This window comes from Triturus cristatus, chromosome 2_1, assembly GCF_964204655.1.
Source record: "Triturus cristatus chromosome 2_1, aTriCri1.1, whole genome shotgun sequence".
Taxonomy (NCBI): domain Eukaryota; kingdom Metazoa; phylum Chordata; class Amphibia; order Caudata; family Salamandridae; genus Triturus; species Triturus cristatus.
Window position 1 is genome coordinate 845,241,768 of NC_140581.1, and position 1,153,433 is coordinate 846,395,200.

General features: G+C 44.2%; 1 protein-coding gene across 2 annotated transcripts; it reads left to right on the forward strand.

The window, feature by feature from the left end:
• The first annotated feature begins 158,153 nt into the window (after positions 1-158,153).
• GLIS3 (GLIS family zinc finger 3) lies at positions 158,154-931,725 on the forward strand. 2 transcript variants are annotated; one of them, XM_085632942.1, is made up of 11 exons: positions 158,154-158,578; positions 197,645-198,121; positions 426,683-426,890; positions 435,180-436,329; positions 720,699-720,860; positions 732,042-732,152; positions 800,329-800,470; positions 845,847-846,015; positions 872,211-872,392; positions 915,384-915,566; positions 925,816-931,725. In XM_085632942.1, the coding sequence occupies exons 2-11, from the start codon at positions 197,749-197,751 to the stop codon at positions 925,950-925,952; spliced, it is 2,817 nt and encodes a 938-aa protein (XP_085489068.1). In that variant the 5' UTR covers positions 158,154-158,578; positions 197,645-197,748; the 3' UTR covers positions 925,953-931,725. The 2 variants fall into 2 exon arrangements, with proteins under 2 accessions (XP_085489068.1, XP_085489069.1); XM_085632943.1 differs by lacking the exons at positions 158,154-158,578; positions 197,645-198,121 and adding an exon at positions 418,339-418,512.
• The last annotated feature ends 221,708 nt before the right edge of the window (positions 931,726-1,153,433 follow it).

Sequence of the window (1,153,433 nt, forward strand, 5' to 3'; positions counted from 1 at the left end):
TGGTGTAAATCTGTTCAGTAGGTCCTGAGAAAATAGCATTTAAACAATATATATATCTGTAAGCGCGCTCCGTGCGCTTACCGTAAGCTTACCGTACGCGTACGGTGCCGTGCGCGAGCTCAATTCTGATTGGTGGTTACATGACTGTAAACATTCGAATCAGTCGAAATCAGGAAGTGTCGGCCGCCATTTTCTGTCTCTCGCACTGAGAAACAAAGGTGGGGAACGTGAAACGGGGGCAACGAAGAGAGTTGCAGACCCCCTAGTGTTTGTCAGGGGGTCCAAGAAGGACCCAAAAGTACGAAAAATAAATTTAATAATTTTAAAAAAAAAATCGCGGGGTACGCGTATGGTAAGCTTACCGTACGCGCACGGCAAAAAAAAAAAAAAAAAAAAAAAAGAAGTAACAATCACATTTATTAAATAAATAAAAGGACACACAAGGGAGAAAAAAACAAATGTTACTGCATAAAAAAAGGTGAGGCGCGCACGGCATGGACTGCGCAACGTGGGCTCTCGGTGCCCGAAGTGCACCGAGCGCCCACAGCGCGCGCACGGTGCACGAAGCGCACCGTGCGCGCCGGGTGTGCGCATAGTGAAAAACCAGAAAAAAAAACAAAACATAACTTAGCATTTAAAAAACCGTACAAATTCACTGAAAAAACCATAGGTTTCACACACGTTATAGTTAGGAATGATCATTTACAAAACCTTGCAAATTCACTTAAAAAACCATAGGTTTCACACATGTTATAGTTAGCTGTACATTTCACTCGTAAAAAAACAATGAAATTCCACGTTATAGTTAGATCAGGTAACTATAACTTGCGCGACCGCAATCCACAATGTGTAATTTCAGAATTCATCATTGATGTCATGAGTGATGTCACTGACCATGTCATGAGTGATGTACTATGTGACGTCATCAGCAGTTTATTGTGGGCGCGCAAGTTATAGTTACCTGATCTAACTATAAAGTGGAATTTCATTGGTTTTTTACGAGTGAAATGTACAGCTAATTTAAAAAACCATAGGTTTCACACATGTTATAGTTAGCTGAACCAACTGTAACAGCGGAATTTCTATGGTTTTGTACGAGTGAAATGTCCAACTAACTATAACGTCCCTGAAACCTATGGTTTTTTCAGTGAATATATATATATATATATATATATATAGGTATATATAGCATTATAATCAATGCTTTGTTCTAAAAAATTTCAACCATATATATATAGTTGCCAAGCCGGCGACTTAAATGGCCGCCTGGCTCTGAAGCTCCGACCAGCTTTACGGCTTCCCGACGTATTCCCAGGACCGGCGCCGACATCAGGCCACCAGCATGGTGTGAGAAACATCGGAGGATGAGCTGACCCCCCTGATGCAAAAACAAAGCTGCTAGGTGCCCGGGAACAGTTGATACACGGAAGGGCGGACCTCACAGTGTGGCCCGGCCTGCTGCGAGCTCCGTGCCCAGCCTCCTTCCTGGCGCGCGGGGTCTGTGCAGAGAGGGATCATTGCCCGAGATCGAGCCTGACGCCGCCGACTTGGTCTAGGAAGCGTGCTTTTTTTTTTTTAATGGTGTACATCCATTCAGTAGTTGCTGAGAAATTAAAAAAATACCGAGTTACCGAGTCACAAGAAAAAGGGTGAAAAAAAGATTAAAAACGAGAAAAGGGGGCAGGGTAGAAACACCCTGATTCCCTAGGCCTGCTCAGGGGGTCCCAAAAGGACCCCCAGGGCACAAAAAAGCATTTAAAAAAAAGAAATCGGTGAAATTCACACAGGGTGTGCGAATCCGGCCGGAACTTTTGTTTAAAAAAACAAAGCGCGGGCTTCCGTGTTTTGTCTTCTATAAGCCCCTGGGTAGGCCAGGTCCCGGGAGCAATACCTACTTATGCTGTGGGGGCCTGCGGGGACCCCGCAGACCCAGGGACTGCCACCTCCACTGGGCTTGAATGAAAAAATGTGTGGGGGGTTCCAACTGTTTGAGCTGAGGGGGCCTTGCGGGACCCCCAAGCCCAGCGACCACCACCTCCCTGGGGCTTCCGACTTTATTGAGGGGGGCCCACGAGCTCCCCCAAGCCCCGGGGACCACCACCTCCCCAGTGCTTTTTAATTAACGGGTGGGGCGTCGCGAGCCCCCCCAAGCCCTGGAGACCACCACTACCTCAGGGCTTTCTTCTATAATGAGGGAGGTTCGCGGGCCCCCCCAAGCCCCGGGGACCACCACCTCCCCGGGGCTTTATACTCATTGGGAGGGGGGCCATGCGGCCCCCCTCCTGGAGCCCTTGATGGCCCTGGGGACCACCACCCCCCAGGGCCGGGTTCTGCAATGTCCTGGGGTGCCCACCCCTGGGACATTGCTGTTTGCAATGACAGGGCAGGAGCTGTGTGCTCCCGCCCAGTCATTGCAAACACTGCTTTGCTTCTTGGCTTCCAACAAGCAAACCAGAATTGCTTTTGGGCAAGGGAAGCTGCATGTTAGCTGCTCCCCTTGTCCAAAAGCAATGCCGGCTCCCGCAGGAGGTGGGGAGCCAGCTGGGACCGTGGGCGCATTGGGTCTCCCCCCACGGTCCCCAACTTGAGGGCTGGCCCCGGCGGATGGTGGCCACTTGGCCCCCTCCCTTTGAATTTTCTTTTCATTTTAAACAGAAGGCCGGCCAGAAGTGGCCAAGGGAAGGGAGGCCATGCATCCCCCTCCCCTACTATTTTATTTTAAAAAAAATAACAGGCAATGCCCCGGGGGATGGGGTAACCGGGGCAATTATAGGCCTCAGGAGGGGGGCCACACGGCCTCCCTCCAAAATAACAAAAAAAAATGCTGGCCAGGACCAGGAGGATGGGGTCCCCTGTGCCAACAGCGGGCCAGGAAAGGGAGGTCACGCGGCCCCCTTTTTTTTAAAATGCTCAGGCCCTGGGGGAAAGGGTCCCCAGGGCCCAAAAATACTAAAATAAGAAGGTAGCACACAGCCCCCTTCTAAAAATATTTTTTAAAAAGAACAGCCAGCATCTCGCCAGAGGCCTCGCCCCCTCCCTGCACTACTCTGCAAACGCGTCCCCTGGTGCGTACTAAGTTGGGGGATTAAGTTCCCTTCTTTCCAGAGAGTCCCTGGGTGCCAACTAACCCACCACGTACCTCCAGTAAGCCCCACACAGTGGAATTGCTGAGAGGTAGTCCGAGGCCATGCCCCTTTTTACACCACTCTGCAAACGCACCTCTTGGCACACTGTTGGTGGTGCGATGAGGTCCTCTTGTGTCCAGAGGACCTCAGGACACAAGTGGACTTCATCCCTCGAGCACCAGGTGGCGCGTTTGCAGAGTGGTGTAAAAAGGGGGCATGGCCTTGGACCACTCTCAGCAATCCAGCTGTGTTGGGCTTACTGGAGGTACCTGGTGGGCTAGTTGGCCTCCAGGGACCCTCAGGAGGCAAGGGGACTTTAGCCCCCAACAAAGAGCGCACCAGGAGGTGAGTTTGCAGAGTGATGGAGAAAGGGGGCATGGCTTGTGTCCACCTTTCAGCAATCCCACTGTGTGGGGCTTACTGGAGGTACGAGGTGGGCTAGTTGGCCCCAAAAGACCCCTAGCAGCGAAGGTGACTTCAATGCCCATCCAAGAGCATGCCAGGGAGCACGTTTGCAGAGTGGTGGGCAAAGGGGGCGTGGCCTGCTATGAGAACTTAGCAGTCCTGCTGTGTGGGACTTACTGGAGGTAATAGCAGGGGTAGTTGGCCCCCAAGGAAGTCCTTGGCGGCCAACTACCCCTCTTGTTACCTCCAGTAAGTCCCACACAGTGAGATTGCTAAGACATCTTCGGAGGCCACGCTCCATTTCTCCACCACTCTGCAAACGAGCTTCCTGGCAGAATACAGGATGGGGAATGAAGTCCACTTTACTCCTGAGGGACTTTGAGGGCCAAGAAGCCCTCCAGGTACCTCCTGTTAGTCCTATGCAGCGGAATTCCTGAGCGCTGGTCGGAGGCCTAGCACCCTTTCTCCACCACTCTGCAAATGTGTCTACTAGTTGAAGAAGCATTTGCAATGTAATAGGTTTCGCATTTGCGAAAGTTAGAGCTATTGGTGTTGTAAATGTAAAAGTTTTTTTACTAATGTTATTTGGTGTATAGTGGATGTACGTTGTGTGTAGTGGAATTATGTGGTATGTCGTACAGTGAAATTATGTAAATAGAAATTATGTGGTATTTAGTGTAGACTGTGAGAAGGTGGCCTGGTATATGCTGTTGACTAATTAAAGTGGGCACCTTGTACCAGTCCACACGACCCCTATGATGTATGAGGTCAAAGATAACCTTTAGAAAGCTATCCTAGTGGTAGCTGTGGAGAGCAGCCTTCAGGCTTAATCTTGAAGGAATATAAACCAGCTTGTTTTACCAGAATATCACCTCCTAAATGACCAAATGAAAGGAGAACCTCACAGTGTTTATATAAAAATATGTATTTATTAATATAACACTCTCTACTAGTCACTATACGAGACTAGGGCACAAAGCACACAATACTTATTCAATAGAACATTCGTAAATAGCAAAATACACAGCAGACTCCAGGGGGAGACCGAACCATATACTAAAAAAATGGTATAACAACAATGACTTCAATAGACACAGTGCCTAGAACACGTAGAATCACTGGGACCCCAAGGAACAACCCAGAAGAGTGACACAGGGAGCCTACGGAGGACGGGTGCAGTGAAGAAACACAGACGCGTGCTCTGTACAACTCTATGGGAAAGTCGCGGTTGCAAATTTACAAGCTAAAGGTACTTCTAAGAGGACTTCGAGCAAACCCTTTGGAATTTAGGAGGTTCTAAGGCCAACCCACCAGTGAGTACCGAAGTACCTGTGTTACCTATCCCAGAGGAGCCGGGTGCATAGGGGTCAAGTGGTGTCGGAAACCTTTCTCGTTTTCAATGGAGAGCTGCAAAGATGTCCTGCTGCCAGGAGGGCGAAGAGTGTCCAGTGGAATCCAAGCCTGGATTCGAGGTGAGAAGAACCTGAAAGCAGAGGGGACAGAGTCTGTGTCACTTCAGTTGACCAGGGGCTTGGTAGTCGAATGCCCACCAATGTCGAGTGCTTCAGGAGTGAAGAAGGGTTGTTTGATTCTGCAGCCACGGGGACCAGGAGATGTCGAGGATGACCAGGATCCAGAGGTGAGCTGTCCCACAAAGGATGTCGAGTGCTGAGGGGTTGATGTCCAGCTGGAGCACCAACAAGCCTTGGCAAATGTAACCCACTCGTTCAGAGGAAACAGGTTACGGTGTGGACCAGCAAGGTCCAGAGGCTTCTCCAAGCACTGGAGAGTCAGGGCACATCTGGAACAACCAGGTAAGGCCAAGAACAAACAAGGTGACCCTCGCCAGGAACCACAGGCCAACAGACCAGGGATCGCAAGGAGACATCAAGCAAGTTTGCAAAGTACCAGCCCACAGGACAATCGAGGAGTGGAGGCCGGAAATCCTCAGTGCAAATACTGCTCGGGGTCAGGACTACATGAATTCCAATGCACAAGCTCGGGAATCATCACTAAGTATATGCAACTGAAAATGTACGCGGTGCACAGGGGATCGGGTTGCACGGTCCCCACAAGGGATACTGGTCTCAGAATTGCTGAGAGGGCAGATCAACCTTAGGGACCTTCAGGAACCCACCTCTTGTGTTGCTGAAATCTTCGGAGTCCTCAGGAGCTTGGTAGGAGCAAACTGGTCAGATGTGTTTAGGTACCTGCTTCTGCAGGGGAATAACTCCTTTACTCCAAGGGAGATTCTTCAGTCATCCAGCGTTGTTCAGGCAGTTGAAGTACGTGGTTTCTGCTTAGCAGAATCTTATCCAGGTAAAATCTAAAGTCCTATAGCCAGGTTACCCACTTTATACCCATGGGAAGGGGTTGGAAAGATTCTGTGGAGGGGTGGCTACACCCATGTCCTTTGTCCAGTTTTGCGCCAGAGCAGGAGCAAATGGCTCCCAGAACTGGTTTGAGGTGAACTATGCACAGGGACACCAAATGTGCCCCCAGTGCAAAATTTCTGGCACTCTCAGAGTGCACCCACCCAGCCCCAATACAGTAAAGCCTGTCTGGGAGGTGATCACACCTCCCTGTGACAGGATGACTATTGTCATGCCTTCCTCTGCTCGAGCTTGGCTCCACAGCAGGAGAGCAGAATTGTGTCTGTGGCTGGCAGCGTCCATTTTGTGCTGCCCAGGTCGAGAAAGCTGATACCGGGTAGACCAGTGACCCACGGATGTCTCTCTGGGAGGGTGGAATCATACCTCCCACACCAGTTACTGGTGTGGAGGTATGATTCCAAGGTGTTTGACGCCAAACACAACTTGTTTCCAAGCAGCCGTTTTAAAGTTAGCATTTACCGCAAGGTTATAATGCACTTAAACATATATGTCTGGCTGCATCAAAGACAACCCCAGAGAGTGGTCTCCAAAGTCTGCAGAGGGGCTCTGTTCATGCAGGGGCACCCTCTCACGTAAAACTCAGCACCCTGCATTCAGGATTGTTAAGACCTGCCATAGGGGTGACTGATAGGCATTTAAGTGTAGTGATTTAGATAGATTGGGTGAACCTGTACCTTAAGTAAGTGGTGCAAGCACCAGCTTACAAAGTCTGCTGTAGCAGGCTTGTCATGTCAATTTGAATGGCTTCTCAGGGGTGGCATAATACATGCTTCAGCCCATGGGAGGCCTCTGGGGTACCTATGCCCTGGGTACATGGTGTACCATATACAATCGATTGATAAGGGTACCCCAGTACCCAATCTGGAGTGTACCTAAAGTACATGCATAGCAATTTATGGGAGAAAGCAGATATACTGGGGTCCTGAATAGCAGGATCCCAGTCAGACTAGGCCATAAACAATGTGACATCAGCAAAAAGTGGGGGTAACCATAAGAAGCAGATACTACTTTCCTACATATAGGAATTATGTAGAGTGGGATTATGTGTTTTGGAGAGTAATTATGTAGTATTTTAGTCTGTGTTGTGGGGTGGTAATCCTAGGTTTAGTCTTCCTCGTTTCCATAGAAGCTAAACTATAAACTCAATGAGACACAAAAAAAGAAGGAACCACTGAGGAGCACTTCTGGACCTAGTCGGAGGTATGAGGAGGGCCACTGGAATTATGTGACTGTTTGGCTACACAAATTTTAACATAATTAAACATTTTCCGCATTTGCCAAATATTCCATCATCTGCTGCCTAATCTGCAGATTTGAACCAAAAAAAGCCTCCTTTTTTCTAACTCAAACGGTTCAAATGTTCCCAAAAATGCAGCGTCACGTGTTACAGCGTGGTGGAAGGCCCTTTGCAAAGCTGGAATGGTCACGTGGTACTTATTCCATAATGTGGGTATTAAACAGGTAGTAATGATGCACAAACCTCTCTTCTTTCTGTGACTCTCTGGCCTCTTTCTGCATTTCTCTTGCTTCTTTCTGCACCTTTCTTCCTCTTTCTGCACTTCACTGTCTTCTTTCTGCACTTCACTTGCCTCTTTCTGCACTTCTCTTGCCTTTCTGCACCTCACTTGCCTCTTTCTGCACTTCTCTTGCTTCTTTCTACACCTCTCTTGCCTCTTTCTGCTCCTCTCTTGCCTTTTTGTGCATTTCTCTTGCCTGTTTCTGCAGTTCCCTTGCCTCTTTCTCTACTCCCTTGCCTCTTTCTGCACCTCACCTGCCTCTTTCTGCACCTAACTCTCTTCCTTCTGCATCTCTCTTGCCTCTTTCGGCATTTCTCTTGCTTCTTTCTGCACCTTTCTTCCTCTTTCTGCACTTCACTGTCTTCTTTCTGCACTTCACTTGCCTCTTTCTGTACTTCTCTTGCCCCTTTCTGCACCCCACTTGCCTCTTTCAGCACCTCTGTTACTTTTTTCTGCAGATCTCTTGCCTCTTTATGCATCTCACTTTCCTCTTCCTGAACCTCACGTGCCTCTTTCTGTACTTCTCTTGCTTCTTTCTACACCGTTCTTGCCTCTTTCTGCTCCTCTCTTGCCTCTTTGTGCATTTCTCTTAGCTGTTTCTGCAGTTCCCTTGCCTCTTTGTGCACCTCAAGTGCCTCTTTCTGCACTTCTCTTGCCTCTTTCTACAATTATCCATCCTCTTTCTATACCTCTCTTGCCTCTTTCTGCACCTCACTTTCCACTTTCTGCTCTTCTCTTGCCTCTTTCTGAACCTCACTCTCTTCTTTCTGCACCCCTCTTGCCTCTTTCTTCACCTCACTTGCTTCTTTCTGCATCTCTCTTGCCTCTTGCTACACTTCTCTTGCCTATTTCTTCACCCTTCTTGTCTCTTTCAGCACCTCTGTCGCTTCGTTCTGCACTTCTCTTCCTTCTTTCTGCATCCCTCTTGCCTCTTTCTGTACCCCTCTTGCCTCTTTGTGTACCTCTCCTATCTATTTTTACACCCCTCTTTCCTCCTTCTGCACCTCTGTTGGTCGTGTCTGCACTGCTCTTACTTTCTACACCTCTTTTGCAAATTTCTGGATCCCACTTGCCTCTTTCTGTATCCGTCTTCCCTCTTTCTGCATCTCTCTTGCCTCTTGCTGCACTTCTCTTGCCTCTTTCTGCACCCTTCTTGTCTCTTTCAGCACCTCTCCTATCTCTTTCTGTGCTCCTCTTGCCTCTTTCAGCACCTCTGTTGCTTCTTTCTGCACTTCTCTTCCTTCTTTCCTACACCCCTCTTACCTCTTTCTGCACCCCTCTTGCCTCTTTCTGTATCCCTCTTGCCTCTTACTGCACCCCTCTTTCCTCTTTCTGCACCCCAGTTGCTTCTTTCTGCACTTCTATTGCATCGTTTTGCACCCCTCTTTTCGCTTTCAGCACCTCTCTTGCCTCTTTCTGCACCTGTATCCTCTTTCTGCACCTTTCCTGCCTGTTTATGCACCTCTCTTGCCTCTTTCTGTAACTCTGTTGCCTCTTTCTGCACTTCTCTTGCTCTTTCGGCACCCTTCGCTCCTCTTTCCGCACTTCTGTTACTTATTTCTGCACCTCTCTTCCTTCTTTCTGCACCCCTCTTGCCTCTTTCTGTACCTCTCTTGCCTCTTTGTGCACCCCTCCTACCTTTTTCTGCACTGCTCTTGCTTCTTTATGCACCTCACTTGCCTCTTTCTGCACTTCTTTTGCTTCTTTCTACACCTCTGTTGTTTTTTTCAGCAATTTTCTTGCCTCTTTCTGCACTTCTCTTTCTTCTTTCTGGACCCCTCCAGCCTCTTTCTGTATCTCTCATGCCTCTTTGTGCACCTCTCCTACCTCTTTCTGCACCCGTCTTGCCTCTTTTTCCACCTCTGTTGGTTCTTTCTGCACTGCTCTTGCTTCTTTCTGCACCTCACATGCCTCTTCCTGTACTTCTCTTGCTTCTTTCTACACCTCTATTTCTTCTTTCAGCAATTCTCTTGCCTCTTTCTGCACTTCTCTTGCTTGTTTCTGCATCTCTCTTGCGTCTTTCTGCACCTCTGTTGCCTCTTTCTGCACTTCACGTGCTTTTTTCTGCACCTCTTTTGCCTCTTTCTGCACTTCTCTTTCCTCTTTCTGCACCTCTGACTTAGAGGTCATTTTATTCCCCCTGCCCTATTATGTACTAGGGCCTTACAGGAGAGGTCATGCCAATCACAGGGGTACCCCAACCCATTGTGTACCCTAGTGTATGTAGGTGTTTTTCTTACTGTATTCTAAGTGTCTTTCAGGATAGTACTGGCTCCAGGCCTGGCTAGTCAGAGTCAGTTACCACCAGTACCAGTCAGCAAAATGTCGGGGGCACAGGATGACTTTGCAACAAGGCCTCTTTCTGCACCTCTGTTGGTTCTTTCTGCATATCTCTTGCCTCTTTCTGCACCTTTCTTCATCTTTCTGCATTTCTGTTGCCTCTTTCTGCATTTTTCTTCCTTCTTTCTGTGCTTTTCTTCCTCTTTCTGCACATGTCCTACCTCTCTAGCAATAGTTAGAAATTAGCATTTAAAAAAACCTTCAGGATTCACTGAAAAAACCATAGGTTTCAGGGATGTTATAGTTAGAAATTAGCATTTAAAAACCCTTTGAAATTCACTGAAAAAAACATAGGTTTCAGGGGCATTATAGTTAGAAATTAGCATTTAAAAAACCTTAGAAATTCACTGAAAAAAACACAGGTTTCAGGGACTTTATACTTAGTTGGACATTTCACTCGTAGAAAACCAGAGAAATTCGGCCGTTATAGTTAGTTGAGCTAACTATAACTCGCGCCCCCTCAATGCACTGCTGATGACGTCACATATTACATCATTCATGGCATGGCCAGTGACATCACTGATGACATTACTGATGACATCATCCATGTGATAATCTGATGTACCTCCTCATACCCTAATATAACCTTTGATACACACACTCTAAAATACAGACTACCATTTTCAGAACCATAGACACACCAATACTATTAGACTTGGCACCATTGGCGTGGGTCACTCTTCCATTTGTTTTTGCTGTTGCCTCCTATGTTTTTGCTGGTCTAGATGCTTTTGGGCACTTTGCCATTGCTGTTCAGTGCCAAAGTGCAAGTGCTCCCATTGTAAAGTTGTTGTTATAGATTAGTTCTTCCATGATTGGTTTATTTGATTCACTTGTCAGACCCAGTACAGTGCACTATGGGTGCCCGGGGCTTATGAATCAAATGCTGCTGGTGGGTTTGCAGGCTTGCAGCACGTATTGTGCAGCCCACAGAAGCAGCTTGTAAAACGAGGCTCAGGCCTGCCATCGCAGATCCTGTGTGCAGTCCTGGACTGCTGTGTCGACGTGGCAAGAGCACACGCTTGCCAGTCCCCAAACCTTCCCTTTTGTTGACATGTTAGTCACCCCTAAGGCCGGGTGCATTGTACATGAGAGGTAGGACATGCCTGATGTGCATGGGGTGTCCTGATAGTGAAATACCGCCTAGTTCCTGTTTCAACTATTGCAAGGCTATATGTTTCCATAGGCCAGGATGGGTAGATCAGTTATAACATCTTATAAACGTAACTGACTCGGGGAACAAGATAGAAAGGAAAGGTTTAGTATGCCTGAACTCAGAATGACAAAATGCATCTTTCTGTGAAGGTGGTTTTACTGTTCTGTGTTTGAAAATATCTCTTTTAGAAAGTAGGTATTTTTTTGCCTAACCATCCAGAGTGCCTCTGCTAGGGTTGTGTATTGCATGCCAGGCTTTTGAATGACAGGTGGCTGGAGAGGGCTGTGGCTCAGAAGTCTGATGGGTCCGGGATGAGCTGAATAGGCCGGGACGCATTTAGAGTAGGGGGAGGAGATTTCCTTCTCACCTGAAGGGCCCTGTCTGCCTTTCACAAAGCTGCCTCCACCTTCTGCCAGGAAGCTGCATCATTGAAGACAGAACTGGTTTTGGCTAGGTACAGACACTATCTGCCTTCAGAGAACAAAGACTTGTGTAGTATAAATATTGGGGTCCAGACCCCAGAACTTCGGATCACTTCTGGGAAATCAAGAGGAAACCTTTGCCAAGGAGCAGAGCCAGAGAAGCTGAGGAGGAATACTACCCCTGTGCTGTTTGCTGTCGGGGGTTGGCCTGCAGTGGCTGCTTGCTACCAAGGAAAGGAGAAGAAGGACTTTGCTCTTTTGTTTGTCACCTGCTTGAAGAAACAAGATCTCCAAGGGCTTGAAACTGAGCTTGCCTTCTGTTCTAAAGTCTCAGGAACACAAAGACCTCACCCCATCTGTCATCCGGCATCTAGAACAGCCGTTTCAGCTGCTACAGAAGGAACTGGCAATACCAACGCCGGCGATCAATGCCACAATTTGCTCGAAATTGTGAGCTCTGCTCTGACTTACAACGTGGGCCTGACGCCTGCTGCTGTGCCGCATCGACTCCAAAACCAACTTCACCATTGCGGAGCCGATCCTCCACGTGGGTGACCCGGAATCAATTGACATTGTGACATCGTAAGGAACAGTGGCTTCGGCGCCATCATGACATCACCTCCCCGATGCAGTAATGAACCGTCGTCTCACCTCCCCTGCGCTGCAATAAGGAACCGAGTCAACACCTCCCCTGGGGTCGTAAGGAACCAACTCCGCATAGCGCCTACGAAGCTGCACCTCCCCGATGCCATGAGCTGTTTTTGTTTTCATCGCTTTTCCAAAGTACTGTTCTGTGTGGGCCTGACACCGCGCTCCTCGCAGTCGGCACCGTACTTTGGGATTTTCACCGGTCATGACCTCGTTATAACTCCAAGTGGAGTTATTTGTTGCTAGAGACTTGGATTGAAGTGAATAACCTATTTTTGAGAATACCATGATAACTGTACTGTGGATTTTTGTCGTTTGGTCTTGTTTTGAATTTAGATAAAGAATACTTATTTTTCTAAACTGATGTGGTGTCCATTTGTCGTGCTTTCACTGTGTTACTGTATGTGTTCACAAATGCTTTACACACTGCCTCTGAGATAAGTCTGTCTGCTCGTGCCAAGCTACCAAGGGGGTGAGCAGGGGTTATTTTAGGAGTGGATTCCCCTTACCCTGACTAGAAGCAAGGGCCCCTATTTGGACAAAGGTATCTGCCTATGCCAACTAGACACCCCCATTTCTAACAAATACCAGTTACTGCATACCCACACACTGATTCCTAGGTCTACACACACATCCACTCATTCACCCATACAGTCACTCATACATGCAGTAACTCATCAATACAGCACTATCATATGCACTCATACACCTATACAGACACTCACATACCGCCACTCATCCATAGTTACTCACACACCTAATCACTCATGCAAAGAATCAATCACACTCCCATTTACTCACCTATACAGTTATACACACACCACCTCACTTATTCATACAGATACTAACACATACTTACTCTCTTATACAATCACTGATACAAGCACACACTTATGCATACAGCCACTCCCACAATCACTCACTCTCACATATAGTCATTTATATACTCCAACACTAACATATACTACCTTTCACATATGTAGTTACTCACACATGTACCACTGAGACATCTATTCACTCACCAACACACCTATTCACACAGTCACCTACCCATACAGCCCTTCACACATGCAGTCTTGAACCCATACACCCAGTGAATCACCCACTCACACATCTATGCTCAGAGTCACACACTACTCACCCACACAGACACTCAGGCACCCATACAGATACTCAGGCAACCAATCAATAACACATATAGACACTCATGTAGCTACTCACCAACCCTTGAAGCTGCTTACACACCAACTAACAGACGGATACAAACATTCACACAGTTTAGTCACTAACCCATGCATTCAGTAAGACATGTTTAATCACTCACTTATACACTCAGTCACGCACCTACTAAATCATCCATTCAGACACTCCTACACCCACTCATTCTTCAATACACCTTGGCATTTATATGTATAAAACATATTTAAATTTTACAGAAACACATAGACACTGGAAAATGTCATCAGTGATGCCATTTGAGATGTCATTAGTGATGTAATCAGTGATGTCACTAACCATGTCATGACTGATGTAATATGCAACGTCATTAGCAGTGCATTGCGGGGGCGCGAGTTATAGTTAGCTCAACTAACTATAACGGCCACATTTCTCTGGTTTTCGTCGAGGGAAATGTCCAACTAACTATAACGCCCCTGAAACCTGTGCTTTTTTCAGTGAATTTCCAAGGTTTTTTAAATGATAAAGGGCGCACTCGACGGAAAGCTCACCATCTGGTTCTTTACTTTTCTGCTCACTGCATCATTCAAACAAAAAATAATTCCAAAGTCTGACGCGTTTCGAAGCACACTGCCTCTTAGTCATAGGCTGCTTTTTAATGAATCACCACCAGGACGCTTTCCGCTTATATTGATTTCCGGCATGCTGTCGCTGAGTGCGTAACATTGTCCCAAGCATGCTAAGATTTGTAGTCCCTGGAAAACACAAAATCACACCCTCAGTAGGTTCCATGATGATTCACAGTTATTTTAAAAGCATTAAAATCCGTTCCTCAAGTGGGATTTGGAACAGCGTTGCGAGTCTCTTACTTTTGGCTTTCCGTGCTGCATGGGCATAGGACATGGTTCCCGCCCACAGCCTCTCGCCGTTAGAGATGGTGCGTCCTTCACGGCAGGGCGCCGTGTACATAGATTAATAAACAAATTGCCCAGGAACTCAAGGGCGCACTCGATGGAAAGCTCACCATCTGGTTCTTTACTTTTCTGCTCGCTGCATCATTCCAACAAAAAATTATTCCAAAGCCTGACGCATTTCCAAGCACACTGCCTCTTAGTCATAGGCTGCTTTTTAATGAATCACCACCAGGACGCTTTCAGCTTATATTGATTTCCGGCATGCTGTCGCTGAGTGTGTAACATTGTCCCAAGCATGCTAGGATTTGTAGTCCCTGGAAAACACAAAATCACACCCTCAGTAGGTTCCATGATGATTCACAGTTATTTTAAAAGCATTAAAATCCGTTCCTCAAGTGGTATTTGGAACAGCGTTGCAACTCTCTTACTTTTGGCTTTCCGTGCTGCACGGGCATAGGACATGGTTCCCGCCCACAGCCTCTCGCCGTTAGAGATGGTGCGTCCTTCACGGCAGGGCGCCGTGTACATAGATTAATAAATAGGCCTGGGCAAAATTTCCGTTCCGTTCGCGGAATTTGCGATAATTTGGCATTTCCGCGTTCCGCGGAGAGCGCGGAAATGTAAAAATTTCCGCATTCCGCAGCTTTGCGATAATTTGGTTCTTGCTCGCGCTGTAAAATAATACATTCTCGCGCGCGCGCGATCGCCTTACCTGAATCCCCGCGTTCGCCGACAAGTTTTCCCGATCCGGTCGCGTTCTCCATGAGATGTTGTATTGTTTTAGCCATTTGCGCTGTCTCGCGACAGTTCACGTCCGCAGTGACGTCATGCGTCGCGCGATCACGTCTTTTTTCTCGCGATCATGCACCGCGAGACAACTGAAAACAAGATGGCCGCGCCCGCGAGCAACCACAGGGGTAAGTTAGCGACCCGCAACCATGCAAAAAATATCGCGAACGGGCGGGAAAAAAACTTCCGCATCTTCGTGATATTTCCGCTTGTTTGCGGAGATTTTTAACATTTTCGCGATAATTTGCGAAAGTCGCTTTCGCAAATTCCGCCCACCCCTATTAATAAACAAATTCCCCAGGAGCTCAAGGGCGCACTCAACGGAAAGCTCACCATCTGGTTCTTTACTTTTCTGCTCGCTGCATCATTCCAACAAAAAATAATTCCAAAGCCTGACGCGTTTCGAAGCACACTGCCTCTTAGTCATAGGCTGCTTTTTATTGAATCACCACCAGGACACTTTCCGCTTATATTGATTTCCGGCATGCTGTCCCTGAGTGCGTAACATTGTCCCAAGCATGCTAGGATTTGTAGTCCCTGGAAAACACAAAATCACACCCTCAGTAGGTTCCATGATGATTCACAGTTATTTTGAAAGCATTAAAATCCGTTCCTCAAGTGGGATTTGGCTGATAGCGAAATGCGTTGGTTCTCTCCCGTGACCTTTGGGAGCTAATGGCTTAATAAAGAAGAATTGGAATACAAACGAAGGATCTGTGAGTGCGTTCCATTTAATTTTCTGAGAAGGAAATTGTTGGTGAAAAATTTGACGGCTTGGCTCTGCTGGGTTCCGCACTGGATATGGAATAGCCAGGGGTCCACAGAACGGAGCTGTTTTTGAGCGGATATATATATATATATATCTATATATATCCATCCATATCTATCTATCTATCTATCTATCTATCTATCTATCTATCTATCTATCTATCTATCTATCTATCTATCTATCTATCTATCTATCTATCTATCTATCTATCTATCTATCTATCTATCTATCTATCTATCTATCTATCTATCTATCTATCTATCTATCTATCTATCTATCTAACTATCTATCTATCTATCTATCTATCTATCTATCTATCTATCTATCTATCTATCTATCTATCTATCTATCTGTCTGTCTATCTATCACCCCAGTGGCAGTCACCACTGGGTAGTTATAGTTTAGGGTTTAGTTTGGATAGTTAGGAGAGTTTGGTTTTCTTATAGCTTTGGCACAGTTTTACGTATTTAAAAAAAAGTCTCATCCACATCAGCTCCTTCCTGGAAAGTTTGGGATCTGCCAAGCAGTGGCCAAAAAAAGGGGGAAGCCCAAAACACGTTTCCCTCATGGTACATCCAAGACGGCTGAACTGAATTACACCAAATTTGGTAGGAAGCAAGGTCCAGGAAGAATGCTTTATGTGATATGGTGAAAATCCATTTAGAAGTTTTTGAGAAATTTAGGTTGAAAAACATATAGATATTTCAAGCTTCCAGGATTTACGAAGCTCACAGATCTAGAGATAAGTTCTGATTAACTGCCATCACATCAACAAATATGTGATGGCAGCCATTTTGGGACTTGGGGACTCAGTACCCTGTCCTAAAAACGAGTTAAAAAGCATATATGGGGGCAGAATAGAGATACCACAGTAGTCCTGGTGGGCCAAAGACAAAACAAAGCGTGGTCTAGAATGCTTTAATAAAAAAAAAAACAATGGTGGGCCAGGGTCTGTGGGGGTTGTGAGGGTGGCGCAATGTATTTTAAGGGCATGCGGCCTCCCTTCTCAAGCCTTCTTGAGTCCCAGGGGACACCATTCCCCAGGGCTGATATGTTAAAGGAGAGGAGGTTGAGCCCCCCCAGCCTCCTTGAGACCCCCGATGACCCCATCCTCCAGGGCGAATTTTATAATTGGGTAAGCGTGGGTGTGGCCCCCTCCTCAACCGCCTTGAGGCTCCCTGGACCCTCATCCCTCAGGCCGATTTTGGCAGGGGTCATGCAGCCCCCACTCCCAGAACCTTCTGAAGACCCCGGGGACCCATTCCCTCAGCAAATGGAAACGTTATTGGGGTGGGGGAATGCAGCTCACCTCCTGAGCCAAGCCATGGCACAAGGACCACAACCCCCTGGGCTGGCTGTTTCACAGTACCCCCAGGAACCCATACCAGGGAACACCATCTTTTCCCTGCACACGAGAGCACAGGCAGGGAAGTGTCCTGCACTCTCACCTGGTGGGAGCAGAAAGGCTCCAATTGGGAGGGGTCACAAAAGTTTCTCCTTGCCTGCGCTCTTACAAGCAAGGAAACGTTGAATTGCTCCAGCCCAGTTGATGCTCCTACCAGGTGGGAGCAATATCAGCTCCCACCGCACCAGGGATGGGTGCAGGTAGGAGAGTCGGCAGGGTTGTAGGGGCTTATGGGCTCCCCCTGCTTCTCCCATGGTAAAACATGCTATGGGCAGCCCAGGTTTTGTTTTTACAAAAGCAAAAAAAGCATTAAAACATGTTGCTAGCTCCTGTGTGGCCCATGAGATAATTTGCAAGGAGCTAGATGCTTGTTATGTAGTTTGTTCTGATGTTGGTGATGCCCATAAAAGGGCAGGGATCCAACAAGCATTTTTTGTATGTTGTACAAGGCAGCAGCTGCTCAGAAACATTTTAAAAACAACAGTAAGTATCCCGGGTAATTAAATCCATGGCCCCAGACAGCTTACCATAATATTTAAAGCACTCTGAGCTGGAGTTCCATGCTCTTCAGCTGGAATGCTAGGCCCCATTATGGTTGGTTTTCTGGGTGTATCCTGTGACCTGAAAATTGATACAAGAAAGACTCAAAGACATATTGATTTTGTTTTATGAGACTTCATTTAAAACATTTATGACAATTACTTTAATTAAACATTGCAATCTGAGAATTAATGAAATGTACGTGATATGGTTGTTAGAATTACATGATAAAGGCAAACGCATAACACAAATAAGATGTGACCCCTAATAATCCACTAATAGTGAAAGAACTACATTTCCCAGAATCATAACAAGTCACATGATGCAACCACGTCACATGTATCAACACACACGCCTTGGGAACTGGACTCCACCCCCATTACAGGACACTCCATACGCGAGAATAAACATTCTTTAATATAGTGTGAATGAAACACTGCTATACCGGTGTAGTAGGAGACAACAAGCCTGCATATTTTAAAACCATGTTATTAGGACAGGCAACATAAAACTGATAATCTCTCTTGATGTTTGTTAGAGTTTGACAACAGTGAAGTGTCTTGCTTTCCTGCATAAGGTGTTAGTATACACCAGTTAGGGTAAAGACATAAGCTGACTACATACTTGCCTATATCATGTTATCATGTCTGCCCTGGCCTTTCACATTTGCAGTGGAGTGTATGTTTGGTTTGTGGTGCAATCCACATGACCACATACGATTGCCTTATGCATATGTCTCAGTATTGTCCTATTCATAATAAGAGGCCTCCATTTGAAGTGTTTTCTGCATTTAGAAGCATGCAATAGTATTTAAAGGAATGCAGCATGTGATATATGTGTATTGTGCATACCATTGACTGATGAAGAAATAACTGCTTCTCATGAACTCATATCCTTCAATTTGCTTCTGAATCACTAATGAGCATGATTATAACATACATTGATACATGTCCTTTTAATGGGAGACAGGTAAGTAGGCTTGCCTCTAGATCCTTGAAGTGTGTGTCCAATGCATGACATAGACCTTAGAACATAATGATGTGACAATTATGACAGTAGGAACATTTAATTAATATATATGTGGGATTGAAAGATCAGTCGTGATGAAAGCCTGGGAACCTTTATAGGCCGTTAAAAGGGGCTGAAACATTTCAACATGGAGCTAGGGTACAGGTTCAATAACCTCCCGATAGTTGAATTGTTGTTTTTTTATCATACCAAAGGCACCCCATTATAAAGGGACATCATGGTCCCCTTTAGGCACTTTTATCTTTAAAACCCCACCAAATGGAATATCCAAAGTGCTGCCTAGAAAACTGTTGAGCCCACCCTGATTTATAGGGACTAGGATGAAACCCGATGGTGAAGTTTGACACCAATAGAGTGTGTGAGGAGCCCTAAAAAAACTTTTTGGGTCTCTCAATCTAGAAGAAAAAAGTTTGAACTAAGCCAAGACTCAGTCAAGAGGGTGTTAGGATACCTTGGCGTTTTGTGGGATAACTAAATATATCAAAGCTGGTTGATAATAAGGAATTAACATTGCAAATTATAATGAGTGTCTGGAGAGTTATGGAAATAGTTGATGAAACCCTACTTTACATAGGGGCTAGCAGTCAATGGGAAGTGAAAATGTCTAAAACGTTCTATTGGTGTGGAATTCTTTTTTAGGTTTATTTAAACATGTGCAAGGGTAAAATGCTGTCACTCAAAGTGAAGGTCAAAGTGAAGGTCAATAAAGGGTTCTGGCCCATAATCAGCAAGGCTAGGCCAATATAACAGTATACATAACAACACAAAAGCCAATACTGATAATCATTCAACACCTGACTCTTCACAATCACTCGTGACACTCATAGTCACTTTGTTACATACAAAACCCACGGACAGGAACAAAGCCCTTCATTATACAAGTCACCATCCTCGCAGTCTACGTGACAATCTTCCTGTTGGGCAATTCCTCAGATTAAAACGCAATTGCTCAACAAAAAACGAATATATGATTCATGCAAACAATCTCTTTGAAAAATTGAAGTCGCTAGGTTATCCCAGAAAATTACTGAAATACGCCATGAGACAGGCATGATGGACACCGAGGGAAGTTTTGTTACAGAAAAAGAAAGATCCCACTGAGCATTTTGAATGTGTAACGACATACTGTTCTCGTACCAACTTTCTTAAAAAGGTGATTAACCAAAAGTGGCACCTAGTGCAAAAGGTACACACTTCTTGTAGTAAACCTTTGTTTGCCCTAAAAAAGACAGAAGTGTAGGCAATTCTATCATCCGTGCAGCTGTACAAAAACCACCAAATAGAAACACATTGAGGTCACAACTGAACCTACCTCCGATTATTGGACATCACAAATGTGGGACTTTTGTTTGTTGTAAACAAACAGTTGAAGGCGAACTCTTCTGCTTCAAGAATATTACGTGGAAACGAGCTGTTTACCAATTCCAAGACAAAAAATGTGGTATATGGCATTTTATGTCCATGTCCAAAATTGCACATTAGCTAAACTAATCACGAAGCACAGCAACGCATGATTCAGCATATGTCTAGAATTCGAAAGAATACTGTGAATGCACCCTTGGTGAACCATTGGACGCTGACAAACCACAAAGTGACCGATTAAGATGGACCATTCTATCAACAATTGAAAGGGACACACGAGGTGGTGACATTGAAAGGGCTTTATTGCAAAGACAAGCAATGTTAATAGTTAAATATAACACGGCCGTAGACGGATTAAACAAACTATCCGAAATTTATAACCTGTGATACCAACTAGGTCTCCCTTTTTCATCCATCTATTCACTTGCAAGGATCAATATAGCTTCGGACACCAGGCCAATTGAATCAAAATGATCGATATTGCTAAAACATCTGCCACACTTTGGACGCTAATCGGAATGATTATTGAATATGCCATATTGTGTCTTCCAATTAAACAAAAACTGGGTTTAGGCTTATATCAGTAAGGCCAAGCCTATAAACATAAATAACACCAAAAATACCAGTACTGATATTTATCTTTCTATTCGCATCTATTTGCGAAGCAACATATTGAATGAAAACAACATGAACCTATAGACCACTTTTTCCGTCTATTTAATCAATAAATTTCATCAATTCTTATTATATTTCACCACGCTCTTTTCATGGCTTTTTTTAGTAATTTTTTGGGGTAGCCTCTTCTCTTTAGGTTATCTTGCAGTTTAATTGCATGTAACATGTATTCATCTTTGAAAAAACAGTTCCGTCTAATCCTAAGGAATTGTCCATAGGGCAGATTTTCTATTAAATTCCTAGGGTGACTACTTGTGAAGTGTAATGCTTTATTGCGGTCGGTCGGCTTTTTAAAGAGAGTAGTGACCAATCGATTTTCTGCTGGGTACACCTCTACGTCTAAGAAAGGGATCTTTATCTTCGAATGGTTCAAACTGAATTTGATTTCTTCTGTTCGATTATTTAGCCAATGATGGAACTGCTCAAGATTTTCCTCAGTACTTTTTCAAATCATGAAAATGTCATCTATATAACGAGTCCATTTCCCATGTAGGATATGAAAGATTTGAAATGAATGAAGTGTGCAAAGAATGTGATTGTAGTCATTTTTATATGTTCACAGCTATATATTTGTGATATGTTTTTGAAGTTTTTCTTGAGAAGTCACTAAAATTATGGTGAAATATAATAAGAATTGATGAAATTTATTGATTAAATAGACGGAAAAAGTGGTCTATAGGCTCATGTTGTTTTCATTCAATATGTTGCTTCGCAAATAGATGCGAATAGAAAGATAAATATCAGTACTGGTATTTTTGGTGTTATTTATATTGTGTCTTCCTGCACGGGACACAATAAAGCTTGTGAGTCAAAAGAAAATACGTGGACAAAGCTGCTGCTGTCGTCATATAAACGCGCACATGCGCGGAAGTGAACGCTGCCAGCCACAGTGAGGATGGACGTTTGGATCGGATGTGAGTATAGAGATACTAGCCTGAAGGTGAGAATGGAATAGCTCTAATTGCTTTGAACAAATGCGTCCTGGCTCTCTGATCTTTGCTGTCGGTCCCTCTTTGTTCGTTCACAGATTACCACACACGCCTGAGTGCGGTTTTTCTCTTTTTTAAAAAAAAAAAACTGACTAATTCATGAGGCGCTCAGATACGTCCTCCTGAGGTAAGTAGAAGAGTGCTCGTGCTAGATCAACTTCATAGTAATCCGACGCTGCATGAGTCTTGTTCTAAAAATCTCCTGCATTTTCTCCTCTCCAAGACGTTAAACCATCCTCACGATTCGTTCTCCGAAAAAACTTCAAGGCAGGCATTCTCAAACTTTTAAAGTAAGTCACACCAAGTTGTAGACTATTCACTCAAAGTTGTTCCCGCTATGCTTTTAGGTTCATTACATTAAAACATTCTGTTCCCCTTTTTCTTTTTCGCCATAACAGTGGTAGTGATTACACCTTCGAGGGGGCACAGTCAGTGCCACCATAAAACCCTTAAACAAGGTAAAACCTAAATATTATTGGAGAATGTTTAGAGTGCCTGAAGAATGTTTGGATTAAATGGCAACACGCGCACCTTTTTCTTCTTTTTTGTTTTTGCACTTCAGCTCCCTGGTTCCAGGTCCTGATGATAACCCCAACCAAAATATTTTAGGGGTTTGAAACGCATCGACCTTCTGTGTACAACCAAACAAGTGATTTGAAACTTGAGTGTCAGGTCTATGTGGTTAAAATACCCTACAATGAAATCCCTCCAGGGGTTGTGCTGGATTTTAAGACTTTTTTCGAAACAAAAGCTTTTTTCACAACTTCAACCTATACCTTGGTGTTCTTCTTTTTTCCTCTTTTACTTTTCTATTTACTTCACTTCATTTCCTTTGGAACTTCAGCTTGTTTAATTCTTTTAAACGTTTGTAAATGTGATATGTAATATAATGTCATATTTTTGTTTGATAAGTAATTGTCTATATGTTTGTATAGTTGTTATGTGGTTCTAAAATTGTGAGAATGTCCATTGAAATAATAACATGAACTGATTCAATTTAGTATACAAAAAAATCAAAAAGACCAAATAAATGTATTGGTTTTTCAATCACTATGAGTGTCACAAGTGATTGTGAAGAGTCAGATGTTGAATGATTATCAGTATTGGCTTTTGTGTTGTTATGTATACTGTCACTAAAAGTGAAAGCATTGATCTATACTTTGTGCTGTGGCAGGAAGGAGCATAATTTGAGTGATATGTCAACAGACCAATGATAAAGAGTTTTTATTGGCAGACGCTTTATATGTATGTATTGTATATTTTTAGAAAACATGAGGCTGGGAAGATGGCTAAAGATGCCTTTTAGACCAGATGCAACAAGGAGCTGCAGCCAATTGATTGGAAGATAAATAAGAGGAACAGAATAGAAGGACAAGTACCAAAGCAAAAACAATGGACCCAAATCACAGAACTAACTGAAGACAAAATCCTAAACTTACTACCATTTACTCTTTTTGGTATTCACAGAAGGCACTTACTCATTTTGGTATTCACAGAAGGCACTTACTCATTGATGAGTAAGTGCCTTCTGTGAATACCAAAGTACCAAAATGAGTAAGTGCCTTCTGTGAATACCAAAATGAGTAAGTGCCTTCTGTGAATACCAAAATGGTAGTAAGTTTAGGATTTTGTCTTAAGTTAGTTCTGTGAATCGGGCCCAATGTGTGCAAACAGTATAGAAACAAAAAAATACCTAACTTGTCATCCTCTCAGACACCAGCCAGTACAAATGCTGCCAGTCTGATACGTAGCCACTGCTAGTGTGCAAACTAAACCAGACACCACACAGAATGACCTCGCTGTCCAGATGGCAGCACTAGAGCAGTAGATATCGACTGGATTTGCTTACCTAAAGTTTTGATAAACAAACTGTCTAATAAAGATTTGTTGAAGTTGTAAAATATTCATTGTTCTTGTTTCATTGCCAATATTGCTGTTCTCCCTGCTTTTTATATCTTCAAAATGCTCTGATGTAATACCTTTTCTGTGGGGGGTGGGAGGGAATATGTTTCTGTACTGTTAATATAATTTTACATTAGGTGAATATCATTAACAACAAAAATAATAAGTAATTAACAAGCTCCAGAAGTCTGTTTTCTCTCCTATTGTAACTGGTATCTTAATCAGTTTACACAACACAGGAGCGAACATTTCTTTGCCAAATGTTCAAGCTTTTCTTGGCATAGCACCTCACTGTGCGTGTAAATGGAAACTGGCAGACGCTCTTTGCGCTAAAAGTAGTTGTCTTTGGGCATCTGATCATGAACAACTTGAAATTGTGATTTTTGTTTTACTAGCTACCATCATTACTATCTTGCTGGCTGCCTCGAGGCATCTTTAAAAAAAAAATGTTGCTTCCACTGAGTGAACTTTAGCTGTGAACTGCAATAGAGCGGGGAAAGAGGGTTCGAAAATTAAAGTTAACTTTTCGAAAAGAACATCTGGAAGCACCCTATAAATTTCCTGCCTGTGAATCTAAAATGTGTGTTTATTTTTAAACCAGTAACGTTTTTAAATTCATATTACCACAGGAATCATGCAATCACTGGCGAACAAAATGCAACAAGCATTGGCATAGCCAATAGGTCTCGCCTTTGGGACCTTATAAGTGTTTAGCCATGCAACAGTTGCATAACTAAATACTTATAAGGTCCCAAAAGCGAGACCTATTGGCTCAGCCAAGCGGCCGTGCGGCCGCGAAAGTGAAAGTGATCGCGATCAAACATCAAAGCGGCCGTGCGGCCACGAAAGTGAATGTAATCGCGGTCAAGTGCGGCGCGCGTGCCCGCGCACATGACTGTAGCTCTAGGCTGGCCTGGTAGCACTTTTAGGAGCCCTCTCAATAAGTCTCGCCAGACCAGCGCATGTGCTGGGTCAGGCGAGACCTAAAAAAGAGAGCGACCCCTCAAAGCCAAGGGGACAGGGTCAACTTGGACCAAACAACAAAAGCAAGCTCCTCATGTTCATCTACTATTACAGGAAATTTGGAACATGTTTCAGAAAGAATGAGTGCTGTGAATACAATGTAAAATAGCAAGGTCTCATTTAATAACAAAATAGAGACATTAAAAAAAATAGATCATTTATTTCTTGTAGAATAATAATAGTAAAACCATTAAAACATGCACAAAGAAATCACCAGCAAATACATTTCGTAAGAACATCATCAATGTACTTTAAAATCCCAAGGATTTCTTTGCCTTTACTCTTATCTTCCTCCCCAGATTGCTTTTACTAGAGTAGATGGATACTCATCCACTCAGGTACTTTGATCCTTTCTACTACTTTCTCTGGGTTTCCTAGGTTGCCTCAAAGAGATAACTTGAAATGTGTTGTTTCAGTTGCAATTTCAGATCCTAAAACTTGTGCATGGCTCACAGTGATGGAGATTTTCCAGGCCAGGATGCTTAGATGTGTCATTGTTTCTGATTTGGTAGCAACCTTGGACAAATGCTTAGGCACTCATTTACAAGCACATTGCGCCGCAGGTGCATCACTTTTGTGAGCTACCAGCGGCGCAATGGGCTTGCCCATATTAATAAGGCGATATAAAGTCACCCTGCATGACTTTTCATGGCCTTGTAAATATGGGCCCCTTTCATGCATTAGTCTGCATAAAATGTGCGCTCCAAGGGTGTTGCTATGGGAGTTCCAATGCAACATCCATGGAACTTGACGCATTCACAGATTTACAACATTTGGTATATATGGGAATGCGTCAGAATCCTACTCCTCCCCAGGGGAGGAGTAATGAGGCGCAACGAGGAGAAATACTTTTATTTCTCCTCGTTTTTCCTCTGTCTATGTGTGCTGCATTTTGCAGCACACATAGGAAGAGGAAAATGCCATTAATGATTGTTTTTGTGCAGGAAGGTGACACTTCCTGCACCAAAACAATCCTATCCGCAGCTTAGGCACCCTTGCAAATGGTGCTTGGGTGCCTGCGTTGACGCATGGCGGCCAATTGTGCGCCAGCGCAGGGGAAAGCACAGGAATGTGTCGTATTCTTGTTAATATGACGCATCCTTGTGCTTTGAAAATTATGCGGCACAGCTAAATGGCATGAGGCGTAGCACTACTCATTTTCTTATAGATGAAGCCCTTAAAAACTGCTTTGAGGATAGTCTGGAAATTGAGTTTAAAGGTTGGGAGTTTCAGGTATGCTCCACTGTTTAGCACACAGTCACTAAAATAATGCTCTTCATTCACACAAACTAAGGCAAGGATTTGAGAGGTCTAGTTAAGGAATTTTTGCAAAACTCACTGTGTGCAGATCTTTTAAAAATCGCATCGAGCGGTTGCGAGGCAGTGCTTGGAAGTGTAACCACCTGTCTTGCTGCGCGGCCTAGCTAAGTACCGGGACACCAAGGTTGAAAACATAACCAGGAGACACCACTTCCGCTCGCATGAAGCAGGCTGTTGGCAGCCGAGCCAGGCTCCCTCTCGCCGGTTAAAGTGATTTTGACAATTTAGACTGAGGTTTTGTGGAGAAATTAAAACTAATGAAGTGGCTGTTAAACAGCACGCAGTGCAGTGCAATCAAAAGGCGTGCAGCAGAAAATCTCCCCGGAACAAGGGATACTCGCTGAGACCGGCATGGAGAGCAGAGATGTCGGGGCGGAGAGTTTCCGCGTGTTCGGGGGCTCGCGCGGGCTCAGCGCTCAGAGCATCTGATGTTAACCCTGTGACAGGGAGCAGGGCATTGACATTTGGCTGGAGCACTCCGCTTTGAGTGACAGGCCATGTGTTTGAGTGCCAGATTTAAAAAGCTCTGAGGGAAAACACATATTTTATCTCGCATATAAAACGTATCAGTCTTGGCCGGGACCCAGGAACAATTACAGCACATTTCTTCTGCCTTACCAGCGTTTCCATCAAAGAAACAGAGAATCATCACCGTCTAAAAGGGGGAAAGAAAAAAAGCTTCATACGTGTCATCAGGGGAATAAGTGATTGGTATAGCTAAACAAGCGTTGGCCGCGCGTGAGCGGCCGGAGACGCAAAATGTGGTGGGGGAGGGGGAGAAGCGGGAGTTGTGTGTGCGCGTGCGTCATCACGATCACTCTGAAAGCGAAAATGATCGCGATGACGCACACGAGTTTTCAAAGTGCTGCTGGCGGCCAGCTGCGCGCGTGCACGATCGCGTGAACGCAAGCGTTAGGCCAGCCAGCAGCACTTTGAAAATCCCACATACAAAATGTCTCTTCGAGCCAGCGCAAGCGCTGGGACTCAGCGAGACCTAAAAACAAAACCTACAGAAAGGATGCTTACTTTATGTGACAATAGCTGCCAAACAATTACACATGAAATCAATGTGCCATGCCCCTCCCTCGTCATGTCAACTTCAGAAGAAGCAAAAGAAGGGCTGATGAGCTTCCATAGATCCTGTGGACGCTGTTCTTCAGTCATATCTGTCTTGCACAGGAACGGCTTATTGGCAATGAGTATCATTATTACCATCTTGGTATTTGAAAGTGACTTGTTGGTGTGTCTGCCACTGCTGATGGTACCAGAAGCTCTGAGCAGTGACGCCCACGATGCTCGTGCCCAAGGACAGGAGATACATTTTTTGCAAGTGTCTTTCTTTTTGTCCGCTACTTAATTTTCCATGCTAGCAAAACACTGGCTCCTGACCAGGAGATGGTCCAGGCATTTCTAATAAATTTTCAGTAGAAAAGCATACTTATTCAAGGACAACAGGGTTGTGACTCATGTCCTGGAAAAAGCAAATCTTACGCCGGTAAACTGAGAAGCAAGTCATACCTAATTATGGAGCAAGACAAAACTATACATGCAGATGTTTTGTCAGTCAAAAAAGAGTAAGACACAGCTACTCAAAAAATCTTTGTAAATCTTGATCTCCGACTGAAACTGTGAGCAGCTCGTGAAGCCTAATGATTGGCAGTGTAACTTTGATAGGTGCCCTTATGAGAGTAATAGGGTACCCCAAAATTGAGACACCCCAAAATTTACCTCGATATAATTTTCCACATTTCACAGGATAGAAGACGACGTTAAAACCTCAATTTTACGAAGCAATGTGCCCCTGCATTAAGGCTTCTCCAATACATCACATATCTAAAATATAATTAATTGATTAAATGAGATTGATTAAGCAGACCCACTCAACAATTGAGTACAACACAACACACTTCCTCAACAATATAGCCACATCACAGAACTCACATGGACTGATCACTCCATCGACCACTTTGGCATCTCAAGCCCCTGCACTGCCACCCCCAAGATGACCAGTGCCCCGCACCTTAGTTGGACTAAATCACTGAGACTAGCTGGGCAGACGCCCTCAACACCTCCAACCCCACTACCACCACCAACCTCGAACACGGAGTGAAGGACTTCAACGCCTGGATCGGCAATTGTGCCAACAGTATCCTCCCCATCAACAGTAACATCCAGAGAAAATCCTCCAAAAAAGCTAGCTGGTACACCCAAGAACTCAGAACAGTGAAATGAGGCAGCAAACAGCTGAAGAGGAGATGGTGTCCCTGCAGGGAGACCTCTGACAGGGCAGCCTTCAAGACCTCCCTCAAACTCTCCCATTGCCTGCTGAGGGCAACAAAGAAGACAACCCTAGCCGCACACATCGAAACCAGTGCCAACAACACCAACAAACTTTTCAACATCGTAAAGGAATTCTCCAACTTGACTGCCAGCGAAAACAACATCACCCCCTCACAGGAGCTGTGCGACAACCTAGCCAACTTCTCCCATGACAAGTTCACAAACAAATACAGAAATTTTGAACCCCAACCCACATGTATGGACTTCCTCAGAAACGCTATCAAGACAACTGACACAAACTACAGACTGACCACCTGGAGCCTCCTCTTCAACCAGGACATCACCTCCACCATGAAATCCATCCAATCAGGAGCTCGCACAGACCCATGCCTGCACTACATCTTCAACCTCAGAGACCAAAGAATTGGCCAAGAACTTACCACCCTGCTCAACACCTCTATCAGCACCGAATCATTTCCAGATGCCTGGAAAGATGCCAAAGTCAGACCACTACTCAAAAAACCCTTTGCCGACCCTAGTGAACACAAAAACTAACAGAAAATCTCCATGCTGCCATTCCCAACAAAGGAACTGGAAAAGATCATCAACAAGCAATTCATGACACGCCTGGAGCAAAATCAACTACTCAACAACTTCCAATCCGGCTTCCACAGCAATCAAAGCAGCAAAACCGCCCTGATCGCAACCACCAAAGACATCAAAACCTTCCTCGACTGAGGAAAAACAACAGCTCTGATCCTTCAATATCGTATCTCACCACACACTGATCAAAAGACTCCACCACATCAGCATTTAAGGGGAGTCAATCAAACGGATCACCTCCTTCCTCATTGGAAGAACCCAGATGATCCACCTGCCACCTTTTACCTCCGAACTCATGGAGATCACCCTTGTGTCCCCCAGGGCTCATCCTTCAGCCTCACGCTGTTCAACAATATATGACCCCACTGGCTAACATCATTAGATACCACAGTCTCAAAAGAATTTCCTACGCAGATGACACCCAACTCATCCTCTCACTCACCGAAGCCACCACCAGAACCAACTTCCCCAAATGCATGACAAGCGTTGCCAGCTGGATGAAGAACAACTGCCTGCAGCTGAACACAGAGATCTTCAGCAAAGGCAGCAACATATAGAATGACTCCTTGCAGCCGTCAGACCTCGGACCCACACCCACTTCCTCTGACCACGCCAGAAACCATGGAATCATCATTGACAACAAGCTCGCCAATAAATCACAGATCAACACTGTCTCCTCCACCTGCTTCCTCACTCTGCGCATGCTAAATAAAATCTTTAAGTGGCTACCCCTGCACAAGAGACGCACCATCACAAAGGCCCTCATCACCCGCTAACTGGACTATAACAACGCCCTCTACATAGGAATTGCTGCACACCTCCTAAAGAGACTTAAGACCATACCAAACACCACAGTCAGACTCATCCTCAGCCTTCCCCGATGAACCTACATCACGGCCCACCGGAGGCACCTCCACTGGCTACCCGTACAAAAGAGATGCCAATTCAAGCTGCTGACCAACACTTACAAGGCTCTACACAATCAAGGAAACGCCTACATTAACCACCGCCTGAACGTCCACCAACCTCAGAGAACACTACGCTCCATCTACCTCTCACTTGCCCATATTACCCGTATTTACTGATGCAAACGTGGAGGTTGCTCCTTCTCCCACATCACAGCAAAGACCTAGAACAGCATCCTCACGAAACTCCGGGACATCACCTCACTTCCGGAATTACGAGTAGCCCTCAAGACCTGGCTGTTCAAATATGCTTCATGGACCTGCAAGCACTCGGATACCATATCGGGTGATTAGCCACACTTTATAAATCCTGATTGACTGATTGATTGAATAGGTCTCAGTGAACAAGTGGAAGTCTTTGCAACATGTTACAAGTTACAGTTGAAATGAAAAAGGCTTATCGTAAGCAGAACAACAATTCAGCGGAATATAACTTAATTCATTACAGCTTTACTGTGCACTGCAGAGCTTGTAGGAAGAGGATGTGTGCAGGGGGAGCACAAGATGAGTGACAGACATGACTTCCATCTTGGTCAAGATGGCGTATTACACAGAAATATGGCCTAGTTAACATACATTAGAAAAAAACGCTTTGACACAACATAGGACATTTGTTTCAAAACAATCACTTTATATCAGTCTGTAGATATAAAATTGTGTATTTAAATGCATAGTGCACATTGTTAATGATGCACACAAATACAAACCCATACAAATCTTTACACCTTCGTCATCCCTCTAACTCAAAGGCCCTCAAAGCAACCACAAAAAACTGACCAGGATAGGTCAGTACTGAGATAATGGGACTTTTGGCATTTGGCATCATTTGTTCACACTCTTATTTCACACCACAGTGGTCTCATCCTACCTTAGTATATTTAGCTCCAGAAGCCCATTTGTGACAAAGGGTAGCCACTCTTTTGACCTAAGGGCTGTGCTTTGTGCTTCTACTTCCAACTGTGCCTTTTCCTGCCTAGAACATACTCATAATGCTAAGACTGTTTTACAAAGATTTGTAAATTATTCAGTTAAAGTTCATTCACCTTGCCTTATATATTGATTGTGACCGGAGTGAAATGCGCACTATTATCGCTTGTGAATCTGAACGTTATTTTGACCAGTGTCCCAACCTCCACACAGATGTTATTCTGATCCACTTGAACCAAATCATGGCCCTAGATCTCTAGCCTACAAAAAGACTGATAGACATACCCCTAACTAAGCTTTTTATACAGTTTTTGATGATGATTATCTTTAATGGAACGTATAATAGATATTTCCCAAATATTGATCCTAACTATAACCCTATTGAAAAGTTAGCCTAATTTGCATTGTCATTGCCTCCATTTTCATCCCTGCCCTTTTAGTAATATTTTGCTAATACATTCTTACAATAACAATTCTTATGTTCACTTTAGTGTCTTAATCTGGCGTCTGTTTTGTATTGTGCTTCTAGGTTCTCTTGCAGCCTGCAAAAAACTCTTCTGTCTTTGTTGGCCCATCTGAACGGTGTTGACACCACAAATGGTTGCAGTATCTGACCAGACAAAGTATGAAAGAATCTCTCAAACTTTCAGATTGAAATATCTGCAATTCTACCATCAAAAACAATGGATTCATCACAGTCACTGGAATACCATTGGAAATGGCCATATATTTAAACATATCCTACCAATGTTTTATGCCATATATAAAAAAAGTTGTCACTGATCCTCTGGACCAACGTTTCTAGAAACACAGCACACAAAAGGAGCAATTGTGGCCAGCACAGCAAATTCACCCTCCAGATTTCCATCAGGTTGGACAGGCGGTCATTCACTCCGACCCTCAACACTGGGTTCTGTTAATTATCCTTCACCAAACCCTATGTGTGCACTCCATCTTCCAAAAATGGTCAATTCACCCTGTCAAACTGCTTCCCAGTGTCCAACCAGAGATGGACCATGTACTTTGTGTCCTTCAATGCCAGAGAGGTGCAGAATCTTTTAGTAGTGTCCCTGGTGTCGCTACCCCTCATAAACCCTGCCTGATCTGTGAAAATCAGTTTCAACATTAGCCTGTCCCACATAGTATTCAAACTTCTGGTACAATTGTGACACACTAATTGAATAAGGAAATATATCAGTAAGATTGTGCACAGGGTTGGATCTGTGCTGGGTTTGATTATTAGGATGTTCTCACCTCAGTAAAGGAGGGGAAGAGTGTCTGGGAGTGGATGATATCACTTATCAAATCTGTTAATATCGACAAGATGGCTGGGGCAAAAGTCCTGTCAATGCCTAACCCATTGGGTCTCGGTGCCCTTGCTGTCTTAAGATTGCAGATAGCATGTAGTACTGCCTCCTCAGATATTAGTTTGTTGTAAACCTCCCTATTCTCAGCCTGGAAGTAACTGCAGCTAGGAGTGTTGCTGACCCCCCTCCCGATTAAGTTCAGAAAAATATAATGTTTACTGAAACTGTTGAATACAACCCAAGTACTCCCACTCCCCATTCAGGATCTGTTCAGAATAGTTTGCCCACCATACTGTAGCCAGTTCTACCCTAAATGTACTGGTCAGGAACATTACTACTTTGTTTCCCCTTTAACATGATTTGCAAGGAGGTAGTTGGCCCATCCAGTATCTTGATGTGGCCCCTGAGATCAATCTTACTATGCCGTAGGGTTAGTTTATGCCTTGCCACCCCCTTCCACAGTGTAATAAGGCATTTGTTAATCTGTTGCCTGACATTCTTCAGCAAATAGGATCCTTCAGTAAACAATTGTTCTGCCTCCATGCTCTCCTTCTGCTTCTGTATGTATGCATTACCCTCTCATTTCAGGGTTCCTCTGATATTTGATATGGTTTCATGAGGTTTTTGACACTTGCTTGCATCAGCAATCACAAACAAGAGCCTCTTACCTACCAACAAATGCCCAATCTAGGATATGTTTGGTTGGCAGACGAAAAATAGGAATAATCAATTTGAAGAAGGCGTCATTGCCATAATGCATCTACCCCTCCTCTTCATCCCACTATTTTGCTGCTAATGAAATAGCTTCCCTGTGTCCAAACTTGAGCTATGACTTGTTCTGCTGATGACACATTACAAGATTCATATCCTCTTCCACTATCGGCAACCAAAGGCAAATTCTACTATTTTCTGTAGGGGAATCCATTAAATTCCTCCTGTCCCTAGTTAGAAACATAGCGTGCGGCCAGTGTTAAATGTATTCCTTGATGGCACCCATTCATCACAATCCATATCACCTACTTATCTTTCTTATAGTAATTCAAAACACACTGAAAACTATGTGCCAATAGGACACTTTACCATGCTACTATCCCGAACAAGATAACAGGAATAGATTAGGAAAGCCTGAGCCGAAGCTCATACTGTTCTGAATTCAGCAAATGTGTTTCTTGTTGGAAGCAATATTTTTTTTGATTATGTACAGCTCAAATCATAGTTTGATAGATGTAGGAAGCTGGCTCTGTACATACTATATCAAAGTGAGGTATAGTGTGCACAGAGTCCAGTGGAACCCCAAAGGTAGGCAGATGTAAAAGTAGATAGCACCTTACTCTTTATTTGAGTTAGGGTGGGCAAGCAGTAAGGCTTTATCAGAGGGTAGTGTTAAGCATTTGTTGTACACACTCAATCAGCAAATGATATCAAACACTCAAAGACTGAACTTCAGACCAATTGGTTTTGTATAAAAATATTCTTTTAGTTACTTTATTTCCTAGAACCAATCAAGCCTAGAACAGGTAGTGATAAGTACTTTGCAGTAATAATACAGTTTGTAAACAGTTTGAATTGCAATTCTATATATAATTTAGGTTTGATTACAGTAGAACTACTGGTAATGCAAGATTTTGAAATATTTTAATTATACTTGGTATTGGCTTTTCAATAGAATGTCAAGTAAATTACTTTACCGATTACTTTTCTTACACAATGCAGTATACCTGGATATTGCACTGGGACATTTCCCGTAAACATGTAAGCTAAAGCGTTTTGGTTATTTTGTTACAGTTTTAGAAACTTTTATAGATTTTTCAACTCAACACTTAAAATCTTTTTTCAGAAAAACAGTCAATGTTATCCTATTGAGGAAAATAGGGTTATTGGTTCAAAGGTAAGTATTCAGTTGTGGGAGTTGGTATTCTGGAAGTAGATTCAGTGGTACCCGGTGTCAAGAATGCACTCTTGTTACACCCTCAGCGGCACTAGGGTGGCCGCGTGCAGAGTGCTGAGGCCCAATTATATCCAGTGGGGGATAGGGGGCCTCCGGTTGGTGGCTGCTTACGAGCAGGCCACAAGGTTGTGGGAGCAAAGCTCCTGGACTTAAGTTCAGGGCAAATGGGGGTTCAAGATAGCACAAAAGGTGCACCCTCAGCGGTACTAGGGCAGTTGGGTGCAGGGTGCTGGTTTGTTGTTGGGTGCCCTGTTACTTTCAATAGGGAGTCTCCGGTTTGCAAACACACTGCAGGCTCGGGGACGAAGGTCTTCAGAGTGCGACCACCACTTGGAGAGGTAAGTTGGTTAGACACTGTCGGTTGGGCTGCCCAAGGCCGTGGGGCGTTGGGTGCAGGGGTGTCTTTTAGGGTTGGATCTTCTTACCAGCTACTGGTCACGGTTGTGGGGGCATTCCAGTTTGAGGCTGCAGGCGCCAGCTGGAGGCTTGAGGCAGGTCAGGCGTCACCGGATTTTGGGTCAGGATCACCAGGGAGACCTCCTTGTGCTGTTGGGCCCCTCGGGTGCAGAGTTGTGCAGTGTGCAGACTCGCAGACTTTGCCGGAGCTGTGGGTGAACAAATTCGGTTCAGACAAAGTTTTTTCTTTGGAAGGCAGGTCCTCTGGGTTCTTGAGGTTGCTGGCTGCAGGACACACCGGAGTTTCGCTTCTGCAGGTGTGAGGTGGGGACAGGCCAGTAGGGCTGAGGCGAAGTCAGTGAGCATCCTTCTCTTCTTAGCTTCTGCACGGCTGTTCAGTCCTTCTTCTTTTCTTCTTGTGGTTTCTTGTGTGGGTTCTTGGTTCAGGGCTGCCCCCTATATATGGTATTTAGGGGGAGTTTTAGGGGTCTTGAGGTCAGTGGCCAATGGGATACTGACCTTAGGGTGACTACACCCTTGGTGTGTCCGCCCCACGTGGGGGAGTGAGCACAATCCCTAATTTTGATTGGGGAGTGCCTGCCATCTGCAAGACGGCGGGAACCGAAGAGTGGTCTTCTCCTTGCCTCCCCACCTGAGGGGTGGGGTTGGCAGAGCTAGGCACACCTTCTGGGCTGGCTAATTTTCCCACCTGTCTTCCTGCCGAAAAGGAGGGGAGACAGGAAGGGGGCCTGCTCCTGATAGCAGGAGAGGCTGAGGTCGCATTACAAAGGAAGCAAGTCCTTTGAAGCTCCCCTGCCCCAGATGGCTCTTCCTGGCCTGGGGGAGGTGTGAACACCTCTGCCCAGGAAAGGCATTGTTTCTGGGCTCAGGGAGCAAAAACTCCCACCCCAGGGGTCCAGAAACATGTCTTGTGGTGGCAGGCTGGTGTTTACCAGTCAGGGAACTCACCAGAGGCTGGTCGTTTTCCAGGGGGCATCAGTGTGCTGAGAAGTTTGATAACAAACTTCCCATTTTTCATTAAAGCCATTATGGTGCTGTGGAGCTCGTAATGACAAACTCCCAGCAACATATACTCTTAATGGCATTACTGCACTTACAATGTCTAAGAATTGGCTTAGACACTGTAAGGGTACAAGGCTCATGCACCCGTACCCTCACCACTGGTATAGTGCACCTAGCTAGAGGGGTGGCTGACCTATGACAGGGCAATGGGTTGTAGGCATGGCACACAGGGATGTGTGCCAAGTCGACTCTTCACTTTGTTCTGCACCAAAACACGCAGCCTGCAATGGCAATGTGTATGTGTGTAAAGGTAAAAGTACAGGGCCTCTAAGGGTGGCACAATAAGTGCTGCAGCCCTTAGAGGCATTCCCTGGCCCCAGTGCCCTTGGTACCCATAGTACCTTTTACAAGGGACTGATATGTGGTCAGAGAGGTGCCAATTGGGGGTACAAGGTACAGTTTTTCGGATTTAACACAGGCCCTGGTAACCTGATTGACAGAGACCCAGGGCACATCAAGTCAAAGTGCATCAGTAGTCTGGCAAAAAGTGGGGGGTTACAGCAACAGAAACCCAGCTTCCTACACTAGATTACTCATGCCTTTTGCATTATATGTAGTCATGGCATTACTGACCATTGTGCTACTCTCATATTCTCCCAGTGGGTTGCAGGCTAGAAAGCTGCTTTCAGATCAACAAGGCCACCTTTCCCAACCAAATTCCCAGTCCACCATTCTTCTCGTGGCCTCCTGTAGTGTGGGATTGGTTTGCATATTTTTGCCAGGGCTGATTTTTCTTCCCAATTGGGGCATATATGAAGTGACCATGAACATGGCACATAGCTTTTGCATCCTGGTTCCGGCAAGCTATTTGGGCCTGTTCCATTATCTTCCTCTGTGCCCTATCCAAACTCCTACCTTATAAATGCACGGAACTCCAGAATAACAACAATTATCCTCCTGATTGACCCTCCTTCTCCAACAGTAAAATAAATGTATCCATAAAATTAAAATCACACATGAAACCTCTGTCTTTCCCATTGCAGAGAAGAAACTGAAATTCCACCCAGTTCCCTAGGGGGAAGTGGCAGTACAAACATATTAAGAGATGTGGTTGACGACCAAGTACACTCTTAATTCCCGAAGAGTTTTCCATCTTGGTCAGGGCAGCTTTCTAGTTCTCGATCGCAAGCCATTATTAACTACTTCTTTGCCCAGGGCCAGCTTTAGCACTGGTGGCGCTCAGTGCAACAATGTTTGTTGGCGTCCCCCCAATGACCACCTCCCCCAAGAAACCCCTCTCTACCACCCTCTAACAGTGCCCCTCAAGTCTCCATAACCGCTCTCTCTCTCAGATGCATTTAATTTGTTTTATAGCGCCGCCACCACTCATACCAGTATAGGGTGTCAGAGCACTTTACATCACACACACTACACAGGGGCAATCAATATTAGGTGGGTAAATCAGTGTATAAGATATGTTACATAAGACATCGAACTACAAGTTGTAGGAGTCATATGTCATCCATACTAGTGGGCAGGATAGTATAAGAGTGCTTGGTCTGGAGAAGCACAAACTAAGAATTTAGGACGTAACACCATGGTTGGGGGTTCTCTTTAATAATCAATATTAACCCTTTTTTCGACATTATGCTAACGAAAGACTGGGGGAAAAGTAATAGCGCTCTAATCTATACTTTGCAGTTAATAGCTCACTGTTTTATGTTAGGATTAGTACATATAAACTGCAAGTAACAAAGGATCCCTCAGGCAAAAGCAGCAACCCACTGACCTATTTACATTATATGCAATTTGTGATCTTAATGCTATGCGTTCTTTGCAGCAGGCATATTAACCCTCTGAGCTACCTTACCATGAGTCAAAACTTGCACTAGGCAGCCGCTGCAGGTAAGAGCGTTGGGGCGGTGGGGCCAGGTGAGGGGGGATTTCGAGAAATGACGCAGAGGGAAAATTAAATAAATAAATAATTTCCCTTGTGGTCGTCTCTCGAAATCCCCCCTCGCCTGGCCCCACCGCTCTTACCTGCAGCGGTCGCGGCTGCCACTAGGAAAACCTCCGATCTCTCTCTAGGAAGAGCACTAATCACCGGAGTTATCTTGATAATTTATTGTTGCCTGAAAATTGCTGGAAGCCAGAAAACCAGCAGCAGATGCTTTTAAGACCATAATATATGTCAAACACGACACCCCCACCTGAAGTCGGCGCCCGAGGCGGTCGCACCACCCTAGAGTCGGCCCTGCTTTGGCCCTCTCCATTCATAGTAACTGTCGGTGTCTTGAGAGCTTCCACTTTAATAGTTTCCCATTTTTAGCAGTAGCTATAGGTCTCCTCATTATGTTTTTCCTCCTGGAACCTTATTGCCAAAGCGGTCTTGTTTATGGCAGCAACCCAACAATGTCATTATTCACATCATTTTTACTATGACTTTGTCTTTGCGGTTATTCATTAAAGGATTATCAAACAGTTCCATTCAGCTAATTTGATAAAGATCTTCTCTAATAACCAATTAATGTTCTGAGTCTTGACCAGTTTAAGGCAGTCAACAATCACAGCTTGTGTCAAAGCAGCTTCTGTCCTGCACCACAGCGATAACCATGAAAGAGTAGGTGCCCACCTCAGTGTATCTCCAATATATTGGAGGCCTAGATCTTCATGTCCTGGATGGAACAGAGTTGGGGAGAGACAGTAGTCTGCATAGAAATGTATCTTCATAGGTTTTCAATTGGGAGTGATCAGTGTATCCCTACACCCGTGCACCGTAGGTGACAATAGGGACACATCTGGTTGTATATATTATAGTAGTAGCTTTTTGGGTCATCAACCCTAACCTAGCTTCAAATCTAAACAGGGATGCTGGGGCTTGTTTGTGTAAGATAGCTCTCAGACTCCTCAGATGCCAACAGGAGATCTTATTGTCAAACAGGATCCCCAAGTATGTAAATGCTGTCACACACTTAATTATGTTGCAGTTGACTTGAAAACAAGACAGCCTACTCTAGGGTCGTCTACAAACCATAGCATATGATTTGGATGCATTTGTTATAAGACCCAGGTGAGACATGAATTTTGAAAATGCATCTAGTGGCCAATTCATTGGTTAACGCCCTTACTTTCTAGCATATTCCACAGCCTTGATATTATAATGTTGTCGAATGCTGCTCTCAGGTCCATAAACACCAAGTACAGACATCTTTTCTTGGAAAGCACATATTTGCACATTATTAAAGGGAGGTTTAGGCATTGATCAACTGTAACTATCTATTTTTATGGGTTATTGTCTGTTTTTTAGAGAATGGCCCCAGGCAAATCATAAAGCAATTGTTTTCAGGCTGTCACATTCAGCTCCTTCAGTCACTCTTCAGATTTGCATGTTTTTTTCTCTTAGACCTTCTTCAAAAGTCGTCATGCTTATCTTGGCAGATGATGTTCTGCTCTGCTTGTATGAGTACGAGAGCCCGGAGTTAATATTTTGTTTGCACATCCATTGCTTGTTTTAAGGGAACTCAACATCTCCCTAAAGTCAGAGATTTTGCTTATCTCCTTGAGATCGTATTTTAGGTCCAACGTAACCAAGTTGATTTCTTCTTTTATTTCTCCTAAGAACTTTTCTCAAAACCTTAATATTACCATGTCCTCAGAGGGAGAGACAGAGAGAGAGAGAGAGAGAGAGAGAGAGAGAGAGAGAGATGAGTGTTGTGGACATCTTTCCTCTTGGCCCGTCATCTTGTTCCCGGCATGATTGAGGAAGAGATAAGTGTTTTGTTGCTCTCTTTGAAAATTATTCTTTATTGAAGTACATTTTCTGCCGTTGCATTGTGTGATGTTTGTTGCACTACCTTTGGGGTGCCAAAGCAAAAGAGAGCAGCTCATAGAAGGGGTCATCAATGTCTTATTAAAGGTCCTCCCAACAGGCGCTACATCTTTGTACTGGGTGTTAATGGAGCAGGCTGTAGGTACGGTCAAGTGGGGCTCTTGGATGAGCTCGGGTCTGAGTGAGTGCTCACAAGGAGAAAAAAGCCAGTGACTCTCTCAAGGCTCCAGTACACTGATCCTAATTGCAATTTGGCCCCCTCCTCCCTGCCTTTTTGGGGCACTGCCATCTCTCTTTCCCGTTGATGCCAGTCTCCATTGCATCAGAAAGCCTCTCTCTGATCCACCCTTGGTAGAAAAGTCCCTCAATTTAAACCACGGCTATACAATGTTCTCTCCACTTCCTCATGCACAAACTCTATAACCCAATAGCACCTTCCCATAGAAAAGTCATATGAGGTCTCCTCCTCTGCCATGTCTTTTGCAATAGCTATAAGTGAGATTCCTCAACTCAATCCACCAGAACCGAGTCACTATTTGAGGGGACCTCGGCAATAGGGGACTTCAGTGCTGCCCTGAGGTGAGGATCTGTCAACTCAGAACAGCACTGTCTTATGGTAGATGCTCTGCTGCTCAGTAAATAGAGTGCACCTGATGTCAGAGGAATCAATCCATCTTAACAATTCACAGCATATCCCACCACAGGAGTCTTTGTTTGAGCCTTCTCTCTCACCACTGGCCCCTGAATGTCCTCCAGTACAGCATTTTCTAGAGTGCATTCTAACAACTTTCCCATTGAGGTCGGGAGTGCGCCACCAGTGTGACCACGAGGGCCACCCAGGCAATACCAAGTGATACCAGTCATTGGGTTGCAGGAGGCCACTCCCAAGGAACAGGCTACAATACACACTCCTCCTCACTGGCTCTGTATGTCTGCAAATCCCAGGAAGCTATGACCATGTCGCTTTGTCCAGTGTCATTGCCTCCAGTGACAGTGTCCTATCTGCAGATACAAGAAAAAACCTAAGCCCACGTCTGAAGTGTATCACAAAGTTCAATGCGCAATGTTCGCATAAATATTAACACAGTATTGTGAGTTGTTGTTTCTTTTCTTTTATTCCTTAAGTTTCGCTTCAGCCAACACGTGTTTCGCCGCATGCAAGGGAAATCGTCCCGCAACTTTCTCAAGGCTCTACAATCTTTGGTATAATCCTTTCTGATGTATTGATAATTCCAACCCACACTGGGTAAAATATCTGTTCAACGTTAAAATCAGTTCTTCATTTACGGAAGGGTCCCCATCCAACCCCAAATCTCGAGCTCATTCATGAAACAAATCTATTCTCAACGAAGCCCAAGGTATGCCTCTCGAGTAAGAGGGTTCTATCTGCAGATACGACAATATGCATTTTCTGTTCTGTTTTCTCCATATCCCATCCTGTATCTGTATTTCTTAGTGCCAGACTTTTTGTCTAATTTAAGCATTATCCTGGCTGAATGATTTATACTCACTGTTCCATACCATTGTCTTCCACTCGTAAGGCTCGCGCCCACTAGTCCATGCCAGAATTGTCATATTGCAGTCTCCATGCCAAAAATCTGGCTCATGTGTGCCACTTTGAGCGCAGTTGCAAGTTTGTATGCCAGTACCTGTGGGTGATGGTGCCAATACTACAGTGAGGATGCCAGGCGGCCCCCAGCGCTAAAACACCTCTCCGGAAGTAGCTGTGTGCTTTACATATGCTGCTATTTCATTTATTTCAAGGAGCTAGAGCAGGGGTAAAGACCATTGGTGGGCCTGTTGGGAGACATACTTTGTGAAAGAACAAAACTTATACGACAATACATGCCTTGAAATTTTTACATACTTGTCGCTCAGAAGTGGGTCCTATGAACATTGGGTCACCGGTATCAAGATGTACCTGGCTGATAAGCCGCAACTAGAGCAAAACGGATTGCTTGCATTCTGGTTCAAGGAGGACCTGGCTTGGCAGTTCAGGATGGACTCTTCCCATTGGAGAAGGGTCAAGAGCGATGTGCATATAGCATTCATTAATCACCTCCACTCAGCAGCAAACAGCTCCGGCACCTTTGCTGCACTGTACACGATTGATTGATCGATAGCTGGGTCCAAACTGAGGTAGCATGGTGGTCCTTATTGGTGAGATGATGGAAACCTAAAGTAGAGTTCCACTGGTCCTTGGTAAGCAACGTGATTAATTCAATTGTCCTCTTCATATTCCAGGTGATCACTATTTCTGATCTGGGAGTTGGATGAAGGTTGCTTGAAGGTCTCTTAACTGCAAATTGTCACCTGATTAAATCCTCTGTTCTGTCCATTGGTTGTCTGAACATCATAATCCATCATAAGTTTTCCCGTTTACCTAGAGGTGTCTCCGGAATCCTCAGACCACAGCGTTTCTGAATATCACTGTCTGTGTCTTTGTTTCTCAGTTTGCATTAGAGATGTCCCTCACTATCCGCTCTTCCCAGGCAATGAATGCCATCATCTATATAGCAACCACAGTGTAAGGTTTTGTAAATTTGTATAATGGCTAACACAGTGTACTGGTCCGGGTGGGAAAACGTCAATAATTACCACCTTCTCTTGCTCTGTACTTTACAGAATCTTTTAAAAAACTTGAATTTCTAGTGCAAAGGTCAAACAGGGCATTGATAACCTAGAATGCAAAACATCATTGTTACTTCTTTTTCTGCCTTATTTTATAGCCAACATTTACAGTGAAAACATGATTAAAAAAGTCACTGGTACATGGTAAAATGTACTTAGGATACAAAAATAAAGTTTAAATGAAACTGCCAATCACATGGAGCTCACACCCTGAAGAATAATGTCACTCATCAAATATGCAGAGAGAGAATGAAAATGTGATACTCCAGAATGGTGAGTCATTAGTGAAGTAGTGTGTACTTATTATTCAACTGAATCAGTGGAAGGCTTTAAAAAATAACAATCACCCATTATATTATGGAATTGCTTCCTTTTTGCTCATGCAAGGAAGGTAGCTTTGCTGTGTTTTGAAAAGGCTAAAAATCCATTTGTTTCCGATAGGGGGCCATCTATAATTTATTTCCCCTTCCTCTTTTTCTGTTTCTACCCAGCGCCAGGACACCCTTTTCGCATTGCGCTGTATAAAGCCCCTCAACCAATCCAGTGGTCGAAGTGTATTAGCAAAAGTATGGAAACTGTGATGCTTCAAGCAATGAGGGCGAGTCAGTGAGCATGAGGGTGTGGTCAAAGGCGTGGCTAAAAAAACTAAATATTCTGTAACTTTTCTATCTTTCACCCTCAGGTAATTACATATAAAATAATGCAGAGCTTAAATAAAAATTAAATGCATTCTTGTTTTATTTATTAAATTCAGCTGTATTTTTCTAACCTGATTTGGGACCTTTTTGTGTGGTTACAAAAAATAGCAAAGAGGTTGAAGCAATGGAGAGTCGCACTTGCCAACAAAAGTAATGGGTAAAGTATAAATATTATCAATGGTGCTGCGAACCTAAAAGCACAACCCCTCTCTACTTCAAAATATGGAAGAAACATCCAAAACTATTTTCTTTCTTCAGTTGTTCTGTATTTGTTTTCTTCTTATAAAAGATCCATCAATGAATTGAATCGATATGTGTAAGCGAAAGATGTGGGATTAACTAAAGTTTTGCTCCACTATTACAACTTTCTCTTGATTTAAATTGTTTTTGATTTGTTTTGTTTGTACACATAGTAAATATTGGTTTATGTGTTGTGCTATGTGGACGAAATGTGTCGGCTACTGGGTTTTATCTTTCACACATTGATGTATCTTTTATAAGAAGAAAACTAATAAAGAACATACAGACATATATATTTTTTTTTTACAGCTTGCCAATGCATTGTGAATATTGTAATTACGAATGAGATACAAAAGGCTTATGTTGACCTGATATGTGCTTTACTCATTTACTCATTTTTGAGTGCCGAGCCACCATCTGTTAATTCCTTTTTATGTGGTGTTTTCACTGTTTTACTGTTTGAAGTGTTGCACAAATACTTTACATACTGCCTCTAAGTTAAGCGGCACTGCTCTGTGCCAAGCTAAAAGGGGGTTGAGCACAGGTTAATTTGTGGTTTGCTTGTCCCTTCCCCTGACACGGATTATGGTTGCTACTTGACCAGGGCTCACACCCCTGTAAACAACAACCCAATTTCTCACAGAGCACATCTTCTGCTACATTCTCATTCTCTGCAGAGGCGGCTGGTGACTTTTGAAAGTGGTGTGGCGTAAAATGAGTTATACTGCACGGTAGCGAGCGAGCGCAGCGAGCGAGCCTGAACAACCTAAGGAGGGTTCGGGGGGGGTTCCCCCCCCGAGAAAATTTTGAAAATAGAGTGGACAAATGGTGCATTTGCAAGCAAATCTGAGAAAGCAGAAAGGTTAATAAAGCAATTGTGAAAGTGCAGTTATTACCTTAATAAAGAGATGTCATATAACATAGGTAGCTGCTTATTCAGTATAACCACAGAGCTTCTTAACAGACTTCAGACATTTCTGAGTACCTCACAGATGTTTTTTATTTAACAAACAAGTAAACAGGTCGCAAAGTAGCAGCATTCAAATTATTGTTCACTTTTTATAGATAAAATCAGCACGTCGGTGGTAGCACTTTCCACAGAGACAGTATCTGTTTCACGTTTTTGTAACCTCTCATATAGTGCGTCAACATGAGGCATTATGTCAAAAAACAAAAACAGGAAAAACTGGAACTCCCAGTCTTGCAGTGTTCTAGCAAAGCCACGGGCCTCATTCCGACTTTTGAATTCAAAGTCTTCATCGGCTTCTATGGTGTCAAAACATTTCTCAAGGTCAACCCTGTATTGGTATATTAGGCTGACTGTACGTATGTGGAAATTCCAGCGAGTTGTGCCTCCCTTTGGAATCCTTCTGTTGACAATCGTATTAAGTACCTCCGTTCTTTTGGGGGAACGTGTGAAGAATGCTGCCATTCCTCCTATATCCATAAAGAATATCAGAGATCTTTCCTACTGCTTGTTGCATAATCAACCAGCCGTTATTATCCCTGAGCCAATTCATTGTCTTCAATCGAGCACTCAACATTCAAATCGATATTTAATACTGATTACACAGTGATATGCCTCAAATAAAATTGATGCTGATGTGACTGTAGACACCACCCACCATGTAGACAACATACATAGCCCTTAACTACAATGTAAAAAATATAGCATCAGTTTCCTTACCTTAAACGCTGGGTTTGTTGACTGTTGTAGAGGCGCAAGAGCAGCAAAGGAGGTTGGTGCCTCTTCCTGTTTGCCCAAAATTTAGGTATAGTTAAGCAGCCTGAGGCTTTACCAGATGCTGAAAAGCAAAATATAACAGTATTTAGTGTTGGTCTTTCCCAGTATTTACACAAAGCAAATTGCATTTATGTAGAGCTTACTTCCCCTGAGGAGGCATTGAAATAATTTATGTACACCATTATTTTTTCTTGTGTAGTCATACTTATTCAAATGGAGGGAGTCAGAGCGCTTTACATCAACACTTGCATATTACATGTACAATAAATTATATAAGTTTGTAATTGAATGTACAGGATGTGTTACATAAAACTGGGGGATTGCAAGGTGTAGAAGTCACATATCATCTTCCATAGCTCACTGTGCTATTAGCCTCGCAATGCGCTCAAACATACACAATAGACCTGCTAAACATATATGTGAGGGCTTTAGATCTGATGTCACTTCTTGTGATGCCACTTTCTGTAAAGTCGTGGCTTGTGATGCCACTTTCAATGATATCAATTCCTGTGATGCCATGTGTGATATCTTGCGCAGTGATGTCGCGCACCGTGATGTCACTTGCATACTGCCTAGCTAGGTTAGTCCCCCTACTTCTTTTTTTAGGACTTGTGCCCTGCTTGTTCCTCAGCACTTCATTCAATAGTGCAGAGATAGGTAGTGTGCCGGCAGCTGAGATCTGTGCGCAGTTCACAGGCACAAGCCCGGTGTGATCCTGGCCCCCTCTGCCTCGTGATCCCCCAGAGGCCTTATCTTCTCTGGCTGAGCTCTCCCCATAAATTGTCTGGCTCATCTACAAATAAAATGGAGTCTGACAACGTCAGGGCCAACGATCTCACTGCTTCAAAAGTGAGTGAAAAAGCTGTGACTCTTCAAGTTTAAAAGCAGACCTAGAACTAAAGGACATCCTATCAGGCTTAAGAGTGCTGGCAGCGAGATTAGAGGAGAGCTGTACAACTAGCCTGTAAACTGCATCGCAGCTGTGGTGGGAGAGACTAAAACAGGTGAGAATGCATGTTTGTCATGCGAGGCTTGGAGCCTCCCACACAGTCAGACAGCACCCAGGCTCGTAAAGGGGCCTCTTCAAAGCAGATGCCTCGAGTGAAATGACATGAGGCCTCAGCTTCCGGTATCCTTCGTGCTTAACCTCACAGTCTGCTGCTGTTCTTTGCTGATAAGGACACCCGAAGCTGAGGCCTCATTTCACAGTTAATGCTGCTTCTGTTTCAATACTGACTGAACCCCTAAAACTGCTGTGCTGATTATTAATCAGTGATTAATGCCCAATGCCACACCACACACTGCCCAGTACAGAGTTCTATACACTCGTTTGTAGGGGAATGACTCCTGATGGGTTAATCATAATAGCCGACCGTGATCTAAAGACGGACGGTAATTAGCCCGCATTTTCTCTCCACATTATCCGCCGTTGTCGGAGTCTGTGCCTTGGACAGCCTGGAGGTCAAGTCACGGCCCAGACACCACCACGTGCGCACACAAAGGCCCCGCTGTGCGAGGGAGGGGCATACTAATTAAATAAGCAATCGGACGGTTGATCGGAGGCCCTCCCATGCAAATAATACCAGCCACAGTCAGCATATATAAATATAATATAATATATATATAATATAATAAATATAATATAATATAAATATTAGATATATGAACTGTCTGCCACAAACAGTGCTAACTTACTTAGGTAACAAAAATGTGGATTGGATTTGGAGCACTGACTGAGTGAGTAGCACACACTACTAGTATCCGATCGAAGTTGCCGGCGGTGATTATGATGACTCGTGTCGTGTCACGGACCCATGTCTCACACAGTTAGTCTGAGTAATCTCTCCTCTCTCTCCCGTCTCCTTTAGACTACTCGTGCCCGGCGCACACTAGACTAGGGTCAAGGTCGGAGGATGACTTCTCCTGATTTGCCCAGCATTAATTGCAGAACGGCCAATCACTGCATGGCTTAACAATAAGCCATTACAGTTATTGGCCGTCCGTTGCTATGTTGGGCGGCCCTCCATCCCCCGCGGTGCCAACTGACTGGCTGTGTATGTAAACCGCGCTCTACACGAGCAGCGGCAGCCAATAGATGCTAGAGAGCGCTAGGATTGACGTGTGTGAGCAGGCAAACTCGCCGCTCATTTTGCGACTACTGGGGACGGCAATTTCGGCCCAGCCCCCTGTCACCGATATGTTTGTTATAGAAAGCATTGCTGGCGCATGTTAGATTCCTGGCAGCCGGTCAAAAAGTACATGCGCACTGCTGTCGTCCCACAGCCGCAATCACTCTGACAGTGTGCGCCGCTCGGCTCGTGTCACATGACGTGACGCCGCCGTGCGACTCTCGTGAGCAAAATAATTAATAAATAATCTCTGAATTTGGCAATATTTTCAACTTTCAAACTTTAAAAAAAATTATTTTAAAAAAAGTTTGAAAGTTGAAATGGTACCAATAATAGGTGGGGCAACGCCCCACCGCCCTAATGGTAAAACCGCCACTGATGGTGGAGTTCACTCTCCAATCCTACTCTAAAAACCTGCTTACACTAGCAAATGGCAGGAATAATTTTTTATATGCATCTACTTTTAGAAGCAACCTCATAATTGGATATGACTATCAACAAACTTCCACGCTTGTGGGTTAACTCTATTTTGCGAGGAAATCCCCTCCCACTGGCTCCAGAAACATCCACATTCTTCCCCTAACACAGCACCTTCAAATGTGACAAAATTGCCATCCTGGAGGAATTTTCACATTCGAAAGTATACTTTACGAATGCAAAATTAAGGCAGTACTCATTCTGCACATCAGGGTTAGCATTTTATGTTTGTGGATTTCTGTTTTCGTGCACCTTAATTTTATTTAGCTTTGCCAAAACATTTGTGAATTGGTAATTGATAATTGTTACACAGCACGATTAGACTCTTATGATAACCTCAATGGTAAGGCAAGCTGAGCCAGCAGGATACTTAACCCATGGCATTCACTCTGAGATTGCTGCAGTAGGCGATGGCCCCACTGAGATATCTACCCAAAATTCAACACTAAATTACCTTATAATTCGCTTATATATATGTCTGTTCCCATGAAAATGTATCTCCACTTCTCCTGCTGAAGTCAGCAGCACCAATCCCAAATTATATGAGTACTTCATGCTATAAAATAAAATATTATACAAGTATGCCTACTAATATTTAACGTAAGTTGTAATGGATTCCCTAAAATTCAACCGAGCGTTCTAAAAAGGCAAAAGTAGCAATTCAAGGTGACACAGACTTTCAGCAAACAGGTAGGCGTGGGCATGTGGGTGTATCTACAAGTTTTAAGGCAACAGTTGGGCTGTAAACTCCAGTAACAGCAAAAGACCACACCCAGAGGCGACTGTGGAAATAACACCTCCACTAACAGGTTTTCCAAATAAATCATCAAATCAAAGTATTGGCACATTTCTCTCTCTCTGAAAAGTCTTGCAGTTCTTCTGAACTAATGATATAATTATGTTTTGACAGTTCCTATGGCGCGGTCTCACATTTCTACTTGTCTGCATGAAACATGACTGATAGTCAACATCTTGCCATCACATTGCGTCTGAACCTACATGATGCATTAACAGTAATGCATACTGGGGACTATGGAAGTTTCTTTCAATCCTTCCACAAAAAGAACTCCCCGAAATGTCAAAAATAAAAAGATAGCCAGGTGTCCATGGGCGAGTAAGGTATGTGTACCGTACCCTGGGGTTTCAGCACTTTAGTCTGAAGTTGAACTTGAGGTTAAACCACTCAACGTCCTTCACATGAGCCCACGGGGAATTTAGTAAATGAGAATCGTTCCTTTGTGCTGAGGTAATTAGCCGCTTTTTCCTCACAAACCAGAAAAGTAGGTTTATTTCACGAGATACTAATCGCAGGTCAGTAGTACGCAGTACATTATACCTCGTTTGTTCATGGAACAACCCATAATTGCAAACATATTAACAAGAACTGGAAAAACCAATAGGTCTTGCTTAAATGTGCACGTGCCTTCACAAATTATGTTTAAACCTATTGCATGCACAATTGTTGTTTATCTGTTTATTGGTATGGCAAATGCTGGCAACAAAGTTGCAACAAGCATTTGCAATGCAATAGGTTTCGCATTGTTTTAGAGTTAGAGCTATTAGTGCTGTAATGGATTTTTTTTACTTATGTGAGAGAGAGTGCATGGGTGTGAAAGTGATAGGAAGTGAAAGAGAGATGGTATATAGAGAAACAGTTATTTCCATACATAAGTGAGAGGTAGAGTGAAGAGAGAAAGAATGAGGTAGAGTGAATGAGATTTACAGAAAGGTAGAGTTATAGAGAGAAGGTGTTTAGAGGTAGGTGAGGAGAAAGAGCTAGAGGGGAAAAGATGAGAGAGGGTGGAGAGGAAAGCAATGGGTTATAATGAGGAGGCTACACAAGCGAATAGAGTGGGATCAAAGTACTTAGAAAGGAAAAGTATTGGACCTTAAGATGAGTAACAACAGTGAAGCTGCCAGGAAGTGTCTGGAAGGATGTCTGCCAATCACCCTCAGGCTGTGCATCCATTTCTATGACTGTACGGCAGCTGGGGGGAGGGGTGTTATTGTCAGCCCGTTCTGTAGCGCTTGTGCAGCATGCATGCTGCGGAACATCCCAAAGAGCAAACACAGACTCCCTAATGACACACACAAAGTTTATTATGCATGCATAAAGTAGCTTTACATCACATGTCTGCGTGAGAGGGAAGGGAGAAGGGAAAACGGGAGAAAATGAGAGAATGTAGGGAAAACATTTTAGGCGGGGGAAGGTGTAGGTGATTGGAATGTAAGTGATTAAAATGATGCCAAGAGCATGGTATCGTGTTTTATGTTTGATAAAATACTGTGGCAACAAAAAATTAAAAGGAGTGTGAGAGAAATGTGAAGGGAAAGTAACAGTATGCGTAACAGTATGAGTGAGGGGGAGCCCATAGGTTGGAGCACCACCGGATCATGGTGCATCAGATCAGAGACTAGTGGTGATAAGAGAATAGTAACAGGTACGTGTCAAGTAGTGGAGATTGACAGGCCGGGGACTAATGCGGTCCGTGTCCCGGAATTTGTTGAATGGGTGCTGCGTCAAAGTGTTAGTCAATGGAGCAAAAAGTATCACTGTATAGAGTTTATCGTGGAGCGTTCGGCCAGTGCCACCTTGATAAGGGCCTGGTCCTGGAGCCTAAAGCAGAAAGATGCGAAATAGGTGATATATTAGTAGACGCGCAAAGGAAGTATATAAAATCATTCAGAATGAAGGTGCACTTTGGGGCGTAATACAATGGCGCATATGACATGAATTAGCCCTGGGTTAGACGGCTAGGCCGTTGTCATGATGCCAGCGCGGTGGCTATCTGCTAGAGGTGGGCCGCGTCTGGATAAAAAGGGAGTAAAAACGGAGGTTCGAGTCCAGCCCGAATGGCGGGATAATGATCATAAAAAATCATCCAAGTCTAGAAAAAGCTTGCGCAGGAACTAATATATATAAAAGTGCCGCGTGTGTGCGATGTGGATGCGTAGGAGTTTAACAGCTCAGTGGTGAGTGATGTGCTAGTGAAGCAAGCGGAGGACGTCCCCAATTTTGGCCTTGGGGATGGGAATGGGTATCACAGAGTAAGGATAACACGGTGACCACGGGGAAGCCCGAAAAATCAAGTGCTCATATTCTCAAAGACGGCGCCGTAAGTGCGTCCGAGCCGCGTATGGCATACTGGAGGAAGCAGACTCGGTGCGTCAAGATAAAATGTGACCATTCTTGGACATGCCTACCATTCCCCATCCAGTATAATACACGTATAAGGCATGCACTACAAGGTTAAGTTACATGCCTTCCAAAGCTCCTTCCGGGCAATTAAACGTATAAGGCATGCAGTACAAAGTTGGGTTACTAAAGATGCGGCCGAGATTTTCCGGGCTCGAGTTAAGAGTGTGACGGGACGAATAATGGAAAAGTGACGTTGTAAAATACCTCAGCACAAGTCCGTCTGGAAATAACCCGGGGTCCAAGATGCGATGCGTGTGAGGCGCGCAATGGGATCACTCACGCAGTAACATTAGCATGATCTTAAAACAAGTAGGCGCTTGTTAAAAAACAAAGTGGCGCGTCTGCCATTATTGTAATGGTAATTGAGAAAGCGTGCATATTAAACGTATGTGCATGGCTTCCGGTGAACCAGGTGCAATGGCAAAAGACAACAAAGTAGTCCCTACATTCAAAGATACCGCCCTGCAGCGTAACATAACTGAAGTTGGTCGATGCTGCTTCCTCCTAAAACGGAAGAAAACGGAAGTGACATATCGGACCACCAGCCAACGATGAGCGAGATAAAAAAAGCAATGCAAGATTTAACCAACGGCAAGCGACAAAACAAATAAAAACGCAATGGGTCGAGTTTCACCACTAATACTGATTACTGGATGCCTTGGAGAGGCAGTGCGCTACCTATGCGAGACCTAAAAAAGGATTACTTCCTGTCAGTGGAGGGTAGTAATTTGAGGGGGGGCAGGTGGTCGGAACAGGCACATCCATGCATTCACAAGCACAGATACACACACACCCATTCACAGCAAGCACTCATAAATACATATACATGTATACAAAAACACACCCACGCACCAAACATTATAAAACTTACCTGCTGCAGCATCTCAGGGAGGTAAGCCTTGGTGGTTTCAGAAGGGTTGGTAATGCTGCCTCCTCTCAGTGGCTGACCTAAGAGGAAGCGGCAGTCCCTCACTCGTCACAGAGTGGGATGGAGTCAGTGAGACTACTGACCCCACCACACTCTGTAGCGAGATGTCATTCATAGACACTCTGCCCTGCGGACTTCGGGGATTAAAACTGAAGTGCCCAGGTTCAGCCAGGCAAAGTTCATCTCAGGCAGCTAGGCGCCAGCGCATTAAGTGCATCTCTTGTTCCTGGCTGCCTGACCTGAACAAGAATAGTGTATGTCAGGCTGACCTTTGCTAAGCCTGACTGACACTCTTCACATCGAGAAATAGGTGTGGTGAGTGCCCCTCCACCCTTAAGGATGGGCGGCTGCTGCTTTCTTTATAAAATGCGTATAGGACATAGGAATTGAGCTGTAATTTTCAGATTTAAAGTTGTCCCTTAGGCATTCCAATAGAAGCACTTCCTGGAATGCGGGAAGATACACCAAATAGACAATAATAGCAGCAGGTGAGAGAGTAATATTCCTAAGGGTAAAGCCCAGCTTCACTAAATGTATAGAACTGTTAATAACAAGTACTGCATACACCAACACAGCCAAGCGAGAACTAAACATGGCATGGTTAACGGTATGCTGCTCACAGCTCTTAATGGCAAGGAATGTCTGGTGCGATGTTACTGTCAGCTTTGAAAAGACGAAACTGCATTATGCGTCACAGGCACCTGGGAAAGTATTCCCAAAGCATAATGAAAGCCGTTGCAGTCGTGAGTGACTTATGCAGCTCAAAGGACGGAGCTGCCAGTGCTCGGACTTTTGACTCAGCGAGGCCCTGAGTAATGTTCTTGCATCTTCATTTAAGTATTGCTCACACATCCATGCGCCGGTCAGCTGTTCCCACATCGTTAGCAAATTGCTGTATTTACAGAAAAAGCTTCTACTGGAGAAAACGAGCTGCAGAATCCATCGAAGGTAAATGTACTGCTGTGCTTGAGCACAGCGAGCGCGCTTCCGGTGAAATCATCGAAACGCATAAACTGGGACAACGCATGAACTGGGATAAAGAACAAGAACGATTTAATCCACTGTATCCATTCGATTCTGCTTAAATGCATCCCAGACTCTGAGTCAGGCAGAGTAGGAGATTAGGGGCCAGATGTACGACCATAGCAGTGTCTGAGACACTGTTTGCGATTCCCACTCCGGTCGCAAATTGCACGCCTCATGAATATTAATGAGGCTGCTGCAATTTGTGACCCCATTGGGAATGGCTAGCACTCCTAGGGATGGTGGCCTGCTGGGGTCAGCAGAACTCCATGTCTGGGACTGCTTTTAAATAAAGCAGTTTTTTTTAAATGTAGCCCATTTTCCTTAAAGGAAAACGGGATGCATTTAAAAAATAAAAATGAAACATTTCAGTTTCATATTTTAAGGGCCCTAGGACCACTGCCTGCCCTTTAAAAATAATTGCGTATGATGCATTCCTAAAGGGGAAGGGGTACCCTGGGGACCCCTTCCCATTTGGGAGTGCCGTACCACCCTTCTGAGAAGCGTGTTAAACTGCAAGTGTTTTGCGACTGCTGTTGTCATTGCAAAACATTCATACATAGGTTTTGGAGTTGCTATTTGGAAGGGACGCCCTCTTCCTAATAGTGAGTTGCCAACCCTTTTTTGCAAGTCGCTAATTGATAAGTGACTTGCAAAATAGGGTTGGTACATGGGCCACACATTTTATGCGGTCGCAATCGGGCCTAAAACCCCTTTGCGACTGCAAAAAACAGTCATACATCTAGCCCCAAGTGAGTAAAGTAGTCGCTGTTGAGAAATGCGTGACCCTGTACCTGCAAAGGCTGACAGAGCCTTCCATCCTTCGGAGGTCGGTTCACTGACAAATACTACCATGTGTTTGTTAGTCACAGCACTTACAAATGACAGAAGCGCAGCATAAAACGCTTCATAAAAAGTTCCCTACAAGAATCCTAGACATATTCCAACAAAACAGTCTGGTAAGGAAGCTTACACTGAACCTTGCAATAACAAGAGCAGAGGAATGAGAGGGGGAATCAGTGTGCACCTGCGATCTAAACAAATAGCACCGCTGAACAGAGATGTCTACTGCACACTGTTTACATTTTGAAATGTAGGCATTGCAAAGTTAGCACTGCTATTAAACGGTATTTGGTGATTCTAAGTCTGTCAATGTACGGTCAACACCAAGCAATTAGGTCTATTCCTCCCCCAAAAGAGAGTTTTATATCCTGCAGTAATGGGACATATATACCTGCCTAAAAATGTATAAAGCCTATTTCGTGTTATTAACCGGGTTCTTTCCACCAGGCAAATTTAAAAGAACAAGGTCGAATGGTGCAATTTACAACACAAGTTTCAAATACATTGGCTACAAATATAAAAGGTTCTTAATGAAATATTCCAATGTTATTGTGGTATGTCAGGCATGCCTGATATTCTTCAAGGGTATTTGGGCTCATCCTCTCCATGAAAATCTTTGAAACAATGGTAGCAAAGTAAAGGGGGTGAGGGAGGGTTTGCCACAATAACCATACTAATTTGAACAATGGGTATAATGCATTAAGTAACTTAATTTGTTATGCAAGGTCACGTGCCCATATTCTTAAAAACGCATATAACATATTTTCTTCCGTTGTCCATCCTACCTCTTCAGTATAGATTCTCAATCAGATGTTATGAATACATTTGTACTTGAATGGGGCAGGATGGGAAATAAAAACCAATACAAATTACACAATCACAAACCTACACAACAACAACAGGATAATTCTGCTGGATCATACACCAGTGCTATTGGACCAGACAGTTTACACCAATTGCTCATGCTGTGACCTCAGACAGTGATAGTAATAAATGAATAGATAGTTTTTCCAATATAGCTGATGAAATGTGTCTCACAAGTGATGAACTAACAACCAAGACAGTTAGTGCCCTCTTGTACCAACCAACCAAAATTAGCAATAAAACTCCTGAATTCAGCATGAACTATCTCTAAAATACCAGTTTATTTTTTAGTATTTACATATTGGTTTCAAAACAGCACTGTCTTGTGTTTATTACCAAGCATTCACATGTTTTATTGTCACTCAAGGAAAATGTTTGCATTTAATGAAAATGTATTAACATGAAATACCATGGATGCCCAAAACATGGCAGGAATGTTCACCACTGTTATGCCATCGATATCGGGAACTATGTCAAGAATACCTACAATAGGTCAAGGTTGGGTGACTAGGTCAGCAAAGTTGGCAGACCCACTCCTCGCTTGGGTCAGCACCAATTACACTCCTCAACGAAGTTTGCAATTTCTGGGTTACCTCAACTTTCCTTGGCCAAGTGGCTGGGATTCTCCGTCTTGACAGGTGTTTTCCACTCTCTCAACAGGCCACCAGTCTTAAAGTAAGCAATATTTCTTATGTCTGGCTTCAGGAGATGTATCCTCAACTCTGGGAGACAGAATGTACACCAATACTGGATTGCAGGATTTCTTTGAGAACTCTACGGAGTACACTCATCAACCACCGCCACTCCTTCACTGTGGTCAACAAAAAAATTGGAGAAAAATTGGAAAGTTTGGGTCCCACTTTTATAATCATCTTAAGGCAGGGGATGTGTATCCTACTGTCCTGCCCACAAAGATCTGGGACTGGGTTGGGGCATTTATTCTAATTTGTGTATTTCAATTAATTGCAGTAGACATAGTCTTTGTCTCTGGTGAGGCTCTTCTCAGCAGGTAGAGGTGAGGGAGGCCTTTAAATTTAGCACCCACAACAGCAGCACAATCAAGTGCTAAGTAGGAATAGTATTTGGGAGAAGAGAAAAGGGCAGGCCCTGCCTGAAGATTGCTTTACACCTGAAAATATTCTGCTGACTCTTCACCCTTCGCCTACGATCAGCTTTGATGGTCGTGCTTTGAGAGGGATAACCTGCATGCACTCCAACAAATGGTCACTGCTGTATTTCTAAAGCAAGCCTGGCTCCATCTTCTCTCATTTCATTCATCTTGGACTGTTCTCTCTAACCCAGGAATGCCAGCAATACACTTCCTTAACTGGGAAGAATATGCCACAATCTCTATTGTGTGCTATGTTGTACCCGGGATCATCAGAAATTGACCCAGTGGTTTGGTCAAGCACACATTCTCATTTAATATTGAGCCCAACTAACAGCACCAAATACACACAGTAACAGCACACATTCTCACCGGATGCCAAACTATGTCTAGTCACTTTCTTCACTCGAGTGGGCCCAGTAGGTACTACACTCTCACTCAACAGGAAAATAATCTTGTTTATGACTATCAATACAAAAGCATATAATACGCTGCCACCACATCTTAATGTATGTTCCCCGGACACAGACAGCAGTCTTGTGTCATCTCGAGGTAGGCTTGGTCAACCCTCCAGTCTCCAGACCAGGCTTTGAGTCATACAGCTTACACGATCGTCGAGACCACAGCTTACACGATCACCGAGACCACTGCTTACACGATCACAGAGACCATAGCTTACACGATCGCTGAGACCACAGCATACATGCATGATGGTCAGGTGAACTGGGCCAAAAGAAAAAATTAAGGGCATCGGATATCATGCAGATGGGTTACTTGGGATAGGAGTTGCATGTCTGTGTTACTATGCAGGAGAGATTCTCATCCCAACACAGCATGTTTTAAAGAATGCCCAAAGTATGCCAAGTATGGATGTTTTCATGCCAGGGATAACAGATAGGAAGAACACTGTCAATAATTCACAGGATATGTCAGTGAGTGGCTGCCACTATGTCAAGGATAGTTGTAATGCTGATGAGAATTGCCATAATATGTTATGAATCAATCACTATTATGCCAGGGATAGCCAGAATGTCATGAACTAAAGTCACAAGATGTCAAGGATGGGATCCTACTATGCCAGGCAAAGCTAGACCTCTGCCAAGAATTCAGCACTATGTCACGAATATGTTATCATTTTGCTATGGATAGCCAGAATGTTTCTAATAAAGCTCATACTAAGTCATGTTTGAGCCACTTGCAAGAGGAATTAACAGAATGTGGTCAACGAAGCCAATAATATGTCAAACATGGGCCACTGTGTCATGGATGGGCCACTCAACATAATTTACTTCAAATCCCACAAGCAACAACAGAAAGTAGGAGCTCACACACTCTCACTCACACCACTCAGACACACATGACAAGCACCTTTTCTCTCTAGAACACTCTTGCTTTTACTCTCTCTCTTGCCCACTCACATTGTCACTCTCACACCCTACTTCTCAGTCTCACTGTTCACTCTTACATCCTATCTCACACTAACTCACTGTCGCTCAGTTTTAATCTCGCTCACTCTTCCTCTCACTCACTCTTGATGTTTCACTTACACATTGACTCACTGACTCTTAATTATTCTCAGTCACTCACACATTCACTCACACTTACTCATTCTGATTCACTCTCACTCATCCACTCTACCTCACTCTCCATCACTTGCACACTTACTGTCCTTCTCTGATTCCCTTACTCTCTCTCCCACTCACTCACAGTTACCCATTCTCCGTTTCAATCTCACTGTCACCCTGATTCTCAATCAACCAACACCGAAACCACAAGCTTGCTCGCACCACACACCTCACCGCAGACATAGGCTTCTCCGGGGTTCCTCTTTTCTTTGGTGACAAGCTCCATAAGTCTGTGCTGCTCTGTGTGAGGTTCTTACTGATAGCCCGATCAGAAGTGAGTCTAGGGCCTGGGGCTGAATATTCTGCTGCTAGTACCACAGCGTTTTATTTCTCTCTCTCTATCGCTCTCTCGCCTTCTGATAGGCTAGGTGACAAACGTGAAAAACACATCAGCCCCTAATCAGGCTCCAATAGCTGTCATGCACGGCATGTTGACTAAGGATTGTGCCTGCACAGGAGGTGCAACACCTGAATACACCCCTAGTACATGCGTGATCCATGGCTCAGTATAGCCGTCCTGATCGTCCCTCCCTGTTGGAGAAATGTGCACTTTGCACTGTCATTAACCCTAGCCACAGAAACAAAAGCAACGTGAAAATATGTTACAGTCATTTATTTTAGTTTCTGCAGCTTGAAGCTGTGGAGAGCATCTTCTCATTGTATGCATGCTAATGATGTGGTACCATGTGCCAATTCAAAGCAGTAGTATGCTGGCATTTTTCCTCCATTGTTTAAAAGGCAAGTTAATTGTACAATTAATTTTCTGCAGGGGGCCGTTCTTATCTTCAAAGCATAAACACTGAATTCTGGCTCCTTTCAGGTGCAACTTATCTCAGTGCTGGTGTACCAGTCTAAAACTGCCCTGTGCAACACTTACAATGAAACGCTTACTTTTATTCGTTAATTATTAGTGGTCTATCGGTATTAACTAACAGGGGACAACGTCAACACTGGATATAATCAGTACAACTCGCATACAACAGATGGTGACTCAATGATAACACACTAAATTCATAATTACAAGTGGCAGAATGACGTATAAATGCACATTTAAGAATAAAACACAAAACTTTATTGTTGGGCTATATCTGACAGTGGAGCGATTCATAGAACAGTTTAACCAATATTAGGCCTTTAGAGTTATGGTGTCAGATAACAACTGTATTTTACTGTGGGAAATAGGGTTAGAGGCGTTGAAACCTTACTCAAGTAACAACTACAATCTCTAGAAGGGTGACAGAAAAGCAAAACCTAAATTAACCTGTGCTCAAACCTCTGGTAGCTTGGCACAAATGCAAAAAGGGTTAACTTAGAAGAAACATGTAAATAATTTATGCAGCACTTCAAAGAGTAATACAGTGAAAACACAACAGAAGAAAAATAAAACACAAATTTCGAAAATAGAATAAAGTGTAATAAATTCTTTGAGACCAAATCAACACAAATCTTATCAGTAGAACTGGAGATATGCAATTTGAAAGGTTTTAGTAAAAATAGTGCCTATAAGCACAAAACGCTAACTGTGGTTATCTGGTTGCGCCGGACTGGGACAAAGTCTCAAGTTCAGGCCAACTGCAATAGAGCGTGGGCCTGATACAAGTTAGGGCATGTGGAACAAAGTACTTTAAATCCTGGTTTGCAGAGCTTTGCGAGATCCTGCATGGAGGCTGCATCGAGCAGCAGCGGTTCTGAGGAAGTTGCGGGGATGTGATGAGAAGTTCTGAGTCATCGTCTAGGATGGCATCAACGATTGGCTTGCGATGCAAAGTCCAGAATTGAGGATCATAGCTTGGCAGGCAGAGCACCTTCAGGTCCACTTCCAAGAGTCCAGGACTGGGGTGGCACTACTTGGGGGTAGAGCTCACCAGAGTCGAGGTGCTGGGTTGAAGGTGGTTGAAGCCTTTTCTTTCCCAGAGGCTTTGATCTGGAGTCCAGCCTACTAGCCCTTGGAGTCACTCTGATTGTCCTGGGTTCAGGATGCAAATCCAGTACTTGTCACTTAAGCAGCAGGGCAACAAAGTAGCAGTCCTTCTTGCTGAGCTGCACAGTAGTGCTGAGTCTTCCACAGGTCCAGAGTTATGGTGAAGGGTTGGGTCTGAGTGTCTATTATTTTGTACCTGGTGCCCACTTGGAAGAAGGAGAATTTTCTAGAGGTTTCCACCCCCAGAGGTACTTGGAATTTTCTACCTCCCTGCCCTGGCTCCAGCTTGTCTGGGGTAACAAAAGGCTAGTGGCAAACCCTTTGTGAGTGTGCTCAGGCAGAGTCTTTGTGATGTGAAAATGCAGTCAGTAACAGCTCCTACCCCTAATCAAGTCCGAGAAAGACCCATCCTGCCATCACTAATTCCCCCTTTGTCTTACTGTGTGGGCTCAATACACAAAGACCAACTGCCATCTATACGTAGTCATGTGACCCAGGATACAGACTGCAGGCACCAAATGGTTAGGACAAGAAACTGCCAGCTTTCTAAAAGTGGCATTTTCAGGACTGTTGCTTCAAATTCAACTTTACCATTAAAGAGGGTTTTAAATTACCATTCTTTAGACACAAAACTCAATATTCCTACCTGTTCCCAACTGAAAGTTAGCACTTATTAAATGTAATAAGAAAACCTAATGTAATCCTATGGGAGAAGTTGGCCTTGAAATGCTGGAGAATTTTTTTTAAGAGTTTTTCACTACCAGGACATGTAAAAATTAAAAGTACATGCTCAAAGTTTTAGATACACTGCACCTTGCCCTCTGGACTGTGTTGCATTTACCGTTGTGGTAACTTATATGTATTAAAAAGTAAGGGTTAGGCTTGGTTAAACATTTATTTTGCCAGGCTGAAATGGCAATTTAAAATTGCACACACAGGCTGCAATTATAGGCCTGAGATGTGTTTAAAAGGCAAAAGTGGGTGGCACAATTAGTGCTGCAGGTCCACTACTAGCATTTAATGTACAGGTCCTGGTACATGTAGCACTACTTTACTAGGGCCTTACAAGTAAATTAAATGTGGCAATTGGGTGTAAACCAATTTCACCATGTTTAAAGGATAGAGACCACAAGAACTTTAGCATTGGTTAAGTGGAAAGTGTGCAGAGTCCTAAAGCCAGAAAAAACCAAGTCAGCATAAACAGGTCGATGGAAGGCAAAAAGGTGGTGGAAAAATACGCCAGGGATGTCAGGTCTAACAGATACTTAGAAAAAGGACTTATTTAGCCATGTGAGGATTTAGTAAAATGCAGTATCCACTGAACTTATGGTCTTGCAGTGTGTAGCATTGGACACAGAGCGGTGCCCATTAAACTGCAGTGCATATGAAAGGCTAGTGTCTATCACAGAGTAGTGCCCAGCAGCATGTAGAATTTGAATGTAGTGTAGGATATAGGTCCTGGGAATGTAAGGTCTGGTAGAAGCATTCACCAGACTGTAGGGTTTGACAGTGGTGTAGGGTATAAAATCTAGGAATATGGGGTCTGGTACAAAAATGCAACAGTCTATTCAGACAGAGTGTAACTATTTGGTTAGAATTTGGGAAACAAATAGTACAGGGGATTCTACAATTGCTTTAAAAAAGTTTTCGTGTTCTAGATCAGTGGTGTTTAACATCTGGTCAGGGGATCTCTAGGGGTCAGCGATGCCTACTCTTTGGGTCCACTGCTGCTTACACACTTAAACAATATTAACAGATTGATAACATGTATATAAATAAAGAAACAGTTGCAGAATTGAAATTTTTAAAGCATTCTGTAAATCTGAAGGTATTTGAACTTGGAGGCTAAAAATGTAATTGGTATCCTCAGATTGGTTTGTTGGAGCAGTGCAGGAGCATCAAACACAATATAGTATGGAAGACTGGTGGCCTCAATTGATTTTAGAAAAGTTCTAACCTTCGCATTAAAAGTTTGATTTTTTTCATATCTGTTTGTGAATTAAATAACATATTTCATTATATTTTTGAGGAATGCTTGTTTCTGTATTTTTGTGTATTGTTTTGGGGGTCAAGCCATTGAAATTGCTGATGCCGGGGTCCCCACATTCCAATAATGACTCAATGGAAGTCGCCGGATTACAATTATGACTCAAAATGGATCCTCAGATGCCACGAATTAGTGAGTGAGGGCCCCCGGATTCCAGTAATGATTAAGTGAAGGTTCCACAGAAGTCAAAGAAAAAAGAACCACTATTCTAGATTTGTGTCCTTTAATTAGGATTTTGGATATTTAACAAGAGATTTAACTTTTCTTGGCAAAGAGAGTGCTGGATCAGATCTAATACCTATCTCCCTATATTTTAGAATAAAATTCAGAACATTTAGAAATATTTTGCAACTTTCCTCATTCTGAGCCGGGCAGTTATCTTCACTGATTCACAAGTTTGATACCAATCTACATAATTGAGATACAGCGTTTTCAATTGCAGAGTCAATAGGCCTAATTATTTTAGTAGTGCTGGTGGGGAGTTATTCTAAGGCTGAATTTTTTTTATAAGAATAAGGGGCCGATTACAATGTCGGTTGGAATTGCCTCCGACTGACACTCTTCTCAGACTCTGGACTAACCGACCCCCGGACGCTGGTTCGGACCGCCTGATTACAATGCGACCGACCACTGTTCAGTCGGATTACCAGGGTTTTACAGGGGGGTACCCTAGGTACCCCCTCGGCCATCAATCATAGGCTGCGGGGGCACTCCCAGGCAGCCTTTCCATGCCGGAAAAGCTGGCATAGAAGGGTTGTCAGAATCCGACATTGTAATCCCAACTGCGGAAACATCGTCGATAGTGGTTTATGGTGCAGTTCTGACCGGCTGGAAGACTCCGAGACCTGGTCGGAAACCGGGTCGGAATGACAGGAAGGTTTATGTTCTGACCGGCGACATCATAATTCGGCGGTCCGACCACAACCGACCGTGTCATTCGGAAAGCCTACGGTCGGAAAATTCGAACTAGCGGTCGGAGGCTTTCCGACCGACATCGTTATCACCCCCAAAGTAAAGTGAATGTGTATAATAACTAGGGACATTGGCAATGAGTTGATAAATTATGGAGGTGCCTTGCAAAACACTTGATTGATTGTCCCAGGCGCTGGAGGTGGTATTACATAGACAATAGGCATCTCTTTATCGTTTCAATTACACAGTATCGTTGCACAGAATAGCGTTACTCAAAAATATCAGAAATGAAATATTGTTAATAAAAATATCGCCTTCTTAACTAAAAAACCACATATATCGAAAACAAAAATATTGCTGTAAAACATATGGGTTTTTCCCAATATCAAAAAAATATATTGCTAACAAAAATATAATTCCCTTTCATAAACATATAAATAGTCAAAAATGTCACCTCACACAATATTGAACACAATAATATAGCCAAAATAATTAAATTATCTTTACTAAACGTAAGAATAACTACTATCTAAATTAACAAAATATTCAAATAAATATTAAACCTATACAAGTTTTAACAATAAAATGAATTTATTACATTTTTATTTGTAATAAACATAAATCACCCGCCAAATAATTAACTCAATATGTAACAATATCAGTAAAATGAAATATGAACAATCACTATAAACATTTATACAACAATTATGCATAAAAATTATCTAAGCAAATATTAAACATTAAAAAAGACATAAATTAGCAAGTAGTTTAAATAAAAGTCTTACTTTGCAAGTGCAAGATATATATCTATATATATATATACAAGTCCCATAAGCCCATCCAGGGCGTGCATCCATGTATTTAAGGGGGTGGTGCCTTACGCGCTCTTCTTGAACTGCCAAAGCCTCTGAAGAGAAGTGGGGACACTTCGAAACGCGTCAGGCATCCAGGGCAGTTTGAACAGTGAAAGGAATCGTTGTGATGGAGGCGTGCTTACCTATGATTGGCTCCTTGTGTGCAGCTGAGGCCCGAGTGCTCCTCGTACGTTGGGTACTTGGTAGCTTTGATTTTTACGCGGCGACCCAGCCGCGGGAGGAGCACCACCCTAGAGAAGTGGGGGCCACGCGGCCTTATCATCGGGCCGATATCGTGGGGCAGCAGCCTACGGATCTTGCACGAACCATGCACAGCGAGGCCCATCTGTGGGCTCGAAGAAGTTGCCAGCTGAACATTTGCGCATTGTAAGGCACTACAAGTCCCATAAGCCCATCCAGGGCGTGCATCCATGTATTTAAGGGGGTGGTGCCTTACGCGCTCTTCTTGAACTGCCAAAGCCTCTGAAGAGAAGTGGGGACACTTCGAAACGCGTCAGGCATCCAGGGCAGTTTGAACAGTGAAAGGAATCGTTGTGATGGAGGCGTGCTTACCTATGATTGGCTCCTTGTGTGCAGCTGAGGCCCGAGTGCTCCTCGTACGTTGGGTACTTGGTAGCTTTGATATATATATATGTATGTATGTATATATATATATATATATATATCAAGTCAAGTCAAAAATAACTTTATTCCGTTAGAATTAACCATAAAAGTATAACATTCATCAAACACACATAAAAATTGCATAAGAGATACAATAAAATTATCTAGCTCACATATTTCAAGATTTTCAAACAGGTTTAAAAACGAACATCTAAAAAGAGAAGCCAAAATGTGATTACATTTCATATTGTTTCCTTATTGATAACGCCATCCTAATAAAACTTAAAACTGCCATGCAGATTGCTTCAGTAGACAAGTATCATAAATAGTTGAAACCCTCCTGAAAATTACATAGTCTAATGTCTTTTAAGAGTGGTGTAAGGAACCGAACTCTTGGGACCTTGTAGAGTTTACAAAAAATATATATATAACCATAGGAAAAGCATTTTTTGATTTGCCAATATCGTTGGCGCCGTAGGACGAATCTTCGCGAAATTTAACAAAACTGGTGGGGCGCTCTGGTTAGCTCCTGTCCTGAAAGTTTGGGGGTGATTCGTCAAGCGGGGGCTGAGAAAAAGGGGGGTACCAAGGCGGATTTTCCCCATGTTATTTCCATAGGAATATTTGGAACAGGCTACAGCCCAAACTGCTGAACAGAATTACACCAAACTTGGCAAAAAGGTAGCTCTTGGTTCAAAAAGCGCCCTTTTTTTAAATGCTGTAAATCCGTTCAGTAGTTCCTGAGAAATTAAAAAAATAAAAAATATCAATATCTGAGCACCGTGGAGGAATCGCGACTCCTCCCGAGCACAAGCTTCATTCTAATTGGCTGCCAACACTCCAAACCAGGAAGTGTTGGCAGCAATCTTGTGACTCCATAACCGAGTCACAAGAAAACAGTAAAACAAAGATGAAAAACAAGAAAAGGGGGCAGGGTAGAAACACCCCGACCACCTAGGCCTGCTCAGACGGTCCCACAAGCACCCCCAGGCCCCCGCCAATTTCTTTTTTAAAATGAACGTCGGAATTCGTGCTAGTCGGTCAGCGCAAAGAATCAATCACACTCCCATTTACTCACCTGCACAGTTATACACACACCACCTCACTTATTCATACAGATACTAACACATACTTAGTCACTTATACAATCACTGATACAAGCACACACTCATCCATACAGCCACTCTAACAATCACTCATTCTATCATATAGTCATTTATATACTCCAACACTCACATATACTGCCTTTCACATATGTAGTTACTCACACATGTACCACTGAGACATCCATTCACTCACCAACATACCCATACACATACTCACCCACCCATACAGCCCTTCCCAGATGTACTCTTGAAGCCATACACCCAGCGAATCACCCACTCACACATCTATGCACAGAGTCACACACCCCACACCCACCCACACAGGCACTCAGGCATCCATACAGATACTCAGACAACCAATCAATAACCCATATAGACACTCATGTAGCTACTCACCAACCCATGCAGGTGCTTACACACCAACTGACAGACTGATACAGACATTCACACAGTTTAGGCACTAACCCATGCATTCAGTAAGACATGTTTAATCACTCATTTATACAGTCAGTCATGCACCTACTAAATCATCCATTCAGACACTTCTACACCCACTCATTCTTCAATACACCTTGGCACATCTATATATATCAAACACATTTAAACTTTACAGAAACACACAGTCACTGGATGATTTCATCAGTGATGTCATTTGAGATGTCATCAGTGATGTCACTGGCAATGTCATGAATGATGTAATATGTGGTGTCATCAGCAGTGCATTGCGGGGCCGTGAGTTATAGTCAGCTTAACTAACTATAACAGCCGAATTTCTCTGGTTTTGTACGAGTGAAATGTCCAACTAACTATAAAGTCCCTGAAACCTGTGTTTTTTTTCATTGAAAATATATATGATAAAACAAAATAGTATCTGTGGGGCGAACAGGGCACTGCAGTCAGGTAAGGCGCCCAGCCCCAATGGTTTACTGATAGAATTATATAAAGTATGGGCAACATTGGTGGCCCCACATATGCTAGACATGTTCAACGAAACGCTAGAGCATGGCAGACTACCAGGAGACCAAAGACTAGCTACAATAGTGCTTATCCCGAAGCAGGGTAAACCGCTGAAAGAATGTTCCTCCTATCGACCAATTTCATTATTGAATGTGGAGGTTAAGATATTGGCCAAGGTTTTGGTGACTAGATTGATTAAAGTAATAACGGCCCTAATTCACCCTGATCAGTCAGGGTTTATGCCGCAGCGGAGCACCAGACTGAACCTACAGCGCTTGTACAGGGTCCTACAAGTGACCGAGACTGAATCAACAGAGAATGCAGTACTGCTCTCCCTTGATGCATGTATGGCATTCAACAGCATTAAATGGCATTATCTCTTTGTGGCACTGGAACGCTTCAGTCTCAATCCCAAGTTCTGCGTCTGGGTGCAGATGCTATATGCAGGTCCCCAGCCCCGAGTGAGGGTGAATGGTGTAGCATCCAGGAAAGTGGCATTGCACAAGGGTACGTGACAGGGAGGCCCACCCTCACCCATGCTCTTCGAGCTTGCAATTGAACCCTTAGCGGCTTGGGTCAGAAGAGACCCATTAATAAGAGGAATAACAGTGGGGGCAAATGGCAGGAAAAATCTCATTATATGTATACGACATACTATTATATGCTACAAAAACACGATCTACGATACACCTCATGCATCATATATTACAACTGTTTGGCAGCTACTCAGGCTACCAGATAAATCCCTCACGTTCATTTTAGCAGGGGATTCCCTAACTATGCCACCCAGCGGAACCATGATATTGATTAAGGACAAATTCAAATACTTGAGCATTGTAATATCATGAACTGAGGCAGATTTTTTATATGATAACTTATTCCCTCAGTTACATAGACTACAGAAAGATGTCCTACACTGGAGAAAGCTGCCACTTTGATTATTCGGAAGAGCAGCCCTCTTGAAAATGATGGCACTACCACGCCTACTATATGTCCAGCAAAACATGCCATATAGGATACCAGCCATTTTCTTTCGCAAAGTAGATTCTGAGATGAGGCAGCTACTATGGGACGGAGGACACTCCAGGATTGCACTACATAAACTATAGCAGGGAGTGTAGGAAACCGAATGGCAGTCCCTGACGCCCAAAAATACTATTGGGCCGAACAACTGGTCTCACTCCATGATTGGGTATTGGCAGGTTGAGAGGAACCGGCATACCGCTTAAATCATTATGTGATGGGACAGAAAGGATATCTGGATGCACTATATAGTAAAGAGCTCAAAAACAGTTTACAAAAACACACACACAAATAGCCATAAGAGTCTGGACGGAGGCGACTAAGTTTCTGGGCTGGGAAGGCAAACTAACTGAGCATACACCCTTATGTGATAGCGACGTCCTAAGTGAGGTAGGCAAATTGATACCATTAGGTATCAAATATCTGGGTGATGTCTGGAAGGTACAAAGAATGTTGGACTTTCAAGAAATACAATCAGACTATCAAATGACAGACACCGAACAATATCGATACATACAGCTACAACACGCCTTAAAGGCACACATCACGATGGGAGAACAAATACTCAAATACACGCCATTGAAGGACAGAGTGCTTTTAGATCCAATGGTGGAAAAGGCCACTTCCCTAATATATAAAAAGATCATGAATAGCACCCCCGACCAACTAAGGACACTACTGGATGCATGGGAGGGGGATAATGGCATCCTGGTGGACCATGATTGGGAGGAAGCCATACAGAGCACAAGAGAAGTAGCCATAAGAGTGAGATTCTGCCTCATACAGCTTTGGATCCTACATAGAACTTACATGACTCTGACAAGACTATTCCGCATGGGCAGAGGTGACTCTGACAAATGTGTGAGAGGATGTGGGGAAGAGGGTACCTTCTTTCCTATGCTGTGGAGTTGCCCGATTCTACAGAGATACTGGATCCAAGTTACACAAGTGAAGTCAGCAGTAACAGGACAGTTAATCGCCCTAGATGGGCGATGGCATATTTTATGCCTGACGGGGCAAATTAAATGGCCAAAATACACCAAGCAGTGACTGTCACTAGCAGCTGAATAGCCAAAAGGATCATAGCGAGGACCTGGGGGTCAACACTCCCCCCCAAGGTCACGGACTGGGAAAAAGACCTTGACAGGTGTAATGCTGCTGAGAAAGTGGTTTATCAAAGCCGGGGAGGCCATGCGAAGTGGGGAAAAGTATGGTCTAGGACAGTGGCACATAGAGGGATTTGAAAAAATGTAAAGTATGATGTACAAATGAGTGGGATATATAAGGGGACAGGAACAACCAGATGATGGACCGACTACCTGTGAGATCTGGAACAAATGAGAAATGCATAAATTGAAAGTTGATAGTAGATGGAACCTTAAAGACTACAAATGGTACTTTGATTGTCGTTCTTCTGTGATGCTTTGCTCTACATCTGTAAGATTAATAAAAAGATTTTTTTAAAAATAGAAAAGGCTCCTTTTTGTATAAATTATTATCATCACTAGAGGTGTTCCATAATGCCTCTCGTGAGAGACATATCTAGACCCTGAAGATCTGTGGCATCCATACATTTTCAAAAGAGGTGAAATCAAACTACATTTGCCCTCTACTAGCCAGAAGCGGGTACTAGGTTTAAAATGGTAAGTGCCAAAGCCCCTTGACCCTCCTGTGTTCCTTGATGGAGCAATACAGATCTAACTGTTGTGAAGGTGGTGTGAAGACCATAGCAGTGCTGATTATCACACAAATAATAACTATCAATATCCGATTAGTGTTATTACTTTAAAAAGAATAATGCTTGTGTTTGTTAACAACTACCTTAAAATGAAACTGCAGGTAAAATTAAAAAGTCTGTTCATGGACTATTAAAAAGAACGTCCATGGACTTAGGGCTTGTTTCCAGGTCCACTTCCTCGAAACAGCTCTGCCAGTCTAGGATGAGCCCAACAGAATTCAGCACCATGGATAGCTTGGGGTTTGTTGCCAGCACTGACAATATTTAACATGAGAGTCAGTCAGGTATCCTAGGAGTAAGGCAGTTCAGGTCCATGAAGAGGCAGATCTGGACAGGACATTCCCAGTTTTTTATGTGTGGGTTCCTGGGGTGTAGAACTTCTTTCATGCGTATTTTGTGAAATAAACCAGAGTCCATTTTAAATAACTTCTTCTTCTTCTTAAATCTTTATTTCGATTCAAAGAATCATAAAAGAAAACATACAAATGCATTTGAATAACACAAATTATCTTAAAAAGTGGAATCTTACAATAATAATATAATACAACTCTAAACTAGGGTGAATACAATTGCAAATATAGGAAAATTGCAGCATAATCCTAGCCACAGATAAGCAATTTTTCATTTTATTTCAGCAGGTAAATTCTTCTGATATACCATACTGCTGCTAGATACTTGCTAATAGCAAAAACAGTAGAAGAAGATAAATCACTTTTCAGCAGCCTATAGGCATCTAAATGTCGTATAATGCCCCAATTCCTACAAATAGGAGCAATCCACTTCTTCCTAGATTTAGTGTACATAGGACAAAAAAACATTAAATGAATATCGTCCTCCAGCTCACTAGAGCATACAGGGCAATTTTTTAAGGTAGCAGGGTGCCATTTACTGGTGAGTGCTCTAAGTGGGAGTGCGTTATATCGCCATTGTAGAAATAGTTTTCTCAAGACGACGGGATTTATATCGTTCAGGACGGTTTCCAATCTATAGTGATCCTTAATGGTTACAAAAGTAGTGGTCATTGATCCCAAATTCTCACTTGCAAGAGATGCCGAGAGATTAGAATTATGGTATAGTGCAACAAGTTCTTTACGAGATATAGTCGCACAGGCCTCTAGGGGTTTTGTCCAGTGGGTCCGTAGGCCCAGCCTAATAAATTCATTTTTAACATAGTTGAGCCATGGGATTTTGCCCAGAGCTGGATGAAAGTAGAGTTCCATAAGTTCAGAGCGATATGTGTGGGTTCCTGGGGTGTAGAACTTCTTTCATGCGTATTTTGTGAAATAAACCAGAGTCCATTTTAAATAACTGGATTACAGCGTGATTTATCCCAGCCTCCTTAGGACACATGGAAAATGTTATGGCCACTCAGGATTCATAGGTCACTTAGCAAGTTGTGTTTTGATCAGGGGACACCAGCGGCTATCAAGTCCAAATTCATGATCTAAAATAGCAGCCTAAACTTACTGTGCCTCTGGTATCTCGGGTATCCCACGGTTAAGGTAAGTATCTTCCAATATTTAAAATGACTGCATTTGTAAATTAAACAGTTGGTGGTAACCAATATGTTACAGTGCTTTTTGCCTATCAAAAGGCCTTGCTATCCTTTATATTCTGAGAGTGTCTGAACCCTGGGGCGCTGATATTTCAGGAACATTAAGTGAAAGTTTCATGGATCCAGTGTTTTAGGTGGTGGAATCTGAGGAGGATGGGGAAGGGTTATGGATCTCCCTAACTTCAAGAAGAAGGTTGCAATCCTGACATACGTGGGATAAGTCAAAGATGAATTTCACATCCACTCAACTCCATTGTTGAGATCTGGAGCTTAGCTTGCAGAAGCCTGCCGTTTGCTGAACGGTCTGCACAGCTACAGATGTTTGTTGGAGGGATTCTAAAGAGATTTATAAACGTTTTTGGAGCCCAAGGCAGGGATGATCTAACAACTCATGAATGCATGTTGGTTGGATGGTGTCAATGCAACAGGAGAGGTAAGTCCATGTTTGATTACAAAATACAAGCTTTCCATTGCTGCATTGGTTGGGGTCACCATAGAGAGTCGCTACTCCATAGCTTGATCACACACACATTTATCAATCAGCTATGTCCTGCAGTTGACTGGGGAGGATATGTGTGCAGAAAATGTGAGAGGGGCCTATGATGTCCTCCGCTTGTTATAAGAGGTACCACTGTCCTTAAACGAGCACCCTTGACAGGCAGGTAAACAGCACCACGAGTAGATCACCTCAAGTGTGGCACCCAGGTTTGGTACCCATCCTACATGAAAAAAACAACTCACTGTTTCAGCCACCAGGAATTGACAGCACAGGTTCATATGCTTCATTATTTAAAGAAAGAAGGCTTCCAGGTTCTGGGTATGGGGAGTCAGAATAAGAATATATTAGATTCCTGGAGGAGTCGAACATGGGTCAATTGCAATTAACAGCTGAGTACCCTTCAATGTTTTGTCGTGCAGTTGATCAGGAGAAAGCTGGTTCACACACTTTCTTCCCAGGCTGAACTTCTGAAAGTTGGATGTTGGTTCCAACTTCAAGACAAACCAAATAAATTACTTATATGAAGTTCCTTTCTGGACCAGCCCAATCTCAAACGTTTTGAAGACGGCTGGTTGAGTAGGAATTTCTATGGATTTTGTGACAGTAAAACTAGACAGGAAAGAATGAAAGGTAGGAGCTGCAGATAAGTATGATGAGGCAGTCATGTCCACAGTATTGGCTCTACTCACACTCACATCCACCCTGCAGACACACTCATTTAGCACATTTCCTACTGTACACCTGAGGTGTGGGTAGAGTGGGTCCATGTTAGAGGGATGCATTGACTTTTCATGTGTAGGATCAGTAGATCTTGCCCTTGGAGAAAACATAAAAATGGCCATCACTGACCAGGCAGACCCGAGTAACAGTTCTATGTGGTATACTCCTCTGAGGGCCTTTCTTATTGTGTTTCTTCCCCTATCTGCAGCCTAGAGTTCTCTTGGGAGCACTGAAGCTCATGTCGGGATTGTAATAAGGTAGTCCACACTGGTAAGATGTGGATTAAGTTGGTTTATTGAAGTAAATCATAACGTAGAGTAGATCCAATACAGCAGCCCCACCAGGAGCAGCCTGCTAGCTGCTAAGCCCATCCACCAACTGTCACCACTCACACCAGTCACCCAAGTATTCCACTCATGGCCCATACACCAACATTCCACACAGAACACTCACACTGGGCTGAGCAGCTAGGAACGAGATAACAGAGAACAGTATAACAACATGAAGTACATTATCTCCTTCCTATAAAATAGAAGAATAATGAAAACAAACTTTTAAAAACTATAGACAACAAAGTCAATAGTCCACAACCCAGGGATGAACAGTCAAAACCACATCACAAGAGGGAAAAGGACTACACAAGGAGGAAAGATACATACGAAATACCCATCCTCCTCCTTTAATAAAGAAAAAAATTACAAACACAATGTGTATACTCCCCATGTAGGAGAAAAAACATGTAAAAATGTGGGAAAAGGGACTGAGACCCAAATTCCTGCCCCTAAATAAGGGACCAAACCCAATAGACACTAGGAGGTAGTGGAAATACCCAATACAACAAACAAAACGTGAAGCACGCGGTAACTTACACACTTAGCATGACGAACGTGCAGCACATGGTGGCTTACGCACACAAGGAACAAAAAAACCTTGCAACAAGTGGAACAAAAATCCATTTTCTTTGCGTGAAAAGGGAAACAAAACCCTTAAGTCAACCCTCATGTAAGGGTACAGTGGCGTACAGTTAGGATATAGGACTAACACCCATTCCTTGCATGAAAGGAAAACAAAAAACCTTAAGCCAACCCTCATGTAAGGGTAAAGTGGCTTCCAGTATGGAAATGGGACTAAAACCCATTCCTACAGTGAAAGGGAAACAAAACCCTTATGTCAACCCTCATGTAAGGGTAAAGTGGCTTACAGTGTGAAAATGGGACTAAAACCCATTCCTCTCATGTAGAGAAACAACCCCTAAAGTGAGGGGATAAAATGTGGAAGGGTGACTGGGACCCCTTCCATCCCTTTAGAAAGGGACACAGACTTTGGAAAACAATGAGCCAAAAACACATGGAGAACAAAAGGACCACCCTCATGTAAGGGATGATAGAACAACCCAAAATATGGCAATGGGTTAAAAATGCTGGCATTAATCTTTAACCTGTCACTCTCAACAAATTTGTTTTTTCTTTTTAAAACAAAACGACATTCTAGGCAACAGACTCTTTTAACATCTCCCAAAAATGTATCAAATACATCACAGTAAAAACAATAACATCAATGCTACTGGCTTGTGACATGAGAGAGCTTCCAAAATATAAAGCTGTGTGCCAACTCCAAAAAGAAAATGAGTCACTGTCCATGTTGTAAAGGACTGATTCATACGGTGTTGGTCCAAGGCAGCTGCAACAATCAACAAGTTTACCAATTACAACAGTGTGCCGAATCGATACATGAGGAAAGGCATACCACAACATTGCCAAGAAGTTACTGGAATCCACGTCGGCAGAAGATTCTTGGAACAGGAGAGAACCTGAATGCTGCGGCTAGAGAGCAGCTAGATACCTCTGTGGCAGAGAAAGCGCTGCAGCCAGATACACAATCATAATACGCTGTTGAAGAGTTGGCACAAAGTCACTGCCGCTCCGATAGGGCTCTCAATCGTATTCTACCAATTTCGGTAGTGTTCGAGGGCCGCAGTAGGAAATGTCCACCATTAGTTCCACAAAAATAAAAAAAAATGGCAATGCCCAGGGTGGTTCAGTTTCACAACAAAGTTGTCAATTAGAATTTATCACACGTAGGGCTTTAAGTCAGCGGTTACACGATTCCACCCTCATACAATACCATAAGGTCCAACGCATTCCTCGTGGGCTACGATTGCCCATCAAACCATTGTTGTACAAGATTCAATTTAACAAAGCCTTCATGGAGAAATGGCAGGCCGTTTTAAACAAATGTTCACTTGACCTCATTTTGCTATTAATTGAAGAACTTTCCCGTACTATCAGGGAATTGGAAGAAGAAATTGAGTCCATTAAATCAGACCTGTCTACTCGGTGTGAGTCTGATTATTGGAAATTAACTCTAGATGATCTCAACAACAAGCTTGAAGTATACGGAAAGGAGTTACAAGAGCGTAAACTTCGTAAATTCCGTCGTGACACTATAGACTACAATCTTAACGAAGTATATACCTGGGCAGAGGTATACGCCCGTAGGCGTCCATATCAAAAACAAAATACTTCATCCCAAGAAACGGTAGTTTCTGATCATGACTTAGACCCCACATCCACACCACTCATACCACAAGACGAATCACCAGGTACAAGCACACAGCCATCAGATATAGATATAACAACGCAATCGAAATCTTTTTTAGTCAGCGGATCAACTGCAGGACCCAAAAAAATCAGGAGGAGCAAAAGAAAAAGACTTGGAAGCACGGAGTCTGAGGAGCAAGGGCAAGGTCTTGTAATTAATATTTCCTCAGTGGCCTTATCACCAGCTCAGCAACAAGTTCTCAATAAGGGCACTTCTTTTGTACCAGTTCACCATACCAATTATTTTGAGCTAGAAATCGCGGTGTTTAAGTTTATGAGACATTTGAGATTGAAACATTTCTTTTCTAACATAATACCTACACAAGAATCCACGGATTCAACAATGGATGATACTCAGTTAGAAATGCATGCTTTTAAACCTAAAAGCGTATTCATGCTTCCAGTTTCTCACAAACATTGATTCGCAATGATCCGGCCAAATTGAATTTTCATACACCAGCTCAATCAAATTTGAAAAAACATGAAGTTGCCATCATCAAACAACTTGCTAGGGATAACAGACTCACATTCCAACTTGCAGATAAGGGAGGAGCCCTGGTTATCATGGACAGAGTTTATTACGAAGTGTCTTTATACCTTCAAGACGACACTACTTACATTAAACTTGACCAAGATCCCACTTCAATGATACAAGAGACTCTTTCGCAAATATTGGAACATGCGGAAAACATGTCATGGATCACCTCTAAAATTCGCAGCTTTTTGTCTGTGTCTCATCCTAGGAGACCTAAATTATACATGCTTCCCAAGGTCCACAAAAGTCTACATGATCCTCCGTTCCGCCCTATTGTTTCTGGCTGCGATTCCATATTCATGCCAGTAGGTCAATTTGCAGATCACTTCTTACAGAAATTTGTACAAACATGGAGGAGCTACGTCAAAGATACCACCCATTTCCTCAATCTTCTTAACTATGCCAATGAACAATTTTCTGAATCATGGATACTTTGCAGCATCGATGTGACATCACTGTACACATCCATTCCATTAAAAGAGGGGATTGAGGCATGTGAATGGGCCTTATTGCAACTACCAGAGGTTGGTGTTAATAAAGTTCTTGTTTTGGAACTTCTTTCATTTTGTTTGCAACACAGTTATCTCCAATGGAAAGATGACTTTTACCTACAAACCAGTGGAACTTCGATGGGTTTTTCCGGTGCCCCATCTTATGCTAATACATTCATGTCAAAGTTCAAATATGACCACATCTTCTCTGACCATCTATGGAGTTCCAACCTGGCATTTTATGTCAGATTTTTATTGATGATATCTTCTTGATTTGGAAAAGCTCTAAAGAGCTATTGGTAACTCAAATCAATGAGCTGAATTCGAAAAACGCCCGCATCCAGTTCACACACAATATCAGTGCAGACAATTTACCATTTCTGGATGCACTCATTACTAAAAACAACAATCTTTTAGCAACTTCAGTGTATTCCAAACCCAAAGATAGGAACAACTTATTGTTGTTCTCGAGTTTCCATTCCCCATCATTGATCCGGAACCTTCCTTATTCTCAGTTGCTCAGGATAAAAAGAATAGTATCAGACATCAACCAGCTAGCAACAGCCCTAACAGACCAATGTGACAAATTTAAAAAGAGAGGATATCCTGACAGCGTGTTAGAGGCAGCCATAACGAAAACGCGTGCTAAGGAACGCACTGAGTTGTTATCCACTCAACCCAAAATTAGCCAAAACCGTCATGTTTTTGTTTCCACCTTCTCAACCAACTCAGCTAAAATAAGTAAAATTATTAAATCAAGATGGGAACTATTGAAACATGAACCTGACTTTAATGGTTTGTTTATACATGAACCTCTTTTTGCGTACACACGCAGCAAAAATATTAAAGACATGCTGTCATAGACCACTCCAGCAAACAAGGAACAATTCAAGGGCATGTGCAAGTGTTATAACTGCGTCAATTGCCACAATGTCATAATAGGCAATAGCATCAACCATCCTCACTCAGGGAAATCCATATCATTAAGATACAATGGTGATTGCAATAGCAATAATGTCATCTATACCATTAAATGCCCGTGTGGTTTATTGTATGTTGGTAAAACGTCCCGGAAAATCAAAGTGAGAATATCTGAACATAAGAGCTCTATTCGCACCAAAAGCCTGAAGTCACATTTAGTAACACGCTGGTTAGAACATCAACACACTATTGCCCAGTTAAGATTCATCATTCTCGAAATAATTTTGATCAGTCCTGAAATCAATACTGACAGGTTATTAGCTCAAAGAGAAGTGTGGTGGACCAAGTATCTTCAGACTTTACTGCCAGGCGGTTTGAATGATAAATTAGAAATGCAATGTTTTCTTTAACTGTCTCAGATTGTAAGGAGGCCTTTTCCCTAGCAATCATCTCAGCTTTCTCTATGGTTTATTCTACTCACCATCTTTTCCATAATGGCACAGCACACTTTTATTTTTATCAACTTGAGCAGCAACAGTTCACTACTACGTGTACTCACTCTTTTCATTTAGTAGTCATTTCTACACACTCATTTTTTGTTTAGTTTGTTTCTTCACTTCTCTCAAAAAAATGTTTTTACCACTCCTTTTATGTTGTTCACAGTTATTTATTTCACAATAAATATTAATCTAAAAAGTTTTTCATTTTTTCCATTTTTCATTTTTTGCTCGCGGGTGATTATCATTCACGTGCCCTTTTTTCTAACACACAGATCTCCAGTTCATTTCACATTTTTTCATTCCCATTCCAAGATGGCGCTCACACTTTTCATTGTTCAGTCCTTTTTTCATGTCATACTAGCCTCACGTCACATGCCGCAGCAACGTGGTTTTGTGTCTATTTATCGGCAAATAATCCCGATGCTCTTTTCACTTCTTCAGCACTGCACTGACCTGTGCTGAGGCACATGGGTTCACGGACTATTCTTTCTTAATCTCCGGTAAGCTCCATCACGTCATTTCAGGTCATTACAGAGTCTTGGTGAACGGTAATCCTTACCGCATACCATTCCCCTTTTTTTCGTTTTTTACTGAAGTTCGATTTGTTACAACACACGCCTGTCTCGCATATGCATCCGGTTACTTCCGTATATTTTGTCTGCGCAAGTTGCAAGTCGCATTCGCATTGACGAGCTGTTGAGTGTGTCCACGCGTTTCAGGTATCCCACCATCGTAACACGATTTTCACAGTATCCTCTAGTCACTTTTGGGCACCATTGACACTCCCTCTTTTCCCCAGCAGCGTCCTTTTCCATCGTTTCAAGCATTTATGTTCACAAGTCGATTCTCGCAGCTCATTCATCCGCAGTAAGTTTTTTCCACACTAACCGAAGTCTTTCATGCATTTTTTCTCCTCTCGCACACAACTCATAGCATTAATTCATTTCTGTTGACAGAGATTAAGCCAGTGCACCTGTTTCCCCACTGTTTACAGTTAACAGATACTATCCTAGCCCTTTTTTTCATCAGTAAGTACCTTCTAAGTTACTATTACAGTCTTCACTAGCAAGAGCGCTTCACACTAATCATGATATCTGGCATGCAGTCACTTGTCTTCATTCGTCAAGCATTTCTTTGGTTTTCACGTTTCTTTTATTCCAATTTGAGCACCAGTTCAACCTTTCTTTGGCACGATTCTTTTTAATTCCTGTTGATCATTGCTATGGGTTAAACGCGTACAGCATCCTTTACTCCTCTGGTCACGGACCTTGCACCTTGAGCATTGTCATTGTTTTTTTCACAATCTTATCTAATTTGGATGACATTTTACAATGATTGTTTAATTTGTTTTTTCATAGGCCCCTGAAGAAGGGATTTCCATCCCGAAATGCATTGGGCAGAATTCTGATATTTTGTGCATTACGTTTTCTGTTAACTGAAATGTTCAGATTTTTATTGTATTTCAACATGTTAATGTCATTGATTCTTCTATTGTAACATGTTTGCACAACCTTAACAGTGCTTTCAATTGAGGATTAACAATCATCTGTTGGACAAGAGTACAATTATTTTCAGATAAATACTGTCAATTGAAACTGTTTAAGTTTTTTCAATTTTTCAGATCAATCAGTTGATATATGAATACGTTACACCGTGCTGTGCATCCAGTATACTGGTGGCAGTCCACCAGATGATAGTTTTCTCTTTACAGGTTGGCTACCTTTTCCCTGGGTTGCACGCCATCTTTTTGTTTATCTACATGAGGAATGATTCTTAGTTGTTCAAGCGGAGTGCGCTATCTTCTTTTGATTCATAGCACGTGGAGGACACCACGCCGGATGGCTCCCGGCGTTGGTGTGTTGCAAAGCATCCAAAGCAGGGTTCCAGGTTGTCTAGCAACAAAGACCTCGGAAGGAAGAACTCGAGGGAATATCTCTGTGTGACTTAAGAATGCAGGTAAGTGTGCACGTGCCATATGCAACTCAAGACTGGATTTAAAATACTCCGTAACGGTTTAACTGACATTGCTTCAGGGTTGAAGGCTCTCATTTTACAATCAAATAAACTTTTGCATTAAACTGCAAATTGATGCTGGGTACGCGTAATTAGTAAACCATAACACAGCGCAGGGACCATGCACATGACGTTGCGTTTGTAAATCCAAACTTCACAAATTCACAGTTACAGACATTCTACTTACTTTAAACTGATGATGCCCCAAGCAGAAGTTACTTCTAGCTTCCATTCCACAAGATTAAGTGTCAATTGACTAATATCTGACCTTTTAAATCCGATGAATCCGCATTAAACTCAGAAACGCTGATGCTCTTCACCTGATGTGTCTTATATAAACACCAAAACACACCAGGGCTACGTGTAGATCTCGAAATGTCAGTTTTTGCTGATCTGCTGATATGGTCACTGTGAATGTTCAACAAATTGGTGCAGCATAACACTCCAACTACATGTCCTTGTGCAGCGATCAAATTAGAGATGACAGAAAGAAAGTCTAAAATGATGTTGCTTACTTTCCTTAAAGGCGCAGTTCTTGTAAATGTGTCCAGATGAAACAGAGTACAGCACGCTTGGGCTGGGGCTGTCCGATGTAATGGACATTGGACGTGCTGTTCCAGTTTCTTTTGTTTTCTTTGTGGCTCCTTAGATTTCAAAACATCCTCTTGAATGACAACTTGCGCTGTATGTATGGCCTCTTTTGACCCAGACTTGTTGGAATTTATCCCGTGTGTTGTCTGCACGTGTAGACTGTGAAGCTTCTTCATAACATGTTGACTATATGTAAATGTCATCTTCAGCCTTCTTCAGACCAACTGTAGAGTGTGAGCAAGTCTCCAGCTTGTCGCCAAAATAATGTAATAACGTAGTCCACACTGCTGAGATGTTGATTAAGTAGGTTTATTGAAATAAATCATAATGTAGAGTAGATCCAATACAGCAACCCCACCAGGAGCAACCTGCTTGCTGTTCAGCCCATCCACCAACTGTCACCACTGTCACCCAAGCATTCTACTCATGGCCCACACACCAACATTCCACACAGAACACTCACACTGGGCTAAGCAGCTAGGAACAAGATAATAGAGAACATTAAAACAACATGAAGATGCTTCATGGATGATGTCCGTATTCATAAAAAAGGAGTTTCTGTGGTATATGAAAAACACAGGATGGGAGAGTTGTGACTGACAGCTGTGGACATTCATCCCTACATCTTCTACACATACTATTACCCAGGACGAACATGTTGTAAATATTATAAGATTTGCTACCACTTTTTTGAAGTTTTCATACATCTTAAAAAAATTTCATGAACCCACTGTTTATGACATACTCCAGCAAAGTTAGAGTTTGCATTAATTCTTACATAAGAATAAATGGCCAGTACTTTCCATTTGAAATGTAATTGCCCCAAGGGCATTTGTGGCAGAGAGGAAATCAAGTTACGTTTATACCAAGCTTAGTTTATACTAAAGCCCATGTGTGCATCCTTGAATGGTTAATGAAGACATATGAGTTATGTTGGAAACCGGGCAACCGGGTTAGCAGTCACCAGGTTCCCAGCACAATGGTAGCTTGGCTCGAGCGGTTGGGGGTCAGGCACCGTGTTAAGCGTACGTCACACCCTCACAATAACCATGCGTTCATCCGTTCCAAAAACGACACTACACCGTAAAAATTATGGAAGACAAGATGAAAATATATATGTCTTTATCTCATTTTCTCTTAGTTGCAGGTTTCATAACATAAATACAATACAATAGGATTTTCCTTTAAAAGAGCAGGTCAAATAAACAATGCTACTTTGGGATTTCAATAAATAGGTTCAGGTCCTCATTAAGCAAAGAATGAATAGATGTGCAATAAATACAGACGGCAAATAAATACAGTCAGACAATAAATACAGTGCAAGAATAAATTAGTGGAAGACAATAAATAAAGCACCCTCAATAAATAAGGAAAAGCAATCAATGACAGTTACAGATCAGATCACTTTCATGAGGTAACTTGGTCTTACTTTGCCCATACACAGCTTATGGTCATTTGTATGGCATGGGGGTGTCCCACCTAGATTGGTCAAGGCTGGGGCCTAAGCTGAGGCAGAATCAGGATAACCTAATGGTCTGGCCCTCCAAACTACACAGCCCCTCACAGTTGTCACTGCACCAGTCCCAGTTCACCCCTGGCACTCCCAGGCTGGTTCTAACACCCCCCTAGCCCCTAGAATGGTCTTTTAGGGCTCCACGGGGCCTCAGACGCCCCCTCTACCACTTACTGCCCTTTTCACGATGATTGGCTCCGCTCGGCGCCGTGTCGATGTCGTGAGGCGGCTCCGGCTCGATGTCGCTGGGCGGCCTCGTCTCGATGTCGCTGGGCGGTCTTGACTCAATGTCGCTGGGCGGCCTCGTCTCGATGTCGCTGGGCGGTCTCGACTCGATGTCGCTGGGCGGTCTCGACTCGATGTCGCTGGGCGATCTCGACTCGATGTCGCCTTCTGGCGTCGCAGGGACACGGCCTCCCCGCTTCCGGGGGTCTCCGGAGTGCGATCTCCACTCCCGACCTCCGGCGCGCTTCACCTCAGTTTCCGGCGTCTCCGGTGGGCGGACTTCACTCCCCCGTCGACGCCTCACCTCGACCTCGGGTGAATCTCCACTCGACCTCCGGCGCCTCTCCATGACCTCCGTCGGTGCCCTCACCTCGACCTCGGGTGACTCCCTACTCGACCTCTGGTGCCTCTCCACGACCTCCGTCGGCGCCCTCACTCGACCTCTGGCGGCTCCGGGTACGACGTCTGCTTTCTGTCAGCGCCGCTTCCCTACCTCAGGCCCCAGGTCTCCAGGCTTCTCGACGTCAGGACTCCAGGAGGACACCACTGAACAGGTCAGGAACTTGCTGTTCTTCCTCTTTAAGGCCTGTTTCAAATGTTCAGTTCCTTAAGATGGTTCTTCTGGTCTTGGTCCCACACAGGGCTTTAGGCTGGGCTTGGTCAGTAGGGACTAGCATCAAGGGTGGGTTTCTGGACCCCACTCCAAGCACTGGTTTCCACCCCTGCTGCCTTACTCCGACCTCCTTCTATATCTGTCCTCTCTCTTCTCCAGTCAGTTGCCAACTGCCACCCTGAGATGGCCTCCCAACATTCTAAACTGCCTCCCACTGTCACAGGGGTCTAGAATGTTACAGAAGGTTCTAGAAACCTCCAGTGGGTTCTGGTGGTGTCACAGGTGACAATGGGTGGCCACCATTTTGTGTCTCAGGCCCTCAGACAGAAGTTCCAGGGGTAGGGAAAATGGCTCCCTGACCCTGCATCAACACTAAAAAGTCTGGTGGTTCCCAAAAAGGAAAAATTATAACAGGGTTTGAGGCAAAAGTGGGACAAAATAAATAATGATGAGGAGGGACCACCCAAAGGGCTGACAGGTCTAACAAGTTACAAAGTATTTAAACCAGTCCCAGGATGTAAAGGGACCTTCTGCCCCCAAATAATTGCTGTTTTTCCTGGCAAAAAAAGGGATCGGGAGGCCAGGCCAATTTCGCTGCACCTTCACTACACCATTGCTGTCCCTCTTACTGAGACACCTCATGTCTCACTCACAGTGCATGGCATGATTCAGAGCAACAAATTATTGCAAAACCCAAGTATTATTGTATGCTGAATTTTAAGTGTGTCTGCTCATCATATCACCAGTGATAGCGCAAAGTTGGGACAAAAGTTTATAAATATGGTTCAACCTTTCCTTACCATCACTTAGAGGGATGAGCTCCATTCCTGCGCTGGCTTCCAAGTATAACTTGCTTAAGAAAAAGACCCTATTCTAAAGAACAATACCAGAATTTTGTTACTAGAACTCATGAAGAGTTCAAACTCAAACTGAAACAGTGGAGTAAAAGGAGCCAAAAGCTCAAAATGTAATCAAAGCAGCAGAACTTCCATTTAAGAGTAGTTCATGAAACATAGCCCAGTCTCAATAATTCAAGCAAATAAGCATACAGTTGCAATTGCAATCTGTAAAAATCAGGCATCAATAATAAGGCAAAGGATGAATAGCAGTAGCAGCAGTGGTAGCCACAGCTGCCAGTCGTGCACAATGGAAATGGAATGGATGTCTGGGAATAGCTGTGTGGAATGAGTGTTGAGAGCCTACACTAGGCAAATACCTTAAAATAAAAGGCAAAAATAATGTTGCAAAATGTCTAGCAGTTCTCTCCTCTTCGGATCCAATCAGGCAGCAGCATTCATTTGAAAGTGAGTTCAGCTCTTCCTTTCCCACGAAATAACATGCAGTGTGTAAAGTTTTATCAGAAAGTTTGTAACAGACATCAATCATTAAATCAATCAATCAATGATTTATAAAATGTGGCAAATCACCTGTGAGGGTCTCAAGGTGCTGCAGTTGCTAGCTGCTTCGTGACTTGTTCATTCGAATAAAAAGGTCTTGAGTCCTTTCCTGATTTGCGGGAGAGATGAGGAAAAACTGTGTGTTTGTGAGACAACATAAAAGTCAGGATTGTGCCTGACTGATTCCATACACTCCCTCAGGTTATGTTGGCCTATCTCCTTGCTACCCCACACTGCGCCATCTGGACTCCTAGCCTTAAAGGGCACCAAATATGTGTGCAACCTCAGAACATGACAACCCTGATCCCCCAAGGATATTGTGATAACAGATCTAGAACGTTTTCGTTTGGCGTCCCATGCATACCTAAAAAACTACACAAGAAATACTCAGCACTGCTTTCCAATATTTATTGAAGCATGATTATCCTTGTGTAAAATACATGTGCAGTGATAACTAATAGAATTAAGTAGATACGCATAATTATCAGAAGAACAGTGAAAAGCATGAACATTTCCATCATTGTGCTAAGACACTAAATATATGCAGGCATACAAGGACTGTATATAGTTGTACTCCTATCTTGTGCTCCCTAAGCTTGTCTTCACTAGGGTGTGTGATCTGCCAAATCGCTGCCCAAGTGGTCTAACTCCCCATTACCTGTGAGTCAGTGTCATCAGGATGTCTGTCTTGGTGTAGTGCTGGACATCCCTTGTGTTTGTACACAGGATCGGCCGAGCTGGAATTCCTACATGGAGTGACCTTGTGGTGTCAGCTGAGTGCTCCTCTTCCCCAACAAGGAAGTGGTTGTGTATTTATAAAAATAGAACCCATGTGGCCAATGCTGCAACCCCTGACAGGCCACAATTGTTTATTTTATTTGGATAGTGTAGTTGCCTTTCAGACAATAACATGATAACATTTGCGCAGTGAACTTTACCCCATGTACTGAATGTTCAAGGTATGGTGATAGTGTGCCTACGAAGTGGAAATGTAAGCAAAGCAGATTCAAGGAATGTTATTCTTCATGGCCATGCACGCAAATGTATGTCAAACGTCACTATGTGTAAAAGGATAGGTAACTCAAGAAACCTGAGTGTGTAAAATGGTAGCATTTTTAACTGGGCCTATCCTGACCATATGACAATATGTTGCTTTTTAAATCATCCGTTTGCATTGTTGATCCAAATCAAGGGTTTTAAGTGGAAGGAACGGCTAATGTAATATCAAGTGGAGTAGCATCTTTGAGCCAGGTTTTAGTGGCAAGATGTTAAGACGGAATTCAAGATTAATGTCATATATATCTCTGTACTTGTTACATCTGTGGTAGGAACCATGTAGAATGTAGGGGAAGACATTGCGTTTATCGCATGGCCAGGTATGCAGCAAGACTTTGCACTCAGCATATAGCTGGCCACTTACAGCTTAGACCGTGCTGGAGTTCACTTGGTCTCCGTGAGGGGAGTGCCATAAATTGCAAGGAGTGTTGGATTGGAGGAGTAGTGGCAAGACTGTGGAATACGGCACTGAACAAAAAAAGTTGAACTTCGTCTTCTTTGTGTGCCTTGTTGGTATCATGTGTGAAAAAAAGAGGCATGGCTAAGACCTATAAATTGCCCTTTAGACAAGGCGGTCGATCAAGGGATTATTGTACAAGCTTCTCAATCAAATAGGAAGTTGCCTTCTTTCACATTTCTAAAGGAGGCATTAACAAGTGAAGGATTCATTGCAATGTATTTGTTCCATTATTTGTCATCTTGTACATCACTCACTTGCTGCTAATTTTGACCCTTGTCTTTGCACCATGCAGCCAAAATGTCTCTATGATCTTCCATTGGAGGTCCTTGTTCTGCTGCCCCGAGCAGGCCACCATCTCTGTGATCGCCGCGATTTCTAATGGGTCGCAAGTTGCAACCTACCTCATTAATATTCATGAGGTAGCTTGATTTGGGACGCACTAGGAGTCAGTATTTTGCAAACTGACCGGTTAGTACATAGGTCGGTTTGCAAAATACCACACTCGGTCGCAAAATGACCGGTTGCAAATTACCAACTATCAACAAAGACTGTCGCCTTTCAAAACCAGCCCTAAAGCCGGCCCTGTCCTTTCTCTTCCATGACATAGATGGTTCAAAGTATGCTGTTTTAAATTATTTTCTTCTTTTATACAATTTTAAATACTGGTTATTTTTTGGTGGCCAACTTAAATTGTGATTTATTTTCAATCTCCTTTTTATTTATAGTTGTTATAATGTGTTTAAGTGACATTATTTCTTTGTAGCTACCTGTAGTATGAGTGCTTGATTAGGTCATGAATTAATCCTGTCTTCCAACAAGGATGGCACTACTGAAAGGCTTTTAAGATAAAACATTACTAGTAAAACTGCCACATCAGTGAATATTTTTTACATTTTTGTTTTTATTGCAAGCATGTGGTGGCAACATTTAAGTGGGGGCATACTTACTTACTTATGCCAACTACTCCTCCTGGGGTACAGGCTATCAACCAGGACTCTCCAGGCACCTCTGTCCTGGGCTTTTCTTTCAATCTGACTCCAGGTGCACTCCATCTCCTTGCAGTTAGATTCAAGGCCTCGGCGCCAGGTGTTTCTTGGCCTTTCTCTTTCCTTTTCCATGGAGGGTTCCAGGTCCAGGCTTGTCTGGTGGTGTTTGATGCAGGCTTGCGGAGGGTGCGACTTATATAGCTGCAGCGTCTTTTCATGATTTTTTCAGGAGCATGGAGTTGGAAATTCTGATGCCATAGGCCGTTGTTGATGATGGTGTTTGGGCAGCAGATTTGGAGTATTGTCCTCAGGCAGGTATTGATGAAGATCTGGACTTTGTTGGTGGTGGTCACTGTTGTCCTCCAAGTTGCTGCTCCATATAGAAGGGCCAAATTTGCGTTGGTGTTTTCCAAGTTGCTGCTCCATACAGAAAGACCAATTTTACTTTGGTGTTAAAAAGCCTGATCTTGGATTGCAGGGTTAGTCCTTGGAGCTCCAGGTCATCTTTACCTGAATGAAGGCAGCCCTTGCTTGGACATCGACGCCTGTGCCGCCCTGCTTGTCTCTGACATTGCCCAGGTAGGTGAAAGCCTCAACCTCTTACAGTGAATTGCCTGCAAGAGTGACTCCAGTTGTGCTGGCAGTTTTAACCTTCTTTGATCTTGGTTTTTCCTCTGTGAATGACGAGGACAAGTTGTGCTGATGTGGCTGCCACCCTGCCAGTCTTCTCTTGCATCTGCAGATGGGTATGGGAGAATAGGGCCAAAGTTTGTCTCCAAAGTTCAGGTTGTCAAGCTGCATCCAAGGTGTCCACTGGATCCCATTTCTTCTCCTTGCTGTGGATATCTTCATGATCCAGTCTATGGTGTGCAGTCAGGGAAAATACAAGAGCAAACAACCCTGGAGGACTCCGATCCTCACTTGAAAGCTTCCATGAGTTGTCCTCCATGAATATCTTGCAGGTCATTCCCTCATAAGAGTTCCTGATGATTCTTCTGAGTTTATCTGGCATACCGTAGTGGCAGAGGAGTTTTCAAAGGGCCTCTGTCCATGCTGTCAAATGCCTTCTCGTAGTCAAGGAAGTTGGCGGGGGGTGCCATTCCATTAACTGCTCAATGATGATGCGCAATGTTGCAAACTGGTCTGCACAAGATCTATCTTTGTGGAAGCCATCTTGGTGATATTGCAACTGAGTTTTGACTTGTTTATTCATTCGTTCAGAATTACTTTGTTGAACACTTTGCCTGAGGTTGATAGAAGAGTTATTCCTCTGTAGTTTGAGCAGTCACTCAGGTCACATTTCTTGGGGATCTTGTTGAGATATCCCTCCTTCTAGTCCGATGGCACCTTTTCCTCTTCCCAGATCTTTCCAAACATGGGGTAGAGCATGTCTACTGATGTTTTAATGTTTGCCTTCACGGCCTCTGCAGGAATGCTGTTGGGTTCTGCGGCCTTCCCTTTTCTCAGAAGTTTGATGACTTGCCATATTTCTTCTTTGGTTGGCCTGCTGCTGTGGATTGGCAAGTCCATAGGATTTGTGGGATAGGTTTTCAATAATAAAATTAACATTTTACTACCTATCCATGGATAGACCTATTGGGTTTGTCAAAGCTTGTCACGGTTAGATGTGAGAACTGTTGTTGGGTAACCTATGAGGTGTGATTATTGGGCTGGGATTGGACCTGACCTAGGTGAATTGGTTGCTTACTGTTCACCCCATAAGGCCCCACAATTGTTGTTTGTGGAGCATAGGTCCCCATCTCTATAAGAGTTTGCAGTATTCTGCTAAGGCCTTGCTGCCCTACACATTAGAGTATGGTGACGGGCTATCCGATATGCTCCCTAACATGGCTGTTCTTGTCGGTTTGCCTGCCCAAGGACAAGGGTGCATTTGCACTGAGGTGGTTATTGTGCTCCCTTGGCCTTCTGTTGAGCTGTATCCCCTACTATCTGTTGGATCTGGTATTTTGAGGTTTGTTTCATGGTTTTCCTAATTTGTTTTTCATTTTTGTTTGGGTTCCACCACTTTGCAGCAGTGTGACTAGATGTGTTTTTCTTGTTATTTTTTTTTTTGGTTACCTTTCTGTGCTTGAGGATTTCAGGGATGGACCACATCACTACCCCTCTATTTTGCAGTTGCAGAGTCTAAATCCTCTTTTAGTTTTCCATTTCTTGTTCCTTCGAGGTCTTATATACATTTAGAATATCTTCACATCCTGTTGGACTTCTGAGTTGCTGGCTCTGCGTTCCTTTGTGCCACTCTATACCAGTTGTGTGTTCTTTGTGTCGTGAGGTAGTTTGATCTACCAAGGTTGCTGTATTGTTTCTTGTAGGAGGCTTGTGACTGTCTGTGTTTGCCTCCACCATAATGTTTTAGAATAGGGGGTAGGTGGAAGCTGTCTTGTGTGCTCCTTGTTGGGTCTGTGTCTTTTTTTAGGCAAGAGGCAATTGTCCTGTTGGGAGAACTCCCACTTGGTTGGCTGGCTCTGTGCTCCCCTTATGGTTTTCTGCAATGGGTTAGCCCTAACTGCATGGGATGATTAACTTTCTTGTGTGACCTTTTCTGCCCTTCAGTTACCTTTTTTGAGAGGGTCGTACATAGACTCCTCTGTTTGGATGTCTTTTTGTACCAGCTCAGGGCCATTCTTCAGGCTTTATGTTATTGGAGGCCTTTCCCTTCTCTTTTTGAGTTGTGGAATCTTCTTGATAGGGGCAGCTGGATGAGGGCTGCTTCATGTGTTGTGATTTGTGCCCTACGTTTGCACCCATTGCTCCTGCTATATGCTAGGAGTGGTCCTATCTATGGTTGTCCTTTCACTTTGCAATCTGCAATCCTTGTTAGCTGTTTGTTGCAGGAGATGACTTCCCAGTCTAGTCATGTAGGGCTCCATTGGATCCATCACAAGTGGACATTTGATGGTTCCTGTAGTGTGTACACATGATCATGTGGGTTTTTGTCCCCTCCACCTATGTTGGTATGGGTTGTTATTGTGAGTTCCTCATATACTACCTGCTTGGCCTGGGGCTTTAAAGTTCAGTTTGAGCTAAAGCGTTGGGGTTTGGTTAGCCCTGGGCATGTTGTGTGTCGATTTAGATACCATATATAGGTTTCCCGATTTATGTCCTTATATAGGCACAATTCACATTGCCCATATTTAGGCATAGAAATCCTACCCTCATTTAGGCATTATCCATGCTAACCAAATACAGGCATGGCCACCTACATCCGTTCGTCTACGTCACAATGAGTTCTTGGAAAACCAGACTCTTAAGCCTTTAGGACTTCCCCTTGCTTGGATATTGATTTCTCCAAGAACTCATTATTATGCATGAACATCTATTCCTTAGGGGTTCATTCATGACGTTCTTCTGCAATACGTCAATACTGGCATTCCTAAACACCTTCAAGGTATAAATATACCTTCACTTGCCATGGCAAACCACGGTTCGGCTGCCTACTTGCAGGACGCGGCTCGCCACGGCAAGTTCGAAAGGAAGTCAAGTACCCACCTGACGCACTGACCAGACACTGTCATCCTCCTCGCAGAGAATCCAGCTCCAGTGTGTCTTACTCCCCTTGCGGGGTGATAGAGATCGAGACTCAGAAAGAGATTCCAACCTCACTCATTCTAAGGTATGGAGAGAACTAGAACCTAGAGGGACTTTTGGCAAATCTTGGCAACTATAGTTAAACTAGATGCAAAAGGTGGCACAATCAAGCATAAAAACGCTTTGGGAACAAGTAGTTCAGTTGCGAAACGGACTACAAAACACTCACGAGATACACACGCTGAGTCATCAACATGATGGCGTTCACGTTCAAGGGAACTCATTGGCTGAAAAAGCTGCGAAAGGGGCTGTGCAAACGGCTTCCGTAGCTGCAATCACTCGTTCAAAAACAAAAATAGACAGTGAAATAATACTGGCTGTCAATGCTTCAAGCAAAGGCTGCGGTGCAGCGTTATCTAAAAGGTTTCCACTCAAATACTCATATATAATTGATGCGAACAATGTTCCATTTGCTCGAATCCCTGGAGTGGGGGATAGGGTAATACCAAGCATGGAGCATAGATTAGGACTAATCCTAGCAGCACATAAAGGGATCGCTTCTGCCCATGCAGGTGTTTCCGCCACAGTATTGTTATTAAAACAGAGATACTGGTGGCCAGGCATTAGGAAACAGACCAGGAATTATGTTTTGGACTGTGAAATATGCCAGAAGATGAAAGTCTCTACGTCCTGCGCAGACGCCCCTGTTAATTTCAGATAAACCATTAGCATATGTTTACATGGACCACTGCGGTCCCTTACAAAGAGATGGTAACTATAAATATATCATGGTCGCAGTGGATTTGTGTTCAAGGTTCCTATGGATGTGGCCTCAGCGCTCGGCTGACGCTCGAACTGTTATAAAAGATTTTCAAGTCTTTATTGGCACATACGCAATTGGCACACTACATTCTGATCAGGGTCCTGTGTTTAGCTCTCGAGCTTACAAAGAAGCCATGGCCAGTTTGGGCGCAGCATTGCGGTATTCTTCTTCATTCCATCCTGAGGGAAATTCTGTTGTGGAAAGAAAAAACCGGGACATAAAGCTGTCTATAACAGCTAGGGTATTAGGTTTAGGTGATGGGTGGGTCAAACACCTTTATGGGGTCCAACGCTCATTAAACAATTTGCCAAGAAGTTCTCTAGGGGGTGTCACTCCATATGAAGTCCTATTTGGAACTAGAATGTTGATTCCGGACCTTGACATGAAAGGCACAGTGGTGGAAAATAATAAGTTTGATATCAAAGATTGTTTGGCTGTTGTACAGGACCTAAATGAACGAAGATCGAAACAAAGCGACGTGTTCCTGAAGCCAACCACCACTGGGGAAAAACCAACTGTCCCAGCAAGGCCTGTCTGGATCCCAAAGCTTGGTGATCTAGTCAGAGAAAAGATCGCGGACAAGAAGGAATTTGGGCCTTCTTACAGACAACCAGTACCTGTCCTAGCGAACAACGGATCAAGAACAGTACTACTGCCGGCCCTTGCTGGTAAAAAGGAGAAAAGATTTGAGTCCATCGACCTAATCAAACCACACTATGTGGCCGATACTAAGCAGTAGGCCAAGTGGACTCCGACAATGTAGCAGGCGCACTCCACTAGCTACAATCCAAGAGGTTCAAACTGAGAGACTCATCACCTTTGAAGATTCTACAGTGCAGTGAGAAATGAAGGACTAAGCAACAAAGCTATGGAACTCGTCCCTCTTGAGACCCAAATAACAGTTCGTCCTGATATATATGTCTACAACAAAGTAACAAGCGATCAACTGGTTTCAGCAAATTCAACTAATCCTGATGCCATTCAAACCATTGACATAACTGCCTCTGGCTATTTCATTAACTTTGATACATTTTCTGAGGATCCCAGCAAACCTGAAACGATGCCAGCACAAAGAACTTTCAAAGAACAAGCAACAGACTTTTTTTTATCACCTGAAAAAGACTTATTTGCTTTCACCATGGATTGAACTATGAATTGTTTTGGGAATATTCTTCTTTCTACTTTGGTTAGCTCTGGTAATAACTCTGGATATGCTGATAAATGGAAGATATATTCAAATGGACACAGCAAGTAAAAGAGTAAACTTACTTCTCCAGCCACACAAATCATCCCATCGTGAAGCAAGAGACTTGTCAGCAGTGAACATCACAGCCGTTCCTATACCTGATGGTATAGTTTGGGACAGAACTGAATGTGACATTTTTGGCCTGTCGGAACATTTGAAGATTCCACACTTATTTAAAATTTCATTAAGTGACTTTATTACCTCTAGTACCTTTTCTGATGATTGGGACTTCGAGACTGTTAATAACATGATGTCTGATCTAGAAATGTCTGCAGTATTCACAAATCATGAATATTTAGAGGGTTCATCAGACTATGAAAAAATGTATTGTTATAACCACTATGGTCATCATTTTCCTGCATAAAACTGCATCACCTAGAAAAGTATTTATGTATAGCCAATGGGAACATTGTCCTACACCTCCAAAGGGTAGTTCAAATTTTTTTGCAATAAAGTTTCCATATTTTTCAGGGTTCAACTTGTCAAATCCAGAATCATTTTATTTTAAGAATGTGAATAAGACAGGAACGAAAAATATGTTAACCAATACAGAACAGATTTATTCTGCAGCCTTTATTGCCCAACTGTCTAGACAGGGTTTCAACTTTTGGAAAGACAACATTGAGACAAAATCGGTCTGGGGTACAAAAGATTGGCAAGTGCAGGGGGTAGAAGCTTTGTTTAGAGCCTGTATCATGCCTGAGCAAATTATGTTTTTGAATGACACTGTCCAACAAATGTCTTGCCTTGAATTAGCCAAGAACAAGACATGAACACACCGACCATACCTATACCTGCAAGTAATAGCACTACACGGGGGGAGGTCGACGTACATAATATTTTACATCACAACAGATCAGATCCAGAATGGAAAAAATGGTTGCTCTGGCCCACAGACACAAACAACTGTCAAGATTCCTGAACAAAACACAGGGTTTCACTATCAATAGGCCAGACCCACGGTATGTTCAAAGACAGCATCCAGGGGTAGTAACAACATACAGTGTAAGAAAACTCTGCCTTGATTGGCTACAGAAAGCTACACTGCAGGATGTAAAACAACACTTATCTTTACTTAAAGAAGGCGCAGACCTTAGGGAATTCTTGCTAAGACCAAGAAAACCGCGTCAAAAATGTTTCATATATGCCGGTATCTACGCTGCTTATAATGAAATATGGAAGATTGCCCAAGCAGAGACTGCAGAACGAATATGAGAAATTGATCGTATTAATTTGGAGAAATCTCTCTCTGTAGTAGACAATGGGTTAATGACTCTGTCGTTCAGGATATATTCAGTGGACAGCATTGTGTCTTCGGCCATAGACATCATGGAACAGGACTTGGTCATGTTGCAACATGGTCAGTCTCAACTGCGTTCTATCATGCTATTAGGCTGGACGCTACAAATCGCGCATGCAGGCTATGTGCCTTGGCGTTTAATCAACACTACGTCACTGTTTTCAGAATTCAATCTCACTGATAAACAGATCAAACTGGCACAAAGGGGAGCAGACTACACGGTGCTGAGCATTGAAAAATTGGAGAAATTACCATTCACGGTGGCAGAAAAAACAGCTACTGAGTGTATCATACATGGTAAATATGAAAGGTTGGGTAAAGAATACATCAAGACATCTTGGGATTTACCTTACACACGTAGATGTTGGAGTGGGGGGTGTGAAGTGTTTCTTAGCAGTACAAACTGTGAAAACGCACTAAGCGGTTCTCTCCTTTGTCAGGGTATTAATTTACACGGGGCCTGCAATGGTGTCACTACAAACGTATCCTGTCACCTGCAAGGCTCACCAGCTGCAGTGATTAATCCAATTTTTGGACTACTTTCGAATGGAAGTTACCTTATGTTGAATGATCACAGCTGCTGTGGCATGTTGCCAGGTATCCCATATCTAGTAACGGTTACATCCAGGGTCACTTGCTGTATGCAAGTCTTGTTTCCACAAATACAGACAGTCAGGGAGTCGCCTCTATGGCCTTCACTGAACATCTCTTCTATATGAATTGATACTCTAAGCAGAATGAAAGCCATTCTTTTACAACAAACTGTGCCACTGACCTCGGTCAAAGAAACCTATGATCTACAAGTCACAAGGACTTCTGCCGAGATACATGCCCTTTTGAATAAAAACTGCCCTATACATTTCTCAGAAATGTTAGAACGTATCTTAAACATGTCTGATACGAGCGGTATTGTACATGGATTTAAGACCGTGTGTTCAGGACTGTTAGCACCTTTTCAAGCAGTCCTCGGAATAATTCCCATCTTCGTGCACTCTGTGTTTGGCGGACTGCCACTACTTTTTGAACTCATTGCAGGGATCCTATTTTTGCTCCTACTTCTCCGATATGGCAAGCCAAATCACCAGCATCACTCCCGTCACCATAGAGAGAGCTCTATTGGAAATGAAGTGTCGTGAGCGCATCATCCGTCCACATTTTAGGTTTACCTCGTCTACGAGAATTAAATACCACATGGTTTCTGTCATTCAGACCAATCTGGCAACATTGCATCTTACCTGTTCTACGCTGCCTGCTTTGCGGTGAAGAATGCGTGCTAGACATCTGTCTAACACTCCCATCAGTCATGCCTACGGATATCGATACTCTGCTGGACCCGCTAACGGCCCATGCTCGGTGTTGTCCCCAGCGGCTACCAATCCTGATTACGGCATTCATTGAGATCTCACAGACGCAAATTGCTACTGCTGAGGTACGAGAGGAAACAACAGGCATGCAGGTAACATCCAATACGAACATTGCTGATGCGACCAATGCTGATGGCGATGCTTCTCATCTATGTGTGGTTAATCTTCTAAACGAGGTAATCCAACTTTCACCGACAACGGTAGATGACTTTTTGTCTACAGGGTTAGAAGATTTCATGTTTTCTCCATCCTCATACACTGACTTTTGATTCAGCACACAGTGTACCGGGAAGACTCTGAATTTGGCCTTCGTTTTTCAAAACAAAGACTAAAACTGGGAACTTTTTTCTCAGATTAATTTTTTCGCTCTCCAAATTTGAATTTTTCTTTTTATGGCACAGTAATCTGCTTATAGTAGAACTATTCATAGAGAACAGATTTATTTGAAACACTTTCAGAGACATTATGTCACCTTGTCAATACCAATTGATTTATGTGACTTGACATGAAATTGTTTCGACCTTTTTTATTCTGTATTTACGAGCCATTTCATAATGTATATACATATATGTATGTTCATTCATTTAGCATTCAATGTAAATATATGCTTAGAATGAAACATTGCTTTAATATGTACAGCACCAATGCATTTTTATGCATGGCGACAGTTTTTATGCATTCTTACAATGTATTTTTACACATGTTCTTAGCCATCCATGTGTAGCTATATTTTAGATATGTTTAGCATGTTTAGAATTTAGTAACGTCATTCATACGAAAGTGGAGTGGGTGTTGTGTGTCGATTTAGATACCGTATATAGGTTTCCCGATTTTTGTCCTTATATAGGCACAATTCGCATTGCCCATAATTAGGCAAAGAAATCCCACCCTTATTTAGGCATTATCCATGCTAACCAAATACAGGCATGGCCACCTACATCCGTTCATCTACGTCACAACGAGTTCTTGGAAAACCAGACTCTTAAGCCTTTAGGACCTCCCATTGCTTGGATATTGATTTCTCCAACAACTCATTATTATGCATGAACATCTATTCCTTAGGGGTTCATTCATGACGTTCTTCTGCCTGACTTTTACGTCAATACTGGCATTCCTAAACACCTTCAAGGTATAAATATACCTTCACTTGCCATGGCAAACCATGGTTCGGCTGCCTACTTGCACGACGTGGCTCACCACGGCAAGTTCGGAAGGTAGTCAAGTCCCCGCCTGACGCACTGACCAGACGCTGTCATCCTCCTCGCAGAGAATCCAGCTCTAGTGTTTCTGCCTCCCCTTGCGGGGTGTTAGAGATCGAGACTCGGAAAGAGATTCCAACCTCACTCATTCTTTTTGTTTTTTAAAAATTTTATTTTGCAAAGTCAAAAAAAAAAAGAAGATAGTGCAGAGGTATGACATTCAAGACGCCCACCCCCCACACTCTGTAAAACTACGGAATCAGTGGCACAGAAAGAAGGGTAAACATAAGTAAATGGCGCAATAAGAATCAGAAGAGAAAAGAAAGGATAATAATAAAGGAGAGGATACTGAGAAATAATCCAGGCGTCAAAAAAAAGAGGAAAGAATATAAGAACGTAAGGAAAAGAAAACAGGCAAGGGAGAGAACACAGGCCGGGTTAGCCCGGCATCTCTAGCCAAGATGTTAGCTTTCCCCAAACATCCAGGCCCTTCTTCCGACTTTTGTGCCCTTTCCTGGCGTAGACTGCTTTTTCTAGATGGTAAGTAGCGACTAGTCTGGCCAGCCACTGAGAGAATGGTGGGGGATCAGCATCCAGCCATGCGGAAGCAACACAGATCCTCCAGACTGCCATTGCAATGAATATTAAGCCCCCACTTTTGATCCTAATGGTTTCGGACTGAGTCCCCAACAGGATGACTGAGGGGGTTAGCACAATAGTCTGGGTGGTGACTTCCCCTAGAAATTCCTGTACCTTAAGGAGGACTGAGGCGAGTTTAGGACAGGTTGCAAATATGTGAATTGTGTCGACACCAAACTCAGAACACCGGGGGCATAGTGTCCCTTTGCCAACTCCCCACTTGGCGATCTTATTGGGGGTAATGTACAGAAAAAAGATGGTTTTAAAATGTTGTGCCTGTAGTTTGGCTGACAGCAATATATTTTGAGACAATTCTAAGGAGTTGAAAAATGTGCTGTGTGAAGATTCGAGTTTGGTGTGCCATTTATCGGCTATCTTTTGTAAGTCATCTGGGCTTTGTCTATTTAGTATGTTATACAAAAGACCTATCCGAGGGGCCGTGGTGTCACGTAGTTTGTTGAGAAGTTCCAATTCCGTGAACCCTGCATTGCCCCCAACCTTTCTGGAAAGAAAATTAGATATGGATAGATACTTCAAAACGTCTTGGTTTTTCAGACTGTATTTAAATTGCAGGTTTACGAATGATTTGACTCACTCGCTAGTAATGAGATCCCCCAGTTTCGTAATGCCTGCCCTGTGCCAATCTGAAAAGTAGGACCTGCCAAAAATAGCGGGAAGATTGCAATTTGTCATGATGGGAGAGTAATAGTTAAATCTTCCCAATCCGAATATTCTGCGGATATTACGGAAGACCATATATGAGTTCATTAAGGTCTTGAATTTCACACGTTTGTAGTATCCAAACGAGGTCTCTCGGAGAAGACAGCCCCAGTGCTCTTCACCCAGTAGAAGTTGGAAAGACGAGGAGAGGCCAGATGTAGGTGAGAGGGGGGATTCCCTCACCAGCTCAGAGCTGTATTGCATAACTGCGGCCCAGTAGTAAAGCATAATGTTAGGGAAAGCCCACCCACCCCGCTCTCTAGGAAGAGATAGTTGCCTTAGAGCCCTCCTTGGTTGTGAGTAGGCCCAAATAAACTGCGTGAATATTTGCTGGAATTTCTGCAAATTAGCTTTGCTGAATTCCAGGGAGACAGTGCGAAAGAAGTAAAGAAGTTTAGGAAAGTATGTCATTTTAATTACGTTAACGAGGGTCAGGTGTAGGTTATCAATTTGTTTAAGGGCCTTCTTGGTTTCTGCAGCGAGAGAAGCTAAGTTATCTGTTACGATTTCGTCAATATTGGCAGATATGAAAACCCCCAGATATTTAGCTTTTGGCACTACCCTGGCATCAATCCAGGTGATTTCCCTGTTTATGATTATTTGGGTTTTATTCTTGTTCAAGGCGTAGCCCGAGATTTTCCCAAATGTTTGTGCCTCTAGCTCCAATGCTGTTATGGCGTTCTCTGGATCAGGGGAAGTTATGGCCAGGTCGTCCGCATAAGCCATGATTTTAGTGTTAATCCCCTGGGTGCTAATTGCTAAGATGGCGGGATTCCTTTCAATTTGTTTAATGAATGGGTCTAGGTAAAGGGCAAATAACAGAGGGGAGCAAGGACAGCCCTGTCTAGTGCCCCGGGAAATGATAAATTGGTCAGTAAGTCGCCCATTAATGGAGACACAGGCTGTCGGTCTTAAATATAGAGCCTGTACCGCCTGCGTAAATTTAGTCCCAAAACCCATCCTGCCCATGACAGCCCACAAGAACCGCCAGGAGACCCGGTCAAATGCTTTTTCAGCATCTAATAATGTTAATGACATCGGGTCTCCTGCTACCTGCGCTGCGTCAAACAGGGTAATGGCCCGCCTGACGTGTTCCGTGGTGCCTTTTTTAGGAATAAAACCATGTTGCCATTCTGAAACTAAGGACTCGATCACAGAGGATATTCTGGATGGCAGTATTTTAGAGAAGACTTTGGAGTCGCAGTTGATAAGGGTGATGGGTCTGTATGAGCTCATCTCTAGTGGGGACTTACCCTTTTTGTGGAATATAGAAATTCGAGCATTGGACCAGCAAGCAGGGGGGGGGAAGCCCCATTAAAGATAGATGTTACCACGTCTGTGAGGATTGATTTAATTTCAGGGGCGAAGATCTTATAGAACTCTACAGGAATACCATCCATTCCTGCGGCTTTCCCGTCTGGTAGGCTGGATAGAGCTTCCATGATTTCATCCCAAGTTGGAATGAGTTCTAGCAGCTCGCTGTTATCAGAGTTAAGCTGTCTAAGATCTATCTCGCTTAGGTAGCTAGCTATCTCGCTTTCGAGTGGGCCAGCCGCACTGCGGTTCTCCTCAGTGTATAACTCGGTGTAAAATTCCTGAAATCCCTTCTGTATTGCATTAGGATCATTAGTCTCATTCCCTGTAGTTAATTTGATTGCATGTATTTCACAACTTGTGGACTGTTGCCTGGTTTTGACGGCTAGATGATGCCCAATGCAATCACTGCACTCGTAATTTTATTCCCGCAGTGTTGCACACTTAGCTGCAGTTTTTTCCGCAAATACTGCTCCTATTTCTGCTTTAGCAAGGACTACCTCTTTTTGGGCATTTTCAGTATCCTGTCCTGACTTAACCAATAAGACCAAGTTTGTTTCTGCTCTCCTTAGTTTCTCCTGCAGATCACTAATTAGCAACTTCTCCTTCCTGTTTTTCCTTACTGAGAACCTCAAAGTTTCGCCCCTGACCCCGCCTTTAGTGTGTCCCAGACAGTCATCGTTGAGGCAGTTCCGATGTTTATTTCCAGGAATTCCTGGATCCAGCCTTGCATATGTGCCCGATAGCCTGCGTTTTGTAAAAGGGCTTTCTCGAAACTCCATCTAGGTGCCTCCTTCCAATTCCCTAATCCCTTGATGTTTACTATAAGAGGGTTATGATCTGACATAAAGCGAGGTGCAGTGTCTATGGTACAATTACTAAGAAGTGAAGATGAAACAAAAAAGTAATCTAATCTAACAAGAGTGTTGTGTGGGGCCGAGAAAAAGGTGTAGCCAGGTTGCGTAGGATTTAAACTGGCCCAGATATCACTTATCCCGTGGATCTGAACTAGGTTAACTAGTGCTTGGAATACTCGGAGCTTTCTGCCTTTGTATCTCCATTTGCTGTCAATTTTCCAGTCGGAGGGCAAATGTATATTGAGGTCGCCACATAGGATGATAGGAGTGGGCCAGTGGGCCAGCTCCCCTGACACCATGTTAATAATCCCTGGGTCATCTACATTGCTACCATACAGTGAGCAGAGGGTAAAAGGTGGGTTAGAGGGAAGGTGGCATTCAGTTATTACCCATCGGCCCAGTGGATCTGATTTAACCCGGGGATTACTAAGAGAAAGTCTTCTATCTGCCATAATTCCTACCCCTTTTGTCTTGGCGCCCTGTGTGGTAGCCCTCACGACTTTGAACCCTAGTGTATCTAATAGATGTTTCTGTGAACCCTCTATGTGAGTCTCCTGGAGGCAGATTATATTGCCCCCTAGAGAGCGTAGACCTTGAGCAACATTTTGCCTTTTAGAGGTGTCATTCAAACCGCAAATATTGGCAGAGACAAGCCTAAGTGAATCTATCTTAGCCATCTAAATGTTGAGAGGAAACGTTTCACCTCGCACAATATCTTAACAAGTGAGTACGGAGATATGTACGTGCCAAAGAGTGCCCTTAATTCTTCTGTGCCATTTCTAGTGCCCGTCCCATCCCCCCCTGCCCCCCGCCCAGCCCACCCCCCTTCTTCTGAGCAATCAGGAATAACCTGAGTGATGATAGTCAGTCATGAGCCCCGGCTGTCAACCACGCCTAAAAGGAACCAAATTAAGCTTTCATTCGGCTAGTAGCCCCCTTGTTTATAAAAACTGAAGAAACAATCAAGAAAACAAAGGGCTGCCCACTATATCAATTTTAAGATTCACATAAAGCTGCCGTAGTACGACCATTGTCACGGCCCTTGGAGGCTTGCAAATTTATAGAAACTGTAGAACGAAAATAAGAGCAGAGAGGAAATAGCAGGGGCAAAAGAATGAGCTTTTCATCTAAGACTCTTCCTGGATTTCAGCTCGTTCAAGTATTCACCAGCTTTTACTTCAGATAGGAAGACTTTGGTGCCCCCGTTGAAGATTACTTTGAGTCTAGCAGGGTTCATTAAGTATACTTCGGCCACCAGCTGCTGAAACGGAGAGATCAGTTGTCTCAGGTGCCATCTCCGCTCTACTGTCTGATGGCAAATGTCAGGTTTAGCGAAAAATATTATACCATTGGCCCCTTTCTTGGAGTTAGGGCGAGCCTGATTGTAGATTAACTGTCTAAGAAGAAAGTTGCCAAAGTAAACCAGGAATACCCTTGCTGTCCCCAGTGGTGTTGCCGCGGTCATGTTGCCGTCTCTGGTTAAAGGGAAAGCGGTGCGCCCTCTGCACCTCGCGATCCCAATCCCAGCCCTGTTGGTCAGGAAATGAGTCCTGCAAAAGTTTCACAATGAAGCGTCTGGGATCGTCCCCTTCCTTCCCCTCCGGAATACCAAGCAGGCGGAGATTGTTCCTGCGCTGGCGGCTTTCCTGGTCCTCCATCTTAGACATTAGGTCTACCAGGCAGACAGTATTGGACTCGCTCTGTTGCTTGACTGCCACGGATTCGGTTTCCAAATGCTCGGTACGCGCTTCCACCATGGAGAAGCGGTCGCTAATGTCGGTGCAGGTTTTATTCAGCCTTCTTATGCCTCCCTGAAGTTTCTTAGCAGCACTTTTGGCTGCGCGATTGTTGGCCCGGACCTCCTCCTGAAACTCTTTGATGGAAGCTAGGATAGAGGCAAGGGAAGGCTCAGCTAGGTCTGCAGGTGGGTTTTTTGTAGACCCCCACTGTGTTGTGCTGGGATCATCCTCGTCCAGAGGATAAGACATTTGAGAGTCTGAGTAGTCCCATTTCAACTGGCTGCGCCGCTTGCTCTTACTTCTGAGTTTCTTTGGTCGCTGGACCGTGCCAGTGTCCTAATTTGAGGCTTCACTGTCTCCTTCACTTGTGTTGGACCCTCCCTCACCCGAAGAGGTAGGTGTGCTATCGGAGACGGAATAGAAATGCTCAGGCCCTGCTTCTGGGGTCCAAGGAGCTTGTGCGCCAGGGGGAGCCTCTAGGCGCTGGATAAAGTTGGCTGTACCCGATGTCTGCATCTCTGGCGCTCTGAGAGGGATGCCAAGGCTCACAACATTGGAGCCATTGCCAAGTTCCTGCGCTACAAAGGGCAAAGTTGATAAAGTTTGTTGCATGGTTGCCCCTTTTGGGGGATTAATAGGAGGTACACAGAGAGAGATACCTAAGTTTGTAGCAGGATCTGATAGCCCTACAGAGATGCCATTGGTGCTAGTGCCGGCGTCAGTGCGTGGCATTTCCCTGGGTCTGGTTTCTGCCAGGACAGTCTCTTGGTTAGCCGCTAAGCAAGCCTCTTGCTGCGGACCGGGTCCAGATACTGGTTCAGTCAGCATGGTTAGTGGGGCCGTGGCGACACTCTCAGTGGGGAGCGCAAGGGTCTTGGAAATAGCGCCTGAGGATCTGGCTCCCATAAACATTTTTGCTAGGGGGGGCTGCATAGATGTTGAATCTTTCGTGTCTTTTATGTCTTTAAGCGGCCTGCCCCCCCTGCTCTACCCAACAGTTTTTTGCTCCAACTAACCTCTTGCCTGGGTTTAACAGTCCCTTCTGTAGATGCAGCGTCCCTGGGTTCTCTGGGCTCGAGGATGGCTGCTGTCTTCGTTTTGCCACCTTTCCTGTCCCCCCGGGCGCTCATGTCGAGGCTGCAGAACTTGCTGATTGATGGAGCCAAAGGTGCTGTGAGCGGCGAGGTCCAGATCAAGGCCGCGATAAAGCACCGATCTGGCAGGGGCAGGGGATCCGATGGGTGGATGGAAATACAAAAAGTGGCCTTGATTCTTGCCTCGCAGGTAGTGCCACATCCGCGTAGTAATTGCCGAGATTCGTGACCTCCCAGTGGCAGCCTCAGCTTTCTCTGCGTTCTCAGAGCCGGCATCACATCGCAGGACGCAGGGCGGCTAGCCGATCATTCACGTGTCTGGCATGAGCAGCCGAGCAGCGCGAGCACTCACGCTGACTTCATCTTGCTCGACAGCGAGGTGTTAGAGATCGAGACTCAGAAAGAGATTCTAACCTCACTCATTCTAAGGTATGGAGGGGACTAGAACCTAGAGGGACTTTTGGCAAATCTTGGCAACTATAGCTAAACTAGACTATAGACAAACAGCACCTACTTCTTACCTCATGCTACATGTAGGTTAGGTACACTGGGGTAGAACTAGCTTGAAGCATCAGATGAGTATTAACATTTTAGCCTTTGTTATTTATGTATGTATTTTTATAAATATCGGTCATAGCTATAAACCATGCTATTGCAGTATTATTTTATCTTACTGCTAATGCTGTACATATTATACTTCGCATTCTGCCTTACGATTGTAGCAGTTCGGCAAGATGGCGGCCGCTGCTGTGGCTGTGTAAGCTGACTCGCCCTTACCTACGGATGCATAATCCCTCTCCTCAACTTTAAACCCCGGTAAAATCTTGATAAAGCCCCTCGGAAAAAACTCTGAACCGGATGATTTGGCAATCCTGGTTTCGAAACCGGTGGATATCGCCGTTTCTGCCGTTTCTGCTGGCGCCCTGGAAAACTCTCGGTACTGCAGCTTTATCTGCACGTACTGTGTATTTGCTTGGCGATATGCCGCCGAAGGTCCGAACGAGAGGATCAAAGAATCGCGGCCCTCCTCAGGGAATTCAGCTATTGCTGAACATCAACAATCCACTTCCAATTCAGCTGTGAAGACTAGTGTGGGAAAACGTGGCCCCGTAAGTACTCCAGCGGGGTATATCTCGGGGGCCGGGGGGCAAAGTAAGAGTAACGTTAAAACTGTCCCCGCTATATTCAAAATTCATGGTGAAAGCAACATGACGGAAAGGGGAAAGGTAATTCCGAAACGCCAACAAAAACGCCGGCTTTAACCTTACCTCAGGCGATGCCGCAGGAGCCTTCGATTTTGACAGTTCCGTTGGCAGCTGGTGGACTCCCGAGACACGGGGTGGATGAAATGACTGAGGTTGCTGTTAAGGGGATATTGGTGCCCGCTAGTGAAGTTTCTTTGGCTGATAGTAATTCTGTGGACATTTCTACACATCCAGTGAGTCAACCCAGTTGCATTATGGATCCTGTAGTTCTTTCTGAGCAGTGTTTGAGTAAGGACATTTCCGTACACGAAGTGCATCAACCCAGTTGCATTATGGACCTTGTAGTCCTCTCTGAGAACTGTCCGAGTAACTCTTTTTCTACTGATCCGATATGCTCAGCAAAACTCAGTGTTGATGTACCGGTGGCTTATAAAGATGAGGAAGTGGGTGATAAGTTTTACTACCTTTCTGACTACTCCTATTCTTCCGATGATGCGTCAGTTGTTGGCGCAGATAACAGTGATTGCAGTAGCTTACATGGGGATGAGGAGAGCGATAGAACATTGTTGGGTCAATAGCGCACCACTACCTTGTCTGATTCCAAGGCATCAGTGAATTTAAGTAAGGATGGAGCCGGTTTAATGACATGGGATCATTCTTTTTCTCCAGTTTTGAACAGTAATATGAATCCAGTAGAGGTTCTATCTGTTGATAATGGAAAGGCAATGGATCCTCACAAAGATGAAATTACGCTCCCAATTATATATCAAACTATCATGGCCCTCAGAGAAGAAACCAGATCTGAGAGTCTAAGAACACAGGGGGCCTATCGCAAACTTCAAAACTCCATCAGAAGAGTTGCCAAGTCATGTTCCGATTTTTCTACTAAAATGGGGGAGGCTGAAACTCGAATCTCTCAATTAGAAGATGAGCTAACTGTCCAAAAAACACTTACAGAAACCTTCAAATCCTTGAAGGACGATACGGTGTGGAAATTAACGGATTTAGAAAATCGCACTCGGCGGAACAATCTCCGCATTCTTGATATTCCTGAGGGGAAAGAAGGTGGTGATGTTCGTCAATTTGTGGTGGATCTTTTTACTGCAGCATTTCCAGAACTTCAACAATGGGATTGGAAAATACAAATTCAAAGAGCCCACCGCTTCCCCTTTAATATCCGCAAGAAAAGCGGTGCACTAACTGATCAGAGACCTCGTGCAATTCTTATTTCACTTAATAATTTTCTAGCTAGAGAAGCTATATATGACCTAACAAGACTGGATAAAAAGCGCAAGGCCATGGGTTGTGATTTTTTTGTACGACCTGACTTTTGCCAGGTTACTGTAGAGAAGCGATGGCTCTTGCGGCAATTGATCTCTGGCTTTCAAGCTAAAGGTGCTCAGGCTTTTCTTCTAAGTCCCGCAAAGTTAAAAGTAATTTTTCAAGGGCAAACTCATTTTTTTCTGTCCGAGATTTTGGCTCGTGAATTTTTGTCTACTATTTAATTCTATCCGGGGGTATCTATTATTAATTCTATAAATCTAGCATTGAGGAGTGGGGGGCATTTCGTAGGTGGAGGCTTGTGTTATGCTTGACATCACCAGGGACTGAGTTCCCTAAGCCTCGTGTTTTGGTGGGTGGGAAGGGGGATGGCCCCTTGGGTTGGGTGGGGTGTTTGGGTTGGGGGTGAGGGTGGGGGGGCACAAGGTTTGTTTGATTTACTAAATCTATTTAATTTGTCTGTACATCTCTATGTATACAAGGAAATAATTATCATAATGATTATTCTAGCAATGTTTACAATTTTTTCTGATCACTTAGTATCGGGTCAGCTGCATATTTTGTCTTTTCATGAGAATGGCTAGAGACAAGATGTCTATTTGCACCATCAATATTTCTGGGCTAAATGACCGCAAAAAAAGGAAACTTTTTGCTAAAATAATTAGGCAATTACATATTGAAATATTATGTGTACAGGAAACACATATTTCTTGGTGTAATCGAAATTGGCTCAGAGATCTGGGCCTTGATTTATTAGCCTGTACACATCAAGGCACAAACACCCGTGGAGTTGCGATTGTAGCAAAGTATGGGTCCATTGTCTGTCGACGAAAGAAAGAGGATCAATTAGGTCGTTGGGTCATGCTTCTAGCAGATATTTGTGGTTCTCTTTTCACAATTTGTTCTATATATGGGCCTAATTCTGACGATCCAGAAATTTTGAATAAACTTAATGTAGAATTAGCTACTTGGCCATCTCCGTTGGTTATTTGTGGAGATTTTAATATTCATTTAGAGCATAATTTTAATTTAACAGGTGGTATACCATATTCTGGCCGCAAGCATAAAACATTTAAGGCTTTACAGGGCCTGATTGTAGAATATGATCTGGTGGACATATGGTATAGACATAGATCTGGCTAGCCTGGATATACTTTTTTCTCTAATCCACACAAAAAACTAGTATGGCTTGATTATTTCTTCTGTTCACAACCATTAGCTGACAAGGTTATTATTAGTCTACATCCAAGACTTATCTCCGATCATATCCCACTAATGATTAAGATCCCATTATATAATCCTCCTAGGAATTCGAACACCTGGACATTTGATAAAAAACTTTTATTAGAAGTGACCTATTGTCAACACATAGTCAAATGGATTTCGGAATTTTTCAATATAAATAAAAGTACCGCTCCTGAAACTATGGTCTGGGACGCATTTAAAGCTGCCCTACGTGGGGAAACGCTTAGGGGCCGATTACGATCCTGGAAAAACCCGGTACAAACCGTGGGTCGGAGCTTTTTCTCCGTCCGACTCGTACCGGGTTGTAAAACTTTACAAACATGCAATTACGATTCGTACAGAAACACCATTTCCGTACGAATCGGAAAAAAGACCAACCGACAGAAAAATATATACAAATGTGATCCGGGACACCGCGGACGTGACGTCCGGACGGAGTTAGGCATGTTTTTACGTACCAGCAATTACGATTCGCACCGACTGCAGTCCGGATGGGAAAATTTTTACGGCACCTAAAAAGTGCCGGAAAAGCTAAGTACGCAGCGATGCGAGCTGATTAGGGGGCCTGTACGCGCCGTACCCCCCCCCGCCCCCCGTATGTACGGAGCGTACCCCCGTACCCCCCAGCCCCCCCGTATGTACGGAGCGTACCCCCGTACCCCCCAGCCCCCCGTATGTACGGAGCGTACCCCCCAGCCCCCACGTATGTACGGAGCGTACCCCCATACCCCTCAGCCCCCCATATGTACGGAGCGTACCCCCGTACCTCCCAGCCCCCCATATGTACGGAGCGTACCCCCGTACCCCCCAGCCCCCTGTATGTACGGAGCGTACCCCCCAGCCCCCCGTATGTACGGAGCGTACCCCCGTACCCCCCAGCCCCCCGTATGTACAGAGCGTACCCCCCAGCCCCCCAGCCCCCCAGCCCCCCGTATGTACAGAGCGTACCCCCGTACCCCCCAGCCCCCCCCAGTCCCCCAGTCCCCCGTATGTACGGAGCGTACCCCCGTACCCCCCAGCCCCCCGTATGTACGGAGCGTACCCCCGTACCCCCCAGCCCCCCGTATGTACGGAGCGTACCCCTCAGCCCCCGTATGTACGGAGCGTACCCCCGTACCCCCCAGCCCCCCATATGTACGGAGCGTACCCCTGTACCCCCCAGCCCCGTATGTACGGAGCGTACCCCCCAGCCCCCCGTATGTACGGAGCGTACCCCCACCCCCGTATGTACGGGGGGCTGGAGGTACGCTCCGTACATACGGGGGGCTGGGGGGTACGCTCCGTACATACGGGGGGCTGGGAGGCACGGGGGTACGCTCCGTACATACGGGGGGCTGGGGGGTACGCTCCATACATACAGGGGGCTGGGGGGTACGGGGGTACGCTCCGTACATACGGGGGCGGGGGGGGGTACAGCGCGTACCGGGCACTTGTTTGGACATCTCCATGGTTGCTATGGGAGTTCGCTCCGGACGGTCTTTTTTCCATACAGTTGTACAATCGGATGGATGGGACGGATCGTACTTGCACATTTGGACTTCAGTTATCCTATTTGTACGTAAAAATGTCCGGGGACATACGGGGGGCTGGGAGGTACGGGGGTACGCTCCGTACATACGGGGGGCTGGGGGGTACGCTCCATACATACAGGGGGCTGGGGGGTACGGGGGTACGCTCCGTACATACGGGGGCGGGGGGGGGGTACAGCGCGTACCGGGCACTTGTTTGGACATCTCCATGGTTGCTATGGGAGTTCGCTCCGGACGGTCTTTTTTCCATACAGTTGTACAATCGGACGGATGGGACGGATCGTACTTGCACATTTGGACTTCAGTTATCCTATTTGTACGTAAAAATGTCCGGGGACGTGTCGGAGACTTTTCCCGACCCGAGGACGTGTGGGGGAATTTTCCCAATGCGATTTGTATGGACTTTTTCCCATACGAATCGTACTTGGCAGTTTGCACGGCGCTTTTACCATTTGTACGGAAAAAAGTCCAGATTCAATTCGGTTGGGGAAATTTTTTCCAGGATCCTAATCGGCACCTTAGTTTCTCACTATATCTTCAAAAGGAGACTAAAGCTCTGATTAAATCCTGGATTGATGAACTGACAACCGCAGAAATTGAACTTATTAAAAAGATAAATACAGCTCAAAATATTGACGAAAGTTTAAATTTAATCTCTGCTATTAAGTCCAAAATACATTTACATTTTGCTGAAGAGATTGCATCAAATTATATTCAACATCGCTCAGATATTTTAAACTCGGTGAACAAACGGGGAAACTTCTGGCCAAGCGTATTAAACAAAGAGCTGTGGCGAATGATATTTGTAGGTTAAAGGATCAGCAGGACCAAATTGTTGATACCCCATCGGGCATATTAAATGTATTCCATAACTTTTATTGTCAACTTTATACGGCTGAAAAAGAAGCCTCTAATGAAAGTATAATGGGATATTTAAATGGTATAACCACAAGTAAAGTGACCACGGAACAAAATAAGATTCTTAGTTCTCCAATTACCTGGGATGAGATTGAGACTGCTATTCTATCTCTCGCATCTGGTAAAGCTGTTGGGTCAGATGGCATCCCCCTTGAGTTTTTTCGGAAATTTCGACAAACGTTGAAACCTTTTTAAATTTCATTATTTCAGCTTGCCCAACGTGGATTAACTCCTGAATCTTGGCATAAGATTATGATCATAGTGTTTAAGAAGAAGGGGAAATCCAGGTTCTTATCGACCGATCACACTTATCACGGCTGACAGTAAGATATATGCCAAAATAATTGCTACTAGGCTTTGTTCTGTTATTACTTCATTAGTATCTTCTAGACAACATGGGTTTATCCCTGGTAGAGATACCACTGACCATATACGGAGAACAATTGCCCTTTTTGATTGGGCACAAGTCACGGGATCTCCGCTAGGGATGATCCTATTAGACGCGGAGAAAGCGTTTGACCGGGTCTCTTGGCAATTCCTGTGGTCGGTTTTACAGTGGAAGGGATTTTCCTCTGAATTTATTCAATCTATTCAAGCCTTATATATATCACCTGCAGCAGTCATTCGTATATCCGGTCAAAATTCACAAACATTTAATATCACCAGAGGTACCCAACAGGGCTGTCCTTGTTCTCCATTATTGTTTTCTCTTTATATTGATCCTTTTTTAGAGAAACTTGAAAGGGAAATAAATGTAGAACCAGTAACTTTACATAACATTTCTTATAAAACATTGGCCTATGCCGATGACATTGCTATATTCACTAATAATTTACGGCAAGCTCTTCCTATTGTGAATATTTGTGCAAAACGATTTGGGGATCTCTCTGGCTACAAACTGAATCTGGACAAAACGCAATGTTTACATTCAGATAGATCCCGTCCCGTCGATCTCACAACTTCAGAGGCTACTTATTTGGGGGTCAAAATCACATCTGATGTAGAACGTATTCCTGATCTTAATATACTACCCGCTATTCAAAATATTAGCACTATTTTGGAAAGACTTAATCATCTGCATTTATCATTATATGGCCGCTGTAATGTTATTAAAATGACTATTTTTCCAAAATTTTTATATTTTTTCAGAACTATCCCATTCATTTTTTCGTCCTCTCTCTACGCCAAAATTGAACAGACTTGTTTCCGCTTCTTATGGAGCTATCGAAAACCTAAAAGGGCAAAAAAATGGATGATTCTCCCAAGATTAAGAGGTGGTTGGGGTATACCGAATTTTTTTCTTTATCATTTGGCTGTTTTATTTCAACATAAGGAGATACTTGTGACTGCAAAAACAGCTAGGTTAGATGTCAACAATCCTTCAATTTATGAGATGCTTTTAGTAGAACATACCCGACAAAGACTAGTCAAGACCCTGGAACCTAGCTATTATAAGAAAACTAGATTCAAAACACTCAAATCTGCATATTCTGTATGGCAGAGAATCCGGAAGCTTTTTAATATTCCTAATATCAACTTGTACACTCCTTTTTCAGCTTATGGCTTATTACCCTTAACATTCCAAGATAAGATTATGTTTAGATGGGCTGATATGGGTATTCAGGTTATTGGAGATATTTGGCAAAATGGTAGTTTGAAGTCATTTATACTCTTACAGAAGGAATTTGGCATCCCTAAATGTGACTTTTTTCAATTTTTACAAATTCGTAGTTTTCTTTGTGCTAAACTACAAATGGGCCAGGGGAATTTGGATCCAATTAATATAGTTGAAGTGCTTTCACGACAATTACGCATCGGGTCAATATATCAGATACTGTTGGCCGAATTATCTGATGATTTAATAATGCAAAGTGTCCGCTGGGAACGGAAATTAGATAAAACATGTACTAATTTGGTTAAAACATTAGAGTTGGCTAATTTTGTAGTTATGTCTGGTAGTCTGAAATCGCAACATTTCATGTCAGTCTTTGATCTGCCAAAATCTCGAAATGGACCCAATCTATGGGGAATTCCGGTCATTCGTGTAATCGCTGTGGATTGTATGGGGCTGACTCCATACATATGTGTTTTTTTATGTCCATGCTTAAACAATTTTTTTCAGGACATAATGGGCTTCCTAAATCTAATCTTATTAACTCCTGTTATATTTACTCCTGAGCTGGTTATTTTTGGTGTTGAAAGTGAAGATGAAACAATATCTCGGGAAAATGCTGAAATTAGTTTTCTTTTTATATCTATGTCTATTGTGGGACTATGTATAACCACTAACTGGATCAATCCTGATGCTCCTACCTTCTGTAATTGGAGATCAAGGTTACTCTCACTATATAATTCAGAATTATCTGTCTATAAAAAACGCGGCCCCAAGAACCAATGTTGGGGGCAAAAAATCTGGTCCCCGGTTACTAAGTGGCTAGATGCTATTGTATAGTTCAGCTTAGTATTTTTCATTTTTATATAATTGAAAACTCAACCTTCTTTTTTCTTCTTTTTTTTTTTTTTCATTTCTGATTTGTATGTGATGTACAAACTTTGTAATTTTATGTTGTGTGTAAAGTAAATCAATAAAACCCCCAAAAAAACAAAAAATAATAATTTTAAAAAAACGATTGTAGCAGTTCATATCTCATGCACGAGAAATAACACAGTTCAATAAGCCCTTTTTATTGAAACGCCCGTCTTTCTATTTCAGTGTAACTCTGTAGAAACTAAGCATGCACGATGACTGAGTGAAACTGTTATCTATGTTTCCACGATTCTGAGATTGTTCCGATTCTAAGGGAAACAAAGTTGTCATGTTTATGCGGTTGTCAGAAACTAATTCCTTCTTGCTTATTCGAGAAGTTTCTAGTGACCTCTGAGTTAGCTGGCACACACAAGTAATTAATTTTAATGTACTCGATAGAGACATACTGACCTTAGTCCTATGTCAAAACTATAGTGTATATTCTACCAATGCACAGAGCCTATCAGGAATATAGGAACTACACTACATCTGTTGATGTATGTCTTTCGTTGAGGCTTTCTGTGCCTTCACCCAATGCTCTTCTTTGGTGTAAGGTCTGCACCTCCCTGTACTCATTGTTGGGAATGGAGCTGGGGTTGGGCCAGCAGCTGATTTTGGCTTCCTGAGTTCTCCATTTGCCTCCTGGGGGCGGATTTTCCAGATATCAACTTCATTTTGGGGCATAATCCTCAAGACACACTGCTTGTTTATTCTATTGTTTAAGCTTCCTAAGCTTGTCGGTTTCCATTGTGTAGGGGCATGGGTCTATGTTGGACTTCAGGATTTAGTCCTTTCCCTTTCTAGTGGTTGATCTTTGCCTGTTGTAGTTTAATGCCTAGGTGGGCAATTGAGACTGGTTGTGCCAGATTTGGTACACCTTTGTGATCTAAAGAATGGCAATACTTACCAGCAATCTCATTACTCCAATTCTTCATTCTTGTCCACATCCTTTTCAACCTCTCAACTGTGAACCAGCCTTTTTTTGTGAGGTATAAAAAAATTTGAAAGATGGGTTGCTTGAATTAATTTCACCCACTGGTAATTACTTGAGTCCACATCCCGGTCCATCATTAGTTAGGATACCATGTCACATCAGTTTGGACTTAGCCATATGCAAATTAGCCTTGACCCTGCTCCAATTGGAACAGTCTGGCCCGAACTGCCAGGCCAGGTCCTCACTGAACTGGAATACAAGCAACCTAGGGCCGGTTTCGCTCTAGATAAGGCCAGTGATCCTTGTAGGGTACACACTTGCCCACACATGCACCCTCACTTTCCTGTCTGTCCAAACTCCATTCTGAAGCACGCACACTTCACACACTTTAGGGGGTGAAAATAAAAAAGATAAAGATCAGCATGCTAACCGTTAGTGCATCAGTGCACAGGCCCGTCTGTCACAGCCTTCTACAAGTTGATCACAGAAATGTTTGCCATCTAAATCATGCAGCAAACATCACCTAAATATGATAAAGTCTCTTCAGAAAGCACTCTCATTAACATGTGGAAGCTCTGCCATTAATATGTCACATTGAATCACTGCACTGAGAGGTGCGTAATAAAGTGAGAGTTTTAAACATTAACTTGGAACCATTCCTGCCTGCCCTTAACAATGCTGCTTGTGAACTAACAGGCAAGTAAACTGTCAATATCCAACCTGTAAAAGGCCCACATTCTTATAACTAGAGCAACATTATAGACTATTAAAGCAAACACAATATGTTTGTACACCTCTTATTCTGAACTCACGTATTTTTATATGCGATAATGAAGAAAACCGAGGATTGCAGAACTAAAATATTTGCCTATGGTCACACAATTTGTTTAAGCGGGGAAGCTGGGATTAGTCCCAGGTTGTCTGGTTTTACACTATACAAATCAGCCAGTAAATGGGTATCTATTTGTCTCTCCTTTTTATCTCAAACGTTAACACTTTGTTTTGAACTCTTTTTTCCTAATTCACACATTGCTTGTCAAGCACGCAAGAGACAGGCATGATGTCCCTTCCCTCTTGCCCTTGTGCCAACTAATTTATCCCAGTTTGTATTGACAGGTAACAGTTAAGGACCTCAATTTGTTAGCATTGTTTTTCATTTTGTCACTACCATTAGATTGCACAAGGCATTTACTTTGATACACAGCACCAGTGGCACAGCCAATGTGGCATGAGACCAAGTTCAAGCAAGAAAATTGGTTATTTGGCCACTGTTTAAACTGTGGAATACAGCAATAATCAGTGTTCAGTTGGCCCTTCAGGCCTCTGGGCCCCAGAGCCAGTATTTGGACTGCACCAATGGACTCTACAATCTACACAGCACTAATTGTAGCATTTTCTTTTAGAGGCACCAGCTCACTGTTTTCATGTACTGTCTATAAGCTGGTGATATTGTCAGGGGTGTAGACACCATTGGTGCAATTGATGCAGTGCGACCGGGGCCTATTGAACCATGTAAATTGCTGTATTTTAGAGTTCCAGCAGCAGTGAAAGGGGGCATTTCCTTGCTTGCAACAAAGCCCACGCTATTGTCTATTACCTCTCTAAATCCTAGTCTTTCCAAAATTATCCATAACCCTGAGCTGCGTGTCACTGCTTGAATTGATGGAGGATTATATTTCTGGGAAGGAAAGTGGATTTGCTCAGGACCTCGCACAGGTACCAATATCATTGTTACAAGTCACTGCAGCACCACTGTCTGAGCAGGAGTTATACCTTTTCCTACCTCTTCTTGGTTCATGCATGCTTCCTTTCTACCTAAAATAAGATTGTCCATTTCCTCATTTACACACACAGTTTACTTTTATAAATGTAGCAGTAATCATAGATTTTAGTGTATATTATTTTTAAATCACTCTACGGTACATACAGTTATAAATGCATGTGTTTTGGAATTAGACACTACCCTCACTCGAACTCCAACAGTATTTAAAATATTCTGGCCCTGTACCAAATATACTATAGTCTACATAATATTCAGGATTGTCCAGGATGGGGAGAGAACACTACTACAAAAAGAAGGGCCCAAGCTGTGTTACACTTCAAAAGAGATCGTAATACTAATTGGCACTGGCTTGCATCCTGTCCAAGTAGGGAGCCTTCTTTCTAGTCAGGGTAAGGGTATAACAGAGCTAAGATAACCCCTGCTCACCCCCTTGGTAGCTTAGCATGAGCATTAGGCCGACCTCAGAGGCAATGTTTAAAGTATTTGTACATAAACCCACAGTAACACAGTGAAAACACTACATATGGACACCACACCGGTTAAGGAAAAAACAATCTTTATCTAAACCAAATTAGACAAAACTCCAACATATAAAAGTAAAGATATCACTTTTAAAGGTTTAAAACAGTTCAGTCCATATAAAACTATGGCTGTGTCACTTTTAGTCCTATGAAGCGGAGCAGTCTAAGTCGTTGGTGGAAGGAGATGGGACTGTTCAGGTAGGTAGGACCTAAGTTGTGTAGTGTCTTGAATGTGTGTGTGAGGAGTTTGAAATTAGCTTGTTTGTGTATCGGCAGCCAGTAGAGCTCCCTGAAGTGTGGTGTGATGTGATATAATCTGGGTTCTGTGTGGGAGGCTGAAGATGAGCCTGGCTGCTGAATTCTGGATGGTTTGCAGTCTTCTAATGAGTTGCTTGGTGATAGCAGCATAGATGGTGTCCCGTTGTCAAACTTTCTAGTGACTAGGGCATGAGTCAGAGTTTTTCTAGAGTTGAATGAGTGTGGAAGAGGTACACAATTTTCAAAATATGATATTGCCAAAGGGAAGCAAAATGCAGTGCTTGAAGCAGGTGAGTGGGTGGGTGGTGCATGTGGGGACATTTTGAAGTAGAGGAGATACAGGAAAGTATCTGCAGGAGGTGTTAAAAACAATGTTGAAGTTGAAAGAAATGACGTGTGAGATATGCACATGGAGGATTTCAGAAATATATGGAGAAAGGGTGGCAGCATGTAAGAGTGAGAGACAGCAGAGAAAAGTGGTGTGAAGGGCAGACATTTTAGTCCACATTATCACTACAAAATCATTGTTACTCATTTATTTGATACAGCTAAAACGCATTGTCATAGCCAATAGGTTTGGCTTATTTTAGGCATAGGCCAATTGTTGTGTTATGTGTGGATGTTCTAACAGAAAACTTCCACATGCACCCAAATACTGATTAGATTTGTATGTTTTCTAAACTCCTTCACACAACCACATAGGGTCAGAGAGACAGTTCCAAATACTGATGGTGGGAAAGTACATTTGTGATACACAACATTCTCTATTGGTATGGTTGCAGGAACCTGGTGGGATTTCAGACTCTCAGGTTTCTAGATGCTTCAGTCAGAAGAATGGCACCTGGGGTTGCAATCTGATGCTGTGTCTTCGGTGTAATGTCAAAATTGGGTGTCAGATTTTAGGATTGTGGCAGTCTGCTACCCAATTCCTATGATGTCAAAGTATGTCATCCTCATTTTACAGTGCTATCATCTATGCTACTACAAATAAATTGAAATGTGAGTGTTAGAGAACTAACCTATTTTTGATAAGAAAGAGTCTTTATCATATTTTTTGCAGACCACTTGCTGTGTCATTATTTGTTGGATCTTCTAAAGGCTTGTATCTGGGTCAGTCCTCCCTATGAGTTTCCTAGCTCACCCAGATCTAAAGCTCTAAAACTCTGTAATGCCAGGTAAAAGCTGCATCACAGAAGGTGTATCACACAATGCAGGTTTATAAACCTGCAAAGTGTAACAAATGTTAAAAGACAACCATGTGAGAACATGCCTGGTTGGCCTAAACTGGAACCCCCAGTAACTACTGCAGGCATGGTCGATTTTTTGGTGCACATAGACTTGGCTGAAGTGCACAGAGACCTTACTCTGCTGCACACATAGGAAACCAAATAGAGGGAACATTGGTTAGGACTCATCAGCCAGGTATTGCTTGATTCCAGTGACACTCTGTGCACGGGACCCACACCTGGTATACCAGTCCCACTTAGAGTGACATACTAAAATATACAAAAAGTGATAGATAGAATGCTTGAATTAATCTCAGCCACTGGTAATTACTTGAGGCTGCATCCCAGCCACACCGTTATTTTTCACACCTTTTATTGTGGACTGCTGATTGGCTGCTTTGGCAGTCTATTTAGTAGGATTCTCAATATAGGGTTTCATGTTTTGAAAAATCCGAAGGGCGGAGGAGTTGAAACATTTTCTTTTATGTATGTAGGCAAACTGTGCTTGTTTCCACGGCATGGAAACAGCTTGTGATGTAAGCACTACGGGAAGGAAAAATACATCTGAGCAATGAGGTTACTTATAAGTAATCAAAGCATTCTTCATACATATTCACTTCATGTTCTGGCTAGCCATCAATGGGGCCTTGATTGCGGGTCTCGCCCTCATAAAGCATATGTCCCTGCAAATTGTACACCTTTTATTCTGTGACCAAGACTTGTCCCACTGAGTAGGGACGGTGGCTGCTTTTAGTGCCGGCAGGACCTCAAAAGTACCTCTAGGAAACAAAAAGTAATTTTCTTAAAGGCATAAACCTGCTCTGTTTGTGCAACAGTCAATCAATAAGGGCACTGTGAAACCCTGAAATACTGCAATGTGTGTTCTCTCCAAACTGCCTGTAAATTCTATGGGTTTTATACTAATAGATTTGAAATATTCTAGATTGACTCAATTTTTTAAAAAACTGTACTATTTATTTGTTTCACATTTTTAAATACAGTGATTCAACCTAGACTGACTGTCAGTGTGCTTTGGAAGTAAAACAACAATAGAGTCAGGAACCATCCTTTCAATGAAACTGGAGAAACACAAAAATATTTGGATACAAACAAAGTTGGCCTGAATGGAGTACAGTAGAACAATAGATGAGCAAAACAGAAGGGACTGATTTGAACAATGTGGAAAAGTTGAAAGGCAGGTTAAATAGGGAGCGGTTTGGGAGGTCGTCTGGGGATAGGGGGGAGTAAGCAGGAGAGCACAGAATCAATAGACAGGAGACAAACAGGAGAGGATAGAGCATAGGCCAACAATTAAGAGAACAGGTAGCAGGCACGGTGAGGGGTAAATATCAGTCTCTATGACTTGCCCCTTGTTACTGTATGTGGCTGACATTAAAGACATTTTCCGACCTGCTTCTCAGTCCAAACCTATCAACCATCCTAGAATCAAAATGATATCAAATGAGTTGAAATAGGAAATTAAGGTTTATCATACATTCCCGTGAAAAATGGCCTTCACAACATGTTTAGAAAGATCCAAATATGCTGTGTACCTTCACCTCCCGACAGGTGCAAATCAGTTAAAGGCATGCCCCTGTGGTTTCACATCCATATCAGCGCACTGTCTTATTTCACCTTGTGATTTGCTACTGGTGGTGTAAGTCTGATTCAGGTTGGAGTGGATCTTCATTGCCCAAATAAACAAAAAAATGGGCTGCAGAGCAGAGGGGGGAGGTGACCACGGTTTGGGATGGGCAGATTCCATGAGGAACAGAGTCAGTAGTAACTTGCATCAGGTGAGCCTCTGTCTAGGGTGGCACAGTAGGTGAAAAACAATGGTTTGAAATGTTATGCCGGGGGATTTCCACTGGTTAGACTTTTATCAAAAATGTATCCCATCACGTTTTGGGTGTTTGATTGACAGTAGTATGTCTGGAAACCTGAGACTGGTGCAGCTTTCCAAGTATACTACTGCCAATGTTTGTGAGTTCCAAAAAGTAGTACATTTGACCCATTCAAGGAGTGCAGCTATGGGCACAGATTTACTACTTTTTTGGTACACCAGTCCCTATATATATTTTCGAGTTTTTGCTCCATAAAATGAATACGTTAAAAGCTCTTAGTGAAGTGATGCAGAGATAGCAGACCTGACTCAAGGCCACCAGACCCAACTACCAAGCCAAGAGTGCACATGAGGGATTTCAAGCTCCAAATTGCCCCCTGAAGTTATGCTCCTGCCCATCCCACCTGGGCCTGGTAGTTCTCCCTGACAACTCGTGACTATGGCCACACACAACACAATGTACTTGAGTCACTGCTCTGTGATCACTCATTTTAAATGCACTTTCACTATATACAGTATTCTTCATCTCTGCTACAAGAAGCCTTGATGGTAAAGTTGTCAAATTGGTACATGTATTTAGGGGCTCCATGTTTCCAGTCTTTGACTTTTACAAATCTATTTATCAAATGACTGTTGGCCCGATGTCCTAAACCCAAGTTGCAAACAGAGGTGGGCATTTCAGCAAATGAATAGGCCAAGGCAAGCCAGAGCTGAGTGAAAGGTCTGGCTTGGGTCTAAGAGTCTGTGCATGAGCCAAGCCTTGAAAACATTTGGCATGTACCTTGGGAAAGAATCATGAAGTAAAAATATGACACAGTCTCTTCAAAATTCAAAAAAGTATATTTCTTTAATATGTGGAAGCATTTCACCTTAGTACATCAGATTATATTACTGCTTAGACAGACATTTATTAAAAGTGATAGTTTTTAAAGATGAACTTCAAAACATTAATGGCTCTCCCCTAATGGCAATACCATTATTGAACTAAGAGGCAAGTCAGTAGTCATGTAAACCCTCAATGTGGCCTAGAGCCAAATAATAGATGGAGTGACATTATAGTCTACTAAATCAAACATAAGAGATGTTTGTACAGCAGAAATCCTTAGCGTAAGTATTTAAAAGTGCTCTCTTGTGTAATAATAAAGAAAAAGGAGGCTCTGTAAAATACAATGTGTGCCTAGGATCACACAATTTGGACAAGCACGGACACCAGTATCGATTCCAGGTTACCTGGGTTCCCATTTTGAAATCCAGCCACACAATATATGCCTCTGTTGATCTCTCTCTCTCTCTCTCTCTCTCTCTCTCTCTCTCTCTCTCTCTCTCTCTCTCTCTCTCCCTTCCTCCCTCCTGTTTCACACCAAAGGTCATTGTTTTATTATTGGTGCACAATGAGAAAAATTGACAGGGACATAGAAGACCCAACTCAGGTCCTGCAGGTTCAACTGTCAAGCCAAGAATGCATTTATTGGGGCGGGTGGGTGCACACCAAACACTCCACTCAAGCTACGCCCCTGTTAGCCACACATCATTCAGCTCACTGCCCCCAAGCACTACCAGCTCCTTTCTGCCTGTGCATATCAATCCATCTGCTCCTCTGTCCACAGAGATTACCCTCCTCTAGTGATACCCACATCCATCAGTGTGCTCTAGATCCATCAGTAGACCATAGTTCCTCAAACTGACCACGATCCAGTCAGTGTACACCATCCTGAAGCTCCACTCTAACTATCTGCCTCTCTTCATCAACCCTCATCAGTGTGCACTACCCCCCATAACTTCTATCTTCTCCTCCTCCTAGGCCTCTGCCCTAACCTACCAATAATAATCTGCTTTCAATATAGAGCTTAATAATGCACCTGACTTCTGTCATTCTAGAACGTCATAAGTAACAATGCTACTATTCCACAAGTTAACGGCCCTCCAATTACCTACCTCAGAAGGTAATAGACAAGTCGCCCTTGCGGGAATTAAAACTTGTGAACCCCAAATTACCGCAGATGTCAATGGCCAGGGCGGGTATGAAATTAGCTGAGCCATCTTTCCTGCTCTCCCATCAATAAAACCCACAGCCCTGCCCCCCCAATGATGAATGATGACCGCTTCACCATCAGAGCCCCCCAGCCTTAACATCAGGTGCCAACTCACTGATGAGGTACTAAAACAGATCTTATTCCCAAGCAATCACAAGATGAAGTCACGTGCATTTTGTCTTCATAGTCCATTGCTTTTTGTTTTGTTTTACATACTATCTTTTTAAATCATCATAAATCATAATCATCAATCATCAATCCACTCCCATATTTTTCCCTAGCCATCACCATTCATCTAATCCACTCACCATCAGTGTGCGATAGCCCGCACAGCGTACACTACTAGCCAAGGGTACAACTAGACTCAAACTTCGGGGGAAGGGCTAACAAATGGAATAGTGGAGACAGAGGTATCATAAGTGCTGAATAAAAATTTCTTGTGGGGGCTCCCTTTGCTTTTCTAATGTAGTGTGTAAAACACTGAGTCATTCATTGAGACAACATGTGGCAAATAGTGCATTTTAAAGCACACAGGTTTCAGTTCATTATTCTCTGCATAACATGATTTTGGGGCTCTTGAGGAATTTTAGCATAGTGAATGACAAATGTTCTATTTTAATACACATTAGGCCAGTAAACCTGATGCAATGTGAAACACCAGATTCTATTTTACATCACAATCTCGGGCAAATCATACACTCCAAACACTCTGGGCCAATTGCATCAACCTAACGAGTCTTGAAAAAATATTTTCGAAGATATTTCACCATCTTTCCACCAAAGGAAGGTTTTGAAAATTGGAAGCAAATAATGCAGTTTATGCACATTTATTTAGTTACTGCTCTGTTCATGCTTCATTTACCTGCACCTTTATTTTCTGACTATGATGTTAGTATAGTAAACCGCTTTGCAGCTGTTTGGGGAAAGCTGCCACATATCCTAGCTCTATAGCACAAATAATGTTGAATATATATTATTTGGTACTTTATGACAACTCCCACCAAGTATTTTTGAATTTAAAATGCGTGGGTGGTCATTTAGCGAGAAACGCAACCCATGTTTGATAAGATTTGCTGTAATAACATACATTAAGGATAGAAACTGAGCACACAAGCTTGATTATAGATGATACCCCCACATCACAGATGGGTGTCAATCTGGGATTACCAAGGGTAAGAGATGTTGACCTAGTTTTCCATTTGGAACTCATCACACTGCACTCAGTACCCCCTGTCTAAGTGAAATGATCCCAATATAAACAGAGCTTCAAAAATCTAATGTCTTATGTACTTTTTACATTCCAGTCCCTCTAACTAGCCACTGGGCAGCAAATAAGTAGCTGCTGTGTAGCTAAGTATGGGTAAAGGGATCAACCGTTGATGCCACTAAAACTATTGCTGCCATTTTAGTGAATAAATGTCATGGCAGCTCAGGGCTGACATTCAAACCTGCAATGTACCCCTGAACACAAATAGGAGCTGATTATTAAATAGCAATAACATTCATTAAAATAATTTGCAATAGTGCTCGAAGAATGAGAATCTATTTACTGATACCATTGTTTGCAGATTTCTATTGAATTCTTGTGTGAAGCAAATGACGTATGAAATAAGACTTGGAGTGGTGGAAGCTTAGTAGCAGGATGACGAAGTAATTCCAGAAAGAACTTTGGATGCATGACTCTGTCATCTAATAAGAATGATGGGGCTAAATTAGAACAATTGCATAACATTTTGGAGTAACCATAGTGTAAGAAAAAGACTGGACTGCTGACAAGCTAGTCTCTGCTTTGTTGTGGCAGGCAGGAAATTAGGCACAATCGCTAGGCCCTGCAAACCTAATTCCCAACCTCATTTGAGCTAACATATTGGCTCAATGGAGCAGGAAGCAATTACTGCAGAGACAGAAAATACCTTCACGGAGTGTTTTCCATTTTAAGCGCTGCCCCTCCAGCTAACTTAGACTTCTGCCCTATAAACTATTGCAGAAGACAAGACAACCATGCAAGCCACAGTCCCCAAAGACGTAATCTCTCCCTTCCACATTTCCTCCTGCTGTTTCTTCAGCTAAATGTAACTATTATAGCAGGAATCATGAGAGGTCTGCCTTGAGGCCATATGTAGAAGGTGGCCAGCTCCTGCTTCCAAGGCGCTCTTCTTGGCTTGCACTTGTATCTCCTGCTCTCAAAATACTTGGTCAGATGTTCCTCTTTCAAATCACTCTTCATTACCAACAAGGGAATCTAAACAAGGCTTCCCTGATGCACACAGACTAGAACTCTGGCCTCAAAATTGGCATCCCAGCCCTCATTCATTTCCTTCAGGAAGATACACACTGATGGAACTTCCTTCTCTGTCCACAAAAACAACATTTTAAAACGCACGCCATGCAAAGATAAGAAACATCTAAAACCACCTCAGATTCAGGAATGCAGTAAAGACCTGGCTATTCCGTACAAGGTGACACCCCTACTGCACAGCAATCCCAAATCCTAGCAACCAGAGAAAGTTGAGTTAGTCACCTATGTACTGGTAGTAGGTATGTGCATCTCTCACTCCTCTTGGCTCCATTCCAAGCTTAAGTGTATCTAACAATATTGCATGCATATATATTTTCCCAAAACCCCATTGAAAATTATGCTCATTAGGACTGCACAATTTGTACTGTGAACTACGTAATTCTACTTAGGCCCGGATTACAAATGCCTTGGAGGAGAGTGTGATATCTGTTGCACATGTTTTTTTATTTTTCTTTAATCTTTATTCAAGTTTTAAAGAAATGTTAACAGTAGTGCAAGCAGTTTGTATACGTTACAATGACATCTGTACCCACATTATGTCCATGCCAACCGGCGCACCCAAACAAGCTGTTATGTTAACCTTATTACCAACTCATATGATTTTAGTTTGATGGCATCACCTACAACATTTCATGCTCCCCTTACTGTGTCCTGCATGCATCATTAGGCAACTTTGATAGTGTAAGTGTTGTTTCAGCCGACACCCACTCTGTCTTGCTCTTTCTGTGTGGTGACCGCAGCAGCTTTCTTCAACAAGTACGCCTGATATGGCCCCCATACGTCTTTAGGTTGACACTTAACAGGCATTAATGCATTGCAATTATCTGATTGTGGAGAACAAAAGGCCAGGTCTGTGTGCCAATCTGCCAATTTGAGTAAGGGATCCCGCATCCATCTCATCGCAATCCTACGCTTCGCTATTAATAAGCCGATAGCGGCCAGCCTGCTACCAGATTTGTGTATATCCTTATCACATCCTAGGAGTGCAACTAGCTGTGTTTATCTCAATGCCAACTACAACATTTATGTTACTGCAGTGAACGCTTCGCTCCAAAAAACAAGGACCCCCGGGCAGACCCACGCCAAGTGAGTGAAATCAGCACCTGCCGCTTTGCATCTCATGCACCTATCGTCTGCCCTCAACCCATATTTATATAGATGTGCCGGAGTATAATATACTCTATGGATATATTTATAGTGGATTAATCTATGCCGGCCATTCTGCGAGATGGACTTTGTGTTATTAAAGCAGTGAGTCCACTATGCCTCAGTAATTTCTATGCCTAACTCTTCTTCGCATTCCTGTTGAAATGTGCTTTGTATCTAAGTAGTAGGCCCTTTTAAGAGGGAGTAAAGTATTGTGATATCTTGTTGCGGGGATTGGGACTGCAGCAGGAATGTCAGCGACTCCATTTCTTGTGGTTCTAACATGTCAGCCCCCAATGTTGCGTGCAGCACCTGCCACACCCTGTAGTACTGGTAAGCATCTAGTATTGTCACCCCTGGTGCCTGTATGGATGCTTGTTCCTACGTTTCCATTGTTCCATCCAGATATAGGTCCCCCATCTGCGCTATCTGTAATTTAGGTAGTGTTTGTAATGTTGCCCTGTCACTACAGAGCGGGAACCAGTCACACCACGCTATTGGGAGTTTGGGAGAGTATACTGACCCAAGCTGTTGGGTCACTGCTATTTTCTTTATTTGAGACCCTGTACACCCTACCGGGTCTATGAGTCGGGGCTTACCCACCCAACCGCCAAGAAGCAATTTCGGTAGTGGGGTGGGGGTGGCCATGTAACGTTCAATATATAGCGGCGGCAGGTTGTGCAGACCGTGTATCCAGTAGTGCGCATGCAGTATTTGTGCAGCCCTGTAGTATCTCTCTAAATCGTCAAGATGCCCCATTTAATGCGGGACTGAATTCCGGCCCAGGTGAGCCGCATTAAAAGTGTCCATAGGTTGTGGAAAAAAGACCTAGGCAAAATAATGGGGATGTTTGCAAAGAGGAAAAGGAATCGTGGAAGTAAAGAAATAAAAACCTTTCTAGGGGTTCACTGATACACCTGGTCCTTTAAACCAACAAAGAAGAGATTGGCACGGAAGCTGTAATCTCAAAAATAAGTATTTATTAACCTCAAATGAGGGAGACTGCGTCATAAATTACCCTCAGGCCACTGTAGGAGACAGTCTAAGGAGTGCAGAGAACAGGGGCCTTTTATACCCACACAGGGGCTCAAAAGGAGGCGGTACAAGTACACATGAGAAGAGTTACACACATAGATGGTCATACAGAAAATGCACAGTCAACATGTAGAAAGAGTAATGAGTTGCTGACATCAGTTAGAACAGCCTGACAGTTACAGTCTAAGTCAGGTGCATGAGCAGCTACAGACTCTTCTGAGCACGTGCAAGGCTCTGGCTCAGTGCTGAAAGAGTTAACTATATCACATGACACAAGCAGAATACAAGGGCAGTCAACAGTGAAGAGAGAGAAAGCACATGGCGAGCACAAAGCTAACTAAAATGGCTGCCACAAACAAAATGGCTTCAGCAGATTCTAACAGCTATTGCAGGTAGTTTTCCACAGATGTCCGTTTTAGCATCAGCTGAAGACATCCGTTATGATCTAGAAGGAATATAGGAAATATTTTGCACATTTATTCTCATAAATTCATTAATATTCTGATCCATTGCTAGGTGGGCATTTTCATTCCTAAACATTTCATTTAGCGGGTATATATAAGGTATAAGCAGGAATACAAAGGGAACAGAACATTGGGTCATAATTAACACACAGGTATCAGGAGAACACATATCTAATAAACAACATTTTCAATAGACGTTTCCAATGTTCTTTTTATGAGGGCTAGAGTATCACTTAATATACTTAGGAAGAGGGCAATGAAGAATTTATTGATTGTTTTGCAAAATGTTTCTCTTGCAGAATAAACATTACTAATGCAAATATTAAGGAAAATACAAGGATCATTACAAAAACAATCTTTGCTTGAGGGGACCAGGAGGACCAAATGGGGCCATAGGAATTAGGACAAGAAGCCGCAAAGGGCTGCTCCTTTTAAAAAATGGGACGACCAAAGGGGCACATTGCTAACAAAAAGAAGTCCTTGGGAAATGGAAGCCGCTGTACAACCAGCCAGAGGGGAATCTTCTCCCTGTGTCCGTTTGAGACTCACAGGCATCCTCCTATTGTTCATCCAACGGTGGAGCTGCACAACCTGCAACTCAAAAGAAAATTCATGGCCCAGTTTCAAGGGAAAAGTTTCTTCTTTCAGGATAGGGCAATCACCTTCTGGGGCAAATGCCCTCAGCGATCCTGTCCAGTTTCTCAGGCAGTGCACCAGTTTTCTTCACTTTAATCTAACAGGCACCAAAAGCACAGCACCTGTACCCTGAACTCAAGTCCTTCCCTAACTCCTGTATTGCTCCTCTGGCACACTGCTCTTTCATTGGGGGCCACAGATTGTACCCAGTATGCTCAGGTATATCTTGATCAACAAACAAAGGTGTAAACTTTCATTTACTTTACGGCCAGGATTCAGGGTCTCCTTGCCGTCCTTGTCGGTCTGTGACTCTCTCAGCAGGGCACCAAAAACTGGATACACACAGGATCAATTCTCCATTCTGATTTGTGACCCCCGTCTTTCGCCCAAGACAGTGGCAGGGGTACTCACTTTAAGTTCCAGTGCTTCCGGCCTTCAACCTTCACTGAGGTCCTAGTTGCCAGCAACGCCTGTGCTGGTTACCTTCACCTTGGCTTCAAGCTGGACTGGTGCTCACTCCTCAGGCTGGATCTGATGTTTGGGCTCCTCTGGCAATGGTTGTAAGGCAGCAAATATCTATTGGTGGACAGAACAAAAGGTCTTTAGACAAGGCATACAATTAATCTATCAACAGAGAGGATAATCTCAGAATACCTTCTCAGTCTTGAGGCACCCCATACATTAGCAAGGCACCCAAGAACCACTTCATCTATCTAACATTATACGCTGAGTACCATGCTCTCATCTTATAGGCGCAGCAGGAAAATCTAAAACTGCTATTTTAACAGGGATTCTTTTTACATAAAGAACTAAAAAACTCAACATAGTGGGTACATAGATTTTTCCAGCAGAACATGTTGTAACAAACTCCTATAAAACAATATTTTCCTTCAAAAATGTTTGCTGAGGATCACATGGGCGTCTTCCCTGACATTATAAACCTTATGCATTCTACTTTTCACAATGGTGACTATGCAACATAATTTTCAAAGAAAAACCCTATTCACCAGCTCTAATAAGGGCTGTCAGCTTATTTACACAGACTAACTAATAAAATACTAGCAATGCCACTGCAAAACTGTATGTAGCATGAGAATAACATATAGTTTCCCCTTAAAGTTTCAAATAAGGGAACAGTAATCTAGACTACTCATCCTTTCATAATTTCATCAGACAGGATGGGCAGTAACATGACGTATTTTTTTATTCATTTTAATAATTCTAACAATTTTAAAACAGTATTACTGAATAGCCAATTAAATGTCTCATGGCCGTTTCATAGACAGCTTAGACAGGCTCAAAAGAGAGTGAGAAAAAGAGAAAGCAACATAAATTTGCTTACCCTTAATTTGCCCAGGAGCTAACCTCCTTTCCCCCATTTCGACAGTAGGAAACCTGAAACAGGTGAACTTCTGTCGACACTATCTACCCCTATGTTTGGCAGCTGGGCACAAACAAACTTGTAGGAGTTAAATAGCACATTGAGCTAGCCAGAAAACATTAATAATCAACTACCAATTCCTTTAGCAATTGTACTAGTGTAACATGAGGGCGCATGAATGCAAACTGAATTTCAGTGCCTCCTTATAGTAGCCCTTGCACAGTAATCTTTAAACTAAAAGCATTAGTGCTATATACATGGCAGATCTATTCTCTGCATATGACCTACAAACGCTGCTATCCCTTGATAATGTTATTCAATAGGATAAACCCCACCTGCATATCTCCTACACTTGTATTATGTCTCAAGCAAACAGTGATATCCTCATGTGCTCCTAACAGAATATGCAATATTTCTTGTAGCTAATGTTACCAAAAATAGATCTGTAGTGCTTTACCCTACAATGTGAGAATCAGGACTGTCACAGTGGCTCCTTGTGTGGAAATTTCACGTTCAGTAGGGCTGGCCAGTTCTAAAAACAGACCTTGGCCTTTGACCCTTAAACCTGTTGTCCCCTGTCAGTAAGGCTATTCCATGCGGTCTTTCCAATTCAAAGCAACTCTGAAGAATCACAGCTGAAAGGCAGTCCTGTTCCGTACCTGTGGTCTAATAATTTTAAAGGTAGGATAATAACTTCTGCTGGTTTCTTTATACTTATTTTCATTTGTGTGGGGTGCGCTTTCTAGCAGTTTAGAGGTCAGCTGCTTGTTCTATACTTGCATGTGTGCATTACTGAAGCCTGAGATCAGTTTGAAAACTGCCTTGAGTGGCAGAACTGCTTTTAAAAAGAACATTTTGCCCAAATTCGACTTTGGTGGTAGGGGCACTTAAAAAATTGATAACCTCCAATGTTTTAGCATATTAGGGACCCCAGGGTCTTCCCTAGATATCCCAGGGGTGGGGGATCAGAAATGTATATGGTACAGCCTTAAAAAATGAGTTTTTATACGCCTGGGTAATTTGAAATTTCACTCCCTAAAATTGTTGTTAAGTGCTACTTAAATTCAACTTTGATGCTAGGAGCTAATATTTTTCACAGTATGATTATTAGACATTACAAAGATCAAAAACCGATTTTAGTGCAATTATTTTTAATAATTTTTTTCATATAGTCAAATTTCTTTTTTTTTCATAATTATCACCAACCCTTTTGATGTTTCCACATATGAAAAGCAAGCCTCATTCCTTGCCTTTTGCCTTTAAATGCATTTATTTATAACACTAAGCACAGAAGCTTTACTTTAACCTGAAATAGCTTGCGCCACTTTTTAAAGAGCAGTGATTATTTTACCATCAGATCCACAGATGTACTTATGTAAAAAGTAACAAGAAAGAAAATCCCTACTTTTAATCCTTTCACTGTTATCCAAAATAATGAAACTGTCTTTTGTAAACTTTTAAAAATCAGTAGTTGTTAACGCACGTGCCTTCATACAATGCTTCCCATGGCTTAATCTGTAACTTAGTTGCAAGAAATAGCCATGTGTTAATTACTCAGCTGTGCTCTGACCAGCAGGCGTCAATTTCTACGCCTTTCTCAGGAAAAAAAACCTTTGCTGTATTGAAATGTCCTGAAAAAGTTTAATCTCCTTTTGGTGTGTCAGACAGCTTCTTCTCAGTGAGACAGCTTAAACACAGCTGTTCGAAAGCTCTTTTCCTGCTGCAGGAAATTTAAGCACGGTTCAATCTATTTAAAAGTCAGGCTTTGCAAGCCAGTCAAAATCTATCGTTCTGAATGTTTGTACAAAAGAGGAGCTTTTATTTAACCAGCAACTAATTACTCAGATAATGTGAATTCCTTTTAATATCTAATACAATGAATCTAAGGAGAATGCTGTAACATTTTATATTGAGTCCTAGGTGTGTAAAGCACACAATTTCGTTTTTTCTTCGTTTCTATGAGGCCTATTTTATTCCTATTGATTGTGAATTCTAATTTATCTTTACCATTGCGGCAATTTGCACATCCAGACTTTGTTACTATTTTACTTCCAATATGCTATTTAGCATATGTTACATCATTAATTTCTTGAATTTTAAAATGTAATTCTTTCAATGACATTTGCATAACAGAATGACAACAAAAACCCAATTGAGCTTATTCCAAACATTTTCAACAAGGGGGTCATACACTCAGAATACATAACACTGCTTGTTTAACCCCTTCGCCGCGGCAGGAATTCTGCCGCGGCGCTGGGGGGGGTTTAGGGGCAGCGCGGTGGCGCTGTGCTCATGACGGAACCGCTCCGTCACGAGCCACGGTTGAGCTGTGCTCATGACGGAGTGCTTCCGTCACGTCTCCGCCCACTGCGCTAATCGCCCGCACAGGTGGGGAATTAGCGCCGCGTGGGCGGAGCGGCGGCCAACGGCCGCAGCATGACGGAACCACTCCGACATGAGCACAGCGCAACCGTGGCTCGTGACGGAGTGGTTCCGTCATGAGCGGGGAAGGGGTTAAAGCAAGCCATTCTCAATCAATCAATCAATCATGGAATTTATATTGCGCACTACTCACCCGGAAGGGTCTCAAGGCGCTTGGGGGAGGGGGTCTGCTACTGCTCGAACAGCCAGGTCTAGAGCTGTTTCCTGAAGGCAAAGTGGTCCTGGGTCAGCCGCAGGTGGACGGGCAGGGAGTTCCATGTCTTGGCCGCTAGGTAGGAGAAGGATCTTCCTCCAGCGGTGGCTCTCTGGATGCGAGGGACGACGGCGAGGGCGAGGTTCGCGGATCGTAGCTGTCGGGTGGGCGTGTAGAAGGTCAGGCGGTCGTTGAGGTACCTTGGGCCCAGGTCGTGGAGGGATTTGTGTGCGTGGGTGAGGAGTCTGAACATGATCCTCTTGTTGACAGGGAGCCAGTGCAGGTCTCTCAGGTGGCTCGAGATGTGGCTGCGTCGGGGGGCGTCCAGGATGAGACGGGCGGAGGCGTTCTGGATACACTGAAGTCTTTTCAGAAGCTTGGCTGTTGTACCGGCGTAGAGGGTGTTTCCGTAGTCTAGTCTGCTGGTGACGAGGGCCTGGGTGACAGTCTTCCTGGTCTCGGTCGGGATCCATCTGAAGATCTTGCGGAGCATGCGGAGGTTGTGGAAGCAAGATGAGGAGACAGCGTTGACTTGTCTGGTCATCGATAGGGAGGAGTCCAGGATGACGCCCAGGTTGCGTGCGTGGTCCGTTGGCTTGGGTGCGGTGCCCAGGGCCGGGGGCCACCATGAGTCGTCCCATGCGGAGGGCGACGGTCCCAGGATGAGGACTTCTGTCTTGTCCGTGTTCAACTTCAGGCGGCTGATGTTCACCCATTCGGCGACATCTTTCATCCCTTCGTGTAGGTCGGCTTTGGCGGTGTCGGGGTCTCTGGTGAGGGAGAGAATCAGCTGGGTGTCATCGGCGTAGGAAATGATGTTGAGGTTGTGTTGGCGTGCGATGGCAGCGAGGGGTTTCATGTAGATGTTGAAGAGAGTGGGGCTGAGCGACGATCCTTGCGGGACGCCGCAGATGACTTCGGTGGCCTCAGAGCGGTTCGGAGGGAGGCGTACTCTCTGTGTTCTGCCGGAGAGGAATGAGATGATCCATTCCAGAGCAATCCCCTGGATGCCGGTGTCGTTGAGGCGTTGGACTAGGGTGCGGTGGCAGACAGTGTCAAATGCTGCGGAGAGGTCAAGGAGGATGAGTGCCGCTGTTTCACCTTTGTCGAGCAGGGCTCGGATGTCGTCGGTGGCTGCGATGAGGGCGGTCTCGGTGCTGTGGTTGGCTCTGAATCCGGATTGCGATGGGTCGAGGGATCCGTTCGTCTCGAGGAAGGCGGCCAGCTGCTTGTTGACGACCTTCTCGATGACTTTGGCGGGGAATGGAAGGAGCGAGATTGGGCGGAAGTTCTTGAGGTAGGTCGGGTCCGCTGTTGGTTTTTTCAGTAGTGCGCTGAGCTCGGCGTGCTTCCAGCTCTCCGGGAAGGTGGCTGTGTCGAAGGAGGCGTTGATGATGTCTCGGAGGTGAGGTGCGATGGTAGAGGCAGCCTTGTTGAAGACATGGTGGGGGCATGGGTCGGTCGGAGATCCGGAGTGGATGGTATTCATCATGCGTGTCGTGTCTTCGGGGGTCACTTTGGTCCATGTCTGGAGGATAGCGGCGAGGTGTGTAGGTTCAGGCGATGGGTGCGGGGGTGGAGCGCCGAAACTGTTGTGGATGTCGGTGATCTTGCGGTGGAAGTACGAGGCGAGGGAGTCGCAGAGGTCCTGCGAGGGAGTGATGTCGTTGTTGCCGGTGCTGGGGTTGGAGAACTCCTTAACGATGTTGAAGAGCTCCTTGCTGTCATGGGCGTTCTTGTCCAGTCGTTCCTTCAAAGATTTCTTCTTGGTGGTGCGGATGAGCTGATGATGTCTGCGGGTGGCGAGTTTGAGGGCGGTCATGTTGTCGGTGCTCTTGTCGAGGCGCCAGGCCTTCTCGAGGGTGCGGCAGGCCTTCTTGGAGTCCTTGAGTTCGTCGGTGAACCAGGGGGCCTTCTTGCTTCTGGGCCTGGTGAGTGGGTTCTTCAGTGGGGCGAGGTCGTTGGCACAGGAGGTCAGCCATTGCGTGAGGTCGAGGGCTGCTGTGTTAGGGTCCGTTGTCCTGACCGGTGGGTTCTGGCTGAGGGAGGTGGTGAGCTGGTCGACGGTGATCTTGCTCCAGTTTCTGTGGGGAACCTGCTTCGGGTGGTGGTGGACCGTGTTCTTCTTGAAGCTGAAGTGGACGCAGCTGTGGTCAGTCCAGTGGAGTCCGGTGCAGTGGCTGAAGGTGACGTGCTTGCTGGATGAGAAGAGACAAAAAACAGAGTCTGCTTACTGAAACAAGTACTTTCAAGCATGTCAGTCCACAACCACATACAACAACAAAAATTAACCCACAAATCAACACTTAGGACAAAGCAAGAGACAGCCCACTGACTGTACTCGAACCGGACCATTTGTAAATACTAATTGTAAGTCATATTTACAAAAAGAGCTCCAAAAAAAAAGGTACAGAAATTACACCAAGAGAAATAGACAGCCAAAAGACTGCCATATTAAAAACCCAGGCGTCATCAGTGATGTCATCCGTGATGTCATTTGAGATGTCATCAGTGATGTCACTGACCATGTCATGAATGATGTAATATGTGACATCATCAGCAGTGCATTGCGGGCACGCGAGTTATAGTTAGCAGAACTAACTATAACGGAGGAATTTCTATGGTTTTGTACGAGTGAAATGTCCAACTAACTGCAACACCCCTGAAACCCATGGTTTTTTCTGTGAATTTCTAAGGTTTTTTAAATTTAAATGCTAATTTCTAACTATAACGTCTCTGGAACCTATTGTTTTTTCAGTGAATTTCAAAGATTTTTAAATGCTAATTTCTAACTATAACGTCTCTGAAACCTATGGTTTTTTCTGTGAATTTAAAAGGTTTTTTAAATGCAAATTTTTAAGTGTAATAGTAGTTATACCTATTTTTTTCCTATTTTCTACCGTTTTTAACTGTTTATTTATAAATATTTCATTCATTAAATATCATTATATATTTTTCTGAAAATTGCACAAAAAAATGTAAAAAATGTAAACTGAAATATTGTTTCATTTTTTGTTTTATTTTTGTATTTTAATATATTTATATTATTTTCTTTTTGTAAAAAAATGTTCCCAAAAATTTTCGGGGTTGTGCACTTAAAGCGTACACATCACGGTGGGTGCGCGGATTCTAGCCGCCATTTTAGAAACATCGTGAAGGATCCACGTACGGTGTGCGACGGCTGCGTGTTTTTCAGTTACATCATGTACATTTAATATTATGTGATGTGCGTGATTGGTATGCGACCAGTTCCGCGACTCCTGCTCTCGAGCATTCACGACACATGTGCATTACGGTACGTGACGCTTGCGCGGTGGCGGGCCGCGTGACGTCATATGTGTGCTGGGGCGCGCTGGGTGCACGACTCCCGTGAAATGTTTTTATGTTCTAAAATGATATGTATGTGTGTTTAATATACATATTAGGGCAAGAGACTATCTGAGATATTCATAAAAATAATATATTCGTACTTATAATAAACTTATATTATTTTTAAATATATTTTCGCGAAGTCGCGTCGGGTGTTTGCTTTATGAGCGCAGAGTGCGCGGATCCCATGTGACCTAAAAAAAAAAGATTTCATTGGTTCATAACATTTCCCACTGTAACTATTGAAGGACCCCACCCATTTTAATCATTCTTGTTGGAGCATCTTTAGAGAGACATCTCTTTTCCTACAAGAACCCTTTTTGCTTGTTTTTTTGGTGTTTTCAAAAAATATCAAACAAAATGGCATCTGGACAGCAGCAGGAGGAAGTATCTTCTGAAGAATTCTTGCAGTAGGCACCAAATCCACAGAGGCCGGAATCTGTCGTGTGGAAATTCTTCACTTTTCCACCTGTAGAGGAGAAAGTAAATGCGAGAAAGGTGACGTGCAAAATGTGCGACCGAGTCCTGTCAAGAGGCAGTGAAAAAAAATACTCTTGTGGCACTGCTTCTATGTACAAGCATCTCCGGACCACACATCCTCTCAATCTTGCTCGGAAGGAAATGAGGCGAGCTGCTTTGAACCCCTCACCTGCTGTGGCAAGTACATCTGGAGCATCCTAAGGAACACCTGCAATGGACATTAGGCCAGAATTCGCCTTCCTCGAGAAACACTACGTGAAGTGTAAGAAACTTATATGCTTCGGTGAGCAGTCAGTGGATGCAGTTTGTGCTGCGCAACACAACCATCGTTGTTAATTTTTTTGTTTTTGGAATGATAAGTAATTCCAAATGTTTCCTGTTATATTCGTTCTTTTTTTTGAAAAAACACAAAAAAACACAAAAATGTTCGAAAAAATAAAAAAGAATACAAAAGAAAAAAGAAGAAAAAATAAGTTCTCATCAGAACTACCTTATCTGGTTAAAGAAAGAACTATAATTGCAAGGTAATGTGTGAAAGTGTGGTTGAATATATGTATACAGCATGATTGACTGAAAGAATGCATTAGTAGTGTATGGTGAATTTATAGGTGAAGATTTATGAAGAAGTACTGCAGCGTGACACTGAAAGCTCTTTAGCTGCACTGCACTGTGGCACTTCCGAAGCACAGGGATGTGACATATGTACATGAATATGTTTCAACTCTGTGCTTCCCTCTGCACTGCTGCACAAACTGCAGCCATGAGGTGACACAGGCACCCTTGCACCATGGTGCAAGGATGTCTGTGTCGTGTGGAGATTGTTTTTGCGCAGGAAGGGACACCTTCCCGCACAAAAAACAATCAGTAAAGGCATTTTCCGCTTTTAATGTATGCTGTGGAATGCAGTATGCATTGAAAGAGAAAAAATGAGGAGAAATTAAAACAATTCTCCTCGTTGCACCTTGCTACAGCAACTGCAGCATTCACACACATCTCCAGATTTACGATTTCTCATAAATCTGGAGATGTGTTTTGTTCTATGGGTGTTGCGTGGCAACACCCACAGCAACACCTATGGGACGCCCCTTCAACGCAAAGTTCTGTGTATGAAGGGGTCGTATTTACAAGGAGAGGAAAAACCACGCAGTGTGGCTTTTCCTCTCCTTGTAAATATGAAGGAGTGCCTGGCGCCATCACTACGTTACAAAAAGTGACATACTGGTGGTGCAGGGTGCTTGGTAATCTGCCCCATAAGTGCTTAGGTATTGGCAGACTGATACAATAAGAACATAGTGCTGCATGGGTGATTGAAGAATTGCATGAGACTGACAGGAGGTATCCTACGCTGCATGGGTACTACTTCAGTATTTAATGGAGTATACCAATAGTATGTATCTGCTTAGAGATTTGTAGGGATTATGCACAGAATATTTTATGTGTACTTGTGTTGGTGCCTAGGTCATTTTATAAGAATACCACTAGTAACTGGAATGATGACAGTGCTGCAAACAGAGTGAACACTTAATTTATAAGTGCTTACGTATTGGTGAACTGACAGGATAAGTAGATAGTGATAGATAAGTGATTAAAGAAGTGCATGGGACAGACTGGACGATTCCTACACTGCATGAGTACTAACTGGGTATTTAGAAGAGTGTATCAATAGTATGTAGCTAGTTAGAGGTCTGCTTGGATAGTGCACAAAATATTATAGATGTACTTGTATTAGTAGCTAGGCCATTCCATAAGTTCATGACTAGTAACTAGAATAATTACAGTATTACAAACAGGGTGTATAGTGAATTTATAAGTGCTTAGGTATTGGTGGTGTAATAGGATAAGTAGATAGTGCTGGATGGGTGATTGGAGAAATGCATGGGACAGACAGGAGGATTCCTACACTGCATAGGTACTAACTGGGTATTTAGAAGAGCATATCAATAGTTTGTAGCTGGTTAGAGGTGTGCATGCATAGTGTACAAAATATTGCACCTGCACTTGTGTTTTTGACTACGCCATTCCTTAAGTATACGACTAATAACTGGAGTAATTTCAGTGTTGCAAAGAAAGTGCGTGCTGAATTTATAAGTGCTTAGGTATTGGTGGAGTGATAGGATACGTAGATAGTGCTGAATGGGTGAATGGAGAAGTGCTTGGGACAGACAGATGGATTCCTAGACTGCATAGGTACTAACTGGGTATTTAGAAGAGCGTATCAATAGTATGTAGCTGGTTAGAGGTGTGCATGCATAGTGTACAAAATATTGTACCTGCACTTGTGTTTTTGACTACGCCATTCCTTAAGTATACGACTAATAACTGGAGTAATTTCAGTGTTGCAAAGAGAGTGCATGCTAAATTTATTAGTGCTTAGGTATTGGCAGAGTGATAGGATACGTAGATAGTGCTGGATGGTTGAATGGAGAAGTGCATGGGACAGACAGAAGGATTCCTAGACCACATAGTTACTAACTGAGTATTTAAAAGACTGTATCAAAGCTATGTAGTTGATTAGAGGTCTGCATGCATAGTGCACAGAATATTGTAGCTGTACTAGTATTGGTGCGTCTATGGTTTCGAGAATGGTAGTCTGTATTTTAGAGTGTGAGGAGGTGCATCAGATGATCACGTAGATGATGTCATCAATGATGTCATTTGAGATTTGAGATGTCATGAGTGATGTAATATGTTACGTCATCAGCAGTGCATTACTTTAATCCAAAAAGCTGGCGGCCATATTGGCCTGGTCACGATGTGAAAATTCAGGAACTGATACAATAAAGTAAAGAAAACAAGAGTTAATATGCACACAATGTCATTTCAGCATATCTTGCACCGTGACCGCCATACCTGTATGTTCGTCAACGTGACCTATTCATAATAAACATACTTAGAATTGCAAACATCAACATAAACAATGGACTACACATTACTTTAAAGTGAAAGGCTATCGGCCATATTAATCTGGGCACGTTGCGTATTATAATGGTTCTTACACGAAAGAAAAGGAAAAAAAGGGGTGTTACTATACACACACTATCCCTAAATAAAGTTCTAGCTCATTACAGATGTCATGAGTGATGTAACTGACCATGTCATGAATTATGTCATGTCTGAGGTCATTAGCAGTACATTGCGGGGGCGTAAGTTATAGTTAGCTCAGGTAACTATAACTCTGAATTTCACTGGTTGTGTATGAGTGAAATCTGAGTCTAATTATACCGCCCCTGTAATCTTTGTTTCTTTCAGCAAATTTCTATTTTTTTATTTTTTTTAACGTTAAGTAAGATGCATATCACAATGCATGGTGGGGGGTTGGAAGCAGGGCCTGGCATTGTGCTGCCCCCACCCAAGCTTGCTGCTCCTGCCTTCCCTCCTCCTAGCCATCCATGGTCCAAGTCCATGTACCTGCTCCCTTATTACAGCCCTGTGTGGCCGTTGTTCTGCCACTGGCCTTCCCACCTTCTCTGAACAGTTAGCTTACTGCCCCATCCACCTCCTACCTATCCTATGTTGTCTGAATCCATGGACTAGCCTCCTCCCTCCTGCCATGCATGGTCTGATGTGCTGCCACTGCCCTCCATTTAGCATGATGTACCAGTTCACTCCTCCTGCCCTCCATTGCCCAATTCTATGCCCCATCATTGACCTCCTGCTTAGCCTCTGTACTTAGCTTGCTGCCCCTATTCTCCTTCCCCCTGCCCTCCGATGTCTTTGTGCATGCCCCTGCTCCATCTTTTTTGCCCACCATGTTCTATGGACCTGCCACTCCTATCAACTCTGAGTGTTCTGTTGAGCTGCCACTCCCCTCCCACCTGCCTAGCATTGTCAGATGACTGTAACCTGTCCCTGCCACCTCCACCATGCCTGTCCACTTTCCATGCCCCTATCCCCTTCCTCCTGTCCTCCATGGTCCATTTTACTGCTACACCCTTCTGCCCTCCCTGGTCTGTTGTGCTGCAACTGCTCCTCCTGCCTGCCCCATGTGGTCTGTTGTGAGGCCCCTTCCCCTGAACTCTGTCTGTGCCCAGGTCCTGACCCTCCCTTCTATCCTCCATGGTCCTTTGTGCATGCCCCTACACTCTCCTTCTTGCCAATCATAGCCATTGTGCTGCCACTAACCCTCCCGCTTGCCATGCATGGTCTTCTGTGCTGCCACGGCCCCTCCCACCTTCCCTGTGTGGTCAGCTAGCTGCCCCTGACCCCATCCCACCTTCCCTCCATGGTCTGTGTGTATGCCATCATAGTCTCACTGTTGCTCTCCATGGTGTGCCTTGCTTCTAGTGCCCATCCTGCCTGACCTCCATGGTCATCTTGCTGCTCCTGCCCTGCCCCCTTGCCCCCAGCCCTCTGTTTCCATGTGCAGACCCCTATTCCCTCCCTCCTGGCTTGTCTGTTCCATTGTAATGCCCCTCATCCGTCCCTCCTGCCCTTTATGGTCTGTTGTGCTGCAGCTTTCTCTCCCGTCTGTCCATTATGGTCAGCTAGCTACCATTGCCTCTTTCCCCTCTGTTCTCTGTTGTCCATGTGCATGGTCCTGTCCCCTCCCTATTGCTTTCGATGGATTGTTGTGCTGCACTCCCGTCCCGCATGCCCTGTGTGGTGTATTGTGCTGCTGCAAACCCTGATGCCTGCCCTGTAGGGTCAGTTTGGAGCAACTCTCCATGTCCCTCCTGTCCTCTGTTATCTGAGTCCATGTCCCTACCCCAATTCCTCCTGCCTTCCATGATCCAATGTACCATACTTGCGAACATTTTGAACTTGGTAAGAGGGAGATTTTGAAAAAAAACTGGGGTATTGATTTTCCCCTTTGAGTTACATTGAAAAAGAGGAGATTGTAGACAGGAGACAGATCAAATAAAGCCCATTTGAGCTTAAAAACATTGGACATTTCCTGGCTGAATTGGGTCTGTTGGCATGTATGGTTGTACTATCACTGCCTCTTCCTTCTGCCCACAATGGTCTATTATATTGCCACAGCCTCTCTTGCCAGTCCTGTATTGTTGGTTTGTTGCCCCTGCCCCCCTTTCCCCTGCCCTCCATAGTCTGTGGTGCTGCCACCGCCCTTCCTGCCTGCCCAGTGTGGTCAAATTGTTGCCTCTGCACCCTCCTACCTGCCTTCAATTTTCAGAGTCCGTGCCCCTGGCCTCTGCCTCTCAACAGTATCCTAATGAACAACTAGATTGCTAACATTCTATATTTATTACAAAAGTGTGGAACGCCTGACGTCATCTTGATGTAATCAAAGCTGTAATACCTGGAGCATTTCCTTTAGAAATTACATATATGAGAGGGTCTTATTTGGATCAAAATTATGGTTAGTGCTCTAAAAAACTAAAATGAGGACATATTTTCTGAGGATTCAAATAGCGACAAAGCACTTTTAAATTATTTGTTATCTTTATGTTTTTTTATCCAGTTGACCACTTGATTAAATGTTGCACTTATGGGAGAGGATGTGGTGTTACTTCCAGAGCTGCAGACTTTGCAACTGGGGAACCAGGTTGGAGTTTCTGCTTCAGCTCGACATTCTGTGATTCTGGTCAAATCACTTAATCTCCCCATGTCTACAACCAAAATGAATTTGTTCTTGTGTGATGTAACAAATGCTCATGTAAAGCACTCCAATACCTGAGAAGTCTACCCTATATAAAACTGCAAAAACACAAAACATAAAAAGTGTTTTGCACACTTCTGTCATTGGGCTACATGTGGGCTACATCTGGGTGATATTTGTGCTGCATTTGGGCTCTTTTGTCTCTGGTGGCCATCTTGGGAGATTTATTTGTTATGAAGTTTCCTCATTTACTGCAGTCTCCTTAGTAGGAAATGCTTTCAGTTTTTTACTTCGATTCCATCAAGAAGGTATTCAGATATGTCACACATTTGCCATAAATTCTGAATGTTAGCACTCTAGTTGCTCATTAGAGCACTGTAGTAAAGCTACTGCTCACCACGGAAGTCTGCTGCTGGTATTATAAGTGCATGTTTCAGTCTGCATGTCAGAATTTTTAATGAAATAGAAGAGGATTTGAGAAGTCACTCAAAATGTGCCTTAATTTTTCTTTCCTCAGGACTAATCATAATTTATATGGCAAAATGAACCCCCTCATTGTGTTCCTTTTTAAATTAAATGTTGTACGTGTTACCAGTTTATTCCAATCAAGATGGCTTCAGGTGTGCCATACTTTTGTCATAAGTAAGACTGTTAGCGCTCTAGTTGTTCGTTAGAACACTCTGGGACATTCTGTCATTGGGCTATACTTGGGCTACATCTGGGTGATATTTGTGCCACATTTGGGCTCTTTTGTCTCTGGTGGCCATCTTGGGAGACTTATTTGTTATGAAGTTTCCTAATTTCCTCATTCACTGCAGTCTCCTCAGTAGGAAATACTTTTAGTATTTTACTTTGGTTCCATCAAGAAGGCATTCAGATGTGTCACACATATGCCATACATTTTGAATGTTAGCACTCTAGTTGCTCATTAGATCACTGTAGTAAAGCTACTGCTCACCAAGGAAAGTCTGCTGCTGGTATTGAAAGTGCATGTTTTAGTCTGCATGTCAGAATGTTTTAATGAAATAGAAGAGGATTTGAGAAGTCACTCAAAATGTGCCCTAATTTTTCTTTCTGCAGCACTAATCATACTTTCTATGGCAAAATGAACCCCCTCATTGTGTTCCTTTTTAAATTAAATGTTTTAAGAGTTACCACTTTATTCCAATCAAGATGGCTTTAGGTGTGCAATACGTTTGTCATAAGTAGGACTGTTAGCGCTCTAGTTGTTCTTCAGAACACTCTGGGAAGCTGCAGTAGAACACAAAGGAATCAACTGCCAGTCTCTGCCCTTGTTGGATGTACATGTTTTACTGAGAATGTCAGACTTCATTCTCACATGACTGAGAAAGATAATGTAAATTTACAGAAAATATGCTCTCAGTTTAGCCCTATAGATCACCTTCCAAACCTCTGTGGGAAAAGAATGAGAAAATAGTTTTCTCTCAAACATGATTCATGATATTCCAGCAGAAGGCTTTTTCACATGGTAAAATCACCTTAGAACACACCACAATTCCTAAAATGAGTATGGTACCATCAACAAATGATTTATAATGTAACTAAAGTCTCAAAACCTTCTATTAACTGCAATGCTTTTTAATGAGGTGCAATCATGTATATTGGTCCCAAGATGGCTGCCAACCCTTCTTGGATGAAGTGCTGACAGCCAATCAGATGTCACGATGAGATGTGTGGTTAGGCTCAGCCCAGATATATATGTGATTTTACCTTTGATTTTCTCAGGAACTACTGAACGGATTTACACCATTTAACCAAAAGGCACGACTCTAAACCAAGGGCTACATTTTTGCCAAATTTGGTGTAATTCAGTCCAGCAGTTCGGGCTGTAGCTGCGACTAAAGGTTCCTATGGAAAATTGCATGGGGAAAACACGTTTTGGTACCACCTTTTTTCTCGCCCCCCCCCCTTGACGAATCACCCTGAGACTTTCAGGATAGGAGCGGACTGGAGCTAGCCAAAAGTTTTGAAAATTTCGCGAAGATTCGTCAACCGGTGCCAAAGTTATTGGGAATAGAATGTTGCAGATTTTCTATGGAAAATAGGTACTAACTATAACTACCTACTGGCGGCCGCCAGTAGGTAATATATTTGGTTCCGTGGTGTACTGGTCACCAGGGAAGAAATACAATTTTTTTAATATACCTAAACCTATTTAGGTATCCCTCTGGGGGAGTCAGCTGAGTACTTTCAAGATTCACATTGGTACCTCTAAGAAAGCAGCACATTCTACAAAGTGCGCTTGAAACAGGCATGCCAAGAATATTGTAAGATATACAATATTAAACATAAAGTGGCACTTAGCTCAAAGTGTGCTGTTCAAGTTTTCACTGTTTCTCATTACCTGCCTATACAAATTGCAATTTGCGTATTTCCAAACAAGTCAAAATTTTGGCCAAACAAGCAAACAAATGTCGACGACCTTACCAAGCACAAATCTCCAACCTCTCACTGCCAAGTTCTGAGTGACCTAACGGTAGTTTTAGAATACTCACGCCAAAGAAGGTCTCAGTCGGGAGCGGCTCACACCTGGAGGACCAGAGCAGGGAAACACATGGGTCTGCAAGGACAAAAAATCTCCGTGCGCAGGGTACCTCCTCAGTAGATTCCTGTCCTGTCCTCCTCAGTAGATTACTGTCTCCTGTCAAGACCACTCCCTTGGATAGCCGCTTCTCTGACGAGGTCCACGTTCGGGCGCCATTTGAAGAAATAAAAACCTTTCTAGGGGTTCACTGATACACCTGGTCCTTTAAACCAACATAGAAGAAATTGGCACGGAAACTGTAATATCAAAAAGAAGTATTTATTAACCTCACATGAGGGAGACTGTGTCATACAGTACCCTCAGGCCACTGTAGGAGACAGTCTAAGGAGTGCAGAGAACAGGGGCCTTTTATACCCACACAGGGGCTCAAAAGGAGGCGGTACAAGTACACATGAGAAGAGTTACACACATAGATGGTCATACAGAAAATGCACAGTCAACAAGTAGGAGGAGTAATGAGTTGCTGACATCATTTAGAACAGCCTGACAGTTACAGTCTAAGGCAGGTGCATGAGCAGCTACAGACTCTTCTGAGCATGTGCAAGGCTCTGGCTCAGTGCTGAAAGAGTTAACTATATCACATGACACAAGCAGAATACAAGGGCAGTCAACAGTGAAGAGGGAGAAAGCACATGGCGAGCACATAGCTAACTAAAATGGCTGCCACAAACAAAATGGCTTCAGCAGATGCTAACAGCTATTGCAGCTAGTTTTCCACAGAAATACCATCATTTTTATTAATGCAATGTGGCCTACAAGAGACAATGGGAGTTTGATCCACCTGTCAATTGACTCTATCTTTTGTACCACGCACCCGTAATTTTCAGACATTACTACCTCAGGGTCAGTGTGTATCTTTCTGCCCAGATATCTTACTGAATCAGAGGTCCATTCGATAGGGTACTCGTTGTGAATAGGGGAAGTAGCTGTTGTGAGGGGGAAAATTGTCGACTTGTGCCAGTTAATAAGTAAACCTGAGTGTTGTCCAAATCTCTCTATCTCCTGTAACATGGGTTTAAGATTGTACTACGGATTGCATATATAAAGTACTGTGTGAAGTACTGTGTGTCACCTGAGTATACTGAGATAGTCAGGTTGTAGTGTGAGGAAAGTATACCTCTGTGTGCATGATATTCCCGCATAGCACACGCCAGCGATTCCGCCACAAGGGCATATAAAGGGGGGGAAGGGGGCAACCTTGTCTTGTGCCTCTGGCTATGGCCACTGGCCATGACAATGTACCATTAACCCGCACGCGTGCCTCAGGTTTGGCGTATAAGACCGCTACCAGTTTTAAGAAAACCTTCCAAACACCCACCCTTCTTAAAACTACATACAGAAAACTCCACTCCACCGAGTCGAAATGCCTTCTCGATGTCTATAAATAGTGCAGCGGCTTTAACATTCCGGTCAATTCTTGCTATGGTGTCGAAAAGAGATCTCAGATTGCATGTTAAGGATCGCCCCAGCACAAACCCAGTCTGTTCCAGCCCCACCAACTTGGGTAGTAAAGGCGCCAGCCTATTCGCCAAGATCTTAGCAAACAGTTTGGCATTCGTATTAAGTTGGAATAAGGGTCTGTAGGAGGAACAGTGGTCTGGAGGCTTTCCTGGTTTTAATAGAGTAATCAGAGTGGCCTCTCGCATCAATGGTGGCATTATCCCCTCTTTTGCCATCTCTTCAAAGAGATTCACTAGATGTGGAAGCAGTTTGTCTCAATGTGCTTTATAAAGGGCCACCGTTAGGCCATCTGAACCCGGGGCCTTCTTTTTAGGCATGGTCTTTAATGCTGCCAAAATTTCAGTTGCCCGAAGAGGAGCTATAAGCCTTTCCCTATCTGTATTTTCCAACCATTTCATCGCGATGTGAGCAAAATACTCTTCATCTGACTCTAAAGCGGTGGGTTCCCATGAGGTGTATAATTTAGTGTAGTAGTTACCAAAGTCCTCCACTATCTTGGGTGTGCTGCTTACCAATTCACCCTGCTCATTGTTTATTTGTGATATATCACTGTCATACCTGTTGGGTCTTATTAGCGCAGCCAGCGAGGCACTGGGTCTATCACCCTTGGCGTATACCCTGGCAGTGGTATATTTCCCTAAGTGTTTAACTTTGCTGTCTGCCAAATCATAATATTCATTTATTTGCACCCTGATTTGCGGGAGTAACTGGGGATCCCCACTCGCCTGAAGTCACCTCTCCAAATTTTTAAGCGTTGTCTCTACTTTCTGTAATTGAGTGCGGATCGATTTAATGACTCTAGAGTGTTTAGAAATCACCATACCCCTTATGTAGAGTTTAAATGTCTCCCAAATGGAACACATAGAGGGTACACTACCCAAATTTGTGGCGAAGAATTCATCAATTGCATTGCCTAGTTCGACCCCAAAGACAGTGTCGAGCAATGAGTATTGTGGGAATCTCCATGTATGCTCTCTGCGGTGCATGTTGTTGAGTGAAATACTTATCATGACTGGCGAGTGATCAGATAACGTGTGCGCCAAATGTACACAATCCTTTATAAAGGGGAGCAGCTCGTGTGATGCAAACCAGTAGTCTATTCTAGTGTGTATATTGTGTACCGAGGAATAGTGAGTGTATTCTCTACCCAGGGGAGAGTGGTTGCGCCAGACGTCTGAGAGTCGCTTTGCCTCCGCAATACTGGCTATGGCACTAGCAGCACAAGATGGCCGTCTTGGGCACCTTTCGATCGGTCTAAGTGTGGGTTCTGTGTAAAGTTTAAGTTACCCCCCCAAAGTATTGGTATATGTGAGTGCCTCATAATCTTGTCTTGTAGTGCAATGTGAAATTGCGGGTCATCATGATTCAGCCTTTAAGCACCCACCAGCAGCACATGAGAACTGTCTTTGCGACATCTGGCTAACACGTACCTGCCCCCTGTATCCACCTCTACCTCTTGTAACTGTAGACCTGAATTTTTGGGTTCCCAAATCAGCACTCCTCTAGCATGGGAGGAGAAACCGGCAGACACACATACACCTTTCATTCTTTTAGGGGTTAACAGCCCGGAGCGTGGAGTTAGATGAGTTTCTTGGAGTATGGTCAGATCTGTGTTATGTCTATGCAAAAAGACTACTACTTTGCAAATTTTTCTGTGGTTGTTAAGGGCCCGTACGTTCGACGACAAGAACCTGATGTGGGCATTAGCGTTGGTAGCCTGCATCATGAGCATAGTTTTCATGTGTATAACGACACATGTTATTGGGAGTGTGAGACCCTGTAACGTGTCGTGCACAGGTCGTTAAAATGGGACAATCGCTGCTTGCTAACTGCTGAACTAAAGTAACCCCCCCACCCACACCATATTCAAACAATACGACATGGCACACTTAGAACATAAAAACTAACCCGCCCACCCTCTATTAAACAGCCACACCCTCCCCAAAAAGAACTACCCCAGAAATTCTGCTCAGGTGTATTACACTCAGACAGTGGTTACCAGAACTGAGGTGTTCTCTGATGGCCTATGATAGCCCATGCAGTGAGTTTCTGTCCAGGCTTGTGAATACTGGATCACTATATGAATGCAGTGTTTATACACTTTATTAGTCCTTGAGGAGAGTCTGCCGCTCTGCGGCCATAGATCGAGTGGGAACCTGTTTAGTTAATTGTCCTTTGTGGCTATAATGCAAGCTTGTGACATGTCCTACGCTCAGGACGTTGAGGTGCCTGGTTCTAATCCGATCTCCTGCTCTGTAGACTCTAGCGTATCGTCGCTTGCTGATGCTGGCGTCTGTGCAGGTTTCTGTAGCTTATCTTTACTGAGCTTTTTAAGATCCTGCTGCAGCTGTTTGGGGTCGCTGTATATTTTGGTCTTGCCGAAAGTTCGCCCTGAGTCTGGCTGGGTACAGCATCACGTATTCCAACTGCAGCTCTCTTAGTTTGCGCTTCATGGACCCAAATTATTTGCGCGCTTCCTGTACCTGTGGGGTGAAGTCCGGAAAAAGAGCTAGCTCTGATCCCTCATTTTTAAGCACTTTTAACTCTCTGGTGGGCCTTAATGCAGCATCCCTGTAGTTTAATATTCTCGCAATCAGAGGTCAAGGGGGTGCCCCGGGAGGTGGTCTGGGGCCCACAGTCGGTGAGCGCGCTCAACGACAAACGTCAGAGAGTATGTCTCACATCCCAGCAGGGTCACAAGTAGTTGTTCTGCAAATATTTCCATATTACCAGTGACTGTGGTTTCGGGTAGGCCCACAATTCGCACGTTGTTGCACCTAGAGTGTGCTTCCAAGTCTTCGGATTTGTCATGCAATGCTGCCATTAGTTTAGCTATTTGTTTCTGCGCTCCCCCATCTCAACCTGCCCGTCTTCTGCTTCCGATATCCTACGCTCAGCCATATCGAGCCTTTCAGCATGTTTATCCACACGCTCGGTCATACGGTCTAATCAGTAAGACAGGGAGTCAATCTTACCATCGATTGAGGTCAGGCTCTGCTGCATTGCTGCTAGGATGTGGCGTATGTCGTCTCCTGAAGTAGCGGACTCGCTCCCCTGCTCTGAGGGCAAAGGGCCCAGGTCCTTTTCTCTGATTCTGGCCAACTTGCATTGGTAAAAGTGGATCTTGGGTTGTGACTTGTCGACCTTCCCCATGGCATCCACACTGTTGAGCGCTGGACCCCCTGTAGTAGCCCTGTATGTAATCTGTCCAATGCTGGAACTGCCAAATGCCACCGTCCAGCGACGAGACGACGGCCTTACTTGTACCCCGTCACCGAGGTATGCTGCCGTTATATGGAGGGACCAACACTTTTTCGAACTTAGCCAGCACAGGGCCTCCTCTGCGAAACACCCCGCAGCATGCACACATGCACGCACAGTTATGGGTACTGCCAATGTGCCCTGCCACACTTGCTTGATCTTGTGACATCACGCTTAAGCTTCTGATCCACTCGCCAGCCCCGACAGGCCGCACCGGGAGGTTCTAGATGGAAAGCAGTTTGAGTCTGCCGCCGCCCACAGTATGATCACTGGGCCAATATCTTCCACTGCCTGGGCCCTCTGCCCGATGCACTCCGCAGCGGGCCCACCGGTGCACCACAGCAATGTACCCCGGGAGCTCCACGAGCCGTGCCACCAACAGCCGCTACAACACCACCCTGCTCCGCTGCAATGCCCAATGGGGTCAGGCAGGCAGAGCCCACTACCACGCACCTTGGGGCAGTATGCCGGGAACCAGACCACGAGATGCCGCTGCTACGCCACCACTGCGTAGTTTGCCTCCAAGGCCCAAAGATAGGCCGCTGTTTTACACCTCGATGGCACCAAGTGCGGGGTTCACGCTAGACCACCAAACTTGCAGGATTTGCACTCTCCACACTACAGCCCCTACGGAACTGCTTGATGCATGCTTTTTAGCCCGGAAACAGCCAATTCTTGCAGGATATTAGGGACGGTCGCCGAAGCTTACTCAGGCTGCAGCCATCTTGGTGTCAGGCAAGCTCCGCCCCCCTGCACATGTAAAGTTAGATACTAAGAGCGGGTCTCAATTTAACCAGTGTGGTAAGTAGCATCAATTGTGAGTTTTGTCTGAAAATGGGAGATAAGATACAGATTTTAGTGTTCTCTGCACCAAACACCGTATTCTCTGTTATTTACAAGGCACTTATCCCCCAGCAAATTTTTTCCCAGGTAAAATTTGGCAAGGGAACCCTGTTGAAATTTACCTGGGAAAAATGTTGTGGTTGTGGGGCTTGTGATGTGGAAATGTGCTGTACCAGGAGCTACCATACATTTTTAAATTAACTAGGCCAAACATAATCGGTGGCTTTAACCACTTAAGTTCCGATAACACAAAGTTTTAAACATGGGACAAAAGTGGGCACTACAAACTACAACAAATAAAAAATATATCTCAAACATTTTTGCAAAGCATCATTGTTGGTGCTTTTAAAGCTGTACCTAATTCTGTATGACTAACCATTACTCCTTGGCACACAACATAATTAGGATATCTGCAAGTGCTGTGATTTAAAAAAAGCAACATAACTGATGCCCTTATGTACTTTTGAGACTTTTATTTACAGGGGTTCTAGTATATGACACATTGTAAACTTAGCATTGCTTGAAAACTGTTTCAGTTAAATATACACATTTGTGTTCTACATTACACATGCTATTTTAAAGTTTTGCAGGATTGGGTTAGCTCGTTTATCGATCCCAGAAGGACGAAAAGGTAAGATGCCTTTGTTGGAATTTAAATTCAAATCCATGTCCGGTGGGCTTTAGAGCTGGTTGAGTGACTGAAGGTTCAAGCCAGGCTCGAGACAGATTCCTTGCTCTGGCTCACCTTGAGGTCCTCTTAGACCCATAAGACCAAAAAGTGCCAAGTTTACTTGAGGCTTTTCACTGCCACTCACACTCTAACCTTATGCAACAAGAATTAAAAACAAAGTATTGACCTGTGATGTAAAACACGAGAAAGTAATAGCCATCTAGTGTCTGAAATTCACATGAGAAACCAGAAAAACTGAGTTCAATCCCAGCTTCATTGCTTGACTAAAAGATGTGATCCTAGGCAACATTTAATTTCAACATACCTTGTTTTATTATTGTACATGGCAGCACCTTGAAATACATGAGCACTGTATAAAACGTCTTGCATTTGATTTAATAGTCTATAATGCTTCTACATGTATAATAAGACTCTAGGCCACAATTAGGGTGCACATGACAACTGTCTTGTCTTAGTGGCTTATTTATGGGATTTGGGGATAGGGCAGAGGAAAACGACACTTTGCTGTGCTGGCCTATGCCAAAGTGAAAGGGCAGGAATGCATCATATTTTTGCAATATGGTGCATTATATGCATTCCTGTACTTTCACCCTGCGCTGGTGCCGTTTCTGCAGCCTAGCTCCAATGCAGGCACCCTTGCAACATTGTCCAAGGGTGCCTCCATTCATGCAGGATTATTTTTGTGCAGGAAGGGGCACCTTCCTGCACAAAAACAATGCTAATAGTTGTGTTCCTTTTTCTATGTCTGCTGCAGAATGCAGCACACATAGAAAAGGCAAACAATGAGGAGAAATGAACATATTTCTCCTTGCTATGTGTCATCTTATGAAGCGTACGGATTTGGCGCTTCCCCAGGTTTACATGACTTTGTAAATCTGGGGAAGTGTCAAATTCCATTGGTGTTGCATGGGAAAACCCACTACAACGCCCATAGAACGCCTCTGGGGTGCAGAGTAAGGCAACGCAGCGATTTGCGCTTCATCGCCTTAGTCATGATTTATGAGGCCACTCAAAGCTATGCAAGGAGGCTTTGCTTGGCATCTAAACTGAAATGAGAGCTATTCATCCGAAGTATGTAAGGCAGGGTGTCGAAGAGCGTTACATCACACATATTACATAGAGAAAATGAATCATAAATGTGAAAGTCAATGTAAAAGAAATGTTACTTAAGACATTGAGGGCTACAAGGTGTAAGCGTCAGGTGTCATCCATACTGGTAGGCAGTGGTGTAGCGTGGGTGGGGCCACAGGGGTGGTTGCCCCGTGTGCAATATTCTTAGGGGTGCAAAATCTTAAAAGAAAAAAAACATTTGTGGTGGAAGGGAATCGAGTCACGTTGGTGCTGTTGTCTGCGAGTGCAGGTTATGTTGTCATGCCCGCCTTTCCCCGCAGAAGTTTTGGTGCTCCGTCCATCATGTCCTTGTGTTTGCTTTGCCAAGTTGGCATGGTATGCCCAGACGTGGGTCCCTTGCTCACTTTGCCACTGGATTCAAGCTAGCCTGGCTGATGAGGGCTGTTAGCCCGAAACTGGTCCAAGGATGCTTGTTTCCGGTCCAGGGAGACATGGCTTGGCAGTTCGGGCTGGACTGTTCCCATGAGGCACAGGGTCAAGACTGATTTGCATATAGCTGTGTCTGAACTGGAGTGGCAAAGTGAGCTAAAGAACGATGATGGATTCAACCCAGATCTGTGAATGGGGGTGCGTGTCTGAGAAGTTTCTGCGCTCTGTCCATCATCTCCTTGTGTTTGCTTTCCCTGCAGAAGGGCTACACAGAGCTGTGCCTTCATGCATCTCTCATGGCCTTGGGGCAGGTGGGAGCTGCTCCCGCTGTTTCCCGGTGGCATGAGAGCAGCGCCGCCCAGTGGCACAACAGTGGAATGTCTCTTGTGATACCACGACGCCGTACAAGGAATTTGTTTCTGCTTTTTGGCAGGCAGAAGAAGCATTTCAAGCCTGGGTTCCACGCTTGCTGCCTGAACTCATGTGTCGGTTTGGGGTGGTGGGTTGAGTCACCCAGGGGTGTGGCATACATTTATTCTTTCATCCATTATTCAGTCGTTCACCATTCAGTCTGTCCTTCCATCTGTGTGCCCATCCATATCCAAACCTTTACAACCATTTCCAAACCTATCCATCATCTATTCTTCCATTCATCATTTCACTTATCCATCCCACCATCCACCCTTTCACTCATTCATCCATCATCCATCCTTTCACCCATCCATTCATTCATACATCCAACCCTTTACCCTCTCACCCATCCAGTCATCCTTTCGTGTACTTATCCATCCATCCACCCAGTCACTCATCAGTCCATTTGTCCATTCATTCACCATCTCACTCATCCATCCATCCTTTCTTCTAGCTCTTTACCCTCCCTCTCACTCATCTATGCATTTTTTCACTCATCCATCCTTACATGCTTCTTTTCACTCATCCATACACCCATTCACCAATCTATCCTGTCAATTATCCATCCATCCATACTTTCACTCATCCATCCTCCCTTTCTCTCTCCGTCCCCCTTTCCCTTAGCCATCCTTTCACCCACCCATCCGCCCAACAATCCATCCACTCACCCACTCATGAATCCATCCATTGACTCCATCACTCACCCATCCATCCATCCATCCATCTATCCTTTCTTTCATCCATCCACACTTTCACTCATCCATCCATCCTTTTGCCCATCTACCCTCCCGTTCACTCACTCATCCATCCTTACATCCACCCTCTCTCTCATTCATCCAGTCACACTTTCACTTATCAACTCATCAATCCATCCATCCATCATTTCACTCATCCATCCACCCATTCACTTGCCCATCATCCAGCCTTTCACTCATCTATCCATCCTTTCACTCACCCATCTACCCTTTTACCCATCCATCCATTCTTTTATCCATCTATTCACCCTTTTGCCCATCCATCCACCCTTGTACCCATACATCCACCATTCCACCCATACATCTATTTATTTACCCTTTCTCTCATTCATCCTTCCAACCACTCATCCATCCATCCTTTCTCTCATTATCCATCCATTCACCCTTTTACTCATCCATTCATCCCTTCGCTAATCCAGCCAGCCATTCACCCATTCCTTCACTTACTTACTCACCCACCTTTTTACATTAATTATGAGCTGAGCCTTTGTATGCAAAGTTGCAGAAAGAAGAGGCCCATCAATAACTTCACCCTTTCTGTGTTTCTCAATGCAAGGCTAGGGCGGGGGAGGGATCACTATGCCCCTGTACATAAGCAATCTGAAACCTTGGAAGTCATGAATGATGCATGATGCATGATGCACAGTGCCAGGACGTGAGGCAACTGTGACATGGTGTTGTTTCCACGGCTTTAAGTGGGCTGAAAAACGTGGGGGTCTCTCCAAATGGCGTGTCTGATGTAATTAAGAGCGTGGCTTAACACACTGTAGCTAAAAATCTGTGCATAGCATAGTGTGCTGACCGACTGGTATTCTGCAACTCCTGTTATTGCATCCAGATATATTATACATCACACCTACAACAAGCCAGGACTATTGGCTTTGTCAATGGTTATTAGTTGAAAATATATAAAAAAGCTGCAACTATGGCTTCGTTGTATATAATATTGAAAATGCTTCAGTTCTAAAATGATGAGACTGTGAAAGACCCTTAACCCCTTCTTTTTAATTTCTTTCGCTGGCTTCTTTACATGAATTGGATTCTGTACATTTCTTTCATTTCGTGAGTGTTGAAAGTGAGTGGTATAGTTGTTGGAGTGGGCGGAGTCAGGAGGGCACGGGAAGAGGAGGGGAGACGACAGGAAAGGGCAGATAGTGTAGGGACAAGTACCGAGTCAGAAGCATGGAATAAATCTCATCATAAAATCATATTGAGTGTCTGGTATTCTTGACCCTGGACACAACAACTGGCGACGATGATGGGATGTTGCAGCCCAGCGCCCCTGAAGCATCAATGGAATTGTCCCTGTCCCTACGGTGCAACCGAAGGAATGCACGTTTGAATTAGAGCGCTGGTTCGCGCCGAATTGAGAGTCGCCCCGGAGGCGTGCCCCGGAGGCGTGCAAGCGAGTGACGAGGCGAGAGCGGGAGCCCACCCCGACTCTGCTGGCTGCGCTGATGATCGAGCGGTGCCTGAGGTCGTACTGAAGCCTCTTGGAAGAGTTTGGCAGAAGGAGCGCCGTTGCGCGTTAAAATGAAACCTCACCCCCGATGCGTGAGAAACGGCACGCGCGCGAAGGAAAATGTCGGGAGCCCACTCCGAGCCTTCCTTGCCAGGTGAAATACCCAGAATTGTGCGCGAAGCACGGTTAGTGTGCTGGCACATGTAGAAGTGACTGCGGGAGTGCTGAGTGAAGCGTGGCGAGCCTGAAAAGAATTGCAGCAAAGACCTCGTGGGAGTGAGAGGCCCTGTGTAGCGGCCATCTTAGAGTCAGGCGGCTCCTGGAAGACATCCCTATGAAGTCCATAGGGCGGCCATCTTGAAGTCAGGCAAGAAACAAACAAGCATTGACGAACAAAAGAAAAAAAACTTTAATTAAATTAATTAAACAAACACCAGTTCAGGCAAACAAGAAACAAACAAGCACGTGCACAGACAAGACGAAATCAGGAGTGTGCTGCCGAGATGTCGAACTATAATTCTCTGCAAAGAAATGAAGTCAAACCAATTATGACGGGAGTGTCGCATTTGCGCCCACCAGAACCGTTAGCGCTTACGACTGGAGGGAGCATGAGTCCCAGATGGCAGGAATGGCTCGAGGACTTTGAGGATTACATCAAGGGATCAAAAGTGACAGAGGATGAAGACAAAGTGATCGCGCTGCGCAACCTGGTGGGGAAAGAAATTAGCAAGCTAATCAAAGAACTGCCAAGGGCAGACACAGGAACATATGATGAAGTGAGAGATGCTCTAAACAAGAAGTTTCTACATAAAAGAAATGTGGACTATGAACGATATGCTTTTCACCAAGCCCGTCAAGGGAAAGAGGAAGTGATGAGCACCTTCATAACGAGACTACGTCGGTTGTCCAGGTATTGTGAATTTGATGCGTTTTCAACGGATGATGCCATCAGATCACAAATAATTGATGGCTGTCAGTCCGAGACACTGAGAAGGAGACTATTAAGGAAGAGTCACAACCTGGAGGAGATAGAGGAAATGACCCGAGTCTATGATCAAGCCGAGGAGCAAGCTAAGAGCATGAAGACCGGGCGCCCGGAGAGACGAGAGCAAGTATGTCGAGTGCAAGACAGTCATAGTCGTAGATATTCGAAGGAGCGACGGCGCCCATCCCGACCATTCTCTCGCCAGCAACACACGGAGCGCAGGAGGCATGAGTCAAGCAGAAGAGACAAGAAACAAGACAGGGGACGGAAATGCTATCGGTGCGGGTATGACTTCCCGCACAGAGAGGCCTGTCCAGCCATGGGTCAGCAATGTCAAAAATGTGGACGAACAAATCATTTTGAAGCAATGTGTGGAGAATATCGCAGGGAAAGAAAGAACGAAGAAACGAGGCCAACTCGCTCTGACACCAGACGACACCATGTGAAAGCCGTACAAGATCGGCCTTCACATTCTAGCAGAGATTAAAGGAGGTCTCAATGGGTGAGGAGGTCGCCGTCCAGGGACTCTCGATCAGGGTCCTGTGAATCAGAATACACCATTGAATACGCCAGTATGGTCGCCGATCCGGACCAACTCAAAAAATACCCGAGACTGAACATAAGAGTAGGAAATCACGCCACGCAGTTTGTTCTGGACAGTGGAGCATCACTGAATTACATCCCGGTAACGGAATACAAAAAAATGAAGCCACCGCCGCCTCTGTGCCCCGCGTATGTCAGGGTATTTACCTGGATGTCAAAGAAGCCACTTCCCTGTCTAGGGAAGTTCGCAACCACTCTCAGACACCAGAATATGTCTGTGTCAGCATTCATACATGTAATCGATGGCCCGGAACCTGATTGTCTTCTCAGCTTACCAACGGCGGAGCGACTTCGTTTGGTTGAGATTCTATACCGGGTCAGTGGTGACCACGACATTTTAAATAAATTCCCCAAGCTGTTCACCAGGCTGGGAAAGATGAACAAATGTCAAGTTCAACTTCACATTAACGATCAGATAAGACCTGTAGCACAACATCCCAGGCGAGTGCCTTTCCACCTTCAGCAAGCGGTGGAGGATGAACTTCAAGAACTATTAGCATCCAACATCATTGAGCGGACCGACGGCCCCACCCCGTGGGTGTCACCTGTAGTCATTGTGCCAAAGAAAGGCACCTCTTGGAAGGTGCGGCTATGTGTTGACATGCGGCTTCCTAACACTGCGATTGAAAGGGAACGTCATCCCGGGCCTCACTTGAGTGACATGATCTCTGCATTAAATGGTGCCCGGGTATTCTCGAAACTAGACTTAAACAAGGGATACCATCAGTTGGAGTTGCATGAAAAATCGAGGTAAATAACAACATTTGCAACTCACCTGGGTTTGTTTTGATACAAGCGGTTGAGTTTTGGCATTTCCTCGGCTGCGGAGATCTTTCAAGAGGCCCTACGTCAGACCATACAACACATACCCAACACACTGAACTATAGCGATGATATTCTTGTGTATGGGTCAAATGTTCAAGAACATGATAAGGCCCTCGATCGGGTATGTCATGCCCTCCTGGAAGCTAATCTAACTCTAAACAAAGATAAGTGTGAATTCCATCAATCCACTCTCAAATTCTTTGGACATGTGTTCTCCGGAGCGGGAATGAAGCCTGACCCTGAAAAAGTGATGGCCCTAAACGACACCAAGAGTCCCCAAGATGTCAGTGACATTCGTTCATTTCTGGGTATGGCCAGTTATTGTGCCAGATACATCAAGGACTATGCCACAATTAGCCATCCCCTCAGAACTCTCACAAAGCAAGGACAACCTTTTGACTGGACCCCTCAGTGTGAGCTGGCATTCCAAGACATCAAACGTGCTGTTGAGTCGGCCGACAATTTAGCGTATTTCAACCCAAAACGGAAGACAGAAATAACTGTAGATGCTAGCCCGGTGGGCCTGGGTGCAATTTTGGCTCAGTACGATAATGACGGTGATCAGCGTCACATTGTAGCGTATGCGAGTCGCAGCTTGTCAGACACCGAGAAGGCTTATTCTCAACCAGAGAAAGAGAGTCTGGCGGTTGTCTGGGCCTGCGAACATTTCCATGTCTTCATCTATGGCAAGCATTTTACAATGGTGACTGATCATCAGGCGCTTGTCACCATATTCGGAAAACCCAGGTCGAAGATGCCACCTCGGCGATGGCGTTTGCGGTTACAGGAATATACTTACACGATACTGCACAAGCCGGGAAAATCAGCAAATCCGGCTGACTACATGTCACGCCACCCGCAATCAGCGACGGCGTCACGAGTGTCAATGGCTAAGGAATATATCCACTTTGTTGTGGGCCACGCTCGACCACCAGCGGTTCCCCTGGACGCCATTCGAGAGGCCACTGCGCAGGATGTCATTCTGCAGAAAGTACTCCGCCGACTGCAGACCAATAGGTGGAGACACGACAGTGAGGAGGAAGGGAAGGATCCCGCAATTAGACAAGAACTGCAAGCTTTCCGACATGTGAGTGAGGAGCTCTCTGCCACCTCGGAAGGTCTTCTGCTGAGGGACCAAAGGATTGTCATTCCGACGCAACTACGGCAGGGCATCATTAATCTCGCTCATGAAGGTCATCGAGGAGTGGTTGCAACTAAGAGAGCTCTTAGAGAGCGAGTGTGGTTCCCACTGTTGGGTCAGATGGTGGAACTCACCCTCAAAGACTGTCCCCAATGCCAACTCGTCAGTCAAGGAGTTCCCCCAGCAAATGACAAAACTGCCCAGTGGCATGTGGCAAGAACTTGCCATGGACTTTTACGGACCTCTTCAATCAGGAAAGTACGTCCTGGCAATTATGGACGAATATTCAAGGTTTCCAATAGCCCAATTCGTATCGTCCACCAGTGCATCAAGCACCATTGCGGTGTTGGATGAAGTGTTTGCGGCGTGGGGTATTCCCACAGAACTCAAGACAGACAATGGCCCGCCTTTTAATGGACATGAGTGTGGTGAATTTGCGAGACATCTGAATTTCACGCATCGTAAAGTCACGCCCCTATGGCCGCAGGCCAATAGTACCACTGAAAGATTCATGGCCACTCTAAAGAAGACATTTCAACAAGCGACAGTCGAGAAAAAGGATCTTCAAGTGGCTCTCAATGAAGTCTTAAGGGCTTATAGAACAACCCCGCATGCCACCACAGGAAAATGCCCTGCCACCTTAATGCTAGGTCGACCAATCAGGACCCGGATACCTACCTGGGAAGGCGCTCTGAGAGCGGTCTCACCTGCTCGTATTCATCAAGAGGTCATGTCAGCTGACCGTAGTGGAAAGGACAAAATGAAATCATATGTGGACGCCCGAAGGAGAGCGAGATCACCATCCATACATGAAGGGGACTGTGTCATAGTCAAACAGGAACAGCAAAGGAAAACGGACTGTAAGTTCAGAGCCGAGCCTCTGACGATCACTCAGAAGAAGGGTACCATGGTGACCGCAGAGTCAGACAGCCGGAGAGTTACCAGAAACGTATCACATTTTCAGAAATGCACTCCAGTCATGAGAGAGTCGCTCCAGAAGATGGTGGGGCACCAAGGGAGAGAAGGAAGAGAACAACCTGCAGTGGCTGTCGAGGGTCAGTGTCCTGATACTCACGGAGAACTTGAGTTGGAAGCAGGAACAGTGTCACTCCGACCGCGATGGGACATCCGCAGGCCGAAACGACTAATTGAAGAACTATAAACAAGTCAGTCATTTCATTTTGTTAAAAAAGGGGAAGATGTCGAAAGTGAGTGGTATAGTTGTTGGAGTGGGCGGAGTCAGGAGGGCACGGGAAGAGGAGGGGAGACGACAGGAAAGGGCAGATAGTGTAGGGACAGGGACCGAGTCAGAAGCATGGAATAAAGCTCATCATAAAATCATATTGAGTGTCTGTTATTCTTGACCCTGGACACAACAGTGAGGTGCAACATTTTTTTATGTACTGTTAAAACAGAATGCTGTGCCCTAGACCAAGGCAGGAGGAGGCCCACCACAAGCTTTAACAGCCCAGACTGGCCCATTGTCATTCTGTATGTGACAATCAGCTAGCATACAGAATGACAATGGGCGGGTGGGCCTGCTCTTGTGCTCAGAGTGTGAGGTGGCCCCATCAGGGAGTTGCGGCTTCTTCCAGGGGAACAGTGCTGTTCCAAATGCCCAAAATTACGGACAAAAGGCGTCCGTAAAAGGGATCATTACGGACAACGGATGTGAGATCTACATCAGGGACGGTCCATGAGATTTACAGACTGTTGTTCACCCTACTTGAAGGTCAGGCTGGCAGGCACAAACTCCAGCCCCGTCACTCCAGCTGACGACAGCTTCCGAGCGGAGCTGAAGCCCGTTCTGCCCAATGGGTGTTGCGCGCCTGCTACTAGCCACTCATCCACTTCCAACCCCTGATCTGCAGGCAGTGGTATGCGCCCCATCCACACAATCTGCATCTTCCTGCTACTAGCCACTCATCCACTTCCACCCCCTGATCTGCAGGCAGTGGTATGCGCCCCATCCACACAATCTGCATCTTCCTAACATCAGTGGCCGCCCTGCGTGTCCCCATCACCCTTCTCCAAATACCTCTGACCACCTTTCAGCATGTGCGCACACCAGGTCTCCATCTGTGACCCCAACTACTCACCTCCACTCGTGCACACTGCTCTCCACCCTCCATAACCACCCACCCTCACTGCTTTTGCACACTCCCCTCACTCGTCCCCACCCAGTCTGTTATGAGCCACATTCTTCCCTACATGTGCACATTATCCATGCACACTCACAATCATGTGCACGCTCATCTCCCCTTCGTGTAACCATCCACTATCTCCAATCAGCACACTGTCAACCCCAAGCGTTCCCCATCGGTGCACCTCATTTCCCATCTAATCACGCATCTATTCTCCCTCCATCCACCCCCAGTCTGTCCTCTAGCCACAGCCCTACTCCATCAGAGAACCCCACTAGCCACCCGCCAGAGCACGTGCCGACGCACCACCTACCATTCGCTGCACACCAGGTATGTCACCAGAGGCGAGATTTTTAAAATACCGAGGGTAGGAAATGCGGGCCGCCCTGACATTCCAACACTTGTCGATGATTAAACTGCAAGCTCACCTCTGGCGCGGCCTTCGGAGCTCTGATGACGACAGCCATGTTTAGCAAGGCCCGGAGAAACTGGACATTCTGGCGGACATGAATGCCTTCCTCTGCCCATGAGCGGCCACGGGGACGTTACTTTACCTTTCAGTCAGAGCGGGCTCTGACGTAATGGCGCTGAGCTTTGTCAATCAGAGTTCTGGTGTAACTCCCGAGCCGGTCGCACTGTTTATCACTTAAACCCGTCTCCTGCATTGTGAAATGTCCACATCTCGGTATGACAGCAGATACCGCTCAACTCGCCCTCGGGTGGAGCCACCCAACCTTAGGCTCATCTCCACCCACATAGGCCCGAAAGGATCAGCCACCTGTTAACCCGTGCTCCTTTATAAACCGGTCACCACCATTCAATAAAGCGGGCTCGCCCTATGAAACATCGGACCTTGAGACGTAGTGAGAAAAAAGAGAGGGTGGACATCTAACTCCGGGTCATTACCGACACCCCCTTCAGGCTTGAACTTGTCTTCTACAAATTATTATTTTCGGGTGTATTAGTCTAATTAGGTCAATCCAATTAAAAGAAGACCACAATACCCAGAATGCATTACTTGGCCATATGTAATTCCAGAACTGGAAAGTGTCCACAATGACCTGACAGGAGATGGTTACCCAAAAAACAGTACCGTTTAGGGCGGAGAACAGTAAAACAAATCAAAATATTAGTGGCAAGACTTTGACATTTTCCAAATAAAATAGTGAAATTGGTAACAGGCACGGTTTGACATTTAACTTGGAGTTCCCTTTGTTGCAATAATATACAATTATGCAATTTGCCAGTTTAATTACATGAAATATTGGAACAGGTATGTGAAATGACATGTAGTTAGTTATATTCAATGGAACATTCGCATTTCACACTAAACAAAGCACATAAAAAACACACGTTTTCGAGTTATTTATGTGTTTGTGCTAAAGTTTTACCACTAATGGCGCTTAATTATGCTTCTTAGTGAGGTAGCGTAATGTTATGAATTTAGCATAACCAGTGTAACGTTAAATTACGCGAGGTTACCCCAGCGTATCAGCAGTTTAATCATGTCAGGTACGAAAGTCGTCCCCCGCATTCTTGTGAAGTCGATAGCTGAGCATCGAGCTCGGTGATATTAACACTTTACCTGCGCCTATACATAATTCATTCTGTTGTGTGCGCTTTATGAGTGTGCTTCACTAGCAAGGACACCAGGAGGATGAACGGCTGAGCGGGTCTGCCGGAACTGGAGGCAATGACCACTCGCCAACGCAGGGGAGTCACTTCTAGGAAGTGATTTCTGTTTTCCATTATTAGAGCGAGAGCGCGCTGTCTGAGAGGAGTCCTTCATTCAAGCTCTCCAGTGTTCCGGGTTTCCCCTCGTTTCGTGGATACGTTTAGACAAATGAATCATGAAATCACACACTCAGCAGTGAAGTGTCAGACGGTGTGTCACCAACCCTCCGATTCTTACTTTTTTCTGTGTCTGAGTTTGGAGGGGTGGCGGGGAGGGCATGGGAACAGGGCACGCGGGCATCGAAGGAGGGATGAGACCCCTGCAGCCGCCACCAGCAGGGCTGCCTCCGGCTGGAAGTTCCCAATTACACTGCAGACTGCGCGATGCATCCAGTGGGAAGCGGAGCTTCCGTTATATAAATAAAAAGCAATTAGCGCGTAAAGGGGGGCGCTTATAGTGGGTTAAAAGGGAGTTTGCCCCGAAACTAGATGTCAACTCGCCCTACTACTGGTCCCATAGGCAGACATCCTCTTCATGTTAAACAAGGTACTTTTCTGATGTGTCTGCTCTGGCACAATGGAAAAGTCTATGTACTGTGACTAAATGCACAGTCCTGCCACTTCAGAAAACTCCAAAAGTGCAGGATCAGAAAGAGGCGCTTTCCTAGCTTATTTGACATGCGAGAGAGAGCGTCGCATTTTCAAAGAAGGACAACGCGAACGTCCAGGGACAGCAGAGAACACCAATCTGAAAGTGGTCCCCATTTTCTGCTAAAAGGAAACAAATGCTGAGGTAGATGGAACTATCCGACCAAGATCACACTGCTGGGTAGGAAAGCCGGGATTATGAAAACAGAGGCCCCTCGGTTTAGACAGCGCAGGTTGGCCAATAAACCACTCAACCTCCGAGTATACACCATGAATGTCTGTGGGACGGCAGGAGCAAGGGCAGGTATGGTGTCCCCTTCTGTGCCGGGCAGCCACGGACGGAGCGCACCCCTCCCTCCCCCGTCCTCCTCCCCGCCCGCCCTCCCCATCCCAGTCCAGCAGCAGCATCTCAGCTGCAGGCACACAGAGCCCCAGCGGAGAGCGCCTGTAACTGCTAGTGGCGGAGCCCTGCACTCTGCCGGACAACCCCCCACAGCCCACTGCTCCCTCTGTCCGGAGCACGTAGCCTGTCAGCGGGGTCCTCCTGCCGGAACCCGAAGAGGGGACCCCGCCGCAGCAGCAGGGGCTCAGCCCCACGCGCGCAGATGAGCCCTCCGCCCGCAGACAGGGCACTGGCATGGGCGCAGAGGTCATGACAGCCGGGCAGCCTCTGCACAGAGGACCCCAGTGCGGGCGTGTGGCTGCCAGCCCCGGGATGGCTGAGGGCTGCGCATTCAGAAAGCACCACTTTACGGCGTGCTGAGGATGCGCGGGCCAAAGTTGCACCATTCCTTCTTTTTCGTTTTTGCATGAACCCTGCCTGTGCCCACTGCGGTGGCCGCTGCGTGCTCCAGCCGGCCGGCGGCCGTGGAAGGAGGAAGCAGGCTGCGCTTTGTTGTGGAGCCCTGGTTACCTGGTAAGTGGACGCGACACAGAGAGACGTTGCTCTGGCAGGAGAGGGGAAAGAAAGGTGTTCTGCAAACACTTTCTGAAACAGATACACAAACATAGCAAAATAACGTTTTTGGCTTCAACTTAAAAAAAAAAAAAGGTGCTGAAGGTTTTGTAATTGCACTTAACTCCGGGTGGACGCGCGTGCTCATGCGACAGAAAACCGATCAAAACTTCAGGGGTCTTTCTAGACATGCCCATAAATCAAAACAAGGCAGTAGGTGAGAAGTAGATGAGAGTGAGACAGTGGCATCACAGTGACAGCTACCACAGGCAATACTCGAGAACTTAAAGTGACTCTATACAAGTTGAAAAGTAGTTTTGCATGTTTTATAGTAAGCCTTTCATTTGCCAGTAGGGTACAAACGAGTGCCAAGCACTTTTCTGTGAAGGCTCGCTTCTCAGGGGGCCTGTGTTGTCGCGCGCCCCTTAAGGGAACACTTCACGTGCAGTCTTTTTTGGAAGAGGTCTGGAAAGGATGAGTGGATGGACTGTCTGAGGCTTGGCTAGTAGCAACTTGGCGGTTCTTAACTCAAACTTACTCACTTCATGGACACTGCCCCCCTGGAGTCGCTTCGCTCATTATTCCTGGAAACGGTGTACCACCACTTAGAAATATGACACAGGAGAGAAAACCGAGGTAGCCAAAGGAAACATTCGGTCAACAATACATACCATATTCTCAGATTTCCAAGAGGAAATAAAACCACAAAGCCACCCCTCTTTAGAGCGCCTTAAAAGATTACACAAAAATGGATATTCAGCGAACTTATTATTATCGGTTAATGCCTTCTGTATTAATGCAACAAAGGCACAGAGCAAACATGGAATTTCCGATACTTTGTCCAAATTATAAAATTCCAAGCCTCAGATTGTTTCCTCCTGTCTTGACAAAAGTTGTTTTTCACACTGAACACGGTTTCTCGTTTAGTTTGGGAAGATGGTACCCGAATATGAAATAACATCAGGTGCCAGGCTACAGATTAAGGTGTCCTCAAACTCCGTTTCTTCCCTGGCGATCACAAGACGTACCCAAGTGCATTTTGGTCTTGGTAGTTCATTTCTTCCAGTCTTGATTTACATGCTTTCTTTTTAAATCATCATTCTAGACCCCCCCCCCCCCCCATCCCTAATTTGCAAGTGTAGAGCTCATTAAAATGTAGTTTCACCTGGGGAACAATGCGGGCCGGGACCTACACTTATCGTTGGCTGTAGGTTTTGACATATTGAAAACATCTCACTCATTCTTTCGCCCGCCTCACACACCCAGGGTGCGCGACAAAATATCAATGGAGTGTCACCAATTCAGACCAATAGGGACCCCAAAAACTTATAATTATGTATCTAAACAGCCATCAAATTTGAATCATTTCAATACAAGGGAAGTGGAACTGTAGGGGAAATGCAAATATATATGTGCCCGTATTTAATATAAGAATAGCAGAACCCTTCAATGATACATTTGATTTATACGTGAAAATTGTTTTTGTTGAGTGCATGCTATGCACCTGTTTTATTGCTTTCTGCAGTTACGTACTCTATTCCATTAATTAACTTAACCTTAAAACAGTGGCGTAGTAAGTGTGCCATGGTCGCAATGGAAGCAAGAACACATGGTCTCACATCCCTTGGTTAGGTAGTTTAAAAAAATCCATAACTGGGGAGAAATGGGGCCCTCACCCCGGGGCCCCAGTACTACTGCACCTGCAAAACTACTGATAGCTAACTCTGTGCCTAAAACAGACTCCCCGTCATTAATGATTAAACTCAGATATCAGCACAGTTGGGATACAGCTTGACGGCGCTGTTAGTAAAATTTGTTTTCAGCTGCAATAAGAATTGCAGATAGATGTCTGGGCTCAACTCTGGGGCTGCAGATGTGAAGTTTCAGGTTGGGATATGAAGAGGGCCACAGAAATTATGCGAATGTGCAGTCACTACGTTTTTTGCATAATTAAATATTTCCTGCATTTGCCACATAATCCCTCATCTGCTGCATAATCTGCAGATTTTTACAAAAAAGACTTGTTTCTAGCGCAAGCGGTTCAAAAGTTACTAAAAACACAGTGACACGTGTTGCTGCATAGCGGAAGGCCCTTTGCATAGGTTGGCTGGCCTTCTTTTTATTGCTTATTGCTATATTTGGGTGTTAGACTGCTGCTAATGAGGTGCAACCAATGTCCAGACTGTGTTAACAAGTGTAAAAATGACAAAATAATAAAGTAATACTATAAAAAAATGCTGCACTAGGCCCCATAATTTGCCTTTTCTTGCAGCATAACATAATCAACCCACCACATAATTTGTCCCTCCTTGCGGCATAATTCCAGTGGCCCTTGATATAGAGGAGTTTCTGGGCCCTGCTCCCACGCTCAGTCACACCCATGGCACTCAGTCTAAGCTCAGGGAACAACCTGTGCTAGGAGTCGGAGCTAGAGATCCCGGGCCCTGCCAGAGATTGGGCACTTAGTCTGAACTCAGTGGACACACCTGTAGTAGGGACACTCGGTTCGAGCCCAGTGGACACATCTGTGCTAGAGATTCTAGCCAGAGAGAGAGCCTTTAAACACAAGAAGGAGCAGAGGGTGGCATGTGGACCCCTAGAATTCTGCCACATAAGCACCCCCCACTTCTGAAAACTTGGAAGTAAATGGAAAGTAAAACGTACAATCATGGTGAAAGCAACAAAGCAAGCATTACAACAACGTTTACATTTTACTTCCTTGGCCAGGGGTAGTGTTTCCCTAGGAGGGCAGGTTGTAGAGTGTTGGTATCAGACAGGTGGTGATGACTGAGAGCCAGACTGGGCACGGATACCAGTAGTAGCAAAAATAGATCAAATCAGTGCCACATTGGACCATGCAAGAGAGTGTAGCGACCAAACCTGACCCCCTCGATTGGTGTATTACAACACAATTTTTCAGACACAGCTCTTTGAAGGCTGTCATCATGGCAGCCCATCTAGTCCGGTAAACAGCCCCATAGTTTACAGCCCAATGGAGAAATGTCAGGATGCCCAAAGAGCCATCCGTCCCTGGTAGTAAACAAGTCCTGTTCTTTTGCATGGCCAAAAGGGAGCCTCTGTATCTGCTTGGGTTGGGCCTTGCCTTACAGGGAATGCTCTACGGTTAATATGTTAGGAAGTGTCAAGAGGGCCATTCAAGATACTTCACACCTTTGGCCCTACAAACGACCGTCAGTCACTCTCGTGGAATCCAGTTTGGTCTGCGTGGGACACATTGCTGTTTGGCTTGCTCTGCCTGATATTGAGATGACCACAAAGTGAAAGGGTTTAATCGCTTTTTCTGGAGGTGAGTTTTGAGATACAGTTGTCACAACAATGGCACACAATTATAAAGTTTCACAAGGTGAACACTGGGGCTATCAGAGTGCAGTTCTCACAGTTGAAACTAGAGATCCTGGATGTGACCCATTTCTTCTCCACCCCTCCCCCCCCCCCCACACTGGTTGATGGCAGTCTTTGCTGGACACACACACACACACACCAGTCTTTGCTGCTTTACATTTAGAAAGCTTAGAATTCTGATTCTGGCACCCCTTGTCTGAAACTGTTTCCCTGCACATGGCTCATTAACTGGAGAGTAGTATGCTTCAAAGTTGGCATATTTAATATCTCACGATAAGGAAACTCAAAAAATGTTATTTGCTTTCTACAAGCTATGGCCCGACAGAGTATCCCTTGTAGAGAGGGAAACACGATTGGGCAGTGCAGTCTGTGGACTTGTCAGAGTCAACTGGGGCATGTGAGGGTGGTTTGAAACTTAGGTCTGCCCTCGTCGTCCCATAGTGCTGTCAGTGCAAGCCCCTTCTCAGAATTGCGTGTAGTGACTGTTGCTTCACTGCGCTTTGTATGGGCTTCCTTATGACCACGCTGCAAACAGAAGATTTTTATTACACTTTGGCTAACTCAGGATTCGGCCTGGTGATTCTGTTACTGTGGCATTTTCCAAGCGGGATGTATACCACGGGACTGCTTTCAGAGCAGGACAGGTTGCCATCACCCAACTAAGCCACCAAGGACCCATTCTAGTTATTTCCCCCAGCAGGATCGGGCTGGTTTGAACATTTTTGCCAGGGCTGATTTTGGTTTCGAGTCTCGGCCTGGTTACCTGGACTCGTAGCATGCTCCCTTCCATTGCCTGAGAATTTGCATATAACCCAATGTCGACAGACACAAGGCAGTGGCAAGTGAAGAGGCCGAAGGTCCAAACAAAATACATGTCAACAACATATATTCTAATTTAAGACGTGGCAATTTATCTTTTTTAAATGTCTTTGAACGAGTTCCTATTGGAGGAAAATCAAATGTTTGTAAATCCCTTTAGATATGAGAACAATTTAGAGAAATTATGATACACATTTCATTTGCTAGAAGTGCGATTTTGGTACGTTTGATACATGAAAAGCTTACATTTGTTGTATGGTGGAGTTGTAGTGCTCGTTTTATTGTTGTTGGGGTGTTTTGGACAAATAAGACAAGTTACAAGCAGGGAAAATGTTTTCTGGAGGGGGGTGTTATGAAAGTTAATTTCCGAGTAATTTAGTAGGCTACGCGTTCACTTGTAAGTACAGATGAACATGCAGGGCTCATAGATAGCTTCTGAAACGTGCCAGCTTCTAAAGTGCAGGTTATTAGTGCCAGTGACTCTTAAGGAATGTATACACGGACTTAAACTATCCTCCCAAGCAGACACGTGTTGTATACTCTACGGTCTGTTTCTACTTTGTTTGCTTTTTGGACTATTTGCGTGAAGCTCACGTTTCTGTATGTTTAGCACGTAAATAAATAACATGAATTTTATATATGAGTTATGATGTATGGAAATCTGGGATATGTTGGTGTGATTCGTCAGTCCAGCAAGCAGACCCCCAAGTTTCAACGCGAGGAATGAAACATTTAACAAAAATACATTTAACGTGTGCACATATGTCATCCAAAAATGACCGTGTGGCAGATGCAATCTGTCTCCGCTACCTGTTGTTTACAAACTTTCACTCTTACCGCACCTTCCTGAGTTCAACAGCAATCTCACCGGGACCTATGAACTGCCGCTTCCGGTGCACGTGAGGTCACCCTTAGGCCAGCTCCCCTCAGCGTGGCACTGAGCGTGACCTCTGGGGGCACGTGCGCTGCTTAAGGTACGTCAGGGCAGAGACGCCACAGGCAACCCACCATCCCGTAGGAAACACTTTCTTCACCCGGTGCGTTATTTGGTGCACATTACCTCGATAATACGCTGCCTTCTGAAAGGGGGTTGTGGCAGCGTGGGGCTACCCCGGCGTCTTTTTTTTACACGGCAGTGAGAATATCCACAACTTCGTAATGAGACCGCGTACAGGCGCGCGCTTGAATCCAGTGGCGAAGCACGGCCTGCAATCAAGAGAGGCATCCGAGCTTCCACTACAGATGCGACTGCCACAACCTCTTCTCTTTTAAGGATGCCGTCATCTTTGAAACAACGGCTAATTGAAGGACATGGTGACTTCGGTGCAACTGAGGCCCAGAGCTGCGAGTGGCCGTTTCACCCCGGTTTATTACCAAGGACTAGTTCAATTTTCTGCAAAACTGTCATATTAAGGAGACGTGGTGTATATAAAACTAGAGATGGTAATTTCGAGTAGACACATTTAACAATACTGCAAAACTTAGCCTAGTTCTCACTAACACGCGCTGGTAGGAGGACGTTCTAATATTTAGTATAAGGCAGAGTAATCAGTAATGACAAACTGCACTGTCAGTCTCTCGCTGCAGTCAGTCACGTATGAAGACCCCAGTTCTTCCCTTTCGAAACTACATTTGCAAATGATTACTTTTCTAAAGTAGTGGCTACTGCGTTCAAAACTAAAATTGAGTCCACCAATTAAAACTATCCAAATTCTTTTAAAACATTTTTTGCTGGGGACTATCCGATTTCTTCTTAAATGTTTAGTGGTGGGGACTGTCAGTTGAAACTGCATTGTACCGCTTCCCTCTCCATATGACATTTCAGAAATGAAAAACGACATGCCTTCTCTATGCTATCACTACAATAGTTATTTTAAACAGCAAAGTAACAACAGCTGTGTACCCATAAGCGGGGGAAATAAAAATCCCACTGAACTGTGAAATTAACCTATGTCACGTTATACTACTATTATTCAAATTGATTTTATTAAATACAATACACAAGTATTTATGGGTGCATCTTTCAGCAAGAAATGGCCTTAGAAATATGGCATTTAAATATTTAATTGTCGAATATGCAATGTTAATTAATAATACTGTCATGATGCCACAAAATTACATACTTCTTTAATAAATGAACTATGCTAAGGTGAAGGAGCTTGCAGAATATTTGTTGCCTCTGTCGATTACAGACTAAATTGAACTTCTGTCTTTTATATAACAAGACCTGATGGCAATTCTCGTGGATGTAATTTACCTGGTTTACAACACTTACATTGAAAATTAAGAAAAATCCAAACTTGAATTTTGTGTTATATAAAACTTTCCATCTATAGCATATTTATTTTAGCAATCTAAACTAAAAAATGTACTATGTAATCTAATATGCGATGAAATTTAATATAACAAATTATATTAGTTGCTCTATTCTGTTGAAATGGCGAGGTAATACCCCTTCTGATGCTATCTGTTCTGCATGTAGAGGAAGCCCCAAATCCCCAGTCCACTTGTTATTCTTTTGTCCATATTATGAGAACTTGAGGGTCAAGTGGATTATTCTCTTGTGTAGGCTTATTGGTGCTGGCCACTACCTATACATTTTCAGAATTCTTAGTACTGATACAAGCAGAATTGTGGTATTTGGCACAGTATTTACTGGGAATTAAATTTGACCTAAAATGATAGGGTCTGTTTATGAAAGTGTTTTATGCAATATACCCTAATGTTTAGCATTCACTAATTTATTATTTGGATATTAAAGACATGATCCGCTTTTATGGCTTTTATCTAGACATGGGTTTTCAAATTGTATTCCTATAGAATGAAGTTCCTTTATTGTTGATCGATTCTTTGTTTCATTTGTTTTTAACAAGACCAATTTCTATCATCTTCTATTTCTGTGTTTGTAATATATGTAATTTTTAAGATCTTGCTGATCGACAATAAAGTTATGATGATGAATAGTTGCTCTGGGTTTCATGTTGCTCAATTGCTTTTTGAAATGTTTTATGTGATAATCTATCTTTGAGGACGATTAGTACATTTTTTATTAACACATTTAATTCTAATTTAATACGTTAATTGAGTATCTCTTTATCAAAATCCTTCTTTCAGTGGCAGATGCAATAATCAACAAATGGCTGGGTATTAGATTGATCCTGTTGTAATGGTGTGGACTGATCTCCTTTCTTTAAGGGTGTACTATAGCTTATTCTCACAGAGGCATTAAGTGGGAGTCCTTCCCCAATTCAGGGTTTTGTCTCAATAATGTAATATTTTTCTATATGAGGTCGAATAGTTAAATTAGATTTCGGACCACTTAGATAAAAAATGTATTTTAAAAACTCAAATCAAACTGTTATGTGTTATATTATACTCTAATGCTTTAGTTACAGAAGTTGTGCTCATGGCAAATAAACCCAGAAAATGTCATTTTTGATAGAGTATTATATTTTGTATTTATACAAATGAAATAAATAAAATAAATCTATTTTAACACTCCATCTTTGGCTGAATTCTTGTCCAGCTATCCAATACTTGTCCAAATTCTAAGTTAGGGTTGGTTTACCTCTGCTGGCTTCCCAGTGCTTTCCCTTAAGATGAGACATGTGAGCATAGTGAACTCTAGTGATTCAGATGATATAATGGGTTAAGATTGACAGGTGCGTGCACCCTCCCAAATCACCACAATAAATGCCTCAAATAATAGCTCGTCACTCAGCAAAGCTTCTACTCTCATTGTGGCCATCGGGGACCTCCAATACATATGAACAGTTGTCAGATGAAGACACGTTGGAAAAAACCTTAAGGGCATCTTCACTTAACCCACTCAAAAAATTACAGCTGCTAGGTTCTGACTAGGAGAGGTCTTTAATACTTTCAGCGTTTTTATTTGCATCAACTTTGTCTGTCAAAACTTCGAATACCTTAGAATGAGGAGGGAATCAAAGTGTGCCAAAATATCAAAGTAAGAAAAATTGTTAATGTCTGAGCCCCTTCACCTGAAATTTCACACACAACAATGAGTTGAAAGGCCCAGGGCCAACTCAAAGACGCTGCACCCTCCATCCGCTTGACCCTGTAGCTGCATCACATATACACTGTCAGGAAAAGCTCCACTTACCATACCTGGGTGTAGGGCTTGCATGTTTTTTTTATGGATTTGCAGTTGCTGAACTTGATGACAGGTTACATCAAATGTCAATGTTTCATATTTCTGAAGACTCTAATTCTGATTCTAATTAAATGCTGTAGTCTATTGCCAATCTAAATACCTCTTTCAATGGCGAAAGCAACAGTCATCAAATATCTGGGTAGTAAATAGAGCCATGATTATGGAATGGACTTGCCTCCTTGCCTTAAGGGTGTACCAAAGCTTGTTCAAGGAGAATTGTTGAATTGTGGCAAAAGTTTTTCAAGAAGATTTATGAGCTCTAGAGCACAACCTAAACACAAGAGCACATTTACTGCATTGTATCTTTGGATTTTTTAAAATGTTGTTGCTCCTTGGTATGGTTTATCAAAAAAATATGACTCATTCCTAGCCAACACTGTTATTGGGCCTTAGTACTCAATACATACCATAACCTCTAGAATGGTACATTTATCATAGAAGTATCTGTCAGTGGTAATGTTGAAGAGAATTGGGCTATGTCAGAACTTCCCATTTGTTTGCATGGGTGTTTAAAGAGGCTGTTTGGCCCATTCATTGTTTGCCTGTATAATTTGCGCTCTTTATTGAGATGCCCACGTGTACCCACAAAAATTGGTCAGATTTAGACCAGCAAATGACTGGACATGTAATATTGCACAGGATGCTGTTTGGGAGCCATTTGAAAATCTTCCTCAGCTTTCAGAGTATGGAAGCATGAGGCAGTGATGGCAATGACTTGTGTGGTCATGTTGACTTTGCTGTTGATTCCCAGGTTCTTAGCATGAATGCTGGTTGTCAGTCCTAGATCTATTAGCCACAAGGTAGAGCCCCACTGTGAAATGGTGTTCCCAAAGATCACGATTTCCGTCTTCTTGTTGTTCAGCTTCCGACAGTTGGACTTCATACAAAGCGTGATTTCGGTCCTGCAGGTACTGAACTTGAACTGAGTACTGGGCGTCTTGTCCAAGAGTGAGAGAATGAGTTGTGTGTCATTGGTGTAGGAGAGGGTGTTGATGTCATGAGAGTGGATGATGCAGGCTAGAGTACCCATTAAAGAGAATCAGTTTGTCGGAGGATACTTGAGGCACTCCGCAGATGAGCTCGTGGCCGTCCAAGGTAAACATTGTCCGTAACCCTCAACTCATTCTGTCTTCGGTTAGATCCTTTTTTAAGCTGCAGAAAGATGGCATTTGAGTTTTGACCGTTTTCTGATGTTTGTCTGTGAGATTAAAACAAGATAACGTACGGATCAGAACACATGTGGCCGGAGCCTGCAAATCATATGTTTAAATCCCAGTGTGGCATCTAGTTGAGTAGGTACAGTACCAATTCAAACTGAAGCACCAGGACCCACCACAACTGCAATATGAGTCTGCACCACATCTCTCCACCACACAGTCACTTAGCCGTTTCACTGCCACCCCACACCTTAAACTTTCTCATCTACTTCGCTGCCGCATATCATAGCTAAATTTGCCGTCAATATACCGCAGTAGTCCCTCTCCACAATATTCAATCACTAAAATCGCATTACTCCTTTAAAATGGCTCTATTATTCCTTTCGCCAGGGACCCTTTCCTGGCTTGATATTCAAACAGATAGCTGTAAACTCTCTGGACTTTGGAGTGCTTCTGTCATACACTACAGGAATAAGTAGCTTACACAGGATAAGCAAGTACACAAACAGAAACTATTAACATGGGTCTCTTGAGGAATTTCAGCGTTTTCAATTTTTGGTTCCTTTTGGAAATATAATTGCCCTGCTCTCCTGTCTTTGTTTCAAGCTCCCCATAGAAGCGTTGGACTTTAGTGTTGGGTGTAAAGTGTCCAAGAACTGTTCTTTACTTACTCTGGTGTCTGTGTCTCCTGCACATAACATGAACGAGGCATCCTAAAAGCCCCTCTTCTCGGCAAACTGAAGGATTGTGGTAAGCAGCTGATTATTTGGTTCTGTAATACCTTTCGGAGTGCATGCTTTAGTTTGATTGGAGGAAGTTTGCCAGGCTACTGTCGAACCAGTTTCCCCCAGAATGTTTCTTTTGGTCCATTTCCCGCTTTTCATAGATTGGCGTGAGCTCCAACTTCTCATTCAGTCCTAATATCTCGGGTTTTCTTCCAGTCATCTTTCATTTCATTGTTTAATGCAGAGTCGAAGTGTTTTTGACACGTTCTTGTTCCTTTTGCTATGAGCAAAGTGAATGTTTACTTTACACTCTTTGCAAACCTTCTCATCCCTTTAGGAAACGCTCGCATATGATTTAATTTTTACCAACCACTGGGCTTGGTTAGACATTAAAGTATCTGCCAGCCTTACACATTCTGGCATATTTGACTAATCGCCTATGAAGCATCTCAAGGTACATACAGTAATAATCTAATTTGTCTGCAGAAACTCTTTTAAAGTTAAGACAAGGTTTCCTGGCACTAAAGTATTAGAAAGGCTGAGAAACAAATTAAGTTGCAGGGAGGGCTGACTAAATTATACAGCAAAGAAAGAGGGCACATTTTGTTGCAGTCATGTGGCACCTCTTGCCAATAAACCAGTTCTGCATTGTAACATATCTTATTCATTAGGTGTTTGTCACGCTGGGGGTACTTTAGTGTTCGAGAAGAAATGCTACATATTTATACTTCTTCTTACGTCTGAAAACCCCGTTGACTTAACTGCAGCTTTGAGAGATTAATGACAGCATAAAAATGTTAGAAGAAATATATTATTGTATTCACCCTATCTGAATTACATTCAAGTGCTTATGTTTTTCGGTTAATGCTGCAGGCAAAATCCCTCCTCGTCCGTCAAATTGAGATGTTTACACTATCTGCACAACAGTGTTGCACTGTCATACCACACCCATGAACTACCACCTCAACAGACACCATGCCGGGGGTCCTACCTAAGGGAGACTAATTCGAGTTGGCTGATCTGGACCGGTATATGGTGACGCAGCTCGAAGGGTTCTGCCAGGAGAGAGGGGTGCTTGACAGGGGAAGTGCCACAAAGGCAGAGCTTCAGAAAGTCATGCAAGCATGGGCAGAGGCCTGCCCGAAAAGTGTCAGTGAATGGTGGGGGAGATCCTGAGTGTGGGGAGGGAGTAGAGCTGACACAGGGGTTCAGGGTGTGGAATTTAGTAAAATATCTACTTGTCCACGGGGCAGGTTGCTTCATAAATCTACTTGTCCTGTAACAAAATCCACTTGTCCCTTTGGTGCCATGTAGTGCGGCAAAAGATTATGGCAGCAATCTCATTATATAAGAGCTCTGATATAGCCTCTCTGATTATGCCAGGGTTAATGCCATAGTAGTGTTTGAATACTTGCAATCCCCTTATGTTGCCACGTTTCCGCAGATCTACATACTGGGGCTGAAGGTAGTGGTAAGCATTAGTTCCAGGGTTAGAATGCCCTTTTGAGTCTGTGCAAACCTACAAACTTGCATGTTTTAAGAGTTTTCAACAACTCATCTCTAGTCTTTTCCCATACTGAGAAATGTTGGAAATTTACTCTTGATAATGGCAGACGTAAACCTCCTTCAAGAGTTGGGAAAAAAGTGTCTGGAGGGAAAGTGAAATTGCAAACACTTAGATTTTCGCATTTCAAATCTACACATGCACATTTGCTCATGCTAAAATGCAGTTCACAAATATTTTCTAGGAGTACTATTTCTTGTCCTACTTCTGTAAATTCTTGGGAATTCACGAAAGCCATGTAGCTTCACTTAATGCAATGACACATACCATGGGTGCACTGTTTAGACTTTCTTTAATAATTGGGCCCCTGATTTTTGTCGGGCGTTGACCGTGACCTTTTTTGTTTATTAAAATTCTCTCTCTCTCTCTGTATCGGCTGGCTTCACTGTGAGTGATAGCATTCTGCTCTTTCACAAGGAGCATATTGGCACACAAAGTAGTTTTGTTCAGTGCCAGTAACTACTGTGGCAGTGTGTACTTTTTGAGACCAAAAACAATTTTTGCTTTTACCAATGTTTGTTATAATGGCGAGGGCCCGGCAGCTCCCACACCAATAAGGTTTTACAAAAACCATGCCAAAACAAATCACACATTGACAAAACTAAAAAGCTGACTACCAATTTCAGACCTACTGGCCTTGCCAATGCTTGTTTTTTTTGTTTCCCATAATCTTATTGAAACTGGTTACACTGATTTTCCATTAGGAATATTTTTGGGAAATACTTGCATGCATCAACACATGTTACTAACTGATGCTGCAAAGAAATTGTACCTGAAATGTTACAGTAGTTTAGCAAAATGTTTTTTTACTGCTTTCATTTTTTTAATGAACATTTTATTTTGAAAGCAAAGAATCATCAAAATTGCTTTCAAGCTTCTGCAAATATTTGCATCAAACCAGAGAGCATTCTGGGAGCATTATACATAGCCTTATAAGGCTAAACTTTGAAAATGTGTGTACACATTTTCATACTGGAACCACTGTCAGTAGTGCAGTCAGAGCTTACAACATTGACTTAGAGTGCTTACCCTAACAATAAAGGCTTTCAATTAATGAACCATAAATACAAGTTTGAACAGCAACACAAAAAGAGGGTAGAGGCTGTTTAATTCCACACCCAACAGATGATCCGTGTCTGTGATCTGTGAAATAGCGCAACGAACCAAGGAGTACTCCCCTCTATACTCCTTATTTAGGAACAAGTCCTACATAAACGTATGATGCACAATGGTTAAAGTTTGAACAGCATTAACATATGGGCAAAAATATTACCTTAGCTGCAGACAGTGCCATTCCGTGATCCATAATGTGGTACTGCAACCTGGCAGCCAAAGGGTTTGTGATGCAGGGTTTGGACCTAATTGTCCCAAGGACAAAATACACATAACAACTTGTTGTCCTTGACCCCCAAACAATATGTCATGGGCATCCACTGATAGCAATTCATCCCTGGGGGATGGGGATGTCTTCTTGTCCACAGGTAGATGTATGTTCTCCAGGGGCATGTCCTCTGAAAAGCTGGAGGGCAGGATGGAAGAAAGGATGTTGAAGTTAGAGCTTGCCAGACAGGACAAGGAGCAGACCCTAGCCCTTGCTAAATTAGAAAAAGAGCAGGCCTTTGCCAGATTGGAAACAGAGCAAGCCCTGGCTGAAAAGAGACTAGCCATGGAAGATAAAAAGGTGGCCCCTGACCTTAGCCTCATAGAGTTTTGGACATTAGAGTCGTACAAATAGGGTCCAACAACAGTAATGGTGGCAGTGCACCTCCTGCGTCTCACAGTGTGAGTAGAGGTCACATCCCAAAGGATATGGTACCCATAGGGGAGACATCTGTGACTCAAAGGGAAAACCTGTGAACCACACCCAACTTCAAAGTCACACTACAGTATAACTACTGGTGCCATAATTCAGCAGGGTTGAAATACACTTGTGGAGATGTGGGACCGGGCATCCTGGAACTGGGTGAAGCTCACTGCCAGAGGAATCTGTTGTGCACAAGGAGGAGTACTGCAATTGGAAGGAACTGTGCACCCTTCCTGAATAGTGGCTGGCCTGGGCTGACTACCTACTGCTGGGTGGCACCCTGAACTGTGCTCTCCAAGGGCTTGTTGGCTTGCCCCCTGTTCTCCTGTGGATGTCTCAGGGACCCACACCATCTACTTGTGAGACCTGTAAAGCGGAGCCAACTTAAGTGACCACTTAGTCTGCTAGATCTCATCTGGTAGTGCGGCATGAGCGTGGAACTAAGCATTGTGCCTGGAGACCAGATTGCCTTGTGTGGAGCCCTAAAAGTAATGCCCGCATCAAAGGAGTGTGGCCCCTGCATTGTGTGGGGCCTAAACACGCAAAATCGTCTTGTTAGTGGTGAGTGTATTCACTGGTTGCGGGATCCAGCTTGGCCTGCTTCGTCAATTGTGTCACATCTTTCTCGTGCGACATGCCGACTGCATGCTCATTGCATGGGGTGTCCTATTCACAGGTTGTGACCCTCAGAGGGAAGGCATGCCTATAGTAGGGCCTCATTGTACCTCATGCAGTACTGCTAAAGTTGCACCTGTGTGTGTGATCAGATCTGTCTTGTGCGACACGTATCAAAACGCACCAGGCATTGTGCCTCCTTACCAGGGAGATATGGAATTTACCACTCTTCATAGTGTGTGACCGGAACTGTCTGGTGAAACTCGGATCAAAACGCACCAGACTTTGTGCCTCATTTCCAGGGTGGTACTGAGTTTGCGACTCTTCACTGTGTGTGACCGAAATTGTCTGGTGTGTCTCGTATCAATGCGCACCAAATGTTGTGCCTCATTTCCAGGGAGTTGTGGAGGAGCAGATTCGTTTTCCGAGGTGCCTCGGATTGCCTGGGTGCTGCTTTGATCTATGTGTGTCTGACAGGTGCCTCCTTCTTCCAAAAGGCTCCTCTGTTTCATTTTCCATTCACCGACAGTCCCTTTTCGTCCCCTAAGTGCGGCGGACCAACTGCCTTCTCCTCACTTTGCCCTACAATTTTGTGTTGCCCGTATCGGGCCGGGTGATGAGAGTGATTGACTGGGCTGAGGAACGCTTCCAGGAGCGACCGAAAGCAGGTCAAGAGACTGCGTGACCCCCTCCCCGTGCTGCGCATAACTGGGCTGGTGCCGGTAGGCACATTGTGGAATAGTTTGATTGAACGACTATCGCCCTCAGCCTGCTTCTGCTCTGCATCCCGTGGCTGAACTTCCTGAGTGGTGGCCAAACCCCATTTGTTGACTGCCGCCTAATTAGCCCTGCTACCTACCCCCGCCCTGTTCCCTGAGACCATGACTAAGTGTGACTCTGGCCGCAATCGGCCTAGTATCAGGGAGAGGGTGGTTTATCTCCAAACCGTGGGCGCAGGGTAGTCTGGGTTAGCTGAAAGGTGAAGGAGGGTTTGGGCCACGCAGACTGCATTTGTATTATCAACTGACCTGCAGGATATCAGTGGCATCGCATCATGGTGCTGTGTGCGTGCGTGTGTGCAAATGTGCTCCATGCAGACTTGCCTGATAGCTTTTGCACCACGTATTGGTGCTTAGTGAGTATGTGGGAGCAACTGCACGAGGAATTCCTGTTATTGAGAACACCAAATGGCGGTGTTGCTTTATATGTTGATTCCATGCCAAAAGAGTACTATGTTTGACATTGGTTTTTACCGTGCAGCTTTAGCCCACAGTGCTGTTTAACAGTGTTGTAATTAGCAGTGTGTACACATTTTTGATATTGTTGTGATCTGGGGTGCACCCTATAACAGTGTGGTATTGAGTTATAATAATGGTCAGGGTGGGCCTAGTTCTGACAACGTTTTGCACCGCATTAGGGTGCTGGGCGGTAAAGTAAGATCTTTTCCAAGAGTGCCTACTACTTATGTCATTTTAACACTGTTAGGTCTAGTACTGCTAATAATATTTCCAAATGTGATTTATGCCCAGAAATACATGATGTTCATGTTGTATTAATTGATGTATTGAATGCAAACTTTATTTACATACACCATGTCTGAAGTCTCTTTTGTGACGCTCAGTGTGCTTATTGTGTGAGATTGCTGTGCCAATGCTTCACACATTGCCTCTGTGATAAGCCTGACTGCTCAGTGTCAAGCTACCCGAGGGTGAGCGCAGGTTATACAGTGAGCGTAATCACCCAGCCCTGACGGGAGTGGTAGATTCTGCCTCACTAGGACACCGCCTCAGCCAACCAGAAAGTGCCAGTTCCAACAATGAGTTACTGCGCTTTTTATGAAGTTGTGCGCTAGTGAGAATATTGAAAAAATATGTTTTTGATTCATTCAAATTAGTACTTGTTTTTTGTTTTTGTTGAATTCTCAGGAACATCGGCCTAAAATGTCACAAACTGGTAAAAAAATGTGCTAAGCACATCTGCACTATACTCAATAGAAGGCACAGGCTTATCAAAAGCATTGTGCGTGCGCTTACGGTCCAGGATGTGCACTGCATGTGTGTGGAATTTGGGGTTTTGATCAGAATTGCATGTCTAGGTGTGCAAGTGTGTTTGTGCTACTGTGCATGAAGGTGAGGAGATATTGCTTGGTAGGTGTCTGGGTTGGGGGCCTGAGCACATATTTTCAGTGGTAATCTGCACACAGGCGACTACCTTCATGGCGTAAGTGGTATTTCCCTCACAAAACTGTACATGTTTGTGTACTAATCAGAAGAACCAGCTGTTGCTTGATGTAACAGAAAGTTTTAATCAATATTGTCCTAAATGTCCAAATAATATTTGGGTTATTTATACAAACATATTAAACACAATATAGTAAAACACTGCAGTGGACTATGGAGCTTTGCTATTGCAATGAAATAATATTTTTCCTTGAATCATTTAGTGGGAGTGAAGAGTTTTTGTTTCACTGTGGTGCCATTAAAAGAGAAGACCATGATTTAGTTTTATTTTGGACTTACATCATCCCCGTCTGGTGACATCACCAGCTATGTTTTCAGTCCTCAGAGTAGGTAAAATGAAACACTTTTGTTGCATTCTTGTTAAAGGGATGTCTGAGGCAGAACCTTTCAGCATGCCTTTCCCAGGCACATACAGATGTAAAAGAACCGAGACAGCCCAAGAGCCTCTTAAAGTGTGTGAAAACAACTCCCTTAACAAAATCAGGGAGGGTGCGTGTGGCACAATGGTGTGTGGCACCTAAGGGGAGGGCAGTTATCTTTGCTACGTTTGTCCTTTCATAGAGTCTGCAAGCAGCTAGCACAGTGATCCTGCCAAGGAGGTTGCACGTCAGTGGAGCTGAGCCAGCTTTGCTGGTGGTGGGACGGTTGTGTGCCACATCATCGAATGCAAAATAATTATCGACCAACAAAGCAGAGTGCACGATACCGACTTGCACAGTATTTTTAGGTGAACATAGTTAGGGGAGTGTAGATTTACTATTCTAACTCAAAGCGTATTTGCCGTGATAGTACTATGCAAGTCAATACCTTGCAGTCAATATCGATGCAGCTCGATAGTCCAAAGTTGATATTGTGGCATTAAAATCGCTGGACTACGTAGCATGAGAAGGTATTCTGGGCCAGCGCAATGAGGCTAAGTTTAGGCACTTTATGCATTGTTTGGGGAAGTAATTCAAATCGAGGCTTGCAGAGGGAGCTCATTGCTGGCCAAGTGACACGGAATAATGGGCTTTCAGTGTATTCATTTTTTTGAGGTTTAGAGTACTAGCCTCAAAGCAATGAAATGTCTTGTCAAGAAGTAAAAGTGATATGGGTAGTTTAGCGGTCGGGGGGTGGGACCCGGGGTTTGGGGGGGCAGTTCAGATTTCGCGGGGCTATAGTTGGTTTGAAATGCCCTGCATTATTTTCAATATACAAAAATTTCAAGACATTGTGATGTGATAATGATTGGGCAGTGCTCTCTGGGTTACAGGGACCTGCATAATATGTGTTCTTGATAAATAAAATATGTTTAAAAAAAAAAAAGAAGTAAAAGTGATGCTCAGGGTCAACATAGGGGCGAACAAGAGTGATAAAAAGATTCTTTCAAGAACTTGAGGTCACTTGTACAAAGCAGTTTCTTGGGCTGCAAACTCTCAGATTCACAGCTTGTGATCGAAAAACCGCTTGCAGCAATATACTAAACGCATTTTAGTAACTTTTTACCAAATCCTAAAATTGATTTGGAAATGGAGAAGGAATGAGTAGGCGTTCCTTCTAAATAGTGATTACTATACTTATGTTAAGACTGAAATAGTGGTTGTAAACCATTGAAAAGTTTCACAAGCCCAAGTTGGGGTGATAATCAGCCGCAGCCCGTGCAGGTAAGAGTGGTGTGGGGGTGGAGCCGGGTGGTGAGAGATTTCGACAGACGAGAAGGAGGGAAATTGTATTATTTATTTAATTTTCCCTTTTCATCGTCTGTCGAAATCCCCTCAAATCCGGCCCCACCACTCTTACCTGCACGAGCCGCAGCTGGTGGTAATCCATTTGCAAATGGGAAAGGGACCCTTGTGGCCCACTTCTTCTTGGTGGATGTTAAAAAAAAGTTTGTTTGGGGGTAGTCAGTGGTCCATGGGACCACTGCAAACTCTAAAAAAAATACAAAATATGTAAACTTGGGTTTTTTAAATGCAGCCTAATTTCCTTTAGGGAAACCGGGCTGCAAGAAAAAAAAGTTTACTTTATTGAAATGCGATCACAGATATGGTGGTCTGCTGACCCCAGCAGGCCACCGTTACTGTGGTGGCTCCCAGTCATTATGAGTCACAATTTGCGACTTAATCTCATTAATATTTATGAGGCAGGTCGGATCCCGACCCTCTAGAATTCATATTTTTAGGAGCCAACCTTTTAGTACATAGTTCGGTTCTTAAAAATCTTTACTGGTCACAAAAACCTTGGTCATAGCTTGTGCCCAGTATCTTGCAGCCAGATATTTGTTCTTCAGGCCCAGAGTTTGCTTCTGCTAGGGCTAGATCACTAAAAGTGAATTAAATGAAAGGAGTCTGAAACAGTTGAATGAAGAGCTGCACTGTAAAGCGAGGGCTGTTCACTATCAAGTGTTCCAGTTCCAGTTCAGGAATCGTGAACTTCCAATGTTTAATATTTCTCTTTTAAAAACAAAACCTAATTCCATAATAATCTCAGATTGGTGAATACATCTTTATTAAATCTTTTTGTAGCTTATATCTGACATACGTTTCACTCTAACAACCCTGCCTAAGAGCCTCTTCATGGCTAATCGAATAGCAGTTCTTGTTATGGTATAGTATCATGCCAAAACACGCAGTTCATTTCTCCTATTGTGTCACGTTGAAACATGAAACGTGACACAGTAGAAGGAAGGGGCGGCTACTGGTGCCAAGTACAGCAATGCATCAGTGATGTCATTGGCTTGACTTGAAGACATTCTGAACATGTGTTTGTGGCTAAGCCGGACTTTAAATTCTAGTGTGAATTTAAGCTGCAAAAGCATATGCTTGACCAATGACACCTAAATCTGGTGCTGGTAGGAGGAAGGGAGCAGGGGTAAATTCAACTCCCAAACCACATCATTGATCAGCGCCACCTGATGACTAATGCTACTGAGGATTGGAATGGCTTTTTCTTCGGAATTAGAAGGTGACCCTAAGCCTTAGTACTATCTTGATTCTCATTTTCCATTTCATGTCCATCTAACAGCAGGCATTCCGACAGCAGTTGTAAGTATGGGGTAGGAAGTGAACAAAGTGCATACAGTCAGGCCAGGCAGGCACTGAAAATGGAGCACTGCCCTGTCAGGCTCTTAGGGCTACATGTATCAAAATTGTATATTGCGAATACCTAATTGCGAATTTCTGAGAATCGCAATTAGGTTATTGCAATTTTCAAAGAGTTTCATATAGCGATTCCTAGGGGGGGTCACAAATCGCTCTACCTCATTAATAATAATGAGGTAGATCGCAATTTGCGACCCCCCTAGGAATCGCTAAAATCATGGGGATGGGGGCCTGCTGGGGTCAGCAGCCCACCTTGTCCGTGATTTCTTTTTTAAATAAAGCAATCTTTTTTTTGGAAATGCATCCCGTTTTCCTTTAAAGGAAAATGGGATGCATTTCAAAATCAAAAATGAAAAGTTTTCTTTTCTATTTTTAAAGAGTAGGCAGTGGTCTGTGGGACCACTGTCTGCTCTTAAAAATGCTGTAACAAACATTCACAAAGGGAAGCGGTACCTTGGGGACCCCTTCCCATTTGCATGTGGATTACCACCTACTTGAAGTAGGTGGTAAAATGTTAATGTTTTGCGACCGCATTTCGGTCACAAAACATTCCTACATACTGATGCGATTGGGTATTAGGAAGGGACGCCCTAAACACACCCCTTCCTAATAGCAAATCGCAAACCCATTTTGCGATTCAGTAACAGGCTACCAAATCGCAAAATGGGTTTTGATATGTAAAAAAAACTTTTTTGCGTTCGCGAACTGCCCGATACTGTAAATCTGCCCATTGCGAACGCAAAATAGCTTGTTATATGTAGCCCTTAATTACCTACCAGGAAGCAACGAGGAAGGGTGCATTTTTAAATGATTTTGAAACAGAGGCTCTATTGAAAGCGCCTTTTTGTTTGTGGTTTGTTGGGAGAAGAGCGATAGAAAACGAATTATCCCTGTTTCACCCCACAAATAGCATGGATCTCTAAAGCTGGTAAGAATGTATGTGATGTTTCAGGAAAGCCACATTGATTGGTGAGCCGTGGAGGTGACAAAAGCTTTTAATGAACTCACGCTCAAGGCAGTTGCTGCCGGCATGACTCGTGGGTGGGTAGGTCGTACGGGGGTTCACGTGGGGGGAGGGAGTTAATAATATTTTTTTAAACGTACCTTCCCGGGTCTCGCGTCATCTTAGGTCCTGGCCGGGCCCCACATTTTCCTGGAACAGGAGTCAAGCAGCCTCCTTCCCCTCCCCTAAGACAATCACAATGCTGCAATGGCAGCATTGTGATTGGTGGTGACGCCGACCAGCCAGGCGTCTATTGCGAGGCCATTTTCTCCATGTAGGCTGCATGCAGCCTACATGGAGAAAAGGTAGAGTGTGCATGACTGGTTTGGTTGTCCTCAGAGGGCTGAACAAACAGTCAGGGCCCGCAGCATTGGGCAAGCCACTCCTCCACTGCCCTTGAGCAGAGCCGCCCTCCCACCAAACCCGCCCCCAACCAAACCCTTCTGCTTTCTCTCAGTGCGAGAAGCAGAAACATAAAAAGGTAGTTTTACCATTTTATGTTTCTGCTTCTCGCACCGCGAGAAAGCAGTGGGGTGATGTTCCTCGCCCTAATGGAGGGCCCCCCTGGCTCAAGGGCTGATATGCAAGAGCGGGGGGGTGGGATTATCAGATGAATCCACGGGGGTCAGCTGGTAGTGCATCTTTAGCTGGCCTTACTCATGCTATTGTATTGTAGCTGTAGTATCCATCATGTGTCCCCATTCCTGGTATGTCTGCACACTTGACTGGGCATTCGTGACTACATGTCCTGTGTGCATAAGTGTTGCAAGACGTCATTGGTTTAGTGTGCAGACATAGTGGTAGTGCAACACACCAACATTGTATTACATCATTTCAGTAGCGGTTCGTGGAGGGAGTGCCGCGGGGTGGTGGGGCGGGGCGGGTCAGGTAGAAGCAGGTTGGGGGGTAGTAAACTCCGGCTCACGGCCGACCGGAGTAATGTTCGTAAATAAATAAATAAAACAAATTTCATTGCACGCACTGAAACGCATTTGGTGTTTCCGCGCGGGCAATGAAATTCTTTTTTATTTATTTATTTACTTACATTACTCCAGTCGGCCGTGAGCCGGAGTTTACTACCCCCCACCCTGCCCCTCCCCTGCCCCACCACCCTGCAGCACTCCCTCCATGAGCTGCTACTGCATCATTTACTCTCAGCATTCGAGACCTCACAAGCTCAGACATACAGAGGAAGAGAACATGAAGCACAAATACAGCAGTCATACAGTATCTGCCTATAAAGATTTCCTCCAGATTTATTTTAAATCCCTTTTCAAAAGAAAGTTTGAAGTTAGTCAAGCAGTGCTCCACGTGTCTCATTGCTACATACATCACAGTTTATAATCCGGAGTAGTGCTTAATATGAGCAGGTGCTTTCTGATGCTCTGCACCATTACCTATTTGTCCACACCTGCGCTCGTGACAGTCTGCCACAAGGTGGCGCTGTCTGGCTAATTTAGAGAGGACCACAACAACAGGTAATTATTAATTCAATTTCATTAGAATGGTTATTACCTTCTGCCAAAGCCATTATTATAGCTTTGGAGTCTGGAAATAGTCGGAATTGTCAGGCTTAATGGTTAGTAGTTGTGTTGTTACTATCATTATCAGCGCTGGCAGTGACAATGTGTGATGTAAGCTGCAGTGGCCTCCTGGCGAGAGCCCTGGCACTTATTGTTTTACATACTAAGCGCTACTCCGAAGCACTGCGCTGGTTTCAAGTTTCAGCTGATGAGCGGATTTCAGAAAAGTGTTCTTAGGAAACGATTCCAACCGTCTTGACTTTTACTTCGCCAGGGTTTGATTTCCCTAGAACACAGCTCGTGTGCCAGTTCAAACGTAACCCTCAAGAGACAGCTAGATATTTAAACTGGAGCGCGGGTTATTTCTGTAATTTGTGTTTAGTGCAGTGCGTGCTATGTGAGGTAAAAGTGACACCGGGCGAGGAGCCCAGACAGGGCTACCACAGCTGTCCCTTGAGGAGTTCGAGGGCAGACTTTCGGGCTGGTGCTCGCCCCTGAGGCAGAGGCCTGGCTCATTTCTGGAATTAAAACACAAAAGATGGATGTTACATCTTCTGCTTGTGAAGCCTCATGGAATGCAATGGGAAGATTCTGGTTCCATCGAATGTGGAATGAATGGTAAAATTCTGATTCCATAGAATGTGGAGTTTGATTGGCAAGGAAGGTTGCTGTCAGCTCCCTCGCTCCCTGCAACATCATTTCAATAAATAAACTCCTTACCCTATTCCATGGTACTGTCTCCAAGGGAGATCATTTCAGTGTAGGGACCGCCTTCACGCTGAGTTGGCCTGGGTATATAAATCGGATTTTCGTGTAGGGATAAACCTTTTTTCCGGTGGTCCATGTGGATCGATCCCGCTATACGCAGACTGTGTTTTATAAGATCAGAAGACAGCAACACCTGGGCAGAAAGGGATTAATCAAACAACTCCCTCTCTCCAGAGCCACGCAGCAAAATATTACTTTAGACCCAATAAAGAATGTCACCATGTGTGCTCGGTTCGAAAATAGGATGCCTGGTGGTAAGGATCCTGGTGGACACAGGGGGACTCAGAGGTGGTCTTTTGGAGCGATAGGACATCTAAACATATTAATTGCAGGACACAACTTCATACACCCACTGCTGCAAAATACAGTGAAGCAGTACTGGGGCAAGATGATGCACTCCACATATAAGCCCAATCTGCTGTGCGATGGGCAGAGGACGGATGCTCAATGTTGCTGTTCCCAGATTGAGAAATGTCTTGAAATTCACTCTGTTATTTAATAAATGGTGGCTGGAATGGGACATTTTTATATGTGTGGCTCTCCAAAATTACCTCTCCTAGATTCACATAGATATTGTCTGAAGATCACCACTGGCATTCCTAACCTTGACTTTAAAGAAATATAGTTTTTTTTAATTATGGTCCATTCATGGTCCTGTCGCTTCTTCTCTCTGTATTTACTTCTAGCTTTACTGCAGACTGTGATTAAAAGGAAACGTGCGCGGTAACATTAAAAAGAACAAAACACATTTAAAATGCATTAGCGAACACATCAGGATTCAAGGCTTGCCTGATTGACATTGGTGCGTGCATTCACGGCTATGATACTATTTAATTTGCTGTTAGTTCACCCCTGCAGTCTAGAAAATAAGTGCTTACCACTCTGCCTCTTATTGTGCTATTGTTCAGGCTGTCAGGTGGCCATGGCGGTAAAACTAAGCTGTTTGTGCTTCAAAATTGCAGAAAATTATATCTTATATTTCAGCAGACACCCTCACAGCACCCTTTCGAATTTAAAATTAACAGTGTGAAAACAAAATATTGTTTTATGGAAACACGTCATCCATCTTTCTGAATCAAGGATTCAAAACTACACATCAGGCAAGAATCACAGAGTTAATTTCCAGGACATCTTAAATGTCTGTTGAATGGATGGTTTCCATACTTACTGTAGGCATTATTCCAGCCCGAGGAGGCGAGGGCATTTCATGGCTCTTACAGTGGAGATCGGAATGGAGGATGGCATGTTAAAGAGCTTTTCTGCCATAAAAAAGCAAAGTATGTGATGGTTTTCTAAAGGTCAGGTGGTCTTCAGGTCTTCAGTGGTTCTTGTACAAAATGCAAGGGCATTCCAGAGGAAGTATACCCGGACAGAGAAATTCGTGCCGTCAACCAATGAAGGGTCAACTTTCACCAGCTCTGAGTATTGAAATGTATATATATAATGAGGCAGTGTATTGTTTATGAAGAGGGACCTTGTCAACAAAAGGTACATTTGCCATCCACAAGGTCATGAATTGTTGAACCATAGGAAGTTAATGTACAGAACAGAGGCTCTCGGAAGTGCAGCAACTTTATGTGACTTCAAAAGCAGTCGAGGAACAGTCTCTTTTGATTCTCTGTAGTCTGCTAAGATGTATTCTGATTTACCTAGTCACATTTTCATATTTTAAAGGGGCAATCAAGTAGATGATCTCACAATCGGTTTCAAAACCTCACATCATCAAACATTGGGGTGAATTGTGTGGATAGGGAGTTAGAGTGTTTGGATGGGGCTAAAGGACATAGGTAGTGGTGAAAGAGTGATTCATTCATGAAGGATTGTTGCTAGGGTGAGAAAACGTATGAGGCTAGACCTGCTAGGAAGAATGAGGGGGCAGGAGGAAGTGAGAGATTCTGCTAATTGGGACGGGCCTTGATCATTAAGCTGCAGTCCACAAAATTGAGCGGATCAGACAGTACAGAACACAGCGGAAGTGAGTATTGAAGTCAATGTTTTTGGGATTATACCAAATCATTTTGATTTGATTTTTGTAACTAAGATATACTTACAATAGAGTGGCTTTTAAACAGCTATCCTAATAAATTTTTTTGGGGGGCGGAACTCTTTTTTAGTTGAGGTTATTCATTGGGACTGCGGACCCCCTCTACTTAATGTAACTGGAACAAACTTTGACGATATATGTCGGGACAGTTAGGCAAAAACTACATTGCAACACATTTTATGGTGGTACTGTTCATGGGTAAGAAAGTTATGGTTGGTGTGCCTCAGGCCCCCATGCTGAGCAATGAGGTGTGCGAGCCTCAAAGTGATAAGGGTGGTAGAAAAGAAGGAAAAGAAAAGAAAAATTGCTAGGAGGGGGCAACTAAGCATTAGCATGAGCAACAACTGAGAAGGTGACCATGTGTGGGTGTTGGGTCTCCTGGTACAATGACGCCTATGGCCCCTGCATTAATTGTCAGATCCCCCGTGTTAGACCTGGCTTTATCAGCAGGTTTATCCCTAGACTTTTAGCTTTTTGGCCTCCTGTTTTTGACCCTGTTTTTGTTGGTTTTAGAACTCTGGGCACTTTACCTCTGCTGATCAGTGCTAAATCTCTGTGTAAATTTTTATTATGGATTTGTGTTCCTGTGATTGGCTTGTTTGATTTACTGCTAAGTCCCTAGTACAGTGCACTGTGTGTACCCAGGGCCTGTAAGTCAAATGCTGCTAGTAGGCCTGCAGCACTGATTGTGCCACCCACACAATCAGCCTTGCAAAATGTTCTCAGACCTGCCATAGCAGTGTCTGTGCGCAGTCAGCTACTGCCATGTCGACCTGGCAAGTGCACCCATTTGCCAGGCCCTAACCTTCCCTTTTCTTACATGTGAGTCACCCCTAAGGTATGCCCAAGGTACCCCTGTGGGCAGGGTGCAGTGTATGTGAAAGGTAGGACATATCCTGATGTGTGTTACGTGTCCTGATAGTGAACTACAGTGAATTCCGTTTTTCTCTATTGAAAGGCTATCTGTGCCATAGGATAGAATGGAAATTTATCTATAATGAAAGGTAGGACATATCCTGATGTGTGTTACATGTCCTGATAGTGAACTACAGTGAATTACGTTTTTCTCTATTGAAAGGCTATCTGTCCCATAGGATATAATGGAAGTTTATTTATAACATCTTATAAATATAACTTCCATTGGGACAAGATAGGAAGGTGGAGTTTAGTATGCCTGAACTCAGAATATAAAGATGCATCTTTTAGTAAGGATGATTTTTACATTCTGTGTTTGAAACTACCACTTTTAGAAAGTAGGTATTTTCTTGCTTAGCCATCTGTGTGCCTCTGCCGGTTTGTGGATTGACTGTCTGGCTTTGGAATGACAGGGGCTGAGGATGCGCATTCACTGTAGACAGCCTCTGGGTGCCTGTTGCTGTGTTGGGCCTCTGGACATTGTTCCTGCTGTTGGGAGCAAGAAAAGAGACGCAACGAAGAGAATCGGGATGCATCCGCACCCGTTTCTGATGCATAGCAGCTGTGCTACTGAAGAAACCGATGAAGCACCTGCCCGCGGCTGGAGAAATCGGCACACGCCAAATCCTGTGCACTGATCTCCAAGTCCAAGACCACCGCACCGATTCCGACTCAAGCCCTGCTGTGCGGCTGCAAGAACCCATGCATCGTGGGACTGCAGCTGGAGAGACCAAAGCTGCGCCATTTCTGCTGCATCCAGAACAAATGCATCCCCGATCCCCAAGCATCGCATTGGGGAGCCAAGTCTACAAGAACACTGGGGCCGCAGTTAGAAACCTACGCATCACCTCCCCTTCAGTAAGGAACCGACGCATCACCTCCCCTGCGTGGTAGTAAGGAACCAACACATAACCTTCCCTGGAGTAAGTAACCGGCGCATCACCTTCCCTGGGCGTAAGGAACCGACGCATCACCTTCCCTGTGGCCATTTTTGTTTTTGATTGTGACGCATCCAAGGTACTTTGTGTTGAAAGTGTCGCATCTATAGTTCACTATGGACAGAACTGTTTTTACCTTCTAAGGATTACATTTTTTTGTAATCTTTTTGTTTTTAGGTCTCGGCTCGAAGGCTGCGCTTGCGCAGTCTCGATCCGAGATTTAATGACTTGGAGAAGAGGGGCTTGAACCCGCCTCTCTTCTCCCCTGTTCTCCATTGGCTGGCCTCTTGAATGCTCGCCAGCCATTGGAGAAGAGGTCAGTCACTCCGAACAGGCCCCGTCCTTTTCGGATTCGGGGGCGTGTTTTTTGCAACAAATCTAATTATCTTCTCCAGCCAATGGCTAGAGGAGAGAAAAGCAAAACACGCCCCCGAATCCGAAAACGACGCTGCCTTTCTCCGAGGCATTTCTGGCTGACCTCGGAGAAAGGCAGTGGTGTGCTTGTTCCCTCTTGTCTTGGTTTCCTCTTCAAACCCCCCAGAAGTTGGCCGCATCGTTGTTAAAGTGCTTTCTTGTCCAGCAAAATGCGACCTTACCGGCGTAATATCGTCTTTTATCAGCTTCGCCGGCGTCCATCCCCAAAACCTGAAGATATTAATCCTCTGCACTCTACAGACGCCAGAAATTCAAGGGCCACTTCCGTACAAGACGTGACACCTACCACACGTAGTACAAAGAGGGTAAGAGGACAATGCGTTCAAGAGGAAGTTTGCAGGGCGTGGTTTCAATATTTTTAATCGGCATTTTAAATAGGAATAATCATACATACGTGTATAGGCTAACGTTCATAAATAGTGATAGCAACCTCGCACTTTTAAGAAATAGGTGAAAATAGATATGTTTACACCGACATGTGCTTGCTTTTTCCCAGAACATTTAAATTATGTATAATTGTAGAAAGCAATACAGTTTGACACATTCTGTTATATATTTTGCCTGTTTTTCGAAATTCTGAAGAATTCATTACTACGTCATTTTGTGGGGGAATAGCTTTATGTTAATCGAACGTTCTATTTCTTGGGTTTAATGTGTCCACTTTAATTTTAGAATGGCGTCCGGGCGAGTTAAGCGTCGGCCTAGAGTGTAAATAGGGGATAGTCTTTCCTCTCTTTTCATTCTTAGTGGGTTCAACAGTCCGTCTCTGTTTACGTGCAGCAACCCACGTACTACACGGGAGTGGGACTGATAACGCCCAATGATAAGAGAGTGCATGTCATCGAATCAAATGTAACAATAACACAGAAGTTTTAATACACGGAGACATGGCTTTTGCCACGCCACACCAGAGTTAGTCAGTGAACTGGTTCTGTTGTGCCTGAGTTTAAAATGGCCTCGTCCGCGTGCGCAATAAAAACTTGGTTACCCTGCGCGAATGGACACGGTCGCCATGGTTACCACGGTGTGTGCATATGGTGACCACTTCACTGCGTTTGGGAGTACACAAGATCGTGCGACTATGCCATGCCTTTGGAATGAAGTGATGTTGCAGCGAGAGCTCTTTTCAAGACGTATGCGATTCAGTCTCCTCTGAAATAACCATGCAGGAGCAGGGCCAGTACAAACAACAACCATGGTGAGTTCCCCGACGAATGCCCGCAGAGACCGGTGCACGAATTTTCTGGAGGGTGAACTTTTAAAAAGTCTATAATCATTATGACTACATAGCTTCATCACCTCCTGAACAAAGACTTTTAAATGCTTAATTTTTAGTGATAAATGCAAAGATCTAGAAACAACGGTGCCACTTCTGCTTTGGCTCCCAAGATCAATGTGTATGTGTCTAGATGTATGTGTGTGTGTGTGGTTCTGTATGTGTGTGTAGTTCTGTATGTGTGTGTGTGTGGCTCTGTGTGTGTGGCTTTGTGTGTGTGGCTCTGTGTGTGTGGCTCTGTAAGCGTGTGTGTGTGGCTCTGTGTGTGTGGCTTTGTGTGTGTGGCTCTGTGTGTGTGGCTCTGTAAGTGTGGGTGGCTCTGTGTGTGTGTGTGTGTGTGGGAGGCTCTATGTGTGTGTGTGTATATGTGTGTGCCTCTGTGTGTGTGTGGCTCTGTGTGGGTGGCTTTTTTTGTAGGTGGCTCTATGCGTGGGTGGCTCTGTCTGTGTGTGGGTAACAGTGTGTGTGTAGGTGGCTCTGTGTGGGTGGCTCTATTTGTGTGTGGGTTGCTCTATGTGAATAGTTCTGTGTAGGTGGCTCTGTGTGGGTGGCTCTGTGTGTGTGGGTGGCTTTGTGTGTGTGGCTCTGTGTGGGTGCAAATGCAATCGGTCTCGGCATTGTTAAAATTAGAGCTATTGGCATTGCTCATGACAATGACGTTTCTTTAAATGTTTTAAAAACATAAACAAAAATAATGTCATGAGCAATGCCAATAGCTCTAACTTTACCAATGCCGAGACCATTGCATTGTAAATGCTTGTTGTTTTTTCTCTGAGCCTGACTCTCTTCAACATCTACATGGCCCCCATCTCCGCAATCGTCAGGCAACACGGGCTCAGCATCGTGTCCTACGCTGAGGACACCCAGCTCATCCTCTCCCTCACCAGCAACCCAGAAGACACTAGACTCAGCTTCCAGGAAGGAATGAAAAACGTGGCCACCTGGATGAAGGACAGCTGCCTCAAACTCAACTCCGAAAAGACCGAGGTTCTCATCTTCGGACCCCGCCCCTCCGCCTGGAGGGACTCCTGGTGGCCTCCCGCCCTGGGACCCCCACCCACCCTGACAGACCACGCTCGGAACCTCGGCATAATCCTCGACTCCTCCCTCTCCATGAACCGCCAAATCAACGCTATCTCCTCCACTAGTTTCAACTGCCTCCGGATTCTACGTAAGACCTTCAAGTGGATCCCCCCAGACTGCAGAAAGACTGTCACCCACGCACTCATCACCAGCAGGCTCGACTACGGCAACGCCCTCTACGCCGGAATCAACAAATCCCTACTACGCAAACTCCAAACCACCCAAAACGCGGCCGCCAGGCTCATCCTAAGGACACCGCGCCACGAACACATGACTCCACACCTGCGAGAACTCCACTGGTTTCCCGTCAAGAAGAGGGTCACCTGCAAACTACTCACGCATGCCTACAAATCCCTCAACAACATCGGACCCCAATACCTCAACAACATCGAATGAGCTTCCACGCACCCAAGCGGAACCTCCGGTCAGCCGACCTTGCGCTAGCAGAGGTCCCACACATCCACTGGAGCAGAGCTGGAGTGAGAGCTTTCTCATACACCGCAGCCACAGCTTGGAACACTCTCCCAGTATAAATAAGACGCTCGCCAACCCTGCACACCTTCAGACGGGCTCTCAAGACCTGGCTTTTCGACTGACCGGAGCAGCCCTACCTTTCCCTCCCCCAGCGCCTTGAGACACTCACGAGTGAGTGGCGCGCTTTACCAACCCCTGATTGATTGATTGATCAATTTTGATTATTGTATGTTGGATTTTTGTCATTTTGGGCTTGTTTGGTTTAGATAAATATGACATTTTTCTAAACTGGTGTGTTGTCCATTTGTAGTGTTTTCACTGTATTACTGTATGTGTGCACAAATGCTTTAAACACTGCCTCTGAGATAAGCCTGTCTGCTCATGCCAAGCTACCAAGGGGGTGAGCATGGGTTATTTTAGAAGTGTATCCCACTTACCCTGACTAGGAAGAAGAGTCCCAACTTGGACAAAGGAGCAAACCATTGCCAACTAGAGACCCCCATTTGTAACAACCCTTTTGTGAGAAAGCCTATGACATTGAAGCACAGCACATGGTGGGTGCACCAGTGAGGTAGCAGGCCTAGTATATAACAAAATATTTGTGAAGCCATGGGGCTCATGAGGGAGGGGTGTCCTTGTGTATCATTTCACGAAGCAGAGTAAGCATGGTGTCCCATACCGAAGCTAAGGTTTGTTTACGGAGATGACGGGCTTCCTCCCAAAGTAGGGCGGTGCTCTCTGCTTCCCCCATCGGAGAAGAGCCCTGTGCCATTGTGAGACTGATGGGAGTTGGGTAGCCCACCAGTGCAGTGAGGCAGTCTGCTTGGCTAGGCGCAAGGCTAGGTTTGCGAATCGTGCTAACACTTTATGGTACCTCCCTCACTTGCTAATTCCCTGGACAGTTGCTTCCCATGTGTTCAGTGTTGCAAGCTTAGTAATGACACCCAGGGCATCATGCACTGCACTCCAATAGTGAGTTATGGTGGGGCATGACCATAGCATATTTTGGAGATCGGCTGCTGGGGACTGACATCTAGGACACGCAAGGTGCGCTTCAGTCAGGATGGTGTGAGGTAGGCCCTGTGAAGTACAATGTATTGAATATTTTTAATGTGTGCGTTACAAGAGAAACAATGTGGGGTCTCTATGGCCATGTTCCATTTGGAATCATGCATGAGGCGCTCAATGCCATTCTCCCACATTTGACGAAGATGTGTCAAGTAGATCCCCACGTAATCTCTGGTAGCTTTTTAAAGCCATGTTATAAGATGGTGCCCAGTGCCCATGGTGTAAGGGTATGTATAATGGTGTTGGTGGGGGGCTCTTCATATATTGTGCACTACATGAGCCAGCATGCTGCTCACAGTTGCCAGTGAAGAAGGACTTGGCCTGGGGGGATGATATAGTCTTGACACAACTGTTCAAATTTTAGTAGCTGGCTGTCTGAGAATAAACTGGTCACAGTCTCTATAGACATAGCATGCCAGGGAGAAAGGCCTTCAGACATGAAGGATCCGGGTAATCTCTGTAGCCCTTGCCAGTGAATCGTGGGAGCATAAATTTGCACGTGGCGTGTCAGTTGAAAGATCTGGATGAGGCTCTTAACAGGCCACCCATGCATATAAGGACCAAGAATGATGTAGTTTATCAAAGGGTAGTAGGATGCTAGTGGAGGATGTCAGGAGTCAGCAGGCCGGCCCCAGGGCTGGTTTTGAGTAAAATCTTAACCACAGGCCAGTGGAATACACATTGGAGTTAGGCCGCAAGGTAGTATGATTCGAATGACAGAGTGCCTCGTCTGCCATGGCCCACAGGCAGTTGTAGTTTGCTTAGGACTATCTGTCGCCATTTGTCATGCCAGATCAGTTCCCTGAGCTTTGAATCCATTGTCTGGGCAGATAGACTGGCACATTGACTATATAGCCTGTAAAGAGCAAGAGGCCCCCTGCTAATAGAATGAGTGTTCCTTAAGGCAGAGATCAATGAATAAGTGCAAAGGTTTAAGGCAACTAACCAATTATTAAACAACACAATAATTGCATTATAAACTGAAAGAACCAAAAATACAAAACATAATTTTATTGTTACAAATTAATACACTATACAGTAAATACTCACTAAAACTACCTCACCCATGTCCACATGCACTCACCACATCCAAAAAGTTTATTTTTAAAACACAATAATTACAAAATAATCCAAAGATAGCTGATGTATTTTTTACAGGAGCTTATCAATTTTGCTCCAACGATAATTAGATTACTTCATACAAATGTCAGACAAAGATTACAAAATCAAAAGATATTGGATTAGGACTGGAAAAACAAACAGTGTGGCACAGACTCACATGGCATTGATGGTTTTAAAGCAGTTTCAGTTTATAATGCAATTGTTGTGTTGTTTAATAAGTGGTTAGTTGCCTTAAGATATTGACTAAATAGTACAATATTATGGGAACGACTACCATTTTAAAGAGATCTATTTTGCCTGTGAGGGCAAGGGGTATGCACTTCCAGAACTGAGTTTGGGACTTTTGAGCTGTGAGTGCTCGCTTCAGGTTGCCCTCAAACAGATCTTGCTGCGAGTGGTATAAGCAGATGCCTAAGTAACCAACCGTTGTATCTGCCCATGTCAGTTGTACACCTCTGAGCCGGATCTCTTGAGGGGGCACGTTATGGCACAGGGGAGAGACGCACAATTTTGCCAGTTTACCAGCAGGCCTGCTGCCGCCTTGAACCTTCAGAGGACCATGTGTATCGCTTCGACTTCTGGAGTGGCGTCCCAGAGATAGAGCAACAGATCGTCTGCAAACAGTGACACCACATGTGTGGTGTCATCCAAGGGGATACCCCAATGAACAACCTCCGATCTGAGGCAAAGAGGCAAGGGCTCCATGGTAATGGTGAATAGTATAGGGGATAGAGGGAAGCCTTGACAGGTACTGCTGCCTAGAGGGGATGAAGCAGAGATTGAACAGTAGATCCATACACATGAGAACGGTTGGCATACAGCAGTCTCATATAGGCTTGAAGATGCCTCCCATTTCCACTCGCAGTAAGCACCTCAAAGAGGTAGTCCCAGGATAGCATATCAAATGCATTCTCCAGATGGAGTATCAAACATGCCGCCTGGGGATATCACAACGAGGCCTGACTGATCATGTAGAATAGCCTCCTGAGGTTGTTCGACGTACTGTTGCCCAGTGCAAACCCGTTTTGAATGGGATGTATAATGTTAAGTAGGAGTTGGACATAACGGTCTGCAAGAATCTTCCCCAGTATTTTATAATTAGAACCCAGGATAGCAATGGGTTGATAAGAGGACAGGCGGGTGGATCCCTATCTGGTTTGAGTAAGTAGATTATGAGGAACTCCCGAAGGGTTGGCAGTATTACTCCATTAACGAGTGCCTCATTGTACACAACAGCCAGTTTGGGGACCAGGTGGGCGGTGAAATGGTCATAGTACTTCAAAGGTAGAGCGTTCAGTCCTGGTGCTTTGTTGCCCCCAGGTCAAGGATCACCTTTTTTACGTCAACCATTGTAATCAAGTTGTTGAGTTCTTCGTGCTCAATGGCGCTGATGCTGGGTAACGGCAGGGAGGTTAAGATAAGAACTCCATTACCACAATGGGAGATGGGGCAGGTGGTGCTCGAAATAGCACAGAGTAGTAGTTGTAGAAGGCTTGCAGAATGGCTTGTTGCGATCGCAGAGGGGTGTGGGCTTATGTCAGAGCCTATTTCAGTAATTGGGTGATGCTGGTCTCCTGGTGGGCTAGCCACACTAGGAGGTAGCCTGTCTCCAGTGGAGTGTATCTGGGTTGTATATGCCACAAAGTTATAACAACGGAGAAGCTGTATGAGAGCAGAATGGCCCTCCTTGGCCTCCGCCAGTGCCCTTCGCGTGGGGTCAATCGAGATGTGCTAGAGACTCCTCAGTTTCCTTGAGGTCCCTGTCCACCTCTCGGCCGACACCCACTATGTTTTGATACATATGCCCCTGGTTACTACCTTAAAGAGTCCAATTCAACAACACGCAGCAAAATAGTGACTTACCTGTGTGAGTTGGGTGTCTCGGAAGACTGGATAATGCAGGACTTCTTGGAGGAGGTGCCAATTAGGAACAGGAGGAGGGGAAGCACTCCAGTCCATGTCTATTAGTTAGATGGCATGGTCAGAGATGGTCGACCAAGATAGTCTGAATGTTTCAGCCTCAGCAGTATGGAAGTAGAGCAAAGGAATCGGTGTAGGTGGACATATTTGTCATGGGGAGCTGAGCAGTGTGAGTATTGCCTGATATGTGGATTGTGTGCTCTCCAGGTATCTGATAAGGACCAGTGTTGGATACAGCAGGTGAAGTGTGATGAGTGTTGGCATGCAGGTGCTTGCGGGAGCAGTGGGTGGGATCTGTCTAGGTGAATATCAAGGACGCTATTATAATACTCACCCAGTACCCACATGATGTCCACCTATTGGGTTAGAACCGCGGACAGGGAGACCCAGAAATTGAATTGATCTGAATTTGGGGCATAAATACATCCCAGTAGCACCTGTACGGGGTCCAAGCAGCCATCTACAAAGACATATCTGCCCTCCTTATCAGCGACTGCATTAAGAGTTTGAAAGGGCATGCCTGGTAGAAACCAGAGTATTAACCCGTGCATAGTCAGAATATGTTGTGCCATGTATTGTGCACCTCCAATGTTGGAGCTCACCACTAGTGAGATGAGTCTCCTTAAGGAAACTAATGTAGGGGACCCACTGTGGACAGAAGATGTGCAGCCCCCAGCGATCAAGAAGGGAACCTATCAGGGTGGCACCCCTCTGGGAAAACTGCCTCATCAACAGGCAGTCCACCTGGGCAGGAAGGGTATCAGATCAAGTAATCAACTGTCTGTGGGGTGACCAATGGCTGGTAAATGACCCTCAGTGGTCAGATGGTCTGGAGCCATCATCGTACTCAGTGACGGTGGAGTCTGCTTCAGAGTCTGGTGGTGGTGAATGTTGGTGGATCAGAAGTGCTGACTGCTGCTCCCATCTTAGTTCCTGCTGCGGGGGCACCCTGGTGCCCCTAGGGGACCCGGCTGACCGGGCAACCACCATGCCACCATCTCCATCTGCATAGAGACGTACTCCCCTGTCAGTGTCGGCATCTATCTAGTCCCAAGCCGAAGCGGACTCCGTGAAGAGGTATGTGTGCTGGTCATAGATGACTTTCAGTTTTGCCAGATAGAGTAGCGAGTATTGTGTGTGTAGGTCCCGGAGTCAGCGCTTCACACCGAGGAAGGAGGAGCCCTGCATCTGTACCATCATTGTGTAGTCAGGGAACACTGAGCCCTTACAGTTTCCAAATTCGAGTGGAGCCTTTTGTTGGGATGCCTGCAGAATGGAATCTTTGCCCTTGTAATGAAGAAGTCGTGCAACAATTGGGCAAGGTGGCAAACTCAGGCCAGTCAGTCGGTGAGCACACAGTGCGCCAACTTCTGGGAGAAGTACGAGGACAGCACCTGAGCTTGAGTAAAAGATTTCAGGAATGCACTCATCGTGTGGGTGTTCTCAGCCCCTTCTGGGAGTCCCACTACTCGTATGTCATTGCACCAAGTGTGCCCCCTCAGCAACCTCTGTCTGGCTCTCCAGGTGCTGGGCCCTCTCGACAAGGGCCCGAGCACATTCCCCCTTGTCTACCAGCTGAGCTTTGATATCTGAAATAGAGCGCTCTGCATCTGACACCCAGGAAGCCAGTTTCTGCTGGTCGTTTTGCAGTAAGCCAAATTTTGTGCAGAATTCTTCTATCTTGGTTTCTACTGAGGACCGAGAGGACTCTATTGCATGCCATCCAACACCTTCCATTCAAGATGCTCCGGTATCAGAATTATTCTAAGGCTATTCATTGAGTGGGCTCTCTCCTTCACTGCAAAGCCTGCATAATCTAGGTTACATTATGCAGCTGCCAACCTTGTAAGAGGCATTTGTGTCTGAGGTCTTCCACAAAAGTGTTCCTAGTGACATCCTTAAGAAAAAAAACAGAGTGAAGTGCAGCTTTTTATGTCTAGATTATCACTGGTACCATGGTAAACAAACATTGGCAAAGCCAATTGGTCTCACCTATCTAATGAGTGTAGAGATGTTTGCTTCCCCAATGTCTGTCTATAAAGTATTCCTTAAAAAAGTAAGAGAAAAAACATTTCAAAATACTGGTGAATAACAAAACATTTGTCTGATGGTATCTCAAAACTTTACATGAAATTCAATGTTTCATTCTTTATAAATGTCATAGTTTATTTTTCAAATGCTTTTCATTAGGGAAAAGCAGACAAGAATTCAAAAAGAATAAGGTTCTGTCAGAATGTAAAGTGAGACGCCTGCCAAGTATTAATGTCTTTTCCACAGAATTCAGCCATTTGGTTTTCAGCAGTAGCCCAGGCAGCAGGTTTATGGGACACCAGCAGGAGTGTCATGCTAAGTACACCTTTTGCCTGTGAGACCAGTTAAGTGAATGCAGCAGATGGCCCTTCCCTCAATACCATAGAAGCCTTTGTATGTCAAAGCATGTGCTTTCATGCAAACTGTAGAATGCAGGGGATAAAGCAAAAACAACCCTGTCTGATCTTCAGCTGTTCCCCAGGACAAATAACCCTCTGTGAGAGTTTGAGGAAGGAAGCAGCAAAGAGGAAGAAATTTAGAAGGCACATGCACCTTCCTGGAGTGCGGAATGAAAAGGAATAAAGTAGTTCCCAAGAATGTAGCTATTCTGTAAGGGGCCTGACTCTTGTATTTCCTTTTCACAGGTGAATGTCCTTTGAGGGCCCCTTTGTTGGGAGGTGTAGATCAATCCAGGGCTAAGCAGGGGACAGGCTAACCCTTGCTTTTTATGTCATGCTTTGGTTCCCTGCCTTCCTCTGCTCACCCCTCATTTTCCAGTTAATATATTTTCCCCACTCTCAAGCTTCGGTTGCGATTGCTGTTTGAACTGCACCCCTGAACAAACTAGGGTTTGAACTGAGATCACGATTGCATGTGGTGGAATTAACTTCTTACCCTCTGGATTTGCCCCCTCTAAGTGCCGCTGGTCAAACCTGCCAAAATGTAATTCAGGAAAAAGGGCCAGTAAACACCAGGGCATGTGGATTTTAGAGCCGAAAGCACCAACATCCACATCATGTCCAATTATTGTGGAGAAAGTCGTAACTGGGGCTATTTATTGCATCTGGTGATTTCCTAACCCTAAAGTATCAGATTTCACTGGGTGCAATAAACAGCACCAAATCCCACTCTGCACCTACAATCGAGGCCTTAGAGTGCTGGGAAACAAAATGTATTGACAGTGTTTTGCGTTTGAATACCTGCTAGACATCTTTGCTTTTTTGGGGTCTTGTGACCCCACTAGGGTGTACATGGCTGGTGCTGGGCCAGTGTCTTACTTCCCCTGCGCTAGAGGGAGCTCGATGAGGCAGCCAGCGTCCTGCTACGAACAAGCTTTAGGGCCGAAGGGTCTGCATTATTTCACCGATAGGAGTAGTGCGCAAGAGTGTAAACTAACATCTGCTCCATGGCTGATCTATCCAAGATCAAAGACTCTGCAGATGACTAGCCAGCGTGTTTGTCTGTAAGCCTTTTGACTTTGTGATCTGTTCATGCAGTAACTGATGGCAAAGGATGCACGTGGCATTGACGTCATTGGTTGTTATGGTTTTTAGTATTGCTAGAACCTAGCTGCAAAGAGCAATGGAGTACTTTATAAAGACCTCTTTTTATTGCCTTAGGAGCATCTCAAACATGAGATGCTGTACACAGACTGGTATTGTGCTTGTGTGGAAACAAACTGAATCCTGATTGAAGAAACCAAGATATTAAAGAAATGTGTAACTCTGGGAGTACTGTGAATAGTTCTTTTTTATTACACATATTTACGGTACAGTGTAACAAGTAAAATCAAGTGACATCCCCGAATCACACATTGGTTGGTCAAGTGCTTTGATTGGTTCACAGGTATACTCTCTCCATCACTTGCAAATGACAAACTGGACCACATCTCCTAATTACATCACTTGAGCAACAACCCAAACTACTTAAGATGAAAACGGTTCTTCGAGATTTGTATGAAATGCCTTTTCCTCGTGTAGACCTAGATTCAGAGTGCAGGTTACCAAATGTCCTATGCAGTGCTGACTATGCTATACTGCCATTACTAATAATGCCATTAGTCCACATTAGGAACATGTCTTGATATGGCCAATTAAAAGCCGGAGGTTCTTTTAAATAATAATATGCATGTCCTATCTTAAAACTATTGCACTAATGTGAACAAAGCACTGTGTTGCAGCAGTAGCAGACGTGGGCGTGTTCTTCTCAGCCTCTCAGTGTAGGCCATTCTTTGTATATGTTTTGAAGGCCTACAATGGTTCCCAGTTTATGCACCACAGTGTGAGATCTTTTTTGAAATCTACATGCATGCATTATTGATTATAAGTCATTAGAGACATGACACACTATGAATCATGATACAGCAGGCTAAATACGAGAATGCAGTTGCTTCTTACAAGGTTACCATCAAGGTCAGGAAATAAAGCTAGAGCATAAATGCCCTTGTATGCAAAGCACAGAGCTCTTGCATTGCTGAGTCCAGCGCTACCTACATTAGTATAGGGCCTGTTTTGGCTAGTGTTGTGGTGTGTGAGAACACGTCTTTCTTGTACTAAGTGCTTACTGCGAGTATTGAGCAATAAGAGGCGCATAATATTTGGTCATGCCTAACTAATGAGAATTTCTGACCTGATTTGGAGTTTGGGCCAATGGGGACACCTGGTATAGAGCAGTGGATATCCCTCCTGTTCACTGTATTTAGAGTGCATAGACACCTATACCCTAAATAGGGTGGCCAGGACATCTGCCACTTTTTGGTAGATATGCCGCATCCACTAAACTCTAAATCAGACCCTTAGTCATTATTCAAATGTGATTCTTCTTAGTACGCAGAATATCCAATGCCCCTACTAATGTATTCTGTTGTTCATATGTTCCTATCCTCAGGCCTAAAGCTCACACAATGAGTGTCTTGCTGGACTGCATCTGACTGGAGCTACACCTAAAGCGTTGTCCCTGCAACATAGTTTAATACCGATATCAGACGTACAATGAATGGGAGGTCATGCAACATGAACCACCGGACTTCAGGCACTCCTCAGGGTCCTGGTATGATCAACGGGCAGCAGATTCCCCCCATCAGAGTCCATGCCGGGACCCCTTGCCCATCATCCAACAGCAGCACACCCAGCCCAGCCACTGGAAACCTGTATCTAAAGATGCCGATGGTGGGCGGCGTCACCCCTCAGAGCACTTCAGCAGATGGCTCCTTCCACTTTCCCGCCCTCAGCCCCTGGAGGCAAGTTTTAACCAATGGGAAGCCAGTGTTTCAAGTACCACAGCCATTTGGACATCCAACACAGCCATGTTCAAAACCAAAGCAGCAGGGGTTTGGAAATACCCTCCCAGTGAGCAGCCTAAAAGGTAAGATCTCGCTATCACTTAATTTTGTGGTTATTGTGATTTAAGTCTGTAACACACACCTTATTGGCTGAAGAATAGAAATTAGCATATATTTAATTGGCAAGGTATCCGAATGCACAGGGGGATGGTGGTTGCCATGACATTTTCTTTCCACTTACATTGAGTGAAAAAAAATGGACAAGAACAATTCTTGGAATCAATCACAGCCAAGTAAGGTGTTTTGTTATGAAGTACCATTTTCATCATTCGACCAGATGGCAATTAACTCATTCATTTTCTAAAGAAGTATATCCTTTGATCTGTGTTTAATAAACAAATGTACCAAAGGAAATGCTGTACTGTACAGCAGTAACTGCCCAGTAAAGTAAACCTGAAAGCGTCGCAGGTCAACCACATGTAAAAGAGGGTGAGGGGGATGGAAATTATGGCTGGACCTGGGCAACGTGTGTGGAATCCTGGGAGAGACTAAATGAGCTTTGGTTTAGGAGTTGGCCCTCAGAATTTCTTGATACAACAAACACTCACTAGTGCCAAAGAAAAGCCACTTTGACTATGCAGAAAACTCGAGTTAAGCTGTTGCAGCAACGTGCTAGGTGAGTGACGGGCCTGACTGTGGCACCTGTAAAGGTAAATAGATTTAGAGTGTAATTGACATCAGAAGCCTTGTTGGTCCCTTATGATGGGTTACTTCGACTTTTGTATAACTTAAAGCCCTCATACTGTAGAACAGAACCTCACACATGCACCAGAAAAGCTCAGCTATGCCTTAAACAGATAACTGTCATCATGGCGCATAAGATATCTTACACACTTCCAACATGGTTCAGATATACTATTTACTTGCATAAAAGTGTGCTCACAAAGTTCACCCATACAGCATACGAACCTTTATACAATACTACAGGTCTCAACAGAATGCACACATCCCAACATACACTTTCCAGATAAGACAGCAAACCTATTTCAAGCGGCCACAGCAACACATAATATACTTTAGTAAATTCACACATACAATCCCATCAGGCAGTGCCGAAGCCAAATAACCCAGCTGCCATATACACATTTTGAAAGACCTTTGACAATACCCAGCCAGCTGGCAAGGCGTCTAACTATGACCCAGAGACATCATGCCACTGCCTACCACTTACTACATCTCACAAACATACTCTGGTCTGCAATGAAATCCTCAAAACCTGGGCGAGAAGCTACAGAACTGAGTAGCCTTGTAAAAGCCTTTCCAATGGCTTAATTCATGCGAGATATATATGGGTGTATTATAACATACCGTATAATTAATGAAAGCATATGAAAGCAATAAACCAGATTTGTTAGTTTTATCTCACAGCCCATTTATACCAGGGCTTTCTCAGTAATACAAATCTGCTGAAAATGTGGCTTACAAAAGAAACACCATATCATTTTGAAAATATTGGCACATTAATGCTTTTGAGACATAACATATATCTCACTCGGACCACAGCTTGAGTCGTAAAACTGGCAGTAACTTAGCCGTTATAAAGGGCTCAAAAGAAACGACAAGCTCCCAAGACACTTTACTTAGATGTGCATCTCGTTAAGGGATCCTTGTAAATAACCCTTCCAGCATCTGGTATTTATTTATTGTATAGCCTTGAAAATAAACAGCAAATATTATATTGATTCCATATCCCATTGGCATTTCACCCAATTTATTTCATTCTCTACTCACTTTGGAGGCCACATGCTGAATGCAGCTATCAGGAAAATGTGGTCTCCTGCTTATGAAGCCACGGGGACCCTTAGCTTCGACTGGCTGATGCCGGCACTGGCCTCCCAGAAAATAAACTAATGTCTTCAGCAAAAACAAACAAGAAGAGGGTCTTTAGAGACAGCCTGACACATGAGGAAAAAACATGATCTGCATTCAGGCTATAGTGCTGTTGGCGCCCAGTGCTGTTAAATGGTAGCGGCAGTTTCAGTTGATAATCTTTCAAGTATTTGCCCGGCGGTAATCGCCTCTCATACCACTCGATAATTTACCAATAAAAGAGGCAGGCGCCGGAGACTGGAAGGCAGGAAACAAAGTTTTATTCCGTCGGAGCAGAACACATCAGATCAGACAGCAAGGTATCGTCACGAGGTGCTCTAACTGCATCTCTGAGACCTGGTCTCTTATACACTGGTTTATTGCTTTATTACATATAGTACATTCTTGAGATTCCCTTGATGCCTGAAAGAACATCCCCTGAAGCCCCGGCTCAGATCCGATCCCACACATAGATACAGTAGAAGTTCCCACCCTACCCGCAGTGGGAGATGGCTATCGCGCAGCAGGGAATTCCGCTAATTCCCGGGGGTGTGTGCAACTGGCCGGGTCTCAGGGGGTAGGGGCTTTGATCTACTGTAATCCCTTTGAAGTGGGGTGTTTCCCTTACAGTAGGGGCAGTAAACTGCATCCGCAGGGCTAGGTGATGGCCTGGGACCAGTTCAGACAATGGGGCGTAGAGGAAGGGGGTTATCAAAGGAGAGGCATGACCATGTATGGGTTGTCGGTTGGAAGTGGTTCCGTAGCAGGGTCGCGCAGAAGGAGAGGGTTTATGGCCTGTATGAGAGAGCGGGGGTGGCCGGCGCGCGGGGGGGGATGCTTGCAGCGCCAGGGGAAAGCGCTGGCGGTCGAGAGTGAGCGGGGAGAGAGTGGGGTGCCTAAAATGGCGGCTGTGCATTCGCTGCGCGTGGTGCTGGGGAGGGGCAAGATGGCGCAGATAATGTTCAGTTTGCGAGCTAAATTTCCACAGTCCTCCCTTTTAACATATCTCGCCAGCTTGTCCGGCCAATATTCGCCTTTGTTAGCCTTTCAGTTACAGTATCGTCAATGTTCGTCACACATTTAAAGATACAGAGTCTTTAGGGTAGGCAGGAGTAATCTGACACATTTGTACATTGTCTCATACAGTTTGATGAAGCAGGCGAGGAGGAAGTACATTCAAAGTTACAGTATAGTTGTGTACATGGCTGGTGTTGTATGAATGTTACTATACAAAGTTACATTTTCTTAACTTCTCAGTGTACAGTCGGAAGTGATTGATGCAACATCATGAAAACTTGATAAGAAGATAGTTAATATAATAAGGTGGTTGGGAGAGGATTTTCAACTTTGACATGGGTTCTTCTTTCCAGTGTCCTTGTTTATAAAGAGCTATCACTGGTAAGCTCTCATTGTTGTTCTTCTTTCGTTGGCACTGTTGAGCACCGGCGGTGGAACTAAGGTCCAGCTCAAATCCGATTTCTTCACGTGGCAGGGTGTGACCACTCACTGTTCTTTGATCACAGTCCTGTTCCTTAACACAGTTCACCACAGGTACTTTTGAGACAGGGTGCCGGCCTTTTGTTCCTCGGTAGTAGGTCAAAGTCATAGTCCAAATGAAAGAGGAAGAGAGAATGGGGTGGCATGGGATCAGATCAAAAATGCGGACCAAGGAGAGCAGAATCTTTTCAGCACTGGGCCCATCAATCGGGCCCGACGGGTTAAGACTTCAGGCACGCTGGTCAGTGAGCAGGGGCCTCGATGTAGCCCTTCGCGCTCATCGTTCTGATAATGGTGCCTCGTCTCACACTCTTGTTGCTTCGTCGCTTCCCCCTTGGTCGATGTCATAGATGTTTTATGATCCGCAGCCAGACTGTGCGTCACATCCGACCCCTCTCTTCCGATGGCTGCAGGTTATCCTTGAATAGGTTATAAGAAACGAAAGTCTTAGAGATCTTGGCAGGGAAGACATTTACATACTTCATTCTCTCTCCCAACCACTGAGTAGTTGCGGAAATGCTCTTATCTGTTACTATATGATTGGTGTCTATTAACTCTGATGTTAATGTGCGTGTTACTAATCTATTAATTACTGCTGTGGTGCAGGGTTCTGTGGGTGTCCCTGTCCATCGTCTGGCCTTCTAGGTGTCAGTTTCTGTGCCCTATAATGCAAGGTTTGGTAATACCCGTAAGTGCGAGGTGCTATGGTCATGCGTTCACGAGTATCCTTTTCATACAGTAGGTGACCCTTTATCAGTTTAAAACAGGGGCCATCAGCTGTTTTGTTCGGGATACTCTGAGACGGCTAGTATAGGGCTGGAGTTATCTTTGGGAGAACAGGGTGCTTTAGACATTTTATTTCGGGCCAATTGGTCAGGGGTAATTCTGGGTGGTGGAGATGGTGTCTTTTAAGAACAAAAACCACTGACATATAGTCCCCGTGTTGTGGGTCAGATTGGGAGACATCAGTCGTCTTACCTGTCCTTTCCTTCTCAGCCGATTAGGCTTAATGTTTGTAAAAAGGAGAGGTAGTAACGTGGTAAAGTATGGTCGTTTTTGTTTCTATCAATTTGTTCGAACACCACTGTGTTCAGGCCAATTATACACTTACCAAAGAGGTGTATGTCGTTAATTTATTCAAGAAGAAAGAGGGCAAGAAAGAGCCTTTTGCGAGGGAGGGGGAGAGAGAGAGAGAGAGAGAGAGAGAGAGAGAGAGAGAGAGAGAGAGAGAGAGAGAGAGAGAGAGAGAGAGAGAGAGAGAGAGAGAGAGAGAGAGAGAGAGAGAGAGAGAGAGAGAGAGAGAGAGAGAGAGAGAGAGAGAGAGAGAGAGAGAGAGAGAGAGAGAGAGAGAGAGAGAGAGAGAGAGAGAGAGAGAGAGAGAGAGAGAGAGAGAGAGAGAGAGAGAGAGAGAGAGAGAGAGAGACACGTGTGCATCAAGTAGGCTATTCTGGCGTACATACGACACAAAACGAGAGAGAGAGAGATGGGTAAGATAATAGGTCACTTGGTGCACACACAACATGGAGTAGCATGGGTCTGTTCCATGTAAGAAAACACAAGCGGGGAAAAGACATAAATTCGGTGATCACGTACACACAAATGCCGGATAGGGTGTGTCAGTACATGCGTCAAGACGGAGACTCAGGGCTGCGTCGAGCACGGGGACCTCTCCTTTCCTGTCCTCTATTCCTATGCATGCTGCGTACCTTCAGTATTTTGTAGTTCATCTTATGGGTTGTCTGACCCTTTATTCTCCTCCCTTTGATCGGTGGACGCACACTTCAATCATACAATGACGCTCTCTTCAAGTGATCCGAACATGAAATGCATACACATTCATATCGTATAATCGTAGTACACACGCACAATCATATCATACAGTTTTTCATGTTCTCAATGGTGGTCTGTAATTTTACACACTATCTCACAACGTTTGTCTATGTTTTCCCTGATGTTGAACTTGGTGCGGTCCATGTCCACTCCACTCTTCAGTCGGAACTTCGTCGTGACCTATAGAGGGGAAATAAGAGGGGAGGGGAGGTGCAGTATTCAAAATACCCCAGCGCGCGCAGACACGAAAGGTTCTACCTACCATGTACCAGGCTAGCCGCAGGGTTGGGTAATACCACGGACCCATTATTCTTTAGTTTGAGGCAAAGATGCTCTAGTTCATTCATCTCCTAAATTCGCGTTCCCTGGTCGTGCATGTATTTCTCAATTGGTCGTGTATTATGGTGCAGGATACCATACCTTGCATGCGACATATACCTTAAGTTATAGTTCATTATTGATTTGACAATTCTTGGAAAAAGGGCAGGCGTGATGGGTACAAATTCCGTTAAACAAAAAGATTTTTAGGCAAATTGTGTCTGTATTATCTGTGTGTTTTCGCTTAGGAGTAACAATCATTTATTCAAAAAGAAAAACCTTCAACAACCTAGATGATTAGTCATGACACTGAGTTCGTAATTCCTTTTTAAGAAGCCCTTTATTTAAAACAATGTCAGTATGGAAATACGGGCCTACAGCCGCCACAGACCGGCCACGGTGTGAGAGGCGTCGAGCAACATGAGCAACACTGGATTAACATAAAAATCGGTCCCCCCCTCTCCCCCACCGCCATGTGTGAAAGCATCGCATACATGTATATATATCTCTTTTTAACACGAATGTCACGTGACTGGAACGCCACAAGGAGTTGTAGGCCACCCCTACATCAGCGCCATCTTAGGGCGGGGTCGGGCCAGTGCACAGTCTAAGTCTTTTCCATGAATTAGCAGTTGAACCAGAATCCCTTTCGGTAGTTCGAGAACTTTCGTTAGCGTCAACTTTGCGTCACTGCAACCTTGTAGCAATGCCACGGTTTGTTCTTAGGGCGGGGCAGCAGGCGGGTTCTTCCGCCGACGCTTTACTGTCTCACTGTATCAAGCGGAGGCAAGGTGGCTGCCGCCCGGGGGCAAAAAGAGCAATGGTGGTGGTTTTGTCCTTACCGGAAGTCCGCAGGAGTCGAACGTCAAATGACTCCAACCAATTCTGCAAGGCTGAGGGGAGCGTTCTGTCAAGGGTGGGGCCCATGCCCTAGCAAACAAGCTTTCGAGTCCAGAATTGTCTCACGGTGGGCCAGGCCTGGAACCGGAGGGGTCGACCGCCGGAGTTCAAGGGCAGCAGTAGCAGCAGCTCTTCAGTACAGTCACCGGAGAGGAGCCAGCAGCAGTAACAGCAGCAGTTCGGGTGGTGCTGCCACCGGGGTGATTCCAGTAGCAGTGACGACAGCAGTTTGGATGGTATCACCACCGGGGTGGGTCCCCGATTACCTTGCTGCGGGGGCCCACTCCTCACGTCGGGCGCTAGCGGCAGTCCTGGTGAACCCGGTGCTTGGGTGGTTGCCTGGCGGCCGCGTGCAGGGGTGCCGGCTCAGCCGAACGGCGAATGAAGTGGCAGGGCGCAACTCAGCTGGCCGACGTGTGAAAGGTGTGGTTTGGGGTGCCCTCATCTGCTGGCGAGCCTCCACCTGGGGAGGTGGGGGAGGTCCGTCCGCGTCGCCTCCCCCCGCCAGGGCACCCTCCGTTATTGAAGGAAGAAGTGACTGGGAAGACCCGCACAGCGTGCCAGGGTGAAATTCAGCAGGCCGATGAAAAAGATGGCTGGGTGCAGCTTAGCTGGCCGGTGAGTGAAAGACGGTTGGGTGCAGCTTAGCTGGCCGGAGAGTTAAAGGCGGTTGGGGTGCAGCTTAGCTGGCCGGCGAGTCAAAGGCGGTTGGGGTGCCTGGCAAGCCTCCACCTGGGGAGGTGGGGGAGGTCCGTCCGCGTCGCCTCCCCCCGCCAGGGCAGCAGCCATAATTGAAGAAAGAAGAAAGAAAACGGGAAGGTCCGCACAGCGTGGCGGGCTCCGCCTTGGTGTTGCCAGAGCTTCGGCGCTTCGTATAGCCTCCGGCCTATTCGCACAATCGCTCGCCACTGATGTCAATGGATTTTTGCATGGTTTTTATAGCCCAAAGTCAACTAAGAGGGACCGCCCAAAACAGGCCAATGTTGCAATTTCGAGGAAGGAGAGGCGAGGACGGTGTCACGTGGACGTTAAGGCTTTGGGATGGAGGTTGCAGCAGACCGTCATGTAAATAGTTGTTTTAAAACGTGTTTTAACCTGTTTACCCTGTTGGTGTGTTTGTTATATCCTATAAGTTATTAAAATGTTATAACTACATTACTTCGTTGGAGTGTTTGTACATATTTGTAGTCAGATGACGAGCACCAGGAGGTGACTGTGCAATCGGAAAAATAACATAGCCCAATTGTGCGCGAGCTAGCCCTAGTTCGGTGACGTCGATGGTGGGTGTCAGCAGGCTTCCGTTTGTGCGGGATTTTGTCATGCTTATTGGGCGGGGTGGGCAGTAGGGCAGACATGTTTAGGTAGCGAGAGTAATGGAGTCGGGCTACCTCGTGGTCGTCTCGACCGTGAGCTTGACTCCTTCCCTTGGTTTCATATGTCCCACAAAAGGGCTAACTCCTAGCGTTATTTTAGTTTTTGTAAGGTCAAAAAGGATCCTACCAGTGCCTTTACTATCTTGTCGATTCCTGTTCGTTCATCCTTAGCTAATCGATTCATTCTGGTGGACTCTTTCTTTCCTATCTCATGGTCGTCTAGCGTTGTAGTCGACGTTGGGTTCGGCACAAGAGGCTCAGCCGGCGCGGAGGCCGTGAGGGCCGAGGCCCTTGTACTGCTTTCGCTCGTGTTCGGGGGTTGTGGGTGTTGTACTATTGATTGGGAGGGTGCATACGGAGGGGGCATGTAAATGATCGGGGGACCTAACAGTAATTCGTCATTCGTTTGCTGCTTGGAGGACAATACAGGGTAGAGCAAAGAAGGGGTCCTAACAGCGTACTGGCCTGAGGTTTCGGGCTCCTGTCTTAGTTTAGTTTCCCTTCTCTCTTTTATGTCTTCTTCTAACTTTTTAGCGGCAAGGTGAGCTGCCTTTCGTAATTCCTTTTCTGCTTTTACTTCTTCCCTCTTTTTCCGTTGCGTTGCTTCTTTGCGCCACATGCCGATACTGTCAAGCATAGTAGGCGTCGTCTTATTGCTACGCAGAGCTATTTCTAGCGCTTCTATCTTATGGTCGTCGAAGGATCCCATCAGTGGCCACTGACTTTCGGGGTCCTTCTTGGTATATTTATGCCACAGCTTGCTATAAGCTACGGCGACTAGTCCATATTTAGTGAACATGTCCTTATTAGGGGTGCCTTCCAGTGGAGCCGGATGGTTCACCTCTAATAAGCGGTCCGGGCAGAACCAACTACCAATCAGTGGGGAGAAGATAGGCATGACGGGTTTCAACGGGGACAAAAGTCAGCACTACCTATCTTTTCACTGCTTGCAAAGACTAGACAGAATATCTCTATTCTTCGTTATTTGTAAGCAGAGAATACCTCCAAAGAACCAATATCGAACAACTAGTGTTCGGACAATCAATCAATCAATCAATGGGGAGATAAAGATAGGCACGACGGGTTTCAACGGGGACAAAAGTCTGCGTTACCTACCCTTCACTATTTGCAAAGACTAGACAGAATATTCCTATTCTACGTTATTTGCAAACAGAGAATATCTCAAAAAGTACTATTCTTCAAAACAATCAATGTTCGGACAATCAATCAATGGGGAGATAAAGATAGGCACGACGGGTTTCAACGGGGACAAAAGTCTGCGTTACCTACCCTTCACCATCTGCAAAGGGAGAGAGAGAGAGTATTTCTACTCCTCCCCGTTTGTAGACAGCGAATATCTCAAAGAGAACAATCAATGAGCATAATCAATGAGCAATACTAGTATTCAAACAATCAATCAATTATTTCGCACTTTTGTCGTATTTCACGACCTTACCCGGACCGCGTGGACAGTTTCTCGTCTTCCGCCTCCAGCGCCCGATCGTCCTCTATTCTCCGTATTTGCCGCGGCACTCCTGATGGTTCCCAGTCAGGACCGTAGATCACTCGAGAGAGGTCTGCTCGGAACCAGTGAAGTTCGGATGATCGGCTGCCAGACGAGGGTCTATTGGGCAGGAGCTCTCCCGATCGTTGCAGTCGTTCACTCTGTCGTCGGGACCTCTCCCACTGGATCCACGTGTCGCTGATGGGCCCCACGTTGGGCGCCAATTGTTAAATGGTAGCGGCAGTTTCAGTTGATAATCTTTCAAGTATTTGCCCGGCGGTAATCGCCTCTCATACCACTCGATAATTTACCAATAAAAGAGGCAGGCGCCGGAGACTGGAAGGCAGGAAACAAAGTTTTATTCCGTCGGAGCAGAACACATCAGATCAGACAGCAAGGTATCGTCACGAGGTGCTCTAACTGCATCTCTGAGACCTGGTCTCTTATACACTGGTTTATTGCTTTATTACATATAGTACATTCTTGAGATTCCCTTGATGCCTGAAAGAACATCCCCTGAAGCCCCGGCTCAGATCCGATCCCACACATAGATACAGTAGAAGTTCCCACCCTACCCGCAGTGGGAGATGGCTATCGCGCAGCAGGGAATTCCGCTAATTCCCGGGGGTGTGTGCAACTGGCCGGGTCTCAGGGGGTAGGGGCTTTGATCTACTGTAATCCCTTTGAAGTGGGGTGTTTCCCTTACAGTAGGGGCAGTAAACTGCATCCGCAGGGCTAGGTGATGGCCTGGGACCAGTTCAGACAATGGGGCGTAGAGGAAGGGGGTTATCAAAGGAGAGGCATGACCATGTATGGGTTGTCGGTTGGAAGTGGTTCCGTAGCAGGGTCGCGCAGAAGGAGAGGGTTTATGGCCTGTATGAGAGAGCGGGGGTGGCCGGCGCGCGGGGGGGGATGCTTGCAGCGCCAGGGGAAAGCGCTGGTAAATTTCCACAGTGCGACAATAAGTTTTGGTGCCCCCACACCCCATAACATCTTCCTCGGATTCTCTCACTACCACAGGGCATAAGTGTCCCTTATACCTCCAATCAGAAGTCATTGCTAAGCACAGGGCTCATCCCTGAGGTCGGCGCCCCTCACAGGTCAGCGCCCAGTGCGGCTGCACCAGTCGCACTGCCCTAAAGCCGGCCCTGTCTGCATTTTGCCTGCCTGGTAAATGCAAAATAAGGGAGTTTCTGTACAGAAATGCAGTGACCAAATTGCTCCAGGACCATATTTCATAAATAGACGCACTAGGCCCTCGGGCATACAGGACAAATAAAGGTCAGATTGAGGCCAGGTGGTGGAAAATATAGGGAGACTGGGAACATCTAAAATATGTCACAATGCAGTTGAAAATGCTAAATTCACCTCTCGAGAAAACAATGTCGTCTATGCCACCAACCCCTTGAGAGCTACATTTGCAATGGTAACTTTACTGCTCCACCCATCCAGGCACGATGATTACAATGTGATCTTAGTCCTTATGCTATTATATAGCTTTTTCAAGGGATCTATGGCTTCCACCTTAAGAGATAACTTTTCACTAATTGATAAACCCGTGCCATTTGTGCACAAAAAAAGAGTAGTGAGTCACTATGTACACGACTACTGGAAGCCCATTGAACTTTGGGGGGTGAGGCACGATGTTACAACACAGAGCAATACAACACAGCCATACATTTTAACAGTTGTGCCAACCACCCCGATGCTACAGCAAGCTTGCGGCCTACTTTTGTTTTCAGTTCCACTGCATAATTGTGTACACTTTTAAGGGAGATTACGCACATGGAATGCCCTTTATACAGGTTGTACCCTGTCAGCCTTCAAATACATTCTTGAGCCAAACATCGCAAATGTGACCAATAAAGAAGGGATTACTTCCAGGTCACCTCCACAACACCATTAAATACCTCTATTAAAAATATATATAGATCCATTACAGGCCAGAATCTATTGACTTACCATAGAACTCCCAATATTGAGGAAGTGGGTGAAGAGGGTAGTTGTGAGTTAAATAGTTGCTCACCTGAAACACCACACCCTGTTAGATGTCCACCAATAGAGATGTGTGCACCCGTGGAGGACTGAAATCATTCTCCTAGACATCATGGACAATATCAGGCATTATGTGAACAGTGGTCAGATCACCACTTACAATCACTTAGATTTATCATCTGACTTTGATAATATTAACTACATTGTCCTCTTTGACTGAGTGATCTCCCTAGAACAGCTACTGAGAACTCCCTAAATGGTTCCAATGTGTTCTGGAAAACTATAGTACAATGGTGAGGCTGGATCCATTTGCTGTGTTACTTACAATTCTCTGTGGTGGGGTACCTATCATTCTAGGTTCCAGCCTGAACGTTCCAAGGTGAGCAGATGATACCCAAGTACTAATGGAGCTAAACGAAACAGTGGCATAAGATTTCACAAGCTTCATTCATTATGACTATGTAAATGATTTAAAGAACTTATGGCCTAATGTACAAAAAAATGCATTCAATAAAAGTGGTCACAATTTGCACACCGGCTTTCACCAAATGCATTGGTATTTTGCAAACTGATCTAATTAACAACAGCTCAGTTCACACAATACCAAAATGTGGTGGGACACAATTCGACCTACTTTATGAATATGAATGAGTAGGTTCAAAGTAGCAACCCACTATGATTTGCTGCCATCACAGGAATGGTGGCATGCTGTGGCCAGTAGACCGCCATGTCTGTGATTGCTTTTAAATACCCCATTTTTTTTTTCTAAATGCATCCAGTTTTCCGTAAAGGAAAACAGGTTGCATTTTTAAAAGTTGTACAAACTTTTATTAAGACTAGGCTGTATATATATATGCAAAACAAATCTTGTCTCATTCCGAGCAGATCAAGGGACACAGCGGGGCTTCAGCAACTTTTATTGAAAGATTTAGGCGTTACGCATTTCGGCAGACTGCCTTCATCAGATGCCACCACCTTTGCTCAAGGTTCCCATTTTCATGTCTTTAAATAGGCACCTCCTTCCATGGTGGTGAGGCGCACACCTGGACCGTGTTTCATTGCAGCAGACTACAGCAGTTCATGTTCGAGAACTGCTGGTACCATAATGCAGCGTGTTAGTAGCAAAATGCTCTGGTGAATGTGAGATCTTTCACGCGGCCTAGGGAGAAGTCTTGGCAGGTAATAAAAATAAAAGTCTTGTTGTCCCCTATATATATATACATGGTTCTTGTCCTGATCGCTCTTCTCTATTTCACCACCCTGTACCAGTGCTGCAAGCCCAGACTCAGAAAAACATCATGTTGGTTGTAGTTTGGGAAAGCGGGGTGGAGAGTGATCCAGGGAGCCAAATCCTTATGGATCCAATGTTTGACAAGCTATCCTCAGCTTTAGCTGGGGACTGTTTTACCTGGCTTGGTTTACTCATTGTAGTCTGGTGAGAGCAGGCCACTGACGGCCCTCGAAGATCCCAGAAGGTCATGTTCTGCATGCATTCGGTCACCAGACTTCAAAAATGGGTGTCTGTTCACACAGAGGCCACAAATGATCATACAAGAATGAGGGTGTCCCAAACTGGCTGTCATGAAGATGCAGGTGTAGACCAGGAACTCTTACAAATGGTGAGAGCTAGAAGCACTCCAGTGAGCCCTGATATTCATTATTTCCCAGGCTGCAAAGACAGATGGATCTGATCGAAAGGGCAAGGGAGGGGGCCTTTTATCAAGCATCAGAGAAAACACACAATCATCGTCTAGCCGATCTCACACATATAACTAAGAGTAAAAAACAGTTGAAATGCAGTGCACAAATCTATCTGCTTTTTCCTGGGAAGATGATAGCCTTGCAGACAGGTTGGTCAGTTTGTCTGCACCATTAGCCTCTCTTTCTGTCCATCCCCAGTATTTTCCAACACACTATCAGGAAGTTCTGTTATTTTTGGACCTCATTGAATCCAAATCATCTTACATTAGATTCCTTCTCAAACGGCCCATCTACCCAGGCTTTTTGAAGCAATTCCTCATCCCTCCACATCATTTGTACACTGTCAAAATCTTTAGAATATTTTATACACTGCATAAACTCTTTTTTCCCCTCATTTACAACACAAATGAGGACTCTATTACGACAACAAAGGTTTGTACAATCTCTGCATGATTTCCAGTGAGGCCAATAAAGGATCACAAATGATTGAGACTGAAGCTCATCCTATGGCAAGGAGCAGGTCTTCTTTTGGCCTGAACTCTTTCCCTGGATCTTTGCAGCCTAAATACTGCAATTTCTTTATAGTTCATTTATATTTTCCCTTAGGCATAGTATATTCTGCCTGCCTGACAATCATTAACCCCTTGCATACAACTTCAGATGTTCACTTTCTGTTCAGCCTACATGAAAATGTCATCCTGAAAGAAAAAAAACACAAGGGCTGGTTTTGAATAAAAAAGTTACTTGTAGTTGAGGTCAGTGTTAAAGGTGTCTTTGAGAAACTGTAAATCCCCTTCATAGTTATGAAGAATTTCAGCACTTTGGTCAGCATTTTAGAGCATGGATGTGGCCATGCCAATTTTAGGTCAAGCTTTGAGAAATCTTCATCCCACTGATTAGGAGCATTGTTTATGTTGGACAACAGGCAATTGCTCTACCACAACGCAACATTCAATCAAGTCAACACAGAATCTTAAACGCTCATCTGCCTTAAACGTGAGGATCGTAGAGGAAAGCTTTATGCAGTCTGATCCGGTAACAGCACAGTGATCCTTCAAAAAGGAATTGTAATCCATGGTTTACTCACTCTAAGGACTGTAAAACCAAATATTGTGCTTCCATGCCCCATCTGGGGTGTTGGTTTCTCTGCCAACATTAAAAAATTCTCGATCTGCTTAAATGTTTCTTCTTTGGGGAGAACATAACTGATTTGAGAAATAAGAAATTCCCACCTTATTGTGCAAAATTAGCCAACGTTTAGACATTTAGATTATTATTGCTTTCCACTCTCAAATTATTGCATTGTGTTCAATTTATGCAGATTTTGTGGTAAGGTAGTAGAAAACAGCACATCTCTTTGCTACTTGTTCATCTTTAGCTCAACAGCACATACCTATTATAATATGTATTTAATGAGCATACTTTAAGAGTAATTAAAGAGATGATTTCTCTGTATGGATGGAAATGATAACTGCAGTTGTGAATGCGTGGTCAAATTTACCCACGCCTCTGATCTAATGTTGGCTCCATATGAGCTCACTTGAGGCTATAATTTTGTCTAATTTAAATTCCATGTTTCCTGTACTAGTGCTATCTTGCGTGATTAACTTGTATTTATTTTTCTGTTTGCCTCACGAAGCACAGTTTTACTCCATTGTTTTATATTTGTTTTAACTAACCGAATAAATTACATTTAAAGGGACCAGATAATATGGTAAGCTAACTGTGTTACCCATACCAGTTGATGATTCCTTCTAAGTATGGAACACCAAGAAAATATGGTGTGATGATGAAATTCAGTTAAGTTTGGCATTCCCCTCCAATGGCGGCACAAGGTTATTAAAAGTATCTAGAGGTTGTGTAGCGGTGTATAGTGAAACTACAGAGACAGCCAACGATGAAAGTATTTCTAGACATAAGCCCTCATTAGGATATCGGGCGGAAAGCCTCCGATCGCTGCTCAGAGGCTTTCTGCCGGACATGGTAGGTTTAAACCGGTGGGGGAATCAGACACAGTTCCGATGGGCTCAAGGAGCCCGTCAGTCAGTCGGAAAAGCACCATAATCCCTTAAGGACGGCGTTTGCGCCGTCAGGATTATAATGTTGATTTCCGATAACCAATCCATGTCGGCCATTCCAACTTGAATTGGCTGTTGGAAAATGACTTTGGGGGCCCCTAGCAGGGCCTCCTTCCCCCTGGCCCTCCGCATTTTGGCCTGGGGGATACCTATGGTGCTTCCTCAGCATCCCTGCACCATGAGGCAGCTGCACGGTGCCTGCCGCAGAGTGCAGTGGTGTTTACAAACTTCTGTTTTTCAGTGGGAGCATGTGCTGCAGGTGTTTTCATCCCGCTGCACAAGTTCCTATTGAAAAATGTGCGTTTCTGACTGCACTACGTGTGGTCGCATCCTAATTGAGAATGCAGAACTACCAACCTATGGTCGATTCCTTTGCCGCAACGTTGAGGTTAATTAAGTTAGATATAGTATTTTAGCTTCCATGTTGTTGACGACTATAATAGAGCAAACATGTCCAGATGGGAAACAATGCCTTGTAATGGACGATCCTGGATGCAAGAGAGTCGAATGCTGTAGGAAGCATCCCTAGTCTGGTTCTTTTGCAGATTTGCTGAGACTTGTCTCTGATGATCAGATGTAGGCAGCAGTTCACACCATTCGTGGTGCGGCAAATGGCGGGTGGATGCTGCACAAGCAGGTGTGCAGCTGCCCACCCATTACCATAGTAAATTAGGTAATGTTACTCAGTGAATGTTGCAGCATTGGGTGAAAGCATTTCCACCGTACCTTATGCACAGTAAGATTTTGATCTAATGGGGTCTTTCTGTCAACACTTACAATCATAATGACCCATTTGGGCCACATTGCAAAGTGACATTTTGAAGAGTGCAACAAAGTCAAATTAACTGCTGTGTTCATAAATTTAATGTGTGATCTGTCCTATAACCTCCGAAATGTACTAGCAAACCTAAAGAGCTCTCCTGCAGTGCACATTACCGCCTGAACTAAAATTAACCATCTGAGCGAGCATTCTACAACGTTTCAATAAACCATTTTAGGCACATTAAAGTAAAAACGTCTTTCAGCTCACTCTGCATATTGCATATGAAAAATTTAGAGGTCAATGTCATGCTATATTTGGTAAAGCACAGATGTAGTTCCAACGAGTAGCAGAGGGCCTTTATGGTGCGAGCAATTTGAACATCTGATGGTGTACGTAGGATGGAATGGTTTCGCGGCCGGTCGACTTGTACCATGATGTGATGATGTGCTTGTATGGACATTTATTAGGACAGCACTGGACAGCTCACTTTACAGTTGTGGTTTTGCATTTTAGATTTGATTTTGATTTGATTTGCTTCTTATACTTTGTAACTATCGCTGCATTGGCTTGTTTCCGATAAGAAGAACCACAGAATTAACATAGGAAGCAAAAGCAACAAAGTTAACAAAAAAAGGAAAGTCTTATGGACCTTTCTGAGTTGGAGAACTGGTTTGAGCTGTCTCAGTCTAAGAGGTAATTGATTCCACAATTTGGCACCTAAATTTCTAAAAGAGCGACCACTCACTGAGCTCTGTTATGCTGTACGTATTTGTACTTTCAGGCAAAAAGAGATGGATCAATTTGTTTACAATTACATAATTTTTTGGACATGTGAACTTTTTGCTACTCGACCATATGTCCATAATTACGTCATATTAAAAAAAACATATTCGACGGGTCGCATTGCAACCGCTCTAGAGATCTTCTGGAAAGGTGACAGTAGAATATTTACTATGTTTCGTAACAACACAAAAGAACCAGTTGAATAGATTTGCTGCATGTGTGCTATAGTGCTTCTAGTCAATAGAAATACCTGGCAATCTGCAATGTATATGTTATTGATAAACATGCTCTGAGCCATGCACTCGGAAGTGAGGTGGGCTTGGGTTCATTCACATCAGGAGTGGTTGGCTCAGTAGACTGTAGTATCATTTTTGCACAGTCATGAACCTGGCTGGATCCCAAACATGACCTTCTTACTTCTAGTCACTGAAAGCAGCCCTTGGCGTCACACCAGGGCACAGGCGAGGCCGTCCTTGGTCAGGTGTTACCCCAGCCCTGAATAGACAAACCGAATCCTTAAATTAACCGTGTGGTGCCGTCCACTCTGTGAGCAGTGTACAGAAGGGGAAGGAGGACACCACATCAGGCCATCAGGAAGTTTCTGTGACTGCAGTAATAATCAGCGAGCCCCACGGGCAAAGCCGTAACTCATTGTTTCCTCTCTTGCATCGTCATAGACATGATTTATTCCTTCTTTCAACTTTCTTTCACTCCCATCTCCCATTCCAGCTGGCTCAGACCTGCTTCAAGAAGCAGAATGTACAGGTTTTCCAGTTCTCTCCTTTTAATAAATCCTCCAATGACTGCTCAGTTTGACCTCCCTCTGGCCCTCGCCTTTGGGTATTCGGTTTCCACATTTGTTTAAGAAACATAAAATATCTGAATGTCAAGGTGTGGCAATTATGATGATGAAAGTGCACACTTTGCAGTTTAGACTTGGCGACTTCTAACTTGTGACAGTAGCATACATTTTAGAACAAAATGTCACACAAATTGCTCCTTTTTCAGGTATGACAGGTTGATTGCTCAAAGACCTAGGGCCAGAATTTCTATTTTACACCAGTAACCTGCCTGGGTGTGTTGGCATGCGTGGGTCTGAGTGTGCGGCCTGTGACCTATGTCTCCTTCACGTCAAAGAGTGAAGATCAGATGGTCTCGATGGCACTTGGATGTGGCTAGAACGCTGTTTGTGTGCATCAGACTTCAACAGTTTGTAGCCACATACTTTCAGTGTGCAGCACAAACTTTTATGCTAGTTTATAGGTTATACTTTTTGCACATTCGAGTTTAATCTTTATACCGTAAACCAGGAATTGTCGCATTGATTCTCATGGACAAGAGATCAGCTATTCTGAAAAGTAGGGCTGCTAAACATTCAATTACATTTTCGAAGAGATAAACCAATTGTCTTAAAACAACATTACAAAACATGGCATAGTCGTTTTTTTCTAATCTGTCCTCAAAATGCAAAGCAGTGAAAGTTTCTTAATATGCAATTAGGCTGTCTTTATTGAAAACAGTAACATGTTGATCACCAGAAAAGCGCTCCAACAACCATCAGGGGTAACAAGCGCTATATAAATACAAACCTTTTTTTCCTCTTATATCCTTCTGCTATCCTTCCGAATCCAAATAACTGACTAACCTATCCACCACTTAAAATGTACTTGCATGTTTCACTATACTAATTCAACACTAATCTAGCGTGCTACTCGCCGAAAAAGCGCTTCGACGCCTCGTCAGGGGTAGTAAGCACTATATAAATGCAATTACAATACCATACAAAAATACAATGTGGTCTGTGTGATAAATGGGGTGTGCAATATTGCAAAGACCAGTATCTTGCAACTTTGTATAACTGTTTTAAACGCCCCTGCTGTGTGGTGTGCAACACTGAAGTTGAAAACATATGCTCAAATACTTATCCAGGAAGCTGACCCAGCACCGAACTGCTCCCCGTGCACCACACAATGTCCCTGAGCTTGATTCACTGGTGAACAGAATGTCAGGGAAGATTCTCAGCACAGAGCCCTGTTCATTTGAGTCACAGTTGTATATGGTCATTGCTTCCACATGGTGGCTACTATAGGACTCTAATATTCTCTTGCCAACATATTCCTGAAAATGACTCACGTTTTATGATTCACTTTTTGTGTGCTGCTTTGTAGTTGTTGGCGTGCAGTCTGATTTGTGGGTTGGTGATTTCAATTTTCTTAGTAGTCGTTTTAAAATCCCTTTTTATTGCCATTTGTCATGTGTGGTGTTCCAGTCCAACGACTGATTCACTGAATGAGGCGCATGGCTTCCTTTTGTTAGGTGTGACTTTGTCAGCCTGGGATCGTTGATGTCAAACCTATTCTCAGAGAAAAGAAAGCTCGCAGGGGTCTTTCATGGCTGGAAATGGAATCCGAGTGTTCTTTGGTTCTCATTGGTCTATTGCACCATGATTTCTGGTTGGTGAGAATTGATGTACGTGTGAATTCTCCTCACAAAAAAGGTCAGCGACTGTTTTTGAGGCGACTTTGCTACTCAAAAGGGTGTAAACAAAATTATGGATTCTACAACTGATTTTAAGTCCATTTTTGTATGCCATTGTATGTTTTATTGCTTTATCGGATCATTCACGGTCACACAATTATTTAGTTGTCAACCCTTTTTGCTAGATATTTTCCCACTCCAATATTAGCAATAATAATAGGAAGACTAAAAAGAATTTAAATAAGAAAACGAAGTGCAATAATTACAATAATATATTTAGTATTCAATACTTATTTTATAGAGATAACAGAAATTAAGCTTCACCCAAACACGCACTTCTCCATGATGGATTCAATAATCTTCTGGGGAAATCTGTCTTATTACTGATTTGGAATCAATTTGATACAGTTTTATTGGTAATTCAGCTAAGCCTTTTTGCATTTCGTATCTACTCAAAGTACATTCACTTTAGGTAAAAATATTTTATGCTAACATCTTGCTTAAATTGTGCTGGCATTTGCCCCTGCAGGACATGGACACTCATTCTTGAGGGCAAAAGACACTTTCTGTCACCATGGATTGCACTTGCAAATGTGACTTCTCACCAGGGCAGCCATCTTGTCAATTTCATTTTTGCTTATGTAGTCGGGCGGCGGCTGCCCTATGACTCATCACTTACTGTGTCCACACCCAAGGGAGAGGGATTGTGCTGCAGCTCTTGCCTGCCCTGTTGTGCCTGGACCACTTCTCATAAGCGAATGTAGGCTCAGTTAAATGGGTATAGCTAATGTAGGCCGTTTCATGTGCCACAGGCACCGGCCCGGACTGCAGTAGCCGGCACCGGGTGCTTCCCCGGTGGCCTGTCAGGGCGGGGGCGATTTTGGACCCCTGGGAGGCCGTTTTTATTACCGGGAGAGCCCGGTTTGAAGCAATTGCCAGGGCCGGTTTGCTTTCCCAGTCCGGCCCTGCACAGGCATACTTTGTTGGTTATCCAGCATGCTACCATTCATCACGGTGTAGCCTTCCCACCCATGCAGAGGTGTAGCTTCAGGGAAGGGGGTTTGAGGTGTGACAACCTCTCAAAGTAATGCATACTTTGCTTGGTAGTTGGGTCTGAGGGCCCAGAATCGGGTCTGCTATGCCTGTGTTGGTTTTTCCCACTTGTTTAGTTGGAAAATGTGAAATTCACACCTCCTGAATCTCACGACTAAGCTGCGCCCCTGCACCCGTGTGACCCTTAGAGCAGGCAAGCAGCCAGGTGCAAGTTCACCAGAGTAGGCTCCTGTTCCCTCATCTGGCATTAATATGTAGTGCCACAGATGACAGCCTCAAGGGCGTGCGCTGTGGACCATGCTGTGCACCTGCACTGCTGCGGACCAGTGATGTGCGCTGCATGCAGTGATTGAGTGACTTCCTGATCTTTGCGTGGCTTTGTTGCTATGCAGGCCCTTTATGGCATGGCACTGCAGCTCCATCTGACCATGGTGCATACATTCTAGATGGACATCTGCATGGCCCAAGACCAGCCCCCAGCGCATGAAGAAGACCCCTCCTTGTAATCCTGCTTGCACTACCAGCCACGTAGAATAAGAAACATCAACTTCTGCAACATGTTTTTGGTCAAATTGTATTCAGTGGAAATTCCTTTGGTTTTTGTAACGTATGAAGAACCCAAATAAAGATATATATATTTTTCCAGTACATGGCATACTCAATGCTGCGACCTTTTCCTTATTTATATGAGTGACATTTCAATATTTGCAGTGTGTCTATGTGTGACATTCCAAGGCTCAAGTGTGATATTTTGAGTTAACAAGTTATCACAAACAAAAAGCTGTTGCAATGCTGCAATTGCCATTACCTTTTTTTATTTTCATGCAGATAGTTTTGTATTCATAATGAAAATGTCAAGACTACAAGTGCCAGAATGCAACAGAAAAAAGTTATCACAAGAAGCACTGCTTACAACATGGGATTAATGTAAAAGTTAAGTTAAGGACTCATACGGTGTCCCATCTGATGTAACAGACCCTGTTCATTTTTTGTTTTTATATCATATTTCTTTTGACCAGCAAAAAATGTGTTTTCAAGAAAAACAGTACCTCTCATTTTTTACAGCATATGCATCGAGATCTGAAATTGATACAGGAGTGTGTAGCTCCTTCAGGTTCGTTTGGTCGCGTATTTGTTTTGCTTTTCCTCATTAGAAATACAGAACTACAAGTATCAGATTAGAATGTAAACCAAGACATTATCACCTGTTTACACATGTCTGGGAATAACTTGAGTTCTCCATTTTGTATGGACTGATTTCTGCTCATATTTGCAAACCATGTTAATGTGGAAACCCAGTTAAGCTACATTTGTCATTTTATTGCATCATGGCTGCACTGCCAAAGGCCATTTATCAAGTCACCTTCTCAATCATCTATGAACATTTAAGTTACATCATTTAACCTTTTGTATTAAACTATGTCATACTTTCAAATATGTTTGATGGAGACTTTCTGACTTTCACAGCCAGTGTTCAAATTTTTGAGCAAAGTAGACTCCAGTGCATGGTGGAAAGGCAAAACCCCGGGTCTTTATTTATCAGCCCTATCACAGCAAACCAATATAAGTAGTGATAACATTTCAAACGATACTGGCTCTGTCAAAACAATATTTGAATAATTGGGAAGTAAGCAATTGACATCTTTTGAAATGCTTGGGAGCAGAAACCCAGTTTGTTAAATTTCCAAGCCTGTTGACGGAGCCGGCTTTAGCGCTGGTGGTGTCCAATGGAACAATGTTTGTTGGCGCCCCCAAATGACCACCTCCACCACGGCTTCCTTCACCACCACCCTTTAAAAGTGCCTCTTAAGTCTCCATAACCACTCTCCTTCAGATGCATTCAATATGTTTTATAGTACTACTCGTACCAGTGCAGGGTGTCAGAGCACTTTGCATCACACACACATATGACACAGAGACAATCAATCATACATGTGTGTATCTGTATATACGAAATGTTACATAAGACAGAGGACTACACGGTGTAGGAGTCACATGTCATCCATACTGGTAGGCAGTATAATTTAAGAGTGCTTGGTCTAGAGAAGCACAAACTCAGAATTTAAAACGTAATAACATGGTTGGGGGTACTCTTTAGTATTAAGAATTGATTTCTACCCAGATGAACCCTTTTTGTAACATTAGGATAATGAAAGACTGTGGAAAAAAATCATAATGCTCTAGTCTATTCCTTGCAGTTTACATGCAGCCTGTTGAGGACAGTTAATAGCTCACTGTTCTATGTTAGGATTTTGACTTATACATTGCAAGTAACAAAAGGATGTCTCTTTAAAAAGCAGTAACACACTGACCGATTTACATGATATGCACTTTGCCGGTATATGCTCTTTACAGCACGCACATTAACCCTCTATGCTACCTTATGATGAGTCAAAATTTCTACTAGACAAAACTCCTGATCTCTCTCCAGGAAGAATATTAATCACCGGAGTTATCTTGACATTTATTGTTGCCTGAAAATTGCTGGATGTTGTCATAGATAGGGGAACCCAAAGGTGTGTCAGGGACCATGGTTGTGGTTATTTATAGAGGAACAAAAGGTCCCTTCAGAAGGAATATTTACAACAATGTACATAGAATGACACAATTTCTATAACAACTTTAAATAAAATCAAGTTATGCATGGATTTAATACATTTTGGGAAAAAGCAAAACATGAGGAGTGGGAAACAAACAGGACAACAAACTATTAGCTTAACAGAACTCAGACATTTACAGAGTAGCTCCACACATACTAATCAGTTAGTGGCACTTCTTTTTTTATAAGATACCAATGCTATTCTTGTCAAAATAAAGAACATTTGCAATAGTCCTGGTACTCTGTGTCCACGAAGTTTCAACCTCGCAGTCCTGAAATAGCGCACCACCCACTTCAGGTACACAGCAGGGCATCTTCCAAGGTTACAAGAGCAGTTTTCTCACCTTCATAGTCTTTGGATGCACGCTATTCTTCCACGCACATGCGTGGCATGAGAGGCCACTGTTTGTCATTGTAAATAATAATTATTTTACTCTTGATTCTCATTTTGATTTTTATCTCTCATCCCCACCCTCTTTTTTCACTCCTCTTGTTTTCCTCTTTTTTTCTCTCGTGAATTTCCTTATGAACAGGCACTTCTCCTTTCAGGGATATATTCTAAGTCCTGATGATGGTCCCCATATTCTAATGAGGGATCGTTGTCCTGTTTGTTTCCCACTCTTCATGTTTTCTTTTCTTCAACATTTATTACATTCATGCATTACTTGATTCTATTTAAAGTTGTTATAGAAATGATTTAATTTCAATGTACATTGTTGTAAATATTCCTTCGGAAGGGACCTTTTGTTCCTCTATAAATGAACATTTATGGAGGCAAGGAACGTGGCAGCAGGTGCTTTTAAAACCAGAAAATACTTTCAAACTTGGTGCCCCACCTGAAGCCAGCGCCCGGTGCGGTAGCAACGGTGGCACCGCCCTAGAGCCTGCCCTGCCTGTTGACTAGTAAGTGTTAAGATGACATGGGTATAACTAGCTCAAGGCCGTGCTTTGTATATATGAAAGCCCCTAAAAAGTGAAGTTTTGAATATATTTGAAAGACAAGATAGAAGCACACTGTGAGAAAGGGCAGCTTAGCAACTTTAATCAACAGCACAAACACACTGTTTGCTGTAGATGTATTAGTTCAACAACATTTCAGAGATGGCACATGCCCAGACAATACAGAAGGTGTCATTTAGGTTTGGCAGATGCTCCACCCGTGTGACTAGCCAAGTCGGGAGAAGCTATGGCCTCCAATCCCCTTATGGAGGACCACTCACCAGATTTAGAGATCTCAGCTTGTCTGGTGGGGGTCTCTGTGCTGTAAGCGGAGCTGCTGCATTACCGATCCATTGAAAGCGCCAACCATTTGCCTAGAGGGCACCATGCTTGGTCTGGCCACAAAGCAAAGTTTTTGTTTTTCAATAACGAAACATTGAAAACGGAAGACTGTTATTGAAAAATGAATCATCGGTGGCCCTGGCACGCTGCATGAGAGTCATTTTTTGTGGTATACTATCAGGGATCACCAGGACTTCCCTTGCGATTCCAAACAGGAAACAAAGTGGGTAACAATAAGAGCCTGGCCATCCTATTGGACACTGACTGAGGTCCTTTTCAGATGGGCCTTCAGTCAAAGAGTTTCAGCTGTAGTCAGGTGAAGCTCTGTTGGGAGAAACTGGATAATTCGTCCAACTCTTACTGGGCAGGTGAACCACAGGTGCGGCTGATTAAACAACCACCGCTTTTTGGCAGATGCTCAACATGCAACAAACTCTAAATGGCCATCAGAATTGCTATAAGAACCTACAAAATGTTCATGATGATACAACTACTCTCTCTGTATAATCTTTTTTGTTTTATTAATGCCACACGTGATATCTGACCCTTAGCAGGCCTGCGCATTCTGCAAATGAAATTGTCTGTTGGTGATTTATTGTAATTATTGTTAACTAACTTCCCAAAAAAACGTATGGTCCTGTCAGCTAGTAGCCATTTTTTCACAAATTAAGAACTGTCTTGAAAAAAACAACAGTGCGTCTTCTAATCTGAGTTAAATACTGCTCTTTTTTCTCCTAATATACATTTAGTTTCATTTACAACAACCATTGGCAATGCCAATTAATCTGGAGTTGGCTGACAGCAGTTTGGCTTTGTTAATGCTTGTTTTGTTTTGCTTTCGTTTTTTTTATAAAACATTATTGTGCGGGTTGTGGGGCTCTCACCAATATAAAAAAATGGAAAAAAGCTAACTTTTTGTTGTTCTCCAAAAGCACACATTGCACATATACTACTGGCGTGCATTGAAGAAAACTAATTTGTGTGCAGATGTGCTCCTTTTGAAAAATCAGAGTGGTATCACACACAGTGACATTAGCCTATGTCTGAAGTAGGCTGGTCCATTGCCTCATGTGCTATGCTGTAGTGGGTGGATGGAAAATGTTGACTACACAAGTAGAGACCAGTGGGCAGTGGCATAGCTGGGTTGCTATGGGCCCTAGTCCAAGCACAGTAACTGGGCCCCCTCATTTGGGTGACCTTTCCGTTTGTTAAATGCCTCCAACACTCCTCAACCTCCTTCAGCAGATCTGCCATATCTAAACTCACTACCACTATCATGCACATACTGTTGTTCACTTACTGGAATGTATTTCAGCAATTCAAAAAGTATTACCAAAGCCAATAGGTTTGGCGCTTGTAAAGTGCATGGACACTAAGACATAACATGCAGGGTCCCCACACTCACACTGCTGTCCTCTCATAAGCACATCCCTCACACTGCTATCACACTCACTATGCTCTCGCACAGGCACAACGTTCAACCTGTACCCTGCATATGCCTCACTCTGCAAGCACAGAGGCACCATTTTCAAGCTGTAGACCACCTACCCTGCACTTACAAAAGACAATGGTAATCTTGCATTTTCATATTACTCACAATGCACTCACAAAATATGGTGACTACACTGTACTCATTCAATCACACTGCTTGCACATAGGTACACTGCTCGCTAGGGAGGAGCAGAGTTTGGACAGGTGGTGGCATTAGTATCTGGAGCATCGGTCCACTTTTATCTGGTGCAGTCTGTGTATCTGGTGCATCATCCACTAGTCTATTTCAAAGCTCTTGAAGTAAGCTACACAGAAGTCTCTATATCAAATGAGGTGATTTAATTACACATAAGCAACACTTTGACCAGCACTGCAGACAATGTGAGTCTGATCTTTGTGGACTTTTGCAGGGAAGAGTCATGACATCCAAAGAAGATTCCACTTTGCTTATAAAAAGCAAGGCGGTGGTTGTCTTTTTAGTAAAAGCATATGCTAAAATAAATAATGAAACAAATAAATAAAAACACAAGAATAATATGCCAACTAAATATGAGGGCATGTGCTTCAATAGCAAGTTTAAAAGAGTGAATCTTTGCACTGGTCTGCCATTATGGAACAGTAAAGAATGATAGCGGAGATGGGAGCACACTGCTACCTCCCAGCACAGTTCACCCCTTTGCATCCTGGTACATGCAGTTCAATTTAAATGCTTACTTGAAATTTTGCAGAGTGTCTCACCAAAGTTGGTGCAGGTTAGTGCTGTTAACCTCTAGACACATGTCTTTCTGGATTTCATCCTTCTTCAGTAGAGATAAAACGAAATTCTTCTGGGGTTTGCTGAGAAAGCTGCCACAATCCTCTCAGGTCTCTGTACCTCTCCCTGGCGCACAGGTGCCTCCCATGAGCTCGTCAGCCCAGTGGCTCAAGGGAGCCTTTTTGAAACAGAATGGGGATGGTAGCACACTACTACCTCCCAGCACAGTTCGCCCCTTTGCATCCTGGTACATGCAGTTCAATTTAAATGCTTACTTGAAATTTTGCAGAGTGTCTCATCAAAGTTGGTGCAGGTTAGTGCTGTTAATCTCTAGACACATGTGTTTCTGGATTTTATCCTTCTTCAGTAGAGATAAAACGACATGGAACAAGTGTAGTATTGCAAGGTCACTGCAAGCTTCCATCAAAGAATTGAAAAGAATGGCACTGAGCTGCACCATAGCAACTCTCCTAGACACAAGAAACAAGCACCATTTAAAATTTGGTACAAGTGTAAGGAACAGCACTGGGGTGTATGAGCGCAAGCTTGACTCAACGCAAGATTTCTACACAGAAAACAGGTACAGCACCTGTACACATTTCTCTCACACCCATAAAACGCCTACTGATCTGATCAGCAATAATACAAGCTTCCCTCGGATGCACAAAACATGGACAGCATCTGCAGCAGCAGTCCAACCCTGTGGAGACACACACACACACAATGTGCAGCATTTAGCACCAGTGTAAGCTCACCTCACACACCTCACAGATACAAGATGGTCATCAAAAGTTGAAGCTAAGATATCCTCACATACAAAATGAAAATCATACTAGCAGCAGCATCTAAGTGCATGTCATGCAAGGGATACCCAAGGTAAAATATAGAGGTCAATGCACCATGAAAGGCTCAAGCCAGATGCCAGGCTCTGATTTGGCTCGAGGTCCTCTTGAGTCCTCAAACTCAACATGAGATGAGTTTTCTTGTGGCTTCTGCCTGCTTCTCACTCTCGAATCTCATGCACCAATAATGAAAGACAAAGCATTAAAATTTGATGACAAACAGGAGCAAAAATGTGATACCAATCTAGTGGCTGAATTGCACAATGTGAGATCTAAAAACCTGGGATCAATTCCGACTTGGCCATTTGACCAAATTGTGTAATCCTAGGCAATTATTTTATTTTATAGTGCCTTATATATTTTCATTACCGCCTTTGAGAAACCCTTGAAGTATGTGAGAATGTGTGCTGTACATAAATCTCTTTTGTGTTTCACTTAACGGAAAATGTTGCTCCATGTAAAATAAGAATGTAGTCCACATATAGGGTGCACATGATAACTGATTTGCCTCTAAGCTCACTAAAGATATTGTTGTCTAAATGCAGTGATATAATCTAATCTACTAAGGTGAAACGCTTGTCAAAGAAACATACTTTTTGAACTTTGAAGACACTTTCACATATTTTTACACAATATTTGTTGCACGATTTCCATACCAACTGTTCCTATGGCTCAGTTCATGCCTGGGCTCTCATGGCCGAGATGGACTCTTAGAGTCAAGAAAGATCCTTAATTTGGCTCTCCCTGTTAATTTGTTAGCTCGCCCACCTCTACTGCAGTACTGTGTTTGACAGTTACTCGAGTTCCCTCTCTCTTAATTTCATGCTCTGGAGAGCAACATCTTGCTTTCTGAGATTCTGGTCGGTTTCCACGGTCTCAGAAGGACATCTATTACCACTTCTCGTTTCAGTAAGGAAGAAATGAGCATTAGTGACTCCAAGAAGTTGTATAAAGTTACCTGTGCATTATTTAGCATACAACGAAACAAACAACCCTCATATCATTCATTCTTCCAGTTTCAGCCCTCTGTTGTAAGTAAGCAATATTCTGTTACTAAATGCAATTGTCTGGTGTCCACCGTAAGGCTGAATGCAGTGATTACTGTGAGTGTATTGTCTGTAGAAGCCATGAAGCAGCATATGCATAAACTTCTTCTTTGACCTCTGATGGCAGCTGGCAGCCAAGGCTGAATGGCACACTCTGCATTTACCAAAGTGAACATGTGCACTGCTCGGCTATTCAGTGTGCACTGCTCAGCCATTCAGTGTGCACACAATCAGACCTTTGCAGTGCCCCAGCCGGTGCCTCAGTAAATTTCCCTGCTTGGAGTATGACTCCTGCAGCTGAGGGTATCCCGCAGATCTAACAGCAAGCTCCCAGTGCTGTAATAGCGTCTGTGAACTAAATTGGCAATGGTGTTGGAATAAGTTTCTGACTTGTGGGGCTGCAATCAATGTTACATCGCATAACTCACATGGATTTGAAAAAATCCAAGCATCACACCAAGAACAAATGTCGTAAATGAGCCATCCTTATTCAGCAGGAGAGGGTATGAGTTTAGTATTTAGCTGGTGCATTAAAAAATATTACAAAAGCCATAGTCATTTACAGACAGCAGGTTTTCCATTGTAACGACCACTAAAGTTGCACAGTCATACAGTTTTACTGCTAAAACTATATAGCACACAAATGATAATGTGTGAAAAATTGAGTTTCAGCGAAAATGTGCCATTTGCACATCACCAAATAAAGATTCCTAATTTGTTTTGATGCAATGACATTTTTTGTTTCCATCAGGCTTCGGAATTAGGAAAAAACTCTTCATTTGTGCGTTTCTGTTTATCTATTTTGTAATATTTGTACAGTTCATTTACAGGTAATTAAATCTAGTTTGATGTAGAAGAAAAATACATCCTACAGCCTTTCTTTTCAGACCAGCAGGTTTTTACATAGTTCATGTTACAAAATCCTCAAACTTTGCAGTAAGGGAAATAAAAGTAAACACTAGTCTTCATTTTAAAAGAATAAGCCACACTTTGTCAGAAGACTAGACTGACATTTGACCTCTGTCTTTGAACACACAGCACGTGCCAGGAATACATCAACTGTAAAGCCCTCTTTAATGCTCCTTCACGTTGGAACTTCAGCATGGTTATTTAGCTCTAGAGGCTGTTGTTGTATAATCTCGGTGCATTGCATGTGCTGCACCATTGATAGCTGTGTCCCCGCCAGTGGATGGACAGGACTGGCTAAAAACCATTGTACATTAAGTATATTTCACATGCAGTTTTACTAAAATCAAGAGGTCTTGGATGCACTTTTTATTCTGGTCACCACAGAAGTCTATCAAACTCTGCTTCGACTAAAAGCACTGCTGTGTTAAAACCTCAGGTTGCTAGTATACCGCCTACGTAGTCTTCTATTTTTTGCACTTTATGCCGTTTGTGCGGGGAAAACTTGTCAGTCTTTCCCTTGCGTTTACTGTATGTTAAACGAGGAAGTTTTATGTACTTTACTCTGTCCAACCCGTTATTTTTTGCATATCTGCATGCCTCATCTTCTCGTGTCGCTTAATTAGTTTAAGATTGTGTTGTCTTGTGCAAGTGTGTCTCTTACACCTCCCTCTCTGTGACTTTGGCAGTTTGAGCTGTGATCCCTGCCCTCATGTCCATCTCCATTCTTCTGTGCGCTCTACACCGGGATGTTTTTCACTCATTGTCCACTTGTTCGGTGATTGCTACATCAAGCTGCTTCAGTGCCCTTGCATCACTTTAACCACTAATGGGCACCTACTGGCTGCAGTCCACTTCTGCGCTTCCGCTTGTGAGAAGAAATGATGCACCTTCAATGAGGCACTCTCCCAGCACTTCAGAGCAGGGCTGATCTATGATTATTGAGATATCACCCTTCTCGACAAGTCTCCATTGCTTTCATGAATGGAGTCCCTCCTGCATGTGTGCTGCACCTTTAAATGGACAGTACACACTTATTTAAAGGGCTGCTATATTTGTAACAAGTCACTAGGAGTACTTTCTAGAAGAGTGACTGTACTTTTGTTGTGACAGTGCCAGTACTTGTCAGAATAATTGCTTTGCTTTCATTGAAACAGGTCAGCACTTCTTGGAACTAACACTTTACATCAGGGCAGTATCAACTGCTTTATGGCTATTGAGACATGCAGTACAGCAGCGTCAAAAAAACGATATCACCAGAACCTCTCAGGAGGGCTGATACACCTTCAACAGAACAGTGCCAAAGCTGCTGTACTTTTTAATGAGACAGTGCTATAACCTTTTGGTATATTTGCTTTACTTTCAGTGGATCAGTATGAGCAGTTTAGAAATGTAAAGCAATGCTGTCAGATATATATATATCTTGCTGTGTACATCATAATTCAATAAAATCACCAGCATGTAACCGGTGTCCATGTCCCATCTTCATCTTGACGTGCTGTGAGAATTTCTGCAAAAATATTTATATATTACCTACTGGCGGTCGCCAGTAGGTAGTTATAGTTAGAACCTAGTTTCCATAGGAAAAGCGTTTTTTGATTTGCCAATAACTTTGGCGCCGTTTGATGAATCTTCGCGAAATTTTCAAAACTAATTGTTCACTCAGGTCAGCTCCAGTCTTGAAAGTTTCGGGATGATTTGTGAAGGGGGGGCCGAGAAAAAAGGGGGGTCACAAAACATGTTTTCTCAATGTTAATTTCCTTAGGGAACTTTAGACACGGCTACAGCCTGAACTGCTAAACGGAATTACACCAAATTTGGCAGAGAGATAGCTCTTGGTCCAGAAAGCACGCTTTGTTTTGAATGGTGTAAATTCGTTCAGTAGTTTTTGAGATATTTAAAAATTTACAGATATCGATATTTGAGAATTGTGAGATCTGATTGGCTGAGCCCTCCCGAGCACGAGCTTGTCTCTGATTGGCTGTCAACACTTCAAACCAGGAAGTGTTGGCAGCCATCTTGTGCCTCGGACTGAGGGAGAGGGAAAAAGGTGACAGAAACATAAAAAAACTAAAAAGGGGCAGGGTAGGAACACCCTGACCCGCCAGGCCTGTTAAGGGGTCCCACATGGATTCCCCCAGGACCAAAAGAAGCATTTTTTGTTTTTACATTTTTCGGCCGGGTCGCGCTGGGTGCATGAACCCCGTCAAAAATGAAAAAAAACAAAGCGCAGACTCCAGCGCTTCGTTTTTTAAAGCCCTTCGGTGGGCCAGGTAGTGGGGGCAATCCTCAATTCTGTAGTAGGGGCCTGTGGGAGCCCCAAACAGCCCTGGGGACCGCCACCTCCCAGGGGCTTTAGAATTTATGCACGGGGCACGCAACACGCAATAAGCCCCGGGGACCACCACCGGCCTGGGGCTAAAATAAATAATGTGTGTGGGGGGTTTAAGCCCCCTCACACTGCCCCAGGGACCACCATCTCCCTGGGGCTATTGACATGTTGGAGGGGGAGCCCTTGATTGCCCTGGGGACAGCCACCCCCCAGGGTCGGCTCCTGCAATGTCCCAGGGTGCCCACCCCCAGGACATTGCTGTTTCGTATGGTAGGGCAGGAGCACCGCTCCCGCCCTGTCATAGCAAACTCTGCTTTGGTTTTTGGACGCGAGAGCAGGAAACCTGCTCTCGCTTCCAAAAACCAAAGCAGATTGCCTTTGCACAAGGGGAGCTGCGTGTCAGCAGTTCCCCTTGTGCAAAAGCAATGCCGGCTCCCGCAGGAGGCGAGGAGCCAGCTGGGACTGTGGGGGCATTGGGGCTCCCCCCACGGTCCCCAACGGTGAGACGAGGCCCCGGGGGATGGGGTCCCTGGGGCCAAAAGTGGCCACGAGCGGGGCCACGTGGCCCCTCTCCCCATTAGCTTAAATACAATTAAAATTTTAAACGGAAAGGCTGGCCCCGGGAGATGGGGTCTCCGGGGCCATAATTGGCCTGAGGAGGGAGGCCATGCGCCCCCCCTCCAAATATAAATAAATAAATTAAAAAACAAGCCTGGCCATGTGACCTCAGGACACAAGTGGACTTCATCCTCCGAACAGCAGTGCGCCAGGAGCCGTGTGTGGGACTTACTGGAGGTAATAGGAGGGGTAGTTGTCCCTCAGTTCATGTTGGGGGCTAACTACCCCTCCTGTTACCTCCAGTAAATCCCACATAGTGGGATTGCTAAGAGGTGTTCGGAGGCCACACTCACCTTTCTCCACCACTCTGCAAACGGGACTGCTATGTTATAGTTAGAAATTAGCATTTAAACAACCTTGGAAATTCACTGAAAAAACCATAGGTTTTAGGGACGTTATAGTTAGAAATTAGCATTTAAAAAACCTTAGAAATTCACTGAAAAAACTATAGGTTTCAGGGACGTTATAGTTAGTTGGACATTTCACTTGTATAAAACCAGAGAAATTCAGCTGTTATAGTTAGTAGAGCTAACTATAACTCACGCCCCTGCAATGCACTGCTGATGATGTCACATATTACATCACTCATGACATGTTCAGTGACATCACTCATGACATCACTGATGACATCTCAAACAACATCACTGATGACATCATCCACATGATCATCTGATGCACCTCCTCACACCCTAATAAAACCTTTCATACACCCACTCTAAAATACAGACTACCAATATCGAATCCATAGACATATCAATAGCAGTTAGTATACCTGCTCAGTGATTCATACGTCTACAAACACATCCACCCACTTGCCCATACAGTCACTCATACACGCAGTCATTCATCAATACAGCCACTGATATATCCACTCAAACACCCATATAGACACTCACACACTGCCACTCACCCAAAGAGTTACTCAAAAACCTAGTCAGTTACCCAAAGAATTAATTACGCTGCCATTTACTCACCTATACAGTTATACACACACCACGTCACTTATTCATACAGATACATACTGGCTTCAACAATTACTGACATAAGCACACACTTATCCATGCAGCCACTGTCACAATCACTCACTGTCACATACACTCACTTATATACTCCAACACTCACAAATACTGCCTTTCACATATGTAGTTACTTACACATATACAACTAACACATCCATTCATTCACCAACACAGCTATACGTATACTCACTCACTCATACACTCCCTAACACACGCACTCATAAACGCATTCACCCAGTGAATTACCCACTCACGCATCCATGCAGGGTGTCACACCCCCCACCCACACAGACACTCAGGCACCCATACAGGTTCTAAGACAACCAAGCACTCTTCAATATACCTTGGCATATATAGATATAGCAGTCTTGAAATTTTTAGGAACACTCAGTCACTGGATGATGTTATCAGTGATGTCATCAATTATGTCATTTGAGATGTCATCAGTGATGTCATCAGTGATGTCACTGAGCATGTCATGAGTGATGTAATATGTGACATCATCAGCAGTGCATTGAGGCAGCGCAAGTTATAGTTAGCTCTACTAACTATAACGGCTGAATTTCTCTGGTTTTATAACAGTGAAATGCCCAACTAACTATAACGTCCCTGAAACCTATGGTTTTTTCAGTGACTCTATATATATATATGTATATAGTCACTAAAAAAAACAAAGGTTACTGGGACGTTATAGTTAGGCATTTCACTCATACAAAACCAGAGAAATTCAGCAGTTATAGTTAGCTGAGCTAACTAGAACTCACACCCCAGCAATTCACTACCATGACCTCACATATTACATCATTCATTACATGGTCAGTGAAATCACTGATGACATCTCAAATTACATTACTGATGACATCATCCAGTGACTGTGAGTGTTATTACAATGTTTATCAGTGTTAAATATATATACCAAGGTGTATTGATGAATAAAAGGGTGTATGAGTGCCTGTATCAATGATTCAGTGGGTGCGTGACTGACTGTACAAGTGAGTGATCAGGTGTCTCAGTAAATGTATGGGTCACTGACTAGGTTGTCTGAATGTCTGTATCAGTCTGTCAGATGGTGTCTAAGTGGCTGTATGGGTTGGTGAGTAGGTACATAAGTTGCTATATGGTGATTGATTGGTTGTCTGAGTACCTGTATGAGTGTCTTTGTGGTTGGTGAGGGTGTGTGTGACTGCCTGCATGGATGAGTGAATGGTTGAGTCAATGGCTGTATTGGTTAGTGAGTATGTAAGTGAAGGGCTGTATAAGTGACAGTGTGTATGTATAGGCTATGTCAGTGAGTGAATGGATGTGTTAGTGGTATATGGGTGAGTAACTGGATATGTGAAAGTCTGTATAGCTGAGCGTTGGAGTATATGAGTGACTGTATGTGTGAGTGAGGGATTGTGATAGTGGCTGTATGGGTTAGTGAGTGTGTATGTGAGGGGCTGTATGGGTGAGTGAGTATGTGTTAGTAGCTGTATGAATACATGAGTGGGTGTGTTTATAACTACATAGGTGATGAAATGGCTGTATGATTGACTAGATAGGTGAATGAGTAGATGTGTGATTTGCTCTATGAGTGACTGACAGTGTGTGAGTCCCATTACTTCTCAACTGGAAAGCCAATTACATGGGCACCTCTATTTCCAGCCCAAGCGGGGAGGGAATAGGGACAAAGCCTAGCAGAGGGCAGGGGCTGGAGCAAGGTGTAAATAAGGCTCTTGCAAGCAGCCAGCCCATTAAAATGCTTCATGAGGCAAGGGGGACTGCTGGTGACCTCATGAAGTGTGGGGCAGTATTCCACAACAGTGGCTGTCTAACTGAGAATGATAATGTAAAGCTGGGGAAAACCAGGCAACTGTTGACTTGGGAACAGAATGATGTAACACGCTTTCAGTATAGTTAGACTTTTCATTTACGGAACTTATAATCATAATAATAATATATAGAACAATGTGGAGCCACCCTTTTGTTAAGACTCCAATCATTTGTGTAAACACTAATGCAGTTACAAATATGCAACCCATACACCAGCAGACATGGAAAAGTGGACTGCTGAGTAATAACTGAAGGGTGGGGCATTGGTCCATAACAAGCACACCAGCACATCAGTGCTCAGGGCTACTGTGTACTTGTTTCAGGACCACAAACTACCTAGTGTATTACATGGTTTCAGCAATGGTGACAGAATCAATGTTGGTCTGCTGCAGATATCTTCTTCTAAGACGGATTAGGGCAACATTTATTTACTCCATTCCAGCTCAATCAGCAAACTAGTGTAAAATGTCTGCCAATATTTTTTACAATTGAGAAAAATAGATATAATGCTGCCCCATGTTTCTGGTGAATTTAAATTGTGAAGGATTGAAATTTGGTAAAATGTATCTGTAGTGCAAGAAGTTATGAAAGTCCTGATGAATTTTTAGTCTGTGCACTTTGGCCAACATTGATATTGCATTTCTATACTCATAGTAAAAACTATTATCAGATGGTTGGCAGCTTTAACAGATAGTATTGATATCCGATGCGGACTTCAAAATAAAATAATTCGCTGCACATAATACATGTATGATCGCTAATTTTTTTACTGTAGTTCAATGCAATCCATACATCCTGGCTAAAACTCAATAACTTTAGTTGCCTGCGCATGTTAATGCATAGATTTACATTTCCACCTGATTTTATGAGCGCTTGAGTGCGAAGAGAAAACAATGCAACAATGTCCTTGCAGGACCCTTTGTTTGTTTAGGGAAGAGGAGACCAGAAAGGTACTAGGCGAATATTCCAGCACTGGAAACGGCCCTGCACACCCGCACCTGTTTAAATCACTTCCAATGATTTGTTTGGATCACTCATTGTATCTAAAATTCTCTTATCAACATTATTGTTAGACCTGGTATCTTTTGGCATGATTTCCCATTTTCGCTTGTGACCTATTTTTTACTGTGTGCTGCATTTCGTTTTGGTTGTTTCAGGACTCAGGGCAGTGCTAAAGTGCAAGTGGTGTAATCTAGAGAGGGTTTTTTCAGCAATGAGCTGATTTTCTCATGCTTCCAGGAAACAGGAATTTTTCACAGTCCAGCTAAAGGTTGTACAAGCTGTTTAGAACTGGTAATATATTATCTTTGCTTCTCAGCATAATATCTATAGGTGCAGGGTCCAGGAAGGAGCTGGATTTGATTGTATTTGCTGTTTCCCAGATTGTATTGCAGCATAGTTGAGGGAGGGCAGATAGATCAGGACGGGTTTTATTGTCAGGTGATCCCTCATTGACAGCAAAGATTGACTTGGGGTCCAAACCAGAAAATCATAGATGAGACTGACCTTGCTAAGAAAAAACTTGGCCTGCTCTTCGCAACATTCCTTAGAGGGGGCGGGGGGGCTGTCCCCAAAACATTTGGCTTTAGGGAGGAGGTCACAAATGCGTACATTTCTTTGGAAGCAGGTGGGGACTGGGAGATTCTGTCAGCAAAGTCTGCTACAGTGGCTTTTCTGTTAACATACTGATATTTCTTCAGCACCTTTCTGTGAATGACCTTCCTTTCCTCATCGTAATGTGCCCTCCATTTCATTTCCACTCTTTTGCATTTTTTTCTAGCTCCCTAATTTCAGGTGTGAACCGTTAATGGTCATATTAGGGCAGGAGGACATCTGCAGTCTGCAGTGATGGAAAGTTTATTCCTCCAACGCCCTCTGACCAACTCCTTGGGGCAGGCAGGGTTGGCAAGACTGTAAATGAGCAGGGTGTCATCGACATGTATATAAGCCCCCACTGATGGAGCAGTTTAGCTAAAGGGAGCATGTGTATGTTAAACAAAATGAGTGCCAAAACGGAACGTTGGGGAACACCTCAAATGAAGATCATAGAATTGACTTGGACAGGTGAAAGAGCTACACTTTTTTTAAATCTTCCAAAAAAGACTTAACCTATTTTAAGATTATTTCTGAGATATCCACATTTGAAGGACTGGAGAAAAGTGTGGTCAATGATGCTGGGTGAGCTGGCAGTTCGAGAAAAATCAGTGCTCCAACACCACCTTTATTCACTGTTCTATATAAGCCAGTGGAGACCACAACCAGTTATATGTTTCTTCTTGAATGAAAACTCACTTGAAAGCTGTTGAAGACATAACTGCTCTCAACATGATTCGGCAGTTGAGATAAGACAAGTTTCTCCAACATTTTGCCCTTTAATGGGAGTAGTGAAATGGGTCTTTCATTACTCAAGCCTTCTGGATTTAAAATGTAATGTTTTAGAAATGGGTTAACAACAGATGTTTTCCACACAGCTGGCATAATTCCAACTTCAAGAGAGCTGATCGAAATGATTGTCAGGATGTCCACCAATGAGTCCATCATACCTTTCATCCATTCAGCTTGTCAGATATTGCCTGGGGGGCCAGAAGGATGCACAGAATTCAAGTTGTTAATAAGAGATTCTGATGGAATTGGTTGTAATTTTTTGAGAACTGCATGGTAATGAATGAACAATGTTCTACATTCAAGGATGTTAAGTTAAGGTTTATGTTCAATTGGGATTTCAGCACAGATCTTTTGAATTCTGTCTTCCAAGAAGGTGGCTCCTTAGACTCCAATACCTCACAGATATCCATAAGCTTTAGACTCAATGGGGGACCTCTGAATGAAGGGTTCCCTCTTAGCCACAGGGCCTACAGTGCCCTGTGTTACTGCCCCTGGGTCTACCATAGATGAATATGGCTAGCTGAATGATTCACATCCAATGGGAGTCTGGTGTGGGCAGGCCATAGCCACAGTTGAGCGCACTCGTAATCATTCACATGGCAGCCCGCCATGTGAAACACATGTTAGTAATTCAGTCAAAGTTGATTCTAAAATAAAATGATGAATAATTGCCTTCAGGGTACTTCAAACCACTCCCCCCCCCCCCCAATACTGAAAAATATCTTACTCTTGAGAAATGAGTGCCAGTGATAGAACCTGGCAAATACCAGGGCGAATTAGGCACCGTTTGGCACTCTTTTCCAGAGAGTATTGTTTTCTCCAATCTATTTCAGTGTAAAAGATGACACCCAGAATTCTAAAGCATGGATGTTGAGAAGAAGATAACATAACACAATGGTAATATGCGTGTTTGTTACAGAAGCACTGACCAATGTTTACCAAAGGAGACAGAGAAAGACTAGAGGGAAACAGGGAGACAAGAAGTTAATGCTTATTTTTAAAGCGCACCTACATCCTAGGGTTTCATGATTCCTGACAGAAGTGGAGAAATTAGCCTCCAGAGGCAGATTTAAATAACCATCTCCTCTTTTCTAAAATGGAGATTGTCTTCTGGCGGACATGCGTAAGCACCGTCCAGGACAGTATTTAACTAGCTTCTTTGGAATAACATGGAAGTCATGTCATTTGTGGCTGTGAAGGTGGGGCAAAGTGTCTTAATTTATATCCTTTTGGTAATGGGGAACCAGTGGATCTACCTTAGCAGGGGTTGAACCTCAGACAGTTCAGGCGCTTTCAGAATTTTGAGCCACTTGCAGCCTTCTCCGCAGATATTGTGACAGAACAAGAGAGATTTTCAAGCAATGTAGTCCAGATAAAATGCTCACTTACAGCACAGCCTTTTGACCCCCCTGAGTGAGAAAGGGAAGCAATTTGCAAAGAACTCTGAGGATGTAGAACAAAGTGGATACCACAGCTGAGACCTGATTATTAAGAGACAGATCTGAATCAAGTCTTAACCAATAGCGATGGAACAGGGCAGGGTCCTAGTGTACACGGCCAATAAGAAGAATGCCAGATGTATGGTTTGCCATTTACTCAACCTTGCCCACATTCAACTTAAGACATCTGGAACCCATCTACCCTCTAATGAAGGATATGGCTTCATGAAAAGTCAACTGGAAGGTTGTGTCTTTGCCGAGTCTCAAAAGGATGCGCGTATCTTCTGCACACATGAACAGTCAAAGCCCAATGCTAGCCATTTCCATTTCCAAATGGGCCATAAGTTAAATAAGTGGGATGTATGCAACTATCCCTGAATGACTTCCGCGCCAACAGTGGAAAACTTTGATGAAAATTTGCCTAATCTCATGATCCGATTATGACCAGTAGTCCACTATTCCAAACGCAGCGGGCAGTTTTAGGAGGCTCCAAATGCAGGGCATCACATACAGCCAGTAACACAGATTCTGTATTGTGGGTTGTCCTGAAGCCTGCCAGTAAACCACGAAGAAAACCAGATGGTTGAATGTGATTGGTAAGTCATTCAGCAACGTACTATTTCCACACCGTTGCTCAAAAGGCAATCAGGGAAATAGCACAAACACAATGAGAAATGACTGCCCTCACTACTAGGCTTGATCTCTGGTCCTAGTAAGTTCAAGTGGGAACTCTTTTCGATTAAGGACAAAGTTCCTCACCCACCCAATAGGTGTCATACTTCATCATTGGGCCCCTCTTATCAGCTCTCCTCATAAGTAGATGTAAGCTTTTATTTTCACTATAGGGGAGCCTGGGGGAGTAATGTATGATGAAAAAGGCTATGAAACCTATCTACTCTGGGGTGGTGTAATGGTGTGCAGAGGTGAAAACTGAGTGTCAAAAATGTAGTGTATAAAATTACCTACCAGGTGGAGAAATGCAGTTTGTTAACATCCCCAGTGGTAGATTAAAAAGAGTTGGGAATTATTCTACCCACGTAATCAGGTCGACATGTTCTGTATCGACTCCATCAACAGGTGTCAATAGCATTCATCAGGACTCAATATGCCGTCTCTGCTGAAGCTAACTTGAATAAGGTGTTATGAAAAGATACTACCCACACCTCTAAGAGTTACCAGACGTCAGGCATCCGCCTCCTTTATAATAATCGCAGGCCTGTAACCAAAAGAATAACTCTCAACATCATAGATATGTTTAGGTAACAATATGCTGTCCTGTTTTACATCACCTACCATTGTTAACTGTTGAACATTGTGCTAGTGACTGTGAGCTTATGTGCATTGTATCCCATTTAATAATAAACAGTCTCGGGGAGGAGCCTAGCGCGCAACCAAGATGGCCGCGTAGGTGCGAGGCTCCCGAGGACCTCCGCGACCTCCTGAATTAATCCTGGCGATATCCTGTCCTTGTTGAGGGGACTGTGTTGGGGAACCGGAGCTGAGGCGCCACCCGTTTTTTGGGCTCGAATCGGACCCCGAACGCCGGTGGGAGCATCGATCGAAGGTTGCGGCCTTCTCCTCGCCGGCCCCCCGGATTGGAGTAGTGGGGCGATCCGGGCACAAAGTGAATAACAGCGGCGAGCGGGGCTGGGCGACTGGCGTACCCCGCACTTTCACTTTCGCTTTTGCGCCCTCCTAGCTCTCAAGCGGGGTCGGGCTGCGGAGCGGGGTGCGGTGGTGTGGCCTTGTCCAGGAGCCCGGCTGACCCGCGGTGGGTTGACCCGCGGTGCGGTGATCGCCCCTGCCCCCCCCCCTGGCACCCGTGACTTGGTATAGCGGCCCGTTTGGGGAGCTTGGCACGACGGTGGAAGAGCCAGCATGTCCACCAAACAAGATGGCGACCGGGCGAAGGTGAAGACGACCCGCCGTGGCACGGCGCACCAGGCCAACAGTATGGACCGCTACACGCTCCAGAAGGGTTCTCCGGAGACATCGCGTGCATCCCCGGTGGGCCCGACGGAGGCATCTGCTCATCCGGTGGATCTGACCCTCCGGGACGTCATGGGCGCCATCGCAGAGATGAAGGCCTCGGTGGACCAGCGTTTTGACACCTTAGCGCAAAAAATAGACTCGGTCCTGGTGGATGTGAGCCTTGTGAGGGCAGACTTGTCCAAAACAAACGACCGAGTCGACTCCCTGGCCCACACCACAACGAGCCTCACGACAGACGTGGTGGCCCTCCAGAAGGAGGTGCGCCGGCTTGGCCAGGCGAGCGCCCTGATGGACCGGCGATTGGAGGACTCCGAGGGTCGGGCCCGGAGGAATAATGTCCGTATTGTGGGGGTGCCGGAGGGACGAGAGGCGGAGGCGGCGGATCTTTTCGTGGAAGAGTTGATCCTGACCCATCTCCAGCCCCGGGGGCTGAGTAAGCTTTTTGCGGTGGAGCGTGCTCACCGGGTCCCCGGGGGCAGACCTAAGACTGGTGCCCCGCCGCGGCCTCTCATTGCCCGGATTTTTAATTTTCGGGACAGAGATGCTATCCTCCAGACCTCCAGGCAACAGGGACCGGTCAAGCTTGACAACATGGAGGTACATTTCTACCCAGACTTTACTCCGGCGGTCCAGAAGCAGCGACAGAGCTTTCTTGGTGTTAAACGTCGCCTAAGGGACCTGAACCTCGAGTACTCTATGCTCTTTCCAGCTAAGCTGAGGGTAGAGGTGGATGGTCGCACGCACTTCTTCGACCGGCCCGAGGCGGCTGGGGACTGGCTGGACACCCTGCCTGGAGATCGGGGCCGGGGGGGCGGGGGGGGCGCGGCTGGCGAGGAGGGCCCGCCGGATCAAAATTGAGGGGTGACTGAATAGGCCTTGCTCTGGACGTTGTTCCTTCACCATTTATTGATTGCGTATGTTCCCCTCCTATGGAGGTCGTGCGGGGTCTGTTGGGGGCTTCCCTCCTCCTCTGGGGGACTAGTTAGTATTTTAGCTACGGGGCGACAGGCACACTGCACTTTGGGGGGGCTGTCTGGGCTCATGCAGGGGTGCAGGGAGGGGGGAGTTCTGTTGGGACCGGGGGGTGGGGGGGGTGTGTTGTTTGTTAGTACCGCAGGGCAAACCCGCTACTATGTTGTTGATTTTAGGATGCTCGATGGGGGACAACCGATTGTTTTGACGTATGATGGGGGGTAGGGATCTGACTGTCTTGTCATGGAATGTTAACGGCCTGGGGGATAGGATTAAGCGTGGTGTGGTCCTGCAGTACTTAAAACGTATTTCACCAGATGTTGTCTTCCTGCAGGAGACGCACCTTATAGGTAACTCCTTTCATGCAATGAATCGGCGGGGATATCGTTTGGCGGCCCATTCCGGCTTCACCTCGGGCTCGCGGGGGGTGGGTATTATGATCAAGAACTCGCTCCCATTGGAGATTGATGAGGTGCGCCATGATGAGAGGGGACGCTACACGGTTCTGGTGGGAAGAATGGAGGGTAGAGTGTTTATCTTTATATCAGTGTACGTCCCGCCTGGGCTACAAGCCACCACATTCACGGACCTGGGGCGCCTCCTTCTGGACCTTCCGAGTGGCCTGCTGGTGGTTGGAGGGGACTTTAATGCGGTAGCCTCTGGGTCTATGGATCGCCATCCCCCTAGGGACCTCCCCCGGGCACAGGCGTGGCTGCCCGGCCTTCTGGACACGCTGGGCCTGGTGGATTGCTGGCGATTAAAGCATCCCGCATTGCGACAGTACACCTTCCACTCGGGTGCCCATGGTAGCCTCTCGCGGCTTGATTACATCCTTGTCCCGGCGGCCCATGCGGGGAGGGTGGGGGAGGTGCGCCATCTGGCGCGGGGTATCTCAGACCACTCCCCATTGTTGTTGCATTTCGATGTCTTCCCGAGGGGGGATGGCAGGGTGGCCCCAATCAATGCATGGTATTTGCGCGACCCCACCATTCGTGCCGATTTGATCAAATCCTTACAGCGATATTTCGACGAGAATGTGGGGTCGGTCTCTTCGGCCCTCTCCCTGTGGGAGGCTTTCAAGGTAGTCCTTAGAGGGGAGGCCCTCTCCTTTATCTCCCATGCCCGGCGGCGCGAGCGGGAGGAGGTGACCCGGGTAGAGGCCGAGATTGCGGAGCTGGAGGGTGACCTGGGGAGTGGGGTAACAGACGCCAAGTTGCATGTTCTACACCTAAAGCAGGCGGCCTATCGGGCCCTCGTCACGGAGGCGGCCAGGGGCCTCAGTAGAGAGCAGCAGGGGCGATTGTATGATGTGGGTGATAAGGCTGGCAAATTGATTGCGTGGTTGGATAGGAGGGAGAGAGCGAGCCGCGTAGTGCCTTTGATTGAGAGTGTTGATGGTGCGTGTGTCACTGAGCCGGAAGCCATTGTCTCCTGCTTCGCGGATTATTTCCGCGGAGTCTACTCCCCGGTTTCCCCCTGCTCGGAGGAAGATTCTCGTGCCCTGCTTCGGGACATCGCACTGCCCTCCCTAACGGTGGAGGACAGGGATTCGCTGGACGCCCCTCCCACCTCGGACGAAATTGCCTTAGCTATTCGTTCGGTTGCATCCGGCAAGGCCATGGGCCCCAATGGTATTCCCATCGAGCTCTACAAGCTACGCCCGGATGTGTTGGCGCCCCACCTGCGCGCGATGTTCCTGGCGGCCCACTCGCAGGGTTCCCTCCCGCCGGACCAGCGTCTGGCCACAATTGTGGTGATCCACAAGGAGGGGAAGCCCCGTGAACGGGTCACATCCTATAGGCCGATTTCGCTTTTGAACGCGGAGCCCAAAATCCTCGCCAAGGTGTTGGCCAACCGGTTGGTTGGCGTGGTGGGCGATTTGGTCCACCAAGACCAATCAGGCTTTATACCGCACCGCAACACGGCGCTCAATCTGCGGCGCTTGCACGGGGTGCTCGCGCGTGTCCCATTTGTGCGGGAGCCGGCCATCTTGGCGTCCTTGGACGCCACCATGGCGTTTGATACGCTTGAATGGCCATACATCTGGGCGATGCTGGCGAAATTCGGGTTCGGCCCGGGTTTCATTAGCTGGGTCAAATTGCTATATTCGGGCCCATTGGCGCAGGTGGTAGTGAATGGGCGAGTCTCGGCCCCGTTCGCGCTGGGGAGGGGTACGCGACAGGGTTGCCCCCTGTCGCCTCTCCTGTTTGCCCTGGCCCTGGAGCCCCTGGCGGAGTGGCTGCGGTGGCACCCCTCTATCCGTGGTCTCCGCTGGACCCCCGAGCATGAGGACCGTGTGTCCCTCTATGCTGACGATATCCTTCTGTATCTCGCCTCCCCGCGTAAATCACTGATCGTCCTGGTTGATGTTTTGCGCTCATTTGGTCGCAACTCAGGCCTGGTCATCAACTGGGCGAAATCCTGTGTCTATGTGCTTTCCGGGGAGGCTCCGGCCCTACCACGGGACTGTCCGATCCAGATTGCCTCCCAAGGTTTTCGATACCTGGGTATCTATATCACACTTGACCCGGAGGCCCGCTATGAGCGGAATCTGCTACCCCCCCTCCAGCGCTTGAGGGAGGACGTGGTGCGCTGGCGGCGTCTGCCGCTCTCGCCGCTCGGCCGGGCGGCCTTGTTTAAAATGATGTCCCTGCCGCGCTTCCTCTACGCCCTCCAGAATACTATGGACTTGGTCCCGGCACGCTACTTCCGTGAGGTGGAGGGCCTCCAGCGGCGCCTGTTCTGGGACGGGAGGCCGCGCATTGCTCTGGCTAAATTGACGCTCCCGTGGTACGATGGAGGGGTCGCCCTCCCGGACATTAAACGGTATTACTGGGCCTCCCAACTAGCTGCAATTAATCATGGCCTCTACGGGCCCGCCCTGAACCCGGCGTTTGAGATGGACAAGATGCTCCTGCCCGGAGGCGATTACAATCGAGTTCTCTACTCTGGCGCGCCCGACTCCCGTCTGACGGGACCGACGCGTGTCATGGTGCGTGTCTGGCACGCGGCCAATGCAGCTATGGGGTGGAAGGACCGTTTGACCCGGGCGTCACCGCTGTATGCGTCTGAGAGGTTGGGCTCTCTGTGGACGTCGAAGGGCTTCGAGAAGTGGGACACGATCGGCATCAGCACGGTGGGAGATCTCTGGACGAGGGGGGGATTCAAAACTTTTGAGACGCTGCAGGCGGAGTTTCAGCTGCAGGGCAAGGAGTACTTTCGGTACCTACAAGTCCGCCATGCGCTGGGCTCCGTCTTCCCGGATGTCGCATCCATTCCGGAGTCTTCCCCCCTAGAGGACAGAGTGCTGGACGGCCATGTACCGGACAGCACGATCTCCCTCATATACAAAAAACTGATCAACGATAGATCGTGCCTGCTGACTAGTCTCCGCGAGGCCTGGGTTGCCGACGGGCTGGAACTGGACGACGAGGATTGGATTTCCGCGGTGGCCTCTCCGAAAGAGGTGGCCATCCCGGCTCGCCTTCGTTTCGTCCAGCTCAAGATCCTTCACCGGGTTTACGTGACGGGGCCAAGGCTTCTGCGTATGGGTTTTGCTTGTGACGGAATGTGTAAGCGTGGCTGTGGTGCGTTGGCGACTTTTATGCATATACTGTGGGAGTGCCCGAAGGTGGAGCGATTCTGGCGTGGTGTGCATGAGGTCCTGCGTGTGGTTACGCGTGTCGCGCTGCTGCCTGAAGCGAGGAGATGCTTGCTGAATGTATGGGAACCGAATGACTATTCGGTCCCGCAGACGCGGTGGGTGACTCTGGGATACATGATAGCTAAGCGTGACATTGCTCAATTGTGGGGATCCCAGAGGCCCCCTGCGGTGTCGGCCTGGAAAGAGCATATGGATTGGTGTATGTTTCGTGCAAAGGTGGTGTATGTGGCGAGGGGTAAGCCTGGGGCGTGGGTGAAACTCTGGGGCCCCTGGAACGCCTACCGCGGGGGTATTTGTGAGCCACCACTGCTACCGGCTGCCTCGCCTGCGCCGTCTCCCTAGATGGCCCCCCTCCCTCGGCCGCGGGCGCGCGGTCCCCCAGTCCCTGATCTACTCCCACTCCCCTCCTCAGAGTTCTGCTGCTGGTTTGGATCCCCCACTTATGGAGCACGTGCTGTCACTTGGATCGCGGGTTGCCTTGCGGGTGTGGTTTTTTGGTGTTGTTTTGTTTTAAGAAAAAGAAACCGAACTGTGGGCTTGGAGCTGTGTGGCCTGCACCATTGATTACTCCTGTTTCACTGCTCTGCACTGCCGAGAGACTTTTACTGTATGTATGCAATATGCTTTTGTCATTCTAGCGGCCGGCCGGGTGGTTGTAGGCCCATACCTGTAACTTTTACAAACTGCAATAAACGGTTTCAAAAAAAAAAAAAAAATAAAAAAAAAAAATAATAAACAGTCTCATCTTTTTCTCACCAATGTTTCTTTTTAATCTTACTTTATGCTTGATGCTGGAGATTAATCTGGCTCAGACCTAAGTTATATATAATATAGTATGGTCCCGAAAGTCAGTTCTGGAAGAATGTCATCCAACTCCTATTATCACATTGTTGATAAAATCGCATTCCAACCGTGATCTTCTACATGTTCTAAATATATCAGAAATAGGCATTTTACCCTCGTTAGAAATGGGGCCTCTACTTGGCAGAGGTTTTCACCCTGTCCAAATAGGGACCACCACTCTTGTCAAGGTAAGTCAGATACACACCCTAAATCAACCTGTGCTCAGCCTCTAGTAGCTTCTCACAGAGCAATCAGGCTTAATTAACTTAAGAGACAATGTGTAAAGTATTTGTGCAACACTTAAATTACAGTATCTCTATGAAAAGACTACAAAAGACTCCACACAGGTTTCGGAAAAGAGAGAATATTTATCTAAGTTAAACAAAACTAAAATAGACAAAAAATCCAATCAGCAGAAGTCGAGATATGAATTTCTAAAAAGAATAAATGCAAAAATAGTGCTTAGTAGCCAATCGCTCTAAAGGTTACTTGAGGTTGCACTAGACTGGGGTAAATCTGAAAAGACATTTTGACCATGATGGAGCGTGGGTCGAATACAGTATCAAACACGTCCCGCTGAAGTTTAACCTTCTCAAGAGGAGCCAAGAGCACCATATACGGGTAAGAGGTTTGCCGGGAGCAAAGTGAGTATCACTGGCGATGGTCTGCAATATTCAGAGAGCCGCCGGTGATCGCAGACAGACAGGCGGGGGCCTCGCAGTCGCGGGTAGTGATGCTGATATGTGAAGAAAGGAAGTTGTGCCCGTTCATACTAATCTTTCGCGCGAGAGTTGCAGTTCCGAAGCGAACGTGTCTGTTCGAGATTGTGGATAGCCCAAAAGCTTGATTTTAACAGAGTAAGATACCCCAGTATATTCATATATTCACTGCAGGCATCAGCTTCAGTTTCTTTTGGGTTTAGGTTCCTGGTAAATATAACACTGAATGGTGGTTAACTTTATTTACTTTGTGTATTATACAAGTGCTTTTACTCACTCGCTAACACGCCCCTTCCCACCTAACGCATTCACTCTCACACGCCCCCTCCCAAAGTTCAAAGTAAAACAGATTGCGAAAAACATGGACAGCATTGCAGTCAGTAGAAAAGAAGTCTACGTGCATACAAGTGAGCCTTGTTTATTCTGCGAGTCCCTCTTAGGTTCTAAAACTTGTTGTTAGTGTCATCTTTACTGTGTGCTCACACTACAGGTCCTCTCCAAGCATTTCCTTTCATTATCAAACAGTCATGCAGAACAGTATAGTGCATTTCAGATCTATTATGTGTGTGTATCAATAGAAGGTATGTAAGGATTCAAGCCATCCGACCTTAAAAAGAGATGCAGCGTGTTTGTGATTCTTCATGAGTGTGATCACCCTTCTGAAATAACTGCAGCAAAACATTACTTTATGTAAATAAAAGAAAACTTGGCAATGAAAGAATTTTTCTATCAACCCTCTCTGAATTGCATTTCAGCATTTAGGGCCTCATGTACTACAATTTGATGCCGGGCAGCGCTGCACGTCTGCCCTGCGTCAAAAGAAAACGGCAGGAATGTAAATTATCTATGAGATAGAGGCGCATTTCTGTCCTCTTACACTGCGCTGGCGCACAAATTGCTGCCTAGTACCAACGCAGGCACCCCTTGTGCGAGTGTGTCTGTGTTGAAATCAGGTTGTTTTTGTGGAGCAAGGGACACCTTCCTTCACAAAAACAACCCTTATGCTACCCCGGGGGAGACGCAGGGTTATGACGTATTCCCAGATTTACGCTTTATTGTAAATCTAGGAATGTGTACAAACCAGGGGTGTTGAGGGGGAACACCCATCGCAACGCCCATGGCACGCCTCCCCAGGGCAGGTAACGCAGTGACTTGGGCTACGTTGCCTTACACCGGTTTTACGAGGCCATGAAAAGCCACGCAGTGGCTTTCCGTGGCCTCGCAGATATGATTGAGTGGCCTGCGCCACCAGAACATCATTAAAAGTGATGCTCCGGCAGCCCACGCCTCTTGTAAATGAGGCCCTGAATGCACCTGTATCCTGCTGCAGACAAAAGCTCATCTAGCAGCCTGTTGTTTGGTTCTAGAATGTGTAGACTCTTGGAATAAAATGTAAACCTCTTCAAGTGCCTTGAGATTGTCATATTAACTGTCTAATTTTATGCTTTATTTTTATGAGTGCTGCTTACAACTATAGAGGGTAAATCTACTTGTTCATTATGGAAGTGCTGATTGCGTGTTATTAGGGGTGTGATGAGAAAAGTGAGTATTTCAGCATGAGCCTACTACTTTATCATCGAGCATGCAAGGAACATATTGGATAAAGTGGAAACATTTTAATATTTGTATTACTCAATTTTTGTACATCCTGGTCAATGTCACAGCTTCTAAGCAGATTTAGATTACTATTGATCTAAATATGTAGCCATAAAGAATTAACACAACAGAACCTTATCACTGAGCTCTCCATTATTTTTCTTCCCCTAATCCACAGTTACACTGTGGTTCACAAAGCAGTGCTGTCAACGTCAGAAATCGACTCCAATCAATTTGATCCTGGGTTTGCATTAGAATTCGGATTTTTGGAGAGTCACAGCAATCCCAAGAAAGCTTTTGGGAATCTGCTACAGTCAGAATCTTCAAGGAATACTCCTACATTGCAAATGTGGTCATGTGGATTTACTAGGCTGAACAACTGCAGGAGTAAATCATAAGGAAAAGTGAATGTGAACCATAGAAATCCCACAGGAAAATATTTTTCTTTGAGCAGAAACCCACTCCCCAATGATGCCATGAGAGTGTTCATGTTCCCCTTCACATCCTAGAAAGGTACTTACTTACTCTTACCATTCATTGGAATAGTTTTATGAAAGATACTGAATGAAAAATTCCACAAATCCTGATTCTGGGAAGCAGCGTATGTAATTAAACATTGGAATACATTTTGTACACGTGAATGTTGGAGGATTAAACACTTGCCCTGCATGTAATTCTGATTACATTTCCAAACGTTAACACATATGTCACCTTGCAGAAAGTGCCGGGTACATGTGGTAATTCTCATTCTTCATTTCTTTTCGTTTTGTTTTCCTGGTTAATTACTAACTTTATTTTGAGCGCGATGGAAGTGTGTCAAAGGTTTTCCCCGGACACTTTATATTTTTTTTAAGGGAAGGAGCAGCTCTCACGCCACTAAGCTGTGTGAGAACTCTGATCTCGGGCAGCATGGATCATTTGTCTCCCGCTGAAAACAAAGGCTTGTTTTACTATGAACAATATCTGCAGGTTTGTGAAGAGTGTGATATGCAAAAGCGTTAATCAGTAAGCGGCTTGAGCCACACTCGAAGCCCCTTTGCAGGGCCATTTTGCTCCCCGCGGGCTTTGTTGTCTATGTGTCACTTGGCACAAGCCGGACTGGAGGGTGATTAGTATGCAGAAGAGCCTCTCCCAGCCTTGGTTGTCATCTCTGTCTTTAATCAGTCTCCACTGGCGTGTAGTGGTGACTCTGTTTAAACACTGTGAGGGGATTAAACGAGTATGTTGTTCTCTTCGAGTCAGGCAGCCTACCAAAGCACACGCTGACAGGAGCGGGAAACAAGAACGGATGGCGCCATTTTGCACAGACGACTGAAGTGAGTTGCAGTCATGTTGTAGAAGGCTGTCCTTGTATTTAGTTTCAAAGAATACACAAAGCAAACCACATTTGTTGGGCCGGGCTCTGTATGCAGGGTCACCTCAGATTTGTGCCTTCATTTGCTGACCTTTTTTTTGTTGGCATTAGAACCAAGATGCAGCTTTTGCCTACTTATCAGTTATAAAGGGTTGATGCTCTCGCTTTTAAACATGGTAAAATTTGCCTAAACCCGACCGGTACATGTAATTTACTTAAAAGTCCATAGTATATGGCACTGCATGCACCCTGGGCCTGTAAATGAAATGCCACTAGTGTGCTGCAGAACTCAGTGTGCCACCCTCTAACGTAGCCCAGTAAAACACTTCTCAAGCCTGCCACTGCAGCCTATAGTTTAATTTTAATCTTCAATTTTGACCTGGCAAAATAAACCTTTTGCCAGGTCTAATAGTCCTGGGGGGTGGTACTCAGCCTTTCTGAGCATCAAACAGTAGCCTCTGGTCTATGTCCATGTGTGGTATCTTCCTCTTCTCTCTTTCTAGTCCCTTCTCTGTGTTTTGTACTCTGCAACTCAGCTAGTCTCAGTGATGTCATGGAATGTTCTCTTTGTGTATCTTTGAGTGTAATTGTCAGTTGATGTGTGTAGGCTGAGCAGCGGGGATACTGCTCCAGGTGGGGCTTATTCATCTTATTTACTTGATTCTACATGTGTTCCTGTCTTGACTGAACTTTGGAATAAAATTACCATCAAGATAATACCACTTCTCTGGGCTTCATGGTGGCCAAGCGAAATATCACACGATTATGGAGGGCGCCAACATCACCAAGCATTGCTGACTGGGCTAGAGACCTGGATTGGTGTATGGTGACCGAGATACCTATTTATGTCTCCAGGGGATGCCCGAAGAAGTGGTCTCAGATTTGGGGGCCTTAAAATACTTTCCGGGGGGAGATATGTGAGCCGCCGGGGGGCGGGGGAGATGGGATCAACGATATTGGATGATGTGACGTTCCCGAATACATTCATGTTGCACTGTGGTGGAGGGATCATTGATGCTCTATCGCTCTGTGTGCCACTAAATGCATGTGAAATACTGTGTCTTTACTGTTTAACATGCCAATTTTTCAATAAAAAGAGTTAAAAAAAAAAGATAATACCACTTCTCAGTCACAATTTCACACCACCCCTCCCAGGCTTCTAAGGGCTGCCTGCGCTGCCACTGACAAATGCAGCTCCCACCTAGGCCTTCCTGCCCTTTGTTACCATCGACAGTTTGGAGCCAAACTCAGGAAACGGGGATGGTTAGACAAATGGGGCATTCCCCACCCACAGGCTGGCACCTCTCATCAGAACACTCCTGGACCTGTGGAAGATTCCGAAGAAGGACTGCTCTGCTCTCGGAAGAAGCAAGACTGGACCTGCTTGCCTTGAACCCAGGATCCTAAGAAGTGACTCCAACGGTCAGTGGCTGACCTTCTGTGAGCTACAGGGACACAACAAGCTTCCAGAGGCCCCCTTGCAACTGCACAGCCGACCTGCCTGGACCGGCCTTAGCCCCGCTGCTGGCCTCTGCTGGACTGAGTGCTGATCTTCAAGAGGTGCCCCCTGGATCATTGGCTGGCATCAGAGTGCGCTCCTCCTGAACTCCAGGTGATGTTTTGGGCTCCTCTTGACCGTGAGCGGACTCTTCATTCCGTGAAAGGACCACAGCCTCTCCTGCCAACGTGAAGTTCCTGCCAACGTGAAGTTCCAGCAACGACCTGCTGCTCATGCCAAAAAGTGACTCTCCACGTTGACCACAAATGCAAAGCTTCAGTGGTGACCTGCTCCTTGCGCTGACAATGAGATCATCGCTGCTTCCTCCAACTCAAAGCTCCTGCTGCGGCTCCTCACAAGGACTTGGACTCTTAGAAGGGAAATCCTCCACTTGGGCAAATCTGGTCCCTGTATCCGATCCACACTCTATTGCTGTCAGCCTGAACTTGCGACTTTAAACAGGTCCAGTGAGACCCAGATACCCATCAGCGGCGCTTTTTGGTGCAATTTTCACCTAAAACTTTAAAAAGTCATAACTCTAGCTCTACTGATTGAATTTGTGTCTTTTTGGTGTCATTGTATCTTTTACATTTTACTCTATTTCTATGGTTTGGAGGTTTTTTCGTGTTATGCTTTAACTTTATTACTGTTGACAATATCGGGCGGCATTGCTCGCTGGTGGGGGGTAGGCGCGCAAAGGGTCGTAGAGGAAATTTGCGGGGGGTGTCACAGGGAGTCATTGCAGGGGATGTCACAGGCAAATATACAAATAAAATTATTAAATTAAACGTACCTTTCTGCCGGGTCCCGTGTCTTCTCTGCCTGCTCTCCTGCCTCCAACAGGAACACAAAGCAGGCAGCCAAGCTCCCTCCTAAGCCAATCACACAGGGGCACAGACATGTTGGGGTAGTGGGTTGCCTCGTTTAGCAGTCAGTAATAAAGGATTTAAAAGCACCTGCGGCAGAGTTCCTTGTGTGTCCAGCTTTCAGGCAGCAATAAAAATGTCTTGATAAGTCTTGTGGCTAATGTTCCTGCAAAGAGAGAGAGAGAGATTGGAGTTTTGTCTAGTGGCAGTTTTGGCATGCCATAAAGTAGCACAGAGGATTAATATGCCTGCTGCAAAGAACAGATCTGTATTTGTTATGCATAGCAGAGTGGGTTAGTAAAGCCAGCCTTTACCAGCGATTTAAAACAGTGAAATGCATTTGAGAGAGGGGCTATAGAGAGATGAGGGGCACTTTTTCAGAAGCTTAGTGAGGATATTCGAGAAGGAGGTCATGGGGGAGAGGAGGATCTTTGCTTTCCAGGCCGGTGGACCTTTTAAAGGGGACATACAACCACAGATGCTTGCTAAAGCATAAATCTCGGCTGAATCTTGTCTGTCTAGTCCAGAATCAAGTTTCAAAGGTCAAGGAGCAGAATACAACGCTTTCAGCTTCTAAGTCACCCAGGAAAAATGGCTAATCTATTCCAAAAGGAAAAAAAAAGTCTTCTTTTTCTGGCTGAGGTGATGAGTCAGATATGTCCACGAGACCCCGTTTGCAGCCTTTCCTAGCCATCTGGCAATCTGTGGACTGAACCTTTTGAGTTAAAACGAATCGGGCAGTGGGAAAATCTTTACTGTTTTCCCACGAGTTGTGGGATGTCTTGCAGCATGAAATGAAAGGTGTGTTGAAACTGCACCTTTGTGTGTTTCATTTTGAATCAATACCCTCGAGACGGGCTTGACCCCGATCTTCTGTCATTGATCATGATGCACTATTTAAACTCTGACCTTACTGGTCAGGCCTTCATTGCAGATGACAACGAGTTTTCGTTTTGTCCTCCTAATGAGAAAGCAGGTGGTATGTTGAAGAAGTCATAGGCCACCCTGGATTTGGAGCCCTAGGCAGGAACATATGGGTGGAATGGGCAGTTCATGCTGTGAACATTGTTTCAATTTCTCCAAGAAGCTGTGTGTTCTAGAATGAGATTTATAGTGCCCAAGCGCTATGGCGGTATTAAAGCACTTTACAAAAACAGGTGATCCGATACAGATAGCTGAACTAGTGGTAAAGCGAGGCACTCAAATATGGGGTACTGCTGAGCTTTGAGGTCCAAAGATAGAGTTCCAGTAGGCAACCCTGAGAAGGACTGATATTGTGCATGAGAAGTTTGAACCTCAGTGTTTCTAGCTAGAATGATTTGTTTGCTCGCAAGATCGCTCAAACCGCTCAAGGTGGTGAGTTGGATGAGCATGCTGGGTGGTTTATTTTGGGTAATAGCTTTATTTCCAAAGGAGCAATACTGAGTTTGATTCTTGCTTTTAGTGAGCACTGCTGTAGGTTGCTTAGATTCTGGCAAGTGTATGTTTATGAGTTTAATGTTTCTCCTTAATATTTCTTAATCAATATTCAATTATTCGATTTTTAACATTAAATTAATATCTCATGGTTTGTGCTATGCTGATATTATGTTTACTAGAGAACAACAGCTTCCTTCTGCTGGTTCTTCTGAATCCTTGTGCATCAATACTAAAAGTGATGTCTTTGGTGTTATTTGCAGGTAGGGCCGCCATTGCAGTACTAACACTGCACATCAGATTGATTTCAGTTGTTAGCATGGCAGCAGGCAGGCGGTGCATAGCAGTGCTCAAATCTGGGGACAGAGTTTTCAAAGTCCTGTCGGGGTCACAGGCCAATGACCCTTCTGCTACCTCAGTTAATGGACTTCGTGCTTCACTACTTCAGCTGCAAATTTCTTCCACAGGTACCAGAATGTACTGAAGCACCAGAGGTTCATGAATAAACACATTATTGGAGACTATTGAAAAACTCAAAGTTTTCTTTGGTCAACACGGATGTGGCATTGCATATTGATAGACTATTGCCTGTTCGCTCCTGCAAGAGAACCGCATTACCAGTCACATCGATGGGTTATTGTACCAATTGTCACCATTCCTGGTGACACACGGAATATGACAGAATAAAAGTGGCACTTTCATGATGTAAAATTGTATATCGTGGGAGAAATTGAGAATGTCATCAGGAACTTGCAGCAGGCCAGGAACAACATTTTACTAATATATAAATGTGCATGAAGTAATAAAGGGTTGACCTAAACTGCATGTAAACATCTTTTAAGGTTTATTACAGTGAAGGAGAGAGGATGACATCATAACCTTGTATTAAGTCTGGGATGCGTTGATTTGCTGGGAGTATGATATATGTTAGTAACTGGGAGACTGTATGTGTTCCTTACACTTGAGGATGCATATTTCCCTGTAGCCATCTCTATCATATTAGAAGTTCCCAATAGCAACCCTAAGCCACTATTTTCAGCCACAACAATAGCCATTGCCCAGTTGGTAAAAAGAAAGTAGTTACTACATTATCAGGCACAAGTTGAGGTGCATCGCATTTAAAAGTGAGACATGTAGAAAGTTAAGGTTGCCATCTTCCTACAGTGACAAGTCCCCCCAAAGCTATTGTCACTGTGCAAGGCTTTGGCTGTCCTATGAAGAAAACTGGAGGGCAGATTAATATTTTGATTTTGCTATGTCGGGTTTGGGACAAGCTAGACTAATGGTTCAACCACTAATATTAATATTTGTTTTAAATCCAATGCAGTGATGAAGTTAGGTTTTTGATAAATATTTATGAAAAATAATTATTTTAAAGTTACTTTTTCCTTGTCTGGCATCCCTTGAGTCTAATTTGCAATAGCCTGCCAGTAGCTGCCCCACCAGCGCTTGACCTTAATGAAGTGTGAAAACGCCCTCCAAAACAGGTACACCTGCTTAAGGACTGGTGACAGGATGGGCTGGGTGTGGATCTTGTGATACCTATCAGATCAGGAAGGGCACCCGGAGAGGTTCCAGGAACATCATTATCTTGAAAGAGACACAGGTGAGGCTTGACCATTCATAGTCTAGTGTAAGGAGAGATCTGGGAAGGTAAGGGAATCTTTTTCCTCTTGTGGCACACTGTAGGAGGTGTGACACCAGCCCAGGAGGAAGATGGCTGGTTTTTGGACCAGTTTGGTGTAGCTTATGAAGAGGGGACTGCTCATTTTCCTAGCCCCATCCATGGGTGGGCTCTGGCTCTATTGCCCTGGAAAAGGGGGTCTGACATCTTGGATTCACCTTGGAATACTGTAGTCTGGGCCAGTTTACAATCAAACAAGATGTGCTGCAAAAGTGAGCGGGGTTGGCCCTGGGAACTTTTTCATTGGTTAGGGAGTGTCCAGACTTCTCTGCCATCCACTCGCTACTGAACTGTACAAAAGTGAACCTCGTTGCCACCCCTTTGGACACTTTCTGGACCTGTGGAAGAACAGAACAAGAACTGTCCCTTCTGTTTGTAGCCTTTGAAGAACCTTGAAGGGGTGGATCCCCCCCTTGTACCCAGGATGATGATTAGAGCTGCAATGGTCAGTTGGCTGACCTGTCTGGCTACAGGGAAATCACAAGCTGCAAAAAGTATTTTTCGGCAAAAACCCTTTGGTCAGTTACAACTGGACCTGAATTGAAAGATGCTGATGGCTCATGACAGAGTAGGTCCTGACTCCTAAATTATATCTGTGAGGTCCTGGGACACTTGGCTGTGTCCGGCTGGATTTCTAAAACAAATACTGAAAAGTAATGATTTAGAACATTTTCGGACTTCCATGACCTCTGGAGCATCAGCGCGACCCAGCAGCTAAGATGTGTGATTTCAATGTGGCTTTATGGGACGCAAGTTCAGTTTTGCCCTGCTGAAGGATTTTGAACTCCATAAAAAAGACTACGGGTCTGATTTATATGTTGGTGGTAAGCTGTTGCAACAGAGTATGCTTACCACCAACACAATGGTCTGCCCGCCGAATTAAGATGCGGGCAGACCATAGTTTGGCAACAGCAGATACTCCTCCATCTCTGCCATGGCCAAACTTCTCAGACAGCCTGACAGAGTAAGGGCCATCAGAGAAATGGCTATATGTCCATCACCTTGACATGGGAGATGACTCCTATGGCGTGGGTGGCATTTCTTTTTTTTTCAAAGACAAAAACCCACTTTGGAGTTTTGTTTTTGAAAATAAAAACACTTTTAAAACTTTGCCATGTGGCTCCGTCACGTTTGATGGAACCATACCATCTTGACAGTGAGTTGTGTCAATGGTTGAAATGTACGTCAGGCTGATGGGCATTTCAAAATTTGGCAGGCTGTTCCTCAGTCAGGGCGATAGAGTAAACTACTCCATTGCTCTGACGGAGTAAAAAACGTCTGTCAAAATATAAATCAGTCCGATAGTCCAAAGGTATAATTCTTGAGCAGCCGAAGGTATAGAAATAGTCCACCCATTGCACAGTCTACGGTGGACACAAACTTTGAATTTGTCCCATTCAACACTTCTCTTGAGAAGATCAATGGCTGTAGCAGGGCCCTGTCAAGTGGCTGTCTGACTTTGAGAGGACTTTTGCGGATATAGCCTGCAGCCTTGCGCTGCTGGAGGATTTCCATTTAAAGGACTAAGTCAGAAGGTAAAATCTTTTAGCCTGGACAAACCTGCTTGGCATGTCTGATCCATACTCCATTAATGTCAACCTGAAATAGCAAATAAGCCCCCTTCACACCCCAACACAACTGCTCATTGGCGCGTTACTTTTTCAAGGTACTTTTTTTCCTAAATTAAAAAAAATTAAAATAACTGGTTCCCTATTTTTGGATTCCTGTCATTTTGATTTCAATTTGATTACTAAACTGTACTCTAGTTTCAGAAATTGAAGTGGAATCTTTATGGCATTCTGTTTTGGGTATTATAACGGTTTTGTTACTTCCAAATGCTTACTCATTTTCTTTAAGTTAAGTTTGTCTTCCGTGAGCGGAGCTCAGATTCAAATAATTGAAACCTGTACTTGGACCTAACAGGTTAGGTATTTTATTTATTGTGGTGGACTGCCATCCACCCCCATTTAATTATTCATTTTATTAGAGTTAGCAGTTAAACATGTAATGCTGAGTATTTTACTATAAATGCTGTAAATACCAAAGCATATAACTTACTAAGTTAATCTTCCCTCTTTAGAGTTGAGCACTGGTCACCCTGTAAATTTTAACAGGCAATGCAAGGAGTGTCATATATGTGTTCTTCAACCCAGCTATGACAGTAGATTGAGTGATCCCTGAATTTTGTTCTTTGAAAGAATGAGTTTTTTTACACTGTTGAGTTTGGGAAATGTGTTGTGCTATGACATGTCACTGTATTTCATATTGATGAATGCACATGCTTTCCACAGGTCCTTTGTCTTTTGTACGTTAAAAACCTGTTGTTGGGTTGATCCAAAAGGAGAGTGCATCTGAGAGCGATTAGGCATCATAAATCTTAACCTTAAAATGCCTGCTTGTGTGTTCTTTCTCCAACTCTAAATATGCTGCCCAATCCTTAGCATTATTACCACTTATTTCAGTTTATTATTTCTTGCTTATGTTATTAGTAGATCCTTAGAAGGAGTTGCTTTCTTGCTCATGTTTTTTATGTGCTCCCTGACAACTACATTCTAGCAGTGGTGGCTGCTGTCAAATAAAAATGGTGGGGCAGGGCTGGGGTGAATAATAAAAAAAACAAAAGAGTACTTACCTGCCGGCCGCCCCCTCTGTGCTCTTCTGCTCCTGTCCTGGCAGTCCATGGGCTGGTGCACAGGCTCTCAGACTCTCCCACGCCAATTCAGATGATGCTCTAGTGCTGGTTGTACTATTACTCAGTATGAGAGAAGCGCAGGGATTGGTCTAGGCAGGCTGGTTTGGCTCTCACTCAGGGACTGTTCTCCACCCAGCTATGTAACACAGCTCTGGTTGGAGAGAGTGTGTATGCCGATTTGGCCATCCTAAGACAGCCGACCACACCGACATGCGCATTTGCTGTGTCCACCACTCCTCCTCCCTGCTGAAGCCCGTTAGGATAGCTCCGCCCCACCCGAAGACTCAGCTTAGTCAGCTCAGCTGGCAGCCAGCAGGATGAAAAATAAAATGATAGTAAATATGTTTTAATATCAATGTTATTTTTCATGTTTGAATCTGCAGGCTCTCAGCAGTGGGGCGACACTCCTCTGCCCTGACGGTGGAGCTGCCGCTGCATTCTAGTTGATAGAGATCGTCAGAGAATCTTTTTTTGGAGGGCTGACACTGGTGATAGTGTTCTCTTTAGAAAAATTGACCGGAGGCATCTTTCTATGTCCTATTCGCGGCCCTAGTGTTGGTGTGTTTTCAGAAATCTGTACAGGATCTTTAGAGATAGGCAGCACCTTCCTGCTCCCTCTCTCAAATAGATACATTTATCTACGGAGCCCAGAGTTGTGGAGAGAAGTGGAAGAGGAAAGGTTAATAGATAAAGACAACTGATGGTCTTTCAATTAATTCTGTCAGATTCCAATCCCATTATAAGCAGGACAGTAAGATTCATCTCAGTGCCAGACACAGCAGTGTAAACCACAATGGCCTACGGATGTCACGATGTTTTGTGGGAATACTCATGTAAATTATCATAGACTATATTTACATATAATTTTGCACCAACTTCCTTAGTCGTTTAATTTTAAAACAATTAATATCAGGGCATTGTTGCTGTTATTTTTTTGCACAATCTAGTTTTATATGGCACTGATGTTTCCTTGCCTTGTCGGACATTACAAACGCTTTTACAACTACTTGATTCCTGTTCCTCATTTTGAAGTACGTTTATTGAGTAGATATTATATGAGAAGGTATCCAATGAATGCAAAACTACAAAACACAAATAATGGAACCTATAAAAATGCGTAAATGCTTATCAAAATCTCATTGTTAAAAATAATCAAAATGTGCCTATTGATAAAGAAATATTGTTCATAAATTATTAACCACAGGATTATGTCTGCTACAGTATTACCACCACTCCTAAATATGCATGACTGTACTGAAGAAATCTTTGCCCAACCTTGCTATCCTGATAAAACCCACAAAGTTTTCCACTTTCAGCTACAACCACTGTACGGGAAACATCATTTACAACGCGGGCATTACATCGCGATGCCATTACATCGCGGTCTTTACAACGCAAGTCGTTACAACGACTTGCGCTAGATGGCGCTCTAGGACAAGGAATAGTATAATTTACTATCCAACACCTTCCCTACTGTACGTAGACTGGAGTTGGAATAGTAAATTATACTACTCCTAAGTCCTATTCCTTGTCCTAGAGCGCCACCTAGCGCAAGTCGTTGTAACGACTTGCGTTGTAAAAACCGCGATGTAATGTACCGCGATGTAAATGTATGCGTTGTAACGTCATACATCCCCACTGTACTCTAGTTTTCTTCTTAGGCCCTCAGAGAATGGGGTGGACCAAATGGACAATGGGCTGGAAAGAGGAGCAGGGGAGCACTGCATCACTCCTCCATCCTGGTCCTATGTTCCTCCTGTCCTGTCCATTAGAGACATGACTCAATTCGTTTTCTTCAAACCAGGAGGTTGGGTTATGGGCCCAGAGGACGCAGGATATATAGAATTGCCCCCTCCCATCCCCCTCCTTTCTTTTTGACTCATTGTTGATCCTTATTTGTCGTATTCGTTCTAGGTTATGTGTGTCTCCTAGTTTGCCAAGGCAATATCATACACCGAGAACCTGGCAGCCTTGCCAGTGCGTGAAAGGTGGCAGAGAAGAGGAACTAAGTATGACTTTGAGCTGAAGTTACCAGCCCATCTGCTACTAAGAGTTTGAGCCAGTGACTGGATGGTTGCACCGCCAGAGCTGTCTCCTCAGCAGCTGGGGGGGGGGGGGGGCATGTGCCCATTCTTCAGGAAGACCCGCAATCTGGGGCTGTGAAGAAAGCCAGCACTGCCTGTCCAACATGGCTTCTGATGTGTGCAAAGACATTTATTTACTTAACTTTAATTGTTCTCTCTTGAACAGTTAGATAGATGCATATTTAAATGCAGTTCATCAACATGTATGGGTGCTATTAAGATTGCAATATCCGACTAAAGAAATTGAGAGCACTGAAGACACCCGCGACCGCCTCAATCCACTGGGAGGTAGGAGACATAAAAAAAATATACGCGCCTTTTCTGAAGTAGACTTTTGCCTCAGAAGGCCTGCTGAAATATTTAGTTTGCTCTTTCATTCTTTAAAGAAACGCAGGATTAAGATCTTTTTGAAGTCAGATCACACCCCTGAGCTCATTGTCTGTTGCTGCCCTTGAGGCTTCAGCGTTTTGTGAAGTTTAATACCCATGACTCGGCTTTGAGCACATGATTTGCTTGTGAAAGAAGCTAAATGTGGCCACTACTGCTGCACTTGACTTCAATGAGATATTTCCTTCCTTTGTAGTAGGGTATTTTCCTGGTTTCTAGTAGTCTTTATATAGTCACAGTTGTCAGTAGTGCTTTAAACACAGTCTTCAGATACCAACAATTCACGTTAGAGTGCACTGCCTGAAATCTGCAGGGGTTTGCTGGTGCTGTAGCCACAGAGATAAACAGGGAAATAGACCCACCAATTCCCCATATATTCCATATAATAACCTTGTTACCAATCATAGAGTTTGCGTTTGTTTGTTGCAGGAGGTTTTAGGATGTATCACAGCAGGAAGTTCGCTGATGCTGCAGGGCTTAATTTGTACAATAATAAGGAGCACCGCGTTTCTCCTAGGCAGGGGCAGGGTTTGCAATATAGCAAGGCCTTCAAGTTTTAATTCAATCTCCTGTTTCTTTGGGCCAACACGCTACAAGTCAAGTCTCTTTATCACACTCTTAAGGATTCTTTTTAGTCCCTATTTCTCCTTGTGCCAGTGTTTTCCTATTATTCTCTTGCTCTTCCTTTCTTCCTTTTTTGTCTTTCTTGAAAAATGAGACCTTGTCCCCGGCATGAATGCAGGTGTCCACAACTTTTACTACCTCTACATATTAGGCATCGGATGCATGAAGCATGGCAGAGACATTCCCCATGGTGAGATCCCCGTCTAAAGTTTTGGTTGCAAAATGACATATCAGAAATCCCTGGTTGTAATCTTACTGGTAAAGTTAGTAGTCAAGTTTTGATTGGCTTCCAGAGCTCCCCTCCAAGGTCCTGCTCAAAACCTTCTTCTTGCCTTTTATTCTTATTTTAATGGGCATGATCCTCAATATTGCTGCTTTACTCCAATGTTTTTTTGAACAGGCCAGTCCCCATACCCTCGCCACACTTTTTACGTGTTGTTTCTTTTAACGTAGGAGGAAGTATGAAGGAAGCCAGCAGTCAGGTAGCATAAAAACACATAGCATTTTGGGTCTCTTACGGACTTATAATGGTTTGCAGCTTGCTAGATGAGCTTATATCCTTTAGCCAAGTCATAAAATTCATGGAGTAGTGGTTTTTGGTATGGACAAGGCCGGCCCCTTTTTTAACATAAAGGAAGGGGGGCCACGTGGCCCTCCTTCCCTGGGCCAATATTTGCCCTGGGGACCCCATACCCGGGGCCAGCCATTCATTTTTAATTCTTTTTTAATGGGCGGGGGGCCATGCAGACTCCCTCCTAAAGCCAATTTCGGGCCCTTAGTTATCTTTTCTTTTTTTAAAAGGGAGGTGGCCGCATGACCCCCCCCCCTCCCCAGGCCTATTTCAGCCCCAGGGCCCCCTCCCCCGGGGCCAGGCCCTAATTGTTTTTTAAATGGGGAGGGGGGCCAGCAACCCCCTTCCCTCCCCGGAACGATATAGCCCTGGGGACCCTATCCCCCGGGCAATGGCCACAATGTTGGGGACCGTGGGGGAGCCTCAGGGCTTCCGCGGTCCCTGCCAGCTCCCCGCCTCCTGCAGGAGCCGGCATTGCTTTTGGACCCAGACACTTGTAATTTGTGTGATGTTTGGATCTTTCAGAATATCTATACGTTCAGTGATGCAGCATTGATAGCAGCACCTCACGTCCGAATATTGTTCCAGCACTACTATCTGCTAGGGCCACAGGAGCTCTTACAGCACTGGGAGCTTGCTGTTAGCTCTGTCTGATTCCCTCAGCTGCAGGACTCAGACTCTGAGCAGCAGAATCCACTGAAACACCTGTGATGGCACTGCAAATGTCTCATTGTGTGTGCTTGGAATTGCCAAGCAGTGTACATACTCACTTTTGCAAATGCAGAGTGCGTCAGTCGACCCTGGCTGACTACCGCCAGCAGAGGACACAAAAGAAGTAATGTCCGTGCTGCTGCATGGCATCTGGAGACAAGATAGTCACAGTAATCACTATGTTCAGCCAGACAGGGAGAGGGCAGACAATGGCAGTTAGTAAAAGAATACAGACATTTTTAGGAGAGAGTGCTGGAACTGGGAAAATGAATTATTTGAGCATTATTTATTTAATGTTATGCCAATAAATGCATCAGTAACTTTAAAACAACTTCTTAGGGTCACTAATTCACAATTCCTTAATAAAATAAGAAATAGGAATAGCTATCCTTCTGAGACCCGTGGAAACTGCTCCGAGTTTCGTAAAAGAAGATGTTGCTCCCCAGAATGAGACACAGTGAGAGGGGAAACTTGAGCCACTGTAGTAGAGGTGGGCAAGACAACACATTTACAACACATTTAAGAGCCTATCTTGGTTCTAAGAGCCCAGGCAAAAGCTGAGCTATGGGAATATTTGGATTGGAAATCGTGCAACAAATATTATGTAATAATATGATATTGAGTTTTCAAAATTCAAAAAATTATATTTCTTTAACAAATGTTTCACCTTAGTGCATCAGAATGTATCCCTGCATTGAGGAGGCATTTATTAAAAGTGTTAGTTTTTAAACATGAACTTAGAAACATTCATGACCCTAAACTGATGACAATACCATTAGTGAAATAAGGCAAGTTAGTTGGTATGTGCACCCAATATGCGGGCTGTATTGCTATTTTACTCGGAGCAGCATTACAGTCCATTAAGTTAAAAGCAAGAGAGATTTTTGTACAGCAAACATCCTCACGCATATTATCTTTTTTTTGTATGTAATAATAAAACATAGGAGGCACAATAAAATAGAATACTTGCCTAGATCACACAATTTGGTCAAATGGCCTAGCCAGAATAGATCCCAAGTATTCTTGTTTCGAACTGTATAATTCAGCCACTAGAGTGGTATCCCTTTTTCACTTCTGTTTGACATCAAAGTTTAATGCTTTGCCTCTCATTCTTGGCGCATGATTTTACAGTGTGGGTACCAGGCAGAAGTCAATTGACAGCTCAGTTCATTTGGGCTCAAGGGTTCAAGAATGCCTTGAGCTGAACCAGAGTTTGGCACCTGGCCTGAGCCTTCAGAGGCTCAGATGCCTTTATACTGCAATGCAGGGGTCTCCACCCTTTGTGAATTGGGCCCTTAGTTGCCATATGTGTTTCTTATGGTTAACTTTGGCCTTTTTAGCATATTCTTGCCCTACAAAGAAAACCATTAACCATTGTTTATTAGATTGCAACTAGGATTTGTTTTGATGCCAAGACTCACCCACAAAAGTCTACATAGATCAGAATTGCATAGTCTGCAGTGCTGATCCAAGTGTGGCTGTTGGAAGAACAAATAACCTCAGTGTACTTTCAGGCTTCAACACACAGAGTAAGCAGGCAAAATACTGTTACCTCAATGGCTTTGAATTAGACTAGTAGACCAATGCACCAGAGAAAAAGCCTGTTTCGCCTATGCCACTATCTGTCCAAACTCTGCTCCTTTTTAATGAGTGGTGCATCGGTGTGTGAGCGGTGTGCTTGTGAGAATGCAGGATCGCCATCATGTTTTGTGGTAGCATTGTGATGGGCAAGCCCGTGTGAATGCAGGACTAACATTGTCTTTTTTTATTGCAGGGCAAGTGATGTAAAGGTTGAAAGTTGTGCTTGTGTGAGTGCAGAAAGAGGCATTTGTCAGTGTGAGTGCAGCATGAGGGGTGGGCCTATATGAGGGCAGTGGTGTGCGTGTGAGTCAGTCCATTCATGTTATGTCCTTGTGTGCATGCACTTTACAAGAGTGAACCCTATTGGTTTTAGTGATGCGTTTTAGGGTTATGGCATTGACTTTCAGAAATGCAGTGCAGGGAGTGAAAATACAAGGGTGGTTTTATAGGAATGGTAGCGAGTTTTGATATGGCAGCTGCAGACTATGGTAGTGAGCTTTGATATCGCAGCTGAAGACTGTCTCGAAGGAGGTTGCAGGGTATCGGGGGCAGGTGGCAGACTAAGATGTCATCCTAGTTAAGGGACCCAGGTGTTTTGCTTGCACTCAGGCCCTTTGAAAGTTAGCTACACTACTGGTCACCAGAGCCTAAGCTGGCCTTGAAGGAGAGTGGGGAGCATCAGGGAGCTCATGGCTTTGTAGAGCACTCCAGGCACATGCTGAATGTAGATGGCTTTAGCCCCATGCAGCAGACACCAGTGCTTTATGCACCCTAGTATAGAAGTACGACAGGAGTTTAACCCATAAACCAAACTGAGATCTGGGGATAGCACACGCCCGTGGCATCCCTGCTCTCCGTGAAACTGTGGATTCATTCCAGTCTCCTGAAATAGATTGATCGTTTTTGACTCGCCGATTAGGCTCGGTCCTGCAGCTTCAAATCACGAGCAAGTTGTACTCCCCGCTCCCGCCCCGATTCAAATTCTCCAAACGACATTGCGGTGGATTCTATCCTGACATACAGACCGCACGCCGATCATATCGACATCGCTTCTTTCCCTACGCCAGCGCTTGATTCTACGCGCATCAGAGCACTCCACGAACAGGCGACCCAGGTCCTGAAGATGATCCTAATCTAATAGGATCGAAACGCCGTCGACCTTTTCCCACCAGCTCAAACGCCTTAGGCGCATTTGACCCTTGGTTCATTAACATAATGGAAATCACTAATTGTATTATTGAACAAGTTGATGTATGAACCTTTCAATCTGTATATATATTGCATATTCTCTTGCGCCGTATGCTGTGGTGTTTTTCACGTTGTCACTTGCGCCGTTACCTCACTGTCACGAGCACATTGTACACATTCCACTAGGGTTGCCTGGGTATTTTTACCCAACAGTGCTTTAACAACTGTTTTGTACATTTATTGATCTTCTTATAATATATGACGCCTATGGGCGCATGAATTGAATTACTTGAAGCCTCCTCTCTTTTGTTCGCCTATTGTAATGTCTTGTACATACAAGTTTAAGTAATTGCAATAACTCCTGCTGAGATATTATTACGCACCCTAGTAACACAGTGCCACCAGTATCATCTGTGCTCCAGCCAGTCACCTCCTCCTTGAGCTTCGGCTGGACTTGAGTTCAGCTGATAAAAAGAAGAGGGAACTCCCTTGAATCTATGACAATGGTCTCTCTGGGCCTAGGCGACGTCCCTATTTGTTTAAAAGGACTCTCATCCACTAGGGATAGCAGTGGCATGCTTTATCATTAAGTACTCACCCACATCTTTTGTATCAGGGGTGGGCTCAACCTTGGTAGTCAAGGGAGCACTTATTATTCTATAGTGGAATCGGAGAATAAAATTGCCAAAAGGTATCCCTTTTATTTGAGGATTTGTTCTGGGATTCCTTGGCAAGATTAAAAACAAAGGGTGATGTTCTCGGACTATTTAATAAACTCCAGTGTCTGCATGTCTACATGTTTCAGCTACATATTACTGCTTTAATGGTCAAATGGCTTTCTTCAGGACCATACTTTAATTGTGTACATTATTTTGGCATTTATAACATTCACTGTTACAATTCCAGAACTATACTTATAGATCCTTTGAGGTACCGCAGTTCAGTCCCTATGTCTATAGGTCATACACTATTTGTGCCATTATTGGGCTATGTAATTCGCATACCTTCCAGCATCATTCATCCCAGTATGCCATGCACACAAGCCGTACTGATTACTTTCTTCACTTGAGAATGTTTTCAGTTGCTTGCATTAGGGCCTATAGAGAATTAAAGGGAGGCAAATCTTATTGTCACACTTTCATCAAAGGTGCTAACCTGGTAGAGATCTCTGCGACATATCTAATCTCTGCAGGTGAGGTTCCTGCTGATGGGTGCCCAAGACTCCCTGAACTGTAGAAGAGCCTACATGAGTCTTCTCGGTTTTGCTGGTTATGACTCACTACAGATTTCTTTGAGATTGCTACAGGTACTCATGCAAATCCTCAGCTCACAACCTGTGAAAGATGTTCTGCTAGTCCTCTGACATTGCCATAGCAGCCGTGCGGCCCCGTACCAAGTGGGAAATCTTTCCACCATACCTAACTTTTTAGCCAGCAATGGTTGTGTTCTGTCTCTTGTTTTGCTTTTTCAGTTCAACTTATGACCTGACAGATCCCAGAGAGTCACACGCACTTTCCTTTAAAATTCCAGGACTATTTGACTGCGTCACTCGTACTATGGATTCACTTTACAGCTATGCTTTGCAACGTTGGACCACTTTCTTCTTTCTCTTCCTATGTATATTGTGGAAGTACGACTTTGGAGAACCACAATATGGAACTGGCAGTATTTTTTCTAACCTAAAAATAGGGCTGAGTGTGGGCTTGAGTCGCCAAATGGCGCCTTCTTATTCTCTTCCTGGAAACGTGAAGCCAGACGGCAATGGCGTTGCACATTTGCTTAAAACATAAGACAAGATAAAATATTGTAAATGAAAAAGTCACAATGGGAGTAATACAGTGAATACACAGATATATATATATGTGTGTGTGTAACAGAACAGTCCTGTTGCCCCTACTACCGAGAGGGGCATCCACAATACAGGTACGGACCACAACAGCACTCTGCAAGATGATTCGCATAATTTTTATTTCTTCATTATTTCATCATGACACCACAAAGTGTATCGGACCAGTGTCCGCCCAGGCGCATTTCGATCGCTAACAGCTCACACATATATATATTTCCTGAAGTCAACCTTTTAGACTTGAACTGTTTTATACTGAAATTATTAACGTCAAATTTGAGAACCTGTAGAGATATGTAGGCATCAGGGTCTTTCACTACTTTCACAATGGTGTAGTCTTTACGGGGTGCCTTTTATGAGATATGTAGATTAATGAGTTAGAATGCCCCCCCAGCCCTTGTGTAATGCTTGCACTGGCATAATGGTTGTAATTCATGCCATTCATATAACATATGCAGTAGAACTGTCTGAGGCTCTGTATAACTGGTGTAATCAGCCTGCATCCATACAGGTCTTCACCCATACACAATCACTTAGTCAACCATTCATCCATGCAGTCACACAAACATCAATACATGCACTCACCCACCGAATAATTAACCATGTGCAGTGTCTCATTCAATTCCAATTCCAATTCCAAAGACTTTATTCGGATAACAGCGTATCCATAAAAGTAAACATATAAAGATAAAAACACATTAGTAGCAATTTCTCATTCATTAAGGTCTTCACTCTGAAGCGAAAGACACCTTCACCCCTCCACATATAAAAGTGCCAACCAGTGAAGAAGCATTTTCACTTCTAACACAGTCAGACCTATTAGTTTTGCCAATGATTTTTTGCTTACCTTTGCAGCACTCAGTGGTCCTCCTCCCCACTCACTCTCCTCCTTACCCACTGTTCTTTATCTTTCACGCTAAGTCTCTCCTCCCATCATGGCCAGCAGTGGGGTGACTTGCCCATCTGCCATCTTTCAACTGTGTTGTCACCCACCTCCAGTGGTGTCTGGTTCTGTCTAAGATGGCGTCAGCTCTTGTGACATGGTGGTAGAGCCCACTTTCTCCTGGCTCTGTTCTACATATGCACTAAGCCCATGTACACCTCCGCTCTGCTTCCTTTTGATACTTACAGGCTGCCAAACATGTTCTCTGAGGGGCTGCTCTTCTTATCCATGCTGAGCCGTCTGCTGTCCTTCTCCAGTTACAGCAGTGTAACCTGCAAGCAGCATCCTCCCTTGATGTTTGAGCAGGGCACAAGTCTGGGGGGGCATGGGTGGACATAGTCCTCCAACTATTTTAGAAAGGGGACTACGTTCCTCTTAGACCGAAGCTGAGAGGTGTTACTGAGTGTCCCAGCCTGTGCTTAATTTGAGCCTGTGGTTTCCAGTGCTCAACACCGGCACATGATCATGAACACCAATGCTTTTCATGAGCCCCAGTTAAGGACACATCCATTTATGGTAGGCACAGGGAGATTAAGTGATTTGCCCAGTATCACAGGATGTTGAGCTGGTGATGAGACTTGAACCTGGTTCTCCTGGTCCAAAGTCTGCAGCTGCGGCCATTTCGCCACATCCTCTCCCCACTATCATGCTTAGTAGTTGTTTCTGTTTTAGGTGCCGCTAACAGGAGAAATGGGCTGGTGCAAACTGCCTCCTGAAGAGAGCCCCAACACTTATTTTTATATAAAATAACAACTGGCCCCAGCACTGCAGCTGCTTGCATTAGCAAACACTGTAAGCGTTTAACCTGTCCTCAGTATGTCTGTAAGCCTCCATCCAGGGCCAGACTGGCAAAAATCCTCCAACCAGCTCTATTCCCTTCATCTCATGCAATTTCTCTCTTTTCATCCATCCACCCATTCTCTCTCTCTCCTCTCACCTCCCTCCCTGATTGATTTCTTTCTACCTTCCCCTCCCTCTTTCTCTCTCTCTTGAAGCCCACCAGTTACTGCTGCAGTTAACCTCGGGGAGCAGGAGAAAGTGAAAAGGGCCCCAGCGGCAGCCCCTGCCCTCAAAACCGCCCTCAGGGGGCTCCAGCTCACAAGGGAAAAGCCCGGTGGATTAAAGAGCCTGCCCAGCCTTTCCTTCATCCCACTGGCAACATCCCCTTTAGTTGTATGAAAGGCACAGGAGGGGGTGATGTTTCCATGCCTTATCTGAGGAATAGACACTGTTAACACTTCTATTGCTTTAGGAACTGCACATGTGAAGCACGTTTGTGCTTTTGAGCTGGGTAAATAACACCACCAGGAAACAAAACATGCATTAATTATAAGATGGCCTCCCATAAATTTAAGAAGGCTGTCCGAAAGGCAAAAAAACAATTTTTTGCTGCGTCCATTGAACAGGCAGAACATTCCAGCAAGGAAGTCTTCAAGGTGGTTCAGTCCTTCTTCAGGCCTAGATGCATTGAAAGGGAGATTCCGCCTTCGGTCACTATCTGTAATAAAATCTCGGATTTTTTTTTGACCAGAAGATTAAGAGTGTCTATGATTCATTTGGCCCAGTGGTAGCTACTGAGAAAACAGAAGAATCGGCTAAACTGCTGATAAGCGGTCCGCTGACCTGTTTTCAACCTGTAACTCTGCCCGCGGTTTTACATGAATTAAGGTGCTGCAAGTCAGGCTCGCCGGAAGACCCCTGCCCTCCCAAATTGTGGCGCACAATGGCGGATTTTGTGGCCCCGCCCTTACAACAGATCTGGAATACATCCATTACATCGGGGGTCTTCCCAGACAAATGGAAACATGCTACCCTCCTCCCTTTAAAGAAAAAACCTAATGGAGATCCTATGGATCTCACCAACCTACGCCCTATCTCCCTTCTGGCTGCCCCGGGCAAGATGCTGGAGAAAGTTGTCCAGCGGCAACTCAGTAAATACATAGAGGACAACAAGATTCTGCACGAGACCCAGTCTGGTTTTAGACCAGGTTTTAGCACCGAGACAGCTCTGATCGAGGTGGCAGAATCAATAAGATGGTCGTTAGATTCGGGAGACTCAGCTTTGCTGGTGCTCCTGGATCTTTCGGCGGCTTTTGACACCGTTGATCACGCAAGGTTGTTGATGAGACTGTCGGAAGTGGGCATACAGGATCAAGCGCTGGCCTGGCTACACTCCTACCTGTCCCAGCGAACCCAGAAGGTCGCTTTGGGGACTGTTTCTTCTACACCTAAGCAGTTAGGTTGCGGCGTACCTCAGGGCTCGGCGCTTAGCCCACTTCTATTTAATATCTATATGGCGCCTCTCTTCACTCTGATCGCCAATTGGGAGGTCAAGGTAGTATCTTATGCTGATGATACTCAGCTCGTGTATCCATATGCAGAGGGGTCTGAGGCTGCCTTGTCAAATTTTAAAGGCTGCCTCCAGGATGTGGCGCGCTGGATGAACACTAATAAATTGAAGCTTAATGTGGACAAAACAGAAATGCTGCATTTTGGCAAAGGCGCCCCGCCCCCCTCTGAGCTGTGGTGGCCGGCAGCAATGGGCTCCCCCCCTTCTCCCAGCACTTCTGCAAAAAATCTGGGAGTGCGCTGGGACAACAATCTATCCTTTGTTTCCCATACCCAACAGCTGATGGGCTGTTGCTTGGGTAAACTCAGGAATCTTCGCAAAATCCTGCAACTTTTGCCGACACATTGCAGGAAAATGGTAATCCATGCGACAGTCACATCTAGATTGGATTACGCGAATGGCCTGTTTTTGGGACTGCCCAAATACTTAATTCAACGCTTGCAAGTGGTCCAGAATGCGGCTGCGAGACTGTTAATGCATATTCCATTTAAGCATTCTGTCTCTCCGCATCTTCGATCACTTCACTGGCTACCTGTGGCACACAGGATTAAATTCAAGGCTCTCACGCTAGCTTTTAGATCCTTGTTTGGCTCATGCCCCACTTACCTGAGGGCCCGACTACCAAGATATACGCAGGCCCGTTCTCTTCGCTCCAACCTCCGGACCCAGCTTGTAGTCCCGCGAATAAGAAGGGCCCGGCTGGGTGGCAGAACGTTTTCTGCCAATGTAGCAAGTCTTTGGAACTCACTCCCTCCGGAGCTCCAGCAGGCCCCCTCTGAATCGTGCTTTAAATCAATGCTGAAAACCTGGCTCTTCTCCCAACCTCGTTAATCTACTGTTCTGCACTGCGGTAGCTGCTTTTTCTGCTTGCGTCCAGCGCCGGGACACCTCCTGGAGAGGTAACTGTTCGCGCTTTATAAAATTCTGTATTATTATTATTATTATTATTATTATTATTAACAGCAAGTTTCATGTTTAAGAAATACACCCAGCACAATTAGCTTTCTTGCTAAAAGCTGCTGAAAAATAAAATTATTAAGCCTCTCTTTAAAAACATCGTCACTCTTCGCCACTTTGAGCTTAGTTTTACATTAATATATGGAATAAATGCATCTGGTGTATAAAAAATGATAACCAAAAATGATCTTTGTGATTGCAACTTCGGTCTTTTTGTAAAAGATATTAAGTGAGGGCGACTATAAGGGCATGCCATTACTCCATGTGACGTCACTTCCTGTAATATCTTCCTGTATTGATTATGATAATTAGTCGCCCCCTATTTTCCTTGGAGCTTGTGTCCTGTGGTTGAGCCTCTACGCACCCGGGGGTGTCTCACTACTGTGTGGCCACAGGGGGCGGCAAAGGCTGCGTTGGGTGTAATGCTGCGCATACACAACAGCACTGATTGTTTTTAAATGGAAATGAAATGCTGCCAAATGATGTAGGTTTGAGAAAGGGTTTATGCTGTAGTTGAAGTACGGTCAAATTCGACAGTGATTGTGCAACTAGAGTACACAGATGAACGCATGGAGGGGTTCATGTATGAATTCACGGTGTTCTGCTTTGTGCATGCGCATCATTGTTGGCACGCATGATGCTAGCATGTGGGTGAGTACATCATAAGGACATTATGTTGATGAAGCTATTGTCATGCTTGTCTCCCTGTGTGTTGTTGGTGGTGAAACAGTTGCCCCGGGGCCCCACGAGCATAGAAGTCTCATGAAGAATTTAACACAAATTTCAGTTAAACATTTTTATTCCTGTGAGTTGTTGTGTAGGCAGGGCCCAGTGCACTGCTTTGCCTGGGGGCCTATAATGCTGTTAAGAAGGCCCTGGGTGCAGCACATGCTGGTGTATCTGCCTGCAGCTCATACAGACACTTAGTCGCACAGGCACTTAGACTGAATCAACAGTGAGGTTTGTGCATGCTAACAGACATATCACCGCCAAAGGCGCCTGCTCTCACTGAAGAGGATGAATGCTTCGTGTATGTTCCATGTCTTGATGTCATCCAGTTCGGTAAAGGTGGGGCAGAGTCAGTCACAAACAAGACACACCCCTGAATGGCCTAGAGAGCCATAGAAGAGTTGGTCAAATGACAGGTTCCCTTTTGACAGATAAAAAGTGCAGAAGAAGAGAAAGTACCACGCTAGTCACATCTCTGAGACTGATAGGGAAGGGGCAGAATCACCTTCATGTCAGGTACACGCTTACACACTGGACGACGCGGGATAGAGTCAGCCACATGTCAGATGCACCTGTGGAAGATCAGCAGTACCTGGGTGGAGTCAGGCATGCCATGTGCACTGCAGGCACGCCAGAAGAGTGGGGAAATGTCACTCATACCAGGCACACTTCTGTCAGGAAGAGGTTGGTAAGTTACTTGGAGGATCTGAAAACTCACCCCTTCTCACAAGACCCACTTCACAAAGTTTATTTTCCTGTGAGTCGATGTAACTTACTCCTGGATTCCAGAGGAGTAGGACCCACTCAATTGTGATAAAAAGGTTTGTGAATTTGGCCCAGGGCCGGACTGACTACCGGGCATTTCGGAATGCTGCTGAGCTGGGGGCTGATTTTGTTGATGGGGACCTGCGTGTAATGAACGAAATTCGTTTTGTTTTAGTTATTTTGAAGTACACGCAGGTCTCCATGAACAAAATCAGCCCCCACCGCAGTGAAATCGGCCCCCTGCTCGGCAGAAATCCAAAACGCCCGGTAGTCAGTCCGGCCCTGATTTGGCCCTTAATTTACTCTGTGAATGTTCTGGAGCAAGCAGGCGATAGCTTACACAGCAACCAGAGTGGCACAATCATTTGTAAGAAGAACAGCAGGTGGCGGATGAAGCAATCAAATAATATCAGCCAATGGTAGCACACTTCACTGCTTTGCTCAATGTGTCATTTTTGACCGGAACTAAACATATGCAAATTAGGACCTGCTCCAATAGGAACAATCAGGATGGTTTTACGGGGAGAGGATGTGGCCTAAAGGCTAGGGTAGTCGATCTCAAATCTGGGGAACCGGGTTCAAGTTTTGGCAATGACGTTCAACATCCTGTAATTCTGGGCAAATCACTTAATCTCCCTGTGCCTAACAAAAGTGAATGTGTCCTTCTGTAATGCAATTGGTGCTCATGTAAAGCGCTCTGATACCTAATAACTTCGGGTCAAGTTCACGCTATATAAAACACCGAAAACAAACAAACCACTTGTGTCTCTACCACGCAGCCCAACCACGAATGTGCCTTAACCACACATTCCTTTACCACGCATGCCTTTACCATGAACGTTTGTGGTACAGGCATGAATTGTAAAGGGGTATGTGTCACTAAGGTTGCCACTACACCGACCACTCCCCCACCCCTGCCCCCGCACCATCTCTTAAACTTCCCCAATCCCTTCCACTGCCTTAAAACCTACCTAACCCCGCCCTAAAAATGAACCCAATTTCCCTTTCCCCTTCCACTGCCCTAAGGCCTAAAACCCTACACTACCCCGCCCCGTGCTGTCCCTTAAACTACCCCAACCCCTTCCTCTGCCCTACAACCTACCCCGACCCCCGGCCTAAAAACTGACCCAACTACCCATTGCCCTCCCACTGCCCTAAGGCCTAATACCCTGCACCCTAACTTACACTACCCGCCCCCCCCCCGCCCCTCCTGCATTGTCCCGTAAATTACTCCAACCCCTTCTGCTGCCCTAAAACCAAGCCCCACCTCCTCCCAGGCCTACAAAAAATACCCCAACTACCCATTCCCCACCCACTGCCCTAAGGCCTAAAACCCTACACTACCCAACCCCCCCAAACTCACTGCACTATCCCTTAAAGTACCCCAACCCCTTCCACTGCCCTAAAACCTACCCTGAACCCCTCCCAGCCCTTAAATAAACTCATACCTCACCGCAGCGTCTTCCTGCTTCTGTCCTCTAGCAGCTAGACCATGCACTGCCTTAACCACGCATATGCGTGGTTACGGCATATGCGTGGTTAAGGCAAGCATGGTAGAGCTTGCGTAGTCGGAACACGTGTGGTTCAGACCGCTGTGTTCTGACTGTTTCCCCTGAACTGCCAGGTTACATTCACCACCGGCAACAATAGCAACCCTGAGGCATTTTCAACCTTGAGAGCCTCATCTATGAGGTGCAGCATAAGACCTGTTCGAGAGTGAGCATGGGACTCACACCTTCCACACCTCACTGACAAAAACAAAAGAAGTGATGCATGGAATGTTTGAGTTAAGGTCAGCCGCTGGTAATTGCTTCGGATCGCATTCCAGTCCATTGTTGTTTACTTACTGTAAACTACAGAGAGGGACCAATCATATGCAAATCAACTTTAGACCCTCTATGAGGGTAAAGGTCAACCCAAACTACCACAAGCGTTTCCAGACATATGTCAGCCTTGCTTGGCCTCACTAGTGAGGTGCAGTGACAGTCCTGTGGCAAGTGACCTCACATTGGCCTGCGAATATATGACATCCATCTCCTGAAAGAGAAGCTGTGAAATATAATGGCTCCCCTGGACCTGTGAATTGCTGTCAAAAAATAAACATGTTTGCAGAACAAAATGTTAACACGGACGACTTTCTCTTGAAATAAACCTGGCACAAAGAGCGCCTCCTAAAAAATGACACTTTGGCACGCTGGTTTTGGAAAGGGTCACATGACGAATAGAACTGCAGCGCAAGAAGCTACAGCCTGTGATTAAAGTACATTTTCTGTGACCGTGTGGAAAATGGAATGCCAGCGTGCACTCACGATTTGACATATTAATAACCTTGAAACAGAATATGGGTCGATTTAGCCACTGCCTTTATTCCCATAGAGAGAAACACACATTTCTAAGCCGCGTGAAAAGATGATCAGAGAGGAGAATGTCCTTCCGGAGCCATTACACAGCTCATGATAGGTTCTGCGGCTCAACCCCTCCTCGGGAGCTGCAGTGTGCGCTGGAGCGGAGCCAATAATCTGGACAATTAGGACTTTAGTAAATCCATCACAAATTGCACCTGTGAGTGCCTTCCTTCTCTTTGCAACCAGTGTCTGGCCAGAGGCTGTGGTTGCGAGCAGCGTAGAGCCTGGGATAGTCCCTCCATGGCTGGCCAGCGTGGGTCCGTGAAGTGGGGTGATGCGTTGGGCAGTCATTTCCCTCTAGGCAGTAGCAGCTCCTCTGTTACGGCAGAAGAGCGTCACTCCACTGCTTTTCAGCAGTAAAAAATGATTGAAATGATCAAAGGTTATTATAATTCTATTTTTTCTCACTCAGTTCCTGCGGCCAAGCCAGGGTGGGCGGGGCCATCCTTTCTGGCACAGCTGAGGTAAGGAGTGATGGCACTGTTTCAAGAGCGCATGACAATTTTGCCGGCTGTCTAAGGCCGGCCAAACCGTCATGGGCACTTCGATCTCTCCACCTGAGCTGTGCTGTACAGCTGGGTGGTGAGCAAGCACAGGGTCGTAGTCCCTTAGTGAACACCTAATTAGGGCGCTCACACCAATCACGTTGCGACTCTCATGCTGGGTAATACCAGCATGAGACCAGCATCTGGATTGGCATAGGGGAGCCTGTGGCATACCAGAAGTCGAGGAGCAGAGGCCAGAAGAGCACCAACACTGCAGACGGCAGGTAAGCATTTTTTAAATTCTTTTCCCTGCACTGTCCCCCCTGCACTGCCTTCCCTGCGTTGCCCGACCACTTTATACCCCAGTAGCCGCCACTGCCTCTGGGTCATTAAGGACATTGTTTCCAGTCCTGAACATTTGTGTGATAGCCCAATGCCTGTTGTGTTGTAGTCTTGCTTTACTTTCATTGAACTAATTTAACTATCAAACCTGAAATTAATGGTTTGTAAGTAAAAAAATGTCAGGACTGAAGACAGTGCCCATAAAGCCCTGGCTTGAGGTGGTGACTCTGGCTATGTGATCAGGAAAACAGTTAAAGGTAGCTAGCCCTCCTCTTTGGTGCTCCTGTTCAAAGGGGTTATGAAGACAGAGCACTGTTTACTTCTCTAGTTTCCACCTTGTGTCGGTCTCCTACCCCCTTAGCAGCAAATTGGAGGGTCTTTAGGGCCCCTGGCAGGACTAGAGGCAAACCCTGTGGGATGGCATCAGGAGTCAAAGGTTATATAGCAACACTTCCGCTAGGTTTGGTATTTTGGTAACTTCACATCCATGCGAAGTGGCATTTCAATATACCACAAATGTAATGTTTTATCTCATCACGTAGGTAAATAGACAATTGCCATATTTTTAATATGCCTGGAATGGTTACTCTGTTCCATAGACAGTGAGAGGACCAGTTTAGTGTCATCAGATTAGGAGACCAGGGTAACACTGAAAGATTGAACAATAGCGGCTAAAGGGTGAACATAGATATTAAAAAGCTCTGGGCTTAAAGGACACCGCCGCGGCACCCCACAAAAGGAGTTAGAGCTGGAAGGAATTAGAATCGAAAGGTTTCTCTTAAACTTGAGAGCAGTGGTCCTTCATGCATGAAGCAACCCAAGGCTCTTCATTGGAGGTGTGGGGTCTGTGAAACAGCCAATTTATGAGCTGATCCATTGCAATGTGGATTGCTGTACTGCGCGCTCTGCGTACTTGCATTGTATAGTTTACTGTAAAAAAATCAATAGAGATATGTAAAAAATGTAGATGCATAGGATCTGTGCTTTTGAACTCATCAAGAAAGAAAGTCAATCAAAGGCAGACTGTATACCTGATATGGTATCAGCATCCTGACAAATGTATGCAAAAATGAATCAAGAAATGTAAGCAGGGACTGCAGCGGAATGCTCAACATTGCTGTGGTGGCCAAAAATTCAAATAATGTTATACTCTAATGAAATGATATATGCACGTGCTGAAGAGCAATGTCCAGAGGAAAAACAGTCGTTTTTGTTGGTATTCTGTATTACGTAGTCGACGTACCATACCAGAAACTGAGCCAGGACTAGAATCTCTTTTGCAGCCCTGCGTAGTTTATGTGTCGGTGGTCCTGGGTCTGTATGGCTTTTACGACAATCTTCCAAATCAAGGATCTGGCCACCAGGGTCCTGTATCTCTTCAGTTTATTCAGCAGCGGTATAGACGCAAGCAGCGACATTTCTAAAGGTGATACACAGCACCAGTACCCACCCAACTGAAACTAATATTAATGCCATCTTTGTTGAGCATTGGAATAATTTGTCCGTGCTGAGAGGAGGAGTGGATGTGTCCTCTCTCTGGTGTGCTACTCCTTTTGTAGTCTTCATCTCACTGGAAAATAGAAATAATATTAGAGGGTTTCTGCTCTGTCTTCGGTGACCCACCCTTACATAGTTTTTTGAAGGTAAATCTCCTCCATGTACCTGAGATTTACAAACGCGGATTCCTTTTATCATTTGGTTAAATGAATGTTTATTGCAACATGTAAAGGGGTGTTCAGGCCATGAAGAGGACATTACCTGGCAGTGAAACCCTACTTTTCACCAACTTGAGTCATGTGATGTAATGATGTCCCAGCATCAATTCCAATATGGTTTAGCTTGAGCTGGAGCTGCTGATCCAGCCACTAGGGAATAATGTGAGGGCAATTACCATGTTTGCAAATAACACTCCTAACAAGTGGATTAGGGCAGGCAAACATTTTCTGTTATTGTTTTAGGTCTTCCCCACAGACAGTTGTAGCTGTCCGTTGTTGAAGAACTGCTGCATTTAATGCATTCAAATATAGAGCGCTTTTGGTCAGCCCCTTCGGCTTGATTGGATGGTGTTCTTGTCAATTTCATTTTCCTGCTTCCTTGGCGATTTCTTTCTTCCTTATTCTGCATTTGACCCGCATCCAGCGCAGATCTTCTTCACTTTTTTCTGTTCTAATTGAATAAATTGCGATACCCTTTATCATTTCACTGCATGCATTCAAACAACAATTTTCTTATTTTCTTGGAGCACTTCGTGATTACTGCATGTGTTTTTTTTTCTCTCTCCTCGCACATTGCTTCTCTCCTCATTTCTCCTAACTGTCCCTGTTGCTCCCCCACAGATACTCCATTGCTTTCTCTGCGGGCCCCAGCTCATCCGTTGCTCCTCGCATACCCCACAATCCCCCAAACCCTTCCTGGGCCGCTAGGCGTTTTTAGTTATTTCCCACACTGGGCTTCTCCGTTGCTCTCCCACCCCTCCTTGTCTCTCTTTATTGACATTGATGCCCCTGCTTTTCTGTTGATCTTCTGCCCCATGTATCTACAGTTCTTTACATTTTTTATTTTAATTAAGCCTGGCAGTGGTAATATTCTGTCTGGCTGCCCCTTTCCTTGAATGCACATCCGCATGATTGCTTTGATTTAGGGCTCCAAGAACAGAATCAAACATCTTGGAGCATTAAATATCAAATGAAAGAACAAAATGGCTGCTGAATCCTGATGAATGCAAGCACGTGTGGTGATGCTTGCGCACATGCATACGCCATCAGGCTGGTGGCATCTTTAGAGTTGTCACAGATATGCGCACATGTGTGGTGACTCATTTGTATATATCATAGTGCTGGATTTTTACATTTTGGTCAGTGCTCATCAGCTTCAGCAATAACTGTTTTGTTTTCTTTTTGCCATGCTCAACAGGGGCAGCTCCTCCATGTGGGCGGAGGAGCGTCGCCCCACTGCTTTCTCGCAGTGCGAGAAGCAGAAACATAAAATGGTATTATAAATACCATTTTATGTTTCTACTTCTCGCACTGCGAGTAAGCAGAAGGGTTTGGTTGGGGGTGGGCGGTGGATGAGTCTGCTCTAGGGCAGGGGAGGAGTGGATTGTTCACTGCTGAGGGCGCTGACTGTTTGGTCAGCCTTCTGGGGCCGACCAAACCAGTCATGCGCACTCTGCCTTTTCTCCATGTAGGCTGCATGCAGACGCTGGACCAGGCCGGCGAAGGTAAGTTAACTTTTTTTTATTTGTATTAAACCTTCCCCACCTGCGAGTTATGCCTGCCACAACTGATGCTCAAAGGCAATAGCTAAAAGCACTGGCAAAACCTAAAGGCTAGACTGATTGGCTTTGCCAATACTTGTTTAAACTATAAACCTGAGAAGTATTCAAAACCCTAGCTGCTTCCAGCAAGCTTGTTCAAATAACATTAATGAGCATTCTAAAGGGCATTATCATTAAGATAATTGACATTCACCCACTTCATGCGCCCTTGCCTTCCAGGGAGGCAGCATAACTTGGGTGGTTGGCAATTACCTTGTAATAATGCCCTCTAGTATATTCATTAGCAATATAAAGATAATCAGCGCGCAAGAACCTTGGGTTCACTCTAGTGCTGCAAGTCTAATAGATGTGATTTAACCATCACAAACGTGACTATGGTTGGTTACACTGTAATGCCTCACTCTGCGACTGTGGTATTTTCACATAATTGAGACTTGGCATTTAAAAGAGGCTTAGCTATGATTGGGATGTCAAGGCAATCATTTTGTTATTTAATTCCTTTTAAACAGATAATCTGGAAACGTCTGATGCGAATTTGTGATTAACATGTTCAATCATGCTAGTGCCCTAGCTAGTTTCCCGCTATTTCAATTTTTCATCTTTCATTGGTGAAATAATTTTTTTAAAGAAACAATCGAAAAATGTATTGTTTCATTTATCTGATAACGTCAATGCTTGAGCAAATCCAGTGATAATAAATGTACATCAGTATAAATATATATATAACTGTCCACACTATCACCTAATTTTGTTAAAATAACTTTCTTTCCTAAACTAATGCACATATAAACAGCATGACATAATATATATATATATATATATATATACATATACATACATACATTTATAGAGAGAGAGAAAGAGAGAGAGAGAGAGAGAGAGAGAGAGAGCAAGAGTAGAAATTAAAATAAATGCTACCTAATAACATTTTATTTTGAGAAACGGTGTTAACAATTGCACATTCACATATTTAATACAATAGTGCAAAGGCCCAATTGAAGTTTACCACCACGCTATAGGTACATTTAAGTAAGAAAAACATTGTATACGGTCCCACAGATTTTATGTAACAATTACTTGACCCCAATTGAAGTTTACCACCACGCTATAGGTGCATTTAAGTAAGAAAAACATTGTATACAGTCCCACAGATTTTATGTAGCAATTACTTGACAAACGGAACAGCTCTCTAAATAGTCACAAGGCTTCCTCAATGTGATTTTACAAAGTATCACCTTGAATCCTAGTTTGGATAAATACCTATTGTCAAAACAGCTACCCATAAAATGCCATGGTATTAATGTATTAACCATATATGCAGATACACAGAGTATTATATGCAATTTATTGCCATATATAAACATAAAGGATAACCATGTAAAAGGGGCCATGAGGGGCTCTATTGGTATCATAAACCAAGAGGAAGAGATGTCCATATAGGACTATGTTACCAGTGTTACCTATTATGTATTTTTGACATTACATTTTTTTATGTGATATGTTTAATTTGGGGCAGTTATCTCGAAAAGGGCCATTTTCTTCAAATACTAGCTAGCAATGGACAATTTTAATATTTAGGTTAACCCATCATTAATACATTGTTGATAAAACAATGCACAATGGGGAGGGCCAGGGAATTTATGTGATTCTGTTGCTACAACATTTTCCACATAAATATGGATTTACTGATTTACTACAATTACCACATAATTTGCAGCATAATTTGTTATTTCCCACCCCCAAGCACCTAAACATACAATATATATACACATATGTATATGTGTGTATACCATGTACCAATTGTGTGTGAGTGAATATATATATATTTATTATTATAAATCTATATTTTATATATGTATTTAACTAAAAAAGGTTAAAGTAGCGTTATAGTTAGGTGTGATAAAAAGAGCTTAAAGAAAAAAACCTTTGAAATTCACTGAAAAAAACAAAGGTTAAAGTAACGTTATAGTTAGGTGAATATGTCCGTGGCAACATTAAAATTTTGGACTAAAACAAAAAAACACAGAAATTTACCAGTTATAGTTAGCAGAGCAGATTGGTACAGATTCCTGAACAAGACTTTGGACAGCATTCCCCCAAAATGACTTGTTGTTCTCTACTGATTAAGAAATTAATCCAGAATCACGTATCTGGGGTTCACAGCACAGGCTGCAACTACAAGGGTGAAAACAATTAAAATCTATTGCTGAAGTAAGCATTATCACGCACTGCATTTACCATGATACACTGGGGCAAATTTAGTGCTGGGATGTGAGGCAGTGTTCTCCACCCTTCTTCTGTTTGAAAAGGCTCCCTTGAGCTACTGAGCTGGCGAGCTTGTGTTGATGCACCTGCGCCCAGTGGGTGGTACAGAGACCTGAGAAGACTTTGGCAGCATTTCCAATAACCCTAAAATTACTTGTTGCTCTCTACTGATGAAAGAATGAATCTAGAAACAAGTGTTTAGAGTTACAAAGCACAGGCTGCACTAACAAAGATGAAACATTAAAGACTACTTCTGAAGTAAATTATATCATGCACTGCATTTACCATGATGCATTGGGGCAAATTGAGTGCTGGAATAGGAGGCAGTGTGCTCCCACCCTACTTCATACTGAACACACAGCATATTTATCGACTGATTTCAGAGTTTTTTAATCATTAGACCTTATCTCAATTTAACACATAATAATAACATCACTTCAACCTTTGTTTCTTTCAGTGAATTCCTGAGGTTCTTTGATAACATTGAGCTTTCACCTACAGCCAGGCCCTACACCCAACCCAAAATGGTGTAGCATGTGGTTGGCATTTGGCTGTGTGCAACATGGGGTTGACCGGAAGGTCTGGCCCTCTGGCCAGACTGTGTGTCCAACTCCGCTGCAGCCAGCCAATCACAGCATAGCTAAAGGCTGTGTCCATCTGGACTTTGCCCCTCTGCGGCAGGTCCTTTGCTCTAATTCCTGATTGCATCCAGCCACCCATAGGTACCCAATCTACATTTAAAAGAATGATTGTATAGGGACCATGGTACTCCTCTGTCACCCATCATGCATGCTTCCACCCACAGTACTGCCATGCCATCCACCCTTACTCTGGAAAGCTTGTACAGTACCATGTGGTGAAATTCGAACCGGTTCCCACAGGAGTACCACAGTACCTCACAGGAGGGCTGCTCTGGCTCCCATGAGAGTACCTTTGGCCACCCTGACAAATGCCTCAGAACAAGGTTGTACTGTAGCTACCCTGCCCTCTTATACTATCTTTAAACATCGTTTTGAGGACACAAGGACCAAGTCCCTGAGTCCTGTAATCGCAGCTGCAATATTTCCTTCTAATTTACGGCTGGACAATAGGATAGTTTGGTCCTGTGGGACCATGACTAGTTCTGCAGTACCAAAATTTTTGATAGGAGAAAAAGCTCCATCAGTCAATCAGATTGATCTATTATTTGAAGTTGTGTGCCTGTCAGACTCCTGTGGGACTCCTGTAGACTCTACAGTCAAGATATCTATACATTTTGAAACTTAATTTCTCAAAAACTACTAAACAGATCTACAATAACAAATAGCACACTTTCTGATAAAGATCTACCTTGCTGCCAAATTTAGTGTAATTCTGTTCAGCCGGTTTGGTTGCAGCTCTGTTAAAAAATCCCTATTGAAATTGCATGCAGAAATTGTGTTTTGGAACTCCCTCTTTTGATTAGCCAAAGAATCCAGGAATAATGCTGCTAAGCCAACTGGAGGGTGAGAATGCCTACAAAAAAGCACACTCAAGGGCGATTGTGTGTGTTGTGATGTACAGTGCTTGACCATAAATATCAGAATGCATTAAGGAAGCAAGGAGGGCTAAAGAAGAGAAACATGGATTTCCAAGAAGTCTGCCGAACTTGGAATTAATTGCCAACAATAAGTTACACATGGGGAGGTATCATAAGTTATAAACAAGCTTTGAAATCACAATGTTCAATCTCTCATTAAGCAATTTTATCAAGATTGTGTTGTGGACATACAGCAAGTAAAAGTGGATTTAAAAACAGCATTTCTGTGAGCAAGGTCCAGGTAGACTGAAACGTGTCAGGGACCCATTGAAAAAGGAATCACTGGAATACACCTGAAGTAGGAGTGCTACTCTTTCTGTTTTTGTGGAGATGGAGTTGTGGTACACATATATATATATATTTATATATATATATATATATATATATATATATATATATATATATATATATATATATATATATATATATATATATATATATATACAATTTCACTGAAAAAAAGGGGCGTCAGGGACCTTATGTTTAGGCTCAGATTTCACTTGTACACAACCAGTGAAATAATGCAGTTATAGTTACCTGAGCTAACTATAACTTATGGCACCGCAATGCACTGATTATGACCTGACATATTACATCACTCATGACATGGTCAGTGACATCACTGATGACATCTCAAGTTACATCACTCATGACATCATCCAGTGATTGTGAGTGTTTTTTAAAAGCTTCTGAGTGTAGATACTACAAATATTAAATTTGTAAACTTTTGTACTACTAAACAGTGATACTATTTGTAACATAATATGTTGACTGTGTGACTGTGTGGATCCATGTGTGGGTAGGTAAATGGATCTATGGGTGTGTGAGTGGTTGTATGAGTGAGTGAGTGGCTATATTGATGTGTGAGGGGGTGTTTGAGTGGCTGTACGGGTAAGTGAGTCACTGTGTGTGTGGCTGTGTGGGTGAGTGAGTGGGTGTGCCAGTTGTGCATGGGTGAGTGAGTGGGTATGTGAGAGGCTACATAGGTGAGTGATGGGTGTGTAAGCAGCTATATGAGTGAGTGAGTGAGTGTGTGCATAAGTGTTGTATGGGTGAGTGAGTGGGTGTGTGAGTGAGTGACTGTATGGGTGAGTGAGTAAATTTGAAAGTGGCTGTACAGGTGAGTGCATACGTGCATTAGTGATTGTATAGGTGAGTAAGTACACATGTTAGTATATGTATGAGAAAGTGAGTGGATGTGTGGGTAACTGTATAAGTGAGTGAGTGGCTATGCGGTGACTGTATGGTTGAGTGAGTGTTTGTATAAGTAGCTGTATGACTGTGTGTATGTGTCAGTGGCTCTATGGATCAGTGATCAGTGATTGGGTGTGTGAGTGCTTGTATGGGTCCGTGAATGGGTTTGTGAGTTGTGTGGGAGTGGGTGTAAGAGACATTCTTCGGGGTGTGAGTGGGTGTGTGAGTGGTTCAGTGGATGATGTCATCAGTGATGGCATTTGAGATGGCATCAGTGATGTCACTGACCATGTCATGAGTGATGTAATATGTGAGGTCATAAGCAGTACATTGTAGGGTCGTAGGTTATAGTTAGCTCAGGTAACTATGGCGGCAGAATTTCACTTTTTTATTATGAGTAAAATCTCAGCTTAACTATAATGTCCCTGTAACTTTTGTTTTTTTCAGTGAATTTCTATGTTTTTTTAAATCCTATTTTCTAACTATAATGCCCAGTAACCTTTGGTTTTTCTTTGAATTTGTAAGTTTTTTAAATTCTATTTCCTAACTCTAATGTCCCTGTAACCTTTGTTTTTTTTGTGAATTTCTAAGGTTTTTCAAATTGTATTTCTAAAATATTATGTCCTTCCAATGTTTACTATTTTAGTTAATTTGTAGTGTTCCTTTCTAATAGTAGGTGCATTACAAATTACTATGGTTTTAAACATTTGTATTAATAATGTTTTTTAATACTGTAGATAGTCTTTTTTAGAAATAAATATTTTATATGTTTAAAAATATTAAAATCACATATTTACTCAATGTAAATTAAAATGAGTTTTTTAATGTAATAAAAAAAATTAAATATATTTTTGAGGTACCGCGGTACCTTCACGGGCCTGGAAATATAGAGGGGCTGATACTCTGTGGTTTTTACACCCAATCACATGATCGGAACAGCTCCGCAAGTCCGTATGTGAGGATTTGGCAAATATTTTACAAAGTGCTGCATATATGTACGCCCTTCCATTGTCTTTAATAGCATCAGTGTGAACATATTTACTCGTATATATGAACCACCTTATATCTGTTTTGCACAAAATTTCCCATTTTACCAGTTTTGGGGATTCGCAAACTTGCTGTCCAGATTCGCAAATTCACTCGAACACACACCCAAACCTTGCCTCCCTGATTGGATACAGTAAGACACACAGAAGCAGTTAATTCTCCAATGAGTCTCTAGAAGGAGGATTAAGAAGCAGGAGTGCTGTGGATTTAGACAATGGCTGAAGTTACATCGTCCGTCCAAGATGAGAATCTGCAATCTCTTTAGGTTGAAGAAGAAGACACAAAACCTTGTAGAAAAGAATACAATGTGTGGAAGCATTTTACTATACCTTCTAGGGAAAATAAGATATTAGCGCGCGCTGCATCGCATTTTGCGATGCCGCGCGCGCAACGAAATTCGTTTGACTTATTTAAATGTGTACTTACCTCCATTCATCCATATTCCGGTGTTTACATTTCACCACCCTGCCCCTCCCCCGCCCGCCTCATCGTCACTCCCTCCACGGACCGCTACTGTTACTCACTGTGCGAAATGCCACATGCTTGTCACTGTAAAAATGTCTTCTGTGGGTTCATTCTTGGATACAGAGTTTTTTTTTTTTTGCATTTAAAGACTACAAAATGTTTGTTGAAGAGTGAAGCCAGTTGTGTTTTTGCATTTCCCCTCCTTTACCCTTTTTACCACCTTTTTTACTTTTTGTTTGAAAAAATTAACCAACAATTTGTAAAAAAAAAAAAAAAAGAACTGTTCAAAAAATCTTCTAGGAAAAAGCGGTTCTTGTTAGAACCACCATCTGCTCAAACAAAGAGCTAACTATGTGTTTTTAATTTATCACTGACTGTATCAGTGTGAGGTAGGGGTAACAGTGTGTGCATGAGTGTATACCTAGGTTTGTTAATGTATGCCTTACTGAGTGCCTGTGTGTGTTAGTGTATGCATCAGTATGTGCCTCCATGTGTTAGCATATGCATCAGTGTGTGCCTGGGTGTGTCTCTGAATGCATTACTGTTTGGGTGGATGTGTCAGTGGCTGTATCAGTGCGTAGTTGGCTGTGTCAGTGACTGTATCGATGTGTGTCTAGATGTGTCAGTGACTCTATCAGTGTGGCCTATGTCTGTTGGCACCTCTGTCTGTGTGTGGCTGGGCATGTGAACTGCCATACTGATGTGTGCCTTAGTGTGTTAGTAACTGTATCAATCTGCCCTTGGGTGTGCATCCTCAAAATCTAAAGTTATTGAACACCACTGCAAGAACTAATTACTTAAGTACATTACCCAAATATCTGCATAAAAAGAAAACAACTGAAATATGTATTAGTTTCACAATTAATAGAATTACAAAAGTAACTTAAAATGTCAACAATTAATACAGACATAATTCTAAGATAAAGACTAGACATTTCTGATACTCTAAAGATATAAATTAATATAAATAGGCATTTCCTTTTCCCTTTTTTACTGTTCTCAGCTTCTTTACACATATACCAAAAACAATATACTTTTTGAGGAGACATCGTAGAACAGTGGGGAAAAAACCATCATAAAGAGTTTAGAAAAAAAAACAAATCTGCAAACTAACTCATTGCAATTTAGGAACACTGTGGATTTCAGTCACTACAAATAAACATACACAACCTATTTAACTATTATCAACCATTTTTAACTGTTTACAAATATAGTTTTCTACACAATCCTTTCAAACACACACAGATATACCTCTACAACAGCACAAAAGGGAGTGATGTTTGGAATCACTTTACTATACCTTCTGGGGAAAAGAAATATGGTGTAATATTTGCGCCATACAGTTATCGAGCAGCACTGCCAAGAAGTATTCATATGGGGCAAGTTCCAATTGGAAGTACTTAAAAGCAATTCATGAAAGGGTGTACAACTGAATGATGCACGATTATCAAAATACCAGCAACCTGTGAATATCTGAGTGAGATGATTACTCACTGTGTGAAACGCCACATGATTGCCACTGTGAAAATGTCTTATGTGGCTCCATTTTCCTTACTTCTGTACGTATGAATGGCTGTATAGGTGTGTGAGTCCATGCATGAATATCTGTATGGATATGTTTGTAACCCTTACATTAACTTAATATTGAATATATTCATAACTTTACAAGTATATATTTTTAGATATTACAATACAAATGAAACCAAACAATTAACAAACATAACATAACTTATTTAACTATTTACAACTACAGAAACATACAAAAACGTGAGCTTTTATAACAAAAAGTAGCGCCATAGGAAAAGAATGCATGATTCCTAGAAATACAAGAAGAAATAGATGAAGAGGTACAAGGGAAGTGAAGACATGCTCCTGTGTCTAAATAGTATTAGTATTAGTTGCAGGATTTACCAGGATTAAAGTAATACAGCAGGACCCCACCCATTGTACTTTTGTCTATTTACTTCACCTCTACAAATATTGGGACAAATGAGTATTGATACCATCGTCATGTTGACCTTAAGTAAATTTAGGGACACTAACTTGGTTTCTAACCCTGAGTTCTGCAGAATATACACTGAATCACGTACATTACTTTTTCAGAGAAGCAAACTCTAACATTAAAGGTATCATCCACTGAGCTCCTGAAAGAGCTTAACAGTATAGTTGTGTATTTTCCTTTAGATGTGAAACACTGTATTGAAACTGAGGGTGTAGAGTCAGATTTGAAGGAACACTTGTTATTCTAGTGAATGGTGTGCCCATGAAAAACTACAAAATCTGTCTGGAACTAGTGGATGTAAATAAGGTGATAAAAATTACATTATTTCTAAAGTGTACAATAAAGATGTAGATGTTCTCTAACATGGAAGTAGCATGATGGAAGAAATTTTGCCTACAAGTGGACAGTTAAAAAAAGTGGATGGAAGTAGATCTGAAAAAATATATGCGCTTTACATCTACTACATTCAAAAGAGATTATGGGGATGCCATTGAACTGTATTAGTTAAACTAGCTAAAAAAACTCCAATTAGTGTCTGTAGAGAACGTACCTCAAGTTACTTCTTCTCAGTCCTATTTGAAAAAAAAGTATGAAACTATTAGAAACCTCCTTAAAAAACAACAGCACTTTTAACAAACATTTGAAAACTACCCCCACAAAATCCTCCCAGTAGTAGTCTCACAGTTTCTGACTAACACTGAATTTCAACTTTCACTCCTCTGGGATTAATTCATACTTACTGACAAGGCCCTCGTTTATAGTGGGATACCTCAACCTTTCCCTTCTCTAAAGCAAGCATATTGTCCATCCTATCACGACGAATATGACTTCAGAGGCTTCTCTACAATCCTCCTAAGATATTCTCTGTACCTCTACAGCTTCTTCTTATGCCACAAATAACCTGTCAATATCAGACCCCTCCTTAAAGTCAGGCACAAAGTCTCAGAATATATGAAGTCTTTCTTCTGCACTGGACACTGTAGTGGTGCTCACACCTTTGTTTGCTAGACTCTAACAGCTATTTTGCATTTACGTGCACCTCCCTAACACTCCAGTCAACAAGAACCTTTTCTTCTATAAAGTTCTCTTAGCCTTACCTTTTCTCTCCTTTGCACCCAGCTGAGCTCCAGCTGCGGCCTCAGGTCCCACTCAGCCTGTCTATCCTCGAGGTCCACAGAGGACTGGGTGTGGGAGAAGACATTACTTCCTGCACTATATCCAATAGAGAATCTCTCTCTAGGGGATTTCCTCTCTCCTCTGGAGACTTTACCCACTCTTTTCTCCACTCCTCTTCCTCCTTCTGAAACCCACTGCCCTTTGAGGCTCTGAGTCTGAAGTCAACTACAATGAGGGTTCTCCTTTTTCAAGAGTGCTGAAGTAGTCCTCTTCTAATGCTTCTTGTGGTGCAGATTGCATTCTGTGCATGTCCTCCCAGGCTCTAAGGATGAGGTGGTACTCACACCTGAAAGTATAGGTGAGTAAAGGGGTGTGTGAATGGCTTTAATAGTGTGTGACTAATGTTGCAGTTAATTTCTGGCTATATGAGTGGTGGGTTCATAAGTGCTTTTGTAGGAGTGCAACTGGATATGTAATTGCCTGCCTGACTGTGTGAGCATGTGCAAATTACATTTTATTAAAATACACACTATAAGCAAACACCCACATCTAATTTCAAACACAATAATTCATACTGGTTTAATAAAATTACTATACTTTCAGTTAACCAATTTATTTTTCTCCTTTTCTGGTCACTTTATTTTCAGTTAAAGTTCTCATCTAATCTCCCTTCTATTTTTCCTTTTAGTATAGTGTCTGCAAGGTACACATTTTCTTTCAGCTTACATATATTCACAATGTTTTATCTAAATATATTTTTACATACTACAACCTAATTAACATACCTATAAAAGCTCTTTGCTGTTCTCCCAGTTTTATTTCTTTGGTAACATCTGTTTTCATTCCAACTCACAAGTCAGAACTCCTGCAAACCACCTCCTCTCTGAGTAGTAAAGCAGGTAAAATGGCTACTCCTCACCATGTGCTCTTATTTATGCTGCTCTAGTTAAGAAATCACAGCATTCCTTTAATGTTTCTCTCTTGTTACACCACTTCTAAATGGTCAGTATTTCTTTAACCCTTTCCATGCTTCCTGCAAAGAAGCCCAATTTGATTGGGGTTTTCCACCAATCCTCTGTGAAAGTCAGCGCGGCCCCTGTGTAGCTTCGGGGGTGCGGTTCTCAGATTTACACTGGGCCATGCTGAGCCCTGCGACGGCACCACAGATTTCGCAAGTGACCAATAAAAACATTTTTGGGCATTTTACTGCCCACTGAACATGCTTTCACCTCATTTTTGACACCCATAGGGTTAGGGCACCTATACCTTGAACTGTTCATCTGTTTAACATGCATCTTTTCAGCCTCAGGGGCCATTTCCCAACACATAAAATGGTGACCCTAACTTTTCTCACAGGTTACGGCCAGCCAATCGACCCTGCTGTGTCCCTTGAAGCCGCGAATCCATGCAAGTCAATCCACGGAGGGTCCATGCCCCAAGATATACAAATTTAGATTTTGGTTAATATCTCTAAAATTACTGAACAGATTTACACCAAATCACAAAAAGGCCTCTTCCTAGACAAAGAGCTACCTTTCTGCCAAATTTGGTGAAGTCCCATTCAGTACTTCGGGTGTTCAAAATCCCTATGAACTAACATGGGGAAATGGATTTTGTGACCCCCCCCTTTTTCTGAGCCCCTGCTTGACGGATCACCCCGAAACTTTTCAGGAAGCAGCTAAAGTGGTGAGCTGTGTGCTAATTTAGAAAATTTTGAAAAGATGTTGCAAATGATTAACGTGCATCATGTGAATTTAAATATGTAGTTTTACGGGGGATCAACCTTTACCGATACAAGGCGTAATATTATGAAAATATTTATCATGTGGATGAAATGAGATGAAATATTTGGATCTATTAACATGATTTTGAAAACATTGTTTTATGATAATCGCGCATTTGAGCTAGAATCATCATACAATTTGTAAGTAAAAACAGGCTAAAATGGCACTCCCCGTGTAAACTGGAAAGTTTTCCTTTGTTAATGATGTTGTCTAATGAAATTCTTCTTTTTAAAAAGACTGCTTCCGGTGTGACAACTAACACCAACGAAGGCGCAAGCCAAAACGCGTCTGTTGCATTGCTATTAAATTTGAAGCAACTGCCCCCGTGAGTGCTGTTTTTCTTTCAGAAATAAGGAAAAAGGAGCTTTGATATATATATATATATATAGCTCCTTTTTATAAATTATATATATATATATATATGATATATATATATTACCTACTGGCGGTCGCCAGTAGGTAGTTATAGTTAGGACCACGTTTCCATAGGAAATCCGCAACATTCTATTTTGAATAACTTTGGCGCCGGTCGACGAATCCTCGCGAATATTTCAAAATAGGTGGGGCGCTACGCCCCGCTCCTACCCTGAAAGTCTCGGGGGGATTCGTCAAGCGGGGGCTGAGATAAAAGGGGGGTCCCAAAACGCGTTTTTCCCATGCATTTTTCCATAGGACCTTTAGACACAGCTACAGCCCGAACGGCTGAACAGAATTACTTGAAATTTGGCAGAGAGGTAGTCCTCAGGTCAAGGAAGTGCCTTTTGTAGGTTTGGTGTAAATCGGTTCAGTAGATTCTGAGAAAATAGCCTTTAAATCAATATATATATCTGAGCCAGCTTACCGTGCGCTTACGGTGCGCTTACCGTACGCGTACGGTGGCGTGCGCGAGCGCGATTCTGATTGGCTCTTAGATCTTAGTAAACATTCGAATCGGTCGAAACCAGGAAGCGGCGGCAGACATTTCGTGTGTTTCACTCAGAAAAAAAAGGGTGATATCTGGAAAAGGGGGCAAGGGAGAGAGTTACAGACCCCCTAACATTTGTAAGGGGGTCAAAGAAGGACAGAAAAGTACAAAGAAAACATTTATTGATTTTAAAAAAAATCGCGGGGTACACGTACGGTAAGCTCAACGTACGCGTACGGTAGAAAAAAAAGAAAAAAAAAGAAATGAAATGCAGATTTAAGAGTTTAGATATTAGGGGGCTCTAAAAAGAGCCGTTGTGTTTATGAAGTGATTTTTTAGTGGTACCTACAAGTAAGTACCGATGCAGAGTCTAAGGTTCAAGAGGAAGACTCTGTTCCCTTCATCATTGAAGTGCACACCATCTCCTCTATAAATGTCTTGCATGTCGTAACGCAAGTTGTTGTGGTAAATGGAACCCATACCATAGTCACGGAGGAAAGCAGAAACAGATTTGTTGACGTGCTTTCTTGCTTTGTCAATCTGCGGACAGAAATGATTGGACCAGTTCCATTTTTGCCTTTGGCATATGTTAGAAAACACAAAGGCAGTTTTAGGGAAAAGTGAAAACAGTTGTGCAAAGGTGTCCTTCATAAGCATTTCCAGACCTACCCCAGTCAAAGTGCCTAGGTCATTGCCACCACAGTGCACTATTATGAGGTCAGGGTGTTGGATTTGCATGAAGGATTTCACCAATGGCATCAATTGGTGCCACTTTAACCCTCTCTGACCAATCCATTTAATGTCTACATTTGGCAAAGCAAGGTCTCTCACCATATCTGTTTTCTCTGCATACTTTTCACTCCAGAAGACATAGCTGTGTCCTACAATCCACACTGTGAACATCTTCAAAGGAGAACTGGATGCACTCAGGAGGTGTAATTCAGTAGAATGGTAAAAAGAAATGAAAGACAGTTTGGAAATGGAGGCATACATATTTTTTTTATAAAAAAAAGAACTGATTGGCTGTTTCATACCATTCTAGAATAAAAACTAGGCTGTATGTGTAAATTAATAGAAGCATGTTTTGTATTGGTACAGAAAAATGTGTTACCAAAGAACAGTACTATGGATTTGCTGTTAGGTTTGAAAAGTCAAGCACTCTTGCTCTGTGGAATTGAAACATTGTTTGGTGAACTTCTGACCTAACTCCACACAGCAGTGTTCCATGAGCTGTTGCTATGGTAGCAGGCAGAAGTCAAGTTGGGGGAAGGGTACTAGGCAGAAGTCAAGTTGGGGGAAGGGTACTTTTGGAAAAGGGTTGGTTTTCAACCAATAGAAATGTGTGATTACATTTGAAAAAAAGGGGGAAGCACTGAGATTTGAAATTAACATGTATATGTGTGGAAAAAGAGAGGGAAAGTTTGCCATTATCTGGTACTGCTGAGAGGAGAGAAGTGTAAAGAACAGAGATCCTGGCTCTGGTAATCTGCTGTTTGAGTGCCACATTTCTTTCACAACTAACTAATTTTAAAGGTGAGTTTAGAGTTTGAGAGGGGATGTATATGGTAAATTAAGAAATGAATAATAGAAATGGAATTCCTTTTGTTGAAGTTGTGTTTATTATTTTCTGTTTTGGGAGAAATTTAAATGTGAGGAACATGTAAAATAATATGGACTATGTTTTCACGAAACATTAAGGTGTACTGGTAAAAATAAGGAATACTTTAAGGGTTTGAGGTTGCACTCAGTAATGCAAATACATACAGCATCAGTAAGGCTGGTTGCCCTTGCTGGAGTGTAGGCAGTCACCCAGGTTACAAATGGTGCTGGTTTGAAAAAGCAGTTTGGACATGTGCTGTTTTCAGAATCTGAAAAGTGGATTCAAGATGTGTCAGTCTGTAAAAGTGTTTATCACTTGCCAAAAAAAAGAAAAGTAAGTGTGCTTTCAAATTGGAAAAGAAATTTCGTTTTGTGGCTAATGTGAAAACATGACTCTGTGTGCAAATAGGAATTACAGGCAGAGATTTATTGCGTATTGCTGTGGTGATTTCACATTTGCATTAGATGGAAAGGGGGAGCCATTTTTGTGTGCAGAAGCAGACTCTTAGCACACACCCAGCTGCTTATCCTGTGGAATCATGCACAGTATTCACAACCGAGTGGGGTTTGAGGTTTCAGTCAGTAATGCAAATACATTCAGCGTCACTAAGGCTGGTTGCCCTTGCTGGAGTGTAGTCAGTCACCCAGGTTACACATGGTGCTGGTCTGAAAAAGCAGTTTGGACATGTGCTTTTTTAAGAATCTGAAAAGTGGATTCAAAATGTGTCAGTCTGTAAAAGTACTTATCACTTGCCAAAAAAAAGAGTAGTAAGTGTGCTTTCAAATTGGCAAAGAAATTTCGTTTTGTGACTAATGTGAAAACATGACTCTGTGTGCAAATAGGAATTACAGGCAGAGATTTATTGCGTATTGTTCTGGTGATTTTACATTTGCATTAGATGGAAAGGGGGAGCCATTTTTTTGTGCAGAAGCAGACTCTTAGCACACACCCAGCTGCTTATCCTGTGGAATCATGCACAGTATTCACAACCGAGTGGGGTTTGAGGTTTCAGTCAGTAATGCAAATACATTCAGCATCACTAAGGCTGGTTGCTCTTGCTGGAGTGTAATCAGTCACCCAGGTTACACATGGTGCTGGTCTGAAAAAGCAGTTTGGACATGTGCTTTTTTAAGAATCTGAAAAGTGGATTCAAAATGTGTCAGTCTGTAAAAGTGTTTATCACTTGCCAAAAAAAAGAGTAGTAAGTGTGCTTTCAAATTGGCAAAGAAATTTCGTTTTGTGACTAATGTGAAAACATGACTCTGTGTGCAAATAGGAATTACAGGCAGAGATTTATTGCGTATTGCTCTGGAGATTTCACATTTGCAGTAGATGGAAAGGGGAGCCATTTTTTTGTGCAGAAGCAGACTCTTAGCACACACCCAGCTGCTTATCCTGTGGAATCATGCACAATATTCACAACCGAGTGGGGTTTGAGGTTTCAGTCAGTAATACAAATACATTCAGCATCACTAAGGCTGGTTGCCCTTGCTGGAGTGTAGTCAGTCACCCAGGTTACACATGGTGCTGGTCTGAAAAAGCAGTTTGGACATGTGCTTTTTTAAGAATCTAAAAAGTGGATTCAAAATGTGTCAGTCTGTAAAAGTGTTTATCACTTGCCAAAAAAAAGAAAAGTAAGTGTGCTTTCAAATTGGCAAAGAAATTTGTAACTGAGAAATTAGAAGGTCTCTTTCTTCCACTTTATCTCAAAAAGATTTTTAGTATTTAGTTAATAATTCCTCAAGGATCTTGAGATGTGGTAATTGATTTTTAGTGTTTTAAAAAAAATAAAAAAAAAATACGCTTACCGTACGCGTACGGTAAAAAAAAAAAAAAAAAAGTTTTAAAGAAAAAATAAAAAAAAGTTGAGAGGTAAGGTTGGCTCTTAAAAGAGCCGTTGTGTTCATGCAGGGACAGAGGAAAGGAAGTATGGGAACATTAGCTGGTTGGACATTTGTGCTGATCTATTCTGTTGTTAATGAGGGAAACACTGGTCTCCCTGTGAACAATTAGATCATGGCAAAATGAACACCGCATAGTAACCCTACCAAACCGAGGGTTCATTTCCAGAGGTTCAGAAAAAGGTGAATGTGACCCCACAGATGAAGGGCTCTGCTGAGCTTCCGAAGAAGGACTCGGCTGAGCTGCTGTGGATGTGCTTGGTTGACTTACTCTAGAGTTGCCCCTAGTATGTCTAGCATGTGTCCTAGGGTGTACGTCGTGAAGGTGTCTCAACATAGTGTGATTCCCAAAGGAATACTTCTTGTTGGGATTACCTCGCGAAAGTACACGCTGGCACAGCTTGCAAGTCACCAGTGCAGCATTGACTTTTTTCTCACCCTCTGGAAAACTGAAATACTCCCATATGAAAGAGCCCTTCTGTTTCCTCCTTCTCTGCCTGATGGTGGTGCTGCTAGCCTCACTCTCAGCAGAAGAGTGCTGGTCTGCCATCGTATCCCAAAGACAACTCAGCTCCTTCTCCTAAGGGATCACAAGCAGAAATGAGGGGAATGGTGTAGGAGAGTTCTAGAACTGAAAGTAGTTTCAACCAATCAAAAGTTGTGTTTCATGATCACATGACCCACCGTACGCGTACGTTCCGCTTATGGTGCGCTTACGGTAAAAGTGCGCATGCGCGTAAAAAAGACTCGCGCTCGCGCGCATGCGCAAAACAGTCACTCTACAACACTTCCGCGTAACGTACGCGTGTAGCGTGCACGCCTACGCGCCCCACGCGCAGTACGCGCGGCTACGCAAATTGCGTAACTATACGCAAACAGAGTAGATAAATTACAAACATTGCGTAAACCGTAAGCTTACCGTACGCTTACCGTACGCGCACTAAAAAAAAAAAATATATATATATATATATTTTCTATGTTATACTAATATATGTTACCTGTTTGGTAAAAAAAAAGAGAAAACTTGATATATTGCATAGTTTTTATTAAAAAAACATAGTGTTTTAAGAGAATAAAAAGTTTTAAAAAAAAATGTTTTTAAAAAAAAAAAAAACATTTAAGATAAGAATTTATAATACAAAAATCATACAAAATCAAAAAAAAAAAATATGGGAATCACATATGTTTTAGGTAAGAATTAGCATTTAAAAAACCATACAAATTCACTGAAAAAACCATGGGTTTCACACACGTTATAGTTAGGAATTAGCATTTAAAAAACCTTGCAAATTCACTGAAAAAACCATAGGTTTCACACACGTTATAGTTAGCTGGACATTTCACTTGTAAAAAACCAATGAAATTTTCCCGTTATAGTTAGTTAAGCTAACTATAACTCGCGCGCCCGCAATGCACTGCTGATGACGTCACATATTACATCACTCATGACATGGTCAGTGACATCACTCATGACATCACTGATGACATCTCAAATGACATCACTGATGACATCACTGATGACATCATCCATGTGATGGAGTGGCAGATCTCCTCTCACCCTAATATAACCTTTGATACACACATTCAAAAAGAGAGACTGAAATTTTCAAAAAAATGGACATACCAATACCAATTACAACAACCTCTTCAATAATTCTAAGAACCACATAAACATCCACTCATTCACCAACAGTCCTGTACAGTCACTCATTCGTGTACTCACACATCATATGTACACATACACCAATACATCCTGTTTCACACTGCCACTCATCCACAGAGTTACTGACACACATAGTCACTCATGAAAAAAAGAAAGAAACATACATTTACTTGCATATACAGTTATACACACACCACCACACTTACTTCTACAGAAACTTACACATACTTAGTCTTTTAAACAATCACTTATAGAAACACATACTTATTCATACGGGAACTCTTTCAATCTCTCACTCTCACACATACTCACTTATATACACCAATAGTCACATATACTAGTTTAAAACATATGTAGTTACTCATAAAGACACTATTGAGACAGCCATTCACTCACTAACACACCCATACACACACTCATCCACCCATACAGTCCTGCACATATGCTGTCTTCAACACATACAAACAGTGAGTCACTCATTCATGCACCTATGCACTATGTAATACCCCCCACCGAACCATATAGACACTGATACTCAAAAAACCAACTAATAACCTATATAGACACTCATGTAGCTACTCACCAACCCATGCAGCCACTTATACACAAAGTGAGAGACTGATACAGATATTTACATATTTAAACATTTCTCACTAAGCCATGTATTCACTATGATACACTTAATCAGTCAGTTACACAATCAATTTTTCAAAAACAAATCATCCATTTAGACACTTATATACCCATTTATTCTTCCATCGACCTTGAGATATACATATATAAAACATATTTAATTTTCAGAAAAACACACATTCACTGGATGATGTCATCAGTGATGTCATCAGTGATGTCATTTGAGATGTCATCAGTGATGTCATGAGTGATGTCACTGACCATGTCATGAGTGATGTAATATGTGACGTCATCAGCAGTGCATTGCGGGCGCGCGAGTTATAGTTAGCTTAACTAACTATAACGGGAAAATTTCATTGGTTTTTTACGAGTGAAATGTCCAGCTAACTATAACGTGTGTGAAACCTATGGTTTTTTCAGTGAATATATATATATATATATGAAACCACAAAAATGCCCGTGAGCATTAAGGAAGCACTCGGCATCACCTCACGCCATCCGGCATACATTACAGCTCGGCAAGAATTCTCCAGTTTTTTTATCTTGCCCGACGCGTTTCAAGGCCAACAGGCCCCTTCCTCATGGGCAGCTTACAATCAGCACTGACGCTTGTAATTACAACATTTCCGGTTTTTATTGCCAACATGACCCTTGGTGCAGCAACTCCCTCTATCACGTGTTGCTGCAATGCCTGATGGGGCATGTAGTCCCATATTAGAAGTTAATTATATCCTTTGAGTAAGTTCAGTGTCTGTGTGTCAATTACCAGCATAAAATCTCCTTCAGTAGGATTTAGGATCATCGTGACGAGCTGCACAATTATAAGTGAGGTGGTGTGCTGCACAGAGACGAACAGTTCCTCTCTCAGCCTCTCCAATTATGAGATACTGAAGGAGGTGGAGAGCAACTCTTTTATATGGAACACACTACAAGACCAACATCACTCAAAGTCTGTTCATATCAAATGTCTGTTTTACTAGCAGAGTTTTTAAGCATAGGATTAGGACATTGCCATCAATGCCATGCTAGAAAGTGACAAAGCCTTTTGCCATTTATAAAGCAAAGTGTTTAAACATAGGATTAGCAAGGGCCATCCATAATGAGATTGAAAATGTCAAACACCTTTTACCATTCCAGGCGTAGTATTACAGCTTTGAATTGGTAAAATGCGACCCAAACCAACCTGGAATGAATAAAAGCAACCCCTAACACGTGTTTCACTCTTATTAGAGCTGGTCAGAGAGATGTAGGTTTTTCCAGACACAAGGGAGCCACTAGTATGAGTAAAAACAATGCCCTTCAGTCTTAGATTGCTGCATAAGTAATGTTAAGAGCAGGGAACCCTGGGTAGTTGTCAGGTTTTAGGTGGAGAGCAGTTCAATGACTCTACTATGCCATCGACACTCCAAATCTAAGTGTTTATTTGGCAGATACAATTTTGTGGGCAGGGGGAACTCCTAAAATCTTACAACCAAAAGACACCTCAATAGTACTCCCATGAGTGGATGGATCAGGGACGGTGTTACACCCCAATTTCATGATGCAATGTGCCCCAAAATAAGGTACAATACAGCATATAAAAATACAGGCAATTAAGTACGGGCAGACTCAATAAGTGAGGGCAGCATTATAAAACCTAGAAAGATTTATTATAAGTGTAAAGGGTACAACATGGAAGTTGTAAAGTGCAGATGCATGAAATCATTGCAATGAAGGCTCTCAGTAATAAGGTGTGCATAATCATGGGCAACATTAAATATTCTAAGTCCCAATGAGCAGCAAAATCAGTAAGAAATTGAACAGCATCCCTAGTAGCATCAGAAAGCTATATAGCTCACCATCAAATTTGAGGGTTTATGTAGGAAATCTTCTCATAGAATAGCATGAAAACTGGAGAATCATTATGGTTCAGCAAAATAATTACAATTTCAGCAAGTCAGAGCACAGAAGATTGGAGCATCGTACTACCCTACCACCTAAGTACTAACCCTCTACATAAATACTGTTTTAGCCCACTCTATGCTAATGTCATCCGGAGATGGCAGATCCAACTAGTTACAAAACAACAGTAAACATTTTATGAACAAATGCAATATAGCAAGCAGACGAAAGAAACCTTTAGAAAGATAAAATACTGAGCCCATATTAGAGAGTTTTCTTCAAGAACTGTCATTCAGAAATAAACAAAAGTGATTTTGCTTGACTGCATGCAGCAGAAATAATAAACAGTGAACGTGCAGGGCCACACATACATTTTTAACAATATGACCTTAAGGCCTAATTGAGGCCTAGTAGCATAAGTCATGAAAGTGCACTTTAACAGGCCATAGCAAAATTGCTTCAAAGGCAATAGCATCATATAGGTGTGTGCATGGATGTCAAGTGTAGATCCACATTATGCATATTGTCAATAGTAAACAGTTTCATAAATGCACAAAAACGCCTACAATACCATCACAATGCATTTCCACTTACAAGAAGCCTTTTTTCCACTGACAACACTGTAAAAGATTGCAAATTTCCCTTGTCTGTTTGTCTATTTGAATGATGGATGTCAAACATAGGTTTTTAGGGGGCCTTTTAAATTAAGAATTATAGAAGGACCCTCTATGCAAATGTTTTTAATTTAGAATTATTGTTTAAATATATTCGTGGAACACATGACACGGATCCTGGGTTGGGCCTGACTTTGACACAATATAGATGTACCTGTCTGACACTTTTCGGATTTTTGTTTTATTTGTGGCAGTTTTCATCATTGTAATATGGGCTTCACAGGATTAAAGGCTTGATTTGTCTTCTAGTTTTAAGGTGATGATAAAAGAGTAGCTATGTTTTAGTATTTGCAAATTCTATTAGTAGTTATTCAAGATGACTATGTTGTTTAAGTGGTAAAGAAGTGCTACAGAAATCTTCCTGAAAATGTTTGGTTTGGTTCTGTGCTCCTTTCCATCCCTCGTTTGAGATTTGTGACTGCCCTATTATTTGTCCTTAAAGTATAAACACTGCATATATTTTATTCTGCCCATGTCCTTGTGCTGCAATGATTGTGGCTTTCAGGGCCTCTCTTTGTGGACCTAAGTGGATGTACACTCCCAAATGATAACACATATGAGCAGAATGTTGTATGTACATTGTATGTGTTTATGCAGGTATTTACCTATCATGCTTTCCCAATGGGTTTTAATTTATTTTATTGTTTTTGTAAAGCACTCATACTACTTCAAAAGTGGTTTTGAGCAATGTAAGAGAAGTGAGATAGAGCAGAGCGTGGGGGACAAGGTAGTCTCTAGTCCGAATGTCTGTCTATCTTTAAAGAAATCTCTACAGCTCTTTTCTATATTTACTAAAATCTTACTCTAAGGGACAGACAAACAGCAATGGGTTCCAAATGAATGAGGGCACCAGACTGTCTGTCACAAGCAGCAACAAAAAGTGTTCAAGGCTGACTTTGTATGATATTGCCCAAAAATATTAAGTGGTTTTGGATGGCAAAAGTAGGAGGTAAGCGAAATGTGCCCTTATGCTGTAAAAATGGATGTTTTCTCTTCCTGAACTTTATGAATATTAGTAAGCACTGACAAAGCCAATAGGTCTGGCTTTAATGTGCTAACGCCCACTACCTAGACATCTACAGATCTATTGGCTTTGTCAGTGCTTGCTTGAAAATTTCTTATTAAGAAATGAGCTGGGTGGGATTGAAAGGCTCCATTTATAAGTATATTTGAGGTTTTTTAAACATGTGAGCTGGAAACGCACAAATTCAATCACATTTAAATTTTTCATGAAATGTGATTTGCTGAACAAGGGCTTGCATTATTGTTTTCACCCGTTTGAAATTCAAGGCGTACAGAAAAATTCTTGAAGATAAAGAGATACCCAATGGCCATTTCTAGGCTGCTTGGTGGAACAGATTGTTAATCAAAGACATAAAAATGCACCAAACCATACATGAGAGAATCCATTTACTGTTTGGTAAACTCACAAATTCCAAGGAATTGGAGAGCATGCAGCCACCATTTTGTATTCCTAAACAGGCACCATTTTCCTGAGCTCTTGAACTGCAGTGAATTTGAAAAGTTTCATGTATAATAGAAAAGTAGTGAACATTCATGTAAGCTATGACTGTCAGCAACATTGAAGTAGAGAGTGGAGGTGGATGAAGCAAGGCACAAATCAGCCAATAAAGTACATTAAAACACTGCAAAAAGCACAAGCTCGTAAATAAATACAAATGTACAAACTTGAAAACTAAAGATTAAGGCTGGATGGCTCATCCTCCAAACTTGTAGTCCCTCAGCCGATTTATTTATGATTGGAGACAGTGCCTTGTTTTTGATGGTAGAGCCTCCTCTTGCTCCATTGGTGGAAACTTCTAACCAACAGCACGTTTGCCGTAAGGCCTTCGTCATTGTAAATCCGCCGTCTTCTCTATTTAGGACGAATGGACAGATGTTCAAATCTAATTTTTTTTCTTTTGATGACAACCACGGAAAGCCTGGTGGTCTCTAACACAAAACTAAGGACATGATCCTCAGGTTTAGGGAAAAAATCCTAATGCATTTGGCCCATTTTTTCTTTTGTTTTTGAATAAGAAACGCCCACTCCACATAGCTTCAGGGGTGCTGCTGCTTTGGTGGCGGCTTCACTGAAGACACAGAGATTCCTTCCTGCCTAAGCACAGCAGGTGGATTTCCCCAGGGGTGCCGGGGACATTCCCCCTTTTCCTGTCAAATCTGGAAAATATTTCACATGTCCCTGTAAAATATAGGCTCGAGCATCGTAATGACAGCCCTAAGCCATTCCTTAGAACTTTACCATTGTCTTTAATTAAAATAAGTTCCTGAAAAGTAATCAAAATCTGAGCCTTCTAATTCTAATAGTGCCCATTGTTACCTACAGAGAACAGGTTCACAAATCTCTCCCTTCTAGAGAAGGAACTTAAAAAAACACACTAGATGATTTTTCTACAATTCTACATTTGTCCCTGCATATTTAAGTACTGTTCTCTCTACAGACAACTAAACGGTACAATCTAGTACATGTTTCCAAAAATCATGGCCCTATTTGAGAAAAATACCCTTTTAAAACTAACGGTCCCTACATAAAAAATAATGCAAAAAGAGGTAACTAGAGTAATATGTTTTCTGTAGCCATCTTCAGGTTCCAATGAGATTTCCAAACCATTTGGCCTTTGGCCTCATGATTTATGATGTTGCTGGAACCCCTTTTGACTCCTGGACTTAGTTTAGCCACTGTGGTGTGTGAGGTGAGCAGGTGCTGAGTAGCATTTTTGATCACAAATAGGTTGAATTGTTTACAGATTTGTTTGAGGACTTAGTACAAATAGGAAGGGGCAGGAGCTGTAATTGCTATACAACTAAGTATGCAGGTGTATGTGGGGTTTGGTGCACAGGTGGATTTTTAGAGCTGTAACCTCATATTCCTGCCTTGATGCACATTGTGAGGCATTGCCCGAAGGGGCTATGGTTGTGGTTTAGTATGAGGGGCATTCAAGCTCGGACTGGTGGCTAATGCAGATGTCTGATATCAGTGATGCCCTATATCGTTTTAATTTTTTTTGTATATATCAATCGTTTACTGCAAAAAGGGTTGACCAGGAGTAACTGTTGCTGCCAATGGTTTGCCCTTTAGTAACCCGGGGAGTGCCCTAGTTACCCCTGGTCTCGGGGTCTGAAAACAAGTCCAGGGGCTGCATTGTAGAGTGTGCCTGTTGTATTCTAATGTTCTTCCTATGTATTCTAATGTTCTTCCTATGTATTCTCCGGTCGTGGGCTGGTTTCTCGGTGTGTCCTCGCTTCCGGGTTCCTTGGCGATGATGACACACCTCTCGTTCTCCACACCACAGTTAATAAGGCCCTCTTCCTCACTCTCCTGGTGTTCCATAGGAGCATGTGACAAGGTCACATGGGTCAGGCCGCTTCCACGAGACGGAGTGAAATTAAAGGGGACGGGATGATCGTCTTCAACCAGTTCCCACGGCGACTGTAAATAAAGGATGGGAGAAACATAAGGGGGAAAATAGCCAATGGAGTCCTCCTCCTCCTGGTCCTGGTCATTCATACTGTAACACCATATTGCACATCCGTTATTATTCCATGGGTCTCTGCCCACTCTTCCATCCTATTCAATTCCACTCGGCCCAGGACCTTTGCTGTCACATCAATAAGGGATATTTGGTGATAGCAGTGTGGACTATCACTGTCCCCTTTCTTGAATATCGGGACAATAGTGGCCGTGGACCATATAAAAGGCATTTCTGTTGTAACTGCAACATTTAGTACCCTCACAAAAATCGGTGCCCATACCTCTGGGTTACTTCGGAATAGGTCTGGTGGAATCCCGTCTGGTCCCGGGGCTTTATTCCGTGCAAGGCAATCTATTCCGAGTCTCACCTCTTCTAAAGTAAAAGAGATAGCGTCCATACTCTGGGCAATAGTCGGTGTCTGCGGCTCGTCCACTCTCAAGGGCTTATACAGTCCCTCAATATGAGCCTGCGACTGATCGGGTAAAATGCTATGGGCCAGGCTCGGGTTATTGGAATCTTCTAAACATGGGCTGTTGCTCAACCGCCTCTTCTAAATCCTTCCATGCCTTCAATTTGAGTTGACGCTTCCGTGTCCTAACTGCTTGTTTGTACATTTTGCGGCAGGTCGCTATCCATCCCCTATCTCATGCTGATTGTTTAAGGGCCCTCTTTAGAGCTTTAAGGGCCTGAGAACATTGCCCATCAAACCATCTTGGCACATCCCTAACACGTGGATGTGCAGGTACTTTTAAATGGCTATCCACTAATTGCGCAATAGGTGTAAATGTCTTAACTAGTTCACAACCCTGTATTTCTGGGTCCAAACAATTCTGTATCTCCTGCTTGCCTCTGTTAAAAAAAGGGAATTATTAAAAGCAACAGTATCAACCTGCGCCCAATGCAGCCGCCTGCCTTGATCAGTTGCAGAGATCAGTCCTCCCGTCACACTATGCGATACCGGGTGATATCGGGGGGCAACAAGTGATATAGTTACGGGATTATGATCACTGAATATACTATGACAAATATTAAAACAGGTAATAAACCTCCTGACTATGTGAGAAACAAAGATAAAATCAATAAATGACGCACAGCCTCTACCCTTATAAGTGGGGGGCACAGTTCTATCTGGGTGGTGGGCAATCAGGTCCATTGTGTGGGTTAGACCAAAAGTATTTAAAAGCACACTCAACTCCCGTCCTGACAGGGTGTGTTCCATGTATGGCTCCTTTTTTAGTGTACCGGCCTGCCAGTCACAATCCGTCACCCTCAGATTGGGACACAGGTGGCAATTAAAATCTCCAGCTAATATTAAATGTGACTGGGTTCGGCTTTCAAATTGCAATTTCTCTAATTGGGTGCCTAATTCATCCAGGCATTTTGATCCCTGTGAGTTTGACTGTGTATTGTAAAAATTAATAAATGCCAAACGATAAATATTGCTTAAAAATGTTAAACCCTGTACTACATCCGACTCCTATGGCATGGGCTTCCACCTCCCCTGAATCCTTAAATCTACAAACATTATTAGGCCCCCCCTAGCTCTCCCTGCAGACCTTAGTGCTGGACAGAAGAAAGTTTTATACCCTTCTAAAAAGAAGGTATTTACTGGCTCCCATGTTTCCTGAATGGAGATTATATCGAAGTTTCTGATGTAACGGAGCCACTGCTCATCCCAAAACTTACTTGCCAAACCTCCCTCGTTCCATGAAATGAATTTTAAATCACCCATGATTCGCCTCGCCTGGGGGCCAGGAGGGTCAATAATAGCACCATCTACACTGGGAGACCTCCTTTCCCTTTGATCCCTATACTCATGATGGATTTCGCAGATTACCCCAGCATTGGTCTCCGCCCTCCCACTTTGTTCTTTAATGTGTTCCACCCGCTTACCATCCATTCTTACTATACTCGCCCCCTCTTAGAGTCAATCTATATCATTCAAATCCTCAGCGGTGCAAATACATTTCTTGATTTCAGGGGTCCCCCACCCCAACTAAGGCCCGCTTCCTGTATAGCCGCACATTGGGGAGTTGAGAATTTAGTAGGTGGTCTGTAAAAAAAAACAGCGGTTCTGGTTTAATCCCCGAATCTACAATGAGTGATTGCGAGGACGAAAGCAAAATCTTATGGGCCAGTGCCGGATACCTAAGCGTGACAATCACGCTATCCCCAGGGAATATTTTCTTAGACCTGCCATTCCACGTCACCCTTCTGGCCATCAGGATGTGTCTTTGGTCCGAGGTGTTAAACCCAGCATGTTTACCTAAGCAGTGGGTTACTTTGTTTATCAACTGGACACTAGACTCATCCTGTGTGCTATCTCGTCCTGGTACCACCACTAGAACTACCGTGTAAGGACAACTTGCTGGTGGGAGATCTATAACTGGCAAGTTTCGGTTGTTGTAGGCAAATTGGGTGACACCGCGGCCCGCCGACCATGCTGTTGAAATCCCCCATGGGAGCCTGTTTCATTCGGATCCCTGTTTGGGTAGGTCAGCTGACCCGGCCTAGTCATCCCCATAGCCTGTCCCCCCCAGTTCCCCCCTTCCTGTTGTACCCATAGTTACTATAGGGTTCTGGGACTCGTTGCATGTCTCTACAGGTGGAGTAGCATTAGTAATTAGTTGTTGTTGAACATTACACTTAAGTGCAGCAACCTGCGTTGGTTGATCATCTGAGGGCAACGATTTTTCAATATTCAAGTGTGAAGCCTTAATATCAGTACAGTTTTTGATAATCCTTTAGGAGGCAAGACACCAACGACATAATTTTTTCCTAAAGGGATCCCCATGATTCTTTAGCATCCTTAACAAGATCCTTGGCACCCCTAAAATCTGGGCCTTTGGTGTTTTCTTCCGGCTGCTTGTACCATCCGCTGTCTCTTCGGGGCTGGTGGGCCACTTTGATCCACACAACGAGTAGTAAGCAACGAGGCCCCCTCCGCTTGGTCTGGCCAGCTGCAACGCTGTTTAAAATTGTACTGGTACTCTGGTTTGGGCCCCAAGTCTCTACTACTTCCTCCCCCTGTCCCTGACTCAAAAGGTCTCCTGCTCCATTTTCAGCAACGTTTTCAGCTACCAGTGCCATATTCCCATCCAGGTGTCAGTGCTGCTATTCCAGCCCTGCCCTGTGAGAGCCTCCTCTTGGCTTTATCAATTTCTTTAGAGATTGCCAACACTGCCTTTATTAAAAAAGAGTCAATAGTGCCCTTGGTTGTATCAGGTGATGAGCCTGTGGGGGGACACTTCCTTTTCCCCATAATGTGCTTAGTCGACAGGCACACCCCAACCACAAACTATGGGCACGGGGCAGTTGAAAAGTCTTGCTGCCACTACACAACACTCCCGGCACTCCCCTGCTCAGACTCCAACAACGGGTTACAAACTAGTCATTACTTACATTGGGAGTTGGGTAGAACCACAGATAGCAAACAATATCCGACAACAGATATTAGAGGTGTGGCCCAGCCCGGCCAACTCCGGTCAGTGACTGGCAAGGAAACACTGTGGGTGCCCTCTTCAAGATTTAAAGGCGCCTCCTGGAGCTACTGGTGACGCTGTGCTGTGTGCTCAGGTAGCACGGTGCTGGCTGGGGAAGCGAGTCCTGGCCCCCTGGTCCCGCTGGTTATGGCTGATTGTGCCAGAAAAAGTATGGGCGTCCTGCGCTGCAGGAGCCTGCTTCAAGATTGAAAGGCACCTCCTAGCGCTACTGGTGACGCTGCGCGCTCAGGTATCACGGTGTTGGCTGGGGCAGCGAGTCCTGGCGCCCTGGTCCTGCTGGTGATGGCTGATTGTGCCGGAGAAAGTACGGGTAATGTTTTTGAACCAGATATCACTCCTGAAGGATTTTCTGGTGAAAAAATTTACTTAATAGGTTTTAGATCTTTGGTTTTCAGGTTTAAGAATAGACAATCCATAGGCAAACTAAATATTGCTAAAAAGGGGACGTCTGTGCTTGGTCGAAGGACCAACGTGATCTACACATCCTTCTCAACCTGAACAACCCTGAACCTTTTTTGGTTATTGATGAAGGAGAAAATGTAGGAACAGCAATACTCAATAAATGTCAGAAGTTTTCAATGGGAAAATTGGAACGTTGAAAATCTTTGAACATGAGATAATTCTAAAGATGGGTTTTCTCCTGAAACTCACAAAGTAAGAAATATTCCTGTACTCCTCTTGTAAGTAGAAACGACTATACAGTGCCCCATGGGTTTAACTGGGGTTTACGCCTGCTTTGCGCGCCCCTGGGTACGTTGGTATTACGGAAGGGGTCACAGACGCTTGTGCCTAAAGGTGGCGCACTGTCAATGCGCCCCCTGAGAGCTGCCCTCTGCCAGGGGTGAAGGGGGTCCTATGGACCCCCCGGACATCCCCTTGCAAGCGAGTGCAGTCACTGACTGCTACCGCCTGCACGGGGATCCCTAATCCCCCTTCAAAGTGCAGGCGGTTTGCCGTCTGTGCAGTGAAACACAGAGCGGCTGGTACAAAGCTGCTCCGTATTTCACTTGAATGCACTGCCCCCAGGGCAGCAAGAGTTTGTGGCTGCCCTGGGGGCAGCTTATTCTATGTAATAGGGGTCACTTTCTGTTTGTGTGGGGTACACCTGTTTTAAGGTGTGCCACGCGCAAACAGGGAAAGTGCGCCCTAATACATAATATGGCCCCAGTAGCGGAAAATAAAACAGGCTCTAAAATCCATATTAACTTTCTAGCATTTGCCTCATTCGGCAGCAGCAAATAGGTTGCAGATCGGTTCAACATGGGATAAACAGTCAATTCAGCCATGCTGGCTTGACAACAAAGTGTGTAACGTCACTTGCTCTCCCTCCGAGGCACCCTTGTGGTGAAATGGCAAACTAAAGAGAACTCAGGGGTCAAGCTCCTCACTGGTACCCAAAAGAGAAACCACTACACACACTAAGATGTGCACTAGAGACATAATCATGTCTGAAATGAAAGGGTGGGTAAGGAGCCTGTTGCATTTCCCGGGTGGTTGGGATAAAAAACAATCCAATTTGCTTGGTCATAGCCCTGAAAGTACTATCAGTTTAATGACACACATTGCAGTTGTGAGATGACAGAGTTCTTTTTTAGAAACACATCTGGAATTTACCCAGAGGGTTAAATGTACATCCGCCCCACCATTCATGTGATCCCGGGCCGAACAGGCCATTCTGTCACTCTGGCATTTCACCTACTGAGTGCAGGCTAGAGTGCTGCTAAGACCTAACCCTGCCCCATCGCCCCATTCTATTGGTGGCCTCTAGCTCTGAGGGGCCGGGTCGAATATTTTTGGCTGGCTGTGATTATACTAAGAAACATTAGTTCATTTTAAAAGGTTCTGCGATGCTTTAAACCACTGCTAGACCTGCTACTTTGAGATGTAGCTGCCCTTGGTGCAGCAAGTGCAGACACCAGGTACCAGATCACTGAGAGGACCATTAAATCCTGATCATGGCTACACCCCAACAGCAGTCAAAGGGGCCATTTCTCTGCTTGCACCAGGGCCTATGGCATCCTTGCTGCACTACTGCTTTGCCATATTGAAGTGCGTGTTAAACACCTTGTAAGTGGCTCTGAAAGGGTGAACTGTGAAGCTCAATTTAGCTGTTAACTTGTGTTTTATGGTCCAAAGGTAAACTTCTGCGGGTTTGCAAACTGATGTAGCCGAAGAAATATTAAATATTTACCAAATATCCTGTGAATGTGTGAAAGTGGAGTCACAGCTGTTCCAAGTCTGTTTAAGGAACTGAAAACTGTCAGCACAGTTTGATAATTAGATGGAGGGCAGAAGAGAACGCGAGTCTGCTATGAGTTACATATCCAGTGCTGACTGGAGTGATGTGGTGCTTGGCTGACTGGGGAAGAGAGATAAAGCGGTGGTCACAGAGCATCTTTAAGGCTTGAGTTGTTAAAGTAACATTAATAAATGACTAAGGCATATAACAGTGCTGTCTCCTTTAGAGATTTCCCTTACATAGCAGTTGATTTATGTTTTTGGCCAATATTCATTCTTAGCTTTAGGGCTCATTTAGAGTTTAGCAGTTGATTTATGTTTTTGGCCAATATTAATTCTCAGATTTAGGGCTCATTTAGAGTTTGGCAGTGAGAGGGAAGTCCTCATAAATGAGCTAGGAACCGGTCCTGTCAAACTTGTGGTTACCCTACCTCATTTAGAGGTAGAAAGCTCCAGGTTTTCAACGGGGAGCATTAGCTGTCTCAGCCTGTCAGAAACCGTTGACCAGGGCACGCCCACCACAGGCCTAGGGGACAGTGTCTTTTGGAAGACCCACCCATTTGAGAGCTGGCCTCCTGGCATGCCTTTTTCTGGTTCTGAACAGCTAGGAAAAGGTGAACAATCCGAAACAGGAAATGGTAATATTGACCCCCTCATGCTGGGTGAAAACGCCCAACTTATCAGAACCAATTGTTTTTTTGTTTTTCAGAAACAACTGTACCTGAAAAGAAAAAAAGTATGTTGAGTGGTTCAAAGCAAGATGGTGCCCACCTTTGATGTTGTAGATGTGCAGAAGGCAATGTATAGTGATCCACAGCGAGACTGTTGATGTTCTTGAAGATGAAGGTTATTACATATCAGAAGTGCCATACCATACTGCGTCCTCTGCTCAGTCAGCCAGCCGTCAACTGCCCCGCATGGAATATTACCCATGCATCATTCCACTTACTGAATACAAACACCTCTGTAACCCCACGAGGCGGACTGAGGGATGCAGAGCCGCAACACAGCAAGATCACACAACATTAAACAACAGTTAATATAATGAGGCAACATACTACATCTCAGCCTCTAAATAGGTAATGGGAGATCCTGAATCAGCCATTACAGGCACACGTTTGGTACCAATGTCTATGACACAAAACGGTTCTCTATTTTAATAACAATCATCAGATGGGATGGTAAGGACAACCTTGCTAAACTGGTGTTGACATTCAGCCAACATATCCTCTTCATCAATCCAATCTGCACAGTAGACACACTCGCACTCTTTTTCTTGTTACACCCAAAACCCACAATTTCTTTGTATCAGTACACCTTAGAAAAATGTCAAATTGTTTCACATTTCAGACACCTGTGTTTGGAAGCAGGACAATTGGGATAATTGCCTAAGTGGGATTGTGACACTTGTTTCCTCTTTGCTTATCGATAACAATTTTGTTGATAAAATAGATCCTTCTTCCCCTTTAGCAATACTAATTCATTGAGATAAAAAGGGATTAAACATGTGTAAAATTCTTTCCTGTATCTTTTTATTGAAGCAGCCTAAAATCAGTAGATCCCAAAGATATGTTTCACAATTGGTTTACCTGTAGATTGTAAAAATGGCTGTGGTTGGGCAACTCAACCAACAGAACGTACAGAGACTCCTTCAAGATCAAAAAACAAACCGATGAGGGTGATGGCCTTAATATCTCATCAATGGTGAATGTGGAGCATTTCCTTCAGTACTTCGAAAGCGCTAAGAAAAATCATGCAACGTGTAATTTTTGATTTAACTGTAGAGTTTGCTGTTAGAGAGTGGGGTGCCTGCCACCAAGCACCACTAGACCTAGGTTGAAATGGAGCAAAAATATTTTTAAGATGGTGCCCTAACTTGCTGATGTGACCACGTCCACTTTGCGGTCTATTTCGTTAACAATTAGGCCTTGCACCGGAGCGTGTAAGAAATTATGCTTCTGACATGAGGACTGTGATGCACACACACAACGCAGAAAGAAAGCCACTCGTGAGGCAGAACAACACTGCGCATGCAATGGCCACACAGCGCTCGAGGGGAAGAATGCTCGCAGAGGCTGTCTCACAACGGTCACTCACCATGTGCTGACTCAAACTGCCATGCCGATTCCAGTAGGCACAAACGAAATAACAAATGAGAAAAATAAAATTGTTCTCTAGCCTGTGCGCCGAATCAGCAAGCCCCCATGCGTGTAGCACTCACAATCCCAATGAAATCCTGTGACAGGAAATCTTCTGCTGCGACAACATGTAATTTATGTTCAGGGCTTTTAAACAATCTTTGGATCCAAATTATCCATCCTTGTCGCCAATAATCATGCAGTGATCCTCACAGAGAGTGTTGGTGTTCTTGAAGATGAAGGTTATTACATATCAGAAGCCCCGTGCCATCCTCTGTCCCTTCAGCCAGCCGCCAACTGCCCTGCATGAAATATTACCCCATGCATAATTCCACTTACTGGACACAAACATCTACGTAACCGCAGGAGGTGGACTGACTGATGCAGAGCTGCAACACAGCGAGAGCATACAACATTATTCAACAGTTAATATAATGAGGTATCATACTACACCTCAGCCTACCACATAGTGAGATGCCCCTGCATAGGTGAAGATTTCTAACTATGCTGGTAGTGCTCCAAAGACTAGGGTCTCCATTCATCGAGTAGGCAGGCAGACCACTTGCATTGTTCTAAATCACCTTCTTAATCATTTGTAGAGTAGTAGATATCTATCTCTATTTTTCCACATAACCCCTGCCGTGCATCCTCTTATAAATGGTTGGCTATAGAGAGTAGTCAGAGCCACTGTTAAATTTGCTACCATTTGACGGTGTGCCAGAAGAAGAATCCCCCACTGGGGTGGGACAGTAATACAGAGGCTGCACCATCCATGGGGTGGACGGAGGATCCAAGGATTCCTCAAAAGCTGGTGGAGAGGTTCCCTGGTGCAAGGGTAGGCAGTGCAATCACGGTTGCACTGTCCGGCTGCGTGTGCCCCGTCAAACTGCACCCCAATATTCATCTTTACCCAACGGAAGAGCATGTGACAAACCTAGACTAAAATAGGATGTTATCTTTCGATCTTCTGCGGGAAGGTGAGTTGTCCAAATGCATATTCCTTTGGATAACAAGCATTCCTCATTTGCAGATGACGGGACACTGCAAAACAGGAAATGTCACCAAGCACCACTAGACTGTGGTTGAAACAGAGCCAAGCACCACTAGACTGTGGTTGAAACGGAGCAAACATACCTTCAAGATGGGCTATCAAAGGATCTCTATCCGTGTATATAGAAAAGCAGGGCAGCCTGCAATGCCCCATCTTTTTTACCACGGTGCATCCAAAAATGGTGCAATTCAGCAATTTTAACAGTATTGGCCTGTTTTCTTGATAGGTTTAGGAACAGGAATCAGGATTGCTGTGGATGGTCCAGACTGAGTTTACTTATTAAAGGTAACCGATACTGAGAACAGGGAAAAATAGCACACCGTAGAAGATTTACAAAAATTATGATGTGAAAAATTCCTTAGGAATGGCAAACAGTCTCAGTGTTATGCTAAATGGGCATTCCTCCGTGAAAATGTGCAAACACATTCCACAGCACTAATTAGATCATGAATTCTGATGTGTGTAATCATTGACAAAGAACTTTGAGGAAGGGCTGTATGGTGTAGGATTAAAACATCGCATGCTGCTTCTCTATCCTCAGGAACGCAGTCGAAATCAGAAATATCCAGATGTGTTTGTACTTCTGCTTTTATGTGTGTGTTCCCGGTGACAAGATTTTTTTATATATATTGTGTTGCTTTAGAATATTTCATGGTGTGTGTATACTTCACACACTCTTTCATTACCAGTAATCGATACAATCCCTGAAATTGTGCTTCCACAGAATATTCCCAAAGTTCTTACCCACATCTATGTTTCATGAATTCAGTTCATTTAAACCTTTTCCCCTCCCTTCCCATCCTTCTTAACCCTTCTCTGCCTTCAAATCTGTAAGTCGTGGCATTGATATGGCATCTGTTGTGCTTATGTTTCTCTGTAGCTGTACTTTCCCAGTTGTTCTACTTTGAGTCAGATCTTATTCAGTGTCAGTGCCCTGGTGCATATCAAGCTCCGCCTCTCTATTATTGTCACTAGGAATCAACACATCTCATTCCTTGATATTCTTTCCCTTCATATCCCTTTCACAGAGGCATTACACCTTCGTCTGGCTCTTCTTCGACTTCTGCCCCTCTTTTCCTCCTTTCCCTTCCTCATAAATTTACTTCTTGAATATGTTAGAGGCCACCTTTGTTCTATTTTGCTTTATGTGGTGATGCTTAATTCACAACCATGCCAAGACAGAGATCTTTCATTTCCCAGAAATCTTTCACTTCCCATCTTCCACCCAATAAATCTCCACCCCATCTCCTCCGCAACCTCATTCTTCCTCGACCCACATCCCGAAAATTGAGGATTTACTTCGAAAGCAAAGAGATTTGTTCTTTTGTGAGTGAATATTTGAGCAACTCATATTAGACCACATGTCTAGTATGAAAATAAAATCTATTTGTAGGTCGTTCCCTTTTATTAATTTGGGAAGATAAATTAATTAAGGAAAGTCTTTTTGCTATTATGAATAGGAATCTGAACCCCAATCTTTTTGAAATGTGAGGTATTGTTGTAGGTATTGTTGTTATTTGTAGGTACTGTTGTTGTTTGTATCATTTGTCTTAACTGAAATACATTCATAAGACAATTAAGTACTTAGATTTCATGCATAGTCTTGAGGGTTTCTGTTATTTCATAGAGAGTTGGAATCTAATGCTATACATTTTTGATTTTCTCCCTATGAACTTAAAAGTACATGTCCAACCATTTAATTACACAGCACCCTACCTTAAGGGTGGGTGGAATTTGCGAAATTGCCTTTCGCAAAATTTAGTGAAACAGCAAAAAATCTCGCGAACACGCGAAATTTTGCGTGCTCGCGGAGATTTTGTGCTGATTAATGCGTTACTGAATTTGACCTTCAACTCGGGCACCTGCTTTATTTATATCTGTAAGTGCTTCCTGTTGAGGTTTAATTTTTGTGACAGGAGCATCATGCCAGAAGGAATCCTGCCCTGCATATTTTACAAGAAGATGCCACCGTTTTGTGCAATACTCAACTGGAGTACTTTCGACTGGCTAATCAGTAAGTGCTACCTCGGTGGGTAACTGTATAGTGCTTTTCCTACACTACAGCTGCGTAAAGGGCCAGAAGAGTTGTCTCCAGCAACCATGTGTGTCTGTAACTTTTGCCACTGCGCCGATGGGCACCGGGGTCCCTCGAGTGAGCTGTCCATCATAGTGGGGAAAGGGCGGGAAGACGTTGCACACCACTGGTGTGTGGGCTGGGGCCAAATGGCGGGGCTTCTATGCAGTTCACATGCCTCTTGCTTATAAAGGGTCAGAGACCAACCAGAGCAGCAGATGAGGAGACAGAACCTCCTGGTGTCAGAAACTACACGGGGATTGCGCTCGAGGAACTCATGGATGCACAGACCTCCATCAAGGATTTACAGCAAATTGTTAACGGTAGATATGAGGAGAAAGCACACCTGCCTAGCTTCCACCATGCTCACGAATCTTTTATGCTGATTAATGCGTTACTGAATTTGACCTTCAACTCGGACGCCTGCTTTATTTAAATCTGTAAGTGCTTCCTGTTGAGGTTTAAAATGACAGGAGCATCGTGCCAGAATGAATCCTGCCCTGCATATTTCCGTTCTGCCGCGGATCGCGGAAGTTTCGACATTTTCGCGTTTCGCGCAGGACGCGAGAATGGCAAAAATTCGCAATTTCCGTGAGCGGAACGGAAATTGTCGCCCACCCTTACCTTATAGGCTACCTAAGGCCTACCGTTGGGGTGTCTTATATGTAATTGAAGGGACATATAAGGCTTGGCAAGGAGGTTCAAATGCCAAAGTTGGCATGGCACTGCAACACTGCACTCAGGCTGCAGTGACAGGCCTGGGACATGTTTTAAGGTGATTCCTAAGTGAGTTCCAATATAAGTACTGCAGGGCTTATAAGTACATTAAATATGGCAATTAGGTATTTGCCAATAAAACCATGTTTAGGGGATTCAGCACAAGCTATTTGGCACTGGTTAGCAGTATTAAAGTGCACAGAGTCCTAAGCCAACAAAAACTAATTTAAGCAAAAAATGGGAGGTAAGTGGGCAAAAGGTTTGGGGGAAGACCACCCTAAAGCTGACAGGTCTAACAGAGCGAAAGCCTCTGTCTGTACACTACTACTTAATGTTCTTTTTTGCTGATCACATACATTTCAGTTACAGATGCGCAGTTAAGCTATTCCTAAAAAGAGGTAAACATGAAAGTGTACACAAGTGAAGACCTTTCAAAGTCAGCATTAAGCTAGATTGCTATATTTCCCCCACATTTTCAGAGAGCATAAAAACCCACAGTTTAAATGTTTGGGGAAGAGTGGAGCAGATTTTTCACCGGGTCACTTGAGAGATATCCACCACTTTGTTACGGGTTGTAGCTACCTTGACAAGGTAGAAAACTGGCCTACATCCAGTAGCAGGAAGCTGCACTGCACATGCACAGCAGAGGTACTAAAATGTACAGCGGGGGCTCGGTGAAAACCCAAGAATGCCCCAATGCACGTTTTTAATCAGATAGGGTATATAGGTGAGCAGATGAAAACTCAGTTCACATGATTAAATGCTCAAATTCTCCCTGCACGGTACTACTAACAAGGAAGCACACTATTTGTCATTAACTGTAACCTCCACTCTACTGCAACAGAAAAGGAACCATGTATGCACAAATATTTGCTGTTATTTCTTTCACCCTGTGCTATTTTGCAAGTTGTGCAGCTGAACTGCAGTTTTATTATCAACGTGCTGCTCACTATATTATTCTGAATGGTTATGACAGTCTATTTCTGAAGCTGATGCTAGCAGGTCTTAGAAAGTTTTACAGTTGTTGCTTTGTCACACAAATGAATCTTAGTAATTGTGCTTTTTTTTGCATAATTGTTTAAAAGTCGTGGTATGTTTTCTGGCTGAATTGCTTTAGTTACCTGTCATGTACTGCTGTCAGGATGCCCTGGCTAATAATGCTAATAATGTCTTTCCATCCTCACGGGGAAGGGCTTGAAGAAATAAAAGCTGAATGTGAAAACGAAATGAGAAATACGTTGTTCGTTTTATGAGAGTATTTGAGCAAATTATCCACTAAGTGTGGACTGAGCGCCGCGGAAATTGTTACCCTCTGTTCCCAGAAAGAAAGATATGTTTGTGCCATGCAGAGCAGGGATGTATTTAAAGTACTGCTTTTGCCACTAAAGATGTGAAATACCGGGGCAGGATAACATCCTTGGGTCAGCAAGAATCTATATTTTGACACCTGGAGCTGGAGGGTGGGCACTGATAGCCGAGGTGGGGGCTGTGTGCCAGTATGCCTCGGCTTATGTCTCTGAAAGAGAGAGTCCGGGTCGGACTGCCTGAAGCGGGCACCGGGCGTTTCCCTGGTGGGCTGCCAGGGTGGGGTGCGTTTTTGTTACCGGGGTCCGGTTTGAAATATCGGCCCCCTGTAACAAAAGTGTTTTCATGCGCGAAACCCCTACCCCCACCCCTTCCCGCGGCCTGCCCGAATCAATTGCCAAGGCCGTTTACATTCCCAGTCCGGCCCTGGAGAGAGTGAGAGAGAGAGAGTGAGAGAGAGCAGTTCCGGATTACCAAATAGGCAAAGTAGGCACCAGCCTATGATCCCCACTCCTTATAGGGGCCCGCGACAATGGATCAAAATACAACTTAAAATACATAAACCTGAGGCATCAGATTCATCAGTGGCGGCCACTCCATTAGAGCGGAGGAGCACCACCTCCCGCCACCACCAGTAAATAATCAATAATAAAACAGATTTTAAACCTGTTCTGTTATCGTTTTATTTTAATCCCCTGGACCTGACCCCAGGGCGGATCCAGGGGATGATACTGCTGGTGGGGGAGTGGTGGGGACTCTCTTCATGCACATAAGGTGTTTTGCCAGCCGTCTCAGGCCGGCCAACCACCTCTTGTGCAGTGAAGCTCTCTCCAGCTGCATTGCTGGGGCTGGAGAGAGCAGGATCAGGCTTCCAGTCAAGTTGCCAGTGCTCAGGACAATACTGCAGCTGCTCTCATGCGAGAGCAGCTGGAGGATTGGCTACAGGGGCAGGCTGGGAGCCTGATCCTAAAGCCAGAAGCAGGAAAAGCTTAAGCGCTGGAGACAGTGGCGGCGATAAGGTATTTTTTTTTTCTTTAGTCCCCAATCCCTACCCACCTCCGTCCCCTGGCCAGCTCGCCCCCAGTTTGGCAGGGAATGGGCCGCTACTGCATAACAGTTTGTCTCTTAAAAGCTCATTTTCTGGCAGCTGTGAATTTGTTTTCAAAATCCAGTGCATTGGGTATGAGAGAGAGAGAGAGAGAGAGAGAGAGAGAGAGAGAGAGAGAGAGAGAGAGAGAGATTCTTATGACAGTTCTTTTTAGGCTTGAGTACACTTTTCCTACGAGTACCTACTATACTCTACAGAACGCTGTAAGGAAAAATCACTGACCAAGTCTTAACTCTTTTCCTGAAGGCTGGTTGATCTTCCAGTCACAGAAGACAAATTGGAAGGGAACTCCACACAACAGAGACCAAAACAGAAAATGCAAGAAATCATTATTTTGCCCTTTCATACAGGAAAACCTCCATATTTTTGTTTCCAAGAGATGTTAAGGTTTGATCGGTACAGTGTCGTGCTAGTGCATCTCCTTTTGCCCTGCACTGTCAATAGTGCGCATATATCCACATTTTTGATGTTTCTGCTCAGTCGGGAGATGGTCAGGTGATGGAGGGCATCACTTTTGCTTTGAATCCGCCTCCATGTTGATGTCCAATTTAATCAGGCAGCCCTACCGGGCTGCCAGAAGGACATGGGTATGGATAGTGCAGCGGAGGGCCTTTTGCACCCATTGATATGATGGATCTTTGGGGTTCTCTCACATACAGCCATGCTTGTGTTGTGTTCCATTGAGAAATCACAGTGATTCTTGAGGCCCTGGATTTCTAGGTAAATCCCACCTCTTTCAGGACATGTGTGGGAGCTGATCCCCAATAAACTTCTAAACCCCCAATTTGATTGAACCCCACATTTTACCTTATGCAGTTCAGCCAAACAATTATTCTCATTGGTCTAGCAGCACGAGACTACCCTCCCCATCAATAGCTCAACTTAGCTCAGTAAAATCATAATTAGAACCTGGGACCACTCAAGCAGTGAGTCCTAAAGAACATTTTGAAAGGTTTAATGGATTAATACAGAATAGTCAAAGTAACCAGTACAGAGAAATTCACATACTTTGCCATGAAGGCTAAGATACAGAACATAGAATCACAACAAACCCTAGTTAGTCGATAAAAATCTCTCTAAAATCTAAGTGTCAAACTCATAAATAGTAATGACAGCCTCCTTAGTGAGGAAAATATTGCAAAAATCAAACAGAGTTTCAGGAGGGAAATGGCTTAATAAAAAACAGGGATTTTTAATTTATACACAATTTATGCATATTAATTCATTAAAACTGCAAACTCAACATTGCTTTATCATGCTTAGGTCACATTGGCAAATCAAAAATAATTTCGTAAAGCTAACAAGTTCTTATCACTACCTCATTTCTTAAGATATGATAAATCTTCCACTTTCTTCCTCAGCAACTGCACTTCGGAGATGTACAACACAATATGAAACATTTTCTCAACAATAGCTCATAGAATTTTTTTCTTCCATACGCATACATCAGAAATGACAGCGGAAATCCTTGAATATAATACATCAGGTACATGATGGAAAGTTTAATTCACAATACATGCTTTCTAACACCACAATCTATTTACGTCATTGCTCTATGTTCCACGGAAATTGTAGGAGAAGACTTGCAGCGGGTAACTGATCGGGAAGAGCAAAAAAGCAGTAACAGGATGAGCAGAACACCAAAAGTTGCATCCATTTTTATAATAACGGTGTCTCACACGAAAATGTGGCAAAGAGGGTGTGATTCAGGTCCTTTTTCTGATTATGGCCAGGAGTGATCCATGCCTGGGTTGTTTAATCTAAGGAATTATCTGGGTCTTCTTAAGTATGTAGAGATAGGACTCCTGTTTTCCTTTCAAAGCCCAGAGAGTTCTATGAGGCACCCCCTAGAACTATCTGATGCTGGGGAATGGGATTAGTGGGCTTTTTGGCAGTTTGGCGGCGGCGAGGCCCACCGCCATCCTACTAGCATCCTCCCTTGGAGCTTGGGTCTTTGTAAATCAAGCACCAAATACCAACTTCTTTTTGCAAATGATGGATGAATAGCTGGCTGCTAGTAGGATCAGAGGAGAGGAAATAATGAATAGCATGGTGGTGGCAGAAACAGAGTTAAGGGCTTTACTATGACTTGGTTGAATCTTTACCACTGTTCCTTGAAAATGGCGTCTGGGAGGAGGCCGGTGCCACTTTGGTGGAAGGGGCCAGTATCCTCTTCCCTTCAAAGCTATAATCAAGGCCCTGCACCACAGTCAGTCCTAAAGCAATTGAGGACTTTTCCAAAAAGGGTATGCTCGGTAAAACAACTAATGACTTGACTGTTCCTTGAGTAGGGTTACATTTGTCTGAAGTACAGTATGGAGTGCTGTATTTAAAAAAGGTATTCCTTTTGTTATTATCATTATGATGATAACTATTATTATTATTGCAACTACTATTATTGTTGTTATTGTAATTTTATTTTCACACTGGCTGGAACAAACTACTTTCTGTTGTGGTCTTCCGTAATGAAGCATAGGGATGATTGCCCTCCGAGTGCACTGAGGTCAAAGTAGCTCATTGATGCATTAGAGGCAAAGATGAAGAAATTGTTTGGTGACATATGTTTTCCTTCTTCTGCAATTTTAAATATTTCAATAGATATAGTGCCAAAAAGCACAAGCCGACTACTTTGGTTATCTGGTTGCGCTAGACTGTGACAAAGTCCCAGGTTCAGGCTGACTGCGACAGAGCTGGGCCGGCTACAGTAGCCTAGTTAGGCCCGCTGAACAATAGTACCTTAAATACTAGTTGCGGAGCATTGCAAAGTCCTGTACAGAGGATTTGTTGTGCAGCCAAAGCGATGCGAGGTCCTGGTCGGAGGTGCATCATGCAGTGTCAGTTCTGAGGGGCTGCGAGGCTGCAATGTGGGAAGTCCTGCATCGTCATCGAGTGGGCCGTCGAGGAAGGGGGCTTGCAATGCAAAGTTCTGCTTCGAGGATGTGTGATGCACGTGTTAGTCCTAAAGAAGTTGAAGGAGAAGTTTCTAGAAGTTTCCTGCCCCCCACCCCCACAGGTGTTTGGAATTTCCTGCTTCCCTTCCTTGGCCCGAGATTGTCTGGTGTCACACTAGACAGGTGTCAACCCCCTTTGTGAGTGTTCTCAGGCAGAGCCTTTTTGATGTGCAAGTGTAGTACATGACAGCTTCTCCCCCTTGTTAACTCAGAGTGGCCCATCCTGCCAACACCTGTCTTCCCCTTGTCTCACTGTCTGGAAGCAATATACAAAGACCAACTGAGAGCTACACCTAGTCACGTAACCCCGGATCAGACTGCAGGCATCAAATGGTTAGAACAAGAAAATGCAAAATGGCATTTTCAGAATTGTGATTAAAAATCGACTTTGCCATTAAGTAGGGCTTTTAATTACACTTCTTTAGATACCAAACTTGAACTGTCTACCTGCTCCTGATTGACAGTTATCACTTATTAAAATAATAAAATAACCCAATGTTATCCTATTGGGCAGGTAGGCCTTAATGTAGTGAAAAACGAATTTGTGAGTTTTTCATTACCAGGAAATGTAAAACTTTAAAGTACATGTCCAACGTTTTAAATATACTGCACTCTGCCCTCTGGGCTGTACAGGGCCTACCCTAGGGGTGACTTATATGTATTAAAAAGGAAGGTTTATACCTGGCAAAGGGTTTATTTTTCCAGGTCAAAATATCAGTTTAAAACTGTACACCCATGGCAGGTCAGAGACATGTTGAAAGGGCTACTTATGTGGGTGGCACAATCAGTGCTGCAGCCCCACTAGTAGAATTCAGTTTACAGGCCTTGGGTGTATGTAGTACCCATTTACTAGGTACTTACAAGCAAACTAAATATGCCAATTGGTGGTAAGCCAGTTTTACCATGTTTAAAAGAGAGTGCACAAGCACTTTAAAACTGGTTAGCAGTTGTAAAATACGCAGAGTTCAAAAAGCCAACAAAAACGGGTTCAGAAAACAGGAGGGTGAAGACAAAAAGTTTGGGGATGACCCTACAGAAAGGGCCAAGTCTAAAACACAGACTGCACCCTAAAATCTAGAGTGTCCTAAACCCCATGTTTTTCAGTTAGCTTTTATTGGTGGTTTTTCAAGTATCCACTGATATAAATTGCAGCGCTGAGTCCAACCTGTATCATGCCTTTAGAACGACTGGTGTGGGATAAGGCCCTACTAACAGCAAAGCTGATAACTTTCAAGGTAGTACATTTTTTTAACAGGGTATCTCTTTCTATTTCTATATCTGTATAATTCTTCCACTCAGAAGCTTGACAAAGATCCAATACATCACGAAAGGGTCCTCATTAAATTGCCTGAGATACATTTTTTCCATCCAGTTTTGCATGCGCACTACTCTTCAACGCCTCAAGAGTAGCATGTGGCATTCTGCAATGCATGTTGTTGTCTTGGAAACCTGTATTACTTCCCAGGTAGAAAAAAACAATATGTTAACATTTGTCCCATAGTTAAACTATTTTTTCTCTGTACTTTGAACAATTGATTATGCTAATCTGCTGAATCAGTAGAAAAATATGATATTTTTCCTCGTTCTCGTAAGATGCAGTCATCCGCCTCCTCGTTTTTGAGTATCAGATGAAATATACAAATAATGTTCCCATCATTGTCCTTACTTTAATGCCACTTTAAATGATGTAAACAATATTTTAGGTGAAAGGGAGAATTTGTGGCATAATTGAATCTGTATTTATAACGTATATATTGAATATTCCCTAATTTAAGCAAATAATTTTCATAATTATTTTTTTAAATGTTTTTTCTTGTTGCATACTCTGTGGGGCTTTTGAAACACCGTCTGGTATGGAATTTTGAACAGTCATGGTAGTTGTAGAAGTTCGGTTTTGTTCTCTTTTTGTCAGTGAAGCCCATGAAGAGATAGATGTATGTTTAGAGGGTTTTGGAAGGGGGTGGGATGGGTTCTGCCGAGAGAAGAATTGGTATTGTGTTACAGACCACTGATAAGTTTGCTGTTTTGTTTCGACTTTTACTGGTGGGGATGATCCATGATTTCTGGACGACATATGTTTTTCTGGTATATTGATTTATGTGGTCATGCCTGATTGTTTGTAGAAGCTTTGAATTTTGTCTCGATTTTCCCTTCAGTCATCAGAGTTCCTTGAGGATGGGGGAGAATTTTGCAAAGCTGTAACTGGCAGCGCTTATGGGTCCTCTGGGAAAAGTTTGTCACAGAACTGTCCATGCGACTTTAAATGCTAGAATGGGAATGGTTGTGTAATCAGTGGCAGCCGGCATTATTCGCGGGTGGCAGGGTGGGTGCGGGCACGCGGGGGGAATCACAGTGGGGGAAACAGTAAAAAAAATGCTTCCTGCTGTCCTCGTCAGACCGGGGCACAGGAAGCATAGAAAAGGTTCCCCATACCAATCACAACACTGCAAATGTGCAGCATTGTGATTGGTTTTGAGCGTCCTGGTTCGACGCTCAACCAGGGAATGGGGGCCTGGGCTTGTTCTTTGGAGAACGGGGAAAGTGCACGTGACTGGTTTGGGCGGCCTGAGAGGGCCCACCAAACAGTCATTGCCCACATAGGAGTGGGCAAACCACTCCTGCCCTGCTCCGTGAGCAGTGCAGCCCCACCCGCCCGCCCGCAAAGGAAACATAAAATGATAATAACTTAAAGTTGTTATTTTATATTTCCTTTACTTCACTGCTCAAAAGCAGTGAGGCGACGCTCCTCCGCCAGAGTGGAGGAGCCGCTCCTGTGTGTAATGCTTCTCGCTCTTCTCGTCGTAGACTGCTACTCTCCTCCAGAAACACAAATTGCTCCAACACCATAGCTGGGTCACAGGTTGCATGTCATGGTTGAGGAAACTCCCCTATCAAGTCTCATGAAATTGAAAACAGGGAGATCAGGTAATACGAACAGAATTCCCTTTACAAAGATTTGTGAAAATAGCATCTGTACTTTGAACAGTCAATGAACTGTAAATCTGTGCAGATCTGTTTCATGGTTCCGTTTTTCATTTTCTTAGAACCGATAAAATATGTGTGGCAGTGTACTATCCCTGTAATGCGCTCTGATACCCGCAAGGCTCTTGTTCGCGCTATACAAAACCGTTAAAATAAAATAAATAAAAATAAAATAAATATCATGCAGTGAATGTACAGGAAACTGTGAGAGGATTCCAGAGACATTGAGCATGAGCATTGTTTTCTTCCACTATTCCACCACTGCTGCTAACTGTTCCTAATTATCAGACTGCAGATCATTTCCATTAGAGTCTCTTACTCAATCCCTGTCTTCTGGGTTGATCTGCTTATTGGTCTTATGTATGTCACAGTGTGTGTGGAACACGTGCTGACTTGTTTCTTTGCTTGTTGTAAGATCTCATTGGCAGCTCGTTTACTAGCAGCAAGATTTTCGCCCCTAGTATCTGATCATGATGTACTGATCTACTGATGTCAGGCTGCTCTCCTGCTTCATGGTCTAGCTCTCATGGGGCAGTTAAGGGTGTGGTGGTGGATGGAAGGGGTTGGAAATGTCAAGAGTTACCTTTCGCAATGCTACTGCCTATGATGGAGCGAGCGTATTTAACAGCACACATACAACCGAAACAAATGGAGCAGATTTTCAGGGTTCACTTAATTTCCTAATTATAAAGTGCTATTTAACTTTAGAGCCATGTGAAGGGTGGATGGAGTGAGTAATAAAGCTTCTCTGCAAAATAAGTGTGGTGAATCAGCATCTCCATAAAAGGCACAGAGTTCAAATTGTTATCAATTTTGAAACTCAACCCACTCTATCAAAGATGTGCAAGTCTAGGGCATTTTCACTATGTTTACCAGAAACATAAAACAAGTGCATGTGTCTTGACTTTCGGTCATTTATTTACCACGAGCGGAGCTCTTTCAATCCAATCCCACAGCCTTAAAAAGTTCTCACAAAAGTAGATCCCTTTCTCATGGACTCACCAAAGGAAAGCGCTATTGCCTTGCTCTTGCCTACATACTCTGCAGATGTCCAACTTGGTCAATACATTAACTTTAGATATAGTTACTTCAAGCTGGTCTTGTGTTCTAATCATGGACTGGTCATTTTGGATCAAGGTGAGCTCATTTGTCTGCTGCTGGCACTGGAGCTTAAGTTTCAGTTTAAGCGGGGGCTGCCCCCTAAAAACAAGCTTTCCTCCAGGAGTGATGGAGCAAGCTTGGTTTTAAGGGTTGAACGTTTGCTATTTTTAGGACTTCTGTAGCTCTGCCCACTTTCTTATTTATGTATCCAGCCTAATTATATTTGCCACTAAAGAGCTATATTAGCTTGCAGGATGAGGATATTTTGGCTGGTTAGAGAAAAATACGACATGGCTTTTTTTCTAATGTGAGAGGAGGGTTAAGAAAAAAACAATCCTTTTTGGCACCTTGGGGGGTGCTAAAACTGGCCCATGGGATCCATTTTACCATACTGTACTTGGGCACCACAGGTGGGTGGTAACATGACACATCATACATCTGCACAGTCCAAAGCAGAAGACCACTGGGCAAGGTCATGGCCCATTTCCTGTGAGCACTGGCAGATTATATTTGGTCGGTATCAGCCCTGGAAAGATGTTGGCCCCGTATACAAGAGCATTGGTTATTGCCATTGCTCCTCGGATGTGCCATTGCTATCCATGATAGTGGCTTGTAAGAAGAGGGAATAATTCCTTTCACTGCCACCCTGATTAAGGCCAACATACTTTATGGAACTAACTATGATGATTTATATAACAGTGGACTTTACTATTCAGTTTTTCAGTAGGATTTCTTCTGTGTGGGAGCCCCAGTTACAGGTGATAGTGTTCCATAACAGGGTTGCCGTGCCTCATCTTCCACCGCAGTGGAGCCAGATTCTTCTTGTTCGTTTTACCCCTTCATGGATAACGAAATTCTAACCAACATCCAAATATGATTCTTAACAGATTTGTGTGTGTGTATTTATATATGTTGGACTTGGCCCTTTTTCACTTTTGTGGGAATAAACATGTCATGTTGATGTATTTGAAATGCAAATGTTAAATACTGTGCAATGGTGTACGCAGGTTTATTTTGACCATTGTGGAAATGTTACTTTCAAAATGGACGCCATTCCTGTCTGCACATGTGCCACCTGTATGAGGTGAGTTGGCGGTCTAGCTTCCCACCCCCCAGCTTTTGGAGGGAAGCCTGGCAGATAGGCTGCGCTACACCTCCCCAAAATCAGTTGGGACCGGTTTCCCAGGGAACCTTCCAGAAGCTTCCAGCCCTTTCTGGTAGGTGGGGTGAGGGGTGTATAAATAACGGAGCTGGGATGCCATGTGGTCAGACTGAGCGTGGACCTGTATGAGTGGGACACTCTGCCAGGAGGTGCCGCCGCAAGGGCCTGTGTGCTGGCCCCTGAGCCGATCTATACCCCTCTACTGTCCACAGGGCTAGTGAGAGCCTTTGCTGGAGTGAAGACTGCTATGTCAGGAGGAGTGCCACTCTATGGGAGATGGCTGCTTCTAAGAGCTGAGGTCCTGTACTGATGAGTGCCCACTGACTGCTGATCTGGCCCAGCATTGCCTGCCTGCTCTCCTGCCCCAGCGCCTCGTGAGCGCAACAGTTTTATTCTGTGGGACCTAGCGCCTTGGGAGTGCTATATTGGGCTTGACGGTACTCCCAGGAAGTGAGGAGCGTGGGCGCTACTTTGCTGTGTGGGATTGGGTGCCTCTGGGCCCTAGCACCTCGTGAGCGCTGTATCTTACCCCCCCAAAAGAAGAAGAAGGAGGTGAGGAGCGTGTGACGCCTGCGGCGCCATGAGGCCTGGGAGAACTGCTTAATTAGAAAGAGCGGGAGCCCACCCCGCATGTGTGGCCCTCGCAGGAGCCCACCCCGTGTGAGTGCCACGTCTGGTGCTTATTTAAAACAGCAGGAGCCCACCCCGGATTTGCAGCCTGTCATGGGTACCCACCCCGTGTGTGTGCCGTGTTCCTGCATATTTAAAAACCAGAGGGAGCCCACCCTGTGGTTTTGGTGCCTCTGAAATTATTTAAAACTAAGCGGGAGCCTAACCTGCGCTGGCGCCAACTGAACAGCAATCTCCGCCGTGACCCGGGGATTAACTGAGGGCCGCCGCGCAGCCCACAGTGACCCGGAAGGAGAAGGAGCGATGTGGAAGTCAGGCAGGGGCCCCCCGTGAGCTGGTGGGAGCCCCGAGCTTTTGCTTACTTTAAAATCAGAGCGGGAGCCCACCCCACCGGTTCGTGCCCCCGCAGGAAGAGAAGCTTCTGGAGTTGGCCGGGCTCCCGTGAGTACAGGAGATCCCCGCCTGCTGAGCCTGTGGAAAGGAGACGTCGTCCGGAGCCTCGTGGGCTCCGCATTAGAGTCCCGGGTCCCAGGAGGGGGCCCGGGTGAAGCCAAGAGAGGGTGGTGCGGCGGATGACGGACGGGGCTCCCGAAGGCCAGTGAGAACCCTGCGTGTGCCGATTACAGGAGAAGGAGGACACCCGACAGAGCCGCGGTGAGTGGGGCCCACAGTTTAAGAGTCGGGGAGCCCCAGAGCGATTCCTTCCCCAGCGGTGCCGTACCTGCGGGCCGCTGCAACGCTTGGGGGGGGGGCATTTTCCTTTGCGGAGCACCCGAGTGGGGCTCTCTATTGCTCCATGGTGTCAGTGTTCGGTTGGGGGCATTCCTGCACTTCCATAGGCCCCGAGTTGGGCCCCTACGACCCCGTGACTTTGTGGCTGCACCGTTTGGGGGCATTGCTAAATTGAGAGCCCCAGAAGAGGGGCTCCCACACTCCAAGTTGGCCAGGACTAGCTGTACTTTCCTCAACTGCCCCGCCGGACAGTGGGCGGTTGTAACATTTGGGGAAGTGTTACATGCATCAGCGGGCTCTGCTGACTATGTTTTATGCCCCATGAGCATGATTTGTGCCTCTATGCTCACAGGTTGATCTGTAAAAGGTTATTTATGCCCTATGATATGCCCAGGGTGTTGCTCAGGCTTTGTGTTCATGATTCATGCCTAACCTGATGTTTCTGCCTATGCCCCCTGCTAATATGATCGTACCCAATGTTATGCAGGATGTAATTCATGCCCATGATTTATGTTAATGTTACTGATGCTAATGAGGTTTTATGCCCACTTCATTCTGTGGGGGTTTTCATGCCTAAGGTGCATGTCTGAGATGAGGTACTGTTTTCATGCCCACTGATGCCTAATGCATATGAAGTTGCCTAATGTCAGGTTTTGATGTTCTAGGTTATGCCTCATGCTAAAGCGATGCATGTTAATGTCTTTATGCCAATAATGTGGTCTAACGCTCCTTCCTAGGGCTACACTACTGATGGTTGGTGCTCTGCATAACGTGTCTTCCTGCCTGACCTCCTAGGGCTATGCCTCATACGTTTATAACTTATGTCAGGGTGAATATGTCCAGGCCTACTGATAAGCATAATAGGATATATGCCAAGAGTGATTTTATGCTTATGCGAATATGATGCATAAAGTGTTTCTATGCCTGACCTAAAGCATTTATGTTAATGAGGTTTATGCCTATTATTGTGCACAGTGGGCTTTGATGCCTATTGTAATTTATGACAATGAGGTTATGATGCTACATATTTATGCCTACTTGGTTTATGGAAAGGCGATGTTGCTACGTGCCTAGTCTTGCCAGTAGGTACTGGCTGATACCCCCTTATTATTACTACTGGGCTTTCATATGTTCCTTACACTTACATTACTCCTAATTTTATTGTGATGATGTTGGCAGCGGCCCGATTGGCCCTGCCCTGTAAATAACCCCATGTAAATGATTGCTGGCTGTCAGTTGGCACCGTGTTCATACCTGTGATAATATCCTAACGCGTTCTGCATAGTACATATGCTGTTTTTTCATGCAACCTGGTGTGGAGTCTCTCTCTCTCTCTCTCTCTATATATATATATATATATATATATGTATATATATATATATATATATATATATATATATATATATATATATATATATATATAGTTTGGCTCCCTTACCAAAGTTTCAATTTACCCTAAGGTGGGATAATTAGCTGCTGGTGCCATCAGATGAGACATATACTCATTTGCTGTTCTTTCTTGAATATGTGTTTCTGGAGCCTCCGCCTATAATCCGTATTAGATCATGTCAGTGATCTTTACACCGATTAAGCATTTGAGAGAATCCATTTTAGAAAGTCTGTGCCTGTATGGTGGAACTACGACAGGCTCGTACTGTGGTCACTTGTAATACAGCAGAAAAACAAACAACTATGCTTGCAAACATAACAAGACATGTAAAAATGAATTGCCCTCGTAGTCCGGGTTACATTGACGTTTAAAGGAGAGCAGCTTCCTACCAGTCCTTATTTTGTACCCTCCTTCTTTCCAGGCCTTTACGTAGACCACTGAACAACAAAAAAGTGCCAATATCTGTGTTCCTATTTTACATGGACGTAAATCTTGATCTGTCGGAAACAGTCAGACTTGTGTAAGGCTGAGACCTTTAGTACAACAGCAAATCTACATAAGACAAAGCATCCCGCATAATGATGGAATATATTACATTTGGTCAGTACTCTCACTTGACTGGCTTTGCCATGCCTTCTTGACTTTGCACCAGTAACCAACTTCATAAAAGTCTACACAGAAGAATATAGAGTTCAAAGTTCATCAGGCATTATTGTCTGTTACAAGGGGTTGTTGGGATCCACGTGTAAATGGGTTTTTTGGTAGTGTCAAGAGGCGTGGGATAATATTTTCACCGCAAACTGGAATCAGGAAGAAAACAGTCTTTCTGGTGAAATGTAAGCCTTGTTTTAATCTTAATTATTCACCCTTTTGTGAGAAGCTTTAAAAAGTCAGCTTACTCGTCCATGGATATTGGCCCCATACCAGTCAAAGACTGGCTGCCTGCTTGGTTACACTTTGAGGGCAGACAAGGGAGGGAGATACTTGGAACTCTGGGCTCTTGAGTATTCCATGCAAATGAAGCTTCCTGAATGGGAGAGGAGGGTTGAGTGGGTTGGGAGAAAGGAGGTGAGATGGGTGGAGGAGGGAAGCAAAAGTATGGGAATACAAAGGAGTGTTGGGAAGTGAATACCAAAGGCAACGCGGAGGCAGCAGTCAAAAGCACTGAACTGCAGTCTCTCTTGTACGAAAGGTTGCTGATTAAGACGCTATCAAACACATGCAAGGCTACTGTTCTGAATGAGTTCTTTATTTGCCACACATTTCAGATTTAATAAACATCAAGTTAATGGATGGAATGCTTTAATTCATCTCAGCCACTGGTAAACGCTCGCAGCTGCATTCCAGTCCATCGTTTTTCATCAACCGTGCCAATCTAAGCAGAGGCCCACCTTATGGAATTCGGTTCTGAACATGCTCCTCGTGGGAACATCCATTCCCCACGGTTGGGCGAAACCCCAGGCCGGTTTCAGCCAGTGTAGGCCTACTCAGTGGGGTGCAGATTTGATCTGAGCATAGAAGGCCTGATCCATGATCAATAGCCTTCTTTTCGATGTGGGGCAGTTAAGGATATGATGGTGGATGGAGGTGGTTGGGAATTTCGAGATTTGACTTTCTCAACATTTCTGCCTACGAGGGCGGTGAGCCAGTGCTTAATTTGTAAAAAATTAAGTCCAGGTGCTCAAATTTTTATAGGAGGCCACACCCAGTTCCCCAAGCTCCCCCGCATCCTCCACTGGCTCCACCCCCTTACTCTAGTGGTGAGATATGAAAGGAGGGTGGGTGGAAGAAGAGGAAGCAGAGTGGTAGTGGATGCTGTAATTGTTTGCTTGGGGGAGTTCATAATTTAGGGGCACTTAAGGGTGGGGCATAGTTTGTCGAGAGTATTAGTGAGGAGGAGATTGTTTTTATTGTATTTCTGAAAGCTAGCTGCATGTCTCTCCTAATAAATCATTTTTTTACTCTCTAATGGTTGTCCTGTTTCTTTCCGCACCATCTTGCTGGCAGAGTCGGTATTTACATTATGTGGGCAGTATGTCTATGGTGATATTTTTAATATGACTCCACTATTTTCCACCACATCCCAGAACTAACATTACGAAATTTTAAAGCATAATGCTGAGTATGATTGCTCAGCCTGCTCTGTGAAGAGCATCTGCGCTCTCTCTGCTGGGGCTAGCACTAAATGATTACTGTTTTTCCTCTCAGACGATAGTGGTTTGCCACAAAGGCATCACCACCACAACATGTGACATTCAGGCACAAAGCACAACGCATCTATAATGATGTGTGATATGGGAGTCTGCACAGTGCGGGCATCTGGGATCTCGGGACATCTAGCAAACAAACACAGACAAACGTGTCCGGCAGCAGGAAAGGTTAGCTAAATTCTGCCACCTGGATGGCCCTCCCTGATCTCATGGACGTTCAGAGTGTTCACATTTCGTAATAACGTGCTCAAAAAAGAAGAGCGTGGCAGGGGTTAAAGCAATGGCTGCTCTGCATGTCCAGAAAGTATGCTTCCAATACATTCTCTGATCTTTGAGCAGAATACAGTATGTCTACAGGAAGCCCAAGAAAGAGCAGCAAAAATTATGCTGGTACAAGTGTATACTTTAATTAAATGTATCCGGGATTGTTTTTGCAGATCGTGTTCATAAACGTTAGTTAAGATAGCTCAGCCTTTCATCTGTCTGAACTACCCCTTACATGTTTTATGCGCTATGAAATAATTCTACATAGTCCGTTTATAGATACATATATATCACAGCAGTTGACAACTTACCAGAAATGGCACTTAATATAAATTTATAGTACATGGGCCCCAACTTCTACTTAGACAATGAAATGACATCATGCGGCCTCCGTTGGGTGTTCACTTTAAACCATACCTTGCAAAACATAGGAGGCAGAAGTAGGAGCAGCAATGTTTGAGTGATCTGTATCATAGAGCTGAAGCAGGGCCGGCTTTAGCAGTGGTGGCGTCCTGTGCGACAATGTTTGTTGGCGCCCCCCCAATGGCCATCGCTGCCACTGATTCCCTCACTACCACCATTTAACAGTGCCCCTCAAGTCTCCGTAACCAATCTCTCAGATTCATTTAGTTTTATAGCACCACTCATACCAGTGTGAGGCGTCAGAGTGCTTTACATCATAGACACATTTAACAATCACATGTATAAATCAGTGTATAAGAAATGTTACAGAAGACAGAGGATTGATTACAAGATGTAGGAGTCACATGTCATCCATATTGGTAGTTTGAGTCGTTGGTCTGGAAAAGTACAAATTAAGATTTTAAAACATAACACTAATTGTCAGGGGTTTACGTTAATATTAATATTAATAATTAATTTCTACCCTAATGAACCCTTTTTGCAAGATTAGGTTAAGGAAAGACCGTGCAAAAAACATCTAGGTTTATATAATATACACCTTGCAGTTTGCATGCAGCTCTTTGATGACAGTTAATAGCTCATAGTTCTATATTAGGTTTATAACTTATAAACTGCAGGTAACAAAAAGATCTCTCTGACACCACCCTAGAGCCGGCCCTGAGCTGAAGGATCGTATTTGATAAACTTGAGCAAGGCGGCACCATTTTGGACTTGAGCTAAGGGAATGCCTCAGCACTGACCCACCTGCATGCACAACCACGAGGGATGATGACCTGGAATAGAAATTAACTTAAAACTGGGGCATTCCGACATACTGCACACCGGGAAGAAGTTGAACAAGTATTATAAATACCTAAATATATCCGGATTCCAAAAGAGATGATGAAAGTGAAACGCACCGGAAAACAGCACATTTTCATTTCCTGTGAATGATCAACGTTTTTAGAACAATAGGGGTTAAGTTAAGGGCAAGGCCCTGCTCTTCCAGCCACCTCCTGGCCCGGGTCATTGCACTTCCACTTGCACACCTTGCCTGACGCTGGAGGCATGATTTCTCTAGCCTCAATACACATTTCATTCATACCACGCACAAGAAAAAGCAGCGTTGGTTTAGCTACTTACTCGTAAGTGGTGGGCGCAGGGCTGGACTGGGAACCAAAACCGGTCCTGGCAAAGTGCTCGGCGGCCGCCCCCCCCCTCCCCCGCGGGGGATGGGGGTGCCGCCAAGCTCTTTGCCAGGGCCGGTTTTCGGCCGATTTTGTTACAGGGCCGATCTTGCAGCTATGCTGCAAAAACGGCCCTGTGTTACAGAAACGGCCCCAGGGGCCGAAAACCGACCCCCACCCGTGCAGCGCACCGGGGGATTGCCCGGTGCCCGCTACGGCCAGTCCGGCCCTGGGTGGGCGGCACCGGCACTCACTGCCTTTATTCATATGCCTGCTGCCATCTCGACGTGATGCTATACTGCTGATCACGGAGGGTAACTTGTGAGGTGCGTGTGTGCTGGGGCATGGCATTTTGGACAAAACCTACGCACGCACGCACGCACGCTGCTGCAGCTTCTACCCCTGCAGAACCAAACCCCACCCACCAGCAACACTAAGCTAAGGGCCGCCACCTAAGGCAAATCCACATGGAGAATGGCTTGATTTATATTAGCTCTCAACACTTTACTGAGGACTCGGGAGGCGAACAATAGTGTCTGCACCAGGTGTGCCTGCAGTCAATGAGGTGATTATATTTAGTTTGTCATAGACGTGCAGAAGTGTGGTGTAGACCCGGCCCTAATAAATAAGTGACGGTGCTAAGCACCGGAAAGCACCGGCACAAATTAAGCACTGCGGTGAGCGTTTGTAACAGCACACATAGAACAGAACGCAGTGGAGCATATTTACAAGGCTCACTTATCTCTGTAAGTTTTACATGCTATTTAATGTTATAGCCATGTGAGAGGTGGGTGGAATTATAATGTATATATACAAAGGAAGCGCGGCGACTCAGTATCGCCTTAAAAGTCACAGGTTTTGCAAAGATTAAAAAATTATATCCATTTCGAAATTGTAATTCAAACCACACTGTCCAAGATGTGCAAGGCTGCTGTTTTTTGGCTGTGTTTATCAGAAACATAAAACACGTGCGCATGTTTTTACTTTCGTTCCTTTTATTGCTGCCAGCTAAGCCCCTTCAATGCAAACCCGTAGCCATAAAATGTTGCCGGAAGTAACTCACCATAAGGCGATTTTGCGCTGCCACGCGCTTCCTCCAATTTCCACATTAGAGTTTTCGGTTCTTTAAGAAACCTTCAAGGGTTTCGCGTGCCCAGTCACATCTTCTCGTTTCAAGTTAAGTGTATCAAAGTCTTAAAGCCTTTCGTACACATAAACAAATATACCCAAATACATAAGTAATTCACTTTGATGTTTAACGCGGAAAAGGGTCCCTAGAGGAAAGCACACATACCAACAAGGGAGTAGCCCCCACTATGAATCAAAGCTTTTATGACACCTAGCAAGTCATCACGACCCTCCCCAGAAGAGCTTGCTTGTCTCCTCCATCCCAGCAGCTATCCATTCATCCTTCCATCAACCCACAGATATTCACCATTTCACCTTTATGATCTGTCATCCAACATTCAGTCCATCACCATTCTGTCTGCCCATTCACACCCAAATCTATCCATTTATCTTCAAACCTATCTGTCAAACATTTCCATCCTGTCACTCAGTTATCCGTCCTTTCACTTATCCATCCCCTTTCATTCATTCATCTATCCATTCTTTAAGTCATCCATTCTTTATTTCACTTATCCAGCCACCCTTTCACTTATCAATTCATTAATTCTTCCATTCACTCATACAACCATACATCCTCCCTTTCACTCATCCATCTATCCACCCTTTCACTCATCCATCCACCCTTCAACCATCCATCCATCTATTTACCTTTCACTCATCCATCCATCCTTGCACTCACTCATCCATCCACTCTTTCACTCATTCGCCTATCCATTCACCCTCTCACTTATCAAGCCACCCACCCTTTCATCACTCATCCATCTAGCCTCCCTTTTACTCTGTCTTACATTCTTTCACTCATGCAACCTTACATCCATCCATCCATTCACAGATCCATCTATCCACCATTTCACTCAGTCCATCCATCCACTCATCAATACATCCATTTACCCTTTTACTCATCGATCCATCTGTTCACTCACTCACTCATTCATCCATCCTTTCTCTCATCATCCATCCACCCACCCATTGGATCATCCATCCATCCTCCCTTTCAGTCATCCATCCTTTCACTTATTCATCCATGCATCTATCCATACACCTTTGCACTCACTCATCCATACACCACTTCACTCATCCATCTTCCCATCCATTTAACCTTTTGCTCATCCATCCATCAACCCTTTCATCCAGCCATCCATCTATCCTCCCATTTACTCAGTCAGCCAGTCTTTCACTCATCTATCCTTACATCCACTCTTACAGTCATTCGTACATCTTTTCAATCATCCATCCATCCACCCTCTCAAGCCGTCCATCCATCCAGCCTAAACTCCATCCATCCATCCGTTCATCCATCCATCCATCCATTTATCTTTCACTGATCATTCATCCATCCACCCTTCCTCATTTCACTCATCCATCTGTCCATCTACCCTTTCACTCACCCACCATTTTACTCACACATTAATCCATCCTTTTACTCACTCACCTTCCCACCCTTTTGTATTAATTATGAGCCTTTGTCTGCCAAATTGAAGACAAAAGAGGCCCATAAAACCCCCGCCCACTGTAGTGGGGTGTTTGACGATTTTTACATAGCATGAACATGACCCATCAGGGTGTCAGAGTATTGTACATATAGCAGTCAAGTCATACATACAGGGGAAAAAGAGCAAATAACAGGCAAGAAGGATTAAGCAAGGAGCAATACAATGTACAATCTTCCTGGCAGATCCAAGATATGGAGGTTTCCACGGGAAAATAGGCAAGGTGAGTGACTTTGGGACTACTAGTGAAAAAAACTATTCATTAGAGGCCTTTTTTACTTCTTTTTTGAAGAAGATAGTCGAGGTGGTTATCCTAGTTTCAGGAGGCAGTGGGTTCCATATTCTTGAGACTAGGCTGGAGAAGGAGCTGTTGTAAGTTTTCTTTTTGTTGAACTTCTGTGGTTTCAACAATGGAGAGTTGGCTTCTTGAGGAACGACCTCCACCAGATAGTTTGCGTTTTTTTTTGGGCCAGGTAGACGGGAGTGCTATTGTGAAGGACCTTGTGCGTCATGCAAGCCATCTTCAACTGATTTCTTGCTTCAAACAGGAACCATTTAAATGTTTTATGTCTGATGTAATGTAGTCGAATCTTCAGAATCCTGCGATGAGCCTAGTTCAATGAGGCCCTTAACAGAGCCAGCTTTACTTTGAGTAAGCCTGCAAGAGTAGCACTCCTGTAATCTAATCGTGAGATGACTAGTGATTGGGATGCTAACTGAAAGTCATCAGGGGGAGGAAGGGTTTGTTTTTTCTTAGTGTATGACATAAAAAGGAACAACAAGCATTGGTCCCATTAACAGGGATTGGAACAGCTCAGGCTACAGGAGGTAGGCGATGCCCCATCCTGCAAAATGGTGTAGCAAACCAATCTCTTTTATCTCAATCTAGAAAATACACAAACCTTACAAGCAAGGATGAAGGTGCAACTGACCGAAGAATTACGTCTGACTGTTGTTTTAGGATGTGAATAATAGGTGTCTTCAGAAGAAATATTTCAATGTAGACACTTGCATAGGGTGTGTTAATATTATTTTCAAAAACATCTTTTGCAAATATATATATATATATATATATCCACAAAACAGTTTGCCCAATGAGGAGATGCCACACAACGAAAGTTTGAATGCCTTTAATGGAGGGACATCAGAGCAGCAGAGAAGCAGCATCACCCTCACGTAGCAGAAGCCCAACGCGTTTCGAGCACTCCATGTGCTCTTGTTCACGGGCAGAGAGTAAAAGAGCAGAGCGGCAAATTCGAAGGACCAATTGATTGATAACAAGTCCCGCCCTCGTGGGCGTATGCACTCTGGCATTGTGGTTCTTGTGGTTCCTTCTGTAGTAAAAACCCCAGTGGGTGCCGTTTTGCCTAGAGTAACTCCAAATATTTCCCATGTGGGTTGGGTGGGGGCTGAATATCTTGCCGTGCCGATTAGTGTAAATCCCTCAACACGGCCCTTTCGTTCCGCTGTGTCTGGAGGTTTCCAAACACCGGTTCCGTGCGCTCCACGGCAGGGCATCTCCGCGACCTGGGCCAGGCCGCCTTCATATCCACAAAACAGTTTGCCCAATGAGGAGATGCCACACAACGAAAGTTTGAATGCCTTTAATGGAGGGACATCAGAGCAGCAGAGAAGCAGCATCACCCTCACGTAGCAGAAGCCCAACGCGTTTCGAGCACTCCATGTGCTCTTGTTCACGGGCAGAGAGTAAAAGAGCAGAGCGGCAAATTCGAAGGACCAATTGATTGATAACAAGTCCCGCCCTCGTGGGCGTATGCACTCTGGCATTGTGGTTCTTGTGGTTCCTTCTGTAGTAAAAACCCCAGTGGGTGCCGTTTTGCCTAGAGTAACTCCAAATATTTCCCATGTGGGTTGGGTGGGGGCTGAATATCTTGCTGTGCCGATTAGTGTAAATCCCTCAACACGGCCCTTTCGTTCCGCTGTGTCTGGAGGTTTCCAAACACCGGTTCCGTGCGCTCCACGGCAGGGCATCTCCGCGACCTGGGCCAGGCCGCCTTCATATCCACAAAACAGTTTGCCCAATGAGGAGATGCCACACAACGAAAGTTTGAATGCCTTTAATGGAGGGACATCAGAGCAGCAGAGAAGCAGCATCACCCTCACGTAGCAGAAGCCCAACGCGTTTCGAGCACTCCATGTGCTCTTGTTCACGGGCAGAGAGTAAAAGAGCAGAGCGGCAAATTCGAAGGACCAATTGATTGATAACAAGTCCCGCCCTCGTGGGCGTATGCACTCTGGCATTGTGGTTCTTGTGGTTCCTTCTGTAGTAAAAACCCCAGTGGGTGCCGTTTTGCCTAGAGTAACTCCAAATATTTCCCATGTGGGTTGGGTGGGGGCTGAATATCTTGCCGTGCCGATTAGTGTAAATCCCTCAACACGGCCCTTTCGTTCCGCTGTGTCTGGAGGTTTCCAAACACCGGTTCCGTGTGCTCCACGGCAGGGCATCTCCGCGACCTGGGCCAGGCCGCCTTCATATCCACAAAACAGTTTGCCCAATGAGGAGATGCCACACAACGAAAGTTTGAATGCCTTTAATGGAGGGACATCAGAGCAGCAGAGAAGCAGCATCACCCTCACGTAGCAGAAGCCCAACGCGTTTCGAGCACTCCATGTGCTCTTGTTCACGGGCAGAGAGTAAAAGAGCAGAGCGGCAAATTCGTGGAGCGCACGGAACCGGTGTTTGGAAACCTCCAGACACAGCGGAACGAAAGGGCCGTGTTGAGGGATTTACACTAATCGGCACGGCAAGATATTCAGCCCCCACCCAACCCACATGGGAAATATTTGGAGTTACTCTAGGCAAAACGGCACCCACTGGGGTTTTTACTACAGAAGGAACCACAAGAACCACAATGCCAGAGTGCATACGCCCACGAGGGCGGGACTTGTTATCAATCAATTGGTCCTTCGAATTTGCCGCTCTGCTCTTTTACTCTCTGCCCGTGAACAAGAGCACATGGAGTGCTCGAAACGCGTTGGGCTTCTGCTACGTGAGGGTGATGCTGCTTCTCTGCTGCTCTGATGTCCCTCCATTAAAGGCATTCAAACTTTCGTTGTGTGGCATCTCCTCATTGGGCAAACTGTTTTGTGGATATATATATATATATATATATATATACATATATATATATATATATATATATACATATATATATATATATATATATATATATATATATATATATATATATATATATATATATATATATATATATATATATATATATATATATATCAATCCAAAGTGCTCGAAGGCCATGAGAAGGCACTCAACAGCGTTCTGCCTTCGGCATCAAGATGCAGCCTGTGTTCCTGCTCCCTTTTAGTTTATTCTTGCCGACGCATTTCAGGGATACACTCCTCTTCTTCCTGGGCTGTTAAAAACTCCACCATTGATGGCTCACATTAACTCTGTTTCCGGCATTATTTATTTCATTCTTGCCGCAGTGGGCGTGTGCTTGGTGCGCTTTTCCTCAATGCATGATGGGACATGAAGTCCCTAATGTGAGTATTATTGTTCACATAAAGTAAGTTCAATGAGAAATTTATATTTAGAAACATATTAATGTCCTATAATAGGAGCAAGGAAACAGGCTCAATTAATAGCTCCTCACCTCTTAGCTCTAGCACAGCTCCTCACCTCTCAGCTCTAGCACAGCTCCTCACCTCTCAGCTCTAGCACAGCTCCTCACCTCTCAACCCTAACACAGCTCCGGCACATTTCATCTCTAGCACAGCTCCTCACCTCTCAACCCTAACACAGCTCCGGCACATCTCAACTCTAGCACAGCTCCTCACTTCTCAGCTCTAGCACAGCTCCTCATCTCTTGGCTCCAGCACAGCTCCTCACCTCTCAACTCTAGCACAGCTCCTCACTTCTCAGCTCTAGCACAGCTCATCGCCACTCAGCTCTAGCACAGCTCCTCACCTCTCAGCTCTAGCACAGCTCCTCACCTCTCAGCTCTAGCATGGCTACGGCACATCTCATCTAGCACAGCTCCTCACCTCTCAACCCTAACACAGCTCCGGCATATCTCAACTCTAGCACAGCTCCTCCCCTCTCAGCTCTAGCACAGCTCCTCATCTCTTGTCTCCAGCACAGCTCCTCACCCCTCAGCTCTAGCACAGCTCCTCACTTCTCAGCTCTAGCACAGCTCATCGCCACTCATCTCTAGCACAGCTCCTCACCTCTCAGCTCTAGCACAGCTCCTCACCTCTCAGCTCTAGCACAGCTCCTCATCTCTCAGCTCTAGCACAGCTCCTCACCACTCCGCTCTAGCATGGCTCCGGCACATCTCAGCTCTAGCACAGCTCCTCACCTCTCAGCTCTAGCACAGCTCCTCACTTCTCAACTCTAGCACAGCTCCTCACCTCTCAGCTTTAGCACAGCTCCTCAGCTCTAGCACAGCTCCTCACTTCTCAGCTCTAGCACAGCTCCTCACCACTCAGCTCTAGCAGTGCTCCTCGCCTCTCAGCTCTAGCACACCTCCTCATCTCTCAGCTCTAGCACAGCTCTTCACCATTCAGCTCTAGCACGGCTCTCGCACATCTCAGCTCTAGCACAGCTCCTTGCCTCTCAGCTCTAGCACAGCTCCTCACTTCTCAACTCTAGCACAGCTCCTCACCTCTCAGCTCTAGCACAGCTCTGGCACATCCAGCTCTAGCACAGCTCCTCACCTCTCAGCTCTGCTCTATCACTGAAGATAAGATATTGGACACATATTCCGCTGCACACTGGATGCCCAAGTTGTTGTATTTCAACTGTTTCCCAGTGTTGAAGAACCTCTGCTGCTAAAGAGAAGTACTAGTTAGAAGCAATTTGTAACAGAATCCTTAAAGGGTTCTGAAGCATCTATCCAGGCACTAGGGGCCTGACATGCTAATACCCTTTTATAAACCAGGATGGGCAGTTTGCACACCACCTAGTTTGTGAACTAGTGTTCAATTGGCGCGCAGCTTATGTACTAATAGGTCATACTGCAAATTTTACTTTTTTGGGGGTGAGGGGTGTAATGACGGCAACATGTTCGGCACTAGGACCGGCCTGAGTGGGGAGACCAGGGCGGGCGAAAGGGAGGAGCCGAGGGCTAGGGACGGCAGTTAGCCATTAGCTCCTTCCTCATACAGGGCTAATGGCTAACTGCCGTCCCTAGCCCTCGGCTCCTCCCTTTCGCCCGCCCTGGTCTCCCCACTCAGGCCGGTCCTAGTGCCGAACATGTTGCCGTCATTACATCTCCCCCCTCTGTAAATAAAAAAACATAATATGACCAGCACAGCAGCTGTCTCTTCAAAGTTCCTCAATGAGACGAGACGGTTTTCTGATGATCCGTCTGGGGCGTGCTTGGTGTTCAGGGTTGTCACTCTCGCTCTCGTCGGCCATTTCCATCAATGCCTGACTATGGTGCGGCAGTGTTTCTGGTTCTCTCTTCTCTATTTTTGGGTCAGTCAGTAGTTCCTTAATTGTGGGTCCGCACTTCTTAAAGTACGTCACGTTCCTGGTGAGTCTTTTTCCCTCAGTCTCTGCAGTAATCATGGTTCCTTTTTGTTGTGTCACCTTCAGCGGAACTTCATGGTATTTGCTGTCCGTCTTCCGGTGTTGTTCTTGTCGGGCCAGCACCCAGTCTCCTTCTTGTATTTGAGGGGGCGTGGCACGTCGCCGTCCATCTGCATAGTCCTTCATCTTCTCTTTCTTTATCTTGTCTCTGGCTGCCATCTCCTCATGGTCAGAGTCGGAAAGCTGTTCGTCCGCTGCCATCGTCATCATCGGTAGCCTGGTGCGCACTGGGCGTCCCAGCATGAGAGTGGCCGGACATTTGCCTGTGGTGGAGTGAGGCGTGTTTCGGTATGCTCGCAGTACCTCGTTGAGTGCCGTCTGAACGCTCTTTCCGGTGAGTTCTGCTTGCTGAATGGCTTTCTTTATTGTAGCCATGAAGCGTTCAACCATTCCGTTGGCCTGCGGCCACAATGGTGTAATCTTGCGGTGCTTGAAGTTAAGGTGTTGAGCAAAATCAGCAAAGTCGTGGCTGTTGAATGGAGGCCCGTTATCTGACTTCACCACGAGGGGAATGCCCCATGCGGCAAAGATTTCCTCCAGTATGGGTATGGTACTCGATGCTTTCGTTGACGAGCACAGTTGCGCGATGGGGAATCTGGAGTACTCGTCCATGATGACTAGGACATATTGGCCTGATTTTATGGGCCCAAAGAAATCAATGGCAGTGTGTTGCCAGACACCCTCCGGTAGTGGAGACATTTGTAGCGGTGCAGGGGGGTCCGAACGGCTCACCAGTTGACACTGCGGGCAGTCGTTCAGAGTTGTCTCTACCATCATGTCTAGTGTCGGAAACCAGACTCTCTCACGGAGTGCTCTTTTTGTGGCTACGATGCCCCGGTGCCCTTCATGCGCTAAGTTGATGACTCCTTGTCTCAGTTGTCGTGGTATCACTATTCTGGTGTCTCTTAACACAAGGCCGTTTGTTGCTATTGACAGTTCGTCGTGGACATGTTTGAATGCCGCCATTTCTCGGTCGTTTTGTTCATTGTCTTGCGTGTGTCTCCAGCTGTTTGTTTGAATCCGACGTTTCACCTCTTGTAAGGTGTCATCTGTTTGTGTCGCTTCACAAATGGCTTCCAGTGGAACGGCAGGAGGTCTCGCTTGGTCTACTACGAAGTGGATGTATTCATCCGCAATTGATTGTTCTGATCCGTTTGATCTGATGGGGTGCCGGGACATGTAGTCTGCTGGGTTTGCAGCTTTTCCAGGTTTGTGGATGATGGTGTAGGTGTATTCCTGGAGTCGGAGGCCCCATCGCTCTATTCTTGGTGGCATTTTTGCTCGTGGGTTACCAAAAATCGTGGTCAGTGCTTGATGGTCAGTCACTAGTGTAAAGTGTTTCCCAAATATGAAAATATGAAAATGTTCACAGGCCCAGACGACAGCCAGGCTTTCTTTCTCTGGCTGTGAATATGCTCTCTCCGTGTCTGTTAAACTTCTGCTGGCATATGCCACTATGTGTCGCTGATCTTCTTCTCTCTCATATTGTGCTAGGATGGCTCCTAGTCCTACGGGGCTGGCGTCCACTGTTATTTCTGTTTTCTTTTTTGGATTGAAGTATGCCAAGTTTTTGGCCGACTCAACCGTTCTTTTGATTTCTCGGAACGCCCCTTCGCATTGGGTGGACCATTGGAAATGTTGCCCTTGCTTGGTGAGCATCCTCAGCGGGTAGCTTAGCGTGGCGTAGTCGGGTATGTACCTGGAGCAGTAGCTGGCCATGCCTAGGAACGATCGTACGTCTCCCACGTCCTCCGGGCTCGGTGCGTCGTTTAATGCTGCTACCTTTTCTGGGTCTGGTTTCATGCCACTTCCGGAGAATATGTGGCCGAAGAACTTCAGCGTTGGTTTGTGGAATTCACACTTGTCTCTGTTGAGTGTGAGATTGGCGTCCATGAGTGCATGGCAGACCTGATCTAGCGCTTTGTCGTGTTCTTGAGTCGTTGCGCCATATACGAGGATGTCATCACTGTAGTTTAGGACATGTGGAATGTGATGTATTGTTCTCCTGATTGCCTCTTGGAATATTTCCGCTGCTGATGATACTCCGAAGCTCAGTCTTTTGTACCTGAATAGTCCGAGGTGTGTCGAGAATGTCGTGATATATCTTGACCTTTCATGCAGTTCTAGCTGGTGGTACCCTTTGTTGAGGTCTAGTTTTGAAAATGTCTTGGCTCCGTTAAGGGACGTGATCATGTCGCTGATGTGAGGGCCTGGGTGTCTCTCTCTTTCTATCGCCATGTTAGGCGCTCTCATATCCACACATAGTCGTACTCTGTTAGTCTCCCCTTTCTTCGGGACTACCACTACCGGGGAGACCCATGGCGTTGGTCCCTCTGTTCTTTCTATGATCTCTGCTTCCAGTAGATCCTGCAGCTCCTTCTCCACCGCTTCTTGCAGGTGGAACGGTATTTTCCGGTGATGCTGTGCTACCGGTGTGACTTGTTCGTTTATGTGTAGTCTTATTTGGCAGCCTTTCATCTTTCCCAAGCCTTGAAATAGCTTGGGGAATTTTTGGATGATAGTTGGTTTGTCAGCTACTCGGTATAGGATGTCAACCAGTTTCAGTCTTTCTGCAGTGGCCAGGCTCAGGAGGCAGTCGGCCTCAGGCCCCTCGATGACATGGATATAGGCTGATATTGTGCGATCTTGGTACGACAGTTCTGTTGCAAATTTCCCAAGACACGTTAGTGGCTTTTTGGACATCCACGTGTATACTCGTACATGTGCGTTATCCAGCTTGGGAGGTGACTTCATTCGTTGGTATTCTGTCACGGGCAAGTAATTTAGTGAGGCCCCACTGTCTAGCACGAACTTTGTGGGGTGGGTACCAATTCTGATGTCCAATCTCGGGTACTCTTTCAGCCGATCAGGGTCGGCTACACAATAAACATATTCCTTTCTGTCTTGAGCGATGGGTGATGTGGATCGTGATTCTCTTGATGATGACCGTCGAGATTGGTATGTCCTGCAAGAGTGGCAGCTGGATTGTGACGACCCAGTCGATGAGTCTCGTCTATCCTGGACTGCTCTGACATGGTGACGACGGCTTGATGGCTGATGTTGCCGGTGTCTTCCTTGTTGATCACCTTTAGGTATCGCCCCGCACATGCTTTCAAAATGGTTGTCTCTGCCACACTTTCGGCATTGTTGCCCCAGTGCCGGGCACGCGTCGGCATGTGGGAAGTCGTATCCGCATCGGTAGCATTTGAGTTGTCTCTCCGATCGTTCCCTGGTGTGAGTTCTGCCTTTGTGTCCTTTGTTTGACTGGTGGTGATGTTTCTTGGATCGCATTTGTGGTGGTGATCTTCCATGCATTTGCCGAGACTGTATCCTGAATGCTTGTTCCCGTCTTTCACCTTTCCCGGCTTCTATTTTCTTCGCATGTTCATCGGCTTGTTCATCTATTCTCGTCATTTCTACTACCTCTTCCAGCGAGTAGCTTCTCTTGAGCAATTTGCGTCTCAGTGGTTCAGAGAGGCAGCCTTCTATGACCCTCAGCCGAAGGGCGTCTTCAGTTGAAACTTGTCAAAGTCACAATATCTTGCCAGTCGTCTCAGACGTGTGACGAACGTCTCCATTTGTTCACCTTTCTCTTGCGCGGCCAGATTGAATGTGTACCGCTCGTAGTCCACGTTCCTTTTGTGTAGGAACTTGCCATTTAGTGCTTCGCGAACTTTGTCATAGGTACCAGATGACTCGGCGGGCAGTTCTTTTATAATTCGGCCCACTTCCTTGCCAATCAAGTTCTTGAGGGCAAACAGTTGTTCATCAAGGTCCGTCACTTTGGACGCTTTCATGAAGTCCTCGAAATCTTCTATCCATTCTTGCCATCGCGGGCCCATGCCCCCACCTGATTCAAGAACGAGTGGCTCGGGGCGGCGCAGGAATGAGGCTCCAAACATACTTGCGGGAGCTGGGTCGGGCATTGTTCAACTGTTATTGCTGATTGAACTTAGTTTGTTATCCTTTATACTCGCTAGTGCTTGTTTCTTGGTTTCGTTGCACTCGCCAGTGCTTGTTTGTTACTTCTGTTGTATTTACCAATGCTTGTTTGTTACTTCCATTGCCTTTGTCAATGCTTGTTTGTTTGTTTTGTTGCACTCACCCGTGCTTGTTTGTTATTTCTGTTGCATTTACCAATGTTTGTTGCTTCTGTTGCATTTACTAATGCTTGTTTGGTACTTGTTTGTCTTTACCAATGCTTGTTTGTATCTTCTATTGCATGTATCAATGCTTGTTTGTTGCTTCTATTGTATTTGCTAATGCTTGTTTGTTGCTTTCGTTTCATTTACCAGTGTTTGTTTGCATTTTGATTCATCCGCCTGACTTAAAGATGGCCGCCGGTGGTTCTTAACAAGGGATCGGGCAAATCTCGTGCCTGATTTCAAGATGGCCGCCGCGAGAATCTCGTGTACAGCGAGATTTTGGCTTTTCAGATGACCGGAGACCCGCGCTCGTTCACGCTTGATTTTACTCAATATCACTCACCGGGGCTCCGCTTCTGGACACCGCTACCATGCCTGGTAGGGTTATTTTCTTTATTTCTGGGCACTGTTCACTGTTGCCGCCGGGGTGGGCTCCCGGTAGGCTCTTTCAATATCACCTGTGGTTCTCGGTCAGTCGCCGCCGGGGTGGGCTCCCGGTAGGCTCGTTCCGTCTCGCGCTCCAACCCCACACGCAGGGTGAGCAGTTCTCGGTCAGTCGCCGCCGGGGTGGGCTCCCGGTAGGCTCGTTCCGTCTCGCGCTCCAGCCTCCACACGTGGGGCGAGCTCCTGCTTTGTTGCCGCCGGGGTGGACTCCCGGTGGGCACTTCTGTCGTCGCGCTGTTCCTCGCTTCACGCACACGTGGAAGCTCCTTCGTCGCCAGTTGTAGTATTCTTGTAGAAGCTGACCAACTAGACGCTGTGTCCGTGTCTTTAGTATCTACAAGAATACTACAAGGGGGAGTTTTATACAGCGCAAACTAGGCCCGAAGGTATCAGAACGCTTTACATGAGCACCAGTTGCATTACAGACGGATACATTCATTTTTTTTTTTCTAGGCACGTGCAGATTAAGTGATTTGCCCAGAATCACATGATGTTGAGCGTCCCTGCCAAGGCTCAAACCTGGTTCCACCGCTTTGAGGTCAGCAGCCCTAGCCGTTAGGCCACATCCTTTCCCCATACATTCACAGGAGGTCGCAAAACGATCTACCTAATCAATAATATTTAGGGTCTTGTTACGACCACGATGGTCCATGGGACCATCGTTGCCATGGTGGCGGTTTGTGGACCGGTCACCGGCGGTCCACACACAATATTTAGACTTTGGCAGTCAGACCTCAGAAAAGGGCTTTTGTATACTGTAAAATAGACAGGGACCTCCCAAGACCTGTATAATACAGAGATTAATAGAGGAAAAGAAAGACATACATTAAATGCAGTTATGTGCTAAACATTGTTTTTAATAATTTGTATATGTCAGTAAATCCTTAAATTAAGAAGTGGTCAAAAGCAAAGTTGCATCTTTATTTTTTTTAAACTGCATCCATAGGAAGGATTCGAAGAACTATAAAAGAAGCAATTGCTTCCCAGCGTGTTCTTGCTTTTCATATTAAGGCAGAAGCTTTTAACCAATTTTTAAATAGAGAAGTGGTCTGCGGTCCTCTCCCCGGGTCAAGCTGATTACCACACGGTCCCCAAGTGTTTGATGCGTCATTGCTAAGTACTGTAAATAAAATATATTCCTCATACCAATGTTAATGCTACTCCATTAACTGACCGTGGATGGACAGATCCCAAATTGGCCTTGGTGAGATGCAGACGTGTGGCCTGCAGATCACAGCAGATGTCAGCGCTGAGTATTAAGTCACTAAACCGTCTTGTTGGCGTAGCTGAGTTTATGTTACTGAAGATAGTAGGCTACTAAAGAAAATATAGAGTGTAAAAGAGAATGGGGAAAAAAGGAAAGAGAAGTGTAAAATGCCCACAGTCTTCAGCCAACTGTTTTCTGTTAATCCAGTGCCCTCCAGGGTGCTACGTATGGCAAAGGGTGGGCATAACGCACCTAATTCCATGTACCGTAATCACGCGGATTTACCTCAGAATTCGTAAGATTACGCTTGTACTACGTAAAAAGAGTAATTCTGTGTGTAGCTCTATTTCTTAGCGCAAAGATGCTTCCTCATGGACACAATGTTGCATTTTGCGCTAAGAAATAGAGCTAAATGCAACAGAACACGAATAGTGAGTATGAGCAGCCACTCAAGCTTGCTAAATGTGACTTTTCACCTCAAAATTACTCTTATTTACGCAGCCTAATCGCGTAGTTATCAATAATTTCGCGTCAAAGAGTAATGCAGAATGCGATTACTCTGGCATAATTGAAATTCTGCCTTGGCCTACTTATTTCCAGTGATATCACTCCTGGTGAACTCACATGTTTTTACCCTATGGCTCAAATGCCCATGGAAATTGGATCCTCTGATTCTGCTTGTTGCATCACCAGAATCCCTACTTGCAAGTAATTATTTAGAGTTCACTAGGAAATGTGAACATTTCAGTAGCAAAACTAGGATTTGTGCTGGTTGATCACTGAGTTTTTGCACCAGATTAACAATTCTTGATTAAACGCGGCTCATAATGCGAGCAAAAGGTTATAGGGCTCATTTAGCATGTGTTGTTTCCACATGTTTTGCATTTTCCTGTCTTACACTCAGGGTTACCACCAATGTTCTGCTTTTTTTAACATTGATCACAAAATATGTGAGAAAACCCCTCAACCCTTAATCGGATCAGCAGCATACGAGACACGTGTATATTGCACACTGTTCTCCACCAGCACTTATGAATTCTCCCAAAAATGTGTTTTGTCTTGGTTTTCCATCCCTAGCATCTTATTTCACACTTAACAATGTGTGCGGGATCTCCAGCATGTTTGTACTCTTGTGAGCGCAAACCATGTGCTAAATGCCTTCATGAATCAAGAATGTGACCTTTTTGCAGGTTTGAAATGACTGGACTGGTTTTGCAAATTATTCCGCCAGCTGTATATGTTGATAAAATGGCGCCCGAGCGTGCGGCATAATGGAATGTTCAAAAGTGGACACCCCAACCAATGGCAGCCTTTGTGTTCTGTACCCTTTGGCTTGTGCTTATTTGTACACTTTCTTATATTTTAAACAATTCTTCGGATTGTTTTGACAAAAGAGATAAGATATTCACATTTGTTGAATGATATATAGGCTCCATATTTAGCCTTGTCATCTCAGATTTAAGTGTAAACACATTCGTTAAACAATAAATTCTCTTGCCTGCACTTCATTTTTTAGCACTGACATGTTAACATACCAGTCATTCACTCCGACTGTTCATATTTTAACTCATTCCACAGAATTAGTTATTCTCTAGCAAAGACATTTCTCTCTTTTAAAGAATGCTAAACTACTGTTACATTGATCCTGTTCTCAAAAACCATTGATGCAACTGTTGCACTGTCTGTGGTGCAGAGAGGGTCACCAACCAAGCTACATAATTCCATCACCTTGAGAGATGACAGGATAGCACCGCAGACAGAAGAGATGCAGAGATAGGGGCAGATTTACAAGCCCCTTGCGGCTCCTTGCGCTGCCATTGCATCACTTTTTTTGAAGCAACAGCGGCGCAAACAATGCAGCCAATTTATAACGTGACGCATCTAGGGAGATGCGTCATGCTGTAAAGCCCGTCGTCACATTATACCTGCGCCAGGTATAATGTATGCAGGCTAAGCGTTACCACGCAAAAAGCCATGTAGAACTGACACAGTGAAATTTACAACATTTCACTGCGTCACTCTACGCCTTCACTGCGTCAAAATCCCTACTCCTGCTCAGACCAGGTGTTAGGAATGACGCAGGGCTTTTTGTATGGGACTCACCTATCTGTTGTGGCACATTGCTGGAGTTGCGTCACTTTCAGAAGCAACTTCACCAATGCGTCACTTTTGTGCCAACAGATGCGTCAGTATTTCTGACGCATCTGTTAATCCTTGTGCCATGGAGCTCTGTATTGTAAATACAGCTCATCCATGGTGGCGCAAGGACATTTGGCACTGGCGCAAGGAAACTTACGCATCTATGCAGATGCGTCAGTTCCTTGTAAATCTGCCCCATAGTCTCCAGGCCATTCCATACTTATCAGGGCCAATATAGAACAACACAGTGTTGTGAAAAGGTCTTGGTGGGGCAGGGTGCTGTTCCCATAGCTGACAAAGTTAAAACCCTTCTTGTACTCTTTGAATGTGACATTTACATGCATTTACAAATGAATAACATACTATTGTATGTATTATGTTTCGCATCATGTTATCTTCCATCGAAAGATCATCATGAAAAAGGATTGTATTGAACCAGAGCTCAAAAACAATGTGACACAACTGCTTGTAAATTGTCCATATGTTTCTCTTTTAAAAGGCATAACCTGTACATATAACCCCATTGCCTTCTGCCCTTCAAGGATCTAGTGACAGGCAAAGAATTCAATCTAAAGTCACCCCTGCTTTCTCTTGTATGCCATCCATAAAGCCAGAGATAGCCATTTTGATATTGGGAGCCTGGTGATTCACTAGGCACCAAGTGCTCAGCGGATGGGCTACTCCGTCACAACAGTGACAGATATCCCGTCCGCCAAAAAATAAATCCCATTACATCATATAGGATTTATTTTTCGGTGGACGGGATGTCCGTCTCCATTAGGATGGAGTAACCCATCCGCCGAGTCTTAGATCAGCCCCAAGTCTTTTTATGCTAGCCATGTAGGGTCACATTAAGGAACACCCACTGCCATGATCAACAATAATAATTTGAGCTCCCTGACGTAGTCCCACAAGGTGGTACATAATGTGTCCGTAGTGCCTGTTAGGTCATTTGTGGATCAAATGTAATATTGTGTCTTCTTGAGTACCAGTGACAGCTACCTCAAATCCAGAAACAGCCCGCTGATGTCACTGTTCAAATAAGCATTTGGATTGTAGGCAAGTAGTGGGACTGCCATTGCAACCTTGAATACCTTGACAACTTTCAGAAACACTGCACTCACCAAACATACCCAGTGATCTCAGACACGGTGGTATCACACCAACCTCACCAACCATTTAACAGCTGTTCCTTGGGCCTATTTTCTACACCAAAAGCTCTTCCCACATAAACTGAGAGACAGACCGATGTTCGACATCTGTACCATGCAGTTTAATAGATATGTTAACAGCAAATTAAATAATTGATAGCATTCCAGCTAGTGAGATTCATCGCATCTGGGAAATACCTACATTGCTGGGTGAGGTGTTTCTGGGCTAAATACATTCTATTCTGTGTTGACAGCTGATACACGGGAAATAATATGCATTTATCAGTATGTAATGGGAATTTCCCCCTTGTAAATATTGGCAGGATTTGAACTGCTAAAACATATCAGGTAACTGTGAAAGGTGCAGCCCACTCGGAATAGGTGCCATATGTTCATTTACTTAAAGCGAGTATATGTTACTCCTGTTGGTAGACCAGTGGATTCGACAACAATCGTTCAATGAAACAAGCAAGTACAAGTTTGCCCTCAGTATATCCACCTCATATGAATACAAATGTGAGCATGGCTGAATTTAAACATCGCTTCACAGACGGTAAAATACTTGCAATTAGCCTTTAGGTCAACAAACATAGACTAAATATCAACTCGGAATAAAGGCCTGTAATCAACATCATGCCCATGTTTGCAGCTTCAAATCCCTGAGCAGAAATTTGATAGGAAATGACTGCCTCACAAAGCATTGATGTGAGTCTATCGAGGACTATCGGAGCAGCGGATAAGGCTTTAGTCCCTACTTATAGACAATGGCTATTGTGCATATCATAAGAGGCAGTAGGGGTAAAGGAGAGGAGGGTTCTGCTTTAATAGCCGAACAAAAGCTACTGGGTACATTAGAAGAGGCAGAACAGAAATTATTGGGGACTTCAGAAGAGGAAGCAGGGGACCAGTAGGGCGGGGAGTGCGTTAGGCTGCAATGCAGCAACATTTCCTATTGTGGACATCAGTAGAGGAACAACAGAGGCGCTAAGGCTTCAATATGGAACATTGGCTACTGGGGAGATCACAAGAGATCGACAGGGATCAGAAGAGGGGTCCAAAATGGCAATGGATTCTATTGTGGATCTCAGAAGAGGCAGTAGCAGAAGAAGGGAGTGGGTAAGGCTGCGATGGGGAAATAGAGGCTATTGTGGACATCACAAGAGGCAGTAGGGTAATAATAGAGGCTCAATTGGGTGATGAAGGCTGTGACAAATACTACTGCAGAAACTAAGGGCCACATGTCCAAACATTTCCTTTTGTGACTCGCAATTTGCGATTTTTAGGGACTCGCAAATTGCAAGTCGCAAAAGGAAATGTACTAATGTGTCTCAGACACATTTAGTGATTCCCAGTGGGGTCACAAATGACCTGCCTCATCAATATTCATGAGGGAGGTTGTAATTTGCAACCCATTAGGAATGGGTAATAACACAGGGATGGTGGCATCTTGGGGACAGCAGACACCATGTCAGTGTTTGCTTTTTCAATAAAGAAAGTAACTTAAAAAAAAATGCTGCCTGTTATCCTTAAAGAAAAACGTGATGCATTAAAAAATATAATTGAAACGTTTCAGTTTACGTTTTTTAAGATCAGACAGTGGTTCTTTGGTACCACTGCCTGCTCTTAAAACATTTTTGCTGGTAATCGAAAAGGGGAAGGGGCTCTCAGGGGACCCCTTCCTGTTTAAGACTGGCTTACCACCAGTGTGAAATTGGTGGTAAATGCAATTGTTTTACTACCGCATTTGCAAAACAATCTCACATCCCCCTGTGGCTTGCTATTAGGAAGGGATACCCTTGGCATACACCTTTCTAATAGCGACTCGTAAAACCTATTTTGTGAGGCAGGAACAGGTTACCAACTCACAAAATAGGTTTGGAACATGTTACAACCCTTTTTAGTGGTCGGAAATGACCTAATTTCCATTTGCGACTGCTAAAAACAGCCGTACACGTGGCCCTAAGTGAGCAATAGAGGCTGAAGAGAGCAAGAGGTTGTTTGTGGGCATTCATAGGAAGAGGATGGCCCTTTACATTTATGGATATCTATTCTTGTACAAAAAAGAAGATTTGTGCTTAATCCGGAAGTGCATTGAAGATGTTTCAACTTTGTGCATTAATTCCTTTTGATTCGCATTCACTTCTCTATATGTCACTGTGCTTGTATCCTACTGGTATGATGTGAAGAAATAGAGAAAAGTGATTTGTGTAAGAAATTGATCATTAATTGGGGCTGGTGATTACCCACTGTAAGGAATAATCCCAAATCTTGTCAGGGTGAGCCCTCACAGTTACCAAATTAACCTGAACTCAACTCCCTGGTAGCAATGACACAGAGCAGACAGGCCTAACTTAGAGCAATAAGTAAAGTATTTATGCAGTATCAAAACAGTAATAAAGCCGTCATGCAACAGAATAAAATTCCTAAACTGACTTTGAAAAATAGAAAATTATTTAATAAACAAAATGACACCAAACGTACAAAAATCCAATTAGATGAACCACAGATATTAATTTTTAAAGTTTTAAGTTGGACTATAGCCAGAGAGCATAAAGTATCAATGGTCACAGTAGACCAAGACCTAGACGCAATTTGACGCTAACTGCGATGGAGTACAGGCCAGATACAACAACCAGGTTCATCTTAGTCAAAGATTTTACCTTCTGACTTTAGTCCTTCAATCCACCACAGACGTAGACTTCTAAAGTGCCCCAGAACCTCAGGGGAGGCTCTAGAGACTCACAGGGTGTCTGACAGAGCACAGACAGCAGGGTCCAGTTCAGATCCAGATGCCACTGGTCAACTGCAGACAAAGGCATCTTGTAGCTTGCTGTGTCCCTGTAGCTTTAAGAGTAGGTCAACCTTATGGCCCTTGGAGTCCACTTCTGTCTTCTAGGTGCAAAAGAGAGCAGCTCCAGTCATTTCATGGCTCTTCTCAGGTTGCAAATAGCAGGTTCAGTCCTCTTCTCATCTTCCTCAAGTCCAGTTCTGAAGTAGGTGCCTGAAGATGCCACATTTATGCCTGGCATGAACAAGTGGATGAGAATGACTCCTGAGCATTCGTTAAGCAATGAGGTAAACTTTCTCTGGGCCAATCCTTCCCACTTTGGGCATTTTTACGATGGCAGAAGTCTTCTGCCACATTAAACTTGGGCTCTGAGCACTGGGGGTGTGACCACAGCAAAAAAACAGTTTGGGCAAGTGACTGTACCCTGAATAAACCCAGAGACAGACGTTTGGTAGATCAAATCAGGGTTTCCAGTATCGAGACAGTAGATACACAAGAATTGTTTTGCGAGACTGTTGTCCTGCCTTTCATGTGTGCCGCCAGTGTCATATGTAAACCTTAGCAGACATGTTAAGCAGGATTTGACACTGTAATATCAAAAAGAGGCCTACTGTGAATAAAATCCAGCCTAGCTGGCGGGGAACTAGGGAAGGACCTTCCTAGGTGTTAAATAACAGTCGTCTGTAATAGGGGTGGCTTCTTTGAAGTTAATCATGTTACTGAGCCCAAGCCCACGCCCACTGGTCATCCTGTCAAGAGAACAACAGCAACTTCCCCAACCATGCCTTTTGTCCTTTGATCTGGGAGTAGTTTTCACACCTCCACAAATGCTGATTACTGGCTGGCAGAAGTGGGAGAGCAAATGCAAATGGCCCCCATGAGGCTTTAGGCAGGTAAAGGGTAACTTTCTAAAATTGCATTTTCACAAAAAATGTATAAAAAAATCCTACTTCATCATTAAATTAGATTTTTTTTTTTTTTTTTTTTTTTTTTTTAAACCGTTTATTGCAATCTCAAATATATACAGGTATGGGCCTACAACCTTCCGGCCGGCCGCTAAAGTGACGATAACAAATGACATACATACAATGAGGCACTTAGCTTTACATAGACACTAAGGCAGGAGGTATCCACAACGCTGGCCATATGGCTCTGAGCCCACAATACGGTTCCATTTTATACAACACAACAACATAAATAAACACACACCCGCAAGGCAACCCACGATCGAAAGTGGCAGCACGTGCTCCTCAAATGGGGGACCCCAAACCATCCATTGAAAACACCCGAGAGGGGAAGGGAAACAGGTCTGGGACTGGGAGAATACTGTGCTCGGAACTGAGGGAGGGAGTAAACTAGGGGGATGGAGCTGGTGAAGCGGGAGGCAACAATGGCGGCTCGCAAATATCCCCGCGGTAGGCGTTCCAGGGGCCCCATATCTTCACCCATGCCCCAGGCTTACCCCGCGCCACATACACCACCTTTTCTCGGAACATGCACCAATCCATGTGTTCTTTCCAGGCCGACACCGCCGGGGACCTCTGGGATCCCCACAGCTGTGCAACGTCCCGTTTAGCCACCATATAGCCCAGAGTCACCCATCGCGTCTGCGGAACCGAATAATCGGTCGGTTCCCACACATTCAGCAAACATCTCCTCGCTTCAGGCAACAGCGCGACATGCGTAACCGCTCGCAGGACCTCATGCACACCACGCCAGAATCGCTCCACCCTCGGGCATTCCCACAAAATGTGCAAAAAAGTCGCTGAAGCACCACACCCACGCCTACACAATCCGTCCTCGGCATAGCCCATACGCAGGAGCCTTGGCCCCGTCATGTACACCCGGTGGAGTATCTTAAGCTGGACGAAACGAAGGCGAGCCGGGATGGCCACCTCCTTCGGAGAGGCCACCGCAGAAATCCAGTCCTCGTCGTCCAACTCCAGCCCATCGGCAACCCAGGCCTCGCGGAGGCCAGTCAGTAAGCCCGAGCGATCATTTATCAGTTTCTTGTAAATGAGGGAGATCGTGCTGTCCGGAACATGGCCATCTAGCACTCGATCCTCCAGGGGGGAGGACTCCGGGATGGAGGCCACATCTGGGAAGACGGAGCCCAGCGCGTGACGGACCTGCAGGTACCGAAAGTATTCACTGCCCCGCAGCTGAAACTCCGCCTGCAACGTCTCGAATGTTTTAAATCCTCCCCTCGTCCAGAGATCCCCCACTGTACTGATGCCTATAGTGTCCCACTGCTCAAAGCCTTTCGAGGTCCACAGAGAGCCCAACCTCTCAGACGCATACAGCGGTGACGCCCGGGTCAAACGGTCCTTCCAGCCCATAGCTGCATTAGCCGCGTGCCAAACTCGCACCATGACTAGGGGTGGGCGGAATTTGCGTAATCGCGTTACGCAAATCTCCGCGAAACGGTAAAAAATCTCCGCGAACACGCAGAAATTCCGCGAACACGCGGAATTGCTTGTTCGCGATACTTTTTTCCTGTTCGCGATCGCTGTTTGCATGCTCGGGGTGAAATATCTCGCGAACACGCATATTGAGAACGCGAACAAGCAAAAAATTTCGCGAAGTCGCGGAACGCAGATTTTTGGGCAATTTCGCGTTCTCCGCGGAACGCGAAATTACCCAAATTCCGCAAATTCCGCGAACGGAACGGAATTTACCGCCCAGGCCTAACCATGACACGCGTGGGTCCCGTCAAGCGGGAATCGGGCACACTAGCGTAGAGCGCTCGGTTGTAGTCGCCACCGGGCAGGAGCATCTTGTCCATTTCAAATGCCGGGTTTAGGGCGGGCCCATAGAGGCCCTGATTAATTGCAGCTAACTGGGAGGCCCAGTAATACCGTTTAATATCCGGGAGGGCAATCCCTCCGTCGTACACGGGAGCGTCAACTTTGCCAAGGCTATACGCGGCTTCCCATCCCAGAACAGGCGGCGCTGTAAACCTTCCACTTCACGGAAGTAGCGCGCTGGGACCAAGTCCATAGTGTTCTGGAGAGCGTACAGGAAGCGCGGCAGTGACATCATCTTGAACAACGCCGCCCGGCCGAGCGGCGAAAGTGGCAAGCGCCTCCAGCGCGCGACATCCTCCTTCAAGCGCTGGAGGGGGGGAAGCAAATTTCGCTCGTAGCGGGCCACCGGGTCCAGCGTAATGTAGACACCCAAGTATCGAAATCCCTCCGAGGCAATCTGGATCGGACAGCCCCGCGGGAGGAGAGGAGCCTCCCCGGAGAGCACATAGACACAGGATTTGGCCCAGTTGATGACAAGGCCCGAATTGCGGCCAAAAGAGTGCAGAACATCGACCAGGACAATCAGTGATTTGCGCGGGGAGGCTAAGTACAAAAGGATGTCGTCTGCATAGAGAGACACGTGGTCCTCATACTCAGGGGTCCAACGGAGACCTCGGATAGAAGGGTGCCACCGCAGCCACTCTGCCAGGGGTTCCAAGGCCAGTGCGAACAGGAGCGGCGACAGGGGGCAACCCTGTCGCGTGCCCCGTCCCAGCACGAATGGGGCCGAGACTCGACCGTTCACCACCACCTGCGCAAGTGGGTCCGAGTACAGCAATTTGACCCAGCTGATGAAACCCGGCCCAAAGCCAAATTTCGCCAGCATCGCCCAGATGTACGGCCACTCGAGTGTGTCGAACGCCATAGTGGCGTCCAAAGACGCCAAGATGGCCGGCTCCCGCACGAACGGAACACGCGCTAGCACGCCGTGCAGGCGTCGCAGATTAAGAGCCGTATTGCGATGGGGGATAAAGCCGGACTGGTCTTGGTGGACCAGGTCGCCCACCACGCCGACCAGCCGGTTGGCGAGCACCTTGGCGAGGATTTTAGGTTCCGCATTCAAAAGCGAGATAGGCCGATAGGATGTGACCCGATCTCGAGGTCTCCCCTCCTTGTGGATGACCACGATGGTAGCCAGACGCTGGTCCGGCGGGAGGGAGCCCCGCGAGTGGGCCGCAAGGAACATTGCGCGGAGGTGGGGTGCCAGTACATCCGGTCGCAGCTTGTATAACTCGATAGGAATGCCGTTCGGGCCCATGGCCTTGCCAGAAGCGACCGAGCGGATGGCGAGGGCGATTTCGTCCGAGGTGGGGGCGGCATCCAGCAACTCCCTGTCCTCCACAGAAAGGGAGGGGAGCGCGATGTCACGCAGCAGGGCATGGGAATCCTTCTCCGAGCAGGGAGAAACCGGGGAATATACCTCGCGGAAATAATCCGCGAAGCAAGAGACAATGCCTTCCGGCTCAATGACACGCACGCCATCCGTCCTCTCAATCAGCGGGACCACACGACTCGCTCTCTCCTTCTTATCCAACCACGCAATCAACTTGCCCGCCTTATCACCCACATCATACAATCGCCCCTGTTGCTCTCTGCTGAGGCCCCTGGCCGCCTCCGTGACGAGGGCCCTATAGGCCGCCTGCTTAAGGTGCAGAACGTGGAGCGCAGCGTCAGTCACCCCACTCCCCAAATCACCCTCCAATTCAGTAATTTCGGCCTCCACCCGGGTCACCTCCTCCTGTGCGCGCCTCCGGGCATGGGAAATAAAGGAGAGGGCCTCCACTCTCAGCACTGTCTTGAAGGCCTCCCACAGGGAGATAGCCGACAGGACTGACCCCACATTCTCCTCGAAATACCGTTGCAAGGATTTAATCAAGTCAGCGTGAATAGTGGGGTCGCGCAGGTACCAAGCGTTGATTGGAGCTACCCTGCCCTCCCCCCTCGGGAAGACACCAAAGTGCAACAGGAGCGGGGAGTGATCTGAAATGCCCCTCGCCAAATGGCGCACCTCCCCCACCCTCCCGGCATAGGCCGCAGGGACAAGGATATGATCAAGCCGCGAGAGGCTACCATGGGCACCCGAATGGAAGGTGTACTGCAGCTGAGTGGGATGCTTTAAACGCCAGCAGTCCACCAATCCCAGTGTGTCCAAAAGGCCCGACAGCCACGCCTGCGCCCGGGGGAGGTCCCTAGGGGGATAACGATCCATAGTCCCAGAAACCACCGCGTTGAAGTCCCCCCCAACCACCAGAAGCCCCCCCGGAAGGTCAAGAAGGAGGCGTCCCAGGTCCGCAAAGGTGGTGGACTGTAACCCCGGTGGGACGTACACTGAGACAAAGACGACTACTTTGCCCTCCATTCTCCCCACCAAAACAGTGTAGCGTCCCCTCTCATCATGGCGCACCTCGTCTATTTCTAGCGGGAGCGAGGTCTTGACCATAATGCCCACCCCTCGTGAGCCTGACGTAAAGCCCGAGTGGGCCACCAAACGATAACCACGTCGATTCATGGCACAAAAGGAGTTACCAATAAGGTGTGTCTCCTGCAGAAAGACCACATCAGGCGAAATCCGTTTCAGATACTGCAGGACCACACCCCGCTTAATCCTATCCCCCAGCCCGTTAACGTTCCAGGACAACAAAGTCAGGTCCCTACCCCCCATCACATACAGAAGCCATCATTTGTCCCCCCGAGAGCAACTCAAGAACACCAGTACAATAAAGGGTTTGCCTTGCGGTAGAAACGAACCACACCCCACCCCAACCCACCCATCCCAACTGAACTCCCCCCACCCTGCACCCCTGCATGAGCCCAAACAGCCCCCCCAAAGTGCAGTGTGCCTGTCGCCCCATAGAAGAAAACTAACTAGTCCCCCAGAGGAGGAGGGAGATCCCCCAAGAGACCCCGCACGACCTCCACAGGAGGGGAACTTACCCTAACAGTCAATGGTGACAATAACACAGCCCGGAGCAAGGCCTACCATTAGTCCCTTAGTCCTGATCCGGCGGGCCCTCCCCACCAACCGCTCCCCCCCGCCCCCCCGGCCCCGATCTCCGGGCAAAGTGTCCAGCCAGTCCCCGGCCGCCTCGGGACGATCAAAAAAGTGCGTGCGGCCATCTACCTCCACCCTCAGCTTAGCTGGAAAAAGCATCGAATATTTGAGATTCAGGTCTCGTAGGCGACGTTTGACACCCAGGAAGCTCAGTCTCTGCTTTTGGACCGCCGGGGTAAAGTCAGGATAGAAATTAATATCCATGTTGTCAAGTCTGACTGGCCCTTGGAGCCTAGAAGTCTGCAGGATAGCGTCTCTGTCCCTAAAATTGAAGATCCGGGCGATGAGAGGCCTCGGAGGGGCGCCGATCTTAGGCCTACCCCCGGGGACCCTATGGGCCCGTTCCACTGCAAAGAATTTGCTCAGCCCCCGAGGCTGTAGGTGGGTGAGGACCAGGTCCTCCACGAACAGATCCGCTGCCTCCGCCTCTCGTCCCTCCGGCACCCCGATAATGCGGACGTTGTTTCTCCGGGCCCGACCCTCGGAATCCTCCAGTCGACGATTCATCAGGGCGCTCGCCTGGCCAAGCCTGCGCACCTCCTGTTGGAGGGCCGCCACGTCAGTTGTGAGGCCCGAGGTAGAGTGGGCCAAAGAATCGACCCGGTCATTTGTTTTAGACAGATCGGCTCTCACGAGGCCCACGTCCACGAGGACCGAGTCGATCTTCTGCGCCAGAGTGTCAAAGCGCTGGTCCACCGAGGCCTTCATCTCGGCGATGGCGCCCATGACGTCCCGGAGGGTCAGGTCCGTGGGCGGAACAGGAGCATCAGTCGGGCCCGTGGGGGACCTACGCAGCACCTCCGGAGATCCCTTCTGGAGGGTGTAGCGGTCCATGTTATTGGATTGTTGGGCCGTGCCACGACGGGTCGACTTCACCTTGGCCCGGTCGCCATCTTGTTTTGTGGCCATGGTCGCAATCCCCAAATCGAGCCAATCTCCTCAGAAAGGGGGCAGACAATCCCGTTCAAGGGCTCCGGGGGGGGGCGACCACCGCTCCTCAGGACGGATCGCAGCCGGCGGGCCGGCAGGGCAGCCCAACGAGGCCACAGCACCGCACACCGCCCCGCAACCCAACCTCGCCTGGCAGCAAGGAGGGCGCAAAAGCGAAAGTGAAAGCGCGGGGTACGCGAGCCACCCAGCCTTGCCCGCCGCTGTTGTTCACTTTGTGTCCGGATCGCCCCACAACTCCAGTACGGGGGGCCGGCGTGGAGAAGGCCGCAAACCTCTATCGATGCTCCTGCCGGTGTCCGAGGTCCGATTTAAAAACGGAAAACGGGCGTCACCTCTGCTCGGGCTCACAAATACAGTCCCCTCATCTGGGACAGGATTCTGTCAGGATTTATGCAGGAGGTCGCGGAGGTCCTCGGGAGCCTCGCACCTACGCGGCCATCTTGGTTGCGCGCTAGGCTCCTCCCTCTTGAATTGGATTTTTAATTACTTTTAAAATAGTTGTTTACTTATTTTTCAAGCTGTTTTCTAACAAAAATTAGCATTATAGAATATAATAATGTAACCCAGTGTTTCACCTGAAACTGCCAGCCTTGCTTCATTGAAAAAAGCTTTTGTGACTTTGTCACTGTAATAACATATTTAACATTAAATCCCTACATGTTCTACTTTTAAATACTATACACCCTGACTTGTGGGCCTGAAGGTTCTTATCTTTAAACAGACTTATTTTGGCAGGTAGAAGTTACTTTTTGAAACTGCAGCCAGCCTACAAATGGGAGGCCTGCTGTCATGTTTGCTTTGCCACTGTAGTGGATGGCACAAGGGGTACTGCAGTTCTTAAGTGACACTCAACTTACAGCCCATTGGTTACCCATTTAAAATATACTAGGGACGCTTGAATAAGTTAAATATGCAAATAAGGTGTATAACAGGTTCATTATGTTTAGAAGGGGAGCACGGGCACTTTACCCCGGGTTAGCAGGAGTAAAGTCTGTAGAGTTCTAAAGCCAGCAAAAACAGTCAAGGTAAAAATCTGGGCGAGCACTACCCAAATGATGGCCAACTCCTCCAATTTCCACATTGGCTGTTAGATGCTAAGCACTCTTCAGTACATTGGGTGACTACTTTAGGACAGTCAATTTAGCAATTAGCCGCCCTTTCAGGCTGTGGTCAAGCGCCAGTCCTATTAATACTGACAAAGCCCAGAACCTAGACACAGGAACTGGAGCAGTCATCGCTGATGCTGAGACACGTTGAAGCCGGGTTCAATTTGCCTCCTCTATTCCATTATATTGTGTTGCCCTTTGGACGGTAGACAGCTCGCTTAACATGTAGGAATGTTTTTATGCCAATAACAAAAGCCCAGGAAAATTACAATGAATCAGTACGTCTTGGGCTAGAGAAAGAGCACAGATGAAAAGAGAAATACATGCAGTAACCTTCGAGAGGAGTGGAAGATGGAGTGGACAATGCAGGCTTCAAATATTTGTGGCTATGGCTTTCCCAGAAAGCCCCATGTCTAGAAGACATCTGAAAGGAAAGTAAAATGGACATGTTGTGTTTGATCATGCTTCAAGGAGGCTGCGGTTCTTGAGGAAGCTGAAAAGTCTGCTGAGTGAGGATTGCTGTTCAGAGTGACCTGTAATAGAATCTGTGGGGCTAGGGCTTGTAAAGCATTTCTGGCATTTCCATGCAGCGTTCAGTGTCGCCCATGCAGTATACAGTTAATGCAGACATGGATATGCGGCCTTCTCGGCACGTCTTTGTGACTGACACTCAATGGAGAATACACACAAATGTCTAATCCATGACAACAAATAAAGTGATCACCATTGTGCACTATGCAAATATTACAGTGGCTCGGTTGTCAGAGTGGGATAGATGTGTGGGTAACAGTGACTCCTAAGAGTTTGTGCATCCCTGGCTCCCTAGGGAACTCGAAAACTGCAAATTGGTGCTCCTTGGGTTTACCTTTCTTGTAGCCCTCATGAAAACTGGACACTCCAGGCTAGTGGCAGTACATTATAGGTTTTGGGGTGCCTAGCTGTACCCAAGTAGGCTGTCTACTGGTCACCAAATATAAATTAAATTCAGAAATTTGTGAAAGGTGGAAGCTCCTATGTGTTGGTTTTTGTTTGAGTTTGGTTTAAAAAATGAGCTCAACTTTTGCAGAAACTGATCACACACATAAGAACTTGCGAGTAGAGTAAATATTTTGCCAACATCAATGGTGTACCTGTCATGGGGTTTCCTGTACCGAAATATTTACCTTATGAAAAACAATGGCTGCAAAATGGATGATGGATGAAGCCTACAGAGGACAACCACATGAATCACTTCTGCTTCTGCTGTTCTGTGCTCTCAGGGCTGTTTTGAGGGAACACAAAAGGTTTCACACAGACTAACCCAAAGGAATGTGTACACAGTCATCAGTATGTAGGCAGTGATCAGTGCAGTACATTGTGGGGAGAGGACCCATCCAGACTTCTCTCTGATGCGGGAAACTGTACCACAGCCTGATTGGCTGAACCATTTGAACCTGAAGTGGGTGCACTGACTCTTCTGACAGTGGCCCATCGCCCAACTGCCTGTACTTCTACATATAAGCTAGCGCATCCCTCCAGTATATTCAACAGATATGGACCTGGCCCGCTGTGGGCGTGTTGCAATTAGTGATTTTAAAATGTCGAGCGGAGTAATGCTCATGTCTACCTGACTATGAACAGGCCTAAAGATCCCAGCTCAAGCTCTATTGGCCTACCCTGCTGCTAGCCATGTATGTCTGGAATCCCTAGCCAGCCAATGGACACCAGCGATGCAGACACAGCACCTTGAAGCCTACTCTACGCCCCACCAGAGCAGAGCTAGTCAAGAAGTCTACTGCTACATATTAAAGTGAGCTGTTACTCTGCCTGCTGCTTACACTCTCTCGTCTCTCCACCTTTAACTGTTTTCTTTTGACCCGAGTGTTGTTGTGGAGGTCCAGCACCCATTTGGTTTGCCTGCTAGCCAGACACAAAGAGGCCTGCGTAGCCTGAGCAGAGCCCTTGGACTCTATGACTTTGCAGGCGTTTCTCTGGGGAGATCTTCCTCCTTTCGCTAGCTGGGTAGGTCTCGCCTGACCATAAAGTCAGTCACCCAGAGACTCTAGGTCGAAGAGAGCAAGATGTCCCCATTTAAGGTGATTCACCCCACAAACGGTAAACCCAGAAGGTACGCTGGCATTTCTGGAGTCAGCATCCTTCCCTTCTTTTGTAGGTTACCAAGCTTCTCAGTTGTTCACCTTGATTTCTGCTTAGTTTCTGTTCACAAACGCTGTCCAGTTGCAAACCGAAAATGCCATTGATTCTAACAATGCAAGTCTTATTTTCAATGGAGGTTGTGAGCTTCCATGTTGCCGAATATTGAGCAGAGACAGCTAGTGATTGCAACCAACTACTGTTTGTGAACTTCACCTAACCCAAAGGCCCAGGTGACTTTTAAATTATGCAAGGCAATTTCAGAGATTTCGTGCTACGCTTCTTACGCGAAATTCCTCCAAATTATGCCATTTTGCCACGTTGTGTAATTATGTCACCGTTTGTGACAAAAATATAAAGCAGAAGTGTGGGAACACGAACAACCAGAATGCGAGTAGCTGTTGTTCATGGCGATTGTGTTTTTTGCACAATTGTTTTAGAACGAAATCCGCCCTCACATAAAAAATTGATGCAAGACCGCATTTTGTGCAAAAATATAACACTGAATTAAAGATGGTTTGCATTTCGCATCATTATGAGCAATTTTGTATAATTTTCCAAAAATGTTGGATAATTAATTACATGAAAGCAAATTACACAAATGTTTACCTTCTTATTGCATTACATTAATTGCCCACTATTATTGTATTTTTTGTTAAGCATTTTTTATGAATTGGCTTACAATTTAAACTGTGAAAATGTTTAATATTGTTGAGTTATTACTAAAGTGTTGTGCACCCACAGCGCTGGCTCAACAATGAAACACTTGTTGCAGCTTCGAACATTGTTTTGTGCTGTACCTAGTTGCTTCTTGCACCTTGAGCTGGGCCTCAACTGCTTATCCATGTCTACTTGGAGAATCAAGGAAGCTTAGTGAGGCCAACTTTCCTTTTCAGACTGAGTACCCGGTGCCTTTGTTAGTAGGTAAGTAGAGTGCTGCGTGATCCCTGCAGCTTTGGACCCCAGAGAAAACACCTGAGGCCTCGAACACAGCTTACCTATTGACGCAAAGGTGAACCCTAACTTTTCAATTTCCCTTCGGCTTGGTCAGTGACTGAACCCAAGCTCATTACCTGCAGAAATAAGGAAAGTGCAAAATATGAGTGAGTTCAAAACAGTACTACAACACTTACAACAAAAACAACCGACTGGACTGGACTGTCCCGAAGAATCCCAACTAGCAACATTCAAAAGGGTAAGCGTTGATTAAAATAAAAACGCCGTTATTTGAAGGTAAGCAATTATCCAGGACAAATTAAATCAGAGTGCTTAGCTTAAATTGGTGCTTATAACAAAAGCAATGATTACTGAAGGGATGAAAAGTTTTAAAAAAACGTTTTCAAGTTTGAAAAGCCTCTGTAGGTGGTGCACCAGGTGATCTCTGAGCTCTATAGGGGCAAGCTGGGCAGAGGTCTTTCACCGAAGAAAGGTCTTTTCAGATAAGAAGGCTTAAAGCAAGGAAAGTTACATTTTAGCTGGCACTGTGAGGAGCTTCTGAGAAACTGGCAGGCAAGTTGGTAACTTGTGTTAAATGGAACCCTGGTATAGGGTACATGCTTTTCCCCATTGGGTCTGACTAGGAACTTTCAGAAGGACCAAGCCTTTTAGACAGGTGGAAGTGAACAAATAAGGTTTGACAAAAAAAGTGCCAACTTCTAACTCTCTTCGGGATTCTCTTGCCCTGGCCTCACAGAAGGGGGCCAGAGGAGATTCTCTAATTTTGGAAAGCAAAAACAGCCCAGAGATAAAAGGTTTTAAGCTAAACAAGACACTGTTCTGCAAATGCATCTCCCTGAATGGCGCCACATTATAATTATTGTACCCCAGAAGTCCACAGTGACTTGTTGTGAGTCTGGAGCATCTCACTGTGCCAGCCATTCTCCTGGCAAAGAAACTAGCTTGTGGTGTAGGCAGACCATTTTTGCCAGCTGGTGTTATATAAAGATTCACTGGTATTACCTTTCGAACCATGGAGTTAACTTCTACTTATTAATGTTTGTGGAAGCACAATAGTGAGAGGGTAAAATAAAAACAAGGCTGCATTCATTTGCATCCACAAAGCTTCATCTAGAAAATGAAAGTCTTATATAGGGGGAAGGGAGACAGATGGATGGCGTGCGGTTTTATGAACACCAAATTACCAACAGTGTATTTACAGCATATCCTCGTGTGACCCAGGTGATTGGATCATACCATATGCCTTTATTGGTGTTGATGCTACCGATGAACACGAGAGGGACAAGGATCCTTCTTTGTAAGTTGGACTCCCCTGAGACCTTTTGTATCTTTTCTGAATGTGCTCCTACAAAGATGGTGTAATCCAGTCAGGCTCGCTTGCAGACTCCCGCGAGGCAGCCCAGCCAACAACACTCACTGAATAAAATATGACTCGCCATAAACAGGTATTTATTAAATAAACAAACAACCCCACGTCATGTGATTGAAGTAAACAGTTGACCTCTGATGCTTTGAAGGCCCTAGTTCCCTTATCACATTATGGAGAGGTGTATTATAAGCGCACACCCCTGAATTAAAGGCAGGGGCAGCATGACTGCACTCTGGTAGACTACCACAGAGGGACGAATAACCCTCACCTTTAATTGGTGAAAGAACATAAATAGAACCCTCCCACCACCGAGGAAGAAAATTCACTGACACATTGGAACTAGTAAGCTTGAAAAATATCCATTTCCTTTCAGTGACTTATTTGTTGGGTGATACCCTTTACTAATTTGGGCTCTCTTGTTGAGTTTAATCCAATTTTGAAAAAAGCCAAAAAAAGAAAAAAACAATATATATTTTCCTAGATTAGCAAAACCAGAAAGCCAAATGGTGTCTGCGCTCCTCTTAAGGCATCTGTCTTCTATGCAGCCTTGGACAGATTAACTGTTAACCTCTTGAGTGCCCATGACAAGATGGTCTCGTCATGGGCCGCGGTTGCGCTGTGCCCATGACGAGACTATCTCGTCATGAACCCCGCCCGCTAATGAAAGGGCCGGCACAGGGCGGGGAAAGGGCGGGGCACTCAAGGGGTTAAAGGGTAACAGAAGAAACTCTTGGTGGGAATCTCCTCATCACCTTAGATATCACAATACATACTCTACAGGGGGCTGACGTTTAGATGACTGACAGGCATGCGCACCATGCAGACCCAAAGATTAACCACTCTCAGACAAGTCAGGCATTCAGTGGTGCCGGACAATTAGCCATGACAAGAGCCAATCGGAATGCTTTCTTCACTCATGTCACTTGTGACGATATTCCCTCACTTCACCATTCATACCAGCTGTCAGACAGTGTGTTACAGGCACCTAGCAACTGCAGGGTGTTGCTCAAGTGTCCAATACAGAAACCATAGGCATTAGTGGCACCTGGCTAGATCTTTGCCTAAGGAGGAGGATAAAAATATCCTCTTAGGTAATTGGCTGTCAGTCATTCCCACTGAATGATTTAATTTCAAACATAAAAATGCATTAATTTCAAAAATAAAAATGCATTTATACTTCAAATGAGTCATACTTCACTCCTGCCCAATAGGTGTTGGTATGACAGCTAGACTAGTCATCTCAGAGTAATTTCCGAAAGGCTTCGTAAACCTGCCCTTTTTACGTTATCTTATCACTGTGTTTGATCATAGCTCCCCAAACAGTAGAGATGAGAAACATTTAAACAATTTGACATTAGGGGGCAGTGCAAATGTTTCCCAGCTGAATTTAGACATCAATTTAGCATTTCAGCCCACTAGCAAGGGCCATATGGTCATTAAGGGCCCTCTACCAGAGTACTAGGCCTTTAACAACTGCGGTAGAGGGTATTAGAGCAGCTCACTCTTCTAGAATAGTGTGTGTTCCAAATTTAACAGAGGGAAATAGACAGATATGCATTGGAATGGTGGAGGAGGCGGTCTATAACATCCATTATTAGACCTCTGACACTTGAGTCATCAATGGATCTCCCTACATGAGAATGCTCTAATGGAAGTTAGACCCCGTATCTCCCTTCAACAAGCAGGACCCAGGTGCTGCTCACTAAGTGCACCTTTATGTTCTTAATTGGAGAGGGAAGTGATGTTACTGCATAAAACTGCAAAAAGGACAAGAAACAAGCCCAGCACTTCTAAGCAGTAATGGATTAGTGGGAACTGGGTGCTGTACTGACTGTGTCGCCTGGGCTGCTCTAAAGGAGATGCATATTGACACCCACCTTCGTCACTTCAGAACTTTGGGCCATTCAACGAGTCCAGGTTGTAGCCTGCACCGGGGGGGGGGCATGCTAGCAGGAAGTGACGTCAAGGAGTTCTTTTGGGACTAGGGAATAGGTAAAATAGCAGGTTACTATGTAGAATGCTGACCAAAGGGCAGAACGGAGCATGATCCCCCACATGTGATGGTGTTTACCAGGCTCAACAGCAACAAACTGTAGTCTGGCTAAACAAGTGAGCAATGCTGTCGTCCTTCCCACTGCTGCCCAGCATGACATTTGGTGAAACCTCGGATTATTGCTTTTCTTTGGTTCTGTGCTTTTTATGCCTAATGTGCCTTGGGAAAATTGAGTTCATGATGTGTATTATAAAAATCAAATAGAATACATTAAGAAAATGAATATTAATTGGGGTAAGCAGTCACCTTTATGGGTAACTACTTACATCTGGTTTTAAATTTTTTAAGGAAAAAAGGGAAAAAGACAGCAACTATTCAGGGCTTTCCTGAAATCCCCCAGATAAGTTGACATGTCCTGTACAACAACAGTCCCTGATTGCAACTGTCAACAAGCCAGCAAACAGAGCAATGAAACCGCTGGGAGTTTACTGTGTCGTCTCAGTCTCACGTTCTCCTAATTTAACTTGGCGGCTCCGGTTCAGGCACCGCTTCATGCTGGATTCCTCACAGAATTCCGTCCATCCAAATCAACTATGGCCATATCTTCACCAAGATGTCAGGAATGGCATAAATAACATTTGATATTTGTCCTATTCTGCATTAGGGGGAACTCTTAACCACTTTTTTTTCTTTTCTTTTTTTTTTATTGACATTTTCAAAGAAAAGGAACTCTTAACCACTTTAACTGTTGTGGGAAAGAAGTCAATAAGATAAGAATAACATTTCTCCAAGAACTTCTTTGGAATTGGGAATGTTTTAAACATGACTGACTTCCGGAATTGTTCTGCTTTAGTTTGCTATCAAGACTGCTTCCATGGGCACTGCCACAATCTGCTACCACAGGCCACTTTCGAGTATTATTACTATTTTAACCTAGCATACCAAAGGCTCACCTGCTTGCATTGTTTCTGCAGCTAGCCAACTTCTATCGACTGAACCAGAGCAAGGAAGGTCTATTTTTGTGTCTGCCGGGTTAAAGGATTGAAGGTGAGTGCCAGACAGCATCTTGATCTTCAGACTGGCAGCTACAGAGTTGTTCTATGACCACAATATTTGTGTGCAGGAGCTTGGTTTAAAAGTTATCCCCACAACACACAATCCCCATCTGTAAAACATCTTCCACTTGGATCTAGTTACACACTACGTAGTTAATGTAGTGTGGCGAGTGAGGTGACAAGACTTTGTACAGAAGTCCGTGACTTATAGTAAACTGAAGGTGGAGTGTAAATTATAAATTTAAGTTATAATTTATGGTGCATAAATTGTACATTTAAGTTGTAACCATAACTTTAGAATTTCTAATGTTTGTATAGTTTAAGTTGTATAGAAAGAGTAATTAAAGTTTTCCTAACTATAACCTATGTTGTATCTTCAACCTTTGTTTATTCATTGAGTTTAAATGTTTTTTATATTTGAATAAAATGTGTTTCAACTCGTAGTCTGGAATGTCATTTAATTGAGTGTTGTTATGTGCAGTGCCGTAAAGTATAGTAAAGGACACTGTCGTACAGTCTAGTGTCATAGAGTCTACTCCTGTTAAGTGAAATAGAGTACAATGGAGTAGAGTGGCATGGTGTTGCGTTGCGTATAGTAGAATAAAGTGTTATACAGTGGAGTGGTGTGCCGTAGAGTAGAGTGGAGTATTGTAGAGTGGAGTGGTGTGTTGTACAGTGGAGTGGCATGTTCTAGAGTACAGTTGATTCGTATAGTGGATTGTCGTTGAGTGTCGTGAAATGCAGTGTAGTGTAGTTATTTATACTGTCATACAATGGTATAGATTGGTGAAGAGAGTTGTGTAATTTAGTTGCATAGAGTGAAGTACAATTCAGGAAAATGTTGTATAGTTCAGTGTTGTGGAGTGTCATTCAGTAGAGTTGTGGAGAGTATCATATAGTGTAGTGTCGTACAGTGTAGTGTTGTACAGTGATGTGTTGTACAGTGGACAGGCTGTGGCACAGTGCCGTACAGAGTAGGAGAGTGTTGTAGAGTGGAGTGCCATGTCATACAGTGGAGTGGCGTATCGTAGAGAGGAGTGGAGTGGTGTGTGCTAGAGTGTCAGGCAGAGTAGTACAATGGCATGAGTGGATGGGTATAGAGTGGCGTAAAGTGTCATATAGTGGCATAGAGTGTTATAGGGTCTTGGAGAGTGGAGTTGAATAGAGTACAGAAAGGTGTCATACAGTGGACCGGCATAGTGTGGAGTGTTGAATAGAGGCATAGAGTGGGCTAAAGCATTGTACAGTGGAGTAGAGTGGAGTGGAGTTCAGTGAAGTTGTGTAGGATAGGGTGGAGTCAACTTTAATACAGTGGAGTGTTATGTTGTGCGGTAGAGTGGAGTGACCTGGAGTATCATATGGTGTAGTAAGGTGTCATGGAGTGTAGTGCTGTGTGGTACAGTGAAGTCGAATGGGGTGTTGCTGAGTGTTGGAAAGTGTCCTATAGTAGAGTACAATGGAGAGGCATATAATGGAATAGAGTGTTGCAGAGTAGAGTTCCCTACAGAAGTGTTTTATAAAATCTGTTTGAGTATAGGTGTATAGAGTGTTGTTGAGTTGAGTGGCTTTGAGGCACATAGAGTGGAGTGGCATACAGTTGAGTAGGGGAGTAGATTGGAGTAGATAGGTGTAATGTGCCATAGAGTGAATGGAATAAAGTAGAGTGAAGTGGCTTAGAGGTAGTTGACTAGTGTGTCTTAGAGTGGAGTAGAGTATTGTAGAATGGCATATTGTTGAGTAGAGTCACACATCGGCTTAGAGTAGAGTGTTGTACAGTGGAGTGTAAGGGCATTCAGTGTATGTACTGTCATACAGTGCCATAGAGTGTAGTGGAGTGTTGTGGGGTGCAGTGGAGCTTTGGCGGTTCATAGAGTGGACTAGAGTGCAGTAAACTTTAGTCCAGTGGAGTTAAGTGGAGTGGCGTAGTGTACAGTGGACTAAATTGTCATGATAGTGGATTGGCTTCTTGTATAGTACAGTGCCGTTGAGTGGATTACAGTGTAGTGGCATGGCATAGACTAGAGTAAGGTGTTATAGAGTGGAGTGGCATGTCATACAGTGGAGTGGTATGCTGTGTTGAAGAGTGTGGGGAAAGTGTGAGACAGTGGAATATATTGGAGTGGCATAGAGTGGAGGACAGTGTTGTATAATGCCGTAAGGTAGAGTGTGATAGAGTGTGGTACAGCGGAGTGGCATTAAGTGTTGTAGAGTCGAGCAGAATACCTCGCTATTGAGTGGAGTGGAGTAGAGTGGAGTAGTGGAGTAGAGTTGAGTAGCATGGAGTAGTGTATTATGGAGTAGAGTGGAGTACATTCCAGTGGAGTGGCATAGATGGAGTTGTGTTGAGTGTCGTGGTGTGGTTTACAGTCTGGTACAGTGGCATAGTTTGGACTACAGTGTTGTATGATGACATAGACTGGAGTACAGTGTTGTACAGGGGAATAGTATGGAGTTGAGTGAAGTTTGGTAGAGTGGAAGGGCTTAGTGTGTCATACAGTGGAGCAGAGGTTCATAGAGTGGATTAGACTCAAGTGCCATAGACTGCAGTGGTGTAGAGTGCACAGTGGCGTAATGAAAGTTAAGGGGGCCCCCCTGCACGGTTCATGGAGGGGCTTCTGCTCCGGGTTTACTCCGTAGCTCTCAGTCCTGAGTACTGTGTTGAGGGGGCCCCTGCAGCTCGGGCCCCCCGCACACCACGGGGGCTGCGTGGGCCTGTGTTACGCCCCTGAGAGTGCAGTGTTGTACAGTGTTGTGTCATAGAATGCCATTTTGTAGTAAGTAAGTATTGTGGCATACAGTGTCATGGTGCAAAGTGTCATGGCATAGAGTGAAGTGGTGTAGAGTGGAGTGGCGTAGGGTCGAGCAGGGTACACTGGAATAGCATATAGTGGAGTGGCATGCAGATGAGTGGCGTACAGTGGAGTGGCATCCAGTAGAATAGTGTAGAGTGGACTGGCATAGAGTGGAGTAGTGTTGAGTGGAATAGCATACAGTGGAGTGGTGTACACTGGAGTGACATAGAGTGGAGTACTGTATAGTGGAGTTACATATAGTGGAATAGCGTGGAGTAGGGTAGAGTGGAGTGGCATTTAGTGGAGTACTATATAATGGAATAGTGTAAATCTGAGTGGCGTAGAGTGGAGTAGCGTAAAGTGGAATAGCATACAGTGGAGTAGCATACAGTGGAGCAGCAAATAGTGGAGTGTCATAGACTGGAGTGATGTACAGTGAAATGTGGTAAAGTGGAGTGGCATATAGTGGAATAGCGTAGAGTGGAGTAGCATACAGTGGAGTGTGTAGAGGGTAGAGGCATGCTGTAGAGTGGGGTAGAGTGAAACAGCATAGAGTGGAGTGGCGCAGAGTCGAGTAGCATACAGTGGAATTGCGTGGAGTAGATTGACATAGAGTGGAATAGTGTACAGTGGAGTGGCGTATACTGTAGTGATGCACAATAGAGTGGTGTACAGTGGAATAGCATAGAGTAGAGTGGTGTGGAGTGGAGTGGTGTAGAGTAGAGTGATGGAGAGTGCCGCACCATACAGTAGATTGGCATGCAGTGGGATTGCATAGAGTGGAGTGGCATAAAGGGAAGTGACATGCAGTGGAATGGCTTTGAGTGGAGTGTTATCCAGTTGAGTGGTGTAGAGTGGAATAACATAGAGTGGAGTGGTGTAGAGTGGAGTGGCGTACAGTGGAGTGGTGTAGAGTGGAATAGCATATAGTGAAATGAAGTAGAGTGTAGTTGCGTACAGTGAAATAACATACACTGAAGATGGGTATAGTGGAGTTAAGTACAGTGGAGTGATGTACAGTGAAGTGGCATAGAGTGGAAAAGCGTACAGGTTAGTGGCATAGACTAGAATAGCGTACAGTGGAGTGGCATGCAGTGGAATAACTCATAGTGGAGTGGTGTAGAGTGTAGTGACATATAGTGGAATAGAGTTGAGTGGCGTGGCGTACAGTGGAATGGTGAAGAGTGGAATAGCATAGAGTGCAGTAGCGTACAGTGAAGTGTAAGGGCAGTGACATATAGTAGAGTGACCTAGACCGGAGTGGCATACAGTTGAGTGGGTAGAGTGGAATAGCATACAGTGGAGTGTCATAAAGTGAACTAGCATACAGTGGATTGGCAAACAGTGGAATAGCATAGAGTGGAGTGGCGTAGAGAGGACTGGCATACAGTGAAACAGTTTAGATTGGAGTGGCATAAAATGGAGTGGCATACAGTTAAGTGGCGTACACTAGAGTGGCCTACAGTGGAGTGTCATAAACTGTAGTGGCATACAGTGGAGTGGGGTAAAGTGGAGTGGCATACAGTAGAATAACATAGATTGGAGTGACGTACAGTGACATAGAGTGGAGTGGCGTAGAGTATAGTAGTGTACAGTGGAGTGGCAAACAGTGGAATAGCGTACAGTGGAGTGGCGTAAAGTGGAGTGGGGTACAGTTGAGTGGGGTACACTGGAATAGCATACAGTGGAGTGGCATACAGTGTAGTTGTTTACAGTGTACTAGTATAGAGTGGAGTGGTGTAGAGTAGAGGGGCATACAGTGGAGAGTCATAGAGTGAAGTGGCATACAGTGGACTAGCATAGAGTGGAGTGGCATGGAGTGGAGTGGCATACAGAAGAGTGGCATTGAATGGAGTAGTCGAGAGTGGAATAGCATACAGTAGAGTGATTAAGAATAGAGTTGTGTACAGTGGAGTGGTATAGAGTGGAGTAGCAGACACTGGAGGCATACAACTGAATAGCGTAGAGTGGAGTGGCATACAGTGGAGTGGCATACAGTGTAATTGTGTAGGGTACATCGACATACAATGAGTGGGGTAGAGTGGAATAGTGTAGAGTGGAGTAGCGTAAAGTGGAGTAGCGTACAGTGGAGTGTTCTCGATTGGACTGGCGCAAAATGGAGTGGCGTAGAGTGGAGTGGCATACTGATGTACATTAAATTTGGCAGAAATGTACAATATGGTGTGCAGATTAAAGCAAGACAATGATTTGTGCTGCCTTGCATTTTGTCAGATTTACCAAGCAATGCAGGGTCAAGCGTGATGGGCTTATTGTGTTTTGTAAATGTGACTCAAGTATTGTGTTGCCCATGCGAGAGTAGACCATGCATGCTGCAAGGATAAAACAATACAATAATACATCTGGCCCTATATTTTGGTATATGCAGTTGACAAGGCAGTATATAATTGGATAATGCCTGATTCTACAAAATTAAAAGGTAGGCATATTGTTTTAATTCGCATTACCTGTGTTCTGGGTTTAGGCCTTATTTATAGGTATGTAGTAGATTTTATTATTATTCCTTACCTATTACGACTTATTAAAGGGAGATGTACCTTTTTTTTTAGAAAAATGTTTTTAAGCTCCGGGGTGGTTTCTCAGTATTTCTACTGTACTCTGAACACTTTTTATAAACAATTAAATACGTTCAAAATAAAAAATAAACTGTAGTACACTATGTTTGTGAAATATAGTGCATTACAGTGTTTGTTTAAAATGTTTACATATATTATTCTTTTTTATTTAGTTTAAGTAATACTTGGAAGTACCACCCTATGCCATTAATTTGTTTTTTAAATATATAGGTGCTATATATAATTTTTCCCTACCTATTACCACTTTAATTAAGTGGTAATAGGTAGGGGAAAATGATAAAACCTAGCACCTACCTATATCAAGGTCCCTAACCCTGAACACAGGGAAATTTACCCTACTTACCTGTACTATCCAAAGGGATCATCTGCACACCATAATATATATTCCTGCCAAATTTCATTCTAATCCGTTCAGTCGTTTTTGTGCTATGGAGCCGATTACGATGTCTTAGGTCGGAGGCTTTACAACGACTTTTTCGGTTACAATTCTGACCGGCTGATTACAATACAGACAGTTGGAACTGAAACCGGCCAGTCATTCCGGCTGGTCAGTCGGACCGGCCCGTATTCCATATGGACGGCGGTTTATGCTGTCCGGATTATGATGCACAGTTTCCGGCAGGGTTACCATGCCGGTCTTTCAGACATGGAAACCCTGTCCGAAAGGGTGTTTGGGGACCATAGAAGGGCTCCTTTTCCCTTGAGGCCTCCGGTTGGGGGCCGGGGGCATCCTGTTAATCCCTATACCCAGTGGTAGGCACCATGAGGTGCCAGCCACGGGATGCAGGGATTAACACAATCCGCCCTTTCTATATGGAAGCTTGTGTTACGGCCGGTTTACGGCCATAACACAGCTCTCCCATTGAGAAATGGGAGAATGCAACCTCACCATGTGTGGTCGCATCATAATTAGGCAGTCGGGACCACCAACCGGAGGTCCGTCTATTCCGTTTTTGCCACGGTGTTGGTAGGAGGAAACTCCGACCAACATCGTGATGGGCCCCAATGTGTGAGTACAAAGTCTAAAATGCATTTGTGTCAAAACGTGTTTTGGGCCCCACCCTTTTATCTTTGAATCTCTTTGACACATTTTTGTGAGACTTTGCATCATCTGCCAATCTAGAAAAAGGAATAGGTCTTCAAAGTTTTGTGGAGATTTGTCAAATGGGTGCACGGTTATTAGTGACCACATATCAGAGGAATTCCTATCTCTGGGAATCCAAACTATAACTACAATGGCTACCACCACTCTGTAGTGTGTGTGTGTGTGTGTGTGTGTGTGTGTGTGTGTGTGTGTGTGTATATCATATTTAAACATTTCTCAATAATAAATAAGCAATTTTTTTCAATATTTCACTTGTAGGTTTACTATTCTCACTCCAAGCTAGGGAAAGTATTGGACTTCAAAAGGATTACATATAAGAATACAAGTCCTAATTGCTTACCAAAAATATTACAATACATAAAAACAAAAGTTAACATATTATGGTACGTAGAAAAAAAAATAACTTATTTAAGAAAACTATTTTAAAAATGTAAGTATAAAATTAAAATGAAAAAAAAGCTATTTTTAATAAAATTCACCTACAAAAGAACTACAATATTTTAAAATAATTATAAAATTATTTAGTTTAAATTAATACTAAAAATATAACATTTAAAAATAAGAAGCATTCAACAGGCAAAATTTTAAAAACACAATTGAATTCATGAGCAATTAAATTCAAACACAATGCTTACCATAAATGGTACAACAGTAAAGTTATACATACTCGATTATCAATTAATAAGTTACACACAATAAATTATTTATGTATAAAATATTATAACTTTAATATCTTCCCACCCCTAAAAATAAAACAGTCTTAAAGAATGACATACATGGTAAACATATAGAAATTAAAATACACATTAAAACACTTAAAAAATTAAATAGCTTTTAAGAAATCTAGTCATTTACATAATTAATATTCAATAAAATATTTCATCAACTTTTTTTTATTTAAATTAATTTTATTTTAATTAGATTCCCACCTTATTTCCCTATGAACCCAGCAACCCGCTACTCAAGTATGACTTAATATTAGTGATAATAAAATTAAAATATACATTAAAATCAACAAATTAAACTAAAAAATATAATACAACAATTAAACATTAACATAATTAATAATCACATAAGCAATTAATTTGCAATACAAAACGAATGACTTTTAAATTATAATTTATTATAATTTAATTAAGTTCCTACCCTATTCCGCTACAAACCTAACAACCTGCTCCTACGCTATAAATAACTAATTACATTTAAAGATAAATTACTTAAACACTTAAAATTGCAAACTCAATTTAAAAAAAAAACTAATAACAGTTACACCAACAATACTAACACCTAAAATGTATCTATCAACTCAAATATATTAAATTAATTTAAAAATGATATTCGTACAACTATATAAAAGAAAACAATATTAAAAACAACAATATTCTTAAAAACAATATTATATACCCAAAAAAACAATATTCTTGCCTACGATAATCTATCCTACGATATTTTGGTAGCAATAAAATATTTTAGTGATAAGTATGTCCCACAATATTTAGAATTCAATATTTTGTTCAATTACCAAAAGGAGCATAGTTGGAGCATCAAGCAGAGACATTCTCCTGCTATGCCACCTCATGCAGTGTGTGCCAGTGGGCACATACGGCCCACATATTATGGGTTATCTTCTCCTGGTACAGATGATGTAACTCTTTGAGGCTGGAAGTCGTCTTCTTGCATAAAGGGAGCTCAATAGCCCTTAATAAAATGTATTCAAATAATTGCCTGTTATATTCGATTGCTATCAGGGCCAGAATGGTCTTTTATTTCACTGGCCATTTCCCCAGTGGGCTGGAGCTCTTGGAGGCTAGTTTTGAAAGTCCATGGCCACCAGTGGTGCCTCCGTGACTTTCCTCAGCTCCCAGAGATTAATTGCAGAAGACATGGGGAGGTTTTAAGGGAGAGAGAGAAAGAGAGGGAGAGGGAACTTGGAGAGAAAGTGATCAGAGAGGGTGAAGAGAGACAGGAAAGAATCACAGCTTTCAAGTTTGTCAGACACACGTGCAACTAGTTAGGCCAGTCCCATTTTCTTCATAGAAATCAGGAACTAGTAGGATTCAGTGCTTAATTTGAGCCTGTGGTTGCAGGTAGGGCCCACTGGCACTCTTTTTTGGGAACTGGCACTTATTTTCCCTCATAAGATTTGACACAGAGCAAGAGAGAAAAAAAAGGAGCAAGAGAATAAAAAAGGCAAAAAGGGGGAAAGAAGTGGGAAGAGAAAGACGTTCAAAAGGTTACAAAATGAGAACACGGATATGAAAAGTAACTTGCAAGAGTGTGATAAAGAGGCAAGGAGTGTTTAGTGATGGATTAAAGAAGCATGAGGTGGAATCAAGACTACGCAGCCAGGGTATTTGGTAACCCTACCTTTGAGAGAGTCAGCTTTGGGCATCCGAACAAAATTCTGAGCCACAGCACTTATTTGTTCTTTTACAAATGAAGCACCGGCTAGTCTTAATTAAACTAGTATAAGACCAGGACTACAAGTTCAAGAATTTTAAGAAAAAATCAAGGCTGGACTACTTAGTCACACATGGACCTAGGAAACTTAGCAGCTATGGAGAAGGATGACAGAGAGACTTGGATGGATGGATGGATGGATGGATGGATGGATGGATGGATGGATGGATGGATGGATGGATGGATGGATGGATGGATGGATCGAGAGAGACAGATTGCGTGAGCATTTGTGCCAGTGCTGCTTTTGGCTCACCAGTCCATCCCTGTTTGCTTTTTGTTAAGTACGGGTGCACTTACTCTCCCATCTCACAGCCCTCCTCACTATTCTAAGATCCTAGTGCCATAATGCTGCCAGGCAACATTGTGCAGCCTACCATGCCGTCCACAGGCGTTAATGTGCTGCCCTTCCTTACGTTCCTGAAATTGTAGCATTATCAGTTCCCTGGGCGTTATTGCGGAGCCCTATTCCGCTACAAACCTAACAACCTGCTCCTACGCTATAAATAACTAATTACATTTAAAGATAAATTACTTAAACACTTAAAATTGCAAACTCAATTTAAAAAAAAAACTAATAACAGTTACACCAACAATACTAACACCTAAAATGTATCTATCAACTCAAATATATTAAATTAATTTAAAAATGATATTCGTACAACTATATAAAAGAAAACAATATTAAAAACAACAATATTCTTAAAAACAATATTATATACCCAAAAAAACAATATTCTTGCCTACGATAATCTATCCTACGATATTTTGGTAGCAATAAAATATTTTAGTGATAAGTATGTCCCACAATATTTAGAATTCAATATTTTGTTCAATTACCAAAAGGAGCATAGTTGGAGCATCAAGCAGAGACATTCTCCTGCTATGCCACCTCATGCAGTGTGTGCCAGTGGGCACATACGGCCCACATATTATGGGTTATCTTCTCCTGGTACAGATGATGTAACTCTTTGAGGCTGGAAGTCGTCTTCTTGCATAAAGGGAGCTCAATAGCCCTTAATAAAATGTATTCAAATAATTGCCTGTTATATTCGATTGCTATCAGGGCCAGAATGGTCTTTTATTTCACTGGCCATTTCCCCAGTGGGCTGGAGCTCTTGGAGGCTAGTTTTGAAAGTCCATGGCCACCAGTGGTGCCTCCGTGACTTTCCTCAGCTCCCAGAGATTAATTGCAGAAGACATGGGGAGGTTTTAAGGGAGAGAGAGAAAGAGAGGGAGAGGGAACTTGGAGAGAAAGTGATCAGAGAGGGTGAAGAGAGACAGGAAAGAATCACAGCTTTCAAGTTTGTCAGACACACGTGCAACTAGTTAGGCCAGTCCCATTTTCTTCATAGAAATCAGGAACTAGTAGGATTCAGTGCTTAATTTGAGCCTGTGGTTGCAGGTAGGGCCCACTGGCACTCTTTTTTGGGAACTGGCACTTATTTTCCCTCATAAGATTTGACACAGAGCAAGAGAGAAAAAAAAGGAGCAAGAGAATAAAAAAGGCAAAAAGGGGGAAAGAAGTGGGAAGAGAAAGACGTTCAAAAGGTTACAAAATGAGAACACGGATATGAAAAGTAACTTGCAAGAGTGTGATAAAGAGGCAAGGAGTGTTTAGTGATGGATTAAAGAAGCATGAGGTGGAATCAAGACTACGCAGCCAGGGTATTTGGTAACCCTACCTTTGAGAGAGTCAGCTTTGGGCATCTGAACAAAATTCTGAGCCACAGCACTTATTTGTTCTTTTACAAATGAAGCACCGGCTAGTCTTAATTAAACTAGTATAAGACCAGGACTACAAGTTCAAGAATTTTAAGAAAAAATCAAGGCTGGACTACTTAGTCACACATGGACCTAGGAAACTTAGCAGCTATGGAGAAGGATGACAGAGAGACTTGGATGGATGGATGGATGGATGGATGGATGGATGGATGGATGGATGGATGGATGGATGGATGGATGGATGGATGGATGGATCGAGAGAGACAGATTGCGTGAGCATTTGTGCCAGTGCTGCTTTTGGCTCACCAGTCCATCCCTGTTTGCTTTTTGTTAAGTACGGGTGCACTTACTCTCCCATCTCACAGCCCTCCTCACTATTCTAAGATCCTAGTGCCATAATGCTGCCAGGCAACATTGTGCAGCCTACCATGCCGTCCACAGGCGTTAATGTGCTGCCCTTCCTTACGTTCCTGAAATTGTAGCATTATCAGTTCCCTGGGCGTTATTGCGGAGCCCTCCAAAGCTGTCCTCAGATTCTAGTTTCAGGTTGCCCACAGTCGTGGTCCTTAGTGCGCATCGCTTCCCGAATGTTGTGAGATTCTATCTCTACAAGTGCACTCGTGCTACATAAATTAAAGGAATAAAAACGTGTTAATACATACAACAGAGAGCCTGCACATGCAAAATAACAGATGTGAAGATTAGAATGGCAGAAAAAACGCACAACTCAATAATCACAAGTAGTTTAAATTACGAAGTGCAGGATGTTACAACCACTCTACAGAGTCTCTCCTGGTCCTACAAGGTTTTTTGGAAGCTCTTTTATTTGAAAATGATATGGAGTGCCCAATCAGATACAGAATGTGCCAGGATGCCATGTCCAGGGTGGGCTTCAGGCTAGGGGGCTGCTTTAAGAGTCTATGGGGCTGCCACAGCCCACCATCTAAGGACCCAGGGCCCCAGTCTAGTCGTGGACTCCTGCAGAGTGAACTTTTTGCTGTGACTGCTTTTAGTTTCCAGTTTCGCCTTGATAACAATGCCAATGGTTTCCTGTGCTCAGCACCAGAACCTAGGGGGGTAATTACGATGGCGGATGGACTTCCGCCCGTCTGCCCTATTGCCGGTGCTTGAGACCGTCCGCCTGATTGCGACAGTCCCGCACACTAGATTACGATGCGACTGCCACCGTGGCGGTCGCATCGTGTAATTGTGGCGGGTGCTGCTGGCTGTGTTTGCATTTCCCTGCACTACGTGGCAGGCACCACGTGGTGCATGCCACCTGGTGCAGAGAAATGTAGGGGGTACCTTAGGTACCCCCCCCCCAGTGCATACCCACCTCCCCCAACACAAGGGGGGCCAACTACGGGCCCCCAAATGCAATCCCAGCCAGCCCGTGAATGGAGGTTTCACCGCCATACACCGGCTGGTGGGGAGGCAGCATCATAATATGGCAGACGGAGCCTGCTAGGCACTGCCACCATATTGTTGATGCAGGGTGGGTCCGCCAGGTAATCGTAACGATTGCCTGTGGCGGACCCGTGTTGGACGGACTGTGCGTCCGCCAGCACACCGCCCGCCTTAAAGCCCCTTAAACATCAACACCAGATCTTTTCATGAGCACCAGTTAAGGACACATTGTTTGTGTTCCAGTGTAGACACAGTGACAGTAGCGGCTCGTGGAGGGAGTGCGGGTTGTGGCGGGAGGGCGGTGAGGCGGGGCGGGGGTAGTAAACTATGGCATATGGCCGAACAAAGTTAAGTAACTAAATAAAAAAATGAAACAAATTTCATTGCACGCGCTGCATCGCATTTGGCAATGCAGCACGCGCAATGTAATTTGTTTTATTTATTTAGTTACTTAACTCTGTTCGGCCGTATGCCGTAGTTTACTTCCCCCCTCCCTGCACCTCCCCCGTCCCACCCCACCCCACCCCACTCCACCTCACCGCAGCACTCCCTCCACAAGCCGCTACTGCAGTGAGGTTTCGAAATTTGACCAGAATAACAGGAGGTTGAACTTATACCGGGATTCGAACCTGTTTTCTCAGCTCCGAAGTTGGCAGCTCTGTCCATTACGCCACACCCTCTTCCCACTCGAACAGTTAGCAGTTGGTACTGTTTTAGGCGGCGCTAGCAGAAGACAATGGCTGGGGAAAGCTGCCTCCTGACGGGAAGAACTGGCACTTTTTTATTTTTTACAAATTAACCACTGCTTGAGAATAGATACGAATGCACGTGAGAGTAGTAAGGTGCACTGCACGCGTTCAGGAGATGAAGTCGAATGATGAACACCACGGACACGTACTCCATTTGTACAAAGAAGACAAGTCGAGTAATAAATAAACGCGCCGTGCCCAGGGCTCGGAGGTGTTCACGGGGCACAGCCCCATCTGTTCCGCGGCTCCGGCGGCAGCCTTCGCCCGCGGTGGAGCGGCGCTCTTGAAATGTATACAACGCTTTAACAAGACTGTCACTCCGAGAGACAACTGCGTGCCTTCGAAAGGGCTTTGTGGGTAAAAAATGAATTGATATTTAATGAATCATGAAACCCTCAATCCAAGCATGAAAGCTTCGACTAAACTAATTAACCAAGCTTGAAGAATCCGGCAATGCAAGCCTTATTTTGGCTGCGTGTGTGTTTTTTTTTTATTTCTGCCTGGTTAAGGCGGCATCGAGAATAACGTTCTAATTCGACTATTAAGAGACACAACACTTACATCTTTATTTCCGCATGATAACACAGCAGAGAGATAAACAGGAGCTCTATATTTAGCCGGGCAGGCAGGGGTTAAGTGTTTGAAGTGATTCGTGTGACCTGAGCCTTGGCGATGATGTGCTTCTGAAAAGAAATATGCAGAATTCTTGTTATAGCACCGTATAAAAATATACATAATTTACATCCGAGCAGTCCTTTAGAAAAGCGCAGATATGAGATTCTTCTACTTCTTTGGAAATGGACATAAGTGAGATGGTAACGTTCCATGATAAATATCTCAAAATTCATATTTCCGAACTCAGCAAGAAGTACAGATTATTCGAGTTCTTGGCGCATTGCACTCCTTCGCCACTAGCAAGTCATGGGAGGACTGATGTGATTAACCTCGAGCACTGGTAATTGTTCTTGGCCACATTCCAGCCCACTCTTTGTTTACTTACTGCGCCACTACAGACAGGGACCAACTGCATGCAAATCAGATCGGATCTATATGTTGGCGGTAAGGATGCTCCGCCGCAACCGTGATGGAGCATCCTTGCTGCCAGCACAATGGTCCCCAATTTATCCTAGGTTTGCCTACGGTGTTGACTACTCCACACCGCCATAGCCAACCTGTCAGGCCGCAGGTGAAATGGCAAAATGTCCACCCACCCAATCAGGATGGGCGGACATTTAGTGATTTGTTTTACTGTCTGTCACCACCACAATAAGATGCTGATAATGCTGTTCTCCACCCCCAGCCGAGGGAGATGACTTTCATGGTGAAGGGAGCATTACATTTTTTATTTTCAAAAAGAAAATCCCGTTTTGGGATTTTCTTTATGAAAATATATAAAGAAAACTGTTTGGTGCCGGGCTGCGTCGTGCTGAGACAGCCCTGCACCAAATAGCGAAATGCATTCTCAGAAACCACTGTGACGGCGGTTCCTGCCAATGCATTAGAGATGGCGGTCTACCAAATAATAAACCAGGCCCTTGGTCCTGCGTCCGCAGGTCTATCCATTTTAGGATGGAGCCAGGAGTGATTCTTGTTTGGTTGGTCACTGTTTATAACGGTACAAACGCACAAAAACAACAGACCTAAATGTCGTCCAGAGTGCCTACTTGTGAGAGAGATTATTACACATATTTAACTAATATACGTAAAATGGGAGTGCTTAAGAAGTCCCAAAAAATTTTAGTCTAAATTTAAATTAACTCAATACAATTTCTTTCACGAATTATGTAGATAGCATTTTTATGGGATATCTCTATCCTGAAAAGCATCACTAAAAGAGAGAAGAGCAATAATTTTTCTAATCTCTGATGAAATCCCTGTAAAGGATGAAATGTGTTGGCCGGGCTGCTGTTGGATCTTTAAACAATAAAGAATAAGTTTGCTTTTAAATATCATGCCTTGGCTCTGCATTATATTGAAATCTATGAGAAGAATCTCGGTATTTGAATGATCACCGCTTCAAGACAAATTTGGAATACTTGGCTTCCCAAGCAATTTTTGTGCTTTGTACGCATCCAAAAGAAGAAGTTGCATGATTGGAATAAAAATTTGGACTGACATTGTATTGAGTTAATTTTAATTAACAGTTATGTTTGGACTTCTTAAGCCCTCCCTTTTAAGTATATTTGTTCATTTGAATTTATGGTTTCTGAGCAGTAGAACCATTAGAAGGTTGAGTGTGGTTGTATTTAAACTACGTAAATAACGCCTGTGCGGCCAGGTAGAGCCCATACTGCTCTTGTTGGATTGTACAAGTATTTAACTCATCACTTTTGTAAGGGAGGCTATTTATTCTATAGTCATTATAAATGATTTGAAAGCAAAGTAATGTTCCAGCACTTGGGGGCCCGCACCGCCAACGCGCATCTTTATCATTGCGGTGGGGGCTGCTGTAAGCAGCACCCGTCGCAATGCCAAAGAGGCATGTTGTGCATTGCCATGCACAACATGACAGAAACCGCGCGGTGCCTGTTACCTTGTGCATGGCAATGAAGGTACCCCCCAAGTGCAGCCCCCCACCCCCTGGGGGCCTGCAACGGGCCCCCACAGCAATTCCCGCCTGCCTTTCCATGGTGGCATCACCGCCATGGAAAGGCCTGAACCACCAGGCATCATAATATGGATGGCTGTGCCACCATATTGTGCCCGATTTCCGCCCGGCCGGCAATCGTGACCATTGCCGACCGGCGGGGGGTACATGTGGTTGTGATGGCGGGCGGATCGCCACCACCGGCCGGGCAGTGGCGATCGGCCTGCCATCATAACGGGGCCCTTAGTGTGAGAGCTCTACAACAGCACTATGTGTACACAACCATGTACAATTATCACATTGTGGGAACAAAATCTACTATTTGGTGAACCTGCTATAACTATTGGTTGGGTTGTGTATATTTACCTGCACTTGAATATTATTTGTATTTTCTCCATTCTCTGTATGACATGTAAGGAATTCATGTGGATTGTTGTTTTTATTTGTTACAACATATAATGTGTATTTTAAATCATGTTTAACCTACTAAATAGATCTATCTAATAAACATTTTTTATATTGGTATCTTTTGACCATAACTATACTTTCTGGTGACTGAATGATAGTTTGAATGTGGTAGTGAATAGTATGGTATGCTATTGAGGAATCCCAAAGGGAATCTGTTTTTGAGAAAGTCTCATTTGGTGTTCTGTCCCTTTGGTGAGTAGGACCCCTCTCTCTTTTTTTGAGAGACTGACAGAATTATACATGGAAATCTATCCACTTTGTATATTTCCCACTCCTTCTCTTTAGTTAGTCCTGTGGAGTGCTAAAAAATTCTCAACAATAAAATATTTATCTATGTGGGGAAAGCTTTTTACCTATTCCCTTGAAATACATGGGGCATTAGGGAACATTTTCACCAAACTTACGCACCTACTCCCGAGTTCATTTTTTGGAGGAAATTTACCTCTGCAAACATGGTGATTGTGAAGGTTTGTGAAATAGCATGTTCTGGTATTTAACGTGTTTCACGCCCATGGCCACCCCACACTTGACATGGACCATTGTTCCCACCCCTTCCTAGATGTATTAAAGTGGAAAATCTGCAATATTTTCTGCAGTCATATATTCCATCTGTGGGTCTAAAAGTTTACCCTAAATCTTTGAGCCACGGTCTGGCATTTGCTCAAGTGGGTGAAACTTTCTGCACACGTAATGTGAACTCAATTGCTCAAAAAGTGTTTTGGAGTTTTGGCAAAACAGGATATTGCTAAGCATTGGGGAGGATCAGACTTGCCCACTATGGCGGAATGGTGAGCTAATATGGATTTATACATGGGGGCGGAAAAAACAGTTTTTTAAAGCGAGAGGGTGCCCTAGGAAGTTTAGGAAGATCTGGCAGCCATGGCTGAGCTTTTATGGATTAGAAATGTTGGAGGAGGGCGAGGCGACGACACAACCTAGTGCAAGGCGATCAATACAGGCTGAGTATTAACACTCTCAGAAGATCAAATGTAAGACATTTATTGAGCTATGTCTGGGACTGGAAAGGGGGATTGGGGTAGGAAATATAAACGAGCATTATCTTATTGTTCTGCCTCTGTTTCCACCAATACTGTTCAATATTGACAATGTTAATTTTGTAACATGTGAGATATCCCTACTGATGCTTCGACTGAGTTTCAATCAAAAAAGAAATACAAATATTTATTAAAAACATTTTTAAAGTGGTTTGGAGCACACCTATAGCGGTCATTAAACAAATGGTGGTTTGGTCTGGGCAGCTTGAGAAAGTACCTGATTCACAGAAGGGATTCCACATTTTTCACAGACGAGCCATGCAGAATGCAGTTTTTAAAATCTTTTTATTATCATCATATATGGTGTGAGCTCAAGTTGCGTACATTTCAGTTGTATATGGCTCACAAGAAACCTCACCTTCTTCACTCTGTTACATCCTACTGCACAGAGGAGTGTGCAGCGGTGAACACAACACCTAATAGTTCATTGGTTGAAGGCAAGTTACAGCAAATTTGGGACATAAGCATAATTATAAGTACTTGACGAGTTATAAAAGGTCTGTGCGGAAACCTTGATTTTAGATATTCAACATAATAAATAAGTCAGTGAAGGAGGTTTGTACTAACAAGAGTGTTTTAGAATGGAACAAACTCCGCACAGGAGTCCAGTCTTTAAATACTGAGTGAAGGGTAACAGAAGATCATGATTAGAGAGTGTAGCTCAGGTGGAATCTTGGGTTGTATGCATAAGGTTGCTATGACTTTTCTCACAAATAGAGAATTGAAAGAGGTCTTTCAGATGTGCGTACGAAGAGCGATGATCTCTATTGGTCATGTGAGAAGCAAGATTGCTTACCCATCCTTGGTTCACTGTTCCCCATGGCACTGCAGCACAGAGCAGAAATCATCATTGCCATCTTAAAATGACTTATCATCAGCATTTCACTGAAGAAGCAAATATTTATTTTACCCTATTTTAGTAGAATGAAAACTGCTCTAAAGATTAAGCAATGCAGAACCCGAGAGCCATTTTTGGCTTCTTCGGTTCTAAGTGCTTTCATTTGTCAGCCAAAAGAAGACTTGAGTAAAGCCAAATATTAGGGTTATCAATACCAATGCACCCTTTTGTGACTCATGAATCTTCTGGCGTTTGGGCTGACCATACCCTTCATTTGCTTCTTATTCCGGCAAATCACAGATCAGGATTGTGCACATTTTCGAATTCGTTTAAACATCTGCACAGGCGTACTGTAGAGACAATAAAACTCTAAAGTTCTAATTTCAGTTGTCCTGGAATTCTGAGTGGTAGCTGCATATTTTGGGGGAGCGCTATTTGTGCACCAGATGATCCCAATTTCGGGTACAAACGTTGATTTTACTCCTGAGCCAGGGTTTGCGGGACAGTTAAACCTAGCCCCGTGTTCATAAATATGGCTTTCATGTCTTCTGGTAAATTATCTTTGAAAATGCTTAATTTCTAAAACCAGCTTCCAATCAGATGAGAGAGAAAGTTGACCAATACCAAGACGTGTTTACATGGAAGACACTGGCTTCTAAGTTAGAAGATTAAGAAGAGGAACGTTTATCCCCAGGCGAGCATCCTGAGTAGTCCAAATTGTTCAAAAGGGGTGAGAGAAAAGTCTGTGGGGTAAGACTAATGTTGAGAATCATAAACAGAAAAAAATTAACATACATTAAAACGAGGCAGACTGGAAAGAGCCGTGATGTGCGATTAGCTAGATCTCATGGCAGACAAAGTATAGGACTCATTCAAAGCTCGTAAATCACCAGATCAACATATGTGATCCCACTGAGACCATCCCCATTCCTCTTTTAAAAGAAAACTGTTTGTATTCTGTAATATATGTAAATTGATATTTGAGTGATAATTCATGCTAAGCTCGTTATACTTAGTCTGCTGTGGTTTCAATGGAGCTGTAGGGCTCTTCTTAATCTGGATAATTTTATCTCGTGGAAGAATTTAATCACTTTTATTGATATAACTTTAGATGTCATTTTTTCACCACTACGTCTGCCTGAGGAATCAAATGCAAATCCTTTGCATCCTGTAGGTTGCATGATAAGTGTATGGTCTTTGTAATCTGATCATTGACTGTGAAGTTGGAGGCTGGAGAACTGTGTGACCTCAGAGAGGTGTGATGACCTCTACCTAACATTGTGAATGTAGGACTAGCCTCAATCTAAGGCCACTCTGCTGACTAATAGCAGAGATTGTGAGATCTGTGTAGCATTTCATTTTTTGATCCTGCTGCATCTAGGTAGATTCTCACTCATAATGTACAGCACAGAATCTACTCGGAAGGGCAGGATGAAAAAAAATGAACTACGTGGAAGGTAGAAGAAAGGAAGATATTATATAGAAATCTAAACCTTACCATCTTGTAGTAGATGGGTGAAAATAGGCTCAGCATGTTCTTGGGTGATTCAGTCTCAAAGCAGCGCTTGCATACTGCTGCTACTCCCTAAACCCTGTCCAAGCTTGCACATTCTCTTGCGCTGTGAGTAGCCAAAAGCGAAAATGTGAGTAGCTACAACGCTCCTCAAATGTACTGAGGTTACCTATCAAAGGTTACCAAGATTTAGGGTTACAGTAGTGGCATGATATACACTTCAAGAGAGAGAGGGGGGAGTTCAGAAATTTAAAAAGTCAAAGAGTTGAGTCGTCTTTTGAAGTGTAGGTCCAGAATAAACTATCTATATGGATTATTAATTGACTGTTATCACACAATTCGTCTAGCATCAGGATGCTCCTGGTGTGCAAACAAAATGTCTCAGAGACTAATGCTAATTGTGTCTTTGAATTGATTCCATCTAATGCCCGCATGCTAAGTGATGCAGAATAGACCTTCAGAGCCACAGAATTTCCCTCCAAAGTGACACTTCATTCCTGCCGAGGACTCAGTGAACATGTAAGGATGAAGCAAGAGCCCCAATATGATACATTTTTGCCTCGTGTTATTGTATAAGGAGCCATTGAAAGCCTAGTCTCAATCAATCAAAGATATGTTTATTAGATCATAATCTTTAAACAATACAAAACAGTTAGTATAATTTAAAATTAATTCACATCGTCTCAACTTATGATGAACCTTATATGCAGGAGCAGCAAGGGAACAGGAGCTTCAGAAGACCAACTAATTCTGAAAATCAAGGAGTCTTGCTTCCATTATTGCATCTGCCAAGCCACAGGAGTGAAACGAGCAAGGAATACCCGCTCCTACTCACAACCACAGGCCACTGCAAAAATGTATGGCCCATGTACCAACCCTATTTTATGAGTCAATCAATTAGCAACTCGCAAAATAGAGTTAGCGAATCGCAAATAGGAAGGGGCGTTCCAAGGGAGTCCCTTCCTAATAACGACTCCAATGTAAGCATGTTTTGCGACTGCAATTGCAGTTGCAAAACACTCACAGCTTACCAGGCACTCTCAAACGGGAAGGGGTCCCCACGGGAAAGCATGCCCATAGACCACTGCCTGCCCTTAAAAAATTCAACGAAAAAGTTTAATTTTTCTTTTTTTTTTAAATGCATCCCGTTTTCTAGGCTGCATTAGAAGCAAAAACTGCTTTATTTAAAAGCAGTCCCAGACATGGAGTTCTGCTGACCCCAGCAGGCCACCCTCCCTGTGAGTGCTAGTCATTCCCAATGGGGTCGCAAATTGCGACTGCCTCATTAATATGCATGAGGCATGCAATTTGCAACCCCATTGGGAATCACAAACAGTGTCTCAGACACTGTTGTACGTAGCATTTTGCGACTCACAAAATATGGTCGTACATCTGGCCCTTAGCCCCTTAGTTATGGACAAGTTCTATGCCCATGGTGCATAATGTTGAAAGCTTTGAGAGTTTATACATGATGCCGGTAATATTGGTGGGAAGCTATATCCCACGGTATCTACACCTAGGGGCTGATTACGATATCGGCGGATGGGATACTCTGTCACAAACGTGACGGATACCCCGTCTTCCGTATTGCAAGCCACAGACTATAATGGATCAGTAATACGGCAGATGGGATATCTGTCACGTTTGTTACGGAGTAACCCTGTCCGCCATGATCGTAATCAGGTCCCTAGTGGGGACTGCTTCATTTCTGGCATGGGGAAAAGCCAGTGCATGTTTATGTGCAGCTAACCTTGCTTTCCCCAATAAAAAACTACTGAAGCGTAAAAAAATGATGTGATTCAGTCTAATAGACAAGAAGCATACAAAGCAGGTCATTGATATACAATGCACCTAAATAATTTCCATTCACCACACATCTATTAATTTAACCTCTCTGCAGTTTTTAGGTTAATATGAATCGGTCTGTTAACTTGCAGCCTAGTTCTGAAAAAACAACAAAGGAAAAAACATGAGCATGGATAACCTAACCGTGCTCCAGTAAGAAACACAAACAGCAACCAAGCTATGCCTGGTTTAGTTTCCAAACACATACATTAGTGCAAGATGACGCCCAGGATGTCTTGGAACTGAAGATACCCGGCACTCTGCAAGTTTCAACATGAGTGTTGTTCACTGGGCTATTATCCATTTGTTTAATAAGTGACACACTTGCTCTCTGAAGCAAACAGTGCTAGTAAGGATGCACAACATTGCTCTTGGCTGCATTCATGAATCTTGTGCAGGTTCGGACACCCATAGCAGGATGAACTTGGGTGCACGGAAGGTGGAAATGCTGTCTTGATTGATCTTGGGCAAAATTTCCGTTACACTGGCATAATCTTGCAGTACACTATTATGCACAAGGCTTGATTGTGTCATAATGGGTAACATTTTAGTGTGGGGGCACTGAAACAACGCGAATTTCGAGAACGTGAGCTGATGTTGTTCAGTGGCACTAGTGTTTTTGTGTTATTTAAGTGCAAAATGCGTTTTTCCATCCAAAATGCATGCAAGGACACATTTTGTTCTAAATTTACTTAATTGTTCATAATTTTAGGACATTTTGCGTAATTAAGCGAGAGCAAATTATGAGACTTTTACGCACTCCTAATCCTGACAAAATTCAGTGTAATAAAAAAAGGTGATTTAAAAAAAAGTTTAAATTGCAGTCAGGCACAACCATATTTTGATTACTAAGCAAGTTAGTAAATGTGTAACATCTGAAATTTAGGATTAGGGTGAATGATTTTCTATTCTGTTGGATTCTCCAGCGATAATTCTGTAAGGGTTGAAATGGATAGACAAGTGGTAACATAATCAGGTAATGAGTTTAGGGACATACAAAAGGGTAACAACTTATTTCCTCATTACAACTGCTGCATGAATCCAGAGTTGACTGTAAACAGCAACAACTATTGCACTGTGGTCCCCTCACCACCACCACTACAACACAATTTTCTCCAGATAAAACCTAGCAGAAGTTAAGGCGCCTGATTACCAGTTTCACGCTATTGGATAATAGTAAAGTTGCTTTCGATATTACTGTTACTGTGCAGTAAACCCACACCAGTACCATGCAATTATGAGTAAACCCCACAGAATGAGGAATTACGTGTGGACCTGATTTCTCCAGTTGCAAAACCACACAGAGTTTGCCATCGCATGGTTTTTAAATGCATACATTTACCACCTGCTTTGGGTCTGTGTTAGATGTACATGGGGACCAGTGGGAGGGGGGGGGTGATTTTTCAGGCCAAAATCACCAGCCAGAAACATTGGTTATGGTTCTTCTACACCTGGAAAAAACGGGTGTGTAAAAACCTACAAACTCTGAACCAGGCAGAGGGAAATTCCATGCGATAAGATTGCTCCACCTGATTCAAAATTGGGTCCATGCTGAGCACAAATGCCATATTACTCCATCATTCTGGATGATCACACCTTAGAACAGTGGGAAACAGGTAGTATTACAATTGTCTATTCCGAGATGCAGATTTTGGAATTATATGGGAAATACAGCACACCATAGCATTTCTGTTTCACAAGGTTGGTATTACTGCAGCTAAAAACTGGAGGAGCTATCATGAGCCACCAACCCCACACAAAGAGTCAAACCTAGATTTAGCCTTAAAAATCTGGAGCCATGTTAGTAGACAGGGTTAAACTCATTGAATTTTAAAATGTTAGACCGACCATTAGTTGCACCACACATCAGCAATTTTATAGTGTGTGACAGAGGACAAAGGGGAAAATAATATTACAGTGCAGTTTGCTATAAAGCCAGCTTTTAAAATAATTCTGTAAGGATTTTGGAGCCAGATGTACAAAGATAGGAGTCAAAATAAGCGATCTCAGATATTACAGCAACATTTTTGTGAATACAGTCTTAAGTTGCAAGGTGGCCTATGTACTATTAGTTTGGTTTGGAAAATAAGAAACCACAGGGGCTCACAGAAGGAATTGCCTAATACATATTCATTAGGCACATCACAAAATGTGTCCCCATAAATTGGCTACAGTCACAGGAGTTTTATCTTGCAAGAGACAACAGACCACCATCCTTGTAATTCCATTTCAAAATTGAAAACATGTTTTGAAAGAAAGCAGGCCCATTTCCTTTAAAGAAATGGGTCAGCTTAAAGAAAAAGAAAAATTATTTTTTTTTTTACTTCAGTGAATGTTGACAGTGGTCTCTTGGAGCCCTGCCTCTTCGGCCCGAAAGTAACCACCTTGATTCTCATAGGGAAAGGTGGCCAATAGTGACATCTTCCACATCAATTACCACTCCGAACTGGGAGTCAGTAACTGATCAATGGTTTGCACACAGAATTGCAGTCCCAAACCACTGATACATAACTTACCAACTCACAATTTGGAAGGAACTCCCTAAACATATCCCTTGCAAATTGCGATCTGGTAGCGGTCAGAAACCCCATTCTCCACTTCCGGAAATCTTTTCTTAATCACAAAATGGGAGTAGCTCATTGGAATTTGTTTTGTGTGTCATAACCCCTAAATTATGCGAATCACAGGGTTTGCAACCACAAAAGCCCTTCACACATCGGTCCCTTTGTGCCCGACCAAAATGCAATACCAAAGCAAAAGGGTGAGAAGCTGTTTAAGATGTTGACACATTTAACAGATATTATCCTTTGTTGGAGCGCATGTATGAGGGTTTCATTTTACCATGGCCTGTCTTGTAGGATTATCGCATTCAGAATATCTAAGTATACCATATGCTGCTCTTCTCCGATACAGTTCCTGATTATTTCAGGGTGACACAACCCTACCGGCATGTTCAAAATACAAACACATTTGTCAATTCACTACACAATTATGTCCTTTAAGCATTATTGCCCACACCTGTAAGTAATAATGTCAGTTAATTAACCTACCCACAATTATGGTCCAAGCCAAGGGGAGGGGGCAGAACAATGGGAGGTGATTAACAGTCATTATTAACCTGAAGTCAACGGGCAATATGGCTATTAGCACCACATTTACAGACACAATAGGGATCTGTGGGAGTAGGAGCAGCCTCTCACTTAGGTGAAACATTCATTTCTATTTTTCTGCCATACCTCCTCATTGTCTTTTCAAGCACAGCCAGTTCACAGGCTCTGCCCCGTCTCCTCCATTTGCTTTTGCTGAGGGAAGCTCAGTCACTCAGTCAGTCAAAGAAAAGTAGATAAGGTTTGTTTTATTTGCCTACAGCACACAGGGCTGACAATGAAAGTTGGCCAACCGCAGAAAAGTCTCTTTGCGAACATGTCACGTTAAATATAGCTTATAAAAGGAGTATTCAGATTGGCTTGCCCACTCCCAATGTTCCATTCTGTGTGCTGATTGTATTTATTTGTAACATTCTCCTCTAGGAAAGGGCATAAACAGGAGCACCTGCTCATGTGGTGTACACAGTGGTTAATTTGTAAAGAAATAAGATTCTGGGCAAATCACTTTATCTCCCTGTGCCTACCAAAAATGAATGTGTCCTTAACTGGTGCTCAAGAGCCTATATTGATGATTAAATGCGGGTGCTGAGCACCGGAAACCACCAACTCAAATTAAGCACTGGGTGTATACTTGATAAATAACAATGTGATTAAAAAGTTGCACATACCTCCACAATGGTAGGAGGGATACAGTGCTTTGGTGAGAAAGGTTAAGTGCCATATTAAAGAAGATTTTGGTAATTAATTGAATCATTACTACTTTACATGCATCCTCATCGCAGCCCTCATTTAAAGAAACACAAAGCAGTACAATTAATATGGTGCAATAAGTGATATATGTGCATTTATTTATCAATAAGTAAAGCACTTCTCGCACTTTAACTCCGTCCAGCACCTCTTCCACGACTTTAAGTTTACAGTGGAACACAGAAGTGCCAGGAGAATCCCAAGTGGCTGCCTGACAAATGTCAGTTACAGATACTCTCCTGCATTTGGCACAGGAACCTGTTATACCTCTAAGAGGTCTCGACAGACACTTCTGGCAGATAGACACTATTCAGAACACTCACTACTAAGATGGTAAGTCGAGCCAATCAAATACTGGAGTTTTCAAAGAGTTTTAAGACACAATGAAGGTGTCTGTGCAAGAAACATAAACTCCTCATACACCACGACATTTTGTGAATCCCACATAGAAGATCACATTGGAACTAAAACAGTTAGAAGTCAAAGCACCAACTTCTGTGTTGAGAAAGGCAAACATCGCCCTCCAACAATAGGGTACCCAGCTCTCCCAACCATGAGGCAAAGGTGATGCTAAGTGACATCACCTTAGAAAACAGCAGCATAAGAAGAATTAGTCTCCAGTGGTGGATAACCTTCTAATGACGAGGATCATGACAACGAAGTAAATGTAGACCGCTGGGGAACCGTTCCTGGCTATCCCTGAGAGATGGTCCCTCCTGGGTATCTCCAAGGTGAAACCAGGCATCCCCAGCGAATGTGGGGAGCCATTGTGGAGATGAAGCAAGCTAATGCCCAGAGTTGCCGAGTGTGATCCCCGGTTAGAGTAGGCACCAAGGCGAGAATTATCGAGTCCGCTGGCCCTGGTCCACGACCCTGCCGTGTCGGGAATTGAACCCTGGTCCCAGGCCATCCTCTGCTTCTGGGTCTGCTGCCTCTAACCAGTGAGCCACACCACTCCAACAGGGGCCAACAGTGTCTAATTAGTAAAGAAATAAGTGCTAGGGCCCTCATCAGGAGGCTGCTGTAGCATGCACCACCCATTGCTCCTAAAGCGCTGCCAATGACAGCACCAACACACTACTAACTGTCACACTCCTACAAGTGTGACAATCCAGACTATTCCAGGACCGCAAAGCTATAAGAACGGCTTGAGCGCAGGTATTAGTCATTTTCAATGTATATTGAATTGATAAGTAGCTGCTATTGCACTTACCTCTAAATTAGGCAGACAGCGCCCCGAGGTGGCAGACTGCCATAGGTGCCGGTGTTGACAGTTAAGTGCTCGTGCTGAGCACCGGAAACCACCGGCTCAAATTAAGCACTGGGGGCCAAGCGGTAATTTATGTTAGCAAAGAGTATCCACTTCCAGTAAGGAGCAGAAACTGACCCATGTGATCAGAAGCCCTTTTTTGCACCACTGGCTGATTGATTCCCTGTAATTGACTGTCTGGCCCCTTTCAGGTGACAATGTGGCCAGCTTTGAATTCAATCTGCTGTGGACATGTTGTGCACCAGGAAGAGGATAATAAAAGCAGTGCATTAGATCCGATCAGGCTGTCCTGGACAACTGACATGAACACACCCAGGGTTTTCCTGCTGTTGGACTCCTGTTTTTTAATTCACAGCATTTAGTTAAAAGACACAGCTCATTCTACCACAAATAAAATAAAAACAAAAATCAAGCCTCATGATGATTCTTTAAAAAAACACGATGGCTGGTGTGTGGACATTCTTTGTCGAGTGTTACTATTTGCATTTCAGAAATGATGCTAGTTCACTATTAACGAAAAACACGGCGAGTGAGTGGAGCGGTCAAATATTTCGATATTTGCTGGGGAATGAGGAAACGGTAAAACACAGTCCCATTAGGTATTCTTATGCTCTAATCTTGTCAATTATTAAATGTTTAGTATTGATTATGTTTTCCTAGCTAAATGTGCAATCTTGTTCTCATATCAGTTGCGTTGGTTGTCTCGACCAATTAATGCTCAGAGAACACTAGATCATGTCAAATAGATTCTGAAATGTTATTTCATAGCATTTTCTGACCCAATCTGGTTTGTTTTTAATGGCTCATGTTGAATAAAAACAGTGTATTGTATACATTACAAGTGTTCTAGAGTAATGAATGTCAAGTTAATCTCGTCTGATTAAATTTCCTAGGGACCAATTATGGTGTGCTTTTTTTACTCTACCATGGTAGCATAAGTGAGTTAGCATGCATGAAATGATCCATCCATATCATATAATATTCCTGCGCGTGTGTGGAGAAGCAGAGGTGGAGAGGGAAGAGAATATAGAGGCTTAATCCTATGTAAACAATCTGAGCACAGATGTGAGCCGCAGGCTCCTTAAGTTTTCCTTGGCATCCATTTTGGTAGCTCAGGCTGAGCTAAAGGCTTAACCCAAAAATGGCGCTGGGGGTTGGTGAAAACTATAAAACATTTACCAGAAACAGCACTTACAACCCAAATAAAGAAAGCTGTAGGACATTGTATAGTTCACACTTAAAGGTCGAGTGAAAGGGGGAGCTGTTGAGATAACTAGTAAGCTAGCCTTTCAGCATTGTTCAGAGATTGGTAAGTAGGCTAGAATGAATATTAATTCCAAGGCAACCATGACGTCCAGGCAACTAGAACTTGTTTAGCCTTTTTCTGAGTGTCCCAAAGATGACTCAGGGAGTTGAGCAGTCACAACGCATTTGTCAAATTAGACTTAGCCCTTCATCCTTTAGAGACTGACAGCCTGTTGATGACATTGCCACAAAGCACTGTTATAGGTTTAGCAAGCGCTGGACCACCAGGCTGGTTATCGGTATTATAAAGCTCTTTCAGTGGCTCACGTGCCACGGGAGAGCCGTGAGGGAAGCAGGGCAGTGTGCAGTGCAGGTTGGAGCCACAAGAATGCTACCTTCATAGGTAGTGCATTTTTTACCACTAATGACACTGAAGCTGGAGCAAGTAGTAGCAGGGGCAGCTTTAGTGCGGTGTGACTGGTGCGGCTGCACTGGGCGCTGACCTGGAGGGAGGGGCTCTGACCTCAGGTGGGGACACTGTGTTTAGCAATAACTCAAGATTTAAAAGCAACTGATGCAGAGTCCAGATTTCAAGCAGCAATAAAAATATCAAGATAGCTCTTGTGATAGTGATTAATGTTCCTGCTAGAGAGAGAGAGATTGGAGTTTACTCTAGTGCCAGTTTTGACTCACCATAAAGTAGCGCAGAGGGTTAATAGGCCTGCTCCAAAGAACAGATCTGTATTTAAAGTGGATAGCTGAGCGGATTAGTAAAGCCAGCCTTCACCAGCACTTTAAAACAAATGAAATGTATGCGAAAGAGGGGCCATGGAGAGATGTGGGGCCCTTTTGCTGGGTGGTAGTGAGGGAATATGAGGAGGAGGTCGGGGAGCGCTAAAAAACGTTGTTGAACCGAGTGCTACCAGTGCTAACACCGGCCCTAAGTAGCAGATAATGTCCGTTTATGGGTCCATAGCCTTTGGTGGGTGAGTGCTTGAAGCGAGCAAGACTTTAAGTGCCCTAATAGGAAAAACAAGCATAGACGATTGTTGAAGCTGGATGACTGGCGCTCAGGTCACAGACCGTTATTTCTGCTTTGGTCAGTGTTACGAATAAGGCTTTAGACTTGTGAACTGAATTGTTGTGAGCGCTCATTGAAGAATGTAGAAAGTGTACATTTTTCAGTGTAATCTGGACACAAACGAGGCCGGTATGGCTTGGAGCTTTCAGTGTAAATTTGAAAGCATTCAAGAAGAACTTTGCGTTATTATTGGCACTGCAGTCAAATGACAGTGCCTTGCATAATATGTATATAGTGCCAGTCCGATAGATGACAACTTGTTACTCCCGTGTGGCTATGGCACAGAAAGTGGAGGCCATAACAAAGGACTACTCTAACTCTTCTGTAGCACTGCCTCTGATGCCTTTGAGCTTGTGCTAACACAATTCCATGATTAGAAAGGTTTGTCAAACAGCTAGGGAATTGAGAAACCTTAACTAGAAGCTACTTTATGAGGTTTTTTCAACGACCTCTTGTGAGCAAAGTCATTTGGCTGAAAAAGGGTCCTTACATTGGTACCTTAAAGAAATCTGAAATTATTCCCTCCCCCTTAGTTATATAGGAAATCCCCATCCCTGATTTTTAGGTCTCGCCTGACCCAGCGCATGCGCTGGTCTGGCGAGACTGTTTGAGAGGGCTCCAAAAAGTGCTACCAGGCCAGCCTAGAGCTACAGTGCATGTGCGCGGCCGCGCGCGACGCGAGTACTTTCACTTTCGCGGCCCCACGGCCGCTTTGATGTTTGATCGCGATCACTTTCGCGGCCGCACGGCCGCTTGGCATAGCCAATAGGTCTCGCTTTTGGGACCTTATAAGTATTTAGTTATGCAACTGTTGCATGGCTAAACACTTATAAGGTCCCAAAGGCGAGACCTATTGGCTATGCCAATGCTTGTTGTAGGTTTGTAGCAAGACCGGCATCCAATCCGAAACTTTCATACCATGAACCACTCTTTATTAAGGGTAGAGCAGACTAAGAAATGCTCATGAGAAAGAACATTTACTTTTTGTATGGTTAAGAAGACTCAACTATGCGCCATAGAATATGTTTAAAAAGCACTTGATAACTATTTACATTTCCTGGAATGGGCTAAGATCAGTGCTGTTTTTAAGGTCCTCGCCTGGCCTCCGCCGACAGCTCTGGTTTACAACCGATATTATGAGCAGGCCTTCTCAGAGTCAGTGCATCCAAATCACCATTTGTCATGCGATCACAGCTCCCTTGCCCACCCTGTGCCTATCATGAGCGATCTATAGAAATATTCTTTGGTGGCCTATATTGTTGTTTAACAGTTTGACTAGACTTGTTGCCTCTCTGAATAGAATGTAAGATGTACACACTTCTGCCACAAGAGCCGGTGTCCAGCTTTACATAACAGATCTCACGTGAAAGACACACCAAGTGCAACACAGATGTCCCCACCTCTGCCGTAACAACACCTTTTTCATTCACAACAGGCACATCTGCTCCTCCAAACTCCTCCTGCCTCACATATCCAAATCTATGGAAAACTGAGACATGCAAGACCCCAGGCCATGAAACCTGCCTATCACTCCCAATACAAGCCTTCCTGGGACTCACAGCCTGCAAGATGACACTCATTGTGTTCCTTTTCGCCAATCCAGGCCCCTAACACCCAATAAATGACACCCACCACCTACGGAGGGTGCACAGTGTGAAAATGTTGAGATGGTAGAAGTAGTATGCAAAATGTAGTAGGCAGGTACAGTGTAACAAGCAGCCAGGGCAGATGAACCACGGGACGAAGACTTTTGCAGTATGTGCTATATAAGCCACGTAATAGAAAGAAGTCTATAGAGACAAAATGCAGAAGCATGAATGTAGGAAAATAAGAATATACCCCTTATGCGTGAAAGAACTTCTCACTAAAGGCTTGCACTTAGAGGAATGTGAAATTACAAGACAGAAGCAATAGTAGCTGTTTTTGCATCAGTTTCAATGAGTATTTGAGAACCATGGAAGACTGAAATAAAGAATCCTAGCTGTACAAAACCATAATCACTGTTGAACCCGTAGGGAGAAAGGCCTGCATTGTCGACCTTGTGGTAGATACACATTTCGGGAACTCTGATTTACTTTTCCAGTTCCGAAAATTACCAAAATGCGCTTAGAAACTATAATGTGTCAGGATCCATTAATGTGATTTTAAACAAATGCTCCTTTCCAAATTACTGTAATTCCCTAAAATCCACTGTTGCAATATGGTTGGTTGGGGGGTGCACTCTTGTTACTCACTTCATGAGTAGTCCACACTGAGGACCCATTCACAAAAATCAGTCAAAAGATGTGACTGATCTCCACTGAGGTTGATTTCCAATTGTTAGAGCTCACAAAGGTCTCCAGGTTACGGGTAGAAACCTCTAACAGTTGCAGGTTTCCGGGTACACTTCTGGAAAACCATCCATGCTCAGCACTTGTACCTGTGTGGCGCCACTTCTGTATGCGCAATTTAACATAGTGTGCAATGGAACATGGGAAAATGGCATCATGTTTGAACAATGGCACTTTTTCCTTCACACGGACAAAATTTTCCCCATTGAGAATCTTCCCCTATACCTCTGCCAATTTGGTGGTGTTTTCTTCCTCCTTCCTACTCTGAAAAGGGATTTACTCCTGACTTAAATGGATAAATCGCCATCCCTTTCCACGGCAGATGGGCAGAGAACGGTTTGAGAATGCACAGACACTCTTTAAGTTAAGGGTGTCCCCAAACATTCGAGAGAATACCCACCATGGAAAGTCCGCTCCCTGTCCCTGGAGTGGAATGTGTTCATGCACACTTTTACGCAACTCTTCGGTAATTGTGCGCGTAGGTAAATAGATTTATGGATGCAAATATGAATACCTTGCGCTTGAAAAACAAACCATTTGTGTGAGTGAGTTCAATGACTTTGTGAATTGAGCAGAAAAAATCATTGTCTACTTACAAGCTGTCACTGACCAATAAAGTATCCTGTGATTGGAGTGGAATCAACATTTGAGTGAAATGCACTTCCTAATTGGCCTGCTAGGAGACACTCTCTGCTTTTTCTCCCATCAAGAAGAGAGGTGCAGTAAAGAAAGATGTGGGGTCACAAACTGTTCCTCCTGGCTTTCCAGGAAGGATCTATGGAGTGGCTTCAGTGGTGAATGTAGGCAGACAAGGCTTTGGGAAACTGACACATTTCCAGGAGGATAGCTGGGCAAAGACACATATGAGTGTTTCTTTGTGTTCATAGCCTTGAATCTAGGGAGGTCTGACAGTTGTTGATATTGTTAATTAGGATGAATACACAACACATTCTGCCATTGGTATAGCATTGTACCACCTCCCTCTGGATGTATGACGTTACAACGCATGCTGTTACAACGCATGCTGTTACAACAAAAGTTTTACAACGCAAGTGCATTGACAACGCAGGACATTACAACGCAAGTCTTTACATCGACTTGCACTAGATGGCGTGCTAACATTAAAAAAAGTGTAATTTACTATTCTAACTCCAGTCCACGTAACAGTAGGGAAGGTGTTGGGATAGTAAACTACACTATTTTTAATGTTAGCACGCCATCTAGTGCAAGTCGATGTAAAGACTTGCGTTGTAATGTCCTGCGTTGTCAATGCACTCGCGTTGTAACAGTTTTGTTGTAACGGTAGTGCGTTGTAAAAGTTGCGTTGTAAAGGTTGTTCCCCCCTCCCACTGCATGTCCAATGTATAGGTGTGGTAAGTAGCTGATGGATTTAAGTAGTGTTAGGTGTCTTAATAACCATTTAATTGTCTATTTGGGCAGTGTGAGGCATATATTCAGAGTTTTCTGTTCATATGTGCTGCTTTAAGGTGATGTGTGGTATATCTTGGTAGATAGTGCTGTTGGGAGTTGTTGCTATCCAACTAAGTGCTGTGTTGTATGTGTGTGCCTTGTTCTGTCCAATGAGTCTTTTATTTTTTTATAGGACATTAAATTGCGTATCATCATAGGCCTGATTCTGAGCTGGATAGTAGTGTGGAACCATCCAAATTGTGAGTGCAGTGCTAAATTCTTTAGAGCAAGATTCTCCTGTAGACTTTGCAAGCCTTTGAACTAAACTCAGCACCTCCTAATCCCTCGAGCGCTTCATTAGATTGCGTCCTTTGCGACTTTGCACTTCAGGGTGACACTTTATAATTGCCCGTCACACATCCATCATTATGCGACAAATTCAATCATACTGAAGCCAAATTGACCAAAGTGAACAGGCTAGCATGAATGTCAGTGAATTAGTGCACCAAGTGACCAGGTGGAAAATGGTGGAAAGGTTCATATAACCCTATGTACTGCGATTAAGTGAAAGCAATGACCGAAAACAGAGGTTCTTACAGAAGATGTAAAGCGAAATAAATATAAAAAGCATCTTTAAATGAACCATTTTCTCCTTAGTGAATTCAGCTCAATCGTGTTGCTATGGCAACCTCACTTTGTTGACACTTGAGAGCCCTTGTTGCGAGGTGCAGATGTACACCTTTCTGAAGAGCTGTTCATTAACGTGGCCTGATGATTCACAGCGCTGAGACTCTGGTCTCAGCTTTCATAGTCTATCCTTGGATTTTTCATCTGTCATTTACTCCTTGCTCCCTGTTCCCTGTACCAGTCTGTCGAAGAAGACTAATGAAGACCACCTTATGCGGAGCCGCATAAACGCCTACAAAATCATAGTGTGACCTTAACAGTGGGCAGAACTGCCTGAGCCCCTCACAGAAGATTCCTATATCAAACAAGAACCAGGATTCTACTTAAATCACTGCACCAAACGTCCATCCCATCAAAACAGCCACATTGGAGAAATAACATATTCCACAAATGTCTGACAGTTTAGCATATTAAATAATAAGAAATAAGCAAGTATTACCTTGTTTTTCTCCATTCAAGCAGGCAGTTTAAAACCTTACTAGGAAGCATTTTTCAAGCATCGTCCAAAATCAAAACATGCAGATGTAAAACATAGTTTAATAGCAGCGAGTGTTTTTTTTCTGATGCACTGGGGATAAAGCAGTTAAATCGTATTAGTCGTGTGATTAGGGAAAGGCCTTAAAGCACGATGATATATCTTCTAACATTGCCAATGCGCCAAGGGGATCCCGCTGTGTGGTCATTGGTCAGTGAAGGGCACTGAGCCTTGAAGAGTGAGGGTCACATTCACAAAAAGTTTCACGCGCCTAGAAGTTACTCAGACACACAGAAAACATGAATTGGCATTTGTAAATTCCAGCTTCTGAGTCAAAGAATCTAAATGTGTGCATATGTTTGAATATAGTTACATATTTAACTTACACCTATGAAAGTCTACTTGCTTAGTGGAGTTCTAACACTTTCCAAAGAGTTTCTTACTCTAGGATCACTCTGGAATAACTCTTAAAACTACTTCTTTCCTCAAAAGGCAGGAGTAAGTGTGTTTCAAGGGTGGGAAATTGAAGGGTTTGGAATGTGTTGCAGAAAAAAAGGAAGACGATTTTTTACAAGTGAAAAGCAAGGGTTTTAAAAGAATGAGTAAGGGGTATTGCAGATCCTGCCACAATACTGATTCTAGTAAGGAGTAAAATACAATGAAGAGACAATTGGCAAAAGCCTGGAATTCTAATACTGATATCAATATCTGAGAGTAACCTGCAAAAATTCTGCGACTTCCCCCAAAAAGTTAATCCAGGGTAAACATCCACTGAAGTCCTTGCACCAAGTTGTATGGGGTTATTTGTGACCTATCGGTAATGTGGAGTGAAAAAAATGTGGATTTCTGCTCTGCAGCATTACAATATTTTTCGGGGAATAAAGGGATGCACAGTGCTTTAAATGGGCCGGTACCATCCGGTTCGGAGTACCAGCACTTTTCTATTTTGAGAGGGAGAGTACCTGCACTTCTCAAGAGAGACGTAATACTTTTAATTGGAGAGTACCGGCACTTCTCAGAAACAAGCTGGTACTCTGATAGAGAGTACGGTACCTGCACTTCTATTTTTTCATTTCAAGCACTGGGTAAGCATGAAGGAACTACTGAACAATTTCTGTTAATTTTGAAATATGTCTCTGACTTTCTTTGACTGTCACTGGTGAGATGTGGAAAAGACAGAGGGCAGCAATAAAACAGGGGGGCTTGCTGCAATTTTCCTGGTGCCTTTAAAGTGTGGTGGCAATGGCTGACAGTAATGGTTACACTAACCAAACCCTTTCTTTAGTATTTATTGGATGTGTTCTAAACTAGGGTCTTCTTGTGTGTCAGGGAGCCCTTGAGTGAGTGAGTGAGAGCGGTTTAACTGGGAAAGACCACCATGTAGTCATATCTGCTTTACTTCTTGTTGTGCCCCATCTGTGCCAACTAATGTGCACACTATCATCAAATGCTGTTAGTAACCTAGTGGTAGTGTTTAGGCCCTCGTGAAAAAGCTGCTCCTGCTTTGAAATTGAAATTGAATTGAAATTAAATTTATAAAGCGCAGCATATACCCGAAGGCGTCTTGGCGCTATACATGAAATTTGAGAACATGCAGAACATAAGGAAGGCCGCTCTCAGATTTAGAAGTTTTAGGCGATTTGTGTAAATAGCCATGTTTTCAGGTCTTTCCTGAAATGGATCAAGGAGGGAGCTGATTTTAAGGTGATGGGCAACGTATTCCACAACCTAGCTGCTGATCTAAAAATGCTCTTTCCTCCCCAGGCAGCCTTTTACAAAGGGGTGATTATCACGTTCCTAGCTGTTCCGGACCGCAGGGTTCTGTTAGGAACATACCACTTCAGTTTATTTCTAAACTGTGTAGGTCCAAAACCGTGCAATGATTTAAAAACCAGGCATAAGACTTTAAACTGACATCTCTGTCTGACTGGGAGCCAATGTAATTTTCTTATGGCTTCTTTGGCAGAGACATTCTTTGGAATGTTCAAGATGAGGCGTGCTGCCGCATTCTGTACAATCTGGAGCCTGTTAAGCAGGCCTGAGTTGGTGGTAACGTAGAGGCCATTGCAATAGTCCAGACGGGAAAGGACCAGGGCTTTGGGATCTCCTGGCTTTGCCAGACAGTTTCAACTTTTTGAATTATTGTAAGGTTGTGGCCGCTCATGGCCACTGAAATTATGCAGTTCTGCGACCACAGCATTTTTCACATAATTATATATTTTCTGCACTTGCCACCTAATACGTCATCTACTGTATAATTTGCAGATTTTCACACAAAAACTGTATATTCCTAAAACGGATCAAAAGTTACTAAAAAAGAGTTAACACGTATTGCTGTGCAGTTGAGGTTCATTTGCATAGGTTGTCTGATCACTTTTCAGATGGTTATTGATGTATTGGGATGTTAGAATCACACTTATCAGGTGAAACCTTTGCCCGCACAGGGTTAACGTGTAAAAATGTCAATATATTGCAGTAATACTATCAAAAAATGTGCATGCCCCATAATTTTCTTTTGCATGCCACATAATTTATTCAACAATGTCACATAATCCAGAGGTAAGCACACTGAGAGGGGGGGACCAGGAGCAGGAGTTAAGAAGGAGGTCCTGTACCAGCGCTCCTAAGTTAGCTAAATACACAAAATGGTACCAGTTCCTGTGGTGGGCAGTCCTAAAGTGGTGAACTGCTGAGGGGTTGGGAAAATAATGGTGATTGTAAAGGTTCGTGGTGATGTCTAACGTGTAGGCCAGATACTCCTGGGTGGTTTTCCAAGTGCCCTCACACACCCTTGCGGGTGCAAAGCATCATCATCGGGCGTTGCTCCTCGTGGGGGTGGCGCTGCAGTCCCTCACGGGCCCTTCAGGAGGGCTCTCTGTCGGAGATCTTTTTACTGGAGTAGCCGTAGTTGTGCGTGCGGGTGTGTGGGGATAGTGGGTGATGTGGTGAGGCTAAAAAGACCTGTAGGAACCCCAAACGGTTTATTAATGGGTCCTGCGGGTCTGGTTAAAATCTACCGGGGAGTGGTGCCTAAGTAGCACTCTAAAAAAGTAGGGGAAAGGTAGATAGTTCTGTTACTCTCGACCCGTATGTGGTAAAGTTAGAGTGAGAGTGAGAACGTGAGGTGGGTGGTCAACATGTTTCGCGCTTCCCAGCGGTCCCTAACGGATCCGTAGCGCTTCGTCAGGACCAAAAGGAAAGTGGTAACAAAATTTGATATAGGTCAAAATGTATCCTATATGTCCATAGTATAGGGATCACGTTTTATTCGAGTCCCTATGGGCGAACCCAATGTTTAATGGGTCCAGGCTATACCGGATAAGGATCGGCTGTGGCGGAGGGCGCCAGTCACGCCCCGGGTATTCTGCTCTGAACACCTACTTGCCTCCAGGATAAACCGTTTGGGGTTCCTACAGGTCTTTTTAGCCTCACCACATCACCCACTATCCCCACACACCCGCACGCACAACTACGGCTACTCCAGTAAAAAGATCTCCGACAGAGAGCCCTCCTGAAGGGCCCATGAGGGACTGCAGCGCCACCCCCACGAAGAGCAACGCCCGATGATGATGCTTTGCACCCGCAAGGGTGTGTGAGGGCACTTGGAAAACCACCCAGGAGTATCTGGCCTACACGTTAGACATCACCACGAACCTTTACAATCACCATTATTTTCCCAACCCCTCAGCAGTTCACCACATAATCCAGAGGCCCTGAGCGAACTGAATGTGTTATCCTTCTGTGCAGGACTTTTCAATATGCAAAGAAAATGTACTTATCTTGTTTTTTTTAAATATCCATTTGTATCCCACAAGGAAGCACTTTGCATATTATTAAATCCACTTACTATGAATGCCTGCTATCGTATGATGACAATTTTCGGATCTTTTCTTTTACTGTAATGTTTTATTAGATTGATTTTTTTAATACTGATTTATGTAGATTTTGCATCTTTTATTATATTTTATGCATTTAAATGCATTGTTTGTGGTTTAAGTGTCTTCTGTGGAAGCACTTACCCTAAATAAAATAAATAAATAGAGCGCAAACCTAATCAGACCCAGAACATTTGCAAATGCACAACTGCGGATCTCATAGACGTTCCACCCGTCAGGCTGTTCTCACTCAATCCAGATGGCCTGCTCTTGACTCGGAAAACAGCTGACACAATGCAGTCCATTCAAACAACACGTCCGCTTGTTATGAAGCCAACAATAAACTGTTCGCCCCTCTTAGCATGAATTTTACAAGCGTCCCATAGTCAAGTGTTGCGCTAGGTCATTCTGTACCGAGCACGTGAAAACGACTGCCAAAACCTTGTCTCTGTATTAACATTACAAGATGGCTGCAGGGTTACCAGACCGTTCTTTCCTCGTACCCTGGGCCTCATAGCCGAACTAAGTCCACGGCCAAACATGTAGCAGTCACTTTATAGACTGATAGGGAACAGAAATATACATTTGCAGGTAATATTATCTCTTTAAACACCCTGTTTGAACTTCTTGACAAGAAAGTTTCTTTAATTCAAGTAAAGCTCCGTGAAGCTGAAGAAAGCGCTGGGACCGAAGAAAAGTGACTGACCAGGTTTAAAAGCTGCCTCACGAATTGTGCTTTTCAGCGCTCGACCGCGTTCTCAGAGGACACCTTTCATCCCACAACAATAGAATCTCAGAAGCATATTGTCAATACTTCTATTATACACCTTCTTGTCTATGTTTACAATATGATGAATAAAGATTACTGAACATTTACTGCATCCTGCTGCAGATGGAATCATTCTTGACACAGCGGGTGTCCTTCCCCTATGGTGTGCTTAGAAGCTGGTTTTTAGGACGTCAGATTAAAAGAGACATTGGGGCATATCAGCAACAACCGGCGATAATTATCGCGCAGCGCTCTTAGCGTGAGGATAATTATCGCCGGGTAATGTGGATTTTTATAGCTGAGATAGCGTGCTATTAGCAACGCTTATCTCCTCAGCGATAAAAATCCTAGCGCTAACAGCCTAACGTGAGATTATCGCTGGAAACCCAGCGATAATCTCACGCAATGTGGCGTTAGCTTGCTGATAGGGACTCACAAACTTAGCCATGATATCCACCTTCCATAGGATATCATGGCTAAGTCAGTCCTGAAGCAGGCGCAAGGAAAGTAGCGATAACAGGGGTTATCGCTACTTTTCTTGCCGCTATGCTTCACGGCGTGGGGTTCAGGAACGCCCACTTTGCATCTCATTAGAGATGCAAAGCTGGGCGTTAGGAATCCCCACGCTAAAGCAAGGTTTCACGCGTTAGCGTGGCCTTGCTAATTAGGCGATAAAATTATCGCCGCTTTTCGGCCGAAAACGTCCGCAAAAGCAGCGATAATTTTTCATCGCCAGCTTGTAAATATGCCCCATTGTTCCTTTGGAGTTTAGCTCTGTAGAGGTACCCCATAGCGAACCCTGCTGAACTGGCACGCTCTTATGGACATCAGTTAGTAAAGGGAATCAAGGAAGGCTTTCCCTGATAACTCAATCAATAATTCACGTTAATGGAGTAATTTTGATACATAATGTTACCTGTGGGAAAATCAACCCACCTTTGTGTATTTCTGCCTTGTTTATCTGTGGCTTTGGTTATTTCATCTCTACACAGGCCTTAAGTCTTTCCAACAGACTGACCATGTAGTTTCTAACAATTGTATGACTTTGCTTCCCCATGCACCATAAAGCTACTACTGGAGGCATGTTCTGAGTGGTCGCGCGCCGGATTATCGCAGAGTTCTGTCAAAATATGAGGAGCCAGCACCTTAGGTCAGCAGTATTAACAGAATTCTGTCTGTCCTGCTCCTAAGGATGCAAACCACGACACACGAAATGTGATGGCAGGAATGCTTGCAAATAGTCTAACAACTGGCAATTGCTTGTGGTAGCATTCCAATCCTTCATTTATGGATCTTGTGTTTGCGTATAATTCGAGGTGCACTAGTGGGCGAAAAACACTATTTGCATTAATTCCTCCCTTCACTTTTAGTGTGTTTGATGTATTGCTTTTAGCGGCCAAGGATATACCCAGAAATAGGCCCGTGCGCACTAAGCTGCACCTGGTTGAGGAGGCCAAAATAGGCTGAAACCGGTCTCGGCTGGTTTGTGTTCCAGTTCAGAGGGGACCTGGCTCGTTCCTGCTGGAACAATACCAGGACTGATTTGCATACGGCCCAGTCTCATCTGAGGTTGCATAGATACCAGAAACCACGAAGTGTTTGAATGCTCCATGAGCCATTGCCAGTGGTTGGACTAATTGCAAACATTCCTCTCATCACTTTCTGGGTGTTACAGGGAAAACCATCCCCTAACCTTCACTCCTATATCTTAAAGGCAATGGAAATCTGACGACTCTTCTACATATTCGAAGTTTTCTTCTGATAAAGTCTTGGTTCAATATGTAATTAGATCTCTCCTTTAGTACATACGACCAACACCCCACCAAAATGATACACTAAATGCAATTATTTCAGTAGCACACAAAGCCACACAGACTTCAGTTGCCTAATTTCTTTACATGCTTTTTGAGACATGGAATCCTGTGTGCCTAATCAAACTCATCACATGTGAACAACGCTGCCTGGACAAAAACGCAGGCTCCAAATTTACAACAAAGCTTGTGTGTTGCAAGAGTACAGGACAGCAGTGCCTGGGTGGGGTGGGTTGTACTCCCAACTTCGCTTGCCTTCAGCTCCTTTCACCAATGTGTGGAAGAGACTGGGCCTGCTGGCATCCGCAGGGCCCGAGTCCTTCATCCATTTTTAGGTCTCGCCTGACCCAGCGCATGCGCTGGTCTGGCGAGACTTATTGAGTGGGCTCTAAAAAGTGCTACCAGGCCAGCCTAGAGCTACAGTGCATGTGCGCGGTCGCTCGCCACGCGAGTACTTTCACTTTCGCGGCCGCTTTGATCTTTGATCGCGATCATTTTCGCGGCCGCACGGCCGCTTGGCATAGCCAATAGGTCTCGCTTTTGGGACCTTATAAGTATTTAGTTATGCAACTGTTGCATGGCTAAACACTTATAAGGTCCCAAAGGCAAGACCTATTGGCTATGCCAATGCTTGTTTGTATTGTGAATGCCCACGGTCCAGACCTGTCTACAGGATGGGGAGTACCCTTTATATTTGTGTCTAAATCTGGACCACATGGCTCTTGTACAAAGCCTACATTGGACGTTTATTGTAGAAAATGTATGGAAGATTGAGACATTGGATTTGATGTAGTTCATGGATGTGTTGTTGAATAACATAACGGTATTGCTTGGTGATATATAGTTAATCTGATGACATTTCCAAGAAATACATTTTAGGAACAAAACACATATTGAAAAAAAAATGTCTAAGCGTGAACCTTCAAGTGTAGCTTAAAAAAAGGATGGAGTGAGCAAAATAACTCAGCATTGGGTCTTTGAAAGACGCTTTGTGAATTGTAGTGCAGTGTGGAAAAACCTCGCCGATTTATGTGCTTGAGTTGTATATTCAAGTTTTTGAATATTCAGCAATCCAAAATCCTTTCTCGTCCTTGCACCCAGACACATTATATGTTGTTTTTGTGAGACACAAATATGGAGATTAGGACCCTGTGAGGTGTGTGATTATTTGCTTTCATTGCATATGTCACAGACATGGCCATTGCAATAGAAGAAATGCCCAAGAGCCCTGGTTTGGCCTCCCACCACGGTAGACCAGCCTGGAAACCATGTATGGGCCCTCAACAGCTTGGTAGACTCGGAAATGTGTAAACAATGGCACAAGAAATGGTTGAAAGAGCTGGAAGAGGAGCTGAGCATGGCCCAAGGAGACAGAGTCGTGCCACATGTTTGGGTAAAGAAGGCTGTTGCTCATTGCTGTGTTGACATGGTGAGTGCAATAACACATGGGTATTTTCATATTATCCGGCTGTAATAAATGGGAATCTTGCAATTATGCAGCAGATGTGAAAAGCTGTCCAGCAGCTCTTAAAGCCGATCACATCACTCGGGTGATTTATGGCTACCTCAGTCAGTCTAGGGTTGTGGCCGGCATCTCCAGTGCAGCCCACCACCTGTCTCTGCTCCTGTCAGTGTGCCACGGTGCACAACTGGGGCATCTAGGGACAATGTATGTAACTCTTGATCAGTGGTCCTGATGCGGCAATCAACGGCAGATTGTTTTACTTCCTGGAAGGTGTTGGTGGGGTAGGCATTAGGATGGTGTGACCGGTGCAGCTGCACCTGGCGCTGACCTCAAGGGGGTGCTTTGTTTAGAAGTAGCTTATGGTTTTACAAGTGCCTGCTGCAGAGTTCCTTGTGCTTCCAGCAGTTTTCAAGCAGTAATAAAAATGTCAAGGTAACTCTGGCGATTAATGTTCCTGCTGGAGAGAGATCTGAGTTTTGTCTAATGGCAGTTTAGACTCATCATAAGGTAGAGCAGAGGGTTAATATGCCTGCTGCAAAGAATGCGTGCCATGCAGATCACAGGACTGTATTTTATGTGGATAGCTCAGTGGGTTACTGATTTTGTCACAGAGATCATATTCCCACAGCAGTTCTTAAATTACAATCCTAATATAGAACAGTGATTTATGAACTGACATAAAAAATGTAGGTTAGGATGTAATTTCTTTCCAAAATCTTATGTTAAGTTTTCCTAATTTTGCTAAAAAGGGTTTATTTGGGTTGATATACATTTTAAGTAGTAAGGCTAACCCCAACCAGTGCCTTTAAAACAAATGACATGTATCTGAGAGAGGGACTATGGAGAGATGAGGGACACTGTTGGAGGGTGGTATTGAGGGAATCCTTGGAGGTCATTACTGGGGGATTGCCAACAAAGATTGTTGCAGTGGGCGCCACCAGCGCTAAAGCCAGTCCTGGGTATTGGAGTGAGAGTAGGACATTCAATCCTATATGCAAGCAAAGCCAGTCCCTGTCTAACAGCGCTGCAGTTACATAGCCACTCCAGTGCCATGTTTACTTTCTGAAAGAGAGACGGGTGCCCAGCTCACTCAGCGTTGGTCCCAGTCCTGGCTGTGTGTTGCATTATGGCCCCTTTACACTGGCCTCACAGCTTCTTGCTGGGGCAGTGTTCAGGGGTCAGGAAGATGTTATGATGTCAACTCTACTACATGCATGAGGGCCAGGGAATGTCTTCAAAAGATGTCCTCCTCATGCAGACCCAAAAAAAGAGAGGCAAAATGCCGTCACTCAAATCTCTGATACTCCAATCACTGAAGATGTGTGCCCTATGCAGGATTAAAATGTAAACGGCAAAGCTAATGGCTGAAGGACGCGGACCCATTGCTATTCTGTTATAGGTTAAGCCAATATCTAAATAACACTGCGGCTAAGCAACGACTGGAGGAGGCTGACTTAAAGCCCCTCTATGCACATGCATTATTACTATAATTACATTGTTTGTGGCTGGCAGATAGCTAAAGTTCTCTCTACTACAGTCCTAAAATATGGAATTCGTCCCTTTGATGACTAGTGACTATGCCACTTCGTAAACTTCTATTGCAATAGATGACGGTGACTGTGTACTATTGAAGTTAGCTAGCTTAATATGCATATACACATGAAAACATCATATACGTATTTATTTGATAAATTAAAAATTATGCGGCATGACCTGCACTTTTACGTAATCTGAGGTGGGGAGATCTTGTTGATGGAAAATCAATGATCGTACATGGTGAAATCCAACTTTGGGGTAGAAGAATGTTTTGCATAAGATTCACAAATAGCGTTCTGAATTAATGGCGCAAACATTGAGAACATCAGATAAGAGGCTTAAATTGTACTGTTGGAAACAGTAGGAAAAGCCATTTCAGAATATGAGTATGGGAGCAGAAAAATAACAGGCCAACCAGCAAAGCTAATCCGTGAATACTATTGGGGCTTGAACCTGCCATTTTCAGATCAGTGGACAGAAGCACTGATTGAGTATGATTTGCCCAAGATCAAACTGTGTGTTAAAGTAGTAGACTCATCACTGTAGTACACTGTTACTTGCTGCAAAGGCTATACATTTTCCACCATATTTCATTTCGATGAATATGCCACGAGACTGGGCATTTCTGACCTTCAAAAGGTAATATCCAGTCCATTTATTTTAACTGCATGCTTACTAGCAGCTTTAACAATGATTCTAAATACTCCCAAGTTTGTCAAAAAATAGAGAGGAATAAACTTTAAAAAAGTGATTGCCCAAGAGTGCACAATTTGGCCAACTGGAAAGCTGGGATTAAAAATATTGTCTCTTGGTTTCACATTTCCAACAACTGGTGTGGAAATGAGTCTGATGAGACAGCCAAGGCCTTGGCCTTCCTAGAGAAATTTCACTGTGTTGTTGGCCCTGCTCAGCTGAGGAATACAGTGCTTATTTCCATCATATTTACAAGAAGTGGTAAAACTGAGATTAAATGTCAGATATACTAGTTTCACAACCAAAACACACCCACTGGACTAGGTTCTGTGGTAGTAGGTAGTAGTTACTGGCAGTATACAAGGTAGATACTGATAATTTACATTGGTGTTTCAAAGTTTAAGAATATTCCTTTCAATTTGGATACCAGAGTTATTCATTTTCTAAATTTAACTTTCAAAAGTTGCAATTGTAAGCAGTCAAGGTTTACTCCAGAAGGTGGTAAAGGATTACAACTCAATATGAGGCCAAATTCAACCTTAAAATGCCCTGAGTTAGAGGACGAGAATTTAGAATGAAACTCCAACAGTGTGTTATGTGACTCATCATCCCCTCACTACTAAACAAACGTCTCCTGGTGTTTCTGCGTATGCAAAGTGTCTCCACGCACTCTGTCTCCACACACAGAAACTGTTGCACAAACAATCCTGCCAAGTACCACGCATCAGGGGTTAAACTAATGCATTTTAGAGCTGTTGTCCAAATCACCACACTAAAATGCATTTGTCATTAATATTATTGCTCCCTAAGCCGTGGTGGCTCCTCTGCAATGGCGGAGGAGCGCTGCACCACTGCATGGCACAAAGCCGGCAAACAAAAAATAAAACAATGCTCTGAGCCAGCTTGTGCATGGACACGCGTGGCATGGGAGGTGGGAGGAGGAGTGCTTGTGCACTCCCTAAGAAAGCATATGTGTTTGGCCGGCAGTCTCAGGCCAACCAAAACACACATGCGCACTTATGTTTCTCCAGCCGGGCTGCATTCAACAGCTGGCTGGAGAATCCCCATAGATTCCATCACCTGAGCAGGGCTTCTTCTCTGCCCCCTCAGGCCAATCCCCGTGCTGCTCTGCAGTGCGGGAATTGTATGGGAGTCTGTCCCAGGGGCTGCTGGGACTTAGGATATGGTGTATATGTCCTGTTTTTTACACATATTTCTAAAAAGATTTTCTCATATAAAACCTAATCATACTACGACTGACGTGATTGGTTTGATTTTGTAAAAAAACTAGTGTTTAGACATGTTTTTGCTATCATTTCTTCATTCATGAAAATCCTACCATTTGTGAGGACGTAAAAGTTGATCATTAAAGAAATTCTTTATTTTGTGGCAGTACCTCTGCTCGCCTAACTATCCCCAGGTTCTGCACATAACCCGGTCACCCATTGTTGAATAACGAGGGACCCAGGATGAGGCCAGCAGGAGCGGCGCAGGAGATGGCCGCAGCCTCGCCTGGAAAGATTTTACCATTATTATTAACCCCCCGCGCTCTCCCCACCCGCCCATCACCCTTTGTTAGTGTCGGCTACCACTGTCCCTACGCCCATTCTCAGGAGGTGCGCTCTACAATGAGCTGCAGTGGGCTGAGCGCACTGGCACTGAGTGTGCTATGCTGCCCCGTGTAGAGTGTGCTCTGCCAATAAACCAGCTGTCTCAGTTTTGTTTCATTTTATTCACACATTATCAATCTCTCTCTGTGATAGACACACATTCCATCAGGAGAATGAACATTATCGCCGACTATCAAGCAGGGCTTTAGGGCAGTCGACCAGTACGGCCGCACTGGGCGCTGAACTGTGGAGGGGCTGTGTTTAGCATTAACTTATGATTAGAGAGATGAGGGGCACTTTTGCCCGGTGGTAGTGAAAGAATCCAAAGAGGCGGTCATGGGTGTGGGGGCACCAAAAATGATTATCGCACGGGGCACCATCAGTGCTAGAGCTGCCCCTGCTATCAAGCTGAGCCTGGCTCTTGTGTGTACCTCGTGGTGTTTTTTCAGCTACGCATTGTCATGATAATTACCTATTTTAATCTGGCAGTGAGTACCCTGTGTGGATCCCGGGAATGGCGTCTTTCCTATTTTTGTTTTATGCCGGCCCCAGTCTGACCAATTCATGTCTGATTGGCCTCCAGAGCAGCTCAAGCGGAGGGCAGCAGATCTGTATTCCTTTTTCGAGCAGCCCGAAGGTTGCACTCACTGGCAGGTCAGATCTTTTTCCAAGTTCTGTGGATCTGTTCTGTGCCTAAGCAACATCAGAAACACAGATAGCAGTCACCCCAGCCAGATGAAAACAACTGCTTCACCTGCCCCCAAGTTTGAGGACCCTCTGCAAGTACCAGGTCATGGCCCTTCTAGCGAGCCGTCCCATAACTCCAGCCGGCGGCTAAAAACAATACATTATTCGGCAGCCGGGACCGTAAGAACTGTAGTATTTTATGTCTGCAATAACTCACAATAATGTCAGTACTTGAAACAAAATACAAGGTCAGTTGCAGGTACTCACTTAATATTTGTAGTTGACAGTAGGATTTGTCCTGATTTCCTAAATTGTTCTCATGACTGAGCACTTAAAAATGTGCATGTGTACTGGGGGTGCTCTTCGACCATTTCTAGTAGTATTCGACACTAGTTAGTAGTTGTACAGTAACTTTGTTTATGCAAACCTGAAGCAGTGTGTCTGCCTTCACCCACCGGCAGAGTCTGACTGGCTTATACAGCAATCAGGCAGTGTCTGATGGGCTGGCCTGACAGATCCGTATATCAGTAACTGGGGTGGCATGGTGTGCAAAAGAATGATGGATTTAACCCAGATCTCTTGACTGGGGGTGAATGTTTTGATTTGTTCTGCATTTCGTCCATCAATTGTGTGTCTTTTGCTTTCTCGCCCTAAGTGCGCCAGGTATGCCCAGGCGTGGGTCCTGGGCTCACTGTGCCACTGGAATCAAGCTATCCTGGCTGAAGAGGGGTGAAACTCCGAAACTGGTCCTAGGATGCTTGTTTCTGGTCCAGGGAGGACCTAGCTTGGCAGTTCGGGCTGAACTGTTCCCATGAGGCACAGGGTCAAGACTGATTTGCATATGGCCAGGTCTAAACTGGGGTGGCATGGTGAGTAAAAGAATGATGGATTTAACCCAGCTCTCTTGACTGGGGGTGAATGTTTTGATTTGTTCTGCATTCCGTCCATCAATTGTGTGTCTTTTGCAGATCAGTATGTCGGCAGGTTTTAGGAGATTGTGGCCGGTTTTATAGAAGGTGGGCAAGTTTTTGGAGTTGATTTCTCTGATATTACAACAGGCAAACAAATGCCTGCTATCTCCCATATCTTGCAAAATACACATACTGATGACTTTAAAAGTTAAAAAACTGGCCTTATTTGCAAACATGGGCCAATTTTTAGCTATGTGATTCACTAATGGGAACCACTTTTAGTTGCCCTATGTTTTGGCTCAGTCCAACCCTGCCCACTGCTCTACTCGATCTGCCTAAATTATAGAATAGAATTAAACAGTATGTGTTTTTCACAGGCGCCAAGAAGGTCTAGAATTTAAATTGGCATAACATCATAACACAGTACTCCAGCAGCTACAAACATTACATCGGAATAAATATCAGACAAGAGCGTAAAAAATCAGCTCCCTGACTTTCACCAGCCTCGCCAGTCGCCCCAGCCTGTCACCATTAATAGGATTTCTGATCATTATCTGTCCTGATACTAAAGGCCTGCAAATCGCAGATCTCCAGTAGTGCCGTGGCAAATATTTGGAGGGTTTACAGCTGAACCAAGCAGCATTTGGATTACCAGATACCTTTTGTGTGCAATCTACAAGTCCTATTTATAAAAGTCTCAAAATATGTCACACTTTCCAGCCCATAGTCCAACTATAAAATATGCTTGTTACAAACCAAAAGTCTCCCCTTCTCCAAACTTCTCCACAGTAAAAGCATATTTGACCTTACCCCTCCGCCCTCAAAAAACAAACAAACGAATAATAGCAGGCAGCAATTGTCTGCTTCCTAAACACTTTTTGTTGGACTTTCTGCCCAGCACTGGATATAACATTTTTAAAAAACGAGTCAGGTCTCATCTTGTATTTAAGACCTGCATCACCACAAAACCCAGAATTCAATGTGATGTTGTTGAAAAAGCCACCACTGGCGGAAAGTGTCTTAATTGAACAATGAGCGCTGATGCTTTACTTTGCTTGTCACAGTTCAGTTTGTGCCCTGCCAAGCAAGTATGGAGGTACAAGGCAGAAGCCTACTTATTGCCACATAGGGCAAGAAGGCTGCATGTCTCCCAACAGGTGCTCAGGAATTTCACACAGATTGCAGATATTGTAAAGCAACATGGGTTAAATTATGAGGTTTATCTCATCACGTGGACATAATTGTTTTGCAAGGTAGTGTCCCCCAGAGTGTCACTCATAAGGCAGGGAATGTCACGCATTTGAACACTGGAAACATGGAAATATCACACATTACCATTCTGAAAACTTGCCAGCTATGCACAAAGTGATAATGGGAAATTGCCCCCCCCCCTACATGGGCCTATGAGCCTCGGTTCCCGTCCTTTACTCGAACATTTGGAGAGCCATTGCCTTAGCCCTGACTTTACGGATTTTAAAATGATGTCGCCACAAGAAACGCATGGAAAAACATTGCGCCAGAAAGTGAACAAAAAAGCAAGAACAGCGTGTCTTGATCCTGTTTGGACCTCTGCCCTCGCTGGAGGGAATTTTGTCCTTGCAACAATGTAAAAAATTAACCGAGTTGCCATGACCCCTCAATGTTTCTTTTCCTTAAGAAGGTACTCTGCAGTTCTGGCACAGCTTGTGTGTCCGGAGGTTTCCATGGCACTCAGCAGACTCGCTGGGCGGAACAGGCATGTGAGATGGCGGCCACAAGGCAGCCTGCTTTATGTGTCTAGACGGGTGCAGGGGAGAGCTTTGAGCTCTGCAGAGCAGTAGGGTTCCAGCAAGTTTGTCTGTGTGTTTGAGAAGAGCTAGATAGACCGGCAGGCAGTCCCTAGGTAACCTGGACTCCCATAGCCACATCGAAAGTGAGAGAAGAAAGACATCTACTCATGAATATTCATGAATTTACTAGCGTTATGTATGGACCGTGTCCAAACAAGGTGCATTATCAAAGAGAATATAAGCAGTAAACAGTGGTAGCTTTGTACACAAACGAGGAAAAAACATGATAATCACAAATGGGATGCAGTTAAATAAACAAGCGTTGGCAAAGCCAGTAGTAGTTTTGCTTTTGCCAATGAAGGTCTTTTGGCGATACTGTTTACCATCTACAAAACTAAAAAATAAATGGTTATTGCTGATGTTGAACACAATGTGGAAAAAAGGTGTGATGATGTATGCACTGGATGATGAGGTAGTAACTTTAAAATTAAGGGTATACAAAACGGCCAAAAGCACTTATATTTGTCCCAATGATCATCTTATGACTGCGCACAACATCGCAAATGAAGTTATCACGGAGATCACTGGTGGGATCACATAAAAGACCCCCAAAAACATTATTGTCAGGGCCAGTGGAATTATGCGATTTTGTGGCAGAGGCATTTTTTGCATAGTTCTGGATTTGACACATAATCCATTGTCTGCTTCATAATCTAAAGATTTTAACAAAAAATGCTGAAAAAAATCAAAGATTACTAAAAAACGAAGTAACACATTATGCATCAAAGTGGAAGGCCCTCCGCAAGTTTGACCGGTCTCCTTTTTGTCATTCATTGCTGCATGTGGGTGTAAACACATACTAATGAGATGGAACCTGTGCAAGTAATTGTGAATATGTGTAAAAATGACAAAATACCGAAGCAATACTATCACAAAAAGTGCTGCATTACGCTGCATAATTTCTCTTTTTTGCTGCATAATTGAGTCAACCCTGAAACATACTTTGTTTAGCTCTCTCCTGCCACATAATTCTAGGGCCCTGATTACTGTGCATATTTATAACCTCAGGAGAGGATGAATGGTATCATGTGAGGGTTAGTATGGGTAAAGTACATGATGTCATATAGCTGTCTTAGCTTCTCGATTAAGGAAGATGATACCTCTGTTCGAGGAGGGTTATTTACTTGCTTTGGCACAGGTGGAATTAGTTTGAGCTGGGTGTGCACAGCTTTATAAAATGTGTATACATCTGTAGTAGCCTGAACATCCAGTGTTGCATGTCCCTGAGAACACAAGCTCTGTTAAATCTTTACAAGTGTGGTATTATATACGTATATGTCTTACTAGGGGTACTGTCATCATGAAGACACATAGATGCAGTTAATGTAACTTTATCCATCTCGCGGCACGTTAAGGCCTAAACATACAGGTCATTAGCCTTCATGAAGATGGCTTAATGGAAGGTGTTTCAGGATTTCAGGTGTTATGCAACCAGACAACACCACCCTCTAGTTTAACCTCAACCAGCCACTGTCGATGGAGTTAACAAAAGACTGGGGTCCAGGCACTGTGGTTGCAGAGCAAGGGAAAGCTTGTGAAGGCACAAAGGGTTTTTGTGGAACAAAGTTGGAAGGAGTCCTCCCCTGTTTCTGCTAATCAACGTGTAGTTGGCTGGTACAGTCAACTACTTTAAATTCTCTTAGACTATTTAGCCGAACCCCAGGTCTCATTACCACCACTTTGCTTTTACGGTGGGTGCTTACCGTAGACACGGGAAAGGCTCCAAGGCAGGATGCTTGGACGGAGGCAACTGTAGTTTGGGGGACCAGGATTGTGGGGACAACTCTTGCTCCATCCGTCAGGCTGAAAGAATCAGGGACATTAATATCTTACAGGAAACTTCTAGCTCCCTGACCCATTGTACTGCTTGGGAATTATGTACACACAGAAGAAACAAATCATTTGGGTTTAATTTACCTTTCCTTGTGGTATTTACTTTGCGTGCTTACCATGCACATCTGACTTTTTGGCACCTAAGGATCAGTGAGCTCATGCGTAATCATGTATGAACAATAGACTGATTACACGGTTTCAAGTTTTCATTTGACCAAGCGAACAAATATCTGACACAAAAAGAAAGCAACTTGACACTCATCTGTTAGAAGGGCTCTCTGACTCCCTGGCACCCGCACACGTGTTCTCTTCCAGTTGCAAAAAAAGGCAAGTTACAGCATATCAGTTAAATCTGTGTTTATTTGCCTTGGGTTCCAAGGTAAAGTGATTCTTTCCTCTGGGCGGGCGTGCCAGGAGAGCACACAGTCACTCAGGGTGGTTTATTGTCAGGCTGTTGTGTACTTTCCATCCTCCCACATGTACAGGGGTTGCTTATGTTGAAGACAGACCCTTCCAATGAGCATGTGTGCATGGCTATTTACTGTACTCTGTACTTTGTCAGGTTCTCACTTACTTAGTCAGCAGCGTTCAATTGGCTACACATTCGTAAACAGACAGTGCACACATTGAACTCACTCATACTGTGCATGCAGGGCCATAAGAATTGTGCAATTCTGCAGCTGAGGCTATTTCTACATAATCAGGGATATGCCTCATTTGCTAAATAATTCATCATCTGCTGCATAATCTGCAGATTTTACTAAAAATAATTTTGGTTTTAGCTCAAACAGATCAAAAGTTATAAAAATATGGGCACGCATAACTGAGCAGTGGAAGATGCATTGCAAAGGTTGGCTGATCATCTTTCAGTTGCTTATTGCTGTATTTGGGCATTAAACTGGTGCTAATATTGTGAAGTCTTTTCTCAGACGGTGTTACCATGTGTAAAAATGACAAAAAATGAAGAAGTACTATTGCAGCATTAACCCGCTTTTTCTTGGGGCATACATTTGTCATCCCTGCTGCATAAGTTGGTCCTTCGCAGCTGCCTAATTCCAGTGGCTCTGCATAGATGCATTTTTACTTGACTTGATAGTGGTTTCAGTGCTTTAGAGGGCGTACAACATTACATTCGAGTCTTTGCTATAATGCAGCATAATGCATTTTTTCCTCATTAGGTAGAAACAGGTTACCCGCCTGCTGCCATGCACGAGCGGGGCCAAGGCAAACTAGCAGGACAGGTTGGGCAGGCTTTCCCTGCCTGAGCTTTACCTGACCCCTCGATCAATGAGGTGCCTTGGTTTCTGGAGTGTCAGTAAAACTTTTCAGAAACACCACTTTTGTACATAGAAAGTATGTTCCAAAAGGCCCTTTACGCAAAATTGATATGTTACCGTCAGCATTGTGGATCTTATCCGAGGCAAGTCTATGTATATCATGCTTGGGATTCATAGTTTTCCATTTTTTTTCTGAGAAAAGCAATCTTAGGATAAGACAAAGCTGCACAGTCGGCATTCTTTAGGGCCAATAGGCAGCTGTCATGCTTATACCTGAGCCTCAGAAGCAGTGGATGTGGTGTAGCCGCCTGTGCAATTAACGCCGATTGTTTGCTGCTATGTTTACAGTTTTCTGCCGAAAACCGTAGGGGTTGCCCCTTGCATGGTCACAATGGGAGTGGCTACAGTTTGATTGACAACAGGAGATTACATATGTCCCTGTTCCTGCCACTCCTTGAGAGATTCTCTGCTGAGGCTCTCCGGCAGAACCTGCTCCTGCTTTACGGCCGGGTAGAGGGATCAATTGGCCAAAGGCTCAACGGGTGCGAGAGAGCCTTGAAGATGCCCGGGGCACTAGGTTCTCCCAGTGCAGGGTGTGCAACGGTGGAACGCCCTTTCTGGAGCCTGTGGTACCTTCGCACATGAACTTCAAGAAAGCTTCACAGATGGTGAGTTATCAAAGCCTGAGAGCTGTATTGTCAGCAAAAAACAAGCCCTCACATCTGAAGCAAGTGAGCAAAAGGTAGAGTGAAGGAAGCTAGATTTAATGGATGAACCTGGGTGATTTAGGATCAGCACATATATAACAATAGAAGGGGGTTTGTGAGAGCTTTCATTCCCTCAGAAAGAGGACATTTTGTGATACTGAAAGACAGAAAACAAATACTAGAGAGCGACAAATACACAAGGAAATCTTACTCTAGGGACAGCAACCTTGTACTCCCAGATTCCAAGTCCCCGGCCCAGCACCTAAACTCTAATGTATGGTCTCTAGGCAGACGGTTACATCCAGGTAGTCAGAGCATAGATAAAACAACTTGGTTTTCATCAGATGCTAGCCTGTTAGGTGGCCTTGTTCTGCACAGGTGTTAGCAATTAGTGCATTCCATACTAAAGGTCACTCCACTAAGAAGGTACTGCATCTTATCCTAAAATAAATGTGTTAACCTGTGCGATTTGCTTTGTTGTTGCTCACTGATCAAAAGTGATCTACATCCCCCACCCCCAGTCAACTGATCTGGGTTTCATCAATCATCATTCTTTAGCTCACTCCTCCACCCCAGTTCAGACATGGCCATATGCAAATCAGTCTGACCCTGTGCCTCATGGGAACAGTCCAGCCCGAATTGCCAAGCCATGTCTTCCCTGGATCAGAAACAAGCATTCTGGGACCGGTTTCTGGCTAATCAGCCGTCATCAGCCAGGCTAGCTTGAATCCAGGCATCCCCTTTGGTTTTGCTTTGTTCGCCCTAAGTTGGCAGGGTATACCCAGACGTGGGTCCCTTGCTCACTTTGCCACTGGATTCAAGCTAGCCTGGCTGATGACGGCTGATTAGCCAGAAACCGGTTCCAGGATGCTTGTTTCCGATCCAGGGAAGACATGGCTTGGCAGTTCGGGCTGGACTGTTCCCATGAGGCACAGGATCAGACTGTTTTGCATATAGCCATGTCTGAACTGGGGTAGCGGAGTGAGCTAAAAAATTATGATGGATTAAACCCAGATCTGTTGACTTGGGGTTGAGTGCTTGCAATGTTCAACACTCCGTCCATCATCCCCTTTGGTTTTGCTTTGTTCGCCTTAAGTTGGCAGGGGATGCCCAGACGTGGGTCCCTTACTCACTTTGCCACTGGATTCAAGCTAGCCTGGCTGATGACGGGTGATTAGTCAGAAACTGGTCCCATCATGCTTGTTTCTGGTCCAGGGAAGACAAGGCTTGGCAGCTCGGGCTGGACTGTTCCCATGAGACACAGGGTCAGACTGATTTGCATATGGCCATGTCTGAACTGGGGTGGCAGAGTGAGCTAAAGAATGATGATGGATTAAACCCAGATCCATTGACTGGGGGTGAGTGCTTACAATGTTCAACACTCTGGCCATCATCCCCTTTGGTTTTCCTTTGTTTGCCCTAAGTTGGCAGGGTATACCCAGATGTGGGTTCCTTGCTCACTTTGCCACTGGATTCAAGCTAGCCTGGCTCATGATGGCTGATTAGACAGATACTGGTCCCAAGATGCTTGTTTCCGGTCCAGGGACGACATGGCTTGGCAGTTCGGGCTGGACTGTTCCCATGAGGCAGAGGGTCAGACTGATTTGCATATGGCCATGTCTGAACTGGGGTGGCGGAGTGAGCTAAAGAATGATGCTGGATTAAACCCAGATATGTTGACTGGGGATGTGTGCTTGCAATGTTCAACACTCCGTCCATCATCCCCTTTGGTTTTGCTTTGCATCCATAATACGGCACCAGCACAGAGGCAAAGTGATTTCCTCATTTGCATGGGGTAGTACAGCCATAAATGAGGGAAGGCCCTTTGAAGATAGCGCTGGTTCTACATTTGCACCAGTGCTATCAATATTATAGAAGGGGCCGCACAAGCATTTGTGGCCCCCTGCTCTAATACCAGAGTGCCCAAAAAGCTGGTGCAGCTGCATATTGCGCTGCAGTGGCACTATGTATAATATAGCCCTAGGAGTCCCAGGCAGGACTTCTAATAGCAGGGAATTAGCGATGTATGGCTGTTGAGTAGTTGCTTTTAGAGCAGCTCTGTATGGCAGGGGAGAAGCACAATTCCTGCCAATCTGCTTTCCCATTCATTTTAGCCAGGCCATCAGATTGCAGGGATCCAGATTAAACAAACTTTGCCCAAGGTTCCTTTCTATTTGTACGTGTATATTTCCTGAATACTCCCATTGTAATCTAATTTTAGATGTAGCGGGCCAATTCATAATGGCATGTAAGAGTATGTAAAATATTACTACAAGAGTAGGAATCTATGTACTTGAAATTGCCTCTGTAAATTGACCGGGTATGCAGGGTATACTCATATAGGGTACGGAAAGTAGCATATGTCAGTAGTATGTATGCCCAGCATATTTGTCCATTGTTTACTCATGCATAGAGTAGGATTACATATAAATGTGCAAAAAACTCGTAAACTACGAGTATCTACAGTTCTAAACTACTCATGTAATAATTTATATATACTCTCCGCCTCTGCAAATTAGTTCATCTGTGGTCAGCTATTCAAATCTCTCTACTTTCCTTTCACTATCGCATGACATGATATGCCCTACTTAGGTGCACACAAAAGCAGCAGTGTTGTCCATCTTGTTACCTGGAAAAGTAGGTAAAAATCTGTCTCCATCACGGTATTTTTTTCAGTATTAGGTGCAAGAAAGTGTTAATCTGCCCATCTGTTTCAATATTTTTTTGTCAAGTGAACATTTCCTGTGTAGGAATTCCTTGATGTTGGTGGTTTCCATTATTTCTAAACTGGTATACGTGGTACATTTTTTGCCATAAATATCTTTTACGTTCAGTTTCAAAATAACATTACACTTTTGCATTGCTGCCGTCGGCTTGTCTCTTTACTGTGGCACTGTTGTTCCCCATTTTTTTTAGCTGCTACACAAATATTTCCGTGTCGTTTTGTATGTATTTTTATGACGAGATAATTTTATGCAGAACTGGTAACATTCCCCCCCCCCCCCCCCTAAATAAGTTACTTAAATTTTGTTTCTTGTTTTCTGATTGATGTGCAACGGATAGTTCATCTTAAGTATGATTCTGTCATTAATTTGAACAGTTTGGTCACGGTCACGTGTTGTAATCCAGTGTTCACGTCATTTCAGGCCACCAGCAATAATAAAATCGGAACGATGCGATCACAATATGGTATTGTTGAAGCTTTCGATCACATTTTTTTGCTAGAAATTTATGGGCAGAAACCCTTAAATTGTTGCTGTATGGCTGGACACCAGTCAGAACTGTCTTTATAATTTTCCTTGAGATACCGCATCAAACTGTTTTCTCCAGTGTGCTCCATAGAATTGAGAATATCGGTGGCATTTCTTTAAGGTCAACAATGTAAATCTAAGTCGGAACCCGAAAATGAGTCCCTTTGATTCTGATGTCATGTTATTGTCATAATAAAACTGGCATTACTGCATGTTTTATGCAACCCTTCCCTCTCCCTCACCGTTTTCCTATTTCCTTACATATATGATAACCTTACCATGTGAACAGTATCCTTTTTCTATATTTTAGTCTTTATGAACACACATGCTTGAATATTTTTCAAGTAAAAGTATTCTTCCATACTTAAAGTGACCGATGCAGGTGTGACCAAATGGGCTAACAGGATTGTAAAAGCAGGCAGGTCCTGGTATTATGGGACAAATATGCACCATTGTCTGTGCCACCATAACACGTATGTAAACATTTCATCAGTCGATCCAAAGATTTGAGAATTGTGCACCACAAGTTGTATATAATCCATAGCAGTCTACGGGGCTAGCGCCATTTGTTGGACCTATGAAACACATGGCGCGTGTTGGATCACAGGCCATTTGTAATCTATACTGACCATCTGCTTGGTGTGGAGTGTCAATATTATTGAGCACCACTTTCCATAGATCAAAACATAATGTGCCAGTTCTTCAAATTTGTTGTTGACTTTGAGAATGGTGGGTCTGAAGCTAATAAAGTGTGATGGTAGAAGTCAGTTAGATAGGGTATGGAGATAATTTGCAATTCCTCGTAATCAGTTTTATATGGATCTGTAGGCACAGGCGTGCCTGCGATTGCACTTCCCAATAGGCATTGGACTGCTGTCGAATTTCGACATTGAGGTTTTTGGTACAAAATCTCTCAGATCTCGCTTCTGCACGCTGAAGGGAAAATCATCAATGCATCTGTCACAAGGTTTAAATGAGCAAGGGTTTTAATCGATACACAGTTCAATAGACTCCTGTGCCGCCCTCCTCTAGAGTTTGTCCTCTTGTTATAGAATTTATACATTCAAAACTTCAGCCTTTCGTTGTATGTCACAAACCAAAAAAAAACATTATTTGTCCTTTCCCAAATGTTAATGTTCTTGACAAATTCCCAAAGAAAGTGTAAGGACCGCATCTCTACATGGCGATATATACAGATATTTTTCATTCAGTCCTGGTGTTCTCGCATGACACATCTTGAATCATGTCCCATTTTTCTCAGAGGCTGCTGGTGCTCTTGAACTCAGTCCCAAACAAATGTTTACACATACAAAACATGATGGTTCCAGCAGCTATGTTTTCTTTTAGTCTGCGTAAGCAATGTGTTCATTGTTTTGTCCACCAATGAAAATCAATTTACATAGTGACATGTGTTTACGGTCTGGGTTTTGACACCTCTGTTGTCAAAATGACCTATTGTTAACAATAAACACAGAGTGAGCTTTGAGTCTACCCCTTTCAACCCCTGGTTTTGGGGACCAGCGTCTTTCAGCCTTTGGCTTGAGAAGTTGCCATCATGTCTTGGATCAGAACAGTGAAGTATACATCTGTCACTTAATGATATTGGTTGTTTGAGTGTATCCTTCCACCTCCACTCGAGTCCTTGCACTGAACTGGAGGAGGAACTACTTTGCAACTACAGCCCTCTCTCTTCGCTCCTGCTGGATTCCTCCTTTGTAGCTCGTTACAATATGCGAACACTGCATGTGTTAGTACATGAAACCCAGATCTATTGGCTTTGTCAATGCTTATTTTTCAGGAAGTGCTTCTTGTTTGATTACTTCTTCTCATGTTCTCTGTATGAGACTTTGGGTAAATTTACTAAGATTTTGCGCCGTGTTTGTATCCCATAAGTGACGCAAAATTTCTTTTTACCCATTTACTTTCTAGTGCTAAACTTGGTTAGCACTGGAAAAACCAGAAAAGTAATGCAAAGAAGCGCATAGCACTGCTTTGCATTACTTTGCGTCATTGGGGCGGACCAAGGGTGGAGCATGGGCATTCCCATGCAACCACCCAAGGTTTCTCATGCTAAACCCAATTTTCTAAATCAAGTAGATTGGGTTTAGTGTGAGAAAACTGCGCCTTTTCAAGTAGGCGCAGGGAAGGAGAAATGCTTTCATTTCTCCTTCCTTTTCTGACTTTGCACGCGTGCTGTACTGTGCAGCATGTATACAAAGTGGGAAAAACTTTGCATTGTGTCTGCGCATCGTATTTTGTACAGAAAGGGTTCACGTTCAATGTCAACTAAACATATGAAACGCAAGCACAAGACTCGGGGCCTGCGTTTTGCTGACAAGAAGCATTACATTCGAAAGCGTCGCTTACAGTGTTGGTTTCTAGTTTACACTTTCCGTGTTTCTTTATATTTGCATCAACCAGACTTGGACGTTAATCTGCTAATGCGCACATACTTATATCCTAATTTAAATCTTAAGAGTTGGTCATAGTGGGCAATGGAACGCCGAAAAATAAATCCTGCCTTCTTTTTCAGAGTTTAATTGCCCAGAACTTGCAGACTTCATGATTCATTTTGGGAAATAAGTGTACACGTCAATAGATTAACATTCAAAGCTGCTTGAGGCAAATTTAAAATTAATACGTGGGAAAGTGGAAGCTAGAACCAATACTGTAAGCAATGGGGGAGGTGCCCCGCTTTCAATCCTACAGAGACGAGCGGTTAAATCCTACACTTTACATGATGGCATACTCAAAATCTGAGATATAATAAAACAAAACTGGCCTGCTCAAAGTCTTGGCAGACCGGCTATATTTTTTGATGTATAAACTTTGCTTTCTTTCGTGGGTGATCCCCCACAGACCTGGTACCTTGCTGGGTCTGGTGACGGCCGTGAGACGGATTAAAACAGAGCTCCTGAAGAGGAGACCTCCGCTTCCAGCCCACATGCACGCGCTCCCTCAGATGAGGGAGGCAGCAGCAGGAAGCACACTACTCGTCTCTTTTACCCCCTTGTGCGCAGTGCCGTTTCTGGTACTGGCTACGAAGGGTAGAAAGCAAGCGATTAATGGAAATGACCAATCACTGTAAAGCTTCACAACAGCCAGTAGAGTGATTGGTCATTGTCTGTCAACCTCCCACCCTCGAGCTGCTTCCTAAATGCTGAGTCTAGAGACACCTACTTGCATCTCCTCTTACTGCTCTGAGCTAATCCAAACACTGCTTCCTTTCAGTTTATGTTCCTCAACAGCATGAGAGCAGCTCCAGGACTGGCTGGAGCAAGTGAACATGGTGCTCCTTAGTAGACCGGGAGCTTAAGGCTATGGGCATCCTTAACCCTCTTAGCCGAAAACATTGTGGTGGCTGCTGCTTATGTGCAGTTGGTCAGATACAACTTCTGTTGACCTCCTGTGGTGAGAATTATTGTGCACGGCCTTCAGAGAGGTCATGGAGACAAAGATGCAGGAGTGGAAGTGGGGCTTGGACTGTCCCTAGTGTTCTATGTGGGCAACAGTCATATTCCACTTTGCAAATGACATATTCAGCTTCTTTTCCTCATTCCATTTTTCCCATATCTTCTTCCTTACCCTCAGTCCTTTCTTCGCTTTCTCCCTCAGGAATCTTTAAATTAAGTACCTGTTAATGACTTTATTTTAATTTTTGTCTATCCCAATGATCGAATAAAAAAAAATTGAATCCGATTATGGTAGCAATTCTTTGTATGTGAATGTCTTTTTTTGCCCGAGGGCAGATTATGACTAGAACGTACAGTTCTTGGTATGTGCTCTTCCTGTAATGTATCTTTTGGCTAAATTCTTGCTGCACAGATCCTCCCGCTTGGCATCCAATTGACGTTTTAGTTGCCTAACTCCTTGATGAGACCACTCATAACAGCAAAAACATAAATGTTGTTGCTATTGATGTGAATTTTGGCAAAATGTGTGCTCTTGCAAAATCGAAAATTGAATGGAAAGATAATCAAGGGGAAATGGGGTGATAAGTGGAAGGATGGCCTTGGAGTTAGCCAGGATTGTTTCGAGTTATCCTTGGGAAAGGGCCATAGACTTCTGCGTTCCGCATCATTGCAGGCACAGCACTATAAAACGCTGTTTCATCTGTACTACACCCCAGCTAAATTAGCTCAACGGGGAAGAACTGTAGGGACAAACTGTTATAGATGTGGAAGTAATTTGGCAGATTTAGAACATGTATTTGCCACATGCCCCCATTTATATTCTTTGAAGAAGGAGGTTGGAAATTTTATAAAGACGGTATTAGGATTAAATTCTTTCTCATTAACCCCTGCAATAATTTTACTAGGTATAAATGAGGAGGAAGGAGAGTTGCAGTTAGGGGGGGAATTTTTGTTCGTAGCGGTAGCAGTCTTAAGATTGTGCCTAGCCTCTGTATGGTTAGATCCTCTCCCGCCCACGTTTCACCAGTGGCTTGCGAAATTGCTATCGATGTATCATTTGGAGAAAGAGATATACGCCAGGAAAGGTAAAAACGGGAGGAAAATGGGCAGGGCAATCTGGGATCCCATCACCCAATGGAAGGAGGGAGGATAAGGGTCATGGTAATTAATGTCTCTTATAATTTCTTTCTGGTTGACCTCCCTCTTATGGTGCTATGTATTCTTGTCTCTATGTTAAAAATTTTAGGGCCCTTCTCGCTTTTAACACGGATGAAATATCTTACTGCTACCACTGTTGTCATGCTAAATTTGTTGCTTTGTGTTGCTCTGTGTTTTTTTTTTTTCTTTTGTCTCCTCTTTTTTGGATTTTGGATTAGTGCACCATGTCTTGTACATAAATATAAAAATGCTTAATAAAAAGAATTTAAATAAAAAAAAGGAAAGATAATCAATGTTCTTTGGTTCCAGGTGGTCTTGTATATGGGCCTCAGTGTACGTCCCTTGGAAGAAGCAGCGGTAACAATCTTGTTGTCACCAGCAGCCCTATGATGGTGCAGCGACTTGGACCTATCTCCCCCAATGCCAACCAGGCCTCAACAGGGAGCAACCAAATCAGTCCTGGCGTGCAGAAACCAGTACACGCGTCACATCTAAATGCACCTCCATCAGATACCAGGTCTGCCTTTTCATCTGTAATATCGATATAATGCATGGTATTGGTATTCTGACTTCAAAGCGTATGAACAATAATTGTCTGTTTGGTTTTGGGATGGGTGGTCTAGTTATACTATTCATTTTTACTCTGTTCTGACTCGGGTATTCTCATATCGACCAATAACTCGCTCCTCTTCTAAGCCCTACTTTAGATCGTGAACTGGGGTGTTATGAAGAGATTTAAATTCATCCAGCCACATGTGGTAATACAAAAATGATCACGCTTCTTCGATCCTGAAAGTCCTGTTACAGGGTCAGTGGCCATCTATGGGGCGAAGGCTTAGACTACACAGTCCCCTCAGGGGTGGGGTATCTTGCCCATGACTAGGGTAGCCAAGATCAGTCAAGGCTCAGCATGAATGAATGTGCCAGCCACCATAAAGGCAGCCAATATCTAATGGTAGTTCACTGACTGAGTCAATAACGGTGCCAGATGCGGAAGAGTCAAATGCATAGGTGTGCCTTAAGGCATGGGCTCAGTGCAAAAGCGGAGTGTTCAAGCCACTCTGAAATTAGAGAAAGTCTTCCTTCAGTCTTAGGTGGACATGGAAATCGGTCCCTGGCCACGAACCCTATACATGAGGCATTATGGTACTAAATTGTGTCTGGTTGGTCATGTAGAAATTACATTTTCCGTCACAATGCCTTGATTCTGGATGGCTGCTACAACAAACGTTCCTGTAGGGGTGTCCAGATAGTGTCTACCCATGCAGTCCCTTGTGAACCAGCACATAACCTTAACAATTGATCTATCGTTCATTGGGAGCTAGTATAAGGTTTAAGGCCTGGTGCCATGTTACCATGTTACAACGTAGATGGTGGAAACGGTGGGAACAATTTTTGTTGATTGTGTAACTCTTGGGAGTAGAGGAGAGTTCACTGCTAAACACCTCCCCCAGAGTGTGCATCTTCTGTTCTGACATGGAACGGAGTACAGTGCAAGCTGGTGAATGAAGGAGTGAAGGAATAACACGGCCCAACAGCAGAATCTCGTTTTTGTAATCATTAAAGTGAGAGCCAATTGAGCTTCACAGACTGCTAGGTGTCTTTCAGTCAGTTTGCCATTTTTAAATGGCACCTCAAACCTCCTCTAATTTGAGGTAGATATTGGGTTCATTCACTCACATACATGAGGTGACTGATGCAAGGGCTGACCGCATTCCATACCAGGTGGAAGATGGACTCTGCTTGTCTGCAAGCCCTTCATGCCCCCTCCACGTCTGGCAGTAGCCATGTTTTGTCTATTGGGAGGAGTTTTTCCCTGGCCACCCAATAGACAAGCAAAATACATCATGTATAAGGAGTGAAGGCAGCCAATGCTCTGCTTCCAAGACAGTGATGCAACCAGTTAAGATGTAATGTTTTCCCAGAGCAAAGACAAGGGAGTGGTTCATCTTGTGACAATAAACGAGGGGTCTCACGCTCTCCTTCTCAGATTCCTACAGAGCTACATAGAACTGCAAAATGAATAATTAATGCATAAGTAAGGAGTCATCCTGATGACTCCTACACATCAAAACCTTGCAGTGCAGAATGCCGCTTCCCAATACCAGTGACTAGAGCCTTAAATCAGTGGTACGGTCAAGAACACTGTTTTGTCAGCGCTGTGTCGGAGTGTGAATCTCACTTCTCTTCTTCTACATCCGATGATTCTATGACTCCTGCGGAGGAACAGGATAGTCAAAGCAAATACCTACATCAGTACGACTTGAAGGGTGATTTAGATCACCACAGAATAACTCGAGGTTGCCACAGCTATTTCAGGTTCCTCTGGAGCAGCAGTTCCTACTATTTTGACTTCTGTGGACCACAGTAAATCACTGCTGGAAGTGAGGGACCAGTATCTTTTCAATATCTATGATTTGAATCTCAAAAGACTATACAGAAATACAGAAACAAGTATACATCAGTCAAATACACAAAATTATTAAATGTATTTTTTAATTCACAAACAAAAGAATATACAAACATTCAATATTACATTTTAATGTGAACGTTGGAGCTTTTCAAAATGGGGGTTTATTTCTAAAAGATGAAGCAATATGCTAAACTCAAGCACAGCACTTTGTCTTTGTTTGCTCCTGTTGTATGCTGTTTGATTTACCCATACCGGTACTTCAATTGAGGCCACCGATCGCTCATACTAGAGTCTGTTTGCTCTACTTGCTCTGTTCCTATGAATCCAGCTAAAGGTACCAACTTAATTTTTAGCTTTCAATCCCAAATTCTTTCTCATTTCTAGTACATTTAAAAATGTTCAATTTTCCATTATTCCATGTATTTCAGGACTAATGACTTGATGCCTGAGTCAGAATAATTAATTATTGATATGAAATGTCCAGAGAATGAGAGTGCATTCCTGGAGGAGAGCTGGTGGAGTTGAGCTATTAAATGATCTTTAATGTGCACTTGCACAACTAATGCTAGTGCTTAATACGTGCATCCAAGTCTAACTGTCAATGGAACCAATGGAGAGAAGAGGCCCTCAGCATCTTTCATGGGACTTCTGCATCTTTCACTTTCAAGTAGCCTTTTTGCTAAGTATGAGAGATTTCCTGCACTCTGTGTCTACGTGTTTCACAAGAGGAAACTTCACAAATAATGTGTGGGTCCTCTGCACTCAGCAAATAGACTGTAGCCATGGTGTGAATGAAAGCTAGTGTCAATATTACCCGAATGACAGACCGCACAAAGGCAGATATCACTCATTTCCTTTTAAATGATTTTCGTCAGAGAGCAGCGAATTACATGATCTTATTCAATAATGACCGCTGTAATGTCACTACAGTGGAAACCAAAACAACGCTTTCAGTTGTGCAACGTCACAACACCTTAAATGAAATACCTTTAAATATTCCCAAAGGAAGACTCACACCTCTAATAACAAAAGAAAATGACTCCTTCAGCCATATGATCTGAAATAAAGAATAAAGCCTACACAGAAACATCAGATCCACACAATAAAAAATAAAACAACACACAAAATAAAAACAATGTGAAAATGTTATCGCAAAATAGCAAATACTTAGCGAAAACTGTTGCAATGTACATTGAAAATAAGCATATCTTAATTAATTTACAATAAATGTGCTATCCTTTTTAACTTGAACATAAAAGATATGTGTTGTTGATAATGGCCATGTATGAGACTCATATATAAAATGTCATTGTGGTTGGGTGGCGTTTGATAAGTGGGGTGTTCTCCACTAAGGGGTTCTGAGTGACAACCAAGACAATGAAAGCAAGCCTCAGAACCCTACTCTGAGCTGCCCATCTACAGTTCCGTATAGTCTTCTACTCAAAACTCATCTAAGTGTTTTTAGTGCGACATCAATCGGTTTTTGCGGGATGGCGATAATCAAGCACCATTAGAAGTGATCAGAAAGAGGCGTCTTAATTTTCAATATTAGAAGGTGAAATTTTAATGAGCCTGGTAAAGACCACATGTTTTATTCAGGGGCGTAGCTTGGCCACTAAGATTGGGAGAGGGGGGGTGGTGAGCTTCTGATTTTCCAACAATCACTCTGGCTGGAATGTTAAAGTACATTATAGACAAGCAGGGTGCATGAGAGGGGCTTTAGAGACAGTGGAAAGCGAGAAGAATACTGATGAGTGAGGGTAGTAGGTGGGACAAAACACAATATTTGGTCAAATAACCAACACTTTTGAAAACTTTCAAAACAGACAGAGGAAGAAAGTGTGTATACGTTTTTGTCTGTATAGATGTAAAAATGGTATGCTTTTTTTGTCTGTATGTATGTAAAAATTCCTTGTGAAATCCGACAGACTCCTCACCATTCCCAACTGAAAGCACCTGTACCCAACTATGTACCAGAAAATACATTTATTGGGGGAGGGGGGTGTAACACCTCAAACACGTCCCCCTTAAGCTACATCCCTTTTTTTGTATTAAGGTGTTTGCACTGAAATACTTAGGGCCGAATTTGTAGTTTGGTAGCCACTGAAAATCCTCCAATTATGTCAAAAGGCCTGTCTTCTTGCTCTCCCTTCACCCCTTTCTCTCCTGCCTTTTTCTTTCACCCTTTGTCTTGTTCTCAACAAATTACGTCATGGCAGGTTAGCTAAATACATGTGCCAAAGTATCTCAAGACGCTGTTGTACAAACCGCGATTGGCTAACCTTGTAACAGAAATGCTAATGTCTTTGCTTATAAAATTTAATAAAATACTTTGAAATTATTGGCGGAAATGCTAATGGCAGGATAAGCCATTAGCTCACTTTCATCGGACATACAGATAATCAGAGGCGGGAATTCATCTTGTAGTTGCGGCTCCCTGTTTCCTCCAGATATTGAAGGGTTTTCCCTAACCCTTAAAATCTGCTCTACAGAAAGTAACAACTTTGCAGAAATGTCAGGTCACTGACAAGCAGAATTGTGAAGTAGCATAAACGTGTTCCAACATGGTGCCCAGGACTCTTGTGAAGACAGAGTGTCCGTGACTTCGGCAATGAGGTGTGTGCCTCCAGGTCCTCCTCATACCTCCCGACAGCCGCATGCAGCATTAAGTGTGATCAGACATGTGTCACTCTCAGCCAGGCAGCTCCAGATTCTGTCACATCCTGGGCCTGCCTGCAAGACAAATGCGTCACGGAGGCTGCAGGAGATTGATTCAGTGGCATGCGCTTCCACAAGACCGGGCAGAGCGCAGTTCGGTCTCTCATCGCTGACACGTTGCTGAGATGTGTGACAAAAATAAATGGGTTTTTTCAATTGTTGACATGACATTGACTTCTCAAAATTCGTGCGTATGATAAATATGTGTGTGCTAAAAGAATGTGTCCTGTTCGTTTTAAAACTCTTTTTGGTGTGTATATTGGGGTTGCATTCCTCATTATAACTGGAGCACCTGTTTTTTTTCTTTTTGACATTTCCGCCTGTATTCCTTCATATTTATCTTTTGTGTATGTTACCGCTATTAATTCAGATTAATTTTCTGCTTATTCGTTTCACTTTTTATTTCTTGAAATCTTGCTCATTGAAAGCTTGTTTTCATGATCCTTGCTCTCCAATTTCACTCTATTACAGCTTTTAAAAACGGTCTTTTCGTGCCATTTCACAGAATTAACTTGTTTCATTATTCGTGTCATCCAAACACGACACTTGATTTCTCAGTTGGGTATTTCGCCCTCCAGTTAGAATGTTAAAAGTGTGATGTCATGATGGATATGGCCCTGCCCTTGGCACATCGGCTGCTCCTTATAATCTGTGGTGGGCTGACCAGCGAGCATCATTCTTGACCTCATATGCATTGTTCTTGGTCTTACGTGGGGGTGAATAGAGACAGCACCCACCTGGGCAACTAGGATAAGAAAATATATTCCATGTCTGAATATTATTAACTGGCCACGCCTCAGGTTTTCTCGGATGTTAGAAGTAGTCTAAGCCTTATTTCTGGCCTTGTGGCCTGTGTTCATATAAACAAGCAGTGGCAAATCCAATAGGTCTGGCATTGGCTGCCAATCTCTTGGCTTTACCAATGCCCATTTGGTTTGTGAATTGTGTTTATATGAAGGCTCGTCACCCATAGGTGTGCTGGGGGAGCTGCCAGCCTCTTGCCTAAGTAAACTAAGCATTGTATGCAAGTCAAAATGTATAATTTAACTGTAAAAGCTTTTATTGATTCAATAGTCAATGGTACTGAAAGAGGCTACCTATTGTGCAGATGTGCACAATGTACAAGAGCAGTATGCCATCACTCACTGTCAGTTAAGCCAATGGCTGAAGTGTGCTGATCCTGTGTCCCTCGCTAAGTGCAGTGGTGGGAGGAAGCAAAATGTGAATGACACCACAACAGATTGATCGATAAAGAAGGCTGACTGAAAGCCCCAATAAGTATGGATAGTTTACATATTTTTATTTAAAATAAAAAGGTCTTGGCTAACGTCTGACAAAAAAACAGCGAGTTTAGGGAGCCTCAGTTGTCAATCTGACCCAGTCTTTGTGATCTTTTTAAAACTTGAAAAGGTGACCTGGTTTAGCTGGTATTATTATATTCGAGCCTCTTTAACAGCATGGCACATTTACGTGCCTTAGGGGAGGTTGCAGAAGATTCCATCAGCCAATGATTTCAGAAACTAAGGGAAGCATTGAGCGTTGCTAGAGAAGGTCTTCAAGCTGTAAACTTGGCTAGAATCAGTGCTTAATTTGTGCCTGTGGTTTCTGGTGCTCAGCACCAGCTCTTAATTGTCAGCACCAGCATATATGTCAGCTGCCACATGATGGCCACATGGTGGCACTGTTTGGGTAATTAAGTGATGAACAGGACAACAGTTATTTATTAATTCATTATCTATTAAATGCAACAAATACCAGCCGCCTAAGCCATTCTTATACCTTTGAGGGCCCCAAACAGTCTGAATTGTCACACTGGTAGCAAGGAGCGATCGGTAGTTGTGTAGGTACTATCACTGGCAGTGCTGGCAGTGGCAATAGTTGGTGCAAACTGCAGTGGTCTCCTGACGAGGGCCAAGGCACTTATTGTTTTACAAATTAAGCACTGGCTAGACTACTTCTTTCATAATGTGAAGTTAAGGCATACGCCCCTTATATGGTTTAGGAAGTCTTTGCCTAGTACGTGACCTTGATAGCAATAACGTCGACTTCATATAATTGTAACTTACACACATTTGCTGTTTTTAGGCACTGCAAACAACACATGTCACTATTCGATATTTAAATGTTATCTTCCTAATCAAGCTTAGAAAGGCTGAGCTGGTCATGCTGCAGTCCCATCGAGATGTTGCAAGAGTGACTTTAGTTTGCTGGCAGTTTGTGGTGCATCTTTGTATCACACACAGCCAGGACAGTCAGCCAGCGCTCCGAATTCATGCGTCAAGGGCAAACATCACACTGCACACTGGAGCAGCCCTGGGTATTGTTTGCACTGAAGTGTCAAACAATTCCGCAGAATGCATGTATTCCTTTCCATATTTCATTTCTTGAAGGCTTGTACAACTCTGCTGTTCTTTTTTTGGCACAAACGTCTTCCTTTATGAGTTTGGTGACAAATATATCTTTATGAGGAAGTGGGATGAAGCTGTGTTTATCTTTGAGTAAAAGATAGGCCCTGTGCCAAAAGTGTCATAAGTTGATTTAGGACATTTTATGTCACTTTCTCGATAAAAACATTAGTCACCACCAGTGCAAACAGAGCATCCTCTGGACCTGGCATATCATTTACATTCGAAGATAACATTTTGACAAGATTGTCTGCCATGAAGCCACTCCCTCTTAAGAATGAGTACACAAAAGAGTACTCATGTTGAACTCTATTATGTACTGCTATATCACTTTGAAAAACAGCCCCTAAACATTAAAAATGTAAATAAAAAGGGAATTCTCAGGTCATATTGGTACAGTTAATAAAACAAAAAAAAGTACAAAAAGAAAGGACTGGGTCCTGTTTGCACTTTTACTAATAGGGCGCTGGATGTCTCCGGGCCAATTCACAAAGACCTGAGAAGCGTACTTACTCCTGTAGTACTACTTCCCGTACTCAAAAATGCTTTTGTGAATCAGACCCTAGAAACGTACATGTTAAAATTTGCGTCTTGCTAAAGCTGTGCGCTTTACAAATCCGGATAACATAACATAACGTATGCGTATGAGATTGTCAAGTAAAGGCCTAGTGCCAAATTCTAAACTCTTTAAGGGCATTTGTGTGGCATTGTGGAACCCTAAGAAAATCTTTAGACAATGGTTTATCTTTCAGTCCAACACTGCATGACATTGATTTGCAGCATTGCTCCAAAATAAAAAAACAAAAGTGGTACCCTGGGGCTTTGAGGCATAGGGGGTTTATGTTGTGATACTAAGGTGATACCACCAGTAACATGACTAACAAGTTTAATTACATTAAGTATGTTTCTGACAAAATCTTTCGCTCAACATAATCTCTATGTTGGCTTTATGTACTCAAAACCTTTAGACATTATCTGGTGTTGAGTTGTTGTAGTGCCAGAGACTAACTAAAAGCTTCTGTGTCATACTTTAACAGAGCTTTTATGAACACAAGAAAACAAAACCAAATTTGAATCGCTTGTGCGGATTGAATCCGTTTTTAAAAGCTTTTAGGAAAGAAATGATTAACTGCAAACTATATCAATGTGAAAAAACCTTGAACCTCGAGAAAGGTATATGTTGTGAAAAAATAATAAGGACAGCAAACAAGTAATTGTGAATGTTTCCAAGAGCCATTGACAAAATGCTGTTTTTGTGTTCTTGTTTTAGGTGCCTCATGTCACGTGATTCATTGGCCTCCACAACCCTGAGCATATCTGAAAGCCAATCCACCCTAAGTGTAAAGCAAGAGTGGTCCCATGGTTACAGGATTCTTCCATCTCTGCCATCTCTGCCTTCTAACCCAGGATCCCAAAATGGCAGCGAGCTTGGGGATATGCTCACAATACCGCCTGGGACAGCAATGTCCAGCACAAGTGCCTCTACTTCCTTGCCATCTTATTTGTTTGGGATGGAGAATAACAACAACTCACCTTACCTGAGCCCTCATCACTCATCCGCCAGGTCTCATTCAGCCCGCTCCAAGAAAAGAGCCCTGTCATTGTCCCCTCTCTCCGATGGTATTGGAATTGACTTCAACACGATCATCCGCACATCTCCAACATCATTGGTTGCCTACATCAATGGATCCCGGGCATCGCCAGCGAACATTTCCCCACAGCCTGAAGTTTACGGGCACTTTTTAGGAATAAGAGGAAGCTGTATTCCTCAGCCTTGTACTATGTCAAATACTCAAAAGAGTCTCTTGATGGCTAATGGAAATGTTACCAACCCACCTTACAGCGAGAGTGGGAGTTCAGAAAACCAGCGGATGCAACAGCTGGAGCAAAGCAGTCTGCAGTCTGCAATAATGAACAATATGGTGGTCCAGCAAGGGATGTCTGTGGTAGAAAGTCAAACAATGTCCTTGTTAAAAAATGAACAAGTTGGAGATTTTTCAGGCAGCAGGATCGAGATGCCACCTCCACCCCCACCACCTCCTCTCTCTTCTCCACCTCCTCCACAGGGACCTCCACCCCCTTACCATGCCCATCAGCACCTTCACCAGCATGGCACAATGAACCACCCCCACCAACTTTCCCTCCCACCTCCTGTCCAAGGGCCTCTCCTGGAGGAGGATGGGGAACTAGATGATTTCAATGGTAAGCACTGTTGCCGTTGGATAGACTGCAGTGCATTGTATGATCAACAGGAGGAACTAGTGAGGCACATAGAAAAAGTGCATATTGACCAGAGGAAAGGAGAGGATTTTACATGCTTCTGGGCAAAATGCCCCCGGAGATACAAGTCATTTAATGCTCGTTATAAGCTTCTTATTCACATGAGGGTCCACTCGGGGGAGAAGCCAAACAAGTGCACGGTATGTCCAAGTCTTCAACCTTCTCTTTGGAAATCTTATTTTGTCTTTGTATGATTATTGCCATATTTTCTGATTGGGTGAAACTTTGTTTTTATGCATATCTCCACAACTCTTTCAGAGCTGATAATGTGTTGCTGCAAAGCCTATTCTAGTAGTAACTCTCCTGTTGCTTCTTTTGTAAAAAGTACCGTTTTTTCAGTGAGTTTCTTGCACTGCATACACCAGTTATGAAGGCCAAATGGTGGAAATTCTCACAAATGTGCAATGTTTTCTTTATGCATATTGTTGTTGCAAGTAATGATCAAACCTTTAAAGAAAAGGATTAAGATATGTTCTTCGTTTGTTTAAATGTTTAAAAGCTTCATAGTGCTCTGGTAGCAAAGGTGTAAAAAAAAAAGTACATGTAGCAAAGGTTTGAAAATCAGACCCCTCTTGTTACACCAAGATAGCTGTGGCTTAAGGCATTATATTGGTTTATGTGGTTTCTGCCACACCTATCATTCATTGACAAAAGCAGGCCTTCAATGGGGAGTCCTCTTTAACAGTTTTTGTTTATTACAATAAGCTCCAAGATAAAATAACACAACACTCTACTTTAAAGTCTGGATTGCACATCAGGCTCACATAGTGATTTTGAAAAATGTGCACAGAATATATTTTTAACAACTTGATCTGCAGCTGAAAAATGTGTGTGGTCTTAAAATTGCCTTTAGGTTAAGATTGATCTTTGTAAATAAAACAAGTGATTCAAGTAATGGCACAAACAGCAGGACTGGCTATTAGCATAAGGGCACCAAGGGTCAGAATTAAATTGCCACTGTCCCTGTACATCCCTTCCACATATTCACACACAAACCAACCTCAAAATCTCAAAATCCCCTCCTCTCACACCAATATAAAATGTTACAGAGTCTCATATTGAATGCAACCCTCCTTAAAACAGGGACAGCCAACAACTACCACACATAATCTCTCACACACAAATTTAGTAACCCGACTCTTCATGAACTCGAATGAGTCTTCCAACATTTCTTAGTCACTCCTTGGCTCCAACTTTCATCATAACTGTACCTCAAATAGGCAGTCCTCCCTTTAGTTGTTTCAAGATGGACTGGATCTTGCACCACAATAAAATACATTAATCAGAAAAGTATTCTAAGAGATACCAAAATAGAAATAATATTAACTGCAACCCTAAGATGCTACAATTGAAATACTGTGCATGAAAAGGGATGGTTATGTTGCAGCCCAAGCGTTGTAACATTTTACTATGGGCTTACTCTCCTTACTATTCAAAACGTACTAGGCCCTTTAAATTAGACAATTTGCAGCATTTCTGTTTACCATAGAGGCAATGATCCTCTGATGACTCTTTCTTCACCAATAGGAGGTGTGGAAATTAGGGTGGCCAAAACACCATGTTAGCTGTCCAATGAGAGCCATTAATTGACAGCTAACTCACAAATGTGAGACCAGACTTAGGTACAGCAGTCTTAAGACCATGTTGTAGAAATAAAGAATAGCAACAGGAAGACCCAAACCCTTGAAGAAGTTAAGTCAGACTAGAATTATGCAGACCAAAAGCTGTGCGACAGCAGCACAGAGAAAAAGAAGAAATACTTGATGTTCTGATAGAGCTCGCTGATTCTCCCTACAACATATTTAAGTCATCAGTAAATTAGCACAGTTTAAATGGAAGGACCGACAAGACTCAATAAGAGACTCAGACAGATATTAGATTAATTTGGTTATTGTATTAAAGATTCAAAATCCATAGCAATAAGCAATCTTTTGAAACTTTCAGTTAGGAATATCACAGCTTGCATTAAAGCGTCAAACCTTGAGCAAAGGCTTTATCGTATGGTTACTATGAAAATCAGTTTACAGAGTTACAGTGTACCAATGCAATTAAAGGATAGTTTGTCTATCTAAGAGCTCAAATCCTATGAAGAAGGGGAAAAGGACAAAATAAATAAAAAATAATTCAAATGAAATGGTTCGGCAAAGAAGGTTTCAATCCATTAGCTAGCAACTGTGGATTCATCAAAGATCTCCAAAAGTCAGAGGATAGTTCTTAGTAATCACCAAAAATCGAGCAGCATAGCATCCTCTCACAGGGGAAAAATAAAAAGTATGGGGTTGCTTTGCCCCTCCTTTGGGGTTTCTTCTTTTCTAAGGTCTCTAACAGAGCCCCAGTGATGTAGCATCACACCACCATGGAAAGACTGTCATATGCTCAGATTCACATAATGTTACCGAGGACACTCGCAACAGTAAGATGATTTCCCATGTTAGTTATGAGAAACAAGAGATTTGAAAGTCCATATAGGCCTAACATCAGGAAAAAAGAATAGGCCTAACATCGGTGAATAAGAAATACAAAGTATCAATCAATCAGGGGTTTATAAAGCGTGGCTATTCACCCTTAAGGGTCTCAGGGCACTGAGGGGGGTGGGGAGCTGCTGATCCATTTGGGAACAGAGGTTCAGTCAAAGAGCCAGGTCATGAGATCCTTCCTGAATTGGGTCAGCAACCGGGATTGCCTGAGGTGGAGAGATAGGGTGTTCCAGGTCTTGGCAGCGAGGTAGGAGAAGGATCTCCCTCTGGCTTTGCTCTTGTGGATCTGTGGGATGGTGGCCAGGGCCAGTTGAGCGAAGCGGAGGTTTCTGGTGGGTACGTGGAATGAGAGGCAGTAGTTCAGATATGCTGGTCCTGTGTCGTGGAGGGCTTTGTAGGCATGTGTGAGAAGCTTGAAGTATCAGTCTATAGTAACAGCTGAAATTCTGTTCCCACTGGAATATTTCACTGTGTACATTATAGAAAAATTTAGGAATGTCAAAAATTACACATGTACTTAACAAATAAAGCAACATTTCACCAGTTGTAAAGGAATCATTGTATTAGGTAAGGGGAGTGGTCAACATTAGTAAAAATCATATTTGAAAGAGCCTTTAAATTGGCATTGCACATTTAAATGAATAAAACTGTAAATCAATATCAAATATAGTGTAATAAATCAATTCAAATCGAGAATAAGTAGACCTCTCACCAGACATTATTACATGGAAATAGCTACAGTTAGAAATACCATATTATCATTTTTTTCCTCATTTATTCATATGAGTTCATAATTTTCGTAATTCACACTACAAAATTTGTTTTTCACTTTTCATAAACTATAGAATCTATATCACTATTATGCTAAATTTTAAGATCGTACCTAGTTTCTAACACATTTCTGCTCCGACTTTTCTAAATGGTGCATTCTGATAGAAGGCATTAGAAACACAAGGCCACTTTATTAATAGCACGATTTTCATCAGTAAATGTTAATAGAAAACATGTTCATAAGAAATTCTCCTTAGTGCAACTTGTTTATATGTATTAGTATTACTTTATATTTATGTTTTCTTCATCTTACATTTTAAAGCATGCTTTTACGGTGCGTCTTCTACACTTGTCTCAGTTTCATGTGTCACTGGGTCTAACATGTGCAAAGTGTACTTTCCGCTTTTCATGTCTTTAATCAGTAAATCTGTTGTGTATTATGATTTTCAATATCTTGCATCATCAGTTGGAACTTGGATTATATGCAAGAGGGAGGGAGCACACTGCCTCTCATACCAGCACAGTTCACCTCATTGCATTCTGGTAAATGCAGTACGCTTACTTCAAACCTGCTATAGTTTTACACCACACTTGGTGCCTGTGGTGCTGTTATCTCAAGACATGTTTCTGGGTTTAGCACTTCATCACTAGAGAGCAGAAGTACTAGAGAGCAGAGAAAATTCCTCTGGGGTTGCTGAAATGCTGCCTAAGTCTTCACAGGTCACGGTACCACTCCACAGGCACGCAGGTGCATCCCAGGTGAGCTCGCCAGCTTGTTGGCTCAAGGGAGCCTTTTAAACACAAGGGGGGAGGGAGCACACTGCCTCTCATCCCGCACAGTTCTGGTAAATGCAGTAAGCATATTTCAAAGTTGCTGTTGTTTTTTAACCAAAGCTCACAGGGATGAGAGGCAGTGTGCTGCCTTCCCCCTTGGAATATATGCATGTTTATGCATATTTTCAAACTTGATATAGGAAAAAGTACTGAAAAATGCTTCTTTGAATAAAGTAGGGTCATGGCTGTATAGTTTAATTTGCATAAAAGTTCAAATATCTTGGCCCACTAAGTGTGGTACATTACTTAAATCTATCTAGAAACATTTTTCTAAAATGTTTTCTTAATTTACTATGGCATTATCATCAGAGATACTGAAGGTTGTATAGCGCAGCAACATATTCACAGAGCAGTACTACTTTTTAAGATGTTTGAATATTCAATGCCAAACCTTGCAGTCGAGAGAGTTAAAAAATGTTGCTATCTATGGACTCATTACGATGACGAAGGGACCACCACCGCCGGGCCGGCGGTGTCAGTCCCTCCGCCTTCTGGCTCCCATTTTCCCCCTCCACATTAGGATGGCGGGGGGAATCGTTCCACAAGCGTGGCGGGCACAAAGAGCGCCCACCACGCTTCCGCCACAGGCAATCGTTGCCATTGCCTGGCGGAGCGGTTCACACCGGGGATATGGTGGCAGTGCCTAGGGAAAGGCTGGCAGAGGCTGGCTTTGGGGGGGGGCCCATTACGGGCCCCCTCTGTGGTGGGGGAGCCAGTTGTGCACTGGGGGGTGTACCCATGGTACCCACTACATTTCCATGCGGTACCGTGCGGTGCCTACCGCGTTGTGCATGGAAATGCACATCATGGCATTTTAACATTGCGAACGGTGCTGCAGCCAGCAGCACCGTCCTCAAAGCTAAAAGGCCAGGATGCGCCCGCTATACTGGCGGGTGCATCCTAATTGGGCTGGTGGGACCGCCGCAAGTCTGGCAGGTGATCCCAGCTAATGTTGGGCTGGAACATTGGGGCTCATTATGATGGCGGGCGGAATTTAATCCGCCCGCCATCATAATGAGCCCCAATGTTCCAGCCCAACATTTCAAAAGACAGAATTAGATCTCAGATCTTTAAGCTGTAGAGGAAAAAAGTGATACAAACAATATAATTGATATCTTAGTACTTTCCGTTTTTTTATGAAGCGCTGAAAGGTCAGGAGTAATAGCACTGATGCATGAGTCAGGTTCAATTCAGTGGCATTTATTTAACTGATAACCTCAAAATCAATCAACCATATGACATGTCATCAGGAAAGAGACTCACATTCGGAATCCTCTGAAAATATCGAGAGGCTCATCAAATATTCCAAGAAGAGGAGGCAAGTAATTATCAAGGAAATTGAATCTCTATATGCCACATATTGTGCTAATAGATATTGTTAAAAATTGTTTGATACTGTCATTCATGGTGCTCATATTGACCTATGTGGTGCCCAGCCTAAAAGTCTTTGTAATGTAGAAACTCAAAGTTCACAATATACTGCATGTAAATGTCCTGATTTTCAGACTGTTTCCGGTTCAGGGGGGAGACTTATTTTAATACCACAGATCTATGGGGCTCATTACGATGGCTGGTGGACTTGAGTCCGCCCGCCATCGTTGCGGTGTTTTGGACCACCCGCCAGACATGCGGCGGTCCCACCACTGCAATTAGGAAGCGCCCACCATACTGGCGGGCGCATCCAGGGCATTTAACATTGCAGACGGTGCTGTTGGCTGCAGCACCGTATGCAATGTCAAAATACCATGCTGTGCATTTCCCTGCACTATGTGGCAGGCACCACGCGGTGCCTGCAACGCACTGCAAGGAAATGCAGGGGGTACCATGGGTAACCCCCCAGTGCAGCAACTCCTTCCCCAACACAGAGGGGGCCCGCAACAGGCCCCCGAATCCAGCCTCCGAAAGCCTTTCCAGAAAGGCTGGCTGACGCCAGCATTGTAATCTGGCGGATGGTGCCTGCTAGGCACTGCCACCATTGCATGCCCCCTTGTCCATGCCCCCTTGTCCATCCACCAAGCAATCAGACTGATTGCTTCTGGCAGACTGGTGGCGTACGGTCTTTCCGTCCACTGCGGACAGATTGGGTTTCCCACCGCCATCCTAATTCGGCAGTGGGAAAATCGGGCTTCGATGGCGGAAGGACCGGCCTTGCAGGGCTGGCGGTAGCGGTCCTTCCGCCATCGCAATCGACCCCATGTTTTTCTCTTATCAAGCAGAATACACATAACACTGATGTGCCTTGTAGTGTATGTGTGTAGGGAACAGAATAAAGATGGTGGGGAAAGTATATAGAGGATAGGATAGTCAAACAACTTTCAGATTGCCTTTGGAAAATCTATTTGTGCTCTTGTGTGAGGGGGCATTGTACAGGATGTACTTGCAATAATGTTAGAACTGTGTAAATACCACTCATAATTGTTTCTGGAACAGCGTGATACTCTATCACCTGCTGCAACTTAAAGCCAAAATATATTTGCTATTAAACTGTGCTAATAATATGTATGTGTGTGTTTTGTATTAGGATGTTATACATTGTTTACAATGAAGAGTAACATTTTACATTGTTTAGATGAGTCACACAGCTTCATCAAAAGCTTGTGCATGTACACAAAAATTGATATACAAATAGTGTACTCTGTGTGTACTTATAGTACAGCAGAGTTTTGTAAGGTACACATTTCAATACATTAAGTGGGCAGGAAAAATTAGACAGGATAAAATCACCTCATTGATATATGAAGGTTGTTGAGTGTTCAACAGACAGACAATGTAAACATAGTTTACATCCACAAAGGCACAATCCCATATAGGAATTAGCTGCTTACCAAAATAATTTAGGTTGTGTTCATCCAAGCAGAAAAATACACATCTTTAATAATTGTATAAGTATCAATCACAAAAATATTGTGATGCAAAATATTGTGGTAAAATCATCCACCACAAAAATATTAACATTACATAGTTATAATGTAAAGTTCATAAATATTATGTTCAGAAATATCAGCATTATAATGGCAAGTATATATATATATATATACATATATACATATATATATATATTTATATATTTAATGGCAATAAATATAAAAAGTAAAAGTTAAATTATGTTTCATTATATATATATGTGTGTGTGTGTATATATATATATAACTAAATAATTATTATCTAAACATTAATTGATTAAGTGTGATATGTAAATTGAACAATTAATAATTGTATAAGAATATGGTTAGTGAATTACAATATTTTTTTATTTGGTATTATACATTTCATTATATTTATTATTCAGATAAATGAATTCTTAAAAATGTATAATTGTAATTTATAACACCACACACACAAGCATTTAATTATTAAACATTTTTAAACAAATTAAAACATATTTCAGCATGATAAGTAACATTGAATAAAACAACAAGAAAGATTGTTTTTAAAATAAACAAAAATATTTTAATTTTTAAAAATACAAAGCCAATATAATTTCCATTTATCAAAATATAAAATATTTTTGAAAATATATATGCGTAAATTAAATATGCTAAAATAGCCTTTAAAAATTCTGTTATTTATGTAAATTATTTTACATTATATAGTAATCTAACTCCAATACCCCAATTAAAAATTAATTTTAAAAAAAAAACATAATAAAACAATACAAATACACTACTCTAAATAAAATCTTATTAAAATGATGTGTAAAATGTATGCATTGGGGGGGTTATTAATTACTACTGTTGCTCCAATCTTGCAAATAATGTGGAAAATGCATGCATTGGGAGGGTGGGGGTTAGATTTACTATTCTAACTCCAGTCTAGCAAACTTTGAAGAAACTGTATACATTTGGGGGGGGGGGGATAGATTTGATATTCAAACTCTAGTCTAATGAACACTTAAGAGATTCCATGTATTGAAGGGGTCAGCTTTACTATTTGAACTCCAGGCTAACAAAATCACCCAGAGGAAAGAACATGCCTTGGGACAACACATAATGATAAAATAAATAAACATTAAACATTATTTCATGAATGTAATTAAATCATTTAACGTCATAAATATATTAATAAATGAAAAAATACATTTCAACAGAAACCAATATAGCCGAATTGCGCACAATTAGTTTTTATATAAATAATGAATAAAATAAACAGTGTCCCTTTATACCTCCAACATAACACATAAACCTTAAAAAATAATTAAATCTGTTATGCTAAAAATGTATTGCTAAATGATTAAAATATAACTGTGTTTAAATAAAATACTCCTGACTAATTCCTCTAATTTAGCCCGTATAACTAAAAACAAATTACACTAAATAATGAAAACTAACAAAAATATCAAACATTAAGGGCCTAATTACAAGTCTGGTGGCCCGAGGACCGCCAGACTAGTGGGGTGTGGAGGTGGCAGTCCAGCCACAACCGCATTGGCGGTTGGACTGCCTCATTGCAAGTTGGGTGGTCGGAGCGTCATTGCACCGCCGCAACTGCCAGCGAATAGCGGTTTCCTGGCAATGGTGCAGCACTCAGGGCCTCAGTAATATGCTGGTGGTGCTGCTGTGGCCCCGCCCTGCATATTACGAGTTTCAGGACCGCGAGCGGTGTCATGGAGGTCTTTCCTCCATGAAAAGGCTGACGGTCTTGAAACTAAGGGGTCTTACAGAGCCCCTTGTTGCCCATTTGCATGGGGATACATGCAGAGGGGCACAATATGTGCCGCCCTGTGTGCATGCATCAGGCGTTCCAATTGTGTGCCCATTTTCAGAGGCAGCGCTGTGGGACCGCCAAGAACAGCCCACCAGACACAAGTAAACTCGCAATCTGGTGGGCGATGCGACTACAGGCCCTAAATATTTAAAATAATAATCAAATAACAATAATTGTTATACACTATAAAAATAACATTGCCTGCCCAAAACCCAATACATAACAGTATACATAAAATACATTAAGTAATAATGTACACAAACACATACAAATCTTTCATAAATTAAAAATATTTAACCATGAACATAAAAGCATGACTGATGTGCATAATTAATGCACTCAGTAACTAAACAATAAATCCCACAAAGCAAAATTGAAAGGTATGAAATAATTTAAATATTTACTTAATATGTTAACAAATAAATAACAAATAAAAACTCAAATGAATCAATTAAAAGTATTAATATATCATTCAAAAGCATTACACACCCATTCACCCAATAAGCATAACAATTTGGAAAAAAGTATACATTACTTTAATGTATTTTAAAGATAAATAAAAATACATTTTGCAATAATGTAAATAATGAAATAACATTTAATACAATACAATAAAACAACATATTAAAAATGATAGTAGCGTAAACTAATCTTTAAACTTTATATATATTGTCCACAGTGTTTTTTTTGGCCCTGATATTAAGGTCAAACAAGATTTTTGAGTCTATATTTAGTGGAAACACTCATCCATTAAACCATTTTTCAGGAAGTGATTGGGTGCAAGTTGAAGATGTTCATTAATTAAATGTTTAATGATAGAGGCATACTTCCTTTTCTGTTCACACACTTTTCTAAAAACAAGAGTGAATATTTTTTTTTTAATGATGCCTGGTCCTGAGCAATATCCTGCTTGGATCATTTATGTTCAATACACAAACTCTTCTGTGAACATTTTACAACTAGTGAGGTTTATGTCTGGTACACGTTTGCAAATCATCAAAGTATAAACCTTTGATGACCAGTTACAAGCATGTTTTGTGTGTGTAGCATTTTCAAGTAAAATCTGTCTTATTTGAGAATGAGCCCATTAATTTTTTACTCATTTTCCAAATCAAAAGTATGGTTGTGATTACGTTTCTCACTGAACTTCTGTTTCTTCTTCAAATTCAGTGCTCTTCTCTTATTCCAAACTGAAATTTGAGGATCCAAGTGAACGTCATTCAATTACCGGTCCATTATATACGCAATACTTAGTACAACGCATGTATTTTTCTGTGGCGAATTACACAAAGTATACAGTTACAAACATTAACATGTCGTACTTCTATGTTGCTGGTAGCACAAAGCACAACTCTTAGCTTAACATAAAATGCAGTGTTTCTGTTTGTAATTCTACGCAGAATAATTTCAGAATTCCCCCACAGCTAAAATTACTTTGGTGTAGGGGCATGAAAAAATAAAAAGATTTCCACCTAATTGGTAAGATTAAAGAAGTACGGTAAACAGTAATATCGCTCTTGTGAATCAGGACCAGCAATTATGCTGCCTTCTCTACATCTGGGAAGGATCAAGTACATTATATCTTCAAGAGCATCACGCTCAGACTCAAATCTTTGCAGCACTTGACACATATGAGTAGAAAATAGAGTGCTTGCGTTCGCTCTCTACATATGAATATATATGTGTATATATATATATATATATTTATATATATATATATATATATATACACACACATATAAATGCATGAACAATCTAAGTTTTATATATAAATAAAAGTACATAGATGGCTTAGAAATCTGCTGCTAAGTCGAGAAAATAGTACTTTTTATATTGTTATTGTTTGTAAACAAAACGTTTCCATCAAAATGTATGTACAGATGAAATTCTATTTGTGATTAGTTCATTTAATATAATATTTTCTTTGCATTCTAGTTCTTGCAGCCCTGCTCATATAATACAAAATTAAAGACTACAAGTAGCAGTCAGCCATAAAAAAAAAAGAACTGAACTGCTTGCTCACCCATAGAATGAGAAGTGAAGAGGTCTGTAAATGGTTACAAGCAGATTATTAGACCCTAGTCAACCGAAGCACTATATGCATCAATTACAGAGGACACAAATGGGTCAATATAATGACACTACATTTGCATACTCATGTTTGAATTATTCTTACCTACATTTTAGGTGAAGGGATGTGTTTACACTTGGACAAAATTAGGTCAGGTGTCACGAATGGGACTAGGCCCTAGGTTTCCGGAATATAAAGCCAATTTTAGAGTTTGGTGGATGGGTTACTCTGTTCCCCGTACTACACGTTCCATAGGATATCATGGAATTGCAATATGACAGACGGGATAAATATCACATTTGTGATGGAGTAACCCTGTCTGCCAAACTCTAAACCAGGTGCTCAGTCTCTAGGCTATATGTCCTTGCCATTACTTGCTTTTGTGTTGAAAGAGATTTAAAATAACATGCAGCATCTTTAGTACTGTTATCTCAAAGGATTGCGTATTTTTTCACATCCAGGCAACAGGGACATGGTTGCCACTTTGCAAGAAATAAATTTGTACTGTCAAAATTGTAAAAATGTATGTGCATGACCAATGAATTCTTCTCCCATTTGAAGATTATTTTATAACATGCTTTATAAACTCCTATAGTAAAATAGATTAGGTCTACGTCAATACAAAGCAAGCTGGGATGAGGAAACACATTAAGGTTCACTAGATGTAATATTTGCATGTTCTTCTGTGTCGCTACAACTTCATCAGGTAGTGGGACAAACTTTCTTCACAGCTGCATCACCAGTTCACCATTTATAATTCCACTAGGTTCTCATTTCAGAATGCTCCTTCTCTCTGAAAAATGAGTAAAAGAGGTCACACATTTTCAGTACCGCCACATCTTTTTAGCTCTATCTCATTTGCATAATTGAAGCTCAAAACTTCTTCAGTAGGCGCCCAATGTGGCTCTGCAGTCTTTGCTTGCTCCTTCCTATGTTAGCGCCTTCTTACAAGTAGTCTGTTATTATAGTCTTATAGCCTCCTGCCGAGGGCTATCACAGTTGTTACAGGCCTAGAACCCAGATATTTTACTTGAACCACAGGCGAGAGCCTATAACGAGGAAGAGGGTCTTTAACAGCCGGTATAGCCTGAGGCAGAAGGGCTATACGACTATTAGAACACTGAGGGTGGAATGTTCTAAATAAAAAATGGAGAAACATGAAGACAAACATTGGCATGTTGGAGATCAAGGCTTATACCAGCCATAATAAGCCTGGAGCTACACTATTGTCTTTAGAGAATCTCTCAACATTCCAATGTTCCCTTTGGGCTGAATATCTGCTCCCTTCCAGTATTTTCTCACCGAATAATGGGCTTTAATAGTTGTTGATCACAGAATGGGAAATAGCATGCACCCCAGAGAATATTGGGTCATTTTCTACATATAATACACGATTTCAGGCCGAGTTATGGGCCCATTCCTGCTGCCATTTACCACCTGTTTTCAGCTGACTGCTGCAGATGTGGAAGAGATCAGTGGTGTAGGACAAAGGCACAGAGAATAGGGTGTTTTAGGGGGGAAAGGGTGTTGTTTGTTTCCTCCATGGTGAAGGAGGAGGTAAGACGAGACCCTCTGCCTGTAGTCCCTGCCTGCAGCCATTTTAAGATTCCGCAAGTGCAGATTTGCACCTTTCCTTAGCTACTTGTTGACAGGAGCCTTCTTTGGGCTACTCATAATGATGGCACCTGACACTAAGAAACTATTCAAGTAGAAATATGCTTTGCATAACTTATAAAAACAACTGAAACTATGTAGGCCTCTGTTCATTCAGTTTATGCCTGTGAACATATATCCATGTGTGTGTGTGTGTGTGGGTGTGTGTGTGTGTGTGAGAGAGAGAGAGAGAGAGAGAGAGAGAGAGAGAGAGAGAGAGAGAGAGAGAGAGAGAGAGAGAGAGACTTTGGTGCTCACCTTGCAGTTCCGACAGAGGTGCCGATTCCGATCCTGGAAAAACCGGGTACAAACCGTCGGTCGGAGCGTTTTCTCCGTCCGACTCGTACCCGGGAAAAAAACATTACAAACATGGAAGTACGATTCGCACGGAAACACCATTTCCGTACGAATCGTAAAAAACACCGACCGACGAAAATATACATACGAATGTGATCCGGGAATGCTCCGACGTGATGTCGGGACGCTTTCAGGCAGCGTTTCACGAACCAGGAAGTACGATTCGAACCGACAGCAGGGGGTATGCACCGTACATACACGGGTGGGGGTACGACTCGTACGTACACGGGTGTACATACACGGGGGGTACGACTCGTAAGTACACGGGTGTACATACACGGGTGGGGGTACGACTCGTACGAACACGGGTGTACATACACGGGTGGGGGTACGACTCGTACGTACACGGGTGTACATACACGGGGGTACGACTCGTACGTACACGGGTGTACATACACGGGGGTACGACTCGTACATACACGGGTGTACATACACGGGGGTTCGGCGCGTACTCACGGGGGCTGGGGGGTGGTCGGCACGTATGCGGGCACATGTCTCCATGGTTGCTATGGGAGTTCGGTCCGTACGGTGCATTTTCCATACGGTTGTAACATCGGACGCACGGGATGGATCGTACTTGCGCGCTCGGACTTCACTTTTCACAGTTGTACGTAAAATCGTCCGGGGATGTGTCAGACACTTTTTCCGACCCGAGGACGTGTGGGGAAATTTTCCAAATGCGATTCGTATGGACTTTTTCCCATACGAATCGTACTTGCCAGTTTGTACGCTACTTGTACGATTCGTACGGTAAAAAGACCGGATACGAGTCGTACGGGGAAAAATTTCCCAGGATCGGAATCGGCACCTGTGTGTGAATATTGGAGTTAACTTAAAGTTCTCATTCTATAATATAATGTTTCAAATATGTTGAAAGGTTGTGCCATTTTATTGAAACCAACAGAAATAGTACCAAAATATATTTATGTAGTCCTTCTTATGGGGCGTAATGGAGTAGAAGTGTCCAGCTTTGGTCAAAAGATAATTTATTGATCTAGATATTTGTGTTTCTTTGGTAAATGTATCACAATATAAAGCATATATTTGTTTTCTTCAACTAGCATAGACTTGAAACAATCTTTTATAATCAAAGATTTTGACTTTCAAAAAATGGCGCAAGTAGAGCAAGATGGACAACCTTGCGGCCCTATATTGTTAGAAGAACTGGTTTTGATGATAAGTATTTTCATTACATTGGAAGGAGATTAACTCAAGTGATTGTTGTGTTGTTTAGCCTGTGATCTGACCTGTCCTGTAGAAAAGGACCGGACAGTGTAAGCCGCATACAGGTACAGTAAGAGAAAAGGGGTAGTGATTAGACCACTCATAAAATAAAACATTTCAATAAAACAAGTTTAAACACCAGTGCAGACGAAAAACCCACATGTACACAGATTTTACTATAGAGGACCTGCAAACATGGCCATCGCACAATCGCACAATCTCAGGATTGAAATTGAAAGGATCACCATGTGTTTCCTTCAAGGCACTCTTCATTGCACATTGGGCCATCCATGACACTGTACTGGTTTTATTACAGAACAAACTCTGCTTCTGTCAGTCCACAAGGACTGTAGGACACAGTGTGGTTTCAGCTCTGACCATCTGTAGTCTCAGAAAGTGTAATGTTGGGGTACCATATGTGTTTTATAGATGGCCAAACTCTAGAACTCTCCCACAACAAGAATGAACAACTGTAGTATGCTGCTCAGCTTAAAATGTATTACCCATTCATTACATGTTTAAAAAATGTATCTTTATCTCATTACATGTTTTAAAATGTATTCTTTATCACATCTATTCAAGATTTATTCATCTTATGCTTTGATCGTAACCTTTTGTTGTGCCTCTTTGAAGTCTCCTTTCTCATTGCAAAGAAGGGAGAAGATGTAGTATGCTGCTCAGCCAGGATGTGTGTATTTTAGAATGTTGAAGGTTAGAATGTTGGTATGATTTAATCAGTTGCTGTATGGGCTGAGCAGAGCACAGACTGCTCCTGGTGGGGCTCTCCTTTATTACTACTTAAATAAATACCATCTATGAATATACAAAGAATGGACAACCCTTACTTATCTTCATTACAACAACCTTCACAACCACCTGAGATTCCAAAGACCTGTAAAGCCGTGCTATTCCCGACCAACTGACCCTCCCATCCATCCAAGATTATCACAACTAATGCCCATCCCACAGACTGGCATCAAACTTGCATTCGCCAGACACATTTAAATGCCAGTGTGATGTCAAGTGCTTCTACCTATATGTTACAACCTTCAGCCTCAAGACATCCTTAAGAGCAGCTACAGCTACAAGTATGCAGTGAAACAACAAGAACACCACTAAGGCCCTTATGAACAACACCTGATGCTTCCCACAGAGCTCACACATAAACACATATTCCTCCCACCTTTCACAATAAACTGGCTAGTCACTTACCTGACTCCCCAGCATGACATTTTGGGCCACACTAGTGATATGACCCCTATACAAATACTACAATGCAACATATTTTACACAAAAAATATATAAACACAGATTGTGGTTGCACTCGGACAAAACAGCACAGAAGGTGTGTGACTTCAGAAAATCTATATTCTGTAGGGCATTTTAGCACTGTAGTAGATGAAGTGTCTGGATTCTTAATTTCTTTTTTGTTAATCTTTATTTTAGCAAGGATCCCCTTTGAAGAGTAATCTAATATTAAAACAATAACAAATCACATGAAACTAAACAATAAATATCACAGCAGAACAGAGAAGGCACAAAAAACAGGGGTTGGCCTGCAAATATATCAGCAACATAAATGTATTTCAAATATATGTTTGCATAAGTAAGCGAAAAAGCTTCAAAGAAGCATCAGAAAATATTGTTATTAATCGCATAGCATACATTTTAAAGACAAAAGGCCATTGTTGGTCCCTATAACAATGACCTATGTAAGTCACAAAAGGATGAGGCACAATAGATTTTGAAAAGATTGTAGGCCAAATGATGCAAAAAATATCGATATATCGGTCCTTTCAGCCATTCAATGGTACCATAATTAAGACTGTGTATGCCCACACTAGTCTACAACCGCTGTCACACGGAAGTCAAACAGTAGGGGTGGAGGTTGTTGCTATCTAAAGGAGGTATCGCAGAATCACATCAGCCCTCCTCTTTTTTTATAATATTGTCAAAAGACAAAAGCATTGGTTTCGATCCACTTCTGCCAAGTGTGAGGCACAAATACTTTTAGCAATTTTAAACTTGAAAAGATCAAGAAGTCCCCTGCTGATTAATCTGAACCAATTCGGGAAACTTGCAGATAGATAAACCGGCTATACGCACTGATAGTCTTTCAGTGCTTAGTTTGTAAAATAATAAGTGCCAGGGCCCTGACTAGGAGGCCACTGCAGCTTACACCACCCATCGCCCCTGTCATCACTGCCAAAACAACTACTAACCATCTCTCTCACCTGCAAGTGGGACAGTTCATATTATTCCAGGTCCCTAAATCTAAAGGACTGGCTGGAGAGGCTGGTATTAGTAATTTTTATTGTATATTGTATTCATAAACAACCATTGTCTGCTCTTCTCTAAATTAAATGAGCACCACCACTATGTGACAGTCTGTCATATGTGCTGTGTTGACAATTAAGGACCGGTGCTGAGCACCGGCAACCAATTAAGTGTTGGTGCTGAGCACCGGAAACCACAGGCTCAAATTAAGCACTGGTTTTTATTTTTGCAGCAAGACAACTCAATTTTCATTCAGATAATCTCCGGATATCATGATGTTTTTCTTTCCTTAAATCTCTTCAGTGGAGCATAATATGACATAACATAACTAGCCACACCAAAATAAAATCCCACACAGTAAAGTCAACAGCCACATTATTAAATTAGTGAGTTAGTAGATTAGTTAATTAAACACATCTTACATTCCTGTTTACAACATTGTTTAGCATGCACATATGCCGCTTCGTCATCACATCTCCCCCATCTACGGAGCCTTCATTGGCTGCCGGTAAGGAAAGAATAGAATTTAAGGCACTGACTTTAGCCTATAGAGCGATGGGAGAGAATGGCCCAAAATACCTGAAGAAGAGACTACAGAAATATTCCCAGACAAGGGTCCTAAGATCTAACCAACAGGAACTGCTGGTGATTTCACGATTCAAAAAGGCCAGAATCGGTGGACGTTCGTTCTCAGTAAAAACTGCTTCTTTATGGAACTCTATGCCTGTACATATCAGGAAGGCCAAGTCGGAACGACTATTTAGACACTGAAAACTTGGCTCTTCAACCTCCCCTGAATCCCTTCACTAGACCTTGAATCTTGACTGTTGTTGCCATTGCTAGCGCCGGGACACCCCTGTTGGAGGTAGCTGTGCGCTCTATAAATGGTAATAATAATAACAATAATGTTTGATTCTCAAATATCCAACTCAGCCCCTTGCCTTTTTAAAAGAGAAAACATATGATTATTATTAAATTGGTTAATGTTACTATAGTGATGCAAAATGGTGGTGCTTGCTGTATAAAACAAGGAGTTGCAATTTGAAAAGTAAGGTGGCTGAAGGAAAAACACTTAAAACCTCACATAGATTGCATATTAAACCACAGAGCACTAGCAGATGGCCTTCAACTCTTCACCCTGGACTTTAAAATTCATATAACCCTTTCCCTTGATATGTACAAAGCTCTTTAACAGTTTATTGCGTACTTTGGAGCATTCAACCATCTTCTCCTTGGCTGGAATGGCACCATTCGATAGTGGTCATTTGCTGGTGGTGCTTCCATTTTGTACATCTTGCAGTGGTCTCATATCTTACTACTGTATGTTCCCATTTTAGGGCCATGTTAAAAATGTCTGCATTACTATAAGCTCTTTCTGAGCTATTTCAGACATACAGGTGTATGGACTATGAAGTCATATCAAACCATTTAACCAAAACCTACTGTAGATACAATAAGACTGTTTGAAATTCGTTTCAGAAAAACGTGCTGTCTTGGACAGCGTCTTGAAGCAAAGTTCCCGTATCATACTGGACATAATCCTAGTTAGTGACAAATTTAGTTGTTCATATGTGTTCTTTGTTACTGTCAAAAGTGAGCCATGAATCATTTCACCTAAATACCTTCTAGGGTGAACGTCTGTGCTATATATTTGATTAAAAACATTGCTGAGGCAATTATATTACCTGCATTGCACCAGCAAATGTGTTTCACTAACTTTAGCATATGCAAATCTTTAAAATATCTATATAATACGTCCCCTTCTCTGGCTAAATTCAGCAAAGCCACCAGGCTTAAATATGCATCCAGGATTAAATACATTTAAAGGATCTAAAGCAATAAACCTCAATAGTTTTTTAATGTAAACCAAAAGTCCAAATACCAGCCAGGTTGAGCAAAGCAACAGCAAATAAAAGGCAAAAACGTACAGTGAACATAAGATTGAGTATTGAAATAATTAGTCTTTTATTTGCCATTGCATTCCACATTTATGTCTTTCCCGAGGAGACACTGTAAGCAGATTTTACTACTACCCAATTTATAGTAGGTAATTTGTCAAGGTATCCCTATGTTTGTCTTAAGCGGTGCCTTCAGGGCACAGCAATGCAAAATTGCAACTTTTTAACACTTTTTTTTTGACGTACGTGGGTAATGTTGAACTTTCTTTAAAATAAATGTTTCAGAGGTGGAGTAAGACTAGTTGGCAATCCTACTGGAATATAGGGAAAGATACAATTTCCCCGAATATTCTACTGCAGGAATTAAAAAAGGAAATTCACCTCCCCAACGTCCAAAAGACTTTCTGCTGCCCTGAGTTCACAACTTAAAGCTAGGATGGAAGCAAGGCTATCCGGACTTGCCCGATTCAGAATGGCCGACCTGCAACTGAGGGCAAAGGACTCACCAGCCCCTGGTGATGAATATGTACCTCACTTTGGCAAGGAACCAGTGACGGCCCGTGTAGGGCGTTTTACCGGGGCGGTGACGTGGCGCAGAGGAGGGGCAGGGTGGGGGGTTGCAAAATGCGGCAAACGGCAGATTTCAGGTAAGTTACGAAAAAAATGAATAAAACGAATTTCGTTGCGTGCGCTGCATCGCATTTGGCGATGCAGCGCACGTAACGAAATTTGTTTTATTAATTTTTTTCGTAACTTACCTTAACTCGGCCGTATGCTGCATTTTTCAACCCCCCACCCTGCCCCTCCTCTGCGCCACGTCACCGTCCCGGTAAAACGCACTACATGGGCCGTCACTGCAAGGAACATAGGGGCTCATTATGATGGCGGAAGGACCGCCACCGCCGGGCCGGCAGTGGCGGTCCTTCCACCATCATACAGGAAATTCTCACCGCCAAATTAGGATGGCGGTGGGAATCCCAATGTGTCCGTGGCAGACGTAAAGTCCGTCCGCCACGGTCCTGCAAGGCGGTCCTTTTCCATCCACGTTGCGGAACCAGGACACAGGGCAGCATTCCGCCGTAGGGATTACGGAATCCCTTTCCACCTGTCTTTTTTGGGACGGTCATCCCACCGCAAAAAGAGAGGTGGAGGCTGGATTCGGTGGCTTGTTGCGGGCCCCACTCTGTGTGTGAGGGGGTGGACTGGCGGGTACCCATGGTACCACCCCAGCATTTCCATGCACCAAGTGGAGGTACCGCGTGGTGCCTGCCACGTGGTGCATGGAAATGCAGTGCAAGCGCTTTTAACATTACGTACGGTGCTGCAGCCAGCAGCACCATCTGCAATGTTAAAAGTCCAGGATGCGCCCGCCAGTGTGGCAGACGCATCCTTATATGTGTGGTGAGACCGCCGCACGTCTGGCGGGCGGTCCCAGCACTGCAACGATGGCGGGTGGACTGATGTCCTCCCACTAATTCCTTCCGCTGAATTTCCTTCTCTAATTCCTGCAGTAGAATATGTCCGCCCGCCATCGTAATGAACCCCATTTTTCCCCCAAGACCACGTGACAAAACTGAGCACATCGGTTTGAATTTCGCAGTCTTATTTTAGAAATTTTGAATGGAGATTTTGCCTCCTGAGAAATGTGTTTAGTTTCACAGGATTTAGATACGGACGCTTGACAACATTATCACCATACAGCATAATTACTGCAGGATATTTTTTTTAGCTCACTCAATTAACGTGTGCTGGTCGGTGCTGCAATGATGCAGAATGGAAGGCCTCTGTTGACGTAATTCGATTTCTTTCTTTCTTTGTGCTCAGTAGCTTCTCCTTCTTTAACGCTTTCTCCTAATTCCCTTTCCCTCTGTGAACATCGCTCCCTCCACACTGTTTCCACCCTCGTGTCTGCTCTGCTTTGCTCCAGCCTCCCACTTTCCTGTCATTTTTCCTCTCCATTAATATGAAAAGCAGGGTCTTCCGAGTCGCAGTGATACCGCTTCTGACATTTACCTCCTGGGGACAAATGGGAATCAAAGCAGCAGAATTTAGCGCGACGGCCCAGCACTGTTATTACTTTTTCTCAACACAAGAAATGTCACAAGGTTGTAATTTAACATCCTGAAAACAAAATATGGCATTTGCTTATATCACATTTCTTATCACTATAGAACCGCGCCATATTGCAGGCACTTTTCATGCATTTTGGCACTTTACGTTGAAGCTAGGAACACAAGGAGGTCTGCGAACACAAAACTCTGCATTTGCTATATAAGGGACCAATTTAATAACTCATTACGGTTTATGTTACCGAATTTGCACCGATCTATATTACAAATGTGTAGTACCCGTACAGTTTCCCGGGCCACACAGGCACAGTTTCTTTTTATATTTGATTAGAGTTTTAATTTCTTTGGCAGTGGGTGTAAGCACTCTTAAGGATATAAAGAATGCGTCCTCAACGACTCAGCCACTTAAGGTGATGGCACTCATCACTGACGCTATAATCATTATTATTATTTTTACCAGATTGCTTAATAGATTTGCCTTGTGAGTACATTATCTTTGTGTCAGGTGCTTCGTGCTTTTTGGGTATCAATCTTGGAAGTTGAGCCTTGGACTCACAGACAGAGCTAGAGACATAGGGCCTGATTTAAGATCTTGTTGGATAGGTTACAATAGTCCCAAACGTGACGATAGCCCGTCCGCTTTATTACAAGTGTGTTATATCCTATGGCACTTGCAATTTGGCGGACGGGACCCCAGTCAAGTTTATGATAACGTCCCTCAAGTTTATGATAGAGTCCCTCAACTTTATGATAGAGTGCCTCAAGTTTATGATAGAGTGCCTCAAGTTTATGATATATAATTCAGACCCTATGATTCGCACCACTTTCCTCCTCATTCTTTTTTTTTAAAATATTTTTTTTATTGTAGCACAACACAATCATGGCAGTATATCATCAAGCTTACAGGCACCAATAAGCGTTGGCATCAGTTTTCCTCTCCTATCTAACCACTTTCCTCCTCATTCTTGTCTGCTCTCCTCATTCTTATGTGATTATGGGCCTAATTACGATGTTGGTGGGACCGCCACCATCAGGCCGTCGGTGGCGGTCCCATTGACATCCAGCCCATTGGATCCGACCATTGCATTAGGATGCAGGCGGTCGTAACTCAGCTGGCAGGGGTAAAGACCCCAGCGTCCGACAGGTTCAAGGATCCCGTCAGTCGGACTCCTATTCCCTACAATGGGGCGGTGCCTGCTCAGGCCCCGCCAATGGGATTAGGGTGTCACTTTCCGCCAGCCCTTTATTGGAGGTTCACCCCGCCATGAAAAGGCAGGCAGAAAATGACTTTGGGGGCCCCTAACGGGACAGTCTTCCCCCCTGGCCCTCTGCTATAGGCCCTAAACATCCCTGCACTATGTGGCAGGAACCGCATGGAATGTGTTTGGAATGTGTATATTTTGTACTGCAGCATGTGCTGCAGACTGCAGCACACTCGCAATGCAAAGTATACACAGTGTGACTGCCATGAAGGCGGAAGCATCCTAATGTGGCCAGCGGGAACTCCGACATCTAGTCGGGCGGTCTTGCTTCTGCCACGGTGCTGGTCGGACGAAAGTCCATCTGGCATCATAATTAGGCCCTTGGATTCTGTGTGTCCAAGCTGGACCACGTTTGGGACAGGCTCCCACCCCTGCCAAGTATCTTTACTCCACATTGGAGGGGGTGTTGGACTGGTGAATCCCAAACCAGATCCTTTTTTCCAGTTTCATCACTCTGGGGAAACCAGTTGCCTTAAGACATGACCGCACAAGTCTGCTATCCTGGATTTGGAAATTTCTAGGTATCTCTGCTAGTTCCCAGAGGAATACTTTTCTCTACCTGTCCCTTGCGTTATATCCAAGGTCTCTTGGAAGGGAAACATCGTTTACAACGCGGGGATTACATCGCGATGCCATTACATCGCGGTTTTTACAAAGCAAGTCGTTACAACGACTTGCGCTAGATGGCGCTCTAGGACAAGGAATAGTATAATTTACTATCCAACACCTTCCCTACTGTACGTAGACTGGAGTTGGAATAGTAAATTATACTACTCCTAAGTCCAGCGCCCTCCAACGCAAGTCGTTGTAACGACTTGCGTTGTCAAAACCGCGATGTAATGTACCACGATGTAAATGTATGCGTTGTAACGTCATACATTCCTCTTGGAACCAATGCAGATGTCCAAGTATAAGTCTTTGACTGGCTGCCCAGACTGTTCACTTATGGAGAAATGCACATCTTCTGGGAATACCCCTCATTAATGTGCTAAGCACCAGTTTATTGGTGAGAGTATTTTTGATTTTGTAGGGTCGTTGGACCATTTTGCCAGATCCATTGATGCAACCAAAGAGCTGAGTTTAGGCACTATACGGAAATACTTGGACAAACCTATTCTTTCAATCATTCAATGGAGCAAGGCACATTTTGTATTCAGGCACTCAGTAACTAAAGAATCGTCTGCCCTCCCAGCAGTGGGCAGGCCCTCTACTTGAATGTGGGCTAAGAGCCGTCTATGTTGAATCAAGTTGCTCTCTGCAATGTTGTGCGGTTATCATAGGAAAACAAATTCTTCAAAGTCTAGATCACAATGTGGATCAGTACTAGGGGTGTGTTCTTATTATTTTATCAAGTGTAACTTTCGTAAGCCCAGATTTTTGAGCTAGGAGATTCACACATTATTTCTGTTTTCCTTATATGTACATTGATTGTGGAATTTTCACTTGATTTGCAATGGAAATGCCTTGTGGGAACTGTGGTAATGTTCACTGCACCAACATATGCTGCCCTGGATGGGCAATAGAATGAGTTTGTATCTTACATGCCTTTTGTACACAAGAGACTACCTCGCGTGCAATGTTTACGTAATTGACCATCCGTACAAAATTTGCAAACAACCCATAATTATTGCAACAATCACGTCATGAATGGAAAAATGTACACAATTTCAGTCTTTCTTCACCAATATCTAGATGAACTATAGAAGGTTGTTTGTTAAAACAACAAAACATGAGCTAGACTGACTGCCAGTGGTATGCAGCAGTGTCACTTCCCAGCTTGATCTCTCGCGTAAGTCTGCTGCAGTCAGTATTCCATCTAAAAATGCTCTGCAAAATAAAATTCCTTCTAAAAAATGTAAATGCCACTTGAAGCAGTTTGAGAAAATGTAATATCTAAGATTTTATAGAGGGAAAATGTATGCTCATTCAATACAAATTCTGTATGAACACGCCTTATATAAGCTGTGTTCCTAAGCGGTCAATCATTGGCTCATCTTTCCTTGTTACTGAGAATGAATATTTGGTAAAACTATCATCTACTTTGTGCTGAGAATGTTCCTAACATGTTCATTACATACGGCTATATAGGTGCTCGTGTTTTAAAAGTTGTTGTCACCCTCAGAGCTGTGACCCTAAGATTCAGATTCATATTAGATTTTGTAGAATGCTCTTACACTGGATTAAGGCAAGAACAAGACAGAGAACAGCTAGTTAATGGGAGAATAGTGAAATAAACAGTCAGGTATTAAGAGCTGTCCTAAAAACGATATGAGTGGAGATGGGTTGTATCTTTTGTGGAAGAAGAGACAGAGAAAGTGGCACCGCTGCATCCAGGGAACAGTTGAAGAGACAGAAGCAGTGGAACAAAGATGTCTACCAGGATGTATAGGAAAAGTCTTTGTGAAATAGACTGCATTCAATAAAGGGAGCTGGAAGCTACTTAATAGGAAAGTTGGTAGTTCACAGTGTAAGACACCGTAGGAATGTCTAGAAGAATTTAAACATTGCTATGGCCCTTCTTCGCTTCTAGGCACAAATCTAAAATGACTGCCAATAAAGCTAGTTACGATGTGTGGTTGAGACAAAATCCCACTTGAGAGTCACCCAGGATGGAATTAGTCTCAAGATTCTGAAAAGACTGTTTCGCCACGGAAATTGCTAACATGTTAGCAGCAGCTGGAAGCAAGGTGGTAGGCCTGTAATGGGAAGGTAATGGTGGATCACGATCAGAATCCTTTATAAGAGGTATACCAATGACTCTCCCAAAGGCATGCAGAACAGTATCAGTAGAAAGAGAAGATTTAAAAATGCGGAGCGATGCTGGGGAAAGAGATTCCTTCAAAGAGGAGAGACATTTAACTGGAATATGGTAAAGTGGAGAGCCAGATTACCATTGATCTAGCAGATTTAAGACCACTTCTAGGTCAAGTAATGAAGAAGAGCACATAATATGGTGAAATGATCTTAAAAGTATTTGTTGTTGTCTCTGTAACTGGTGGATTAGCAATAGAAAAGCAAATGTTCTTAATTGTATGCATAAAATAAGTAACCAGTGGCTCAAAAAAGTCGTGTGGGTACAGAGATTCCTTGGTGGGTTTAATCAGAGTGATCCATTTAAGATTTTGAAGATCTCTCTTTGTTTATGCTCCTTACAAATTCGAGCGATAAAGAAGTAGCATTTAACCTCTTGAATCTCCACCTCAAATTCAAAAAGAGAGTTTATATAATCTCATCCCCAAAGGTGTTTGCTCATTGTGAGTGGTAAAAAATATATTTACCAGATACATTAGAGCTATCGATTATCAGTTTCAGGTTTTATTAAAGATAAGGACCAATACTGTTTGGGGGAAAAGAGTGTGATTTCTAAAGAACTTAAGATCGATCAAGAAGTGATAACTAGGTCAAGTATATGACCAGCCACACGGCTCATTTTTGTTGTACCATTTGTGTTCAGAAACAGGTTTGAATAGTAATATCAGTTATTTCAGTAGAAAGCGACATATAGCGCACATAACAGTGTCATGTGGGACGGATCACATGTACACTACCTACCTTATGTGACATTTTTTGATAAACATGGATAAACCTATGGGTGGGGGGTTTATAAGGAAGAATTAAAACCAGGTGTTGCGGAACTTGTCTAAAGTATGTGGTATTATTACTGATTACATGACTATGTCATGGAGCACTCCAATGAATGTCTATATGTGATGAGAGGCGGGTGAAATTTATCATACTTAAATATTGTTTTCTACTTGTATGAAAGCACAACACTCGTTTTACCTGTGAAAATAAAAATAACATTTTTTTTTACTTTTTGTGTAAATTAAAATCCCCAAGAATAATAGGCTGGTTTATATAGAGCTTAAAGGCTAATGAACAGTTCATTAAAGTCTATGAGAAAATCATTTGCTAGCCCGGGGGCTCTGTATAAATAAGGTTAAGGAGCACGAGTGTTGTGCGGAAGGAAACAACATCCTTGAAAGTATTGCGTAAGGATGGGGATGAGGCCAATGAGAAACAGAGTATTCCTGGTTAAAATAGCCTCCCCCACCCAGCAACCCCCCCCCTCTCCATTCACTGTCTGGGCAATGAGCTCCCATGGAAGAAATTCTGAGGAGGGCAGGACTCGATTAAAGCTGGCTCAAGCCATGGCTTAAATGTAGTCTCAGTTACATGTAGGAAGTCTGCAGTAATTTCTGATTATATATGGTACCATTCCAACGAGTGCTTTGGAAGAGAATGTTTTTGATAAGAACAATTTTAAGTGTGGAAGACTTGGATTTTATTTCGAAAGTAGATGTTTGGGAGGAGTGGAACGATGATGAATATTGACCCCTTCGTGGAGCTACTATTCCAAAGAGTTGAAGGCTACTACTTAAAAACTGAGAAATAGGTATGGAGGGATTATTAAGAGATAGAAGTACTTCTCTACTATAGCTTAAGTGTTTAACATGCTGATCATTATTCAAACATGTAACATGTTGCAAGTGCTGGGTAGACGAGATAATAATGGTCGTTTTTTAGGAAGTCGCACAGTCCACAGAACAAACTGGCAGCATAACCGGCATCTGGGCATGGTCGGGCGCAGATGGGTTCGCCTTTGACGTGCCTTTGTCAAGCTGCCAGTACACCCGCTGCACACACCAGCTGCACAGATATGCTGGACATCTGTTTATAAGTCTTCCCAGATCGCTGCACATACTCAGAGTGGTTCACAACACTAGATCGCTCGAGTCAACACTGTGCAGTGAGGTCAGTGGTGAGGGCAGAGACATGGAGCGGAGCACAAGGGGAGGCAAAATAACCAGGATGGGCCAAGGAGAGAACCATAACAGGGGGTAAAACTAAGCAAAAAGCCCTTCTTCTGGGTTAAAACCATTACACATTTTATCCAATCAAAGGGTGGTGTTGAGCCGCCTGCAATGCATATCCAACCTGGAATATACTTGCCATTCCAAACTAGGTGCACGGAAGCACTGAGCATTTACAGACCCCACACAATGAAAATGAACCAATAGGCAATGAAGAGCCACGATTGAGCTCTTGGCCAAGGTAACTCAATGCCAACAGACATTAAAAACCAGCTAACTCCATTCCGCATGGCCACACTCTAGCCGCAAAAACCTTGTCAAAAGTACTGAGCAGACTACTATTTTGAGCAGACCTAATTCAGTAGGATGGACTGAATGTCAACAAGATGAAGGGGACAAGAGAGATAAGTTTAAGATCTGGGTGGTGAATTTTTATCTCTGTTAGCAGGCATTCCTCCTCCAGTTACCATGCCCTTATGTAATTACACGCTGCTAAAAATATTTCAAGCTACTAAATATCTGGATTTCATTAATAAGTACTAATATTCTCTTAATTAGATACATTTTCCCTGCTCGCGATAATTAATATTCTCAGGTCGCTGAAATGATCAAGATAGGCAGTCTGTTTAATAATGAAGGCTCATTTATTCTAAGGATTTTCAATGTATCAGCTATGTTTCTTTCCCATAAATGTCTACAACAGTGAAAACGATTTCCTCTCATCCTTTTATTTTTTAACTTTTTAACTTTTTAACTTAAAGCATCTGCATCCTGCATTACGATGTCATTTCACACCTGGCCCTTTCAAACTCAGAACTATCTTGGGCAAACAGGTGGTGGTTATCATGCTTATGATTGGTAACTTACAAACATGTTGCCAAGAAAAGTTATGCACCATTTGTAGCTTGATGCTGGATCTAGGAAGTTGGCTAAACCCAATTTTGTTGAAGTTCTTGTCACCGGCAGTTGTCTGTTTGCTCTGTGATTAAATGCCTGCGAAGTCATTTCAAGCGCATAACTCATGCACAATCATTTATTTTGTCAACAAGCCTAAGGCAATGACAAATGTTTTGTGGAGAGAATAGCGGTTACCGTTGAGGAGTCAGCACACAGTTGTGACATGTCCATATGAACTTGGCTAGGTCCTTTTCCTGCCTTCGGCTGCACTCCTTGCAAAGGTAGAACATTCCACCAACAATAAGCACTGAGGCAGAAAAGTGCCCGTTATCATCTCTTCGAGATATTCAGGAAGCACCAAGCTGCCAAGCGAAACATGTACTTTGGAGTACTCTATTGGCAGGATTGAAAATGTTCTCTTTGAGTTGTGATCTTTCATCAACTGTGGACAACCTCGAAAAACACCAGTGACGAAAGAATTTTAGTGTGTTTTATCCATTGGTTTTCAGTGATCTCACTTGGATTTGAAGTTTCTATAGTACTGACAATTCCAAAGTATGCCACCAAGGTTTCTTTGCTCACTTTGGAGTGTTAGTATTGAAATACAAAAATGGCCCCCAAAAAAGGAAAAACTGTAAACATTGCACAACACCGTGGTTGTGCTGGCAGGAATTGCTAGATATGAGTTACTGTCCTTGGATAGTTGGCATTTTTTTTGAAAGTGCGGGTATGTAAACAAGCTTATCAGTACTTAAAAGTTAAAAAAAAGTCACTGAGTGCAACTTTGGTTGGTCACACAAGAAAAAGACAAGGCGGCCATTGTTTTGTGCACAGCCTCCTCTGCCTAGTCCCCAATCAGCAGGGATTTCTCTTCCAGTAGCCTTAGATAATCAATGTGACAAGGTTCCAGCCATGTGACCTTGAGGCTCTGTTTCAACAGTTTAGCTCCGCTTGCCCAAACTTGTCTCAGGTATTTCTTTCATGGTAATTAGGAACAAGAGCAGTCACACCGTGTAACCATGAATTCTGCCCAGTTTGTTTGTGAACGCCGGGGACAACAGGGCTTGGAGAACTCTACCATTGATTTGTATGCCTCTGTGCAGAGTGCTGTTTTATCAGCTTTATCTGTAGCAGTTGGAACAACTCTCACTTTTTTTTATCAAGCCCGCCCACTTATAATCTGGCGTGGTATACTTCACCTGGCAGGACTTTCAGGCAATGCTTTGTCTGGGTCATAATAATCCCACGCATTGTTTGAACTGAAAATGCCAAAGTAAAATTGTTTCATTTGTTTCAGATTCGAGCAAACTTTGACAAACCTACTATGAAGAAGCCATACCTGCGCCGTCTGAGAGTGCAGAAATGGGGATACTTTAACATATGCAAATGATCTTATGCAAAAGCAGTTCACTTTAAACATACAACTGATGAGTAATTAATTTCCCTGTGATACAAGAGTAAAACATAATTGTAATAAAATGTCTACATGACTTAGGTACCGGGCACAGAATTGGTGCTTCACAACTGGGCCAGACTGGCCATGTCTGCCAGGAGGCAGCTCCTTGGTGGCCTTAAATGAAGAGTTGTTCTTAGTGCAGCTTCCCTGATGTCCAAGTAAACGTCTCAAATATTAGCATCTGTCGCTAATTGTGCAACTTCAGTTGACAGAATGGTCTCAAAAGATGCAGATTCAATATGTATGTTCCCATTCACCCACTTGTTGTATATCGGTGTATACACTCCCACCATCTGTGCAGAGACGTTTTAATGCATGGGCAAAGTGGGCTCTGGCCCAGGGCCCCACCCTTTCAGGGGGCCCCCTTACAGAGTCAGCTCTGTTCTCCAGAGTTTTGCCCTAATGACCTTGAGTATTTCTCAAACAGATTGTTTTAAATACTGTTTTCCTTTAATTTATTTTTATGTACCTGATGTGTGAGAGTCTAGTACAGCCATTTTGCAGAGAAATGTTGTGTTTATGTTTCATGCAATATACATAAAATAATTTTATTTAAGATCAAAACAAGGCCTAACATAAGAAATGGGAGGGCGTCACAGAGATTATTTGCAGTAATATTGGTGAGCTGCTGCTGTGTTACAATATTGAAAACACACATAACTATCCCTGAGTATTAGATGTAAACACATTTAGGGCCTTATTTATGAGAAGTGATGCATCGCTGTGTGAAAACAGGGATGCGTCACTTCTTAGCGCGCCCTCCTTGCAACATGATGGATGCTTCATATTTACTGTATGACGCATCATGTTGCAAGGAGTTACAGATACAGCAGTATATCTGACGTATTTGTAGGCGCACAAGTGATGCATTGCTGGGGTGTGTCTGAAAATAGACGCAGCTCCAGTAATGTGTCCTTTCACATGGGGCAAGCCCCATGTGAAAGGCCCTGCATCAGCCTTACACCTGCTGTGAGGCAGGTGTAAGATATTGACACAATGGCGTCCTAGAAGTGGCGCACTGAGTTCTCATAGGTTTCAATGCGCCACTTCTACGAGGCTTTTTGCGGGGCAACACCCACCCTGCATACATTATACCTGGTGCAGGTATAATGTGGTGCAGGTGTTTACAAAGTGACGCATCTGCCTAGATATAATAGGGCGCAACATGGCACATTTTTTTACGCTGCCAGTGCGTCACAAAACATGACGCACCAGCAGCATAAAAGGCCCTTAGAATTTGAACGAGTGTTCCTTTGCACTGTCAGGGACCTAATGAAATGAAATAGTGTATTTATCAAAAAGCGCAGCTACTCAGACTAGAGTGTCCTGGCACGTGAAAGCGGGAGGAAAGCGTGTGTAAAGGTCCTTCCTGAAAGAGTGTAGGTCTGTGGTTAGTCTCAGAGACTCAGGGAGGCTATTCCACAATTTTGCGCCTAGAAAGCAGAGGGATCTGCCTCAAGTGCGGGCAGGGCATATTTTAGGCACGATGACCAGGTTGGCATTGGAAGATCTTAGGAGTCTAGATGTTGTGTAGAGATTAACTCGCTTATTTAGGTAGCTGGCTTCTAAGCCGTGGAAAGCTTTAAAGAAGATGGTCATCGCTTTGAAGTCGATCCGTTCTTTTATGCGGAGCCAGTGTAGAGACTTAAGAATAGGTGTCATACTAGATCTGGGTTTAGGTCTCAGGATGGCTCTGGCCGCCGCGTTTTAGGCGCTGAATAAGGGATTTGGGAAGACCGAAGTACAAGCTGTTGACATAGTCAAGCTTTGATGTCATCAGAGCCTGCACCGCAATCTTTCTGCCCTCAAGCGGTAACAGTGGCAGGAATTTTTTTAGCATCCAGAGTATGCCAAAGCAAGCGCCAGTTAGAGTTTGGATTTGAAAGCGCATGGAGAGTGTCTTGTCTATGACAATTCCTAAGTTTTTGACTTTCTCCTTTTCCGCGGGCGGGGACGGCAGATGTTTTGGCCACCAAGTGCTCCTGTCAGGTGTTTCTGGTTTACTAAAGAAAACAGCTTCTTAAGCCAGTTAAAACCTTTGTGAGGCAAGACCTAATCATTGCCCCGTCAAAGTCGGTTCCTTTTTCACACGTAAAAATCAGCTGAGTGTCATCAGCATAGGAAATAATTTTGGCGCCCTCTTCCTCTACCAGAAATGCACGGGGGATAGATGTATAACAAAAAGGGTAGGACTGAGAATGGAGCCCTGAGGGACACCTACATTCATGGCTGGAACTGGGGATGAGAAAGGGGGGAGCCAGATGTCCTGAGATCTATTTGCCAAGAAGGAAGACATCTATGTTCAGGCAGTCCCCCCAGGCCGATGTTCGCAAGTCTCTCCAGGAGCCTCTCATGTGGGACCGTATCGAAGGCAGCCGACGGATTGAGCAGTATCAATACATCCTTGCCTCCCTGGTCCAGCTTACCCTTGAGATATTCAGTCACTTCCAGCAGAGAAGATTCCGTACTGTAGTTAGCCCTCAAACCGGATTGGGACTCATGAAGGAGCTTCCCATTTTCAATGCGTTTTTGGAGAACCTTGTTTACATGCTTCTCTAATACTTTGGAGAGGGCCGTAAGAAGGGAGATTGGCCTGTAGTTGGCAGGGTCCTTCGGGTTGGCGTTAGCCTTTTTTATCAGTGGAAGAATCTTAGCAGTCTTCCATAATTTCAGCATGTTGTCTGAGGAGAGGGGAGCATTAAAGAGATGGTTTACCATGGGGTTTATGGTGGGAGCTAATAGGTTCAGGATATTCGCTGGACATGGGACGGTAGGAGAGCCAGACTTAATGCTTTGGAGAAGGGTCAGTGACTCTTCAAGCTGAAACTCAGGGAAAACTAGTAAAGATGAAGGATCCAAGAGGTGAAATTTGCTATTAGAACTAAGGTAGAAGGTCAGTTCTTCCTCTGAGATGTTAGTGAAGGCTTGTTGGATCACGGACATCTTTTTGTGGAAGATTTGAGCTATTTGCTTAGACCATTCTTCCTTGCATGGCCCTTCCTTCGTGCCGACTTTCGGGGAGGTAAAGGATTTGACTATGCTAAAGATTTCCTTACTCTTATTTTGGGCATTTTTTATCTTGGTTTGAAAGAAGTTTTTCTTGGCTGCCTTCACGAGAATGTAATTAGCTTTTAAGTTGTCTTTATACACTTTCCTGTCCTCAGGTAGATAGGATTTACGCCATTTCCGTTCCATTTTTCTACAATTTCTTTTGCTAGATCTGAGGGAATCGTTAAATCATGGAGCTGGTGGGGCCAAACTCTTTGAGGAGCGCGAAACAACCAGTACCGCTGCATCAATGTTGGTTCGGAGCCATGAATCCATTGAGAGGGCGTCCGAGTCAGGGCAGCCAGACAGCTCCAGTGAGGAATGACTGAGGGCGTCTGCGAACATCGGGATGGATACTTTATGGAACGTCCTGTAATTAGGGACCCTCTGCCCTGCGTTAGCCCGAGTGGCTGTGGCAGAGTTGGGAATGACAAATTTTAAGAGGAGGTGGTCAGAACAGATAATGGTAAGAGGTAGGCTTACTGATATGTCAAAGTTGTGAAAGATTTGATCTAGGGTATGACCCTTCTCATGGGTGGCCGAACAAATAGATGGAAACATGTTGCAGGCCTGCAGAGTCTCCAACAAGGACATTTTTGAGGGTCTTTTCCATTGTCCATATGTATATTGAAACCTCCCAGAATAAGGCAGTTGTTGTATTTTAAGGCTAGGGAGGTGGTGGCTGTATTAAGCGTCCTAATACAATTTCCAATGGCACTAGGAGGTCTGTAAATCAGAAAACCAGCTAAGCTATGATGGGGGGGATAAGGTACAGCAGAAGCCTAAGGTCTCTGCACCCTCGATGTTTTCCATCAGGATGGGAGAGCAGTCTAGTTGTTTATTTTAAATTTTGGTGACACCACCCCCTTCCCACTCGGCCGGTCCCTCCTAAGGATTTTATAACCCGTAGGGATGGCCGAGGTGATAGTAGGGTTGGAGGCTTCAGACAGCCAGGTCTCAGTGAGAAATAAAAGATCAGGCTTTTCGTCTAAAAGTAGGCCATACATGTGTGGTTCATGCTTTTGCATAGAGCGACAATTTTAAAGGATGGCCTTTAAGTCCTCTGTTTTCTTATTGTTTTTACACTTATTGTTGCGTGGGAGGATCTTGGGTATGAGTTTCCTGGGCTGGAGGAGAGACAAGTTGCACTTATTGCATCAAAAGTCTACCTCCAAGCTCAGATCAGCCGCTGTACACTGACATAATGGTAGCCGCCTAAGGCTAAGCAGTTTTTCCCTATTGTAACATATTAGAAGAAACTCACTGGAGGGGAACTGGGCAGCATGGCCGGCGCTGGACGCATCCGGAACGCCTCCAGGCGCAGACGGGCTTGCCTTTGGTGCGCCATCGGCGCGCCCGCTGCGCGCGTCCTTTTGCATCGGGAATAAATAGGCTAATACCAATGATGCAAACTGGATCGCTAACACAGCTGAGGAAGTGGAAACTGAGTGGGCAGTAGTGTGGAGCCCGATAGTAGCCACAGCCCTCCGCACAATCGGCGTATCAGCCGTGGCGGACCAGGACTGGAGGAAAAGCGAGATGCGAATTGAAGCAGACAAGGAGGTGTAAGCAAGCAGAATCAAGTAAAGTGCAAGTGCGCGTAGGTAGGAGAAATTGTTAAAAAGCACAGAGTAATTAAGACACACATATACAATTTTAAAAGTATTAAAAACATAGTAGCATAGCAGGAAACACTAAATCCTATCACTGTCAGCTGCGCGCATCTGTTTGCATCGGGAATATGTAGGCTAATGCCTATGATGAAAACTGGATCACTAACACAGCTGAGGAAGCGGAAACTGTGTGGGAAACAGGGGCCCAAATTGGAACATAAATTCAAAGTTGTTCTGAACAGGGGCCCCCAAAATATGTTTGGCCCAGGGCCCCCAAAATCCTTAAGATGTCCCTGCATCTGTGTGGCAAATGACAGGTTCATAGAATCAGAAAAGATAGGGTTTTGCTCACTGTAAGACCTGGCCCTTACTGCAGGGTCATCCCCAAACTTTGTTGCCTTCCTCCTCCCTTTTTTCTGACCTCTTTTTTGTTGGCTTTAGGATTCTGGGAACTTTACCAATGCTAACCAGAGCTAATGTGCATATGCTCTGCACTCAACACATGGTAACATTGTCTTATCCAGAATTGGCATATTTAATTTACGTATATGTCCCTACTAATGTGCACTACATGTGCCCAGGGCCTGTAAATTAATATCTACTAGTGGGCCTGCAACACTGATTGTGCCACCCACTAAAGTAGCCCTTAAACATGGTTCAGGCCTACCACTGCAGAGCTTGTGTGTGAATTTGAAACTGCCATTTGGACTTGTCAAGTTATCCAACTTGTGTGGAGTTGTGGGTGTTCCTGAGCGAGGACCCACAGATTCACTGATTCTGACTACCCATTTATCATTAGGAGGAACTTCTCCCTTTGAAAGGGCCATTGGAATTATGCGATTCTGTGGCTGCCGCAATTTTTGCATGATTATGGATTTGCCACATAATCTATCATCTGCTGCACAAACTGCAGATTTTAACAACAACAAAATGTTTCTAGCTCAAACTGATCAAGAGCTACAAAAACTATGGTGAGTCATGTTTCTGCTCACCAAAAGGCTTTTCACATAGGTTGACTTGTCATCTTTCAGTTGCTTATTGCTGAATGTGGGTGTTACGTTTGTACTAGCAAGGTGAACTCTTTTCCTCTTTTTCCAGATACTCTTACCTACTGTAAAAATCTTAAATAATGAATTAATAGTAGCACAAAATGTGCTGCATTATGCCCCATAATTTGCCTTTTCCTCTTGCATAATTTAGTAAACCCTACCACATAATTTGGTCCTCCTCTGTTGCATAATTGCTGTGGCCCTGTTTGTACCCCCTCAAAGGCAAACATGAATGGTTTCCTGAATGGAAAAGGGGTGGCAACTCCCTCCAAAATGGAAGGAGGTTTCCTGTAAAGATTCTAGACGGAGAAATGTAAACATTATTTCGTATTCAAGTACACTAATCGAAACGTGGTCCTTTTGCATTCCTGCATGCATAAGGAGTTGAGTCGGTAATTACTCCTGTAAAACTGCAACGCAGGTTCCCAGTATTCCTCTAGCGATTCATTAAAAATTGCTAAAAAGTCATAATGCTAACCCAAACCTGGGTGGACACTTCTGGGTACAAATGTCAGACTTTAGAAAACAAATTTGTGAATCGGCCTACCGGGAATTTATGAACACCCAAATTCACGCAAGCACTTCAAAGCAGAAAGCATTATAAAGATTGGTGGGAATTTACACTTCAGCTTGACGTTCCTGGAGTGTGCCTTCCCCTCCCTATGGCGGCTTCTCTGCCTCAATAGTAGGCTACTACTCCACACAGGCACGGTGGTGTAACTATGTACTAGAAAAATGACCTGAAAATGACCTTGATACAGTACTCGTCTGGCTGACAGTTGCACGCGTACATAAATCACAGCAACAAATAACCACATTAGTATGTTGGTGCATGTATTGTTGGAGAGAATGAAGTGAATTTGTCTTATTAAAAGTTAGTATAATATTAATTAAAGAGGCCTCGGGCCAGAAGCCTGCTGGTCCCGGGTAAGGTGACGTGTGTGCGCGCGCGAGCAGGTGCATGCATTGTCAGCATGAATAATGACTTCAGCACGATAACATTTTCACCCCGCGTGCCATTCATTTTACTCCGTTCAACACAAAATGTACCTTTGACCCTGGAACTGAACTACAGCTTGCAGCCGCTGCTCGAACAACTGCAAGTAAATAAATAATTATGCCCGGCATCCCCATGCTAAGAAACATCGTCAAAAGGTGTTTTTATTTCGTGTTACCGACTGGCGGTAAGGGGGTGCCGAGGTGGGGCAGTCGGTTCACATTCAATGAGGCGGAGAGACATTTGCCATCCAAGATGAGGTGGTTAGGTCTCCTCAGGGCCTGCTTTAGGGCTGGTGGCATCCGGAATGACAATGTTTTGCCCCCCCTACCACCCTCCACCCCCGCCCCATATGATTTCCTCGGATTCCCTCACTACCACCTGGCAAAAGTGCACCTCATCTCTCCATAGCGCATCTCTCACATACATTTCGTTTGTTTTAAAGCGCTGGTAAAGGCTGGCTTTACTAATCCGCTCAGCTATCCACATAAATTACAAATCTGTTCTTTGCACAGGCTTATTAACACTCTGTGCTACTTTATGGCGAATCACAACTGTCACAAGACTAAACTACCATCCCTCTCCCTTTAGCAGGAACATTAGTCACAAGAGTTATGTGACATATTTATTGCTGCCTGACAGCTAGATGCACAAGGGGCTCTGCAGCAGGTGCCTTTAAATTGTAGATTATTGTTAAACACAGCACCCCCCCTCCCCTCCCCCAGGTCAGCGCCCAGTGTGGCCCCACCCTGAAGCCGGACCTGGTTCTCCCGCTGTTGATTGTGGTCGTGGTTCAACCCTGGTCTCTGTAAGCAGCGAGCATCTTCTATTATTGCATGTTGTGGATGATGACAGAAAGTCAGTAAAGACACGACAACGTAGCACCTTATATCTGTTGCGCCTTTCTATGGTGGTCAATTTGTGTTCATAATCATTAATTCAATCGTCTTAATGCCCATTCGGCTGGAAGCGTAATGCCTTTTTGCCCATCCTCCGCCGCTTTGGGGACCATCCCTGCTAATTTAGGACTGGATTATGGCCTGTCTCGACAGGCATTCACATTCCCCCTTCGTCCTAGAGTTATAGGCAAACGTGTTTGTAAAGCGGCTTAGGGCTGCAAACCACTCTGTAATTGTAATTGTATTTATAAAGTGCTTACTACGAGACGTCAAAGCGTTTACCGATGAGTAGCACACTACTCCGGAACCCAAAAGGATTAGTGGTGGATTAGTATCGGGAATAGGAGTATAGTTTTAGTATAGGGAGGTACGAGTTAATTTGAGCGGAGGACATGTGAGTCTGTAGTTCAATTGAATAGAGAAATGGAGGGATAGAAAAGGGAAGAAAACCAGAAATGTTAATTAGGAGATCATAGTAGTAAGTTGAGGTATGGGATGAGTAAAGGAGAGATGGAGGAGAGAATAGCCTGGAGAAAAGAGAGGAGAATGAGAATGAGAGTAGAAAAAATGGGTTTGGGATGAGTCAAAGGAGAGATAACATGAGTGGGAATTTAATAGGGTTGTTTGGGAGATCATAGTAGTAAACTGATGATTGCGGTGAGCCAGGAGGTGTATAGGAGGGAGGAGTCTAGGAAGGGTTATTTTGGAGATCACAGTAGTAGAAAGGACTTCTGATGAGAGAGAGTGAAGAAAGAGGATACATTGATAGAGGTGTAGGCTGATGGTAGGACAGAGTAAAGCCTTCAAGAGAGTATTATTTTTTCTTCTTGTACAATAGGACTAAAATATTAAATATATAGATACATGATTTCATAGGGACTATATGTGTAAGCAATACAATAATATTGAGATTTGTGTGTTTTGTTTTTGTGGAGTAGTGAGAGAAGATATTGATATAGTTGTTTTGTATGAAAAAAATGTATGTGTAACACTGCTGGTGAGTGGTATTTGAATAGTACAGGAGTGGTGATGTGTTTTCGAGAAGTGTATTTGGTGTGTATGAGGGGATGGATGTGTAAGAGGGGATGGACAAGAGTTATGAGTGTTTGTGTTAGATTTGATCACTGGAACAGGTCATCTGTGTCGGCAGTGGCGTTCAAGCATTGTATGGTTGTGAGTAATTGGTAAAAAAAGGAGGAGAGTGTTGGTGGATGGTGTGATGGAAGGCTGAGCATAGCTTTTGTCATGATAAAAGGGGATCTGTTAGGAGCAAGTAGAGGATAGGGCTGGTGTTTTGTTTAAACAGGGAGTGTCTGTCTGGATGCATTAAAGTTATGTATAATGTGGCTTTGTGTTGTGTTGGTGATCTCTGGATGTGTTAGTGGTATAGGACGTATTTGTGTTTTGTGTGAAAATGCAGGTGCCATGGTGTTGTAGTTGGGGTTTGATTGTGTGCAGTTGTGGTTTGTGGGGTTTTGTAGTGGTTGTGTAAATAAATCCTGGCCCCTCAAAGAAACTATGCACAGTTCATGCTCACAGTGCACAGAGCTGCAAGAGGGACATCCCACCTGGTACCTCACCAAACCCATCCCGTCCCCTTGAGGTATTCCAGTCCTGGATTCTGAATAGCCTCATAGTGCTGTATCTGCATTGCTGCTAAAGAGGGAGAAAACACAAAGGTGATACCCATTCCATAGCATGAGGCTCTACTAGGCCCAAAATTCTGTGATAGAGAGAAAGGAGTGGTAGCCTTCAATTTCTTGATTGGTTTAGAGGCTGAAGTCTCACAATATACGAACTCTCCGGGATTTACACTCAAGACAGTTCATAGTCATTGATTCACAAATGGTGGTCTGAGGTTGTGAGAATGGCCATGTGTTGTACACCAAAAAGACAATACTGCAGAAGAAACATAATAAAATGACAAGGTGAATTGAAGTTGTAACGAAGATTTTTGCTAAGTGTTACTGGGCATGTGCATTAGATCCTTAATACTAGTATAGGGCATAAAGCCACAGTAGGCAATGAGAGCTCAAGAAAGAAAGTTGTGCCTAAAGTTTCAAAGACTTAAGACAAGGACTAACATTTGGATTGCAGAACACTATCCTTCTGAAGGATTGCCCTCTGCTACTCCCAAGAGAGACATTCCATTATTGACGAGCATGCTGAGGACAATGTAGTTGGCTGGGTGATGCCAAGGGTGAGTTTGGAGGAAAACCCATACAAGTCCTGTGTGGGCGTGTCCTCCTATTTAGGGGATTTGTAGGAAATTGTATTATTGGTTGAGGCGGGGGAAACCCTACTCAAGCAGCAACCACAATTCTTTTCAGGATGAAACACAAGCAAACCCCAAATCACCCTGTGCTCAAACCTCTGGTGGTTCGACACAAAAGCAGTCAGGCTTAACTTAGAAGCAACGCGTAAAGTTATGAAGCACTTCAAACAGTAATAAAGTGAAAACAAAAAAAATATGTGAAATGTAAGAAATAATTTGACACCAAAATGACAAATATCCAATCAGTAGAACCGGAGATAGGAAGTTTCCACGATTTAGGTAAAAGTAGTGCTCAAAAGCACAAAATGCCAACTATGGTTATCTGGTCGTGTGGAACCGGGATCAAGTCACAAGATCTTGCCGACCGCAATTGAGCCTGGGCCGGGTACTGGGACGAAGTTAGGCCAGATGAACAAAGCACCTTAAATCCTTGTGCAGAGCATTTGCGAGATCCCGCGTTGACAATGGATCATGCAGCGGCGGTTCTGAGAAGCTGTGGGGTGCAAAGCAGAGTCCTGGGTCGATGATGTGTCTAGTAGGGACAGTTATTAGGAGCTGCGAGGCTGCAATGCAAGGTACTGCATTGAGGATGTATTGCAGAGTCATGGTTCAGAGAAGCTGCGGGACTGCAATGCGAAGTTCTGCATCAAAAATGTATCTCGCAGAGGCGGTTCTGAGGTGCTGTGGAACCCTGCATCAGGGATGCTTCACGCAGGGGTGGTTCCGTTGCAAAGCTGCAAGGAGATGCATCATGCTGCATTAGTTCTGGTCAAGTCCACAGCTGGGTTGGCACCTTCTGACCTACTTCCAAGGGTCCAAGACTGGGGTGGCACCACTTGGGGGCAGGGCTTACATCAGACCAAGTCCAGGAGCAGGGTTGAAGGTGGTTGTGGCCTTTTCTTTCCCTGAGGCTCTGATTAGGAGGTCGGCCAATTAGCCTTGGAATTACTCTGGTGGTCCTGGGTTAAAGGTGTAGGTCCAGTCTTCACTCAGGCAGCAGGCCAGCAGAGTAGCAGTCATCCTTGCAGCAGATCAGACCAGCACAGCAGTCCTTCAGAGTCTTCCACAGGTCCAGAGGTGTACTGAATTGTTGGGTCTGAGGGTCCACTATTTATCCTTGGTGCCAGCATTGAAATAGGTAAAGTTTCTAGAGTGTTCCACTTCTGAAGTGGTTGGAATTTCCTTCCTCCGTGCCCTGGCCCCAACTTGTCTAGGGGCAGAAAACACTAGTTTGAAACCCTTTGTGAGTGTGCTCAGGCAGAGGCTTTGTGATGTGCAATTTTGGTAGGCAACAACTCTCCCCTTTCAAGTCAGAGATGGCACATCTTGCCAACATATATTCCCCCTTTGTCTCACTGCCTGGTAGTAATACACAAACACCAACTGCCAGCTACACCAAACCATGTGATCCAGGATACAAGCTGCAGACACTAAATGGTTGGGATAAGAAAATACCAACTTTCTGAAAGTCAAAGAACAAAAATGGGAGTTTGGACCAGGAACCCGTAGCCAGGTAGGGCCGAAATAAGTAGTGCACAACAGTATACCTGGTTACTCCTTGATTTAACTGCTTCCCAATTGAAGCAAAAGATCACTGGAATCATTCCAACTAGATCTGGTTATTTATTTAACCTTTTAACATCTCATTTTATGAATCTTTTTCTTTTTTTTCAGATAGTCTGGTATGGGATATTACACTCGTTCATTCAAAAAAGTGAATATACAATACAAATACAAACAAAATATATATACATTTAACATTCCTACATGTGAAACAAAACAGTTTTCTATACACCAATCTAAATTCACGAAGAGGGAAAACCCTTCAAATTACATTCCTCTCATCATAGAAGGATGATGCCCGACATTAGGAACATTACTGATAACAGCCGGGATTAAAATGACTTTATGGCTCCCTCTGACTGTGAGTAGCCACCAAATGGCTCTTCCTCAATGTAATTCAGAACTGTGACTTAAGCCAACTTTACCATTAAAGAGTGTTTCAAATTACGATTCTTCAGAGATCAAACTCTACTTTCTTACCTGTTCTGAATTGAAAGTTATCACTTATTAAATGTGATAAGGTAATCAATGTTATCTGATGGGAGAAGCAGGCCTTGCATTAGTGGAAAACGAATGTAAGAGTTTTTCTCTAACCAAGACATGTAAAAGTTAAAAGTATATATCCAACTTTTTAAATACACTGCACCGTGACCTTTGGAATGATTGGGGCCAACCCTAGTGATGAATTGTATGTATTAAAAAGGAAAGTTTAGACCTTGTAAAAGGGTTCTTTTGCCTGGGCGAAATGGCAGTTTAAAATTGTTTACAGAGGTTGCAGCAGTAGGCCTGGAACATGCTTAGAAGGCTACCTAAGTGGGTGGCACAATTAGTGTTGCAGGCCCACTGGTAGCATTTAATTTATAGGCCCTGGGTTCAGGTGGTACAGTTTTACTAGGGACTTACAAGTAAATTAAATGTGACAATTGGGTGTAATGCAATTATACCATGTTTCAAGGAGAGTGCACAATCACTTTAGCACTGATTAGCAGTGATAAAGTGAACAGAGTCATAAAAGCCAACAAAAACGGGTTCAGAACATAGGAGGGTGAAGGTAAAATGCTTGGGAATGACCCTGCCGAGAGGGCCAATGCCAGCAGTATTTAATTTGTGAATTAATGGGGTTTCTTTCACAAAGATATTTATGAGTAAGGGAAGTAGTCGTATCTATATTACTTCTTCATATAGTCTTAAACGCAATTCACTTAAGTAAAGAAAGACTGCTCCACATTCTGAGAGCTGAAAAAGACTGGACTTGCTTGCCTTGAAGCCATGACCCCGGAATTGATTCCATGGGTCAGTTGGCTGGCCTCCTGTTTCAGTTGCAGGGACTCATCAAGCTTCTAGAGGCCTCTGACCTTGCAACTACCCAGCTCACAAGTTCCAACTGGACGTGCCCTGGACCATTCTGCTGGCCTCTGTTGGAGTGAGTCCTAACTTACAACTGGTGCACCCCACCCCATCCGGTTCTGGACCACTGTTAGTATTACAGTGTACTGCAAGAAGTAGGGCTATTAATTGTTTGCCAACTTACAGTCCAGGGAACCATAGGAGAATGGGATCACCGTTGAAGTCACAGCCATTGAATCACGAGCTGGCCTCCGCTTGCCAGTTTGTCCCCCTGAAGGAGATCTGACTTCCAGAAAAGTTTCTAACTCCGAATGGAGAGGGCTTCATCGAGACCAATGCCAAGCAGTATCCAACTAACATCAAGACCTTCCCAGGCATGGACCTCCCACTGCGCCTGCTCAGAGCTTCCCCCCTTCATTGACAACCACACGGGACCCTGCTCTCCAGCAACCCGCCATTGTCTAGCCCCTCTTCGGCTCCAACTTGCAGCTTGCACAGCCACTTATCTAAGTCAGAAGATAAACCTTCAACCAGGATGAACTTGGTCACCTTATACCCAAACAATATCTAGGAATCACTCACCAATAACACTGCACACTAATATTGTCTTAGAAGCAATATAAAGGTTTATAGAAGATAAACAGTGAATACCTCAAATTTATAGTGACATCAGACAATGAGAGTGAAGCTTGAGCTATCCATGATGATACTCAAAACTCTGACGTGAAAAATATCTCTGCTATTTGCTATTTATCTATCAATAATTTTGTATTATGTTTGACCCCCAAAATAATTTGCCCTCTCAACTGCTACACAGGGACAGTGGAAGCTGGCATGTACTGTGGGTGGTGGGCGGGTGCACAAAAACAAAATAATAATAAATAAAATAGACACCTTCCTGGCTTGTAGCACAACTCCTCCTCCTTCACGTGTGTCTTCTGGAAGCCCCAAACCCAGGAAACTGCACTACCCAGTCCTGGCGCTGCTCTCACAGCATGGGAGAAGCACCAGTATTGGAGAGAGCAGCCTCACTCAGCTCTCTCAGGAGCACTGGCGGCCTGTGTTTTCTCTAACCCAGCTGCCTAAAACAGCTTGGTTAGAGAAGTTTAAAAGTGTATGCCTGGCTGACCACCCCAAGACAGCCGGCCAAAGAGACGTGCACTTTTTAAAGCACACAGCTCCCTGCTGTGCCACTCAGCAGCACTGGCTCCGTCCCGTCCTGACACTTAGTTCAAGATGGGCCGCTGAAAAACAAAATAGTAATAAATAAATGTTATTACCATTTTATATTTCAGCTCTGGGACTTGTGGAGGAGCCGCCCCTGCACAGGGGTAGAAAAGTAATTGGGTAGAAATGTGTATTATGGCCTCTTCTCCATGTCCGAAGTGTAAAAAAAAAAATATCTGGCCTTCAGTCTTGCCAATCCGTGCCTCTTCCTTCCGTCTCTCACCACTCCTGAAACTTTGCTTACTGCTCTCCACTAGAGCAGTGAGCGAGTGCCACACTGAAAGGTTCACAGAAGGCCCTTTCAGAACTGCCTGGAATTCTTTTATGGCATCACAACAGCGGGAAATAACTTTTGTTTCCCACTGTTGCTATGTCATAGCAGTTAATAATTGGGAAAACAAAGCCTAGGCGAGGCAATGACAACTTAGTGTTAGTAATGCAAAAGGCAAGTTAGAACAAAAGCTCTGTATACACACATGCACAAGTACTGTCAGATTTTTATGTAATTTATTATATAGAAAAATATATTTTGCTTTTTGTTATCTTTTGTTAAAAAATACATAAAGTTGCTATAAAGTGACAATCGTTCATATAGCGTTATAGATACTTTACAAATAAACATTATTATTGCTGATACGTTTTCAAAAAAAATGTTTCAATCAGTACATATTACAAGTACAGGTTTTGATTCAAGTGTTTAAATTCTAGACATATAATTACATCAGAAAAGCTTCTAATTAATCCTTTCATGCATGGTGTAATACGGTGTATATAGAAAGAACTTCGGTATGTAGGAACGACGCGCGTTTTGGCGAAGCCTTCGTCAGGGTTCCATCTCAGTAAATACTGAAAAAAAAAATACAACATCGGAACCTATGTTAACTGCTAATTGCCCTTGCATCTAAAAGTATTTTATTAGAAATAAAAATGGAAAGGATGAGCCAGAGAGGGGGTAGGGGAGAAAAATGATATCCACCAGTTGTGTACCGTGTGACAAGGCCACATGATGTAGAAAAAGACCCAATTTCCAAGGACTCATTCTTCAAAATAGACACCTAAGAGTGTGTGAGTGAATAGTGCTTAAATATTGCACAAAATAGAAGATAAAGAAAAGAGGAGAGAAGAGAAGTATCCAAGAAGAGGTGATCCTAACAAATGATTATTGTGAAGGATTACCTATATTTTTGGTCCAGTGCCTTGTCGTTACGTTTAGGATGGTAATGAAGTAGTTCCCATAAAATGGGAAATACAATGTCCTGAGAAAATACATAAAACCAGCATGTCAGGACCTTAGATCTACTACGATTGAAAATATAGTAGATGTTATGAGCACTAAGAAGGTAGAGACACTATAAAGATACCTTATGTAGTGTGGAATTACAACATGTATGGAATTTGTAGAAAGATTCTACTTAAAAGGGAGTAATTTCTAGTGTGGGCTTGATAGTAGTCCTGGAGGCAAAGGATGTGGCCGGAGAGGACTGTGGGGCACTGTGGCTATGATAAAATAAAAATATATATATGAGCGCAAAGAAACACACTGATATATATATAATCAAGCAGTTGTCGGTAAAAATTGCATGCTTACATGGAAATGAACGCTTACCATCCGGTTCAAATCTGGTATTCACAATGGTGACTCTCATTGAGAACCATTCTTACCAATATGTCCTTAATGGAGCCAGACTGAATTTAGTTTTGCCCGATCACACTCTGAATTATTAGTTCAGATAGGACATTGATTTTTAACTAAGGTAAAACCTCTGTTTGTTTTAGGGACGGGTTAGCTATTGTATCTGTGACTGTTCCTTTCGTATTTTTTTAATAATTCAAAAGTTTGTATAAATCCATCACCTATGAAATTGTAGTTTATATCAAAGCTTCAGTTAATCTAATTGTAGAGCCATTTGGGAGATGAGCCAATGCTTTTTTGCAATTTTTGAGCATTTTCAATCTTTCTGGTTGTTTCCGTGTCCTCGGTCCTACATATAGTCAAATGCCAGTATGGTTGAGTCTATGTCAGAGACATACAAGTTCATATAACTTAAAGAATAAGTGAACAATTGTTTCATTTGACCCAATTTTCAGATTTATGCCCTTGCGTTTAAGAAATCACATCAAGTATTTCTGGTTTTTAGATCTCTTGTAGATCTCATTCAGTCTTCTCTCCTGAAAACTACAGACCAGCAAGCTGTTTAAAATGGTTCACTTGTAAGGTCAATAAGCCAGCAAATGACAGATTTACCTTTGATTAAGAATATGAAAAGAGATTCATGTTAACTACACATAAAGTGACTTAAAAAACAAGAAGCTCATTGTCACGTCCGCCCCTGGCCCTCACAGCAGAGGAAGAACACGGAGAGACAAACAGGTAAGGAAAGGATGCATCTTTATTCTTTTTCTGGGAAAAGTTTGTACATGACTTGTAGACCCCTGGAATGCGTCCTGACCTTCTGCATCCCTGCGGTGTAATGTGTCCCTCCCTTTCTGTGGCACCTCTATATCCTGCTCGGCCTCCGCTGACCAGATACAGTGTCCGGTGTCTACTGCAGTGACTAGGGTGTGCGGGGCCCTAGTGCCCTGCCTCATGCTGGCATTGCAAAACTCATATTCAACACTTTCTGAAGATAAAAGAAAAAAATATCCAGCAGTAGTTATTTTTTTAAAGATTTACTCAGAAGGATAAAAAGAGTCCACAATGTGTTTTGAGAAATACTTACACAGTCAAAGGATATCAAAACCAGCTGCAAACTGTTGCACCCGTGGTCCGTGCAGGTAACAGCGGTGGGGCGGGGGGCCGCATAGGGGAGGGATTTCGAGGGACGGTGCAGAGGGAAAATTGAATAAATAATTGATTTTCCCTTGGTATCGTCCCTCGAAATCCCCCCACGTGGCCCCACTGCTGTTACCTGCACGGACCGCGGCTGAACTGTTGGTTTTCACAAACTACCTTCTTCCACTTATTTTATGTGGACATACATCACTACAAATTATTAGAATATTAATGTCTTCACCTTCGCCCATCAATCCACCTGTAGGAAATTAATAGAGTAGAGCGTGTCTTGATGTTCTGGATGTCCACTGCAAATTTTAATCAGCAATGATGGAATAGCACTCATCTAATCTTCATCTCTCTCCCTTGTGGTCTTTTGTCTTAGTAAACTGTACCACAATTTTCAATATTCCTACACATCTCTTGTTTAACAAAAATATTTGGCATCCCTTAAAGATCATTTGTTTCGGTAATTTTGAGAATTTCTATGGTTGTGTATATTTAAGTATGTGTTGCTCATTTTAGATTTTTACTCAAACCTACTGCCCCTTTTATGACATGAGGTGTATCAAAATAGAGAAAGCATCTTTTGAAAAAGGATGTCTTTATCAAGGGCTTGGATTTCCAGAAAAAAGATCTATTTTAGATGTTCAGTCTTTCTGAAAGCATGGAGCAACCTACCATCTGTTCTTTGTTCCATTTCTTCTCATACCTCCTTTAGGAAGCATTTATTAACGTATTTATCATTATCTCCATATCTATCTTTCTCTTCGAATGCTGCAATTTGTTTCCCTAGCACCGGGACACCGGTTAGGGTATCAGCACGCTTTACAAAAATACATCAAGGTGACGCCCTGATCCAATACAACACACTCCTGTTGCAGTAACGGTTTTAGCCATTTTGGAACTTATATACCATGAACTCATAACAGTAAATGAAAAATCTGGATGGGGTATTATAGCTTTGGATGACCTTTCATCAAAGCATTTCCAGCTAGAACCACATTTTTATGGTGGGTATACAACCAATAAATAATTCTTCCTCAATCATAGCTGTAACCACAGTCTTTGCTTAATACACCTTAAATTATTAGAACATTTTTAAAGAATTTGCAAACAGGGGGCACTTTGCCCCAATTTGCAAACAGGGGGCACTTTTTTAGCTAGCTCATTCACTAACGGTGCTCGGACCTATTTTCTGTCCCACTCCTACCCTGACTGTGCTGTTACATGATGTTAGTTTAAACAAAAGGAATCTGACCACTTTATTTTAGCTCCTGCCTTTTATTTTAGCAGTTATTAGACCAATAGAAGTGCTTTATACCTGGTCTTGGCTATTTCATTGCCATGTTTTACATTTTAATGCATTTGTTTACATGTTTGCCTAAGGCACAATTGGATACAAACAAACAAACACATCAATTAAAAAATGCAGCTTAAATAATGAGTTTGCTAATAAGTACGAATCAAACTAGTGCAAAAAAATCAAACAAGTGCAAACTGTTACATGATGTTAGAGCATCATCACTGACGAGCTTTAGAGCCTTGAAAAGCTTCATTTGTTTATTTTTTAAAATTTTATTTAAATCCCTTAATTTTATATAAATCAATGAACACCTAGCACCACAATCACGTTCTGTTGTGGAATAATTACATGCATAGTAAAGTATTTCGCCATGCACAATTGTAAAGTACGTGCAATTGAGCATGCAGAAAACCCTCTCGGTGTGAGTAAATAGAAATTTACCAAACTTTCCCTGGATTAAACTTGAAAACCCTCCAACTGTTGCAGGTTTCCCTTCCTACTCTTACAAACCGTTGAAAATCCCCAAAAGTCAGAATTATGCCCCCTTGCAAGAGCAGCAGCTGCAGGTGCAGATGTGTGACGTCTCCTGTCCATCGCACCCTCAGAGCCGGGTCTCCTCGCGCAGCGAGTGGTGTGACAGCGCTGAAGACGACAGGAGCACGCTGGTCACACTCGGCCACGTCTCGACAAAGGGAAACCTGTAAAGTGAGAATCGCTCTGACATGTCAGGCCTCGGATTGCGATTCATCCAGTAGCCGTCGGCCTGTCTTTCAGCAGACCTGTGCCTCTCTGCGGCTTCATGCGGGAGCGACGCGCCTCTGTAGGGCGGCTCTGGGCTGATCATGTCTCTATCAGCATGCGCCAGGGCAATCAAAACATGTCTTTAGAAGAGCGGCCTGCATGCAATTAAATCCACATAGGGATATAAAAAGCAAAAACTGAATGTGAGGAGATGTCATGCCGAGAAAGGATAACCGAAATGTCCGCAAGGCAGGAAACTTGGCAGTTTCACTCCTCCCGCCCTCAAACCCCCCCCCCCCCCCCTCTCCCCATCCCGCGACTCAGACGAGAGCCAGGGACTTCATGGAGGCTGGAAGAGAAGTGCAGGACTTTCATACAATTAATGGAAACGCCAACACCTAAATACCGGCACATAGAAATTTTGCAATAGTGACTGATCTATTGAGAGTAAATTCTTAGTAAATAAGACAATAATTCTGGTTCTTTCTCTGTGGACTGATGGTTCCCTCACAAAGCGTGGAAAAAACTCCAAAGTGGAACTCTCTCCCTCTATTAGGGCCTAACCCTAAAATTTAGAAAAGTCTTTAAAAGCCTTAATGGCTTTTCTATATTTAGATGGGATTTGGGCTTTTTATCTGAGATTTCCCATTCAGGGTGTGTACAGTTTTTTTTTCACATTAAGATACCTTCGGGTAAAAGTAGCGCTGTAAAAACTCCCCAAAACACGATAATTAAATAAAAAACAAACCTTTGATGATACACTTTGGAAGACTGTATTAAACGGACTTCGCATGCTTATTTGCATATTCATCTTATACATGAATGTGAAATTGATGCATTAAGAGTGGATATGTGCAACACAATGTCCGGTGTTACAATGTATGTTGCAAAATTCACAACACTTAAAAAAATGTGTGTATGGGTCCGTGGAGGCTGCAGAGTGTCGAAGAAATTTAGTTGGGGGTTAGTGGAGGAAAAATAAATATAATTAAAATAATAAAACAATTAAGAAGATAAGTGGCGGTGAATGAACTTTGTTGCAGTTAATGAAAAGGTTTCTCCTAATCTATCTCACAGCTCACAGGCTTCCAAGGAAGGCCCCTACGGTCCAGGACTCTCTGTAACCAGAGCTCCAAAATGGTGCAGAGCGATGTACGCCCAACCTAGTTAGTTCGCCCATACAGGATGGAGCTCCTTTTCAGCCTTTTGCATGCCTGGGGCAAACAAAACGCAACATGCTGATCCATGAAAGCACCTTGTCTCCCTCGGTAAAACGCGAAGCGAACAATACTCCTCAGAACTCCTCACTAGACGTTATAGACAGAATCTTCCTTCTTGTGATCTTCACCATGTCCAAATGCATTCTGGTGAAGCAGCGGTGGATTATAATACCTATCCTGTATGCTTGCCAGTAATTGGTGGTAATCCCTGATTCAAACCCTAGAGAAGTCCCACAAACCAGCCATCCATCCCACTAATGTAAGAATTACGGTTTACCTGTCCGCAAACAAAACCCAGAAGCCGTTCGTTCAAAATAGTAGGAGTGGCAGGACTCTGGCTCCTGCCTTCAGAGCTTTTAATTTCAAGATCCAAGTTTCCCTGAACTAGAAACAGAAAAGAATGAGTTAAAGATGGATCTCTTGTGGAGTACTGAGTGTCAATATGAGAAGAGGGCCATCTAGCACAATCAAACATGGACGGTCTTTTGTGATGTCATCTCTGTGTTCCTGCCCACTTCCAGCTGACGTGTTCCACAATAAATGTCCATTATTTACTCCTCCCACTGTTTCTGTCCCCAAAAATAACTCTATTGTCTCCTTGCAGCATTTCTTTCACACATCATCAAGCTTTAATCATTAACAAGAGGGAAGTTTGGCAGAACTGGATTCATTACTGCAAAAGCCTCCAGACAGCACCGATTCTGATTTTACAAGTTTACATATCGACTATGAGTAAAAGAAAACAACCTTCACCATTGGACTAGATTCTCCATAAATAGTAGAAATACATTGTGAAATAATTTTGTAATTGTAACTTGGCCCTAATTTGGTCGAATTACCTCTAATCACAACCAGGCCTCTCCATAGTGTAAGTTACATTTACTTATACTGGACACTTGAAGTACATACTTTTCTTAATATTTATCATGCCCAGCTTTTATATACTAAGCTGCCGGCCCCTGAGCTGGAAGCCACAGCTTAAGGTGAGTTAAAGTTTGTTGGAATGTGTATTTTACTGCAGGATTTAGGCTGCAGGCAGGTCACAATGGAAAACATAAAAATCATATTTTTTCATTCTTATATTTGGATGGTGAAAATGTACACTTAAATCTTCACGTGATATTTAACTTCTGTTCCACTGGTGCATTTCCTGCATCATGTTACTGTAACCTTACTTAAAAGTAAGATAAGCCAATGGGGGGTAGACGATTTTACTTCATGTTTTGGGGAGTTCATGCACTGCATGTCTTCCAGGAAGTCTCATAGTGTCAACAGACATCCACCCCCTCCCCCGGCCCTTCTCCGCGCCTGCGAAACCCTAACACTATGACAGGCTATGGCACAGCTTTCCGACGCCAGACTCACACTGCTTCTACTTCAAGATATGGTGCACTCCCCAGTTTACATACCCCCAGTTTGTTAACAGTTACCAGGTGGCTGCACTGCTATGACCTACGTGATACACCACAAAGGGGATATAGATACACTTAATAGCCCCCGCATGGTGCGGCGTCCATAGTGCACACTAGTGGGTTGGGCCCAGGCACAGGCATCGGTAGCCTGTTTATAACTCAGAGACAAAGCGGGGATCATAACACCCAAGGCCTGCGAGTTCCGCTGACCACAAATCAAGTGTCTGTACACTCCTGTTCACGGGCCCACACCTACTGCATTTCCAATTGTGATAATGTATGCAATGTTTTTATTACAAATGCCAATAAAAAGAGTTTAAAAAAAAAAAAATAGTGTCAACAGACAGCCAAAAAATGATAGGGGTCAATCAAAACGATATTGGGTGGGTGAAATTCAGAGTAGCATAATCACACGGAATTACCCCAAAAATCCACAAGCTTGCTCATAATTGTGTAAGAGGAGTAATTCTGTATTTAGCGCTATTTCTTAACCCAAAAATGCCAACTCGCATCTAAAATGGGCACGAAAATGCATTTTGCACTAACAAATTGTGCTAAATGGAACAGAACATGAATAGCAAGCTCGAACTGCTGCTCGTGCTCGCTAAATGTGCTCTTGGGGTAGGATTTCCCCCCAACTTACTACCTTGGCATTTAGCTCTATTTTCTTATCGCAAAATGCCCGCCTCGCATTCAAAATGGGCGCAAGAATGCATTTTGCACTAAGAAATAGCGCTAAATGTGCTGTAGGGCTAGAATTGTCCCCCTACTTACTCCCGGCATCTAGTGCTATTTTCTTAGCACAAAATGCACCCTCGAGAATTAAATGGATACGCGGATGCATTTTACATTAAGAAATAGTGCGGAATGCAGCAGAACACAAATAGCGAGTGCGAGCGAGTGAGAGCGGCTGCTTCCGGTGGCTAAATGAGCGCGAGCTGTAGGATTGTTTCCCCCCAAATTACGTTGAGTTACGCGAGCAGGCGTAATCGTATTATAATCAGTAATTCAACGTCAAAGAGTAATGCTGAATTACAAAAATTACTTCCATAACTCCACCGTAATTAAAACTATGCCCAGGACTAAAAATATTGACTTTCTCTCACTGATTAAAATACTATTTTTGGAACAGTGATAAAATGATAGCCCACCCAGTTTATGGTGGCTTGGTTAATGTATCACGAGTGCTAGCAGATGCCATAATACCATTATAAAATGTTTTCTTTCTGAAGTACTTCATGTTCTTTTCATGAGCCTTTCAAATGAACCCTTTGAGTAAATTTCATTTGCTCTGTCTCTGAATTTAAGTCTGCAAAGTTCACTTTATTTTCATTATTCCTGCTACTATTTCAAAGTCTTGTTTCCGCCACCAGAGTAAAATATTATCTTTCGCATCAATAGGCCAGGGGGCACATGCCTTAAATGCTCAGGCAGCATGCCACGGGTTTGGATTAAAGTGAGTTTTTGACACAGTGCTTAAAGTGCTCATGTAAGGTGCCTGACAGACAGTACAAGAAACTGACGTCCTCGCGTTATTTGGAGAGAAAGGAGTGGTGCGGTACTTTCCAAGGTCTTACAAAATTATAGCACGATTTATTAGGATTTTCTACGCTGGGGGACTCCTTTACGTTTTTGCTTTTCTTTTGTCATTTTAATGATAAATGGAAAACGACCTGGTATTTGCACAGCGCTGTAACATTTAAGCATGCTGCGTTGTTAATAAAGAGATGTTGTTTTTACGCAGCTTAGTAATAATTCTTATATCGACCTTGGACTAAAGAGAGGCTGAGTGATCTCAGTGAGAGATGAAAATGTAACTGGCACAAAACCTTTAGGTTACCAAAGAAAACGATTTAGGCTAGCAATATACAATATTTAGCCTTTACACTCTCTTCTGGCCCACAATCTCTCTTCTTAGGTCTGAAGAAGACCGATAGGAAAGAATGAATAGAGTGGACTTTGGGTCTGGACCATCTCGTTGCACTTCTGTTGGCTTCTGCCTTTTTGTCTTGCTCTAGTGTGCTAATCCTGCATGTGTTGCACTCTAAACCAAGATGTTTCTAGTTACTTTCGGTTAATATTTGAATGTGCATGTGTTATTATGTGTGCATTTTTACGTGTGCGTATATGTAAGTGTGTATGTCTGTATTCAGTTGTGCGTAGTAAGTGAATTTTGGGATGGGAATGTCCCTTGAATGGTAAACAGGGTGCACCCCTGCCCTGAATGCCCAACTACAAATGAACCTGGTGTCCTGACATGTTTTTTGGCCCTCTCGTCATGCCAAACTTGCATGTGCACAAAGTGACAGTATGATGTCCAGGATAAGTTCTATGTCCTGGATAGTCACACCAAGCCTTCCCTCACAGTAGGCGGTTGACTACTGTCCATGCCACAAATGTATCACTTTAAGTGTTTTTGAATCTATACTAATACAAGAGTTTTCTTATGCTAGTATGTATGTGGTCTACTGATCCCACTGGTTTAAAGTTCCACTGTGATGTAAAGCACAGAACCTGGTCCTAACATTCCATGTGCATGTTGTGAGAGAGAAAGTGTGTCTATATGCATGTGTGCATCTGTGTGTGTGTGTGTGTATGTGTATGTGTGTGGGTGTATGCATTGCATGTGTAGCATGTGGATGGTAGTAAATCTGTGTGTTTTGTATGAGGCTTGAACCAGTGGGATCCATTTTGAATGCCCCAGATTTATCATGTCACCAGTAGCGGCCCGTGGTGGGAGTGCTGCTGGGCGCTGACGTGGGGCGGGGGGTAGTAAACTACGGATTATGGCTGATTAGAGGTAAGTAAACATGTAAATAAATAAAACGAATTTCGTTGTGTGCGCTGCATCGCTGCGATGCAGCGCACACAACGAAATTCGTTTTATTTATTTATATGTTTACTTACCTCTAATCAGCCATAATCCGTAGTTTACTACCCCCCACCCTGCCCCTCCCCCGCCCCATGTCAGCGCCCAGCAGCACTCCCACCACGGGCCGCTACTGCATGTCACAACATGGAGGATGACAACAGCTTCCCACAGACATTGGAAATATATTGCCTGTATCCATGCACTTAGAGGATGTAGACCCAAACACTGAAGTGAAGAGAATGGAGCCAGGGCTCCCTTTAGAAATTCAATAAGAGCATTGTTAGCAAAGGACTGATTAGTTCTTGCCAAGCGCGACCATTTGGTAGATTGTATGGGTGAGGCCTGTAGTTCAGTGTGAACGAGTCTCTAAGCGTGGGCTGGTCTTTTGTCTGCCTCTTCTTGCTGCTGCAGGAAGGCTGGTGACAGCAAGTGTAGAGAATGCACACTTCGTTGTGTTCATGGTTTGGATACTCCTGCTTGAAGGCACCCCCATTCCTACCTGCCGTGAGAAGCATCTCTTTACACAAAAGCAGTGTCTGGAGAGTAGTCTGAAAATGACATTTGAAATAGAGGCAACGCAAACCAGTTCTGAAAACTCAGAGTGGATCGTCATCCTCTGTATAGAAAATGTGTATAAATGTGGGACCCAAACCACCCCACTTTTTCCCTGTTTCACGTTTTTAATGGGGAAGCAAAGGAATGCTCTGCAGAGTACTCAAAGGAATTCTATGTGACCACAGCTGGGGTCTGCCTGACAGCCAGTTTTCCAGAGGTGCGGTGACATTACCTGAAGTGTGCACTTTCTGTTGGAGGAGCTTAGCATTTGCCTAGAAATCTAGAAGCCTGACTACTGAGAAAGAGAAGAATAGAGATAGTCCAAGGGGAGGAGCCTGAGGTGTGGGAAAGCCAGAGAGAGCGAGCAACGGCCAGAGGCTGAGCCATAAACACATGTGGATAGGGTCCCCAGGTCTCCCAAGAACCTTCTCTTAATGAATGGCATTAAGCCTTCTACAAAAAACCCTCTTTAGTGAAATCAGCAGTTGGCTGCCACTGAAAAACTGTGCTGCTGTCTATGGAGCCCAAGTGCTCCTGCACAACTGGGGTGTGTACCCTGTTCAGCCTGAAGGCTACAACTGCCAAGGCCATCTTTGAAGTCGAGATTGACCAGGAAGCTGCATCTACCAGAGTCGATTCAGTCCGTGATCCATGGAGACCATAATTAAACTACAAAGACGGGAAGTCGTCAGAGGCTTCCGATGCACCTATACCACTGAAGTCTCCATATTCACAGCAACGCCGCCGCAGCAACAGCTCCAAAGTCACCACCGGAGGGAAACTGCTCCATGCGTCTGTGCTACACATGACAGGACTCCAACCACCAGAAGCAGGTAACCACAGGGCTGCAGGGCATGTGTGAATGTCAATGGGAAAACTAGACTGCGCCTGCTGCATCAATCAAGGTGTTAACACTGCAGTGAAAAAAAAGAAAATAAACTGTTGCAGTGCATATGTCTTTGAGTAATTGAATAAGGTATCTACTATAATCAGCCACCCTGATTAGATGACAGGGATTACAAACACTGGGGAACTCTATTTGTGTGGTGGGTACAAAAGGATGTACCACCTAGACATGAACAGGATTATAAGCCTGTCTTGCAGTACCTGAATTGAACTGTGTAGTAATATGTGGCGCTGTATGATCAACATACTTTCTTTTACTCAAAAGACTAGCACTGGGCTGGACTATACTTTATTTTGTCTATGGGTTGATTGTTGAGTTCTGAGTTCTTGCCCCCTCACTCTGGCTGTGACTGATCACACTCGCTACCAGAAAAAAGTACGGAAATGTTTATACTTGGCCTAGTTTGCAAAGCAATAGTACAATGGATCCCTGGACACCAGTCCAAAATGACTGCAACCACTACAGTTGGGACGCAGTAGTCAGTTTGCCTTATAGCCCCCGAATGAGGTCTGATAGTGGCACAATAAAACATACTCTTTGGAACAAAGCAATGTATTCACACATGTATATACACATTTATGTCTAACACGCAAAGGTAGTGTGCAAGAAGGGTACGGAGTTCCTCTGGAGACAAGGGTGAGAGCAGGAAGAAATAAGAAGTGGGGTTTAGGAAAAACGTGGCCCCACGTTAAAGGGGAGAAAAGGGGAATTCACCTTTTCGGAACTAGAGCTCTCACACACCTAGCAAGCTAGGTGTCATGCTTCATCATATGAGTCTGCCCCTCGTCAGGTCGGCGCTGCAATACCTGATGGGCACCCAGTACGGGGCTCTTTAGCGGGGATCTTTTGCTCCTGCTGTAGGGTGCAGTGGGGGTGAGGAGCCTAGTAGGTGTAGATGTATGGGAAAGTGATTAAAACAGGTACGTTAATCCTAACAGTTATTTATTCAAAAGGTAAACTGCCTGATTAAAATATAGAGAGTGGCAGTGAACTAGAGGCTATGTATCTAGCTGTATGTGCCCTACTCTCGATCGTTCAACATGTTTCATGCCTTATGCGTCTTGGGGATCTGGGCACTTCTTCAGGACCAAAATGAATGCTATCTACACAAGTTGGTACATACCACTTTCTCAGGTCAATAACCTATACCGTTGTCTAGTGATTCCTGCAACGATACCCGGTGGTCAAAAAATGGACACCGATGTGTGTCCAGCGTACAAGAACGCTCCGTCAACGACCTACCCTGCTGCCGGATTCGGGATCGCAGGGTAGGTCGTTGACGGAGCGTTCTCGTGAGTGATAGCTGAGATGTTTCAAGTAAACATGCATAGGGACCTGAGAATGACAGTGCTGGTCCTTTCTTTTTGTGGCACACCCTAAGCTCGATCACATAAATGGAAACCGATATACCTAGTGATGAGAGTGTCGCAACAGGCAATATTAGCTAGATGGCGAAGAACCAAGATGCAACTGGGATGGCACTGGTTAGCTCGTATATGGTCACTACAAATGACTGAAAAACTGAATGTAGCCGTAAAAATAAACTCAAATCATTTGACGTGGACTAGTGGCCTTTTCTCAAATATCTTTCAAAGGAGTACAGACACTAGCTGTGTTCCAGGTATTTTGAGGTCTTACGGAAAAAAACAGATGACATGTCACAACTGCCTATATGGCAAAATTGATTGTGGTCATGTTTTGAGGGGTCGCTTTAACACATGCCGTATCTTTCAGTCCGCTTTTGATTTCCTACATCACTATTCCTCCAACTCTGACTAAGGTAGAGGGTCTGTGTGCATGATTGCAAGAGGACAGAGGAGGAGGGGAAATGGTAGAAACTAATGGGGAATAAGTGTTTGACTTTTCCTGCAGTTCTGGTTATAGGAAAATTTGCATGTGAATAAACTAAAATTAACACATTAACATAATGTCTCGGAAACTTTTGCTGCCCAATTGATACAGTGAAAAGCCACAAATAAGTTAATCAAAGTACTAGCAAATGGTGTCGCTTGTATGTAAAAAACGTAAGGAATTTTTTTTATTTTTTTATTGAGCAGAGCATTAGGTTCAGGAAAATACATGGTATACTGAAGGACATTTTCACTAAAACCTATTTCTACAGAAAATCGAAATGACAGCCGGACAATACATAAAGAAAATGACAAAGAACTAGAGGTAAAGCAGCTAATTATGTACTCATTCACAAATCAAAATGCAAATTTATCCTAGAACACAGCAGCAATAAGGAAAATTCCTAACACATCTAAAGTGCAATGCAATACAGTGCTAGTGCCATCTTATCACCTAAAGCCAACATAAATACAACGAGGATTTGTGGCTATAGCAGTTCCTCACATTATTGACCAAAGTGCAAAATGCATTCTATAAAGTGCTAAAACTGTTAAAGTGCTAGTGCTGCTAAAGTGCAATAAAAAAAAATACTAATGCATTTTAGTAAAAAGCTGCTTCATTAATTTACCAACCCTGGTGCTATGTTCTCTCTTTAAATTTTTCCAGTTCATTAAAAAACTTCCAATTTTTTTCCAATTTTTTAATAGCTCCTACCCTCCTAGCGTAGGCTTCCTCAAATTTTCGTGTTCTTTTCATTTTGTTGAACCATTTCAGATGAGAAGGTGCTTCCCTGGATTTACAATTCTGCAAAATTAGGGAGCGAGCCACCATACATGAAATAGATACGAAGGCTTTTTCGGGTTCGGATAGTATCTTTTCATCTCTACTGATACCAAACAAGAAAGCTTCGGCCTCGAGCAAAATACTCTTACCGATTGCTTGCCCAATATCCGAGAAAACTGCCTCCCAAAAAAGCCTAAGTCCTGAACATGCCAAAAAAATATGATGCCACCCGCCCTCCCCATCTATTTGGCAGCGAAAGCACCTATTTTCTGCTCCTGAAAATCTTTTTTTAAAGCGGCCGGAGTTAAATAGGAAAGCCATCGTGATAGAAAGGCCATCCTTTTAAAATTTGCGGCACGCAAAGATTTACTTCCTAGATGGCACATAGACTCCCACTCCTTCCCATCCAGCCTACATCCGGTCTCCCGAGTTATTTTGTCCATTGAATCTCTATCACGGAAGCCTGTCCCTGATTATGTAACAGCCTATACCAGTTTCCCTCCCCTTTAACGTTGGCCCCAAAGAGGGCTACCACAAATTGATTAGGGGTGTGCAAAATTCCACTGGTATTTGTTAGCAGATGAACAATGCGTAAATATTCAAGAAAGGTCGGCTTCCGATGGCCTTCCACCCGTGCCGTTATTTCTTGCCAGTAGATCGGCCTATTTTGAATTATAAAATGCCTTAACTCAGAGAGCCCACAGCCTTCCCAAGTACTTATATGCCTAGATTGCAACTGGAGGCCGAGACTCGTGCATTCTTTTAATTTTAAATACTGAAGACCAGATGAGCCCATCTTTTTAAAAAAGGACTGGAGTCTAAAAAGATAATCTTTTAAAGTCTTATAACGTGTATTTTTTGGAAGTTTAGAAGTTTTTAAAAATTACAACCTATTATATATTGTTCTTGTGCATTCTTTATTTTCAATAAAAAATTATTTAACTAGAAAAAAAATTACAACCTATTATATATTGTTCTTGTGTATTCTTTATTTTCAATAAAAAATTATTTAACTAGAGAAGTTTTTAAAAATACTGGGGTTAGTGATCCAATTTCTTGTGTCATTTTATCCATAAAAAAGCTGTCACTAGTAAGATTGGATCCCATCAAGCCAGACACTAAATCTAAAAGGGCGGCCTCATAATAAGTTCTCAGGTGAGGCAGCGCTAAGCCCCCTTGTACTATGGGTAATTGGACCATGTTCAGTTTAACCCTCGGAGCTTTCCAACCCCAAATGAATTCCCTGAATAGAGTATCAATTTCATTAAAGTATGACTGATTTATTTTAATCGGTACATTAGAAAATAAAACAATAAGCAGCGGGAGTAGGGACATTTTGATCAATTAAACTCTACCCACTATCGATAGGGGGAGTAATGTCCATTGTTCCAACAGCTTCTTGATCTTGCCCTTCATTTTTAGATAGTTCAACTCAAATAACTGATGATACTGATTAGATACATATATCCCGAGATATCTTATAGGATCAGTTTTTGTTGCTTGTATCTTTAGACAAGATGGAAAAGAGTTCAAATCAGCATTTAGGGGGCGAGAACCTCGGTTTTATTGGCATTTATTTAGTACCCGCCTATTTGCTCAAACTCCGAAAATTCCCTCAGAGCTGTTTCGAGGTTCTCTCTATTGGGAGTCAGATATAAAATAATGTAATCAGCGAAGAGTTTTAGTTTAGCCATACCAGGTATCGGGGGTTGGATAGCAGCATTATTTTGTATCTTTAAAACCAGAGGTTCAATAAAAAAAGTATTTGGCAGATTTAGAGCCTGCTAAAGATATTCTTGGTTTTAGTGATAGTATGCATAAGAATGTTTCCGTAATCCTAAAATGTGTGCATTTAAATGTAAAACAAGAGTTGAGTGATTTCAGCAAAACAATGTGAAACCATAATATGCCATGCATACTTTTGTTATTTCAGGTAGTGATAAATAAACATTTAAGCATTAATTTACCAACTGTAAACTACTGTAATGTTACTCTATGTGTAACCCCATGAAGTCAGCATAACTTCAGATCAAAAAGAAAAGAAGCAAAGTAATTAGGATCCGTTAAAATAATTGAATGAGGTTGGCACATTATGTCTCAAGAAAATAAAATATCAGCTAGATGACCCAGGTGCCTTACTAAGCAGGTGTCTGCTTGCCATTTTTCTCCCTTCCCATTAATGTTTAATGCTGCACAACGCTTAGCAGAATAGTGACCAGAGATATAGAACCTGGCAAACATCATCCGTAATACACTGATGCTTCTCCATCCTCTTATGCATTCAGCAAAATAAAACTTTTGTCTTAAATGTAACTCAAATGTGACTATGGTAAACATACGTAGAGGGAGAATGGGAGTGGTGTTCACTTGTTTAGGTGTTAAACTATGTGAAGAGGGTTGTGTTGTTGCTCATCTATGCCATTTCTGTTTGCTTCTGTAGTAAACTGCTGGTCGGAAAGAAAATCATTCACCAAGAGGCCTGGGGGTTGGTGTCCACACCCAGTGGCGTAGCTCGACCTACTGGCACCCGTGGCAGTGCCTAAGTTTGCCTCCCGGGGTGTCTGCCGATGGATGACTTGTTCATGGGAGGCGGGCTGATTGTGGTAGTTGACAGACACAATTTGCTCACCTCCACTGCCCCCAAAAAGAGTGCCACCCCAGGAAGACAACCCCGAACCTTTTCGGAACTACGCCACTGCACTCACCCCCAGCATGCATTGGCTTTCTTGGCCCCCATACTAAGGGCAGGGGCATTTTCTCAGACCCGTCGGTGCTGTTGTGTGTGTTGAGTGACCCGCCGCAACAAAAACATACCAGAAATAGATCTTTAACACAGTAGTCTAACGTTGGCAGTTGTCACGTTTCCAAACTGCAATGTAATATCAAAATTGTGTAAAGTGGTGGTGGAGGGAGGCATGCTGCCTTAACAAGCACAGAGAAAGCTTCAAATGTGGCTGCACATAGTAGGTGGGGCACAGCAGTAAGAAACACGTATACAGAGACACCATGTACCACTGTTGAACACTGTGGGCTCATTGGGTAGTATAGGCCCTGATCTTAAAGGAAAGGGAAAGATATGTGCTGATTAGTCTACTATATAGCACAGGAGACTTGACTAGGCATGTGGATCTCATTGCTAAATTGCATCAGGTTACTGAATACGATGTATGATTAGAGTAACAGATCCTGATTACTCACTTACCTACTGCCTGTAATGCTGACTGGCATTTAGCAGTACAAAAGGGGGTGGTGATGGACGGAGCATCAGAACCAATCAAACACTCACACCCAGTCAACAGATCTGGGTTTGATCCATCACCATTTTTTAGCCCACTCTGCCACCCCAGTTCAGACATGGCCATATGCAAATCAGTCTGACCCTGTGCCTCATGGGAACAGTCCAGCCCGAACTGCCAAGCCATGCCTTCCCTGGACCAGAAACAAGCTTCCTAGGACCGGTTTCTGGCATTTCAGCCGCCTTCAGCCAGGCTTGCTTGAATCCAGTGGCAAAGTGAGCAAGGGACTCACGTCTGAGCATACCCTGCCAACTTATGGCGAACAAAGCAGTACAAAAGGGGGTGGTGATGGACGGAGCATCAGAACCAATCAAACACTCACACCCAGTCAACAGATCTGGGTTTGATCCATCACCATTTTTTAGCCCACTCTGCCACCCCAGTTCAGACATGGCCATATGCAAATCAGTCTGACCCTGTGCCTCATGGGAACAGTCCAGCCCGAACTGCCAAGCCATGCCTTCCCTGGACCAGAAACAAGCTTCCTAGGACCGGTTTCTGGCATTTCAGCCGTCTTCAGCTAGGCTTGCTTGAATCCAGTGGCAAAGTGAGCAAGGGACTCACGTCTGATCATACCCTGCCAACTTATGGCGAACAAAGCAGTACAAAAGGGGGTGGTGATGGACGGAGCATTAGAACCAATCAAACACTCACACCTAGTCAACAGATCTGGGTTTGATCCATCACCATTTTTTAGCCCACTCTGCCACCCCAGTTCAGACATGGCCATATGCAAATCAGTCTGACCCTGTGCCTCATGGGAACAGTCCAGCCCGAACTGCCAAGCCATGCCTTCCCTGGACCAGAAACAAGCTTCCTAGGACCGGTTTCTGGCATTTCAGCCGTCTTCAGCCAGGCTTGCTTGAATCCAGTGGCAAAGTGAGCAAGGGACTCACGTCTGAGCATACCCTGCCAAATTATGGCGAACAAAGCAGTACAAAAGGGGGTGGTGATGGACGGAGCATCAGAACCAATCAAACACTCACACCCAGTCAACAGATCTGGGTTTGATCCATCACCATTTTTTAGCCCACTCTGCCACCCCAGTTCAGACATGGCCATATGCAAATCAGTCTGACCCTGTGCCTCATGGGAACAGTCCAGCCCGAACTGCCAAGCCATGCCTTCCCTGGACCAGAAACAAGCTTCCTAGGACCGGTTTCTGGCATTTCAGCCGTCTTCAGCCAGGCTTGCTTGAATCCAGTGGCAAAGTAAGCAAGGGACTCACGTCTGAGCATACCCTGCCAACTTATGGCGAACAAAGCAGTACAAAAGGGGGTGGTGATGGACGGAGCATCAGAACCAATCAAACACTCACACCCAGTCAACAGATCTGGGTTTGATCCATCACTGAAATGCCAGAAACCGGTCCTAGGAAGCTTGTTTCCGGTCCAGGGAAGGCATGGCTTGGCAGTTCGGGCTGGACTGTTCCCATGAGGCACAGGGTCAGACTGATTTGCATATTGCCATGTCTGAACTGGGGTGGCAGAGTGGGCTAAAGAACGGTGATGGATCAAACCCAGATCTGTTGACTGGGTGTGAGTGTTTGATTGGTTATGATGCTAAGTTCATCACCACCCCCTTTTGTACCGCTTTGTTTGCCATAAGTTGGCAGGGTATGCTCAGACGTGAGTCCCTTGCTCACTTTGCCACTGGATTCAAGCAAGCCTGGCTGAAGACGGCTGAAATGCCAGAAACCGGTCCTAGGAAGCTTGTTTCCGGTCCAGGGAAGGCATGGCTTGGCAGTTCGGGCTGGACTGTTCCCATGAGGCACAGGGTCAGACTGATTTGCATATTGCCATGTCTGAACTGGGGTGGCAGAGTGGGCTAAAGAACGGTGATGGATCAAACCCAGATCTGTTGACTGGGTGTGAGTGTTTGATTGGTTCTGATGCTCCGTTCATCACCACCCCCTTTTGTACCGACTGGCATTTAGGGCAGCAACGAAAGACCTCCGCTTCTGGCTGCCTTGGGCAAGTTTCTGCATGGTGCCTCAGATGTAGTTCAAGGTCTTCATTTCTGTTTCCACAGTTTACCTCCAGGTGTTCTTTGGCTTACCTCTCTTCCGTTTGGTTTACAGAGAGTGGAGTGTTGTTCTTGTGATAGAGTCTTGCTCCCTTTTGAGAGTGTGTACTGTCCATCTCCCCCTTTTGTTCATAATGATGGTACCCATGCTTTCTTGCTTGCATTTGGAGAGCAGTTTCTGTTTGGAGATGGTTTGCAGCCAGAACATGTGCAAGATTCTTCTCAGGTTACTGGTGTAGAAGCCTAACAGTTTGGTGATGTCGCACTTCATCTTCCGTCAGCATTCAGATCCATACAAGAGTGTGGCCAGAATGTAGCTCTGGTAAAGCCCCAATTTGATGTTGGTGCTGTACTGAGATGACCTCCACACATTGTTCAGCAACTTAAAGGCATTCCTAGCATTGTTCATTCTGCTCCTGATGTCACTGGCTGCCCTTCGATCATGGTTAACAGTACTGCCTATGTAGGTGAACTCTTCAGTCAGGGTTAGAGCCTCTCCATCTACCTTGATTAGTGAGGGATATGGGATGTTGAGTGGCATAACATATGATTTCTTTATGTTCAACTACAGGCCCACTTGGTGTGCAAAGATGTTGAGGCAAGGCTTATTTTTTTCTATATGCTGGTGTGTGTGAAAGGGCAAGGCAAGGTTGTCAGTGAAGTCAAGGTTCTTCATTGTGGAAAATAAGGTGCATCTGATGTATCTGGTTTGATCTTCTGTTGTGCGTCAGATCACTCAGTCAATGAATAGGTTGAAGAGCAACACTGACATCAGGCATCCCTGTCTCACAACAGTCTTGGCTCCATAGCTATACTCGCTATTTTCCGCCTTGCAGGTAGAATTATCATAGAAGCTCTTGATGAGGAGAACTATCTGCTGCGGTATGGCATAGGCTTTCAATATACCCCAAAGTCTGTCACGGAGGATACTATCAAAGGCTTTCTCAAAATCGATGAAGTTGATGTATAGTTGTCTCTGCCACTCTTTTGCACTGCTCAATGAAGTTGTATAGAGTAAGAATCTGATCAACACACCCTCTGCACTTAAGGAACCCAACCTGTTCTTTTCTTAACTGCTTGTCCATGGCATCAGAAATGCATTGTACAATGACTTTCATCATGATTTTACTTTGGATTGACAGAAGCTTGATTTCACACCGCTTGTTACAGTTATTTAATGCTCCCTTCTTTGTAATCTTGACGATGATGCCTTGGTTCCAGTCATCCGGTACTTTCTTTCTCTCCCAAATCGATGTAAACAGTGGTTGGAGGATCTAGGTTGCTGTTTCAGGGTCTCCCTTCAACATTTCTGCATGCAGGTTTCCTTGACCAAAAGCTTTTCTGTGCTTGAGAGATCAGATCTCAGTGATGATTTCTTCCCTCTCTGATGGGACACTGTTCAGATCCAAGTCTGTCTCTGCTTCTTGGATGTCCGCGTCGCTTGTTGGTGCTGGTCTGTTCAAGACTACTTTGAAGTGCACGGCCCAACGTCCTTCCTGCTCTTTCTCTGGTATGAGTAGTCTGCTTTGCTTGTCCATGATGCAGGTGTTGTATGTTACACAAGATTTACCACTGACTATCTTGAAGAAATTCCTATCTTCTCTTCTACTGGTTGCCACCTCTACTTTGCGGGCAAGGTTATCCATGTGCGCCCCCTTGTCTACTCTTGTTAATTTTTTGACCGCTATGTTTGCTTCTATGTACTGTTGCTTGTACTTCTCCCGGAGCCTCTTAAATTTGGCCTTCAAGAGTTTCTTTTTAGCTGCCCTTCTGTCTTCAATAGCGTGCCATGTGTCTGGTCTTATCCATTCTTTCCTCTTCTGTGTCTTGATACCAAGCATGTTTCACTGCTCTTCACATTATATTAAAGACACCTGTTCAAATGTCTGCAGCTGGCTCAGACTGATCTACTGTGTCTGCCAGGAGTAGAAGCCATTTTTGATTTGGAAGACAAATGCCTTCTTGGGCTTTGGTCCTGTAAATCGAAGTGCTGTCGTTGTGATGTTTTGCATTTTTTTTTCTGAGTTTCGACTTCACATGTGTCGTCACTAGATGGTGATCACTCCCGAAGTTCGCTCTCCTCCGTACACTGACATCTTGCAGTGAGAGTCTTCAGGTGTTGCTTACCATCACGGGTCAATCTGGTTTCTGTCTCTGCCATTGGGTGAGCACCAAGTTAGATTGTGAATATCACAGTGGGGAAGACTGCCCCTTCTATGACCAGAGGATTTGTGGTGCAAAACCCAACCACCTTTCTCCATTCATCGTTAATTATTCCAGAAACTTCCTTTCTCATGGCTCTGTCATGGTTCTTGTTGGTTAGAATATACTTATCCTTATCTCTCATTTCACCACCATCCTCCCTACTCTTAAAAATATATGTTTACAATTAATGTAAAGATAAATTAATAGAATTGTAGAGAACTCTGCTTTGGCCTCATGACTAGACATAGAAGATGTGTATGAATGATCTTTGGATTTTAGTAACATAGGTCAATATCAACAGGAACCCATTAGGCTCAAATAACTCAACAAATATCTGCAATACAATAACTTTGAGTAACTAATTAATAATCATTCCTCAATATTTAAAAAACTAGCACATTGAAGATTTTATATTGAAATCGTGATTGATGTTAAATGTCTGCCTGGTTCCTCTCGATAAGCCAACTTGGCCGAACTGATCATTTAACAATAACAGTGACTGCAGGTACATCTAGAAACGAATCTTCCTCCAGTTATTACTCAGTTATGTCAACGCTCACATCTTACCTCCACTTGAAGGATATCACCCAGCTTGGCATTATCTTTACCTGCCCATGAAGCTAAACATTTCTTTAGACATTGGGGTATCATCCTTCAAACAAACTGGCACCAATCTCATAGTAAGGGCTTGCGGTTTTTAAGACCTTACACCTACGCATCTCAATACCCCCTCTTTGGACAATGAACACATTGAGGGGTGTGACTGTATCAACCACAAATTTAGAGGGAATAGTTGAGTATTTCATGTTGTATTTCTAATTATTTGTATTTGTGATATGCAATTTAAAGAAATAACATATAATAAATAAATAGGATGAGACCCTGTTCAATCTGAAGCTGGATTTTCCCAAATGTACATTGAAAATTACAGCCATTGATGGAAAAAAGAACTTTTCTGGGAAAGTGATCTGCTCAGAAGACCTTGAGCACTCACGTCAATGGAGGCGCTTATCCTGTCAATAGATGCCCTTCACTGAGGTAGCTGCTATTATTCAAGTTGTTCTCTGGTGTAAAGGAAGAGAACAAAAATACCTATCGCTCTCATCATCATAACATCCAAAAAAAAGTATTTCAGAGTTTTCTTTTAGAAATTGCTTTTGAATGTAATGATAGCTTATTTTCTCCTGGCTTGTGAAAAATAACTTTCCATTACCATTTGTTTAAAAATTTAAATATGAGAAATGTGTAGATAATCTAAATGTTTTTGCAAAAACGACCTTATGTGTTTGAAAATGCATACCATGTAAGGGGTCTTCTGTGGGCACCCAATGTCTTTCTAAACAAAAGTATGAAGCATCCACCCAGAATAAACAATTGATCTAAGGACTATACTATGCTTTCATTTAGGTGGAGCATGGCTAAAAGACCAGAGATGCGAACTATTTGCCAGGCCACTGGAATTATGTGGTGATCAAGGGTCAAATTATGTGGCGAAGTTGACTAACTTAATCAAATAGAAAAGGCAAATTGAGCGGGAGGAAAAGGAAAAAGGTGGTATGTTGTTTGAATAGGCAATAAATGTGGCATATGCATTATCTTAATACTTTTACATTATAAAACAAGCGTATAGAAGAGAGAACCCATCGCTAAATAAACACATTGTTTCTTAGGAAAGAGAACTGCACATTTCTGCAGATCCTATTTTAAGTATTATGCACCAAAAATGAATGATTTTGTTTACCATAGAAGCACCTGAATGCCATGTTATTAATAGGATAGTTTCTACTTCCCACTTTGAAATGGATTATGTAAAATAGGCACAATTTGCGCACCGCACAAAACAAGCCTGCAGATGTGTGTGATTTGTATGGCACGTCCGAGTTATATTCTTAAAACCTGTCTTCGGTTTCGGATTTACCTTGTGTTCACACAACAGACCCTCTAGAATCACCTGTTCTCATTATGAACCAGACATTCAGAACAGTATAGTACATTTCATTTTAAAAATGTAGGTTCTTCATTGGGAGGTAATTTAGGAAGCAAAACAGCAGACTCTAAAAATAGATGCGTTTTTTGGGGGATTCTTCTATAGTCCAAGAACCACATTTCTTCATTTTTAAGGGAACCCTAAGGTTCCTACTTGTAAGCGGCCAGTAATTTCTCCCCAGCTGCAGAGTTGCGGTAACCCCAGGTAGCGGTTTCTCCAGCAGAGTACTTCCTGACCACAGTACCAAGTCACTTCAAATCAGGCCTCAGTGTCCTCTCTAAATACCTGCCTCTTTGAGGACTGGATACATTTTGCAGGGGCAGCTGCCAGCTATCGGGAGTGGTGAGGTGGGACAACCACTGCTGGGAACACAAATCATACACTACACACAAAATATATATATTAAAAAAAAAGCCACCTACCTGACACGCTCCTCACTCAGGACTAAGGGTGGGCGTCGTGCTCCGCTTCGCCCACGGAGTGCACGTAGCGCTGCCTGCTTCGCCATTTACGAAGTAGGCGTAGCAGGCAGCGCTACGCCCACGCCGCTGCGAAGCGGAGCTGCCCGCCACCCGCCGCCCGCCCGCCCTCATTTAAACTACTTGAAAGAATATAAAAAGTAAATAAAATGTCCTTACCTGTAGTGCGGCGTCCCGGGGCTCCCTCTTCCTGCTTGCCGGTAACTTCTTACACAAATGCGCATGCGCGGACGCATGATCAGTTAACTTTTGTAAGGGGCCAAACACAGACTTGCTTATTCTAGTACTTGTGGTCTTGTAGTCTAAGAACTCACAGGAAAAACGACTGGCTGAGCAGTCCGTGACTGAAATGGGACTGGTTGAGACCTCCCAGATATCACTTTCTGCCCACCGGCTGCACAGCCATGTACGCACCCTTTTGTACTGCCACAGTACATTATACTGTGACCCTTATACTTCTGGCATCGGAGTCTGTGTGTCTGTTGGACGTAATAAAAATGGTGGCATGTGTGCTAGTTTGTGTGTGCTTGTGGTTCTGGCTGGGTTTTGCATATGTGTGCATTCCCTATATCAATGCCAAACCTATTGGCTTTTTAATTTCTTGTCATCTAGTCCATCATACACCTACCTCAAAGAAGCTAAACTGCTTACCTCACTTTATCATGAAGCCTACTCTATACTTTTAGCCTTTCAAGCTTCCATGGAAGACACACTGTATTTCAATACGCATACCTTGGCCAAATCCTCCAGCGTCCAAAGCCTGATCTCTGTACCACTCTTCCATGCCTGCCAACAACCCAACACCCTACAATCTCTGTGTCTCCTTGTGCCTATGCAGTGCCATGCAATAGAGTACTGCAGCCAACTACTGCATGGCATTCTTCCATGACCACCTAGATCAGTGGTCTGCAAACTGTGGGGTGCACTCAAAGGCCACAAGATCCCACTCCATTTCTAAGAGGTTCTTGCATTCCCAAAGAAGTAGGCAGCATCTCAGAATGGCAAGTGTTAAGATAGAGATCTTCAAACTGTGGGGGCGCCCCCTGGGGGTCCGTGAATATATTTCCAAAGGAGCGCTAATGCTGCTGCGTTTATTTGTGAATGAAGATAGCCTGGAAGCGCCACTGGCACGTTTCCAGGCTGTCTTCATTTGCATGCAGCAGTTGAAGTGTTAAGAGTGTGGGACTGTAATACTTAGTGCCGTCTCCTCCTCCTGCTTCAACACCCTCCGCATGCTTCGCAGGATCTTCAAGTGGATTCCCACCGAAACTAGAAGCACGGTCACCCAGGCCCTCGTCAGCAGTAGACTGGACTACGGCAACGCACTCTACGCAGGAGCCCCGGCCAAACTCTTGAAACGGCTCCAACGCATCCAGAACGCCTCTGCACTCCTGATCCCCGACATCCCCCGCCGCAGCCACATTACACCCCACCTGAGAGACCTGCACTGGCTCCCCATCAACAAGAGGATAACCTTCATGCTCCTCACCCACGCACACAAGGCACTCCACGATACCGGACCAGCGTACCTCAACTGCCGACTCATCCTCTACATCCCCACCCACCAGCTCCGCTCTGCAGACCGCGCCCTCGCCACTGTCCCCCGGATCCAAAGAGTGACCGCCGGCGGCAGATCATTCTCTCACCTCGCCGCCAAGACGTGGAACACGCTTCCCATCCGCCTATGGCAGACCGAAGACCTCCTAACCTTCAGGAGACTCCTCAAGACCTGGCTCTTCGAACAGTAGCAGCGTTCCCCCCCTCCCTAGTGCCTTGAGACCCTCACGGGTATGTAGTGCGCTTTACAAATGCTATGATTGATTGATAGGGGCAGTGAGTGTGGAAACAGGGTCAAAGAGGTGGCTGAAAAGAACAAAATATTCAGCATTTTGTATGTATTTTCACCTTCAGTTAACTACATATGAAATAACAGGCACGCACTTTAAATAAACATTAAATGCTAGTGTTTTATGCTATGGGAATGGGGGTATTTTCCTTGCTAGAATTATGGCCCGGGTGCATTAGCAGACCAGTGCATATTTGCTTTGCCAGTGTTCCTTTGGGTCTTGGAGCAATGGTCCTCAGGAGGGGACAATTAAAGCAAAGGAGGCACCTTGGTTTGGGCATCAGAGAGATGCGAGTGAGAGGGATGGCAGAGGCCGCCTGCTTCCCAAGGCAGTAGCTATCATTATTGAACAGATGCCGCGGCACTGGGGCCCAGGGGACTGAGGGGCCCACTGCATCACATGTATGAATGCCTTACTTTAAAAAGAGGGTATGGAGGTCATTTTCCTTGCTAGCAATACGGCAGGGGGCAACCATTCTGCAAAGAGTGTGAGGAGGTAATGAGGGAGCTCATTTTTTTATGTGAAAGGAACAGTGAGCCTGTTTCAAGGGTGAAGTGATGGACAGGCATGGTGTGGAAGGGGTGAAAAAAGAGGAGATAGACTGTATCTCTGGCGGCTGCTATCATTAGTGCAGCAACTGAAATTGCTTTGGGGCCCAAGAGTATAAGGGGCTCACAGCACCCCTTTTATGGGGAGTAGTGTTTTTTCTCAATTCTGTTTTTGTTTGATGCATTTGCTCTTTTAAAAGTCTGACATTTAGTGTGGATTATGAGCTACAGAAAAGCACTACTGAAATGATTTCATAATCCACGTCCCCTGAGATGGATGTATGACGTTACAACGCACACTTTTACAACGCATGCACTTACAACGCATTTTTTACAACGCATAATCCATTACAACGCATGACATTACAACGCATGACACTACAACGCATTTTTAAAAACTACCTTTACAACGCATTTCCATTACAACGCATAATACCTTTACAACGCATACCATTACAACGCATAATATTAAATTGCATTTAAGGTAAGTATTAGATAGTATAGGGGTAAAAGTTACTTTTCTAACTCCAGGGGGTGCAACAGTAGGGTTAGTGTTGGATAGTATAGGGGTAAAAATTACTATTCTAACTCCAGGGGGTGCAACAGTAGGGTAAGTGTTGGATAGTATAGGGGTAAAAATTACTATTCTAACTCCAGGGGGTGCAACAGTGGGGTAAGTGTTGGATAGTATAGGGGTAAAAATTACTATTCTAACTCCAGGGGGTGCATCAGTAGGGTAAGTGTTGGATAGTATAGGGGTAAAAATTACTATTCTAACTCCAGGGGGTGCAACAGTAGGGTAAGTGTTGGATAGTATAGGGGTAAAAATTACTAATCTAACTCCAGGGGGTGCAACAGTAGGGTAAGTGTTGGATAGTATAGGGGTAAAAATTACTATTCTAACTCCAGGGGGTGCAACAGTAGGGTAAGTGTTGGATAGTATAGGGGTAAAAATTACTATTCTAACTCCAGGGGGTGCATCAGTAGGGTAAGTGTTGGATAGTATAGGGGTAAAAATTACTATTCTAACTCCAGGGGGTGCAACAGTAGGGTAAGTGTTGGATAGTATAGGGGTAAAAATTACTATTCTAACTCCAGGGGGTGCAACAGTAGGGTAAGTGTTGGATAGTATAGGGGTAAAAATTACTATTCTAACTCCAGGGGGTGCAACAGTAGGGTAAGTGTTGGATAGTATAGGGGTAAAAATTGCTATTCTAACTCCAGGGGGTGCAACAGTAGGGTAAGTGTTGGATAGTATAGGGGTAAAAATTACTATTCTAACTCCAGGGGGTGCAACAGTAGGGTAAGTGTTGGATAGTATAGGGGTAAAAATTACTATTCTAACTCCAGGGGGTGCAACAGTAGGGTAAGTGTTGGATAGTGTAGTGTAATATTATGCGTTGTAATGGTATGCGTTGTAATGGTAGTATGCGTTGTAATGGAATGCGTTGTAAAGGTAGTTTTTAAAAATGCGTTGTAGTGTCATGCGTTGTAATGTCATGCGTTGTAATGGATTATGCGTTGTAAAAAATGCGTTGTAAAGGTAGTGCGTTGTAAAAGTTGCGTTGTAAAGGTTGTTCCCCCCTGAGATCAGCCATGCCCCTCCCACTCCCTCAATTTTGCCATTAAATTTTAGAGGGGGGGCCGACTTTAAACCATTTTACTTATAAGGGGCACAATGCAAAAAAGTTTGAAGACCTATTTTTAAGATCTCATTTGCATATGGCCCCTGGTCACCGTTCCCGTCCTCCTGGCCCTGCAGCTCTGTAGCATATGTTCAGTGTGCTATAGCGTCGAAATATCTGGGGGAGGCACACCATTCCAGTGAGGTGCTACAGTATAAAGTGTTAGATCTAGCATTTAAAGTGGACTTCCAGGCTGTGTTTTTATACAGCGGGCTTGGAGTCACATAGCACAGGTGAGTGCTGCTGTTACAGGTCCATATCTTGTGCGCGGTAGGTAGACATTGCCTATGTCCACCACCAATGCTTTGCACTACTAGAAGCCTGTGCCTGCTGCTTCCATCCAGTTAAATTAACAGACAGGAAGTTGCAAGCTGGTGGCTCCTGCACTCGCCTCCCAAGGTCCATTCAAGTCTGGGGCACGATGTTCCAGTAGCCTGAGCCTATTTTAACATGCTTAGAGACAGGTTTGTGCAACCATATTTAACTCCTTCTGCATAGGGGTTACTATTTAATAGGAATTCAGAACAACTGCAGGTGGTCTCAATGTGGATTTATTTTTCTATAAAGGAAGTCCTGTAAGAAACAAATCGCTCCACCACACCTTCCTATTGAACTCACGGGTAGATGTCTCAGCAACAAGCTGCTGCCTAAATCCCACATAAATTCTGAGCCAATGACCCCACAGCAGCAGGTTTTAGGTCCCAACCCTTTCACATTAAGCACATGGATGCAAGACATCCCTCAAGGAAAGGTCCTTCTCCTAACTTTAGGAAACATCAGAGCTGATGGCTGGGGTCTATTATAGATTATGTGTTTCCTCCAATCACCTGCATGACCAAGAGCGTGTGACAAAGGGGTATGCTGCCTGCCGTAGTACCTATCCCCAGCACTCTTCATGGCCAGAGCCAGAGAGCCTCTGGACATGTGTGCTGCCTAAAGCTACTCTCAAGACCAAGAGTCCCACGGCCACTGGGCATGCTGCATGCTACCCACCAGCGACGTCTGGGAGCAGGCTAGTGCTCTCTGCCCAATCTGCCTACTCCCAGCCATCACATGAATAAGGGCACATTTCCTTGGGGCACTCTCTATTCCCCTCAGCACACTCACAACCAGGTAGACGCCGCTCTGGGCTTGTGGCCTGTTTTCTAGGGGAGTTTGAACTCTGGGCTGCACAGTGATCAGGCTGAGGTGACTTCTGGCAATTCCATCGGGTCTCCCAGCGACTCAATTCCAAGGTGCGCGGTATCGTCTCAAGCCTCTTGCTCTGCACCCACCTCATACGAAGGGGCAGAAGCCATTCTGGACCTGACAGCTACCATGTAATGCTACCCTACCAGGCATGTTGCCTCTCCTGCGGCTACCCCACAGCCATTGTGTTAGGGGAAGGATACCCAATTAAAACATATTTTGCTTGGGGTTGGGCATGGAGACCACCCTTCTCGGATTCAAGACAACCCTCTTCTATCTAAATCCCCAATCGAAATGATGCTGTCGCAAAAATCTTTTTCGAATATTCCTCAAAAAAGCTACACATTCAATTTAAATCACTCTTCCGTGATTATTATTTTTCAAGCTTCTGACATATAGTGCAGAAATCGAAAACGCAAATAAATTCAATGTTTAACATGGGCTCCAGGAAAGGCGTATTAAAAGAAAGCAATATATAATGTTGACATTTCATCTGGGGCACGCTTCTTCTCTGCAAACAGTAGATTTCATTAGTTCAGTGTGGATACATTTCTGTTCCACGGTTTCCTCTTCAGTTAATTTCGGATTGCAGTGTTTCCAGAACATTCTTTTTGCTTTCATTAGCTGCGTGCCTCTTTGAAGGTGTCTACTACTGTGGCAATATAATATACTCAACGCAAACCTGTTTGCTCGTTGGTCACTTGGTCCTGAAAATAAAGTGTACAAAGGGGAACATTTTCTGTGCCTTTCCGTCACACCCACTCGCTTGACGCGTTGAACTAATGAGGTGAAAGCAGTAGGTGCCCTAACACAAAATAGCATGTACTCGACACTAAAAGAGTCCAGCACTTTGTATACCTTCCAATCTTTGCACTCAACAAACTCATAAAAGCGAACACAGGAAATCGGAGCTTTCCCGCCATGCGCATGGTCCCCGCTCCGGTTCACTTAGCAACAAATTGCAGGTGCTCGCCGAGCGCGTCAGAAGTGTGCTTCGTGTAATCTGTCAATCCCCGCTTCTTTTAACAGCGGATTAGCGGGGATTAGTTTTTGTCAGAGATGGCCAGTCACTTTCCCGCGGCACAGAAACTTCTCTTTGTGGCATGGAATGCCATTAACATACCGAGAGCGGAGCAGAGGCGGGCCTCCGCGGGCAGGGGTGAGGTGGCCGGGGCTAGCCAACAGGGTAATGTGAGCTAAATAACGACTAAACTACAGCATTTTCATCACGGATGTACCTGGTTTGAAATTTAATGTACCTGGTTAATGATTTTGAGAGGTTGCTAGCTAACAGATAAATATTGAATATACCAACAGAAAAAGGGGTCAAAGCTTAAAAACCCAGCACCAGACGTCACTACTTGTAATGGCCTATTAATTCTTCACTATTCCTCGGTGCATCCGGTCTAAGATGTGAGGCGACCCACATATATCCCAAAAGGGTGGTATAAAACCACCACTACCAAAAACAGAAGATTAACCCTGCAGCCGAGAAGAACAAGTACTTTATGTGTGAATATGATAGTGCATCATATTTAAACAACAGAACAAATTATAGGTGGATAGCTTCCCAAATGAAAAAAACAAACGGTCGTATTTCTTGATTGTAGCAAATATTATCCTTTTATTCAAACACTTAATTCCTTAAAATGCAAGCACTTTTTGTCGTGCATTTTAAGGAAGGAAGAGTTTGAATAAAAGGATAATATTTGCTACAATCAAGAAATATGACCGGTTGTTTTTTTTCATTTCTGAAGCTATCTACCTCTATGTTGTTCTGTTGTTTAAATATGATGCACTATCATATTCACACATAAAGTACTTGTTCTTCTCCGGTGCAGGTTGATTCTTGTGTAACAGATAAATATTGAGATTTAGGGCCAGAAAAGCTAAGCGTGTTCTGTGTTCAAATTTACCTGAATGGCAAAGGTTTTGCTCTCATGAATCAGGTTTATAAGGGCAAATAGCAGGGTTCACTCCTGCTAGACCTTCACAAAAGGTAGCCTGGCGGGTGTAAAAAAATGTACACTGTGTTTATTCGTATGCGGTGGCTGTGTAAAAGTGTGCTGCGTAATTGTTCACCTCAAATGTGTACATTTGAAGCGGGAGCAGCTCCTTTATGGTGGGTGAGAACAGGGTGGATCAGGGGGTGGCTAAGGCTTGTGAGTTTGTGAATGTTCAAGGCTTGTGAGTTTTGTGAGCATTCACAAACTTGTACCAGACCCTTCTGCACCATGGAAATAGTCAGAGGTTTGTTCCAGCAAAGAATTTGAATACATCCTCTTTTAGGGCGGGTAGAGGGTTGAACCAACTTTGTGGGGGGAAGGGGTAGTCGTTTCTCCACTGGGGAAATATTTTTCAGTATAGAAAAAAACAAAAACAAGTGCAATTTTACAGCGAGCTGCATTTCCCATATGCTTGATTCTACAATGTGCACAATTCTGCATTGGAGAAAAAACAATAAATGTCACGTGACATTCCCAATAGTATGCCTGGCCAGCTTCTTTGCTTCCTTTCTTGCAGCTCATATAGGAAGGACACACTGTGCATGCTTGTGATAGATTGTTCAGTGTTTAAGAGTTAATTTCTTGGGCATACCTGTACCGAACATTGTATACAGGATAAACCTTGACGTTTGTTTACCCTGCTCAGCGCAGTCGCGTTAGAGTGAATGGGTGCTTGTTATTTCACAATGTTTTGAAAGCTCTTTGAATGGTAAGAGAGTGGTGTGAATATCTGCTTTAATGACACCTTTATGATCACACATAGTCACAGATAGTCACTGATACCTATTTAATGTGGCTGAGCATAGAGAAGGTGTAATATAACCAGCTAGTGATGCCTCATAATTGGTGCTCAACCTTAACAGTAACAAATGCAGCGTGGGAGGTGCTAGGCTGCTTCTCTGTCGTAATAACAGCCCAAAGGTGACCCCTGTCAAAAATGAAGAGAAACAATTGATGAAAACTAACATAATTGTATCAATGACCATGTTTTGAGGTGCGTTGTAAATAAAAGGAAATAATTATACGTTTTTTTAAAATGGAAATAATGTTGGAGGATTCTTGTGTATCCCCATATTTTTCATTTCCAGTACCATCACACCACCTCAATCAATAATTGCAAAGGTTAGAGTGGGTTCCAACCTTTTCTGTAGTGAGAGCTACTTCTGATCAGTGAGAGTCATTGTGAGCTACTAAAGGCTCAACAGCTCGTGCATTGTTACCACTCACCCGCACGTCCAGCTTCATTGACTTTAAACCTAATGTCCATATAGCCAGATACTATGGTTTGAACAAAATACTTTGACTAGGGCCACTATGACAGGGCTGCTTTGTGTGTCAGTGAGAGTGTGGTCTTTGGGGATGTATGAACAAGTATGCACATGAATGACAGAGTGCCTGTGTTGTATGTACTTGTAGCACAGTACATACCTTTCCCCATATGTGGAACCATGACATGTACAATAGAAATGTACAACTGTTTCTAAAATGGAAGCACCTTAAAGTGCAGAAAAATGTTCTACAAAAATGTTCATACTATGGAACATTTTTCTACACTTTAAATTTCTCTCATTTTAAAAATTGGCTGTATTTTTCAGTTATACTTATGGCACTGTTTACTGGCCCCTGGGAGGGACGCTCTGCTGTTTGTAAATGCAACATTTTGAAATGGGAGAAAATTAAAATGAAGAGTTAACTTAATCATTAAGGTAACTATTCATTTTAATTTTCTCCCATTGTTGAAAGCATTCAGAAACATCATTTTGTTCACAGCTCCAATATTGAGTTGACAAGGACTTTTGTTTAGGAGTTAAATACCTCAGTGCTTCAGTGGTTCACCTCTGTGCCCTGGCCCCAGGCTGGGGCATAAATCAGACTGAGTAATGCTCATTATCAGGCCCTGCTATCTCTGGGCTGATGCTAATGTAGAATAAACACAGCCTTCCTCTTAACTTTAAAAGGAAAATGTGACCTTGTGTTTACTTAAAAATGAACTCAATGCGGTCAGCTGCTCTGGAGGTGCCTGGGAGCTACTGGTAGCTCACAATCGACTGGTTGGAGACATTGCTAGGCACTAGTGAGATGTTTGGATAGTGATATTTCTGAATTATCGCTCAAGCACAGTACATCAAACTTGAAAGCTTCTATTCCTATTAACCGCTTCAGTGCCCATGACGAGATGGTCTCGCCATGGAGCGCGGTTGCGCTGTGCCCATGACGAGACTATCTCGTCATGAACCCCACCCGCTAATGCAAAGCCCGGCACAGGGCGGGGAAAGGGCGTGGCACTGAAGAGGTTAAGAATCCTGTATGTTGATTACCTGAAGTGTTAAAAGCCCATTGTTTCATACATACATTTGCATCTGATAGCCTGATTCACTGACATCCTTTTTAAAGTCTGAAATCCCCTCATAGAGTTCCTTCTATGTGTATAGTAGATTCCCATATTTCATGGGGTTCAACAAACCTCCCATAGAGCAATTATGGATGAGTAGCTGCACTGCTTCACTCTTGCTACTAGACAGACAATTAATGTAAATAAGAGTAGTGTAAATGTGAATTTATTTGTATATGTCACTTTTTTCCTCCTCGACCAGGATAATATGCTGGGCTTACTTCATGAGGTGAGTTAAGTGTGCAAAGAGTCTTTGTCACCAACTCCAGGGCAATAATCCTGGAGGCCTTCAAACACATGCGATCGACTGTAGTCAATGAGTACTGCCTGGTAACCACTTACTGCTGCTGGACCCAGAGAAAAAGCATCGCAATGGGTCATGCAAATTTACTAATCAGAAAATTGAATTGTATTCATTAAAATTGCAAATCGTAATTCTATGATTGCAAATCCAACTTTTTGAGCACCCAAGATACATTTAGGAGCACAAAATAGTATGGCACTGACCCCGTGAATGTTGGAAAAAGATGAGATACATACTGCACCAGGTAAATACCAATGCCTGTTGTCAGATGCTCAGAGCACATGAAGTCTGCACGTAGGAATACATAATAAATAATCTGATAGTTGCATTTTGAGTTATGATAACTGGTTAAAATCAATATATTGCACATTCTAATTGCGCTCTAACCTCTTGGGAGAGAAAGCATTCATTTTCTAAATGTTAAAATTTGGTGCCGTGTGTTTGCAAATATCCTGCATTTTTTGCTGTTTCTCACCTAGAATATAAAAAGTCAAAAGCAACACCAGAAAATGTAATTTTGAGTAGGCTAACGGCGAGATCATTATTAGTGTCTGGTTCATTCTGACCTGATCCTACTTGGGAGGGAGATCAAAGCTTTGCTGAACCTCCCTCAACAGAGAGGTATTTAATGTGTTATGTAGCATATAATTATGTGCTGTCAGAAGATGTCATTTTCTGGCATAAATCTGCTTGGGGCCGTGAGGCGTTGGGATTCTCTGTATTCTGAGAGTATTCATGTCAGCATGTCTCTAGCAGCCATTCATGTCAACCGTTGCAATGCCTGTGGTATTCAGGGAGATACCTCTGCAGCATGTAGTGGATATGAAGGTGTTGGCTACAACAATTTCCACCATGATTATAGTAGATTCCTTGGACTAGATTTGCAAACCTTTTCCCATTAGTAAATGTGATCAGGCCTTAAGTGCAGGACTCAGTTGTTCAGCATACTCTGTCTTTTTCACACTCTATTGATAGATCCCATGTTTGCGTTAGCTTAATCTGAATAGCGGCTAGCGTCTTTTTGTCTTTTTGTTTATTCTCCCTCGTTGGCTTTCGCCCCCCTGCTCAGCACGGCATGGTTGTTCGCCAGTATCTCCCCCCCCCCCACCCGCTCTCACCTGTACTGGCCAGCAGCATATTGATGTATTGCCCCGGGCGTCAAAAGCCCTAGTTCCAGAACTGGTGTTATCTCCACCTTGTTAAAATGTACTGCATTGTTTTTTGATTTTAAGCATAGGAAATAAGAGAGGGTTAAAAAATATGTTCTTTTGTAGTTGGGATCATGTGTTTTTTACAAAGTGTTATGCACTGAGGGGAAAAACCACAAAACCACACTTATGTATGGTGTAGGGAAGGCCAGTATCTCAGAACTTATGTTGTGCGATAAAAACAACTGCACAACCCTTATACTGATTACTTGGGGTTCTCCTTTATTAAGTATAATCATTATATGTCTTGACCAGGCAGTGGAAAAGGATTTCTCCAGCAGAACGCCTCACTTAATCCTGTCAGTAAGAGAAACAGGCGCATTTCTACAATGTCAATAATGCACCAAGCCAATCACCAGTTCTGCTTCTCCTTAATCAGAAATGATTGTAGTACGAGGAGAGGAAAAGATGGTAGGGCATGGGTTGAAAAATATGAAAATCACACTTAAACTTGTAGTCCTAATCTATGGTAACATATTCGAAAATGCGTATAATATTTTGACTTTCCTGGTGGAACATAATGTAAACTCTTTGGGAAAAGCAGGTGGAAATTACACTGACAATGTATGTTACTGTTCCTCAATGTAACCTAACAAAGAATGAAGCAAAGTAATGAAACAGCACTTACTGTGTTTCATTTCATCATTCCTGAATGTATAGAAATTACACTAATTTAATTAAATCCATCTGAGCACCACCTTGCACATGCTGATCCAGTGCCTTGGATGTTCTTGCATACAGACATGTGTGGCATAATCATCACTAAGGGGCGATTACGATGGCGGTCGGACTTTTGGGGCAACGGCCCCCAAACCCAATCCCCGCCAGCCTTTCCATGGCGGTTCCACCACCATGGAAAGGCTGGCTAATGCCCGTATCGTAAAATGGTGGGCGGTGCCTGCTAGGCATTTTACCCTATCTGGACCGTCTGCCAGGCAATTGGTCCAATTGCCTGTGACGGGTCCATGGTGGACGGTCTTTGCATCCACCACGGTCGCAGTGGAGATCCGCCCGCCATCATAATCTGGCTGGCGGTCAACACGTTTGATTGCAGACAGATCGCCACCGCACGCCTGGCGGTGGTGGTCCGTCTGCCATCACAATTACCCTCTAAGTCAGGTTATCTGGCCCCTCTCACATGTTATCTCAGCATCCCTTTTGCTTTTTTGTGCTGTTTATATATGCCCTTATTTATATACAGCACATGTCACTTTACTAAGGAATGCTTTTATTGCCAAAGGTATCAGGGCATCTTGGGCAGCTATTATACAAGGTCTTGATCCGTCAGATCCTCAACTGAATAATACACTGTTAAAGTACATGAAGGCTCCCAAGTTGTCCCTAAAAAGCATAGCCCAGCATGGAGGATCGCTTTTACTGTAAATGCACATTTTTATTTGCTACATTTTCAAAAGAGAATTATGCTACTTGATTATACTGAGAAGATGTAAAGTAGTATTGAATGTAATTACGTTATGTGGAGCTAAAATTTATATGATGAATTACGGGCTTTGGGGCCTATGCATCAACAATGCCATTTGCGATTCCTTATTAGCGAAAAATAAGGAATCGCTAATAAGGAATAGCAAAAGGCTATGCATGTAGGAATCGCTATTCAAATAGCGATTCCTTAATATTCCTTATTACCGAATCGGTAATACCGAATCGGTAATAAGGAATACCTACCCATTCATTCCTATGGGCTTGGAGGCCCATAGGAATGAATGTAAAGCCAGTCTGTATTAGCGATTCGGTATTACCGAATCGCTAATAGCGGGAGCACTTTCAAGGGTGCTAGGGTGTCAAAAGGACACCCTGTTGCACCCCTGAAAATGATATGTGCACATATGTTGCACACACACATGCTCTAAGGGCATGTGTGTGCGCAACATGAAACTTTGAAAAATGCACAAAAGTGCATTTTTCAAAGTTTTTGCAAATTACCATGCAGTTCATCTTCATGGTAATTTGCTCCCCCTATTAGCGAAGTCGCTAATTTTTTAACTTTGATGCATTGCATTTAAGGAATCTCACTTTGGGATTCCTTAAATGCAATCGCTATTTAAGGAATCGGTATTTAAGGAATCCCTATTTAAAGAATCGCTATTTAAGGATTCCTTAAATAGCGATTTCTGCTTTTGGGTTGATGCATTGGGATTGGGTATTTTTTCCTTAATACCGGGAGCTATTACCGAATCGGTATTTTACCGACTGGATTTTGGGTTGATGCATAAGGGTGTTAGTGAATACTTAATGAATGAACATATGTAACATTGTTACGGTTTTAATTAACCAAACAATACAACTATTGATTGATTATCTTGGCAACCCTTTGCTTATTTGTGCTCCTGCTTGCTCAAATATAGTCATAGTAGGGAGAATTGAGCCTCCAGTGGACGACTAAGAGATATACGGCATTGCTGCACTGCAAAGACACACTGTTAAGGTGTCTGCTGAATGACCAACTCATCTTAGCTGCCATTACACTTAATCAGTACCTCACTCAGTGCTAGCAGTCTTGCCAGCCTATACTGACACCTGTTGTGGCTCCGCCTCGCGCGCCCACTCACGCCTCCTTAAGTTATGATGCTCCCACACACTTTCTTTCTGACTGCAAATTCAATCAAAGATAGAGAATGTGCTGGAAATTTCCAAAACAGAAGAGGAAATAAGAAATCTGCATTTTTGGCAGAAATCTTAATGAGGAGGCAGCTGCTTCACTGTGTAGCTTTATTTAAATACTATATGGTTTGACTTCCTGATTGTGCTCAGCCTTTCTCATGAATGGGGTGCACAGAGAACTGATATCACGTGACTTTTGTGATCACTGCAGCCAAGCATGAGACCGCGAGAACCGTCCCCGATCATGCATCTTGAAAGCATTGAGAACAACATCTGTAACTGTTAGAGCTTGTCAGTCCTCCTGCTAGGCCGGGGGTTGATTTGTGGGTTGTACATCATGCATCTGTTTGTCTTCCGCCCCTGGGGAGAGCTGATGGTACCAGCGCAGGCAGGCCTTTTTAGCAGACAAGCACTAGAACTTCTTTGTGGTACTTCTTGAATTGTTGCATAATAATTCCTTAGAGGCAGGTATTGTACAGAATAACAATAGTCAACAATCTCAACGACTAGGGCATGCTAGGTTTTGACTGCAAGACCCCTATAATTGAATCTGCAGAGGCAACTCTGTTTCATAATGAATGAGGATGCGTTTGCCTCCACCCCTCTCCCTCCTGCTTACTTAGGGAAGAAGATATTTCAACACTTGGCAGCTCACAGTTGCATCTTAAATCTGCCTGGTTTAAGTTCTACGGAATGGATCAAATTACAAGGGATCTGTAATTAGCACTAAATGTTCATCCTTTCAGCTGAGCCCTGCACAGTTTACACATGATGTCACTGCCTTCTTTGACATGTCTAGGTTCACAACACATAAATAATTACAGTGAATATCCGGTCATTGTTAATCCTTGCTCCTGCTGAGATATTCTTTCCATATCCCATCTGGGTAAGACAGCGGCGCGTATATGATCTCATGGCTGCCTCCCATATTTAAGTCAATAACATGCGCTGTGTTTTGAATGGATTTACAGACATGCACACGGAGGGGCATATTTACAAGGAAGTGGCGGAGCACAGCGCTAGCCTCCTTGGCTTAATGTCACACTCTGCCACTTCGGAAACGCAGAGTTGCACCGTATTTACAAGAATACAGTGCAGCCCTGCGTTTCCCCCTGCGCTGGCACTAATTTATCTTCCTAGTGCCAACGCAGGCATTCTTGCGCTATAGTGCAAGGGTACCTGTGTTGCAGGGGAATCACTGTTTATGTGCAGGAAGGTGTCCCTTCCTGAACATAAACAATCAGTAATAGCGCTTTCTAACTTCTGTGTGTCCTGCTTAATGCAGCACACATAGAAGCTGCAAAACGCCATTTTTTTTCCAATTATTGTTTTGTGCTTGAAGGGACACCTTCCCGCCCATAAACAATCAGTGGCGTTTTGCTGTTTCTATGTGTGCTGCACACCGCAGCACACATGGAAACAGCAAAAATGAGGAGAAATAAAGCATTTCTGCTCATTTTGCCATGTTAAAACCAGGTTTTCTCTGGTCTTAATTTTGGCACTGCCTCCTATTTATGCCACCCTTGTGAAAAGGGGGCAGCACCAAATTGAAATGGGGGGCCTTATTTACAAGGCAGCGTTAAGCCACGTCAAGTGGCTTAACGCTGCCTTGTTAATAAGGTAAAGCCCCTATCACCACCACAATATCTGAAAAAGAGACTTTGTGGTGGCGCTAGGGGCTTGTAAATATGCCCCAGAGTGGCTGCCGAACCTACACAACAACAGGCTATTAAGGATTCTAGAGGCAGTTGAAGGCGGCCCTCACCCACCACCATTTATGGTACTGAAAAGAAGACCAGTAGTGCATTAAAATTGACTTCTTGATCTTCGTTCATGCATTTCCTTCTCCAACCTACTACTCCTCCAGCACAGAGTTTGAAGTGCATTAAAAAAGTATGGAAACTATGACGAGTGCAATGGGGGTGAGAGCAGTGAATCTGGGGCTGAGGCAACAATAAGTATGGGGACTGTTTGTGTAAATTTAAAAAAGATTGGGAACGTAATTCCCAACAGATCGCAACCGCTTCAACCCCTGCTCCAACTTACTGCATAGTTTTCCTATTTGTCCTCTTGGCATAAAACATTCACCTGCAAGCACGGCCTGAAACAATCACCAATTATATCATTTAAATAAGCACTGCTAAAGCCATTAGGTCTGGGTTTCATGTTTTAAAGTTAGGCATGCCCAAGTGTGCATTTGTGCATGCGTTAGCAACAAGGCGCTCACAGAGCATTTAAATAAGCATTGCTAAAGCCATTAGGTCTGGGTTTCATGTTTTAAAGTTAGGCATGCCCAAGTGTGAATTTGTGCATGCGTTAGCAACAAGGCGCTCACAGAGCGGGAAGCAGGAAGGTGTAAAATAATCCATCATGCGTTTTAATGCATGCACCCTGTTGGTGGTGGAAGAATACAGCAAAACAGCCAATAGAATTAGGTGAGAGACCAGTTGCATCTCTTATACTCAATACTTGAAAGTGGTGGACCCAAAACCCATTGCAGGTATATTGGAAATAGTAGATCTGTTTAGACAGCTGTGCTGTCAAACTCAAACCAAAAACAAAGACTGTGTTATAGATGCACTCAACGTATGCTTAGATATGGTTACCCTTAGTCACCACTGCGATTAATCAGCCCATTCTGCTGGGAACACACTAAATGTCCTTTACATCCTCCCCCTAATATGTCTTGGGAAACAGTACCTGTCCAGTAATCTGGAGCAACCGTCACATCATAACTTCTCAGCCTACAGAGCAAACACAAAAACTACTATAAGAGCAACGGTACATACAAACAATGGGGAAAATGTACCTCTAAGCAATGGACTCCCATCTTGCCCAACTCACAAAAGACCACTGAATGCAGGACTTTAAATGGGATCAAAAGGGTGTCAGGGGAAGTTGCTAAAAGAGGCGCGGCCAAAGACGTGTCACTATGAATCCTTTGAAAGAGGCATCTCCTATGTAATTAAGTGGGTGTGTCTTAAAATATGTAAACTAAAATACTGTGCTTCACACAGTGTGCTTCCTGACTAATATCTGAGTGCCTCTTTGTGAGCTTTCTGTTTTTGGTTCCAGACAAATTACACAATAACGCACGTGCACCTGAAAGAAGCCATACCTATTGAACTTGCCAATGCTTGTTATCAGTATAAATTAAATTAATAGTTATACTGTTGTGAATAATTATAATTGAATTGAATTAGAATTGAAAATGTTTCAAATCTGTAAACATGAGACTGTGAATTAAACACTAAACATTACTGAGGTCTGTGGAAGGGTAGTGGTCTTTAGAGTGTCACAATCACTCCTTTACTCCTCTTCTCAACAGCTTCCTCTGCAGCCTCTCTATGAGACATTTACACCTTTTTCTTCCCACATCTTTCTAAAACTCTCCTATTGCCCACTTCACACCTCACTCCTTCCAACCTCTTTTCACCTTCTCTTGCTCTTTCACCACCATCTCCACACACACAGCACACCTATTCACCAGTAAGAACTGCGTTTCTTTTTACTGTGAATATTTTGACAGCTTCTTTCCTACTTTACAAACTTTTGCATATAACAACATTACAATTGGCACATGTCACCATTGCTCTGTGTGTTCTCCAAACGGGCCAAGTATTAGATGAGCATGTATTCTGAACGGTTGTATTACCCGCTCATAGGTGCTTGCTTCAGCCTCAACTCTAGAGCTCTCAGTTGTGGCCCGTTATAACCACAGACCCTTAGCCTGAACTTACACAAACACCTACAGTTCAGACTACGCACAATACAAGTATATGATGCATAAAAATACAGAAAGACAAAAATATCCTGGAAACAACAAATACTTTTATGGAAGTAAATTTAAGGAAAACATGTGGGAGGTAGACAAGAGCCACCTCATTGATATGGATTATAGTTAGATTTGGGGGTCTCTAGTTGGCATAGGTAGGTACCTGGGACAAATACGGACCCTTGCGTCTAGTCAGGGTAAGGGGCTACACTCCTAAAATAACCCCTGCTCACCCCCTTGGTAGCTTGGCACGCGCAGGCAGGCTTATCTCAGAGGCAGTGTGTAAAGCATTTGTGAACACATACAGTAAAAGTGGACACCACACAGGTTGTATTATAAAAATAAGTATTTTTATATAGACTTAACACAAGACCAAACAACAAAAATCCACAATACTGTACTCAAAAATAGTCTCTCAAATGTTATAAAATAGCTCAGTTCTCTCAAGTTGTAAATGCAACACTTTACTCTCAATGTACCTTAGATGCGTAGCTCAAAGACAACAAAAGGGCTGCAGGGAAGGTGATGCGTCGGTTCCTTACATGCAGGGGAGTGGATGCTTCGGTTCCTTACTGCTGCGCAGGGGAGTTGATGCTCGCTTCCTTACTGTGTGGGGAGTTGATGCGTCAGTTTCTTACTGCTCTCTGGTGCGATGCGACATGCTGGCACCTCGATGCGATACTCTTCTCCAGTGTGATGCGACAAAATGGCGTCTTGGTTGTGATACGACAATAATGGTGTGATGCGTGCACGCCTGATGGGCGTATGGCGACTCGACGATCTTTGGAGCCGTGACAGGCCCTGCGACCCGCTTCTCCGGTGATGCGACGATGACCTCTGTGGCAGCGTTTCGCTTCTCTGGTGATGCGCCGCGCTTCGGCGTTGCGATGATGACAGTGGCGGCTCGCTTCCTCGGCGATGCGATGACAGCGGCTGCGGTGGCGACACGTTTCTCATTGTTGCGTCGCGCTTCCAGCTCCCGGCGACACGCAGTCTCTCGGAAAGCCCAGCACAACAGCAGGCACTTCAATTCCCAGCAAGGGAATTCAGGGGGGAGCTGGTTGGTGAAGTCTTGTATCCCTGAGACTTCAGGCAGGAGGCAAGCTCTAGTTCAAGCCCTTGGAGATTCTTCTTCAAGTTGATAGAAAGCACACTCAGTCCTTTTCTCCTCTCTTTGGTAATGAAGCAACCACTGCAGGCCAACCCTCAAACACACAGCACAGGGATAGTCTCCTCCTTCAGGTTCCTGGTTCTTCTCCTCAGCAAAGGTTCGTCTTGATTCCCAGAAGTGATCTAAAGTTCTTGGGTCTGGGTCCCAATATTTATACTCCTTTTCCCTTTGTTCTCTGAAGGCAGAGAGGCCTTTGCCTAGTCCAAACCAGTTCTGGTCAGTCCTGGAGCACTTTGTTGACATGTCTCCTACTTTCATTTCACAGGGCAGGGCAGGGACATCAGACACACCACAGGAGGTGGAGCCAGCATTGTGGAGGGAAGGCCCAACCCGTATCAGGACCCAGGTGCAACCCCTCCCACCCATCTAGATGTAGATCTCTCTATTCAGCCTTGTGTTGACTCACCCTGCCTCCTGGAATACCCCAGCCTCTGTCACTCAAACTCCAGACAAGGAATACACAGCCTAGCAGAGGCAGGTTTGGATGGTTAGACAAGAAAATGCCTACTTTCTAAAAGTGATACCAAAGGGGATGATGGACGGAGCGCTTGAGCAAATCAAACACTCACCCCCAGTCAACTGATCTGGGTTTAATCCATCATCATTCTTTAGCTCATTCCACCACCCCAGTTCAGACATGGCCATATGCAAATCAGTCTGACCCTGTGCCTCATGGGAACAGTCCAGCCCGAACTGCCAAGCCACGTCTTCCCTGGGCTTTCTAAAAGTGGCATTTTCAAACAGAATGTTAAAACCAACTTCACTAAAAGATGTATTTTATCATTCTGAGTTCAGGCATACTAAACTCGAATTTCTACCATGTTCCCTGAGTCAGTTAGGATTATAAAATGTAATAATCTAACTGCCCATTCTGGCCTTTGGAGAACAGGTAGCCTTGCAATAGTGAAAAACGAAAATGGCTGTAATTCACTATCACTACAATGCACCCTGCCCTTGGGCCTACCATAGGGGTGACTAATATGTATAAAAGGGAAGGTTCAGGGACTGGCAAGTTGGGCGCACTTGCCCAGTCAGCATGGCAGTACCAGACTGCACACAGGCTCTGCAATGGCAGACCTGAGACAAACTTTACAAGCTGCTCTGGTGGGTGGCACAATCAGTGCTGCAAGCCCACCAGCAGCATTGGTTATAAGCCCTGGGCACACGCAGTGCACTGTACTAGGGTCTGACAAGTAAACCAATCAAGCCAATCATGGAGTCACTAATCCATACATCAATTTACCATAGGGAGCACTTGCACTGTGGCACTGAACAGCAGTGGCACAGTGCCTAAGGCATCTAAAACCAGGAAGAACACATGAGGCAACAGCAAAAAAATGGAAGGGAGACCCACGCCAATAGTGCAGGTCTAACATGTGTCCCCTCCAGCTGAAATGTGGGGAGAACTACCCTACCTCCTGTGAGTTCTCATCACTAAGGTGGAAAAACCTGGACAGACCATCAGCATTGGGATGTTCTGTACGAAGGCGGTGTTCTACCGTGAAATCCATCCCCTGTAGGGAAATGGACCACCTCAACAGCTTTGGATTCTCACCCCTCATCTGCATCAACCATCTGAGGGGCCTGTGGTCTGTCTGAACCCGGAAGTGAGTCCCAAACAAGTATGGTCTCAACTTCTTTAGTGCTGAGACCACAGCAAATGCCTCACCCTCAATTGCACTCCACCTCTGTTCCCGTGGAAGTAACCTCCTACTGATGAAGGCTACAGGTTGATCTAGGCCCTCCTCATTAATCAGTGATAGAACAGCACCCACACCATGCTCTGAAGCGTCTGTTTGCACAATAAACTCTTTTGAGAAGTTGGGTGCCAGGAGCACAGGCGCCGTGCACATGGCAGTCTTCAGGGCATCAAAAGCTCTCTGACAGGTGTCAGTACAAATCACTCTCTGGGTCTGCTTCCTGGAAGTCAGCTCTGTCAAGGGTGCAACAATGCTGCGATACCCCTTGACAAACCTCCTGTAATACCCGGTGAGTCCTAAAAAGGCTCTCACCTCTGCCTGGGTCTTGGGGGGTTCCCAAGCCAGTATGGTTTCAATCTTGGGCTGTAGGGGCGCCACCTGGCCGCTCCCAACCTGGTGTCCCAAGTACACCATGGAACTCTGTCCGATCTGGCACTTACTCGCCTTGATCGTGAGGCCTGCCCTCCGCAGCGCCATCAACACTTCCCAGAGGTGGCGCAGATGTTCTTCCCAACTGACGCTGAACACTATGATGTCATCCAGGTAGGCGGCACTGAACTCATCCAGTCCAACCAACACCTGGTTGACCAACCTCTGAAAGGTGGCAGGGGCATTCTTCATCCCAAAGCGCATAACCCGGAATTGGTAGTGCCCATCTGGTGTGGAGAATGCTGACCTCTCTCTTGCCCCATCAGTCAAGGCGATCTGCCAGTACCCAGATGTTAAGTCAAGCTTGCTGAGGTACCGGGCAGCCCCTAACCGATCAATGAGCTCATCAGCTCTGGGGATGGGGTGCGCGTCAGTCCTGGTGACTGAATTGAGCCCTCGGTAGTCCACACAGAACCGCAGTTCTGGCGTGACACCCGGTGCAGCAGCCTTTGGGACCAAGACCACTGGGCTGGCCCAAGGACTGTTAGAGGACTCAATCACCCCAACGCAAGCTCTCACACTGTCAGTCACCCTATAAGTTTTGTGCTTGACAGGAGGACTGTCCCCAGTGTCTACATCATGGACGCACCAATCAGTGACACTGGGAATCAGGGAGAACAGGTCAAAAAACTGTCCCAGCAACTAGTGACAGTCATTCTGTTGCTCAGGGGTCAGGGTGGAAGAGAGGTTTACTCCATCCACTGACCCATCTTGCTCTGTTGCAGACAGGAGGTCAGGAAGAGGCTCAGTCTCCTCCTCCATTCCAGCATCTGTTGCTAGGAGCATGCCCACTTCGGACCTCTCTAAGTGGGGCTTCAGGCGGTTGACATGCAGGACCCGCAAGGGGTTCCTGGGAGACTGCAAGTCCACCAAGTAGGTAACCGAACTCTTGCGCTCCACCACCTCAAATGGTCCGGTCCACTTATCGTGGAGCACACAGGGCTCCAGTGGGGCCATGACCCACACTCCCTGACAAGGCTGAAGCTCTTCCAGAGTGGCATTCTGGTCATTCCACCGCTTCATCGCCTCCTGGCTGGCTTCCAGATTCACCTCAGTGTGTTTTCTGAAACGCCGAGTTTGGATTCTAAAGGCGAGCATGTAGCTATATACATCCTGGGGAAGTTTCCTGGGAGATTGCTCCCAGCCTTCCTTGACCAAACTCAAAGGTCCTCTCACTGGGTGTCCATAGAGAAGCTCAAAGGGACTGAATCCTAGAGATTTCTGTCGCACCTCACGGTATGCAAAAAGCAGGCATGGTAAGAGGATGTCCCACTTACGCCTCATAGTTTCCTTAAGACCGATTATCATGCCTTTTAGGGTTCAGTTGAACCTTTCAACCAACCCATTTCTTTGGGGGTGGTAAGGAGTGGTGAACTTGTAGGTTACACCACACTCCTACCACAGCAACTTCATATACTTAGAAATAAAGTTGGTACCTCGGTCAGACACTACCTCTCTAGGGAATCCTACTCGTGAGAAAATTCCCATCAGTGGCCGTCCCACCACGGGGGCCATCACCGTCCTCCGAGGTATGGTTTCCGGGTACCGGGTGGCATGGTCCACCAAGACCAGGATGAACCTGTTGCCCATGGCTGTCTTGGGATCCAGAGGCCCTACAATGTCAATGCCCACCCTCTCAAAGGGGGTGCTGACCACAGGGAATGGCTGGAGAGGAGCCTTGTGCTTCCTCCCACTCTTTCCACTTGCCTGGCAAGTCTGACAGGCCCTGCAATGAGTGTCTGAACTCTTGCACATTTGGGGCCAATAAAAGTGGGTGACAAACCTTTTAAAGGTCTTGTCCTGCCCCAAATGTCCTGCTAAAGGCACACCATGAGCCAGCCCCAGTAGGAAGGCTCTGAAGCGCTGGGGTACCACCAGCACACGGGCTGACCCAGGCTCAGCAACCTTAGGCTCACTAGGCAGGAGACCATTCGCCCAGTAGATCCAATGTGATCCAGACTAATCAACTGCTGCCTGGTTGCAAACCCATAAGAGAAGGGCACTTGTTCTGCTCCTCATAGAACACCTCCCTGGAGGGACCTCCTTCCTGCTGCCAATGGGTCTGCTCAGGCAGGTCTCCCAGTTCAGCAATCTCTTCCCCGGTAGGCTCCAGGGCATCCCCCTCAAGGTCAGCCTCCTCCTGGGCCATGGAAATCTCAGGGGCCGGTTTCCCACGCCCCCTACCTCTTCTCTTTAAGGCAGGCACCTGGGCCATTTTCTAAGGCTCCAGGTCCTCTTGAACACCCTTACTGGCTGCCATAGACCGAGTGGTCACGCAGGCCCACTCAGGCAAACCCAACATCTCTAAATGAGCTCTCCGCTCCACCTTAGCCCAAGGGGAGCTCTCCAGATCATTACCTGACAGACATTCAAAAGGCATGGCTGGCCTCACAGCCACTTGAAGAGTTCCTGAGACCCACCCCACTCAAAGGGAACCTGTGCCACCTTGCAGTGGCTCTCTGTGTTGTCAGCGGCACCAACTTGGTAAAATGCATTTGGGACTACCTGCTGTTCAGACACCAGCCGACAACTGGCAGCTGTCACACTGGCTCCGGTGTCTCTAAGAGCTTCCACCCTCTTGCCATTGATGGTCACCCACTGCCTGTATTTCTTAGTGTTATCAGGCAGCTGGGTCCTGCGGATCACTTCACAGTCTCCTAAAGAGACAAGGGACATCTCTGCGGGGCCCCACCCACCTTAGGCACCCATCTCTTTCCCCAGGGCTACACTAGCCAACTGCCGGGGTGGTACACCAATGGGTGCTGTCTTCCCATACAAGGGACATCTAGCATCATAAGAACAGTGGCCTACCTGACCACACTTAAAACAGGTCTTGGGCCCCTTGTGAACAGGTTTATCTGTCGGGCCACTGCCTTCTTCTCAGGGGGAGGCTGGGAACCTTTCCCTTGGTTCCCTTGGGTATTACTTTGACTTTGGGGCCCTTTCTGGAACTCCCTCTGTTTACCCTTGTCCCCCCACTCTTCTGCTGGGGACCCTGCCCACCTTTGGCGTAGTCTTCCACATGACCCTTCTGGACCCGGGTGCTCATCCAGCGGTCCGCCTCCTCAGCAAGCTTCCTAGGGTTAGTTAGCTTGCTATCAATAAGATGCTGGCGTAGCTCTGGAAAACAGTTATTTGACAAGTGCTCCCATGCTAACAAATCATAGAGCGCCTCAAACGTATCCACTTTGCTACCCTTCACCCAACCATCCAATGCTCTGCAAAAGAAAGACACATATTCCACCCAAGTGGTAGACTCCAGTTTTCTGCAATTTCTAAACCTTTGTCTGTATAACTCTGGGGTCAAACCAAATCTGGACATTAGGGCTCCCTTCATGTGGGTATAGGACATCTGCTCCTCTGTAGGCAAATCCAACAAAGTGTCCCTCCCATCACTAACAAAGCGGCCCCACAACTCCGCTCCCCAATCCTTCTCAGGGACCCGGTGGGCCAACATTGCAGCTTTATAAGCCCTAAACCACTGACCAATATCCTCATTCTTGTGGAAATCTTTAACTACATCTTTGGGGATGTAAGCTCTTGCTTCTACATGTACTGGCGGTATGCTGCCACCAGAGGGAGGAACCTCTAAACTTTTGGCCTTGAGTTCCAATTCCCTCAATCCTCTCTCATGCTCAAAATGCATTCTCTTTTCCTCTAAGGCTAACTTCTTCGTCTCTAATTCCATCCCAAGCTCTATTTTCTTGCTCTCTATGCCTTTCTGACCATTCATTTTGAGCCTAGCCAGCTCCAACTTATGCATCCTCTCCTTTGCTCTGTCCTTCAGCTCTCCTGGGGACAATCCTTAGGAAGAAACACTGCTGTCTGCCACAAAGGTGTTTTCCCTCCAGTTAGACCCACTGGCCCCTCAAGCTGCCCATTGAAATCCTCTGCCTCCACTGCTGGCTCCTCAGGATGCTCAAGGGCATTCCTAGATTCCACCCAGGCCCTCAGCGCCTTTTGGAATTCCTCATTCTTGGTGAGGCCTTTCACAGAGATTTTAAATTTCTTTGCAGAGCTTTGAGATACGTCACAGTGTAAGTATGAATTCTCTCTTCTTTCAACACAATGTCTACAGATACTATGGATGCTGACTTGCTCATGGTAGCACAAAGACAGGCAGTTCTCAGGAATCAAAAATAGAAAAGAAGTTCCAAGGAAAAATTCGCTCAAAGTAGGTGGTTGCGTTATGGTCTGCACTCAATAGTAGTGTACACCAATCACTGTATATGAATCACAAATGCAAGTCCAAATCCCACCGCTGCCACCAATGTTAGATTTGGGAGGTAGACAAGAGCCACCTCATTGATATGGATTATAGTTAGATTTGGGGGTCTCTAGTTGGCATAGGTAGGTACCTGTGACAAATAGGGACCCTTGCGTCTAGTCAGGGGAAGGGGCTACACTCCTAATATAACCCCTGCTCACTCCCTTGGTAGCTTGGCACGCGCAGGCAGGCTTATCTCAGAGGCAGTGTGTAAAGCATTTGTGAACACATACAGTAATACAGTGACAACACTACAAATGGACACCACACATGTTGTATCATAAAAATAAATATTTTTATATAGACTTAACACAAGACCAAACGACAAAAATCCACAATACTGTACTCAAACATAGTCTCTCAAATGTTATAAAATAGCTCAGTTCTCTCAAGTTGTAAATGCAACACTTTACTCTCAATGTACCTTAGATGCGTAGCGCGAAGAAAACAAAAGGGTTGCAGGGAAGGTGATGCGTCGGTTCCTTACACGCCGGGGAGTGGATGCTTCGGTTCCTTACTGCTGCACAGGGGAGTTGATGCTCGCTTCCTTACAGTGTGGGAAGTTGATGCATCGGTTTCTTCCTGCTCTCCGGTGCGATGCGAAACGCTGGCACCTCGATGCAATACTCTTCTCCGGTGCGATGCGAGAAAATGGTGTCTTGGTTGCGATGCGACAACGTTGGTGTGATGCATGCACGCCTGACAGCCATGCAGTGACTCGACGATCTTTGGAGCCGTGACAGGCCCTGCAATGCGCTTCTCCGATGATGCGATGATGTCCTCTGTGGCAGCGTCCCGCTTCTCTGGTGATGTGCCACGCTTCGGCGATGCGATGATGACAGTGGCAGCAGCGGCTCGCTTCCTCAGCGATGCGATGACAGTGGCTGTGGCGGTGACACGCTTCTCGTTGTTGCATCGTGCTTCCAGCTCCCGGTGACACGCAGTCTCTCGGAAGGCCCAGCACAACAGCAGGCACTTCAATTCCCAGCAAGGGAATTTAGGGGGGAGCTGGTTGGTGAAGTCTTGTATCCCTGAGACTTCAGGCAGGAGGCAAGCTCTAGTTCAAGCCCTTGGAGATTCTTCTTCAAGTTGATAGAAAGCACACTCAGTCCTTTTCTCCTCTCTTTGGTAATGAAGCAACCACTGCAGGCCAACCCCCATACACACAGCACAGGGGTAGTCCCAAACCTTCTGTGGCACAGTCTTCTAAGAGCTCATTTAAAAAATAAAATAAAAACATCAGAGGGCCACCCCAAGGATAAAGCACCTAACAGTCTTACCTCAAATGACTTGAATACCACAAAGATAGACACAATCTATCAATGAGCTCCTATTATCTCCAGCACACTCTCCAAAAAAGAATTTCCAAACTTATCATACCAAGTAGGCCATTAGGATCACCAGCAGACTTTTACAGGTTCCAGCAGAAAACAGTCTTTACAGGTCCAAAACAATAGCAGGCACCGCTTTGCAGGTCAGAACTCCCAGCAAGGAAGTGCAGGGGAGCTGGTGGTGAAGTCTGTGGGTCCCTGAGACTTCAGAACAGGAAGCAAGCTCAGTTTCAAGACTTTGGAGATCTTCTTCAAACAGGGGACAGAGCAAACAACAAAGTCCTTTTCTCCTTTCCTTAGCTTCAAGTAGCCACTGCAGGCCAATCCCAGACAGCAAATAGTGCAGGAGCAGTATACCTCCTCGGCTTCTTCGGCTCTTCTCCTTGGCAGAGCTTCCTCTTGATTTCCCAGAAGGGTTCTAAAGTTCTGGGGTCTGGGCCCCAATATTTATACTACAAAATCCTTTGTTCTCTGTTGGCAGAGAAGCCCTGCTCTTGGTCAAAACCGGTTCTGTCCTCTCTGGTGCAGCTTCCTGGCAGGAGGTGGAGACAGCATTGCCCTTGGTAGACCAGGTCCATTCAGGTGAAAGGAAATCTCCCCCTACTCTAAATGCAGCCCAGGTCTATTCAGCCCAGCCCTGACTCACCAGGCTCTCTGGATCCACTGCACTTCCCCAACCACTGTCATTCAAAAGCCAGACATGCAATACACAAACTTAACAGAGGCACACTGGATTGCTAAGCAAGAAAATACCCACATTCTAAAAGTGGTATTTTCAAACACAGAATGTAAAAATCACCTTCACTAAAAGATGCATTTTAACATTCTGAGTTCAGGCATACTAAACTTTATTTTCCTACTTTGTTCTTAAGGGTAGTTATGTTTACAAGATGTTATAAACAAACTCCCCATTCTATCCCATGGGAACAGGTAGCCTTGCAATAGTGAAAAACAAAATTGGCAGTAATTCACTTTCAGGACATGCCTCCCACACCAGGGCATGTCCTACCTTTCACATACATTGCACCCTGCCCACAGGTGTACCTTGGGCCTACTTTAGGGGTGACTCACATGTAAGAAAAGGGAAGGTTAGGGCCCGGCAAGTGGGTGCACTTGCCAAGTCGACATGGCAGTACTAGACTGCACACAGGCTCTGCAATGTCAGGCCAGAGTTACATTTACAGGCTGCTTATGAGGGTGGCACAAGCAATACTGCAAGCCCACTAGCAGTATTTGATTTACAGGCCCTGGGCATACACAGTGCACTGCACTAGGGACTGACTAGTAAATCAAATAAGCCAATCATGGAACCACCAATCCATAACAACAATTTACAAAGGGGGCACTTTCACTTTGGCACTGAACAGCAGACCAGCAAAACAGAGTCCAACACACAGTAAAAACACAGGAGGCAAAGGCAAAAAATGCAAGGGAGACCCACACAAATGGTGCCAGGTCTATCATCTCTCTATACATGTTCTGCTGCATTTAGCGTTGTTTCTTAGCACAAAATGCATCTTCGCATCTATTTTGGCTGCAAGGGTGCATTTTGCACTAAGAAAATAGGGCTAAATGTCAGTAGTAAGTTGGGGGAAAATCCTACCCTAGGAGCACATTTAGTACTACTTTGTAGTGCAAAATGCATTCTTGCATCTATTTTTGATGCGCTGAATGCAGAATAATGCTTCTCACATAATTCAAGCTTAATCTCGCTGAATTCTTATTCTTATTCTCACTGTTCGTATTCTGTTGCATTTAGTACTGTTACCTAGCACAAAAAATATCTTGGCATCCATTTTGGTTGCGAGGGTGCATTTGTGCTAAGAAAACAGTGCTAAATGTTTGTAGTAAATTGAGGGGAAATCCTACCACAAGAGCACATTTAGCTAGTGCAAGTGGCTGCTCGCACTCACCCATTGAGTTCTGTTGAATTTAGCACTATTTCTTAGTGCAAAATGCATCCTTGCTTCCATATTGGATGTGAGGGGGCATTTTTGCTCTAAGAAATAATGCTAAACTCAGAATTCTTCTTCTCACGTAATTCAAGCATAATCTTGTGGAATTCTTAGATAATTCTGCATGATTACACTACACAGAATTACAAGAGTTAAGCCCACACCTAATTATTTTGACTTTGCAGAAGCAAATCCAGCAAGAATTTTCAGTAGCTCAAGTATAAATATGAAACCCATAGCTGTAGGAACTGCTTCAACCATATTGATGCCTTTTTCCCAGCAGGCGTCTTCAGTAAATGCCAGAATTGCAACCCAGCTGGTTTCGGTGTATGTATCAATTCTCTTGTCTAATTTTGACAACATATATCAACAGTCTTTCTATAAATTGCATTATGATCATACCACAGCCTATTCAAATGTCTCTTTAAACTGCATTATTGCAGTCATGGCACCTAGCCAGGGCCGTAGCTCTAGGGGCAGTGTTTAGGGTATTACACCCCCCTAAAAAATGCATTCTGTAGTAAATTGTTGGGTACAAAAGTCCTTTTAGTCGGGTAGTATAAAGTGTCTGTCGGATTTTACCCAAGATTTTTACATGCCGACACTCACAAAAATACACACTCTCTCATCTATTTTTAAGACCTTAAAAAATGTTGATTTATGTGAACAATATTGTGTTTTAAGGACCCCTAACAATCCACACTCCTCTCTCTTTCCACTCCCCTCAAAGCCCCCATCATCTCCTGCTTCTTATATAATGTGTTTTAAGTATAAGATTTTCCAGCATGATTGTTATGAAATCTAAAGCTCACACCCCCCCAAACAAACTGACCAAGTCCAGACAAAGTGAAAGTTGAACACACTGAACCCTTATTCATACAGTTGTTTAAACCAGTAAGGTTAGCCTGTATCTGCACACAGTCAGTTTTATGAGAGGTGAGCACATTTTGGAATTTCCAACAACTGATTTTACATTTGTAAAACAATTTACTCACCCAAAGATATTTGAATGAGCAAATCTAAAACCTGTCATTGGGCAGTGGGCATTCCAGGGCAGGGCCTTCTTTCGAGTTTTTGCACAAACACAAGCTTACAGGTTGGTGGGTATTTATAAACTCCTCCCTGACCCTTTCCCAAATCTGGAAAAGGCCATAAATGCATTGCTGACATGGACTGGAATAAATCTCTTTGTAGGGTTGGCAGAGGTAGATTTATTTCACTTGTGCCTTTGCACACTATGTAGAATCATGTGTGCAGAAATATTTCTGCAGCACAATCACATAGTCAAGAAAGGTTTCCGAGGAGTACACATGTGAACATTCTGAATGATAAAAATCTGTACATCTACACCCATGCGAAGTATGGTCACTCTTTTTATTGTGAATTGGATGCAGACCATGAAAAATATTCTGAAAAAAGATTTGTTTCCATCTATGTATTATGCGATTACCACATAAAACACACCATTTTTAAGCAAATAATAAAATGTTGGGTATTGAAAACCTGTATTTGGATAATTAGTGGGTTTGTCAATGAACGTCGCTATCTATGTAACTCTAAAACTAATTTGTTAGGGCCCTGTGAGTTAGGTGTTGAAAATAAGAATGACAATACAAAAAGGTAAGGAGGTAGTTTATTTAGTTTATGTAATGATGCAAGAACTTTGTGAAATTCATTTGCTGTGGAATGCAGAACTTTTAGGCACATTGTGTACCTAGCTGACTGTTTTGGCATTCTTGCTTGCGCATCATTTGTCAATTGTCTTGACTATTTCACAAAATAAGGGTTTAATTTCTCATTGCACAATGTCTGTTGACAGCTGGTATTAAAAATAAAAAGCACTGCCCTGGAACTATAAAACAATTCACATAGTGCGTGAGTGATTGTGTGTGAATATGTGTGTGTGATTGAGTGTGTGTGGCTGTTTGTCTTTGTGTGAAGAATTTCATTTGTTAAAAAAAAATGCCATTGCCCAAGGTTCTTTTTCAGAAGGCCGCCACCCACTGTCAATGCGGCGTGGCCAACTTCCATCATTGGCAATACAGCCCCAGCCTAAAGTCTCACAAGCCCTACAAGTGTTGTTGTTCCTATCAAAGTCATCATGTTTGGCTGTGATTAACGTTCTTGTGCTTGGAAAGAACTCACTTTAATACCGGACCCCTGATATACCTCTGGAAAAAAAATTGTTATCCAGAGATTTTCATTTTTATCATTAGAGAAGTAATTTAGCTTGGGTAGACATTGGTGATCCGAACTGAATTTTTCTGGACAACATTTAAAAAAATGGCAGATGTGTTGCAGTGATGATGTAATATTTCAGGAACCATGAGACCTATATACTTTATTTTGGTGTCAAAACATAGGTTTTGGCGGTCAAGTAGTCTCATTGAGACAGAAAATAACTCCTCAGAGCAACCTTTCCACCATCTTCCAAAATGGCAGCTATAATTGAAGAAGAGACATATATAGAAATGAAATAAATAATAATAGTTTTAAATCCTTATATGTATACACCAAACTATGTTAGGATCTGAATATGAAAAAAATAATGTTTGTCCCTCCTGTTTTTAGACACATTTTCATAGTTCACTTTATTTATTTGTTTCGGCAACCACTTGCCGTACATTTGCAGTGGCGGCCGGCACTAATTGGGGGTGGAAGAGTGGCAGGGGGGTGGGGGAGGGTGGAAGGGACGTGGGCGTGAGGTTAAATAAAAAAGTTAATTCAACTTACCTGCTTGCTATGTCCTCCTTGCCGCTCCTCCTGGTCGCGTTTCTTCCTCCTACCGGCAGGAACAGGAAGCAGCCTGGAAGCACCCAGGCTCTCAAGAGCCAATCACAATTCTGCAATGCAGCATTTTGATAGGTCTGAGCACCGTGGCTCAGCGCTCAGATGGGGAATGGGGGCTTGGGCATGTTCTCCACCCAGGCTGTAATGTAGCCTGGATGGAGACAAGGGAAAGTGTGCAATACTGTTATGGTCAGCCCAAGAGGGCCAGCCAAACAGTCATGTGCACTTTGGAATGGGGCAACCCACTCCTCAGCTAATCTCTCAGCCCCACCACACCCTGCCTCGCAAAGCTGCCGCTCACGAAAAAGGAAAAAAATCCTTTTCTTTTTTCTTATACTGCTTAAAAAAGCAGTGGGACAATGCTCCTCCGCCTTAGTGGAGGAGCCGCCACTGTAAATTTGCAGAATGTTGAACATTTTAGAAGAGCAGAATGACAGTGACATCTTTTTGTAGAACAGGTTTTGCAAGTCCATTTATGTGTAAGTTCTGTGAGTAGAGGATTTAGAAATTTCGTAGATTTTAGCACTCAATCAATATTTTCCCCACCAAATTCATATGGACCTTTCTTTACATATTCGTAATCCAAAACATTTACACATCTTCTGATCAAGTAGAGCGCTCTTTTAATGTGTCCACACACAGAATATGACATCGGTGGAAGGTCACCTAGTGGGACTGATCTCTTGAACTCATTGTACCAAAGACCGTCAAATGTATGACAGTCAGAACTTGTTGTCCTAACATGCACAAGGTATTGTTCTACGTCTTTAAAGTCACATTCTTCTTCTTTCTCAGAAGATCCTTTTTAGAAACTTCACAGGTTCAGCAATTAAAGCTCCAAGCTTTGTTACAAATTTGCTCATAGTGTCATCACCCGTAAGAATCTGTGCCTTGGTAAGAATACTGGGCAACTCTGGGTCAAGTTTCTTGTACAGAATAGGAAGCGGGATTAAGTGTCTTTTCTGGCTTGTTTCATAATGTATTCATAACTCTGACAATCCTTGACTTATGAACATTGCAACAAATCTAAGTAGCACAATAATAACATCTGTGTCATTTGACAGTACAATGACTCAATTGGAACAATTTTGAACAGCCCTCTCAACATGTGGCACAACACGAAAGGCAGCCTCCTTCAATTTACTGTTAAACTCTTGTACAATATGACCTATACCTTTTGAATATATATCTGCAGGTCAAGTAGGATAAGGAGGCATGATTCATTTCGATCAAGCATTATTAAAATGTCATCCATCACGTGAGTGAGAGCCGATTCGGTGCTGTGCCCACTACGAAAGCCAGATTGGTGTTGGTCCAGGAGATGGAAATTTTCGATGTGACACATAGTTGTGACTGGACGCATTTTTCAAGGAGTTTGGCTAGTGTGGGGATGCTGGAGATACGGCGGAAGTTGTTAAGCTCTGCGCTGTCTGCTGTAGGTTTCTTTAGTATAGGTGTTACCTGAGCCTCTTTTAGGCATTCTGGGATCGTGCCTTGTGACAAAGATCTTTGTCCAGATGGGGGAGATGGCATCCTTAATTACTTTGAAGATGGTGGCTGATAACAGGTCACTGAAGTGATTAGATGGGTTGATACTCCGAAGAACCTTTTTGATATCACTTTCATTGAGGGGGGTAAAGGTGTCCCAGGAAGCGTTGTTCTTGAAACCCCGCTACATGGTGCAACCTTGTCTAGTAAGGCCAGGTGTGGTGCAGGTCCATTGGGTAGCAATAGAGCCCTCCTGGTTTCTAGATCAATGTTAATAAGTCTAGTTTTCTCAGTCAAAAAAGCAGCCAGATCATCACATGAGGGAGGGCTGACTTCCAAAGCTGATCGGTTAGGGGCTACCACCGATTGTTGGTTTAACCAGTTCAAACAGTTTCTTGGGGCGATTAGCTGCTTGGTTAAGTTGGGATCTGAAATATTCCACCTTAGCTGACTTGATTTGCTTGTTATAAGAGCTTCTTGCCGATCTAAGGATTTTTAGATGGTCCACAGATGGAGTGGATCTCCAGGAACGTTCGATGGCCCTTAGATTGCGACGTTCCAAGTTTAGATTGCCGTTGAACCAAGGTTTGGATATTTTTCTAGGTGCATTTTTTTGTTGGAGTGGAGACATAGAATCAATGATGCTAGAAATCGAAGAGTTGTAGAAGTCTAAGAGTGCATGGACTTCTTGTATGTCCACTTGGGAAGAGAGGGCACATTTACAGCGGGTTGCTAGGTCAACTGTATTGATATCTCTGAGGACCCTTTTCCAAATCTTTGGTTTAGTTGTTTGAGCCTTATTCAGAGATATCTCAGAGTTGATATGGAAGGAAAAGATGTGATGGTCAGACCAATCGCAGGGTATGATGGAGTCCAATGTGATGGTGTGTCCTTTGGAGATGATGAGGTCTAGAGTTTCTCCTTTAATATGGGTAGGCTGGTCACAATGATGAATCAATTTGTGATCATTCAAGAAAGAATTGAGGCATGATACTGCTTGGTCATTAGGGTTCGACCAGTGAAGGTTAAATTCCCCAAGGTAGATGTGGGACTGCACTGAATCCACTTTGCCAGAGATGATTTCCATTAATTGTTCGATGAAGGGGAGGTTGTCGCCTGGGGGTGATAGAATGTGTGTAGTTTGCAAACCAGATGTTTGTTACTAGAAATGTTGAGACAAAGGTATTCGCAAGTTACTGGCGAAGAGGATTCTGAGAGGGAGACCGCGAGTGTGCTCCGATGTATACAAGCTAGGCCACCTCCCAGCTTCTTAACTCTGTCCAGACGAATTATGTTATGGGTGGGGGGCACCAAGAGCTCTAGAAACGGAGTGGACGAGGGGTTGAGCCAAGTTTCTGAGAGGATAATGATATCTATCTCATTATGTTGTATGAGGTCGAAGATATCGGAAGCGTGTTTGTTGGCAGACCTACAATTGAGTAGTATGCATTTGAGTGTTCTAGAAAGCATTCCAACGCAATGCGTCTATAGCCTCAGATATGATGACCATACCTTGTAATGAACGACATAATGAGTTCCACTCAATACTGACTGGCCAGTTTTTCTTCCAAAGATTTCAGCCTCAATAAGTGCGTGGTTCATGCCACATCCAACTTCTGTCATGTGGAAAATGTCCATCATTGGAAAAAGATCTTCAAATTCTGCTGGATTGCACATAAAAATGTCAGCTACAATAAGGAAAACACCTTCAACACAGGTTATTGGCAAGACAGACTGGTCTTCGAGCCAAGCATGCACATTTTGGAAATTGTTTAGAGCTGCATATACTGTTACATAGTTTGTGACTGGAGATGGTATTGCTGGTAGAATCCCAACCTTCTTCAGTGGGGCAGTATTCTGGGAGATCGGAGCATGAATTCCAGCCCACGGAGGAGCTGGCTTTTCTTCATCCTTCAGTCCGCACCGAATAAGTGATATGATAAATTCAGTTCAATAAGCTTTGCAGACCGCTGCAATGAGGTAGAAGAAGGTCCATGTCCTCAGCCACTTTGTATCTTTCCAGCAGACTGGGACGAGTTGATGGCTTGTAATGATTGTGTACACGTTAACAAGGCAGTTGGGTTATAAGTTTGCAGCTTCGCTTGTTTATGCCTACAGCTGACACAGCGTGTTTTCCAGCAGCTACTTCATTGGTACAGTCTTGAAAATGCACTATGGCAGTAGCATGTGTGCTGGAGTTTCCAGACAAAGAAGAGCTGTCTTCAAAATCAAAATTATCAAGAGCAGCAATTGTAAATCCTTTCCTGGTAAAGTGACTTGGAAGTGGTGTGCTGTTGGATTCACAAGATCTTACAGCATGAGCTGCTAACACGTTCCTGCTCCGTACTATGCCATGTAACTTGTTGATACACCAATCCTATTCATTGAAGTGATTAGCTCTCTACTTTTGCACTTGTTATAGATTGTGTGGGCAGTATTCATATGTAGCAGAGTTTTCTTTTTGCTATGATGTAATTCATAAAACATGATTTGGAAAAGACAGTACATTTGCACTGCATAAGCCTGTCGGCTCATGGGATTGTCTTCGCTTATATCTTCAAAGCCATCAACAATGTTGTGGGCTTCTGTTCCGAACTCAAGAACTTTCGTTTGCAACAGTTTTGCTTTGCTGATATTAAACAATTATGTAAAATATGTTAAGACAACACCGGGCATTCTTGTTGATTTCTATGATTTGCTGAGCTCTGGGGCATCATAGAATTTGTCATTAAGTCCAAAACGTAAATCTTTCAGAACGTTTCTTAAAATGGTTATTGCTAATTTTAATGCATCCTATAATGTTATTTTGGCAGCAAGAACTTCAGGAGTAAAATCACCTGAGAACACCATAAGTGGCTCATACTTTTTGTTAGACTGTCAAAAATTAATTCCGTCATTGTACATTTTTACCAGAAAATCTTAATTTCATTATAATGGTTCAATAAAGTTTCATCAATGTTGACCATTATTTCTCTGATCTCACTGAGTGTGTACCCATAGCCAGCACTTAAGAGTGGCTTTAATAAAGTCATTTGCTTTTTCAAAGAGTGCAAACTTAACTGAAGGCTGGCAGTTACGTTGCTGTTGGGTGCACATTGCAAGTTCATGTTTTCGAATATATGTTTACATGCAGTTCGAGTGGGCATATAAATCTGCTGCACATACATTCACCTTGCTGTTTAGATCAGCTACTCGGCTAAAAACTTCATCTTGGAAGAAACTAGCTGCAGATAGAAACATGTTTGCTCTTTGAAACTCACACACTGTGTACTTTGTTCTTTCTTCAATCCCTTTGGCCCATGTTCTGGTTAAACCAGAGATAACACATTGAAAATCCTCTGCTTTCTGATCAGTTGTTGGAGGTGGACGAGGGATAGCCATCGATCTTCTAAGTGGATGGGCATTGGGTTTAGTTGTTGTCGCTTTCTCAGAAGACTCATATTCTTGTTGGGATTCACTGGTTTCTGCTATTTTTTGACAAAGTTTGTTCTAACTGTTTTTCTATTGTATATGACTTGTAGCACTTGTTACAATGAGAAAATATTTGATCCTCTTCACACATCAGTTTCAATCTTTTGTGAACTCCATCTTGCAGTATTTCTGGAGCATTTCAAACTCACTTCTGTCGAGCCGCAGTTGATGTTAGGGTTTCTTTTGGATTAGTTTAGCATATGATAACTTTTTCATTGTTGAAAGAGTCCTCAGATTTTGTAGTTAGCAACACTCTGTCTGGAGGTAAAGATCCTCTGCTACCACCTGCTTCACTCATGTTTACGAATTTGAATCAATCGAAAACCTGAAACCAAAACAATATTAAAATAAATTACCAATATGATGGCTGAACCATATCATTATAGAGCTGCCATTTTTGAAAATGGCGAAAGGGTTATTTTCCTGTCTCTATAAGACTTGTTGACCCACTAAACCTATATTTTGACATCAAAATGAAGTATATATGTCTCATGGTTCCTGAAATATTACTTCATCACTGCAACACATCTGACTTTTTTTTTAAATGTCATCCAGAAAAATTCTGCCTGGATTAGCAATGTCTACCCAAGCTAAATTACTTCTCTAATGATACAAGATCACAAATCAAAAATAAAAATCCCTGGACAACAGTCTTTTTACGGATGCTATATATCAAGGGGTCAAGACTACTTGTGGTGACTCCTACAGAGCATTCCTTCACCAAAAGCAACAAAAAAAATAAGTGACTAGGTTATTGCAACTACCAGGAGTCAAGTTAACATGCTATTCTGTGTGTAACTGCCAAGTCACAGACAAACTCAGCAATTCATCATTTGATGTTCAATAAAATGAGTAGCATTGAATTAGTTGATATAGCAAGTAAAAACACCACCAACAAACCATTCAGTTTGCAGAGTGTGCTACATAATATACAATGTTAGTACTTTTTTAAAGGAGCACTTAACTAATTACAGGCACTACAAATATACTGCAAGAGAATGCTGCCCAAAATAGTTGCTGATGGCAGTTCCCATTTTTAGCTCTTTCTGGCTGGTAGTAAAGGCAGGTGTTTGGAGCAGATCCCTACCCTCTCACTTGGTTGACCAGCCTGTGTTTACTGTTGTCAGTGTCATTGTGCCACCATGAGAGGTGTCTGTGTGTCATGACGCCTCACATACTCGCATGACTTGCCCAGTCACAGAGTCACTGCATGCGGCACGCTTCACTGGTTCATGGGGGTGTGGGGCTGGGCCAGGCTGTATGGCTCTGTGGCTTCTGTCAATGACCTGCCATGTTGGTACCAGGTGACGGGGTACTCATGCAACTGGCTGTTTGTATTTTCAAGGCGACACACAGGTGGGCTGGTGTCACTAGTACAATCCTGGTAAGGGGTGCAGACAAAGACATTCTTGGTAACTGTAGACACAGACAGGCACAAAATAGGCGTGCATGGCAATGTGAATGGCCCGTTCAGTCTCTGCACCCTGGGAGCAGAAGCTGTGAGTGAGGGTCATAGAACAGCTTCCACCCATTATGCAGAAACAAAAACTACATGAAACATTGACTCCCCCGATGTAGTCTTGCACTTGCAAATGACAGAATGTGTTCCAGCCATCAAGCATTAATGTACACTGGGAGGGCCATACCGGTCCTTGTAAAGTTGGTTGACCCTGAAAAATTCAGTCAAACCCCATTGTTGTGAAGACCATGCAGCTATGAGGAGGGGTCCTCATAGTGTGTTTAGCTACTTTTGTAGCGAGGGTCATTAAAATATAATTACTTTGGTTCTCTGTATAACTTTTCCTATCTTATCGTGGAATCAAAACAGTAAATGTATACTTCATTACAGCCAGTGGCCGCATGTGTATGAAAATAACTGTTGTTAAGATTAAGGCAAGATGATTGTGGGGGCAGTCACATATGCACCCACTTTACAAGGCCATTTACGCACAACAAATGGCTTGATTTGTGAGCCACACCTACTACTACACCATTGTGAAATAATATACCAGTGGAGTAAAACTGCTTCCAGAGGTGGAAGGTGTGTCTTTCAGGGTGCGACTACCATTAAAAATTGGATAACAACCACAAACTCATAAGCATGTGGGTAGTGACAAACCTTTCCTTAGCATATTCCCACTCTGTATATGATTGGAGATTTATTTGTGGTAAGGGCAGGAGTAAACTTGTGAATATGGAGGAAAACATTTGTGGGTCTTTATGTGAAGGGGTTTCTCTACAGAGAAAAATGACCTCACTGGAGAAAAAAAATGCATTTTTGGGTAGCATTTAGTTCTTTTTGTACGCTTTTAGACATATTTCATTGTATGCTTTGTATAATTATGCATGTTAACTGTTTACGGTTGCAAGTACATCCTGAAAACTGTGGCCGTTATTATTGTAATTCTTTTAGCACATTAAAATTGTGGCATCAACACCAAATGGTGGTGTAAATCTACAGATGCAGATTTACAAATATTTTGTCAATCACGCCAGTGGAGTCAAATGCTCTAAAAAAATTGAAAATGCACAAGTTAAGGTAGAGAGAAAGACCAGTGTTGAGTGTGAATCTGAGTGATTTGTCAAGCCATCAAGATTCAGGTCATGAAGGCAGCTCTGGAATAATTGCTGTTTGTTCCTGTTGGTAAGTCGAAAGAATTTGATCTTTGTGGGATTGAGCTTCAAGTAGGTTCAGGACATCTAGATCTGAATGGAGTGAAGGCATTTCTTGAGATGCTGAATATTCAGAGGATAGGAGATATTTTGTACCTTTGTGTGTTGTCAATGTATTGGTGAATTTTGATGTTGCTTTCAATGAGTAGGGTTATTTATAGAGATAAGGATGGCAAGGGACAGAATAGGTCTGTCTGGTACTCCACAAGATAAATATATTTTCTTGGATATTCAGATACTCGTTTTGATGAAGTGGTGTCAGTTAGATAGATAGGACCCCACTCTGAGATCTCTCCACTGGTTACCCGTAGTAAAGTGTGCCCTCTTTAAACTTCTATGTGGCCCATAGTTCTTTTCATGGAAAAGGGCCTTGTTACTTACAAAATAGGGTGCAGCCATACATTCCTATCTGGAATTTGAGATCCAGGGATCAACTGCTAATACGCCCCTGGCGCATCCATACGGTCAGGAAGGGGTGTGCGCGTTTTCCTTCTTGGCACCACATCACTGGAATCAGCTGCCACTAAACGTACACTCCTGTGCAAATTTAGCGGTATTTAAAAACCAACTGAGAACTTGGCTATTTAATCTGTAAATCTCAATCAGCTGAATCTATGCAGTTTGTCGGAGCACTGAGAGACCCCTTGGGGGTGATTCGAGCACTTTATAAATATTAATAACATAAAATAGGAGTAGAACCTGTCGAGAACATTATTGTGAAATCCCATTTGAGCGTTCATAGAGTGGATGAGAGTAAGATGGTCGACGGTGACATGGCAGCTGAGATGTTCAGATCAACCAGGAGTCAGTGTTCATCATTCTGTGTGGTCATAAAGACATTGTCTACTACTTGTAGGGTAGCAGGTTCAGTGCTGCAGTGGGAATCCTGATTGAAAGTCTTGAAGGGGATGATTGGTGTTGATGAATTTCTGGAGTTGAGCATAGACTGCTTTATGGGTCACCTTGCTGATGACCAATAGGTGGGTGTTGGGCCAGTAGTTGGTAAGATCATGAGTGTCTATGGTGGCTTTCTTCAAGAGTGGGATGAGTAGTCAAGTCTTAGGGGCTTCTGTGTAGATATTTTGGAGAGAGGGAACAGTTGATGATTGCAGGCATGGATGAGAGATCTTCAGCAGCAATGGCTTTGATGAAGTATGAGTGAATGACACTGTGATAATGGGAGGTGGCATTGAGAGGGTTGAGAATGTCTATAAGGGCAGTGAGACAGAAGAGGATGAAAGATCAATATTATAGGATGTTGATGGATGTGGCAGAATAGACTGTGGGGGCAGTATGCTTGTTGCTATTGACAGGTTACTGAAGAAGAGGTTACAGTGTTTACTAGGGACTTATAAGTAAATTAAATATGTCAAAAAGAGAGCAAGCCATTGTTACCATGTTTTAAGGAATGAGCACACACATTTTAGCACTGGTTAGAAGTTGCAAAGTACACAGAGTAATAAGGCCAACAAAAAAGTGATAAGAAAAATATGGAGGAGTAATGCTAAAAGTTTGGGGAAAAACCACCCTAAGGGTGACAGGTCTAACAAATGTCATATTTCCCAGTTGCAAATGATACTCCTTATGTGTACCTCAGGTGGAACAAATGAGCAGCAGCTTCACCAGCAGAAGAAGTGTTCCACGCTTGTCATGGAGCCAGAGGGCTTGAGTGTTTTTGTAAAAGTTTAAAAGGCTATCACGAAGAACCAGAAGATCCAATGACTGAAGAGTGTCAAAAGTGTTACGACTTACAGAAGAACACGCTGTGTGAGCAATATTAACATATACTTCCGCTCCTACAGAGAGCAGTTTTCCGAGAAGCGACAGGCATCGTGCCATACCTGCTTGCCTCACTGTTGGGCTCATGCCACGTCTGTAATAATAGTACCCTGGAGAAGCAGGAAGCCTCAACAAATTTACACCGGCTGTAACAACCTTTTGTTACAACCTTTATGGCAATGTAATAAATGGTTTTGTGGTGAAGTGCTTCTGTTTGCTTTTTCCATCATGACCATGCAACTGTGCCAATAGGGTACAGATATTTATTGTATAGTTCTGTGCACATATATTCATCACTGCCTAAATTTAACTTCATACTAGCGGTCAGCTGAATTCAATACTCACAAACAGTGTGTCTGTGGCACTGGTAGTTGGTGCTTTAGGTGCTGCTATCACTGAATATTTTTAACATCAAAGGGTTAGTTGCAGCATCCTGATAAAATGGGAATCCTGAAAGTGTTGTGAGGAAGAAGAAACTTGCACAGGGAAAATTGTGCGGAATTTAAAATACTGTATTGTTTGTCCAGTTGGCAAGACCAAAACAACACATTATTTCCCATTCCAATGGGGAAAATGCGGAAAGGTCATAAAAACCGCCTTGGGTTATCATTACAAAGAATAACTTTGCAGACGACAAAATTCACAAAGAAGCAAATACAAACAAAACATCAACAACAAATGTTTTAATTAACACTCAGACTCCCCAAATGAAAGTTCAACAACCAATTCCTTTACAACAAAAATTTATTTTATTCGGTTTCCATTAAACCTTTCCTAGCCCAAACACAATCCTAACCCTGCACCTACCACTAAGGCGTTCACTGGCCCTAAGTCTCAGGCCATCTTCACATCTGCTTTTGACTAATTGGGGACATTGAAAGCGTAATGAGAAGTAGAGAGTATTCATATTCAGATCATGAGATGCAGCTCCATCTATGCTGCAATACCTTGTATAGAACATGTTGCAGTGGCGGCAGGCATCTACGGGGTGGGGGGCGATCACACATGAGCACAAACAAAATAAAAAATAAGCGGCTGGCGTCTATGGGGAGAGGGGAGGCAGGTGCGTGCAAGCGTAAACAAAATAAATATAATAAACACTTACCTAGACTCCGCACCGGACTTCTTCTTTCTGGAACTGCAGCCTGCCCACCCGGAAACTCCCATGACTAATCCTGGTGCTGCTCTCATGCCACGAGACCCGCGCTTGGATTGCTGGGAGTGCTCCAGAGGCCGGCTTATGTCTTATGACAGCTGGGTTAAAGATGTTTAAACTGCACATGTGTGGCTGGCCGTCGCAAGATGGCCGGCCAAAGGGACATGCGCACTTTAAACAGTGCACATACTGTGCACCTTCCTACCAGCTTCTGTCACTCAGCGGCAGCCCTGCCCCCATCCTGATGCATGTTTGGGACAGGGAATGAAAAATAAAATGGTAATTAATCACTCTTTTTTTATCTCTGGGGTTTGGGGGTATTTTAACTCGGGCGACGGTCCTCAGCTCCAATGGAGTAGCCACCCCTGAAACCTTGTATGTTTCAATACCAAAGTACCCGGGCGTATAAATGTGTTCTTGTTCATTTTTAAATGCAGACTGATTCACCAAAATATTTATTTTGAAAGCTTAAAATGATATTATTTTATCTGGCCATGTTTCTAGGCCCTACACAATCATTGGTTGAATGTTATAAACAAATTGCAATAACAATTCAGTCGCAGATGGCATTGTCCACTATATGTATCACATTTGCACCAGCATTCTAAAGACTGGCCTAGGCAGAGGTAGGCTTACAAGAGACAGTGAAGCAGGTCTGGAACAGGTTGCAACTACAAATTTGTTTTTTATTTGTTAAGTTTTGTATTGCACGAACATGACCCTAGAGGGTATCAGAGCGCTTCACATTTAGGGTAGGTAGGATACATTTGTAGGAAAAGAACATTTGTTACATAAATGTGCATAGCATGGTAAAGCTGGGGCTCACAGATGTACAACAATGTAGTAGTCAATCAGGGCATCAGAATAGAGGGCAGGTAAGTAAACGATAGAGCCAAGGTCTTTTAGGGCAGAAACTTGTTCATTAGGATTGTTTTCCCTTGCTTTTTTAAAGAAGCGGTGGCTGAGATTCGATGGACTTCCAGTGGAAAAGAGTTCCAAATCTTCGGGGCAATGCCTGAGAAGGCTCTGTAACTTATTCTATTTTTGTGAAAAAACTGTAGTTTGAGAAGCAGTGAACTTGCACTTCGTGAAGGTCTGCAACCCCTTGATGATTCTAGGTTTTGTGCCAGGTATATGGGGGTCTTGAAATTTAGGGCTTTGTGAGTCATGCAGGCAATCTTAAGCTGTATTCTTCCTTTCGTACGGCAGCCAGTTTAGGGTTTTTAGGGCTGGGGATATGTGATTGTTTCTTTTTGTACCAGTAGTCAGTCTGGCTGTGGCATTAATAGAAATCCTTAGCGGGGCCAAGTTATGTTTGGGAAGACCACAAAGCGTGGAGCTTCCGTAGTCTAGTCTCAGCAATACAAGAGCTTATACCACCAACTTGAAGTCATCCTGTGGAAGGAATGTTTTGAGTTTCCTTAGTATACTCATCTGGTATTTAGCTCATTTGGTTGCATTGCTAATATGATTCCGCATGTTCAAGTTCTTGCTAGTGTAATTCCGAGGGATTTAGCTGACTCAATAATGTGGGGAGAACAGTTGAAGCCTGGTAGATGTTTCATCCAGAGGTCGATCTTGGGAGTGTGATTAGGGGAAGCGATGAGGAGGAATTCGTTTTGGAGGTGTTGAGCATGAGGTGGTTATCATTGAGCCAGTTCTGAGTGTTCATAAAGGTAGAACTGAGTGAAATGAAGTCTTCTGGGGAGGAACTTTTCAGATATAATTGAGTGTAATCAGCATACAAATGAAAAAGAATGTTTGCGGAGTTCAGTGCATTTGCAAGTGGTTCCAAGAATAAGTTGAAGAGTATGGGTGAAAGGGTGGACCCCTGAGGAACTCCCATATTGACCGTGGAGGGCTGAGAGAGGGATTGATTCACATTGACTCTTTGGGATCTGTTGTGGAAGAAAGAAGTAAAAAATTGCACTAACAGCCCTAATGGATAGTAATTTGTCATGTTTAACAGTGTTGAAGGCAGAAGATAGGTCAAGAAGAATTAGGAGGCATGATTCATTTTGGTCTAGCATTTTTAAAATGTCATCCAGGATGCACATAGACTGCTTTTACCTGTTTTGTTGATCTGAAGATTACTGCAGAGTATTACTCCGGTCACATGAAAGACACAAGTCAGATTAATTAGCATTCTTCTACAGAGTCAAAACCAAGAGCTTTCTTGGGGATTAGATGAGACTTACTCAGACTAAATAAAGATGTCCCAGTGCTGTGCTCTGATGTGTTTTACAGGCTTGACAGAAAAGGAAGTGAGCTGCCACAGTGGATAATAGATTTTTGGGTTTTTAATAAAAATGAGTTAAATAATAAGCCTGACTGAGTTTAAAGATGGTGTTTGGTTTCTCCATATCACACTACACTTATGTAATAGATGTACTTGTAATGCATTCATAAACACCTCCCCTATAGGAGAAAGATATGCACAAATCTTTGTCAATGTGGATCGATCTTTTTCTTCAGCATTTGGAGTATTCGCGCTGCCAAAAGGCTGAGGCTACCAGACCTGGTCTTTTTGCTTCTTTCTTAGTGTTGTTTTGCCTTCTGTAAAGATGTAGCTTTTATTAGGTCTCTAGCTTCGGCCATGTTTTCTCAATGCATCTCTGCGTCTGTTCCAAACGTTTGCGAACTATTGGAAGTCTTGCCCTTTCAAGCATGGTTAGCTTTTGGCTCATTAACCTCCCTGTGAAGACATGTTTCCCTGTGATCCTCCTGAGTCTTCTCTTTACCATTTCCTTAAGTAGTATCTGAAGCACCAAGGTAGTGCTTGCTCCCTCTATGGATTTTGAAGTATAGTCGCGCAGCGAATTACCTCATTTTTATAAGGGATTTTGAAAGGACATCAAGAGTGATCACTCAGGTGCCATGCTCTTGTTGAAAGCATACAGTATGACAGAGGGTCCAACCCTATCTCAAAAGCCCCAGGAGATTTGTTGGGCAATGAGTATATATTCACACACAAGTAAGCCAGACACCATGCTGTATCTGAAGGGGTGGTCCGGTAGGGACACCGATAGACATTCTCTGACTCGCTGCCTTCCTCAAGAGCGAAGAGGAGTAGATGTCAGCTATACACCTAAATCTCAAGCAAACAAAGAGAGGATATTGTGTATTATTGCCTGCCTGATTTCAAATTGAATCTCTGAAATACAATCTTCTTCAGAAGTTAAAGTATATTCTCCCTCTTTCAGTCGTAAAGCTGCTGTGCAGGCCATGCATGTGTAACACATTCAGAAACACAAAGGCCTCCTGCCCAGCCTTCACATGGCCATCTCAGAGACCGAAACACCAATTTGAATCTGCTGTGCTTAGAGACAGCGAAAAAAGAGGAGGATTTTCTGCATATGGCAACACAAGACCCAATTTTAGTGGCCAGAAATATCAGTCAGTAAAATCACTTTGGGAAAGGGTTACAATGTAGCCTGGGCCCATTTCCTGAACCCTGCCCGACCCTCAGTCAAGGAATACAGGGAGGATGTAATGCTCTCCCTGTCAGGGATAAAGTGAAGTTGATGTGCCTTATGCAGAATTCTTTGAATACCAGCAAGTCACAGATTTCAACTCCATTAGGGAACCTGTTCCACTCATTACTTGAGTGATAAGTGAATGAACACAAACTGTTTAAAGGTGACATTGTTTTATTATAGGTGTTCAAAGGACAGGTTGTTGTGCCTAATGCTTTGATTTATGCTTGAGGCTTCACAAAGGAAGGAGGCGCATCACAATCCCATTTTACAGCCATGTGCAGATGCAGAAGAGCTCCCTGTGACTGTTTTCCACACAGCTGAGGTCTCCACAGTGCATACACCAGTGCAGTTACTCCACGAGTTAGACAGTGAGCTGCAGAAAGCTAAGTGCTGGCACATAGAGGCGCAACTACCACTTAGTGTGTATGAGTTGTGCTGTCTGTAGCTCATGCCCTAACTCATAGTAACATAATTATTGTTCATAAAATCAGATACAGAGAGCAAGCAAGACCGCCCCACTTCATCTACCATCTAGCAAAAGGGGCCTGCCAGAAATACTTTCCCAGAGAAAACATTGAAAAGAGATAATACCAAATGGCACTTTTTATAGCACAATTTTCCAAAGAAATTACCTAAAAATCGGTGTTTTCAAACAGTTTTTAAGGCAGCTCTGTAGGACCAGTTATGATATCCAATAGTTCAAGTGTGCTGACTAAGCCTTACCCTCCCATGGGTTTGGGGTGAAAAAAGATGACAGCTTGCTGAAGAAAATGTTGAAAGAATGCAACTAAAAAGCGCCCAAATATATTACCTAAATATCCACAAACTGCAGCTGCAATGACAGGAGTAAACAATTGTAAATGTAGTTCCTTCAATCCTGCCCTGTACTTCCTTAGATTTCCAAAGAGATTATCAATTATTTAATACGACTGATAAAAGCCATCGAATTGTTATAATGAAAAAATAAAGGTTGTGTGTCATCCCATCTCTGGGAGGGCCCTCTATTCACTTTTGCCATCTTGAAAAGCATAAATTGTGCATTTGCTGCAAGACGCTACCCCTTCACACATTCTTGGTACCTTTCAGCACCTGGAGAGATAAAGGCTCACCTCATAGCTAAGGAGGTGGTCCTACCCAGATTTAGCACCTCCTGACCACTGGGACATGTTGATGGTGTCCCACCTTACCACCAAGCGTTGATGATTATCTTCAAAGTCAATAATACCAGATCTGTCCCGGCCCCCTTCTCCTGAACACTAAGGGCCAGATTTAGATGTTGGCGGATGGATTACTCCATCACAACAGTGGCGGATGCCTTATCCACCAAAATATAAATCCCATAGGATATAATGGGATTTATACTTTGACGGACGGGATATCCATCACCTAGATCAAAATCAGACCTTAAGACATTAATTGCGTGCTGTTAACAATAACACCGTGGGCTTGTATTGGTAGTAATTGACTGCATTCCAGGGAATCCTGTTGGATGCTTCATTCTCAACATTCCAACAAATGTGGTAACTAAAGCTAGTGAATGATAACGTGTATTAATAATGCTTTGAAATACCCACAATCTCGCCTTATTTTGACTAAAGAAGACGTTTTAAATGAATTGTTATTTTATCTCCTGACTACGTGCTCTAAAAGGATGCTGCAAACTAAGGTGAGCTGAATGTAATCCTTAGTAAACAGTCAAAATGTATTTTGAGTGCGTTTGTCCACGGGTAGGGAATACTACTCTAGTACTCAGCACATAGTTCATTAGTCATAGATGAGTTAAAATAGATCCTCTTGAAATATATTTCAAAATCTTCCCTTTTTCTAAACAATTGCTATTTAGGTGTGCTATTTCTTTCTAGCTGTATTTCTTATCTAGTGTTTACTTAAAGAGGTGAATAAATTGCAGTGTAAAGATGGGAAAGTCTCAAAAGTCATGTTCCCACACTGGCCTCTGTTGATGTTAGTTTGAACACTATCAGGTAAACCTTTACACAAGGCATTGACCTTGCAACAAGTTCATGCTACCACGTTAATATTGATTACAATTTTTTTTAACTCAAAATCAGCCTGCTCACATATACATTTTTGTGTAAGTTTATGAATGTTTGCTATTCACAAAGGTATTTTACTAATAGTATCATTATGATTGCGGAGATTTCACATATAAAAACATAGGACTGTCCTATCTTTTTATGTGGGGAGACTCCACAGTCGTAAAGATACTAGTAGTAAAATACCTTGGTGAATAGCAAACAATTGAAATTTACACAAAACTGTAAGTTTATCTTTGTGAATCAGGCCCCACCGGTATATTTGAAACCTGAGAAGTCACTAACAGTGGATCAGCAAGACAATATGGTTCTCCGGGGACAATTATTTTTAAATTTATTCCAGCAAATGAGGAAAAAACTGACAGTGCACTGTTTTTTATTTGTATAAAAGATGTGTTTGCAACAGTGGACAAAGAGCGGGTGTTATACTGTGAAAGTCTTTAATAGATGGCCAAAGGCTCCCATAAACTCACTAACAACATCATATTGCTTGTGGTTTAAAAAGCTGCAATGTATGGGGGTATCTTTGCAATATGGAAATCATTACAATTGTACATAGATAGCTATGTTTTTCACTTTGTTTGGCAATTCCATATAAAATTGTCATTTTTGCAACCATCTGTATCTAATGCTATAAACGCCTCTACAGAGATCTGTTTTCACAGAAAAAAGTGTCTAATGTTTCTCCATAATGTGACTGTGCATGGAAAGTAAAGGAAAGCTCAGCAAAAGGTAAAAATTGTTGAATAATGTATGTTGTAAATAGGTATATAGTCTGAATAGTGAGTCATGTTTGGTTTGACAGAGTTTTATTAGCATACATACATACATACATAGAATTAGCTAGCTATACAGAGTTGGCCAAAGGGAAAGGGCGAATCTGCAACTATACAAATGTTTTAAAAAGATAAAATCTGTAATTTCTCAAAGACTGCTTGCAGCCAAAAATAATCATTGGCAAAGCAAATACATCTGGTTTTAATGTCCTACTGCATGCAACGTCAGCACTTTAGAGTGAGGCAAATCGGAGGGAGGCAACAGGAGGGGACAGAGAGAGCTATAATTGTAAAGTAATCCCGCGTGTAATTCAGTGTAAGCACTTAAGTGAAGGTGGAAGAACAGTCAATTTGCATTAAGTAAGAGATGGATACTCCACTGGACTGAGTCATGAGGCTATTGACAATGCCTGAATCGAATAGCTGAAAGAGGCTGGTTCACGAAAGCCAGTGGTTGAAAGGGTGGACCCAAAGCCTACTCTAAATAAAATGCAAAAAACATGCTGCCATCTCAACATGGCTGCTTCATGCTTGTAATAAAAATGTTTAATTAAATAGATTCACTGAGGTGGCCACTTCACTAGTGACATGTTTTCAGTTGTGCCATGCATTTTACTATTATTACTATTTTTTCAAGAGACAAGAATAAAGTACCACCAAACCAAGCCCTCAAATTGCAGACAGCTACAATGTTACAACATCACTTAAACACTTTATTACAGCATCTTTAAAAAGGAGGCAGAAAAAAATCATTCATTAATTGGCTACACAAGTTTAGGAATTATAAATAACTAGGATTGGAAGTTAATGAAAAATATATATTTAAGAACACATTTTGAACCAGCTTTGCCATTGAAGAGATATTAAACTAATTTTAGGCGGATGTGAACAAAACAAACAGGCTTTATGCAGTCACTCAAAGGGAAGGGAGACAGTAGAAAAAGTGGGCACAGCCGTTGTCCTATTTAGTATGCTGCAAAAGGGCGGAAGCAAACGGTGAATGACAATCTAACAGACCAATGGCTGAAGCCCACTGACCACAAGACCCTTCTAACTGTATATCCTATATGTTTTTTTTTTAAAAAGAAAAAAGCCTGGCTAGACATCACAAGCTGTTTCGCAGGCCAGACCTACAAAATGTGCATAGAAGTTTCCATGCACAGGATTTTACAGATAATACAAGTGCCTAACAAAAGAAGGCACAGCAGATAAGCAATAAAAATGGAAGAAACTATTGTTTCACGTCTGTGTGTAAATGTCCTCTTGCACACAGCTGTGTGTAGTGTTCACAATAGTGTTGGCAATACCCCTCTTCCTTTTCATATGTGATGTGGTCAGAATCATGTGACCTTCCATCATGACATTCCCAAAGAATCATCTGGGTGTGCACATAATATATTCTGTCTCCTGTATGTAGACATCTTGTTCCCCCCGTGCCTCTTTGCTCAAAGGGGATTATCTTATTTGCATGGGGTCATACATAAAAACGAGGGAAGGTTTCACATGTGAATGGCATCTATTGCACAAGCAGGTACACATTTCATCTTACAGGTGTGGCCCTTGATGTTTGCACAGTGCATTGAATTTCCAGTCTACACTCATCTCTGCTGTGAAATAACCAAAGAGATGGAAATTCGTAGAAAACAAGATGGCCCCATTGTTCCCCCAGTATTGCTTCATGTGCTTCCCCTGTCGTGTAATATTGCTCGCCCTCAAGCTATGGTCTAAAACCTATTTATTACCTTTCTGCCTGGGCCATTACACAATTTCCTTTCTGTTGTATTAGCCTCTCCAGCATTAGTTACGTCCTTCATTTCAAGCTCAACTTTTACAGGGACACAGTTTACCCTCAAGAACCCATTCTCAGATTAACCCTTTCAGCCCCTGATACAGGCCTATGGTGTCTTCGACCATCAGCCCTCTTTAAGCCCGAGTGTCACAAAACCTCCTCCGTTTGCTTGGCCAGAAGGAAACTCGCATAGCTTATCTCCTGCTCGCACATGCTTAGATCATATCCCTTTTTTGCAGCCACTGAATCAAGACTTTGCTCTGACAACTTCCTTTGGTTCCTAATGACATGTTGGGGTTAGACACCGTGGCATGGAACCCTCCTGGGTAACAGTGCCTACAGGCAAAAGCTTATAATTCCTACTGAGTAATTATGGGCTGCTGCTTCAAGATTTCCCATACAAATGTGCCCTCCATGTTGATCTGCCTGCCACTGAATGAGTCCCATCCCTGTCACTTCAGAGACCAACCAAGAAGAACGATTGCTGATGGCAGGATTATACTTCCACTGAATGGCACAGAGAGAAAAGTTTTCTCATGCTTTAATGCTTTAAGTGAAACAAGTGGCTAGTTATTTTCTTTTTATATAGTGGTGCCACCTATCTCCCACAGTGACTTCAGAATCACAATTGGGCTCCCCTGTTCCTCCACACCTTTTGGATCCATCCACCATGCCCCTCTCCTTTGCCACACTTCAGCTTGTAGCTTTGCCTGTGGTGCCATACTTCCTTCCACTTTGTTGCCATTTATTCTCCATATAATCACCCCTAAAGAATTACCCACAGTATGCCTCTCATCCCCCCTGTAGCTGTATCATCCCCCCCTCTTGATCCACCTAACTAGTGTAGCATCATCAATTGTTTCCTGCATCTGCTGCTACCAGAATCGGGTGGTGGGGCGGGGGATAGGTGGGGGAAATTAAAAAGAGAAAATAAAAAAAGCACTTACCTGGCTACGGCCGGTGTTGCCGCCGGCTCTACTCCGATCCGCTTCATCTTCTTCTTTTCTTCCTGTCTGGAGTCTGGCAGCAGGAAGCACCCGGGCTCCCACCCTCCCCTGACCAATCACAATGCTGCAATTCAGTGTTGTGATTTGTCTGAGCACCGTATTTCAGCGCTCAGACCAAGCTTGGGAGCCTGGGGCATGTTCTGCACCCAGGCTTTAATTCAGCCTGCATGGAGAACATGGCAAGTGCGCATGACTGTTTTGCGTGGCCCAAAAGGGCCTGTCAGAATGTCATGCACACTTGGAATATCACCACTCCTCCATCTGTAGTGCCCTGGCGTCATGGGGCCCAGCCTCACCTCCAGGAAAGAAGGGAGCCAATGCAGTAGGAAAAAGAATATTATAATAACGTTACATTAGTAGATTATTTTTTTTCCTTTTTTTTTACTGATCAGAGAGCAGTGAGACGATGCTCCTCCGCCTCAGCGAAGAAGCCGCCACTGATTGTTTCTCCATCTTGCCAGTAAACCTCAGTTCCTGTTCCCTGCTCCCTCAGGTGTTTTCCAAGTCTCCGCCCATTCCCCTCACCCTGTCAGCTTCTGTTACTGTTCCTCAACACTCCCATCAAATGCCATGTGCCTGATTGTGCCTTATAATTTCAGCATTAGAAATGGCGCTGCTTCTTCTTTCTGGTCCCTACATCATAAATTGGTGAACACCCTAGCCTGCTGTCTCTAAACCCAGAAGCGTCGCCCGTGCGTCCCTTGTATGTTTGTTGTAGGCAATTGTGACCTTCTCCGTTCACTTGCACCATACCATTGAACCTCCAGTGTTCTCCACACTCTGGCACACCTGGTTCTCTCTCAAGTCCCACTACAACCAGCAACAAAACAATCAAAGAGTGCCCCATCTACACACATCCCCATCCACTGTGCCGGGCAAATTTACGAAAACGTGATTCATTCAATCACCTGAAGCCCCTCACACCACCCCAGATGCTTTTGTCTACAGGATCTTCCAAACACTCTTTCAGTTTGTGAAATAATGTTGCAAGTGTTGTTCCTCCGCTTTCGTTTGGTGTATGAAACAACAATAGACCCGACATGGCCCCCCAAAAACCCGCGCACCCAAATCAAACTAAGACTACAAGAACCTACAGTGCCTAAAACGAGGGATTAAGTATTTCTGTACATCACAGAGTAACTTTACCTTGTTAACTCAGACAGTCAAAATATCCCTCAAACATCATAAAAATGATTTTTTCGAAGCAGGTGATACCGAATATTTTTATAATGCTAATGTTGCGAACTTTTGTGGTTGAGTAGAATGGGGAACATATAAGGACTAAGAGACGTGAATTAAGGGGTTTTGTTTCTTGCCCTCTGGCCAACATGTTAGGTTCCAGTTAAGCACAATAAGGCTGATTGCGTTTTGGGATAATGCTGAAATGCTGTGACTAGCAGTAGCCATTATAGACCTGTCCCATGAGAAATGCTGACAAATGGTATCTAGTCTAAGAGAATAATTACAGCTATGTCTAATTTAACCGTAATATATTTCCGTTCCAGCATGAAAAAAAATTATAGATGAGAAAATGAACTGTTTACAATTAACAGCTTCCTCATTTTCTTGTTCAAGTGGTTACATATTTTAAGGATGAATACTTACTGCGTCTCATTGAAATCTGCTCCAGGAAAGCTAAAATAACATCCAGCGCACATTTCATTTTGTAACCACTGCATTTCTTTGCCAAGTGTTCAGCTTTTTGGAAGAATGTTTTCTGTTCTTGCCTGTTGGCACTGCAATGCCAGCAGGCATTTGTAATTACAGGCGTACAAATCACCTGTAAAGGTCATTCTTCTGTTAAAAAAAAGAGCACGTGTGTTTGAATGTTGGCCATACCTAAAAGCTTGAAATACCTATCAAGTGTGCCATTTTGCATGTGGATGGTTGTGAAAGAAATCCACCAGAAAATGCTCTCACTACTTAGCAACTGTGCACGCGTTGCATTGCTTTCTATGGCAACGCATGCGCGTTTGGCGATTCACTTGAGGGAGCGAGCTTTAAAACCATCTGGTTTTAATTAACATATGGTTCCTGCTCGCTCCCGCAAGGGAAAGAGGCGCAGGCCCCCTCTTCTCTCCCCTGCCCCTGCTGCCAGCGCGAGGCGCGCATGCTTGTTCGGAATTTCACCAACCTCGGGATCCTCGGAGCTGTGCTGAAAAGGTACCATACTACTCATAACGGCAGTTCCCAGGACTGACAGGAAGGCACTCTGGTCTTCTGCCAAACAACAGCCTGCAACGAGATGGCACAGAGTCAACCACTTAACGTTAAATTTAGACTTGATGAGCGACAGTCATCTGTATCATTGCGTGCTTCTAAACATATATGAAACCACAAGTACATTCTTTTGAAGAAACTCCATCTGACCTCTTGGCTTTCATGACCACCAGCAAATAACCTTAGAAATCGGTTAACAAATGTTTGTTTCATATTATGTTCTCCTTTTACTTTCACGGAGGACGTGAGCACACGGCTGCGTTTCTTTTTCGGATTCTTACAGGCCTGGTCAGAAATGCAAGCTTGTCAATGCCAGCATCGCCTTGCGCTTGACAGCCCTGGTGCCGGAATAACTTGGGCATGCTTATTTACCCACTTAACACAAAGCGAAGAGGCCCTCGCCTTCCGTGCACAATTGTAAACGTGTGGATGTGTAAAATGCCAAACCGGTGCCGTACCATCATTACCGGACCCTTCCTGTTGAATACCAAATGTTGCAGAACCGTGCATCACGGGCACTAATTTCCGTAGAATTTTGCCTAGAACACCTCAAATGGCAGCAAACTTCTGGGGCTCAGCAGACAGGGGCTGCTAACATGGACAGCTGGACAAGCTGAGTAACAAAACACGCAGAAATTGTTGCAGTTGTAAATTGGATTATTTGTAGGATCAACCTCTCGATAACCCTGAAATCCAATCTGGCGCATGCCTGTGACATGAGGCTGCTCTAAGATATTTCTTGCGTGTTTCTCTGGGTCTGTTTAGCTGGCTACCCCAGTCCATCTCAATGCACATTGTTTAAGGTAATATTAATGGCCTTTAACTGCAGTTCTGGTGGATGTACAAGCAGAGAGGCATTGTGCAGATTGACATCATGAACGTGTCTCCAAAAGTGAATCAGTTCACAGCATCAACTGCACAGGAATATTGGCAGCAAAGATTTCTCACCATCATGGTTCCATTTTATGATGCGTTATCAGTAGCACTGTACACTTCGGCATCGGAAAAGCTTGCGCTCATACGACCAGCCCAAATGTGTGCTATATAAGCTAACAGTCGGCCTACTTTTCATAAATAAAAATAAGCATTGGCAAAACTATGAGTTCTAGACTGATATAGGAGTGTAGACCTAATGGCTTTCCCAATGCATTTTCCCTGAGATGGAGGTTGTGCATGCACATGTAAGGTGGCCATCTTGGAATTGCTTTTCATAAAATGTAAGAACAAGCTTTGGCATAGCCAATAGGTCTCGTCTTTGGGACCTTCTAAGTGTTTAGTTATCCAGCACAATATCCTTGGTGCAACAACATCAACTGTTGCATTGGTAAACACTTATAAGGTCCCAAAGGCGAGACCTATTGGCTATGCCAATGCTTGTTTTATTTATTTATTTGTTTGCATTTTTATACAGCGCGAACTTGATCTGAAGGTATTGGAGCGCTTTACATAAGCACCTGTTGAATCAAGCAAGGATACATTCATGTTATTTTTTAGATCGAAGCCTACCACACAGCTCAGGTGTCTGGTTTGCTAGCTACATCTTGGGGGCATATAGAAAGTTTACCTGGGAATGCATTCCGCCCGTTGTTTACCACTGGTTTTGTGGTTTGTAAGTCACATTCGCTTGCTTTCTAATTGCTGGCTTTATTTGTTTTAGGTTGTCCAGCTCGAGTTTGTCCTTTCCCTTGCCCAAACTCTATTTACTGTATTTGTCCACAATAGACAGCTGCAGCCCGTGCAGGTAAGAGGGGGTGGGCGGTGGGGCCGGGTTGGGGGGATTTCTCATCATCGTCAGTCAAAATCCCCCCATCCGGCTCCACCGCCCACCGCTCTTACCTGCACGGGCCGCGGCTGGTACTCGATTTCTGTAAACAAGCCTTTAAATCTTGTTCTTATCTTGTCACACTTGTTGTGCCATCAAAGACAGAGGTCAAATGCCAGGCTCTCTCTTCTAGGGAACTTGGTGTATACTTTTCTTTCTCTTACTTCAAAGTGAGAAGATTTATGTGACAATCATGCTGGCTCTGGGGAGTGCTTGGGGAAGACTGTAAGATTATATTTTTTTTCCTAGCACACAACAAAATGTAAATGTCTGTAAACAAACTTTGGAGGTATTGCAGAATTAGAAAAGTGTGATAAAAACAAATATTTTAGAAATGATCAAAACAAATCAATACACTAGGCGATTACATTTCCACACATCGTTTGTGTGCTGTATACTTTTATCAATGAAACTGTATGTCTGTCAGTGCTTAATTTGAGCCGGTGGTTTCCGGTGCTTGGGACTGGCACTTAATTGTCAGCACTGGTGCTTGTGACAGTCTGCCATAAGGTGGCACTGTATGGCTGATTTAGAGATGACCACAACAACAATTAATTATTAATTCAATATACATTAAAAATGACTATTACCTGCCGCCCAAGCCATTCTAATAGCTTTGGGGACCTGGAATAGTCCGAATTGTCACACTTGTAGACGTTTGATGGTTACTAGTTGTGTTGTTACTATCATTGGCAGTGCTGGCTGGGGCAATGTGTGGTGCAAACTTCAATGACCTCCTGACGAGAGCCCTGGCACTTATGTTTTGTTTTTACAAATTAAGCACTGATACCTGTGCAAATGTAAAGGTGTTTTCAGTTGAAGATGTGTTGTCTGTAATGGAAGTGTGCTACCATATCATGCATATTCCACTCTATGCCACTCCACTCTACTCTGCAGCACTCCATGCTGCTGCCCTCTACTCTGCACCGCTCCAGTTTAAACCATGCCACTACACTCTGCGTCACTGCACTGTACTCCACTCTGCACTACTCCATTCTACGCCACTGCACTCTACGTCACTTCACTCTACAACTCTCTACTCTACTCTGCACTGCTCTACTATATGCAATGCCACTGCAATCTACACCACTCCAGTCTAGGCCTCTTCACTCTACTCTGCACAACTTCACTCTAAATCACTCCACTCTATGCCAGTCTGCAACACTTCACTCTATGCCACTGCACTCTATTCCAATACACTTCATGCCAATGCACTCTACTCTGTACCACTCCACTCTATGCCACTGCACTTCATGCCACTCTGCACCACTGTAGTCTATGTCACTGCACTATAAGCCACTGTAGTCTATGCCATTACACTCTACACCACTGCACTCTACTGTACACCACTGTAGTCTATGCTACTGCTCTCTAAGCCACTCTACTCTCCTGTACTCTACACCACTCTACACCACTGCACTCTCCACCACTGAAGTCTATGCCACTCTACTCTACACTACTGCACGCTATGCCATTGCACTCTGCAGCATTCTGCTCTATGCCACTGTACTCTACTCTGCACTACTCTACGACATTGCACTCTATGTCATTCTGCACCACTCTGCCCCATTGCACGCTATGCCATTCTACTCTATGCTAATCTACTCAGCACTACTGCCCTCTATGGCACTGTATTCTATGCCACTGTGCTCTATGCCACTGTACTCTGTACCACTCCATTCTGCACCACTACACTCTACACCACTGCACTCTGCAATGCACCACTGCATTTGACAGCACTGCATTGTACGCTGCTAAATTCCATGCTGCTGCACCGTCTGCCATATACTCGGCAACACTCTATGCCAATGCACTCTACACCAATCCACTATATGACACTCCACTCCACTCCACTGTACCCCACTCCATGCCATTGCTCTCTACCCTGCACCAGTCTACTCTATGCCACTCTACTCTAAGTTACTCTACTCTACTCCACTGCATTCCACTCTGCATCACTGCACTCTACTCTACTCTATGCACTCTCTGCCAGTGCGCTCTATGCCACTCTACACCACTGCACTCTACGACACTCTACGACACTCTACTCTATAACACTCTACTCTATGCCACTGCATTTTACAACACTGCATTGTACTCCACTGAATTCTATGCCACTGCCTTTGGCTCCACTGCACTCTGTGTCAATTTACTCTGTAACACTCTACGCCAGTGCACTCTTTACCAGTCCACTTTACTCTACTCCACTCCATTGTATGCCACGCTACACACCTCCACTCTATGCCACTCCAATACATGACACTCTATGTCACTCCAGTCTACGACACTCTACTGCCCTTTTCGCTATTCCACACATCGACATTCCACACCATTCTCCTCTACGCCACTAACATTTATCCATGTTGAACAGCAGCCACGCTGGTGTACAACATGACTAAAACACATTGGCAAAGACAATAGCTATTTTATAGGCAAGACCTATGGACTTTGTCAATGCTTGTTTTTTGTAGGCACAGGGAGGTTAAGTGATTTGCCCAGAATTGCAGGATGTTGATCAGCCACCAACACTCAATCCTTGTTCCCCAGATCCAAAGTCGGCAGCCCTTGCTGTTACGCCACATCCATTATGGTAGGTTATGGACCTATATTTGTAATTCAGAAGAGGACTGTACAGAGAACAGGGGTACAGCTCACTGGTTGTTTACAATACATGTAAAGGAATAAACTATTAACAAGCACGGGAGCAGGAAATGATGCCAGGTTGCAGGCGATTGTGCATAGTTGCCAACATTAGAAAAAATTTCGAGGGACAATTTGCAGCAAAATTGTCAATTGCTTACTTGAAAGGTTACCACACCCACTGTCTCAAAGCTCCGCCCACTCTGCCCAACCCACATAATTAGCATAATTTAACTCCACCTACTTATAATAGTGCAGATTATAGGGTCTACTCAATAAAGTGAGAACTGAATGGAATTAAGAAGGGAAATTCAAACTTAAGGCCAAAGTAGCTGAGTTAGAAAAATTCTCCCATTCAGCTGCATTGGAGAATTTTTCCAACTCAGCTACTTTGGCCTGAAGTTTGAAATTCTCATTGCAATTGTCTTGGCAGGGCTGGAAGTGCAATTGCTGGGCTATCCCGGGATAGTGAATTACCCAGGACAGTATCCAACTTGCTGGGACTGTCCCCGCAAAAACTGGACATTTGGCAGCTATTCATTGGGGTGCAGCTGGGTTTTCATCAGTGCAGTTATTGTCTGTTGCTGACAGCACGAACTGGGCTCCTATGTTGTTTCTTCCTGACTGCTCTAGTCAGAAACTCAATTCTTTTTTTCCACAGTCAGACATGAGGATTGAGTTGTTACAAACTCAAGTGGTCGCAAATACATTGTCCCGTCCTCTTTTCGTTGCTCAATTCTCTTACGTAGCAAAGGTGAACCCCTGATATGTTCTCAAAGAATCTAAGTGAAGCAGCAATCCCATAGTCTGCATTTTATGTATAAGTGCTGGGCGCTGAGAGGACATGCTGAATATACTAGGAGGTTTACTGCCACAAGTTTCCATCCTTGAATAGGGGCAGAGTAAGTCTTGTTTAGTTAGAGAAGGCACCTCTACTAGAGTTTTGCAAGAAGTAGGAAGGCCTTATAGTAACCAATCCAGCCTAGCTGTCTTGGGTCCCTTCTTCTTATTCAGACCTCCATGGAGTCATCTTTGCATGCATCCAGGACACCTTTCTTAAAGAGAGATGTGGGCAGGTTCACAACTGAGAGGTTTGATTCCAATGTTGCAGACCACTATGCAGCAGAAGAGTACTTTTGATATGGGCACAATTTTTATGCTATCGTGTAGGGCAAAAATCTGCAACCCGGGTCGCTTGGCTCCTTAAATCCGATCATTTAGCTTATTTGCCCGAAAAATCACCTTGTGTTTTAGCAGCACATATTGAATCTTGAAATCAGGTGGATTAAATACAATCCATTGGCCAACAAGGAAATGCAGAGACAGGCCTAATTGAAAGAGAGAAGAGGCAGCAGGGTAATGTCACATTATAGCGTGCCAGAAAGATACAAATCTAATATTGAGAAACTTGAGAAAACCCTGAGAAGGCTGCAAAATTAATCAGAACATTGGAATTTTGGGCAATCCACTGAGGAAAACGTAGTGGCTCCCCTCATGGGCAATAAGGAATGATACAGGCCTTCTTCCTCAACTTTCCAATGTTTATCTTTTGTTTCTCCCTGTTTAATTTAGGACATTCCACCCTCATTGGTAGAATATTCTAGTAGCTTTATAGCCCTTCTGCTTCAAGCTATACTAGTTGTTATCGCAATCATTATAGGTCCCCTTCTGAAGCACGGCCTCTAGGATCAGGTAGGGCCTTTAACCATCAGTATAGCCCTCAGCAGTGGCCTACAATGCTATATTAGAAATGTGGTGATTTTTCATTATCTTCTTTGAATGAGAGAAGAGGTAGAGGCATAGAATGTACAGCAAAATCCGAGAGCAATAATCGTGGAGCAAAAGAGAGCAGCTGCTTCTTAACCATACGCAACGCTTGCTTTTCTGGCAACGCCGAGCACAAATCTTTCCTTCAGAAGTGATAAAGTGGCATAGGTAATAACAAGAACATCAGACATCATGAAATAATGGAGCTGTCCAGGCAGAAATATTAAAATGCAGTCAATAAGAATCAGAAATAATATAGGAGGGGTTTATATTAAACCAACTGTCACAGTTATAATTAAAGATGCATGGGGTGCTTATTAAAAGCAGAATGTGGCGTAGGCAAGATTGAAATATAGACACAAAGTGTCTAGGTTGTAAGATTCCACTTTTCAAGAATATAAATGTGGACTATGTCCATTCCGAGGCATTTATCCAACCCAAAAGGTACCACTGGCAGCTAACCATGAAGGCTTCACCCCGCTGATGGCAGCCAGAATTATTTAATCTTTGGTGAGATTGAAGAAATGAACAAATGCATTATGGATACAGATCCTCTGTAGATATGATTAAAACAAATATTATAAGTATGTGTAGAAACTTATAAAGCTCAAACCTAGTTGAGGACGCATTGAGGCATCAGGGTTCAAGAACTGTGATTTGAGGGGGTTCAAGATGGTGTACTTAGCTGGAGATGTGGTAAGACGGAACAAATACGTTATCACCCACGCAATAGGAGTCAAGTTTTCCATGATTGGGTTTCTCCTGTCATTTATATCTTTCATGACCTTCTTTAGTGATGGGGAAGCTGTGTCTAGGTGTTTGTGTTATGGAGTATTTCTCTATGTCCTGAGTGATTAGATGAAGATGGCTTGTTTCTGAGTTTTTTCTTTATTGCAAGTTGTCATCTTTAAACTGGGGACATCCTGGTTTCCTGCAATAGTCTTACCCCTGGAAAAATGTTCTATTATTATTTCTTTGCGGGAAACTGTTTTTTAGACGATGCAGCATGTCATGAAGATGAAACCATTTAGAGTTGGAGCCACAGTACTTCTTTCCTGATGAGTGTTATTTGGTCAATGTTTGTGAAGCTGTTGATGAGGCATTCTGCGGCAAGAACAATGCTCTTCATTAATGGCATTAATTAATTGGAAACTCACATGAGCAAGGTGTTGCTACTCTCGAGATGGGAGAGGCCTACAAAGCCAAGAGATTTTGTGTTCATACTGAGGTCAGTTGAGAATCCATCCAGTTGCATGATTATGCCAATCGTGGATTTGAGCTTGTTTGTTGCTACTAGCGATGAGAATGAATTTTGTCTTGATTGTGTTGACGTTCACGTTGAAATGACTAGTAGGCAGTTCCTAAGATAATCTGTGTCTTTGTGGAGACCTTGAGATGCAGCTGTGTGTCATTAGGGCAGTCGTGAATCTCAACCCCATGTCCAACCAGGGCGACTCAAGGGATCCATGCACTGCATGGTGTATACACTTGCTGAACTGTTCTTCATTGATACGCACTTCTGCATTTACCGTGCCGCTGGTCAATGGTGGCTCAATGCATTGACTTAAAAATCTGTGTTCACGATCTTGGCAAAAGCACTCACTGGAGTTAGTCTTTTCTATGTACATTTTTTGGACTGTGATCTGATCAGGACATAGCCATGCTGGAGGTCGGTGTGTATGCCCGGGTTTGACACCATTAGCAGTTCCTCCTACCAATAGTCTGGTTTTCAAGCAACCTTTCTTCATAGTAGATCAAAGTTTGTGTTCCCCTTGCTACACAGAATTTGGAGAATCTCCTTCTGTGCGTCAGCCACAGACGAACCTGGTTGAAGGAGCCAGCCCTATCCATTGAAAATAGGCCTGTGTAGGCTGATGTCTACTATTACACTGAGACCCTTCTCCTTTGACAGGGTTAGGATTCGCTTTAAGGTCTTCTAGAGGGATTTCCAGGTCAATATTCAATCATTTCAAAGCAGTTTTGTTCAACATTCTGAAGGGATGAACCCCATTAAACAAAAACATCATCAAAGCCCTGCCTGCTTTCTTTCCAAACCTGCATATGCCAGAAGCTGAAGGTTGGGCTCACAAACGAATTACCACTTTTCATTCTTACACTGAGATAATATTTCAGAGATTGTTGGGTGGTAGACATTGGTTGAAAATGCATATCTGACTAGAACTATGGCCCAAGGTTCAAGTTCAAACCAGTTGGTTGAGACCATTAACGTTGTGCAGGTGACCTAACATGCAAGTATCGGTGTCACTATCACTCCCGTGAGTGAATGATTCCAAATGAACTCAGGGTCACAGGTAGTGACATCAGTCTGAAGACGCGTGCAGTGCCTTCAGAAGAGCTTCTGTGAGTTTAGGCTGAAATAAAGTGGCGGACAAGAATGCTGACATAGTCTAGAGCCTCCAGCTTGCATCACCTGAAATGCTTTACGTGCCACGTGCAGACAGGAAGCCAGAAAAACCTGTCCAGCCATAAGCCTGCCAGCATGAGGGTGATTGCTGCCTGCTGGCGTGAAGTGAATGTAAAGGTGAGCAAAAATAACACATATCCCTCCCTCACCTTGTCTGGAAGCGGTGCCATAATGACGTGGGCACTGTAGGTTAATCTTGGGTCTTAGCTGCTTTGAAAACTTTCAGTAAAGATGGTGGAAAAAACATTTACCACCAGTTCTATATTTAGACATAAGTTAGAGGTATGGGAATCTGCTTCTTGATGCCATATATAATTTGTAACTTTTTTTCCAGTCATAGACTTTCATTTCAAGTTTTCAAACGTGTGACTGTGAACCATAAACTTTCATTTTCCCTTGACTAATGTAACGTTCCTGGGAAAATATATTGACACATGTTGGACTTGGCCCTTTTTGCAGGGTCATCCCTGAACTTTTTGCCTTCCTCCTGTATTTTTTCTGACCTGTTGTTGGCTGTTTTATGACTTTGGGCACTTTACTACTGCTGATCAGTGCTAAAGTGCATATGCTCGCCTCATTGTAAATTGATGTATGGATTCGTGATTCCATGATTGGCTGATTTGGTTTACTTGTCAGACCCTAGTACAGTGCACCAGGAGTGCCCAGGGCTTGTAAATCCAAATACTGCTGGTGGGCTTGTAGCACTGATTGTGCCACCCACAGAAGCAGCCTGTAAAAGTGTGTCTAAGGCCTGCCATTGCAGAGCCTGCGTGCAGTCTGGTACTGCCACCCTGACTGGGCAAGTGCACCCATTTGCCAGTCCCTAAACCTTCCCTTTTCTTAATATCAGACACCCCTATGGTAGGCCCAAGGGCAGGGTGCATTGTTCGAATATGGTAGGACATGCCCTAGTGAACTACAGCCATTTTCGTTTTTCACTATTGCAAGGCTACCTGTTCTTCATAGGCCAGAATGGGCAGTTTGATTATTACATCTTATAATCCTAACTGAGTCAGGTAACATGGTAGAAATTCGAATTTAGTATGCCTGAACTCAGAATGATAAAATACATCTTTTAGTGAAGTTGGTTTTAACATTCTGTGTTTGAAAATACCACTTTTAAGGAAGTAGGTATTTTCTTATCTAACCATTCAAGCCTGCCTCTGCTAGGCTGTGTATTCCTTGTCTGGAGTTTGAGTCACAGGGCTGGGGGATTCCAGGAGACAGGGTGAGTTAGCCCAGTGATGAATAGAGAGATCTGCATCTAGATGGGAGGGAGGAGTTGCACCTGGGACCTAAATAGGGCTGTGCCTTCCCTCCACAATGCTGGCTCCACCTCCTGTGGTGCGTCTGATGACTCTGCCCTGCACTCTGAAAGGAAAGAAGGAGTCATGTAAACAAAGTGCTCCAGGACTGACCAGAACTGGTTTGGACTAGGCAAAGTCCTCTCTGCCTTCAGAGAACAAAGAAAAACTTAGTATAAATATTGGGACCCAAACCCAAGAACTTTAGATCACTTTGGGAACAAGAAGAAACCTTTGCTGAGGAGTGGAACCAAAAGAAACTGAAGAAAGGAGAAAGGACTTTGTGTGCATTTTCATTCAACTCGTGTAAGGATTCTCCAAGGGCTTGGAAAAGAGCTTGCCTCCTGCTGAAGTCTCAGGGACAACAGACTTCAACCACCAGCTCCCCAGAGTTCTTTGGAAGTGCCTGCTGCTGTTTTGGGCCTTCTGAGGGACTGCGTGTCGCAAGGAGCTGTAAGCGGGACTCACGGAGAAGAAGCGTGTCGCTGTCGCAGCCACTGCCGTCGCATTACTGAACAAGGGTGTCGCCGCTGTAGCTGTCGCATTGCACCACATCACGAGAAGCGTCCCACAACACCGAAGAAGCGTGTCGCCCTCGCAGCCGCTGCCGTCGCATCACTGAACAAGGGTGTCGCCGCTGTCACATTGTACTGCATCAAGAGAAGTGTCTCGCATCGAGGAAGAAGCATGTTGCCGTCGCAGCCGCTGCCGTCGCATCGTGGATGTCGCCGCTGTAGCATTCGCATTGCACCGCATCAAGAAAAGTGCCTGACATCCGCGGAGAAGCGTGCCTCCGTCGGAGCTGCTGCCGTTGCATCACTGAACAAGGGTGGAGAAGAGTGTCGCCGCCAAAGCCGCTGTCTTCGCATCACTGGACAAGTGTGTCACCGCTGCAGCTGACGCATTCAGTCGAGTCGTCTCGCACCATCGGAGAAGCGTGCCGCATCAGGAATATCTTCACATCTTTATTTCTTTGCACCAAAATCTTCAACGCATCACCGTCCTTGCAACATTTTCGTTGCCCTGCGTGTCGCATCTAAAGGTACATTGAACTAAGAGTGTCACATTTTAAGAGCTAAAGAGAACTAAGCTGAAACTACCATTTTAAGTAACAGTTTTGTGGATTTTTGTCGTTTATGGTCATGTGTTAAATCTATATAAAGAATACTTATTTTTTATATAAAACCTGTGTGGTGTCGTTCTGTAGTGTTGTCTCTTGATTACTGTATGTGTTCACAAATGCTTTACACACTGCCTCTGAGATAAGCCTGTCTGCTCGTGCCAAGCTACCGAGGGGGTCAGCAGGGGTTATTTTAGAAGTGTGCCCCCTTCCCCTGACTAGAGGCAAAGGTCCGTATTTGTCAAAAGTGCATACCTGTGCCAACTAGAGACCCCCAAATCTAACAACACATATATCCCATGCGTGTTATAAGCCTGCCAGTTTTAGCCAATTTACAAAATTGATTTACAAAGTGATACTATCATTCAAGATGTTCTGCTTGTCTTCGTAAATAATTTGAGACACATGAAAAATAGATTTTATCCACAACATCATCGTTTTGCCGAGTAATATGATCATACTATCAAAGAAATTGCATTTCTGTTTTGAAAAAATTCGTTGTGTGATGACTCTGTGGCCTAAAGGCCAGAGGAGCTGACTTTAAAACCGGGAAAACAAGTAGCATCATTTCATGAACGTCATTCAAGGGTCACTGTGACTCCTGGCTTGCTCCTTGCAACCACTGGTACTGCATTTGCGACCCCTGGCCTCAGAGGTGGCCAAACTGTTGTCAGAAACACAGGGCCAGCTCGTCTTTTTGGACATCAGTTAGGAGCTGCAATCTTCTTGTTTTTTGTCAATTTGTATTGCACTAATAGTGAATAATAACATATTATTCACTATAGTGTAATACAATTAGTCTACAAATTTATGACCCTCGTTAGCAATAGAGGAAAGTAAAAAATGCTTTTAAATGTACGTTGTGTGCATGCGTGCAGGTGATTCTATCTTTATGTGAGAGAGTGTGTGTATGTGTGATTGTGTGTGTATGTGTAAGCATGTGTGTGTGTGAGCGAATGTAAAGATCAAAAGGCATGTGATGTCACTTCTGCCACCCCAAGATGTTTGGTGAATTGACGTTCATGCATCATTTCAGGACTTCTTGAGTGCTGTGCAACAATGCTTGGCATTTAATTTACAATACAAATGAGATGGAAATGTTACTGCTGGGAAAGTGGAACAAGCATTGGCAAAGCCAATAGGTCTCGACAATGTCCGAACTATGAGCTTTTGACGTTGTTAATGGCAAAAGCCACAACTGCCATAATTTTTTTTTTGCAAAACATGCTTTCACATGTTTACTACACATCCCTTTGAATCATGGCCGCCCGGAGCTCCCGGCATATGAGAATAAATATATTAATATGTCGGTATTAGCGTGGCTTGAGCTTGCGCCCCACACTCAATCGTTATCCACTAGTTGCGACTCACACTGAGCTGTGATCAGAAAATGAACACCTGGTCTCTGCTGCTTGCAAAGGAGGCAAGCCTCCCCTTTTTTGCTGAGGAGTGTCTAGAATAATGTAGGAGGCATATCGGTGCCCGCCCTGGAGGCGCGAATGTTGTGGCTGGTCCTCTCCGCGCTGGCACTAGTATCAGCCTCCATCCAACAGCTCTGAATGTCAATGAAGCCCAAGGGTAGAAAGTGCCCCTTACTGTGATTGTTGAACTGACTGCAAAGGAAACTCCTTCTAGTCTAAAAACATTTTAACATTGCTTAGATCAACTACTTCGATGTAGGACACATACATGAAACTGAACATGCAGTGTACAGGATAGAGACTCAGACTTCCAATATGCCACCAACATTTGCAGCTAAAATACAGAAGTTCTAACCTGTTATTTAACAACCCGGATCGCCTACTAGAACACCTTAAAGCAGTCCCCAGAAGGAGGATGAACAAATTAAAGAGCAAATGATAATTTGTAACTGATTGCAGGCATAAAAATAGGCATACCAAATTTCTGCACATCAAAATGGCGAGTGCCTAACAATGTTCAAATTAAAACAAGCATATTGCAAGTTTATATTACATGTACAAAAAACAGCGTTCTGCTCAAGTTTCGGGGGGGGGGGGGGGCTATTAATTAGACTAACCTCTACAAAGCAATCAGGATGCTAAAACTGAGGTTACTTCTAAAATACACATTCTTTCACTATTATACAGGTTCACAGTACCACGAACCTAGGCCAATCAAGGTGTAACATTAAAAAAAAACACGATTACTAATTCAGAGAATGATATACCTTACTTTTTAACAGACACTCAATGCAGTCACGCAATTTTATTCACCACGGGCTGAGCAAATAAAGCCAACCGCTGCAACTGCTGTTTTTCCGACGGTGGTTCAATTTCGAACTCGAATGCTAAGTAAACGATATGAGTGGGTGGTGATGGGCTGCCCTGCAAGCGGTCGGCTTTCTGCCTCTTGGAAATTTGTGGACAACCAGCGTGACATTGCAGTTTTTAAACCATAAGTCAAGATGAATTAGAGTCAACTACAACACATGCAGGGGGGTGAACAGATACAACAAACTTTACTGAACATTAAAAATGTATTATTTCATCACTAAACACACAAAACATTCAAGAACCCTGCACAGCACAAACAAATGTGTCCAGCTTTTCACTCCAAGGCAGATACCAAAGGAGTACCAGTGACATACAATTTGAAAACGATTATTAATGGCCAAGAGAAAATGCACACTTTGGTGTGCGCTATATAAGTTGCAGACATCCATGGACGTTCATTTGGGAGAAGTCAGGGGTCACAGCTGAACATGAAAAGAAAACTGAATGAAAAATAATTTGTATCAAAAGAAAAATAAATGTATTTTGGAATAATTGGTTGTTGCTAAGCTTTGTGCTGTAGGTCTGCCTTGAATATGAGCCCATTGGATGGCACTTAAAAAGAAATTTAGGTCAGACAAGAGTTTTTCTGATAGTAAAAGAGTCGCAGTTGTGATCCCTAGCTTGCCCCCTGTGATACTCCTGCCACTTCCTTTGTGACCTCTGGCCTCAGAGGAGGCAAATGTTTTGTTCCACATCCCCTCACGGACTGACAGAGATGAGCTCTTTCCCTTTTTAGGTCTCGCCCGAGCCAGCACGCATGCGCTGCTCTGTGAGGCTTCTAGTAAGGACTTCCAACTGGGACCACACGCTCGTGCGTGTGCTTTTATTTTTACTCACCCTCTATTGGCCTTTGCGCGCATCTTTCTAAGAAAGACAGCACGCAATTAGCCACAGGCGGGTGAATGCCCTGCCTTCTCTCTCCCCTGGCCTTGGGAGCTCGGAAGCGAGCAGCAACCCCGCACTGTGCCTGCTGCTAAAAGTTCCCTCCCACGGCCTAATGCTGTCGGGTACGAGCAGCGGCTTTCCTCCCTCGTCATGGCTCATTAAGCACAGCGTGCACTTTTGCTCCAAACGCAGTCGCTTTCACTTTCGCGTACCACACTTGTTTTAAATCCCACCCCTTCCGCCATGAGAATGACCCTATCTCTTGTGTAAATAAACAATTTCTTCTACATTGATTTACAAAAACAAAGGCTCTATATTATCTGCTATTATTACATTACAAAGGGTTAAAGGCCTAGTTATTGGCAGCATCGTTGCACTATACTCCTCCCTGATCTCTTTTGTAACCCATCCTTTTGTTTTTTAACAAATTAGATCATTTTACTCTCGCAGGCCCCGCCAAAAACAGCAGAATTCGTTGTCACTATTTCCCGCCATGGAGAGGGTATTGGTAGCCTATCGCATATCCGCCACTGAGAAAACCGAGCAGAGACATGCCCTCTCGCACCAGGCCTTTGCCAGGGCCACCAGTGGACCCTCCCTGCTTAGGCCAGTCCGACGGGGCCACGCGTGCCTCCCCTCTCAGGCCAGTCCGACGGAGCCACTCGCGCCTCCCCTCTCAAGCCTGTCGGACGGGGCCACGCGTGCCTACCCGCTCAGGCCAGTCCGACAGGGCCACATGCGCAACTACTCTCAGGCCAGTCCGACGAAGCCATGCGCGCCTCCCCGCTCAGGCCAGTATGCGCGGCCCACAGTGCGTTTGTGCAGCATTACGCGCAAAGCTGCTTGGCGGCGACTCGACCGGTTATTAATAAACATCTTTACAGTGGAGGTCGGGCCTGTTATCGCACTCCGCCTCTGCCATCGATTGTGGGTTATAAAGGCACCCCCTCTGCTCACGGTTCCCTTCCTTCCTTCCAAGGGTCACCCTCCTTCCTGTCTAACCTTCACCCGGCGCCATGGCGTGCACCCTAGGCTGCATCAGGGCCCTGCTGCGCATAGAGCATCCCCTAGCCCGGGAGTGCATGGCCGAGTTCCTGGGGATCTTCGTCCTGATTGTAAGTAAAGAAGAAGATGTGAGAACTGTGCAAGAGGGGTGCGTACTACCCGGGAACGTGCCTCAGCGTGATAGGGCGCCTGCTGCAAGGTCCCGTTATAGGCTCTAATCCCAGCACTGCTGACTCAGACTTTCATCTTTGGGATGCAGATGAAATCGAGTTGGGTATTATTTATACGTGTAGTTGAGTATCAACAAACAATTCACTTTGTATTGTGTGTTGTATAAATGGCCCATATTGTCGTTTCGCTTGAGGAGCACTTTGACGTCCCAGAACTAAAATCTCACGAGTGAGGTGCATTGACAGAGCTGTGCCCAGTGTTCAAGGACTTGATCGGTATCATGCCATTATCTCTCGATCTTTACTTCCTGCGATATTACCTCACAGGTAGGGACCTCAGGAGTGTTTACATCGCATGTAGGTTTTTAGATATTTTACATTTTAGACTTTTACGTCTCTAGTAGACACATGTATATGGATATGTAAATGTATTTTTGCACAGGTATACATATATATGTGTGAATATATATATATATATATACACACACACACACACACACACACACACACACACACACACTTAAAAACAACCACAGATATAATGATAAGGTAGAAAATATGACTTTATACATCTTTTAAAAGTTATATATTTGATTTAATGTGTTTACAAATCATTTGGAAATTGGTTTAGTGTATATTTAAAATAATGTTTTCATTCAAGTTAATTTAAGTTATTTCTAAAATAATGTATAACGTAAAAACAAATATAAATCTTAACTTAAAAAATGAAAGTATAGTTATACCAATGCTTGTCTTGGTTGAGATTCATCGGCCCTATTTTTCCATTGAAGTGGTCGGGTAAAATAATTCCTTGGTTTCTCTCTTTCCCTTTCCTTTGCTTGGGTCTACGTAGGAGGACTAACCTCTTAGTATGCCAAATCTAAGAAGGCCTCTCTGCAAGGAATGCGATATTCAAAAAGAGGTGGTGGTGGCGTTTGGCCTGCATGCCATGGAGCCAGGCAGGTTCTGCCCAACGAGTATGGCTGACTCTTTCCCCATTTGGGAAAAGTTCTCAAACCCTCCAAGAATTTCTGTCACCCCACCTGTGCGAGTCAGTGTGCTGAAAGAAATACTTCGCAGAGACAGAGGTATTTTGTTTTGTGCCGCAGTTCCCACCTGATAGATCAGCGTCCTTAAGTCAGTCTCCAATGAACTGATTGTCTCTCCTTCACACAGAGCATGTCACAGACCAACCTGCTCTTCAGAATCATTGCCCTTGAGGGCTCTCTTGGGCAAATGTCGGCAACATCTGAGAGCCAGCTTTGGTAATATGTCTTATCATTGCTAAATATTTTACTGATACTCTGTATTATTTCAGGATCCTTAACAGTTCCAAACACGCCAGTGTGCTCAGAAAGACTACAAAACAGAAAGTAAAATCTAAACAGAAGAGCGGGCATTTGCACATTTTCAAAATATACATCATAGCATTCTCAATTAACCAGTTTGCCACTTGCTCTTTTTTGTTCCCGCCCATGCCCATTTCCCCTGTTTTTGCAATCCTTGATCACTGCTTCTCCAGTGTGCCAACATTCTCTCTGCATAACTTGTACTTTTTTATCTGCTTATATAACCCGATAGTTTATTTAATTTCTGGTCACAGTTTGAGCAATGTTCATAACAAATTAGGCTAGAATGGTATTGTTTGCATAAGTTAAAATTAATATAGAAGTCTGCATTTCCCATATATAAAGATCTGCCTATAATTTTCTTCATTGCAAACTATTTGTGACATCTCTGACCGCCTTCAGTAGGAAAAGCACATTGCTATAGTAACCTAAATAACACCTATGAACAGATAGCCCCCTTTATTCTAAACTTTCTTGCCTGAAAATCCACAGCCATTAGCTGTCTATGGAGCAGTATTTTTATTGCACTGCTAGGGTTAAAAAAGTAGAGTATGAATCTATCTGCATGTACCCACAAATGCTAAAGTGCAAAACGAGCTTTAACACTGATCTCCATTAAAGTGTGTAAGACTGTGGATCTCATTAAGATTTAAGGTAAAAACTGCAAAAATGTATTGCGGGGGGTTGGGGGAGGCCCAGAATAAGGCAACCTGTTAGAGGTGTCGTACACAATGCACCTGCTGCAACGGATGGTGGGTGGTTCGGAGTCAACCGGTGTCATCTTTTGTGAAAGATTTACTAGCCCTGATACACGAACACCTGCATTTCTTGCTGTCCTCAGAACACTACGCTTCAAGCTCTACCTTTTAGTGAAGCTGAGAGGTCACGCACTTTTCTTTCTAACATATCCCTGGTGCTTTAAAAAAAATTCTATTAGTCACCTATTCAAGAAAAGCAGTATTCTGAATTCCTTTGCAGGATCTTCTGAACACTTTGCCGTCTAACACAGCCCAGGGCCACTTCTGAGCTTCTAGGGCAATTATACACAATTATCTCGGCTTCCTTGGTCAGGTATGGAAGTAAGATCATATACAAAAAACTGTTTACCGCAAGTACTGTTTGTGTACGTTTTCTGAAGTGGAATGGAAAATGCCAGAATTTTTTTTTTGCACCTACCTGTCAATCAACCTTGGTCTGTGCCAAAATACCCAGCTAGCACGGCAGTTAGCCTCAAGATTGACTTCCCAGATGCAGACAATTAAAAATATCTCAGGGAATAATTTTCTGGAAAAAGAAAAGGCAAAAAAGGTCATAGTATAGGGATGACAGTCTCCAGTAAGTGGTGCAAGATGGCATGGCTGTAGGCCTTTGATAGGCCAAGAGGAGTCACATGACCCAAGAAGCCAATCTTGTGAAGGGCATAGCTAAGGTGTCTATAGTGTAGGGAGGAAAGATAAGGGAAGGCAAACATACTGAATTGCCAAGGCACTCAACTTCCACCAACCATCTATGTTTTAAGAAAAACAGAGCCATTGTCATTGGTATTTAGGTGGCTATTACTTTTTGAAGCTTAGCAGACTATAAAAATAGTATAGAAGTGATACAGAAAAAGTCAAACCAGTTCCTTGTCATCACAAACAGATATGAAAAAATATTTAAAGGAACAAAAAAGTCTTTTGTGTTCTCCAAGTCACATCCCCCCAGCACCTCATGACTCCTTGGTCCATGCAAAAGAATAACATCCAAGAGGCAATAGCCTAATGACTCTCCAGTCCACTACCAATCTTATCATGCATCACCAGAATTGAAACCCTCTACAGAGTTAAGATGCAATCAGCCTTCAAAACAAACCGTGAGTGAATCCTCATGCTCCATCAACCATCATCAGTACTCTTCAGTGCTTCTCTATAAGGCAACTGTGGCGAGGCTAATCTCCCTACTTCCTCAAAAAATAAAATAATACCAATACACACGCCATTCATCCCCTCCCCGTTGTCTTAATACAAATCCACTGTTATACATCCATTATTACTATTCCAAACCAGTCCACCATACTTCTGTAGAACAACGCCAAGCTCTTACTTCTTTTTACCGAGCAGTGGTGTTAGAAATGGGATTTCTGGTTGGCTAAGGCTTGCGCCAAAGTCAGGCAGAAACCACCACTCTAGTCAGGGCAAGGAAGTTACACGCCAAAGATAACCCCTGCTCACCCCCTTGGTAGCTTGGCACGAGCAGTCAGGCTTATCTCTGAGGCGATGTGTAAAGCGTTTGTGCGCGCACCCAGCGACAACACCCAAGGCCCACCACAAAAGAAACTCCACACAAGGTATTGTATAAAAATAACCTTTGTATTACCAAAACACATTAGATAAAACACACACTTTACAATGTGCCAACAGGCACGGGCAGAATTTACAAGGGATTATATGTACAGGGGACAGGGCCACATGGACCACTGTCAGGAATTAGCACTTTGTAGAAATTAGCACATAGGATAAAAAATACTGTAGTACAAAATAGCAAATGTAGCCCACAACCAGTAACTACTGGAATCAGGTAAGTACCACCTACACAACCCTAACCACCTTAGGAAAATATCACACAGGGAACTAGGACCTCACTAGCACCACCTGTACTAGGAGAAAAGCAACCACTTAAGTATCACAATACCTGTAGGGGTCTAAGCACATAAACACATGATGCATCACATTCAGAGGTGTAGGGAAGGAAAACACATGATGCATAAAAACATTCAGCGGTGTAAAACAAGGCACATGGCGCATAAACACACATTCAGAGGTGCAGGAAAGGAACAATAGCGCAAGAACTCACATAAGCCACCACCTGTGGCAGTCCCTAGGCCAACTGGCCTTGTAGGGGCAAGGACGCCCTATGTCCAGCAGAGTCAGGGCACGCCTGCGCAGGCTGCGCAAACCAGGGCGCACAAAGCACAACCTACACGTAGCAGTTGCCCACTAAGTGCTGGGCAACTGGAGAAATGCTGGGGCACCACTGTGCCCTCTTAAACAAATATGGCAGGGGTTGGAGCCTCTCCTGGACTCTAAATACGCAACACTTATGGCCCCCTGAGCCCCTCTGGGCTCCACAACACAAAATGCCTCCTAGAGCCTGTCAGGGCTCTATGCAAGTATTGCCCCCGTGGTTGGAGCGCGCAATGCGCTCTAAACCAATATGCGCTCCTTCGTTGGAGCCTCACGGGGCTCGTGGAATAAATAATGCCCCCGAGCACGTTGCAGAGCCGAGCGCGGCTCTGAACTAACCAAGGCACCCCGTCATTGGAGCCTCGTGGGCTCTGTTAAACATGGCCCCCAACGTTGGAGTCCTTCTCATGGATTCAAAAAGAATAATGCCCCCAAGTGTGGGAGCCTCACAGGCTCTGACACGTACAGCCCCGCTTCGTTGGAGCCTCACGGGGCTCGTGAGCACTGCCCCCGCACCCCCAACACATGCGCGGAGTCCCCCAGCCCTTCTGCACTCACCGGGCTGCTCTTCGGGGACTCCCGCGTCGTCTCTGCTCTCGGCGAACGGGAGGACTCCGAGGCTTCTTTGCAACGCGGAGGGGCAGGCACCGACAATGTGCCTCGCGCCCCCTCCGCACCAGCTCTGGCCGCACTTCTCCTCACGGTCCAGCGCGGGGTGGGCTCCCGCCTGGATCCTCACTGCCCAGAACAGCCGGCAACTGCGCGGGGCTCCCTCAGCTCACGGGAGCCCCGGTCACTTCCTCCGCCTCTCCTTCCGGCCTAAGGCCCCGCCCACGTCTCCGTCAGCTCTGCCTGACTTCCTGGGCTTCCCCGGCCGCGGCGGTGATTCTCGGCTCGTGAGAGGGGTAGGCTCCCTCGCAACCACCACACATAAGCGGGGTGGGCACCCGCCAACTAAAGGTTCCAATAAGCAGGGTGGGCACCCGCCAACGCACCACAATGCGGGGTGGGCTCCCGCTCGATCCGGCACAAGAGGGGGGGAATCCCTATGCCGGGGATTCCCTCGTTAGCAACGAGGGGACACAGGAGCGCGCTAGAAGCGCCAGGGCATGAAATAAAGCGCTCCTAGCGCTATATAGCAAATCAGAGCGCTCCCAGCGCTACAAGTCAAGCAAAAGCACCGCCAGGTGCTCCAGCAGTCCTCTTGGCAGAACACAGCGCTCTTCAGCACCAGAATCAAGGGCTCCTTCAAAATAGGAGATAAAGCGCTCCCTGGCGCTCAAGCAAAAGTCCAAGAAAAGTCTTTCAGCTGCAGGGGGCTAGGACTGGGCCCAGGGGCCAGCTCACAGGGCCCTCCAGCAGGGAGGCAGTCCCCAGTGGCGGTCTCTCCTGGCGCCCAGCAGCAGCAGGCCCCCTCAGATCGGATCCTGGAAGAGAACAAAATCTGTGGGGACACAGCCCCATTTTTATACAGTAAAAACCCTTTGTTCTTGGTTCAGGGTGAGGGGGAAAACCAGTCGCAGCTGGTTGGGGAGCACCCTTGATGTGCTTAGCTCCTCACTCTATTCACTGGCAGGGCTAGGGTCGTCAGTCGCACCACAGGGGGCGGAGCCAGCATTGTGTGGGGAAAGCCCTGCCCTATTCAGGTCCAAGGTGCACTCCTCCCCAGCCATCAGCATGCTAATCTCACACTCACCACTGGGGCAGACCCAACCAGACTCCTGGAGCCAGGCTCACCAGCCAGCTCCAGCCAATCACACGCCAGACACACTGCACACCGAAGTGCCCACTTCTAGAAGTGGCACTTCCACACTAGGTACATGCACGCCGCACACATCATCGCGCAGCATTCAATCACACGAGTCCGCACATACCAAACTCGAGCCTGAACACCCCACGCATCAGGAACTACCAGGGACCCATACATTCCCCATGCATTCCTATGGGAGGGCAGGCCTATCTCACTACACGCACGCACTTTACCCTGAGACACAGCGGTAAAGTGCGCAGAAACCAAAAATCAATACACCAGGTCACCAATAAAAAGCAAAAAGTTCAGGGGTGAACCTGCCAGAAGGGCCAAGTCCAACACAACCCCCTTCCAGCCAAAACGCAGGGCAGACCAATCACCACTGTGATGGACTTCCCTGCTTGGGGCGATAAAACACGGACGCAGGCCCGCAACGGCAGGGACACCCTCCGGTTTTACGCCACTCTGAATTCACATGGTTCCCTCTGAAAAAACTCAGCGGACCAACTGGGCTACCCCCCTGGTACTCCTCAGCTGTCCGGGGCCAGGACCAGGCCCTAGGCCATCTAGGCGCCACTGGTCCTTGCCTAACCACAGAGTGGGGGTAGTAACCCCTGGCACATAGTAGCCATTCTCCACTCTACCCCTCATCAGGGCAGTTCTAAACTGCCACTGATCCTCCAGCCTAGGGTCTGTACCCTCAAGCTGACCAAAAGTCAGGGGAGAGGCTCTCCTCCCCCTACCTCCTCTTCTAGGGTTCCGCCCTCTCTTCCTCTGAGAGGCGACCCCGTAACGCAACTCACCTACCAGCTCAGGACCCCTCCCTGAGAACTGGTCTCCCAACCTAGGGTTTAACCCCTCAGGTTGCACCAGGGTCAGAGGTGGGCTCTCCCACCCTCTGCACCCCCTTCCAGAGTCCTGCTCCCTACCAACTGGGGCGGTACCTCTGGAAGAAGAACCGGTCAGGACACTTGTTACAGTAGTCCTACCCTTCAGGTCAGGCTGATCCTGAACCTGGCCTCCCAACCTCGGGTCTAGAACCTTTGGTGAAATAATTGCCTGGCACTCCAGGACTTCTGGGGACTTACACACCATCCCCCCGAGAGTAACATATTCCTCATATGTTACGCGACAGTCTGCCTGGCGCAGATCTCCCGTCCCCTGTCCACCTGACAGTGCGCGAAGATCCCCCAGGACAGACGTGTGGTCACCATGGTCACCTCTAGGAGACTCAGCCCTCCCGGCTGGCCCCTGACCCACTGGTTCCTCCACCGGGGAACACCGCCCCATGCCACTCCTCTCGCTGGACTTCTGTACCCTCCCTACTGGAGCGGTACCGCCAGTCATCAGAACCACTGGTGCTCTATTTACAGATGCTCCAGGTCCTCCATACAGTAGGTGATCCTCCTCAAATGGACTCACAGGACAGCCTAGGCCCCCAACCTGGTGTTCCCTGAAGAAACCATCCAGGTTCTGAGACTGGGTTTCGGACCTCTGGGGACTCGAAGTCACCCACTCACTCCTAATCCACGGAGACAGGACGTGAGCCCCTACACCCCTCTCACTACTCTGGGACCTAGCTGGGCTACTCTGAGCCTCTTCCTCAATACTGGACTGGAAGCCACTTGAGTCACTACTGTTAGAAGTACTCTCCCATTCCTCATCATAAATTGGGGCCCCTTCCCATCGGTCTGCTTCCGTTGCAAGTTTCCATGGATCAGTGCACCCCCACGCTAACAGGTGTTGGCGCAACTCGGGATAAAAACTACTGAATAGCTGCTCTTTGATAACCAGAGCATACAGTCCGTCAAAATCCCGTTTCGTGTTTACCCTTAACCAATCATCCAGTGCATCCTCACATTCACCCACAAACGTGTCCCAAGACTGGTGAGACAGCTTCCTACTGCCCCTGAATTTCAACCTATTCTCCTCTTCTTTGGAAACAGGTACCAGACTGGGTGAACTGGGAATGGGACGCCCTGCACTGGACTCTATTTCGCTGCCACCACTGGACTCTACCCTCCCTGGGGAATCCAGCAAACCAGAACTGCGCTCAGGGGACAACTTACCCTCCAGAGCTAATTTCTCCCTGGCGAAGGCCCTCTCAGCCTCCGCTATCCTCTCCTCCGTTAAGACCCTCTCGGTCTCAAACTTTTTCTCCTCCACATTCAGCTGCGCCATCTCCTTGGCATGCTCTAACCTGAGCTTCTCCATGGCCAGCTGATGCTCCCTTTCTTCCCTCCTATCTATCCACTCCTCTGGGGACAGGGAAAGGGATGGGGTGCTGCTCCTGACACTGGACCCAGCAAGGGACTCCCTATCTATGGGGTCTTCTCTCTCTACTGGCGTCCCTGTCAGGTCACATTCTTCCTCCTCTTCAGATTCCTCAGGGCTCCCCTCAGACCCACCACCCTCTTGGCGTGCGGCCCGGGCCCTATCTTCCTCACTGCGCTCACATTCCCATTCATCCTTCTGCCAATGGATCAAGTTTTCCCTGAGTTTTGACTGGGAGTCTGACACACTCACTGCTATGTCTCTCTCCTCACAAAACTCAACCAACTCCCCCATACTGTATCTAAACAGACCACAGAAATTAAAAGCAGACTCCATATTGGCAGGACGCTCAGGGACACGTGCAACACAAGGGACCTAGGTATCTGAGCTGAACAGGAGTACACAATTCACAAAGGTTTCAGCAAGCTCTCTATCCCAGAGAACTCACACTCACTTGCCTAGTGCCACACACCACTCATCCAAACACAACCCTCCCATCGGACTGGTAAGGCAGTTTCTACCACCCCTGATTCCTCAACCTGACCACAAGTGACACAGGTACCAAACTCTGGGCGCAGGGCGGGGAACAAATGTACTGGACACTAGTATGCTGCCACCACTGGATCCCACCCTCTGGTGAATCCAGAAAACACAATGCACTTAGGGGGATGATCTACCCTCCCGAGCTAGGGACACCTACCAATTAAGTCCCCACTGTAGGCCAACCCAAGAAATAGCAAACAGCACAGGGGCAGTTACCTCCTCCTGCTTCTACTGCAGGCCAACCCCAGAAATAACAAACAGCACAGGGGCAGTTACCTCCTCCAGCTTCTACTGCAGGCCAACCCAAGAAATCGCTGTCTGCACAAGGGCAGTTACCTCCTACAGTTTCTGGTTTCTGTCCTTGGCAGGACACTCAACTCAAAGTGCACAAGCAACACATTTCCACAGAAATGACATTTAAGAACAATAATCCCTATACCATGTAACTATCTAAATGCAGAGTTTTGTGGTGCAGCCAGTCGCTGCTGCGGTACAGCGCAAACGCAAGTCCAAATCCCACCGCTGATCACCAATGTTAGAAATGGGATTTCTGGTTGGCTAAGGCTTGCGCCAAAGTCAGGCAGAAACCACCACTCTAGTCAGGGCAAGGAAGTTACACGCCAAAGATAACCCCTGCTCACCCCCTTGGTAGCTTGGCACGAGCAGTCAGGCTTATCTCTGAGGCGATGTGTAAAGCGTTTGCGCGCGCACCCAGCGACAACACCCAAGGCCCACCACAAAAGAAACTCCACACAAGGTATTGTATAAAAATAACCTTTGTATTACCAAAACACATTAGATAAAACACACACTTTACAATGTGCCAACAGGCACGGGCAGAATTTACAAGGGATTATATGTACAGGGGACAGGGCCACATGGACCACTGTCAGGAATTAGCACTTTGTAGAAATTAGCACATAGGATAAAAAATACTGTAGTACAAAATAGCAAATGTAGCCCACAACCAGTAACTACTGGTATCAGGTAAGTACCACCTACGCAACCCTAACCACCTTAGGAAAATATCACGCAGGGAACTAGGACCTCACTAGCACCACCTGTACTAGGAGAAAAGCAACCACTTAAGTATCACAATACCTGTAGGGGTCTAAGCACATAAACACATGATGCATCACATTCAGAGGTGTAGGGAAGGAAAACACATGATGCATAAAAACATTCAGCGGTGTAAAACAAGGCACATGGCGCATAAACACACATTCAGAGGTGCAGGAAAGGAACAATAGCGCAAGAACTCACATAAGCCACCACCTGTGGCAGTCCCTAGGCCAACTGGCCTTGTAGGGGCAAGGACGCCCTATGTCCAGCAGAGTCAGGGCGCGCCTGCGCAGGCTGCGCAAACCAGGGCGCACAAAGCACAACTTACACGTAGCAGTTGCCCACTAAGTGCTGGGCAACTGGAGAAATGCTGGGGCACCACTGTGCCTTCTTAAACAAATATGTAAAAAGGGGGGACAAGGGCACCCAAAGAAATTGGACAGGGACCTTGGGTTGATACGTATTACAGGAAACAGTGGTCCCTGAAAGCAAAATGATAGAACAAAAAATGAATATAGTCAAAATTGAAACTATATTATAGCCAATGTCCAGCCGGGCATGGCAACTTAAATAAGTAGAGGTTGTTAACAGTGAACCAGAAAATGTAAGTAGAATCTTGGTGGGTCACAAGCCTGTATCCTATGACTTACATATCATGTTGACAACAAATAGTAGAACACATTCAGGCAATTACATTGATGTTTCTTTTTAGAGATAATGAGTAGCGAAACATCTGGTATTCAGATTGCCACCTTCACAATATATTACATAAAGAAATATTAAAGTGTAGGGTGGACAACAGAGTCGACGGCGTTTCGATCCTTATAAGAGAGATTCAGGATCATCATCAGGACTATTTAGTTAAATTGCCCATATTTTAGAATGCCTCATGTTGCCATGGAGGCAACGAAGCAGGCGCCGAGTCTCGGTCTAGCAACGTTACGTAAAAAATAAAAGGTAGGAACAATGCCTACGGACAACTACTTCCGGAATGGAGGACACGGTAAAGTCTTAATGCACTAGAAGAGATGGGTTCCGTGGCCATGCAGGGGACAGTGTGTTCGGACGATGCCGGATCTGCAGGAAGTGACGAGCATGACCTGACTTATACTACCTCGTAACCAGCAACCTTTCATGTTTCATGTCAGTATGACAGCCAAGGAAGGGAGGTTCTGACAGAGCATAGTGTCAAGATAGCGATTTTTTAAATGTAAAATGGCACAAGAGTTCTTAGTACAGCCCTTGCTCCACTCTTTGATTCTATCAATACTGGCAAGCGTCAATGTACTTCCGTCGCACCTGCACTTTATTGATTCATGATCTGAATTTACATTTCATTAATATTTGAACAAGGTTTTATAGCATCACTGGCTGAACGCAATGTGGTTTATATTTAGAATTGATTTCTAACTTTTTACTGATTTTATGACAAGCACTATTAATTGAATTGATACACATAATTTTGGTATGTGTGGGAGTGTACGCACATTTGATTCTTATCTGACATGTATAAAATGAATGAACTTGCATCTTTAATGTTTTTTTTAAACTGGATAAATATTATTTATCTTATCTTAGAAGGTAGCATAACATGAGGTGCAACATCTCATAGGTCTAAGTAAACATAGGAGTAAAAATAGCAACACCTGATATTTCAGATGCTAAGAAGGGGGCACAAGTGTTTCCGGATTTTCTTCTGCCCCCAGCGCTTGTGAGTCTTTACACACCAAAACGAGAACAGTCGGTGTCCACAAATGGGGCTCATCTAGGGGTTACCTCTGGTTACAATTGCAACTCCTTTGCTTCTCCTTCCGGCCCATCTAGATTGTCTTCCAAACTCTGTTGTTAATCACTTTAGTAGTAACCGGTGATACTAATTGACTCACATCACCCTGCACATAAAGGAAAATCTCTGTTTGTTTAGAGGGTCTTTCCTTGTAACTTCCCTTTACCATTCCTCCATTTTTCTCTTCAGTTCAAGTGAAAATCTCTGCACAGATGAGATGTCAACGAGCCAAAGTTGTAATAGGAGTCCTCTGACATTGAAAGTCTGTTCCATGTCATATTCCACAGTGATACAGTTCATTAAGTCAAGGCCTTGTTCCTGCATGTCACAGAATAAAACTATGCAGGAAACTCTAAGCCTTTTATCACGCCATGGTCAAGAAGATATTAAGCCATTGATAGGCCTGCTTAGATCATATTTTACGTGCTGCAGATGCTTGTTAAAACAAGTGACCAAGGGGTAGCAATGCATGCACAATTTGCGAAATTGCCGTTTGCACTTGTTGATCCAGATTAATTGGCCTACAATTATGTACATACATGTGTGAATCGGGTCTGAAAACAAATCTGTGCACAGGTGGAAGCTATTTTTGTGATGGAGTGTTTTTACTTCACATATGTCTAAAAAAACATAGGAGTAAAAAAACAATAACACTTGATATTTCAGAAGATGCTAAATGGAAAAACAGCAGTAGTAAGAACTTTATGAAGAAGCTATTAGTATTTTGATGGGTCTTCACACGAAAACTCAATTTTTTTTGTAAAATCATTGGTGAGACCCTTACCATGAGGTTCACGTAGGTGGTGTGTGGTAGATTGTGTATGCGCCCAATTACATGAAATATAGAGAGTGGGACATACTGACAGCTGTGGCGGCGCAGTCCTGTACAATTCATACAATGCATGGCAGGCCTTCTTGGGCCCTCCCTCCTGTGGTTGTGTCAGTGTTGTGTATGTTGTTAGCCGGCTGTAGAAAATCATACTGTAGTTGTTGCTGTGATAATGTTAAAGGTCTGGAGAGTAGGGTAATTTCAGTGTTTGAAGTGTTTTCCACATGTTTTCCACATGGTGTGAAAGAGAGTTGGGCCTCTGGTAGGTGTCGTATAAAATGTGCTGTATGTTTCGGCCAAGTGACATTTCTTATAAGCCACTTGTTGGACTTGGCCCTTCTGGCAGGTTCACCCCTGAACTTTTTGCTTTTTATTGGTGACCTGGTGTAGTGATTTTTGGTTTCTGCGCACTTTATCGCTGTGTCCCAGGGTAAAGTGCGTGCGTGTAGTGAGATAGGCCTGCCCTCCCATAGGAATGCATGGGGAATGTATGGGTCCCTGGTAGTTCCTGATGCGTGGGGTGTGCAGGCTCGAGTTTGGTATGTGCGGACTCGTGTGATTGAATGCTGCGCGATGATGTGTGCGGCGTGCATGTACCTAGTGTGGAAGTGCCACTTCTAGAAGTGGGCACTTCGGTGTGCAGTGTGTCTGGCGTGTGATTGGCTGGAGCTGGCTGGTGAGCCTGGCTCCAGGAGTCTGGTTGGGTCTGCCCCAGTGGGACCTGAATAGGGCAGGGCTTTCCCCACACAATGCTGGCTCCGCCCCCTGTGGTGCGACTGACGACCCTAGCCCTGCCAGTGAATAGAGTGAGGGGCTGAGCACTGCCAGAAGGGCCAAGTCCAACAAGTGGCTTATAAGAAATGTCACTTGGCCGAAACATACAGCACATTTTATACGACACCTACCAGAGGCCCAACACTCTTTCACACCATGTGGAAAACATGTGGAAAACACTTCAAACACTGAAATTACCCTACTCTCCAGACCTTTAACATTATCACAGCAACAACTACAGTATGATTTTCTACAGCCGGCTAACAACATACACAACACTGACACAACCACAGGAGGGAGGGCCCAAGAAGGCCTGCCATGCATTGTATGAATTGTACAGGACTGCGCCGCCACAGCTGTCAGTATGTCCCACTCTCAATATTTCATGTAATTGGGCGCATACACAATCTACCACACACCACCTACGTGAACCTCATGGTAAGGGTCTCACCAATGATTTTACAAAAAAAATTGAGTTTTCGTGTAAAGACCCATCAAAATACTAATAGCTTCTTCATAAAGTTCTTACTACTGCTGTTTTTCCATTTAGCATCTTCTGAAATATCAAGTGTTATTGTTTTTTTACTCCTATGTTTTTTTAGACATATGTGAAGTAAAAACACTCCCTCACAAAAATAGCTTCCACCTGTGCACAGATTTGTTTTCAGACCCGATTCACACATGTATGTACATAATTGTAGGCCAATTAATCTGGATCAACAACTGCAAACGGCAATTTCGCAAATTGTGCATGCATTGCTAGCCCTTGGTCACTAGTTTTAACAAGCATCTGCAGCACGTAAAATATGATCTAAGCAGGCCTATCAATGGCTTAATATCTTCTTGACCATGGCGTGATAAAAGGCTTAGAGTTTCCTGCATAGTTTTATTCTGTGACATGCAGGAACAAGCCCTTGACTTAATGAACTGTATCACTGGGGAATATGACTTGGAACAGATTTTCAATGTCAGAGGACTCCTATTACAACTTTGGCTCGTTGACATCTCATCTGTGCAGAGATTTTCACTTGAACTGAAGAGAAAAATGGAGGTATGGTAAAGGGAAGTTACAAGGAAAGACCCTCTAAACAAACAGAGATTTTCCTCTCTGTGCAGGGTGAAGTGAGAGTTCACCGGTTACTACTAAAGTGATTAACAACAGAGTTTGGAAGGCAATTTAGATGGGCTGGAAGGAGAAGCAAAGGAGTTGCAATTGTAACCAAAGGTAACCCCTAGATGAGCCCCATTTGTGGACACCGACTGTTCTCGTTTTGGTGTGTAAAGACTCACAAGCGCTGGGGGCAGAAGAAAATCCGGAAACACTTGTGCCCCCTTCTTAGCATCTGAAATATCAGGTGTTGCTATTTTTACTCCTATGTTTACTTAGACCTATGAGATGTTGCACCTCATGTTATGCTACCTTCTAAGATAAGATAAATAATATTTATCCAGTTTAAAAAAAACATTAAAGATGCAAGTTCATACATTTTATACATGTCAGATAAGAATCAAATGTGCGTACACTCTCACACATACCAAAATTATGTGTATCAATTCAATTAATAGTGCTTGTCATAAAATCTGTAAAAAGATAGACATCAATTCTAAATATAAACCACATTGCGTTCAGCCAGTGACGCTATAAAACCTTGTTAAAATATTAATGAAATGTAAAATCAGATCATGAATCAATAAAGTGCAGGTGCGACGGAAGTACATTGACGCTTGCCAGTATTGATAGAATCAAAGAGTGGAGCAAGGGCTGTACTAAGAACTCTTGTGCCATTTTACATTTAAAAAATCGCTATCTTGACACTATGCTCTGTCAGAACCTCCCTTCCTTGGCTGTCATACTGACATGAAACATGAAAGGTTGCTGGTTACGAGGTAGTATAAGTCAGGTCATGCTCGTCACTTCCTGAAGGCAGAGCAAAAGTGTGCACGTGAAGATCATTATTTGCCCACAATCTTCCTTGCCTGAACCGATGATGCAATGTACCTATAAACTGTACGACACTCCATGTCTGTTTGCAGTAGTTGTAGATGTAACAGAGCGGGTCTGCAGGGTTTAATATTTAGGCTCCTGAGCAGGGGAACGCAGTGGCGTAACGAAAGTTGAAGGGGCCCCCCTGCCACGTACACTCCGGATCTAATCCGAGCTCTTGGGCCAGAGTATTGTGCAGTGGGGGCCCCCCTGCAGCTCGGGGCCCCCCTGCACCGTGGGGGCTGCGGGGGCCTGTGTTACGCCCCTGGGGGAACGCATAATGCCTTCCTGTTGTTTTTGTACAGTCCACAGAAAAAGAAAGAATGCAACTGCGATTGGGCAGAAGTCGAATCGCATGGACACACTGTGAGGTCCTGTTCGCGACTAGCTGTCGAGGGGTAGGTGACCAATAAGTGTGATGCACTGAGACGGAATCTAACTCAGTAGGTATGTTATGAGCAAGGAATGGTAAGCAAGTAGGGTTCCATATGCCTAGTTGTTACTGGCATATGGTAACGTTTAACCGATCATTTACTGAGCTTCCCCTCCTCTCTTTTCCTATCTTATGGTTCATACATTCCTTCTTGACCATGGCTTTCATGTGCATTGTACTTCTCGTGGGGTTGTCAAAAAGATCTTGTCTCCCTATTAAATTAAGATGTACTTTAACGCCTGCTTTATCTAGCTGTAGACAATCGTTAATTATTGCTTTGGTTAATACCGCTTCCGGGCGGTTCCGGGCGGTTCCAATTGAAACCCATAGAATAAGCAGGCACACCTGGATATGGTCACTTACATAATCAAGGCCCAGTTCTTCATGACAAATGGATGCAGTTACAGACATAGGCAGATGTAACAATATTACGTGCAAATTTGTTTTCAGCGACCTGCAGTTTTAAAGGCTTCTGTGTTCCCCAGATCCCTGCTCCATATGGGCTGCTGACACGTATCTGGCCTTGTAAATGTTGAGCAGTGTGCCATTAGGTGACGATCCTAGTTTTTTAGGTCTCGCCTGACCCAGCGCATCCGCTGGTCTGGCGAGACTTATTGAGAGGGCTCCAAAAAGTGCTACCAGGCCAGCCTAGAGCTACAGTGCATGTGCGCGGGCGCGCGTGCCGCGCTTTACCGCGATTACTTTCACTTTCGCCGCTTTGATGTTTGATCGTGATCGCGATCGCGATCACTTTCACTTTCGCGGCCGCACGGCCGCTTTGCATAGCCAATAGGTCTCGCTTTTGGGACCTTTTAAGTATTTAGTTATTCAGCTGTTGCATAGCTAAACACTTATAAGGTCCCAAAGGCGAGACCTATTGGCTATGCCAATGCTTGTTTGTAAACTTGTGGATAACACCCACATTTTGATCGAATTTGACACATCTAACCCTCTAATTTCCTTCTTTTGAGGGAATGTACCTTTCATTTTGAAAATGTCACTAACAAGGACACAATCACTGAGCTTGTGGAACTATGTCCATATTAGTAAAAGGGTTGTGCGAAATTGATGTGATTTATTTTTGTGTAATTATGCTAAATTTTGGAAAAAATATGTGCAATTACGCAGAATTATGTAAAATCCAAAACTGGTAACTGCTGCTGTATTTTAGCTCAGAATGTGTTTTCCTATCCACTTTGGACGTGAGGATGCATTTTGTGCAAATAAATGGGGCAAAAGAAACAAAAGCACTGCAAAGAACAGCCTCTTGTTTTTAGCCATCAGGTGTGCTTGCAGTAAATCTGTACTACAAATAGTGCATAATTATGCTATGTAGTGTAATAGTTTAATTTCAGGAATTTTGCATAAAAACGGTGATGCAAAATTATGCAAATTATACTAGCATAACGCAAATGTTGCCCATGCATAATATGGGCCCTCACAGCTTGTCAGGGATCATAGTCATCCAATGGGCCATATATTAGGCGCACTCTGCCAACAATAAGCCAAAAGCTACCAACCAAACAGGCCCTTGAAGAGAGACTGCGCAATAAAGCTACAAAGATACATGAAGCACAAAACAATTATAATTTGTTGACAGCTCTTGTGCTTAATTTAATCACTCCTATTAGCTAGAAGCAAACGGTCTGAAATAAACCCTCTGAACCCTGGTTTACTGATCAACATCACTCAAGGGAACACAAAAATTGCAAACAGCTACATAGAAAATGAAGGGGAAATTGTGCCTCTGATAGGAAAGAACAATTTCGACAACATCTATTGAAAGACAAATGTCTGATAAAGGAGGCTAAAGCAGCCGGCTTCCTTCCTGCATCACTAACTCCAGGAATCTAGGGCGAGGGCTTTCACAATAGTAAAAAAATTGAAAAACCCTGAAGTCTTTAACCTGGAAGTTTCTCTCTTTCAAAGGCTATGTGACTCAAAACTTCTGAATCTGGCACCAATTCACCCTCAGCTCCCAAGGTGTAGGTACCACTAAAGCCTTCAACTGTGCCACACTCATGGAATGGAAGCAGGTATCAGAATAGCAAAAATCCCACTTTCTAAATAAGATCAAACCCGCCTCCCCTACTCACCCTATTCACATGTGGTAAAATTGGCCTCGGCTCAAATAGTTCTTGAACTTACTAAATTCAGTAATCTATCAAGTACGGTAAGAAAGGTTTGATTTTAAACACTCCTAAACCTAATTTTATTACTTCCTGAGCTTCACTCAATTGGTTTACTGTGACGAAGCTATCATTTTCAAGTATTTATGCATCGTTCACAAAGCTCTTCATGCCAAAGCTTTGGGATAGATATATATATATATGCTGTACACTCCGTCACCATCTTCCACGTTCTCGGGAACAGACGAAACAGACCCAGATGTCAGTGCAAGTATTCTTGTTTATTTGCCACCCAGCACTGCTGCCATTATGCGTTTCGGCCTTCCAGAGGCCTTGATCACATGATATATTTATATGTGTGTGTGTGTACATGTGTATGAATATATATATATATACATACATATATATACATATATGTATATATACATATGTATGTATGTATATATATATATATTCATACACATGTACACACACACATATAAATATATATATATATCTATCCATCACAAATGTACCAGATACATTTCTGCCCTAAAACTTTGCTTAGATTTTTCCCAGTTTGGTAACGTTCCTGAGGTGAGGTTAGCTAGATAGGGAGGCAGAACCTTTGCGTACCTGGCTGCTTAGCTTTGGAATTTTGGTACTTTAATAATACGCAACACTTCATTCTTCACTTTATAAAGGAAAAATATCACAACAATGCTTATTCAACCTAAACTATATCTGATAACACATTAAAAAAGAAGGTAACCCAATACACCCTTGCAAGCATGGGTATAAACTATATTGAAATGGTAGACGTTATCAAGGGATTTCATTGTATTAAGAGAATAATATAGGCATTCAATTTCAGTTGTTTGTCACAAATGGTGGCTATATAGAATCAAACATGATTAGTTACATTTGTGATTCATAACAAAGTAAAATTCAATATATAGAGTTTTAGGGCATGCACATCTTAAGGTTCCATATCGACATTAATCTTGCAAAACATGTTTAAATAGTTACACGTATATGAGATTAATGTCTACATAGTCCACTCAAAGTATTATCAGTCTGCCACACATGATCAATCAAGATGTAGATCCAGAAGTTGTACCGCAATTGAGTGGGACTTGGTGTCGACGTTTCGGTCTGAAATGTACAAAGTCCGCGAGACCATCCTCAGGACAATCAAATGTAAGGAATTGTAACGAAGACCCTATATAAATTCATAGAGACAAGATCATGATAACCACATGTAGGAGAGCTACATGCATTGATTCATTTTGCTAGGCTTAATCCAAGAAATATTAAATTAACCTATTACAGCTGATAACGCTAAGACTCTCTTTAACTCTTTGTGATTGCTGATCAAGATATCATGATCTTGTCTATGAAATCAATAAAAAATTGAGCACTTCAGACATTAAACAAGACAGAAAAATGAAGTTCTGACAAATTTTAAATAAAAAAAGAATGGTCAGAGTTTTAATAGGTTAGTCATATCTTACAACTCTTATGCCATTTGTAAGTGTTTTATATTAATGTCACTTTTGTGCCCAAATCACAGGGCATAATAGTGAGTTACTTCTTTAAATGTGGTTTCTATGGAACACTGAGTTTTTCAATGCATGCCTCCTCCACTTGAGTCAATGGTAGTCCAATGCTTGTCCACATTCAGTGTAACAGTAACAAAAATAGCCTGTTTCATATACTGCTTTATACCTCAAGTCTGCCAAATGTAGGTGCTGTATGATGTATGTAACAGTATCCAATTTCAACATGCAGATCACTGAATGTTTCAGCAGCGTCCATTCATCTCACTGAGCCATCCCACCAGACTTTTTTTTAATTGTAATTCTTCACCTGATATTTCTACCATTTGTAATCTCTGTGAATTACACAATATTATTGCCGGTTTTAATGGTACGCGATTTACTAACCTCGAAAAGGATGGAAGGCTGACTCTGTTGTGCTGAAATTTGAACTTGTGATCCTCAGATCACCACAGGTATAAGCTGCAAGTGTTAACTTACCGATTCAGGTAGTATGCATGGGATCCTGTCCATATGTTGCATTGAATTCATTATTCTAGTATGTGCTAGGACAGCGAAGATAAGAATGTGACCTACATCGTTGTTTTCTCTTTAAACCGGAGGAATTATGTTGAAACAAGCACTGTCAAATCCCATAGTCTTACCTTTAGGCTTTGGCAAATAGACGTATTGGCTTTCCTAGTGCTTTTTGCAATGCTTTGCTTGTTTACGTATTCCAAACAGCACTAGCAAAAAAGCACAAAAAAGTGTGGTGATGAGTATGCACTCCTACATGATCAGATATACCCCTATCTGCCATAGCTCGGCAGCAGCCCAGTGTGATGACGTATAGGAGTGTGCACGTGGCATGACGCGGCCGTGATTTCGTTTTTTTATTAACCATTCCAAGATGGCGGATAGACATCTGGCAGTGAAAAATAAAAAATAAAAGAAAACACATATGTGCAAAAGTGTGTTTTAAGAAAGGAACAACCCAGCAGCAAAACGCACCAGAGACAAATGCACTGCCGGAAGCGGCAGGAGTCCACTGCGTTCTCCAGTAGAGGCATGCCGGCTAGGCAAGGTAGTAAATCAGTTGCAAACAGTGGTAGGATAGGTAATATCACATATTTCACAATATCTTACATAGCCTTCAACCGATTTCCTGGAAGATATACACAGCTGTTAAACCTGCTTTTGGAGCTATGCAAAGACTGCCTTTGTTTGGCCAAATCACGTTGGTTGGGATTAGCAGTCTCCCTGGAATGTTCTAGTCTAACCTTCCTGAACTGAAAAAATGGGTTTTATTGGAACACATCTGACGTATGGTTGAGGGCAATGTTTTGTTAATTTTCCCCCTTGTTGTTCCTGTTACCTCAGAGCAAACCATGTTTTCCCTATCCTTGCTTTTTAATGTTCTTAAACAACCTTTCTGTACTGTCTTGGGAAGTCATGTCACAGGTTTGAAAGCTTGTTTGAATACAAGACTGCTTATGCTTATTAGTCTATCGCGTTGTCATCACTGGTGCAAACAGAGAACATTTAATTACACAAATGATCCCTAAATCGTCATGTTACTGTGTTTCCTAAAATTCCTTTTATTCTTCTCGATAGGCCTGATTACGAGTTTGGCGGTGTGGGAGCGGATCTCCACGCCAGCAGGTCGCTCCCACACCAACAAACCTGTGTGCGCACCGCTTACCAGATTATGAGTTTTCATCTCTGGTGGGCTTTTTTTGGAGGTCCCACAGCAGTTCTTCTGAAAATGGGCACTGCAATGGGAACGCCCCCAAAAAGTTCCTGCACAGCATTGACTGTAAAGTCCATGCTATGCAGGCACTGGAGTGCATGCATATAGGACGGCACATCTTGTGCCCCCCTGCATGCATCCCCATGCAAATGGGCAACAGGACCCCCTTTTTTTCAGGCCCGCAGCCTTTTCATGGAGTAAAGACCTCCCTGGCAGCCCCGAAACTCGTAATATGCATGGTGGTGCTGCAGCGGCACCACCAACATACATACTTCTGAGGCCCTGACCGCAGTGCCACCGTCAGGAAATGGCGGTTCCCTGGGAGCTGCGGCGGTGCAATGGCAGTCTGACTACCAAAGTTGTAATATGGCGGTCGGATGCCGTTGTGGCAGTGGTTGGACCACCACCGCAGTGCCCCCACGAGTTTGGCAGTCGCCAGACTCGTAAATAGGCTCCAAATCTTCAACCTCATTGCAGTGTAAACGCTTGGTTACCAATCTCCTGTTAAAGACAAACCGCTCTCTCTCTCTTGCCCTTCTCAGCTGGTGTCCCCATTCCTGTGCCCTCGTGTAACCTTCCTCCTGTACCCACAGCTACTGTCCTGCCTCTTTAGTACCTCTTCTATGCTGTTGCCGAGATCCTTTTAGAAACATTTTTCTTAGACAGCGCTCAATTGATTATTTGTAGCTAGATTGCATTCATGCATTTGTCTTTTTTAACTTTGTTCAGTGAATGTTTAATTATATGCAAGCTCTAACTGCATTAATATATCAATTCATAGTATATAAAGTACAGTAAAGTTATTTATTACACACCTCTTCTCTGTACCAAATACATTTTGCTTGCATTATGCCCTCCAACTTTTCAACTGATACTCAAAATGTTACCTACACTCATTGGACCTTCTTTTCCAGTACAAACTCCAGACCTGTATCTGTGCCCCATTGGGTAAAGGGATAAAGATGGGGTCTTATTCTTTTTTTGTATATATAATTCTTTTTATTGAACAAAAAGAGAATGGCATTTTGTTACAGAACAGATATTGTGTCAGACAAAAATAGACAGCATTACTGTGATAAATCAAAACAAAAGGTCGGGTGGGCAGAAACCTAGGGTGTGAAAGGGGGGTCTTATTCTTACTCATGTCCTGAGTATACATATCATCTTGAAACCCCTAAGTTACTTGGTGGGGAGAGGAGAGGGTGCCTGTTGAGGCTGATATGGTAAGAGGCGGAGGGGGCGGAACGAGGGATTTCCTTATTTCTCACCTCTCTAATTCTCAGCTAAGATTGGGGCAATAAAAAGAGAGACTGCTGTGGTGCATGGTTCTTTGCCATTTCTTTTGAAAGTAAATTCAAGTGAGAGAATTCTGAGCCACTGCCTGTCTCCCCTACAGAAACCTCAAACTCTCCAATGTCAGGCTTCAGAAGTTCGGCCCAGTATAGTTTTTCCTTTGCATTATTTTGCTTCTGATTGTTTCTTCTATGAAAAGACTGCAAAGGACAAATTGAAAGGAAAGATAGAAGCAAGCATTGATAAAGCTAATAGGTCTGGCTGTAATGTTCTTATTTATTTCTTTTTTTTGCAAACCTATGCAAAGGCATGAAGAGTTAAAAACAGAAAGTAAAAACGCCACCATACAAACGGGGCATGCATATATTTGTAAAATGGATGCAAACGAGCACTGATAAAGGTAATCATTCTGGCTTCATGTGCAAACACATTTAAACATAAATACTCACACATGCTATTTACATCCATTGCATGCAAATATGTTTTTCATCACATTAAAGCCCTGTCCTATTGGCTTTACAAAAGCTTGGGGGAGAAGTACCGAAAAGAGTATTTTCCTCATTATTTTAAGAAAGATGCTCTAATTTCAGTTTTAATAAAACAATGAAAGTGGGCTAATATTGAATGAAAAAGAATGAAACATTACCAGACAAAACAGATTGAAATGTACGAATAACATAAAGATCGAACATCCTCTTTAATCTTGCTTATGCGGGCGCTTACGTTCTCCTGTTAAAGAATGTGATAAAAAGAATAACCGAACCGGTGCATTTTTTTTTTCCACGTGTCGCACATGCGGCGCGACAGCTCCTATGCACTCTTTAAGTGCACGTTTAGACTGTTGTCATGCTGAAAAGACACCACCAAGTGATTCCTTTTCATCGCGGCTTGTCGGCCTGTCAGGAGGGTATATCGTGTTTCACTATTAATCTTTCGACATTCATTCTTTACAAGAAGGCTTTGCGCTTCAAAGCACGAGCTAGAGCTGCAAAACGCCGGCGGTTGGCGTGAGCCGGGTCCAGCCGGAATCATCTCTACGGCACACTTTGGTGAACAGTTTATTCAGTTGTAAAACTACAAGGCGTCACGTAATGAGAGACTTCCTTGTTTATTAGCAGGAGGAATGCTCACTGCTAGGTAACGAGTTTTTCAACTTCCCGCGCGGCTTCTATCGTGGCCTCATATTTCTAAAACTCAAAATCACAAATGACTGGATGCTAATCACCATAAAAATACACCCTGAGGTTAATTATTCAATTTGAAACCCCCTTTTCCAAGTTTATTAAGTCTCTGCACTCTTGCAAAGTCTAGAGGACATCCGTGGTGCTCTTTAGTCCGAAGTACTTGAAGTTATTTGGCAAATATGACTTTTTAGGTCTCTTGCAAGACCTTTTGTTACCTTACTGGGGGATTAGAGACCCCCCCTTGCTTACCATTGGTTGGCTTCATTGTCACTCTCATTTACTTGCGTCTTATTCGTCAACTTTGTAAGCTTCCTTCCTTTTCATGTGTGTTTCACTTTCCTGGGATATGGACACATTTAAGTGTCCTTCTACTGCTCACTTATTCAGCCGGCACCTTTTTCTTTTTGTTTAAGCACCCTACAAGAGTATGCGTTTTTTTCAGCTGTCACCCTGGTGTACTTCTCCCCACTTAATGTTCTTCCGTCAGTCCCTCAATGCGCCCCCCTCAGCTCTCTGTTGTCCATGTACTTCCACTCTTCATTATCCGAATGCTTGTTTGTTTGCTTCCCCAGACCTTCCCACCCATCCTCTGTGTGGTTGTGCGCACATCTCACTTAAATGGTTTTTCTTTCCTGAAAGATCATTTCCATTCGGTTCGACTATCCCAAGATCCAACTGACCTGCGGTGTACCCAGGAATCTTCCTTGTCACCCCATCTTTTTAATTTATATATTTACTCCCTCTGGTTCAGTTCTTGAGGAAAATGAATGTGTGCACCTTCAACTATGCTGACAACATGCAACTTCTTTTTACAACCAACAACACCCTGGATTCAATCTCGATCTTTCAAAACACCATGCGATTCATCCACATCTGGACAAATAGCAATCAATTTAAGTTCATCCCTGACAAGACAAAGCTTATTCTGATTGAGGGCTCTCAAAATCCATGGAATTCCAACTATTGGCCTGCTGAAATGGGTATCTCCCCCCTGCCTACAACTTCAGCAAAGAACCTTGGAATTCTTTTCGATAACAGTCTTTCTATGAAGCCTCAGGTTGGGTCTGTAGTCTCCACCTGTTTCCTTCCACTCTGTAAGATCAGATAAATCAGAGGATTTTTGTATCTTAGAAGCCCTTGTCCGGGCTGTTCTTTCACTAGTCATCTCACGTATTAACTATACAAATTCACTTTATTTTGGGCTCCGAATACCTGATTAAGAGACTACAGCTGGTACAAAATCATGCGGCCAATCTGATCTACCGACAGTCAAGGAAGTGTCATGTCACCCCCTTTGTTAAGGAAGCGCCACTGGCTACCAGTGGAACAGTGCTCTGCCTTTAAGATTGGCTGCACCATTTTTAAATCCCTGCATGGCAACTGCCCTGAGTTCATCTCTTCATGTATTCACAGGTACATTCTTTCTCGTAATTTGAGGTCCTCGCATCTCAACCTTCTGGTCATTCTTCCTTCTAAGAAGTAGAGGCAAAGAGGTGATAGATTCTCGGTATAGGCCCCTCAATTCTGGAACTTGATCCCACCTAATATCAAATCAATGCCTCCATGACTGTGAAAGCGCTGCATGGGCGCTAATAAAAAAAATAACAAGTAAGCGTGGCCGCTATACTTGAAGTGGACTGTGCTGCTAAAATAAAGAAAGAAAGAAACATGGCCGCTATACTTAAAGCGGACCGCCATTAGTAAATAAAATAAAAGCGGGCAGTGTGCTGCACCGTAGTGAGTGGTATAGGGGCAAATCATTAAACAAAATAGTGTTCACAGCCAAGATAAAGCAGACTGTGTAACAAGACAAGTATATGGTCCAGTAATTATGAGAAGTAACAAATGCAGAGAACGCAGTACCAAGGAGGGACTAACAAGCCTAATAACGACTCGGAATCCAGCATTTAGGAAGGACAATGACACAAGCCAATTAAAAATATGGGCGGAGAGTGGGCGGGGCTTCAAAGCCATACTCCAATACTGCATGCCTCGCAACAGCGCATGCGCTGCCCAGGCTTGACCTAAAACAAAACGTGCATTAGTGCTGGCTACGCTATGCGCTTTTAAAAAATTACTTGTAGCCATGCTGAACAGCATCCATGTTGCTGGATAGCATGGCTACAAAACATTGTCAAATTCATTTGTTCTCATAGGGGGGACATTTTGACTTTGGCAGCGGTTGTTGGCTAGTCCCCTTTCTGTAAGCAATCTACCTTGTAAAAGTTATATTGTAGCATATATATTGCATTTCATACCCCTAAGGAGGTAGCAAAGCACTCTGATTTGCATCACACTCTGGGTGCCTGTCTGGAGCGCATGGTTGAAAAGGGTATTAGATGGAGTTTCTCCTACTTGTGTTGGATGAAGTTTGTGAAGTTTGGAGACATGCTCTAAATATGGTGCCGTTATTTCATGGTGCATAAGCAGGGGTTTTGCAGAGTGTGAAAATAGATGTAGTTTTGTGTGTAAAAATGTCATGTTGCTAAGTTGAACTGAAATAAAAATGGTGGCTGGAAGGCAACTGAGAAGCAACACTGTTGCGCTTGTGGTGCTGTAGTACGGAGAGTTCGTCTGCAAAAGCATTTTCCGGCTTCAGGGAGAGAAAGAGAGAGAGTGTGTGTGTGTGTTTGTGTGCATGTGTGTGTGTGTGTGTGTGTGCAGGAGCTCACTATAGCACATGCCTGCCTGCTTGTTTTCTGGATAAGTCTTTGGGTGCCAGCAGACATGATCAGTTTACATGTCCTTTAAACATTTAACTATTATTTTGTGAAGCAATTTAGCATTATTCACCATAAGGCTCTTCTTACTTGAAATGCTGAGGACTGTGCCACCGCCAGACAGTTGCTGCAAGTTTTAGTCAAGCTTTCCTATCCTGAAGTAGATCCTACCCATTTCAGGCTTTTGGATTCAAAACGTCCACAATGTTTGCTGGTGGGATTGTTATACTGATGATTGTTTGACTTTTGTTTACTTTCAGATATTTCTGAATTATATCTTCTACATTGCATTTATTGTATATAAGTCCGTGTATTTACCGTTCATCTCACATTGTCATCTTTCACATTGTGATTCACTGAGCACTGCGTCATCACCCATCTGTTTTCTGTTGTTCTCATGTTGCGACAAGAAAACTCCCTCCATCTGTAGCTCTCAATCTGGGGCAGAAACGTCCCATGTATGGTAAATGGACATGTACCTCTGCCCTGAATGTCCCAGTTGCAATGGTATCCGTACTGTTGTTGGCCCAGCTAACATACTAATCTTACATGTGCATTGACTCCTAGGACTGTCCCTGGTAAGTCAAGGTCCAGATGTGTGGTAGGAGAATAATTGTTTGGACCAGTGGGATCCATTCTGCATTGTCCCTGATTTACCATTGCACAAAATGGAGGATAGATACAGCTTCCTGAGACAGTGGAAGATTATTGCCTACTTTTCTTCAGTGTGGGGGCACAGACACTGAAGTGAGGGAGGATGGAAACAGGGCAAACCTTATAAATTTTACAAGTCTCTTTTAGCAGAGGATTGGTGATTGGATTTTCCTGAGCACTGCTATTTAGTGTATGGAGGGGGAAATTCTGCTGTTAAAGGTGAGCGGGTTTCTAGCCAGAGCGTGCTCTACTGCCTGTTCAGTGATGCTAGTTTAGGATAGCTAATGACACCCTGATGCGGAATCTTCCTACATCAGTGTGGCCCTATTTTGGATACACCTGCTTTGAGTAAGCATTATCACTCCCTGCTGTGAAAGCTATCAATTTGCACAAAGACTATCTCTGCACGGCAGCCAGAAAATGATATTTGGAAGGAACCTACTTCAAACTGGTTCCAGTGGATCCAATGCTCCTGTCTGGAAAATTAGTATAAACGTTGAATCCACACCATCCCCCATTTTTCTAGTTCCAAGTTCTTCTTGACAAAGGAAGGGAGTGCTCTGCAGGATACTTGCGGCTGTGAGATCAGTCTGGCATCTGTAGGAGAGCCAATCTCCCATGGGTGAGGGGACATCATCAGACGTCTGCAAAACTTGCTGGAGAACTTGCTGTGCGTCTGCCTCGCACCTAGAAGCCTGTCTGCCTGCTGAGAGTGGGAATGAGGGTGCATGGCCCTGCAGGAGGATAGACTATGCAGGAGGAGGAGTACAGCCATGTTCCCACATGTGGAGCACCCAGAAGAAGCGGACTGGTTTGGGAGTGAAGCATTAGCCGATGCAAACCCTCTGTGGTTCTAGAGCTGAACAGCAGTGTGTCATATGGCACTCCTGGAGCATGCCCAACAGATTTGTGCTGCCTTGGCCCCTACGGCTGGCATACCCTGTGAGAGCCATCCTTGGTACTGGAAGCTGCAACTGCCAAAGACAAACACCTATCGACCAGAACTACGTTCCTGTTCATCAAGCAGTTTGAGTGAGGAACAAGGCTACCATATGCAGACCCGCACCGCTGAAGAAGACAACACTGATAAGCACACATTCTGGCACTGCATCTACAATGCCTCTGCTGAGCAGGTAACACAAGGCCTGAGATCAAAAGACTGAGAAACTCTGATTTTGATGTAAAAAGAGTCACATATTAACATGTACCAGCATTAAGTCTTTGGCTCAAGAAGGGATTGAAGTGCATAATGGGGATTACTTAGTGAACTCACCCCTGTGCCTAATTTTTGCGTATAACCATATCTCCAAATGCATAAGTGTAGACATATGGGAGAAGGGGCCTTAGAATTGAGATAGGTCTCTGTATGTGGTGTGTGTAACTAGAGTTCATAGGTAGGATCATAGAACCCTGCATCTGAGCCCACCATCAAATTGTGTAGTACTGAGTCTTGCTGTAATAAACACGGACCCCAGGATACCAAAGGCAATTGATCCCAATGAATACGGTTGTGGTCGTCACCCCTACTAACCCTGTAGCCCCACAAATGGGGTCTGACCACTCTGCAAATGTGCCTCCTCGCGCGATATTGATTGGGGGCTGAAGTCCCCTTGCCTCTTGAGGGTCCCTGGGATCCAACTAGCTCTCCCAGGCCGATTTCAGCCTCGAGGACCCCATCTTCTGAAGCATGGCCTCTCGTTGGGGACCACGGGGGAAGCCCTAAGGGCCACGTGGTCCCTGGCGGCTCCCCGCCTCCTGTGGGAGCAGCCATTGCTTTTGGGCAGAGGGAGCTGCAAACATGTGGTTCCCTCTGCACAAAATCAATTCTGCTTTGCTTCATGGAAGCAAGAGCATTTTAAGTGCTCTCGCTTCCATGAAGCGAAGCAGTGTTTGCTATGTCATGGCGTGAGCAGTGCTACCACAATGCCATAGCAAACTGCAATGTCTCGGGGGTGGGCACCCCGGGACATTGCTGGAGCCGGCCCTTGGGGGGTGGCGGTTCCCAGGGTCATGGAGGGCTCCTGGAAGCGGGCCACGCTGCCCCCTCCATCTTATGTATAGCCCTGGGGAGGTGGTGGTCCCCGGCGCTGAGGGTCTGCAACGGACCCCTGCATTCACTTAATTTGTGCCCTGAGGAGGTGGTGATCCCCGGGGCTGTATGGGGGAGCTTGAGCCCCCCCACTCTTCATTTTTTAAGATAGCCCCAGGGAGGTAAAGTACACCAGGGCTGCGGGGGGCTGCGTGCCCCCACATTTATTGAATATAGCCACAGTAAATTGGTGGTTCCTGGGGCTGCGTGTGGGCAGGAACCCCGCACGCATTTTTTCAAAGAAATAAAGCCACTGAGAATTGGCGGTTCTTGGGACTGCAGGGGGCCCGTGTGTCCCCCCTTGCATTTAATGAGCATAGCCCCAGGATGTGGCGGTCTCCAAGGCAGTGGGGGCCAGCACAGGCCCCACATCATTATTTGATATTGCCTCTGGGACCTGGCTCACCCAGGGGCTTAAAGAAAATGAAGCACAGGAGACCGTGCTTCGTTTAAAAAAAATAAATTTGTCTGGATTCGTGGACCCAAGGCAACTCCCGCCAATTTTTTTTGTAATGCTGTTTTTGGCCCTGGGGGTCCTTGTGGGACACCTTGATCAGGCCTAGGGGGTCAGGGTGTTTCTACCCTTCCCCCTTTTCTTGATTGTATACTTTTTTTCTTGTGACTCGGTTCAACTGAGTCACAAGATGGCTGCCAACACTTTCTGGTTGGAACTGTTGGAAGCCAATCAGATCAAAGGCTCAAGATCGGGAGAGTTGTCAGATCCGCGGAGGCCATATTTGTATATCTGAATTTTTTTTTAGATTTCTCAGAAACTACTGAATGGATTTACACCATTTAACAGAAAGAGTGCTTTCTGAACTAAGAGCTACCTTTTTGTCAAGGTGTCATTCCGTTTAGAAGTTCGGGCTGTCGCCGTGTCTAAAGTTTCCTATGGAAATTAACATGGAGAAAGCATGTTTTGGGACCCCCCTTTTTCTGGGACCCCTAATCACCCCTAAAGTTTCAACACAGAAGCTAAATTGAGTCGGCCATTAGTTTTGAAAAATTTCGCAAAGATTCGTCAAACTGCTCCAAAGATATTGGCCAAAGAAAAAACGCTTTTTGAATAGAAACAAGGTCCTAACTATATATACTACAGCAGGTGACATTTCAATAACGTGCCATAATTTGAGCAATTTCTGAAATTTTGTAATGCACTTGTTAAACTAAATCTACTAATTACACCATTATGTCATGCCACATATTTAGGTTGCAGGGTAGTGCAGGAGTGCTGGAACAACACAAGTGGTGAAAACACGCGCTGCTGTTCTTCATGCGACTTGTGTTTTTGGCTCAATTTTTTACAGTGAAGTGTGTCCTCTCGTCCAAGATAGAGTGTATTTAGGGCTAAAATGTAGCATTTCCCAAATTTGTATGTGGTTTTTCGAAGATTTTACACCAAATCAAATTATGTAGATTTCCCAAACATACCTGCGATGTAGCTCACTGTCTGGAAGACATATTCTTCCAATTCTTTAAAATATGCATAGAGCTAGCTTTTGCCTCATTCAGAGAAGTATTGCTCTGTCACCTCATGTTAGCGCCTATTTGGTGCATAATCCCACTTTACAGGAAGTCTTTGCATTGGAATGCACGAGGGGATTACTTTACACCTGAAAAGTACTCTCAATCGTCACAATGTGTGTCATACTCAGGGGCATATCAGCAAGGCGAGGCGATAAAATTATCGCCGCTTTAGCGTCCGTTTTCAGACGAAAAGCGGCGGTAATTTTATCGCCCTATCAGCATGGACACGCTAACGCGTGAATCCATGCCTTAGTGCCTGTTTACTGAATGCCCAGCTTTGCATCTCTAATGAGATGCAAAGTGGGCGTTCCTTTCCGAAATAACTGGAGAAATGTTGCTAACCAACATTTCTGCAATTATCAAGGGAATCGCTAACAAGCATAGCGATAAGAAAAGTAGCGCTAACCATGGTTATCGCTACTTTCCTTACGCCTGCTTTAGTTCTGACTTAGCCATCATATCCAATGTAAGGTGGATATCATGGCTAAGACCACCCTGCCCTGTCAGCAAGGTATCGCCGGTCACAGTACGATTATCGCTCGATTTCCAGCAAAAATCACACTGTTTTCCAGCTAACGCTTGCATTTCTATAGCTTTGGAGATAAGTGTTGCTGATAGCACGCTATCTCCGCGATAGAAAGCAGCGATAGCCGGCGATAATTATCCTAGCTCTAAGTGCGCTTAGCGATAATTTTCGCCGGCCCTTGCTGATATGCCCCTCAGTTCTTTATCTCCAATATGCATTCTAATTAGAAATCTATCATTTTATGCTTCTTTTAATCCAGCATTGTCAAAGTCTTTAACATTGTAAATAGCTTTTGTGCATGCGATGCATTGAAACAGCGTTTGTGAATGCCTATTTTTACATATTTTGGCGCAAGCCAGACCTACAGGCTTTGCTGTTTCTTGCTTGGATAGTCTTTCATCCTAGTTCATTGCTCGCTTTGCATTGCACTTCGGACTAATACCAGTCCGCTGAGGGATTCAGAAGGTGTTCCTTGCACAAACCCGCTCTTTAGCTGCCCGCTCAAATGCCAACTGATGGTGGGTGAGGTCGCCCTGCAAAATAGCCAGTGCATTTCCATTTTTCCTTCGACCCACGCCGGTTAATATGACAAGTGATTGCTGTGAATTGCTGCCGAGCACGTTGAGGGACATTTCCGGTGTGCTTGCTGATTTGTCATGCGTTCTGCTTCACCGCGGCATTTTGAAGCAGCAAGCCATCCTGTCCGTCCGACCAAATTATAAGAAAATCAGCAAAATTGTAGAACGTTGATTAACACTTGAGTGCTCAACGCTCGCTTGTGAATGCTACATTTCTTTTCACACGTCTATGTATTTGTTAATTTTTTTCCCATCATTTTTTCCCTTTAAGATCAGAAATCGAAAAAATCTATTTGATTTAACAAGAAACTCAGATACGGATCAGTGGTAGCTGGAAAGAAAGGCGCCTGCCCACCCGGTGGTGACATTTGTATCCTACGCACAGAGCAGCTCATGGGCTACCCAGCATTTAGCATTGATTACACTGCCATGGGCAAAACCAATAGGTCTCGCCTATGCAAACAATTGGCTTTTTTCAAGAAGTTTTACTTTGCAGCACAGCATTGTGGCTGCTGTACAGCATGCCTAAAAAAAGATAATTATAAAAAAAAGTGCAATAGGTGCCATGCAATTTCGTAAGGGCATGCACATGTCTACAAAACGACAGTTTTTTTCTCTTTTTATTTACTGGTCTCAGATGGATAAGTAAATAAAACTAGCGTTGGCAATGCAATAGGTCTTGCAATTTCGAGAGTTAGAGTTATTGGTTAGGGCTATTGTTTTTATATATGTGTTTTGGAGTGGAAATATGTGGTGTGTAGGGGAATTATGTGGTATGGTTTGTAGTGGAATTATGTCGATAGTAATTCTGTGTTATTTAGTTTATTGGAATTATGTGGAGTGGGATTGTGTGTTCTGGAGAGTAATTATGCGGTATGGTATTTTGTGTTGTGGAGTGTTATGTAGTGGAGTTAATTATGGGGTGTGTTGTTGAATTTTGTGATGTGGTATGATGTGGTGGGGATTGTATCTATTTGGTGTTTTATGTAATTGTCTTGTTGATTTGCATTACATGGTTTCTTGTTGTTTTATGTGGTGTGGAATGGAAAAATGTTGAGTTGTTTTGTGTGACTCGGAACTGTGTGGCGTTGACAGAAATTATGCTGATTGAAATTATGTGGCATGGTGTAGAGTGGTGGTGAATTGTGCGGTGTGGAATTGTGTGTCACAGTAAACATAACGATATAATGCAGCAAGGGTGTGTTTGAAGGAAGGACGTAGGGAGGAAGGGTGCAAGAAATGTGGGAAAAGAGAGTAAAAGAAGATAGGAGGTTATGGTGGGTTTGTGGGAAGGAGGTAGGATGGAAGAGATAGTGTAAGACACAAGAAGGGAGGAAGAGAGAAGAGGTTTAAGGAAGGAAGCAATAATGCGCGTAACACCCCATTACGTTAAATAGCCTGAATTGTCGCACTTGCAGGGGTGTGATGGTTAGTAGTTGTGTTGATACTATCATTAGCAGCTCCGGATGGGGCAATGGGTGGGGCAAGCTACAGTCACCTCCTGGCGAGGGCCCTGGCACTTATTGTTTTATTTATTTACAAATTAAGCCTTGATTTATAGGTAATAATACCAGCAAATCATGCAGCATCTGTGTTCCACCTGACAGTGGTTGCAGTCAAATTAGCGTAAGGTGAAACTGATGTAAACATTGCTTCTACAGTGTTGAAGGAAATAGAATTTAAACTTTCTTTTGTAGAGTGGAAAATACTGGCTGTGCATTAAGGCTTAGTACAATCCCGAACAAACCTGAGGGATTGCGATACCATGAAAAAACACATCACAATTAGTTGGTCCACTAAATCCCCACAGAGGTGTTGGTTTGGCCACTATAATATTTAGAATCCTGTCGTGTTACTGTGAAGTGAACAGAAGTTATTTTTTTATTCAAATTTTGACACTAGGCTCTGCCGCTTGGCCTTCATATTGGAAAAGTGTCATGCATAGTCAACTTGTCCAACACAGTGTATGATTCAACAAACACTTAATTGAGGTCACCAGCGAAGATGTATATCACTTTGAAACAATGTGTTTTGTGTCATCATCTATAGTATGAAAACACAAAACCCCAAGTGAGGTCCCCAAGGAAATTATTTGTATTTCTTTAAGTTTTTGCACTTATTATATGGCACAAACTTGCCCCAAGGGTATTAGGGTGCGTTACACGTGCACCAGATTGCATTGCGTAAGGTCAGGTTCACATTTTTTGTGTGTTTTTTTCAGGCAGATTGCGTGATTTGCCCAAAATCACAGGATGTGGAGCTATGCTAGGAATCAAACCTGGTTCCCCAGTTCCACAGTTGGCAGCTCAGTGCACTTTAAACTACATACATCTTTAAATAACCAACAAAAAGTACAAACGCTGGTGAGAAAATAAGATTGTGGAGAAATAGCAGTCAGTAAAAAACATAAACATGCATTTAATTTTTCTTTTACCGTTCCAGTCATATGGTCTGCCATTGTGCATCCTTATAAATGCTCAAACAATGCACACATCAGTGTTCACCAGTTAAGTCCACATTCTTCCAGTGAGACCCAAGGCAGCACACTATCAGAGAGGCAGAAAGCCTTGCATCATGTCACATTGAGTACTATTGACAGTCAGGGGAGAGGGCCCTTAATGGAGTCACGCTCTTCTGGACCGGAGCAGATGATCCAAATAAGAAGCAGGTTGTGCAGGAAGGAGCGGTGAGGTGAGCTCGATTAGAATACTCTGTTAATCTTATTGAGACCGACAAAGAGCAAATTTGTGCTGGAGTTTGAGGGAGGAAGGCGAGTCCCCAAAAACAACATGCACTAAAAACAGGCTGCTCTGTAAAGACCATTGCAAAGAGGTTGATTCTACTCAAACACGTCCATATTTTAAGTTTAAAAAAAGTAACATCACGAAAAAATTGTTAAAATCTGAAGATGACTGCCCGTGCAAAATAGAAGTGAACGTTCGAAAGTCACGTAGATGCTGCAGGGGAGGAGGAAACAAGAATTGCCTCACAGGTGTACATCCAACCTCACCTAATGACGAGCGCAGGGTTGGGTAGTACTCACTACTGCACCATGGAAAGAACAAGCAATGGAGCAGGGAGCAATAATTAACAAGCCCAATCTGCCTTAAAAGGAAGCCAAAAATGAATACCTTACCAAAAGAAGCCCAATACAAGATTGACAGTTTACATCCAAAAGTGAAAAAGGCAAAAAACAAGCCTAAGCCCTCTTAAATGGAATCCCAAAACTAAACAAATATTCTACCAAAAAAAGCCCAACTGAAGTTCGATATCGAAAATTGCAAAAAGACAAAAAAAGAAAAAACAAGCAATGGAGGGTGAGGCACGGCATGGGAGGCAGCACTAACACAACTGTGTCATTCAGAGGCGGTGGGATGGAGGAATGCTATATTTAAATGTAAGCAGCTATGGTGCCTAAGCTGATCACAGGCAAACAGTAACAGAGCAGGAAACCAAGAAACAAATAGTCCATCAAAGAACAGATAAAGTACCACAGCGTAATGAGACTGTACTTAGTTCTTGCTCCGTGGAAGGAACTGAAGAGAAAAAAGAAAGACAAAGAAGCATGACTGACCACTAGCAAGCAAGGATTTTTAAAGGACACTGACTTAGAGAAATGAAAAGTAATGGCAAACAATGCCTGCAGTTGAACTCCACAGAGGTGGAGGTGGAAGCAACAGGAGCAAGAAAACACGAGGGCACAGGGAGAGACACACGGGCGAAAGAGAGCAATGTGGAGCCGGGGTGTAGAAGAACACAGGCGAGAAAGAAGAACATGAGTGGGGGTGAAGGAATAGAAGCACATGGATGAGAGAGAGCATTGTTGAAGGGCAAAAAAGCATACAAGAGTGTCAGATGGTAAATACACGAACGCTCATGGAGTGCTTAAACAAAAACAAAAAAGTAGTGCTCTAAAATCGAGCAATGGAAGCACAGAAACCAGCCAATCAAAGAGATGGTAAGGAGGCTGTGCTGAATGGGAGGGGCAAGCACAAGAAGATAGGGTAAAACAAGGAAAGCCACCAAATAGAAAGCAAGGAAATTGCAATAAAACAAGCCAATAGTAATCAAAGGGCAGGCTGTAAACCCCTGTAAGTTCTTGGTAAGCCCACAATATGTAACCAGACAGATGTATTGTCCAGTAGGCTTGACCTAAAAACAGTGATAGTGCAATAGAGTTCATGATTTCATGTTGAAGTCACGTTGTGGGTGAAATGCAAACCTGGCTGAATATATGTTTTCACAGTCAAATTCATCCAGTGAAAGTTGTTCAGAACTCTGTGAAAAATAACCACTGAACAGCAGGTTGGAGACAAAGGTCAAATACCTTCAACATAATTTCGCTCTGGCTTAAACAAAGTGCTATGTGTCATTTCTGAATTAGAGCTGTCTCAGGTTAGAATTCCAGTTGATCAATTACACATGGGTTTTGGACAGCTAAACTATGAAGAAAATCCCAGTTGATCCCAATAGTATGGTGGTTTGTGCATACGTATACCTGTTGGTGTAAGCTGGAGTTCTTATTCAAGGAGTAAAATGTCTGTTATTCAATGCATTTAAACTTGATCTGCTGCTGAGATATATATCTGGTATTGTGTTGTGTTTTGCAGGTTGTGTAGTACAGTTTTTTTCTAGGTTTGAGCTTTTCTATTGTGCTGCACGGATTATTAGTTGCCCACCCCTTTGCTCACCTTAAAGGGGTCAGATCTATTTCACCTCTCATCCCAGAGCATCCAGCCCAGGAATCTATGTGAATTGCAAAGAGGTTAATGGTGTCTTCCCATAACTCCTTCGCTGTTTGTACCTTGTAGTGCCTAAAAGGAGCCAAGGGGCAGAATCCCTGCTCTACTGTCTCCTCGCGCCACCCCTTGACGCCGTAGTTTGTTTCTTTAATGTTGTTAATCTTACTAGATTTTGCCACAGGTTTTAGCGAACTACTGATTCTCACCCATACCCTGTCGCACCAATTCCAATGGGTTGCTCCTCTGATGTTCTTTGGTGGACTCTACCACTGCCGGGGGAGTTCTCAGAGTAAGTATAACGTGCCTGTTTGTATAGTCCCTATTCGTTTGGTTTTCTCCCTGCCACAACTGTGTTGACTCCTTAGCCATGTAATAAGGTTGGATACTTATTGCTGCTGAGGCACTCCACAGATGACTAAAGTAACCATGCTGGAGTTCGTAAGGTGAATGAGCAATAAAGCAACCTTTATATTTTGTTTTTATCTTGTCACATTCTTGTGCATTCAACGTCAGAGATCATATGTAAAACTATGGCTGAGACATTGCTGCTTATTCTTTTAACATGGAGATTGGTGTTTGCTTTTCTTTTCTGTTTATGAATGCAAAGGGAGGGGGCTCTGTAAATATACTATGTGACAATCTTGCTGGTGTACAGGGAGAGTGAAATGACATGCTGTAGGATGTCAATTGTATTCTAACACACAAAGATTTGAATAGGTTCAAAACAACTCAAGACACTTTTTGTTGGTTGTGTGCAATTGATAAATATTTGCTGATTATTCGTTTTTCACATATGGTATGTGCACTATAACATTTTATCAATAAAACTGCATGTCTGTGTAAATTATGGGGCTATTTTAATGGAGAATATGCTGCATGCAAATGATAGTGTACTACCACGATGATTTTGTAAGTAATATATGCGTGACAGTGTGTCCCTAAGCACACCACCGATTACCTACTACCCCTTACCTCTCTTCTGCTAAATCGACATGTCTCCTTTGCTACACTTGTCCTTTGTGTGACACTTGGATTTCTCACAATCTCTATGACTTAAGAGATGTAACATTGATGGCAGCCCGCCCACGCTGAAAATTGTTACAGCACCACTGGCTTGTGGTTGCTGAGATGGTCAGTAAGGCGTAGTTGATTTGTTTCCCTAAGACCTTTGCTGGATATGGTACAAGGGAGAGATTGGAAAGTGTGACTGGGCCAGCAGATGGATTCCTGAGCAGGGTTGTGACAGTGGCATGTTTCCAGGTGTCTGGTAATGTGGCTGGGTTAATGGAGGCATTGAGGATGGGTGTTAATGCTTCGCTGATCTGTAGGAGTTATTTAGTGAGGGTGTGGGGGGCCTTGGTTCACATGGGTCACATGGGCCCCCTATTAGATGGTCTTCATGGTAGCAGTAGTTTCAACAGTGATCACGGGGGGCCACAACGTCAGGGTTTGTTCTTTGGCCATGATGGGAAGTTAAGTTGCAGTGGTGACATAGTCTGGTTGAGAGTCAAAGTTGCAATATATGGAGGTGGTTTTGTTACAGAAAAGTCTGAGAGCTTGTTGAAAATGTCTTGCGAGGGGTTGATTTTGCTGGGGGTGGCTAGAGGTATGGTGAAATCTTTCATGAGCTTTGCACTTGGCGCTCTGTATCGGCTGGTGGTGGTCTCTTAGGGCAGATTTGAAGCTGTATGTAACTGTGGTGTCTTGAACTGTTCTCCATTCGCGCTCCAGTTGCTTGCAGTGATGTTTCGTCAGCTGGAGCTCCTCCGTGTACTAGATAGCCTGAGGTCAGGGTTTTGCAATTGGGTTGTGCTCGAGGGGAGCCAGATTGTGGGCAAATGCAGTGATCCAACTGTTGAGGTTCTTGATGGCTTTCTGCAAGTTGCTGGTGTGCTTGGGTTGGTGAGCAGAGAGGACGGAGGCCCGCTCCTCTCCTGTGATGCTTTTCCAGCTGCGGCTGGTGGGTCCTGGAGAGGTAGGTCTATGGTGGTGCAGGATGATTATGCTGAAAATGATAAGGACGTGGTCTTTCTGGGTCATTGTTCCTGGCTTGTCTACAGTGATATTTCTGATTGAGGAGAAATCAGGTACAATAGGTGTCCACGGTGTGGGTGGGTTCGGCAACGGGCTGGGTGAGGCTGAGGTTTCAACTGGTTTTCTAGAAGGGCTGTAGAGTTTGGGTTACTGAAGTCATCTAGGTGAAAATGAAGGTCTCCGAGGAGGATGAAGGTGCTGGGGTTGATGAAGAGGGGTGCAACAAAGTCCGTGATGTCGCTGGGAAAAGTTGGTGCAGGGTCCTGGTGGTCTATATTCAAGGTTAAGCCCAAGGAGAAGTAGGCTTTGATTTGTATCTTAAACATGATGTGTTCAATGTAGCTGGTGGAGGTGTATTTGTAGGTGGTGCAGCTGTTGTTATCTTTGAATATAATGGTGACTCAACCTCCTGGCTTGTGCTGACGGAGTTGCCTGGCAATCCTGTAGCTGGCAGGGATGGCTGTAGCAATGGATAAATGTTAGGTTTTGCCATTTTTCAGTAAGGAAGAGCCAGCCCATAGCATGGTTGTGCAGCAGGTCCCAAATCTCTGTGGCATGTTTAGCGAGCAGGTGAGTGTTGAGCATGCATGCAAATGTGGTGTGTTTTGTAGATGGTGGGTGGTCTGTGTAAGCAGGTCACTTGTTTGTGTGAGTGTGAGCAAGTGAGGTGCTAGGTGCTGTTGGTGCTGGAGGCTTTAGACCATGGAGGAGTGTGGCATGTTGGCGGTGGGGAGGAGCAGAGTTCCTGACACTGGGTGTGGTCCAGAAGCAGACAGGTGCAGATGGCCTTGCCATTGGCATTCCCTTGGTGTGCCAGTGGCATGCCCGCTAAGCATCTAGTCTGCAGCTGCCAGTAGGTCCTCGGAGGGGGCAGGAGTGTAGGCGCGGTGGGTGGGAAACTAGTGATGTCACTCACTGTGCTGGTGGATGATGGGAAATCCAGTGATGTCACTTCCTGGGCATATTAATGACGGGAAGTGAAGTTATGCCGCTTTCTGTGCAGAAGGATGATGGGAAATGAAGTCCTCCTGCTTGGTTTCTTCTTTTAAAGACAGTTTTGGCTGGACACTTTCACTTTCACTTCCTATGTAGATGGATGACGGGAAATCCACGGATGTCACTTTCTGTGTGGATGGATGATGGGAAGTGCAATTTTGTCACTTATTATGCAGATGAATGATGGGAAACAAAGTCCTGTTGCTTGTTTTTTTCTTTTAAAGACAGTTTTGGTGGAAACTAGCAATGCCACTTTCTGTGCAGATTGATGATGTGAAATCCAGTGATGTCACTTCTGGTGCAGATGGATGATGGGAAGTGCAATGATTTAACTTCCTCTGAAGATGGATGATGGGAAATGAATTCCTCATGCTTGGTTTTCTTCTTATAAAGATGGTTTGGGTTTGAAACCAGTGATGTCTCTTCTCATGCAGATGGACAATGTGAAATCCAGTGATGTCATGCAGAGATGGATGATGGGACAATGAGAACGAAGGCTAAGGTGGAAAATGCCTCATTAATGATACCAATACATGAGCAATCAATTGTTATATATTAAATCTCCTTATTAATTTTTTAACTCTCTAAGTTATTTCCATAGGAAAATAAATAAAGTCAAATGAGGTGCTATATGGCATCTACATTAAGTAACTGCTCTCATGTTTAATGCCCTTCTGCCTAATGAATGCCAATTCCCACCATAAACAAGCATTGGCATAGTCAATAGGTCTCGCCTTTGGGACCTTATAAGTGTTTATTTCTCCAGCACAATATCCTTGGTGCAACAACCTCAAGAGTTGCATGGCTAAACACTTCTAAGTTCCCAAAGGCGAGACCTAATTGCTATGCCAATGCTTGTTGGTGGAAGGCGCTGCGCACCAATTTCATCTGTAGCTCGTTATTTTTAATAGTGACCATCGGGAAAGCACCGGGGTATGGAAGGGAAATGCCCCAAGCCCGTCTTATGTTGTAAAAGGCAGCCATATTTCGGATTCATTTGTCTCCTCATCCAAAACATCCTGGTGTCACTGCACCTGCTGCACCTTTAGTAGACACGACCCTGAGGGTGGTCTGCTGGGTCTGAGTTCCAGTCTCGATGCAAAGCCACTTCGTGATGTAAAGCCGGTGCTGTCATAAAGTTGAAAAACAAAGGAGACATTTCTTGAAATATAATTTGACGCCATTGCGCCAGAGACAAAAATAGTATCGCCCTCTGTGAGGAACAACGCGTTGTTGAAGGGCTCCTCTCAATAGAACGTCCGTAAAACGGCCATTGTAGAATTGTGCGCTGGGAAACATTGAATCTAAAGCCCCACAATAAAGAGGCCTTCGAGGGGAGTATGCTTCTGGTGTGCCAGGGCTCCACGAGCCACGCGGGACACGGGGCAACAAACCCCTGGTATGCAGGGGCAGAAGTGCATTCTGGGATCGGAGGGCCTGCGCCCATCCACACCTTAATTAGCCTCGAGCGAGCCGGGTTCTCAAAAAGGCTGGCGTGAGATATATCGGAAAATTGGAAAAATAATATAATAGTTGTGGCAGCACTTTCATTTTCACTAAAGCCACATGGCCTATAGTTGCTCAGGGTAGTGTTCCCCAGAATGTAACTTGCGAGCAAATGGAGGTCATTGCCCTACCTAAATTACCTTCAAGTAAATCTTCTTGGCGATGGTATACCTGGATCCCCAAGTATCAGAAATTTTGTGTTTGCCATTCAATATTCGTGTTATTGAGTACGTAATAGAGATTGGGAGATGCATCATCAAACGGACTTGTATGCATTAATTACTAGCCCAGACATGGCAGCAAATTCCTCTAGAATGTGTTCTTCCTCCCCTGGGATTGAGTTCACATATTTTAGATATAGGAGGAGGTTGTCTGTGTATAATGAAATAATCTGCGTGTTATCTCCTAGAGGAATCTCCCAGTCCGCGCTCTTTACTTAAAACATCTCCACCAGCGGCTCCACAGCAATCGAAAACAGCAGCGGGGACAACGGACATCCCTGCCTGGTGCCCCTCCGTACTGTGACCGGAGCAGATATATACGGGGGTGTCTACACCCTCACTACTGGATCTTTGAAAAGGATCTGGACCATCCTAATAAATGTCTCCCCAAGCACATACAATGGCAGCACTGTGAAAAGAAAGTCCCATTCTAGGGTGTTGAATGCCTTCTCTAAGTCAAAAATCAGGCATCCTACCCGGGGCCATCGATCTGGTGCCTATGTAGAGACCCTGGAGAACTGTCGGAGGTTTGAAAAGGTGCGTACTGTTGGCACAAACCCGTTCTGGTCCTCATGCACTAGGGATTGAACAATCCACACCAGCCGGTCCGCTAGCAGCTTCACCAACATTTTATAGTCGGTGTTTAATAGAGCCAAAGTTCTATATGAGCCCAACTCTACCACTTCACCGGTAATGATACATAACAACATCTCATAGTCAAACACTATAAAAATTGTGCTATGCTACACAGCATTTTTCAAGATTACACTGCTCCACCACAAGTCACATCACCTCATATTGCATCAATCACCTACCACTAAAGCACACATTAACTAACATATCATTTTAAACAGCCCAACACAACTTTAAACCATCAAATACAATTTTACATTGTCCAACAGCACACCATCCAACAACTCATCAAGCCATACTACTTGACAGAATACCACACTGTACAGCCCCACATCATCCAACTCCTACGCACCAAGCTACATCACGTAGCATTTCATTATAGCACTCGATAAGCACTTTGCTACATCTTATTACACATCATACCAATTTATCAACTACCAGTTCAAACCATCCACTGTACCATAAACCAGCAATATCAGCCAATACCATCTAATGTACGGGGAGGTGGAAGAGAGTTGGAACCCAGGAGGCAAGCCCACACTCACACAATGAAACAGGATCAGCGTAGAAAGCATTGTTGGACCAGTGCGAGATCTCGAGTGGGACTGTCCATTGTCAGGCTGGGTGGAAGGACAAGCATGTCCAGCCCAACACCAAACCACTTAATTAAGAGTATTATGATAGTGTCGGAAGACTTTCAAACACACACCCGTAAAGGCACCTTATGGTTCATTTTTGGTGATCTGACGCACAACCAGAAGCTAGCTGTCAGCTCCTACAAAGCGAAAATTGTGAATGAAAGTGGGATGATATAACCACCACCTAATTGAGCGCCAATAGGAACGACAGTCATATACTGGATAATGAGGGGCGAATGCTCTCAAGACTTGATATCACACTTAAAGTAAGTCTACGAACATACAGATGTGGGTAGAGGCTGTGTGGGCCAATTCATACCCAGATATATAAGAATCAGTATGTGCACCGCCTCTATGTTTAAACTTAGGTTGTAAGGGGGTAGCGTGCTCCAGGGTATCACTCTCTGAACTGGAGTGTAATTGTATCAAACTGGTTGCATCCCCATGCAAGTGGGGTATGTCCTCCGGGCACTGGTGATAAAGTCCTTCAAAGAGGTTTCAACTTTTTACACTTTTGTTCAATAAAACGCTCAACATCCGTTGGCTTCAATTTTTAATGATTATTGTTGCATCAGAATATTGTATTTTCATTTTTCAAGAAATTCAGACTACGATTCCCAGAATGCAGTGTTGCTGATATACACATTTCATCAATCCCAATGCATTTCGGCTGTGGGGCCTTCGTCTGGGGATAATCTACAAATTAAATATGGGCTAATGTTAAGTTTGATTCGAAAGAAGAATGCCACCGATGAATTGTCAGGAGAATCTGACCAGACCTTAATTGTGATCCACGTGTGATGGGAAGTATCGGTAAATGGAAGTGATCAGGAAGATGTAACCAAACCTTAACCCAAGCCGACGTAATTTAAATCACACATTCGTGTTAGGAACTCATACACCCCGTTACGACGAAATAAGTAGGAATGACGGTCATAATCAAGCTTTATTTATCCTGAGACACCGGTAAGCGACTCGATGCGTACCCGATATGGGGAACATTGTTTTAAATTGCACAACTGAGCGCACCTTTTCAAAATTACTTTTAATGCATTTAGTCATCGCGGTCGTTAATAGTTCACGATGTATACACTCACTGACGGTATACTGGAAGATTCACCAATTCATACCCAGACCAGTGGTTAATTTGTAATATAAAAAGTGCCGGGGCTCTCCTCAGGAGGCAGCGCCAGCAGGAGAAATGTGCTGGTGCAAAATGCCTTGTGCCTAGAGCCCCTGCATTTATTATACTGGAGAGGACTTGGCCTAAGGGCTAGAGCTGCAGATTTCGGAGCTGGGGAACCAGGTTCGGGTCTCAGCATGCCTCAACATTCTGTGATCATGGGGAAAATCATTTTACTTCCAAATGTGTGTGCCCTTAATTGGTGCTAGAAGCTCCGGTGCTGATGATTAGGTGCCGGTGCTGAGCACCGGAAAGCTCCGGCTCAAATTAAGCACTGACCCAGACAGATAAATTACAGAACGATTGAAAAAGGTGCACCTTGCTCTACCATAACATTTCATAATGTAGCCATGTTCTTAGGAAAAATTTGACAAATTGAGTTTTCTGCCGTTTCTTATTTATTGCATTTCATGAGTGTTTTTTTCAGATAGATGGATATTTTCACAGATTTAAATCATAAAGGGCTGTAAATAAAAAGTTTTAAAAATGAAATGTAGTTTCGTACTTCTGGCACACTCATTTGCTTTCAAATCTGGTGGAAACAATGTCAGGTGAAATATGATGCAAAAGAACTACCTAGTCCAGGAAGTAGATAACCCCCAAAACCAGCTCCTCTCCAAGAAATTTTGCATGGAAGTGGTAAACAGAAAAAATACACCAATATTAATAATTATATTCACAATAACTTGATTTTCACGTAACTCTCGCTGTTGAACTTAGCTGTTTCTCAGCACTGCAAACTAAGAGGTGTTACTATAATCTAATTTAATGGTACTCAGGTTATCATCCTCAGCTGGCCAAGCCAGGATACAGAGTTGTGACCTACTAGATGGGAAAGCACTGGTGAACACCAAGCACTTATCCCACCAGGCAAAATATAGTAACACTAGTTAAATCTCTATGGGCCAGATGTACAAAGCACTTATAAAAAAATACTTGTCATAATTTGAGAACAGTATTTTTGTATTCTGTGTGGTATTTTGCGAACTGACCTATGTACTAATAAGTCGGTTTCCAATATACCTATTCCTAGGGGGTCACAAATTAACCCACCTCATGAATATTAATGAGGCATGTCGCAAATTGGGATCCACTAGGAATCACTGCCATCAAAGGGATAGTGGCCTGCTGAGGTAAGAAGACTGCCATGTCCGTGATTGCTTTTGAATGTAGCACTAATATGGCCCTTTTTCATTAAAGGAAAACAGGATGCATTAAACACAGAAAAAAGTACTAATATTATATAGAAGTAGGCAGTGGTCAATGGGACCATTGCCTACTCTTAAAAACATGTTCTGTCATCATTCTCAAAGGGAAAGGGAAGTTTGAAAATTACTACCACTACATGTTTGTAGTCTGTAAAGTACTTAGACCAGATTTACAGTGATTTTGTATTTTGGTTGTGTCACTTTTGTGCTACAGCCCAAATCAAAATCTTTTTGGGCATTTCAAAGCCACTCTTCCTGGTTTAGTAAATGCAAGTTTTGCAGCATACAGTGAGGCCTTGTGTTACTTTGCATCGGGTAGCTGTTACATGGGTGGAATATGGGCGTTCTCAGGCATCCACCCATGCATTATGATGCGAACTCAAAATTACAAAGACTTGTAAACCTGGGTTTTTGCCAAAATAGTGAGCCTACCTGACAGAAGTGTAGCAAGGAGAAATATCTTTATTTCTCCTTGTTACTTCCTCTTTCCATGATTGCTGCATTCTGCAGAACACATAGAAAGAGGAATATGCCTCTAGGGATTTTTTTAGCAGGAAGGTATCTTTTCTGGTAGTCCCACTGATGAGCCCAAATAAGGGTGTAACTGGTTTTGGGCTGCTTTCATTCCAGTTCAGGAAGGACCAGGCCTGGCAGTTCGGGCTGGTTGTTCCCAAGACAGATTTGCACTTGGCTGGGTCCAAACTAAGGTGGCATGGTAGGTAAAATAATGATGGACTGGGATGTGGCCCTAGTAATAACAAATGGCTGAGATTAATTCAAGCATTCCATCTATCATTTTTTTGTATTCTTGAGTACATTGGTACAGCATCCTGAAGAAAGTATACATGGAGATGTATGCAAAGAAAAGAGTTTAGTTTCTAGTTTGAACTGTGATAGGATGAAAAAGAGAAGAAAGATCTCTTATAAATCCCAAAGGTGTGTGGGAAGACAAGAAAGTAACCTGAAGACAACTATACCACATACATAAATGCAATAATACCATATATGTGTATGTATTTTCTCCAATACGGTGTTGGTCCAAATGAATTTGTTTTCAGACCCTGGTAATCCTCATTAATGGAGAAGGTTTCATGTATTCAATGGAAGTTATCAACTTTGTTTTCAATAATGCTCAAAATAAAATACTTTGTTTGCTGCAACAGCCGTATCTGCACTCAGCCTAGAGAGAATCTCAAATCTGGTCAACTGACCTCTCGCCAGATTCCTGTTCTGATACCCGCAGAATCAGTCTACATTTCATCTTCATTTTCAATATTTTGTTCAATTGGATCCCAATTTCCCATGATTGTTCATTTACTGCAGCCTCCTTAGTCTCCTATTAATTCCTCTTGGAGCCTTATCAATCGCTGCTAAGTTTTCTACAGATATATTTTTTCAAATACACTAACATTTGCACAGGGCTCTCAAATATTCTTGTAGCGAGACATCACAGATATCAAAATGCAGTGGTGTGACTCCGCAAAAGAACCTCAAATGAGACAAAACCTCGCCTCTTGTGCTATGTTCATTGTACTGTCGCACCACGATGAAACGCATTTAAACGAATCCCTTTTATCTGCTCAGTGAGCTTTCCAAGCCACTGGACTTCATTCACTGATTGCAAATTGTAAGACTGGTTTCTCTAATTCGCCCTGAGATCTTCTTAAGGTAAAGCCCTTAAATGTGGCAGACATAATTCTGTCCGGAGTGCTAAACTCAGGGATTCACCCATCTGCCTATCTGTGAGGCTATCTCAGCTTTCAAAAACCAAGCAAGGCCCGGTTTGTTCCACAGCTGCTGTTACATCTGCTTTATGCTATATGTTAGAGTGGGACCTTGGTTCTTCAGGCAACACAAAAAACAAAACGTACCGCTTACGCCGCTTTGTGGTGCACTATCCAGACTGGCTTCGCTGTTAAACTAACCTAAATAGCAAGTAAGAAAGAAAGTGTAAACTTTATTTATGTGTGTTTACTTCTCCCAGCTCAACTGGAAACCCCCCAAGGCCACGACAACTAATGGCACAATCCGAACAGCTGTTTGTTGTTTTCGGACATTTCTCCTTCTGGAAGGGCAGGAGTCATGTCTTCCAATTGGAGGGCATGGCTCTTTACAGTGACCATCTGCCTCTAGCTGTTTGAACTAAGCAGATCCTCTGAAACTGCTGGGATGTTATGCTGCCCTCTTATTATCTGTGAGTTTGCTCGTAAATTTCCACTTGTGCTATTTTCGCCTTGCATGAAGCTGGATTTCCTTACAAAACTAATAATTACAAACATGATCGATTGTTTAAAAGAGGAATGTTGTGTTCAATGTTCAATCCACTTGTGTAGTCTGTACTGTAACTGAATTTATATCCATTAAATATTAATCTGGTACTTTCACCCGAGTATTTAAAGATGCATATTTTGCTTGCTACAGCTAGTATTCCTAGCAACAATAAACAGCAGATCATGAATGCTGAGCAACATATTGAACATATTTTACAATAAAAACCACCATGCATGAAAAGCAGATGTTAATTCAATGAACAAGAAGTCTGCAGTCTCATTCTGGAATCCAGCTATCGCTGGAAGGTGTGTAGTTTATTGAACGGTATACCGTTCAATAAACTACACGTTCCGGCTATAGTTGGATTCCAAAATACCGTTCAATAAACTACACGTTCCAGCTATAGTTGGATTCCAAAATACTTTCAATAAACTACACGTTCAAGCTATAGTTGGATTCCAATATACCGTTCAATAAACTACACGTTCCAGCTACAGTTGGATTCCAAAATATCGTTCAATAAACTACACGTTCTAGCTATAGTGGGATTCCAAAATACCGTTCAATAAACTACACGTTCCAGCTATAGTTGGATTCCAAAATACCGTTCAATAAACTACACGTTCCAGCTATAGTGGGATTCCAAAATACCGTTCAATAAACTACACGTTCCAGCTATAGTTGGATTCCAAAATACCGTTCAATAAACTACACGTTCAAGCTATAGTTGGATTCCAAAATACCGTTCAATAAACTACACGTTCCAGCTACAATTGGATTCCAAAATACCGTTCAATAAACTACACGTTCCAGCTACAGTTGGATTCCAAAATACCGTTCAATAAACTACACGTTCAAGCTATAGTTGGATTCCAAAATACCGTTCAATAAACTACACGTTCCAGCTACAGTTGGATTCCAAAATACCGTTCAATAAACTACACGTTCCAGCTACAGTTGGATTCCAAAATACCGTTCAATAAACTACACGTTCCAGCTACAGTTGGATTCCAAAATACCGTTCAATAAACTTCACGTTCCAGCTATAGTGGGATTCCAAAATACCGTTCAATAAACTACACGTTCCAGCTATAGTTGGATTCCAAAATACCGTTCAATAAACTACACGTTCCAGCTACAGTTGGATTCCAAAATACTGTTCAATAAACTACAGGTTGCAGCTATAGTTGGATTCCAAAATACCGTTCAATAAAGTACACGTTCCAGCTACAGTTGGATTCCAATATGCCGTTCAATAAACTACACGTTCCAGCTATAGTTGGATTCCAAAATACCGTTCAATAAACTACACGTTCCAGCTATAGTTGGATTCCACAATTAGACTGCAGACTTTTTGTTCATTGAATTAACATCTGCTTTTCATGCACGGTAGTTTTTATTGTAAAATATGTTAAATACGTTGCTCACCATTCATTATCTGCTGTTTATCTGTATATGTATGTATTTTTTTTCTTGTTCCTTTAGGGGAATTTCCAGAAACAATACATTTTAAATATTTTCTCTATAAGTGAAAAAATGAGTTGCACATATATTTTTTCATTGAATGGTTTTAACATATTACCATAACTTAATAGGATAATTTCAGCATTTTATTCTATTACAGATCTATGTATTAAAATGGTCAATAGGTATGGATTTAATAGAATTTTATAAGATCGGAATTTTAAGATATTTGTTAAGATTAATTTATTGTATTTTAATTCATTATATATTTACCTATTGTCTACAATGAATATATGTAAAAATTGTTGTTTTTATACAATATCTAACAAGATTGCGACTTTGCACACTAAATATATATTATGAGTTGGTATATATTAATATCAATGATACCTCAATATATGGACTAGAATGATTATTTGATATACTTACAGGTGATATGTATGGGATTCAGATGAATCAGTCTGACTTTGCACTACATAGCACTTGCACTTTATTGTTTATACATGCACTTTATTATGAATATATAGGTTTCACTTTATTATATGTGCAATTGAATATAAGGCATTAATAATTACAAACAATGCAGGCAGCAATCATATGACAGACTAAGCTGACGGAATTACCATTGGTTATCTGCCACTATCCTGCTATTAGGGATAGCGTTGATGGTTAATTGGAAGGGTACTATATCATCCATTGGATAAATCTGGACACAAATTTATACCGTCTTTATGAACATAAGAAGTTGATGAATTTTATGAGGTTATATTAAGTGAAAAAAATGTATTTATACATGCACATTCATTTATATGCGTATATATGCCTTTTTTATTTGCTTATATGTTCGTTATATTAATGTTGGAAACGTTATTTAGCTACCTTGTCATTTGCTGAAGCCTATCTTCTATGTTTTACCTGCGGGTAGTCACATGAGCACATACGATTATTGCACTGTCACTTTAAAAATGAAATGAAGTCTTGTACCGTTGTCATGTGATCAAGGTTCTTTCAAACCGAAACGCGTCAGGACCGAGCAGGCAAATAAATTACACGTTATGGCACGAAATTGTGGTCCGTCTCCGTCCATGGTGTAAAGCTGAGGAGTGACGGTGTGCTGCAATAAATATATATATATATATATATATATATATATACTAGCCCTGTTAGCTAAAGCATCGCATATGACAAATATTACGGGTGCATTGATGTACCTTTTATTTTTCAATCAGTTTTGTTCCTTTTTTCCTTTTCTACATTTCACGAAAAAGCAGTGGAATAGTTTCATTTGTTAGACTAGTTTTGTGTTGTCTTTTTTTCTGATATGATAGTTAATTAACAAGAAAAACGCACAGATATTCCACCAACAGATTAACAGGACTAGTCTTGTCATATATGATATCTAGTAATTGTTTGTTTTGTTGAAAAACTAGTTGAAAGAAAAGGCTCTTGTGATATATTTCTATTTAATGTTGCAATATTTTTGAATTGCAATAGATAGAAATATGTACTTGTAAGTCATGTAGGTTAGGAATTGCAGATATGGTAGTTGAGGTGTGCTGAGAAAGGTAAGGTAGGTAATTCATGTGTGGAAAGTATAGTAGGTTGGTATGTTAAGTTGGGTAGTGAGGTATGGTAGTTTAGGTGTGGTAGGTTGGTAGGTAGAAAGGTGGGGTAAGGTTAGGCATTGAACTTCTTGCACGTTGGGTATGGTAGGTGGATGTAATGGGAATTGTAGGTTGGTATGGAATGTTAGGTGTGGTAGGTAGGTATTTTGGGTATGAATGAAAGGTTATGTATGAATAAATACTTAGGAATGCTAGATGGGTATGGAAAGTATGGGTATGGATAGTATGGATGGTGGTTAGGTTTGGAAAGTTAAATATGATATGTAGGGTGGGAAGGTATGGGAAGTAGGTGTGGTAGGTAGGCGTAGAATGAAGGTAGATATTGCAGGTTACGTATGGTGGCGGAAAGTGCCAGCTACAGCTAAATACTAGTTCTAATAAATGGTAATGAGTGTTAAATCAGAGTCCTGTCTTTCTCTATATGTACAAAAGGCTTTGTCAGACAGAACACAGGCCTCAGTGCTCCAGGTGACTCCTGCAAGTGTGACCAGTAAACGTGGGTTCAAGCATTCTATGTTTTTTTTTAAAGCAGGCTGTGTCTGGCTGGGCATAATCATCAACAGCTTAGATTATTGCATATGTGTCATTTACAAACACCTTTCTTAAGCCTTGCCATTGCTTCTCACAGCAGTTACTCCAGTTAGAACACATTGTCCTGATAAATGTCAGCTCAGATAAGCTGGTGACAACTCATCTTCCCTCCAATATGAACTCAGGAGTCCTGTTCTCTGTAACAGCATATTTAATTTCAATGATGTGCAACCTAAATAAAACATTTTTAAAAAACAGTTCCACCACTAAGCCCACAAGCTTCTTTCTTGTTCATTCTCTGGCAATTTTTTGCTGAGCTCCATAGCTTCAAAGACCATTTCAACATAGCCACAAGAAATTCACACTGTGTGAATCAGGTAACATGCGTGTCTGGCAGGCATATTGGAATCTCCTCGCACGGACCTTACAAGAGGAAGCCCGAACTCCTGTACTGCTCCTGGCCCTGCACTGCTTGTCTATTTTGGGTATGTCAACATCACCCGTCAGCCCCTCTGCCATTCAGTGCTGCTCTACCTAATCAGGGGGTGTACTAATTACATTTCATGACAAGGCATGGGGCCCTCCTATGATGTGAATCCCTTGCAGAGCCAGCTCTAAGGTGATGTGACCGGTGCCACCGCACCAGGTTCTGAGTTCAAGGGATGCTGTGTTTGCAAGTTTATTTTGGCTTTAAAAGCACCTGCTGCCGCGTTCCTTGCCTCCAGCAATTTCCAGGCAACAATAAAAATGTCAAGAAAACTCTGGTGATTAATGTTTTTCCGACGAGAGATCTGAGTTTTCTCTAGTTGAGGTTTTGAATAGCACAGAGGGTTAATATGCCTGCTGCAAAGAATGTGCACCATGAAGATCACGAAGTGCATATAATGTAAAGAGGTCAGTGGGTTACTGCTTTTCTAAGAGACATCCTGTTGCTACTTGCAGTTTATAAATTAAAATCCTAATACAGAACAGTGAATTATTAACTGTCATCAAAGAACTGCATGCACACTGCAAAGTATAGATTAGAGCATAGATTAATTTTGCAAAAAGGGTTTTTTGTGTAGAAATCGATTCTTATTATTAAAGGGAACTCCCGACGATGGTGTTCTGTTTTCAATTCTGAGTTTGTGCTTCTCCAGCCCAAGCACTCAAACTATACTGACTACCAGAATGGATGACATGTCACTCCTACACCTTGTAGTCCTCTGGTTTATGCAACATTTCCTATAAGCTGATTTACACATGTATGATTGATTGTCTCTGCGGAATATGTGTGTGATGCAAAGTGATCTGACACCTTAAACTGGTATGAGTGGTGCTATATGACTAATTAAATACATCTGAAAGAGAGTGGTTATGGAGAATTGAGGAACACTGTTCAGAGGTGGTGGTGAGGGAATCTGTGGTGGAGGTGGTCTGATAATCAAACAGTTATTTTGGGAGGGGAGGTAAATATTTGTTGAATCCTAGGTGCTGACCTTGAATTACAGATGACACATACATAGTTATGTTGAAATGAGGGAGGAGAACGTGGGCAGGAACACTAGATTGGTTTTACAAAATCCAAAGCTGGACTCTGCTAGTTGGTATGTTCATGATAAATAGGGCTTTCATGTGCGGAAGGCCTTTGATGCTGGTCTTAGACCTGGCCAGGATTGGTAAACTAGTGGAGTACTAGTAGGACAAACTCTGGGAGGAGATTCAGAGCTCTTGATTGAAGAAAAGTTACAAGTGCTGAAAAAGAAGGCCGGTTTGAGAGTAGGAACTTCCTTTGCTTTGGTATCGAATTATCACTTGTTACTTGCTAGCAACCACTATAAGAAGAACCTCCCATCATCACCACCTCATAACACAAGTGGATATGGCGATGAACAGTGGGGAATAATCCTGCTGTCTCTCTGCCTGTGGAAAAGTTCTGGGGTTTTGTGACCCATGTACCTAAAATCTGGAAGTGCTTCTCACGGGTCAAATCAGATGGCCTATGTAGTCCCGGGGGCATAATGGAGAAGAGGGGGGACTGTAGAAGACCTATTCAGTATACCCATTTGGGCAGAACTCTTGGTTGTGGCCCTAAGGAAGAGAGCAGCTTTGTATAGTAATTCAGCAAACCGAGTAAGACTCTAGAATGTGGCCATAGCAAAGCAGTTGTAAGAGGTATGTCTATCCCCATGGTCAGTGGCTGAAATTCTCCAGAAGAGCGCTAGGAAGTTGGAGAGCTCTGAAATTAAACACGCATAACACATTCAGTGCTTTGACAAAGTGGGGACCAGACTTTTTGGCTCGGGCAAGAAACAAGTGGGTAGGTATGTCTGCCTTACTCCTGAAATTAGAAGCCTGTGTCAACCTCAGAAAAACACTGTGAAGTTTGGAAGCATTTGCATGTACCAGACACAAGGTAACTGATTCTGCCCCTGATCCTCTGACCTGTGTAGGAAATGAAAAGTCTGCTGGTAACTCTATTTCATTTTTGGGGCATAAGTGGCCTCTCATGTCTTTTTTAGTTAAGCAATTTGACTAAAATTTACCTTTCCACCCACATTTGTTTTTTAAATTCCATATCTCCTAATTCCATTATCCATTTGTTTTCATTTTAGTCCTTTTTATTAAATTGGTATGGGAATGTTACTGATTGATTTCTTGGCTGTAAGGTCCAATTGGTGCAGCTTAAATTTCACCGAGAAAATGTCTCCTGCTTTGTGCTGTTGTTACCAGGAGTAAGTTCAGGTTTTCTCATTGAAACTGTATTTACCTATCAAAGCCCTGTTTGTGTTAACTTTGTGGGAGTTTATATAGATGTACTATAGTATAATTCTAGTTAATAAACCAGTATTTTACACCACCATACTAGGTTCTGTTAGTTAAGTTGGCGAATTATTTTTGACTGCTCTATTGACGTCCCATGTGCATAGCCAGATGCACTTGACTACCTGTACCACCAACGTGACAGCAGCGATATAATCCCTAAAATCTCTCATCCCGAGCCATGTGTGTTTGGCCTTCTTTGCCACTTCAGTTGTATTTCAAGGATTAAGTGCATCTTGATTGTTTTTGTTTAACAATCCCAGCATCCTGCTGATCGCCAGAACCATGCTAGGGAAAGTATCGGTCTCTCTTTTTCGTAAGGTATATTCATTGAAGCTTTAAACTTGGGATGCATTGAAAATACTATGGTCTCAGAATCATAGCTTGAGAGCAGAGTTACAGAATCAAGATAGGTTAGTCCTCAAACCCCTTGTCCACTCCCTCTTTTCCTTTGAGGACACCCTGGTCAGAGGTAAGACAATCATCTGAGGCACATTGGGGAGATGTGCTGAGTCGCTATTGGCTTCCCTGCGCAGCCACTCCACAATGGTCCCTATCATTGATTTTCAGAGAAACAATCCTATTGCCATCCATCTGGATTGGCATATCATGTTCAGGAGCTCCTGAGTTAAATGGTCAAGTAATAGACTCCACATACTCTGAAAAGGAATTCCTTCTGCATTGCTATTCAGATACTACATTTCTAAAGTAGACCTGAATCATTGATGCAATTGTTCTATTGAGGAAGCTTTCTTTTTCTCCAGTTCAACACTGTAGCCAACTTCTCTGCACCAATGGACTGCCTTGGTAAGTGTCGGTCAGCTTTGCACACTTTTCTGTATCCAGACCTGTATCAAGACCCCAGGACCGAAGGGGGGTAGAATATCCTAGAATTTCTTCATTCTTTCGCTCTGTCTCCCCAGAAGGAAGTAATTTGAGGGTCATTCTTAGCAAATGTGCAATGTGTCACCCATTCAGTCACATGCCCTCCGTAACTATTGCCTAGCAGAAGGGTGCATATGGTGCAACTTCAACGGCGTGCAGGAACAGGACCTTACAATAATAGTTTTTCAAGCAGCGGGACATTTTATGTTTTGTAGCTCTCTGTACCTTACAGTCTCTTAAACAATGGGTTAATCCAAGATTTTTTCCCTTGTGTTCATATGTGTCCTTGAGGTGGCATGCAGGGAATTAAATATTTATGCATATATGTTAGCGATGACACCTCTATAAACCACCAGTCAAGGAATCAGGTTTTTCAGAGTTTCAAACGGCAGATACTCCCTTATGGCAGCTTGCTTCACTAGTGGGTGAAGCGCCCAGTGTCTTAACTCTGCACGCCTCTATCTTTCCTTTTTGTTCCAAGTTAAAATGCAATTTACACTGTGTGTCGGTCTAATTGTGCCCACCTTGAACAAATCTGAGATCACTGAGTGATGTTAGTGTTATAATAAATGAAATTGTACACGTAGAGAAAGGGCATACGCCCCAGCTATCGAGTTATTTCCCACCATATCTGGAGTGTTGTGGCCAATGGTGTATTCAGATGCACATCTGCAGGTCTCTGCTCCCTATCCTGTGGGATCAACTCACAGAGTGGTCTTCTGACTAGCTCGTGATATATGGTCACCCAGATCTTATCCGTTTCTTGCTGTGACCACTAGTACATGCCTTTCTGTTTCTTTAACATACACCTCTTTGTGACCCTATTACACAGGACAAAACCCCGCCTTAGTAGAGCAGGATTTCTTAAACTTGCAGAAATATGCATGGTGCTGGGGGGTGGGGAGCGGATCAAAAGGGGATCCTTGGTCCGGAAGGAGGCCCACTTTGCCATGAGTATCGAAGAGTACCATCTGGTAAATAATGCCATCTGTGTTTCTACGTCACCCTGAAGGAATCTGGGATCACAGTCCAAGGCAGGCGGGTCTCACTGCATGGCAGGTTTGCACCACCAGAAAACACTTTCTTATTTTCGGTGGTGCTGGAACAAGTTCAGCGGTTGTGGAATTTATCCAAGGATGTTTGTGTCAGGAGATGTTGGCGGGAAAACACTTTTTCATGGGGTACACACCTAAAGTCTGTACCGTGACATTAATGAACCACACACGTACTTAAATAGTTATCCTGAACAGTACGTTCTGTGCAGGTGAAGATGACATTCGTTAGACCATCCAGAGTATGACACATCTGTGCCCTCGTTAATTCCTTAATCAAAAACAAGCAGAAGTACCACAAGAAACAAGAGCGCCAAACACTGCTGCGGCTGAAACACATCATTTGTTTGTGTTTCCTGGGTTTATATCCTTGGAAGCAAAAGAAGAACCCGCCGTGCCTTTTTTGAAGCCATCTCATTTGCTATTGAGTCGTCACATCCGTATACGAGGTTATTCCTTTTTAGGCAGCTAAGCCTGTCTTTCTGTTTTTTTAACCATCATTTCTTCATTTACTTCCCATCTTTATGCTTGGATACCCGCTTTTTGTCTTTTGCACTACATAACTAATTCGTATTTGGAAAAAAAAGTGAATGAGCCTGTATTGCAGAGCAAAATAGTCGACTTAGAAAATGTGCATGAAAGAATTCTTTTTTTTTTAAAGGAGGAAACTAATAAGGAAGGAAAATGGGATGGGATCTAATGGATAAACGCAGAGGAAAGAAATGTGAAAACCAGCCAATATGTTGTAGTTACTTCCAAAGAAGGTGTTCGCTCCAGTTTCAGGCCCTGAAAGTTCCAGCGAGTCCCTCATCATCCTGTTCTTCCAAAGCTGCTGTAACTGCAGCTGCGTCTGGGGCTCGAATGGCACAAGCAGGCATGAATGTGCCAGCCTATGCCAAGAATGCCCATGAATAGCTTTTGGGGTCCATTCAAAAAGCAGCTTTTTGCAAGAGCTAGCCTAATAAAATATTGTGTTTTATTATTTGCACAGCTGCGGCGAGTTCTGAATCGCGGTACCTGGGCACTTTTAATAGCGAGACAAATCATGTGAAAAAGTGTCTTCTGGAATGCCATGTTCTTTTCTATTCTCTGCATTAGCAAATAAATACAATAGCGCTGAACGCACACAAGGGGGGGGCTTGAAATGAGCCGCTCTGCAAAGGCATAATGGGCTCACAGAGGCATCGCCAGGGGAGAGTTTTTTAGGAGCACGTAATTGCCTTGCAGGTGGAATAGGGTTACAGCAATTGTGCCCATAGTCAGTCCCAGGAGCTAAGGAGTGGGCATGGGCTGCTAAAATATAAAATAGTTGTTAATTTCATCAAAAGAGTATGGGGCACGTCTGCATTGCACGGTATCCAGCCCTCTTTTTTGGAACCGACCTTGGATATTTTTTAACTCGTAAAAGGGTCATACAACAGAGAGAAAACAAGCATTGGCATAGCCAATAGGTCTCGCCTCTGGGACCTCATAAGTGTTTTGCCAAAGGTGTTTGGAAGTTTGGTAATAGATGCAATTTAACATAAAGGGATCACACACCTGGTTGATACATTCAGTACCTGCAGTTTAATCAAACGAGAAGAGGGCATGGGGAAAACTCTTATAATATCTCAATCAATGGAGAAGGCACGCTTTACTGCAACTTGTGCGTGCTTTCACCTTATAAATATTTAACACACGATCCGAGGCAGTTGAATGCGAGAAGCAAAAAGTGAGGGAGAGAGGAAGGGAGGGAGAGAGAAAGAGACGGGGAGAGGAAGAGACGGAAAGAGGAAGGGAAGGAGAGAGGGAGGGATAGAGAGAGAGAGGAAGGGACGAAGAGAGGTAGGGACGGAGAGAGGGAGGGAACGAGGGAGAGAGGGAGGGAGAGAGGAAGGGAAGGAGAGAGTGAGTGAGAGAGAGAGAGAGAGAGAGAGGAAGGGATGGAGAGAGAGAGGGAGAGAGGGAAGAAGAGTGGGAGGGAGGGATTGTGGAAGGGACGGAGAGAGAGAGAGAGAGAGAGAGAGGAAGAGAGGGATGGAGGGAGGTATAGAGGGAGGGAGAGTGGGAAGGAGAGAGAGAGGAAAGGATGGAGGGAGTAAGAGAGCTAGGGACGGAGAGAGCGAGGGAGGGAGAGCAGGTGGGAGGGGGAAAGGAGGGAAAGAGGAAGGAATGGAGGGAGGGTGAGAGGAAGGGCCGGAGGGAGATTGAGTGAAAAAAAGAAAGAATGAGAAATATCAATGAAGAGAGGGGTAAGAACAAGAAAGAAGACAAGAGTTAAAGAGAGAATAGAGAAAGCAGAAGAGAAGAAAGTTGAGAGGAAGAGAGAGACACACATGTAGTGCAGGAGCGAGACTATGTGAAAGAGAGAAAGAGTGAACGAAAGAGAGGGAGTACGAGAGAGCGAGCGGGAAACAGGGTGAATAAGAGAGATGAACAGGTAGAGAGAGAGGGGCAGAGATCGTGTGAGAGAGGCAGGTAGACGTCACCAGCAGCAGCGCTGACCCTGTCCCCTTGGGTCAGTAAGTACTCACACAGGTCAGTGTCAGCCTTTCAAGCGCTATGTTACACAGTCTAACTAAATGCAAACGAAACTGTTTAAGCAAAACAAAGCGGACATTAAAATGAAGCGTAAAAAAGAGAAACAAATGCTAATCCAAAATGCAGTTTTAGCTGGACCCCCTTGAAGCACTGACATTTTACTGTAGTGCTGACTGTGGGGGTGTCTTAACATCTAAACAAAAGGGCAAGTTGAGGCATCAGGTGCATGGAGGACAGCGGAAAGGGCAGGGGGCCATGACTTTCTAATCCAAAATGCAGTTTTAGCTGGACCCCCTTGAAGCACTCACATTTCACAGTAGCGCTGACTGTGGCGGTGTCAACATCTAAACAAAAGGACAAGTTGAGGCATCAGGTGCATGGAGGACAGCGGAAAGGGCAGGGGGCCATACCTTGCTAATCCGAAATGCAGTTTTAGCTGGACCCCCTTGAAGCACTCACATTTCACAGTAGCGCTGACTGTGGCGGTGTCAACATCTAAACAAAAGGACAAGTTGAGGCATCAGGTGCATGGAGGACAGCGGAAAGGGCAGGGGGCCATACCTTGCTAATCCGAAATGCAGTTTTAGCTGGACCCCCTTGAAGCACTCACATTTCACAGTAGCGCTGACTGTGGCGGTGTCAACATCTAAACAAAAGGACAAGTTGAGGCATCAGGTGCATGGAGGACAGCGGAAAGGGCAGGGGGCCATACCTTGCTAATCCGAAATGCAGTTTTAGCTGGACCCCCTTGAAGCACTCACATTTCACAGTAGCGCTGACTGTGGCGGTGTCAACATCTAAACAAAAGGACAAGTTGAGGCATCAGGTGCATGGAGGACAGCGGAAAGGGGAGGGGGCCATACCTTGCTAATCCGAAATGCAGTTTTAGCTGGACCCCCTTGAAGCACTCACATTTCACAGTAGCGCTGACTGTTGTGGTGTCTTAACATCTAAACAAAAGGACAAGTTGAGGCATCAGGTGCATGGAGGACAGCGGAAAGGGCAGGGGGCCATACCTTGCTAATCCGAAATGCAGTTTTAGCTGGACCCCCTTGAAGCACTCACATTTCACAGTAGCGCTGACTGTTGCGGTGTCTTAACATCTAAACAAAAGGACAAGTTGAGGCATCAGGTACATGAGGGGAGCGGAAAGGGCAGGGGGCCATGCCTTGCTAATCCGAAATGCAGTTTTAGCTGGACCCCCTTGAAGCACTGACAATTCACAGTAGCGCTGACTGTGGCGGTGTCTTAACATCTAAACAAAAGAGCAAGTTGAGGCTTCAGGTGCACAGAGGGCAGCAGAAAGGGCGGGGGGCCATGCCTTTCTAATCCAAAATGCAGTTTTAGCTGGACCCCCTTGAAGCACTCACATTTCACAGTAGCGCTGACTGTGGCGGTGTCAACATCTAAACAAAAGGACAAGTTGAGGCATCAGGTGCATGGAGGACAGCGGAAAGGGCAGGGGGCCATACCTTGCTAATCCGAAATGCAGTTTTAGCTGGACCCCCTTGAAGCACTCACATTTCACAGTAGCGCTGACTGTTGCGGTGTCTTAACATCTAAACAAAAGGACAAGTTGAGGCATCAGGTGCATGGAGGACAGCGGAAAGGGCAGGGGGCCATACCTTGCTAATCCGAAATGCAGTTTTAGCTGGACCCCCTTGAAGCACTCACATTTCACAGTAGCGCTGACTGTTGCGGTGTCTTAACATCTAAACAAAAGGACAAGTTGAGGCATCAGGTACATGAGGGGAGCGGAAAGGGCAGGGGGCCATGCCTTGCTAATCCGAAATGCAGTTTTAGCTGGACCCCCTTGAAGCACTGACAATTCACAGTAGCGCTGACTGTGGCGGTGTCTTAACATCTAAACAAAAGGACAAGTTAAGGTATCAGGTGCATGGAGGGCAGCAGAAAGGGCAAGGGGCCATGCCTGCTAATCCGAAATGCAGTTTTAGCTGGACCCCTAGAAGCACAGACTTTTTACAGTGGCGCTGACTGTGGTGGTGTCTTAACATCTAAACAAAAGGACAAGTTGAGGCATCAGGTGCACAGAGGGCAGTGGAAAGGGCAGGGGGCCATGCCTGGCGAGGTATGTGTGTGCTGCATAATTCACAGGGTCAAAACCGAATCCTGCTTCCTGGCTCACCTCTGGCTCCCACGGGAAACAGCGTGTTCAACGCTGGTAATACCACACGGGTAGGTTACAACGCAGACGTTACATCGTACACGTTGTTACCACGCATGTCATTACATCGCAAGTCGTTTCAATGACTTGCGCTAGATGGCGCGCAACACCAGGGAATGTGTTGGATTTTAAATCCAACACATTCCCTACTGTTGCGCAAACTGGAGTAGGAATAGTAATTTATACTATTCCTAAGTCCAGCGCGCCATCTAGCGCAAGTCGTAGGAACGACTTGCGATGTAAAGCCATGTGTGGTAACAATGCGGGTGATGTAACGTCCGCGTTGTAACCTACTGCGGGGTAATAGATGGCGTAGTAATGTCATACATTCGACGCCCACTGACCCAGCTGTGGAATTCAAAGACTCTTTTATTTTAGGAAGAACGCGATCTCCGATGGAACGAGAAATATGCATTTTTTAAAGAAAAATAATTAAGAGAACAAGTTTTCAATACCACAAGAGAGGGGCAGGTTATCAGAAGGGGCTGGCGGGGCCCTTTGATGTTAAATCAACAATGGCAGCGCCTTTCTGTACCATAGGCTCTACACTGAGAGCAATAAATGTTAGACTAGTTGCAGGATGAAAGCGTGGCAGCGAAAGTGAAAGCGACTGCGCTAATTAGAAAAACAGATAGCACCATGCGCACCGCTGCTCGCTCCCGACAGCAAAACGCCATGGGAGTGAACATTTTACGAAGAGTTCAGACATGCACCTGCCTTTGGCCAATTGCGTGCTTTCATTTTTTGAAAGCCACACGCAAAGGCCAGTAGAATTTGACAAGCAGACGCACAAGCTTTCAGAAAGCTTTCTGAATGTCTGCAGTGATTACAAGAGGCCTTCTCCTAAGGTAGCGCATGGGCGCTGCGCTAGGTGAGACCTAAAAACAGGTATTTATACCCAGTAGGTCATCTAAAACAATCATAGTCATTCTAAAATGCTGGTTTAGCGATACTGTCAGCTGGAATTTTGAGACCTAGTAACATCATTCACTGGACGGCCCTTTTCACATAAAAACAAAAACCCTGATTACAGGCAGTCAGGCATAGGTGGATGAATTAATAGCTGTGTACATTTTTGTAGTGCAACGATACACACACATGCTTCTAGGAGGTGATCATCCTATTGACCCTAGAACACTAGCTAGGGAGCGCGAGATCAGTTACCAGTTGCTGCTGGCGAACTTTGAAAGTGCCCGTGTACAAGTAAAAGTGGTCTTCGTAGTGCCAATCTTCTGGGATAAAAAGTACATCTATGGTTTATGTGTTGAGTAAATTGCGTCTGTAGTGCCTGTATTTGTTAAATGAACTGGTTATACTTAGCAGGCATCAAGTAATGGCATGTTTTGAGATTGGTAGTTGATTGAGGTGATTGCCGTAGTGCGGAGGAGATGGTATGACGATTGTTGGGGACTTTGGGTGAGGGAAGAAGACAAGTGTTCTTGCAGTTTGCATTGTGTCATTTTTGTATGTATAGTGAATGTGTTTTGGTATGTTCTGTTGACATTGCCACAGATGTACTCAGCGGAATAGATATTGTAGTGTGTTTGCTTAGGGAGATACACTGTGATTGAGGGAGTACTGGTCAGGGAGAAATAGGTGCAAAAGTTTTCCTGGGAATGATCTGAGGTATCAAGAAGTAAATTGGTGGTGAGGTGTTGAATGAAGTCTGGGTTTGAGAGGCTGCAGGCACTTCATTTTGTGAGGTAAGCAGGTAAAATGGGATCATGAGTCATGTGGCAGAACATGGGAGGTCAGGGATCGAGGACCGTTGAAACGTTGCTGTTGTTTCTATATCTTGCTATTCTAAGTGATGGTGCATGAGATGTGCTGTTCAAGATGTAAGGACTGCAGGTTGATGGTGCTGAGTCATATTGTCAGATGGATGACACCAGGAAACGTTCTTGCTCTAAAGCTTAGGAGAGATGGTTGATTCCTTTGGTGGGATGAAGCAGAAAAGTAGTGGCGGCTGATGTCGGGTTTGAGTAAGGTGTTGTGGGTATGAAGTAAGACCTTTTAAAAGGCTGATTTTGGCTTCTGTGGGCACAGTTAGGGGGTGGGAGAAATGATTGATGTTTGGAGGTGATAGTAGCTTGGGAGTTGAGGGTAATGATGGATCTCTGAAAGGAGTTCATGCAGGTTTGGGATTGACCAGAGGATGAGGAGAGGATTGCAGGATTGTGGTGGCAGGTTTCATGTTGGCATTAGTTGGATGGAGGATGGAATTCCACGGTAGGCATTCTTTATTAGTTATGGGTGCAAGAGGAAATGCAGAGTGCAGGAGAAGGCCAACGAGTAACAGTGGTTTATGGAGGAGATATGTTGTGCTTTGGGTGTCATGGGCCATCTTTGCCGAAATGGCTAGAGATATATCTAGATTAGTGGTATGGGTGAGGGAAAGGATTTGGGGTGAAAAAGGCAGGATGTGGTATGACGAGTGTGTGGGGTTGAATTATGGTCCAACAGGAGAATTTGGTGTTCTGCAGGTGAAGTAGAACTGGGTTGAGGACTTCAAGGGTGGTCATGGTTGTGAGCAGACAATGATTAATTGTATATGAGTGATGATGGGGGAAGAAGGAATTTATATAGTGATGTGGTTGCGGTGTGGGGAGTTAAGTGAGTACTGTAGGGTGTAGTTAAGAAGGTTTGAAAGTAATAACAAATCCTAGGCAACACAAACCTGGCGAAAATCAGGTAATAAACATACCAACAAGGACTCAGTGTACTACCAAAAACATTTAAAAACAATGCATTTTATTCATTATCATCAATTAATTAAAATAGAAGTACCAACATCAAAAAATAAATAACAAGACAATGACATAGTAATCAATATGACTGTGTATATATGTTAATGTTGGTTCACATACACAAAACCTTTTGTTACAGAAAACATATAAAAATACATGATATATATATAAAAAGACATAGGAGGTGGCTAAATCTAGGTAGATGGAGATGTAGATCTCTACGCGTGTTTCGGCGTGACAAAAACGCCTTCTTCAGGAGAAGCCACTTGAATTTCTGCATAAAAACATGAAAATCCATGTGACATAACTTAAAATAACATGTAACACATTATTCATGTAACATAACATGACAAGACATGTGACATATTTTAGAACACCGAGTCAGTGAAAATAAAACAATTATTGCGCATTGTACATCAAAGTAATAAGAGGTGTTCCACATTTGCATTAAATCAAAGAATTGGCCTCAAACCAATTTATATCAAAACGAGAGATGACAGGGAAATGGCTGAGAAAGAAAAAGAAGAAATTAAGGATATGTCACCAAATAGTGAAGTGGATGATTAGCCAGAAAAAGTGTGTCCCAAAGTGTTTAGTAATAGCAGAATATAAGAACAAAAGGTGTAAAGCAAGCCTTAAAGATACCCTGCAAGAAACTGGGCACTTACCTATTCAACAAAATTGGAACCTCGAAAGATATGGTCCACGATGATAAAATCGGAACGAGAAACTAAACGGGGAATTTGAGAATTAAGAAGAAACTATGAATCATATGTTCATAATATAATCTCAACCAGAAAAATAATTTTTTATAGTAAAATATCTGAAGGTGTTACCAGTCCTGATTATTGCATGGCCCAATCGAGGATATGCGAAAGGGTCAAAATAAGGGTATACAGCGATATCCCTTGTATTAATCTAAAAGAGATTATATATGAGAGTATAAATAAACTTTATAGAACGAAAGACTAGCGAAACTGGTATAAAACCTTAATCGCTACGGTCAAAAATGTACCTGAATCAAGTCAATTCTCATTGGTGGTAAGTATACTCCAAACAAGTAGACGCTTGAGTGCAAGACGTCTACAGAATAGGAGCCGTAAAATAAATGATAAAGCTGAGGTAGGTAAAATCAGACCTGGAAGCAGGCAGCTATTTGATATGGGACTGAAAAAACATGAACAATATTACTTTTTAGACTTTGGCCTCGTTTCAAAAGAAAAAATATTCAAAATACATCTGAGTGTCAATATACCTGATATCTTAGGATGTGCCGTATGGTGCATAGGTCTGTGAACAACGGTAGATTATCAAAGGCAAAGGCATGCCACTCAGGATGGTGGAAAACCACAGCGCGACATTATGCCTAATGAATACAAAAAGGAATTAATGTTATAAACTGAATCTACCTGTATGCGAATAACTAAGACGCTTCCTCTATAGAGGGACAGCTATACGTCGCAGCGTATCTATCTGTAGGGACAGATAAAATAGAGAGAGGATAATTCATCAAAACAAAGATGAATTATGTGAACATTAATAAGGGAAGAAGGAAAATGGCCCGGTTGGCTACATAAATGGTAATGCTAGTGTGTAGTAAGTAATTAAGTAGAGAAAGAGGTTCTCTAACTGGCCTAGGTCTTATAATGTGAGCTGGAATGCGGCCAAACTAAAATAGCGCAATTAACACAAAATAGAGGGATATAAGGACACGCTGTGTAAGTTTTGCGTATAAGATAAAATGTCCTAAGTAATGCAAAGAAATACTCACGTGTCGGTCGGTACATGAAGTTTCTATGCTGCCTCCAAAGATGTATCGAAAGATGGGAGCATGTAGACTGCCTATAAATAGGTGCTCACAAACGCGCCATAGCGGGGCGATTACGGATATCCGCGTCACGTGATAGAAAGTGTAAAGACGTGCGCGGTAGCGGACTCTATGATACACGGCAATATCGAAGATGGAAAACCACTAGACTGCTAACCTCCAATTTTAAAGAGGGAGAACCGGACCAGAACCAGGAATAGCCTAATCGAAAGAAAGATAAAGAACCAGGCAGAGAAAATAACTAAAACAGATCAAATCAGTAATAACTGGATGACAGAACGACGGCCATTGATAAAAAGCAAGAAGGCCAAAAATAGTGCATGATTTAAAAATTATTCTGAAGTAGAGGTACACCTCATAATCAATAGTCCTGAAAATTGCCACGAATGAAAGAGTAGAAAAAATATAATCAATCCTCATTTAGTATAATATTTGATGGCATTCTCCTATGGAATATCGTTGTTTAAGCCTTTTTTGTTAGATGCCAAAGTGAAAATCCAAAACACTTCCCGTTTTTTGCGGATTTCTTCACTTTTGGCAGTGCCTATTGTATCCAGATTTTCAATTATGAACTAACGGATTTCATTAGATTTGTGTTTGAATTCCAAACAATGCTTTACTAAAGGGGCATTTGTTTTAGATGTGTGGATTGCTGAACGATGTTCAGTAAGTCGGATACAGAAGGGTCTGGAAGTCTCATCCACATAACCAAGTCCGCATGGGCAGATAAGCAAATAAATTACGTTTTTGGTTTTACAATTGGAAAACATGTGCGGGCGGATGATATAATTTTGGTATGTGTAGCTCACACCTTCAAGTGCAGTGTCACATGCTTTGCAATTCATGCACTTGTATGGACCTTTGATTGGAGATTTTCCATCAATAGTTTTCTGGACAAATGGTAAGCTTTCAGTGAATCTGGACCGAGTAATAAGGTCCTTAATGTGTTTATTACTGCGATGCGCAAACAATGGTTTAGACAATTTCTCATGATCTTCAAAATTGCTGTTAAGGATATGCCAATGAGAATTGCCAATTTGGAGAACTTTGTTGTTCATGGTGGAATGTCTTGTAATACAGACAAGTTGATTTTTGGTAGTCAGAGCTTTAGGTTGTAAAAGGCAGTCACGATCATAAAAGCGTGCTCGTTTAAAAGACTCTCGGACTAGTCTATGTGGGTTTCCGCGAGTGAGGAATTTAGTTTTTAACAAACCTGCTTGAATATCAAAATCCTTGATGTTAGAACAATTCCTCCGAAGACGGAGAAATTGACTGAAAGGTATGCTTTCTTTTTGGGCACGCGGATGGTAACTGTCAAAATGTAATAATGTATTACTTGCAGTGGGTTTAATAAATAAATCCACCTCCAGAAATCCTTCATTATGTCGAATGAGAATGTAAAGAAATTCCACTTGGGTTTTGTTAGTGTGTGACGTAAAATGAAGATTGGTATCACACATATTGAGCCTTATCTTCCGTATCAGTCCATCATTTTGTGAGGTAAGCAGGTAAAGTGGGATCATGAGTCATGTGGCAGAACATGGGAGGTCAGGGAACGAGGACCGTTGAAACATTGCTGTTGTTTCTATATCTTGCTATTCTAAGTGATGGTGCATGAGATGTGCTGTTCAAGATGTGAGGACTGCAGGTTGATGGTGCTGAGTCATATTGTCAGATGGATGACACCAGGAAACGTTCTTGCTCTAAAGCTTAGGAGAGATGGTTGATTCCTTTGGTGGGATGAAGCAGAAAATTAGTGGCGGCTGATGTCGGGTTTGAGTAAGGTGTTGTGGGTATGAAGTAAGACCTTTTAAAAGGCTGATTTTGGCTACTGTGGGTACAGTGAGGGGGTGGGAGAAATGAGTGATGTTTGGATTTGGAGGTGATAGTAGCTTGGGAGTTGAGGTTAATGATGGATCTCTGAAAGGAGTTCATGCAGGTTTGTGATTGACCAGAGGATGAGGAGAGGATTGCAGAATTGTGGTGGCAGGTTTCATGTAGGCATTAGTTGGATGGAGGATGGAATTCCACGGTACGCATTCTTTATTAGTTATGGGTGCAAGAGGAAATGCAGAGTGCAGGAGAAGGCCAAAAAGTAACAGTGGTTTATGGAGGAGATATGTTGTGCTTTGGCTGTCATGGGCCATCTTTGCCGAAATGGCTAGAGATATATCTAGATTAGTGGTATGGGTGAGAGAAAGGATTTGAGGTGAAAAAGGCAGGATGTGGTATGACGAGTGTGTGGGGTTGAATTATGGTCCAACAGGAAAATTTGATGTTCTGCAGGTGAAGTAGAACTGGGTGGAGGACTTCAAGGGTGTTCATGGTTGTGAGCAGACAATGATTAATTGTATATGGGTGATGATGGGGGAAGAAGGAATTTATATAGTGATGTGGTTGCGGTGTGGGGAGTTAAGTGAGTACTGTAGGGTGTAGTTAAGAAGGTTTGACCTATGTGAGGCAGATACTACGCAGTTTTACTTGCTGCAGTTCTGAGTTGCAAGGTGGATCCATCTCAGTGGATGTGAGGGTTGGTTTGGAAGTGTGCAATTGTTGAGACGGTGTTTGAGGAAGTGGAACAGCGAAAATGTGGGCATCATTGTGTGTGATATAGGCTACCACAGTGTACTGAAAAATGAGGTGAGAATGGGGATTTATGTGAAGGTCAGGGACTTTATTTCTTGCTGAGAGATGGGTGTAACAGAATGAGCAGAGCTGAAGAATGCAAAAAGGTGTGAATGGTGTCGTTCCTGGAGTGTGAAGTGTCTGGAGTAAGCTGGAGAAAATAGTGACAAATGGGCAGTGTGTGAGGTGCAAAGTAGTGCTATGTGCAGTAGGTGTTGGATTTAGTGGTTTCCAGGAGTGTCTGAAGTTAATTGTTAATAAAGAAGAATATGATAGAGCGCTGGCATTTCTGGGTAGTTGTGGCCGGAGGGAGACATGACTGGTGCTGTAGGTGGAGAATGTACATAGTAAGACTTACTACAAAATCCTAAACTTACTACCATTTTGGTATTCACAGAAGGCACTTACTCATACTAATGTTATGTCCACACTCGGGCTGGAGATTTCGGCCCGGTGGTGGAGATACCGGCCGGAATCTCTGCCACCGGGCTGGAATCTCCACCACCAGGCCGGACATAAAGTTAGTATGAGTAAGTGCATTCTGTGAATACCAAAATGAGTAAGTACCTTCTGTGATTACCAAAATGAGTGAGGGCCTTCTGTGAATACCAAAATGGTAGTAAGTTTAGGATTTTGTAGTAAGTTAGTTCTGTGAATCGGGCCTGTGGAGTATAGAGAAGTGGTGAGGCATGTGTATTTTGTTATGGATGCTTTGTAGTGAGTTTGGCTTTTTGCTCTTACTGAGACTGTAGTGTGAGGTATGAATGGGTGAGGAGTGAGGTGGAAATGGGAGGCAGGTTTAAGCTGCAGGTGTTGAGTAAGAGTTGGTAGCCCATCAGTGATTAAGGCAAAGGAGGGATCCAGAGTTCTGGGGTGGGCCAAGGAGAGCTTGTTTGTGTGTGGTGAGGGTGCAAGTGTGCTGTGCAGTGTTCAAGTGAGGATGTTAGTTTGGTATATGATGGATGTGTTGAAAACCGAGGCTGGTGGGGTGGAGAGGGATAGAACCAGTGATTAGGTAGATTGGCAGGCTATTGATTCTAGTGAATATTGATTGCAAGCCAGCTACTCTTTGTTGTGAGTGTTTGGCATGTCTTGAGTTGTGATATTTCTTGAACTGGATAGTGAAGCAAGAGTTAGATGTAGCAGGGGTGATGTGTTGTGGGACAGTTGGTGCGGGGGAAAGGGGACAAAGACAGACGAAAGGAAAAAAAAATGGGAAAGGGGAGGTAAGTGTATTTGGATTGGGGAGAGGGCAAGCAGTGGAAGAGAGAAGGGGAGAAAAGTGGAGAGCAAGAGAGATAGAGTGAAGAGAGAGGTGTAGGTGTGGAATAGTTAGTAATTGGAGGAAGTGAGAGATATAGGTAGGTAAGAAAGAAAGAGGGATACAAAAAAGGTGAGAAGAGATGAGTATTGGACTAAGGGACAGGAAAGAAGAAGAGTTAGAAAGTGGGAGACAGGAGAGTGAAAGGAGCAGAAAAGGAACAATTGTCTGAGGGAGTGAGTGGTGTGAGGATGGGACAGAGATATGAGAGTGGTGGGGTAAGCAGGGGTTTGAAAGAGGTATAATTAGAGTGGAAGGAAAAGAGAGTAAGGTAAAAGAGATGGCTTGAAATGGAGTATTATGGAAAAATAGGGGAGTAGTTTAGTGGAAAAAGGAGATGGAGAGATGCAAAGGATGGAGGTGCACATCTCCTCAAACAACTACTAGCCCTCCTCCCCACCCCTGCCATGTCCTTTCCCATTGAGTTCTGCCCGGTCCTACCTTTACCGTTAATTCTCCCCACAATGTTCAGGTTCCTCTCTTTTCTCTTTTTAGCTGATTCATAACACTGTTTTACATACACACACACCACTTTTTCCATATCTAGGAGAACATCTTAACCTCTTCAGTGCCCATGACGAGATAGTCTCGTCATGGAGCACGGTCTCGCTGTGCCCATGACGAGACTATCTCATCATGAAACCCGCCCACTAATGTAACGCCCGGCACAGGAGGGGGAAAGGGCGTGGCACAGAAGGGGTTAAATATGTACAGTAGGAAGAATAAAGTTAAATGCTTGTAGTTTTAATAGTTCGTGGCTCAAGGGCTTTTCTTTCGTCTCTGCAGTTATTGCAAGTGTGAAGTGGAATGCAGATAACAAATTACCTACAACATGGACTTGTTTTAAGTTAGTCCTATATTTCATGTGGTATTTTTCACGCTGAAGGGTAAGGCAAAGTTCAGGTCTTACTTTTTCACTTGGACATGCAAGACATCCTTTGAAGTCGGTATAGTTTCTGTAGATTGTGTCGAATATAAAACCAAGATTAATGAGAAACACACACTGATTGAAATCTTGAAATACTAGCTGTACAAGAAGATACCTTTTGATGGATCTTCCTGCTGACTTGAGAGTCCTTCTAATCTTCTACTCAACAGTCAGTGTGGCGCGGAACCCTTAGGCAGGTACCTCATTGCCTCCAACAGGTGTGTGCATTTTGAAATGTATTTTAATCCTTTCAGGTGTGGCCAGGCACAGGTAAGAGTGATGGGGAGGTGGTACGGGGCGGTAGCAGGGTGGGGTGGGATAGGAAGTCGACAGACTACGGGATAGGTAAAATAAAATAAAATAAATAAATAAAACCACGTACCTTGCGCTCGCCGCATCGCTTGACTCAGTGATGCGGGTGAGCGCAAGGTAAGTGGTTTTATTTATTTTTTATTGAATTTTACCTAAACAGTCATCTGTCGGCTTCCCACCCCACCCCCCGACACACCGCTCTTACCTGTGGCAGCCGCACCTGAATCCTTTCCTTATAAAAATGAAAAAACTTTGCTACATATTTCTTGCATATGTATACCGCAGCAATACTATACCGAAGGGATCACTTTCTCACTCAGGTGGGAGGGAGTGGAAATAGCACTTTGAGAAGAAAGGTTAGGACTTGGTGTACCACTTATCTCGCATTCTCTTCAAACATTCGTTAATTGGGGTTGTGTACAGAGAAAAAGAATAGTGATTTAACCAAGTCAAACCTACTGCAAACCCTGTGCTATTTATTAAGGACTTGGACACAATACCCATGGCTCAGGTAAGGGGCACTGCAAAGAAGAGCAGTTGGATCTCTAATACTTCTACAAAGAACAGAATCTTTGCTGAAAACAATCTCAATGAGAATATTTGCTGAAGCATTGATTCTCAAAGTTACATGAGGCCCCCTAGGCAGCAGCAACACTGGGATGCTGCTACTGGACTCAGCACTAACATTAAAGAAGTGTTAAATAAACAGCAAGCATTTATTTAAAGGTTCATTTCAGTTAAGAAAAGTAAGTAACTAGGGTGCACTGCATCCCAGGATCCCCAGTTCCACATTGTGCAATTCAGTTCAGCCACTAGATGTACATGCTTTGCTTCCCCTACACCCACTTTTCACCCCTTCCCTTCCACCACCCTACTTGTATTAGTACAATTACTGGACACACCAAAGAGCAAACCTTTCAACCCCCCGGAAAAATGTTTGCGAGTACCCATGTGCTAAAGGATCAGGGGGGTGAAGGGGCAGGGGTCTGGTATCATGGTGGAACTGATCAGGTACACAACATCAGCAGACCCAAAATGAGCACAGTAACGGACTTCCATAGTCTTCCTCCTGTACAACACAATCTCATGGAGCCCAAAACACTCTTAGAGCAGCAGGTTGATACCGCAGGGTGGGGGGACCAACAACTATTGCTTCCTTCATTAATCTGTAAGATATCATGTAACAAAATACATGAGTACAAGCTTTAAAACAGCCAGAGCTCAATAGGCAGGAGGCAAGGAGGTGCCTGTCTATGAGTGCATGTTCACCCTCGCTCGCTGTTAAGCACTGTTACGAAGAAGAGGGAGAAAATGGCAAAGCAATCTCCTGGGGTGTTTAACTGTTTTCTTCCTATAGGAGAGAGGAGTTCAGATATCTGATTTAAAAATTCAACTGGAAAAAAATGAGAATATACGGGAAACCACGCTTTGTTTTCCCCCAGCTCCATTCTGTAATAAAAAAGGATAGTCAGCGCGTAAGCCTTGGAGAAGTGTAATCTTGATCCCATCTGAGATATCATAGGAGTGCTTCATAATCATTCCTAGTCAGCACTCGTATATATTCTGAGTAATTAACGTTACTAAAGGGAGTGGAGTATTGCATATTTAAAGTATTCCTCATGAAATACTCGTATAAAGAATGTGACAAATAAAGGTTTATGTGACATTTGCATATTAATTTGACAGGATAAGTTAACATAAATGTATCCCATTGTGAGGTTATTAAATTATAATATGTGCAAATTAATGTTTAAACATTTATATGTGTAACAATAATTAATTTTGTGCAGGTGCATTTAAAATGATAGTTTGTAATTCTTTACAATGTATACATGTATGGAGATGCTGCATTTATTGTATGTGTAGAAATGTGCATATATTCCGTAACCCGGTGTAATATAAAATTGATTAGAATGGGCCTCGAAAAACCAGTTCAGTTCATGCTGATGTGTTTAGAGTATTACATGTAATTCATGTTCAACCTTCAAATTGGAATGTGTGCTTGCATTTTGTTTCCACTCAGGTATGGAGAGAGAAAGTCCCATTAGTTAGCATAGGAGGGTTCTGTTTTCCTTAAATAGCAAGGTATGAGAAAAAAAGTTGGCAAGGAGAAGCGCAGTAACGAGCAAGGAGGCGAGTTCTCATGGGAGAGTAGAGGAATGACAAAGGACTAGCGAAGTTACAACTTATCGATGTGGGAAAGGTGGTGATAGTATTCAGTTGTGCCAGAGCTATGGCAATTCACCGGCAAAGATCACGTGGGGTTGTCTACTCTGCATGCAATCGATATTTTATGCTGAACGAAGTGAGGGACAGAAGAGTCATTTTAGGTTTTCACAGAGAGCAGCCCTACGCTTCTGCCTGTGTGGCCTTATGCTGCTTGACCCATTGTTGGAGTGTCTTCAATTGAACACTCTGACAGCTGACACCTTTCTGATTTACCTTTACATAAAATGCTTGTTAGTGTAAGGTTGCCCCTTCGAGGTAGTGTAGGATTAGATAACTTGCTCATGTTTATTCAGGAGGTCTATATCGTAATCATAGAATATCGCAATCATAGAGCAAGTCGTCTGCTTTGTATTATAGAGAGTAAATCTCTTCAGGAGATTTGGATTTATTTTGTTCTTTCTGTACTTTTATATGACCATGTTCAGATTGGTCTACATTGATTTGTTTCTAAGTTTATAATGAAACCCTACTAAACTCAGATTAAGTTGTCAAGTGGATTATTGTGTGGGCACATTGGTTTCACTGTATTGAGATGTTAACACGTGTTTTACTACCTTTACCTCTCACGCAGCTAAAAAGGTGTCAGCTCTTGAGATAAATGTTTGAATGTCAAGCAGGGGGAAGGAAGAAGATGAGAGAAGTGAAGAGAAAGAGAGAGAGAGTGGAAAGAGAGGTGTAAATGTGGGAGAGTTATTAATTGAAGAAAGTGAGAGGTATAGGTAGGCGAGAAGGAAAGAGAGGGATACAAGAAAGGTGAGAAAAGATGAGTATTGGACCAAGGGAGAGTAAAGAAGAGGGGTTAGAAAGTGGGAGATCGGAGTGAGAAAGGAACAGAAAGGGAACAATAATCTGAGGGAGTGAGTGGTGTGAGGATTGGGCAGAGATAGAAGAGAGCTGTGGAGTAAGCAGGGGTTCTCAAACATCTCCTCAAACAACTACTAGCCCTCCTCATGTCCTTTCACATTGAGTTCTGCCCGATCCTACTTTTACGCCTATCTCTCTCTTCAGTGTTCAGGTTCCTTGCTTTCCTCTTTTTTTTTATCTGATTCATAAGGCAGTTTTGATTTGCTGGCTTAGGCTTATAAATACACAGTCAATTTTTCTTTACATAGATATTTTCTTGGAAAGTTTGAAGAACCGACCCTTAATATCTAGAACATTGTACCTTGACCTACAACATATCTTAACATATCATGTTCACGCACACAGTCAGGCTGGCACTTGATGAACAGTCAACAAATTTGGGGACAGGTTAACGCACAGTATGTACTAACTAGCACTAAGTATTTTAATCCATACATGTACACAAAGAGACACGATGGCGCGAATAAACCCTATTATTGCACTAAGAATCTGCTAGTGAGATTAGTACCATCACTCGGGTGCAATCAGCCATCGTATGATAATTAAAGTTGAAGGATAAGACTAACAACAGGGAGGTCAAATATGTTAATTAAGCAGAGTTTTTAACAAAATTAGATAGGGTAAATCACACTTACTAACTATTAAGCTGCATCAAATTAGGAAAGGGGAAACTGTATTTAAAAAATGAAAGTAAAGCAAAAAACTTTTTCAAAAACTTTTTCCAACCTTTCGAAGCATTCCATTTTATTCCTTTCGTCACGGCTGATTGTTTTTTATATACAAGTTTTACTGTGGGATATTCTTGGTACAGAAAACATTTTAACATTAACTGATGATGGTTTTATTTGTAAGGAAGATGAGTAGGATTTCATAAGGAAACAAAAATGTTTTTTTAAGCTTGTGTTACTGTAATGATTTAAATTATTCAAACGGTTAATAAAAGTTTCATATCTTAACATATGCAAATAAGTTTAAAACATGCGTTTTGCCCTTTGTGTTTTGAAAAGAGATTTGTGTTAACTGGGAGGTCTTGTTTGGTCTTCTCGTTTCCATATTATTGTCTTTTGAATGGCTCTTACTTTTGTTTTCTCCTTTTCTCTGAGGAGTTCTCGCTCCCACAAAGTGAGCGAATTCCAAATTTTGTCCTTGACCATCTGTTTCGGAATGAGTGATTTGCACGCCATGTCTTACTCATTAATTCCATGTTATTGCTTTAATACTAGAGACTCAGTGGAGAATATTATACACGACGGTGCTAAACTGAAATATCAGACGGACCCACCAACTGTTGCAAAAATAGTTCACACACAAAAGAGTACTTCGACGTTAAAATGTGAATGCATAAATAGCCCTGGATCCTAAGGCATCCGTGAGTGCACTAATCTCAGCTGCAGGAGTTAATTCATTGCCAGATCTCAAGAACTCTAGATTAAAATCGGCAAAGTCTTCATATGTAATGGCTTGTTAGGAGCTACGTGATCACAGTGTGAGTGGACACTGTACCTCCTCCGATCTCACTCATTCACATCATAAACACAGACCGTCACTTATAGCTCATGCCTTATCTTTATGGCAGTAGAAAACAAAAAATTAACCAGAGCTTTTGGAAGATTTCCCCATTCAGCTCCACAAAATGTTGGCAGGTATTACGATTAGTACTCTTAGGTTGTGAATTTTGTGTGAATCTTCTGACGTACCATAAGCACTCCGTGCAGTAGGATCTGCAGAAGAATCACAGCCGCCACCACAAGCAATGGTATTAACCATAATGGGTCAATCATGGGCAGGCTCTCTTTAGCCTAGACTGCCTTGATGGGGTTGGGTACAAAAACACACCAATGATTCCCTTGGGAGAAGTTTGTCAGCTTAAACTTCTAAAGCAAAATAAAAAAACTGAATATCTTCACAGGCTTTAGCTGTGAGCAGCAGGTGCTGGGTGAAGGGCATGGCCTACATCTAGGTGCCGCACCCAACCCCCATGGCTGCCCAATCCCCACGGGTGACCAAGCCACACATGGGCTTCAGTCATGCGCAGCATGGGGTTGGGCACAGGGCCATAGCTTGCGCCCAACCCCCCACAAGCGACTAACACCCCCCCCCCCATTGCTGGCCAACCCTCAGGGTCATGCAAACCAATTTTTTTGTGGTCCTATGGTAATCTTGTGGCAATTTTGCAGTACTCCTATGAGTTCCCGCGGGTGGCTTCACTAAGTACCACCAGAGTACCATGAGTCTGCAACATAAAAACAATTCTTTTGCAATTTGATCACAGTACAACCCCCTCAACCCCACCCCCCCCTAACAAGGGCCAGAGTGTTAGAGTACCCTTACCCTGCCCCCTTAAATGTTGTTTTTAAAAAAGCCCTGAGTCCAAAAATAGCAGCTGCAACATTTCTCCTCATGTTGCGGCTAGTCAATCACAACATTCAGTACCACGGAACTGGTGCCAGTGCCACGGGACTAGCCAATAAATGCAAAAAGAATGCAAAAAGAACAACCGATGGACAGAATGCAGAACAATGTCATACATTCACCCCAGTACAGAGATCTGGGCCTAAATCCATCGTTTTATTTGCTCACCATGCCATTCCAGTTTGCACCCAGCCATATGCAAATCAGTCTTGACCCTGCGCCTAATGGGAACAGTCCAGCCTGAACTGCCAGGCCAGGTCCTCCCTGGGCTGGAAACAAGCATCCTAGGACTAGTTTCCAGCTTTCAGGCCTCATCAGCCAGGATAGTTTGACTCCAGTGGCATGGAGAGCACGGGACTCACGTCTGAGCATACCCGTCCCACTCGGGTTAACAAATGCAAAAAGAACAGCCGATGGACAGAATGCAGAACAGAATGCTTCATTTGTCATTTGTCCCCTCGGTACTCCTATGGCAGTGCCGCACTGCAAAATAGCTTTACATTTTGAAGCTTAATTTTTCTCAAACGACTGAATGTATTTTCACCAAATCTAACAAAAACACTTTCTGGGTAAAGATCTAACTTTATGTCAAAATTGGCATAATTCCATTTAGCCGTTAAGGCTGTAACATTGCCTAAAGTTCCTATAGTAAATTGCTGGGGAAAAACATGTTTCGGGCCTCTTCTTTTTCCAGCCCCGCTTGATGGATCACCATGTAACGTTTTAAGAAGGAGCTAGGGTGGATGCATCTTTTTTGGGAGGTAAGTTTTATGAACGTTTGTCAAACCACGCTAAAGTTATTAGCAACAAAATTATCAATTTCCTATGGGCACTTGGTCCTGACTATAGCAACATAGTGGCGACAGTGGTATGTGTGTGTGTGTATATGTATACACACACAAATATATATATATACACACACACCTACACCACCTTTTCCATATCTAAGAGAACATCTAAAATATATACAGTAGGAAGAGTAAAGTTACATGTTTGCAGTATTATTAGTTTGTGGCTCAAGGGCTTGTCTTTCGTCTCTGCAGTTATTGCAGGTGTGAAGTGGAATGCAGATAACAAATTACCTGCAACCTGGACTTGTTTTAAGTTACGCCTACATTTCATGTGATATTTTTCATGCAGAACGGTAAGGCAAAGTTCATGTCTTCAGTTCCATGTCTACCTTTCACCTGGACATACAAGACATCCTTTGAAGTCGAATTAGTTCCTGTAAATTGTGTCGAACGTAAAACCGAGATTTATGAAAAAACACACGTATAGAAATCTTGAAATGCTAGAAGTACTTTTGATGAATGTTCCTGCTGACTTGAGAGTCCTTCTAATCATCTACTCAACACTCAGGGTGACGCGGCACCCTTAGGCAGGTACCTCATCGCCTTCAACAGGTGTGTACATTTTAACATCTATTTAATCCTTTCCTTACAAAAATAAAAAACCTTGCTCCATATTCCTTGCATTTGTATACCACAGCAATACTATACCGAAGAGACCACTTCCTCATTCAGGAGGGAGGGCAGGAAATAACGCTTTGGGAAGAAGGGTTAGGGCTTGGTGTACCGCTCCAGCATTCTCCTCAAACAGTCCCTAAGTGGGGTGATGTACAGAGCAAAACAAGAGTGATTTAACCAAGTCAAACATACTGAATACCCTGTGCCATTTAATAGGAAATTGGGCACAATACCCATGCCTCAGGCAGAAGCCATAGGTAAGGGGCACTGCAAAAAGAGCCGTCGGATCCCATATTCTTCCACAAAGAACAGAATCTTTGCTGAAAATAATCTCAGGGGAGCATTTGCTAAAGCATTGATACTCAAAGGCAGCCTGGGGCCGCATGCAGCCCTTCTGGTCTTTACATGAGGCCCCTGGGCATCAGCAGCACTGGGATGCTGTTTACTGGACTCAGCCCTAACATTACAAAAAATGTTAAATAAACAGCAAGCATTTATTTAAAGGTTCATTTCAGTTAAAAAATGGAAGTAACTAGGGTGTACTGCACCCCAGGTTGTCCAGTTCCACATTGTGCAAATCAGTTCAGCCACTAGATGTACATGCTTCGCTGCCTCTACACCCACATTACACCCCCCTTCCACCACCCTGCATGCGTTAGTGCGGCCTGCGGTCACTCCAAAGAGCAAACGCTTCTATAGCCGGGAAAATGTTTGAGAGTACCCATGTGCTAAAGGATCAGTGGGGGGCTGGTTTCATGGTGGAACTGGTCAGGTACACAACATCAGCAGACCCAAAATGAGCACAGTAAGACTGTGCAGCATCATCTCATGGAGCCCAAAACACTCTTAGAGCAGCAAGTTGAAACTGCAGGGTGGGGGGACCAAAAACAAAATCATCGCCTCCTTCATTAATCTGTGAGATAGCATGTAACATAATACATGAGTACAAGCTTTAGAACAGCCACAGCTAAAAAACGGCAAACAAAATTCTGCAGGAGGCAAGAAGGTGCCTGTCTATGAGTGCATGATCACCCTCGCTGTTAAGCACTGTTACGAAGAAGAGGGACACAATGGCAAAGCAATCTCCTGGGGTGTTTAACTCTTTCCTTCTCAGAGGAGAAAGAGGCGTTCAGATATCTGATTTAAAAATTCAACTGGAGAAAAATGAGAATATATCTGAACTCACCCAGGGTTTTTCCCTAGCTCTGTTCTGTAATGAAAAAGGTTTGTCAGCACATAAGCCTCGTGCAAGGGTGTAACATGCCCTCAAGTGTGGGAGTATCCCACCTCCTTAGGGCATCAAGTTCGAGAGTGCCTCTCAAAAGTTCCAGACACTAGCTCACTACTATCATTAAACCTGGGAGCCACAGCCGTGCACCAGGTCATAAAACAATTCACATTATTGAGGACACTATACCCTAGCAGCAGACCTGAACTCCACTAGCATTATTACCGAACCTTTGGCCACTGGCAGCTAGCCAGGACCCTATCACCATAACTGAGGCCTCAAGACACTAGCAGCAAGATTGTATCCCACTGCCACTATGATTGAGGGCCCAGACACAAGCAGCCTGCCAGAAGTCCATTGCAATACAGAGGGCCACAACCAGAACCCTACTGCCATTATCACTGAGAGCCCCAAACTCCGGAAGCAGACCAGAACCTCACTGACATATCTGAGGGCCCAGGTACTTATAGCTCGTCGCACCCTCAATGCCGTTACAAGGTACGCAGGCAGAAGGGCTGAGAAGAACCTCACTCGTGAAACTAATCAATGGCTCAGACACTCACAGCTGGCCAGAACCTCGTTGCAATTTTAAACAGGAGCCCACTTATTGGTAGCTGGACAGAAACGAGATGCCTAACTGGGGGCCCAGACACTAGCTGCTGGCCAAAGAGGTGGAACCAGCCTCGGATTGGCAAGGCGGGCAATCGGGCATCGGCCAGTGGGCAGGTTTTTTGGTTTACTAAGGACTCCACCCCTGATGCATAGGTGAACGGCTGTTGTTTCAGCCTTAACAAACATGATCCCATGCACATGAAGTCAGGTCAGCAGGCTAATGTCAGCGGCAGATTGACAATGAGTGCTCTGGCTGTACCATCATGAGGTGTGCCTGCCCCATGGCTCCCTCCAGGTGTGACAGACAGAGTCTGAAAGGAGCTGCTGATGGGAAGCCATTAGCACTCACTTTCCGGGGACTGCAGCAGGAGAGACAACTGGAGCATCGGGTGATGGGGGTACGGGAGGGCCAGTGAGGGAGCTCCTCAGTTTGTTTTTGTTCTCCTCCACTCCATGCAAGCAGCGAAGATAAATCAGACTCTGCTCTTCTCCTTTGTCTGACAGAAAACAATTACTGCACTCAACAGGGACAGTTTGTGGCCTTAGTTGACTTTGAAACTAGGAAACCAGGTTCAAGTCCCAGCGTCAGTTCGACATCCTTTGATTCTGGGCAAACTACTTAATCTACATAAACCTAAAACAAACTAATAGGAGCCTCTGTAATGTTATTTGATGCTCATGTTAAAAGCGCTCCAATGCGCCTAGTTTGTACTATATAAAACTGCAAGTAAGCAAAGTGGCACTATTTTTGTTTTATTTTTTGCATTTACACACTAGCATCATTCCCTTCCTTAGAATGTACATGTGATGCTAGCCGCAAGTAAAGCAAACAAAAAACAGCTGCACCTTTCACCAGTCTCTGAGCATTGGAGGGCCTCTCTTAAGTACTGCAAAAAATAAAATGAATATCTTAAAAGACCATGGTGAATGTAAAAAGCTGTTTAGGTCTGTGAAATAACATATTTCCCAGTGAACATTAATCAAAACATCCAGGGCAAACGTATGGCTAAAAAAAACACAATTAAAAGGTGAGTTACTAGTATTTTTTATAATTCTGTGCTTCTAAGGTATATTTTTTCATGGGAATGTTATTTTCCGTTTTAAGTTCTGGCCCTATAAGCTTTAAAATGTTTTTATTACCGCAAATGTTTGCCATCATTTAGCTCCATTATCCTAACTAAGCAAGATATTGTGAAAGGCTGCGATCTGCGTATGGGGGCCTCTTTTTTTGGGCTGCCTGAGCCAAATAGCCAAATTGTGGCCCCAATCCAACCCTGGGTGGAACCCTAAATATATATATACATATATATGTAGATAGATAGATAGATAGATAGATAGATAGATAGATAGATAGATAGATAGATAGATAGATAGATAGACATACATTTACTACATTACTACATACCTTACTAAGGGCCGTATATGTAGGTAAAACTCAATTTGTGAGTTCTTAATAGTGATGTTTACTGAATCGCTATTAAGAACTCGCAAAGTCCGATGTAGGTAATAATTCGTTAAAAAATAGCGAATCGGTAAAATGAAATACCGATTCCGATTTACTGATTAGCAAATAGCGATTATGTATTACCGAATCGGTATTAACGAATCAGTATTTTAAGAAATCGCTAACTATTTAAACTGCCATTCCGGTGCATTTTGATGACATCACAAGCAGGAAGTGGCCTGACAACTGCTGCTACACTGTGGCTGAAGCTGTGGGAGAGGCAGGGAGCATACCTTACAACACAGGAGCGGCTTTGCAAACATCTTGCAGACACACCAAACCAAAAATGGACAACCATGAGAAGAAAAAGGAGGCAGGAGAGCGAAAAAGAAAGCACAAATTCAGCGAGAGGGAGCTGGAGGTGCTGATTGAGGAGGTGGCAAAGGACCACGACAAGCTCTTCGGCAAACATTCCCTGCACGTCCCAGAATCCCAAAAGAGGAAAATATGGCTGGTGATCCAGGAGAGGATAAATGCAATTGGCGTAACACAGCGCTCAATAGATGAACTAAAGAAGCGCTGGTATGACCTCAGAAAACGTGCCAAAGAGAGGGTGGCTGAAAGGCTCAAGCAAGCCACGCAGACAGGTGGTGGGACATCTACAGCGCCTGTACCAACTGCCCTGGAACTATTGGTGGAGTCCACCCTCCAGCCAGAGAGTGTGAGTGGGATTGGAGACGCAGACAGCTCAGCCAGAGGTAGCAACAGACAAGGTAAGATGCATGCACAGCATGCTGTGCCCCCCACTCCCCAACCTCAATCCACAATCCCCATTGAGCCAGTATGATTCCCACTCCAGTACATTTTTTCCAAAAAAACAGCAATGCATTATGGGAAATGTAGTCAGAAGTAACAAATATCATAACAGTCAGTCCACTGAACCCAAAGGCATGTGGCATACATCAGTAATTAGCAAGCGGAGGACAGTCAGTTTGATTGGCAGTCATGAAATTTATTATGATGCCAATGCTGCCTGACAAGTGAGTAAATGTACATTCTGTCTCCACAGGCGAGGCAGCGTGCAAGTCTGCTGAAGGGGACACAGGAAAGGCACCCAGGCGAGCCAACACACAGGATGAGGAGGTCTTGTCACCTGCTGAGCACACACCACCACCACCGCCACCACCACCACCACCACCATCACCAACACCACCATCACCACTGCCACCACCACCGAGAGCCAGGAGGCATACAGTGGCTAGCCTCCAGGAGATGGAGGGGTCAGAGGAGGATAGCATGGGAGGCCAACATTCCACGCTGGTAGAGGATGAGAACAGTGCAGGGACACTGTCCCCCGCCGAGCGCGCCCACACAGGTGTCAGACGCCGCAGCTCGAGGGTAGCCAGTCCTGTTGCACAGGGCGAGGAGTCCAGCGTATTCGAGTGTCTGGAGGGGAATATGCTGAAGGTACAGCGCCTGCAAGGCAAAGCCATCAAATCAGTTCAACGCCAGATGGTGTACATGAACAGACACATGCTTGAAATTAAGGAGGGCATGAACAGCATGAACAACACTGTGGCTGAGGGCATGCGGGACATGTCAGAGGCTGTGAGGCTGCTGTGCAGCAAACTGGATGAAGATCGTGTGGCGAGGCGCAGGGACCGACAGAAATTGGATGCCTACACTAAGGCGGCGAACCGCCTCTCCACTGAGACCTCTGTTCTCAGCAGGCGCTCAGTGGCCATGCAGGAAGAGATGGCCCACTGCAGCCGTGACATTGCAAGGGGGCTGGTCACAGTTACCAGTGCTCTGGAAGGCAACTAGCTGCAGCAGCATCACACCCCCAATAACTGAGTCCAGGAGGCGCAGTGAAAGGCACGGAGCTGCCACAGGACAGACCAGGGAATGCGGCAGTGCTGCGCGTGGGCGCAGAAAATAATGACAGCCATCACCTGGCATTGTGAGATGGGTGATGTAACCCATTTCACCTTTTGAATGTTTAGTGAATATTGGCGTGGCATGTTGAGGCCTTCATGATGTGGCGGTGTGTTGTGCTATTGCCTGAGTTAAGGTTAAGAAAACACCGTCACGCAATTGCAGTTACTGGCTTTGTCTCATTACTTACTCAGAAATAGTTGTGTGTGATCTCAGCCCGTCTGTGTCTCCCATCTGGTGCTTCTGCCACACCTGCTGCGCTGTGCTCTGGCTGTGGACAAGCCTCACCCTCATCCTCTGAGTCAGTTAGTTCTACTGCTGTTCCATTCTTTGTGGCAAGGTTATGCAGCCGTGCACCTCCACTTTTGTGGAGGCAGCAGAACCTGCTTTTTAGGAGCCCAAATGTGCGCTCCACAACATTGCGCGTAGATTGATGTGCCACATTGAAACTGCTCTCACTTGGGGAAGATGGGTTGAGATATAGAGTCAGGATAAATGCCTGCACGGCATATGCGCTATCACCTGAGTGAGAAAGGAAGAGTCATTAATAACAGTCACCAACACATTCATCCAAGGTATACATCAGGGTGTGTCACATTGATTTACCTAGCAGGTATCCTTCCACAAATTCGCCACCAGCCAGACGTGTGTAGATCCCACTGTTCCTGAATATGTAGGAGTCATGGATGCTCCCTGGAAATTTGGCTACGATGTCGGTGATGATGTGGTCCGCATCACAAATTACCTGCACGTTGATAGAATGTGTAGATTTGTGGTTCCGATATATGTTCTCTGTGGCTGCAGGTGGGCAGATTGGTATGTGTGTCCCATCAATGCACCCTATTACATGTGGGAACTGTGCCTTTTGATAAAAATCCATCTTGGTTTTATGCAGTTCCGCCTGTGTGCTGGGGAACCGTATATAGTGGTGCATTCTTTGCATCATGGCATCCAGGAAAGTGTTGAAAAAACGGGACAGGCAACTCTGTCACACACCACCTGCCACAGTTATCATCCTCTGGTAACTACCTGATGCAAGTAGGTGCAGGCTACAAAGCACCTGGACATGTGGTGGTATAGCGTGCGCCCTTGGTGTCTGATGCTCCAGGAGTGGGTGCAGGTCCCGTATCAGGTCTAGGATGGTTTGGGGGTGAAGCCTGTACCTCTCATGGATTTCAGCCTCAGTCAGTTGGAATAATGTAATGCGCAGTCTGTACACGCGTTACTCCCGTCTCCAGATCCTCTGTCCTGCTGCTTGCCTCCGAAGCCGCCTTGCAATGACATAGAGGGCCGCCATTGTGTTCACACTGTTGCATTTTGGGGCTGTTTAAATGCAGTGCACCTGATTACCACCTGCTTTGAGTCAGTGGTAATGTGTGACTCCTAAATAAAGAATATTTGAAAAATCAGTAATAGCGATTTTTGGTACATCGATTTGCGATTTATTTTAAGGATTTCTTTATTTAGCAATTCACTATTTAGGGATTCGGTGTGTGCTAATCGCAAATTAAGGAATCGCTATTGGTTTCCCTTATTTTTAGCGATTCCTTATTTTGCGATAGCGTTTGGCATTACCTACATTGTACATGGCAATTTACCGATCGCAAACGCTGAAATTCAGCGAATTTCAGTGTTAGCGCTCGGTATTTAGCCACCTACATCTGGCCCTAAGTGATTTATTCTGAAACGGATCTGGGAGTAATCTGCCAGTGTACTCCATGAGGTTGCACTCTGCAAGAAGGAAAAGGAACACGCAAATTGAGAAGGCACAGATCATGACATGCAGTTTGAAATACTGCATGCTAACAGTACCATTCCTGGGAGGTTAAGCTGGTAGCAAAAGGGAGAATCAATCAAGGAGAGATATCTTTGACAGAGTAATACAAGATGATCCTGGCTGCTTAAGTGCTTTGTAGCCAGTTTATCTTACCTTTGTGTAGCTGAATCGGATGTTTTGAGGGATTCCCCTTTATTATTTCACAGGGAAGCTGTCCCTCATGGTTTATTGGAACCGCTGTTTCTCTTTTTGTGCCAGACGAGCTGGATTAGCTTGCTGCGCAGATGTTTTCCAGTTCTGAATGTCCTGGGCCTGTATCTCTTGCTAGTGCACGCTGTCCTGATGCACGTCTCTAATTCGACGCAGCCTTGTTTCCAGGAATCCACAGGTAACTTACCGGTAATCTTCATTACTCCAAGTACAAGTCTTTCCCAATGCAGTCCTAGGGGTCCCAGCCTCCTGACCTTAAGGGGATTGATTAAAGTGCTTTTGTAATTATGTGTTTCCGCTTGGTAATAACAGGAAGTGTGGAGTAACTACTTCCCCTTTGTATTGGCACCTGTGTAATGGGGGCCATGTTGGGGATGTATTTTGAAGTTGGCTAGAGAACAATGTCTGCAAGGAGGAGATGTGATCTCACAGGTAAGGACTGGATCGGAGAAGATGGACGAGGAGGTAATGACTGCTACGGTCATGCCATGCCTAGCCTTTTGGGTTTCTACGCCGTCTTCCAGTATTGGACAGTAATGAATTCAAACAACCAACCAAGAGTGGAAATCTGCTGCCATGGGGGCTTGGGGCAGCACATACCAGTTGTTGGTGAGATACAAACACCCACACCCGCGCTAGCTGAATACACAATGTGCAGAAACCTTCATATATTCATCATGAGACCTTTCGATACTACGTTTGCGGTCACGTAAATGTTGCTTCTTATTTTATGGCCAAGGTGCCTCTGTCGTTATATAATCCTACTCTAGAGTCAAAATCCACCAGAGGTGGACGTGCACTTAAGAAATGTGCCAATCGATCAGTCGGGACTTTACTCTAAGGTTGTATTTAATGGTTGTTGCATGTCTTGTTATTGGGGTTACTTTTTTCATGATTGATAAATTTTGTTCTCTTGCCAACAGCTCTGTCCTACTGACTGACTGAAAACATTAACTAGCTTACGCTGCCCTGTATTAACGTTCATTTTAACGGCACCACAATGTTCATAACACCTTGATTTATGTTGGCTTTCACTACCTGAAGCGTATTGTTACTAAATTCAATGGTACTCATGTTATCAACCTCAGAAGCATGAAAGATGGAGTGAATGTCAGGATTCAAGCCTATGACCAGAAGGTCAAATGTCTGGATTGGATGCTTTAGGCAACTGTGTAATCAGAAGGTGTAAAGTGGTCATTGCAGAATTAATACATGATAGTGCTGCACAGAAAGCTCTGGTACAGGTGTTTTGTAGCTGCAAAAGAAGTAGTTCTGTGGCAAGCCAGATGATAATGAATTTGGAGCATTGCTACAGGGGTGAATGGACACCAGCACAGTGAGGCAAATGTAGAACAGGGATTTTAACCTTTCGAGAAATGAGCCATTTACAGTGTAGGTTTGGTTATGGCGTTCCAGGTCGCCGTCTGCTTGGGCTATTGTTACCAATTCTTTAAAACACAGAGTGTTTGCTTTTCCTTCACCCAGAAGACTACTTTCCCTTACTTCATGTTATTGGCTGTTTGGTGTACCATTCAGCCTTGTATGAAATCCTTGCATTGTCGTACATGAGGCTTTATTTTACATATCAAAAGTATACTGAATCACCTCACGTTAAAGTCTTTATCTCAAAGATACTTGCCTATAGAAAGCAATGGTATTTGTTTTCTTTTTCATCAGCGGTTGGCAGTTTAATATTTCAGTTAGGACTTGAAATGCAAGATATGAAAGATATTGATTTGTCAACACTTGAAGATTGGAACCCATGCAGCAGTGGTCCGTGCAGGTAAGCATGGTGTGGTGGGAGTGGGGCGAGAGAAGGGGAAGCAGACAGACGGCGTAATAGAGAAAAATAAATAAATAAATAATTCCTTCGTCTGATGACATCTGCCCCACCGCGCTTACTTGCATGGACTGCTGCTTGAACCCAAGCCTAGCGTTTGGAGGCCTTGAGACTTTGGGGCTGATTACGATGGTGGGCGTATCACCACCGCCGGCACGGCGGTGGCGATCTGCCCACCATCGTAACCTGATTTACCCACCGCAGGATTACAATGGCGGTGGGTAACGCGGCGGACGGAATGTCCGTCTGCCGCTTTTCCGCCGGCCAGCAATCGTTACGATTGCCGGGCAGAGCTGGGGACATATATGGTGGCGGTGCCTAGCAGGCACCGCCATCCATATTATGATGTGCCATGGAAAGGCTGGTGGGGATTTGCTTTGGGGGCCCGTTGCGGGCCCCCAGGGGGTTGGGGGGGGCTGCACTGGGGGGGTACCTATGGTACCCCCCTATATGGTACTTCCCAACATTGCCATAATGAAGGTGGCCGGCACCACACGGTTCCTGCCACGTTGTGCATGGCAATGCACAACATGGCATTTTACCATTGTGGTGGGTGCTGCAGCCAGCAGCACCCGCCGCAATGTTAAAATGCCTGATGCAACTGCTGCGGTGGCGGTCGCATCATAATTGGCTTGGCAGGCCTATAGGCAGGGCCACTGGAATTATGAGGCAGGGGAGTACTATAGTATGTAGCAGGATTTACTAAATTATTCAGCAAGAAAAGTCATAATATGGCACAATTTGTGATTGCAATATTTCATTATTTTGTCATTTTTATTCATGCTATTTCTGTCTGGGCAAATATTTCACCTCATTAATACCTGTTTACCGACCAAATACCTTAATAAGCAACTAACAGATGACTAGTCCTCTATTGTGAAGTGCCCCTGCGCAGGAAAAGCCTGTTGCCAGGTTTTTAGCAATATAGATTATGAGGCAAATGCAGCAAACTCAAATTGTGCAGAAAACATTGCAGGTGCAGAATCGCATGATTTCATAGGGTAATCAGGCAGCGCCCGAAGGGCTGGTCTAACAGGTTAGTGTGTGAACAGGTTTTTGGCTGCTTTTGGGCCTGTTTCATGGTCTGCTGGGCCAGGTTTTACTGTTGTTCCCCTGGTGTTAAATCAAACATTGTCTGCAGCAAGCACAAATCCTTGCACTCTTCCATACCTTTTAAAACCCACAAAGCACATCTTTACAAGTTTGAAAATGCCCCAATTCGCAAACATGTGCCACATTAAAAAAAAAAACGAGTTCACTAATGGAGGATCACTTTTATTTTGGTGCCCGGGCCAGTTTTCTGTCCCCGCCTGACCCTGATCATGCGCATTCTGCTTCCGTGCTTCGTGAGATGGGTTTGGCTGCATCGGTCTGTGAAGTCTGCCGTAGGAACAGATTAAGACCATTGTGGTTTAGAAAGTAATATGTTCTAGCTCTGACTCTGTAATGCGCCGACTGAAAATTGTGCCTTTACGTGCTTCAAAGGTGATGTCCATTGTATAAAACATGCCATGCTCACCAGCGTTATCCAGTAATAGATGACGGGAGGGTGGATGGCCCCAGCAGGGGCGTAACAAAGGCCCCCGCCTCCCCCGTGGTGCGGGGAGGGGCCCGAGCTGCAGGGGGGCCCCTCAGCACAGTACTCATGCCTGAGCGCTCCGGATTAAATCCAGAGCTAGGGCCCCTCCGTGTACATTGCAAGGGGACCCTTTAAACTTTTGTTACGCCACTGTCCCCAGCACATGCGTGGTTTCTAAGAGGGCATCAAGTCCAGGTGCTGACCGGATGTTAGATTTTGCAGATTGAAACAAAGATGGCGCGGACAGCTAGTAGCCAGGCTGGCGTTGCTTTGTGTGATGTGGTGTAGTTTGCGTGAGAGGGAAATGGAGGCCAAAAAGGGGGAGTGTCCATCTAGGGCGGCAGGGCTGCAGGTGTGGCATGTTTGGGACAGTGCTGCAGTAGTAGCGGGCAGTAGTAGTAAGGATAGGTGTACTACCAGTGACAGTCCAGTCAAACAGAGGGCTATGTTTAAGGTTCTGTGCATTGCGCACAAGACACTGTATGGTACTGGGACAGTTTACATTTGGAAAAACTGAAAACTCACTCATGTTAACAAGCATTTCAGTAATTTGTGTTGTAACCCTCAGATAAGTGCCGAGAAACCAGTGGTATTTGTGCGCTAAATAAATGTTTTTGACAGGGCCGGACTGGGAATTCAACCCAGCCCTGACAATTACTTTGTCCCGGCCCCCTGGGAGGGGGGGCGGAATCGGGAGGTCAGGGCCGGACTGGGAACCAAAACAGGCCCTGGCAAAGTGCTTAGCCGGACCTCCGGGGGGTTCGGGGTGCCGCCGAGCTCTTTGCCCAGGGCCGGTTTTGGGCCGATTTTGTTACAGTGCCGAAAACGGCCCTGTAACACAAACTGGCCCCCAGGGGCCCAAAACCGGCCCCACCAGTGCGGCCCACCGGGGGATTGCCCGGTGCCCGCTACGGCCAGTCCGGCCCTGAGGGGGGTGCAGGTGGGAAACACTGCTGCTGCGCTTTTGTTTCAGGGGGCCGGTTTTTCAGCACTGCTGCAAAACCAGCCCCCAGTAAAAAAGCAGCCCCAAAACCGGCCAACCGAAACCGATCCTTGCAAACTGCTCAGCCGGCACCCCCTGTGGAGCAGAGGAGTGCGGCCGAGCTGTTTGCTAGGGTCGGTTTCGGACGATTTTGTTACAGGGGGCCGATATTGCTGGCCCCGGTAACAATAATGCCCACCCCACCCCCCAGGGGCCCAAAACCGGACCCCACCCTGGCTGATTGCCGGGAAAACGCCCGGTGCCTGCAACGGCCAGTACGGCCCTGGGCCCACCAGGAAAACGCCCAGTGCCTGCTACGGCCAGTCCGGCCCTCGTTTTTAACATAACTAGACAGGTGAGTTCTAGCTCTTTTCTCATTTTCTTTCAGGCTCAATGTTAATAGCAGGGCCTGTTAGAACAGCCGTTCTTGTCGGGACATAGCTGTTTATTTTAAATGGAAAAGGTGCGGCGAAATGTGGACTTTTCTAAAATTAGATTTTATTAACTAGGAAAGATAAGCACGTAAGAACCACGAGCAGAAATTAAAGCAGTCTTTTTTTATGTGACCAATTACTAAATTTACCTCTGCGAAGCTGTCGTTTTATGTGCTTGGGTGTGCTTTTTCTAATTAAAGTGTGAGTGGCAGGAATTTTATTAAAATCTGAAATAGCAGAGACATCTCACACAGATAGTGAAACGGCCTGTCTTAGCTGCTTTGGAAAGTTCTCCGAGATTGCAAAACAAGATGTCAAAGCGCAGCGGATCAGGGAATGTGCATGTTTATGATATAGAAATATGTCTGTGTCAGTCATCATGAAAACATCCCCTACCACTGGAATTTAATATGTCGAAAAAATGAATATGGCCAGTAATTAAAAAATGTAATTAAACTAGATAAAGCCTCCAAGACTTACATTTTTGTCTGACACGGGCAAGCAGAGCTGTAGTCGCCCTCGCAGAGTTAGGCTGAGTTTTAATAGCTAACACACTCTACAACATTGAAGTTGCTCAGTTCTTTAATTTCTCTGATCTGGAATGAAAGATCCTTACTGCAAACGTTTCGGTCTCTATTTATGTATGATACTATTCAAGCCTATCAACTAGCCCCACCCAAATTCAGGACCGATTTTATAACTTTTGGGGAATTTTTCAAATTTTCGCTTTGTAATCAGCGGTTTGTCGTGGGGCATAGGTATCAACAGTGCAGCAGGTGCAGTGGTTTAGTTTGCATTGGTGTTCTTGGCACCCTTGCCACACCACTGAGTCTATCAACAATGATACATAGTTTTTGATACAGATAAAAGAGGAGAATTCAGAAAATCTTGATTGCAATATATGCTGGGCAGTACCTGTGTCAATGGAGAGTTGAGTCCTTACCCAGCATCTTTCAAGTTTCCTCACATTTCCTACCCTTTCAGCTTGGGGAGGGGTGGGGTTTGAGTGGAGCACCCTGATCGAGTGCAGTGACCATCCCAATTTTCCTGGCAGTCAGTAATGTAGAAGGGCAATTGGATAGGGTGACCACATCCTGCGACACAAAAAACGGAACATTTATCAAAAATAAAGGAAGGACTACAATCTTACATCAACAAAGTGGCAGAAAATGACAGCGCTCATCAACACAGAAACACAAAAGCTGCCCTAAGAAAATAAATAAACTTTAATTGTTAAAGCCAGCATCATACCTGTTAATTTAATAACAAGCCCTGCTTCGGATCACCTAAAATAGTGCCTCTCGCTTTTTTCAGTCTACGCTCTCAAAAATTGGGACATGAGCCCAATTTACCGAAATCTGCTGGGACCGCTGTTGGAAAACGGGGACCGTCTCATGGCTACCCTACAATTGGATAGTGGTGGTGAAGTGCTAGGAAAGACGTTCATGAACGCCATTGGGTTAAGGTCATGGTGGTTGCTAGCTAAGAGGTGCGTCTCTCGGTTGTTTTGGTCTGTTACATAACTTCCCTGTGATATCAAATTTAAGGAGATTGTGGTTGGACATAGAAAGGGATACCAGGTTAGGGATGTGGTTATTTCCGGATTAGAGAAAAGGTCAGATCCAATATAGAAGCAGATGGCTGTGTTTTGGGTCAATACTTTGGGTCAAGTTGAGATCATCAATGCACTGGAAAAGTGCTTTGATTATAGGAATTTGAGCAGCCCAGTTAAGTCCATAATGCATGTTATTCAGACTTGAAAAGGCAGGTGGTGAATAATACCACAGAGATATTTAAGCCATTTGAGACACATGCACAGCATTACAAACTAGGATGATCCCACTGGAAACAGTATCAGAGCAAAAATGGGAATTCTTCCACTTTAGAACTGAAACTGACCTGTTATGGTGCCCTTGGATTAGTGTCTCTAGTTTCAAAACTGCAGTTTCGACTTTAGCCCATTACTTTATTCTCCCTTTTTTCTGGAAATGACATGGAGGACGCTCATAGCCCACCTACTTTTTTTTTTAGCTTTCCTTCATTCTTTCGTCTTCAAGAGGAACATTTGAAAGGAAAAGTGCAAGCATAAAACAAGTTATAATTAAACTGTTGATATATCTGGTAACATTCGGGCTTGTGCGACAAGAGCACCACTTTGAGACCAGTATTTTGTGACCAGTGTGCTGTATTGTGAACTAGCCTATGTACTAAGAGGTCGGTTTACAAAATAGTAATTTTTAGTAGTTCACATTTCGACCTACCTCATGGATATTATGGAGGTAGGTCGCTAATTGCAACCCACTCTGAATTGCTGCCATGAAAGCGATGGTGGCCTGCTGAGGTCAGCAGACCACCATGTATGTGATTGCTTTTAAATGAAGTATTTTTTTTTAAATACAGTCGATGTTCCTTAAAGGAAAATGGGATGCATTAAAAAAAATTTACCTAGCAGTTTTTAAGAGTAGGTAGTGATACCTGGGGCCACAACATATTCCTAAATAATATTTTGTTCAGATTTTTCAAGGAAAATGAGTTCCTTGGGGACTTTTCCTGTGATTCTCTGAATCACTTCATGTGTGTTGTTGGTAAAGTTAATGTTTTGCAACCAGATTATGGTTGCAAAACATTAATACTTAACAATTTGATTTTGTATTTGGCAGGGATGCTCTAAATATGCCTCTTCCAAATACTGAGTCAATATTTGGTTGCAAAGCCGAATTGTGATACTGTAATGGGTTACTGAATCACAATTTGAGTTTTGTACTTAACAAAAAGCCTTTTTACCGCTGCAAACTGATGAATTTGATGCATCGGACCTTTGGCAAACACAAAAAGTCTTGATACAGCTGGCCTCAGATGTACAAAACCATTTTGTGGTTCTAAACTCGACAATTTGAAAAATTGTTTTTGCACTGCGCTAACTAACTTTCACAATTAAAAAAAGTCTTCCCAAATCGCAAAAGAGATTTTGTGACTCATTACAAATTGCATTAAGGAGGGACATAAAAATGGGCATTCACAATTGATTTATCAGTGGTTTAAGACCAGTATTACAGCTGCAAACTATTGAAAAGTTGCCTGCACCCCAAAAGAGGTGGTAACTCATTTCCACTGAGGAAGCTGTCCCCGTTAAACAGCTTTCCCTATGGGAGTTCTGCTGGGCAGGCCTTCTGTTGCCTTCTCCCTCCAACGTATTCCCAAGCAGAAACCATTTTTCAATAGCATATTCATTAGGCAGGTCATTCTGAAACCCCAGCAAATGTACATTTTGGGATGCAGATTGGTTGCATTGCAAATTTATGATTCATTCTCAAGTCATTGTGCAGTTTGCAGCCACTATTTGCGACCTGTCTGTTTTTTACATCTGGCCCAAAGTTCTGGCATCACTCCCCTTGAAGACATTACATTTTGGGGAACCTCAACAAAACGGGGCAAGTTTAGAGGGCTTTGCATGTGGTTGGTGTTCTTTGGTGCTCCATAGTTCATCGCTTGCTCTGGTTATGGGTTGGGATCCATACATTGAATCAACCTCAAAGCGTATGGTGCATGGCCAAAGAGTAAAACATGGAGATAACCTAACAGGATTTAAGAGGCAGTTGACAATAGATAAATTCGTTATGGCAAAGGATACAATGGGGTGTAAAAAACCTAAATGCATAAAGTGCAGTGGAATTAAATGTGATCTCTTACACTCTCTTTTGGTAGACGAGTCCTATGAATTAACTTTTACCCTTTAAGTTTGCATTTTTCATAGTCGACAAAAACTTCACACTCGTTTGTATGGGACTTAATCTTCTCTATTTATTCCTTTAAATATCCTCCTATGCATTGGAGAATCTAAAACAGGAGTGTGCATTTCGTATGTCAGAAACCTCTGCGACATGTTGGCTGGACTATGTAAATGTGTGATTCATTGTGTACATTTTCCTGTTATTTCAAATTGAACCACTACCACAGAGCCTGTTACCACTTTAATCATGTGTGAATATTCTTGGCTTATTTGATATTCGTTATGAATAACTACACATTAAGCTTTCATTCAAATATTTATGTTTATGTTTTGCATAGTGTGAACATTTAACCTTTTGGTCTCTTCAGAGAGCGGAAAAAAACCTGAGTACTTTGAAACCTTTATGGCATACTGAGTAGAGAAGACTGTGGGCGAAAGTCGTTCTGGCGGGAATGTGACAAGGATATGGAAGAGCATTAAAGCAGAGGTGGGGAAGTAGCTGAAGGGAAGATGGGAATAGGTAGAAATTCAGACCGGGAGAAAGTGTGAAGGATGCAATGTGGAAAAGTAATATTAGGAAGGAAAGTTGCCTTCATGTAAAATTCCATGTAAATACATGAATTGTTGTAGTTCTTTCGACCCCTCAAGACCTGTCTTACTAAGCAATTGGTATTTAAAACATATTACTCAGAACACGCTGAGACCCCCAAATTATGAGGTCTCTGGATTTAGGTGCAAGGATATCTTTGAGCCAGACTCTCTGATTCGGTCAAATTTGGTTATTACAAACCATTTTACACGAGAATGGGGAATAACTCAAACAATCTGGAATGCTGGGTCCAAATCTGCATGTCCTCCCCACCCCTACTCCCCCTCTTCAGGAGAAATAACGGGCCTACATCAGCACACAGTTACAACCTGCCTAAATCAGGCGATAAATGTGTTGGGAGATATTTTTATGGCAGTGGTGAGGGACAGGAGGCTGGGAGCCAGGGAGCGGGCAGGAAAGTGCTGGTGAAAGGAGTCTCTTGAGCTTGTGGATCAGGTATTTCCAGGCCTGGAAACACTAGGAATGTTAGAATGGTTCCAGTATCTCAGTTCCAGGTAACTTGTAATAAGGGTCTGAATCTCTTCTACTTTTTCACCAATATTTCCTCTTAGACGTCCAAAAGAAATATAGATGATGGGCAGCATATTGACTGTCATTCCTCCGGTAATGGTCCAAGGCGCTAGAAGACCATTTTGCAAGATTTCCATGCAACATTGCCTGAATACCCATGTAAGAGCATGGTTCATTTTGATTTAATATTCCATGCACAGGCATCTCGGCATGATGCACACCATTGAAGTTGCCCATTCATCAGGCAACACCCTTGTCATCCTTCTTAGGGGCATATTTACAAGGAGGTGGCGGAGCGCAGCATTAGCCTCCTTGGCTTAACGCCGTGCTCCGCCACTTCTGAAACGCAGGACTGCACCGTATTTACAGGAATACGGTGCAGCCTTGCGTTTCCCCCTGTGCTGTCGCTAATTTAACTGCCAGGCGCCAATGCAGGAACCATTGCACCATACTGCAAGGGTGCCTCCGTTGTGGGAAATGATTGTTGAACAATATGAAATGGCAGTTTGAAACTTCTATGTGTGTTGCTTAATTCAGCACACGTAGAAGTTGCAAAACGTCAATTTTTAAATAATTGTTTATATGCAGGAAGGGACACCTTCCTGCACACAAACAATCTGAAATGTCGTTTTGCTGTCACTTTGTGGTCTGCACAATGCAGCTCACAGGGAAACAGCAAAAACAAAAATGTTTTGCTCGTTGCGCCAGGGTAAGACCAGATTTTCCCTGGACTTAATTTTGGCGATGCCCCATATTTACGCTACCCATGTAAATATGGGGCAGCATCAAAATCAATGGGTGTTGCCGTGAAACACTCACCACAACACCCATTGCGTGAAAGGGTGCCTTATTCACAAGGCGGCGTTAAGCCATGTTACGTGGCTTAACGCTGCCTTGTGAATAAGGCGAAGACCCTATTGCCACCACAAAGTCGAAAAAAGTGACATTGTGATGGTGATAGAGTTTGTAAATATGCCCCTTAGTTCCTTAAGCATCACATTACTTGTTTTCAGGTGACCCTCAGAAAGGATATCCACTTACTTTGCAAAGCGTTTTTAGGCTCCCTTTTACAAGTTTGTTCCTCTTATTCTTGAAGAGTTCATCTATCTTCTTAAGGAATTCACAGTGATAATACCTTTAAGATTTATGTTTATTTATCTAAATCCTCTGACTTTCCACCCTTAAAATTATCTATGCATCTTACCTCCCAGTACTCCATTCTAATTTTCACATGGCAGTACACCCTGGTTTGGAGTTTAACAGTCTGTGGAGCTTTCCAATGAAAACCAGTCTTTACTATCCTGGTGGGACGTGTTGCATATTTTAAAGATTGCCTGTGGAAACCAGTTTGAGTTTCCCGCGAGGAAGTGTGCCTTTTTACTTTTCCTTGACTTACAAGCAATTTTATGCTTGTATGCTTTCTAAGTGTAGCCTTTTGCCCAGGCAATTAGTTTGCTGTCTGTATCTGGAGGCTTTCTGGTAGGCTTTTTGGGGGCACAGTGTAGAGTCACAGTCAACCAGATCCACTTGTGTCCCGAGGATAATTGGCATCCACCACTCACCTTCATTAGAAGATAATCCATTCTCTTGTTCATGACATCTGAACTTCTTGAGCCTACCCCACTGGGGCTGGACACAAAATATTCGGAAATCATTCCTTCCCTATGTATCTGTGGCAGAGTTGTGGGGATTTCCGTGGATGAAAATAGGCAAGGTGGAAAGGCTGAATTTCCCACTTCTGAACTGCAGTCTGGTTGCCTAATTCATTTTTCACAGTTCCACAACACAGTGAAAAATCTCCAGTGGACCCGGTGCCCCGGATTTCTGTTCCTTCCTTATTTTTACCTGACTGATGTAGGTGATCATGCCCTTTACTGCTCTGCTGCTGCCACATTTGATGGTTACTATGTTTTTCTTAGGGAGCTTCATTCCCAGATGTAAAGCACTGTATATTTGAGTTATTGATGTGGAACTATATATTATATCATGATGCTCCTGAGCCGAGACCACCGACATACTGTACAGGTTCAATATACTGCCTACTTAAAGTGTAATGCCACCTGTAGGATGCTACATATTTCTTAATTTGTACAGTTTCCATATACGACAGCCTGTCATGTACCATACTGTGCCAATGTTTAATAAACACATGTTGAAAAAACACAAATCTCCAGTGACCTGGCATTAGTAGCATGTGTCACTTATGGGAGCAGAAGGGGTATCTGTCTCGCCACATGTGCCCTCCATCCTGACTGGAACATCACCACTCAGGATATAACTCCTTTCCTCAGCAGGACATCTTCACGTGGCTGTCCAAGTGCCATCCCAGGCTGGCCCTCATTTCCCTCTCCCTCCGACTGAGCTGGCCAGACTCCCATCATTGATTTTGGAGAAGTGAGCCCATTCCATTTTCCAATCCTCTGCTTCAAGAGCTGCAGCATGGATGGACAGGGCATGCCACTCAAGTGGCCTGCAGCTGAGAGGTGGTGCTCTAGTAAGGTCTGAATGGCCTCCGTGTCTTGGTGCTCCCATTGGCAAGAGACGACTATTGGTTTAGTGGGAGGACACTCCCCACTGTGCATGTCGTAAGCCTCCATCACGCATTCAGCCCTGCACCTATTCATTGTCTTGGGGGCTGTCATGTTAGGTCTGACTAATTTTGTCAGCAACTAGACTGCAACCCTTAGCCTCAACAGGATCATCAATACCTGACCTGAATGGTAATAGCCAGGGTTTTAAGTGGAATGAAGAAACTCGGGTGTCTCTCAAAGGGGCGTGGCCAATGTAATTAAGGGCGTGGCTTAAAAACACGTAAGCTAAAATTCTGTGCTTAGCATAGTGTGCCACCCGACTTGTATTTTGCTGTTTCTTTCATTGCATCCAGGTATATGATACAAGTAACATCATACTCACAACAAGTCAGGACTATTGGCTTTGTCAATGGTTGTTAGTTGCATAAGATAAATAAGCAGCAACTATGGCTTGTATATAATATTGAAAAAGCTTCCACTTAAAGCCCTGGTGACACCATGACGATGTTGCTGCTCCTGCGTTTCAAAGAGAGAAGGGAAATCCAGAGAGAAAATGTCTCTCTTTAAAGGATTTCCCTTCCCCTACAACGCTCACTGGGCATGACGTGAAGCCGTAACTTCTCTACTAGTGATAAGTGAGCAGTGTGCGCATGTGCACATCGATGTGTCTGCTGTCACTGCAGTCCATAAAAAAATGGAGTGCAAATCGCACTCAGCCTCTCACATTACAGCTCCATGAAAAGAAATTGTCTCTTCTGGTTTCTGTGGAAAAACTGCTTCTGCTGCACTCGGACTGCTCCTCCTGCATCCCAGAAGCCGGCACACATTGCCTGCCACCTAGGAACCCGGACCGAGAAAATCCTCTGTCTGGACTCTGGAGCACGCGGCTGCGGCCCCCCCCCCTCATTCTGGAAACATACACCACCGAGCATTCCCCTTCCCATCACTGGATGGGTCATTCTTCGTTAACACCGCGCTATCGCCTCTGACGCCCCTAAGCGGTCCGGTTTCCCCAATACACCTCCGATTAATTTTCCTGGTCTTGCTGTTCACCAATTGTGCCGTCAGCTTCACATCTACCTCTATCTACGCGGGATTTGCCAACGCTTATTACAGGCAATTGTACACAGGCATGCTTATTTTAAATGTCCTGAGGATGATCCATCTATCGTTTATATGGATCGAAATGCCGTCGACACTCTATACACCTCATGCACTGCTCTAAATTGCCATTTAATGTGTAAAGGTATTTCCTTGCGATGTGTTTGTTACATTGAAAAATTGTGTGTTTAGCATACCTACAGCCTTGCTTGAGCCTTTTGTGTTCCCCATTGTTTGTCTTTCCTGGACTAGTAGGATTCAGGCTTGTGTCCCACTTATAAACATTTTTGTTTGTATTGTTCTTATTTGATTCAAAAATATTAAATATCAGTCCTCTGTCCGGCTGGACAAGTTCCACAAGTATAGTACTGACTGTGTCTATATTCATTCTCCCGTTTCTATTGTTGTTTCTCTAGGGGCCATTGTTCTCAGTAATAGCTTAAATCCCAAGGTCCCTGGTAGACCTACTTGGGTTCCCTTTTCTCTTTACAATATACCTGCTGCACTCGGCAGCACTCTTTGCAGCAAAGTTTGAAGAGAATTGTGCAGGGTAGTTGTGTGGATTTTTACAAAACCCTTTTGTGTCATGATTAAAACATTACCACATTTCTTCACCTTCCTCTTCAAAAAAGCCACCTTATAAATTGAGGATTAAGTGCTCAAGTTCCAATATTAGTTCCCCAACATCTCCTCTCTATAGCTGAGATGTCTTCTCTTTAAAATTGCGATGTACATCATCATTTTCTTGCCAGTAAATAAGCCAAAAGTTGATTTTTCCCTCGATAGTATTATGCTATCATATTCTAAAACCCCTGCCTACACAAAAACATTGCTATGGATAGATTACCTGTCGATAAGAAACCGCACCTGGCATTAATATAAAGACGCTGTCACATGCGCATATTTGAAATGCTAGATATCAACCCTAAAAACTGGTTAAACTCATTTTTTTCAAGCTTAGTAGTCTAAAAAGCTGCAAAACATTTCAGTAATCCAAAATATAATAGGTTTTAGTACTGGAGTGGAATAATCTGCTGTACATCAGGCAGGCCTTTTTGCAAATACTTATATCATGGGCTTTCAGTTCACCCTCCTCAATAAGGCGCTCAGAGAGTGCCAATCAGATAACCGCATGCCTGTCAGGCTACTGTGCGCCACAGATTAGGGCTGATTGTGTGTGGCTGCTGCTCTGTGTCTTGGCAGCCTCGATGCCAGCAGAGACGCACACATCATGTCTGAGGCGTTCTTGTCAGATTTGTATGACTGATCTTTTCTTTGGTCAGGAGCCGTCTTTATAAAAGGTATATGTTTACTTAGCGATAGCTAAGAGTCAGGTAAATGGTGTTCAGTAGGCCATGCGTCAGAAGTGCTTCTATGTCTGGAGCCGTCTCATTGCCCCGCCATATTGTATTTGATATGTCGCATGACAAAAATATTGCAGCCACTTCATCTACATAAATTCTATGCCTCAACTTCATTATAGTTTAAATAGATGTGGGGTTAAGAATATTAACTATGTTCTCAACGCCTTATCAGGGGTAGTGAGCACTATATAAATGCAAATTAATTTCAGCTTTTAATGACAGTGAAGTGGCAGGTGTTGTTGTGGATACGCTATTTTTGTTGTTCGATATTAACAACCTCAGAATAGTATCCTGTTACCGTTGTGTGGCCCAGTTGCTGGCCAGATTTTTGCCTGTATATCCTCCGGTGTTTGTTTTTTCTTTACAAATCTTTTTAATAACTTTGCTCAAGTAAACATCAAGTACAATCGGCATTTCCAACGGTATACAGTGAGGCGGAAACAATACTATGATAATAATACATGCATGTGAGGATGTAAGACATATGGAACCCCCCCATGGAATTCAGCTTCCCATATTCATCCCTCTGTACTTTCACCAGGACACCCATATTTTTTCCCATTTCTTAATGCACCCCCTTCTTTTGTAGACCATTTCCTCAGCACGCTGGCACCAATCAAGGTCCCGTCTCCACTCCTCCAGCCTCGGAGGCAGAGGCGCCCCCACCCCCTGGCAATGTTCCACTTCTCGATCCCTGCTGCAAGAGCCAACCATATTCCCTCATTTCTGGGCCAGTCTGAGCCACCTTTAATCATTAGTAGCAGCCACTCCGCATCCAGGGGAAGTGTCACTTCCACCACCCTGGACATAGAATCAGTGACCTTTTGCCAGTATCTAGCGATCTCTGGGCATTCCCATAGGATGTGCAGGAAGGTTCCCTCCCCCTGACATCCCCTGGCATCCTCCAGTGGTTTTATTGAGCAAATCATTCAAAACGTGAAATTATTTTGGAAGAAGGATGCCAGACATGAGCATTGCAGGCACAGCAGAGTTGCGGATCAGGTATAGACTCCATCGGAACCTCTGTGATTGTACTGCAGTTGCATTTGTTGAGTGCTTCATACCCCAAGAAGAGGTGCCAAAACACATTTGTGAATGGGTAGCATGCTACTCCGGGGGGTCGCTTGGGTGGAAGAGTGTGTGTTGGCCATCTAGCCTACATCAGAAGTATTTTAATGTCATGAGAGAGGGCCAGAGTTCTGTTCTTTTCATATTTTGGTAGTTGCGCCTTGGAATGCAGTGAAGCGGAAGAGTGGGAGACGGAAGGCTTTGGCTTATAAATCACTAGAGTATGGATTGAAAGACCAGCATGAATGGAGTGTGGTATTTTAGGAAGTGTTTGGGGTTGTGTGGTGTGTGACATGCGCCTCATATGGTGTCACTGCAAATGTGTCACTGAACTTATGCATGAAATGGACAGAAAGACAATGGAAGACAGCAACACACAAGGTTTGGTCCACCACCCTTTGGCAGGTTGTCAAGTTTTGTATGAGTATAGCTGGAGTTCTTGATAGTCCATCGTCTCCCTGTGATGGGGAGTGTTCTGTCTGCGCACTGTGTTATTATTATTATTATTTATATGGCGCACGAATCATCCTCCAGGGGATCTCTCGGCGCCCGGGAAGCAGGCATCTTCATGCAGAATTACTCAATTAAAATAGCCAGGTTTTTGGGTGTTTTTTTTTTATAACTCTTTTTATTAGAAACAATTCGACAACAAGGCATAGTGTCACAGGATCACAATATAGGTAGCGGCAAAAACAAGGATTTCTCAGGATACAATAAACTTATGCAGTTGGAATTACAGGGAAGAGGAGACATCTTCGTCATACAATCGAGGGGGGGTACATATGCTTCCACGGTATAGATTCCAAGGGGTCCATATCTTGGTCCATTTACGGGGGCAACCCCACGCAACGTATACAGACTTCTCTCGTTACATGCACCAATCAAGGTCCTTTTTCCAGTCCGCGAGAGTGGGTGCGTGTGAGGCCCCCCAGTGCTGTGCAATATTCCTTTTGGCGATCATGCAACCAAGTGTGACCCATTGTATGGCGTAGGTGTTGAGGTCTGTCGGTTCCCAGATATTAAGAAGGCACCTGGGAGCTTCTGGCTGGATCTCAGCCTCCAAAACTTCACTCATGACCGTATGTATCTTATGCCAGTACTCCTGGATTATCAAAAAACAGTAGTACAGTCCCCCCACTAGTATGATATAAATAGGCTATAAGTCCATAAATATAAATGTGTCCACAGTCCGAAACAGAAGTTAATTTTATGGCGCCTTTTCTGTCTGACCTTTTGTATCTTATATAGTACATTGTGCTGTGTTTTCATTTGTCTTTGTATATGTATGAAGTTGATGTATGTACTGTATTGTATGAATCTCTACTGTTAGGCATTTAATCATGTCTCTCTTCATTATTCGATGGTATTCAGAATGTCTAGCTTTTTATATGTAATGAATGAATATGATTCTGCTATCTGTGCTATTGTTTTTATAAAATAAATGAAAAATGAAAGATAAATAATTTTTTCATAAAATTAACTTCTGTTTCGGACTGTGGACACATTTATATTTATGGACTTATAGCCTATTTATATCATACTAGTGGGGGGACTGTACTACTGTTTTTTTATGCTGATTACTCCCTGATTTCACTCCCCTCCTACTTTTTGATTCAGGGTCCCTCTAAGTTTTTCTACTAGTACTCCTGGATTAGTCTACAATGCCAGATGATGTGCATGAAAATGCCTGGCTGGGAGCACCCTCGTCTGCAAGACCCATCCGTACGACCCCCCATGTGCACCAGTTGGGGCCCTGTTACATATATTCTGTGCAGAATTTTGAGTTGTACCAGTCAGAGCTGCGCTGATATTGCAACTGTTTTAGGGGATGAAATCGCCGTCTGCCACCCTTCGTCATCCAATTCAATACCGTCCCCTGTCTACTTCTCCCGCAATGGGGTCAGGGGGTCACCCATGTTGTTGATAAGTTTTCTATATGTCAGGGATATTTAGGCGTTTCTTAAAGATAATCAAGGTGGGAGATGCCCGCAGGTCTTCTGGCAACGCATTCCAATATTTGGGGGCCAGGTAGGAAAAGGCGCGGCCACCCATCTTAACTTTTTTAATTCTCCGCGTTTGAAGGAGCTTTTGGCCACTGGATCTTAGCTGCCGGGCCGGGGTATACCATTCTAATTTCTTAGTTAGGTATCTAGGTCCCCGTCCGTAAAGTGCTTTGAAAACTAGGCATAAAAATTTTAAAACTGCTCTTTTTCTAATAGGAAGCCAATGTAACTCTCTCAATAGCGGTAAAGATGGAGTACGTGCTGGCTTGTTCAATGCTAGGCGTGCCGCCGTATTTTGAACAACTTGTAGCCTTGAGAGCAGGTCCTCCCTCATCCCCACCGGCAGAGCGTTTCCGTACTCTAGTCTACTGACTAGAAGTGCCTGTATCAGGACCCTTCTGGTGGAGAGAGGAATCCAAGGGAAAATCTTTTTTAATGTGCGCATCAGTCCAAAACACTTGCCTGATAGAGTCTTAACATGCTCCTCCATGGATAGGTTATTATCCATTAAAATGCCCAGGTTTTTTGCCCATTGTTTTGGGGTTGGAGCTTCTCCAAGTTACCCAGGCCACTACTCCTCTGTCCACAAGTCCTCAGCTTTCCCAAACAATAAGATCTCAGTTTTGTTGGAATTAAGTTGCAGGAAGTTCTTTCTCATCCATGTGGCTATTTTTAGCATACAGAGCTTGAATCTATCTCTGGTCACCGCGGGGTCCTTCTCTATGGGGACTATCACCTGAGTATCGTCTGCATAGGAGATGGTTTGGAACCCACAGGATTTGATGACGGTGGCCAGAGATGACACATAGATATTGAACAGGGTGGGGCTTAGTATGGAGCCTTGAGGTACACCCTTGTCCACAGTTGTAGTCTGGGATACGAGGGTGTCCAGTTGTAAACATTGAGATATATCCGATAGAAAACTCTGTATCCATTCTAATGCCTTCCCTGTGACACCAATCTCTTGGACTTATCACTTGGAGAACTGCCAGCTCTTCACTCCTTTATTGAATTCCAGTTGGTCTTGGATGTGTCTCATCTTTGCTCAGAAAAAATGTTGAACCAGCTATTGCCCTAAAATTCATATTGATTATAGAGACAGTAGATGAGTGGTTGGGTTGTCAAGTCAACGAGTCCCTGAAATCCTGGCAGAGCAACTCAGACTTTTTTTCTTTACAGGATCATTAAATTGTATTCTTCGACTGTGCTAATAATCCTACCTAAAGTGAACTAAGAGACTTGTCGTGTGTGCTCGTAGTCAAGCTCATCTGCTTATGCCTTTCAATATTCATGAGCATCTGATATTAGTAGCATTCATCAGATGTCATTTTTGCACAAACTCTTCCTGTTGATGCCACTAAGTCCACTGGACTCTTATTGTGAATTAATTGCCCACAATTTACAGTGGTATGCAATGTTCAACCCTGTCACGTACCAGGATGCCTTGCACTTCTCATCAGTGCTACTGACGAGATATCAACCCCATTAGTCATATTGTGCATTCCTATCAAGCTTTGCTACCCAATAATTATCTCAACAGACACAATTGTGTAATATACACTGCATCCAAAACCAGTCTCCCTCACCATTCACTAATGTGCAATAATTACTCCATGTGGTGCTAGTCACCCCAATCAATTTCCACAGTATAATATTCCCCAAATATTCACTAAGTCAGACAGTAATCAATACAGTGGCCAGTACTGGTCAGTTGTTAGTTTTATTTTTCTACCCTCCTCTACCTGCTCCTCTGCCCTCCTTCCTGCTGTTGCTGTCTCCCATCTGGAGGGCCTATGAATAATGGTCTTCAATGACAAGTGAAGGGTGGAGGAGAAGATGGCACATGTCTGATGAGTTTCTGAGACAGTGCAGTGGATTACGACTTCCCAAGATGCCATCAATGTTCACTGTCTCCCATCCTGGTTGAGAAAAGACCAGACTTAAAGCACCACTGGCTACACTTTTTACCAGCCCCACCCATGTTGCACTGCGGATCATACCATGAGTTCTCTTACATGCTACTTTTAACAGACGATATCTGATGGGGCTGTTGTGTCGGACACTGAGCCCCACATGACCCAGTCTTCACCAGCCCGACCATTCTTGTGGGTCAGGTGCCGTGCATGGTGCCTCACCGTCTGCTCACTTCTCTTACCACATGTTACTCATGGAGGCGCGGTGACAGAACCTTGTTCTCCATTTACCAGACTCTTCATCCAGTCCCCTCCTCAAGTAAGGTGTGGTTTGATCTGCACCAAGTACAACCTCTAACCCTAGCCCTAACCCAGCAGTGGACAGACTCTATTTCCTATAGTGCAGCTCGGCTCACCTGCTGAATGCGTAAGATGAAAAGTGCTGGAGCCCAGACTCTTCTCAGAAGCCCGCTACCGGCACTGCAGGATATTGGGATTACACAGTACCAAGTCTGTCTAGTCTTGATTCCATTTTAGTTCTCTTTCACCCACCACCACTCACTCCCTGCCCTTTTATGTTATTCATGGGGGTTCTTTCCCCACTCCTTTCTCTCCTTCCCACTGTTTTCCTTTATTTCTCTACTTCCTTTGTTCCCTTTTTACGACCTTTCTCTCTGCTGTTCTGGGCAAAGCCTGTTAATTAACTATAAGTGCCAGCGCCCACAAAATTGTGCAGTTGGGTCCCACCTGCTCAAAATAAGCACTGCCCGTCTGGTATAAGCCAGGCCGAGCTGATGGTCAGTCCGCGCCTGCTCCCCATAATGGAAAAGGGGGTCCTGTTCCTTGAACTCACTGAGGCTGTAAGACTCCCTGCAGCTCCTGACGTCACACCGCACCCTCATTTAGCTATGCACGATCAGTCCGTAGCTGACCCTCGTAAATGGCGCACGGGCCTGCATTGAAAGGTTTAAAATGTTCAGATGTCCTGAGTTTGCTCCCGCCTCATGAGACGAGCAATACCACAGGCCAAAGGTTCAACGTTCAAAATAGTCGCTGCAGCACACCTGCATGTCCCTGCAACCCTTTGACTGAAAGCAACCTGGAGATGAGCCATTTCGCTGAATGCTTGAGTGACTTGCAGAGTGGAGCCAAGCCATTAGTGGTGACAGTATAAAAGCAGCCACACACGCAAAAGCAATCATCAAAGAGCGCATTTCAAGAATGGCTGCATTCCCCCTGTCCTGGCCTCCGAGCACCTGTCACAGCTACAGAAGGAACTGAGAGCTTGCAAGCCGCGACAACCGTCAGGAAAGGCCAGAAACGCAGCACGCTCTCTAAGAGGTGAGCATCACGCCGACCACTCAGTCTCTTGTACAGAGAAGGAAGTATTGCTCCTAAAAGGCGTGCCCTTCAGAACCGCTGCTCAAAAAGAAAAGGTAGAAACGTGGTTCTTTTAATAGTACAATGCTTGGCATTTCTCATATATGTATACATTAAATAACATGCAAAGCCTACCTTCTAAAATAGCAAGTCCGAAGTCAATAATACAATACTTGGACATGGTTAGCGTCAGAAATGACATAGAGCTACATATGTACACCTATGCATTAGAGGTGTGCCATTGGCACCATGATGCTAAGAGAGCCTCCTTTGGGGCAGATCAGACACAAGTTGCCCGTATCCAGTCACAGAGGCATTTCACACGTGTACATTCTATTGTCAACCCTGTATCCCACCCCACACATATAGAGGCAGGACACTGTTGGCATCTCTGTGCATCTTGTGCAAAACCACTTTCTCTTAGACCAGAGACGGGGATCCAGCTTGTGATTTGTGGGGTAGGACATGTGTTGTGGCTCAACACACACACACAACATCAACCACCAGTTTCACCCTACAACCATAGACCTTCCATCACGGAGTCCCCGTGAGCTGCAACTGCTGACAGTCCGACAGGAATGAATTTGCTTCTTCGCAGGGCAGGCTATAAATAAGGCAGGTGGTATGTCATGGCCGCAGGCAAAGGCACACCATGGAACATCTGCCTAGCTCCAAAGCAGGACACCTGATGAGCTCATTTTCATGGTTTCTGCCCCCTGCTAATGACCTCAGTATTATGTATATAGTGTACAACACATACACATCGTCACTTATGGTGATGCAACGGTGGCGTAAACAATGCCCCACGTTGCGGTCCGTTTGCAACGTGACGCATCTTGGGTGATGCATCACCTTGTAAAGCCCTGCACCACATTATATCTGCGTCAGGTATAATGTATGCAGGGTGGGCGTTCTCAAAAGGGAAAGCCTTGTGGAAGTGATGTCATGAAATCTTCAATATTTAGCTGCGCATCTTCTAGGACGCCACTGCTTCAAAACCCTACGCCTGCTCGGAACAGCCATAAGGAGTGACGCAGTGTATTAGGAATAGTCTTCCACATGCATTGCTGGAGTTGCGTCGTGCTTGCGACAAAACTCCAGCAATGCGTGACTTTCAAGCCGACAGATGCATCAAAATTTCTAACGTATCTGTCAATCCTTGATCCATGATGTGCCGTATCGTAAATACGGCGCATGCATGGTGGCCCTAGGGTTTTGTACGCAGGTGCAGGGAAACTGACACATCTATACAGATGTGTCCGTTTCTTGTAAATAAGCACCTAAATGTTTTGTAACCTGGGTATTGGATATTGATTATAGTTTTCTCTCTAGCCGTCAGGTCAATACAAGTAGATAACATCCATATTTTAGCAAAAGCACGGGGAGGCCAGATCGATTAGGGGCCTGCAACTAACCCCTACTGGGGGGCGGAGCGAGAAGCGGGCAATAAACAAGACCGGGATTTAAGTGCTTTGGGGCCCCCCTCAGAACATGAGACCCACCCACCCACACCTGGATGCAGGCATCACAGCCGCAGGCAGAGGAAGGTCTCAGGCAAGGCGGGGACAGCACAGAGGTTCAGCGGACAGAGCGCAATTGCCAAAGGGGAGCCTCTCAAAACTGTGCCCTTGGGATGTGTTACGGAGGGGACAGGGAGCTTGCTTCAGGTCAGCATGGGGTCAGCAAAGGGCAGCCACGGCACTTGCAGCCCGGGTCAGGAAGGAGGACCACCTACAACATTTGGCAGCAAGGTAGCCTAGAGGCCGCAGGAAATGCTAGACCTGCTCAGAAGGGGCATTCGCTTAGGACACTGTCACAAATGGTTGTGCTGTCAAGGTTTAAAGACTGGACTGGAATGATCAGCAATGAGATGGGTTTAAATGGCACTGGTTGGAAATAAACTACATGTTGGGATAACAAGATGCCAAAATAGCTGCGGCCTCATATGCATCATATGTGAGCATGAGGGAAGTGGGGTGCATGGGTAGGCTGGGAGCTCGAGGGTCTCACCCACTTGGGAGGGGTTTAATAACGGGCTTGTACATTGTTTATCAAATGTTATCTTTATTGAAACTCTGGAGCTTCAACATTGCCCCTTTTGCCTTACACACTAAATAAATTTTACTTCCAATTAAACGGTAGTTCAAATTTGTATTACCTCCACTTGCGTTGTAATGTTATTACATTGCTAGATAGCAAAGCAGGATTTTCCACAAAAAACAGCCCACTCGCCTTCAAAGCACATAGGGGCAGCTTGACTAGCAGAGGAGCAGGCACCCTGGGGCTTCCATCTTAAATTGGCAAGCTCCCCCTCAACCAAACTTGTTATTCCTCTTTCCCATTTAAAGGTGAGAAAACATATGGACTATCGGGCGCAGAGCCTCAGCTGGCTTCACCATCGGGAACCCTTGAACTGGTAGCCTGTCCACCAAAGGGCAGTGTAAGAAAGGTCTAGATCCGCTTAGAAGATAAAGTGGTAGTTTATTGGCAGGCACAGTGAGATCAGCGAAGCAGCACCAACCGTTCAATCGTAGTCTCTCCCTCCTTGGAATGAGTGATGCATCATACAATGCATCACTCCCTTCCATGACATGGAGAAGATTCCACAGTGCACATTTAATACCAGCAGTGTAAATCATAACACATCCCCTTCCCAACCAAAGGAAAGAATGCATAAAATGTTAACAAAAACTCATTTCCATGAAAGCATAAAACACCCTCACAGAAGAACAACCTGTAAGAAAAATACAGCATCAAATAACATACAAACTAAATGTAAGCACTAGTAATACATACCAGACTAAATATAAGCACTAGTACAATACATAGTCCTTCATTTTAACAGGCACCCTCCTACATCGAGGAGGATAATGATTGGATTCCCTTCCGTCAACAATATCCTCCCCATTTGAATGATTTCCACCCAGCAAAGAAGGTCCAGAACTCTCCACATTCTGGAAACCACTAGTGTGTCTGACTAATCTAGACATACTCCACCAGCAGCCTGTGTTAACCGTTACCACATTCTTCTTGATGGCTACAATGGTAAAGGGACCCAGAAAACCAGTTCTACCTTTGAAAGTATGACTAGGGTTCTTCACCAGCACTTGGTCGCCAACACACCATTTTCTGTATTTAACATTCATCCTGGAATCATAACTTGACTTGTACTTGTCCTGATAATTAGAAATTCTAGCTTGTCTTGTATCAGCAGACATACCCCTCCCAAAACTAGAAGGCAGCCAACTAGGATTCAGTTTGGAAGAAGCTTTCCTCCCTCTTAAAACTTCAAAAGGAGACCTTAAAGTAACAGCATTCGGTGTGGTGTGATGAGCCCACCAAGTATCTCTCAAAACAGTGCTGAAAGGTAACTTCAATTCAAGAGCCCATTGAGCACAACCCTTGACCACCCTGTTCATCCTTTCAGCTAACCCATTGGCATGAGGCGAATATAAGGCTGTCTTCTGATGGACAATGTTAAAGTCTTTAAGAAAACTGCACATTTCATGGGAAACAAACTGGACTCCATTATCAGTGACTAAAAACATAGGAACCCCTTCAGAAACAAAGACATCTTTAAGAAAATCTATTACTGTCCTTGTGTTAGCCACTGACACACATTTGGTGACCACCCACTTAGAGGTATAGTCCACAAGTACCAGAACAAACCTTTCAAAAGAGGGTAAGAGTTCAAACGGCCCAACTATGTCCAGACCCAACTTCGACCACACTCTGTCAGGAACTTCGACAGGGGACAAGGGAGCATTGCTGGGAATGTGAGATTTGTCGTTGGAAGCACAAGACAACCAATCTTTAACCACAACCTCAATCATCCGATCCATACCAGGCCACCAGTACTTTTCCCTCACCCGGGCTTTCGTCAGACTTCTGCCCAAATGTCCCTCATGAGCAAGGTTTTTTATTCTGTCCCTGAACACACTAGGAGGAATCACTCTATCATCTCTCATGAGATTATCACAGCAAAACGACAACTCCTCCTTCACAGCCCCATAAGATTTCATATCTTGATCCAAGTCCTTGTAATCATTCCAACCATGACTCACCCACTCTTTAAGAAGAACAAAATCCTTGTCACTACTTACACCCTCCAACCACTCCTCAGATGAAAAGGCAGGCTCAGCAATCCAAGATACACACTCAACTTCACTGCAGTCTGAGGTTTGACCGACTGGCAAGCGAGAAAGGCAATCCGCAGATTTGTTGTTCATACCAGGTATATACCGAACAACAAAATTAAATTCTTGGAGACCCTCACTCCAGCGTTTGAGCCTGGGTGTAATGTTCTCATTATGCCTGCATGAGAAAACCTGCACCAAAGGACTATGATCTGTTCGGACCACAAAAGGAATTCCCCAAAGGTAAAATCTGAAATGTTGCACAGCCCAGAACACACTCAAGGCTTCTCTCTCAATACATGAGTAGTTAGCTCCTGCATCCTTAAGAGCTCTAGAGGCAAAAGCAATTGCCCTGTCTTCACCATCCACAACCTGAGAAAGCACAGCCCCTAAACCTTTAAGACTGGCATCTGTTGTTAGAATAGTCTTGCGATTAACATCAAAATGTCCTAGAGTGGGCATTTTACCAACTCCAGTCTTTATACAATCAAAAGCTTTCTGACACTCATCAGACCAGGCAAACTGTGTTCCTTTTTTAAGCAGAGCCCTGATAGGCTCAGCTACACTCGCAAACCCATGTATAAATTTAGAATAGAACTCAGCGAGTCCCAAAAACAACCTCACCTGGTCCTTATCGTGAGGAATAGGAGCTTTCACTACACTCTCCGCTAGCTCCAACTTAGGTTGTATGCCCTCTCCAGAGATCACGTGACCTAAATATGTTACCAAACTCAACCCCACACTGCACTTTTGTCTCTTAACTGTGAGTCCCGCATCCCTCAGTTTTCCCAACACTGTGTAGAGGGTTGTACAATGTTCTCTTTCATCTTTCCCATATATCAATATATCATCTTGGAAGAACATTACATTAGGTATTTTCCCTAACACCATTTTCATGACCCTCTGGAAGCATGCTGTAGCAGACGCCAACCCAGAGGGCATTCGCAAAAACCTGTAAGCCCCCAAAGGCGTCACAAAAGACGTAAGGTGTCTTGAGTCCTTGTGCAACATGACTTGGTGGTAGGCCGAGGATAGATCCAACACGCTAAAAATCTTGGCTCCTGAAAGAACACTGAGAGACTCAGATATATTGGGTAAGGGTTGGCGATCCACCCAAATCCACTCGTTCAGACCCCTCAAGTCCACACACATACTGACACTTGCCCCCCCATCCTTAGGAGCAAGAACAATGGGGGCAAGCCACTCCGAAGCTTCGATCTCCTCAATAACTCCCAAATTAAGCAATCTCTGTAACTCAACCTTGAGTGGTTCAACCATCATGTTAGGAACCCTCCTTACCTTGTGTACACAAGGCATGGCTTTCTCTTTAAGGACAATGCGATGCTCAAATCCCTTAAGACAGCCTAAGGCATCCGAAAAGACTTCTGGGAACTTATCAAAACACTCACAGCTTGAAACCCAAGAATCCACCAACATAACTTGATCTTTGGGATCCTTAGCACAAGGGTTAAGCATGATGCCAAGGTCACGTTGATGTCTCCATCCAAGCAAATTGTCCCCTCTTTCAGCCACATAGACTTTACCCATTGTACATCTGTCTTTAAATTGGATAGAGGCTTGAACATAGCCAAGGACGTTGATCTTGGAACCCCCATAGCTGACAGGATTGATATCTGGTCTCGACAAGATCACATTGTCAAGGCCCACACACTCATCCCACTGCTTATTACCAATCATGGTAAAAGGCGAACCTAAATCAGCCAAAACAGAAAAATCAAACCCATCAACCGTAATTTTACACTCAGGCATTGTTATACTGTCAGCATCTATTTTCCCATCATCAGCCCTAACACTCAAAAGGATGGTGCGTACTATTTCCACATTTTTCTGTGGGTTACGAGCTTTGTCAGAAGCTTTGCAGACCCTAGCATAATGCCCCTTAACACCACACTTGTTACACACCGCCTCCCTAGCAAAACAGCGCGGGTAATTAGAGAAGTGCGAAAAACTTCCACACCTCATACATTTAGGTTTAGGACCAGTAGATGCAGCCTTGTCAGAAGAATTACTACTCCCATCAGCGGGATGACTGTCACGTTCCACCCTGCTTTGAACACCCTTCGAAGAAGCACGCATACGTGTGTCCTTCTCAACCGTCTTGCTATTATTAGAGACAGAAATCTTCGCCAAACTATTGCAAGTCTCGAAGTTTTCACCTTTTTCTATGACATGTACTTCACTAGGTTTCTGACCTTTTTCTTCTTTGTTCTTCCTGATTTCTTTAACCCACTTGGAAGTGTTCTCCATACCCTCCACAATGGCCACAGCTTCAACTAAAGAAGGATTTTTCGATAAAAATGGCGTTAGCTTTGTCCTCTAGCATGTCACAGCCACCGCCTTTTTTGTCCGAAGAGGGTGATCCTATTCTTCCCTGGAAAAGGTGGAAAAACCTTTTTGACTCTTATATAGTGGCCATTGGTGGAGAAAAGTTTTCGGCTGTCAGGAAGCAAGCTATCCTCCTTCATAATTTGGGCGTGGAAGGAAGGAATACCTATGACAGCATGGATATTATTATTCCTGTTGGTGATGGTGATGGTTCTCCCAGTGATGTATATGAGATGTCCTTGATTATGCTAGAGAAGTATTATCCCATCCTCGTCGCCAGTGTAATAAAGGTCTAGATCCGCTTAGAAGATAAAGTGGTAGTTTATTGGCAGGCACAGCGAGATCAGCGAAGCAGCACCAACTGTTCAATCGTAGTCTCTCCCTCCTTGGAATGAGTGATGCATCATACAATGCATCACTTCATTCCATGACATGGAGAAGATTCCACAGTGCACATTTAATACCAGCAGTGTAAATCATAACAGGCAGCAGCCAGAGTGGCACATGCCAACCCTGTTTAGTGTGAGACAGCTGCCACTTTCTTGCCTGTCCGTGCAGTGCTGGGCATGCAGCTCTACGGAGCCAGGGCGCTTGCACAGCAGGGATTGGCTGGAAGTCAAAGGAGCTTGCACATCATTTTTAAACAGTAACGGTGCTCATATGTTTTATATAGAGAAGAAATTGTAAAAAGCAAAGACATGTAATATTTCACTTCTCTAATGAGTGTTTGTGTCAATGCAGTAAGCAAATTACACGCACTTGTGCCTGTTAAGTCCGTAAAGATTCCTAAAATGGCGGCAGTTCTAAGAAGCCGCCTGACTGCCTACAACGTGTCCAGGCTGAGGATGTACACTGGTGAAGGGGAAACAACTTAACATTCACAGCCAGGTCTTGGCTGCTCTTCCTGCCTCTGCAAACGCGGGCTTTGCCAGGATTTTAGCGGGCTTTCTTTCTTAGAGGAGACAAGGAAATCTCCCCCTTGGCGTGCGCGTCTTAGCGCCAGTGTGGGATCTGTGAGGAACCCAGCCAGGGATGAATACAGCTGAGCTGGACGTGCTGCCAAGTCTCACCAGTTGTTAAACTCTGGTTGGCGCCAGGGCACGAGGGAGGGGCAAAAAGATTGGTCTGGGATCCCACTAGCACATCTTTGTACATCTTGGAAATAAAGAATATGGTCTAAAAGATAAGCACATTTTAATACTGAACCTTTTGAGATCATTTTATTTACTTCAAAAATCCACATGTAACCATACTGAGTTCCTATCATTGTCCTATTCTCCACATTCGTCCATGAGATAAAATATTACAATATTTCCAGCAGTGATGACTTGAGGCTCACCATTGCACCTTCTTACACAACAAATGCGGGTTATTACCTTCCACAGAGGGTGCTTTAGCAAACAGGTGAAAAACTCATACTGTGCCCCAAAGGAGCAGACCTGTAAGTAGGGTCCTTTTACAACCACACCCCTACCTTTGTAACGTTCTGTTTTCTAGCTCTGTGGCTGGTATGAGTGGAATTAATTTGTTTCAGGTTAAAACGTTTTATTGAAGTTTATAATATTATACGACAATACAGAAAAATAGTATTTAAAAGAATATAACTTAAAGATACCAGGCGTAAAGCTGTTGTATGATCTAAGGAAAAAATAGATAGAGCTACCGATATATAATATGATTCATTAAACAGCTAACAACTTGCCTCAGCCCTATGGGGCCTTGGGTAAAGCACCGATTCTGCGACTTTAGCATTTGGTGCTGTGTGGGCTGCTCCTTAAGTCACTACGGGAAGTCCCACCCACAGTCATCCTCCACTCTAGGTTGTTTCCTCCAGAGTGTGTGATGCCCTGGGTGGCCAATCCTTGGCTGAGTTGCTCTAGAGCTCCGGGGTCGTACGTCACAGCTGAGGCACCCAGGCACTCCTGGCAGGAGCAGCTGAAGGAAATTCTGATTGGTAGACTGAGGGCCACAGGTCTATTTTGAAGGGCAATACCAACAAGGAAAAATACCCTGCCTGAAAAGACCAATTTAATATGCTGAACGTCACTGATATACATACAGGCAAAAAGAGTGGTCCTCAAAAACAAGAACAAGAAATATTCATACAAAAATATGAAATTTATTAAATATACCTCAGGAGGAGATTTGTTCAGAAATTTACACATAATAATAAATACGAAGAAAGAAAGAACCAGGCGCAACCCTCACAAACCACAACCATACATTCAAACAGACCACTACATACCCATACATACACTATGACTTATAGGCTTCAACAACATCAAACACTAATGTTCAAATACAGTACTGTCACCCTCGATGAAGACATATAAAGTATGGGTAATGACAGTGTCCTAGTTAGCTATAATAGCTGAAAGAGAATATACTTAATAAGGAACATACTGTGTCATATACAATGTATTCAATTGACAGATAGGGCTATCTGTTGTTGTACAGGTTCCAGTCAGGGGGACAGGTGGACAGAAGTGCTCCAGCACCGACACATGTTTCCGTGATCGACCCTAGATATGGGTCTCACCTTCTTCAGGGCGAGTTACTACAACGTACAGGAAGGGAAGCGCCTGATTAAGAAAGTGGGCAAAAAATCGTCCCTTGAGAGAATGTGGAGCCAGATGGCATTACACGGTCTATATCTATGGTCAACAACAGCCCCCAACTAGATGAAGTCGAAAAAGGGGACAAGGGAATCCTACTCACTAAGGAACCAGGGTAGTTAAATTATTATCAGAAACAGTGGTTCCTGTGGAATAATAAGACCGTATATTGGTAATGGGATGCACAATCGCAATTGGAAGGTTTAGAATAATGTTAGAGGGAGAAGAAACCACATATACCTTTGTTTCAGTTTAACAAAGGTATATGTGGTTTCTTCTCCCTCTGACATTATTCTAACCCTTTAAATTGTGATTGCGCATCCCATTACCAATATACGGTCTTATTATCCCGATGAGATAAAGGCTGTGGGCCCAGGGATCCTCAGCGGAGCCACAAGTAATACCGGGCACAAGGAACCAGCTAGTATTCCAAGGTCTGGATCTGGGGTATGCAGGTCTCTACAGATGAGCAAAAGCAGGAGACATGGGGGACCAAAGCGGGGCCGGAAACCCTGCAGAGATGGGCCCGGACATGGCCGGATGGCCCCGGAGAGCCTGATATAAGACCACTCGTTCCTGATGTGGCAGGGGGACTAGGTATCAAAGTGCAATGGGCATAGGTCCAAAGAGCGGGTACATGCGCTTCCTCGGATGTAGGATAACATTCTTGGGTGTACCAAGATGCGAGCCTGTTTTGAAGGGCAGCATTTGGAGTGTGGATGAGTATGTTTTGCTTCATTCCAAATGGATGTTGCTGTATTGCTGACATTGGCTGACCTATTTTGCATCTGAAACGAGTGATCCAATATAAAGACAAATTCCTGACATGTTTCTGGGTCTTTTGGTCATTCCAGGAGGCATGGGTCACAACCTAATGGCTCCAAAAGGTGGCATAGAGGGTACGCCTTTTTGTCCTTCTTAGTCTTTTTCCCAGTTGGGTTTATTTATGTGTGGATCATCCTGTGGCAAATTTGCTCAAAGTTATCACAGACTTCAGACTAGACAGCCCATGTGAACTCCCCCACACTATGCCACTGCATAGTGATTCTTGAAGCAGACAAAATCTCCAGTTGGGAGGCCATGGCAAAATGAGAAATTACTTAGGGTCAGTGGCGGCTCCTCCGCTATGGCGGAGGAAGGTCGCCTCACTTATTTCAAACAGTGCGAGAAGCAGAAACATAAAATGATAACAACTTTCAGTTATTGTCATGTTATGTTTGTTTTGCTTTGCTGGGGCTGCTCTGCTCTCGGAGCAGGGCAGAGGAGGAGGGGTTTGCCCACTCCTAAGTAGGTGCACAATGACTGTTTGGTTGGCTCTCTCGGGCCGCCTAAACCAGCTATGCACACTTGCCTTGGTCTCCACGCAGACTACATTACAGCCTGCGTGGAGAACATGCCCAGGCCCCCATTCCCTCGTAGAGCGTTGAACCATGACGCTCAATCTAGCGTTGTGATTGGTCAGGGGAGCATGGGTGCCTACCAATCATTGCAGCATTGTGATTGGTCAGTGACCTGTGCTTCCTGTCCACGAGGAGAGCAGGAGCAGAGACGTGGGACCCGGTGGAAAGGTAAGTTAAAATTTGTATTATTTGATTATGCACACTCCCTCCCGCAATCGCGAACCTCTTAGCCCCCCCCCCCGCACAACCCCCTATGCCCACCCCCCACCGGAGAGCCATGCCGCCCGTCACTGCTTAGGGTTTTAGACCCAGAATTACAATTTTCCCCTGTAATTCCTCATTCCTCATTTGACGTACATGGTCTAACTAGTAATGTGTGGGATTGTCCCTGTCTCCCATGTCACCCATACCCCATGTTTCCGTAGCTCAGGGGTCGGGAAACACCAGCCCATTTCTTGTGCGACTCATGCTGAGGACTGAAATGTCTGTTTTCACCTTTTTGTATACAATCACCCCCCAACACAATCAAGTGCATTCCTGCTAGTGAAGTCCCTACCTTCCAAATTCCAGCCCCTACTAACAACAGAGACACACTCGCCATTAAGTTCATACACGTGCCCTGCCACAGAAAAAGCCACTGGATTCTCCTCCTACCTGCCTGGCTGTACAAATGTTTTTACAAACTAGCACTGGCTTTATTTGCTAACGTGTTTACTAGTATTTTACACTGAGGTGCATAAAAACATGGAAATGAGATTCATGCCTGTGGCCTCCGACCTGCGCCTGTTAACGAGAGCCGCTTCCTCCTCCCGAGAGGGTGAGGGGGTCCAGGCCTGCCCCGCACTGATCACACCCCGAGCTCTGATCACTCACTCACTCCCTTGTGAGGTGAGAGCATGTTTTGCTTGATGCTTGTGCTGCTGTCAGAGGCAATGAAGGTCAGCGGTTGTACTGACAAATTAGTTTTGACATGCTTAATGACCCCCAAGTACAAAAGCGTCTGCAGCTCTCATAGGAGATGCATAATAATTGGACAGATCAGCCAAACGGGGAATGTGTTGAAACCCCCAAACCCTCTCTGGCAGGCCAATTACAGCATTCAGCAGTGGGTGGACGGCTGCCATAGCTTCCATGGTCGCAGAGAGACATCAGCGGGCTGCATTGGGGCTTTGTGTGGTTGGAGCAATGGGGCCCAGAAGGAACACTTGGGGCTTTCAGGGGAAGTTTGTGAGTCCAGCTCTGGGCTGAGAGACTGTCCAGGGATCTCTCCAGGCAGACAGGTGACAGCGTCTATTTTTAGGGATGTGTCTAGAAATTCTTGCTCCCCCAACCGCTATCTTTTTTGTTGTGTTCTGTTGTCTTACTGACTGAATTAAAATATATTCTGACAATGTTCCATGAATTGGGCTATCTCGCCAACATAGGGGAAGGCATGCTGGGTGGATTTAGGTTAAGCGAATAGAAAGTCAAAACTCTTTTAACAAGTAGGGACAGGGGCGTCGTGAACCTCCACTTTAGCAACTACAACGCGGTGGAGTTCCTGATGGACATTTTCTGTCTGCAGCTCGGCGTTTAAAGGCTCATAATTAACGGGAAAGGTTGGGTGAGAATGTGAGTGAATGGATGTCTGTAAGGATGGATGTGTGAGTGTTAGGGTGAATGGTTGGATGAGTGTACGGTGGGTGGATAGATGGATAATGGATGGATGGACGGATGAATAGATGAGTGAAAGGATGAATAGATGAGTGAGCGAAAAGATGAGTGAAAAGATGGGTGAAAGGATGGATGAATTAGTAAAAGGGTGGATGAAGAGTGAAAGGGAGGATGGATAATTGAAAATTTGAATGTAAGGATGGACGAGGGAAGGAATAAATCGAGTGAAAGGGAGAGTGACTGGATGGATTGTTGGATGAAAGGGTAGATGACTAATGAGTGAAGGGCGAATGGATAGATGGATGAGTGACAGGATGGATGGAATGATGAGTGAAAGGATGTATTTGGATAAGTGGAAGGATGGATGAATGAGTGAAAAGGAGGATAGATGGAGTGAAAGGGTGGATGGGAAGAGTGAAAAGGTGGATGGATCAATGTGCGAAAGGATGGATGGATGAGTGATGGAGATGGAGGGATGGATGGGTGAAGGGGCATGGATGAATTGATGGGTTTGAGTGATAGATTTAGCGATTGATGGATAGGTTTGGATATGGATGAGCAGACGGATGAACAGAGGGACAGAATGGTGAAAGACTGATATATGGATGAAAGAATGTTAATATTAAATAGTGACTATCAATGGGTGGATGGAAGGATGAAAGGATGAATGGATAGATGCTTGGATGGAATAGACAAGAGAGCTCTTCTGGAGTGGGTTGCAATGACTTGCTTTGCTTGCTTGGGGCGATAAGAGCTTTGTTTCAGAGTGGGGGGTATTTTAATTTTCTGGGTATTCTCTTGAGTACGGATGTTTACATAAAACATTCCCAGAGTGCACGCCCAACCTACAAAGAGCATCCTATCCACAAACACCTACCTACTTTGTTTACTATTTAATAAAAGGAGTGGGAATCATTTCCCAAGAACAGATTTCACACATGAAGGGAGCACGTTTCTGGTTAACTTTCATAATGGCGAAGCAACATTTAATTCATAATGAATGTTCTTCTGGCCATGAATGACCTTGCTAAGGAAACTTTTCTGGGCAGAGAGACCTGCGTGAACCTTCATTCACAATGTTTGTTTACACCCAATCCAAAATGGAATTACAGAGGGGTATCCTCGCCCAGTCTAAAATACTAAATAGGCCAGCGGTGTTTCTCTCTCCTCACATTCTAGAGAGAGTATTGCCAGATTTGCAAATGGAAGATCCCCTTGGAGAATGTACAATTGCAATATATTCACACCAAGAGATGTCCTTCTATTTTGGGGAGTGCAAGTTGTAGACCACTCTGAGAGAGGCGGCGTTGGGAGGGAGAAGAAAGGTCTAAAGTACACCCATTGCGTGAGCTAGCTCCTCTGCATGGGTGTATGGTATTTCTAACCTTGTCAGACCACGTTTGTGGGGCCACTGGGCCCCAAATTTGGAGGTTGAGCTTGTTTAACTCTGGTGCCCATAGGACCCTTCTACTAAGGGTCTTTAAATTGGTCCAAGTACAGACTTTTCTGCATTTGACTCTCAGGGTAGCAAGGGCAAGCAGACTAAGGGTTCTCAGGGAGGTAATGTGGAGGGAAAACGGCAGAACTCAACAATCAACCAAAAGGCACAATAACTGTAATGTCTGATGCTTGTCTTTTAGTAGAAGTAAGTACTTTAATTACACAACAGAACTAAATACTACACAGTCCAATTATGTTCAAGAATACAGCCTTAAATCCCTGGTTGCCTTTTTTAGGTGATGCTCTAATGTCCTCTCCCCGCCTTGCTGACATTTAGGCTGCATAGTTCCCAGTATCTAGTGGCAAAGGCACAAACTAGGCCCATGTGCAGATCATAACAGTTACAACTGTAGGGCTTAGAATTGCAACTCAGCCACTTGATCTTACCCTTGGTTTGCTTCGGATAGACAGTCTGAAATCTTTCCTTAGACTGCAGCTCAGCCCATGCGCTCCAGGTGTGGGAGAAATCTTGCAATGCCAGCACACTGCTCCTCGCAGGTCAAGCGGTGAGCCGGATGCAGCTTACGCTTGCTGCATACGTTCCCTGATGATGAAGTCACTGGGCAGATATAGTTCAGTTTCAGGTGTTGTGTGACCTGCAGAGGTGGCCTATTTTGCTAGTCAGGTTCACAGCGGTTACATGCAGGTACAGCCTTCAGGGCCCATTGTGTTCACAGCTGTGATATACATATGCAGCTTACCAGGAAAGTAAGCTTACAGCGGGAGGTACTTTTGCAGCCTCTTAGGTTGATCAACCTTACAGCAGTGAGGTGCAGTTCCGGCCTTGCAAGCTGGACAGGTTCACAGCTGCGAGTCCCAGACACATTGATGGCAGATACGGCCACGCCTAGTTAATACAGTCTTTGGGCAGTTCTCAGGTAGTATTCCCACAGAGAGACCAGCGGGCTCCCTCATGATGTGAGTTTGTTCTTTCTTCACTTGCTGAGAGAGTATGCTCCGTGGGTGCTCCACACACTAGGATCATACTGGGCTTCTTCTCCTTGACAGCCGCACCTCCTGCCCACAGTCAGAAATACTCCTTCGCTCTCACAGCAGGCAGGCTTCTATACATTAGGCAGATCAGCAGATACTCCATGAGAAAGTGCCAACATTAGGTGATGTCCCCTCATCTCTAGGAGGCTTCCTGTCACACAAACACCAACCCTGATTACACAGCAGCTCTTCGAGCATTCCTTGGTGAACTCCTTTCCTTGGTCAAGAATAACGTGGTAATCGAACAAATTCAGATTTTTTGAGACCCACTTTAATACACATATTATAGAGAAAGGCCATGTGAATCTAGTCTCTCAACCTTTAGAACCAGTTTTGGGAGGTTCCCTTTCAAATGTCCTTCTCGGCCTCTTCTACAGACACAGACATTTTCTACGGTGATGCTTCGCACAGCAGGCTAGCACTGGGACTGTCTCCAACCAGGAGAGCCTATCTCATGAGCACAATGAAGCAAGAGATCTTGGCAACTGGCTGTCAGCCTGTCTATAGTAGTAATCGGGTATGGGCAAAAGAGCAGGACTGACATAGAACCTCTACTTGAACAACAGAAACTGCAGTCCCGCCCTTCACACCTACCATCCACCAAATGGCAGTACTCAGAAAGAACTAACCAACAGGCCCTGACTATCAAAGTCTTCATGGAATTTGCAAAGATAGTCTTGTACCCATTCTCATTTTATTGTCTGGATTTCCACCCTTCAAACACAAATGTAGGCAACACACTTCCACTCTCTGGGGAATCAGTCCTTCTCCATGTTGACCATGTTTTTCCATGCTAAACCAGAGGTATCCAAATGGACTTCACTGGTTTCAGGACTCAGAGTCACACATACAAAGTCCTACTACCATGCATGTATCATAGGCTGACTGTAAACATACTTGCACTTGACATACACGCATGATGTCCGAGCAAGGTTTTGGGGTACATAACAGTATAGCTTAACACAAGAGGGACCAGTAGGCCCCACAATCACTGACACAGATAAAACAACTGGTCACATTATAAATCACAAAACAAGGCACGCTGACTGTACCGCTTTATGAATTATACCCAGGCCAAGTGACGGGACAGTACTCCTCACCCCACGCTGATGAGACGCATGGTTTGCTTCTTCAGGTTGCAGGACAGGTATTGAACCTCCCGTTGTAAAGGACAGTCCTAGGCCTCTGCGCACATGCTAGATTAGCATAACAATAGGGTGAAAATAAAAGTCAGGATACAAGATTCACATTCAGTTGTGCACGCAGAGCAAGAGGACACACCCATATACCACGCAGGGGACATTCCTGCTGCAAAAGACCTTCGTCCTCAGGATTTGGGACTTGCACAAAAGACTCTACTGCAAACTGGCATGCACTGCTAGAGGAGGGGGCTACTACTCTTGGGTCAGATGACATAGGACAGGTGCATCCCGTAAGATAGTGCATCTGCTCTCTTCCATAGGGTGCAAGTTTCATAATGGGACTTCCCTCTCTGGTTGCACCAGTTTCAGGACAGTGTGCCTTGTGTCTAGCACCACCTAGGAGGCTAGTGCACAATAAGGCCTTTGTGTATCACTGAAACCTCTGGAGATCCGCTCTGGTGATAATCCTCATTTCAAACTCAGGACACCTGGTTTTCTTTGTTTCCGATACATTCATGATACAAGATGGAAAACAATTTTTGAGATATAAAGTCTTTTTTACAAGTAGACTTTGTAAAAGAGCCTTCTTGATTGAAATGGGTTACGAAACATTGCTTTTTTCTGCAGAAAAAAATCTTTAATTGAGCAACCACCCTTTGTGGGAAAGAGTGTGCCAGACTCAATTCCCCACAACAAATTGTAGACAAAAGCCCATCTTTATCGACATAGGAATATTTTAAATGAGTAACAGATTTCACAAGGTCTCCAGTGACTCGTAAGTACTCTGAGCAGCATGCCCCCATATACAAACACATAAAAACAGGCATTCCACTTCTAAACTTTACAGCATACATCTGGGAAAAGAGAAGGCAAGTGCCTTGGCTCGGACAACACACTGTGAAAACTGGGAATCAGGCAAGAGGCCAGGTGCATTTAGACAGAATATATAATTGTGAATGAAAAGACACCACAAATGACACGTGTGCTAGTCCGTCGCCGAGTTTTGCAAGGAAATTGCCGAGTGATAATGGGGATAACGCATGCATACAGTTTCTGGCCTCATCTGCGAACTTTATTACCCTATTGTAATAGTTTTGCACTCACTATCTCTAACAAGCATTGGCATAGCCAATAGGTCTCGCTTTTGGGACCTTATAAGTGTTTACCCATGCAACAGTTGATGTTGTTGCACCAAGGATATTGTGCTGCATAAATAAATACTTATAAGGTCCCAAAACTGAGACCTATTGGCTATGCCAATGCTTGTTTATGTTCTGTAGGGAAGAGAAGCTTGAACTGTGGCTCCCTTCTGTGGTGAAGGAAGCTTGTTTTGGGCCACACACGATACCCTGCTAATAACACAGTCAGGTTACCATATGGTGACTCAGTTATTCCTAGGTAACAAGTTCTCTCATATTATTTGACATTAAAACGGCACCTGCTGCTTTTTTACTGATAACCAGAAAATGAATGGGCAGCTAGGAAATGCAGGGAATGACACTATGATAGCAACACCCACACGCACGAAACGGCGCTTATCTTGCAGCGCGGTCCTACAAAGCACACTCAACCTGCAAGCCTATAAACCACTGCTTGTTTCACATTGTGCGCCTTACAAACTTTACTACACGGTGTGTAAACTACAAAATAAACACGCGTCCGCTCGTGGGGTGACGGAACTGCTGTTTCATTCAGCTTATAACCTCTGACACTTTCACAACCACCTCTTCAGGGGACATGTGTTACGGCTCCTGGAGAAGACCTTTCAAAGAGCAGCACTAAGACACAACCAGCCAGCTGCCTGAAACTATTAAGACCCGTCTATTGTACCAACACCTGAACCCAGAGTCGGCCTTTGCCAGGATAGCGCCCTGGCCTGAAAGACATGTGGCGCTCTCGCTGCTGCTTGTGAATACAATGAGCACCAGGGAGCACTGTTTTTGTGTTCAGAGGTCACTCATGAATGTCCACATCAGAATGGTTACTTGCCTCCGAGCACAAATACCTCTGCACCTCCGGCGCCTATCTGAATCACTCACGGGTTAACTCCTCGCGCTGGTGGAGCATGTTGTTTGTTGGAGGGGGTGGGGTTATAGTGTGTGGCAACAGGGAGCGAGAGGGTGATGGGAGGTTAACTCCTCGCGCTGGTGGAGCATGTTGTTTGTTGGAGGGGGTGGGGTTATAGTGTGTGGCAGCAGGGAGCGAGAGGGTGATGGGAGGTTAACTCCTCGCGCTGGTGGAGCATGTTGTTTGTTGGAGGGGGTGGGGTTATAGTGTGTGGCAGTAGGGAGCGAGAGGGTGATGGGAGGATAAGAAGGTCGGCTAGTAGAGTGTTATAAAGAGCACTTGCAGCTCCTGAAGCCAGGCGCTAGGCACGCTGGTGTCTGCATGTCCTTATTGCAGACAGCTCCTTACGCCCTCTTAGGTTGTCGCCATTAGCCTGGACCCAGCTCGCCCATGCCAAAAGCCGACCCTGCAAGATCGCGGGGGAAAAATGCTGCCGCAGGCCACAGCTTGCAGTGCATGTGCGCGAGTGGTGCGCGCACAGCAGTAATCAGGCCATATGGCGCCTCTGCTCAAGCGCACGCCCGCGCACAGGCACTGCAAGCTGTGGCCGGCGGTAGCATTTTTTGAAGCCCTTACTTAAAGTCTTGCCAGACCAGCGCAAGAGCTGGGTCAGGCGAGACCTAAAAAGGACTGTTTGGTACCAGTGAGTGCAAAATGAGATCGAGTGCAATCTACTCTTAATTGCTATTAAAGGCAAAAAAGGGTGTGGATAGTGATTGCATCCATTATTGCAAGAGTGCAAGGCCCAAATTGACTCCAGAAGGTTCCATCACACAAAGCTGTTGCATTACAAATTATAATGCATGCCACTCCCAGCATCCACGCTAGCTTGCTTACTTATGAGAAACATCGTGTAAACATATGCCGAAATACCAAACTTAACACATCAATTACTAAGAGAGCCGCAACCCTTAGCATCCCTCCCACATGTTTACAATACCTAAAGAAGAAGAGGCCGTTCTAAAAGGTTTGTGTGCAAAGATGAATGCAGGATACGTTTTCTCCAAAAATGAATTTGCAAAGAAATATCTCTTTGGGGATATTTTGCGGCTCTGAAGTAAAAGAGTAAAAGCAGGAGTCAAGCTGAGGCATGATTTGAAAACTGTGAAAATGAATAGACGCTTGAAATACTAACAGTGAAATTGATAAATGACGCAGTAAGTGGCATCAGACATAATTAGAAGATGCATCGTCCACCAACCTCCCCCATTCCCGCCCTATTTAGAGAGCAGGTGATTGCTGTTTTCCTGACAGGAAGCCGTTTCCATCTCTGCCGGTACGAAAGATATTTTGACGAGGCACTGGTGTATATAATGCTCCCCAAACGTCACTCTAGTTAGCTTTTTTTACGCTTGGGATTGGCATGCGCACCAAGATAGTTTGAGGCGTTAAAATGCTCAACTCCTCTTACAAACTGGGAAAAAACGTGTTTATGTCAGGGACTTTAATTGTTTAACTGGAAAATAAAAAAAATACTGACAGGAGTGCCATACGACATGGTTGGTGTTGCACTCCCCCCCCCCAAATGTGCTCTCATCATGATGTTGGAACCGGTTTAAAAAAAAAAAAAAATGCCCAACAGACATTGCCTTCACCCCACACCTTAAAGCTGCCGGGAGCAGAGAGGTCTAAATGATGTTCATAATTCTGAATGGTTTCGTGACACGAGATCGTGAAATATAAAGAATATCCCAAAATGGAAATACAATGCCCTTGTTTTTTCATTAAAAAACAGAACGGGCCAGATGTGAAATATTGGTCTAAAAAAACTGGTTTCAATTTGCGACCAATAAATTAATAATATTTTCAAACCGAATTATGTGCTCAGTTCATAAAATTCAGATTCAGAGTGGGTCATAATCCAACCTACCTCATGAATAGTAATGAGGTAAGTGCAGTAGCGGCCCGTGGAGGGAGTCCCACGGGGCGGTGGGGCGGGACAGGGGAGAGGCAGGGTGTGGGGTAGTAAACTCCGGCTCACAGCCGGCCGGAGTAATGTAAGTAAATAAATTAATAAAACGAATTTCATTGCGCATGCTGAAACGCCACCACCCTTCCCCTCCCCCGTCCCGCCACACCGGCCCGTGGGACTTCCTCCACGGGCCGCTACTGGGTAAGTGGCAAATTGCAACTCACTTCAGTTGGCGGCGATCACAGGGATTGTGGCCTGCCATGGCAGCAGAACCTCATGTCTGTGATCACTTTTAAATAAAGTAAAACATTTTTTAAATGCAGCCCATTTCCCTTAATTGAAACAGAGCTGTTTTCTGATTTTGAAAAGATTGTGTAGGTGTTGGTGGTGGCGCTCTGGTCCACTGCCTATGCCCCAACCACCTTATTTTTACATTCATTTAGGAGAAAGGGGTTCCATGAGAATCCTTTCCTTCCCTTTTTGTGATAATTTATTACCTAAATTTGGGAGTCAGAATTTTTTCTAAGTTTTGCAACTGGATTTTGCTCACAAAAAATTGATACATCTCATATTGATTCGGTGTTGATACAGACGCCCACAACACACTCCTTTCAAATAGTGAATCAGGGTGAGGTTCCAGTTCCATTCTGGGAGTAAGTTAGTTTACAGACTTCTAAAATGTGATTAGTACATTAGAAAAACATATTTTGCAGTCGCACAGTCTGAATGGAGTGTCTGCGACCGTCCGTAAAATAAATTCGAAGGTGTGGCCCAACATTTTTTATTTATCGTGTGTTCAGGCCGCTTTAGAGCAGCTTCAGTCCTGGTATCACGGCTAAAACTACAGCAAAGCCAGACAGGACCAAATATGCCAAAAGTGTGTCCTTGGAGAACAAGATGCTGAGGCGCTTTTCCTCAACTGACCCCATTACAAAACATGTGAGACACTTACACACACCCTCTTTATGAATAAGATAGAAGAATAAAAAACACGTCTCATTCTAGAATACCAGCCAAAAAGCGGTAGAGAAGGCCGCAAAAATGTCTCTGCATAGAACCAAAGAGAGGCAAAGTGCGTAAAACAACAGACTTTCAAACAGCCTTGGAACCGAAATAATGACTGGTGAATGGAGTGTAATATTGTATGTATTTGGTATATTTACTTTGGCAACACGGTCTGTGTTGTATTTTTTCATGCCAGAGAGTACCTTGTGTTAGGCTCTACTGTATTGGTTGTTTGTTTTGTATTGTACTGCTGAAGCCGAAAGCCATGGCTACTGCGGCATGGATCACTGTGAAGGCACATGGGCCTGGTGCACTGTTTAGGCACAACCGCGAAGTCTTTCAAAACAGATTTTTATTGATGTTTGAATAAGTGTACAAAGTGAATGTCCTCCATGTATTTGTTGTTAATGTTCGCAACACCCTCTGGGTGTTCTTGTACTTGATAAAATACAAAATAAAAATATCCAACAACAAAAAATAGTAGTGGGACTGATTGGAAGAGAAACAGAATACCATACAGGCTTACGCCTTTTTTCAGGCACTCTTTGATGCTATACAAAAAACACACAAGAGACAGAGGGGTGAGAGGACAGAGGACCCTCTTCAACCTCCTGCTCAATAATTAAATCACAAATAGAAGAGGGATAATAACACTGCGTGAAGGTAGGTGAGTATGTGGGAATGCACAAAACTTATAAAACTGCCCTCACACACAGCAAGCTGTGTCATGCTTCATCATAGGGCTGCTAACACACCTCCACGCCAGCCCAAAGCTGGAGGTGGAGCACTAGGGAGGGGAAGACAATACAACATACAGTGTGAGATCACAGGTGAGAAATGGTGCAGAAAAAGTGATATAAAACTGGTCTCATGGAGTCCTCATTACAGTTTTTAATATTAGGTACCCTGTCCAGATTTAAAACAAAAAATGTGGATGCTGGGTTGGGGAGCTTATAATGGTACGCCAACCCCTCCACTCTGCATAAGTGTCGACATGTTTCAGCCGGCAAAAACAATACCCCGGCTTTCCTCAGATCACTCACCACTGTGATCCCTGGGTGCTCACCGTCCCTTCTTTATTTCCAGAAGAAAAGGGGATGTCACCTTTCGTAGAGCCCCTCATTCTTGGAGAGGAACCGAGTTTATTTAATTTTTAAACCCGAACTGGCGGGGGAGTGAGAACAGCTCCCTATTAGCACTCTTGCTTGCGAGGTTAGCTGTCGCCCAACGTAATCCGTCTCTCCCTCAGCGCCGCGTAGAACTCTTTGATGCTCTACCATCATCCAGCTTACGCAATGTAATTTTGGATCACATAACCTCGGCGACATACAACTGTCATGTGCAACAAAGTAGCTATACTTGAAAATGGCAAGCCTACCAAACAAATGGTCAAGTATCTCATACACCATGCAGATCCCCCATGACTGTTAATTCAGGGATTTCAGATGCCCCATTACCTCCTGTGAAAAACAGAAGTCTTAGAGGATACCGTCTCAAATACCACCCCTGAAACAGTCAACATCAGACATCAAAACCTGAAGAATCGGCCTGGGTGAAATTTTCTTTGAGCTGGAGTAATTTACATAACACATTTTCTGCAAAATTATCAAGAATACACCAGCGAGCCACATCTCATTATTTTGCGGAAATTTTTTAACGTAAGATGTACCGTTTGAGTAATTTTTTTAACACGAGTGGGAGTTCAGGTTGATTTTTTCCCTGAACAAACCGTTTGGGTAATTTTTGAGCCCAAAACTACAAATCTGAACACGAGCAGCAGTGTTTTAAACGTGAGTGCCGGTTCTTTTAACATAGGCGGTCAACAAATATTTCAAGTAGATTTTTGCCTGAGCGTAGCATTCGGTTAATTTATGATAGCAGAACTACAAATCTAATGTGAGCAGCAGTGTTTTGAATGCTAGCAAGCAGAAAACAACTTGAAATAACATTTTCGCAGGGTGTTTGGTAGTTGTTTTTTGTGTGTGCAAGATGCATTTCATGTAATTAGGCATATTTGCACGTAGTTTTGCAGTAATTTTGCGTAATTACTCTACAGCAAATTACGCCAGTTTTGCACATCCCTACTGCAAACGCCAAGTCATTACATTAGGACAGGGGTCTTTCATACTACTCATCACCCACTTTGTCATTGCCTCCTATATATCTGTCCCACAGAACTTGAAGCATAGCATTAAAACCTTGCATTTGTCAGAAAGGAGCAGTTGGTCCTGTGGTGTACTCCAGCGCTCTGTGCTTTCACGTATTTTTCCAACATATTAATGCCACCATTAGCTCAGGCCATAGGCATATATGGCAGCAGTTATCAGCTATATGGGGGTGATCTCCTGTTTGACGCCCACAGATCGAGGAAGAAGGGAAGCAACATGTACCATGGATCGCCTGAACATAAAGCACAACCGCTGATCTTGCTTGAGTGATACTGCCTGGTGCTACTTCCTCCACACGTTCCACATTTGATCAGCCACATTCAAAGGGTACTCTGAAAGTGCCATCACAGCAAATCCATAACATGGAGACTACTTGATGAACAATTGTTGTGCACTCCACATATAAACACAGTGGGCAAAAGTGCACTTTTCCACCTCTCTCAGCTGACAGGAGCCAGTGGTCTACCTCAATGCCCCGAGTCACCTTCAGGACTGATTGCTGCAGTGGAGTCTAAGCCAACGTCCAGCCAAATCTTTCGGCTTACTCTAACTAGTATATACTTATGTGACTTGCTCAGATCGACTAAGTCAGCCTACATCATTCTGGCACTGTAGAACCCACACCGGTTATCAATAAATCAGAACGTGTGTCCATAATACCATCCTCTGTAGATAAAGCTCTGATACCCATGCACCTGAGCACCTGGCCAAGTCAGTGATCCCTCCTCACCCGACAACATGCCTAAGATCGGCTTTCCAAAACAAGCAACCACACCTGATGGGGAGCTACAAATATTCTGAGGGGAGATCTCTGTATTCTCAAGACCCTTTTATATATGGAAGTCACGGTCTCTGCCCTACTTCTAGAGACCTATTTCAGAAAAATGGTAAAGGCTTCCAATTGTTGTTCAGTCAAGAGTTTCGCCGTGTCAAGTTCTAGCCGTCCCAGTTGGCAGCATCTATAGCCCTCCGAATAATATCTAACAAGAGTAAGTAAAGTACACAAAAGTACTTTATTCTTGTATACCTTCCTCGGGGTTGCTGAATGTCTGCCTTGAGAGTCAGTGAGGATAGAAATGTATTTTCCTCCTGGAGTGCATTTTGACTGATTCTACACTTGTGCCTGTGGGTCAGTGCGTGGACCAGACCGACTCTCTCACTGATGGGCTGTTCACAGAGGACCTCGCTCTGCAGACGGTGCCTGTGCGTTACCGAGTTACTATCCTCGCAGAAAGCAGACCCGCCCACAAGCGCCACTGCAGTAGCGGCTCCTGGAGGGAGTGCTGCGGCACGGCGGGGCGGGTGGGGGAGGGGCAGGGTGGTGGGTAGTAAACTCCGGCATACGGCCGAACGGAGGTAAGTACATAAATAAATAAATAAAACTAATTACATTGCGCATGCTGCATCGCCATTTGGCATTGCAGCGTGCACAATGTAATTCGATGTATTTATTTATTTATGTACTTACCTCCGTTCGGCCGTGTGCTGGAGTTTACGACCCCCACCCCGCCCCTCCGTGCCTCACCCCACCGCCCTGCAGCACTCCCTCCATGAGCCGCTACTGCACCACTGGTGAGTTCACTTTCCCCTCACACACTCTGCCCAGCGGGGAGAGAGTGCGTGGAATGCATTAGCTCACTTCCGAGAGAATGTCTCATATACCGTCGTCTGCCGTCAGAGACGGCGCTAATCCCTCCCCGGGAGCTTTCAACGAAATCCACCATAATTGGAAAGCCTGGCCAAGCTGGAGGAAAACAGAGAAAACATTTGCTGAATCTGGAAGGAACATCGCATTTCGAAACATATGTTCTTATAAATTGTGGGCGAGTAAACATTTAATGCAAATACGGTACTGATCTGGGCAAGGGACAAATTATTTTTGTCCTGGCAGCTCAATCTGCACTGGGCGTTTGGATTGTTAAAGGACTGAAGAGAAAAGGTTACTGTGCCGTAAATGCATGTTTCTGAGCACGTTTCTTGTCCACTCGCCTAGACATTTCGATGAAAGGTAGCACATACTGCTCTAACAAAGGTATCTGAATTCTGATGCCATGCGGTCACAACTAAGGTCTCAAGAGAGTAATTCTGACTGGTGGTCTAACAGACTCAAAAAGGCCTTCATCTTCACTCCCCCGAACCCCCAGGTTACAGGATGTCCAGGCAATAAAGAGTCTAGACATAAACATGATATGCTGTTCTGTACTGTGTGTTGATATTTTGCACATTTTCCCCCTTAATTCCCCATCATTTTAAAATTCTTGTATCCTTTTTTGCTGTGCCCCTTTAAGTCCAAATAGCTTGCTGTCAAAAGCACAGCAACATGGACATTTTTCCTGGGGTATGCCTGAAGAGCAGACTTTAAGAGTTGTTCTTTATTTATCTCCTGCATGCCCCCTATTGCATAAACACCAGCTTTAGCACACAAAGGCTTAAATGGTGTTGGAGTATGGTCCACCTGTTGCACTCAATCTGCTGCCATTTGAGGCAGAAGGTTTCCTTAGCATGACACTTTCAATGGAGGCCCTTATATCTGCTCCCTGGCCTATTACACAGGACCAAGTGGCTGAATCCTGTGGAAAGTAAATTAGGCATTCATTGGCAACCATTTCCCTTTACATTCTGATAATTCCTTATTCTTTTTAAATTCTGTTCAGAGTTGCTGAGTGAAAAGTATTTGAAAAATAAATCCTGCCATTTATAAAGATGGGAAACATTGAATTCAGTGGTCAGTTTTGAGCTACCATAAGATATGTTTCCTTTGTCTCAAGTATTTCTATTTTGTTTTCACTTTAAAAATAATAATAATAATACTTTATGTACAAACATTGGAAAGTCACCAACTTGGCACTCGCATTCTTAAGGTGAGACCTATTGGTTTGCCAATGCTTGTTATATGTTTGTTTTGTATTTTGTTTGATGTTATTATCTTATTTGCGACTTTTCCACTTTATTGTACTTGTCACATCACTTCAAAGTAATATTTTTTTTAGTTACATAGTGCTTGTTCTAAATATTAAAACTCTCTTTCATTCAGCAAATTAGTTGGATCCGGAGAAAGGAATTTCATGATATTTCTTCGGGTCTTACTATTACAATTGATTCCCCACAGAGCCACACACTTTGTGTATATTGGGGTGCCTGATAAGGTGAGCAACTGGATGGACTGCAACTGCCTGAAATTGAATGCCACAAAAACTGAGGTCATCATTTTCGGCAATAACCCCTCTCTCTAGACACTGGACTGGTGGCCTCTAGAGTTGGACTCATTGCCTATACCCTCAAATAAAGTAAAAAACCTAGGCTTCTTAGTAGACAGAGAACTGAAGTTCAAGAACCAAGTAAACAAAATCACATCTGCTTCATTCTGCTCTTTAAGGCTTATAAACAAGATCAAAAAATTCCTGCCTCGCGAACTTCTGAAAACAGTAACCATGGCATTGGTTCTCACAAGGATTGACTATTGCAATAGTCTCTACCTTACTCTCGCATCAGGTCTCTTGAAGAGACTTCCGACACTGCAAAATGCTGCTGCTTGTTTCCGTTTTTAAATTCCCAAATACAAAACGGCCAGAAAAGCCATCAGGAAGTTACACTGGTTGCCAATTAGACAACACTGCAAATTCAAGTCCTTCTGTCTGGCATTTAAATCTTTGCACAGACTGGGGCCAGGCCACTTTAAGAAGAAACTCAAATGGTATGTCCCAGCAAGGACGCTCTGCCAGGAACCTGACTGTCCCCCAATTCAGGATGGCCACCTGGGGTGGAAAAAGTTTTTTCAGGACCACTACGATGTTTTGGAACAGTCTGCCATTGACCCTAAAAACTGCCCCCTCCTTACTCACCTTCAGAAAAGCCTTAAAGACCTGGCTCTTCGCACCGGAATAGAAGGCACTTGTGCACCTGCTTGACCCGACGCTGACATTGCTGCTAATCGGATCTCTATAGCGCCAAGACGCCTTCGGGCATGAGTTTGCGCTCTATAAATTACATTTACATGACATTACATTACATATATTTAAGTCCTGAAACATTAAGAACCAATTTCGTCTTTATAGAAAAAATGTGTTTTTCTGGGACGGGTCTTCTGCTGTTGATAATAAACCAATAGCCAGTGTTCATTTGCCCCAAGTGAAAATCTTGAATATCCTGAATCAGGACTTTAAACATAGTGTAATAGTCTCCCAACTCTTGAACAGCTTGCTCCTTTCTTATTTCAATTTGTAAAGATGTTGTTCTTTTCTCCAATAATGCCTCATGAAGAAAATCTTTGGCGGTCATAAATGGTTATGTCTTAGAAGATCTTTGTGAGATTGTTTTTCAATATAGTTATTTTTCTGTCTGTCTACCATTTTAAAACTGAAGTTTTTAGTGCCTAAGACCTTTGATTTACTTTTTGTTTGCACCACTATAGAAATATAATCAGTACAACAGTAAAATCAAATAATCACTGCTGACTACTTTTCTGGTTGTTGGAAGTGTTTCCTTTATCTCATTAAACAGAGAGGATCCTAGATAAGCCAGACAAAATCCTCTATGCCAGAGCCCAGCTGCACTTTCAGTTCAGAGACTAACAGAAGTGGAGTTCTAAAGTATCACTATGCCAAGGGGCTTAAGTGGGATGAAATAAATTGTGGGGTGTCCGAGACGGGGTGTGGCCTAAGAAGCGTAACTGGGAATCCTTTTCAAGGGGTGTGGCCAATGTAAATAAGGACGTTCCTTAAAACTGGGAAACTAAAATTCTGTACCTACCATAGCGCACCACCTGACTAATATTTTGGTTCTACTTTGTGAGCTTTCCGCTATTGCACACAGACTTATTACCTAATTACGGGCGTGCAGCTTAAACGAGCCAGGCCATTTGGCATTGACAGTGCTCATTAGCAGTTTCAGATAGATGAGTAACAGCAATGATTTTGTTGTGAATAATTAGAAAGGAAAACATTTCAATTCTGAAAATATGAGATTGTGAATTAAACATTTGTAAAGTCTGTGGAAGGGGTTGTGTCTTTGCAGTGTCCCAGTCATTCCTGTTCTGACGGGCACACCACTTTCCTCTGCAGTCTCTCAAATTGATAGACACATATTCCCTGTTTCTCTGCATATCCTTTTGAAATCCTCGATCTGCATATCTCACACTTAATCACTTTTCTCCTTCAGCACCCTATTTTCTTTCTCTCCTGCATGTACTTCCTTGCATCTATTTCCCTTCTCCGTACAGTACAGAAAACACACCCAATCATCTCTGAGAACTATGTTTTCATTTACTTTCCCCCAGTCAATATTTCAACAGCTGTGTTTCTTCACACTCTTTCGCATATAAACACAGTTACAATAGCCATACATGACTATTGCTTTGTGCGCTCTGCAGAGAGGCCAAGGATTGGATGAGCTACTGCTCCAAATGCCTTTAAGAGCCATTGATAGGTATTGTGAAAAACTTGCACTACATTCAACTTCAACTCCAGAGTTCTCAACCATGGCCCCATTATAAACACTCACCCATAACTTGAACTCACACATACACCTAGAAGTGACTCACTTCACAGTATACACAATGCAAGAGTAAAATGCTACATGAAAGATCTCACAGAAACCCAGCATCCAGGAAATAGCAATGTTCTTCTGGGATGCAAGGTTTGTAAAACATAATAAATAATATTAATATTAAAACCAACTTCTAAAGCGCACAGCTACCTCTGAGGAGGTCTCCTGGTGCTAGCAACCTAGGTCAAACAAGAGCAGAGTTAGATTGCAGAGTTAAAGAGAAAGTTTTTCAGAGTTTTTCTAAATCTTGCTTCAGAAGGAGCAAGCCTAAGGCTAGTCGGGAGGGTATTCGAGAGACCATCAGTAAGGAAGGTGAAGGATCCTCCTCCTTCGCCTGCTTTGCACACTCGAGGGAGTAGAGGTAGCCTTTAGATGCTGGATCTCAGGACACGGGATTTGGAGTAGGCTATAATTCTTCTTCTTAGATATGTAGACCCTCTAAACTGAAATGCTCAAAGGGCTAAGGTGAGAGCCTTAAATTGGGCTTGCTTCACCGGTGAAGGTGGCGGAGATGAGGTGTTATAGATTGGGAGACAGGAATATCCAGAATCAGTCTGGACCCCTGTCAGAAAAGGGGTTTCTGGTTGGCTGGGGTATGCACCTAAGCCAGGCAGAACCCACCGCTCTAGTCAGGGTAAGGGAGTTACACACCCAGGATAACCCCTGCTTACCCCATTGGTAGCTTGGCAGAGCAGTCAGGCTTATCCCAGAGGCAATGTGTAAACTGTTTGGGCAACACACACACTAGTGACACAATAAATACACCACAGAAGAGACTCCGCACATGTTTATATGAAAAATTTCACTTATATTATATAGAAAACACATAGACCACAATCACATACATTATTTTGCCAACTAGGCAATTGGCATAACATCACAGTTAGTGCACTACAGTAAATACTTATAAGTTGCACATGTCATATGAACACCATCACTGCACATTTAAGGCAACTCCTGAAATAATGCTCATTATCCTGATCATGCAAGGCAAAAGCAACACACATAAACACATAGGGGCGTGAAATGCAGTGGATTAGTTAAAAGGAAGACATGAGTTACCAATGGTGCATAAATCACCAAATGACACCAGACGCATATAGGGTGCAGCAGACCTGCACTCCTATTACATTCTATATGGTCGTTGAAGTTCCCACACAGTGCACAGAAGCCTCTGCGGACCTGTTAGTGGTAATACGGCAATCACAAAGTAGAAGGAGCAAGATCGGGACCTCCGTCGAGGATTGTCACCCCATCCTGCTACCTGGATCCAAAGGTATTGGCCAACATGAGGTAGAGGGCCTAGATCTGCCGATAAAAGTGGGGAGACCTTGCTGAGTCCCCCAAGTGTTGAAGGAACGAGGAACAATGGCCGGAATATGTAGCCATCTCTGCAATGTGAGACCGCCATTGCAACTGCCAGAAAAGGGTGTTGTCCAGGTGCATGTAGAGTGGTCCCCGTGTCCGGGAGAGCCACTCTGTTATCTGCGGCCATGAAGGGTGGCCGCGGCCTTCCTCGCTGGGCCCAGCCCACAGCATGTCAGTGGAGCTCCTCCGCTTTCGGTTTAGCTAATGCCCTGGGGCTGTGCCTCTCTCCTGCTGGGGGAAGTGGGGAACGGAGGGGAAATCTCTAGAGGCGCTCTGCATTTTTTTTTGGGGCCTGAGGTCAGTGCTCACCATGCGCTGCAGTCCTGGGACCCGGGAAGTACACCACACAAGCACCAGAGGGCAGCGGTTGCATGCTGATCCTGTAGTTATATGAAGCGCTACCTACATGCTATGAATAACAAAAAATAAAGCACCCACCATGCACTTTCTTAAAATAAAAAGAGGTAGAACAGTCCAGTCCTTCTCCTGCTCTAGACAGGAGCTGCAACTGAAGGCCAGCCCACCCCATGCACATCAGGGGCAGCGCTCCTCACACATTTCTTCAGCTCTCCTTCCAGGCAGGTTCCGTTTAGATCCAGCAAGGTTCTTTCAGTCTTTTATCTCCCTGAGACTTGCAACAAGAGTCAAGCACACACAAGCCCTTAGAGATTCTTCACAAGCATGATAACACAATAGTGCAAAAAGCGTTAGTCCTTTTCCTCTGCCGCAGATAGAAGCAGCAACTGGAAGCCAACCCAGTCCTCACACAAAAAAGGCAGCGCTCCTCATGCAGCTCTTCAACTCTTCTTCTTGGCAGGGTCCTCTTGTTTCCAGAAGTAATCTAAAGTCTTGGGGTTTAAGGTCTCACTTTCTCATTGTTCTCTTTGCCTCAGAGTCTCTGTGCTCGGTCCAAACCATTTCTGTCCTCCTTGGTCCACAGGGGGCGAAGACAGCATTGTGCAAAGGAAACACAGCCTATTTCGGTGCTAGCCCAACTCCACCCACCACTCTAAATGCAGACCAGGTCTATTTAGCCTACCAATGAGTCGCCCAGGCAAGGCAGGACACACCTCAACCCCCTTTGTCACTGTCCAGAGCGAATGCACATCCCCAGCTCCTGTCATTCCAAAACCAGATGGTGAATACACAAACAGGTAGAGGCACACAGAATGGTTAAGCAAGAAAATGGCACTTTCTAAAAGTGGCATTTCCAAATGCACAATTTAAAAACTACCTTAACTAAAAGATGTGTTATTAAATTCTGAGTTCAGAGAGCCTAAATTCCAAATCTCTAGCTGTTCCCAGTTGAAAGTTACACATGTAAAATGTAGAGTGCAGCTCTAATGATTGCCTATGGGACAGCCAGCCTTTCAACAGTGAAAAACGAAATACACAGTATTTCACTATCAGGTCATATAAAACACACCAGTACATTTCCTACCTTTCGCAAACACTGCATCCTGCCCAAGGAGGTACCTTGGGCCCATCTGAGGGGTGCCTTACATGAAAGGAAAGGCAAGGTTAGGGTCTGGCAAGTTGATGCACTTGTCAGGTTGACATGGCAGTTAAAAACTGTGCGTGCAGACATTGCAGTGGCAGGTCTGAGACACATTTGCAAGGATACTCAGGTGGGTGGCACAACTAGTGCTGCAAGCCCACTAGCAGCAATTGATCTACAGGCCCTGGCACACTCAGTGCACTTTACTAGGGACTTACCAGTAAATCAGATATGCCAATGGTGGATAACTAATCATAATCACAATTTACACAGGCAGCATATGAACTTTAGCACTGATCACTAGTAGTAAAGTGCCCAGGGTCCAATAGCCAACAAAAAAAGGGGTCAGAACAATAGGAGGCAAGAGGCAAAAGGTTTAAGGATAAACCTGCAAAAAAGGCCATGTCTAACAGCCCCGCATTTTATGCAATCTGCAGTCGATGAAGCAAGTAGGCAGGCAAACTAAAGTAAAGACTGTTCTCATAGTCTAGTTTGGATGTCACAAAGGTGTTAATGATGGTCTTTCATGTGTCCTTTGGACAAGGTGAATCATTCTTCTTCAAGTCTTAAGGGTGGTAAAATAGCTAGCTGACACTCTTTTTATTTGGGGAGCAAAGGAAAGGTCTGAGTTAAAAATGACTCCAAGATTCCTTGCAGTAAGTGCTGGGGAAGAGGGGGTACCCAGTTCTGCAGGCCACCAATTACCCGCGTCGGGATAGCGCCTAGTACCAAAAAAAAGGACCTCTGTTTTATCAGAGTCAAGCCTGAGGAAATTGTTGGTCATCCAGTTGCCAACAGACTTTAGGTTCACTCTAAAAGAGACGTGTTTTTCTCCTGAAAGGATAGTAGTGATTGGGTGTTGTCAGCATAAGAACTCACCATAAGACACCAAGTTTCAGCTAGGCTCACTAGCGGCTCCAGATTAATGTAAGAAAGGGTGGGGCTTAGGACAGAGCCCTGTGGTACACCACATTCAAGTGGTTTTGGCACAGAGGAATAAGGAGATACAGAACAGCTTGTGTCCTGTCCTGCAGGAAAGATGTGAACCATAGGATGGCCTTGCCTTGAATCCCTATGTTCCCGAGCCTGACCAGAAGAATTGTGAAATATTTCCGGGCTTAGACTCATTGTTCAGATATTAATCAGTGTTTTTTTCCTTTGAACCCAGGGACATAAAGGGGCTGATGGGGACCGGTTTCAAGGTCAGGTTTTAGTTACTGTCTGGTCTGTGACCCAGAGGAACCCCTCCGACTTAAGACTCTGACTAATATATCTAGACTTCTCACTGTGATGTTTTTAGATTGCAGGAGCTGAACATTAAGAGATTTGTTGTGGTTCTGGTGCGTTCTCATGCAGTTTAGTCGTGCTGTATGAAAGGCAAAAACAGCAGACAGTTACTACATCTCTTGATATGTGACCTAACCACATCAATCATTAAAAAACAGACAGAGCCAGTAATTCATGAGAAGGCCATGGTTTTAAATTCAAGGCAGCAGTACATTGTAGCCACAAATGGAATATTGACTAAGAGTAGTTTGAAAAGACCTCACCGAGGGAAATGTTACATTTTTGCCATACTTCTGCAAGGTCTTTCTGTACCAGCGCATTCATTTCTGCATAGCATTCGCATGCTTTAATAAATATCTCATCATTTAATGAAGGAATACAAGCTCGCGACCCTCTCTGTTGGACCTTCGCTCTCACATCTAGTCCATAGGCGCTTGATGTATGGGTAGCACCCTGGATTCCATTTTTAGAACACAAACAGTAGACGGAAATCATTCTATGTATTTTATTACGTTTATACTTCTCGATCGAAGCTTTGATATCACAGGTGCAAAATCGCGTATTGGTGGCTAAATGTGGTGGTAAATGTTGAATGATAGCCTTTTGCCTCAAATGGTGGCACAGTGTACAGAGGACTTACTTCTTGTTACAATGGGCATTCGACTCACCCACCTGTGGCAAAAATGATGCAATCACAGCGCTTCAAAGGTTGTATGTGATTTACTTCATTTTACACTGAACATTCTAGTTATCCACTGGTTGCCATGAAGGTACCGCACAGTGCCTCAGTTTGCATAGGATTTACATAATGTATCTCTAAGCAGTCCATCCATGCAAAGAATGATTGTATTAAAGGGATTCACAGTTTATACAGAGCTTACTTTATGTTATGCTAAGCATTCCATGCATTCCGTGGTTGCTGTAAATGAATACTAGCGCACAGTGCTTCACAGTTTGCATAGAAGGTACGTCATGTTCACTGAGCCTTCGATCAATCCAATAGTTGCAAAGCATGATAGTATCACAGTGCTTCACAGTTTGCATAGGGCTTACCTCATGTTACACTGAGCATTCCATTCATCTCCAGGTTCCAATCATAGTACCACACAGTACTTCAAAATTTGCATAGCACTAACTACATGTTAAGCTAAGCATTCCATCCATCTACTGGTTGCAAAGTTTGAACCCAGAGTGTTACAGTTTCCATAGGGCTTACGCTAAGCATTCTTACTGGCTGCAAAGAATAGTTGTGACACACAGTGCTTCACGGATGCCTTTCTCTTTTCAAATTTGGATTTAGGGACACTGCTTAGTACACTGCTGTCATCAAGAAGATATCTTTGCCTTTGACATTGAAATTAAGCGTGGACGTCGATTCACCAAAATTCTAGGGTTAGCCAGACATCACACACCTGTTGACCTTAAAGACATCACAGGAAGTGGCGTCATATGACATTTGACCCTGATTCCTCCCAGGAAGTCATGTCACATGACCTTCACACTGATGACTCACTATAGCACTCACTCCCTCACTCAGTCTCACTTATTCTCACTGACTCTCTCATTCACACTGACTCACATTCACTCTTACTGACACTCGCTAATGCTTACTCACACTCACTTTTACTCTCACTCACTAATTCTCACTCACTTTGACTCACTCATTCTCACTCCATTATGCTCACTCACTGACTTATTTTCAATCCAACCCAACCCTTTTCACTCACACTCCCATACACTTCCTCACACTAATTTTTACTCATTCATTTTCTCACTTGCAGTCACTCCGTCTCTAACTGACTAATTCTCACTCAATCTGTCTCACTCATACTCACTTACTGGCAATCAATCTCACTGACTCTCAATCACTACCTGTCACTGAATCTCACAGTTTTAGTCACACACACATGCTTACACATATAAACAGACAAGCATTATCACACATACACAACCTATCTCTCACATACTCTCACCCACAAGCATGCACAGAACATACAATTAAAATCATGTTTTACTTACCTATGCTGCCATTAAAGGTACATTCCAGCTCTCCTTGGGCTCCATTTTTTATTACACTACCAGCGAATAATAAACTGTAACTCACTATTAATATATATTTTTTTAAATAGGAAGAAAACAACAGTTTGTAGAGCTCCGATGCCCCCTGGGATCTTTGTACTGATTTTGCCACCTCTTGCAGGCCATGCGTCACAAAGGCAGTATCGGAGCGGTAAGGGAACTTTGCGTAGCCTTGTAAATATGAGCAGACACACTGCGCCTCCAGAGCATCACAAAAGTGACACTCCGCTGGTGTAAATGTGCAGCTAGGGCATATTTACAATATTTTGGCATAGGGCTTGCCTACGTCAAAAGGAAAGGACAGGAATGCACTGCATCTACAAGATATTGTGCATTCCCGTCCTTTCTGCCAGCACCAGTGCACAAACTGCAGCCGAGCACCAACTCAGGCACCCTTGCACCATGGTGTAAGGATGTCTGTGTTGTTGGCATGATTGTTTTCAACCTTCGTACACAAAACAATCAAAGGAGAATTTTTCCTCATTCTATGAGTGCTACAGAATGCAGCACACATGGAAAGAGGAAAAAACAAGACGAGAAGAGATGTAAACATTTCTCCTCAGTACGCCTGCTTTGGGAAGAGATTCGTTTTGGCGCTGCCCCAGATTTACGCTATGTTGGGAATCTGGGGCAGTGTAAAAAAACATGGGTGTTGAGTGGGAACACCCACAGAAACACCCAAGGAACACCCCTTATATTATCTTACTCCATATTTACAATTCTATGAAAAGCCACGCAGGGTGGCTTTGCATGGCCTTGTAAATACCGTCTGGCACACTCTGCCTCCAGAGCATCACAAATGTGACGTTCCGGCGGCATAAAAGTGCTGCGTGAGCATTGTAAATATGCCCCTAAGTTTGTTGTAGGCTTCCGCAGTTTGATCGACACTTGTCTATGAAAGTCTCTGGTAACCTTCTTGATTGACATTCCACTTTCATTGATTCCACAATTAAATGCAATGAACAGAAAATATTTGTTTTCCTTCTGAGGCATGTTTTCTTCTTGCTCCCTCCCCTAATTGACTTTTCCCTGATTTGCCAGTAATTTCATTTCTCCTTGAGTTTTGTAGCTGTTTTAATCATGGAATGCTGACCTTTATAAATACCAGCTAACAAGAGTAAATCGTCGACAACCTCTGTTATATTGCAGATCCGTGCATTAACAGCCGAGGGCCAGGCTGCCATTAAAAGACTAAAGTAGACACCCCCCCCCAAAAAAAAAAAAACATTGTACAGAAGAATGTTCTCTGATGATCCAGTGAATATTTCATCGGAGAGCATTAATGCTGTAGCACATCTCCCTCTTGGAAAAAAAACCCGGAAAGAATGGATAGATGAAAGCTAAACCAGCCAAAACAAGCAACACTGAAAACAACACAGTGCTCTAAGTACTACTCCAAAAACTGAAAAGACTGTGCCCCTTTAAGGGCAGGTGGTCTGTAATGCTGCATACTTGGGTCCTGTGGGTCAAATTTTAAGCAAACAATTCCATAAATGCCCTTATCTGTTCATCATTATCAGCACCACTATTCACTACTTTTCACCACAATTCTAATAATTACCTTCAAGGCAACAGTAAGGCACGTTTCATCCTGCAACTCACACACCAGAGTCAATGATGATTATTTGTAATACTGGTATTATTGTTATTATTAAAACTTATCGTAATAACAACATCAAATAATAGTAGTAGTAGTAGTAGTAATAATTATGATAACAATAATACAAATTATTATTATTAATAATAATAATAATAATAATAATAATAATAATAATAATAATAATAATAATAATAATAAGAAGAAGAAGAAGAAGAAGAAGAAGAAGAAGAAGAAGAAAAATAAAAAAATGCCGATCACTTTGAAGACAAAATCAAAATTATTTACCAAAATTTTCTTTGCGGAGTTGATCAGTTCTGATAGGAGTCTAATTCCAACTTTCTTTCTTCCAACTGTGTATCTAGTTTAAGCAAGTTTATTTTACTTCTGCTGGAATCTATTCAGAAGATGATTGCATCAGCTAAATCTGTATCTCCTTTAGATATTTGTCCTCCTAGGATCCCGGCTGCCCTGTCCAATCAGCTTGTCCCAACTATATGCTCCTTTTTTTATTTATCCATCACAACACTGGGAAAATTGCCTCGGCTTGGAAAGCAGCTCAGGTCATACAAATCCAAAATTAGCCCACTATGGCATCCATCAATCTTTCCAACTATCGACCATTTTCTCTGCTTCCTCAATTAGGCAAGGTGGTGGATGGACAAATAAATAAACAACTCATGGACTACCTAGAGATCAAAACGTTTCTGGACCCGTCTCACTCTGGGTTCAAACCTATGCGCAGTACTGAGACCGCTTTAGTAGCGGTCACTGACCACATCAGATGCTCACTTGATGATAATATTCCATCATTCCTTGAGCTGTTGGATATGTCTGCAGCATTTGATACTGTATCACGTTCTAGACTGCTTCAAAGGCTGCAGGAGATTGGAATCCATGGCACAACATTAAAATGGTTTGGCGATTTGTTAGCTAACGGAACTCAGACTATTACTCTGGGTTCCTATAAATCACATACCATGAGGCTGAACAAGAGGGTGCCTCAGGGCTCTTGTCTTAGCCTCACATTGGTCAACATTTATGTTGCCACCCTGGCCAAGACTGTCAAAGCTTTTGGTTTTGAACCTATATCTTATGCTGATGATACGCAGGTACTAATTTCCTTTGATAACTACCTGGATGAAGCAAAAGAACGCTTCTCAGCCGGAATGAAAGTTATTGCCGCCTAGATGATGAATAATTGTCTCCAGCTGAATGCTGGTAAAACCAAGATTGTTCTGTTTGGCAAGGCCCAACATCTTTGGGCCCACGACTGGTGGCCCTCTGAACTTGGCCCAGCTCCAATACCTAAACTAGTAATCAAGAACTTGGACGTCAGTCTGGACCAATCCCTCACAATGAAAGAACAGGTCCTGACTACAACAGGCACTTGTTTTTATATGATGCATGTACTTTGGAGAACGTTTCCCCTCCTCCCACTTTCGGTGATGAAACTCTGGTCCAAGCATTGGTTATCAGTTGCTTGGACTACTGCAATGCCTTACTGGCCTCCACAAATGAGACTTTTTTCAATCTAAGCTGCAAGTTATCCAGAACACTGCAGCACGTCTCATTATGCGACCGCCCATCCAGACCTGCTTCTCTTCCTCTTCTACGCTCACTTCACTGGTTGCCAGTCCTCAAAATAATTATTTTTAAAATTGGCTGTTTGTCACATAATTCTTTGATCTGGAAAGTTCCAAGCTACCTATCTTCGAAGCTTAAGTGTTCCCAACCACTCAGACCTTTAAGGTCTAGTGACAAAGCTCACTGTTCCATAGATTAAAAGGTCCCGTTCAGGGGGAAGGTGTTTTTCTTACCTAGCCCCTCTATACTGGAATAAGTAACCGCTTTACATTTGAAAGTGTATTGATCATTCTAAATTTAGAAAACTCCTTAAGACTTAGCTGTTGTCAACCTAGTAGATTTTTTTACTTACCTGTGATTTGTGCTGCGCTGAGATACCCCCTCCCGGGGTGATTCGTGCACGATATAAATTAAAATAGCATAACCTAACAAGCAGCATTATAATCACAGTCACACTCCTAATAACGCTTATATTTATAATCTTAATAATCACAGCCATAGTCCTAATATTTACTCTTTTTATTGTTTACATTAACTGCATTTTTCTTGATACTTGATTGATAGATTTTCTTATGAACCAAGTTGGCAATACCCATTTCATCCATTTCTGAGAGATGAAATGTTGAGTAGCCCCTCCCTTGAGGGACCACCTCACTGCATGTCATTACGGACACAGTTTTCATTCTTGGGTCCTAGTGTGGAAACCGAAAGCCTTTTGAGTGTTGCAGCCTTGGCTTGATTCCATTAAACTAATTAGACTAACAGACCTGAATGCAATGGCATGTATGGGAAAGGTTCAGGACTGGAAGCAGTGTCCGTAGTGACATGGAGTGATGAAAGCGGTGTCCGTAGTGACATGGAGTGAGTTGGATAGACTGTAGGGTAGCCAATTCCCATTTGTTTGTTTGCAAAACACATTCCGATGCTTCGTCTCCACATTTCGTAGACTCCATCGGCAACGCTAACAAAGTTTATCCTAAGGGATCCTCTTCGTTCCTTTAGCACATAACATCTATTAGACCGTTTACATACAACCAAGTGTATGACATTGAGGGAGTGCCTTAACTCTCTGGATTTCATTCCAGCTAGTGGCAAGCAATTCATTTGTGGAAGATTAGAAGTAGGAAGAACATATATAATTTAAAGACTGAACTCCCTCTAGATCTCTTGTAGCAAGATCTCTCCTTTTACTGATCTCTAGAAATGAAGCTGAATCTTGTACCCCCTCTCCTGAAAGGGACAAACATGTTCTTATCAGGCAACTTGCCCTTTCAGAGTAAAGGGAGTACTGCTTACAAACTTTGAGATGTGTATTTGAGAATGTGCACGAATACTGAGCTATTAAAAAAAGCCAAAATAACTAGCTCAACAGTTACCTAAGGCACCTATAAAGTGCCAATAAATGTACCACATAAAGTATTTCAAAGGGATAAACAATGAATAAATACAATTTAAATGTAATGCTGTGTGACCAAAAAGAAAAACAGCTTGATTTCTTCACATATGGCTTCTGCAGTTCTCTCTTTCCGCAGCCGCTTGCGGCCTGCCAAGCTTCTGTAGAGGATCACAGGTGATGTCACATAGGGAGCTGAGGCTGTCCGCTAGGGAGGGAGCCTGAACGAGATGGTCCTGTCCTCCTTGCCTCACTCCACAGTTCCTGCAGTTATGGCAGTTCTTCTATGGCCTCTCTTACCCCAGACCCTTCATACTCTGCAGCTTGCTCAGCCGTTATGGCAAATACAGGCTCTGATATTTGGGGGGCCGTATTACTGTTGAATTGTGTCCAGTAGTGGAAGTCGGTGGCTACGAGAGGCCAGACTTCCATACCGTTTCCCCATCTTCCTTCGCTGAAAGTGGCAGAGCTTAGTAATTTTACTCTATTGTTGTATTTATTGGTTTTCTTTGCTTTATGCTGTGGCTCTAAAGAGCAGCTGTCCCCAGACAATTATGTGATCATCACTAGAGAGGGGCTTTGAGTCAGCCCACATGTTGGGAGTCAGGAGTACATGTTTCGATTGGGCAGCAACGGTGGGATTCCACAAAAAAAGCACTTGCCTCCACCAGCTGTGAACCTTTTATTTATCCAGCTGGCCAAGCTTGAACTTTCAGGGCCACACACATGAAATTGTAATGCTGTAATTGTGTCTTAAATTGCTAGACGCTTTGTGGGGTTTTTCTCTGGCAGCAGCAGGGATGGGAGAAGGAGAGTCATTAACTTAGATGGATTTTTATGTCTGGCATGACAGTGCACCTATCACCTGACTTTTTAAACTACACCAATATTATTCTACAGTTCTCTGCATCTACACAAATACATATCCATTCCCATACTATTTACTTGTAATGCTTTACAGTGTTATACACCATTCCTTTAAAGTCAGACCTATGTGGCATAGCCAATGCTTGTGTTTTTGTATTTTGGTTAAAACGAGCCACATTACAAACGCACCTGAAATAAAATTCCCATCCACCCATTTTAAAGAATCACAAGATATAAAAAAAAGTCACTTGTTCGATTCGTAACATATAGAATTCATGGTTACCACATAGCCAGGGCTGGACTGGCCGTAGCGGGCATCAGGGGTTTCCCAGGAAGGCTGGAAGGGTGGCGGTTGGTTTTACAGTGGTGAGGGCTGGTTTCGTCACTGGGGGCCAGTTTTGCAGCGGTGGTGCGATATCGACTCCCTGTAACAAAAGCAGCAGTGCTTCACACTTGCACACCCCATGGTGGGATTGTCTGACAAAATTGCCAGGGCTGCTTTAGATTTCCCAGCTCCGGCCCTGCACATAGCAGGCAAGGCATGGCCACCCTCCTGGGCCTTCTTTGGTCCCCTATAGTGCATCTGCACGCAGGACCATGAACAGAGCTCCATCTATCTGCAACAGTGGGATTGTCTGACAAAATTGCCAGGGCTGCTTTAGATTTCCCAGCTCCGGCCCTGCACATAGCAGGCATGGCATGGCCACCCTCCTGGGCCTTCTTTGGTCCCCTGTAGTGCATCTGCACGCAGGACCATGCACAGAGCTCCATCTATCTGCAACAACAACCCTTGCCTTAAGTTGTCCGCTATCCCTACCCTCCTCCTGAGTTGACAGATGTCACAGGTACCTGGTCGGGAAAGTATTTGGCGTTATTAGCGCTTATTTCTGCAACAGGCCTGGGTGCTCGTGCTGATTAGTTTAATAGGGGATTATTCAATTTTTGGCTACCCATATGGAATACATCATGTTTTGATGGTGGCTAATGAGCCTTTCATTTGCATGGCAGTGCTGCATCTCACACAAAGGCCTCTAATGAGGAGGCAACGGATTGTGCCAGGGGTCACCATCTTGCCAGCTCAACCACTGCTCTCTGCAATCAGGCGCGTGTTGAGGCGGTGATTACGCCTCGGCTATTGTTTATCCCTCCATTTTTTTAGATAAAAAGATGGCGTAGGGTAGGAGTGGAATAAACTGATTTTTTTGGCTACTTTACTATTTAAGCGTTCTGGAGGCAATGGAAACGACGACCCTTCCAGGGGTATGAAGAACCGTGAATGTTGCCCTTACATTCGTTCTTTTAAATACACTGTTGATTTACCCGATAGTACATCCAGTTTGTAAAATCCGACCGAGAGTCTGCTAAAAATATTCGATAAAGCGGCCAGTGTGATTGTTCAGCAGCCTGGCCCTGCTCTGCACTGTGGTAATGTGGGCACTCACTACCTTCTTTCTACGTTTGTCGCAAATGCCACGGAGCCCAGTTGAGAAATGCATCTTCTGCGCGAAATGACATGATGGCAGATAAAGTGCCATCATGGCAGATAAAGTGCCCATTCTCACCTCACAGAAAAGATTTCCGAGAAATGTTTCACGTTAGAAAGCGGGATTCGTGCGCTTTTGCTATTGCAATTATTGGGAGACAGGGCAAACTGTGAGGCGAGATTCATTCTCATTTAAATAATTAATAAAGAGACATTTGCTGCAGTTTCCCTTTTTGCTGTGAGTGTTTTTTTAACCAGGATTTCAATGTCTAAGGCCCTTCGTATGGGTTCCAGGCAGCACCCTCATTTTTCTGAGCTCTGTATTCTGACTCGAGAAATGTTTGTGTCAAGCTGCAGGAAGAGTTGTCTTGTGGAGCTCTGGGCTCGCAGTGTGTGTGCTGACTGCTTGTTTAAATAAATGCGGTTGGAAACGGTCCTTCGTAAAGTGCTTGTTTACCCCATAAATGGTGGGCTCACCCATGATATTTATCTGCACTTTGCCCGATAGTTGAGAACGGTGGTGCAGGGCGGAGAGCCGCAGTGCAAAGCTCTGGTGATCCCCTTGGTGCTGTTTTTGGGGACGGGCACAAAAGAGAAAAGATGGTTTGGACACAGGTTTATTATGGCAGGATCTGATTTTCGAGTGTTTCTGACGTGTGCTTTGTTTTCCCAAATATGCCATTGCAAAATGTTATTTTAACAATAAAAGAGTGCTGTGTCCAGAGAGATGATTTTAGTAGCATGAGTGTCCATTTTTATAAAATATTGTGACTTTGTAGAGGAAATTGCCATATTTTTCTGGCACTTCCACATGCAGACACACTTGTTCACACACACACATCCATTCACACAGGCATACATCCGCACACATGCACAGAGACACGCTCACATGCAGACACACACATATGCATTCACACACAGACATCCGCAGTCACAGCTTTGACTCCTCCCTGTTTCTTATACATGCTCATGTAACTTGGTTACACCTGTAAATGCAGCATAGTACCCTGCAGAATAATGATTTACCAGTATGAAAGTGGTCACTCAGAGACATGAACAAAGATGCAGTACACATTACCCACTACATGGAATATTTCTTGGTAGTTCAACACATTTACTTTCTTTCAAAATATCTCCACCAACAAGAGTCCTGTGTAAACATCGTTTGTAGTTGCAATTTGGTAGATTTGCAAAAACACAACCCCAGCGATCACCAAAGGGCTTTTTACAATATACAAAAGCCCTTTTAAGCGCCCAGAGATCACTGCCTTCTCCCCTCAATCTCTTCCCACACAAGAAATACCTGTGACGCTCATTGAAACAGGCTGGTTTTGTGAACGCAAAAGCAGAGACGGAGATCTTCTGTCCCTTGCAGGCTTCCATCCCTCCATTGGCAGGCAATCACCGGGGTAGCACATTGTGTCCTGCTAAACAGTATTCATTAGACAGATCATTTTGCGACCTCCTGTGAATCTACAATTTGCAGTATGACCTATTAGTACATAAGCTGTGTCGCAAATTGAACACTAGTTCACAAACTAGGTGGTGTGCAAACCGCACACCCTGGGTTGTAGACAGGTATTAGTATATCAAGCCCTCCATTTCTGGAAAAGATAAATCTGAAGCCATGAAGCTTTCTGCTACAAATTGTTTTTAACTAGTACTTCTCTTTAGTAGCAGAGGTTCTTCAAAACTGGGACACAGTTGAAATACAACTCACGTAGCATCTATGCATGTATAACAGTGGCACATATAAAGCATTAACAGAAAGGCGTATTTGAAAGTTATTTTTTATATCAAAGGGTTTATTAAAATGGCAATTTACATATTGCAATATTGAACAAGCGTGTCTGTCAATCTAGTCTATGATTGTAGACTTGATGCTTGAAAGCAAAAATTGAGATATGACAAGTTTAATTTTCTACACTGGTAGAAACCTGACATCTGTACTTTTTTCACAGTTTGAAGGCTGCAAGAAAGCCTTTTCCAGGCTTGAAAACCTCAAGATACATTTGAGAAGCCACACGGGAGAAAAACCATACCTCTGTCAGCAACCAGGCTGTCAAAAGGCTTTCAGCAACTCCAGCGACCGGGCGAAGCATCAGCGGACACACCAAGACACTGTACGTATCTGCAGGGGGCATGCACTGGAGCCATTAATTGTCACAAATTCATACCTATCTGAGGTGGCTAGGAAGCTTACATGCTTGTCTGTGTATTGACACATGCATTATGTATCTAGTCACTTCCTTAAAAGGAAAACGTGAGTATATTGCAACCAGTGCCAAGTGTATTTGAGGATATAAGGCCCGAAGGACAAAGCTGTCTGCACACAAGTTGAATTTATTCATGGGAACAGCATAATTTCTGTTTGCAAATTTACCAAACTTGAGTTTGAACAATTCATTTTATTTTCTCACACTTGATATTATCCATTTTGACATAATTTCAAATCAGAGTCAATATTCTCACAAGCTGATTTATATCATTTTCAGTTGGAAAGGTGAAAAACAGCATAAGGTGGTACACACACACAAACTCACAAATGTGTGTGTATTCACAAAACATTTGCAGGCCATTTCTCAGCCTGAACACAGTTGCAGATCTGCTGCTATCAAGGGCTGGAGTACATTCGTTTTTTTTATGATGGGGGAAAAAGTGAATCCCCACCAAAATGGGCGAGGATATGAGGGAAGGCATTTCTCCATGGTAAACACATTTTTGTCCTGTACAGAAATAATAAATTCTCAAAATCCAATTGTACTTGTGTGGCACTTTGAAGCACCCTGGAAACATTTACATAAGTGTAAATGGCTGCACAAGACAGCAACATGAAATTCACAATCATAGATCATCCTGCTCTCCCGAAATGATCAACAAAAATTCCTCCCAATATTCCTGCAAAAACCAAAAAACAGTTATCACCACTTTAATACTATCTAAATTACACAACTGCAAACATATTAGCAGACTTCAGACAGTACAAAATGCCATGGCCGGAATGGTGCTAGATGTTTGTGTGACAAATCTTCCAGTGGTACACTCCTAGCAGACCCCTGTGCTCCTTGGGCGCCAGAACTCTCACCACCCCAGATTCAGGAAGTCTGACGGTGGTGGAAGAGGTTTTGCCACCGGTACAACTAAACTTTGGAACAGTCTTCCTCCTCATATCAGAGCCATCCCCTCCTTGCTGTCCTTCAGGAAATAACTCAAAACATGGCTTTTTAATAATTAGGGCATTCAGTTCTTGCTCCGGTACAGTTAGTGCCAAGACACCCCAGGGTATAGGTGCGCTTTACAAATTTTAATAGCATAACAAAAGTTTCTAGAATACTTTTTGTTAAACTGAAACTGTTCTAGCTTCCATGAAGGAACCCTGGTGCTCTCTGTGAATTCCACAGGGAAAGGGCACTCCCATCGCTCAGCAATGAAGCAAGATCTTTTTTCACTATGCAATCAATCTGGCACCAAATCACAAGCATCACCAGCAGTGTGCTTACTCAGTAACAGCAGACTCGATCAATGTGATGTAAAAGCGTAAGTCGCAAGTATAAGAATTACTGGTGTAGGCTTACTTCAGAAGGGATCAATAAATGTAGCATGCAATGCCAAAAACCAAGTAAGATGATCACAGAGCATGGCGTTACTCGTATGCAGGGGAGCCTGTCAGCCTGGTATGAACATCCCAAGCATCAAAGAAGAGACTGACTGGTAAGGGACTGACTCAAGTACAGGAAGTCATTCCATAGGACATGGCAATTGAAGATATAGGTTGTAGAATCAACAGTGACAGGATTACTGAAATAAAGGAGAATCAATCAGTCCAGATTGTAATGCCAAGATTCAAGTAAGAGAATAACTAAGGAGGGCTTTCTCCAAAACAGACGGTGTCAATCAGTCTCACATGACATGCCAAAAGACGGTATGAGCTTTTTTTGCAGACTGATAGCACCTAATAAAACAGCGCTGCAGTTGGAGGTTACAAAATGCCCATAAGCAGGGTGGGGACCAGAGCGGGGGCATGAAGGGCCAGCCCCCCAAAAAAGCCCAGCAGTCACTTGGGGCAAACACAGGTGTCCAGAGATTGTCATTGTTTGCCCCACAGTGAAATGTCTGCAAATCCCAAAAGTCACGTAAAAAAATCACTGAAGGTGGGAATACTCAGGCACATGGGCATACATCAATCTGGCAGGAAGTCCCAAGGCCAAGGAGGAGAGATATTCATCCAAGTGAACTTGTCACAGAGCCTTCTCTGGCGCTGCCCCAAAGATGTGGAACTCTCTACCACCGGAACTACGCAGAATCTCCTGAACAACGGTGTTCAAACTGGAAGTCAAAAGATTCCTGATGAATAAATTCCTTCAGTAAGTGGGCTAGGCTCTCCTGCCCGATGACATTGTTCCTACTTCCATGGTACCATCATTTACTACTACACTTCTTTACGACATACTATGCCCCTCCTTCGCTACACTTGTACAATTCTTTAATATAACTTCCATGTGGCATTTGTCGTGTAATCTATGATCATTCGTGTTTTTATCCCTACCTGTTGTTGTTTTTTGCATTATTGTCCTAACTTTCCTTCCTAATGTAAAGTGTTCTGATATCATTTGGGATCTTGTTCGCGCTATATAAAACTTTATAAATAAATAAATAAGTGTCAATCAGCAAATGGTATGGTAACAAAATAAGAGCACCGCCCCTGCACCACATGCCTGCGACACCTTTATGTGGGGAAGATCGGAGAAAGGGATATTGTTGGACTACAGAAGGGTTCCCTGCCTCTCATCCTTAAGGTGTCTCACTGTAGACTGCAATTTCTGGCTGAAAATTCTGCTTTGTATGCTTGGGTAGATAGCTCATTCACTCTGCCCCAGATATCTACACCCAGATAAAATAAAAAAATTAGAAACAAATCTGGGGTTTAGCTCAATCAGTGACATACTTCTGAGAAATTCTGCATGCTAAAGTAACCTGGTGTCCCGCTAGTTCCAATTAATATATGACACATGCAGCCGCGGTCGGTAGTAGGAGTAACTGCAGGGCGGTGACGTGGGGAGGGGGTGGGGCAGGGTGGGGGGTAGTAAACTATGGATTATGGAGGTTTACAGGTAAGTTAACATATAAATTAATAAAACAAATTTCGTTGCGTGCACAGCATCGCATTTGGGGATGCAGTGCACGCAACGAAATTCGTTTTATTAATTTATATGTTAACTTACCTGTAAACCTCCGTAATCCATAGTTTACTACCCCCACCCTGCCCCTCCCCCTCCCCACGTCAACGCCCTGCAGTTACTCCTACTACCGACCGCGGCTGGACACATGAATGTCGAGGTGCGAAATACCTGTCTGGAGTGGCTCAAATCCTTCATGGAAGAGACAGCATCTTAAATTCAACCTCTGTAATCTTAGATAATTGCAACATATATGTTTCTACCTGCAGTTGTTATGACATTTCAAATTTCTAGGCAACAACTCCTCAAAAAGTTCAAAAATATAAAATGTCAGGAGGTGTGCTGTGTAGAGAGTCTTCATTGACTTAAGATATCAAGAAAAAACATTAATCTCTTCATGCATGTCTGGCTGCCCCAAAAAGTGCGTGCCATCCAAATGAAAGTGATAGCATTAACAAAATAAATAATAGATTAGTGGGGGGGGGGGAGGGGCAGGTGTGTGCACGACCAGGCTAGACTGCAATGGCGATTATGTATATCAAAGCAAAGCAATGACAAATAACCTGCATCTTAAAAGTGAATTTTTCAATACATGCTAGACAGCTTTGCACAAATTGTGATAGACTGTTAACAAAACAAAGCTAGGAAGCGCCCACTTTACAAGGCAATACGAAATTAAAAACAAACTTTGTTTTACAAAATTCTGTTTCATGCTTTCAAACAATCTTAAAGTAAAGTAATACCCTCGGACAGTCATTGTTCATAAAACAAGAATTTCGAGCAAGTGCGCTTTTTGGAATAATGTGACTTTTGCTAATGCCTGCAGTGTTCGGATTTTAAGACATTATAGTTTATTAAGTAATTTTATAACTTTAGCTTGTTTTTTATGTCACTTGGCAAGCTTTATTACCTTTAAACCATTCCTAGTAATTAACACGGGAAAGATAAAAAAAAAAAAAATACCAGGCCGACTGTGATTATTGAAAATCTTTGAGAGATTTCACTTTGGGCTGGTAATGGCATGTCAGACTGACGCCGCCTTTAGATAATGACACTATTCTGTGCTTTTCAGTCTGTCATAATTAGTTTATTCCGATCCATTAGATGATAAATACAGTTTATTAAATAGATTTTTTTTTAAAACAGTTCCACATAAAAAAATTAAAACGACTACCAATACAGCACGCATTCAAACATCCATCTAAAGAAAGCTTTTGTCTACAGTCGTTGAAGCTAAAACTGGAGCTTTGTGTACATTTCCATACTGACAGCTCTTGTTTCTAGAGCTCAAAACATGGATTCATTTTGATGCGTTAATCTAACAATATGATAAAGTTTGTGCTTTTAGGCATTTTTTAAATTTCTAAAGCGCATACCTCTCGTGTGGTAACTGTTGGCCACCTTGACAGGCCTCCGAGTAAATGAGCCACTGGTTTCTGAGGTAAAGGGTGGCATGGAGGAGATGACACAACATCTACAATCCAGGCCAACAGTCTGCGAAGAGAATAAAAGACACAGAGGAAGGACAATTTTGTGAAATGCAGGTCTGTCGTAAAACACCATATAGGTAAGACAACGACATAACAAGAAACATATCCCTGTTATAGGATTGACCTCAATGGCAGGTCAGCATCATTCTTGCAAATATATAGCCTTTAAAAAAAGACATATAAGATGCTTTCAAGAAGTAGATGTTGCAGGAATCGTGTTCTTCCACCTCACACAAGTAAAGTATTTCATTTGCATGATAAGAAAACGTGTCCTTCCATGATGCAGTAAAGAAAAAAAACTAAACAACACTTGAGCATTCATATGATAATATAAAAACCGAAGGTGAAGTTAAGGGAACATTATAGTTAGGTGAAAAAGCCAGTAAAACATACCATTTCAAGCCAACAAAATCACTGAAATTCAACAGTTATAGTTATCTCAAGTAACTATAACTCCTGCCTGAAAGTAACTATAACTCACACCCCCACCATGCACAGTTTTGTGGTCAGTTATGTTATTTAAGATGTTGCAGTGATGTTATCAACTCTCATCCAATAGAGTCATGCTCAAGTTCCATGGATTATCACTCATACCTTATCTCCAAGTTCCTCTCAGCTTTCCTACCAAGCTATTCCTTCAGATCGTCTCCTATCCATACAATGTTTACAATATAAGAGCAACAAAAAAGTACCATGTGTTTTATGAATGAATAAACATTAAACACAAAACAGACTCACATTTCAAAGTTTGACCGGCAAAAGACTGTCTGACCTCTTTGGCAAGCCACTTGCTGGGTCAGCCTGCACCTAACTCCATCATGGAGAAATCTCTGTCTTACCTGGACTTGTCAAGTGGTGGTCCAGTCTAGCCCCAGTCACCACTTCTCAGCTAAGTCACTGTGAGGCCCAGCCAACATACCAAGATCAGTCAAAGAAAACTTTGTCTTCTGCTCTTGTTAAGACAGTAAAGTGTTTATTGAAACAAATAGTAGGCGATGAGTCACAGCGAATACTGACAAGGGATCCTCCTGCATCAGCAAATGGAGATCGTTCTCAGAGCAAAGTCGATATGCAAATTGTACTGTATGTTTGATGATTCTTAGCACTGAGCATATGAAAACATTCTCATCAAGAAAACAAGTAGGTGCATAGGCAAGCCCTTGAAAGGCTGGTAGATGTCCTGCACAAGTAACAATAATATAAACTAAATTTAGCTGAAGAAGGTGGTTTGCAAAATCTGGCTCGAGTGTCAAGGCACATATCTCCTCGAAGATGGGCATATTTGGTGAGCAGTTTTAACAGAAGCAAATAACATGGCATTTACCAGTCACTAGTGTCGAACCAGAGTAGCCCTGAACTTCTACATTTTACACTTCCTTAGAATTTCTTCAACTTTGTGTGCTTTAAGTTAACTCTAAAATGGGCTGTTATTATTCAAGGTATATTTGTGTCTGTTTCACCTTTCTTAGTTATTGAAATTGCATTGTTAATTTTCCTTGATCCGCATCACTTCTAAAAGGAAGTCTTGTGCACAGTCCCTTCTGGAATATTGAGCTGGGGCATCTTTTGGAAGTCATTGTTTTATCTTTGTGTGACTCCTGAAGCTTGACTTTGGTGGGACATATCTGTGCACCTGTTTGTTTATTGTGTGAAGTGTGAGGATTGAAATTACCACAAAAGTAGAGCTGAAAGTGATTAAGAAAATGTTACGTTGGTGTCACGCGGTATAAAAGTTTGTGTACCTAGTTTGAAAGTAAATGATTAAAAAATTAACAGAGATACTAATATGAACCATGAGTGGTGTGAGTAGCTCACACAGTCCTAATTTTTCTGTAACTTGCAAACCAGGATTTATAAAGATAAAGACCATCTACAAAGACTGGGAGAACTGCTCAGACCTGAGTGGAGCCCCAAAAGGTTGCTCAGAAACTGGGTCAGATTCCGTGTCTTTAATTCTTCATGAAAATTGTTTTTATTTTAAAACCACCAACAGAGTATCCCCCTGTGTATTTATCTGCGAATATCTAAAAGATGCTGTTTTGCTGCAAGTTTTCCAGTGGTGTTGAGGGACCGACTAATTTACAAAGAAAACTGTGGAGCTTCAGTCTGGTTGTGAGCTTAGTCCAATGGAACCATGAGTGGTGGGAAAACATGTATTAAGCCTTCCCAATGGAAAAAGAAACTCCTTAATGGAGAATTGCCCAGTGTCCCCATTCTTCTGCATGCAAGCTTTCTGTTTTAATACTGATGATATTGAAACCATTAGGGTTTCATTGAAATGTTATTTTCAGTTATTTGGCAATAAATCCAATGACGACTTGCATACCACAAACGTTTCCTTTGTCACATTTAAAATACATTTCTTCTTTAGATGCTGGCGAAGCACCACCCCTGAATGTGACGTGTACATTTTAAGGGACTGCACAATACTTTCCCATTACTGGTGAGAGGTCTGTGACCTGGCAAAGGGTGAACTAGGGGTGTCCTTGTCGCTGACAAACAGATTGGCCTTACTACACGATAATTCTTACTTACCACCTTTACCCTACTATGCCAAACCATTGCTTTCAAAAACCTTAGTGGAAGCAAAAGTTGAGATTTTCCATCACTGGAAATCCGCTACTCTACTTTCCTACCGTACGTGGCTATCAGACATGCACAGAATGGCGACTTACTCAAATATCATATACAAACTTAACAACCAGATGCGGGAATTTGAGGACACCTGCCTCCATACGTAAACAGCCTGGCCCTGACATCTATACTCTGCTCATAATGCGGCGAGCCCTGGACCCTGCACTCCTGTACTATAATGAACGTCTCAGTCCAGTTAATACTTCTAGATGAGAGGGGGGAAATACCCCCCATGCCTACACCCCCTCCACATTTCCTTCCTCAATAGACCACAGTCACTGGCATACGTTGTTAGAGCAATGCTGTAATGAAACTTGAGGGGGCTTCCCTGCAAAGTACATTCCGGACCCAGTCAGAAGCTCTCGGGCCCGCCTGTGCACACTGCCGAAGGGGGCCCCTGGGGGCTATTGTTATGCCACAGTGTTAGACTAAACAAGCACCACTTTAGCTCACCTACTCCTCCATTGGGACACATACTTAGGGATCTGGCAGGTGCCCATGAAAGTACAGTGGGAAAACTACAATGGGGGGGTGGAGACATGATTAGGAGGACACCACCTTCCATATACGTGTAGGTTACTCCATCGTGTGACCTTTACCCAAACTCTTTCTCCAACACTAATCCTCCAGATGTTACTACCCTCAACAGGGTCTTCTTCTTGTTGATTGCTTTGCTTTTTGTTTAATCACTCTGACCCGCCTGGGACTTCTCCCCTCATCTCACATCGGAAGCATCTTTCTTTTTCTTTCTAACTTATGTTTTGCAATCTGTAATATATTTTTGTATATTGCTTTTATATCTTGCAAAAGATGTAACTAGAAGAAAATACAATGAAGAATAGAAACATACATAAAAAAAAAAAATCTTCCCTTCTGTGCTGAAAGTATTTGGACTTCTGAATCGTGCATAGAAGATTGCATTTTATTTTTAACAGTGTTTTTGTTTTTTTCATTGCATGCAAATAGCCAGTGTTCATATTACACAACTAAGACACATTATTTCATTGACCTTGGATTAAGACTGAGACCTGCAAGTTATACAGAAATCTAACATATTTGAGCTTCAAGAGTTTAACTCACTGAGCCACCGGGTGACATACCGAAGCATGGTTGGACTTCAAGATGTACATAAGTACCAACGTCTTAATACAACTAGACAAACACTTAGATACCCATCACCAATTCTGCAGACAGCATCTTTCCCATGAAGAGCAACATCCAGAGAAAAACTTTCAAAAAGGCCAGCTGGTACACCCAAGAACTCAGAACAGCAAAACGGGACAGCAAACAGTTGGAGAGAAGATGGCCTGTCAACAAGGACACCTCCAACAGGGCAGACTTCAAGACTTCCCTTAATCTCTATCACCACTTGCTGAGGGTAACAAAGAAGACAGCCCTTGCAGCACGCATCGAAACCAGCTCCAACAACGCCAAGAAACGTTTCAACACAGTTGAGGAATTCTCCAGCTCAGCTGCCAAAAACAACATTGTACCCTCACAGGAACTGTGCGACAACCTCGCCCACTCCTTCCACAACAAGATCACAACCATATACAGAAACTTGAAACCACAACCCACGTATATGGAATTCCTCAACAGATACAACACCACCATAACCAACACGAACCACAAACTGACCACCTGGAACATCCTCTCCACCGAGGAAACCACCTTCACCATGAAATACATCCGCTCAGGTGCTCCCACAGACCCATGCCCGCACCACATCTTCAACCTCAGAAATCAAACGATCGGCCAGGAACCCGCCACCCGACTCAACATCCCTATCACCACCACAACATTTCCCAATGCCTGGAAACAATAGAAGTGAGGCCACAACTCAAAAAATCCTCTGCAGATCCCAGTGAACTCAAAAACTACTGACAAATCTCCCAACTCCCATTCCCACTGAAGGTACAATCAGCCTATGACACACCTGGAGCACAACCAGCTACTCAACACCTCCCAATCCGGCTTCCACAGCAACCACAGTACCAAAATTCCCCTGATCACAACCACCGAAGACATCCAAACAGTAGCTTTGATCTTCCTTGACCACTTGGCAGCCTTTTAAACCATATCCGACCACACACTGATCAAAAGACTCCACCACATTGGCACCCAAGAGGAAGCTCTGTGATGGATCACCTCCTTCCTTATATGAAGAACCCAAAGGATCCACCTCCCCCCTCTGAACCCAAGGAGTTCGCCTGCAGTGTCCCCCAAGGCTCATCTCTCAGACTCGCTGTCTCCAACGCATATATGACCCCACTGACCAACATCCTCAGTTCCCACGGTCTCAACATAATTTCCTACGCAGACAACACCCAACTCATTCTCTCATTCACCGATGACCATTCCATCACCAGAACCAACTTCCACAGATGCATAACAAACATCGCCGACTAGATGAAGAAAAACTGTCTGCAGCTGAACACAGACAAGACGAAAGTACTGATCTTTGGCAACAGCAGCAACACATGGAATGACTCTTGTTCGCCATCGAACCTATGACCCACATTCCCTCCCTTCGATCATGCCAGAAACCTCAGAATCATCACTGACAACAAGCTCACAATGAAATCAGAGATCAATGCCATCTTCTCCGCCTACTTCCTCACTCTGCGCATGCCACGCAAGATCTTTAAGGGGCTACCCCAACACACAAGATGCACCGTGACACAGGCCCTCATCACCAGCCGACTGGACTGCGTCAATGCCCTATACCTAGAAATTGCTGCACACCTCCTACAGAAACTTAATAACATACAGAACACCACAGCCAGACTCATCCTCGACCTTTCCCGATGATTCCACATCACACGCCACCTCAGAAAAATCCACTGGCTCCCCGTACAGAAGAGATGCCAATTCAAGCTACTGACCCACACACACAAGGCTCTACACAACCAAGGACCCAGATACATTAACCACCGCCTAAACTTAAACCAACCATCGCGAAGCCTATGCTCCACCTCCCTTTCACATGCACATACTCCCCACCCCTACCGAAGCAGAAGTGGAGGGCGTTCCTTCTCCCACATCACAGCAAAGACCTGGAACAGCCTCTCCATGCACTTCCGGACCATCACCTCACTTCGGAGTTCCGAATGCCCCCAAGAGCTGGCTGTTCAAATAACCCTCAAGCACCTGGATACACTATCAGGTGATTAGCCGTGATTTATAAATCATAAGTGATTGAAAGATTGATCTGAACACAAGCAGGAGATGCAGACGGCGAGTGCCGGAAGGCGGAAGTGAAGAAAAGCATCATACCCTGCTGGTACCCCTCCTACAATTTCCCGCTAGTACAGAACGCATCCTTCCTCACACTTGCTCTTCAGGGAAATCTAAAGGAATCGTTAGGCCTGCTCTCACTGAAAGTGAACTAAGTGTGTGCTAGTAATGACTGTGCCTGTGCAGCTAGAAAATAAGTATATCTATTCGCCTGATCTTGTTTTTACATAAGCTTTATTGCATATGAATTGGTGCAAAACTGTTCTCCGCCTGCTATCTTTTCCTGCTCTTAACTAACCTCTCCTCTCTTTTCTTTCTGTCCCTGGGGCAGGTTTCTCCTATAACACTCTCCAGTGTGGCAAGGAACTTTACCACTGTCTCTTAACCAGGCTCACAAAGCCATGTGAGTTCACTAGCCTCTACATTAGCCTGCGTTACCGTTGTAAGTAAAATGCCTGTATAGTAAGCAGATACCACAGTGAACGTTAAACAAAAGTAGAATTCCATGAAATGCATGTCATGTTATGATGGATGTTACATTATTGGCCTTTATATGATTTTTCATCCCAACGTCCACTTGTATGGTGGTACTCCCAATTATTTCTGTGGCGGACATAGCAGAATTTACCCTTGCCCCTGATTCCGATTTTCCAACATTGACCCGTGTCACAAAAACTCTAGCAGGCGTATGGTAGAAGATAAGACAACTTTTCACGTGAGGCCACACTCTAATAACAAATTCTCCTCTGTTTTTATCCTTGTGTAGAAACCGTACGCATGTCAGATCCAGGGATGTGCCAAGCGATACACCGACCCAAGTTCCTTGAGAAAACACGTGAAGGCACATTCCTGCAAAGACCAACAGGCCAGGAAAAAGGTAAGAGCCCACCAGGGCCAGTGTGAAATGAATGTGTGCTTCGGATAAATGTCACCTGACCACACTGACAGCAGTTGATATTGCTTCTGTCACTACTTCATGAACTCCTTGGTTCATTGGCTATTTTCACAAGTGATGAAATATATTCACCCATAGCGGAATCATCCTGATGCATGCCCTTCCTCTTGTTGCAGGTTTACTTGAAGCACTGGCAGCCATTTTGAAAGCTAGATAAAGTGAAAGAGAAAGCAGCTTTGATTGAATAGCCAAGAGAACTCTGTAATTGTGTGTGGCTACTGAAGCTAAAGTAGTGTTCAATTTTAGAGACAGTTAGCCACAAAAATAAGTCTATTTGCTGCATCACGATGGCCAGAGAATTTGACGCGATAAGTATTTACTTTTGAAACTTGCGACCAACGTGTACAGTAATGAGCTCACACAAAAAAAAAATCTCAGAAGTTTGTGCATGCTATGTGCATACAGGACATTATGTATTTTTACATTTATGAACAATTATTGGCCATAGTTTTATTGAGTCCTGATGGTAGGTGAAATTTCAGTCGCCCCCTTCAAAGAACTTCCAAACATAGAAACCAAAAGAGGGCATTTCCGAACTGTTGGAAGACACATATTACAGTATTAGGCTGCCAAAACAATTTATAAAAACGTGTGACAAGTAATAAGATTAATAAAAAAGGACTTATCTCAGAAGTCATGTAGCACATTTACTGACCTACAAAGACTGGAAACGGGTATCCGAAGTGAAATGTATAGTACTCTTGATGAAAAAAAGGATTAAGGGTGTTATCATAGTTAATGGGAATAAAGCCGTATCTCTCCAATTATCTTTTTTTGTGGTGTTAAGATCATTTAGTGTACTGTAAAAATCCCACAATGGCAAATCAAAATCCAGGCTATATGAAATTGTTGGCTTATTTGGCCAGTCTAATTACAATGCTACTGGAATTCACGACCTGCACATTGGTGAAATAATACACCAGTAACAAAACTGCAAGAAAAAACTTTCAAAAAATATATAATTCTGCAGCGCAGGGGAGTATTCTAAGAAAACAATGGTTAAGTCAGAGGAAGTCATATGCCTATTCTCCTTTGGCATCACCAATCATCATGCACAAGTTATGATTTTTTAATCATATTAAATAATTTTAGTTATATTGAACCAAATCCCCAAAATAAATCTCTCACTTATGTCACGGGTGCTTCAGTGAATGGCGCAGTGAACATGACCTAGGTAAATAATGGTGCACTAAGTGTTGTCATGAAAAGAACACAATCTGATTTATTCAGCTCCAAGGCCCGAATATCAACACCTATTGCTAGATGGTGGGTCATATTTGGGAACTATTGGTGAATTTTCCTGTGATCCATGCAACCTTTAAAACAAGGTGGATATAAATCTGAGGCCAATCAATCCATAAAACTCTAAACATTGATTCAGCTTCTATTTTGACAGTCGGTGCTACCAATCAGTCCTGATGAAGACCCTGTACATATAATATAGGGGTTGAAAAATCGACGTTCCAACATGTAGACTGTCCTTAATTGCTATTGAATTGTACTCCAAATTTGAGTGAAGATTGAAAAATTGATTGTGAATACATGTACATTGTTTTGATTCTGTTTTTTCACTGCACCACTCACTGGAGCACCTGCCATGTACAACGTTAAGAGATTTGTTTTTTGGATTTGATTCAATATAACTAAAACTATTACATTTGATTATTATTCATAACCTGTTCATGATAATTACTGATGCCAAGTGATCATAGGCATAGGACTTCATCCGAGGGAACCCCAATTTTCTTAGAATATTGATTTTTTTTTATTTTTTTTAAACCTTTTGTTACAAATTTCAATAAATATACAAGTATGGGCCTACAACCCTCAGGCCGGCCGCTAGTAGACAATAAGACCATAAAGCATATTTATGAACACAAGCAGCAAGCAGTAAAAGTCCCACAGATCAGAAATATCATACGCGGCTACAATGCCTGAACATCCCAAATGGCGGTTTCCTTTTAAAGAAAAACAAAAAACAAACCCACAAGGCGGCAAAAGTCTAGGCAACATTATGCGCTCCCCTCGGGAGGGCCCTACCAACATACCAGAATAGGAGGGGGGGAAGGGCAGGGGGCGGAGACAAAGTAATCACGGTAACACAGAATCAGGGGAATGCGCAGACTAGGGAGACTGGGCCGTAGCCGAGTCGCGCGTCAGTGGCGGGGTACAAATCCCGCCGCGATAGGAGTTCCAGGGGCCCCACACCTTTACCCATTTCCCAGGCCTGCCTCTCGCCACATACACAACCTTTTCTCGGAACATACACCAATCCATATTTTCCTTCCATACCGAGATCGTGGGTGACCTCTGGGAGCCCCACAATTGTGCTATGTCACGCTTGGCCACCATATATCCCAATGTCACCCACCACGTTTGCGTCACCGTGTAATCAGTCGGCTCCCAAACATTCAACAAACACCTCCTCGCCTCGGGGAACAGCGCAACATGCGTAACCGCTTGCAACACCGCATGCACACCGCGCCAGAATCGAGTCACCTCCGGACATTCCCACAAAATATGGAAGAAGGTCCCTAACATACCACACCCACGCTTGCACATCCCATCCACCGCATACCCCATACGCATCAGGCCCGGTCCCGTAACATAGACCCTGTGGAGTATCTTGAGCTGGACGAAACGAAGGCGGGCCGGTATGGCCAACTCTGTCGGGGAGGCCACCGCAGACACCCAATCCTCGTCGTCCAGCTCCAATCCATCAGCGACCCATGCCTCACGAAGGGCGGCCAGCAGTCCCGATCGATCATTGATGAGCTTTTTATAGATCAACGAGATAGTGCCATCCGGTACATACCCGTCTAGCACCCTATCCTCCAATGGGGAACACTCCGGGATGGACGCGACCTCCGGGAACACGGAACACAACGCGTGACGAACCTGCACATACCGGAAGTACTCCCTGTCATGCAACTGATATTCCGCTTTCAGCGCATCAAACGTTTTAAATCCCCCTTTCGTCCAAAGATCCCCAACCCTGCTGATGCCAATCGTGTCCCACTTCTCGAAGCCTTTCGTCGTCCACAAACCACCCAGTCGCTCAGAAGCATACAATGGCGTTGCTCAGGTCAACCGATCCTTCCACCCCATCGCCGAGTTTGCCGCATGCCACACCCGTACCGCGACCCGTGTCGGACCCGTCAAACGTGCGTCGAGCGATCTAGAGTAGAGCGCACGATTGTAGTCGCCACCCGGCAACAACAATTTGTCCATTTCAAAGGCCGGATTAAGGGCGGGCCCATAAAGCCCGTGGTTTATCGCCGCCAGCTGGGAGGCCCAGTAATAACGTTTGATGTCGGGGAGGGCGACCCCCCCATCGTACCACGGGAGCGTCAGCTTCGCGAGGGCGATCCGCGGCCTCCCATCCCAAAACAGTTAGCGCTGCAGACCCTCCACCTCCCGAAAGTAACTAGCCGGGACGACATCCATCGTGTTTTGTAAGGCATATAAAAACCGTGGCAACGACATCATCTTAAACAGCGCCGCCCGGCCGAGCGGCGAGAGCGGCAAACGCCGCCAACGCGCCACATCCGCCTTCAAACGTTGGAGGGGAGGGAGTAGGTTCTGTGTGTATCGGGCCGCAGAGTCCAGGGTAATAAAAATTCCCAGATACTTAAATCCCTGTTGAGCAACCTGGATAGGACAACCCCGCGGGAGGATAGGAGCCTCCCCTGAAAGGACATATACACAGGACTTAGCCCAGTTGATGACTAGGCCTGAGTTACGGCCAGAATATTGATTTTTGATATTTATTTGTTTTTTTATTAATTTGTGTATTTACTTAGCGAAAACTGTGCATATGATAATGTGGAAACCTCGGGCACATTGGGTAGTGGAAACACGTAGGTAAGAATAGGTTCATAGCCCTGATGTTAGAGGGACTGTCAGTTCATAGCGTGATCATCCACTAAAATGCAGAGATTTGACGGCTTGGGTGAGCCATTGATGTCCATGAGTTGTTGAAGGCTGAAGTTTGTCTTAGGAATCTGACCAGCTTTATAACTTGGATCAGTGGAGATGGGCATTTGGATTGTCAAAGGACGCAGACATCCATAAGTCATTTTGACAAAGTGTTCAAGGGGTTTCTGTGTCTAAATTTTAGAAAATCATTTTTAAGACCCAGGTGGATTGGCAAAGAGTTCCATGTGATCGACTCCAGGACTTGAGCTATTTTTCCACTGGACTTGTTGCATTTTTTGCCAGTCAAATGGGTGAGAGATTTTGATTAGCAGACAATAGGCTTCACAATAGGAGGGCACAAAATGATCAATTTGGAGAGATAGTACAGCAAGCAGCATTATGAATGACGTAAAGGGTTTTGAAGCTTGATCTTTTTTCAATAGGAAGCCAATGAAGGGATTTCAAAGCTAGCGAAATAAGGTTGTGGCATTTTGGGCCAAACAGAAGGTAGGTGAGCAGCCTCGTTCTAAGTGCTTCTGTTTTGCAATTGATTTTTTGGGAAGCCACTGTAAAGAAAACTGCATTAATCAAGAGAGGTTATGACCGCAATAAGGATTAGAGAGGGTTTCTGAGGTAAGTGGAGGAATGGAAGGATGTCACCAGACATGCATAAGGTTGTCATCACTAATTGGAGAACTGGACCTGCCCAGGAGTGCAGCATTAATGCAAACATTGGAGAACACATGAAGAAAAGGTGGAGGGCAGTGGTTGAATTAGGACTGTCAGTGATACCTTGCTGGGTGCTATGGTAAATAAGAAGCTAGATGTTAGAGTCTTCTACCAGGGTACAGAAGGCATGGGGTATTTCAGCAGAACGAAGCTGGGCAATTAATGTTGACTCAAAATGAGGAGAGAGAAAAATAGGTTTCACAGCAAAAGCATTTCACATTGTTGACACTACTTGCATTTTGAAATGAAGGCAGGCTTTTTTTAAACATTGCGTTTAAGCCAGTAGCGGCTCGTGGAGGAAGTTTGGTGGGGCAGTGAGGCGGGGCGGGGGAGGGGCAGGGTGGGGAAATGTAAACACCGGAATATGGATGAACGGAGGTAAGTACACATTTAAATTAATAAAACGAATTCCTTTGCGCGCGCGCTGCATCGCGCGCTGCATCGCGCGCTGCATCGCGCGCTGCATCATGCGCTGCATCGCACATATTCTGGTGTTTACATTTCCCCACCCTGCCCCTCGCCCGCCCCGCCTCACTGCCCCACCGAACTCCCTCCACGAGCCGCTACTGGTTTAAGCCCAAACTATGTTCTGATTCCTGGGTGGTGTACCCTGGAGCTCTAAGAGGAATTGAAGTAGAACGTGTGCTGCTATTTTGTCACAGATGTCAGAAAGACATTTTGGAATGTTTTAAATGCTTGCGAGACATTGGAAGCATGAAGTGAGTACCACAGATGCACAGCTGCCCCTGAAGGAGACATCAGCTATAGCGACCCAAAAAACATGAAGGAACCTCTTTCAAGTAGAAAGCAAATGAGTTGGAAGATACTACTTCATAAGTATATGATCTGTCATTGACTTTTATGGACATAGAGCATTAGGTGGAAAGGAACTCGTCCAGTACAAAAACTATGCTTAAGACTTTTCTTATAGTGCCGTACACATGCAAAGTTGGAAAAATAAGGAGGAATGAAAACAATTCTCCTATTTATGCCTTCCTTGAGGAAGACAAATCCCTGTCTACAAATGTTAGTGGATAGGGATTCCAGTCAAAACCTATGGGTGGTTGCACAGAAATGACCATGTGCCACTCATGGAATGCCACATGATGTAAAGTAGAGCAAAATAGTACATAGAACAACTTTGAATTACTTTGGGAAGCTTTCAAACCAACACAAATCCAGGTTTGTGTTGGATAGTAAACCCCACTACAACTGCTTGTGTTGGGTTTGCATCACTTTTGTGATGCAAACCCAACACAAAGCATTAATAGATATGGGCCAGTTTGAATACCTAACTTGGCTCCATGTTCTGATTTTAAGCCTTTATCTGTCCAATTCTTTTATATGGTTCCATGGGACAAATAGTAATTATTATTAACATCGTTTTTGTTATTGTGTGAATTTTTAATTTGCCTCATGAACTAGAGGAAAGAGTGAGGAAGAGAATGTGAAGTTATTATCAAACGTAGGGATATGCAAAAAAGGAAGTAGTGTTTGTTAAATCCATCCACATCAGTAAATATTCTATTTGTTTTCTATTTTTTGCTGTTTTTACATAATTATTGGAAAAGAAAAAATAAATCCAAACACCCAGAGATATAATATGATTTTTAAATATGCCTTTGCTTAACAAGCATTGACAAAGCCAGTCATATTAAGTTGTCTTTACTGACAATGTTTTTAAAAAGCATCACAAACACACGTTTAGTTGCAGCATGGTCTATGGCAATGCAAGATTCTTTATAACAGATGACAGCAACAACAGCACAAGGTACAAACACACAAATATACACCAGGCACAAAAGAAGTAGCCGCAATGAATACTTCCTCTTACACATAGACTAGATACAAAATATGCTACAGCAGCACCAGGTCTTTGTTTACATACAGAGAATGACATTACAGACAGCAGCACTGCCTCATTCCTCACACCCCAAGAACAATTGCAGCTGCAAGACAATCTTCTATTACAAGCATAGGACAGTAATAGCAGAGGCAGCAGCAGTGCCAGGCACCACACTCACAGTGTAGAAGTGTGGTGATGTGCATGTGACATTGGATGAGTGTTCATCTTTGTATTTATGTATGTGAGCTTGTGTGTGTAGTGTGCAAGTCTGTAAAAGTGTGGGGATGTCTGATGTGTCTCAGGGTGTGGTGTGTGTTTTGTGATGATGTGTGCATGTGAAATGTGTGATGTGATGAGAAGAGTTTGTGATGGTTTGTTGGTGTTTGTGTGATGGTGTATATGGTGTGTGTGTGTTTGTGTGATGATGTGGTGTGAGGCAGTATGTATTAGTGATCATGTGTGTCTCTGTGAGATAGTAAATGTGTATGGTGGAGAAATGGCAGGTTTTGGTCTTTTGGTGTGTGCTAGTATGACAATATGGTTGTTATAATCTGTGTTAGATGATGTGGCTAATAATGGTGTGTTATACAGTGTGTGTTATGGAACATGTGTGTAATGCTGTAGTATGTTCTGATGGCTTGTGTGGAGGTCAGATGTGCATGTTTGGTATTATGTGTGAATGTGTGAGAGAGAGTGTGCTTGTTTGTATAATGGTGAGTGAAAGATGAAGTGAGTTGTGAGAAATGGTTTCCGCATCTGTGAAATGGTTTGTGTTTAATATGCATGTGATAGGTCAATGTGTGTGTGTGTGTGTATGTGTGTGTGCATGAGAGAGAGAGAAAGAGAAAGAGACAGTGTGTTAATGCATTGATGGTGTGTTTGGTGTGATGGTATGTCTCATGGTGTGACCATGAAGATGTGTGCTATGCTGTCATTGAGTGTTTGCGATCATATATGTGTGTGATGTATGTGCATATAGTCGTCATTTGTTAGGGTGTGATGGTTTCGCTCATAGTATTTCTTGATGTTGTGATATGGGAGTATGTGCATGTACACATGAGTGACTCTGATACTATGAGTGTGCAATGGTTTTATGATGTGAGTGATGGTGTGTTGGTATGATGGTGCATGCACAATAATGTGTGAGATGCTGTGTGATGGACAGTATGTGTGTGTGTGTTAGAGAGGGAGAGATGATGCATGTATGTAATAGTGCAGCGGTGTATGTTGGTATTTATTGATTATTTGTGTTCATATGATGTGTGTGTAGCATCATACTCTGTGTGAAATGGTGCTTGTGATGATGCTTTTGTTTTGATAGAGAATGTGTGTTTGTGATGGTGCAAGTGTGGCATGGTGTTGTGGTGGTGTGGCTTGGTCTTGTGGTGGGTGTTGGTGTGAAGGAGATGTGTATGTATTGATGCGATTATGTGTATTTTGATATTGGTGGTGTGTGTGCAAGAGGAAACAATCTTGTTAGTTTCATGGTTCATGTGAGAGACTGCATAAAGTGTGAGAGATGGTTTGAATAAGAAATGGTGTGTTTGCATGATGTGTGTTTGATAGATCCTTGTCTGATTCTGTATGTCTGAGTAAAAGGGTGTATGTGATGGTTCATATTGGTCTAATGGTGTCTATGTGTGATGATGTCATGAAGTTGTGCGGAATTTGCTACAATTGAGTTTCTGTAATCATATGTATGAGTGATGCTCTGTATGGTGTTGTATGTAATGGTGTGTCTGTGAGATAGTATGTGTGTGTGCTGGTTTCTTTTACGTTACGACCTAGTACCTTTAAATCTACTTTTATCCAAATGGTACGGTTCTTCTCCTATGTGCAATTTATGTAAATTGAGTACCCAGGATTGTATGCATGTTTTATTGACCTGCCCTGCGCTCCGTATATTGCGTCTCAGATGGTTAAAACCTATTTGTATCCGTCTGGGCATTTCCACTTTGAACGGCTTTCTCCAAGCACTTTATTGGCCTCTTAATGAAATGTTCTGTTTCTATATTTTTAACTTTTTTAAAGGTTTTTTAGCTATTTATTAACATGCCTCTGGAGATGTTTGACATTGCTTCCTGCTGTAGATCTGTCATTGTATGTTATTTTTGTACTTAAATATGTTTCTTAAATGTCATAATCTTGATATGTATTTGTCTTCTGCTTTTATCATTGTAAACTTCTATGTGGCCCTCTTTTGAGAGCCAAAACATAATAAATAAAATTGAAATTGAATTGTGTGTGCTATAGTCAGTGCCTAATTTATAATTGAATGAGTGCTGGTGCCAAAACCTCTGCTCTGAAATCTGTGGATGGTGCACTGAAATGTCAGAGCACTGAATACCAAGGCTGCATGGTCCTGAATTCACCTCATGCCTCTTCAATTAACTTTCAGATACTCCCTGCCCCTTTATCTCACTCTTAAAGGATCCAGCTGTCTTCTATTATGATGAGTTTTCCGTCTTTCTCTTCCTCCATCTTTCTGCTTCGTTTGTTTTTCCATCTCTTGCTCCCGGTAAATGTAAGATGCAGAAATAAGTGCCAGTCCCCAAAAATATGTGCCGATGGCCCGAAACTGCCAGATAAAATTTAGCACTAGCTATAACAGTTGTGGTGGTGATGATACATTTGTGAGCATTTGATGAGCGATTATGTGTGATGCTTTCTCTGTCTGTGTCATTAGATTGGCTGCATTGTGCAATTGTCTTGATGCAAATCAATGCACCAATGTCTACCTAACCAGGAATGTATTACTTTCCCCCCAAGCAGTTCCCCATGGAAATTGGTACCCTTCTGTAGAGCATAATGCCTTTGGCAAAGTAATTTGTTACAAGCCAGGCCAATTGATATACACTAATTTGCGTGACGACAATACCAAAATAGCCACAATCTTCTCAAGAAAGGCTTGTAGTGATAAGACCGATACAGCTCCTCGCTTCTTTGCCTCCTCCACCATCTTGTTGAAACATCACAGTATCAATCCCTCGTGGTTGTCTCACAACATTAATGGGTCAAAATGAAAATACAGCAATAGAAGGCTCTTTTCTCCCTCCAGTTGGCTACGTTCACTTTGCCGCAATGCTAAACCATTGGCCGATACTTCTTTGCAGTGACAACTTTATTAGGCCAGAACAAATAACTGCTTCATCTTAGCTGTCAAAGGGATGTTTTGAAGTTCTGCAAGTCTCTACAACCGTCATGCTTTTGCCACATATGTTCTTCTTCCTTCTCATCCATGCGACCATCAGTATATGATATTTCAACAAGAACTTTAATGTCTTCTGCAGTTCAGAAAGGAGCTTAAGTCACACCTATTCATGCAACACTACATCTCCTAATAACACAGTTAGCAGTGCCCCTCAACTGGTATTTTGACGAAAATGAGTCTCAATCAATTTTCAAGATTTTCCAATTCTTCTGTTTATTTTTGCTTGTATAAAAAAAATCCAGTAGTTACAGCACAAAGCAGCCAGCGCGTTTCATTCAAAGACTGGACTTCTTCAGGGCGTAATTCTGTGTATTGTCATAATCAGGAAAATGCCCATGGCCATTCAACATCCACCCATCAGCACATTTAATTTCCCTATGTCCATGGATGGAAAGCGTCCAGATTTAATAAGAACGTTTGTGCCATCCCGCCCCGAGATCGCTGCTGTATTAAACAACAAGGAGCCACAAAGATCCTCCTCTCACCTCCACTGTGATGCTATAATAAAAAAGCACTACATTTCCACCTAATAGGATTCACCACCCAAGGACATCCTGGTTCAATGTACATAACCCTAACTCGTATCCCAGGGCTCCCATCCTGGTTCAGCACTCTCTTGCTAACTAGGAAGGCTCATGGTTTTCGAATGCTTGTATATAAATCCATACATACAATTAAGTGCAAAAACAGATAACACATATCATAATAGGTACGTTTAATTCACAGTTCTTTGCACATGATTTTAAAATTATATTTGGACACTATCATTGAGGTAATTAAAACGAATTCTTGCACCTCTAAAAAAGTGATTTTGCAACAATATTCAGAAATTTTAAATAGGCTAAACACAATTGTTAAAGTGGTAATGATTTTACATGCTTGTGACTCTATTCAAAAGTACTGATGATAAAGATTGCTTTTATTGATTCACATTATTTCATATTAGGTATTTTATAATTTTTTTACCACAATCTATTTCTTTACTGAAAGACACTCCCTCCCCAATACAACACATAGTATTCATTTAATTACTTAGTTTTTGTTAATCCACTTATACGCCCCTATTACCGACAGTCTTGTTTTCCTTTTTTCACTACCAATGCTATTCTCCCCCTGCCTCCACTAACACCTTTTGCAATAATTCAGCATGAAAAAGGCAAATTTGCGTTTTCCTTGAAGAGTTCTTCATAGCATTTTTCGCCCAAAATGTCACACCACATGTTTTTTTTTAATTAACTCTGTTTTCTGTGTTATTGCATTCGATATTTCTTTCAGCATGCTGGCTGGGAGCCGTCGGAACGTGTTTATTTCACTTATTTAAGTTTTTTGTTTAGAGCTCTGCGACTTTGCAGCTACTGCAGAGCACTTACGGGGGGCTGGGGAGTGCAGGTGATAACTTGTTGAGTACAGGCATGTCTTTTAATCTCACGGGTACCTTTAGTCATTCCGAGGCTTTTTAAACAGACATCACTTCAGATCCGGGGTGGCACTTCTGAAAACGTAGCATGCATGCTTGTGTCAGGGGAATTCATAGCAAGCAGTAATGCTCTTATGCTGCACGTGCAGGATCCTGAAGAGATGAGGGGTGAAACTGGAAAAAGCATGAACTCGGCAGGAAGGCAAGATTTGTCATTAACGTGCCTTAGAGCCGTCCACTTTGGAAAATAAAGTTATTTGTTTTATTGTTGGTAGCCCGTAGCTGCTTAAACGTTGTTTGTAATAGTTAATTTACAGCCTTCCCTCCTATGTGATATGTTTCCTGGTAGTACTGACACGCTGTATGAAATGATAAACATTGTACGCTCAGACTAGAAGTATTTATGGCTTTAATTAAAGCCTAAAATTGGCACAGGGTCAAAAAGCGCCCTTTGCAGAATTGTGAATTCATCAGAAACAGCCATAAAAATTCCACAGTGGTAAAGCTGCAGAGAAGTTAATACCTGCAACCCTGGGGAACCCAGGAGCTGAAAGGGTTGAAACCTTCTTCTGTCACACTCTATTAGCCACGGAGTTGTTTAATATGGTCTCCATCTAATCTCCTTTTAAAAGTACCCCAAGACACTCAAGGGCAATATTTTATTTCCGAAATTTCTGGCTCCATTTAGTTTACATTGGCTCCGTTGCTATTGGTGGAAGTCTATAACTAAAGTAATATCATAGGAGTGATACCTTCTCCGCTCTTCGTGAGATTTGGGGGGCTCTGTTGATGGATATAGCCAGGGCCGGACCGGCCGTGGCGGGAACCAGTCATTTCCCCGGTGGGCCCATTTTTGTTACCGGGTGCAGAGTTGCAATATTGGTCCCCAGAAACAAAAGTGGCACAAAGCTTTCCTTCCGCTTGCACCCGAATCCCCATCCCCTCCCCCCCAGGGCCATCCGAGCTCTTTGCCAGGGCCGGTTTTAGGTCCCAGTCCGGCCATGGATATAGCCCGAAGATCCCTCAGCAAGCCACTCCCATCCCCACCCCTCCATTGCAGTTTGTAGCACATGGGGTGAAGTGAAAAGGAGAATGGAAAATTAAGGTGAGAAAATATAAATAGGAATATGGCTTTAGATATTCTCCATCTGTCACCCATCCAGCCCTAAAAATGGTACCTGTGCATAATTCCCGAGGTTTACCTGCTCATGGCCTTCTATAACATATGAATGGATTGGTGTCCATGAGCAGAATTCATCAATAGGAAAAGATAATCGCAAACAAAGCAGGAGGGTACGGCCTTCCATACAGGGTATCAGAATTTGGGGTGGCGTAACTAGCATAAATCCCTGTAGCATAATCATGTTGAATTAACAAAAAATTCCATGACATTACGCAGAATTACGCGAGAAGAGTGATTCTGCATTGAGCGCTATTTTCTTAGCACAGAAAATGCTCTCATGCGTCCAAAATTGTTGCAAGGATCCATTATGTACTAAGAATTTGCTCTAAATGCAACAGAACATGAATAGTGGGCAGCCGCTCGTGCTCACTAAATGTGCATTATTTACTCCAGGCATTGAGTACTATTTTCTTAGTACAAAATGTGCCCTTGTGCAGAAAATGGAAGAGAGGATGCATTTTGTTATAAGAAATAGCGCTAAATGCAACGGAACACTAATAGCAAGCATGAGCAGCCGCTCACACTTGCGAAATGTGCTCTTGTTGTAGGATTTACTCCCCCAAATTACTCTTGGTTACGTGAGATTGTTTTATTATGCTATTATCGGTAATTTCGTGGCAAAGCGTAACGTAAAATTAGCGAAATTACTCAGATGCCTCCTTTGAAATTGAAATTCCACTCGGGCCTAATCAGGACCCACTGGCGGGGTTGGGGTACAGAGTAAGGGTTGGTGGCGGTAAAACTTTCACCACCCTAGTCAGTTGAATTCTGAAACTTTGTCTCAGTGAAGCCAACAAGGTTTTCATATATTTGGTGAAAGTGATGTCTCCCTGCTGCCCTGAGCCTGCATAGTTGGGCTATATACCAGGTGCAGAATGGGTCCTTGCGGGAATGGACAGTCATCCTGCACTAAGAATCGCTGGAATAGGCATTCACAATAGGGAAGGAATTTAGTATGTGAAGCGGGTCTACAGGAAGGGGCATCTCTGGAACCCCTATGAAGAAGCAATGGACGAAGCACAGCAAAGGGAGCTTGATGGGAAGAAATGGAGGCTAACAATGCAAGGAACTGTGTGAGGGGTAGTTGGTGGGAATTGACACATTCTGGTGGTTATGTTATGTTAGATCAATTTGTAACACGCACAGATACTCAGCAGAGTGTCCGGGCAGGACCTGAGAAAAGGAACCGCAGACCAAAGCACTATTCAAAGAGAAAAGTTTTTAGCTTTTTTTTAAAGATCACAGAATCTTGAATACTACGTAACGCCAAGGGTAAAGCATTCCATGCCAGGGCAGCTTTACGCACAAAAGAACTCCCACCTAGCCTCTGGCGTTTGAATCTAGGAGTCTGCATCAGAAATTGGGAAGATGACCGCAACTGTCTCGCAGGATTATAGAAGGAGAGCCTCTTCCGAAGGTAGGAAGGACCCAGGCCATAGAGGGCCCTATGGGCAATAGCCAGGGTTTTGAATTTTATTCGAGACTCCACCGGGAACCTGCACAGAGAGCGCAAGTGAGCACGCACACTACACCTGCGAGATATACCCAGCAAGAGTCTGCAGCCGAATTTTGAACGACTTGTAGTTTGTTCAAGCGGCCAAAAGTCTAGCTGCACAGGGATCAGTCGGAGAGCCCGACTTCAAAGACTTAAGATTTTGAGAGAGCAGGCCAGCTCAATAGGCTCAAAAGTCGACAAAGTATTAGTAAGAGTGGCGGCCGGCAGGCCAGATAGAGAGACTGTGGATGCCATAGTACAAGAAGTAAAGCTGGCTTGTATAGTGCAAATCTTGTCCAAAAAAAAATTCGCAAGAGTATTACACCAAGTCTCTGAGACTGGTGCAGCTCGAGCTTGGGCACTAGGGGACATAAAACTTTGCACATTAGAGAATATTTCTTTGGAATTATTGTTGGCTTGATCAATACGTAGAGAAAAATAGCAACTTTTTGCGGCTTCTATGGCGGTGTAATAGCTTTTTTGTTTAACTCTAAGTGTGTGTTTTGCTAGAGGGCAGTAGCCGCTAGAGCGCCATGTCCTTTCCAGTATTTTACATTCATGTTTTAAGGCTTTCAGCTCTGAAGAGAACCATGGTTTGGAGGGAGAATCTCTAGCGAGCTTAGGCCGGCAAGGTGCAGAGAGAACAGACACAGAAGCAGAAATCCAGTCAGTAAACCTAGACAGATTTCCCTCGAGATCTCCCTGGAGAGTAGGCCGAGACGCAGCCAAAATGCTGGAAAACTGGGTAGGGTCTATTTTACTAAAAATTGGTGGACGATGGCAGTCAACCTGCCTAGCAGGCTGGGTAATTTCCCAAGAAAAACATATGAGAAAGTGATCAGACCAGGAAACCGGCGAGGGCTTGGCCACCTGAATCAGGAAGTTAGAGCAAACGGGGTCTAAGATATGGCCCCCCTGATGGGTAGGCTGGGAAACCCATTGTGAAAGATTAGCCAGTTGGAGGGAGCTGAGGAAGTCGGCCGAGTCTCCTGCATCCGATTGATTGAGATGAAGATTAACATCTCCCAAAACCAAATAACGAGAGAAGCGTAATGCTCGCTCAGCCACTGCATCCCCACATGATTTAAGAAAAACATCCGATGGACCAGGTGGTCGGTAAATAAGAGAGCCCCCTAGTGTGAAGTGAGGCGAGAACTGTATACTAAAGTCCAGCACCTCACACTCACTCAACACAGCAGAGGCCTCACCATGTAGCACCCAGCCCTCCCTATACAAAATAGCCAGACCGCCCCATCTTCCAGCTAGACGGTCCACACGATGAAGCTTATAGCCTGGTGGTGTGGCCAATGCCACAATGGGATTGGAGGAGGTGTACAACCAGGTCTCAGTGACAAACAGCAAGTCCAGGGAATAATCGGTGACCAAGTCAAACATATCCATATAGTCCTTCCTTAAAGATCTAGCATTAATAACGGCATGGCTACCAAGCAGCACCAGTTGACCCACTGATCCTCACGCCAACATAACAATTTACCGCCTCTGCGACGTGCCTGTGATGCTGACCCTTGTTTGTGTGGGAGAATTGCACAATTTTCACTTAGGCACTTATGTGATTTGCAGCTTCAGAGAAAGAACACCACTGAATACACTGTCAGACACGTTAGCACTGCAATATTTCATGAGGTTCTTTTCAGAACTGCTTCTAACACCTATGTCATTTTCGTCAAATTCTCTGAGCAATTGTGCTTAAAAATACATCTTTTGAGTCAATTTCTAAAGATAATTGTTAGTGATCGACCAAACTGTGCTTGGGCATTTGCCTTGGAATTTCAGGCTGATACTAAAATATTTTCTGTTTTGCAATTTATTATGAGGTTTTATTTCCCTGCATTTGCTCTCCTGGCATTTTTCACATCTCTGGGATGATGCAAGCATTGTTCTTCATAAGGGATTTTACAATCAATAATATACAATTTAGAAAACCATAGATATACAACTAAACCCTCGCATAGTTTGCAGAAGCACATCTTATATGGCTCAGAATTTGTACCATCAATTAGTGCCTTCTGAAATATGCCTTTCTCTCATGATGTTTGCATTAATGTAAACATTTATTCTCCTACTGCCATTTGCTATATTTCGAATATGGCATGGTTACCTGTAGAAAGCCAAAGTCATACAGGACTCTGCCTATCCCAGGGCCTCCCAGTGCAATGATGGGTTTCAGGATTCTCTTTCTGAGAGATGGACCAATCCTTTTTGTGCCGTCAACAATTGTCATTACCTCCATTTAATAGTGTCCACTGCCACCCATGACTAAAGACACCACCTACACCTCATCACCCCAAGATCATCATGTTCATGCTTCTGAGCCCCACCCTCTTTATTGGTCTAACCTTCCAATCAACATATCTCACCCACATTTCCTGTCTTTCCGTCAATAAATACATTTAAAATCCCAACAACCACCTCCTAGCACATCTTCATATGCCAATCAGTCTATTCATAACTCAACACATACTCTCTTACACCACCCACACTATCATTCCACTCCATTTTATCTGACAGAGACTTTAAAAGGGCTTCTGTCTCCATCCCAGCATCACATACCACTAGTGGTATAATGCAGTGTCTAGTGAGGCCCCCACAAAATATCAACAATGCAGGGCCTAATTTGAACTGGTGGTCGCTGTTGGGGCTCAATGGCTCTCATTTTTGAGGTTCAGCACTTATTTTTCCTCACCAGACCTTGACACAGAGCAAGAGAGTGAAAAGCACACAAAGTGAAAAGAAGGAGGCAGAGAAAGAGAAAACCCTGACAAAGAAAAATAGCAGGATCCTGAAAAAGTGAGCTAAAGGGGAAGGAAATGTTTGGTGATGGATGAAGGAGGCATGAAGTGGAATCAAAACTACTCAGCCTTGGTACTCGGCACCCCAACATTCAATAATGCCAACCGCAGGCTTCTCAGCCAAACTTTGGGCCCAGTTAAAAATACTGCACTTATGTAAAACTACCTTGTGCTGAGTGTGGCTCTTGGGTGATAGGAAGCATATGAACCTTGAAAACTTATCTCGAAAAGGCAGAAGGTGAATCTGCCCTGCTCTCCTCTGGCAAACATTAATTTCCTTTAGTTGACAATTGGCTTCTTCGATTGCCATGCAAAGATGAGGGGCAGGTATCCCTGCTTAAATCTTATCAGGTGGTGGGGTGGGATGGGTAAATATAAAGACAGTTGAAATAAACCGAAACTGCCTTACCTATAGTTCTTTTACCACATAAAAGCTCATAATATACCGGGGGAGGGAAGGTTGACCAAATAACTTGACCAGGAATCCACATATTCCTTCCACACATTACACAACAAAATGCATATAAAATAATATACTCACGTATATACACATTTATTTGGCATCTATATCAAATAATTATTCCCAAAGTTGACACACAGTTATTGAACAACCTAAAAACGCGTGCAAGCCCTCATTTAATATCTCATATTAAAAAAACTCCAGAATGTGTCCACTTGTTTCCGACTCTGACGGATAACGTTCCGAACAGTTGGAATCCTCTCCACACACAGCCGAGGTCTTCCAGCTGAAATCAGCACGCGGCGCATCTGTAAACACCTGATTTCTTGACTCCCGGTGACCTGCTTGTTCGCACTCTCATTATTCTATTTAAAATATTTCATTAGTGCACGGAGAGGTGCCTGAAAGGGCCCGGGGTCAGCGAGCCGTGCCCATGGCAACCAGCGAGCCATTCTGCAGAATAACATGCCGCAAAGAGTAAGTGTCTTTAATCCGCAGCGTTAATCCCCTCACTTCCTGTTCTCAAAATGAAATATAAATCAGGCGCCATGGAGCGCAGCGTTTTTTTTCTGTAAACGGATGTTGGCGAAAGAGGATTAGTAATGGACAGAAGTGTTTAGGAATGTAATTACACAATTTGTTGTAAAACTTTTTGGAGCCACAAGGGACTGGTTCCTTTCAGCGCGGTCAATGGCTCAGGAGCAGCTCTGTGAAGGAGAATGCGCTTTAAAAGTGACCCCAGTCCCCGGCTCCGTCTGACGTCGCATGGCAGGGGTGCGCGGCACTGTAGGTGGGTTTCAGCCATTAACCTTCGGTTCCGGGGCAGCGTGCTGCCTGGCGTGAAGCGCTTCAACACGTTGTCATGAGTAGTAAGCGCTACACAAATGCGATTACAAGGCAGTTCTAGTTTTCTACAGAAAATAACTAAGCTGTCTCTAATATGCAAATATTATGACCACGTCACACTGGTCCTCCCCTCCTTGAAATGGCTCCTGATTGAGGAAAGATAGAGAGCAGCAGGGTTTCACGAGTGATAGTCCCCTTCATCCCACTGGAGCATGGGGCACCCTTCAGGCTCTCAGTACTGCCAGAGTGGGATCAGGCAAAGCCCTAGTAACCTTCCTTGCTTATAATCTTTAATATATTATGCAGCCCATTGCCTATCTGTCCCAATTTAGAGACACTGCTATTCACCACTATTACTCAATGTATTCTGAACCCAGAATACTGGCCAAATAACAAGAACATACAGATGTCTCTCTTAGGATTGTTCAGGGTACCTCAGGTACAGGAGTAGATCATCAGCATAAATAGAGATTGGGTCTTCCCAGTCGCCATATCCTCTAAAGACCCTTATCAAGGGAGACCATTTACTCAACATGCGAGTGCTTCAAGCGCATAATCGAATATGATCGAGGACAAGTTATGAAACTCTTTACCCATCTCCATTAGAACGCGTAGCTCTCTGCGCTTATAAAAATGTTTTTTTTTTATTATACTTGCTCGGGAAATGCCTTAATACGTGATATCCTTGTTTTCTATTACTGAAAAGAATCTAAACTCTTTTCTGCCATTCTTTCATCATAATTTGTTGCATAAAATAGTTTTTGGACTTACAATGTAGTGATACTGCAAGCTCGCCTTGTATCCTGCCAATCTGCCTTGAAACGGCTTTCTAACTCAAATCATCTGTTATACATTGCGTTATGAACTGTAAATAATACTGTAAATATGACTGCGAGGCGCTCTGACGTCTGCTCTCGGTGTTGTTCATGCCAATATAAACCTTCAAAACTCAAAATAAATTAAAATAAAATAAGCAAACCTATCTTCCACTCATTTCAGCTCTCCTGTATTTCACTGACTTCCAAAAGCAGCTGTATTTTGACTCCTTCTCTCTAAAGCAAAGAAATATGCCCAAGTATAGAAGGGCAGATTTATCTAATAGTGAAACTCCAGTTGAGTCAAGCGGTGTGACCGAAGACATGGACATCTTAACGTGCATCCGCGCAGTGCGTCCACCGGCTCTATAGAGGTGGTAGGGTATTGAAATGTAGACTGCTACATCAGGGGGGGGAAATGGATACTTCTAGCCTAATGTCTCCCAATATATGTTTGGGCAAATCTCATGAGTATCAGTGCTGTGGCAGAAACACCAGAACTCCCTGAATGCAGGGCCGTCTTAACATCATTACGGGCCCGCGGGCAAAGCAGTGCACTGGGCCCTGCCTACGCAACCACTTACAGGAATACAAATGTTTAACGGAAAGTTTGTGTAAAAAACTGGTCTGCATGGGACCCCTATGCTCGTGGCCCCCCCTGACAACTGCCCAGCCAGCCCATGCGTTAAGACGGCACTGCCTGACTGTAGCCCTCATGGCATGAAACCAAGTGGTACTGATGCACTGAACAGATGGTCACCCAATTGACAATAGCACAGTGCTGTTCCAACACTGTGCTTTCCTTTTACACATTATTTTCAGGTGTAATAATTCCCCAATGGCTTCCACATGAAGACTCCATCTCCCAGATTGGATTGATTTGTTCAAAGAATGCCTAGGACTGGAAGTCTGTCATCCCATTGACATAGATGCAGCTGATAGCCACAATCATGCCTGACAAGGACACATGGCAGCAGGGCAAATCATTCTTTGATGTACATATGCCCGTTGATTGACGTTTCAGAAAACAGAAGTGGTAAAACAAATTCCTCATTTTCCGGGCTCTTGCTTTCATTGTACATTAGGAAAAGAGTGACGGTTGCAAGAACAGCATTTCTCCTGGATTGTCAATGTGTCATGATTATAGGAATCTTTTTATATTGTCTGTTCCTAATGCTTACAGATATTATGCTAGAATCTTTGTATGCTAAACTTAACTAAAGAGTACATAAAAAGTCGATGCCTGTTGTCAAGTCCAATGGGGTGTTCTATTTGATATACTTAGGTAAAATGTAAACACATACGTGTGGCATAGTGAGTCAATGGAACAATTCAAAACCTTTTTTTTCTAAAGAAAATAAAAATATGGTCATTTTAGGTTTATTCTTGTGATTTGAGAACTTTTCTGACTTTTAGGAATTTATAAAGATTTTCATGAGTACCATTCCTTGTCTGCAGGCCGAAATTAAATTCTGACACCCGTGCAAACCACAGTTTGCACTGCTGTCAGAATTATACCTCCCAAAATTTACCAGGAGAAAAATGCCTAGTACATATTAGGACATGTGGATTTGGCTGCAAAAAGCACCACAATTCACCTGCTATGCCCCATTTTTACAGCGAAATTCGAAATTGCCATTATTAATCTCATAACGGTACATAACTGTTCCCTGAGTATCATTATTTATAAGGTGAGTTAAATAATGTAGGAATCGTAATTTAAATTTTGGAACTGTAGAAGTTCATATAGATAATAATTGTCAGTTACAAAAAAGATTTACCTTCTTAATAGTGGTTTAATTAGTTTTAATCACAATTACCTCCCAAAGTACTGAACACATTTACACCAGGTGTCCTTTGTCTAAGTCTTCACCTTGAATAACAATAATTGCCAGTAGTCAGAGTGAGAATGTCATGGATCACATGCTCAAATCCAACAATGGACAACTCATCCCTACATTTGCCTGTGCTTGGTCTGAGTTGATGCAGATCAGATGAAGGATAACGCACACGTAGAAAGGGTGCTCATAGGACATGCGTGCATTGACAACGAAGTCGAAGTTCAGCATTTTTTCCATAGCATTAATTAGGACTGGTAAGGGTAGAGTTACACTTCAGAGAACAGGTCCCTTATAGCCACATTGGTGAAACACATTTCTCACCCAAGAGATTCGATCATGTTGGTGTTCAAAAGTCCCTGTCCCACAGCTCACCTGCAAATATCCAGCAGTGGTAGGTAGAATACCACTGTTCTTGGAGGTTGGGAGGTCAACAGTGGCTCAACTTTTGCACTCACCTTTCTACACCCTCGCCAAACACAGGTCCTGTTTGTGAATCACAGGGCTGCATGTTGTAATGCTCCTAGAGCAAGGCCGTGGCACACATTCGGCCCAATTAACAGAGGTAAATTTAAATGCTTTGTCTATACTTACACCAAACGTCTAAGCTAACGACTTTGGGAATTCACAAAGAGCAATTACGAGTGCTATCTTTATGTCCACACTCGGCGTGGAGATCTGCTTGAAGTGCGCACATAAAGATAGTACTCGTAAGTGTCCTTTGCGAATTCCCAAAGTCAAAAACATAAACGTTTGGTCTAAGTTTAGACCAAACATCTAAGTTTACCTCTGTGAATCGAGCCCAGGGCAGGACTGGGAACCAAAACCGGCCCTGGCAAAGTGCTGGGCCGGCTTCCCAGGGGGGTTGGGTGTGCCGCCGAACTCTTTGCCAGGGCCGGTTTTCGGCCGATTTAGTTACAGGGCCGATTTTGCAGCAATGCTGCAAAAACATCCCTGTAATAAAAACGGCCCCCAGGGGCCCAAAACCGGCCCCCACCCGTGCGGCCCACCGGGGGATTGCCCAGTGCCCGCTACGTCCAGTCCGGCCCTGATCGGGCCTATAGTGTGCACCTCCTCTATAAATCAGGGGCTTGGTAAATCAGACGCTCTATTGTCATCGTAATTGGCGAATTAAGGTGATTGAAACTCTTATGGGGACTACAAATAAAACATAAACACTAGCAATTGCTAATTGTTACTTTTAATGTTAGCTCTTCTTCCTACTGAAAAAGTGTAATTGAATTGGCAGCTACCTGCACAAGAAGATTGCAATCGCTGGCCATGGACATATGAACAAAGCTAAAAAGAAATCTTCATGTATACCTTACATTGAAAATACATTGAAAGCAACGCATCTCTTTAGTGATAAAATTCTTAGAAATTACAGTTAGGTGATGCACATTGATTTTAAGCTGCCTTGGCAAAGTATCAGCACACCAATTTGAGGAAAATATGATGTAATGGGTGTGCCAATTTAAATGGTATAAAAATACACTTTAAAAAAATGCTGGTTGCCAGAAGATCATATTGAATTTAACTTTATTTAAAGTAAAACTAGAGAAATATTCCATACAAACCACGTGAGGCAAATTCAGAAATGTTATCTCCCCTTCAGTGACGCCATTCTCTTTTGTGCTCATTAGTGCACTGTCATTATTGCAGTTTGCATAATTTCTGCCTGTGAGAAATTGGCTTGTTGGTTTATGGGGGTGAAACTCTAGTAAGGCAGCAGCCACCATCCTTATCAGGGTGAACCACAAAAAGTCACCAAATTAACCTGTGCTTAACCCTTTGGAAACTTGGCACAAACCAGTCCGGCGTAACTTAGAGGCGATGTGTAAGGCATTTACGCAGCACTAAACCAGCGATAAAAGGAAAACACAACTCAATAAAACCCCCACACCAATTTAAAAAATAGAGCCCATTTTAATAAACTATTTTACACCAAAATTAAAATATCCAATCAGTATAACCGGTGTTATGAATTTTAAAGTTCAAAGTGTAAAATTGCATCTAAAAGATCTACGCACCAACTATTGACATCTAGTCGCATGAGACCAAAACAAATTGTGAGTTTTTCTCTACCAGGACACGTAGAACTTAAAAGTACATGTCCAAATGTTTAAATACAATGTACTCTGCCCTATAGGCTGCTAAGGACCTTCCCTAGGAGTAACTTGCATGCAATAAAGAGGACGTTTATTTTGCCAAGTTAAATTGGCAGTTTGACACTGCATACAGGCTGCAATGCCAGGCCTGGGACATGTTTTAAGGGACAACAATCTCAAGAGAGTTACCTTTAGTAGAGAAAAGGAACAGAGTATGAAAACCGAGAAAAAAGAGGGGCTCCCTTTTCAAGAATATTTGTCAAAGTTGCATAAATATGCACATGTCCACATAAGCAAGAATAGGTTATAGTAACTGTTCACTCGTTAAGGCGAACTAATAAGTTCTCAATGTGTAATAACACTATGTCCACTCATGCCTGAACAAGAGTAGCATCAATGGGTGAACAAAAAGCAACAAATGAACAGCAAACAATATGTATCAAATATCATAAAAAACAAATATCATAAAAAGCCATTCTAATTGTTAAAAAAGACTGTGAGTTTTATATCAGGTATTATTTAGACAGCTAATACAAAGGAAAAATCACATCCCAAAAGTCACAATTCAATACTTCGCAATAAAATATTTTTCATTCCTCCAAAGTAAACAAAGTTAGAACACTTATATAGTTAAAATAGATAAAACACTGTACTTCATGGAATACTGTTATTGCATGGTTATAATGCTAAACAAATCAAATCTATGATTTCATTGGTACAGGTCATGTGTTTCATAATGCAATCAATGATTCAAAAAGATGAATCTACAGTAAAACAGCGAGCTCCGAAGGAACTGGATGTCTCAAAACATGTGTCTATGCGGGGTTTCAGTACAACTGACAATATTCATCACCTTCTTCAGGACAAATTCTATTTAAAAACATCCCTAAAACAAAAAGAAGAAGAAATTATATCAGAGATATTTGGCTATAATGGCTAAAAACAATTTATGACATGCCTTACTTTATGTTCACTCATATATGCCAAATGTTGGCAGGGAAAAAGGTATAAATACTCATAACCACAAAGGAACTGTATACTTGCTAAATACATTCTTAATAGGATTTGAATGGTTCGTTGCTAAAAATCCCAATCTGGTAGTAGCTCAAAGCTGTATTTACATTAGCCAAACAATATCTACCAAAGTAGATGGTAAGCGATCTCCTACCCAAAAACTCTATTCAATTAGAGTTTCAAAAGAATCCAGACTATCTTGAATGGAACATCCAGGTGGTAAACCTTGGATAATTGGATGTCTTTGGGTTGCTTTCTTATTTAAAAAATGACCCACAAATCTGAAAATAAAGAAAAAAAGAGAAAAACACAGAATGCAGAAAGTAAGTTATAGTGTGCGCTGTGGACTCTAGGGGATAAATCTCAAATTACTATATCTCACTTACTAGTTGAACGGTCTGTCCAATGTCTTAAATAAGTCCACTGTAGGGGTGTGTCAATTTCCTTTAGATTCAAATGGTACCCCCTCCAGTTATGTGTAACTCGATTCTGATAGAGAGGAGAATTTAAATGTAAATATAAATAAAATACAATTTGACTCATCAGGGTAGGTCTCCAAATAATCTCTGCATCTAAAAGAATGCCAAGACTTACAGATATGGAATTAATCACAAAAAGACCAAACCATAATATTCATCACGTCTGGACCGTGTATGTTTTAAGGGACTACTTAAGTGCCATCATCCACAAGAACACCATCCGCATCACGACCAACTCCGATGACATCCTCACCTCCGCCGAACACCTCCACTTCCAGATACACATCGACCCCAAGACCACGCTCAGAGGCACCCTCATCTACAGACCACCGGGACTACGCACACAATTCAGCGAAGACATCACAGACTTCGTCAGCCCGCACGCCATCAACTCCACCGACTACATCCTCCTGGGAGACCTCAACTTCCACCTGGAAAACAGCAAGGACCGCAACACCGCCGCCCTGCTGGACAACCTGGCCAACCTCGGACTCAAGCAACTGGTTACCACCCCCGCCCACTACGCAGGCCACACGCTGGACCCAATCTTCTCATCCAGCAAGTACGCTGCCTTCAACCACTCCACCAATCTCCAATGGACTGACCACAGCTGCGTACATTTCAGCTTCAGACGAACAACGACCCACCACCGCTCACAACAGGCCCCTCGCAGAAGCTGGAACAAGACCACCAACGACTAGCTCTCCGCCTCCCTCAGCCAGAACCCCCCCGCCAGTTCAACGGACCCCAACATAGCCGCCAATAACCTCACACAGTGGATCACCAACTGCGTAGACGCCCTCGCACCACTGAAGAACCCTCCCAGCAGACACGGCAGCAAGAAAGCATCTTGGTTCACCGACGAACTCAACACCTCCAAGAAGAACTGCCGCTCCCTGGAAGCTACCTGGCGCACCAACCAGACCACAGACAACATGACTGCCCTCAAGCACGCCACCCGCAAACACCACCAACTGATCCACGCCACGAAGAAGACAGCCTACAAGGATCGTCTGGACAACAACACCCACAACAGCAAGGAACTCTTCAGCATCGTCAAAGAGCTCTCCAACCCCGACGCCGGAAACAACGGCATCACTCCATCACAAGACCTCTGTGACTCACTCGCCGCCTTCTTCCACGACAAGATCGCCAACATACACAGCTGCTTTGGCCCACCAACCACGAACCCCACCAACGAATCGACGCCCCCCACCACCACCCTCTGCACCTGGACCCCGGTCAGCACCGAAGACACCACCCGCACAATGAACACTATCCACTCTGGATCCCCCACCGACCCCTGCCCACACCACATTTTCAACAAGGCCGACTGCATCATCGCACCCCACCTCCGCGACATCATCAACGCCTCCTTCGACACCGCCACCTTCCCGGAGTGCTGGAAACACGCCGAGATCAGCGCCCTGCTGAAGAAACCAACAGCACTCCCCACCGACCTCAAGAACTTCCGCCCCATCTCGCTCCTCCCGTTTCCTGCCAAAGTCATCGAGAAGACCGTCAACAAACAGCTAGCCGACTTCGTCGAGACAAACGGATTCCTCGACCACTCGCAGTCCGGCTTCCGAGCCAACCATAGCACGGAGACCGCCCTCATCGCTGCCACAGACGACATCAGATCATTTCTGGACAACGGGGAAACAGCGGCCCTCATCCTCCTGGACCTCTCCGCAGCGTTCGACACTGTCTGCCACCGCACCCTAGTGCAACGCCTGGACAACACCGGAATCCAGGACAAGGCCCTGAAGTGGATCATCTCGTTCCTCGCCGGAAGAACCCAAAGAGTCCGCCTCCCCCCGTTCAGGTCAGCGGCCACCGAAGTAATCTGCGGCGTTCCACAGGGATCATCGCTCAGCCCCACCCTCTTCAACGTCTACATGCGCCCCCTCGCAGCCATCGCACGCCAACACAACCTCAAGATCATCACATACGCCGACGACACCCAGCTGATCCTCTCCCTCACCAACGACCCGGACACTGCCAGAGCCAGCCTACGAAGGGATGAAAGACGTCGCCGAATGGATGAAGAACAGCCGCCTGAAACTGAACTCAGACAAAACGGAGGTCCTCATCCTGGGATCATCACCCTCCGCCTGGGACGACTCCTGGTGGCCCCCTGCCCTGGGCACCACCCCCAAGCCAACGGACCACGCACGCAACCTAGGCTTCATCCTGGACTCCTCCCTCTCGATGACCAGACAAGTCAACGCCGTCTCGTCTTCATGTTTCAACACCATGCGCATGCTTCGAAAGATCTTTCGATGGATCCCCACAGAGACCAGGAAGATGGTCACCCAGGCACTCGTCACCAGCCGGCTGGACTACGGGAACACCCTCTACACCGGTACCACCGCCAAACTCCAGAGGAAACTCCAACTAATCCAGAACGCCTCAGCACGACTCGTCCTGGACATCCCCCGCCACAACCACATCTCCGGACACCTGAGAGACCTGCACTGGCTCCCCGTCAGCAAGAGGATCACGTTCAGACTCCTCACCCACGCACACAAGGCCCTCCACGACCTGGGACCCGAGCTCCTCAACACCCGCCTGACCTTCCACACACCCACCCGCCAACTCCGCTCCGCCAGACTCGCTCTCGCCGCCGTTCCACGCATCTGCAGAGCCACCGCCGGAGGAAGATCCTTCTCCCACCTGGCAGCCAAGACATGGAACTCCCTCCCCATCCACCTCCGGACTACCCAGGACCACCTCGCTCTCAGGAAGCAACTCAAGACCTGGCTGTTCGAGCAGTAACACCCCCCCCCCCCCCCCCGGCGCCTTGAGACCCTACGGGTGAGTAGTGCGCTATACAAATGACAATGATTGATTGATTGAAGTGTAGCATTTTAAGTGCTGCAGGCCCACTGGTAGCATTTAATTTAATAGAGCTGGGTACATGATGTACCACTTTACAATGGTCTTAGAAGTAGATTAAATACGCCAGTCAACTGTAATCCAATTTTACCATGTTTTAGGGAGTAAGCACAAGCACTTCAGCACTGGTAAGTAGTGGCAAATTGCCCAGGATTCTAAGGCCAAAAATTATGAATTCAGCAACACAGGTGGGGAGAAAGCAAACTGTTTGGGGGAAGACCACCCTTAAGCTGCCATGACTAACACTGCCTTTGCCATCATTTAAAATGGTAATTAGGACGTCCTTAGTGTTCCTGGTTTTGCTAATTGGAGGCACTGGGAACATCTGTTAAACCAGTGTGCCCTGATTTCAAAGCCGAGGCTTTAAACACTAGCCTACATTTCTTCTTGGCTTGCAAAGTTCTTTACCCATGATGCTTCATGATTCCCTAGAGGAGGTGAAATAAAAGGACACACAGTGATCTTTAGACACAAATCTTAAGCAAATTTTATTAGCTAACAAAAGAAAATTAACAGCATGGTCTTTATGTCATCTGCCATTCCACTAGGATTTGACATACAATGGTGTTTACACTTTAAACACGTTTTGCAAGATAAACCCATGCTTTGTATAATTTTCTAGTTTCATAGAAACTTTATTTCCCCTCTTGCCGTTAAATCACTGTGGTCGTGATACCTGTCAGATTACATTACCTCACGTCAAACCAGTACAAAACATGCTCCCTGCCAACGATTGTTGTGATAACGCTGCGTGCAGGTCACAGAAAAATACCAGTCTGCTAAGATGTTCAAGACTGACGTGGGCATGTTTGACAAGTTTTCGTGACAAGCTGTTTTGCTTGGGAACCATTCTATAAAAGCAGAAAAATATAGAATTGTGAATGGGCAGGCATCCAAATTGGAGCTATTTTAAACAAAAGTCTGCTGAATACACCAGGGGGGTGCATAGAGATGTCAGATTATCCTTAGTCATTGGCAGCCTAATTATGAAATACTGCCTCATTGCAGCCCACTATAGTTTCATAAGGTTATGGCGCAGGTCCTTCCCCTTCAACACTGGCAGCATACTGTGGGGCGAGTGATTACAGGTTTTTTTGCAATTGCAGATAGAACAAAATTGGTCCAGGAGCACAGAGTGCTTCTAAATGAGTGCCAGATCACATTTCAATTGCAACTTTGAAATTGCATCTCTTCGGTTCCACTGAATGGATTTTTGTTGTTTTGGTCGCAAATAATTTATTAGATTTTAAACTATTTTTCTAATATGGTGTGTGATTTTTCTTGCGCTGTGTTTTTTCTCTAATACTGATTGAAGTACTGCATAAATACTTTACACATTTCCTCTAAGTTAAGCTGGGCTGCTTTGTGCAAAGCTACCAAAGGGCTAAGCACACGTTAATTTGGGGTTTGCTTGTGTTTCACCCTGACAGAGATTATGGCTGCTTCCTGAGCAGGACTTCATCACCTCAACCAGTAACCCAATTTCAAACAGAATAATATTATTAAAGAAAGTAAAACACTTGCATTTCTATGTACCTTCTAGTGGACGTTGACTGTCATCTCCTGTTGTCCAAGCAGGTAAAGTTCAAGTTTGGAGGATCATTTTTGCCTAGTCTTTTGGAAGATTTGGACACTGGAATATGGAACAAGATATACATAGGCTTTGACAAGAAAAGAAAAGGAGATTATTCCCCCCCCCAAAAAAAGTACGATCCTTGAAGGCTCATCAACGTTTGTGGCAAGATAATGAGAAAGAAGCCCTCTGCAGACCCGGCAGACCTCAAAAACTTCAGGCTCATCTCACTGCTTCATTTTGCTGCTAAAGTCATGGAAAAGGCTGCCAGCACCCAGCTAGCACACTTCATGGAAACGAACAGCATCCTAGAGACCTCTCAATCCGGATACAGCAGCAACCACAGCACCGAGATCGCCCTCCTCGCCACCACTGATGACATCCGCACCCTCCTTAACCAAGGCCACACGGCAGCCCTCATCCTCCAGGACCTATCAGCAGCTTCCGACATCGTCTCCCACCGCACACTAGCCACCAGACTCCACGACTCCGGTATTCAAGGAAAAGCCCTAGACTGGATACGATCTTTCCTATCAGGAAAGAGCGCAGAGAATAAGACTCCAGCCCTTCCTCTGAGGTGTTTGGCCCGCCTGAAACGGCCCCCCAAACACCTCATGCACAGTGCATTCCCCCACCACAGTGTTATCCCCTGGACTCGCCCCCAAGACTCGTCAAAGTCCTGGGGGCGGGTCCAAGGGATTAAAATAAACGATAATAAAACAGGTTTCAAACCTGTTTTATTATTGTTTTGTTTGCGGCTCGTGGCGGGGGGGGGCAGTGCCTCTCCACCCTAATGGAGGGGCCGCAGCAGCCATCACCATCACTCACATTGCACTCAAATGCATTTATACTTCATGCATTTTGCATTCTTACCCTATAGTTCCATCACAGCGTCACATTTTGACTACATGTCCCACTCTCTCCTCCTTTTCGTTTTTGTAAAGCTTGTGAGTAAAGAGTGAGGCAAATCTGACCAGAGCCCTGGGGGATACAATGTTTCTCCAGCACATCTGTTGATGGCGCAGATCAGGGAAAGGCAGACCTTCTCTCTGTGTAAACTGTATCTCCACCGAGGATTGGATTCTGAAATAAAGACACAGGATTTCACAAGCATCAGTGATATTGTGGGGATGACAAATCATTACAGATTTGGAAATGGATTCTCTTTTGTATTCCTTTGGCCTATTTAATAATTAGGAAATCAGATCCCTGGTTCAGGAGAAGGTTTATCTCAAAAGATTTGCTCAGATAACCAAAATGCTTTTCACACAAATCTCTCGAGTTTTTCTTTCACATAAAACACAAATGCTAGCCAGAAGGATATCTGAAATGTATGTCCGAGCCAGAGATGCACAAATTAGGTACAGGAACTAGATTTGCCATTTGCTCTCGAAAAGGTAATGAATGTTAGTGGAACGTTTTTAGGATAATGTGAATATTCAAGAAATGCTGCTAGTTTGCCCTCCCACAAACCATTGAAGGCATTGGTGCAGTGTCTTTTGAAGAATGAAGCTAATGGAATCAGTATGGAAGTAGGGTCTTTTTAGGTACAAAAATCTCTTATCACATCTTTTTTTTTAAAACGACTAGTACAATTTGTAGTACATCCTGGACAAGGCACGATGTTTGCACAGATGTAGTGAGGGCTAAAGAATGCACATGCCAGAAGCCATGACTGTCAAACTTCAAATTAAGAGATGAGGGAAAACTAAAGTGGCCGTTTTTTATATTAAAGTGTGGAGTGGGAGAGTAAAATATTCATCCTAGCAAAAAGTTAATAAAATAGACTATTGACGCTTTTCTGGTCTGTAGCATCATAATGATGTGGTCTTATATTTGAGGTTATCTTTAAATTCACAAAGAAAGAGAAATTGGAATGGCAGCTGGAACAGGATGCAAATATCATGAAACTAAATGATTCCCCTAGAAAGGCCCTTACTAGTTGCACTGTAATGACGGTGAAGCATTTGCTTGGGGAAAGACAATCTGGAGTCAAAGAGGCGCCAAGATGCGATGATAGAACCTAATCTGGGTATGGCGCCAAGCTATGGAGTTGATGTCACAATTGAAATAAGGGATAAAGTACCAATGAAAGAATAAAACAACGGAGAGTTCGGAAAATTAGGTGATTTCAGAGAAGACTAAGATGTTGTAAACAGTGATGCGTTCACTAGACTAGAGAAGCAATATGGAGACATCAAAATACAAATAGTGAATAAACACAGCACGTGAGTGAGCCCAAGGATACTGGCAGAATGGAGATTGATGCTTACAGATGGTCAATGTGACACCTATGTTGCCTTCGGCACTGGGTGCCCTCATCTATCAGGTCACAAGTTATTCTAGAGCTAAATGTCAAGACATGGGGCTCAACATGAAGGCTTGTGTAGTAACAAAGAAATATGTTTCTGAACCGAAAGCACAGGAGTAGCTGTCAATAGTGCAACAGGTGTAGGGCACCGAGGCCATGGAATGTGATGGGTCTACAGCATCGCTTTTGTGGCTGTATTTTACTGTGAAACCAGAGGGCTGGGGGGCATTTTAACTTGATTTCCCTATGGGCCATGGCATCTTTGCTACACCACTGACTAAAAGGATAGTGACAAATCATGGTATGATGTTGCCAATACCAGTTTGTGGTAATTGTTTTATACTTACCTGACGACCCCTGCTATAGCATACATACTACTGTAACATATAACAGCAGAGCCCCACAGTCTGACATCTTGGATGAGCACAGCTTGTCTCTTTTCACGTCTGATCACGATTCAAAGCATGTCATTTTTAAGGTAACTACTACATTGGCCACAGTCTATTTATGCACCAATACTGGATTAGCAAAATATGCATATAATCAAATGTTAGCACACCCATTTGTAAACCAGCAGAGTGAAAACATAATACCAACCAGGACCTGCAGAGCTGCAACGGGTAGCGATAAGTGCCATTCTAAATGGGCCTGCTGTCCAATGGGGTTTCTCCGGTGCTTAATTTGTGCCATTGTTTTCTGGTGCTCTGCACCAACATTTATTTTTAAACATTGGCACTTAATTATGAGTGTACAACACATGGGGCTATGTTTTTTAGTGCAGCAAAAGAGATTAGTAATTCACTGTTGATTCAGCGCTTACTGGGCCCACGAAAAATATTTCAATTAATTCTCTAAATTCCCAGCAATTTTGTATTTTCTTTACTCTTTGGTCCTCCAATGAATCTTGTTCATTGCATTGAGGGGTGATGGAAACTAGGGTGTTCAAACATTTGGCTACCCAATGAGGACCAGGAATTGGTAACCAAGCTGGAAATTAGTGATTAAATTCAGATCTATAACCCTCAGGGCCAAACTATGAAGGTACAAAATGGCAATAGGAAGTCCTAACCTCCTGAAGAAATTAAAACAGGTAAGAATTACAAGGACTAACAACCATGCTGCCGCTATACAGAATAGCAGCACCGGAACCTGGTGTTTGGAAAAGAGTTTAGGACTATCTCCTCTATGCATTAGTAATCTCAGTTTCCCAAGCACAGTCCTGTGGAAAGAACACTAATGGAAACTCAAGAGACTCAGTCAAAGGAGAGTTCAGGTTAAATGTTTATAGCAGTTAGAAATATGAGATAAACCAACAATCAACATTAGAAAGATCAATCAAGCGTCTCCAGTAAGTCTGTTACAGGTGTAGTGTAGAAACTACACATTAAACAGAATCTAAGTAGGTAAAAATTCTCAGCGTCCATAGTGAAGGGCATCTCGTGGAAGGTGTTTAGAAATAATGCGCACGAGGGAACCTAAGTAGGGGATCTGCCAAGTTATGGTTCAGCCAAGGAGTCCAAAGGAAAAGCCTGCCAGACTGCCGTTTGCAGGGGCATGGGAAAAGTCTGCAAAGTTCTTTCAGCATTCACATGGGGTCGGGTCAAAGTCCGCAAGCGGATGTATGACGTTACAACGCATGCTGTTACAACGCATGCTGTTACAATGAAAGTTTTACAACGCGAGTGCATTAACAACGCAGGACATTACAACGCAAGTCTTTACATCGACTTGCACTAGATGGCGTGCTAACATTAAAAAAGTGTAATTTACTATTCCAACTCCAGTCCACGTAACAGTAGGGAAGGTGTTGGGATAGTAAACTACACTATTTTTAATGATAGCACGCCATCTAGTGCAAGTCGATGTAAAGACTTGCGTTGTAATGTCCTGCGTTGTCAATGCACTCGCGTTGTGACAGTTTCGTTGTAATGGTAGTGAGTTGTAAAAGTTGCGTTGTAAAGGTTGTTCCCCTCCTCAAGCATCTCTCCTCTGTGCATCTCCCAAGGAAGAAGTGTAGTCAGTGACTCCCATTCACTCTCGATAATTCTCTCGGTCCAGGGAATTTTTTGGTATTATAGTTCATCAGTCCGGAGGTGACACCCACTGTGTCAAACCATCATCGTCCAACATCCATGAGGTACTCTTCCACTCCCAAGGAGTGAAAATGACAACAGCTAGAAAATATCCCACAATAGATGTGGGAATGATCATCTTTTTCAGGCACTGTTAGTCCACATACGACCCATTATACTGCTTAGGATTCTTGTGTACTACTCTACAAGGAAGTTTCCCATGGTAGGTTACTATTCTCTAATATATTATGTACCAACTGCCCTAACAAGGCATGAGAATGAACAAGAATGTTGCATGAGCAAATGCTAAAATTAAATACCTTCTCACCGACATCATGAAAACATTAAAGCCTAAAGCGTAAGACTAGGTTAATGCATTAAATCAATTATAGGACACTTTGAGGACATATACACATTTAACATAAACATAGGTAATTTCATTTATACATTCGTTAAGGCAGTCAATATCAGAGATTGTCTCATAAAAATGTTCAATAGCAAGTATAGTCTATTACTGCATTGGGAAACATATAAGTGTATCTTATGTGCATGCATTGGATTTTTTCTATTGTTTTAGGACAATTGATAATCTACATATATAAAGATTATGTCAGGAAAGTTTTAGGTTTCTTGCTATTAATATGACAGTTTTGCACCAAGTTTTCATCATACAATAGTGCATTACAAAGAGGAGAAAAGAAGATGGTTTTGAGATAATAACCCATTTAAATTCATCATAATAGTGTAGCATGTGAATCACTGTAGTTATAAGTAAAGCCTAATAATGCACCACAGTTATAACTTTCACATAAAAATTCTTAATAATTATTTAATTTTCAGAAGGTTCGGTTTTGATAAAAGAAATGCATGACTACATCAGAGGGTGTTTAGCATGATTTAGAACTATATGAAAATCAACTGTTAGACAATTAGACACAAAATATAAATAATTTCCCACTACATCTACCCTAAAGCACGCTTTTACACTGCATATACTACATGTTTTCTCAAAATTCACTGTCATTTTCTAAGATGCTCTAAGCTGCATCACTCTTTTACATAATAATAAAACTCACACTTCCAGGATATCCCTGCTACTTTGGGTGACCTGCAATAGTCTGAATGCCAACCTTGTTCAAGTGTGATTCCTCAGCGGTGCTTGGTGCTGGCTGCAGTGGAAGACCTGGGCCCTGGCACTTATAATTTTACAAATAAAGCACTAGATATGTCTATGCGTATTGCAGTGAATTGTAGTGATGAAAGTTATGCAATTGTAATTGCATTTATATAGCGCTTACTACCCCCTTATGAGGCGTCAATTCGCTTTTCGGTGAGTAGCAAGATACTCCAGAACCCAAAAATTAATAGCAGTGAATTATTATAGGGAAATAAGAATTTAATTTGAGTGGTGGACATGTGAGTCCGTTAGTTGGTTTGAAAAGGATAGTGGAAGGATAGAAGAGGGAAGGGTGTTTATTTGGAAATCATAGCAGTAGGAGGAGGTTTGAGATGAGTAAAGGAGAGTTGGAGGGGGGAAGAGTCCATAGAAGTGGATTAGGGAGAAAGATGAGGTATTGGATGAGTCTAGGAGGGATACATGAAGGAAGGGTTTAGAAAGGCTTGTTTGGTAGATCTAGATAGTGAAAGAGGTTTGAGATGAAGCAAGCAGCAGTAGAGAAGGGAAGAGTCTAGAAAGGGTTATTTGGGGGATCATAGTTGTAGACTGAGGCTTGGGATGAGTCAGAGTGGTGGTAGAGAAAATATTGGGAGAGGTATAGGGTGGGAAATAGGGTAGTGCATTGGAGATGATGAATTAGGAGTAAAGTAATAAATATAAAGATACATAAGTACATGGAAGGTATAAATGGAGAGGATATATTGAGAGAGGTAGGCCTAACAAATATCTATATATTTTTAAACATAATACATTTATACAAAGCAATACAGATATCTAGATACATACATGTAATCCATATAAATGCTTATATAGGCAGGGATATGCTGTATATGTATGTTTGACTATGATGGTTATGTGGGGAAGATCCAACTCTTGAGTAGACTTCTGAAGATAAGATTCTTATCCGTAGAACGTATGTTTGGGGGTAAAAAGTTCCATAGTTTGGCTGCTTGAACAGCGAAGGATTTGCCACCTATGGTTTCTTTCTTGTATGGAAGAATTTTGAGGTGACATGCCAATCAAGAGCAGAGGTTCCTTTGTTGAATGTATTTGGTGATATTATTCCTGATAAAGAGTGGCCCTGTTCTTTTTATCACTTTGTGGGTGATACAAAGCAGCTTGAATGTTGATCTTCCGGCAACCTATGTAGGGACTTCAAGGCAAAGGAGATGTGGGCTTGTGGCTTTACATGTTGGAGTAGTCTGGAAGCAGAGTTCTGGATTCGTTGTAGTCTTTTCATAGTTGTTAAAGCTGATCCGTGGTAGAGGCTATTGACGTAATCGAGTTTAGACAGTACAAGAGAGATAGTAGCCTGGAGCTTATGTTGAAATCCCATGTGGGGAAAATGCGTCACAGAGTTTTTATAGTAATGAAGCTTGATCTTGGTAGTTTTTCCACTTGGGCATTCATTGATAGCTTGGAGTCCATGGTTATTCTGAGGTTTCTTACTACCTGAGATACTTTAGGCAGTGTTCCCAGATCGTTAGGCCAGGCTGCGAGTGGGTCATAATTTTTCCAACCGCCACATGTGAGTAGTTCCGTTTTAGAAGCATTCAATTTGAGATGGTTCCATGTCATCCACTGATCAACGGCTCTGAGGCAACTGAGAATGTGTGAGTTTCCAATGTATTTGGGGCTTTCCAGTTTAAGGAGTATTTGTGTGTCATCTGCATGGTTATAGCATGTGAGGGTAAATTGATTGATCAATACCGAAAATGACTTCATGTAGATGTTGAAAAGCAAGGGTAAGATAATGAAACCTTGAGGAACCTCTGCTTAGGGTTTAGATAAGAGAGGGGGTTCTGGATGACATTTGTTCTGTTATGAAGTTGGGATTTGACCCAGTCGAGAGCAGTCCCCTCTATGCCAGCTCTGTAGAGTCTTTGTATTAGAGTGTCATGGTCAACTGTGTCAAAGTCAACTGAGAGGTCCAAGAGAAGTAGTGCAGCAACCCGTTTCGGTCAACTGTGTTCTTAAGGTCATCCCAGAAGGCAATGAGGGCAGATTCTGTGCTTCTTCCTGGGCAGAATTCTGTTGGGAAGTCTGAAAGTATCAAATTATCTTCAATGAATTGTGACATCTGGGTGAATGCTGCTCTTTCTATCAGTTTGCCCAGCAAAGGTCCATTTGTATATTGATCGGTAGTTGTTGGGGTTAAGCGGGTCCAGGTTTGTTTTCTTTGGCAATGTGCGTGTGTATGACTTTTTTAGGTCTTCTGGAAATATTCCAGTAGTTAAGCAATTGTTGGGGATTCTTCTTACTGGTGTGGCAGCAGAGGTATTTAGAAGAATTGTTTTGAAGGTTTGTGGTGGTTAGGGAAAAATGGGCTGCCAGAAGGCCTGCTTGCATTCATCAGATCCATAAATTCATTGTGTGATGTTTGCTTTAAGGAATGCAGAGGCTGGGTTAGCCTATTCTTGGATGGTTTATTTTAGAAAAGGGTGCTCTTCCTTTGTTTTAAATAGGAGTCCAACATGTCTGCTTTGTTTGTGTAATGATTTGTCAGTTTGTCTGTGAATTCTTGATTAATGGGATGAGTTACTTCTAGGCAATTGGGTTTACAAAATTAAGTGAGAATTTTAGGGAATTCTTTATCTGCACATATAGCATTTTGAATTCTGTCTGAATAGTATCTTTTTTTTTAGCTTTTTTGATTGCTGACCTATATAATCTGTTATATTTCAATAGGTAAAGTTTATCTTGATTTGTTTTTGTTTTGGGCCAGGCGTGTTGCAGCTTTTTAATTTTCAGCTTTCTAATTTGCTGTTTTATCTCTTTTAGCTCTATATTTCTCCAAGGTGCCTGTTTTCTTTTGTCCTGCTTTGTTCTCCTTAGTGGTATCAGGATTCCAAAAACCTACTGCAGCCATTCCATTCATATAATGTTTTTACTGAATTTATTGTGCATAGATCTGTATTGGATGTTAGTTGTGTGTCTAACTGTCCAAATTAAGTTTGTTCCACGGTCAGCAGGTGGATGCATGTAAGGTGGGTTTAGGTATGTTGCTTTGTGTTGTTTTATGGTGGAAAGCAAGAAAATGGTGATATGACCATGTCACTGGAATAATCGTTTGAAAAGTAACTCATTTTGTATTTGCAAAAATGAAATCTACGATGTGTCCAGCGATGTGTGTGGGTATGTGACCGTTTAACAAAAGTATTTGTCTTTAGTGAATGTGTTTATGGGAAAATATGTTTAACAGGAAAAGCAGCTGTAACAAAGAGTAAAATGACAATATCTGTGCCCACTTTCTAAGGTGCCCCACTTCTTATGATGTTGGCAAGAAATATGCTGTTGACTAAACCTATTTGCTAGAATTTAACATTGGTTTTGGGATTTCAGGATGTACACACTGCTTGCCCACCCCCGTTCTTCTATGCTAAAGCATTCAAGGAATTGACTGAGCTTCTATCATACCTATGGACATGCTTTTGAAGTTATTTTCGATACACCTTCTCGCAGAACATGTTGTGGATCCAATAACACTTTAAATTTACATAACGCCTGGGGCTTGAATCTTACCTGGATACTACTGTACTTCATGTGAAATTGCAGTATAATGGAAGATATGAATTATAATATTAAACTTTAAACTTACTACTGTGAAGTAGTTCACTTAAAATGAACATTCCTCAATGTATGAGGGTTGTCCATCAACAGCACTGTACAGCCAAAAAACCAAACACCAAGAAATAAACAGGCATGGAATAACTGAAGAGATCTGTCACACATTACTGGACAATTTTGGAAGACTTATATAATCCATTCTCTGCAGGTCCCAAATATCTATATAATCTGACTGCTTCTTTACATCTCAAATAAACACCCAGATATGGGATGATAATAAAAACGTCCATCCGGGCACATTTCTCCACTTCTCTCTCCCTCCAACCACACCAGATCAGGACTTCAACTATACACAAAATCTCCAATTGGACAAACCATTGAAGTAACCTGCTAAGCACACAATGTCATATGAATTGCTATAAAGGGACCTGCAGAGCTGTTCAAAGCTACCAGCATGCTAAAAACTGTAAAACTGTCTCTTATAGTTCATCATCCAACACACTGCTACACACTGCATCCCATAATGTGATAACCTCAATTCGGTGGTCATTATGCACAACATAGAAACACTTCCCACATAGGATCCAAACAATAACAACATCCAACTACATACTCTACTCATGTTGGCAAGCATTTCAGTGCGGTACAAAAGGGGGTGGTGATGGGCGGAGCATCAGAACCAATCAAACACTCACACCCAGTCAACAGATCTGGGTTTGATCCATCACCGTTCTGTTCTTTAGCCCACTCTGCCACCCCAGTTCAGACATGGCCATATGCAAATCAGTCTGACCCTGTGCCTCATGGGAACAGTCCAGCCCGAACTGCCAAGCCATGCCTTCCCTGGACTGGACATTTCAGTGCCCCACATTGGGGTAGTAAGTGCTATAGTAATGCTGCAATACAATACAATACTTCTGTCAACAAACTATTTGATGCAATCAAGTTTCATGATCATTGAAGGTGGGCATATCTACCAGATGTCTCGGTAGATGAAGTTTCAATGTAATGTCATCTTAATGGAAATTCGATTCCCTTCAGGCTGATGGTTGACAGTAATGATCCAGTACAGTTCACATCTGCTTTCTGTCAAGGGATTTTAAGCGTACAACATTATCGTAAGCCGTTCTGCCATCTGCCCGGCGTTACTTCACATAGCAGCACAAGATTATATCTATGAGATCAGACTAACCTAACCACTACCTGTATTGCATGAATGTTCTGTTTACTGCAGTATCCCTAATGTTAAGATGCTGCAAAATGTCCCTCTCACTGTTGGACGATTGATAATGGACCATATGGTGCCAGCACTAAGATGTATAAAGTGTCAACCAGTTGCATTTGGAGCTTGTTTTTGCGTTTGTCAGTTAGGTGGCATACACTTTTCCTTGATATTAAACAAGTGGCATTAAAAAAGTCCGAAGGAATAGGCACAAGATTTCGAATCTATATACACTATTTGTATTATATGATAATAAACAGCAGAAATGCACAGAGAGGCACTGGCTACTGACATATTTTCTTCGGATAGTAGATAATTTTAAATAATGGTAGATATAACATGACCCTTATTACCATTGCACTATGTCGCACACGTTTTCTTTAACATGAAACACCAAAATTACTGCTTGTGGCTTCTTTCCAACTTAAAACTGAAAGAATAATGAAGGTCCCCAGCTTTACACTGTATAGATAACGGTGCCATCTTGCCCTATCAATCGACCTTTTGGCTGATCCTTGTGTTTCCTCTTGTGGGATGGACATCCACATGTCTACTAGAGGTGCTCCATCTGTCTGTATGTTGCTTCACCAGCAGCCAAAGTGAACCCCCCACGCATTAGAGGATGGCAACTACGGTCACCTATCTTCGGTTTGCTATTCCATTCAATGCCGGGACCAACCCTATAACACCAGAAAGGCTAGCTGCTGCTCTGCCCTGGAAAGGAAATGAAACCTGGGCCAACCATCTGACTCAAATTAGGTGGAGTTTGACTTGAGGAACTGAGCCTGCCTTGGCACTTTGAAAGTTTACAACCAACTGATTATGACATGATGACCCACGATATATATTTAATCTGAGGGTCCTAGATGTGCTTGGACCATTGAAGGACATCTCCTAGTCCTGCCCATGCATTATCTCTCACTTTGAAGGAGCCCATTTCACCCAATTTCCACCCTGGAATGCTCTTAGCTGTGTTTCACTTTCACCCTCACTCTTCGCTGCACCTTGTCAATTTAATTGAATAATAATTGTAACCATATTTCCATTCCTTCTTGTTCCAGGTACATTGCTGTTTAGATGCTTAGTGGTATTCTGGCCCTAAATTCATGTTACTTGCTTTCTAGTGGACACTGCTGGGTGTGTCAGGCTCTCATCTCCTGAAAAGTCCAACTAAGTATCCAATTAAGAGGTTGATGCCACTATGGTTTGGTACCATAGAGGGTTCCATATTTGATGCTCAGTCCTCTCCAAGCACCAGTAGTCCCCCATGGGTCAAACACTGACTTTGGAGACCTGTTGAAACAGTAAGTGATCTCCCTTTGAACAATGTTCAGTACCCTTGCCACTAACCAATAGATCACATGTACCCCTGTTTACTGGAAAGTAAACCTTTAACTATTAGACTAATTATTTACCATCTTAAAAGAGGACATTTGGTGGCATTAAAAACACAATTTTACTCTTATGTGGTTGGTCTCCGATGCTCAAAATAATTTTGGGAGCTTGGTGGACAGTGTTCACTGATTCTCCAATACCTTGGCCTAAACCCAGTGAATTATCTCTTCTTGTACCCAGAGTTACTCAAAAACTACGATACTTGGCAAAGGCATCATAGCAGGCTTGCGCCGGCACTGAAATCTTTTGCTTCTGGCCACCGGCACTTATTTTGGGGACTGGCACTTATTTTTCGCATTAGATTATTTGCTGAGCGTAAAAGAGGAAAATACACAGAGTGGAAATATGGAAGAAGAGAGCACGGCGCCTAAACCGTCTCAAAGGGAGAAAGCAGGAACCTGCAAGAGCGAGAAAAAGGGGCAGGGGGTGTCTGGCTGTGGATTCAATACTACCAGCGTTAGCATTCGGTGTTCAAACGCGTAAACCAGCCCCTGGCTTTTGAGAAAAGCTTTGGGCATGGCACTCTTTCTTTCACAAACTAAGCACTGATCCTTTAAGAAACAAGGCAGTAGTAAAAGAATTGGCACAAAGACTTCCGAAGGGAGTCACAAACTCACAATCCTCACTTCATAGGATGACAAATACACCATGTCTAGTCCTAGCGGAGGATCTCCGAGTCAAGTATCCTGAGGGGTTGGAATATCTCTCGATTCCTTTGTCATTCTGTAGAACATTCAAATATTCTCTAAGTTTAACCTATACTTTCATCAGTTTTTAGGTAATGCCTTCAAATTCCGTAATGCGATTTAAGAACTTGTGAAGTAAGATGCTGACATGGACCAATGCATTAATCACTGGCCCTGGTGGGATATTCACTTGTATTGTTGACAAATATGGTTTGACCTAGTATCTCTACACTCCTGGGCCATAATACTGGGCCTTTTAAAAAAATCACAGGAGCTGGGTAACTCAAAAGAGTCCTTTCAACTGATAGTTGACCTGACCACATCCATCACTGTCAATCCTCATTGACTTTCTGTGGCCTTTCTCAGGAAGCTGCTAAGTCAGTGACCAACTGGATTCAGAGCGGTTGTCAATGGGAAGAGAACAGAAGGGTGCAGCTGGTTTACATCCACCTTGAAGCATCTTCTCCAGAGAAGGGCTGAGGCTCAATTCAAACCTAGTTTGTTTAATCTTGCATCGGTGCTGCCAGACTGTGCCCCATGTGTTTTCTACGCATCACTTCAGTTACCCATACTCACCAAAAGCCTCCTTCAATATACACATCGATATAACACCGTGTTATGAGATCGCTATTTGACGCAAATAAACCATCATTCAAGAATTGTTTTTAGCATGCCGCGCAGAACATAAATTGGGACCTGTGTCTTACATTTATGGACATTATTGAAAGGAATTTTTCATAAGCCTGATGAAGGTAATGCTATATATACATCGATGTTCCTGCAAATGGGCAATAGTGATGCCAACTTAGAGAAGATCCTTGTGTAAAAAACAGACGTGAGTCCTGGGCTCAATGTGCCACTGGAATCAAGCCATCCTGGCTGAAGAGGGGTGAAACCCCAAAACCGGTCCTAGGATGCTTGTTTCCGGTCCAGGGAGGACCTGGCTGGGCAGTTCGGGCTGGACTGTTCCCATGAGGCACAGGGTCAAGACTGATTTGCATATAGCCAGGTCTAAACTGGGGTGGCATGGTGAGCAAAAGAATGATGGATTTAACCCAGATTTCTTGACTGGGGGTGAATGTTTTGATTTGTTCTGCATTCCGTCCATCAATTGTGTGTCTTTTGCTTTCTCGCCCTAAGTGTGCCAGGTATGCTCAGACGTGAGTCCTGGGCTCACTGTGCCACTGCAATCAAGCTATCCTGGCTGAAGAGGGGTGAAACCCCGAAACTGGTCCTAGGATGCTTGTTTCCGGTCCATGGAGGACCTGGCTTGGCAGTTCGGGCTGGACTGTTCCCATGAGGCACAGGGTCAAGACTGATTTACCTATAGCCAGGTCTAAACTGGGGTGGCATGGTGAGCAAAAGAATGATGGATTTAACCCAGATCTCTTGACTGGGGGTGAATGTTTTGATTTGTTCTGCATTCCGTCCATCAATTGTGTATCTTTTGCTGTGTAAAAAACAAGGCACAGCTAACAACTGTGTTTCCGAATGTTCACAATACAAAACAAAGGGAATGAGATGTGTGCCAGGCAGTTAGGTGATATCAGCGACCTTAATGCGTAAGAAGCGTGGGCCTAGGCACTCTGCGCTGCCTTCTGTAAAGAACACTGTAGAGGCTCATGGTATTGAACAATGAAAGTCTCCTTGCAAATACCTCAAGAGAGCATTTTGTGTTTATTGTTTAGACCAATCTGTCCAACACTTCCATGTCCACCTCGTGCTATTTTCTCTTCATAAAAGTCAATCAATTCTGAGAAGGAAAGCGTGCATGAGATCTGATGAGGTGTGCATGTCAGAAACCTGAGCCACCCTCATAACAACGAGGAAGCTTCTGTTAATACCTGAACACAAGCCAATGTCAAACGTGAATTCGTTTAGCTTTTGTTGAGTTCCTGCTTGGTTTATGTTTGCAGACTTCCAGAACAAGAGACAGAAATCCTACTCCTGCCGTTTTCCAATTTTCTTTTGTGAGTGAACAGTTGCGGTACTCAGCAAGTCAAGGGGAAGTGATGCGGAGGAGTAAGGAGGAGGAAACACAAGAGAGGGAGGATGGTGGAGGCCCAGCAACCAATTCAGAAAATTTGGCAGGCATCTTACTGGTGTGATTCAGTTCACAAAGTATGTCACAGCAATAGACCAACAAACAGCAATCTGTTTTTCAAATGGAAATTGCTAACCACCCCCAAATTAAATTTCATTGATGGCTGTCAGCAGAGCGTGAGTTTCCAGAGTTTGTGTTGGTTACAATGGTGATTGTGTCCTACAGCAGATCAGCAGTATCTACATGGCAACAACTCATGTTAGCACTTCTCTCAACAAATCACAATTTTCCTTTAAAAATGCTGCAAAACTACAGGTTTCACAAATTAAGCATCTGTTTCAATATTCTTAGCCTTGTGTTATCTGAGAGTGTCTTGTAATGTACCCATGGATACCACAAACACACTAAAAATTGAAGAACACAAATGTGGCAAATGAACAAAATATCATCCCTTGATCATCTGGTAACAAGCACTAGGTTCCCCACTCTCATTCTAGTGAATTGAGGTAATGATATTTGGGTGGTTATGGACTTCTTTCCTTTATATCGCAAGTAAATTAGACTTCCAAAGAATCTTTTATGTGATGCGGTTTGTACCGACTTATCCTACACCTAGATTTTTTTTATAGTGTTTCAGCGATCCTCCCCTTATCAAAGAATTATACACATCTCTTTTTACTTCTCAAGTTTCAGAGAATTCAGGATGCAGCCACCAGACACCTCTTGAATCTGTCCATTCAGGTTGATCCCACACTAGCACTCCTTTCTTTGCAATGGCTCCTCGCGTGTAAATGTACAACCTAGTACATCGAGCCACTCTTCCTTCAACATAAACTCTGCACCTGTTGCCAAGAAGACCGCTGTGCTTCAGGTAGACCATCTTCTGACTATCCATTCTTCAAAAACTCTGAAATTGACCAAAGCGTTTTCAGTATTCAAGGGGTTACTCTCAGTAAAGCGCAAGCAATCAAATATTCACATTTGTGTTGGCCTATTCCAAAAACAGCTCAGCCCACGAATATTCCTTATGTCTTTCTTATTTGACCACTCCTTGCTTCATATATTTCTGATTGACATCTATTCTTAGATTGTTCTGTTTTTCACATTGTTTTCCTCTTAAATACAATGTTATTAAGCTATGCAGTTGGGACACACTACATCCTACTCTATTTAGTGGACAGACAGATTGCGCTCACAATCAATTTATATTAATGAAAAGGTTTCTTTATATTCTCTATCTTAAGCTCATATCTAACACCTTCACTGAAGGCTCATTTTAATCAACTATTTATAATGCTATCCTCTAAGATAGACAAATCACAGAAGTACAAATATAACTCAACAATACCAACTATCTCATGGTAATCAATTGTAATGGGAGCTTACAAACCCTATCACAAAAAAAAAACAAAGACATATTTCACAATCATTCACACTAAAAAAGCAAGGCAAATAAACAACCCAAATACATCATTTATCGAATTGTACAATATATTAACAAGGCAATTGTGTCATTTGATCTTTCCTTAGAGATAAAGTGATATGTGTGGCATCTGCATGCAATACTCGTTTTACTTTGTGAGAGTTTTGGAAGTATTTTATTTGTTATACTGTGCACTGTTACTCATCTATGAACTCTATGTTGCGTTCATATTTAATGCATAAGAATTTCCACACATAGGTGCGGGGACCTTATTGTTTTAGAATTTATGGGTAATTGTCATCAGAAATTAGTAGGCGTGAGAAGTAGAATTTAGATCTTTTAGATTCAACAACAGATAGGTGGCACCGTTGTATCAATGTTCAAAAATTGAGTTGTACCCTACATCTCAAAAGAAAACACATCAGATCAGTGCTTCCAATGAAAGAAGGCAGCCACCAAAACCTTCCAATCAGGAACTTATCTATTTTTTCCAGAGCACTGATGTTCAAATAAATGTCCAATCCCGTAGAAGTCCACGATACGAAGTTCTTTCTTCATTTTACTTTTTTATTTGACCGTATTCAATCTTGACAACTGCAACCAATACCAATTTAATTTTCTTTCTTATTCTTGACAATATGCCAACTTGACAGATGCAAAATTCATAGTAGTAGTCAATAGCCAACACAAAAGAGGAAAGAGCTTTGTATTGTGGATTTCTATGAGATTGGACATTTATTTGAACATCAGTGCTCAGGAAAATGTATAAAGATCTTTTAGATTTTCTACAATCTAATTTAGTCAGAGCTCAATGTGCAACCACAAACAAAGGGGTCTTTTAGCCAGAAAATGTATTTAGAAGGGGAATTGGAGCAGAATACAGTCTAAGGAACATGGAGAACATTGAGGAAGAGATCAGCTAGATCACAGCTGTGCAGATGACCAATCCAGCATACTGCATAATCAAAGAGCCCAACACTTTTTAATTCAGAGGACTGCACTTCCAAAGGTGCACGGCACCAGTGCAGTAAGGTGCACTCCGCTAAGTAGTACACAGCTGCATCAGTGCTGAGGCACACTGATGTAGGCATGGTCATTGCTGCACCTTCACCTCTGTGCAGCTTCAGCACACCACCAGCCGCTGCTAGGTGGGTCCTGTAATCACCTATAAGCAGTCAGTAGCCACACAGCAGTCAGTATTCACCGTCTTTGGGCAGGAGATTGTGGTTTCACCGTATGACGCGCGACCTACCGGCTACCTTACACATGAGCAGTACAATTGGTTAATCCGGAGACCCACTGCGGTGAGGTTATTTCTTAATCGTGCCAGAAGTTTCTGGTGTTGTGTGAGCTTGGCTAGAAAGTATACCAGAGGGCAGGAGTGTGCCGCCTCCATTAACTCTCCTTATCCTGATGATTCTGCATTATATTTTAATGCAATGAAATGTCAACGTTTTTTAGCATTGCCTATACATTTTAAGGTACTGTCATGTATCAGCACATGCCCAATAAGGTTTAAAGAGTGATCGCCGGAAACAAAGATTTCTAACAGCTGATTGGACAACAGTTTTTTGGATCTCTGCACCTCCTATAGGAAAAGGGAGCACACAGTAAGGGATTTGCCACAGGTCATTGGTTAGGCGGGGGCAGGAACAGGAGGAAGGTTGGGGCACATGCTAGTAGACACCAAAAGCCTCATCTCTCTGTCCTTGGTGGTTGTTGTGTGTGAGATTACACTTTGTGCTGCTGTTGTTTACTCATAAAACACACGAGAGATAGGAAACTTGGAAGACATCATTTATTACAGCTCTTCTCTTGGTGCTCCTGTGAGGTGCCCTTCACTCTACTACCCACTACATTGAATAACGAGACTTTTTGCTTGTATTCTCTCTCACGCAGGAGTAGGGGAATATCAACGACTGATTGTATAGTAATGTTACTATCTGTCTGCAGTGTCTGACTGCTCCCATTGAGCTGGGATAGATTGAGAAACCTTCCTGGTCTCTTATCAAACGACCACCGTCTAGCGAGGGCCGCATTCGATGCGTGACCTGCAATGGGGCATGCACCTGCGGCACCGGCACTTTCTCTAATCGTCTGAGAAATTCCTTCATGCACATACATGTACGCTCCCGACCCTCATGAAAGTGGTCACGGGCGAAGGTTAGCACGTTCGCAATATGCTTCACATGTTTGCAGAGCCCTTGCCCATTGTTCTACCTCTGAACCTACATTTTGCACCGTGGTAGCTTCTGCCATTGTTAAGGGTGCACTCAGGTCCCGGTAAAATGGCGGCGAGACCGGTACAATTCCAAGCAGGCCTAAGTGTTACTGAGTCAGTGTTCATCTCTAGCACGTTTTCTGTACTAGAGCTAAAGCTAAACCTCGGAAATAGTTGGTACCGGATTTTCCAACAGTCATAGTATGCGCAAAAAGTGAAATGTGGTATGTGCAAAAGGAGAAACTTGTTTTGTATACAGCACTTCAACCGCAGTTTTTGCCACCTATACCTGCTGAAATTACAAGTGTTAATTATTAATCAGTTAACTGATAGGTATTTTACCCACCTCGGGAGGATGAAAACGTGAACTGACCTTGCTGGAAAGTGGAAATACATTTCTAGACATAGATATAAAAAATAAAATCCTAAAGCTTTTTCTACCATGACTGCATGACCAGCAGCAGTGGAAGGAACCCCAGGCCCCCGGTTTACCCTGGAGTTCTGCCCTTAGTATGCAAATGAAGAGGGGTTGACTCGCAGGTACCTGTAAGCTCCTGTGCGCTTTCTTGGGGACGGCCTTTCGCACACCCTCTTGGCAGAGAGAAGCACTTTATCTATTATTTTAGGGATAAGCACCAGCCGCCAGAGGGTGACAGGAAATAAGTTATTTTAATTTAGTAAAAGGGGACGTTTCTGTATTTTCAGTACATATCAGGGTTTTTCATCCCACTTAAAGCTCTTCCTCCCTCCAACTTTTTGTGTCCTTCACAGGTAACGAACTCAGGCTCCTGGGTTTGTTGATTGGCGATGGAAAGGCAGGCTTGTTCTTCCCTCTTTTTATGGATGCGTCTTTGCATTCTCAACAGCCCCCCCCCCCCTCCTTCGAGTGTATAAATCCCTCCCCAGGCACTGCGTGCAGATGCTCTGCTCCCTCAGGTCGCACCAGGTGAATAACACAGTCATTAGCTGACGCAGGATACGCGCTGTTGTCACAGTCATTAGCTGACGCAGGATGCGCGCCGTTGTTTCAAACGAAGACAAGACCTGCGAAGGAGCCCTTGAAGTTCACCGCTAAATACAATCTTCCCTAAAGACTTCATCAGAACCGCTCAGATATATCAGTGGGGGTGTGGGCGCGTGTTTGCTGTGTGCTTGAGAGATGGCGCATTAACCAGAACACCGCGGTTTGGAAGCTGGTGGGTATGCTTCACTCTGAGAGTGTTTAATTCGGCAAATATGCAAACTCTCCCAGCATGGCCTGACTGACTATAAACTGTTATCTCTGATTCATTTTTCACGTCACCATACCAAACTACTAAAAGTCAGTTTAGAGCTCCTGCGACACAGAAGCTAACAGCGGTGCGTGTGCATGATTTTTGGCGCTTTAGAGACAGTGCAGACAGTGGTTGTTAAAATGTACATTTGTGTGTAGAAAACCTGACCATAAACATCTGGTCTTCCAGTCCTTAAGCATCACAGAACACACAGCACCTCTCCAGCTTGGTGAATGGGTCTCTTGAGGAGGGAGCGCCGCTAGTGACGTGGAAAGCGTGATTGTTTCTGTCTGACAAGAGCTTCAGGCCTGGAGTGTACACGTGTGGCTAATTTCACGAGGGGCCCTCGGTGCTACGGTAGCCGCGCAGGCCTGGCCGCTGGTAGCTAACAAGAAGCAGACCGGTGTCGATGACGGAACACGGGGAACACCACATCTGCGAAAAGGCTTTTACTACGGACGAGGATGCAGAATTGATTGCCCTACGTAATTGGCAAACTTTCGGTTATATTTACGTTTTAGTTCTCCAAATGTCCGAAGTATTCTCGCCCCTCAAAAAACAAAACAAAATAATCAACCAATGACGAAACTGGTAGCGCCAGGACCTTTGGGTTACCAGGTGCACCAATTGTTAAAGTTCAGTTGGATATGGCCTGGTACTACCTATACCCCCTCCTCCCTTGTTCAGACCCACAGAATATCAGGAACAAGAGTTTAATTGGAAAAGGAGGTCGGAGATAACCCCCGGCCGTATTTATTAACAAAAATTTATCAAACAATGAATATTATTTTTTTACAAAATTTACGCAGATCATCATATAATTGACATTTGATTACATTTGACATGTACAGATATCAGATGGCTATCCTTAACATAACTATATTACAAGTTATTCCTATCCGAATCTAAGCATAACATCATTCATAATCATAATGGCAATCATTTTTTGCGTATCCATGTTTGAGCCTACGGCAAGGTCAATAACTGGTGTCAGATCCTTATCAATTAAACCCCGCCCTCCCGCCTGAGTGCGCATGCGCAGAGGGCCCATTCACCGTGAGCGTACTTCGCCCCCCCCCCAGTTAGCCCTGTACGCCCTGTATACTATCTCCATCGGGGGCCCTTGCAGTTCTGCGCCCTTTACTGGTGCCATTGTGCACGTGCGGGGTGACCAACCAGCCTAGGAAAAGCGTAACTCCCCCCTCCCCCGCACCCATACAGCCACAACGGCTGTAACTGCCCCTGGAGAGTTCTAGGAGGGACGACGACTTGTCTCTCCCCTTTGGGCGACCCCATTCGAGAAATGGCGCTGGCCCCTAAGGGCCTTAAATTTACTGCTCACCAATCATGACCTTACCACCTGACCACTGAATCGCACTAAAATACGACAATTTTACCTTAAAATTGGGAAAAACAAGTTATTTACATCACAACATGGGATGAAAAAAGAAAACAATTGTACATAACACAACTTTTGCTCTAGGGGATTGTGGGTGGGCAAATATTAAAACTACGACCTCCTAATGAGGTCGCACGTCAAGGCTTGGGAGCGCGGAGGTCAAAGAGGAAGATTCCTCTGCTCCCCAGCCTTTTATTTGGGGCGAGTACTCGCCCCTCAGGGGGCGGGGGCTGGCGGCTTGCGTGACCCGGAAGTGATTTCTTTCACTTCCGGGCCTTGACCTGGTTTGCCAATGGGAAGGGTGGGGAGCCTGTCGCGTCACTACTGTGCGCGACAGGCCTGCCTCCGTTGGGTCATCGGGGGCCGGCAGGACCGCCATATTATCCGTGGGTCCGATGCCGGCCCCACCTTTCTATATGGCCTGGTACTACCTATACCCCCTCCTCCCTTGTTCAGACCCACAGAATATCAGGAACAAGAGTTTAATTGGAAAAAGAGGTCGGAGATAACCCCCGGCCGTATTTATTAACAAAAATTAATCAAACAATGAATATTAATTTTTTACAAAATTTACGCAGATTATCATATAATTGACATTTGATTACATTTGACATGTACAGATATCAGATGGCTATCCTTAACATAACTCTAATACAAGTTATTCCTATCCGAATCTAAGCATAACATCATTCATAATCATAATGGCAATCATTTTTTGTGTATCCATGTTTGAGCCTACGGCAAGGTCAATAACTGGGGTCAGATCCTTATCAATTAAACCCCGCCCTCCCGCCTGAGTGCGCATGCGCAGAGGGCCCATTCACCATCAGCGTACTTCGCCCCCCCCCCCAGTTAGCCCTGTACGCCCTGTATACTATCTCCATCGGGGGCCCTTTCAGTTCTGCGCCCTTTACTGGCGCCATTGTGCACGTGCGGGGTGACCAACCAGCCTAAGAAAAGCGTAACTCCCCCCTCCCCCGCACCCATACAGCCACAACGGCTGTAACTGCCCCTGGAGATTTCTAGGAGGGACGACGACTTGTCCCTCCCCTTTGGGCGACCCCATTCGAGAAATGGCACGGGCCTTACATTTACTGCTCACCAATCATGACCTTACCACCTGACCACTGAATCGCACTAAAATACGACAATTTTACCTTAAAATTGGGAAAAACAAGTTATTTACATCACAACCTGGGATGAAAAAAGAAAACAATTGTACATAACACAACTTTTGCTCTAGGAGATTGTGGGTGGGCAAATATTAAAACTAAGACCTCCTAATGAGGTCGCACGCCAAGGCTTGGGAGCGCGGAGGTCAAAGAGGAAGATTCCTCTGCTCCCCAGCCTTTTATTTGGGGCGAGTACTCGCCCCTCATGGGGCGGGGGCTGGCGACTTGCGTGACCCGGAAGTGATTTCTTTCACTTCCGGGCCTTGACCTGGTTTGCCAATGGGAGGGGTGGCGAGCCTGTCGCGTCACTACTGTGCGCGACAGGCCCGCCTCCGTTGGGTCATCGGGGGCCGGCAGGACCGCCATATTATCCGTGGGTCCGATGCCGGCCCCACCTTTCTATATGGCCTGGTACTACCTATACCCCCTCCTCCCTTGTTCAGACCCACAGAATATAAGGAACAAGAGTTTAATTGGAAAAGGAGGTCGGAGATAACCCCCGGCCGTATTTATTAACAAAAATTAATCAAACAATGAATATTAATTTTTTACAAAATTTACGCAGATTATCATATAATTGACATTTGATTACATTTGACATGTACAGATATCAGATGGCTATCCTTAACATAACTCTAATACAAGTTATTCCTATCCGAATCTAAGCATAACATCATTCATAATCATAATGGCAATCATTTTCTGCGTATCCATGTTTGAGCCTACTGCAAGGTCAATAACTGGTGTCAGATCCTTATCAATTAAACCCCGCCCTCCCGCCTGAGTACGCATGCGCATAGGGCCCGTTCACCTTGAGGGTACTTCCCCCCCAGTTACCCCCGTACGCCCGTATACTATCTCCATCGGGGGCCCTTGCAGTTCTGCGCCCTTTACTGGCGCCATTGTGCACGTGCGGGGTGGCCAACCAGCCTAGGAAAAGTGTAACTCCCCCCTCCCCTGCACCATACAGCAGCAACGGCTGTAACTGCCCCTGGAGAGTTCTAGGAGGGACGACTTGTCCCTCCCCTTTGGGCGACCCCATTCAAGAAATGGCGCCGCCCCCTAAGGACCTTAAATTTACTGCTCACCAATCATGACCTTACCGCCACAGGCCAGCATAGTTGCCCGACTATCTGCCCCCCCCTAACCTTAGGCTAACTAGGAAGTCATGCCCTACTCCTCAAGCCCAACAACCACGCCAGCAGATTCACTGATAGGATTGCATTCCCCACAGTTGATAAATGGACACCGTCTTTTAAGAAGCACGGGTCACCCCTGATACACTCATGGGCAATAGTCTGCAAATGAGGAAACCTAAACAACCTCTCTATCTTATTGCTGATACGTCTTACTGAGTGGTTCAGTGCCTTTACATACCCCCCCCCCCCCTCCATTGACATCTAGGTACCATCTGTGACCATGCGATGCTGCATCCTTGTTTTTGCTAACCAACCCACTTCTGTGATTATGGATTCCACCAGCCCACTTCTACCCAGCTTCACCAGATCATTCCCTCCCAGGTGTAGGATAATGATATCTGGACGGGGACCCCCTTTTTTCGGCAAATCCCCTATAAAACCCCTGCATTGACAAAAACACAGGTCCCTCCTCCCATGGAATGCAACTTCTAGACCAGCCTGTTCTGCCCTGTGTCTGTCGTTCCCTGAACCGAAAAATGTCTTCAAACGTGTCACATAGGAATGGCCAATAATCCAAACCACCTGTGTTCCTGATGCTGGCAGAGTTGCAAGTCCTTCTTGTGTTCGTGGATGTTCCGACACCAGTTTCCCCCCTGCGTGACAGGCTCGAGAAACTGTAGAGATTAAGCAGAAAGACACGCATCAGTACAGTGCACATGGCCCACTTACAACATGTGCAGCCGCACATAACGTTTATAACAATTGGAGGACCACCTCCCAATTCTCTTGACATTGCTGCTGTGTAACCCCCTCGCCTCGGTCGCAGCCCCTATCCTAAACGAATGTGTTCCAAAAGCGCGCAGGATCCAAACCTATCCACTGAATTGCCATGTCCATGACCCTCTTAAACTGAAACCGGGTGAGAGGTGTACTGTCTGCATGGATTAATAGAGTCCCACACCTTATAGGAGATCTCTGACTCAGAAATGCTTCCAATTGTGTTACTGGGCAGCATGGATTGCCATGTGCTCTATGCAAAACCAACCCTTCCCCATGGGCCTCCTGGTCTGTTTTGGACTTTTTAATGCATATTAATAGGGCATCGCCATGGATTTTCACATGGTCCAACTGTAAACCACCCTGTGCATCCCGCTTATTCTGAGCGACCAATTCCCCAACGCGAAATGCGCCATAGAATGCTAGTGAAAAGGCCGCCCTGAATAATAAAGCTTCCTCTTTTGTCGTGCAGACGGCGTCCAATGTCCCCAGTAGGGCGGCTAGTAGTTCCATTCCTATCGGACGCCTTGAATCGGGTGTAGTCCCCTGAATGCGCTGCCAACCCTTTAAAGCCTTCCTGACTGTAAAGCTATCCGTGGGATCCCCTTTGTCCCTAGCTTGGGCAAAGAAAGATATCGCTGCCACGTGTCGCCTGGCAGTCGCCACGTAGCGTCTCTCATCATGTAGTACGCCTAACTAGCTTAGCAATGCCCTCGGGGTGTGCCAATCTTCCGCCCATTCCTTCCCCAAAAAAGTGCAATAGGCCCAAAACGCCCCCTCATAGACTTTCTTGGTCCTGGGAGCTAGGCTAGCTGCCACGAGGTTCGGTAGTTGGGGGCACCAATCAGCCAAAGTGCTTCTGGGAAGGGTGTTGGGTTCGCCTCTGCAGAAGGGAGGTGTGTTCTGAAGACCTGCATCTTAAAGCGAGAGAGTGCATAAGCAGCATTATTTAACACACCTGGCACATGTTTAGCCATAAACAGTATATTTTCCCTCATACACAAAAGGACAATCTCTTTTGATAGGCGGAGGATCATCTTACATCTTGCGGCCTGCTGATTGATGCACTCTACCACAGTCATGTTGTCGGACCAAAATACCACCAATTGGTTACGCAGCCTGTCCGGCCATACCGTTAAGGCGACCCAGATAGGGAACAATTCTAAGAAACCAATGTTAGCTGTTAGACCAGTCTGCACCCATGCGTCTGGCCACCTGTGCGCCACCCACTCATTGCCATGTATGGCGCCAAATCCCACACTTCCAACAGAGTCAGTCCATAAACCTAGCTCTGCAGAGGTAGGGGGTGGACTGGGCCAGACCACCCTGCCGTTGAAGTCTTGCAGGAATGCCATCCAAATCTGCATGTCCTGCTTGACCTCAGCCGACAGCCGGGTATGATGATGTTTATCTTGAAGTCCAGTCATGGCTTGAGCGATAGAGTGAGACAATGGGCGTGCCATTGGGATCACTCTAAGGGCAAAGTTCAACTGCCCTACCGTTTGCTGCAACTGATGCAAGGTAACCTTCTCCTTAGCTAAGCACTGTTGTAAGGTTACCCTGAATTTCCTAATCTTATCTTCTGGCAAGCGGAAACACCCCTGAACAGAATCTAGCTCAATCCCTAAGAATTCTATCTTTGTCATTGGTCCAACTGTCTTTCCAGGGGAACCCCAAAAGCCCGCATGAGTGTGCAGAATTCCTGCAGCGCCCACGCACACCTCTGGGAGCACGCCGACCCCAGGATAAGAAAGTCATCTAGATAGTGCATGATAGACTGGTGCCCTGTCACACGTCTAAGAACCCATTCCAAAAATGAACTGAATTTCTCAAAATAGGCGCAGGAGACCGCGCAACCCATGGGCATACACATATCCATGTAGAATTTGTCTTTAAACTTGAAGCCTAGCAGGTGAAAATCCTCCAGGTGAACCGGTAAAAGGCGGAATGCCGATTCAATGTCAGTCTTTGCCATCAAGGCGCCAGGGCCCAGCTCCCTGAGCATTTCAACAGCCTGATCAAAAGACGCATATTTCACACTACAATTTTCCTCACTGATGGCATCGTTTAGTGAGTTGCCTCTAGGTGCAGACAGGTTATGGATCAACCGGAACTCGCCCTCTTTTCTTTTGGGGACAACATCCAGTGGTGAACACACAAAATTATGTACCGGGATGCAATCAAAAGGGCCCAATATTCTGCCCAATCGTAGCTCTTTAGCATTTTAATTTGCCGCCACTCCAGGGTTAGACCTCACTGACAACTGATTTTTGCCGTCAGGCATCCCTACATAACCCGGGGCAGGAATCCTAAACCCATATGTGAAACCTTCTTGTAGTGTCCTGGCAGTAGCATGACAGGGGTGCTTGTTCAGCCATGGGTTCATGGCCATGACGTCAATGGGGGAATGTGTTACTCGGTGCCCAATGTCCTCAATCCTGTTTTCTCTTACCTTTATCTCTTGATTTTTTGAGACACTTGGATTCTGGATGGGAAGGGTTTGCGCAGATAGAGCAAGCATGTTTAAACTTACATGTGCCTGGTGCCCTAGTACATGTTCTTCTGTTAAAATCCCAACATGTGCCCTTTTGCCCCCCTCCACCACCTGAGCTATGGGTAGGGCCTGAGTTCTGCGCCACCCGAAAGGGCTGATAAGGCTAATGAGGGTGAAACGCTTGCCCAACTTGTCCTCTGTTCGCCTGTGTTGTGCTAAACTGAAAACTGGTCTGAGGTGCACAAAACTGATCCAACCAAGATATCGTGTCCACCATGTTCCAAGATAGCACAGGATCTGATGCCTTTGCCCTCCTGAAGTTAATGTCATACAGTTTCCAACCCCATCCCCCGTATTTATCATGCGCCATGGTAAAGCGGTTCTGGTAACACGCCATCTCAGCCTGAATGTTTGGGAAAAGTTGTGCCATTACTGCCATACATACTCAGAAACCCCTGATCCAGTTGGTTAAGTTCTCTTCCACTCTGAATCGTAACAACTCGCTTGCCCATTCCCTGGGGAGCATCCAGTCTTTTTGTTTCTTGGCTTCTTCTCTCTCCCTCTCATCTACTAGCAGAGAAAACATGCTAACATAGCACCCTGACCAAATGAGTTCCTTTACTTCCCGTGACACATGCCTAGCCACATTCTCCCTCCCGGTACGAGATTCCCCCATCCCCAGCATAGGCAGTGTTTCCTGCTTACCTGCTGCGGTCGTGCCCGCGGCCTCTGCCAGCTGCTCTTTCACCTGGCTCACCACTGGTACTTCTTTGTTGACGCCCCCTGGAGAAACCCCATTCATGGGGCTAGGAAGAGAAAGAGGCGCCTTCCCTGTTCCTATTGGGCCCACAAACTGTGCAATCAACTTCCTTGCCTCAGCCTCAGGGTCGCCCTGCATGTCCTTCCCCCCTACTGCTGGTGACAATGCTTTCCCCAACCAAGGCAGAACCGCCGCTAAATGCACCACCAAATCAGCTGGAACTGGATTTATGCCTGCTGGACTATCTGTAGGGACCCCACCATCTGGCCCCCCTGTGCCCTGTGGCGTGGTGCCTATCGGAACTGCCCCTCCAGGGACGACCAGCAAATGCTCAGGCAATGGTTCGCCTAAAGGTACCACCCCCACTGGCATCGTTGCGGCTGGGGCATTCAAAGGGACTCCCCCCCAGTGGGACCACTCCTGATGGTCCAGGGACCTCCCCCTCCTTAGGCTGGGACACCGGCACCGTCGCCTTAGACTTAATCCTATTAATTAAAACTACAACCTCCTAATGAGGTCGCACGGCAAGGCTGGGGAGCGCGGAGGGCAAAGAGGGTGATTCCTCTAACCCCCAGCCTTTTATTTGGGGCGAATACTCGCCCCTCCGGAGGGCGGGGGCTGGCGACTTGCGTGACCCGAAAGTAATTTCTTTCACTTCCGGACCACGACCTGGTTTGCCAATGGGAGGGGTGGCGAGCATGTCGCGTCACTACAGTGCGCGACAGGCCCGCCTCCGTTGGGTTGTCGGGGGCCGGCAGGACCGCCATATTATCGGCGGGTCCGATGCCGGCCCCACCTTTCTAATCTCCTCCGCGGGTTCCGTTTGACTGAACTCTCCCAACACAATTACCGTTGACGTCTAAATCCAAAGAAAGTGATTCATGTGCGCAGAGGGGAATTCATGGTGCCACCGACAACACATCAGTCGTGCAGGCTGAATTAGCTACCTTAACCATTTAATATGCTACTGTAAAGCCACATAGGAACATATGAAAAAGTGGTGAAAAAGACACATTTACTCCTTGTGCATTTTATTGGAAACTTTAGCAAACAAGCATTGGCATAGCCAATAGGTCTCGCCTTTGGGACCTTATAAGTGTATAGCCATGCAACACATGATGTTGTTGCAACAAGGATATTGTACTGGATAACTAAACACTTATAATGTCCCAAAAGGCGAGACCTATTGGCTATGCCAATGCTTTTTTTTTTTTTTTAAAGGACAAGCTGTGCTATAAGGCTCTGGCTGCCACTTAGAGGTGTAGAGAGAGAGAGGTGTGTAGAGAGAGAGGTGTGTAGAGAGAGAGAGGTGTGTGTAGAGAGAAAGAGGGGGGTGTAGAGAGAGCGAGAGAGAGAGGTGGGTAGAGAGAGGTGGGTAGAGAGAGGTGGGTAGAGAGAGAAAGTAGAGAGAGGTGTAGAGAGGTAGAGAGAGGTAGGTAGAGAGAGATAGAGAGAGATAGGTAGAGAGGTAGAGAGAGGTAGAGAGGTAGAAAGGGGTATAGAGAGAGGTAGAGGGAGGTAGAGAGGTAGAGAGGCAGAGGTAGAGGGAGGTAGAGAGGTAGAGGTAGAGAGGTAGAGAGAGAGAGGTAGAGGTAGAGAGGTAGAGAGAGGTAGAGAGGTAGAGAGAGGTAGAGAGAGCTAGAAAGGTAGAGAGAGCTAGAGAGGTAGAGAGACATAGAGGTAGATAGCTAGAGGTAGAAAGGTAGAGAGAGCTATAGAGGTAGAGAGAGCTATAGAGGTAGAGAGAGGTAGGGAGAGAGGGAGAGAGGTAGAGAGAGATAGGTAGAGAGAGGTAGAGAGCTAGAGAGAGGTAGAGCGGTGTGTAGAGAGAGGTGTGTAGAGAGAGGTGGGTAGAGAGAGGTGTAGAGTCCGGTGACACCCAGCCCACTTAAAGCCCTGTTTGCGACATCGAAAGCTGACTGGGACTGCTTCCGGCTACCTATGTGGAATCGACTTCTGGGACAGGCAACAGAACTAATGGATGCTCCTTCAGACCCTATGGTCCTTCTGAGATCATCCAATAGCAGTGGGGTGGGTCGTGCCTCCTCTTGAACTAGATCAGGGGTGAAGGAGGTCGGCCATGACTAGAGCGCTAAATTGTTTGGAGGTTCTTTTGGGAGTAGAAGCTCACTACGTTAGTCATGTGGCAAGAAAGACTTAGGAGCAGGTAATATAATATAACTCAATCAACTGAGGCCTTTCTGTTTGTAACCTGTAGGTTGCATGAGTCTGTTATGGTTTGGTCTACTCAACTTAAATCTTCTAAAATAAATGCATTTTAAAACATAGCAAACTTTAATCTTCTTTGTGCAGAAACAAAGTGCGCTTTCTGTAATGTGTGCACAGTTCTAACGCAACATTTTTCATGTTCTGAATGAATTTTACCGGAGGACAAAAACTGCATAACAACAGACCCATTTTGACTCGTTCCGGTTTGCTAAGTAAGAAGACCCCCTGGTAATCTGAGCCGGATGCCACTCTTATATAATGTTTACAGTACTAGGTATTTCTTTCAAGAACTGCAGAATCTGCTCCTCTGGTCCACTGATTTAAGAGAAGCGACCCGCCAAAACTACAACTCACAGAGAGCACTAGTTAGAACCAAAACACAATGTTCAGGTGCCATGGTGCCAAACAATCAGCAAAGCTGTGGCACACAACATCGTAACAGGGGAACTGTAGTCCAAGTTGTCAAGGGCTGTAGCTCCTGTGTGAGGACTTACAGACAACCTGGGTTTCAGCCGAAAGCACTAGGCAGGATGGGACTTGTAGTTTCACCTTTCTCACGAGTCTGAGCATGCTTACTTCTTTTTGATTAAAAAAAGGGACTGGGTGAAAATCACCGCCGTGACGGTGACCCGGTAGCAGTTGACAGCCATGTGAAGACGTGAGAGCAATAAACTTACATATCAGATTATTTGTGATTGGTCCCAGTCACAACATTTCACGATGCAGATTGAGGAGGTGATGTAGGTGCCTGAAGCCCCTTTCATCCATGCCTCCTTCAGATTGCAGTCAAAAGTCTTAGGGGTAACTTCAGAGGGGGTTTGCTGCACTTCTTTAATATACCTACTCACCTGACCTGCTTTTTTGGCCTTCCTAATTCTGCTCGCAGGATTTACCTGTGAAACTATGGTCTCATAGAAGCAAACAGGATGCGGGGGACAGTCTACCCGTTTCCCGAGCTGCCTTCAGTGCACAAATACAGATATGGTCAACTGTTTTGGGTCTGTTGACATTATGAGCGGTATTGGTCTCATCCTTGTCACAATCTCCGGCTGAAAGAACGATGGCAAACATGTGGTGGTGCTGCTTGGCGGCTGCAGGGCTATGAGCGATAGTGCTGTGCAGTGAGAGCAGGAACGAGTTGGTTCGAAGTCTTACCACAATCCCCAAATCATTAGGAAAGTGTAATCTACCTGGAGTATAAGTCAATAGTGAGTCGCTCCTCCTTAACACAAAGCATGCTTGTGACATTACGCTCTCTGATAAGCTACCCCCATTTACTGGTTTCATATCACCTACCTGCCTTTCACTAAGAACAAACCTAGCCAGAGCAGCCTGGTATAATAGCTGGCGTAATACTGTCCAGACCGCCATCTAGGCTTGCCCACAACACCAGCTGAGTACTTTACTGCTGACGAAATGGAAACACCGCCTAGTACTCGCTGCAACCTACCAAAGACACTGAATAAAGCGCTATCAAAATACTTTTTTTTTTTTTACAGTTTCGAGTACAGAGCAAGTGAGGGAATAAGAATGTTGGGACCCGAGTGAGCGAAGCGCCAGCTGGTGTCCCCTGGGTGACTTCCGTCAGGCCGAGCCAGGTGACTTTAGGGCGAGGGTAGGGAAGGGTGGGGCTAACAGGCTCGATCTATCGCGCAGCAGTTTGATGTAATTAGGCACATCTAGAGAGTGGCTGCAGCGATTTGGGAAAATTCGCTAGGCCCAAACACACTCTCCCATTGTCTAATAAGGGTTTGGAAGGTTTGGAATGCTTTAATTTTAAGTGAAGGAATTGCGCTGCAAAAGGTAATGGTTTGCCACGACTGTTGTGGTTTGGAGAGTCGGGTGCGGGTGGGGGAGAAAGTTCTGGGTCGTCGGAACAACACTAGGGGAGTTCGCTTGTGCAGGACTGCTGGGGACGTGATTGAGAGAGACTGGGGAGCAGGGCACAATTATGTGTAAATAAATAGAAACGAAACTGTAGTGTCGCACAAGGTACATATAAAAACAGGCTCCATATTGTAATGGGTTAATAACAGTTGGAGATGAAAGCAGCAAGTTAAACATGCACTCAATAGTAACAAGCAAAAGGAAAGTGATCGCGATCGCGTGAAAAACATAAAAGCAGGGGTGCGCGCAGGCAAACATGCGAGTGGGACAGCAAAAGTGAAAGCAGGGGTGCGCACGTGACTGCGGAAAAAGTGAGAGCTCCAGATGGCGCCTCGGGCGCTGAAAGCTGCTGGCTGCACGCGTGCACGCTCACGTGAACGCAAGCACTAGGCCAGCCAGCAGCACTTTGAAAACTCACCTACTAAATGTCTCTCCGAGCAGCGCATGCGTGCTGACTCAGCCAGACCTCAAAATAATGGGCATAGTGTGGCTTGGAGGTTTCCAGGCAGTTCCTTCGGCTTCCACCTGAATATGGGCTAAAGCGTAGTCTGAGGGCCTGATTACAAGTTTGGCGGTGGTGGTCCCACCCTCACAGCAGTTTTAGAATCCCCTCCTACCTATCTGGCAGTCCGCCTGCTGAATTACAGTGTTGGTGGGTTGCGGGAGGGAAAACCACCGGAGTACCAACACCGCCGCCAGCCATTGGCAGACCGCCGCTATGGCGGTAGGGAGAAAGCAGCTGTCAGAGGGCGGTACAGACAAGGTTACCGCTATCCGGATTACGAGTTGCCTTTCCATCGAGCCAACCGTGGTGGTGAGACTACCTGCTTCGAGTCGGTAGAATCACAGGAGATGGATTGCAAACTCACCCATTTCCTTTTCATGTCAGTCTTCCACATGGATACCTTCCTCCAGGGCCGCCCTACACAGCAGTAACTTGACCCCAAAGAAAACGACCCGGTTGGCACCAAGATCTAGTTAAGTTGGTTTCGCACTTGTCACCCATTGAATCTACTGGGTACATATGGTCCAGAGCTCAGCAATGGCAAAGTACACGTACTAGGTATTTTTACAAGGTGTCATATATATCTGTACAATTAACACTTGTGCAGTCACAATGTACACACCTCTATCGACACATGTGGAAAAATATTTCCATCCATCAGAAACACCGGCGGTGGGCCAGTAGGAACAACATAATATGGCGAGCTAGAGACTGCTGAGTCGGCGGTGCACTTGGGACCGCCGCCGCGGTGGTATGCCAGTAAGACCGCCAAACATGTAATCAGGCCCTAAGCCATGTGATCAGTGTTCCTAGTGTGTGCTGCCAATGGCCTTAGGCAGATGTTAAATATTGCTAGGGGCACAATGAGGAATCCTATTAATTGGTAAATATTACTGATCTTGATAATATCACTACCATGCATGTGCAGGTTAGGATAAGCATGGATATTAAATGTATTTTACTATGGAAGAGAGAGGGATATTATATGTGAGTGACCTATATTTTACAAATAACTTGTAGCATGCATGTTTGAATAATGAGCTTATATAACCATTCTACACTGTCTAAAAAATTCGCAACAACTTGACACCCTAAGCGAATGCATTCATGTCAATGCTTTAACACCAGCGGGAACTGTGAAATATTTCTCCTCGTGTTGACTTTGCTTGCTCTGACCTGATTTCCTGCGTGATTACATTAACATTGTACAGTATCCACTCCACCAGGACTGATGGCGCAATGTAAAATGATTGCCCCCCGCTTCAGAAGGGCCCACTGATTCTCCCATATCTCACAGATATTAATTTGCCTTTAGCTGTATGGTGCCCCCTAAAAGTTTGGGGTTCTCTGAAGGTTTCGGCACCCCCCTGCACCACAGGGTCTGCATGGGCCTGCATAATGCCCCACATGGACGGTCAGTTGGTGGTCGCCAGGGGCTGCAACTTCAACCCACCTCTTGCCCTTTGAGAGTCATAACACTGCCTTTGCGACCACTAGCCTCAGATGAGACAATAGCAGTGTCAAGAACAGCAGATAAACAGTTTCCTGGTGAGCATTAGTCACTTTCTGTAGATCCCACGGGAATATTACACTTTCTGTTCGTTAAAATAAATGTATTCACATGTGCAGTATTCTTCAAAATATATCCTAAAATGAAACAAAGTAAGAAGAAAAGGATTTAAAGTTGTTACCTTGCTTCATTATTGTGAATATATCGCAAACAAAGTCAATGGGTCTGGACATGGCGATATGTTTTTTAAATTGTTTATTTAATTTTATTATTGCAACAATATGGAACCAAAAAAATTGAAAAAACATGCCGCCTAATAGTGAGGTAATATTCTTGTTTTAACAATTTTATCTTTTTAGAAATACCAATATAAAAAAATGGCTAAAAGCAAAAATCTTTTAGGTGTCAAAAGCACACATAGTCATAGTCGTGCCTGGCTCTGAAGGGGACTACTTTGTGTACAGATCTGCACCTTGTGAAAGAGCAGAAGGCCGTAACCCACAGTAAAATTAGCCAATGGCTGCAGTGGGCTGCCCCAGTGCTACATGCTGTATCCTGCAGTAGGCAGAAAGAAAAATATGAATGACTGTTAAATAGAGAAATTGCCAAAGGGAGCTAACCCAAAGCAGATTTGTGTTTTTTAATTTTGTGATCTTTTTTCATTACACGAGGACGGCAAAACTGCTAAAGCTGTCTCTAGGCCTTACCTAATGTAGTGTTTGAACAAAACAGCCACCTCTGTGCTTCCTAAGTGTGATAGTTCCTAACTAGAGTCATAAATCAAACCTTGTTAACAATGATAAGGAGTAAATCAAGTTGATAACATAAGTCATATTCAATATAAGGCACAAACGGATTAATAACGATGGGCATGACCACTATTGTATTTTTAAATCTCTTTTTTTTAAATCTATCGGCTTCATCAATATATTTTCTCTTTGAGTTATATACCAGGCATCAAAGGCATACATTACTGTGATGTCATCAGAATAAAGCTCAGGTACTGTTATATTCCATATAGGGACCCCCATATAGGTCCAGGTAACATCTTAACCCTTCACCTACATTCTCTCCTATATTACATACATAACGGATTTGAGGGACTGACCTTTTACCTAGTTACAATACTATACACAGTACGTAGGGTTTTTCCCTGAAAACTGGTCTCATAAATTATGCATGAGGATTCTTAGTTTCTTGGAATCACAGCAGGACCATCATCTACTGCATAATAACTATGTATAAAGTTAATTCCCGACGTCATCCAAAGTCCGACACTGGCACAGCAAGGTACAGCCCCTGGGGATTCCTTAGGGTGTATAAACATCATATCTTGCTGAAATAGTCATAGGAGATCACGACTTCCATGCCGACACACTGGCACGAGACGCTGAGGTTCCTGCATGCAGACAATTCAGCTTGCAGTGGTCGGAACATCCCCCGCGTGGTGTCCAACTAGAGACCAGAACGGGGTCCCGCGGTCTCACATCAGGTAATGGGGTTGGCTTTATCCTAGAGGGATTCTTGGCTTTACACCTACTCACATGGTAGGTACACTTAGGTACATTTAGTTAGGGTGCATCGTAGGAGTACGCATTTTTTTGACATGTATTTTATATACTCGTCTATATTTTTGGTTTTAGCAAAATGGTAGAAACCTGCCATCTGTATACTTGCTTAGTGCTACTACTTATTTATATATGCTACTGTCTACTGGCGATTTCAGTGCACTTATTTTACACTAGAATAACAACTGTTCAATAAAAATACTTATTGAAAACGGCCCAACCGTTTATTCTGTGTATCTCTCTGAGAACAAGTGAGCACGAGTGACTGGGCGAAAAGTAAGTTACTGTTTCCACGGTCTTGAGGGATCAGGGTTGTCATGTTCGATAGTTGCCAGGAACTATTCTCTCCTTGGTGAGCGGTGGATATGGTGGCATTGTGAGCTAGCTGGAACACAGGCCAACATACCCGGTGGGGTGTCTGGAATCAGTCTGGACACCAGTCCCACAGTGTATGTTGTCTAAACGCTCAGATCCTATATAGGTCTTATAGGAACTACACAATAGTACCATCACTTCCTGGGTTTCATGTTCAAAGGTCATGATGTCACTTACTGCGGCCTAATTGAGGTCAAAAGGCATGTGATGTCATTTCTTACAACCCTGACATTTTGGTGAATCGATGTCCATGATATTGCTGGAGTGGGGATTTACTTTAAATTAAAATCTCGGTTTACTACCATGAGGGCTAATACCCAGTTTCTCTGGTCACTCCAGGTCCAATGGATCTTTGCCGTTGTTTTATACATCTCACATAAAATTATAATCACTAATCTATTTTCAGTCAATAATGAAATTTTGCTATGAGTTAAAGGGTTTTATTGCACAAATCCTTTTAGTAAATCATCTTTAGTGCAAGTCACAAATTAATTTGTATTAATCTTGATCATCAATATATGAAGATAAATGGAAAATCAATATTAGTTAATCAGAAGATATAATAAATGCATTAAAGTGCGTTACATAAAGGGGAGAATACCCAATTCTAGGAATGAGTGAAAATGGCGTTAGTCAGAACCCATAAAGAGTTCTAATTTGAGAGAGTGAGAGAGACAAATACGCGTAAAGCTTTAGCATCAAAATTCAGCAATATATATCAAAAATCAATAAAAGCAGAACTTCTCATACAGATAGGTTCAAGAGACTCAATTGATTCTCAGAGCAATGTGGAAATGTGAAAAAAGTGTTCTCGAAGTGCTAACCTACTCTAGAAACACTCACTAATATAGACAACACGTTTTATCACTGTTGCAGCTTGCAGTCTTCTTCCTTCTTCAGCCAGCCAGTCACCTTGTGATGCTCTCTTGGGAACAGGATCATTCCTCATCTACTCACAAATAACACAATGACTTCTACATAGCAGCTCCATGGTTGTAACTATTTCCTTTCACCTAGCAGTTTCCTCATGTCTACTTATTTTAAATTTTCTCTTTCAAAACTACTTTCCCATGATGGAATCTTCATATCTATCATTTTAAATAACAAAACATATTTGTTTGCTAGCAACAATCATTGCATAAGAGGAAACATGTGCAGCATTAAATGAAAACATTTATGCAACTATTATTAATTATGAAAACATATTCATGGAAAGACCAGGAAATATACATGATGAGGAAGTTGATGCAGGTGTAACACACCCCACTGCATCTGCATCAGGACTAACCCGAAGGGACACAATCCTAGCAATTTCTTCACATGAGCGCGGTCATCTCTATTGCCCCAACCTCAGTGCACTGCAACTCACGGACACTTCTGTTTGAATGTTGGGTGACCGCTCTCCCTGCTCCGGCTCCCTCCATGTTGCTCAGCAGTTGACTTTGGTATGCAGGTGTTTTCTGTTTCCATTGCACTGGTGTCCACTGTTCAAGTTGTTGCCAGCACCAAGCACTTCATGTGGGCTGGCTTATACTCACCCCACACACATCCAGCACAGGCGTCACTGTACATGTGGCCCTGCCAATAAAGGGGCCGGGCGCACATGCCCGTAGCCTGTTCAACATGATATATGCATGTGTCCCTGTGGTCTTGTTGTAGGCATGAGGGCCCTGGGCCCTATAACATTACATTGTGCTGTGTACAGCGGACGCAGACATGTCACCGCAGTCAGCGGGTAAGACCTTGGACATGTAGCTTTGTTGTCAGCCACTCAATGCGTATGAGGAGTGGACTGGGCCGTCGTACGGAGGTCCAGCGTCGGGGTGTGAATGATGATTCCGTGGCTCTGGGCATGGTTCATTGCAGGACATGTGCACATGCATGTGTATCTGTCGCGGTATTGGTCTCCTTTGTGGGGTGCAGGTGGTCCCTGATGGGACTTGAACACCCACGTATGTGATCTACTTCCGCTTCGATGAGCTCTGAGCCAACCCGCACATGTTCGGCCACCTCCTTTTGGCATTCTGACACCTGGCATTGGAATGCGATGTGTGCCTCGGTGAAGTGTTGGGAGCCAGCCGCGGTGGCGGGTGCTTCCTGCTGTGTGATCTGGGCAGGGGCTGGGGCCTTTTCTATATAGCTTGGCTGCCCTGCACCTGGGAGTGGGTTGCCTGGGAAGTCCATGAGCTGTTGTAGGGCGTCAGTGTCGGAGGTGTGGTGGTCGTCTCCGGCATCACTGATGGGTTGTCTGGTCTGATCTGCTGGAGGTGTTTTTGTCCCTCTGCAATGTGAACGGGAGATGCATGTTGACATTGTGTTGACATTGATGTTTGCGCATTGTTCTTGTTTACATGCAGACTGTGTGACAATGTACATTGTGACTGTTTGGGCGGTGCTGGCAATTTGGGGAAGACAGTGGACACTGGGACTACATGATGGATGTATGGTTGTACCCGTGCATATGCATCTCTCAGTTCCCTGCCCCTGTCCAATGTGATTGGCCTGTTTCTGTGCATGAGCGGACTCAGTTGTGTCCCCTGTTCTGCAGTGTCGTTGTTGCACTTGGTGCCACATTGTCATGGGATATGCTGTGATTGCTATGTGTGTGTGCTGCAGTGTGCCATGGGGGTGCCACGGGATGAGGGACATGATCCTGGGTCATGTGGGTGTGCAGTGTGCTATACTTGATTGTGCATGTGTGCCATTGTGCCCATCTCCCCCGTCCCCCCAGTCCCTGGTCGTTTCTCAACCTGTTGTTGTTGTGTCAGGTCCTCTCGAGCTGTGTCCACCTCCTTTCACCGTCTCCACACTGATGACTGGCCTCCATTTCCTCCTTCTCCTCCTGTGGCACAGGACTCCCACCTCCTGTCGCCGTTGCTGCCTTCCTGTTGGCAGCGGGTTTGTGCCTGGTTTAGGTTTTCAGGTCATGTCAGCGCCTCTTGGCCTCAACCATTGGCCTCCTCGACACTCCAGCTGCATTTCAGGTAGTCTGATTGTGGGACCGTTGCTGGTAGTGTTCTGCCACCTCTGTGACGCTGGTCTTGTGTTGCTGCGGACTGCACCCGTCTTCCTCTCCTTCTTCTCCCTGGCCTTCCCCGACCCCGTTGTACCTTGCTGGTGGGCCGTGGGGCTTGTGGGGTTCGTGTTGGCCGTTGCGCTCGATCAGGGTGCATCCATGGTGCTGCGCACGTTTGATTGTTTCTGGTGTTTTTTTCTTGTTCTGCTTTTATAGTGCATGTTCCCGCCAGACGTGTGGGATTTGCAGGCCTGTGGCTGGTTTTCACAGCTTTTTCTATCACGCTTGGCCTCATCGCAGCTTTTTTTGCATTCGTGTTTCGCATTTTTGCGGCGTGGCGTTGATTTTAATGCGCCCATTTCACGCATTACCTGGTGACTATCTCATGGGACCGCCATGTTGTGAATACTTGGTTAACACGGCGTAAATTTCCAGCGATAGACTGCGATGTTGTAGGTTGCGTTAAGTTACTTTTGCGATAATTATCACACGTTCTTGAGAATATACCCCTGGGTGTGCCCGCCTGATCTAGAGGTGGCTAGACCACCAGGTTTAGCCCCACGGAGTAACATTTAGTTGGTCAGCATAAACCTTCCTCCAACGGCTAAAGTCAGTAGAGGTCATCCTATCATCTATTTCAAGTGGGCGATATGATGACATCCTTTTACTGCCCTTGACCCCCAGTTATATCCTGGAGGTGAAGCACCATCAAAAGAAACTCCCATACTTTTTTATTTTTCAAGAATGCACTCCTAGAATGGGAGTTTGTTTTTGGAAAATAAAAAACTCAGCAAAAATCTGACAGATGGCTGTCATGTTTGATAGAGCCGTCCCCCAAACATTTTCTTCATTGACTGAAACTGCCAATATATAGAGATGTCTGCCAGGCTGATGGACATTTCTAAATTTGGGGGGCAGAGTAAAGATAGGTTGGCAAATAAAACGTCCTCCAACATCCTGTTTGCCCTTACTCTGTCCGACACATCCTAAATCAGGCCCTAAGTAATGAATGATAATGTACTTTTGTTTCCAGAGACTGACAAGCCTATGTTGCTAATCAGCTGCTGGCTCCATCATTATGTTTTGCTGAATTTTTGTGAGACTTGAGATGTAATAACCACAAAGACCCCTATAATTCAATGTCTTTGCTTGAGTTGCCATTCTCCAGATTCACATCTGTGATGATTTTATGAACTGAAAAAGTGTATGTACTTATGGTTCTTTCTACTTTTCAGTTGCGATCCAGCACTGACCTTGAACAAGATATCCTCAGTGACTGCCTAACAATCCAACCTCTACAGACATCTGCTTCTCCACATGATGGTGCAGATACAACCATGGGACGATCACCATGCCCTGTCCATGATGTATACCCAGGTAAAGAAGTCAATCTGTTTTGACAGCAAGTATAAACTTTCAAATATGTATTTTTTCCCTGAAATTAAGAACCATTTCGTTCCGTCATATTTTATTGGTGCTCCTGTAGCTGTTGTTTTACATTTTAGGAATATGATAATATTCTTGTTAGTATCACAAAATCACCTGTCACAAATGCAGCTGATGTATTTGCGGGACAAAATTATATTAAATGATAAATTGTCTTAGATGAAGAAGAAGAGCCTGCTTTTAGGATGTTACAAAATATGAATCCCAGAGGGAAAATTACCGTATTGCAATAGTGATTAGGACCTTCTAAAAGATACAGTTCAGGAAAAAAATAGCATGAGGGGTCAAATGACCAGGACCAGACAGTTTCTGCAGGCAAAGCATGAGGGCAACACTATCCTTCCTGACCTTTTCTGGACATGATGGTGACCTCCTTTTCTTCTGAAAACTAGTTTTAACGTAGCTAGTTGAGTACGTATTTATGTAAACTTTACTATTCATAGTTTGAAACAAAGTTCATTGCTCCTGGGCTCTTTGCAGCTAGAGACATATATTGATGGGTGGGTCCTAATAGGATAATGGCATTGCAGTTAAAACAGGCCAAAGTTAATGAATATCAAAATTTAGGAACTCCGGAGTACTAATTGCCATAGTGTTATCAATGGGCAGATATAAGACTAATGATTGTCCTCATATGACCCTTAGAAAAGTCTAGTTTAGGCTGATTAAAAAGCCTTTCCAGGAAAGAAAGCACCTTAGCATACCAGAGAGTACTGTGTCGCTACCAAAAAACAGATACAGATAGCTTCAATTCACTTATGAAACAACGATAATCCTCAATCCTTCTCTTTCTGATTTTTTATCAATAGTATAAGATTAGATAAGCATCACCTTAAGTAAAAGTGATATTAAAATGCTCAATACCCCTCCCAAGAAACAGTTCATGCAAGTATGATCAATTTAATGTACCATTTTTGATCGATGCCTATTTCCTAATTGGTGCAATTTCATTGCTATTTAATGTTCTGTAAGGAATGCAGTTTAAATAAGAAAAATAAAACATTTAATGCAAGAATAATCCTATTGAGATGGAAGGAAAATGATGCTTTCATGAAAACTCTTTTTTATGAAAATTCTTTAAATGTATTTATTACCTCTATTCCCCGGAGATGCGAGTGTACTTTTCAGATTACAATGTACATGAAAATGCACATAGTGACCACAGTTATTTTCCTGTTTTCTTCTGGGGTAGTAAGGATGTTATATACCGACCCTTGAGCCAGGACCATGTTTGTGCTGATAGGAATAAGGGGGTGCTGCTGAAATGGAGCTAGCAGTTTGCACTAAGAACATAGTAGGAAATCCAGACCGTCTGGTATTTGATCTCCATGATGTACAATTTAGCATACAGTAATTTATTGGTTCAGACCCCTCTAATCCAATTGGGGCATTTTACCATTATCCCATATTTGTTAAATACAATTGATGTCTGAATGTTTCCCAATTTTCGGAGTCAAATTACAACAGTTTCAATTTCTAGATTAAGGAACGCCATATTTCTCACTTAGTAAACCATCAATTCCCACATACGAATGTATGCTTCCATCAAGACTGGATTTTACGGATTGTTTTGATGTTAGTAAACACATTTCCTAGTTAGGGAAAAACTTGATTTACACCTCTGTTACTTGAACTTTGTTTCAACTAGCTGAAAACTAAAATGCAGGAACTCATAAAAAAAGGGCATACTTATTTTGTTGTTTTCGAGAGACAAAAATGGTTTCCAAGAAGATGTGGTTCTTAGAGATATGAAGTAAGATATAAGAGCACGAATCTTGCAATGCACCCACCCACAAAACAATTTACGAGCATTCCTATGATGTTAGACTAAACCAAACATCTTTTCAACTATGTTGCCAAAGGCTTAATTGTTGTCTCTACTTTGTAAAGTAGTGCAGCACATGGTGACTGTATTTCACTTTTACATGTATTCAATTAGTAATGTAGTTAACGATTGTGCAACCATTTATTCTTGATTACAAGTTTGTTCTTTCCAAATAATTTTTTTTGCTTTCTTGTCTGCAAGTCAAATTTCTGTCAAGATCTTATAGCCCAAATTTAGTAGGTCTATAGAAGGAGTGCTCCTGTATTTCCTTTGCTTAGTTCAGCATGACATTTACCATGTTGTTTCCATACTCTCTGGGGAATCTTCCTCGTTGATGTTGAAATGTACCTCCGAAAAACACTTTTCAGTTCTATTTTACAGACAGTGATACATCTTAGTGGTTAAACTCTTGCGCGTGGAAAGGCGAAACTATGGACACCAAGGGATTGTTTTGAGAAACGGGCAAAATTCTAGGAAAGAGGCACTTCCGTTCTGCACTGCTTGAGGTTGACTCGTACCAATAGTTACTTCATATGTGTTGCAAAGTGATGAGAACTGAACTAAGCAGTTTGGCTCATATGCACCACTGTTTCCAAGTCAGAGTCCCTAATGTAAAATGGAGTCTTGAAAAGGAAAGATTTGTAGTGAGCATACTCTGTACTAAGCACCACCGTGGAATATGGTCGCAATCTTGAGCGAACAGCTGGAAAAGCGTTTAACATACTTCTTTTCAGAATACAGCAAAAGAAAGTGGTTAGAATTAAGTTTGAGAAGAGAGGGAAAGACTTTACAAATCCCACCAAAGAGATATATGTGATCACTACCTTGTTAGATAAACTTTAAATGGAATATTGTCAGCAGTATGTTTTTATTGAATAACAAGAATTATCTCTGGACATATGGTGCAGACAGTGTGCAAAACACACATTGCTACAGACAAATGTATTGATGGCCATATATAACAAGAAAGCTCCCCCAGAACCAATGACAAATCATCTTTGGACTTAACACCAGAAACACAAAATCCTGCAGAGGTGACAGGCTCTGCATTATTTAGCACAATTGTACAGTTTATTGTGACAAAAATAGTTTAGTATTTTGAGTACATTTGAGTGGGTGCTACAATTGAGTTATTAGCTCATATGAAACATCTTGGTCCATAGTATTTCCAGTTGGACTGTTTGCATGTGCTCTGCCACATATTAGAATGCATGGGAAAAACACCAGATGTTTTTACCAGGTAATATTTAGTTTCCAGCATAGAATCAGGTGTTCTGCTAGATGTTTAATTTCTATTACCTTTCTCATATATGATTTATATCAGTCATCAATAATTTATATATCAATGGTTTATACCATCAATTATGTTGACCCACTGGTAGCCAAGGATTTTCAAAACGTTTAATAACAAATTAAAATAAATCAGTTTTGTTTTGCAGTGAGTGCTACCAAATACAATCTACATGTATGTTGGGCCATTAGCTGCTGTGGGCAAAACACAGTATGCAATGTGCATTCATGGTAATTACATTATTCTCTAAAAGTACATATTAGTTAACCAGTTAAGGTTTTTTTAAAAGACAGAGATTGTCATTAAATTGGATTTTTACAGCAATCAGTATGCATTTGAAGGATATAAGTGTATCCCACATCCGTGTACTCCTGTCTGTATGCCAAAGCTACACATTGACACTGTAACACCCACCGTCATAGGTTGTTAATACAAGTCTATATTTCCAGCACGCAATGACCAATATTATCCTAATTGGTCACTTGTGCACTCTCAGGCAGCTGCTACATCTCAGCAGCTGTTCTATTGGTTGGTTGTGAAATCACAATACCCAATGTTGGGCTATCCTGGTGCCATGGAGATTTGCCTGTGGAATATCTTAGTGCATTAGGAAAGAGTGCAGATGTATATCCAGTATGAAGCACACATGAAACGTTCCTGTTACTTTTTACTGACTCTTTCAACACATATAGGTGTTTTATCAGGAAAAAAACCCGTTACAACGCATGCCATTACCCCGCATGTCGTTACAATGCGCAAGGCTTGCTGCAAGGGGTAGAAGGTGTTGGATTTAACTCCAACACCTTTCCTACTGTTGCACACACTGGAGTTGGAATAGTAAATTATACTATTCCAACTTCCAGCGCACCCCTGACAGCAAGTCGGGGTAAAGGTATGCGTTGTAATGGCATGTGGGATAATGGCATGCGCTGTAATGTCATACAACCGTTTTATCATAATGAGGATGTTCAACACAGTAACTAAAATGATTGTAAGTGATAAAGTCTACGAATACCCACATACTTTATAAGTTTTACCTATGCTGCTATTTCGTAATTGCAATATTATATCAGCATTACAATTGTGTAGTGTTTTTGGATGTTAATGGATCAGTATAGCTCGAGTGAGTTAATCGAAGGGTGAATGGTTACATATGTGAATGCATTGATAGATATTTAAAAGAATGAATGAGTGCTTGCATAGATTAATGATTACTAGGTTTGGAGGCTACACGTTATGCCAATCTTACAGGTTGTGGCCTCAGACAGCAATAGTAATCATCTCATACAAATAGCAAGTATAGAGTGCAAGCCTTACAACTAGCCTGCGTACTGTTCTACCAAGAATGCCTACAATATATTTAAAGAATGATCAAGGTTATACCAGTGCATGCATAACACCAAAAGTGGCCACCATTTTTCCAAGAGGGCCTACGGTAGGTCTAGAGTTCGGTCTGTATTGCCAGTGCATGCATTTCAAAAGAGCGGGTGCCATTCTGCAGAGACTCCCAGCTTTCTGGGTGATTTTCCTTCATAGCACTCTATCTGATGCTGGTGCCCTTCTTACCTTCTGTTGACGCCACAATGCAAAGAAGCCTTGAGTGCCTACAAATCTGGCATCGATGCCATCAGAAGGAGCCAGAATGACTACAGAGGTACCTTCAGAGATTGCCTGCTTTCAGCCTATGCATGACCAGGTGCAGGAAGAGTGACAGGCACTGAAACATGCTGTCTCTTTTTCAAACTGGGACATGGTTATTAGCGCTCAAAAACAAACCCCACTTCCCAAATGTTAAGTGCCAGATTTGAGGATTCAAACTCCATTGCAACTTCAAGCATGAGATTCCAGCTTTATAGAATGTGCCTGGGCTTGGCATTGGATTAAACATACAAGTTGTGTACCTTCAGCAGCTGTGGATCTATCCTTGAGCTCTTTAAACGTCAGAAAAACTCTTCACCACCTACTTCCATTAACTCAATTAAAGGTTCTTGATTCGTCTCCAGCCTCTATCTGCTGCCATCACTGTCTGAAAATCTGTAAGCAAAGCACCAGCAAATCTGAACTAGAAGAACTGGGTGGAGCTGTCAAGTCTATCACAGAAGTAGCTTCCATCACATGGAAGAGTTGACTGTGATTCAACCCTCTCCGCCTTGACCTCCAAATCAGCACATATGAATAAAGAGACGTTGTATTAGACCCAGCCTTGACATGAGTAACACTGGAAGTGATTGCACTCCATAAAATATTTAAGTCCAAAAATAATTTTGTTCACTAGGGCAAGCCCTCAATCCCTATATGACTATGTGCACTTCTACTTTCCCGTTCCTGCTAAAAAAGGGGGTGGGGCCTTGGTAAATGAAGCCACATGAACGCTCGGCTCATATTTGGCTCAAGGAGAACTCGCGCTGCACCACATCTTGGCATCTGCGAGTGTGCCTCGAGCCTTAAGCCGTTCAACCACTGCTATTCTCTGCACAAACATGCAAGATAAGGAACAACTTCCAGAAGAAAAAAATAATAATCAGTAATCACCTAGAAATTCGAAAAGCTATAAAATCTTGGATTTTTCTAAAAATATGATTGAACTGGCCCTCAACCTATAATCACCAGTGGACTGTACCGCACAATGCAATGTAATCACTCCACTTCCCTCCACAAGCCCAGGGATAAAAGGCTGCAATACACATGCCACAACTCATTTTGAACACATCTGAATCAGATGCACAAATACAATAAAAATGAAAACAACCTTCACAGAAGCAGTCATACCCTCTAGTTTGCACTGTAGATAGGAAAAATTCATAGGTCATGCTAATATGTGCAGGACACGGGCATACATTTCCCAGCACATACTATACCTTGTCATATCTTGCACATCAACGTAATTCGACTGGTCAAACAGTGGCGTAACAATAGCCCCTGCAGCCCCTTCGGTGCGCGGGGGGGGTGCGAGTTCCAGGCCCCCCCAAACACTGTGCAAGGATGGCAAGCACCTGGACTAAGAGCTCCTGACCTGGTCCGGAGCATGTGGTCGCCCTCCAAGTACTCTGCAGGGGGCCCCCCTCAAGTTTCGTTACGCCGCTGTGATCAAGGGCCCTACCTTTGGAGGCTACATGATACATGATTCCTCATTAGACTCAAGCTCGGATTCCTGGTTGACCATTCTAATATTTTCTTCAAAAGTGGTAAGCTAGGGTTCCTGGTGTGGAGGAGAGGGATTTCCTTCCCTGTCACATTGTCAGTGTAGGAAAAAAATTATATAACACAGTGCTTCATTTTGGTCATCTGAATAGCTGGATTACAGTTATGATGCCTGCCACCTTTAGTTTGGGGATATTCAAATACTCTTGCTCTCTGCTAGCACATAGATATTGATAATTGGCCTGCCTGCAGTTCGTACAGTGTATGTTTTATCCTACATATTGGTTTGGGCTTTGAGAAATTTCACCACAAAGTAGTCATATGTTCTCACGAGTGCTCATTGAAGCTGAAAATATGCCAGTTTCCAAACTTATGCTGGCAAAGCTTTTTCCCGCAGCAATTTAACAGGGAAACAAAATTCCAGATTATAATATGAAATAGCACGAACAGAAAAGTTTGGGAAATACTAGTAGTACTCGTAGTATTTGCAAGCATTACTGGAAGTTTGTGTGAGAAAGACTTAACAACTTTGCAAACGATCATGTTGCTGACCCTAGAGCTCTGATGAACAGTGCCACTGAATTCTATAGATTTAATCTAAGGTTTTTTTTCTGTAAAGACCCTATTATTTCACAAACAAGGCAGAAAAACTACTGGGTGCCCTCTGATTCAATCTAGATTGTATTATTGTAATTCTCTGTAGTCTTAACTCAGTGACAATTCATTGCTTGATATGACTATAGTACAACACCAACACAACAATTTGATCTATAGCTTTCACGTTTCATTAGAGAATATAGGGCCAGATGTACAATTCTTTTTTACGGTCACAAACCCTGCTATTTCCAAAACCGCAGTGTTTGTGATCACAAAGGGTTTTTTACAATGTACTGCAAAATGGAGTTTGAGACTCATTCCGAAGTGCAGTTAAGAGGGAGTGTGAAATGATATGTATCAGTGGTTTGAGACCACAGTTGTGGCTGTGAACCACTGAAAAAGTACCAACACTTTGATGGAGGTGGTAACTCATTCAGAAAGGAAAGGTTGGCCCTGTTGGTTAGCTTCCCTTCTGGGGATTGTGTCAGGCAGCCTCAGGTACACTAGGTAGTGGGACAACTGCCTGCTGCCCCCGGTGTTTTCACAAACACAAAACTTTTTTTAAGAACAGCCCATGCTCCTTTAAGGAACAGGTTGCTTAAAAAAAAGCGTTTCCTGGTTCAGAATGCGTTTGCAGGGGTGGTGGTGCGGTATCCCTTTCAAGTCTCTGTCCCTGTGTTCGTAGCCGATCTCATTGGTTAGCAAATAGCAATCTGCCTCAGTAATATTCGTTAGGCAGGTTGCGCTTTTGCAAAATGACCAATTATTGCCTAGGTCGCAGTGTAAAATTACAGACAAGTCGTAAAACCTGGGGCCTGATTTACACTTGCGGCCAACATGGTGACAGAGTGGCGGGGACGGGGGGAACGGGGGGACTAACAGGAACGGGGGAGACAATTAAATGAAAAAAACAATTGCCTGCTTGCCGCATCGCGCTCCTCGCTTCTCCAGGCATAGGCTCCCAGAGTGCAATGCGGCTGATCCTGACGCTGCTTTCATGCTGCTGAAAGCAGCTTTGGGATTGGCCTGAGCGCTGTGGGTTTACACTCCCACAGAGACTGGGAGCCTGTGCCTGCTTTCCCCAACCCAGCAATGCAGCTGGGGTTGGAGAGAGCTTCACTGCGCATGTGGGTTTGGCTAGCCTGAGACGGCCGGCCAAACGCACATGAGCAGTGAAGGCAATGCACAACACTCCCCCTCCCGCTTGTCACCACCCTGGCCCCACCACCAAGCATTGGCTCCGAGAGAAAAATAAAACAATAATAAACAAGAGTTTATTATCGGGTTTTTTTCTCCATTTTTTCGACTGCTGGCAGGTGGGGTGACTCTCCTCTGCCATAGCGGAGGAGCTGCTGCAGCTGATTTAGACTTTGATGGATGGGATACTCCATCACAAATGTCCTCCGTATTGCTTTGGTGGATGGGATACTCCATCACAAATGTCCTCCGTATTGCTTTGATGGATGGGATACGCCATCACAAATGTCCTCCGTATTGCAATTGCCGTAGGATATAATGTACTTGTAATACAGCAGGCGGGATATCATCATGTTTGTGACAGAGTAACCAAACCACCAAATTCTAAATCAGGCTATTTGGCGCAACTATTTGCAACCTTCCTATTAGTGTTAGCATTAGAACCTACTAGTTTTAGAAGCTTGATATTCACAATGTATGATAGGGTGAATAGCAATTTTGTTAAATGAGCACAGTGGAAAAAGTAATAACTAAAGAAGCAAATCAAGAGAGTTAGTGGTGATAACAATAAAGACAAATACATGTTTTCTTTAATCAGTATGTCCTTCAACACTATTATTAGTTTCATTAGTAAGCTTGCACTACTGCATGTCAAGATATTTCTGTGTTTATTGTTCTTGAGATATATTATTGATTGTTGACATACATGCGCGCCACTTATTGAAAGAGAAGAGTGTAGTATGTCAGATAATTCAAACACGATTTAATGCCACTGATATTTGCATAAACAACAATTGATGGACAGAATGCAGAACAATGTCATACATTCACCCCAGTACAGAGATCTGGGCCTAAATCCATCGTTTTTTTGCTCACCATGCCATTCCAGTTTGAACCCAGCCATATGCAAATCAGTCTTGACCCTGTGCCCCATGGGAACAGTCCAGCCCGAACTGCCAAGCCAGGTCCTCCCTGGACTGGAAACAAGCATCCTAGGACCGGTTTCGGGCTTTCAGCCCTCGTCAGCCAGGATAGCCTGATTCCAGTGGCATGGAGAGCAAGGGACTCACGTCTGAGCATACCCTTCCCACTCGGGGTGACAAATGCAAATGACTGGGGGAGAATGTATGCATTGTCAGCATTCCGTCCATCATTTGTTTTTTGTAACGCTTTTCGCCCTAAGTGGGATGGGTATTCCCAGACGTGGGACCCATGCTCACTACGCCACTGGAGTCAAGCTATCCTGGCTGATGACGGCTGATAGCCAGAAACCGGTCCTAGGATGCTTGATTCCGGTCCAGGGAAGACATGGCTTGGCAGTTCGGGCTGGACTGTTCCCTTGAGGCACAGGGTCAAGACTGATTTGCATATGGCCATGTCTAAACTGGGGTGGCGTAGTGGGCAAAAGAACGATGGATTTAACCCAGATCTCTTGACTGGGGGAGAATGTATGCATTGTCAGCATTCCGTCCATCATTTGTTTGTTGTAACGCTTTTCGCCCTAAGTGGGATGGGTATTCCCAGACGTGGGACCCATGCTCACTACGCCACTGGAGTCAAGCTATCCTGGCTGATGACGGCTGATAGCCAGAAACCGGTCCTAGGATGCTTGATTCCGGTCCAGGGAAGACATGGCTTGGCAGTTCGGGCTGGACTGTTCCCATGAGGCACAGGGTCAAGACTGATTTGCATATGGCCATGTCTAAACTGGGGTGGCGTAGTGGGCAAAAGAACGATGGATTTAACCCAGATCTCTTGACTGGGGGAGAATGTATGCATTGTCAGCATTCCGTCCATCATTTGTTTGTTGTAACGCTTTTCGCCCTAAGTGGGATGGGTATTCCCAGACGTGGGACCCATGCTCACTACGCCACTGGAGTCAAGCTATCCTGGCTGATGACGGCTGATAGCCAGAAACCGGTCCTAGGATGCTTGATTCCGGTCCAGGGAAGACATGGCTTGGCAGTTCGGGCTGGACTGTTCCCATGAGGCACAGGGTCAAGACTGATTTGCATATGGCCATGTCTAAACTGGGGTGGCGTAGTGGGCAAAAGAACGATGGATTTAACCCAGATCTCTTGACTGGGGGAGAATGTATGCATTGTCAGCATTCCGTCCATCATTTGTTTGTTGTAACGCTTTTCGCCCTAAGTGGGATGGGTATTCCCAGACGTGGGACCCATGCTCACTACGCCACTGGAGTCAAGCTATCCTGGCTGATGACGGCTGATAGCCAGAAACCGGTCCTAGGATGCTTGATTCCGGTCCAGGGAAGACATGGCTTGGCAGTTCGGGCTGGACTGTTCCCATGAGGCACAGGGTCAAGACTGATTTGCATATGGCCATGTCTAAACTGGGGTGGCGTAGTGGGCAAAAGAACGATGGATTTAACCCAGATCTCTTGACTGGGGGAGAATGTATGCATTGTCAGCATTCCGTCCATCATTTGTTTGTTGTAACTGATATTTGCATAGCATATGCAACAGAAAGTCAGCATACATGCAAGATAAGCTGCTCTGTTCCACAAAAGGGCTGGAGCCTACCATGCAGTCTTTTGAGACCCTGGTGGCAGCGGGCACTGCCGGTGTGTAGAGAGTTCTGCCACAATGCACTAGCAGACGAGCCTCACAATGGCAATTGCACTCAGTGCTTCAAATGGAACAATAAAAGTGCTGGTAGCCTATGCCAGAGTCCAGGGCTTTAAGTTGGATTAAAAAACTGGCAGGGTTTCAAAAGGGCATGTTGATGTAATTAAGGGCGTGGCTTAATAATATGTAAGCTAAAAATCTGTGCTTAGCATAGCGTGCTGCACAACTGGTATTTTGCTGCTTCTGTCATTGCATCCAGATATATAATACAAGTACAATTGGGGAGAGGATGTGGCATAATGGCTAGAGCGGCCGACCTTGAAGCTGCAAAACCAGGTTCAAGTCTTGGCATGGAAGCTCAACATCCTGTGATTCTGGGCAGATCACTTACTCTCCCCGTGCCTAAGAAAATGAATGTGCCCATCTGTAACGCAACTGGTGATCATGTAAAGAGCTCTGATACCTTTGGGTCACGTTTGCACTATATATTTAAAAAAAGTAAAATTACACCTACATCAAGCCCAGACTATTGGCTTTGCCAATGGTTGTTAGTTGCATAAGGTAAATAATCAACAACTATGGCTTCATTGTATAGAATATTGAACATGCTTTAGTTCTGAAATGATGAGACTGTGAACGAATTATAACGAGTCTCTTTGAACTTACATCAAAGGTAGTGAAGGGCGGCACTGCTGCAGAGTTAAGATTTTGTTTTCACCAAGGATAAGGGCAAAAATGGAGAGCCCAATTGGGACCCGTCTCAGCACCTGCTTATTAGAACTGCTGTTGCTGGGCAACGGCAGGGCCCAGCCCACTTAAGCCCTGCCTGAGTCCCTGCTTGTTTCCAAGAACTGCTGGTACTCTCCAATTAAAAGTATTGCACCTCTGTTGAGAAGTGCAGGTACTCTCCCTCGTAAAATAGAAAAAGTGCAGGTACTCCGTGCCTGACGGTACCAGCCCATTTAAATCACTGGTCGCACTAAAAGAAAGACTCACTCTTGACAAGTGGTCATCCACCATTAAGAGTGGCATCTTCAACTCAGTTGGTCTCCCAAAGTTTGCTTAAAAGTCTCGAAGCGTCCAGGCCACCAGCAATCCTATCTGCATGATTTTGTGTCCTTTGCCCCATATTTTGTGTGTCACAGACTCCTCTGTGAAAAGCGGCGGACTCATGGTGTCCAATGTTAATAGCATGAGGGGGCTGAGAGCAAAGGGGACAAAACAGATAGCACCGAGTGCAACTTTTGACAGGTCTTCCAAGTATTAATAAGTAAACAACATCGACGTCATTAATGAGCCAGGTTTCAGAAATTAGAATTCCCGTCACAGGCACATCCTGTCACTAAAGAGGAAATGCCTATTTACTACAGTGAGGCAAAGAAGCTCGTGAGTGACAACTGACAGCTGAAATATACTTAATGGAAAATTCTGATAACTGGCATCCCATAGTTGCAGCGTCCATGAGAGCACAGGTTCCCATTAAGCTGACATCCAGCTCAGGTTTCCATGTCATTGACAGGTTCTGCAGACTAAAGGTAAATATTCTGCATAAAGACCTAGCGTGACTGCGTGAGCTTCAAACCTCAGCGCGTGTTGAGACTACATTATGGCTTATTTATTATATTTGGCTCTTTCGGACCACGAACAAAGAAGAAAACGGCAAAAAGTTGAGATAAAAGATCACATATGACGAACGGATTGAGGCTCAATGAGAACACAGAGAAAGAGGAGAAAGGACAGTTTAAAAAGATTTTGATCACACAAATTATTGGCTTTTGTGTCAGGAAAGGTTTTTAGCAGTCTTGATTAAAAAATGAGAAAAAGGGCCACAGGCTTAGCAGCGCTGCAAGCTTCCCTCTCATACAAAGAGCAATCACACTACAGATAGCAACAGTGCAAGCTTGCACTCTCCTTTGGCATAGTGAAGATCTTATATTGCAAGGTGTCAAAGTGGATGAACAACATGTCTAGCATAAGGCGGAGGGCATGTGATATGCCAGGGTAAAAAAAAAGAAAGCCATCGCCAGAAAAATTAGAAGGGTGTGCCGCATCTGTAGAGTGTACACGACTGGTAATGCTGCACCTGGAGTAGTGCCTAGGCGTGCCATAGTGTGTCCATTCATTGAATTTATTTAGTTTCGGAGGTCTGAAGCCACATCTGGAGAAGTGCATCTATTTCGAGATGAGTGACAACTGACAGCGGAGTACCCCAAGGATCGTCGCTCAGCCCTACGCTCTTCAATATCCACATGGCCCCTCTCGTCACCATCGTGAGACAGCATGGACTCAGCATAGTATCCTACGCAGACAACACTCAGCTCATCCTCTCCCTCACCGAGGATCCCCCCGAATCAAGAAAGACCGTCACCCATACACTCATAAGCAGTAAACTTGACTACAGAAACGCCCTCTACGTCGGGATCAACAAGTCTCTGCTCCGCAAGCTCCAGACCATACAGAAAACTGCAGCCAGACTCGTACTCTGCATCACTCGACAGGAAAACATCACCCAACACCTGCAAAACCTCCACTGGCTCCCCATTGAGAACAGAGTCACTTTCAAGATACTCACCTACGCCTACAATTGCCTCCACAAAACCGGACCCCAATACCTCAGCAAAAGAGTCTCCTTCCATCTACCTAAAAGAAACCTCCGATCCACCGACCTCGCCAAAACCCCTTGCACCCGCAGAGCCAGAACAGGTGGAAGAGCCTTCTCCTACATCGCGCCAAGACCTGGAACAAGCTCCCGATCGACATCAGACGCGCCCCCTCTCTGAACATCTTCAAGAAGACACTCAAGACATGGCTCTTCGACTGAACAGAGCAGTCCCCCCCCCCCCCCCCCCGGGCCTCATGGGTGAGTAGTGCACTTATAATTCCCCTGATTGATTGATTGATTGACTCCTCTCGGGTGTTGTGTCTAGCTATTTAGACCACCTATAGTGTTTTGTGGAGGCCTTATCTGGAAATTGTATCCAGTTCTGGGGGTCAGCAGGCCTCATGCCAAGTAATGTAAGCAGTTCTGAAGGCCTTATCCAGAAGATTGGATCCAGAGAAGGGGGTCTCATATGGACTATTCTAACCAGTTCTACTGACCTCAATGGGAATTACTTTGTGTAGTCCATCTTTGTTGTATTCTGTGCGTCTATAGAGCCATGCTCTCGTGGGTTGTGTCCAGTCAGTGATCTATTGTCACAACAGCTGGGGCTACTTCTAATTTCATGTGATCATATCTGATGGTCATGCTTGAAGTGCTGTGAGTTTATTGTGTATTTGGTTGTGTGATATGCGGCTGGATTTATGGATGGATATTAGAGTGAATGGATGGGTGAGTGTGCAGATCAGTTGATGGCTGGAAGGATGGATACGTTTTCATATCCATGGATAGTTCAGTGGGTGAATAACTAGTGTGATCTGTTTAGGAACAATAAAGTGTTTTGTAAACTTTTTGTTTATTAATGGCAAGAGATGCGTGTGTATGTGTGTCCAATGAGGAGTCAGATTTAGCCCCTTTTTGCAAGGATGGATGAGCAGAGTGGCTGGGTAGGTCAGTGAGTGAATGGTTGAGTGTGTAGGTGAATGAGCGCATGGATATATTTGTACAGCTGAGTGGTAGATGGCTGAGTGTGTGGGTAAATGCATGTGAGGGTGGGGTATGGATGGCGAATTTGTGCACATGGATGATTGGGCAATATAGACAGATGGATAGATGGAGGTGTTTAAATAGATTTTAACATTAAGATGCATAGTGAAGAATACGGGTGCAATCCTGTTAATACACCAGTGTAGCAATGTCACAAAGCATCAAGCTGCCACCATCATATTAGATACGTAGGGCCTCCTTCACACAGGATATTGCCATTCCAAAACTAGTGCAGACAACTTCGTGAATGCAAGATCTTGATTTGGAATGTGCGAAAGCAGTGCAAACTCAAAAGAGCAGCCACAGTGAATAGCACTTTCTGATCTGCTAATAACTTGTATGAAAAGTATCAACAAGTGTGAAAAAAGTGCAAAGATTGCACCAGCCCAATCATGGTGCAGAAAGAGGGCAAACAATAAGAGGGGGGCATTTTCTAATTTACTACGACATAAAAATGGTGGTGGTGGCACAAAGTTTTGCATTGCACTGGGATTCGTTTTTTTTCCTTCGTGCTATAAAACATGCTAAGAGCCCAGTGCTTAATTTGTAAAATATTAAGTGCCAGGGCTCTGACCGGGAGGCCACTGCAGCTTGCACCACCCATCGCCCTTGTCATCACTGCCAAAACAACTACTAACCATCTCTCTCGCTAGTAAATGCGACAGTTCAGATTATTCCATGTTCACAAAGCTAAACAAATTGTTGAGGAGGCAGGTATTTGCAATTTTAATGTACATTGTATTCCTAAACAACCGTTGTTCTGCTCATCTCTAAATTAGATGAGCAGCGCCACCATGTGGTCGACTGTTCTAGGTATGGTGTTGACAATTAGGTGCCGGTGCCGAGCACTGGAAACCAATTAAGTGCCGGTGTTTAGCACCGGAAAGCACCGGCTCAAAGTAAGCACTGTAAGAGCCCTTGCAGCACAAAGGGACTGGTCGAAAAGTCAGTCAGTCCGCCTAATGTTCCCAGGCCAAGAGTTAGATTTCAACATTGCCAAAAGATGCAACTGCTGAGACAGAGGCCTGCACGTGACAGCAGGTCTCCATCGTAACATTTGCACTAAGGATCTGCCAGACTATTTTTGTGAATTTGCTAATATTTTTGTTCATGATGCCTCTGGCATGCCCATGCCGGAAGGAATGGCAGTAGGAAATAAAGAGGCTTTAATGTAAGTGGAATCGGTAGACATGAGCTATGGACAACAAACTCAGTTAACTTCGAGTGAGGTAACGGAATAGTAAAAATAAAAAATGCGGCTTTATATAATTCTAGCTGGTAGTGCTCCCTCTGGGTATTAGTGGCATTTCATTACCATCAGTGGCATTCAGCAAGCTCAATTGGAACGAAAAATGAAGGGTGTAAAAGTGGTGTGTCTGACAGCACCGACCTAATGCCAGATCTTACAGAATCCTGGGCCTAGCGCCAAGCCTAGCTCTGCGCAAACCCTGGCAGGCTAGGGACTGCCTCAAAATAATGTTTTTGCTGAGAGAGAGGTTGGTGTGGGTGGATGCAAAGATATCAGGGGACCTATGAACTCTCTAGGGGTGAAGCTAGTGATTGCATCTTCCATGAGGAGGTCCCTTGGCCGCCCACCAGTCTGGGAAGGGTGATGGGTCCACTGCTTCTCTAGAGCAGGGCACACATGTGCTGCGATATATGAAGATGCACGCATAAATTGCCTAACCGATGCACATCCACATGTTAATGGTACTGTACACAGGAAGTATGACGCACACTTCCAGAACAAAGCCCTTGATTTTAAACTCATTGTTAGAAATGGTGTTTCAGGTTGGCTAGGGTATGCACCTAAGCCAGGCAGAACCCACCACTCTAGTCAAGAAACCCCATTTCTAACACTCACTATCTCAATGATGCACACATTTAGCCCTGGTTGACTACACGTATGCATCCAATATGAATTCAGCTGCCAGATTGCCTACATTTTGCACACGTGCAGTACAGTTTTGCATCCTGATTTGCACTAGCCTATTAGTGCACAAATAACATCATAGTGATTGCCCAGTGTTCAAATTTCACTTTTACACTAGAACAACACATTTCGTTGCAAAATTGCACTGCACCAGCGCAATGTTATGCATCTTGGCCTATAATTATTGTATCTGATGCTGTCTCCGGTGAGGGCTGAGTGGGCAGGTAGATAATTATGATCTTGAAATTGCTAGCTCTCTGTCTGACCTGCACCACTCAATCTTTCCGTCTCCCACTCACTCTAAAACTAAACATATGTATTGCTGTATTTCAGTAAACAGCCGCGGTTAACACATTGTGTGCATGCGTTTGACTGAGGGAAGCTGCCTGCGTCTGCGGACAAGCTGAGCCGTGGCTGATCGGATTTCTGCTGGGGTTGGTTTGCCCTTCACCATTTACAGATCTAGTCACAATTAGCCGGCGGATTGTCCTGGCTGTAATCTTCTCAATTTTAGTCCTGAACGCCCGTCGCATTTCCTGAATTGCTGTTGATCACAGGTCTTCAAATGCTCAAACAAATGTGATTCACAGCAGAACATTTGCACATAATGGTCTGAAATGTTCGATTGTTACTGGCGCTATTTTTATACACAGCATGTGTTCTCGTTCTCATGAAAGCAGAAACGGACAAAATAACTTGGTTGTTCGCGGCTTAGATGGCACTGAAAGGTGTGGGACAGGTGCTTCACAGCGCAAAAAAAAAAGAAAAAGGGACAGGGAATAATAAAAATGGCGTCATGGTTTTTATGTTGTTTGGCTGCACTGCAGTAGGTACACCTCAATGCAGTCCTGGATAACCTCACCAAGGCCTGGTCAGTGCCCACTGAAAGATCCTGGTCATTGGTTGGGAAGAGAATTGGAGAATTTTCTTGCTGCATTCCAGATTTCACATGGTGCTCGACTGCCACCGTCATGGTGGTTCCCTTCAAGGTACAGAAGTTTAGTGGACAGCTACCGCCTATTTTGACACCCATCTACCAAACTCCCAAATTCGAATCTTGAAAGTTAATGACCCCAGGGCTTTAAGTGGGATGAAAAAACTGGGGGGGTCTCTCAAAGGGGCGTGGGCAATGTAATTAAGGGCGTGGCTTTAACACCTAAGCTAAGAATCTGTGTTTAGCATAATGTTTCTGTCATTGCCTCCAGATACAACAAGTAACATCATACCTACAACAAATCAGGACTATTGGCTTTGTCAATGGTCGTTAGTTTGCTTAAGATAAATAAGTAGCAACTAAGGCTTGAATATTATTGAAAACGTTTCCACTTAAAGCCCTGGTGACACCACGACGATGTCACTGCTCCTGAGTTTCAAAAAGAGAAGGGAAAGAAATCCAGAGAGAAAATTACTCTCTTTAAGGGATTTCCCTTCCCCTACAACGCTCACCTGACATGACGTCATGCTGTAACTTCTAAACTAGTGAGAAGTGAGCGAGCAGCGCATATCGATGTGCTTGCTGTCACTGCAGTCCCGAAAACAAAACGGGCCGCCAGGGCACAAAACAGAGCCCGATAGAGACCTGTTTCGAGGCCCCCCTTAAAAAACTGCCGGTGCTCAGCACCGGTGAGACCAGGCCCACTTAAAGCCCTGAATGACCCCTATTGGGAATTTTCTCTGAGAGTTTGGAAGTTATTATTTGGGGGGTTTTTCAGTTCTTCACTGTCACGTTTTTCATGATGGTGATGGACAGCAAAAAAAAGGATATTACACAGTCCAGCCAAAATAGGAAGGGCGGTATCATGCCTTTACTTTGACGGCCCCTAATCCGTTAGGCCATTGGAGGAAGTTTTCTATGGATAGAGCTGAAGGGGGCTTTGTCGATGGAAAGCTGGATGTTCACCTAACTCTCAAAGAGTCAGGCTGATGGCATACCGAGGGTTTGGGTGACAGAGTTCCCTGTCCGCCAAACTCTAAAAAAGGTCCAATGTCTTAAACTGGAGGAATCCACATGCCAAGAATACCTTCTAAACAAGGATAGCATGAATTTCTCTTAAGTGGACTAAATTTTATGAAACAATAGGAGGCTACTAATAATTCCTCAACAATGCCTCCCACTCCAGAGGGAGGGCTAGGTTAATGTACAGTTGCAGCTAAACTGGGCTTCACGTTTTTCCTCCTCCATCTTTTTATTTGTCACCATGTAGTATCATCCATTTTTAGTGGGTTTACAATTGACACCCCCAACAGAGTGCACCACACTCTGTAATCCATGCATATAAACTACCCTGCTCAGGAACATAACAGAATTATAATTTCTGTATAGAGCTATGTGCTTCTCTGTGCATGGGGACCGTGGCTCAAATCAGGGCAATGGAGTGTTTGCAGGTATGAGGCATGTGCCTCTACTTATGGCATAATGTAAGGGTTGCCTTCCCTACTAAGGGAGATCTGGGGTTTGCCTCTCCACCTTGCATAAGCTCCAGATATTAAATCTGCATTATATTAAGTGGAAGTAAAATATTGGGCATTAGAGTTTACATCTCTCTCAAAGTTACAGTATTTTTTAGATGCAAACATGATTCCACCTTATTTTTATAACACATATTATGTTTGCAGGTATAGCAAAAGCAAAAAATAAAAGAAACGTTGCCCGCAGTAGAAACCACGATGTATCTTTATGTGGCAACAGATAAATCTAAAGGAAAAACTTACAAATTCAAGTCAGAAGTATGTTTCTAGTATAGACTTACAAAGAGCTTGATTTCTTGTGGCCAATGAGCGTGGTGCAATTATTGAAATCCCGGTGTTATGGAGGAGGAGGGTCGCCCCCGCCCCTGTCAGCAGGCAAAAAATAAAAATAAAGCAATAGTGAACCTGTGTTTATTATTGTTTTATTTTTCTCTGTAGGTCGCCTGGAGGGCAGGGCCACGTGAATGACAGAAAGAGGAGGAGTGGTAGGTGCATTGGTTATCAGTGTGCATCAAGGTTTGGCCTGCCATCTAAGGCCGGCCAAACTGTCATGCGCACTGAAGCTCTCCCCAACCCAGCTAGGTTGTTGGGTTGGAGAGACCAGCAGGCACAGGCTCCCAGTCTCCCTCGGAGTGCAAATAATCGGTGCTCAGGCCAATCTTAACGCTGCTTTCATGCAGTCAACTTCAGGATTGGCCCAGGGGTTTCTGGGAGCCTGTGCTTGCAGTGCACAGTGACAGAGTCAGAGAGGAGCATCGAACAGGTAAGTTATTTTATTATAATTTTTATTGTTGTTCATGCCGGTTCCCACTCTCCCTCCGCCTCACTACTTTGCCCAGAAACCGGCTGCTACTGGAGTAGTGGTTACAATTATGGGCCTTAGACCCATTCTAATGAAAAAAAGTAAGTGACATATATCAAGCGTGTGGGAAATAACATTTCACTCTACTCTGACACAAAAATGACACCACAGAAAACAGAGACGCTCCCTTCCCCATCCAGAGAAGTGATGGGGTGGCAAAAGTTTCTTGCGGACCATCACCGTACTCTGGAATAGCTTACCCTTGGACCTTAAAACCGCTCCATCACCATCAGTTTTCAGAAAATCTCTGAAAACGGGGCTTTTTGTACAGCAATAGAGGCGTGTTCTCTATAAATGTCCATTACAAGGACCCCAGAATCTATACCTTCATGTCTGTTCAGCACCAAGACTCTCGCGGGTAGGAGTCCTGCTTAATAAATCATTCATTCATTCATGAAGAAAACAAAGCAATTAAGGATGCTTTTTTAATAGTTCTCATTTAGTGTTTTCAAACGGGGTGAGCCATACTCCCAGATTTAGTCCCTATTTCACACTGCAGAACGAATTTGCGTGTATGCTGCTCGACAAAGAGGTATTCACATTGTTTCACATTGTATACAAATGGAGCATTAAGGGATGCAGAAATAACTTTAATTGGAGATAATCACATTTACCTTTAAATAGGACTGCGAGCGGTAAAGGTATAGAGAAACTGACATTAGCTCACTTTTATAGTCATCTATCAATAACACAAAGATTCTAAAATTTTGAATCCAGTTACCATTCATCAGTGAAGGACAACTTTTGATTGCAACAAAAGCAGAAATCAATAGTTGTTAAAAGAACATACATTATGATTAAAGAAATAACAAACTAAACACACATTAATAAAAGTACTACTTTTGTTGAAAGTTGGTGAAGTGTGAACGTTTGAGGCAGTAGAATTTTCCTCCATAGAATTTTCATTTTATGGTTACAAAAACATACAAGTGAAAGGTGAATTGTTTGACTTGGCATTCTTGGCGTGGTTTCCCCTGACTTTTTGCCTCTACCTCCTTGACTGTGTGCTGTATTTCGTTTTCGATGGCTTTAATGCTTTGGGCACTTTGTCACTGTTGATTTGTGTCAAAGTGCAAGTGCTCCCTTTGTAAAATGTTATTATGATTGGTTATCCATGATTGGAATATTTTATTTACTGCTAAGCCCCTAGTAAAGTGTAATGAGGATGCCAGGGCCTGTAACTCAAACGCTACTACTGGGCCTGCAGCACTGGTTATCCCACCAACACAAGTAGCCTTGCAAAGGGTTCTCAGACCTGCGACTGCAGTGTGTGCACGCAGTTTTAACTGCCATATCGAACTGCCAAGTTTACCCACTTGCCAGGCCTAACCCTTCCCCTTTACTACATGTCAGTCAACCCTAAGCTAGGCCCAAGGTACCCCCATTGGCAGGGGGCAGTGTATGGTAGGACATGTACTGTTGTGTGTTACATGTCCTGATAGTGAAAAACTGTGCTTTTAGTTTTTCACTATAGCAAGGACTAGCTCTCACATAAGATATCATTAGAGCTGACTAGTAACATTTTACATGTGTAAATTTCAAATGGGAATAGCTAAAGATGTGGAGTTTAGGCTCTCTGAACTCAGAATTTAATACCCCACCTTTTAGTAAAGGTTGTTTTTAAATTGTGCGTTTGAAAATGCCACTTTTAGAAAGTGGGCAGTTTTTCTGTTTAACAATCCTGTGTACTTTTGTCTGTTTGTGTATTCACCTTCTGGTTTTGGAGAGACAGGAGCTAGGGAGTTGCATTCACTCTAAACAGTCACAAAGGGGTTTGAGGTGTGTCTTGCACTTCCTGGGTGACTCATAGACAGGCTGAATAGACCTTTCTGCATTTAGAGTGCGGAATAGGCTGTCTCTGCTCAGCACAATGCTGTCTCCACCTCCTGCAGTGAAGCTGGACCAGGGGGAACAGAACTGGTTTTTACTGAACTCGGAGACTTTGGAAACGAAGACTGCAAAGAGAAAATGGGGTTTAAGTATTGGACCTAAAGCCCCCGAACTGCATATCACTTCTGGAACAAAGAGATCCCTGCCAAAAGGGAGAGCTTAAGAGCTGCCAGGAGGAGTACTGCCCCATTGCTGTGTTGCTTTGTTGGGTTCACCTGCAGTTGCTGCTTTTGTCTGTGGGCAGAGGAAAGGACTGAAAAATTTGCACTGCTGTGGTTTCCTGCTTAAAGAAGATCTCCAAAGGCTTGATGCAGAGCTTGCCTCCTGTTCTGAACTCTCAGTGACACTAAGACTTCACCTGCAGCATCCTTGAAATCCATTGCTGAGAGTTCTGACCTGCCTTGTGGTGCCAACTCAAGTTCTGGGCCCAGTGCACTCACCACTGAAGTCTGAGATCACCACAGCAACTCTGACGCAGGCCCTGTTGTTCAGCTGATAGAATCAACGCATTGTTGAACCGCGACTGAAGAATTTTGACGCATCGGCTGTTTTGCCGCTGCATCAACCTCCAGCACGTCCAGATTTCCACGCATCGCACCTGTGTGACAAGTTTTCTGGCGCATCACCCATAGACCAGAATCGTCTTGGAATTGACACATGGTTTCCCCTTACAGTTGGATTCCACACACACTTCTCCTGTGTGCATCAGAACTGACGCATCACCCCCCTGAGGACTCAGGAATTGACTCATTGCTGTGTTTTTTGCCACTGTCTTTATCTGCAGCTGTTTGGCCCAGTGAATTTTGACACATCTGAAGGTACATTGTGTAAAATCCCTCAGTCTATAGATTACTAGGGCCAGAATTGATTGAAATCTCTTAAAAGTGATATTTTGATATATGTATGTTGGGTTTTTGTCATTTTGTTAGGTTTAGATACAGCTACTTTATTTTTCTAAAATGGTGTGGTGTGCATTTGTGGTGTTTTCACAGAAACACTCTTAACAGTGTGACTGGTTGCTCTCCATTTAAAAAGCTCAAGGGTAGGGCAGCTGGATCTAAATTAAATCCCCTTTGGTTGAGTGTAAAAGACAGGGGCAATGTGGTGAACAATTGGAGAGTTAAAAGGTACCAAGAGAATTACAAACATAGGTTTGATGTGAAGATGGGGGGACTAAAGTCTGCTTGGAAATTGGGTGATCTTGTTTTTGTCCAAAAGGCAGTTTGGTCTCCCAAAGTTGAAAGTAAATCCTTGGGTCCAGACGCATCATCAAAGTGATGAGGAATGTTGTCATGCTCAGTGGTGGTGATGTTTGGAACATGTCTCGTATGCACAAAATGTGCAAGCCAGGATGGTGTGGGGTCTAGGCCTCTAACCAGTCATTCTCAGCCTCTGACCAGTTATTCCTGGTGTAATGATATTAAACCCCAAAGTGATACGCCTGCTCGCAACCACAGGGCAAGGAGGTCACCTTTGTATCTTCAAGACTATTACCTTAGGTAGAAATGTCTATTCTTTTCTTTGCTCACCTTAATGTTCAACCCTTGTTTATTCCTACATTTTCCCTATGTGCACCCTTGCTTTATGCTGTGTTTTTGTTATTTTCCGTATCTCTCCTTTCTTACCCTCTTTTCATATTTATTATTGTAAAGGGAAGATGTGTTGTAACTTGCCCTTTAAAGCCGATGGTTCTCTCTCAGAATGTTTACCACATCAGCAGTAGAACATGCAAACCGCAGTTTGTGTTGGTCTGTTGCGGTGCCTGATGCTGGTGTGGACAGTTCCTGTGGGGGCAGAAATAAACCTCTTCTTAAAGAAGACCATAAAACCTCGTTTTGTTAGATACCTTCTATAAGTGTTTGTTTTTATATGTATTTGTTTATGCTGCTATGCAGATGTGTTAGTGAGAGGAACACTGGTCATCCAGTGATGGATACATTTAGTTATCTCTACAATAGCAATTTCTTGTAAATCATACTGGTGTTTTGATTTTTGGATTGCATGTGGGCTGTGGAGTATCTAATATCAACAGGAGAAAGGGCTTTTCTGTATATGTTAAATGTTTGCTAAATAGGTGTGTTACTTTGTAAATATTAAATGTGAAGCTATCTCAGAGTAGTCTTGTAAAGAAAGAGTATAAACAAGATTGGAGAAAGGTCTTCAGTTTTATATTATTACACATTTATTTTAACATTATTTTTTTTTTACATATTACTGAGTTTACTACAATAAGAACGTGTTTTGCAATATTCTAGCAGGGTCTGGCAGTCCAGACTACAGGAGAATAAATTACGTTGATAAACATGTATAAGTGAAGGTTAAAGGAGGGTGACAAATTCTGTCAGCTATTTCCATTTGCCCTATCCGCAAGTATGTATTTGTCTGCGGTTCCTAAATCAAATGAATAGATTCACAAGGATCATTCCACATTTGAGTAGCGAACATAGAAAAAGCATGGATCCCTATCAGAGAGTATCTTACCGCCAGGCCAATAAAGCTGAAATGTAATTTAATTTAATGTTACATTTTGAGCTGCACACTCATACTTTTCTTTGCTTGTCTCAATCGCTAAGACATCTAAAATGTTGCAATGTTTATATTACAGTCACAAGTCCTTAGGACAGACTGAAGATTGAGACAGGTGCATGTCCATTATAGCCTTAGAGCCCGCTATCCAGATCCTCTTTCCAGTCCTTTATGCCCTCAAAAAGGCTGCTAGATGTGTCTTAAAGGGTCCTTGCCCCCCCACATAGGTTGCCTTGTTAGATTACTTGTGAGACATCTTGTCATCTATTATTTTCCTCCCACTTATTCATGAGATGGGTTCCTCGTCTCTGACCCTGGTGGGCCTACTTCATGAACCTGGAAAGAAAGATGAGGAGCCCCCAGGAGGGCTCCCTGAAGGGCTCCCTGAACTCCAGCAAATCTGTCCTGCGCTCTACTGGCAGGTTTATATGGGGTTTGTATCATATCTTCCCAGCCCCCTTTTCTTCTCCCGCTGCAAAAGGAAAAGTTCTTCCCATTTCCCTCATTTCTTTTCCTCTATTGCCGACAGTGGCGCTGCATGGCTCGCGAGTCTCCCATTGGGCTTCCCGAATTGTACAACCCCAAGAGTCCAGAACCCAGTGAATGTGGTGAGTAAGTGAGCACAGACTCATGAGCCAGTAGGAGACAAACTGGGGTTATGGAAACATGGATGAGGATTACCCATTCTGTCGAACCCCCTTTCCTGTATATTGGGCTTTTTCCAATCCCCTTCCAAAACCAAAATGGTTGCCCTACATTACACTGGTGTCTCTGTTATGGTACAAACATATACATGTCCCTGTAGACTGGGGGGCATGGTCTTTACACACATGCATGCATCCATATGACAGATGCAGGTTAATATGAGCTTTAAAACATCACAAACTAAAAACGTATAAAAATATATATGGAGGTAAACAATAGGAAGAATATAATTATAATTAACCAGGTATGTGTGGTGAATATTTTAATATTTTTTAAAGCTCCTGAAGGAGCATACCACACTCAATAGCATAAACTTGGAGTCTGCAAACACCAGTTGTACTATGATGATATCCTGAAAGGAATAGATTGCCCCTGGCCCTGGAACTGAGCAGCGGATTCTGGTTCAAATATACGGTATGGACAATCTGTTATATCACTTCAAAATATAGAGTGAAGATCGGAATATCAGAAAAAAAACCTTTCATACGACTCCAGAATATTTGTCGCTTATATGATGGACACGTTATATAGTATATGCTATGGGCACTTTTTAATATGTTGTTTGCTCTGTGTAGTTCTTCCATGTGCTAAGGAGGTGAGAAATCAACAGAAGAGTGTGAGTAAAGTATTTTATTTTCTGTCACATGACTACAAACTAGACAGTCAGTGGGCTGTTGTGTTGACACACTCAGTCCTATATTACTCTGTTGTATGTGTGCATGTGGTTGTTTGTGATGAGCGGACCTAGCCACTGGCAAAGGAGTCTATAGGCCAAGGAATTGTCCCAAAATATTCATGAACACACATTCACCCACTGCTACATCTTTTTCCTAATTCTAATGCATACTTTGCAATATGGTTTCTAATGCTCTATATTCATCCAAATGTAAATTTGAATATTGCTTTTTTGCATTAGTTACATGAGCCCACTCCTGCTCCCACGAAACAGACTCCAGGCTGCATCTCATAAAAGAGATGTCATGAATATGGAAATCTTTTATAAGCACACCACATTGACACCACCTCCACTCACAGCTCACAGAAGGTATTTGAGTTGAACAGCATCCTCAAGAATGTGTGCTACAAGGAGAATCTCTCCGACATGAAACATAAATGAGAAGCGTATTTCTTCACAATCCTGCAAAGTAAAGACCGTGTAAAGTAAACGAATTCAAAGAACATACGGTTTAGCCACCACCACCACCCACAGGCAAAGGGCTCTACATTAAAAGATATCCCATCCCCTCAATTAACCCTTTTCCAGTGAGCTGGTTTTGTAATGTTTACACTGAACCACCTACAGCGGCATGATGCATCTCCCAAATGTTGTGGTGCTATTTGTGATAGGGCCTTGTAATCCAGTATAGCCCGGGTTACGGTGACATATGTCCTGGACATGTCATTTTAATTTAACTTTAGCTATAAACATCTTTCATGCATTTCTAAATGCATTTTCTGGGCAGCGCTTCTATAAATTCATGTTCATCTCATCTTGTGGGTAGGCTTGTGCTACCCCTGCTGTGCAATAGAGCGAAAAGGTAACCTTGGCAAGCCATTCTACATGATTAGCCCACCTTGAACTGGAGAGTTTTAGTTTCACACTTTCTCTCTGATTAAATGCTGGCAACAATCATCACAATTATGTTGTTCACGCAATCAGTTGCCTGTTTCACTACGTTTTCCCAGCGCTGCGTGTAGATAATTGTACTATGAAATATCGGGCAAGGGAATATCGTGGTTTTAGAATATGGTGGACCAACTATTCAGAAGCAAAATATCTAAAGGTAAGTCAATATATAGAGAAAATGTATATTTACTATGCTTAACTTCACATCTATGCACCTTGAAGATATATAGTTTTGGTGGGATTAAGAACTCAAGATTTATCGTCATTCTTAACCGAGAAGGTACCAATGTTGTCTTTTATGCTACTACTTTTATGTACTAACGTATTAGAACGTCAAACCCTCCCATCAGCTTTGTCAATGTCATCATACATTTTACTTTTAGTCTGTCCTTCTCCTTAATATGCTTGTCCTGGCAATGTCTTCTGTAAGGATCCTGCACATTTTGGACATTTCATAAGTTGCTACTCAAACTTGAACAAATGTGCAGTTCTAGCTTTTTCAGATAATGTAGATGAACATCATGGGAAACAGCCTTCACAATGTGACTGGAACCACACTGTGACTTTACCAAGAACGCGTCTTTACAATGCATTCCTTTACCACATAGAAAAGTAAAGTATTGGCCCACCAGCCCTGTCACCGAAGAGCATTTATATGTAGGCAGATGTGTACATGTGATCAGAAAAATATGTTATAGTGCCAGAGAGTGAATAGCTGGAGTAAGCTAATCAATAGCCCCAAACGGATTGCTTTGGTTGGTTGATGCAAAAAGTGACTGATAGTTGAAGAGACCAATGGATGAAGAGGACTGACAAAAATCCAATTTATTTATGTATGTGTGTACTTTTTATTTTGTTTATGAATTGATTTTATTACACAAGGCTGGCAAGACAAATAATGCTACATCTAACCAGTCTTAAACACATAGCAATCTGATACACCATAACCGTGTTTGGAGTCCACGGCACTGTTGGCTTAAGTAGGCACATCACCTCCATAGAAATTAAATGGCACTGTTTCAGTTTTCACTGCAGTGACATCTTAATTGTGTCTGATTCCTCAGTAATTGCAGATATCTGAAATCTTGTCCTCCTTCTTGAAGTGCTGTCTCGTGGCTCGGGATGTTTGGTTCAATACATGATTATTTGCTTTCTATATTTTCCAGGAGGTTCAGTCTGGTTCTCCTAAATAAGGTTTGCCTCCCCCTTGGATACATCATCGAAGCTATTCTGCAGAGACACAAAGATGCTTTACCACATGCTAGACCTTAAAAGATTTGAGAGCCATAAACCTATCTAAGTTATCTGGCTCAGGGTTTTGATTTGTGAAGAGGCAAGAACGTCAAAGGAATGCCAAAGAGAATCCACTTCGAAATGTTTCTTAGTGAGGTCAGATAAAGGGGGCTTTTCTCAGGCTCTCAAAGAATTACTAGCCAGGAAAGGAGCTGGCCTTTTAGGACTTCCATGCGGGTACTGGCGGCTCTTTGAAGATGTTAGCCTGCCGTATGGTTTGGTTGTACTTCACGTGGGTGACCTTGTAATGACCTCTGGTAGTTTGTCCGGAAATTGTATCTGAGCACCACCTAGGGTTTTAAGGGTCTTTAGATTATATATGTTCATGGTTAGGAAGACATTCTACACTTAAGGGTACAGTAATAAAGTTTTTTTTTTAATGTAATAAATATATTCCCAAATAACTTCAGTGAATGTACGATTTACGGTCTACAGGTATCAAAGCAGTTGAAGTGACGGTATTGTTTCAATCTAAACTTAGTAAAATCAGGAATGTGTCAGTTAAAGACCCATCCAACAATAATAACTCTTTTACACAAAGTTTAAAACATCCAATAGGTCATCCATTGTTTATGAACAAAATCGGTTACATCACTGGTGACATCAATTAATGAACACACACACGAGATAAGCGGCATCTTCAAAGGTGGAGCAATTTGCCAAATGTACTGCCTTATTTTGAAAAACAAATGGCGCCCTTGAAATGCCTCCTTTGTTGCCCCAAACTGCAGAATTGATGCGCCATGCAGCGAGCTGTCATTGGCGCATCTTCACCTAATGCGATGTAGTGGGAAAAATATTGATTCTGCCCTTTCTTTTATCTGAAAATGTTCTAAGATGCATAGAAAGGATCACTTACAGCACTATGCCCAGTCTGTCACTCCAGCCTCACTCTACAGAGGGATCACACGAGTTGGATTTCTTTACCACCTATCCGAAAAGCAAAGTTCACCTCGGTTTCGTGGCCCCTTACTGTTGGCTCAGTACATCTCACTGTCCTGCGCGTGTGCACATGTAGTACACTTCCCCATGGCAACTCAGCAAGAAACACAACACTGTCGTGAAAAGAATAGCATTTTAGTAATAACAACAAAAACAACAGCATGATCATGACTACTAATGCTTTTAGTACTAGTGCCACAAATAATACTGCTACTGCTACTACTAATGACTTTAATAGCAGTGATATTACAAACAGAAAAGCCAAATAATACCAAGTGAGCACCACTGGCAGGCACACACACACATACCGGCAATTCACTGTGAACAGGATTGAACACAGCGTGTTTCCCGTTCTAAGTGAACCGTTGCTACTCAAGACATTGTACTAACAGAAGCTCTCTAACTAAACACAGCAGATAACCTTGACTCCATTCAGTGGGAATCCCAGAGCCATGAAGGGTGCCAAGATCTTGAAAGCACTGTGCAATGCTGAACACATCAGAAAACAAAGCAGCAATGATAGTAATTGTAATAATGTTCTTGGGAGAGAGAATATACTGGGATCTAGGTTCTGTTATTTGCCTATTTGTAAGGATAATTGGGGGAGTTCCCCAAAATCTACATTTCTGCTGTTGCAGTTATGATGCAGAGAGGCAGGAGTCAGTGATGCCGTAGGCGATGTTCTTCACAGTGTCTGCCGTGGTGCTATTGTGGTCCATGTGGGGATGAACACATACCTGTCACATGACAGTGTATTCAGGGAGTTGTGAGTCCAAGACTCATCTTAGTTTAAAATCTTTTCAAAGCTTTCAGACCTTTAGGTGGGCTTTGTTAATATATCTCTGTCTCAAGACTTTCTTCTGTGGCAAATTCAGCATTGACGCAGTCTGTTTCTACCCTCTGGCCTCAATGTAATTGAAGCTCAATTATATATGGTAGCATTCACAACAAGATGATGGACGGAGAGCTGAAACTTTTCAAACTCTCACCCCCCCATTCAAGAAATGTGGGTTAAATCCATTGTTCTTTTGCTCACCATACCACCCGAGATCTCTTGACTGGGGGTATATGTATGATTTATTCAGCATTCCATCCATCATTTGTTTGCGTAGCACATTTATATAGGGTATCATTTGAATAATCTTAACCCACTAATCTGCTAGTTTTTTCACTCACTCTCTAATTCACTCACTGGCTTACTCTGTGACTCAAAAGTTTAGCAAAGATGTCTAAGTAGACTGCGCCCCTAGAGAGGGCATTATTTTACATAACAGATATACCAGAATCATTGGAATGTTAGCGCAAATAATGTAAATGTTTGCCTATTTGACTTCTTACTTTTAGGACTGATTTACCATTATTTCTGAAATAGTATTATTTCTATGTCCATCTTGTTGAGCTCTGCTTTTTATGCAACATCATTTGATGCACATTTCGGTCATGCCAAGAGTCTGCAACCCCCATTAGTCATAGGATGGCCATAGTTGATCCCAGTCATGCTCAGCCAAAGTCAGTCTACAATGTGTATTTTCACAGAGCAGCAAATATCAGTTCCAGTGCCCGCAGTTGGATGGGTAAGACTTGAAAGGTGTTGGGTGGTGGGTAGAAAACAGCTTCTATCCTGCCCTTATTAGGTTCAACTTGTTTATCTAATCAGAAAGTATCCCTCTTAGAATAATAAATGCTATTAAGAGCTGAAAATCAACAGGGAATGGCAGCCACCATGTTGCTGTATGGATCGGAAGGAGTATGTGTGTGTGGGGTTTTAAAATTATATATACTGGCCCCACAATTCATCTTCTCCCATTCTGATACATCATTTTCTGTTTTTAGGTGAATCCAACTGGGGTTTAGAAAGAATAAAATGCTGGGGGAAGTGATGGAGCTAGTATAATGTGATCTATAGAAACATCTCATAATAAACTAAAAATGCAGTAATGACTGTAACATTGTAGTCTTCTTTGGAAAAACAGTGGCAATACGACGTATCATTCCTGTTTTCCTAGTCAATAGAATGTATGCCTTAAGTTTTTTTTCTAGCACCTTCGAACAATAGTCCTTTATAGTTGTAAATAAAGGTTTCTTTCTCAGTGTGCGGTTTTCAGCACACAAGTTTTGATCTTAGGGGGTTTATAACTAGTTTAGAGCAGTGCTTAATTAGTAAAAGAAAAAAAAATAGGTGCCAGGGCCTTCACCGTGAGACCACTGCTGCTTACCCCACACATTGCCCCTGCCAGTGCTACAATTACTGTAGTCACGCAACTACTAACCCTCACACTCTAACATGTGTGACAATTCAGACTTTCCCAGGTCCTCAAAGCTATAAAGAGGGGGCTTTAGAAAATGGCAGGGGTGACATGTAGTAGTCATTTTAATGTATATTGAATTATTAAACAACAGTTCTGCTCTTATCTAAGTTAGCTAAGTTAGACTAACAGCGCCACCATGTGGCAGATTGTCATAGTGCCGGTGATGACAACTAAGTGTCGATGACAAGCTGGAAAACACCGGCTCTAATTAAGCACCAGTTTAGAAACACCTAACCTCTGGTATATTCAAAACTCATCTTACTTCGACACTGTTTCTTCATCGACATTGCGCGGCAGCAAGGAACCGAGGCTGCATGTCCTGAGACCGACGCATTACCTCCCCATCCAGTATGGAACCAACGCATCACTTCCTCTGACAGTAAGGGACCACACATCATCTCCCCTGGGAGTAAGGAAACAATGCATCGCTTTGATTTTTCTGGTGCCTCACCTCTCCGTCCCAGTTTTCATCCTTGAATTTTGATGCATCCTAGGTACTTTGTGCTAAAAGAAATGCATCCATAGATTTCTATGAACTGAACTTGCTTAACCTCTGAAAAGTTATATCTTTACTTGTGTAAGTTGGATTTTTGTTGTATTGGTCTTGTTCTATTCAGATAAATATTGGCTATTTTTCAAAACTGTGTGGATTCATTTTGTAGTGTTTTCACTGTGTTACTGGGTGTGTATTTACAAATGCTTTACACAGTGCCTCTGAGATAAGCCTGCAAGCTCGTGCCAAGCTACCAAGGGGGTGAGAAGTGGTTATCTTAGCTGTGTGACTCCCTTACCCTGACTAGAGTGAAGGTCCCACTGCCAACTACAGACCCCATTTCTAACATTCCTCTTTTATTTGCAGTAAATATCTGATGTGGACAGAAGTGCTGGTCCTAAAAGTAAAGCACCAGCTCAAATTAAGTACTGCTTTCCAGTAAAACCTATGCTTGACATCACACATACGTGTGGGTTAGCGCAAGACAGCCAAAATTGTGCCCTGCATTTTTAGAAAAAAAATCTAATTTCCAGACATATTATTTTTATGTTTTAGTAATTAGGTTAAAACATAAATCTGACACAAGAATAGACTTCAATGTATGTGCCTATTGGAAATTGGGTAAAATGGATTAACCCTCGAAGATTGTATTTAATGGTTCCTTCATTCATACTGTCTGTGTAATGACACTAAATTATCATGTTTAAGGTGAATTGTTTAGGAAATGACAGCGTGAAAAGTTCTGTTTTGTTTTCTTAATGAATTGACTCAAAAACCAACTCGGGGCTCAATCCCCTCCACACCTGAGCTCCCCCCTTCTTCTCTCAGTTATAATCTTACCGCCAAGCAGCAGAAATGTGCTGAAGCAAACCGGCTTATTCGAATGGCGGAGAAGTGATGTAATGGTCTCCGTTCAAAGCACAGACCTCAGGATTTAATCAAGACCACAGGCTGTTGTACTCTGGGGAATTTCTCTGCCTCCTAATCGCTAAAGCAATAAGAGGTTTTTGATATGTTTATCTGCCATGCCTAATCAATTGTTCCAGCTGCCAATCCATAGAAATATCTTAAGGCCTATTTAAAAGCAACCTGCCAACCAAGAACACAGCTGTGACCAAATTGTGACAGCAAAAGGCCTAAAGAGGCAGCGTATAGTAAACCCCACAGTCATTACTGTATTACAACACAGACGACAGGCAGTCACTTGTGTTTTGTTGCTGAACAATAGTTAAATCATAGAAACATTTTTTTTATTAAACAGGCTATTTCCTTACATAATATGATTGAAAATATGTATTTGTATGCATATTTCCGAATAAGACATAGAAACAGGGGCTGTGGTGTTCTAAATCAGAAAACAATGCCTTATTTTGGGGTAGTCATGCGTTAGAATCATTAACAAGGGCATGTTTACCAATATGTTATACAGCAGAGCATAGCAAGTCACCTTGCTGTGCTATGCTGCATAAAAGGGAAAGGGCAGGAATTCACCTTATTTAACACAATACAGTGCATTCCTACCTTTTCCCAGCGCTGGCGCACACTATGCTGCCTAGAGCCAACGCGGCACTCTTGCACATGGTCCAAGGGTGCCTGTGTTGTAGGCAGGATAGTTTTTTTACAAGAAGGGACACCTTCCTGCACAAAAACAATCTTCTGATGCATTTTCCTCTTTGTATGTGTGCTGCCGAATGCGGCACACATACAAAGAGTAAAAGCGAGGAGAAAAAAACATATTTCTCCTCGTTACGCCTCACCTGGGGAATGCATGGCAGTTTTGGTGCATTCCCAGTTCTACCACTTATGGTAAATCTGGGAATGTCAAAATCCACGAGATTTGCATGGGAACACCCATGCATCATGCATAGAATGGCTCCCTGGGGCACAGTAACAAAATGCAACGATTTGAGCAGGTTTGTCTTACTCTATATTTATCAAGCCAGTCAGGGCCACGCAAGGTGATCTTGTGTGGCACGATAAATCACATTTAAGGGTTTGTGTCGTGCATGCACCACATTGCGTGGTGCAAAAGCGATGCAAAACCTTTAAGAAATATGGCCTTTAGCTTGCATTGCTGTCAATGCATGACAGTGCGCAAGCGAGTATGCAGGACTTAATGGTCTAGATCATAAAGCGGCTGTATTACAACAAAAACCATGTAACTTGCAAAGAAATTAAAACCAAGCATCAACATCTTGCCCCTCATTTGGTTGTGTCCCTGTTCGTTTTCCAGCTCCACCCCCAGCACCTGCTTTTAGCAACCCTGTTAATCACGCTCTCCTTTGAGATGGGTTTTCACAGACAAGTTACCACGTACTTTTTGCAAGCATCCCTTGGACACTGAAGAAGACTCACTGTTGTGGGGTAACTCACAATCCCCATGCCCAAGATTCAACTTACAATTCTTTGTAGTTATGGTTTAGTTTCATTCTGTTTTTTTAATGTTCTCTATGGAACTCCTCCATATATGTGTCACTGCTATTGACCTGCTCCTTTTAATCAAAGATGCCTAGCACACTGTATCAGAGCAGGCATGAGACTTCTCTTCTGTCCTCAACCTTATCATGTAACAGAGATTACCACACTATCAAGAAATTATCATTAAAAGGTTCGAGGGCCGTTCCATTGCCATAGTTTGATTAACCAGATGTTGATTGATGGCACATTTGTTTGTTTTGATAATGGGGCTTACACAATAATAGCACACAACACCAGCTGAAACTCTAGCTTCCATCCCCTTCCCATCAACCCATCCCCTTCCTCTGATCTCATGCCCAGGATTATCTATACTGGTCCTCCAGTAAAGAGCTTTGTGGGTGCTTGCACACCCTTCTGTGTACATGCACTTTGGGACCCTCCAACCATATGTGCTTGGGGGCCTCCACCCCCCTACAACTTCTTTAGCGTTTTCTCAAGCCCCCTTGGAACATTCAGTATATCTTGTCTGGTATCCTGTCATCACCTTAATCAAGGATTCTCTGTTCACTGCCTTATTTTACAGCACTACATCTCTCCAAAGCCATTCCTATTCCACACAACCGATTATTTTCCCTAACTTCATTTTCCAGCCTTTCATATATCCCCTTGCCTCTGGGTTTTAGATTCTGTTACTACTTTATATAAGTTGGACTATAATTCTTATGCCAATGTGTATAGTAAATACGTTTTTGAAATTGGTTTTATCTCTTGCACTGCTGTTTTGGTGGGGGGGAAACTCTATTGCCTTAGCTGGTGATATTGAAATCAATCTGGTTCCCCCACCCAAAAGCATTCTTGTAGCTTTTGAATGACCTGATTGACCCTTTTTCAAATACACCCGCCAGTATCCTACATTTCCAGTGCCTTAAAGTTATCTCCCTCTAATCCTGGTCCAAATTCAGGGTTCTTGTGAACGGACTTTAGCGGCAGGGAACAACTGGTTAAGCCTTTTTGCAGCTTCTATTGAGTCTCATGTGGCCAGCAGTGTCCTAGTGATTTGACTCTCATATTTATGTCTTAGTGTAACATTTTCATGTCCCACAGAGTCGTGCCTGCCAACTACATGTCCATGTGCATCCAATGCCTTAAAGACTGTCTCAGAGACCATTCCCCGAGAATTCGAGGTTTCTAAACCAAGCAGTATCCCCCCCACCCCCTCACTGGGAAGCCCAATCCCTCCTGGGGCTCTGATCAGAAGGGCCTGGACAAAACACAGGAGCAAAGGAATTACAGACATTTTGATGGCAGTTAACCTTCCCAACCATGAGAAACAAAGCTGTCTCCACTTGCATAGATCTGTAGTAATTGCCTCCATATGAGTGATATAAAGGCCCCTTCTAGTTCCCATATTCAGAAGGTCAAGACTCAAGGACAATTCCAAGCACCTTTAATCCATCGCTCAGAGTCCCCGAAGCTTCTGTGTTCTCCAGCCTCTCCTCTGTCTGCTTCCACTACTTTTCAGCCTACCTGGTCCAGGTCTTCTATTAATGAGATCGTTGCTCTCTAAAGATTCTTTCCATTCTTTCCTGAGGTCGTTTAGAAGTGAGTGAATGCCATCTTTCATCAGGCTTTGCCCTTATGTTAATGATGCCAACAAGTATGTTCATCTTTACTATGTACTTGGATCCAGCACTCTGCTGACGGTTTTGCCCAAGACGAGCTCAAATCATGTTGTGACTTCCCTGTTTTGGTCTCATACAGATCTGGAAGGAACCTGTTCCCTGAGTGCCTCTAAACAGAGTTGCTGGGTTGTGTGCCTTTCAGCAAAACCGTGCCAACACCTCTCATGAAGGATGTTATTTCTCCCAGCCCCAGTGGTCTTCTCTACTCATTGGAGTCTTTCCTTGCCTCTAGTGCCTAATGAGGCCTTTCCTACTCATAGGAGTCTTTCCTTGCCTCTAGTGCCTAATGAGGCCTTTCCTACTCATTGGAGTCTTTCCTTGCCTCTAGTGCCTAATGAGGTCTTCCCTACTCATTGGAGTCTTTCCTTGCCTCTAGTGCCTAATGAGGCCTTTCCTACTCATAGGAGTCTTTCCTTGCCTCTAGTGCCTAATGAGGCCTTTCCTACTCATAGGAGTCTTTCCTTGCCTCTCGTGCCTAATGAGGTCTTCCCTACTCATTGGAGTCTCTCCTTGCCTCTAGTGCCTAATGAGGCCTTTCCTACTCATAGGAGTCTTTCCTTGCCTCTCGTGCCTAATGAGGCCTTTCCTACTCATTGGAGTCTTTCCTTGCCTCTAGTGCCTAATGAGGCCTTTCCTACTCATAGGAGTCTTTCCTTGCCTCTAGTGCCTAATGAGGCCGTTCCTACTCATAGGAGTCTTTCCTTGCCTCTAGTGCCTAATGAGGTCTTCCCTACTCATTGGAGTCTTTCCTTGCCTCTAGTGCCTAATGAGGCCTTTCCTACTCATAGGAGTCTTCCCTTGCCTCTAGTGCCTAATGAGGTCTTCCCTACTCATTGGAGTCTTTCCTTGCCTCTAGTGCCTAATGAGGCCTTTTCTACTCATAGGAGTCTTTCCTTGCCTCTAGTGCCTAATGAGGCCTTTCCTACTCATAGGAGTCTTTCCTTGCCTCTAGTGCCTAATGAGGTCTTCCCTACTCATTGGAGTCTTTCCTTGCCTCTAGTGCCTAATGAGGCCTTTCCTACTCATAGGAGTCTTTCCTTGCCTCTCGTGCCTAATGAGGCCTTTCCTACTCATTGGAGTCTTTCCTTGCCTCTAGTGCCTAATGAGGCCTTTCCTACTCATAGGAGTCTTTCCTTGCCTCTAGTGCCTAATGAGGCCGTTCCTACTCATTGGAGTCTTTCCTTGCCTCTAGTGCCTAATGAGGTCTTCCCTACTCATTGGAGTCTTTCCTTGCCTCTAGTGCCTAATGAGGCCTTTCCTACTCATAGGAGTCTTTCCTTGCCTCTAGTGCCTAATGAGGCCTTTCCTACTCATTGGAGTCTTTCCTTGCCTCTAGTGCCTAATGAGGTCTTCCCTACTCATTGGAGTCTTTCCTTGCCTCTAGTGCCTAATGAGGGCTTTCCTACTCATAGGAGTCTGTCCTTGCCTCTCGTGCCTAATGAGGCCTTTCCTACTCATTGGAGTCTTTACTTGCCTCTAGTGCCTAATGAGGCCTTTCCTATTCATAGGAGTCTTTCCTTGCCTCTAGTGCCTAATGAGGCCGTTCCTACTCATTGGAGTCTTTCCTTGCCTCTAGTGCCTAATGAGGTCTTCCCTACTCATTGGAGTCTTTCCTTGCCTCTAGTGCCTAATGAGGCCTTTCCTACTCATAGGAGTCTTTCCTTGCCTCTAGTGCCTAATGAGGCCTTTCCTACTCATAGGAGTCTTTCCTTGCCTCTAGTGCCTAATGAGGCCTTTCCTACTCATTGGAGTCTTTCCTTGCCTCTAGTGCCTAATGAGGTCTTCCCTACTCATTGGAGTCTTTCCTTGCCTCTAGTGCCTAATGAGGCCTTTCCTACTCATAGGAGTCTTTCCTTGCCTCTCGTGCCTAATGAGGCCTTTCCTACTCATTGGAGTCTTTCCTTGCCTCTAGTGCCTAATGAGGTCTTCCCTACTCATTGGAGTCTTTCCTTGCCTCTAGTGCCTAATGAGGCCTTTCCTACTCATAGGAGTCTTTCCTTGCCTCTCGTGCCTAATGAGGTCTTCCCTACCCATTGGAGTCTTTCCTTGCCTCTAGTGCCTAATGAGGTCTTCCCTACTCATTGGAGTCTTTCCTTGCCTCTAGTGCCTAATGAGGCCTTTCCTACTCATAGGAGTCTTCCCTTGCCTCTAGTGCCTAATGAGGTCTTCCCTACTCATTGGAGTCTTTCCTTGCCTCTAGTGCCTAATGAGGCCTTTTCTACTCATAGGAGTCTTTCCTTGCCTCTAGTGCCTAATGAGGCCTTTCCTACTCATAGGAGTCTTTCCTTGCCTCTAGTGCCTAATGAGGTCTTCCCTACTCATTGGAGTCTTTCCTTGCCTCTAGTGCCTAATGAGGCCTTTCCTACTCATAGGAGTCTTTCCTTGCCTCTCGTGCCTAATGAGGCCTTTCCTACTCATTGGAGTCTTTCCTTGCCTCTAGTGCCTAATGAGGCCTTTCCTACTCATAGGAGTCTTTCCTTGCCTCTAGTGCCTAATGAGGCCGTTCCTACTCATTGGAGTCTTTCCTTGCCTCTAGTGCCTAATGAGGTCTTCCCTACTCATTGGAGTCTTTCCTTGCCTCTAGTGCCTAATGAGGCCTTTCCTACTCATAGGAGTCTTTCCTTGCCTCTAGTGCCTAATGAGGCCTTTCCTACTCATTGGAGTCTTTCCTTGCCTCTAGTGCCTAATGAGGTCTTCCCTACTCATTGGAGTCTTTCCTTGCCTCTAGTGCCTAATGAGGGCTTTCCTACTCATAGGAGTCTGTCCTTGCCTCTCGTGCCTAATGAGGCCTTTCCTACTCATTGGAGTCTTTACTTGCCTCTAGTGCCTAATGAGGCCTTTCCTATTCATAGGAGTCTTTCCTTGCCTCTAGTGCCTAATGAGGCCGTTCCTACTCATTGGAGTCTTTCCTTGCCTCTAGTGCCTAATGAGGTCTTCCCTACTCATTGGAGTCTTTCCTTGCCTCTAGTGCCTAATGAGGCCTTTCCTACTCATAGGAGTCTTTCCTTGCCTCTAGTGCCTAATGAGGCCTTTCCTACTCATAGGAGTCTTTCCTTGCCTCTAGTGCCTAATGAGGCCTTTCCTACTCATTGGAGTCTTTCCTTGCCTCTAGTGCCTAATGAGGTCTTCCCTACTCATTGGAGTCTTTCCTTGCCTCTAGTGCCTAATGAGGCCTTTCCTACTCATAGGAGTCTTTCCTTGCCTCTCGTGCCTAATGAGGCCTTTCCTACTCATTGGAGTCTTTCCTTGCCTCTAGTGCCTAATGAGGTCTTCCCTACTCATTGGAGTCTTTCCTTGCCTCTAGTGCCTAATGAGGCCTTTCCTACTCATAGGAGTCTTTCCTTGCCTCTCGTGCCTAATGAGGTCTTCCCTACCCATTGGAGTCTTTCCTTGCCTCTAGTGCCTAATGAGGCCTTTCCTACTCATAGGAGTCTGTCCTTGCCTCTCGTGCCTAATGAGGCCTTTCCTACTCATTGGAGTCTTTCCTTGCCTCTAGTGCCTAATGAGGCCTTTCCTACTCATTGGAGTCTTTCCTTGCCTCTAGTGCCTAACGAGGTCTTCCCTACTCATTGGAGTCTTTCCTTGCCTCTAGTGCCTAATGAGGCCTTTCCTACTCATAGGAGTCTTTCCTTGCCTCTAGTGCCTAATGAGGCCTTTCCTACTCATAGGAGTCTTTCCTTGCCTCTAGTGCCTAATGAGGCCTTTCCTACTCATAGGAGTCTTTCCTTGCCTCTAGTGCCTAATGAGGTCTTCCCTACTCATTGGAGTCTTTCCTTGCCTCTAGTGCCTAATGAGGCCTTTCCTACTCATAGGAGTCTTTCCTTGCCTCTCGTGCCTAATGAGGCCTTTCCTACTCATTGGAGTCTTTCCTTGCCTCTAGTGCCTAATGAGGCCTTTCCTACTCATAGGAGTCTTTCCTTGCCTCTAGTGCCTAATGAGGCCGTTCCTACTCATTGGAGTCTTTCCTTGCCTCTAGTGCCTAATGAGGTCTTCCCTACTCATTGGAGTCTTTCCTTGCCTCTAGTGCCTAATGAGGCCTTTCCTACTCATAGGAGTCTTTCCTTGCCTCTAGGGCCCAATGAGGCCTTTCCTACTCATTGGAGTCTTTCCTTGCCTCTAGTGCCTAATGAGGTCTTCCCTACTCATTGGAGTCTTTCCTTGCCTCTAGTGCCTAATGAGGCCTTTCCTACTCATAGGAGTCTGTCCTTGCCTCTCGTGCCTAATGAGGCCTTTCCTACTCATTGGAGTCTTTCCTTGCCTCTAGTGCGTAATGAGGCCTTTCCTACTCATAGGAGTCTTTCCTTGCCTCTAGTGCCTAATGAGGCCGTTCCTACTCATTGGAGTCTTTCCTTGCCTCTAGTGCCTAATGAGGTCTTCCCTACTCATTGGAGTCTTTCCTTGCCTCTAGTGCCCAATGAGGCCTTTCCTACTCATAGGAGTCTTTCCTTGCCTCTAGTGCCTAATGAGGCCTTTCCTACTCATTGGAGTCTTTCCTTGCCTCTAGTGACTAATGAGGTCTTCCCTACTCATTGGAGTCTTTCCTTGCCTCTAGTGCCTAATGAGGCCTTTCCTACTCATAGGAGTCTTTCCTTGCCTCTCGTGCCTAATGAGACCTTTCCTACTCATTGGAGTCGTTCCTTGCCTCTAGTGCCTAATGAGGTCTTCCCTACTCATTGGAGTCTTTCCTTGCCTCTAGTGCCTAATGAGGCCTTTCCTACTCATAGGAGTCTTTCCTTGCCTCTCGTGCCTAATGAGGTCTTCCCTACCCATTGGAGTCTTTCCTTGCCTCTAGTGCCTAATGAGGTCTTCCCTACTCATAATGAGTACGCACCTGCTCATATTTGCCAGTGTGATTCTGGTACAATTGCCCCAAAGTGCTCCCTGCTGCTTCAGCACTGCAGCTCTGCTTCTCTTTACTCCCGGCTTGGCCCGGTTGTTCGTGTCATACTTTTACTCTTGATAGACACCAGGTCGATTCCTCATGCCTCTAACTCATTCTAAGAACTTCTTTCAGCAATGCTTGTAACTGAGTCTTCTCTGCCAAGTTCTTCACTGTTCCCATGTTTCCTTCGATTATTTATTTTAAATGCTCACACATTGGCTCTGCTTTTCTCTCTGCCTGGCTGTTGTTTGTGGCTTCCTACTGCCCTCTCCTAATGCTCAGTGCTGACGCTACTCATTTTCCAGGCGCCATCTTGCCCCTGCCCCTTCCTTCCCCGGGATTCCTCGCCCTTCACCATGACACTGTTGTTTTGGCCATAGCTTGAGTTGCTGTGATCCTTACGCACTTCGATCTTGTTTCTACCCGCTGTGATCATCTTTAAGCTCCAAGGCGGTTGCAGTTCTCCTAGATGTCTCTGGAATTCTATCGTTTGCGATTGCCATCTTGGTAACTCGCCCCTGCCCCTGAGAGCTTATTTTTGACTGCTGCGGGTCCTGCCTTTTTCATCAGTGCCAAGGAAAGTGCCTTTTCTGATGTTCACTATGGAGAGTGACTGAACTCATTACCTAGTTGCTTGTGACCAGTCCAGCCTCTTCCTCTGCCTGTCAAAAACTAAGGCCAGCTGCTGATGCTGCTATTGTAACCATGGATTTATAAGAAAGTACTACTAACCTCTCTCAAAGAATGTTGTTTTGCAGCTGAATAATCCTTAATTTTCCAATGCAAAAGTCAGAATATGCTGTGAAAATGTCTGTTCTGCTGTGGACTGCAGAAATATGTCAGCCCCTAAAACAATATTCATCATTACACAGCTTTATCCCACTTTAATTGAGTAAACCTTAGCCTTTACTCTGGATTTCAAATGCAGTTTTCAATGTATTTTAATATAATTCCTATTGCTATTTTGATGATATGCCTCTGTTACTGTAAATGCGTATAGAAACAGATAGTGATTTAAAGAAATGTGTTATGTATTGTCTATTTTAATAAACATAATTTCCCTCTCCTGGTCGGAATATTTTACAAATCCACAAAAGTCCTTTCAAACTCTGCATCAGTTCAGATGTATCCTTCAGAACTATAATGAGTGAATACACCAGTTGTGGAATCTAAATCTCAACACAATACTCTAGATACTCCAGATGTTGACTTCAGAATACAATATGCCAAAGGAGACTCACAGATCACAATGCAATACACCAGAGATGGCTATCAGACATAGAAGCAAGGTGTCAGACGTGACTACCAGAATCTGACACAATGAACCACATGAGGCTTCCAGAACTTCACACAAAACTATGGATGCGGCTTCCAAATCTGAGCACAATTCTCTTGGTGTAGCCTCTGTTAAAGGTTGAAATACTTCCAATGAGTCCTCTACACCTGGGCCCCATACCCCAGATGAGACGTTCAGAGCTGCACACAGCACACTATCTATGACCTCCAGAGTAGGACACAATACATCAACTGTGGTCACAGAACTTGATACAATATGCCAGAGGTGGACTCTAGAACTGACAGAACATCCAGATAAAGGCTTGGAACTGGTCACATCACTGCAGCTGTGATTTCCAGAACCAAACTTAATTCTTCAGATGAGGTATTACCATAGATGTGCATAGTGGTGACACAACCTCCGCTGGTTGTATACCTTCATGAGCCTGATTATATTGCTAACCATTTTGGGTCATCCAACATCCGAACCCCATGATGTTGTAGAAGATGGATCAATTCCACTGGTCCTACTTGCAACTCCTCTGAGCATGTGAGCAAATATATTGCAGAGCTGCTACCAGAGCTATAACTGTTCTCTGTGTATAATGAAAGTTTGCACTACTGCTGCACATGCTATACATGAAATGTATATGTGAGGAACCATAACTATTGCTTTCTGTACTGCACCTTATTTATTTCTGTTTGTGAAGGAACCTTGTGCTATTCCCATCCATGATGCTCAAGTGATGTGCATGTTGGTGAAGCCTGACAAAACACTATCACTATGTTCACGTTAAAACTATTGGCTTTGCAATAGGTATTTTCTTCAGGTTCTGAAGCAGGCTGTCAGGAATAGTGAGCCAGGATGGTCTATAATGTCACGGTAAAGCGGTTTTGTAGATTCTGTGATACATGCTTCACAGGGGTCATTTTGGAGAACATAGATCTCTAATAATAATAAATGTACTGACCTCAAAATATTGAAGAAGTGAACCTGTCGCTCAGGTGTGACATGCAGGACCTTAGAGACAAACCAAAAATTTACGTGCAGGATTCTGATTAGTCCAGTCTGACTCACAGAGTGAGAGGTTGTTCCACAAATTTGTATTTCTTTATTCATGTACTGTTTTCCTTGTTGACACTTGCCACATAACTTAACACTCTCTTCATTTGTTTCTTAATCCTAAGGTCAGCTTATACAGAGTCCTATTATTAAAGCCCCATGTAAATACAGTAGTTTGAAGTGCCTTTTGTCACTTATGCCTTTTCCTGCACAATCCCTTCTCTCATTGCTCCCCATTCTACGGATGATCTCATCCTTGTGGTAGTCATAGATTACCCATGTTACTCTAAATTCATCTGCTTTGATCACCCAGGAAGGCTGTTTCAAAAACTTCAGTAAATCTTACATTCTGGCCCTGGCCCAGCTCCAGTCTGATAAGTTCAAATCACATAACTTCTGCTTTGATGGTTCTTTGTAGGTTACATATCAAACTAAGCTCCAGCTTCATGGCCTTGATTTGTATGCAATTTGCCAATTCATCCCCTGGATGCCAGTCTCACATATTTTAACCATAGCAACTAGACAGGCAGCCTAGCCATTGTCCCCACAACAAACCCTTGATCCTTCCAATGATGCACAGCAATGGTTCAGGAGAAGATACGTTGACATTTAGGAATCGCAGCATTGGAAGTTCCTTGCCAAAAATACTTGAATTAAAAAATACCACTGAAAGCTCTAAGGAAGAGAATAAGACTTCCTATATCGATTTGATTCCAGACTCTGCCATCACAAAATGTTTGACTCCGCCTGCAATGTTGCCTTCAAGATTAGTGCTCTGGATTGGCTGTAAGAATGGCTGAGCATTTTCTAAGCAACATAAAATATGTCAATGAAATTAATAAATTATGAAAGCATAACTAACATTGTAAAGAGTGCCACCCAGATCATCGTTTCCATCTCTTGTGACTGGGAAGAGGTAGTGGACAGGTTGAGGGCATGTATGCTGGAGACTAGCAGATGGATGGGGGATAATTGGCCAACCATGAATGGGGAGAAAACCTAGATTGTAGTGTTTGGAGCAGACAGTTTATCTGAACTGACTGCTATTGGCCAGATACCTGTGGTACCTTACCTATCCCAGCAGCGGAGGCCAAAAACCTGGGAGTTCTGTTTGATAACACCTTGACCGTTGACTCCCAGGTTAATAGAATGGTGAGCCCATGTTTTTGGTTGATCAGGATCTTAAAGAAGATTTTGCCTTTGTTTCCAAAGGAGCTCAGGACTTCAGTGGTCATTGCACTCATTACCTAATGTCTAGACTACTGTAATGCCCTGTACGTGAACATCAATTAGCTATTGTTGAACAAGCTCAAAGCCATCTAGAATGCAGCCGCACACTTGGTCCTGGGAGTACCCAAACATGTCTCAGTAAGAGAAGGATTGCGATCCCTTCACTTGCTGCCAATAAATAAATGGGTGTCTTTTAAAGCCCTGTGTTTGATGCATAAAGGCCTTCATTCTAGGGGTTTTAGCTATCTTAAGACAACCCTGAATTGGTATGTCCCCAGGAGATCGCTGAGATCTGATGGGCAACATAAGGTAGTAGTTTCACAATGCAATAAAGTTAGGTGGGTGGAACACAACTTTACAGGAATTACACTAGCCCCTCCCCCCCTTAGGGCCTCCTACATGCTGCTGCACACCTCATCACATCAGGGCTCTAAGCAGTTTGTAATGTATGAGCCCCCTGGCTAGAAAAGCCAGTACACACTGCTCAATATACTTTTTGAGATAGGAATTTGTAAATATGTTTAATAAGTTCATGAACAGGACCAGATGTGGAGAGTAAGTGCATTTTTATTGCAATCTGTAGGTCACATGATCAATATAAGGAAAGTGGTATATATTTGAAAATGCATAGCAATATAAATAAATTTGAACAAGTAGTAATGAAGGAGAGTGTGATGGTGTCTGAAGACTTTTCAGCACAGAAATGCCCTAGACCAGTGGTTCTTAACCTTGTGTTCTCTGTGTACCCCCACTGAATCATTATTGGAGTGTGGGAACCCCCACTTAGTCATTTTTGGAATCTGGGGCCTCCGAACTAAGCAATTTCGATGATTTCAACTGCAAAACAATACACAAAAACATGAAAGCAAGCATTGTGCAAACAAATACACAAATTAGGAAATATTTTATTTAAATCAAAAATATTTTAATACATCAAAATTTCAATGGGAATGTTTGAGAGTTTCTAAATTCAATTGAAGTTACCTATCATCGAAACTTTATACAATTTGATGCACTTGCACTGGTCCCACAAATGAATCGGAGGATACCAACTTACTTTTTGCCGTCCAATTTTAAATTCCTTTACATTAACAAAGTACTTAGAATTTTCATTTTTACACAGTTTTTTATTTATATACACTTTATTAATCTGTTAACGTTATTTCCTTTTCTAAGAAGTCACAAACCTTTTGAGTAGGTGCCGCGGACCGCTAGGGGTCCCCAGACCACTGCCCTAGAAAAAGATATAAAGATGGTGAATAAAGGGAATAAAGGACAGTTTGCTGCACCAGCAATGTCCCTTCTTACAACCCATTCTGGGCTATAGCAACAAAATTAACTATTTGCTTATGGATTTTCTCCTGTTGGTGTTTGATCAAAAGAGTACTTCAGATAGCCTAAAATACTTCTGTTTCATTTTCAGTAACTCTCTACTCCAGCACTCACTCAAGTCGAAGCGGAACAGCGGCTGGAATCGTTCCTCCTCCACATCCTCCAAGTCACCCATCTCCAGCACACAATGCCCAGAGCAGTCCCCACAACCCACCATCGCAGCTCCCTCCTCTGGCAGCAGTGGACCCAGGCACGGAAAGGTAAGGGGAGATTTTATATCTGCCAGGGTGACCTGCAATGCAAACTTGAGACGACTCAAGTGTGCTATTCAGGTAACAAGCAAATATAGCCCAACACCAGTCTTTAGTCCAGATGAGGAAAATGGCTTCCTTCAACTATTTACATGCATACATTTTCTAGTTTAATTTGAAATGTAAGGTTTGCAGATGAGTAATATATCCCAGCCGTCAAAACCATATTGTGCTCTTTATCCTCTTTGACAGATATGTTAGAGGTATTTCAATGGGAGCATGCTAGCCAAGGGTAGTGCGATTCTGACCTCAGTATTTTTTACTTAAACCAACCTAAGCATCCCTGTCCACCAAAACAATGTTGTGCTTAGATATAAGTTGCATTGTAACAGCAGATGAATACCGCCTGCCTTTTCAGTTTGTCCATGTCACTGTGATCTCTTTCCGCTCTGCTTGTGTTTTAGTTCTCTAACCATGCTCTTTTTCCTGACATCCATGACTTAGTAGGGGACCCTGAACAATGCATTGCCCTTGTCATCATGTGACTAGGCAGTTTGTTATACTTGGACTTTTTCACTCTGGCATTTCCATATCTATTGAATTTTTCTTTTATTGAACATTCCTCATCAGTTTTGCTGTGTGTATTATTTTTAATGATTTGAATGTCTTTATTGCATTCTTATATCTGCCATTGCCTCCAGCGTAACATGCTGGGTAAAGGAACATCTCCTCGTGGGCTCGTTGTTTAGACCATTTCAGAGTTTTGGTAGGTTTTTATTAACCTGCCTTCAATCTGTCCTAGTTCTTACAGAGATGTGGCCTCAAGATTCGGTCTAAGGGACCCAGTCCAAGCCGGGTCAATTTAATGTGAACAAAATCATTGTACTAAAGGAGTAACAGAGGCCACGTTTGTCTTCTCCACTATGGAGTCCTTGACATTTGTCTTAGTCGACCCTCGGATAAGATGCAACGAGTGAAGTGGGTAGAAGCACACACAGACAAAGGTTCATCTACCTATTGTTACAAAAGGGTTTCATGGGCAGTACTCCTCAAATGCTATCCCCGAAATAGGTAACATTGGCGGTATTGATGGAAGTTTAACCTAACTTTCAATTTTACTCTCTTTAGGTCCGACTTGACAGCACAGCTGGCTATATAACCTATTTTTATCGATTCTTCAAAATGTATAAATAGTGGACTTTGTTTGCACCTAACAGATGATTTCTTCCTCACCTCATGCTATTGGCTGTTTGGTGAATCATTCCGTCTCCTGCAGAGTGCTTGCATTTAATGGCATGGAGGGGCTTTCTCTCAAACGTTCATTCTATAGAAAAAGCTTTTTTGTTTTGCCTTTTGTCACTGCAGCACACTTTTTAAAATATTTTAGACAGGTCTCAAAATGCAATCCAAACCACTTGGATTTGCTAATACTTGTTTAAATATTCTACTTAATGTCTGTGATGTCATGTAGTGCTCACTGTAGTTTCCCAACATCAGAATAAACAGCCAGCAAGCAAAATGTAAAATACTAACTCTGAATATCAATCACGGATTTTGAAGTGCATACCATCCCTAAAAAACAGAAATATATAAAAATAAAAAAAAGAATTCTGTCAAATGGTCTAGCGGCAGCACTATTTATCTACTACTTCCAATTGCTATTTCTGTGATGAGTGACGACTATATTTTACATGATCCCAGGGCAAAATGATTAAAGTATGTGTTACCTGTGAATGGGGACACACATTCTTTTCCAGAGCCAGGAACCATATTATGACATTTTGTTTCTGTTAAGCACATTTTCCAGGAAATAATGAGTTCGCTCATTGTGCCCTCTGAGGGTGTGAGTTTCCAGAGTGCTCACTTACCAAGTTACTTGGGCTGCTAATATTTTAACATTTAGGGAAGCAATTTTACTTTTTGTAGTGTGATTCCATTATTTTAGGAATGTGTTGTAAAACACGAACCATAAAGTAATTCTATATCTTATTAAAACAAAACTAATTTATCTCTTATCAAGGTATATTCAGCCTACAGAACAAAGGGCCAGATGGATTAGAATTGATTCGTAAAATGTGGTTGCACAATTGATTCAGATTTTGTGAACGGGCCCATGTACATATGTTGATTTGCCAATAAGGAATCACAGTGTGTTACAGACCACCCTACCTAATGAATATTCATTAGGCATGTCGCAATTTGCAACTCACTACGACTGGTCACAGACGGATAGTGGCTTGCAAGGCTCAGCAGACCACCATGTCTGTGATTGCTTTGAAATAACAGGAAACAGACTGATTTAAAAAAAATCTTAGTAAAAAGTTTTCATGAGAGTTGGCAGTGGTCCAGGGGACTACTATCCCGGAATTTTTTCTACAAGTCACTAAAGGGACCCCTTCCTTTTGTGAATTGGGTATCACCTCCAACTTGGTTGATTGTAACTTTTCAATGGTTCGCAACTGAAATTCTGGTCACAAATTATTGATACATATGTTACCGAAGTGCAGTTTGAAAGGGACTTCCACAACATTCCTCTTCCAAATTATGATAGGGTAGCCTTTTGGAATCCTGTTTTAGGAGCTGGTAAAAGTTAAAATGGAGTTGTTAGATTTGGAAAACCTCTTTTGCAATTGCAATGACTCAAGTTGGAGCAGTAACTCATTCACTCTTGTTTTTTTAGGCTAGCTGAACTGGGCTGATTCATTACCCCATACTGTATGCTGTAGGGAAAGAAGAAATTTGGGAATAACACAACAGACCAATGGATGTAAAGAACTGTCTGAAAGCCTCTTCAAATATATTTAATATATCTCATTTTAGTAAAATCAAAGTGTCTTGTCTAACACTAGACCTAAAAACAGGTTGAAAAATTGAGAGAGAATTGAGTGCATATGTATGGTGACCCTTACCTCCCTTCAAATTTAATTGTGTTATAAGTATTACAGGGCTTATTTACAAGCCCCTTGAGTCACTTTGGCACCGCCGTTGCGTCACTTTTTGTGACGCAGCGGCAGCATAAACAATGCGCCTGTGGCAGCCCATTTACAACGTGACACAGCTCGAGAGATGTGTCACATTGTAAAGCCCTGTGCCACATTATACCTGTGTCAGGTATAATATATGTAGGGGGTGGCTGTTCCACGCGAGAAAAGCCTTGTAGAAGTGGCGCAGTGAAATCTAGAAATTTCACTGCGCCACTTCTAGGATGCCACTGCCTCAAAACCCGACGCCTGCTTGGAGCAGGCATAAAGAGTGACGAAGTGTATTAAAAATAGGCCTCCCCATGTATTGCTGGAGTTGCGTCATGCTTTCGACACAACTCCAGCAATGCATGACTATTTGCGCCAACAGATGCGTCAGAATTTCTGACGCAAATGTCGATCCTTGCGCCGCATTGTAAATGCGGTGCATCCATGGTGGCGCAAGGGTTTCACACTCAGGCGCAGGGAAACTAACGCATCTATGCCGATGTGTCAGTTTCTTGTAAATAAACTCTAGACATCTTAGCGCATCATAGTGGGTTGTCCAAAACAGAGAAAGGATGAAAAAACTGCTTAGTCACGGTGTGCAGCACCCTGGTATTCTGGAACTTAAAACTACTTAGCTTTTAAGGCACATATTTTTCATACGTAAACCAAAGTCAATACTGTGGCTGCACATACTTCAAATATTGTCAGAACAGTATCATCTAATTTATTAAGCTTTCAACGTTAAGAATAAACATTTAGTTGATTGTCGCAAGAATATCCCTTGGATAATTATTGCAATGTGCTCCTACCCACAAATAAAAGAGGGACAGCAAGAGTATCACTGGAGATGATGTAAGCGCCATGTATATTCCTTATCAGAGCAAGCAAGAGGTGCTGCTCTTTATTCGAAGGAAGAGTCTCGGAGCGAGGAATGATATTAGATGCGTTCTAGACTGTACAAACTAGTCATGGTTGACAACAGTAAAAAATTATTAACTTGAGTGCAGACTGAGTGACATCAACATACTCCAGTACACTTCATGAAACTATTGTTACCGCTAAAAGTAGCGTACTTTTAAGGTCATCGTCTTATACCTTTTTTGCAAGTCTCACCCAGGCAGGAATTGCACCTCATCTACTTATAGAAAACCTATCTGTTATGGAGAATAGAAATGAGACAATATTCACTTCAGAGCTCCATCCAGAGTATGAAGGCAAAGCACAAGAAAGTCAATCTAATCTGTTACCTGAGGGCTTTGATGAACAACGCATTGCCATTCGTGGTATCCTCGCACAAGGCAGCATGAAAATGAGGGGGTGGAGCCTCCCACACAGAATTTAGGAGTGTAAAGTTACTACTAGTGGCTTTTCATCTGTTGGTGGCACTTTCCACCAGCAAGATTGAAATTTTTCTTTGGCAAATTATTCAGAAGTTTATTAATTTTTATTATTTTAAAAAAAATATTTTTCATGTATGGTATAGAAGTAAATTAATTTCAAATATTTATCAGGAACCTGAACATAATAAAATAAAATTTTACAGCACTCTAACTCATCAAGTTAAATGTGTATTAAATATTCCAAACAATTAAATATATTATCTTAATTTATAGATTTTAGTTTTTAAACAATAATTGTAGAAATAACTAAACCTTGCTAGCATTTTTATTTATTATTTAATAAAACTGGTTAAAGTAATAAATGCATTTAAAAATGCATTTTTAAAGTAAAAAGGTTTAATTCAAATTCAAAATAAGCTTATTATGTTTCTTACTCAAAAATCAATAATACATATAATTTCCTATTTATATTCGTTTCTACATGATGTCATTTCAATTCCCAGCCTTCATTTTTTTTTATATGGGAGTGTTTTGCAGTACCAATGTTTGGCCATGTGTGGTGCGTGACTTATTGAAAGACTGTGTTGCAGTACATTTGAAATCTTTAGGATTGCAGCAACTTAAAAAGTGTATTTGATGAATTGTATTCTTACTCTTTTGTGGGTGTGTTTTGTGTCAGTATATGTGCCTCAAACTTGTCTTTAAAATACAGCTTGGTAGAGATCTCTACACAGAATGAAAGGAGAGGAGAAGATGGAGGTTTACGGTTGTTGGTTTGTAAATTGCATTTAGTAGTATGGAGCTAGTACTACTGTGGTACTACTTTACGTACTGCTGAAAACAGTTTGTGATTTGGCCCACTGTGTTTAAAATATTATGCTGGGCATACAGTGTCCCCAGGGGATGTTCCCAAAACTTCTGAAGTATAAATTTATACTATACACTATAAACATGACCTTAAGGTCAAGTAGAGAGGGACTAGTTGAGGTCCAGAACATCAGATTTCTTTGTAGAGGGGTCGTAGATTTTCAGTCCCCTGCCCCTAACTATAGAATACTGTAAGAGGTACGATTGAAAACATCACTTTTCGGTTTTGGGTCAGTGTTAAAGATCTTTTTACTTACAGGTTTTCAAGTTAGGCAGGAGGAAATGATATCTTGCTGAATCTTCTGTCTCATAAAAAAAATAACAAACAAATGCTCCCCTCCCCTTGGGAGTCCCCTCCCATGACGATGGGAGCATTTAGCAGTTTTCATTGCCCCTTACCACCAAGGTTTTTCTGCCTGTGACAGGCAGTGAAAACTGACCTCTAATTCCGCCCATCTAAATTAGGTGGGCGGAACTGGAGGTCTGCCTCTGATGGCCCTTACTCTGCAGGGCCATCGGAGGGGTTTAATCACGGCGGAAACTGTAGTGTTTCCGTGTTTAAACCTATGGTTCCCATGCATCTGAATCGGGCAGGCGGACAAATTACCTTGCCAGTATGTGTACTCCTTTACCATTGTGATGGGGCATACATACTTCCAAGATATAAATTGGACACACTGGGGCATATGTACAAGCCCCTATCGCCACCGCAACATCACTTTTACAGACATTGTGGTGGTGACAGGGGCTGCGCCTTATGTACTTAACGCAGCCTTGTACATAAGGCACCCTTTCACGCTATGTTAGTGTGAAAGGGGCGTGAAGTGGGTGTTGTGGTGGGCGTTCCACCGCAACACTCATTGTATTTGACGCTGCCCCCTATGTACAAGGGTGGCGTACATAGGAGGCAACGCCAAAATTAAGACCAGGAAAATCCTGGTCTTAAGTTGGCGAAACCAGGAGAAATGTATTATTTCTCCTCGTTTCTGCTTTTTCCATGTGTGCTGCACACATGGAAAAATCAAAATGCAATGGTTTGTTTATGTACAGGAAGGTGTTCCTTCTTGTACATAAACCTTTCTAAAAAATGCCATTTTGTAACTTTCATGTGTGCGGCATGAAGCAGCACGCCAGAGAGTGACAGAATGGCATTTCTAGGATTGTTTATGTGCAGGAAGGGACACCTTCCTACACATAACCAATCCTCCCCTGCACACAGACACCCTTGCAGTCTGGTGCAAGGGTGCCTGCGTTGGCACTACGTTGTTCAACTTGGCGCCATCGCGGGGGGAAAAGCAAGGCTGCACCACATTCTTGTAAATATGGTGCAGCCTTGCGTTTTCGAAGTGCCGGAGCGTGTCGTTAAGCCAAGGAGGTTAACGACACGCTCTGCCACTTGTACATATCCCCCACTGTCTCTTAAAACTTCACTTGAGGGTCTTGATTCAGTGAGGGGTTACAATTACAATTAAACATTGCATCGCGACTGCGCGACTGTCTTCGTTTTCTTTTGCACATTCCTGACAACATCGTTGAAAGTCTATAAATATTTCACACGCAATCTGTTATCACAAACCCTCTTGATGTTTTTTAACATATAGGATTCTATTTGATGATGAAAAGAAATAATTGTGCGCTCGTTGCTTATAAATGAGGGAGGATTGGAAGAGAGCAAACGTAGCTGCTTGCGAATTGCACCGTACATTTGTCAACCTGGATCTTTCCAGGGGCTGTTTTAATTTTGAATATGTTCACTCGTCCTCTTCTGTGGGAGTCACGCCAGACCAATAGCGAGTATTCTGCCAATTTGGTGTGACGTCACAAAGCGAGCAGCCTGACTCAAACCGAATTACATTTACATTTCCCGCTCAATCACACAGTGATTCATTCATGGACAAATCTGGCTTGAATTCTGTGCAAGCCTCTCTCCTGCGAGACAGAAAAGATGTAGAAGACGATACTATAGTCACACGCGTGAATAAGCCGGGAATTCACGAGGTGATTCACCACATGCCACCAAAGTCCGCTAAAAAAACGGAGTAGGCCTGTCCAGCTGAACAAAGCAATGCATTCCCATCGAGGCGCCTTGGAGAAAAGAGGCGGGAAAACAGACAAATGTGGAATCCTAACGTTGCACACTCTGTGGAGCTTGCTTTCCCTTTGTCGGCTAGTATCGCTTCATTGTTTCCTCTGAATTATCTTGACCGATGAAGTCCACAGCACAAAGAATTTAGGGGCATATTATCAAGAAACGGAGTTAAAATTATTGCCACATTAGCGGCAGAAAACTGCCGCTAAAGCGACGATAATGGGCTTGATAATATGCCCTTGAGAATTCCCATAGAATCCCATGTTCTGGTGACAACATGGGCTTCTATTACAATTCTCTGCGGCATATTACCAAGCCCATTATCGTCGCTTTAGCTGAAGTTTTCTGCCACTAAGGCGGCGATAATTTTAACTCCGTGCTTGATAATATGCCCCTTATTTCCAGATAAAGTTGTTGATATTTATTTTTGACTTCTGACTGCAAACAGATTACCAATCCATTAAAATGCCTTAAGCTATAAAAACTAATAAAAGGCTAATCTTTTGCTGGCTGAAGTGCTACCTAACCTGCTGACTTAAACCTGGCGTAGCATATTTTAAAAAACATAACAAAAAAAGCTCTTACACATGGACATCAATCCACCAAAATGCCAAGGGTAGAGAAATTGAAATCACTCCTCCTTTAAAATTAATGACATTGCACGAAATAACATCAAATGACTTATAGCCCTGAATGTTCCCAGGAAAACCTGACAATATCACAATAATTAACATCACTGAAGTTTCATAATAACTGCAGGGTTAATATACCATGCCTTTACAACAAAGTACATGTACATCAAGTGTGGTTTTTTAAAGTGAACACACATAGATATATACGCGCACGGTGAAAAACCTTGAAAAAAAAATAATTTATAAATACATAACTTAGCATTTAAAAAACCGTACAAATTCACTTAAAAAACCATAGGTTTCACACACGTTATAGTTAGGAATTAGCATTTAAAAAACCTTGCAAATTCACTTAAAAAACCATAGGTTTCACACAGGTTATAGTTAGGTGGATATTTCACTCGTAAAAAATCAATGAAATTCCCCCGTTATAGTTAGTTCAGATAACTATAACTCGCGCGACCGTCACTCTATCACAAGGATGATGTCATGAGTGATGTCATGAGTGATGCCACTGACCATGTCATGAGTGATGTAATATGTGACGTCATGAGCAGTGGATTGCGGGCGCGCGAGTTATAGTTATCTGAACTAACTATAACGGGGGAATTTTATTGGTTTTATACGAGTGAAATATCCACCTAACTATAACTTGGGGTGCTGGCTAAGGGTGTGCGAAATTATTGTGATTTGCATTCACATAATTTCAGGAAATTACAGCAAAATTATGCATAATTACACAAAATGGAAATCAATATTTTAGCAAAAAGTGACTCCTTGCATTTAAACAAAAGCACCGTGGACAACAGCTGCTCACGTTCTATACCTCCATTGCATTTGTTGTAAACCTTTACCATGAATTGCACTATTCTCTGTAACTATTTACCAGGAATTACATGCAACTATGGAAAGGGGCATTATTTTGTGAATTTTGCATAAGAAACACAATACGAAATTCCCCTAACTGGCCTAATTTAACTTTCGTTCAGGTGTATTGCTGACATGATATGCCAGTGGAACTTTACTTGCTTCTCTTTGTATTATATGAAAACAATTATATGTACATCTGAAGAGAATATAGTAAAACGAAACAGAGACCAGCACTGGGAACCTTAATTATTTATAGCACAAACTGCCATGATTTAATAGCTCCCCTTGTGTATAGTATTATTTGAGTACATTATTCCATATTGTTAATGCCTTTTGATGTATGGCCTTCTAACGAGTCACTTCACTGTGAGAAGCACAGAGATGAACGTTTATTCAAACACATTATTTTATATGTATTCACAATAATGAAACATGGCAACAACTAGTTTAAAATGTGTTTGCCTTGTATTTCATCTTTTATTTAACCACTAGAGTGCACATTGCATTGCTGAATTTATTTATTATACAAACCTAAATATCTAGGTTCTCTAGGAACCTGCAAAATATAAATAGTGCTCTTCTAGACACTGCATAACTTCTGCTCTTTCAGTGACGGCTGGCAATCTTTGAAAGTGGTTGGCGTAATACTTGCCCTGAATTGTAGTAAGCAAAGTGAGTGAGCCTGACCTTTTCTAGGGAAAGATTTGGGGGAAGAAGGAGGTTGTCGCCCCAACACATTTTGAAACAAATTGAATCAAATAGTGCATTGTAAAACGAAAGGTATCACATAAATATACTAGAAAGCATAGTCTCTAAAGTGAGTCAGGTATGTCCAGCACCAGCATTTTGCTATGGGTCCCTATATATAAGCCTAGAATATCTTATTCACTCCCTTGCACTCACTCTTACTCTACCACACTCATCCTCACTCCTCCAAACCTGCTCACTCTCTTACTGTGACCTGTTCATACTTTCTCACTCACACTCACTTGCACTCACTCTCACTTTTACTCACTCAATCTTGCTCAGTTTCTCTCATTATCAGTTTTTCTCACTTGCTCTGATTCACTCATTCTCACTCATTCACTTGCACTTATTCTCTCTCACATTCACTCAATCCCTCAATCATACTTACACTAATTTAAACTCACTGTTCTGTCATTCACTCATTCTCAGTTAATCTCACTTACTCTGACTCACTGATTCTCTGTGTTGCACTCGCATTTATTCTCATTCATACTCATTTTCACTCACACTGCCGTTACACTGTAACTCTCGCTTAAACTCATTCTTGGTCATTCATTCTCATTCATCACTCAAACTTACTTGCTGACACTTCGGGCCTGATTCACAAAGGTAAACTTACACTTTTGAGTAATTTACTATTTTTTTGGTATTCACAAACTACGAGTTTAATTTAACCAATATTAATTATTATGACTTCTGCGAATCCGCAGTCAAAGAACTGTACATACAAATATCGGAGGGGCCATTTCTTTTTATGTATGGTTTCCCTGCCACAAGTGTGGAGTCTCTGCAGTCATAAAATTACTATTAGTAAAATTTTACTCATAGTTTGTGAATAAAAAAAAAAAATAATCTTCACTTACACATGCTCATGCATACACACATGCTCACATATACACACACTCTCTCTCTTACACAAGAACACTCTCACCCACACACAAGCATACAACATTCATATAAAAGCATTATGTTATTTACCTCAGCTGCCAGGGAAAGTCCTCTTCTAACCCTGGTTCATTATTTTTATTACACTAACGGTAAATAGCAGACTATTATTTACTACGGTTCACTGACAGAATATCGATGTAAAAAATATTGAAGTAAAAAATGTAGATGAAAAAACATAGAATGGTAAAATATCGACTCACTATCCTTAAACAAGTAAGTACAAAAATAAGGAAAAAGAAATATCGATGTAAAAAATATAGTTGTACAAAATATCGATTATATATACATATATATATTTAAAATAAATTAATAAATATTAAATATGTTAAATTAATATAAAAAATAAAATAGATGTAATATACATTTTGACAAATATAACAAATAAACGTAATTTTAAAAAGTTAAGAACGCATGCATAATAATTAATATGTATATTTACTTTTAAACAATTAATAAACTATTATTTTTAATTTATTTTATCATTTTAAAATTATGCTATAATGTACAAATATATATATATACATATATATATGTACAAAACCATAAAATATAATAAAAAAACAATCTATTATAAATTAAAACATTAAACTATTTAAATATCTTTAAACTTGAATTTCCCACTCCAGTCAGTGTAAGAGAAGGGAAAGTGTTGGCTAGCTGTGGGGTAAAAATGACTATTCTTACTCCAGTGAGTGCAACAGTAGGGAAAGTGTTGGCTAGCAGAGGGGTAAAAATTACCATTCCCACTCCAGGAATTGTAACAGTAGGGAATGTGTTGGATAGCGGAGGGGAAAAAACTACTATCCCCACTCCAGTGAGTGTAACAGTAAGGAAAGTGTTGGATAGTGGAGGGGTAAAAATTACTATTCCCACTCCAGTGAGTGCAACAGTAGGGAAGGGTGTTGGATAGTGGAGGGGTAATAATTACTATTCCCACTCCAGTGGCTGTAACAGTAGGGAAATTGTTAGATAGCGGAGGGGTAAAAATTACTATTCCCACTCCAGTGAGTGCAACAGTAGGTAAAGTGTTGGATACCGGAGGGGTAAAAATTACTATTCCCTCTCCAGTGAGAGCAAGAGTAGGTAAAGTGTTGTTTAGCGAGGGGAAAAAATTACTATTCCCACTCCAGCGTGTGTAACAGTAAGGAAAGTGTTAAATAGCTGAGGGATACAAATTACTATTCCTACTCCAATCAGTGCAAAAGTAGGGAAAGCGTTGAATAGGTAGTCCTACTCCAGTGAGTGCAACAATAGGGAAAAAGTTGTATGGTGAGGGAAAAGTAACTATTACCACTCCAATTAGTGCAACAGTAGGGAAAGTGTTGGATAGCGGAGGGGTAAAAATTACTATTCCGCCACCAGTCAGTGCAACAGTAGGGAAATTGTTGGATAGTGCTGTGGTTAAAATTACTATTCACACTCCAATAATTGTAACAGTAGGGAAAGTGTTGGATAGCGCTGTGGTAAAAATTACTATTCCCACTCCAGTTAGTGCAACAGTAGAGAAAGTGTTGGCTAGCGGAAGGGTAAAAATTGCTATTCCCACTCCAGTGAAAGCAACAGTAGGGAAAGTGTTGGATAGCGGAGGAGTAAAAATTACAATCCCCACTCCAGTGAGTGTAACAGTAGGGAAAGTGTTGGATAGCGGAGGGGCAAAATTACAATGTGGGAGTGGTTCTGTGGATGATGACATCAGAGATGTCACTGACCATGTCATTAATAATGTAATATGTGAGGTCATAATCAGTGCATTGCGGGGGTATAAGTTATAGTTAGCTCAGGTAATTATAACTGCTGAATTTCTATGGATTTCTACGAGTGAAATCTGAGCCTAACTATAATGTCCCTGTAACCTTAGTTTTTGTCATTGAATATATATATATATATCCAAACAAACCCTTCTCCACGTGTAAGAGAGCACGCACACGAGGAATGCTGAGTTTTCAGGCACTTTTATTCCATAGGGCCTCTTCCGACCCGGACAACACAGAGAGACGCGTTTCGGCTGACCAGGCAGCCTTCTTCAATCTAATGTGTGCCATTTTTCTTAAACTATTTGTACATGTCATAATCATAGAAATATAAAACATCTTTGAGTTCCAATTTAAAAAGATACCAACATTAATTAAAAACGTACATACAGGTGCATTCATGAATGTCATTGAGTGGTGATGATGATCACAAATGTAACTAAAAATTATATTGAAAGTAATTGAAATGCCCAGTGCCTAGTGCAAAACTGCGCTCTATTACTGCATAATGCCTCAACAGACCATTGCAATGAACCTGCAATGTGTACACTTAACACTTGTAAAACAGATGTATCTTTTACACTGAATAGGAACAACTGCTAACAATATTCCATTCACATAAAAAAATAGCGCAAACAACGTTCATGTGTCAGTTGGCAATACTCTGATCTGCTGTGCGAGTGAGATGCATCGGGGAGATGGGTTTGCATCCCTCTGATACTATAATTGGAATGGGGATCACTTGAGACTTCTTGAGGCAATATCACAAAGGGGCTCACTCATGGTTCGAATGTAAGGCAAAACTACTTGATGATGAGTTAAAGATCAGTGATCCACACAGTGCAGCTTTGCGATCAATCTGGATTAAGCCTTACAATCAAAATATCTCACATAGTGTGAGTTTCCGAGCTCTCATGTTGCCCCGTAACAAGTATGTAATCGCAAATCAAACTACAAATCCATTAATCCCCCATTCCAATCATATCCAGGCTGCTAGAAAGGCACCTAAAAATGCGAAGGCATCAATGGTATATACGTTGTCCAAAATGACATCTGAAACGTGTCCTGCATAGTTTGGCAGGCAGTCCGACAATATCAATGCCTAACGAAACAAGCATTTGCAATGCAATAGGTCTCGCATTTATGCGAGTTTAAGCTACTGGGATTGTAAATGACAATGCCTTGTATATTTTAAAAACCAAAACATAAAAAAAGCATTGTCATTTACAATGACAAGAGCGCAGTCGTGTAAATGCGAGACCTATTGCACTGCAAATGCTTGTTTTAACATGGTTAGAGGTGACAAAAGCCATCTGTGTGTAGATACTGGATCTTAAAATAGTCCTATCTAAAAATTCTTTCACTATTGCTGGCCACCCAACAAACACTGTATTGCAAAAGATCCAGTGCACGTTTGTTTCTCTCCACCTATTTAGATTTCACTCTGTGGTAGGGCTACTAAATGTGGTCTGCTTTTCAGGGCAAGGGCACATGAAGATCCTTTACTCGCCTTCAGTATCCAAATTGACACCAACTGTCATATTTTGTTTCTATACAGTTTCCTCATCTGTTATCCTATTTAGCATTTTAATTCTATTTGTTGGACATCTTCACATTTGAATTAAAGTCACTAATCCTTAACCTTGTATAATGGGACAGGCAGTAGTTTAATAACCTAACTTGTAATATACTTCCTTACGGCTGTTCTCTGTATTTGTTATTCATAAAGCATAACTTCACCTCAAGGTATCTTGGTGCTGGGAACAGTTTTAAAAAATGTGGGAAACTACAATAATAATGGGACAAAGCACTAAATAGATGTGCACTGAATGGAAAGAGGTTAGTGAAATAAGGGTGTTGAGGGTTTCCTAAAAACCAAATGTGTGTTAGTATTGTAACTTTGACGTGGGCAGAAAGATTATTCCATAGTTGTTGGGAGACTCCTGGCCCATATGGAGCTACTAGGATGACTTGGGCCTGATCATCTGCAGCACTTTGGACAGGCGAGGCAGAGGTGTGAAGGTGTACAGGAGTCCTGTGCTCTGTAGAAGGGAAAGTATAGGCCCAGACTCCAGTTGCGCTGTAGCAGATTCGGGGTGTGACCATGCATGAAAGAGGGACGGATCTGGATCTCTGACTTGGTGCTTAACCTATGATGGCTCTGGTCCAAGGTGTTCAGACGGCACAGAGGACTGGTCTGCTAGAAGTAATTCAGTTAATGGTTCATATGAATCAATGGAACCTGTAGATGTTCCACAGGGAACAGGAAGAGTGCCAAAGATATGCAGCATGGTCTTATTAAAGGCCATGATCTGCTGTGGTACCACCAATGGGTTGGAACTTTGGGTGCATCAGGAACTGTAGGTACTGGATCAACATTGAGTGGTAGCTTTTCACTCTCACAACTTCCCTTTTTCTAGAGAGGAAGGATGGGCTTGAATCTTGCTTTGCCTATGTTTCTGATTGAACTTTGAATTCCTGGAGGACTTGGATTGTGAAGACTTGTTGTGCAAGTTGCCTTGGCAGTTGGTCTACATTCTTAACTTGGAGCAGGACTTTGGTGAGGCCTAGGACTTCTTCCTGTGTTTGAAATTTAGCTTTCACGGCCCTAGATCAACTTTGGGTGCATGAGGGTGCACTCATCACATGACTTTGAGTTGTGCCCTGAACCCAGACACTAAAGATGTAACTTGTGCAGGGACTGTGACGACCCTGCAGTCACTCCATGGTTTGAAACCTGCAGTTGTAGGCGGGGGCATTGTCCCATTGCACATTGGATTTCATTTTTTTTTTAAGCCAATAAAAGACAGATGCAAGTGGGAGTGGAGCTAGAGATTCCGCATGTCAGGGTGCGGAAAGGAACTAATAAGTGGCTCTGTCACTTCCTGAGTAAAACACAGCCTACTTGGAGCTGTACACCACCACATGATGAGCGGGAGGGCTTCTATCTAAAGCTTCCTGATTCAGTTTGTGCCTCGTAAATGTGAGGTGTCTGCAATTAGAATCATCTATCAAATATGAGAGGTCAGTGTAGGCTAGTTATTAGGTAGGAGGGTCAATTAAAAAACCAGGACAATTTTTTTACTTTTTTATGTATAAACTTTTGGACGTAACCATGCTATGTGCCACAAAAAGCCGAATCTATCAATTTGTCAATGGAGGCAGACCTGAGCTGATGGCATTGGTACTATGTGTTATACTGCATCCATTTTGCAAATACAATTTAAAATCATTAAGCAATGGAACAATATCTCTTGAGTCAGTTAGGTCTTTGCATGAAGTACTGAAACCTTAAAATGCTCAAAAACTGTTTTTCCTAAATAGATCTGCAGTAGCATATGGTGCACACTTGGAGAACTGAAGCTTGCTAGAACGTTCCGAGTCCTCATCTGTGTCAGGTTTCCAAATCATTATCTTTGAGTAAAAGAGGCACAAAAAAACCCTTGATAAAAGATGTATAAAGCGAAGCCTGCTTTATAGAACTTTTTGGAAGTTAATTAATGTACCTTGCCCTGCCTATGGCAAACAAGAACTTTGTGCTTGTTTATAAGAATTTGCTTGGCTGTAACTGGATGTTTTATTAATGACATAGCTTAGAATTTAGTTACAAACGAATAGAAAAAAATATATAAAGTGAGAGCTGTAAAGTGAGAAATTCCAGGCATCCAGAAACCAAAGTATCTCTTCGGGCACCTGAAAAACTGACTGCATGCATTAATAAGCCGAGAAGGAGTGAGCCCATACCTGCCGCTTAGTCTCGGAGGTCATGGCTGTGTGCAGGGGAAAGCGAAAGCACGCCATGCGCGCGTTGAGTGAGCTGAGCCGTTCGCGTGCACATCTCGTGTCCTCCGTTCGAGCACATCGGCTATCCCTTGTGCTAACGCTGCCAGCCGTGCGCGTGCACATGTCTCGTCCCCCACACTTTTACAAAAACAAGGGAACCCAGAAGGTAGATAAGGACCTTGGGTAACAGTTTGGTATTAGAACATTGGTCCTTAAACGCAACAGTTGAGTAAATAGGATAATTATAGACTTGAATCAGTACTATAATGCGAGTGACCAGCCGGACAATCAATCTAATAAATCTAAAATGTCAAATAGCAAAAATACATACGTAGCAATTACGTGGGACACAATCCTGCATCCTACATGAACACATGACAAATACATTTAGAACAAAAACATATCAAGCAAGACGGGGTAGCTTGTGGAATATTGAGCACAATTTCTAACATGCTTAGAGAAACAGTAACTGCACTTTTTTTTATCATGTGTGATTAACGTGCAAACTGTTTACATTAGTGGTCTAAAAATAGTAATGCCCACACAATTGAACCATTATGTTCTCAATACAGCTTCCAAATGGATTCCGTATATGTAGAAAAGTAAAATAAAGCACATTCCAATCCTGTGAATGTCAAAACTATCTCCATTGTAAAAACAGCATGCAGTCTATGCAAAATCGTCACTGTGTGGGAGGGCCATGCGCAAAAAGTCCATAGGCCAAGCAAACCTCATTATTGCAGCGTTGGCAGAAATGGTGCCCAGTCACCAGATATCTGCCGGTCTAAAGCGTGAGGCATTTGGAGCCAGGGGAAAGCAAAGAGCCCGCGCTGAATGCCAACAGACCTCCTTGCGTCAGGATCTTCGCCTCCCACACTGCTGTCATCCACTCTTCCTTTTTTCAGCGGAATCTCTGGGGGCTAATCATCATAGCACTACCATGCTCCTACTCCAAACTGCTGTCGATATGAGAAGCCCAAAGCCGACTGGTGGTGCGTGAGCAGTGCCGACCACAGGCCCTGAAAAATATCCAAACAAACCCTTCTCCACGTGGAAGAGAACACGCACACAAGGAATGCTGAGTGTCCAGGCACTTTTATTCCAAAGGGCCTCTTCCGACCCGTCAACACAGAGAGACGCATTTTGGCTTACCAGGTAGCCTTCCTCAATCTAATGAGTGCCATTTTTCTTAAACTATTTATACATGTCAATGTCAAAACAATCTCCATTGTAAAAACAGCATGCAGTTTATGCAAAAGAGTCACTGTGCAGGGTCGGGGGAGGGCCATGTGCAAAAAATCCATAGGCCAAGCACACCTCACCATTGCAGCGTTGGCTGAAACGGTGCTCAGTCACCAGATATATATTTCGGACAAACACTTAGGGGCCGATTCTGATCTGGGTCGGAAGGGCACCGAACGCGATCCGGCCGGAAAAACTATGAGCCGTACGTGTGTTTTCCGGCCGACTCGTACAGCTGTACGAGCGAGCAAGTATGATGCGAGCTACGTGAGATTCACCGACCGAGTCGTTTCCGGGACGAACCGCTCCGTACGTCTCGGTCGGAAGCTAACCGTGGCGTGCAATGGATGCAATTTACAACCGAGCCAGTACGATGCACGCGTCGGACAGCCTGTGCGAGCCGGAGTGTCCGGCTCACAAAAGCTCCTGGAGTCGGACTTCGGGGGTCCGCATCGGACCCCCTGACACCTGCAGCCCTACGACTCGGACACAGGGGGAGACCTATGGATCTCCCCAATACAGGCATGTACGGCACGGCTGACACCGACGCGTACCCACTGTAGGGGGCGCACTTGTTCGAGATGTACCCATTCAGTCAATGAGAGCCCATGTACGCGTCGTACGACCGTCTCTCATTGAATTCTATGGGAGTCCGACCGAACCGAGTCCGACAGCATACGGCCGCATCGTACTCGCTCGGTCGGACTGCAGGACTCCGGCTCGGTCGGAAAACACACCGGATCCGGCTCGGTCGGAGTGCTTTCCGACCCGGATCAGAATCGGCCCCTTAGTCCTTGATCACTGGCACGATTCAAAGTCAAGGCGGCCTTTAGGGAACTTAATTATACTTCACAGAGTCCCACCCCAGTGGGTGTGTGCCGCTTTGCCTGATGGTACTCGAAGTCCCCCACAGTTGGCCCAAGTGAGTGCTGCCTTGTTTTGAAAATAAATTCAATGTCTCTTACCCATGTGGGTTCTTTGGAGTGGGAAACACTGCTTCCACTGCCCATACCATGCTCCGCAATCACAGACTCTCTGTCCTCTCGGCGCCGGACTTCCAGCGCCGCAGGGCCACTCACTTGCAGCGGGGCGTTTCCGCGGCTAGGCTCACCGTTCCAAATCCAACAACAAGATGCCCTAATGAAAACGCCACACATCAAAGAGAGTTACTCCATTTATTATTGCAGGCTGCATGGAAAACAGCTTCCTCCTTCAAAGCCTTAATAACTGCCAAACGCGTTTCGGACAAACACTTAGTCCTTGATCACTGGCACGATTCAAAGTCAAGGCGGCCTTCGGGGAACTTAATTATATACTTCACAGAGTCCCGGCCTGGTGGGCGTGTGCCGCTTTGCCTGATTGTACTCGAAGTCCCCCATAGTTGGCCCAAGTGAGTGCTGCATTGTTTTGAAAATTAATTCAATGTCTCTTACCCATGTGGGTTCTTTGGAGTGGGAAACACTGCTTCCACTGCCCATACCATGTCCCGCAATCACGGATACTCTGACCTCTTGACACCAGACTTCCAGCGCCACAGGGCCACTCACTTGCAGCGGGGCGTTTCCGCGGCTAGGCTCACCACTCCAAATCCAACAACAAGATGCCCTGATGAAAAGGCCACACATCAAAGAGAGTTACTCCATTTAATATTGCAGGTTGCATGGAAAACATATTCCTCCTTCAAAGCCTTAATAATTGCCAAACGCGTTTCCGACAAACACTTAGTCCTTGATCACTGGCACGATTCAAAGTCAAGGCGGCCTTGAGGGAACTTAATTATACTTCACAGAGTCCCGCCCCAGTGGGCGTGTGCTGCTTTGCCTGCTGGTACTCGAAGTCCCCCACAGTTGGCCCAAGTGAGTGCTGCCTTGTTTTGAAAATTAATTCAATGTCTCTTACCCATGTGGGTTCTTTGGAATGGGAAACACTACCTCCACTGCCCATACCATGTCCCGCAATCACGGACTCTCTGTCCTCTCGGTGCCAGACTTCCAGCGCCGCAGGGCCGCTCACTTGCAGCGGGGCGTTTCCGTGGCTAGGCTCACTGCTCCAAATCCAGCAACAAGATGCCCTGATAAAAACGCCACACATCAAAGACAGTTACTCCATTTATTATTGCAGGCTGCATGGAAAACAGCTTCCTCCATCAAAGCCTTAATAACTGCCAAACACGTTTCGGACAAACAATTAGTCCTTGATCACTGGCACAATTCAAAGTCAAGGCGGCCTTTGGGGAACTTGATTATATACTTCACAGAGTCCCGCCCCAGTGTAAGCAGTGTTTCCCACTCCAAAGAGCCCACATGGGTAAGAGACATTGAATTAATTTTCACAACAAGGCAGCACTCACTTGGGTCAACTGTAGGGGAGTACCATCAGGCAAAGCAGCACACGCCCACTGGGGCGGGACTCTGCGAAGTGAGTTCTGATTTAGCCTCTTTCATATATTAACATTATAATTGGTATAAATCACTCAGGAGACATTAAAACAAAGGAGCATTTAAAAATGAATGTATTCACTGGCTGGTGGTCTATGAACAGGTAATGCTACAATTGTTCTCTGTTGGGTTTGAAACCAAAGGGTTTTATTGCATTTTTTAATTGCCCTTTCTGGGCTTGTTGTTCTGTTTGTCGGTGTCTGAGATGAAAAAGAAAATTAATTCGATTCACAATCGGCCAGTAAGGGAAGGGGTATCTGGGCATGCACACACTCTTGTTTCCTGTATCGGGAGAGAGAAGAGAATATACCTATAAGTAGCGAAAAGGGGACAGTCAAGAGCAGGAGCAAATTCTTTTGGAGAGTGTTTACTGCTGCCTGTATTTATTGTGCACTCTTCAGAAGCTAGTGTTTATTCAGTTCCTATGGATTGCATGAGACTTTGCTTGAAGCTATGGGCAAACATACTGGTGAGCAACCTTATGTGGAGTCTGACTCCACTTCATCAGCTCCTTCACATTCTTCTCCCCTGTTAGAATGAACAAAAGTCAGAGGATGACAGGGTGAATAGACTTGTGATGGAAACTGTAACTGCCGTACAAAAAAACATAAGGACAAAATGGCTGAGAGTGTGTCTGTGAATCACTTGACATTTTATTTGTCTTCTCGTTCAGGTTGTGATTGGGTATCTACACCAGATAATCAGAAGGAGGTATACATTGTAAAATAAACCTTACCTTTAATAGTGGATCATGTAAGATTGAATATGGGGTTCCCTGCTTGCGAGCCTTCAATCCCTACTTCTGGTTCTGTATTAAGATTATTTAGGGAATCAGCACAAGTGAATATACCAAATCATCTGCATGGATCTGGTCTTACATGACTAGAAAGACCTGGATAAAATCTCAGCCCCTAGGTTCATGTCAAAGCTTTATCTATTGGACCATATGGATGAAAAATTGCCAGATTCTATCATGCTTGATGCCTTTGTGGGCAGTTTAGTAGGAAGGACATAGATATAATTATTGCCATTATTAAAGATTCAACAGATTTAAAAAATCAATTCACCCCAAATAAAAGCATATTTCGGTTCTCACCTTGCTTTACGAGCTGAAGTAAATGGGGCTACATGACTTAGTCATTAATATCATACTTAAAATCTTTATTGAAAGCAATTGAAGAAGGAACATAATGTTCAGTTCTATTAGAAGATGTGGAACAGCAAATATAATTTTTATCGAAGTATCCTTTGATGTTGCTAGAGCCTCAGCCTTGTCAGCAGGAGCAGTAGTATCAGCAAGCAGGAATGTTGTTCTTAAAGATTGGCACACAAACGTCTCTCAGATGTCGGCAGCTATGGTTATCCTTTCAAGAAGCAACGTTGTTTGGTTCTGAGCTGGAGGAGAAATTTCACAAGCTGCTAAAGGAGAAGGCACACTTCTCATCATTAAAACAGCAGCAACAGTAATCCAGCCAAGAAGGAAAAGCAAGAAACTATGAAAAGTCTTTTAGACAACCATCAAGAAAACAAAAAGGCTTCACAATATCAATAACAAGGGAAATCTACTGAGGAAAGTCCAATTTGAAGCAAAAATCAAGCTCAAAAGCCAAGCAACCACATTTCTAACTATGCCCTATGTTCCCAGTAGGGAGACACATCCACTTCAGACAAGTGGTTGAGACAAGCCATAGAGAAGTGTCTCCTGATAGATTCTATATCTTCCGCTCCAGATTCTGGGATCATAATACCACCATGGCTGTAGTGTCTAGAGAAGTGAGCTGCTTTAAAAAAATAAATCCACCTTTGTGTTTCAAATTAAGGGATCAGTGGTACCAGTTTCAGAGAAAGAGACAGGAACTGGATTGTACTCAATAATCTACCTAGTGTCCAAGGGTTCATGGGGTTTGCAGGATGATTGTAGACTTGAAATTCCTAACCATGTAGATTAAATTAATATAATTCAGGATGGAAGCCCTTCATCAGATAATTTCTCTGATCCTCGAGAAAAGCTTTCTCATAACAATCAACCTCTTGGAGTCATACTACCATGTGGCAATAGCACAATGAAGTTATCTGCCTAAGTATTTAGAAAGATAGTTGCACCCCTGGTGGCTGCACGGCATCTTTAGGGGTTCTTCATGATTGACTTTTCCATGTGCGATGAAGGTGAAAGCTTTGGGGGGCTTGGAAGCTGTTAGGTCATGTCTGGAACAATACAACATTCTGTTGAATCTGAAAAAATGTCAATGGGTTCCAACACAAACGTTTATCTTTATAAGAGCAAATTTCAGCACACTGAAGGGAATGGTGTTCCTTCTATATCAAAGGGCAGTTGATGGCCAGGATTTGATTAGACTCTTCCTAGGATCTCCAGAGGCTCCAGTAAGGTGTTTGTTATATCCACTTGTTTAATGGCAATCTGCCTTTTCTAATACAGGAACCATCTGCATCTATACCCAATTGCAGGTCCATTTGCAGTCACAATGGTCTCTGACATATCAAGTACTAACCAAGATGATTTCAAGCCCTCTTAACATTGAACAGGGTCTCAAATGGTCTCTAAGACAGGACAAACTAACAAAGAGATTTCCTTTTGAACCTGGAAAACCATGTATTACAACAACAGATGCAAGTTTCTTAGGGTGGGGAGCAATATCAAAGGACTATGAATTGCAGAGTCAGTGGTCTTGGGGTCAAAGCCGTCGATGATACAATTGGAAAGACATGATAACTGTGGAAAAGGCATTGGAAAATTTTCAGGATTTGGTTCTGGGGAATCATGTTCTGATTCTTTCACACAATAGTGTCACTGTATCATACTTGAAACATCAGCTAGGAACACGACAACATCCTTGAGGAAGATCACATGGCAAAACAATCTCTGGGTGAAGATATATATTCGTTCCCTGAGAGGTTTGTATACCAGGGGAAGGGAAAGAATTTGCAGGAGGCTTGAGCTACCATTCCTCAATCCTTTGGAGCCAGAAATAACAAACAAATTCAGAGGTTTTGTTCCAGGTTTCCGGGGGGAAGGGGGGGCATGGGTGATTTGATTCCTTGACAATGGAGTGGCCTTAGAAACTCACATATGCCTTTCCTCCCTTTCCCATAATCTCAAAAGTCTTGCGGAAAACAATTAATCAATCTCAAGAGGTGATCATGGATGTTCCATTCTGGCTGAGGAGGTTGTGCTTTCCCATGTTGAAATCCATGGCAAATATACCTCTATTGATTCCCCCTCTATCTCTTCATCCCTTTGCAACAAAGAAGGTGTTTTGTCTTTTCTGGAACCATCTACATCTTTCAGTTTGGAAATTGAGAGACAGGGTTGCAGGGGAAAAGAATTCCTTCACATTTAGCAAAGACTATTTCAAGATCATGTAGAAGGCTTATCCAAAGCATGTGAAACGCTTTGAGTCATGTTGTTCCACACATTCTCTTTCCTTGTTAAATTGACAAATTTCTTCTATTATACTTTTTTTATGGGACTGTTTCCATAAAAACGTTTCAGTAGCCACATTATGATCTCTGTGGGCATTACTAAAATCTTTTAAAGATCCATCAGGAAATTCAGGGGATGGTGAGAATCTGGTTTTAAAGTTGCTTGAGAGTTTTCTTTTGGAATGGAACAACCAAAGAAAAAGATAGGACCCTCGCATTGCAATGTAATTCCTGTTCTAAGAGCACTTCTGGAACATCCATTTGAACATTCTGAATTGGCTGTTATCAAGTTTCTGACTTTGAAAGTGGTTGTTTGCTGGCTATCATATCAGACAATATAGTGGAGAAGTTAGGAGCTTTACTACGTTGGCTTACCCTTTTGAATATTTTTGATTACAGATTTATGAGAATTAACCCTGCCTTTCCAACTCCAGTAAATTTACATCATCTACAAATACAGAGCAGGAGTTAATCTTACTTGATTTTTTATCCAAAATCCTCCTTATTCGGAAGAAGGAAAATTTCACTTGCTAGATGTGAAAAGAGATTTGTTGATTTATATTAAAAGGTCTTTATCCTTTAGGAAATGTGATTCTTTTATTGTAACTTTTGGAGCATCAGGTTAAGGGAAAAAAGCTTCATCGTTAACTATAAGTAGGTGGCACAGGTCTTTAATTTATCTTGCGTACGCAATGAAACAACATGTTCCAGAGGGAATTCCGGGAAGGTCAAAAAGATGTCTTGCTGCTTCATGAGCAGAGGTTAATTGAGTTCCTGTTGCAGAAATCTTGTTGCAGCAACTTGGACTGTACGGAATACTTTTGTCCATTATTACAGACTCATCAATGTAACTGTTATGATAAGAATTTTGGTTTGGGATTATCAAATCAATAATAATGTGAATAGAATATATGTATTTCCTCAAACACTGGGTGTAGCATATATTCTATGGCTTTTTGATTCACCTTTCAATTTCTTTTATTTGGTGTATTTATTAACGAAGACCTACATTACTTTAATATACTTCATAGAGTAATTGCTCCGATGAGGACACAGGACACTGGACGTAAAGGTAATGTATAGGATTACTTACTGGTAATCTTCATTACTCGTTGTCCTATCATCCTTGTTCCAGTCATTATGACCCACCCTTCCATCCCGTTCTCTGGTTTTCATTCAAAGAACAGGAGAATGATGAGTAAACCAAGGAATACTTGGTGTCCTAAGGGAATGGGCCAGGCTCAGTTTGCAGCATTTCCCTGTGGAGGATATGACAACCTCACAGAGTAATGTACCACTTGTAACAAAGTTGATGGGATAGTATGCATGCTGCCTCATAACAGTGATCGGAAATCTAAACGTCATTACCAGGTCCATTTCATGACCTGTGTCAGAACTATAATCAGAATAGGTTGGTTTTCCGTTTTGCCCTGACGTTCAGGAGGGAGGTTAAGGGCACTGCAGTTGTGGAGGGGTCACAAATGTAAACTGCAACTGTGTTTATATGATGACCTGAATGCTCTATATAACCACAAGCAGAAATATAATATGTATAAGAAACAATGGCACAGCACACTCCTTTAGATAATCTGCATGGAAATTGAATGAAACATGCAGCCGTAAGCTCTATAGAAAAGCAAACAATGGCCGACCAGGGTTGAGCACTTCAATTCTACTTGTTACATATATCACAAAAAGGTGCAGCTACTCCCAGCATCGGCCGTTGATGAATGCCAATTTTGTAAGAAAGTTCATGGGAAAGGAAGGTGCACTCTGCTAGAAGTAAGTCAAAAGACACAAGTATAGTCCATCAATCTTCTTTTTATTTAACGTTGTTTTAAAAAACTGGCACACAGCCCACACGTTTCGTTCCCTAGTGCCACGTGAACTTCATCAGGGTTAACACATAAAGTGAGAGTATCATACATGACAAATAATGACAGAAATAGTCTCCTCAGGGTATCTGTCACAAGCGTATTCGTGAATTTCAAATATAAGGGTTCCAAGTAATTCTGAAATATTTATGAAAGGTTCCACGGTAAATCACAATAGTCCCAAGATTGGCTACCATATATAGAAAAGACAGCATGATAACCGGCATATGATAGACTATACTTGTGTCTTTTGACTGACTTCAACCAGAGTGCACCTTCCCTTCTCATGAACAGCCATAAGCTCTATGTAATGGCACCCCATACATAGCTATAACCGTGTGCCTTGCTGTTCCAGCTTGCAAAGCACCTAGAAGCGATCAAGGTGTATCTTCCCAGACAATGTTAATGAGGTATCTCCTGAAAAAGGGCACATCCTACATTTATTGAGCATTTTTCACTTTATTACATTGTGAAAATGGGTATTATATTATGCAATATCTATTTCTAATTCTACCAAAGAAATACTTTAAAATAATGCAAATTGTACAGAATGCGGCAGCCCGCCTTCTAACAAAGACCCTCAGATATGTTTCAGCCTCCCAAGCTAATAGCAGGCTACATTGACTGCCAATAAGAAAGCATATACTTTTTAATGCCCTTTGCATAGCTTAAAGGCTCTTTAGGGTCTGGGTCCTGTTTACCTTAGAGATAGGTTTAGATGGTATCTTCTTGGCAAGACCCTCCGTTCCAGCTCTGCACGAGATCTGGTTGTTCCATCCCACAGACCTGCGACCTGGGGAGGGAGGAGCCTAGTTTGTCGTATGGCCCTAAACTGGAACCGTCTACCTCTGGAGTTGAAAACTGCTACTTGTTTGCTTAGGTTCAGGCAGGCATTAAATGCCTGGCTTTTCACTCTGAATCTGACTAGTTATCCCTGAACCCTTACAGCTCTTCTGTTCATTACCAGTCATGGTCAGTGCCAAGATGCCTCTGGGTAAATATTTGTGCTTTATTAATTATAAAATCGATCAATCAATCAAAATCAATCAATGTATCTAATAAATATTGAACCCTTACATTCATTGTTTAAGAAGTTCTGCTCAAGTGTGCTCTATGTTCGCAAGAGCTGAGGAAGCTTATAAAGGCAAGGATTACATAAGATTGGTATATTTCTTTATTGTTCATAAATGTGTCCTACTTTTCCTTTACACAGGTTTTCAACCGCAGCTCACTCTCCCCATCATATCAGTCCCCGGAGAATACCTGCCCCTCCACCCATGATGCAGAGAAGAACTCCACAGCCACCTCATGCACAACAGGCAATGCCTCCCCTGCTAAAGATGTACCAACCTTTACAAGATAGCTCTGTGCAACACAATAACATCCAAGTTCAAGGTAAGGAAGATAAACTACCTTATTAATAATGTTGTCCGTGCTGTTAATATTTAATAGAATGTGCATGCCAGTGGGAAGGTACATTGATCTGGAAATAAAGGAGCAGTCATTTAAATGTACAACAGTGTGTCACACATGTATAATGGGTGTTTCCGTTTGTTTACAGAAGGATCTAAAAATAATAACATTTTTAATCATACAAGTATTTTCCCACAGATGATTATGCTATTAACCGTCCAGTACAAGGATATATGGTCAGATGAAGGAAATCTTTTTACATTCACAAAAACTTTGATTCAGAATTTTCTGAACCAAACTGTTAGTACATAGGTCGTATGACAAAATTCAATACTGGGCTCAAAAAAACTGGTTGCAAATTGTGACTGCAGAAACACCCCAAGGAGACACCTCACGGAACGGTTGTTCTGAACTGCTGTGGAAATGCACTGGGTGGAAAAGGGAAATGGCCTGACTTTCGGGCCTGAATCACCAAGCAGCATCTGGAACTAGCACCACCCAACCCTATCCACTCTGGTCGGACCACTAGGGAGGGCGCAGGCAGCCAGGCTGCTTTGACTTAACTCTGCTGTGTGGCCTCCACGAAACGCATATCTTGGAGCCAGACAGTCCCTGCAGGGTAGAAGCATTTTGCTTGAAACAACAGCTGGGGTAGGCCAAGCAGTCCCTCCCTAAATGGACCTTGTACGCTCAATCGATCCGAGTACAGTGGTAGGCAGCCTGTGCCCAAGCAGGCCTCCCTGCATAGGGATTTTAGTTTTACATCCCTGCCTGCTCTCCGAGAAGGAAGACTTGGAGGCAGAAATGCAGCTGGGGACCCTGGACCTGGGGGAAGGGGGGGCAGGACAGGCCCAGCACCCGGGGAATTCAGTAGGATGTCAAATGGGTCCCTAGTACCTTGTCCCTACTAATCCAGAGAAAGCCCACCTGTCTTTCAAGTAATCCGTGCACACTGAGTGACAGAGGGGTACATTCAAGAAAATGTATGCAACATTATGCAATCCTGACTAAGGTCAATGTGTCAAATGAGCCCTCATCGGGACTTCAAGAGTAGTCCAGCCATTTAGGTATTTGATGCATTCCTTTGCTATGCACAACCAGAGAGCCGGGCTAAGAGTGACCAGTTGACCAGGCTTGAACGACAGTCATCTGGTTGCACCATGTCTTATGAATCAGATTCCACTCACTCTGGGAGGAGCTAGGGGATCCCTGGGATGGGTTCCCTGAGCCTGAGCTGTGCCTTAGGCCCGGGGCCTGTGGGGAAGGTCCTCATGGAATTTAGACCCAGAGCCTGGATGACCTTTTCAGCACAGCAAAGCAGAGGTGCCCTCCTGGGGCATGTGGAACCCCATTCAGGACACTTTGCCAAACATGTTTGCACCACCCACACAGGCATGGTAAATGTCGCTGGCGTAATTTCACACAACCCTAATTATAACTTTACACACCCCTACCGTTGATAGGTAAAATAATAAGTTTTAATTAGCATGGGTGATGTAATGCACTTGTTTTGTTAGTGGAAAAAGCCTTGCCGAATGTAGCATATATAATGTGTTAAAGCATTAGTAACACACCAGCAGGCCATAAAGGGTGCCTTGTAGTGATAAGGGCAAGGAGAAAAAAGCTCTCTCACTAATCTCCTTTCTGTTGGCTTATCCGTGATCCTGAACTGGTCAGTTCATATTGTTTTTTATTACTTTTGATAGATCTTACATTTTGGTGTTTATTTTGCAGTCTTCTGGCAATTCTTGGTGAGATCTTCGGCTCTGGGCCCGCTGCCCTTTTTTATTTGAAGTCGCAAAAAACAGTCTCAGAAAAGCAGATAAAAATTGGGGGCCTATTTACAAGCCCCTTCCGCCGCTGCTGCATCACTTTTTGTGACGCACCTGCAGCGCAACCTGATGTCCCATATTTACAAGGACACATAAAGCCACCCTTGTGGCTTTTTGTGTCCTTGTGAATATGGCCCCTTTACAGGCAACACTTTGAGTGAAAGGGGTGTGCAATGGGTGTTGCTGTGGGTGTTCCCACGCAACACCCATGGCTTCTGCCACATTTCCAGATTTACGAGAATTCGGAAACCTGGAAATGCATCAGAATGCATACACATACGCAGGGGCGGCTCGCCGCTATGGTGGAGGAGCGTCATCCCACTGATTTTAAGCAGTGAATTGCAAAGGAAACATAAAATGATAATAACTTTGAGCTATTATCATTCTTTCTTTCCTGTTGCTTTGCTGGTGGGCGGGGCTGCTCAGCTTTCAGAGCAGGGCACCTCTCGGCCGCCCAAACCAGTCATGAGCACTTTTCCCATGCTCCATGCAGACTGCGTTACAGCCTGCATGAAGAACAAGCCCAGGCCCCCATTCCCTGGTTGAGCAGTGAACCAGGATGCTCAAAATCAATCACAAAGCTGCATTGCAGCGTTGTGATTTGTCAGGGGAGCCTTTTCTGTGCTTCCTGTGCCGCGAAGAGCAGGAGCAGAGACGCGGGACTGGCGCAACAAGGTAAGTGTTCCTTTTTTTTTGTTTTACTGTTCCCCCATCCCCCTAGAGCGCCCTCCCCACACACGCCCACACCCGCCTCACCACCCGTCAACCATGCCAGCAGCCACTGATGATACCCCTCCCTAGGGGAGGCATAATGAGGAAAAATCTTTTGATTTGTCTCTTCTCGTTTTTTCCTTCTTCTATGCGTACAGCACACAGAGCAAGAAAATCACATCTTATTATTGTTTATGTGCAGGAAGCTATCCCTTCCTGCACATAAACCATCATTTAAAAAATTCAGTTTTTCAGCTTCTTTGTGTGCCGCATTAAGCAGCACACATATAAGTTTAAAAACACCATTTCTGATTGTTTATGTGCAGACAGGGACACCTTCTTGCACATACACAATCATTCCCCTCAACGCAGGCACCCTTGCACTATGGTGAAAGCTTGCCTGGGTCGGCGCCTGGCAGCAAATTGTGCGCCAGAACAGAGGAGAGCAAGGGATCCGTCATGTCATTGTAGATATGACGCTTCCCTGTGCTTTGGAATTATCGTAGCACGGCACAGCCAAATGGCTTGCGGCACCACGCTGAGTTATTTCCTTGTAAATGAGGCCCTGAGTTTCCATTTCCTGAGACTTCAAGAGCCTCATTTACAAGGAATTAATGCAGCGCGGTGCCTAAGCACAGGGACGCGTCATATCTACAACATATGACGTATCCCTTTGCCGTTCTGCCCCCGGTACGTCACAAAAAGTGACGCACCGGTGGGGCAAGGGGTTTGTAAATTAGACCCCAGTTGCTTTGACTTGTGCTTGTTGTGATGATTCCTTTCCGAAGTTTTACCAACGCCGATAAAAGAAATTTAAAGAAAAAGGTGGATGGTGCACAGAGCTGTAAATAGACTGAGGCATGCTTGACAGGCTCTCTGGCGCCCCTCAGAGGTTGTCTTTTTTGCAAGATAGGCATGACATTGCCTTCTCTCCCAGGAACAGCCCATGCTGCAGTGCCGACTAACTGTGTATTAGCATGTATGCTGCATTTGCATGCTGCACGTTCTACTAGGCCTAACTAAGCATACAGTATGAACTTTCTGCAACATCAGAAACACATCCACCTAACCTCCTCAGTTGATCATGGGTAGGGCGACCAACTATGTGCTGGGTTTTATTTTGACAGACGGCTGCATTATGGGAGTTGTAGTCATGTGGTGCCTTCCACTTGATAAGCTGGACTGATGCAACTGATCACAGTGGAGGTAGGTGACACCATGATATGGTATTGTATTGAAGGTTTTGTATAGGGCTTACCACACAGACGTGGCTACTGAAACACTTGCCTGCACAGATAGCATGCTACACCCTACGGATGGGTGGTTGGAAGAGTGTTGTCTTTGCTTTGATCCGATGCAGGAAGTGATTCAATGTCGTGCATGCAGTCAGCATTATGGGACACAGCCCTCCTGATGTGATGGATGAGAAAGTGTGAGAGGCAGACGCACATTTTGCAGGCTGTGGTAGGTTGCAGCTCTGATTAGCTCTGCAGTTCCCTTCCATGTTGGCTGTGACAGGAGGGCATCCACTTTGAGAGCCTGTGATCTGGGAAATGTGAGGTAACAACAGGTGTAGAGAGGAGTGAAGGTGATGCGCGATATTGGATACGTTCAAATTAGAGACGAGTGTATTATTGCCCGTCCACAGCGAGCAGCTCACAAAGAAAGAAGCTCACGCATGGATGGCTTCTGAATGGAACGCATCGAGCCTGCATTCACGCTGGCGTCAGTGCGTGGCGTAACGTCATTCCTCCTGCTTTTGTGCCCTGTCATCGAATCTCTCGAGTGCGTCTAGCATTGCATCACATCAACACACACTCTGGCCACATTATCCAGGCAAACTTTTGAACTGGAGAATGTGGATTGTTGGGAAAACATGATGTGAATTGTATGAGAATGGCAGGTTTTGACAGCCAGCGTGGTGCGGAATAATTAAGTCCGGGTTATTGTTTTTCTAAAAGCCCTGCGAAGTTTAAATAGTTACAGTAATTTAAAACTTAAGCTGTCTGGGACTGTGGGCTTTGGAAGCAAACCAAGTGGAGCAGCGTGTTACCCGTTCGCTGTTCTTGGAACACTGTGCCGCGCGGCTTTGCCTGTCAGATTGTTGCAGGCACACGCTTTTTTACTGATGCACTTTTGTGCTCCTTACTTGGTGTATTTTTAGCGCTGGATTGAAGCAATCCAAGAGCGAGAAAAATATTTTTATTTTGCGAATGTTTACTAAATTTTGCAGATCTAGCCTCAAGATAAATGTGGGCATGTGTGAGTGAGTCTGGCAGACAGCACAGATTGCTGCCAGCAGGATTAGCCGTGCGTGGATTCACGGAGCTGGTAACCGCGGTGGCATCCTGGGGAGAGTGGAGAGGGTAGGGGGGATGTGACACGACACAATGCACAATAAATAGTCCACACCGTCAGCAACACGGAGTTATTTATGTTATTTGTGCGATTCGGTTAGACGTAAGCACGCCTCAGGATAATTCTTCTTAATGTGGAAATTATTCTCAAGATTCAACAAACAACACGACCTGCATAATGTTGTAATCTGTGGTTTGAGCTACCACCACCCTGCCGGTGTGATGATGAAAATCCGACCTAAAGCAAGCAGGTGCTTCCCATACCCAGGGCTTCCAGACAGATGGAACTTGCCACTTGCTCCCAAGCTTTTAATGAAGGTACCCTGGAGCAGCAGGGCCGGCTTTAGGGCGGTGCAACTGGTACGGTCGCCCTGGGCGTTGACCTAGAGGGGGCGCTCATTCACGGTTTAGAAGCGATGAATTAAAATCACCTGCTGCAGAGTTCATTGTGTGTCCAGCTTTCAAGCAGCAGTAAAAATGTCAAGATAACTTTTGTGATTAATGTTCCTGCCAGAGAAAGATTGGAGTTTTGTCTAGTGGCAGTTTTGGCTCGCCATAAAGTAGCCAGAGGGTTCATATATGATCTGTAATTTAAGTGGATAGCTGAGTGCATTAGTAAAGCCAGACCTTACCAGCGCTTTAAATGTATGTGAGAGAGGGACTTTGGAGATATGAAGGGCTCTTTTGAGGGTGGTAGTGAGAGAGTCTGAGGAGGAGGAAGTCATGAGGGGGGCGCCAAAAAAGATTGTTGCACCGAGCACCACCAGCAGTAAAGCTGGCCCTGTGGACCGGTAAGTGGAGCACTCTCTAGAATAGTCAACCTCGAGCATTGGTTGACAGACTGTGTTCAGGGTACTCCATTGGCGGACCGCCTTTCGGCTGGTGTTGTCAAGTCTGGAGTCACCAAGTGTCTCTAGTCAAGTCTAAACCCAGCACCAAGAATCTGCCATTCTGAAGACTCGGTTAACCAATTCAGCTAACAGATTTATCTATTTTGTTTAAATAGTTATGCCTCTCCGTCCCCCACATTCCCAAGCAATGTGAGTGACTTCTGGTCAGTACTGTACTCCTGGTCACCTTGCCAAGGGCAAATACTTCTCTGGGGCTGCACCAAGAATTTGGAACTCACTCACGCTTGCCATTAGAAGAATTCCATCTCTGGCACGCTTCAAAAAGGATGCCAAAACCTTCCTAATGGGCAAATTCCTCTCCTAACTCTTGCATTACAGTCTCCTCAGCGACTTTGTTCTACCTCCTATTATGACCTCACCATGGTTTTTCCGTATGATATCCACCGGCACCTCTGGGCATTCCACCCTGGGATCTGAGACCGCTTGTGTCTTGTAAAATGTATCTACTGGTTTTCATCCCAAATGTATACACCTTGGGATCTGAGACCGCTTGTGTCTTGTAAAATGTATCTACCGGTTTTCATCCCAAATGTATACACCCTGGGATCTGAGACCACTTGTTTCTTGTAAAATGTATCTACATGTTTTATCCCTAATGTATCCACCCCTCCTAAGTCTTTTGTATACCCAGGGCCGGCTTTAGGCATGTGCAAGCTGTGCACCTGCACAGGGCCGCCAAACCCCAGGGGCCGCCACGACGAGACGAGGAATCGGATACATATTCGTGGCGGCCCCTGGCAGGGATTTGGCGGCCTCCGGGTGAGGGTCTTTGCAGACGGTGCCCGAGGTTTCTGTGCTTACTCACTGAGGTTCGTCACTTGTGCGAGGGCGGGCCGGGCGCATGCCTTGTGTGCGCGGGCGGGGGAGCAGGCGCGCAGCAGCCCAAGATGATTGGCGACCACCGCATTCCCTCCTGCAGCTCTCGCGCCTCTGCAGTTCGGCGGCGGCCGCAGCAGCGCGTTGCGGACTCCCCAGTCTGAGCGCGGCACGGTGAGTAGGCCCCGGGCGGCGGGCCGGTCTGATAACCATGCCCATTAATAGGATATTATGATAACCTCTGTTAAGCAGAGGCGGCACGTATTATTTGATGCATTGTAAATGCCTTATTATCTTTATTGTAGTAGGAAAATAATAACCGCGTTTGGTGCAAACTGTATGGGTACGTAACTTTTGTATTTTGCTACCACAGCAGTGCCTCTAAAGAAATGTGAACGGCCGTGATTTTGCGCGTCAAACTTGCAGAAAAGTCGCTGTCATGTGGGTTCAAGGGATAAACGGGGGGAACGGGAACGGGTTATTTTTCGTGGGCATTTTTTCTATTATTATAAAGGTTAGAGTCTAAGGCAGCTAGCGGAATACGATTACCTGCCATCTAAATTGGCATTCAGAATTGGAAACATCCAGGAATCGAATTAATCAGCTACAGTGCGTGTCCCACTTCCTAGTTAAGCAGTTACCGGTAAAGTCGCTAAGTTATTTATTAGTCCTCGTGTTTTTCAATTCTGGCTAATCCCTGACTTCAGTGCGAGGGGTGTGTTTGAGTCTGATTTCTGTAACGTCGTAAGGGGCAATCCATTCACGTTTTGATAAACTAATCGTGTTGGAATCAGTCCCTCTGTTAAATACCTTCTTTGTGTGAGTGATTGCATGATTAGCCGTGATTTTATATTCATCCAGATTCGAGTCTTTTTCTCGCACCGGGCTGGGGCTGTGTCCTTATGGCTATTGTAGTGTAAAACTGAACGATCTATTTGTGTTTTGTTTTGTTATTAGTAGTTATTAGTAGTTGACATGAGGACACTTGAACACTCGAGGTGTCCAGGTCTTCGGGCCTGGATGTGCACCACCAGTGTATTGAATGTTTATTCTAACTTATCAAGCGCTACTGAAGCTTATCTACTGATACCATCTGAAACTGTTGTTCATCCATAGATTATAGTGCTTAAAACTCCTTAATACTGAAGTTTAAACTGCGTCGAACCGCTCCAGGTGTTAATTGTGGCATACTTCAATGTACAACGGGTTGGAGCGGGGACAGGGAGCCACAACCTCACCACCAAAACACCTTGATTGGTGTTGTGTAGCACATGGATCAGTGGCTGCACACCGCCTACCCCTCCCCTAGTGACTCACGTTCCAGACTTGTTTCTCTAGACATTGCAGCGAACAGAACGTTGCATACACAAGACCATGTCTCTGGGGGGGGGGGCTGTGGGTCCGGGGCCCCCCTGTCATGGCCCTGCAGCCGTCTGTGCCAGTCCCTCACGTCGTGTGTCACAATGCCCTCCTCCTAAATTTTATCGTTCCGAGACAAATTTGGAAGGGTAGAAGCAGCCGCAGGTACTGGTTATCTAACGCCTTTTCTGGACGTTTTATTAAAACACCTTCCTGAGCTCTACCCTGCCCGGACCCCCTCTTCCGGGGCCCCCTACCTACGCTCCCTGCACAGGGCCACCATGAGCCTAGAGCCGCCCCTGGTATACCACTTGTCAATCCTGTAAAGCGCTCTGATACCCTTGCGGGTCTAGTTCGCGCTCTATAAAACACAACAATAAATACATAAATACGAGATTTGCAGGTAAAAAGGGTTAAAATCGAGTAACATAGCAAAACCTATTCTCTGTGGAAGTGTGTGTACATGCGTTGTTAAAATCTGCTCCAATCCTGTTTTTTTATGTAGTATCAAATTGGTACTTAATGAATGGGAATGACACTGCCATAAATTAAAATTCACATCCAATCAGTCAAATCTCTCTTGGGTCTAGTGGCAGAAAGTATGTTCTAGCATTGATCCCCGTCTCACCAATGAGTTACTTTACTTAGGTTACAAAATCCGTTTTCTTAACCCCTCTCGTGTTTCCTAAAATGGAAGCATGAAGGTGACGTCCACAACACATTCCCCTGTAAGCTAATAATTGCTATGTTCAACATATGGTGCAAAGTTGGCTAGGTAATTTCAAGGATTGAGTTACCATCATGTCATATCTTCCTAGTACCAGCTTGTTTTGAAAAAATGTGAATGATCTTCATTCTTCTTTGCCACAAGGAACTAACCTGGATTCCCTGCCAGTGTCTAGAGTCCAGTTGAAAAGTTTCCCAGAAAGAGAACGTCACCATGGTTACAGCTCTAAGAAACTAGCCTCTGAGATTACCCTTATCTCCAAATCAATTCTCCTAGACTTGCCAAGGGCCCCCATCCCTTCTCTGGCAGGCCAGCCAGCTTGTAGCCATCAGATGAGGATGAGACACCAGAATGCCCTGGCATTTTGATGATGCGAATGTTTGGTAGCTACCTCTGTAGTAGTCACATTTAAAAAGAATCAAAGTGCCAGTGATGTTATCAATGCCTAGATCGCTCACTGCAGTGTAAAAAACGTTTTATATTGCAACAAAACAAGAGTGTGCAGACTGTGAGCCTGCCTGACCAGCAGTATGATGCTATTAGGCAGACCATAATGTTATTTATGGCAAGGAGGATATCCATCAAAATTGGGAGAGGATTGGGTAACGTTTATTGTATGAGTTAAAACTTCTACATTATAGGACCCTTGCTTTGGTGCATCATAGACTCACAGGAGAGGCCCGCCTCCAGAAACCCCCCTGAGTAGCTTTAACTTGTCACACTGCAACTCTCTTGAAGCAGGCATGAACATCCCAACTATTGGAGCACCTTCAAACACTACACCAGTGTTTCCAGCCAGCCCATTTTGGAAGTCTGAGTGAAATATAAAGAGGCAATTAAATTCTGTATTTATCTTGTTGCATTTGTTTCACTTCAATTGCAGAGGTCAAATGTCAGGCTGACTTCTGACAAATTGCTGCTTATTTTCTTTTACATGTGGAATGGTGTTTACAAACTCCTCTCACTTTCCAGTCAGAGAAAGAAAAGTAAAGTGAATTATGTGACAATCTGGCTTGGGTACAGAGTGTTAAAAGAAAGGCTGTAGGGTGTCATTTTTTTGTATCACAAACCAAAATGGAAATACCTGTAAATTAACTGAACACTGTCATCATTTGGAAAGCAAAAAGGAAGTAAATTTGTTTGTAATTCTGGAGTGTGGTGGAAACAAAAAATAGGATCAAGACAAACCAAGACACTTTTTCTTAGTGAAGTGCAAATCAAAAATATTCACTGAAATCCTATTTCGAAACAGTATCATGTACAGTCTAGTTTCATTATTAAAACTGCATGACTGTGCAAATTTAGTGGTCATTTCAATGGAAAGTGTGCTGTATGTAATGACAGTGTGCTACCATACAATGCTTTAGTTACATTACAAAATCACCACCCCATGTCCTTAAAAGCTAGGGGAGTCGGATTGGTTTATCATGCTAAAATGTTTGAGAAGCACTGCACTACTCTGTTTGTGAGGTTTTGTGCATTTGATTTATACTGATCTGCAATTGTAGCCTAAATGGAAAATAACAATATAGAAAAGTGTAAGTATACGCTCAGAATGCAATTTGAAAGGATAGCAGTGACAAAAGTAACATTTTCTGAGCCATTCAAAGATCTTCATTGCCTGCCCAAATCTCTGTGCGAGATTCCCGTTAGAAACTGTTTCCAAGGTGTTCAGAGATCCAATATTTCTGATAGGAATTAAGATTCTTCATAGAGATTCTTAAAAAAAGACCTCAAAACATGGCGTAGGAGCGAAGGTTGGTGGAGGGAGAATGTTAAGTCAGATAGGAGGCTGTGGAATGGGGTGAGATACAGGCTGAACAGCATGAAAGGGCTGCAGATTTCTTTGCTGCTTTTAATACTGAAAGGAAGCAGGGGTGTAAGCTCGACCCCTTCACTGCCAGCCTAAGTGACATTTTGGGGTTCACTCACCAAATATTAGGGTGTGCATCATTTTGCATTCTACAACTAGAAAGAAGTGGAGTGCATCTGCTTTCAATACAGTTGATAAAGCACAGAGAAATGCATAGATTTCCCCAAAGTCACACAGGTATCAGAAACTTGAACTAAAGACTCCTTCATCCAAACCGCATATCAATCTTCATCAATGCCCTGTTTCAGTGGTTCCTACCCTAAGTGCTTAGTTTGAGACAGTGTTTGCAGGTACGGTCCACCTGCACTCATTTTTGGAGACTGAGACTTATTTTTCTCAGCAGGTTTTTGAGGAGAGAAAGACAGAAAAACAATGAACAAAGAAAGAAAGTTGCACCATAACAGTGCATTGTAAGAACTGGGCGGAATTTGCGAAATCCACTTTAGCAAATTATCGCGAAAATGTTTAAAATTATTGCAAACAAGCGGAAATATCGCGAAGATGCAGAATTTTTTTTACCGCATGTTCGCGAGATTTTCTGCATGGTTGCGGGTCGCCAACTAACCCATGTGGTTGCTCGCGGGTGCGGCCATCTTGTTTTGAGTTGTCTCGCGGTGCATGATCGCGAGAAGAAAGACGTGATCACGCGAAGCATGACGTCACTGCGGGCGCGAACTGTCGCGAGACAGCGCAAATGGCTAAAAACAATCCAACATCTCATGGAGAACGCGACCGGATCAAGAAAACTTGTCGGTGAACGCAGGGATTCAGGTAAGGCGATCGCGCGCGCGCGAGAATGTATTATTTTACAGCGCGAGCAAGAAACAAATTATTGCCAAGCTGCGGAAAGCGGAAATTTTGACATTTTTGCGCTCTCTGCGGAACGCGAGATGTCAAATTATCGCAATATCCGCGAACGGAACAAAATTTTTGCCCAGGCCTAGTATGAATGCCTGAGTCATGAAAATTAAAAAAAAAGTACAAAATCTGAATGTACCCAATAAAGAGGCAGGGGTATGCAGTGGAATGAAAAACTTAGTTAACTATGTGTTGGATGACATTCCATACATGGCACGTAGGGTGCATAGGGGCCTCTTAGCCCCCGCATGTGTGCAGTTGAGAGAGGTACATTAATCCTTATCTGATAGATATGTTTGCCCTTAAAATACCTAATTCCATTACGTTCTTCCACCTCTGGTGCACAGGGTAGCACTGCTTGTGAATTACTTTGTTTCCATGGAGAAGTATACAGTGTATTCCAGTTAAGATGGTAGTAAAACTTCTTCTATAACTTCCAAATGTTAGATAATAGCTAGCAGGAAGACACTAGCCATATACATTTTGCCATTAGGTGTCTATTTAGAACAGATCATCTTACAGTTGGGATGTTGGTTGACTGGGGTGTGAGCCCTGGTCGAACAGCAAACAGTCCTTGTCAATGTGAGGCAGAAGCCAATCCTAAATTAACAAGTGCTCTACCCAGTGGTAGCTGGGCACAGAGCAGTCAGGCTTAACTTTCAGGCAATGTCAAAAGTATTTGTGCAACACTTCACACAGTAATAAAGTGAAAACATGACACAAAAAGGATCCCACACCAGGTAAGAAAAATAGAGTAAGCGTTAATAAATAAGATCAAAATGACAAAAATCCAATCAGTAGAACTGGAGATACACAAGTTTAGAGATTTCAGTAAAAATAGCACCAAAAAAGCACTGTGGCTGTCTGGTCACTCCGGATCGTGACAAAGTCACATGTTCAGGCCAACTGCAATGGAGCGCAGGCTGGCTACAGGGACCCAGTCCAGCCAGTTGAATAAAGTACCCTATATCCTTGTTTGTTGAGCATTTCGAGGATCAGTGTCAAAGATGTGACTTGCAGCCGACACGATGTGTTAGTGCTGAGATGCAGCAATGCTGCGATGCAAAGTCCTGCATCATCGTAGGGGATCCCATCAATAAGGGCTTGCAGTGCAAAGTACGGCATTGAGGATGCATCAGTCAGTCCTGGGTGATGTGTCGGTTCAGAGGAACTGTGAGGCTGCAATGCAGAGTCCGTCATTGTCATCGAGGCAGCCTTCGATGGGGAATGTGAGGAGCTGCAATGAGGGAGGACGCGTCACACAGTGCGGTTTTTATGAGGCGGCAGGCTACGATGTGAGTCTTCGCAATGGAGAAGATTCCATGCACCAGCAGCAGCAATAAATCGGTTCTGCTCAGAGTTTCACCACGCAGCAGGCAGGATGTGTTAGTTCTACGGCATCCACAGGGGTTGGCAGAGCAGCTTAAGCCCACTTCCAAGGATCCATGACTAGGGGTGGTACCACTTGGCAGGGTGGACTCACAGACGAAAAAATCCAGGTGAATGTTCAAGGTTGTTGGAAGCCTTTTGTGTTCCTGAGGCTTCAGAAGAGGAGGCCAGCCAAATAGCCCTTGGAGTTACTTGGGGCTCTGGGTTAAAGAGATGCAGGTCCTGTTCTCACCCAGGCTAGAGGGCAGCAGGTCAGCACATCAGGACAGCAATCCTTCAGAGCAGCTGTCCAGCAGAGTGGCAGTCCTTTCAGCAGCAGAGCAGTCCTTCTTCCTGGTAGAGTATCCACAGGTCCAGAACTGTACTGAAGAGTTGGTATCTGAGGTCCAGCATTAATATCCAGTTTTTGCCCTTGGAGTGTGGAGAAGCTTCTAGTGGAATACCTTTGAAGTACACAGGTGCCCTGCCCTCCCTGCCCTGGCCCCAGACTAACTACAGGGGGTTTGCCGCCCTTTGTTTGGAGGCAGCACACAGCCTATTCAAGTGTAAATGGGGCTGTGCCCAGCGACTTCCTCCCATCCTGCCAGTGATTGGCCATCTAGGCACACCTAAGCTGTCTATTGTGTGTGGCTGTCTAAGAGGAACATAAAGTCCAACTGTCAACTAAACCTAGTCATGGAACCTAGAGATTGGCTGCAGGAACCACATGGCTAATGCAAGAAAATACCAACTTTCTAAAAGTGTCATTTTCAAAGTTGTAATTTAAAATCCACCTTTACCATGTTAGGGTTTTTCATTACAATTTCAAAAGACACCAAATATGAACTGGATACCTGTTCCCATTTGAAGATTACTGCTTATTAAATGTATTAAGGTAACTTCAATATTATCCTATGGGAGAGGTCGGCCATCCAGTAGTGAAATCCGAATTTAAGAGTGTTTCAGCACCAGGGCATGTAAAGTTTAAGCAGATGTCCTACTCTTCGAATACATTGCACCCTGCCCTCTGGGCTGTTCAGGGCCTAACCTAGGGGTGACTTATTTGTTTTAAAAAGGAAGGTGTGGACCTGGCAAAAAAAAACATTTTGCCATGTTGAAATAGCAGTTAAAACTGCACACATAGGCTGCAATAGCAGGTCTAAGACATGGTTAAAGTGCTACTTAAGTGAGTGGCACAATCAGTGCAGCAGGCCGACTAGCAGCATTTAATTTACAGTGCCTGGGCACAGATAGTGTCACTTTACAAGGGACTTACAAGTACATTAAATATGCTAGTTGAGTATAAGCCAATTCTACTATGTCTTAGGGAGAGAGCAGAAGCACTTTAGCACTGGTTAGCAATGGTGAAGTGCCCAGAATCCTAAAGCCAGCAAAAACGAAGTCAGCAAACAGGTCTGAAGGCAAAACGTTGGGGACAAAACCACGGCAAGTATGCCAGATCTAACAGTTGTGTTATATAAATGTTGTGTATTAGATTTATCCAGCAAATGTTTTGGGAATTAATTCATAGTTTCATTCCAAGCACAGAGCATCTTAGAAGGTTTTGCGCCTGACTTGGAACATAAAATTCAGCAGTGCACCTTGGCTGAAATAATATCGGATAGTTAGGCTGTACATAGGCCTTTGAAAAGCTATCACAGTTGCATCAGAACCCACAGATGGATTTGAAAGTCATCACTCATGCAGCCAGGTTGCTTACATAAGGAGACAGGCTTTTGTGCCCTTTAAGTACAAAAATGATCTTCGAATTCTGAGCAGATTGTTCTATGATTTATTTATTATTTTGTGAATTTCTGTAGCACTTGCACCATCATGAAAAAGTGGCAATAGAAACTTTTTTGCTCACATTCGCCTAATAATTTACATGTCTTCACATTAGCCCACTCACTCAATCCCCATTTTCAATGGCTCACTCTTACAACCCCCTGATCGGTACGTAGGTAATTTAGCTCTGGTCCACTTCCACCTGACTGGCTTGTCAAAGTCTATCAGACATCAGCACCAGAACAGACATAATCTTGCCTTTTAGTAATGGCTGCCTTAGCTGTCAGTGTAGCAGAGAAGCTACTGGTTTAAACAACCGATCATCAATCACAGACCAGAGTTTAACCCAGCATACTTCCGATTCCACTGCGGACTGCAAATCCACACCGCACATCCAGAGGCCTGCATCAGGATAGCAAATTAACCATAATCTGAGTAGCTATTGCTCTCCTACATCTGGATTTTCTATGTTTTTGTTCACAGTAAAACATATGATTCACCCATCCAGAAGACATGAACCCCACCAAAATGCTTTCCCAAATAAGATGATGCCCCATACGGTCACATACACACACCAGTGTTGCCTCTCATAGCGAACAGATTAGCCCCATACTGAAAGATGGTGAGAATAGGTAAAATGCACCCATTTCACTTTTACTTCTGTTCATTTCACTCACTGTGTAAATGTAGGCTACAATTGCATTGTGACATGTTTGGAGAACCCATGCAAACTCACGCACAGGTGGCTTAGCTTTCGGCGGAGGGGAGTGTTTGGAGTGTTACATCCTTCTAATAAATGTAGTTTCTGGTATTTGGGTAAAATTGTTTCTTTAAAAAGGTTTGTTGTTTTACAAAATATTGTTTTCTCTCATCATAATATCTTCAGCGTAGGACTCTGCATAAGCTGACACTCCCACAAAGACCAACAAACAGAAGAGTCTCTTGCTTGTACACCAGGAAGCATCAAGGTTATTAGGTTTTATACAAATATTGCTATATACTACAGGTGGGCTTTGTTGGGATAGTTGGCCAGTCAGAAGCGAGTGGGGTATTTACAGCACCCCTTAGAAACTGATGCCCCAAGGTGAGATATTTACCCCATATGTTTAACACCACCATCTGTCAATTTTTGCTTTGAAAATGAGGAATAACAAGCAGATTAACTATTTACCCAACATAAAACTGCCTGTTTTAACTTTTTACTGAGCTGATAAATTTTACTAGGCTTTACCAGGCAAATTCAATCCAGGTAAATAGGGCCAGACTGGGAACAGCACCAGCCCTGGCAGATTGCTGCTCGACCGGCCCTGGGAATTGGGGGAGGGGGGGCTTTTGTTGCAGGGGGCCGATATTGCAGCACTGCTGCAAAACCGGCTCCGAGTGACAAAACCGGCCCCCATGGGCACAAAACCTTCCCCCACCCCTCCGACCCACTGGGGAAATGCCTGGTGGACGCTACAGCCAGTCCGGCCCTGCAGGTAAAATGGCAGGTGTACGATAATTATCACACACACTGGCAGCTCTCATTGGGATGCACCCGCAGCATATGCTGCATTTGTTCAATGCAGGGTGCATCATTCTAGTGTGAAAAGCACGTCCCCTATATGTCACCAACTTTTAGGCTGAGAATGTGCTTGGCAATAGGGGGGTGGCAATTAATTATTTTTACTTTTTCTGTGTCTTTTGGCAGTCTAACTGATGCTTGTCACATTGTTCTGGTAAATAATGACTTTCGTTTTTTATGGATTGTTAATGTTAACCCATTAGCAGTGAGATGCTGGCATTTTCATCTGAACGGCTTTCTTTGCCTTATTACCCGCAAGGCTATTAACCCATGGTTGCCTACAAGAAAAAAGGCAGAAACCCAGGAACTAAATGTTATCCTTTTATTTGGCTTTTCACATCTCTGCACTTTGGCATCATGACAAAGCATACAATCATCTTCTTCTGTGTGGTTTTTCTCAATCAACAGCATGTTGCATTGTGGGGCTTGCAGTTTTGAGTTTAACAGTTTCATCATGGGCTCAAAACCCCAGCATACAAGGTGTTGTTTGATAAAATCAGGGTCCCTAGAATTAAACGATTCGGTGGCCATGGCATTTTTTCCATAATTATTAACTTGCCACATTTGCTACATAATCCATTTGCTGCAATATCTGCAGATTATTTAAAAAAAACAATTCTAGGTCAAATTAAACAAAAGTTACTAAAACATTGAAACACTTTTTCCTGCACACTAAAAGGCACTGGTCATCCTTCAGTTTTCTTATTGCTGTGTTTGGATGTTAAATTGGTGATAGTTGGGTGAAATCCTTTCCTAGACATTCTTACCACGTGTAAACATTACAAAAAAATTAAGTAATACTATCACAAAATGTGTTGCATTATGTCACCTTAGTTCCAGTTTAAGCACTTTGGGCCAGATGTACGACCGTTTTTGCATGAGTTAAATGGGTTTGCGAATGCAAAAACAGCATGGGCCATGTACAAAGCAATTTATTTGCGACTTGCTGTATAGGTTTTGCGACTTGCTATTAGGAAGGGGCGTTCCTTTCCTAATAGCGAGGGAAAGCCCATGTATGAATGTTTTGCAATTGCAGTCGCAAAACACTCGCAAATTACCACCCTCTACAAGTGGGTGGTAATGCACTCGCAAAAGGGAAGGGGTCCCCAGGGGACTCCTTCCCCTTTGCAAATGCAGGGGAAAATATTTTTTAAGGGCAGGCAGTGGTCCCAGGGACCAATACATGCACTTAAAAAATGAAACAAAAACGTTTCATTTTTTTCTGTTTTAAATGCATCCCGTTTTCCTTTAAGGAAAACGGGCTGCATTAAAAAAAACTGCTTTATTTAAAAGCAGTCCCAGACATGGTGGTCTGCTGAGCCCAGCAGGCCACCATACCTGGGAGGGCCTGCCATTCCCAATGAGGTCGCAAATTGCGAGAGCCTCATTAATATTCATGAGCCTTTCAATTTGCGACCCCATTGGGAATCGCAAACAGTGTGATACATACTGTTGTACATCCGAATTAGCGCCTCGCAAATTGCGAGTCACAAAAAACTCGCAATTTGTGAGGCGCTATTTTGCGCGTTGTACTTCTGGCCCTTTATTTCAGTTAAACACAATAAAAGTAGCAATTAAAATACATTTTGCAATTTAAAACACCATGTAACACATTACATGATCTTATTCCATTTCAGTCATAGTCCTCCCTTCTTTCTCCCACAAAACTGTCTTTGTCATTCCAACTGAAGACGATATAATCGGCGCTGGGTTGGTCCAAAAATGAGTCAGACCCAGAGAAATGAATGTCATCTTCATGTACTTCAGCCATGGGAGCGACACAACATCCTTTTGCCTATCTAAGATGTCTTAAAAACCCACTCTGTATGGTTCCAGTTCAGGGGTCAGCCACATTCCTAGCCAAAATAAAATTGGTATAAGCCTTACTATAGGGATAATGGCCTGTATGTCGAGGTCAAGTTTGAAAACAAATGGTGAGCTTTAGGAAAGTTTAAGGGCTTCCCTCAAGAATTTATTTCTGCCACCTCCAAGATATTGCACTGTCCCCACAATGCAGCCCCATACACTGCAGTAGCCACCGTTTTCACTCTCTATAGCTCTAACAGGGGTGATACTGGATGGAGAGAGGTGATTTTGTCAAAGCTCAAAGTGGCTGTCTCCCTAAAGTTTAGAAGAAGCTTACTCTTCATGATCTGACTGGCCCAGGAGCTACTGCTGGATAGTCAAATTCCCAAGTAGTCAAAAACCAAGAGTCTCTCGAGATTCCCACCCTCTAAGCTTACGACCCTTCTAAAGTGCCTATGCGGATGTATTGCTATGAATTTAGTTTCCTTGGTATTAATGTTCAAACCATGGTTGGTACAAAACAATTTAAACCTAGTTAAAAGGTTCTCAACTTGCGGTGTTTTAGACACAAACAGGGTATCTTCCGCGAACAATAGAGCTGGGATTTCTGTGCCTCCTAAAGTTGAGGAATGGTTGTTGCAATCCAGTGAAAAATTCATGCAGCCATTTATGAAGAGGAGATTCTAAGTCCGCGTCTGGAAAATCTTGCTGCTGTCACCTGCAGATCTTCTGTTTGTGGTAGGGTCTTTGGTGTTCCATGTATGGAGAAGTGGCCATCGCCTAGAAATCCATTGGTATTTAGAGCTGCTTCACCATAGAGAAGCTAACTATGCTCTATTCATGCACACAGGTGCCATCCCCTTTGAAAGGGCTTTGAAAGCACACTGCACCAAGAACTGTGACATCCCAGGCTCAGGCCTGCCCCGCCAGCGGTCACACCCCTCGATGTTCGATCCCTGCACTAACTCCTAATCAGCTGCGGCCTGTGCAGGTAGGAGCGGTGGGGCCGGCTGGGGGGGAGGGAGTGGGGGGGGATTAAGACGGATGACAAAGAGGGAAAATTCATTATTTATTTCATTTTACCTCATCATCCTCCGTCGAAATCCCCCCTTCCCACCACAGCCCCACCACTCTTACCTGCACAGGCTGCTTTGCTCCTAATTTGTTCAGCAACAGGAATTTAAAAACACTGACAATCAAAGAAGAGGAAGGCGATTTAGTGGGTTTTGCCAGGCACTTAACATGTTTTAATCTCAAAATCAAGCCCACCATTTACTCCTGGTTTCAGTATATTAAAGGAATGTCATGCAGGTGGTTCATCACTGTCCGTGTTAGTGCCGACGCTTATTTATATGCACCTACACGACTTACTCATACTTTGTGCTTTGCCTGCTAATGTCCACATAAGCTGCTTCGAATGATTTAGAGGGCTGCTGCTACAGCCACTGAACTCTCAGCTCAATCTGCTTCCAAACAATGGGGGGATTTTCCCGTCTCAATATGTGGTCTTAAACTTGTCGGCTGAGTCTAAATTACTTATTCCACAGAAGAAAGAAAATGCCGCAGCCAGCGTGCCCACCAACACAACACGAGATCTGTAAACAGTATCCCAGCCTTAAAGGCACACATCCTGGGAACTGATGGGTACTCACAGGCCTATTCACAAAGGCACTTTGGAGTATGTAAAGTAGGACTTCTGTAGTACATTTTAACATACTCTTTTGTGAATTGGCCCCAAAGCATCTAAAATGGGAATTTTAAGGGAATAGACATTTACAATTAGTTCAAATAGAAAGGACTGTGCTTCATTTACACTTTTACTAATCGGGAGTTTTGCAAACGCATTGGATAGTATGTAATAGAGTTCTCCTGTAGTACTACTTCTCATGATCAGAAATACATTCGTGAATTGGCCCATTAGACTGTGTATAATGTCAGATTGAGCAGAGGGGGGGACACGTGCAGTCTGTACTACATACAATGTTTAGTAATAAACAGATTCTCAAAACTGAACTCAAAATCAATTTTTTGTGACTTTCTAATCAGGATAAATTACAATGCTGACCTTTCATAAGCTGTGAAGTTAAGATAAGTGAGAGCATGCATCTATACAGACATCACTCATCCTACCCAGCATATGTAACAGGTGAACAGGTCCAAAACATTGACATTCTTACTGAACAAAATGTAAAAAGCACTTACAAAACCAAAAGGAGAGAGCTATTGGCTTTGTCAATGTTTTTTAGCCTTGTTGTGCATCATGTTTGAAATTAAAATGCAAATAAAAAAGTGCTATGCTACGATGTGGCCATAACTTCTGCTGGGGCGGCAAAGGGCTGAGAAGCAACACGCAGCAAGGTTGTGTGGGGCGGGGTAAAGCAGAGGGAAGGCGTAGAAATAAAAGGGCTATGACAAATGCAGAGCTGGCTGCAACATAGCATTTTTTTTTGTTAATTGTGGGGGTGGCGGTATGTGGAGCAAGTTGTGGGGTAACACGAACAAAGAAGGGAAGGAAATGCTGGGGGCAGGCTGACGATAATGGAGGGTCAGAAGGAAGGGCTGGGGGCAAGCTGAGGACAACTGAGGGTGGGAAGCATGGGCTAGGGGCAAGATGACACTGGAGGGTGGGAGAGAGGGGCTGGGGCCAAGCATACGGACAACGGCAGGACAGAGTGGCTGGGACAAACAGATTGACAGCAGAGTTTTGGTGGGTGGGAGGAACACAGAAGCGAGGTAAATGAGCAGTGGATGCTCCAGGGGAGGGACAAACACATGAAGAGGAAGGAAGCCTATGTCAGCTGTCCAATAAGAAGCTAGGAAATGAGAGCTGCACTAAATCTAACCAATGGTAAGTAAGGGGCAGCATCTAAGCCCACTGTTAGAGAACAGTATGTCTCAAAGAGACAGGTCATGCGCTGTTCAGACAAGGCCTATAAAGGATTTTCTGGACATTCGCTGTGCCACTCTTGTGGTGCTCGACTGCATAAAGTGCTCCATGCTGGCATCCTTTGCTTGTCAAGAACATAGTGAGTCGCCGATTGGTTGGACTAAAAGTGAATGTGGTGGTGGGCTGGTGATCTCTACTCTACTTTGCAAGATGTGGAACTAGGATTCATGAGATCAATTCTGATCACTCCATTTACCAAATTGTGTGATCTTTTGCAACCACGTATTCTTATTATTTTACAGTTAAATATTTTCCTGAAAATTAGAAATGCTCCAAAATTAAATAATTATTGGTCTGAAGGGCAGACTTTACACCTTCCAGCGTTCTAAAGCTGTAGGTTCACATTGGTGTGCTTGAAAATATGCGGCTGCACTCGGCTTGATGCAATCTTACAGTAATATTTTAGTTCATGATTTGAAAGTTAATTTCAATTACATATCTCTCGGGCTTCTCAGAAACGCCAATGTCTGTTTTTCACCTGTTCGGGCCATTGTCAAGGCTAAAAAATAAACACAAAGGAAGAAACACAGGTAGGAATGTGTTGGAAATAATGTAACTAGATGAACATATCGAGCCCTATTGTTAGATGTTTTTGTGTACCTACATTCATTTTTGTACATTCTAGGGGAATATAATAGTCTTTTATACACGTAAAATTCCAATCTGAATTCACAGCTCAGGAATGTTTGCGATTTGTGATCAGAAGTGGAACTGCATAACGTTTAGTACTGTTAGCAGAAATATGGGCATCCTTGAGGATATACTGAGAAAAATGCAGTGAACACATAAAAACATTTTGTCGGTTGTTTCATTTCCTGGATACTCACTCAAATCTGCTTCTGTCGAGTGCCCGAGTAAGTGCATTTTAAAAGACTGAAATGATGACGAAACACCTCTATACTGAGTGCTTGCAAAAAATTATTTTCTCACTAGAAGAAGAAATAAGTTAAACATAGATATAAAAATGTGCATTCTGATTATACAGATGAAAGAGTGTGATGCATATTTTATGTGCAGAAATTGTATACATGTGAGTACTTTGGGAATCTAAACTGGGATTTCCAGGACCACTCATGGACATTTTTTACAATTAAAAAACAAAAATCGATAAAAGATATTATGCGTCACCTAAATGTGTCTGCCGTAGCTTTAAATTAAAATGTAAAAGTAAAAAAGAAATCAAACCAACAGGTGACGGAGCACACTGTCTGGCATACCAGCACACATTTTGCCCAAATGTATTGTGGTGAATGCTGTCCTTGAATAAAACACACTTCAGTTGAAAGCTTTTGCTTTTACCATTGTCGGTGCAGCCAGTGCTGTGTATCTCTAGACATGTGTTTCAGGATGTTTGCCATTCTTCAGTAGAGTGCATCATTTTAAATGTGAGGATATTGGCAATTCTGCTCACAGTCTTCTCAGGCTTCTGTACCACTCCCAGAGCCCAGGAATATCCCAATGAGCTTGTCTGCACATTAAACCAGCAACGAGCCAATCAGAACCAGAGGGAAGGAGCACACTGCCTTGCATACCAGCATGCAATTTGCCTAAATGAAGTGTGGTAAATGCAGTGCTTGATAACACTCACTTCTGTTAAAAGGCCCTTATTAATGATGGCTTGCGCTACCCCTGCGTCACTCTTTTGTGATGCTGCAGTGGCGTAAACAATGCAACACACTGCACCCTATTTATAAAGTGATGCATCTAGGCAATTGCATCACTTCGTAAAGCCCTGCGCAACATTATACCTGCGTCAGGTATAATGCATGCAGGGTGAGCTCTCCCACGTAAAAAAACCTTGTAGAAGCGGCGCAGTAAAATCTATTAAATTTCACTGCACCACTCCTACGACTTGACTCCATCACAATCCTTACGCCTGCTTCAAGCAGGCATAAGGAGTGATGCAGGGGCTTTTATGTGGACTCGCCCCATGTATAACGACACATTGCTGGGGTTGCGTCAGTTTGCCGAGACTCCAGCAATGTGTCATTACTGTGCCACCAGATACATCAGCATTCCCGACTCATCTGTGCAATCCTTGCAACATGGAGCGCCGTAGTGTAAATACGGCACTTCCATGGTGTCGCAAGGATGGCGCAATGAAAAGTGTTGCATCGCTGTTTACCCCCAGCGATTTGACACTTTTCATAAAAGTCTTTAATTGTCACCATAGTTTGTGCTACTAGTGCTGCAAGCAAATTTAGACACATGTTTTAGGATGTTTGTCTTTCTTCAATAGGCATTATTCAAACGTGAGAGTGTAGCTGTTTTACTAAAGATTTTTTTTAATTAACATGCCTTACAATTGACCTATGTATTTTTTTTCATTGTGATAGATAAAAGAATACATTACCACATAACTAATTACTCAAATCGTTACAATGTTACAATGTCATGTAAACAATTTATGACATAAACTTTGAAAATGAGTGCAGGCAAAATAATTCGCTGGCATTAGAGTTGATATAATAAATGAACAAAAATTAAAAATCTCACTTTAAACTAGTTTTGCAACTTAAAGGAACTAGTTTTTGGCAGATGTGTACAATGTGCACAGGCTTTGTGCAGTCATTCAAAGTGAAGGAAGCCAATAGATAAAGTTTACAGACCCATTGCAATGTGAATGAGGTCTCAACAGACCAAAGAATGAAGCCTGCTGACCAAAACCCCTCTATGTATGTATACTTAAGGCCTTATTTATGAGGCACTTTTGCATCACCGTTGCATCACTTTTTGTGACACACCGGTGGTGTACAAAATGCGCCATGCTGCGACCTATTTACAAAGTGTCACATCCAAGCAGATGCGTCACTATGTAAAGCCCTGCGTTACATTATGCCTGCGCCAGGTATAATGTATGCAAGGTGGGCATTCCCACGTAAAAAGCCTCGTAGAAGTGGTGCAGTGAAATCAATCAGATTTCACTGCTCCACTTCTAGGATGCCACTGCGTCAAAATCTCACACCTGCCCCACAGCAGGAGCAAGACTGACGCAGGCCCTTTCACATGGGGCAATCCCCATGTGAAAGGACACATTGCTGGAGTTGCGTCACTTTTGTGACACACTCCAGCAATAAGTCCTAACTGTGCCTACAGATAAGTCAGAAATACTGATGTATCTGTAACAGCTTGTGACATGGAGCGCCTTACATTAAATACGGCGCATTCATCGTGTCGCAAGGAGGGTGCAGTGAAAACTGTTGCATCGCTGTTTTCACACAGCGATGCAAGAGTTTTCATTAATAAGGCCCTTACTATATATACTTGTGGGGAAAACAATAGCTTGACAAGAAAGCTAAAGCTGTTTCTAAGACCATTCCTAAAAAGTGAGAATTTTACTCCACCTTTGTGAAACTTTAGAAGAGTAAATCTAAAACGTTCTCCCCTTTCCCTTTGTGAAACTGGGGAATCCTCTTCATGTCAGCATATAAGAAGAAATAGACGCCATTATATTGTATGTTGTTTGTTTGAGAAGAAGATTAAATAATTTTGCCAAGAATAAATGACTGTGGTTATGTTGGAACTGCTTCCTGCCAAGTAGTTTGGGTATCTAAACATAGTTATGTGACAGAGAGCATGGTAAATCATTATTTCAGAAGTGGCCATTTCACCTATATTGGCGAAGATGACATTGTGAAAAATCACCTCATATCAGCTATGCAGTCTTTGATCGCGCAGTAAGATTGTGGTGTGCTGCAGGCTACAGCCACTGCTATGCAGTCTTTGATCGTGCAGTTAGATTGTGGTGTGCAGCAGGCCCTAGCCACCACTATGTAATTAGATTGACGATATATGTCTTTATATTTTATGAGCTACTGCTGCTAAAGTTCAGGGGGGCAGATTTAAAAGCCCCTTGCGACACTTTTGCGCCGCCGTTGGATCACTTTTGCGATGCAGCGGCAGCATAAAAAATTTACAACGTGACGCATCTAGGGAGATGCGTCACGTTGTAAAGCCCTGCATCACATTATACCTGCGTCAGGTATAATGTATGTAGGGTGGGTGTTCCCACGCTGGAAAGCCTTGTAAAAGTGACGCAGTGAAACCTACAAGATTTCACTCTGTCACTTCTAGGACGCCACTGCGTCAAAACCTGCTGGAAGCAGGCGTAAGGAGCTACGCAGTGTAGTGGGAATAGGCCTCAAAATGCAGTGCTGGAGTTGCGTTGTGCTTGCGTCACGAATCTAGCAATGCGTGATTTTTGCTGCAACAGATGCGCCAGAATTTCCGACGCATCTGTCAATCCTTGCACCATGATGCGCCGTATTGTAAATATGGCGCATCCATGGTGGCGCACGGGTTTCTCAGGGTGGCGCAGGGAAAGTGACACATCTCTGCAGATGCATCACTTTCTTGTAAATCTGCCCCAGGGTCTTCTGAACGATTGTTGATACCTTGCTTTACTTAGCTTTACTTCCTAAAGCACAGGGATTGTTTCTGATTCTGCTTGGGAGCTTTTTTGCACTACACACTAAGACTATAAATCTGATATTCGTGTGCAATATGTGCCATCAACAGCGGACACAGAGAGCGCTGGACTACAATTTAAAGGGGTTGTCACGAAATATGTAATTTAGGGCAACCTTTTTATTGATGTCGTATACCTAGATGAAAATGAGTTTGTAGCTTGATGGATTGTACTCCAATAAACTAACACTTCTACTGTCCTGACAGCACCCGATTATCTAATATAGTAACTTGGAACCTAATCCCGGAACGGTACACTTTTTTAGTTTATTGTGTTGTGATTTTGTGACACCAAACTCTAAACGCAAGAGTCACCCAAAAAAAGAGACATTAAGTAAGTAAAAAGGTTGCTGGAGTTTGTTGCCACAGATTACGTAGCACATACAATACCCCTTTAGGGTTACATATACGAAGTCAATCGCTCAGTGCTCTTTTGATCAGAGACGTGTATCGCTGAGTCCCTGCTTCTTTTCGCTGCAATATGTTCCTCAGCCCGTCAACAGTTAAGAGGAGGTGGACAAATCTGTCCTGAAAGGGTACCTTCAAGTGCCACTGCACTTCAAACCCTACTTTTTGACATCCGGGTGGTATTTTCTGTGGACGACGATTGGGAAGCATTAGCACTATTGTGGACAAAAATTAAAGCAAGTGAGCAAAACTGTGATTTCTATGTGCCGTCGCAAGCCCTGCTGACTGGTAAAGCTACCAGACATATAAGGTTACCAGTCTGTTACCTATTAAGAAGTAATTTTTCAAAAAACAGCTCCTAGCAACCTAAGACACCAGAAGCTATAAACAAGCCATTAAACCCGCTGGAAGATGTCCTACAAGCAGTTCCTGGAAGACTCAAGCACTCCACTTGTTCTCCCAACAGTCATTTCCGGGTTGGCATCTCTTGGGAGTGGGAGGGGCCTGGAGAGCTGTAAAAAGCCATCACGATTACCAGGCTGGCTGCCCTTGCTCCCAATTAAACTGAACCAGCATTGCAGAGAGCTATTGAAGCCATGAGCCCCAGCCAATGGCATTGTGTTCACTTTACGGGAAGAGGTTCCCAAGTACTGACTGTTCTGATTTCTTCACAGCGCCATGGGTAAGACTACAAAGGAGGAGCCGCAGAGTGCAGCTATGGCTGCCTCAAATACATTTCTGAACAAGTGATTCATCATCCCTTAGCACCCAGGAAACCCGCTGGCTCAGGGCCTGATGGATAGCCCCAAACCCAAGCCAATGCACTGGGTTGTTCTTCGCTTGAACTAAATAGAATATGAAAAAGTTATTATTTCACAAATCGTAAAGTGCGTGAAGAGGTAAAAAAATGTAGATTTTAGCACTGTGTTGCTGTTATAAAAGATATCTATAATATTAGTGGTTTATACTATATCTATTTATAGATAGATAGACAGATAGATAGATAGATAGATAGATAGATAGATAGATAGATAGATAGATAGATAGATGGATAGATGGATAGATAGATAGATAGATAGATAGATAGATAGATAGATAGATAGATAGATAGATAGATAGATAGATAGATAGATAGATAGATAGATAGATAGATAGATAGATAGATAGATAGATAGATGGATGGATGGATGGATGGATGGATGGATGGGTGGGTGGGTGGGTGGGTGGGTGGGTGGGCCTGGATGGATGATGGAGGGATGGATAGATTTAAATTGAATTTCGAATAGAAATATATAATGGTTGCTTGGAACAAATGAGATATTGTCATGAAAATAAAGTGGTGGAAGAGATGGCCCATGAACTAATTCTCAGAAATGTGATCGCACATGCATGAGGAGCATTTTTCTTCTCGCTGATGAGAGAGTGCAAGTCCCGAATCACAAATGACACCTGTGTGAAGGAAGATGGAGGGGCTAGAGTGCACGTGATGTACTGCCTTTCTAGTGATTATTTTGTTTTTCACTGCATGAATAGGTGTCATTTCTTAGCTTTCATTATCATCTCTGTCTTCCTGCTATTGTCTTACAATGCTTGTTTTTGCTCCCTATTGGTACGGAAATATCCCCTGCATGCTATACGGGCATGTAACCTGCCCTGAGTGCCCCACTGCATGAGAATTGGTATCCAAGCTTTTATTTTGGTGTTGCACATATATGAATTTACCTAAAGCAAATGAAAATCCAAGTTGGTTTAATTAAACACAGAAACTGAGAGAGTATCGACAGAGTAGCATCTGAAGAAAGTCTCTTGTTGTACAGAAGGTTTGGTCCATCATTTATACTGTTCATGAGGTACAATAAATCGATCCAGCATTCTTGGCCTAGTAATAAACAAAAAGTACAACCGTCTGATAGGGGGACACAGGTGGATCTCAAACTCTGGGAGAGATAGTGTGAGCCCGTGATCACTAAGTGTGGCGTGTAAGCTGTGTCCTGATTGGCTAAGTGTTCCTAGCTGCATGTGGCATCTATCTTTGCAGTATTTTGGGAACTGAGGCCATTTTGTGGGATCAATCAGGGTTTTCCCTGCGTGCTCGTCTGTCTTTGGGCTAAGTGTAACCCCACCTGTCAGTCGGTAGGCTTGGGTTTGGGTCGCATGGCCTATCTGACCACGTATCTCTGACTCAGGGTTGATGGGGAGGTCACCTTGGGTGAATATGACAGAAAGTTTATGAGTTCACTAAATTGTGCACAATTAGAATGGCAGTCAATGATATAATTCTTACCGACATCCCCTGTATTGTGCGTGCAGTTGTCATAGCGTACATCAGTATTGTTTTTACTGCTATTGACATTGTTATGCATGCATACATTATGGCATACATTGACATTGTTTCTGCTGGTATCGTCGTTGTTATGCGAGCACATTTTATGATGTGCATCAACATTGCATTTATTGGTATTGTCTGTAGTCGGGCCTGCATATATCAGAGTGTGAAATTACATGGTATTCAAGGATATTAACATTGGCTTTACACTACTCTAGCATGCTAACAGAGGCTTAAGCCTGTCTTTGACACTGTGACACCTAGGACCTTTCCTGTGACTTGGAGTGGTGCACCAAGTGTATGTTTAGAGTAGACAAGCAACTACTGCCCCAGTCTTAGGTTTAGCATATAAGGCTGTGGTGGCAGCATACCATGTTTTGGGATCCCAATTAGTTGACCAGAAATTTTTATCTGTGTCCATGAGAAAGTGTGAACTACTGGCCCCTCTTCTATAAAGTTCCACTGTTAGGTGAAAACTCAGAACCTTGTTCTGATATCCTGTATGTATGTTGAGTGCGTTTGTATGTGTACTGTGGGTGTAGCACAGGGGTAGCAGTAAGTCTCTGTGTACGAATATGAACACTGAAACCAGTGGGATCCATTATGGATATTTCTGGGTTATAATGTCACAAGAAGGAGGATAAGTACAGCTTCCCCAGACAGCAGTAGTGTACTGTCTGCATTCCAGAGTGTGGAGCCAGGCACCCAAATGAGGAGGATGGAGAAAATTCCATAAAGATTTTTGTAGCACAGGGTTACTGATTAGTTCTTCATGAGCTCTGCCATTTGGTAACTTGCAGGATTGAAGGATGGGACTGCTGTTTCTGTTGTTGAAGTCAGTTGAGGGAGTTTCTATGTAAGTCTTCTCCTTCGTCTGTTCTTGGATGACAGTGAGGTGCAGAAACCTCATACGTTATTGTGCCCATGTTGTGGGTGCTCTTGTTTGTAGACAGTCCCAGTGCTACCTGCTGTTAGAAGCATCACTTACCACAGACAACAGCTGGAGAAGGGCACTTGGAAGAGAACCACTCTAACCCATTTCTGCAGTTTGAGGCAATGGATCCACATCTCCTCTCTAGACAATGTATATAAATATAAGGGCCAAACCATCCCACTTTGTTCTAGTTCAAAGTTCTTCATGACCAAGTAAGGGTCCGCTCTGCAGAAAACTTAAAGGACTGCTGTGTGTCCAGGGCTGGAGTCGGACTAGCATCCAGTCTCCCAGAGGTGAGGGGACATTACCTGAAGTCTGCACTTTTTGCTGGAGAAACTGAGGGTCTAGTGCCTAGAAGTCTTCCTGCCTGCTGAGTGAAGGAAGGCATGTGTCTGGCTCTGAAGGAGGAGAGACTATCCAGGAAGAGAAGCCCAATGCGTTCCTGGCCGGAGGAATACCCAGAAAGATACTACCTGAGAGTCAGAGAGAGAGAGAAGCCAGGATCAATTTATGCTGCAGAGGTTCTCCCAGTCCCCCTGCATTTTTTGGGGAATCACAGTCTGAGACAGGCTGCATCTACCTTCCTATGTGTGTTGGCCCAGGTCAGGACTGCATCTTCCTTGCTGTGTGTATCGGCCCAGATCGGAGCTGCTTTTGCCCTTCCTTGTGTACCAGCCCAGGTTCAGTCTGTACCTACCTTGCCATGTGTATCAACTTAGGTCAGGGCTGCAACTTTAATGCACTCTGTACTGTTATTTCGCAAGTTGAGGCAGCTGCAGCACACCCCGGGCTGGGACGCACACACAGGCAGGTAGTTGCATTCTGACCTGTGTCCGTACAGGGTGGAATTGCGCAATGGGAGAAATACTTTTATTTCTCCTTGTTTTTTCCTCTTTCTCTGCGTGCATAATGCAGCAGGCATAGAAAGAGGAAAATGCCATGAGGGATTGTTTTTGTGCAGGAAGGTGTCCCTTTCTGCATAAAAACAATCATCCCGCAGCGCAAGAACCCTTGCAAAATGACACAAGGGTGCCTGCACTGGTGCACGGCAGGCAATTGTGCACCAGCGCAGGGAAAAGCACAGGGATGCATCGTATTGTTGGTAATGCGATGCATCCCTGTGCTTTGAAAACTGCGCAGCATGGTGCAGTTAAATGGCTTGCGGGGCAGTGATGCGTCATTTTCATGTAGATGAGGCCCACAGTCTATCTCTAATGTTTTCGTTATGCTAACTTTCATTAGTATGTGCCACTGCTACTGGATTCTATCCTTAATGTCCTCTGTGGCAAGTAGTCCTCAACCTAACAAGCACTTAATTGTCTTGCATTTGTTCTCAATCTTGTGGGCTAATATTTAGCTACAAACCCTACTTCCATTTAATCTGAACACTTCCACATTACTTTTCTTCAACCTGTGGCTTCTTTTGCTTTGCGTAATACGTGTATTCACTACTAACAGCCGCCTCTGTTAAAATGATATCCATACATTTTTATTACTCTTTCAATGCTCTGAGGCCCATAAGGTGTATTCTAGGGGTGGGTGGAATTTGCGAAATTCCCTTTCGCAAACTATCGCGAAAATGTTAAAAATCTCCGCAAACACGCAGAAATATCGCGAAGTCGCGGACGTTTTTTCTGCCTGATCGTGGCTCGCCAACTTACCCATGCGGTTGCTCACGGGCGTGAGATCTCAATCATCTCATAGTCTCGTGGTGCATGATCGTGAGAAGAAAGACGTGATCGCGCGACGAATGACGTGATCGCGTGACAAATTACGTTAATGCGGGCGCGAACTGTCGCAAGACAGCGCAAATGGCTAGCAACAATCCAACATCTCGTGGAGAACGCGACCGGATCGGGAAAACTTGTCAGCGAATGCGGGGATTCAGGTAAGGCGATCACGCGCACGCGAGAATGTATTTTTCTACAGCGCGAGCAAGAAAAAAATTTCCGGTAAGATTGCGGAAATTTTGACATTTTCGCGCTCTCCACGGAACTCGAAAATGTCAAATTATCGCAATTTCCGTGAGCGGAACGGAATTTTAGCCCAGGCCTAGTGTATTCGGCTGTATAAAATGCTTCAAAATAAACATAAATAAAACATAATGAACTTTCTTCTTGGTGTCTTTAAAATGAATATAAGCCACACTTCCGCACCGAAAGAAATATAATAAACTGAAAAAAAGCCACTCATGCACACAGATATAGATGTATTCACCCCATTGTTCCACAAAGATGCATATATGCATCCACCACTTCAATTCTGAATTCTATCTTTCATAGTCGTACTCTCTGTTAAAGGTAATCATGCAGTCCAGTCATTATCCAGATGTTTATTTAGGCCACAATGGTTGGATAGACCTTGACTCCTTATGCAAGGGTGCTATTCTTTGCATTGGAGCCTAATGTGAGTTGAACCATAGTACCGTTTTTATCGGGTGTCATTTATACTGAGTGAATAATGCCTTATGTACAGCGCTGTGGCTCTAGACTACCTGGATGCGTCAGTGCCAGAATGAAATGTCCTTCAAATAAAGAGCTTTTTTCTATTACAGAAATTTGATCTGCGGGAACTTCCTCCATAATGTTCTATTCTGACATTGTTTATACGCCCAGAGCGTCGCATAGAAAGTGTGTTACGCCGTGACTAGGGCAGGAGTTTTTCTAACAATGCTTTCCATCAGCAGGCAGACCCATTATTACCCTCAGAATCCTATTACTGATATGCTGAGCTGAGCTTGGATATCATTTTCAAGTTTGTCAGCCAAAGGCGTGACTATGGCAAATTTCTGATGCAGTCAGCGATATTGTCATCGCTTTGGAAAGGCGAGTAGCATTCTGAGGTTGACTGCTTTCACTTGACGAGAAAAGGCAGTCGCTATTTTTGAGAATTGCCTAAGGGAGCAGCTTCCCTTCTACGTACCTTCTTCCAAGTTTCAATCTAAAAAGAAACTTTCAAGATTCTGTGATAGGCACCCTAGGAGGAATCACAAACTATTCAAATGATGTTTTCCTTTGATTAGGTGAAAAGTTCATGTCGTTTGCTGATGTCATGCTTTTGTTACACTCTTGGTATTGCATTTACTTAATGTCTTACCCTTGTTATCTTTGTAAGTTTGAGTAGATGGTCTTTCTTAGCAGGCCCTAGGATCCTTGTCAGCTTCACTTGTACCTGTTAAGTCAGAGACTGCCGAGTTGAGAAGAATGAGGACTTGAGCGGAGCCTGAACCCTGAACAATACTCCTGCCTCCAGCTCTTTCGCTGTGTAACATTAGAGCACTTTACATTTCTCTGCCTAGAGAGAGCCGGTCGGATCTCAAATTTCCTCAACCAAACATTGCCCAAAACAACCACTTCCTAGTGATAAAATGTGTCCGCCTTCTCTTGAGGATCTCATAAATTCAGCACCAGGTTTCGCAATCTATTTGACATCTTGTGTTTTTTAAAGATTTCCTATTTATTTTATTGTTCTCTCAATTAGATGTTACCGCCAATTTTACTCAGTATTCACAATTATTTACTCTTAGAAGGGGTATGTACTTTTCAAAGTGTGCACCATCTTGTCAATAATGACACTGTGAATGAAGGAGGGGATGAGAGCGTACATTGGAATTGAAATGAAATGCTGGCCAGATAGGTAATATAACAAGAAGGAACAAGAGCTGTGTCAGGCATCTTTTTGTATAAATCACGTTTTTGCTCCTTTAAATCCGTTTCTGAGGGAGATGTTTCAGGTCAACTTCAGTCAGCCTGACTTAAACATTCATTCCTACATTGCTTACACGTTAGTAGATGAAAGAAGTCGATGATCTCTGTTCAATGATCCTCAAAGGCTTCCTTTCCATGCCAGCAGTTATGCTGCCTTCTAAGAGGCAAATATGTTCAAGGAAGCTGCCTAGAGGAGGCTGGCGTAGTTTAGATATTACCTCATCTTTTTCCTTTCAAGCCTCTTTAGTTATAAAGTGCTTCTTTAAAGAAGTCTTTTTTGATACTGGCTTCCTCTATAGATGACATCAGGTCAAAGCCGGGTGATATTAGGAGCATCTGAGCACTGCTTCTCTATTCACTGTTGACAGCATTGACAGTGACTATCTTGGATCTAAGGACACCATTCCCAGTCATCTGAGAATAAGGATCATCAGTTTAAACTATCTTACAATCTAAAACATCAGCACCATCTTCTTCTAGGCAAACAGAATAGGAGCCAATAACATTAATGTCTTGGACTTTGATATTATGCATTTCGATCTCTCTGGCATATCTTTTCCCAGTCAAAAAACACATATATGTCTCCTGGAGGAAAATAAAGAGTGTGTGCCCTTAGAATAGAAATGTTTGTAGGATGATGCTCATTGTAAACTCTTACATCTTGAAAGTATGCGCTGGACAATGCAAAAGCTTTATGACAATGCCTTATGATGAATACATTTTGTCTATGAAAAGCTCTTCTCCCTCATGTCATTACTACCCTCCAGGCTTTTGGGATAACTCTTAGACTCATATTTGTGATCTGTTAAGCATATCTTTAATACCCAAGACCCAACGAAAACAGAACTATTTCCAAGGTACCAGTTCAGGTGTTTCCCAATAACCAAGACCGAGGGCAATCAGTCTGTGCCGAAAGTAGACCTTTCAATCTTTCTGGACTTTTTGCGTGGATGTGGATGAACAGTCAAACCTTAGCTCTAAGAAAGTGGTATGGAAGTGAGTTACTTCCTGTAACACAGTTATTTCAGCTGCAACAAAGAAGTAAATGTGCAACCAGGCTTATGAGCTTTTGTACAGACACGTCACTTTAGCATTATCTTAGTACATAGCTCTATGCATAGTAAGAAGTGCACAAATCATGGCTATCATGAAAAGGAAATGCAGTAACAATAATTTGTATTAATGATGTCAATGTCTAGGCATGTATTAAACAAAGGGATCCACCCTTATGGGAAAATTGGAAAAAGGTGTCCTTCCAGGAATCGTGTGTCTCCTACGTTCAAGGAAAGCACACAGCTTTGTTAAAATACCCCTCACCCACCAAAAGGGCTCTTGGTGGCATGCTTCATCATTGGGGTCTTCCCGCCCCGCTGCGGGACGTGGTGTGCTGTGACCTACGGCTACGTGGGTGCACCTATTTAGACAATACTATGTGTGGTACACCACATATAGTATTGTCTAAATCAGTGCTCACACGTAATCGTAGGTCGCAGCACGCCGCATCCTGCAGCGGGGCGGGAAGACCCCGATGATGAAGCATGCCACCAAGGGCCCTTTTGGTGGGTGAGGGGTATTTTAACAAAACTGTGTGCTTTCCTTGAACGTAGGAGACACACGATTCCTGGAAGGACACCTTTTTCCAATTTTCTCATAAGGGTGCATCCCTTTGTTTAATATATTCTGACTAGAGGAGGAGGTATCCGCCTCTTATGCTCTTGGAGCACTACCTCTTCCCTCCCCCTTTGGTTTTTTGTTAATGTCTAGGCATGGGCATGAATTTTTGTAAAGGCACAACACTTTAATAAATATCCCACAAACTGTACATATCTGTACAATAAAGGACAGACCTTTAAAAGTACTTCAATCCAAAAAGCTTTAAAAGCTCATGCAAAAACAGCAGACTGATAAATCAGACCCCTTGGATAGAAACTCTACAGATCACTGGTGATCACTGGATTAGTATGAACACATGAAAACTAAACATGAAAAACAAAAGCAGCATAATGGAGTTACAGGCAAGGTGATTAGATGTATCAAACAATATTCCCAAGTATATTGGAGTTTGTGATCACTACCTGGTTGTGAATACTGTACTATAAATTTGGGGACCACTTCCAGCAAAACATGATTATTACTTGTCACGTTAAAAAACTATAGTCATAATACAGGTGATCGCAAACACCAAATACTGTATGAAAGAAACAAAGAAATACAATGGCTAACACTGAAGCAATGATACAGTAATCAAGTGCCACTAAATTTCGAACAGTGACAGGAAAGATATCATAATCCCTGATTAAGGGATAGTAGTGATCAGCTTTTAAAAATGTTGATATCACATCACCTGCGGTTACTAGGGAATCTGAGTCGGCGGCTCTACTCTACTCTAATAAGTGAATGACACTTGTGTTGAAGGAGAGTATACTGCAATCTGCCCCATCGCAACAATAGTGTTAGAGCACAGAGGGCAAAAGAGCATACCCAGAGGCATTTATCAATCCAGCTAGTGTGCAGGCTAACAAGGCACCTGATATCTCCAATTAGAGAAGAGGTAGGAGCAATAACATTAAAAGTGATGCAGGGCAGGAGTGTTGTGCTTACCTCTGGGCAAATAAATCCTCTCAAATGCAAACTTCATTTGTACAAATAAAAAGGTTTTTGTGATCAGCTAAGGGTAACCTCAACAATAGGAACAACAGTTGTGCTCAGAAACTATGTCTCATACACAAAGTTTGTGATTATTATTGCAATATATATGGACATAACGTTCATGATAACTCATTATAAAATAAACACCGCCCAGGCCAATGTGTCTTAGTTTAAAAATGTTGGCCTGTAAGCATCAGGGCCAGCTTTAGGGCAGTGCAACTGGTGCGGCCGCACCGGCCGCTGACCTGTGGAGGGGGCGCTGACCTCAGGGGAGGCGCTGCTGTGTTTAGCAATAATTTATAATTGGAGAGATGACGGGCCCTTTTGCCCGGTGGTAGTGAGAGAATCCGAGGAGGTGGTCATTGGGTGTGGGGGCTCCAAAATTGATTGTTGCACCGGGCGCCACCAGTGCTAAAGTCGGCCCTGGTAAGCATCAACCAGTTACCCAAAGCAGTATAATTCTGGGACCAGCCAGGAAGAGTGCACAGAGACTTTAAAGGGACTGCCCATTGTTACTACAGGCTTGAGAGACCAGTGGAAGTGTCCTCAGTCCAAGGGACAATCAAGAGTCCCGTGGAGCACCAGATCTTCAGTTGAGTGGTCCCTAGGGATTAGAGGCATAACAAACTCTGCCAAAATTAAAAAAGCAGGCAAACCTCAGGACAAAAGCAAAAATAGTGTGGAGGCTGCAGCTGAATATGTGGACTTATACAATGACTTTATGAATACTATGTAAGAGTTCTTGTCTTCCCTAGGTAAACACTAGAGAGCTTGGAGCCACAGCACATGACCTCAAACTGGAACCTATGTCTAACAAACCCACCTGACAGGGTTACATGGTTGAGTAGCAAGATACTTTTATATATGTGCTTTAGCTAAGCTCATACTAAGCCTTTGCCAAGAATGCTCTAAAGAAGCAAAGGAAATATCTCCCTAAAGTGGTGCTAAAAAGTGACTGCAAACTGCAAGACATAGTGTTGTACTAAAAAATAGTTTAATTCTACATCAAATATGTGCCCAATGGTTGGTACCACAAACTTACATATGAAATAGTTCTTGACAGACAGTACTGTGATTTCTTCACATCTGCCTGAACTGAAGACAACTACATGCTCTTTGGAGTCCTTGGATGTTTTCCAGATTTCCACTAAGACCAAGGAATGCTGGCAGCCCACTTCATCAAATTAGGCTTCATGGGTGACTTTAATCCAATATCAAGAGAAAAACAATATGATCTGTGCAATTTTTTTTCTCCAAAAGTGCAAAGACTTAATTTTGGAGCGAGAAGGCAGGGTGTGGCAGTGGCGTAGCTAGACCTTCCACCGCCCATGGCGGTCCCTGCGTTTGCCGCCCCTGCCGTAGGTAAGTGTAGGAGGGGGTGCTGGCGATCCCTGCGTTTGCTGCCCCGCGATGGCCGCAGGTAAGAGCGGCCCCCAAAACTCATGCCCCCGCCCCCTTACTACACCATTGGGATGTGGTGGGGAACAGGAGTATGCTCCCCTACGATCAGTTTATTGTTTCACGAGGTAGATCGCTCGCACTAATGTGACATCACATCTTTCTACCCTTCTATTTTTAAATTAACTATTTTGCCTTTTTGCAGTTCACTGCAGCAGCATTAGCAGCTAAAACAAAATCCTGAAAGTAAAACATTGAATGTTTTTTCTCTGTGTTCTTACTTTTGGTATTTTTTCTGCCTATTGAGCTTACATCCTTCCAGCCATTAATTGCCAAGCCACGTGCCCAATCATCACACATACCTAGATGCCACTGGTCATTGACTTCAATGTAGAAAGATGTACCAGTCACAAAGATTTCATTTTCGTCAGTTCTAAAAGACAAAAATTGCATAACTTCTAGGCATCACCTCACAGACTGTTTGCTTGATGATGATAAATATTACACTTCTATATATTGCATTTTTAGCAGCAGTGCTGTATTAATGGGCATGGTTGGATGCACTGGTGTTAACTTTTGTTTCCAAACTATTACTCTCATAATAAACGTGTAGCTGGTTGTTGTGACATATTTTGATAGGAAGGTTTTTATCCCAGTGAAATGAATGTCCTTGGGTGAGGCAAGGACGTCACTCACTCATATCTCAGGGAAACAAGCCCCTTTAATAGAACAGGTTTGGAAACTGTAAAATTGGCCAACAACAAACATAAGCCAAATGCCTTTCAAAACTAATTAACCTCACTAGTACATAGCGACTTCCTAAAACCCCATCCACCCTTCTAAATTCCCTTGTCCCCTTCCTCAACATTCTTCCCTCTAGTCCCCAGTGGTGTCATGAAAACATTGCCCTGTTACCTTCACCCCATTCATCCATTTGCTCCTTGACCATATCCTCGACCTCCCTGAGCTGTGTTCACACCTCTTTTGGTCCCCATCTAACAATTGTCTTCTTGCCACGCTACACAGCACCAGACATGCCTAACAGGAGCAAAACCCATAAACCCTATCATTAGGCCTTCCATACTAAAACCCTAAATATAGAAATAATAAACAAAGCTGTCAGTTCCCCTAATAAAATTTGAACTTTTTGCAATACAAATGGAGAAGGAGGGTGGGAGAACAACTAAGCTATGCCCTGCCCCTGGGTCTGTCGACAGCCAAAGAGGCTATCCCCACACCGAACTCAAATGACCCTCACCCTGTCTGCACACACAAGCTGCTCAAGTAATGCTGCGAGCATCATCCCAGGAGCACCAACCACCCAACAAGCCCAGGGAGAGACCAGGCAAGCCCCCTAAGCCTGTATTGGATGAGATGGAACGCATACCAACACTCATTCATATAAAAGGGTAAAAACAGATTTAACAGAACACATCTGGAAACTGTAACATTAGCTAACAACAAACCTAGGCCAAATGTCTTATGAAACTAATTAACCTCACTAGTACATACTGACTTTCTAAAACCCCACCAACGCTAGCTATCAAGACATTAACCAACTCACCTATCGGCCAAGACAGATGATGAATTAGCCCAAGTTTCCCTGGTTGCTTCTTAGGCACCACCCCAATAAAGGAATTGTCAGATCTTCCAATGTCCATATAGAAAATCCTCCCTTTCTTAACCTCCTTGTTGAGTTTTCTAATAGCCACTTCTGAGTTCTCAATTGCAGAACTCAAATTATTGCCCCATCGCGTTGTCCTAGAACCCTGATAGCACAGCCTGAAACATTCTGACAAACCCCAAAACGAACATTTATCCTCCTCTTTATGCGGATAAAATTGCAACCAACACTTCAAAGCTTGTAATTCAATTGCAGTAGGCACCTTTTTTATCAACTGATGCCGACCCCTGCCCCTTTCACCCCTTCATATGGGGTTCCTTTACAACCAAATTGGATATCTCCCAGATATTGAACCACTGGGGGCCTCCCCCACACAGCTGGCACACTCAAGCCTAAATCTGCACTGTGATCTTGTGCAATTTCCCCCTATTGAAGAACCAGCAAACTTCATTCTGTTGCCTCTGCCCCCTACCTGAGATGCCCTCCCCAAATTGGGTGGAACTTCCCTGTAGCTGCTTACAGTGCAAAGGCAAACTGCTTTCTGTGTATACCAACAGAAATAGCCTAGCTGATCTCATCTACTGAATCTGCAATTCTTTATCTATGTCCAACATACCTTCTTTAAGTTCACTGCGAAATGTGCTTTGAATTCCTCATCATACCAGAACCAACCAAAACCCCCATAATCCATTTGCGCTATTCAAACCACATCCATAAATTAAAACATTGCGATGCTTCGCTCCAGATGGCATTCATAAAAGATCACTAGCATAAATCAAAAAAGCAGATGTCCAGTTCTCAATCATTGTCAGCCCCCTGGGGTGGCGTGCCAACTCCCATTCTTCCTCCTTTGAGCCTTCCTGGGCTTGAACTTCCCTATGTAATAACTTAAATACATCAACAAATTCCCACTTCCAAAATGTTTCCATCCTGGCTTGTGTCAAATGCTTCCCTAACGGCTTTGATATACCCATGTAGGGTAACTTGTTTGTCTTAACGCTGCACCCGTGCTAGCCCCACTACCTTCTTCACCTGATGACTCCTTCCCCTCATCGCCCATTGAAATTGCAGTTGCCTGCTGCTTACCTTCCCCTACACTATTAATTGACTTCGAAGACAAAGCCACCTCATCTTTGCCTTGAGGCTTTTTACCTGCTGTCCCATACGCCTCAGTCGAACCCACCTTAATAGGACTGCTCCCAACTCCCACTGACACCAAACTTAAAATTGGCCTGTCCCCCCATGTGTGGTGGGGCCAACCATACCTGTTCCTGCACTCTTACCTAGACATAGCTATGTTGTTCCACTGCTGGTCTTTGTGCACACTTCCTATCTGTGGCCTCCTCCCAACTCTACCAGTTGCCATCACTCTCCTGCAAAACACCAATACTCCTCCTTCCATTAGAACACCTCTCAGCAACCTTCTCCTTCTTCCCTAATAATTTTCCTCTTCCACAATTTCCCCTTCCTCCAACTCTACATCATCATCCTCATAATCCAGCAATTTGTCATCTACCCCACTTTTCACTCTGCTGTAATTAACCAAACTAGCACTCTGTAACTCTTCGTCACCCACACCACCATCATTAAAATCATCATCACTCCCTCCATGTTGGGAGGACCCTTCACTCTCTTCAGCCTAAGACTCTCTTGCCTTTACCAGACATCAGAATTGATACGGCCACCCACCCAGGCATGGCACGAGACACCCAGAAGCCCCTTCAGCTGTTCCACGCTGTGCCCTGCTTTCTGCAACTGGATCAGTGGGAATCCAAACCTACTGTCCTGACAAGCCCACCTCAACTCTGGTATGCCCCTTTCCTGCACATGGAAGCTCCTTTTAAATTCCCCTATTAACAGCCTGGACATCCTTCAAAACATGCGTACAGGGAGTCAACTCTCTGTTTTTAAACCTCCCACCTTTGCACCTTACAATTCATTGGGCTAACCAATCTGTTCACCAGTGGAACTGCATGCCTGTATGCAACTTTTGCCTGTTTTAATTGTTGTACACGATTTTCATGACTTGCGAGTGCTTCTCCTCACCTTATGAGTTCAATATTAAAAATCAGCTCAAACCAATGCCGCCATCTTAAAGGGAGCTATTAACAGCTTTTCCTCTCCACAATGACACATGCTGTCACTTGCCAGCAGCGCTCCTGCCCCCTGCTGCCCATCACCAGACTCCACACCCATAACCAGGGCTCCCTGCCATTTCCACTCACTTTTTCTTTGAGGGACACACCTTAATGCTTAAAAAGGCACGGTGTCCCTTGCTACAGATCGCCTGCCACCAACAATACCTGCGCTTTCACTACTAGCAGTTATCTTGTGGCCAAAGCCTCATCACCAATTTTAGAGCACATAACAGATCTCCTCCCACCAGCACGTTTTCTACAAGCATTTTGTTTGTGTTAATGAGCGACGGGAGCAGGCCAAAACAGCTGCTTTATTCTTCCATCGCCGACACCCGTTTTGGATGATTAAAGCCTAGCCAGGCTTGTTCCAAAATACCTGCTTTTACTATGTCCTCCCTACCTTCCTTTTGAAGTATTTATAGAGCCTCCACTTCCATATTTGGACTTGCCATGCTCAAAATGTAACCTAACCTACCCTATCAGACTAGACACCACTGATATTAATCCTGAACATCACCCCACCTTTGGCCTCTCTACAGGGACCGGCTAAGCTACACCATCTCCCTTGGTGTGTCGAAGGCCAAAGAGGTCATCCCCACACCTAACTAAAATGACCTTAACCCTGCCCACCCCAAAAGCTGCTCAATTGATGCTTTGAGCGTCAACAGGGGTGCACCACCCACCCGATAAGCCCAGGCCAGATCAGGCAAGCCCGTCTCCCACCAAACCCCCATTGTCAGATATAAAAGGATGCACACTGCTATTTCACAGCAATCAAAAATATATAGCAATGGCCTACTTGTTTATGAGTAGATTGCCTTAATTAGGTCCAAAATTCTGTCACACTATTCAATAGTCTACACAAGCAGCATCGTTGGATAACACTGAAGCAGAAGGACGAATTGTTAATTGAACGTATGAGCTGTGTATGTCGGACACGTTCCTCAATATGCTGATGACACTGATCTGTACTACAAAACCCACTGAACCAATGACATGCAGTGGCTCAAAAAATGACCTCATCCAGAACTGACTGTCAAATACCAACATGAATCTCATACCAATAAAGACCCAATTCCTCTCTTTCACCAACAGTACTAAACAACCACATTGTCTTCCCTTTATCTCTGGCATGAACCTCGATGTTTTCATTCCCCCTCACCCCCCACAGTCAGTGCAAAATCACTTGGATTCAGTCTCAACACAGACTTCATAAACACAAAACAAATTACCAGGAAAACCATAACTGCTTGGTACCAACTGTTCCTCCAGGAGAAAAAATATTTTCTTCCAGAACTCAAATTCAGAACAGCTGTGCATGGCTAAGTTCTTTCCCACCTGAGTGGAGGCAATGCATTGCTCAATGTCCTTCCAGACACCACTTCAACATTCCTGAAACGCACTCTTCACACAGTGGTAAGTCTCATCAAGTGTCTGTAGAAGTTCAACCCCCTCACTCCAACACTGTAGAAATGTCATTGTGTCCCCTTCAAGCCTGTATCACCTACAAGATCATTTGCCACCTACAAGGAGATCAGAAATTGCACCTTGGCATACCAGGCCTTGAAGCCAACCGCCTCTTGTGGCCAATGCTACACCAGGAGCCAGGGCATTGCTATATTGAACATGAAAGGTACAAGAAGAACAAAACAGGAGCCAAACATTGTCCATCTATGCGCTCAAACAATGTCCCGACTGGCATCTCACCTGAAATTCAAGTACAAACTAAACTTTCTCTCTTCGAGGACATTACCCCATACAGCACTAGAACTTTGCTGCTGTCTGACTCTTGGAAACAACTGTATTGTTCTCTGGGCTCTAGCCTTTTCCACTAGTCTGTTGCTTCCAAACTAGGTTTGGAGTATAAAAGCAGCATTATATACACACAAACAAACATTTTGGTGAGTATTTAGCAGTACTAGAGGAATGACGCCTACTCTCCTCCATAGCGAACTATGCTCTCTAAACAGTAGAAGTGCTCCAACACAGAAGGTAGTAACCATTGAATGCTTTGTGAACACATAAGGGATTGTCGCAAGGCACTGATACTTTTTCTTGTGAATCACAAAAACTGGGGTCAGACTCTTGACACTTTTTTCACTTGCAACTCACATTTCTTCGTAGTATATTTATAGTGATTTCTAATCAACATTTTGTACTTTGCAAAGATGGACTTTAGATTCGCAAAGCCAGGCAATTTGCACAGCGTTTTCTTACTGAATGTAAAGGCCATTCTTAAATCTGACCCAGGAAGCCCTTGTAAAGTGCACTATGCTGTCATGAAGTTGCATAGTGCATTAGCAAGTTACAGACTAATGCGCACGTTTGTTTTTAAATTCATGCACCTCACCTTTTGTGAAACTGATTTTGAAGGGAAATTATAACATATTGCATTTTTCTACTTTTAGGTTTTTATGGCCAACTGCAAACCTTCTGTCCTCCGCATTACAATGACACTCAGAGGAATATGCAGCATTGCAACTCCTACAACATGGTCCCTCCATTTGAGGACTGCCTTGTGCCCACTTCTGTGGGACAGGCAGGTCTTGATGCTTTTCACAGAGCTTTCTCAGCGCACTCTGGAATTACAGGTAAAGCAGAACTTGTGTAAACTTGCAGACTGTGTGGGTCAAGTGAACAACCTTTCCTGTTTCTAAATACGTCTGATTCTTATATTCCAAACTACATTGAATGGGCTTTCTCACAATTCTGTAGCACTGTAACATAGATGCTTTTTCTCATTGAAAATGTGAGCATTTGCTTCGACTCATACCACGATACAGCATTGGAAAACATGCAAAAGGCTTCTGTAAGGCACAGTGCTTAATTAGAGCCAGTGGTTTCCAGTGCTCGGCACTGGCACTTAATTGCCTGAACCTGCACTTATGACAGCTGCTACTTGGTGGCGCTGTTTTTGTAATTTAAATATAAGCAAAAAAACTGTTGTTTGTTGATTCAATATACATTAAAAACAACCAATACCTACCACCCAAGCCATTCTTAAAGCTTTGGCGGTCTCGAACAGTCTGAATTGGCACACTTCAGTCTTATGGTTAGTAGTTGTGTAAGTACCGTTGCAATCTGTGGTGTAAACTGCAGTGGCCTCCTAACAAGGGACCTGCACCTTTAACAAACTAAGCACTGTTTAGGCATGGTGTGGGGCAAAATGACAGTGGTAGTGAAAAGGATCATATTAAGTTTCAAAAGATAAGTTTCTGGAAAGTATGTCAAAAAGGAATCATCAAAGTATCGAGTAGTAAAACATCAAAATATAAAAAAAAGAAAAAAGATATAAAAACATTACAAAAGTATCATTGATAGCACATAGGCAGGTAATCATACATGAACAGAAAATCCATGGCGAGAATAAAAGGGTAGAAACAGGTTAAAAAAATTAAAAGGCATGCGTCTATAAAAAAGAATGCATCAAACTAAGTAAATGATAGAATGAATGCCAAAACAGAAAATTCAAGGGGGTTGGGAAACTTCTTGAATACATGGTACTGGAGCAAAGGATCTTTTAGCATTGTTATTCAAACATTGTGTGACAGGGGGCCATAAGTGTAATTTCTTTTGTTTAAGAGACATGGGAAATACAAAAGTTGTGTCAAGTCTGTGGTTATGACATACAGAGTACCACCAAGCTAAATACGAAAGCTTGGAAGCATCCTTCCAATTTTTCGTTATCTGCTGAAAGGCTGCAGCCAATAGCAGGTCAATGATTTGCGTTTGTGTTTTGGTTTTATTCCAATTAGTGTAGAGGCTACCTAGAAAAATATTTGCAAATGTAAGGGGAATGTTAGTACAAAAGATAGTATTAATTTGAGACCAGACTGATCTCCAAAACTGAAGAACTTGTGGACATGAAAAGAGTAAATGCTGAAGATCTGCTTGTGAAAGTGGAAAAGACCAACAATTGCTGGGGAACTAGAATGTATTATATGCAAGGAAGCTGGTGTTAACAATAACCTATTATAGATAAAGAAGAGAGTTTGTGTGGCGTTAGGTGTTCTGGAGGATTTTCTAATTTTCGTCCAAATCTTATCCCAAACAGAAGTGTGCCAATGTGTACCCAGGTCAGTCTCCCAAGAAATCTCGATCTTTGTTTTGACTCTTGGCGAAAGTGGGGATAATAAGCAGGTGTAAAGAGTTGAGGCCTTATGCATTCTGCATAGGATGGTCAACCAGTTATGATCTGATAGTAAAGAGGGGCGAGGCAAGGATTTAAAATAGGAGTGAGAATCTGGTTTGGCTGAGCGTAGGGCAAGAAATTTCAGTGAAAATGAGAGAGGCAGATGAAAAAGAGAACGTGCCTTTTAAAATGTGAGAAAAGTGTCGTTCTCGAATAATTGGTGTATCCATATAATGCCTCTATCTCTCCAGGTTTTCAATCAAAATCATGCGGCTCCATATGAAGAAATTTATTCAAACTGTTACAAGAATGTTTGATGATTGGTGTACATAAGTTTTGTGGTTTTCGTGTGAAAGATAAATATTCTTGAAAAAAAAATGGGAAAGGAAGGAACTCTCCAGATCAAACCAAAGAGGCAAATCAGGAGAGGGGACAGACAACCACTTGGAAATATATTTGAGTAAAAAGGCTTTATGATATTTGGAAAAGTCAGGTAAATGAACACCCCCTTCAGATTTTGGGCTCAATAGTTTTAGTAGGGACATTCTAGGTTTTTCATTCAACCATAGAAAGGAAGTAAGGATGGAGTTAATTTTGTGGAACCATTTTATAGGAATTGGTACTGGAATATTAGAAAGAAGATAAAGGATAATGGACGTTAGCATCATTTTAATAGTCTCAAGACGTCCCCACCATGAAAGATATAAAGGATGCCATTTGGATGTGAGGGAACTAAGCTTCTCAATGCATTTATTAAAATTGAGAGGAATTGATGATTTAATGGAGGAAGTGAACGATATACCAAGATATTTTATATGAAGTGGGTTCCAAGTAAATTTAGAGATGGAAAAATCTTCTTTAAAGTATATTTAGTTAAGGATAAAACTTCACATTTGTCATTATTTAATCTGTATCCCGAAACCAAGGAATATGATTGGACTTCATTTAAAAAGGCCGGCAGGGATAAGACAAATCAAAGCTTCCAGAAGAGAGCCTGAGGAATTACCAGAAGAAAGAAAAGAGGAGATTAAAGCATATAATTTAGGTACAATTACTTGGGCAAAATGCAAAAAGAATTCAACAGTAAAGCTGTCTGGACCAGGCGCCTTATCTTTCTTAAGGGTTTTAAGAGCATTGAGTAAATCAGTCTGAGTCAAATCATATTCTAGGAGTTCTAGATGTAAAGACGGGGATGGGCACTTTTGAATTGAGGAGCAATAAAGGGAAACGTCATCGTCAGTGGGAGTGAATTCTGGTGTATAGAGTTGTTCGTAGAACCGAACAAATTCTTGTAAGTTATCAGCGTCTTTGTATTTAGAAACATTTGTGTCGGTTATTATGGATTCTATGTGGAGTTTATTCTGTTTGGTCTTAAGATAATTGGCTAACAATTTACCCGATTTATTTTGTCCACTGTAGAATTTGGCACTAGTCTTTAAAAGAAATGAAGAGGCATTTTCAGTCGTATCTTTGTTACACTGAATTTTGGCATTACTGAGATCAGATAAGCATTGTTTCGATTTAGAGGTGTGATGAGTGTGCTCCAATTTTTTTTATCTTAGAGAGGAGTTCAGTGTTTAAAGCCCGAGCCGATTTCCGTTTATTAGAAATATATTGAATAATGAAGTCACGAGCAGAGGCTTTAACTGCATCCCAAATTATATAAAAGGGTATAGTGTTGTTGCTATTAAGAAAGAAATATTAGTTGAAAGAAGAAATAAAGGAATTATTAAAGTGAGGGTCTTAAAGCAAGGAATTATTGAAGCACCATCTTCTGGAATGATCTGAATGAGGTAGGATGTCCAACTGAATGGAAACAGGGGCATGGTCGGAGATGAGTATGGGGCCTATATCTGTGGATAATAGAGATTGGGTGACATTGTGAGAAGTGAAAATATAATCAATTCTTGACTGGGTCTGATGAGGTGAAGAGTTGAAAGTAAACTCTTGCAGAGACGGATTACATAGTCTCCAGGCCTCAGTTAAATGTAAGTGGTTTATAGTTTGTGTGAAGGCTTTATGTGCTTTTGATGGAGTGAAAGAAGCTTTAGATTTCTGATCTAGAAAAGGGTCAAATACCTGGTTAAAATCCGCAGCAAGGATCACATTATTAGCATTGTTATGAGAAATCAGTTGATGTATATGGGACCAAAAAGTGGCATCTCCAGAAGTAGGAGCATAAAGATTAAGAAGAGAGAGTGAAACACCATCAATCTCTAATTTGGCAAACAACCATCTACCCTCGTTGGGAAATAAGGAAGATTTTCAATGATTTGTGAACTAAAGTAACAATGCCATTTCTTTTACCATCACCAGGTGAGAAAAAGACTTCACCGACCCAATTTTTCTTAAGCTTTAAAGATTCAGACTCTGTAAGATGAGTTTCTTGCAAAAAAATAATTTTAGCATCCAATTTAGATAAGTAAGATAATACCCGTTGTCTCTTAATAGGGTAGTTTAAACCTTTAACATTCCATGTAATGATTTTCAAAGCCATAAATCAAGGAAACGGAATGAGTAGTAAAATGAACCAGCCTTAATGCGAACATCATTAAGAGACAAGTAAGATACATTTGAATATAAGTTAACTTTGAAACTCAAAAAAGTGAAGATAGAGGAAAGAAGGAGGGGAAAAAGGGGTAGGGAGATTATAAAGGTCGAACGATGAAAATATGAGAGATTATAAAAATATGTAAGGTGGAAGAGATGAGAGTTATAGAGAGCTTGTAGGTAAAGTAAAAGGTTACGGAGAAAGGGAATGGAGGAAAAGACAGTACAACTGAGAGAATAGCGAACATGACAATGAGAAAAGAGACAAAAAGGAGAAAGAAGCAAAAAGATGAAGATAGAGAAGTAAGGTAAAAGCCAATGAAGAAAACACAAATGACATACTTACAAATAAACCAAGACACATGTAAGGTAGGGGGAGATGAGGCCACATGGGAGAATTACGTATCCCGACTTCAAGCAGGAAACGGGAAGAAACAAGAACTGATGAGCAATACAACACAGGGGGAAGTACAACGAGGGAACAAATCCTGCAAGGAGGAAAAAAAAAGAAGTTAATTATTATTCAAAACAATCAAGCAAGGAGGAACATTATTTTCAAACAATTAAATAGAAGAAAATCAACAACAGTATATGAGAAGAAATTAAGAACTCAGGCAAGATTAGAACAAAAACAAACTATTTGCCATGCGATGAGGATGTTGAGGAACTATCCATAAATTCTGCATGGCAAGAGGTGAGAATACTTTTCAACTTTATAGGGTCCTCATACATAGAAGTCTTGTTATTAATGGTCACCTTGAAGAGGCATGGGTGAAAAAGGCCATAACGTGTCCCATGAGAGCGAAGCTGTGGTCTCATTGCCAAAAAGTCTCTGCGCCTATCAGCGGTGGGCTTTGAATAGTCCTGAGAAAAAAGCAGCGGATTGCATGCCCATGTAACACGGTTGGCTGCAATGGCAGCTGAGAGAATCTTGAGCAGGTCAGTATATTCTAAAAAATATAAGATAACTCCTCTCGGTTTCCTCACAGTGAATGAAGTTGTTGCAGAAGCAGGACCCAGACGGTGAGCTCGTTGGATGTTGAGCTGAGTACCATGAGGCAAATTAAGGACCTTAGGAAGAAAAGATTTGAAGAAATTGATGGGGTCTGGACCCTCTCAGCCTTCTGTTAATCCATATATAGAAGGTTGTTTCGCCTGTTTCTGTTTTCCAAATTTTCGACTTGCTTTTGGAGCGTCAACACTTGAGAGTGAAGGATATCCATTTTACTGCTGGCAGAAGTCAAAGATTCAATGTTCTGCTACACTGTGGTAACTCTGTCCTCCAGGCTTGACCATCTGTCAGTTAGAATTTGAAGCTTAGAATTAGTATCCTCAACAAATGGACGTAGAGCTCTAATTTCCTCCAGTAGTAAATCCATAGAGACTGAAGATGGTTGCTTGGGGGGAGAAGGAGCGTCCTTCTTTAGATGTTTGCTTGGTGCTTTGTTCGTACAAGAGGAAGCTACAGTGGTGGAAGCTGTGGCGCCCTTAGGCGAAACATTTGTTGAGTCTTCCATTGGGGAACAATACAAGCGGGATTTAGAACGAGTTGATAGTTTGCGACCCAAAGTTGATGAATAGGATAAGACTTTAATAAGTTTGCCCATACATACAGACTGGAAGCCAAGTATACCAATTTACCAAAGCCAAAGGGCAGCCGGGGCAATGTCTTATTAGCAGGGGAACGCATTGAGAGTAAGCCTCAGACCTCAGTGTAACACTCCTCAATGTGCTGAGGTGAGTGGGCAGGAGGTGTCACCCAACTTATCTCAGGCAAAAAATAGAATTGAAATACTGAGTTCCCCAGAGCTGTTCAGTAAGCTGCAGAGCGCCAAAGAAAGCATACACTTGAAGTGAAACATTCTATTCAGTAATGTTGCAAACTAAAACTTACCCTTGAAGTGAAACATTCTCTTCAGTAGTTTTGCCAATTAAAATTTTCAATAAAAGCCAAAAGAGAATATAGTATTCCTCATTTGATGGCAGCAAGATATTGTAATTTGCTGAAAGTCATAGCATATTTATACATAGATAATCCCTCGCGGGTGTAATGTGCAATAAAATTCCTCAATGAGCACTGGTTAAGATGGCGGCCGCTTCCGAGACGAAGCCACGGTGTTGCGCAAAAGGAGGAAGAACGGCACTTACATTCAGCTGCGGTGTTTCAAAAGGTTCTCATCGTGTGCTGGATCACTTCCGACGCTCAGGCATTCATTACGGGGTCCATGCAGGCAATATGCAGCACGCCAGGTCCGTCGCCTTCTCCGCCGTCCCTGGAGAGTCAGGGAGAGGCCGCCATTTCCCTTGGGCGCTAGCCACGCCCCGAAAATGATCATATTAAATGTCTCTTTATACTCACAAAACGTGTTTTAGATATATGTTGAAATGCATTGAAACTGGGTGAAAATTATTTATTCAAAGCTGTTCTTGCACTCTTAACTGCTGGACAGCATACAACAGTGATATTAGTTGCTCTAATTTGATACCGGCATTTCTGCTATGAGAGTAAAGTCACACAGTAGATCACAATTCTGTTGATTACAATTATGTTGTGGGGTTAATGCAACGATTGCTAGCTCATTTTGCTGTACCAAGGCCATAAAAGTAGTGTTTATTATTATATTGTTTTACTTCATGTCCTTTGTTGTGGCTTCTTTTCTATATAGTTGATCAGTATTTCAATAATCCGGGTCCTCTTGTATACATTAATTCACTTTTACATGTCTTTTGCCATCATGTATTTGAAGAGCATGAAGTGGGGGCTGTGCTTGTGTGCCCTCGTTGTCACCTACAATATTGCTGTGGCACAGAGGCCCCGATTTTTACGCAGCACTGTGTAAATGCTGCGTGGGAAGGAGAGAGGAGACTTTTCTGTAAATATGGCACTCTCCTGCCTTCTCTCTAGCGCTGGTGCAGAATTGTGCTGCCGTGCACCACTGACACACCTTTGCACCATAGTGCAAGGGTGTCTCCATGAGTCAAGCATAGGTTTTGTACTGGAAAAATACCCTTCCAGTACAAAGTATTATGCTTAGACTAACTTTAAACCTTTTCCCACTTTGTATGTGTGTTGTACAGTGCAGCACACATGCAAAGTCAGAAAAGAAAACAGAGATTAAAGCATTTCTCCTTCATAGCACCTATTTGAAATGGGCGCAGTTCTTTGCTGTAAAAACCCTGTCTATTTTTTTTCAGTAAATAGGCTTTTATTTCAAAAACTTGGGTGATTGCATGAGAACGCCCATGCACCACCCATGAAATGCCCCTTTGGCACTAAGTAATGAAAATGTTACTTTCAAGTGATTTTCCAGCACTAAACAAGTTTAGCGCTGGAACGTAAATAGGTAAAATAAGATTTCATGTCAATTTGTGTCACATTTGTGCCCCAAACACAGCATAACATCTTAGTAAATATACCACTAATTGTTTTCTAGGTTTGTGGGTCTTTCATAGGGTAGTTACCTTTCATGCTTTGGACCCTTCTCTGAAAATAGAAAGGCTTTGTCAGGTGAATTCTGTCAAGTAGGGTGGCCCAGTGGATACACTGCTCTTTGAATTGCTACCACAGATGGGATTCCTCACCTCAAAAAGGGCAGATATTGCCTGCTATACTTTAGTCTTTGTTTCTGCGCTGCCTCTACCTCATGGTTAACACATGGATGATACTAAGAACTGAAGACTTCTAGGTCTTGCTGGCTGTAGGTATGCAGTGAGTGAAAATGAGACTCTCAGTTTTGGAACAACTGAGGTGTAAAAAGTGAGAGAACATTCAAATGCTGATGGCAGGCACACAAGAAGAAATTGTAATGATATGAACATTAGAAACGTATCAGCATGGAAGACATGCCAAAAGAGGAAATTTTAGTGGCAAAGGGTACATAGAGAAATAATGGTGACAGAACAGAGTGCCGGCAAACCCATCCTGTGGTTCCTCTTGGTCAAACTTAATTGAAGTCTATGTGTAGGAGACAAGAGGTGCCACGAGTTGCTGTCTTAGAGCTTCCCCCTTCAGACAGGAGATAATGTTTAGAGTATGCAGTGTTTTTTCCAGATCCCATAAAATAGAAAGACCAAGACTGTACACCGAAGATGAATAATTTCATTTATTCATGGACGGTTAGAGTAAAAACATCTCTCTCGTGCTAGGTGGCTTCATGCTAAATTTTGAGAAGTTCATACACTGTAGGTTTTGCATTGTTGGGAACAGAAAATTGTTTGACCAAAGTATATTTTATATAAGGTCAAGCCTATGCTCAATAGGAAAAGAGGGAAAATCATGTTAGACCCAGGTGACTAAATAAGGAATATTGTAAATACGAGAGTCGAACCAGAAAGGAAAGGCCAAGCAATCAAGAGAGGGTAGCAGAGAGGCTGGAGGTTACAAGCCATGAAAAGACTTAAGAGGGATAATCATTTAGCATAGTGGGCTGAAATTAGATGATTGTCAACAGAAAAAAAGGCATTCTCCGTTGAATGAATGGGACAAAGACTTGCCTGGAGAGTAGTGGAGGCAGCCGCAAAACAAAAGTGGGGGGTTCAGGGTGAGGGGGGGCAGGGAATGTAGGGAAAAATATAGTTGTAAAATACTTACCTGTCACTGCTGCCAACTGCCGCCTCAGAGCTTCTCTCCTGGCAGTCAGTGGGAAAGCACAGGCTCTCTTGCTACATATAGGAGGAGAGCAGCACCAGGACTGGTCCGAGCGGCCTGGTCTGCTGCTCAGACAGTGCCTGGGAGCATGTGACTTTCTCAAACACAGCTGGGTTGGAGAAATAGAAGTGCGCATGTCTGTTTGGCCGACCTAAGATAGCCGGCCAACCTAACATGTGCACTTCTAAGTGCCCACCACTCCTCCCTGTAATGGCCCAGTCCATCCCTAAACACATGCATGCCACAGCCAGAGCCAGTCACAGAAAAATAAAATGAAATTATTGTTTTATTATCATTTTATTTTTCTGTGACTGACTGACCAATGGGGCGACTCTCCTCCGCCAGTACGGAGGAGCCTCCCCTGCTAGAGAGGTGTGTCCTGGGATTACAGGTAAATCCTAGAGTGCTTGCACTTGTAGATTGAGTGTTTTAAGTGTACAAGGGAAGAGAGTGGGAGGAAAGTTTGGGTGAAGAGAGCTGTGAAATTTGTTGAAGTCAACAAAAGGCGATGGAGGATACTAAAGGTTTGATTCTACAGTCTATAGTGAGATGAAGTGTAATAAGAGGGAGAGAGAGCAGATTGGTCAATGTGGTCTGGAGGAAACTGAGTTTTGATCCATCCAGCAACATTATGCTTAGCAATGAATAAAGAGCGCTGTGTAAAGACTTGAGGTGAGTCAATGCTTGTTATTCTCTAAGAGGGGGTGAAAGTTTGCATGAAATGGGCAGAGCAAAGAATTAAATGAAAGATCCAAATTGAGTGGAGCAAAATGACTGGTGAAAGTAAGGGTAGATGGCGTACATGGCTAGGAACAACACAATCAGAAGTGCTTGTATTTTATGGTTAAGTTGGGATTCCCACAGACTGGCCAGTGAATGAGCTATGTATGTAGAAGAGCGAGAAAGCCAATTCAAGAGCATGTACAAAGAAAACAAGATTATCTACTAGAGACTTGGAGGAACTAGAAGTTATTTATTGATGGCAAATGAGGTATTCCTTGAAAGAAAGAAATCTTCTGAAGAAGTAGTGGCTTATTCCACAAGCGGGAGCAGTAACACACCACCCACCTGCAGAGGGATCCCTGACGCCACCATGAAACTGAGACCGGGTCTGCCACTGGAAGTTTTAAACAGCCAATACAGCTTTCATGAATGCACTATTCCCAGTGTAGGCACAACTTTGTTCCTGCATTGAGAATTTTTTTTGTCTGTGGGCGCACAGTCTCAGTCTGCACCAGACACACCCAAATGACAGTGCACTGGGCACAGATAGCAAGCGTTTACCCGTTATGTGATAGGGCCCTAGGTCCTCTAGATTGGAAGCATAAGTTTCATCCTACTTATCCAATTAGTGAATAACTTAGATATATCAAAGGGAGTAAAGTCTGCGTGTGCATGGTTGGCATTATTTTGTAGTTCTTTTCAGAATGAGCTATGAGGTCTCTACTACCCTTAAGTTACCAAATAACCTATATATTAATTGCAATGTTCTTGCCTCTGTTTCTTCCAGTGTATGATCTTCCACATGGATCGACGGGGATTTTTGGAGACTCAATGAGAAATGGTGGTGAGGACAACAGTTTCCTTCAAATTAACGCGGTGGACCGATGTCCAAGCCAGCTATCCTCCATCTACACTGAAGGCTGAGATAAAGGCTGCTTGACCCCAAGGTTCTACACGCCACCCTTCATTTGCATTGGTCTCTAAGACTTATCTACAAGGCTCCAGTCAGCACAATGCATTTAAAATATTGAACCAACATTTGACATGCGAGACACAGCCAACTGAAGAAAATGTTGGGGAAAAATGCAAACTAAATCAAAGAAAAAAGACATCTTCCACTTTTTATTATTGTTTGATTATTCACCTTACGACAGCATTATCTGCAGCAAAGGGAATGCAAGGAGTGCACTTGAACTACTGATGTTTTCTGGCTGAATCACTGGAAATGATTTAAAGTAAAAACGCAGTTTTTGAAAAACCCAAGGGGATCAAACCTGTAAGACAAGGTTCATGTACAGTCGATCTGCCTCTTTCCAAAGCAAGTAAAGGGAAAACAGCTGTTAATAAATACATATAATTGAGTCCAGCTTGACGGACTGCAGTGGTGACGTCTTGAGTTTGATGTACTGGGTACATTTTAGGAGTCATGTCTCGGCATGACGTCTTCTGTTCACGAAGGCTTAGTGAAACAAGCTTTCCAGTGCTGGCTGACTGCACGCTCAGGACAAGCGCGTGCCGGAAGTGCGTACTTCACACAGTAAAGCCGATATGCACATGAGAGATGCACGCAGCCGTGTTTTGGATATCCTCTCTCAGTCGGTGGTGCTGCACTTTCATTCAGGTCAGCACATGCAGGAGCATGTTCAGTATCAGTATTGTGTTTCTATGAAAGGTGAAAAAGGCCTTATGAGTTCACCCTAAATAGGCGCTGAGGCACAGCTGACTTGTCAGCATGTATGTCTGGTCTGACACATATTTTTTACTTCTTCCAGGGAATGAAATATCATATGCGCTGTTCTACAGGGTGTCAATTTAGGCCTTCCCCTTGGTGGGTTGCGTTAATATGTCACCATAGCCAGACAGGCCTACAGGGCAATCTGGCAGTGCCAGAAGGGTTGGTCTGGCAGATCAGTGTGCCGGCCCTTTTTCTATTTAGCTCTTTGTGGGCCTATTTCATGGGCTGGTGGGACATTTCTTCTGTTTATTTTCCTGATATCTCCACAAACATTGCCTGCAGCAAGTACAAATGCATGCAGTACCTCACGAAACACCGAAACAATGTGTCTTTACAAGTTCAAAATGGTCCTGGTTTGGAAATGAGGGCCACTTTTAGGTATCTGATTCAGTACTGGGATCCATTTTTATTTTGGTGCTCTGGCCTATTTCCTGTCCCACTCTGGCCCTGTCTCTCACTTTGGGCCATATTTACAAAGAAGTGACGGAGCGCGGCGTTAGCCTTCTTGGCTTAACGCTGTGCTCCGCCACTTCTGAAACGCAGGGCTGCACCGTATTTACGACAATTTCAGTGCACAGTGCTGATCAATGCAGCTGCCACTGTCAGACACCTCGTGGTACGCAACAATTTCCACAGTTCATATTAATTACCTACCTATTGTTAAGACTTCATGTTCAACCGCTGCCAAATAAATCATCATCCTCTCCTCATCAGTACTCTAACCCAAGATTTCCCTCCTTACTGTGTGCCTCCCTCTGGACTGGGTCTCTTTGTTCTGGTTGAATAAAGGAGCTTCTGCCGGAAGACACAAAACAAGGATGAATACTGGGGATGCAAGTGTAGGTAGAGAAGAACATGAGGCTATATCATGGAAAAGCATGCATGTGAATAAGACTTCTGCACGTGCCTAAGGGACACATTGTGCACCCTTCTATTCAATGGAAAGTTGTCTTTGGAGCTTTCGCTTTTTGATGCATGTGTACCATGACTTTAGACTGTGCATGGGAACAAAACACTAGTACTTATGTGGAATTGCAGAAATGAATTTATTGCATTTGTGTAGTTAAATTTGTATGACACTTCATCAAGCTCATTAATATCATCCTATAACAATATCATATCCATTACATCGACCTCCCACTTCATTGTAAGGTACACATTTCTTTACTATTCTTAACACCAGACATACAATCCAAAACCCTGCACTTGCATCTTCAGTCTCAAGGGCTTGCAAACCCTGTCGTGGAATCCATTACCTCCTGTTTCTTTAGGAGTACGTCATTGTTTTATCTTTCCTCTAACAGAGCAAGTCACTTAACTGCATTAGGGATCCAAGCCTTTTTCTGCAGTACACATCAAGCAGCTTTACATCTTCAGATGCCTGCTTTTACCATGACTAGTTATGAGGATGCTCGCATAGAAGTTGCAATGCTTTCTGTAAATGGATTCATGTAGTTATAATTTGCAATTTCTACGCCCACAATGTACATATAGATAGAGAGCTTTTGAGCAACTACAGTTTTTTGTGTGCAATGTTCCAGCTAACTTATGAAAGCCCACAAAGGACCTGGAAGATCTCTGTTAAAAGGGTTAACTGTCCACAAAACTGCAAATGGGAGACCTGGCAGCCATGAGCTTGACTGATTATTTGAAAACTTATATATGCAAGAAAAAATCCCACTTGCGGGCTATGCAACCATGAATGTGTAACCTCACCTGCCCTTTGAAATACAAAGCATCTAAGCACCAAAGTCGATGTTGTCACGGGTGACTGAGGTGTGCAACCTAAAGGACAGAATTGTGCGTGCTACTTGGTTAGAAAAATTAGATTTTGCAAATAAAAACGTATTAATAATTAGAGATGAACAAGAATTATGAGCACCAGAACAACATTGATCAATTTGGGCTACTTTCATGAAATTAAAGCCTCCTGTGATGTTGCCTGGCTCTGTAGATGGTACGCATAGAGTATTTTATATGGATCGTACAAGACTGGAAAACACTCTTCCGCAGACACCAAAATCACACACCCTCTTCCCTCTGAGCATGGCACCAGTACCTGACCACAGACGGTTGACTTTGACTCCGATCTGCAATGGAACCCCATGAATTAGATGTTCAGGGAACCTCAGTGAGCCAAGAATGGTGCAAAGCTAGATTGAAGGCAGACAACAGCACAACATAACAATATATATACAGATGCACAGTATGATATATTGTTGACTGCCCACTCTGAGAAAGGAAATGGGAATTAGGATGTACTCGAAGTTCTTCCTCTGCTGAGACATGGCGCACCATTCCCTCAACATGGCAGCTCATAGTACATTACAGTCTATGCACCACTTACTTTTAGGACTCATAACTGTTATGGAAAAGCGCAATGAAAGTACTGTTTGTGCACTATATTATAGATGCAACCCCTCATTGAAGACTTTCTACCAGTACTCCCGATCTATTTATTCGAAAATGTATTCTTTAATGTCAAAGTGCATTACTCTGTATGGATCATGAACTGCAATATATTTTGGCGTGAAAAAGAATGTCCACTTTGGAAAAAAACATTGGACCTCATCAATAAAATATGCATAACACTTGTAGTACGTAAGTACCATGTACAAGGAGAAGTACTATTAATGTTGTGGTACTTTTTCTTTACCCTTCAGAGCTATCACGCAAAGTCTGATTTCATCGCACCAGCAATACAATTGACAACGAAAGCATTATGCAAATAAATTATATCCACTAATGCTCCAATAAGCGTGCAGATAAAAACCCCTGATAATGTTCTTGTATTTGTGGGTATCTCACACCAGGCAGGAATCCTTCATTAGTCATTTATCAGTCATCAAACTTAAAATAAATGTAAGAAGGTTTTTGTTCTTATGAATTAGTAAAGGATCTTCCCTGCTTGAGGATTTCATGTTTTTACTTTAAGTCAGTGGACACAGAATAAAAACCACTGTTTTCGTGCTCATATTACGTATATCTTCAATATACGGAGAAATTGTGTTAATAATATTAATAATTAATCTATACTTAACAATATATTCTTATCTCCACAATATTTTGGCTGTCAATTTTTTAACAAAAATCTTCTTGTATCACAATATTTTGGTGCTCGATATTCTGACATTCACCCATTGTTAGAGAACCACAGACAATAAACATGTTTTTACATTAAATTATGAAATTCTAGAGTGCCAGTTTTGAGAATTTCTATTTTAGGGTTACAAATCTCTATACCATCTAATGTCGAGATGCTTAATGAGCACAACTCAATTCCACAAAAACTCATTGCGGTAGTCCAATTAATGCTGCAAATTGAATAGTGCCACAATCAGAAATGATAAAAGAGCTCTTTCTGTCAATAATCTGAGTTACATATCTCTAGAACTATGCTCCCAAGCTGATCTACCCAACTAAATACCGATGAGCTGCAAAATATGCTATGCATCTATCTTGGGAAGAGTAGGTGACAGTGAGCTGCAGAGGTTTTAATCGAGCTGCAAACCATCTTCTTCACTTAAGAATTGCAATTTAAGGATTGCAACCATTGACCTGTATTCTAAACCATTCCATTGAGTCATCACCCCAGTTTTCTAAGAGGGCTTCGCAAGGAAGAGAAACACATCCGAAAACAGAACAACAAATGGCACATGAAAAAATTCCAGAGGGAAATTAATCGGAACAACTAACCATGGCCTAAATGAGCCAGGAGACAAGCCTGCACAGTAAAGAACAGCATGCAAAAGACAAGCATATGGCAAAGGCTATATTTATATATGTTGGTCATTAAAGTACATCTTCTTATGAAGTTGGGTGCTGAGGATATCACTAACAATTCTTTGAAATGATGAGTGCAACTGATCTATGAGGATTCAGTGATAATTGCTCTTTTTAATGGAACTCAAAATACAGGATATGACCGCAATGATTTTTACAGTGTTGACCCCATGTACCACGCTTCGACGCTCAACAGCCGTCTTTATGCTATTGTGGGGCAAGGGGGCAAAGAACAGAATCTACTGAAAGTAAAGAGGTCCTTTCTAACCCTGTATTTTCTTTTATATGCAAGAAAGCCTTATACCAAAGGACAAGCTTTCTGACAGCCGCTGTTGTTCATGGCTAGCTCTAATTGACATCCTTACTGTAGTCATGAAAGAGATTGAACGAGATAACCAGGAAATTATTTTATTATCCACGCCTACATGTTGGTTGGTGTGAAACTTCTCACAGAAAATATGTGCCTTTGGATAGCTGTGTGTCAATTTAGGATCAATTTATGTCTACACTGGAATACCACTTCACTTCCAGAGGATCAGAGAATGGAGACATTGCAGAATGTGATCAAACAGCAGGCCACAGAGACTGTTTCAATTTATTGTGAATTACTTTTGTACAAAAATGCTTTTGTAATATTTTTATAATTTTGATTACACTTTTGTATTGGCTTTTTTAAAAAGAAAAACAGCACTTTTTGTTGTTTGTGTGAAGTTGTTCATGCTTATTATTGTTATTTTCAGCAAAGAAACACTATTGCCCACGAAATGAAGTAATTAATTCAGTGTGTAAAAAAGAAAGTTTATTTTGTACAGTCAGCAGAACATCATATGGAATGTGGTTTATGCAAAGCACTTTGGGGAGGGGAATACGTTTTACATAAAATCTTAGTAACTTTTGTATATATTTATATACTGTAAAATCATATGCAGATGTAAACTACATGCAACTATCATGCTGCATATTTGTTCGATTTCTTCTACATTAGCACACCCGTTGCATATTACATGTTTTGAATCCTTTCAAAAATAGGTATAATGTTTTGTGATTTATCACAGTTACGTTTCTTATAATCATAAGTTATTTTATCATGTTTCATGAAGTCTTTCTTTTTGTAAAGGTAAAAATGAAGGGTTTGTGCACATGGTTCAAAATAAAACTGGAAATCTATAACACTACACAATGAAAAATATAAGTCAAAGAGTGTACCTTTTTTTCTTTATTTGGGACTGTTCATGTGGATGATGGTATAGACAGCACTGCAAAAAATACAAAAAACAATCTCACAATAGTTTTACAGTCGGCTGGGAAGGTCCAGTTTTGTTTTACAGCTAACCAGCTTAGGTCAATGTACAGAACATGTCTGGCAATTATTACAGAAATATTATTAATGTTAAAGGCAGGGATTTCCACAATATTAAGAATATGTGTGGTTATTTTGAGGAATAATCGAGAGAAACACTCTTTCCGCTGGTTATTTCCGGATCTCTGCGCAGGCAGAGAGGGTATACTGGCTACGGATCACTGACAGAGTATCAGAAACAGAAATATTGTCTGATCATAGTATCTTGTTAAAAATATCGAGGACCAAAATATTGAGAAGGTAAGTGCAACTAGGTGAATATAGATTTACTATTCTTAACTCCACATCTATGTACCTTGAAGATGTATATATAGATTTATATATATATATATATATATATATATATATATATATATATATATATATATATATATATATATATATATATATATATATATAAATATCTTGGATTCCGTCACACTCGCAGATCACTTCCACAGAGATGGGCACGGGTCAGGGTATCAGTGCAAATATTTAGTTTATTTTCAGACAGCCATTATGCGTTTCAGCTCTTTCGAGCCTTGTTCACATGACATCCACTACGGCATTGACTATTACTTTTAAAGTGACTGGTGCAAACTACACACGTGCAAATTACACAATCATAAACATAGATAAGAGCTGTTGCAATGCTTTTTTCTTCAGTCTATCTTCTTTTGTCACTGCCTCTCGAAGTTGATTTAAAGGACATTTATCCACAAAGTTGGGGTCATTATGATGGCGGGCGGATAGCCACGGCCCGGCAGGCGGTGGCGATCCGCCCGCCATCACAACATGATTTACCCCCCGCAATATTATCATGGAGGGGGGTAACCCAGCGGGCGGAAAGCCCTTCCACCGCTTTTCCGCCGGTCGGCAATCGTTACGATTGCCGGCTGGGCACAACTGAGGCATGATATGGTCATCCATATCATGATGCCGGGTTTTCAAGGCCTTTCCATGGTGGCGATGCCTTATAGCAGCACCCGCCACAATGTCAAGATGGCGGATTGCGACCGCCAGGGTGGCGATCAGATCCTAATCAGTGGTGCAGGACCGCCGCAAGTTTGGTGGCCGGTCCCAGCACCGCTAGTGTGGCGGGTGGACGAAAGTCCGCCTGCCATCCTAATGGAGCCCCAGTATTCCCTTATAAATGGGTTCCCTTGCGGGCCTTGACCAAAACACTTTTTATTTGTCATTTAGATTTGATTTATATCGTCATCAAAATAATACAACTCACAGTGACTGCCAGAACAATGCATGCCATTGGGTATACTGAAAGGTTGAAGAATATGGTATACATAGCATAAATAGCATAAATAATATACATAGAAGAACATTTTGCATATAAAAAATAATAAATATATGCCTGTAATTAAATGTCATACATTTAGATAATGTGTATAAGATTTGAAATAAATATATTTATAAATACAATTTCTTTAAAATTCATGTAAGATACAATTATTATTCTGCTCAAAATGATTTTTTTCATCATCTCTAAAAGACCCTGGCTGCTAGATTGATCCAGGTTACTGCAACCTCCTGTGTTACCCATCACAAAATACATGAATTGCCCCGTGTTAAAACCAATAAAATCATGGTTTAAATTCATGTACTCAAAAACTTTTTGTTCTTTTATTTTTTCGTCACCATATTCGCTATTGGTGTTTGATGCTCTCATTTGGCGTCTATTTTATTTTGATATGTTTATAGTTTTTTATATTTAGATTGTGTGGTATGAATAACCTTATATGTAACATCCTTATCGATGGCTTTTAGGTTTGGGCATAGCTAGATAAATCCTTTTAGCATCATCATGATATATTTTGATAAATTCATTTAGTTAAAAGACTGTTATTGATATGTCCTACGCTGTACTGACTCCACAACCTGTAAGTTCAATGCAGGCACGTGTAAAGGTCTTCAGATGTATTGAGGCCTCCTGGGCATTTGGAATCTAATTCCAGGGTATAGCTAGTCCCTAATTTCCTTAGTTTGGAATCTCTATTGCCCCCTCTCCTGCTCGGTGGTACTGCATCTATGAGAAAGTATTTTAACCCCTCTAACTTAGACTCATGTTTTTCTTTAAAATGTTGTGCAACTGGGTAGGTATTGTCTTGATTTCGGATGGCTCTCATGTGTTTTAGCACTCATTTATGAGCCTGGAGTTTTGTGCTTCCAATATACTGGATGTTACAGGGACATTGCAGGACATAGACGACATGTTCTGTCTTGCATGTCATGGTCTTCCTAATCTTGTGCTCCTTGTCTCCAAATGGGGTCCGGTATGTGCCCTTATTGACCCCATGTTGGCAGGCCTTGCAAGTTTTACATTTATGGAATCCTTTGTTGGTAGTCAACCAGTTAGTGCCTCCCATTATCTCGGGGCTTTCTTTCACCAAACTGTCTCTCATAAAGGCCCCCTACTATGAGTAAATGAAACTTTGGGGTCCATTAGGATGAAGGGTGGATGTCCTCCGCCGGGCGGGCGGTATCAACCGCCGGACCGGCGGGAGACATCTGCCCGCCATTGAAGCCCTGAACACCGCCGGTCCGATTAGCATTGCGGTTGTGACCGCAGCTGTGTGATTTTCCGCCTGCCACTTTTCCGCCAGTTGCAGTCAGCCCGCTTGCCTGGCGTACGGTGCTGGACTGCTACAATTGTGGCGGATCAGGGCCAAGCACCACCGGCATGATAATGATGCCGGCGGTAGCCAGCTTTCCGCGGCGGTGGAACTGCCATGGATAGGCATGCGGAGAATGTCTCCAGTGGTCAATTGCGGACCTCCAATGTGTTGGGGGGGGTGTGTTGGTGCACTGTGTCCCTGTACCAGGTGGCAGGCACTGTGTAGTGCCTGCAACACAGTGCAGGGACATGCTTGTTTGGACATCGTGGCGGTGCTGCTGGCAGCATCGCCCGCCACACTGTTAACCGCCGCTATCCGACCGCCGCGGTTGGATTTCCACTGTGGAGCATAATAATTGGACGGCGGTTTTCCCGCGGTCCTGGCGGGCGGTGTTTTCCCGCTATCATGGCAGTCGGAGTGATTTTCCGACCGCCATGCTAATAGACCCCTTAGTGTGGTAAAATGTGTCCTATCACCGGATCATTGAGAACTAATGGCCAACTTTGCTTGATTATAGATCTAATGCTATGTTCTTGTTTACTGTATCCGATGATGACTCCAAACTCACTAGACCCCGAGGTTCCAGTTACTGGGCTCACTTCGTTATTTTCCAGATTACATTCCATTGAAGGGCAGATTCTTTTGTCTCTAAGCAACTCTGCCCTGTACATCTTCATGGATTTCAAGATAGCTTTATTGATGGTTTTGTGTGAATGCCCATGTTCCAAGAACCTCTGCTTGCTAGCCCTCTGTGCCATCTTGAGATCCTCTTCCTTACTGTTGATTCTGCTTAGCCTCAACATCTCCCCATACGGTATGCTCTCTACCAGATGCCTGGGATGAGCACTGCTGGCAAGGAGAATGTAATTGCCAGCAGTCTCTTTGAGATACAGTTTTGTTTCAAGTTTGCCATTAGACACGTATACCTAGGTATCAAGGAAATTTACAAATTCATGACTTATAGTGACAGTAACATGCAGATTGATGTCATTCGTATTGACGGGCACGGACCACAGTATCAGTGCAAATATTTTGTTTATTTTGTTTATTTTCAGACAGCCATTACGCGTTTCAACTCTATTGATCCTTGTTCACATGACATCCGCTACGGCATTGACTATTACTTTTAAAGTGACTGGTGCAAACCAGACAGGTGCAAATTACGCAAACATAAACATAGATAACAGCTGTTGCAATGCTTTTTGTTCACTGCCTCTCGAAGTTGATTTATAGGACATTTCTTCACACAGTATTCCTTTATAAATAGGTTCCCTCGTGGGCCTCGACACAAAAAATATTTTATTTCTCATTTATATTTGATTTATATCTTCATCAAAATAATAGGACTTACAGTGACTGACAGAACAATGCATGCCATAGGGTATACTGATAGGTTGATGAATATGGAATAAATAGCATAAATAGCACAAATAACATACATAGCAGATCATTTTGCATATAAAAAATAATAAATATATGCCTGTAATTAAGTGTCATAGATTTAGATAATGTGTATAAGATTTGAAATAAATATCTGTATAAATACAATTTCTTTACAATTCATGTATACATATATATATATATATATATACATATATATATATATATATATATATATATATATATATATATATATATATATATATATATATTATCTACTGGCGGTCGCCAGTAGATAGTTATAGTTAGGACCGTGTTTCCATAGGAAATCTCAAAATTCTATTTTGAATAACTTTGGCGCCGGTTGACGAATCCTCGCGAAATTTTCAAAACTAATGGGGCGCTCCGTTCAGCTCCTACCCTGAAAGTCTCGGGGTGATTCGTCAAGCGGGGACCGAGAAAAAAGGGGGGTCCCAAAATGCGTTTTCCCCATGCATTTTTCCATAGGACCTTTAGTCGCAGCTACAGCCCGAACGGCTGAACAGAATTACTTGAAATTTGGTAGAGAGGTAGCCATAAGGTCAAGGAAGTGCCTTTCGCAGGTCTGGTTTAAATCTGTTTAGTATTTCCTGAGAAAATAGCATTTAAAAGCATATATATATCTATACGCGCGCAGGGTGCGCGCACCGTGCGCGCACAGTGCGAGCACCCTAATGTGCGCGAGCGTAATTCTGATTGGTGGTTACATGTTAGTCAACGTTCGAATCGGTCCAAATCAGGAAGTGTCGGCCGACATTTTGTTTGTTTTCAGTGCGAGAGTGAAAAAGGAAGGTGGCGAACGTGAAAAGGGGGCAGGGTAGAGAGTTCCTGACCCCCTAGCCTTGGTCAGGGGGTCCCTGAAGGACCCCGAAGGCAAAAAAAAAAAAAAAAATTTTTAAATCGCGGGGGTGCGCGCACCGTGCGCGCACCCTGAAAAACTCAAAAAAAAAAAAAGAAAATTAAAAAAAAAAAAAAAAAATCGCGGTTTATTGTAGTTTATTGTAAAATAAATATATTAAAAAAAAATAATACATAAATAAATTAGCATTAGCATTTAAAAAACCATAGAAATTCACTGAAAAAACCATAGGTTTCAAACACGTTATAGTTAGGAATTAGCATTTAAAAAACCTTGCAAATTCACTTAAAAAACCATAGGTTTCACACATGTTATAGTTAGGTGGATATTTCACTCATAAAAAACCAATGAAGTTCCCCCGTTATAGTTAGTTCAGATAACTATAACTCGCGCGACCGCCACTCTATCACAAGTGATGTCATGAGTGATGCCACTGACCATGTCATGAGTGATGTAATATGTGACGTCATGAGCAGTGGATTGCGGGCGCGCGAGTTATAGTTATCTGAACTAACTATAACGGGGGAATTTCATTGGTTTTTTATGAGTGAAATATCCACCTAACTATAACATGTGTGAAACCTATGGTTTTTTAAGTGAATTATATATATATATATATATATATATATTCACTTAAAAAACCATAGGTTTCACACATGTTATAGTTAGCTGGACATTTCCCTTGTAAAAAAACAATGACATTCCCCCGTTATAGTTAGTGCAGGCAACTATAACTCACGCGACCGCAATCCTCTGCTGATTACGTCAGATATTACATCACTGTATTTAGACACCTATTTACCCATGTCTTCTTCCATCAATCTTTAGCTATACATATATTACAAATATTTATTTTTCAGAAAGACACATATGTAATAAGTGATGTAATATCTGACGTCATCAGCAGAGGATTGCGGTCGCGTGAGTTATAGTTGCCTGCACTAACTATAACGGGGGAATTTCATTGGTTTTTTACGAGGGAAATGTCCAGCTAACTATAACATGTGTGAAACCTATGGTTTTTTAAGTGAATTTGCAAGGTTTCTTAAATGCTAATTCCTAACTATAATGTGTGTGAAACCTATGGTTTTTTAAGTGAATATATATATATATATCGTCAAGGTACATGTATGAGGAGTTACATGTTACATATAGTAAAACTTTGCTTACCTCTAGAAACTTACTTTCACAATATTTGAGTCCCCCGGTATTTTTGATGCAATATTTTTGTCCACAAAATGACTGTTTCCGATATTCTGTCTAAATACCCTGATTACCTTACCTACTGTTTCTTGGAGGTGTGTGGTATCACAAAGACAACCCCTAGTATCACCGCTGCAAACCCTGTTATTAGTAGATGCATTTAAAATGATCTGGAGAGGAAAAGTGCCTGACATGTCAAATAATTAACATGTTATTACTTCTGGAGCACTACTGGGAGATTTCAAATGACCCACTTAACATTTTGTTGTTCATTTTGGCACTAAATAGCAACATGTCCATTAACAAGATATTTTATTTTCAGAATGAGATTAAATTCACATTTTTCAACAGGGGCGGTTTCTGAGCAAGTGCTTAGGGGCTCCGCCCCATTTACTTTCACCCCCTGTTGACCGCTGCCAAAGTAAAAAAACAAACTTTTTAATATCTGAGTGAAAAAAAATGTGCACACACTTTTTTCATGGGACCGGTGCTATTTTGCCATGATTTGTCTCAGAGAGACCCTCATGACAGTAACACAGTGCCTGCCAGCACACAACGTTTCCTGAACTTGCTGTCTGTGAGCGAGGCTAGAAGCTAACGTATTTGCCGTGCTGAGGAGCTCACAGCCCTGAGGGTTGTGAGGTCATCAGCCCGGCAGAGACATAGCTAAAAAGACCAGTCTCCACCCCCTGACGACGTGAGGGGAAAAAAAGCCCTGGGTGTTTTGAACTTTTTTTTTTTTTAACACATTTTTATTAGAGGATTGTAATACAGTACATCGTTGGGTTAAGTATTCCGCACGGTCATGACATAGTGGTGCAAGTCATACTATGGTGAAACATTATCATACAACCTTTGTCACAACTTGTCAATTGTTTACCTGGAAGCATACCCATTATCATTCCTGCTTTCATTTTGTTACATTATGAAGAGAAAACATCCCTCGTTATCCATAACTAATCTTCATGGAGCTCTGACAGGAGACATCCTGGAACATGGTATTCTGCCCAGTAAGCACTGTATCAACATATAGCTTATCATAAGAATTTTAGACAAAACAACTAAATATTACTAGGGTGTTTTGAACTTAAGCCCTGTAGCATGAGGGCTTCACGTCAGTCAGAGAATGGAGGGTGTATACAAAATTAGCTAGCATTCGCGCCAAGAATGTTCAATTCTATTAAGGACACGGAGGCGAGGATTATGCTCCTCTTTCTATTTATTGCTACTCACAGCAGCCAATGAAAACTTGTATTATGTACACAAAAAACTACATTTCCCATGATGCATGTATTACATCACATCCTGCTATGCCTCATAAGAGCCATCAACACCGGAACTTGTCCTCTTTCTTTGCTTCGAAATATAAAGTCCAATAATATAACCAAAAGTCCAACAATAGCTTCCAACGTGGAAGAACCAGACCAGCTGGGAGGAACGTCATCTTCAACCAGGATTTCACTTAATCCATCTTCTTTTCAGACCCTGAAATAAGGAGTGATAGAACAACCCGTAACTTCTGCGTAGTGAGAATATAAATGCAAACGGGTTGGTAATAATTACAATACAGTAATGTAACCGGGTGGGATAATCCTCGCCTCCGTGTCCTTAATAGAATTGAAAATTCTTAGCGCGAATGCTAGCTAATTTTTTATTCTATTACAGGACCGGAGGCTTCGTATTATGCTAGTTTAACGCTGATTAAAAACCACAGAGGATATATCACCCACCGGTTTATAATAAAACTGTTTAAATGTTGACTCAGAAGACTAATCTGCAGAACGCATGATATCTTGAACAGTAGAACCCAACATGAACGTTTTAGAGGCCATGGCGCTTCGGACAGAATGTGCACCAAAGACTTGAGTATCAATACCTGCTTCCTGCATAACATTTTTTAACCATCTGGCTATAGTAGCCACAGTGACAGGTTTGTAAGGTTTCTGCAAGGCAATCAATAATTGCACCACACCATCTGGCCTGGTAGACGTGGTACAGTCCTCATAGGCCTTAAGACATTGAATCACACAAAGCTTAGCAGTATCAGGAAAGGCATGATATTCTACACAGCGTGACATAGTTTTAGTCCTAGACGTGATATTAAAAGAAACTCCTTCAGGAGTAAATACTCTACCTGTAATATCTAGAGCCTTAACGTCGGAAGAGCGTCTACAGGCCACCAGGCATAACAGCATGGCCAGTTTGGATGATAGTTGTTTCCTTGTCAACATATTGTTGCTGGGCCATTGATTAAATAAGGAAAGAACTAACGAGACATCCCACAAGGAAGAATACTTCGGCTTGGGTGGATTAGCTACTCTAATACCTTTTAAGAGCTTACATACTAAAGGATGCATCCCTACTGGTTAGCCCTCAACCTGAGAGTGTCCCTCCGATATGGCGTAGCGGAAATTGTTAACCGAATGATATGCCAATCCCTCAGAAGCTTTTTCGGACAGGAAATTTACAACAAAGGGTAAGTCTGCCCCCACGAGATCCACATGTTGTTCCACGCACCAACGAACCCAACACCTCCAGGCTGAAGAATACCGTTTCTTGGTAGAGGGGGCCCACGCTTGGTTGATAAAGCCTGAAGCTTGTTCCGAAAAACCTGGCATTTGCCAACATTGACGGAAAGTCTCCAGGCCATCAGGGACAACTGCCCCGATATTACCATCGGGTGCATCTCTCCATGAGGGCCCTGGAGCATCGTTGAGGACCATGGAATCCTCCTGGGGAAGTCGCAACTCGCCTCCAACAGTATTGGGAACCCAGGCTGCGACTTCCACAAGGGAGTCACCAAAATCACTTCCGCCTTCTGCCGCATCACCTGTGTGAACATGCGGGGAATTAGAATGAAGGGTGGAAACGCATAATTCAGGTGCAGAGACCAATCTTGTGAAAAAGCATCCGTCGCGAGAGCTATCGGGTCCGGCCTCCAGCTGAAAAACTTGGTCATTTGACGATTCAGTCTGGAGGCAGACAGGTCGATCTCGCAAAGGCCCCAGATCTCCTGCAACCACTGCACTATCTGGGGTTGGAGCTGCCAGTCGCTGTAATCCTTGAGATGGCGTGAATTCCAAACCGCCACTACATTCGACTGACCCGGAATGTATTCGGCTACGACCGAAATCTGATGATCCAGGCAAAAATGCCAAAAGTCCATTGCTATTTCCACCAACATGGAGGATCTCGTTCCCCCCAGTTTGTTGATATATTGGATAGACGAGATGTTGTCCATCCGCAGAAGGATGCAACACGAGACTTGTTTGGGAGATAGTGTCCCGATCGCAAACGACCCTGCCAGGAGTTCTAGGCAATTGATGTGGAGATTTAGCTCGTCTAGGGACCAACGTCCCCCTGTGGAAATATTTCCGCAGCGCGCTCCCCAACCCCAACGACTGGCGTCGGACTCTATGACGACCTCCAGCAGAGAGCCGAAAATGGCTCTGCCGTTCCACACCTCGACGTGTGCAAGCCACCATTGGATCTCCTCCCTCACCTCTTGGGAAAGAGGCACTAGGTCCGTGTAGGAGAGACCCTTCTGCAAGTGCTGAATCTTGAGCCTCTGAAGGGCTCGATAGTGTAAGGGTCCCGGAAAAATCGCTTGAATGGACGATGCTAGGAGACCCACTATCCTGGCAATCACTCTGAGCGATACCATCTGTTTGGTTAACAGGGAACACAGCTCCTTCTTGATGTCTTGAAGTTTGGAGCGTGGAAGACTGAGTTGAGCAGTCTGAGAGTTTATGACGAACCCCAGAAAATCTATCGTCTGGGTGGGGCACAGGACAGATTTGTTTTCGTTGATCACAAATCCTAGATTTTGTAGGTCATGCGCAACTGTTGAGCTGCCAACAGTGGAGATTGCGCCATAATGAGAATGTCGTCTAGATAGACTATCATGCGAACCCCCTGTTCCCTGAGATAAGCTATCACTGGTTACAGAACCTTGGTGAAGCACCATGGTGCCGAGGAAAGTCCGAAAGGAAGGACCAAATATACGTACCACCGGTTCCGCCATTGAAACTGAAGGAATCTGCGATGTGGGGAAAAAATGGGAATGGACAGATAAGCGTCTTTCAGGTCCAGATGGACCAACCAGTCCCCTTGTTTCAGGAGATCTGTCAAAAGATGGATACCCTCCATCTTGAAGTGCTTGTACGTCATATAATGGTTGAAGTCCTTTAAATTGAGTACCAACCTGTGACCTCCACCCTTCTTCTGCACTAGAAAAATATTGCTATAGAAACCGCGAGGGCCCTTGTCGCAAGGTGCTATCGCGTGTTTCCGCAGCAATCCTTTGATTTCGGAATCTATAAAATCGCATTCTTGTCGGGAAAAAGAAAGCTGTCTGGGCCAATGGGCCTGATAGGGAGTCTGGAAGAAGTCTAGATGGAAACCCTGAACTGTTTGCAAGACCCAGGCATCCTGAGATAGTTGAACCCAATTGCGATAGAAAAATTGAGTACATCCCCCCCAAAGGTAGAATGAAGGGGTCCGGAGCACTCACCTGTAGATTCGGTGTTCTGGAAGCCTCCCCGATAGGCTCCTCTATTAAAGCGTCGCTTGTTGAAGCGTTACCTGATGGGATAGAAGGTACCTCCATGGGTAGAGTCCCACTCTCCTCTGCCATGACCAAAGTCTCCTCGCTGAGGACCTTGTGAGAATTGACGACCAAACGAGCGTCCCCGGCCTCGTCCGATCCTGTTGAAAACCCCAATTTAAAAAACTCAATCAATCAATCAATCAATCAAAGACATTTATAGAGCGCACTACTTACCCGTAGGGTCTCAAGGCGCTTGGGGGGGGGGGGTGCCGTTACTGCTCGAACAGCCGTTACTGCTCGAACAGCCAGGTCTTGAGCTTCTTCCTGAAGGAGAGGTGGTCTTGGGTCAGGCGCAGGTCGGTCGGGAGGGAGTTCCAGGTCTTGGCGGCCAGGTAGGAGAAGGACCTTCCTCCTGTTGTCGCTCTTCGGATGCGGGGAACGGCGGCGAGGGCGTGGCTGGCTGATCGGAGGTGGCGTTTGGGAGCGTAGAAGTTGATTCGGTTGTTGAGGTAGCTCGGGCCTTGATCGTGTAGGGCTTTGTGTGCGTGGGTGAGGAGACGGAAGGTGATTCTTTTGTTGACGGGGAGCCAATGCAGGTCTCTCAGATGTCCGGAGATGTGGCTGTTTCGTGGGATGTCGAGGATGAGTCTGGCTGAGGCGTTCTGGATCCGCTGGAGTCTCTTCTGGAGCTTGGCGGTGGTTCCGGCGTAGAGGGCGTTGCCGTAGTCCAGTCGGCTGGTGACGAGGGCCTGGGTGACAGTTTTCCTGGTCTCGGTGGGGATCCACCAGAAGATCTTCCGTAGCATGCGCAGGGTGTTGAAGCACGACGAGGAGACGGAGTTGACTTGTCTGGTCATGGAGAGGGAGGAGTCCAGGATGAAGCCCAGGTTGCGTGCGTGGTCCGTCGGTTTGGGTGCGGTGCCCAGGGCGGGGGGCCACCAGGAGTCGTCCCAGGTGGAGGGCGAGGGGCCCAGGATGAGGACCTCCGTCTTGTCTGAGTTCAGTTTCAGGCGGCTGGTCGTCATCCACTCGGCTACATCTTTCATCCCTTCGTGCAGGTTGGCTCTGGCGGCGGCGGGGTCGTTGGTCAGGGAGAGGATCAGCTGGGTGTCGTCGGCGTAGGAGATTATGTTGAGGTTGTGTTGGCGTGCGATGGCCGCGAGGGGGCTCATGTAGACATTGAAGAGGGTGGGGCTCAGCGAGGATCCTTGAGGGACGCCGCAGATGACTCCGGTGGCCTCAGACTTGTACGGTGGTAGGCGGACTCTCTGTGTTCTTCCGTCGAGGAAGGAGATGATCCATTCCAGTGCCTTCTCCTGGATTCCGACGTTGCTGAGGCGCTGCACTAGGGTGCGGTGGCAGACAGTGTTGAATGCCGCGGAGAGGTCTAGGAGGATGAGGGCCGCTGTTTCTCCGTTGTCCATCAGGGCTCGGATGTCGTCGGTGGCAGCGATGAGGGCGGTCTCGGTGCTGTGGTCGGCTCGGAAGCCAGATTATGAGGGGTCGAGAGATCCATTCGTCTCGAGGAAGGCGGCCAGCTGTTTGTTGACGGTCTTCTCGATGACTTTGGCTGGAAACGGGAGGAGCGAGATGGGGCGGTAATTCTTGATTTCGGTGGGGTCCGCTGTGGGTTTCTTGAGTAGAGCGCTGAGTTCGGCGTGCTTCCAGCTCTCAGGGAAGGTGGGGGTGTCGAAGGAGGTGTTGATGATGTCTCGCAGGTGGGGTGCGATGACAGCGTCGGCCTTGTTGAAGACGTGGTGAGGGCAGGGGTCGGTCGGAGATCCGGAGTGGATGGAATTCATCATGCGGACGGTGTCTTCGGTGCTGATCGGAGTCCAGGCGTGGAGGGTGGTGGTGGGCGGCGTTGCTGCGGTCGTGACGTGCGTCGGTTGAGTGGTGAAGCTGTTGTGTATGTCTGCGATCTTGTTGTGGAAGTAGGAGGCGAGGGAGTTGCAGAGGTCTAGCGATGGGGTGATGTCGTTGTTTCCGGCGCTGGGGTTGGAGAGCTCTTTGACGATGTTGAAGAGTTCCTTGCTGTTGTGTGCGTTGTTGTCCAGCCGGTCCTTGAATGCAGTTTTCTTGGCGGCGCGGATCAGTTGGTGGTGCTTCCGGGTGGCAAGCTTGAGGGTGGTCATGTTGCCCGGTGTTGGTTCCCTTTTCCAGACTTTCTCGAGGGCTCAGCAGTTCTTCTTGGAGCTCTTGAGTTCGTCGGTGAACCATGGGGCTTTCTTACTGCCGGGTCTGCTGGGCGGGGTCCTCAGAGGGGCAAGTTCGTCCGCGCAGTTGCTGATCCACTTCGTGAGGTTGTCGGCGGCCTGGCTGGGGTTCGCTGAGCTGGCCGGAGGGTGCTGGCTCAGGGAAGCGGCGAGCTGGTCGGCTGTGATCTTGTTCCAGCTTCTTCGGGCAACCTGTTGCTGGTGGTGGTGGATCGTCGCTCTTTTGAAGGAGAAGTGGACGCAGCTGTGGTCCGTCCAGTGGCGTCCTGTGGCGTGGCTGAAGGCGATGTCTTTGCTGGATGAGAAGATGGCGTCGAGTGTGTGTCCGGCGAGGTGGGTGGGGGTGGACACCAGCTGCTTGAGTCCGAGGTTGGCGAGGCTGTCGAGCAGGGTGATGGTGTTGCGGTCGCTGTTGTTCTCCAGGTGGAAGTTGAGGTCCCCCAGGAGGATGTAGTCAGCGGAGGGGAGGGCATGCGGGCTGATGAAGTCGGCGATGTCCTCGCTGAATTGTGTGCGTGGTCCCGGGGGTCGGTAGATCAGGGTTCCTCTGAGGGTGGTCTTCGGGTCGGTGTGGATCTGGAAGTGCAGGTGTTCGGCGGTGGTTAGGGTGTCGTCGGTGTTGGTCGTGATGCGGATGGTGTCCCTGTCGATGACGGCGATGCCTCCTCCCATCTGGTTGGCGGTGCGGTCCCTCCGGGTGATCTTGTAGCCCTCTGGGATGGCGATGGCGATGTCGGGCGCTGAAGAGGCGTTCATCCAGGTCTCCGTGAGGAAGGCAACGTCAGGGGCTGTGGTGTCGAGGAGGTTCCAGAGTTCGGTGGCGTGTCTGTGGACGGAGCGGGTGTTGAGCAGGATGCACTTGAGGTGGTTGCTGCTGGTGTTTGGCTTGGCGGGGGCTGGTGCAGGGCAGGTCCGGATGCAGGTGAATTTGCAGGCGTGGCAGCTGAAGGGTCCGTGGGTGCGTCGCGGGGTGGCTCGGTAGCATCCTGGGATTCGGCCGGTGTTGAGTGCGTTGAGGGTGGCGGCGGTGTACGTCCGGTGGGTGGGCTGGGGTCCTCGAGGGCCAGGGGTTCTGGCGCTGGGCGCGGTCCGGTCGCGGACGGGCGCAGACAGGCTTACCTTTGGCGCACCTTCGGCGCGCCCGCTGTGCGTGACCGCTGTGCGTGACCGCTGCGCGTTCGCACGGTCGCCATATATGGCCAAGTGCGAGGGAGGGTGGAGCAGCTGGGAGGCGGGAGCGGGCAGGGTACACAAAGAAAAAGGGGGCGTGGTCAGCGGCGGTGGCGAGAAGCGGGCAGGGATTATACGGGGGAGCGAGAAACAGGCAAACAGGGACAACAATACTATTACAGGTTAAGAACAATTTAACAACAGTACACAATAATGCAGAGGGGCACACGGCAGGACAGCGGGGCACAGGAGCACAGACCACGCCGATCGGCGGTAGGGGGCGTGGTCAGACGGCGGTAGCTGGAGCAACGAGGCAGGCAGGCGGGAGGAGCACGCAGCAGCAGCTGGTGGCCGTGCGGCGCGGGGGTGTCCTAGACTAGGTCACACTCACCTGCGTCGCACGGTCGCCATATATGGCCAAGTGTGAGGGAGGGCGGAGCAGCTGGGAGGCAGGAGCGGGGAGGGTACACAAAGAAAAAGGGGGCGTGGTCAGCGGCGGTGGCGGGAAGCGGGCAGGGATTATACGGGGGAGCGAGAAACAGGCAAACAGGGACAAAAATACTATTACAGGTTAAGAACAATTTAACAACAGTACACAATAATGCAGAGGGGCACACGGCAGGACAGCGGGGCACAGGAGCACAGACCACGCCGATCGGCGGTAGGGGGTGTGGTCAGACGGCGGTAGCTGGAGCAACGAGGCAGGCAGGCGGGAGGAGCACGCAGCAGCAGCTGGTGGCCGTGCGGCGCGGGGGTGTCCTAGACTAGGTCACACTCACCTGCGTCGCACGGTCGCCATATATGGGCAAGTGCGAGGGAGGGCGGAGCAGCTGGGAGGCGGGAGCGGGGAGGGTACACAAAGAAAAAGGGGGCGTGGTCAGCGGCGGTGGCGGGAAGCGGGCAGGGATTATACGGGGGAGCGAGAAACAGGCAAACAGGGACAAAAATACTATTACAGGTTAAGAACAATTTAACAACAGTGCACAATAATGCAGAGGGGCACACGGCAGGACAGCGGGGCACAGGAGCACAGACCACGCCGATCGGCAGTAGGGGGCGTGGTCAGACGGCGGTAGCTGGAGCAACGAGGCAGGCAGGCGGGAGGAGCACGCAGCAGCAGCTGGTGGCCGTGCGGCGCGGGGGTGTCCTAGACTAGGTCACACTCACCTGCGTTGCACGGTCGCCATATATGGCCAAGTGCGAGGGAGGGCGGAGCAGCTGGGAGGCGGGAGCGGGGAGGGTACACAAAGAAAAAGGGGGCGTGGTCAGCGGCGGTGGCGGGAAGCGGGCAGGGATTATACGGGGGAGCGAGAAACAGGCAAACAGGGACAAAAATACTATTACAGGTTAAGAACAATTTAACAAAAACTCGCTTTATTCCTGACTGTGCCTTATCCAAGGTCGTGAATGTGCCCACATATTTGGCCACATCCTTGATGAAACGGTCGGCAAAAAGGTTTCCATCCACCAAGGGTCCCGGTTCTGCTACTGACAACTCAGTTAGGTTAGAATCCATGCGCATGAGTATGGTTTTGTGCCGCTCTGTGGAAATGGCGCAGTTGGCATTACCCAGAAGACATATAGCTCATTGGGTCCAACCCGCCAACACATGGGAATCTATAGTGTTCCCCGATTCTTGAGCTTCCAATGCCATCTCTAAAATCTTGGCCAAAGGGCCAACCACATCCAAGAGCTTATCCTGGCTCCCTCGCCAGGCGCGATCGATACCCTTCTTGGGGTCCTTGAGGAAGGTCAAAAGGCTAGAGTCAATCTCAGGGGTTTCGGCCAATTTGTCCGAGATGTCAGGTCGAGGACATTCAGAATGTAGTCTGTTACGCACTTCCTTATCACAACTCTTGTGTAGATTGTCATGCAAATACGCCGCCACCTCAGGGGCGGGTAGCCAATCCGAGGACCTGGGATGGACGATGTCCACGGGGTTAAAGGTAAATGGAGTAGGGATAGCTTGTGGTACCTACACGTTTCTGGATTTCTTTGTTCTCTTTTTAGGAGGCGAATCGACAGGGGTATCAGAACTGGCTGTATCGGGATCTGTATCGTAATCCTGAACCTTATCTTTGTCCGCATCGGGACGAGGAAGCGAAGAGTAAGAGGCAGAATGGGGCCACGGCTTAGGCTGAGAGCCATCTGTGGGAGCTCCAGCTGGGGCAGTGAATCCATGGCGCCTCGCAAACTTCTCCAGTTGCTTGGCTATGGGTTTCAACGCAGTAGCTAGCACCTGCTGCACAGTTCCCGGAACCGCTTTCTCCAGGGCCTTGTTGACCGACTCCTGGACCGAGGCGTCCAGGGCCTGAACAATATTCTCTTCAATGGAAGGGGTATCCATTTCCTCCTCATACAAGATATCATCCTACTCATAATGAACCCAATTCTCCATTGCTGAACCAAATTTGTAGATATACTTGCTCATCAGGCAAATAGTAAGGAGGAGTAAAGGGGGGGAGCCAACCCACAGCACAGATCAGAAAGGAAAGGTACCTAGCTCCTCAGCAAAAGCTGTATCACAATTATTTCAGCCCTCAGGGCGTAGTGGAGCCAAAAAAGAGCCAATATGTTCAAGGAGGTGTGTTCCCTCCAGGCCCAAATCGTTTTTGCAGCCAGCCCGGCGTAAAGCAGTGCTCAAAGATGAAAGACCCCAGTGAAATGATCAAAACGAAAGAAAAAACGGGCAGCATCGACGTGCGTAGCCCAATCCTACCAAAATATAGCCCAATTGGGCTACGCACGTGGAAACGAGAAAAAAAAATGAAGGTAACAGGCTCCAAAGCACACCAGCTGATTAGGGAAGCCTCACGCTATAATTTATTCATAATAGAACCCCGCCGAAAGAGGGAGTGTCACAGCGCCCGAGGGAATGCACAAGACACGTGAAGCAAAGCGGATGAATTACACAGTTTAAGGCATAAACATGAAGTAGCACATCACATCACCAAGAATGCAAAGCAAGATAAACTCTAGAGCCCTTAACTTTCTGCGTGAGCAGCAAAGAAAGAGGACAAGTTCCGGTGTTGGTGGCTCTTATGGGGCATTGCAGGATGTGATGTAATACATGCATCATAGAAAATGTAGTTTTTTGTGTACATAATACAAGTTTTCATTGGCTGCTGTGAGTAGCAATAAATAGAAAGAGAAGTATCATACAAAGCCTCCGGTACTGTAATAGAATCCGGCACTGTAAGGAGTTGGGAAAGGGTGGGGTAAAGGCTTCAGGGAAGTGGGAAGCTGAGAATTAGAGTCTGCGCAGTTTATCATCTTGACTTTGAACACAAACTGCGCAAACTCGAGTTGTCTGCTTCCCTCGCTGCTGTTACTGGCAGGTCCGTGTGGACATTGTGGATACCATTATTTGAGGAGCAGAAAGTGGGGGGAGATTCAATATGGTGTATCAGAGGCTGGAATCTGGACTAACTGTTAACAACATGCATTTTGCCTCTGACACCATTGATTACACCATTTACTTTATCTGCTAGTCTGTTTAATGACTGCGATCTACAAAACAATTTTTTTACTTATTAACTTTTTGGTTCGATGAAAACTACTCGTTAGACAAACACTTATTGTGAACAAAAGACAGTGACATGTATATTTACATATGTACAGTGACTTCAAAAAGTGACACAAAATGTATGTGTAACACAAGATCTATCAAATAGAATTATTTTACAAAACCATAGTCAGGTGTCCGAAACTATTTGATTTGTGGAACTTGAGCGGTTGGCTCCTATAGTTGTAGCTGTTATTGCGGTCCTAAGCAGAGTCGGATACTTATGTCTATGCAAATTTTGAACAAAGAATGCAAGTTGTGGTCTTTCTATGCATTTGCATTTGCTTGTGTAGAGGAGCTGGTTCTCGCTTGGTCTTCTACAAGAGGTGTTCGCGATCTCTGCTAGTGCGCCAACGCGTTTCGACCTGTGCGGATGGGGACCTGTATGATGTTTATGAGGTCGTCTTCAGGGCAGATGTAAAGATGGAGTCGGACTTCTGTTTCTGTAATTTAATGGTAATGATATCTAAGTTACTACTTGTGCCATGTTTGAAGATTGTGGATAATCTAGGGATCGTTCTGTGTCAACTTACGCTCGCTCCGAGATGGGATGGCTTCTCTTCTGTGTGATGCCTTGTTCCGTCTGCTGCCAACTGGTGGAGAATGGCTTGTTTTGTATTGGTCTCGTTGTTTTCTTTCTGCAAAATTGGAAGTCAGAGGAGTTGGCGTCTCCACCCTCATGGAAGCGCCTGAAGCTATATCGTTATATCTGGCAGGTTTCTGTTTTGCGGTGTGACTGCTCGTGCGGTTTAAATGCTTTGTTTATTTACTGCTAATTGTTGGTGACTCGCTCTTTTTCTACGTGCCTTAATCGGGTTTTTTTCAATCGGGTTTTTTTTGTGAAATGTTATGACGTGACCTCTTCCTGTGCATGCAAAGGATTTCTATAAAGGAGCTCCACTGCATTGTGCCTAGGTGGACACCGTGTTAGTAACGACTCGGAATCACGATTCTACTTAATAAGTTTTCATGAGCCGGTTAAGCGCGTGATGTTAATTCCGGTTTGTTTAAGTCGCGGCATGCTGTTTACACATAGCCCGTGGGGACATGCTGTTCCGTACCTTTTTCGATTGTGCGTGTTTTGGTCCGCTTCTTCGGTGCTCCGGGATCTCCTCTCTCCTTTGCGGCTGCTGACACTCTTCTGGCGTTTTCTCGAAGTGGTAGGTAGCGCTATTGTGGTTGGTGGATTTATGTGAGAGTATCACGTATTGGCGTGCTGCGTGCTCCTGGTTGCAGCTGTTTTGACTTGTGGGTGTGTCGTAGTCATGGTGACCGGGTTGTTGACACTCGCAGGCACTGTTTTGGATTGAACAACTATTTTGGTGGCGTCTTTTCCCAATGTAAATTGCTGATTGTTTTTGTCAACTGCGTTAGTTGAAGTTGTTGGTCCGTTCCTACTGGCTGACGTTTTAAGTTGAAGGGCGCTCTTTAGAACGGTAAGTTTATGCGAGATTCCAGCGCGTTGACATGCAGCAGCCGTAAAACAACAGCAGAAAATGACCACCCGCGGTTCTAGGAATGAACGAAAACACGAAACATAGCTCAAGGAAACGCGAGGATTAATACATCTACGCGCCAACAAAAACATGACTGCTTCTTAAAACATCACGCGTCTGACAACAGCCCAAAGCGCACTGCAAGAGACGCATCAGACCCGGGAGCAGGCTGAATAAAGTTTCTTTTGAATTGAATTTCGAGGCAGAACAACAAAACGATTACCATGACCACAAACTCACACCTCCAAGCCGCAAGAGACATGCTGCAGAAGAGTGTCAGCAGCCGCAAAGGAGAGAGGAGATCCCGGAGCACCGAAGAAGCGGACCAAAACACGCACAATCGAAAAAGGTACGGAACAGCATGTCCCCACGGGCTATGTGTAAACAGCATGCCGCGACTTAAACAAACCGGAATTAACATCACGCGCTTAACCGGCTCATGAAAACTTATTAAGTAGAATCGTGATTCCGAGTCGTTACTAACACGGTGTCCACCTAGGCACAATGCAGTGGAGCTCCTTTATAGAAATCCTTTGCATGCACAGGAAGAGGTCACGTCATAACATTTCACAAAAAAAACCCGATTGAAAAAAACCCGATTAAGGCACGTAGAAAAAGAGCGAGTCACCAACAATTAGCAGTAAATAAACAAAGCATTTAAACCGCACGAGCAGTCACACCGCAAAACAGAAACCTGCCAGATATAACGATATAGCTTCAGGCGCTTTCATGAGGGTGGAGACGCCAACTCCTCTGACTTCCAATTTTGCAGAAAGAAAACAACGAGACCAATACAAAACAAGCCATTCTCCACCAGTTGGCAGCAGACGGAACAAGGCATCACACAGAAGAGAAGCCATCCCATCTCGGAGCGAGCGTAAGTTGACACAGAACGATCCCTAGATTATCCACAATCTTCAAACATGGCACAAGTAGTAACTTAGATATCATTACCATTAAATTACAGAAACAGAAGTCCGACTCCATCTTTACATCCGCCCTGAAGACGACCTCATAAACATCATACAGGTCCCCATCCGCACAGGTCGAAACGCGTTGGCGCACTAGCAGAGATCGCGAACACCTCTTGTAGAAGACCAAGCGAGAACCAGCTCCTCTACACAAGCAAATGCAAATGCATAGAAAGACCACAACTTGCATTCTTTGTTCAAAATTTGCATAGACATAAGTATCCGACTCTGCTTAGGACCGCAATAACAGCTACAACTATAGGAGCCAACCGCTCAAGTTCCACAAATCAAATAGTTTCGGACACCTGACTATGGTTTTGTAAAATAATTCTATTTGATAGATCTTGTGTTACACATACATTTTGTGTCACTTTTTGAAGTCACTGTACATATGTAAATATACATGTCACTGTCTTTTGTTCACAATAAGTGTTTGTCTAACGAGTAGTGTTCATCGAACCAAAAAGTTAATAAGTAAAAAAATTGTTTTGTAGATCGCAGTCATTAAACAGACTAGCAGATAAAGTAAATGGTGTAATCAATGGTGTCAGAGGCAAAATGCATGTTGTTAACAATTATTTGAGGAGCAGCGACAATCCCGATGGTTCCCTAGTGCAGCCCCGTGAAGGGACCACAGCATGGCACCAAGCAACTTGGTAAGCAAAAAAGGTTTTGTTACTATCGAGGCACTGGCATGCTAAATTCAGTAATTAAATTCTGTAAAACAAGCAATACACTTGGAGTGTATTGCTTGCTTTACAGAATTTAATTAGTGAATTCAGCATGCCACTGCAAAATAAATAACAAAAACAATGTTAAACAAAACCGGAGTCTGTTTTCACAGATAATTGCAGCACGAAGTGTTTGTTAACACATTTGATAACATATTTTTCATGCCCAGGGTGCATGGTTCTGCAATACTTTCCTTAACAGAGCCCAGAGTATTATGCAGTGAGGAGCAATAGGGTCCCGGGGAGAGCTGCTTAATGCGTCATCAATACCAGGCTCTTTCAGGTGTGTGGAGCGCTCTGAGGCCCATCCTACCCCCTGATAGGTTGCACTGAGTGGACAAACTTTGCCTCACTCACCATGGCTGCAGTCCTGTGCAGGGGTCTCCAAAATGTTGATTTTTATTTTTGTCAGGTGGGGGTCTTTATTTACTTGAAATGTCTGGCTATATGAATGAAACTGATGTCTTTTTGATTGTGTGAAGCAAGTTTTCCAAAATGAATTCTATAATGTAACCAAATATTTCATATAGCACTACAGGAAATGGTCACCGGCCTCCCAAAAAATGCCGTGTCTCCCTAAAGTGAAACACAACACCCCCTCTCCTCTCCACGTGTAGCCCAGCCTCACCATTCTCATACTTCACCAGCCGCCACTACCATTCTCATACTTCACCAGCCGCCACTGTTTTTCAAAGTGGTAAAACGTGGACAACATTTAAAATTTTATCTCAAGCCTCACTTCAAACATGAACTTAACCCAAATTTAAAAAGCTGGTTCATTGAAGAGGTCATAGGTTTGCAAACATTTAGCCCTAAGTTTGAGAATGCAAAGTAAATGTGAAGTGTTCTGCACTGTTGTCTTGCCGAACAGAGCATTTTATTTAACATACTGATTTATTTGCTGTTTTATTTATGGTGAAAAAGACGTAAATCAGTAACTGCGCTTTATGTAAGAACAGTTAAAATGCATAATCACTGAGGATGAGAATGTAGTCTGTAGATCCAATATATATCTTGACTAGGCCTGGGCGTAGTTTGAAGTGTCCCAAAAACTCAGCTGTCCTACCCAGAGTTCCTCAAGCGGTGGAGTGCGTTTGGTCATGCCGTTCGAATTGATTTTCAGTGCCTGGTGTTTGTCCCGCGCTGTAAAATCAGCATAAATGGCGCCATGTGCAGTGCAAGAGGGCGCTGCTTCTTTTCTTGCTGCTTGAGTAGATTTCATACCTGAGCGGCAGCTTTCTCAACACGAACAAAAGGTTTCTCAACGTGAGCAGTGGCGACCATCCGCGACTGCCCGTGTTGAGAAATCTGACTGCCTGCGTTGAGAAATCGTGGTGTGAGGTGAATTTTCCTCGCTCGCCAACTTGAAGTTGGCAAGTGCAATCGAAAATAAACCTCTACAGAGTAGAGTTTTCTGGGACTCCGCGTGCTCCGTGGAGTGCAGAAAACTCCGCAAATGGACCTGAGTCGACTGCCCAGACCTAATCTTGGTGCAAGTTGTCTTAGTCATCTAACCTGATGACCCCCCCAGATGTTTTTCTTTGTCCTAATAATGGCAAAGAACCTCAAATTAGACCCATCAGAATTGAGTTGCTGTGAAAAATACCTTGCCACAGGATATGCAAAATCTAGATTTTTGATGGCACATTGATGTTCCAAAATGCGTTTCCTTAATGGGAATATTGTGCTACTCATATATAGAAGCAAGCAAGGAAACTGAAGGACATAAATGCAAAAGTCAGACGCACAATTTAAAAATTGGCCAATCTTCCTTACATGGCCACTAGACATTGAATATCCTGCAGTATTTGATATATATCTGGAGGCCTTGCATTGTCCCCACTTGTAGAGCCCCTTTTATTTAGTTAACCTGCTATTTTGTTTCGGGGTATTCGTGTGTTAGCTGTGTGTAAGATTATCCCCCAAGGTCCTACCTCTTCTATATGTGATAGAGTGTTTAGTTAATAATTCAGGGCCTACAATTATGTCATTTTTCAAACTAGCACAATGTTTGCACATCAAATTTATAATCCTGTGAGAGCAGGCATTATATGTAGTGGTGAAGCATCTGCATTTCTCCTTGGGGCTGCTGCACTCATTGGGATATAACAGTTGATCCCTTGTGAGGGGCTCTGCCTTCTTTTTGGCTATACTCAGAACCTTGGCTGTGTAGCCCCTCTCTCGAAATCTTTTCTTGTTTATAAAACATTTCTGTTTTATAAACTCAATGTCAGTACTGCAAACTTTTTAAAGTCTTAACATATCCCCGTTGGGATACTGTCAATCAAATTTTAGGATGGTAACTTCTATAGTGCAGCACACTATTCCCTGCTGTTTCTTTGCAATGTATGGTATTGTGTACTCTCCCATTTTCTACCCATAGTTTGACATCCCAAAAATGAATCTCTTTGGAGCTCATGGTGGTGGTTAACCTCAGACTAAAGGGGTTATCATTCAGTTTGTCAAGGAAGGTGCATGCTTTCTCTCAGTGACCATTCCAAAGTAAATACAAATCATTGATGTAACAGGTCCAAATCAGGATATGCTGGTTGTATTCCTATTTGCCCTCCGCACAGGCAATTTGTTCCCACCACCAGGCCATCATGAGACTTATATATATATATATATATATATATCTATACATATATATATATTCACTGAAAAAACCATAGGTTTCACACAAGTTATAGTTAGCTGTACATTTCACTCGTAAAAAACCAATGAAATTCCCCGTTATAGTTAGTGCAGGCAACTATAACTCACGCGACCGCAATCCTCTGCTGATGCTAATACTGTATTTAGACACTTATTTGCCCATGTCATCTTCCATTAAATTTTAGCTATACATATATTACAAATATTTTTTTTTCATAAAGACACATATGTCATCAGCAGAGGATTGCGGTCGCGTGAGTTATAGTTGCCTGCACTAACTATAACGGGGGAATTTCATTGGTTTTTTACGAGTGAAATGTACAGCTAACTATAACTTGTGTGAAACCTATGGTTTTTTCAGTGAATTTGCAAGGTTTTTTAAATGCTAATTCCTAACTATAACGTGTGTGAAACCTATGGTTTTTTCAGTGAATTTGTACGTTTTTTTAAATGCTAAGTTACTTTACGCCATTCTTGGCGTGCGCGCCCAGTTAACGCAGTTCGTTCCGTGCGCGCACGGTGCGCTTCGCGCACCATGCGCGCACAGTGAGCACGCGGTGCGCTTCGCGCTCCGCGCGCCCACTTTACGCAGTTAGTGCCGTGCACGTTACGCGGGATGGGCCATGTACGCACGATGCGCTTCGCGCACCGTGCGCACATGGGGGACATATTATGTGCTTCGTTGTGAAAGGTATTCATTTTTAGTTTCCAAGATAAATATATGCCATGCACAAATGGTGCCCTTCGGGCACCATTTGCACACGGGGTGGGGAAAGTGTGGTTAATCTTTTTTTTTTAAAATAATTTTAACCGTACGCGTACGGTAAGCGTAATCGGCAATTTTACGCAGTTAGTGCCGTGCACGCACGGTGGTCACGCGGTGCGCTGCACGCACCGCGTGCCCACGTTACGCGGGATGGGCCATGTACACACGTTGCGCTTCGCGCACCCTGCGCACATGGGGGACATATTATGTGCTTCCTTGTAAAAGGTATTCTTTTTTAGTTTCCCTGAAACTATAACTACCTACTGGCGACCGCCAGTAGGTAATATATATATATATATATATATATATATATTCACTGAAAAAACCATAGGTTTCACACACGTTATAGTTAGGAATTAGCATTTAAAAAACCTTAGAAATTCAGTGAAAAAAACCATAGGTTTCACACATGTTATAGTTAACTGGACATTTTACTCGTAAAAAACCATTGAAATTGCCCCGTTATAGTTAGTTCAGCTAACTATAACTCGCGCGCCCGCAATGCACTGCTGATGACGTCATTTGAGATGTCATCAGTGATGTCATGAGTGATGTCACTGACCATGTCATGAGTGATGTAATATGTGACGTCATCAGCAGTGCATTGTGGGCGCGCGAGTTATAGTTAGCTGAACTAACTATAACGGGGCAATTTCAATGGTTTTTTACGAGTAAAATGTCCAGTTAACTATAACATGTGTGAAACCTATGGTTTTTTTCACTGAATTTCTAAGGTTTTTTAAATGCTAATTCCTAACTATAACGTGTGTGAAACCTATGGTTTTTTCAGTGAATTTGCAAGGTTTTTTAAATGCTAAGTCCTAACTATAACGTGTGTGAAACCCATGGTTTTTTCAGTGAATTTGCAAGGTTTTTTAAATGCTAATTTTGTTTTTTTTCTTCTATTTTTTTAAACATATTTTTATTTTAATTTTCTATCCTTTTTTAAAGACTATGGTTAAATTTTTAAAATTCTATAATATGTTTTTTTAAATATATTTTATAAAATAAACATGTAAAATTTATTAGCAATACATTTTTTCCTTTTTTTTAAATTTTTTTTTAGTACGCGTACCGTAAGCTTACGGTAAGCGTACGGTTTACGCAACGTCCGTAATTTATCTACGCTGTTTGCGTAGAGTTACGCAATTTGCGTAGCCGCGCGTCCTCCGCGTGGGACGCGTACGCGTGTACGCTACACGCGCACGTTATGCGGAAGTGTCGGGTAGTGACTGTTATGCGCATGCGCGCAAGCGCGTGTCTTTTTTACGCGCATGCGCACTTTTGCCGTAAGCGTACCGTAAGCGTACCGTAAGCGTACGGTAGGTCATGTGATCATGAAACACAACTTTTGATTGGTTGAAACTACTTTCAGTTCTAGAACTCTCCTACACCACACCCATTCCCCTCATTTCTGCTTGTGATCCCTTGGGAGAAGGAGCTGGTTTGTCTTTGGGATACGATGGCAGAACAGCAGAGCTCTTCTGAGAGTGAGGCTAGCACTAGCAGCACTGTCTTGAGGCAGAGATCGAGGAAACAAAAGCCCTCTTATGTATGGGATTATTTTACTTTTCCTGAAGGCCAGCAAAAGGTGAATGCACCCTTAGTAACTTGCAGGCTGTGTCAGCGTGTACTTTCTAGAGGTAATCCTGACAGGAAGTATTCCTTTGGGAATCACACCATGAAGAGACACCTCCAGGATGTACACAGAAGGACACATGGTCATCTTTTTGGAGGTAACTCTTCAGAAAGACAAGCAAGTACATCCACAGCAGCTCAGCCTGGACCATCATCTGCAGGGCTGACTCCTTCTTCTGCAGGTCAGGTGAGCCCTTCATCTGTGGGGGGAGCATCTCCTTCTGCTGGCCCTCTGGAAATTAACCCTCGTTTTCTGAGGGTTGATATTCGATGTGCCTCTTGTCATGATCTAATTTGTCATAGGGAGACCAGTGTTTCCCTAGTGAACAACAAAATAGATCAGCACACTTGTCACAGAGACTAATTTTTCCATGCTTTCTTTCCTCTGTCCCTGCATGAACACAACGGTTCTTTTAAGAGCCAACCTTATCTTTCATCTTTTTTTTAAATATGTTTTTAAAAACTTTTTTTTTTTTTTTTTACCGTACGCGTACGGTGCGCGTACTTTTTTTTTATTTTTTAAAAAAAACACTAAAAATCAATTATCACATTACAAGGTCCTTGAGAGACTACAATTATTATTATTGACTTACCATACTCACTCAAAAAAATATTTATTCATTTGTTTTTTTAAAAAATAGTTTTAAAAATGGTTCTAGTTTTCGAAAATTTTCTATATCAATCTGAAAAAAAAGAAAAAACTATTAATATTTTTAAAACAATTTATAATACAGTACACATATTTACATTTTTTTCCCAAAAATATTTTTGCCTTATTTTTGCTGTTTTCAGAATATATTGCATTCCACTATAAATTGTGAAAGCAATTGCATTCATCATTTTACAGCGGGCAAAAAAAAATAACAATCACAAAGATTGTAATAAAAAAGCCCAGAATCTCTTTTTACTTAAACTTAACATTATAGAAATGCATAATATTCTAAAAAAATATCATCTAATACCAATAGTTATTTCTTTAAAATACCGTCTGATATGTTTGTTTCAGAAGTATAATCACAATATTATATCTCAAATAACTCCAAAATACATCTGATTCCATTTCCTTTAGGCCAAATAGTAATTTTAATTTTTTTTTGGGAATAAATTTCAAACGGTAATCCAATAAAATTCTAAAGTTTAATTTGTCCAGATCTCACCGATTCTCTGTAACATTTTGGTTCACGAAAATTTTTTGAATAATTTATGAAGTCCACAATAGAATTGGTTACTTTTCCGCATGGCCAAATAGTAATTTTTAAAATCTTTTTTGAAAAAATTTCCAATGGCAGTCCAATAACATTCCAAAATTTAAATTGTGCAGATGTTACCGATTATCTCTAAATTATTGGTTTTTCAAAGTTTCATTTAAAATTAAAAAAGTCCACATTACAATTGGTTATCTTTCCATTAGGCCAAATGATAATTTAAAAAATCTTTTTTCTATAAAATTGCAATGGTAATCCAGTAAAATGGTAAAATTATTTTGTCGAGATCTTGCCAAATCTGTCTAAAATTTAGGTTTCAGGAAGATTAGATAGGAATTTGCTAAATCAAAAGGCAAACGTTGCTTGAAAATCAATTGGGAATCATTACACAGTGTCCAGCCTTTTTCACATTTAAGATAAACTGTGTAATGTCCAGAAGTAACAGTAGGTCCATCATGGAAAATTATTGCAACAGTTACAAAAGTTTTTCCTGAAATTGATAATTGCTGTCCTGTAAACTTCTTTATTAAAGTATCCAATTTTGAACCATCAGCTCTACATCGTTGCATCATTAAAATTACATACTGTCCGTATTCCTTTAAAATTAATGTTGAAAACATGTCAGATTTACACTCACCACATTTCATGCTATGATTAGCATCTTTAACTAATTTTGCAAAAGTAACTGTTTTACTCTCTGGCAATGTCAAATAAATAAACCTTTCATTATCAACATTAGAGCCACATATATTATAACAATTTTCACAACTATGTTCCCATTTATAAGAGAGACCAAAAAAAATTTCAATGGGAACTCCTTCTTCTTCCACTACCTGAAGAAAATACAACAAGAATTCCTGTGCGTCTTGCTGTACATTTTGAGAAAACTGTGTTCGTCCTGAACATACATCTAAAAGTTTTCTAATTTCAGTAGCACTTTCTATTTGAGTTTTATCTTTACTTAGCTTTTGAAAAAGGAGAGTCAGCTCTGAACAGAATCTTTTTCCCTGATTTACTATTATCTGCTCTTGCAAACTTTCCAGATAAAATGCAACATTCAGCACTACATTTGCGTAGCAGTTGACACCAGAGCTATTTTCAAAATGACATCCTACAACCTGTTCTTCATTTTCCTTTTTCTTTTTGCTTACAATTACATCACTCCTCTTTTTTTTCCTCTTCTCTACATCTTCATTACAGATATTCTCATTTTTTCTTTTACGAGAAACTACACGTTTCTCTAACACAGGATACTGACCTAAATGAGGAGCATAGCTTCTTCTTAATCTATTATACTCCTTTACACAGTTTGTATCAGCACTAACTTTTGAGTCATCAAAGTCTATCATGAATAAACCTGATAATGTTTTCACTCGTGACAAAGCAACATATGCCATACCCTCTTTGAACACAGTTGAACCAATGTTCACAAATGCACAATCTACAGTCAATCCTTGAGACTTGTGAATAGTTACAGCATATGCTAGCGAAAACGGAAACTGCTTCCTACGTACATATAAGTCTTTCACAAGCATGAAACGAACTGAACAACGACAAATGTCTTTAACTTCTTCTATCTGATCAAATTTTATTTTTAAACATTCAATTCCATCTTTTTTCTGATAATTAATAAAACCCACAACTCTTCCCATCGCTCCATTAACTAAACCTTTTTCAACATCCAAATTTCTTCTTAAAAATACTCTACAGTTCATGCAAACATATAGATTTTTTTCTAATCCAGCTGTTTTGGAGATGTTCTTCTCTAGTGAGTCCAATTTATTTTTCATTTTGCCTGTTACTGTGACAGTAATTCTTCCATCCTCAATTTTGTCCACTGCTTCCAATTTCCTGATCTCTTCCTTTTCCAATTTCAAAAGCTCCTCATTGAATATTGAGCATTCACGTAGAGTTGGCATTAAGCAGATGACACTTTTGTTTTCTGCAATGTTCTTGTATATCTTCTCTGCAACTATTTCTTCCTTTGGAAATAAATTATGTAGCAGCCGACTCTGTAATGCTTTTTTGCCAACTTCTGTGAGTAGTCCAATCCTGATATCTTTCAGAATACTTCCATATTCTTCATCGTTTGCTTGCCTCATATTAGTAGTAAGTTCCTTGCACTCAAAGAAGGACCAAATATTTGTATTTCCGATGCTTCCCAATGACTTCTTCGTGTCTTCATGTGTGACAGTATTAAACACTGGTTGTCCTTTAACTGGAGTAAGTTGCAAAAGATCTCCAAAAACTATGACGTGTTTTCCACCAAATAACATGTCATAGTCTGTCTTCAAAATTTGCTGCATTCTTAAATGCACAAAGGCAAGCATTAAGTTTGATACCATGCTCACCTCATCAATAATGAGAACTTGCATCTTCTTCAATACTCTTGAAACTTCCAAGGATGCTTCTCCAGTTAGCTTGTTGAATTGTATTTTGTTCTCATGCTCCACTGGTAACATTAGCAAACGATGTAAAGTGATTCCTTTTATGTTATATGCTGCTAACCCAGTTGGAGCAGTAACCACACAAGACAAAGTAGAATCCGTTTTTTGCTTTAGGTAGCTTCTGATGACTTTTATTAGGAAACTTTTTCCAGTTCCAGCTTGTCCGCTTACATACATCCTGATTGGATGAAATGATGTGCATGAGCACTCTTTTTTTTCATGTAGAAATCCGTGATCAATTTTGTTTTTGATCTCTTCATAAATTTGTTGCTGCTCTTGATTCAGTTGTCTTTCCAAATTTTCTAAGTCTATAAATTCTTCTTGAGCTTGATTCATAGCCGTTTCCACTTCATTCATGGCTATTGATGCTTCATTTTCAACGATTGGTTGTCCTAGGGGATCTTGACTGAGTGTTCCTGAACTTTGGCTGTCCTGAGAACTATCTCTAGCTATTTCTGCTGCAATTGTAGTTTCCTGTTCAATTTCTTCATTTAACATTTGCAGATAAGTTGAGAATGTACTGCATTGTATGCTGTCTTTGCAAGCATTAAAAGAATCTTCATAGCTCTGGAATTCTCCCAGTAGTTCATCCTCTGTACGCCATGGTTTAAACAACTGTAAAAGAGCCAAGTAGTAAAATTCCTTCTTGTCAGTAGTGTCGCAACTCAGCTTCCGGTGATTTATCAAACTTCCTTTTGTTTGCTTCACCAAACATCCTTCTTCACCAACGACTTTATATTTTCCATTGTTGATGTCTTCTGCAGCTTTCCGTGAATAAATGTAGTTCTGCAGCACTTCATAGAGACACATGTTCTCCAGATGATGACTTCTCTTGGGATAATATGTGTCCAACATGTTTGATTTCAAAATATCTGTACTTTCTGGGTCATTCTCGGCCAAATATTCAATTTCTCCTACAGATTTCAGTACCCGATTTCTCATTGCTGCAAGGCCTAAACTTGCCCAAATTATTCTTCTTGACTTTGAGTAGAGACTTGCAGAAGATAACCTATCTGAACATTCGTAGGATCCAATTTCTCGATGCGATAACATCTTCAAACTGAAACTGTACAGCTTCTTACTGACAGTCTTCTCGTGAGAAATCTCTTCCCACATTTCCTTCAATTCTGTTTTTTCTGATTTTGTAATGTAAGACGTTACATATCGAGCAACAGCAATGGAATTGTCAGCAACATACTGTATATCCATGTTAGCGTTCCACATGGATAAAATGACTGGGTTGTAGTCATTTATATTTTTTGATTCTTCTTTTCTTTTAAGGTTGTAGGTATTCTTAGGTGATTTTCTTGTGATAGTATGTCTCACAGCTGACATAAAACTGTTTACTCTTCCATTTGAAAGAACAGGTCTAGGAAATCCAAATTGACATTTAGTGTAGTATTTTTCTTTGCTCTTGTATTTCCGTCGACAGTATTTTCCACACCGATGACTTTGGAAACGTAAAACTTGCTCCTTTAACTTGTTCTCTTCTGTGCTTTTTGGTATAGCACATGTTGCATATTCTTCAATGTAAGATAACACTGCTTCATCAGTATCTGTTCCAAACTTTGGGGCATCCTTGATCCACAACAGCATATGAATATGAGGAGCACCTCTTGCCTGGTACTCTTTTCTCCAAAAGAAATCCACTACTTCTCCAAGGGATGGATTTTTTTTATTGCAGATGAAGGACATCATAGCCTCAAATCTATGATTGAAATATCTGCAAACATTAACCGGATCCAATGAGCACAGTTCTCCTGCTGTCTTGTATTCGATGTTTTTAATGTTTGAATTGGCCTCTCGTAGAAAATCCAGTAAATCATCCCAAGCGTACTCGTCACAGCTTAGGGTAAGGAACCATGTTGGTGTTCCTAAATTCCGTAACATGCATTTTAGTTCACCATGGCGTCTGTACCAATATTCATTTGTCCCACGCTGACAAGCCATCAGATTGATCAGTTGTGTTTCCAAATGATCATCTCGGTGCTGCACTTTCTCCATAAAATCCTTAGCAGACACATTTTGTAAATGTACTCCACTTTTTAAAATGTGATTTACTGCATAAGACAGTGCAGACAAGTCGCTTTCAAATAAAAGATGGAACAAATAAGGAATACTTTGTCGAAATCTGGGATCTTCAGCATATAGTCTTGTAGTCCGATACTCAGAAGCTGGAATCTGTTCTGGACGTTCATCGTATTGTCCTCCTTTTCCTTTAGGAAACAGCTGGGGAAAACATCGAGCTTCCAAGCTCTCCTCCCATACACTCACGGGAGTTCCTTTTGCTTTCTTCATCTGAAAGAGATCAATATTGTCTCCCATAACTTCTTTCGAATGAAGAGGATTTATGCTAAAATGTTCATAAATTTCTTCTTCCTTTGACTTGTCCACTTTTTCAATTTGTCCAGTTGGTGTTTCTGTGTCTTCTTGTAAATCTTCTTCTTCTTCTTCTTCTATGTAAATTGATTCATACCATTTGTTATTCTTTTTCAAATACAAATTTGCTCTTTGTACTTTCCGCACATCTACCAGCTCCTGCCAAATCTTCTTATTCTTTGTAGGTACACCATTAACCAGAATAATTAATGGTTCAGTTTCCAAAGTATCCGCATCAATAGTTTCCATATTTTTTTTCAAATCCAAGGGCAAATACACCACTCTACCTTTTAAACCTCTCAGTAAATCTGAAGGAGGTAATTTACCAGTTTTCGGCTCCATACGTACTATGGTCTGGAACGGATGAACACATTGAATGAGTATAGACTCATATGTATTTAATTCAGAAAGTTCAGCAGGAATAGCATCCAATTCTAAATTATTATGTACAGCTCTGGTCGGCATTCTATTTTCCTCTAACTTGTTGTAACAGTATTTACAAATACGCTGATCTTCACCCAATTCAAAACAATTTTCTAGAAATATATATGTGGCAAAATCCTTTCACTTATAATTATCTTCATTTTCACTCTTTCTGTAGAGATCAACATTCCTAGTTTGTTTTCTATAATGAGTTCTGCGGCAACAAATACAAGTAAAATTTGGTCTTTCATTAGAGACTATTGCAAATTTTGTTATGTGATCATTAAATGTGTTACTTACAGAGGGTTCTACATTCTCTTCCACTTCTTCCTCATTTACTGTGTCCTTCTCTGCACTGTTTTGTTCAGGACCAAAGTAACAAAACTGAATTTCATCAACAACCTTCTCTACATCTGATACCGTTCCTCGGAACAGAGCCCTATTCAATTCATTTAACTTTATTGCTGGACTTTTGGCAAAATACAACCGTCTCACAAACTTTCTCATTTCAGTATGATGAACAGCCAGCATCCTAAAATGATGGAAAACACTATTGCACACTTTTCTAGATAGACAAGCCAGAGAATGACCCTGCAAACCAGTATTCTCTCTCACTCTGCATGGATCCAGACTTTGAAGCACCTTAATCTTCTGTTTTACACTTTTTTTACTATATTCTCTTAGAAACTCTCGAAATTTGTCAATAGATTCCTGACGCACAGTGCAAATACTACTACAATTCCAAGTGTACACTGGGGCTTTAGGACGTCTCCCCATTGCCTCATCTGCCATCACTTGTACCTCATCTCTTGGAACCATTATCTCCTTCTCCATTATGCAACCATTTTTTACTTCGTATGAACGACCTCTGGTGTCAACTGCATGCAGCAAACTATTACTTTGAAAATAGCTCTCTTCATTAAAAAAAGGTTCACTACTTGAACTATGCATCCACTTTCCTAAAAACACTTTACAAAAGTTTGTTCTGTTCACTACTCTTTTCCTTTTGCTATGTGATTTCAGTACATTAACCATTTTGTCTAATGTACGCATCCTATTCAAAATTAAAATGAATAGTTTCCTTTTTAATTCTAATGCCTTTGCTGCAATGGCTTCAATTTCTTTTTTTCTCTTAAAAAACTTAGCCTTTTGCCTATATTTCTTCACATCCTTTATCAAATTGGACATAACTCTTCTCTGAAACATTTTTCTACGTATCTCTTTAAACGCTGTTTTTCTGTTTAAGTTTAACTTTTTAGTTGCAGAAGGTATATTTGCATTAACTAAATTCTCAATTTTTTCTTGTCCTTTTTGTTTGAAATCATTCTTTCCTGTACAGACATTTTGTACATTTTTCCTTTTTTTGAATATATTCCTTAGAAAATCTTTTTTTTGCTTACCAGAAGATTTTTTCTTCCTTCCAACATCAGCATCTTCTACTAACTTTGATCCTCTAGTTGTCTTCAAATATAGTTTTTTTTTTTGCGTTTTTTGAACTCTGGATTTTGTAGGCATCTTTAATTTTGTTCACTGCTCTTCAGCAATACCTGAAAAAAACTAAAAAAAAATTCCTTTATTTAATTTAAATATATTACTACATTTCTTTTCACAATAGTCACAAAACGAAATTTCTTTGCCAATTTGAATGCACACTAACTGCTCTTTTTTTTGGGCAAGTGAAAATCACTTTTACAAACTGTCACATTATGAAACCACTTTTCAGATTTTTTAAAAAGCCCATGTCCAGACTGCTACACTCCAGCAAGGGCAACCAGCCTTAGTGATGCTGAATGTATTTGCATTACAGACTGAAACCTGAAAACCCCACTCGCTTGTAAATACTGTGCATGATTATACATGGCAAGCACATGGGTGTGTGCTAAGAGTCTGCTTCTTCCCCCAAAAAATCGCTCCCCCTTTCCATCTAATGCAACTGTGAAATCACCAGAGCAATACGCAATAAATCTCTGCCTATAATTCCTCTCTGCACACAGAGTCATGTTTTCACATTAGTCCCAAAACGAAATTTCTTTGCCAATTTGAAAGCACACTTACTGCTCTTTTTTTTTTGGGCAAGTGAAAATCACTTTTACAGACTGACACATTATGAAACCACTTTTTTCGATTTTCTTAAATGCACATGTCCAAACTTCTTTTTCAGACCACCTCCATGTGTAACCTGGGTGGCTGCCTACACTCCAGCAAGGGCAACCAGCCTTAGTGATGCTGAATGTATTTGCATTACAGACTGAAACCTGAAAACCCCACTCGCTTGTAAATACTGTGCATGATTATACATGGCAAGCACATGGGTGTGTGCTAAGAGTCTGCTTCTTCCCCCAAAAAATCGCTCCCCCTTTCCATCTAATGCAACTGTGAAATCACCAGAGCAATACGCAATAAATCTCTGCCTATAATTCCTCTCTGCACACAGAGTCATGTTTTCACATTAGTCCCAAAACGAAATTTCTTTGCCAATTTGAAAGCACACTTACTGCTCTTTTTTTTTTGGGCAAGTGAAAATCACTTTTACAGACTGACACATTATGAAACCACTTTTTTGATTTTCTTAAATGCACATGTCCAAACTTCTTTTTCAGACCACCTCCATGTGTAACCTGGGTGGCTGCCTACACTCCAGCAAGGGCAACCAGCCTTAGTGATGCTGAATGTATTTGCATTACAGACTGAAACCTGAAAACCCCACTCGCTTGTAAATACTGTGCATGATTATACATGGCAAGCACATGGGTGTGTGCTAAGAGTCTGCTTCTTCCCCCAAAAAATCGCTCCCCCTTTCCATCTAATGCAACTGTGAAATCACCAGAGCAATACGCAATAAATCTCTGCCTATAATTCCTCTCTGCACACAGAGTCATGTTTTCACATTAGTCCCAAAACGAAATTTCTTTGCCAATTTGAAAGCACACTTACTGCTCTTTTTTTTTGGGGCAAGTGAAAATCACTTTTACAGACTGTCACATTATGAAACCACTTTTTTCGATTTTCTTAAATGCACATGTCCAAACTTCTTTTTCAGACCACCTCCATGTGTAACCTGGGTGGCTGCCTACACTCCAGCAAGGGCAACCAGCCTTAGTGATGCTGAATGTATTTGCATTACAGACTGAAACCTGAAAACCCCACTCGCTTGTAAATACTGTGCATGATTATACATGGCAAGCACATGGGTGTGTGCTAAGAGTCTGCTTCTTCCCCCAAAAAATCGCTCCCCCTTTCCATCTAATGCAACTGTGAAATCACCAGAGCAATACGCAATACATCTCTGCCTATAATTCCTCTCTGCACACAGAGTCATGTTTTCACATTAGTCCCAAAACGAAATTTCTTTGCCAATTTGAAAGCACACTTACTGCTCTTTTTTTTTTGGGCAAGTGAAAATCACTTTTACAGACTGACACATTATGAAACCACTTTTTTCGATTTTCTTAAATGCACATGTCCAAACTTCTTTTTCAGACCACCTCCATGTGTAACCTGGGTGGCTGCCTACACTCCAGCAAGGGCAACCAGCCTTAGTGATGCTGAATGTATTTGCATTACAGACTGAAACCTGAAAACCCCACTCGCTTGTAAATACTGTGCATGATTATACATGGCAAGCACATGGGTGTGTGCTAAGAGTCTGCTTCTTCCCCCAAAAAATCGCTCCCCCTTTCCATCTAATGCAACTGTGAAATCACCAGAGCAATACGCAATAAATCTCTGCCTATAATTCCTCTCTGCACACAGAGTCATGTTTTCACATTAGTCCCAAAACGAAATTTCTTTGCCAATTTGAAAGCACACTTACTGCTCTTTTTTTTTTTGGGCAAGTGAAAATCACTTTTACAGACTGACACATTATGAAACCACTTTTTTCGATTTTCTTAAATGCACATGTCCAAACTTCTTTTTCAGACCACCTCCATGTGTAACCTGGGTGGCTGCCTACACTCCAGCAAGGGCAACCAGCCTTAGTGATGCTGAATGTATTTGCATTACTGAGTCCAACCTCAAACCCTTAAACTATTCTTTTTTTTTCCAGTACACCTTAATTTATTGTGAAAACATACTCCATATTATTTTACATGTTCCTCACATTTAAATTTCTCCCAAAACAGAAAATGATAAACGCAACTACAACAAAAAGAATTTCCATTTCTATTATTCATTTCTTAAGTTACCACATACATCCCCTCTCAAACTCTAAACTCACCTTTAAAATTAGTTAGTTGTGAAAGAAATGTGACACTCAAACAGCAGATTATCAGAGCCAGGATCTCTGTTGTGTTCACCTCTCTCCTCTCAGCAAAACCAGATAATGGCAAACTTTCCCTCTATTTTTCCACACATATACATGTAAGTTTCAAATCTCAGTGCTTCCCCCTTTTTTTCAAATGTAATCACACATTTCTATTGGTTGAAAACCAACCCTTTTCCAAAAGTACCCTGCCCCCAACTTGACTTCTGCCTAGTACCCTTCCCCCAACTTGACTTCTGCCTGCTACCATAGCAACAGCTCATGGAACACTGCTGTGTGGAGTTAGGTCAGAAGTTCGCCACACAATGTTTCAATTCCACAGAGCAAGAGTGCTTGACTTTTCAAACCTAACAGCAAATCCATAGTACTGTTCTTTGGTAACACATTTTTTTGTACCAATACAAAACATGCTTCTATTAGTTTACACATACAGCCTAGTTTTTATTCTAGAATGGTATGAAACAGCCAATCAGTTCTTTTTGTTTTGAAAAAAATATGTATGCCTCCATTTCCAAACTGTCTTTCTTTTCATATTGCCATTCTACTGAAAGACACCTCCTGAGTGCATCCAGTTCTCCTTTGAAGATGTTCACAGTGTGGATTGTAGGGCACAGCTATGTCTTCTGGAGTGAAAAGTTTGCAGAGAAAACAGATATGGTGAGAGACCTTGCTTTGCCAAATGTAGACATTAAATGGATTGGTCAGAGAGGGTTAAAGTGGCACCAATTGATGCCATTGGTGAAATCCTTCATGCAAATCCAACACCCTGACCTCATAATAGTGCACTGTGGTGGCAATGACCTAGGCACTTTGACTGGGGTAGGTCTGGAAATGCTTATGAAGGACACCTTTGCACAACTGTTTTCACTTTTCCCTAAAACTGCCTTTGTGTTTTCCAACATATGCCAAAGGCAAAAATGGAACTGGTCCAATCATTTCTGTCCGCAGATTGACAAAGCAAGAAAGCACGTCAACAAATCTGTTTCTGCTTTCCTCCGTGACTATGGTATGGGTGCCATTTACCACAACAACTTGCGTTTTGACATGCAAGACATTTATAGAGGAGATGGTGTGCACTTCAATGATAAAGGGAACAGAGTCTTCCTCTTGAACCTTAGACTCTGCATCGGTACTTACTTGTAGGTACCACTAAAAAATCATTTCATAAACACAACGGCTCTTTTTAGAGCCCCCTAATATCTAAACACTTAAATCTGAATTTCATTTATTTTTTTATTTTTTTTCTACCGTACGCTTACCGTAAGCTTACCGTACGCGTACCCCGTGATTTTTTTAAAAAATCAATAAATGTTTTCTTTGTACTTTACAGTCCTTCTTTGACCCCCTCACCAATGTAAGGGGGTCTGTAACTCTCCTCATTGCCCCCTTTTCTTGTTTTCACTCTTTTTTTTCTGAGTGAAACACACAAAATGGCGGCCGCCGCTTCCTGGTTTCGGCCGATTCGAATGTTTACTAAGATCTAACAGCCAATCAGAATCGCGCTCGCGCACGCCACCGTACGCTTACGGTAAGCGTACGGTAAGCGTACCGTAAGCGGGCTCAGATATATATATTGATTTAAAGGCTATTTTCTCAGAATCTACTGAACAGATTTACACCAAACCTACAAAATGCACTTCCTTGACATAGGGACTACCTCGCTGCCAAATTTCTAGTAATTCTGTTCAGCCGTTCGGGCTGTAGCTCGTTCTAAAGGTCCTATGGAAAAATGCATGGGAAAAACGCGTTTTGGGACCCCCCTTTTATCTCAGCCCCCGCTTGCCGTATCCCCCCGAGACTTTCAGGGTAGGAGCGGAGCGTAGCGCCCCACCTATTTTGAGAAATTCGCGAGGATTCATCGACCGGCGCCAAAGTTATTCAAAATAGAATGTTGCGGATTTCCTATGGAAAAGGGGTCCTAACTATAACTACCTACTGGCGACCGCCAGTAGGTAATATATATATATATATATATATAGATATATATATAGATATAGATATATATATATATTTTTTTTTCAAGATAGAAGTGGCTCAAATAGATGGACCCACCAAATAACAAGTATATATTTCCACTACAACGTGTTTGGGCTTCCGTCTTCCTCAGGTGGTACAAGATAGTTTGCTGGGTGGCTACACAGTTGAATTTTCTAAAAGCATCAGGATTCAAGATTCCATTTAGAATGTGGACTCAATGCAGTCCTGAGATCTACTGAGATATGCAGTAACCAGGTGGTATTGTTAGTGATGTTTAGTCGATCTGCATGCAGTGATTTTAAACAGTACATCCAGAAGTTTTCTCTGGAATCCAGTAGTTCTTCCTTTAAGACATGTTCCACAGGGACAATCTTCAAATCAGATAGTAGTAGTTAAGAAATGAATGGTGGTTTTGGAAACATCTTTTGCAATTTTTTACAAATTGATAATAAGGGTAATGTTTTTTGCATTATATTTCTGTAGTTGGAAGCTGATGGATGATAGTCAACCACAACTGGGATTCTGTCACTTTTGTTTCTGCTCTTGATATTTCAAATAAGTGCTTCCCTCAGTAATTGCAAAGACTTGTCCATCATGTTGATGTATGATATGCAGAGGATAGTCTTGCTTTTCAAATAATATAGGAAGTTCCTGTAGATGGCCTTTACAGGTGTCCTCAGTGCTGCAGATGCCTCTTATTGTGAGTGTGTTGCTGTAGTGGTGTAGGTGACATGAAGTCCAGTTTAGATACAAATGAACATCTGTAGGCTTGTGGTACAAATCACTTATCATTTGTGTTCATAAATGGTGAGTTGCACATCCAGAAAGGGGAGATGATGCTTCTGTTTAATATTGCGCTGGTGAATTTGATGGTAGGATGGATACTGTTGATATGAGCTGTAAATGTTTCCAATGGTCTACTGCCTGCATTCCATATTCTAAATATGTCATATCCGCTACACTTTACTTTTGCTACTCCTTATGCTTACCCATTCCTGAAACCTAAAAACACTTGCAAAACCCATGCTACCCCGTATCCTAACCCATCCCTGAACCCAACCCCCCTTACTACCTCTTTTGCTTACCTATTTCTGAACCCTAAAACCCCTGTAAAAACCTTACTAACCCACCCCTGAACCATAAAAAACCCTTTAGAACACTTACCACCCTGACCTCTTACCATCACATAACCCTTAAACCCCATTTCTTTTAAATGACATAATATTGTATGTAAAGTACCAAACAAATCCTGCCTGGTACCTACCTTCATGGTAAAGGTATGCATGGTAACGTCCTGCTGGGTAAAGACCATGGGGAAAAGGCTGCATGCCATCTTCAGATCATTCCAAACTCATAGATTCACTTACTGGGCACAGTATCAGGAAGGGAGTCCCAGCAAAGGTGCACCAGAGTCATGTACCCATCACAGCTATGCTAGGCTGATTCATTAACAGATATGTGTTTTTCAGGTTTGCCTTGAAAATGTATCCAAATTAGTCAAAATAGTGCTGGCGATGGGAAGTTGCCTTTTGTGCTTCCAACGTAGCAACCACTGTTGACACTTAAGGGTCTGTTAGGAGTATTGAATGACATCTACTGTATTCACCTATCTGTTAACTCAAGGCAACGAACTATAATGACGTTGAATGTGACCGACACCTATTGGCAATCCTTTTGCCGTTAATCAGTTTCCTTACCTACAAGAGCTCTATCTCCAACATAATACTGATTGTCTGGAAAAGTGTTATGAGCCTGGGTTTATTTAAGCACACCTTTAAATAAATGCTTTCTATGACATCCGGAGAAGAGACCAATGAAGAGCCACAACTTGGCCTACTATTCCAACTTTCTCCTTTCTTCAGTAGAAGCGCAAGTGTAAAGAGGGGTGGAGTCCTACTGACCTATAAATTGTTGCCCACTTCAGAAGCGGCTGAGGCAATGTAGTTGCTTACAGCCTTTCCCAATTGGTGAACTGCCCATGTCTTGCACAATGCCACCTTTGGGATTTATGATATTCATGAACCAGCTCTCAAGCATCCTCCTGTCACTTACCTTATTGCTAATGCTGCAAAAGAACATTTCTATCCACCTTCTCCAGAAAGGATGTCCCACCTTCTTTTAGAGTGTAGTAGTATTTCACTTTGAGCGTACATAGACATCTCCTGATTGGGGTTTGCAAGAGCAATGCCTAATTTTCCCTCAACTGGCATTCAATGCTATAATCCTTTTCAAGAAGGCTGTAGTAACAACGTTCTCTCTTCCCTTAGTAGTTCAAGCAGAAGTTGTTAGAGGAAATACCCCTGAATCTTGCTGCTGTATTGGTGGATTAGGTGTGTTCACTTTTCTACTTTCAATGTTCATTATGTGTTTCTGGCAAAAACTTGGGATGTGAGAGATTGGAGTTCCTTCAAGGAAATACTCTTTGTCCCATGCTTGCCAACTTTTGACTTTCCCTTTCTGCAGTCATTCGTCCTCTGATGCCCAGTGGTGTTTGCAGTTAAACTCCACCAAACTTGTACACTTACCAAAATGTTATCCATGTTCGCTAGCTTATCACAGAAACAAACCCTATTATAGATGCTCACCATCTCCTGCTTCACTGAAGCCTTGCACAATGAGATTTTTCTCCATTACATCCACAGTCCTTCTACACTATCACTATTCCTTCCTGCAAGCACCTTACCGATTGCAAGAATGAACTGTACATCTCACAATAGAAGTGAGGAATGAGAAAAATCAGACACAATGAACCGGAGAATAGGTAACTAAAGGGATATCCCAATGGTGGGCAATCCGTCGGGGAATACTAAAAGGACATTAAATGTAGGGTTATCTCTAGTAAACCAAGTATCTGGCCTTCCTTCTGTTTACAAAACATAATGGAGTAACGTACTCCCACAGTTTAATTTGTGATTAATTCTGACTTCAAATGATGGTGTTCACCATTGAGTGCACTTGTCCATCCTGCCACTGTGATCTTCTTCCTCATAAACCAGAGTCTAACCTGCCCAATTAGCTGGGCCTCATTACTACGCTCCCTGCTGTAAAGTATGGCGTGAAAGTTCAGGACCTTCTGAGTCAGAATGCTACATCCAGCTAACCATGACATCTATTGTCTGCAATTTTGGATTCCATACAAGCGCCTGGATACCCTTTCAGGTGTTTAGTATGCTATACTAATCAATATAACAAAACATTCTTCCCTGAATAGAACATCATCCACAAAAATAGAGAATCCAAGAGTGGGTGCAGGTGTCAGTGTTTTTTTATTCGTAGATAGCTGCACAGTAATCCTAAACCAAAGTTTCTCATCATCTGCGTGTTGAACTCAAATTGTTTGTTTACCTTAACCGCCATATAATGATCACTTAGCTACAATTACCAATACATTCATGAAATAGTTATGCTAGCCATACGGGTACAATCCATTACTCAGACAAAACACCATTATGGTAGAGTTTAACCTTATTGTAGATAGTTCAGTCAGAAAATAAGCAGTGAAACTGATAGAGAACTTGAACACATTCGTGTCAGATTCAGAAAAGTGAGAGAAACCAGCACAAAATGTAGAATGGTATTTACTTTCCACTGCAAAATGTGTTCTGCCCTGGGAAGAAGGCCTTTAAGTAATGCTAGGCACTACTTTGATTTACTTGGTGTCAAAGGGATGAGCCATGGGTGTACATGGGCATTCCCATGCAACCACACATGGGTTTGATGCAAAACTCTAACTACTAATATATGTAGACATTTGGTTGTGTGAACAAAAAACACCTCTTTGAGTCTGGTGCTAACTTGGAAAAAAAAAATGTATTTCTCCAAACTTTTCAAACTTTGCATGTGTGCTACACTGTACAGCACACATACAATGTTTGATGCATTTTAAACTCTGACTTAGCATAGTATTTTTCTAGCCATGCAATGCTGGGCTAAAACACCTTTTCACTATAGTGCGTGACGCTAGGCAGCATGTTTGTGCACCAGCGCTGGAGATGACAGCAGGAGTGCTATGTCTTAGTATATATGGCGCTGCCCTGCTCTATCCTCCTAATAAAACACAGTTCAGCCACTTTCAGTTGCTGTGCTGCATAGCATTAAAATGTGGTAAATCTGAGCCCTTCAGCTTTACATAAGTGGTCAGTATCTCAACTGATGTGTTGGGGATCTTACCGTGGACCATTTGTTCACTCACACTACTGAAAGGAATTTGTTATTTGTGAAGCCACAATCATGGTCAGACTATTCCTTCATTTTCTTCCTCTCCAATAAATAGAAATATCAGTTACCTCCAGATCAAAATCATCAAAATCATCAATAAATGTTATAGGTGTGACCTGATGGAAAATAAAATATTGGAGCCTAGAACATGAATGGTGCACCACCTCATCTACAAACAGGCCAATATCTCCAATTATATAAAAGTGTCCCCAAACTGCACAAAGATGATAGTTAACATTTTTCAACATATGTCCAACCTGAAAAAGTATTCATAACCTCACCCCAAAGCAACACTGCAAAGATCAGACATACTTCTTCCAGTCTGAAATGTTCAATATGGGCAAATTAATAATCAGCAACTCTGCCCAATCTCCTTAATCAACTAGTCTCTCAGTGGTGGCCGGCATGGCTTGCGGGTGGCGGGGTGGGAAGGGGGATGAGGGGCGCACGGGTCACAGTTTAAAACAAAACGTAAAAAAACACTTACCTTCCCACCGGGTCTCGCGTCTCTGCTCCTGCTCTCGTCTTCCAGGAACAGGAAGCACCCGGCACACAGTCTACCCAGCCCAATCACAATGCTGCGATGCAGCGTTGTGGATTGGTCTGAGCACCGTGACACGGCACTCAGCCAGGGGCTGGAGAGGTGGGCATGTTCTCCACGCAGGCTGTAATGCAGCCTACATGGAGGACACTGAAAGTGCGCATGACTGTTTTGGGCGGCCAGAGAGGGTCGACCAAACAGTCATTGCAGACTTAGGAGGATTTACCCTACTCCCCTGCACCCCCTCATGCAAGCTACCGCAGTAGGAGAACAAAATAAAATGATAATAACATTAACTTATTATCATTTCATTTTTTCCTTTCTTTTCCTGCTTGAAGTGAGTGGGCGACGCTCCTCCGCCTTAGTGGAGGAGCCGCCACTGCAGCCTCTGTCTCTCTCCTCCAATTATCATTCTTCTTCTTTAAGTTTAGGTCAGTGTAGAAAGATTTGCCCAAAAAACAAAAAGCCTATAAATTCCCAGTGGTACCCAGACTAGCTGTTTTCATGACGCAAGTGATCCCAATTTTCACTGCTAACTTGACAGGCATAATTCCTGCTTAAATCATGATTCTCTCCTAAGCAACTAAAACATGCAATCATCACCTCTCCTCATCAACAAGCCTACAGCAGACCCACATGTGTAATTCACTTACCATTTTAATCTCAACCCTCCCATATCCAAGCACAATTTTGGAAAAGGAAGTCAAAAGCCAACTGCAAGATAACTGAACCTCGTTTTGCATGATTAACAACCTGGATTGCAATGGAAGCATTGCGGAGAGGTGGGCAGAGGGATAAAATCAGTAATACACCAGGCTTTGTATCATGAAAAACTCCATCTGTCTTAATGATGACATTACTTCATCTCACTGACAAGTGCTATAGTGGGTCTGATCTGGGATCCGTTAAAAAATCATGGGTCATGTTTAGGCATACTTTCTGAAACAATGAACCGTATCCTATATATCAAGCTCCTTAGTTCTGTTACAGACGTTCTAATCGGTTCAGTGGGCCTTAAAGATGTGTAAAAGATTGGCAGGGGGTCTAAGGCCATGCAATAGATAATGAACAGACAACATATTTATAAAGCTAAAATATTTTCTCTGCATGCTCCTGTGCTAAACTGGTAAGTGAATAATATGCCAGGTCTCATAAATTATTACCCCATTATTTGGCTTTGAAGTCTGAATAAAAGCAAGATCTAACTTATCTGGATAAAATGTTTGTTCAAGCTAGAATGTTTAGCATCCATATTTGTGTTGAGCACTTTTGCCAATAAGATAGCCGGCCTTGTTCCCCAGCATTGAAGTCTAGGAATACTCCAGATGTGAATCGTCTCCCCAGAATGCTTTTTCCCTTACTGGAGTTAGGTAAAAATTTGCCCATGGAGGCACCTAGAGATAAGGGAACTAATATCCTAAGTCACTTGTATATTCTGCTAAGCAACAGAGGCCCATACCTTTTTTAACTTCAGTGGGGGCTCTTCAAGAACTTTCAATCTTTGTTTTTTTAAAGCATTTGGAACACTTTGCTCCTTAGACAAAACCTCTGAACTAATGGTCTTTATCGGAAAATAAATAAATGAAGTATTTTTCTGCCACATACAATGCCTCCCTTTATACGCAGACCCTACTCTATGAGAAGGTTGAGGATACTAAAATATCCCTGGAAGAGCTGGATTCTGTGGGCACGGATTACATACAAAATAGTGGCAGCAGCACAGAGTACTGATTGCTACTCAATTGCTGCTTTGGATTACGGTTGTTGACTCCATAAACCTGTCACCTGTCTGGGTGTGACATGTGCAACAATGAAGGTTGATAGAGGCATGGGGACTATCACCAAAGGAAGCATGGCCACCTGCCACATTTGTTGTGCAATACTTATATGGAAACAATCAAATTAATCAATTTGTTCTGATCTGGGAGGGCACCAGAAGCCTGAGTCAGTGTGGGTGTTAAGGAAGGAAACAAACATGAAGGTCGCAGTGTCAGTGATGCGTTTTGTGAAAGCTGTATAATGCAGAGTGTGAAGTAGCACATCAGCAAACAAAAACGATTAGAGGTGACTGATGAAAAGATCAGTGGAAAGGTACATTTGTGCCATGTAAAATGAAATATTGATTTATGAGTCATGGTTCGAAATCGAAGATTTCAGCCATTTCTGAGTTCAAATTAAGTTCCGTGATCATGGAAGCTTCTCACTGTATTACAATACTACGTCTAAATAAAACGCAAAGTAGCACCTTATAGTCGGTTATCCAACTTTATGATGTCCATAACATGTAAACAAAATGGCATCAGTAGATTTCTAGGATCTTTAAAATGGTTGGTCATGGCAAATATCACTAGCATTGTGTTATACTTGCTGCTCAGCCAATGTGAGTGTGGAATGTAGGTGCATGGTGATGCTGTGGAATGTTGGATGACTGAGGGTGGCAGTTGGTGTATGGGCTGAGAAACAGGAAGGCAGCTCCTGGTGGGGCAATCTGTACTTTTACTCTTGTTCTTAAAATAAATACTACATAAGCTACCCTGGAAGACAGACCTTCATTTCATTATGACATTTTGTTGACGATTTGACAAAGAAGAACCTGCGTGTAGGAACTGGTTGAGTGAAGAAATTATGGAAACATGATCTTCAAGAAATTAGAATCTAAAGGAACTACAGTAGGAAGAACCTTTATTGAAACTACTAATAAGCAGACCTACTCCTGTGGAGACCTACAGGCTATTTGGAAAATGGTAAGCTCATGCGATCATCCTCCAAGTAATTTGCTTGAGGGCCCGTTCTGTTGTAGAAGCTGTGGTTTCAATCCCTGGGTGATTACATCCCCTCCTACTCCCTTCTCCCCACCCAGGCACACTATTAAACTCCTCAGCCTAAACTGCCGCTTCTTAGCAAAGCATTTTGCTGAGGTTTATGATCTGCTGCAGGACGAGTCACCTGACGTTCTCTCCTGACAAAGACTTGGCTCTCAGCCAACATGGTGGCTGATCCAGGTCTGGCAATGCCCTGGGGCTTCAGCATTGCGACTCTCAATAGAAAGATGAGAGGTGGTGGTATTGCAGTTTTCTTTAAATCCAGCTACACCTGCACCTTCGCAAAAGAGGTCTTGGTTGGCTGTGAGTGCACGCGTTTTGGGATCTCCTTTAATGCCAGCTATACAATGTCCGGGTTACTGATCTATCGCCGCCGGGGCCCTCTAAAGAGTTCAGAGTGGCACTGACTGATACAGTAAGTTCTTTGGCTATGAGATCTGCCAACTTTAGCATTATTTGTGACTTGAACATGCACCTGGATAATATACATGACTCTGAAATGGGTCATTTCTTAGCAGACCTTGCTGCCCTTCAGTTGATTTAACTTATTCCAGGCTGTACCCATTCTGCCGGCCACTTGCTTGACCCAGTTTTTTCTAATCTTACTGCCCTTACACTCAATATTCCTATCCCAATGAGCTGGTCCGATCACTGTCTGGTACCTATGATACTCTAGGTGGTAGACCCCATTCAGAGGGTGGTCCAGAAGTCACATAGAAAAAGGAAAAAAACGAGGAGAAATGAAAACATTTGTCCTTGTTTCACCTCCTTAATGCCACCCCTGGGGTGGCGTTAGATCCTGACACATTCCCAGGTTTATGATGCCTCGTAAATCTGGGAAATTTGAGGCTTACGTAAAGGAGCACGTGTCAGAAACATTGCCCTGGTCAAAGATTTTACATTCTGATATAATCCTTAAAGTTTGAATCCATAACTGGGGTACACTTCTAAAGCCTCCAATACCTCAAAGGGGGCACTAAGAGACTCACAGGGTGTCTGGCAGAGGTAAACAGCAAGGTCCAATATAGGGCCAATTGTCACAGGTCAGCTGGGTACTTCCAGGAAAAGGCCTCTTGCAGCTTGTTGTATTCCTGTATCTTGAACAAGAAGCCTTCATTATGACCCTAGGAGTGCACTTCTTTGTCCTGGGTGCAAGAGGTAGCAGGTCCAGTCTTTCAGGGCTCCTCTCATGTCACAAGCAGCAAGTCCAGTCCTCTTCTGTTATCCTGCAGGTCTGGAAGTGTTCTGAAGTGGGTTCCTGGAGATGCTACATTTATTCCTGGCACTTGCTAGTAGGTGGGAAGAACTCTGGGTCATGCCCTAGCCAATGGGGTAACAATTCTTAGGGTCAACCTTACCCACTTTGGGCATTTTCAATATGTCAAAAGTCTTTGGCAATTGGGCTCTGAGGGCTGGGAGTGTGTGTGGCAGTGTACTATTGTCAAATGGTTCATACATTCTCAGTAAAACTGTGCGTTAGTTGGACAACACAAAGTTTAAAACTGTGCAAGGCTGCTTCTACATACACCATCAAGATCTGTTGGCCTTCGTTCTGCTAGCTCATAGTACACCATCTGTCCACCTAACCTGGCCAGGTAACGGTGGAATGTGCAACCTTAGAACATGACAACGCTGACTCCCCATGGAAATAGTGAAAACAGATCTAGAACCCTTTTGTGGTAACTCACGCACACTGGCATAACGAAACTTGAGGGGGCCTCCCTACAAGCATGTGAGGAGGCCCCATCCGGGCTCAATCAGGACCTCTGCAGCCAGAGTGCTGTGCGGGGGCTGCAGGGGCCTGTGTTATGCCCCTGCTCACGCATACTAAAAGAGATACACAAGAAGTAGACAACAGAGCGTTTCAATATTTATTGAAGCAATATGATTCAAGTGTAAAATACTTTCGCTGCAATAATCAATAGAAGGAAACAGAATAGCGTGATCAGCATTATGAGAATGGTAAAGAAGATAAATAATTCAACCATTGTGCTGTTACAGAGAATATATGCTCGTATATAGGTACTGCTATATTTTGTGCTCCAATCGAGCGCTACCTATCCTAGTGTGCCTAGAGTGGGTGAATGTGCCAGAATCCCTGTAGGGTGATCTAACTCCCCTGTTACCTGTAAGATAAGTGTCATCTGGTAGAGAGCAGGGCATCATCCCTCGCAGGAGGTAAACAGGAATCAATTGGGCTGGAATTCTGGCATGGGGCGCCATCAGCAGTGTCAGCAAAATGCTCCTCTGCCTCAACAAAGGAGTGATGTTGTTTATATAATATACTGCATTCATGAAATCATGCTGGAACCCCAGTCAGGCCACTATTGTTAATTCTTTCATGATATCTCAGGCACTGAGCGGACAGTAACAAGCAACAGAATTTTGTATAGTGAACTTACCCCTTGTACAGAATGTTCAAGATGCTTTATAATATTCCTACGGAAAAGAGTAAATGTAAGCAAAGCCATTTCAGAGAATATTATTCTGCACAGCATGCAAGCAAATGTGCGTCAAATGTCAGTGTTTAAGAAAAGATAGCAACTTTAAAATATGAGCATGTAAAATGGTGGTGTACCTACTCGGGCCTAAATGTGATCACATGACACTATGTTCTCTAAGTGCCCTCCCACAACTAACACTAAAATGCAGTTTCAGACAGACACTGTACCCACAATAAACTCAGAGACAGAAGACTGGTAGAACAAAAGTAGGATTATTCAGCAACCAGACAATAGACAAACAAGAATTCTTTTGGCATCCTGTTTAATTTCTTGCAAGTGCGCCCAAGTGTTATATATAAAACCCAGAGATAAAAGCAGGAGTATTCAGCAAACACAAGAATTGTCTTGGCATCCTGTTCTCTCCCTTCCAAGTGTTGCATGTAGCTCAGCAGACCTGTCAAGCAGAATCTACTGTTGAAAGGAGGCCTGCAGCCCCAACAAGCATATTCTGACAAAATCAGATGAGTCATCTCAACCCATTCAGGTCATTCTATTGTTTGCTCGTGGGAAGCATTTCATGCCTATTTGCATCTATTAAATGTCTAATCACAGGCTGGGAACTGGCAGAGGACTATGCTAATTAGCTTTATGACAGCTCATGCAGTTAAAGGGTAACATTCTAAAAGTTACTTTACCTCAATATTTATAAAAATCTGACTTCATTATTGACTTGGATTTTCAGTAACTATTATAAATAGATGTTTAATTGTAGCTAGTCCTATTTTCGAAATACAGTATTAATATTTAAATCTGCACTATGATTTTCTCTACAGGCCAGTCAGCATTCCTATGGTGCTAGCCACTGTAAAGACATGTTAACCTTAATTTTCTACATGTGCTACTTTTAAATATCACAGACCCTAACTTGTGGGCTACAAGGCATACATAGGTGAGACATTGATGTTTTGACCTGTCTAAGTGGTATATTTTGACAGGTCATAATGCTGTTTCTATGTTGCTGCAGCCAGGCCACTATGGTGGGCCTGAAGCAATGTTTGCACTGCCACTATGGTGAATGGCACAATAGGTGTTGTTGCCCACTAGTTACATTTAACATCCAGGCCCTGAGCATAATTTGTACCATATACTGGGAGTTTATAGGCAATTTAACTATACCAATTTGAAGTATATTTAATGGGGGAGCACTGACACTTTACTACTGGTTAGCAGGGATAAAGTGCACAGAGTTCTGAATTCTGCAAAGAAACAGGGTGTCCAGAACAGACAGATTTTCTTCAGCCTCCTTTGCCATGGGTATTCCTTCATCTGGTTTGACATTACTTGCACTCCATTGTCCATGACTAAAACATCAGGGAAACCCTCATGTACAAATACTTTGCTTATGAACTTCATCACACTACTAGAGTTGAGCACTGAATCTATATCCAGGTAAGGCCATTGTAAGAATATATCAACTAACACTATTATGTGGGAGATTTCTACCCACCATTGTATGTGTTCTTATTTTCTTTACGTTGTTGCTACACCAAATCTATGCATTGTCCAATGTATCTCTCTACCATCGCGCCTAGCCCTGCCACCAAAATTCACTGTGTATACTTTCTTTATTTTTACTTATGATCTGATGTCCAGCATGTGCTGCTTCAAGCAGCTTGGATCTTAGGCTTACATGAGGTATTAAACCATTCACCTCTAAATCTTCCTGAAGTGTCCAATAGCTAGCCTCCTCTTAACTTAGCTTTTTTCTATTAGGCCACTTAATTCCAATTCATTCTCTCACTTTCCAGACCATCCATTTCTGTTTCTTACTGCCAATTCTTCGTTGAAATACATCCTTCCAGCACTTCACAAATATTTACCTCCTTCCACCAATACTGTATTTTTCAATTTCTCCCCTCCTTCAGATAACCTACTTAGGCACTTAGCTGTAATATATTTTACCCTTGGAAGATATTTCACCAGAAAATCAAATACTTGCAAGGACACAACTCACTCTAAAATGTTTGAGGAGCTATTATAAGAACTTTAAGAAAAAGACTTCCCGTAGGGGTTTTTAAGCTGTCTGCTCTATGAATTTGTTCCCCCATGGAAAGTTCTAGAACTTCTGGACTTACCACATAAGTGGTAGGGATTCCTTTTCAATGACTATTTTTTTTCTCACTCTTCCTAAGTGTGCTGCTTGCTAAAGCAATGGTGTTATCCCCTTGCAATAAAATCATCCGTAATCTTTTGTCACTGTTATCTGACCTTATCATACATATAAGTTTGAGATCAAGGGCTGCGTGCCAGTCTCAAATCCTTTCTGAAGTTCATAAATCCCTTCTTGTATTCCAGGTCTCCTTAAAATATGTTCCTTTGTTTAATAATAATCTCTTCCGGGCTTAAATGCAAAGCTTTATACAAACTGACCATAAAATTCAGCCATTCCTATAAATGACATAAATTCTTCTTTGTTTGATTGTGGTATCAACTTCTCTATGATAGAATCCAAATTCTCATTATGGTTCATATCTTCTGGTGTTATCACGTACCCTTTGTATTGTATTTCCAATTTTGAAAGCAGCCTTTCTTGGCCTTCAATGTTATGCCACTCCGCTGAGGAATATCCAGAACTAACCTCATCCTGAGATGATGTTCCTTTTTGTCCCTTCCTACTAAAAATACATCATCCTGGAAATATTGGACTCCTTCAATACCACCAAGTAAACACCCCATGAGTCTTTTGAACAATGAGGCTTCTGTTAGTAAACCAAAAGACATGCATATAAACCTGAAAGGGCTGGTTTTACAAAGGCTGTCAAGTTCCGCCAATTTTCATGGGGAATCCCCTCAGGGTTAGCTAAGTTCATATCAATGGTGCGAAATACTCTGGCCCCTTTCAAGGGTGTCACCATCACCTTGCTAATAGACAGAGAATATGTATCCACAATAACATTCTTGTTTCCATTTTTAAGACCTATGCAGAGACACATTTCAACTACAGGCTTCTGTGCCATCACCACAGGGGGTAGCCATTCAGTTACAACAACTGACTCTATGATGCCTAACCTCATTAAACTGTCAATTTCTGTCCTTACTCTTTCTCAAGCACTTATTAGAATGCTCAATACCTACTTGTTGTGGACATGGGTTATCTCATTGATCTGATCTTATGTTAATATCCCTTGAGACATCCTAATGTCTTTGCAAACAACTGTGGAAACACTTAAATGAAGCCCACCTCCAAACACTCTATTTAATTTGTTTGTATTTGTGGCTGAGCATTCAGATTAAATGTGACTCATAATAACTTTTGATGAGGCCAACTCAATAAGGAATCTCCTTCATCTACCACAATATATCCTGACTCACACACCCTTCTCCTAAATTTGAGCTGCGCATCAAACTATCCCATCAAGATTTCTGGTTTGCCTCTGTATTCCAATAGTGTTGCATCTGTCTGTTTGAGCATGGTTTTCACAGTAAAAAACTTTTATTATATATAATAATAATGTCCGCAGTGCTCCTGAATTGAATTGAATTTCACAGCTTAGTTCAACCAACCTCATTATATCCTTGGGTTTCTTGCATGCTGCCGGGCTTACTTGTGGAACAAATGCTTTGGTGGCTCCACTATTTCATTAATATTTGATGGAGTAGGTTACTTGAACCTCAATCTCTTGGTAAAATCATCAGACAGAATCTTCCACTGGTCGTATGGACCTTTGTTTGTCGACTGGACGTGTTGAGAGGGATCTAACATTGAAAATATGTTTGAAATATAGTGAAACCAAGGGGGCTTCACAATGATGACAGAGAAGGTGGTATTTCAACCTGAACGGTCAATTTTTCAAAATTCAAATCATCTCTTCTCAGAGAAAATTGGAAATGGTTAAGAAAATATATTAGCACAGCCAGAATATTCATGTGCTCAAGTATTCTAAATTTAAGTATTATGAAATACAGAATAGTAACAAGCAATATGTTAAGAATGCAAAATATTCAAATAATATGATCTATAAAGAAACCCACACTATCTAAATTAAAAAAAGAAAGAGAATTGGGGTTTTCTAAATAGGAAGGGAAGCAGGTGTCAGCATTCTATAAACCTCAGTAGAAGTTCAGAAGAAAACAACAGAGTCTCAAGCATAACATTTTAAACTCAGAAAAAAATCCCAACAGAAAGGTCAGCTCTCATCTAAGTCAGGGTACAGTCTGCCCTAAATAACTAACAAACACTAATTAATAGCAGAAAATCAATTTCTCGCTCACACAGTTCAAGACAAATACTGTGGCAGAATTTGCTGGGAATCTGTAAACTCCCCAAATTCCCATTCTCACACAATTAGGTACACATCTGCTTCTCCTTCAGAGTTGAATCTTCCTAGTACTCTCGGTACAGGAGGCTACTTTCACCATCATCCCTTCCCTTTTGCTCCCAGCTTTCGCTAAGCAGGCCTCATTATCAGTCTAATACATATCAATAAACCTTTCTCGTTCTAATGAGGAACCCTATAACACACCTGCAGATTGTAACACTTTTGTGTTTAATATTATCTTTCAGGAGGGTGTCAGATGTTAGCGCTTTAGAGGTGAGTAATAGATTTTATAACCCGGATGGGGTGATATTTAATATTTCGAAAAGAACTAAGACAATTTCATCTTCAATTTTTTACCCTAGGTTTGATGACCATCATCAATGATGCATTCTTCAATGTTTAAAGGAGTATGAGAGTATAATGGCTGATTGATTTCGTATGTTAAGCCATATAACGCAGTAAGTGCTGCGACTATTGGTTTTTGGGTGAAATGGTGTATGTCAGAATCAAGATTAGATATGTTGTAGTTTGGAGCTCATTCAGTAAGAGGGGCTGTGGCAAGTAAGGTGTTCGCGAGCGGAGGTCGCCTTGAAGAGATCCTGAAGGCGGCAGACTGGTCTAATGCGGCTGTGTTTGCAAAATGTTATCAGAAGCCTACTGAACATGTTTCACCGGTGGTGTTTTCACAGCTTTGAACATGCATAATGCTAGTCTTGGCATGAAATGTAGATTCTCCAAGCTTAAATGATCAGAGAATCTGGATTTCATTAAAGACACGAAGGCTAGCATTATCCCTCCCACCCTTCCCAGGTAAGTTTCAAAGTGAGGGTTAAAGCTTGGAATTTTATTAAGAGATAGGTTTAAATTGTTTAATATTTGGGTGATACGTTCTACATTAATTACAGTATTCATTCAAAGTTATGCTATGTTTATTTGACAGAAAATCCTTAAAGATGAAGAGTGGGGGAAGAGTCTGGAGCACAGGATAATTCGTTTTTTTTGTGTCGTATTATTTGATTGGAGTGCCAGATCTTCCTTGGAGCAGCTATAAGAGGAAGATGGCTGCTGTTTTCTTGCTTATATGGACTGCGGTGATGTTCTAATTCTGGATTTTTGGGTGTGCTTAAGAAATGCTTTAAAGTACTGCAGTTTGGAGTCGCAATAAAAGGTTATGCATAATGCAAGCCTCCAGTCTTGACATGAAATCAACACTACTGGTCGCAATGTCTCCCTTTTCCAACTGTGGAGGTTCATTGCTTTGATGGTGCACTGTTTACGTCTAGGAATAAACTTCCACAGTATCGCCATGGAGACACTCAAACGCTTCAGTCAACTGCATCAGAACAGAGGCTCCTGGCCTGCTAGGGATGCTCTGAACGTCAACACACAGTCACACAGTGTATTTTGCTAGTCGCCTTGACAATGTTTCAAGATGTTGACGTTGACATGATGAGTATGTGCACGTCACATGAACCTCACAAGCAGCTCTCTCAAAACTTGTGAAAATGCTTGTGTGAAGTCAGTTAGCACATGCCAGTCTAGCACAACACTGTCCTAAGATGTTATACTTGAGCCTGAGCTAGGCGGTGGAACCTGAACTCTGACGAAGTTTGTCCAGTTGAATATTCAATTGAATTCCTTCTCACTTGCTTTCCACCTCAAGAAGTGTCTCTCTTCCATCAGTAACTCCAGAATGACACCCCAGATTCTGATGGCCTCAGCTCGGATCACTACTTCAGGGATCAACAATTACCTTACTTGTCTCCTGTGAAATGAAGTCTTAGGCACAATGAGAACTAAGATTCTTAATTGAAGTAATATCTTCACAAATCAACAGAAAACAGCATAGACTTCAATCTTCCACTCCCCTTAACTGCCACAGGTTCATAAGACATATTACACACCTATCTGCCACATTCTACATGCCAGGATTTATGAGGATACAACAATATACCTCACAAGCGGAATGGAATAGGGATTGTGAAAGTGAATGTTAGAAGTGAAGAGAAACTTTGGCAAAGTAGTGGTATGAAGACATTTTCTTTTGCCATGGAGTAATACCAATTTCTAAATACAGACTTTGCTATGTTTGCAAAGTTTCCCATTTTCCTTTTAATTAATGCATATAAGTCCATCAGTATAACACAAACAGGCAACATCAATTGCAGACAGGCCTGAGCTGTGTGGCAGTGCCCAAACCAGATGGCCTACATCAGCAAGACCCAATTCTAATAGTAGAATGCATTATACAAATACTCCTAACATAGCATAAAATAACATAGCATAGCACATGTTCTCCTTTTTGATTAGATCAACATGAGCATAATTTAGAATTCAAGCATATTTTCTCACATTTCAATGCCGTATTACATCATTTATATTTTAGTACAATATTTGTCATCACGGGCTCTATCCACATTTCTAAAACTTTAGACCAATGTTTCCCAACCTGTGGGCCAATGGGTCACAAGATGATTTTTGGAGGGTCTTGAAAGTCAAAGCAATTAATAAAGATACCTTTAAATTCTGTTTTTGTCCTTGTCACATTTGCATTTCAAAGACAGAGATCAAATTTCAGGCTATTTCTTCAAACAAATTGCTGCTTATGTGTTTTTAAGATGGGGGTTGCTGTTTACAAACTCCTCTCACTTTGCAGTCAGAGAAAGGAAAAGAAGAAAATTAAAGTGATTTATGTGACAATCATCCTGGGGAAGAGAGAAAGAGTGGAAGGAAATGCTGTATGATGTCAGATTTTTTTATCACACGACAAAATGCACAAATCTGTAAATCAACTGTGCGCATTCAGTAGTTCAGAAAGCAAAAACAAAGCACATTTTTTGTAACTCTGAAGTGTTAAGGAAGCAAAGATTTTAATAGGATCAAAGCAAATCAAGACACTTTACTTGGTGATGTACAAATAATATAATAAATATTCACTGAAACCCGATTTCCACACATTATTATTTGTGTGCAATATGGTTTTATCTGTAAAAGCTGTCTGACTGTGCAAATTTACTGGCCCTTTCAATGGTAAATGTGCTAATGTAAATGAGAGTGTGCAGCCACATGATGCTTTAGTTAAATTAAAAAAATCACCCACCTCATGTCCATTACAGCCAGGTGTTTTGCGAAAGTTTGTACGTCTACAAAGTGGGTCGTGGTTCTAAAGAGTTTGAGAAGCATTGCTTTCAACACTATTAACATAGCGCCTGCTATGATACTTAAAGAAGCTAACCTTTGTCCTCACAAAACCTGACATTATCTCTTAACTTTTACCCTTTACTTTTATATGAGAGCAATTGACATTTTCTCCTATTTCCTAAATTCCTGGGTCACTTCTGTATTAAAAATGGAACTGTAAATGGGGTGTGACTTCCTCAGTAAATTTGGCTCCCGGGCAATGTAAAGTAGGTAATCCCCAATTTGCATGCTGGTGTGGCCCACTGTAAATGGTATTTGTACTACATTTTAGATGCAGGTGCCTGGAGAATGATGCCACAAAGAGATATGCTAACAGTGTGTCATCAAGGTGGTGGTGAACAATTAGTTGCCCTCTTCCATATGCCCTTTGTGAGAGGATAGTGAGGGTGCTAGTGACCCCTCTAGAAGCCAGGCACACCTGCAAAGACACTGAAAATGTGTTGAGTGCCAGGCTGTTAGTGCCCTTCAAGGGCACCATGCACCCCAGCTTCCGAAGGTGGGTGTCTAAGACACTGTTTGCGATTCCTATTGGGGTCGCAAATTGCATGCCTCATTAATACTCATGAGGCAGATGCAATTTGCGACCCCATTAGGAATGGCTAGCACTCCCAGGGATGGTGACCATGTCTGTGACTGCTTTTTAAAAAAAGCTGTTCTGTTTTTTAAAGGCAGCCCATTTTCCTTAAGGAAAACGGGATGCATTTAAAAAAAGAGAAATGAAGCGTTTCCGTTTCAATTTTTAAGGGCAGGCAGTAGTCCCTGGGACCGCTGCCTGCTCTTAAAAAATATTTTTGCATCCATTCACAAAGTGGAAGGGGTCCCCTGGGGACCCCTTCCCGTTTGCGAGTGGCTTACCACCTACTTGAAGTAGGATGTAAACTGCAAGTGTTTTGCGACCACAAATGCGGTTGCAAAACAATGGTACATTCCATTGTGACTCGCTATTCCTAATAGTGAGAGTCGCAAACTCTATGTTGCGAGTCACCGACTCTCAAATTAGCATTTCTACATGCCAGGACCCTTTTTTACAGTCGCAAGCGGCAGATTTCCCATTTGCAACCGCATAAAACGGTTGTACATCTGGCCCTGTATGTTTGGGAGTCTGATAGCCTTTTTCTGAACTTGAATTCAAAGTTGGAAGATAGCCCAGTGTGAAGGCTCACTCCAAAGCAATGAGTTGCTCTCCTGTTAATTAGGGACAGGGGAAAGCATGCCACAAACCTAAATCAGTTTGTGATGGTTGGGACTGGAAGTGATCAATCATGGTCTGCCATTACTCTTCCAGAACTAATAACATAGCATTATTGCCCACTGCTGAGAGCAGCACCAGTTGTTAAAGTCCCAGAACCAAGTCACAAGGGTTAGGGCCTTTAACAACCAGTTCAGCCCAAGGACTATAAGACTATAAAGAACTTTCCACCCACTGAAAGAGAAATACAAACATTGGAATGTTGGAGCAGAAGGATTATACCAGCCCCTATTAGCCCTGACCCACTTCATTGTCTTCCCAACATTCCAATGTTCTAATTATTTTTCGAGATTGTCATATATTAGTGACCAATGAGCAGTTGCCCATTAGTTTTGACATCCGTTGCTTTATTACAATTATGTGAAATTTCAGGAAAAATACTTGAATTTACACATAATTTCACAAAATGAATATATACGCTTAGTGCTACATTGTAGTGCAAAATGCATCCTCCATTTTGGCTGTGGGGATACATTTTGCGCAAAAAATAGTACTAAAAAAAACAAACACCACAAACAACAGGCTCTTATTTTTTGGTCATTCTCATTGTTTCCATGTTCCCATGCTAAACTTTTCCAGTTAACGTGGCTTATGTACAAAATGTGTCTTAATTTCTTGAACTTTGCGTAACAAGCACATTGCTAAATACCCAAAATTACATGAATTACGTCATAAAATTTTTAACTTTACCCAAGCCTAATCAACATGTGGAGTCCCTCTGGTCTCCCACCCATCCCACATGCAGTTCAACGTGTACAGGAAACCATTGCATGTTTTGTTGGATGAACAACAATTGCTATGTTTCCATATTAATGCAGATGAAATTTATGGCACAGGGCAGCACAGCAACTTACCTTGCTGCACTGCCCTGCGTCACAGGAAAAGAGCAGGAATACACCGTATGTATCCAATACGGTGCATTTCTGTCCTTTTCCCATGCGCAGGTACCATTTTGGCAGGCTAGTGCCAACCTGGGCACGCTTGCACCATAGTGCAAGAGTGCCTATGTTGTAGGCAGGATTGTTTTTGTGCAAGTAGGGGCATCGTTCCTGCACAAAAACAAACCTGAGAGGTGTATTCCCCATTCTATGTGTTCTGCAGAAAGCAGCACACATAGAAAGAGGAAAAACAAGGAGAAATAAAGAAATTTCTCTTTGTTACACCTCTCCTGGGGAGGTGTATTTTTTGGACGTATTTCCAGGTTTACAAGTCCTTGTAAATCCAGAAATGTGTCAAAAACCATGGATGTTGCGTGGGAACACTCATCACAAGGCCCATGAAACGTTTCCCTTGCGCTCAGTCAGGCAACACAGCACTTTGCAATGCGTTGCCTGACTCCAGATTTTTGAAGTCATACAAAGCCACTCACAGTGGCTTTGCGTGGCTTCATAAATCTGGCTGAGAGGTTTGCGTCACGTATGTACCACATTGCGTGGTGCAAGCATGACGCAAAGCTCCCATAAATATGCCCCTTAGCTTGTTACGGGATGCAAAATGAATTGAATATTAGTGTGCAATATCCTTGATCTGAAAGTCAAATGGGAGGATGACCTAAGTCTACGAGGTAAAGCAGACTTGGAAGAGGCGCTGATGGCCCCTCAAAGCTTGCCATCTGCGCCTCTCTGCAACTTTAATAAATAAGTAGATCTACCTAGCTAGATGCCTTGATTCATTTGATTAACTGCTTTCAGAATATAGCCATATTTGAACTCGGATCAGGTGGAGGTACCTAAAATTAAGTGAGTCAGCTTAAAACTCATTTACTTATTAGGGGTCAAGTGGTGGTCCTGCAGAATGTGGCTGGACTTTTTAGCCATGGTTGTCAAATTTTGGCTTCCTGCTCTAACACACGTCACGTGGATGTGAATGCACTAGGCGTTACTTGATTCCTAAACTTGGTGCAAATATCTGATTTCTTTGGACTTCAGTATGATTTCCAAGTGCACTTCAGGATTATTCCGCTGACAGCTTCCCAGGAATGCTCATAGGCATAAACATGCATGCGTTGGAAAATGTGGCAATTATGCATTTCCAGATGTGTGAATGCAAGGACCACATCTTTGGTAGCTTCTCCATGGAAGTGTGTTCGTGAAGAGGCTGCCCTTCAAGTTTCACCACTGGCCGGGTGAGCATCATTTTTACCGTCTCCACACGCGCTTAGCAAGAAACCAGCTAACCCCGCATTGGTTTATGTATTAACTTTCAGGTTGTCTGAATTATTGTGTACTCTGGGGTTTGTAATTTTTCTAGAAAAACAGGCGACTGTTCCCATTCTTACGTAAACAAAAATTGCATCGTGAAAGAGAAGCTGGGAACCTGCTATGACATGGCACTTCTAGTAAGCCTGTACAGGAGGACATCAAAAACAGACTCTCACTTAAAACTGGAAGAAGAATTCGCATAGTTTAAGAAATATACCCAAAAAACTGAAATTCAAAAGGGCCTGCTACGGTACTTCAAGCAGCTAACCTTTGTCCTCACAAAACCTGACATTATCTCTTAACTTTTACCCTTGTATTAATTTCTGTACACCTCGATATAAAAATCAGTGTACCATATCTTCCCATGCCATTTATAGATTTACAGCCTAAGTAAATTTACCTGGCAATGTGTGCCATTAATGATTCACGAAAGAGATGAGAGCCAGAGCGGTGAACCTTGACAAGTAGCTCTTCTCTGAGCACCTTATTAAAGATGCTGGAATTCTTTCCACACGACTAATAATGCCAACCTCATGCATGAATGCAGCTGTTCAGAGCAGGATGTATAACAACAAAACTGCATTCTAGCAGTAAAAGGGGAGCATTATGAACTTCTGCGTACGTTGCACTCCATTGTTGGCGAATTTCAGGGCTTCGTCAGCTTTGTGGTCATTGAACCATGGCAAATTTTGATTGCAATTTTGACAGTGAATTTCGCGTATTTTTTATGATGTGCTGTATAATGTACTCATTCTGCATTGCATTGCATTCTGTGCCGTGCATTTCCTTTGGCAAGGCGTTGCGCCCAACGACCTTTGGCAACGCATAGCAGCATGGGTTGGTTACACGGCTGGCCTGGCCTTGCATTGGGGATGTCTTTGCAAAACCATAACTAACTTTTAACTATATATTTTCAGTGGAAATCTATCTATCTATCTATCTATCTATCTATCTATCTATCTATCTATCTATCTATCTATCTATCTATCTATCTATCTATCTATCTATCTATCTATTATTAGAACTTATAGCCTTAGGGTGGTCTTCCACAAAACCTTTTGTCTACCTCCTCCACTTTTCTGACCTTTATTTTTCTTGGCTTTAGGACTCAGAAAACCTTATCGCTGCTATCCAGTGCTAACGTGCTTGTGCTCTCTGCCCTAAACATGGTACTATTGGCTCATCCCCAACTGGCATATTTAATTTACTTTTAAGTCCCTAGTAAAGTGCACTACAATGTGTCCAGAGCCTGTAAATTAAATGCTACTCGTGGGCCTGCAACACTGTTTGTGCCACCCTCTTATGTAGCCCTCTAACCATGTCTCAGGCCTGCCATTGCAGAGCCAGTGTGTGCAGGTTAAACTGCCATGTTAACCTGGCACAATAAACATTTTGCAAGGCCTAAACTTTCCCTCTTTATACATATGTCACCCCTATGGTAGGGCCTGGATAACCCAGAGGGCAGGGTGCAATGTATTTAAAAGGCTGGACATGTACCTTTAGGTTTTACATGTCCTGGTAGTGAAAAATGCTCACATTAGTTTTTTACTACTGCAAGGCCAATCTCTCCCGTGGGACAACACTGGGGTTACCTTATTACAATTTATAGGTGCTATTCACAATAATAAAGAGATAGACTTTTTGAGTTTGGTGTCTCTGGAATCAAAATTTTAAATCCAAATTTATGGTGAAGTCGGATTTTAAATTGCTACTCTGAAAATGCCACTTTTAGAAAGTTGTATCAACAAATAACTGGTTCACTTTGGATAACCTCAGCCGACAAGGACTGAGGCTATAAACATAAATGAGAACACATATTTAAAAAGGTGCGTAAGCCTTAGACACTGGCAACCCAAACCACAATACATCTGTAAACACCAAACAAAAGTGGGTAAAAGAATATTCAATTACTCCCTTAGTCAAAGCATATGACCATTAGGAAATTATTACAAACATTTCTGCATTGAAAAATTGAAAATTGGTCACAAGAGAATTTTAATCAAAGTAACAAATTGAAAGCAACACAGATAATGCTCATATGAACTATACAGAGCAATAGGCTGTCATTAATTTCAGCAAAAGAACACCAATCATTGAATCAGACAATAAAATGGAACTTTAGAATATGTAAATCTCCCAAATCAATTCGCAGTCCATATTTTATAAATTCCGGTCGACTTTCAGCCCAGAGATAAACTTTACCAGGGCCATTCAGGACAATGTGTTGCAAAAACAAACAAGGTACAATTTTGGACTTAAAAAAGACAAAGGGGATATGTTGACAATTAGACACACGAAGATAGAGTTACTACCACCAAGGTGCCGATTCCGATCCTGTAAAACCCGGGTACGAATGGTCGTACGGAGCGTATTCTCCGTACAACTCGTACCCGTGAAATCCTCCTTACAAACCAGCAAGTACGAATCGTACAGAAATACCATTTCCGTACGATTCGTAAAAAACTACGTGCGGCTAAAAAATACCCACAATTCTGATCCGGTACATCACGTACGTGACGTCCGGACGGAGTCAGGCAGCGTTTTATGGACCAGCAAGTACGATTCGTGCCTACGTCACTCCGCACAGCTCATTATTTACAGCAGCCACAAACTCCCGGGAAATTGAGGACGACGCGAAGAAGGAGCACCGGTACGTGACGGACAGCCATGGACCCCATCCTACGTGTCATCCCGGCCCTCCTAGCCTACGACCTGGTGCACCGAAACCGCCGCGCACGCCGCAGGTCAGAACAACACCCAGGGGCAAAGGGGGGGCGACGGGCAGGAAACATAACCTCTACCTAATTTTAAAAATACCATATACTGTACATACATTACCTCCAGGGTCTGGTCACTTCGGGGGGCGTGTTCCCCAATCTCTGCATCCCGCTACAATGGCAGTGGGCGTGTACGCGTACCCGTCACCACTACAATGGGGGTATGGGCCGTTCCCACGCCCTCAGAGCTTGGGTACGGCCCGTACCACCATTGTAGTGGTGATGTAGGGGTACGTGCCATACCCACGCCCTCAGAGCGTGGGTACGGCCCGTACCACCATTGTAGTGGTGATGTAGGGGTTCGCGTGGTACGGGCCGTACCCAGGCTCTGAGGGCGTGGGTATGGCGCGTACCCCTACATCACCAATACAATGGTGGTACGGGCCGTACCCATGCTCTGAGGGCGTGGGTACGGCATGTACCCCTACATCACCACTACAATGGTGGTACGGGAGGTACCCACGCTCTGAGGGTGTGGGTACGGCGCGTACCCCTTCATCACCAATACAATGGTGGTACGGGCCGTACCCATGCTCTGAGGTCGTGGGTACGGCGCGTACCCCTACATTACCACTACAATGGTGGTACGGGCCGTACCCACGCCCTCAGAGCGTGGGTACGGCCCGTACCACCATTGTAGTGGTGATGTAGGGGTATGCATGGTACGGGCTGTACCCACGCTCTGAGGGCGTGGGTACGGCGCGTACCCCTACATCACCAATACAATGGTGGTACGGGCCATACCCACTCTCTGAGGGCGTGGGTACGGCACGTACCCCTACATCACCACTACAATGGTGGTACGGGCCGTACCCACGCCCTCAGAGCGTGGGTACGGCCCGTACCACCATTGTAGTGGTGATGTGGGGTACACGTGGTACGGGTCGTACCCACGCTCTGAGGGCTAGGTACGGCCCGTACCACCATTGTAGTGGTGATGTAGGGGTACGCGTGGTATGGGCCGTACCCACACTCTGAGGGCGTGGGTACAGCGCGTACCCCTACATCACCAATACAATGGTGGTACGGGCCGTACCCATGCTCTCAGGGCGTGGGTACGACGCGTACCCCTACATCACCACTACAATGGTGGTACGGGCCGTACCCATGCCCTCAGAGCGTGGGTACGGCCCGTACCACCATTGTAGTGGTGATGTAGGGGTACGCGTGGTACGGACCGTACCCAACCTATGAATGCGGGGGTACGGACCGCATCACCCGTACCCCTAGGGCACCAGCACATTAGTGATACAAGGCGTACACACGCCACGAATGTTGGCTTAGGGCCTGGTGCAGCATATAACCAGTATATTGGGATGTGTTCATGGCCAGGACAGCAGTGTACTGCACCAAGGGTGCGGGTGGGTGGGTGGGTGTCTGCCTAGGATTCCCAGCAGTGGACAAAGACATGTAAGGCGTGGGTGCAGAGGAATACCAGCAGTGGGCAGAGACATGTGAGGGGTGGGTGCAGAGGAATACCAGCAGTGGACAGAGACATGGGGGTGGGTGCCTATCACTCCCAGCAGTGGACAGAGACATGTGAGGGGTGGGTGCCTATCACTGCAAGCAGTGGACAGAGACATGTGAGGGGTGGGTGCAGAGGACTCCCAGCAGTGGACAGAGACATATGAGGGGTGGGTGCAGAGGACTCCCAGCAGTGGACAGAGACATGGGGGTGGGTGCCTATCACTCCCAGCAGTGGACAGAGACATGTGAGGGGTGGGTGCCTATCACTGCAAGCAGTGGACAGAGGCATGTGAGGGGTGGGTGCAGAGGACTCCCAGCAGTGGACAGAGACATGGGGGTGGGTGCCTATCACTCCCAGCAGTGGACAGAGACATGTGAGGGTTGGGTGCCTATCACTGCAAGCAGTGAACAGAGACATGTGAGGGGTGGGTGCAGAGGACTCCCAGCAGTGGACAGAGACATGGGGGTGGGTGCCTATCACTCCCAGCAGTGGACAGAGACATATGAGGGGTGGGTGCCTATCACTCCCAGCATTGGACAGAGGCATGTGAGGGGTGGGTGCAGAGGACTTCCAGCAGTGGACAGAGACATGGGGGTGGGTGCCTATCACTCCCAGCAGTGGACAGAGACATGTGAGGGGTGGGTTCCTATCACTCCCAGCAGTGGACAGAGATATGTGAGGGGTGGGTGCAGAGGACTCCCAGCAGTGGACAGAGACATGTGAGGTGTGGGTGCCTATCACTCCCAGCAGTGGACAGAGACATGGGGGTGTGTACATCATTAGCAGATGACCACAACTCCATGGGTGTATATACGCATCCCTAATTTTCGACTATGTTCATAGCGCCATAACAACACATCACTGACAGCAGTGTCCCACTCCCATGAGGATGGATGTCTTTCCCCCACTGCATGACACAGCACATGTGGGTGTGAAGACAAATGACACATGCATACCCACCCCTAGCGGATGCAGCACAATACACACACAGAGATCATGCCACAAGACTGTATAGTCATGTCAATGCCTACTAAACTAAGAGAGCCAAAGGGAACACACACTGCCACGCACATCCCAGGACTGATAGGAATATACAGGTGCTGGGACAGCCACCAAGATGTTTTCTCTCATGGAAGGAATAGGGTGGACTTCCCACAGATACAATGCCCACAATTGTGAGTCAGGTGCCCAAATACCCTGCAGAACAAGTACCATATGTGTGCTAGGCTGGGATTACACACATGCATAGTGCGGAAAAGGGACAATTTCTCCATTAAGGCATGGCAACATACTCAATACACAAGTACAGTGACTAGCAAGGATGGCACAGACGATGCAGCCGGAGACATTGCTGAGCAGGCATGGCCATAGTTGAAGGGATCCATCACCAACAAAGGAAATGTAGACAGAGGTCAGCACAACAATTGTGCAACTCCCTGCAGGGAAGATGTCAGGTGCCACAGAGGAAGGAACACTCCTTAGGACAATGTCTCCAAACATAAATAGCACACACGACCAAAGATTCTTTGCAGAGACCTTGTGATGGCACGCAGATACCATGGTCCACCCCATGAGCATCACACTACAACATTTCCCTGAAACATAACACATTACCACAACCCCAACTCCTGGAGCATCAGCACCAACATCAATACCTGAAATGCAATAGTGTTCAAAGTCAAAAGAAAATGCTTTATTCAGCATTAAATGAAAAATAATTAAAGGACACTATTTACAAAGGCCAATGGCCAGTCCAGATCAGAAGTCCTTGGGGGGGACATATGGCCACGCGTCTTCCCTAGCTTGCCTGCACATTAGAACCCCCAGGTTCGTCGACTCGGGGGGGGGGGGGGGCATCATGTGGGGAAGGACCAGGCACCGCAGGGACAGTAGGTGTAAGGGTAGGTGTGGTGGGTGCAGGGCTGGACGCCTCCACCACAGGGGGTGGGGCAGCGCCAAAGGTGGAGGTGAGCTCAGCGCTGCACACTTCTGCCAGGGCATCCAGAGTATCCCCTGCACCCGAAGAAACCACAGGCACAAAGGAGGGGGGGGTCGGAGGGATGGGGTGCAGCGCTACTGGGGGAGGGGGTGGACAGGGGGGGTCTCAACTCCCCTACCCGTGGAGTGCCTTGCCCGTTTGCAGGCTGGTGAGCCAGTGGGGCTGAGGCCCAGGACAGCCAAGTAGCTCTCTTTGTCAGACTGTGTGGCAGGGGTGCCGAGGGGAGTGCCTTTGGAGGGACTGGGTAGTGAGGCATGTGGACTCAGACTGTGGCTGCGTGTATGCCTGTGTGCCCCAGACCCAGTGGGTGTGCCTTTATCCCCCTCAATGTGCGTGCCAGGAGGTGTGCGCCTGCCCTTACGTGTTTGTGTGCTGCCTGTGTCTGGTGGGGTGCGTGCTTGGGAATGTCTGGGTGTGCATGGGACAGGCATGGGAGTGGGAAGTGTGGATGGTGCAGGGGTGGAGGGGGACGAAGCGCTGCAGGAGACTCACTGCTGCCGTCAGTGAAGAGTCCATGGACCTCAGCAACATCCGTTGGTCAGACATCGCTGCTGACATGCCCTCCATGAACGACACCATCTATGTCAGCAGTCTGGTGTGGCCATGGAGGACATTCAGCATTGATGTCTGGCCAACCTGCAACTGCCGCTGAATGTCCACAGACTCTGCAGTGAGGGCAGCAGGGGGGACAGGGGCAGGGGGTGCGGTGCCTGGCACGAAGGAGACATGGTGGTGCCCTGCACGGACAGAAGGGACCGGAGCAACTGGGAGGGCGGTGATGGGAATGGAGGGGGCGGTGACAGATGTTGTGCTGCTGCCAGGTGTTGTAGCAGCCTCCGCCCCCTCGAGGAGTTCAGCCTCTGACCCATCAGCATCGTAGTCGGTGTCTCCACCAGACAGGTCCTCCGCCTGACTCCCCTCGCCCTCCGTGCCACTTGCTCCCGCAGACTCGCCAGCAGTGGTGGTACAGGTGCTGGATCCCTCCTCCAGGTCCGTGCAGGTGTCTCCCTCGGTGTCCTCCGATGATGCTGTGGGCAAGGTGAAGATACAGAAAATAATCAGTCACCTGTATACATCTGACACCTGAGTCTAAACAAAATATGTCACACTCACTGCAGAGTCTGTGGACATTCAGCGGCAGTTGCAGGTTGGCCAGACATCGATGCTGAATGTCCTCCATGGCCACACCAGACTGCTGACATAGATGGTGTCGTTCATGGAGGTCATGTCAGCAGCGATGTCTGACCAACGGATGTTGCTGAGGTCCATGGACTCTTCACTGATGGCAGCAGTGAGTCTCCTGCAGCGCTTCATCCCCCCCTACCCCTGCACCATCCACACTTCCCACTCCCATGCCTGTCCCATGCACATGTACGTGTAGGCACTGGTTGTACACATACGTGTACTACCTCAGTACACATACGTGTACAACTAGTGCGTACACGTACGTGTACTCCCAGTGCCTATGCGTACGTGTACTGAGGTAGCACACGTACGTGTACTACCAGTGCCTACACGTACGTCTAGGCACTGGTAGTACACGTACGTGTACTACCTCAGTACACGTACGTGTACAACTAGTGCGTACACGTACGTGTACTACCTCAGTACATGTATGCGTAGGCACTGGGAGTACCCACACCCGCAACTGTCGCCTGATGCCAGGGACAGGGACACTAATAACTGACATAGAACGACCAGCGTGCCACGATGTGACTATGTCATGTGTGTGTCATGTGTTCCGATGAGCTGGCAGTTGGTGTCCCGTCAACTGCATCTGCTGTTGTTGCATCCAACATGTGACTGTGTGTAGATGAGCATGGCACACATCTACACACACCTTGCCATATGTGGAATCCCACGTAACGTGTGTCTGTATGCATTGAACATGGGATTTTGACATGAGGACATATCTGCGTTGTCTCAATGTCTGTGTTTTCAGTTTTCCCGTGTACCCCTTCATTGTAATGTGTGTGATCTGTACATTTGCCCTTCCATGTGACCTGTGCGTCTAGCTTGCCGTCAGCTGTCTGTATGAGATGACATCCTTCAAATGCAGATATGTGGATGTATGTCACTCCTGTGATGTCTATGGCTGTTCACTGACACTGGCCCACAGCTCGTTTCAGGGCATGTCATGTAGACTTGCCAATCAACGGTTGTATCTGGCTTTTCGTAGGAGTATCACCTGGCTGGCATTCGTGTCCTGGATGTATTGCACAGACCAGGCTCTGTATTAAGCAGATGTGTATTAGTAGTTGAGCATGTGCTCACTTCATTGACATTGATGTTGTTATGTTCTCACTCTTCGTTATTCATTCCAATTTTCGGCAGGGCACTGCCTCTCCCCCACCAATGCCAGACTTGGCTGCCATGAGGGAACGTGACTGCATAAGACGTTACCAATTCTCTCAACAGTTGATTGAGGACTTGACCGCCAGGCTGGCACCACACCTCCAACCGCGACACATGTATCCTACAGCGCTGACCCCCAAGATGAAGGTGATTGCAGCCCTACATTTTTTTGCCACCGGTACGTTTCAGTTCACCATAGCTGATGTCGGTGGCATGTCTCAGACGATGTTCAGCCGTGTCCTGCCTGATGTTTTAGAAGCCATGTTGGAGCACCTGGATGAATTCATCCATTTTCCGACTCCTGAGCAGTTGACAGGTGTCAAGGGTGATTTCTATGCCCTGGGAGGGATGCCCCATGTAATTGGGTCCATTGATGGGACACATGTGGCTTTGGTACCACCACAGGCACAGGAGATAGCCTATCGCAACCGTAAACATTACCACTCTATTAATGCCCTTGTGGTGTGTCTTGCTAACATGCTGATTTCCCATGTCTGTGCACGTTTTCCAGGGTCAGCACACGATGCCTACATCATGAAGCGTAGCAGGGTGCCACAAATGATGCTGCGGCTGCACAACGAACGAGCATGTCTTGTTGGTGGGTATACTCTGTTTGTCCTGTGTGTTGCGGTATCTTTGTATCTTACGGCATCTCCTGACCCACTTCTTCACATGATGTTTCCATGTAGGGGACTCTGGCTATCCCAACATGCCATGGCTGATGACGCCTCTCCGCAATCCAAGATCAGCTGCAGATCACCGTTATAATAATGCACACGGGCAGACCAGGCGAGTGATTGAGAGGACATTTGGCCTCCTGAAGAGCCGATTCCGGTGCCTTCACAAGACAGGCGGGTCCCTCCCATATGCACCGGCAAAGGTCTGCAACATCTTCCTCGTGTGCTGCATGCTGCACAACATGGCAGTGGAGAAGGCAGTGCCACTCATCCTGGATCCGGATGAGCTGGAACATCCACCCGTGGAGGATGAAGGGCTTGGTCACGAGGCAAGTGAGGACGAGGAGGAGGAGGAAGAGGACATCCGGAGTCAGCTCATACACAACTTCTTCTCATGATGGTGAGTCACTGGGTCTGAGTGTGCACGCTTGGAGCCTTGTGTGGCAGGTGTTGCAATGTGTGTGTCCAGATGACTGTATGCTAAGTGACTTAGAGGTGTGTTCTGATGTGTCACTCGAGTGGTGATGTAATTCCACACATTTTAGCAGAGACACTAAAATTTGAATTAGCATGGTGACAACATTATTCATGTAGAGTAAATGACCATGCATGCGGATAATAATATTTTCGCTGTCTCCTTGTGTGTCTGTCATCCCCAGGGTCTTGCGCATGTTGTCTGCTCGTGTCATCGTTGGCCTCCTGATATTCCTTATGAGTATTGCAACGTGTGCTGAATCAGCGTTCCATGCACGGGCATGTTGAAAAGACTTTTTGGGTAAGGATTGCAGCAAGGCATTTTGGGGGTGTTACGTGTTTTGAATGTGTGGGGACTGCTCCTGTGCATGTTGTGTTACCATGCATACATGTCGACTCACCATGGGGCACATGACATGTAGCATGACTCCCATGAATTGATAGTCACCCTTCGTGACAGTCATCTGTAATGGTTTGTGGATTCTGAGGAAGGCATCAATGTGTGTAAAACTTCACTCAGACACATACAGGATGCTACGGGTGGACATGGTGTGGGACATCCCCATAGGAGGCTCACTGGGGAATTGCAGCCTCTCCGTGTGCAGCAGGGGGTGTTTGGCCTACCTCCTTCACTTGTGTGCCAGTTCATTTGGATTTACAACATCTGTGTTGTGAAGGGGGTGTCCAGTGTAGGTCCCACATGTTCAGCCAAATGACCTGTGAGTCTGTTCATATTGATGCATTTCCCTTAGTGTGAGCCTGAGTAATAAAGGTGTTCCTCACACTCCAAGGTCCCTCATCTCTGTCAATGCAGGTCTCTTGCCACTTTGCATGCGGCATCTCTGACATAGTTGTCAAAGATAGTGCATATGAGTCTATGTGTAGTTTAGCAACATGCATGCAGTTCTTCATGGATTCGAATCTGTATTGTGCATGAAGTCCATGGTTGTGTATGTATTTGGGCATGTTGGTCCCCACAACGAGCCGTCAACACCTGCTGACGGTGTGTCTCCTGTGCGCAGCTCGGCCTTCTGTGTCCTGATCCTGTGCCAGTCATCTTTGGTGATTGTGCATCCATTCTCTCGGGGTGTGCCATGGGTGACCGGACAGTCCTTCCTTTACATACGCCTGTTGCAGTTGTCCTTTCTGACATCCTTGTCTTTGTGTGCAACTCTTGGCATACTTTCCAGGGCATGGCGCCTGCTGCTGCAGCCCCTGCAGCAAGGTCCCACAAAGTAGCGGGATTCGGCAACACACACGCCTCAAAGATGCTCCTCCCTGCCTCCCTCCACCCATTCATTTGGCTGTCATCAACTTCTCTGTGCCACTGCTGCAGCCAAGCGGTGCCAAAGACTGGACCGTCAGCACATGCAACGTGCACATTGCACGACCTTTATGTCCTTGCATGACCCACATCACACTACAGTCTGATGTTGTAGCCACCCTCCAAGCAATGTCTATCCAAAACTCAACCGCCTGCTCTCAGGCATACCCTAACCGCACACACAACACCTATGCATGCTGAGTGTGCAACTCCAACTGGCTACACAGCGCTGCCCCGCCTTCCAGGCCCTGTCATACCAACCAGATCATGTCCCTCCTGCTCCACACAGGTTCCCTCCACCAGCAAGGCCATGGGAGTGGGACTCAAGCCTTCAGCATGTGGTATAGTGGTGTCATCTGGCACATGGCCCAGAGATCATCTCTCAGCGTGTCAATCTTCAATGTGTCCAGAACCCCCCTCTCCACCGTCACATGCGCACACAACCTCCACATCATGTCATATGCCATTGACACCCAGGTGCTCCTCAGCCTCACCAAAGACGCAGCCATTGCCAATTCCAACATTCAAGAAGGCATGAGGTCTGTTGATGAATGGCTGAACATCAGCCACCTGAGGCTGGACTTGTACAGGACTGAGGTAATCATCTGAGGATTGTCCCCTTACAGCTGGCTCAACTCCTTGTGTCCCACCTGCAGGGGCCCTACACAAGCACCCAGTGGGCACGCACACAAGATGGTGTGCATCATGGATTTGTCACTCACATTTGCCATGCAAATCACCAGCATCTGTACCTCATGCTGCAACACCCTCTGCATGATGCACATAATCCTCAGATAGATCCACTCCAAGGAAAGACAGACCATCCCCCAGGTCCACGACACCAGCCGTGTCAACTACTGCCCCGCCCTCTACGGAGCAAGTACATCCAAACTCACGGGAAACTTGTCCACATCCAGGGTGCATCTGCAAAACTCAGCTTCAACATCCTGCACACCATCAACATCACCGTCCACCTGAGATAGCTGCAAGGGATCACTGTGTGCTGCAGGATGACCTTCACACTCCTCACTCACACTCAGGAGGCAGTCAACAACCCCATATCCCAAAATCAACCTTGTACGTCTTCATCGAAGACCCCGTTGGCCCAACTCTATGCATCCGAACTTGGCCTGGACGACATTCTTCACATCCACAACACTCCAGCATGAAGGAGATGGTTCTCACGCCTGGACAAACATACCTGGGACTCCCTCCCCGGGAACCTCGACATGAGCCATGACCTCTAGGCCTTCATCATCCTCTTCCTGATTGGTGTGTCCGCACAATATTTCAAGCACCCCCTCAGCAGCTTGAGGCAATCATGGGTGAGTATTGGGATCCCAGGCTGTATCGGATGATACATTGTGACCCATGTGTGTCCTGTACCGGACTCAGATCCCAGGGTATGGATGGCTGGAGTTAGTTCAACACTCAGGTATAGTTTGACATTTACACACATGTATGTTGTGGACTAATGCAGAATGACAGCAACATCTCCTGACAAATAAATAGTTTTATTGTCGGTGGGGTGCGTGTTTTGGTAGAAAAAATAAGGTGCTCTACCGGGTGCATAGAATCCAAAGTTCACAGGGGGAGATGGGATCCTTGGCATTTGAAGTTATCAGAGTCCAGACCACAGTGTTGGTCATCATTGGTCAGACTGTGACCAGCAAGTCCATGTGGCAGAGATTGTCAGTGAATGATGTGCTGCTGTTGCGAATGAAGGCCAGGTGCCAGGCCAGGTGACCTGGGAGATGTGGATGGTCCGCTGCCTCTCACGGTCTTTTCCGTGGATGACCAACCTTCCTCCGGGGACCCTCAGATGCAGGCCTTGACGATGTTTGGGAGGCTCCGTTGGACGAATCCTCTTCCTTCTCCTCCCTCCCTGTGGCTGGTGCTGGTCTGCGCCTGGTGTCACAGGGAGTGTTGCCCATGTTGTCGACGATCCGACGGAGTGAATGGCTCATGTCCCTTTGCACCGCCAGGAGCTCAGCCAGTCTTGCCTCCATCCGTCCTTGGTGTTGTTGTTGACTGGCGTGTTGCTCGGCCAGCTGATTCTTAATGTCTGTGAGGGTCACCACTACCTGACTGATGGCCCCGGTGTCACGCCGGTATGCCTCCATGATGTTGCGTACGTGTGACATACCGGTCCCTTCAGCTGTCTGGTCAGGTTCTCGCCTCCGCCTGCCTCCACTCCCACCACCCCTGCCCACACGAGCCTGGCCTGCCGTTGTGGGCACATCAGGTCTACGGGACCTCTGAGGGATGGCAGTGTCGGTGTTGACTGCCTCCTCCTGGGTGCCCGGCGAACCTTGTCCCTACAGGTCAGACTGGCTCAGTTGTTCAGTGTGGGCAGGGCTCCTGGGTGTCTCCTGGGATGTGGCAGTAATGGGGGTGGTGGTTGGCACAGATGTACCTGAAGCAGGTGCTGCAGGGGCTTGAACACCAGAGGGGCCAGGTGGGTTGGGGTCATCCGCGGAGTGTTGTGAGGTGTCGCTGCCGGTGGGATCAGGTTCCTCCCGAGCCTGGGACTGTGGTACTTCCCCCCCATTGTTGGGGGGTGATCCGTGACGTTGCCCTGTGTGTGAGAGAGAGACAATGTTAATGCTGTTTAATGCGACATCCATGTTTCATACATATTCTAGTTGCCACAGTTCCTCCACGTAGTTGTATGTGCCTAGCATTCACATCAATGTTCACTTGTGGATGGGTATGTTGCAGGGGACTGATTGAAATGTTCTCCAGGGTGTTTGACATGTCGAATTTGGGCTTGGATGCTTATTTGGCTGTGGCTTGATCTTGTTGTGTCACATGTCCATTGTGAGAGTGGGTGACTCCATTGGCTGCCCCAGGGGTGTGTGCTTGTGTAAGGGGTGAGTGATCATCCCTCAGCCCGATGCTGTTCAACATCCACATGGCCCCCCTCACACAAGTGGCCCGCCACCACAACCTCAAAAACATCTCCTACGCCGACGACACCCAGCTCATCCTCTCCCTCACCAAGGACCCTCACACCGCCAAAACCAACATCCACGAGGGTCGGAGGGCCATCGCCGACTGGATGCGGAGCGGCCATCTGAAACAGAGCTCGGACAAGACGGAGGTCCTCATCCTCGGACCCACACCCTCAGCCTGGGATGACTCCTTGTGGCCGATCGCTCTGGGGACATCACCGACACCCACCAAACACGCACACAACCTAGGATTGATCCTCGCATCCTCCCTCTCCATGGCCAAGCAGGTCAACGCCGTCTCCTCCTCCTGCTACAACACCCTACGCATGCTCCGCCGGATCTACTGGTGGATCCCAACCTAAACAAGTAGAACAGTGACACTGGCCCCCGTCAACAGCTGACTGGACTACGCCAATGCACTCTACACAGGACTCCCATCCAAACACCAATGGCGGCTACAACGCTTCCGAAACGCCTCCGCACAACTGATCGTCAACGCCCCCTGCCACAGCCACATCACCCCCCTCCTGAGTGACCTGCACTGGCTCCACATCGACAAGAGGATCACCTTTAAGCTCCTCACCCACGCACACAAGGCACTCCACACCGCCGGACAAGCCTACCTGAACATCAGACTCAGCTTCTACACCGCCAGCTCCGCTCCGGCATCCTCACCCTCACAGCTGTCCTCCGCATCCAACGTACGCCCGCCTACAGCAGATCCTTCTCCTACCTCGCCGCAAAGACCTGGAACACCCTCCCAACCCACCTACGACTGTCCCAAGACCTACTTGCCTTCAGAAGACTTCTCAAGACCTGGCTCTTCGAGCAGTGGTGGAACCGCCCCCCCTCAGCGCCTTGAGACCATGACAGGTAAGTAGCGCACCTTACAAGTACCCTGATCGCTTGTTGATTGATTGACGGTGCCTGCTGGTGGGTGTGGTGTGATTTGGCAGTGGGTCTCCCAGGTGATGTATCTGTCCCCCCATGGCGCATGCTGCCAAGTCAGTGAGTGTGAGTTCCTGTCCTAGATATCTGAGCTTATGGTGTTTGTGTTCGAGTTTGCAGTTGTCACAGGAGGGCCTTGTGCTGCCTACAGCAGGGCCAAGTGTCAGGTACCTTGTCAGTACTTTGCCAGTCCCTGTGCATTGCGCATGGTGCATGGGTATGTACCTGGGCCATATGGGCTGAGGGCAATGGTGTCTGTTTCTGAGTTGTACAATATGTTTAGTGATCCCCACCTTCCCAGCATCCCGGACATCCTGTCTTGGGTTTGTGGTTTGTGTAGGCTGGGACAGGGCATGGCCTTGCCTTGTGAATGGGGCATACTCATGTTAGTGGCATGAGTGTTTTTTTTTAGTGTGGTTGTGTCCGGTGAGGGTTTGGGGGTAGGTGAGTGCATTTGTTGTAGTTGGGGTGTGGATGCCATTCCCCCCATGTTCTGTAAGTTGTTTGTGTACTCACCAGGCTCTTGAACTCCTTCGACTCCGTGTACTCCCACCGGCGGAAGCAGGGCCATCACCTTCTCCTCCCAGGGATGGTAATGTACGGGTCTGCGGGGCAGCCCACCTCCTGTGATGTTACTCTGGGCGTAGTCCTCGTTCATGTTGCTCTTGACTGCCCTCCGCAGATCGTACCACCTGGCTAGGCATTCATTCCTGGTCCTTCTGATGGGCGCAACAGCATTCACCCGATCGACGATACTCTGCCACAGACATGTTTTTTCGGCTATGCTGGTCTGTCTGACCAATGTTCCAAAGAGCTGTGGCTCTACTCTGATGACTTAGTTGACAAGGATGTCCAGCTCCTCCCTTGTGAACTTTGGATTCTTGTCTTTGGGCATGGTGTGGGGTGTGGGTGTGGATGGTTGTGGGTGTGTGGGTGTGAATGTGTAGGTGTGTGTGTCTGTGTAGAGGGGGTATGTGTGAAGGAGGTTGTGTGAAGGTGTGTAGTTAAGGTGTATGGGTGCAGTTGTTTGTGTGTGATGTCTGTCAGCAGTGGGTCTGTTGCAAAGGCTCATGGTTTGTGAGTGTGGGTCCTTTTTATTGGTCCATTTGTGGGTGTGGCTGGGTTTGAACTTTTGGTGGGTGTGTTATAAGAGGTGGTTGTGAGTTTGGGCCTCTGTTTGCCTGTTTGGATGTGCCAGGTCAGTCTTTCAGATTTTTTTTGTCCTGTAGACATGTTTTGTGGTGTTGTGCGAGTCAAATTGGCCGTTTTACAGTTTTACAGTGTCCTGGTTCAGTAAGAGTCGTTTTCGCGTATGTAAGGTGCGTACGTACGCTATGTTGTTGTACAGTGATCACATATGCAATGGTGTTGTACGATTCGTACATTCGCGATCTTGGGGTACGGTGCGTCCGAGTACGGGGCTGGGGTGAGGGATACGGGGTGTACATACGCAGGTGCTGGGGTGGGGGTATGGCGCGTACATATGCGGGTGCTGGGGTGGGGGTACAGCATGTACATACGCGGGTGCTGGGGAACGGCGCTTACATACGCGGGTGCTGGGGTGGGGGGTATGGCGCGTACATATGGGGGTGCTGGGGTGGGGGGTACGGCGCGTACATACGCGGGTGCTGGGGTACGGCGCGTACATACGTGGGTGCTGGGGTGGGGGGTACGGCGCGAACATGCGCGGGTGCTGGGGTGGGGGGTACGGCGCGTACATACGTGGGTGCTGGGGTGGGGGTATGGCGCGGACATGCGCGGGTGGGGTGGGGGGGCCGTACAACTCATACCACGGGCCCAAGTGTACCCAGGGTAGGGGTCGTACAAAGTTCGCTCCGTATGGGACGTTTTCCATACGCTTGTGTTTTCGGGACGCCGGTACGACTTGTGCGCTCGGACTTCAGTTTTACGACTCGTACGTAAAACTGTCCGGGGACGTCTCGTAGACTTTTCCCGATACGATTCGTATGTATTTTTACTGTACGAATCGTACTTCGCCGTTTGTACGGGACTTGTACGACTCGTACGTAAAAATATACGGATACGAGTCGTACGGTAATTTTTTTTCCCGGATCGTAATCGGCACCCAAATGTATAGACTTACTGAGACAAGTTTAATAACCAATCAAGAAAAGAGAAATCAGATATAAAATATTGACCAAAAGAGTTGTCCCAAAACAGCCAGCTATGTTACCGAAGGTAGAAGTGCAACCACTATCTACTGGTTCCAAAAAGAACATAAATGTAAACTCACTAATTAAAAAGAATTGAGAGCCCACGCAAAGCTGCAAAGACAATCTGAAGGGTATTGTCGAAAGACTGTGACCAAAGACCCATCCAGCTAAATCAAATAAGTAGTACATGCACTGAATCATTTGAGGTTGAAGACCAGCCAAAGCGGGTCAACAGTAAAGCTACATACCAGAAACTTACTTATTGAAGGACAATGCTGAGTTAGACCAAATTAATATGCGTCCGTTCCACCAGGGAGAGAGTGTAGCTTGAGGATGTACCGGGAGATTAATTCTTGCACAATGGTCACCTAAACAATTACAAATATACTGCATTAATTTAAATTAAAGGGCAAAAGGTAACATTCTAAGTGTATTTAATTAAAAAGACCCTACTTTGAAAACGTACTTATTTAATTTAATGGACCTTACTTCAAAACAATTAAGCTTCAAGACGGATACCGGTCCACCAACCTGGGGTGCCCAGGGCATTCTAGGAATGTAGAGTCACTCACTCAATCAATTAGAAAGCACACAGCCTCCAGAACGAGGGGACCAAACCCTTGTGTATCCTATTTAAAAACAGGAAGATTAATTAACATGGGTCAAGGAGAGACTAAAAAAAGGGTTAAGAAGATGGAAAGAAGACACGGACTACGGGGTTGATTATGATGGCGGTGAACCCGCCACCGGAAGCCTGCTGGTGGCGGGTTCACCGCCATGGTGCAGCCAATTACCGCCTGCCAGATCAGGATGTCAGGCGGTGTGCCTGGCGGGCAGAAAGCCTGTCCGCCATGGGTCCGACATTGGCAATCGTTACAATTGCCTGTCGGACCCACCCCGCATCCACAAAATGGTGGCGGTGCCTAGCTGGCACCAGCCGCCAGATTTGGATGCTGCATCCCCGCCAGCCTGTCTATGGTGGTTCAACCGCCATTAAAAGACTGACGGGGATGTTCTTTGGGGGCCTGTTGCGGGCATGTGAATTTTGCACTTGGGGGGCACCTGTTCCCTGCACCAGGTGGCAGGCACTGCACGGTCCCTGCCACATAGTGCAGGGAAATGCGCAACATGCATTTTTACAATTGCGGCGGGTGCCGCTGCATGCAGCACCCGCCGCAATGGTAAACATGCGCAGTGCGACCACCACAGTGGCGGTCGCATTGTAATGTCATGTGCGGGACCACCGCCATATAAGCGGCCGGTCCCAATCCCCGGGATGACTGCGGACGGACTGCATCGTAATGAGCCCCTAAGTGCTTAGAGTGCCTGCTTTCGTGTGTGGGGTATGGGATAGAGTGATTGGGGTATGTGGCGTGATCCATTAGACATGTTCAATTTTAGTACTGTTGTTTTTGTTTTGATTGGTAAGGCGGGCAATAAGGCAGTGGTTTGACAGGAATTAAGCTACCATGCCCTGGTGGGATTTATGTTATGTGTGGGGAGGTCTCCTTAGGCATTGTTTAAACTCTGCTGGTTAGGCGAGATGGCTCTTTTGTTCCTTATGTTTTTAGTGGCTTTTTTGTCCCTTTTGGGATCTTATGTATTCTAGTATCTCAGGTTTAGAGTAGAGTACTTCATGAGGACAAATGTTATAGCTGTTGTTTTCATTCGACATTATCAAAATGTCAACAAAGAAATATATATAAAAAAGAACTTAAATAATGACCTATTCGCTATCGAGGGGTCGGGATTTATTTTTGTCTTTTTTGGGGGGAAGCTAAAACTGTGCTTATAGTTGGTCTATGAATTCCAGTCTCTGCACACATTTCTGTTTTTGCACAGATTGCAATCCCTGCACTGAAGTGATTACTACACCCCCTCACAATTTCCCACTACATAAGGCTATCACAATTTACAAGATTAGCTGTATTGTGGGAGGTCAAAGGTTGCTGCAGAAGCAAAACATCACGTGTACCCTTAAGGTAGCAACCTTTATTCATAGACAGCCAGCTTTGCTACCCTGGGTCAAATTATCTTTTTTCATTGAACAGACTTTAGAAAGAATATTACCTCGCAGACGTTCTAAGACGGGCAATGACGCCTGGGGTCCTTGGAGCATGCTTTAACCCTGGTTCCATTCTACAGAGTTTCAGCTATGCAAGAAGTTAAGTAAGGAATGTGACCTTTCTTGGCTATGTTCATTCATAGATAAATATTGTTACCTTTAAGCTACATGATTGAAATTCTTGAGAGTCATTTTCAAGATTAATTATTGGAAGGACAGCGAGCCAGTGGAGGGAATAACCTGTTGGGAGTGTGTGTATCGAACCGAGAACGCAAAAAAAGAGAAAACGAGTGACTATTTCACTGCGCGTTACTATGTCACTGCTGATGTTTCATTGAAAATACACCACAGACCGGTCTATGCTGCCGGGACCTTTCTTGGGGGTCACCCAATGCTTAATTTGTAAAGCAATAAATGCTGGTGACCAAAGTTTTGGCCGACGCTATGGAAGTTCAGGTTGTCGAATACCAAGGGTCCTTAGTCTGGATTCCACCTCAGGCCTCTTTTCTTCAACACCAGACACTCCCTGTCCATCCATTTCACTCTTGCTGGTTATGTTCCTCTCTGCTTTATCTCTTTGTGCTTGTTTTCTCGTCTTTCTCTTCCCCCTGCTTTTCTCCTTTTGTGTTTTCTGTCTCTGCTCTTTCTGTCCTGTCAAAGTCTGCTGAGATAAAGTAAGTGCTAGTCTGGAAAAAGAGTGCTGGTGGGCCTCACCTGCAACCAACGGCTCATATTAGGCACTGGTGTCACTCCACTGCAGCACATAACTGCACTATAGATGAGAATAAAGAGGTGCAATGGTACATGCTCTACTCATACTCCCCCCTCACCCCCCCGAATGCGCTGTCCTCTTAGTATGCTGCACATTCAGGGCCTCATTTAGGAGCCCATTGCGCCACCGGTGTGTAATTTTTTTTAACACACCGGCGGTGCAATGGGTTTGCCCATATTTACAACACCACGTACAGCCATCCTGCGTGACTTTTCATGGCCTTGTAAATATGGGCCCCTTTCACGCATTATTCTATTTCTCCGTGCTTTTTCCTCTTTCTCTGCATGCTGTATTCTACAGCACGCATACAGAGCTGATAATGCCACCAATGATTGTTTTTGTGCAGGAAGGTGTCTCTTCCCGCACAAAAACAATCATCCCCTCAACAAAGGCACACTTGCAACTTGACGCAAGGGTGCCTGCGCTGGCAAATGTGCGCTAGCGCAAGGGAAGCACACAGGTGCATTGTATTGTTGTTAATACGTATCCCTGTGCTTTTAAAATGATGTGGCACGGCGCAGCAAAATGGCTTGCAGTGCCGCGCTGCGTAATTTTGTAGTAAATGAGGCCCTCAATTCCTCATAAATGGCCTTCTCATAATCAGCATAGAGATGCAAATTGTGGGATTCATGTCATTAAAGTTTGTGTTCTCTGTAGCGGGATCACTGACAGAATATCGAGAGTCAGAATATCGACCTACAGAAATATCGAAGCAACAATATCGATGTCCAGAATATTGAAGTCCTATCTACATAATGGTAAAAAATATCGAAGCAACAATATCGATGTCCAGAATATTGAAGTCCTATCTACATAATGGTTAGTACAAAAATATCGATAAAAAACATATTGGGGCCGATTCCAATCCGTGTAAAATATTCCCCGTACGAATCGTATCCGGATTTTTTTATGTACGAATCGTACAAGTCCCGTACAAACTGGCAAGTACGATTCGTATGTAAAAAACTCCATACGAATCGCATTGGGAAAATTCCCCGACACGTCCCCGGGTCGGAAAAAGTGTCCGACACGTCCCCGGACAGTTTTACCTACGAATCCTGAAACCGAAGTCAGAACGCGCAAGTACGATCAGTTCCGTCCGTCCGAATGCACAACCGTATGGTAAAAACACTGTACGGAGCGAACCTCTATAGCAACCATGTAGACGTCCAAACATGTGGCCGCATACGCGTCAAACACCCCCCCAGCCCCCCTCGGATGTATGTGCCGGACCCCCAGCCCCCCCGCGGATGTACGGTGCGGACCCCCAGCCCCCCCGCGGATGTACGCGCCGGACCCCCAGCCCCCCCGCGGATGGCCACGCTTGACCCCCAGCCCCCCCGTGCACGGACGCGCCGGACCCTCAGCCCCCCCGCGGACGGACGCGCCGGACCCCCACCCCCGTATGTACGGTGCGGACCCCCACCCCCTTATGTACGGTGCAGACCCCCACCCCCATATGTACGGCGCGGACCCCCACTCCCGTATCTACGGTGCAGACCCCCACCCCCGTATGTATGTACGGTGTGGACCCCCACCCCCGTATGTATGGCGCGGACCCCCACCCCGTATGTACGGTGCGGACCCCCACCCCCCGAATGTACGGTGCGGACCCCCACCCCCGTATGTACGGTGCGGACCCCCACCCCCCGAATGTACGGTGCGGACCCCCACCCCCCGAATGTACGGTGCGTACCCCCACCCCCGTATGTACGGTGCGGACCCCCACCCCCCGAATGTACGGTGCGGACCCCCACACCCGAATGTACGGTGCGGACCCCCACCCCCCGAATGTATGGTGCGGACCCCCACCCCCGTATGTACGGTGCAGACCCCCACCCCGTATGTACGGCGCGGACCCCCACCCCCGTATGTACGGTGCGGACCCCCACCCCCCGAATGTACGGTGCGGACCCCCACCCCCGTATGTACGGTGCAGTTCCCCCACCCCCTGAATGTACGGTGCGGACCCCCACCCCCGAATATATGGTGCGGACCCCCCCCCCCTATGTACGGTGCGGACCCCCACCCCCCGAATGTACGGTGTGGACCCCCACCTCCCGAATGTACGGTGCGGACCCCCACACCCGTATGTACGGTGCGGACCCCCACCCCCCGAATGTACGGTGCGGACCCCCACCCCCGAATGTACGGTGCGGACCCCCACCCCCGAATGTACGGTGCGGACCCCCACCCCTGTATGTACGGTGCAGACCCCCACCCCCGTATGTACGGCGCGATCCCCCACCCCCGTATGTACGGTGCGGACCCCCACCCCGTATGTACGGCACGGACCCCCACAACCGTATGTACGGTGCGGACCCCCACCCCCCGAATGTACGGTGCGGACCCCCACCCCCGAATCTACGGTGCAGACCCCCACCCCCATATGTACGGTGCGGACCCCCACCCCCCAAATGTACGGTGCGGACCCCCACCCCGTATGTACAGCGCGGACCCCCACCCCCGTATGTACGGCGCGGACCCCCAGCGCATAGCGCCGTACATTCGGGGGTGGGGGTCCGCACCGTACATACGGGGGTGGGGGTCCGCACCGTACATTCGGGGGGTGGGGGTCCGCACCGTACATACGGGGTTGGGGGTCTGCACCGTACATTCGGGGGGTGGGGGTCCGCACCGTACATACGGGGGTGGGGGTCCGGCACGTCCGTCTGCGGGGGGGCTGGGGGTCCGGCGCGTCTGTCCGTGGGGGGGCTGGGGGTCCGGCGCATACATACGGGGGGCTGGGGGGGTGTTCGGTGCGTACCGGGCCCCCTTTTCCTCACGCTTCGCGGCGTACTTGGCTTTTCCGGCACTTTTGGGTGCCGTAAAAATATTGCCGTCCGGAGTGCTGTCGGTACAAATCGTACTTGCTGGTACATAAAAGGCTGCCTAACTCCGTCCGCATGTCGCGTATGCGCTGTCCCGGATCACATTCAGATGTATTTTTGTGTCGGTCGGTATTTTGTACGATTCGCACGGAAATGGTGTTTCCGTACGAATCGTACTTGCATGTTTGTATGGTGTTTTTCCCGGGTATGAGTCGGACGGAGAAAACGCTCCGTCCGACGATTCGTACCCGGTTTCTCCAGGATCGGAATCGGCCCCAAAGTTGTTAAAAATATCGTTGTTAAAAATATCGTTTTTTAATGTATAAAAAATAATGTAAAATAAAGTAAATAACACATAACTAAAATAAACATAGTTAAAAATATTAAAACATGTTTAAAATTATAAGTAATATATATAATGTAAAAATCAATTAAATATATATATCTAAAAAATATAATATATATACTTATTTAATAATATTTTTAATAACTTATAAATTGTTTTAAAGCATATTGAAAATTATAAATACATATATATATATATATATATATATATATATTCACTGAAAAAACCATAGGTTTCACACATGTTATAGTTAGCGGAAATTTTACTGATAAAAAACCAATGAAATTCCCCCGTTATAGTTAGTGCTGGCAACTATAACTCACGCGACCGCAATCCTCTGCTGATGCTAATACTGTATTTAGACACTTATTTGCCCATGTCTTCTTCCATACATTTTTAGCTATACATATATTACAAATATTTTTTTTTCATAAAGACACATATGTCATCAGCAGAAGATTGCGGTCGCGTGAGTTATAGTTGCCTGCACTAACTATAACGGGGGAATTTCATTGGTTTTTTATCAGTAAAATTTCCGCTAACTATAACATGTGTGAAACCTATGGTTTTTTCAGTGAATTTGCAAGGTTTTTTAAATGCTAATTCCTAACTATAACATGTGTGAAACCTATGGTTTTTTCAGTGAATTTGTACGTTTTTTTAAATGCTAAGTTACTTTACGCCATTCGTGGCGTGTGCGCCCACTTAACGCAGTTCGTTCCGTGCGCGCACGGTGCGCTTCGCGCACCGTGCGTGCACAGTGAGCACGCGGTGCGCTTCGGGCACCGCGCGCCTACTTTACGCAGTTAGTGCCGTGCACGCACGGTGGGCACGCGGTGCGCTACGCGCACCGCGTGCCCACGTTACGCTAGATGGGCCATGTACGCACGATGCGCTTCGCGCACCGTGCGCACATGGAGGACATATGATGCACTTCGTTTTGAAAGGTAATATTTTAATTTTTCGTATATGTTATAAGCCATGCACAAATGGTGCCCTTCGGGCACCATTTGCACACGGGGTGGAGAGAGTGTGGATAATTTTTTTTTTTATTATTTTTTTTTTAAATATTTTAGTTTAACTCATCTTTAATAAGCCATGCACAATTGGTGACCTTCGGGCACCAATTGCACACGGGGTGGGTAGAGTGTGGATAATTTTTTTTTTTTTATAATTTTTTACCGTACGAGTACGGTAAGCGTAATCGGCGAAATTAGCGAAAAAATAAAAATTCCGTTTTTGGCCTTGGGGGATCTTTGGGGACTCCCTCAACATTGCTATGTGTGTGGGAGCTGTCTAAACAGCCCCTTTACATGTTTTTGTGCTTTATATTTTAAACATCACTCTCAGTGCGAGAGAGAAAATGGCGGCCGCCGCTTCCTGGTTTCGGCCGATTCGAATGTTTACTAAGATCTAAGAGCCAATCAGAATCGCGCTCGCGCACGCCACCGTACGCGTACGGTAAGCGTACCGTAAGCGCACCGTAAGCTGGCTCAGATATATATATTGATTTAAAGGCTATTTTCTCAGAATCTACTGAACAGATTTACACCAAACCTACAAAAGGCACTTCCTTGACCTGAGGACTACCTCTCTGCCAAATTTCTAGTAATTCTGTTCAGCCGTTCGGGCTGTAGCCCTGTCTAAAGGTCCTATGGAAAAATGCATGGGAAAAACGCGTTTTGGGACCCCCCTTTTATCTCAGCCCCCGCTTGACGAATCCCCCCGAGACTTTCAGGGTAGGAGCGGAGCGTAGCGCCCCACCTATTTTAAAAACTTCGCGAGGATTCGTCGACCGGCGCCAAAGTTATTCAAAATAGAATGTTGCGGATTTCCTATGGAAACGTGGTCCTAACTATAACTACCTACTGGCGACCGCCAGTAGGTAATATATATATATATATATATATATATATATATATATATATATATATATATATATATATATATATATATATCCCCACGAAAACCAAATTAAGTAGTGCGCTCTCAGAAAGAAACAGGTAGCCAGCGAGGTAACTAATCCAAGTGTTTAATTCACACAACGCGTTTCGGCGACAAGCCTTGTTCACGTGTTCTCCTGTATTACCACGATGCTTGGTAACTCGAACACAGGTACGGACCACAAAAGTGCAAATTTAATTCTTTCAGCTTTATTCGCCCAGTCAATCAGTCAGCATGACGCGTTTCGGCTGCGTCACCACAGCCTTGATCACATGACACCCCGGAACAGAAATGGGCTATTTGTAGTGGTTCCCTTAACAACTATAGGTCACATGGACAGGGGATACTAATAGAGCTAGAAAACATACTACTACGTTGTGAAGTCGTTTTTAGATTTCTCAATCAATGTTTTTGTAAACAATTGTTATAAATAGATTAAATACTACAATTTGGCAAAAATAGACAGTTTAAAAATAAATAAAACCAAGTGGTTATTCATTTCCTGCCTATGTCAAAATAAGAAATACTGCTCAATTCCAATAAGCCCTTATGTCAAAAGACCACAAATTGTATATATATACACCTACATCAATAATATAAATTAAAATTAAAAAATATATATAACTAATTAAATTATTACAATATTTTTAATCTTTTAAAATACATTTTACACTACATTAACTGAAACAGTAAAGAAAATATTGGATAGCAGAGGGGATAAAATTACTATTCCTACTCCAGAGAGTGCAACAGTAGGGAAAGTGTTGGATAGCGTAAGGGTAACAATTACTATTCCCACTCCAGTGAGTGCAACAGTAGGGAAAGTGTTGGATAGCATAGGTGTAAAAATTACTATTCCCACTCCAGAGAGTACAAAATTTAGGAAAGTGTTGGCTAGCGAAGGGGTAAAAAATACTATTCCCACTCCAGTGAGTGCAACAGTAGGGAAAGTATTGGCTAGCGTAGGGGTGAAAATTACTAATCGCACTCCAGTGAGTGCAACTGTAGGGAAAATGATGGATAGTGGAGGGGTAAAAATTACTATCCCCACTCAAGTGAGTGCAACAGTAGGGAAAGCGTTGGATAGCGGAGGGGTAATAATTACTATTCCCACTCCAGTGAGTGCAACAGTAGGGAAAGTGTTGGATAGCGTAGGGGAAAAAAGATACTATACCCACTCCAGTGAGTGCAACAGTAGGGAAAGTGTTGGATACCAGAGGGTTACAATTTATATACTTATCAATTAAATAATTATTAAAAATAAATAACCAATTAATAATTATCTATATATAAAAATATTAATAACTACTTTTTTTATAATTAAATTACTTTCCCCTCCTATTCCCCTTAAAACCTACAACCCACTCATAAAAAACACAATTAATATAATTATCAATACATTAATTAATACTAAGTAATATTTTTTGTATTAATTAATAATACATGAATTATAAATAATGATAAATAAATATTAATAATTACTTTATTAAATTTAAATTACTTCCCACCCTACTCCCCTATAAACCCACAACCCACTCCCTTAAAAATATTTTTTTTATTCAATTATCTATTATTGAATTAATATTAATTAATAACAAATTTATAATTAATTATAACATGCTAATAAATAATTATTAATAAATACTTTATTATAATTAAATTACTTCCCACCCAATTCCCCTATAAATCCACAACCCGCTCCTAAACCTAAAAAAATTACACAATTTATATAATTGTCTATTAATTAATTATTATTAATTAATAACCAATTAATAATTATTTAATAATAAATTAATTATAAATACTAATAAATAAACATTAATAACTACTTTATTATAATTAAATGACTTCTCACCCTATTCCCCCATAGACCCACAACCCACTACAGAGCTAAATTACGCAAACATTATTTTACATACAAATATTTTGTACTAAAAATATTTTTAAAAACTACACTTATACCAAAAAATGTCCTCACATACTTTTAACACACATGCTAAAATACAGAACACTAATATTACCATTGATATTATTAACAATATTTTTACAACTATATTACTGTCTTGGATATTAAATAAAACGATATTTCTTTCCTTACTGTCAATATTCTGTAGTACGATATTCTTGATGTCGATATTCTTGACCTACGATATTTAAAACTCAATATAATGGTAGTTCGAAATGAAAAACTCGATATTCTGTCTGTGCACTGTACTGGATCAGAGTCGGGATCCTTAGAGTTCTCAAATATGCCCTTTCAGGAGATGCTTTAGCCCTTGCGTTTCAATTGTATTGGTCGATCTCCATAAAGTGGAGTGAATATTTCCATTCATACCGTCAAGGCTGTGTCCAGGTAACCAGTCAGAACACCATCAGACTGCTACACCATGCCCATCAGGGCTGGCCCAATGTTGCTCCTATAAAGAAAAAAGTTGAAAATACACCTCTTTTTAGAACTCTGCTTCAGTAAGCAGTAAGGGTGCTCACATTCTCCAAGACCACAGTTACCCCTTCAATAACTTATTCACAATATCATGACCATGTACACAACTCCATTACCTTTTGGCTAGGTTTGTGCTTTACAAAAACTACATACATGCACACTATATCAGAATCTAGTTGGTCATTTTAGGAAAGTAATAATTGCATCCTTGAGGCAAAGGGATAGTAATCTGAATTCAGAATGTTTCACTTGTGGAGAAGGCCAACTTATACTTCACACTGCCTGTTAGAGTAATGTTCCAGTACATAGATTTGAGTTCAAAGAACATAGGAAATTGTTCCCCTAACTCGTTGAGAAGCTCATCTTCTTTTGTTATTGGGTGTGTATCGGGAATGGACCGAAGTTTCTGAAGTGCATATAAGCTCATCTTTGAGTTGTTATGATATGTTATGCTAAGAGTTTCTTTTATAGCGCCAGTGTCACTCCCAGAAGAGTATCCCAGCGCTGAGGCAATACTGAGTGACCCGCCTGTTGCGAGATAAACCAACAGTCCACTGTTTAGAAGAACTATGGGACATATTTATAAAAAGCTAAAGCAGCGCAGTACAGCAAGCCACCTTGTGTTACAGGGAAATGGCAGAAATGCACTGTATTTTTCACAATATGGCACATTCCTGTATTTTCCAAGCGATGGTGCACGATGTGCCGAATAGCGCTAATGGAGGCACTCTTGCACCATGGTGAAAGGGTGCCTGATTTGTAAGCAGGATTGTTTTTTTGCAGGAAAAGGCACCTTCCTGCACAAATACAGTCGCCTGAGGTATTTTCCTCTTTCTATGTGTGCTGCACAATGCAGCACATGTAGAAAGAGGAAAAACTAGGAGAAATGAAGATATTTCTCCTCATTACGCCTCTCCTGGGAAGACCAAGAATTTTGGCACATTCCCAGGTCTACAAGGAATGGTAAATCTGGGAATCCACAAAATCCATGGATTTCGCTTAGGAACACCCACGCACCACCCATGGAATGCCTCGCTGGGACAGAGTAACGCAATGCAGCGATTTGCACTGCGTTGCATTACTCTGGATTTAGGGCCACAAAAGGGGGCCTTGCGTGGCCTGATATATCACATCTTAGGGGTTGCACTCCTTTTTCATCTCATTGCATAGTGCAAAAGCGATGGAACTCCTTGATAGATATGTCAGCATGTTCTTGGAAGTTTGATTGTAGTATCAAGTTTCTGGCTTGTACAAATGTTAAGTGGAAGTTTTTTCCAATACCAGGCGGCCAGACACGAAAAGAAGTGGCCACCACTCCTAACCTCATGAATTCAGTGAGGAATCATCAGAGCCAGAGAAGATGACCTAAGAGTCTTGCTGGAACGGTAAAAATTGACATGAGTACAGTGGGGCCTGCCAGTGTACAGGACTCATTGAACATGACAGAGAAGCTTAACGATAATCCGCTCTGGATGAGCAGCCAATAAAGAGAAGGGGGCAAGAAGCTGTTCTCTGGGGAAGACGATAGACCAATCAAGCAACACATAGGTTCCCGAGATGCAGTGAGGCTGCGATGCAAGGACCTGCATTGTCATCAAGGATACCATCAATGAGCTATCGATGTGAAATCCGGCGTCAATGATCCGGCGCGCTGTCGGGTGAGGCATGTGAGGGCCTATGCCGAGGATGCATCACACAGTGGTGGTTCTGATGGGTCTGCAAAGGCGAAATAGGTCTTTGTGACGGGTCCAATCCATGCAGTAGCTGCGATGCATCAGTTCTGCTCAGGTTTGCGCCGCACAGCAGAGGAGATGCATCGGTTCTGCTGGAACCACAGAGGTTGGCAGATCACCATAATCCCACTTCCAAGGGTCCAGGACTGGGGTGGCACCACTTGGCAGGGTGGATCACAGATGGCAGAGTCAAGGCGCAGGTGCAAGGTTGTTGAATGCCTTTTGGGTCTCTAAGACTTCAGATGAAATACCATCCAGCTAGACCTTGGAATCACTCTGGGTTCAAGAGATTCAGGTCCAGTCCTTTTCACCCATGCAAGAGGGAAGCAGGCAGCAGATCAGCACAGCAGGGCAGCATTTCTTCAGAGCAGCAGTCCAACAGAGTGACACTCCTTTTAGCAGCACTACACTCCTTCTTCCTGGAAGAGTATCCACAGGTCCAGAAGTGTACTGAAGAGTTGGTGTCTGAGTTCCAGTTCCATACCCAGTTGTACCTTTGGAGTGGGAAGAATCTTCTAGAGGCAGGCCTTTGAAGTGCACATGTGCTTTACATTCCTGGCCTAACTCCAGACAATTACTACCGGGGGTATGCAGTATACATTCAGGCATCTGTGTTGAGGCAGTACACAACCTATTCAAGTGTACGTGGTGCAGGACGCAGCTCCTCCCTCCGATACTCCCACTGATGGCCCATCTAGTCACATCTAAACTCTTCATTGTAAGTGGCTGTCTAGGATGAATAGACAAAGCCATGAGACCCAGAGACTGGCTGCAGGCACCAAGTGGCTAAGGCTGGAAAATGGTAACTTTCTAACAGTGGTATTTTCAAAATTGTAATTTCAAATTCATCTTCACCATTAGTTAGGTTTTTTCTTTACAATTGCGAAGACATCAAACATGAACTGGTTACCTGTTCCCATTTGGAAACTGCACTTCTTAAATATAATATGTTAACTACAATGTTATTCTATGGGAGAGGTAGACCTTGCAGTAGCGAAGTAGCAAAAAACTAATTTAATAGTTGTTCACTACCAGGTCATGTAAAATTTAAAAGTACATGTCCTACCTTTTAAATACATTGCACACTGCCCTCTGGGCTGTCCAAGGCCTGCCCTAGGGGTGACTTAAATGTATTAAAAAGGAAGGTTTAGTCCTTGCAAAAGATTTATTTTGCGAGGTTGAAATGGCAGTTTGAAAACTGCCACACACGCTGCAATGGTAGGCCTGAGACATGTCCAAAGAACTACTGAAGTGGGTGGCACAATCAGTGCCACAGACCCACTAGTAGCATTTAATTTACAGGCCCTGAGAACAGGGAGCGCCACCTTACTAGGGATTTACAAGTAAATTAAATATCTCAATTGGGTTTAAAACAATCATACCATATTTTAACGAGAGAGCGCAAGCACTTTGGTTAGCAATGGTAAAGTGTGCACGTCCCTAAAAGCCAACAAAAATGGGTTCAGAAACAAGGAGGGTAAAGGCAAAAAGTTGGGGGAAGATCCTGGAGAAAGGGACACGTGCAACAAATAGGTAGTTTCTGAATTAGAATGGCATGAGTTTTTACAAATGAACTCTTATTTGCACTTTTTTTTTATCACCAGTGTGCAGTGGTTTGCAGTGGATACCGATCACGTGTGACAGAGGCACAGTGGTAGAATCAGCACAAGAGACACTGTTTACTTCTTTTTTACTTCTTTTTCTGTGCACCTCTATTTGCCCTATGTTGAATGTTTTCCTGTCTTTTATTTTTAACAATATATGTTTGCTTATCAAAGGACCATTTACAAAATTGCTGCAGAAGTAAATTAGTTTCCATAAGAAACTCGAGATTGTGTATTTAAATTATGTGTGCTGGTTCTTTTCTATGATTGTTTGTAGTCTAGGAAAGTAGGAATCCCTGGTCCTGATGAAAGACAGGGACCCCAGTATGGTTACGGGACCCACCAGAAGCAGGAGTAAGAATCACTCCTCTTCATCCCTAATACATTTTAATCATCTTGTTGCCCTTCTGTCAATTAAAGGAATGTCCCAAGAAAAACAACTGAGATTTTTACTTGTGCATTTTGGATCCCTTTTCCCACTTTTCATCCATAAATAATCCCTGCCAACACAGGGGCTCCGCCATCATCAGAAGATTCTTTGGAGAGCGTGCATGACCGATGATGTAGCATGACATGCAGGGCTGTGTGTGAGACGATTCTTTTCAAGGTTTTGTAATTCTCAGGTAATTTTATGTCATAGGACATTTAGGGATTCCAGGGTCCCCACTGTAGGGGTAATTGCTTCTTTGGACTCTGTGTTAACCATGATGTTTCACTTACCTTTTAATGTGGTGAAGCTTGCATTTTTGGGAGCTACATTTAGGTGTAGAGTTATTAAGGGGCACACAAATCAAAAAGGGTCAAAATCATTGGTCGGGTCTTGCTGGACTGGCTCCCATCCTGGCTGAGGAGCAAAGTATTTTATCAGATCTGCATTAATGGCTTTAGACCCAGATGGGGTACCATTGAGCAAAGTCTGAACCTCTATCTGCTTGTCTGTAAATATACCAAGGGCAAGAGGGGTGCAGTTCATCTGGCATTCATTGATCGAGTTAACCTGTCTAAGCTGTGGTTCACAATGGCACAGATGGGGGTTGAGCCAGCTCTATTCTCTTTTCTGCATGATTTGCACAAGGACCTTTCAACTACAGTCAGATACGGCTCTAATGAGGAATGCACACCACACTTTAATCTGAAGCGTGAGAGGGTTACAGAGACTTTTAGATTTATTTATTGATTTCATGGCTAACTTGGACCTCTCTGCATATTTCTTCAAATCGCTTGTTATTGTGCTCGGACCTCATAACACAATGAAATTTGGTGTGGAGGGTCACCATATCACTCAAGTGGACAATTTCTGTTATTTGGGTGTTCAGTTGGACTCTCGTCTTAATTGGCACCCATTGATAAACCACAACCTAGGGGTCGATTCCGATCCTGGAGAAATATTCCCGTACGACTCGTATCCGGCAAGTACGATCCGTATGTAAAAAACACCATACGAATCGCATTGGGAATATACCCCGACACGTCCTCAGGTCGGAAAAAGTGTCCGACACATCCCCGGACGTTTTTACGTACGACTCGGTAAACCGACATCCGAACGCGCTAGTACGATCCGTCCCGTCCGTCCGAATCCACAACCGTATGGTAAAAACACCGTACGTAGCGAACCTCCACAGCAACCATGGAGACGTCCAAACATGTGCCCGCATACGTGCCGAACACCCCCCCATGTCCGTGCCATACCCCCAGCCCCCCGTATGTCCACGACGTCCCCCCAGATCCCCCCGTATGTCCGTGACGTCCCCCCAGCCCCCTGTATGTCCGCGACGTCCCCCAGCCAACCCCCCGGTGCGGACCCCCCCGTATGTACGGTGTGGACCCCCACCCCCGTATGTATGGTGCGGACCCCCACCCCCCCGTATGTACGGTGCGAACCCCCACCCCCGTATGTACGGTGCGGAACCCCACCCCCGTATGTACGGTGCGGACCCCCACCCTCGTATGTACGGTGCGGACCCCCAGCGCTACGCGCTGACATACGGGGGGGCTTGGGGGACGTCGCGGACATATTGGGGTGCTGGGGGGGTGTTCGGCGCGTACCGGGCCCCCTTTTCCTCACGCTTCGCGGCGGACTTAGCTTTACCGGCACTTTTTGTGTGCCGTAAAAATATAGCCGTCCGGAGTGCTATCGGTACGAATCGTACTTGCTGGTACGTAAAAAGCTGCCTAACTCCGTCCGCATGTCGCGTACGCGCCGTCCCAGATCACATTTGTATGTGTTTTTGTGTTGGTCGGTGTTTTGTACGAATCGTACGGAAATGGTGTTTCCGTACGAATCGTACTTGCATGTTTGTATGGTGTTTTTACCGGGTACGAGTCGGACGGAGAAAACGCTCCGACCGACGGTTCGTACCCGGTTTCTCCAGGATCGGAATCGACCCCTTAATGTCTTTCAATAGGGCTACTAATAGCATAGGTGATTTCCGTCCCAGGCTAGAGTGCACTCACTTAAGAACAGTTTTGGATATTATCAGGGCTAAGCGCATCCCTGTAGTCAATTATGGTTGTGGGATCTGGGGTCATGGGTTCATCCCCTCATTCAAATAGCTGAAAATAAGTTCCTTAGGGGGCTCTTAAGGGTCCCACAAAGCAAACCTTCTGAAGTAGTCCATGAAGTTCTGGGTATGGACTAGGTCACTGAGTTCACAATGTGTTGCTCTGGATTTCTGTCTGGATAAAGGGTGAGCTGGAACTCAACAGATTAATTGTTTGTGATTGCATGGCCCTCAACAATTCCTCACAAACCCATGGTTAAATTATATATTAACCACCCTGAAAACCTTAGGGTTACCTAAGCTATATTTGGAGCCGAGCCCTATTGTGAAACCTGATCACACATAGGTGGAACAAGTGTTTAGAGATAAGATGGTAGCAGATCGTGAGGCATTAGCTCTGAGCTAACACTCAGTACTTTCTGCGGAATGAGGCGTCATTACGCCCCAGCCAAATGCACTGCAAACTATGCCACTTTGGCCATTTTGTATACTTTATTCCTCCAACTTAAATCAAGTTTCATACTAATTATATGTAGTAACAGTCTATCATTTTTATTGTTTACAGTGTCTACTGCGTTGCCCGAAATGCATTGGGTTTAATAAACACTGCCATTGATGAACTACGCATTTGTCAGGTTCTTACATGAGGTCCGGAGTGGCACTGTCTGAACTTTAGAAGCATGAAAATTGGTGCATGATTCCTTGTGGGGATTTACATCACAAAAGATCTGTTGAAAATCACGGAGAAACATGGGGAGTACAAAGAGTATGAAAATTGATTTAAGTTGGAGTAATTAAGTATACAAAATGGCCAAAGTGGCATAGTTTGCAGTGCATTTTGCTGGGGCCAAATGACGCCTCATTCTGCAGCAATTTCCATGTTCCAGTGCTTTCTGGGCAAGGCACGATCCAAGTTGCATGCACACCTTGAAAAATAGTTGACTGAACGTTATTGAAATTGGAGTGCATCCCGTACAACTAGATGTATGTACTAACAGTCAGTATGCCACGTGATACTGGTGAAAACTGTGACTGACATGGAGCCTTACCTTGCTTTATATATGTCTAGTCACCATCGATGATTGCTCACTCTTTTTAGGCTCAACCTATTCCCAAGGGTTATGTTTTCTAACCTCGCCTGCTTTAGGGACTCTACCCTGCCCATATGTGCATGTGACAATACATCTTTAAGCAATTTGTCCCAGGTTTAGCATTCTACAACATAAATGTATATGGCTCCTTTTGTGTCCCATGAAATTCAACCAAGTGAGTGAGACCGGCGTTAGTGTATTTACAGTTTTTAACTACCCCTACAGTATGTTATTTTTTATCATGGTCTCTTTCTGGTGTTTTAATAGCAAGTGAACCTGTGCTTGTTCTTTTATTGCTGTAATTATGCAGTCAACGTATTTTATTGTGTTCGTCTCTTATGATTTTATTTGGATTGATTGATTGACATTCAGGTATCGGTGTCACACACACACACATATTGATCATAAAGACTTGGGTCAATGAGATAACAAGCTGAACAACTGCTGCAGTAGATGGCAAGTGGGTAGAGACATTTACGCCTTTTACTGAATCACCTTTTTATTTACCATGTAGCAAGTGGAATAGAGCATCAGATTCCTTATTTTCCTCTTCTGTTGCTACCAAGAAGTGGATCATGCCAGCACAGATGTATTTATGTTTAAAAATGTTGCCATTAAATTTTTGGTTGCACTGCATACAGCATTTCATATGAGATTAATTAAATCACTGATATTCTCCAGTACTATGTAAGTGTGGGTCATTCATAATGAAAGGCTCTAGATTCCACATGCTCCACTGTATGGGTATGTATGGATAAAAACTGGATCACACAACTTATAGACCAGTTACAGGTTGATCTTGCTGAAATTTGTTGTGTATTTTTCATCATAATCAATTAAAAGTATAGGTACATTCTAAACTCAAAGTATTACCGGTATAGATTGTGTTGCCCTCCCCTCTCATGCTAAGTATAGCGTGAAAAGGTGCCTTATTTACAAGGCAGCGTTAAGTCATGTTAAGTGGCTTAACGCAGCCTTGTAAATAAGAAAAAGCCCCTATCGCTACCACAGCGTCCTGAAAATTGGCATTGTGGTGGCGATAGGGGCTTGTAAATATGCCCCGTAGTCCTATACGTATAGTTTTCGTTCTGAGATACTCTAAAACAAGCTCCCCATGAGAGACAGTATGTGTATGTTGTTTTTGTTAAATTAGATCAACTAGTCACCACAAAATGGTCTGGAGATTGCCATGTGGTAGCAACTGTGCTTCAGAGAAAATATATTAAAATGATCAAGAAGAAAAGGTAGCACTCAAAGAAGTTAGAACAAGCATTACAATTCAGGGCAGTTGGGTACTCTTGGAGCGGATTGAGAAACTGATTGAAGACTTCGTTGCCAACATACTAAGACAAATATAGAGAATTGCACAATACACAAAAAACACAAAAGCTCAAGGCCAATCAAGGAGTTTGTGACTTTCTCAGAAAGATCTTTGAGCTGATCCAGAAATATCCCCCATTTTTGAGTTTGAGGCCAGGAAGAAGGCAATTAAGAGGACAATGTAGATCTGGAGAGGTCTGAGTACTCAGAGAAACATACCAGTAGTCACACACACAGCTTGAATTCAGTACATACATTTTGAAGAAAACAACAACTAGTCATTAGGAAAAAGAAGAATTTACTGACAAAGGGTTCTCCTTCATACCAAAAAAATCCACAAACTTCATTAATCTAAGGATGTAAATTCAGGAATATTTCCAAAAACGAGAATAAAGGTGTTTTGAACAACCAAGAAAACTGAAGCTCTGACAAAGCCACTGATCTGAAAATAATATTTTTCTTTCCACTGTCTACCAGGATGTCTCTAGAATTAGTGACATTCAAAAAACAGTACTGGGGGACATTGAGAGCCTTTAGTAATAGAAAGAAATATGTGCTCCGCAATTTGTCAAAGGAGCCATTCAACACTCTCGCTGAACTCAAAAAGCATGATCCAATCACAATTAAACCTGTACATAAGGAGGGATCCATAGACATAAAAAATAGCAGATATCAACTTTTATAATAAGCAAGCATTGCACAACTAGAAAATTCAAACCGCAACAGAACAATACTTCACAATATGAGCAAAGAAATGCAGAATGCAATCATATAAATGATAGCCAAATGCCAAATAGAGGGATGTGTATCCCAAAAGGAATGTGAAGCATGAAGATTCAACATTCAGGAACAGCAGTCTTTTATGTATCACTTAAGATACAAAGAGATCCAATTAACCACCAGAACCACTCATCACGTCAGGGTTTGGGGCAGGAATCACTGACATAATGTCGAAAGACACATTATCGAAGTAAAATATTTAGACGCAAAAATTTCGATGACAAAAATATCGATGTTGTATACTTATAATATCGATACCACAATACCGACAACACAAATATCGCACACATAAATATCGCTATTCACAATATCGACGTTCGTAAATAAATATAGAACATGTCTAAAATATCGACTACAAAAATATAGACATCAATATTATCGTTTTTTAAAATATATCGACAACGCAATAATACATAAAAAATTACTTTAAACATCATAAATGCAGTAAAATGCATAAACATACATATCAAATTAAATTAAACCAAAAAACATAAGTATCAAAATTATAACAACATAAATAAATATTAACATAATAAACACACTTATAATAACAATTTAACCCCTTCAGCGCGGCGCGGATTTCCGCGCCACGCTGAAGGTTCCGTGCGCGGGCGGGGCCATGACGGAACGGTTCCGTCATAAGCACAGCCCAACCGACGTGCATGACGGAACCGTTCCGTCATGCGCGTCGAACGGGTTAAAATATATACTTTCAACATATTAAAACATTTTATTACATCTTATATATATGTAATGAAAATATCATTAGTTCAACGTCTCCTTCCTCACCCAAAAAAAAATGACTCTTAATTAGCGTTTTCCATATAAGGAAAACAATTACCAAACCAAGAAACAAAATAAAAATTAACCAATAGAAATACAGAAGATAGAAATAAACCAATCAAATTAAACAAACAATTAAAAAGACACTATATACGCAAAGAAAATTAGTCTTATTTTACACCTTAAACCAAAATAATTGAGGAAGGCGAAACTCTGCCGGATTTTGACCACAAGCAAAGACTGCATCAAATTCAGACCTACTACACTTGGAAAAAAGTAAGTAAATTACCATTTTTAAATAAACAGTTAAATTAAAATTTAACACAGTTTTAAATTGCTAACTAAAATTACTAACTTATATATTCTATCTATTTATGTTTCCACTACAGATATTACTCCAAATAATGAGAAAAAAGGATTTACCTTGCAAAAACACCCAACTAACAAAGTAAGTATACTTTAAAAAGCCTTTCTAAAATCTCACTAAAATGCAACTAAACCCCTAATATATCCTAAACCCCAATACCACTCCATTTGCAATTGGAAAACTTTTAAAAGCCTTTGTAAAATCTAACCAAAATAGTAATACAGCTATAATCTATCCTAAACACCAATACCACCCCATGTTCAATTGTAAAACATCAAATAAAATATGGTTTATTTGCCTTTCACAGAAAATTACGAACAATCAGCATTTATTGAAAAAAGAACATTTCCATTGATTACAACAAAATAACACTTTGTAAGTATATGTAAAAAATGTTTTCTTTTTAACCATTTAAACATGTATAATACACTTTTTCATATAAGTTCATATACATTTTTTATAGAATTTTCCACATCACAATGACTGAAGGCGCCCAATTTATTACCTCTCAGAAAGGGAAATTCTTATTGTGTTACATGGGGTACGTCTACACCGAAGAGAAGCAAACTGGCCTTAAAGTGAATTGGAAATGTTCAAAATGTTATTCTAATAAGGGGTTGATTCCGATCCGGGTCGGACAGCTCTCCCGGAGCTGTCCGGAGCCTTACCTTGAGACCGACTGGTACCCAGAGCCAGTCCGACCGGGCGATGAAGTACGATGCGCATAACTGAAACAAATCCGACCGACATGTAGGCTGTGATTCAAGCTTCATTCTCCGTCCAAGCCGTACGTCCGAATGCCGAACCGAGTCGCCCGGAAGCAGTATCCACAGCAGTTTCCGGCCAGACAAGTACGATGCGCAAATCATACGCACCGGACGGGTCGCCATGGACAGCACGTCACAGTATCCAGAAAAGAAACATATCAGGTACGATTCGCGCCAGAACACAATCCACGGCTACGAGAAGGACCAGCTGGCAATGGGTGCGAGACGGAGCAACAACCAGCGTGTACGAGACTAACACATCATGAATCCCATTGTGCAGGTCATATCAGTACTGTACATCTATGACCGGATCAGGAACAGACGCGGACGGCGCAGACGGTATGTCAGACACCCACCACACAAACAAATGACACATACCCGCCAAATGTCACACACACCCAGGGGATCCATATCCTGTCCACTAGCAACAGGCCACCATAGGGGTTGCATGGCCAGCACCACTACCACCCCCACCCATAGGGCTTATGTTGCCCATCACTACTGCCACCCCCACCCATAGGGACTATGTTGCCCAGCACTCCTGCCACCCCCACTCATAGGGGACCTGTTGCCCATCACTCCTGCCAACCCACCCATAGGGGACCTGTTGCCCATCACTCCTGCCACCCCCACCCATAGGGGACCTGTTGCCCATCACTACTGCCTCCCCCACTCATAGGGCTTATGTTGCCCATCACTCCTGCCACCCCCACCCATAGGGGACCTGTTGCCCATCACTACTGCCACCCTCACTCATAGGGCTTATGTTGCTCATCACTCCTGCCACCCCCACTCATAGGGGACCTGTTGCCCATCACTCCTGCCAACCCACCCATAGGGGACCTGTTGCCCATCACTCCTGCCACTCCCACCCATAGGGGACCTGTTGCCCATCACTACTGCCTCCCCCACTCATAGGGCTTATGTTGCCCATCACTCCTGCCACCCCCACCCATAGGGGACCTGTTGCCCATCACTACTGCCACCCTCACTCATATGGCTTATGTTGCTCATCACTCCTGCCACCCCCACCCATAGGGGACCTGTTGCCCATCACTCCTACCACCCCCACCCGTAGGGGACCTGTTGCCCATCACTACTGCCACCCCCACTCATAGGGCTTATGTTGTCCATCACCACTGCCACCCCACCCATAGGGCTTATGTTGCCCATCACTGCTGCCACCCCACCCATAGGGCTTATGTTGCCCATCACTACTGCCACTCCCACTCATAGGGCTTATGTTGCCCATCACTACTGCCACCCCCACACATAGGGCTTATGTTGCCCATCACCCCTGTCACCCCCACCCATAGGGACTATGTTGCCCCTCACTACTGCCACCCCCACTCATAGAGCATATGTTGCCCATCACCACTGCCATCCTCTCTCATAGGGCTTATGTTGCCCATCACTACTGCCACCCCCACTCATAGGGCTTATGTTGCCCACCACTACTGCCACCCCCACTCATAGGGCTTATGTTGCCCATCACTACTGCCACCCCCACTCATAGGGTACCTGTTGCCCATTGTTAGAAATGGGATTTCTGGTTGGCTAGGGCTTGCGCCAAAGCCAGGCAGAAACCACCACTCTAGTCAGGGCAAGGAAGTTACACGCCAAAGATAACCCCTGCTCACCCCCTTGGTAGCTTGGCACGAGCAGTCAGGCTTATCCCGGAGGCAATGTGTAAAGCGTTTGCGCGCGCACCCAGCAACAACACCCAAGGCCCACCACAAAGGAAACTCCACACAAGGTATTATATAAAAATAGCCTTTGTATTATACCAAAACACATTAGATAAAAACACACACTTTACAATGTGCCAACAGGCACCGGCAGAATTTACAAGGGATTATATGTACAGGGGACAGGGCCACATGGACCACTGTCAGGAATTAGTACTTTTAGAACTTAGCACAAATCACCAATAGTAAATGTAGAACATAACACAAAGTAACTGTAGAGCACAACCAGTAACTACTGGTAACAGGTAAGTACCACCTACGCAACCCTAACCACCTTAGGAAAATATTGCGCAGGGAACCTGGACCTCACTAGCACCACCTGTACTAGGAGGAAACAACCACCTAAGTATCACAATACCTGTAGGGGTAAACGCACATTACACATGATGCATCACAACACATTCAGAGGTGTAAACACATGGCACATGACGCATAAAAACACATTCAGAGGTGCAGGCTAGGAACAATAGCGCAAAACTCACATTAGCCACCACCTGTGGCAGTCCCTAGGCCAACTGGCCTTGTTGGGGCTAGGACGCCCTATGTCCAGCAGAGTTAGGGCGCGCCTGCGCAGGCTGCGCAAACCAGGGCGCACAAGGCACAACCTACACGTTGCAGCTGCCCACTAAGTGCTGGGCAGCTGGGAAAGGGAGCGTGGGCACCACTGTGCCCTTTGACACAAATATGCCGCACTCACGTGGAGCCTCTCCTGGGCTCTAACCACATAAAATGTCCCCTAGAGCCTTCGTGGCTCAAGAACAATGTGTCCCCAACGTTGGAGTCCTGGTCCTGGACTCGAGCAATAATGCCCCCGTAACGTTGGAGCGTGCAAGCTCTATAAAACAACCAATGCGGGGGACGTGGGAGCCCTCTTTAAACAAATAATTTGCCCCCAAGGTTGGAGCTACCCTGAGCTCTACACAAATGCGCCTCGTGGGAGTCCCTTCTGGGACTCTGAGCGAAGGGAAGAACCTGCCACCACGTTGTAGCGGCCCGCAACCGCGGCGCCGCCAAGAAACCAAGGTAAGGAGGGGAGGTTAGGCCTCCAGGACTCCCGCCGTAGCGCGGGATGCGCTGGTGCCAGAGATCATTCTCCCTTTAGGAAACGCGGCCAGCCACAGCCCATCCGGACCCCCCCCAGCGCCAGTACCTTCAGATCTGCGGGGCAGGGGAGACCTCCAACTGGCCTCGACTCCGGGCGACGCTGCTCCGCTTCTCGGAAGCTCCCCAGGGTCAAGGTGCAGGATTGCTGGCCAGCCAATGGCAGCACGGCCCTTCGTGGTGAGTCCCCAGGCTCAGGAACGCCTCCTCCAATGGCAGCGCAGCCCCGGCGACGAGCCTCCAGGCTCAGGAGCACATCAACCAATGGCAGCGCGGCCCTTTACACGGAAGCTCCCGGGCCGGCGGCGGTGATTCTTTCGGGACCCAGACTTTCGCCAGCATAACACGGGGTAGGCTCCCGTTATCTCTACATAATAGTCCCTGGCGGGGTGGGCACCCGCTGGGGTATAAAAATGTCACAAAGTCCCTGGCGGGGTGGGCACCCGCTAGGGATATAACAACAGCACACAATGCGGGGTAGGCTCCCGCGTCGCTCTCCCTGCTCGGGAGAATCCCCACGGCGGGATTTCCTCAGGGAAGCCGGCCGCTTCGAGCTGCGACAGTCAGGGGACGCGCTCCTCTGTTGGTGGTTACAGAGCCAAGCGCTCTAGTGAAGTATAAAACAAAGCGCCCCCAGGGTGCTGCAGGCAAAAAGTCCAGGAACAAAGTTTTCCTCTGTGCGCAGCAAGGCAGTGGGGCAAGGCTGGGCCCAGAGCCAGCTCACTGGGCCTCCAGGCAGGGAGGTAGTCCAAGTGGCGGTCCTCTGGCCCAGCAACAGCAGCAGCCCCCTCAGGCAGGATCCTGGAAGAGAACAGTTTCTGTGGGGACACAGCCCCATTTTTATACAGTAAAACCCTTTGTCTCAAGGTGCAGGGAAGGGGCGAACCAGTTACAACTGGTTCCTGAGCACTTTGTTTTGCTCAGCCCCTCTCCCTATTCAGAGTGCAGGCCAGGGTCATCAGTCGCACCACAGGGGGCGGAGCCAGCATTGTGTGGGGAAAGCCCTGCCCTATTCAGGTCCAAGGTGCACTCCTCCCCAGCCATCCGCATGCTAATCTCACACTCACCACTGGGGCAGACCCACCCAGACTCCTGGAGCCAGGCTCACCAGCCAGCTCCAGCCAATCACACGCCAGACACCTTTTACACTAATATGCCAACTCCTAGAAGTGGCACTTCCGCACATGACATAATCACGCATCATACATCATTGCGAAGCATTCGATCACACGAGTCCGCACATACCAAACTCGAGCCTGCACACCCCACGCATCAGGAACTACCAGGGACACATACATTCCCATGCATTCCTATGGGAGGGCAGGCCTATCTCACCACATGCACTCAGAGGGCGCACGCACTTTACTCTGGGACACAGGGAAAGTGCGCAGAAACCAAAAATCACTACCACCAGGTCACCAATAAAAGCAAAAAGTTCAGGGGTGAACCTGCCAGAAGGGCCAAGTCCAACACCCATCACTACTGCCACCCCCACTCATAGGACTTATGTTGCCCATCACCCCTGCCACCCCCACCCATAGGATGGGTGATGCGCCACACATCCATCATACACCAACATTAGGTATGTCAGCAAATGACATACCCCCTAACATCATGACAACAGTGTGTAGTCTGTGACAAATGCCCAGAACAGTGATTATGACTTCGAACATACAATGTAACTACCATCACATGTGTGACAAAAAACTGAGGCAAGCATCACTATAGCACTGTGTCAATGTGAAACTAACACCCCCTCACTGTGTAGAACAAAAGTTAAGTGTGTGGTTCCAAACTGCAGCAAATGTTGAGCATTGTGGTGATGGGGTCTAAAATCCCCCTCATCACAGAGACCAAAATGTAAGTGTCATCATGGTCAAAGCTGCAAATGCCAAACAGCATGTATGATTCCTGGTCCCAACACATGAAACACTTTTGGGGCAAAGTAGTGGTTGTGTCCCATACCCACAGAGATGTGGTGAGGCTAACAGTGCTGTGAAACCCTAACATACTCTCGGCCATGTGCAGACAAGCCCCACCCATAGGGGCTGACAATGCATACAGTGTACAATGACACAAAAGCAGAAGTGACCATCACAAAGCATACACACATCTCGAAAATAGACACACAAATCAAAACATCCTGTGTAGACTGTAGGTGTCAGGTCACAAACTCCCATTCCATGGCAGCAATGGGACCTAACAACCAGGATGAATGTGCAGAAAGTTGTGCTATGACTCACAGGGACAGCAGGGTAAATCACAAAAACAACATCCAGACAATGGCCCACAACAGCAATACCAATGCACTGGTGCAGATGCACAAACAGGCAACCTCACACTGCACATCTGACACAACATGTGTGTGTCTCAGTATCCCCAGGCACCTACACAACACATGAGGGGGGCTGAACCACAGTGAGACAGATGTGGACACAGTGCCATACAAAAGTAACCCATCATTGGGCCCCCCTTAGTGGGCAATCACTCATTGTGAGATGAGAGGGAGCACAACAGACACATGTGACACAAGCTGGAATGAACAGCAACAAACACAGCAAGAGACTGACACACAACAGCACTACCCCCAGGGACCAGTCATTAGGGTGACACAAGCATGCATGATACGTCCACTGTGATGACAAAGGTAGATGTCGTACAAACTGTGAAACCCAGACATGTCTCCTGTGCCACAAACGTACATCACACCTACACAAACACAAATCACTCAGCATGGCCGTCATCCATGGACAAACGGGAGCTAGTGGCCCATCCATGTAAACAGTTACATCAGTCCACCCTCAACACCACACACCCTGAACTGCACCAATGTGCATCTGTGAAGCCCACATGGACAGGTGACATTGCACATGCACCCATGACAAACACAGTAATGTTGGGAGGAACTAAGGTGCACAGACTCATCACACAAGGACAGTCTACAACCCTGGTGAATGACAGACATACTGCACAGTATGCGGTACATGGCCATGACGTCAAAGCTCCCGTAACCTTCGGAATACCTGCCACAGTCCCAGGACAATGCAGAAGCCAAGGAGAACCACAAGGCACACATGCTGACACCTGCCAACTTTGCAGCCCTGACCCTGACAAGTGAGAGCAGTCACATACACATACACATGTCTTAATCACTGAAAGGTACCATCTAGGGACAACTACATGATATTGCGAACAAAGAAGTGCCTTGGGGACCCCTGACTGTCTCCCATCATCACCACTCAGAACTGACAAATCTCAATGATGAAACACCAATTAACAGTAGTGTGTCATGCACCCACACATATCTGGTAGCTCAGGACAAAGATGTGGGTTGAACACTAGGCCTGGGTGAAAATTTCGTTCCGTTCGCGGAAATTGCGATAATTTGATATTTTCGCGTTCCGCGGAAAGCACGAAAATGCAAAAATTTCCGCATTCCGCAGCTTAGCGATAATTTGGTTCTTGCTCGCGCTGTAAAATAATACATTCTCGCATGCGCGCGATCGCCTTACCTGAATCCCTGCGTTCGCCGACAAGTTTTCTTGATCCGGTCGCGTTCTCCATGAGATGTTGTATTGTTTTTTGCCATTTGCGCTGTCTCGCGACAGTTCGCGCCCGCAGTGACGTCATGCGTCGTGCGATCACGTCTTTCTTCTCGCGATCATGCACCGCGAGACAACTGAAAACATGATGGCCGCGCCCGCGAGCAACCACATGGGTAAGTTGGCGAGCCGCAACCATGCAGAAAATCTCGCGAACATGCGGGAAAAAAACTTCTGCATCTTCGCGATATTTCCGCGTGTTTGCGATAATTTTTAACATTTTCGCGATAATTTGCGAAAGTGGATTTCGCAAATTCCGCCCACCCCTAATGACCACAGCATAACTCAGCAAGCATCAACAACAGGAACATATCAAGGGAACACTGCCTGTGTATGAAAAGGGATGTGGACACACACACACATGCTCACACAACACACACCATGGGCCCAGGCAATGTCACGGAACAACACACCTACTTGAGGGGACTCAACTCCTGTGGAAGCTCAGCTGTGCCAAACATAGTCCCAGCAGGTCTCAGTCATGTCAGCAGAACACTTGGTCAGTCAGCCATCAATTACCACACAATGAAGGCTCTGGTCACAACAGCCTGGGTACGGGAGTGTCCCTTAAGTCATGTGCACATACTCAATACAAATGTCCAGCAAGTTGCACAGAGGACCCAGTTGCTCCTACACCAATGATGCCCACACCAACATGTCCAGTGAAGATGCGCCCACAGTCAGGGAAATAGACAAATTGGACAATGGGAAGCACATCATATGTTCATGTGTGCAAGCCACAGATGTGACCATGCAAATGAAATGTTTACAGAGATGTTCACAAATTGTTAACCATGACACACCCTGCAAAGGATGACATGGATACCGACCAGAATAGGTTACATATCTCATGAACCACATGGAGTACCTCACATCAACACCTCAGTATTCAACATTGGAAATCCAGCATTACAACTGCAAGTTCATGCTAAACATAATAAACATAATCTACAGCTAAATCAAATTCACAAGGATAAATAAAAATGCTTTATTCAGCAATTTTTAAATGCAGAGTCCTTTCAAAACAAAGGCCAATGGCCAGTCCATATCCAAATGTCAAAAATTTAACTTGAGTGACAACTGTCACACGTTACTTGACTGCACTGATAAGGACAGGGGACATCCCCTCGGAGGGGCATACATGGGGGTAGGCCAGGCACCTCAGGGACAGGATCAAGGCTCAGCAGAAGGAGGCAGTGAAGGGGTGGTGGATGCAGGAGAGTCACTGGCAACTGCAGTAGAGCTGACTGAAGTAGTGGGTGCAGTCACAACTGTGGGGCACAAGTCAGATGGGGTGGGTGCCGGCACAACTGCAGTGGGCAGGTCAGATGGAGTGGACTGGGACTCCACTGCAGTGCCTAACTCAATGGGAGCGGACTGTGGTTCAGGTGAGGTCGGCAGGACAGAGGGGAGGGGCACTGTCCCCACATCAGTGGCACGAACTGTCTGACCCGGTGTGGTGGGGGTGGAAGAGCAAGTGGTAGGGGGGAGGGCCTGAGCATTTTGGGGATGGTGTATCTGTGGGTGGGAGAGCCTGGGGCAGGGTGTGGCGGGGGGACCAGTAGAGTGGTGGCCTGGGGGACGGAGCACGGAGACTTTGTCGTGGAGCGGCGTGGGTAGGGTCTTGCTCTTCCGGCTCCGGGGGGACTTGCGGGTGGGGGCCTCAGTCTGACTGCACCTGGGGGAGGGTGTCCAGGTGTGAGGGGCACTCCCCTCTGTGTGTGGGGACTTCCTCTTCCCCTTGTAAGCTGGATCTGCTGGGTCGGTGGGGAAGAGGCCAAGGTCACAGAGGAAGAGCTTCTGGGGAGATCAGGCTGCAGGTGAGGCAAGGGAAGGGGGCTGGGAAGGAGAGGTATCGGAGGACTGCGGAGTGGTTGTGGATGCCTGTGTGTGTGTTTGCAAACCATCCCCTGTGAGTGTGGTATCAGTCCCCTGAGATTGCTTGTGTGCACGTCTAGCCCTTGGTTTGGGTGTTTGTGTGCTGCCCGTGTCTGTGGGTTTGGGTGAATGTGCTGGTGTGTGTGCTTGGGACAGGTAGGGTGCTAGGAATCGTCGATGGGGCAGGGTGGGAGGGGTGAGGGACTGTTGGAGGAGGGACACTGCTGCCGTCAGGGAGGAGGCCATGGACTGATTGGTCCTCTGTAGGGCAGACATGCCCGATGAAATGCCCTCCATGAATGACACCAGTTGTATCAACAGACTGGTGTGTGCATGGAGTACACTCAGCATTGATGTCTTCCCTACATGGATCTGTCGAAGCAAGTCCACAGACTCCACACTCAGGGCAGCAGGGGACACAGGGGCCGGGGGTGCGGTGCCTGGCACAAAGGAGACATGCTCCCGAACACGGGAGCCTCCACGGACCTCTGGGATGGGAGCCGATGGGAGGGTGGTGATGGGGGTGGTGGCGGTGGCAGTGACAGCCTCACTAGCTGGGGTTTGGTGGCTGCTGACACCCGCCTCCACAAGGGAGTCATCCTCCGAGCTGCTGTGGCCCTCAGCTGGGGTGGATGGTGCTGAGGACTCCTCAGTGTGGCTCCACTCGCCCTCCGTGCCACTGGGTCCCTCCAATTGCTCGCCTTCTGTCCCAGTCAGGCTCTGTGGCTCCTCCTGGTCCGTGGAGCTGTCCCCTCCTGTGGCCGTGGATGTATCTGGATAGAATTAGGAAAAAAAGAACAACATCAGTCACCTGCACTGACCGCACACACCACAGTGAGTACAGCACATCACAGGGCAAACCCTGGCATCATCAGCTGAACACTGCTCAAAGTGCTCACACTGTTTAGAATAAGCCAATTGTCAGTCTCACCATCAACCATGGCACTCATATCCCTCCTGGACTTGCACACATATGTCTGTTGCATGTTGGATGCTAATACCCCAATGTGCAGACATGCACCACCTACACATTTGTTGGACATGCAAGTGAACATGTAGTAGTATGTCACTATACACACATCACATCTCTTGCTACTGACTCAGTACATGTGTCAGGATGAAGGGATAGCCAGAATCTCATTTCACATGCTTGTGATGCATACCAGCAACACACACTATGATGTTCTCATGTCCTGATATTCAATGCCACAATGGGGTGCATGGAGCACATCTGAGCCCTATGCAGGATCACTCATAGCAAGTTAAATGCCATGGCACTGGCATGCCTGGAAAGTCAGTCATCGCTGTCTCGTGTCACAGGGGCAGGGCATCCTGACAAAAACAGTATGCCCTGTGTCACAATCATAGGTGATGGGTAAAGCACACTCTGCAAGTGACAAGTGCACTTGTCCATCCCCTGCAAACGACATATCCCAGACCCAGATGACCCCACATCATACAAAAGAGACATATGAGTCTCTGCGAACACAACTCACTGTACATGAGCACATCACAGTCTGCTGTGCATGAAACACAGCTGCCTGAAGTTCACAGTTGCATACACCATTGTGCACTGTCAAGTGATCACAGACCTCTATGTCACACAGGTCTTGTCTCTTATAGTCACATCTCAGATGTCCTGCTGACCCTCAAACTCATGAACACCCCTGTTGTCCTGAACTTGAAGCCACACCCCAATGACACAGAGGCAGACACCTGAAGGCACATGTCACTAAGCACAACCTGTAAGTTGATACACAGGTGTGGGATTACAGTGTTTCTAAATGCCCTTGAGTAGGCATGACTGCCCAGGTCTACGTGAAACAGTGTATAGCCCTGGACAGTAGTCAGGTGGCTAAGCAAGTGTGACACACTTGATGTACCTACTCCTGAGGCCCACAATTTTGAGTCCCCTGCTGCATGGGTGTGTTTGACATACCCCAGGCACATGTGGCGAGTCAGACCACCAATTGGAACACATATCAAGGGCACACACAGATCACATGTCAGATCTCAGGCATTGTGTAAACAATTGCTACACAATTGACCCACCCATGAAACACACAACAGAGTCACGGTAACAGATGCTGTCCTGAACCTGAAGCATAGCTGACTGCAGGGACACAGTGCCCTAGTGACACAAGCCACCGACTGTAGGGGCCACACCTGTGGATCAGATGAGGAGGGTGCATCACACAGTTGAGGTACATGAGTCCTGGACTACAAGACGTATGTAATGTGGAAGTGTGACCAGGACAAAAGACTGCAAATAGCATGTCAGACATAGTACACAGATTAGGCATGGACTTACCCCCTCCTTGCTGCTGTCTGGCCTTCAGCTGCCCATCCAGGTCCGGGAAGACCACCGCCAGTATTCGGAGCATGTGGGGGGGTCAGGGTCCAGTGTCCGCCCCTCCTGCGAGGAGGAGACAGCTTCAGCTGGACCCTTGTGATCCTCTGGGTCCAGCCACGAAGGTCCTGCCACCTCTTCTAGCAGTTGCGGATCCGGCGCTTGTAGACCCCCACTGATCGAACTGCCCGGGCGATGGTCAGCCAGATCTTCTGCTTCTGGTGGGCATCAACCTGTGAGGATGACAAAGTTAAAAGTCCATTAACACACATGCCCCATATTTGTTCTGCACACGGTTGGATATACATGTCGTCATCACAAAGGAAAATGAGTTACACAGGTTGTGCACCCATGGAAATGGACAAGTGCCCTTCATGTCTGACATGTTAACCTTGCCTGGGAAGTTGAAGCTTGCACAAATGCACATTTGCTGCAGAACACCTGTTCATTACATGTACCTACACACTTTGGGGGATGAAAGTACTCAGTGAGTACGCTTGCCACTGGTGTACACATTGCTAGTACTGCTAGTCAGACAACATGCACAATTAGGAAGGCAGTGGACTGTACACTCACCTGCTCCCCCGGTTTCCCATACAGCTTGCTGTACTGTAAAAGGAACCCGTCCAGCAGGACGTGGATCTCCTCCTCAGTGAAGGCTGGGACCCTCTCCAGAGTACGTGCCATAGCAGTAGCCAGAGGATGCAGAGACAGCAGCAGTGGTATCAGAGATGTGGTCCAGTAGCATGTAGTGCAGGCAAGTGAGCTCCCTGGCGGCCAGCCAGCCTTATATTTGTGCTGCAGAGGCAGAATCTGTGCCAAGTGTCCCAAGTGAGATGTCCAACAGGGTAGCATTCTATGAATCTGGCCAATCCATGGAATTGTACGACTCGTACACGTCTTCCGCATCGTTCAAATTTACACCTTCATAAAACGCTAGAAATTGCAACATTGTTGTAGGCATCCAACTGAATTTCCAGCGCACAACTCGTACAAGTTTTGAATCCACATCCGTCTCCATGACAGTCCAGAGTCAATGGGTGCGTATGGCTCGGTCAACTGACTGTACAACGCATATTTTGAAAATACACACGCACCGGTCTCCATACGATTCAATGGCCAAGGCGTATGCATGGCTCGGTCCCTGCCTGCACGACGCGTACGCATGATAGTCACCTGCATCGGTTCTCATTGCAGTCAATAGCTAAGCATACGCACGGCTCGGTCCATGCCTGTTCGACGCGTACGCATGATAGTCACCCGCATCAGTTCTCATAACAGTCAATGGCTAAGCGTACGCACGGCTCGGTCCATGCCTGCACGACATATACGCATGATAATCACCCACCTCGTTTCTCATTGCAGTCAATGGCTAAGCATACGCACGGCTCGGTCCATCCTGCACGACGCGTACGCATGATAGTCACCCACATCGGTTCTCATTGCAGTCAACGGCTAAGCGTACGCATGGCTCGGTCCCTGCCTGCACGACGCGTACGCATGATAGTCACCCGCGTCGGTTCTCATTGCAGTCAATGGCTAAGCGTACAGTGTCCGTACACACGGCTCGGTCCGGAACTGTGCAATGCGTACACATGATAGTCACCCACGTCGGTTCTCATAGCAGTCAATGACTAAGTGTACGCACGGCTCGGTCCAGAACTGTACAATGCGTCTCTGTAGAAGTCACCCGCGTCGGTTGACATTGGTGTGAATTTTTGAAGTTTTCCACATACAATTGCTTGCCAGGGACTCAGGTGCACACCTACCACACTACAGCATGTGCCACACTGTGTCCCATGGAATGTAAGGCTGCGTTACCTGTGTGTTTTGAGGGGGCAACGTTTGTTGTGTGGCACTTTTGTGCAGCCACTCCCAGGCTGTGCACGTGTTCATGGGGACAGAATCCTTTGTGTGTTGTGCACATTACCACTCTGATGTGCAACTGTACAGTTATGGGCATGAGTCATGGACACAGTTGCAGGTTGGATATGTTTGGGACATGTCACATACACCCTGAGTCCTGGGTGGGTTGGTATGTACGTCACAGTGAGACTTATAGCCACAATTCTGATGTACACCCACAGTCTGTGTGCATGTTGTGTCTCAGATGTGGCTGATCAAATGTGCCCAATGGGAGACTGTCTCCACATCCATGGGGTTTGTGCATCAACATTGATGTTGTGTGTGTGTCTAAAAGCCATCCATGTAGGGCCTGTAGAGAAAACAGTGGCCACTACCTGTGGAACTCACGGTTGTTTTGTGGTGTGTATATGATACGCCATGTCATGCCAGTGTCCATGTGGCAATACAGGGACCCTGGGTATCTGCATGTCAAAGAGCTGTGATGCCTGGGAGACATCAGGCCTCACTTGTCACTGTGGTGTGTGTTTGTAACGTGACAGCAGTACATAGGTACTGTGACACAACCCAATGATTGGCCATTGCACTACATGGAACTTATGTAGACATGTGGACTTGAGATGTGAGGTGATGGGCATGTGGGTGACATATGTGTCCATACCCAACATCACACACCACAGTACATTGTGTATTGTCATGATGTATCATGTGATATTTTGCTTGGTCATAGCCACATGGGTGGATGAATCGACAATCTTCCTTTGTTCATCTCTGTACAGCAGGGCACCAGCTGTCCGTAGACCGTTCCCAGAGCTTGAAACCATGCAGGAACACGACAGCATCCGACGGTACGCTTCACCAGGCCAGTGATTGAGGAGTTGGCGGAGCAGTTGGCGCCACATCTGCTCCCTGGCCGGACATACCCTACAGCACTGACACCAGAGGTGAAGGTGATGGCAGCCCTGCACTTCTTTGCTACTGGTACCTTCTAGTACACTGTGGCTACTGCTGGTGGTATGTCGCAAACTATGTTCAGTCGTGTGCTACGCGATGTCTTGGAGGGGATGTTGCATTTCCTTTACCTGTACATCAAGTTTCCTAGCTCAGGTCAACTCACTGACATAAAGGTTGCCTTTTATACACTGGGGAGGATGCCGAACGTCATCGGATCTATTAATGGTACACATGTGGCCCTGGTACCACCACGGGCACATGAGCAGGCATACCGGAACAGGAAACATTTCCACTCCATCAATGCTCTGGTGGTATGTCTTGCAGACATGTGTATCACACATGTTTGTGCACATTTCCCCGGCTCTGCGCACGATGCCTACATCATGAGGAGTAGTCGCATTGCAACGCTGATGTCACAGATGCCAGACCAGCGTGCCTGGCTTGTCGGTGTGTACTGACTGTTTACCATTGTGTGTGTTTGACAATGTTGTATTCCACCCTCTTTCCAAACTCTGCTAATTCTTCAATTGTTTGTATGTAGGTGAGTCCGGATACCCCAACATGCCGTGGTTGCTGACACCCCTCAGGAACCCTGTGACACCAGCCGAGATGCGCTATAATGAGGCACATGGTCAGACCAGGAGGGTGATTGAGTGGACCTTTGGTCTCCTGAAAAGCCGCTTCCGCTGCCTGGACAAGACCGGTGGGGCCCTCCCATATGACCCTGCAAAGGTGTGCAAAATTATCCTTTTATTCTGCATGCTACACAACATGGCAGTGCGGAAGAAGTTACCTCTCATCCAGGATGACGATGACCTACCTCCGCCACCTGTGGAGGATCCAGGCCTGGGCCATAATGCCAGTGATGATGATGATGAGGGTGACGTCCGCACACAGCTCATCAACAACTTCCTCACCTGAATGTGAGTTTACAGGGTTGTTATGTCAATGTATTGAGTTCGCCTGAAATGTGTTGGGGCTGCTCTGTTGCTGTTTGAGTGAGTCTGTGTGCTACTTGACTGGATGCGCGCAGTGATGTGTCCTTTCAGATGGTCTGTACTCCACAATAGTGTTGAACTGCTTACTTGTTTCTGTGTAGGCTTATTTTGACATGTCTTGGGCATGTGTATTGCATTTCTCTCCTGTTCTGCTGTGCTTTTGACTGTGTCTTGTGTCTGTCCTTCCCAGGGTACTTTGCCTGTTGTTTGGTCAAAACTGACCCCCAACGCCCAGAATCCAACACCATGGTGGAAGTTGTCAATTCCCATCAAGTGATGTACCACACACCCCTGGACTTCAATATTCCGACACTTTGTGACCGTGTGTCCACTGTAACGTAGAATTACCTTGCAACTGTTGTGGAATAAACATGTTGCTGATGTGTAATGAACCTGTGCTATGCTATGTTATGTACGTTGGCTGTCTTCCCACATCTGACTGACATTTGCTTACCTCACCTGTGGGATTGTTACCACTGACTGTGGATAGGTGTGGTGTCAGTGCATTCTAATGTATTTCAGGTCAACATCATTGTGTGGGATGAGTTACATGAACATGGTGAGTATGTCTTGTGGTGCCATAGTGGTGTGTCTCCCTCACATGTGTCACATCACCATGACTCACATAACGGTGATCACATTGCTGTAGTATTTGGCGTGCACTTTGTTGTTTAGCAGATCAACATCTCCATGACACATGACAAGTTGTAATCACAACAGAGGCAAGTATAGTGTACTGGTGAATTTATTTACAGACATGTGTGAGGATAGTGCACAGGATGGTGGGTGTTGTACATTGGGTTTTGAATCCAAAGTTCACAGTAGAGTTGGAAGTGTTGGTAGCTGAAATGTCCAGAGAAAAGTCCACAGTCATCTGCTACATTGGTCCAACATGAACCCTCCATGTCATGTAGGCAGGTTGTGTTAGATACGACAAAGTGAACGGTTTGCGCACAAAGAACATTGTCCAGAACAGGTTTAGAGGCCCTGGGGATGTGCATGGACATCTGCGTCTCACTTGTCCTTCTTCGGACGACCCCTCTTCTTCTTCGGGGGGGGGATCCTCAGGTGTAGGCATCCCTCCCTGTGGCACTGGCAGATCGTGCGGCAACAGATGTTGTGGCCACACAGGGAGGTGTGGACATGTTGGTGCTTATCTGGCGGAGGCATTGGAGCATGTCCCGATGCACCGCAGTAAGTGCATCCCACTTTGCCTCCTTACGGGCATGATGGGCAGCCTGCTCCTGTTAAATGTCCTTGAGGATTCCCACTACCTGTCCGAATCCTCCGGTGCTATCCTGGTATGCATCTATGATGCATGGCAGTTGGGGGTCATCATGCAGTCCAGATCCCTCTGCAAGGCGTGCCCTCTGCCTACCACCCCTCCCAGCACCCCTATCCACACTGGTAGGACCTGCGGCGGCACACACAGGTGACACTGGGCCCCCTTGGGTGTTGTTGCTGGTGGTGTTGTCCGTAGCTTCCTGGGGGTCCTGTGTCCCTGTGCTGTCGGTATTCTGTGGCCTTGGTCTGTCCGTGTTGGCGGGGCTGCCCTGTCTGTTGCCACATGCTGGAGGCATGGGTACAGGGGGTGCAGATGTTGGTACTGCTGGTGCTGCATGATGACTCACACCGGAGGTGCCAGGTTGTTAGTTGTCATCCGAAGAGGACAGAGACAGATCCACACCAGAGAGCTGAGGTCCACCAGAGTCTGGGACAGGGACTCCTCTTCATTTGCTGCTGTGTCCCCAGCACCACCTGTGTTTGGAAGAGACACACAACGTAAGTTATGTTTCTACAGGCGTCAGTGGTTCACATACATGACATTTTTCACTGTACGTCAAGATGCGTGCCTGTACACTGCTTTGTCCAAAGTTGTCACGGACAGAGATTGATAATGTTGGGGCACATTGCCCAGCCAAAATGAAATATTTCAATGAGCATGTCGAAGTGTGTGCATGCCCAGCTCATGTATAGATTTGGCTGTACTTGGCCATTTCTACTCAAGGGCCATCACGTTGCTGACACAGGTATGTCATCCCTGTACACATTTGACCTTTAACAAGGACATACATGTAATTCCACTGATGATATGTTGTAATATTGGGGCATGTGTGGTAGCAGATTTTGCTAGTCCTTATGTGTCACATTGGTGTATTGGTACGACATGGTCACAGTCCGGTATGCCTGTGATCTCTTGGGAGAAAGTGTTTTTTTACAGTGTTCCTAGTTCCCATCTCATTTTATACAAGTGATGATGTCACCATCGTTAATGAGTCTGGTGCTAAGTTTTGTATGTGCATATGTGATTTGACTTGTCAATGTTCTCCATGGTGACATGGATTGGGCAAGGAAGCACTCTGGCTTTTCAATGCTCATGACAGTGAGAGCCGGTGGTGTGTGTGTTGCGGTTTGGCTGCTCTGAGTAGCATGTCTCCTCCAATGCAGATCAGGTTAGACCTTGTGTCTACAGTGTCTATGTCAGTAAGTGGTGTGTTGTGTGAAGGATGCATATGTTGCAGCATGATGTAGGAGTGGAATGCAGCTCACAACAGCACCGAGTGTGAATGAGACCATGCTACGGTGTCGGCTATATTGGTGTGTCCATTCCATTCACTGTCAGATGTCCCCTGTCAATGATGTATATGTGAGTTCCTGTGTGTTTTGTGCAATGTACTATATATGGCTCTCAACACTTGTCATCTGCAAGACACACCTCCACAGCCAGGCCAGGGAGCACCCCTGGACACTGCATCCCCAGACAGTGACTTTGAACATACGGTTGCAATGGCTGTGTGTGCGACCGTGTTTGGGTTGGCCAGTGCATATGTGTGATTTTCAGCCACATCATTTATCAGGCCCATGTGTCAGACATCTTGGCCAGGCCTTATCCTTGTGAGTGACTGGTACCATGTGTGCAATGTGTTTTAGCATGGAAGGTGTGTGTATGGCCAGCATCGGTGTTATTTGTTTTCAAGTCAGGACCTCATTCTTCCCCAGGCCAGTTATCCCATCATGAAGTGTGCCACCAATGCAGTGGGTGCAGGTTAACTTTCAGGATGTCAGTCAGTGCAGTCCTGGTGTTTGTTGTTGCCCAGTTCCCAGCAGGGCCTTGTGCTCCCCACAACAGAGCCCAGTGTCAGACATCTTGTCAGTCCATTCCCACTCCCGCTGAGGCGAGCATGGTTCAGTGTGAGCTTGCTGGGCCATGTGGGTGGGTGGGGAATGTCTGTGACTGCAACTCCCATCATGCTTTTGGCTACACCCCCCTTCCCAGCATGCCCATACTTCCATCCTTTTGACTCTGCTTCCCTGTGACGGAGTGTGACAGCAATGGCACGATGTCAGTCAGTGCAGTCCTGGTGTTTGTTAGTGCCTACTTCCCAGCATGGCCTTGTGCTCCCCACAACAGAGCCCAGTGTCAGACATCTTGTCAGTCCATTCCCACTCCCTGTGAGGCGAACATGGTTCAGTGTGAGCTTGCTGGGCCATGTGGGTGGATGGGGAATGTCTGTGACTGCAACTCCCATCATGCTTTTGGCTACAACCCCCATCCCAGAATGCCCATACTTCCTTCCTTTTGACTCTGCTTCCCTGTGAGGGGGAGTGACAGCAATGGCAAGATGGCTGACTGTGCTGTCCTGGTGTTTGTTGTTGCCCAGTTCCCAGCATGGCTTTGTGCTCCCCACAACAGAGCCCAGTGTCAGACATCTTGTCAGTCCATTCCCACTCCCTGTGAGGTGAACATGGTTCAGTGTGAGCTTGCTGGGCCATGTGGGTGGGTGGGGAATGTCTGTGACTGCAACTCCCATCATGCTCTTGGCTACACCCCCTTCCCAGCATGCCCATACTTCCTTCCTTTTGACTCTGCTTCCCTGTGAGGGGGTGTGACAGCAATGACAAGATGGCTGACTGTGAAGTCCTGTCGTTTGTTTGGCTACAAGTCCAAAGAGAGCCCCTGTGCTTCACCCAGCAGCACCCAGTGCGGTGTGTCTTTGGGTGATATTTCACTACAGTGTGAGTCAATGCATTCTACCCGGTGAGTTGTGTGGAGTTTGTGTTGTGGGGTGTGTGTGTCTCCACATGCTGGTAAGTATGGTCAGAGCTGTCAGTCCTCCTTCCCACCCGGCCAGACATCCCACCATGAAACGTGCTTCCATTGGAGGGCGTGTAAGTTGTCTTTCAGGATGTCAGTCAGTGGTGTCCTGCTTCTGATTTGCACACAACTCCTACCAGGGCCTTGTGCTCCCCACAGCAGGACCCAGTGTCAGCCATCTTGTCAGTCATTTTCCACTCCCTGTGATGTGGGCATGGTTCATTGAGGTATTGATGGGCCAATTGGGAGGGGGAGCATTATCTGTGACTACAAACCCATCATGCTTTTGGATACACTCACTTCATCTCCATACCCACTTTTCCTTCCTGTCAGTCAGCGGCACTTTGAGGTGGTGTGTTTGTGGTGGCAAACTGTCTGACGGTGTTTATTTAGCTTTGTGCCACTGCCTTGCTCTATTTGTTGGTAGGTTTGAACATGTCATAACACAGTTACAAGTCACTATGAGATGGCAGGTATTGTGTTTGTTTGACTGGCATATACATCTTGGGATGATTATCTATTGGTTACTGTGGCTTTGCTAATGGTGCATGGTTTCACTGTCCCCTTGCCATACAATATTGAATATGTTGGTTGTGTACTCACCAGGCACCAGGCTCTGGCATGTCTGCTAGACCATGGATGCTCTCTGGTGGTAGGATGTCCCACACCTTCTCCTCCCATGACCTGAAGTATACTGGTTTGGCAGGAGGGCCACCGCCAGTGCCCTGACTCAAGGCGTGATCTTTCTCGATGAGTTTCTTGACCCTCCTGCGCACGTCATACCACCTGTTCTGGATATCATCCTTTGTGCGCAACGCTGGTGCTTGTGCATTCACCTTGTCAACAATCCTCGCCCGCACCTTTGTTTTCTGTGACATGGGGGTCCTTTGGACCAATGTACCAAACAAATGTGACTCTACTCTGATGATCTCGTCTACCAGCACTTCTAACTCACTATCTGTGAACTTTGGATTCTTCTTTGGGGGCATGGTGATGGGTGGTAGTGGTAAGTGATGTGTGTGAGGGTGCAAGTGAGGGTGGGTGGGTGTCGGTTTTGCTAGGTGAATGTTTGAGTGCTTTTGGTAAGGTGCTAATGGTGTGAAAGTTGTATGATGTGTGAGTTGTGAGTGTGTCTGTGGTTGCTGTGTGATGGTGTTCTTTGCAAAGGATCATGATAGTGATTGGTGTCCTTTATATAGGTGCAGTTGTGGGTGTGTCTTTGTTCAGAGATTTTTTTAAAAATATTTATTGACTATGTCATTGCTTGTTTGGTCCTTTTTTTGTATTTTTTACTTTGGGTTTTCTAGGCATGAAGGAGACGTTCTTCTGACCGAGACGGACGCTGATGTTGGCTTGTGCGGGCTTCTCTGGGTCTTTCAAGCTGACTTTCTTCTGTGTTTCATACGCGTCAGTCGCGGTGATCTCTATTGCTTGAGGTCCCTGTTTTCTGTGCGTGTTGGTCATGTGGCTTGGGCTCCGTGCGAGTCGGTCTAGTTTTACACGCATTGCATCGTACTGCGCGGATCGGACATCGTGGGTACATGTCGGTCAGGTTAATTCCTGGTGCGTGTCGGTCAGTGCTAATCACGTCCGTTTTCCGGGCGACTCACTGTTTTCCCTACAGCTCGGTTGTACGGCTTGTATTCCGTACGTGTCGGTTGTAATTCACACGCGTTGCATCGTACTGCACGGGTCGTATGGCGCCGGTCGGTGTTGGTCGGTCTCCGTTCCGGGTCTGTGTCGGTTGGTACGATTTGCGGCAGGATTCGGAATCGGCCCCTATATGTTATGGTTCTGCTACTACCAGGGAAACAACTGTTTTATACACTAGGGAACATAACCATACACCTAGGGGTCCATTAGGATGTAGGGCGGTGGGACCACCACTGCGCTGGCGGTGCGGAAAAATCAGTTTTTCCACCCGCTAGCTGCGGACATCACGCCTGCCATATTAGCATGGTCAAACATAGGCCAATATCCGACCGCCGGAATGACGTCCGCCCCGGTCCACAAATTAGGATGACTCAAGCAAGCAGACGCACCGCAGCGGAGACACCGCCCAACCAGAGACGGCGGAAACTCGACAGCGGAGTGCTAAACCAGAGTCCCGGTCCACACCACCCGAACACGACCGCAATGGACCCAGCTCTACACGTCTTTCCGGTGCTGAACCTGCTACATCACCAGGAACTCATGGACCGCCGCAGACGTCGCCGCAGGTACGCAATAACACAACACACAACCCACGGCCTGACACAGGGTCTAAATCCACATCAGACACCCTAGGGGGGATAGGGACACATCCCCAAGGGCACCCACACATCACCCACCTGCCACAAATTCACCCCGCTGCATCCTGGACACACAGCTACCACCATCATGCAGCAATGTCCCGGTCATGTCACCGCAGAGGCGAACACAAGCAAATACATGCGCAATGCAGAAGGCAGGGCCAGTGCCAGGCATGTGCAGGGCACAAAGACCACAGGGCCACACCCACACACTAGCACACCCCATGAAGGCACATGCCATGTACCCCCCCCGTGCACCCCATGCACAACAACAAGCCAGGGCAATACATACCCTGCACCACACAACAAACAATCATGGAGACACACAATGCAGGAGTGGCTGCACAGGAACACACAACACACAGCACAGTAGCACAGGGCCAGGGAAACACACACAACACCACACTCAGAGAAAAAGCAATGAGACAAGCAACAAATGAACACATTAATCAACATCCAAATGGACACACAGCCTGCACAGTCACACATACATATCACAGACTGACACACAACACACATACACACCCCACATGCCAAGAACAATGGAGCACAACAAATAGGGAAACCAACGTGGGCTGCACACAAATGGAAGGCTATGGAGACACACAAAACGCATGTGTACATCACATCAACACAAGGAACAGAGCACAACACCCTCACACCATCAAAGCACACATGGCTGGCACAGTCAGTGAAATCAAACCCCAGACAGCTCAGGGCAACAACACAGGGAGACAGCAAGGCAAACCATGTATAGGCACAAGGATGAAAGGATGAAAGGAAGGCCCTGAAGTCAAACTGGGAACAGCCACACATCCATACAGCTACTTTACAGGAGTACACCAGTAGCACTACACATAGGGACCATCTACACGCCTCAGGACTGACAAACACCAGTAAGAATCTACTCACATACCCCCCTCACACCAGCAGCACACAACACCAAACACACTGAAGGCTGGCAATACTTGACAGGCAATACACACACAAACAACCACACACCCTGGGCTCAGCCACAAACATCACACACACACACACAGGGATGCCACCACAAATATGGAAACAAATACAAAAGACAAACACATAACCCAACTGAAACACACAAAGAGCCACAACAACAAAAACAGACATGCCCTGTGCAGCTAAACTGGGGAAAGGCAATGGGAGCACAGACACAACAGGAGTGCACAACCTCATCACTCAGGAACAATGCACAGACAACATTCCACAACACACACAAGAAGTGCACCATCACAGAACAACACAACCACAGCAAACAAACAACAGATGCACAGGCAGAACAATTACATAGCAAACATAGCACAACATCAGGGGATGCACACCAGGCAATCACAAGGCAACAGACACACAGCACAGCAAGCACACCAAGCTGTGTGTATACACCAGGCATACCAGACACACACAGACATCAGTGACAGAACAGAAACCCACACAACACTATACAGCACAGCATAAAGACAACAGCACACCCAGGAAGTGAAGCAATAGCACAAACAACACACATTCATCCAACACAACACCCAATAGATGCACAAGTCTGGATTGGGAGGAATCCTAAGACCATAGCAGGGGACGTGATAATTTTAAATTTTAGGGACACCAGTGCTGTGCAATACATATGCAGCACCAAGGCCTATGCACAAAATACTCAAATATCTGCAGTACACCTCTCACATTTTTATCCCACTCCCAGTTTGGAACTACCCTGGCAAAGCGTCAGACTAGCAAGCAGAGGGCACTATCGTCCACCCTACCTGGAAAATAGAGGGCCATATAGGGAAAGCGGATCCGTCCGCCCTTTTCCTCTCCCGATACAATCACACTGGAATAGATTCAGTGTGTTGGAGGAGGTGGATTGACTTATCCCAGAAGTAAAACTAAACTCCCATGCCATTGCCGAGACTCCTACCCGGGCAGAGGCTATGGTGAAGAAAATACTGCAAGAAGACCTGATAACCACCTTACCACCTGAACAAAGAACCAAGGAAAGGGCAATTAATGCCAACACCGGGGATACTATGGGCTCTGATGACCCGAACCAATGTTGTATACACTTGGTCTCATGGAACATAGCTGGTATCAAAAATAAACTGCCCTCCCCGGAGTGGGCAGGATTTATGGCCAAATTTGATATCTGCCTTATGCAGGAGACCTGGGCACTCGAAAATAGCGCCAGCACGACCTTTGCCACCTACGACATCTTGGCGTCATTCGCAGGCAAAGGTCGGCCTTCTGGTGGACTATCAATCTGGATAGCCACACACTTGGGAGTCCAGGCCACCCAAGTACCAACAAAATCCCTGGACTTCCAGTGTGTCCTCTTAAAACCCTTAGGTAACTCCCCAGTGGCAATAATAAATGTATACTCAAGACCCACCAAAAGCGGTAAAGAATCACCCGTATTTAGCGACCTGGCCTCATTTATTTCAGGGCTTGATCCCTCTTTTGCCCTAGTTATTGGAGGGGACTTTAACTGCCAGTTTGAACCACTGGATGAAGCCGAGTTGGGTGACCAGGACGAAGTAGATGAGCTGTGGCACATCCCTACTCTCGACATTGTACCAGTAAGAGCCTGGACACCCTTGGCATTACAAATAAAATCCTTCTCCCTTGCAATGTCTCTGCGGGCATGCAATGGTAGATTGGATTCCGATCGCCCAGCAACTGGAACATTTAACCGATCCAACAAAGTCTCTATCATTGACTATGTAATGATTGAGGCTAAAAACTGGGACAAGCTGCTGGATTTCAGAATTGAGAAAAGACAGGACAGTGATCACAATGCATTGATCCTTACCTTGAAGCCAGGGTCCTTTGGCTTGAAAAATACTGAGACCAATCCCACTTTGGCAACCCACCCCCTCGTACTAACTAATAATAGAAGGCGGGTGAAATGGCCCCATTTGGCAGAGTCACCTCTACAACTTGCCAAAATTTACCAAATGGCCACGCCATTCATAGCTCAGATGGCCGAAGGAAAAGAGCATGCGCAAACACTGGGCATTCATAAACAATTAGTTGTGGCACTGGTGGATGTTTTCCATCCTGTAATCTGTACTAAGAGGCACATACCAAACACCCACCCCTGGTATAACACTGACTGTAGGAAATTACGCAGGGAACTTTTTATGGCAATTAAGCTAAAAAATAAGCCAGACATCAGAACCCTTAGGAAGGCATACAAGGAGGAACTACATAGGAGCCGGTTGGATTGGGAAGAGGATACATGGGGAAAATTGAGGAATGCCCTGATGCTGAAGGACGCCAAACTTTTCTGGGCTTTAGTGAATAACACCAGGAGAAACAGTGCGGAACCTTTTCTCCCAAATATTTCGCCCGCAGTGTGGGAAGCCCATTTTGCGACCCTATATAGCTCCCCCTCGGGGGAAGTATTGGTGCACCAAGTCGGTGAGAGGGCATTTCAACCGGATGGCTTCACTGGTACGATAACGAACCCGGATTATCAGAGTGAGCCCAGTACGCGAGGATCTATGACATCTGTGGAACCTCCGGACCATGTAGGCGCTAGAGCTGGGGTAGTTTCAGAAAGCACTGTTAGAATAACAATCAAGGAAGTAGAGCACGCCATCGCCAGGCAGCCCCATAATAAAGCACCCGGCCTGGACAAAGTCCCTGGCGACCTCTTCCACTCCCAACCCAGGATCTGGGCACCCTATTTAGCGGCATTGTTTAATGCAGTGCTTGAGGGAACTAACATCCCAGACACATGGGCCGGGGCTGAAATTGTACCTATATTCAAAAAAGGCTCCCCCCTGGCACCCTCAAACTATAGACCGATAAGCCTCTTGGACACCTCACAGAAACTTGTGGGTCGGATTATTTTGGATAGAATTCTAGAATGGGCAGAAGAAAATAAAATATTAACCACTCTACAGGCCGGGTTCAGAGCCGGGATTTCGACCCTGGACCAGCTTTTTAGATTACAGGTTTTGTACTGGAAGACGGTAATACTGGAGGGTTGTAGCTTATACCTGGTATTTGTTGACCTACGGGCCGCCTTCGACCTTGTGCCCAGGGAAAAGCTATGGAGGGTATTGGAAGACCTAAAGCTCCCCCCATATTTACTAGAGCTTCTAAAGCGGTTCCACAAAGGGAACTACGCCCAGGTATGCTGTGGGAAGAACGGTGATTTATCCGACCCTTTCCCCGTCACCAGAGGAGTACGTCAGGGTTGCGCCCTGGCACCCACACTCTTCAGCCTTTACATAAATGGCTTGGTCGGTGACCTGGATGCGGTCAGGAATAATGACGCCCCTCGCTTGTCAACTGGGCGGGTGCCTGCTCTGATGTTCGCGGATGACACTCTATTGTTATCACGGACATCAACAGGCATCCAGAGGGTCTTGGACGGATTTGTAACATTCTGCGCTCTGAGGGGACTTGAGATGAATCTAGATAAGACAAAGTACATGATTTTCGGCCCTCCAAAGCGCACCCGCCCCTGCCCATCTCTGAACGGTACCCCACTCGAAAGGGTCAGAACTTTTGTCTACCTGGGTGTCACCCTGACCGAAGATTTCGGCTGGGGCCCCCAGGTGACCAAATCCGCCCTAAAGTTGACACAGGTAGCTGGTGGCATTAGCAAGTTTCACAGGAAAACGCAATTCAAACCAGTTTCCCCAGCCCTCGAAATGTATAGGGTTCAAGCCAGACCTACCGCTACATATGGCGCAGAACTCTGGGGCCACACTCGTGTATCACCCCTATCAAAGGCTGAACACACATTCGTTAGAAACTTGCTAGGGCTCCCTCAGAGCACACCTCTCATACCCATGAGGTTAGACCTAGACCTGGAACCCATTTCTGAATTTCTATCAAACCGACCCCTCCTATATTGGAGAAGGTTATGGACAGTGCCCGAGCTTAACGACTATAGAGCTGAATTTTTAGCAATCTGGGACCAACTGAAGGCCAAAAATATACCCTGGTTATCCCACCTCAAAGCCTTAATATATCAGATAGGCCTGCCACAACTCTGGGAGTCTCCAGGGGTGAGCTGTATAGCGGTACAGCAGAAGGAGTTGCTAGTCCTACTTAAACAGTATAAACTAGCTCTGCTATACCGCTCACAGACTATGGGTAGGCTGACTACAGACTTCTTGCAAGTTAAGATGGTACCCAGTAGGGAGGAGTTTTTAGACCAAATCCAGCCCCCGATTGCTAAAAAGTTATATATTCAGCTAAGGTATGGTTGCCTTCCAATCGGGGACCTGACCTGCAAATGGGCAGGAAGAAGTGAGGGACTTTGTCCGGCTTGTAACGCAACCAAAGAAGACTTAGCTCATATCTTATTCTTCTGTCCTGCCTATAAAGAAATATGCAGATCATGGATTGTGCCACTATGTAGAAATTTAGGCTTAAAACAATGTGCACAAGCATGCAGGATATTGCGTTATGATACTTCACCCCCTATTGTGTTCACCGTTTCCCGTTTTTTGCATAGTATGTGGCGGAGGAGGTCCACTTTTATTAACCAAATTAATGATGTGTAAATTTCAACTTTGATAACTCCTGTTTAATAACTTTTTATCTGTATGTATAAATATTTATGTTTTATTTTGTATGTACATATTTTACCTGTGCTTTTATGGTCAATGACCGAAATAAAGCTATCAAAGTTAAAACTATACAGCACAGTATAAAGACAACAGCACACCCAGGAAGTGAAGCAATAGCACAAACAACACACATTCATCCAACACAACACCCAATAGATGCACAAGTCTGGGACACAAATGTGGAAACAACTTGACCACAGGACTGGGCAGCACACACAGTTGAACTGCATAGCAGCAACCATGACTGACAAACAGCACCAGAACATCACACATGACCCATTGGGCAAATGCACTGAGTGACACATTGACCCTGGCCAAAGAACTGCACCACAAAGCACAGTGGCACAAATGAAGTCATGGGGAGGCACACACACATACAAACCAAGGGGACAGTTCACACCAAAGTGAAGTGTACTGCATGTCAGTAGGGGACATGGCAGGAGTGTACCATACACAAAGAGAGGGAGGGCAGACCCACAATGGGTAGGCAGCTGAAGCACAGATAGGGGATGGCATGACCACACACACAACATGCCACACTGGAGGCAAGAAGGCACCATGGAACAGCAAGGCATGAGAAAACAACCACAATGGCAGTGTGGAGCACCACAAACAGCCACCAGATACAGGGATGTGCAACAAAACACAACACTGAATTGCCAGTAACACCCTCTGCATACTCACAAGTGACAAAACAACAAGTAGGAGTCAGACAGAACTGCAAGGACACACCAACACACTGCACAGTGCACAACATACAACTCACACATGGGCATACAACCACATCCACAGGGATAAACAATCAAAACAATAGGCACACAACTCCTGGGTGACACATGTGTGTAGTTGACATTGCATAGGCATGCACTCATCAACACTCCCCACAAACTCACCCCCTTCACACTGCACAATACCTGGCCATCCAAGAGCACACATGGAAAGTAAGCCATGGGACTAGGATGACTGGCCATCACAAGATGACCACACACATACACCACTGGGCACATATATAGGAAGAACACACACATGATGACCCTGGACAGCCTGCCTGCAATACTGTGTGCAGAAACCTACCCTGTGCTGGCAGTGCCCCCCAACCTGACATGTGTACAATAGAGCCAACATGAACTAATCAAATAAATGACTACTGCTAACCATTCGAAATTGACACCATTGCCACCACAAGTATCTGGGCCAAGAAGAACTGAAGACCCTGTCACCCCTGAAAAAAAAGAGCAAGTGAGCCCAAACATTGACCATGTTGAAGTGTCACACAGACCATGTGGCACAGTAAACCATTTACACACAGCAAAAAAACTTTATTCAGTAAGGACACTGACAAAATGGACAACTGGAGCAACTGTCTTTATTCACAAATTGCACATATAGGCACCATGAGAAGAGAAGAGTAAGGCACAACATGCAGAGCATGTCCATGAGAAGCTGCACAGGCACGGGCAAAACAGCAGTGAACAACAAGGCCAGTGGCCAGGGCAGAGTGCAGAGTATGTCCATGAGAAGCTGCACAGGCAAGGGCAAAACAGCAAGTCCAGTGGCCAGGGCAGAGTGTAGAGTATGTCCATGAGAAGCTGCACAGGCAAGGGCAAAACAGCAAGGCCAGTGGCCAGGACAGAGTGCAGAATATATCCATGAGAAGCTGCACAGGCAAGGGCAAAACAGCAGTGAACAACAAGGCCAGTGGCCAGGGCAGAGTGCAGAGCATGTCCATGAGAAGCTACACAGGCAAGGGCAAAAGAGGAAGGCCAGTGGCCAGGGCAGAGCGCAGACTATGTCCATGAGAGGCTGCGCAGGCAAGGGCAAAACAGCAAGGCTAGTGGCCAGGGCAGAGTGCAGAGCATGTCCATGAGAAGCTGCAAAGGCAAGGGCAAAACAGCAGTGAACAAAATGGCCAGTGGCCAGGGCAGAGTGCAGAGCATGTCCATGAGAAGCTGCACAGGGAAGGGTCCAACACAGCAGTGAACGGCAAGGCCAGTGGGCATGACAAACTGCAGACTGAGTCCATGAGAAGCTGCACAGGGAATGTGTGCAACTGTACCTTTCCATGGCCAGCAACACAGTCAGGGAGCAACAATGTGCAGTACAGGCCCTCCTATGTGAGACACAGGTGTGTGAGGGTGACTACCACTCAGACTTGGCTGTCAGGCGGACTGGGAGCTGGCTGTGCCTCGGGGACTGTCGGGGCACTTAAAAGGGGAGAGAGCGGAACAGCTGAGGTAGAGCGATCAGTGTCTTGGCAAGCTGGAGGGCTGCTTGGACCAGGTTGTGTAGTGGCACGTGGAAGTGGAGTCATGCAGACGGGAGTCACGGTGTGGCTGAGAGATTGTGGAGGGGTGCCCTTCCACTTCATGGGGATCCTAAATGGCTTAACTGACTGTGGATCAATGGGAAGTGGTGTGGGCACAACAGGCACACTCACCACCACTGCTGCAGCAGGTGCTGGCAGCCCCTCTGGTGATGTGCTGGACCCAGCTGAACGCTTTGCCTTGCTTCGCCTCTGCCCCCCTTCCCCTGTTTACTAGGTGTCACCCCTACAGTCCCCTCTGGCCCCTGCTGCACTGGGCTTGGAATGGGAGTCGAGGTGGTTGGTGATACTGCCTCTGAGCCCTTCCTAGGTGTACCCTTGGCATGCACCACCTCCTTGGTGGGCACAGACACTGTACGATTATCTTTGCGCGATGCTTTAGGGGCAGGAGAGTCCTTGGATGGGGATGCCACTGAGGCATGTGTGCCTGAGGTCAGCTGCTTTGCTAATTGTCCACTGGTGTCGCCTGACGGGCTTTTCTCCCTGCGCTCTGGGGTGCCTTTGGTCTTCTGTGGGGATGGTGTCTGCACCCGGGACCGCTTGGGTTGCTGCTGCTGTGTGCTCCTTGTGCTGTATCGTGACTTTGATGTATGTGGACCGTGGTCACTATCGTCAGACGTGGCCACTGCCTGGGTGGTGGACAAAGGGACTGGAGCTGGACTGTGAGAGTGTGTCTGTTGCAGGGCAGACATCACTGTTGACGACAAAGCCTGGACTGTCCGGTGCAGCCCACCCACGTCGGAATGTATGCCCTCCATGAAAGCAACCACCTGGGCCAATTTCTTGTTGTGGTCAATGAAGGCATTTAGGAGAGCTGTCTGGCACACATCTGGTGCAAAAGGTCCACAGACTCAGCACTGATGGCAGCAGGGGGGATAGGGGCAGGGGCAGCGGTGCCAAGGGTGAAGGACATTCTTCCCCTCTTACTGAGGCGGACACAGGCAGCACCAGAGGAAGTGGCTGGGAGGGTGGGCAATGGCCGCAGGGTGGTGGAAGTCAGTGCAGAGTCCCCATTCCCTGTGCCCTCCAACATGGATGCATCCCCACTGGCATCGGATGATGTGGTGCTTGGCGCCTCAGGCTGGGACTCCTCCAGCAGATTCCTGTCCCCCTCTGATGAGCTGGTGACATCTGTGTCACTGGGCTCCTGGGCAGCTGTGGTACTAGTTTCACCCCCACTGGTGTCTGCTCCTGTTCCTCCGTAACCACAGGTGATGCTGCATGGGAGAGAGAGATGTAGGGTCAGGTCAGTGGCAAAAACAGAACAAACATATGCAAGCAATGCATAACAAAAGTTGAGCAAATCTACCTGTTGCACACCACCCTGTGCAATGACATCATGCCAACTCACTACATAGACTCAAGCAGTGCATGGAAACTGGAAACTCAGACATGAGTGAGCCATGTGATGACCACACAGCACAACACCTTGCTTGTGTCTCTGTTCAAATAGAAACTAGCCGTGCGGTACTCACCACTGCGCACAGTGCTGGGGGTAACTATGACCCTTGGTTATTAGTCACCTTATCATGTGCAAATTAATCAAACAAATCAATTGGATTCAGAAGACATATATTAATTCATATATGTAAATTATTTGTACACATATACATGTAGTTCGTTTTTTTTGGACAGAACACATCACTTATAGTGCATCCTGATGCTGATACATTTATGTCATTAAACAAACAAAATACATTTTTGGTTCATTCAATTTAGTACATGAGAGAATTAAGAAGGTAGAAAGGTAATACGCGAACCGTTAGAACAGGTACCGGTCCTCACCTGTTCTAACGGTTCGTGTATTACCTTTCTCCCCGACATTCATCTTAACACCATTGTGTTTCACCTCGTGAACAGTTGTTGCAGTGCATCGGCTGGTATTTATGCTTTTGCCCGCAATCATACCCTCAAAGAGGTCTTTTTTGGTACATTAGACGAGATCGCCCCTGACGAAGGGACGCGCCGGTCCCGAAATGCATTGGGCTCTTCTTTATTCTCTCATGTACTAAATTGAATGAACCAAAAATGTATTTTGTTTGTTTAATGACATAAATGTATCAGCATCAGGATGCACTATAAGTGATGTGTTCTGTCCAAAAAAACCGAACTACATGTATATGTGTACAAATAATTTACATATATGAATTAATATATGTCTTCTGAATCCAATTGATTTGTTTGATTACTTTGCACATGATAAGGTGACTAATAACCAAGGGTCATAGTTACCCCCAGCACTGTGCGCAGTAGTGACTACCGCACGGCTAGTTTCTTTTTCTTACAGACTTTATGCCCGATTGACAGCGAGCATACCACTGCACCACCTAAGTTACAAGCGATAAAATCAACTTTTTAACTCGAGCTAACAGGAGTGCGCTGCCCCCTCGTCATTTATCTGTTCAAATAGACACACAACTAGTTCTGAGCACACCTAGGGACATGATGGGGGAACACAACTTGTTGCCAATGACAGAACTGGATGTAACAGGAGGGGACAACACAGACCCAGACTACAGCATGACAGTCCACAATGGACATTAGCCCATGCCACCCACCATGTCATACCTTGGGGACAATAGAATGCTGCACATTGCTGTGAGATATCTAGCCCTCCCCAATATGGGTGCATGCAATGGACGCATTGATGTACGCACAGTCAGATTGGGCACATTGCCGTTCCCTCCCATGGGATTCCCAAGACTACACCAATGCAGAAGAAACCTGAAGAGCACAACTCAGAATGTAATGTGAAGGTACAGCTTCCAAATCAACTTTGTAAGTACAGTTAGGGCAAATGCATGCCACAGGCACCCAGGCCAGCAGCCACTTACATGCCACAGCATCACACTACCAACATCACAGAGGCCAGCGCTGGCACAGGCTCTGTACACATGCAGCCACTCCCATCCAAAGTTAGACTCCCCAAATGCTCACCCCTGGCTTGCTGCTGATTCTCCTTCAAACGTGCATCCAGCTCAGGCTGTGTCACCGCCAAGATGCGCCCCATTAGTGGTGTCATGCTGTGCCGTGCCAGACGCCCAGTGCGAGGAAGCAGCCCCAGGGTCATCTCGGCCACATTCTTTGCCAGCCGGCTGATGTCATCCCATCTCTTGTGGCAGTGGGTGCGCCGTCGGTTTGAGACCCCCAGGGCTCGCACCTTCGCTGCAATGGCCCTCCACACGGCCTTACGCTGGTGTACCTTGAGCTGCAGGCATGGGAGACAAGAGGGAGAAATGATCAGGTACACAGTGCCATGTACCGACATCTATAAGTATAGCAGCAAGATACAACAAAATCACATATCCAACGATAGATTAATCAGAGACTATAGTACAGCCCACATGTGACCCCTGCATGGGAAAAGCTGATGTTAAAGCATGCAGGTGTGAGGGGGAACACAGTCCCTGCACATCTCACACACATGCAGGATGCCAGCACTGAAACCTGCCTGCTCACATCTCCAGTCAATTGTTGGGTTGTGCAACACATACATCACATATCAACCTGTGTTTGGGGGTGACCCACTATGTCCAAGACTGTGCAGCCCTCAATGTCCCTGCCCTGTGAATAGATAGATAACTGTGTCATGGATGTCACATTGATGGACATGATCTCACAAATACAAAATGCCCTTCACAAGGGCGGTTGTGTGTAATCTACAGTGCTGAGATGGCCCACAGCTGGAGTGCAATGTGAAAAGACTGATGTCATACTCTGTAAGTGAAGTGATATGTCCTTGTCTTTGTAGACGGGGACTGTGCTGTCCAGCTGGGCTCACACTGAGATGGACTACAGGGGCACACACAGCCATCCAGCCAAGCAATCACTGTCCTGACTACAGCATGAACAACCTTCGGTGTCACTGTATGGCTGACAACACGACACAGGTCACTCATACTTACATGTGCAGGGAGGGAAAGCTGTGGCATTGGGTACACACACCCTCCCACAGGAGACAGCATGTCAGGCAGTGCATGACACTACCCCACACTCCCAGGCACATACTGCATCAGTCCACTACATGTGTGCCCCCCCTGCCCTACCACAACACTGTTTAAGACTCACCATGACATTTGGGGCACCATATAGCCTTGGGTACCGTGTAAGCACCTCGTCCACCAGGACCTCCAGCTCCTCGCTCGTGAAGGGACTGGCACGGATCTTCTCTGTCCTTGCCATCACTGTGGACGTGAGACAATGGCAGGGGATTTTGGTGGCGAGGGTCCCCAGGCAGCAGTCCCTGGAGGCAGCAGCAGGTGAGGGGTATCAGGCAGCAGTTCCTGGAGGCAGCACCTGGAGGCAGCAGCAGGTGAGGGGTGTCAGGCAGCAGTCCCTGGAGGCAGCAGCAGGTGAGAGGTGTCAGGCAGCAGTACCTGGAGGCAGCAGCAGGTGAGGGGTGTCAGGCAGCAGTCCCTGGAGGCAGCACCAGGAGGCAGCAGCAGGTGAGGGGTGTCAGGCAGCAGGCTCTGTAAGCAATGGCAATGTGAGGCTCAATACAACATATATAGCCCCCTGGGGTCGTTTCAAAGGTGCCAAGCTGCAGCAATTGGTGATCCATGTCTGCCTCTTTCAAATGCATCCAATGACCGCCTCCGCGGTGGCGGAGCACACTTACCGCGACCTTCAAAATTGCATCATGCCACCGCTATCGAGCTTCGCATTGGCTCTGGGGCAAGCTCCATGGTGGTGTAACACCGCTGGGGCCCAGGGTGCGCTACCGCGATGGTGCATCTTTCAAATGCAGCCAATGACCGCCTCCACGGTGGCAGAGCACGCCTACCGCGACCTTCAAATTGGATCATGCCACCGCTATCGAGCTTCGCATTGGCTCTAGGGTGAGCTCCATGGCGGTGTAACACCGCTGGGGCCTGGGGTGCGCTGACACGATTTTAGTGGCGGAGCATGCCAACCGCCATTTCCACATGTCTCCATTCCTATGACTACTGCACTGGTGTGAATGGGGGTGCTGGTGACACACCGCCGGTGCCAGGCAGTAGCTACCGCGATATGGGTGCCATGCATTGACACGAGGCACCGCCATTCTGGTGGAGGAGCATGCCAACCGCCATTTCCACATCTCCATGCCTATGACTACTGCACTGGTGTGAATTGGGGTGCTGGTGACACACCGCCAGTGCCAGGCGGTAGCTACCGTGATATGGGTGCCATGCATTGACACGAAGCACCACCATTCTGGCGGCAGAGCATGTCAACCGCCATGACCACATATCTCCATGCCTATGACTACTGCACTGGTGTGAATGGGGGTGCTGGTGACACACTATGGGTGCCATGCATTGACACGAGGCACCACCATTCTGGCGGAAGAGCATGCCAACCGCCATTTCCACATGTCTCCATGCCTATGACTAGTGCACTGGTGTGAATGGGGGTGCTGGTGAAACACCGCCGGTTGCCAGGCGGCAGCTACCGCGATATGGGTGCCATGCATTGACACGAGGCACCGCCATTCTGGCGGCAGAGCATGTCAACCGCCATTTCCACATGTCTCCATGCGTATGACTACTGCACTGGTGTGAATGGGGGTGCTGGTGACACACTGCCGGTGCCAGGCGGTAGCTACCGCGATATGGGTGCCATGCATTGACACGAGGCACTGCCATTCTGGCGGCGGAGCATGCAAACCGCCATTTCCACATGTCTCCATGCCTATGACTACTGCACTGGTGTGAATGGGGGTGCTGGTGACACACCGCCGGTGCCAGGCGGTAGCAACCGCGATATGGGTGCCATGCAATGGCGATGGCCATCTGTCAGACATCAACAGTTCATAGTGCCAACATGTTCAATGGCACATCATTGTGCACACGATGCCAATGTTCAATTTACTCCACTGATGGCTACACATGCCATGTTTGTGTGTGTGTAACGTACATTTGTCTGTACCCACTCACATATCACTTGAGGATTTGATGTTGGTGTAGGCAGGACAGTGTAGTCCTGGACTGTACAATGTGTACACATGTCAATGTGTTGAGGTCCAGTGACAATCACAGCAATGCTCGTTTCAATTAATGTGGATCTAATTAGCATTGCCTCTCATGTCTGCACATGAACACATTCATCATTCCAGCGCCGAATGTGGTCATTGTGTGGTGGATGTGTGCCAGGTTGTAATGACGCATCAAGGTGTGACCTGTACAGCAGCTAGGTAGGAGACAGTGGTCTGGATTAGTTACACATATGCTGGATGCTAGACTTCCAGGCGTGCACATGTGTACTGTGGCCATATCCCTATGTGTATTCACATAGTCAAAGGTGCTGTTTGAGGTACTTGTCTTGTGTAAGTTGACATGTGTGCCCTTTGTGTAGATGAAGGTGTCCCTCCATGTAAGCTGGTCTGTTAGTCACTCTAGATGTCAGTCATTGTTGTCGTTGTGTCATCCAGAACGTGATATGCTGTGCACATCTCTTGCTGTATTGTATTGACATATGTCCACTATCATCTCCAATAGGAGGAGGCCAAATTTGATTTGTCACTTGACGGTGCTGGAGGACATGGAGGATGTTGCGATCATACGCAAATGCCGCCTGGACAGAGCCACCCTGAAAACCCTTTGTGATCTGTTGGAGCCCCACCTGCAGCCACGCAGGACATATCCAACAGCTTTCATCCCTACTTATAAGGTGATGGCAGCCCTACATTTTTTTGCCACAGGATTGTTCCAGGAGACTGTGGCCAGTGCTGGTGGGATGTCACAACCGATGTTCAGCATGGTACTACGTGATGTACTGTCCGCCATGATGCTATACAAGGACAGATACATCCATTTACCCAGGGGTGCTGAATTGCCAGCTGTGAAGGGAGACTTCTATCCCCTTGGACACATCTCCAATGTTGTTGGGGCCATTGATTGCACCCATGTCGCTCTTGTGCCACCACAGGCAAGTGAGCACATTTACCGCAATCGCAAGCATTACCACTCCATCAATGTGCAGGTGGTGTGCCTGGCAGATATGACCATCTCGCAGGTGTGTGCCAAATTCCCAGGCTCGGCCCATGACTCCTACATCCTGAGGAACAGCATAGTGCCCCAGCTGATGGCTAATCTTCTTCCAGAGCGTGCATGGATTGTGTGGAATGCTGTGTGTGTGACCTGCTCCCCTGACACTCTGCGACATTGTAATGTCTATTTGTGTTGGTCATACCTAAGTGACTCTGCATATCCCAACCGTCCCTGGTTGCTGAGCCCACTGCGGAATCCCAGGTCCCCGGCTGAAGTCCGCTACAATGAGGCCCATGGGAGGACACGTGTGGTGGAGCGCACTTTTGGCCTGCTCAAATCACGTTTCCGGTGCCTGGACAAGACCGGAGGTGCACTGGCATACTCGCCCGGGAAGGTGTGTCAGATTGTTGTTGCATGCTGCATGCTCCACAACCTAGCCATTCGCAGTGAGATTCCCCTGCTCCTGGATGATGGTGAGGACCCAAGGCCCCAGCCTGCAAACCAAGCCGTGTCCAGTGATGAGGACAGTGGAGAGGAGGAAGGTGTTGACCTGCGTGAACAGCTCATCACCCGCTACTTCACTTGACGGTGGGTGGCAATATGCAACATACCCATTGTCTGATGAGATTACTGTTGTCGTGAAGGGGCATGTGAGAATTGTAGCATCAGCCAGTTGTAGACTCAGTGGTGGTTGGAAATGTTTCTAGGACATGTCATTTGGGATCATCAACGAGACGTGTATGTTGACACTTGGGGGCCATTGTGACATGTGCATGTTGGGTTATCCTTGTGTTAGGGCTTGTGTGATATCTGTGATGCCACACCCATTCCAGTGATAGTTGTTCTGTTGTGTTTCCCTAGGTGCCTTCGACTTCTCCTTGCCTACATACAGCCTATTGTCCTGGTACATTGTGATCATGTTGAAGACTGTACACCCTGCAATAAAGACGGAGTAGACACAACAACATGTGTGTGAGGATATTTAATTTACTATGGTGAGATGCAAGGGGGGTGTACATTTCCATGGGGTGGAGTGAGTTGACAGTCGTGGTAGATGAGATGGTTGAGTAGTCACCACATTGCTGTGGTGACCCAGTCCAACAGGCAGATGCCATTCACAAGGCAGTGTGGGGAAGGACAATCCAAAGAGTCAATGCAGTGGTGGAGAGGGTTGCCATCATGGCTGGCTCCGTGACTTGCGTCTGGCAGGTGCTTGGCCTCCAGATACTCCCAGGGTCTTCTTGGAACGGCCCCTTCGTCGTTTAGCAGGGGGGGCCCTGCTGCAGGGCCAGTGGGGTCTGAGGACTCACCCCTCTCTGTGGGCGCAGGGGAGGATGGTGAACTGTCATTGTGCAGCGCACCAGAGGGAGGCGGAGGTGTTGTCTGGGGCACATGCCTGTCCCTCAGTACTGCCACTTGCTGGCCCAAGAGGTCCACGATTTGTCTCATGCGTCTGTCGATGGACCTCATCAGCAGGATGAGCTCGTGCAACAGATCATCCGACCGGCCCATTCGTCTGGACTCTGCAGGTTGCTGGTGTTGTCCTCGGCAGTGAGTTCTTGGTCACCTGTGGATCAGATGTGAAATGGTCATTGCAGTGCACCCGGCAAGCTTTGGGTTGGCTGTGTGTCATTCACTTTTTGTACACTGCACAATTGACATATCATCACATTGTTGACTGTGTGCAGTACTGTGCTCCCTGACATGATACAGTGGTACAAGCATTACTTGTCCATGGTGCGAGGTGTCAGGGCATACCATGCAAACCGTGTCCAATTGAAGTTTACTGGGACTTGTTGCCATCTAGGGCCTGGCACAACATGTGTTTAATTGTGGACTCATGGTTTAGTTGTCTGACCTAGCAGACGTCACATCTGGCCATGGACTGGCCATTGTCATCTCCTGCATCCCTTTAACCTGTCATGTGCATATCTTGATTTGTGCCACCACACATGCTTTCATATTTTGAGAATGGTCCTTGTTGCACTTGCCCCATGGAGATGCACATGTAACTAGTTGCTGTGCATGAATGTGCCCAGGCTTTCTTCTACTTGTGCATTGGTGTGTCACACTTTTGTGGTTGTGATAGTTTCCTTGGCTTACCTGTGTGCACACTGTGCTTGGCAATGGGGTAGGTATGGCTCTTTGTGCAATGTGAGGGCTGGTGTTGTCAAATGCCACCATTTAATTTGTGAAAAATGGGTGGGTGCACGTACTGGCTACCTACTGGTAAGTTTGTTCGGTGTACTGCAATGGCTTCCAACTGCTCCTGGGTGGGGTGGGGGAGGGATCCATCCTGCTCAGGTGTGGGACAGGGGGCATGGTGGGAGTAGTAGTGCAGGCCCCCCACCCCCAGACACCCTCATTGTGAGGATGGCTACCTACCTGTAAGTTTGTTTGGTGTACTGCAATGGTTTCCAACTGCTTCTGGGTGGGGTGGGGGAGGGATCCACCCTGCTCAGGTGTGGGCCAGGGGGCATGGTGGGAGTAGTACTGCAGGTCCCCCACCCCCAGACACTCTCATTGTGAAGATGGCTACCTAACTGTGTTTGTTTGGTGTACTGCAATGGCTTCCAACTGCTCCTGGGTGGAGTGGGGGAGGGATCCATCCTGCTCAGGTGTGGGACAGGGGGCATGGTGGGAGTAGTAGTGCAGCCCTCCCTGACACAAACACCCTCATTGTGACGATGGTTACCTACCTGTACGTTTGTTTGGTGTACTGCAATGGCTTCCAACTGCTCCTGGGTGGGGTGGGGGAGGGATCCATCCTGCTCAGGTGTGGAACAGGGGGCATGGTGGGAGTAGTAGTGCAGCCCTCCCAGACACAAACACCCTCCCAGGGAAGATGGCTACCTACCTGTAAGTTTGTTTCGTGTACTGCAATGGCTTCCAACTGCTCCTGGGTGGGGTGGGAGAGGGATCCATCCTGCTCAGGTGTGGGACAGGGGGCATGGTGGGAATAGTAGTGCAGCCCCCCCACCCCAGACACCCTCATTGTGAAGATGGCTACCTACCTGTAAGTTTGTTTGGTGTACTGCATTGGCTTCCAACTGCTCCTGGGTGGGGTGGGGGAGGGATCCACCCTGCTCAGGTGTGGGACAGGGGGCCTGGTGGTTGTTGTAGCACTGTCTGCCTCTACACATGCCCCCATGGTTATGTTGTTAGCTATGTTTGGGGTGAATGGGAGTGGGTGAATGTTGGATCTGTGAGCCATGTTTTTGTGAGTGTGTGGTGCAGATGGATGGTGTGTGTCCTAGGTGGTGTAGCTTTGTAGTTGTGCAAGGCAGTACATAGCAGAGTGGCGGTAGCCATTTGTTTGTACTTACCAGCCTCCACTCCCCCGGCTACTCCAGTGAGACTCTCTGGATGCAGTATGGCAAGCACCTTCTCCTCCCATTGTGTGAATGTTTTTTGTGGAATGGGAGGGCCACCGCCAGTCCTCTGAGCCAGCTCACGGTTCTTGCTCCTCCTCCCCTTGACCACCCTCTTCAGATCATGCCACCGCTTCATGATCTAATGTTTTGATCTTGGGGTGGTCCCTACTGCATTGACCCTTTGGACTATCCTAGTCAACATTTGTGTCCTTGTGGCTAATGGTGTCTGTTGGACCAGGGTACCAAAAAGCTGTGGTTCCACTCTGACTATCTCATCTACCATGACCTTCAACTCACTCGCAGTGAATTTTGGCATTTTCTGTGTGGCCGTGGTGTGTGGTGTGCAAAGTGATTGTGGGTGCAGGAGTGTGAGTGGTGGTTGTGGTTGTGCTGTGTATGGTGTGTGTTGTGCAGGGGGTTAGTTGTGCTGGTTGGGAGGTGGTGGTGGTGCTGTGTGTGGTGTTTCTGGTGATGTTGTGTCCTTTGTCTCTCCTGTCAGCTGGGGTTGAGGTTCCGTGAAAACTGAACCCGTGTTTTGGAACTAATGGTACCGTGACGATTTTGGTATTAGTGAATCGCAAATGATGAGTTTAGTATGTGCGAGTGTTTTCGCAACGCTGCACTGAAGGATTTGTCATATATTGCTGGTTTTCGTGTTCAAACCTACGGGTTTCATTTTGTGCACGACGTCCATTTTGTATCATTGCCCTCACATAGTCAGTCAATGGGCGATGTCCGAGCGATGACCCTGTTTGGGTAACCTCACGAGGACACGTATTCCCTAGTGCACGTTCTGCTGAATTCCGCATGACTTGGCGAAAGCTGACTCTGCCGCCCGAAGCTGACCCTGCCACACCGGTTTTCTGTCCTGTCCTGCTTAAGCAAGATTACTGACCCTGATACAATAGACCACGCTTCTTTGATTTGCCTACGAATATGTCTTATCTGACTCTCCTATTTTCTGCATCTATCCCTGTATTTCCCTCTAGCCTTTTATGATGAGGAGGTTACCAATTTTATTATGGGGCGGTCCGGCCTTTCAATAGAGGGATGTCAGAATTGTGTGATTGAAGGCCGGACACCTGGAGATGGGAATGTGATGTTGTGTGATCTTATTGTTTGGAATGCAGAAACGGGAATAATTGTAAACTTGTAGGAATGTTTGCCCGAGGCATAATATTCAGTATTTAAGGAGCGACCTGCTATGTACAAATCGAGCAGTCTCCGTTGAATCTATCTCGTATGATACTTCTGTGACTTCTGTTCCTGACTGCAGTCATTAAAATGATCTTTCGACGCCAGAGGATGATTCCGTGTCTCTGTTTGTTTAGTACGCCAAAACAGGTGAACCCCGAAGGTCTCAGGTGTTGTCCCCTGGCACCGCTGGGTCTTAAAAATTGGCCAGTCCTTCGGTTGGTGCCCAAGCGTGGTGATATCGAGCGGTCCCGGTCCTAGCCTGAAGATTGTGAGGAGCTTCGTGTGAAATTTCCGAGGGAGGTGCACCCCACTTCATCGATCCATGTATGTTGCATAAGTGGTCCGAAGGTCTTTCCCCGCGAAGGTTCCCGCTTCCAGACGGCTGCAAAGGACTGGCGCCCTGACTGGCGACCTGTTTTGGAGCCTGGCGTAGTCCTTATTACGGCTAGACGATAGACGGGTCTTTCTGGTGACGTCATTGATCTTTCAGTTAAGTATAAGTGGGTCGCTCCCAGTCCTCAGGTTTGTTCCTTAGTTTTGATTGGTAACCTGAGTTCTTTGGTCCTTAGTTTTGGTTTGCATGGTTCCATTGCATTTGGTTTAGTTTGGTCCTTAGGATTATTTGGTAGCTGCAGTTCCCAAAAACCGAGGGTCTCGTACATTTACGAGTGTATCGGTGGAGATAGCCCTTTGAAGTTTGAAACTCGGTTAGTGAGCGAAGATGCCTACCCGTAGTCTTGGTTTCTTGTCTTGTCTCGGATGTTGCAACAAGGATTCCCGATTGGAGGACTCTTGTCCGATACCTCTGGTTGGAACTCCGACTTACGAGCTCTATTCGAAGCATGGTGTGGGTCCTATCACGTATAATGCGGTATGGGTCCACTATATGAGGAAAGATGGTGTTCTCAGATGGCCACAACATGGTAGCTTTGAAACTTCAATTTTGGATAATTTGGAAGCGAAATTATTTAAGAAGAAAGCCCGGCCAGCGATGTTTGACTCCTTTCGTCTATGGCGCAAAGAAGCCAAGCAGAAAGAAATCAAACAGGCTAAAAAGGATAAACGAGAAAAAGGTGTCACGATTATGCAAGCCGCTAGGCAGTTTAAGGAAGATGAAGAAGAGAAAGTGATCGAGATTTCCACTAGACAACAGAGCATGGTAATTGATAAGTGCTACCCTGTTTTGCCATCGTGTCCCGATAAACCGATAGAGGACCCCGAAAAGGATCCTCTGATGTCTTATTTATTGAAGTTGCCACCTCCTTATGTACAAAGTCCTACAGCTCTTTTGGTTCCCCCTGCTGTACAACCGGCTGCTGGTCAGCTCCTGTCCCTGCCCCTGTTCCTCAGTTGGGTTATGTTCCTCCGGCACCCCCTCTTCCTGGGTTGCCTCCTTCGTCTTTAACTACTACACCTCACCTTACTACGTCTGTTACTCCTGTTTCTGTTACTCCTTTTGCTCCTTTGCTTTCATTGAACGCTGTCTCTCCTGCTCTTATGTGTATTTCACCTTCCGTTCGTCGGTGAGTAACCGACACCGTCCCTAATTTTCTGACTCCTCTTTTTGGGTCGCTAATTGCGCCCGTCGTTTCTGATTCCACGCAGAAACGTAGCCAGCTCCCTGGCTCTGGGGAACGAGCCGTATTAGATTCGATGGCTCATAGGTGGATTTTGAAACCCGATAGGTATAGTTCTCGTATAGTTTACGATACATTTTCTCAATGGAATGAACCGACTCAGAGGTATGTGTTTGAGGAGATGTCTAAGTTGTTGCGAGATGAATGGGATAGCGACGAATTAGACTCAGCCCCTACTGAAATGCTCGAACTCCAGAGTCAATTTGCGAAAGGTATGATAGTGGGTTCTGAAGCTAGACATGCGTTAGAACGGCTTCTTGCCTATAGGTCTGTACTGCCCTCTAGAGCTTTGTTTGCGAGTGATTCTTCGGCAACGAAGACGTTAGGACAGTATCCTATGAGAGAGGTCCCGCCAGTATGGCGTGATGCGGTACAGGCTAATGCAGGGAGAGGTATTCAGGCCACTCCAGCACATTTTCAGAGAGTTTGGATACATGTCCCATGGAAAAGGTCTGAAGTGTTAGCATTAAAACAGACTTTGCCAGACCCGCGTAAGAATCCTGCTGGTTACTATAAGGAATTGTCCCAGACAGTGGACGCTTGTATTATGAACATTGCAGATATTGAGATGTTGTTTGGCAATGTAGTGCCACAACCGATATGGGCAAAGATCTGCCATGAGGATCATCCGAACGAGTTAGGTGGTACCTGGACGGCTATTTTAGCTGCGGATGCTCTCCAAGTAGGAGGTGCAAAGCCTGAGCCCCTACTAGCGGAGTTACTGAATAGGATAGTTAATTTGATGAAGACTTTGATGCCAGCGTTGAGAGTTAACTGGGATAAATTGTCGGCTTGTAAGCAGAAGAAGGATGAAAGTGTGTCCGACTTTTTCACGCGATTTGAAGAGACTTTTGTGGACCACAGTGGTCAAGACATGAGTTCGGAGGGAGGCCAGAGACTATTTGTCGATAAATTTGTGTTTAACTTGTTGCCTGACTTGTGCAGCAAATTGAAAGACTCAGAAAGTGCTTGGGCTGTTTCTTCAACGGCTCAGATTTTAGCTACAGCCCAATATTACGAGAACAGAGATAAGGAAGAAAAGTAATGAGTAGAAAAGAAAACGAAGGACTTGAAGACTAAGGTGTTGTTGCAGCAGGCGTATCCGCCTCGCTCGAATCAGAACGATTCGCAGCAACGTTCGCAATTTCAGCAACAGACACAGTTCCCGAAAGTACCACTGAGATCGGAGTATTTCGCTTCTCGGCCCTTGTTAGGATTGAATCAATGTGCATACTGCAAGGAAGGGGGTCATTATAAGAATGAGTGCCCTGTTTTGCGACAACGTATGAATGATGTGCCAGTTCAGAGAGGTCGTGGTGGTTTTCAACAAGTCTCTAGAGGTAGAGGACGTGGTGTTGCGTTTTCTCAGAATGAGCGTTCTCTTCCGTCACAGAGTTCTCTTAATTATTTTGATCAATCGAAGGTGCAATCTGGTAGATCTCCACAGTACCATGTAGATGATTACTATGTCGAGGGCGAGAGTGCTGCGTATAATGATTACTAGGATAGCCATGGACAGAGAGAGGGAGTAGTGTCAGTTCCAGTCGATCAGAGTGAGCCTTACGTTTCAGTAGCTATATCAAGTGTGGTTGAGCCTTTTCTGTTGGATACTGGTGCGGCAAAAAGTTCAACCATACATTCTAAACTCCCTGGCGCACCTTTGTCTGGCTTAACGAATGTCTCAGTAGGATTTTCTGGCACCCCTGTTCGTAATCCAGTCTCTAGTCCTTTGTCCCTTTCAATTGGACCATGTGAGTTAGAAGCACCGTTGATTTTGACTACTGGTTGTGGTGAGAACTTGTTGGGTTTGGACCTGTTGAAACGATTGTATGCGACGTTGCATTGTTGCCCTTCGGGAGTACAACTTACATTGGGTAGGAAAGTGATCTCTCCTATGTATGTGTCGACAGATAGACTTCCACCAGAATTGCGTTCACTCCCTGAATCTCTTTGGGCTACGGGTCCTAATGATGTGGGTCTGTTGGAAATTCCTCCATATGTTGTTCAGCTTAGACCGAATGTCAGATTACCGCGAATTCCGCAATATCGAAATTTCGGGCGATGGTGAACGAGCACTCTTAGCGATCATCTATGATTTGATCCAGAAGGGTGTGATTGAAGAAACACGAGGTAACGTGTGTAATAGTCCTGTTTTGACGATTTTGAAACGTACCGATTCTTCCTAACCTCCTGTGTATCGGTTTGTAATTGATCTTAGAGAAGTGAACAAGATTGTGGTTCCACAGTTTCCTGTGGTTCCCGACATTACAGCTTTATTGACATTGATTCCTGCTTCAGCTGCCTGGTTCTCGGTGATTGACTTGAAGAATGCCTTCTTTAGCATCCCGATAGCAGAAGAGAGTAGGGACATTTTTGGTTTCTCCTTGGGTGGTCGTAGCTTTAGATTCAAGCGCGCACCCCAAGGTTATTGTGAGAGTCCTTCGATATATAGTCAGGCTCTGAAAAGCCAGCTTGATACCTTTGTGTTACCTGTTGGTGCTGCTCTGATCCAGTACGTAGATGATCTTTTAGTAGCTGCTGATGACAAGGCAATTTGCAAAGCGGCTACGATTTCCTTGCTACAGCATTTGTCTGATTTACATCATAAGGTGTCACCTTCTAAGTTACAATATTGTTGCCAAGAAGTAACCTACTTAGGTCATCTCTTGTCAAAGGAGGGAAGAAGGTTGACCCCGGAACGAATTAGAGCAATTGCTCGAATGACTGTGCCAAGCACTCAAAGAGAAGTACGTGCCTTTTTAGGTATCACATCATACTGCAGACAATGGATCCCAAATTTTTCCTTGTTAGCAAAGGCTTTGTTAGCTCTCACGTGCAAAGATGTTTCGAATCCTCTGCCGTGGTCTGATGACTGTCAGAAGAGTTTTTCTGAGTTACGCGATGCGTTGTGTTCAGCTCCTGTGTTGGGTACTCCCGACTACAGTAAGCCGTTTACACTATACGTTCATGAAATAGAGGGTTGTGCGTTGAGTGTGTTGACGCAACAATTTGGTGATAAACAGCGCCCGTGTGCATATTTTTCTTCGACTTTAGATCCAGTAGCAAGAGCATTGCCAAGTTGTCGTAGAGCGACAGTGGCAGCTGCTGTGTCTATTCGACAGTCTGCTGGTCTGGTCATGGATAATATGTTAGTGGTAATGGTTCCACATGCAGTAGATACTCTATTGAACCGGACGAAAACTCAACATCTTACGAGTGCTAGGTTGTCAGGCTATGAGCTGACACTCTTGGCAAGCCATATCCAGATTAAAAGATGTAGTGTGTTGAATCCAGCCACATTGTTGCCGACTACTGTAGAGTCGAGTGATTCAGAACCACATGATTGTTGTTTGCGAACTGAAGAAGAAACGAAGGGTCGGATCGATTTGAAAGATACCCCGTTGTCAGATCCGGATGGTACTTTGTATGTGGATGGTTCGTGCTTTAAGTTGCCGAATGGTGATGTGACTGCTGCGTTTGCTGTGACGACATTGATTACGATTGTTGAGACTGTGAGAGTAAGTCAGAATTCTGCACAAGCTGCAGAGTTGATTGCGTTGACGAGAGCATGTGTCCTGGCCGAGGGAAAGAGAGTGAATGTGTTCACCGACAGTCAGTATGCGTTTGGTGCTGCACACAGTTTTGGACGATTATGGAAACAGAGAGGATTTTTGACGTCCCACGGGACAAAAATACGGCATGGACAATTGGTGAATGAGCTTCTGGAATCACTTACTTTGCCAAAGCAAGTTGCGATTGTGAAGTGTAGTGCGCATCGGAAGGTTACGGATGATGTTGGTCGTGGTAATGCGTTTGCGGATGAGGTTGCGAAAGAGACGGCAAAGAACATGATGAGTCGAATGTATGTTGCAAGTTCTGCAAGATGGGTTACGGATGCTGGAATGTGTGAAAATACGATTGAGAGTGTGAAGTCAATTCAGAGGGAGGCTACTGAGAGTGAGAAGAATGTGTGGAAAGAAAGTATGGGTAAATTGGATTCGACTGGTTGTTGGATTGATCTGTCTGAACATCAGAGATGGATGTTACCCGATGCGTATGTGCTTGCAGTAGTTACAATGGCACATGGAATGGCACACATAAGTGCGAAGGGAATTTGCAAGTTGTTGGCCCCAGTATGGAAGAATGATGGGATTTCTAAGTGTGCGGAGAGGGTGGTTAAGAATTGCATGGTGTGCCTGATGCATAATCCTGGCAAGGGAACTCCCACTCCAGCTGGTCAGTTTGCTCCCGCGACTTGTCCCTTTGAGATTATTCAATTAGATTTCATTCATATGGAAAGGTGTAACAACCTTAAGTATGTCCTTGTTGTAGTTTGTGCATTTTCACGATGGATTGAAGCCTACCCCTTGAAAGATAATACAGCCCTGTCTACAGCCAAAGTCCTTCTCAAAGAGATCTTCCCTAGGTTCGGCATGCCACGGATTGTATGGTCAGATAATGGAAGTGAGTTTGTGGGAAAGGTTATGAAGAGTGTGTGTATGGGTTTGGGGATTAGGCAGAAGTTCCATAGTGCTAATCATCCACAATCCGCAGGTCTTGTGGAGGGTTATAACGGGACTCTGAAATTGAAGTTAGCTAAGATCCAAACAACTACTGGATTGTCATGGCCAGATGCATTGCCTTTGGCTCTTCTGTCTACTAGGGCGACTGTTCACTCTCGAGTAGGGCTTAGCCCGTATGAAATTGTGTTTGGTCGTACTGCGAACGTTTGGGGAGTCCCTAGACCTAAGGAATTTACCCAGCTCGAATATCCCATGTTGATCGATTACCTTTATGACTTGACTGCTAAACTAAGTGCCATTCATCAACAGGTTTTTGAGGCTCTGCCAAAACCAACAGAGGGACCAGGACACAAGTTACAGCCTGGCGATTTCGTTGTCGTAAAGAACTTTGGGAAATCCAGAAACTTGGAGCCAAGATATATTAAACCGTTCCAGGTCCTGTTGTCAACACGGACTGCTGTTCGATTGGCTGGAAGAAAGCATTGGGTGCACGCTGCCCATACGAAGCGTGTACCACTACCTTTACCGTATGACAAATGGATTAGACAGGGAATTGGCAGTTCTGAGACAGAGTGTGTTCCTAGGCTTGTCTCGTTCAGCGATGCACGATTCAAAAGCCTTGAGTCAGCTAAACTGAAGAACATTGCTGCTCCACCTGGAACTGTGCCTTTGCCCCTGGATCCGAACATTTCTCCATTCAAACATTAACCTGAACAATTGAACACTGTTTTGTCATCTGGTCCTTTGTTCGAAGAGCAGACACAACCTGGAAGACATCGTTACTCTTTACGCTCCCATTCCAAGGACTAATAACGTGAATGCCCCCTTTTTTTTGTTTTCTTTTGCCTCCTCTGCCCTGACAACTCGTTTTTGGACAATTGTATTCTCCTCAGCCAGGAAGTTTGCTGTATGTGGGTTCTTGAACCGGCCATCCGGGTTCGCCGTAGGGCCGTGACGTGTGCCTAGTTTTGATTTGCAGATTACCAGACACTAGGTCGGTTTCCCCGGTTGGTCTTTGTGAACTCCCAAGGCTAACGGACGCATTTCTGAACAGGTACAAACCAACCGCCGCGGACGGCTCGAGTAGAGGATGGAGCTTCCTGAGCTGCGAGGTGTTAATACTGTAATTGAGCGTAAAGCGAAATTGCATGAAATATTGCGCAACAAATGTTTCCTGATCCAGTGTGCCCTAGTGTTTTTAATTTTCTTGATAACTTTGGTGGGTGGAATTGTTTTAATTTTTGTACCTGCTATGTCTACGGTGCCTCCTCACGTTTCTTTTTCCGCTACTACTGCTTCTTCGCATTCCTTCCACCCTTTGCCTGAACACGAACAAGCTAGACGTTCTGAGTTTGTAAACAATTCGTTTATTCAACTCCTGCACCAACACCAACTAGTGATGAATACGACTAATTGCTGGGTGTGTGGTTTGATGCCGCATACCACTGATAAGGGTATTCCGTATCTAGTTCTGCCTTTTAGCTATAATGGGTCATCGTGGGCATTCCAGACTATGTTCCTTTTTGCACTTGAGACCTATCCCCCGCGACCACCGCGCTCCATAAAATTTAGCTCCAACAATAAGGCCTTGGTAAGAGGAGTTGCCGATATGAGTAGAGATATCGATGCATATTCATCCATTCCCAAGGATGAGTTGCGAGCTTATGTGGGTTGGAATGCGACTGGGTATAGCGTTAGTCTGGGCGAGAAACAGCGCAAAAGTTCATCTCCGATTTGGGTCGTACCCCACTTAGGTCGTTTTTGTTTGCAAGGCAATGGTCAGAATCCGAGAGCTCAGCTAGGGAAGAGTGACTGTACTGAAACGTACGTTTTCCCATCACAGTCTTCCCCTGCGTTTTTGGCTGCCAAGGGTACATACTTTGTCTGTTATGATCGAGCATACACATGGTTGCCCCCTGATTTTTCGGGAACATGTTATGTTGCTAACTTACTACCGCCGACATTTACTGCTGCCTCTGATTATCACAAGACTAGAGTTGTGAGAGGTGTTGTTAGTCAGGAGGATACTGCTGGTCAGGAAGCGGGAGACTTCTTCATGGGTTTCCTGTCGTTTTGGGGACCTATGGTCAATAGTAGGAACCTGAGACAACTGACTCGTGTAGTTGAATCCACTGTTAATGTAACGGCTGGTTCCCTTGGTAACTTGACAGCTGAGCTTCAAGCAGATCGCCTTATGACGTTGCAGAATCGTATGGTTCTAGACGTTGTACTTGCAGATCGAGGTGGAGTATGTAAAGTGATCCGATCGATTGCTGTGTTTTCATTCCGGATAATGCTCCGACAGTTTATGAGGCCATTTCCAAATTGCATAAGATCTCTGATTCTATACATGTGGATGAAGGAGAGTGGTCACTAACTGGATGGGTTTGGAATCTATTATCTGCGTGGGGATGGAAGATTCTGATGGTCATTGGGGTTGTTTTAGTTCTCCTGTTTTCGTGCTGTCTCTGTGTCCAGTGTGGTCCTGCCTTATGTGGCCTTTGTGCTACGACATGTATAAGAAGGCCGCCTGTTACTAGAGAGGTACTGATGGAAAGGATGATGCTTCAGCAACACCTCAGTGATTTGATGAAAATAGGTATCGACTCAGATATTGATTAGTGCTTGCCTATGTAAGGGCAAAAGGAGGGTCTGAGGTTCCGTGAAAACTGAACCCGTGTTTTGGAACTAATGGTACCGTGACGATTTTGGTATTAGTGAATCGCAAATGATGAGTTTAGTATGTGCGAGTGTTTTCGCAACGCTGCACTGAAGGATTTGTCATATATTGCTGGTTTTCGTGTTCAAACCTACGGGTTTCATTTTGTGCACGACGTCCATTTTGTATCATTGCCCTCACATAGTCAGTGAATGGGCGATGTCCGAGCGATGACCCTGTTTGGGTAACCTCACGAGGACACGTATTCCCTAGTGCACGTTCTGCTGAATTCCGCATGACTTGGCGAAAGCTGACTCTGCCGCTCGAAGCTGACCCTGCCACACCTTTTTTCTGTCCTGTCCTGCAAGATTACTGACCCTGATACAATAGACCACGCTTCTTTTATTTGCCTACGAATATGTCTTATCTGACTCTCCAGTTTTCTGCATCTGTCCCTGTATTTCCCTCTAGCCTTTTATTATGAGGAGGTGACCAATTTTATTATGGGGTGGTCCGGTCTTTCAATAGAGGGATGTCAGAATTGTGTGATTGAAGGCCGGACACCTGGAGATGGGAATGTGATGTTGTGTGATCTTATTGTTTGGAATGCAGAATGCAGAAACGGGAATAATTGTAAACTTGTAGGAATGTTTGCCCAAGGCATAATATTCAGTATTTTTCGTTTTGCCATGTGGTTGTGTCATTGGGGTGTGTTTTGTGTATTTAGGAGGCATGTCTAGTTTTCTGTGTGCACCTTTTGGCCTGGTGGAGTTTTGGCTTCGTCCGCCATATTTTTGACGCCGCGGTGGCTGTGCTTCAGCTCTTCCGCTGGCTCTCCCATTCATCCCATTGTGCGACCGCAGCGGTCGGAGATGGCGGTACGTACCGCGGGACCGTCCGGGATATACTAATTTCCAGGGCAGTGTCTCCGCTATACTTGCAGCGGGTTGTTGTTTTTCCGCTGCGATTCCGACCGCCGTGGACGGATTTTGGCCATCTCCGCCCACTTCGGGCGGTTATTCTGGGCCTCGTACCGCCGCAGTCGGATTTTTTGGGCGGTTAATGCTAATTTGGCCGCTGGTTTTTCCACGGGGCTGGCGGACGGTTGTTTTCCGCTTCCATGGTGGTCGGGGTGTTTTTCCGCCCTACATCCTAATGGACCTCCTAATGTTTCTGAAATTGAAGTGAGAGCAACCCTTGACAGTATAAAAGAATTAAGTACTAGCTCACAAACCCCTACAAGTGTTATACTTAAAGGAATTTTGCCAAAGAAGCAACCGGTAATTATCATCCATTGCTTCAATGAAAAGAACAATAGCAAGGACTAAAAAAGCAACAACAACAATACCTACTCCCAAAAGTTTTGAAGATGTAATAATTCCCCCAGAGCTAGGTATAACACACAGTGACGAACCTTTTATTTTCTACGACAAAAAAACAAAGAAAAAAGATGTATTATGTTTGCTACAGCAAACAATATAAACTTCAACATTGCCAAACATGGATGATGGCTGGGACCTTTACAATATGTCCCGAACCATTCTACCAACCTTACAGTATCCACGACCAATATCATAACAGTTGCATCCCCTTTATTTATGCATTGTTACCAAATAAACAAAATGCAACATATACTGAAATGTTAGTTAAAATAAAGCAAGAAACAAATGATTTTTTTCTTCAAAGAATATTAATAGACTTTGAGCAAGCTATGATAAATTATATACGTAAATTGTATCCCCACACATCAATACAAGGATGTTACTTCCATTTTAATCAATGTTTATGGAGACATCTACAAAAATCTGCACTTAGGGGTCTATTATAATGGAGGGCGATAATAAAGAATAAAGTAATTATTAGTTAATATAACTAATACACACTTCCTTAAAAAAAACAAAATCGCAATGTTCCGTAATTCCAAACTTCTTCTTCGTAAAACCTAGGAATAAAAAACAAACATTCCCACCCACACAAATACACTTAATAACATTATTACAAGCATTATTCACACAATATTAACGTAAAAATGACTTAAATGGAAAAAATCTAACTAGGCCGCAAATACAGGACACAACGTTAATTATTAATAAATAAACAAAACACTAAACACACCATAACTTCTTAAACATAACTCAACGCACACTAATTACAACCATACTACCTTCAAAATACACAAAAAATAGTATAATATTTAAGAAAATTACTCTTACCTACTCCGACGTGAAGCAGCTCCCAACCACGAGCTTCTTTCTTCCCAAATAACCCAAAAGAACAGCAAGCGGTTACTAAACAAACCACAGACAAAGATGGCAACTATAAACATATTAAATAAATGGCTTAACTTTTTTTAAAATATTGTAATATGGATTAAAAATGACTGTTACACTAATAAAATACTACAAAATGTAGCTGATTTATTTATATTTATTATCTGTTTTTTATATTATGTAAAATTATAATAATAAATATTATCAATTAATAATATTGTATAATTAGTAAAATGTATATATGTCAAACAACAATTACTCAAACATTATATTAATTTTGTTTTTTCATCAAATAATATGCAATTTATTAATAAAATGTACAACTGTTACTAAATGTACTAATTATTAATATAAGTATTTTAATATTCATCTTAATAATTAAAATGTATTATGTTTGTATTTCAACATTAAACTATGTTATTTTTTCTCAAATTTAGGGGCTGATTAGGATGGCGGCACCCTAGCGGTGCTGGGACCGGCCGCAAGTGGTGCAGCGGTCCCACACCAGCAATTAGGATGCCACTGCCACGGTGGCGGTGGCATCCCGCATATCTTGCATTGTGGCGGGCGGTGCTGGAAGCAGCACCCGCCACAATACAATATATGCATGTCGTGCATTTGCATGCACAACATGGCAGGCACCGTTCGGTGCCTGCCACCTTGTGCACGCAAATGCAGGGGGGTACCATAGGTACCCCTCATGTGCACGCCCTACCCGCCCAACTCCCTGGGGGCCCGCAACGGACCCCAAAGAAAAAGACGCATGCCTTTCCATGGCCGAGTCTCCGCCATGGAAAGGCACTTCTCTGCCATCATAGTAATATGGATGGCGGTGCCTGCAAGGCACCGCCACCATATTGCTGTGCTTTTCCGCCTGGCAGGCAATCGGGCGGATTGCCTACCGGCGGAAAACCAGCAGATGGTCTTCCCATCTGCCAGGGTCCCCCCGTCATCGTAATGTGGCGGGGGAAAAGTCATGCGGATGGTGACTTTTGGCGGGCGGATCGCATCCGCCATATGGGCGGTGGCGGTCCGCCCACTATACTAATCACCCCCATAGTGTACAAATATTTTCAATAAAATGTTAATAAATACTAACCAAAATTTGTAACAGTTGTAAAAAAATTGTTAATATCAAACAATATGTAAAATGTATTTAAAAAATATTCATATGCATCATATTATATTTCTAACGGAGCGTTTACCCCGTACGACTCGTACCCGGTAAACTTTCCGTACAAGCTAGGATGTACGATTCGTACAGAAAGCCTATTTCCGTACGTTTCGTAAAAAAGCCCGTATGGGTCAAAAGAACCTACGATTCTGATCCGGAACAGCTTGTACGCGACGTCCGGACGTATTCAGGCAGCGGTTTCCGGCCCAGCAGGTACGAATCGTCCCTACGTCACTCCGTACGGGTCTTTTTTTACGGGAGTCAAACACAGCCGGAAAAGCAGAGTCCGACGCGAACCGCTACGCAACGGAGCCCCGGTACGTGACGTACACGCCATGAACCCCGTCGTATGTGTCATCCCGGTCCTTTTGGCCTACGACCTGGTGCACCGCACCCGACGCTCACGCCGCAGAAGGTGAGAACAACACCCAGGGGCCAGGGTGGGGGTGAGGGGCAGGAAACAAACCCCATACTCAATGCCAAATCTATAATATGGAGGCCATATATTACCACCAGGGTCTGGTCACTTGGGGGGGCGTGGCCAGCAACCCCTGCGTACCGCAACAACTGAAGTGTTGCACACGTACCCCTACGGCACCATTAGAACAGTGATACGGACCATACACACGCAATGAATGCGTGGGTACGGTGCGTACCACACGTACCCCTACGGCACAGTAGAACTGTGATACGGACCGTACACACGCAATGAATGCGTGGGTACGGTGCGTACCACACTTACCCCTACGGCACAGTAGAACTGTGATACAGACCGTACACACGCAATGAATGCGTGGGTACGGTGTGTGTCACACGTACTCCTACAGCACCATTAGAACGGTGATACAGACCGTACACACGCAATGAATGCGTGGGTACGGTGCATACCACGCGTACCCCTATGGCACAGTAGAACTGTGATACGGACCGTACCCACGCAATGAATGCGTGGGTACGGTGCGTACCACACGTACCCCTATGGCACAGTAGAACTGTGATACGGACCGTACACACGCAATGAATGCGTGGGTACGGTGCATGTCACACGTACCCCGTTACGGCACCAGTACATTTGGGATATGAGGCGTAGACACACCAGGAATGTGGGCTTAGAGGACTGGCCCAGCATGTTACCTTCATATTGCTGTGTGTAGGTCCAGGCCAGCAGTGTACTGCTCCAAGGGGGTGCGTGGGTGGGTGCATATGACTCCCAGCAGTGTCCAAAAATATGAGGGGTGGGTGCATATGACTACCAGCAGTGTCCAGACATATGAGGGGTGGGTGCATATGACTACCAGCAGTGGACAGAGATATGGGTGTGGGTGCATATGACTCCCAGCAGTGTCCAGACATATGAGGGGTGGGTGCATATGACTCCCAGCAGTGTCCAGACATATGAGGGGTGGGTGCACATGACACCCAGCAGTGGTCAGAGATATGAGGGGTGGGTGCATATGACTCCCAGCAGTGTCCAGACATATGAGGGTTGGCTGCATATAACTCCCAGCAGTGGACAGAGATATGAGGGTGGGTGCATATGACTACCAGCAGTGGCCTGAAATATGAGGGGTGGGTGCATATGACTCCCAGCAGTGTTCAGACATATGAGGGGTGGCTGCATATAACTCCCAGCAGTGGACAGAGATATGAGGGGTGGGTGCATATGACTACCAGCAGTGGCCTGCAATATGAGGGGTGGGTGCATATGACTCCCAGCAGTGTAGTGAAGATTGCTATCTATATACGTACAATGCTAAGTTAGCACAACCGTGTTAGATGTTTGAAAGCCATCTTGCCGCTTTTGCTGCTTTTGCCCACAACACTGTAGTTACATGTTATTAATTGAGAAATGCTTGCTCGACTTTGCTTCACATGAGAACTGTCTGTTGTTCACATCCCAAACAGTGAGCTGCGACCTTGGTCTGAACATCGTGTAAAGAAACAGTCTGGGTTGCTAGACGGTGCATTCTGTTGGGTTCAGGTTGATCGGCCCACTATTTAGCCATAACACGCAAGCAGCTGCAAACACCTGAAAGTCGGGTGCTTTTAATATTGCAGTGTTGCATGTTTTACATTACATTCGGAAGAAGAGCTTTCCCAGGAGCAGAGTCTAGCTGATCCTGTGATGTGATCTCACTGAGCTGATCTTTACGGTATGGGGTTCCCCATTCAAGCCTAGAGACCTTTTATTAGTCTAATAATAATAATAATATTAGTTTACTAGTGAAAGGAAGGTGGCTGATATCCACTGTCATTTTAGTATGATTACTCCTTTCATTTTCTATGGTATTGTAACTATGCTGATGGTTCTGATCTTAATCATTTGTCTGCTTATGTTAGCCAAAGTACTGCATCTTAGGACACGAGGTTCATAAGATAAACTCTTTAAACTTTACAGTGTCTCTGTTTATTCTGTTGTGGACTGATATGAGAATAATTACGAACAGGTATTTCTTATTCCCACCATTCCTGAGAATACCCTAAGTCGCTTGTTCTGGGTTGTCTATACATTGGGACCGCCGAGATAAACCTCGGACAACGAATGGGACACTGATGCTGGTCGGATAAGGGGTTCTGGGTTCTGAGGTGAGTTTTTGGTACACCACAATTCACTGAGGTCCTGGTTTCCTGTGCATAGTTCTGTGCATAAGCAGAATCCCTGCAACATGGCGCACCTGACGTTTGGTCTATTGATTTGAAACGCCTTAGTAGTGCTTATATTAGTCCACAACACCCTCACTCTAGTTTCCAGTTGACAGGAGTGATGGTTTAACCTACCTGTGTTTCGACTAATAGGTTCATTCAAGCTTGATGATTAAAAAGGTTATTTTTACTGAACCCCAGTGCTACTGTTGATATCGTTGATATTCTTTAGTGTGTCCTTATGGCGGTCGAGATAGCCGCGCATAGTCGTGCACCTCTACGCCGTCATTTGACGACGTATGGGGTGCCAGATGATGGGATGGCTGTTATTTTTGTGGTGAGCGCTGATGCGTCTTACCCGTATGGGTTGTTTTACTCTTGGGTGACTTTTCCAGCGGTGGATGACGATGATACGTTTCATTCCTTTACTGCCACACAGCTACCTGCGGTCTATACCCCGTATAGGACACAAGAAATTCCAATCTCTGCCTGGCAGCATGCCATTTGGTTTAATGGCGCCCTTCCCCATGCGGTTGCACCGGCAAGAATGGGCCCGTTGTCTATTGCAGGGGCCACATGGCCGGTGCTGGCCGGTTTTACGCTTCATCCCCGCTATCTCACGGTGGCGGTGGCTGAGTTGCGGGTACTACACACAGCCCTGATTACAATTCATAGGGCTTTAGTGCAGTACGTGTCGCGCAACATGCAGTTGGGGACACCTGCTGTTGCGGGACAACCAACGGACCACCACGCGGTGGTTATTAGTCCTGTTATGGTTAATTCGGTAATGGGCAAGTGCCCACAGAGTAAGGATGATTTTCCTTATTGGCTTGCTGAGAAATTTGACCAACTGGAGGCGGTTTTTCCGCATACCACTGCTGTGGAGAAACACAGGATACTCACCATTAGTTTGCCGAAAGACTTAGTCCCAGATATGGCTAATTGCACAAACTGGGGCAAGGTCTTTGCCGCAACCTACTCGAAGTGCTTCGGCACTCCGTCTATGTCTGTACTGCCCTCCGTCATCAAACGTGTTCAAGAGAATCACTGTGCGGAGTCTGCTGTTGAATTAGGAATGAGGCTTGTCGGAGTGTTCGATGTGGTGGCTTCCATGGTAATGGGCAACCTCAAAGGCGATGCCATGCAGTTCCAAGTGCTATATAAGCTGGACAGCGTGGATGAACTCGACAAGCCCAAGGAGTTCGCTAAAATAATTGCGCAAGCCTACAGGCAAGTGGGCCGTAGTGCATTGGGTGTTAAACCAGCCGTAATAATTCCTGATATAGTACAGCAAACTAAGGTGAGCTCGTCAACTAAAGACGAACGCCCAAACTTTCCTAAACAAAGTTGGTGAGCAAAGAAACAGGGGAAGCAGCAACAGAAACAGGGGTCTCGTCCTGCCTCGCCCGTGCAGTCGTCCAGCGAACGCACATATGATCTGCACGATCGATCTCGTATTAAGTCACCTGATAGATTTCAGGTTTCTGAACAACGCTCTCCTTGTTCTTCACAGGAAACATCGGCTTCACAATCCGGTGGCGGAGACCATGGGAAAGGAAGGGGAGCCCAAAGTCGTGAGCAACCCCGCCAGACTGACGGCAAAGGCAAGCAGGACGAGTCTGCACGTCAACGACCCTCGTTTCAGAAGAAGAAAGTTGCTGCGCTAACAGCGAGGTATGCCACAGATGGTGCGGACGCAGCTTCAGAACCTGACATGGGCACTAACGCTGCTCGACAGCACGGCGGAAGTTACAGTAGTGCGACAAGCACTGCGTCCATATCTGGTGGCGACAGCAAAAGATACGTTCATAACTGTAGAAACAGCTGACACTAGAGTGGCTCCCCCTGACAGACTATATAACATAGTCCTTTTAATTGAAGGTGACATACAACGCACGATTAAAGGGATTTTTTGGGATCATCTGACCACTTCATATGATATTCTATTGGCAGAGGCAGAGGCAGATTGGCCCCCGGCTTTCGTTTTAGATGCTCCTAGAGGGGAGGAGGTCATCCTCCCGTCCTTTTCGCACACAGTACCAAGGGACCAAGCTAAAAAGTTCGCCGAGGAGTGGGCTCTGGTGCTTGCACCTGCGCTGTATCGCAATCAGGTGGGCTGGGATAAATTGTCCCCCAGCCATGAAATTCCGTTGCGGTCCACGCCCCAGCCACAACCCCAATATCCCATGCGTCGCGAAGCAAGACCTCACGTCGCGGCTATCCTTGAACAATTGGAATATCAAGGGGTAATTGAAACTTGTGTGTCACCAATGAATAATCCTTTATTCACTGTGACGAAGCCTGGCGGGTTGTACCGCCTAGTTTTGGATTACCGGCACTTAAACTCTCATTGCTGGACATGTGCAGTACAAAATACCCACAGTTCGGCTCTCGTCGATAGTCTTGTGAGAAAACGGTTGAAAACCACACTTGACATTTCCAATGGCTTTTACAGCCATAATCTGTCCTCTCTTAGTAATGAGTGGACGGCATTTACCTCGGGTGGCAAACAAAAACATTTCAAAAGATTACCAATGGGCTATAAAAACAGCCCTGGTGTCTTCGTCGCTCGCGTGGTCTCTCTGTTAGAGAGCATAGACCCTGATGCGTACTCGTATGTGGATGATATTTGTCTCACAGATGACGAGTTGGGACTACATCTCAGTCGCGTTGATCGCATTATTGTTTTGTTTGCAGACTTCGGTTACAAATTCAACTTTGCAAAGTCTCACATTGCGGAATATACAGTGTTGTTCTTGGGATACGAATTCAACAATGAAGGTCGAGGATTGGCTCCGCACTTCCTAGAGCATAGCTTTCCAAACTTTTCATGTTGGTGACACACTTTTTATACATTCCTGCTTTAGTGACACGGTAAAGTGAGCAAGTGAGCTCGAACCACCTAGTTCAGGGAGGTTCTCCCTCCGAGAAAATTTTGAAAATATAGTGGGCAAATGGTGCATTTTCAATCAAATTTGAGAAAGCCGGAAGGTTAATAAAGCAATTGTGAATCTGTTCTAACAAAGACAGCACCCCCCAAAACCTGCAGATCATCTTCCACTTTATCATCATGTCTACATTTTATGGAGGCTTACTTTCTCCGCGTACTTCCTCCGCCACTGCCTACCTACCCATTCACACACATCCCTCTCCCAAACATCGAGACTAGGCCCACCCTGGCCCATCCAGGTAAATGTGATTCTCCTCTTTGTCAACAATAGCAAATGCAAAAAAAATTAATTCCATGTTTCTGCCTTTATTATACATTGCAAGCTACTGAAGAACCCACCAACAGCAAATGTAGGTGGTGTGGAAAATGTTCATGACCTTGAAGGCAATGTTGTGCAAAAATAGAAGAATTCACAAATTAAAAATAGGGCAGACTGGAAAGAAAAAGAGAATTTACGCCTTAAATATAGCGCTACATTTTGCATGTGGCCGTGTCTAAGTGCTGTAAACTACAGGCAATATACTTACCAATGTTTTGGAAGTATGGAAGGGTGGGTCAAACTTGCTGTAATTCTGACTGATGTTTTCAGTCACAGAACGACACTGCACCAAGAATGTCCTGAAAACCTGACTTCACCCCAAGTTCCTAGTAGTGGGATTTCTCAGTGAAGCAGGAAAAAGTGCTATGAATTTTCCTGATTAACCATTGTCTTGTGGGAAACCTGTAACAATGTCCAGTGAGTGACAGAGTAACACGACTAAACAGCATTATGTACAGTTGAATACCACATTCTTCATAAGTCATAGCGCTTCTTTCCAATAAAAAGTCTTATTCTGTGATGTAATTTTCTCTTTGGGCATGTAATGTAATCCAGGCACATTACATCCCTCTTGTTCCCAAATATAAGGAAGCAAAGAGGTCTCCTGCAGCCTCAATTCAAAGAAATGTCTGGAAACTTGTATTAAGCATAGCTGACTACATGAGCACCAGTTACGTGCAGTGGAATAAAGCGCTCTGATACCTTCAGGTCTAGTTTGCGCTATTCTGCATTGGAAGAAGGGATATAGCTGGGGCAAGACCACTATGAATTTGAAGAGAGACCTCCTCTTAAAAATAAAAAATCTTGGATTGAGTTTTATTCCACGTTAAAATCAAGAGAGACAGCGAATGTAGCAGACATCATGCAGAATTGAAGTGGCAAAACGTAACCTGTCTGGCCATGCAAATTGATTACCAAACAATAAAATAGCCAGAGGTACCACATATCTGTATCAGAAATTAAATTGTGCATCAACTTTTGCCTTCTTTGTTATACGACAATGGCAAACTTCACAAGTAAAAATAAAATATATGAAAAAATAAAGCATGAACATCGACTTCTATGGCACAACCTAAAAGGCAAGCGTAGGCGCAAGGCGTAATCCATAGTTTTGTGAACTTCATTTAGGTGGCTGCCCCCAAAAAGAGTGCTGCCTGGGGTGGATAGCCTCCCCCACCCCCCTAGCCGCACCACTGTAAAGGTAACTTCAATGTACTTTTTTTTAATGTAACAATGTTCAATTTTAAAGACAAATCTATAGAAATATGTGACAAGTGCTGTTTCACAAGCGCTCTAGCAAAATCCTTTGAGGTGCTTTCACACGAGGTGAAACTAATGTTCTGTTGCTGCTAGGTTAATTGGAGACCAAAGTCTCACGCCGTGCCTTTTAAATTTAGTGTTGATTTTCTGCGCCCATGTGTTGTGACATCGACGCTCAGTCGTGAACAACAATACCTGGGCAGCTTGCCAAGCCAGCAAACAGAGCATTGCTGAGGATGACAACAAACTGGCCCAACGCATGAAAGAGTCCTGCTGCCAGCCATGGCCTTTCAAAGCTTTGGGGATTGGAGGGTTAATTTCCAATGCAGCTCTGCATTTTATAATGTGGAAAAAGATGACAAGAAAGAGAATTGTTTTTGTGAAGGAAACCCTTTTTCTTTTTTCACTGCTTCTTATATACAGAACTTTGCACGGTTCTAAAAATTTACACAATAGTTTTTAGCTCTTGGCTGATTGGACGTGGACAGCTAATTGTTTTTACTTAGAAGATTTTGCACTCTTATTTTAAAACCACGTCGTACTGTATCATGCAGGTGTTTGTTTGTTGTGTGCTGGTTTTTATTTATCCATTGCACTTTCTAAAGCAGATACACTGAAAACAAAATTCCTTCGAGTTAATGACAAGTACTGCTCCAAATCAACAGGAGTCGTAATTTCTCCTGTCCTGTTTCTGAGGAAGACCTCAAATGACAGCTGGGGAAAACAAAGCACAGCTTGGAAACCATAGCTTCCAGGGTTTCAGATTGCCACGTGTGACATTTTCATAATTTCAGTGCGATTATGAGTGACAGTTGATCGAGTATGAGTGACAAGCAAAATGAAGGAATGAAGAGAAGGGAAACCTATAAATATCCCAAATTACAGCCATTTGCATAACGAGAAACTTATTTTTAGCAGTTTAATGTGCGATACGTTACGTCACTTCTTTATGAACTCCTGCAAATAAAACAAGTAAACATAGCCATGTGTCTTTATCAGCTACAGTTTACTTACTGACATTGTGGAAATTAGGAATAATTGTTTCTAGGTGAACTGAAAAGTTAATTATAGGCACGGTATTGCAGTGCTTTCTTGTCCAACTGAAAGGCACTAACAGTAATATTAGCTGCAGAGAAGGATGAAACGGACAGCCAGCCCTGCTGGACCGCACCGAAGGCAGCTAAACCTGATCGGCAAAATGATGTGAAAACAGTAGCATCTTTGAAGTGCACAGTCATGCCCCGAGTGACTGACAACTCGCTGTGTGTGTCATCCACCCCAACTTCGTAGTCGGGCATTCTCTTCATGGAGTCTGTGTGGGCTGACGGATTAAAGTTCCCCAAACGGCTTTAGCGAGATCGCGCGCTCTGACACAACATTAAAAAATGTATAATTTGATCGGCATAAGCATTTATTTTGTGTTTTATATAACGGAAATAGTAGAAGTTATGACAAGTGCTTGAAGTGGCAGGCGTTGGGGAGATCATTGTCAGTGCTAGCCAGCTGCAGCAGCGTGGTCTGGCGCAACAGTGACTTTTCACGAGTCGGCCCTGGCAGCCCTGCTTAGTCAATCAGCTGGCTGCCAGTGACCCCAGCAGCAATTATCCGCCTTGGTCGGTTCAGCTGAGGCTGCGGCCAGCTGTGTTATCTGAAACACAGATGAGAAAGACAGAAAGGCGCGCACTTCATCACCGGTACTCGTGAGAATGTCAAGAATGTCAAGGCCTTCTTACAACGCGGCCACAGGACAGGATTGTTCTCGCGGTCCGCCGTTTCCTCATCGTCCCGAAACTGCGCATGTGCCACGCGCACACGCTCGCCTAAGGGTCTCCTCCTTTCTCCACATACGTCCGGCGTATGAACATCGAAGTACCGGCGTAATCCCACGACACACCCACCACTACCAGGCGACACAGTACCGTGTCGCGACACAGAGTTTGGAAAGCTCTGTCCTAGAGAAATGCGCATGCCTACGTGCTCCCACGAAATTACAATCTCTCTTGGGTTTTCTGAATTTCGGTCGAACTTACATTCCAGATTATGCCCAGCGTATCAAGCCGCTTTATGCCTTGATACAACCTACTTTTTCCAAATCATGTTGGCTGCCGGAGCATTCAGCTATATTGCAATCATTGCAAGCTGACCTTCTTGCTTCAAAATACTTACTGACGCGTGATAACCACACTAACCTGGTAATCAGAATTGTGCCAGGCACAGTGGGTTTCACATACTTAATGTTTAATGAGGGCGACACCGTCCCCATTGCCTACAAATCGCACTTGTACACTTCGGCTGAACTGCGATTTTCCGCTGTCGAGAAAGTTCTGATGGCAGTACAGATGGCGATTCTGAAAGAGCGAGCGCTATCGCAAGGTAAACACATGTTGGTGGTAACACCATATCCTGCCCTTGAGGCGGTGACAAAAGCAAGTGTACCAAATTCTAAGGCTTTGCATCCAAGGTGGATACAATGGGCCACTTCCTTGACATCGCCTGACGTCACATATATCTTTGACGCGGCACTTCAGACTCAGGAGTTTTTGCAGTATGAATTCGTTCATCCAGCTCCTCTGTCTTTGCGCCCGCTCGAGGATTACCATTGTGTCATTTACACTGACGGTTCTGCGCAACCGGCAACTGGATCGAAGCATGCCTATTCAGCGGCCTGCGCAATTGTAGTCGGTACTTTCGTGAATGGTGAATTCCAATCCGATGTCGTGCATACGCAGTCATTGGGTGATTGTACCGCACAGTTGGCGGAGCTTCGTGCTCAGGTGCTTGCACTGGAGTTTGCTGATCCCCGAGTCACTACTCTTATAGTGAGTGACTCATTTTATTGTGTCCAATCATACAACGACAATCTACATTTTTGGTCTCAGAATGACTACCATGATTCCAAAGGTAGCACGATTAAGCATAAAACGCTTTGGGTTCGAGTGGCAGAACTTAAAGAACATCTGCCTCTCGTGAATGTTATTTACACTCTTGGTCACCAACGAGTTGGTGTCCATGCTGTCGGCAACAGCCTAGCTGACGAGGCAGCAAAAACAGCAGTGGCAACATATTTAGTAGCAGCAGTTACAAGATCCAAAAGTAAGATTGATGATGACATCTTGGCAGCTATTGCTGCTACGGAGCTGGGAACGAAGCCACCGAGAGGTTTTCCTGCTCGCTATCATTATCGCTTAATTCCTGATAAAGTCCCATTGGTGAGGATTAACGACGTTGGTGACAGATTGATTCCCAACGCGGACTGCAGACCATCTTTGATATTAGTAGCTCACGAGGGCATGGCGTCCGCGCATGCCGGCGTTGCAGCTACTGTATCTCTGTTACAACAACGTTACTGGTGGTGCGGTTTATATAAACAAGCCCGTGCTTATGTTCTTAATTGTGACATTTGCCAGCAGATAAAACCTTCAACTGCAGCGCGCCCACCACAAACTCAGTTGTACATATCTAATAAACCACTGGGTTGTGTTTATTTAGATCATTGCGGTCCATTTACCTCTGATACTGCGTACAAATACATCTTGGTTGCAGTGGATTCGTGCACACTTTTTCTGTGGGTGTGGCCACAAAGGAGTGCTGATGCCCGTACTGTCATCAAGGATTTGCGTGTCTTTGTTGGAAGTTTTGCATGTGGTACCTTTCATTCTGATCAGGGCCCTGCGTTCGCCTCTAAGGCGTACAAAGAAGCCATGAGAAATTTGGGGGTCCAAGTCAAATTTTCGTCTCCATACCGACCTGAGGGTAATAGTGTAGTGGAGTGAATGAACCGTGACTTAAAGCAATCTTTGACAGCCAGGGTTTTAGGTACTGGCCGGAACTGGCTAGCCCACTTATATGACGTGCAACGTGCACTTAATAATTTCCATAGAAGGTCTCTGGGTGGGCGGACCCCATACATGATGCTCTTTGGCATACGAATGTTTGTCCCAGACCTTGATGGTCTAGACATGGTGGCGTCGGCCGCACCCTTTGACGTAGATGATCACTGTGCTGTATTGCAGAATCTTCAAGAAGCCAGAGACAGTCTAGCGAAGGAACACGTACCCTCCTCATCTGATGCTGCGCTTCAGATTCCGGTAGTCGGCTGGCTACCTCGAGTTGGTGATCTGGTCCGTGAGAAGGTGGAGAACAAGAAGGAATTCTGCCCCTCTTATCGTGCACCAGTTCCAGTGCTTGGAGTACAGGGTACACGTACAGTCATTTTACCTCCACTTCCTGGTCAAAAGGATAACAGGTACATCTCTATTGACAATGTCAAGCTACAGCGAGTGGCCGATTCTTCTTAGTATGACACCGGCAGTTTCTTGCCCTTCGATGCTGAGAAATTCTGTTGTGGCCCCAGCTTCTAACACCTTGCCTGATGTTGCCGTCGAGATGCATACAGTTACTGGTCCTTTATTGCCACCAACACCTGGTGGTCTACCTGAAGATATTAAGTATGCTTATCCTGCGGATGTTCCATTGCCTGTTTTACAATCCCCCACAGTTACCCAGTCACGATACTCTTTTGACTCTAATTCAATGACTTCCTTTGCCCCGTCCAAAGTTTCGATTTTTGTGGCCTGGTTCAAAAGACACTTTCTAATTCCCCTTGGACTTACATTTGGCTGGTGCTCATATGTATTTTTTTTTTATGTCCATTGGCTTTGTGGTAGTGTTTTTTAGACTTATCAATGGACACTACCTGAAAGAAAGATCTACAATTCGACTAATTGATGGAACTTTGGCCCCCCACTCCTCATCACATATCATGAAAAGGGACCAGACTTTTGTGAACATTACTGCCTGGCCAGTACGTGATGGGATCGCTTGGGATGCTGTAAAATTTCAAATTCATGGCCCTACTGAAGTAATCAATGTGCCAAATGTATTTCGTGTTTCTATGGGTGATGTAGTTAAGTAGAACATCCACTCGGATGATTGGGATGTACAAGCAATAGAAGCACTGTTTTCTGATTGAAATATTATGCTGCATTTGATGCTGAAGATTTGTATTTAGATACTGCTAATTATGATGAGCAATTCTGCTATCAACATTATGGCACACATTTCCTACACAAAGCAAATACGTTTAGAAATTTCGTAAATTATACACAATGGGAACACTGTCCCGCCCCCAGGCTGGGCAGCTCCACCACGTTAGTGGACAAATTCACATATTTTTTGGACTTCAGTGTGTCAAATCCAGGCTCCTTTTATTTTAAGGTTGCGGCTGAGTCTGCTTCTAAAGTTAGACTGACACACACCAAATTGTTGTATTCCAAGTCCTTTATGGACAAGTTGGCGATTGGAGGATATGATCTGTGGAAAGCTACTATCGATCTTAAATCGGTTTGGGGTTCTAAACCGTGGCAGGTACAGGGAACAGAAGCTTTGCATCGTGCCTGCCTCATCCCGAACCACATGTTATTTTTAAATTCGACAATTTTTCAGACCACCTGTTTTGGATTGGCTACTTATAAAAACTGTAATTCTCCCTCCATTCCGGGTCTGGGTGCTTATCGTAATTGAGGTAATCATACGGATCTGTCCCTTGCTACGTTGCAGTCATACATCTCCAACACATCCTTCAATATTTCTGAATTGAATCCGGAAGAGTGGTTGGTATGGCAGACAAGTTCAGATTCCTGTCAACACCGGTTTTTTGGATTTAGCACCGGGGTATACACAAGTTCGTGTAGACCCCCGTTTTGAGTCTTCTCACACTGTAACTACCTACTCAGTAGGGATGTTATGCCAATCTTGGCTGCAACATTCCACCTTAGCATCTGTTAAACTTCATTTATCACAATTAAATGACAAAATAGATTTGAATGATTTTGTTCAGGGTCCTGCGGTTGGCAGGTCCAAAAGATGGGTATATGCTGTTTACGAAGTTTGGAAGCTATCACAGATTGAAGCTGCATCCAGATTACGTGCTATTGATCAAGCCAATATGGAAAAGGTATTGGCTGTAATAGATAATAGCATTAACACCCTGTCTTCCAGAATTTATACCTTAGATAATTTTGTTTCATCTGTGGTAGACATTGTGCAGGATGATTTGTCTGTTTTGTATCATGGTCAGAATCAATTGCGTTCCATTATGCAGTTTGCATGGACATTGCAAACGTTAAAGGCTGGGAAAGTCCCTTGGGATTACATGAATACTTCATCTTTGTTCCTCCCTTTTAATTTAACTGCGAAACAACAATTTATGTCCATGAAAGATGCGACATATTCATTGCTGCACATTGCAAAGTTAGAACCTTTACCTTTCTCTGTTGCCGAATTAAACTCCCCTTTGTGGCTTATCCACGGGTTGATCACATTACCGTTCCCCCTGTTTAAGTTCAGATCGTGCATGAAACATTATGCCCTTGGCAGATATGAAAAACTTGGTACTGCCTTCCTGCATGAAGTTTGGTCACTCCCATTCACGTATAGGTGTGTGAGAGACGGAAAAGAAGTATACTTAAAAGGTGAAGAGTGCACTTCCACTCCGGATCACTCTGTAGTGTGTAGGCACATTCAATTGCATGGTGCATGTAATGTGCACGCTCCTAATTTAGCTTGCGTCCTGATAGGGATCCCTGTGCCAGTTATAACACCGTCTTTTACGCTGCTTGCTAACGGTAGTTATTTGCTATTAAATAATGAGGCTTGCTGTGGGATGTTAGTGGGAATTCCCTACATAGTGACTGTATCACAGAGAGTAGTTTGCTGTAATAACGTCCTTTTCCCACCCCCGCATGTACGGCTCGATGTATCCATCTGGCTTCCATTCCAACCTTGAATGCAGAGTTCAATAAGATGAGCAGAATAAGGGCTCTATTGTCTCAAAAAGAAGTCGCGTTGACTTCATCCCGGGAAACATTTGTCCTTCACGTAGCAAACACGTGCACTGAGGTGCAAGCGCTTTTGAATACTGATCTCCCACTTCATTTTGGGGCCCTGATTCAGACTATCTTTAATGCCTCGTCAACAAGTGGCCTGGCTCATTTTTTTAAAATTGTGGGCTCCGGCCTCGTGACCTCCTTTCAAACTATTTTTGGTGTGATCCCGGCATTTTTTCATTCTATTTTTTCCAGCGTCTTCGGAGGTCTCCCTTTGCTTCTCGCCCTCGTGGCTGGGGTGCTTTTGTTGATCTGCGTACTACGCTATGGATGCACAACTTGCGTCTCACGACGGCAGGTCCCGGCTGCTCCATCTTCGTAACCGGATGCTTGAATACTATGGCACTTTACCACTGGCGACCTTAAGCATAGCCTATGGATTGTCCTTCCGGTTTCCCTACTTTACTTGTGTACAGCCTGTCTTTCATTGCCTAGATTGTCCATTCCAATGGGCTCTGGATTTGTGCCTGTCGAACTCGGTGTCTCCTGCCCCGGTTTATGATCGGCTAGTGAGCCCCATAGTGGCTCATGAGTTGGACTGTTCTGGCGTCAGGATTATGGCCTGTGGATCAGCACATGGAGTCCTTGAGAATTGGGAAATTGGAACGGCTGCAACTGAATTCTTGGCAAGAAGTTATCTTGAAGAGCACGCCAGTTGTCCTCGAATGGTGCTGGAGGCTCCGGTTGTCGAGGAGCATGTGTGTTCCTTCCCCGTGCTGAACTGGATGGCAGATAATTTTGCAGAACGTTCCAATGATTTCCTCTTGGAAGCTGTTGCAACTTATTGTGCTTATACATTGATGGATTGACTTTTGTACACCTTCATTTCGTCACACGTCCTTCAATGATGTTTTTTATCCTTTAAATGGTTTTTTTCAATCCTTTTTATTTTTTTTCTCTCTCTTCTTTGTTTTTTCTCTTCGAACGTTTTCACTTACCTTATATGGACTTATAATTCATGCCCTTGGTTCCGTTATATCAAACTTGAACTCTGCGTCCTTGCAAGTGCGCCCCTACTGGTTAGTGGTCCGATAAAGGTGGGGTGTAGTGAAGATTGCTATCTATATACGTACAATGCTAAGTTAGCACAACCGCGTTAGATGTTAGAAAGCCATCTTGCCGCTTTTGCTGCTTTTGCACATGACACTGTAGTTACATGTTATTAATTGAGAAATGCTTGCTTGACTTTGCTTCACATGAGAACTGTCTGTTGTTCACATCCCAAACAGTGAGCTGCGACCTTGGTCTGAACATCGTGTAAAGAAACAGTCTGGGTCGCTAGACGGTGCATGTTGTTGGGTTCAGGTTGATCGGCCCACTATTTAGCCATAACACTCACGCAGCTGCAAATACCTGAAAGTCGGGTGCTTTTAATATTGCAGTGTTGCATGTTTTACATTACATTCGGATGAAGAGCTTTCCCAGGAGCAGAGTCTAGCTGATCCTGTGATGTGATCTCACTGAGCTGATCTTTACGGTATGGGGTTCCCCATTCAAGCCTAGAGACCTTTTATTAGTCTAATAATAATAATATTAGTTTACTGGTGAAAGGAAGGTGGCTGATATCCACTGTCATTTTAGTATGATTACTCCTTTCATTCTCTATGGTATTGTAACTATGCTGATGGTTTTGATCTTAATCATTTGTCTGCTTATGTTAGCCAAAGTACTGCATCTTAGGACACGAGGTTTATAAAATAAACTCTTTAAACTTTACTTTGTCTCTGTTTATTCTGTTGTGGACTGTTTTGAGAATAATTACGAACAGGTATTTCTGATTCCCACCATTCCTGAGAAAACCCTGAGTCGCTTGTTCTGGGTTGTCTATATATTGGGACCGCGAGATAAACCTCGGATAACGAATGGGACACTGATGCTGGTCGGATAAGGGGTTCTGGGTTCTGAGGTGAGTTTTTGGTACACCACAATTCACTGAGGTCCTGGTTCCTGTGCATAGTTCTGTGCATAAGCAGAATCCCTGCAACAGCAGTGGTCGGAGATATGAGGGGTGGGTGCATATGACTACCAGCAGTGTCCAGACATATGAGGGGTGGGTGCATATGATTCCCAGCAGTGGTCAGAGATAAGAGGGGTGGGTGCATATGACTACCAGCAGTGTCCAGACATATGAGGGGTGGGTGCATATGACTCCCAGCAGTGTCCAGACATTTGAGGGGTGGGTGCATATGACTACCAGCAGTGGACAGAGATATGAGGGGTGGGTGCATATGACTCCCAGCAGTGCCCAGACATATGAGGGGTGGCTGCATATGACTCCCAGCAGTGGACAGAGATATGAGGGGTGGGTGCATATGACTACCAGTAGTGGCCTGCAATATGAGGGGTGGGTGCATATGACTCCCAGCAGGGGACAGAGATATGAGGGGTGGGTGCATATGACTACCAGCAGTGGCCTGCAATATGAGGGGTGGGTGAATATGACTCCCAGCAGTGTCCAGACATATGAGGGGTGGGTGCATATGACTCCCAGCAGTGTTAAGACATATGAGGGGTGGGTGCATATGACTACCAGCAGTGACCAGACATATGAGGAGTGAGTGCATATGACTCCCAGCAGTGTCCAGACATATGAGGGGTGGGTGCATATGACTACCAGCAGTGGACAGAGATATGGGGGTGGGTGCATATGACTCCCAGCAGTGTCCAGAGATATGAGAGGTGGGTGCATATGACTCCCAGCAGTGGACAGAGATATGAGGGGTGGGTGCATATGACTACCAGCAGTGGCCTGCAATATGAGGGGTGGGTGCATATGACTCCCAGCAGTGTCCAGACATATGAGGGGTGGGTGCATATGACTACCAGCAGTGGACAGAGATATGGGGGTGGGTGCATATGACTCCCAGCAGTGACCAGACATATGAGGGGTGGGTGCATATGACTGCCAGCAGTGTCCAGAAATATGAGGGGTGGGTGCATATGACTCCCAGCAGTGTCCAGACATATGAGGGGTGGGTGCATATGACTCCCAGCAGTGTCCAGACATATGAGGGGTGGGTGCATATGACTCCCAGCAGTGTCCAGATATATGAGGGGTGGGTGCATACGACTACCAGCAGTGGACAGAGATATGGGGGTGGGTGCATATGACTCCCAGCAGTGGACAGAGATATGAGGGGTGGGTGCATATGACTACCAGCAGTGGCCTGCAATATGAGGGGTGGGTGCAGAGGACTCCCAGCAGTGGACAGAGATATGGGGGGGTGTACATCATCATCAGATGACCACACCTACATGGTGGTATGGACGCATCCCTAACTTTGGACTATGATTTTAGTGCTATTACAACACATCACTGACAGCAGTCTCCCACTCCTAGGAGGATGGATGTCTTTCACACACTGCATGACACACCACATGTGGGTGTGAGGACATATAACACATGCATACCCACCCATGGCGGATGCAGCACAATACACACCCTGATTTCATGTCAACAGACTGTATAGTCATGTAACTGCATACAAAACTAAGATAGCCAAAGGGAACACACACTGTCAAGCACATCCCAGGACTGATAGGAATGTTCAGGTGCTGGTCAGCCATCAAGATGTTGTCTCTCATGCAGGGAATAGGGTTCAATTCCACCAGATACAATGCCCACAATTGTGAGTCAGGTGCCCAAATACCCTGCATAACAAGTACCATTTGTGTGGTAGGCCGTGACTACACACATGCATAGTGCTGAAAAGGCCAATTTGTCCCTGAAGGCATTCCTACATACCCAAAACACAAGTACAGTGACTAGCAAGGATGGCACAGACGATTCAGCAGGAGACATCGGTGAGCAGGCATGGCCATTGTTGAAGGGATCCGTCACCAACAAAGGAAATGTTGACACAGGTCAGCACAACAATTGTGCAACTGTTTGCAGGGAAGATGTCAGGTGCCACAGAGGAATGAACACTCCTTGGGACAATGTCTCCAAACTAAATGAACACACACTACCAATGATTCTTTGCAGAGACATTGTGATGGCACACAGATACCATGGTCCACCTCATGACCATCATACAAAAACATTTCTCAGAACCCTAACACATTACCAGAACACCAACTCCATGAGCCTCAGCACCAACATCAAGTACCTGAAATGCAATAGTGTTGAAAGTAAAAGAAAAGGCTTTATTCAGCACCAAAAAAAAAAGATTTAAAAGAGACTATGTACAAAGGCCAATGGCCAGTCCATTTCTCAAGTCCAAGGGTGGACGTAGGGGACCGCGTCCACCCATTCCTTGCTGCACAAAGGAACCTCAAGGTTTGTCGACGGGGGGGCATCATCTGTGGCAGGACCAGGCACCGCAGGAACATAAGGGGGATGGGTAGGTGTGGTGGGTGCAGGGGTGGAGGTCTCCACCACAGGGGGTGGGGCAGCGCCAAAGGTGGAGGTGAGCTCGGCGCTGCACACTGCTGCTAGGGCCTCCATCCTAACCCCTGCACCTGAAGATACCCCAGGGCCAATGGAGGGTGTGGTGGGCGAGGGATGGGGTGTAGTGCTCTTGGGGGAGGGGGTGGACATGGTGGGGTACTCAACTCCCGTGCCCGGGGACTTCCTCACCCGCTTGTGGGGTGGGGGCGAGGCCCAGCTCAACCATATAGGCTCCTTGGGTGAGAGTTTGGCAGGGGAGCTAAGGGGACTGGTTTTGGAGGAACAGGGTTGTGAGGACTGCGGACTGCGATTGTGGCTGCTTGTATGTCATCTGCCCCCAGACCCTGTGGGTGTGCCTACATCCCCCTGAGTGTGCGTGCCAGGAGGTGTGTGCTGTGCCTTACTTGGGGGTGTGCTGGATGTGTCTGGTGGGGTGCGTGCCCGTGACTGTCTGGGTGTGCGTTGGGCAGGCATGGGAGAGGGCAGTGTGGATGGGTCCGTAAAATCCATTCTGTGAATACCAAAAGTAGTAAGTGCATTCTGTGAATACCAAAAGTAGTAAGTTTAGGATTTTGTCTTAAGTTAATTCTCTGAATCGGGCCCTAGTAGTACAGGGCGTTTGACACCTACGGGTACGCACTAATTCACACGTATGGGTACGCACTAGTAGTACAGTGCGTTTGACAGGTACGGGTACCCACTAGTAGTACAGTGCGTTTGACACGTACAGGTACGCACTAGTAGTACAGTGCGTTTGACACCTATGGGTACGCACTCGTTCACACGTACGCATACGCACTAGTAATACAGTGCGTTTGACACCTATGGGTACGCACTAGTAGTAAAGTGCGTTTGACACCTACGGGTACGCACTAGTTCACACGTACGCGTACGCACTAGTAGTACAGTGTGTTTGACACCTACGGGTACGCACTAGTTCACACGTATGGGTATGCACTAGTAGTACAGTGCGTTTGACACCTATGGGTACGCACTAGTTCACACGTACGGGTACGAATTTCACACGCTTACAATGGTAATACAGGCGCACACATGACAGGAATGGAGGGCTACGAGTCGCACAAGAATGTCCATCAAGTACTTGTCATTGCATACTGTTATGTGCAGGCCCTAGGTGTGGCAGCCAGTGATATTGCACAGGTCATCTCATCTAGTTGCACAATTGATGTGTGATGACCTGTGGACACATGTCATGTGTGATGGGGCACTATGTGGCACACATCACCTTGACACTTGCCACGTGTATCTGTAGTCCAACTGTGTCATGCACAGCAGCAGTGGGATGGCACAGTCATCACCACCCGCACCTGTCTCCTGATGCCAGGGACAGGGACACTCTATCAACTGATATGTCACGATCTGCGTGCCCCTTTGTGACTATGTCAGGTGTGTGTCATGTGTTCCCATGAGCTTGATGTCAGTGTTCCGTCAACTGCATCTGCTGTTGGTGCATCCAACATGGGTCTGTGTGGAGATGGGCATGGGACACATCTACGCACACCATGCCACATGTGGATTCCCACCGCTGTAGGGTCTGTGTGTATCGGACATCATATTTTCCCAGTAATACATGTCTGCGTTATCTCAATGGCTGTGTCTTTCTCTTGTCACATGTACCCCTTCATCGCAAAGTGTTTGATATGTACATTTGGCATTCCTTGTGACATGTGCGTGTGCCTTGCAGTCAGCTGTGTGGATGAGATGACATCCTTCCAATGCAGCTATGTGGTTGTGTGTCACTCCGGTGATATCTGTGGCTCTTCACTCAGACTGGCCGCCAACTCATTTCAGGGCATGTCATGTAGACTTGACAATCATCAGGTGTATCTGGCTTTTTGTAGGAGTGCCAGCAAGCTGGCATATGTGTCCTGTATGTATTGCACACACCCGACTCCATAGTTACCTGATGTGTATCAGCAGTGTAGCATGTGCTATGTTCATTGACATTGATATTGGCAGACTCTCAATCTTCATTCTTACAAACAATGTCTTGCAGGGCACCGCCTGTCCCAAGAACAATGCCAGACTTGGGTGCCATGAGGGAACGTGCCTGCATCCGACGTTACAGATTCACTCAACAGTTGATTGAGGACTTGACCGACAGGCTGGCACCACACCTCCAACCGCGACACAGGTATCCTACTGCGCTGACCCCCAGGATGAAGGTGATGGCAGCCCTATATTTTTTTGCCACAGGTACGTTTCAATTCACCATAGCTGATGTTGGTGGCATGTCACAGACAATGTTCAGCCGTGTCCTGCGTGATGTTTTAGCAGCCATGTTGGCGCACCTTGATGAATTCATCACATTTCCTACTCCTGAGGAGTTGACAGATGTCAAGGTTGATTTCTATGCCCTGCGAGGGATGCCCCATGTAATTGGGTCCATTGATGGTACACATGTGGCTTTGGTACCACCACAGGCACAGGTTTAAGCGTATCGCAATAGAGAACATTACCACTCGATAAATGCCCTTGTGGTGTGTCTTGCTAACATGCTGATTTGCCATGTCTGTGCACGTTTTCCAGGATCAGCACACGATGCCTACATCATGAGGCGTAGCAGGGTGCCACAAATGATGCTGCGGCTGCACAACGAACAAGCATGTCTTGTTGGTGGCTATACTCTGTTTGTCCTGTGTGTTGCGGTATCTTTGGCTCTTACGGCATCTCCTGACCCACTTTTTTACGTGATGTTTCCATGTAGGGGACTCTGGCTATCCCAACATGCCATGGCTGCTGACACCTCTCCGCAACCCAAGAACAGCTGCAGATCACCGGTACAACAATGCACACGGGCAGACCAGGTGAGTGATTGAGAGGACGTTTGGTCTCCTGAAGAGCCGATTCCGGTGCCTGGACAAGACAGGCGGGTCCCTCCCTTATGCCCCGGAGAAGGTCTGCCGAATCTTCCTCGTGTGCTGCATGCTGCACAACATGGCAGTTGAGAAGGCAGTGCCACTCATCCTGGATCCGGATGAGCAGGAACATCCACCCGTGGAGGATCAAGGGCCTGCTCACAAGGCTAGTGATGAGGAGGAGGAGGAGGAGGATGATATCCGGAGTCAGCTCATACGCAACTTCTTCTCATAATGGTGAGTCACTGGGTATGAGTGTGCAAGCTTGTAGCATTGAGTGGCATGTGTTGCAATGTGTGTGTCCAGCTGACTGAATGCAAAGTGACTTTGATGTGTGTTCTGATGTGTCACTCTAGTGATGATGTGTAAACAAAAAGAGAGCGAAGAAAAAAAGGTAACTTGTCCTCTTCCCCAATGAATATTCAGAAACAAAATGGACAAGTTAGTAATCTGTTAGTTTCGTGGTGCTTCGTTTGCAGCGGATGTTGCTGCGATGTTCACAAATTCTTGTTTTAATTTTTCTGCTGGTCATCCCGATATAGCGTAATTTACAAGGGCATGTTATCAAATAGATTACGTTTGCAGAGTTACAGTTTGTATGTCTCTTGATGGTCCAGATTTTACCTTCTTCCCACTGTAGGGTTTTTGTTGTCTGTGTGAGATGGCAGATGCTACAATTGCCACATGGGAAATGGCCGGTCACTTCTTGAAAACCCCATGCACTCCGTACAGTGTTTGGGGTGTTCACAGTTCTTTTTGGTCTGGTAGATACGAGACTATCTCTGAGATTATGAGATCTTTTGTAGGAGAACAGCGGTAGTTGTTGGAATTGTGGGTTCCAGCCATAGAACATAGGTGGAGTCATAGGGGGGAAAGGCCCTTGGTAGTTTGGTTGTACTCCTGAGTATGTGTTGGACCATGGCTGTTGCCAATGTGTGTTTCTTCCTCTCCCTCTGCCACGTTGTCTATTTCTGTAATTACCTTTGTCTGATCCATAACTCTCAGTGCTTGTGCCGCGGCTCACCGAGGAGCCCTCATCTGATGATATGGAATGGGTTGATCTTGTCGGTGCTTTGTAGTTTGCATCTGAATATGGATATGTTTTCACGAATGAAAATTTCTTTAGATCTTTTTGAAATTGGTGGATTTTAGACTGAATGAGTTCTTCTTTGTAGTCTGCTATTTCTTTGTTGACCTCCTCTAGTCTTTTTTTGTATGAGGTAAGCGTGGTCTTGAAATGCTGTTCTTTTGCTTGGATGTCAATCAGGATGGCATCCGAAAGTCTTTTAGCTGTTTGAATTATTAGGATAATCCAGTCTCTGGTGCAATGCCATGCGATCTGGGCCCAATCTCTGCGGAATGCTGCGTCATCCAAGAATATGCGTGGCGCATTAGTTACTATTAGGCCCTTAGGTGCTGTATTAGACCGTAGGTATTCTGTTAATATTACCCCATGTAATATTGTTCTGATTCGCGTTCTTTTCTTCTCGGATAGGTTTTCCCAATCGGCACTTTGTGAGATGGTTTTGAGCCACGTTGAAATCTGCTAGTAGTGGTGATGCTGCTAAGATGTTACTGACATCCTCGTCCGTTAAAGTGAGTCCTGCGTTCTCAGCCATTGTGTCCCAGTTGTAGTTGAAGGACCGTGTCGGGTGGATCAAAGGAAAATACTAGTAAAGAGCTACGAGAAGCGCCAAGTATGAACTAAAGAGTTTTTAACTCTCACAGCTTTGCGCTGTAATATCACGTGTAAACAAAAAGAGAGTGAGGAAAAAAAGGTAACTTGTCCTCTTCCCCAATGAATATTCAGAAACAAAATGGACAAGTTTTGGTAAGGTAACTTCAAGCAAACGTTTTTTTGCCGTCACCTGTTGAAAAACTGAAAAGGAGAGTACACAACTGTGGTAAAAAAAACCCTCACCCACCTACCTAGTAGGTGGCATGCTTCATCATCGGGGCCCAACAGGATTGCCTAATGCAATCCAGCTGTGCTACAACGCCTGAGTTACAGCGGAGCAGGTTGCTGGGTGAAAAGAAAGTGGCGTGTTATGTGAAATGGAATTATGAGTTAAAAATGTCTCTGAGGAATGCCCTTATGAAATTTTTTATTAGAAGGGTCCTAGGACATGAGTTAAAAACAGAAACGGGATCTCTACAAAGGTATGGTATATACCCTGGTATCCCTATTAAATGAGGTCTACTAGTTTCAGCCTTCTAGATAGTTATTGAGGCTTTCTTCAGGACCAGAAAATAGTGTGTGGCCTAAAAATTAGGGGAGGCCACGTGGGGTGCAAGTATCAGCACACACCCTAAAGTGTGCTGTGAGTGTAGTGGGTAGTGATGATTACTCACAAAACCTCTGATGGGAGTACCTGTAAATAAAGAGATTAGTGAATATACATACACAGTTGTACGTTCATGCATCTGTATTGTAAATGCATGCTCCTATTTGTTTGTAGCAGGCGGAATCATGCATGTGGCAGGGTGAGCATGCATGTCCCCTAGAAAAACTTGCGTGGCTACAATGTGCCCCGGTGATGTTGATATGCAACGGGGAATCCATAGGTGTATGATAATAAGTGAACAAATAGCGCCACAAAGTAGGGCACATTGTGCGCATAGACACTATCGCCTATAGGTATTATCAAGTGTTTTTATACATTTAACTTCTAAATGCGAGAAACTCTACTTGGTTGTGGCGCATAGTGGCATTCCCAAAAACCATGAAGACAGACTTTAGACAAACACGGTTAACGTTATACAACATATATTTAATTGTGGCGCATAGTTCTATACTGTGAAATTCACGTGTAAACTGACAAAAGACCAACAACATGGAAGACTAACAAAGGCGGTCTCACTTTGACTCGGAGTGTGTTATGCCTCTGACATCCGATCGGTCTGTAATATCCCCTGCTGACCCTATCGAAATGAAGAGGTCCTAAGGATGTCTGGATGGAAAGATTACGTGGAGAACCCCGTATATGCAGCAAGGTATAGCTATTAGAAGCCAATAACTTCGTATGTGCAGCATGGTATGGCTAGTCGAAGCCTGTTACTCACGTTTGTCGGGGGAGAAAGGTCATGTACACCTGTGTGGTCGATCGGATCCGCTTGTTTGGCCCTGTTCTGGTGAGTGGGCTGTTACTAAGTAGGAAGCGGAAATACTCGAAAGGTCACGTGTGGAAACGACCTTAAACACTAGAGCGTAGTCGTGCTAAGCGTTGTTGGGCTGCACGTGCGCTAACGGACTGCAGAGATAGGTGCATTCATGGTGTATTGAACAAGAGAAGCATATGATGTTAGAGTGTTACGCGTTAAAAGTGTAGACGAGACAAAGGGGCATATTGTTTCGAATATGAAGAGGGGAACCAGAATAGAGTTGGTGATCAGCGTGGTGTGGTAGAACGAATGGTTAGTGTTCTAATACCGTAAGGAAAGTCACGTGTAAGAGAAATGGGCGCTTGCGTATAAATATGTTTGTGTACGTCTCAGTGGCTAAATAAAGTTAGTAGCCATAGCGACGTGCTAACCAATATTGTATACATCCTGGCACCGTGAGGGTAGTCACATGTTAAGTCGCAGCGCATGAGTGTGGCTCTACACGGAAGAGTCAGGGTACTGAAGAGGTTAAATGCTGTGTCCTGAGAGACGGCAGCATAATGCTGTAAGACAAAATATTAGGGGGGCATATGTGATGTTTGGTATTAGATGCATGACAAAAAATATATATATACCCATACTTGTTTTAGTTGTGGGATAAATAGAATAACGTCATCTAAGATGTGGGGAGCACATGATGACTAAAAAAACCTGTATGAATATATTGTGTTATATATTCTCTTATATATCTCCTTCTCATAATCACCTAGTATTATATGGTATGAGTGTGAATCTGGGGATATATTGATGTATCTATGTGTGGGTATAGTTCTGAGATGTGGTTAAAGGCGACGTATACTGTTCCAAGGTACGTTGTCATTGAGCCCTGATATGTGGGTTGAGAGTCTGTATACCCAACGTTGTTCTTTTTCGAACAACTGTTCCTGGATGTTACCCAAGTTCGACTCCAGTTGTTCAATTATGACCCAGGACATCTCGTTGGTAGTGTGTCCCTTTGCCAGGTAGTGATCTGTTAGTTTCATGGTGCTTCGTTTGCAGCGGATGTTGCTGCGATGTTCACAAATTATTGTTTTAATTTTTCTGCTGGTCATCCCGACATAGCGTAATTTACAAGGGCATGTTATCAAATAAATTACGTTTGCAGAGTTACAGTTTGTATGTCTCTTGATGGTCCAGATTTTACCTTCTTCCAACTGTAGGGTTTTTGTTGTCTGTGTGAGATGGCAGATGCTACAATTGCCACATGGGAAATGGCCGGTCACTTCTGGTAGACCCCATGCACTCCGTACAGTGTTTGGGGTGTTCACAGTTCTTTTTGGTCTGGTAGATACGAGACTATCTCTGAGATTATGAGATCTTTTGTAGGAGAACAGTGGTTTGTCCCATTGGAGTTTACCTGAGGTTACCTTTTTCCAATTACTTTGAATTAGTCTGGCTACTTTGTTTGAGATGGAGTTAAAAGTGGTAACGCAGGTGAGTGGTATGGTTGTTGTCATATTGACTTTGGGTTCTAGTAAACTGTACCGATTCTATTTGTTCACTTATCATCATACACCTATGGATTCCCCGTTGCATATCAACATCACCGGGGCACATTGTAGCCACGCAAGTTTTTCTAGTGGACATGCATGCTCACCCTGCCACATGCATGATTCCGCCTGCTACAAACAAATAGGAGCATGCATTTACAATACAGATGCATGAACGTACAACTGTGTATGTATACTCACTAATCTCTTTATTTACAGGTACTCCCATCAGAGATTTTGTGAGTAATCATCACTACCCACTACACTCACAGCACACTTTAGGGTGTGTGCTGATACTTGCACCCCACGTGGCCTCCCCTAATTTTTAGGCCACGCACTATTTTCTGTTCCTGAAGAAAGCCTCAATAACTATCTAGAAGGCTGAAACTAGTAGACCTCATTTAATAGGGATACCAGAGTATATACCATACCTTTGTAGAGATCCCATTTGTGTTTTTAACTCATGTCCTAGGACACTTCTAATAAAAATTTTCATAAGGGCATTCCTCAGAGACATTTTTAACTCATAATCCCATTTCACATAACACGCCACTTTCTTTTCACCCAACAACCTGCTCCGCTGTAACTCAGGCGTTGTAGCACAGCTAGATTGCATTAGGCAATCCGGTTGGGCCCCGATGATGAAGCATGCCACCTACTAGGTAGGTGGGTGAGGGTTTTTTTACCACAGTTGTGTACTCTCCTTTTCAGTTTTTCAACAGGTGACGGCAAAAAAACGTTTGCTTGAAGTTACCTTACCAAAACTTGTCCACTCTAGTGATGATGTCATGCCACACAGTTTTGCGGATAGACCTTCTTTGAAATTTACATGTGTCCAACTTTGTTCATGTTTTGTAAATGTCCATGTGTGCGGCGAGATTTGTTTTAGGTGACTTCTTGTGTGTCTGGCATTCCCAGGTTTTTGCGCATGTCTGCTCATGTCATCATTGTCCTCCTGCCATTCCTCATGAGGATTGCAACATGTGCTGAATCAGCGTTACATGCACGGACATGTGGAAATGTCAGTTTGGGTAAGGATTGCAGCAAGGCTTTTTGGTGGTGGTACGGGTTGGGAATGTGTGGGCCTGCTTCTGTGCATGTTGTGGTACCATGCATACATGTCTTCTCACCATGGAGCATATAACAGGTAGCGTCACTCCCCTGACATGATAGTCACCCTTCTTGACTGTTATCTGTAGAGGAGTGTGGCGTCTGATGAAGGCATCAATGTGTGTAAACCTTGCCTCTGAAACATTGCGGATGCTACGGGTGGACATAGTGTGGGACATCACAACAACAGGCTCCATGGGGAATTGCAGCCTCTCTGTGTGCAGCAGGATGTGTTTGGCTCATCCCCTTGACTTGTGTGCCAGTTCATTGGGATTGACATCATCCGTGTTGTGAAGGGGGGTCCAGGGTATTTCCCACATGTTCTGTCAACTGACCTGTGAGTCTGTTCACATGGATGCATTTCCCTTTGTGTGTGTATGTGGAATAAAGGTGTTCAGCACAATCCAAAGTTCCTCATCTCTGTCACTGCAGCTCTCTTGCCAGTTTGCATGCGTCATCTATGGCATACTTGTCAAATATTGAGCATATGTGTATGTGTACTTCGGCAACATGCATGCAGTTCTTCATGGCTAATAATATCTATTGTGCATGAAGTCCCTGGTTGTGTATGTATTTGTGCAGGTTGCTCCCCACAACGGGACGTGAACACATGCTGATGGGGTGTCTCCTGTGCGCAGCTCCGCATTTTGTTGCCTGACCCTGTGACCGTCATTTCTGGTGATTGGTCATACATTTTCTCGTAGTGACCAATTAGTTACCTGACACTCCTTCCTTTACATACACCTGTTGCACTGTGCCTTTCTGACCTACTTGTCCTTGTGTGCTACTTTTTGCCTAGTTTCTCACCCCTTCCGCCAGCTGCTGCATCACCTGCGGCACCGCCCCGCCGAGTGCCCTGATTCTGCAACCCACACGCCTCCAAAATGCTCCTCCCTTCCCCCCTCCACCCATTCTTAATGCAGCCAGCAGCTTGTCTGTGCCACTGTTGCGCCAACGCCGTGCCAAAGGCAGGACCGTCTGCAACGTGCACAGTGCACGAGCCTCTGGTTTTTGCATGACCCACGTCACACAACAGGCTCATGCTGCAGCCAACCTCCAAGCAATGTCCTCCAGACAATCATCCGCCTGCTATCAGGCAACCCCTAAGTGCACACACGACACCTTCGCATGCTGAGTGTGCAACTCCAACTGCCTACACAGTGCTGCCCAGCCTACCAGACCCTGTCAGAACAACCAGGTCATGTGCCTCCTACTCCACACACGCTCCGTCCACCAGCACACCATTGGACTCTGTTACCTCCTCAACACAACAGCCCCACACATCACCTTCATGACAGTAACCTGGACATAAGCATAATCAGCACACAACTTCTTCATTGCCATCTCAGACGGATACAAGATCACCCGCAGGGACGGCACCAACAATCCCGGAGGATGAATTGCAATTTATTCACAAGTACACCCTCAGAGTCACAAATCCGGGTTTGCAGCAACTCCCTGGCAACCCTCAGAGTAACACTCATCTACAGATATCCAGGCCTACATCCACAATTGCACTAAGCCATCAACATGTACATCTGCACACACGCCCTCACCTCCACAGGCTACATGTGGCTGGGGGCCAGTAACTTCTGGCTGGAGGAGAACCACACCACCATCCATCATTGGTCCATCAACATTTTAAGCGACGTCTCCAACAAGCAACACACTGCCCCACACCCTGCTAACGATCCCCCAAAGATGCTTGATGTAAGTCACCACAGACAAGCTGTGTGGGAACTCAAAACAACACCAACGCAACACCCTGAAACCTCACGCACTGGATCAGCAACTAATCCAACAATCTTGCCACATTGACGGACTTTCCTGTGAAGCACAACAACAGTTAAGGCACCTGGGACAAGTCAGACCTACTGGACTCCTACAGACCTAGCCGGACTCTTGTGCACACCTTGCAACACAAAGATCCATCATTTACCTTACAGGCCTGGAAAAGACCACACACAGACATCACCATATCATCAACAAGGACAAATGGAGATCCTTCAGATAGTGCCGAGACACCAAAACACACGACATCAAGGAGCTCATCAGCATTGTGAGTGAACTGACAGCAGATCTCCATCCAAGACACCCCACCCTTGCAAGGCAGATCATCACATCCCTTGCAACTTTGTACCACTGCTAGCTCATGGCCATACACAACATCCTTGGCACAGAGGGGCAGACAGCACTATTATCCGCAGGACAAACCCCCCTCAGGTTCTGGACTCCCGTCAGCAGCAAGTACACCACCTGGCTCATGTGCACCATCCACTCTGGCTCTCCATCAGGCCCCTTCCCACACAACATCTCAACCACATCATTCCCCATCCTTGAAGCCCACGTCCAGCGTGTCCTGAATGTCTCCTTTGAGTTAGCCACATTCCATGTGTGCTGGAGGCATGCAGAGACCCAGGCCCTTCTTAAACAACGTACGGCAGTACCGCAGGATCTCCTGGTACATCACCCTGCTTCCCTACCCAGCAAATGTCATCCGGAAGCCACTCAACAAGCAACTGACAAATTTCCTCCACGCAACCAGCTCCAGGCAACCGGCACCAGACCATATTCCACAGTAATCACACCACTGCAACCGTCATAATTGCCACCACCAACGACAACTTTGCCCTGCTCAACAATGGTGAGCCCACCCCCCACGACCTCTCAACGACATTGTTCACCATGTGCTACCACACTGTCAGCTCACACATCTCCAACACTGGTATCCAGAGGAGGGCCCAGGATTAAATCAGAAAGTGGCTCACCAGCAAGGCCCAGGGAGTCTGCCTTCACCCTGCAGCATGTAGTACACTGGGGTCATGTGGCACATGCCCCAGGGCTCTTCTCTCAGCGTGACGATCTTCAATGTCTCCAAGACCCCCCTCTCCACCATCACATGCGCACACGACCTCATCATCATCTCGTATGCCATTGACACCCAGCTGCTCCTTAAACTCACCAAAGAGCCAGCCATTGCCAGATCCAAACTTCAAGAAGGCATGAGATCCGTTGACGAATGGCTGAACATCAGCCACCTGAGACTGGACTTGGACAGGACTGAGGTCATCATCTGAGGATTGTCCCCTTACGGCTGGGTCAACTCCTTGTGTCCCACTGGTCTGGGCACCGCACCAGCACCCAGTGGCCACGCACGCAAGCTGGTGTTCATCATGGACCCATCGCTCACAATTACCATGCAACGCACCACCATCTGTACCTCATGCTGCAAATGATCCACTCCAAGGCAAGACAGACCGTCCCCCAGGTCCACGACACCAGCCGGCTCAACTACAGCACCGGCCTCTACGTAGAACAACAGCAAAACTGCAGGAGAAGTTGTCCACATCCAGGGTGCATCCGCACACCTCATCTTCAACATCCCCAGCCCCAGCCACATCACCGTCCACCTGAAATAGCTAGAATGGCTCACTGTCTGTTGCAGGATCACCTTCAGACTCCTCAACCACACTCAGGAGGCAGTCCACAACCCCAGACCCAAAACAAACCATGGACGTCTGTCATCCAACACCCCGTTGGTCCAACTCCATGCAGCCTACCTTGCCCTGGCCACCATTCATCACATCCACATAAAAACTGCATGCAGGAGATAGTTCTCCCACCTCGCCAAACAGTCCTGGGACTCCCTCCCAGGGCACATCAACATGACCCATGACCTCTACACCTTCATGATACTCTTCCAAATTGGTCTGTCTGAGCAGTATTACAAGCCCCCCCTCAGCAGCTTGAGGCCATCACGGGTGAGTATTGGGCTCCATGTCTGTATTTGGTGATACATTGAGACACATGTGTGTCCTCGACCAGACTCAGATCCAAGTGTATGGATGGCTGGAGTTAGTTCCACACTCAGGCATACTTTGACATATCCCCACACGTATGTTGTGGACTCATGCTAAATGACTGCAACATAACATTTCACGTATTAATTATTTATTATAGCTCTGTGGCGTGATTTGTGCACTGAAAAAGGTGCAATGCAGGGACCATAGAATCCAAAGTTCACAGGGGGAGATGGGATCCTTGCCATTTGAAGTCATCAGAGTCCAGACCACAGTGTTTGGCATCATTGGTCAGACTGTGACCAGCAGGTCCATTTGGCAGATGATGTCAGTCAATGAGGTGATGCTGTCGCACATGAAGGCCAGGTGCCAGGCCAGGTGACCTGGGAGATGTGGATGTGCCGCTGCCTCTCACGGTCTTTTCCGTGGACGACCCACCTTCCTCCGGGGACCCTCAGATGCAGGCCTTGACGATGCTTGGGACACTCCGTTGGACGAATCCTCCTCCTCCTCCTCCCTCCCTGTGGCTGGTGGTGGTCTTCGCCTGGTGGCACAGGGAGCGTTGGCCATGTTGTCGGCGATCCGACGGAGTGAATGGCTTATGTCCCTTTGCACCGCCAGGAGCTCAGCCAGTCTTGCCTCCATCCGTCCTTGGTGTTCTTGTTGACTGGCATGTTGCTCGGCCTGCTGGTTCTTGATCTCTGTGAGGGTCAGCACTACCTGGCTGAACTCCCTGGTGTCACGCCGGTATGCCTCCATGATGTTGTGTATGTGTGACATACCGGTCCCTTCAGCTGGCTGGTCAGGTTCTCACCTCCGCCTGCCTCCACTCCCACCACCCCTGCCCACATGAACCTGGCCTGCCATTGTGGGCACATTGGGTCTACGGGACCCCTGAGGGATGGCAGTGGCAGTGTTGTCTGCCTCCTCCTGGGCGCCCGGCGCTCCTTGTCCCTCCTGGTCAGACTAGCTCAGTTGTTCATCACTGCAGGCAGGGCTCTTCGGTGTCTCCTGGGATGTGGCAGGAATGGGGGTGGTGGTTGGCACAGATGGTCCTGAACCAGGTTCTGCAGGGGCTTGGACACCAGAGGGTACAGGTCGGTCGGGGTCATCCGCGGAATGTTGAGAGGCGTCGCTGCCGGTGGGATCAGGTTCCTCCCGGGCCAGGGACTGTGAATCTTCACCCCCATTGTTGGGGGTAGATTCATCACATTGCCCTGTCTGTGAGAGACAGACAATGTTAATGCTGTTTCATGCAACATGCATGTATCATACACATTCAAGTTGGCACTGTTCCTCCAGGTAGTTGTATGTGCCTAGCATTCTCCTCAATGTTCACTTGTGGATGGGTATGTTGCGGGGGACAGATTGATATGTTCTCCTGAGTCTTTGACATGTAGATTTTTGGCTTGGATGCTTCTTTGGCTATGTATTGGTGTTGTTGTGTTACATGTCCATTGTGACAGTGGGTAAATCCATTGCCTGTCCCGGGGGTGTCTGCTTGTGTAAGAGGTGTGTGTGACAGGGCCTGCTGGTGGGTGTAGTGTGATTTGGCAGTGGGGCTCTCAGGTGATGTAGCTGTCCCCCCATGGAGCATGCTGCCATGACAGTGAGTGTGAGTTCCTGTCCTAGATATCTGACCTTGTTGTCTTGGTGTTTGTGTTTGCACTGGTTACATGAGGGCCTTGTGCTGCCTACACCCAGGCCGACTGTGAGCTATCTTGTCAGTACTTTCCCAATCCCTGTGCATTGCGCATGGTGCATGGGTATGTACCTGGGCCAAATGGGATGAGGGCAATTGTGTCTCATTTGGAGTTCAACAATGTGTTTTGTGCCACCCACCCACCCAGCATACCGGACATCCATTCTTGGGTTGCTGCTTCATGTAGCATGGGACATAGCATGGCCTTGCTTTCTCAATGGAGCATACACATGTTAGTGGCATTAGCGTTATTTTTGACTGTGGTTGTGGCCAGTGAGGGCTTGGGGGTAGTTGCGTGCATTTGGTGTAGTTGGGGTGTGGATGCCATTACCCCCATGTTGCGTAAGTTGTTTGTGTACTCACCAGGCTCTGGAAGTCCTTGCAGTCCATGTACTCCCACCGGCGGAAGCAGGGCCATCACCTTCTCCTCCCAGGGATGGAAATGTACTGGTCTGCGGGGCGCACCACCTCTAGTGATGTTGCTCTGGGCGTAGTCATCATTCATTTTGCGCTTGACCGCCCTCCGCAGATCGTACCACCTGGCTTGGCATTCATTCCTGGTCCTTCTGATGTCTGCAATAGCATTCACCCTATCGACGATCCTCTGCCACAGGCGTGATTTTTCAGCTATGCTGGACTGTCTGACCAATGTTCCAAACAGCTGTGGCTCGACTCTAATGACTTCATTGACAAGGATGTCCAGCTCCTCCCTTGTGAACTTTGGATTCTTGTCTGTGGGCATGGTGTGGGGTGAGGGTGTGGATGTTTGTGGGTGTGTGGGTCTGAATGTGACAGTGTGGGTGTGAATGTGAAGAGGGGTATGTGTGAAGGAGGTTGTGTGAAGGTGTATATGTTAAGGTGGATGGGTGCAGTTGTTGGTGTGTTCTCTCTAGCTGCAATGAGTCTGTTGCAAAGGCCCATGGTTTGTGTGTGTGGGCCCTTTTTATTGGTGCATTTGTGGGTGGGCCTAAGTTTGAATTTTTGGTGGGTGTGTTATAAGGGGTGGTTGTGAGTTTGCCCCTCTGTTTGCCTGTTTGGATGTGTCCAGGTCAGTCATTTCCATTTTTAGTGCACTGTAGACATGTTTTGTGGTGTTGTGCGAGTCGAATCGACCCTCCTTGTGCTGTTTTACAGTGTCCGTGGTTCAGTACGGTACAGGGGTACGAGTCGTACAGGCACACACCCCCATGCGTTATGTATGTACGGTGCGTACACAGACATCGCTATGTACGGTGCGTACACCGCCATTGCTATGTGCGGTGCATACACCGCCATTGCATATGTACGGTGCGTACACCGCCATTGCTATGTACGGTGCGTACACCGCCATTGCTATGTATGGTGCGTACACCGCCATTGCATATGTACGGCGTGTACACCACCATTGCTATGTACGGTGCGTACACCGCCATTGCGTATGTACGGTGCGTACACCGCCATTGCGTATATACGGTGCGTACACCGACATTGCTATGTACGGTGCGTACTACAACATTGGTGCGTACAACAACATTTCATATGTACGGTGCGTACACCGACATTGCATATGTACAAGTCATTCCCCGTGTACGGGATGTTTTCCGTACGATTCGTAAATCGGAAAGCCGGTCCGGATCGTACTTGTACGCTCGGACTGTATTTTTACAATTCGTACGGAAAAGTGTCCGGGTCCGTCTCGTACAACTTTTCGTACGGATCGGGCCGATCCGTATATACTTTTTCCCGTACGAATCGTACTTCACGGGTCGGACGTGACTTGTACGATTCGTACGGAAAAAATACGGATACGAGTCGTACGGGAAAAAAAAACTACAGGATCGGAATCGACCCCTAAATGTATGTAACTAAATATATTTTAATAAATTGTTTGTTATGAAATGCATAATTTCCAATTCAAAATATATATATTATTGTTTTTTTATATATATATATATATAAATATATATATATATATATATATAACTAATATGTTTATACTAATTAATATGATTTTCCTATATTTAAAAGTGACTCACCTAAATTATGCTTACTACTCCACTCAACATAAATATCCAATACTTAATTAACATTAACATAACTTATTTTACTATTCCCACTGCAGTGAGTATTTAATTGGGGTACGTGCTGCGCACTAAACTTAAAGAATGTTCTATTCCCACTTCAGTCAGTATTTAATTGGGGTAGGTGCTGTACACTAAACATATTTAATTTACTATTCCTACTCCAGGCAGTATTTAATTGGGATAGGTGCTGGACACTAAACTTATTTTAATTACTAGACCCACTCCAGTCTATATTTAATTGGGGTAGGTGCTGGACACTAAACATATTTAATTTACTATTCCTACTCCAGTCAGTATTTAATTGGGATAGGTGCTGGACACTAAACTTATTTAATTAGTATTTCCACTCCAGTCTATATTTAATTGGGGTATGTGCTGGATACTAAACTTAAGTCATTTACTATTCCCACTCCAGTCTATATTTAATTGGGGTAGGTGCTGGACACTAAACATATTTAATTTACTATTCCCACTCCAGTCTATATTTAATTGGGTTAGGTGCTGGACACTAAACCTAATTAATTTACTATTCTGACGCCACTCTATATTTAATTGGGTTAGGTGTTGGACACTAAACCTAAATAATTTACTAGTTCCACTCCAGTCAGTATTTAAATGGGGTAGGTGCTGGATACCAAACATAATTTAATTACTATTCCTACTCCAGTCAGTATTTAACTGGGGTAGGTACTGGACATTAAACTTTTTTAATTTGTATTCCCACTCCAGTCTATATTTAATTGGGGTAGGTGCTGGACACTAAACTTAATTAATTTACTATTACTACTCCAATATATATTTAATCGGGGTAGGTGGTGAACACTAAACCTAATTAATTTACTATTCCCTCTCCAGTCAGTATTTAATTGGAGTAGGTGCTGGACACTACACATAATTTAATTACTATTCCTACTCCAGTAAGTATTTAACTGGGGTAGGTGCTGGACACTAAACTTATTTAGTTTGTATTCCCACTTCAGTCTATATTTAATTGGGGTAGATGCTGGACACTAAACTTAATTAAATTTACTATTCCCACTGCAGTGAGTATTTAATTGGGGTAGGTGCTGCACACTAAACTTAAAGAATGTTCTATTCCCACTCCAGTCAGTATTTAATTGGGCTAGGTGCAGTACACTAAACATATTTAATTTACTATTCCTACTCCAGTCAGTATTTAATTGGGATAGGGGCTGGACACTAAACTTATTTTAATAACTATTCCCCCTCCAGTCTATATTTAATTGGGGTAGGTGCTGGACACTAAACCTAATTAATTTACTATTCCAATTCCAGTCAGTATTTAATTAGGGTAGGTGCTGGACACTAAACATTATTTAATTACTATTCCTACTCCAGTCTATATTTAATTGGGATAGGTGCTGGACACTAAACTTAATTTATTTACTATTCCCTCTCCAGTCTATATTTAATTGGGGTAGGAGAGGGACATTAAACTTAATTTAATAACTATTCCCAAGCCGGTCCAGGGAAGGCATGGCTTGGCAGTTCGGGCTGGACTGTTCCCATGAGGCACAGTGTCAGACTGATTTGCATATGGCCATGTCTGAACTGGGGTGGCAGAGTGGGCTAAAGAACGATGATGGATCAAACCCAGATCTGTTAACTGGGTGTGAGTGTTTGATTGGTTCTGATGCTCCGTCCCTCACCATCCCTTTTTGTATAACTATTCCCACTCCAGTCTATATTTAATTGGGGTAGGTGCGGCACATTTAACTTAATTAATATACTATTCCCACTTCAGTCAGTATTTTATTGGGGTAGGTGCTGGACACTAAACCTAATTAATTTACTATTCCCATTCCAGTCAGTATTTAATTAGGGTAGGTGCTGGATACTAAACGTAATTTAATTACTATTCATACTCCAGTCTATATTGAATTGGGGTAGGTGCTGGACACTAAACTTAATTTAATTACTATTCCCACTCCAGTCTACTTTTAATTGGGGTAGGTGCTGGACATTAAACTTAATTTAATTACTGTTCCCACTCCAGTCTATATTTAATTGGGGTAGATGCTGGACATTTAACTTGATTAGTTTACTATTCCCACTCCAGTCAGTATTTAATTCGGGTATGTGCTGGACACTAAACCTAATTAATTTACTATTCCCACTCCAGTTCGTATTTAATTGGGGTAGGTGCTGTACACAAAACATAATTAATTTACTATTCCCAATCTGTATTTAATTAGGGTATGTGCTGGACACTAAACTTAATTCATTTACTATTCCCACTACAGCCACTATTGAATTAGTACAGGTTCCCACTACTACTTATATTTGCAAACATTTTTTTTTGTTGTAAAATTAATATATAAATGTAACATTAATTATTTCAATTTTCACCACAGTTGTCCCCTATAAACATCCCACTCATAAACAAATATTTTAAAAACCAAAACTTTATTTATATTTTACATATTGAATGTTTTAAAATCTTTAAAACTGCAAAATTATTTTTTTATAAAATCACCACCCTTACCCCTATAAACGCAACATTCCACTCTAAATTATTATTTTTTTAACCAAAATGTATTTTTTTAAGTAAGATTTTAAATTTTTAAATTAATTCAAATTATTTAAAAAATGTTTTAAAACTCTCCACTTTTATCCCCAACATCCCACTCCTACATTTTTATTTTAAATTCGTAATTTAAGTTTGAATTAATGTTACATTTTTTTATATGAATACAAATTTTTTAAAACACTCCCCACCATCATCCCTTATAAACCCAACATCCCGCTCCTAAATTTTAATTTGAAATTTTAAATAAAATTTTAAATTAATATTTAAAAAATTTCAATGAACACAAATTAAATTAATATTTTTTAAAACACTCCCCACCCTTATCCCCTATAAACCCAACATCCCACTCCTAAATTCTTATTTAAAATTCAAAATTAAACATTTAATTCATATTTAAAATGTTTAAATTTATACAAATTAAATTAATAGTTTTTTAAAACCCTCCCCACCCTTATCCCCTACAAACCCAATATCCCGCTCCTAAATTTTTATTTCAAATTGGATTTCTTTTATTAATATATACAAATTTAAAATTTATACAAATTAAAGTAATATTTTTTAAACACTCCCCACCCTTATCCCCTATAAACCAAACATCCCGCTCCTAAAACAATATAAAAAAATTATTTTATTTTATAACATTTAAAACAATTTACTACTTAACATTAACTCCCCAAAAATTCAAAAACATGCAAAAACGATATTTTAACATGTTGATCTTTTTTCAATTGATATTACTAACATCGATATTTAACCCCTTCCATGCGCATGACGGAGCCACGCCGTCATGAGCCATGGGCGGCGTGTGCTCATGACGGCGTGGTTCCGTCATGCTGTGGCCGCTCCGCCCACGCGGCACTGATTCCTCGCCTCGAAAGTTTTCTGGATTTACTGATGAGACATGAAAATCAGAAACTTTATATTAAAAGAAACCTGCAGATAGAAACACAATGCTTTATTTTACCAGCAATCATCATGCAGACTGAGAGAATGTTGAATTACAATATTCTGTGCATGAGCAACAATTGAATGAAGAGAGAGGATTACTTTACAAACATAGAAGTAGTGCAGCTGAAACATTAAAGGGTGCACTGTTTCACAATTGTGCACCTCTTTTTAAAACATTGCAGTGTATGAAGTGCATAAAACAACTTGAAATTAGTTTGTGCATGAACTGAAGATAATGCAGCTCAGAAACAGAGAACTGAAACCATTTGTTCCTATGCACAGTTCAATAATGAACTCACGCCTAAGTAGCTGTGGCTACTAGAGGATCCTGCCACCACTAGCTGACCTCCTTTGACTGACCTCCTGATACCTACTCAACAGTTTCCGGTACCGGACGTCCTCCACTCGACAGCGGCTCATACTCATCGTTGTCCTCCCAATTGGTTCCCTCACATGCCTGCCAGGTCCTCTCGATACCTACAGCTTTGTTACCGGATGTCCTCCCTTGACACTGGTTCCCAGCCTCCGTTGCCTTCCTTACTTGGTTCCTTCTCTTACCTGCCGGGTTACTTAAAGATTCCTCCAAGCCGTGGACGGCTCCTACCATCTCCTTCGTGGGTATCGCCATAGACGTTGTGCTCTTCTTCCCTTGCACACCAATACCATGGTGCTACTATTGATCGCTTTGTGGCAGTCTCCTCTATACATCCACGCAGCACTTCACATATCTGTAGCCTGGTCCTGAAGATGACCAGAACTAATACTGGTAGAAATGCAGTCGACCACCCAGCGCAATTATTGGCTCAACCTCTGTGGTTCAGCAAATTACCTATCTCCTCTAAATTCTTGTAAATTAATTTGAAGTACTAGAGAAGTTAAAAAGTCTTTGTATATATTGTCATTAATGTTTTCTTTGTGCCAGTTTTTCGCTGTCCCACTTGTCACCTGTGCTGCTCACCTTGTTTTTTCACAAACACCCATGTGCACAAGTTTGTACAGGTTTCATGTACATCTAGGTGCTGATTCCGATCCGTAAAAAAAAAATTGCGTACGACTCGTATCCGTATATTTTTACGTACGATTCGTACAAGTGCCCTACAACCGGCGAAGTACGATTCGTACGTTAAAAATACATACGAATAGCATCTGGAAAAGTGTACGAGAGGGAGCCGGACATTTTTACGTGCAAATCGTAAAACAGACGTCCGAGCGCGCAAGTACGATCAGTACCGCCCGTCCGAATACACAACCGCATGTAAAAGGCCCCGTACGGAGCGAACGCAGTAGCACACATGTACACGGGTAAACTTGTGCCCGGATACGAGTCGTACAGCCCCCCGCATATCCCCGCATATGTCAGCACCATACCCCCGAATGTCAGCACCGTACCCCCTCCGTCCGCACTGTACCACAGCCCACACCTGTATGCGCCGCACCCCAGGCGCATACCCCAGCCCTGTACCTGTACGCACCGTACCCCAGGACCGTACCCCAGCCCCTCACCTGTACGCACCGCACCCCAGGCCCGTCTCCCAGCCCCGTACCTGTATGCACCGTACCCCAGGCCCGTACCCCAGCCACCCACCTGTACGCACCGCACCCCAGGCGCATACCCCAGCCCCGTACCTGTACGCACCGTACCCCAGGACCGTACCCCAGCCTCGCACCTGTATGCGCCGCACCCCAGTCCCGTCTCCCGTCTCCCAGCCCTGTACCTGTACGCACCGTACCCCAGGCCCGTACCCCAGCCCCGCCACTGTACGCACCGCACCCCAGGACCGTACCCCAGCCCCGTACCTGTACGCACCGTACCCCAGGCCCGTACCCCAGGCCCGTACCCCAGCCCCGCACCTGTACGTGCCGCACCCCAGGCACGTACCCCAGCCCCGTACCTGTACGCACCGTACCTCAGGCCCGTACCCCAGCCCCGCACCTGTACGCGCCGCACCCCAGGCACGTACCCCAGCCCCGTACCTGTATGCACCGTAACCCAGGACCTTACCCCAGCCCCGCACCTGTACACGCCGCACCCCAGGCCCGTATCCCAGCCCCGTACCTGTACGCACCGTACCCCAGGACCGTAGTGCCTGTACTCGCCGCACCCCAGGCCCGTACCCCAGCCTCGTACCTGTACGCACCGTACCCCAACACCGTACCCCAGCACCCTCACCCAGCATCGCGTATGTACGGACCTTACCTACGCAAAAAAGACTCGTACAGAACCAGGACACTGTAAAACAGCACAAGGAGGGTCAATTCGACTTGCACAACACCACAAAACATGTCTACATGACAAAATACATCTCAATGACTGACCTGGCACATCCAAACAGGCAAACAGAGGCTCAAAATCACAACCACCTCTTATAACACACCCACCAAAAATTCAAACCCAGCCACACCCACAAATGGACCAATAAAAAGGGCCCACACACACAACCCATGAGCCTTTGCAACAGACCCACTGCTGCCAGACCCCACAGACAAAAAACTGCACCTTACTTACACCTTAACTACACCTTAACTTACACACCTTCACACAACCTCCTTCACAAACACCCCCTCTTCACGTTCACACACACTGTCACATTCACACCCACATACCCACAATCATCCACACCCACACCCCACACCATGCCCACAGACAAGAATCCAAAGTTCACAACGGTGGAGCTGGACATCCTTGTCAACGAAGTCATCAGAGTCGAGCCAAAGCTGTTTGGGAACATTGGTCAGACAGACCAGCATAGCCCAAAAAACTAGCCTGTGGCAGAGGATCGTCGATAAGGTGAATGCAGTTGCGCCCATCTGAAGGACCAGGCATGAATGCCAAGCCAGGTGGTACGATCTGCGCAGGGCAGTCAAGCGGAAAATGAACGAGGAATGCGCCCAGAGCAACATCACTGGAGGTGGGCTGCCCCGCAGACCCGTACATTACCATCCCTGGGAGGAGAAGGTGATGGCCCTGCTTCCGCCGGTGGGAGTACACGGAGTCGAAGGAGTCGCAGAGCCTGGTGAGTACACAAACTACTTACGTAACATGGGGGCAATGGCATCCACACCCCAAATACACCAAATGCACGCAACTACCCCCAAGCCCTCCCCGGACACAACCACACTCAAAAAGCACGCTCATGCCACTAACATGTCCATGCCCCATTCACAAAGCAAGGCCATGCCATGTCCCAGGCTACACGAACCACAAACCCAAGACTGGATGTCCGGGATGCTGGGAGGGTGGGCCTCACAAAACACATTGTGACACTCAGAAGCAGACACCAATGCCCTAGCCCATATGGCCTAGGTACATACCCATGCACCATGCCCAAGGCACAGGGACTGGCAAAGTACTGACAAGGTAGCTGACACTTGGCCCTGCTGTATGCAGCACAAGGCCCTCCTGTGACCACTGTACACTCAAACACCAACTCCACTAGCTCAGATATCTAGCACAGGAACTCACTGTCATGCCAGCATGCACCATGAGGGGACAGACACATCACCTGGGAGACCCAATGACAAATCACACTACACACAACAGCAGGCACGGTCACAACCCCCCCTTACACAAGGACACACCCCTGGGGCAGGCAACGGAGTCATCCACTCTCACAATGGACATGTGACACAACAAGATCAATCCATAACCAAAAGGGCATCCTAGCCACAATTCTACAGGTCAAACACTCAGGAGAACATATCAATCTGTCCCCGCAACATACCCATCCACAAGAGGACATTGAGAGGAATGCTAGGCACATCCAACTACCTGGAGGAACTGTGCCAACTTGAATATGTATGAAACATGGATGTCGCATGAAACAGCATTGACATTGTCTCTCTCTCACACACAGGGCAATGTCATGGATCTCCCCCCAACAATGGGGGGGAACAATCACAGTCCCAGGCTCGGCGTGAAGATGATCCCACCGGCAGCGACGACTCTCACCACTCCGTGGATGACCCCGACCAACCTGGACCCTCTGGTGCCCAAGCCCCTGCAGCACCTGCTTCAGGTACATCTGTGCCAACCACCATCCCCATTCCTGCCACATCCCAGGAGACACTCAGGAGCCCTGCTCGCACTGAACAACAGAGCCAGTCTGACCAGGAGGGACAAGGTTCTCCGGGCACCTGGGAGGAGGCAGGCAACCCCGCAAATGCCATCCCTCAGGGGTCCCGTAGACCCGATGAGCCCACAACGGCAGGCCAGGCTCGTGTGGGCAGGGGTGGTGGGAGTGGAGGCAGGCGGAGGCGCGAACCTGACCAGCCAGCTGAGGGAACCGGTATGTCACACATACGCCACATCCTGGACACATACCAGTGTGACACCAGGGGCATCAGCCAGGTAGTGGGTAGCCTCACAGAGATGAAGGGGACCCTCGACGAGATGAAGAACCTGCAGGCCGAGCAAAATGCCAGTCAACAACAACACCAAGGACGGATGGAGGCAAGACTGGCTGAGCTCCTGGCTGTGCAAAGGGACATAAGCCATTCACTCCGTCGGATCGCCGACAACATGGGCAACCCTCCCTGTGACACCAGGCGCAGACCAGCACCAGCCACAGGGAGGAAGGAGGAGGAGGAGGATTCGTCCGACGGAGCATCCCAAACATCGTCAAGGCCTGCATCTGAGGGTCCCCGGAGGAAGGTGTGTCGTCCACGGAAAAGACCGTGAGAGGCAGCGGACCATCCACATCTCCCAGGTCACCTGGCCTGGCACCTGGCCCTCTGGCGCAACAGCAGCACCACATCCAATGACATTCTCTGCCACATGGACTTGCTGGTCACAGTCTGACCAATGATGACCAACACTGTTGTCTGGACTCTGATGACTTCAAATGCCAAGGATACCATCTCCCCCTGTGAACTTTGGATTCCATGCACCCGGTAGAGCACCTTATTTTATCTACCAAAACACGTACCCCACCGCAAATAAAAAGATTTATTTTTTATTATGAGATGTTGCAGTCATTTTGCATTAGTCCACAACATATGTGTGTGTAAATGTCAAACTATGCCTGAGTGTTGAACTAACTCTACCCATCCATACCCTTGGATCTGAGTCTGGTACAGGACACACATGGGTCAGAATGTATCATTCAATGCAGACATGGAGTACAATACTCACCTGTGATGGCCTCAAGCTGCTGAGGGGGGGCTTGCAATACTGTGCAGACAGACCTATTTGGAAGAGTATCATTAAGGCGTAGAGGTCATGGCTCATGTGGAGGTTCCCGGGGAGGGAGTCCCAGGTATGTTTTGCCAGGTGGAAGAACTATGTCCTGCATGCTGGAGTACGGTGGATGTGAAGAATGGTGGCCAGGGCAAGGTTGGATGCACGGAGATGGCCCAACGGGGTCTCGGATGACAGTGGCACAAGATTGGTTTTGGGTCGGGGTTGTGGCCTGCCTCCTGAGTGTGGGTGGGGAGTCTGAAGGTCATCCTGCAGCAGACAGTGATCCATTGCAGCTATCTCTGCTGGACGGTGATGTGGCTGGGGCGCAGGATGTTGAAGCTGAGGTGTGCAGATGCACCCTGGATGTGTACTAGTTTCCCGGGAGTTTGGATGTACTTGCTCCGTAGAAGGCAGGGCAGTATTTGACACGGATGTTGTCGTGGACCTGGGGGATGGTCTGTCTTTCCTTGGAGTGGATCTATCTGTGGATCATGTGCATAATGCAGAGGGTGTTGCAGCCTGAGGTACAGATGCTGGTGATTACCATGGCAAATGTGAGCGAGCAATACATGATGCACACCATCTTGTGTGAGTGCCCACTGGGTGCTTGTGCAGGGCTCTTGCGGGTGGGACACAAGCAGTTGACCCAGCTGTAAGGGGACAATCCGCAGATGATTACCTCAGTCCTGTACAAGTCCAGCCTCAGGTGGCTGATGTTCAGCCATTCATCAATGGATCTCATGCATTCTTGAATATTGGAACTGGCAATGTCGGCGTCTTTGGTGAGGGTGAGGAGCACCTGGCTGTCAATGGCATATGAGCTGATGATGAGGTGCTGTGGGCATGTGATGGTGGTGAGGGGGGTCCTGGACACATTGTAGATTGACACGCTGAGAGATGATACCTGTGCCGTGTGCCAGACGACGACACCATACTACATGCAGAAGCCTTGAGTCCCACTCCCATGGCCTTGCTGGGGTACAGAGCCGGTGGGGAGTAGGAGGGACATGACCTGGTTGGTGTGACAGGGCCTGGAAGGCATGGCAGCGCTGTGTAGGCAGTCGGAGTTGCACACTCATCATGCAAAGGTGTTGTGTGTGCGCTTAGTGTATGCGTGAGAGCAGGCGGTAGATATGCGGATGGACATTGCTTGGAGGGTGGCTGCAACATCAGACTGTAGTGTGATGTGGGTCATGCAAGGACATGAGGGTCGTGCAATGTGCACGTTGCATGTGCAGACGGTCCAGTCTTTGGCACCGCGTGGCTGCAACAGTGGCACAGACAAGCTGATGACAGCCAAATGAATGGGTGGAGGGAGGAAGGGAGGAGCATCTTTGAGGCGTGTTGCCAAATCCGGAAACTCTGTGTGCCCTTGCAACAGAGGCTGCAGCAGCAGGCGGCATGTCCTGGAAAATATGCCACAAGTTGCACACAAAGACAAGGATGTCAGAAAGGACAACTGCAACAGGCGTATGTAAGGAAAGGAGTGTCCGGTTTTCCATGGCACACCCAGAGACAATGGATGCATTGCACAATCACCAAAGATGACTGACACCGGATCAGGAAACTGAAGGCCAAGCTGCGCACAGGAAACACACCCTCAGCAGGTGTTGAGCGCCCGTTGTGGGGACCAACATGCCCAAATACATACACAACCATGGACTTCATGCACAATAGAGATTCTAATCCATGAAGAACAGCATGCATGTTGCTAATCTACACATAGACTCATATGCACAATCTTTGACAACTATGCCACAGATGCCGCATGCACAGTGGCAAGAGACCTGCATTGACAGAGATGAGGCACCTTGGAGGGTGAGGAACATCTTTATTACTCAGGCTCACACCTAGGGAAATGCATCAATATGAACAGAATCACAGGTCATTTGGCTGAACATGTGGGACCTACACTGGACACCCCCTTCACACCACAGATGCTGTAAATCCATTGAACTGGCACACAAGTGAAGGGGTCAGCCAAACAACCCCTGCTGCACACGGAGAGGCTGCAATTCCCCATTGAGCCTCTTATGGGGATGTCCCACACTATGTCCACCCGTATGTTTCAGAGGGAAGTTTTACACACATTGATGCCTTCCTCACAATCCACAATCCCATTACAGATGACTGTCACGTAGGGTGACTATCAATTCATGGGAGTCATGCTACATGTCATGTGCCCCATGGTGAGTCGACATGTATGCATAGTAACAAAACCTGCACAGGAGCAGTGCCCACACATTCCAAACATCTACCACACCCAAAATGCCTTGCTGCAATCCTTACCCAAAGGAGACTTTTCACCATGTCCCTGCATGTAACGCTGATTCAGCACACGTTGCAATACTCATGAGGAATAGCAGGAGCCCAACGATGCCACGAGCAGACAGCATGCGCAACTACCTGGGGATGACAGACACACAAGAAGTCACCGAAAAGATAGTCAACCGCATGCATGGTCATTTACTCTACAGGAATAAGGTTGTCACCATGCTAGTTTTAAATTTACTGTCTCAGCTACAATGTGTGGAATGACATCATCACCCGAGTGACACATCAGAACACACCTCTAAGTCAATTAACATACAGTCAGCTGGACACACACATTGCAACACATGCCACACAAGGCTCAAAGCGTGCACACTCAGACCCAGGGACTCAACATTATGAGAAGAAGTTGCGTATGAGCTGACTCCGGATGTCCTCCTCCTCCTCCTCCTCACTTGCCTCATGACCAAGCCCTTTATCCTCCACGGGTGGATGTTCCTGCTCATCCGGATCCAGGATGAGTGGCACAGCTTTCTCCACTGCCATGTTGTGCAGCATGCAGCACATGATGAAGATTTTGCAGACCTTCACCGGTGCATATGGGAGGGATCCGCCTGTCTTGTGAAGGCACCGGAATCGGCTCTTCAGGAGGCCAAACGTCCTCTCAATCACTCACCTGGTCTGCCCATGGGTGTTGTTGTAACGGGGATCTGCAGCTGTTCTGGGGTTGCGGAGAGGCGTCGTCAGCCATGGCATGTTGGGATAGCCAGAGTCCCCTACATGGAAACATCAAGTAAAGAAGTGGGTCAGGAGATGCAGTAAGATACAAAGATACCGCTAAATACAGGACAAACAGAGTATACCCACCAACAAGACATGCTCATTCGTTGTGCAGCCGCAGCATCATTTCTGGCACCCTGCTACGCCTCATGATGTAGGCATCGTGTGCTGACCCTGGAAAACGTGTACAGACATGGGAAATCAGCATGTTAGGTAGACACACCACAAGGGCATTAATGGAGTGATAATGTTTTCGGTTTCGTTAGGTTACCTCCTGTGCCTGTGGTGGTACCAAAGCCACATGTGTCCCATCAATGGACCCAATTACATGGGGCATCCCTCCCAGGGCGTAGAACTCACCCATGACACCTGTCAACTGCTCACGAGTCGGAAAATGGATGAATTCATCCAGGTGCTCCAACATGGCTTCTAAAACATCATGCAGGACACGGCTGAACATGGTCTGGGACATGCCACCAACATCAGCTATGGTGAATTGAAACATACCGGTGGCAAAAAAATGTAGGGCTGCCATCACCTTCATCTTGGGGGTCAGCGCAGTAGGATACCTGTGTAGTGGTTGGAGGTGTGGTTCTAGCCGGGCGGTCAAGTGCTCAATCAACTCTTGCGAGAAGCGTTTGCGTCTTATGCAGTCACGTTCCCTCATGGCACCCAAGTCTGGCATTGGTCGGGGGAGAGGCGGTGCCCTGCAGAAATTTGGAAGGAATAACGAAAAGTGAGTACATTATAACACCAATGTCAATAAACTGAGCACATTTTCAACAGCTAATACACATCTGCGAAATACAGAGTCTGGTCTGTGCAATACATCCAGGATACGTATGCCAGCCAGATGAGACTCCTATGAAGAGCCAGCTACAACCGTTGATTGTCAAGTTCTACATTACATGCCCTGAAACAAGCTGTGGGCTAGTGTAAGTGAACAGCCAGAGACATCACAGGAGTGACATACATCCACATATCTGCATTTGAAGGATGTCATCTCATACAGACAGCTGGCGGCAAGCTAGACGCACAGGGCACATGTCATTAAAAATTAGCAGCTCACACACATTGCAATGAAGGGGTACACGTGAAAAAAGAAAACACAGACATGGAGACGACGCAGATATGTCCTCATGTCAAAAGAACATGTTCGAAGCATCCAGACACACGTAACGTGTGAATCCACATGTGGCATGGTGTGCGTATATGTGCGCCATGTCCATCTACGCACAGACACATGTTGGATTCAGCAACAGCAGATGCAGTTGACGGAACACCAACAACAAGCTCATGGGAACACATGACACACACGACATAGTCACATTGGACCACGCTGGTAGTGAGATGTCAGGTGTTAGTGTCCCTGTCCCTGGCATCAGGGGACAGTTGCGGGTGTTGGTGACTGTGCCATACCAGTGATGCAGTGCTTGACACGTTTGTACTACATGCACACATGTGCAAAATGTGAAGGGGAAGTGTGCCACATAGTGCCCCATCACACATGGCATGTGTACACAGGTCATCACACATCTATTTTTCAAAAACATGAGGAGACATGTGCCATATCACTGCCTGACACACATAGGCCCTGCACAAGAAGGACTGCACTGACAATGACTTGATGTGCAGCCTTGTGCGAGTCTGAGACCTCCATTCCTTTCCTGTGCACCTCCTATCACCAGTGGAAGATGTGAACCGTCCGTACACACGCTCTGAGGGCGTGTGTACGGTACGTATCACTATATTGGTGTTGGCGTAGGAGTACGCGTGTGTGTACGGACCGTACACACGTACGTGTACGACCAGTGTGTACACGTACGTGTACAACGGTAGTACACGGACATGTACTACGGTTGTACACGTACATGTACTACCAGTGTGTACACGTACGTGTACTACCGTCGTGCACGTACGTGTACACACTGGTCGTACATGTACGTGTACACACTGGTCGTACACGTACGTGTACGACCAGTGTGTACACGTACGTGTACTACCGTAGTACATGTACGTGTACACACTGGTCATACACATACGTGTACGACCAGTGTGTACATGTACATGTCAAACGCACTGTGCAACTGGTGCCGTAGGCATACGTGTGAAACGCACCGTACCTGTGTGTGGATTGTAAAATTACATAGGGGACACACGAGGGACAAGTATTATGGCTTAAATGCATGCTGGTTGTCATGGAGACCGAGTTTCCAGTTCAAATTTTTCCATCAGGTGGCCAGCAAAAGTGGGTTGTAGACAATGTACAATGTTGCAAAGTGGTTGTTGACTTGACATGATGCTCAAATTTTGAACCATGCAAAGGCACTCACTGGTGTATGTTTAAAGGGATTGGAGGAAACGTAGGATGCAAATGTGTCTGACCAATCACTCTGTACTCCTGTAAATGAAACATCCCAGCAAGGCAGATATAAGGCAGCCAGAACCCATGAGAGGGCACTTGCCTGCACAACACGTCATTGGACACCCCTGCTGCTGTCATTGCTTCCTCTGTCACCATGTCCAGGTCTGTGGAGAGGGCCCAGCCATTCACCCAGGAGGAGAATGAGGCGTTGCTGGACGTCATCCTCCCACAGTACCCCTCCCTGTATGGGAGACCAGGGGAGCAGGTGAGTGCTGACTCCACTAGCTTTGACTGTGCACCTTTTTTGTGACTGTCCCTTCTGGCGTTGTGTCCAGGTGTGACAGACATGCAATGTTGTTTAGAGTGGGTCCCAGGGGGGGGGAATGCCTTATGTCTCTCATGCAGAGCATGATGTAGTTCATGTCTGCACTCCTCACTTGCATTGTGCTTACTGTGACAATCACTGCATTGTGCATGGCACATTCAGCCTGGCTAATCCTCTTGGGCATTTTTGTTCTATCGTCCTGATGTGATTCAGTGGTCCCCCCGGTGTAACAGGTGACTGTACCCACAGATGTGTGTGAGTTGAGTGGAGCTGTGGTGATAGTGTTCAAATGATGTGTACGCCCCCTGGACATTGATGTGTGTGAATGTTCCTTGTCATGTGGGTGAGTGTCTATGTGGAGTGTTGCACCACAGCTGCATGGAGGAGGCAAATGCTCTACCCATCTGATGTGAGAAGGAAGCCGTGCTGTGTGTCTGACGTGCTGAGCTAGCCCCACACCTGTGACACCCCCCAGGCAAGGGGCACATGTGCAGAGTGAGGTTTGTATCCACTGTTGCCAATGGCAGGTGATTGATCTGTGCCTGTGTGTGTCTGTGTACTCTGCTGAGGTTGCATCAGCGGCCTGGGGCATGTGAATGCTTTGAGGTGCTGTCCATCAGCCTTGTGTTGCTTGTGATGCACAGTGTGAGCCATGATCAGGGAGTGTGTTGCACCCCTCATGCCACCTGTGTACTTTCAATGCCATGTAGTGCATTGGGGCTTCCCCAGAGGCTAATGTCCCTATGACAAAGGTGCGATTAGTTGGCAGCATACTATGCCCTGTTCAAAAAATTAAAGATGTTCAAATGTGTGTCTCTGTGACATGGAGCAGGTGTAGTGATGTTGTCTCACTTTGTCATCCTCACAGGTAACCTCCTATGAGAAGGGGAGAATTGGGGAGCGGGCCGTCAGGGCCGTGATGTCGGTGGAGGGTCGCTGTTGGCGCCTACCCCAAGTGAGGAAACGCTGGCAGGACATCCGGTGATGGACCAGGAGGATCGCCCAGGTCCTGCTGGGGGACTCACCTCCACGCCCCCACGGCGGGCATCGACGACTGACCCACCAGATGAAGCGTGTCCTGGCGGTGGTCTTCCCTGACATGGATAGGCGGTTACAGGAGGGACAGCAGCAAGGAGGGGGTAGGTACATGTGTGTTTGTTGTGTGTCACCAGCTTTAGGAAGTGCTCAGTCACATGGATACACTGCCAGGGTTTATATGTGCAGTGCATATCCTGCTGCCCCAAGTCAACCGGGGCTGTTCTTCCTCCCTTCCCCTCCTTGACATGTGTTCCCTGGTCTGTGTGTAATCACTCTTGCACATGGTCATCTAGGCTGCCAGTTAATCCAAGTGCACAATGCTTGCTGCATCATGTGTGGGGGTGGTCTGTGACATGTGTTGGTACCTTGCCTGTGCCCTGTCCTGTTCAGTCATTTGGGGGTCCATAATTGTTGGCACTGATGATGAGTCTCAACATAGGAGTGTGAGGTTTAAAATGAACAGACTTGCAGCATGCATGATCGATGTTGTGGCCTCAGACATGATGTGCATGAGTGGGAGATATGCATAGTGCCGGGACGGTTGCTCCTGTTACAGTCAGATCATTCCAGGACCATGGAGCAGTGTGCCCACTACAGTCCCCTGAGACACCTTTTCCTAGGAATCATGTGTGTCATCCAACACTGTGGCCATTCTCGGTGTGTTCAGCATAGGTTGGCCTCTGTGGCATTGTTCCCTGGCCTCATTTGTATTTACGTAAAGTGTGCTACATGTGTCCACTGTACAGGGTGACCCCATTTGGCTTGTGCATACTCACACTGGCCAGTGCCTGTGTGTCTATGTACAACTATCTGATGATGGTTGTTTGTCACTAATATGTGTGGTCAGCCTCACGAGGTGATGTTGAGTACATTTAGGAGTTCTTGATGCACATTTTAGTAAACCCAGATTAAGAGGTGTAAGTACTTGCTCTGTCTCAATCACATTGTCTCAGGTAGGGGGGGTTTGTGCGGGCAAGACCTACATGTCCAAACCTTATGTCTCCTTGCCAGGTCTGACCTGTGTGTGATAATTGTCTGGACAGACACTCAACATGCAGTGACCCAGTCATGTTGTGCAGGGTTTAATGTTTGTGCTTTGCAGCATGTGTCAAAAGTTAAAAGACATGGTTCCTGCTCATCCATTTTTGGCAACGGTGTGTGGTCCAGATGCTACGTAGTTTGGTCTGTGTGTGCTGACATCTGTGTGGACAATCTTGGTTCCCATGAGGGTGTCTCCTCAGTGCAGGTGCTCCTTATTCCGACACAATTGCAGGCCCATTAGCTAATGCATTGTCCTGTGTTTGGACATGTGTGCCACTCCACATGACAGGTAGTGGGTCAGATGTGTTGCCAAATGTGTCATCATGGTATGGATGGCCATGTGACAGGTGGCATGATTCAAGTTGTTAGTCAAGAAGTCTTGTACGTTGGCACTCACTACACTTGTCAACATGCATGACTTTGATGTTTTGTGGTGAATGGCAATAATGTGCCTGCATGACAGATGTCTCCCAAGGAAGTGCACAAGACACCACCTTTACACTTTTCTGGGACACGCTGGCACATTTAAAACAAAGGCACAGTTAGAAAAGATTTGTTTAGAGATTATACATATACATGTTCCCACAGTGTGGTTGCATTTGGGTAAGTCCTTGGTTGTTGCTGATACCAACTTACGAGTGTCAAGTCATCCAGACCACCGTGGTGCCATGTATATGTACTTACTGATACCCCATTTCTTCTTTACAGTGGCTTATTTGATTTAGGCTACCAGCTCATACAATGACTGTGTAAATGTAGTTTTGTGTGCACCTCCTTGTGTGACTTCTGTTATACAGGCACATGTGTGTTCTGATCAAAAAGTGGCACATTCACACATTCCAAACACGTCGATTGCGTAAAGTGTTGTGATTCCCAAGGGTTCACAATGTATTTCTTTTGGCTTTCCAAATTACTCACAGGTCTCTGAGTGTGGCGACACCTTCAGCATTGGCGTCTGTTATTTGCCCTTGGGTGCACCAATACTGTTTCTTTCACAGTGAACAAGAGGTGGTATGCATTCATAGTCTGGCTGTGCTCAACAATTCCCAGACACCATATCCTCTGTTTAATTGGATATCGAGTTATTTGCTGTTGTGTCCTAATTTTCATTGTTTCCAAGTGGCATGATGGGTCAACCAACTGGGGAGTGCAGGGCTTACATATGTGCAGAGTATTCTAGATGTTACTCATGATGCATTTCCTGATATGCACTGTGACCTATTTTGTTTGGACTCATGTGTCATATGTATACAGTTGTCTGATTATTTTCTGTCTCTTCACCTTGCCCACAGCATCATCGGGGGACACCGAGGGAGACACCTGCACGGGCGTGGAGGAGGGATCCAGCACCGGTGCCACCAGTGCTGGCGAGTCTGGCGCAGCAAATTGGCACGGAGGGCGAGGGGAGTCAGGCGGAGGAGCTGTCTAGTAACAACACCGACTACGACGCTGAAGGGTCCGAGACTGAACTCCCAGAGGGGGCGGAGGCTGCTCCAACACCTGGCAGCAGCACTACATCTGTCACTGCGCCCTCCATTCCCATCACCGCCCTCCCAGTTGCTCCGGTCCCTTCTGTCTGTGTAGGGCAACAACATGTCTTCTTCGTGCCTGGCACCGCACCCCCTGCCCCTGTCTCCCCTGCTGCCCTCACTGCCGAGTTGAAGTACTGGGTTTTTCAGAACCAACCTAGCGGTGCCAGGGGACACACCCGAAGACTTAGAGTTCTTCCTGTTTCGGACCACAGAAACACAGAGTCTTCTAGGTGAAGTCAAAGATCGTATTTATTGGCTGCAGACCAATCACGGGTATCCGAGAAGTACAACACAATGTATGTTCTCAGGAGACTGCTCTCAACCAAAAACCAGTCTTTTCTTATATACAGAATATTACGCTCTGGGCAACACCGCCCCTATTTTACAAGTAGTCGTTCACATACCTTTGTTTCAAAGAAAGAGCACAGTCATGATGATAATCCCACATTTCAGCTCGGTCAGCACATAATTATTTACCCAGCGAGGCTCAGAACCCTCATGAGATATCAGCAGACCCCAATAAAACGAACACCTCTTCCTCGTAAAACAAGCCATAAAGTAGGAAACAGAGTCAGGTGTGAAAGGGATTAGTCAGAAGTCGCGTGGGATACACGACTTTATGATGTGTTGGGCCCTGATGCTAATCCCATAAGGCCGCAGTAAAAGGAACCGGCCGGGCAGGACTGACCTCGGGCAGCGGAGTCAGTTTGCATAGGTCACAAAGAAGTCAAAGAAAGATTGTGTGTCCTTTAGGCCTAGGCATGGCCTCAATGCGCAGCCTATGTGAGGGCAACCACAAAATGGTTACCCTTTTAAAATGGAACCCGAGGGTTCGACATGTAGTATCGTATACACGGTGAATTCATCGGTGAAACATGACGAAAACACTCATACATACCGCATTAGTCATTTGCGGTTCGCTGATACCAAAATCGGCAGGGTAGGACCATGCTACCAACATGGTTCCGAAATTTACAGTACCACAGACCCTCCTTTTGCCCTTACATAGGCAATAACTATATCCATACTAATCTGAGTTCAGGTCTATATTCATAAAGTCATGAAGATGTTGCTGTAGCATCATCCTATTGCTTAGTTCGTCCCTTGATACAGGTCTCCTTACACATGATGTAACACAGAGGCTACACATTACAGGAGCACACTGTACACATAGACAAAACAGGAAAAGAATGGCTAAGATCGTCCCAGTGACTATTAGAATCTTCCATCCCCAAGCTGATATCAGTCCCCAGAACCACCCCATCATCGACCAATCTCCTTTATCCACATGGATGGATTCTGAAATCTTATGCAGTGTGGAGATGGCTTGATAGACTGTCGGAGCGGTATCTGGTATGAAAATACAACAGCTTGATTGGATAACCTTACATACCCCACCACGGTCTGCAAGTATGACACCTAGAACCATACGGTTCTGTAACGTCATAAGGCGATCCGCTTGGAGCTCAGCTGTCAAGTTTCCAAGGGCACCAGCCGTTACATTAACAGTGGTTTCAACTACACGAGTCAGTTGTCTCAGGTTCCTACTCTTGACCATTGGTCCCCAAAACGGCAGGAAACCCAGGAAAAAGTCTCCCGCTTCCTGACCGGCAGTATCCTCCTTACGAACAACGCCTCTCACCACTCTGGTCTTGTGATAATCAGAGGCGGCAGTAAATGTCGGCGGTAGCAAATTTGCAACATAACACGTGCCCGAGAAATCAGGGGGCAACCATGTATATGCTCGATCATTACAAACAAAGTATGTGCCCTTGGCAGCCAAAAACGCAGGGGAAAACTGTGATGGGAAAATGTACGTTTCAGCACAGTCACTCTTCCCTAATTGAGCTCTTGGATTCTGACCATTACCTTGTAAACAGAACCGACCTATGTGGGGTACGACCCAAATCGGGGATGAACTTTTACGCTGTTTCTCGCCCAGACTAATGCTATACCCCGTTGCGTTCCAACCCACATAAGCTCGCAACTCATCCTTGGGAATAGATGAATATGCATCGATATCTCTGCTCATATCAGCAACTCCTCTCATCAAGGCTTTATTGTTCGTGCTAGGTCTAATGGAACGCGGTGGTCATGGGGAATAGGTCTCAAGTGCAAAAAGAAACATAGTCTGGAATGCCCATGATGACCCATTATAGCTAAACGGCAGCACTAGATATGGGATACCCTTATTAATGGTATGCGGCATCAAACCACACACCCATCAATTTGTCTTATTCATAACTAGTTGGTGCTGGTGCAGAAGTTGAATAAACGAATTGTTTACGAACTCAGAACGTCTAGCTTGTTCGTGTTCAGGCAGAGGGTGGAAAGAGTGTGAGGAAACAGTAGGAGGAGGTATGGGCTGTATAGTGGGTGCAAACGGCACTTGAAAAGACAATAATACATAACCTACAGAAAACATCATCATGCTAAGTAGGACAAACAGACATAATATTACAAAACGTTTGCTATTCATTACTTTACATATTCTGCTCTTAAAATTTATTTCCTCAGCGGGTCTCTTCATCTCGAAAAACTCCATCCTCTAATCGTGCTGTTCGCGGCGGATGAGTGTCTTCTGCTAAGGAGTACACCTGTCAGTCCAGGGAGCGCCCTAGACCAACCGGACCGTTGACCTAACGTCTCCGTCTTGTACCCCAAAGTCTCGGCACCGCGACCCTACAGCTGAACCTGGATGGCGGTTCGAAAAAGCAAAAATAAGAAAGTTTTTCAGATGGAAGAGAGAGCTGCACTTCTCAAAAAAAAATATCAAAGAAAAATAATTTTTATTTGTCCATAGTTCTCGGCCTCAGATTGTAGCGACTTCTTGTAGGTACTGTTTGGTCTTGAAACAAGAGTTCAGGCTCTGTAGTGTCCAATTGAATTGACGGTGGCACAGTTTCTTGCAAGATGTCATCGCTTTCCTTCTCAGAAAGCGTTCCTTTTACTCGTGCATCGCTAAACGGCAGAAAACGAGGCACAGTCCCAGTCTCTGAGTCAGCGATCCCTTTCTGGACCCACTGGTCGTAAGGCAAAGGCAAAGGGACTCTCTTGCAGTGAATGCCGTGTATCCAATTCTTTTTCCCTTTTACTCGAACAGCCGTTCTCGTGGAAAGAAGGACGAGATGGGGGCCGGTCCAACGGGGCTCATCATTCTTTGTCCTTTTGAAGTTTTTGACCAGCACCCATGATCCAGGATTGATAGGATGTCCTGGAGCTTCAGAGACTTGAGGCAGAGTATCATGCACCTGTTGGTGTAAAACACGCAATTTAGCCGTCAATTCATACAGGTAATCAAGCAGTACTGGATGTTCAATCTCGCTAAATTTTGTAGGCCTTGGCACTCCCCATATATGGGCGGCCAAACACAATCTCATACGGACTGAGTCCCACTCGTGAATGCACAGTCATTCTTGTTGATAGGAGTGCTAAGGGCAGAGCGTCAGGCCATTTAAGACCAGAACTCGCTTGGATCTTGGCTAATTTGAGCTTCAATGTGCCATTGTAACACTCTACTAGTCCAGCTGATTGGGGGTGATTTGCAGCGTGGAATTTCTGCTTTATACCTAGTCCCTCACATACATTCTTCATCACCCGACCCACAAATTCACTCCCATTATCACTCCATACCATTCTTGGCATTCCAAACCTAGGGAAAAATTCCTTGACAAGGGCTTTAGCTGTGGATAAGGCAGTATTGTCTTTTAGGGGATATGCTTCTATCCACCTTGAAAAGGCGCAGACAACAACAAGTACATATTTCAAATTGTTGTACCTTTCCATGTGGATGAAATCTAGCTGCAAAACCTCAAACGGATACGTTGGAGGCGCAAAATGACAAGCTGGAGTTGGGGTTCCCCTACCAGGATTGTATTTTAAACATACCATGCAATTTTTGACCACATTATCTGCACACTTGGGAATTCCAGCATTCTGCCATACTGGAGCCAACAACTTACAAATCCCTTTCACACTGATATGCGCCATTCCATGTGCCATCGTGACCACTGGAAGCACATATGCATCAGGTAACAACCATCGCCGGTGTTCTGACAAATCAATCCAACAACCATTTTCATCCAATTTACCCTTACTTTCTTTCCACATGCTCAATTCTTTCTCTGTGGCTTCAGCTTGGAGGGACTTCACACTCTCTATCGTGTCTTCACACATTCCAACATCACCAACCCATCTTGCAGGGCCTGCAACATACATTCGATTCGTCACATCTTTTGCTGTTTCTTTCGCGGTTTCGTCAGCAAATGCATTACCACGACCAACATCATCAATAAATTTCTTGTGTGCACTGCATTTCACAATCGCAACTTGTAATGGTAAGGTCAACGACTCAAGGAGATCATTCACCAACTGACCATTCTGAATCTTAGTTCCATGCGAAGTCAGGAACCCACGTTCTTTCCACAAGCGCCCAAAACTATGGGCCACGCCAAAGGCATACTGACTGTCAGTATATATGTTCACTTTCATTCCTTTCGACAACACGCATGCTCTTGTAAGTGCAATTAATTCTGCTGCTTGAGCCGAATTATGTGGTATACGTGCAGTTTCAACAATCGTGTGCAAAGTCGTGACAGCATATGCAGCAGTCGTATCACCATTCGGAAGCTTGAAGCACGAACCATCCACCCATAAGGTACCATCACACTCAACCAGGGGAGTATCTTTAAGATCCACTCTCCCTTTTGTTTCGTCTTCTGTTCTGAACAGACAATCATGCTGTTCAATCTCATCTGTGTCTGCTGAAATCGGCAGTAAAGTAGCTGGATTCAACGTGTTGCACCTCTTTATGTGCACATGACTCGCTAGCAGTGTCAACTCATAACCTGACAATCGAGCACTAGTTAAGTGCTGTGTCTTGGTCCTGTTTAATAACGTGTCCACTGCGTGTGGCACCATCACAATCAACGTGTTGTTCATTACTAACCCAGCAGACTGTCGAATAGAAACAGCTGCTGCCGCTGTGGCTCTCAAACAACTTGGCAATGCCTTGGCTACCGGATCCAAAGTCGACGAAAAATACGCGCATGGACGCTGTCTGTCTCCAAAAGACTGTGTCAGCACTGACAACGCACAACCTTCTTTCTCGTGAACATACAATGTGAAAGGTTTACTGTAGTCGGGGGTACCCAATACAGGAGCCAAACATAATGCCTTACGTAATTCCGAAAAAAAATTCTGACACTCTTCAGACCATGGGACGGGATTCGGTGTATCTTTGCATGTTAATGCTATCAAAGGTTTTGCCAGCAAAGAAAAACTCGGGATCCACTGCCTACAGTATGAAGTAATACCCAAGAAAGCACGCACTTCTCTCTGTGTTCTTGGCACGCTCAATTGTGCAATGGCCTGAATTCTTTCTGGGGTCAGTTTCCTTCCCTCCTTCGACAAGAGATGACCTAAGTAGGTCACTTCTTGTCGACAATATTGCAGTTTTGAGAGAGACACTTTATGATGATAGGCAGACATATGACGCAACAATGACGATGTAGCTTCTTTACAAATCTCCTCAGTATCCGCGGCGATTAGTAAATCGTCAACATACTGAATAAGGGTAGCACCACTAGGTAAGACAATTGTATCAAGCTGCGCCTTTAAAGCCTGACTGTATATTGATGGACTTTCACAGTAGCCCTGCGGAGCGCATTTAAAACGGAAGCTGCGACCTCCTAAACTAAAACCAAAAATATCCCTGCTTTCCTCTGCAATTGGAATGCTAAAGAAAGCATTCTTTAAATCGATCACTGAGAACCAAGCAGCGGAAGCTGGGATCATAGTTAACAAGGCAGTTATATCAGGGACAACCGGAAACTGTGGCACAACTATCTTATTGACCTCTCTAAGATCGATCACAAATCTGTAAACAGGTGGCTGAGAGGGGTCAGTACGTTTTAAAACAGGCAAAACCGGACTATTGCAAACGTTGCCTCTTGTCTCTTCGGTTACATCCTTTTCAATCAAGTCATAGATGATCGCTAAAAACGCTTTCTCACCTTCATTAGAGATCTTGTACTGGGGAATGCGTGGCAATTTAACATTGGCTTTCAAAGTGACCACGTATGGCGGTATTTCTAAGAGACCCACATCATTAGGGCCAGTAGCCCAAAGGACATCCGGAAGAGACGACAATTCAGCTGGCAGTTTATTCTTCGACAAATACATTGGAGAAATCACTTCCCTACCCAGTGTAAGTTGTACTCCCGAGGGGGAACAATATAATGTCGCATGTAATCTCTTTAACAAATCCAATCCTAACAGGTTTTCACCACACCCTGTCGTTAGGATAAGGGGTGCTTTCAGCTCACAAGGTCCAACAGAAAGGGGCATAGGACTAGAGATCGGGTTCCTAACCGGGGCGCCAGAAAAACCTACTGAAACATTCATTTCGCCAGACAAAGGCGCGCCAGGGAGTTTTTGAGTGCATAATTGAACTCTTTGCAGCACCAGTATCCAATAGAAAAGGCTCTGATACACCCGCTGTAGTCACCTTGACATACGGTCCACTCTGGTCCACTGGCACTGAAACAACTCCCTCTCTCTGTCTATGGCTGTCCTAGTAATCATCACCTTCCGCATTTCCATCTTCTGCATAATAGTCGTTATTACAGTACTGAGCTGTCCCACCAATTACATTGGCCTGCTGATCAAAACTGTTCATCGTATTTTGAGGCAGAAGAGGACGTGCGTTCTGGGGAACATTCCCACGCCCTCTACCTCTAGGAGCTTGCTGACCACCTCTACCTCTCGCGCTATAAGCATTATTCGTGCGCTGTAACAATATAGGACAACTATACTGAAAATGACCTTCTTGTTTGCAATACGAACACTGATTGGGACCCACAGGAACACGCGGTTGGGAATACCCGAACCTTTGCGAGTTACTCTGAAACTGTTGGGGTTGTTGATAGTTACTCTGACCTTGCTTATAGTTATTCTGATCTCCACGTGGCGGGTAAGCCTGCTGTAAAAGAACCTTCGTCTTTAATTCTTTTGTTTTCTTGTCTGCTCTATCCTTCTCATCTTTATCCCTATTTTCGTAATACTGTGCAGTAGCCAGTATTTGCGCTGATGAGGAAACAGCCCAAGAACTCTCTGAATCTTTTCATTTCTTACACAACTCGGGAAGAAAATTATGCACAAATTTATCAACAAATAACCGTTGACCACCTTCCGTACACATGTCTTGACCACTGTGGTCGATAAATGTTTCTTCAAACCTGGTGAAGAAATCAGACACTGTTTCGTCTTTCTTTTGTTTGCATGCGGATAATTTATCCCAATTCACACGCATCGCTGGCATTAAAGTCTTCATGTAGGTAATAATTCTACCAGGGAGTTCTGCTACTAAGGGTTCAGGTTTCGCACCACCAACTTGTCTAGTGTCTGTAGCAGTGATATTAGCCCATGTGCCACCTAGTTCTGCAGCATGATCTGCATTACGAATCAACCCCCATAAAGGCTGCGGAACGACATTCCCAAACAACATATCTATGTCAGCTAGGTTCATGACACACGATTCTGCAGTCTGTGATAACTCCTTATAATATCCTGCGGGGTTTTTATGGGGGTCAGGCAATGTCTGCTTAAGGGCTAAAACTTCTGATCGCTTCCAAGGAACATGTACCCAAACACGCTGGAAATGAGCTGGCATAGCAGCAATACCGTTATCGGCATCAGCCGCAACCGCGTCCTTCCATACCGGAGGGACTTCTCTCATAGGGTATTGTCTAACCTTCCTATCAGAGGAGTCACGTTCAAACAGTGACTGAGAAGGACCCTCGATCCTAAAAGACAATAATGTCGCAACTGCTTTCTCAACATCGGGACCCACAATCTTACCTTTTCCAAATTCAAACCATACATGACACAATTCCTGCGGGCTTAAGTCCAAACCATGATCTTCCAATTCCTCACAGTGGAATACACACATTTTCTCGAAAACGTATCTCTGTTTCGGTGCTTCCCATTGATGAAAAACATTTACAACAGATTCTACATCATATCTTGAAGGAAAAACAATCCATGTATATGCCATGCGGTCTAATACTTCTTTCTCTTCAGAACCTGGCAGCTGACTACGCAACTGCGTACGTTGTGAACCAGGGGTCGTACTAGATGACCCAAAGAGAGGCGATATAAAACTAGTGACCGCACTAGCTATTCGCTGTCGTGTAGAAGGAGAAGTTGAGACAAGAACAGGGGGAAAGACAGAGGGAAGAAAAACGGGTGCAGATACAGGTACAGGGGTCGTATCAGGAAGAGCGCCGAGGGAGGCAGCTGATGTACTAGGTAAAGTCGCAGGAAGCGCAGAAAAGATAGGCACCGAAACCGGCGGCCCTTGAGAGGGCTGCGCCGTAGGCATAGGAGCCGGCTGAGGAGGAGCTGGCGGCTGCGGGAAAGCTTGCGGCAAATTAACTAGAGGCCGTACATTTAAAGGCTGCGGAGGCGCTGTAGCACTCTGCGCATATGGGGGTGGCGAACTCAGCAAATGTGACATTAGGGGATCTTTCTCCTTTTCTCCTGACGCATCTTGCTGAAGGGGCGGCAAAACTGGGTAGCATTTATCAATCACTAATTTACGTTGCCTGTGCAGCTGCTCATTCATTTGCTCTTCTTCATTATCTTTAAACTGCAAGGCTGCTTGCATTATCGACATACCTTTCTCTCTTTTATTTTTCTTGGCTAATTTAATTTCTTTCTGGTTGGCTTCCTTTCGCCATAGGCGGAAAGAATCAAACATCGCCGGCCGGGCTTTCTTTTTAAATAATTTAACTTCTAAGTTATCTAGGATTTCTGTGTCGAAACTACCATTTTGGGGCCATTTTAAAACACCATCCTTCCTGGTGTATCGGGTCCATACTTCATTATACGCAATGGGGCCCACGCCATGTTTCACATAAAGCTCATACGTTGTAGTTCCAATTGGAGGAACCGGACACGAATCCTCTAATCGGGAGTCCCTATTGCAACCCAAACAAAACAAATTTCCAAATATACTAGAACCAGGCATCGCCGCTCACTAGTCTAGTTTCAAACTTCAAAGGATTATCGAATACGATAGTCTCGTGAATACACGAGTCCTTCGGCTTTGGCACTTGCAAGTTCCAAATCAAAGCGATCCCGAAGGGATACCAAACCAAACTAAGGACTGGGAGACGCTCCACTTATACTTAACTGAGATATCGATGACGTCACCAGAAGACTCGTTAAATCGTTTCGCTCTACCAAATCATCAAGGGTCCAAAACAGGGCGATAGTCAGGGCAGCAGTCCTTTGTAGCCATTGGGACACGGAGAACCTCGCAGTAAAGACTTTCGGACCACGTCGACATGCAGGGGTCGATGAAGTGGCGGCCTTCCTCCAGAATTTTCACACGAAGCTCCTCACGAACCTCTGGCTTGGACCGGTACCGCTGAAATCGCCCCGAGTTGGGCGCCAACTGAAGTACTGGGTTTTTCAGAACCAACCCAGCGGTGCCAGTGGACACACCCGAAGACTTCGAGTTCTTCCTGTTTCGGACCACAGAAACACAGTGTCTTCTAGGTGAAGTCAAAGATCGTATTTATTGGCTGCAGACCAATCACAGGTATCCGAGAAGTACAACACAATGTATGTTCTCAGGAGACTGCTCTCAACCAAAAACCAGTCTTTTCTTATATACAGAATATTACGCTCTGGGCAACACCGCCCCTATTTTACAAGTGGTCGTTCACATACCTTTGTTTCAAAGAAAGAGCACAGTCATGATGATAATCCCACATTTCAGCTCGGTCAGCACATAATTATTTACCCAGCGAGGCTCAGAACCCTCATGAGATATCAGCAGACCCCAATAAAACGGACACCTCTTCCTCGTAAAACAAGCCATAAAGTAGGAAACAGAGTCAGGTGTGAAAGGGATTAGTCAGAAGTCGCGTGGGATACACGACTTTATGATGTGTTGGGCCCTGATGCTAATCCCATAAGGCCGCAGTAAAAGGAACCGGCCGGGCAGGGCTGACCTCGGGCAGCGGAGTCAGTTTGCATAGGTCACAAAGAAGTCAAAGAAAGATTGTGTGTCCTTTAAGACTAGGCATGGCCTCAATGCGCAGCCTATGTGAGGGCAACCACAAAATGGTTACCCTTTTAAAATGGAACCCGAGGGTTCGACATGTAGTATCGTATACACGGTGAATTCATCGGTGAAACATGACGAAAACACTCATACATACCGCATTAGTCATTTGCGGTTCGCTGATACCAAAATCGGCAGGGTAGGACCATGCTACCAACATTTACAGTACCACCGAGTCTGTGGACATTCAGCGGCAGTTGCAGGTTGGCCAGACATCGCTGCTGAGTGTCCTCCATGGCCACACCAGACTGCTGACACAGATGGTGTCGTACATGGAGGGCATGTCATCAGCGATGTCTGACCAACGGATGTTGCTGAGGTCCATGGACTCGTCACTGAGTGAGACTCCTGCAGCGCTTTGTCCCCCCCTACCCCTGCACCATCCACACTTCCCACTCCCATGCCTGTCCCAAGCACACCCAGACATTCCCAGGCACGCACCCCACCAGACACAGGCAGCACACCAACACGGAAGGGCAAGCGCACACCTTCTGTCACGCACACTCAGGGGGAAGAAGGCACACCCACTGGGTCTGGGGCACACAGGCAGACACGCAGCCAGAATCGGAGTCCGCATTCCTCACTCCCCAGTCCCTCCAATGTCACTCCCCTCTGCTCCCCTGCCCCACAATCTGAGAAGGAGACCTACTTGGTTGTGCTGGGCCTCAGCCCCACTGGTTCACCAGCCCGCAAACGGGCAAGGCACTCCACGGGTAGGGGAGTTGAGTCCCCCCCCTGTCCACCACCTCCCCCAGTAGCGCTGCAACCCATCCCTCCGACCCCCCCACACCATGGGGCCTGTGGTTTCTTAGGGTGCAGGGGAGATGCTGGACGAGCTTGCGGAAGTGTGCAGCGCCCTGCTAACCACCACCTTTGGCACGGCCCCACCCCCTGTGGTGGAGTCGTCTGTCCCTGCACCCACAACACCTACCCTTCCCCCTCCTGTCCCTGCGGTGCCTGGTCCTTCCCCACATGATGCCCCCCCCAGTCGATGAACATGAAGTGTCTAATGTGCAGGCAAGCTAGGGGAGACGCGTGGCCATGTGTCCCCCACCCCAGGACTTCGCATCTGGACTGGCCTATGGCCTTTGTAAATAGTGTCCTTTTATACGTTTTAATTTAATGCTGAATAAAGCATTTTGTTTTTCCTTTGAACACTATTGCTTTTCTGGTATTGATGTTGGTGCTGATGCTCCATGAGTTTGGGTGGTGATAATGTGTTAGCTGTCTGGGAAATGTTGTAGTCTGCTGCTCATGGGGTGGACCCTGGTATCTGCGTGCCATCACAAGGTCTCTGCAAAGATTCTTTGGTCGTGTATGCTCTTTGTGTTTGGAGACATTGTCCTAAGGAGTGTTCCTTCCTCTGTGGCACCTGACATCTTCCCTGCAGGGAGTTGCACAATTGTTGTGCTGACCTGTGTCTATATTTCCTTGGTGGGTGACGGATCCCTTCAACTATGGCCGTGCCTGCTGAGCAATGTCTCCGCCTGTCTGCATCGTCTGTGCCATCCTTGGTAGTCACTGTACTTGTGTATAGAGTATGTTGCCATGCCTTCATGTAGAAATTGTCCCTTTTACGCACTATGCAAGTGTGTACTCCCAGCCTAGCACACATATGATACTTGTTCTGCAGGGTATTTGGGCACCTGACTCACAATTGTGGGCATTGTATCTGTGGGAACTCCACCCTATTCCTTCCATGGGAGACAACAACTTGGTGGCTGTCCCAGCACCTGTACATTCCTATCAGTCCTGGAATGTGCGTGACAGTGTGTGTTTCCTTTGGCTCTCTTAGTTTAGTAGGCTTTAACATGACTATACAGTCTTGTGGCATGATCTCAGTGTGTGTATTGTGCTGCATCCGCCAGGGGTGGGTATGCATGGTTCATTTGTCATCACACACACATGTGGTGTGTCATGCAGTGGGGGAAGGACATCCATCCTCAAGGGAGTGGGACACTGCTGTCAGTGATGTGTTGTTATGGCACTCTCAACATAGTCGCACATTGGGGATGCGTTCATACACCCATCGAGTTGTGGTCATCTGAGGATGATGTACACACCCCCATGTCCCTGTCCACTGCTGGGAGTCCTCTGCACCCACCCCCATGTCTCTGTCCACTGCTGGGAGTGATGGGCACCCACCCCCATGTCTCTGTCCACTGCTGGGAGTCCTCTGCACCCACCCCTCACATGTCTCTGTCCACTGCTGGGAGTGATGGGCACCCACCCCCATGTCTCTGTCCACTGCTGGGAGTCCTCTGCACCCACCCCCATGTCTCTGTCCACTGCTGGGAGTGATGGGCACCCACCCCCATGTCTCTATCCACTGCTGGGAGTCATCTGCCCCCACCCCCATGTCTCTGTCCACTGCTGGGAGTCCTCTGCACCCACCCCCATGTCTCGGTCCACTGCTGGGAGTGATGGGCACCCACCCCCATGTCTCTGTCTACTGCTGGGAGTCCTCTGCACCCACCCCTCACATGTCTCTGTCCACTGCTGGGAGAGATGGGCACTCACCCCCATGTCTCTGTCCACTGCTGGGAGTCCTCTGCACCCACCCCCATGTCTCTGTCCACTGCTGGGAGTGATGGGCACCCACCCCCATGTCCCTGTCCACTGCTGGGAGTCCTCTGCACCCACCCCCATGTCTCTGTCCACTTCTGGGAGTCCTCTTCACCCACCCCCATGTCTCTGTACACTGCTGGGAGTGATAGGCACCCACCCCTCACATGTCTCTGTCCACTGCTGGGAGTGATAGGCACCCACTCCCATGTCTCTGTCCACTGCTGGTATTCCTCTGCACCCACCCCATGTCTCTGTCCACTGCTGGGAGTCCTCTGCACCCACCCCCATGTCTCTGTCCACTGCTGGGAGTGATAGGCACCCACCCCTGACATGTCTCTGTCCACTGCTGGGAGTGATAGGCACCCACCCCTCACGTGTCTCTGACCACTGCTGGGAGTGATAGGCACCCACCCCCATGTCTCTGTCCACTGCTGGGAGTCCTCTGCACCCACCCCCATGTCTCTGTCCACTGCTGGGAGTGATAGGCACCCACCCCTCACATGTCTCCGTCCACTGCTGGGAGTCCTCTGCACCCACCCCCATGTCTCTGTCCACTGCTGGGAGTCCTCTGCACCCACCCCCATGTCTCGGTCCACTGTTGGGAGTGATAGGCACCCACCCCTCACATGTTTATGTCCACTGCTGGGAGTGATGGGCACCCACCCCTCACATGTCTCTCTCCACTGCTGGGAGTGATAGGCACCCACCCCACACATGTTTATGTCCACTGCTGGGAGTGATAGGCACCCACCCCTCACATGTCTCTGTCCACTGATGTGAATCCTAGGCAGACACCCACCCACCTGCCTGCACCCTTGGTGCAGTACACTGCTCTCCTGGGCATACACCCCCCCCAATCTACTGGTTAGATGCTGCACCAGGCCCTATGACAACATTCATGACGTGTGTACGCCTTGTATCACTAATGTACTGGTGCCCTAGGGGTACACGTGATGCGGTCCGTACCCATGCTCTCAGAGCATGGGTACGGTCCGTACCCCTACATCACCACAACTATGGTGGTACAGACCGTACACACGCTCTGAGGGCGTAGGTATGGGCCTTACCCCTACGTCACCACAACAATGGTGGTACGGCCCGTACCCACGCCCTCAGAGCGTGGGTATGGCTCGTACCACCATTGTTATGGTGACGTAGGGGTACGACCCGAACCCACACTCTGAGGGCGTGGCACGACCCGTACCCCCGCCCTCAGAGCGTGGGTACAGGCCGTACCCCTACGTCACCACAACAACAATGGTGGTACGCCACGCGTACCCCTACATCACCCCAACAATGGTGGTACAGCCCGTACCCACGCCCTCAGAGCGTGGGTATGGGACGTACCACCATTGTTGTGGTGATGTAGGGGTACGGGTGGTGCGGCCCATACCCACGCTCTGAGGGCGTGGGTACGGGCCATACCACCATTGTTGTGGTGACGTAGGGGTACGGCTCGTACCCACGCTCTGAGGGCATGGGTACGGGCCGTACCACCATTGTTGGGGTGATGTAGGGGTACGCGTGGTACGACCCGTACCCACGCCCTCAGAGCGTGGGTACGGGCCGTACCCCTATGTCACCACAACAACAATGGTGGTACACCACGCGTACCCCTACATCACCCCAACAATGGTGGTACGGCCCGTACCCACGCCCTCAGAGCGTGGGTATGGGACGTACCACCATTGTTGTGGTGATGTAGGGGTACGCGTGGTACAGCCCGTACCCACGCTCTGAGGGCGTGGGTACGGGCCGTACCACCATTGTTGTGGTGACTGGACACGTCCATGTCCACTTCCGTTGTGGCGGGATGCAGGGATTGGTGGACACGCCCCCCGAAGTGACCAGACCCTGGAGGTAATGTATGTACATGATATATGTGGAATAATTTGGGTAGGGGTTAAGTTTCATGCCCCTCGCACCCCCCATTTGACCATGGGTGTTGTTCTGACCTTCTGCGGCGTCTGCGTCGGTTTCTGTGCACCAGGTCATAGGCTAGGAGGGCCGGGATTACACGTAGGATGGGGTCCATGGCTGTCCGTCGCGTACAGGTGCTCCTTCTTCGCGTCGTCCTCAATTTCCCGGGAGTTTTTGGCTGCCGTAAAAAATGTGCCGTGCGGAGTGACGTAGGCACGAATCGTAATTGCTGGTCCGTAAAACGCTGCCTGACTCCGTCCGGACGTCACGTACGCGATGTCCCGGATCGGAATTGTGGGTATTTTTTAGCCGCACGTAGTTTTGTACGAATCGTACGGAAATGGTATTTCTGTACGAATCGTACTTGCTGGTTTGTAAGGAGGATTTCCCAGGTACGAGTCGTACGGAGAATACGCTCCGTACGACCATTCGTACCCGGGTTTTACAGGATCGGAATCGGCACCCTATTGTAATATAGTGCAGCCGTTGATTTTGTTCACCTTATTTCAAATAATGACTGCTCTGTGCATTTGTTGCAATAACCATTATTGCCTCCCTGTCTCCTCCTTCCTGCAGCTATTGTGCATGCTTTCTGAAATTGTCTTTTATCATTACCCGTTGAGATGTTGTTATTTGGTATATGTACATAAACAACAGCAACATTTTAAACATAAATTGTAACATGAAAAATTACTTATTTCATCACTGTTAATACTTAAAATTCCACAATGTCCAACTATTACATTGCTTTGTCTACTAGAGCAACATTCACCATGGAGCACTCATGACATCCAAAACTGAGCAATATTCATGCACTAGCTAAATATTATGAACAACTTAATATATTTTAGCAGTATATGACAGAGGGATTGCACAGAGTAATACAGAAATACGTGAAACATAAACGGGAGAGAAATTGTATTCAACCTTTCTAATCAGAGATCAGCCTACATCTGAGTGGGTGGCATCAAAATGCAATTCCCCCTGGAACATTGTAAGTAGTCAAACTCAGACAGAGGAAGTGGGGGATAGGATGGAGTTTGTTGTTGTGTGGGCAGGGTCTTACATTCTGCTGACCTGCCCAGCTCAAGATGGTAGACACAGCATCAGCACATTGAAGTAATGCATTAGTGTACTACTATTATGAATCTTACATGTAGCACGTCACAACACTGACAGCCTGGTCTTTCAGGCAGAGCAGCAACATGAAGCAAGGAGCTGCAAGCAGAGTGATATGATGTGGGGTAACTGGCAAGATTGTCTTTGGGATGGGTGTTGAGCTGCTATGAGGGACAGGACAGGGTTTAACTTCCCGATGCAATGCATTAGGCATTTATGATCCTTCAAGATATTGTGGTCCTAGGGCCCTTTTTGGGAGTAATTAAATCATAAAAGAGATAAACAGGAGAGACGGAAGATGGTTATGCATAGTTTGGAGGACATGGGATTTTTCGAGAAGGGTAGCCAGCGGACTGCCTTGGAATGAATCCTTATAGATGGCGTAGATCATAGACAACTTTGGAGTGCGACTTGGCAAACTAGACAATTTAGACTGCAGCAAGGCTAAGGCTGCAAATGGAAACCAAGCCTCATGAGAAGGCACTGCTAAGCCACTAGGAGCTTCTTAGGGGTGGCCGACAGCCCAGTGCATTGGAAAGGGGAGGTAATATTGCTAGTGTCAAGAGGTTTGATTTGTAAAGGGTGGGTCTTGTGAGGATCCTGTTGAGCAAACCAGCTGAAAACTCCTGCCATCCCTGAACTCCCACACCGGTGGAAATGTGACTAATGCATCTATGATAGTATTTGAGGAAAACTAAAGGGAATGGGAGAGAAACACCGGACAGGACCTCCCTTTCTGAATGGATCATCACAGACCGTGGAACAGTATAGGGTAACCTCTTTATAAGTGGTCTGTATGCTGTAGACCAAACAGAAATCCACTGGTAAGTATAAAGTATAATCCTGATCCAACTAGATAAACGTATGAGCAAATCAAACTTAACAGTTATGGCAATTGATATTGCTAGGATTATTCCCCTGATCAACCAGAATACCAGACGAGAGCTGGAGGACACCACCACAAACCAGGCAAGAGCTAAAGAAGGTAAGAGAAAGAAGATGCATGCGGGTACCAAGAACACTCAATAACAACAGTGAATATGGAGCTAAAGGCAACCTAACACAAAAGAACAGAGAAAAAGAAAAAACAACAAACATAAGGGATGAGTAAATGGATGTGAAATGGCACGAAGTGGAGAGCTACGACAACTAACAAATTTCCAGTCTCAAACCTCCATGTTGATATAGCCTTATAAACAATCACTACCCTGAATGCTCCAAAAGTATACTATACCATAGGAAGTGAATGTCTAATCATATCAGTCAGTTTCCGGTCTGGTGTTCATGATGGGACCAAATGTACGACCCGTTTTTGTATGCGCAAACGGGTTTGCGACCAGTTTGCGCTTGCAAAAACCTTCAGGGCCATGTACAAACCCTATTTAGCGAGTCGCTATTTATTTGCAATTTGCTAAATAGGATTTACGACTCACAATTAGGAAGGGGCGCTCCAAAGGCATCCCTTCCTAATTGCGACTCACTACTCTATGTAAGAATGTTTTGCGACCGCAATTGCGATTGCAAAACACTCGCAATTTACCGCCCTCTTCAAGGGGGTGGTAATGCATTCGCACATGGGAAGGTGTCCCCAGGGGACCCCCTTCCCTTGGCAAATGCAGGGGCAAATATTTTTAGGGGCAGGCAGTGGTCACAAGGACCACTACCTGCCCTTAAAAATTGAAACGAAAACGTGTCATTTTTTTTTTTTTAAATGCATCCCGTTTTCCTTTAAGGAAAACTGGCTGCGTATAAAAGAAAAAAACTGCTTTATTTAAAAGCAGTCCCAGACATGGAAGTCTGCTGAGCCCAACAGGCCACCATACCTGGGATGGGCCAGCCATTTTCAAATTTGGTTCGCCAATTGCGAGGCATGCAATTTGTTACCCCATTGAGTCTCGCTAACAGTGTCTCTGACACTGTTGTACATGTCATTTTGTGACTCGCAATTGAGCACAATTTGCGATTTGCAAAATTCTATGGTCGTACAACTGGCCCATGATCTTTTGTTTCCAGTTCCCGGCTCTCCACAATCTCCAGCCTCGACTCAGCCTCAGCCTCTACTCAGCCTACGCCTGATACCCTAACCACACGGAGCCTGACAAGGCTAGATGCTTTTGATGGATATGTGGAAACTTCAGCTGACCTCTATGATTCTTGGAAGAAGGGAGTCAGCTGACACAGGTAACAGTCAAAAACAGAGAGTCCAGAATTGCACATGGCTTGTAATAGAAGAACATTTGTGTCCAGTCAATGCACAGGCGCTTGTCTTCCCATGAAAACCTGAAAGAGGAGGGGCAGAGTATCTATGCAAAAAGAGGTGTTAAAGAGGGAGTAGAAGAGCTTGGGAACAGACATTTTAAGGGAAGAATACAACTAGTGGTGGTGGTAAGTAGGGTTGGCCATGACAGCCTCCCTCATCATACACTGGTGTGGGTGGGGTGGATTTGTTAACTACAT

Coding starts and splice junctions, on each gene's coding strand:
- GLIS3 (XM_085632942.1), top strand. CDS start 197,749: ATGAATGGGAGGTCATGCAACATGAACCACCGGACTTCAGGCACTCCT. Junction 846,016..872,210: donor GTGGACCCAGGCACGGAAAG/GTAAGGGGAGAT, acceptor TCCTTTACACAG/GTTTTCAACCGCAGCTCACT. Junction 872,393..915,383: donor CAATAACATCCAAGTTCAAG/GTAAGGAAGATA, acceptor TTCTACTTTTAG/GTTTTTATGGCCAACTGCAA.